Genomic DNA, 1,153,433 nt, shown 5'->3' with positions numbered 1-1,153,433 from the left:
ATGAGCCATCATTACTAGTAGAATCTTTAGTGCACATTAATCATACTATCCCTGGTCAACAAAGTGGAACTACAGGGATAATGCCTGAGGGTTAGGAGCCCACCTAGAATCACAGAATCCTAGAAGGTTAGAACTGGAAGGAACCAGAGAGATTCATTCGCTCAGACCCCTTATTTCATTTCATTTTTTAATTTAAATTCAATTAACCAACATATAGTATCATTAATTTCAGATGTAATGTTCAGTAATTTATCAGTTGCATATAACACCCAGTGCTCATCACATCACGTGCCCTCCTTAATGCCCATCACCCAGTTATCCCATCCCCTCACCGACCTCCCCCCTGCACCCCTTAGTTTGTTCCCTATAGTTAAGAATCTCTCATGGTTTTTCTCCCTTTCTGATGACTTCTCATTCAGTTTTCCCTCCCTTCGCTATGCTCCACTGCCCTGTTTCTTATATTCCACATATGAGTGAAACCATATGATAATTGTCTTTCTCTGATTGACTTATTTGGCTCAGCATAGTACCCTCTAGTTCCATTCACATCGATGTAAATGGTAAATATTCATCCTTTCTGATGGCTGAGTAATAGTCCATTGTGTATATAAACCACATCTTCTTTATCCATTCATCCGTCAATGGACATCTGGGCTCTTTCCACAGTTTGGCTATTGTGGACATTGCTGCTATGAACATTAGGGTGCAGGAGCCCCTTTGGGTCACTAGATCGTATCTTAGGGGTAAATGCCTAGTACTGCAATTACTGGGTTGTAGGGTAGCTCTATTTCTAACTTCTTGAGGAACCTCCATACCGTTTTCCAGAGTGGCTGCACCAGTTTGCATTCCCACCAACAGTGTAAGAGGGTTCCCCTTTCTCCACATCCTTGCCACCATTTCTTGTTACCTGTCTTGTTATTTTTAGCCATTCTGACTGGTGTGAGGTGGTATCTCATTGTGGTTTTGATTTGCATTTCCCATATGCCAAGTGATTTGGAGCATTTTTTCATGTGTCTGTTGGCCATTTGCATGTCTTCTTTGGGTAAATGTCTGTTCATGTCTTTTGCCTATTTCTTGAGTGGATTATTTGTTTTTTAGGTGTTGAGTTTGATGGGTTCATCATAGATCTTGGATACTAGCCCTTTATCTCATATGTCATTGCAAATCTCTTCTCCCATTCCGTAGGTTGCCTTTTAGTTTTGTTGATTGTTTCCTTTGCCATGCAGAAGCTTTTTATCTTGTTGAAGTCCCAGCAGTTCATTTTTGCCCTTGCTTCCCTTGCCTTTGGAGATGTGTCTGCAAGTTATTGTGGCCAAGGTGAAAGAGGTTGCTGCCTGTGTTCTCCTCTAGGATTTGAATGGATTCCTGTCTCACATTGAGGTCTTTCATCCATTTTGAGTTTATCTTTGTGTATGGTGTCAGAGAGTGGTCAAGTTTCATTCTTCTGCATGTGGCTGTTTTCCCAACACCATTTGTTGAAGAGACTGTCCCTTTTCCATTGGATATTCTTTCCTGCTTTGTGGAAGAGTAGTTGACCATAGAGTTGAGGGTCCATTTCTGGGTTCTCTGTTCTGTTCCATTGATCTCCATGTCTGTGTTTGTGTCAGTAGCATACTGCCTTGATGACTACAGCTTTGTAACATAGTCAAGCCCCTTATTTTAGGTGAGGACACTAATGCCCAGAGAAGCAAAATGAATTTACAGAGGCTCCAAATAGGTTCTAGTTCTGACAAGGAACTAAAATCTCCAACATCCCAAATCAGTCCTTTGTGGGAAAGTGGAGAAGTTGAAGAATAATTTGGCACCAATATCTTTTATGTGGGATGACCAGCTAAGGAGAAAATCAGAGTTAAGACATGGGTGTGGACAGTAATGAACTAGAACTAGCAACATTCTAAAAATAATAAATAAAGCGATGGTATAAGAAAAAACTTAGAAACAGTCTAATCTAGTGAATCACGACTTTTGAGAGAAAGGATAATATTCTATGCATCTTTGAATTTCAAGTGCCAGGCAAAGTGCCCAACTCGTAGAAAGTTCTCAAAACTGTTCTTAAAAAACTTCTTCATAGTTTCGCGGTGCTCATCAATGAGTGGGATGAGTTGAACCATTTTTATTCTTCATCGTCAGTAGAGATGCAGTGGGAAGGCGCCAGCCATATTGGGCAGTGCAGGTTTCAATGTGTGGGTACACCTGGAATATTGGAAACACCAGGACTGATTTTAAATCCCAACTGAGTCCTCCTATCAACATGAACTGTGCCATAGAAGGGCTGCTGTTCAACATATAACTTCCAGTTGGGAAAATTTGAGTTCTCCTATGATTTTTAGTTAAGAGAGAATTTTCTAGATGCATAGGCAAGCCTGAAACATTTGGAATCCTTCTTGCCCGTGTCATGTGTATTAAGTATAGCTCCCACTCGAATCTGAACTTGTTATTTCTCATGGCAGTTCATGCTCAAGAGCTCAGGATGCACCAAAGTGTCCCTCTGGTGTTGGTCCCAGTGGCAGCATCACTGCAGTCTCCTGATGACTTTGTACGTGTCTGGTATGTCCCAGCTCCCCTTGGGGGTCCTGCAGCAGCTCACTTTCAGGAACTAGAGAGCTGAATTTTTCTTTCTAGCAATAGCTTTCACATGTTTTCAATAAGAGAAAACAGATGCATATGCAGTTATCTTTGCAGTCCATAAATTCACAGAGAATGCAGTCTTTCTCTCTCTCTCTCTCTCTCTCTTTTTTTTTTTTTTTTCTGTCCCCACCAAATGCTGCTGAGGTTTGCCAGGCATCCAAGAGTTTGCTCTTGACGCATAGCCTCTGAGCCCCAAGCTGTCCACAGCAAGAGATCCAAGCCTATCCCCAAAACAGTACACCTGCTTAAACCATCTGTGGAGTCCAGACAGATTCAATTTTCCTTGCACTTCATTTATACTAACAGAAATCACATGGGTGAAGCTGAATTCTTCCGTCAGGGCATCGATGGAGACTTGGGATCAACCCCAAGTAAACTGCACAGGTAGTGTGCTAAAAAACATTTATATACAGAAATCCATTGAAATCTACTGACGTGCACATTTCAGAAATGAGGAAACCAAAGCATTTGATCACGTAAGGCGACCTGCCTCTTATAAGATCACTGGAATACTGACAGACTCAACGAAGATGTTTTACAACATCCATATATAATTGCTACTCAAGTCAGTTTTCATCCGTTAAATATGTCCATTTGGAGAAGGGCATGTTAGCTATATCCTGAGTAGATCATTTGTTTTGCGTAGCGTTACAAAGTGATCATGACTGTAGTTGAAAATGCCGTGATGATGATATGCCAGTGTGTAATTGTTGTCCAGGAGTGCACCAGCCCCCTAACCATTCATTTATAAAGCCAGATACTTATGTTCTTATTTGGACAAATTAGCTGGTAGAGTTCTTCTCTACCCTTCGTACTCAACATTTGGGGTATGTTTCCATGGCTCTCTTTATTCTGAGGGTAAGAATAAAGCCTTTGCTAAGTCCTGAATCTTGAGCAGACTCTGTCTTTCATTGCCTTTTTGTCTTTCTCTTCTTTTCTTAATGCCTCCTATTCACATTTTCCTGCCCTATCACTGGTTTTCTACTTAGAGAAGGATTGAAACTGCTTGAGATCTCAAATAGTGTAAGTAAACTAACCACTCATGACTAAAGTTCGCAATGTCAAAAATGCGGCTCTGTTAAATCAAAAAATTATGTAATTGTGGGAAACAAGGCTAATGAACGAGGTATATTGACATGGTGGTCACAAATGTATCAAGTCTAAGCAGTTAGTCCAGATTCTGCTACAAACTTGGCCTGATTTCTTTGATATTCTGAAGACATTTCCATGATCCCGAAAATGAATACCTGTTTCTAAAAACTGACATTATTTTATTTAATATCATTTCCTAAATGATAATCTGTGTAGAATCTGCTTAAATAAAAATGTGAGGACTTAGTAGGGCTCATAGAAACTATTACTAATAAATGAAAAGCTATTAGTAACAGAACTGGTAAGACTTAATCAATGTTAATTATATGGCTACTTATGAATATAAGGCAATTCTGAAAGGCATATATTACATAGTTGTCCAGTTTAGTTTAGAAGAGACTTTTTAATTTGTATATAGCTATATAACTATATATATCTTAATTACTATATAGTTAACAGACAGTGTACTGTTCGCCTCGGGTATACAATACTGTGTTTCAACAACTCCATACGTTACTCAGCGCTCTCATGATAAGTGTCCTCTTCGTCTCCATCACCTGTTTCGCCCATCCCTACACCCACCTCCCCTCTGGCAACCACTACTTTCTTCTCTGTAGTTAAGAGCCTGGTTTTTTTTTTAATTTGTCTCTTCTTTTCTTTGTTGGTTTGTTTTGTTTTTTAAATCCCGCATACGAGTGAGATCGTATGGTATTTGTCATTCTCTGGCTTATTTCATTTACCATTATATCCTCTGGTTCCGTCCATGTCATTGCAAATGGCAAGACTTCATGCTTTTTTATGGCTGAGTAATATTTATATATATATATACATAATATATAAATATATATATACACACACAACAGACCTTTTTTTTATCCATTCATCTGTTAATAGACACTTGGGTTGCCTCCATATCTTGACTGTTTCGTAAATACTGCTACAGTGAACATAGCGGTGCATATAGCTTTTGAATTAGTGTTTTTGTAGTCTTCGGGTGAATACCCAGTAGTGGAATTACTGGATGCTGTCATTATTCTATTTTTAACTTCTTGAGGAACCTCCATACTGTTCTCCAGAGTGGCTGTACCAGTTTGTATTCCCACCAGCAGTGCCTGAGGGTTCCCTTTTCTCCACATTCTCTCCAACCCCTGTTGTTTCTTGTGTTATTGATTTCAGCCATTCTGACAGGTGTGAGGCGATAGCTCATTGTAGTTTTGATTGGCATTTCTCTGATGATGAGTGATGTTGAGCATCTTTTCATGTGTCTGTTGGCCAACTGGATGTCTTCTTTACATAAATGGCTGTTCGCATGTTCATGTCTTCTGCCTGTTTTTAATTGGATTATTTGTTTTTTGGGATGTCGAGTTGTATAAGTACTTTATAGATCTTGGATACTAACCCTTTATTGGCTATGTCATCTGCAAATATCTTCTCCCATTCCATAAGTTGACTTTTAGTTTCATTGATTGTGTCCTTCCCTCGCCAGAAGCTTTTTATTTTTATGTAGTCCCAATAGTTTATTTTTGCTTTTGTTTCTCTTGCCTCAGGAGACATATCTAGAAAAATGTTGCTGTGACCAATGTCAGAGAAATTACTGCCTGTGCTCTCTTATAGATTTTTTTATGGCTTCAGGTTTCACATGTAGGTCCTTAATACCTTGTGAATTTATTTTTCTGTCTGGTGTAGGAAAGTGGTCTAGTTTCATTCATTCATTCTTTCTTTTTTTTAAAGATATATTTATTTATTTGAGAGAGAGAGCGAACAAAAGAAAACACCGAGGAGGGGGGAAGAGCAGAGGCAGAGGGCGAAGCAGACTCCCCACCAGGGAGCCCGATGCAGGGCTCGATCCCAGGACCTTGAAATCGTGACCCGAACCAAAGGCAGACGCTTAACAGACTGAGCCACCCGGGCGTCCCCAATTTCATTCTTTTGCATGTTGCTGTCCAGTTTTCCCAGCATTAGTTGTTGAAGGTATTTTTTCCCATTGCGTATTCTGTCTCCTTTGTTGTAGTTTAGTTGACCATATAATCATGGGTTTATTTCTGGGCTTTCTACTCTGTTCCATTGATCTATGTGTCTGTTTTTGTGCCAGTACCTTACTGTTTGGATTACTCCTGGTTTGTAGTATATGAAGAGAAGATATTTAAATTACATTTACATTACTAATAAGTTCTAGGAGTTGCTAAGGAGAATATGAGAATGGGCAACAATAGAATCTCTTCTCATTTAAATTATAATTTCTTTATGTGATTATATGTAATACACAATTGCTGAAACTCTGATGAGAACATTTGGAAAGAGATGGGGAACCTGGAACACAAAGAAATGGTGAAATGACATCATGACCTAGAGTAAGTACAGGGGGAAGTTAAAATGTTTTTGAAAAGCAACAGTGAATGGGGCTTAACAAATACTGAAAAAAAAATGTAATGTGGTCATCATAAGGCAATGAGATGATGGTTTAGGAATTGATACATACAAATGTAAATTCTGGAATACTTTCCAAAGATGGATAAGAAATTAAGAGGTGATAAAGGTGGCATCTTCACCAGTGAAACAGGTCACCTTGACCAATCAATGGTATGCACACCGCTGGCTGTTTTGAAAACAGTTTCCTAGCGCACAGTAGACGTAATATCCAGATAGTATATCCTCACAACACCATAATGTCCAGATGGAGGGAAAGATTTAAATATAAAAATAAAAGAAATGCTAATAACAGCAATATGAATCGTTTAATGATGAGCGGTTAACATAACTTTTTAAAAAATCGCACAGTGATTGAAACAAATGTTTTTTATTTTTTATTTTTTTAATTGTATTTTTTTAATTTTTTATTTTTATTTATTTTTTTTTGATGTAAAGTTCGATGATTCATTAGTTGCGTATAACACCCAGTGCACCATGCAATACGTGCTGTCCTTACTACCCATCACCAGCCTATCCCATTCAAATGTTTTTTTAAAATAAGTTATTAAAAACAAACCAGTGATACCAGGGTTTGGAAAACTATATAACAAATGTGCCAATTCTAATCTGGGAATGGATCTTATTTGCCCATTCTAAGAGTGGTGTTTACATGTTTAAATGGTTGTTTTAAAAAAGGGGGGGGGGAGAAAAGACTTAAGAAGGGACAAAAGGAAGAAAAATTGAGAAAACAATGAGAGAGAACAAAGAAGAATGTGGAACAGAAAATGTATGGGGCCACAAATCCTAAAATGGTCACTGTCTGGCCCTTTATGGAATAGGCTATATCCCTTGGTTTTCTCTGTACACCAAATAAAAATAAAAATGTCAAAAGCACCATTAACGATAAGAGTGAAATGAAAATTTAGGGAGAGAGGAAATTTGAAATATGTATGTTAAAAACTTAGTGTCTTTAATACAAGAATAAACAAACAAAACAAAACTTGTTTACCTACAGTATTACCTACCGGGAGTCCCTGAGAATGTTTACATTTTTAATATAAATTAATAATCATTTTTTGAGTGTAATTTTATTTTTACCATATTTTGTCTTATAAGAAAAAAAATGTTCTATGGATAATAAAGACCACAGTTTGATGACTTACACATCCATTTGGTGGAACCTAGAAAAGGTCTCAGCATTGTGGGAGGTGCAGAGCCACACTCCGTGGTCTGCGGAAATGCGTAACTACTTAGTGGTTTGGTGTCTTGGAGGCAGCAAGGGGGAGGCACACTCAGGACTTCACAAGGGTCCCCAGATGGCCTGAGGAGTAAGAGGAACCCTTCTTTGCTCTTGTCCTCCTCGGACGGGGCTCAGCATGGAGGGGATGACAGAAGGACCGTTCAGGGGTAACCGTACAGATGAGAGACGCCGGGGTGGGGGGCGTGCTGGAGACCATTCTAAGGGTAGGTGTCGTCCCAGTTACTGAGACTGATGACCAGGGAATTTGTGGTGTTATTCAAAATAGCCATTCATTCATTCATACGTTCCTCTCTGCTGTGCGCTTGCCAAATGACAAGACAGGTTCTACCCACAGGCAAGTAAAAACAGCTGCAGCTCAGGTCCCCACACCAGAGTCCTGTGTGCATGTCCATCAAAGCACACCATGTCTTGTCCTGTAGCTGCCCCCTTGCTCCTCAGTCCAAGGCGGTGGGACCAGTCTGTCTCTTGCACCAAGCCCTGTGTGCATCATCAGACTGTGCTCTGGGTGGCAGGGGGCTGAGAAAATAGAGGAGTTTAGTTTAAAAAACATTAATAATCAGTTATCTTTCTTCTTGACTGCATTTCACTTTTCTTACCTCGTGGTTTGGATGGGTTTTGCTTTCTGTACCTGCAAAAATCCTAAATTACGTCCCATCTTGCTTTATATGTGGACGCACTGCATTGTGCTGTTGAATGTCTTTGGTCATAATTAACCCATATGAGCTATGAGAATGCATGTACAGCCATCAACATGCACACTACGTCAAGAGTCACCCAGAAATAGACAGATTGCATCCTTCTTTAAGGGGTAGATTGTTTAATTTCATTTATTAACTGATCCTATGTATTTAACTTAATTTGTAAAATTAGCTTCTGAAGTGTAGAGACATGGTCTGAACGAGAACACTTTTGAGACTGAGATATTATTCAATGCTTATTAAATTGGACTTCCATCATGCAATCTACTGCCGGTGATGCAAGTCTAAATTTCCATTTGGTGATGGACCGTTAATTTGACATTGATTTTTAAAGCAGAGGCTTTAGTTTAGAAAATAAAGATACCAGCACTCTGGCTGGTATATTGACAAGCCAGGCCACCGAGGGGACTGTGTGACCTAGGTCACAGCAGCTAGTGGAGGTCCGTAGGGCAATTAGGTCAAGCCCTGTTTTAATTAACCTGGAATCACTTGAGCATCGCTCCTGATTTTGAGTAATTGCTGTCCTCCTAAATTGACTCATGGGCTCTGCTGCTTCCCCAAGGTTCAGCATAATTATGTCATTGTTATTTCTCAATTATATTTCAAAAATGCAAATTTCCTCTTTTAAAATTAAATGTCACTAAGATCTCAGGTTTGCGTGTACACACACACACACACACACACACACACACAAATTGATGGTTAGTGTGGAAAATGTAGTGTCCTGGTTGATGAATAAAGTCCTAGAGACATAGCAGAGCAAGTCATGTTACCTATCATGGTTCAGAAAGATGATTTTAGGGGCATTTGGGTGACTCAGTCAATTAAGCATCTGCCTTCAGCTCAGGTCATGATCTCAGGGTCCTGGGGTTGATCAAGCCCCAAATCGGGCTCCCTGCTCATGGGGAGCCTGCTTCTCCCTCTCTTCCCCACTGGTGTTCTCTCTCACTCTCTCTCTCTCAAATAAATAAACAAAAATCTTTTAAAAAATGATGATTTTAGTGGAAATACTTTGTAAAATAACAGAGCCATGTAAATACGTGTCATTAGTGTAGCGCCCTGTGTTTTGCAGAAAGATATATTCTGAGATCTTTGCAAATTTCCAAAGATGTGAATACCACTAGAATGTGACTTTAACCCCGAAAGGCAGTGACGATTCTGTTAGTTTCTTTTGTCAGAATCTGGGAGTAAAGATCGAGTGAACGTAAAATGCTCCTAAGGAAAACAGCATTTACAAAGATGAGGGCCAAAAAGACAGGCACGCCAAGCTGGGGAAGGAGTCCTAGAGTTCCGTCCGCATCACCGTGAAGCTGCGGACCAGACTCACCCAGGACTGGAGCTGAGGCTTCCGCTCACCGCGCACTCCTTACTGGTTGTGGAAGATGCAGGCCCCTGACGAAGAGTCCCGCGTGAGCATTCGAGTCCAACGATGCCGTGAGCCCGCGGTGTGGACGGCGCAGGCCGGACGGGAGGCCCGCTCCCTGCACACGCACACGGCTGATTACCCACAGCCTCTGCAGGGGTGGGTAAGAGCTGTTGACCTCCGGAGTTCATAAGGAGTGGGCTTCGTGGACACAGCACGTCTCGAGGGAATTAAGACAGCATTTCTCCCAGTTCAGCACACAGCTCCGTTTCAGACCTCCTCCTGTGGGAGACCGTGCATAAACACAGCGTCTCCCGTTTGGAAAACAGTAATTTGCCACCAATCAGTTTTCTTTCAGTGTGGCAGAGAAATGTTGCTGTTGATAAACTCCAAAATCTTCTCACATATGGGAGGCGTCCCTCACTGGCTGATGTCTTAATGTCCTTGTTAGTTAGCTTTGAGATCATTTGATTCTGACGTGGGTAATGAAAGCATTTAGTCATGTGTCGAGGAGATCCGTGCTGGGGAGCCGAAGAGTGTTGTCCTAAAGCATCTACTGAGCACCATGCAAGCGAGCCTTCAGGAGATGTCTGTCTGCCTCGATTTTTCACGGAGAGGATGGGAGACTCATCTCCTAAAGCACTGGGGAAATGTTTGCAGGTGGCAGAAGGAAGCAGAGCTGCTCATTTCCTAATATATTTAGGCAAAGCGTATCTTTCCAATATTAGACTATACTTTTAATTTAAATACGGAACATTGCGTGACAGAGCGTTTCAGTCAGTGGCTCAGAGGCTCAGTCACGTAGTGAAAGTAATAAAACATATTCTGTCTGAAGCGAATCCCATTTCTGAAAATTCAAAATTGGGTTTTAGTCACTTTAGTTACCTCGAGAACTTTTGTAGATGTTCGTAAAGTAGTATTTTGCTGCCCTATGATTCATATGCAGCTTATAGACAGTATTTTTGCTGTGTTTATATCCTCTCTTGGCTTCAGTACATTTAAAATATTAAAGGGAAATGTTAACTTTTTTTTTAATGTATTTTTATTATATTATGTGAGTCACCATACAGTACATCCCCAGTTTCCGATGTAAAGTTCGATGATTCATTAGTTGCATATAACACCCAGTGCACCATGCAATATGTGCCCTCCTTACCACCCATCACCAGCCTATCCCATTCCCCCACCCCCCTCCCCTCTGAAGCCCTCAGTTTGTTTCTCAGAGTCCATAGTCTCTCATGCTTCATTCCCCCTTCTTTTTTTTTTTTAATTAATAATGATTTTTTATTATATTATGTTAGTCACCATACAGTACATCCCCGGTTTTCGATGTAAGGCTCGATGATTCATTAGTTGCGTATAACACCCAGTGCACCATGCAATATGTGCCCTCCTTACTACCCATCACCGGTCTATCCCATTCCCCCACCCCCCTCCCCTCTGTAGCCCTCAGTTTGTTTCTCATAGTCCATAGTCTCTCATGTTTCATTCCCCCTTCTGATTACCCCCCCTTTCTTTATCCCTTTCTTCCCCTACTGATCATTCTAGTTCTTATGTTCCATAGATGAGAGAAATCATATGATAGTTGTCTTTCTCTGCTTGACTTATTTCACTAAGCATTATCTCCTCCAGTGCCGTCCATGTTGTAGCAAATGTTGAGAACTCATTCTTTCTGATTGCTGAGTAATATTCCATCGTATATATGGACCACAACTTCTTAATCCAGTCATCTGTTGCAGGGCATCTCGGCTCCTTCCACGATTTAGCTATTGTGGACATTGCTGCTATGAACATTGGGGTGCATATGGCCCTTCTCTTCACTACGTCTGTATCTTTGGGGTTGATTACCCCCCCTTTCTTTATCCCTTTCTTCCCTTACCAATCTTCTTAGTTCTTATGTTCCATAGATGAGAGAAACCATATGATAGTTGTCTTTCTCTGCTTGACTTATTTCACTTAGCACTATCTCCTCCAGTCCCATCCATGTTGCTGCAAATGTTGGGTAATCGTTCTTTCTGATAGCTGAGTAATATTCCATTGTATATATGGACCACATCGTCTTAATCCAGTCATCTGTTGAAGGGCATCTCGGCTCCTTCCACGATTTAGCTATTGTGGACAATGCTGCTATGAACATTGGGGTGCATATACCCCTCCTCTTCACTACGTCTGTATCTTTGGGGTAAACACCCAGTAGTGCAATGGCTGGGTCATAAGGTAGCTCAATTTTTAACTTTTTAAGGGACCTCCACACTGTTTTCCAGAGTGGCTGTACCAACTTGCATTCCCACCAACAATGTAGGAGGGATCCCCTTTCTCCACATCCTCTCCAACAATTGTTGTCTCTTGCCTTGTCTATTTTTGCCATTCTAACTGGCGTAAGGTGGTATCTCAGTGTGGTTTTGATTTGAATTTCCCTGATGGCTAATGATGTTGAACATTTTTTCATGTGTCTGTTAGCCATTTGTATGTCTTCATTGGAAAAGTGTCTGTTCTTATCTTCTGCCCATTTTTTGATTTATTTGTTTCTTGTGTATTGAGTTTGAGAAGTTCTTTGTAGATCTTGGATACCAGTCTTTTATCTGTAGTGTCATTTGCAAATATCTTCTCCCATTCCGTGGGCTGCCTCTTAGTTTTTTTGACTGTTTCCTTGGCTGTGCAGAAGCTTTTTATCTTGATGAAGTCCCACAAGTTCATTTATGTTAGTCACCATACAGTACATCCCCGGTTTCCGATGTAAAGCTCAATGATTCATTAGTTGCGTATAACACCCAGTGTACCATGCAATACGTGTCCTCCTTACTACCCATCACCAGCCTATCCCATTCCCTCACCCCCTCCCCTCTGAAGCCCTCAGTTTGTTTCTCAGAGTCCATAGTCTCTCATGCTTCATTCCCCCCTTTTTACCCCCCCTTTCTTTATCTCTTTCTTCCCCTACCGATCTTCCTAGTTCTTATGTTCCATAGATGAGAGAAATCATGTTAACATTTTAAATGCACATAAATTATGTTTTAATAGTCTGTAACCGCTTCTCACTACCCACCTCAAAGACTGAAATCTCTGTATTTTTTATGACCTTCATTTCCACACTCAAATAACTGATAAAAATTAGGATATTTTAAATGATCTGAATTTTTGTCTCCGTTTTCCACCTCATTGTTCATAGACAGCTGGATGTGAAAAACACACAGATTTCAACAACAATTGAAATCAGAGCCCTCTGCAGTCAGATGTTTCTTGGCGATGGATGGGTTTTGACAATGCGTTCACACGTGTGCGGTCACCGCGCGTCCACTTAGAATTGGAACCGTGGCGATCGCGGGCCTCGTTCGTCTGACAGGAGGTCGTGTGACAGCTGCAGTGATTCATCATGACTTTCTGTTCCGAGGGGGACAGAATTCTCCCAAGGCAGCAATGTGAGTTTAGGCAAGGGCTGCTAGCTTGTTGTGGACATGTCGGTATTACGCAACACTGTTTACTTGACACACGCGTGTAGAGGATTTGTACTGGACGAAGCCCAGAAAAGCGTGAGGCAACAACTGGAAGAGCCCCTCAAGATAGATTGAACACGTAACACGCCTAGTCTTTGAAATCATGAAATAGGTCATCTCATCATGAAGCGTGAATGATCATGTTTGGAGTAAAAATACACTTGGCTTCTCCCTTCAGAGAGTCCAGTATCTAGTTCACGGTGTAAAGCAAGCGGACTTTGGCACATGCTCAAAGTACTATATATGTTCTGTGTTTGATTGTGAGTAACAAACTTGGAAATGTTTCTGGTAACTTTAATGACTCATGGAGCTGTTGCCTGAAAGGCACCAATGAAAGTCTGGGAGACGCGGAGCTTTCGCAGGACAAAGATTTCTGGTGTGCGTGGTTGTTGCTCCTGGAAAGTCCCAAGACAGCAGGGCAGTGCGGAACGGGCGTGAGCCATGGGGGAGCACAGGGAACGCACACACTCAGGGAAAGGCATCCGTCGGCGTGGAGGCACTGACATGCACACTTAGGGTTAAGACTCCCTTGTGAAGTTAGTTAAGGAAACATGTTTTTGTAGCCAGCATGACATATCTTAGAAGAACAAACATTTGTATGTTAAGGACTGTGCATGGCTTTCATTTTGAAGAAGTAGCTTACTTGGCTTCAGCAAAAGACCCATGAGTGAGTTGTTCAGGGCTCTTTCCCTAGAAGAGCAGCAGCCGCTGGTATTTCTTCCTAAGACTTCAAGACCAGCATCTCGTGTTGATGGAAGGGAAACAGAGACGTGTGTCTGTCAGAACTAATGGTGTATTGCTGTAGTCCTCCTCCGAGATGTCATTCATCTTAGGGAAAGCAAGCTGTGGAGGGTGTGACATACCTCGAAGAGAGTGCCCTTTCCAGACACGAAGCAAAAGAAGCACCATGCACATGTACAATGCTAAATAACAGTTGAGCTCTACGATGCAGAGGTCAGAGGGAGCGTGAGGAAAGATTTCTGTAAGATTTCTGTGGAAGGAGAGATTGCTTCCCAACTCAGACAGCAAAGAAAGGCCTTCTGGAGGAATTGAGGCTGAGCTTGGCTCTGCAGGGTGCCTTCTGAGTTCCTGCCACGCCACCTGTACTGTTTACCAAACCCCTACCGGTGTGTATCAACTGCTCCCCTGCTCTGGGAACCAAGGCCTTCATTTTCCTGGGATGAATTTTCTGAAAAGGAAAACATACCTGTATACTATGCATCAGCCACATGTTTAAAACTGTGCACTGGGGAGCCCCTTCCAGCCCTGCAGGCCAGAGTACTCCAGCCTCTCTTAATTAAATCCACACTAATCTTGATTTGGTGCAAGAAATACGATATTGTGCGTGAGGCTCTAAACACCAGCTGTCAATGAATGGGTCATTCATTTCCCTTAGCAAGTATGTTTTGAGTGTCTGTGATGGACACAGTTTTGCACTAGACAGGATTCCTGTTGTGAAAAAGCAAGAAATCCTGGAGCACAGGCAGGGAGTGGTCAAAGAAATACAAAACTCCTAAGTGAAATGCAAGAGATGTGTCTGGGATAGAGGGACGCAAACCTTTTCAAAGTGTTCTGGGTGCAGGTATGAGTTCGTTTCCAGATTGTCTGAGTCAGGGTTCTCTGGAGAAACAGAAGCAAGGGGAGAATATTTGGAGATGCGTCAGGTATGAGTTCGTTTCCAGATTGTCTGAGTCAGGGTTCTCCGGAGAAACAGAAGCAAGGGGAGAATATTTGGAGATGCATCATGAGGAATTGGCTCACGTGACCCGGCGGGGAGCAGTGCTGAGAAGCCCCCACATCTGCCATGTGCAAGCTAGAAACCCAGGGGCCGGTGGTGTAAAGTGCAGTGTGAGCATGGAAGAGGGTGGAATGCAATGTGCCAGGACCGGACCGACACGTTCGTCAGCAGATACACCCGGACCGTGCCGATGTGACACGGGAACACTCGGGAGGGTGGCTGAGTGCCGACTGGCCACGCTGCACTGTCTTGGCAACTTCTCTGTCAATCCAAGGCTGTTCCACAGTGAAATGTTTCTGGGGTGGTTGGTTTGCTGGAAACTGGAGGGAATCGTGGGTGGCAAGAAGGGACTGAGATGATGGGTGGAAGGTGGGACATATAGTGTCGGTGGCAGGACGGTCACCACCGTTGGGGTTGATGGGATTAAGGACAGTGGTAGTTCGGGGGTGATGGAGGAGAAACGTGGTTTTCAGTGCAAGAAAACATGAGCACGGAAGGAGTTTGTATGTGGACATGGCTGACTGGTGTCCCACGGTAGCTGCGGGGAGGGGTTCGAGCTGGGACCCGCCACGGGAGCGCTTCCAGCACCGGGCTGAGGTGCAGAGGCGGAGCTGGAACGGACTAGCACAGGGATGTCTAGGCGAGCTGCGGTCTCAGGGACACAGCGGAGCAGCGTGCAGGGGAGAGGCAGGGGGCTCTGTGGGGCACACGCTTACAGCCACAGCAGAGCCAGGAAGCAGAGCCAGGAAGCCGAAGGCTGTAGAGATGTCACAGTGAATGAGTCCAGTGTAGACACCGAGTGGAGTGGAGACAGCATGATTTCCACCTTCAAGGAGAATAAAGGAGGCTTAAGGAAAGGAGAAATGGAGAAGGCTGTATACTGCTCCAAACGATTTGTGAGGAAGGCTTGACAAGATGGGACATCCGTGTACAGTGGGGTTTCTCGCCCTCCGCACTGCCGGCCTTGGGGCCTGATGGGCCTCCAAGTGGGGGCGTCCTGGGCACTGCAGGCGGAGGGGGGGGCAGCCTCCCGGCCTCCACCCACCATGCGGCAGGTGCTCCCCCAGCCCCCAGCCGCCGCAACCAAAACCATCTCCGGATGTCGCTGCATATCCTCGTGGGGGTGCACAGCCGCTGATTCCGAGCTAAACTTCAGTTTGTGGGGGAGAGAGGAGCAGGCAGGAAAAGGGAAGACAAGGAAGAAAGGGGGAGACATTTGTGTCCGTTTCTGCTTTGCACAAGCCTCAACTCCAGCCACCAGCATCAGTACCGTTAGAAACTCCCCCCATGGGATCTGTTGGATGAATTTTGTAGCAGGAAATATGTGCATTGTGTATGTCCTTTCAACCAAGCCTAAGTTCACGTGTACTAATTCCCTTTCAACGTGGGAAGAATTATTCTGTGCTTGCAGGCCCAAGTCCCAGGCCGAGGCGGGCCACACACAGAGCCACAGATGCCCAGAACATCGATTGTGTATGCACATGAGGTGGCACTGTCTTCAGAACGGAGCAGCTGCTTACGGCAGATGTGAGGGAACGGAGTCGGGCTGGCAGCACGGTTCTTAGAGCCAACAGAGCCAGGAAGCATTTTCCAGACCAGCCATTGCCCTCCCACGTCTTTCCTTGCTTGCTTGTGTGCCTAGTAGCTCAGTTCTTGCAGGGCCCTTCCTCGCTCCCACGTCTTCCTGGAAATGTGTGACATCCCATGGTCTGGATGCAGCCGAGGATGCAGGGCAAAGGCATTTTAAAACAAGCTGCTTGTCTAAAAGCTTCGCAGGCTCTTCCAGAGCACCAGGGACTCCTTATTAGTAAATACGGTTGCTTCGGGGTTCTTAACATGTGCCCTCGTCATGCCCACCAGGTGTGGTGTGATGAGGACAGTACACTTCCATGGGGTTCTTCCCCCCCCAACCCATACGCCCAGACGAATGCTCCTAAAATCAGCCAGACCCAGATTGAGAAGCATTCTACAAAATACCTGACCAGTACGCCTCAGAATCGTCAAGGTCACGAGAAACAAGGAAACACAAAACGCCATACAGTGTGGGGGCTAATGAGATGTGAAGATGATTGCAGTGTGGGCCGCTCCGTGGAATCCGGGACAGGAAGAAGGCAATACCCCAGAGAACGGAAGAAACCCAAGCACAGTGTGCAGTGTTGCTAAAAATACTGCAGCAATGTTCATCTCTAAGTCATGACAAACGTCCTGTGGCTGTGTAAGATGTGAGCATCTCAGGGGCGCACAGGAACTCCCTCTGATCTTTCCAACTTTCCATACGTACAGAATTACAAACAACAAGCTTATTTAAAGAAAACTGCATCTTTAAAAGAAGTTGGCAATAAGTTTTAAATTCCAATGGCATTAACTGGGCAGCCGCTACATAGCTAGTCCTGAGTCTGATTTGCAGGCTCAGGTAAGGCCAAGAAGACGTGGGAAGTGCTTAGAAGTGAAGGCAAACAGCTGTGAGCAGCTGAGTAACGGAATCCAGCCATTGTGGAAATGCAATTCCATGCTGCGCGCACGGCATCTTATGCAGAAGTATGTGTTGTCACAGGTGAACAAACCTGAGCGCACGGAGGCTCAGCTGCTTCTCCAACATCACACAACTGCATGTAGCAGACTTCAGGTGGCTTCTGTGTCTCTCCATGTAAGAAGCCCCCATTTTCCACTCAATGCAGGTTTGGTGTAAGAACTTAGGACACAGGAGAAGAGATTGAAGAGGATCAAGAGAACATCTGCATATTCAGAAATTAGGAATAGATGTGTGGACAGGCATAAAATGGGGAGAAGATAGAGCAGCTGGGGAGAGTGGAAAAGCATATGCAGTGGGGTCCAAGGAGCAGCTGGGGAGAGTGGAGAAGCACATGCTGTGGGGTACAAGGAGCAGCTGGGGAGAGTGGAGAAGCATATGCTGTGGGGTCCAAGGAGCAGCCGGTCAGAGTGCAGAAGCATATGCAGTGAGGTCCAAGGAGCAGCTGGGGAGAGTGGAGAAGCACATGAGGTGGGGTCCAAGGAGCAGCTGGGGAGAGTGGAGAAGCATATGAGGTGGGGTCCAAGGAGCAGCTAGGGAGAGTGGAGAAACATATGAGGTGGGGTCCAAGGAGCAGCTGGGGAGAGTGATGAAGCATATGCTGTGGGGTCCAAGGAGCAGCTGGGGAGAGTGGAGAAGCACATGAGGTGGGGTCCAAGAAGCAGCTGGGGAGAGTGAAGAAGCATATGCTGTGAGGTCCAGGGAGCAGCTGGGGAGAGTGGAGAAGCACATGAGGTGGGGTCCAAGGAGCAGCTGGGCAGAGTGGAGAAGCATATGCTGTGGGGTCCAAGGAGCAGCTGGGCAGAGTGGAGAAGCATAAGCACATGCTGTGGGGTCCAAGGAGCAGCTGGGGAAAGTGGAGAAGCACATGAGGTGGGGTCCAAGGAGCAGCTGGGCAGAGTGGAGAAGCATATGCTGTGGGGTCCAAGGAGGAGCTGGGGAGAGTGGAGAAGCATATGAGGTAGGGTCCAAGGAGCAGCTGGGGAGAGTGGAGAAGCATATGCTGTGGGGTCCAAGGAGCAGCTGGGCAGAGTGGAGAAGCATATGCTGTGGGGTCCAAGGAGGAGCTGGGCAGAGTGGAGAAGCATATGCTGTGGGGTCCAAGGAGCAGCTAGAGAGAGTGGAGAAGCACATGAGTTGGGGTACAAGGAGCAGCTGGGGAGAGTGGAGAAGCCTGTGTTGTGGTGCATAAGGAGCAGCTGGGAGAGTCCCGGAGAAGCAGTGGCACTGCGGAGAAGGAGAGGCCTGAACTGGAGGTACAGGCTGTGTGGATATAGGGTTCATCGCACACAAGCTGTGGAAATGTAGGAAAATTAACATCTCTAACTTCACATTCCTCTTAGGTAAAAGACGGGGCTAAAAGCGTCAATTTCACACCATTCAGGGATTCCTTAAAATGACATGTACACCTTGTGGTCTCGTGACTGGCATATAGTTTGCATTTCCCCTGCAAGGAATCCCCGATGTAGCAGGAATCCTTGCATCCCTGAATCATTTCCCGTAGGAATTGTGCAGACAGAGAATGTGCCTCTAGAGGCTGTAGTCGCATCACTGGGGAAGGAATCTGACAGTGGGTCATGCCCAGCACACACCGTGTCACCCCAGTCCTCCACAGGGCTTTATTTTGGATGTCCGTCAACTCCAGAGGGAGCCGTGTGATGTACGTGTGTCCTCATGGAGCACGGCGTAGGCTGTAGTCCTCGCACGATGTCCCAGTGTGAAGTAACTGCTTCTCCTCTGTTGTGAGAGGTGGCAGCTGTTTTGGAATAGATTTTCCGTGCAAGACCTCTTCCCGCGCCTCCCTGATGTCTCAGTCATGATGTCACAAGGAGTCTGACAGCTCAGGGCACCATTTCCAAACAAGAAAAGAAAACAAGGCAAGGCTTTTATAAATTAGTTCAATAGTGTGTTGAATTCAAGAAAGAGAGCTCCATTTCATGGCAGAAACGGATCCATTCTAAACCTATTGGTAAGTTGAGAATCTGCTTTGGGAAACCTTGCATTGGAAACATCCAGTGACCATGGCGGTTAAATATCTGAAAAGCTATCCTCAGGTCACACCTCATCATCCTTGGGTGTTAGGGTCTGGAAGCAATGACGAATCTAGCAGGTTCCAACACTGCACTCAACTGTTCTGCGTGGGCAGTAAAGTTGGATCCTATTACATGCGTTTCTCTCAAAAGATGGGTAAACCATATTGAAAACAAGTCTAGTTAAAACCTGTCTGTTAACCTCCTTCTCTGCTTCATACAGCTTATTGTATTAGTAACAAACAGGGGAAGCTGGAAAAGGAAGGAATGGTAGGAAGGAAAATAGGAGGAAGAGGTGTTGAAAAGAATGAGAGTGTATAACATTAGGTCTGAAGAAAAAAAATTGTTAATAATAATAATAATGCTTGGGTGGAAAACTCGGATATACATCTTAGTTCCACCACTTTCTGGTCGGCTAGATTTTATTAGTGTTTATTATAAAAGCTTTTCAATCATAAAATATTTTTTAAGAATTTATATATGAGAGAGAGATATCAAGTGGGGAGGGGCAGAGGGAGAGGGAGAGAAAAACCCAAGCAGACTCCATTCAGCACAGAGCCCGGTGCGTGGCTCGATCTCACGACCCTGAGATCATGACCTGAGCTGGAGGCAGATGCTTAACCAACTGCACCACCCAGGTGCCCCATAAAATATTTTTTTAAACACACAGAGAGGTGTAGAGAATGTTATAATGAACACTTTCGCACCTTGCGTAACCTTTAATATTGTGCCTTATTTGGTTCAGATATTTTTTTACCTGTTAGAATCATCGACCGCATATATTGCTCCCCATCCCCTTTCTCTCCTGCCCACCCAGTTGTAATTATTAATCCTTACTCGGTTTTGATTATCCTCATACAAACTCGTATACTTTTATTATACACTCACGTGCATCTGTAAGCAATATATGATTCAGTTATGTAAATGACATACTGTCTCTATTCTTTCATACTCGTGTTTTTCCACATGAAATTGTTTGAATCTCAGTCATATGACATAGATGATGGTATAATATATTTTAAGTGCCGGGCAGATTTCACTAAGCTATCCTGCACTTGAAATATATATGTATATGACATATTTACGCCTTCTATCAGAGAACGTCTAAGTTGCGTCCGGTATTTTGCTATTACATTCAGTGCTGTAATTTGTTTACACATTTCTTGGGGCTGCAAACCAGAGATACTGAATCGCAACCCAGGTGTCAGGATTTTCAAGAGTTTTCACAGGAGAGCCTCTGAGCATCCCAGGCTCTTCATCAGACATCTCCCAGACCAACTTAATCAGATTTGGGCAGCAAGTAACAGGCATTTCTCTTTGTAATGAACTCCTTGCGAGATTCTAACGGGCCCCTGGGATTGAGATACAAGCCCCTCCTCGAGAGAAACTCTTGCATTTCACAGATGAGGAATGGTGCACGAGAACGTTGGTTGTACTGTATGTATGTGCAGAGATGAGAACTTCTGCCCCAGAACACACACCTGGAGGTGCAGGGGGGGGGGGGGTAGTGCATCTCTAATTTTGTTCAGTATTGCCAGTTGCCCGCCAGAAGAATTAGATCAATTATAGAAGCTCCCATCAACACATGGTAATGCCGCTCTCTTGGGATACAGGTGCGTGCCTTTGTGGTATTTTGTAACCTCACAGTGAGGTCAAGCTCTTTCTGGTCATTGTCCATTTGGGTTTGCTTTTCAGTAGATTGTGTGCCATATAACTTGCCCATTTTAAAATGGCTTGAGGAGGGGCGCCTGAGTGGCTCAGTCCATTAAGCATCTGTCTTTAGGTCAGGTCAGGATTGAGCCCCGAATCGGGCTCCCTGCTCAGCGGAGAGCCTGCTTCTCCCCGTCCTTCTCTCTCTGCCTCTGACTAATAAATAAATAAAATCTTAAAAAAAAAAATTTCAGGAATGTTTTAAGAACAAGGCATGGTTCAGTCATTGTAACTGCAATTACTTTCCCTTTCCACGTTCCATTTTCTTAAAGGTGTCTTTTGTTAAGTAGAAGATGGGTGGTTGTTTTTTTTAATTTTGAAAAGCCTAATTTATTAACTTTTCCTTTATACTGAATGCCTTCTTTGTCATGAGAAGTCTTTGGCTACCTCACGATCATATGTTCTGCTTTTCTTTTATTCTAGAAGTTGTTTATGGTTTCAGATTTATGGTTTAGTTTCGGATGCTTTCACGTGTGCGGTTTAGCAGTATCTAAAAATCAAAAAATATCTAACATTTAGATATCCACTTGTTCCATCACCGTTTTTGTAAATTTGTTCTTTTAATTGGCAGAAAGTCAGTTGGGTTCAGACCCTACCTTCGGTCCCACTTTCTGCGGGTGGCAGTTCCCACATCACATGAATTTTCAAAGCCTTTGCCGGCCGTGGGAGTATGCCAGCTGTGCGCGTCACTAGAAGTGGTTTATATAGTGGTCAAGTGCTCTGCTTCCCTGCGTCTGTTCCACTGTCGCACAGTTTAGGAGAAAGACTGGGACTTCAGTTGGCTCACACACACACACACACGTGGGGACTGCGTTTCTCCAGCTCGCCCCCTCCGCAATTAGCCCCACGTAGAGTCCCCAGGAAAAATACAGCATGCCCAGTTCCATATATAATGAATATTTTTGTTAGTATGGGCACGTCCTAAATAGCACATGACACATGCTTCTACTAAAAACATGTTCACTGTTGGGGCGCCTGGGTGGCTCAGTCAGTGAAGCGTCTGCCTTCGGCTCAGGTTGTGTTGGCAGGGTGCTCGGATCGAGACCCGCACTGGGCTCCCTGCTCCGCTGGGAGCCTGCTTCTTCCTCTCCCACTCCCCCTGCTTGTGTTCCCTCTCTTGCTGGCTGTCTCTCTCGTCAAACAAATAAATAAAATCTTTAACAAAAAAAAGAACATCAGAGGGGCACCTGGGTAGCGCAGTCGTTAAGCGTCCGCCTTCGGCTCTGGGTGTGATCTCAGAGTCCTGGGCTCCTCCGCTAGGAGCCTGCTTCTTCCTCTCCCACTCACCCTGCTTGTGTTCCCTCTCTCGCTGGCAGTCTTGTATTTTTGTTATATCTTCCGAATGTACCCCACACTCTTTGTCTCCTCGGTGGCTCTTTACCTGATTCCTGTGGCCAGAAAGACAGGTTTCTTTCAGGTTTCCAGCTGCGCACATACACACACACACACACACCCGCACACACACAGCCAACACCGTTGTACAGTTCTGTGTGACCAGGCCCACATTTGGGATGAAGCAGGGAGAGAGGAAAGGTCATGATTCACCCACAGTCCACAGGCAGCAAGGGCCCCTTTTTCTCCTCTGTCTGGGCAAAAAATCAGGGTGGTCTCCTTGGGGGGCTTTCGCTGCAGCCCGATAACTTCATCCACAGCAATGCGATCATTCAGACTGCTACAGTCTGGAGAGAGACAGAACCACCAAGCACAGAGGAACATGAATTCCCTGCATGCTCCCTGGCACGCAAGGCCCTTTCCCTGGTTTAGGGGCAAAAACTGGGGAGTTTCCCTGCAGATGTGTTGTCCCCACTCCCTGCCTAGTTCTGACCCCCACTCAGCCCTCTGGTCAAAGCTGAGAAACCAAGAAGGAGAGAACTGGGAAACTCAGTTCTGTTATGGGACTTGTTCAAGTCTGCATTTCAGTCTCCCATGTGCCTATTGTTCACTTTTTAGGGATCCCACGTGATTGTTTTGTGTTTTGTCCCCAGATTTTCACTATGCTCAATGGAAGAAGGATGTTTTAATTGTCTTGTTCCATCTTGTCCCCATTATTATGCTCAATGGAAGAAGGAGGTTTTAATTGTCCCTATTCTCTCTAGTCCCCAGTATTTTAATTGGAAGTATGTCCTCTTTCCCCCACGAAATTACTTTGGTATAGTTCCTTCTCACCGTAGATAGATACAGGTGTGTGTCTCTTTCCCGTCACTGTCGTGACCCACGGATCTATGCGTGTGTCTTCCTAGGACCACGCAGTCCTGATTTTAACTCTGACCTACTCTAGCTCCAGCACAACTATCAAAAGCAAGTAACGGGAGGCCTGCAAAACTGCTCGTGTCTTTCAAGGTGGTTTTGGCTATTCTGGGTCCTTTGGAAGCCCTTTAAATTTCAAGCATTGTTTGTCAACAAAGCTTGCTGGAAATAGAGTTAGAATTGCATTCCATCTATAGATAATACGCCTGGAATTGAGATCTTAAGAAATGGAGTCTTCGAAGCCATGAGCATGATCCGTGTGTTCATTAATCTAAATCTACTTTAATTTCTCTCAGCAATGTTGTGCTGTTTCCAGGTAGAGGTCTTGCTCAGAGTTTAAGTTTATCCCTGATCTTCTAAGTTTTATGATGTTATTGTAGATGGCATTTTGGTCCGTAAAATTCCACCTCTTTGTTACTACCATGTAAACAGAGAATGAATGCATTCGTATTAACCTTATAATTCTATCCCCATGCGATATTCACCAATTAGGTGAATTAGGATTAATAGTTGTGTGTATATTGTAGTATTTTCTACACATAAAATCATGATTCTGCAGTGCTTGACTCTTGCCTCTATCTTCTTGGTATCGTCACTTTAAATAATGCAATTTACAGTTGACCCTTGAATAAAACTGGGGTTTGGGTGCTGACCCCCTGCACAGTCAGAAATCTGCCGGTAACATCTGATTCCCAAAAAAGTTAACTAGTAATGGCCTGGTGTCGACCGGAAACCTTAGCGGTAACAAGCAGTCGATTATCCCATATTCTGTATGTTCTGTGTCTTACATAGTCTGTTCTTAAAGTAAGCTAGGGAGAAGAACACGTGATTAAGAAAATTCACGAGGAAGAGAAAATACATGACAGTACTGCACTGTGTTTACTGAAAAAGAAAATTCACTTGTAAGTGGACCCTCCCAGTTCAAACCCCATGTGGTTCCAGGATCAAGTAATAAGTGTATTGCTGTGCTAACTGTGACCTTCAGTACAACAGAGAATAAAATGAGAATAAATATTCTTTTTTTTTTTTCAATGTGTTTTAGTGGGAGGTGTTTTCATCTTTCACCGTCAGACGCCCACAGTCATAACTGGGACTTAAATTTTATCCCAAGCCCTTTCTACTTCCACATTTACCATATTTTTCTCTTCTATTAGTAAAAGGAGTTACATTGATTGGTTTTTTACATGTTATTGCAGCTTTGCTTTTATGGAATGAAGATCCTTTGACCATAACGTATTATCTTATTGTCCCTGATGGTCACTGAATTTTATTTTGTTAAGCATTGTTGTGTTTATGTTTTATTTCTTATACTATTCTTACTTGTTTTTGGCGTCGGGGTTGTTCTGGCTTTATTTAGTCATACATATTGTGCCTTCTGGTTTTTTCAGAAGGAGTTTGTATAGTTTTCCTATTATTTCTTCCTTTAATGTTGCCTAGAATTCACCAATTGAGCTGTTTGGCCTCAAATTTTCTTTGGAGGACGGTTTTAATTATAAATTCAAAGTCAGGCCTATTCTGATTCTTTCCCCCCCTTCCCCCCTGCGTATGTGTGCTCTGGTAATTTATGGTTTTTTTTTAGTGTCAACTTTATCCAAGTGTTTAGTTTTATTGGCATGAATTTTTTCATAGCATCCCCCTAACATCACATAATATGTGCAGTGATGCCCCTTATTTCCTTAGCAATACCAGCACTCTGTCTGTACACCTGTTCGTCCTCTGCTGCACCCACACCACCTTGGATCAGGCTTACCCCGGCTCTGGACCTCTTTCAATGCACCCTATTGTGATCTGGTGGACATTCGCTATTATTTCTTTCCTTTCTATTTCAGTGCTTTCAATACTGTCTTTGATATTTCTTTTTGTTTTGTTTTACTTAATTTGGGATTAATTTGCAAATCTATTTCTAGCTGACGTGGAAGCTCAGTGTGTCAGATTAGAAACTTTCTTCTTTTCTAAGGAGAGCCTTGAGAGCCGTAAACTTTCCAGCACCTGTTGTTTTCCGTATCATTCAGTTTTTCATGTTTTCTGACTGCTGTTGTCATTTCTTTCTTGTCCTATAAACGTATTGTTCAATTTCCAAATATATTTATTGGATATTTTTATGTATATGTTTATATATTTATTGGGATTTCCTAGATATTTTTTTCCTTCTAATTGTCTGATTGCTGAATATGTGTGTATATTTTCAATCCTTTTAATTTGAGATGTTTTATGACCCTGCAGATGTCCTCTGTAGATAATTATTCCACGTGTCCCTCTAACAGAACATATACTCTGCTGCTGTTGGGCAGAGGGTCCCATAAACTTGATCAATTAGGTCACGTCCTTGTGAGTGTTCAGGGCCTCCGTGTCCTTCTTGACTTTGTTTTGTCTACATTCCCTGACCGTTGGAGAGAGAACAGATTTGTCAGTTATATATTTTTCCCTTTGTTACCTTCTGACCTGTTTTTGCAAGTGAGAAATCTGCTGGCACTGTGATTGCCACTCATTCTAACCAAATTGTGCTTTTTGTTTGGGACAGGCTGTCATTTTATCTTTATCCTGGGAAGTGTGCTGTTTCCCTGGGACTGGCGAGGGTTTGCTGGTGTTACTGATCCTGCTTACTATTGGATTGCACTTTTGATTGGACTACTCTCTTGCCTTTCTTAATTTCCATAAAGTTCCGTAAAGCTATTTTTTTCTTAAAATGTTTATTTCCTCTGGAACTTTAACTTACGTGGTAGCTTCTCAATCTATTCCCCCAAATTATTTAACTTCTTTCATATTTCTTTCCTCTTTCTATGTCTGTGCTGACTCTGAATAAATTTATACACACTGCCTTCCTGGTTAAAATCTCTCTTTTTAGATTTCAAAGTCTGCTGTTTATCCTATCCCTTCAAGATTTGTTTTTTCATTTTGGAGAATATTTCTTCAATCTTCACGTTTCAATTGTCTCTTTTTTAAAAGCCATTTTTGTTCTATATGTGGCTTTTTAAATTTCTTTTTGTTATTCAACTTTCACTTACCCTTTGGGGGGGATCCAAAATAGTTATTTTTTTTTTCAAGATTTTATCTATTACACAGAGAGAGAGAGAGCACACAGCAGGGGGAGCTGCAGGCAGAGGGAGAAGTAGACTCCCCTCTGAGCAGAGAGCCCAATGTGGGGCTTGATCCCAGGACCCCGGGATCATGACCTGAGCTGAAGGCAGACGCTTTACCGACTGAGCCACCCAGACGTCGCCAGAATAGTTATTTGAAAATATTTGTCACATCTCTGTTTTGTTTGTTTCATGTGAACCGGACTTATCCTATAATCATCGGTTTCATGACCATTTCTCCCATTTCTCTGTACGGGTATGAATCTACATTGCAGGTACATACAGAGAAGGAGATGTGCTAGTCCACCTCGTGTTTTCCAGTCCCCGGGCTCCCTAGTACCTGCACCAGATCCCCAGCCGGTGTCCTTGGGACAAAGGGCCATCATGCTTGGCAGTTGTGCCCTAGTGACACTGGCATGTGGCTGATGGTCATGTTACTAAGCCTGTGACATGGTTAATTTGCCTTCTTTTGAGTTACTTTGTAATGTGTCTTCCTTATCTGGGGCCGAGCCACAGCTTTACCTAGAGCCACCAGGCTGTAGACAAGATAGCTTCCTCTCCTGAATCCCTGGTTTCATGGCGGTAAACCTGGCTCCAGCTCCCCAGCCCAGGTTGGGGACATGCCATCCTTGCTATTTCAGTGCATACAGACTCCCAGTGAACCTCGATCCCCATTGGCAGAGCCCCTGGCGTTATCCAATGGTATTGAAGTCTTCTGTTAATGTCTGTCTACATCACTCCCTGGTTTTTTTGTTTTGTTTTTTTTCTTATAATAATATTTTTTATTATATTTTGTTAGTCACCATACAGTACATCCCTGATTTCCCACGTAAAGTTCGATGATTCATTAGTTGCGTATAACACCCAGTGCACCATGCAATACGTGCCCTCCTTACTACCCATCACCAGCCCATCCCATTCCCCCACTCCCCTCCCCTCTGAAGCCCTCAGTTTGTTTCTCAGAGTCCATAGTCTCTCATACTTCATTCCCCCTTCTGATTACCCCCCCCCTTTCTTTATCCCTTTCTTCCCCTTCTCTTCACTATGTCTGTATCTTTGGGGTAAATACCCAGTAGTGCAATGGCTGGATCATAGGGTAGCTCAATTTTTAACATCGCTGCCTGTTTGAAACAGAGGGGGCCCTACATACTGAGCTATCTTAATTGGATATCAACATTGTGTTTTGTTTTCGTTTTTGTTGTGGTTAGCTCCCGTGAAAAGGCTTTCATGTGTCACTAGAAAGGAGCTGTCACAAAGAGGCCCCAGCCCTTAGAGATTGTCGTCTTGCTCTTGAGTGAAGGAGTCCTTAGCAGCAGAGCGCTGGTGCCCCTCCCTGTAGAAGAGGGTGTAATGCTTTCATTCCATTCTCTTCTCACTCCACGTGGCTCCCCTCCCCCCAGGACGCACAAAGTGGGCTCTTCTACAGCAGCAGGAAGCACACGCTGAACATTCCCGTCCTGCCGCCTTGTCAGTGCGCTGGCTGAGCCCTAAGCCCCTCCAGCTGTACGGATTATAGTGTCACTCCGCCTGCGTCTGCTGTCCTTGAGGTCCGACTGCAAGGGTACGGGTGCTTGTTTGGGAGTTTAGTGAGAGCAGAGGGCGGCCACCCAGACTTTGGCTACTACTGGAAAGTGTTCTTCAACCTGGCCTTTCTCTAGCTGTGGAAATGGACTGAACCGCATCTCAGGAAGCCCGAACACGAGGGTGATTGCTCTTCCAATGAGAATAGTAAGAGAAAGAACAAGTATTACAGAGAAAACTGGCTTGGTGGAATCCATTGAGAATTTTCTTGAGTTCCTACTGGATGCCGTATTACAGATGGGGGTGAGAAGGGGATTCCCTGTCCAGAATTGCGATGTTATGGTTAATTGCTTATGGTCAGGAGTCAGGAGGCTCATTACGTGAAATTGGACAACACAGGATACATCTCTAGGCCTCAGTGGGCGTTTCTGTGTAAATGATCACATAGAGATCCTTTGAGCTTTTCCAAGGGCCGAAGCTACGAGCTGTATTTGTGGCATCGCATGTGGTCCTCACTGCTGTCCAGGAGGGCAGGTACATTGCTGATCCCTGTCCTAACCGCACCGCACAGCACACAGATCACGGCCGTCCTGAGCCTCACCCAGCGCGGTCTCATCACGCTGCAGTGTGCTCCCTCCTGTGCAGGAAACAGGCGGTGTCTGCCGTGCTAGTTCGCGCAGAGCAGGAAGCAGCAGTTATAAAAGCCCTGGCCCAGCGCACACACGCAGAAATTAGCTCACCAGCCGTGTCAAGGTGACAGCTAATGGTGTGAAACCCATTAAGAGATGTCCATCAGATTTTCCTGGGGTGCCTTCTTCTTGACATCTCCTGCTAACCCGACACCATCTCCGTCCTTGGCACAGCTCCGCGTATCTTGTTGTCTTCCTCTGCCGGTGGACAGTTTTGTAACGCTGGCTGTGTGCTGACGGAAGGGTTCAGTTTAAAACCTTGAACTCGTCAGAGGCAGTGTTTTCTTTTCAAACAGAATGTTGTGATTTACATCAAGGGTCATGGTGTAGCATAGGCAGGCCCGAGACAGTATTCCGGCGCACGTAAATGCAATCCAGGACCCTGCCTGAGGAAGGGGGAGGCGTTTATGTCCCCTGTGTCATTGAGAACATGACGCTTGGGACAGAAAGTGGGGAGACAGGGCTGAAGGGGCGTCATCATGCTACATGCCTACAGCAAGTGACAGAATGCAGTGAAAGTGCATGCTGATTAGCGGGAAAAGCAGCTCTCCCTCTGGCCACAGCGTAATCTCTACCAGCAGTGCCCCCAAATCCAGGAAGTGAGTATCACCACCTCAGGGTGTCTGCCACCTCCTCATAGCTCCAGGACAATTACTGGACTGAAAGCATTTATTTAACACCTTTTACAGATTAAATACCTGTTATCTGGAAGACAGACTTTATATCATGACTATAAGTTTAGGACTAATAGAACTTTAATCCTATTATCATTTGTCATCAGTAGAAGGTTCCACTGAAATACATCCACCACTATTAACAAGCACGTGTCTGCACTCACGTCAGGGACCACAGGAAGGGAAATAGAAGGAGGAAGCCTTCCATGTCTGCTGACAGTACTGCTTCTTGTGCCTGACTAGAGGAAATCTGTGTCTTTCCGGCTATCCACTGAGTTACCCATTGTCGTATGCAGTTTCCTCTTTTACGAGCAAACCTGTGGGGGGAGCAACCTGTGGGAGGAAGGCCTGTAGCCTGCACTTCTTTGTAGTGCTAACAACCTTTACAACAATCATAGATGAGACCAAATGACATTTCCCCCCAAAAAGCGTGTGGGGTTCAGCGTGAACCACAAAATGAGAAAACCTGATAAACCTCCAGTGTCCGTCTTTTCAAAATTCCGTTATTTTTCTACTTTAATAAGAAACGGTCAGGGAATTGTATTCCCCCTCCATCTGAGCACAGTCTTGTGTCCCCAGGTTATTGGGAGAACAAAACGGAAACCATGAAGCAGGTCCGTGTGGACGTCGCCAGGTGGCATGAAGGCGTTCAAGCAGAATCCGGTTTCCTTTGTTTGGACCCTTGAAAATGGTCTCCTACTTTTTTTTTCATCTTCTCTTTTTCTCTTTGTCCCATTTTGCTCACTTGCCCTCCTCTGAACGTCAACAAACCACAAGACTCCCACAAACAGCACTGTCTTAGGAGCTCCCCTGATAGTTGCCAGCGTGGGATTCCATCCCGGGTCCCTCCTGACGAGCACGAAAACTGGAACCATCTCTGCTTGTCCCAGCTGCAGGTTTGGTGGCAAAGGAGATGGTTACCGGGGCCAGACCACAAGGACATGTCCCTCTGTCTTCCCTTGGCACTGTAGCTTCCAGTTCTGCTTTGCTTGGGGGGTTTCCTTACCTTCAGCTGTTGCCATCACCTGAATCAGGCCTTTTACCTTGAGTAGCTTGAAGTGGCATCATCGTGACGGTTGTAAGCAGCGGCCTCAACCACACTGATGCGGGCTTGTCATCGGAGGGTCTGAGTGCAGGAGGCACATGTGTTCCCTCACCTTCTGACCTTTCTCACTCCTCTCTGAGGTCCCCCACTCACCACCTTCACCTTAGCAGCTCTCCCAGCCTTCAAAACCCATCTACTCTACGGACGGAATGTGTGTGTCCCCCCAGATTTCATATGTTGAAGCCCTGGCCCCCAGTGTGGTGGATCTTAGACGTGAGGCCTCTGGGAGGGAATCAGAGTTAGATGGAGTCGTGAGGTTGGGGGCTCATGATAGCATCAGTGCACTTACAAGACTGACTCCAGACAGCAAGCACACACACAGAGGCCATGTGAACACACAGCAAAATGGCGGCCACCTGCAACCCAAGGAAGAGACCTCAGAATCAAACCCACCTTGCTGGCACCTTCATTGCAGACTTCCCAGCCTCAGAACTGAAAAAATAAATGTTGCCATAACAAAAATACATGTTGTTATGGCAGCTGTATCTAACATACAGATTGCACTATGGTTTCGATAATCCCAACAGGAAGTGGTAACCTCTTCTCTGAATTTACTGTCTTACGACTGTTGTCATAACCTGCTTTCAGATGCAATCACACATGCACATGGGTGTTTACCCTTACAGATAATAAGCTATTTAAGGGCAGGGACCATATCTCCTATTTGCATCTATCACTGTGTTTTGTCTACAGTAGGTGATCTATAAAGTGTATTTCTCATTGCTGAAATACACAGTTAACAGTGAATGGATTTTTTTGGTGAACATTTCCTCCCTTACTATAATATTTCATTTCTGACTATATTCACTTGAAATCCAAGGGAAACACAAACTGAGGGATGTAACATCTCAGAGCAACTGTGAGGAAGGAAAGACCAAGGGATCCATTTTTTAAAAAGTTTGTGATTAGAGTAACAAAATCATTCCAATATGTTTATCCATGCAAAACGCTGGCCTCCCTCTCTTTGACTTATGTTTTATGCATGCTTACCTCTGTGCCCTTGCCCCCACCATTCCAGACTTGCATCTTCTCTCACTTTCCATTGAATGCGATCCTTTTAAGCCCAACGGAAGCCTGTTTCTGGGAAGAAAATTTCTGAACTCATGTTGCATGCAATAGAGATCTCATTTTTTTCCTCTTCTCAATTGAAGTAGACAGTAGCAAATGAGGCTAAATAAGCCCTGTGTTGTTTTTGCGCTTCTCATGGATAATAAATTCTGTATCTCCCACCGGTTCGTTGTTAATTAAGAGCAGTGATTGAGCTTTCTTCTTTCCTTAGAATCCCCATTTAACTGGGTGTACTGAGCCTTGTGCATGGTTTAGGGTCAATATTTTGCTATAGATTTTTCATTTCCTAACTTAATTTTAGGATAATTTGGTTCCTGGTTTTAATCATATATCCTTTCCAAAATTTTCATTAAAGTATTTTGAGGCATTCATGTTGCAGATCGGATATCAGAAGTAACAGAAGGGGCGCCTGGGTGGCACAGTCATTAAGCGTCTGCCTTCGGCTCAGGGCGTGATCCCGGCGTCCTGGGATCGAGTCCCGCATCAGGCTTCTCCGCTGGGAGCCTGCTTCTTCCTCTCCCACTCCCCCTGCTTGTGTTCCCTCTCTTGCTGGCTGTCTCTGTCAAATATATAAATAAAATCTTTAAAAAAAAAAAGAAAAAAAGTAACAGAAGATCCATCCCCCATTGTCTTAAGTATTAAATCTTTGATGTCACATGGACGTCTTTGTAGGCTCTCAGATGGAAAAATGAGGGCCCTGGATCTGGTTGTGTGCCATGCTGTTGGTTTTTCTGACTGTCATGCCCGTCATACTGGCATCTATCCTGACCTCTTGCCTGCACACCACTCGAAATCCATGTCCAGGCATTTCCAGCGTACAGACAGGCATTGGTGTGGACGGTATCCTCTGTGTGTCAGTCTCAAGTTCAGGGGGAAAAGAGCTCTTGTTTTCCTCTACCTAGAGCGCCTCAGTCAGTCAGTCACAGAGCCAAAGAGAGCAGGATTTGCCTGATTGGTGGTTGCTATGGAAATCAGGACCCACCCCCAAGCTGGGTGTGACGTCTGGCGGGTAGCGCGAGGGTACGCTGTGCACTATGGGGTATGAGGAGGCAAGCATCGTCCTGACCACAGCGCTAAAGTTACTTAGGGCATAATTCATAATATTTAATTTGGCATTTTTAAGAAGTCAGTTACCAAATTTAAAAAAGGAACAGTTCATCCATTTGAAACTCTTTGATGAACTCAGCATGCACCTTTACTCTCCCTAGAAATCTTAGGAAGATTTTGATAGTCGACCTCGTTTGGGCTTATTATTTGTATTAGAATTTTAAGTATTATTTAAGATAAAGTAAAAGGTTTTGTGTATATGTACAAAATAAAAATTCATTTTGTAGAATCCTATTTAACTCAACCATTAAATTATTAGATATACCTCTTTCTAATAAAAATATCTTATAATGGCTATGCAAGTGTTTACAGTGCCTCTTTAACACCTTCAGATAATAGTGTAACACCTTCAAATAATGTAAGAAGCCCGGGGCGCCTGGGTGGCGCAGTCGTTGGGCGTCTGCCTTCGGCTCGGGGCGTGATCCTGGCGTTCCAGGATCGAGCCCCACATCAGGCTCCTCCGCTGGGAGCCTGCTTCTTCCTCTCCCATTCCCCCTGCTTGTGTTCCCTCTCTCACTGGCTGTCTATCTCTGTTGAAAAATAAAAATAAAAAATCTCTTTAAAAAATAAATAAATAATGTAAGAAGCCCACAACGGTGCACTTATGCACCCTGTCTGGTGCTATTTTTTTTTTAAAGATTTTATGTATTTGACAGAGACAAAGAGCATGAGCAGAGGGAGGGGCAGAGGGAGAGGGAGAAGCAGACTCCCCACTGAGCAGGGAGTCCGATGTGGGGCTCACTCCTAGGACCCCGGGATCATGAGTTGAGCCCAAGGCAGACACTTCACCAACTGAGCCACCCAGGTGCCCCAGTGCTATTTTTATAACACATTGTACTTCAACATCTATGCTAAACCCATAATTTACTATTAAATTTTGCTTTAAACTGTGAATTATTTTTAGATTAGTTATTTATTTATAAGGGGATGGGGAGGGGCAGAGGGAAAGGGACTTCCCACTGAGCAGGTTGCCTGACTTGGGGCTCAGTTCCAGGACTCTGGGATCCTGACCTGGGCTGAAGGCAGACGCTTAACTGACTGAGCCACCTAGTCTCTCCTAAACTGTCAATTATTTTCAAAAGACATTTTAAAACAAGAAAATAAAAGTCTTATGTTTGCCCACATACACTATCCTTTCACACTCTCCACTTTGTATGAATTCAGTTTTCCCTCTGGTATCATTTCTGTTTTGTTTGCAGAGCTCCATTTCAAATTTCTTGCAGACCATGTCTCTTGGTGGTGATGGACACCATGTTCTAGAGTCAACTCGACTAGCTTTGAAGAAGGAAACTGGCTAAGAACTTAAGTCGCTAATTCATCCCAGTAACCAATGGGTTTTCAAAGTGCAGATGTCCCCAAAGACATCAGTGCCTCCTTAAATTAATGCTACACATTGTTGGTATTGGTGTGGCTGTAAGCACTCTGTGGGCCTCAGTGTTTTCACAGCTATGAACACCACAGCTATGGACCTATCTCCAGAACCCACTAGTCACAGTTTTAACTAATTTATCTAGTTCCTTTTAAATACCTATCAGCTAGTAGAATGATTGCTTAACATTTTTCCTTTATTTAAATCGGCAAACAACTAATTCGCTAGAATCAGCTGATTTTTTCTAGCATTCGATGTACACAGTCTTAAAAATAGCATTAAATGGAATAAGTGTCATAGGTTTGAATTACCAATATTTGCAGTGAAGAGTTTCACATTTTAATGGCAATTTTCACTTCTTGGAGTCACGTTGAACAGGGTCAATCAGAGGCGAACGTCAAAGTCTTCATTTTGTCTCCATTAAGTAACAAAGAATTGGTTGGGGGACCGTTGACCCATTTGTGCCTGAGAGAAAAAAGTGTGTATAGGTTGCTTGGTTCTTTTTTTTCTTTCTTTTTTTTTTAGCTTTCATTTCGTAGCGAGCCCTGACATTGCAGGTGAATAATGTGTGAAATGTATTTAAAGTCTCACCAATGAATTCCATACTAAACGGAAAGTCTTTGTCTTGGTTTTATTTCTCTTGCATTGTCATGTTAAAATCTCCCCTATTATCAAAGGTGAAAGATAAAATTATAAATGATAATTTGCAAATTATGAAGCATTAAATCTTAAAAGACATGGGATGAAAAATAAAGCTGTAATAAACAGTAGAGGCTGGCTGATTATGAAGCAATGACAAATCCTTGGAACACTGAAATCCTGTGTCTCTCCCAGGGGAAAAAGTGAGTTACAACGTAAAATACCACTCCGCGTGCCTAACGGCCTGCAAATGTGTTCCTCTGAATACAGAGTGGAGCATGGTTTTGTTCCAAACTGACTCTGCAGTGGGCTTGAGGGCAGGGGTAAGGAAGGTGCTGGTGAGTGATTAGTCGGAAGCGACGTGCGCTGCAGCCTGCAGGGTAGCCTGCAAGTAGCAGGGGCTTCCAAATGCCTGAGCCCAGGCGGCCTCGTTGCTGATCCAGGGTGGGCCGTAGCTGTGTCCTCTCTCAGAGCTTCTGGCCACCACCAGCCTCTCTGCTGCAAGGTGTCACAGGCTTTAGAATTCCTGCAAGACCGTGCGACACCCAGTGAATTCCACCAGCAATGCATGAAAATAATAACAATGAAAGCAGAAGACCATAAGCCGAATTCACCTGGTGGGCTTCACCTTTGTAAGCAGTTGATATGACCTGAGTGATGACCTAGTGAGGCCATTTCCAAAAAGATCAGAAGGGCAGAAAAGCACGTAGAGTTTGCTGGAGCCGTGCATTTTTCATCGAGTAATGGTAACTGAGTGTGTGCAGTTTGTGGCAGGGAGCGAGCAATGCTGTGGGTAAATACAGATACATGGCTCCCCATTCTGTGAGGGAGCCAGACAGACGGGGACACGGGTGTGTGCGGTCCTTGACGCGCATTCTTGGCAGCATTTTCTCAACGTCTTCGAAGACGATCCATGAGCGCATCATCTCCAGGAGGTAGGTCAGCTTAACGATAGCACAGTGACTCTCATTAGGGAATTGTAAAAGAATGTATGTCTTGGAGGCTGGAATTACTTACTTGCAAACGGTTTTCATGACCCTAAAGTGGAAGTCATGCCTGTAAGTTTTCAGGAAAGGTTGTAACTCACAGCATCTAGGCTTAGTGACAAAGGGACGTCTACAGCACATAATTATGTAAAAAACTAACAACAAAAAAGAGCACAGACGTTGTATTTTCAGAACTGTACCCTTAATCTTACTGACTTCTGAAAGCAATGTCATTATTTCGAACAAAAAATGAGCATTTGCGGGATATAAATTTCACGTTGTCATGATACTAACATCACTTTTCTCAAGTTCGTATTTACTCATTTCTCTGTTTCTAAAATTGTTCATCTGTGCCACTCTATGTTATTCTACGTTTGATCTATTCATGTTATAGTACATGAAAATAAGCTCTCTTCAGAGACACTGTTCAGAATGATTTCTCCCGCGTGGTGTAAAGCCAGTGCTAGAATGTTAACGTGGAGGTTGGTGGAGGCCAGCACTTGTCCAACTCTGACGTGCCCGGAAAGTCCCGGGTATCGTGTTACAGTGCAGATGCTGAATCGGCAGGACTGGGTGCCTGGGAATTTGCATTTCTCCCTGTCTCCAGGTGCTGTGGACATGCTGGTCCACAGGCCCCACTTGGGACAAGTGATCTAACCCACCGTGTCAGATCCATTTTGCTTTCACCGTCTCAGAACTGGTCCTGGTGACTTTCCCTGGAACAGTCAGTGACGTGTCCTGTAGTTTGCAGCACAGACGAGATCACTGTCATGAGATGCACAAGTCGCATTTTCTTATACAGGTGTGTCGTGAAGGGATTTCTTAATTCGGTAGATCCTGGGCAACCTGGAATGACTGGCCGTGTGTGGTCCTAATCTTTATCTCTGCCATTACAAAATAATCTACAATTAACGGTATTCCTGGAAATGGATTGGAACGTTTTGTCACTTGTGTTGTGTAATCACTGTTATAGGCTGATCAGGGAAGATAATGGGCACAAATTAGTCTCAACCGATTAAATTCAGACACAATGATCAGAGTGAATGACCGGCATCACAGACTTACTGTGCTAACAGTCATAATAATAGCAATCATAATATTACCCACAGCTTACTGAACGCTTGCTGTGTGGAGTCGTTGTGTAATTACATCAGATCCTAGGTCTCTGCGACCTTGAAACTTAGGTATTATTTGATCCCTGGGTTGCTGCAGGGAAGCTAACTTCTGACAGCTTAATTCATTTATTCGTTAGTCGTTTATAGCAGGTTAAAAGTGGAACTGAAGACTCAGGCGCACACGGATTCTTTTTTCCTCTGTACATGGCTGCAGCTGAGGTCCGAAACCTGTGCTGGGCCAATCCAAAGGCTGGCTCTTCCTGGACGTAAATGTGCCACTGCATCTTCTGTCTTTTGAACTCCTTTCTTTCAGGAAAGTCTTAATTTCCAGGAGGTTACTTGCTCTTTTCAGCTGAATATTTAGGGCCCTCTTGGGCCCTCAAGCCTCTTCGGTTCTAAAGCTCCCACGTATGTTTCTGGGGCCCCAAGAGGGTCAGAAGAATGCCGTGATCCCTCTTTGTTACTCTCCCACATATCTATTTCTTCCTTTTGGAGGAAGGGATTGCCTTTTGCAGGAGTTTCGGGTGAGGGAAGGATGCGTAAACCTATCTTTAAGTTTCATCTGCTCCTTGACGCGAGGCAGCCAAGAGCACCGAGCAGCAGGCTGGTGTCATCAGCTCCTTTCTCTTGGGACTGTGCTTTCCCTTTGCTTGGGGAGGTGCTGCTCTCATGGTGCTCTCACTCCAGGGGATGAGAGCCATATCCTTATGGTTTTGAGTTCTCCCAGGATCTGACTCTTGGTATTTAAATTTGGAATTTAAACTTTCTCAAGCACCACTTTCTTGGAGGAAATGCTTTGCTCTCAAGACCAGTATTTCTTTTTTTTTTTTCAGTTTATTAAAGTTTTTATTTTTTTTATAATAATGTTTTTTTATTATATTATGTTAGTCACCATACAGTACATCCCTGGTTTTTTGACGTAAAGTTTGGTGATTCATTAGTTGCGTATAACACCCAGTGCACCATGCAATACGTGCCCTCCTTACTACCCATCACCATCCTATCCCATTTCCCCACCCCCCCTCCCCTCTGAAGCCCTCAGGTTGTTTCTCAGAGTCCATAGTCTCTCATGCTTCATGCCCCCTTCTGATTACCCCCCCTTTCTTTATCCGTTTCTTCTCCTACCGATCTTCCTACTTCTTATGCTCCATAGATGAGAGAAATCATATGATAATTGTCTTTCTCTGCTTGACTTATTTCACTTAGCATTATCTCCTCCAGTGCCATCCGTGTTGCAGCAAATGTTGAGAAATCGTTCTTTTTGATGGCTGAGTATTATTCCATTGTATATATGGAACAGATTTGTGTGGAACCAGAAAAGGCCCTGAATCACCAAGGAATTGTTGAAAAGGAAAAACAAAGCTGGGGGCATCACAATGCTGGATTTCGAGCTGTACTACAAAGCTGTGATAACAAAGACATCATGGTACTGGCACAAAAACAGACACATAGACCAATGGAACAGAATAGAGAACCCAGAAATGGACCCTCGGCTCTTCGGTCAACTAATCTTTGATAAAGCAGGAAAAAACATCCGGTGGAAAAAACACAGTCTCTTCAATAAATGGTGCTGGGAATATTGGACAGCTACATGCAAAAGAATGAAACTTGACCACTCTCTCAACCATACACAAAAATAAACTCTAAATGGATGAAAGACCTCAATGTGAGACAGGAATCCATCAAAATCCTAGAGGAGAGCATAGGCAGCAACCTCTACGACATCGGCCACAGCAACCTTTTTCATGACACATCTCTAAAGGCAAGAGAAACAAAAGATAAAATGAACTTGTGGGACTTCATCAAGATAAAAAGCTTCTGCACAGCCAAGGAAACAGTCAAAAAAAACTAAGAGGCAGCCCACGGAATGGGAGAAGATATTCGTAAATGACACTACAGATAAAAGACTGGTATCCAAGATCTACAAAGAACTTCTCAAACTCAATACGTGAGAAACAAATAAACAAATCATAAAATGGGCAGAAGATATGAACAGACACTTTTCCAATGAGGACATACAAATGGCTAACAGACACATGAAAAAATGTTCAAAATCATTAGCCATCAGGGAAATTCAAATCAAAACCACACTAAGATACCACCGTACTCCAGTTAGAATGGCAAAAATAGACAAGACAAGGAACAACAATTGTTGGAGAGGATGTGGAGAAAGGGGATCCCTCCTACATTGTTGGTGGGAATGCAAGTTGGTAGAGCCACTCTGGAAAACAGTGTGGAGGTCCCTTAAAAAGTTAAAAATTGAGCTACCCTATGATCCAGCCATTGCACTACTGGGTATTTACCCCAAAGATACAGACGTAGTGAAGAGAAGGGCCATATGCACCCCAATGTTCCTAGCAGCATTGTCCACAATAGCTAAATCGTGGAAGGAGCCGAGATGCCCTTCAACAGATGACTGGATTATCAAGACCAGTATTTCTGCTGTGAACGGAGAGCTCAGGTTTGCTACTCAAAGCCACAAATGTGACTGTGACCTTCCTGTCTTCTTGTTGCTCATCCGGATGTGGGGCAATAAGCTTCAGCCCAACGGTTGATTTCAGGGATCTGCAAAAGATAAAACATGACCAAGAAGAAAAAATACACCAGATGTTACTTCCAAAAAATTTTGAAAAGGTACATTCGTATGGTTGGAAATAAGAGTACAGGTGTGAGCAAGATGCTTCTGGACAGTGATCATCCAGAAAATAAGCATCCGACACACATAATTTTCTTGTCCACATGCCGCTTGCTGTCAAGGCTGAATCAGGAAACTGCCCTTATTGGAAATACTTTGATTTCTGTAACTTTATGTGAAGTCAAAGAGAGAAGGGATTTATCTGAGACTAAATTGTCACCAAAGTTTTATAGAAGTCCTGAATGAGTCTCTTGAAACACTTGGAAGTGTGAATCTAACAAATCAAAATTCTGTTTTGTTGGTTTGAGTTTTGGTTTCCATTCTCTTTCATTCTGATTTTCTTATCTGCATAGAATCACCCGAGTCTAGGATGACTCTCCTTTTTTTTCCCCTGGCTTTTTGAATTGCTGCTGAAGGAAAGTTTCAGTTTTAAAAAACTGAAGTGTTTTCCAGACGTTTTTATAATCCCAAGCTAGGTAAACTGATATAATTTATACTGATAGTGTAAACATTGACCCTCTTTTTTTCCACAAAGGCATTTTTCTTTCTTTTCTGCCGAAGTTACAACTGATAGAAAACAGATATTTGGCTAAAGTGGAAAAGAAAATGATACGCATACCTGAATTCACGCTGACGTGTTTGCAGAAAGTGTAACAGGAAGCCGAGGGGACAGGAGGAACAGTCTCTTCCCTGAGTTGTCCTGGGGGAAAGTGGTATCGTGTGACTCGTCACACTCCTTGGACGTCCTGTGAGCTATTGCACACAGATGTCTGATGGAGCAAACAGACCTCGAGAACGTCCGCCCTTCATGAAATCTCCACACAAGCCTTTGCAACTCGCTCGAGATTTATGGCGCCTGAATCCAAAGACAGCCACACAACCCTTATTCCTCCAGTTCCTTGTGTAAGACAACACCAGGTCAACCATGTTGTTTGCAGGCACCAAAGGCTGCCGGGCTTTGAGAGTTTCAAGTGCTTGCCTTTTTTTGCATTTGGGGGAAGGACGGAAAATCACTTACCGATCCCCACTGTCCAGTGTCCTGTAGGGATGTTTCCAGCCAATGCATGTGAGGAAACAGGACCCAGCTAAAGCAGCGGGCTGACGAGAGACCACCTCCACTTGGGGTTCTCAGTTCTTCTGTGTGAGGAGCCACATTTTCAGGGTTGCGTAATGATGTATAGCTCCTCATGGATAATTGCCTTAGGAATAAAACAACCTCAGCTCTTCTGTTTTACCAAAGGGTATACAATTAAGTGAAGAATTCAATATGCGGTTCTTCATGTCCCCATCTTCGCATTATTCATGCAAGAGATGAAAAAGTTTATCATAATCTAGGAAGATCCAAGATGCAAATCACATTGTGGATCGTATCTCAGGTTTTCAGCAGCATAATACAGAATGGGCAGGTGGTGTCACCACTGGTCTTCGTGGGAAACGAAAGTACTGTTAAATCCAGATTCAGGGCACCTGGGTGGCTCAGTCAGTGAAGTGTCTGCCTTCAGCTCAGGTCATGATCTCAGGGTCTTGGAATCAAGTCCCACATTGGGCTCCCTGCTCAGGGGTGAGCTTGCTTCTCCCTCTCCCTCTCCTCCTTGCTCATGCTCTCTCTCTCACTCACTCTCTCTTAAATAAATAAAATCTAAAAAAAATTTTAAAATCCAGATCCAGTGGGAATTTATAGCATCTTTGAAGGTTCTTCTGATGTTCATCTTAAGTGGCTTAGGTTTCTGGGATGATGAATTTAATTGAAGAGTGTAGAGCATGTGGTAAGACCTCCATAAACAAATGAGTTTCATAACTAAAAAAAAAGAAGAGAAAATTTTTCATGACCTGCTACTTTTAAAATCTGGCCCTAGTTCACAGAATGGAGCATGGGTTTGGGGCAGTGATCGGCGAGTCAGACCAGGTGCAAAGGTAAGGTGTCTTGAGACTGCTTTGTATTACCCTTTACGTAGTTTTGATGCGTGGGCACCTGTCAGTCTCCAGGCCTGGATGGAGCAGGTCATGATGGAGACGACCTTCCCACAGGAGCAACCGCTGAGTCACCTCCATGCAAACGCTGCACAGTTGCCCGAGTGTTTTCTAGAACAGGCTCTAGTGCTAACTTGATGTCTTGTGCATTCAAGAGACCACCAGTAACTTGCTGGTGGGAGGAAGAACCATTTCCTCCTTCGTAGTCCCCGAAAGTGAACTTCGGGAACGTGGGAAATAGTTCTCCGTCCGCTGTCCCTGGAGGCCACTGTTTGTGAGAGCTGCGAGCCAGGAGAGCTCTTCCAGATGTGAGTTTCCATCTTGAGGAGGCTCAAGTGCTAGGATTTCAAACGCGGAAGAAGAAGATGGCCGTAGTGCTTTAGCTCAAATCCCCTTGGCCTAACGCTTTCTGCCCATTTCCCATCTAAGACTCCCAGCTTCATGTAGACAGGCCCTCTGCTTCTTTCCAGGAGAGAAGGAAAACCATTCCAGACAAAATTTCAGATACCAGGGTGATTTATCCCTAAGTATTTGACATCTATTCTTTTCAATGAATGGGTAGAACTACTTATAATATTTTTAAAAGTATAATTAACGTACAATGTTATATTAGTTTCAGGTGTATCATATAGTGATTCAACAATTCCGTCCATGACTCAGTGCTCATCACGGTATGTGTGCTCTTATCCCCACCACCTATCCCCCACCCCCCCGCCTCCCCTCTGGTCACTATCAGTTTGTTCTCCAGAGTTAAGAGTATGGTTTCTTTGGTTTGTCTCTTTTTCTCTTTGTTCTTTTGTTTCCTTTATTAAATTCCACGTATGAGTGAAATCATATAGTATTTGTGTTTCTATGGCTGACTTATTTCACGGAGCATGATACCATCTAGATCCAGCCCTCTCATTGCCAATGGTGAGATTTCATTCTTTCTTATGCCTGAGTAATATTCCACTGCATATAAATACCACATACCTTGTGTATCTATTCATCTGTGTATGGACACTTACTTATACTACCCTTAAAACTCATTCAGAAATACAAATAATGAACTTAATGACCATTTATAATAGTCAACCAATTTTCTACCTTGACTCCTTCTGCAGACAAGGGAACTAAAAGATGCATTTTCCCCATAGATAATTGGCCCTAAAGGTTTGTGGCCCAAATTCCTCAAATATATATGTCAGGTCGATAGTGTTTCTGAAAAATCACTGATGGCCTTGAAATCTGTGAACATTTCGAGCAAATTGTATATGTATAATTAAATTTGGATTCTGTCACAGGAAGCTGTTTGGATTAATTCTTTTTTTCATATTTCATTTAATAATGTTACTTCTGAGAACATTTTATATAAAATTTGGAAAACCATGGAATGAAGCTTACACCACATTATATTACAGTTCACCATATATATAAATAAACACATTGTAAAATGTGTATTATTACATTCAAATCTAAAAAATCATGATAGTTTCCAGCTTTCACATTTGGCATGAGGCTTTGCAGAAATTTTGCAATCGGTGTTAAGAAGTTCAGGCATCCCAGACATTACACAGGCTCAAAGAGTGCACTCCCAAACAGCATACGAAATCTAAATATTATTAGGCGTGTTTCTGGTTAAACACGTTAAGTTCCCCTGCACTTCGTGTTACAAGGTATTCTGCTTAACGAGAATATAAACAGGTGTTCTTATTAAAGTTTACTGTAAGTTCTCATTCTTTCGTTTCTGCTTTCCTGGAACCTGGCTCATATGCATCAGATAGCCTGATAAGACAGAGCCAACCCGTCAGAAAGCAAGACCCACCGCGAACCTCAATTCATCCCAGACTTGAGTCGGAATGCACTGACCTGCAAGTTATCAGTTACGCAGACGTGTATAATTATTTACATTTTTAAACAATTTTATTACTGAGGCCAGTTGACATACGATTTGATTTATTTTTAATTCTGATTTTCATCCCTATTTTTTGCCACTTTTTATTTCAATGTATTTTCAAGCATACAGAAAATGTCTTAGTATAAAATTGACTAAAAACTGTTAACCCAATTCCGGATAGGCTGTTTGCCACATTTTCTTTGCTATATCTCCCCCCCCTTCCTTCCTTCCTTCTTTCTCTCTCTAGCTCTCATCTATCTGTCCATCCGTCTCTGCAGCTCTATCTATGTATCGACTGATCAGTCTACCTCTCCTCTTTCCTGTGCTTTTTTATGCACACACACACACAACACACACTCATACACAACACAAATACACGTACCCCTATAGACAAAATACGTGTGTAGTTGTCTGCACTGTTTGAAGCTGACTTGCCAACATTACCTCCACATCGTGCTGAATATTGTGGTACGGATTTCCTCACGATAAAGACTGTACAAGCCTGGCACGGTTGTCACAATCAGGCAATCGAACATTGCCACAACACGGTCCCCTAATTCACAGCCAAGCACTAACTTTGGCCACTGCCTCTGCAATTTCCTTTTCCCCCGTGTCTTTCCTTTCCCAGGACCCAATCCACAGTCGGGAATGGCATTACGTCGTCACACATCTTTGATTTCCTTCAATGTACAGCAGTTTCCCGTCGTGTTTCATGACGGTGATGTTTCTGAAGATTGTAGGCCCGTTCTTTTATGGAATGCATGAGTTTGTCTCGTGATTCCTCATGATTACATCCATCCAGTTTATTCATTGTGGGCAAGAACACCACATAAGGAATGGTGTGTTCTCTGCAGCACCTCGGATCAGGGAGCATGTGACGTTGCTTTATCTGGTTACTGGTTTATGTTAAACTGCATCACTTGGTTAAGGTGACATCTTGATTTTTTTCTCTGTAAAGTTGCTAATTTTCCCTTTGCAGTTCATAGGAAGCGTGTGGCATAGATAAGAAACCAGTGAGGTGTTTTGAGACTGTGTATATATCATCTTGTCCATCAAACTCCCCTTGGCATCCATCAAAAAGAATGAAATCTTGCCATTTGCAATGACGTGGATGGAGCTGGAGGGTATTATGCTAAGCGAAATCCGAGAAAGACAGTTAAATGATTTCACTCATGGGTGGAATTTAAGAAACAACACCGAGGATCATAGGGCAATGGAGGGAAAAATAGGGCAAGATGAAATCAGAGAGGGAGACAAACCTTGAGAAACTCAACTCTAGGAAACAAACTGAGAGTTGCTGGAGGGGAGGGGAGGTGGGGAGATGGGGTAACTGGGTGACGGGCATGAAGAAGGGCAGGTGATGTAATGAGCACTGGGTATTGTATACAACTGATGAATCACTGAACTCTACCTCTGAAACTAATAATACACAATATGTTAGTTTATTGAATTTAAATTTTTAAAAAACCCTCACGTTGGCATCGAATTGCTAGGATGCCAGCATGATAGTTGCGAAATGGCGATTTCCGAACTCCGTCTCTTCGCCGTCTGTTAGCTGGCACCCTCCTCTGTGGTTTCATCTGCCATCAGTATGGACTCGGGGGCAACGCAAAGGCGTTTTTTGACGTGAGCCCTTACAGTGTAGCATCTGCGCCCTTTTGACCTGTGCCCAGCGATTCTTATGCACTTTCTGATGGAACGTTACCATTCATCATTGTTAAATGTCAGAATGAAGATAAAAATAAATCACGGTCCCCAACTATGAGTTTATTAAGAAAATGCATTGACTTACATGATGATAATACCTTTATCTTCAATGAATACTTCCAAGCATTTGTAGCATCCAGAAGTGATCCACAGAAATTATACCTGCAAAACAAAGTCAGCATTCATGCTGTGTGAGAGTTGAATTGAGTGAGGCATAGTCTGGTATACATAGTAACAGAATGATTATTTTCACAAAAATCTATGAGTGTTTTAATGTCATCATGTAACCTTCGGATGCTAGTTCAGTGAGCACCTAGTTCACTGTACCGAACAAGCACTTCTTCAACACTGATGCCTCACCTAATTTGGAAAAGTTCCAGTAGTTAAGAGTACCTGTTCTCTTTTGTTTTAGTTCCAGAATAGTGAACATACAGTAGACTGTTATGTAAACATAGATGTAATATAGTGATTCAGAAACTCTGTACAGTGGGGCACCTGGGTGGCTCAGTCAGTTAAGCATCCGACTCTTGATTTCAGCTCAGGTCATGATCTCAGACTCGTGAGATCGAGCCCCACGGCTGGATCTGCATGGCGCATGGAGCCTGCTTAAGATTCTCTCTTTCCCTCGCCCTCTGCCCTTGTCTCCCTCACACACATGCACCCACGCTTTCTCCAAAATAATACTAATTCTGTACATTACTCAGTACTCATCATGATACGTGTATTCGTAATCCCCATCACCTATCTCACCCATCCCCCTGCCTGCCTTCCATCTGATAACCACCAGTTTGTTCTCTATAGTTGAGTCTGATATTTTATTCATTGCTTTTTTTTCATTGCTCATTTGTTTTCTTTTTTAAGCACTACATGTAAGTGTGAAATCATATGGTATTTGCTTTCTCTGATTGACTTATCGCACTTAGCATTATACTTTCTGGCTCCATCCATGTTGTTACAAATGGCAAGACTTCACTCTTTTATGTGAGTGAACAGTATTCCAGTGTGTGTATATACCACATCTGCTCTACCCATTCATCTGTCAGTGGACACTCGGGCTGCCTTCATATCTTGGCTATTATAAATACTGCTGCAGTAAACATAGGGGTGCATATAGCTTTTCGAGTTAGTGTTTTCATATTCTGTGGGTAAATACCCAGTAATAAAATTACTGAATCATACAGTAATTATAGTTTTAATGTTTTGAGGCACCTCCATACTGTTTTCCACAGTGGCTGCACCAGTTTGCATTCCCACCAACACTGCAAGAGGGTTCCTTTTTCTCCACATTTTTAACACTTGTTTCTTGTGTTGTTGATTTTAGCCGTTCTGACAGGTGTGAGGTGATATCCCATTGTGGTTTTGATTTGCATTTCTCTGATGGATAAATGATATTGAGCATCTTTTCAAGTGTCTGTTGGCCATCTGTAGGTCTTCTTTGAGAAATGTCTGTTCATGTATTCTGCCCATTTTGTAATTGCATCATTTGGTTTTGGGGTGTTGAGTTGTATAAGTTCTTTATATATGTTGGATACTAACCCCTTATTGAAGAAGTCATTTGCAAATATCTTCTCCCATTCAGTAAGTTGTCTTTTAGTTGTGTGGATGGTTTCCTTTACTGGGCAGCAGCTTTTTATTTTGATGTAGTCCCAATAGATTATTTTTGCTTTTGTTTTCCTTGCCTCAGGAGACATATCTAGAATAATGTTGCTAGAGCTGATGTCAGAAATTTTTTTTTTAAAGATTTTTATTTTTATTTATTTGACACAGAGAGAGAGCACAAGCAGAAAGAGTGACAGGCAGAGGGAGGGGGAGAAGCAGGCTCCCCACAGAGCAGAGGGAGCCCAGTGTGGGATTCGATCCCAGGACCCCAAGATCATGACCCGAGCCGAAGGCAGTCACTTAACCAGCCGAACCACCCAGGCACCCTGATGTCAGAAATTTCTACTTGTGCTATCTTCTAGGATTTTTATGGTTTCAGGTCTCACATTTAGGTCTTAGTCCACTTTGAGTTTATTTTTATGTATGGTATAAAAGAGAGGTCCTGTTACTTTCTTTTGTATGTTGTGGTCCACTTTTCCCAACACCATTTGTTAAAGAAACTGTCTTTTTCCCATTGCATATTCTTGCCTCCTTTGTCAAACATTAATTGAATATATAATCGTGGGTTTATTTCTGGGCTTTATATTCTGTTCTGCTGATCTGTGTGCCTGTTTTTGTGCCAGTACATTACTGTTTTGATTACTACAACTTTGTAATATATTTTGAAATACGGGATTGTGATACCTTCAGTTTTATTCTTCTTTTTCAATATTGCTTTGACTATTCAAGGTCTTTTGTGGTTCCATACAAATTTTAGGATTGTTTTAATTCTGTGAAAAATGCTGTTGGTATTTCGATAGGGATTGCATTAAATGTGTAGATTGCTTTTGGTAGTATAGACATTTTAACAGTATTTCTTCTTCCAGTCCATGAGCATGGAATGTCTTTCCATGTGTTTGTGTCATCTTCAATTTCTTTCATCCGTGTTTTATACAGAGTACAGGTCTTTCACCTCTTTGGTTAAGTTGATTCCTAGGTATATTATTATTTTTGGTGCAACTATAAATGGGAGTGTTTTCTTAATTTCTCCTTCTGTTACTTCATTATTAGTGTATAGAAATGCAACAGATTTCCGTATATTGATTTTTGTATGCTGCAACCCTACTGAATTCCCTCATGAATTCTAGTAGTTTTTTGGTGGAGTCTTTCTGGTTTTTTATATATAGTATCTTGTCATCTGCAAATAGTGAAAGTTTTACTTCTTCCCTCCAATTTGGATACATTTTATTTCATTTTATTGTCCAATTGCTATAGCTAGGACTTCTAGTACTACGTTGAATAAAAGTGGTGAGAGTGGACATCCTTGTCTTGTTCTGACCTTAGGAAAAAGTTCTCAGTTTTTCATCATTGAGTATAATGTTAGGTGTGGGTTTTTCATAGATGACCTTTTTTATGTTGATATATATTTCCTCTACACCTGTTTTGTTGAAGGTTTTTATCATGAATGGATGTTGTACTTGGTCAATGCTTTTTCTGCATCTATTGAAATAATTGTTGTGGTTTTTATCCTTTCTCTTGTCCGTGTGATTTATAATTGGTTTGATTTGTGAATATTGAACTACCCTTATAACCCAGAACTAAATCCCAATTTATTTGTGGTGAATGATTTTTTTTTTTTTTTTTTGGTGTATTGTTGGATTGGGTTTGCTGATTTTTTTTGAGGGTTTTTGCATCTATGTTCATGAGAGATATTGATTTGTAGTTCTTTTTTGTAGTGGTGTCTTTGTGTGTGTGTGTGTGTGTTGTTGTTGTTGTTGTTGTTGTTGTTTTGGGAGGGTGGTTTTGGTATCAGGACAATGCTGGCCTCATAGCATGAATTTGGAAGCTTTCTTCTCTCTTCTATTTTTTAGAATTGTTTGAGAAGAATAGATAATAAATCTTCTTTAAATGTTTGGTAGAGTTCACCTGTGAAGCTATCTCATCCTGGACTTTTGTTGAGAGTTTTTTGATTACTGATTCAATTCATTGCTGTTAACTGGTCTATTCAGATTTTTTGTTTCTTGGTTTCAGTTTTGGGAAGTTATGTGTTTCCAGAAATTTATCCATTTCTTCATGATTGACTAATTTGTTGGCATATAATTGTTCACAATATTCTTTTATAATCCTTTGTATTTCTGTGGTGTTGGTTGTTATTTCTTCTCTCTCATTCTGATGTTGTTTATTTGATTTCTTACTTTCTCCCTCACTCTCTTCTCTCTCTCTTTTGGTGTATCCTACTAAAGATTTGTCAATTTCATTGATCATTTCAGAGAACCAGCTTCCAGTTTCATTGATCTGTTCTGTTGTGTTTTTAGTTCCTATTTTATTTATTCCTTCTCTAATCTTTAATATTTCCTTCTGTCTACTGGTTTGGGATTTTGTTTGTTCTTTTTCTATCTCCTGTAGGTGTAAGATTAGGTTATTTATTTGATATTTTTCTTTCTTCTTGAGGTAGGCCTATATTGTTATAAATTTCCCTCTTAGAACACCTTTTGCTGCATCCCAAAGGTTTTAGATCATCGTGTTTCATTTTCATTTGTCTCTTTGATTTCATGGTTGACCCATTCATTGTTTAGTAGCATTTTATTTAACCTCCATGTACTGGTGTTCTTTCCAGATTTTTTCTTGTGGTTCATTTCTGGTTCCATAGTATTACGGTCAGAAAAGATGCATGGTATGACTTCAGTCTTTTTTAATTTATTGGTGCTTGTCTTGTGACCTAATATGTGATTTATTCTGGAGAATGCCCATGTGCACTTGATAAGAATCTTGTATTCTGCTGCTTTAGGATGGAATGTTCTGAATATGCCCGTTAGATCCATCCGGTCCAGTGTGTCATTCAAAGCCACTGTTTCCTTGTTGATTTTCTGTTTGGATGACCTATCCATTGATGTAAGTGAGGTGTTAAAGTCCCCCACTACTATTGTGTTACTGTCAATTACTTCCTTTCTGTTTGTTATTAACTGCTTTACGTATTTGTGTGCTCCCATATGGGTGCATAGATACTTAACAATTGTTATATCTTCTTGTTGGATTGTTCCCATTATGATTATATACTGTCCTTCTTTGTCTCTTGTTATAGTCTTTGTTATAAATCCATTTTGTCCATTATAAGTATTGCTACCCAGCTTTCATTTCACTTCCATTTGTATGATAGATGCTTTTCCATCCCTTCACTTGCAATCTGGAGGTGTCTTTAGGTCTGAAATGAGTCTCTTGCAGATAGCATATAGATGGGTCTTGCTTTTTTATCCATTCTGTCACCCTGTGTCTTTTGATTGGGGCATTTAATACATTTACATTCAAAGTAATTTTTGATAGGTATGTATTTATTGCATTTATTACTTATTTTATGGTTGTTTTTGCAGTTCTTCTCTGATCCTTTCTTCTCTGGCCGTTTTCTCTCATGGTTTGCTGGCTTCTTTAGTGATAAACTTAGGTTCATTTCCCTCTCTTGTTCTCTCTCTCTCTCTCTCTCTCTCTCTTTTTTTTTTTTTTTTTTGCATATCTGTTAGTGGTTTTTGATTTGTGGTTACCATTAGGTTTGTATATAACCTCTAATGCATACAGCAGTCTGTAGTAAGTTGATGGTCACTTAAGTTTCAAAGCATTCTAAAAGCACCGAATTTTTACTCCTCTCCCGCCACATTTGAGGTGTATGGAATCATACGTACACATTTTTATTTTGTGAATCCTTCAGCTGATTTTTATATATACTTAATTTTATTGCTTTTGTGCTTCCTACTTTCCTTACTCCTGCTTATGGTCTTTTCCACTCAAAAAGTCCCCTTTAATATTTCTCGTAAGGCTGGTTTAGTGGTGATGAATTCCTTTAACTTTTGTTTGGGAAACTCTTTATCTCTCCTTCTATTCTGAGTAATAGCCTTGCCAGATACAGTATTCTTGGCTGCAGGGTTTACTTTCAGAATTTTGATTATAACATGCCAATTCCTTCTGGGCTGCAAAGTTTTGCTGAAAAAAAAACAGCTGATAGCCTTATGGGGTTTCTCTTGTATGTAACAGTTTTCCTTTTCTTGCTCCTTTTAGAATTCTCTCCTTATGACTGCCTCTTGCCATTTTAATTACTGTGTATCTTGGTGTGGACCTCCTTTGGTTGATTTGATTTTGTTGGGGGCTCTCTATGCCTCCTGGATTTGGATTTCTTTTTCTTCCCCAGATTCAGGAAGTTTTCAGCTGTTATTTCTTCAAGTACATTTTCTGCCCCCCTTCTCTCTTCTTCTTCTGGGATCCCTGTAACAAATGTTACTACGCTTGATGATGTCACTGAGTTCCTTTACTGTGTTTTCATTTATTATTATTATTTTCTCTCAACTACTCAGTTTGACTGCTTTCTATCACTCTGTCCTCCAGGTCGCTGATGCATACTTCTACTTCCTCTCTTCCTCTATTCCATCCAGTGATTTGTTTTTTTTTATTTCAGTTATTGGGTTCTTCATTTCTGATTGGTTCTTTTTTAGGTTTTCTATCTCTTTGTTGAGGGTCCCGCTGAGGTCCTCCACTCTTTTCTAAAGCCCAGTATCTTTTTGAGCATTGCTTTAAATTCTGTATCAGACATATTACTAATTGTCGTTCCTTTATCTCTCTTGCTATGGTTTTGTCCTGTTCTTTCACTTGGAACAGATTCTTCTGTGTTCTCATTTTGTGTGACTCTCTGGGTCTGTTCTGTTTCTGTGTTAGGAAAGTCAGGTAGGTCTCTTGCTCTTGGGAAAGTCGTGTCCCTTATGAAGAAGAGGTTCTACAAGCGCCCTGCAGTGCAGTGTCCCCTGTTCACGAGAACCTGGCACTTCAGGGTGACTCCTATATGTGTTGCATGCACCCTGCTATTTGTTTGAGACTCGTTTGCCTTCCGTCCCTTTGCCTGCCGCCTGTTGCAGGGTTTGGTCCCAGTGTTAGGGGGACAGCCCGGGGCTGCCTTGGGCTTGAGTTGAGTCAGACCAGGCATTTGCCAGAGCTGTATCAGCACCAAACTGCAGGGCACGCTCCCTGTTTGTCCCCTAAGGAGCTTTCATTTGTGGGCAGAGACCACATCAGACCAGATTTCTGCCTTCTGCTCACTGCTGCGGCTGCAGTCAGACTAGTGTGTGTGAAGTCACTTTGGAGTGTTACTGGCCCGTTTCAGGGCTGCCTGCACAGTGCCTTCCTTGTGACATCACTTTGGATGGACTCCTCCCAGGGGCATATTTGTGGGTCAGTGCCACAGGAGAACATGGGGTCGGGACTAGCTATGAACAAGCCAGGTGGAGAGTGTTCATACTGTAGTGGTCCCAGCAGTTGCCTGTGTATCTACGCTGGGGAGTGGGGGAGGCAGTGGTGCCCACCAGCACTTTTTTCTTGGAGACATCTCCCAAAGATCCCTGCCCTTCCAGCTCTGAGATGAGTAAATAAACCTCCTTTCTGTATACCCCAGGCATTTTGTGCCCCCTTCTGCCCCTGTAAACCCCAGGCATTGTCTGCCCCGTGCTGTATCTCAGGGGGAGAGGGGGCTGTGTGTTATACTGTCTCTTCAGGGACAGGAACTCTCAGTGTCCTCTTGCCCTCTGGCTCTCCCAGAGCTGAGCCCACTGATTTTTTTTTAAGATTTTATTTCTTTATTTGAGAGAGAGAGAGAGAGAGAGAGAGAGAACATGAGCAGGGGAGGAGCAGAAGGACAGGAACAAGCAGACTCCCCGCTGAGCAGGGAGCCTGACATGGGGCTTGATCCCAGGACCCTGGGATCATGACCTGAGCCATAGGCAGATGCTTAACCAACTGAGCCACCCACGTGCTCTGAGCCCGCTGATTTTTAAAGTTTCGTGCATTACATCCCACTGATTATAAGAACTGGCAAAATTAAGCCTCTCTGGTTTTCAATGCCAAATGTTATAGGGACTTCTTTTCCCAGTTAGATGCCTGGGGTGCCCAGTGTGGGGTCTGCTTCTCTCCCTCCCCCATGCTTGCAATGTCCCTCCCTCTCAAGGAGAGTCCTGCAGGTCTGTTTCAGACCACATCTCCACCCTTCCTACCCTCTTCGATGCAGCTTCTTCTCTACACTTAACTGTGGAGAGTCTCTTCTGCCAGTCTTCAGGTCATTTTCTGGGTTATTTACACTGATGTGGGTGTTTTCTAGGTGTATCTGTGGGACAGGTTGAGCCGAGGATCTTCCTACTCCACCATCTTCCTTGGACCCTCTCAAGAGTACCTGTTGTCCTTTAACAGTACTTATTTCACCGATTTCACTAGTTGGCATTTCCTGTGCATTATGAGCAGAGAGCCTTCCTGAAATTCTCTATGGTGTTCTTTGTTTTGATTTGAAGAGCTGTACCAGTTAGTCCCCTTCCTCTTCATACAGCAGCCCTTCAAGTCTTCGAAGGGAGTGCTCTTGCTCTCTTGGATCTGTCATTCTTGGCTAAACATCCCCCCTTCCCACCTCTGTTTTCAAAGATGCCATTTCCCTATTGATTTGCTCTACTCAGCACATTCTGTGAAGTCTGTATTACAAAAGGTACCAATTCCAATTAGTTATTATGACTCCCTGGACCACTACGGTTGAAAAAAAATAAGAGATCGTGTTCAGGCTCTTTGAAGGAGTGATGCCCTTGACTGAAGTCTGCCAGCATCACATGGAAGAGCATAGCATGTATTTCCCAGTCTATATCATGAGTAGAGGCTCTGCTTTGGCATGATTTTTAGATGTGGTCTAACCTGGGTAGCATACTTGACATTCTACATGTAACAAAATTACTCTTCTAATATGCCAGTCTCTAAAAGGAGTTAAATTTTATTCCATTGTTAGCCTAGAACAAATTTGTAGTCGATGAAAACGTCAGGGATTGTATTTCCCGCATAACATGGTTTTTGGATCATGGCTTATTATATAACGTGTCTGTTGCTGGAAGGCTTGGAAACTCTCCCGACTGGGCAAATTGAGAATAAATATAATGAGGTGAGGTTAAGGAAATGAATGTCAGCTTTCTATGTAGCTTAACAGAATTATCAGGCAGCACTGCAGAACAGGTGAGCATTGAATTTGCTTTTGTTCGTATGGTAATTATTTTGAGTATGTTCAAACATAGGAAAATATGTCAAGATTTTCAAGGGGAAAGCTTTGTTTACATGTTTAATCTCTAGCTTATGCTTCCCTAGCAGAAAACATGAAACAATTTTATGCTACCATTTTTCATAAAATTTTGCTGTCCTAAAACAGCTATTTATTTTTCCTTCCATTTGCTTCTGCAGCCCATTCTGTGAATGAAGGCAGTTTTTAGGGAGAAATAGCAAACTGTAAAACTGTAAACATTTGACCTAATGGAAAAGATCTTTCAGGGCCACATTCTTTGATTAAATAAATACTTGCTGCAGGTGTGACAGCTGCTTGGAAGCCTTTGAAAATGTTTCAGAGAGCAGAAGGAGCCGGAACCATAGCAGCTCTATAGTCTAAGATGATAACTTTTGAACAAGAGAAAAGCTGCTTCAAAGTAGCAAATCAAGGTAGACGTTGCTGAGGGGAAAAAGCCAGGACAGCACTGGTTTCCACAGATCAAAACAGGTTCTCATTTCAACATCTTGCAACTCATTCCTATTCCGTAAATCATTTTACTCAAGAGAACGTCGTCATCCTCGTCCTGAGAACATCGTCTTCCTCAAGATAGGAAATGAATACTTTTGACAGCTGGCCACAGGTTTTTAATTAAAAATATTCATGATGATTTTAGAGAAGTCGTAAAAACTCCAATGTTCTTTATAGAAAAGTGTCTAAAGATAGTTTGCCCAGACTGCATCCATTCTGCAGTAATGTGAATTCTACCCAAAAAGAGTGAGCACCTGCCTAGTCTCCAGGGCCCTCCGTCAACGTGGAGGAGGACCAGGCAGGTAGAACTCTTCCTCACCACTTCCTGCAGTTCTGACAGAGGTGAACAGACGGTGGCAGGTGGCAACACCAGGAAGAGCAGTGGTTCTTGTTGACGTAGAAGGTGTCCATCCATGTAACAGACGGAGAAACAATAGCATGCAGGGATGGCATTCCTTTGAGGGCACGTGTGGTGCATTGAGACCCCGAGGGATGACAAGGCAGGCTAAGCATCTGAGTGACCTTCCCATTCTGCTTTACACCCGAGGACGTGGTTGCCGCCTCCCTTTTCCATCAGGGGACTCTAGGAAGAACCAGAGGCTCAACCGCCCTCTTACCAAGAGTCATAGGGTCTAAGTGCGTTGCTTTGGACCTGCACTGGTTGTACTCAGTCTGGTGAAGAAGCTTGGTGTTCATTCAGACATTGCAGTACAACGGCCAGACTGAAAGCAGGGATGACGGTAAATTTTCCCGCTGTGTACCTGTCATGGGTTGTGGTGTAAATGTAAATATCTAGGTATCTGTATTTTTGGAAGGAGCTAGAAGGTGAGGAACTCCAGCAGCCCAGTGCAGCTGAAGAAGTACAGCTCAGTAAAGGCTAACCGAACATGAAAACAAGCACTTTGCAATTAGATATTGTTACGGGGCATTCGTGCCTTATCCAAATTCCCGTTTCCTGGAGGTTATACTAAAGACACTTTCAGTGAAGGTTTTTATATTAAGCAGACCTGGCATTTATCATCAGAGACCGGGTGCTCTGCAGTGAATTAAGGACAGCCATTCCTTAGGAAGGGTTTGCATACGTGGATATATATGTGTGTGTATCTCAGATATGTTCTTCACATCGCTTGTAGTTGACTCACGGACCTACCCTTGATGTTAGATATTCTCTTCCTTCTAACTCGGGAAAACCCATACGTAATTGATGAGGCTGGCCTCACCTTCAAAGTCAGCTAATGAAGTCTTCCTAACAGGGAAAAAAAAATCATAGTTTTACCCATTTTTTATTTCCTATCTTCACAGACAATCAACTAAGGATGTTGTTATTGTTTTGGGTTTTTTGTTTTTTATTTTGTTTATTTTTAAGAGGTGGGGGAGGGGCAAAGGGACAGGGAGGAGAGAGACTCTTAAGCAGGCTCCATGCCCAGCACAGAGCCTGAAGCCGGGCTTGATCTCACGACCCTGAGATCATGACCTGAGCTGAAATCAACAGTCAGATGCTTAACTGACTGAGCCACCCAGGCGCCCCAGGATGTTTTTAATATTTAGATGAAGGAGTAATTGCTCCTTACCCTGTATTCTCATTATACACTGAATCTCCCTCTATTAAAACACATACCATATTTTTCTGTAATCATTTCTCCCTTCCTTATTAAATTAAGAGCTCTTTGGTGACTGGGGACATAAAAAAAATATTTCTGTTGGATTAAGTCCCTTTAAATGTCAAATCCTCCACACACACAATTTTAGCCTCATGAAAATACTGTGTGATAAGTTTTATCATTTCCATTTGGTTAATGAGACACAGACTCAAAAAGACCAAATCAGTTGCTCAAGGTCATACCACAAATGCATAATTAATTTCAGACTCGAAACCAAGTCTGCCAAAAATCACCAATGGAGACATTTCCACCACCACCTGGGGTCATGTATATTCATCCTACTTTTCTCAGGAACTCATCTGTGTTTGACCTATAATTAAGGTAATTTCAACCAATACTTATAGTAAATACCTAATTCATTTTTTCAACATATCAAAGGATAGGACACAGCACTTCCTGTTTATTACTCATCATTGATCTAGTCAAGAAGTTTTTATGAAGTTTCACTTCCCAAGATGGTATAGTGATGCACTGGTTAGCCACTGCTGTGTAATAAGTTGTCCCCAGATGTAATGGCAGACAGCAGCATTTGTTGCCTTACGTTTCTGGGGGTCAGGAATCCTGGCCTGGCCTCTAGGAGGTTGTCTTATCCTTACGCTTTCTCATGAGGCCACAGTCACCCTGCACATCAGGCCGAGACTGATCTTCTTTCTCATGGTTGTTGGAAGAAGGGCGGGGTTCAGCTTCTCATGGGCCATTTGACTGAAGATCTCCAATCTTTGTTGGTGGTTGGCAGGAAGCTGCCCTTAGTTCCTGGTCATATGGAAGTCTCCCTAGGGCAGCTCGTAAATTATGTCATTGAAACAAACAAGTGAGAAGAACCAGACAGAGAGGGTCCACAAAAATAGAAGTCAGTCTTTTGTAACCATCTGCAAAGTGTTGCATTAACACCTGGCGGGTCTATTCCTTAGTAGCAAGGAGTTCCTTCTCGCCCACACTTAGCAGGAGGGGGTCACACAGGCATGAAGGTGAGGAAGCAGGGATCACTGGTGCTCATCTCAGAAGGCTGCTTGCAACAGCAAATCTGAGAAGGGAGGGCTTGGAACAATCTATGTAGATCAGGACAATTACTATTCACCATTTATACCATATACGAAAGAGTTGAGTGAAGTTTTTCAGCTTGAAATTCCATCTTACATCCAACTGGCAACATTCAAAGTTGCCTCTCAGGCAGAATTATATAAATATCTTTAAGTAATACTCAGCCATATTCCTTGCAACATCTTTATTTTTTAGACATTTATTATAAATCTGGGCAGTATGCAAATTAAGTAGGCACTTTGTCTGATTGCCTGGCACTGTTGAGAGGTCAGCGGTGTGGAAGGGCTGGCATTACATCCTGACCTCCAGCTCAGAGAACTTTAAATAAATGTGAGAAAGATGTATGTGTGTGTGTATGTGTGTGTGTGTAGAATATAATATGAAAAAATAAACCACCTACTTTTATATTTTAACACTGCACAGTTCAGACTTTATGTTCAACTATGTGAAAACTCACTTTTCATGAGTGACAAAGAACGTTAGGCTAGAAAGTTTTAAAATATGTCCCCCTGAGGTTTTCAATAAGATCAGCCTGGAAACCACACACTAATGATGACAGAATCAAGGCTTATAAGATCCATTTTAAAATAGCCTGACTTTTAGTCATGTTACAAAGACAAGAGCCTCATTATCTTTTACCGTTTATGCTTCTGAACTATGAACGTATGTATTACTTTTCTATACATTATTAAATTTCATTTTAAATGGAAAACGTTAATATTTTAACTCAACAGTTTAAATGGTATTAATACTAATGTTGTGATTCTACTTTTTAAAGGACAGACTTTTCAAGTTCAATTTGAATCTCCTCAACTTTTATTTCTGCACTGGTGGGAAAGACTAGTTTGGGAGCATGGATTATCCTGAAAGCCAGATAATGAAAAGCTAACTTATGTGTAACTTCGGGTGTGTTTGGGGATTTCTTTGAAGATGCATCCCTACTACGCGAGGAGTTCACGACAGCTCAGACAGAGTGTGAACGAAGCAGGGAAGGCTGGGCTCTAACAAGGCACCTGTTTTCTCCTCCTTGTCTGTCCCTCTGAACAAACCGCTTCCTACTTTTGCATTCTTTGTTTTTTTTTCTCTGCAATGATACAGGTTTGTCATCCGAGCACTTTGGGGTCCTCCTGTGTATTTTGCACTTCCGGATATTCACCCTAAGAAAGCCAGTGTGTATGCAGTAGGCTGAATGAATGAGGGAAACCTGGGTACTTTGTTTTCTCTTAAATGCATAAAGAGAAGGCGCAAACCAGTTATTTAAAGCTCGGGAATCCCAAGAAGCACTTATTGCAGCCTTCGTCACAGCTCCCTGGGATGCAGCGTAAATACCCCAGCATCTGACACCCCTCACTGCAGCTATCCTGGCTGTGTCTGTGCGTCCAGGCAGACACCTGGGGGAGGAGGCGCAGCAGGCTCGTGCCCCAGCACATAACACAGTGCCTGGCACTGACCAGATGCTCAAACACTGTAACCTTCCCCACTACTGCCAGCCTGAACACATGCTCACATCATCGACAATAACATAGTACCACACGCGATGCCTAGATTTGCAGAGCTACTGAGCTTGCGAAGAAGTTATTTTCTTTTTCTTTCTTTTCAACTTTCTATTTAAATTCTAGTAGTTAACATACAGTGCAATATCAGTTTCAGGAGCAGAATTCAGTGATTCATCACTTACATACGACACCCAGTGCTCATCACAACAAGTGCCCTCCTTAAAGCCCATCCCCCATCTAGCCCATCCCCCAACCACCTCCCTCCATCACGCCTCAGTGTGTTCTCTAAAAGTCTTTTATGGTTTGTCCAAAAAAGATATTTTCTGGCATTAACATTAATATAGGGAGAGCATTAGCAACTTGACAAAGCTATCTCGTCTTGACAAGCATGTTAACTAGGTTCTCCCAGGTTTAAACACAGCAAGTCCCTCCATTTACCTCAAACAGTGAGAGAGAATGCACGTGAGAGTAAAGAGCCTGCAGAATGTCCATTAGGAGGCCAGCAGGCTGAAGAGCAATTCAGCTGGGATGGCGCATGGAGATCCCCTGGAAGAAACAGACCCCCGAATATAGCCAGAACTGCGGAGAAGAGAGAGTTAAATACCATTCTTACCAGCCATGTCTTTGTTGTTCTACTGGCTCTCCAGAGTTACGAGTTTTCACTGCTTTTGTTTCTGGTCTCTCGGTTCCATTTGCCCTTGTTTCTGACACAACGGCTTTCTGCTTTGCCAACACTTCCGAACTGTGGGCTGGGAGTGTGCATGTCAGAAACTGAGCACACCTGCGCGGCGGGGGTCATCACTCAAGAAGCATTCCTCGCCAGCCTACAGGGTTGTGTGCGAACACCCAGACTTTGGGCCAGATAATGACTTTGTTTGAACGCTCGCACTTTTAGACACGGTTCTTTAAGGCAAGTTGTAGTCATACGGCAAAGCCATGCCTATGTCATCTGTTATGGACCTATTGCCATAATAATGCTAAGCAAAATAATAGAGAAGGAAGAAGTAAATCATGCAACACCTATCCTATGGCAACAACAAACACTTGAACGTATATGGTTCTATAAATAAGAAAATGTGTGACATTATCAGGTCTACTCAGCATTTAAAGACAGATGGTTGATGTGGTTTCCGTAATGACAGAGTCGGGAACTGTTCTGTTGAATAAGCAAAATACATTAAATATTTTAAACATCCTCATGATCCTAAACAGTAAGGCTAATTAATAATCTTGACTAATTTTCATGCAATCAAGTAAATCTAGTGAGCAACTGTGTCGTAATATATACTTTGACATACAGGTGAACTCATGACCTCTGAAGTCGTTCTTGATTAAGAATTTTTGAAAACCTTGTATGCGTACACTGGAGGACTAGATTAGCCCAAAAGAGGCTTTGGTGATTTAATGTAGAAATGCTCTTGTTACTCTTTCAAATACCGTTTGAGAAAGACCAGATAGTATAATGTGGCTTTCATCTCCGTGTGTATCTGCTTCCTTTCTAAGCATTTAATCTCTGGGAGCACTTCAAGCATCACGGGACGTAGGGTCTGTGTGAGTAGATCGAGTGCAGCAGAGAGAGGGGTAATGGACCCATCCCCTCGGGCTTATTACAGCAGGACCCTAAACCATCATTTGATCACTTTAGAAAGGATCATAGTCCGGGAACCCGTCAGCTGACGTCAGTTTGCAGGGGACAGAGTTGTGACCCACCGACAGATGTTTGCTCACTCGAGCTGTATCCACTTTGAATGATCGCGGGGCTGTCATTCAGCACCACACGTTCTATTCACACGCTTTGTTTTAGTCGGGTTTCTTCTCAATCCAGCAACTGCGTGTAGACCCAGCCTAAGTCGTACCCCATTCCATGGGATACGCCAGACTTTTAATGCTAGTGGTTTTTTCCCCTCAAAACAGAGGTTGCTCACGTACTGATGTGGGTTGTCCCCACTTGGGTTTCTATTGTCGTTCAGGAAGAAGATGCTGAGCTTCCCGGTCTAAGTCACCCTCCTCTTGAGTGTGGGGATACCTGAGACCTGCTGGCTCTTGCTTTGAGAAGCACTGTCAGCCAAAAAGTGACCCCGTTTGCAGCTACATACTTACAGATGGGGCAAAGCCTTTTTGCTCCTAGTATGCCAAGCTCGACGTCTCATCAGTTCATTAAAGATCGTAGGTTGCAATCCGAATTAGAATACGGATTTTAAATTCTGTAATATGTGTATTACCCACCAAACAGTGCTACCAGAACATGCCAAATCTTTCTGTTCTGGTCAAATTAAGTATTGACATTAGCTGCCCCTGGACAGAAGAGAAAACTTATTTCCCACTGTGTGGGGGGGGTGTGTGTGTGTGTCCGTCTGTCCGTTACAGGTGCTGATGTTGAGAAAGAGATGGAATGTGAGCAATTTATGTGGGATGTGATCTTGAGAAACATCAGGGAGAGAGAGGGAAAGGAAAGTGAGGGAAGAAGCTAAGAAAGGGGTTTTTTTTTCCACCAGGTTCCCAGGGTGGGCAGCTGAAGTGTAGTTCTCCTGAAGGTGTCTGGGAGGCAATGCTGAACACAAGCTTCAGAGCTCTCCCTCCCAAGAGAAGAGGGGGCTGATGCTGTTGGCCATCAGTACCCATCAGCCATTGGGTTGGGCCCATGTGGGAGGCATTAATTCCCTGGCCCTTCCGGCATGCCGTGGGCTCGGCCAGAGCAGGCTCTGGTGGCCAGAGAAGGCCCTCAGCCAGGGACACACAGGTGCTCGGCGCTGGGACACTGGAAAACACACCAGAGCAGGGCGGGGTGAAAAACATAAGGGCCAAGGGAGTATGAGCAGGGTATCTATTTATCTCTCTATTTATGACTGTTTTTTGTTCATGTGTCTGTATCTATATCATGTGTATCAACAGGTCTCTACTATATCGCTGTGTCTCTGTCCATAGCCTGATGCATGTTTGCAGCTGTGCCTATGGCTGTACACTTATCTCTCTAGGTGCACGTGTGGATGCATACATTTATCTACATACTGATTGTGGCTTTGCAAAGCAAACATCGCAATTGTATCTAAAAGGTCTGGGTTTTACAAAACACTTTCCTTAAAAAAAAACCTAGAAAAATGTTATTTAAATAAGGAAAATAAGGGGCGCCTGGTGACTCGGTTGAGCATCCGACTCTTGATTTTGGCTCAAGTCATGATCTCGGGTTCGTGAGATCGAGCCCCACAGTGGGCGTGATCTGCTTACGATTCTCTCTCTCCCTCTCCTCCCCCCACCCCCGCTCGCACACACATTTCTCTCTGTCTGGAAAAAAAAAAAAAAGGATAATTAGACTTCCGGTTTCTTGGATGAGGAGAAAAATCAACTCTCCTTAGATTCATAAGAGAAGAGAAGGCACTGGGCAATGCTGCCCCCCACAACTGGAGATACAGAGAACCAAGTCCAGGCAGTCCTATCTAACCAGAGCAGAAACGGGAGAGGAGGCTGCCAGGTGAACCCATGTCACAGTATAAAAACCTGAGCTGTAACCAATGGAAACTCGGTGCGAACAACTCCGTGTGAACAAGTCTGAGAGTTAGGGGCGCCTGAGTGGCGCAGTCGTTAAGCGTCTGCCTTCGGCTCGGTGTGATCCTGGTGTTCTGGGATCGAGCCCCACATCAGGCTCCTCCGCTGGGAACCTGCTTCTTCCTCTCCCACTCCCCCTGCTTGTGTTCCATATCTGGCTGGCTGTCTCTCTGTCAAATAAATAAATAAAATCTTTAGAAAAAAAAAAGTCTGAGATCTAAAAACCCCAGGGGACTGGTGGATCCTAAACTCTTATGACTTTGGCCTCCAAGAGCATAACTAGGTTCTCACAGTAGATAGTGGAGGAAAATTCCTTCCTAATCTCAGTAGAAGGAGAAAGGCATTTGATAAATTCAGCAGCTACTCCTAAAAAAGTCTAAGAACTAGAACAAGATGATGTAATTCTGAAATGGACTAGTTACTAGCAATTATCATGATAAAGAACAGACAAACTACTTCTTTTAAGATTTTATTCATTTGGGAGAGAGAGAGCACAAGCAAGCATGAGTGCGGAGCAGAAGCAGAGGGAGAAGCAGGCTCCCCGCTGAGCAGGGAGCCCAATGCGGGACTCGAACCCAAGACCCAGAGATGATGACCTGAGCGGAAGGCAGATGTTCAACCGACTGAGTCACCCAGGTGCCCCCCAATTAACTATTTCTAATACAGGCATACACACCATCCCCACTCATATTTAACATTGATTTGGAAGTTCTCATTAAAGCACAAAGACCAAAGAAATTAAATAATGATCATACATATTTTTTTTAAAGTTACAGAAATGCTTAGTATGCAGATGCTAATGCTATCTATCTAGAGAAGCTAAAAGTAATTAGAAATTCACAAGATAAATTAGTAAGGTAAACAATACAAGTCATATATAACCATTTTCTCCCTATTCTAGTCATATCCAGTAGGAAATTAGGAAAAATATATTTATTTCTTAATAGCGGAAATTACAGAATGATAAAGAAAAATACATTGTAATATATATTATATACTAATATATATTTTTAGTCATTCTCTCTATATATTTTATAATATATAGTGTATGTATAGTACAGTCCAGCATTTCTGTAGAACTATAGTTCTATAAATTCTGTATTATACTTATAAACATATAGATATAAAATATAAGCTCAAGAGCTGTACGTTCCTGTTGAAGGAAAAAAAGCCATGTCCTTAATAAATACTCCTCATTGAGCAGATGGAAAAAAATGATGCTTCAAACTCAGTATATGAACTTGATACAATTCCAAGTAGCATATTGTTTTAACAGAACAGAAAGAGAGCAGCCCCGGAGGCAGGCAGCACGGATGTGCTCTCTCTTGGCTCCGGTCCGTGTTTGATACACTGTAGCTCTGCTGACCTCCCTGCCCAGTACCATGAAATCTTCCTATTTCCTTTCTTCCCAGACACCAAGGGGAAAGGGAGGAGGGTCACGACAGACAAGCAAGAGAGCATGTGGCCCTGAGAACACTCAGGTTGTCTGCTTTCCCCCAAACGAGTTCACTGGGACTCAGCGTGTTTCGATTTAAAACACTTGTGGGAAATTAATCGAAGCACGGAATATCGAGAAAACCGTGGCACTGAACCACGTAATTCAAAGAGGGCAACCCCGTAAACCTCTAAAAGGCAGTATTAAGATGCTGTCACTCTTCTCGCGGCTTTGATTCACTCCTGCTTTGCGTTGTGCGGCCACAGCGTTAGGGCTTGGCGGGCACATTTTTCTTTTCCTTTCCCAGTTGGTCGAATCAAGCAGAAAGTGGCATCCGTAACGGAGGGCGGAATTGGCTGTGGTCGTCCGCAGAGTTCTTTTTTTTTTTTTTTCTTCGTGGGAAGTTTTTTTTTTTTCCAATAATATTTTTTTATTATATTATGTTAGTTCTTTTGAACTTCGCAGACTGTGACTTCCTCTTCCCTGTCTTTCCTCAGTCCTGAGGAAGATTGGCACTTTTGGAGTTTTGAGTTTGTTGTTTAGGTAATGCTGTTTTAAAAACTGTCTTCGATGTCCTGTTCACAGTTAGGTCTACATGAGTATTTTTTTAAGGAGAGAGAGACTGTTCTGTCAATCACTGGCACTGGGCACAAGACAGTGTATTTCAGGAAAACCTGACTATAAAGGTTTCCCTCTGAAGCTGCGCACTCTGTCCTCCCCATTCTAAACTGTGACGTTGTCCTCAATTCTTAACACTGTGATACATCTCCACAAGGGGAACACTAACCCCTTTGTATTGGAAATAACTGCAAATCAAATCCTTGGTTTATTCTATTTTTTCCATGCGCAAAAGGGTTTTCTTAAAATATTATTCTGGGTTTTGTGTATCAGCAAAGCCAGATATTTCCAATCCATTATTGTACATATATAACAATACACAAACATTGAAAGTTCTGATCAGTTACCTTGATACTCTAATTTCAAATAATATGAAATAAATGGATAAAAAATTTTAAAAACCACTGTGTTTACATATTTCATTTATTTTTTAAATTTTAATTCTAGTATGGTTAACATACAATGTTAGTTTCAGGTGTGTAATGTAGTGATTCAGGAATTCTGTACATGACTCAGTGCTCATCGTGGTACGTGTGGTTTTCATCCCCTTTTCCTATTTCACCCATCCCCCCCCACCTGCCCTCTGGAAACCATTCGTTCTTAAATTGCACATATGACTGAAATCATCTTCTGTGATTGACTTATTTTACTTAGTATTATACCCTCTAGATCCATTCATGTTTTTGCAAATGACAAGGTTTCATTCTTTTTTATGGCTGAGTAATATTACATTTATATCTATACCACATCTTTATCCATTCATCAATCGACATTAGGGTGCATGTAGCCTTTTGAATTAGTGTTTCTCTATTCCATTGTATATATAAAATATTCCATTATATGTATATATCATATATCACATCATATATGTATATGATGATGCCGTGTGTGTGTGTGTGTATTATACGTGTGTATATATGACAACGTAATTATATATGTATATAGGATATCACATCTTTTCCTTCTCCCTTCAAATGACTGCTGAATATATTTGCTTGATCAGTAATGGTCCTGGCAAAAATTAACACTGAGACAACTGTGAAAGACTAATTTTAAATGAAATGAAAGACTAATTTTAAAAATCCATGACACCTTGAGGGGTGCCTGGCTGGTTTAGTTAGAAGAGCGTGTTACTCTTGATCTCAGGGTTGTGCATTTGAGCCCCACATTGTGTGTAGAGATTACTTAAGTAATTAAACTTTAAAAAAATCAACGGAAATTAGAGTTTACACAAACAAAAAAGAAAGATTCAATATTGCCAGCAAATACAAAACGAATGTAATATGATGGGCAGTAAGAAGGCTTTTATGTGTTTATATTTGACATCTGACCATATTTTCAGTCACCATATCTTCTCTGCAATTTAAAAAAATAGTGTGCTGATTTCTGTAACAAAGCTGAGAAAAAAGTCAAGGCCTGGAGGTGACAGGACCAAACCCAGGGCCTCACACATGCAAGGCAAATGCTCTCCCCCTCAGCTATACCCCCTCCTGTACCACATCTTCCTTATTCATTCATTTGTCAGCGGACACTTGGGCTGCTTCCGTATCCTAGCTGTTATAAATACTACGGCAGGAAATGTAGGGGTGCAGACAGCTTTTCAAATTAGTGTCTTATATTCTTTGGGTAAATACCTAGTAGTGCAATTGCTGGGTCGCAAGGTAGTTCTATTTTTAACATTTTGAGGACCCCCCATACTGTTTCCCACAGTGGCTGCACCAGCTTGCATTCCCACCAACAGTGCAAGAGGGTTCCCCTTTCTCCACATCCTCACCAGCACTTGTTGTTTCTTGTGTTTTTTATTTTAGCCATTCTGACAGGCGTGCGGGGATATCTCGTTGGGTTTTGGTTTGCAGTTCCCTGATAATGAGTGATGTTGAACATCTTTTCATGTGTCTGTTGGCCTATCTATAGGTCTTTAGAGAAATGTCTGTGCATGTCTTCTGCCCCGTTTTTAATTGGGTAATTTGTTTTTTCAGTGTTCTGTTGTATAAGCTCTTTATATATTTTAGATACTAACTTTTATTGGATATGTCATTTGCAAATATCTTGTCCCATTCAGTGGGTTGTCTGTAGTTTTGTTGAAGGTTTCCTTTATTGTACAGAAATTTTTTATTTTGTTGGAGTCCCAGTAGTTTATTTTTGCTTTTGTTTCCCTTGCCTCAGGAGACATATCTAGAAAAATGTTGTTAAGGCCGATGTCAGAGAAATTACTGCTTTCTTGCTGTCTTCTAGGATTTTTTTCATTTCAGGACTGACATTTAGGTCTTTAATCCATTTTGCGTTTATCTTTGCGTGTGGCATAAAAAAGTGGTCCAGTTTCATTCTTTTGCGTGTGGCTGTTCTGTTTACCCAACACCATTTGTCAAGGAGACTGTCTTTTCCCATTGAATATCCTTGCCTCCTTTGTTGTAGATTAATCGACCATGTAATCGCAGGTTTGTTTCTGGGCTCTGTATTCTGTGTGTCTGTTTTTGTGCACATACCATACTGTTTTGATGACTCCTGCTTTGTAGAGTCTCTTGAAATCTGGGATGGTGCTACCTTCAGTTTTGTTCTTCTCTCTCAGGATTGCTTTGTCCTTTTGGCATAATTTATGGTTCCATACGGATTTGAGGCTTGTTTGTTCTAGTGCTGTGGAAAATGCTGTTGGTATTTTAATAGGGATTGCATTCAGTGCGTAGATTGCTTTGGGTAGTGTGGACATTTTAACAGTATTTGTTCATGTAATCCATGAGCATGGAATGTCTTTCCATGTGTTTGTGTCATCTTCAATTTCATCGGTGTTTTATAGTTTTCAGAGTACAGGTCTTTCACCTCCTGGTTAACTTGATTCCTAGGTATTTTATTTAAAAACTGCTTTTTAAAAAAAAAATAACCACACAAGAACTCCTTCTGCCTGAGCATGACGTCGCCCTCGGAAGCCCAGCTGGGCGTCTTGTGCTTTCTGTAGCTGCAGAGAACTTCTCGATGCTCGATCCCGTGAAGGAGATTGGATTTGTGATGACAGAAACATCATGGTTCTCTGCCAGACCTTTAAACACTGCCTGAAGCACTTGCTGAAAAAAAAGTTTTCAGTACAGTGTTTTAAAAGTGCACAGCTGAAAAAACAACAACAAACGTGTTTCAAGTGACATATACTGAAATGTGAAGCACTGCTTTCGTTAGCATTCACCCGTCTTGTGGGTCACAGTGACTGCTGGTCAGTAAGGGAAGCCGATAGATTCTACTCTCATTCTTCCTTGTGCTTGTCTTTCCAACAGCTAATGAATATTTGTTAGAAATGTTAGAGATCCCATTGCACTTCAATATAATATTTGTTTTCCCTAAAATTTAATCTACAAGATTCATATATATGTATGATATTATTATATTCCTATATATATTATATTCCTATATTCCTATTTTTATTATTATATAGGAATCTTTTACATCTTCTATATATCTTATATGTTATTATTATAGTTAAAATAATAAATTCCCCAGTAATGCAAAATTTAAAAACACATTTGTTTTATATGAAGACCTAGATGTGTAAATAATTTCAGATAAGTGATCTAATTTTTTTGCACAAAGAATCACATTTATAATTGTTTCTTTAAAACAAATTACCGCCCTTACAATATATGTTTAAACTTTGCACACAGAAGACATGGCAAGAGATCTTCATTTGATTAATTATTGTTTCATGTTGCTATCTAGGATAGAAACCACACGACGTGTGTAACAGACATGTTCTTAGAGTCTGAGAATGCTTGGCTGATACCAGCCAGTTTCGGCCGACATCTCGCAAAGATTCATGTCAACTTGCTAAACAACATCAGGATACCTCAGAAGGCTTTCTTGACTCAGAGCGCATATGCATTAATAAGTTGTATGTTCTGCGTATGAAAAAAAATCTGTTCGCAGACATAGCAGACCTAAAATGTGTGCCTGCCAAAATCAGGATTGGAAAGATAAGAAAGGTGTCTCACTTTCCCAGTATGTGGCCAGCGTTTGCCTTTGACAGGTCGTGTTTCTATTTGATCAGTGGCTTGGGGTTGGCCAAGGATTTGAAAATGAAATTCACCAAAGCCATCAACGGCAGTCATCGGAACATCAAGGGGCTTCTATCAGCAGAGCCCTCAGATAGTGATCCGGATCTTTTGCTGTTGCATATACCCATTCGATAAAGGTTAAATAGGGTTGGTCGGACTGCAAAGGATTACTTAAAATAGAGGCAGGCTTTCTTCCAAGGCTGGACTCCTAGTGCATCTCAGATGACACCCTTAAGGCGTGTGTCCTGGCTGCACTCGTGTGCACACACCTGCCCTCCCTGTGCAAACTGATGCCCCCGGCTAACTGTGAAACTGCCAACATTGTTCTAATGCAGAAACTCCCGAGAACTGAGCGGTAAAAGGAGCAGGGTTTCTATATGACGGACTGGCAGTGATGCTGTTGTGAGTAATGCAACTAACTTTCGCAGGAGAATAGGACCAATGTTCAGCATTCTCCTTACATAAAAGGTAGCAAAGAGAAGTGGGGTTTTTTAATGCTGTGAATTCACTTGGCACATAATTCCAATCTTTGTGTTTTGTTGGACAGCCTGTAACTGTAGCTATGGTTGCTTCAAAAGTAAAACAAGTATATTTAAACAATAAAGCACTTGCAGGGAAAAGCTGTCTAGGATTTATTTCTACTCAAGACAAGTTGTTCTGCCTATAACAAGTATGTCCAAAGTACTTAGGAAACTGTCCTTGTTTTTACCCTGATGAATGAAAAACATTGAAGTCCTTCAGTCAAACAAGGTATCAATATCATTTATTGTGTTTGCTTTTCTTGTTAAACAATGAATTGTAACATAAGTTACTACAGTATCCAGATAGTATTGGAATAAACATTCCACTGATGGAGAAAGGGCATATTTTTCCAGAAACCTGTGTTTTACTCCTCTCCATTTTTATCTAATATTCATCAAAACACCCTTCTGGAAACTTTAGTTTTAAAAAAAGACTGTGTGTGTGTGTATAGATAGGTATTTACAGATATATCTGCTGTTTTTAACAATAAGACTAGGAAGGTGGACATCAGTCCTTCCTTGTCAAAACAGTCCTTTAGCAACTTTAGTTTTTTAAAAGAAGACCATGTAGATATATTTGTATACAGATAGATCCGTATAGGGGTATAGATACAGAGAGGGGTAGAGATATCTAGAGATACATATACATACATAGATACAGAGGTAAATACTATGTATTTCTACAACTTAATGAACAATGAAAGGATGGGAAGACAGAAATGAAACCTTGTCACTCAAATGTTGCTCGATACATGTGGTACCATGTCCACGCTGAAGAGGCAGTGGGACCAGCAGAACAGAGGGCAGTGGTCTCTCTCATTCTTAATTCTTCATCAGTCTCCTTAAGAGTCCCTAAGAAATATTTCTCCTTAGTAGGCTCTCCATAATAGTTCAGGATTGAAGAAGAAGGAGAAGAAGAAAAAGGAAAAAAAAAGAAAGAAAGAAAGAAAAGGAAAAGATGACCGAGGGAACAGCCTTCTGCGCACAATACAGTTTTTTGCAGCTGTATAGTATGTTTGAATATCGGATTGAGGACACACCTCAATGCCCACCAGCACCAAGCTCAGCACTAACCAGTTCCCAGTCCCTGGGGTAGATGCTGGTGGTGGCCGCATCTTGGAGGTTGGAATCCCAGTACAGGTTATGTACGAATTCTGGCAGAACCTCTCTTATCTCCTCGTGAATCCTTGATTCCTTTCACGTTTCTTCATTCACTAAATAAACATTTCTTAAATGCTTATTTCCTTGCCTAAGTGGCTGGAAGACTGTATAACCAGAGTAAGGCCCGCCCTACGTAAGTCTCACGTCCGTATACTGCAGTTGGTATGAACTGTGGAAATGAAAATGCTACTAAAATGTATTTCCTTTCTTGGTAGCCCAAGAAGTGTCCTTCCTTCCACAAAGTGAATTATAAAGTGTGGAAGAAGTTGGGTTTTGTTTTGTGTGTTAAATTCCCTTCTGGAGGTAATTCCACAGGCAGCCCCGGTCTGGCTGTCCTCTAGGGGTTGTTGGTACATCTGATGGTCTTCAGTGTAGGGTGGGATTCATCAAACAACCCATTTGGGTGCAGGAAGAAAGTACTAGAACCCATATTGGTATTTATGTCTACCTGAGTAATTAAGAGAGTGATTAAGGTGTATTGATTCCTGACAGTTGGCTTGGTGTTGGCTGCTCACATGACAGATGGGATGTGTCACGGGCTTGGAATGCGGGATATCCTGAGGGTAGGTTGGGAGTTTGTACGTCTTGGAAGAGCCCAGAGCACGCTGTTCCTTAACTGCCAGCTGTTAGCGTGATGTGACACATGCACACTTGAGGAGATTTGCTGAATATTTCATGTAGGGTGAACTAATCTAGTCCACACAAATCGACATGAAGGTTCAAACTGTCCTGTAAAAAAAAGTGTGGATTGAAAATACTTACACATAAATCAAGTGCAGGAGAGCCAGATGTGGGCTCAGCTGTTTCTTCTCCAGTTTAGGCCTAGTGGAAACTTCTCATTACGAGGCCATATGACGAGGTCCACACGGTGACCATCTAATGAGATCAGACAAGCCAGATCTGAAGTCATCAAGAGCATTATTTAAAATGTGAATTTACATACAATATTGTGAGCTACGAACCTTCCCCGAGTATAAATTATGCATCGAAATAATCACTGTCTTACTAAACCATTAATGAGCAAGACAGCAGAATATAAGAGAAAGTATTGCTTTTAAAGAGAATATAAGTGAGTATGCATCATATATACATAAAAATACATGGAAAAATATTTTGAGCTTATAATTATTTTTTTTAAGATTTTATTTATTCATTTGACCGAGATAGAGACAGCCAGCAAGAGAGGGAACACAAGCAGGGGGAGAGGGAGAGGAAGAAGCAGGCTCCCAGCGGAGGAGCCTGATGTGGGGCTCGATCCCAGAACGCCGAGATCACGCCCTGAGCCGAAGGCAGATGCTTAACCACTGAGCCACCCAGGCGCCCCTTTGAGCTTATAATTTATGTTAACCTCGGCGTTTTTGTACTTCTGTGATGGTTTTACAAAGAAACTGTATATGAATACAATCATGGATGCTTGTAATTTACAGAGTCTTAGGTGCCCCTGATGCCCTATTTCGGACACGAGGGGTGCCCCATCGCACACGGGGAAGCTAGTCTAAACATAGAGTTGTGTTCCCTTTTGACAAAAATAGGCCTTAGCTCTTTAAGTGTAGTCACCCACATCTATCCTGCCTCTTTTGAAACTGGGAAGGGGCTGAAGAAATAGCTCTTTGTAGATAGCATTTAGTTAAACATTCTAAGCAAAAAAACCCCCCAAAAAACAACGTAAGAACTGCCTTTGTCTGAGAGCTGCCCTCCACTCGTGCTACAGAAATCCCGCCCAAAACCTCAGTCCCATTACATCACTCACTCCGCCACCCCTAGAGCCCCGATATGACCGGCACCCCCATTCCTATCCCTGGCACTTAGAGTGTGTTGGTCTTTTTTTTTTTTTTTACCTGAGTATAGTTGGCACACAGTGTTACCTTACTTTCAGGTGAGCAGCTTACCGATTGGACAAGTTTATACATTGTGCTGTGTTCACCACAGTAGAGCTACCATGTGCCCCATTACATCAGTATTGCAGAATCATTTCTTGTACTCCTTACGCTCTGCGTTTTATCCTTGTGACTTATTTCGTAACTGGAGGCCAGTCACTCCCTCTCCTTCCATGGATATTGCCCAACCGCCCTCCCCTCCCTGCCGTAACCATCAGTTCCCTGTCGTTATACTTCTGATTCTGCTTTTTGTGTTTTATTCTTTTTTTAAGACACCACCTATGAGTGAAATATTATGGCATTTGTCTTTCTCAGTCTGATTTGTATCACTGAGCATAATGCCCTCCGGGTCCATCCGTGTTGTCTCAAATGGCACAATCTCATCCTTTTTTATAGCTGAGTAGTATTCCATAGTGTGTGTACACACCACGTTGTCCTTCTCCGTTCATCTCCCGGTGGGCATTGAGGTCGCTCCCATGTCTTGGCTGTTGTAGATAATGCTGTAGTGAACGTGGGGTGCAGATAGCTTTTCAACTTAGAGGTTTTGCTTTCCCTGCATAAATACCCGATTGTGTAATTACTGGAACATATGGCATTTCTGTCTTTAGTGTTTTTGGAACCTCCACACTGTTGTCCACAGTGGCTGCACCAGTTTGCATCCCCACCAACAGTGCACGAGGGTTCCCCTTTCTCCGCATCCTCGCCAACACCTGTTGTTTCTTATCTTCTTGATTTCAGCCATCCTGACAACTGTGACAACTTGTTGTAGTTTTGTATTTCTGTGATGATGAGTGATGTTGAGCATCTTTTTGTGTGTGTGTTGGCCATCTATACGTCGTCTTTGCAGAAATGTCTGTTCATGTCTTCTGCCCATTTTTAATAGGATGATTTGTTTTTTTGTGTTGAGTCATATAACTTCTCTCTATATTTTGGATACTAACCCTTTATCAGGTCATTTGCAAATATCTTGTCCCATTCGGGAAGTTGTCTTTTAGCTTTGCGGATGGTTTACCTTGCTGTGCAGAAACTTTTCATTTTGATGGAGTCCCAGTAGTTTATTTTTACTTTTGTTTCCCTTGCCTCAGGAGACATATCTAGAAAAATGGAGCTCAAGCTGATATCACAGACATTACTGCCTGTACTCTCTTCTAGGATTGTTATGGTTTCAGATCTTACATGTAGGTCTTTAATCCATTTTGAGTGTATTTTTGTGTAAGAACGTGGTCCACTTCATTGTTTTGCATATAGCTCTTCTGTTTACCCAACACCCATTTGTTGAAGAGACTGTCTTTTTCCCATTGTATATTCTTGCCTCCTTTGCTGAAGATTGATTGACTATATACTCATGGGTTTATTTCTGGGCATTCTGTTCTGTTCCACTGATCTATGTATCTGTTTCTGTGCCCATAATGTACTGTTATAATTACTACAGCTTGGCAGTATATCTTGATATCTTGAATCGGGGATTGTGATACCTCCAATTTTGTTCTTTCTCAGGATTGCTTTGGCTATTTGGGGTCTTTTGTGGTTTTGTAAAAATTGTAGGATTGTTTTTTCTAGGTCTGTGAAAAATGCTGTTGGTAGGGATTGCATTGAATGTGTAGATTGCTTTGGGTAGTGTGGACATTTTAACAATATTTATTCTTCCAATCCATGAGCATGGAATGTCTTTCCATGTGTTTGTGTCGTCTTCAGTTTCTTTCATCAGTGTTTTAAAGTTTTTAGAGTATAGGTCTTCACCTCTTTGGTTAGGTTTATTCCTAGCATTTTATTGTTTTGGGTACGATTATGAATGAGACTGGTTTCTTAATTTCTCATTCTGCTGCTTCCGTATTGGTGTATAGAAATGCGACAGATTTCTGTGCATTGATTTTGTATCCTACGACTTTCCTGAACTTGTGTTTCAGTTCTACCAGTTTTTTGTGGTCTTTTGGGTGTTCAGGTTATGTGCAAAGAGTGAAGGTTTGACTTCTTCCTTGCCAATTTGGATGCCCCTGATTTGTGTTGTCTGATTGTTGTAGCTGATGGCCGTTTACGTTGGAACCTATGCTTTACTCCACTCCTCCCGTATTTTAGATAATATGGTGTCATACTTTACATCCTGTTAGTTTGTGAATCCCTTCACTGATGTTTATCAGCATACTTAATTGTACTACTTTTGTGCTTCCTACTTTTCTTACTCCTACTTAATGTTCTTTCCTTTCCACTCAGAGAGTGCCCTTTAACATTTTTCATGAAGTTGGTTTAATGCTCATGAATTCCTTTAACTTTTGTTTGTCTGGGAAACTCTTTATCTCTCCTTCTGTTCTGAATGATAGCCTTGCTGGATAGAGTATTCTTGGCTGCAGGTGTTGGTTTTTTTTTTTTTTTTCTTTCAGCCTTTTGAATATGTCATGCAGCCCTTTCTAGACTGCACATTTTCTGCTACAAAATCTGATAGCTTTATCAGGTTTACTTTCTTTGTGTTTTCTTTTCTATTGATGCTTAAAAAATTCTAACCTTAACACTATTCTTTGCCATTTAATTACTGTGTGTCTTGGAGTGGACGTCGTTGGGTTGATTTTGTCGGGAGCTCTCTGTGCCTCCTTGATCTGGATTTCTGTGTCCTTCCCCAGATTGAGGAAGCTTTCAGCTATTATTTCTTCCAAAACATTTTCTGCCCCCTTTTCTCACTCTGCTTCTTCTGTGACCCCTGTAATGCAAATGTTATCATGCTTGATGTTGCCCCTGAGTTCCCTAAGTCTGTTCTTATCTTTCATAACTGTGCTTATTTCTGCTGCACACTGTGATTACTTTCCATTACTCTGCCCTCCAGGTTGCTGAAGCTTTTTTCTGCTTCCTCTGGTTGCCTATTCATCCCATCGCATGTATTTCTAATTTCAGTTACTGAGTCCTTCATCTCCGATTGGGTTCCTTTGTTTTCTGTCTCTTCGTTGAATTTCTTCCTGAGGTCCCCTCCACTCTTTTCTCACATCCGGTGAGTATTCGTTTGACCATAACTTTAAATTCTCTCTCAGGCATATTACATACCTCTCTTTAGCTCTCTTGCTGTGATTTTGTCCTGTTCTTTCATGTGGGACATATTCCTCTGTCTCCTCATTTTGTCTGCCTCCTGTGTCTGTTTCTGTGTTAGGAAAGTCAGCTACGTCTCCTGCTCTTGGGAAAGGAGTGGCCTTATGAAGAAGTCCCATAGTGCCCTGCAGTGCAGTGTCCCCTGTTCTCCGGAGCCTGACACTTCACGGCTGTCTCCTGTGTGTGTTGCATGTGCCATCCTGTTGTGGCTGAGCCACTGTGGCCTTCGGTCCCGTCGTCTGCAATGGCTGTCTACCGGTTGTAGGCAGTTTGGTCCCTGTGTTGTTGGTGGGCCAGTCTGGGCCCAACTTGAGCCAAACCAGGCATTTGCCAGCGATGCAGGAGCACCGCACGCAAGGCACATTCCCTATTTTAGCTTCTCTGGGGGCAGGTGGGCAAGGCCTGCCCTCAGGCCCATGTCCCTCCAGTCCCCTCCTTGGGCCACGTTCAGATGCTGTGTGTGGTTATCTTCCCCTTTCCCTGGGGCAGGAGTCACTTTGGACTGGTGCTGACCCCTGTAGGGGCTGTTTGCACACTGCCAGGCTTGGTTCCTATATTTCCGTATAAAAAAATTGTAAAGGGGAAAAACAAGTTGGCAAATGGCACAATTGGACATAAACAGTGAAGACTGGCCAGTGAGCAGATCCAGCATTGCTAGAGCTTTCCAGTAAGACAGGAAATCAAAGGAAAGCAACCTGAGCTGGTATTTCTTAGACAACATACTGACATTGTGGAAAGTTATACTAGATAGTGTTGACGTGGAGCTGGGGAAATGACACGTCAGAGAAAATTGTGGTATGACTGCATCAACTTCTGAAATAAATTGCACGTATTCTGGAATCTGTTTTCATTGTCCATTCCAGAAATACCTGCATGTCTACCTACAGATATATGTACAAGGAGAGATAGATCCATATTTAAGTATAAGTTTGTTTTTTAAATTTTTAAATTTAAATTGAATTAGCCAACATTTAGTACATCATTAGTTTTTGGTGTACTGCTCAATGATTCATTAGTTGCTTATAACACTCAGTGCTCATCACAGTAAGGTTAAATAAATGTATAACTTATACATATATTTATGTTAAATATAAAGTCAAATAGTGCCATATACAGACACACGCATTGCGGGGGGGGGGGTGTCTGCACATGAACACAGGTACATGTACAAGGACATATATATAAACAAGAACACAGTGACAAACTGGAGGAAAATCAACCCTCAGACTCCATCCGTAGGAACATGGTCATACGATTTATGGTTTTCCAATGGTGACATTCTAATTACAAAGAACAGCTGGATTTATGTGCATGGATGTGGAAAGATCAATTAAACATTCATGGACGCAAAGGCAGGTTGGAGAATAATGCATGTAGTTTGATTGGATTTTCATACAAAAAGAAGAGGCTTCACTGAGTAGAAGCATCGCGGGAAAGGTGCGGGGTACACGGAAAATGTCAGTCATGAGCAGCTCCCGATAGCTGAGGTAGGGAGTAAGAAATGCGAAGCTTTCATATTGAGTTTGCGTTTGTGTCCTATGCGAGTGGTTTCATCTGAGAACATATTCACGTACTAGGGAAGCAGATCGGCGGCCTCCCCCACGTCCGCATCCGACTCCCTGGAATCTGTGACTGCTACCTTCCGTGGCAAGGGAGAATTAAGATTGCAGATAGGGTTGAGGTTGCCCGTCAGCTGACTTGAGAATAGGACATTATCCTGCATCATCTGGATGGCGCCGTATAGATACTGGACCCGTGAGCAGAACAGAAAGGCAGCCGAGAAGACAGGAGTGAGGTACTGTGGGACACGGCGCACCATGGCCGGCTTGGGTGCAGGAAGGAGGAGCCTCGCACCCAGCACGCAGGCAGCTCCAAGGAGGGGAGACGAGCGGGAGAGAAAACGCATTCCCGAGGATCGGCCTCCCTTCATCAGGTTTTCTGGGCCCATAGAGTCAAGGACACAGGCTGTCTTTGCATAGAGTTTATGGCATGCCAAGTAGCAAAGGTTTTGCTGCAGTTAGAGAGAGAGAGCACAGAGTGGGGGTGGCGAGAGAGAGAAGTCACTCAGAATACGCTCCTCCAGTCCCGTGTGCTGTACAGAAAGTTCTAAGACCACGGAATCGTGAACACCGCAGTTGAAGCAAGTTAACAGGGAGTCCGTACACATTTCAAATGGAATGATCAAGTGTAGCCCTTAAGGTGACACACAGGGTTTGGCTTTCTCCAAAAAAGGGGTCGCTTGGGGAATGACCCCTGAATGAGTCACCCCACTGAATTCTCAGAGGTACCCTGGTGGCCCCCAGAGCGCACTGCGGGGCCATTCGCACGCGCACCGTTGTCTGTCTTCCCAGGCATGGCTCGGGTTGAACCCTGGTGTGTTCGTCCCAGCCCCACCCCCAGTTAGCAGCTCCTCCCTGAACTGGGCCGCCAGCCCACACAGGCCTCCCTGGGTTGACAAGTCTGTTTATGGGTGCAGAGAAACTCTCTTCCTTTATGCCAGAATTGACTGGAAGGCCCCCTCCCAGCTGCAAAGCCCAGCCTTTGTCTCTGTGACTAAAGATCTCTTGCCTTTGGGACCTGGACAGACCCCAAGAAATCTGCCTCCTGCCAAGTCCTCAGTGTTTTGGCGAAGCGGGGGGAAATGGATAACGGCTCCGCAACAAAGAGCAACCTTCACAAATGATTCCTTCGGGCGGTAAAACATTCACGCAGAAGACGCGTCTTTCAAGACTGGCCAGGGACTTCGCCGAGAGCCCGTGCGTCTCCCTCACATACACACTTCAGGTTCTGGGCTGTGCTTCGGTGCAGTGCGAGGCCCGCGGGTCTGCGCTGCTCTCATGTTACCCGGCTTGGCTTCCTGGAGCCGCCGGGCCGTTGCAGGACCCAGACTCCACTCTCCATGACGCCCCCCCCCGCCCCCCCCAGTGCTTTCCTTTGCTTTTCACAGGTGCTGAGTTGTCATCAGCTGGAGAGATGTTTTGGCTTCAGGCCTTTCTTGGGGAAGCTGGCATTCGCCCAGGTGACAGTACAGCACGTGTGAATGCTCAGCCGTGAAGGGACAGAGTTGCTTTTGTGCTCACAGCGGTGGGCGCTCACGCCTGTGCTCGGGGGGCCGCGGCAGGGCCCGTCCGCGCCTTCACTGGTGTGCGAACAGAATCTGGCCTGGGCTTTGGCTTGGTAGCACTTCTGGGAACCTGTGTGAGGGCGCCAGGGGACAGTGTGATACACGAGGCCGGCAGGGCGTCTCAGCTCACCGCCTGTCCCCCCCAGCCCGGAACCGGAGTGGCAGCTCGCCACTGTGGATGCAGGCAGTGCTGTAAGTGAACCGACGATAAAGAAAGCCTGAAATTGCTTCACATCTCTGGTCTTGCAAATACGAGGGCATCGTTCATCAGCCACTCCCTCCAGCGTGACCACCTTGGGGAATAGCGTTCCAGTAAATACTTCCATTATTAAACCTCAAGTCATGGCATGCAGGACATTTGGAAGAGAATGGTCATTATCTTCATGTGGACAAACAATAACATGGGGTCTTCAATCTCCTCATCAGTCAATAAACCTTTTATAAATTAAGGAAGGTAATTGCTTCATGATATTTACATTTATCATTTGACATAGTTCATTCAGTAGCCACTAACTTCTATGCAGATGTAGTAAAAAAAAAAAAAAAAACAACTCGGGAAACATTTGCCCACGTAAAATGTTCCCAAAAATGCATCTCCACCTTCCAGTCTGATGTGACCGGGCCGATACCGAGCGCCCGGCAACATGGCCCGGAGCCAGACGTGCAGACGTGCAAGTCTTGTCGTGCAAACAAGAACATTGCGTGAGATCCAGCCTGAAAAGGAGGCTTCTTTTTAGTTCGCTTCTTAAGCCCTCCCGCCTAGACTTCCAAATTTACCATCTGACTGGCCTTTTGACAGGAAGTAATGACACGTGGGGACCATGCACGTCTTGGCCAACGCAGCATGGTGAATCATTGCAAACAAAACCCATGAGCACGTAAGCACAGTACTTTTCTTCAAGTCTGGACTAAGTCCTTAAAAGTATGCCTCCTGAGGTTTCCCAAGTGTGCTCAGAAACTAAAAAGTAAGAATAATGTCCTGTGTAAAATAGCTAACCATTTAAGACCTCTGTCCTATCGGAATAAGGGAGGGTGGAGAGAAAAAAGGGAAAGATTTTGTAGACGACTTTAAGTGTTCCCATACTGTGATCAGTGCACATGCCAGTCGGCAAACCCTCGTCATGTTTCGAGAACAGCTAGGTTGCAGGCAAATTGCAGAGTTCGGATAACCTGTCAGGCAGTGGTACTCTCTCCCGCTGCATGTTAACATCAGTTCAGAAGCTCTCAGGACATCCCACCACCAAGACCTGATGGAATCAGTCAGGTGTAACTGCAGAAGACAGAAGTATAAACAGACAAAACTTGTGTATCCAGTCATGTTGACATTTAACTCAAGCTCCGTCTCTACATAATAAGTGGACTTACTATCGTATACACCCGGAATCATACACCTGTCACACGTAGATACGTAGTGTTTCTCACACACACACACACACACACACACACACACATAACGTCATGTGCTTACTTACAGGCGACATGGTAGTACCTTCTTTTTGAAATTTGAATTCCAGTACAGTTAACGTGCGGTGTTCTATCAGTCCCAGGTGTGCAATATAGTGACGAACAGTTCTGTGCACGACTCTGTGCCCGTCACGACAAGTGTGCTCTTCATCTCTCCCCTGTTTCCCCCACCACCTCCCCCCTAGGAGCCACCAGTTTGTTCTCTAGAGTTTGTTTTTTAGTTTGTCTATTTCTTTGTTCATTTGTTATGTTTTCAAACTCCACCTATGAGTGAAATCGTATGATATTCGTCTTTCTGTGACTTAGTTTACTTAGCATTATCTCCTGTAGATCCGACCGTGTCATTGCAAATGGCATGATTTCGTTTGTTGTGGTGGGGAGTGATATTCCATCGTATATGGATACCCCATCTTCTTTATCCGTGTATCTTATCCGTGGACCCTTGGCTTGTGTCCATAACTTGGCTATGGTAAATAATGCTGCATTAAACATAGAGGTGAATATACCTTTTCAAATTAGTGTTTCTGTATTCTTTGTGTGGATACCCATTACCCATTAGTGGAATTACTGGATCAGATGGTAATTCTATTTTTAATTGTTTTTGAGGAACCTCCATACTGTTTTCCAGAATGGCTGCACCTTTTGCATTCCCACCCACAGCTTTTTCTCCACATCCTCACCAACACCTGTTGTTTCCCGTGTTGTTGATTTTAGCCATTCTGACAGGTGTGAGGTGATGTCTCGTCATGGTTTTGGTGTGCACGTCCCTGATGATGAGTGATGTTGCACGTGTTTTCATGTGTCTGTTGGCCACCTGGATGTCTTCTTTGAGGAAATGTCTGTTCTTGTCTTCTTTTCCTTATTAATTGGGTTATTTGGGGGGTTTTGATGTTCAGTTATATGTTATTTATATATTTTGGATACTAACCCTTTATCAGATATGTCTTTTGCAAGTGTCTTCTCCCATTCTGTAGGTTGCCTTTTAGTTTTGTGGATGGTTTTCTTCGCTGTGCAGAAGCTTTTTATTTTGATGTGGTCCCAATAGTTAATTTAGCTTTTGTTTCCCTTGCCTCAGGAGACATATCTAGAAAAATGTTGCTGTAGCCAGTGTCAGAGAGATTATTGCCTGTGCTCTGTTCTAGGATTTTTATGGTTTCAGATCTTGCATTTAGACCCTTAATCCATTTTGAGTTTATTTTGTGTATGGCGTAAGATAGTGGTCCACTTTTATTCTTCTGCATGGAGCTGTCCAGTTTTCCCAGCACCATTTGTTGAAGAGACTTTTGCCCGTTGCACATTCTTGCCTCCTTTGTTGGAGGTGATGACTGTATAAGTTGTTTATTTCTGGGCTCTCTGTTCTCTTCTCCTCATCTGTATGTCTGTTTCTGTGCCAATATCACATTGTTTGGGCCACTACAGCTTTGTAGTGTATCTTGAAATCTGGGATTGAGATAGCTCCAGTTTTGTTCTTCTTTTTCAAGATTGCTTTGGCTATTTGGGATCTTTTGTAGTTTCGTAAAAATCATAGGATTGTTCTAACTCTGAAAAATGCTGTTGATATTCTGATAGGGATTGCATTAAATCTGCAGATTGCTTTGGGTAGTATGGATATTTTAACAGTATTTTCTTCCAATCCATGGAATATCTTTCCATTTGTTTGTACTGTCCGCAATTTCTTTTATCAAAGTTTTATAGTTTTCAGAGTACAGACTGTTTACTTCCTTGCTTAATTTATTCCTAAGTGTTTTATATTTTTGGTGCAATTGTAAATGGGACTGTTTTCTTAATTTCTCTTTCTGCTATTTCGTTATTAATGTACAGAAATGAAACATATTTCTGTGTATTGATTTTGTATCCTGAGACCTTAGTGAATTCTTTTAATAGTTCTAATAGCTTTTTGGAAGATTCTTTAGAGTTTTCTCTATATAGTATCATGTCACCTACAAATGGTGAAAGTTTTACTTCTTCCTAGGGTGCCTGGGTGCTTCAGTTGGTTAAGCATCCCACTCTTGATTTTGGCTCAGGTCGTGATCTCAGGGTCATGAGATCAAGCCCTGCATCAGGCTCTGTGCTCAATGGGGAGTCTGCTTGAGATTCTCTCTCCCTCTGCTCCTCCCCCCAGGTTCTCTCTCTCTCTGTCTTTCTCTCTCTCTCTCTCTCTCTCTCAATGAATCTTAAAAAAAAAAAAAAAGTTTTACTTCTTCCTTACCAGTCTAGATACCTTTTATTTCATTTTCTTGTCTGATTGCTGTGGCTAGGACTTCCAGTACTCTGTTGAATAAGAGTAGTGAGAATGGACATACACATATTGATCCTGGTCTTAGGGGGAAAGCTCTCTGTTTTTCACCATTGAGTATAATGTTAGCTGTGAGTTCTTTATAAATGGCCTCTATTATGTTGAGGTACCTTCCCTCTAAACCTGCTTTGTTGAGGGTTTTTATGGTGAACGGATGTCGTACTTTGTCAAATGCTTTTTACGCATCTATTGAAATGATCATATGGTTTTTATACTTTCTTTTGTTGAGGTGATGTATCTATCACACTGATTAATTTGTGAATATTGAACCACCCTTGCATCCCAGGAATAAATTCCACTTGGCCATGGTGAATAAATTTTTTCAGTGTATTGTCGGATTTTGTTGCTAATATTTTGTTGAGGAATTTTGCATCCTATGTTTCTGAGAGATACTGGCCTGTGGTTCCTTTTTTTTTTTTTTTTTAAGTGTCTTTATCTGGTTTTGGTATCAGGGTAATGCTGACCTCATATAATGAATTTGGAAGCTCTCCTCTGTCTTTTGGAATAGTTTGCAAAGAATAGTTATTAACTCTTCTTTTTTATTATGTTTTCCCCATCACCCATTTACCCATCCCCCCACCTACCTCCCCCCCAGCAACCCTCAGTTTGTTCTCTATATTTAAGAGTCTCTAGTTATTACCTCTTCTTGAAATGTTTGGTAGAATTCCCCTGTGAAACCACCTGGTCGTGGATTTTTGTTTACTGGGAGGTTTTTTGTTTGTTTAATTCCAGTAGAGTTAACACACAGGGTTGTATTAGATTCATATTGAGAGTTTTTTGATTTCTGATTCAGTTGCATTTCTGGTAATCAGCCTGTTCAAATTTTTTGTTTCTTTCTGAGTCGGTTTGGGAGGTAGATGTTTCTAGCAATTTATCCATTTCTTAGTAGGTTGTCCAATTTGTTGGCATATAATATTTTGTGATATTCTCTTGTAATCCTTTGTATTTCTATGGTGTTGGTGGTTATTTCTGATTTCTGATTTTGTCTCTCTCTCTGTTTTTTTTTTTTTTTAAAGATTTTATTTATTTATTCGACAGAGATAGAGACAGCCAGCGAGAGAGGGAACACAAGCAGGGGGAGTGGGAGAGGAAGAAGCAGGCTCACAGCAGAGGAGCCTGATGTGGGGCTCGATCCCATAATGCCGGGATCACGCCCTGAGCCGAAGGCAGACGCTTAACCGCTGTGCCACCCAGGCGCCCCTCTCTGTTCTTTTTTTAAATGTATCTGGCTAAAGCTTTATCAGTTTTGTTGATCTGTTCAGAGAACCAGTTCCTGGCTTCATTGATCTGTTCTGTTGGTTTTTTAGTTTCTATTTTGTTGATTTCTGCTGTAATCTTTATTATTTTCTTCCTTCTACTGGTTTCGGGTTTTCTTTGTTCTTTGTCTAGATCCTTCAGTTGTAAGGGTAGGTTGTTTCTTTATGATTTTTCTTGCTTCGTGAAGTACACTTACTTTGCTACAAGCTTCCCTCTTGGATCAGCTTTTTTTAGACTGTTTTGTTTGTCTCCATGTATTTTTTTTAATTTCCTCTTTGACTTCTTGATTGATCCATTCATCATTTGGTAACATGTTATTTACCCTCCGTGTGTTTGTGGTCTTTCCACATTTTTTTCTTGTGGATGATTTCTAGTTTCATAGCATTGTGGTCAGAAACAGTGCGTGACATGACTTCACCTATTTTTAATTTGTTGAGACTTGTTTTGTGGCCTAATAATGTAATCTATTCTGGAGAATGTCCCATGTGCACTTGAAAAGAATGTGTATTCCCCTGTTTTAGGATGGGATATTCTGAATATACCTCTTAGATCCATGCATCCAGTGTGTCACTCAATGCCACTGCTTCCTTGTTGGTTTTCTGTTTAGATGATCTGTGCATTGAACTGAGTGGGTGTTAAACTCCCCTACTACTGTCGTATTACTATCGATTACTTCCTTTATGTTTGTTAATGGCTGCTTTATGTGTTTGGGTGCTCCATGTTGGGTGCATAAATGTTTGCAATTATTTTATCTTCTTGTTGGTTAGGCCCCTTTATGATTATATAGTGTCCTTCTTTGTCTCTTGTTACAGTCTTTGTTTTAAAGTCTATTTTGTCCAATATAAGAATTGCTACCCAGGTTTTGTTATCATTTCTATTTGCATAATAAATACTTTCCCATCCCTTCATGTTCAGTTTTCATGTGTCCTTAGGTCTGAAATGCGTCTCCTATAGGCAGCACATAGATGGGGTTCGTTTGTTTTTGTTTCTGTTTAATCCATTCCCCCATCTGATATCGTTTGTTTGATATCCATTTACAGTCAAAGTATTTATTGATAAGTGTGTATTTATTGCCATTTTGTTACTTGCATTATGGTTTTTGTAGTTCTGCTGTGGTCCTTTCTTGCTGTCTTCTGTCACAGTTAGTTGGCTTTCTTTAGCGACATACTTGGATTCCTTTCTTTTTATTGTTTGCGTGTCTGTTACTGGTTTTTGATTTGTGCTTGCCCTTCGGTGTATGGACAACATCTTACATCCTGTGCATGTACCGGTCTACGTTATGTAGGTAGTTGCTGATGTTTGTACCCATACTTTAGTCCTACCCCCCCATGTTTTAAGTATGTGCTGTCACACTTTAAATTTTTATTTTTATTATTTATTCTTTATTTTTTTTTTTAGAGAAAGCGTATGGACGGGGGAAGGTGGGGCCGAAGGAGAGGGAGAGAGAGAATCCTAAGCAGGCTCCACATCATAGATCCCAATGCGGGGCTCAATCTCACGACCCAGAGATCCTGACCTGAGCCAAAATCAAGAATCGGACGCTCCGACTGAGCCACCCAGGTGCCCCTATGGCGTCACACTTTACATCTTTTGTTTTATGAGTCCCTTGACCGATTTTTATAGATGCACTTAATTTTACTGCTTTCGTGCTCCTCCTTTTCTTACTCCTGCTGATGGCCGTTTCCATTCAAAGATACCCCTTTAAGATTTCTCGTAGGGCTGGTTTAGTGGTGGGAATGGTGCCCGCCAGCTCCTTTGTTCTTGGAGAAGTCTCCCAACAATCTCTGTCCTTCTCCCTATGCTCTGAGAGTAAACAGATCTCTCTGCCGAATATCGCAGGTGTTTTTCAAGCTGCTGCTTCTCTGTTGGACCTGAGCAGTGTTGTTTGTAGTGTTGCCTTTTCATGGGCAGAGACTGAGTTTGCTGGCGCCCCCAGGCTCTCCCAGAGCCGAGCCTGCTGATTTTTAAGGTTCCAGGTGTTAAGCCCCACTGATCGTAAGAACGTGAGAAGACAAGCTCCTCTGGTTTTCAAAGCCAAATGTTACAGGGATTCGTTTTCCATACGTGGGTCCCTAAAGCGGGGGTGCCTGCTATGGCTTCCGCTCCTCCCCCTTCTCCGTGCCTCAGTGTCCCTCCCCTCCGTAGACAGTCCTGTGAGTCAGTCTGGTTCCCAAATGCATTTCCACCCTCCCTGCCCTTTTTGATGTGGCCTCTTCTCTACCTGTACTTGTGGAGAATCTTTGGGTCATTTTTGGGTGATTTACACTGATGTGGTTGAGTCTGTGGGACAGGACGAGCCTAGGGTCGTCCTACCGGCCATGTTCTACATCGTACCTCTTGTAAGGTGAGCTATGGAGGATGGGCTGGCCGGGAGAAGAGTTTCGTGGTTAACCTCAAGGATCCTGGCCTGATACTCAGTTACAGACTTTGCACAAGCCACCTGATCGTGGGCTGACTTGTGTCTCCCTCCCTCAGCTTTAAGAGGCTGCCATCCCCCTTCGGACGGTTGCAGAAGTGAATGAACTCATGCAAAAAGCACACTTAGCCAAGTGCCTCACTGTGCGTCGGCCCTCAGTAAACGTTAGCTCTAGGGGTTAATTCTGTTAGCTGTTGCCCCGGTAAACTGCAGAGAGGGCCTTGTCTTCGATCCAGCGCAATGCCCGGAGGGTCCACTCAACAAAGGCGTGAGGGATGGTTTCCATTATTCGTCATGATCCCCATTGCATTTGATGGGCTGTTGTTTGCGATGAGGAAGGGGATATCTGGGACAAAAAGGTCAGTCCACATCAGTTCTGGGTTGCACACGATCTGGTGCTGGAAGTCCAGCTGGAAGTCCTAATTGGCTGTTCTGACTTCATCTAAATCAGCACAAGCTCCCTCTCTGAAAGCCGTGCCAGCAGTCCGGAAAAGACTGCAATTTCCACTAACAACGCGCTGGAATAGCCAAACTCTGTTTGACTGCCCGTATGTTTTCTCAGCGTGCCCCACACTGCATTCCCAGTTGCACCCCAGAGAGGACTGCGTGGGCAGTGCGTGCGTGTACGTGTGTCCGTGTGTGTATCTTCCCGTGTGCATTAGCGTGCACGCCCCACGTCCGCGCCTGTGGCTTCGGGAAGCACAGAGATCGCGCAGGAAACTTCCTGTGCTGCTGTCAGAATGGTCTGCTTCAGGACGACGTTTCACGTCTTCAGCTCTGTGAGCAGGAGCGCCGATGCCCTTGACCATTCACGCGTGTCCCCGCATCGTCTGGAGGAGGGGTTCTCCACCAGGCACGTGCTAGCCTCTGCCGGGGACACTCGAAATCAGGCCCGTTGTCCACACGGCACCCAGATCTGCAGGTTCCCGAATCCCTGGTCGTCTTCAGCGCTCCCGGGGGTTCAGTCGGCAGCCAGTCTTGAGAGCCGCCGACCCAGGGGCATGCTGACCACGGAGGCCATCACTCAGAACTCACTCTTGAGGGGTCGCGTTAGCCTGAAACTGGAATCTCTTTCCTACGTGGGGCAGCGTGGACTGTTCTAAAGAACAGTGAGGTTCACTTTCCTTTTCTCCCCCCCTCAAATCCACTTCTAGATCATAGATATGGTCTATGCACCCGGATGACTCTTAGTCTGAGAAATGACTTTTCACATCTATAGATTTTAATTGTACTTACATTTAGTTTCATCGAACAAGACGGATCTTTTGGGACAGACTTCTCAGACAGGTAGCCCCTTCACAGTACAGTTCATGGACTGAAATTCAAGACAGTGCTGAAGGCATATTGAGTCGATCATTTCTATAGCATTATACCTAAAATCAACATACGACAAAGGGCATTTGGTCTTAGGGAAATGAGCAAAAATATACAGTACCTTCCTTAAAATTACTTTAAGTAATTGTGTCTGTGAGCGGTTCTGCCTCACACACAGTGGCCCGTACACACGTCATAGACTCACACGGAATTCCACACACACGTCTGTGCAGGGACAGCCCGTGAGACGGGAATAAGCCCTGTGGCCGGAACCGACGCCGATTTCCTGGCTGTGCTATCAGACTGGGGTTTAGGACGATATCACCATGGGGGAAAACTGGAGGAAGGTCCAGGGTGAGAATCTCTATTACTTCTTACAGTTGCACGTGAATCTACAATGTACTCAAAACAAGTTGAACGCACACACACACACTCAAAAGATGACGTCTGCCAAAAAAGATGGACCCGCGTGAGGGTGTGGATTTTCAGTGAAGTCTGACACAAGCCGTTGGGACCCGCTGAGAGCTGGGCCGTAGACCTTGCGCTTGCTGGGCCCCAGCTCTGCGGCCCGCGCCCCGCACCCGCCGTCCCCGCCGCGGTGTGCCCGTTCCGAAGCGTGCGGCGGCATCCGAGTCAGACCTTGGACCGGTGATTACGTGCAGGACGGCAGCCGCGCTCTCCAGCGACGGTGCCCCGGGCTGCACGCTCTGTCGTGCGTCCTCATGGCCCCCGCCTCAGCTTCTGCTCTCCGCGTGGCGGGGTTCCAACAGGGGCTTCTCGTTACCTTGCTCACCCGCCATTCGCTCTGAATTCTGAGTGTTTTCAGTGTTGGTCTGTCTTGTGAACCCCCGACTGCATTGTGTGTAGATCAGAGCTCTTCGTTGCGAAGACCTTGCGTGCACCGTGCGCGTGCCGTGCTCTGCAGGCAGCCGTCACTCCCGCAGAGCCCACGCCGGAAGGTGTCGCCGCAAATACAGCCGTGCCCTTCCTCTCACTCGCACTACATTGTCACAGACATTGCAACCCCCAGTTACCTGACATTTTAGACACACGCGTGCGTGCGCACACACACACACACACACACACACACGCCTTGGAATTTTCAAAGCACTGCTGCATCACCAAACCCAGCTTCCAAGTAACCATGAAGGGGTGAAATCCTCGCTTTGAGGGGGAAGCCGAGGCAGGGACGGGGCAGGCGTGCTCCACGTGCCACCACACAAGACAGGACCCAGTTCTTCCGGTTGTACAGGTTCCTCCATCACCCACAGCTGCCTGTCCTCACGCGCCGTGTTCCGTTAGCGGCAGGAGTGTGTTAAAGTCCACGTCATAACCAGGACACAGCTGAGTGAAAACGTCTCCCCAAAGGACACAATACGACAAACATTCGTGGGGTTTGGAGCCTCTGCCGTGGCTTCCAACCCACCCTGACCACGTGTAGACCCCACCATGTTGCTCAGGGAGGAGAAGTGTGGCAGGAGCGGAGTCTGATGTGCTTTGAAGGGGTGGATGGGAGGAGGGAAGAAGAGCAGGGAAGAGTACGTGGCAGTGCGGTGGCCACGCAGCTGATGGGAACAAGAAGCCGCAGATCAGCGAGTGGACAAGGGCTCCGGGAAGCGAGAGCACCAAGGGCAGCGGTCGTCTGGGGTGAGGTTGCTTCCGTGGTGACAGCGGCCCCACCATGTCGAGGGCTGGTGTCGTCCGATATTCTAGGCTGTGCTAGGGAGGCCCGAGAGTAAAACCCCGACACTTCTGTCCGCGGTCCAGACCACTGGAGCTCTCTGGCCCACGTTTGCTTCCTTTGCGTCGGGAAGTCGGAGGGACCGTGTCCCTGCACGTAGGGACGTGGATGTCCCCCCACTGCTGCGGCCGGGAAGTCACGCTTCAGTACGATCCGTACCAGTGTTTGTCCCAGGAAGTGAGCTGGAATTACTCATGTTTGTTTTCTGTTGAAGACAGACTCACGTAGTAACACAACGTGAGCCGTTTTGCAGTGTGCAGCTCAGTGGCACTTGGCACACGGGCCACGTGTGCTTGCAGACCTGGCCCTTAACGCCAGAGGGAGACGCACCCGCGGAGCAGACTCACGCATCCCCGGCCCCAGCTCACGGCAGCCACTGCGTTTGCTGCGTCTGCGGACTTGCCGGGTCCAGAAGTCTGATAAAAATGCAGCCCCGCCGTACGTGGCCTTTGGGTTCTGGACTCACCCGTGTTCTTGCTAATTGTGTTTAAAGGACCCGGCTCCGTTGTAATGGGAAGATGACCGCATGCTGATTTGAACAGGTTTATATTCCTGTCCTTGGCTCACCTGCTCATACAGGTCTTGCCAGTTCAACTTCAGAACGTACCCTCCGTCTGTTGGCCTCTCTGCACGTCTGCTGTGACCCCTGCATTTTAATCTGCAGTCCTGTCTTCACCTGCACAGAGGCCTGGTCTTGCGCTGCTGCGTTTGTCTTTCCAGTCTCTCCTGCACGCGGCAGCCACGGTCATGTTCAGGAATGTGCACGAGCCCCTGACCGTGCTATCCTGGCCTGTCTGACTGCAGTTCAGCCTCTGTGCCCCCCGCCTCCCAGTGTTCCCACTTACCACTTACTATCCGTTGCTTGTTACGTGGTATGGGTCACATCTCCGCCTAGTAGAACGAGAACCCCTGCAAACAGGGAGCTTTCCTTCTGTGGGCAATGTCACCCCCTCCAGAACGGGGCCAGGCACACAGCAGAGCCTGAGGACATGTTGCATGAATAAACGTATAGATGAAGATCGACTTTATGGAATAGAAAAAAGATCCAGGTTCCCCACGGTCACACTGTGTTACTCCTCACGCTTCCTGGGGCGGCGTTCTGCTCATTCATCAGCACATTCGCTCCGGGCCCACTGATGTCCCCGCGGGAACGCAGGAAGCTCTCCAAACTCTCTGACCCGGGGGTGGGGGGGGGGCACCCGGGTGGCCCAGTTGGTGGAGTGTCCAACTCCTGATTTCAGCTCCGGTCATATCTCAGGGTCGTGGGATCAAGCCCTGTATCGGCTCCGCGCTCCGCAGGGAGCCTGCTTGAGATTCTCTCCGTCTACCTCTCCACCCCCCAAATACATAAATCTTAAAAAAAAAAACCTCTTCTTGGATACTGGAAGCCCGCCACATAGTGCGTAGTGTTGGGAGAGACAGGTGCAGCTCAGAAGCACTGCCTACCTCTAGCATTTTATGGCTACATCGGGCGGGGGGGGGGGGGGGCACACTTTAAAAGTGCAGATTAATGATAAAAAGTGCCACCAAGGGGTGCCTGGGTGGGCGGCTCAGTCAGCAGAGTGTCCAGGTCTAGGTTTTAGCTCGGGTCAGGCATGATCTCAGGGTCGTGACATCGAGCCCACGTCAGGCTCCCCACTCAGCAGGGCGTGTGCTTGAGATTCTCTCCGTCTACCCGTCCCCCAGTCATGTTGAGCACGCTCGTTTGCTCGCTGTGTCAAATCATCTTTAAAAAAAAAACACCAAAGCCGTCAGCAGCACCGGTCCTAAGTAAATACGGTGGGAGAACTCTCACGTGTTTATTGTCAAACCGCAAAGCACTTTCATTAGGATGAAGTACTGTCTCCTGACACTCACCACACCTCACATTCCATTCATACTGACTGCTTCAGTCTCTCTGGAACACAGAGAAAAATGGAAAAATAAAAGTGCGTTTTGTTGGGTTTTTTTTTCGGTAAATAGAGGAGTCCAGTCCACTGGTCAGGTTTAAGGATACTTTATTACTGAATCAGTATGTACAAACTCTAACATGAAAATAATGAGTCACAGAACATCAGACTATTTACAATACTTTGTTTTTACAAAATTTTTTTACAAGATTACTCCTAAGTAACATGACAGACACAAAAATCACTTTTTTTATTACATACATAAATAAATATTGACTTGAAATGACCAGTAGAAGAGACGTGCTCTCTGTAGGCCACTGGGATGAGAACGTGGCTGTTGTTATCTGCACGCTACAGTATAATTAAGGAGAGAAAGAATAATTACTTTACCTACAGACCTCTGTTAATCACTCTGTAAATTGTGTAAGTGGCTAAAATAGTAGAGGTAAGAAACAGAGTCTGGCCATGCACAACCATAGATAAGAGTCACCGTCTTTATGCATTTATTATTTTAAATGAATTATAAGTACATGCAACAGATATTCAGTCTTTGTGTGCTGGTTACAATGTGAAGGTTTAACAAGATTGACAGCTATTTGCAATCCTAGGGATGAGTGATGAGTAAATCCATGGCCCGAGGCGTAAGAAAGGGCCTTAAATAAATAAGTCCTTATCACACACCACGCTGACGGACAATACCAAGGACAAAATATCTGCACTCGGATGATGGAGACACACCTCAGAATTCAGTCTCCCCGTCAGGTTTCTCAGTGAACAGAAAAGACACAATTCAGGGCTTTGCAGTCAAAGTTCCCAGCTGTCGCTCGGCTGCTGGGACTGACACCTGCCGTTTCCTGGGTCCCTCAGACAAGGCAAATTCTCTCGTGTTTAGTAAAGGTCACTCCCTCTCTGGTGCACGGATTCTCAACCGGGGTTGGGGGGGCTTTATCCCCCAAGTGCGAGCTGGCAATGTGTGGAGAACTGTGGGTTGTCACACTTGGGGGAGTGCTCCTGACATGCGGTGGGTGAGGCCAGGGCCGCTGCTGGGCCCCCTATGGTGCACGCAGCACCCAGAAAAAGATGGTGACCCAGCCCTCCCGCCAGCCGCACTGACGGGGACAAAACCCGCTCTGCAGGGTTACTTACAGGTTTGTCTAGGCTCTTGGCACACAGATATACCTATACACTTGAACTTTGACAGCAGGTGGTTTCCTGAAAAGATGATTAGCAATTTCATTGTCTCTAATATGTCCTATGAGCACAATGCAGGACTTGGAAGGGCGCACGCAGAGCTCCAGTGGGAAGAGCGCGGAGCGGGTCACCAGCAGCGAGCGCGCGGGCTGCAGACAGATGGGTGGACAGACGGAACACTGAGGTAACCCCGCGATGTCCGCACTTGGTATTGTTGATGGGCTCGGCTGCTAAGACTAAATATTATCACTGATGGTGTTTTCTCCTATGAGACAGATGCATTTAATTTTAATAAGACATATTAGAGACTTAGCCACTAAAACAATGTTTAAAGAAGAAACCCACAGATTGTATGCCTTTATCAGGACACTCAAATTTTTAAAATGTAAAAAAAATTGTAATTATATGTCAGCCAATTTGCATATTATTGAAGGTCATTGAAATTCATAAAAGAAACTCCTGTTTCCTTAATCATCTAAGGAATAGCCTTTTTCTTCCAATAATGTGAATAAAATTTAAGTTTTGTTATTGCAAAATTAGATGCTCACAGGAGCTGCTTTCGATTCTGTAAGGAAGCTGTGAGCTTTAGGACCTTCACCCAAACTAGAAATATATTTGCTCATTGTCTGTTACCCAGACAAAAGACACATAATTACACTTTTATAATCAAACTTACATAATAATTTAATAATATTTCATACCTATGTATACACTCCTGCATTTTGAACTATACAACAGTACAGAAATTTGCTGGCACAGATACTGGATTTGTTCGTGACAAATTCAGGGTAAAGATAAACCTGTAGCCGATATTAGACGTCTTCACTTGTGAAAATTTGGGAATTTGAAACTCAGATGCGGCTCGTGGCACTGGCGTCAGTCCCAGTTGCAGGTCGAGCTTGGGGCGGTTTGAAACGAGGGGTGCTTCCTGTTCTCTCCGTGAGAAGCCAGGGGATTCAGAGCACATGGGGCCGAGTCTGTCCCGACCGCGTCAGGAGCCGCGGACAAGCATCTGGAAGCCCGTGCGCCTTCAGGCTCGCCTTTCCCACGGGGGTCACTTGCACAAAGCTGCGAAACATCGCCTGCATCGTCACGGTAAGTCCTCGCTACACAGGAGACAGTTCTCACTGTTTCCACGTACAGACCGCGTTTCCTAAAGAGACGCATCCATGTGATAATAAAGATGCTCTGTCTCCCGCTTGTAGCTCGTTTGTCTTCCGACGCTCACGCGGTGAAGGAGCTCCGAGCCGTCTGTGCATCCACAGTCCTCCAGAAACCCACAGCACGGCAGGTACCCAGGGCCACCACCACAACCCCAGACGACGGTCCCGCACATTTCCCAGGTTGACTGAGCTGCACCCTGAGAGGAGCAAGCCCTTCCTGTATGATGATGAAATGTTGACGAACTGCCCTTTCCTCACAGAAGAAACAGCGACGGGGAAAATACGTGACCCTTCCCTTTACAAGAACCGATCTTTCGGCGCCCCCGGTGAGCTGTGAAGAGAATGTGCGCGGTGAGTCGCACTCCAGGTGTGTGTGTGTGTGTGTGTGCACGCACATAGGTACACAGACATAGATGCATATCCCAAACCACACCTGTGGCTATTCCCTCACGAAAAACCTGGATGAAAGTGAACGTCTCTGGGTTTAAGGCTGCCCCAGCGCTCGGCAGCCCCAGCACGGGTGGTGGGCTCTGAGCCGCGTCCACGCTAGCAAGGGGTCGCGTTTGCAGCCAAGCAGCCCCACAGAAAGAATAAAGGCAAGTAAAGAGCTGTCCTCTATCAAAGCCTCTTGTCCTACATTCCCGAGAATGTTCTAGCATTCAGATAGCTTACTTTAAGAAAAGGCAAATCTCAGTAAAGATTGGAAAATATTCAACAGTTGGGATTCTCAATTTAAGCAAGAGGTTTTGTAAATTTTGAAATACACGAAGGGGTAAAACAAAGCATACCTGCAGCTCTTTTCTGCATGGAGGGAAAAAGGGAAACATAAATAAGAAAACTTATCAGGAAGGTCTCTCATTTTATAGGACGAAGCATTCAAACTTACTTATCCCCAGAAAAGCATTTCAATTAATTTCTGCAGGGCAGACTGGCTAGCAGCGGGTTTGCTGAACGCTCCCTGCTTGGGGAGCCTTTCCTAAAGCACAGCTCGCACAGGGGATGCTCGTTCGCTTTGTGCGAACGGGGCTCGGGGGCTGCAGGTGCAGACGTCTGTGGTTGAGACGCCGTTGCCGTTTCTGAGGTGAAGAAAATATCCCATGGGATACAAATCTTAGGAAAGATTTGGATACATAGGGCCTACAAGCCGCATCACCTTATTTGATTTTGCAAATCAGAGCAGTCATTTAATTTAAAAACGTTTTATTGATGAACGTTATGCGTTGTGTGTGTCTGCATGTGTACTCATTACACGGCTTGGCTGTGAGACGTCGCCACTCCGAAGTCAGGGAGCGCTCATGCGTGCGCTCCCTCAGTAGCGCTTCGCCCGTGGATATTCCGATTTGCAGGTCAATGGGCCTCGTCTTCATTTCCTCCTTTCTAGGAAGGGGGGTCCACCCCACCGGCTGTGTGTCCCTCGTCTCCAGCTGTGTCGAGATGGGCCGAGGGACCCAGGGCACAAGGTTACACAGGAGAGGGCGGTCACGCGGGGCACCTGCTGCCTCTGTAACAGCGTGTCTACACCGCGAAGCTCAACTTGCTTGCTCCTTCTTCAATTCTCAGTGTTCGAGCCGTTTAGTATCTTTCTGGAGAAGGCTTGTAATGATGAGGATGCCGAGGTTTCAAATGGGGTCCTGGGGGGGACAGGACACGCGCATCAGTCATGTTGCTCTAGGGAAGCCGGGGACTGGCGGTGAGAGCATCAGACCCACCGCGTGCTCCCGTCCGCGTCGGGCTCCCCTCCCTCGGTCCACACAGTCACAGGAGGACCGGGACGAGCTCCTTCCTGCTTCCAGCTCCAAGCCAAGTGCTTCCTCTCTCCTCGGAACAGAAACACGTCACCAGAACGTGTCTGAAACCCAGTTTCAAAGGAGCATCAGGAAAGCCTTGACCCAACCCTGACCAAGGTAGGGGCGCCACGCTCTCCCATGCTGAGCACTGTTTAAATTCCACGCATGAAAAGTGATGGGGGCAAATGTGCTTCTATAATCATTAAACCCAGGATTACTTCTCCATTTTCTTATCAACACACAAACCTGTAGATACTGCTTTGTACGTGTAAGCTGGAAAAGCATGAAGCACATAATTTAAAAATCAGCAAGAGCCTCATTGTTTGGGTGACAATTTTTCAAAAAAATACTTTTGACTTAGCAGTAAATCCAGTAGATAGATTTCGGGCATATGATGAAGCAGATTTATGTAATGTATCACAGCAAAATATGTGTAATAAGAATAATCCTTACCAAATATTTCCTATATTGCCATATTTGAAAATCTTAATTTTTTAAAAATAATTTCAGACTGATATGACATTATAGATTTCTTTCCCGTCTATGCATTTATGGTGTAAAAGAGATGGAGAAAGCATGATATGTGCAGAAAACCCACGGAAGGACGAGAAGGCAAGCAAGGCCGGCAGGGAGCGAGCAGGTAAGCAGCAACCCCACACTCATGCTGACGGTGCTGGAACAATCCAGTCCCTAGATACTCGCGGGGAGGAAGAACTGCAGACCCAGAGAACTCCTCGTGGCACGGGGATCTGTGGTGAGTGAGTTATCTCCGTGTTTCATGCAGACTGCTGACTGTGTGTGTGTCCCATACTCACTGTGCGCGGAAGGCAGCGTGAGGTCGGGCGTCCAGAAGGTTTTGATGGTGGCCGGCCCTTCGCCGCCCGCGGTCAGCACCTGCACTTCCAGTCGGTACAGCGTGGACGGCCTCAGATTGGGCACTGTGAGGACGTAATGGTCCTGGGGGAGCCACACGAAACAAGATGCTCGTCAGTGACCTCTCATAAGGAACAGACACGGGGCACGCGTCCTCTCAGCGGCTCCTCCCCATCAGAGAACAGGCGTGAGTGCACACGCAGAGCGGCGTATGTGAGCACAAGCAGAGGGACAGCGACAGGGGTGAGCACGCAAGAGTAATACGTGCGAGCACGAAGAGAGGGACAGCGGTAGGAGTGAGCACAGACAGCGGCGTGTGCGAGCGCAGGGAGAGGAGGTGTGAGCGCGTGGGGAGCAATAGGTACGAGCAGGTGGAGATGACAGGTGTGAGCCCACGGAGAGGGGCAGGGTGATTGCCGGGAGTAGGTGTGAGCACAAGGAGAGGGACAAAAGCAGGGGTGGGCACAGAGAGCAGCAGGCGTCGTACACGGAGGGTAATAGGTGTAGGCAGGCGTGAGCACGTGGAAAGCAGCAGGCGTTGTGCACGGAGAGGGACAGGTGTGCATGTGCGGCAGGCGTGAGCACGCGTGGGGCAGCGGGAGGGAGCAGGGGCTGCTCCTACCCGGCGGGAGCCCTCTGCCGCATGCTCCCTCCGTCTGCGCTCCGCCTGGGCTGCCCCAGACACTTGGCAGAGGAAGACTGTGCCGAGGTGCCAGTTCTCAGGCTCACCCTCGGGATTTCGTTTTTTTATTCCTTAACATAAGACTTTCCCATGGTTTAAAGTTTTCATCTGCATATCTTGTGATGTGAATTCTCGATAATCCAAATTTCAGTGAACGAGCCAACTGTTTTCCTTAAAACACAATATCTGTCAATGCCCATAACTGAAAATGTTTATTTTTATGCCAACACATTCTTCTCAAAGTTCAATAAAACCTAATACATTCATAGAATAACTACTTTCTAATTCCAAGGAATTTTTCCTTCCGGACTTAAGGTTTTTTTCTTTCTTTCTTTCTTTCTGGAGCCAGAGCTGGATATCCTAAGGGCATTTTTAGAGAGGGTAAAAGCCCACACATGGGTTTTTTTTCAAGCCAAGGAATTAAGTGGCCTGGAAGGAGGGCCAGCTCATTATGGGCTCCAGCCAGATCTGAACGGGGAAAAGGGAGAGAAACAACAAGTTTCTTTTAGCTATTTTTTCCCCAATTTAACACTTCAAACAGGGCACGTCCACTCGGACCAGAGGGACATGGGGTTAACAACTCGTGAAATTACTTGCATACGGGACAGGGGCTGCTGGAGAATCAGGGTGTTTCAGCATGACCATTTACCCTGCTCACAGCAGCGCTTGTCATGTGTCCTTAATCCTTACAAACTCCTACATCCAGAAGGAGAAGACGCAGCAGGAAGGCTCAGTAGTCAGCAGCCCGGCAGAAGCCCCGACCCCTCCCCGGACAGCAGCGCACACGGAGGAGCCGACCTGCGCTTACCGAAGGCAGAATCTGGGAGCGAGAGATGATGCTGTTGGGTAAGCTGTTCTGTCTGCTCTCGGTCGTGACCTCAGCCCAGGTCACTTGAAAGCCAGTCATGGGCTGGTAGAGGTTGGCCTTGGCCATCTTCCAGGAGAAGTGGGCCGTGATGTTCACATCTTGGACAACGAATGAGGCAGACAGGTTCTCGGGCTTGGCCAGCACTTTGGCCGGCACGTGACCTGGAGCAAGGCGGACAGAAGCACCCACGTGAGGCTGCTGAACAAGGAGTGGAAATGGACTTGTTTGCAGGCATCGTGGCCGCTTTGGGTGGCCGTTCCATGGGGCGGGGGCACAAGCAGGCTGAGCTCGGTCTCCTCGCGCGGCCTCCCGCTACACCTGTTTGCCCTATAGGGACAGTCAGCCAGAATCCCTCTCATCTCTGCAACTTGGTGCTGGGTGCTTCGGGGATTCTTTTCAGGACCCTGCTTTGGGGGCCGAAGCACGAGAGGGAATAATGCAACGTGGCAAGACCCGGCTGCTGCTCGGAGAGCAGACGTGACCGCCGTGACCAGGGAGGACAGTGACGTGATGAGACGTTGTGCTCCGTCGCTAGGAGGAGCTCAGGGGGCTGCACTGACGAGGTCCCGGGTAGTCGGCCGCTGCCTGAGAGGGGCCTCCACCGGGAGGGGGAGGGTACAGACACGGGGTTGGCGCGCTGTTGTGCGGAGTGCATGAGGGGAGCTCGCATGGCAAAGGGCTGGGATAAAGATGAAATAATGTGCACAGAGTCCAGCGAAGCACGCGCGGGAGACAAGCCGTTGGCATCGTTTGCCCAGGGAGAGTGCTGCGAGCAGAGGACGTCGGCCCGGGGCGGTTAGAATGATAAGGCGTGACGACCGTGCACGCGCTGACCCGCGAACGGGGCCATCACACTACAGTTTAGAAAGAGGAGCACTTGAAGCTTCTCTAGCCTCACGAAGTGCGGGTGGGAAATGTTTCCCAAGTGTTGCCAACACGCCAGACGCACACTTGCAAGTTTGGGTGAAAACGTACCCGTTTCGCCCGGGCAGCTAACGTGCCTGTGGCTTTTCCCCTTCAGGGCCGAGCACGGAGGGGTCGTGAAGAAAACGGTCTCTGCCTTCAAGCGGCCCGCGGGCCGAGTCGGCTGGACGGTCACCTTGTATTTGCAGGAAAATGATAGATCTTGAAGAATTATATAATTTTCCTAGAGCAAAAGAGAGAATATGCTAGCAGTAAATCTCAGTAGGGATAAAAAATTGGCAGGAGATGAAATCCTAGTCCAACAAGGAGATTTTCCTATATTCAGAGCCTATGCAATATGGCTTTTATAAAAAGCACACAGGAGACACGGTCCGTGTTGTGATGAGGACAGCCGTGACCCCCCCACCCCCGCGGCATGGGAGGCGGTCCCTGGGCTGCCCCGGGACCTCGGCGCTCCGGCTTCAGAGCAGCCGCACGGCTGAACTCCAGGCGGCGCTTCGGGCCGCGCCCGTGGTCCCCGACTGTAAACAGAAACCTCAGTTTGTGAAATACAAGAAAAACGGGAACTCAGGCTTGCTGAGACCCCGGCGTCTTAGTTCCTATGTAAGTCCGCCTTTTGGAAAGTGAAGACGGCGCTCGACACTATATTCTTTCCCCCTTTTGCAGCGCCGCTCCTGCTTGGTGCCCGTGTGCTCCCAGACGCGCACGCAGCCGGCGGAACGACCAAGGGGCTGGGAGCGGCACTGCGCACCGACGTGCCAACGTGACTTTGGGGCCGTAGGAAGTGTGCAGCTACGCGTCCTTTCCTTCGCCTGCTCTGCTTCTGCAGTCTGCCCGGTGTGTATCACAGCCTGGTGCCCTCGTGTAAAAGGTGCAGGCGGGATCTCTGTCCGGGGGTCTGGGTGCAGGAGGGGGTTCCTGCCACACAGCAGCCTGCATGACGCGGGACGCAGAGGATCAGGAGTACAGAAGCTGAGGCTCCGCCCATTCTGCCAGTCACCGGGGTCAGGAGCGGGAGGGAGCCGTGCGCATGCGTATAGGGATGCACACGAGCTCGGACGGGAGATGCGCACGGGAGGGATGCGCTTGAGGTCGGAGGGGAGATGCGCACGGCGGGGCGGGGGGGGGGGGGGTAGACCGAGCACAAGGTCGGAGGGGATGCACACAAGGTCGGAGGGGAGATGTGCATGGGCGATGCACACCCAAGAGCCACCGGCCCTTTTCCCAGATGTGACAGGGCCAGGGCACTGTGCACACCAGACAGTGAGCAGGGAGCCACGCAGGCCTGCTGCGTCCCCTGGGGTGACTGCAGTGCTTCTCTGCAGCACTGAATGTACGCTTTACATGGGAACACACTGCAATCCCACGTGAGCCACTAAGGACACGGCTTGGCTGCTCTTTCAAGAATGCTTTCATGTGGCATGGAACGCAGACATCTGTAGCAAGAGGTAAATTAGCTGGTGGTCCACTGTGGCTTCGAAATAAATGGGTCTAAAAGTCACTTACAAATGCAGGTAGGCAAGGTCTAAGCCCTTCGCAGAGTGGTTTCGACCCTTATTTCTACCGAGCACATATTACAGGCTCCGCTTGTCCTTACCTTCAGAGTTTCTGGACGTGAGAAGCCAACGGTTGGCTGGGCCCCTGAAAATAGCCAGATTTCCTATGATTCCAAGGCATGTGTAAGTAAAACTACTCAAGGCCTCGCCCCTGACCACAAAAAATTTAATAAACCCTGCTTCTGTTCCTTTCTTTCTCTGATTTTCAAGTAGGATTCCCTTTTTGAAAATGTTTTTTTCTTTGCTTTTTTTTTACTAAAGGCCCCAAACTTTGGAAGCAGCTTATGGAAAAATGAACAGCGTTGGCAAGCATGCATTGGGACAAGTCAAATCCAGTGAAAAACGACTTCTGCAGACCCACTGACTTGTTTTATCTATCTTAAAGCTACGTGATCAGAGAGGATTCTAAAAATACCATACTTGTTGCTTTAAAAAATATCCAAACGAAAAATGTCCTCCTTACAGATCGCCTGTCAACCTAGCAGACACCTGCGGCCGTGCCTTGGGACGTTTTAAACTCTGCTGCTGTATCTCAGACACGTCGCTGGCATCAACACCGTGGGCAAGGCACCGCCGTCTTCACCAGTCTCCGCTGGCTTGTTGATACTACTCTGAAATTCATGCATGAACCCCAAATATCTGGACGGACGCATGGAGTAGGGCTGAAACAGTTACTCTCCCCAAGGACTTAATGTTCTCTTAAAATCAGAGAAGTGTCTGTGCACCGTGTGTGGCTGAGGTGACAGCCTTCGTGCCCCGGACGAGCAGCTGCTGGTCAGGGACCCGGCAGAGTCTCAGGGTTGTGAAGAAGTTGACAGAGACAGTGTTACCTTTACACCGTGGAGCCAAGATTCAGAGAGTGACTCAGAGCTGTCGTCCGATTAAGACGAGACACACAGCACCTCAGAAGCCTCTCCCCTCCGACCTGGCATTCCCTACGAAGTGCATCTTTGATCTCTGCATTTTGTGACCTGCCACGTGTGGCCAAGGGACCACACGGTCAGGGCAGGCTGTGAGCGGAGAACGGAATGCGTGAGCAGAAGGGCCATTCTGATCTCCCGTGTACCTCGTTATTACTCAGCGGCTGCCGGCTGAGAACGAGCTGTCGGTGGGTCAGACCCTTTGCCCATCTTTCCGTGCACTTGATACACAGACCCAGCGGAGCCCGGTGCCACTGAGACCCGAGCAGTGTGACCGTCTCTCACCTGGGTGATGCCAGAAGAGGCCTCTGCTCCGGTGCTCCTGTTGTGGGCACAGGCCTCCGGGAGCCACTGCACGTGGTATCGGCTGACGCCGGGATCTGCAAGGTCAGAGCACAGAGAGAGCACGGTCTGCGGCCACGTTCCACATCGGCCACTGCTCTTAAACCGGGAGCCAACGGGAAGGAACACACAGGTTCTGCAGGGGACCCGAAAACGCACACCCAGGACAAAGGAGGCAGGTCGGTCTGCAGAACTCTGTTGTCAGGAGGAGATTCCCAGAGAAAACCGGATAAAATGCGAGAAAGCACAGGAACGTCGCAGCAGAATGCCCACAAGGAGGTGTGGAGGGGAACCTCGCTCGGGCTGCTGTGCCGAGAGCACCCCCACAAGAGAGGGCGGCCCATGTCCCAGGAGTCTCCGCTCCCGCAACGGGGAGTCCTCACCACAAGGGTGAACTCTACAGTTTCCAGACAAAGCTGACAGGGAGGCCGATGGGCCCCGTGCCGAATCCACAGCCTTTCCTCCAGCGGCCGCGCCCAGCGTCCCGGTGCACTGGCTCGTGCAAGTGAGCGTTCCCGCAGCATGAGGCCGGGGAGCAGCACCTCCCCTCGGCCGCACACGTCCGCGTGTGTGGTCCGTAGTGAACCCTGACTTGCTCGGGGGCTCAGGGGAGAACCTGACCCCGCAAAGCTGTCCTTCCCAGGCGGAGCGGCGTATTCTCTGCACAGCGCTGGACTCTGGGCCGTCACTCAGATAAAGCACAAAACCACGACGCGCACCTCGCCGAGTGTGGGAAGGGAGGGGTGGCCAGTGTCGCGTTTAGTCACCAACCTGCGTATCCAAGGCTGTGCAAAGGCACTGCTGTGCCACTGACTCACCTCTCATCCCCCGGGTTCCCACCAAGCGTTTGATGCCGCTTTACTCAGAGGAAAACGCTCTGACGCCATTGGGTGGTTCTGGTGGGAACTCGCTTTGAGCACTTCGGAATGAGAAAAGAAGAACTGAATCCAAGGGGATGGCGGCTATCACGCAGGCCCCCTCGCTGTTTACTTAAAAGGGGAACCCCTTACTGGAGGCTTTAGGATTTACACAGCAGACGGCGGGGCTCTTGAGGAAAGGACTGTACGTTACACACAAGTGTGAAGTCAGTGAATGAGCTCACATGCTTTCACGCAGGTGCTGCTCTTCCGGGCCTATGACCAAGTAACCACACAGAACAGCTGCTCTCCTGGCGCTTAAACACTGACGGGGCTGCAGAAACAACCAGGCACAGAAACAGGATCTGCACGAGGCTGGAAGGTCATCTGGCTACAGATTAATGCAGGAAGTAAGGAGGCAGGTGTATTGCCAGAGGTCACAGCTGTGCACTGAGTGGCTGGCTTATCGCCTGGAGATCGAACTTTCAAGTGAAGATGGGGATGAGGCCTGATGGTTGGCGTGGCCAGTGTAGACGGCTGTGGGCAAGCCTGGCGGTTAGCGTAGGCAGTGTAGATGGCTGTGGGCAGGCCTGGTGGTTGGGATGGCCAGTGTAGACGGCTGTGGGCTGGCATGGTGGCTGGCGTGGCCAGTGTAGATGGCTGTGGACAGGCCTGGTGGTTGGCGTGGCCAGTGTAGATGGCTGTGGACAGGCCTGGTGGTTGGCGTGGCCAGTGTAGACGGCTGTGGGTAGGCCTAGTGGTTGGGATGACCAGTGTAGACGGCTGTGGGCAGGCCTGGTGGTTGGCGTGGCCAGTGTAGATGGCTGTGGGCAGGCCTGGTGGTTGGCGTGGGCAGTGTAGACGGCTGTGGGCAGGCCTGGTGGTTGGAGTGGGCAGTGCACATGGCTGCGGGCAGGCCTAGTGGTTGGCGTGGGCAGTGTAGACGACTGTGGGCATGGAGCGGGGAAACAGCCTCACACCAGCCTCCCAGGGCACAGGGGCTCTGCGCAGGGAAGACAAAGCCCCATCACATCTGGCTTTGAAAAGCAGAGGGGTATAACTTCACAAGTTCTTGCCATCAGGGGGGCTGAACACCTGCAACTCTAAAAAAATCAGCGGGTGTGACCCTGGAGAGCTGGAGAGTGAGAGGCACGGAGTCCCCACCCTTAAAGGAACAGCAGCCCCGCGGAGAAACGGCACAGAAGCAGCAGGATGCAAAACACAGAAGCAGCAGGATGCAATCTTTCTGCCACACGGCAGAAAGATTTGTTTCCTAATTTCGAAATGTGTGCCAGAGAAGCAGGGATCTTTGGGACATTTCTCCAAGAACAAACGAATGGCAGGCACCATTTCCCTCACCCAACTCCCCCACCCCCACCCCCGCCTCAATACACAGACACCTGCTGGACCCGTGCAGCAGAAATACTCTCCGCCTGCTTGCCAGCAGCGCTCCTCTGCAGGCACGCCCCCGAAGCCAGACCCAGGCTGCAAGCCCACGCCCACAGGAGGCCCTCAGGAAGGTCGCTAACACCATACGCTCTGCCCCCACGTGCTCCTGAGCTACCCAACCCCTCCAGCTCCGTTTTGGCCAGAGCCCATCAAAAGCGCTGCCACAACCTTGGCACTGTGCCAGCATCACCCCCAAAGTGACGCCTGTCCTGGGGAGAGGGAAAGACGGCCAGCATGCCGGCTGACTGCAGCCCCAGCCCCACCAACATAGGCTTCTCAGAGGACAACACGCAGAGCGTGCCCGATAGTCGGCAGCCACTGCAGCTCTGGCAAAGGTCGGCTCTCACCCACCGCAAGTCCAGCGTGGCCCCACACTGGCCCATCAGCACCACAGGGACCCGTCCCTGCCCGCGACAGGCAAAGAGAGCCATTGCAGACGGCTGGAGTGAACACAAACACAGCTCAGCCCCAAGGCTAGGGCACAGGCCACACACACAGGAGACACCTCTGAAGAGCCGGGCACGGGGGACACTGCAGCAGGACAGGACTCTTCTTCAAGCTACTACTTTCAAGAGCAGGAGACGTAGAGAACAGGGCAAGAGAAGAAAAAAGAACTACAAAACCAACTGTGAAACAAGTAACAAAATGGAAATAAGTACATACCTATCAAAAATTACTTTGAATGTAAACGGACTAAATGTCGCAATCAAAGACACAGGGTGACGGAACAGATAAAAAAGCAAGACCCATCTGTATGCTGTCTGCAAGAGACTCACTTCAGACCTAAAGACACCTGCAGACTGAATGTGAAGGGATGGAAAAGCATTTACCATACAAGTGGAAGTGATAAGAAAGCTTGGGTAGCAATATTTAAATCAGAAGAGACTTTAAAACAAAGACAGTAACAAGAGACAAAGAAGGACACTACATAATCATAATGGGAACAATCCAACAAAGATAAACCAGTTAATAAACAAAAAGGAAATAAACGAAAATAATACAATAATAGTCGGGGCTTTAACACCCCACTACATCAGTGGACAGATCACGTAAGCAGAAAATCAACAAGGAAACAGTGGCTTTGAATGACACATTGGACCAGATGGATCTAACAGGTATATTCAGAACATTCCACCCTTAAAGCAGAATACGCATTCTTTTCAAGTGCACTTGGGACATTCTCCAGAGTAGGTCACATATTAGGCCACAAAACAAGTCTCAAAAATTCAAAAAGACTGAAGTCCTACTATGCATCTTTTCCAACCACAACACTATGAAACTGGAAATCAACCACAAGAAAACATCTAGAAAGAACACAAATACATGGAGGTTACATAACATGCTACTAAATAATGATTGGGTCACCCATGAAATCAAAGAGGAAATCAAAAATACATGGAGACAAATGAAGATGAAAACACATGGTTCAAAATCTTTGGAATGCATTAAAAGCTGTCCTAAGAGGGAAGCTTATAGCAATATAGGCCTAACTCGAGAAGCAAGGACAATCTCAAACTGACCTTACACCTGAAGAAGCTAGAACAAGGACAAACAAAACCCAAACTGGTACAAGGAAGGAAATAATAAAGATTAGAGCAGAAATAAATGAGACAGAAACTAAAAAAACAATACAACAGATCAATGAAACCAGGAGCTGGTTCTTCAGAAATATCAACAAAACTGATACACCTTTAGCCAGATTCATTAAAAAGAGAGAGAGAGAGAGAGGACTCAAAATCAGATATGAAAGAGGAGTAATAACCAACACCACAGATACAAAGACTATAGAATATTATGAAAAATCATATGCCAACAAACTGGACAACCTACAAGAAATGGAAATTCTCCTAGAAACATATACCTCCCAAAAGTAAGTCAGGAAGAAATAGGAAACATGAACAGACTGATGATCAGTAATAATAATAACCAAAAAACCTCCCAACAAACACAAATCCAGGACCAGGTGGCTTCACAGGCAAATTCTACCAAACATTTAAAGAAGATTTAATACCTATTCTTCTCAAACTATTCCAAAAAATAGAAGGAAAGCTTCCAAATTCGTTGTATAATGCCAGCATTACCCTGATACCAAAACCAGATAAAAACACTCCAAAAAAAGGAACTACAGGCCAATATCCCTGATGGACGCAGATGCAAAAATCGTCAGCAAAATACCAGCAAATCAAATCTGACGATACATTAACAAAATCATTCTCCACCGTCCAGTAGGGTTTATTCCTGGGATACAAGGGTATTTCAATATTTGCAAGTCAATCAATGTGATACATCGCATCAACAAGAGAAAGGACAAAAGCCATATGATTCCAAGAGATGCAAAAAAAAAAAAAAAAAAAAAAAAAAAAAGCATTTGACAAAGTACAACATCCATTCATGATAAAAACCCTCTACAAAGTAGGTTTAGAGGAAACACACCTGAACATAATAAAGGCCATCTATGAAAAACTCACAGCTAACATTATCCTCAGTGGTGAAAAACTGAGAGCTTTTCTCCTAAGGTCAGAATTAAGACAAGGATGTCCACTCTCTCCCTTTTTACTCAACATAATAGTGGAAGTCAAAGCCACAGCAATCAGATGAGAAAAAGAAATAAAATACATCCACATTGGTAAGGAAGAAGGAAAACTGTCACTATTTGCAGATGACATGATACTATGTACAGATAAGCCTAAAATTCTCCCCCAAAACTAACAGAACTGATCAATTCAGTAAAATTGCAGGATATGAAACCAATATCCAGAAATCTGTTGCATTTCTAAACACTAATACCACCATAGCAGAGAAATTACGAAGACAATGCCATTTATAATTGCACCAAAAATAATAAAATATCTAGGAATAAACTTAATCACGGAAGTAAAAGACATGTACCCTGAAAACCATAACACACTGATGAAAGAAACTGAAGGGGTGCCTGGATGGCTCGGTTGGTAGAGCACGTGACTCCTGAATTTTAGGGTCAAGCCCCATGTTGGGTGTGGAGCCTACTCAAAAGAAAGAAAGAAAAAACAAGTATAGATGACACAAATAGATGGAAGGATATTCCACAGTCATGGATTGGAGGAACAAATATTATTAATTAAGATGCCCATACTACCCAAAGCAGTCTACACATTTAATGCAATCCCTATCAAAATAACAGGAGCATTTTTCACAGAGCTAGAACAAACAATCTTAAAATTTATATGGAACCACAAAAGACTCTGAATAGCCAAAGCAATCTTGAAAAAAAAGAAAAAAACTGGAGGTATCACAATCTCAGACATCAAGATACACTACAGAGCTGTAGTCATCAAAACAGTATGGTATTGCCATAAAACCAGACTCGTAGATCAGTGGAACAGAATGGAGAGCACCCAGAAATAAACCCATGATTATGGTCATTAATCTTTCACAAAGGAGGTAAGAATATGCAATGGGAAGATGTCTCTTCAATAGATCGTTTTGGGAGAACTGAACAGGTATACACAAAAGAATGAAACAGGACCACTTTCCTACACCATATACAAATATAAGTTCAAAATGGATTGAAGACCTAAATGTGAGACCTGAAACCATAAAAATACTGCAAGGAGCACAGGCAGTAACTTCTCTGACACCAGCCTTAGCAACATTTTCCTAGGCATGTCTCCTGAGGCAAGGGAAACAAAAGCAAAAAGAATCAGGACTTCATCAAAATTAAAACCTTCTGCACAGTGAAGGAAATAATCAACAGAACTAAAAGCCTACTGAATGGGAGAAGATATTTACAAATGACATATCCAATAGAGGGTAAGTATCCAAAATATATAAAAAACTGATACAACTCAACACCCAATACCCAAATAACCCAATTAAAAAAATGGGCAGAACATATGAACAGACATTTCTCCAAAGACATACAGATGGACATACATGAAAAGATGCTGAACGTCAGGGAAATGAAATCAAAACTATGAGATACCACCTCACACCTGTCAGAATGGCTAAAAAACAGAGGAAACAACCACTGTTGGCAAGGGCTGGAGAAAAAGAAACTCTCATGCACTGTTGGTGGGAATGCAAATTGGTGCAACCACTCTAGAAAACAGTATGGAAGTTCCTCAAATAATTAAGAACAGATCCAGTAATTCCACGACTGGGTAATTACCCAAAGAATACAAAAACACCAATTCAGAAAGCTACATGCACCCCTGTGTTTATAGCAGCATTATTATGGAAGGAGCCCAAGTACCCAACAATCGATGAATGGATAAAGAAGAGGTGGTGTATATATATATACAATGGAATATTACTTAGCCATCAAAAAGAACGAAATCTTGCCATTTGTAACACCATTGATGGAGCTAGAGAGTAAAATGGTAAGTGAGATCAGTGAAAGAAAGACAAATACCATATGATTTCACTCATATGTGGGATTTAAGAAACAAAAGAAACACGCAAAGGGAAAAAGAGAGAGGCAAGCCATGAAACAGACCCCTAACTGTGGAGACCTGGTGGTTAGCAGAGGAGGGGGCGGGGAGTCGGTACAGTAGGTGAAGGGGATGGAGAGGGCACTTATCGCGTGAGCACTGAGCAGTACATGGGATTGTTGGATCACTGTTTCGGCATCAGAGACCACTGTGACACTGTATGTCAACCGCACTGGAATGACAATAAAATACAAAAACACTAACTCAAAAAGATAAGAGTTGTTCAAGAATTGAGTTGTTCAAAGAATTCTTTGTTCAAACAATTCAAAGAATTGTTCAATCACTCAAATGTACACCTGGAAGTATAGAACACTGTAGTTAATTATACTGGAATTGTTTCAAATTGCAAAGGGAAAAATGCCCATGCCTGTATGTTAGCTGAGTTGTGTCCATTAACTCGTTTATACAAATACCTTGTCTTTAGCTTCATCTTGGCAGTTGTGAAAATCCTGCAAGTCTGTATTTAGGATATGACTTCAGGACCCACTCTGTAACTAGAATATTAAAAACAGCATCAGCATATCAACTATTTCCTAAGGGGATACATATGAAAATTCTATGCCAAATGCCTTGTGTTGCTCTGCTTCTTGAAATTAAGTTCTTCCTTCCACAAATAAATTATAAAGTACTTGAGAAGTATTTTTAAATATTGAAATTTACTTTCAGTGTGTTTCAACTGTGCTTCAAAAAGTAGATGTTTTTAATTTGTTTCTGAAATATATCTAACTCACAGTGTCTGGCATAAATTAGAGGCTGCAAAATATTTTTTTTAGGATTTATTTATTTTAGAGAGAAAGAGAGACAAGAGAGAGAGCATGAGCAAAAGGAGCAGAGGGAGTGGGAGAGAGAATCCCAAGCAGACTCCCCACTAAGCATGGAACCCAACATGGGGCTTAATCCCACGATACTGAGATCATCACCTGAGCCCAAACCAAGAATCGGACACCCAACTGACTGTGCCACCCAGGCGCCCCAAGGCTGCAAAATTTTTAATTAAATGTTAATCTCTAAATTCCAAAAGTCTAATGATCAAGAGTGCTGGGGTGATTGAAATCAGAGCTCTGAGAAAGAGACACCATGTTAGAGCGCCACGGAATAGCCCCCATAGCAAAGCACGGGAAGTCGCGACACTGGTGGCCGGGCACAAACACTTGGAAACACATCAGAAAATGCCAATTCCCCAGAGCAGGAAGTTCTGTTCTTTACAGCATCTCCTGCATCAGAAATACACCTGGTATGCAGTAGGTGCTCAATCAATGTTAGTGGAATGACCTCCTTTCACGAACTAATGTCTTGTTCTCTTTATGTTTGTAAAAATGCTTTGGTCAGACAGACTTTCTGACTTTGTACGATTCTGTAAAAGAAAAATCTTGAACATCTAGGCAGAAGGCATTTGTACTCAAAGTAGAAGTGTGAATGTTTTCTCCTAACTTTGCATATTTTTGGAGTGCAAACACTAAATCTAAACCAAAAAGCCTAAAAGTTAGGCTGTGGATTCTGTGGTCACCCAGGAAAACTGAACTGTTGTCTGTAGAATAATAAAATTACTAATTAATAAAAGTAGCTGTGGATTCTGTGGTCACCCAGGAAAACTGAACTGATGTCTGTAGAATAATAAAATTACTAATTACTAACATTAATAAAAATGTTCTATACTTCCAGGTGTGCATTAATAAAAATGAACTGTTCCTTTTAGAAGTACAAATTCACTGTTGAGGATTTGTATTTCCTTGCAAAACATCACTATAATAACCCAGCTACCCTAGGCACTACGTTGGGCTGACATACGATGTTTGAGTCATTTCCCTACAAAATTATATGCTGTGTCATCATAAATAATACAAAAAAACCATGCACCTCTCTGGGAAATTTCAAGGGATGTGAACAGATTTCTGCTCTCGAGTTCCTAGCGCCAGGTCCAAAACCAACATGCTGGCCACCCTCACGTTTAGGAAATGTGACAGATATCTAGAAACCAATTTCTACTTACAGTTCTGTCTCGATTAGTGAACAAGATTCTCGTCTACTCTGATCTGTCACAAGCGTTTTTTTTTGTTTTGTTTTGTTTTTTGTTTTTTAAGTTTTCAACTCAGTGTATCCACTGGTGGAAATTAGTTACGGTCCAAGAATATTCATTCAGGTACCTATGTCAGAATTTTTTTTTCCTGTTTTAATGCTGTTTTTATTTTTTATTTTTATCTTTTTATTATTATATTCAGTTCGCCTCTATGTAGTACGTCATCAGTTTTGATGCAGTGCTGAAAAAGCATTCGAGACGCGTCCATCAAGGTGCATACAGTGCACACACTGTGTGATTTTACAGTCGGAGAGTCTGGAAAAGCCAGCCCAAGCCTCCTTTACCCAGGACACAGAAAGAGCTCGTAGTCCCATTCTACACAGAGTTCGCAGAACACGGGGACTGCGTGTTGACTTAGGAGGCGTCTCCTTTCCTACATTCGTGATAGTTACGAACGGCACCTGCTTCATCCGTGTCTCGGGGAACTCTGCTTGGGGGTTCTGTAGGTCACACGGTGCCTGCCTAACGGGCTTCTGGAAGGAGAACAAATGTGGGATGCGTTTGGAACACATGCTCTCCACCTCGGTGAGCGCTGGACTCCCCGACGTTTCCACAGTCTCCTTCTACTGAGGGCGCTGGCACAGGGACGCTCTGCTGAGTTTTATATGTGAACTTGGCTTTCAAATTTAAAATCAAAAGGGAAATGGGATGGATACAATTTAAGGAAAAGGGCTTCTTGGAAAACAGACAAAACTTTAGTGAAAGCATGACTTGTTCTTGGTACCTAAGCGGCCCACGTGATCTGGTGGAAACTGACCTCCGTGTGCAGACTCCCACGGCAACATAACTACCGTGCTGAGGTTCCGGTTCCATCCGCATTTCAACCACATAACTACATCCTGAGCTCCAGGGTTATGCACAGAAAGGAATGTGTATATACACTGCCTGTACACACACACACACACACACACACACGCGCGCGTGCACACAGTCTTCGAGGCAAACGTGACCCCTTGCTTGTCATGCACTCCGGTCGTTACTGTACGGGAATACTGTCCATTTCCTGCTGCTGACAGAAGGCAGGGATGGCTAATCCCATTGCATCTGCCAAACTGAATGCTTAGAATTAATCGCATTTGGATTGCAAATTAAATCATGAGCCTGTCTGTGAATGTATCATACTTGGTTGTCTGCAAAGGAGGAAAACAGAGTCGGTCCTAGAGCCGCAAGAAGCCTCTAGCTCTGAGGTGTTCACCCTCCTTCCTGAAGTTCTGTTTCCCCTCTGCCCTTGGGTCACCCTTCAGGCCTCCAGCAACAGGAAACCCCCTAAGAACGCTGACATTTGTGGGGTGATTACTTTGTGCTGGGCACTGTCCCCAAGCATTTGGTATGTGTACTCTCAAAATTTACTGCCCACAACAAACCTACAACATAGTCTATCTTTTTCCTTTAGTTCATCATGTTAATAGAATAAATGAAAAAAAGTCCCTATCTTCTCATTACTTTCAAGAAGAATGTTTGACACAAATCTATATGCGTCCATGATAAAAACACTGCAGGTAAGAGCAGTAGGGGATGAGACGCCTGAGTGGCTCAGTCCATTTAGCGTGTGCCTTCGGCTCAGATGATGATCTCAGGGTCCTGGGATTAAGCCCCGTGTCAGACTCGACACTCAGGCAGGAGTCTGCGTCTCCCTCCCCTTCTGCCCCTCCCCCCACTCATTCTTGCTCGCTCTCTCTGAAATAAAATTTTAAAAAGATCTTTAAAAAAAAGAAAGAAAAAAGAGCAGTAGAGGATTTTGTTCATCTGGTAAAGTGTGTCTACAGAAACCTTACAGTTAGACCTCATGCTTAGGGTTAAGGCACTCAATAACCTTATTGTGCAAATCGTATCACGTAGGTATGTACATCGAATCATCACATTATGCACCTTAAATATGCACAGTGTTCTAGGTCAGTTCTATCTCCGTAAAGCTGGGAAAAATAGAAGCAGCAGATATTTGCATACAGATATAAAATCGCTTAGGTACCCGTGCACACGCTCGTATTCCTACACACATGCACACAGATCCCGTCACGTCACGCACTGCCCGTGAGCTAGGTGCCTTCCTACAGATGAGAAACCGATGTGCCAAGTGATGAGTGACTTGCCTGACATCACACAGTGAGTGGTTCACCTGGGCTTTTAAACAAAATACATCTCATTTTAAAGACTGTATTCTTAAGCTCTACGGTACTGTGGTTCAAATAGTAGTTTACAAGCGTGCAATGTTTTACATATAATAATTCCTTAGAGATGTTTAGAGAAGTGACTTTTCTCAGCCATCAATACCATTAATTTGTTTCCACCTAATTAGTCAGAATTACTAGTAAATCATCAACCAGGTAACCGAGAAGAAGGAAAGAAAGCAGTGCTTCTGTTTCATCCCTACTTGGAGTAAACAGAAATGAAGGCATCAAAATAAACGTCGCGCCTGCAGTGATCACTCTTGCTCCAGCCTGTACTGAATGTCGCAGCCACCATTAAACCAAAGGTGAAGAGGAAAATGTCAAAGGTCTGGTGGGAAGGAAAACACAACACTCTCATTATGTACAGGCGACACGGTGGCTCTTACAGAAAAATGGGAAAGGACCGTCAGATGAAATGTTGTAATGAGCAAGGGGAGAACGATACAGTCAGATTCACCATCAAGACATAAAAGGAAGAGGTATTCATATATGATGTATTTACATATGTGACAGCCAAAGTCGGAAAACAAAACTGAGGAAAAGTATGCGTGTATATAAGGGGATCGAAATAAACACAAACGCCTTAGAATCATCATCTTAAAAGTATTATAGGCTCTGCATTATATATTATAAATCACCGTTGAGAGAAGATTGTAAAAACCTGAATAAAGTGATCTGTCAAGTGTGGAGATTATAAAGATGTGAATTCTCCAGTCGTTACCATATCGATTGAATTTTCAACAAAGATCTCACAAGGTTTTTGTGGACACTGGCGCATTAATACAAATACTGACATAAAAACACACAGGGCCAAGAATAGTGAAGACAATTTGAAAATGAAGTAAAAAACTGAAGAACTATGATTAAAAATATGTACAAATCTACAGTTCAGACAACACGGTAATGTCAGAAAGTTGGAAAAATATGCTAAGTGACTCTACAGAAGGTTAAAAAGTTAACTTGCCCATATTTTGATGTACGGCCAGGACAGCAGCCCAGAGGTTTGGGGTAAGAGTCATCTTTAAATAAATGATGGTCTCTCAGCTGCAGATCAGGAGAGAGAAGAGTAAAGGAACAGGGAGCCCTACACGTCAATTCAGTTCCAGGTGGAAGTCAGCCTCAGAGAGAAAGGAGATGAGGGCAGGATCTTTGTGGCCCTGTATAAGCAAACAGTCTCAACCAGGACGGCAAGAGCTCTCACCAAAAGGAAACAAAGTGATGAATGGACCCCCTCTAAAACTCAGAACTACTGAGAAAGGAAGGTAAGAGGAGGTCACACAGGGAGAAAACACCAAAACAAAGGAATCAGCAGGTGACATAGATTCAACGTGTAAAGGTCTCTTGCAGGAAGGACAGCCTGGCCGAACAGCTTAAAAAATGCAAGTTCAGACAATACGGAGCCATCAACACGCAGGTGCCAGAATAGCTCAACTTAAAAAGATGGGCATTCCACATGGCAGAGGGAGGGGGGCGCACCGGGGACAATGGTGCCCTGCTAGTGGGAAAGGAAGCTGGTGCATCTGCTGTGGGACACCATCAGTGTCTTCCAAAGCTCCACATGCCCTAATCACCCAGGAGCCCTCCTTGTCCAGGAGAATATGTGCATCAAAGACCTGTGTTCACAGCAGCACTATGCTGCCGAGCCCATCAGCTGGACAAACTAAATCCCCAGCACGGGCTGAAAAGAGCCTTTGGTGGAGCTCTACGGGGGGCTACAAGGGCAGCACCAGCCATGGGTGAATTACTACTCCTTGCAGCAGAATGCGTTCATTTCCCACTTCCCATATCACGTTCACTGCAAGAAACCCAACACACACTGTATGGTTCCAAGTTGTATAAATTTCAAGTATCAGCAAAACAAACCTTCAGGTTTAGAAGTCCGCGGCGGCAGTGGTTGCTCTTGTATGCTTAAGATGTATTCTCAGTGCTCACGTTTGTACTTCACTATATGTTTGTATTTTCAATATTAATGTTTTACTACTGATAGAGTTCTAACCTAAAATTGGTTAATATAATAGATCAAACAAATTTTGTAATTTAATATTTATCCTAAAACTTATTAAACTTAGGATTAGGGATATATATTAATGAATAATTTTTAATTTAATAAATAACACTGAATAAATGGAATTTAGTTTTAATTAACATATGATAGTAATAAAACATTAATATTAATTGTAATATTATTTTAGCTGCAGAATGGATGTCAGCAGCTTGGAAGAAAATTCTGGAACAAGAACTCCAACACCAATATTCCTTTTTTCTAAAGGTAGGTTCCACACCAGCCGGGATCCCAGCGTGGGGCATGAATTCACAGTCCTGAGATCAAGACCTGAGCTGAGATCAAGAGTCAAACAACTATTCAAACAAATACTCAAACAATTCTAAGGGTAAATCTTCCCTGCGGTATTAATTATAAAATGGAAACCCTGAAGGCACACAAGAGTTTTGCTGCAGTGGAATGATGGTGTGTTAGGATATCGTGGTGTGTCCGTACGCAGCAGCGAGTTAAACATGGCACGAGAAATATATGACAATGCAGACTGCTCCTATATTATATGAAAATGGATGTTTTACATGAAAATGTTATATATATATATAAAAATGTGTGTGTATGTGTATATATACACATATATATTTGTGTGTGTGTATAAAACAAATGAGGGAAGAACAGAAGTGTAGGAAACTTTCAAAAGGACATCCACCAAAATACTGTTTCTAGGAGAGAATACTGAAGTAAGTGACTTCTTTCTCTATTTTCCAAATTATTTGGGTCGTTCATCTTTTTTTAAAATGAAAAACTAACTTAGAATAAAAATTTACAGTGCAGAATAATGAGTATTTTGAGTGTTTTGAAGACAAGACTGGCCTTCTGGGAAAGCAGTGAAGATAGGCTAACATGCCTGAGATGATAAAATGCAACTGGGTGACCGATGCAATTTCCAAACGGGATACAGATTCCTGGGAAACGGGGCAGCCCACTCAGACTTCACAATAGCAAGGCATTAAAAAAAAAAAAAAATCAAAGTATTTTGTCCAGGTTCTAGTCTCCTTAATATCAACACCATGGTGGGGTGCCTGGGTGACTCAGCCAGTTAAGTGTCTGACTCTTGGTTTCAGCTCAGGTCCTGATAGAGTCGTGACATTGAGCCCCACACTGGGCTCCACCCTCAGCATGGAGTCTGCTTGAGATTCTCTCTCCCCCTCTTCCTGTGCCCCTCCTTCCACTCATGTTCTCGCTCTAAAATAAATAAATCTTAAAGAAAAAAAAAAACAAACTATCAACACCGTGGCTCGCCCTTGACTTTTTCACTAGCCTCGTGATGTCACTGGGCTACTTAATGCAGATAACAAATCATCAGACAGTGTTGGCCCACCTTCGGTCTTTTTCCAGTAGACCTTCACCTGCAGCTGGTTGTCTTGATAGAAGGGGGCCCCGATTTCCAGGAGGCGCGTGGGCCGTCGTCGTTGGAAAGGGGGCTGCATGTGCATTGCGCTCTTTCTTGTCTTCCCAAGTGGGTCTTCTGCAACAAAGCACAACACTGTGATTTCCTGGTCAAAAGTAAGCAGTAGTCAGTACACATTCGTCAGGTGGGAAAGGCTGCTCTCATTTAAAGAAGAGGTCTGGATAGTATTTCTCATTATATATGTGTTTTTGTAGTAGCGAAGAAAGTAAATGAAATACTATGAAAATACCACGTGGCCTGGGAACAATACAGACAGCTTTTCATAGACGTACCAGCATTATATACAGCAAGGCCCGGAGCAAGGCCCTAAATGTTCAATCTACTTTGTATGGGAAATACTAAGAGCCAGCAAATGCAATGCGATGATACGTTAGATTGGGAATGGAGTTGAAGGATGCATTCATTCGTTCATTCATTCCTTCCTGTCAGTACTTAGTGATCACTTCCTAAGTGTCAGGCAGTGAGCCAGAGGCCGCAGACACAAATCTCGTGCACATGGGTCTCCTGCAATAGCAGCAGACACATATGCAGGTGATCCTGCACACAGAGGAGGGCACTCCCAACGGCTGGCACATGGGGCATAGTCGTGGAGGGAGCACAGTAAGGAGGGAAGGGGTTGTGTATGTCTCACAAGCCGCTGGTGCCTATTCTGTGGAAAAGGAGCCAAGACTCTGTGGAAACAAGTTACAAGAACAGGATAGGGCAGTTGCAGTAGGAGATGGGATGCTTTAGGAAAGATGAGACTAGGTCTGTAGGCATGTTCACTGCTGTTTCTTAACATGATTTTCCCCCGTGGTCAATGTAACACTGCGTTCACCACGTACTTACTGCAAAGCAAGGACAATGTAAACGTGACTCAGAATGATCCCAAACCTCAGATGTCCCATATCCAATGGCACTCAGAGACTAAGTCTCTAATCAAAACACTAGGAAACATTCCTCCGAATCAGGTAATTCACACTTTGATTTCCACCACCCTAGGCTAGGCCGTTTCTTCTCCATCACTGTTTTGTGGCACGATCGGGCTCTGGTTTTAGTGTTCTTTTTATTTTGCCATTTTAATACAGCTGCCTCTTTCCCATTTGTTGCATTCTTAATTCCTACAGTATACTGAGCTCCTCCTTGAGTTCACTAGGTTCCAGACTCTGTTAGCTCAGAGTGCACCAGCCAGCGCTCCTTGTCTGTGCTGGGTACGACACTCTGTCCTTCCAAAGTCCCCCCAGCTGCTGTCCTCAAAGACAATTTCCCACGATGTACAGAAACAAATCCTCCTCAGCACACCTACATTTTCCCAGCTTTCATCACTTTTCCTCCCTTTAATTTCTTCCTCCAGCTGAACCTTGAATTCCGGGCAGGACAGACCCTATTTGAACGTCCCTGGATTTCCACTGTGTTGTTCAGAGACACACACCTAGTGGCATGAAATGAAATGCAGAAGTCTGAATTCATGGCTCTAGAGTGGTTAGCGAGTATTCACTCGTCTGGGTTGTGTGGGCTGTTTGACTGATGTTAGCAGAGTCCTCCTTTGTCACAGGCTTCAACCATGCTTGTTTCCCCAGGGTACATTTCCCTCTGCTGCAGCAAGGCCAGCCCACCTAACTTCTTCTCCAGGTGTATTCCTGGTGGTCTCTGGTGTGCTTGATGGACTTCCACACCATTCTATTTCTATTCATACAGCCATCCTATGAAATAGAACAGGGTCAATGAGCTTTTCAATCAAGGGCTGGACAGCAAAGAGTTTTGGCTTCATGGCCCGCACAGTCTCTCTCGAGTACTCAGCTCTCATGATGGCACAAAAGCAGCCACAGATGGTCTGTAAACAAGGGAGTGTGGCCGTGGGTCAATACAATTTTATTTACAGAAACAGGCGGTGGGCCGGATGTGGCCTGTGGGCATCGTTTGCAGACCCCTGAGAAAGTGACGTTAGCCTGCACATATTAAACACAAAAACCATGGGGTTCAAAAATACGAAGAGTGTCCAGTTTCATGCAATTCAAGCAGTAGTGAGGGTGGGCTGTAATCCCAGGGCCATCTCACGCCCAACTCATGCTCCTCCAACACCACACACCGCCTCCTTTTAGGGAGCAAGGTGATTATCGACGTGGTTTAGTAGTAAGGATCTCAGAACTCTGCGCTGGCCTCCAATCTCTCCTTCAGCCAATGCCTAGTTTTGGAAGTGGCATGGTTAGAAATTCCACAAGACCTTCCTGCTTTTGGATTCCCAGTAGCCTTGTGAAGAACAGAACGAGCTGCATGGATTGTCTACCAATGAGAACCTTTCCCAACAGGGCTGTTCGCCTGCTTGGGAAGACAGGAGCCCGAGGGAACGATGCAGATGGGGGAGAAGACTCCTGACCTGTGGTGAAGCAGGATTAGGAGGGGAAACCTGAGGACCACAGGAGGAAACCTGCATCGACCGCCTACTGCTCCTCACAGCGGCACGTACACTGAACCATCTACACAACGATTCAAAGAAAAGGGACACTTATGTGACTAGGTTCTAATGTACAATGTTGTACTTTAAACAGTTCAAACAAATGTTTGGATTCCCGAAACATTTATGAGGTTCCAGTCTTCTGCACCCAAATCTAATATGTGTCTGGGGGTTTATCACACACCTAGCCGATCTCAGACACCTGCGGGGTGTCCTACAATCCACCTGAATTCTGACACAATCTACCTAAGACGGTATCGGATCCCCTACGGACACCGTGCACGTTGGGGGGGCATCCCCCTCTGACGCCATCTCCCTGCAGATGGCATTGGATCCCCTACAGACACCGTCCACATGGGGGGGCATCTCCCTCTGACACCGTCTTCCTGCAGATAGCACTGGATCTTCGAGGGTAAGGACTCCGTCATGTAGGACTGCCCCCCACTTCAGACACCACTCACAAATCCAGGCTGTCTCCTCTGTTACTACCCACTGCGGAATGGTGGTTCCAACCACCAAGGGAGGTCCAACCACCAACTCCTAGTGTTCGTTCCAACCACCAAGTCCTCAGATTCAATCAATCTGCTAGGGTGGCTCACAGAAACATTGACTCACTAAACTACCTATCAGTTTATTATAAAAGGCTGTAAATCAGAATGAGCCCAATGAAGAGATGCCCAGAGTCAGGTCCGGGAGAAGGGACATAAAGCCTCCGCGCCCTCCCCAGGGTCACCGCTCTCCGCGCAGCTCCGTGTGTTCACGGCCCTTTCCAGCCTCCTGTCTGTTCGTGTGTTTATGGGGTCTCTCTGCCAGGAATGAACAGCAAATACGTGCTTATCATAAATCACAGCGTCGCAGGCTACTTTACGAGAGGCGAGGGGTCACCCCCCAGCGAGAGCCAGTGTGCCCAACAGCACGGAGAGCTCGGTGCACACAGAAGCTGGGCCAGAACAGAGAACCAACAGGCTTCTCCTGATCACCATGGACGTCCGGAATCCTGCTGGTCACACCGGAACTATTTGTTCACTAGCTAACTAAGGGTTTAAGATTTTCACAAACCTACTTATACCTCCAGTCACTTTAATCATCTGTGACTTTGAGAATTCACCAGTGGATAAGCAAACGTTTAGATAACTGTGTTTAATCTCTATGTGAATTTTATCTTCCTACTTTGTTATGTCCTACACAGACTTTTATTTTTGGTTATACATACGTAAGGACACAGTTTTCTGTATGTCAAGATGGAAGTGCCCTTGCTTTACTGAAATGCATCCACACGTAACGTTACCAAGCCCCACACCGCACGGAAAGGACAGAGAGGCGTGGGCCTCCATACTAGGAGCGTGGCCCTGACTCTAGGGGGGAGTCCTGTGCTGTCAGTTAATAATCAGATGCAATAAAATCATTTCTACATGTTGTAAAAAGATACGACGTCTGATCGATACTTGGTAATGGTCGCAAAGGTAAGAGAACTGAATGAGTACGCTATTTATTCAGATGTCCAAATTCTCATTTATTTTACAGATCAAGAGATTCAGCATATTTTCTTCTGCTCCATTTTTAGTTTGAAGAGCTAGAAGAATACCCCACTTGCCTGACGCAACTATAAGACCTTTGCAACCTGTCAACCCTGGAAATGGTCTTCCTGCCTCCGAGAAAGCAAGCTGCATTTCCATTCAAGAGTGTGACATCCTTCTTCCTTCAAGGGGCCCTTTTATAGCACGGCATGAACATTCAGCTTTTGCTTACGTAGAGATTTTTGTCATTGAATTACCCTGTAGCCTGCAGACCTGGGAAAATGTAATTCAAAAAGTAATTTACATGCTGGCATTTACTACCCTCTTTCCTATAAAATGTAATTTCCCTTGCTTATACTATAAAGTTGTAATTATTCTTTATTTCTCGTTGGTCCGTGATGAAATATAGTGTTCTTGTAAAAGTCATATACTAGGGGCTCCTGGGGGGCTCAGTCCGTTGAGCATCTGCCTTCAGCTCAGGTCATGATCCCAGGGTCCTGGGACGGAGCCCCATGCTGGGCTCCCTGCTAAGCGGGGAGTCTGCTGCTCCCCCTCCCTCTGCAGCTCCCTCTGCTTGTGCTCTCAGTCCCATTCCCTGTCTGTCAAAAAATTAATAAAATCTTTTTAAAAAGGAAAAAAAGTCATATACTAGCGTTCATGAGATTGTATATCAACACCGGTGTCTGAAATCCTGACAAATACTCAGCCACGTCCTACACAATCCTTCGTAAAGCTGGTGTCTTCCACAGGACACCCCAAGACTAGACAATATGCATTATGACAGGTACTTTGCCCTATTCATATTTTACTTTTCCTCTCTCACCCTCCTGAATCCACACGAGAGGCATCAGCTAATCCTGAGAAGAAAGTGGCCTTTGAAGGGTTAATTGTCATAACTCTTTCTGGATCAGGTAAAACACTATTACTCTATTGTGCAATATGGCTTAAGGTGTAAGAGAAACAGGTTCACAATCACCCTGGAGAGGGTGGGAGACGATGTTAGTCAACGAGGGTCTCACCAATCCAATGGGCTTGTGGGGGGGATGCTGTAGGAAGAGGGAGAAAGCCCGAGATGTCCATCTGCAGAGCCCCAGAGCACCTGTGCAGCTCCGTCCGGGCGCAACCATGACGAGGCGCTCCATGAGGAGCCCTCTACAAGGACACGCTGAGCTCAGGTGCTTTTCCTCCTTGTTCTCGGTTGCGAGAATGCACACAAATTATGGGAGTCTGCAATCCCACACCAGTTTCTAATGGGGAAGGAATGCTGGTTACCGGAAAAATCAGGATACTAAAAGGCAAACTTACTTTTTATATAACAGATGAAATCCCCACCAGCAGGAAAACAAGGTCTGAAGGATTTGGGTCTGAGAAGGAAGCTGGGGAGGGACAAGGGGGGAAAGCAGTGAAGGATGAACTTGGGGGAGAAGATGAAGAGGTGACAGAACTCAGAAGAGGGAGAGATCTGTTACATGGTGAGTACCTTCTAAAGCATGTGCTGGCTACCATCTACAACATGGATAGTTAAGAAAGACTGGAGACAAATACTAATTAGAGTATTTTCATTGTAAGAAAGAGGTAGGAAGGGCTTGAACATGGCAAAGAATTTGACAGATTCCACACAGAATCTGACATTAGAGATGGAAGGGCTTTTTAAAGAACTGAATTTATGGAGAAAAAGGAAAGAGAATCCTGAAGAAGGCCTCTCAGGCTCTGGTGTGAACAGAAGGGTGAAGGGTGGAGCCGTCTGCTGCAGGAGAGCCTGGGAGGGGAGCAGATGTGTGCCATCTGAGCACCTGTAAGCCTGAGTACCTGTTAACCACAGGAGAGCCTGGGAGAGGAGCGGGTGTGTGCCGTCTGAGCACCTGTTGGTCTGCATACCTGTTAACTGCAGGACAGCCTGGGAGAGGAACAGGTGTGTGCCCTCTGAGCACCTGTTTGTTCGCCCCCCAAGTGCAGGTGCTACGCTGCCAGCTGAGTGCAGGGCTCTACCCTCAGCCCGTGGTCGGGCCGGTAGATGTGGGGAGTCAGCAGCACACGGATGGTGCCGAGTCCACGCAACTCATGGACCTCTCCCAGGGACAGCCCTGCCTCCCACTCCCCCTTCCTTCCTTTTCCCCCAGCACTGACTTCTCTGCACACTCGGTGTTCTTTCCAGTCTCTGCACTCACACGCACTCCACACTTGCGTGGGCTGATGCCCGTGCCTCGTGGGCCCATGGGGCCCTCCCTGCTCTTCAGGGCTCTCCTTTCCCACCGCCACCTTAGCACCTTCTGCTTCCTCAGTTCTATACGGCTGTGTGTGCGATGGACTAATGCTTGTGTGATCATGTGGACGTGGTTATCTTCCCAACTCAACATTAGGCAGAGATCAAAATGCATCTAGTGCTGCAATAATGTGTGTGCACATGTATGTGCATGTGTATGCTTGTATGCATGTATGTGCATGTATGTGTGCACGCATGTGTATGTGCATGTGCGTGCATGTGCATGTGTGCACACGTGTGTGGGTGTATGTGTGCACGTGTGTATGCATGTTTATGTGTATATGTGTATGCATGTGTACATGTGCGTGTGTGTGCGTGTATATGTGTGTGCATGTGTACAGGTGTGTGCATATGTGTACGTGCGTTCATGCACATGTGTGTGCGTACAGGCGTGTGTGCATGTACACATGTGCATGTGTGTGCATGTGTATGTGTGTGCATGTGTATAGGTGTCTGCATGTGTCTGCACCCGCACAGGTGTGTGTGCGTGTACACGTGTGTGTGCGTACAGGTGTGTGTGTACACGTGTGCATATGCATGTGTGTGCATGTGTATGTGTGTGCATGTGTATAGGTGTCTGCATGTGTCTGCACCCGCACACACATACATGGCACATATATACTAGACTGTGTATCCTTGGTCTATGCAGTATATACATAGGCTCCTGTGTTTATCATATAATGGAGTCTAACACAGTAAGCATCCCCATCATTAGACACAGTAATGTCATAATTCGTAGCCATACATTTCAGGTTGAGGAATGGATAGATGACAGGATTAAAAAATCAGTGTAAGTTGCTAAACATATAGAAAAGTTTCTATGAGAAGTTTTAGGTAAAACTTGTGTTATACCCAGACTCATACAGAGAAATCGTAGACTGTTTCAAATACATTTAATCTCCAAAGAGACGGTTTCTCAAACAGGTAGGAAGCTCTGTTTCTAGAACTTTTTGAAAGCGTCACTTCAAACAGAGCTGCTCATTCGACCCAACGTTTCGCAGGTGGTAGAAGATAATTACAAGCAATGACCGCGTCTAACTCTGCAGAGCGAGGCTCGCCTTTCCAAAATTCAGACAAGCTTTTAGCCCGTTCTTCTGCCCTCTGCACCAGATCCACGATGCAAGGCAGACACCTGGGGCTCTACTCCTCAGGAATCAACATCACACGCTCCTTTCAGGTGCCCCACTCCCCGAAACCTTGCCAGGCGCTTCTCCACTGCGGCTCTAACCTGTCCCCTCTTGTGAACAGAGCCGGAAACAAGAAAGTAACTTATTTTCCGGCTCAGATACGAGTGCCATATAAGACTCTGCTTTTGCTTTGCACAGTTTGTGGCAAATGTACTAGTTTAGGAAAACTGGGAACCAGGAAAATCAATAAGGGAATAACTTAGTTACTGGAATATGAAGTAGCCTTTCAAGAAAGGACGGCGACCGCTGGGAAATACCCATGAAAATGGGTGTGTCACCTGTCACGTTTTTAGGAGACCTAAGTTTTCTTGTTCAATTTCCATTATGACACCAAAATATTGCATATTCGGTGGACAAAAATCAAAAGAGAAACTTCGAAGGTGAAACTGTCTGACACGTGGTCATTCTAGAGGTCACCTAGCTTGGCATTGTAAGTTTACCGATAGCAAGATTACCAGGTCACGACTGTAGGTGAAAACCTCACACTCTCTCGGGCGAGTCCTGGCTTTCTTGCTCGCCCGACAACAAGCACGCGGCACTTACTGTGGCTGGCGGCGTGCGTGGGCGTGAAGTGCAGGGAGGCCTTGGCCCCCTTCAGGCGCGTCTGCCCCCAGTATGCGATGGCCTGCAGCTCCACGGTGTAGCTGGAGTCTGGCTGGAGTCTGTCCAGGAGCACGGAATTCTGGGACTGCAGAGGAAGACAAGATGCGCCAAGCCCGTTACAAGCCTGCCCTGCCTGTCCTCTTTGTCCCAAAGCCATGATACTGTTTGCCAACTGATGGTGTGTGTTCACACGTGTGTGTGCGCATGTGTGTGTAGGCACTACAACCACTTCACAGGTCACATTTTGCTTCCAACCCCTATGATCCCACAACTTGAGCTCCTTTAAATCTTCCTAGGAGATAACCATGCATTGCCAGTTATCACTTACTGTGAAGTCCTTGAAAATAAAGGATAGAGCTGTCAGAAAGTTTCTTAAAACTAAAACCAAGATAGGCATCAGCTAAATATCGAGGATATAGACTTTTGGACGCATATTTTAGAATTCTAAATGGCACAGAAATTGGAATGTTCACTGCCCCAAAAAAAGCCTTGCTACCCTTTTAAAAAATGTTTTCAAACATGTATTTTTTAATGGAATTCAGCTTTATAAATTAGGGGGAAGTTGTTTATGTAAGTTTTCTAACAACAATAAAGGAAACCGAGGAACGCCTTTTCGTGCACTAGGAATCTCATACAATGCCAAATGTTCACTCTCATAGAACTCTCATTTCAGAAAACGGTTCAGTGGAGACTTTATTTCTTGGCATCTGGAAAATAAACCATTCCAAGCTCTTTAATCAACGGGACCAATATCTTGTCAAACATGCATTTTCTAAGCTGATTAGCTTACAGATGAAAATCCCCTGTGACAGGAAAGACACGGACATTTGCTCGGCGATTTACAAGGATCTCAAACAAAACCAAACAAGATCTAAATGTAAAAGGCATTTTGAGGGCGCCTGGGTGGGTCAGTCAGTTAAGAGATTGCCTTCGGCTCAGGTCATGATCCTGGAGTCCCAGGATCGAGTCCGTACCAGGCTCCCTGCTCAGCGGGGAGTCTGCTTCTCCCTCTGACCCTCCCCCAGCTCGTGCTCTCTCTCGCATTCATTCTTTCTCAAATAAGTAAATAAAATCTTAAAAAAAAAAAAAAAAAGGACATTGAGTTCTATCATTTTCTATGACCAGACAGTCAAGACAAAATGATTTCTGTTCCTCTCCTGGAGTTGCACCTGCCATTTGGATAGGAGTAGCTCAGCGAGCTAAATTCAGCTATTTTCACCTAAAATGTAAAGGCAAAACTTCTGGAATGACCGTTCATCCTCTGTACTTCCTCAGCCCAAATGAGAGGGATGGGAAGCTCTCCAACCGTTCCTTCTCTGACCTCAGCACCTGTCACCTCAAGTTCAAGTGTGCCATGCAAGAAGACAACACTTTCCCTCCTCAAGTTCAAGTGTGCCATGCAAGAAGACGACACTTTCCCTTCTCGCGCCCACTTACCCCATCCGTGGTCTTCCTCCGCTTCTTTTTTGTGGGGACGAGGGATTTGCTGCTGACTGTCCAGCTCCAGAACACCTTGTAGTGGTGTACAGGGATGTCTGGTTCCTCGGGACGATCCCACACCACAGCCACGGTCACGGTGTTGTCACTGTTGACGGTGGAATTTGCAAGCCGGAGGTTGGCCGGAGCGGGTGGTGCCGATGGATCTGAAATCCGGGAGAAAGACAAACCACACACTCGAGTGCCACGGTGACCACAGAACCCATATCCTTGTGTGGCTAATGACTACATGGTCAACACGTGAGCACTGCCCTTTACATGGAGAAAAGCTGAAAACAAACACCATCCCCTCTGCAAGCCTCAAATGAAAACACGGATACAAAACAGTAAGATACATTTGTTTGGGCCATATTTGTAAGGTAGAAGGCTCCTTGTAGGCATTTACATACCACTATAACCCAGCTAAACTTTCACTGTGTCGAAATGGACAATATTTTATAAAACATGGTAAAATTTGGGGCAGCTGGGTGGCTCGGTTGGTTCAGCATCTGACGCTTGGTTTTGGTCCAGGTCCCCATCCCTCGGTCACGAGATCCAGCCTGCACTGGGCTCTGCGCTCAGTGCAAAATCTGCTCAAGGTTCTTTCTCCCTTCCTCTCCCTCCACGCCTCCCCCCTGCTCGTGCGCACTTGCTCTCTCAAATAAATAAAATCTTAAAAAAAAAAAAGGTAAAATTCTGTTAGGCTGGCTGACATTAAATAGATCAGCAAAGCAGACCTGCCTGTGAAAAGTCTGGAAAGAAAAAGAAATGCAGGGCACACGAGTAACTGCCTCCATCTCAGAGGTCCTGTAGCTTTTGATCTCGGCTTCGGCAAGAGCAACAAAGGGAGATCAGCCAAAGTAAAGCGTTTTTTCTTCACCTACATCACAAATTGGATGACATACGGACAACATCCATTTTTGTAATTTCACCATTTCTGGCTTGTCACATAAACCAAAACTTCTCAGCTGTCAAGAGGCAGGCGAGGCTCTGGAATTATCGCCCTACAAATCTCCATTTTAAATATGCATACGAACATGACTGACTATGCACAAGCGAGACGGGCTTGCCTTCGTTTCCTGCCGCAAAGTGAGCGCGCCGCTCTCCACACATGATTTACAGACGGTTTCGTTTGGAGACGCCCTCCCTGAAAAATGCTGTCAATAACTCCAATTATGATAGCATGTGCATCAGAAGTGCAAACACGTTATATCTAACTTGATAGAAAGGAAGACGGAGGGAAAAACACCCATGTTTTTACTGTCAGGACCCTTCGTGGTTTGGGAATGATGAAAACAGGAATTATTTTTAAAAATGGCTTTTCTCCGAGATACGGAAGGAAGGATTGGAGGTTTGGATGATGGCTTAATTTTTAAAAACGAGAACCTTTCGTAGTTGCTTTCTCAGGTAAGTGCCTAATGCAAAGCACGTTTCGTGACACTGCTCCTTGGGTGGTTCTGAAACCGTGAAGGTCAGGAGCCTTCTGGGAGCGCCCCAGACATACAGTGGGATACACTGATGCACTGAGTCCCAGAGGGGTCCCTCTATGTATATGCTCTACGTATGTACATAAGTATGTATTTGTAGGTTTTACGTAAGGTGTTTTCAATGTCAAATGCACACGTAATTCTGGAGTGGACGATCTACCTGCAGGCTACAGCTTGAAAAGCACGGCACCCGGTGGCCAGAAAGCAGGAGGTGTGCTCATGACTCCGTTGTGCGTATGCTGGAAGACGCTGGTTTCCCTTAGCCTGGGCGAGGGAAGCCCCGGTTCCCTGCGGTGCTGGCTCAGCAGAGCCCCGAGGAGCCCCACGCCCATCGTCCACACGGAGCGACACGGCTCACCACCGCCTTCTTGTCAACTCACAGTCTCCACTTGCCGCCACTCTGCTGAATTTCCCTTCGGTCCCACAGGACGCGCATTCTCTTCCCGGCCCCCCTGTCTGGTTCGCCCCCACGCCACGATCTCTAAACAGGACGGCATCCGGCCCCTGATGTTGGGGACCTCTTCTCTCTCATGTCCTCGCACTTTCTAGGGATCGTGTCCGGTCACAGCTTTATCCAAAGTCTTTGTGCTGCTGACTCTCGGCTGTATGTCTTCAAGAGAGACTTTGCCCCAAACGGACAAATATTCGATGGTTTTCCTGTCAGCTCCACGTGGTGGTCTCAGAGCCAACTCAAAAATAATGTCTCCAACACTCAAATCATCACCGTTGTCACCCCACGATAAGAGCCACCATTCCAGTAAATGGAAACTCCTTCCTTCCGCTTAACCAGACCGAAAACCTTGAGGTCATACACTTCTGGGCTCTCATGTCCCTTCAGCAACACCTGTCAGCACTGACTTCAAAGTACATCACCGCTGACTGCTTTTCAGCACGACCAGCAGCCTGCAGCAGACAGCACCCTCTTTCCCCCGTTACTGCAGAGACCTCCTGTCAGCACTCCCTCGTGCTGAGACGGCCTCTCCTCAACACAGCTCTCGGTGATTCTTCACTGCACACACCACGTCCCGTGGCTCCCGCCCTGCGAGCTTCCCGGCTCAGTCAGAGGCACAGTGTTGCAGCCTCGCAAACGGCCTGCAGGTGCTGGCCTCGCATTCCCTCCCGAGTCCTCGCCCGGCCCCCCCAGACCCCTCTGCTCTCGCCACATCGTTCCCATACGATTGCTCGGAGAGGACAACCACGAGGCCGAGGGGCTTCCCCTGGTTTGCCTGTATGCCTTCCCCCAGATCTCCCCATGGCGGGCTCCTCACCCACTGCGGGCCTACCAGATGCCACCCTGTTCCAAACAGCTACCTGCTCCCCCTCCTGCCACCGAGAACGTTTTCACCGTGACCTTCTCCTGCTTTCCTGCTCTCCGCAGCCCTTATTACGACTGACTTATTATGCACTTTATTTGCCATCTGCCTCCACTCACGATAATGAAAGCTCCAGGAGGGGAGACTCTTTTCTACCTGTGTTGCTCTCTTCTGTAGCCCCAGCCTTGAGAAGAGGGGCTAGCACATAGTAGGCACTCAGGAAACAGTCGGTAAACGAGTAGATGGAAAATACATTTCCTAAATGTTGGCTTTAATTTGTAAGGTGATATTTCAGTGCCAGTTTTAAACCCCGTCAACCGGAAGGGGTGAATCGTAAGACCGTGAAGTGAACTGCAAAATCAAAGGGGAGGCTCTTTCTGGCTTGAAATAAGAGACTCCAAGCAAGAGGAAGCAATCCCCCTTCCTCTGCAGTAAGACTCCATCTGCAACCTGGAAAAAGGAGCTACAGACTTTTCTGCCAGGGAAACTGGTTTGCAAGCTAATCATCACTTCAAGGCAAGGCAAACAGTTTCAATGTGGAAAGACGATCGCAGCTGTATACGTCTCCAGGGCTGCACCTGAAAGTCTGTCTGTGTGCTGAAAATAAGTAGTTGTGTGAGTCCTCCACTCGTCGTAGGTGTACAGGAAGAGCTCAAAATCATCTCCTCTTCTTCTCAAGAAATCCAGGTGTAATCTTGGGCATTTCACCACCGTCCTCATCGACTCCATTCAGTACGTACGTACTTACTGCCCTGGGAAACTTGATCTCACCTTGGATGTGATCATAATAATCCAGAATAACGTCCTCTCGTTGATGACACGTTATGAAACACGCAACCACACAATTCCTGAGAACAACTTATGAGGAAATCATGCTTTCAAATATGCAAATCAGCAGTATTTCCTTGACATTATTGGAAATGTCAAGCCCTTTTTGACAATTTCCACTCTCGAGATGGTGGACTTCCATTAGCAAGATGAGACACCCCCAAACTAATCACCGTTCAATTATGAGCCAAAGGCAACTGCAGAGATTGTCTGGTTACTGCCCTGATTTTCCTGTGCAAACCAAATATTCATTTGTCCCTTTACTTGCTATAGACGTCAGGTGAGTGGCAGCCTGTCTCATCTGTCTAATCTGAAGGATTTCACTTTCAGTCCGAAAAGTCCCATAGCCAAGTCATTCCCGGCCTCGTGTGATGGCTCTCTACATTACGAGGGAAACTATATTCCCTTCGCTGAATCACACAGAATCTTTTCTTTCGGTTTGCATGATGTCTTAATTACATTCAGATTTTGAAATGTCTACTTGGAAGTCTGCATGTGAAAAAATATATGTATGTATATAAGATTCTACATGTTAATAAAACCCTAAGGGATTCTACAATGTATTCACTTGGCACTTTTTTTAGAAACTGGTGCAGGGCTTCAGATTAGAAAGTGACTTGTCCAAGGTCATCCAAGTCACAGGTAGCAGCAGAGTCAGGAGACTGAAGAGGAGGGCAGAGAGAGGAAGCTGAGCTGTAAAATACACGCCTACACGTGCCACACCTGTCCCTGTGTTACATGTCACCGCCATGACCATGGGCTGGTGTGCCCACAGAAGGAAAACACGGATCGACAGCCCTTCCACAGGGAAAGTGCCATCGTGATAGTCAAGTGCAGGGACTGACGAACTTTTTTGGTCAGGGGGCAGAGTAAACTTAACTTCAGAATCTGAAGACCATACGATCTCTGTGGCAACGACCTAATTTTGCTACCGTAGCTCAAACGCAGCCGTGGAAATGATGTCGACAAGTGAGGCGTGTGCCAATAAAACTTTATCTGCAAAAGCAGGCAGCAAGCCAAATTTGGACCACGGGCCATAGACTGCCAATCCCTGAGCTAGTCTTTCAAAAGCAGTGATACCATTAGCTCTTGAAACTTGACATGAGCACCATCTCTAATGTTACAAATGTATGGTTGTACTTCGTTGAGTAAATGTTGGACTTCTGTTCCTATTTTACAGGTGAGGAAATGGAGCTTGGGAGATTTATGTCCTAGAGCATTGAGCGGGAGGGTCAGAGTTGTCACAAGACCAATGCTCTCCCAGGCCTCCCTCTGAAGCTTAAATGAGAGCACGTTTCCCCCACCTCGATTCCCTTTCTGCTGCTCTCTGCTCCCTCTGTGGGCTCTCCCCACTTATCTGCAGAAACACATCTCGGAAAGCAGAAAGGACGCACACTTCCAAAGATAACTGGCCTCGGAAGGCGTGCTAGGTTTTTCTACTTATCTACAATTTCCACTGTGAGCTGTATCAATCATTTAGCATGAACATCCAATGACGCGTTGAACAAAAATAGTTCCGTTTATTAATGATCATACGTGGTGCTTCCAGCCATGGAAGATGGAACATTTGGGTTTCATCTTGGGTGGTTAAGGTTGCGTTCTTTCTCGAACTTTTGGTGAGTAATGCCAGAAGTGAACGGTAGCATGCAAACGGCAAAACAGAGATGATAAATAAATAACCATACGCATATCCACAAATATCTTCAGACACGTGCACACAGAGAAACAACATATGTTCTAAGCAAATGAATGTTAATTGTATTACTTGCTTTCTTCATACGGGATCCAGAGATCAAACCTCCCACTGAAACGCATTACAGGAATCTCTCTCCTAAGCTAAGTCACCCTGATCGAGTGCAGTTACATTCTTCAAGCAATGGTAGAACTACTCATACCTTCTGCAACCAAATTAGAAGGTTGGTCGTAATATTTAGCTTTTCTTTTCCTGTCCAGACTCAGCAGCTGGGCCATTTTCCTTCCCTCATTACAAAAAGAGAAATCACCCTGCCGTATCGAGACACACAACAACTGCTAAGCCTTTGAAAACCTGCAGAAGCTCCCCTACGGGCGGGTTACCAACTGTCTGTACGTTCAAGACCCACGCACCCGGGCGTCTCGCCCAGTGGAAAGGGCGCTCACGGAGCAGCTGTGGAACGGCCTCGAGAGTCATGGGTCCCCGAGGAGCAGCAGGGAGCTTTATGACCCCCAGTGATGTCTGTTCTCGGTTTACCGACACTCTGTAACGTATGCATGCAATAACAGCCAGGGTGATACTTCTGCGCTCGGAAAACACTTCTGTCTGCTGCTTGTCCTTGATAATGTGTCCGGTACACGTGGGAACACAGAGAAGAGAGATGTAGGAGAAACCCTGAATCTGGAGGGCAGTGAGTATCATCAGTAAAAGATGATGTTTCAGCTGAATGACAACAAAAGATGGATTTTACCGTTTTTTCTGGTAAGTTGCCTTTAATGTTTGCTATTTCAGAATGTTAGACAGAGGTTGAATAATCGCAAATACCCGAATGTTTGCCGTTTTTGGCAACATGCCAAAAAAAAATCAGATTTTGCTTTGTACCATCTATGAAATTGGAAGTCTTCCTTCCGTCACTACCCATGTTGACACATGAAAGTCATGCCGAAAGGCAGACGCACTCTTTCTCAAATTTGGCAAACTTGTGAAGAACATTTTGGCAAAGGTACGAGGACTTAGCAACATATATTTCCAATATTGCATATGCAACTCATACACATTTTTTGCTGATAAATACACATGATCAAGGAAAGGTGAAACACTGATTTGCTGAAAAAGAAGCAAATATGGCATGGAAGACAAAAAGTACGTTTCGGGTAGGTATGACTGTCCCTCTGGGTGGTTCACGCCCATGTCTGGGGCCTCTGCTCGTTCAAAATCCTACAGCTGCCACAGGAAGCTTGCCGGCTGCTGGGATAGGGTGGTATCAGGGGAGAGGACACGAGTGAGGCTAGGACGGCATGCGTGTTTGCAGTTACCACCGCCCTCGCCCTCGGACACAGGAAGCAGACCGGGAATCTAGCGATGCGGGCATTCCTCTCACGGGACTGTTCATACAGGACTTTAAACAGACTGAAAAGGTCCTAGATCCGTCTGTAACAGGAATGCTGTGGTGTGCCGTAAAACCACTGCAGACCCCCAGGGTCCCAAACCTTCGTCCTTGCACTGCCCTGTTCCAGGACACACACAGCTCAACTTCTAAATGCCAGCCCTTCACCTGTGCCTTCCGCCCGCTCCCCCAGGGCCAGAGCGGGCTCTGCCCACCTGCAGGACAGAGGTCCCGGGGGACAGCCCATCTCCGCTCCCCGAGGCCCCATGGCAAGGAGTTCTGGTCACCCATGGTGGCAGCTGGTATCACCACACACCTTTTCATCCTCTTCCTTCTGCTCTCTGTCTTCCTTCACCTCCCACCTACCCGGTTTCCTGGATTCCCTCCGAAATAAGCCACCTCCACTCAAAGCTTTCACTCGCATGGGCCTCTGGAGAAGCCCCGCAGCTCCTGGTAATGTGCGTGGGTCAGGCTCACGTGCACAGACGGGCCTAGCGACCCTTGAGTTCCTACACACCATGTCTCCCATGCTTTGGTCCAGTGCAATAGCATGGAAGCGTTTGGGGAGACCCTACAACCTGGCAGCTTGGTAGCTAGAAAGGCGCTCCATCCTCTCGGTGACCTACCAAGGTAATTCTCCGTGGAGAAGCATTACCATTTCTAGCTTCCAAATAAAGAGACAGAAGCCAGAAAGAGACATTAGGATACTGACTTATTTGTAATGTTGATGTTTAACACTGAAGCCAATTTGCCTTCTTAAGTACCAGGGGAAAGGTAGTAAAAAATTGAAATAAGTAAATACAGAAATCATCCCAAGCTCTATTTTGGGCTTTCTGCTGCCAGCAGGAATGACTGATTGTCTCCATTTTATAACCATGCATGTCTTCTGGAAGCTGACAACAAAAATGGTATTCACCGGGAGGAGGAAAACATGAAACTGAGTTACCAATCTATGCACAACTCAGAATTTTCTGTAAAAATCAGCATTCTAAGGGGTTAGGATGAAGTTATGGGAAAATACACAAGTTAAAAGGAAATTAACTTAGCTAATAGCCAATCCATTCTGGCAAACCACAGACTAATTCTGTATTTAAACAGAACGCTTAAGAAGAGAATGACAAGAATTTTGGCTTTTCCATGAAAATCAGGATTATGGCCAATGAATACCAGGCAGAAAGCATAAACGAAATGAAACCCATTTTATCAAGGGTTTTTTCTTTCTCTATTTAATTTTCCTTTTATTTTCAGAAGTGTTTATTGTAGATGGAAAAAAATCCCTTCCCCTTGACCCAGACTTAAATGACCAAGGCTGGCCCTCCACCCAACTCAAATACACTTACCCTTTGCACAGACTATTATTTTAGAAGCAATCATTCTTTCTCAAAGCCATTTTAAACCACTAGAGGAGTTACAACGGTACAATTTCAGTTCTGGGGCACAGCAGAATAAATGGGCTTTTATTAAATGAAAATACACCATTTTTGGAAACATGGCAGCCTCTGGTACAATGTTCTACTTCCTGGTTTTACAAATACACCCCGTATCCATACTTCTGTACATCCCATTGTGAGGAACATTCTAGACTCTAACCGTTGCACCCTTGCAAACCACAAGTGCTCGTGCAGAATTTGTAAGAGCTTCTATGATGGGTCCAGCATAGATGCATCGCGGAATGATGGGAGTATCATAACTCCGCCAGAGGGTTGAAGATTTCCTGAAGGGCTTGTCTAAAGGATATGTAACCATTAGCAAGATGGCACCACACCTTTCCCCACTTAATCTCATCAAGTGGAAAAAGAGGACTTACTGGGGAAAAACTGTTTAAATGACTTTATTGGCACTTAACTTCTATTGCATAAAATTCACATTACAAGGAACAGTGCAATGACTTGTAGAATTTTCTGAGTTGGGCAACCCGCAACACCCACTTTTAGAATGGTTCCATCAGCCCACCTCCCTCCTTTCTCTTAGGCTTCATCTCCAGCTCCCCTGCCCTGATCTGCTGCTCAACCCTCAGACTCCTCTGCTGTTCCAAAAACACAGCAAGCTCACTCCTGCCTCAGGACCTTTGCACGAACTGCTTCCAGGAACTGGAATGTTCTTCTTTCAAATTGGTGCGAGGCTGACTGTTTCACCTCCTTTAGACAAACATCTCTTTCTCAGCAAAACCTCTGTCCACCCTCCCTAAAACCAGAAACAAAATACCCCCCAACATCTCCTGTGTTCTCTTTATTTTTATCATTAGTTGTCACTGCCTACCCTACTATACAACAGTATTTTACTTACTAATCTTGTTGACTGTTTCCTCATGCCTGCAATTGGCATAAGTGTGTGTGTTCCACAAAAGCAGACATTTTTGTCCTTTCATTCATTTATTATCCCCTGTGCCTAGACCAGTGCCTGACACACACAGGTGCTTAACAAATATTTAATACAAAAGGGAATGGAACACGAGTGATGAGAAGGTGAAGACTCAAAACTAAGTTCGTTTCTACTTTCAAGTTTCCCCAGGAAGGCAGGAAGGCTCTTGGCGGATTCTTCCAGCGGAAGATGGTCATGCACAAGTCTGTGAATAGCAGAAACCACTGGGCTCTACGCTTCAGAGGAATGAATTTAATGGTACGATAATTATATTTCAGTAAAGTTGTTAAACACCGTTTCCCCATTAAGGCCCATTTCTCCATTTGATGAGATCGGAGTAAGGCAGAAAGCAAGGAAGGATGTGGTGCCATCTTGTCAATGGTCAAGGATCCTTTAGGCAAATCCTCAAGGACATGTCCTCCGCCATTTAGCGGATCCATTCCATTTCCTTAATTCCGTGATGCACCTTCACTGGAAAAGGAGTAGAATCGAATTCTGTGCAGACCTTTTTGGTTTGCAAGACGGCAAGGACTGCAGTCTGGAACGCTCGGTGTTGGGTGTGTTTGGAAAATCAGGAAAGAGAGCTACAGTGTAATGGTGAATGATATACTTCCCCACCACAGTGCATTCTCATTCAGCAAAAGGCCATTTAAATTTGAGGGGTGCAGCCCTAGTTGTAGACGCTTCAGGTGCTCAGATATGCTGGGGCATCCCGGGATGGCAAGGCCTTGCGACTTACTCAGAATGGATGCCTCGGAGGCAGGTGGCCGCCACATGCCCGGCCCTGGGAACTGTCAGTGGAGCTCTGCCCAGATCCCAGCCAACCCCTAAAGGTATTCCACATCTGTCTCCCACGGCTGGCAATGGCTTCTGTCTGCTGTCTCTATCTGCAGCCGTGACCTGAGAACGCCAGACCAGGAACTGAACAGATGGTAACGCCTTTGACCACATCGTGCCTGCGTCGCATCTGAACCATGAAACCGAGGTGAAGAGTTCTCAAGCCTCTTACAGATCCTCACCTCTGAACCCACTGTTAATCATTTATCCCCCTGCCTCTCTAAATCATCAGACCACTTGGAGACACAGTCTCAAGACAAGGTTTGAGGGCTATGATTGCACTTTTAAACTTGCTTTGTGTGTTTGCCCCACTGGAGGGAAAAAATGCACCTTTCCTTTCCTAACAGGTCTTTTTAGAAAAGAGTTAAAAGAGTACAACATAAGGTGTAATAGAATCCCAATACCAAATGATTTCGGTGCAAGCGTTCCTCGTCTGAGAGCAATGATGTCATTGACAAGGGGGTAGCAATACGATGTAGTGAGACATGGGCACACTGGCGGCAACACACACTTCCCCAATCACGCAACAGAAATAGCAAGCGATAGCGGCCAGTTCAGACCTTCCCATAATGAAAGCCACAGGACTGAGGGGACACATCTTACACCCTTCGTTAACATCACAAAGCGTTTAAGATCAGTCTAAATTAGCTTCCACGGAGGACGTTGGGGAGTAAGTGAATGAGCTCACTGGCCCCCAGCTGTGACCCGGGACCCTGCAGCACGTGTAGACCGAACAGAGAAGACGCACGGCCCACGAAGCACAACGGGAGAAAATGCATATGATGTGTTATTTGTATCTAATCCAGGGACGGCCTTCCACTAGCACACACGAAACTCACCAGAGATGTCAGGTCCTTCCACCCGCCAGACATGTCACAGCATTAGTATTCGCTGGACTCCAGGGGCCTTCCAACAGCAATGAGATAAGAACTGAACAAAATTACAGCCATGGCACAGGGGACCGGGGGTTTAAACTCTGGATGTCGTGAAGCAAAAGAGATTAATTCACACTCAATACAACCATCGTTTCGGGAAGAGCTTCACAGCCTCAAGCACCTCAAACCAAACCCTTCTCTCCAGAAATTAGCTGAATGGGGACTAAGGCAGATTATCTGGAGGCAAGACTGAACACAGTTGATCATGGAAAACCACCACTTCCAAGGTGAGAAAACCCCACTCTGTTATCCTGCACGATGTTTTGAAGGTAAAAGGCCCGTGACGTTCTTAACCGTACATTCACACACGTGTGCCTTCAAACACATCTGGTCCCGTTCACGCAGAACAGCAAAGCCACCTGCTGACCAACCATACGTACGGACATGGTGACACCATGGCTCTGCACCCCAGGAGTGCCCAGCAGGAAGGTGAGCACAGGGTCAGGAACGCGAGACTGACCTTTGGAGGAGCGGAAGTGTTTGCTGGGGGCCGTGAAGCCTCGGGTCCCATGCACGTTGACAGCTGCCACTCGGAACTGGTACCACCTGCTGGGTCGTATGTCCGTCAGCTGGACCCGCTCATCTGTGGTCTGCGGAGAAGTGTCACAGAGCACCCTTTTATCCAGATGTGTCAGTAGGGTGTGTCTTAAAAGCACACCACCTCGTCAGCCAGCGCAACACCACCCTGACCTCCCTGTGCCCTTGTGCCTAAGTGTGGTCATCACCCTCAGTTATGAGAAGAGCTGTCGGGGGCCAAGGAATTTCTAGGGCATTTCAGCTGTTTAATTCCATTCCTAGGGATTTCACCCCAAAGAGTTAAAGATCTGTCCAGCCAACGCCATGAACATGCCTGGGCTACTTACGACTGGTGACGTAATGCAGCATTAAACCCACGAGGGGCTTCACCACTCCATTACACATGTGAGCGAATATGTACGTGAGCTAATCATTACATTATAGGCAAGAAGATGAAATCATCTTTTGATTATAGAAAGAAACCGTCTCTTGAACATGCTTGCCAAACAGTCTTGGAAGTCAGGAGGAGGACCCACACGCTTTAACAATTGCTGGACGTGCACTGTAACCCAAGCCTTTCTTCCCTACTTGAGCAAATCGGGTAAGACCTGCAAAGACCCGCAGGTGTGTGGACACAGGAAAATGCCCACAGGAAAAAAACCAGACACTGGGGAAGGTGCCTACTTTGGCTGCCTCTCCGTCTGGAGTCGCGAAGTTGACTCAGCCGGTGCTCAGTGGATGAACGTGGTCAAGGGACATTGAACCGAAACCCTCGCAAACCCCACTCCGTAATAACCTCTTGGAAGGGGCTGTCACCTTTGCTTTAATATCTAACAGGGCAGGCTATGAACTCTTCAATGGGGCTTTCTACCTCACTGTGCGGAATGTGAGGCGACTCCTTCATGGACCTCGACATTTACTCTTTGTGGCCTTGAGTTTAAAAACCTACAGTCAGCAGGATCCCCACAACATTTAGCAAAGAAAGGAAGGTGGAAGACAGACAGAGGAAGACATGAAGCAGCGAAAATAATCAAAATAATTAAAGACCTTTCCTCTCTCCAAAACAGAAGGGATAAAGGACTGATCTTACTGTTACTTTCATAAATGTTTAAATAATTTGGAAAATTTACAAGTGAGATCGTACCATTCAGGAAGCGTACCATGTAAATCAAACAGACTTTTAGGCTGGATGCGAGACATCTTTAGGATTAATTAAAAAAAACTTTTTTTTAAAGAAAATATGTATGAAATAGAATTACTAAATTTATTTGGCCAGGGGTTTTTGTTTTTTGGGGGTTTTTTTTGCCAGTAATTTGTTGCCTGTACATCCAATTGCCCATTGCTTTTGGGGTCTCTAAATTACTTCCGTGTTTATACTCTTTGAGATACTCCTATTATAAAAGAATCAAACTCCTCCTCCAAACACCTGGGTACTGAAATTTATTTTGTATTTACTGAAAGGAATAATGGGAATCTCTTGAGCAAAATGACCCGCTGCACGCCAGGTCAGGATTTGTGCCCGCGGACACACGTGGAGAAGCCACTGCCGTTGCTGAGGGCACGAGGGGCTTCACATTGAGAATCTGTTCTTTCTCTGAAACCGTGTAGGCTTCTTGCAGCTGGGAGTGCAGTTAGGAGCGCTTAAAAAGAAAGAAAATATTTGCTTTTCTCATCAGAGAGACGGAAAGGGAAGCCGCAGCGCTAAGATAAACCCCAGGACTGCTGCCATCCAGCTGGGGTATCAGCGTGTAAGCGGACCGGGACGGAGGAAGCACTCGGCAACGAGTGGGGAGCGGCGGGCTCCTTCCCACCAAGTGCTTGTGTGATAGGAATCTTACTCCATCACCTCAAGTCCTTGTGTAGAATGAAGGCTGCGATGCGGGACAAAAAGAGAAGTCACTTAGAGGACCCAGTGTCATATGAACTCATCCTAATGCCGTTGCAGTTCTCTTACTCGGGGCGGTTTTAAGTTTATCTCAAGGAAGTACACTTCTTGGAGGAAATAAATGCGAATGCTCAGAAAATCATCTCCCTCCCACATGTGTTTTGAGCAAAGGAAGCCAAGAGTCAAGTTCCTGGTTGTACCGGGTGCTATGTACGGAGCTCGGCCTGTCTTGTGTAGACACGCGGGCTGTGACGGCCCCGTCTGACCAAGTCACTTCGGTGCTCAGGCTACCTAGGCTGAGGCACAGCGAGTTCATCTTCTACCGGCGGGTGTGTGGTCGACAAGACCTCAAGGGGGAGGGGGAGAGTCCGAGGACCACCGACCTGGGCCACCGTCCGCCAGTGCGTGGCATCGTCTTCGCTAGGATGAATTCCGTAATTCCACCTTCTCTGTACCACGTAGATCACAGGCTCAATGGAAATGTTGAATTTCGAGGACCACTTAACGTCCAGCTGTCCAGACTGCAGTTCTGTAAACCGTAACTCTTTTCTGGGCTTCAGGGGGACCCCTGGAACAGGAGCATAGCAATTAAGACAATCGGCGTGTGACGCCAGTGCAGGTGAAGCTGAGGAAGAAAACTTCTAGAAAAGACCAGCTTCACATCATGACCACTGACCCTCGCTTCCCTCCAGAAGAGTGGCTCCTCCCCAGCACGGTTCATGTTGGAAACCGGACGTGGAGGTCAGCCCGCCGCATTTCAAGAGCACCACCTCCTTTACTTTTACCTTTCCCACTTTTTAAAGAGGCTCTAAATTCAAAGTATTTTTCCCCCAGTCATCTCGAGAGCAATTCTTTTATGTGCATTCTTCGGAATAAACAGTGTTACCGCGTTACATCACTGGAGGTCAACAAGGAATTCACTTGAGGCCACAGTCACGAGGGCTTTGAGGACCCCGTTCCCATTGAACACGCTCTGTTTCTACTGATACACTCTAAGGTCATTATAACATGGTTCCCCAGTTTGCTCGCCCCTCCCGCTCAGAAAGATTGCCTTTTAAGGGAAAAATTACAGACTAAATGCTCTCATGTGGTCAGACCTTACAAGAATGATTTCCAAAGCATAGATCTTCTGAATTCCCCAACTGATTGCGGGGCTCTCTCCTATAGACTTATGGTTTAAAATTGGAAAATGATGAATTTATACTGTTTGGTTTTGGCACGAGTGACCGCCTTGCTTCAAAAGTCCCTCACAGGTGTCTCATTTTAAAGTAGTTAATCATTCTGATTTCTTTTTCCCCCTACGGCGCATGCAAGTGGTCTGGCGACTGACAGACTTAAGACCCGGAGTTCAGAACCATAGGCATTAGGGAAACGCAAGTTTAAAACAAAGCTCTGTACTCAGACGGTATGTAAACTGGATTAGGGAGAGTGCATGGCACCATGATGTTCGATGCCATCAGAACCTTGAACACCAGCTGCCATTAACACCAGTTTCTCTGGACAATGAGCATCTGCCTAACACACTGACAACTCATTTGAACGTGGTATTTCATAACGCTTTCTTTTTCTATTTCTTCCATTTAAGCAGAAAGGAAATTGAAAAATGTGCAAATACAAAATGTAGACACTATGTGATGTATGTTAGTGATCTCACCGAGTATCAACTCTGATTTTTTTTCATTTGGATCTTAATTCATGCTAAGTCTTGTTTGCGGGAAATTTTCAAGTCCTTACACATTTGGGTGGAGGGAGTTGCATAATTTTAAAATATCAGCAAATAAATCTGCTCAAAGGTCAATGAGTTCTACAAAATACTTTCTAGAAAACACATTCCCCATGCCCACTGCAGTCTGTTTTGATTTGCTGATGGGTTGTCCTTTACTGTAACATTGGTGCCTCAACTGGTCCTCACTGGGAGCTTGTGCTGTGGGTGAAGGGTTAATTATCTACATTTGGAACATCAAGTAATTGAGTCTGAGGAAGATTAAGTTGCCAGGAGCAATGACGTGATCTCAGGTTCCTGAGTTTTCTGCTTCCTTCTCCATTTTGTCTTAGAAAGAGCCACTTAGCAAAGTAGAGAAAAGAGGCAGTTTTCATAGCTCTGCATATCCCTGAAAGATTCTGATTCGAAGGTCCTTGATGTCCTTGGTTAGTGTGGAACAGGTCTCCCATTCTGCCACGGCATGAGGGTTTTTCTAAGTTCGAGTCATAAACTTTGCTTTGCAGTACACAACCTTATATTAGGAGTCCCATTTGCTTTCGTGCCTGGAGTATTTCTGCTAAGCAAGGGACTCTGAAATCTGTCCCCATCTGTGCTGTGGGCCCCACTGCTGAACAAACTTCTCCACCCAAGTCCCAACCCAAATGTCCTTCCTCAGGATGTCCCCTCCCCTGGTGATAGCTTCATGACCACTCTAGCTAACAGACCTTTCGACTAGTTCTTGGACCCACCAATATCTCTTCGTTGGACTGCAGAGTGTAATTTCAGGAAGCCTCCCACCCCATGCCCCCATAAGCCCATCTTTTTCTCTAATTCCCTCTTCACGATATTTTGTGATAATTGTTTTCCTAAAGTAGAGGACAGATGGTCTCCTCCACCTTCTCCAACTATTCAACTGCGTCCCATTTTCTGTGGAATGAACACGTGTCATGTCCTCCGCATCATGCCAGACCATCTTCATGACCTACTACCAGCGATCTTTCTACTTATCTCATGGTACATTTCACATATTTGTCACACAACCTGCTTTTAAACCCCTCTTTTGTAGAAACACGCTGCCAGGTACTTCCTACTACCACTAGGTATTTTCAATCTGAAATGTCTTTCCTCCTACTTTCTGACTATGGACACATGAATACTTCCAGGCTCAGACTGAATGCCACCGCTCAGAGCTACTTACCCTAAACCTCCCAACTGGAAATAAAGCTTGCATTCTTCTGCCCCTCTTTGAAGCTTAGCCCATAACTGTCCACATGTGCACTGAACTGCCTTTTACTACAGAAGCTCCTTGGATGGTGTCTGTCTTCCCCAGGAAGCTACAGCCGCCAGCCCTCAAGGAACAGGTCCCTTCACTCCACCTTACAGTGGCCCAGGAGAGCACATTCTGCAAGAGCAAATGTTCAGGACATGTGTGCTGAAGAACAGCCTAACCCTGTCCCATCCCACACTCAAGAACATATCTGCAGAACTAAGAGGATATGGAAACAGTGACACAATGTGCACCAATGGCCAGCCCCTCTCTGCTGGAGGGCACTCACCTTAGGGAAAGGAGAAAACTTAACACAGGTATTCGCTTACTCTTCCATTTTTAAAAAGCAAATACTAAATAATAATACAATAAAACTCTATTGGTAAGTTTACAAGATGGAATGAATAGTTTTATTGCATTGACAGAGCGTTCCCAGTTTTTTTAAAAAAAAAGACCAATTCCTGACAATTCCTGACATGACAGAAATCCCAAAATGTGTTGATGAGTTTTAATCCAGAAGTAGCTCTCTAAAGACTTAGGTCAAGAAAAGAAGCTACCAGATTTTATCCGAGGGAGGAAAAACCAACCTCGACCAAATGATGGCTTTGTATCATGCTTGCATCCAGGTGGGTCCTAGACACACTTTCTACCGAGGGCTGACGTGAAGAGAGGCTGGCCCCTGAGGACAGTTTGTGATTCATGTGGTTTCTTTGTGCACAGTAAAGAGAAGGGCTGGTTAGTTCTTCAAACTCATAAAGCACATTGTCTAGGCTTTCCAATGCAAGTTTCTCCTTGGCTCTCCTATGCATAAACCTCTAGTGTAAATGCAACTCCAGTAAATACCCCGGCCGCTGAAGTAACCTGAACTCAGCAGCAGCAAAGCAAGCATCCGAATCCCCTTGCTACAAGGTTTTCATCTTGAATATCCTTCAACTACCAAGGGCCTGAATCGAACATAATGAGCATCAGCGTGATGTCAGTTCGCATTTCTTCATTTAACAATCTCTCCAATTATTACGTACAACAATCCTATGATTTGCATGTTGAGAAATGGTCCATCTGCTTTGCATCAGGGTCAGCTGGCTCTCTTGATTGGAAGGCACTCCAGCACTCAGCTGTAATTGTGTACAGATGGGGCTCGGCCCCCCAGCCCCCGGGACCCCCAGCCCCCAGCGCCAGGCCTTCTGCACAGTGCAAGTAGCTCACCCAGCACCCGAGCCGTGCAGCCAGATGTGCAGAATGCGTGTCTCCTCGGCGTGTTCCTTACTGTGGAAATGACTAGACTTTTTCTCCTTCATTTTTGAACAAACTAGTCATCCGAAATCCACACTATTCTGTCAAAAATGTGATCCTATAACATCCCACAATATGTGACAATACAGGTGCTTTGTCTTTAAAGCATCACAAGTATTGGGGTGAAACTCAATGATTTAAAAAAATTTGGAAAATGTAATGATAGAAAACTCAATGATCAGAATCAGCAGTTGCAAATCATGAGACTTGATGATTCCTGTAAAAATGTTTCTGCCAGGAGTGTAAATGTTATGCAAATGTAGCAAGACATAGTGTTCCAATGATTCAATAATTCACCATCAGTCAACATCTCTCCTAGAGGTCATCAGTATTCACAGAATTTGTGTTCATAACCCTAATTAAGGTATTGGGTCACTGTATTCGAAATGCTAAAAGACTGACTTGTGACTACTGGGATTAGTCCATCTCTAAAGACCTGAAGTTTCAATATTTCATATATGAAGCAATTCACAGAAATATTAAGTTACCGCCACCATCAGATCATCCAATTTGTTTGGAAACAAACTGATATGTGATTCATTTCAGTTTATGCACAGTAAAGAGAAAAGACAGATGACCGAGAGCCACAGATTAACCTCCGTCTTTACGTGTGGAAAGCAACTTCAGCTTTTCTCCTGCCCTTCCCTGACCAAGTGCCATAGTGGGGAGTCAGAAGAAGCAGAAGCTTGGGCAGTAAAATAATACATCATCTTGGGGAGGGAGGGGAGTTGAACTCAGCTGTAAATCGGCCTTAAAATAGGCCAGGGAGAGCATCAAAGGGAAAGCAAGTGTCCGGACAGGCAGTCGTTTCATGTTGTGCACCAGTGGAGAATCAGCCTCTTAAACTTTCCGCAATGACGCTAAGGCTCGCATCGCCAGGAACAGGCAGCTGGGGTGGCACTGACCCACGTTAACATGTGCACGTCCTCCAGGAAGCTGGTAACAATCTTATTTGAAGGGCGAAGTGAACACTCGCTGCTGCTTTCCTTTGTTTTAAACTCTATTACTGAGTACGGTTCACTTAGAGGCACCAGGTAAGGACAATTCTTACGGCATAAACCAAATTGAATGCTCAAATAGAATGAATGCATTCTGCTGAACGTCTTTTCAAAATATGCATACTTTTTAAAAGCTCAAGTTTGGGGCACCCAGGTAGCACCGTCGGTTAGGGGTCCAACTTGATTTCAGCTCAGGTCACCATCTCAGGGTTGTGGATCCAGCCCCGCGTGGGGCTCCGCACTCAGCATAGAGACTGCTGAGAACTCTCTCTCCCTCTCCCCCTACCCCTCCCCGCCACTCTCTCCTCTCTCCTTTCTCTCTCTCTCAAATAAATAAATAAATCTTTAAAAAAAAAAAAAAAGCTCAAGTCTGTAGCATCTAAGGTTTTAGAAGCTACAACACCAAGTATGTCCGCCATCTCCCCTACCAAACACACAGGGGGCCAAACACAATGCTTGTATTTCTGTATTTTAAAATTTTTTAACCAACCCAAGAAGCAATAAAAGAAAAAATAGGAGAAAGGTTGGTAAATATCAATCTATTGCAGAAGTTGAGATAATTATTTCTGCACAAATGAGTGTTACGTGCATGACTGCCTTGATAAGGACGTACTGGACCGGGTAGGAGCTGGGATCAGATTGACGTCGTACCCTAACCACTGACATGTCAGTGATTTTATCAGATTGAAATATTTGACATTGATACACCTTATGATTGACCTATACCACATTAATACCATGATTTAGGGTCCATCCAGTATGATAGCTCGATAGACTCAAAATGAAACTAAGAGGAGAGCTGGCCCAGCTGGGGCCAGGGTCACACGTACTCCCACTACCAACAATCAAATCACCTGAGCAACGGCTTGCAGCCTCAGCCTCAGCCCTTGTGGACTGGGAGCAGGACCAGCCCACCCCAACCAGTGACGGGGCACCCCTTCCTAAGGAAAGAGATGGCACAGAGAGAGGAGGGCAAGCCAATCTCCCACGGTTGGCTCAGGGCAGCAAGGGGGCAACGTGTAGGCGAGGACGGTGATGGCTGGTAGGCCACAGACTGCTGAGAGTGATTTGTGTGCAGACTGGCTGGCTGGGTAAACGTGCTTGTCCCTGCAAAGCCAAGGGCTCGGTCCAAAAGGACCCTTTCCCTGAGAGACACGAGCTGTCAGCACCAGCATCCTCTTCTGAGACTGAGCACGAAGTGTGAGTCCCAGGCAGGAACGTGATGAGACACTTGGGGTGGCTCATCGGCTAGACTGTGGCAGAGAGCATCACAGCAGCTGTGTGGGTCCATCCCCCCACCCCCGCTGGCTCACACACGCCTACTCAGTGCCTCGGTCAGACGCCCCCCCACCCCGGTTATGGAAACCAGCTTTCCTTCAGGGACTGCTCAACAGAGCAAGGGGGAGATATCTACACGTACCTATATATACTTTCAAAATAACAGTCATATTGTCCTAGGCTCACCGGCAAAAGTCATCGCCAGGTCAAGAGTCTGTTTATTCTATTTCTAGGTAGTTCTTCATGAATGACCTGTCTCCACAAAAAACCCAAGTTGAGAGCTACTTTATAGAAGAGGGACGTCAGGACTTAAAAAAAAAAAAAAATCCATATTTAGTTAAGCGTAGGTTTAAATTCCAAGTCTCTTTTAATAATTAATCATTTATGCTGGCCCTTTGGAGAATATTTCCCTTATTCTTGGTGAACCAGACATATTTGAAATTCATACTGACTCTTCAATGCTTTTAAATAAAAAGCATCTTTTAATTTATATTGCCTCTTTAAAACACCCCACTTTAAAGCACTAAGGGTTTTACAAATGGCTTTTCAACAATCATTCTAAAAGCAGCCTATTGTTATGGTAAATGCTAATACTTAAATAGTAAATCTATAATAACAGAAAAGGCTTCCTAATAATAGACTTTAGAAGAATTAAATGGCGTGGGGTTTTGCAAAAGTGATTTTATGTAGCTTATAATGAGACGCATGACCATGATAAAACTGTAAATCCATTAAAGAAACATCACCTGGTAAGAAAGGGAAAGCAGCAATTATTTTGAATTTGAGACGTAATATTTATGCCAGGTTTCCCCAGGTCTTATGCACAAACAAGGAAAACTGGATGGATTACACAGATTTGAGACGAGAGTAATTCCAAGGGAGCACCAGAGGCAAAGGGCAGGGACGTGAGTTCTGGGAGATGGGAGCTGTTATGATAGTAAGACCAGACCAGACTTCAGACAACAGTCAGCCAGCGCATGATTCAACACTGGCATTGCTGGCAGTACTGTTTTATGCAGTTTAAAAATAACTGACCTATATCTGGAAATCATATATATTTGGTGTGAGTGAAAGAGAGAAGACAGATTACTCTTTCTACTTGTAGTGAATAGTGCCTAGTGATGAATTCTATTTGACTCTTCATATGAGATGCCAAAAAGTAGCAAAATTTTGTCTCCCTGGATACTCTGAGGGTATCCAAAACTGGACATGATACAACAGAATCGGTTTGGCATAAAAGAACGGGGTCACAACGACTGGAAGGGGCGAGTTACGCTTAGGATCAAGGAGTGAAGGGCTCTAGCAACTGCCTATGAATGTAAACTCTTACATCTGCTAAACTGTTTGGTAAACTGAATCCCCATCTTTGGAAGAGAGCTATTCCTCCATCTGGGTTCTCAAGACATTCATCAAAATACTGAAAGTCCGGACAATGACACTTCTGTTCTTGGATTATGCCAATAGGAAAACCACGATACCCGTGCATTTGTTATGCGTTTTTCAAGCGGGTCCCCTCCCCAGTCTCGTTTCCAGGGATTTAAATCGATTTGTTCCGATGTCCCCAGTGCAGCTTAATTGATTCACTCTTTGTGGACGAAAGTACAAGGACGTTCCTGAAGTGATGTTTCCTTCCTACACGTTACATTTAGTAAAAATGATTTGCTCTGCCCCAGAATGAGTTCATTGTGGCTGATCTGTATGGTCCCATAATAGTTTCAGACATGTCTGTGTGGCACAAAGTGCATTTTCTTACTGTTTTTCTTCCCTTGCAATGGTGCCTTCTTTGACTGACACCCTTCCCCATGCACACCCACACCCCCATCTTTGACTGACACCCTTCCCCATGCACACACACACACCCATCTTTGACTGACACCCTTCCCCATGCACACCCACACCCCCATCTTTGACTGACACCCTTCCCCATGCACACACACACCCCCATCTTTGATTGACACCCTTTCCCATGCACACACACACCCCCATCTTTGACTGACACCCTTTCCCATGCACACGCACACCCCTATCTTTGACTGACACCCTTCCCCATGCACACACACACCCATCTTTGACTGACACCCTTCCCCATGCACACCCACACCCCCATCTTTGACTGACACCCTTCCCCATGCACACACACACCCCCATCTTTGACTGACACCCTTTCCCATGCACACACACCCCCCCATCTTTGACTGACACCCTTTCCCATGCACACGCACACCCCTATCTTTGACTGACACCCTTCCCCATGCACACACACCCCCCCATCTTTGACTGACACCCTTTCCCATGCACACACACACCCCCATCTGTGACTGACACCCTTCCCCATGCACACATACCCCCCCATCTTTGATTGACACTCTTCCCCACACGCACATCACGACTCCCCATGAGTTAGTGAAGTTCCCTTCACATGGGCTCTGCTCCTTACCTTTGTACAGTGTCTTGGGCACCTGGCAGGTGTGTCCACATCCATTTGAACAACATTTCTTCACCCCAGAGCACTCGTTGTCAGCTTCACAACTTTCCACACAGGCGGCGGCAAATCCACTGGCTCTCTCAGGGGCCGGGCAGTCCCCCTGCTTCACCGACAGGATGTACTTGAGGAACTCGCAGCTAGTCAGGCATTCGTAGTTCTTCTTGGGGAACAGAGGCTGAAGAGAGAATAGGAAAAATTCTCTTCTTTTAAGGAATTTGTTTTTTTAAAGCAATCTCGACACTCAATGTGGGGCTTGAACTTACGACCCCAAGATCAAGAGTCACGTGCTCTACCGACTGAGCCAGCCTGGTGCCCCAAAAAGAAAACTCATCTTATTAAAGACACAGGACACCTGATTTCTAAGATTTCAGAAAGGAAGGTAAAAATTCTTACTCAGTGAAAATTTCCCAGGAATGTCTTACAAAATAAATGCATTTGTTTTCTTTTCCCCCTAAAGAAGTAATATTTTATGCTAATTTTTAAAAGGAATCTGACCCATGAGTTGTAACTCTATACTGCATGCAACAGAAACACATCAATCATACGTAGGTGCATTCACAAAGTATTACGTTCTCTGTTAAATGTAGTTGTCAAATAATGGATAATATTCATGACGCATCTCTGTACACTTTGAGGGCCCCTTTTGGCCTACTGCACACATATGGAGATTTTCATTCTCTACTGAGTCGTTTTATTTAGCGTGGAAAATGGTAATCACGATGACTTAGCGGTGGCCCTACGGAAACGGAGCAATTCTCACAGCAGTAACACTGGCTGGTATCTTAGCAGAAAGGAGTTTCAGCCTCAGTTCGTTGAACCTATTTGAATGATATCCAGCTTCTAGAGCTAATGTGCACATGGGACCTCTTATCAATATGGAATTATCAATGCATGACCAGTGAAAGAATGTGAATCAGGGCTCCTTGTGACACAGTCAGGTTCTGAACAGCATGTGGCTGATGACATTTCAGCAGAACCCAGAAGCAATGACACACGAGTGAGAGCAGGTACTCCTGGATTTACTGAGAGACTCGCGTTATGGAAAAAGTGTGAGGAATGGAAAGAACCGGTTACCAAATGCATCTTTGTCCTTCGGAAAAATGGTTCCGGACGGCATTTGGTCATTCCTCCAACGTGAGAAGCAATCAGAGGATAAGGGCTTCTTTCTGCCGCTCAAGTGGGGAGCTGCTCAGGGTCCCTAAAAGCAGCCCCACTGCCAGGGACAGACAGGGGAATGACCACCCACGATGGTCGTCCTTGTGCTGATGGACGATAGCTGACACGGCAATCGCTAGAATCCTAACTTTCAGCCTACCCTTCCGTTTGCCTTGGTGGCTGTTGCCAAAATTGCTACCCTAATCCCAAGCCAGTCCCTCTAGGCCCATGTTCACCTGCACCACACCTGTCCAGCCAGGTAAAAATTCCAGCCCCTCTGTAGGGTGCCATGTCATCACTAAAGCACGTTTTGTGAGCCAGGCTTTTAGGCAGTGGGTATGGCACTCCCACACCCTCCTCCTCACCAGCAGGATGTGGGAAACGCCACAGGCCTGAGGGCAGAGCCCTAAAGACGGGGATGCCGAGTGACACCTGGAGAGAACAGTGCGCACCCCACCAGGAGGCCTGCCTTGAACGGCTCCCGCCATGCGCACAGAGTCAGAACTCTTGCGAAGCTGGGCTCTGTTGGCTGTGACAACTAAGTCTGTCCTATGTGGTGCAAACAGCAGCGTCTGGTGCTCCGCTGAAGGCCTGCGCTTTCTCGACACTGGAAGGAGGAGATCATCAAGGAGGATACCTTGTTTACTGCCGGATGTCAAATCCGAGTCAGGGACATAAGAAACCAATATGATAGCACGGGCGAGCACAAACCAGGGCTCAAATGGGAGCATCCTGTGGCTAAATGCCAGCATGCTGTGTGCTTCTCCCCATGACACATGACTGGGAACACCTGGGATATACCTGCATAACACCTGGTAACACCTGCTGCCAGACAGCAGACTGTGGCTCTCGGGATGTACCTGGATATACCTGTGTAACACCTGGTAACACCTGCTGCCGGACAGCTATGGTCTCGGGATACACCTGGATATACCTGCATAACACCTGGCAACACCTGCTGCTGGACGGCTATGACTCTCGGGATATATCTGGATATACCAGCGCAACACCTGGTAACACCTGCTGCCAGACGGCTGACTGTGGCTCTCGGGATATATCTGGGTATACCTGCGTAACACCTGGTAACACCTGCTGCCAGACGGCTGACTGTGGCTCTCGGGATACATCTGGGTATACCTGCGTAACACCTGGCAACACCTGCTGCCGGACGGCTATGGTCTCGGGATACACCTGGATATACCTGCATAACACCTGGCAACACCTGCTGCCGGACGGCTATGACTCTCAGGATATATCTGGGTATACCTGCGTAACACCTGGTAACACCTGCTGCCAGACGGCTGACTGTGGCTCTCGGGATACATCTGGGTATACCTGCGTAACACCTGGCAACACCTGCTGCCAGACGGCTATGGTCTCGGGATACACCTGGATATACCTGCATAACACCTGGCAACACCTGCTGCCGGACGGCTATGACTCTCGGGATATATCTGGATATACCTGCGTAACACCTGGTAACACCTGCTGCCAGACGGCTGACTGTGACTCTCGGGATATATCTGGATATACCTGCATAACACCTGGCAACACCTGCTGCCGGACGGCTATGACTCTCGGGATATATCTGGATATACCTGCGTAACACCTGGTAACACGTGCTGCCAGACAGCTGACTGTGGCTCTCCACCATCTGGTGACACCTAAGGCCTGCCAACCTGCTGCCTGTGACTCTTCACTGATGGGAGTCTGACCCTCTAGTCAGGTAATCCCCAGAGAACTGGGCAGGAGGACATTAGTGAATAGTGCGGACTATTAGCCAGAGAGTATCTCACACAATGGGCGAGGTATGTTAACAAGGGGTTATAAAGGAAAGGAGAAAACCTCACCACCATCCAAGTGGGGAGGACAGAAGGGAAGGTCTCTACCTCATTTCCAAAAAGAGGGTTAACGATAGGCTGTTATTTTGCATGTTGATGGTGACGAGAAATGTCATTGAAAACTCCAAACCTGATGGCTAATGATTTTGAACATTTTTTCATGTGTCTGTTAGCCATTTGTATATCATTGGAAAAGTGTCTGTTCATATCTTCTGCCCATTTTTTGATTTGATTATTTGTTTCCTGTGTATTGAGTTTGAGAAGTTCTTTGCAGATCTTGGATACTAATCTTTTATCTGTAGTGTCATTTGCAAATATCTTCTCCCGTTCCGTGGGCTGCCTCTTAGTTTTTTTGACTGTTTCCTTGGCTGTGCAGAAGCTTTTTATCTTGATGAAGTCCCACAAGTTCATGGGGGATGTCAAAAAGGTTGCAGCCTATGTTCTCCTCTAGGATTTTGATGGATTCCTGTCTCACATCGAGGTCTTTCATCCATTTGGAGTTTATTTTTGTGTATGGTGTGAGAGAGTGGTCAAGTTTCATTCTTCTGCATGTAGCTGTCCAATTTTCCCAGCACCATTTATGGAAGAGACTGTCTTTTTTCCACTGGATGTTTTTTCCTGCTTTGTCAAAGATTAGTTGCCCAAAGAGCCGAGGGTCCATTTCTGGGTTCTCTATTCTGTTCCATTGGTCCATGTGTCTGTTTTTGTGCCAGTACCATGCTGTCTTTGTGATCCCAGCTTTGTAGTATAGCTTGAAATCCAGCAACGTGATGCCCCAGCTTTGTTTTTCCTTTTCAACAATTCCTTGGCGATTCAGGGCCTTTTCTGGTTCCACACAAATTTAAGGGCTGTTTGTTCCAGTTCTTTGAAAAACGTCATTGGTATTTTGATTGGGATGGCACTGAAAGTGTAGATTGCTCTGGGTAGCATAGACATTTTAACTATGTTTATTCTTCCAATCCATGAGCATGGAATATTTTTCCATCTTTTTGTGTCTTCTTCAATGTCTTTCAAGAGTGATTTGTAGTTTCTAGAATATAGATTCTTTACGTCTCTGGTTAAGTTAAATGGCTAACAGACACAAGAAAAATGTTCAAAATCATTAGCCATCAGGGAAATTCAAATCAAAACCACACTGAGATACCACCTTACGCCAGTTAGAATGGCAAAAATTGACAAGGCAAGAGACAACAATTGCTGGAGAGGATGTGGAGAAGGGGGATCCCTCTTACATTGTAGGTGGGATTTCAAGTTGGTACAGCCACTTTGGAAAACAGTGTGGAAGTCCCTTAAAAAGTTAAGAATTGAGCTACCCTATGATCCAGCCATTGCACTACTGGGCATTTACCCCAAAGATACAGATGTAGTGAAGAGAAGGGCCATATGCACCCCAATGTTCATAGCAGCATTGTCCACAATAGCTAAATCAAAAAGAACAATTTCACAACATTTGCAGCAACATGGACGGGACTGGAGGAGATAATGCTGAGAGAAATAAGTCAAGCAGACAAAGACAATTATCATATGGTTTCACTCATTCATGGAACATAAGAAGTAGGAAGATCAGTAGGAGAAGAAAGGGAAGAAGGGGGGGTAAACAGAAGGGGGAACCATGAGAGACTATGGACTCTGGGAAACAAACAAACTGACGGCTTTAGAGGGGAGGGGGGTGGGGACTGGGATAGCCCAGTGATGGGTATTAAGGGGGGCACATATTGCATGGTGCACTGGGTGTTAATACGCAAGTAATGAATCATGGAACTTTACATCAAAAACTTGGGATGTACTATATGGTGACTAACATAACATAATAAAAATTATTATGAAAAAAAAAGAAAAAGAAAACCCCAAACCTGGTAACTTGAGCATGAAGACCTATCCCAGGAACCCTGGATAACTCCCATCGCCAGCACAAATTGTTCTATTGTGCTTCACATGCTTGGTTCCCCAAACAATGTTGCATTAAACGTCTGCCTATGGGGGCACCTGGGTGGCTCAGTCAGTTAAGTGTCCAACTCTTGGTTTAGGCTCAGGTCACGATCTCAGAGTCCTGGGATTGAGCCCCGCGTTGGACTCTGTGCTCAGCTGGGAGTCTGCTTGAAGATTCTCTCTCTCCCTCTCCCACTCCCCCTGCTCATGTGCTCTCTCTCAAATAAATAAATCTTAAAAAATAAAAACTAAAAATCTGTACATGAGTTATGATGGTAAATGCTACATTATGTGTATTTTATCACAATGAAACGAAAATCTATGTTGGAGCGAGAAACATGTGTATCCCGTGCTGTGTCAGACGCCGGTGCTCTGTAACAGACACGGGGTCTTTCAGAGAGTGTCCATCTAATGTTCTCCGAGACGTCAATTCCACGCGACCATTACATACGAGGGAAGAGCTCACACTCTAACAAAAGGCGGAAAATTGGAAACACTAGCTAGAAAAAGTATAACCGCAAAGTTTAAATGACAATCGTGGACATCAAATAAATTATTCGCTCTCAAAAGAGTGCCTCAATCTAAGAAATTTCCACGTAAAACTTACAAGGAAGGCCAAGGTTTCAGGACTGAAGTACCCCGCATTTGTAGCTAATTTTCTGAAAACTTTGTAACATTGAAAGCATCAATTCTTAAGGATTTTCTCTCTTACTCAATTTCACAGTTCATTTTTCTGTGAGCTGCTAGCTGTGTTTTACTTTGTTGGCTTTTGAATCTCTAAATTTGGGTCCAACCCTGACTTTGGAATCAAAGTCGCATGTGAAGGGAGCTGTAACAAGTATGATGGAGTGTTTGCCAGTCTTTCTCTTTCAAGAAAACGTATACATTACAGCTTGCTGCAAGTACTTAGTTACCAAAATCACTTGGCCCACATCGGCTGAAATCTCCAAGTAGAAACAATTTTATTAAATCTGGCAAGTGTTTACTGTTTGGTCACTAGGAAATCACCATGACTTATTTTGCGCCATGGTGTAATCAAATCAGCTGCATTCAAGCTGCCCATATGAACACAGGGTAGGACTCGAGATTCAGATAACTAAGTACGGACTGTCTGCTCATGTTATTCTAATGATCTGTGTGCCAACCGCCACACCCTTGAACTATGAGGGACAGGAAGGCAGAGACGGTATCTCCTCATCTTAATAATTTACTGATGGAGGGGCGCCTGGGTGGCTCAGTCGTTAAGCGTCTGCCTTTGGCTCAGGGTGTGATCGCAGGGTCCTGGGATCGAGCCGGACCTCAGGCTCCCTGCTCTGTTGGGAAGCCTGCTGCTCCCTCTCCCACTCCCCCTGCGTGTGTTCCCTCTCTCGCTGGTGTCTGTCAAATATAAAAAAAATTTTAAAAATAATAATTTACTGATGGAGCTAAGGGGGCAGAATTAAAAACAAATAAAAACAGTGGTCGACCCAGAACATTTGTTCCCAATGAACATAAGAACGATCATAATTAGCACAATAATTCAGATCTCCCAGTTGATGTGAGAGGTGTTCTGTACATTTACTCAATATGTCTCCTTTTTGGTATGGATTCGAAAATGCGATTGTGTGTGTGTGTGTGTGTGTGTGTGTGTGTGTGTGTGTGTGATTGTTTTGAGATCCATGGAAACAAATGTGGGAACAAGAAAAGCTCATCTCCGCACCGGAGCTTTCTAGACTGGTCCACGGGCCTGATAGTACAAATAACGCTATGAATATTACATGAGACGGTGCACACAAAGGACCAAGCACTGTTATGCAGAGTTGGCCCACAATGGGTGCTCAATAGGAGTGGAGTAATTGGTGTCTCTTTTCTTTTCCCATACCACAAGTTTACTGTTTAACATTTCTAAATTCTTCTGTTATTCTGACAAAAATGTTTCAAAATCCAAAGACAGCAAGTTGGCCCTGCTTCCTCTACGGTGACCATCCCCAAGTTTCCAATGCGCTACTGCCAATTGCAGTGTGGAAATGTGCACGCGGGAATGTTGCCCTGCTGGCATTTATAAGAAAGCAAACATGTAAGGTTTGACTATCATCTTACAAGTACATGGATTTGGTACAACAGCCTTACACAAGACTTCTACGTAACTGTTCCATCGTTTATGTTTATTGAAGGCAAATTGTGATGTTCTCTATGAGTTATCTTGGATCATTATCTTGGATGAGGTTGAAAAACTCTTAATGGTCTGAATATAAATTGGAGAAAATATGGTATCTGTATGCAGGTCTCTCACTATGCCTTTAAACATAGCTTATTGAATGGAATCAGGACCAAGATGAGTGTAAGTCAGTGAAAATGATGTGCGAATATTAATACTCTAGATCTAAAGAAAATGTGTAAATTGGTCTACTAATAACGGCCAGTTATAAGGCCTGTGAACAAAGGTCATTCAGTGTCCGTAAAGACACTTCCGAGCAATAAGCACCTACTGTTTCTTGTGATATTACTAGTTAATTACTGGCAGACATGTCAAGAAGGATGTGGAAAATGTAGGAAAGGTGTGAGTTATCCAAATCATTAGGAGTACGATGCCCAACGACTTCATGGTAAATGAAAACATTTGTGGTAACACAGAGTTATGCGGTAAATGTTTGATTCCTTCTTTATGAAATCATACTAAGGTATTAAGGCAAATTATTCAATGTACAATTAATGTTAACTACAACTCCTCTATGAAACTATTCATATGAATCACTGCACAAATTGCACAAATGGCAACCTTCTGCCAGGTCACTGGTTCCAATTTAAAATGTGGAAAAGTCACCGTTACCATGCTCATTCATTTTTGTTCATTGTTTTTTCTGCTCTTACCCTAGCCAAAACTAAGAACAGAAGGCTCTTCAAAGATCATGTATTTTTCTAGAGTAGTTAGTACCTCATGGAATTCATTGTGCTCGCAAAGAAGATTTGGATAAAGCAAAGTACTAGAGCAAATGAAAATACTCTTGGGTGCATGGGATTAGTGAAAAATCCTTCATATTTTATGGAATATTATATATGAATTATTCTCATGAATCTCAGTCCTATCTCCTACATCCCATCTCTTAGGTTAAAAGCTAAAATGTGTTTCTTGGTGTCATATCTGGGCAATATGTTTATCTCAACTTGTCTGGCAAATGATTAAAATAGAGTGAAATCCTCACAATAAATAGGTTAACAGTTCTTGGCTGCTTTTGTGAAAAGATACTATTATATTTGTTTTGTCTGTTAGGTGTAAAATGCAAGGTAGCATACAGTAATGTGTGTAGTAATCCTGGAATGATGAACACAAAAACATTAAATTTGTAAATCATCTTCATATGTTAGGAATCATACATGTATGAGGCCTCAGATATAGAGAACATTGCACCTGGTATTTAATTCAACAGAACCATATCATGCGTCCAATAGAGCAGGCTTTGCAAAAAGCCAGGGTCTTGACTGGGTTTTTTTCCTGCTCCAGCCAAAGAGCAAATGCGACCTTGAATACAGAATCCTTCCACGTGCTCTGCTTGCCGGTCTCACTTAGTCCCCCCCAATTCCCATAACCATTATTGTTGCCATTTTACAAATGAAGAAACAGAAGCTCGGGAGGTTATAATTTATCCCAAATCACAAAACAAGTAGGCATGTGGGCCGCTGTCACAGCCAATGGCTTTCTAAAGACCACACCGCATCTCAGGGTGAACTAAGAAGACAGCTAAGCCAGTCACTCTCAACGTGCAGTCCTATTAGCAGCACCGGGAGCTTCTATTGAAATATCCAGGCAGGAATAGAAGGAACATGTTGCAGATAGTTTCTTATATACATTCATACATGCAAATCATATATATCATTGTGTATATATATATATATATATATACATACACACACACACACATATTACGTATATGTAAATTATATAGATATAAACCAAAAGGGTTGGAATCTTATCCAGGAATATTGATAAAAAGAAGCAACACTCAAGTATAGCTTGTGCTGTTGAATGTCAAGGATAAAAATATAATTTTTCAGGCATCCAGGCAGGAATAGTAGGTACTCCATCATCAGTACTACTAGTAGTACTATTAGTACTGATGAGGGAGAAAATAGGGTTTCCTCCAAATCGATTTCTCTCTACAAAATTTAATGTGTGAAGCCAATATAACAATAACTATATATATATATAAAAAACCATATAAAAATATATAATCATATATTTTATATATAACCATATAAATCATATATATAACGTATTATTTGTATATATAAATATGATTTCATAAATCAAATATTTGTATATATTTTTTATATATAGAAATCATATATATTTACATATATATATAAAATCAGCTGTTATTCAAATGTATATGTGACAGAAATACTCTCAAAGACAGGAAAAAATTCATAGAATATAGCACCCATAAGCCTTTCTTGCTAAATAATGCAATATCAAATCCAGCCATTCTACAGATAAGCAGCAAGCAGGAATAAATGGATTAGTACAATACTCAGTACCCCAAGAAAATAATGCATATACTTACATGTTACGTGAGGAAAAGTTTGTGCAATCCAATTTGGACTTCACGTATAATGGTAGGCAAAGTTTGTTGTGAACAATTTCAAAGAAAATGGTATCTAGGTACTCCTTAAAAACAAACTAGGATACAATCAAATTTTTTTTAAAGATTTTATTTTTAAGTAATCTCTACACCCCACGTGAGGCTTGAACTCACAACCCCAAGATCAAGAGTCACATGCTCCAGAGACTGAGTCAGCCAGGCACCCCGAAATACGATCGAATTTGGAAGCCAGGTATAGAGAAATTAGCATAAAAGACTCAATCATTTTATCATCCACATAAATATAAAACTAAAATTGAAGAAAGTAGAAATTATGGTCAAGGCAGAATATTTAATAAAATTTAAAATTAGGAAATAACATCAGAAAAATTGGTGGGTAGGAGCAGTATGAGGAACATATAAGTAACTCACAATGAACTTGGGGACGTCAGCAAATAATAAACCAAATATAAAATCTTTAAAATAATGCTTTTGATCTCATAATAGTTTTCATCATCTTTTTCTCCCTGAAATTTGGGGGTTTCTTTTTCCCTGTTAAACTCAAATAATGTTAAACGTCAAGCATTATTAAAAACCAGCACGCAAAGAGATGCTGGGTAAGATGTCTGCTTAACAGTGATGTATTGGGGTTCCCAAGACCACCCCAGGTTTGGTAATTCACAGGGGAACTCACAGGACTCAGCATAGAGTCATACTGTGGGCTTTGATTCGCTACAGCACAATCAGGAATGGGGAAAACGTGCACGGGGTGAAGTCTGAGCGGAAAACGTGCATGGGGTGAAGTGAACCAGAGACTAGCTTCCAGGAGTCCTCTTATGGGGCCATCACATAGGATGTGCTTGGTGCCTCCGGCCAGGACTAATGACAACACATGGGAAATGCTGTCACCAGACAAGTTCAGGAGAGACTCCGTGTCCAGGGTATTTACTGAGGCTGGACACACAGGCACCTGCTGCCTAGCATGTCCCAAAAATCCAGACTCCCAGTTTAAGAACAGAGAGCACCTGTTATCAGTTAGGGGATGATGGGAACCCTCCCCAAATCTAAGTTCCCATATGCCGGCCAAGGGCCAACCTTTTAATTAGGAATTCACAGCGAGAGCAGTCGTAGGTTTCCCATGGTAACTCCTTTGCACAGGTAACCACAGCTATTCTGCATGGTAGAATTTGGAGTAATGGTTTGGTTTTACTCTCCTATGTAGTTGTTCTATTAAGTTTTTAATGTGCATATGTAATTTCTATAAAATAATAAAAACATTATAGCATTAAAAAACAACAACAAAACTTCCAGTTTATTCTTCAAAGAAGGAACGTAAATACTAAGTATGCATGAAATGGGAAAAAGCATTCTCAATTCAAATGTTTCTAATTTATTCTTGGAAATGCAATTATAATTAGCCGGGAAACTCAATTATACACACTAATTTATTAGATGGGATTACAATTAATTTGGTTCCTGGGCAAATAATACACCTTGGTCATGAATAATATAAAATAGGAGAAAATCACAAACATGCATATTAGTGAAGTCACTTCCAATGAGGACATGTCCCTTTTGTCAAATTACAGTCATCTTTACTTACGTTGATCTCAACCTCCTCTTCCTTGACCTGCATTTCTACTTGTTTTGAGGGTAAATGTGCCACCTTGTATGGGAATGTCAATGGTCAGATTTTCCACTGGGAGCAACACCCCAGAATCTTGCTGGAAGATCTCTGGAAGATCATTGGGCATATATATGACTCCAGAAATTCAAAAACTCCTAGAGAGTCAGGGACAGTGAGGGCCCTCCAGTTAAACTCATTTCCTTCTCTCCCCTTCTGCCTGTATTTTGTTAGCTAACTTTACCAGGCATGCCTAGGAAATTATTAGCCCACAGAAGGATTTAGATACTAATTCATAAGCCAAACTACCATTCTACGTGCTAAGCATTGAATGATGAGCAAAAGAAAGTATGAAAATTATGCTCTGCTATGCTTACAGTTTATATGTTTACTAGCAAGCAGGTAAGTCATTAAATCGTTTAATTTGTATTAAAACAAGGCAGTCACAGAAAGTAATGGAAGTACACATGAGGTCAACGAAGGATTAGACTAATGGAATGAACAGTCACAGGGGTAAAAGATACAGCCCAGGGGATATAGTCAGTGGTATTATAATAATGTTGTACGCTGACAGATGGGAGCTAACTACACTTGTGGGGAGCATAGCCTAAGGTACACAGAAGCTGAATCACTATGGTAGACTCCTGAAACTAATGTAACACCGTGTCAACTATACTTCAATAAAAAAGTAATAGTAAATAACCCTTTAAAAAGGTTAGACAAACAGAAAGCTCTTCAGAAAGATAAGCCATCAAAATTTAGAATGAGTTACGTGATGTGAAGGACAGAGGAATATTCTAGAAGGAAGGAATAGCAAATACATCAGTTGGTAGGAGCTATATGATTTGGAGGCAAAATTAATTCTGTAAGTCTCAGTGTCTTCATATATAAAAGGGGGATAATTATGATTATTGTGTAATGTTACCCTAAGTATTAAGTATGTAGAAAAATTAGTACAGGTTTTGGCACATAAAAAAGTTGAAATTAGTGTTAGCCACTAATATGAGTATCAGAATTTTTAAACATAGTTCTAGAAATTCTACAAAAAACAATGGGAAATAATATAGGTTAATTATGGATTGCTTAAAATCCCCATATAAATAATCTGTCTTAAAGAGGAACAAATTCTAGGGATGCCTGACTGGTTTAGCTGGTAGAACATGTGACTCCTGATGTCAGGGTCGTGAGTTTAAGCCCCACATTGGGCATGGAGCCTCCTTAAATTTAAAAAAAAAGAGAAAAAAAAAGAGGAACAAATTCTGAAGTTGTAAAATGTAGTTGTTTACTCTTTGATTTATATTTTTAAGTTGCTAAAAGGCGTCCATCTCAAAGAATTTTGCAAACACTGGCAAACTCTGCAAAACCATCACACCCATCCGAGGAAGAGGTACAATCATACTTTAGAAAAGATACACACTTTACCTTCTTACAAACTGAGAAGTTCTACACCCCCAGTTTCAATGCTGGTGGGGGGGGGGTCCCCACACCAGCTGGATGTCCTATAATTCAACTCCATTCTGACACGTTCTACCTGCAGACAGCAGATCCCACAGGGAAGGGCTCAGTCCCACAAGACCGTATCCTCTCCCTTCAGACACCAGCCACAAGTCCAAAAGGAAAAAGAGAAAAAAAGAAACCTAAAGAAACAAAACCAGAAATGATAGAGATGATGGAGTTAGCAGAAAAGGACATTTTAAAAGTCATTATAAATACACTCTGTCTGCCAAGGAATGTGGGAGAAAGACATAGGAAGACCTGCATGGAACTTCCAGAAATAAAAATGAAGAAAGGAAAACTATGCCTGATGGCATCTTAAAAATGTTAGACACTATACAAAGAAAAAGATCACTCGAAGGGAACTTGAAGACACAGTGATGAAAATCAGCAAAATAAAGCAGCGAGGGGGGAAAATGAAGAAAAAACATGATCAGAGACTCAGTGACCCAGGTCATTATACGAAGTCTATCATGTACAATTACAGTCCCAGAAGGGCAGGAAACAGAGAATGGGATAGAAAAAAAAAAAAAAAAACATTAGTTCATATGCAGGCGCACTTAGGTGGCTCAGTCAGTTAAGTATCCAACTCTTGATTTTGGCTCAGGGTCATGAGATCAAGCCCCATGTTGGGCTCTGCACTGGGTGTGGAGGCTGCTTGAGATGGTCTCTCTCCCTTTCTCTCTACCCCTGATCCCCACCGCTCGCACAGGGTCTCTAGGAAGGAAGGAAGGAAGGAAGGAAGGAAGGAAGGAAGGAAGGGAGGGAGGGAGGGAGGGAGGGAGGGAGGGAGGGAGGAAGGAAGGAAGGAAGGGAGGAAGGAAGGGAGGAAGGAAGGAAAGACAGGGAGGGAGGGGGGAAGGAAGGAAGGGAGGGAGGGAGAATGAATATTGGCTGATACGTAAATAATTTGATTAAAACTATTAAGCCCAATTAGAATTACAATTAGAAGCATCTCATGACCCCCAAGCAGAGGAAATATAAAGGCCACCCAGTCAAGATTTACCATAATCATATTGCTTAAAACCAGATATAGAAAGAAAATCTTCAAAGCAGACAGTGAAATAAAAAGACACTTTATACACAAAATGAGAATGTCAGAGATTTTTCTGAAAACATACAAGACAGAAGAAAATGAAGACAGATTTTTAAACTACTAATTAAAAAAAAAATGTTAACCTAGAATTCTATACCTAGTGAAATACCTTCCATGTGAGGATGGAGACAAACCAACAATTAAAATTCCGCAATTTGAGTGATTACCAGCAATTGCATCTTTTCTCTCTACAGAATATCACGGAAGAAAGCACAAAAGACGATACAGAATGAGCAGGCAAGTCTAAGTGAGCGCTTGAAAGGGAACCCCGACATTGTGGAGGGAGATCACATTCTCGCAGCTCCTGGTGCCTCGGCCTCTGTGCCGCCTGCTGGAAACGCAGGCTCTGGGTGCGCACAGCACGCACCCACAGAATCAGATCGTGCAGTTCTAAGAGATGCCCAGGTGATCTGTGTGCACAGTGGAGTCCGGGCCATCCTGGAGACGTGAGTGGGTCTCCACGTCTGCCCTGAGGCATGATTCATCCCTGGTTTCATACTCCAGAACGCTGGGCTTCTGACCCAGTGCATCTCCAACTTCACACTCCTCACAAGACTCATGTCCTCCAGCACGTGAATTAGTCCAGTTTTCTCAAAGGAAAGGTACGTGAAAATCACATCCTCAGACTGCGAGCCCCTGGCCACAGCCCCTTCTCCCCCCTTCTCCCACACACACGGTCTTCGAGAAGGAACTTGAACGTACACAAACAGTTGTTTGTATCTGGTCTGCATTTTCTCCCGTACTTTCTATTCAACGACCCAGAATTGTAGATTGAGGACTGCACCTCCAGGGAAACCCTTCAACCAGTTTCCAGTCACCTCCTCACGACAAAATTCCTCTCAAGTCTATACTCACTGACCTATCACAGAATTCAAAAGTGTGAACCTTGCCCTCCTCTTCAGAGTAAAAATGGCTAATATTTACTCAATGTTTCCCATGTTCAGTCACTTGTTAAGTGCTGTACATGCATCTTTCATATTTTACTTAAATTTGATGCTCTTACAATTTCCAGCGTATTCCCTTAACTCCTACCTGCTCTGTCCCTCTTTTCTGACAAGATAGGTCTTTAAATCATTCAGAATGATCTCCAATCTTGGCTCCTTATCAATTTTCAAACTCATCAAGTGTCCTCTAATCGACTCTCATAGAATTCTATATTCCCCCAGCATCATATAAAAATTCAGTGAAAATGCAGTCTATTTCAAAAAACTGAGGGGAAAAAGCCTGCATTCCATGGAGAACATGTCCCATCAAGCCAATAAACTAGTGAACAACCCTAAAAAGTCACTCAATATGCTTCATTTTCTCATTTTCCAGGGCTATAAAATTTGACAGAATGAGGATAACTTCCTTTATAAAATGACAGGTAAAAGAAATCTCACAACAATTGTAAAACTTCATAAGCATTCCTTGGAATGTTTCCATTCCATGACTCCCACTATCCCCTAAATTGAAACAGAAACCAGGACAGTCGACACTTTCCACCACCACCCAAAGATCACAATCCAGAAATATAAGGAACACGTACGCATTACGCAAAAGTGAAAGGTAAAGGTTCATCATTTATAAAAATAAAAGTTTACTATTTATAATAATAAAAACTAGCATTTTTGGAAAATGTGCTCTCACGATCACTCCTGGCCACTCATGGGATTTCAGCGCGGAAAGTGAAGCTTTCAGAAGAAACCTATAAATTCCACCCTGACGCCCTCCAATGCACCTGTGCTGATTCTCGTGCTCCCCTCCGCACATGCACACACCTGGGCATATGACACCATTTTCTTGTTCAGCACTCATCAGCTTCTTTCCGTACATTTAACTGTTTTACAGATGTCCCAGACACGAGAAGCTGCTGCTTCCGTTCCTTAAGGGATGCATTTACTGCACAGCCAAGATTGTAGGATACAGAACTGGGTTTTGGAGCACTGGAAGGGTAACAAGTTTTGAGTACAAGAAAGCCCCTGTAGGAGCGTGATAAATCCTAACAGCTTTAGTTTCTGGCGTGTGTTTTCAGTAGTACTGGAACATTCCACGGCCCAGGGCACCCAAAGTAGTAAGGAGCCCTGTTGTTGCTTCAGTTCCTTGAAGTGCCCTTAATTAACTAGGATTTTGCATAATCAAAACACCCTTCTTGTTCAAGGGTGTTCAAGGACAGACGGTTGGCCAACAACTTTACGCTAGAAACAGGCTCTGATTTATTTCCTGCTGGGGGGATGTGTACTGGGACACCGAACAGAGTTAGGAGGGGGTGCCTGGGGCAGCACACATCGGAAAAGAGATGCACCATCACCTGGGTTCCCGATCTTCCTCAGCTACCTACTAAACATGGAATCTTGGGCAGATAAAACCATTTCCACCTGTGTGTCAGGCCTCTCGCCCATTAAGTTTACTGAGCAAAATTCAGGCTTAACTTCTTCTAAGAATTGTTGTGAAAATGCAATATAATAAGCTTGGAAAACATTTTGAAAAGCAAAAGCACAAGAAATGAATCAGTAATCCTATTTGCAGTCGAGTGAAAACCTCCTTCCTCTTCCTGTGTTCACAATGACAAGAACTAGATCTATCAGAATCCAGGCTGGTCCAAGAACAGCTTTCCTGTAAGTCCTGGATGCCTGTCTCATTGATCCCTGACACAGATGAGGTCTCACCTCTCCATGACCCTAGCGGACACTTCACATTGCCAATATGGAAGTCCCAGTGAGTTCCTACTAGGGTGGGGAAGTCGTGAAATCAGAAACGTCATTATTCAAGATGAGAGGTGTGTCCTCCAGCAAGGTGATGGATGACTCAAACTACCATGTATCATGTTTCATCAAAACTAAGACAACAGCAATTATAATAGACATAACGATTTTATACCATTAAGAAAGAAAAATACTTTCCTTGATAATTTGGATGCCTGCAATTGGAAGAAGGGAACATTTAAACGTGAAGGAATGTGCATTTCATGATCAGGAAGAAAAATGATTTACTATGGTTTTTACATGTTTTTAAAAAATAATAAGATGGAGATAATCTTTAATAAACTAAAACACTAAAGCATGACCTGTCTTTGTATCTGTCATGACCCAACAAGCTCCAAAAACTGACACGGGAAAAATTCTCCCATATGATCCATTGAAGGAATCCTGCAACATTCCTGCTCTAACACATTTAACTTTTCCATTTAAGGAATAACATCGTTAACTCTGACAGCAGCTTAAAAGCACCGTATAAAGAACTGTATAAATAATCAAATGAGACGTTTAAGAGATCAATGTGTGAGGCAGCCACAAACCAATTCTAGGTAGGTGATTATGAACATGCCTCCAAAAATCTCTTCCACGGAGGAAAATAGATTTTATAACTAAAATACCAAGAATGATAAAGCTTTGTTTAGAAACAGGTGCTGGTCATACAGATCAGGAAGTAACAACACTCTGAAGGGTCAGGCAGGTTTTGCGACAGGATTATGACTGTTCTTTTTCTTAGGACAGGAGTTTGAAAGCTTCTTCTGTAAAGGGCCACGCGGTAAGCAGTCTCAGCTTCACGGCCCTTAGGATCCATCACAAGTACTCAGCTCTGCTGCCATAGCCTCCGACGGTACGCAAGCAAACTGGGGTGGCCGTGTTCCTACACAGCTTTACTTATAAAAACAGGAGGCAAACATGTCTTAGAAGACAAATAAAGCTCAGATTGTCTTGCAAATCAACACACTAGGTCCAACCTATCTAAGAGTTTAGCTGTTCCACTCAGAGAAAAATAAACTCTACAGTTCTTCTGGCTCTATGCGTTTACGAAGGGAAAGCTTCGTCGGTTCGCGGAAACAGGGATCTTGGAGGCACTCCCAGGATAAGTGAGAGGAAGGACAGGATTGTGTTAGGGCTGCCTCAATGAACAATCAGCCTCCAAAATGCTGACACAGGGATCAGTCTTTCAGGATTCAGTCTATGTCAACGTAACAGGCAGACATTACCACAACATAGAAAGAAACAAGACACCGAGGTGAATGCTGAAAGGAACTAACGTGGATCAGGGAGGCTCAAGCGGTGGGACCCCTGGGCTGAGGTCTGCCCACAAAGCGTTCACGTGAACTGGCCTCTATTTGTCCCACCTCTCCAGTTTCAATTCATCTCTCCTACCAGAGCAGGAATCACAATTGGTAGACGAGTCCCATTTTAATCAACTGGATTTGGTTCACAAGACCTCACAGTTGTTTCGGAGAGAAGAGCTATTATAAAAGTGTGCTATCACACTTGGAATTTCCAGGGGGAGAGATTTCAGGTGACCTTCAATGACGTCTTCCTTCTCAGGGATCAGATGTCACAACATCAGCCCAGCATCCCTGATATTAAGGGACCCTGTGTTTATGAAGCAGACAACAGGGTATGTCTTCTTCCTCCAGATCCCATGACAGCGTAATTTCATTCACATGGATGTATGGTTTGCGTACAGCATAGAATGCAAAATGTGAGTAGGAGGGCTTTGTTGTCTTTCTGATGACCCTGCTCTGTTCGACACCTCAAGAGGCCTGAACCACCTCTTTTTATTTGCTTTTTGTAGTAGACACACCATACAGTGAGCCCCACTGAGTCACAACGTCCCCTGATGTCATCACCTCTCTTGGCGTGTGTGTGTGTGTGTGTGTGTGTGTGTGTGTGTGTGTGTGTTGGGCGGGGGCTGTGACTTGCTTCTAACCAGAATATGGCAAAGCGGAAGAGGTGTCATGCCTGATAATATGTTGTGTTACAGAGACTTGGTCTCAGCAGGCTGCAGATCAAGACTCTCTCGCTGGCCTTGGAAAAGTAAACGGCCATGTCGTGACCGTCCTGGGGGGCCACGTGGTGAGGAACTGCAGGCAACTTCCAACACCCATCGAGAGAACGGGACCTCAGTCCTATAACCTTCAGGAAATGAATTCTGCCAACAACTGCAATGAGCTTGGAGGCAGACTGTCCGCAGAAGCAGCTGAGCCCCCAGACGAGAAACCCGGCCAGCCCGCACCCTGATTACAGCATCGTGGGACCCTGAAGCAAAGCGTGCATTTAAATCATGTCCAAACTCCTGACCCACAGAAACTGGGAGATAATAAATGTGTGTTGTTTTAAGCCACTAGGCTTGGGGGTCATTTGTTATGCAGTAAGAGATAACTAATATAAAGATACATTAAATTTAATGCCAGGTCAGCACACGCTTTCAGGAAAAGTTCGGATGGAATCCCTGAAGCAGCCAAAATGTTCTGAGGAAACTGCATGGATAATATGTCAGCTCCCTTGAGGGTGGACAGAAACCATAACTGACGCTCCTCTGTACCACCCCCACCCCAAAGGGCTGGGTACAAAGACGTAGGAAGGTTCTTCTTCTATGGGCAGTTAACACTCAATCATAGCTTAGCTGTGAGTGTCCTTGCAGAGCAATCGGGCTAAGTAACTTTGACTTTCTGCCAGTCCTGTGCATTATCTGAGGCATTTTAATGTTCACGATTACAAAACGCTTCCAAACACTTCAGTGACAGTAATCCTCAGGTCCGGAGCGCTTCCGGCAACACAGACACCATTACGTGAGAGTTTGCGAATCACCCATATTCCAGCAGCACGCCACAAAATGCTGAATAGAACTTTCAAAGCAAAATAAAAGTGAGATTAGGAAAATCACCTATCGATCCTGTTCGTGTTGAGAAACACTTCTCCATCCTCTCTTCTGAAACCATACTGAACACTTTCCTACAAGAACCCAGTAACACTCTGACCCCTCCTCACTGTCCAAGAAGTCCGGCCACACAGCAGCGCTCGGACGCAGGGAAAGGTGTGAGGCTCAGGGCTTTGTTTTAGGCTGGCTCTTTCTACCTAGACTGGGGGAGACGCTTAATGAGTTCTGACTTCCCAGAGCTCCATGCCTTCCAAACATAACTCTTACGGACTTACTACATGCCTCTGCTTATCTCCGTGCCTACGGGAAGTCAATGATATTCAGACCGTGGAGATACTTTGGGCATCATAAAACTGGTGGAGCTATTATTATCCCAATTCCATATTCAGATCCTCGGAATAAAATCTGCATGCCTTCCATGGTGAAACACAGGCCGCAGGATCCCAGGAGCATCCCGTGCAGGGGAAGTCTGGATCAGTCGGTCTGTCTGCAGGAGCTTGGGAGGGTTCCCTGTCAGCCTCCAGTTCCCTTCAGAGAAGCCCGGTACCATCACTTCAGTCCCATGCCACAAGGCCTCCCTCCTGGTCGGCTCCCCACAACCCTCTACGGAACTGCTTTGATTGATACAGCAGACTTTTCAACCGCTGTTCCCAGCTGGCCCTCCACATCGTCCTGGCTGCCTCCGAGCAGATCCCAGGCTGGGTCGGAGCCTGGACCCCCGACTTGCTCTGGAGGAGACAGTCCAGCAAAGCTGCTCGTCTCCTCTGCAGCACGACTGAGGGTTTTAGACAGTGGGTGTCCAGGACAGTAACACCCTTTATTCTCTACCTGAAAGCACCGGCCAAGTAACAGCCTCCCACACAGTTAAAAATGGGCAAGTCTCCTGTCCAGGATAGGGGGAGCTCAAAGGGTGAACGATGAGATGAAAACGTCAAGAACCCCACTACTAATAAAATGGCTGGCTTCTTCCCACAGCATGAGAACATCAATACATGGTGACAATTACTCGTACAATAGCCTGATGGAAAGTAGGAGGACAGCAGTAGTTTCTACCTTGAAAAAGGTTCTCGTCTCTAAGCATATGTAATAATATTTATTCCAATAATGGAAGCAGTGGGTAGCCAGGCTTTAAGAAAGCTCAAAATGTGTTCCCTTTTTACATGAATTCACAATACACACACACACCCCTTCCTGCAGTAAACTGAACTCCCCAACCTGCAGAATGCAGGGGCCCTTTACGCCAACGATGCGAGCAGAGCACTGTCAGACTGACGCCGCGTCCTGGGTACCTCCGGGTGCACAGTGGGGCGGCCTTACCTCACAGAAACTCTGGCACTGCTGCTTCCGCGGGTCCCAGGACTCCTTGCAGGGTTCCAGACACTGGGGGGATTAACAGTAAAAGGAAAGAAAGAAATGGGTAAGAAACAGGGCCAAAGGAAAATCACCTGCGCTCCCTACTTGTCCACACCTACTTCTGCTAATTCGTGAAGGGCACCGAGCTACTCAGTGCATCACTGGAATGGTGTATCACGGGCATCTGAGCGAGGCAGCACGACCGAACAGAAACAAAAAATGTCTATTGCAACACGACCGAGAAAGAAAAGCTGCACAGTCCGGAGGGGACATGTAGGAGAAGTGGTGATATTCACCATCGGGCACAACTGTTTAGACAGAAATATTTGTATTCGGTAAGAAATCTTTTCTAGGGGCACCTGGCTGGCTGGATTGGTGGAGCACACAACTCTGAATCTCGGGGTTGTGAGTTCAAGCCCCCTGTTGGGTGTAGAGATTACTTAAAAATAAAATCTCTAAAAAAAAAAAAAAATGTTTTCGAAAGTTGTTGTCACAGATGAATTTTGTTTTTTCATAAACTTTAATATGAAGTTGCTTTTACAACTGGCAACATAGGACTATTGTCTATACAGTCTCCTGCAGGTGACTGGGTGAAGGGGCATTGTATTAAATATCTATATATAACATATAGTTGTTAACTAATGTGTTTAGCTCAATGGATCTAACAGCATTAACATGCATCCAGTTTAATTACTCTATTAAAATATTTTGAATGCACCTTAACATATTTACCAAATAAATATTAGAATATATTGAATCAACCTAAATATATTGAATAAACTGACATGAGAGTTTCAGAATAGAGAATAAAATCTGAGTATATGTTTAAAATGTATTATCACATATATTAACAAATCAAAGATAATAACTAGGCTCCGTTATTCAAACAACAATAATAATAATGTTAATAGTAATAACGTATAGTATATATTATATATATTAAATGCATATATGTGTATATATGTAATAATATAAGATACTGTTGAATAAAGGATACATGTATAATAGTTTATTACTATGTAGTACTATATATAGTATTAGTATAATATATAAAATAGAATAATATATAAAATTAGTATAATATATACAATATATGAATATATGAACACATAAATATATATAATACATAAATATAAATATATATAATATATAATGCATAATATATATAAAATAATATATAAAATATACATAGTACATACATTATATGTTACCACTACACCATGGAACTATATACATATATATATATGCACATATATGTATACCACAGCACTATATATACTACCTAAAATACAGTTCCTTATATCATATATAATATTATATATACTATATACAACATGTAGTAATAAATAAGAGATCACAGCCAGTCCTCATGGTTGAAATTAAAATGTTACATTAATAAGAATAGAGATTTGATTCTCAATGTTATGTTTTATTTTATTTTTTTTTTTAAGATTTTATTTATTTATGTGACAGAGAGACAGCCAGCGAGAGAGGGAACAGAGCAGGGGAGTGGGAGAGGAAGAAGCAGGCTCCCAGCGGAGGAGCCCGATGTGGGACTCGATCCCAGAACGTCGGGATCACGCCCTGAGCTGAAGGCAGACGCTTAACGGCTGCGCTACCCAGGCGCCCCTCCATGTTATGTTTTAATGCAAGTTTTAATTAGCAAAAACGAAGAGTCCCATAGAGTTAAATGTCAGTTCTCTAAAGCCAGCTTACCCCTGGCTCCCCTCAGGTCATTATTATTTTATCTATATGTGTATGTACGTATATATATATATATATATATATATATACGTACATACACCGATACTGCTTTTCACTCCACTTGGTAGCCACCTCCCCCTCTGCTGTAAAACATGGTTTAAACTCTAAGAGTCTACTGTCCATGTGCCAACTGGCCATCTGTCACAGCAGTGCTGCTCACAGAGGGATCGATGACTGGTAATATGAACACCACCTTGCAATTTACCAGAAGTGCAAACTCATGCCCTGCCCCTAGACCTAGAGTCTGAACCTCTGGGATCGCAGCCCAGGAATCTCTGTGAGCAAATTCTCTAAGAAACTCTGATGCTTACTGAACTTTGAAAAGACCTGCCTTCTTGTGGTAAACATTTCCCAATATATACGTGTATCAGATCAACACATCAGTTATACAAGGTTGTGCATCGTATCTCAACAAAGCTGGGGCAGCAGGAGGAGCTGCTGTACAATTTGACGGGGAAAAAAAGGTGGCCCCTAGGTGCCTCAGTCTGTTGAGTGACTGCTGATTTCGGGTCAGGTCATAATCGCACGGTTGCGAGATCAAGTCCCATGTCAGGCTCCACACTGAATATGAAGCCTTCTTAAGATTCTCTCTCTCCCTCTCCAAAAAAAAAAAAAAAAAAAAAAGATCCATATTGTCACTTTGTTTTATTTTTCATAAAGAATCAATCTGTTTCAGGGCACCTCGGTGGCGCAGTCATTAAGCGTCTGCCTTCGGCTCAGGGCGTGATCCCGGCGTTGTGGGATCGAGCCCCACATCAGGCTCCTCCGCTAGGAGTCTGCTTCTTCCTCTCCCACTCCCCCTGCTTGTGTTCCCTCTCTCACTGGCTGTCTCTGTCAAATAAATAAATAAAATCTTAAAAAAAAAAAAAATCAATCTGTTTCTTGTAAGAATATTTTAGATTGTATATTCTTTAATGTTGCATATGAACAATTCATTGTTTAGTTATTTTAATTTTAAAAACTTGAGCTCTTCCACAAAATTTTTCCAAGACCTACACAAGCTTGTCCCAAGTTTCCTGGTGTCCACCTCTCCCAAGCATGTTAAAGCAAATGCACAGTTTTTGGCCAATATCACAATCGTAAAAGAATACCATTTTTCTAACAGCAATGGAGTCACTTAAAAACTTGTCTCCTGGGGCGCCTGGGTGGCTCAGTTGGTTAAGCATCTGCCTTTGGCTCAGGTTATGATTTCGGGGTCCTGGGAATGAGCCCTGCATGGGGCCCTGCTCAGCGGGGAGTCTGTTTCTCCCTCTCCCTCTGACCCCTCACCCCTGCTCGTGCGTGTACACAGGCACGCATGCACGTGTGTTCTCACTCTCAAATAAATAAATAAAATCTTTAAAAAAAAAAACCTCGTCTCCCTTATGTGTTTTATGAGTTCTTTCAAGAGTTAGTTTTGTTTCCTAAAGGTATGTCTGATTCCTTATCCTCAGACCTCTCTGTATTTGTTTTAAGACATTGGCTCCTAGCCAAAAAAGTTTAATGGTCACTTAATAAGTATAGCTAGACCTAATTCCTTCTTAAGACCACTTGAAGCGAATAAACAGCACTCTTCAGAATACCTTGAGATTTTGTTCGGTAGGAGACGTGTCCTATGATGAGGAAGGGCCCCTCCGTAAGATCTGGGGATTTTTCAGGAACACAGTTCAGCTATTTACAAATTAAGTCTTTATCATTTTATTCAGGAAACATCCAACAAACATTCCTTCCCTATGAAACTGCTCCCTGCAATGTGGCTAACAATGTCTCCACATAATTACGTCAATCTTCCTTTGGACCATTGCTGCGAATGTAAATTGGGAACACGGGCTAACTACGCGCGTGCTCAGTTGTATTGTCAGAACCATAGACACTGGTGCATTAAAGAGTTTCAATCCTTGGAGAGCTCCACAATTCCACCTAATTCTGTTCTTGACAGACTGTGGAACAAATACCTTATATAAACCAAATACCATTTACAAAAGGAGGCACGCTTGTGAAATGCTAATGGAAGCAATACGTAACCTACTTGTCTTCTTGTTAATCCAGCATTGCTATCTGCCAAGTCCGGCATCAGTATACGCAATTCATTTAAAGTTCGATTTAAATTGCATGCTTGCCTCATTTCCAATAGCCAGTACTCATCGGTGTCTAAAGATACATCACAAAATGTTATTAATGACCACCAACATTTTCTTTTAATAATCCTCTGTGAAAACTATCTGAAAAGAAAAGCCTGGATATGGAAATCTCAGTAAATCTTTGCAGGATCCATTTGTCAAAGCTCGATTTCTTTATAGTGCTCTTAGCCAGGTAAAATGATTGTAATAAAAGCCAAAGGGGGGGAAAAAACCCAACCATTTCTCTCATACTTAAAACAAAAAAAAGTCCTGTTTCTCCAGATTAAAAAAAGGGGGGGGGTTGTCAAAAGAGGGCAGGTTCAAATCTCATTTCCATAAGAAAAATAATACTACAAGCAGACAATTGCTTTGAAATCTATTGCATATCACAACTGTAAGTGCCCTGATCAAAGTACCAAAAAACAAAAACAAAAAACCACAAAAAAACAGTAACTGAATTTACTATTTTAGCAAGTGTTTTAAGCTTTCACACTTTAGAATGACCAACAATTTGAAATTCTCTCTTCCCATGTTACTGCCTCAAGCCAAACAAAGCAAAACTTAAAATTTCAGGGAAAATCTGTAAAAATTGGCTGACAGAGCTAACACAGATCATCATTAGGAATGTAGACACCAGTTATTTTTCACTTACTCTAGAAAGATACATTTGCAATATCACTTCCTTAGCTTACACATCTGTATTCCATTTCTACTTAAAAATACACAGTACTATGAAACATGTACATAAACTATTCTACTAAAATGTGGGGCACACGAGCACTGGAACTTTGCCACATTTACTACAATATTCTTAATGTGAGTAGCAGCTCAATGAACTTCTGTTAAATAAATGTATCGATAAGTTTAAATGTTTTTATAAGCAGTTCCTGGAGTTGGCACACTCGTATTCAAGCGTGGAAGTATTTCTCCAGGGACCAAGCAGATACTGAGTAAGAGCGAAGGAGGGCAAGTTAGGAATAATGGGAGTGGCAGGAAGCACAGGGAGCTGGAGAGCTCAGCCAATGACCAGAAGACAACTGGTCTTCACTGCCTTCCGGTTCTTGTCCAGAACCGCCCAGCACTCCAAACTTTACAGATAAGCCAGCGACACTGACTTTAGGCGAATCTTTCCGACTTCTAAATATACTGTGCAATGCTCTGTACGTAATTTCACTGCAATTTATTTATAACAGAAGATATTAGATACATTACTTAAATTGCTCTAAGTAAGTGCTTTTGAAGTGGGAGTGAGTTTGCCCTCTCGGGGAACATGGGGTGATGTCTGGAGATGGTTTTGTTTGCAGCAATGAGGAGAAACATACTGGATTCTAGCAGGCACAGGCCAGGGACGTGGCTTAAACATCATACAGTGCATACAGGCTAGCCCTCCAACGTGATAAAAAATTATCTGGCTCCAAATGTTCATAGTGCTGAGGCTGAGAAATTGCTTTAAAAAAAAAAAAAAAGGCAACAGAAATGCAGTGGATTAGTCATAATAACAGAGTCGATCCTGAGAAACAACTTGCCCGGGAGAGAGGAGTAAAGGCTAAGTGAAAACTGTCACCTCTAATTATGCCACAATTCTACATGTTTTGGTCACATTCATCCTTGTAAGACATGGTTTTGATAATGTGAGTTCTCTGATAAAATTAGACAATAATTATCAAATTAAGCCCAAAGTATATGGTTTACATTCAAAACATCTGGTCAACCAGCAAATCCTGCCTAAACAGCTTCTTCCACCTCTCATGAATGACTTTCTGTGAAGCTGGTCTCTTTTCTGCTCCCCAAACTCAAGATCCCTTGACTTCCACTGGGTTACTGAATTGCTTCCTTAAAGAGAGCCTGTTTTCACCACTGCTATCCACACAGCATGTGCTGATTCCTCTGCAATTCCATGCAGCTTTTCCCCAAGAATGTTCACATTTTATTTTTGAGTTATTCGCAGAGGCTATGAGTTGTACTGAAGATACACTATCTCCAATTGACTATAAACTCATCTTTGGGAGTGCCTATATCTGCCAACCGTCCATAATCCTTCGAAAGCATATAGGAGCGAGCGTGCAAAAGACAGGACAGACTCTCAGGAACATCCCATGCACTGTGGCAATGCAGCTGGTGCAGAATGGAGGCACAGAAAGCCTGGGTTTGAGCCCTACCTCTGCTACATGTCTAACCTACAACTGTTAAAAAAAAATTGCATAATTATTCAGCCTCCATTTGCTAATTCAAATATGAGAATACAATCATTCATACTAACTTGTAAAAAAAATTTACTGAACACCAAAGAGTGCCAGAACTTTTATGGATTTATAAAACACTTTGAAAATTATTTGTTCAATGGAGCCCCATAATAACAGATCCATGGAGGTACGTAACATTAGGTACTATTATTCTTATATTTTAGAGAGAGGAAACTCAGTGTAGAGAGGTTGACTAAACAAAGCAAGTGACTATGGTCGAGACTTCAGGAATGGGAAGTTGGACCCATGCTCTGGCACACTCAAAGGAATGTTCTTTCCATTACAGAACGCTGCCCTGTTTATGCCACGAGCTGCAAAGGCTTAATGAGGTGATGTAAGTGAAAGGGATTTGGAAACTGAAAAGTACTTTGCAAATCTGTAAGATTCATGAATTACTATGATCTCGGAAAGCATTCAGCTCCAAAATGCCCTAGGCAGGTGTTACAAATTTCAAGGTACTTATGAAATCATAACCAGTAAGACTGAGTATTTCATATCACAGACAAAGGGATCCAACTCTTAGGAGCCAAAGTACTGACAAAGAGGGAAATTACTGATATCGCTTTGGTGAACTACCATCTGGACAGATGAGGACAAAATTCCATACCTTACATTTAACCAAATGCTTCCATAAAAGGAAATTATATTACCTTCTATTGCATTACCAGCAAAGGAAATTCTATTACCTAAATAGCAATTACAATAAATTCTGAAGCATAAAAATGTTCCTATAAAATTCAGATTTTCACACATGTCCAATAATCAAGGAAACAAAACCCATAATTACATTATATTAAATAAATAGAACCCATTAAAACAAAGCAACCAGCATTCCATACATTCCAACCTGTTCAAATTAACATCTGCTAAATCAACAAATAAGGATTTACCTTTCCTACATGTGATGTATTCATCTAGTCTCCAAGATGGGGGAAAATTGGCAGTCATTGTGCCCTAAAGCAGTATATAATCTCCATGGGAGAAAGCATATAAGTCTAAAGTGAAGAAGCATAAAATAGCCAAGAGAAAATAAGGGGCCTTAAGACAATGAAGAAGTGATATGTATTTCTATATGGGATATCTGGAGAGGACTGCATAGAATCAAGGATTCATGAATTAACGTAGAAGGAGGAGTGGGACTTGACCACCTTGAGCAGATCTGGGGCTTGAGGATATATGTGGGGGGGTAATATATGATGCAGGATAGCGAAAAGAGAAGACACAGTAAACTACAAGGCTAGAAACACAACCCTTGGAATTCAATGAGGAGCCACCGAGAGTCCTAGAACAGTGAGGTGCTTGCCTCACTTTGTGTTTAAGATGACTTGAGTGTTGCTGCAATATAATGATTTATAAAAAATATATATATTTGGTCATTCTGATGACCAAAATACATTTCTCAAATATATTTAATCTTCATCCACCGTTCCTTGAAAATGCTTCAGAGCCATAAAGGTGCAATGGGTGTCTTATTATCAAGAAAGGTGACGTTAGGACCCACCTCCACCCTCACCAAAGGGCAGGGGCTGATTGACAGGAGGACCAATCATGTGATCAGAGGGTCAGAACTTTTAGTCCCACCCCCTAACTGCTGGGGAGGGGAGAGGGGCTGGAGACTGAGCTGGCTAATTCTTAGTCAATCATGGCTAGGTAATGAAGTCTTCATAAAAACACAACAGGACCAGAACACCTGGCTGGCTCAGTTGGAAGTACCTGCGATTTTTGATCTGGGGGTCGTTGAGTCCAAGTCCCATGTTGGGTGTACAGATTACTTTATTAATATATATTACTATATATACTATACACACACACATACATATATACTTTATAATATACATATATACCACATACATACACAGATTATATATAAAGTATATATACACATTATATAGACTATAAACATAGTGTATATACTACATATATGCTTTATATAGATTATATATACTATGTATATATGCACACTCATATAGGTTCTATATATCTATATATATTACTTTATATATATCTCATATATATACTTTATATATAGTATATATATTATATATGTAAAGTAGACATACGCTTTATAGAGATTTCTCTCTCTCTCTCTCTCTCTCTCTACACACACACACACACACACACACACTTTAAAGAAAAACCCACAAGGGGACTGTTCTTTTTATCCTTTCCTGACATTTTTCACGCTTGGGCAACCAGAACACTTCCATGTGCCACAGAGCTGGGCCCCAAGTTCCACGAGGACAGAAGCTCCTTTGTTGGGGACCCCGTCCTGTGTATCTCTTCACCTGCCTGTTGACTCATACCCTGTATCCTATCTTTTAATAAACTGGTTAATGAAAGTGTTTCCCTGCGTTCTGTGAGCTACTCTAGGAAATTAATCGAACCCTAGGAGGGAGTCGTGGGAACTTCCTTCCTGGTCTGGATTTGACATTGGCCTGTGAAGCTGGGAGCGAGGCGGACAGTCTTAAAGGTTCCGTGGGATCTGATGCTCTCTCTCTATAGATTAAGGGTCAGAATTGAGCTGAATTCTCAGACACGCTGCTGGTGTCTGGGAATGGCTTGGTGGTGAGGGAGGGGGATCCCCCCACATTGGAATTGGCTCCAGGAGCCCTAAAAGAGTTGGAATAAGAGTTGGATTACAGAGGTGAGGTATTACAGCAAATGAAATCAGAGCAGAAGTTTCTACAATGTCTTCCAAAGCTCCCGTCTGCCATTTAAAGTGTAGGTATGCCATCTGGATGGCAGAGGACACCGGATAACAGGAAAGGGAACATGAGCCTAGGAAAGGCAATGTGGGGCTGCAAGTTCATGGACACAGTTACTGGTTTGCTGTGAAAGGCAGGAATCAGGAGAAATAAGAACAGGAAAACACACCAAAATTTCCAACCTCCATCTGAAAGGAACCCGTGGTGTCCCTAAGACGGAGCACGGGGAAGAAACAAACATAGGGAAAGCTGCACAACTGAGACTCTAACATGATGAGCTCAAGGCATCTAGTGGACATACGTGAAGGGACGCCCAAAGAGCCACTGGAATTGTGGACATGGGGTTCTGGAGAAAGGCTGAAGAAACGATGAGCATTTATGAACTCCTCTGCTCTTTCATTCATTCGTTCCTTTTATAAATATTTGCAGAATTCAATTACCACAGCGTCGTGCTAGGTAATGGGTCTGCTAAATCTATGAACTACACAAAAACCTCCAAGTTCTATACCATCTAGAAAAGTTAAAAACAATAAATCATGTTTGTTTATAAGTAAAACCCAGGCTACGTGTGAAGAAGGAAACAAAGTATGAGGATTAGAGCGCCAAGCACTTGGGGAGTTGGGATATTCAAGAGCTAGAATGGCAACACTGAGGAGATCTCACGGCTCAGCAAAAATGCTTCTGTTTCCCCTTTTTCTATTTGTGCACAGGACACTGGAACTCGGGGAGACACAAATGTTGGAACATGTTGGTGAAGAGAAGGAAGGGATCAGGTGGAGGGGGTCTGACTGAAAATGGAAGAGAAATAGGAAATAATCAATTGATCGAGGTCCCAGAGAATATTGCAGAGGCTACAACATGGAAACATAGAATTTTAGGGAGGCAAGGAATCTCTGATGGCATCTATCCCAACCGTACACCCTCCAGACTCAGGAATTAAAACATCTTCATAGAGGCAATGGCTGGTGAGCAGGATTTTGGTCCACAGCCCCATCTATAATTGGACACGGGCCATTCAATTTCCGTGTTCAGCCTAAAGCATGTAAGAATGTAGATGTGAAGATGCAAGACAAGGGTCAGGAGAAGCATGGCTATTCCGGTGAGAGTTTTCCCATACGGTGAGAAGGTGATCAGATGCGTGTCCCCTCCCAAGTGTAGTTCTGGTGGCTGAGCTCGAGAGGTCTTCAGTCGATGGACAAGACAGGCGAGGGCATGGACGTGAATGATTCCTGCCAGCTCTGAGGATAAGACACAGACCATGGATCCTTGGAGTTGGATCAACCTGGAGGACAATTCCACCTGCTAAATGGTTTTTCCCCACTCAAGCTGTATTTTAACCTCTCTGAACCGTCGGTTTCCGACACATAAAAGAATGGAATAATATTTGCCAAAGAGGATCATTTTGAAATAAATTTTATAAAGACAACCTTTTAAAATACCTACACAAAAGCAGACACTCAGTGAATCTGGTTCCCTTCCATTTCTAGAGGACCAATAAAAAGAATTTATTTTAGTTCTTTCATATTTCCCTGATACCTACCTTTTTTCTTTTAACCGAAGAAGAAAACAAAATTTCTTTTATTTCCAGTCTCTCAAGCATGTTCCAATAATTGTTTTAAAAGTACCATTTTTCTTTTTGCCAAAATTCCAACAGCTATGTTTGGTTGGGGTGGCATTATTCTTGTATGTGTCTAGGGGGTGGGATCAGAAGGAAAAATCGGAGACTACTACAGCACTGTACATTTTGTAGGACGTATGGTATACTTTCACAAAAAAAAACAATCTGTTGAATAATAGGAAAGCAAATAATGGCTTATATTTAATTTTTGTCTTCATTGTTGCCTGGATATAGGAATAAGCTTTGAGTTTCACACACACACACACAACACAAAAAAAAAAATCCTTCTTCTCATTTCATATAGATATATATTCATAGCATACAATAATGCTATCAACAGAAGTTTCCAAAGACCATTTCTGTTTTCTAAATTAATGGCAGCAATTTCTTTGGGAAAGTATAGATCTGGTTTTTAGATGGAAGGGGATTTTTTTCCCAATATATTTCCTAAACTATGTACACCCTACTGCCTTTAGAAGTATTCATGGACTCCCTCCAGCTCTAAATTGGTATAGAAATTGTTACAATCCTGTGTGTCGAAAAGCGCGCTGTGTCTTGCCAAAATAATGAAATCTTTTGGCAGACGTCCTATGGAAGTACAGTTGAACAATCCTCAGAGCCTAAACCACACAGGATTAGCATGGCAACCCAGCACAACAACGTTACGCCTTAGACATCTCATATCACAAATCAACTTTCTCTGAAACGATCAAAGGATAATTCCTTTCCCACCATGATGTTTATCTACAAATCTGGGCCTCCTTTTATCACAACGATTTCTCACAATAAAGGGAACTCTGACTTCAGGAGCTCTTTTCATTTCAGTGAAGGTGTTCAGAAACAGAGAAAACAACTGAAGTGGGAAAACGTGATTAATCCAGGTAGTTATTAGCAGAAAACCACTTTCTCACTGTAGTTCTTCCTCACCTAAACTATGTCCTTGTGCACATCACGAAGTCTCCTGACACAGGTCACTGAAGACCACACATGTTTTCTTAGCATCCAGATTGGCTGCCCGATCTTCTCCTATGGAATGTTAGCATACCCCTGCAGTTTCAAATAATATTCTCACCGTTATTTCTCAAATAAAAAGGAATTAATCGCACAGGGAAAGTCACAACTTTACAGTGGAGAAACCAGAGAAAGAATACTACATGATAAAGTCACATCTCCAGGAATGGGGAGAAGCACCGAATCCCTAAGGCAGGAATCCTGCCCAAAAGGCCGAAGCTAAACTGAACCACAAGGAAATGGCCAACAAATCCTGAGTGAGGCTCCTTCTACAAAGCAACAAGCCTCTAGTCTTACAAAATACCAACGTTGTGAACAACCAAGAATGAGGAATGCTTCCAGCCTCAAGGGGACGAAAGATACGCAGCCATCAAATACACAGCACGATGGTGGGCGGGATCCCGAATCAGACGAAACAGGGTTAGGAAGAACACGGACATTACTGGCACAATGGGGAACCATTAAATGTAGACTACGGAATAAAAGCGGTACATCAGTGTTAATGTCCCTGAATTTGGTAATTCCACAGTAGTCATGTAAGAGATGCACGCTAAAGCATTTGGGGGTAAAAGAGACATGATGCCTGCAACTTATCCCTAAACGGTTGGAAACTAAAAAACAATTACAAGGGCATGCATACATCCAATTTTCTTCTATGTACACAAAGAGAGAATGTGGTTAGGCAAATACGGCACACACAAAAATGTTAACAATCGGTAAATCTAGGTTGGGGTTAGCAACTAGAAAACAGGGACCAAATCTGGCACACCATGTTTTGGTAAAGAAAATTTGTTGGAACACAGCCATGCCCATTCATGTATCTACTATCTGTGGCCACTTCTGTGCTATGATAGTTGAGTTACTAGTTGGGACAGACCTTAGGTCCAAGAAACCAAAAAATATTTACTCGTCTTTCATAGAAAGTTTGCTTTACCCTGATTTAGATAAATGGTATATGGAAGTCCTTTGTACTCATAATTTTTCTGCATTTTTAATAACCAAGTTAAACTTTAAAAATTCATAAAATAGGGGTGCCTGGGTGGCTCAGTGGTTGGTTTCAGCTCAGGTCATGACCTCGTGGGTCATGGGATCGAGCCCAGTTGTGGGGAATCTGCTTTAAGATTCTCTCCCTCTGCCTGTCCCCCTGCTCCTTGTCTCTCTAAAATAAATAAATATTAAAAAAAAAAAAGGAAAAAAATTTTAAAAATACATAAAGTCATCTTTAAAGTATTTGAAATCTTAAAATCACAAATGTTCTTCATGGGGCATCATTAAAAAGCTATTATGGACATAGACCTATGGGCAAAAGAGGATGGAAAATCATAAAGTGGCTTTCAATGGGCTTATTTAAATAAGGAAGAGTGGAGATTTACAGCAAATGCTTCAGGTCTGAAATCTGTAGTGACTGGATGGCATGACTTGTCACAGGATCTTCTGGGCTTTGTAAAGTTACACCCAATAGGTACGATCAACAGGTGGCTTCACCACAGCCTCAGGAACCCCACAGTAAGGGGGACAGGGATGCCGGACTCACCCCGGAGGTCTTACATTCATTCAGGTGGTTGTGTGATGAACCCTGTCATCCTCACTTCATCTTGGTTTTTAATTACAAAACACAAGAAACAAGTTCATGCCCCGAAATCGTCCCTCCCTCCTTTGTACTAAATAAGCCCTTCTTACAACACCAAAGCAGAAGATTCCTTGCAATGACAACAGGAAATGAGTATAGCCTACTTCTTTTGCAGTTGTGGGACACTCCATGACAGTCCTGAATAATTATGAGCTTTCAGTAGTACCTGCGTTTCCTGCCTAGATTCATACATTAATTCCACAATCAGTCGAAGTCATGTTTATGACAAGTCCAACGAGGGAAAACTGATGTTGGTGTTTGGCCAAGGCAGGGAAGTAGGGAGGGGTGGGTGCCCTTTCCTCAAGCGAGGAAGCTGACATCCGAACATGAACATTTTCCTGAAGATATTTAAGAACTGCCCCTCGGTAGGAAGTGTATTTATTGAAGAAGCAGATGGCCCAATCAAAGATGTACCTGCCGAGTCAGCCCTTCCGGTGGGAAAAAGAAAACATTTATATGTAATTAGAGCACTCAAAAATTCAACAATAGCTAGAAAAGACTATCTCTATGTGTCATTCCCAACCCAGAAAGTGTAAACACACACACACACACACACACACACACACACACACACACACACGCACATTTTAAAAATTATACCTTGATCATAGGCATCTGTGTCCTTTGGCAGACCATCCAATCAACCACTCCTCTTTCTCCAATACTGACCCTCAGTAATCAAAATAACTCAAGAAACCTATCCCAGCCGTTAGTCAGATCTTGGAGGCTGAATTAAGGAGAACCATCTTGTACCCCAGGATCTCAAGCTTTCACTAGATGGGATTTTGCATAGCCTGGAATCACCAGTCACAGCAGTTTAAACAGCCAGACCCCATCTCCTGAGTGAAAGCCAGAATTCAATCTGCACAGCATGCTTTTGACACCGCTGAGCCCCCAGGTTAAAGAACTCCTCCTTGACATGCTTCAAGTTGAATGGAGATTAGGATTTCCATCACTTCATGCTACATTTAAAAGCTTATGCAAGTCTAGCATTGATCCTTATCTTCGTATGTATTTTTTCTACACATTTTCTGAACAACACACAATTCCTAAGAAATCATGTAATTGGTAGTGCTGGAGAACCGTGTCAATCGTATTCCCAAGCTGGGTGGCCTGGTGTCCTTCTTCCCTGGGCTATAAAATGTTGTACATGTCATGGGAGGAATTGGATTTTTCTATTTGCTCCTATGTTAAATTTCACAGAGCTGCTTTTCAATAGCTTCTATGTGCTGTGCGTTAATAAGATTGTTTCTACCAGCAGTGTATAAAAATGGCATAGGTAGATACACACTTGTCAGCGTATGATTTCCGAGAAATTAAATCTGTTTGTCTGAGAGGTGAGTGATTGTAGTAGGTTCTAAAAGATGACCTAAAAATGAAGCAAGTCCTTAGCTGGACAAATCAGCAAGAGTGTCAGCACTAATCCTTTCCAGACAGAAGCAGTCTGTAACCTTGACAGCTTAATATCTTATCTGTGTGGTTTGGTTGTCTGACATGTCAAGCTCAAGGAAGGCATGGGGCGCTCTTGAAAGGACTGGGGAACTGAAACTCATGAGGACGTTCATGCTTCCTGTCTCCCTTGCCAGACCAAATCACACCAGCTTTGTCAACAGAAAAGCGCCTCTGAGACATTAGCGCATCCCTGAACAAACCCATTCAACTTGGCTTTGTGTGGTAGGTCTGCTCAAAATTAACGAGTCACAATATTCATAACTTTCCAGAAGCTGACATATAGGAGTTATGGGTGGGAAGCCCTGTTTACATAGAACCCATCTGACATTTAACCCAGACTCAGAACTCACACGATCTCATTGGAATCTTTAATTTTGTCCTTCCCTCACCCCCGAAAGACAGAAACTGAGTTTCCTGTGTCCAATGGAATGCCATTACAATAAGATGACAATTAAAGCTACTTGTGAACGCAATCACAACCAGCAGCAAGTACAAACTCAGTTAAGTACGGGTCACTGCGAAGGTTTATGTCATGCTCCTAGTCTTTCAGGAAATTTTGCACCAGGTCTCGATGGCCTTCGTTACACCATGTGCAATGTTCATACGGGTTTCTCATGCTACTTCCCCTCATAACCCCCTCGACCTGAAACACATAGTTAAGAATCCAACCGCGGACGTCTCATTTTGTTGTTTTGCGCTTAATTCCGCTAATTCAACAATGTTTAATTAACTCTGTGCTTACTCTCTCAACTCCTTTACCCACTCATTCATCTGCTGAACCAGAAAGTCTAGAAAACAAGGCAGCGCGAACCGTGCCGAGCAGTGCTATCCAACATAATGCAATGGTGGAAATGCCCTCTATGCACACGGTCCACTACGGCAGCCATCAGCCATGTAAGGCTATTGAGTGCTTGAAATGCAGCCAGGGTGACTAAAAACAAAATACTTCATTTTAATTCATATAAGTGTAGAGAGCCATATGTGGCTCGTGGCCACCATACTGGGGATGACAAACTGAGTGTTAGAAAAGTACAAAGGTGTGCATTCAGCGTCCCTTACTCTCTCTTTCTACTAGCAGAGGAAATAAAAACTGCGTTTCCCAGATGACCTTGCCACTGAGATCCTGAATCAATTAGGCTATGCTAATTAATGCACTCACGCTGCACTTAGAGGCAGAAATGAAGCAGAAGGTATTTTCTTATCTCTCCCCTGTTCACTATTTGTACTGTCATCCTCGTCTTTTCTCATGTCTAGAGAGACTTCATCAGGCAGGATTCTTAACTCTGGGGTAGATATTACAGAGAAGCCTCCACGCGAGCACGACGGTCAACTCTATCCAGCTCTGGTGTCCTTTCTGGACGTTGGGCATACAGCCCATCGTTCCTTCAACACTTCCCATCATTTCTGAAGCATCACCTTCCCTATGTCAATTCCTTCCAGTATCTGTATCTAGAGTGGTTTGTTTCCTTCATTTTCACTGCCCAATACAAGAGACGAAGATGCTATGTGCATTCAGATTTAACACCTACACCATCACAAATGCAAAGAGGGTAGATACAGCTTCTCTGATTGTCTATGTCAGCAACGTTCATCTATAACCCTGAGGATCCCTTCACTTTGGAGTAAACAAAAGTAAGGAAAGTAATATTCTCCCTCTGCTTTGTTCCTCCCCTCCCTCCGTCTCCTGCAGATACATTTGCGGAGATATGTCTATGTGTCCGGCACTCCGAGAGACACAGGGAGGACACATCCACATCGATATCTGTCAGCTTCCACGTTAAGTACAACACAGGACCAAATTAATGACGCCATTACAACCCAGCTGGTCAGCGCTATGGAAGAAGAGTGGAGAGCTGCGCGCTTGGAGCTGGGCAAAGCTCTCTGGGCGAAGCCATGTGTAGGCAGAAGACAGAGTACTGAGCAAGAAAAGAATGAGGAGCAAAAGAAGGTGGGATAGGAGAAGATTATGCTCCTGTCAGCTTTGATCTTCGGAAGCATGAAAACAGAGCTGTAAACTTCCGCTACGTAGACCCACCCGCAAGGTTTCTGCTGTGCTGAGATGACAGACATACGTGATTTATGACACACAGGTACTCAGAGCAAACTTTAGCTCGTGGGCAAATGGAAACTGGGATCTTTGCGATCCTTCGAGGAATTGCTGAATGTGTTTCCAGAAGCACAGCAGGCATGATGTCAAAATGCAGAACAGAAGAAAGAAAACGACTCTGTTACTGAAGAAATTTATGTTCCCTTTATCAGAGACAAGCGATCTAGCTTCCGTTTCTCCAAATACCCGGCACCATTTGTAGAAGCAATCCTTTAGTTACCTCATAAAGACAGCAGAGAGGGGTCTGCTTTATGAAATGGTAAAATTCCCTGAGTAAGATTTCATGCCCTTGAAAACGACATGTATATGGACATAACTCTATGATAACAGCCATGTGTGGCACTCACAACATAGCTGATGTAGTTACTGACTGCTTTCTTCCATTCGGGGGGCGGGGAAGAGCTTAAAAACAGTCTCACGCACGCATAAAATGATTCCAGAAATCTAGGTGACAGGTACAAACCCCCTAAATCTGAAATCGGCCCCTTCATGTAATTCAGGACCGCCCCACTGAACAGTCTAAGCAGCCAACAATGCACAGAACCAAAAAGTAAAGGGTATTGCTCTCACACATTTTATTACTGGCTTCCCAGTTCAGTTTGTTCAGTCCACATGTCCACTCATGAGAGTGACCTCAGACACCTTGAATGTGCACAATCATGGAGCAGCCAAACTCAGCCAGGACCCCGCTCACTGACCGTAATGCAGTCACATCGCTGACCGCCAAGCATACCTGCTTTGCTCCTAACGGCACTTGGCGCACTTTGACGCACTGTGCGATGCTGTTCTTCTACTTCCTAACATACGACAAAGGCTCTGTGTGTTTACTCCAAACACTAGACCTCGTACCCAGTGTAGTAACTTCAATAGGAAACGTGACTGACTCATGCAAAGGCTGTATCACCAAGAGTAGACAAAGGCGAAGCATTCGAACGGCGTCTTCGGCAGGAAACAGAGCCCTACGAAATATTGTTAGGGATTCTAGACTTGTCCAACAAGACCAGTCAGTCCTTCCTAGGAAGTGATAAGCTCCTCTCTCTCTTGTTTGTTTATTTTGGGCAGGAAGGTGCCATTGCTGTTTGTTGAAGGAGCAACGGCAGGGGCACCCAGAGGACTCCGTCTCGGTCACTTTCTGCAGCCCGTCCCCACCCAGAAGGCCTGCAACTGGTGACGACAAAATGCTCTTGTGCCCCGGGTCGACTACTCCTCAGGAGTTTTATAGACCACCTAACAATCAAAGAAGGGGGTAAAGGCCGCCTTTGTGCCCACGGTTACTTTGTCTTTCCTCGCCCGCTCCCCAGTCCCTCCCAGCACAGCCACCACCACAGCCTCGCATGGCTAAGCAGAGGCATGGGCTTTTCACTCCGAATTTCACGGCGTGATAAAATGCAGGGGCTGTTTCCCTGGGGACCTAAAAGCCCTCCTTTGTGAGCCCAGTGGAGGGTCAGGTTAAGTCCTGCATTTTGGCAGCCGTCATCTGTTTGTCTTCATGCTGGGGTCCTCTAACGGGTGGGAGGGAGAGGAAGGGAAGCCCAAAGAGGAGGCAGTTTTAGAAAGCGTTCTTCTTGGAGGCACGTCCCCCCTCTGCCACTACAAATCAGGCGAATGTGAATCCACTGCCCACCGCACGGAGAGCCCTACCAAATCAATTCGATGAAGCCGTGAGGGACAGAGCTTTCTCTTTCTTGCAGGCTGAGTTCACTTCTTGCTTTAAAGAGAAAGGAAAAAAAAAAAAAAAAAAGCAAAGCATAGCATTTTGCTCAGACGTTTTAATCAACAAAAAGAACCTGCAAAAAATGATAATGGAAATACTGAAGATATATTTCTTGGGTTTCTTCCCCCCACTTGCCATAAAATCAGAGAACTTTGCAATTAATGCTTCCAGATATGGGAAACCTGTTGCACTATTAGCAGACACTGCTATTCAAGCTTGATAAAGGGCTCATTCTATCTAAGACGGTCTCCACGAGGAAAAGCTTTACAGCCCATGATTAATGTCGATCATTTCTATAACCTACCATGACAATTTCTGCTCCAGAAGGAAACCAACGGATAGGGGTGGCCCCTAAAAACTTAAATCATTGAATATGGCCCACATCAGTAGCTGGAAAACAGAGAGGGCTTTCTAATGTAATTATAATTGACACAACAATGCTTTTTCTCATTGTAACAGGATTATACTTCCTTCTGTGATGTTGTTCTAAGATTAGAGATTTACTTCAGAAGTTCAGCCCACATGCAGAAGAATAAGCATTTTATTTTTATTTATTTTTTTTTTTTAAAGATTTTATTTATTTATTTGACAGAGATAGAGACAGCCAGCGAGAGAGGGAACACAAGCAGGGGAAGTGGGAGAGGAAGAAGCAGGCTCATAGCGGAGGAGCCTGATGTGGGGCTCAATCCCATAAAGCCGGGATCACGCCCTGAGCCGAAGGCAGACGCTCAACCGCTGTGCCACCCAGGCGCCCCTAGAATAAGCATTTTAAAATTACGAAAATAAGTAGGATAATCACACAGATGGAATGCCCAAGGAGTAAAGAATTTTTCAGGGGATGAAACAATGAGAAATAAAGAATTTTATGAATTTGAAGAGTCACTGCAAACATAATCGGATACAGACACACGTGTGCATACATGCACACACGCACATACACCCCAAATAACAGCAGCGCATTGCCAACTCAATGGGTCATCTTTGGTAAGTGAGGGAATAATCAGATGTTTAGAACGAATAAAAAGAGGCTCTGAGGGGCGCCTGGGTAGCGCAGTCGTTAGGCGTCTGCCTTCAGCTCAGGGCGTGATCCCGGCGTTCCGGGATCGAGTCCCACATCAGGCTCCTCCGCTATGAGCCTGCTTCTTCCTCTCCCACTCCCCCTGCTTGTGTTCCCTCTCTCGCTGGCTGTCTCTCTGTCACATAAATAAATAAAAAATCTTTAAAAAAAAAAAAAAGAGGCTCTGAGCAAAGTGGTCAATGAAACAAAATAGCAATCCTTACATTTATCATCTCATGAAACTTATTTCTTGTGATCCTTTTGTCTTCCCTTCAGCGAGATGGATGCAATCATTCCATCAATCTTTTAAAACAAATTCTAGACATTCCAATGCAAGAGTTGGCACTTGCATCTGTGGATCCCTAACATGGTACTGTGATCCACAAAAGGTCTTTATACTGGGGGGGGGGGGGGGTTGCAACTTGTAACCATGGACCTTTATCTAATGAGTCAATTTGGCAAAACGATTTATCAACGCAAGATACCGGTGGCTACAATTTTAAGCTTAAATCCGACGTTGTACAAATGAATTATCCCCTCCTATTCTAAGTTATATTATCACTCTGTTCTGCTTCTGTTTAAGGTTTAGGTTGACGAGAATAGTACTAGATGGCGTACCTTTTGGCCTTAATATTATAGTAGATGGGTTTCCCACATGTAATTTTGAAATGAAATGCTTTTGCCACAAAAGGATCTCAATTTCAAGTGCCTGATCCTGCACGTGCAAGTCAAGGTTCCTCTCTAAGTGCAACGGGACAGAGTAATAACGGGGAGCTGAGTGCAACCTCACATCAATGGAGGGGATTCACGTGTCCAGCTGTCCAGCAGCAGGAGGAAAGTCCATGCCTGCCTGAATCCGAAGGGTGAGCCAAACAAACTTTCTGCAGATGTTGGCAAGGCATGAGTTGACTAAGATTTCGACTGTTGGCCTTCCTAAAGGAAGACTTCCTGTGTGGACCCTCAGATTCCATATGCAAAACACTTAGGACTTTTCAGTTAGCTTTACGTTAATCAATGACCTTCCCTAACCAAAAGAGTGGTAGATCTGTGGGCTTGTACTTTGTGTTTTTACTATTGTTTCCTTTTTTTATATTTCTCCACTCACCTTTTCAATGTGTTACCCTTAAGTTCTTTTGTTCCTTCTATTTATTTTGCAGTCTGTCTTGTCTTTCACTTGCAAGTGAAGAAACATCAGCTCAAGCTCTGTCTGAATCCAGAAAGTTAGGTCTACCTGTTATGTGTAAGTTTTGTGTAAGTTTTTTCTTCTCAGACAAGACTAGTGGGGGTAGGGGTGGGGGGTTATATAGAGATATACAGATGGTCTCTGATTCTAGAAAATAGGTAGTTTTAAAACTCTCCATAGGGGTGCCTGGGTGGGTCAGTCGGTAAAACATCTGCCTTCGGCTCAGGTCGTGGTCTCAGGGTCCTGGGATCGAATCCCACATCCGGCTCCTTGCTCAGAAGGGAGCCTGCTTCTCCCTTTCCATCTGCCCCCCCCCCCTTCATGCTCTCTCTCCCTCTCTCCTCTCAAATGGATGAATAAAAATCTTTTTAAAAAAAGAATGAAGACAGGCCGCCTCTTCTATTTAAAAAAAAAAAAAAAAACTTTCCGTAATTTACTTTTTTGAAAGAGGCAAGAATATCTCTAGCTCTATCTAGGGCATTTAGCCTTAGGAGAATCTTTTCCTGGGGAAGAAGAGCAAAATGACCATGTCCATCACAGATTCTATTTCTTTTTTAAGTTAAAATAAAGAGCAAAGGGAACGCTGGTGAGCTCAGGAGTCACAGTAATAAACACGGGACAATCAAGGAAGACATCTCCTGGCCTGTGAATGTGAATTTCGTAGGCCTAGTGATTTTGCAAGCTGCTGTTAGGGTTGTCAAATACTTTGCTACACTGAAAGGATGTCCTATTCCTCAGCACACACACGAACGTAGGCACTGACACCCATTTTCCATCTATACTTGGCTACAGTAGAAAGCTTTATATCTTTTGTAGGTTGCAATTATTAGTAAAGTCTACCCCTGCCTGCCAAAAAAAAGGGAAGCTCGAAAATAGAATCCTGCTTTTAAGAGAATATTTCACACAGCACTTGCAGGCTCTAATGAGATCGAGGTTGAGGGCTTGATCCCCACGCGGCACAATTTGCTGTAGGCAGGGAAAACCATTCCACCTCGGAAGGAGGTCTGAGCAGACCACTGGTAAGAAATGCACCATTCATCTCGTGGGAACAGGCAGGGTTTCTCAGCCTCAGCACTAGTGACATGTGGGGTTGGGGGAATCTTTGCTCAGTGAGGCTGTCCCGTGCGTGGTATGACGTTAGCGACATCCTCAGCCTCTCCCCGCTAAATGCCAGTAGCAACTCCATCCTCATCTGAGAAAGGGGATGTCTCCAAACATTGCCAAACGTCACCAGGGGCGGGAGGAGGGCACACACACCCCCAGTCAAGAACCAGCGAGACAGGGTAAGACCCTAAATAAGATAAATAAGGGGAAAAGGACTCAGGACAGTTCTGCTAATGGTGCCCTGGAACCCGTCTCTCCACCATGTGGATTTCTCAGTAACAGAAGCCAGACTGAAATTCTGCCGTGAGACTAAAACGAGAGGTTAGAACACAAGTAATTCATTCTAACAGTTCAAAGGATGAAAGAAAAGAAAAAGTAAAACAAGTAACAATTCTAACACTTGAAAATAACTCCAGGATTTCCAAAGTACTTCTACAAATCAACATTGCTGTGAATGATATTTCTGTGGGACTTCTGGAATATTCATGCAAAAACAAGTCAAATCTGTTAGCTTTTTAGTGAACAGGATGTTTCCAGCTAGAAGCTATTGTAGAGGTACTTTCTCTCTTAGCGATAAGCAGTCAGCAAACAGAATTACCGCGTTCAACCTCCTTGAGAAAAGAGCTAAGACTTCCACGGCAATGAATGACAGAGGAAAGAATGAATTATCACATTATCGAAATCCTCTCATTATACTCTCTTGAGCCAAATGAGCACCTTCAATGCATACATTTTGATTTTACCGCATTTCAAACACTGTGACCTGTTCTATTCAGCTCCACCATCTAATTGGAGGCAACAAATACCAAACTTCCCACAAAGCATCTGAAACCCAGGGAAGTTCATCAGGTTGCAACAATGTTACAAATTGATAGACGGGCCAATTAAAATGGTTCTCAGACTACTCTTCATAGTGAAAAATACTATCTATGCCTCTGAGGTGGACCAAAGAGTATCTGAAAGTAGAATAGTTATATAAAAATCATTTTATAACAAAGAAAACAAACTTAATCAGATCACCTGCTAAAAAGAAGCATCCAATAAACAAAGTAAGTAATTTGCCTATAATTCTGGAGTCTAAAATAAGCAAAATAATTCAAAATAGGCAAAAAATTTTTTCAAAATAGGCAAATTTTTAACAACTTTGCGCTACTTAAGCCAAGCTGAAGAATGAAAATGAACACATAACTATATTCTTTATATTTGGACCAAATATTGTCACTTCATAAAACGAAGGAACCATACAAATGTGTCACTCTACTTATATTAAGTAACATTATTTTTAAAATACTCCATTAAACCTCTGCAAAGTCCAGATACGTTAGTAAACGGTTTCAACATATATAAGCTCATTTCCTTTTTAATTTCTTGTATGTCCGTTCTTTCCCTGAAAGTCATGGTAGAGATATGTGGACATACGACATCTGGAGGGACACCACAGAGAAGAGGGCATTCTAGATGTTCAGTAAATAAAAATGGAACCCCTGGGTATTTTATCGTTAGCATAAAGAAGCCACGAAGAGGTGGCCCTCTCCTGAGTCGGCATCTGCTACATCACAGACCCTCTGTTACAATGGCTCCCACAGAGAAAGGCTTAAGGACGTGAGGACCCACTAGACAAATGCTACCCTGCCCTAGTCTACTTCTCCTCCAGGAATGACACCTGAATTCCTGCAGCACCTACAGTAACTCCAAGACATTTCATGAAGTACAAAACCAAAACTATCCCCACATCTCTAACGGTAAGAGGCAGATACAGATGGAATCGTCGGGACCGGGTGTGAGACAGACTAAACAAAATGCAAGTATTAAGGGGCGCCTGGGTGGCTCAGCTGGTTAAGCATCTTCCTTCGGCTCAGGTCATGAGCCCAGGGTCCTGGGATTGAGTCCCACATCAGGCTCCTCGCTCAGCAAGGGTCTACTTCTCTCTCTCTCAAGTAAATAAATAAAATCTTTTAAAAATGCAAGTATTTAGAAGCCAGAAGAAAGAGGCAGAACAGTCTAAAGAATCCCATTTTCTGCTGAGGACCCTGTGGCCCAGGGAGTTGACATATGTGATGAACTCAAGGCAACACATCTCGATCATGACAAAAGCAGGACTGAAGACACATCTCAGCATCTCATCGCCAGCGCTCTGTCAAGACCCACGCATGCACCCACCAGTCATGGTATCTTCCTGACGCACCGAGAAAGCACCTGCCACAAATTCCCGTCTCCTCCTTCACCTTAGTTTTTGCCACAGTCCTACTGCCTTCTATGATACTCATGAGGCCAAGACTTTTTTGTGTTTGCTCACGGCGATATCGTCAGGGAATCTCTGCATGAGAAGAGGGCCGTCGATGAATGAACAGAGCAATAACATTCCATCACCCTCAGTCTTCACAAGTCCTACAATTTAAAATTTCTCAGTAATAGGAATGGTCCTCTCAAGTTGTGCCAGCACAAAATGGCGCTCCGACCAGCACCACCACTTGTGGGGTACCTCTCCTCAGTGCAGCAGGTTGTGAGGGGCCCCTCCATAGGGGTTGACATAGATTTCCCAGATAGCTGATCAAGCGGAAAGTTCAGGGCTCCTCACTCCCTATGAGCCCCTCCACGGCCCCGGAGGATGTCCTCGCAATGCATTCCTGCATGAAATTGGTAAACCTCACATTTTCATTCATTTTTCTTAATTACGTAAGTTTCCATCCTACACACCTCAGTCACATATTGGCAACAGGCTTTACAAAGGCTCGGGCAGTGTTCATTTTAGCTTCTGCCTGGGGAAGCTGCAATGGCCTTGTGCAGACCCGCCCTTTTCCCAGAGGCTCCAGGTGCGTGGGGTCTCTCCTGGGAGTTCCACGGGTGGCTGCAAGAGGCCACGGCATCCCGGCACTCTGCTACGCTGTGGCCTCACAACGTGCTCAGATTGTGTCCGCTGATGGACTTCCCGCGTGCCCTTTATGAGCACACCCCTAGAGTCTTCTTGGATAATCAGGAAAAGGCAAGTGAGAATCAGACAGTGTCAAATCATAGTGTATTTGCATTTGATGGAAAAGCATGGTCCGAAGTTAGAGCTACAAGATGGGACAAGCAGAACCAGTGTAGGAATGACAAAAAAGAGCAAAAAACTGAAGGGCGAAGATACACTCCCATACAACGGGCCGATGATGAGTATCACCCTCAGGAGGCTGTCCTTGATAACCATGCTTAAGCACGCGGCGGAATCAAAGTAATAGGAGAGGTGTAGACGGGGGAGAAACCCAATTTGTAGTCACAGAGGGAGTACTGCATGAAAACCATTTCAAAAGGAGTCAAGGCTTAACAGAACAAGTTTATCAATGAAAGACATTTCAAAGCCTTAAAGAAAAATTACTAATGCCCATTGCTAATTAATCATTCTTCAGATTCTCATGCAAATGTTCTTTGGGTGGCTTTGATCCGCACTGACACCTGAAAGAAAGCACACAGTGTCTGCAGACTGGAAAGATACTGGGAAGGAATGGGGTTGCGGGAGGACACAGAGCCCTGCGCCCGAGACCCTGGGAACTCTGGTGCCTCACTCGCAGGGCAGTCGAGCAGCAGAAAGCAAGGCCCCGTCCGAGCCTGCCCCGGGAACTCGGAGATGGCTCCTCAGTGGCCCCGCACCTCTCAGGCCACAAAACACGTACCCTCATCAAAAGCAGATGGCCTTCCCATGCCCTCTTTCTTAAAACCAATGCAAATACCACCACATGCATGAAAAGGAGAACAGAATATGTTAAGGCCCCAAAGAACTGGGTAGAAGAACTGGGTTAAATAAAAGTAACCAGAGAGTGGCAAAGTAACGGAGCTATCACGTCACTGATTAGGAAGAGAAAAGATTACTTGAAGAAAATTAAAGAGAAGCCCTATTTCAGAGCAATATTCTCATGTAAGGGGCAGCCAAGCGTCATCAAATTTGTCGTTTTAACCTGATTTAGAACAGGAGTGCCTCTGCTTTGCAGAATTCTCGAGCGGGTGCACTAAAAACCATTTAAAATGATATTAAATCAAGAAACAATTTCCCAAATTGAGATTTCTCCACTGGCTTCCACAAAGTCACACAATAAAACACAAGTGGGAAATCGTGCATACAAAACGAGGCAGACCGCTGGCTTTCATGTCTACATGAAGCAAACCCCCGTCAAACTAGTAGGCCAGCTGGAGTTCCAAGTATATTCCTACAGTTTCCATCACCATTAGTGATCGCGGGGACCGGACGTCCTGTCGCAGGGTGGAGTTGCCCCACCTGACGTGCCGTTTGGACAGTAGCTCAAGAGAATGGGAAGTCATTAGCACTAGCCTTGTGGACATTCAGTCATTGGCTAACATGTTTAGGAATGACGTAAAATGACACACATATTTATAAAAAACAGACATATACCCTAAATTGGAATTTAATGAGAACAAATAAGACAAACCAATGAAGTGTTTGATACCAAATTATACTCTCTGAGCTTTCTACTACCCAGCAGAACTTGATCAGTCCACACAATTCAAGTATACATTAGTTAAAAGCAAGGAAGTAGTCTGGGGAAACAACACTTCCTAACACAAATACTAAAAAGAATTTTCTTCTCGAGTGCAGAAAAACCCCGTTCTAATAACGGAACGGACTCCAGAGTGTCTTCAAAGAAGCGATGTTGAGGGGCTCATAGGGCTCTTTCTGAAGGTGTGTTTCACTCGAGGGTAACATCTCACCAAAGCAAACTCAACACCCTCAATTCTGAAGGGTCCCCCAAACTGTGAGCATGGAATCAGTCCTTTGCCCAACTGGATTCAGCCAGTCTTCATCCCATTTAGAACACTGGGTATACTTCACGCTAATTCGTTTCTTTCATGCTCGTTTTTCTCATGTGTTCCTCTGTGCACTTGTACCTGTTTTAAGTTTGGTGATTTTGAGGTGGAAGACAGAAGAAACCGAGCTCAACTGATGGCTAGACACGAATGGGTGTCCAGGAACCCACGCTCATGCTGCTTGCATGCTCTCTAGGATGGAAAGGAAGCGCCCATGTAAATTCTTACTGTCTGCCCCATGGAGTGAAGTGGCAGATCTTGTTGGCACCACCTTCAAAATCCTTCCCAACATACCTCCACTGTCTCCCTCACTCCCTCCAGACCACTGCTACAGGTGCAAATACACAAGACCTTCACAGTTGCCTTTTGCAAAAGAAACTCTTTTCCCCACTCCATCTCCCCCTTATCTGCCTTGATTTTTTTCCCTTGCTCTCCTCACCAACCAGCACACTTAAATTTGCCTCTTGTGGGGTGCCTGAGTGGCTCAGTGGGTCAAGCACCGGCCTTCCACTCAGGTCATGATCCTGCTACGGAGCCTGCTTCTCTCTTTCCCTCGGCTGCTCCCCTGCTTGTGCTTTCTCTCGCTCTTTGTCAAATAGATAAATAAAATCTCAACAACAAACAATGTTGCTTGTGTTTTTTTTGTGCATTGCCCACATTAGAAGTTAACTCCACGAGGACCTGGAATGGGTCTACTTTTTCATTTCGGTATCCCCGGAGTCCATAACAGGCTTTGGCACCCAGTAGGCATTCAATAAATGTTCAATGCACTTGTAAAGAATGAGCTGGAGAACTGGCCAGAAAATCTACACGTGGCTGTAGATAGGAGACCAACGTCTTTGTTTTCCAGCTGAATTTTACTGAGTAATAAGCATGGTGCCAGGTGCTAAGGATTCAGAGGTGACCAAAATAGACATGGCTATAGCCGTCAGGGCATTTTCCAGCTAACTCTTTTGGCACTGATGATGAATGGGATGAAATTCATGGCTTTACACTTCTGCTTCAGCCTCAGACCATCTCTCTGACCTAACTTTCATCTCCCAGCCTTGCAGCCTCAGCCAGAGCTCTGCTACCCACACCATGACCCTAGTCCTTGGAGCTGGACCCTGTGTCTCGTCTTCCCTTGGTCTGCATCGCTGACTGGAGTCTACCTCTATGGTACTTCAGTACTCACAAACCCTATTTATATCAAAGGGCATTCAATGAAATTAAACACAACCCCCTTCCCTCCTCAAAATAAATCTGTGCTCTACTCCTAGGAAATATAATACCACAAAAAATAGATAAACTGTGGTCTTGTTGAAGGTCTATTTTTATTCCATTTATACAAAGAGATATTTATCTCAGCAACAAAAAGATTTCTGATCTTTTGCTAAGAACTCACCATGATGGGGACTAAAAAAAAAAAAAAAAAAAAAAAAAAGTCCTTTTTTCCGCAAACAAACATGATTTTCCATTCCCTGATGCTTGCTTTTATCTCCATTGAATTCACCAAGTGTAGGAACTGGAGCAGATTTTTATGAATGAAACCCTGCACACATGTGCAGGAGCAAACTGAGCCCAGGGCCTGCTCTGTGATCTCTACCCCATCACTACAGCTCTCACTTCACAGGTGGTGACATGACTTCCCCAACTATTTACCCCTCTGGAATAGTCCATAAGCTTCTTCAAATCAGGGGCTGTGTGTGTCATTCAGAGTGTGTCAAGCCAAGGTCACTGGGGGCCAAACCAGCCTGACACCCGTTCTTATATTGCCCGCAATCAAACCATACCTGTTCATTTAAAAATGGCCAAAAACAATCAAAAGAAGAATATGATTTTTGTCATGTGACAGTCAAGCATCCGTATCCAAAAACAAGACTTTACTGGCACACACACTTACACACACACACTATCAGCAAGCAGAGCCGAGCAGCAGCGACACGGTCACTACATCCCACAAAGCCCCAGATCCCTGTTAGCTGGCCCTTTGGAGAAAGAAGCTGCCAAGCCCTGGCCTCGTTCATCACCTCCTCCTCACAATACCGCGGGAACCTGGACACAGAGGGCAGCAGGTGCTCATCAACTGTTCATGACAATGAACTGGAACTGTCAGCAGAATTCGGACCTTTGGAAAAGAGTCTCGGACCTCAAAATTGTTTTCTTTGATCTCATAAAGCACTTTCAATGCCATCAGCAAAACAGGGGTCCAGCAGTTACAAAGCAAGTTCATCTCTCGACAGAAGTTTGCCGGCTATGGTACTTTATCTGTGGGGATGTCTTTCAGTCCAACACCAGGAACATCACTGGAATAAGGGGAACTGTGACGTAGAGTCCCTGAGTCCCAGAATCCTGGATCGATACCGGCTCCATTATCAGAGGCACCAGCACACGCCTTGCCAGGAGGAGCACTTGATACATATCGGTCGAGGAGAAGGGAAGAGAGGTAAGGCATCAGAAAATTGAAAGATGCCTCCCAGGTTTCTGCCTGCCACATCCAGCCCAGGCCGTTTGCACTTTTCCAGCAGCTGCACGGGACACCTCGCTGCATCCCTGCACATGCCTCAGACTTGGGGAACAACATTCCTCATCCACAGCAAGGCTAACCCTGCCACCTCTGTAGCTGGGATCCAGCAGCACTGGGGAAGAACCCCGGCTGAGGAGACAAAATGCCTTGTTGTCAAAACGCCCTGTGTAGCCTTCCTCTGCCTCCTTCTTCCCATCAATATAAAGGGGACAAAAATACGCCTCCCAGTCCTGTGCAGGGATATCGAAGGCACCCCCCTTTCTTTACCACCTCTTAGAATAGTTGGCCATGCCCTGTTCACCCAACTGCTTAGAACCTTTACCGCCCTAAACCTTCGGAACAGGCTCCAAATCTATCCATTTCTCTCTGTAGTTGGGCCACTTCCTCATCCAGGCTGCTAAGCTCTTCTACCTGGGTTCCCACAAGCACCTCTGACCTCCACGCATGGCTTCCTGACTCACTCTTCAAATCGATGCTTCCCGCAGAAGCCAGAACCTTCCTGCCTGGGACGGACCCTGCCTGCCCACGAAGTTCAGACTCAACAGTTCCCACAGCCCTGCATGAGGTGACCCTACTCACCTCACCTCTGCAGGGTGGCTCTAGACATTCGCCAACCTTGGCAACTGTATGCTCTAGCCACACTGAGCTAGGACCTGAGAATCTGTAGTCGGTGTCAGACGCCTTGAAATTACTTGGCAGTCATGACCACTGTGCTCTTCCCCTCACGGTCTGGAGAACTCTGGATCAACATGTTCCTAAGACAAAGTAGTGCGGGAGTAGGGAAGTAAGGCAGGGGGCTGAAAGAGAGCCCAGGACACATTCACGTAAAGGGTTATGAAACACATAAGCAGCTCGGTGGCAATGGGGATCTCTGGGAGACGGCTCTCCCACCCAAGTGACGGGGAAGCCGAGCTATGTATCCACAGCCTCCGGACCCTCAGAGTTTGGGGGCTGCCTCCAGGGCACAACTCCCAGCACCTGCAGCCGGGTCCTCACTTGGCAGAAGGCAGGTTCCTCACTCTGCCCAGGTTCTCATGCAGAGAGTGACAGGTGCACCAGGAAAAGCCACGGGTGTGGCAGGGATCAGCCAGCACCACACACAGGGGATACAGGAGACTCCCATCTGTATCTGGCCCCACCAGGTTCAATCCCTCCTGGGCCATTGTGCTTTCTTACAACGTGCTGTCCACCCTGCTAGAAGACTGACAAACCCCTCCACCTCCCACTGCTTCAACGAGCTAACTCATCCTTGGACATGAACGCCAACATTGTCCCAGGGTTTGGGGTCCTTCTGGTATTTGCCCTGTCAATTCACTCATGGCAATTTTCAAGTTCTAATTTCCTCCTTCTTGTCTATTTTCCACCCATAAGACTGCCACTGCTTCAAGGTTGTCTGGTTTATCCCCAGAGCCTAAGACATTTAGTAATTGTTCAATGAGTATCTGGTAGATGGATGGTGGGACTTACTCTAGGAATAACTGTATGAACTGACGTAATACTTGGTCTCAGGAACATTCTCATTTGAGAAGGGACCCCAGGAAACTCTAAGGGAATGACTGTGCACATGACCCAACCTCCCTGAAGAAGTCCATTTGGGAAATATCTTCACCAGCCCTAAAAGGACACCAGGAGATGGCTACCTCCTCCATGTTTGTTTTGTGGGTAAAAAGGCATGCACCAAAATGCTGTGGAAAACAGTGATCCATGTATACCTTAACCCACAACTATATTCCAATCTTGCTGAGTAGACAAATTGTGCTTTGACTCCATTTGTATACATGCCCCAGCCGAGGTGGAGAATGGCTCTTCAGTTGCAGGCCCTCACTATATATTTATCAAAACCACAGAATTTTAATAGCCCAGAGGAGACAAGAGATATGCTGTAGTGGAAATTAAAAGCATTTTTATTTTTTAAAGATTTATTTATTTATTTGAGAGAGAGAAAGAGAGAGAACGAGCAGGAGGGACAGAGGGAGAATCTCAAGCAGACTCCTCACTGAGCATGGAGCCCGACATGGGGCTCAATCTAACAATTCTGAGATCATGACCGGAGCCAAAACCAAGAGTCGGATGCTTCACCCGACTGTACCCCTTAGGCACCCCACACGTTAAAAGCATCTTTAACGAGGGGCACCTGGATAGCTCAGTCGTTAAGCATCTACCTTTGGCTCAGGTCATGATCCCAGGGTCCTGGAATCGAGCCCCATATTGGGCTCCTTGCTTGGCGGGAAGCCCGCTTCTCCCTCTCCTGCTTCCCCTGCTTGTGTGTTCTCTCTCTCGCTGTCTCTGTCAAATAAATAAATAAAATCATTTAAAAAAAAGCATCTTTAATGAATCTGTGACAGGTTGCAGCACTGGACAGACCACCCAGGTTAGAAACCATAAAGAATGCGCTATCTTATTTCCTGGGGCTGCCATGACAAAGCCAGAGACCGGACAGCTGAAACCACAGAAATGGTCTCACTTGGTCTCAGTTCCGGAGCCTGGAAGTACAAGATGAGGGGCTGGGCAGGGTTGGTTCCCCCGGAGGTCCAAGGGGGAAGGATCTCTTCCAGGCCTCCCTCCTTGGTGGGTGGATACTGTCTTCTCCCTGTGCCCTCATGCGGTCATCCCTCTGTGCGTGTCAATGCCTTCATCTCCTCGCTGTGTAAGGACAGCATTCATGCAAAGGTTGAGGTTTCATAAACCAACTCAATGGCAATGGGGATCCCCGGGACACTGCAGCAGTCCTGTGGGGTCAGGGACCATCCTAATGACCATTCTACCTTCATTACCCCTCGAGTGACCCTGAGTCCGCACAGTCACATTCTGAGCTGCTGACGGTGAGGGCTTCCAGTTATAAACCAGAGGCAGGGCACAATTCGGCCTAAGCAGTAGAATTTGGGGATTTCTATTACTTATTTGATTTTAATAAAGGACTGGCTCCGAGCGAAATGACTTAAACAGCATGAAGTTGAACAAAAATCAAAATGGCTGTACTGATGCTACCACAAAGCTTGACTTTAAAGTAAACTTTCAGGGGCATCTGGCTGTCTCCGTCAGCAGAGCATGATATTCTTGATCTCGGGGCTGTTTTTAAGTTTGAGCAATGCATTGGATGTAGAGATTACTTAAAAATAAAATCTTTAAGTAACCTTCTTCTCTCTTCCACAAACCTCTCTCCTCCCTCTCAGTCTTTTGTCTCAGGAACCAGTAGCGCCCTGAAAACATGATGGAGGACGCTGGCAGCCCACACGCAGCTCCTGTCGAAACCGGCTAGCTCCTGTGTTTCCTTATAAAGCACCCCAGCCCCTTCCTCCAGGAAGGCCTTCAGTTTCCTGAAGGCCAGAGCCTGCTGTGACCTCCTTTGCTGGGCAGAGCAATAAAGCGATTGTTCCTCGTTACCCGAAACTCTGTCTTCAAGTTCTGTTTTTGCTCCGAAGCAGAGAAGTCAGTTTTCGACAACATGACGGTAAGTTGAAAAGCTGGCACTAAGCAGGACGGCTGCTGCTATAGGGAAGATAATAAAAAGCCACTGTCCCCGTGCCCCGCCCCCAGGGGCCAGTGTTCCCAATCGCACGGGATTGCTCAGTCTTGGACACAAATGGCCATCATCACCATCAGCAGCATTGCTTCGGAGATCAGGACCAACAAGAGCACCCAGGCTTCCACCTGCCCTCTGCAGCTGAGAGGCAAGGGCCATCACATTCTGTGGAGCCACACGGCAGAAAAGGGAAAGATCCTCTTGGAAAAGCGACACAACAGTTGAAAGCAGACATAGGAAATGGAGCAGATGGAAGGCAACGTAAAGGGCATGCTGAGCAAAGAAAAATCAGTGAAGGCAAGACAAGAAAGAAGCATTAAACCAACCCTGCTTCTCGGTGATTCACAGGAACCTTGTGTGCCCGTGGCTTCTGATTATGTTCAAGGCAGATGCTTCTGTGTTTGTGTGGTGGGCAGAGGCCCCCAAAGCCCAAGACCCCACTCCCAGCTCTGCAATTAAAGCCGGGATCACAGGATATTTTTCGGTAAATGGCCAGTCGGTATTTTCGGCAGGACTGGCTTCCCGAGTGTGCAGTCTCAGCAGTCAACACAGGGCCCCATGTTTGGAAGGCGCCACCCGTGGTTTCATGCTTTGCCGACACCATCTTGGAGTTCTCAATTTTTAAACGGACCTGCATTCTCATTTTCCACCAGGCCCTACTATAATCCTTAAGTGAGGGGTTCTCCTTTTTATGTTAAAAAATAAATCCAGTATCCTAATTCCTGATGCAAAGCATGGTGGGAAATTGTTTAAAATACTTGCATTGTTCAAACATATTTGTATCCACATTACTGATGGATTATTTACCTTGGACTTCCCCCCCATACAACTGGTAATTTGTAGGTATGTGTAGAAGACATTTAAGTCCATCAATATTTGCATGAGTTTATGGCCATAAACTACCACAATGACCCAGAATTCCAATTTCACATGGGAAATACGGGGACACGAGACCACCATATACAGAATGATCTCATTCGGGAAACAAGTCACAGAGAGCTATGGTTTGGGGAAGGAGAACACCCACATCGTTACCAGGTATTTCTGTACCCACAATGGGATTTGTGGGGCAACTGGGAATGTGGGGCAAACATTCTGCTGTGATTTTTTAAAGCAGTTATTAGTGATCTCCCAGACAACAATACAGAAATTGTAGCCACTGAGAAATAAACTTGCGTGCATGCATTGACCTTTTCGATTGGGCTTCATTCATAAACAGTCACCCTACCCCAATTATCTTCATTTACAACCTCAAAACCAATGAAGGTGTAAGCAGAGTGTAGAGCCTGCTGCCTCCAGAAATATCTCTGGTGTCTCTGGAGAAGCTCTCCTGAACGGTAAAACCTCATCAGGTCAGAGCACCACAAGGAAAGCAGGTGCTGGGCTCAGTCTCTGAACCTCTCATAGGCTTGTTTACATCCTGTCCTCCAGCACCAACTGTCTTTGCACAGAACTCAACTTCCATCACTCTGGGGACACATTTTCACAAGACTACGGAGGCAAATATTTTGAGGTATCTTGTCTCACATTGCACTTTCTTGTCAACACCATACCAGTGACAACATGAACTAAGAAGGACATGTTCCCAGGGCTCCTTGGAGAGATGCCCGCTTGCAGATATGGGCACAGCAAGAGGACGATGAGCCCGCATCACCATGCCTGTGCCAGAAATTTCGTAAGGGCTCAAAAATGAACACGCACAAGTCAAAAGGATATAAGAGTGTGGCTGAAGATGCTGTCACTGGCCATGGCAGCGACACACTGAGGGTCAGAAAAATAACGTAGTGATGGAGGACAGTCCAGTGCGGCAAACCAAAACTCTCTACTGGACCGAGGTCTGGACAGGCTCCTCTGAGCTCTTTTTTGACTCCGTCCCATCCTGGGGCCTGTCCTCAAGAGCCCTGTCTTAGCAAGAATCCTGCCAAGTCAGTTTAGCAGAATCCCCACCCTGGCCATCTGGTCACCTTCAATAACTGATCCAATTCCCCAGCCAACCCCAGGCGATGTCTGGTCTTCTGGCCTGCCTTCAGCAAGAATCCTGTCAAGTGGGTGTAGCCAGGATCCCCCTTCAGGGCTGATGTTTGCTCTCGGTCATTTTCCTTCCATTGACCCCCGTCCTGCTCCTTGGCTGTAAACCCCCACTCACCCTTGCTGGATTCAGGGTTGAGCCTCAATCTATGCTGAGGTGTCTTTCTCCCTTTTACAACAGTTACCGACTGAAACTGGTTTTTCCCACGCTACGGTCAGGCTCTAGTGTTCTATGCAAAATCAGTAAGGCTCTGCGAGTCCACACCGATGCCACAAACATGCACATATGATAAAGCTTCTCCTTAAACCAGAGTGCAGATTAACAAACACACAAGGAGGAACGTGCCGGCTCCCAGAGATGGCCCTACACACAGCTGTGCCCCACACAGGAGCTATTCCCAGTCCCTTAATTTCCTCAAGCACCACTGGGAAGCTCTCCTCATAACACAGCTTCCTATTCCTAGGAAAAGAGTGGAAAGAGATGCCACCAAATGTCAATATTGGAATAGTGCAACTAGGGACGACAGTTTTTTCTATTTCCATTCTGTACATAATTTTTTAAAGATTTTATTTTTAAGTAATCTGTACACCCAGCATGGGGCTAGACCTCACAACCCCGAGATCAAGACTTGCACGTTCCACGGACTGAGCCAGCCAGGCGCTCCCCCTATGTATTTTTGAAGGGGTCTGGATTGCGTTTATCATGGAAGCAGCGTTTTTATACTACACACGCATTAGGACAACTACTGAAGGTTAAAACATCAAATTATTCCTTCTTAAACCTACCCAAAAAGGATGTGGATATTTTAGGTACTGAAATGCTGGGGACCAAATCATGTAAATGTTTAAGAAACATTATCCTCTTATGTGAGTTACTGGTATTAGGAAATGAAGTGCTCACTTAATTTGACTCTCAAAATACTAAAGCAGGTAATTGTGGCGATATTTACTGTGCTCATTCTGGCAAAGTTGATGACTTCTGATGGTACTCCTTAAAACTGAAAACACACTCCTTTCATCCAACTCATACACGCTCCACAAAAAGTGACAAAGACAGAAACATAAAGGGAGACAGAGAAACAAAGGGAGGGACGGAGGAAGGCAGGAAAGAAGAGAGGAATGAAAGAAGGGAGGGAGGGAGGGAAGGAGGGAGGAAGGAAAAGAGAAGGAGGGAGGGCATGTGGGAGAGCGGGCAGGCGGGCAGGCAGGAACAAAGGAAAAAGATCCCCAAATTCAAACTCGTTGTACTCTGAGACATATTTAGCAGTACTGGTTCATATTTAACAAATTTTATTTATTTTTTAATATTTTAAGTCATCTCCACACCCAATGTGGAGACTCGAACTCACAACCTCACGATTGAGAGTTTTAAAGGTTAAAATGTAGATATGGGGATGCAAAGGAAATCAGGGAAGGTTGAGAACGTTCATTTTTCAGTGACTCTCAAACCAGTATTAGGTGATGCTTGCCTGTATCATATATGTTTTCATAACAAACTAAATAATGCTGCTACTGTAACCCAAGGGGAAATTCTCTCTCTCTCTCTCTCTCTCTCTCTCACACGCATACACACACACACACAATGGAGTCAACAAATTTTCAAGTTTTAACTTTTAATGTCTTGTTGCATCATCACAGTTGGTCATAGTGGAATTTAGGAAGGCTGAATTTCTATATTCCCAATGCATAAGATAGTGTCTATGACAGCGTTAAGACCCTTAAGAGAAAACACTCAATGTTCTCCAATGTCCAAGAAGCAAAAGAGGAAAAACTGGTTTTGTGCCGAATTAAATGGTGGTATGTATCCAGAGCAAGGAGATTTACATCACTTGTGGTAAGTCTGTATTTCCTCCCCATCTCCAGACTTGTTGATAGCTGGAAAATTCTACTCTCACCCCCACTCCATTCACCTTATGTGCCCTGGGATGAGGTCCAGAGATGCCCGACAGCTGACAGCATCACCTCATTCCAGCAAACCACCCTCACACTCCCCACCCCAAACAAACACACCGAGTGCCAACAGCAGGAGCCATCTGGGACAAAACACACCCTACTCTAGGGCAACTGGACTCGTGAAAAGGACAGAAAGCCCAGCCATCACCAATGGCCTTGGGCTGAATAGTGCAGAACTTGGAGTACTTCAGAAATTATAAACTGTGTCCACAGCCCTTCACCCAGCCCTACCCCATCCCGTGCTCAGTGTTGCTGAAACTTATCCTTAAAATGCTAGCATGCAGCAAACAAAATTCAAGTCTACAGTGAGGAGAAAACTGAGTTCACACTTACAAGAGATTCAAGGCTTCCCACTCTTGCACTAATGAAATTCCTCCCTAACGTCATGCAGGTGTTAGAACGTCATCCTGCACCTTAGAGAAGAACCCAGGAGAGCTTCTCATCCAGTCACTTCAAAAAATGAGAGTTCTGGAGAATGGAACAGACTGCAGGACGGGGCTTACACAGCAAGCAGGAGACGAAGAGCTGATGGGAACACGGTCAGTGCCCTCATTCACTTCACTGCACTATGAGGTCAGGCTGATATAGAACATAATCAGGGATGTGCTGGGTTTCTCTGGCGGAGGGGAGAGAACAAGTTAAGGGATTTAGCTGCCAAAGACCGGAAAGGACCAGCCACTTATTGAAGGCATTGCCCCAAATCTGGTCTGGGTTGGAAGGGCAAGACTGAGCTATGAAGGAGCAGGAAAGGGTGGAAGGTCAGAGCATGGACTGGAGAGCCAGGGGTCCTGGGCTCAGACTGTCTCTCCCAGAGTCTCGTATACAGAATGAAGAGGAGACTCACTACTTCATTGGATTGTAATGCGGTCCAAGTGAGTTACTCCCTGCAAAGGGCTGACAGTTGCCAGGAGCACATTAGGTCTATTAAGTTACAGCAACAATGACAATGAAAACCTCTCTGTCCATAGGAGCAGAACTGGTCTTATCAACAGAAGTGCAGGTGTCAGCTTCTAGAACAATACCAACCCAGGAAAAGTGAACCAACTTTGTGGAAACCTTCCACTGTCCTGTCTAAAACCAAATTGTCTGATTCCATAACTGTCATCCAAGAGCTTTGGATGAGGCAGGAGCATCACAGCATTAAAAAGATGAAGCTGGGGTGGGGGGCGCCTGGGTGGCTCAGTTGGTGAAGCATCTGTCTCTTGATCTTGGCTCAGGTCTTGATCTCGGGGTCCTGAACTCAGGCCCTGAATTAGGCTCCATGCTGGGCATGGAGACTACTTAAAAAAAAAAAAAAAAAGATCTAGCTGGGGTGAGGGGTGGGGAGGAGACATGGGGAAGTGTGGTCCAAGAGTAATACTTCCAGTTACAAGACAAGTAAGTGTTGGGGATTCAACATGACGACTATAGTTAATAATGCTATATTGCATACCTGAAGGCTGCTAACATAACACATGTTAAATGTTCTCACCACACACACACAAATGGAAAGTATGTGCTAACTCAACTTATTGTGGTAAACATTTGACAATATATATTCTATGTACCAAATCATCGTACTGTACACTTAAACTTACACAATGCTACATGTCACTTACATCTCCGTGAAGCTGGGGGGGAAATTCTAGTCTTTGGACCCATAAGAAGTCACATGTCCCTGTCTTGTTCATTCTTCTCATTGCTTATCTGTGCCTTTTCTCTGTCTCCTGACAGCCTTTTACCCTGGAGGTCAGCGGAGGAAAAGCCGCCTCTCAGTAATTGGAGATGCGTGAATCCGTGTGTGGGAAGTTAAGAAGGGGCGCCCGTCCCTCAAAGGTATAACAGCAAGTTCTTTCATTGTGGCTACACAGACCACTAGCCAAAAAAAAAAAAAGCAAAATGAGGGTGAAAATCCAGAGCCTCTTACGGAGACAGTAAAAAGATCAGTGGTTGCCAGGAGTCTACGGGGAGGGAGGGATAAGCAGGTGCAGGACAGGGGGTTTTAGGGCAGAGAACTGTGCTATATGATACTAAAACAGTAGAAACGTGATGTTATACATTTGTTCAAATCCATGGAATGTACAGCCCCAAAAGTCCAGCCTAAGGTAAACGATGGACTTCAGCAAGCAATAATGTATTACTATTGGCTCATCATTTGTCACAAATGGAGCACACTAAAGCAAGATGTTAATGACAGGGACACTGCCCAGGAAGGAAACACATGGGATACCTCATTGTATTTTCTACTCCATTTTTCTGTCAATCAAAAACTACTGGAAAAAAAAAACAACACCAAAAAGTCTATTAATTTAAAAATTCCAAAATCTCTGAATAGTCCCCTACATGCGGCACTGAATTAAAGATGATACCTCCAGAAAGAGACCTAGCGTAAGTACAAAAACTATGTTGAAATTGACGTCCACTCAAAGTAGGAAGGTAGATGGAGTTGATGTGGTAAATGATACACAGACCACACCCCAGAATTCTATATAGAACTGCCTTCAAGCACACGCAAGAAACCATCATTTTAATGATTTTACCAGCAAAACTGGTGAAAATGCCAGTTGGCATACATTACCATTACTAAGTGTCTCTCATAAAAATGCATGGGACATAAAGGAACCCTTTCAAATAGACAATCAATGAAAGAACTGATTACAAAACAAACAAACAAAACATTTCTCTTTTCTGGATCTAGAAATGTGCCCCAGAAATAGGTATTACAACCATGTTTCCGTGACTCTGCTAAAAGTAGGATATTCAGGGCACCTGGGTGCCGCAGTCGTTAGGCGTCTGCCTTCAGCTCAGGGCGTGATCCCGGTGTTCTAGGATCGAGCCCCACATCGGGCTCCTCCGCTGGGAGCCTGCTTCTTCCTCTCCCACTCCCCCTGCTTGTGTTCCCTCTCTCGCTGGCTGTCTCTATCTCTGTCGAATAAATAAATAAAATCTTAAAAAAAAAAAAAAGTAGGATATTCATCCTGTATGAAAACTGGGGAGGGAAAGTGCTTGTGGAATGAAACCATGTCAGGAATGGCCTGCCACCACCAGCATTTGGGGTCATGGCTTCCTTCTTCCTGTGAGTTTACAAAGCATCCCTCAGCATGGCACTATGATGTACTAGGAAATGTACATAAGTCATGATTTCCCCGTGTGGCTGACACTTTGCGAAGCTGCAAAGTAATGTTTGATGTTTACAGTCTTCCTCTGGGGGACAAAAAAGGCAGGAGAGGAAGGGAGTGCCTATGGGAGTGGGTGCGAAGAGAAACCCTAACTGGGTTCTGCACTGCCCCGGCCCCTAATTCTTGCAGTTGGCTGCACCACCGTCCGCCATTTTGGCTTCTTACCTTTGCCAACGTTCCAGTCAATGCCAATCCTCATCAACATAGCAATGCCTGATAAATTACCCTGGAAGGAAGCAATTACACTCTCAACAAATACTGGCACTACCCAAGAGTTAGGTGGCCATAAACATCCTGCAACCATGGACCACTCAAATTTCTATCTCTAGTCCTGACTATGTTTCTGAACTAAAGACCCAAGTTACCCAAACTGGAGACCCCAGCTACCCAACTGTCTAAGAGCTCCCCTCATTACCTCACGGGCTGAAATTTATCATGTCCCAGGGGAAATTTTGGCGTGGCTCTCCTCCCCACCAAGAAAATCCCAGCTCCTCCACTCCTCTCCTTCACCTGAGTAACCGACCCATGTTTCTCCCAAGCTTCCCAAGAAACCCAGGCATTAGAATAAGGAGGCTTCCCTCCGCTCATACCCCAGGTCCAAGCCTGGCCAATTCCGCCTGGTTTTAAACCAAAATCCATCTACTTCACCCTGCCATTACCATAGTCTCACGTTTCTGCCTGAATTTGCACACGTCTCTTCTGAATGGGTCCCCAATTCCCATTCGCAGCCCTATTTATCCTCCCCAAATGTAACTTGTGCCATATCACCCCCCACACACACTTATAGACTCCTCAGTGGCTTCTCCTGGTACATTTCATACAGAGTATAGAATCCTTGCTCCTCTGATAACCCTGCAGAGGTCAGGCCCCTGCCTACTTTTCCAGGTCTCAGGCACCAAGGAACAGCTTCTTAAAATTCTCTAAAGATATCAAATTCTTTCCTGCCCCAGTGCCTTTGCACACATGGTTCCCTTCGCCTAGAAAGTTCTTAAGCCTACTCTTCCAAATTTCAGAGAAATTTCATCCTCAGAAAATAATCATTCTCTTATCTTTCCTATTACAGTACCCTATCTTTCTTCAAAATATTTGATGCACTGTCTGTTCATTTTTGAAATGCCTGCCTTGTTTTCTTCCTTCTGTGTCTATAATACCAATTCTGCTCCATGAACACAAAGTCTATGCCTCTATGCTGAGCACCTTGCATAGAAAGGATATGGCACAGGGGCACCTGGGTGGCTCAGTCAGTTAAGCATCTGCCTTCGGCTCAGGTCATGGTGTCAGGGTCCTAGGTTCAAGCCCCACATTGGGCTCCCTGCTCAGCAGGGAGTCTGCTTCTTCCTCTCCCTCTGTCACTCCCCCTACTTGTGCGCACGTGCGCTCTCTTTCTCTCTGTCTCTCTCTAATTAAATAAAATCTTAAAAAGGGTATGGAACATAAGAGGTGGAAAATGAATATTTTAAATAAATGAATGAATAAATGAATTATTTGAAAGTAAACATGAGAAATAGGATATTTGAATTCACTCATTTACTAAGTATTTACCATCTCCCCATTTCATCACAGGAAGGGGAAAATAATTCTCATAATATTTGTCATTATTACATGATACTGAGGTACCTGTTACATCATGAGAAAACCTCACTTCCAGAAGAGAGAGGTGAACCACGAGGTTCTTGCGACCATTGCCACTTTTCATCTCATGGGGTATTTATAAAAGGTCAGATGATTTACTTGTAGGAAAGATGTTTTCATCTCCATGAAAGAAAACTGCTTTATTTAAATATTCAACATTCAAATATATTTTTCCAGAAAAGTGGGTCAAGGCATGTGAAAAATCAGATAAGAGGATATTTGTAGAAAGGTGCAAATTACATTTCCTTTCTGGTTGTTGCTGAGGGACATGGTGCTAAATTAATCTTCTGAATAGTAATTTCCTGCTGATTTCAAAAGAGAGAGAGAGAGAGAAGGAACATCACTCTGAAGCCTCAGTGCTGAGGAGAAATGTAAACTCGACCAAATGTCCAGACCCATCACGAGTCAAGTGCATCTTATGCCTTAGGAAATACTTCTCCGCGCTTATTAAAAACCAACCTTTTGTGAAATAAAGCAACTTTAATTTATTTTTTGTATTGTGATGCTATATATTTTGTGTATAAACACGATGTATGTACAGAATACCATTCACATAAAAAATTCAATGTCAGAAATCAATTTTTTTAAAGTACATTCAAACACCACTTCCCCAGAGAAATCACAAACACTGCCACACACACACACAGATACACACACGCACACACAGCTCTGTTTACTTCACATGGCTCCCTTGACATTAAAAAGAATGAAAACTTAAGCCCACCCCGTCATGCCAATGAGAGTTTACAAACCTACTTTTATACTAGGAAAATGTCAGTTCTCAATGGTCACTGCCCGGAGGGCCTTCCGTGGAAGACTTCCTGCTGCTCATGCCCCTATCTGTGCATATAAATCCCTAATCTGTCAGCCCCGGTCCCCTGAACAGTCTATTTAGGCTTGGCTTGAAGCAATGGGAAGTCGAGCCACGCCAGAGCGCTCCCTTGTCAAGTGACCGGAGGTCAGTGTTCTAATCTCCGTCGGGGCCAGGGGTGCCTCTGCTCCCGGCGTGAGTCATTCATGGCTAACAAGCTCCGCTACGTTTGAGAGAGCCAGGAGCGCTGGGCAGAGGGGCTTATCTCCTGCCCCCTGGATGAAGAACTGAGACTGAGACAACCCCCGCCCCTGCAACTTCCCTGGCTAAGGGAGGGAGCTGCAAATCTGTGAATGCATCCACTGGGGTCTTCGCCCTGAACACCGGCGCTATCCTGCTTGTAATAGGAAAGCTAATCAATCCAACCATAGATGATCTCACAGAGCAGGAGAGAAGAGTAAAAGGGCATTTGCTGAATCGCTCTGGGGCAAATAAGACCTAGTGAAGTAAGAGAACCAACGAAGAAAGGAGAACGTGATCTGGGTAGCACGTCCTAGCGTTACTATGAGTATCAATGCACGAGTCAACTGTGGGCAGACGCACTATGGTATAAAACAGACCGCCGCAACTATTTTTTACATGATCATCATGGTTGTTTCAAATATCTTTTAACTTAAAAATAGGAAGGTGTGGTACCCCGATTTTCAGATAAAATCCATGTTTTAAATTTGTTACGGCACCACCATCAATTCACCTTTTCGGCGTTAATTTGGTAAACACTCCTCAATGCTCTGTGCTTGGAGGACTCCCACTCATCTAATGTATTTTTTAAAACTGGCATGTAACACCAAATTTGGCTCTTTGCTCTATTCTTCAGTGTCATCAGGAGTGATGTTTTATTGTTCTTTTTCACGGAATGACAAGAGCTTTCATACAGCGTGATGATGTTTCCAAACCGATCAGAACAATGAAACGTGGCCGTTTCCCCCAGTATTACAAACTTCATGCAAAAGGGGAGTCTCTGTCAGACAGAGCTGGAGAGTTTTTCCAAATGCTGTCAAAAACAGTACCCTGGTTCTTTCAAGAGCTCAGGACAGCCTGCTGACACGTCAGCCCCCGGGACCCAGGGGGACGATGGCAACAACGTCGCTCTGAAGGACACATACAACTCCTGCCACACTGTCCTCGTGCCGCTACTGTGAGTTTTAAGAAATGGGTAGTGAGTTCCATTTTGCCTTAAAATGTAAAGCAAAGTGAACCTGTATTTTTAAATGATTGCCATTAGGTACGTTTCCCCAAATGGCTACAGAATCGATGCTTTATTCACATCCCACGCTGAGTGCACTGGGCGTTCAAGAAGATGGAAGGACCAAATGGGCAGATGTGTGGAGAAGCTACCAGCAGGGGTAAAGACAGAGTGGAGGGGGTTGTAACGAGCTTGACACCTTCCAGGGAGGCCAGCCTCGACAAGGAGCAACCTCCCACCCACCCTGAGTTCTTCCTTCCAGATCAGTCTTGCTGCCTCTCTCTGCCCAAGGTGTCAACCCCCTTCGTGGGCTTACTTTGTCCTCGTGTTCCAAACGCCAGCAGGAAAGGAAACTTCACAAGCTTCCAAGAACGGCCCCATAAACCAAACGTAAGGACCTTTTGGCTCATCTCTCTACTTTCTAACGAGAAACGCATGGTTTGGATTTATTTTCTTTTTAACATGGGAAGAAACTCTAAGGCCCCTTCGCTTCACTGTGACGGAAAAGCAAGACACAGAATCAATGCACAAATCCGTTGCAAGGGTTCAGAAAGCACATCCTCAAAGTCTCAACTTTGTTATGTTCCAAAAACAAAATTATTCTTGTTGATTTTTTTGGTTCAGAAATAGGAAAAAATGCCACTTGGTCTTTTTTGTTATGTTAGCATTTCTGTGATCCAGCAAAATCTGACTTATAAAATCAACAAGTTTCACAAGTAAAAGCAAAATCATGCCTTAAACTAACAAATGTTACTGGCAAGTGGTGGCAGGGCCTCATGTACTTCTGAAGGTCTTCAAGACAGAGAGAGGTCAAGTGAGGAGCGTGACACTCTTTAAGCCTGCGGAGTTCGTAATAAAATGCACATGCCCCGTTCACGTGAAAGTCATAATTCACACATGGAAATCCCTGACCTACCCCTGACAGGTGTAGGGAGGGTCAGCAGCAAGAGAGAAATGCCAAAGAGATTTTCTCAGGCAAACTGCAATATCTGTACACTTCACCTCTCTGCCAGGCCACCTCCGCCCTGTCAGCTCCACGTCACATGGCAACAAATCCTCATTCCCTCAGCCCCTGCTTGATCGTGGAGTCATTCTTCCCAAAGCTGATCTGAAATGCATATGTGAGCCACAGAAGGAAGGGCAGAAATGGAGGCTAGCATGCTGGGACTGCCATATCACCTAGTCAAAAAAGGAACTTCTGAAAACCCCAAAGCTGTGAATTTGGCACCCCTTGACTCGCACCAATTTCCTTTCCAAAGCTGAGAGAGAAAGAGAAGCTCCCAAGTATTTTGTAGCATAATGTATTCCACATTGTCATAGGCATCATTTTTAGGCCAAAACATGTGGTGATACATAAATACATAAGTTGATCATATGTTGCCTGCAACTCTCAAAGCAGAGACGCAGGCTCTCCCAGAAAGGCACGGTCACCAGTTCGGCAGAAATCATTCCCTCTGGGGTGCTGTGCAGAGACAGTCCCCCCATACCCCTAACAGTCTCGAGAAATCAATGACCACAGCAGTCTCCGTCTGAAGGTAGAGCTGAAAACAGCCAAGTCTCTTAGCCTGTGGCAGAATGGAACCATCAAAGACGCTTAAATACAGCAAGCCCGTCCCTTGGTCTCTATAATCAAACATTCCTAGCTCCACAATCCTGTTTTCAAACGAAAGGAGTCTGTCCTTGGGTATCCTAATGGATATTCCTTGCTATTGTAACCAAAATGCCATTTTGACCAATCGGTTTTTTATTTAACGCCAATGGCAAAGTAGGTAAAGTTGAGTATTGAGTTCTGTATATGTGTTTTAATATTATACACTTTGATTTCCTCTCCAAAACCGTTCTTCGGTTGAGACAGCCTAACTACAACTGTTTAAAGACACACACAGGTTTTCTTTTGAAAGTGCAAGCTAGCAGAAGGCACATGCGTTCTGTTGTCTTTATTTGCATGCGTTAGTTTAGAGAACTGGCCTTTCCAAATATGAAAAATAAGATGGGCAGATACTCTTTGTAAAATGTTACACCGTTTGTCCACAAATCCTGTTCAAACAGGGCAGGGGACGGGGGAGGAGGTCTTCTCTTCTTTAATGAGATCTTCCAGGAAAAAGGTATTTAGGGAAACATGATCTGTCAACTCAGGAAGACCCGTAACTATCCCAGACTTGCTCAACGAGGGACAAAGAATCCCCTTTTCTTCCTATCTTGCTTTCCCATCCAGAGCGGCACGGAAAGCTGAGATGTAATCACCATTTTGGGTTCTGCGAGTTGGCCTATTTCTACTGTTGGCCACTGACTGCTTCAGTCCTTAAAAATTTTGCCAGGGAAAGCAGTGAGGACACAGAGGACGGGCCCGCGCTCCCAAGCCCGAGACTCCTACCGCGCGGGCATCATGAAGTCGGCTTGCTTTTGGAAGCCAGTAGTTCCCTGCCATGGTGAGGAGGCCGAGTACATCAGCTACCTCTCATTCTTCCAAGTCTGTCACACGCAGAGCTCATCCACTTGTGCAGAAATTCAGTGAGGTAACTGATGGTAAAAGCTCTGTGCATCACGGAGCGCTACACCCACAGTGAGCACGAGTCCTAACACCGCCAGGAGCGTGACTTCTGCGAGAACGGGGGTGTCTGAAACTGCAGATAGTTGGTCGACGGAGAAGGAGCCTAGAATGTGCAGCAGCTCGTTCAAAGACCCAGCCTGATGCGGAAGTGACTTCCCCGCCGGAGACCCTCGCTGGCCCGAGCCTCATCCCTCAGCTTGGGCGCTGCGGTCCCACAGCAGTGTGTGCAGCGAAGCCCGGGCACGGTCTGGGTGTGTGCCACCCAGTGCCGCCGCCCCAGCTACGCGTGCACACTGGGTCCCCAAAACAGCGCGAGCGTGGGGTTTCCAGCCTCAGCACCCCCGGTATTTGGGTCAAACGCTGCTCCGGGAGGCCCGCTGTGTAGCACAGGGTGGGCACAGGCTGGGCACAGCGTGCCCGGTCTCCAGCCACCAGCTGCCGGCAGCGTCTCCACCGCTCAGATGAAACAACCAAACACCAAACAGCTCCCCCCATGTGGCTGACCAAACGCATCCCCAGAAGTGGCTGAATGTCACCTGGGAGCAGCCAAATTATTTCTGGTGGAAAACCACTGGACGGGTGTGACTGAGGAACTGACTTTCTAATTGTACCCCATTTACATTAATTAAATCTAAAAAGCAAATGTGGTGAGTGAATAGATTGGGCAGCATTTACAACTTCTGAGATGAGTCTAAAAATCTAGACTGACTACTGACAAGTATGTTGTGAAGTCTGGACTATTTCTGCAGGGGCTAAGGATGGGTTGAACTATTAAGCTTTCGATTTATTTACATATAATTATATATTTGCTGTCTTCAAGTCAGAGCAGTGAGGGCAACCCTCACCTGGCAGTGTGTAAAAAGGTACAAAATTCATAATGAAAGGAAACATCAACAACAACTACTACAAAACAAACATCACCACAGGGCTTTTCTATCCATACCTGCCACCCAGGGAGGGAATAATGAGACAGACAGACACGTACCCGCAGCAGGTCCAGAAGCAAAGGAAACAGTAACAGCCGTAACCACCCCAAGCTGTTCGTGCTGGCTGCAGGCTCTCCCCACTAAGCACGCACACCACGCAGGAGCAGCTCCGATTGTTCTCGGGCAGCAGGAGCAGGTCGGGACTGTTCCAGGGCAGCAGCGGGGACCTGACCTCGCAAGCTCTCCTGCTGACCTGCCGTGGTCACCCCTCATTTCTATCGCTGGACTCAGCCAACCGCAGGCCCTCGAAGGTGTCATGCCAAGGTTTATCAGATGCTCTGAAAAGTTTAGGAACCATCCCTCCTCTGAGGAGTGAAAACAACTCTCTCAAAATGAGATAATGTGGGAATCCTGTAAATGACTTGAGAGTTCCAAAATGAGCCCAACGTCAAAGGGAATATTGCATAAAACAAAGGGTCTTCCAGGAATCACAGAGGCAAATGAACCCCAAGTGCCTAGAGACATGGATGTCTGACTTTCCAGATCGACGTTTCAAGAAATGGACAGATATTGCTGGAAAGAAACAGTATTCAGAATGGTGAAATACACTAAAATTTTATATTTCCCCTGCAACTTCTTGGACGATGTATCTACTAACAGATTCTGATGCCAGGAACAGGCATTTAAACCATAAAAAAAGAACGTGGACTCCGGAGACAGAGTCCTGCCATTTTGCCCACAACCACCCAATTTCAGGAACCTTGGGCAAGCCCCACCGCATCCGGACCCAGCCTTCTAAACTGTAAAATGAGAAAAATCATAGCCGCTTCCTTGGGTTAGTGCAAAAACTGAAAGGACATCTTTCAGAGTATACCAAGCCCTCTATGTTTCCCAGGGCACACTCTCTAACTTTCAACCCCCCTTTACCGAGTGGCCTATCTTGGTGCTCCAAGATACGGAAAAGAAATGAGATGGCCCCGCCCACCCTTCAAGGAGCTCCCGGGAGCCCAAGAGGTGGTAACCACAATCAGTCTTCTCAAGGAGATGCCCATCTGTCTAAGGAGACAGCCACATAAACACCAAAGTAGATCAAAGAGCACATCGGAAACACACCACTCACCGTGGGAGCAACTGGGACTCCATGGGTCATATAACCCAGACAGAAAATGCCCCTCTGAGTGAGCAGTGACCAAAAGAACAAACAAAACAAAACAATGCAGCAACAACAACAAAAAAAACCCGCAACTCTTTAATTGTGAAACAAAAATTGTCATGCATCTGTTAGGTTCAAGAGCTTTTCCAATGGACACAGAGTTCAAAAAACACTGATTCATGGAGTACTTATTCAACTCAAGAGTCCGAGAGATGACATGATGACACTGTCCCGCCAGCCTTTACTTCAACAATTGAGAGTGAAAATAGTAACTAACTGAATAAAAACTTGGCTTTAAAAGATGTGCACAGTGCTGGGACGCCTGGGTGGCTCAGTCAGTTAAGCATCTGCGTTCAGCTCAGGTCATGATCCCAGGGTGCTGGGATCAAGTTGAACGTCGGGCTCCCTGCTCGGTAGGAAGTCTGTTTCTCTCTCTCCCTCTGCACGTCCCCCCTGCGTGTGCACTCTCTCTCAAATAAATATATAAAATCTTCAAAAAATAATAAAGGGGCACCTGGGTGGCTCAGTCGGTTGAGCGTCTGCCTTCGGCTCAGGTCATTATCCCAGGGTCCTGGGATCGAGCCCCACATCAGGCTCCCTGCTCAGCAGAGAGCAGAGCCTGCTTCTCTCTCTCCCTCTGCTGCTCTCCCTGTTTGTGCTCGCTGGCTCTATCTCTGTCAAATAAATAAATAAAATCTTTAAAAAAAAAAAAAAAAGCTCTATGCACAATATGGAGCTCAAACTCATAACCCTGAGATCAAGAGTCATATGCTCTACCAACTGAGCCAGCCAGCACCCCCTAAAACAGTAACTTTTTAATCTTCTGTATATTTGATCATGGTAAAATGAAAAGATGAACAGCATGGTTATTCACAAGGCACGCATTACACTTACACACGCACACTTCACACCTACGGTCACCTTTGCATCGAGACAGGGGGAGCAGCAGGGCAACACCTGATTCCACCTCTCCGTGCACCCCACTCACAGAAAACAAGCAGCCTTAGAAACTGGCCTGGTGTCATGTGTCTCTACTTAGGCAGAACTGTAGAAGCAGTGCTAAGGAAAGAACACGAGGGGCGCCTGGGTGGCTCAGTCGTTAAGCGTCTGCCTTCGGCTCAGGGCGTGATCCTGGCGTTCTAGGATCGAGCCCCACATCGGGCTCCTCTGCTGGGAGCCTGCTTCTTCCTCTCCCACTCCCCCTGCTTGTGTTCCCTCTCTCGATGGCTGTCTCTCTCTCTCTGTCAAATAAATAAATACAATCTTTAAAAAAAAAAAAAAAAAAGGAAAGAACACGAGCCAAGAGCTGACACCTCCCTCCCTGTGGATAGCTGTGGATATTATGCTTAAACGCACTCCCTTCTCCTGCCCTGTGCTCACATCCTATGGTGTAAAGGGGTCCGTTTGCCTTGTAGTCGTGTCAAAGAAGCTTTTCTGGTTGATGAGCAGACAGCTAACAATGAGACTCTTTCCCTCAACATAAAAGGAACTCGTCTCTTAGACACAGTATCTCCTTTTTAAAATAATGGCAATAAAAGTTCCTGGAACTCAGCTTGTCTGAATGAATTTTAGTTTGTGGTGAAATATAACTAATGGCTTGGGGCACAGAATAATTTCTATGAGGAGCAAAAAATAAAAAATAAAAAGCATAGTAATGCATAGTAAAATGGAACGTTTGCTCCACGATGTGTAGTGACCGTTGCCACTAATTAGCAAACTTATTCTAGATGTGATGCTACCCCCATGGGCTGCAGTATTCCCAATTTAGTGGGTTAGACACTTGCTACAAAACATAGTCCCTGGACCAGCAAGATCAGCATCACCCAGGAACTGGGAAACAAAACCTTGAGCCGCACCCAGACCTGCTAAATATTAATCTACATTTGGACGAGATCCCAGGAGATGCACTTTAAAGTTTGAAAAAACGTGGTCTAAATTAGTGGCCCCCAAAGCTGGGGTCTTGACACAAATGCACGTTGTAATACGTCACATGACATGGTACCAGTAATTTGTAATCTCTCATGGCAGAAACAGTCATTAAATGCCAAATAAATAAATGTGGGCAGATCCTAGGCTATTCATCTAAAATGCAAATCTCACTTGTTTGCATCTTTATAAGATTCCTTGACTGGAAAAGGAAGTGGGGTAAGGAGGGAAGGTACAGCCCTAGTGAGAGAGTTGCCTGGCAGCACCCTTGGGATAATACCAAGACAATAAGCAGAATAACATGTAAAATAACTTAAAATTCTAACCAATTGAAAAATAATTTCCAGCAGAGCATTATGCATATAGTGTGTATTAAATAAACATGGCCTGAAATTTCACATTAAAACATTTACACTCTTTCATCCAGTTGAACTGCACTAAAAGCTCCCTTCTCAGGGTAGTTTCACGGCCATGGATGTGTAAGAGGGAAGTGCTTTCCATGATAGCTAAATACCCAAGGGCTCGGGTATGAGGCTAAAATCACTTTTCCTACTGTTCATTTTCAGTTTAGATTTTGAAGACATAAATGAGTTAAAGTATTTCCTATTACCGCCATTCTGCGCAGATCTGGAAAATGCTTAATGATTAAAGTTAATATTTCGTCCTAGCTTCAGCAATCAGACAACAAAAAGAAATAAAAGGCATCCAAATTGGCAAAGAAGAAGTCAAACTCTCCCTCTTTGCAGATGACATGATATTTTATGTAGAAAACCCAAAACACCCCACCCCCAAATTACTAGAACTCACACAGCAATTCGGCAACGTGGCAGGATAAAAAAAATCAATGCACAGAAATCAGTTGCTTTTCTATATACTAACAATGTAATGTAGAAAGAAGAGGTTACTGCCTATGTTCTCCTCTAGGATTTTGTCAAATGTTCAACATCACTAGCCATTGGGGAAATACAAATCAAAACCACAATGAGATACCACCTTACACCAATTAGAATGGCAAAAATTAACAAAACAGGAAGCAACAAATGTTGGCGAGGATGTGGAGAAAGGGGATCCCTCTTACACTGTTGGTGGGGATGCAAGCTGGTACAGCCACTCTGGAAAACAGTATGGAGGTTCCTCAAACTGTTAAAAATGGAGCTACCCTATGACCCAGCAATTACACTACTAGGTATTTACCCCAAAGATACAGATGTAGTGAAAAGAAGGGGCACATGCACCCCCAATGTTCATAGCAGCAATGTCCACAATAGCCAAACTGTGGAAGGAGCCAAGATGCCCTTTGACAGATGAATGGATAAAGATATGGTCCATATACACAATGGAATATTACTCAGCCATCAGAAAGGATGAATACCCACCACTTGCATCGACATGGATGGAACAGGAGGGGATTATGCTAAGTGAAGTAAGTCAAGCAGAGAAAGACAATTATCATATGGTATCACTCATATATGGCACATAAGCAATAGCACGGAGGACTACAGGGGAAGGGAGGGAAATCTGAAGGGGGGGAATCAGAGAGGGAGACGAACCACGAGAGACTATGGACTCTGGGACACAAACTGAGGGTTACAGCAGGGAAGGGGGTGGAGGGATGGGTTAGCCCGGTGATGGATATTAAGGAGGGCATGTGTTGTGATGAGCACTGGGTGTTATGTGTAACTAATGAATCACTGAACACTACACCAAAAGCTCATGATGTACTCTACAATGGCTAACTGAACATAAAAAAAAACAAAACAAAAGAACTAATATTTCATCATTCTAAGTGATTTTCCTAGCGAGGCAGACTGCATGCTCATCTCAAACGTCCTCTCTAGAAGAGGATGGTCTGTGACCATAACTACAGATGCTTCTCTGTCCCATTGATGTCACTCTGGGCACTGTGACTTGCTTGGCTCATGGGCTGTGAAGTGAGAAGTAGCAAGTGCCACTTGGAGCAGAAGTTTTAAGAGCCATCCCAAGGGTCTTCCTTTTTTTTTTTTTTTTTTTTAAACCCCTGCCTCAAAACTAGCATACATGTCAAGTTAACCCCTGCCTCAAAACTAGTATAAACGGCAAGCGCTAGCCAGCAGGCCAAGCTAAAGAACCTAAGAGGGTAGAGGAAAACGTTCCCCTGCCTAGACAAGTCTACTCACCTAGCAATTCCATGTGGGGTAATGAAAACCAGTATCCACACCAACTAGTATAGTTATAAAGAGGAATGTTTATTCATTAAGCACTCCAGAAAATATAGCAAAAATCTATTGTTTGAGAGATTAGCCAGCCTCTCAAAATCCTGACCTCCCTCTTTATTCTCTTCTCTTAATAGCCAAACTACCAAAAGGAGGGGTCGCCATAACCTCAATCAAATTTCCCTCTTTCCACATTTTCTTCAACTACCATGAAGTCAGGCTCCTGTCCTCCAGGCTCCCCCACATCCCCTCCTTCCAAGTTACCACGGACACTGGGGTCCATTTCACCGTCCTCACATCGCATTAGCCACAGGATTTTCAAAAGGCTACTCTCTACATTGTATCTTACACAACAGCCAAAGAAAGTTAATACTTGCCCTTCCCTTCTCAGAAAGATGCTTTGAAAAGCAAATGGTATTAATTTATGTGAAGATGTCTGCGAATGATAAATCTAAAGCAAATGAAAGATATTAACTTCATAACTGAGATCAAGCCAAAGTTGCTATCAACGCATTTCAGAAGGAATCCAGAAGTAATAAAAATGTCAAATTACCACTCATGCAGGTTAAGGACGTGAGGGACTCATACTGATCAGAGGGTCCTTCTGAGGGCACAGAACTTCAGAATTCTGATTCCGACTAGCAAATTTTTATCCAACCACATCCCATCACTTCATCCTGCTGAAGTCTCTACAAGCATCAGGTCAGGCACACGGACGGCACATAATTAACACCTAACAAATGTCAAGTGAGCTAAGGATAAGCAAAGTACAACAAAGGGGGATGCCGGTAATGAGGTTCCACGTGCAAACACACAGAAACAAAAACCGACAGGACAGACAAGGCATGTGAACGTGAACACAGCATCTTGTCAGCACAAAGGAGAGACTGAAGAATTGGTCCTGGGACTGAAGAAATACAAAGGTCGGGGAAGGCTGTACAAAGAAGACATTAAATCTGGCCAGTAGAGGAAAAGACTTTCACAGCAGACTCATACGAAACAGACACACCCAGCTTCCAGCTCCACATGTAAGAACCATGAAAGTCACCACTCTATCTTAACCACAAATAAAAAGCTGAACAGAGTGAAAAACAAGTCTTTTTGGATCCATCACACAAGGAGAACACAGAAGGAGGCACTGGTCCTGAGATTAGAGAGAAGGACAGGTGAATACACAGAGTCACGAGTCCCGAGATTGGAGAGAAGGACAGGTTTACACAGAGTCACTGCTCCTGAGGTCGGAGAGAAGGACAGGTGAATATACAGAGTCGAGGCTTACCAAGGGGAGAACCACTGCAGGAACCGGTGCCCATGGAGAAAAACCTGAACTGTGACTGGCAGATTGCTGGAGGCTCAGTTGATGAGTCTGGGAGTGAAAAACTTCAGGGGGACCCAGGGATACGGGAGCCCCACAATATTGTGAAGTGTACCTCTAAGAGCTCAACCAGATTACCACAGCAAATACCAGAGAAAAACTCCCAAGCGTCTGGCAGGCGGAAAGGAAAAGGAGCCACTTTGAAATAGGTGAGAGCAGTCTGTTCCTTCTGGGAACCCAGGTAAGCAGACCCTCCCCTGCTGGAGGGTTATCAGGGCCTCACTGACCTGGGGAAGCACCCAGCGCCAGTTGGCTTTAGCCATTCTGTCCCACCTCACAGGGGGGAACTCTTCTGAAGTTCACAGCCCAGAGACCAGGCTCACTAAAAGGCTGAGACCTCATCGTAAGCTATAGAACACTTAAGCCTCCTCACACACCTCACCACCACATTACTAAAAGCCAATTTACAGCAGATCCTTTTACCTGGCAGATCACATCCAGCTATCAAGAAAAAAGTACAAGGCATACTGAAAGGCAAAAAACCACAATCTGAATAGGAAAAGCAAGCGTCAGAACCAGACATAGCAGGGATGCGGGAATGATGAGACCGACTACGATTCATATTCTAAAGAGTCTAAAGGAAAAGGTAGACGACATGCAAGAACAGAAAGATGGACAATGTCGGGAGAGAGATGAAAATCCCAAGAAAGAACCAAAAAGAAATGCTGCTACAGATACAACAAAAAAACCAAACAACATACAAACAAACAAAACCCTGGTAACAGAGAAGAACACTTTTGTGTTGGACTTGCTAGTCGATAAGGACACAGTTAAGGAAAGGATCATACCAGACACCAAACTACAGATCCAGGGAGCTCAGTGAACAGCAGCAGGACAAAAAAACTATACCCTGGCATACCCCTTTCAAAGTACAGACAATGAAAGATTAAAAAAAAAAAATCCTGAAAATACCAAGAGGGGAATATACTATTTTACCTACAGAGCGATGAAGATAAGAATTACATCCACTTCTCAGAAACCGTGCCAGCAAGAAGAGTGGACAGAAATATTTAAACTATGGAGGGTAAAAAAAAAAAAAAAAAACACCAACCAGAATTCTGCACCTGTGAAATTATCTTTCAAAAGTGACGGAGAAATAAAGGCTTTCTCAGACGAACAAAAATTAAGGGAATTTATTGCTAATAGACCTGCCTCGCAAGAAAGGTTAAAAAGTTCTTTAGAGAGAAGAAAAATAATACAGGTCAGGAACTCAGATCTACATAAAGAAGGGAAGAACATCAGCGGCGCCTGGGTGGCTCAGTTGGTTAAGAGTCTGCCTTCGGCTCGAGTCATGATCTCAGGGTCCTGCTCAGGGAGGCGTCTGCTTCTCCCTCTCCCTCTCCTCTCCCTCTGCCCCTGCCCCTGCCCTCCGCTCCTGCTCATTCTCTCTCTCTAATAAATAAATAAAATCTTAAAGAAGGGAAGAACATCAAAGAAGGAATGAAGATAAAATAAAAATTTCTATTTTCTTGTTCTTAATTGATAAATTTGCCCAAACTAGTGTATTTCTGGAACAGTGCATGGTGGGGCTACAGTAGAGGGGATGGCAAAATAGTCTGAGAGATGAATGTGAGAAGATTACAGAAGGATGAACGTAAAGGTGAAGGAGAAGAAGGCTTTTAGCTCGGGTGATGGAGTGGAAATTCATGTTTTTAAGTAATATTGAGAATCCAGGGAGAGAGAGAGGTTTGCAGAGGGCAAATAAGCAACTCAGTCCAGATCATAGACCTTGTGAGTCCCACGGTCAGGCCTGGAACCCAAAGCCAGACTCTGCACCACGCCGCTCACTGCCTCTCACAACAACAGCAGAGAAAATGTGATCAAATGAAGACACCGTAACTGCAAGAGTTTCTACAGGACCATCAACCAGAAATGACCAGTGTGGAGCTGTATCCACAACTCAGGATAGAAATACTGCAGTGGTTTCTGTCTGTACAGATGAAGGAATAGCAAGGAGAACAAAGCAGGGAAAGAAGGGACACATCGCTGGCCAAAACCGGACTTCTCACTCTGCCTTCCAAATATCAGAGAGCAAATGTCACGCTCCCATTGCGCGCGCACGCGCACACACACACACACACACACACACACACACGGAGAAATGACTCTCCCAGCCTTGATGATTTTTTCCTGCCAGGATACATCCGGATGGGGCAAAAAATGGTTTAGAAGCAACCCAGAAAAGCTTCCCTGTGTATGCAATTTCACATGCCATCAGAGCTCACGCCTCCTTACATATTCTCCATTACCACTGGGAAAACAAAAGTTCTAAGGGGTTTCACTGCCTTTTTGTCTCAAAATGACAAAGAAACGAAAGAGGGAAACATACACAGAGTGCACAGGACAAAAGTGGGGATGGGGTCTGGAGGGAGTAGAGCAGCATTCCGGAGCTTTAAAATATAGCAAGTAAGCGCTTTTGCCTCGAACGTGTCCTGGGTCTTGGAACCATGATGTGTGTTTAAAGAGACGGAGCAACAGGGCTTTCTGGCGATCAGAACACTTTTCGATGCTATTTCATGCAACACTTTTCGAGTTGGCCACGATTTACAGTTGATTAGCCTGCATAGTTGAGTTGCTTTCTCAAAAGATCCTAGGAAGGGATTATTTCTGTGCCCAAAGAGCCCCAGAGAATAGGGAGGGCCGCTCGCGGCCGTAATGTGAATTCCCCGGACTCGGTACACTGTGCTCATTGAAGCAGATAAAGCAAAGTTAAAGAAGCATTTAGTTCTTCAGAATGCCAGCCTTAATAAGTATCTTTTTGTGGAAGGATTTAGGAGGAGGGGAGGGTTATCCTTAGTGCAGGCATTATTTCCTCATACAAAAAGGGAAAATGTGCATACAGTTGGATGTAAAAAGCCAAAGCTCACATGCCCTCCTCCCCTCCCCAAGGAAAAGTTGCTGAACACACACTCCCAAACGCCAAGGCATGAATCTTCACAGCTTAATAGTCCCGGAGCCATTGTGCAGTTTCTCTTGGGAAACGCAGCTCATTGATCTGCAACCGCCCAAGTTCAACCTTTCAGCTGTGAGAACCGGGAGCTGTACGGGCATCAAAGCCCTACCTTCATCAGCAAGCAGAGCCCAAGACGGGCTGTGTCCCCAGGCGGCGCTGGGCAGCTCCCCTTGTACTCTCAACAATGCTGCCATCAAGGCACATGAGAAAAGTCTGCAAAAGGCTGAATCGGGCCACATCTGCGGGCGGCGGAACTCTTAAAGTGATCTTTGCCTGCACAGTGCAAGGCTCGTCCTGGCCCCAGAAGCTTTCAGAGGGTCCTCCTGTAAACAGCGTTCCTTATGCTCAACTTGACGCAGAATTAGTCATTTGTAATCACTTGAAATGCATACTGTTTCATAAGGCAATGCCATGTGATCCCATTTTTCTAAGCACCAGCAAATGGCTCCTGTTCATCTCTGCCTTATTCCCAGCCTGTCCTCCAGAGAGAAGAGATGCACGGACGGACGTGCACTGAGCTCTTGCTATGAGGAAAGTCATGTCGTGATTCCCACGGTCACTTGACTGGAGTTTCCCCTGTAGTTCGAGAAGCTGAAAACCCAGTTTATCTACAAGTATTTCTCTATGCTTAACATTTTCAGTATGGACTCCCAGAGCCTAAGGCAGATTGAGAACGTTCTTCACAGAAATCAACATAAACAATTACTACTAATAATAATGGAAATGAGAGCGAGAGCGAGAGAGAGAGAGAGAGAGAGAGAGACAGAAAGAAAGACGTCTTTACAAAGTGCACACTTTAAGTCATTTTTTTCCTCCACACAAATGGAAAATGAACTCACCCACATTGGGAGCTATGCTCTGAAAGGAGCCAGTTGAGAGAAGTCCTTTCTTTATTGTGTAGTTTTAAAGACTATTCTTTGACCTCTGCTATTTATGACTTAAGATCTGTGAAGACAGGGCCAAAGCCCTTTGGTTCCAAAGGGTGCACACAAACAAAAGCCTTCCACCTTTGCTCCACTTACCTCATTTCCCATCAGAACACGTTAATATCGCACTCCCCCTGGGTTCATCATTTAAATTGCTTTTTCTTGTTTCTTTTGCCAGTTACAGCCATTACCTAATTGACAAGTGGCAACCACTGCTCCTTTCCAAGTATGATGCCATAATCATCACTGCCCAGTGGAAAGACTGCTGCTATGAATACAGATGTCTTGTCACCTCATCTCGGCTAACCATGAAATTGTGGATGAAATGGTCCAGGAAACCAAAGGACTCATCAGGCACGTTGTAGCCGCAATATGGCAACTTTCTGGTTAGTTGCTGTTTCATCGGTTTATGGATTTATCGACAGCCCTTGTCACTCTTAAAGGCGTTCAAAAACAACTGACCAAGATCCGTGGGATACAGAGAAACCACAAATCTTCAGGGTGTAAGAAGAACAAGATAAAGGGAGATAAAAACAGAGACAATAAACAAATGGATGGAGTCAGGATAAAGCTAGTCTCCAAAATACATGTGATTAATTTCAGTACCCTTGTTAAAAATTAGGTATTTTATTTATCTTTTAGCTTTCTAACAGCCAACTCAAGGGGAAAACACTATGAGTTAAGGTACACAGTATCCACAGGAGGAGAAAAAAAAAAAACCTACCAATTTCTAGGGGAAAACAAAATTAGTACTGATAATGCCAACACAATGAATGCCTTCTCAAGCTTCCTTCTAAGGATGGCATGCAGTAACAGACCAGTGTCCCAATGGCTGGGTCTATGAGACAGTGGCTGAGAATAACTCTGCATTGCATCAACATGTATCGAATAAAACCCATTTGCTAAAGGACAGTCTTGAGATGGGAAAGGTAGGTGGTTTAGTTCTGTAATCAAGGCACAGAGTGCAGAGCATCTGGAAAGGATATATCCACCAGGCATGTCTAAAGATTGTTTCTCCCTGCCGACTTCTGGTGGCACGGGGCTACAGCGCGTTAGATAGCCTGCTCCTTGGCGAGTATCCGGAGTAGAGCGGCTTTGTTGACATGTCACTGTCATTTCATAGCCAGCAGAACTTTTGTCAGCCCAATATCCACTGCAGAAACTAAAGAGCCTAACAAGATGTTCGAGTAGGAAATGCAAAAGGTAACGCAACGGCTGCAGAGACATGCATCAAAAGTAAAGCTCTTCCTTACAAAAACATTATTTTCTCTTTCAACAGAGAAGAAAATAGAAGGTAGACCTCAGTAGTGTATCTCATACAGTATGGCCACAGTAATTTAAGTTTAGGCTGAAAAGGAATTTAAAACAAATGTCCTTAGTCCACACACACACACACACACACACACACACACACTTAAATCACCCAAAGAACATCATGCTTTGAGCAATGAATCTTACAAGGGAGTTCTCTGACCTAAACTAGCTGCAAAATGAATATACCAACATAGTTGCAGGTCATTATTTATAGGGTGATGGAAGTTCTTCCGAATCAAATAGGTTTTCAAAGAGAAGAACTTTTGAGAAAGGAAAATTAGTTTGCAGAAATTAGCCTACATTTTTTCAGACACGACAGACAGCAAGAGTGTGTGTCCTTGATCACTCAGCTGGTAAAAGCAGTTGAAATTAAAACCTAGATTTCAGGCGCCTGGCTGGCTCTGTTGGTAGAACATGCAACTCTTGATCTCGGGTCGTGAGTTCGAGCCCCACGCTGGGTGTAGAGATCACTAAAAAATAAACAATCTTAAAAAAATAAAACCTAGATTTATCTTCTTGTAATGACTGTTCTCTTAAAAACATAAAGACATCATCAAGGCAGACGATGCAACAGCACAAATCAGATTTCTAAGAAAATCCTGTGTATGTACAGGCACGGCAACTAGACTTGAGTCTCATGTCAAGGATTACCTACGCAAATGCTCACGGGCTAAATCCCAGTGGGAGTTTTTGCTCCCCTTCTCGAGAACATTTTGACAAGGACCACTTCTTGGGGGAAGTAGTCCAACAAAGGACAATCACGTGTGAGGCCCACAGATTTGCCCACCCAGCCACTGAAAGCCAACCCCGGCTCCCTTCTAAAACCTACCAGTCCCCCAGGCTAGTGCTTTCTGCCAGCTACCCGATCAAACCCCAACATCCTCAAGCGATCGGCGCTCATCCACGCTCTGAGTGCCTTCTGACGAATACATTACAACTCCAACACATCTGTCAGACCGTAATCACCATGTAATGCATCCTGACGGAGAAGTTTTTCATATGTTCAAAGACATTCCCTTTCTAAATCCAGCTTTCAGGAACCCTTCTTCAATTGTGAACCAAATAAGAGATTTTGTTGGCATCTTCTTTCATCGGACGGGAGGAGAAATTTATAGAGAACAGGCAAGGGCGTGAATAAAGACTTACACGGAGGTGGCTTTTTCCCTCCCACAGGTCTTTGCTTTGAAGTTTATAGCACGTGGAAGCGTCCTTCACACCCGTAAAAAATTGATAGGGAAAATCGGAAACACATTGGGCTATTAACATGTCACATGTTGGATTTAAATCTAAATAAGACCCTGTTCTTTCCCTTATATGGTGATTGTGCTCTGAGTCTAGCAGGAGGCTTTGCCTGTTCTTTCAGGCTAGTTTCTAAGTTAAAAAAGCCTGGAATGTTCCAGCAACTGCAGGCTAATGATCACCCAAAAGCACACTAATATGTTTGATAAAAGTTCCCAGCATGAGGGCAGAAAACACTTACCATAAGAATGACATGTGAGGAGAAGCAAATCGGAGACACCAGCTCAGGCCCCTTCAATGCTGGAGGCGGCAATTACAACTGGGAGCACATTCCGGGAGGCTGGGGCCGACGGAAGGGGGCACAAATCTCTTAACTGTTTCAACCATTAACTCCTCGACCCACCTGCATTACCGCTACAAGGGACGCTGCTGGAAGCCTTCAGCCTTTCTCACACAGCTCGGTTCTGCTTCCTCACCAGTTAAGAAAGGAAGTGTTGACTCTGGATACCTCCTGACCCCGTTTATCAGTTTTTTTGGTTTTGTCTGCTTCATATTCTCCCCTTTCTCTCTCTCTCCCTTTTTTTCCATCTCTGCCTTTACATCAGAGATGATCTCCCTTCGCATGTTCCTGCAGAGTAACACTGGACAGAGTCCTTGAGAAGCATGTCGCACAAGTACTGACCAACTGATCGCCATCTGCATTTAGACTATGAAGTTCAAGGACTTAGGTCTGCCTTAAATGGGCCTTCGTCTCTTGGTAAGCTCATCTCTGGGTACCTAAAATCATGCCATTTTGTGGCCATGCCATGATTTCTTCTCGTATGCATTCCATGCAAATTTTAATTCCACCACTGGTTTAAGGAAATGGTAGCATAGTCCTTTCTTCTCAGATGATGATATCCTATTTATTTTCTCCTGAGAAATAATGTCATGATTTTTACTTATGGAAACAGCACTGGTACCACAATAAAGGGAACTAATCATATCACTTGGGAAGTTTTCTGGAAGAAGCTGTCCCTTCCAGGGGTACAAACCTACACTCATTTGACAACCACTGTCCGTTGTGGCTTTGCATAGGAAATAGGGGGTAATTCACAAGAGACGGCAGTATGTGAGGTAAGAGATACTCAATATGAATCCACTTCCTCTTTCAGGGTGATTGTATAAGGTCAGGGAAAGCTACAGAATAGCAGTAAGTGCTACTACAGGCTTTAAACGTTTTAAACTATAGAAAACATCGGAAATTTTTCATCCACTGTTTGTTAGAGTTGCAAAGAAGAAAATTATGTTCTTGGATATTTGGACACAGTGTATTTCCATGTGGGCCTGAGTTTTTCATTTTCCTCCTTAAGATACGTTCTTCTCAGGCTCTATGGATTCACCACACACACACACACACACACACACACACACACGATAGAAAGCATCTAACACAAAACAAAAACCTTCAACAGCCACATTCTGCTGTGTTTCAGAGGTTTGACCCTTTTCCAATAAATTTCACAGATGCCAAATGAAGCCGTCCAGATGTTCTGAGGTTCGTACAAGCAAAACCAATATTCCTCACCTCTAAATTTGGCTCTGAATAAACCTGGAACATGACGAAGAATTTGGAGTTGTAGCCCTTATAAGAACTGAACTCCCACTGAGATCAAAGCAGCATGCCAAGGCACCGAGACTGGGCCCTAAATAACTGCTTTTCAACACATATCCTCAGAACCAAACGGGGAAACAAGTCAAAGGAGAGAGTTCTAACACCCATACGGAGAACAAGGACGGGCACCATGCTTCCCACAGACAGGTGGCTTATCACCAAGAGTGAGGTGCCTAGGTACGAGGTAAGAGCAAAATGTGAAAGGATAAATCTTTTATAAAGTGAATGACTCTCGTGCCAACATAAAATGCACATGTGTCCGTGATTAGATTTCACCCATGAAATATTGCAAGGAATAGGTTACATTTGGTTCAAAGGAGAAATCCAGGAAATATAAATATATTCACATACAACAAGACATGCTGGACCGGATTTAGAGATCGATGCAAAACGGTCTATTCCCGGGGCGAGCATCAGTTGCATTCCGATGGCCACGATTCATTTGCATTTCCATGGACAAGAATCATCTGCATTATTATCAGCTTTCTACTGTTTGCAGACTAAGAAAATAGCTCAAAGACAATGAACAATGGAGATAACCTGGAAGGGTCTGACAGAGGACATCCATTCTACAGTCGGTTTTGTTTTGCTCATTTTCAAGTCCTTCACAATTTTTGCTGGCTCTAATAATCCCATTTTAACACTGAATTTTCAAAAACTGATTTCTCTGATGTTTTCTTACTATTGTTTATCATGCATTCATTCAAAATTACACACCAACCAACAATGTTCCATAAATTATGTTAGAAACTGTCCGTTTTTGTTTGAGTTTGAATACATCAAGATATGTCTTTGTATCGAGAGAAGAAAGCATTGTATTGTTTTGTTTAAGTTTGGTTTTGCATCCGTGAATGCGATGGCATAGAACAGATTGGCAAACTATCACAAATGGCCAAATCCAGCCTGGCACCTGTTTTTGGACAGCTGGTGAGCTAAGAATTGTTTTTACATGTTTAAATCGTTAGGAAAAAATAAAATTTCATGACATGTGAAAATGACATGAAATTCAAATTTCAGTGTCCATAAATAAAGTTTTATTGGAACACAGCCACACTCATTTGTTTATGTATTGTCGGTCACTGATTTCATGCTACAATGGCAAAGTTGATGGTTGCCACAGAAACCTTATGAGCTAGAAAAGATGAAAATATTTACTATCTGGCCTTTATTGCTGACCCCTGGCATAAAGTACGAGTCACTAATTACAATGTGTGTGTGGAGAATGAGCTTCTCTACACCAACAAGCCACTCTGCTCCATTCCAACACCATCTACCTGGAGATGGCCTCGGATCCCACAGTGAAGGGCTCAGTCCTAGAAGGCTGTGTTCCTCCTGCCAGCTCAGCTTGTCATCTATGCTTCTGACCACTGGCAGTAACTCAGACATTCCCACAACCCCCTCCTTGAGTTAGTTCAAGGAATTTCCTAGAGTGGCTCACAGAACTCAGAGAAACATGTTACTTACTAAGTCACCAGTTTATTTAAGGGGTGGTAAGTCAGGAACAGCCAGATGGAGGAGATGCACGGGGCCAGGAACGGGGAAAGAGCGTGAGGCTTCCACGTCCTCTCCAGGGGCACCACTCTCCCAGCACCCAACACGTTCATCAACCTGAAAGCCCTCCTAAACCCTCCTTCTGCGTTTTTACAAAGGCTTCATTACCTAGGCACAATAGAACTCAGGGGCCATCAAAGACTGAACTCCCGCCCTTCTCCCCTCCCTGGAGGTCTGGGGGTGGAACCAGCAGTTCCAATACTGGAAGCCCATGGTTGGCTCCACTGGGAACCAGCCTCCATTCTCTGGTGCTTTCCAAATGTCACCTCATTGATATAACAAAAGACACCTTTACTGTTCTCTCCATTTAGGTGATTTCAAGGGTTTTAGGAGCTCTGTGCCAGAAATGGGGACAAAGACCAAATAACGTATATTACAAATCACAATATCATAGTACTGTGTTTAATAGAATGTCACATTGAGGGGCACCTGGGTGGCTCAGTTGGTTAAGCAAGCATCTGCCTTCAGCTCAGTTCATGATCCCAGGGTCCTGGGATGGAGCCCCACATTGGGGCTCCTTGCTCAGCAGAGATCCTGCTTCTCCCTCTCCTTCTCCCTCTGCCATTCCCCCTGCTTGTGCTTTTTGGCTCGTATTCTTGGGGCACCTGAGTGGCTCAGTCGATTAAGCGTCTGCCTTTGGCTCAGGTCATGATCTCAGGGTCCTTGAGATCGAGCCCCCCACCCCCAGTCTGAGCCCCGCGTCTGAGCCCCGCCCCCCCCGCCCCTGCTCAGTGGGGAGTCTGCTTCTCCCTTTCCCTCTGCACCACCCCCACTCATGCTCATGTTCTCACTCTCTCAAATAAAGAAAATCTCTAAAATAAAATGAAATAAAAAAAGAAAAAAGATATTCTGGACGTGATAGAATGGTTCATAAAAACAGTCTTGACTTCTGTACTGAGACAAAATACCAGATATATTTTGCCCACCAATTCAGATCTCCTGGCACATGCTCCAAAATCATCCCTCAACTGGTCTTCAGAGAAATTACACCCAATGGAAAATAGGTTCAGAGAATAAGGCTTTCCCCTGAGGTGGAGGGTTGCCTTTGGCAGGATATGTCTCTGCATTCGGAACGGATTCCCATCTGCACTAACTCCTACCACAGTCCAAACATCCAGCCGTCAGGGGCTCACTCTACAGTCCTGTCCTTTGTAGACAAATCTTTCCATCCAGGTGAGTCCTGAGTTATGGGCTCAGGTGAAGGTGAAAAGCTCCGAGAAGCGAGCAGAATCTAAAACTAACCGATGAATGCATGAGTTCAGAGGAAACTCCAAGTGGTAGAAACCGGGGAGAGCTGGAATGGGGAAAGAATTACAGGATCAGCAGAGAGCAAAGGAAGGATGGATCCTAAAAAGGGACAAAGACGCTCGGTGGTAAGATAAGGAGGAGGTGGGCGATGGGCCTGTCGACACAATCCTGGGGACTCGTAAGGGCTCCTGTGCCAACTTGTTAAAAGGAATGAAGTTTTTTAAAAAGGGGATTTGCTCAGCAAGCCAAACAGGTAAAAAGTAGTACCAAAGACCAAACATGCTGTTAAATTACTTGATCAAGAGGGCCTGGGACACAGGACATGGTCAATGAGAATTTGTTGAAAAGGAAATAAACTCTATTAGAACAAGGAAATGAAATGTATTTCAAGAAAATGTTAAGAACATAAATGAAAGGCCTGACCGGTAACCCCATTGCAATATATGGGAAAAAATTAGGAAATTTACATTATATTTGATACAGAAAAATGGGTTATTTAAGAGACAGATTAATTAAAAGAAGTTCTTAAAATAATGTACATTGTCAAAATTGAACTTTTTACTTGGATATTTCATTAGGTTTTTGTAGCACCACAGTAATCATTCATCCCAGAAAGTATTTAGGATTGCTTAGATGAAAACATTAAGATAAAAACTGATTACAAAGACTATTTAGATAGAACAGAAAAATGCCTTTCTCTTTTATGCCAAAGACATATGCTTACAGTCTTAATTAGAAACAGATAATCTTATTTTTTTTTTTTTTTTAGATTTTATTTAAATTCAAGTTAGTTAACATATAGTGTACTATTAGTTTCGGGGGTAGAATTTAGTGATTCATTAGTCTTATCCAACACCCAGTGCTCATTGCATCACATGCCCTCCCTCCTTAATGCCCGGCACCCAGTTACCCCATCCCCCCACCTCCCCTCCTCTCCAGCAACTCTCCGTTTGTTTCCAAGAGTGAAGAGTCTCTTGTGGTTTGTCTCCCAGATGATCTATTCACTTACTACTAAAAGTGAAGTTCTAAAAGCAAGTTAGCCCAACAGGTATCATGTTTTGGTAGATTTGGTATATTTAGAAAGTTTGCCCGGAATCGTCCTAGACGGACACTGAGCTCAGATGCGAATTTTGCAAACCATTTATTTTGGAGTACCCAATAGCAAACCATGCTCCCCTGAGTTATGTGTTCCTCTCAGAGTGAGCAATCACCCTACTGGGGGAATGTCCATTTCTCCAGGCATTTGCTGCGATCCCTGAGTGAAGCTGAAGCAGCAGAGGGGGTCATCTTTAGACAGCATCTTGTTACCTTCACACTGGACAATGGAAATGTGAAAGCAAGGAGAAGACATGATTCTGTCCCTAAAGCTGGGCCAAAATGTTTCCAGGAAGTTCTCCATTTCACAGTAGTGGGCAAGAGCGCTTCTGGAAAAACCCAGAACACCAGGAGAATCAACTGCTACACTGAGCAGAAGATCTTTCATAATATTTTTATGGTTCTACGATACTTCAAACGTGTAGGGTATATAATGTGAAAACCACTGGCTGCTGATTCCATCAGAACTCAGTTCAAATTCCATCTCTGGTACTTGTGAGTACGCAGTAGCCAAGTGACACTGCACAAAGCATCGAACCTTCCTAAGCATCTGTGAAACAGAGATGGTCAGCCAATTACAAAGTCAAGATTAGGTTCCCTGACACACAAGTCCATCTTCGTAGAACAACAACATCAACAAAAGTAAAAAAAACAAACAAAAACAGTGACTTTAAGTAACACAGAAGTTATCTTTTACATGCAAATAATTTGATATGGTATCAAAGACCCGGATGTCTTCTATCTTTCTTACTGGTTATTCTCAGACTTGCCTCCATCGTCAAGGCTAACCATGGACCAAGACAGCTGCTGCAGCCCCTGCCACTGGTCTGCATTCTAAATGGCAGAGGACAGAAAAGGAGAAGAGCCAACGAGTACCTTTTCTAGCTAAATCACAGTTCCCTTAGAGAGGCATTCAAAAGTCCTTCACAATTATTCCAATTGCATTTAATGGCCTAGAAATAAGTTAGATGGCCATATTTAGCAGCAAAGAAGCTTTGGGAAATATAGATGCTTAATTCTATATGGTAATGTGCTCAGGTGAGGAACTAGGTTTTGGTTAGAAGAGAAGCTGGATGAAGAGGCGAAGAGCAATCCACCCACCTACATTAGAGAGTATATGGGGAGAATTAGAATTCCTATAGGTACCAAGCCCCTGACAGCACTCCACACATATCACATGCCCAGTAAATTACACATTTATTTTCCGTCATATTAGAAAGTAAAACTGCTGAGAATAGAACTGTGTTGCTAATTTCTTTTATAACTAATGAAATGCATGGACCAGGGTTCTCAACCTCGGCACTTAGACCAGATAACCCTCACTGTGCAGGACTGTCCTGGGCATTGCAGGTCATTTACCAGCATCCCTGCCCTCCACCCACCTGATGTCTGTGGCCTTCCACCACTACCTGTGACAACCAAAAATGTCTCCAGCCGTTGCTAAATGTCTCCTTGGGAGCAAAGTCACCCCAAGTTGAGAACCACTGTCTAAACCTACACTGGACACTAAGTCACTACTCTGTCACTTACGACTTGAATGGTGCTAAAGACCCTTGAGTATGTAGTGCTGATGTCATCGTGGAGAACTGAGTATGGGACAAAGGTGTAGATTTTCCAAATGAATAATACATAATCTTGCTAAATTACATAGATACAAAATGATTATATATTGCTTTTTTCGTAAAGGTAATGCAGTAAAGATGTACTTTGGGGGAGGAAAATGTAATATACAGGTTTTATTCATTCATTCCTTCATCACAAATATTTGTTGAGCAACAAGTATGTGCCAAACAGCATTCTAAGCTACGACAGTAGAGGACACCACAGTCAACAAAGAAAACAGAGTCGTGCCCACAAAGGGCTTACCTCCTGGTGAAAGAGACAGAGTCTGAGAGATAAAGCAGGAACTCTATATGTCAGGTCAGGGTGTAAATGAAGCGGTAGCGGCAGGGAGGTGGTGATTTGGGAAAGCAAGGCTGAGAAGGTGCATGTGTACTGAGGTGTGAATGAGGGGAGGCGGTGAACTGGGGGTCTCTCTGAGGAAGGGGAGTTCTGGGTGGAGAGAAGAGTAGCCTCCAAGGGGTAAAAGTAGAAGGAGATCAAGTAGGAGAGAAAGGTGGAGACACAGGGCCAGTGTTTGGGTCCGAGCAAGACGGAAACACAGCAAAAGGTGGAAGGTAGACAGCAGCATGATTCAGCTCACAGGTTTAGAGGGTCTTTCCAGGAGCCCTGTGGAGACGACATTGTTTGGGGCAAAAGCAGCAGCTGGAAGACACAAGAGGATGCCCATGGATGGTCCAGGCTAGAGATGATGGCATACTGGACAAGGCGGGGGGGGGGGGGGGGGCGGCAGTTAGATGGGAGGAACAGATCATGCTTGTAGATGGTAGCCAGAAACAATGAGCATGTGTGGTTTCTACAAAACATTACATAATTCTTATCTTTTAAAATATATTCTGAAAGTTATATCATCATTACTTCTGGGTTTTGTTACTCGTCCGCCCCAATATTTGTCCAAAACAGGTTTTCAAGTTGTTGATCTCTGGGCAGAACGATGGAGAAGGCAGTGTTCCAAACTTTGGCACCCCTCCACCCCTTCGCTGAGTGATTCCAGGACTGTTACCAAATATGTATGCGCCTGAATGCCCCATCTGTAAAACAGAGTTACTGTCACTCACGCTTCACCTCATTCACCTAAAGATGAAGAGCAAAAGACTAGAAAGGTTCCACAAATCTCAAAAGAAATGCAAACTGTAATTAGCTGCAAACGTATCCAGTGGTGATAATATTCAAAGGAGATAAACTCTGATTAGCATGTAAGATTCATTCCCAATGATTCAGACTAAAGACAACCCTTAAACTTATGTCAGCTTTGTACTGACATATTGAATTCCCAAGTTCCTGTTGGGGTTAGCTGTGACTTATTAATGCATTCTTTGCTTTTAGGCAAAAGGAGTTGATATCTTTTCTTGTGAAATGCAGTCTCTCATGTCAGCCTTGATCATTCACTGAGAAGATATGATTTACCAATCCCCTTGGGGGTGGGGGTGGGGTCTTTATTTACGATACTTAAAAACATAGTTCAAATGAAACTTTTCCATTCAAATTTCTTTTGAATGGATAAAAAAGAATTAATTTCTTAATGGAATAAGGAGAAAAGGGGTTGCTTAAATGAGAGGTAATACTGGTAATTCATGTAATACTGAACTAATATAAAACTGGACAGAAACACTACTTAGGAAATTTCGCCAACCTCATGGCATTCTCTCCCCCCCTCCCATATGTATATATACACATACATTTTCCTGTAATGCTGAGATGAATAAGTTACCCAACATTCCAGCTCAAGAACAATTAATAGTAGAAAATGTCTTTTCAGAACAAATGTTTATTACATAAGAAGAGTAAAAGTACTTAAATCAGACATTTCGTTTCTGCCCAAGATTTTGCAAGTCAGAGCTAGCAAAGTTTACTTTCATCACATTATTTCACATTCACCTAAGAATTGTGTTCAATTTTTAATAACATTCATGTGTATTAAATGACATAATGTGTGCATGGATGCTAGGATGGATCATTATAATAAAACTTTTGGTTTAGGAATATTATTCTACAATTACTGACTGTGAGATAATGTGTTTGAAAGACCCTTCAAAATAATAATGTTCTTCATAAATAGGCGACTTCAGTATTATGTGTTGCTCAGATAAAATTTTAGTTATAAAATAAATGACTGTTTCAGTTGTAAAGTCTAATAGTAATGCTGATTAAATCGATCTCATCAAACACTATTAGGTTCCCAAAGTCGCCAATATTTTCAGCCAGTAGTAAACTTTATTTATTTATATACCACATATAATGAATATATATTTTTTTCCTCAAAATTGTAATGTTTGGGGATTAAGGTAAAATGGACGTTATTCAATGTACAAACGAAAATGACGACTTCAGGGTGTGTGCACAGCGAGGAATACTCAAAAATAGAAGAGACTTTTTAAAGAGTCCAATTCTTTCACAGCAATTCTGAAAGTTCTCCCACCAGTTCCAACTTGCGCGTGGCTGGTGGACACAGTTTCCACAAACATTCCCCAGTTCTCCCACATCAGCTGAGTTAACTCACTTCTGACACTGTGTGCCTGGTGACCGTGTCAGATCCCACAGGTTAAGGGCTCGGTCCCACAAGGCTGCTCCCCACCCCTCTGCCATGGCCCTGCCCTCCCTTCAATGCCACTCACAAGTCCCGGATGTCACCTGTGCTTCTGCCTGACCTGCTGACCCCCTACCTGGCTTCCATTCCCTTGCTAGGGCGGCTGAGCAGAACACGTGAGCAACTTACTTACCACATCACTTTAGGCGGGTTTGTTATTAAAGGACATGAGCTTTGGCAGACGGAAGAGATGCACAGGGCCAGGCAGGGGGAAATGGCGGGGAGCTTCCAGGGACACCACCTGTCCCCAGATCTGCATCTGCACGTGCTTCCCATGTGGGAGCTCTCTGAACCCCCTCCTTTTTTGTTTCACTTTAAATAGAGGCTTCATTATCTAGGCATGATGGATTAAATCATCGGCCATTGGGGATTGAATCAACCTCCAGCCCTCTCCCCTCCCTGGAAATCAGGGAGTGGGCCTGAAACTTCCAACCCTCTATTCAGCGTTGGTTCGCCTAGCAACCAGCCCCCATCCTTAGCTGTGCTCCAAAAGTCACCTCAGTCACATAAAGCCCATTGTGGTGGAAAGGGGCTTGTTAGGAATAACAAGACACTCATTCACCTCTGAGGCTCCCAAGGGATTTTAGAAACTGAGGACAAGAGACCAAATATAACAAAAGATGTTCCCATTGCTCTTATCGCTCAGAAAGTCCCAAGACTTTGGGGAGCTGTGAGCCAGGAACCGTGGAAGAAGATTAAATATAGCAAGAGTATATTCCGGTCATCTGAATGACCAACTGTACATGTCTCATAAATCACAATATCGCAAGTTCCGACAAAACTACACACAAAATCGCTTAAGTGTAAGTAAAATGCAGTAAATCTTCTGGTCTAACCAGAAGATGTTTCTCCTTAAAATGTTTGTGGATTTAAAAAATTACATACGTCAATTTATGATATATGTATCTTGATTGCAGTGGTGGCTACAGGAATTGACTCTACCTGTGATAAACTGTCATAGAATGATACACGTACATTGTACCAACGTCAATTTTCTGCTTTTGACATTGTCCTACAAATATGTGAGGTGTAATTACTGGTAGAAACTGGATGAAGAATATGTGTAATTTCTCTGCAGTCTCTGCAACTCCCTGTGACTCTAGAATTATTCCAAAATTAAAGGTTTTTAAAAATCTTGATGCAGTGGTAGGGAACATACCTTAGAACATTGCTTGTGATTCTGACACCAAACCAGGGAACCATTGTTCTGCAAAAAGAAAAAGAAATATTGGCTCATTAAATAATTTTCTAACTGATAACTACATACTGTGAATATCATTTTTCAATATCATCCTTGACAAAAGACCAATTTCACCATCCTGATGTTCTCTCTTCCCGAAATAGAAAATGTGTTTCTAATGTAAGTCCAATTTCGTCCTTGACTTCACGATAGAAACAAAGACATATAAAATGATAAAGATTTCAAGCTGTCTAAAAGGAAAAGTGTTGGAGCCGCCTCTCCTGGTATGCTGAGCTATGAAATGCAGACCAGCGGGGAAATTGAACGTGAGATATTTCTCCAGGAGTAAGCAGTTTTGGTAAATATACAAGTCTAAGGCTTTTCATCTCAATCAATTCACAGTAGTCAGGTCACATTGAAAAGCCTCCTCTTTCCCTGTCACCGGATGTGTGACTGTGGACAAGAGACTTGCTACCCCTGTACCTCAGTTTATCCATCTGTAAAACATAACGATATTTCATGCATGAGATTGCTGGCATACGGAAAAAATACACACACACCACTTAGCATGGCTTGATAATTCACTCAGTACGAAAGAAATATCGGAACTATGGCTTATCGTGTCTAACATCCACATTTCTGCTGGGAAGCCTCTCATTCCCCATATCTAACTTCTTGGTCATGATTTCTCCTTCGGCTGGGACACGTTATATCAGAGTGTGTGAGGCTGGGGTGGTTGGTAGAGACCGTAAAAGCCATCAACCCATAATTTAGATGGTGTGGCCTCCAGTTCCTTGAAGTTCACGGTTGGATATGACATGAAGTCGTCTGTTTTCCCTGTCTGAATCTCTAAACATTGAATTTTGAGAACATCACCTTCTATCCAGAGAAGAGTAGTGTTACATTTGTCCTCCGTTCAAAGAAAATTAAACCAATATATCTTTTAAAAAATGTTTTTATAACAAGTTCACGGAGAAATAACTCATACACGTGACGTGCCCTTCATTTAAAGCATACACCCAATGGTTTGTACGAAGGCGCATACTCTCAAGGCTATGCAACCATCACCGCTCTCTAACTGTTGAACGTTGTCACCAACCCCAGAAACTTGGATCCATTAGCAGTCACCCTCCCAACTCCCTCCCTCTAGCCCCTGGCAACCACTGATCTACTTTCCTTCTCTGTAGAGTGGACCGATTCTGGAAATTTCCTGTAAATGGAATTATAGAACTCATGCCCTTTTGTGTCTAGATTCTTCCACGTGGCATCATGGTTCACAGCTGGCTAAATGGTATGGTGTTTTGCTCTGCCTATATTGCCGTGAAAATCAATACTTCCGTCCTTTTTGTCTGATTTCATTGTATGGATATATCACATTTTTCTCTTCTGCTCCCAAGAATCTATCTCAATATATCTCACTTCTAATAATATATCTTCATAATATACCTGAATCAATCTCAACTGCATAGGATCAGAAAGTTTCCTCTGCTGTACTCAGACCATCAGGCCAAAAGGCCCCAGCCCCTTATTAAAGCTTTAGTTATGAAATCTACCCTATGGCCCTAACCCTCCTTTGCAACCTTGCATACCCAAAATTGCAACACAGACCTACAATTTCAGCTAATCTGGTATCAACCTACCCGACCCCCTACTGACCTCTACAAATCCTCAGTGCGCCCTCACCTCTCGCTACATCTCAAGGTTCATTGGCCAGACCAGCAGGACCAAAGCTGGGGAAGTATATGAACAGCCTGGGAGGAGGTGAAGTATGATTTTTGGCAGGGTTTACATCAGAGAAATAATTAGACTGGGTAGAGGCCAAAGCTGGACAGACAGTGGCCATGGTTTAATTACTGGGAATGAAGGGTTAGTAGACATGGTGCAGGAAAGCAAGCATTATGTGCAGATCGAGACTCTGATCAAAGGAGCCTCTGGCTTGGTGACAAACTAAAAGTTCACAGGGAGATCAGGCAGGCTCAGGTGTGGTCACCCAGACACAGGGTGATGATGGCAAAAAGCAGAGGCCAGACATTGAGAGGTGCATTATGGAAAAGCTGAGAGTAGTGTCCAAGGCAGCTTTGGAGAGCTTCCTATATGAGGCCCACCTCACCATCTCACCAGGGAGGGGCCCTTCCTCCTGGCCCTGTGCAGGGAGGGCTCCTGCTGGGACTTCCCAAGACCAAACCCATGAGAGTACATCCAGGCCCCAACCCCAGTGCTCTGTGGTCATTGTCCAGTGATGGAGAGCACTGAGATACCTTCCAAAGGGACTCAGGGCTGAAATGAATGAACTTCGATCTTGGAGACTGGGTCAAGGCCAGTTTCTGAACCAACACCACCTCTTTACAAGGGTCATGGTCTGAGGACCGTCACCTTCCTTGCACTAGGTCAGAAGCTCCCGCTCCTTATGCAGGGAAACTTGACATGGCCCGGCTTCCACCTCATTCCCTCCCAAGTCTTTCTTGTCCTGTACAGACAGCCGGGACCTCTGGAGGACGTAAGGGAGCCCTAACGGCCTCTGCATTTGCCACACTGCTCTTGAGACATGTACCCTACTCTCTCGTGCCTTGGGATAGATTTCTTGAAGTCAGCTCCTCGACAGGAGCTCCTTTTTCCTCTTTGCTGGAAAGCTTCACGTGAGCCAGTGGACCAGCTCCTGGTTCTTATAGATATGGTTTCCATCGTAGGTCACGTGAGGCAGACAGGGATGCAGAGTAGACATGGCAATTGCTGCCAGCCCCGAGTGAGTGGCCGACAAAGTATTACTAATGGGGGGTACGCCTTTGCCAGGATTATTATTAAGCGCTATTATTATTATTATACTATTGACCACATCTTCAGAGCAGGCCCTTGCTTTGGTGTTTGCCATATTTAGCCCACATGCACATCCCACTTGATGACATCAACTTCATCCACCCATTTTGCAGTTGAGAAACAGGGACTCACAGAAGCCAAGTAAAACATCCACAGTAATGAAGCTAATGGTTAAGCATAGTGGGGACAGCACAATGAGTAAGGGTTCCTTGAAACAAGGGGTGAGCTTTACGATGGGTTTTGCAGGAATCTCCAGAGTCAGAATCTTGGAAGGAGGGTAAGGATTGCCTAGGATGGTCCTGAGTATCATAGGTTCAGGGAGCAGCAGATCACACTGATGGGCTGGAGCAGAGAAAAGGAGAGGAGGATGGGTCCAAAGACAGGAAGTAGATGACAGTGGATTTGGACTTATTGCTAGAAATAAAATTTGTCATATAGTAAATGTCAGAGGATTAAGAAAAAGAGAGGATAGGAGAAGTCGCGTATCCGGCACACCTTGATTAGCTCCTTTTTGTTTCCCTTGACTGTAGGTAAAATGGCCAACCTGAACAACAAACACCAAGAGAGGAGCAGAAAGCACCTTCAGCTGCCCAGCAGAGGCACCCTCTAGGGCCCCCTCCCCCCCCACCGAAACCAAATGCTCCTACACCTGTCAAGCCAATAGCTATAGAGCCTCTCTGCTAAGCTGTTTACATTGGGGGGGGGGGGATTAACGTCAATGCATTTCCTCAACCAAAGCATTTTCGTTTCAAGCATAATTTCCCACTAATCATAAAAGGAGAAGCTGTCATTATACAGAAATATCTGGGGCAATAGCAAGCAAGCATGAAAGATTAGTATGGTGGTAATCGTTTTTTGTTGTTCTTACTGAAGACAGTACATCCTAGAATGCCTGGAAGGATTAAAAACATAATCCACGTAAAGTATTTAGCAAAATGTTTGCAACAGAGTTAGATGTCAGGGGGAAGAAGTCCATTATGATTGACGTTACTTTGTTTGCCATTATGACTGTTTTCAGGAGTGGGGGAGTAAATCCTGTACTTAAAATCTCCCAATTCCTATGTATAACCCAGTCCAATCTTATTAGTAAGGCTCAGAAGAGGGAGCCCATCATGTTTTTCTCCTTGGATGGTAACAATCTTGCCATGTTGGCCAATGAGTGGGCAGAGGTATTATTTTAGGTTTAATTTCCTTCAGCCATGTGTATTTCCTTTAGCGTGAACTGTGTGCATTTTACCATTTTTTTTTTAAAGATTTTATTTATTTGACAGGGACAGCCAGCAGAGAGGGAACACGAGCAGGGGGAGTGGGAGTGGAAGAAGCAGGCTCATAGTGGAGGAGCCCGATGTGGGACTCGATCCCAGAACGCCAGGATCACGCCCTGAGCCGAAGGCAGACGCTTAAGGACTGCGCTACCCAGGCACCCCGCATTTTAGCATTTCTATTCTGGATTGTTTAACCTTATCAATTGCAGCAGCTATGAGTGCCAATTATATTTAATAATCATTTGTCTATCATAGGTGTTGTAAACATTTTCCAGTCATCATTTGCCTTTTGAATTTTTTCAAGTTTTCTCCATGCAGAAATTTTCTATGCATGCGCACACGCACACACACACGCACCCACACACAGAGATATGTCTGTCTGCATTTCGGTTTTGGGTTTTAGGTTTCCTGTTTCTCTTAAAACAACCCCCCCCCCATCAAGGTTTTGCAGCTGTTCTTTGCTTTTGGCTTTATCAATCAGCATTTGCCATACTATTTATCTCTACAAAGAACTTCTAAGAACCCTGCCTAATGGCACCAAGGATGTTGGTAAACCCCCGATTAACTCCAGCTACTGTGTTTCAGCCAGGTGCACAGACACTGAACCGTGGAACTACAATGCTCACCTGTAATGCTCTCTGAGCAGAAGAGCAATGGAAAAATACAAGAATCCACTACATTTCAACATCCCACCCCGGGGGGAAGTTCTTAGTCAGATTACACTAGCCTTCACCAGTTAAGCCACCTGACAACAAAAATAAAATACAGTATTTGCAATCAAGTCTTGTTTTGGCTTAAAGCCAGCAAAGATAAAGAGTCAAAGTACATCAGACAAGAAAGGCGCTTGCCTGTTGAATCATTATCGTAACCTCCAGGTAGGATCAGACAGTGGGACTTTTGTAATTATATAAAGATTACATCCTGTATTTTATTGGTTTAACTAGATCAAACATGAATGCTAGTCAATCCAACTTTCAAAGAGTTTATATAAGTTCAATCAACTGCACCCAGACTTTATTTCAATGACATTTTCAAAGTCTCTCCATTTCTAGCTTTTTGATTTTTTTTCCTTAAAGAAAAATAAATCTTCAAAAGCTTCAAGTAAACACTTCATTCACTCAAAGACAACCCACAAGGAAAGGATAAAGATAAAAAACTAGCTATCAGATACAACCATTTGAAAAAGGAAGGGAGAATTAGAACAGATCCCACATTTTCTTTAACATAACCAGGTGTAGGTGTGGAACAAGGACTAATATGCAATTTTGCAAACACAACACTATTGTCCAACTGTAGGATAGAACGCTTGAAACTGAAACCATCCCAGAAAATCCACGATTGACCAAATGTTTACCATTCAACCCTATGAAACTACAAATAATCAGCTGTGACTTTCAGTTGACAATTTTGTTCTCACATTAAATGTAAGTTTTGGGGGGACATGTGGGTGGCTCAATTGGTTAAGCATCTGCCTTCGGCAGCTCAGGTCATGATCTCAGGGTTCTGGGATCCAGCCATGCACTGGGCTCCCTGCTCAGCGGGGAGTCTGCTTCTCCCTCTCCCACTGCTGCTTCCCCTGCTTATGCTCTCTTCCGCTCTCTGTCAAATAAAATCTTTTTAAAAATAAAAAATAAGGGGTGCCTGGGTGGCTCAGGTGGTTAAGCACCTGCCTTGGGCTCAGGTCATGACCCCAGGTTCCTAGGATCGAGCCCCATATCGGGCTCCCTGCTCAGCAGGCAGTCTGCTTCTCCCTCTCCCTCTCTCCCCAGCTTGTACTCTCTCTCTCAAATAAATAAATATCTTTTAAAAAAATAAAAATAAAGATAAAAAATAAAAATAAATGTAAGGTTTTTTTTAAATGAAGGCATGGAGGGGTACCTGGCTGGCTCGATCGAAGAGCATACAACTCTTGATCTAAGGGTGGTGAGTTCAAGCCCCATGTTGGGTGTAGAGATTAAATACACAGAACTTAAATAAAAAATAAAAAAAGTAAAATGAAGGTATGGATTAAAATTTAGGAATTCATTTTCATCCAGAATATTTTTCTATTTATTTGGAACCATGGAATAATATACTTGATTTCATTTATTATTAGAAGGATGTGCTTTTCTACTGCCAATATACTTGGAACTTTCCCACGTATTCCACAGCCACTAAAAGATAATGGAAGAGAAGGACATTGAGAGGAGGCATTTCTGTGGCTCGAAAGGTTTTTGTAAATGAATCTTTGCTAGTGATCTTCTTGACTATAGATTTCATTCAAAATATTTCTCAGGAAGCTTCTATGCATATCACTAAGTGAGAGAAGCTAATCTGAAAAGGCCCTATGCTGTAGGATTCCAAATATATAACCTTCCCAAAAAGGCAAAACGAAGGAAATGGTAAAAAGATCATTGGCAGGTGGGGCGGAGGGGGGTGAGGATAAAAGATGGAACAGAGAGGATTTTTAAGGCAGTGAAAATACTCTAATAATGGTAGATCCATGTCTTTATCCATCTGTCACAACCCACAGAATGTCTGCCACCGGAAGGGAGCCCTGACGTCAACTATGGACGCAGGGGGATAACCGCATGTCACTACAGATTCATGGACGTAGCAAACGGACCACGAGTGAGGGAGTTCATTACAGGGGAGGCTACGCATGTATGGGGACAGGCACTCTCTACAACAGTGTACCTTCTACTCAGTTTTGCTGGGAACCTGAAACAACTCTAAAAAATAAAATCTACTTCAACAGATGACTGGATTAAGAAGACGTGGTCCATATATACAATGGAATATTACTCAGCCATCAGAAAGAACGATTTCTCAACATTTGCTGCAACATGGATGGGACTGGAGGAGATAATGCTAAGCGAAATAAGTCAAGCACAGAAAGACAATTATCATATGATTTCACTCATTTATGGAATATAAGAAGTAGGAAGATCAGTAGGAGAAGAAAGGGATAAAGAAAGGCGGGGATAAACAGAAGGGGGGATGAACGATGAGAGACTATGGACTCTGGGAAACAAACTGAGGGCTTCAGAGGGGAGGGAGGTGGGGGGAATAGGATAGGCTGGTGATGGGTAGTAAGGAGGGCACGTATTGCATGGAGCACTGGGTGTTATATGCAACTAATGAATCATCGAACCTTACATCGGAAACCAGGGATGTACTGTATGGCGACTAACATAATATAATAAAAAATTATTAAAAAAAAGGAGTAAATGTGTAAAAAATAAAAATAAATAAATAAAATCTACTTCAAAGGAGGGGGAGAAAGCAAGCTTTGTGTTTATGTTTGTTGTCCGTTAAGTAGGATTTCTTTCAAATGTTATAGATCACCCTCCGTAAATAAATGGCCTTTCATCCCCAACTATCTGTCAGAAAATTCTCTCTGGATTCTCCCAATGTCACATCAAACTGAATTCTCTAGAACCGTCGGCCATCCACGTGTACCTCTCGGCAGATGTCCAGCCCTTCCCTGTGCCCAGCGCTGGAATGCACACATGGCCACACTGTCTTGTTTCACCTCTGCATTAGGTCATAAGGTCCCAAAACGAACGGAATAAGTAGACTGAGCTGTGCAAATTGTTCCCCTTCTCTGACAGGAGCTTTTAGGAAGTAGGTTCATTATTTTGTTTCCTATAGAGTTCAAGAGATTCAGCACTGCAGTAACAAAAATGGAACAAAAAACTTGCATTCAGAATCAAAAACGAATTATTTTAGAAATAATCATGCTAATTATCTTCTTACAGATGCACATAATTAAAGTTATCTAAAGAAAATTTATAGCACAGCAAGTGCCAGACTATGCCATATGGGAAAAATTACATTTTATTAACATGTTACTATGAATTTTGACAAGGAATATTCTTATGAGTTCTATATGTGGGAGAGCATTAGATCAAGACAGAATTTTTACTCCTTAGTGTCCCTATGAGAAGGATGGGACCCACCACCGGATCAGGCTTCTCTTAGGACATCTCAAGCAATGGTCTACCCACTTGAATCCCCTCCATGAGGGCATGCTAATTACGGATTCATTCTTGCCAGGGCTAGGATTTCAGATATGTATTCCCTAAACCATATTTGGTATTACAATGTGTATTTTCAGGAGACAACTCTAGAAAGGTGGGTCGTCTCCACAGAATCACATAAAACCCTGGAAGATTTCAAGACGGAATAAATTATTTGGGCTGAAATAAATCCAGCCTTAAGTAGGTTTAGAGGGAGCATTAAAGGTAGGAACTAGACTTAAGTAAATGACTCATTTTACAAAGTAAGGGAAGCATGAGAAGAAGAGTACGTACTATAAATCGAACAGCTGAAGCATTGATAGGAAACCAGAACAATAAAGAAATGTCTCTATAAATGTCACTGTCCTTCACTGCTTCTCATTCATTACCCTGAAGGTTTACTTCACCTGTCAACTGTGTGAGTTCTTCCAATCTCAGAAACCTCTCCCCAATCACCATATCGACTTGTCTAGAAAGTAAACACATGCTTGTGGAAGTGCCGAGTCCAGCAGGGCAGAGATGTCGGGTTCACTGGGTAGGAATGACCACCTGCTTCCCCAGTGTGGGTATCGTAGTCGGCCACACCTACGTCCGTTTCCAAGCCTTTCTTTGAAGCTTTCCTGACTTTAATGATTTGTTTCTGAGTGATGGTGAGAAAGACAAGACTGGGAAGAGGAGAAAAGAAGGAGCAGTAGGGGAAGAAGTAGACAGAATAGGGAAGAAAGACAGAAAGAGTTCAAAAAGTCTGGGGCAAATGGCATATTGGGTCTTTGGGCATAAACATGAGATTCAAAGACTCCTTTAAGTATAAAATAAGAGCAGATTTTAATGCAAAAGCAGATTTTTGTTTTTGACATCAAGAGGCACAGGTAAATCTGCACTGTTGCAGACCATTGCAGCCCAAGCTTACAAAAAGCCACAGGCATGAAGACCGCCATCAGCTCCGTCAGGGTGTTCGGGTGTCTGAACACAGAGGTGGCAGTGCCTGAACCTCGGATGCTATGGTGGGTTATGTAGCTTCGGCTCGGTCTCCATGGCAACCACCAGCACTGTCCAATCTGGGATAGGGGGTCCCCACTAACACTGGAGTATCCCAGCTACACCTGCTGTAATCCACAGTAATTAGAGACAAAGCACAGAAAGAAAAGACTGGCAGAAATGAGAGGAGCAAGGAGTTCTAGAAACAAGATGAATGCCCAGGATCCACTTTTTGGGACATGTCCTTTCCACAACATTAGGCAAAACCGTGAGACACTGTGCTTCACTGAGGCACACAATGTGACCAGCAGGTTTCCCGAACTATGGTGAGCGTGACAGCATGGGTCGTCTAGTCCTAGTGTTCTACATTTCACGTGCGTGAACTTGGTCACAGCTGTGCATGCTGCCACCAATTAAACTAAGTTGTGTACATTGCTGCTTCTACACATGTTGGGTTTAACCGCCATTTACAATGTGATTAATATAGCAGCAACTGGGTGGCTTAGTCGGTTGAGCACCTGCCTTCAGCTCCAGTCATGATCCCAGAGTCCTGGCATCAAGTCCTGCATGGGTCTCCTTGCTCAGCAGGGGGTCTGCTTCTCCCTCTCCTTCTGCCCCTGCCCCTGCTCCTTCTCTCTCTCTTTTTCAAATGAATAACATCTATAAAAAAATATTTTAAAACATAAAATGTGATGAATATAACTAGACAATGATTTGGCATTGAAAGGAAAAATTGTGGTGTATGCAGAAATGCAAATGAAAAAATAAAGAAGTGTGGCAGATACTGCCACACTTTCATATTTTCTTGCAACTAATAACCAATACCTTACAGGATTCAAGCAAGCAGTATGACACAGTAGATGAAGCTGTGTCACATGAGGACTGATAGACGAAAAGAAGTCACAAAATGCAAGTGAACACAAAAGAAATCACCAAACCTCCTGGACCAGATAAAAGGTATTACAAAACAACAAGATATTAATGGGACCAAATGATGTTTCTTTTACGAAAGACCTGAGCCTGTGTCATCATTTTATTATAATTTTATTCATTTCTTAGGTTTGCATAAAAATGGATGTTTCATCCATGGTTTCTCTGGTTCGTTAAAATCTCTTCCATAAATTCACATTGGCTTTCTACAAACCCCCTTTCTTCTCCATATTGACACATCTTGATAGTTACTCTTTGGGGGGTTGCCCCTCCCTTCCCTAGCCTGCATCCAGGAAATGATTAGTGACTTCTTAAACTGATCCGTATCTTATAGAAAGTGAGTCTGTGATTATAAGGAGTGATTATCATCAGTGGCTAGATGGAGGTCTGCCCAGACCACAAAAAGATAAACTCGATGTAAGTGTCGATGACCTCTGACATCACACGTGCATACAGAACTTCTACAGACATGAACTGGGATGGAAGGACCTTCCTGCACTATTTGTCTTTCTCAGTGAAATCAGAACCGTGGTAATTTTCCAAAAGAAGTGAGTTGATGGAGGAGAGGTTGGACGAGAGCAATGGACATTTAGATTAGTCGGTGAAGGAATGTGGGCGCTGAAGTAAGTGGAACTATACTGGCAGGATTGGTAGATGGTACAGACGTTTACCTGAGCTTGAGAGCTATGGCAATTCATAGGAACACCATTCCACATGACTGTGTGATTTTTTAAAAAAATACTTCATGTATTTATTTGAGAGAGAGATCACGAGCAGGGGGAGGGCAACGGGGACAAGCAGACTCCCCATCTAGTGCAGAGCCCAATCCCAGGACCCAGGGATCATGACCTGAGCCGAAGTCAGACACCTAACTGACTGAGTCACCCAGGCGCCCCAGGTTGCGCGATCTTCTCTAGCAGCCCGCACCACTGAAATGACACATCCAAGTGGGCGGCTTTAGGGTCTGATGGATTCAGAGTTAGAAATCTACAGCCAGAGATTAGCCAAAGGGCAATATATATATAAAATAAAGCTATTGGCCACAAAAAAAAAAAAATTAAAATGATACATCATGGGCTCTAGACTGGACTCCGCCCGAAATTAAAAGAGGAAGGGCCAGTGTAACTGTGCTTTCAACACTGGGGGTTCAAACATTCACCTGTGGAATCTGTCAGACATCGAGGTTCTCTGGGATGGGCTCAGGGCATCGAGGCATGACCCCGGACTCTACAGACGGACAGAGGCCCCAAGTGTTTCTTAGAATAGGACAGCTGTGGCAAACACTAAGACAACAGATTGTCTGAACGTTGAGAGGTTATGGAGTGAAAGTCTAGTGGTGAAAGATACAGAGCAGTTGCAGAAAGCAAATAAAAGCACGAAAATGGTAAGTATTTATGGTCAGAGTGGAAAAGTGCAGTTTAAAAAGTATAAGGGAGAAGAGTTCCGGTGGATGATTGATCCCTGGTGTGCCAACAGTTGGGACAGTTTCGACCCCAAAGGGAGAATGTTGTTACACAAGGGTCGTTGTCTGTAGCAAATGCCGTCACATACCACCCAGACGTCCCCACATTCCCATGGCCGAAAGGAACATCCCTACTGACAGTGTTGGGTGTGGACAGTTCAGAGCTAAACTCCATCTTTCCCCACCTGGAAAGTGTACTTGGTGGAAAAGCGGTCACCTAACCCATGCCACACTCCAGGGAGAAGCCCACATCGAGTGAGTGGTCTGGGCAATGCTGGGGTACACAAGACCAACCTCCTTGTCCCAGTCAGGATAACTTCCAGGACATCCCCAGCTCCAGATCATGCTGTGGTATCCCCTCGAGGCTGTGGCTGCAAACGCAGACGAGCCCAATTCCTGCCCGAGCTGCATTCTTCACTCGCCCTCGGGGGCTGATCCTGGAACCATCACCCAGTAAGTTCTGAACACACATCTCAAAAGCTTAGGATATGCTTCATGAATAACACAACCTGTGAAAACCAATCGCATTCCCATACGCGTCCAGATGGTAAGAATGCGTTTTCTCCAAGTAACAATAAAGCTAAGTGGATAGGAAGCATATCTCTTGAAAAAGGTGAGGGTGTTGAAGGAATTAACCAAGCGGTGGCAGGTAGAAGTGTGCCCTTCCGGTGCAGAAGATGAAGGGGGAACCACGGGAAAGAGCAGGTGAGCTGGTGGATATCCTCGCCCAAGGACAGATCTCAGTAAGTCCCCACAAGCCCGTCCTCACTGGGCCAAGCTAGCTTAGGATGCATGACAACTTCACTTCAGGTTGCGACGTTTCTGAAACTAAGAGAATTGTAGTCTCTTCAAAGTGTTCACCAACGAAAAACCCAGTGTTGTTTCAATATGTTTCAACTTGTTACTGGCAGCTCTTTTTCATTTGTGCCTTTAAAAGCAAGTTTGTTGTCAGGCTGTGTACCCAACAACTGAAAGAACAAGAGAAATCCTTTTCTTAAAAAACATGCCAGCACCATTCCAAAGTCCCTGTGAAGAATGAAAGTCATAGTCAAAGCAGAAAAAAATGCAAGAGCAATGTGGAAAAACAATTTAAACATACATCTTTACACAATTCTTAATTACATCCTTTGCTAGAGTTCTCTGGAAAGGCTAGGATGGGATGCAAATTTACAACGCGCTAAAGTACGCTTCGATGACTAGCAATGTTTAGGAGGCTTCTTTGGTCTTTTCTTTCCCTATTCTTGTTGTTGCTGCTGCTGTGTTTTATTGTACGATGTTTTAAACATGAACAAAACAGAAAAAGTCATCAAGAGAAATTCTAGCAAAATCTGAAAGCGTGCAGCCAGCCACTAAAACAATGATGTCATCAGCTCTCTTAGTTACATCAGGATTCAACCCTGTCCTGCCTGGTAGCGTGCAAATGCTGCCCTTACTCATAGCCACTGAAAACCACTTTATTATTATATCAACATGTTGTGAGAACACTGAGAATTCTGACTTCGCCATAGGCAATCAGCTAAGCCGTGAAGGATTCCAGAGCTCTCTGAGACCTTCTGCATCATGCCTACCATCACCTCTGTGCAAAGCATTTTCATCGGTGCGCGTTTCGGTCAATTCCTCTCTGTGAAAGTATAAGGTCTATCCAAACGCGGCCAAGCCATTCTCTAAACACAACCAGGACGAGAAAAGGGACTCAAAATGTGTTTCTACATATCCACCCAAAATGTTTGTAAACTGTAGAATTCTGACTCAGACGATACCATATAATTACAAACCAGGGAGGACTTTTGAAGGTCATTTAATCCATCTTCTTGATGAAAAGAAGACAAATCTAACTCGTTCATGACATGTAATTGTCTTATAATACAAGGAATTTTCCAAGGGAAAGAGTTTCGGCATCTCGGTATCACGCTACCCTGTTCTCATGGACTTTTCCATCCTTGAATCCCTACTGAAACCTCTCAAAAGCAGTCAGAGCAAAGGGGTGAGGAGTTATTAAAGTTCAGACTTTCTGCCTGCTAATATCCTCTTCTCGAATTAACAAAATCCTCTAATCACTCTCTCCAAAACCTTTACAATGCCTAAAAAAAAAGGTCAAAACTGGATGAGGACACAACACAGGGTGCATCCTGTGTGAGTATGAAGAAGGAAGATCACATGGACATTGTTCACTGCCATACTACTCAGGGCGGCAGGACCAAGAGGATGATGCAGACAGCCCACATCTCGGAAGTGAACGTAATATGGGGAACTTTTTGAAAAATGCTCCCCAATGTCTGAGGAGAAAGGGAGAGTGCAGCCAGAGTTGGGAGGGAGGATCTAAGCATCCCGTGAGAGCACTAAAGCTCAAAACCACCCGCCTGGGACTCTCTGGACACCCGGGCTTACTCGTTGTGGATCTGAATCACATGTGAAAGCCATCAGCAATACTGGTAACACAAGACTCTGAGGAACATTCTAGATCATTATGAGAATTGCAAGAGTTAATAGAGACTCAAGCCCCATGTTCTCGCTGTGTAGATGAAAACACTGGAGCCCAGGAAGGCTAAAAATGTGCAACTCATTGCTGACTCCAACAAAATGAATATTCTGATAGAAAGCATGCCTAGGGGGCACCTGGGCGGCTCAGTTGTTAAGCGTCTGCCTTCAGCTCAGGGCGTGATCCCGGTGTTCTGGGATCGAGCCCCACGTCAGGCTCCTCTGCTGGGAGCCTGCTTCTTCCTCTCCCACTCCCCCTGCTGTGTTCCCTCTCTCGCTGGCTGTCTCTGTCAAATAAATAAATAAAATCTTTAAAAAAAAAAAAAAAAGCATGCCTAACTTGGAGTCACGAACCTACTGTACATTCCAGGTCACTTATCATAAAATGTAAGCTTTTGAAAAAAAAAATCAATTTCTTCTTTTCTAAAATGACAAGAAGAGTGTTTTTGTAAGATGGACACAGAGATATTTATGAAGACCATCTGTGATCATCTCAAGTCAAAGCGGTAGTCTAGCTGGCAAGACGCAAAATCCATCAATATGAATGATTTGCACCTAAGAGGTGACTTAATAATTTAGAAGGTCTCAGAGAGGTCTGGAGTCCTGGGTGGTTCATATAATTAACTATGGAGAGTCAGAATTCCAAGAGCCCTTAAAAAGTTTTGATATAATAAGAGAAAAAATGGTTTTCCATTGCTTCTGAGTAAGATCAACCATGAATTTCTACATTACTTGGTTGTTTCAAGTCTTTCCACAGGCACAACATCCACATAAAGCATAACCAGTACAGTTCTTTAACTCAGTGCTGCACTAAATTAAATTTATAACCCATAACCCCTTTTGGGGGAACATGAAAATCCAATAACATCGAAGACTGTTTCTTTTGGGTTCCCTCACCCAATTCCAGTGTGGGATGGGCTGTGGCATCCCCACGCCACCAAGCAGCTCTCAGGCATCAGCAGGGTGTGGGACAATGTAACTCAATGCCGACACTGTCCACCCAGAGCTGGCATCAGATTCCACGGGCAAAGGGCTCAGTCCTCCAGGACCGCCACCCCTTCAGATGCCAATCGCCAAGCTATTACCGGGGCTTCTGAGCACCATGCTAAACACCCAAGGTTCCAACAACCCCCTCCTTGGGTTTGACTGATTTTCTACAGCAGCTCACAGAACTCAGAGAAACATTTTACTACATGATTGTTTTTTAATAAAAGGTTATAACTCAGAGACAACCAGATAGAAGAGATACTTTGGGCAAAGTATGGGAAAAGGGATGGAGCTCTCATGCCTTCTCCAGGCTCCTCACCTCCATGTGTTCACCAGCCTAGGAGCTCTCTAGACGCTCCTCTTCTGAGTGTTTCTGGAGGCTTCATGACATAGGCATGATTGATTAAATCATTGGCTATTGGTCTGATTCAACCTGCAGCACCTCTCCCATTCCCGGATGTAGGGGGAGGGTTGAAAGTTCCAACCCTCTATTCACAGGCTGGTGCCACTAGCAACCTGCCCCTGCCCTTAGGTTACTTAGGGGCTTTCCAAAAGTCACTTCATTAACGTAACATAAGAGACCTCCATCACTCCTGTCACAGGACATTTCAAGGGGTTTGAGCCAGGAACCAGTGAATGAAGACCAAATACATGAGAAATATAGTTCGGTCACCTGAACTACCAATATATATATATATATATTTGTTATAAATCACAATGTCACAGTATTCTTAATATTATGTATAATTTAAAAGGAAATACAGTGACTAAGTTTCCTAGGGCCGCTACAACAAAGCACACCAACTAGATGGTCTGGACAACAGAAATTGACTGTCATGATTCTAGAGCCCAGAGGTCTGGGATCAAGGTGTCCATATGGCCATGCTCTCACTGTGGGCTCCAGGGCGGGGATCCATTCCATGCCTTTCTCTTAACTTCCCATGTTTCCTTGGCTTATGGCAGCCGGTCTAACCTTCCTGTGGCCTTCTACTCGTGTCCTCACATCCACGAGCATCTGTGTCCAAATTTCCCCTTCTCATAAGGACCCGGTCTTATCGCATCGAGGGCTCACCCTGCTCAGATAGGACCTCGTCTTCACTAATTCCATCTCCAGCAACTTTATTTCCTAATAAGGTCATTTTCCAAGGTACTGAAGGTTAGGACATCAACTTATAGATTTGGGAAACGGAGGACACAATTCAACCCATAACAATGACGAAAATAAATTAAAGCCATGGGGCAAATGCTATGTTGTTTGAACCAGAACCCCAACCCTCACCCCAGTTGAGAATCCCTGCCTTAATATTTTCATGCATGTTTCCCACTGGCTTCAAAAATCACTGTCAGTGTTTCTTCCTTAACTCTGGACTCGTTGCACCTCCAGGCATATGGCAGAGCACGGTGTCTCACTCTGACCCATCTGTCTCTCCATCTTGCTCACGACAACTTGTCCCTTGTCTGTCTTTACATAAAGTACTTAATTCTTAGAGCATATGTTTGCATCATAAGGTGCCATTTGTTAACCATAATGTAGACCGCTTCAGATCAAACAGTCCACATTTGGTGAAAATGGGCCACTTAAGTAAGTGTGGGACAGCCACGCATTCACCATAAGATGGTTCTCACCCAAGGCAATAAATCTATCCTTAAAATATTCTTTCTACCCTATGTCCACACCCTCAACTTGATGTTCTTTACTTTCATTTCATAACTGGACCTTCACTACTCGCAAACTATCCTCTTTAAGGGTCCCCTTAAGGATTCTTCATCCTAGACCTCTGTCCCTGAACACCGACGGTCAGAGGCGGCATTCATGGGCTCCTACCCCCATCAAGCTGGAACCATAACCTAGGTTTCAAAAGAGAAAGCAGCCAACAGCTATTCCAATCCTCTCCTTTGACAAATGAATAGAGTAAAACTGAGTACATCCTCAGTAACATTTCTGCCATGGGAGCCACCACCGACTCCTCTTTCATAAGCTAGATCTTCATAAATTTTACATAACCCTGAACGAAGGAAGGCTGGTTAGAAGAAGAATGCAGGGGCCAAGAGGCAGAGAACAGAGGACTGAGTGCAAGAACTGGGCACATCTTATCAAGCAGAGAGGCACCAGAGAGAAACCTAGAGCACAGAGAAGTTGAGAGCAGTGGTTCTCAAAGCGGGACCCTGAAACCAGAATGAATCATTGGCTGGAAGCTTGTTACACATGCAAACGCTGGGGTCTCACTCCAGACCTGCAGAATCAGAAATTCTGGGGGCGGGTACAGTAAACTGTGTTTTGATAGGTCTGCTGGGTGATTCTGACCTTTGCTATAGTTGCGGAACCTCACTGGATAACAATGCATCTTATTTTGCTATCCATGACTCCATGAAATATCACTCCAAATGGTTCCTTCTTCTCTTTCTCACCAAGTTTACCAGGTAAACGGAGTCCTCCACCCAGCCTGCAGGTGTCTCCTAGCGTTCCAGTTATAGGAACACGCAACATTCTGCATCCAGCAATAAACTGATCTCTGGATGTGCGTGTGCTCACATGCACGTGTACAATTTTCAACCAGGTCAAGTCTGCGTCTGCACAGATGGCCCAAGGTGAGGACATCTGGCACAGACAAGGCCAAGTGGCCTCTCCTCTGGCTTGGCCTCACCTCCGTCTACGGGCATCTTCATAAGAAACAACTCTAGGAAGATGTAATTTATCGCTCAGGATAACAATGAGGACAAAAAGAAGAGTTTAAAGGCACTCTCAAATCTCCCTCCTATTTTTCACAATAGATGCTGGACAGCTGTGAGTCTTGACAGGTGTGATCTGTTGTTGGGAATAAGCAGTTCCCACAAGGCACATTACTGCCTGGCTTCCAGCATGTTGACCGGCAGAAGATTAATTTTAAGTTATCGAGCTAATTACTCACAAGCATTAACAGTAGCCAGGGAGAAGTTGTTTCCAGACAGCAGGAGCTGAATTCTATTGCTATTACGGCGAGAACCATTTGAAAATTTCTACTTGCACAAACATACAATTCCTCATAAAGGAGAATGTTTTTTCCATTTGCATTCCTACAGAATATCTTAGTAACATGTTTTATAATACATTAAGTCCTAGAAGTACTAATTCTAATACTAAAGCAAAATCTACCAGCTTGATATGCACTGATAGGCCAGAAGATTCAGGATTTAGTTTAGTTGACTTTAATTTGTAGTGAGGAAAATCCAAGCAGAGAAGAAAAAAATACTAGAACTACATGTTTTTCCCATTCTAATTGACTTGAAGTCAGATTTTTGTCACATTGTTTGCTTGTGATATATGCTTTTTCATGGTGGTAAGTTATGTGTTATTCATTAGAGAGTGCAGAATAATTAATCAAACTAAAATCAAGCACCTTGTAGTCAATTATACCCTGACTTATATGATAGTCTAACTCATTCATCACGATTCTGGGTTATTTTAATATGAACTTCAAAAGGTAGCAAGCTTTAATGAGAGGCCACTTGAGAAAACATGATGAATTAAATGTGATACAAGACGAAGAGAAATAACCCCAAGAAAAGACTGCACTTTGCAAAAAAATCAATTCCAAGAAAAATGTGTTATCTGCAGAATTATATGCACCCAGCATCTGGGAAGTCAGGTATGTGTTCATAATAGAATAGATGACCGAGAATTCAATGCCCTTTCTCCTTCCGTAATACTTTTCCAGGATTTCAGATTTCAATTAAAAATTCTACTGAATCTATTCTTATGCATCATAAGGGAAGAGAAAATCTCTAAGTGACAAATGCATATAAGACATCTAAATTTTAGGGGCACCTGGGTGGCTCAGTCGTTAAGCGTCTGTCTTAGGCTCAGGGCGTGACCCCAGGTCCCTGGAATCGAGCCCCGCATCGGGCTCTGTGCTCCACTGGAAGCCTGCTTCTTCCTCTCCCACTTCCCCTGCTTGTGTTCCCTCTCTCAGTGGCTGTCTCTCTCTCTCTCTGTCAAATAAATAAATAAAATCTTTAAAAAAAAAAAAAAGACATCTAAATTTTATTCTCTATCCAAAGAACTAAGCACTGCCAAAGAAATTTCAAAGGGTTTTTGAAATTAAAAAATTAAATTAAAAAAATGTTTATTTTTTAAAAGAGATTTTAGTTTTTGGAGTTTTAGGTTTGTACCAAAATTACAAGAAAGGTGCAGAGATTTCCCATACATCCTCTGCCCGCACAACGACACAGCCCCCCCGTTATCAACACCCCCCACCAGAGGGCACATTTGTTAGAACTGATGAGCCTATGCTGGCTGACACATGCTATTCACCCAGAGTCCATAGCTTACACTAGGGCTCACTCTTGGTGTTGTGTGTTCTATGGGTTTGAACAGATGTATGAAGACATGGATTCACCATGACAGTATCACCTAAATAGTTTCATTGCCCTGAAAATCCTCTGTGCTCACCCAAATTCATTCCTCCTTCTCCCACCCCAAACCGACAAACGCTGCCCTGTTTACTGTCTCCCGATTTTTGCTTTTTTGAGAATGTCATAGAGTTGAAATCATTGTATTGAGCCTTTTCAGTTTGGCTTCTGTCACTTAGTAATATGCACTTCAGTTTCTTCCATGTCTTTTTGTGGCTTGATAACTCGTTACCTTTTAGCCCTGAGTAATATCCCATTGTCTGGAAGGACCTCAGTTTATCCAATCACCTACTGAAGGCATCGTTGTTGCTTCCAAATTTTGGTAATTATGAATAAAGGTGTATAAACATCCATACCAAGTTTTTTTACAAACATCAATCTTCATTTGGGTAAAAAGCAAAGAGCACAATTGATGGATTGTATGAGAAGAGTATGTTTAGTGTTGTGTTAAAAAATTAAATTTGACAGAGTAAATTTAAGATCTGATTGGCTTTATTAAGCAATTCATGAACCCAGGCAGCATCCCACCTGGTAAGAAGAGAGATGCTCTGAGGTATTGCACAAAATGGAAGGTTTTCATAGGACAAGGGTAGAGGAGAAGTTCTAATGCAAGGAGAGATAAGGATTCCTACACTTTCTTTTCATGGGGAAGGGAATAGGAGGGGTTTTAGCACGTAGATTATGTCACTAGAGCTGATGAGGAAATTTCAGGTCCACTGTTAAAAGCTCACATTCCTGGGATAGGTTGAAACTGTAATTAAGTCTTGGTTTGCTGTCCGGGAGGGCAAATGACTCCCATTTGGGGCTTGCTATTTCTTTCTTTTTTTTTTTAAAGATTTTATTTATTTATTTGACAGAGATAGAGACAGCCAGCGAGAGAGGGAACACAAGCAGGGGGAGTGGGAGAGGAAGAAGCAGGCTCCCAGCAGAGAAGCCTGATGTGGGGCTCGATCCCATAACGCCGGGATCACGCCCTGAGCCGAAGGCAGACGCTTAACCACTGTGCCACCCAGGCGCCCCGGGGCTTGCTGTTTCTTACCATTTGTTTCTTTTTTTTCCTAACATAAATGGCCAAGCTGTCTTCCAAAGTGGCTGCACCATTCTGCATTCCTTCCAGCAGTGAATGAGAATTCCTGTTGCTCCACGTTCTCACCAGCATTTGCTGCTGTCCGAATTCCAGATCTGGGCCATTCTGACAGGCGTGTATCTCCTCGTTTTAATGTGCATTTTCCCCAAGGCCCTATGAGAAGGAGCATCTCTTCACAAGCTTGTTCAGCACTGTATACTTTCTCTGATGAGGTGTCTGTTGAGCTCTGTGGTCTCAGGTTGTTTAAATTACTCTTTTCGGCTCTCAGACCAGACTGTGAAGCACCAAGGATCAACGGTACACACTACTCATTTTCCAATTCCCAGGTCTTCAGCACCAGGCACTCATTTGGTGCCCAACGCATCCTAACAACAACAGCCAACGCTTCTGGGAAGCTGCCTCCGTGAGCGGTCCTGCTCTCGCTCAGTTCCATCACAGTGGATCCTAGTGAAGCAGTTCTACCCATTCACTGCTGCTACGTTAGAGGTGAGCAAATTGAGCAAACAGCAGTGAAATGGTCTCAAAGGAGATTCAGAGACAGAACTTCTGCAAAAGGAAAAGCAGTTTACTTGCAAAGAAGTTCCAAGAGACTGTGGGACCATCTCACAAAATTAAAAGTTTTTAAATTAGCAGGTATTTGAAGGAAAAGATGCAGCATGACCACCTTAGTCTGCTCATGACTGAGAAAAAAACAAAAAAAAAAAACCCAAAAATCCAAACCCGTATTTTCTTAAAGGATCACATCCACAAATGCTAGGACATATCCTCAGAATCAGTATTATTACTTTCTTTTTTAATTTAAATTTTAGGAAAGGGCGCCTCAGCGGCTCAGTCGGGGAAGCCTCTGCCTCCCACTCTGGTCATGATCCCAGGGTCCTGGATTGAGTCCCGCATCGGGCTCCCTGCTCAGCGGGGAGCCTGCTTCTCCCTCTCCCTCTGGTGTTCCCCCTGCTTGTGTGCTCTCTCCCTCTCCCTCTCCCTCTGTGAAATGAATCAATAAAATCTTTAAAAATATTAATTAATTGTAAGTAGTTAACATACAGTGTAATATTGGTTTCTGTAGTGAAATTCAGTGCAGAATCAGCATTATTAAAGAGAGAGACGCAGTTGTCTCCTTTCAGAAGAATGTCTGCCATGGAATGGAAGGAAAGCATTTTTTTCCTAATCGCATTTCACAGAAATAAGTGCCTTTTCTTTTCTAAATTCTCAAATGGAGACATAAATGAGCACCTTTCTGACTCCCACACTGTAAGTGAAACAGAACACGGTTACTGCCATCAACTTGTTCCTTTCCGCATTGGAGTTTATTCCTTCACACAGGATACATGAATATGTAACAAAGACTCATGTATACATATGTATATGTGTTTAGATACAGATACACATATCTAAATATAGATGCGGAACTAGACACACACACAGACCCACAGAAATGGAAAGTAGAAAGAGACAGAACTACACTAGTGCTTTTCAACAGGGATGATTTTGCCCCATGGCAGTACTGACTTCAGTGTTTGGAGATATACCCATATAACTAGATACAGATTTGTCTGTCATGACTGGGATGGGAGGGATACTACCGGCATCCAGTGGGTAAAGACCAGAGAGGGTACTAAAAATCCTAAAAGGCGGGGTGCCCGGGTGGCACAGTCGCTAAGCTCTGCCTTCGGCTCAGGGCGTGATCCCAGCGTTCTGGGATCGAGCCCCACATCGGGCTCCTCCGCTAGGAGCCTGCTTCTTCCTCTCCCATTCCCCCTGCTTGTGTTCCCTCTCTCGCTGACTGTCTATGTCAAATTAAATAATAAAATCTTTAAAAAAAAAAATCCTAAAAGGCACAGAACAGCCCCACAACAGAGAATCATCTGGCCCAAAATGTCAACAGTGTCAAGACTGAGAAACCCTGAACTAGGCACGTATGAATAATACACAGACATATATATGCAAATAAAAACTTTTTAAAAAAGACTTTGTTTTTAAGTAAGCTCTACACCCAACGTGGAGTTAGACCTTACACCCCTGATATCAGGAGTCGTACGCTCTACCGACTGAGCCAGCCAGGAGCCCCATATGTACATAAAATTTTAGCCCTAACTTCATATGGTTGTTCAAAAAAGGAGTCTCTTGCTTTTTTTCCCCCTGAAATTGTCTGGTAAATAATGGGACTGGACTATATAAATCTTGCCCTCCTAAAAATATGTTAAAAATATTATACAAGTCCTCGGCTCTTGAACAATAGATCAAAATACAGATGGATGTCTGTTGAAAGGTAGTCTCACCTCTAAATATGTTTTCCAATGGTCAGTGTAAGACTTAACAAGCGAATACATTCTGTCCGGAATTTTTTTAATTTCTCTGCAGCTGTGAGGACATGATCTCATAATTCCGGATACAAAAATGTACACACAACAACAACACAGGAAAGATGTTCCCTACTTTCTTTTAGATTCTGGCCCAATGGGAAAATAACTTCCCAGATGTAGGCCATTTCGGGAATGATCAGCAAATGGGTTTGGCTGTGCTGCTTTCAAAATGGTACAGCCAAGTGTCAAAATAAAAAGAGGCGGGGGGGGGGGGGGTGACGGCGGATGGCTGGGGAGGAAGGGAGAATGCATTTCTAGTCAGATGTGCTGGAGAGATCGACCAAACCTCTGTGGAGGGCCCACCATGGCCCAGGAAATAAGAAAGGAACTGTAGGGTACAAACGTTAGATTGTAAAGGCACAGTTCTTGTTCCAAGGGGCTGCAACAGCCCGAAACACGGAAGAGAAAATGGGAAACGAAATGCCCATATTCAAACAATGACCACTTTTAATGGTGGACAAGACCTGAGGTTATTTCTCTGCACTTCCTTGCCACTGAAGACATTTAAAGGAATCACAGGTACCAAAACACTGCACAGCAACCCACCTCCAAGTTTTTTCTCCTTCTTTCAGAAAGTACTCAGGAGCGCCTGGGTGAGGCAGTCGGTTGGGCATCCACCTCTTCGTTTGGGCTCGGGTAGTGGGATCGAGCCCTGTATCAGGATCGCGCTGAGCACACAGTCTACTTGAGATTCTCTCTCTCTCCCTCTACCCCTCCCCCACCACGATTGCCCAAGCACTCTCAAATCTTTTTTTTTTTTAAAGTATAACTTCTGTATAAACTTGGCATTCTTACAATTAACAGACTCCATTTCAACTCTAGAAAGCGAGTCCCAAGTTTGTGCTATGATGCAATCTATTAACTTCCCTTTTTCTTGAATCACCCATGTAGCAGGACTTTGGGGGCAAGACTGATGTTCAACCCAGGGGCCTGGACATCACTGGATCTCCAAAGCTGGGGTGGTCTTCTGCTCACTTCATAAAAGGTTGTTCCTCTACGGTGTGCACACTTGGAATGGCCAAGCCGTGAGGGATGCTGGCTGAAAGTAAGTAGCCTGCCAGAAAGGAAAGGTGGTGGAAATCGGAGTTATCCCAAAGAAACTGTCTGCATGGAAGTTTGTTAGGAAACATTTCTACGTTTCCAAATGTGGGGGAATATTATGATTATTATACCCTCATGATTGGAAAGGGGCTTGGTGTTTGCATCCTACAGGCGTCCGCTCATCGGCTGGAAAGCAAGCTAATGGCCCTGAAATGCCAAGCTCCTTGGCATATTTGGTTTCTGACAACAGCACTTGGTAACCTGTCCCGGGCACAGGACGACATATTAATATAAGGTGTGTACCCTCTTTTAAATCTGTCCTAGCATTTTACATTTGCACGTCCCTTTGTCAATTTTATTTGCAGTCCGCAAAGTATAACACTATACGTTTCAAAGGAGCACCCTTCCTCGCAGTGGTGTGGGCATTTAAAGACAGGAGCTGAGACATTTATTTAAGTCTAAAAAGGGCTGTCTCTCTCAATTACGCGTTACTAGAAAATTAAACAAGAGTCGATACACGTACATGGCATGAACCAATCACACAAACCCAGTAGGAACACAGTGAACAGGTAAAACCACCTTGAACCCGAAAGCTTTATTCTTGTTTGCATTTAGACTTTCTCAACTGTTTCAGCCTGTGTTTCAGAGGAGCTGTCAGTAAGTAACCTCCCAACTAAGAATGTAACCCATCTGGTTTGTTTTTAGATAAGCACTTACCTTGCATTACAGGGAGTGAGGAACACCAAAAATAATTTCATGTGTTTCAAACATATGAATATTAATGCATTATAATATTATAGTGGATTGAAAAAAAGGTGTAAAAATAAGGAGAAAAACATCTCTGAATTTCTTAAGTAAATGAATTCCCAATATTTCTCTGGTCCCACGCGCTGCTATGATTAATGACATTTTTGGAAAGTGATGAATTGCTTTGCAAAATTAATGTTTCTTGTTTCATTAAAGGGACTCATATTTTTATTTCTGGACTCATATAATCATCACTTCTTTGGACATAACAGACATTAACTATGAAATTTTAAAAACCATCAGTGATGATTAGATGCTAAATTGAGGGAAACAAGCATTTTTGTTGGCTGGAGGTAACTTGAGATCCTGCGCATACCAAGTAGGAAAACTCACTTCCCCAAGATAAAGATTCGGATCACCATACGTTATACAATTTAAGTGGTAACAACTTATCCATCTTGCCTTACGAAGAAAAAAGGCAATATGAAAAACAAAATTATCTATTTTTGAGGTCACTGTAACAACGTTTTCTCAAGTTGGTGGGATATTAATAACTTGAACAGTAAAAAGATTAAGTGACAAATGTTACAATTTAGAACAAAAGGGCAAATACAACGTGCATTAAAAGTTTCATCCTCTTGATGGGTTATTGTTTCTCAGATTTCCCTCAGGACAGATTGGAGCCCTTGGGGTATGAAAGAACCCCAATTTGGCACCATGTTCTTTTCATGTGTAGCCTCCTCGCTGCCCAATTTTTGTGCTCACAGAGAGACTAGAAAGAATCATAAAGTATAAACACACTCCCAGAACCAAAACAAAAACAAAGAGAGCCAACACAGAAGGCACAGTGAGTTCTTGAAAGCAGTTATCCCGCACAGACGAGCTACAATCACCGCTTGCAAATACTCCGAATCTGTCCCACCGCCATACACAAGGCCGCCAAGAAGCAAGAGCAAGGCTGAAGTGCCCAGACCACGGTTACTCCCAGACAGTGAACTCAGACTCTGTGACATCAAGGAGCCCAGCTATTTCCAAAACATTTCTGCAAGGATCACACTAACACGCTGCTATTTTGCTGGACAAGTCAAGTGGTGATGGACAAAATCCACTGATAGGAGAAAAACAACTCTAAGAAATTATGCTTGCACATTAAACCGTCATGTATGGAGATTTTAAATGATACATGATTATAATAGTTTCTTTCTTCACTTCAAAACTCTTTGCAACTATTTGCTTCAACTTTTTTTTTTAAAGATTTTATTTATTTATTTGACAGAGATGACAGCCAGCAAGAGAGGGAACACAAGCAGGGGGAGTGGGAGAGGAAGAAGCGGGCTCATAGCGCAGGAGCCTGATGTGGGGCTTGATCCCATAACACCAGGATCACGCCCTGAGCTGAAGGCAGACGCTTAACGACTGTGCCACCCAGGTGCCCCTATTTGCTTCAACTTTTGAGGGCGGGAAGTACATCTCACTTATGTGGGATCCCTAGAACCTAAGATACTTGGAAGATGATTGTCTTTGACAGATTCTTATTGGATGGAAGAAAAATGTGGATGGTTAAATGCACAAGGGATGGGTGTTGATGGACTGGTATTTTTTAAGGCTTTTTTTATCATGCCATTACTCTTTCAATTATCCACAATCGTGCTACTCTGTGATGCAATGGTGCCTCCGGGAGCCAATGAAAATGTAGGAATATTTCCCCCCAAAACTCCATGATTCTCAATTATGTTACAGTTGCTATTTCCACTCTGTCTTCTTTCACTGTTAACATTCTGAGAAGCAGGATCATTTAATATAAGTATTTGGGAATAGGACAATGAGTGCTTGAGTTTTTGCTATAAAGCCTTGGTTACCTCACTTCCAGACCTTCAGTTTTCTTATCTGTAGAAGAAAAATAACACTCGTGACCTCACAGAGTTGCTGAGGAGGTCAAACAGATATTTTATGTGAAACCACTTTGTCAACACCAAGACCCTGTAAAATGCAATGCTAACTACATTCTAACTTTGGCTCAGTAATTCGGGAGAGCTTCTTCTTTGGGCCCACCCCCACGAGTTCAGACCGGGGTCCTGTTGCAGGCATGATGGCAAGGAGATGGGAAGGGCAGCCTCCTTCCACCTTCTTAAGCTCACTTGGGGCTCTTTGTTACGGGTGCTGGCAAGAGCTCCATAAAGATCAGATGAAGAGCATTAGACCTGCCAGCAGTGTAGCCTGCGGTTCAACCAGAGAACCTGATCTTGGTTCAGCAAGAACCAGGAAGAAGAGCTGAACACACACCTCCAAGTGTCATAATGGCCTGGGCATGTTGTGAAACTGATCTGTAGAACAAGGGACGTGAGCTTTGTTACAGCTCCAGGGACAAGTCCCCAAACGCTGGCTGCTAGCTGACGGGCTGACGCTCTACCACGTCCCTGAGGAGCACTCAGAGTCCCCCGACAGCCAGACCGAACTGCTGCAAGACTCCGCATTTACTCATGTTGTTCCTCTGGGCCGGAGTAACCCAACGTTCGCGGTTCGGCTCACGTGTCCATCTCCTCTAGAGCAGGGATCTACAGTTTTCTTCAAAACCACTGCAACCCATCCCTATTAGCTGAAATAAAAGGAACGGATTAACCCCTGTTGTTGTTTTTTTAAGGGAGAAACAGAATGAGCGTCTGCAGCCTGTGATGTACATTAAAACGAGCCATAAGCACTGCTCGCTCCCATTTTCCTTTACTTATTGGCTATCAGGGATAACGACTTTTATCCAACCTTCTTCACCACCAGGGAAGATGCCTCCACTCATCATTTGGAACCAGTGTGTGAAATCCAAGGGTATAACACCAATTCCAGGTCCTGGGGGATGTGGCTCCCTGGTTGCTGGCTGAGGAAAACCAAACAAATAATTGGTCCTCCTTTTCATCTTCCTAGAGCTGCAGGGGGTACTGTGCTTAATGCTGTCCCCTCACCCCATCACCAGCCATACGACTATTAAGAGCTTGCTTTAACAGTGCATACATTTCACATGGACAGTAAAGGAGCATGATGGGCTTATATGTTGGCCTCAAAGTTTTGAAAACTTTTTACTGAAATCATCAGGAGATATAACCTAAATCCAAGCACAGAAAATGTTCTCATTCTAAGTGCTTCTTCATTTAGAAGCCTTTTTTAATTTGTATAAAAGCTCAGGATTTTTTTTAAAGGGATAGTGGGGAAAAGAGATGAAAGCTGGTTCTCTTTCCCTGCTTTCTACCATCTGTATGTCCTTGAACAAGTCGTTTTTAAAAGCATCAAGTTGTCCAATCTGAAAAACAACTGTGTTGACTTAGATGAGGAATCTCTTAAGGTAGGTAGGTGTCTGAGATTGGGTTTCCTAGAAGCAGAGGCTGGAAAGGGGCTTCCTGCATCTGTGATATCTTGGGGGAAGCCCTCAGTGGAAACAGGAAGAAGGAACCAGGAGAAGGAGTAAGCAGGGAAGGGATCTCAGCTGGAGACATGCAGAAGCGTGGTCCCATGCAATGCTCTGGCACAAATTGCACTAAAAAGTTATTTCCACAAGGGGCTGGCCTCCTGTGGCCTCCAGCAGGGAGCCAACGGCAAGATTTGCCTTCATCAAGAGAGGAGGATACACTGCTTGGCTGGCAAGATGGTGCCCACCAGCAAAAAGTTAGTCTCTAAGGGGGAGCAGCTGTAAGCCATTAGCAGCTGACACAGGAGCTGGGGGTTAAGGAGGTGAGGGACAGAAGGTCACCAACAGCATCTACCGAGAAGGAATAGGTGTCTATGACCTACTGTCAATATTTCAGAGAATCCAAACGAAATTACACATTTTCCTAAGATGATGGTACCAGGGTAACTAAAAGGTCAGGAAGACAGCTTTATCGGTCTGCTCAGTAATGCGGACGACCTCCTGCTGATCTGAAGCTTGAAAGAGTTAGGGGTATCTTTGATTAATGTAAAGAGGAAAAACTAGGTCATACTTAATAAATGCCATATGTTGATAGACTACACACTTCCACACCGCGGGCTCTAGAGTACGTGAAACAGAAATGTGCGAGGCAGCCTTAGATGGAACTCGAAAGGTCTGTGAGCTCAGACAAGTCTTCCAAAGGGTAAGTTAAGCACTAATTTGCACAAGGGCACTGCGATGGGGGCATCTGCAATTTTCCTGGTCCTGTTTTCCATATATAAAATGTATTTTGATAATATCAATATGCTGCTCTGTTGTCCCAAGCACAAACGCCCCACCCAAAATTGTGAGAGGAGAATTCTATAAAGCATTGCCAAGTTATGCAAAGGAACCTCTCCATGCCTGAATTAATACAAGCAGAGCCCACTAACCCTTTCATAAACTTCTCTAACCCTATAGATTTGTTCTGTTGTTTAAAGCTCTTTATTTTTAAGTAATCTCTACACCCAATGTGCGGCTGAAACTCACAACCCTGGGATCAAGGGTCACGGGCTCCACCCACTGAGCCAGTCAGGTGCCCCCTAACCCTACCGTTTTTTGTTTTTTGTTTTTAAGATTTTATTTATTTAACAGAGATAGAGACAGCCAGCGAGAGAGGGAACACAGCAGGGGGAGTGGGAGAGGAAGAAGCAGGCTCACAGTGGAGGAGCCTGATGTGGGGCTCGATCCCATAACGCCGGGATCACGCCCTGAGCCAAAGGCAGACGCTTAACCGCTGTGCCACCCAGGCGCCCCTGTTTTTTTTTTTAAGACTTTTTTTTTTTTTTTATGTGACAGAGGGACAGCCAGCGAGAGAGGGAACACAGCAGGGGAGTGGGAGAGGAAGAAGCAGGCTCCCAGCGGAGGAGCCCGATGTGGGACTCGATCCCGGAACGCTGGGATCACGCCCTGAGCCGAAGGCAGACGCTTAACGACTGCGCTACCCAGGCGCCCCTAACTCTACCGTTTTATACCCATTCACAGAAATATACGAGGACAGGTTATACAGGGTAATCTGTGGAATCCATTTCAAAGAAATAATAACCTAATTTATGATTAAGTTTTTCATGTGGAAACACACCAACGTGAACTTATAACTCTTTAAATTAGGCCTTCAACCACACATACATGCATATAGGGTATCATATGTAAATACACACGGATATATATGAACATATACAATATAAACATATATAGGAGTATATATTTCTTAATGATATTGTGCACAAAGAAATAAGCAAGTCAGTAAGTGTTTTTTAATGCGGTCTTAAAATGTTCTGTAATAGTCACAATAAGATAGACTTTTAAATCACATTCAAGGAGAAACACTACATTGCAAACAAAAAATTTGCCATGAATAGCCTAATGTTTACTTTTGGTTAAATTCAGAAACTCTTAGAACCACAGCCAGAGATCCGGGGAACTCTGACCAGGAAATACAAAGGCCAAAGCTGAGGATGGCCTTTCTTCCAGGGACGCCCGGCCATTCTGGTATGTAACTTAACCTCACTGCAGGGCAAAGCGACACACCAGGGATGGGTAAATTCACCACAAAAGTGCTCTTCCAAAAGTCTGTGAGCCTAGGGCTGATCTGTGGCTGCAACGGGGTTTGATGCGATAATTGTTTATTTACTTCTTCTTGGAGAAGAGGCTAGTCCTCTAAGTAGAATGAACTAATCACCAGCTTAGTTCTCCCTTTTGCCAAAACAAACAGCTTCCAATTACTGCTAAGAAAAGCCTCTGATCTCTCTAATCAGCTACCTAAGCGGGCCTATCCATGGTACTTCATAGGGTGAATAATGTCCCATTAAACAAGAATCTCTTACCACTAATAAAATTCTAGACCCACAGGGCCCAGGCTGCTAGCAACCTGCTACTTATCTTCCAACAAGAAGATCCACTTCTTCCCCGAGCAGCGCCGAATTCTGGCAAAGAAGCAGACATGTCCCCCCCTCCTCTGCTGTACATTGGCTACGATTTGTTCTCAAGTGCTATTCTCTTGAGCCTCCTTGGACAAACCAGAGGCACAGAAAGAACAGGTCCCAGGTCTCCTAATACTTAGTGCAATGACTCTATCTTTAAGGCTCAGAGACTGAGCTGCACGGTTGCCACGATGAGCACAGCCAGGGAGACAAGAGTGGTCTCTGCTAGGCATATCCCAACTAGCGTAAGAGAGGGAGTCACCCTTAAGTTACATGAGATTTGCTGAGAAAGAGAGAGTTTATTTCAGACACAGTCTTTCCTCCTTTCCCTCTTCTTTAATATCCTAGTGAAGGTGAAAAAACAAGGGGAGAGGTTATTCCCAAGTGAACATTGGTCAGCATTGTTAAGCTGGAACGCTGCAGAAAACCCTATGAGGAACCCCCATGACAAATGGGCTTCAGCCCTCCCAAGGGTTCTGCACCATTGAGGTACAAAAATCCACATGAGAGCTGCTTCATGGACATATGACCAATGCATGTGGTCCATGTGCAGGGGGACCAATGCCTGGGGCTTAATGCTCTGTGGTCACCATATTGAAATCTCAATGACTGTATCCGAGTTGGGTGTTTCATATGGGAAGTCTGAAGGAATACTAGAGCTTGTTCTGGAGGCTTGGAGCCTTGGATCAGGTGTGATCCTCCCTCCCACTGCTCCTTCACCTCCTTGGGGAAGGTTCTTGGCTCCCCACTCCCTTGTCTCTGGCACCCCGGTCTTCACCCAGCCTCTCCCTCCCTACTCCTTGCCCCAAAACGACTGTCACACTCTGGCCCATGCAGGTACCTGGACAAGGGTCCAAGGAGGGTCTGATGCATGCATGAGCCGCAGTGTTCCAGAATACAGTGGTGACTGTCCTCATCTCATGCTGGAAGCACCACCCTGTGTTTGATGCGTGGGCAGCCAGAGTCCAAGACTTCCGGGGAGCAAGCCCATCCCTGGAGCAGGTATCTACTTGCATCCAGTGAGGAAGTTGCAATGGACTGGGCAGTTGCCCATTTGCTGTCCTCTGAAAAGTAGGAGGGGGAGATCCCTGGCTCCACTTCCTGAGGACAACATCTAGAACAAAGTGCAAGGCATTGGTCTAGAAGCTTACAGAAGAGGGTATACCAAGCAAGTGTCATGTGTGAGCAAGCAGGTATGCATCTGGCAGACTGCACATGGAGCTGGGAATGGATATCCTGTGAGGTGCTAACTTGCACTGCTTCTTTTCATGAATGGGGCCAGCACCGAGCAGGGATGTGACGCAGTTCACCCACCCGTCTCCTTTTCGGTATGAAATTCTCAACTCTTCTGTGTCAGTGGCTGTGCCAGATAAGTCAGGAATCCCCCGTCACCATTCCCATCCCCATGCATCAGTACTGAGCTGCTTAGGCGTTCAGGCCTGGTTGATGGCTGCACGGCTGACAGGTGAAGCCCATCCACACAAAAGCAAAGGCACCAGGTGAGCACCATCTACTTGAAGCCGTACAGCCTCGCTGCTGCAGGGCGGGGCGGCGGGAAAGCGTGTGCAACTGGGGCAGAGACCATTAGATTCCAGGGCACTGCCCCCCGCAGCTCCGAGTCTCTGTCTACACTGTGTAAGCACAGGTTCAGGTCTCCATAGCTGAGCCCGGGCAGCTGTATCTAAGAGTCCACACACTTGGCTGGCCTCAAGGATGGAGACAGCCTTCTTCTGTCCTTAAAAAGGTGCCTAGAACTGTGTGAGAGACGTTGAAAATGGCCACCTGCTCCAGAAACACCCTTCTGCTGGGGCTTCTTTGCACAAGCGGGTGGGGTGACCCTGAGAGAAGGGGCTCATCCCCAAGCTCCATCTAGCCCCGCCTTTTCTGTCTGTTAATAAATACCACGTGCCCTGTAAGGAGTTGGCAGCAGCCTGACTCCTCCATCATCTCCCAATTATTTAACAAGGGGGAGGGACAGGGAAGCTTGAGGGTTTACGAGAAAAGTGTGTTGCTGTCTTTTCAAATCCTAAGAAAGCATAATCCCTGCAATTTAGGTAAATCACATAGGCATTACCAGGTTAGGGTTAACCCGCCACGAATGGCTTGGCAATTGATGGTAAAAACAGCAGTTATGAAGTCCTAACAGTAATTTGCAGCTTATTCCACCCCCAGCTAATTAAAATGTAATCAGGATTGTCTGGCAACATGTATTCTGTCAGCAGTTTTTCTTCCGAAGAGAAATCATGCCAGGAGACCACAAGAAAAGCCTTTCACGGGAATTGGCTTGATCTAAACTGCTTCTTTAGCCGCTTAAACTGTAAAACAAATAAATTACAGCAACTGACAATTCAATTAAGAAAGAAAAAGAAAGAAAGAAAGAAAGAAAGAAAGAGAGAAAGAAAGAGAGAGAGAAAGAAAGAGAGAAAGAGAAAGAAAGAAAGAAAGAAAGAAAGAAAGAAAGAAAGAAAGAAAGAAAGAAAGAAAGAAAAAGAAAAAGAAAAAGAAACTCTTTCTCTCCAGGAATGGGTCGCCCTGTTTTGTTCTCTGTTATTGATTAAACAATAGTGTAGCATCTCCTCAGGAGACGGACTGGCAGGGCAGGGCGGATTTGAAACCAGGTGGCTGGGGAGGAGCCCTCTCCAGGTTGTCAGCGTAATTTCAGCGTAGGACGCGAGCACTAGGGTTCCCCTTTCCCTAAAGGAATCAGGAGGGACGCAGGGTGTGCCGGTTTCTCTGAAACCCACTGCAGGTCGCTTCCTTGAGAACGCGCACTCCCGAACAGGCAAACTTGGCAAGCTGGCGCAATCTCTGAGGAGCCCAACCGTGAGTGCTGGTGCCATTGGGCGCCAGCTTTCCTTAGCTCTCAGGGTAGGATGACCACACGAAGCCTACCGAGATTCGTCCCAAACTCCTCCGTCATTACAATCGCCTGCTCTCACAGCTGAATACCCAGAGCCCCTTGGAAAGCCCCCTTTAGCCTGCCCAGGCGGGAGGGGCGCCCCATTTATATCCTAATATCAAAAACCTGCCAAAGAGTCCCGGGTCTCCTTCTGGCCTCCGCAGTTTGCCCTGCGGCAAAAAGGAACTTAACAGTCTTGGAACAGGTGAGCCGCTAAGGATAGGGGCGAGAAGGCCAAGTGGAGAACGAGGGCACTCGAGAGAAATAAGGCGTCTGCGTGAATGATTTCAGACTGCGCGCACTCGGGTCGTCTGGGGAAGGCAACCGGTCGCGCCTCCGCAGAGCCCGCAAGCGGCGCGAAGGCGCCCCCAGCATCCCGGGTTCCCACACAAGACCTGCGGGGACCCTCGGCGCTATCGCTCCCCCCAAGGGTCCCGGCAATCCACAGGCGCCAAGCGTGCGTCCCCGTGAACCTCCAACATTCACACACACGCTCTTCCACACTCAAGCTGGAAGGACCTACGAGGGTTAGGGTAAGACAACTAACCCCGGGACTCTTCTCGGAGCATCCAAACGCTGCCCTCTAAGTCCCGTAACCCCTGCGTTTCTTCCTTCGCTCTCCACACTACCCACTGACTAGACCTAGAAGCTCCAGGGCTCCGAATTGGGGCTACCAACACCCCTCTCCCCAACACACATTCTGGAACTCACGACTTGGAGCCCCTGTCTGGAACTCCAAGGGTGGACTGCGAGCTACTGGCCCGCCGAATGTGAAAGCACCGCTCAGTAGAGACAAAAGTGTCGACCCGCAGGCACCTGCGGGGCTGGGAGGGTCGCGCGGGTCCCCGGGCGCATCTGGGCGCGCCTCCCGGCCTCGCTCACAGTACTGGCTGCACCGAGGGCCCCGGAGCGCCCGGGACTTTGCCGGACTCGCCACCAGCCCGGAGTCCCGCGCGCGGAAGTCCCGGGAAACTAACAAATGCACACACCCACCCTCGGAATCTGCAAAGCTGCTCTCTCTACCCACAAAAAGCGCCTTGCGTTTTCCGCTGGGAAGAGGAGAGTTGGGGAAAGATGCTGCACGTTTGTTTTCCCTTTCGGAAGCAACGAGGCGGCTGGAAAGGAGGGTTCAACCACCTCGATTGTAAAATTCACGCCGAAAGAAAGCGGGATCTGCCGGCCGAGCCCGGCGAGAAGTTTGGGCGCCGAGGCTGGGAGGCAGGCGCCGCGTGCGCCCCAAGCCACGGTCCGCAGCGCCAGGGCGACCCCAGGGCGGGCGGCCGTTCCCCTACCTGGAAGTGCTGGAAGAAGGCGGAGATGCGCGTGATCTGCAAGCTGAGGCACCTGGAGGAGCAGCGGGCGCGCTGGACGCTCACGGCCGACAGGGACTCGTCCAGCCGCCGAGCAGCCGCTGCGCCGGGGCCACCAGCTAGGCAGCCCGCGGAGACCGCCAGCCAGAGGCAGAGGGTCAGGGCCGCGCCGGGCGCCCCAGGCACCATGGCTGCGGGTCAGGGGCGCGGGGGCCGGGCGCTGGCCGAGGCTCCCAGCTCCGCGCCGGGGCCGCACTGCCGGGAACCTGGCGGCCGCCGCAACTCTGCTGGAAAGTTCAATCATTCAACTCCAGCCCCGCGCCCTCCCCGCCAACCTCCTCCCCGCTCTGCCTCGAGGGGTGGGGTGAGGGTGACAGGCGGCCTCGCCATTGGCTGGAAGGAAAGTGAGTGACAGGGGGGCCGGGCGGAGGGCCGTGGGCAGGTCTAAGGGGCAGCGAGCCCCAGCGCTCAAAGGCAGGGCGGCGCCGACCCGGTCTTCCCGGTGCGCCCGAATCTGGGTGGTCGGTCTCCCACGTAGGCTCCCCCACAGTCCGCATTCTCCCCCTCCACACACACCATCCAGGTAAACGCCAGGTGTGAGCGAGCCCGGGCCTGGGATGGAGGTGCCCTCTTGGAGAGGAGGGCCTCGGGACCCCCAAAGGCGTCCAACCTGCCTAAGGAAGGACATCGTGCCTCGAAGTTGTAGGCTTCGTCCCCAGTTTCTACCCCGGGTCCAAGCTTCGCTCATACTTTCACATATTTGAATTTCCTTTTATTCCCAAGTAGGAGAAAGAGCTAAGCAACAACTGAAATGGGTATGAGCCCAGTCAGAAGCCAGGCAAGGCCATTTGACTGACATTTTCCTCGCTCCTCTCTCTTCCGCATTCCTTCCTTCGTTCTTCCTCCCTTCTTTCCTTATTATTACCTGGAAACCAATCTGAGTACATAGCAAGGGCCATTTGTTAAATAGATATACACTACTTGTGTCCTCGGGTGTCTGTTTTTCTGGTAACACTACTCTCTCCCAAGGTGAGTGCCTCAACACAGAAATCTTTCCCAAACTCCTCCTTGTATGTGCCCCCTAAAGCCTCTTGGTTCAGCCCCACCGTCTCTTGCATTCTCTTTCCAGGCTCTTTTGCCACACATGCTCTAGGTCCACGAAAAGGGCCATGCCACGGAAAGAGCTGTGGCAGCATTTATAATATGCCACCTGTAACAACGTTCATGCTTCCCTGAGTTCCACTGGGTTGTGACACAGCAAGGAGGCAGGAAGCCCTAGAGGGACCTGGGATGTGATCATGAAGGCTCTGCTTGAGGCATGGGGATATGTCTGTAACACAGTTGAGTCAAAAAGACCCATGCACGCGCATACTTGGGTGCGGACCACCTGACTTATGTGCCTGTGCCCGGGCCTCCCCACATTGTCATACAGAATGGCACTTCCGGGTTCCAAAACCTAGTACCTCCATGAGCACATGAGTAAGCACAGCCACTGTCTAGATGCACTCAGCCTGCCCAAAGACCCATCACAAAGTGGGATGCCTCTTCCCACAGAGCTCAGACTCTCCAATTGCCAACCTCTCCCCGACCCCAATCTTCCCCACATTTTCCACTCTGTGATTCTGAGCTCTTCCTGTTAAATTATAAGGACAACATCTACAGTTATCCTGTTATACCTATGACTCTTTTTCAAGTACACCATCTTCTGTATTTCTTCACATAGTTAAGTCAGCAAGGCCAACCGAATTCATTGCTTAGTGTGTTTCTCAATGCATTTTTAAAAACCAGAGTGGTCTCATTCAAAAGTTTCTGTAGGAAGAACTGGCTTCCTGGGTGTGCGGCCTGCACAGTTGTACAGAGCCCCATCCTAGAAAGACCACACTTGATTTAATGTGCTTCTGTCACCGTCCTGATTTTAATTCTGAACAAGGTTTGAGTTAACATGGCCAGCTCGATGTGTAGAAAGCAAGACAATAGTGCACTTGAGGGGATAACATAAAAAATTGAGGCATGAGCTCAGTAGTTTAAAAGATGCTCAGAAGTGAATAGAAATCTTTTTAAAGTCTGTTAAACACTTAATAATGATGAGAGCAAAGAAGCTAACCATGGTGACCACAAGCTGGTGGGTGTAGAGGGCCTCATAGCAGTGAATGGAGGAGTGACATCTGAGTAGAGGAATTATCTTCTAAAGGTTATCACTTTCACTGGGAATTGCGAGAAACATTTCCACAAGCTATAGCAGATGCTTCCATTGCATTTAACTTTTAAAGTTAAGCAAATACCTGGTCTTGATGAAGGCAAGGATATTATGCATGCCTACATTTTCTCACGGTATCTTTGATTTATAACTTTGCATGTCGTATCATGAAATTTATATTCTAGAAAGTGAAATCATAGGGACAAGCATGCTGAGCTTTTAAAAACAGCTTTTTAAATGTTCAAAGGGATCACTGTATTTTTTTTAAAAAGCAGTGTGTGGCTACTTTTATGGGTTCCATAGCATATTCATTTCCATGAATAAATGCATTTTATAATAAACCACAAAAGAGAACATCTAGTCCGTTGAACAGAAAGCTTGAGATTAAACATACAGGGCTACCTTATGCACATGTTAAAATTATACTTGTGCTTATATTGCTGTCTTGTTTTAGAATTATCACAGACATCTTCCGTGACTATGCTGGCCTTTTTTATGTTATTCATTTTAATTTCAGTTTAAAGTAACTTGTAAAAGGAAAACATTTTGGTAAAGTCAGAATAACAGTTGAAATCTAAGTTTTTTATTCTGCTTACATGTTCCCAATTTACTCTGCAGTTCACCGTATAAGTTGGCTCATGGAAGCTAACTTTTGACAGGACTGGTTAAGTTCATGAAGATCCACCACATGGGAGGAGAACCATAGTGTACAGAAGGAATGATGGAGAAATGGATGGGTGAAAATTGTCCAGGTACATTGGTAAGAAAGAGCTTAGCAAGTCTTTGCTCAAAGTCCACTTGAACCCCACGGTCTGAATTTGTATGGAGAAGAAATGAACGTTATATTGGCTTCACTTTGACTTTAAATAGACAAAACACCCATCTAGCAAGGACAGTGGGAAAGGGTCGTAACTGACTCTTATTCTATGTGAACAAAGACCAAACTGTGTGGCCCACCTTGGTTAGGTTCTAGAAGAAACACACAAAACAAGGCCCTCATCCAAGAAGTTAGCTATATTCTTCCTTACAATTTATTTAGAATATGAGTTTCTTCTTTCTTTACTCTCCTCCCTCCCTTTCTCCCTTCCCTCCGCCTCCCTTCTTTCCTTCCTCACCCCCCCCCCTTTTTTTAGCAGAGTAAAAACCCTCTGGGAAGCTTGCTAAAGGTATACTCCTGGATTCCACGTTCAAAGATTCTGGCTCAGCATACATGGGTAGGGCACTGGATCTCAACTTTTAAACACCTGGTATTCCTACAGCCAGTGAACCAGGAACAGGTTTAACAGATAATTGGTTAGAAAACAACCCACTAAAAATGGATTTCGGTAGCCTTTTTGGCTTTTTTGTTGTTTAAAGTAATTTTTTTAGGTATACCTGTTGATATGGATTGGACATACCAATCTATTTCTTTCTTTTTTTTTTTTTAAAGATTTTATTTATTTATTTGACAGAGATAGAGACAGCCAGCGAGAGAGGGAACACAAGCAGGGGGAGTGGGAGAGGAAGAAGCAGGCTCATAGCGGAGGAGCCTGACATGGGGCTCGATCCCACAACGCCGGGATCACGCCCTGAGCCGAAGGCAGACGCTTAACCGCCGTGCCACCCAGGCGCCCCATACCAATCTATTTCTTAATGATCACATTGCTATACTTTTTCCAGTACACTCCACTCTAACAACATCGTGTTACACTCATTTTTTCAGACTAGCAGCTTGTCTTTTCAAAAGCTTCCCAGCTGCATTTGATAAGAATAAACTATGAAGGAAACAAGCATAATCTTTCTCTGATACACCCCTCTTGGAAAAGCAAATTGAGAACTCACTCTAAAACTGGGGAAGACCTAATACTTTGATTTGATGGCATTTATGAGGTCCCCGGTCATTGGTGATAGGGGACAATGAAGTGAGGGGAGGGAACTCACATGAGTTTAATTGTCTTTGTTTGATGATGTAATAACATGCACCTAGTCTCAGAAACTGCAGTTGAGTTTTGGAAAACAAAACGTGAGAAAACCAAGAAATGTCCTCCTGCTAGAGCCTTGACCCATTCTCACAGCTACATTTGCAGGCTAAGTTCCCAGAATTTTGGTAAGAAGACTCTTCTAGATTCTTCTTTAACTGTGCCCTCCTTCTCCTCCAGACTTTATCCCTTCTGCTTAGCTTGGAATTGCATGATCCAGGGAATACTGAGAGCTCTTCAGAGGAAAAAGTAGTGAAATGGGGAGTGGGATGCAGTTAACAACTGAATGGATACATAACAGACTTCCATCTTTTGTAATACGATTTCAGGCAAGAATGGGTGAACCTGTCTGGTATTGCTACTCCTCTGGTCCCTGACAGCCAATTTCATCCTTCTACAAATGAAAATGGTAAGTTTTTGCAATAGGGCCATTGAATATATTGTGCTTTGTAGGAAAGGACACTCATATTCATTTGCAAGCATCTGCTTTTTTTAAATTGTGCACTGTAGATATCCTGTTTGGCGATAAGTTAAGCACACAACACATTTTCCTCTTCAGTGAGATTATAAAAATTTAAACCTATAAGGTTTAAAGGTATCAATTTTATTAATTATCCTGTTATATTTACTAAGATTTTACTAAGAAGCATCAGAAAACTGCTATTTCTTTTGTGCACTAAAGAATAATGAAATTTTAAAATTTTTTGGGCAAAATATACAAAGGATGGTCCAATAACATGATTTCAAGCTACTCCTTCTTTTCATGAGCTTCTGTCCCTGCCCTGTTGCCTCTCCTCCCCCAAAGTCACCATCAATCTATCAGTCAGTATTGAATTCGGCACCTATTCTGCGGGCAAGCAAAGACCCTATTCTAGATTAAGTCATCACTAAAGTTTTACTCTGTCACTGCAATAATTACTAAAATTAAAAGAACTACTAAAAAATAAAACGTATCAATATGCATTTTCATGTTTCAAGAATCAACTGTATGGTAACTGATATTCAACTGTGAATTTTTCCCTCCCAGCACCTACCGCCAGAAAGTTTTAGCTTTAGCACGTTTAATGGTCTCTGCTGATCTTAGTGTCTTACTGAGCATAGCGGCTGATGGACCGTGCCAGGAACACTGGGTTTTGGAAACCCAATACAAATGGCCATAAAATAAGTACTACTTAATAGTCAAAGGCAGGAAACTATTTAAAATATAAAAAGTGGGGGCGCCTGGGTGGCACAGCGGTTAAGCGTCTGCCTTCGCTCAGGGCGTGATCCCGGCGTTATGGGATCGAGCCCCACATCAGGCTCTTCCGCTATGAGCCTGCTTCTTCCTCTCCCACTCCCCCTGCTTCTGTTCCCTCTCTCTCTGGCTGTCTCTATCTCTGCCGAATAAATAAAATCTTAAAATAATAATAATAATAATAATAATAATAAAATAAAATATAAAAAGTAACTTGTGTGTTTCCGGTTTTTGACAGGACCACAATATCACTGGTTTGCCCCCAACATATATTTTGAGAATCATAAGCACATTAAAAGAAACTGAAATTGAACAATTTATATTAAATCTTAAATAATAGAACTTTAAGAACCTCATTTCCCTCTTCTGACTGGCATAGTTTTTATGTGAATAAATAATGAATTTTTCAGTGAAGTTCATATTTAAAATTTTGTAAAATCACATTTTAAAGCTTTCTTAAAGGAAAATTCTAATGAACAATCATACTTTTATTCTGTTCATTCCTAAACATGAAAAGTAATCTACAGGTGCTCTTCAGAAATATTGAAATTCTATTCTTTTTAAAGACTTAAGTGGGTTTTTCTTCTTTGATGTTCAGAGCCCATCGAAATTTACGTTGAGCCACTGTAAATACCATAGATGTGGAGAGCTCTGAAAATTTGCAAAGGCAGCTTTTAACAGGAAACAGCGCCACAGGCTGGCCATATTTATAAAATGTGGCCACAGAGTCCTTCATCTGTGATAACCTAATTTTAGGACTAAATTGTCAGCTCTAAAGCATGAATCTGACTAGAATGATCATGCAGCGTTCTCAGTGAATACTAACTAGATTAATGCCAGTGTGGATTTAAACACAGGAAGGCTCTCCTGTGTAAATGCAGTCACACTAAACTAAATTACAGGAATGGGCACAGTAGTCTTCAAATGAATTTTTTCTTAGCTTTCAAACACTTTTTTTAAAAAGATTTTTTTATTTATTTACTTTAGAGAGAGAAACAGCATGAGCAGGGGGAGGGTCAGAGACAGAAGGGAGAAGCAGGCTCCCCACTGAGCAGGGAGCCTGATGACATGGGATTCGATCCCAGGACCCCAGGATCCTGACCTGAGGTGAAGGCAGATGCTTAACCGTTTAACCTACTAAGCCACCTGGGTACCCCTTTAATCACTTTCAACCTACTCACTACAACATTGAACGACAAAGGCCAACTGTGTGTGAGTTTTATTTGAAGAAGCTTCTGTTGGGAACACCTGCACAGCTTACCCATCGCTTGCTTAACGATTCACCGAAATATGAGAATATATGAATAACGTTCACCACCAGGGGAAACTAAGGCACAGAAAGGTGACAGGTTTTATCTACAGTGTTAGCAGGGGTGGAAAAAAAAGAAGAGGCTTTCAACGCTCATGGGCCACTTTATACAAGATAAACCAAGAGTCAAGAGATTAAGACAAACGCATTGAAGAACTCGAAGGAAGCACCACGATACCCTGACACGGTGTGAATAGACCAATATATGCAACTAAGACATGAACGTATATTCCTCTTGTGAATTCCACAGGGGCTTCGGGGGAAAGAACGCACCCCGCAGGACCGAAACAGAACAAAAACAAAATTTGGGTTTTCTAGCAGGGCTCTCTACAGCGGCTAAATGGCTCCAGCTGGAGGATATTCTGCCCTCTCATTGAATTTGGGGCATTTCAATGAGTCAGAAATCAAAGGTCACTCCTTTCCCTCTTCTTCTCCAGGCGCTTCTGCACTTCGTAACGCCCACCCCTTCTTCACACACTCACACTCCCTTTCACACAAAATTTGTTGACTTTGAGTTCCAGAGAAGGAATGCCAAGGCCAGGGGCCCACTTTGCCCTGTTTCCTCAGGGATCTGTGTTTCCCTGGGACACAGATGGACAACAGCTAGACATCAAAGATGGTAAATGGAATTGTCCTGTTGCTTCAGTGGGAGGTTCCGAGTGGGAATATTTTTCCCATGGTCCTTTGGATATTGCACCATGTACAGAATGTACTCAGTAACGTAACAACTTCTCTGCTCAAAAAGGAGTGAAGGAACCCATATGTATTCAACCCCTTTCTTTTTCTTCTGCAAATAATTAGAAGCTACCATTCTGGATGAGGACAGTTGGCTAGCATTCATCTGTGAGAAGTTTATTTTCAACACCTTGATATCCATAATGTGAGGACTGTGCTAGGAAAAATGGGCAGTTGAGAGCAATCATACAGGCTGACATGTACCTGCATCACTGAGACGTAATAAGCCGTGAATCACAACGAGAGGGGTAACTGGAGAGCTGCTTAGCTCTTTCACATTAGTAGAGTGTCACTATGCGAGTGATTGTTTCCTGGCATCATGCTCCATGGAAGAAATGAAAGAAGTAAGTCCTTTCCTGTTTTCAAAGAACTATGTGCACATTTTTATCGTTCATTTAATACCGAAGACTTTTTGCCCTTGATAGAGGTTTTATCCACCCCCCGCCCAAAAAACTCAAGTGAAATTATAATTATGTCTGATAAAATTTTTCATTAGGACTTTATCATAATCGCGTACTCAGACAGGAAGGGATTATAAGAAATGATACTGTCTGAAGACTAGAAAGGGTGAAGAGTTTCAGTTTGGAATCAACCCAGTGTTGAAATCTGACTTGCAGCAACAAGGGATGTGTCTCCTTTTTTCTTTTTTTCTTTTTCTTTTTATGATTTATTTGTTTATTTGAGAGAGAGAGAGAATGAGCAGGAAGGACAGAGGGAGAGGGAATATCAAAAAGACTCCACGGTGAGCACAGTTCCCGACACAGAGCCTGACCAGGACTCGATCTCACCACCCTGAGATCATGACCTGAGCTGAAAGAGTCAGATGCTTCAGGGAGCCCTGAGGAATGTCTCCTATGCAAATTCCTTCACTTCTTTACATCTCTATATCTTCCCCTTGTAAAATAGAGATCTTAGTAGAAACCAACTCCCCAGATTATTTTGAGATAATATTTCAAAAGGACTAGGTACAGTCCTTCCTTCAATAAGTAACGCGTGCTCAAACTAGGCAAGGTAAACAGAGCATTTGCACGATTAACCAGTGAATTTACAAGTTTTGTGTTGGTTTTTAACTACTCTTCTATGTAGCATAACTTCATACCAGGCTTCTCCACCTCGGCGCTAGTGACATTTTGGGCTGGTGGTTTGCAGTGGGGAGCTATCCTGTGCCAGAGGGAGCTTAGCTGGCTTCTACCCCCGGAAGTCAGCAGCATCCCACCCACCCCAACAATCTGTTATGATATATCTCCAGATGGAACCATGTGTCCCCTGAGGGGGAGGGTAAAACTGCTCCCAGGGGAGAACCACTGCATTTGGGCAATCGTCCTGTAGTTTAGAAGAGTCTGTTCCATTAAAGGAAAGGGAAAAATGATTTTTAAATGACTTCTGAAGTAGACATTAGTTTCTGAACATGAAAACCAAGTCCACTTTCCAAAATGATTTATCAAAACAGCTTATGAGACAGAAAAGGTATTGGTGATATACAAATGATGACAGAGGAAAATGCCCAGGGCAACACCATCTGCTTCTCCAGAGTATTCAAGATAAGCATTTCGACAGAGAATATTATCCAAAAAGAACTCACACAGCAGGTGTGAGCAGCAGAGTCATTTTTTACACCTGGTCAAACACTCTACCTGATTTTAAACACCTTCTTTAAGACTCAGTGTTTGCTACATAAAATTACATTGTGGGGAGTTAAATTATACGTGTTTTTTTTATTTAACTCTTTTTTAGTCAGCTTTCAGGTAAAATATAATATCTTCAACATAGAATTAACTGACATAAAATTCACAAATTTTAAAGGGACAATCGATGAGTCTTAACAAATTATGTAGTTGTATAACTACCAATACAGTTGTGATCTAGAATATTTCTTTTTTTGGGGCGCCTGGGTGGCTTTGTCGTTGGGTGTCTGCCTTCAGCTCAGGTCGTGATCCCAGGGTCCTGGGATCAAGCCCGACATCAGGCTCCATGCTTGGTGGGGAGCCTGCTTCTCCCTCTCCCTCGGCCCCTCCCCCTGCTTGTGGTCTCTCTCTCTCTGTCAAATAAACAAAAATAAAATCTTTAAAAAATATATATTTTTAAAAATATTTCATTTCTTTTTTTAACTATTAGCAATTTTTTTATTATGATGTTAGTCACCATACAATACTTCATTAGTTTTTGATGTAGTGTTCCATGATTCACTGTTTGCGTATAACACCCAGTGCTCCATGCAGTACGCGCCCTCCTTAATACCCATCACCGGGCTAACCCATCCCCCCACCCCCTCCCTTCTAAAACCCTCAGTTTCTTTCCCCGAGTCCAGTCTCTCATGGATAGTCTCCCGCTCTGATTTCCCCATATAGAATATTTCTGTCACCACAGGCAGTTTTCTCATGCCAGCATCAACCTTCTGCCTCACCCCAGCCTCCAGCAACAAGTGATCTGATTTTTGTCCTTCCATTTTTGTCTTTTCCAGAAAGTTCTATAAATGGGATCATATGGGATGAAGCTTTGGGTCTGGCTTTTTTGCATTTAGCATAATGCTTCTGAGTTCAATGTATTTTGTGCAGGAATAATTTGTTCCTTTACGCGAGGATTCTGAGAGTATGCTATAGAAGTTCACTAACAGCATAAGAGTTATCTGAAATTATGGAAACCTGAAACAAATGGAAATTCTTCACACTGCGCTCGGCTCTCTGCTTGCCAGCATGCAATCTGGCTGCCTGAATGCAGCAAGCCGGGTTACAGGTGCCTGCCAGGGACAGCCCAGGTCCAGGAGGCAGCACAAACATTTGCCCCCCAGACTCAAGACAGCTGGTACAAGGCCTGAAGTTCAGTCCCAAGAGAAGCAACTCAAGGTCAAGTCTACAAAAGGCAATACTGGTTTGCTCCCCCCTCACCCCCAGGAAAATCTGGATCAGGCCCAGGAGAGTGAGGAAGGAAAGCGCTCAAACCATTATCTAACAGGAGAGAACAAATCAGGAGTCAGATCAAAGATGAACCCAGGACTAGAGAACGATTTCTTAAATAAAACACAGACTGCATTAACTAAACACAGAACCAAAACATTGATCTATTCCCTTACATTAAAATTAAGACCTGTTGTCCATCGGAAACACCTTAAAGAAAGATATACTACTGAGTAGATATATGCAATAAATATATTTTAAAAAGAAAAGGAAATAGTTGGCAGAGATGGCAGGGTCATGGTAGACAAAGCAGAAGCACTGGTTGGTTATAAAAAACCTAGCTCTTGTTGCCAGTAATGGGATTTGCTGGTGTCCATTACACTATTAACAAGAACGAATTAAATAGCTAAACATGTAAAATGGGCCATATTTGGCACAATGGTGAAAATGTGATGAACCAAGAATTATTATTTATCCAACTCTATGTTCCAGAAATTTAATTAAAAAATATAATGAAGTAAAAAATAACATGCCAGACACAACGTGTTCATTTGAGCAACAATTCAGGTTCCAAGGCTTCTACAACAATATGAAATGAATTAATTTGTTGAAAGAATGAGTCAAAAAGCAATTCTTTTTTCTTGGTGCAAAGTCAGAAAAGAATAGGGTTTAGTCATTGAATGTTATTCTTGGGAGTAATAAGGAACAGAAGGGAGTGCTCCAAAGCTGACACTGAGACAGAACCGTTGAATTCTGAGTGAAAGAAGAGGTCACCGTCAGAAAGACCAGAAGGTAAAAAGTCGAAGAGCGGGGATGCCGGATCACTGGGAAAACAGGAGAACTACATGGTTTGAAGAACCAACATGTGGAATCCACTGTCAGTCGCATGGTCTTCAATGGGCCCGTGGCTGCCTACTGTTAGGGGGCATTTTGTTTGTTGGCTCTTCATGCTCCCGGTAGATAAAGATTTGAGGATCGTCATACAGATAATATTCAAACCCGTGGGATGAATGAGAGCGGGGCATGGGGAGCAAGCATGAATATAAATGAGACAGGTTATAAAATGATGGAGGGATTAAAAGAGCATCACAAGCCTAAAAATTAGTTACTACAGTAATGTGGCCAAATCCATGGATTTGGGGCAAGTTTTGAGTAATGTAATATTAGGGAAACCTATGTTCCAAACCTGTATTTACACCAGATGTCTCCTAACCTAGTATCAACCTTAAGCTTCATCTGCCATTTGAGGTCTTTGTGCTACTGTTACATGGTTGAATTGTTTTCTCTATGTTTGTTAGACTTACCTACCTTGTCAATTCCTTGGGTGAGTTGTAGAAAAGACTCATTTTAGGGAAGACCACTGGGCAAGTTAAGGGAAAAAATGATCTTTTTCATGCTACTGGAAGACTATTTATGAATATGATAAATGAACCGTGATGCTTAATTTGATGTACCAACATGACCAGGCTAAGGGACACCCAGAAAGCTGGCAAGATGTTATTTCTGGGTGTATCTGTCACAATGTTTCCAGAAGACAGTAGCATTTGAAAGAATAGACTGAGTCAAGATGGCTCTCACTAAGATGGGTGGACATCATCCAATATGCAAGCCTGATTGGAACAAAAAGGCAGAGGAAGGGCATTTTCTCTCTGTCTCTGATTGAGCTGAGACTTCTGCCTTCTGCTCTCAGACATGAGCACTCCTGGTTCTTGGGTTTTCAGATGAGACCAGGACTTACACCACCTGCCCTCCAATTCTTACATCTTTGTACTTGGACCTAACTACACCGCTGGCTTTCCTGGTTCTCCAGCTTCATGACAGCAGATGGTGGCACTTTCCAGTGTTCATTACTACATGAATCAACTCCTCTTCTCTCTGTTTATCAATCTGTTTTTTTTTAAAGATTTTATTTATTTATTTGAGAGAGAGAAAGAGCATGAGTGGGGGAGGAGCAGAGGCAGAGGGACAAGAAGATTCCCTGCTGAGCAGGGAGCCCAACATGTGGGATTTGATCCCAGGACCCTGGGATCATGACCCGAGCCGAAGGCAGACACTTCACCGACTCAGCCACCCAGGCGCCCCAATCTATTTGCTTTCTATTGGTTCTGTTTCTCTGAAGAATCCTAACTAACACATGAACTTCTTCTTTCTCTAACTTCATAACTAAAAAAAGAAACACAACACTTGCCCACTCTCATTTAGTGGAAAAGGAAGTAAATAAACGAATAAGCCAGTCAAAAATCAGAATGTTTAAATCTAAACCACAACTAACTATCCCAGAAGTTATTTTTAAATCATTCAGCCATAGGATTTTATGTCTCAGTTTTTATTTATAGGGAAATTATAATAATGGTGTTACATTTAGACTTGCAGTCTAGCACATTAATACCACGCAGTACTCTATAAATCAGTGATGATGACAATGTTGCCTCTCTCAGTCACTGAAACATTCACCATAAAGAAATGGACTTAGAAGTTAGGGCATTGGTACCAACATATCAAAACAAAGAAGTAGGGGCACTTGGGTGGCTCAGTCGTTAAGCGTCTGCCTTCAGCTCAGGTCATGATCTCAGGGTCCTGGAATCGAGTGCCGCGTTGGGCTCCCTGCTCATGGGGGAGCCTGCTTCTTCTTCTTCTGCCCCTCCCCTACACAAGTTCTCTCTCTCTGATAAATAAAATCTTAAAAAAAAAAAAACGAAGTAAATATTTTCGCTCTATTCCACAACTATCCTTCTGAGAGCAGAAACATTATTTTAAAGCACATTTTTCCTTATCTAAGTGAAAGAAAATATTTTCCAAAATGTCAGCATGCACACAGGAAGCGGTGGAGTCATGGGATCTGTTACATTCTCATCTAAGTGGGAGAACTGTATCATTTTATTTGTAGATACTTTCCATGCAGGTAAGACAGATCAGCCAAGGGTCGTTTTGGTTTCCTGTGTTACATCATTTGAACCAATGCTGCTCAATGCTGGTGACAAGTATTTATGTAAAAATGCAGATGCCTAGGCCTTGGCAGCACACATCTTCATTTAATTGGTCTGGGGTGGCTTAGGAATCAGTATTTTTAAAAAAGATTTTATGTATTTATTTGCCAGAGAGAGAGAGAGCACAAGCAGGAGAAGAGGCAGGCAGAGCAGGCAGAGGGAAAAGCAGACGCCCCGCTGAGCAGGGAGCCCGAAGTGGGACTCGATCCCAGGACCCTGAGATTAGGACCTGAGCCAAAGGAAGGCACATGCCTGACGGACTGAGCCACCCAGGCATCCCAGGAATCACTACTTTTTAAAGCATCTAGGTGATTCACATGCTACCACAGTTGAGAATCAAGAAGACTATTTGTCCATAAATTCAAACTGTTTTTGAGAAAAATAATAGGAATTTGATGAAAATGGTGAGAAATGCACAGTTTCGGAACATCAGCACTACTGACATTTTAGACAGGTCATTCTTTGTTGTGGAAGCTGTCTTGTGCACCGTAGATGTCCAGCAGCATGCCAGTGGGAGAACCAAAAATGTCTCCAGACATCACCAAGTGTTCCCCTAGGGACAAAAATGCTCCCCTTGAAAACCACTGATATAACCAGTTCTCCTGTTACAAGATCCAAGTGGTGCTTTAGTTCTAAGAAACACCAAACGACTAAACATGCTCTTCAGTTAAAGCAGCAATACATCTATAATCATGAAAAAACAGCGAGAGACAGTATTTTTATTTTTATTTATTTATTTTTTAAATGATTTTTTATTATATTATGTTAGTCACCATACAGTACATCCCCGGTTTCCGATGTAAGGCTCGATGATTCATTAGTTGCGTATAACACCCAGTGCACCATGCAATACGTGCCCTCCTTACTACCCATCACCGGTCTATCCCATTCCCCCACCCCCCTCCCCTCTGAGGCCCTCAGTTTGTTTCTCATAGTCCATAGGAGAGACAGTATTTTTAAATGATGTTCTAGATGATGTTTTTAATTGAAAATTAACCAATATGAGAGTTTTCCATTTCTTCTAGTTTGCACTTCTGGATCTCCACCCTACCCCCCCTTCACTCCACTCCCTTTTCAAAAAGCCTCAGTGATAAAGAAGACGTGGTCCACATACACAGTGGAATATTACTCAGCCATCAGAAAGAACGATTACCCCACATTTGCAGCCACATGGACGGGACTGGAGGAGATTATGCTAAGTGAAATAAGTCAAGCAGAGAAAGACAATTATCATATGGTTTCACTCATTTATGGAACATAAGAAGTAGCAGGAAGATCGGTAGGAGAAGGAAGGGAAGAATGAAGGGGGGGTAAACAGAAGGGGAATGAACCACGAGAGACTATGGACTCTGGGAAACAAACTGAGGGCTTCAGAGGGGAGGGCGGTGGGGGACTGGGATAGGCCAGTGTTGGGTATTAAGGAGGGCACGTATTGCATGGTGCACTGGGTGTTATACGCAAATAATGAATCATGGAACACTGCATCAAAAACTGGGGATGTACTGTATGGTGACAATAATAATAATAATAATAGCCTCAGTGAGACTTCATGTCAAGATAAAAACCTCCCCCCTCCCTCTCTCAGGAAGGTTGTAAATAGCTCCCATGCTACAACCTCACTCCCAGCTAAGGCTTCCTCAGCCCCCTTCCAACAAACTCTAATTTACTGGTATCTTCACCTGTATCAGTTACCAGAAGTAGCCCACCCAGGAGGGAGGAGTGAAGATAGCATCACTCTACATCCACTTGCCTTCTCTTCTGCCAGGTAGAAGGGAAGTGAAGTTCAATAGGTTTCTTTGTTTCTCATTTGCTTCTCTCGCCTGGCCCATGATTTTGTGCTTTACCTCCCTAGCAACAAGTTAAATAATACCCATCCATTCAGTGACTATCTGAGCCTCTTCCTATGTTTCAAGCAATATTCTAGATACTGTGACACAATAATGGACACAATGAAGTCTCCACTGTCTTGCAGGTTACTTATTAATAGGCAGAAATGTCCACATTGTTCTAGATAATGATATTTGGCCCTACAGTTTGCATTTTCCTATAGCATGAGCTTTTTTAAACACATATTCCACTGATGAACTTTTCTAGCTCCAAAGAGTGTTAAGAATGAGCTTTTTAAATGTTGAACTTGCCTACCCAGGTACCTGAATGCAAGTGGACGCCATTACTGGTCTGCTGGGATCAGTTCATTACCAGCCATGATTTTGTGCTTCCTCTTGAAAAGTTGACAAGCATTACTGATGTCAGGCTGAATAAGTTCAAAAGCAATGAATGTTTTTGGCAGCAATCCAGGAGGCACTCCACAGCCCTGATGGTGAGCTGCAGGTCCGGTGTCATCGATCTCTAGGTGGCACTGGGGCCCATCAGCACTGGGGCACTGGTGCAGCTCCATTGCACTCGGTCTCACAGAAGAGGGGCCTTGGTGAGAGTTGCCTGCATTGGTGAGCCCTGTGACTCAATCACAGCTCAGTGTTGGTAGGTGTCTAAATGGCAACCCTCCAAGGATGAGTCCAAGAAAACAGCATTCATCCTGGTGAGTCTCGGCCAAAGCTATGAGAACGGCCTTGAGTTCTGCCCACTTTGGGATCTGTGTGCCTGGGACTCAGACTGGACATACGCAGCAGCCCAGGGGACACTGCTGGGTTTCATCTTGGCCAACCATGTGTGAACCAGGCCCTGGGATTAGGAGGACCTCTAGGAACCTAGGGCCTTACTGAGCCAGGAGCTTTGCTTCAGGTGGAAGAGTGGGAGATAAAATTTCCCACAAAGGAGGAGCTGCACTGTGGAAAGCAGAGATGCCCCGGAGCCACGTCAGCTGCCTTCCTGAACCCCCCCATTTCATTCAGACAGCTAAGACTTGGTGGGTCCTCCCCACCCTGTTAGTCATTGAGTCAGAGCTGACCCACCTTGGAATGGGAGTATCAGGCAATCAAGTCACAAGGCCTCTACAGAGCAGTGTTCTGCTTTGACAAGAGCCCAGCAGCGTGCGATAGCTGCTTCTGGGTGCAAGTTACCTTCTTTTCCCAGAGGCTCCAACTGGCAAATCATCAGACAGAGATCATAATTCAAATGGGGTGTTAGGGTCATGGGCCTCCAAAATACCAGCAGTTCTCTGCGTACGGCTCTTCAGAGTGGGGAGACTTGCCCCTGGCACTCAGGGGTCTGGGAAGTACAAGCAACAAATGCATCAACTCCTGTTTTGTGTTCAGATAGAGAAGCAATGAAAGCAGTGCACTGCACTGGACCCAAAAGGCCCCACTGACAGGTCGCTCAATATGCCACTAGACTCCTCACCCAGAAAACGTTAGTTGGATCTGGGTGCTTCCTCAGCACAAGGAGCAGGGAGGATGGTCGCCTGGGAGCCAGCATTCACCACAGCTCTACCAGGGTGACTCTCTCCCCTGTGCGGAGCTCCCCAGCCCAGCTGGACAGATGACCACGGTCTTCAGTTCTGCTTGGGAACAGGAAGACCTTGGCCCCAATCCTACTGATCTTCCTGTTCCAAATGTAAGGCTGAGGGATGGACGGAATTATGGAGACAGAGTAGATTTGCTGCAGGAGGTAAAGCACATTTATTTCTGTTTTCAAGTGCCTGGTAGATGCTCACTTACTTGATTCAACACATGGTGTATTTTTCTTTTTTTCTTTCCTCATCAGTCGAATTATATACTCTCGGAAGTCAAGAAACAATAGCACCAAAAACCATACGTTACCTTGGAATTAACTTAACCAGAGACGTAAAGGACCTATATTCTAGAAACTACAAATCACTCTTGAAAGACTTTGAAGAAGACATAAAAAGATGGAAAAATATTCCATGCTCACGGATCCGAAGAATTAACACAGTTAAAATGTCCATGCTACCCAGAGCAATCTACACTTTCAATGTTATCCCGATCAAAATACCAATGACATTTTTCAAAGAACTGGAACAAATAGTCCTTAAATTTGTATGGAACCAGAAAAGGCCCCGAATCGCCAAGGAACTGATGAAAAGGAAAAACAAAGCTGGGGGCATCACAATGCCGGATTTTGAGATGTACTACAAAGCTGTGATCACCAAGACATCATGGTACTGGCACAAAAACAGACACATAGACCAATGGAACAGAATAGAGAACGCAGAAATGGACCCTCGGCTCTTTGGGCAACTAATCTTTGATAAAGCAGGAAAAAACATCCGGTGGAAAAAAGACAGTCTCTTCAATTAATGGTGCTGGGAAAATTGGACAGCTACATGCAAAAGAATGAAACTTGACCACTCTCTCACACCAGACACAAAGATAAACTCCAAATGGATGAAAGACCTCGATGTGAGACAGGAATCCATCAAAATCCTAGAGGAGAACATAGGCAGCAACCTCTACGACATCAGCCAAAGCAACCTTTTTCATGAAACATCTCCAAAGGCAAGAGAAACAAAAGATAAAATGAACTTGTGGGACTTCATCAAGATAAAAAGCTTCTGCACAGCCAAGGAAACAGTCAAAAAAACTAAGAGGCAGCCCACGGAATGGGAGAAGATATTTGCAAATGATACTACAGATAAAAGACTGGTATCCAAGATCTACAAAGAACTTCTCAAACTCAATACGTGAGAAACAAATAAACAAATCATAAAATGGGCAGAAGATATGAACAGACACTTTTCCAATGATGACATACAAATGGCTAACAGATACTTAAAAAAGTGTTCAAAATCATTACCCATCAGGGAAATTCAAATCAAAACCACACTAAGATACCACCTTACACCAGTTAGAATGGCAAAAATAGACAAGGCAAGAAACAACAATTGCTGGAGAGGATGTGGAGAAAGGGGATCCCTCCTACATTGTTGGTGGGAATGCAAGTTGGTACAGCCACTCTGGAAAACAGTGTGGAGGTCCCTTAAAAAGTTAAAAATTGAGCTACCCTATGACCCAGCCATTGCACTACTGGATATGTACCCCAAAGATACAGATGTAGTGAAGAGAAGGGCCATATGCACCCCAATGTTCATAGCAGCATTGTCCACAATAGCTAAATCGTGGAAGGAGCCGAGATGCCCTTCAACAGATGACTGGATTAAGAAGATGTGGTCCATATATACAGTGGAATATTACTCAGCTATCAAAAGGAACAAGTTCTCAACATTTGCTGCAACATGGACAGCACTGGAGGAGATAATGCTAAGTGAAATAAGTCAAGCAGAGAAAGACAATTATCATACGGTTCCCCTCATCTATGGAACATAAGAACTAGGAAGATTGGTAGGGGAAGAAAGGGATAAAGAAAGGGGGGGTAATCAGAAGGGGGAATGAAGCATGAGAGACTATGGACTCTGAGAAACAAACTGAGGGCTTCAGAGGGGAGGGGTGTGGGGGAATGGGATAGGCTGGTGATGGGTAGTAAGGAGGGCACGTATTGCATGGAGCACTGGGTGTTATACGCAACTAATAAATCATCGAACTTTACATCAAAAACCAGGGATGTACTGTATGGTGACTAACATAATAATAATAAAAAAAGAAACTTCTGTTAAAAATCAGCCCGAATTTCCTTAGAAACTGAAGTTCAAAGCCTGAACCATAGTCCAGTGAGATGTGCAGAGTGTGAGGGAGTTGGCAGTTTCCCCTGCTGTCAAGGAGAACCAATGTACGTAGTACCAACAATTCAGAAAACTCACCACAAGTGACTAATGGCCGTGACCACGTTCAGGGGAAGATCACTGTCTCCTGCCTGCTGTCTGCTTTATTCTGTAGGCCAGCTTAATTTTCCTATCATCTGGCACCTTCCACAAAGACTGGAGAAAATATAAGAAAGGAGCCCACATCTGTCACGAGATGCTAAAATCCTGTTTAGGATGAAGAATGGAATGAGTAACTCTGTAAAATAAAGTAAAAGCTAGAAAAACAAGTTAAGAGGTTCATCTAACCTGACATTCAAATACTCCTCAGCTCTACTTTGTGGTCAAGTAGGACCACTGCTGCTACCTGGTTACAACTTGGATGGATTTTCTGTCTCTTGGCTGAATGTGTTGCCGTTATTTATTTCCAATCTTACAAGAGTTCCAGAAGATATTTTAAAAGCAATTCTAGAACCATCATCCCAGACTTTACAATTACATTGACTGACTGTATTGATTTTTATTTTTTGTGCTAAATGGCTAGCCTAGCAAATGTGAAATTTAAGTGAAAAATAAATTGTTGGTTCAAAATAAAGTAATGAAACTGAGGACATAAAGATGTTGAGAGATCATTATTAGCTGGGTTTGTAGGACTTGTATGCCCATAATCATGACCCACTAGGAAAGCATAAAATAAAATGCATGGTGCTTTTTATGAGATTATTATAATGCATATGGTTATAGCAGCAAAATGCAAGACCTGTCTTTGTATCTATTTATGAAATGCTAGGAGATGGCTTAAAACATTTTGAGTTTGGTGAATGACACCTATTTCACTGTATTAAAAATCTCTGTCTTCGGAAACCTGGTGTCTCAATTGGTTGAGCAACCAACTCTTGGTTTCAGTTCAGGTCATTATTTGGGTCACGAGATTGAGCCCCACATCAGGCTCCCCACTCAGCGTAGAGTCAGCTTGTGTCTCTCCGTCCCCTTCTGCCCCTCCCCTGGCACTCTCTCTCTAAAATAAATAAATAAAATTTTTTAAAAATAAAAATCTCTGTCCTACAGAGCTATTCACTTTTTCTGCTGTCCCCATAAATTGGTACGACTTTTTTTTTTCAGAGTGTGCAAGTGATGGCTGGGGTGGGGGATGGGAAGGAGCAGAGGAAGAGAAAGGGAGAAAATCCCAAGCAGGCTCCATGCCCAGCAATGGGCTCGAGCTCATAACCCTGAGATTATGACTCAAACTGAAATTGAGTTGGACATCCAACAAACTAAGCCACCCAGGTGCCCCAAATTGGTATGACATTTTAAAAAAGATTAATTTGTTTATTTGAGAGAGAGAGAGAGAGCAGGGGGAAAGGGCAGAGGGAGAGAGGATCCTAAGAAGACTTTATGCTGATCAAGGAGCCAGATCCCACGACCCTGAGATCACAACCTGAGCTGAAAGCAAGAGTCAGATGCTTAACGGATAGCACCACCCAGCTGCCCCCGGTATGACATTTGAAGAAAAATTTGGAAGACGTGGTTTTCCTGCTCTGTATGTGTATTCCCTAAGAATGATGAAGTCGTTGATTATCTTTTCTAAATATATACTAATATTTACCTTATTTGCATGATGTTCAAATAGAGTTAAATTAAAAAGCCACTGAAACTTTATGAAAATATATAGCAGTAAAGTATTAATTGGAGATTTCAGAAATCTTAGCATTTTTCCATGGGGTTCAGCACCCTCTCATTTGACTTCATTTTTGTAAAGAAAGAAGTCCTAAGTTGTTATGTTGCCTGGGACTTTAGAATTATCCTTTAATATTAATTAGACCACAAAAGAAATATTCTTCTCTGACTCTTACAGATGAAGAAATGAAAGCTTGGAGAAATTGATCAATTTGCCCAATGCACACAGTGGTAAGTATGGAACTGTTATCCAAACCCAGGTCCAGCTACTCCAAAGTCCATACATTAGACTATCCTTCCAGACACCAAAAATGAAGAAAAGGATTCAGTGGAAGGATGAAATAAATGGAAAGACAGGATAACTTCACCCATGGCATTCTTTGTAATGGTGTGAAGTTAAAGGCTAGCATTAAAATCTTACACAGAAGTAGAAGATTTGTAAGTTAAGAAGTAAACACAGAAAAAACGATATGAACCCAGTGAACTACTCAAAAGGAACACATTAGTCAGAAGATTAAGTGACTACAGGTCAAAAGTCAAGAGGAGAGGTTGCTGACCAGCTTAAAATGTCTAGAAACATGGGTCCCCAGATAGGCAGATGGCCAGTGTATATGGCCACAATCTCATCTACAGAGCAGAGGTCAGGAGATTTTACAGGTGGCCCAGGAGTCTAAAACAGGGGTCAGCAAATTATACCCCAAGGGCCAAATATGCTGCCTGTTCCCTGTTTCTGCAAATAAAGTTTTATTGGAACACAGCCACTACCATACATCTGCATATTATCTACGGCTGTCTTCCCACTACAGGACACACTTGAGTAGTTGTAACAGAAACCTTATGATCCACCAGGCTTCACATATTTACTACCTGGCTTTTGCCAACCCCTGGTATGAAACACAGACCAACTGTTGGGCAAATAACATTCTTCTCCCTCTTCTTTTTTTTTTTTTTTTTTTTTTTTTTTGTTCTCATTCTGCATGTTCGTTTTACATTTTTTTAAAGGTTTTAATTTTAATTCCAGTATAGTTAACATACAGTGTTATATTACTTTCAGGTGTACAATATAGTGATTCAACAATTCCGCACATTACTCAGTGCTCATCACAAGTGCACTCTTTAATCCCCATCACCTATTTCACCCATCCCCACCCCCCACCTCCCCTCTAGGAACCATCAGTTCGTTCTCTATCATTAAGAGTCGGCTTCTTGGTTTACATGTCTCTCTCTCTTTCCTTTGTTCATCTGTTTTGTTTAAACTCCACATATGAGTGAATCATATGGTCTCTTTGTCTGATTGACTTATTTTGCTTAGCATCATACTCTCTAGCTCCAACCACATCATTGTAAATGGCAAGATTTCATTCTTTTTTATAGCTGAATAATATTCCATTGTATATCCATAATACATCTTCTTTATCCATTCATCCATTGATGGACACTTGGGCTGCTCCCATATATTGGCTATTGTAACTAATGCTATAATAAACATCGGGGTGCATGTATCCCTTTGTGTTTTTTGTTTGTTTTTTAAGATTTTATTTATTTGAGAGAGAGAGCATGTATGGGGGGGGGAAGGGCAGAGGAAGAGGGAGAAGTAGATTCCCCACTGAGCATGGAGCCTGATGCAGGGCTCGATCCCAGGATCCTGAGATCATGACCTGAGCCAAAGTCAGCCACTTAACTGAACCACCCAGGTGCCCCACATATATCCCTTTGAATTACAGTTTTTATTCTTTGGATAAATACCTACTAGTGCAATATCTGGATGATAGGGTAGTTCTACTTTTAACTTTTTGAGGAACCCCTGTACTGTTTTCCACAGTGGCTGCACCAGTTTGCATTCCCACCAATAGTGCACAGGGTTCCCTTTTCTCTACATGCTCAACGACACTTGTTGTTTCTTGTGTTGTTGATTTTAGCCATTCTGACAGGTATGAGGTGGTATCTCATTATAGTTTTGATTTGCATTTCCCTGATAATGAATGAGGTCGAGCATCTTTTCATGTGTCTGTTGGCCATCTGGACGTCTTCTTTGGAGAAATGTCTATTCACATCTTCTGTCCATTTTTAGTTGGATTATTTGTGGGGGTTTCTGGTGTTGAGTTGTAGAAGTTCTTTATATATTTTGGATACTAACCCTTTGTCAGATATGTCATTTGCAAATATCTTCTCCTATTCAATATGTTGCCCTTTACATGCTATATATATAGAAAACTCTATAAAGATTCTACCAAAAAAACTACCAGAACTGATAAATGAATTCATTAAAGTTATAGGACACAAAATCAATGTACGGAAATCTGTGGTATTCCTATACATTAATAACAAAGTGGCACAAAGTGAAATTGAGAAAACAATCCCATTTCCAACTGCAACAAAAACGATAAAATAGGAATAAACTAAATCAAAGAGGTGAAAGACCTATGGTCTGAAAACTATAAAACACTGATGAAAGAAATTCAAGATGATGCAAAGAAAAAAAAAAAAAAGGAAAGACATTGCATGCTCATGGATTGGGAGAACAAATATTGTTAAAATGTCCAAACTACCCAAATCAATCTACAAATTTAATGCAATCCCTATCAAAATACCAAAAGCATTTTTCACAGAACTAGAACAAACAATCCTAAAATTTGTATGGAACCACAAAAGACCCCAAATAGCCAAAGAAATTTAGAAAAAGAAAAACAAAGCTGGAGGTATCACAATTCTAGACTTCAAGTTATACTACAAAGCTGCGGTAATCAAAACAGTCTGGTATTGGCACAAAAACAGACACATAGACCAAGGGAACAGAACAGAAAACCCAGAAATAAACCCACAACTATATGGTCAATTAATCTTCAACAAAGGAGAAGTGAATACACAATGGGAAAAAAGACAGTCTCTTCAATAAATGGTGTTGGGGAAACTGGACAGCTACATGCAAAAGAATGAAAATGGGCCACTTTCTTATAACACACACAAAAATAAACTCAAAACGGATTAAAGACCTAAATGGGAAACTTGAAACCATAAAAATCCTAGAAGAGAGCACAGGGAGTAATTTCTGACATCAGCCATAGTGACACTTTTCTAAATATGTCTCCTGAGGCAAAATAAACTACTGGGAATATTTCAAAATAAAAAGCTTCTGCACAGTGAAGGAAACAATCAACAAAACTCAAAGGGCAAACAGCATTCTTAATGTCCCCAAACCACTTGATCTGCCTCTTATCTGCGTACCATTGCCCTAGTTTTTCCAACCATATCGTTTTGCATCGATCTCTGACACTGTTTTCTGTTTACTACTTCAGTAGCCGTCTAGAGGATCCTTCTCCTTCACACTTGACCTTCACACTGTTGGCCAATGTCAGCAGAGTGAGCCCTTAAAGTGCAAAGTAGATGATGACGCTGCCCTCCCCTCCACCCCCACTCTTCCGTGACCTCCCATCACCGTGGATTAAATCCAGTGTCTCTTCCATGGCCCACAGCTCTTCCTGATCTGCCCCCTCCCTCTATGATCTTGCCTTCTCCTTGTTCCCTGCATTCCAGCCCCAATGTTCATCGTGTGGAATTCAAGCTTGTTCCTCCCCCAGTGGATTAGCAAATGCTCTTGCCCACGCCAAAGACATTTTTATATCTTTCTTCCCTTCGTCCTCCATTTCTCTGCTTAAATGTCACCATATCATTCTTTGCCCCAGGGAAAATAATTCCACAGATTGCAAAAGAGACACTCTTAGTCTTCATGAGTATTGCATTTTGAATGTCACGCAACAAGAAACAGCAAATTTCCTCAAAATTCTCAATACATAAAACATGGTATATGAGTAGATTTTCATTTCCCTATCATCAGCATAACCAAAAGAAAGTTACAAACTGGAAAGCATAAGCTGAGAAAAATGTTCTTATCAGGTCTTCTGATATCTCCATCACTAGTACTACACATACTCTCAGCCCCCATCACTCACTAGACCCTACTTCATTTTCTTCCTAACACTTACCTCTGCCTGAGGTTGTATTATTTATTTGTACATTTGTTTTATTTACTTGGTTGTTCTGGATCTCTTCAATGAGAATGTAAGCTCCGTGAAAGCAGGGTTTCTGTGTATCAAATTTGCCACTGTTGACACAGAACAATTCAGGAAGCATTCAATACTTATTAAGAATTCAGTAAGTATTAACAGAATATTAGACGAATCTTCATGTTTACACATGAAATACGATGGTATAATTCATATACCCTGCTGTTATGCTGATGGGACTGACATCCTTTGGACCAAACTGAGGTTAAGATTCTACTTGACAACTACCCATACTTCTCTCCATGGCATGTTACCTGGTGCCCCTCCCCTTTCTGACCTTATCTGATACTGCTTTCCCCTTTCAGACTTAAAAAAAAAAAAAAAATGAATCTGCGAACCCGGCCTGCTTACCCTTAGGATCTTTGTTCTTGCAGCTTCTTCTACCTAAAACAGGCTGGTAGGAACATTTTACATAACCAGTATATCTCCGCCTAGTCTTAGCTCAGGGAAAACCTTCTCAGCTAAGCCCACCTTGCCCCCATGCCTGAAGCTGGGACCTTCCCCCACCCTGATACTCTTGATCCCTTTCCTCTGCTGTACTTTTTTTCTCCCATGGGACTCACCACCCTTTTGAAGATTAAAACATTGCAGCATAAAATTATCATCATGGAGAGTATAATAATACTGTTAAATACAATTATTATGTCTCCCTAAAACATGACCCCCTTAAGGACAGAAATCTTTGTGCGTTTGCTCCATTGCTTATACCTGCCCATCTTGGTCTGTTTTGGCTGCTGTGACGGAATGGTGTCTGGTGAGGACCACTTTCTGGTTCATTGATGGCTGTCTTCTCTCTGGGTCCTCACACAGAAGGGGTGAGGGAACTCTTTGGGGTCTCTTTTATATGGCACTAATCCCATTCCTGAGGGCTCCACACTCATGACCTGATCCCCTCCCAAAGACCCCAACTCTAAATACCCACACGTTGGAAGTCAGGTTTCAATGTATGGATTCTGGGGGGACACAAACATTCAGTCTATGGCATCATCTTCCCTCACAACTCCCAGGGCTGATCCCTGCAAGCTGGTCCCAGGTTCTCCTACGTGCAGGCTTTCAGCTGGGTTTGGCCAATGGGAGGGACTCACAGGTCGCAGTGTAGTGCCTTTTATAGGGTTCTAGCGCATCTGGGATGTCGGCTGTGGCTCCAACTTCCAAGACCCTGCATTTCGAGATCACTGCCTCCTCCTTCATGCCTTCCACTAGGAGTGATAGTGGCTGGTAGAGGTCATTCTCTGCTTTGCTTGACCACCCCGTATTAGCTGTGTAGTACTTCTATCACCTTCTACCCCCTTCCTGAATTAAATTCCCACTGGTTTAAATACCCAGAGTAGCCTCTGTTTTCCTAGTAGATCTGGAAATACACAATTCTATTTCCTCTGCTTTTTCCCAGATGCCTTGGAAGTCAGGTCAGAGAAAGTGAAGCAATGCAGTGGACAGTGATGTGCCCATGACGAACCACATAATAAAACCGAATAACTTAGCAGCTCAACAGGTTTAGCTGATACGCTCTGGTTTTATGGGTTTTCTTCATTAGCATATGAGAAACGCACTATAAATCACCCCCTGTAGACAAGAGCTATAATCGGACGTGCAGTAGACTCATAGTCACACATGGCAAAGTGATTTATCATGAGATTTTAATTACATAAGGAGACACATTAAATTTATCTCTGTGTCCTCATCATCCAGCTCAATGCCTGGAATGTAACAGTTACCTGATAAATGCTCATTTAATGATGAAATGAATGGACTGAAAATATTAAAAATTATACACACTGCACTTTCCACATTACAATATGAGGCAGCACAAGCATTCTGGCAACCCATGAGTCCACGAATGAAGAAAAGCCCCCCTGGTGGGTAATCCAGAACAGCTGAAGCTGCACAGCCACGTGGGAATCCGAGAGGAGGGAGCCTCTGGTGGGATCTCGGGGCACCTGGCCAACCAGACCTCCAGAAACGGCATGTCTCATCATTGCCTTCTCCTCAGTCTCGGGCATCTCACAATAGACAACAGCAAGGGATGGATGGTCACAAGGGAGAGAGAAGTACTCAGAACTCAGGTCTCGATGGGGAAGGTCATTCCCCTGAGGTGCTGGTGTTTGATGGACAAATACGGAACTAGATACAGGATGACAGAGCAGGAGAGGCATGGGGGCAGAAGACAAAGGAGCTATCCTATCGTCCAGGCTGTTACCACCGCCAGGCTTGAATGAACTGCCAAGAGAGATAACCAAGATTCCATGAGTTCTGGCCCAGCTTTCATGAGCAAAGATCTCCATGAAAACCTAACACCCCCTTGGCCAGTGCTGGCTTCAGAAGCTCTTTGTAGAATTACTACTGCAAATACGTCTGGTAGATGAAAGAGGACCCACACTGTGCAGTATGGGCTGTGGAAGCATAGATACCCTTCTCTGACACTCATCAGTTATCTGTACGGAAAGCCTCCACTCCGGTGTCCCTGAACTATGCAAGTCTCCCCATGGGCCACACAGCCGAAGTGTGACTACACCCTGACCCACGGCTTGGTGGAACATCCTATGATTCCTTCTGAAGTCAGGGGAGATAAGCCTGGTGGGGAGCTGCTGCCAGGCATTTCCCAGCTTCACATTAAGGTCATCTCTCCTCCATCTCCCTACACACAATCACCCCCAGCTCGTGGCATCTGTCACCTGACCCTTCCGGTTCTGTGTTGTCCTATATGACAAGAGTCATGGACAGCTGCCACCACGATGGCCTTCCTTTGGCTGCCTGTCCCTGTCTGAACCCATCTGGGCTCCTGTCTCCTTGCTGGCCAATCCATGGAAGAGCGGCAAACCATACTGGCAGAAGCCACCATGCTTCGTGAGCGTGTGACCATATATAGTGGTTTACTCTGCACGTTAGCATGTGCCTCTGTGAATGGACTCCAGCACCCCGTACCGGGGTACTGACGCCCTGCAGCTCAAGCTAGCGTGATTTGTCACTATTGTCTAGCACTTCCTCGCAGCGATGTGCCCACAAGTACTCTTTGCCGTCTCCCGCTGGTTAGACACTTCCCCGCCATGTCTACAGGTCGGGGTTCTCCCGTGTGCAGCCCCAGGACTGTTGCACAGCATCCATGAGGAAGTTATCGGGTAAAACAGTTGGTGTTATTACATCCTCACATTGCTCCAAGTTTATGAGGTTACTCTAATTGTCCTCAAACATATAAAATTCACAAATGTTCCTTAAAGAAAAAAGGAAGTTCCTGAAGTTTTTTGCAGGCCATTAATACGCTGTATTTCATCAGAGAGTGCATTTTTTTAGGATTTTATTTTAAGTAATCTCTAAACTCAACGTGGGGCTCAAACCCACAACCCCGAGATCAAGAGTCGCACACTCCCCTGAGTGAGCCAGCCAGGCTCCCACATAGAGTGCGTATCTTACTCAGCTACAGCATAGGACCTCTCCTCTACTCAAGACACTTGGAAAGTCCTCTGAACAGACCGGGGGCAGGAGCAGCGTTATGGAAAAGTATTTGATTCTAACTGCAGAGTATTTTACTGTGGCCACAAGCCTTTTTCTTATGATAGTTTTAAAATAAATAAAAGTGCTAGCTTTTTCAGTGAACTGTCACTCTCATCTGTTTTTAATCATGGTTCTTGTTCGTTTTGAATTCTGTAAGAACTCCAATTCATTCTTAATTATAACATTACTATACTTTGGCAAAGTATAACCCAGATGTGATACATTTAGAATAAAAAGCCCATTTCTTCATCACTGCCTAAAAATGCTTCTATCATGAAACTTATCTGATCCTCAATGTCTCGGGCTGTGCAGTGATTGATTGCAGGCAAGCTATTTATGCTCTGCCAAAAGAAAGAATAGGCACACAGGTGTCGGAGCTGCTGGGCTCTCATGACAGAGCAAGGGGGACCCACCCAGGTCTTCATCAGGATTGTGCCCAAGGACATTTTCTCGAATCATGCTATGTCAAGGAGTTTTAGCACAAACTCTTTTAATTTCCTGGTGCCTCTTTTCAGAATTACAAGTTCCAATAGAAAGAGATGAAGAGAGAAGAAAGAGAGGGAAGGATGGAGAAACAAAGGAAGGAAAGAAGGAGGGAAGGGGGGTAAGAGGGAGGGAAGGAAAGGAAAGGAAAGGAGAGGAGAGGGGAGAGGAGAGGAGAGGAGAGGAGAGGAGAGGAGAGGAAAGGAAAGGAAAGGAAAGGAAAGGAAAGGAAAGGAAAGGAAAGGAAAGAGGGAAGAAGGGAAGGGGGTAACAGGGAGGGAGGGAAGGAAAGGAAGGAAGGAAGGGAGGAAGGGAAGGAAGGGAAGGGAGGCAGGGAGGAAGAGGGGAAGGGAGGGAGGAAGGGGGAGGGAAGAAAGGAGGGGAAGAAGGAAGGAAGGGAGGGAGGAAAAAAAGTGCCCCTTTTTCCAGTCTGTAACTGCATAATATTCAGAAAAGAATATAAACTATGATTTACTGTAGACACCAATGAGACTAGAAGTAAAACGCGATTTGTCAGTATTGTGACTCAAGGATTTCCTTAAAGTCCCAGACTCAGCAGTGCATGTGGGAAAAATTTATGGATTATTTGAACAGACGGTGCCACAGTATCAATGTGAGATTTAAAGGCCGGGCCTTCGAAGTTATTTCAATCCCGAATATGAGTTCTGCAGAAACTCCAGGATACAGAGCTTCCCTTTGCCCTTGAGAACAGCCTGCTTGTGCTTGCCTGAGGGGACAGAGAAGCAGAGACTCCCCAGGTTCCCGGGGGCCTTCAACAGCTACCAGTCCCAAATCCACGGAGATGGAGAGCAGAACCAGAGAACCCCTGGTTGCCAGGGGCTGGCAGGGAGGAAGGAGGAATGACTGCTCCTGGGGTTTCCTTTTGGGGTGCCAACATAACCATGGCATCAGAGGGTGAGGGTCGTATGCCTCTGTGAGTTCACTAAAACTCAGAAAACTGTATACTTCACCATGGTGAATTTCATGGCGTGTAAGTTCTTTCTCAATTGGTTTAGATTTTTTTCTTCATGTAATCTCTTCACCCAACATGGGGCTTGAACTCACGACCCCGAGATCAAGATTCGCATGCTCTTTGGACTAGGCCAGCCAGGTGCCTCAAGTTATCTCTCAATTAAAACAAATAAAAGGTAGCAGTAGCTAAGTTTCTTTTGTATGCACACAAACACCACGCTATTCTGCATGGGACATATTTACACTAAGATGTTCGCTGTGTAACTGAAATTCACATTTAATTAGGTTCCCCACACTTTTGTTTCAGTAGACTTAATTTTTTAGAAGTGTTTTAGGGTAGCAGCAAAATTGAGTGGAAAGTACACAGAGTCCCCATACAGGTATAACCCCTCCCCCAACACATGCCCCGCCTTTCTATCACCATCCCCCACCAGAGTGATACATATGTTACTGTGTGTGTGTCCAAGGGGTTTGGGCAAAATTATAATGAAGTGTCTACCATTACAGCATCATACAGAGTGGCTTCACTGCCCTAAAAAGCCTACATGCTCTGCTCATTCATCCCTCTCCTCCCTAGAACCTGACCCTGGCAACCATTGTCTGGATGGACCACAGTTTATCCATTCACCCATTGATGGACAGCGTGGTTGCTTCCAGGCTTGGCCAATTACGAATCAAGCTGCTGAAACATTTGCATACAGGTTTTTGTGTGAACACAACTTATCAGTTCATTTAGGTAAATATCAAGGAGCACAACTGCTGGATCATACGGTAAGACTGTGTTTAGTTTTGCTAAATCTGGCTATGTATTCTCGGTGAACTTGCACTTCTTCAGAGGACCCACAGAACAAGGATGTCCTTCAATGAGAGAAGGCACTAAAGGATAGCTTATCTTTATCCGCTCATTCACCCACTCATTCACTGGTATTCATCGAACGAAACTGCGTGCTGGACCCTGCGAAGGCAAACAGACACACAAAATAGAAGAAGCACATGCTGAAACAAGGGCCTTAGAAAGGGTTCCAACATGCGAGCTAGAGAGCAGAGAAAAGATGGAGAGATTTTCCCCACGGAGGCTGCAAGGGAGGCTCCAGAGTGCACCAGGGAAGGAAGGCCTCCCTCTTGAAGCACGTGGATAATCCCTGCAGGGGTACTGATGAGAGATCCACGTTAAATATTTAACACAGGTTGGTGCGACTCAGAAAGGCAAGCCTTCCTCCTGGCTGGGAAAACAGGTGCCTTCAAAGAGTGAGTGCTCCTTTCTCTCCTGGGTATGTCTCCCCTTCATCACTGGGCAATTCCCCCTTCTACCCTAAGAGGAAGAGTTACGTCATGTGTGTATAAATAGTGCTTACCATCTAGTAGAATTTCAAGGGTTGGTCTGGAGACTTTTCCCCCCAACTATTGAAGTTTCCTAAGTTGAGTTATCATTCCAAACTTTAGTTACTATTGTCCTATGTGAGATCTTTGTATCCTGTGTCCAATGAGCCAGTTAGACATTTCTTTATAGGCATTTTACAATTTACAGGTGCACTTGATAAAATAGCTGGACATTTTCAAGATGTTTTTCATTGGATAATTTATTCCATATGTACCCAACAGCCAAGCATTTGGCAAGTGACCAACAGATATGATTTAGAAAGCCTGACGAGTTCATGCAGGAAATAAGTAGCTGACAGGGAAAGAAAAATGGCAACTTCATGCTTTAATGGCGACGTAAACTATCTAGAAGGGACATTTATCAGTTCAACAAGAATCGATTTTCTTCACTCTCAACCCACATAACAAATCTCTTTCTAAAAGGTCGGAGCATTTGCTCTGGTAATTTATTTGTTTATGTATAACTAGCCTGTCTCGAGACTCTCTAGCAGACATCTTTCTCTGGCACATGTTTTATCTTGAGCCTCTGTGGGAGATAATCACCAAGTGACCTGTTGAATTGGGCACGCTTGGAGGCAAGGGAAGGAGAGTTCACCAACTGTGCACTTGTGGACATTGATGCAAGTGTGTGAGGAATGAGACAGGCAGCTGGGTGAGCTTCACGCCTCAGACAGACATCAACTGTCTGCTCTGATTTTTATTCCAGTCCACATTTTGAAATGATATAACTCAAAAGACAAAGCACTTGTTAATTAGTGACAATCTAAAAACAAAGGGTTTTTGGTTGAGTCGTAGAAAATGGTGAGTTTGAATAAATTTCAAGGCAATGTTTTAACTAGGTAAACTTAATTCTAGTATTTGCATCAAAACAGGGAATGGAGAATTCTTGTGTATTCAACATGTATTCCTTTAATTGATCACCATTTGTTTACTAAATGTATACTGAGCACCTCCTGTATGCCTGGGAGTAGGCGAGGTTCCAGGAATAACATCATGAATATGAACAGAATGTTTCCTTTGAGGGTAACCAGGAAGTAAACAGCCATCGTATGTGGTGTGAGACGGATGGAACCACAAGAGAGAGAACAAGAAGTGTGTTTCAGAACCAAAAGACGATGCGTTCTATAAAAGGTGAAGTACAGATCTTTGACCTAGGTCTTAAATGAGTGAGTATGTGTGTGCCATACAGAGACGAAAGAAAGTGTAGTACAGACAGAAGATAGACCAGTCATGATGATTAAGTATCAACCACGTTGATCTTTTTTTTTTTTTTTAAGATTTTATTTGAGAGGGAGAGGGAGAGAGGGACAGCGAGTGACAGTGCAAGAGCAGGGGGATGGAGAAGCAGACCCCCCACGCAGCAGGGAGCCAGACGACACGTGGCTCGATCCCAGGACCCCGAGATCATGACCTGAGCCGAAGGCAGACGCTTAACTGACTGAGCCACCCAGGCGCCCCTCCACCATGTCCATCTTTACCAATCACTCGCTCTTCATTTCCAGGCAACATACTTAGCTCTCTATCCATCTGTTTTCATATCCGTAAGGTGGAGATACTAATAATATTTGATTTGTAGGCTATTAGAAGGATCAGCCAAGACAACAGATTTCAATGCTCAGCCTATGGCCATTCACTGCTGATCCTATGGAACATTCGAATGAGTTAGGTACCCACGCCTTCCTCTGCTATAACTGGTGGACAAATGGTGCCCTGCTCTCCCCAGAACGACGCAAGGAACTCCGTAAGCAACACGGAGCAGGAAATGAAAGTTCTGTGCTTGTTATTTATGTGAAGCAATCCAAAGCTGTGAGCAGTGGCTCTCCAGGATGTACATGTATCTCATTTTGATGTTTCTCTTCTAGAATTTCTTACCATTTACCTTGTCTTTTACTGTAAAGGTTTCCTGGGCGGCGGAACTATGATCAAACCCCATCCCTAATAGGTTGTTGATTTATGCTTTGATTCAGATTTCTTTTGAAGTATTCCCAAATTCCCAAGTAATTCATGTTTTCTGGTTTTCTGACCAGTGATTTACAATTTTATGGGATTATAATGAATAAACATGAATACAACTGCTAGGTTTTTACGATTCTTACTCCTGGACCCACTCATGGCCTCACTCGTGGGGTCAAGTGAAACTGTGGGATCTTAGAGCAGTAGAAAGAAAGTAAGAGGAGGTCCCTAATCATCTGCTTCGGGGAACCAGGATGCACCCACTGACCAGATGGAGGGCCCCCTCTGGCGCACTAGCAGACGCCTCCATAATTAAGAGTTCCTTTGTGTGCCTTATTCAACCTCCTATTCCCTGAGTCTGACAGACGGTAGATATTCAGTAATTTTCCTTAAGTAGATGAATAAATATTTCTTCTTACTTTCCTATAATGAGCATGCCTAATTTTATAACATGTTAACAAAAATAAAAACCCCAAATAAAAGGATCTTTTAAAACCTGTCATCACTTTTGGACACTTAATTTATCCTACCAGTACTCTGTTTATACATTCAAGGTACTCCAACTGCTCCCCTGTTATTGGTGAAGAAGTTTGTTGCAATTTTACTTGATCAAATAGCACAGCACAAAAGATAAAGTGCTCTTAAGCAGGCATCGTAAATAAATAAAGTTAAAACAATTTAAAAAGCACAAACATGGAAAAATATGAAAGTATGATTCTATTTCTTCAAGTAGCATAAACACTGAGGAAGTAGCCTCATGGTCTAACAACATCATCGAACTTGAAAAAGCAGTAACTGGAAATGCAATTTTAACTACGGCATTGCTTAAAGTAATTCCTCTTTCTGAGCAATTGTTTTTTGGCTCGATCACAAGCTACCAAAGCTAACAAGAGTGAAAAATGTAACAGCACTTCAATTGAGTGTAAGGAGAAAGACATGAGCTTTTCGCATACATCATCATTCACATTTTTTACTTTTATTGGTGGAGTGATAGGAGAAAGTGAGAATTTCCAAATGCCCTCAATATGTCTTTGCCTCCTGCTATTCATGTATCTGTGAGAAAATCTGCGGTATTTCAAAGCAGACTGAAGACTCCCATGAAGAAAGCTATTTACTTTATCAGGATCACTAACTGTACATTACCATGCATTATTAGCTGTGACTGGGGACTCTGACAACGGAAACACTAATTGCTGAATGAAACGATTCTTCAAACAATCACATGACTGTTGAATTAAGTGGGGTTGACATTGGTTTCCAGTTCTCATTTCTCTTTAAAAATTTCATTAGGTCCTCTGTTGTAAAGTTCTTTAAAGTGCTTCACAGAGAAACTCAAAACACTTTTTACTTTATCTTCAAATGGAAATTCATGATTTGATTTTTTTTCATTTTTTGAGATATAATTGACACACCCTAAAATCCCCCATTTGAAAAGCACAGAGTTCAGTGATTTTACTATGTTCACACAATTGTGCAACCATCATTACTATCTAATTCCAGAATACCATCATTACTCCAAAGAGAAATCCCATCCCACCTAGTAGCACTCTTCACCCCCTCCTCCCAGCACCTGGCAACCACAAATCTACCTTCTGTCTCTACAGACTTGCCAATTCTCGTATCTAATGTAAGTAGAGTCATATAATATGCAACCCTTGTGTCTGGCTCCTTTTACTTAGCATAATGTTTTCAAAGTTCATTGACACTGAAGCACGAAACACGATTTCATTCCTTTTTATGGGTGAATAATATTTCCTCATATAAATAGGCCACATTCTGTTCCTCTGTTCACCAGCTGATAGCCATTTGGGCTGTTCCCACTTTTTGACTAGGAGGAATATGTTGCTTCAAATATTCATATTCAAGTTTCTTTGTGAACAAATGTTTTGAGTTCTCTTGGGTATGTATCGAAGAGGGGAATTGCTGAGTCATATGGTAAGTCTGTGTCTAACTTTTTGAGGAACCGCCAAAATGTTTTCCAAAGCAGCTGCTCCCTCTTACATTCTTACTGGCTGTGTCTGAGGGTTCTAATTTTTTCACATCATTACCAACACTTGTCACTCTGTTACACTTTGAAATGTATCACTGAGGATAAATGACAACTATTCCATGAAGAGAGGAGTTACTATAACAAAAAAAAAAAATCTAATGTTTAAATTTCACATTATAAGGGGGGAAAAATCCCTAAAGATGGTAGCAATTCAGGAAGTGCAAATCTCCTTAATCAGAAGAAATATGTAAAATTTAGATTTGCTAGCAATAATTGATTATTAAAGAACCACATTTCAATTCATCCTTTTAAAAGAATGATCAGAAGAAAAGGAAACAAGCTTCAGAAGGAAATCCTAAAGACATCATCTATGAAATGGAGGGATAGTAAAACCTGTATAATAACATACCTGTTTTGGGCCGCCTGGGTGGCTCGGTCGTTAAGCGTCTGCCTCCGGCTCAGGGCATGATCCCAGAGTCCTGGGATCGAGCCCCACATCGGGCTCCTCCACTGGGAGGCTGCTTCTTCCTCTCCCACTCCCCCTGCTTGTGTTCCTCTCTTGCTGGCTGTCTCTCTGTCAAATAAATAAATAAAATCTTAAAAAAAAATTAAAAACAAAACAAAACATACCTGTTTCAAAAACATAAACAGGATATTCATGTCCAGAAACATCAGTGTTCCAAACATCAGTGTTCAAAAACCCCTAGCCTTTTGTTGACTCACTCATGTGTATGTGGCTGCATGGTATTTTGGGTTGGCTTACCAAGGCATAAGCCATCTCCACAACACCACAGGCAGAAGAAGGAGTAAGAGGCCGTGAACAGGTGGGAAAGAACACGGTCCTCTCAGGGAATGGAAGTGACTCCTACGGATGAAGCATAAGATTCCATGATGGGGATGGATCTGGAGGTATGTCTGAGCCAGACATAAGGGACACGACGGTCACGCAGAAAAATAGTAACACAGGTGACCTGAGACTGCTCTCCTAGAGATCTCCTGCTTGCAGAGTTGGCCCTTGGTTGGTATCTGGGAACTTGGGGGTTCAGGAATATTGTCACCATTCTCTGATACGAGGGGCTCACTGTGCTAAATTGTTTGTATGAACAATGTGGTTTATGGTGAACACCTGCTCTCCTTCTGAGAGTCTGGAATTTTGGTACATGCTAGGCAGGGGGTGCCTCTGTGATCAGCTCCCTAGTTAAAATCCTGGATCCTGATTCTTTAATGAGCTTCCCTGGTAGACAATATCTCAGACATGTCGCCACAAATAATGTGCACTGTCTCCCTGTCTCTGTCTCTGTCTCTCTCTCACACATACACACACCGCAAACAAGGAACAATCAAAACCCCCAATCCCTTTTACTTCTGAAGGACCGAGTAAGTCGCATGTCCAGAAGTGATGGGCAATCACTACTCAATTCTGAATTAATCAGAGGCTTAAAATACAGCTTAAGTAAATGGGAAAAAACATCTCATCAAGTCGATGATGAGAAAGAACTTTTTATTTTTATTTTATTTTTTTTAAAGATTTTATTTATTTATTCGACAGAGATAGAGACAGCCAGCGAGAGAGGGAACACAAGCAGGGGGAGTGGGAGAGGAAGAAGCAGGCTCATAGCGGAGGAGCCTGATGTGGGGCTCGATCCCACAACGCCGGGATCACGCCCTGAGCCGAAGGCAGATGCTTAACCGCTGTGCCACCCAGGCGCCCCGAGAAAGAACTTTTTAAACCACAGTATGGTCCAAAACCCTTGAATAATCAAAATACTAATTCCATATAGCATAGAGGGTTTTTTTAAAATCCGAACTTCATTTCACATATAAAGAAGCTTTCCAAAACCACCAATGATAAAGAAAATTGCAACCCCAGCAGCCAGCATATTACAATTAAGAAATGTTTTTAACCTAGTCTACTGACCTTAGCATAAGCTTCTTACCTTGATGCTGGAAACCCAGCACTGAGTGTGTTATTAGGTAATGATGTCTTGTGGGAACAAAAATCACAATCTTATTATTTCACTGACATTAACAAATAATGTTCTCTTGTTTACTCCATTACTCTTCCAAACCCGGTAATAATTTTCAGGCAACAGTCCTGGATCACTTGTTCCTTTGGAGTTGATTTAATTAAATAGGGAAATTAATGTTATGCTGTCTTCTGGCCTAAGGGACAAGATGACCTTCTGCAAATCTGTAAATGTCAACTTCTAGCAAGAACAAAGGTGTCCCTGGATAACTCTGAATTATTTCCGGCATTAGCTTTCAGATTGGCAGTGACAGTCCCTCTCATTTTAGGAAGAAGAAAAAACAACTCTAAAAACAAATCCCCTCCTCACCCTACCCCCATTTTTCCATATGGCTATCAGACAGAATTTTGAAAAATGAGTTTTAAACATTTTCCCATTTCTGTAGATAGGTAATGGTCCCACAAATGCTTTCTATATTCAGAGAGAATATATTTTAAGTTATATTTTTAAAAATATACCTGATAAAGTAGGCCCTAAATCATCTGAAGACCTACGTCTTTTTTTTTTTTTTTAAGATTCTACTTATTTATCTGAGAGAGAGAGATGGCGAGGGCGAGCACGAGCAGGCGGCAGGGAGAGAGAGAAGCAGGCTTCTCGCTGAGCAGGGAGCCCGACGTGGAGCTCAATACCAGGACCCCAGGACCGTGACCTGAGCCAAAGGCAGACACTTCACCGACTGAGCCACACAGATGCCCCGAGACTTTACAATTCTTGATAAAAACTGAAGGTCTAGGCCAATTCACCATGTTTTTATGCACTTGAACCTTCAAAAACCACTCACAAACCTAGAACGTATAATTTCAGGAGGCAATGATACAATGTGAAATACCCACTTTGACTTAATATATGAAAACAAAACTGATAATAAAAATCTAAAACGCAAATGAACCCGAGGCGGCCTTTTCGGAAGTCCAACTGGACGAGCAGAGAAGTAAAAGTCCAGAAACCCGGTACGAGGGCTGTGGTATCTGTGAATTTTCCACTACTGGACATGGCATTATGAGTGGGTGTTCACATCTTGGTTGAGAACAAGAAATGTAAATTGCAATCCAAATAAGCCCTCCTGATGTGTTTCCAATGTTTCACAAGAGTGCAGGAGGAAAGGACTACAGAGCCCTTGGATGACAAATGGGATTGTCCTGTGAGGTCTTTGAGAGAGCTGCTCAGTGGCAGACATGAGGGCTCTCCCATCTGCATCTGGGTTAGGTTAGATTGGCTTGAGAAGAACATGGGAGAATGAGACTGAGGATGCTGTTAGCTGTTTACAATCTTTGCAAGAAATATGGCTCTGAATTCATGTGTCATATCCAGAACAAGAAACGCCAGAGAGAGAGAGAGAGCAGATCAGTGGTTGCCGAGCTTGGCTGGGAGACAGAGGGACTACTGATGGTTTCAGGGTCCCTTTTTCGAGTGTTGAAAATGTTCTGGAACGTGACAGTGGTGAGTGTCCCCATACATTGTGCATGTACGAAATGCCACCAAAGCGTGCACTTTAAAATGTGAAATGCCATTTTCAGATAGTTCAAATGGTGAATTTTATGTTGTGTGTTTTCCCACATAACAAAAATATGGTTACGAAAGGAATATGGCTATGAAAGGAGAGACAGACAGGTGTAAGGTGATGTGAAGACGTTTTTCTTCCTGGGAAGGAGTAATTGTACGATTTTTTTAGGTTTTGATGAGTTGAAGCAAGGGAGCCCATAGAGAAGGCAGCTGAAGCTGGAGGACAAGGGGCGAGAAATTGCTCAGGAGGGTGCTGAGTATGCGGCTCTCAACTTGGGCAAAGGGAGGATGCTGCCAAGTGAGAAAGAAGACGGAAAAGGAGAGGATAACTAGGCTGGCTCACTAGGCACTCACTTTGACTTAGTTCTGACTTGATTGTTCTTTTCCCTCCAGGATACAGAGGAACCATATTACCAGAGGATCCAGGGAAGCAAGAATGGGAAAGAAGGCTTAAATGAGCAGCAAAAATGTAGCATAACCACCTAGGGTAACGTCAGAGGAGGCTGCAGGGGGAAATGAAGGCATCTCTAAGTGGTACGCAGCCCCAGATAGTACTGGAATTCATGGGGGACCAATGGCACAGACCTGGGGCTGGTTGGTAGGTCAGTTGGGTTTTTCCAAGAGGAAAAAAGGCATTGTTATCTGATGCTGGATATGAAAGATCAGATAGTTGTGTTGATCTAGGGTTAGGCTTGGCAAAATGGACAGGACAGGAAGACAATGCAGGATCTTGAAGTTTTGACAAGAGAACTACTAAGGAAATGCTTGACAGCTCTTATATGTCCTTTGGTCTGATTTCAGAAACTTGAAATGGTTATTTTTGATCATTTCCAGTTTTATCAAGGCTTTTTGGGAAGAGGATTTGCTGAGTTCCTCATCCAGACGTTCTAGAAGTTTTCTCCTCAGCCCAAGAAGTGTTGGCCAATGATGCCATTGCACCCAGATATTAGGAAATGTCATTCAAAACAGGTTTTGGTGGACTTATCACTTTAATGCCAAGTGAAACAAAATAAGATTTTCCTTTGATTTCAGATAAACCTTAACCTAATAATGTGAAGTATAAATCTGTGACAGGGGACCAAGGCATTCAACAACAGCCAAATTTACTTGACTTAAGAACTCAGGAATATGGTGGGCCATGGAGGAAAGCCCTGTGTTCCTCAGACCACAGCAAGAGCGCAGGGCTGGGCTAGTGAGCAGGTGGGTGCTACGCGGGATCTATGGATTGGCAGTGATGGGTCAGGAACATCCTGAACACACTGGTGCAATTTTGTGTGTACTGGATAGTTCCTGTGGCAAAGGGCCATAGCTTTCATCAGATTTTACAAGGACACCATGATTCTCACAACAGTATTTACTGTTGCTGCACAGGGACTGGATGACGGACTGAGAAATGGGTACAGAGGAGGAGATGAGATTGGACAGGAAGTCACCCAGCTAGCCTTTACATGGTTTAATCTATGGCAAATTTCCCTCAGTTTACCAAAAGGATGTTTTCCAAACATTTATGACATAAGCCATTGGAATGCTGAGTGCTGATGCCTCAAAGGGATATTTTTATTTATTTATTTATTTTTAGACTTCAAAAATGTATTCATTTTAGAGAGCCAGAGAGCACGAGTGGGAGGGGCAGAGGGAGAGGGAGACAGAATCTCAAGCAGACTCCCCGCTGAGCGTGGTGCCTGACGTGGGGCTTGACCTCACAACCCTGAGATCATGACCTGAGCTGAGACCATGAGTGGGACGCGAAGCCAACTGAGCCACCCAGGCGCCCCGCCTCGAAGGTTCCAGTTGCCACAGCTTTCCCAGCTTTGAGGAAGAGGCAAGATCAACACGAGTGAAACACTTGGACCCAAAGTAATTCGTAGATTGATAATGTCATACCTACAGCTCACCACAGGTTCAACGTGGTATTCCTTTATGCATGTTGGCTTCTGGAAAGACCTGGAGGTGAGGGAGAAACAAAGAAATTTATATTTTTTTGGCTCAGAGTACGTACGTAATTTTGTGGCTGGATTTATCCTTGGTGTTTTCGACAAAACTTCTCAGTCTTGGCACCACAGTTTAGTTGGTATGTCATTTTTATGAACTCATGCCTACATGTGTGAACATCTTCCTAATAAAATATACGATGATTCCCTCTATGGTAGTTGTAAAGTAGAGCTACTACTTTCTTCTCCCTTCAAGAGTGGTCTCTCTTGCCTTTCCCAGCAGGTGCTCTTTTTAAAGAAGATATTTCTCACTACATCTCGTGTCCTGAGCTCTGTATGCAGCTAGAATCACACTGATCTTGGAACCCCATTAATGACCCTCCCTATTAATCTGTCTGGCCTATGCCAGTGGATTATGTCTGATGATATTTCCGTTCAGAACTGAGTGGTTGTCTAGTAAACCAGCAGAGGCTGAACTCATCGGCATTTAGGACATCAAAAGAATGCTCAGAAGGAGTACTTGTCACCTCTTTAGGGCTTAAGAGACATCAAGTACCATGTCCCTGGTTTTAATAGACTTCAGTAAACAGGGATAGGACTTTCATCTCTGAATATCCTTAGTGCCTGCCACAGCCCTCGGTAAAAATGAATGGAAAAGAAAATCAACAATTACATCTATTTGATCTACCTGAATACTTTGGTAAAAACAATCATGATCATAAAGATGAAGCTGATAAGCGTTTCTAGAATGCTTGACAGACACTTACAAAGAGAAGTGATGCATCAGTACCCCTTAATTCTTGCCTTATGTGTCTTCTCTGGCTCAAATGCCCAAGAGCTTGAAAGTGTCTATTTTGTACCATCACCAGAATACCTCTACAATTTCGCCTTTATATGAAAACAAAAAGAAAATCTTTGTTTCGTTTATTTTTTTTTTGGCTCAGAGTACATATGCAATTTTGTGGCTGGATGTAATTTTACCTTTTGCCCATAGAAACCTACAGACAGTTGTAATGCAGGGATAATTTATTAGCATAACCCAACCATTGACATTTTGTCTAGGTGAAGGATGAGTTTGGCCTTCTCTTGGTCACTTCTCTCATAGCTGAGGGACATACACATTAGGCTCAACTAGACAGGGTCAAGGGGACATTTGTGTGGGACAGGCGTCGTGTGCAACACACAGGAGACTGAGATCTCCTTCCATGATCTTCAGTGTCAATAAGAGAGAACAAGATGGCTATGAACAGCCGCACCATCGGCTGCCTGCGGAAATCTCTGAAAGCAACGTTCTACTATTTTTATGGATTACATCAGGAGCTACGGTTTGGGGGGCAAAATGAGAAAGAACTCTTTTCTGTGTGTATGCTCCAGAGCTCCTGTAACTTCTCTCTCAGAAATGCAAAATTACCCAGTCCCACTCAGCGTTCCCACAGTACCTGGGACTACTCAGTGTAAAAGGTCAATTAGAGAAAGGAAGGGGCGCCTGGGTGGCACAGCGGTTAAGTGTCTGCCTTCGGCTCAGGGCGTGATCCCAGCGTTATGGGATCGAGCCCCACATCAGGCTCCTCTGCTATGAGCCTGCTTCTTCCTCTCCCACTCCCCTTGCTTGTGTTCCCTCTCTCGCTGGCTGTCTCTATCTCTGTTGAATAAATAAATAAAATCTTAAAAAAAAAATTAGAGAAAGGAAAAGCAGCTAGAGTAAAAACCAAACAATGAAAGGTAACTTGAGATATCTTCGGGAATCCACCTATAATATTTGTAGGTAGATCAATAAAAGTCTTGGGAAACTTTCACATTAAAATGTATATATTCTGATATTACAGTAAAATCAATCAGGTATAGAACAAATAGACTAGTTTTGAGTCTGCTGCTAACAAGCTCTGCCACTTTGGGCAAGATAATGAAGTCCCTGGAGTTTTTGCTACATGGAGGGGCCGTGACTAACTAATTTAATCTTAAAAGTCCCATGAATTTATGATGTCATGGACTATATCCTTCTGGGCTTTATTAGAAAACTCTATATGATTTTGCAGGTTCCCTTTACTCGATTGGAGGATTTCTCCTTCCTCTACCACATATAATTTTCTTAAACTGTTCTAATGACTTCTCTCTACTTCTACATTGTATCTGAATGAATGACACTTAATTCACCCAAATTTTTTAAGACAGTTTTGCTCAGCTCTCAGGAGACTAAACTAGTATGTATCATATATAAAATATTTATAGCATCAGTAGAGAGTTCCGAATAACAAATGGCTTCTATTTAAATGATGAGAGACTGTTTAACATTTTCAAACTTGGCTTTTTAGTCGATGCATTCTCAATCTCACTTGATTTATGATCTAAATTTAAACAGCTCTAATCAAATATGTAATTTAATAATCTTATTGATGGAATTCTTATCTATATTTTTTGGTTTTGCATTTTGTTTTATAACAATAATTGGGAAGGATTCACAACAAAAACAAAAACAAAACTAAGTTGAAGTTGGAAGCCTCTGGGTTCTATTTGTTGTTTTTTTTTTTAAAGATTTTATTTATTTATTTGACAGAGATAGAGACAGCCAGTGAGAGAGGGAACACAAGCAGGGGGAGTAGGAGAGGAAGAAGCAGGCTCATAGCGGAGGAGCCTGATGTGGGGCTCGATCCCAGAACACCGGGATCATGCCCTGAGCCGAAGGCAGACGCTTAACCGCTGTGCCACCCAGGCGCCCCTCTATTTGTTTTTTTACTTTATTTTTTTGCAAAAAGACACAGTTAGTCTAAAATGCCTTATTAAATTGTCTATAATGATATTCAAAAGCTGAAGGAGTTTAATTCCACAATAACTGTTTCATTTTTAAATTTGACACATCTTCAGTTTATGCAACTTGCCTGAGATTGCACAGCTGTTTTTATTTATAGTCTAATGGGGGAATTTCACTTGTCAAAGATGCTATGACAAGTAAACGTCCCTGTACACATTGCATTCAGTGACGTGGCCCACTTGCAAGCCAACAAAATGTCAAGAAATACCATTAAAATCCTTTTAGCTGCAAAGACACTGAATTATCATTCTTTTCAAGTTCTTACTCTTTGAGGGGTTATTACAAGAAAAGTTTACATGCAAAAAAGTCCATTAATTTATGTAACATGCTTACTGTATTTAATTAAGTAAAGAAAGTCAGTCTCATCTTCAGATCTTAATGTGAACAATATTCATCAGTAATCGTAACCAGGTGGATATGCTGTGATGATGCAGAGATTGTGATAACCCAGCAGGCAGTTAGCAGGTGTATTTTCGGGGTTTTACTAAGGAAAGATGGGTTTGCACAGCATAGAAACACCCAGTCCTCTGCTTGTCTCTATCTCATGTGGGATACTCACCCAGTTTCTATTAAATGCCGCCCAACATAAAAACTAGACAAATTCTAGGGGTTTGTGTTGCTACTTGCTAAATGCCCAGCTCTCTTTCAAAGTATGCACTAGATCCATTTTCTTTTTTTTTAAGATTTTAATTTATTTATTTATTTGAGAGAGAGACAGAGAGAGAGAGAGCATGGGCAGGGGAGAGGGGCAGAGGAAGAGGGAGAGGGAGAAGCAGGCTCCCCACTGAGCAGGGAGCCCAACGTGGGGCTTGATCCCAGGACCCTGGGATCATGACCTGATCCGAAGGCAGACACTCAATCAACTAAGCTACTCAGGGGCCCCTAGATCTACTTTCCTACATACAAATATATGATCTGTAGTTGTTTCCAAGTAATGATAACTGAAAGGTACCTTTGCCATTTCTTCTTCAAAGAACTCAAGTGATTTCCTGCTGGTCCTTCCCACTTAAGTTGGCCATGGGAGTCCCAGAGGTGACCTGTCTTCCTTCTTATTGCCTTAAAGTTGGCTTGCTGATGGTAATGGGATGCACCCAATCCATGGTTATTTCAAGATCAAGTGGGTCCATGTACCACAGAATGATGGTCTTTTCAAATAAGGCTATTTTAAGAGATAATAAAATATCCACGTACTATTATTTATTTCTCCTCTGTGCTTGTTTTAAAATTCAATTCTGCTTATAAATATATATGAATATATATTCTGGTTTGGAAAGATTTATTGGAAAATACAAGGAGTGTTTACTCATTATACGTCTTTCTCATTCATACCTGTTGGAAGTATGTTTCAGTGTTTTCAGGTATAAAGTAAGACCAGTCTTTGGTAAAGGATAGTAAGACCCCATGCACTATCCCATCAGTGTTGGGGAGATTTCTTAAAAGTCAAGTGCCTTTGACATCATGAACAATGGATCTGTTATTCACATTACGAAACAAAAATTTGTTTTTTGTTTTAAATAAGTAAAAAATGACTGTGAGTGGAAAATTCTATTCGACTACTCATTTTCATAAGATTTACAAAACACTTTTCTGTGCAACATATTCAGGTATTTTGAATTCAGCAATGCAGGCAGATACTTTAGTATAAAAAATAATGTGTTCGTGGGGCACCGATATGGCGCAATGGGTTCAGCTCAGGTCATGATCTCAGGGTTGTGAGATTGAGCCCCCATCAGGCTCCCAGCTCAGCACGGAGTCTGCTTAAGACTGTATCTCTCTCACTCCCTCTGCCCATCCCCCCATGCTCTCTCTCTCTTTTAAAATAAGTAAATAAATCTTTAAAAAAAATAATAATGTGTTCGCACCTGGAGATTATCTGAATGATTTCCTATCTTCCTCTTTAACTTTACTCACATTGTTACTTTTTCATTTGTTTCTGAGAGTTGTGTTAGCATAACAAAGCCTGCCTTTTTACAGATCTAGTCTTCTTTTCTTATGAAATTACTCAAAATTATTTTTTTAATTCTACAAAATCTAGACAACCGACATTCTTACTTTAAATGTAAGCTCGCTTATGAATTTCTCCCCAACAGCCTCGCAGCTTTTCAGGAGTCAGGGAACTGAAGCCAACAAAGGCCATGCACATGACAATGGTGCACCTGTCAGACTTGGCGGGGCGGGGGGGGGGGGGGGGGTGGGGAGGGGCGCTGATTAATAGGCACCACCTGAAAGCCCTTTCTGTCTGTTCATTCCAGGGGAAAGCAGAAAGCTCACCCCACCTGATCCCAGATGCAGTGGAGTCTTTGAGTCAGATATCATATCAATCTTTCCATTAGAAATTTCTCGCTCCAATATCAGCAGTTCCTCTACTGTCACCAATATCGACACACTCTCCTCTCCCTTTAATGTCCTGGACAATCTCAAATTAAAAATGGTGTTTTATTCTGTAGTTTCAAAATAGAAAATTCCAAACTCTGTTAGCAGATGGTCTTGCCAGTAGTTATTTGAAAATACAGTTAGGTCTGTCTATTTTTGAAACTTGTTTCATCCTATGAATGCAGAAATCATCTTGATGAGATGAGTATTAATTTTAGTAATTACCAAAAACTACCTAATGCAGGCTCTTTGCCTCAAAACATACCATGATACTTTTGAAAAGATATTTTGAGTATTGAAAAGGAAAGTTCCGGCATCATCGTTAAGGTAAAAAGGTAGCGAATGGATTGGTATAAGCCTGAATAAGTATGGTATAGGGTAAAATAAGTATTATTATGATGATGAAGCTTCTCATAAGGACTCAGTAGCATGATTTAAACGTTATCATTCAAAGAAGTGATACAGATAAATATAAGGAAAACATGGAAGCCAAAGCCCGAAATGAAGCTTGCAAGCGCCTGATTTTACAAAAGCGAAGCCACAAAGAAGAGAGGGCTCACTTTGCAAATCTTGGAAACGGCTGGCACAGTAACTCAACACGGACATACATCCCGTGAGGGGCCAACCAGACCTTATTCTCTGGATTGTCCTCGGCCTCAGCAGGACGAATCCAGTTTCCAAATCGTGGACATTCTGACACCACGGTATTTCTTGCCCATGTTTCTTAGAGAGTAAACGAAGTGTGGACTTCCTCCAATAGTTGGCAACAACACACAATTCTAAGTATCTGGTGCTCGGTTTGAAATCAAAAGCCTTTTTTTGTACTTTATTGACAGCTTTGGGAAATAGCTTTTGTACAGCTGAACTTCACCTAAACCACACAATTCCAAGTGGCGGATGAGAGAAGAAGCAAAGCTGTGGGTGCTAGCATGGGCGCTGCCCTATGCCTTTGGTTTGGTCTGGTTAACTGGCGGTCAGCAGGCAAGGACAGGGGAAAACTACAGGAATCTTTAAAAGTTGTGGTTTTCAGGATGAAAACATATCACGCAACCTAATTATCTCCTTACTTTGTGGATATTACTGTATATAACCGAAACTTCAGAGCTGTCAAAGCAAATCTCAAAGATGGGGAAGGTGGACAGGGAAAAATGCCAAACAAAACAAAAACAGCCCATTTTTCAAGGACAGGGATTTTCGGTTCCATTAAAGTTCCTTACTATGTAAATAAGTAGGTGCAATGACCCACAGAGCCAGTGTAGAAAATATGTCAACATAACCCAACAAAGTCTAAAGGGCTCACTCATTTCCCTACTCAATTCATCCCAGTCACTCTGTTTGGACTTGTATTAATTGGAATTTATGATAAGTATATTGGGTGTCATGTGGTAAAACTAACAACCTCTTTAGAGCATACCACATTTCATGGGCAACATGTAACAAATCACTTTTTAAAAAACTCAATGCGAACCAGTTCACTGAGGTCACAGACACTTGCTATCAACCATCCTTGGTTTAAAACCCTGACATTTGTTTTTTTTTTTGTTTTTTTTTTTGTTATTTATTTATTTATTTATTTATTTATTTATTTTTTAATAATGATTTTTTATTATATTATGTTAGTCACCATACAGTACATCCCTGGTTTCCGATGTAAGGCTCAATGATTCATTAGCTGTGTATAACACCCAGTGCACCATGCAATACGTGCCCTCCTTACTACCCATCACCGGTCTATCCCATTCCCCCACCCCCCTCCCCTCTGTAGCCCTCAGTTTGTTTCTCATAGAAAACCCTGACATTTGTAAAGACTAGTATACTTTGGGTCTCTCCAGAATGACACCTGAGAGATAAAATCAGAATCATCAACAGGATGGGTCCAGGCTATGTGGCATTTCCTTGCTTAAAACAGGGACTTCATTAACTCTCCTGGGTATAGAGAACGAAGATATTTTTCAGAACTGTTTAAATAAATGTCATTCTGTTTATCAAAACAGAGAAATCTGGCAGGCATTTCAAACCATATGGGGCTTTTGAAAATATATGAGAAACATCTGATTATGTGTTTAGCTGAATATTATTAAAACTGCATGTAAGCCCTTGGGAGAGCATTTGGCCTAAGTTCCCTAAAATCACCCTCTCGAGCATCCTATTTGATATATTATTATGTCACAAAATTATTCCAATATAAACAAAACAGAGCCTCAATGAAACCAAAACAGCCCTCCATTATTCAGCTAATTCCATCAATAACTGTAATTACAGATATCCATAATCATTTATTTTGACTCTAAGGATAATATATAAAACCCAAAGCTATAATGTGTGAAAGCCATAGATTCAGTATAAAAATGAGAGTGTCTCATTGCAGCTCATGAAAGACAAATAAGTCCCCCATTTGGAAGAGCAGGTATCTGGAAGGGCTGACAAAGTGGAAGAGAGGAGAAGAATTCAGAGGAGCTTGTGTTCCTTTGAATCATCTCAGTATCATCGGGAATCTTCTGTTACAGCCTCACTCCACCACTGAAACATCAAAGTCTGCTTTCAAGGAATGTAATGTCAACACCGGGGACCAACCAAGGCTTATTTCCTCTCTACTTACAAGTTTAATTAGATATTAACAAATGAATAGTCTTTTTTTTTTTTAAGATTTTATTTATTTATTTGTCAGAGACAGAGAGAGAGAGACAGCATAAGCAGAGGGGAGAGGCAGACAGAGGGAGAAGCAGGCTCCCCACTGAGCAAGGAGCCTGATGTGGGACTTGATCCCAGGACCCTGAGACCAGGACCCGAGCCGAAGGCAGAGGCTTAACCGACTGAGCCACCCAGGCGTCCCTCAAATGAATAGTCTCAGATCTAAACATCAAGTAGGGCTGCTAAGTAGAGCCCCATGCAAACCATTTCAAAGTAGTATTATGATATATATATGATTTTTATGAGTGGGGCATTATCGACGCTGCCATTAGTGAATGAAAAAGAAAACATCTATGTTAAAAAACCTTCCGTTAACATGGACTTGAAACCCAAAGTCTTGCAGAGTGCCCTGCTAAGAAACTGTGTTGAACAGATTTAGGAAGGGGATGAAAAATCTCAGGGAGATACGAACGCGAGTTGTGCCAGCAGAAATGTGCCTGTGATCGCGGTGGCTGAGGCCCAGCAGCTCTTTGTACCTTGTGCCAATTTCGGCACACTCCTCCATCTCTTGATTTTGCCTCCATGAGTGTTTACCACCCAGACACGATTCAACAAATATTCACGGAGCACCTACCCCAGGCTGGACTCTGGGTTAATTTCCTGTCTCCAGGACATGGGTTCTTTCCTTGTTTTGCCTAAGCATGGGTAATATTTAATCAGTCTGGGTTATAGTCTAATTCCTAACCAAAAAGGACTCCACAACTGTCTGTGTAAACCCGTTTCTTCCATGGTTGGCATCGACTGATGCAACAGACACATTTGTGAAAGTGGGGTTTTCGGTGCTTTAGTTCAAGTCAACTCCCTGTCTTTGAGGGAATGTGCCCAGAGCTCTACCACCCTGGAAAATATAGCTATTATACACTTATTTATTCTTACTTTTTATTTTGGGGAAAATTAGGGGGTATTTTTTAAAAATATTATTATTGAAGTATAGTGTACATTATGCTATAAACGTAAATCACAAATGGGGTTGCCAGATAAAACACAAGACACTCCATTAAACTTGAATTATATGTCTATGAAATATACTTTTACCAAAAAATTATCTGGTGTTTATCTGAAATTCAACTCCAAGCAGGCATCCTGTATTTTTATTTGCTGAATCTGGCGAGGTTAGCCCTAAGTACAAATTGTTCATGTCCTTAAAAGAGCAAGCATTAGAAGACAATGAATGAATATTTCTTTCCATTCGTGAATCATATAAATAACAAAATACAAATAGGATACAAGTCAATAGTGCCATTGGTTGTTAGCTCAAGGAAGACTTGGGTGGAAAAATCCCCTTGATCAAAGCAAATCTTTAATCAGCTGCAAAATGAAAGCCTCGCTTGCATATGCCAGACACATGTGGATGTGTATGGCTAGAATAAAGCATGGGGACTATGTTAGAGTCAGAAAGATCCTCCAAAGCCATAATGGTAGCATCTGAAATCCCCTACGTAGAATTAATCCAGGTTGGCACAGACTAAGCCAGCAAGCAAGCAGCACCACGTAAAAATATAGGGCAGTGACCAGCAAATATTTTTTGGGAAGAGGCTGATAGTAAATGTCTTCAGCCTTGTGGTCATAGTCTCCGTCACACCAACAGCATGCCGCCATTGTAGCTCCGAAGCTGCCATACACAGCACAGAAGGGAATGGGTGTGACTGTGTGCCAATAAAACAGTAACGGGAGGCTAGCTGGATTTGACCCTTCAGCTCTAGTTTGACAACCCCTAAGGCAAAAGAAGAATTTGTTGGTCGCTCCTTATACAGCTGATAAGACTTTTAATTAGAGAAACTAAAACCAATTGTAAGAATTACTACGTGCCGTCAATCTAATAGAATAGGCAGGAAACGGAAAAGCCTCGGTTTGTGATATTCTAAAAACTCAAATTCTCCATTGTAAGTGCAGCGAAGAGGACCTTGTTAGTAATGAAATCAACCAGCTGGTTAAATCAGATCTAAATTTTGAGGGTTGGAAAGATGGACAGGTCCACTTATCCATGATGGAGTAACCACATACATGTCTCTCTCATGTGCAAAGCTCACAATGAGGGCTTTGAAATCAAGTATTCATCCATAATGATGAAGAGAGTGGGGAAGAGACAGTAGCAGAAGAAATTGCAACACATTCTGGAAACTGGAAGTGAATGTACAATTTTAATTGATTAGAAAGCGAAACATTACAGTCTGAGCTGTGATCATTCTCTGTCCCCACTTAGGGCAGAGGCAACACTAGAAATGGTCTTTCCAGAATGTCTGGTAACAAAGGAAAGGGAGAATTTTTAAATGTTGAATGGGAAAAGTTATTTTTCCCATGTATTGTAATGCCAATAATTCTTTTCAGAGAGTCTCAAACACACAGTCCCATGGTGTCATGTGTTGGAAAGAAGAACATCTTCAAGCACCTGAATCAATACACATTAGTAAACCTGATTTTATTAAATGCAATTGACAGGTGTCTGGGTCTACCAAATTTTCACATTACTTTGAATTAATACCTATAGAACAAAAAAAAATTCTATGGGATTTCTTTGGGATTTGATGTGTTATCCAATGACAATGGAAACCTACTTTACCAAAACAAGGTATACTGGGTTTACTTAAATTACAGTCAATCTTACCATATTTCATCTTTTAAAATGTTAATGCTAATGTCATCTTAAAATTTCTACTTTTCACTAATAAGACATAAAATATACAGGTTGCTGGAATGATTAATTTTTAGTTTTGTATCTTTTCTCTCTCATTAAATAAATAGGAAAATAAGACCATGATGTCTAATGGAATTAATGGAGTTATGTATGAATTTTTATAGATTGTTGTTAATTAATTATTCCCAAGAGCCTAACACCAGCACATATATTTACCGAAAGAATATTATGTCATTTATCATATCCCTTGCTTAATAAGAACTAGCAATTTTATACAACAGATCACATTGCATTACTGCAAATTAAATAATGAGTAACAGGATACAGATTTATTCTTGTTTATATAACCTATAATAAAAATGGATAAATTCATTATATTAGCTCTTTACTGCTTTTGGTAATCAGTCTTACAAATGTCTATGGTAATTTATTCCTTAGTGGGTCTTATGATGTTCTTTGAAACACATATTAACTCATTTATTTGAACCGAGCTATTTCGTTTGACTGTTTTGACAGAAAGGAAGTCGGATATGGTTGATTACTTTGAAAAGAGGGCTGATTTGCTAATTACGTTACATGGTGGAAATTTCCATTTACTCAGAAAGCCTTATACATGATCCAAGGCTTTGACAAGAACATATGTAAGGCACATTTTCATTTTTTTAAAAATGTAGCATTTGGAAAGATTTATTATAATTCAACAATACAGATTGTTCTCAAGTCTGTACTGACTGAGGTTAGAAGAGCATCTTTAAGGAAAAAAAACAGGTAAAATTAATGACTATTTTATAAGTCCTGTTATAACTACTTTTGGTTTAATGATGAGAATTTGAGAAAATGAATGATTATAGTCATGGGTAATAAATCCTTTTGAACATCCGTGCTTCCAGCTGTTTGTTTTCAGAAAATTGAAGGATGACATAATTGAATAGTCAGCAGGGGTTCTTGGTAGGGGGCATACTCCCCAGGGGAGATCTGGCAATCTCTAGTGTCAGTTCTGGATGTCACAACTGTGGGTGTACTACTGACATCTAGTGGAAGAGGCCAGAGATGCTGCTAAAAAGGCCCCAATGCATAGAGCAGCTCTGTCTCCCCTGCAAGGAATGATCCCGGCCCAAAGATTCACAGTATGAAAGTAGAGAAACATGGATACACAAATAAATTTAAATCAGGAAAAAATAAACTCCACGTATTAAGAGATTCATTTAAATAAATTTTATTTGACAATTATTGATACTTGCATTTTAGTTGTTTAATTACGTTTTAATTAAATAATGTCCATTTATGTTGCTTTGATTAATTATGTAACAATAATAAATGAAATCATAACACAAGCTGGGGGAAATTTTTAAAACTCTCCGAGTTAAAACAGTTTTGCTTCAGACAATTGTCTTAGTCGTTTCAGGCCGCTATAACAAAATACCTGAGGCTGGGTAGCTTTGAAGCAACGGAAATGTATTTCTCACAGTTCTGGGGCCTCAAGTCCCAGCTCAGGCTGCCAGCACGGTCAACTGAGGGACCTCTTCCGGCTTCCTAGCTGTGTCCTCACACGGTGGAGGGGCAAGGTGGCTCCCTGGGCCACTTTTACTACATATATTTTAAAAGGCTTTATTTATTTATTTGAGAGAGAGAGAGAGCACAGAGGGAGAGGGAGCACAGACTCCCCATTGAGCAGAGAGCCTAATGCAGGACTGGATCCCAGGACCCTGAGATCATGACCTGAGCCGAAGGCCGATGCTTCACCGACTGAGCCCCCCCAGGCGCACTCTGGGCCTCTTTTATAAGGGCACTAATCCCATTGATGAGGGCTTCATCTTCATGACCTAATCACTTCCCCAAACCCCACCTCTGAATACCATCACGTTGGGCGTTAACATCTCAACATATGAATTCTGGGGGACACAGACTACAGCAGAAAGTAAAACAAGTTATCAATAAGAGATTTTCAAGCATCAAATATTACTTGAAGGTAAAATTCTCTGAGGAAAGTGAATAAAAACTAAAATTCAAGGAGGAAAACAAATGATGTAAAATTTCCCTATCAGGGACGCCTGGGTTAGTTGGTTAAGCATCTGCCTTCATCTCAGGTCATGATCTCAGGGTCCTGGGATCGAGTCCCACATCAGGCTCCCTGCTCAGTGGGGAGTCTGCTTCTCCCTCTCCCTCTCCCTGCCACTCCCCCTGCTTGTGCTCTCTCTCTCTCAAATAAATAAATAAAATCTTTTTAAAAAATTACCCCATTAAAGAAGAGCTTTTTCAGGGTTTTTAATTCTTTTTTATTGGTGTCAAAATTCTGTGGCAATTAGATTACATCAGACACGTTTGAAAGAGTGATGCGTTACGGTTTTGTGCTCAGATGCTAATTTCTACAACGTGCTGGAAATTTCACCCCTTCTATCTAATTAAAATGATGATGTAAAATTTTATGCATAACTTAAGTGTGCTACAAGTTGTACAAGTCGGCAAGATTCTCTCGGGAATATTAAAGCAAAAATGTCTGAAGTCCACCAGTGTACAGGGCTGATCCAATTCCAGACACATGGGCAGAGACAAATCCCTTCCCGTTCCAGGATCTCATGCCTTTTCTGCTCTCGCAGCCCCCAAAGCGTTGTGAACAGCAACTTCTCAAGTCCAAATATATTAGTCATTCATAGCACTGAAAGCTTTTAAGTAAGAATCCCCAAGTTACTGGAGTAACTAAATAATATTTGGATGCAATGAGATCAAGGTGAAAAAAATCCTGCATTGACAGACTTAAAGAGTAATGCTTCTGTATGAAGAGAAATTATCATGCAGATGCTTCTTGGATTTTTAATTTAAATATTCATTAGGTGAATTTAAAATATATTTATAATCCTCTTCCTTTGAAGAACAGAGGAAGGCATTTATCTGAGACTAAGAGCCTTCCCTACTTTGTGAAACCCAAGGTCTGGAAATTTGAAGATTTCTTTCCATTTTTCTCTAGGGCAGTTGAATAACATTTAAGAAAGGCAACACAAGAGGGCACTCTCTCCATCCTTTAATTCCCAGATATCCCCAAGCAGAAGGAAAACTGGTGTTTCTAGAGTGACCAAGGTGGGGTGGGGGACTTGAAAATCAGTATGGACAACAGGTACAGATGCTTAAATCAGGAAATTCTGTCTCTACTTTAGATAGGTAACTCATTTTCCCCATATTGTTCACTTTAAAAGTAGTGCACAATTCTTAATTTTTTTCTTATTTATTAAGGCAGCACCATACAGGCAGTCTGCCTATGTGTATATTGACAGAGAGTCAAAAGGAAAAAGGGAAGAAAAAAATTAAATGTAAAATTGCCAAACCAGCATATAATGTCAGCATCTTATGGCTTATTTTTCCCTGTAAATAACAAACTATATTGTTTCACCTGAGCCCAATATATTGTTTCACCTGAGCTGACGGAGACGACTAACATGAAGATGTCTATTTGCAGTCATTTATACATTCTGTGAAAACTACACATGCATTTAAGAAAGGACCACATATTCCAAAACTGATTGTGCGAACAAAAAATTGTATACACCTTGGGGATGTCAGAGTTTACCTGAAAATGTCTGTATCTGAGAAGCCAGCCAGACCTCAGCTCTGCTCTTTCCAAGTTGTGTGAATTTTGTAGACATTTAAAAAAAAATCTCTCAGTGCATTTAGTCCATTCCTCTCTAAAAACAGCTATAAGTGCATCTACCTACTTCTCAAGAATGAAAGAGCCAGTGAAAGTGTCTCATTGGCGCACATATCACAGAGGGGCTCATTAAAACAGTAAAAACAACGAAAGAATAAAATAAAACAATAACAACCACCAATGATCACTCTAGCTGTTAGTGCTGGTTAATTAGGATCTTCTTTAAAATGGGTATGTAGTGTACGAATCCTTCCACAATTAAGGATTTTCTAGCTTTGGAGCCTCTTCTTTCTATACTTTGTTGCCCATCAAATGGAGTATCAGCAAATCACACCTTTTTGGGAGGATAATTTTATATCCATGAGCTCTTCCTTCAAAACTAGATTTTACCTATTATCGTTAACTATTTAATAGAAGAGAATACTTCAGCACACAGATGTCTGTGCTTTACTATCTCATTTAGTCGACATAAAGAACTTGCAAATTTGACTCTATTACACTCATTTCATAGGGCAGAAACTGAGGGGTTGAGGAAGAAGTTTTGTGACTCGGGTCACAGACCAAGTGAAGGGTGAATCTCTGGGATTTCAGCAAACATCTGCCTTTTCGCAATTCCCACAGGCACTCGCTAATCCTGCATGCTGACTTTGGGTACATCTTCTCCTTCTTCAAGGAAACATAAAGTCCAGGTGAGCAGAGACGTTTTGGAAAAGGCTGCTGAGGGTGGAAGGCTCCTTCTGTACAAGTCATGCTTGCTCTGAAACTCAGAGCCCCATCGGCCCCAGCCAGGCAGTCAGCTGGCCTCAGAGGAAGGGTACCGGAGCTCACTGCCACCCACTCTCCTCTTTCTGGCTCTCCATCCTACTCCGGCTCCAAACCCGCATCCTCTCACCGTGCTCCGAGAATGCTGTCATTTGCTTGGACAGAGCTGGTCATGCCTTCTTTCTATTCTGAGTTCCCTATTTATATGCAGTTCTGGCACAGAGCCTCCAGACATTGATTTCTTCTAGTCCTGATGATGATGATGATGGTGGTGGTGGTGGTGGTGATGATGATAATGATGATGATAATGATGATGAATGATGATGACGACGAATGACAGGTTGGTGTTTCCTCTGTAGAGTTTCTCCCCAGTTGCTGGCACTCGTCTGGGAATTGCGCATGTCCCAGACTGCCTGGTGATGGCGCTGTGGATACTTAAACCCCCCGAACTCGCTTTCAGGAGCCAGAACCAGCTTCCGGAGCTCTTTGAACAAATGATACCTTCTATTAAGTGCAGAGCTCCCAGAAGCAAAGACCCAGCTGCTCTTATCTGAATGCCATCAAAGATCAAGGGTCATATTTTATCCCATTCACTGGACTTCCAAGGAGTCTCTGGTCAGCAAACTCCACCAAAGCTGGCTGTTTCCCCTAAGGGATCTGGAATCCCAGCACGTCACCACTGGCAGCTTCAGATAAAAAGCTCAAGTCACTACTCTCCACTGCCACTTTGTTCTGGCGTGACATTTTGTGGTTTTGTGCACCTGAAGTGGATGTGCGGGTCAGTGTGGAGGTTTTGGAATGGACACATATGTGTCTCTCACATGCATCTGAACACGCACAGCCACCAAGCATGTTGGAATGACCAAATCCCAAGAACACTGGCCTGCAGCCATCGGTGGCCTGGACAGTCCCATCTGAGCCCTTTCACAAGTCTGCTTGGGTGCAGAAGGCCTTTGGATGAGGTAGGTCTGCCAACACAGGGCATGGACAGGCGCCCCAAGCAGGTCCCAATGGGAAGCAGGCTGTGGGGTCTCCCCTAGACTTCCTCTGCCTTGCTTCTGCCATTTTCAGGCCTCGTGGCTTTGTTTCCTTTTGCTTTTCTCACATTCTCTTTATCGCAGGAAGTCCGCTTAAAGGATTTTTCGAAACCAATACAGTGTCAACTTCTATCCAATGAGACAGTGAAGAGACTTGGGGCTGACTGTCATCTCCTGCCACCAATGCGTGTTACCTCTTTAACATTACACAAGTAACCCGGCACTGGGCCCCCTCTTTCAGGATGTATAGTCGAAACACTTGTTAAACAGTAGGCTCTGTGACAGGGCTCTCTGTTTCCTTTCCAAACTCGCCCTGTGCCATTAAACTGCCATTTGAACTCAAAAGATCCAGTTCAGTTTCCCAGAAATACCCATTTGCTGCCTCCTTCTGGTGTAGCATCGCAGAACTGATTTGCTGCTGGTAGCTCTCCTTCTGGAAAGACGCTGTACCAGCATATCGGTTCTGTATTTCCAATAAGCATTCACACTCCAAGTCTCAGGTGCAAATAATGGTCTCTGAAAACAAATTCTTTCTTGAGCTTGCTGTCACCTAGCTGGTAAACTAGCCCAATGGGCTTGAATACGTAGCACTCAGTGAGGAGGAAATCGCCCCAGTAGACTTCTCTGCCAAAAGTTCTCACCGTCACAACACAAACTTTGAGCGGCCTTCACCGTACCTACAAATTCCCCGGATTCCTTCTCATTTTGACCCTTTGATTCCCCAGATAATGAGAAAATAGAGAAAACACACCCTTCAAATTCCTAAACAGTATTAAGAATGGAAGTCATTTTTTTATTTTTATTACTTTTTATTATAACAGGAATTGTCAAACACGGCCCAAAATAGACAGACTAGGGTGACAAACTGCTAGGTATTCACTGCTCGGTTCTACCGTCAACATCTTCCTAGGCCCCCCTGTGTATTTTTCCTTTGGCCAAACATTTTAAAACGACTCTCAGAAATCAAGTGACCCACTGTCCCTATTTGCTCTGGATTGTCCCAATATTAGCGCCGAAAGCTCCATATCTCAGAAATCCACTCAGTCCCAGGCAAAATGGAACAGTTGGTCAAGACATCATTGTTCTGGAACTTCTTCACTATATATCCCTAATAAATACGGAGTTTACAAAACTTAACCGCAATACGAATATCACACCAAACAAAATTAATGGCTATTCCATGGTATCATTTAATACCAGTCATGTTCATTTTTCCTTGACTTTCTGCAAAAAGATAACATTTTTGCTGCTGATGTGTTTGAATTAGGATTCCTCTGACCGATCCTGCTTCCTTTCCATCCATGAGAGCTCCCCCAGCCTTTTTCTTTCCTGTGTCAGTTATTTCTTTAAGAATTGAGTTATTTCTCTTACAAACTGTTCCACATTCCTGGTGTTGAAGGTTGATGTGTTTGCAGTAATTCTTATTTTTATTTTATTTTTATTTTTTTAAATTTTATTTATTTATTTGAGAGAGAGAGCGTGCATGGGCGTGTGTGCTCAAGAGAGAGCACAAGCAGGGTGAGGGGCAGAGGGAGAAGCAGACTTCCCACTGAGCAGGGAGTCCAGTGCCGGACTCGATCCTGGGACTCCGGGAGCATGACCTGAGCTGAAGGCAGAAGCTTCACCAACTGACCCACCCAGGCGCCCATTGCAGTAATTTTTAACATGCTCCTTTATTGCACGTATTTGTATAAAAAATGCTGATTAGCTCTGGAAACTTGATTAGATTCAGGGTTAATATTTCCTTGGGGGTGCTAGGTACTCCTGGCTGCATCCCAGCAGGACGCACACAGAATATGGATAAGCTTGACCTGCTGTTCTGGAGGGGCACTCATAAAACCATGAACGTGCCCTGCCGATCTCTCACCTGAAGGTTTCAGCGGCCACCGACGTTCATTGTCTTGATCTATGATATCATTAGGGGTGGCAAAGCAAGACATTCTAATTCTACTAGTCTTTCTTCATTTATTCATGTGATTCTCTGCAAAGAATAACTTTCCATCACTGACTACCTGATTATTATTTAGTACAATCCAGACGGAAAGACAGTATAAATGTGTGACACTTTTCTCTCCTTTACTCATTTTCAGAATAAATAGCTGGTTCCCTAAAGATGACCAATTAAGCTTTTTGAGCGGAAGGAGGGGGAGTAGAATTTGAACTCTCTGGTGCCTGTTCTCTGATGCATTTTCATAATTTACTTAGTTGCCATGCACATGCAAATGTAGTTGATACTCTACCATAATTTCCTTAGCAGGTGTGCACATGCAAATTTGCGTAGTACCTTCCTTCTGTTCTTTTCACAGGGGAACCTTTACCCATTTCAGGGGCGATCATGGTGATGACCATGGCAAGCACAAGGCAAAATTATTAAATCAGAAAAAGGTATACTTTTTTCTTTACATTATTATTATTATTTTTTAAGATTTTATTATTTATCTGAGAGAGAGAGAGCACAAGCAGGGTTGGGGGGGTACAGAGGGAAAAGGAGAAACAGACTATCTGCTGAGCAAGGAGCCCTGCGCCCTACGGACTGAGCCGCCCAGGCGCTCCTTGTCTTTGCATTATTACTTCTGTTCTTCCTGACCCTTGAACATTAACGTCTTGGGATGGCTCATTTTATGTCCGTTGTATCTAGCCTTGCAATCACCCAGCCGCACTAAGCTCCCAAGTTTCCTTCCCTCTGCATCCCATCTCTCTTTTTCCGTAAATTTTCCTTCTCACCATTACCTGAAATCTGGCCCACAATCTCTAATAATCTAATGTGCACCATGATTAGTCCTCCTAACCCCTGAACTCCAATGTGTTCCTTCTTTTCCGAACCCTTTCTTCAACTCCCAGAATTTAGATCTTGAGAGAAGTCAATCCTGGGGCACCTGGGTGGCTCAGTCGGTGAAGCATCTACCTTTGGCTCAGGTCATGATCTCAGGGTCCTGGGATCAAGCCCATGGGCTCCCTGCTCAGTGGGGAGTCTGTTTCCCCTTCTCCCTCGGCCCCTTCCGCCACTCATGCTCCTGCGAGCTCTCTCTCTCTCTCAAATAAATAAATAATCTTTTTTTAAAAAAAAAAGCCAATCCTTTGATCCAAGGGAACATAGGTTTAATTGCACTTTCCCAAAGTTCTTGGTTTATTCAACCTTAAAAAAGAAGGCAATCCTGCCTTTTGGGACAACACGGATGGACCTTGAGGGCATTATGACAAGTGAGAGAAGCCAGAGAAAGAAAGACAAATAGTGCATGATCTCACTTACATGTAGATTCTAAACACACACACACACACACACACACACACACACACACACACACACACAAAGGGTTGAACTCATAGGAACAGAGAGTAGAAAAGTGGTTGTCGGGAACTGAGGGATGGAAGGAGGGAGAGGTTGGTAAGAGTACAAACTTTCCGGTATGAAATGAGTACGGTCTGAGAAGCTAACATAGAACATGGTGACTGCAGTTGTATAACTGAAGTCTGGTAAGAGAGAAAAACAACTGTTCTCAAAAAGAAGGGAAGAAGGGAGGGAGGGTGGGGGGGAGGAAGGAGGGAATAAATGTGAGGTGGTTGGTGTGTTACTTAGCTAGGGAGGGGGTAATGCTTTCACAATTTATGTACACATGCATGAAATCATGACACTGTATACTTTAAATATCCTACAATTTAATTTGTCAATTATACCTCAGTAAAGCTGAAAAAAATGTTTTGAGTTTTTCTCCTTTAGAACTGTATTCACATTTTTCGAGACTCCTAGAATACTTCCCCCACTTTGTTGGAATAATCCAATCCTTCCTTCCTGTCAGGTCTGATCCCATTTGTCCTCCTTTGTCATGAGAGTCACCTGCCTTGGGAACTTATGTGATTATTACAGTAGGATGCCTCATGAATATGTCACTATTGTGGTCCCATTATATTTTCTGTAATATTGTTTTTTTTTTTTCTGTAACATTGTTTAACCCTTTTAAGGGCTTAAACTAAGATCTCCATACTAAACGGTACACTCTTTGAGGCATGGGCGGTGTGTTATATTTTAAATAATACCAAATGAGCTATAGGCACAGCATGAATACTGGCATTGATAGTAAAATGCCTGTAAATGTTTTAGATGAGAATGGGGGCATAGGAGACAATTCTAGAACATTCCATTCACCCCTAGGCTGACAAACATTTACACTGCCTCTAGTTCAGCATGATATTTCTTCTGAACTGTTCTAACATTTTTTAAACTTCCTGTTTTCATCTCTACTACTGGAAAGTGATGAATTTCTGTGTAAACAATCTGGCCGGTGTATTTTAGGACACACATAATTCCCACTATGACCTATATTAGCCGAATTGCCAGAGTTTTTATTAGCCCACCAGCATAGTCCAGGTGGGGAAATGGTGATTCATAGGTTCCATACACTGTTAATATGAGACACAAACTGATACACCCTTCTTTTTCTTAAAAAAATTATTTATTATTATTATTATTATTTGACACAGAGAGAGAGAGAGAGGACAAGCAGGGGGAGGAGCAGGCAGAGGGAGAAGAAGAAGCAGACTTCCAGTTGAGCAGGGAACCCAACAGATGCTTAACCAACTGAGCCATCCAGGCACCCCCACTTATTTATTTTGGAAAGGGAAAGAGAGAGCACAAGCAGGGGGAGCAGCAAAGGGAGAGGGAGAAGCACACTCCCCACTGAGCAGGGAGCATGACGCGGGGCTCGATCCCAGGCCCCTGAGATCATGACCTGAGCCGAAGGCAGATGCTTACCCAACTGAGCCACCAGGCGCCCCCTGATACACCCTTCTAGCGGGCAATGTGGAAATAAATACAAAACACCTTAAATTGGTGGTACTCTTAGTCCCACTGACTCCATCCCTATGAAGTCATTCTAAGAAAACAATTAGAGATATATACCCACAAAGATAGATGCACATTGATTCACATCATGGATATTTCAGAGAAAGTGTAAAAATGAACTGGAAGTCCAAAAATAACAAACCATATTAGATGTGTACGATGGTATAACTACTCAACCATCAAAAATATTTTCTAAAGGAATAGCTATAAAACAAAATTCACTATGAAGTAAAAGGAAATGGTTTAAAAGCAGTAAGTGAAATGTGCACATAAAAAAACTAGCTAGAACACCCCAAAACAGTATTAGTGGGTCTCTCTGGATGTGAGCATTACAAATGACTTTTAGTCTTCACCTCATGACTTACTGAGATTTTCAAGTTGTCTCTAATGAAAATATTATTTTTAAACCCAAATGACTACGCTATATGGCAGTTTTATGATTACCATCCATAGCTATGACCAGCAATTACACTTCCCTGTACGTTGTGCAGAAATGTACAGAAATGCATGCATACTGCTACCAAACAGATGCAGAAGGATATTCTGAACATGTGGGGTGATGCTCGCACACTGTTGTGAATGTACGAAATGCCACCGATTGTACGCTTTAAAACGGTGAGTTTAATGCTACGTGAATTTCACTTCAACAAAAAAAGAAATCAACGAAGAAAGAATATTGAGAGAAGTCATTTGTAATAGAGAAAAGCAGTGAAATAATGCAAATGCCTGACAGGAGCAGAAGGGATAAATACATGGCGGTATAATTAACCCAAGAGGCTACGGTACAGTAATGGAATCAAGGAGGTGCTGTCATAGGCAGTGACATGGAAGAAATCTCACAAACTCAGCACCGAGGGGAAGAAGACAGACACAGAGGGAACACATTGTATGATGCTATCTTTGTATGCAGGGTGAGAAACAAACAAAAGTCACTTGTAGTGTCAAGTCAATTTTGAGGTTACCTGTGTGGAGGGAGGGGGCTAGTGACAAGGGGTGAGCATGGGGAAGGGTCTGGGTAGACAGGGATGTCCCGCTGGCTCACCTGAGTGGTCGCTGTGTGTGCAAGTTCATAGTCATGAAAATTCACCAAGCTGTAAACTTGCAATACACGTGTTATTGAGAACATTCTATGGCTTTCATTCTTATCTGGTGCCCTGTAAATCTTCCAGTCCCTAAATCACCTCCCCTGTTGCTAAATATCTCCTTTAATTAATGAGATAATTCTATTGCTTATAAACTTGGACTCTATTTCTATAATTCCCAATTTTAGACATTGCATCCACTCATTCAACAACTGAATTCTAGTCTATTATGAACTCAGTCTTAGGTGAGGGGGAGACAGAGCCAGAAAGAAAACATATACTGAATACTTTATTATTTTTTTTAAAGATTTTGTTTATTTATTTATCAGAGAGAGAGAACGAACAGGGGGAGGGGAAGAGGGAGAGCCAGTCTTCCTGCTGAGCAGGGAGCCTGACATGGGGCTCGATCCCAGGACCCTCAGATCATGACCTGAACCCAAGGCAGACGCTTCACTGACTGAGCCACCCAGGTGCACATACTTTAACATCCTTTTAGGCTTGGACCTTTTTCAAACACAAGAACACAAAATTTGCATATAATTTAAAGAACTCAAAATTCCCCTGTAGACTCTTCTCCAGCCCAGAGTAAGAGCCCTGCTTTAGACACTGCTTCTCAAGAGTTAGGTGAGATCTGTCTCACAGTGTTATTAGGTACTATCTCTGCTCTTGCTTTTCTAAAAATTAAATTTGCACCTTGTAAATTGGTATTTTTAGTCAATTTATTTGTCTATGGGGTTGTATGATTTCCCCCCTCAATTTATATCACACTTTCAAACTTTCTGAAATTCAAGATTTCTTCTGAAAAGGTGTCCTATGAAATATTCCAGATCTCTTTAAACATATTAAACAGCAATAAAAATCACACTTTACTGTACTTGATGAACACAGTGATCTTAACTGCTCAAGATAAAACTGATATCATTGCAGGGGCGCCTGGGAGGCTTAGTCGTTAAGCGTCTGCCTTCAGCTCAGGGCAGGATCCCGGAGTTCTGGGATCGAGCCCCACATCAGGCTCCACTGCTGGGAGCCTGCTTCTTCCCCTCCTACTCCCCCTGCTTGTGTTCCCTCTCTTGCTAGCTGTCTCTCTCTCTGTCAAATAAATAAATAAAATCTTTAAAAAAAACAAACAAAACTGATATAATTGCAATTTAACTTCTCCAAAATATTTTGGCAGATATGTTTTTCATTACAATAAGGTAACTAATAATGATAATGTTTTTCTGTAGACTATACAGGACATTAGAATTTAAAAATCAATTTCTAAATTCTTCATAATATAAGGCCAAATATTTCACTACATGTAAAATATTCCCTCGTGTTTGCATCGTTGTAACTCGTGAAGACTATCAGAACACAACTGATCATAAATGTGACAAAAAAACAAGACTATATACTCATGTGTAGTGCTAATTAAACCATTCACATTTATCCCAACTTCCGCAAGCATTTAAAGGAAAAAGAAATATAATGAACGATGTCTTGTGTGAATAAACAAAAAGATGACATGCTCTTCTTTAATGTGATACAAATTTCAAAAAAAACCATAATTCCAGAAAATGCATTTATAAATTATATATACACATACGTATATACACACATGGACGTGTGTGCACGCATGTGTGTGCGTGTGTGTCTGCTTTTCAAGAAATCTGATGTGTTTCCTCAGGACACAACCTCCACCCTCTTCCCCGTGAGAAATACCTCTATGATCCAATCATGAGTCAATTGTTTTCCAGATTTTACCAAGTTCAGTGTTTTACTTTTCATTTTCTTACAGTTCTCTTGTGTCTTACGAGCATGGCCTTTGTGTTACTAACAGATTTGTAACTTTTTATTTGCTGTCTTTGTTCTGCTGCATGTATTCCACAAATTGGGTCCTATCGTGCATCTCCTAGCCTTCTTAGCAAAAACCGTATCTAATCCTACACTCTTTAGGACAACTAGATCTCCTTACTTTCCAGAGTTAGATAAATTATATGTTGTATGTTGTAGCAACAATATATCGATCGATCTTCTAGGTGAAAAGATGCCCTGGTGTCAAAATTATCTAGGACTTCTGTAATTCTCTAATCAAAATTTGAACTATTTTTGCCCTGTTTTATGTAAGATCATTCTCGACCCACTAAAAATCTTCCACTCATTCCTGGAACACATTGTATTGGGCTAAGACTTTGGTATAACTGTAAGCACTATTTTCTCAACAAACTCTGAGTGAGAATGTCAACCACTGGCGGTTGGTTACTTCAATCCCCTGGTCTTTTCACCATAAGTAACTTGGGTTTCTGGGGATGGTATAGATATACAGGTAAATAAAGGGCAAACATATTTTAGAGTAAAAAAGAAACTCCTATCAACTTAGACCCCTCCCTCTACCTCACATCATCAATTATAGGTTCTGTGGTTTCGTCAATTCTATTTCCAAAATGGTTTTTGGTCCAATTTCTTCGTCCCTCAAATGATTCCCATACGCTACTACAGACACTGGTCATGTCTTGTCTGAATGATATCCATAGCCGCTAGCTGGCTCCCTAAACTGAGGTTCTGCCTACATATGATATAATGGAATCTTACAGAATAAAAATGATGAAGCCCTAAGAATAATAAAATTCTGATTATATCCTGCAATTTTATTCAATATGGAGCTACACGCCTTTGCAAATCTTAGGCTCGAGGTATGACAGACATACCATGGTTCCCTGGGCAAGCCACTCACACTCAGGTTTCCATGCAGTCACTCTGCCTGGAAAGCTGCCTCCTTCCTCCCTTCTCTAATTGATGAACTGCTATTCACTCTTCAACTCATTCCTAATTTGGCATCATGTACTGTCTCGACTTCCCAATGCTGAATTAATGCCTTCCTCCTTTCTATTTCTGTTGTTTGCCATTTATAAGCCATAATCTTTTATAGTATGGATATGATATTAACTATATGAAGCTGGTTACTCACCCACCCCCTGACACACACATTGGGAGTTCCTTGAGAATAGCATTCATTTACTTGTTTTTGTATCAGATACGTAACAAGAATATGTTATTCACTCAACCAACACTCCCGTAATGAAATTATGGTGCCCTGATGCAAGGTACTAAGGATATGGTGTCGAACAAGAGACATGTCCCGCTTTTAAAGGACTTCCGGTCCAGTGATTTCGTGGTAAGTGTGTTCTGAAATATTTAACAAACATTTACGTATATCTTGTTTGCCCAGTGGCTTCTAGACTAGTTTGAACGGTTACAGATAGCCTGTCTCAACTCAGCCTTCATCTGAATCACAAACATGGTGAAAATTGCTTGGGCACATTTCATACCAAGGATTAACACACGGAGGAGTGTTTACTTATTGGTATGATGAGTAAAAAGGAGACGTGATAAGGGAACCCAATTCCCATTCTTCATTTTATCTACCTCTGGTCAGAGGTGAGAAAATGCTCAGCATCGACCCATCTTTGCTTGGGTGGGTGTGGAGGACAACGGGCACACGAAAACGGCTCATCATGGACTGCGATGGGGCTGCAGATGGGTGCTGGTCTTGTGAAGTGCTACGCATTTGGTTCTACCATGTACAATTCAATTAAGTCTCTAATAGCACTCGACGAGCGCTTCACTGGCGTGTGCAGCGGAGACGAGGTGCTGGTCTCTAGCGGTCCCTTGGAAGCTGGCATGCTCCACCTGGCTTCTATATCCTAATTCCCATGATGCCTTAGCACGATAGCATTCCACCGGAAGAGCATAAAGGAGCTATCCACGCATGCAGGCTCCTATGCTGTCACTAAGCTCTGAATTCTGACCTTGTCAAAGAAGGGACGTTTGGAAAGCTCTTTCCTTCATGGAAGGGTCATATTTGCATTGCTCTGCAAACCCTATTTGACAATACTCTAATGGTTCATTTTCAGTCTTCCTTTCTGAATGAACCAGTATGCCTTCCGTTTCAGGTGATGTTATTCTTCCCAAACCAGGTCAATTCCAGCTGCCAGTGCTAATAACAGACATCCTTGCCTCACTTATTACTCGGCCCTCCACACAATGTTTCATTATGGGAGAACAGTACCAGGCAACATCAACTGCCCATGGGAACTAATTCTCTCCTCTCCCCCAGAATGCCTCCCTTTATGGTACAGCTGCCTTCATAAAAATTTCACGGCACGCAGCATTCCTAGAAACCAATCCATATTCTGAAAGCATAAGGAATACAGACTAGATCATATTTTGAAGGCCTGTAAAATATACACATATTGTCCATCAAAACTCACTTCTGTAATTCAAAGTTTCCCATTTGGGGATTATGTATGTCCTTATACTCACATCTTTTTTCCACAGACAGTAACCCTTCACACATTATGGGAAGGCCAAGAAATATTTAGTATGCTTTTTGTCCTTAAAACGAAAGGCTATTGTTTGGCAAAGGATGAATAAACTCTGGTCTCCAGACGCCTGAATTCAATGCACATTCAACTGCTTTGTTAAGTACTAAACCCGCAAATTAAGTTCCCCATTTGAGGTGACCCCCCTGAGGCATGACTAGGAGGAAGGACAGAGGTTGCGGGAGAAGAATGAATCTTACATTTAAAATCATTATTGAGATTTGATGCAATAACTACTCACATTCAATTACAATAATATAAAGTTTTAAATTAGCCAAGGGTACAAGAGTGTGAAGCAGTCTTGGAATATTAGAAAGACCTTTTCCTATGCAAACTAACAGATGAGGAAATGTTGACAGCTTGCCTACTTTACACAAAAGAACGGTTGTGATAAAAGTATGTTGATAAAAAGATGAAAACGACAGTGATAACACTGAGAGAAAGAACCCACACTGAGAGCATTTCTGACCACAAGGAGAAATCAACCCTATGTTAGTTTCTTTTTATAGATTAATCTCTTTGCTCCCTGGGGCAAGTCAGCACAGCCAAATCATACCACTGTCAATCTGCAATGAAAATACGTAGTCAGATACGAGAGCAAAACAGGAAATCCAAAATGGCATCATTAATATGCAACACAAACTGTCTAAAGAATGAAATCTTGAAGCAGAGAGATTTGCTTTAATGAGGCTACTCTCCTTTGTCATGAGATTATTGCCTTTAGTTTTGATTCTAACATCAGGATTCTGTCTCAGGTAAAAAGAGTTAAATTGTTGTACCTTTAAATACTGGAAACGGATTATGGACTTGTAAGAAGTGAGGGTTTTAAAAAAATCTCTGCTTCTCTGCGAGATGTCAGTTTGTTAAGAGAGGAGTAGTGAAGATAGCGGGGTGATGCCTGCCCCTCTCGCTGTGCGAAATGAGGATAATGAGGACTTTCGGTTGTATTCTTGCTGTAGAATGAAGAATACTGCTTATTTATAGCTTGGTACCAATGACTAGGTGGGTGTGTTATTGTCCACAATTATTTGTAGTTATAGAATTTGGCAAAGAAATAGTTTTTCCACTAATGTATTTTTATATACCAAAGAATCTGATAGATCTCTAAACCAAAGATAACGCCTTCTACCATGCATACCTGTAATGTGTATACACACACACACACACACACGCCTCATTCACTCGCATACATACATGATAGAGCAGTGTTTCTTCACTGAGGAAATAACAACCCTTTAAGATGAGAAAAGATGTCATTTTCTCTCCTGGAAATGTGAGTGTTTTATGACATAGTAATTCAGTTATCTGTCAAAATGTCTACGGTGACAGGGGAGCAATAAGACCCTAATTTTAGCATCTTGAACCAAGGGTTTTAAAGTGAACCTTTACTTCTAAGAAATTAGTAACACCCATAAATCACATTAAAAATAGCTGTTGCTCTGCATAGAGACAGGAAGTAGATTAGAAGGTTATTAGGGGCTGGGGAATGGGAAGTTATTGCTTAATGGTACACAGCTTCTATGTGGGGCGAGGCCAAAGTTTTAGAAACAGTGGTAACGGTTGAACACCAGGGTAAACATAATTAATGCTATTAATTGTGCACTTCAAAATGGTTAAAATGCTATACACGGCTGACCTTGAACGATGCAGGGTTAGGGGCACCAACCCTCTGCAAAGTCAAAAATCTGAGTACAACTTCTGACTCCCCAAAAACTTAACTACCAATAGCCTACTGTTGACCAGAAGCCTCACCAATAACATAAAGTTGATTAACACATACGTTGTATGAGAAATGTATTATATACTGTATTCTTACGATAAAGTAAGCTAAAGAAAATGTTAAGAAAATTGTAAGGAAGAGAAAATACAGTCACAAGACCATACCATATTTATTGAAAAAAATCTGCGTGTAACTGAACTTGCGTAGTTCAAACCCATGCTGTTCAAGAATCAACTGCATTGTATTTGATATCTATTTTACCACAATCGTAATAATTACACAGAATGTAGGGGCTCCTGGGTGGCTCAGTCAATTAAGCATCAGACTCAATTTTGGCTCAGGGCATGATCTCAGGGTTGTGAGATCAAGCCCTGCGTTGGGCTCCGCGCTGTGCACGGAACAGGACCTACTTGGGATTGTCTCTCTCCCTGTCCCTCCGCCCCTCCCTGCCCCCTCTTTCTCCCTCTAAAAAAAAGAAGAAAGAACATTGCTATAACCCATCATAATGAAAGAGAACTCTTATCCACATGGGAATAATGATTCTTGAACGGTCGATGCATTCGCTTTAGATGTCTCCTTTCATTTGACTCATTTGTACATAAATATTTGACTACCAAAACTGGACAATGAAAAATCCATAGTCTAGAGCATGTGTCCTCTAGATTAGACTGTAAAGTAAATCTCCTCTCTTCTGGTGGCCCCACGTCTCAGGTCTCTACCGAGAGTCATGGATGTACCATTAAGGCAAACCATTCTACAGAGTAGGCATGTCATTTTCTGTGGACTCTGATTTAAAATGGATGTGCTCTCTCTGGAATTGGGGGTAACGCCTCATGCACTAGAATACGGCATTCTTCGCCTTTAGCTGGATGACCTAGGGCAAGTATTTCCTTAGCAACTGCATATGAAGAAAATGGAACTAAGCACTCCAACAACCAGGAATGTTCTGAGAGTTGGAGTCTACGTGTTTAAATCACTTGGCATGTGACATCTAAAGATTCACTACTTTTCATAGAAAATTTTGAGGCTTTAGAAAGGATGGTGGCTCAATAAGGCTAAGAAGGCCCTGTGAGTTGATTCTAAAATCAGTCTTAAGTGTTGCCCATGACGGAGAACAGAGAGGCTTCAGAAAGAAGCCGTGACGGCTGAGGTTTCTCTCTGATGTGCTCAGTTGAAGAGACTAGTCCAGAGCTGATGTTTGCATGTAGAGAGACAGAACACACAGAACAGATCTTCATTTCTCCCCTACTGTGTTTTATATATTAAGGAATAATTTTCATGCAGTAGAATGCAAATCTTAACTTTCTAGAGTTTCATGCCTTAGAAAGTTTCTTCCTACCCCTCCCAGTTACTGCCCGACCCTGCCCTCCACCTCCAGGAGCTGACCCATTCTGACAGCTATCTGCCTACTCCTGCACTCCATATAAGTGGAATCATACAGTTTGTGACTTTTGTGTCTGGGTTCTTGAGCTCCACATGATGCCCTAGAGATTCACCTATGTCGTTAAACTCCTCTGTAGTTTGTTCTCATGGCTGAGTGGTATTACACTATACGAATATTCCAAAAGGTGTTTATAAATTCTCTTATTGATGGACATTTGGGTCTTTTCCAGTTTGAGGCTATTATTAAGGAAGCTATTACGAACACCTTTCATAAATCTTTTTGTAGATAGGAGCACTCGTTTGTTTTGGCTATATACCCACAAGTGGAATTTCCGGGTCCCATGGAATTAATTTTATTAGAAACCGGCAGTTGTTCAAAGTGATTGTATCATTGTACATTCCCAGCAGCAATGAATGAGGGTAGACTTAAGCTACCACATACTGCAGTAAACCTACTTTTAATATTACAATAACAAAGTATGGAAACATCATGGAACTGGCTCAAGAACTCCTTCTTTCCGGGGCGCCTAGGTGGCACAGCAGTTAAGCGTCTGCCTTCAGCTCAGGGCATGATCCCGGCATTATGGGATCGAGCCCCACATCAGGCTCCTCCGCTAGGAGCCTGCTTCTTCCTCTCCCACTCCCCCTGCTTGTGTTCCCTCTCTCGGTGGCTGTCTCTATCTCTGTCAAATAAATAAATAAAATCTTTAAAAAAAAAAGAATTCCTTCTTTCCTTCCTTAAGAATATCCTTAGTTCTTGTAAAGAATCACACACAGTTTAAGGTGTCAAGGTTAAGTGGAGAAAGAGAACGGAACAAGATCCCTGATGTCATAGGGCTTCCATTCCAGAGGAAGAAAAAGGTCAATGAAGAAGGAGAAAACTACCAATACAATTTCAGATATTACTAAGTGTTATAAAAATAAGGCAGGCTTTCAGGACAAAAATGACGGCCAAGGGTGCAGAATGCAGACTATTTAGAGTGTAATACAGGTTGCTCTCTCTAGGACATACTGAACTGTTCTGTCCTCATCCCTCTGATGGGATGGATGGGATGGGATAGGAATTTGGTTAGACAGATTTCTCACTAGCAGCTGGGAGAAATAGTGTCGAAGATTTCCAGCACACTGAACCCGAAGACACCTGCAATTTTCTTACTCTTTCGGATGGGAAGCCAAGACTGTGGATGGGCTTGGTTGGGACTATACTGCCATCCCTGAGCTATTGGCTGTGGCCAGTGAGACAGGCTCCATTAATGCCATGTCTGGGCCACATGCCTCCTGCAGTGAAATGGTTCAGATCCTGTATATTACAATGCTTTTCATGCGGTATTGGGAAGAAATTCCAAAAAGAAGGTGGTATCCTGTTTTTAGAGGAAAGTGAACTGGGTAGATAAAGTTAATACACCAAAAGTAAAATTGGTAATTTGCAGGGGAAATAAAATTAAGAAGTGGTTAAAAAATAAAGATATATAGTCAAGTGTTTGCAACAAAAACAAATGAATACTAAGGGAGATAATTTAGAATGAGTCAGATGGGGCTGCGTGGTAGTTCCCAGTCGACAATGAGCACACCCAGCCACAGAAGCAATTACTGGTGGCCCTGATATAACAGAGCCCAGAGAGCTCCATGCATCACTCTTTAACCCCCCAAGCCACTCTCCCCCACACACGCTCCATCCAGCTCCAAGACACACACTATAATATGAAGGAGGAATTTTGTCTCTCTACTCCCTAGATCTACAACAATACCAAGCATGCAGCTGGTGCCTGATAATATTTGTTGCATACAAAATAAACAAGGAAATAGGGTTTTACAAATTTTGTTAAAGGAAAATTTTAAAGCAAGGTATTAAGAATGTAAAGGTCTTGCAGCCATGTACCACTAATTAAGATTGTAGATTAAGGAAGTTTTCTTCACTCTTGTTCTGTCTACTTAAACTTCAGAAGGAAGTGTCCATTTCTAAACTAAACTTATTCTTCATTCTTTCTCACCTTTATGGTCAAGGAGAGTCTGTGATTCTTCTGTCTGGCATAATAGGTTGCAAAATATTTTGCAAATTGATGGGATTTCACTTAGTTTAAAAATTCCTAGTCTCGACAAACATTCAATCGTAACAAGAAATAAAACCTCAAGATGGGGCTAATGTAGGTAGAAGATTTGTAAATATAACTTTGGACACTTCTTTTCAACTTGTAAAGGGCATACACTTCTGCTGCTGTGTGTGAATTTTTGCGTATTTGTTTAGCATAGAGTTTGGAGCAATCTGCCAAAGAGATGGTTCTAATTCTCTATGCATTTGCTGAATATTCCAAGAAGCAATGTTTTATAGCTTCTTTGGAAAATGAACATAGAATTAGTACAATTAATCCCACTGACAATGATTATAGCTAACTCTGTGCAAGCCATTACTGGTAACTTTACAGGTAATAATTCAATTAATTTGATCCATTATGCATAATGGTTTTACCCTGTGAGCCTGGAATAGAAAACGATCTTTTGATTTAAGATACAGCTCCATTATTCATGAAACAGTACTGGAAAGGGGTGATCAATTCACTTAATTGATTTGACATTCTGTTTTGAGTAGAAGTGTTGAATGTTCTTTGATGGGAGGATATGAGAATTAAGTGACTATTTTCAGGACAGATTTTGCCTCTAGTTTTTCTGATGCTTGTTCCAGTTTTTGTCATCATAATAGATTCAGGATCGTTTATTTTTGATAAGAAAATGTCACACAGGAATGATGACATATAAGCAGTCGGCTTAGATGATTTTCTTTGCTGTTTTTGTTTGCCTTGGAATCCAGTTCTCCTGGGCATTCTTTCCCTCATCTCCCTTGTGATAAAGAATGCTTTATTGAAAAGCAATGCACCAGGTGCTTAATGAGAGGAAAGACACATGACGGTTTGGGTTAGGCATCTTGAGACAGATACAATTTTTAATACCTAAAGATGGAAAGAGCAGGGAAGATTTGGAGAATGGCAGCAAGGCACCCCCAGCTGGGTGCAGAGGGTGTGCATGCAAATTGTAAAAGAGTGTCCCAACCTCCCCTGTGTGTGTATGCCTTTCTAGGTGGGGCTCTGGTTTCTCTCTTCCTACATCACAATGATCTTCTTTTTTTGACATACCCCTGAGAGCAAGGATGGTGTTCTATTGATCTTGTATCCTCAGCTCGTAGCCCAGCACACAATGGGCCCACCATAGATATTTTTAGACTGAATGAATGAAAGTGAAAATCACCCAGGGGGAGAATAATAAGGCTCCTCTGAGGATTTGGGACTTAAGTCTGAATGCAGAGCCCTGCCTGCAAACCCTTCTGCTCTTCCACCTGTTTCTTTCTCCCACCTACTACAAGGAACTTCATTCCCCTCAAGCCTATAATACACAGGACCTCCTCACTCACCCTGAGGTAACTTAATACTGTTTATGAAAACAACAGAAGCTATAGTTGGAATCACTTTATCTTCTTGCCTCAAAATCTACCTACAACTGGATACTTTGCTTTCATTCTCTTCTTATACATATGCTTACTACCATGAACCCTAGTCCTTAACAGCTGCCTCTTCAGCATCCTAGCTCTGATCATTAGCCCCTCTCTATCTCTCCTGGATTACCCACATCCCCTGTTCACTGGTGTCTTGTTATCAGCATTTAAATATGATGGCGTCTCCCTTGGCAGGAGTCTGTCCAAAGCAGTGCCATAAGCCTGGCATTGTGCAAGTAGCCCTGACGGGTGCCAGGATCACTCTGAAGTGACTCCTGCTCCAAGGACAGGGGAAGATAACCACACATGCCAGTCTGACTGAGGCCCCAGCAGTGGGCTGTGGCAGGCAGCTGTTCTAACTGCAGACCCTGCCCACCAACAAAAGCTTCTCTAGACACAACATAGAGAAAGCGCCATGTAGTTTGGTGTTACTGCATCTCTGGCAAATGCCTCGTCTGACTCAACTCAAGCCCAAGGCAGCCCCAGACTGGCCCACTAACAACTCAGGGACCAAACCTTGCCCACCACAAGCAAAGAGAGCCAGTGCAGATGACTGGACCAAAGGCAAACACAGCTCAACCACAAGAGTAGGGAGCATGCAACACACGTAAGAGATACACCTGAAGCACCAGGTTCTGGTGAACAGGGGACACGGCACTGCAGGGCACTACAGGACCTCTTCTACCTAAGGACACTGCTGTCAAGAGCAGGAGATGTAGCTGACTTTCCTGACACATTGAAACAGAGAGTTAGACAAAATGGGAACACAGACGCATATGTCCCAAATGAAAGGACCTAACAAAATCACAGCCAGAGATCTAAACAAAATGGAGATGAGTAATATGCCTAGTAGAGAATTTAAAATAATGGTCATAAAGATACTCACAGAACTTAAGAAAAGAGTGGAGGATCTTAGTGAGACCCTCAACAATGAGATAGAAAACACAAAAAAGAACCAATCAGAAATGAAGAACTCAATAACTGAAATTAAAAATGCGCTAGAGGGAGTAAACGGTAGACTAGAAGCAGAAGAACGACAGCAACCTGGAGGACCGAGTAATGGAAAGCAACCAAGCTGAAAGGAGAAAGAAAAAAGAATAATAAAAAATGAAAATAGATTAAGCAAACTCAACAACACTATCAAGCATAATAACAGTCACATTATAGGGATCCCAGAAGGAGAGAGAAAAAGAAGAAGAAAATGTATTTGAAGAAATAATAGCACAAAACTTCCTGAATCTGAAGAAGGAAACAGAAATCAAGATCCAAGACACACACAGAGTCGCCAGCAAAATCAGCCCAAGGAGGTCTCCACCAAGATACAGAGTAATTAAAACAGTAAAAAGTAGTGACAAAGAATTTTTAAAGCAGCAAGAGAAAAGAAAACACTTACATACAAGGGAAACCCCATAAGGCTATCAGCTAATGATTTAGCAGAAACTTTACAGGCCAGAGTGACATGATATATTCAAAGTGCTGAAAGAAAAAACTTTGCAACCAAGAGTACTCTACCCAGCAAGGCTATCATTCAGAATAGAAGGAGAGATAAAGAGTTCTGCAGACAAAGAAAGTTAGAGGAATTCATCACACTAAACCAGCCTTATAAAAAATATTAAAAGGATTCTTTGAGTGGAAAGCAAAGACCATAAGCAGGAGTAAAAAAAAGTTGGAAGCACAAAAAGACTAAAGTTAGGTATATCTGTAAAAATCAGTTTGGAGATTCACAAAATGAAAGGATGTAGTGTATGATGCCATGTACCTAAAACATGGGTTGGGGGGAGAGAAGTAAAAATTTTGTGTTTTTAGAATGGGTTCAAACTTCAGCAACCATCAGTTGGAAAGAAAGCCCAAGGCAGCACACTTATATTGTACAAAATAGGCCTTAAAACAAAGACTGTAACAAGAGACAAAGAGGGATACTACATGATCAAAACGGGGACAATCCAGCAAGAAGATTTAACAACTGTAAGTATGTATGCACCCAACATTGGAGCACCCAAAAACATAAAACCAGCTATTAGCTAACAAACATGAAGGAAGTGCTAGATAGTAATACAATAATATTAGGGGACTCTAACACCCCACTTACATCAATGGATAGATCACCCAATCAGAAAATCAATAAGAAAACAGTGGTTTTGAATAACACATTGGACGAGATGGATCTAACAGATATGTTCAGAACATTCCATCCTAAAACAGCACAATACACAATTTTTACAAGTGCACGCAGAACATTCTTCAGAATAGATCACATGCGAAGCTACAAAAGAAGTCTAAATAAATTTAAAAAGATCGATGTCATACCATGCATCTTTTCTGACCACAACACTATGAAACTAGAAATCAACCACAAAAAAACATCTGGAAAGAACATAAATACATGGAGGTTACATGCTACTAAACATACTACTAAATAATGGATCAACCAAGAAATCAAACAGCAAATCAAAAAATACATGGAGACAAATGAAAATGAAAACACAATGGTCCCAAATCTTTGGGATGCAGCAAAAGCTATTCTAAGAGGGACGTTTACAGCAGTACAGGCCTATCTCAAGAAGCAAGAAAAGTTGCAAATAAACAGCCTAACTTTACACCTAAAGGAGCTAGAAAAAGAACAAACAAAACTCAAAAACAGTAGAAGGAAGAAAATAATAAAGATTAGAGCAGAAATAAATGAAATAGAAACTAAAAAAAAAAAAAAAAAAACAACCAACTACAGAATACATGAATGAAACTAGGAGCTGATTTTGTGAAAAGATCCACAAAATTGACAAACCTTTACCCAGACTCGACATGGGGGGAGGGCCTCAAATCAGTAAAATCAGAAATGAAAGAGGAAAAATAATAACCAAAACCACAGAAATACAAAGGATTATAATAGAATATTACAGGGGCGCCTGGGTGGCACAGCGGTTAAACGTCTGCCTTCGGCTCAGGGCATGATTCCAGCGTTATGGGATCGAGCCCCACATCAGGCTCCTCCACTATGAGCCTGCTTCTTCCTCTCCCACTCCCCCTGCTTGTGTTCCCTCTCTCACTGGCTGTCTCTCTGTCACATAAATAAATAAAATCTTAAAAAAAATAATAATAGAATATTATGAAAAATTATATGCCAACAAATTGAAAAACCTAGAAGAAATGGATAAATTCCTAGAAACATATAACTTCCCAAGACTGAATCAGGAATAAATAGGAAATTTGAACAGACTGATTACCAGCAAGGAAATTCCAATGGTAATCAGAAAACTCCCAACAAATAAAAGTCCAGGGCCAGACGGCTTCACAGGTGACTTCTACCAAACATTTAAAAAAGAGTTAACACCTACTTTTCTCAAACTATTCCAAAATATTCCAAACTATTCCAAAGCTTCCAAATTCATTCTATGAAGCCATCATTATCCTGACACCAAAACCAGATAAAGACACTACAAAAACGGGAATTATAGGCCAATATCTCTGATGAACATAGATGCAAAAATCCTCAACAAAATATTAGCAACCTGAATTCAACAATATCGTAATGAAACCATTCTCCATGATCAAGTAGGATTCATTCCTGGGATGCAAGCGTGGTTCAATATTCACAAATCAATCAACACAATACATCACATAAACAAGAGAAAGGATAAAAACCATATGATCATTTCAATAAATGCAGAAAAATCATCTGACAAAGTACAACATCCATTCATGATAAAAACCCTCAACAAAGTAGGTTTAGATGGAACATATTTCAACATAATAAAGGCCAATTATGAAAAACCCACAGCTAACATCATACTCAATACTGGAAACTAAAAGCTTTCCCCTAAGATCAGGAACAAGACAACGATGTCACTCTTGCCACTTTTATTCAATACAGTACTGGAAGTCCTAGCCACAGCAATTAGACAACAAAAAGAAACAAAAGGCAACCAAACTGGTAAGAAAGAAGTAAAACTTTCATTATTTGCAGATGGCATGATACTATATATAGAAAGCTCTAAAGACTCCATAACAAAACTACTAGAACGATAAAGGAATTCAGTAAAGTCGCAGGATACAAAATCAATAAACGTAAGTCTCTTGCATTTCCATACACTAATAATGAAGCAGCAGAAAGTGAAATTAAGAAAACAATCCCATTTACAATTGTGCCAAAAATAATAAAATACCTAAGAATAGAGTTAACCAAGGAGGTGAAAGACCTGTACTCTGAAAATTAAAACGATGAAAGAAATTGAAGATGACACAAATGGAAATATATTTCATGTTCATGGATTGGAAAAACAAACAGTTAAAATATCCATACTACTCAAATCAATCTACAAATTTAATGCAATCTCTATCAAAATACCAAAGGCATTTTTCACAAAACTAGAACAAACAATCCTAAAATTTGTATGGAACCACAAAAGACCCCAAATAGCCAAAATAATCCTGAAAAAGGAAAACAAACCTGGAGATACCACAATTCTAGACTTCAAGTTATATTACAAAGTTGTAGTAATCAAAACAGTATGGTACTGGCACAAAATAGACATATAGATCAATGGAGCAGAATAGAGAGCCCAGAAATAAACCAATGATTATATGTTCAATTAATCTATGATGAAGGAGGCAAGCATATGCAATGGGAAAAAGTCTCTTCAATAAATGGTGCTGGGAAAACAGGACAGGTGCATGCAAAAGAATGAAACTGAACCGCTTTCTTACACCACACACAAAAATAAACTCAAAATGGATTAAAAATCTATATGTGAGATCTGAAGCCATAAAAATCCTAGAAGACAACACAGGTAGTCATTTCTTTGACATTGGCTATAGCAAGTTTTCTAGATATATCTCCTGAGGCAAGGGGAAAAAAAAGCAAGAATAAACTACATCAAAATAAAAAGCTTCTGCACAGCAAAGGAAACAACAAAACTGAAAAGCAACCTACTTAATGGGAAAAGATATTTGCAAACGACATATCTGATAAGGGGTTAGCATCCAAAATATATAAAGAACTTACAGAACTCAACACCAAAAAACAAAACAAAAACAAACAAAATCCCCAAATAATCCAATGTAAAAATGGGCAGAAAACACTAACAGACATTTCTCCAAAGAAGACATACAGATAGCCAAGAGACACATGAAAAGATATTCAACATCACTAATTAGCAGAGAAATGCATGTCAAAACCACAATGCAATATCACCTCACACCTGTCAGAATGTTTAAAATCAAAAACACAGGAAACAAGTGTTGGCAGGAATGTGGAGAAAAAGGAACTCTCTTGCACTGTTGGTGGGAATGGAAAATTGGTACAGCCACTGTGGAAAACAGTATGGAATTTCCAGTAGTTCCACTACTGGGTATTTACCCAAAAGGTAAAACACTAATTCAAAAAGCTATACGCACCCTTATGTTTGTAGCAGTATTATGTATGACAGCTAAAATATGGAAGCAGCCCAAGAGTCCTTTGATAGATCAATGGATAAAGAAGATGTGGTATATATGTATGATGGAATATTACTCAGCCATAAAAAAGAATGAAATCTTGCCATTTGCAACAACACAGATGGATTGAGAGGATATAATGTTAAGTGAAATAAGTTAGTCAGAGAAAGACAAACACCATATGATTTCACTCCTATGTGGAATTTAAAAAACAAAACAAATGAACAAATTAAAAAGGAAACAAAAAACCAGACTCTTAACTACAGAGAACACGCTGATGGTTACCAGAGGGGAGGTGTGGGGGAGAATGTATAGAATTGTTGAATCACTGTATTGTACACCTGTAACTAACAGAACACTGTACATTAATTATATTGGAATTTTAAAAATTAATTAATTAAAAAATACATGATGGTGTCTGTCCTGTATTAAAAATTTCTGTGGAACCTCCTTTTGTTCCATTAAAAACCACCTTTGCTACCCTACATTAAGTAGCTGTCTATAGCCACTATTTTCAAGCTTGACTTCCCTTGTTTTGTCAATCCCCCATAGGCAGTTTTCCACTCCCACCACTAAACCGAAACTCGTTGCTATCGCCAGTGGGTAAGGTGTCATGACAATTACACTTGATTTCTTAGCAGTGTTTTGTATGACCCCTTCAACCCGGCCTCCAGGAAGCCCCCCTCTCCGTTCTTCCTTATGTGCATTTTCTCTGCCCATCCCCCCTAAATGCACCTTTCACAGTGTGATATACTGCACTTGAAACTGGTGTGGACCCAGGTAATCTCTGCATTTGAAGTAAGATCCCAGGGGATTCTCTTCCACCAAGCTTTCAGAAGCACTGTCACAAGTACTTATATTCCTCAGAGACCAGTCTTCAGTTCATGATTTATAGTGCAGGTTGGCAAACTATAGCTCAACAGTCAAATCTGGCCCATCACTTGTTTTTGTAAATAAAGTTTTCTTGGAATACTAACACCACCCATTTGTGGACATATTGCCTACGGCTGCGTTGAAGCCATGATGGCAGAGTTGAGTAGGTACAACAGAGACCGTATGACCCACAAAGCTTGAAATATTTACTATCTGGCCCCTGGTTTCTCATCTCCCCATCTCCCCTCCCTGACATCAGCAGCCTTCTTCATGTGGATTTCTCTGCCATGCTTCAGACTCATAGAGCCAACAAACTTATTGGAAAGCTGCGTGTGAATACGCATGGGCCCTTCAATCCCATCATATCCAGTTGCATTTAGCATCTTTTTCCTCCTCCAAGATGATGGAGTTCAGGAAAAATCATCACCATCCTCCCAGTCGCCAAGCTCATAAGCACCCTTTCTCTCAGGCCTCCCTCTATGTAAGCTTCAACACTAGGCTAGGTTGGTTGCACCAACCCTGGTTCCAACTTAGTTTTCTTGTGGAGCCAGCTCACCAGTGACGTTAGGGCAAATGATGGACTCCGGATGATTTGCCAAGGTCTTGCACTAAACCAGGGGTCTCCCTGTCATCCACGGTCTGGGCGGGAGCACCTGTGGCTGAAGGGTCTTTCTTGGGGACAGTACTAGGAGGTCACAAGGCAATTCCACACTGTAGCCCGTTCAAAATACTATACATAAGAGGTCTCATCATGTGCATGTGTAGGACATCATTCAACACCAATTACAAAAACGAATTTTATGGACATTCAGACAAAGAAGAGTGAAGGGCAGTAGGACCGAGAACCTGAACCCTGGTCCGCTATCACTGAAGGATGGCCCTGCCTGTTGGGAAAATAAGGGGAAACAGTCCTTCTGACAAGTCAGCACTTGGAAAGACTTAAAAGTATATCTCCAACCATTGGCAGAGACAAAGCACACACAAAACTGAGAGATGAAAATTCAGAGAGATACGTATCACCTATTCAAACGCAATAAAACGGGTGCCAGGATTGATTCATTATCTTTGCATCTAAAGAATTCAGGAGTCGTACTTCCCAAAAGCAGATGCTGAGTGTTTTTATCACTGTACCCCTGTTGGGTATGCAATTTCGTTACTGGACCAAAAGTCATGTTATCTATGGAAATACAATAATCTCTGTGAAAATTTCTTAAAACAGGAAAAAGAAAGTCTGCCATAGGTGCATAATATAAATGTCATTTTTGTTTCTGCAAAATCTTTTTGCTGACTCCCTGAAGACTGGGAAATGGTTGAAAGGCATGGTCTTCTTACTTTTGGCCTCTTAACCCAATCTCGCTTCAGGTGGAAATCACAGCCCATCTTCTGAAATGACCATCTGCAGAGCTACAGACTTGGCGTGCAACCTCACTGAGCTTAAGCAGTGAAAAAGTGCATTTAAACCAGTTAGAATAGCTAGAGACTTTCTTTAAGTGTTGTAACCATTTATATGAAATCTTTTACTTATGGAGATAATATCTGACTCACATAACTAATATGCTCTGTGTAAAATAACGTATGCTGCTTGCAATTTGGGTGATAAAAATGGTTTCCAATTCTAGTACACAGCCAGATTGCTACATATATGGAAATCTACAATCCAATTTTCCCCGTGCAGGTCAATTTCTACCCTGACTGAACTGGTGCATTGTCATCCATTTTCTTGGTTCTTAAAGTCAGAGGATGGCCTTTACATTCATACCATTGCCACCTGCAGTGCCGTCCACAACAATATTGAAGGAAAAAGAGATACAGCCCATCAAAAGAGTGGTGTTTTCTGTAAAACAGAAATACTGGTAGTCTCTCCAAGAGTAGCAGACAGTACTAGATTTGAGAAGTTTACTATATTCCACTGACCCCAAGAGGAGCTACATTTTTAGGCCAATTCTTTAATGAAAGGGTAATAAAAAGAATGTGCAAATGTCTAGAAATATGGCCCAAGAAAATTATTATTTTGTTGTTGGTCAATGAAGTGGTTTGTTAGGACATAACCGGCTTGGGGCCTTTGCTAGAGAGCCTGTAAAGCATTTTCTCTATGAACAAGAGCTAATGCCATCCATTATTAACAGGCACCCCTAAAACTCCAGGTGTAAGGCGACCAGATTTGGGTTCTTTGCATCATTTGCATGCAGTCTTTCAATATAGCGAAATGCTCTGTACAGACATACAGACACACAAGGTGTGTTTACCTGTGTGCTTAAAAGACAGTCCACATTTCTCTCCATTGCAAGACCAAAAACCCCTTTTCAAGGTCTACTTGTGTACACACTGGCCATCTCACTGTTCTGTGTGGGGCCTTCCAGAGTCTGCTGTTCTGGCTCTGCTTTGGGGCTTTACAAAGAGTTAATTCATACAAGGCACATTACTGGCAGAATAATGGCCTCCAAAGAGGTCCACATCCTAATCCCTCGAATTCTGAGAATATGTTACTTTACATATCAAAAGGGATCTTATAGATGTGATCAATAAAGGATGTTGAGATGGGGAGTTTATTTTGGATTATTTGGGTGGGTCCAAACTAATGACCTGAGCTCGTAAAAGCAGAGAACCTTTCCCAGCCGGGATCAGAGAGATGCAGAAGAAAAAGGAAGTGGGATAGATGAGGCATGAGAAGGACTTGATCTGCCACTACAGGCTTTGAAGATGGGAGGGACCAGGGACCATGCAATGAGAGTGAACTTTAGAAGTGAGAATCACCCCCACTTGAGAGCCAACAAGGGAATGGGGACCTCAGAGCCCAGTGTGGAAGCGAGGGCTGCCAACAACTTGCTCTTATGAGTCTGAAAGCAAACTCCTTAATTAAGAACTTGGCCCAGCCAACACCTTGATTTTGTGAGCCTCATGTCAATGTCCCACCTACAACTGTGAGATAATAAATGTGAGATAATAAACATGTGTTGTTTTAAACTGCTGAGTCTGGGATAATTTTATATAGCAGCGACAGGCCACGAACAGAATTCTCAACATTGCTTACAACATTCCTCGCATTCTCTTAATTCCAAGACACCATCAGTTGTAAATCAGCAAAAATCTAACACGGGAGATTTTCAGGGAAAAGAAATGCCACTACATCCCACTGAAGGTAAGATGCATCCTGGTTTCTGAAACAGACAAAACTGTAGATGGGGAAAAAAATAAATTAAAAATACTTCCTTATCTTTGAATTAAGGAAATACAATATTCACTGGTGGTTATATTTAGGGAATATCTAACTTTATATAAAAACATCAGCTCTCCTAATCCCCTTAAAGGCATGTTTCACCATCCGTTCACATGCCGCTCCCCAGAAATTTTCCCCTCTCTGAAATGCAGACATAATTAAGAAGGCAGTTAATATTGGCTTCCTTCCCTGTGTGTACACGGTTGTTAAACGCTCAGAGCCCAATAAGGTTTATTACTGCTCAGCTCGTTCCATAAGAAACTCCTTAAACACAGGAAGAACAGTTGTGACTTAAAACCGAGTTAACACATTCTAAAGAATTTCAAGTCTCTTGAAAGGAATGACCCTTTTGTGATCCGAAGGGTGTTCTCCAAGTTACGGCTTGTAATCATTTAAGACTGGCACAATACCTTTTTGTTGGTGTGCAAATGCACTGGTGATGTTTCCGGCATGAAATGTAACATGCAACTCATTTACTCATTTTAGCAAGAGTTGCCAGGAATGATTTCTTCTTCAAAATCAAACCTTCCACAACTGGAGTTTGAAATCTCAACTATTACTAGAAGCTGGTGAAGATTTATTTTGGTGTTATTTTCTAAGGAATATATAAACTCAACTGAATTCTATACTCCCTATTCACATTTGCCAAACATAGATCAAAATTAGCAAAAAGTAAACAACTACTACAATACTTACAGCAAAAAAAAAGCCTTCTGAAAATGAGTAAACGATTGTTTTTGTTTTCTGGGATGATTAGGCAATGATCGTTGAACTTTTTTTTTAAGATTTTAATTTTCAGTAATCTCTACACTGAACACAGGGCTCAAACTTACGATCCCAAGGTCAGGAGTCATCTGCTCTACCAACTGAGCCAGCCAGGCACTCTAATGGTAGTTGAATTATTAAATTTCATACTCCAAAGTCACATCTGATGACACAAAATCAGTGGAAACTTTTGAGCTACTCGCTGCATGGATTCTGTCTCACAAGGCAAGTGTGTGTGGAAGGGGGTGTAACTGTTTGGTGTGTATGCCTTGGAAGTGTGCATGGTGGAAAATGCGAAGGAAGTGGAGGAGGGGCTTTACCTTCTACTTGCAAACAAAGGTTTGAGTTAGGCATAAGATTCTGCAACATGGTTTTAAGAAAGGATTTCCCAGGAGTGCCTGGGTGGCTCAGTCGTTAAGCGTATGCCTTCGGCTCAGGGCGTGATCCTGGCGCTCTGGGATCGAGCCCCACATCATGCTCCTCCACTGGGAGCCTGCTTCTCCCTCTCCCACTCCCCCTGCCTGTGTTCCCTCTCTCTCTGGCTGTCTCTATCTCTGTCAAATAAATAAAATCTTGAAAAAAAGAAGAAAGAAAGAAAGAAAGAGAGAGAGAGAGAGAGAGAGGGAGGGAGGGAGAAAGAAAGAGAGAGAGAGAGAGAGAGAGAGAGAGGGAGGGAGGGAGGGAGGGAGGGAGGAGAAAGAAGAAGAAGAAAGAGAAGAAGAAAGAAAGAAAGAAAGAAAGAAAGAAAGAAAGAAAGAAAGAAAAGAAAGAAGAAAAGAAGAAAGAAAGAAAGAAAGAAAGAAAGAAAAGAAAGAAAGAAAGAAAGAAGAAAGAAAGAAAGAAAGAAAGAAATGAGATAAAAAGAGGGATATTGTTTTTTGTTGGTTTCAGGAGGCAGCCCAATGTGAAGTCACCTCATTTCTGTGAATCTGGGTTCTTTAATAGGGCGTGGAGCAGCATCGATGGTAGAATTCCAGAAAATGTCTGTCCTCACCAATAATGGGTCTGGTCACTCTCAGGCCTTCCTAGAAGAACATCACATGGTTTATTTTCCAAAGACTCCAAAGTGTCTTTAAATTTGTCTGTTCTTCTCGCTCTTCATTGTCCTTCCTCTGAAGGACCAGCTTCTTTATGTGTTTGTACCCCTTCCCCATATCTGTCAGATGAAGGCACCCAAAGAAATAAGTCTCCAAAAGTGTGAGTTTGGTGTCGCGTGGTGATACTCTGCCACTCAGGTTTCAGCCCAGAAGCCGGATGCCATCCCTCCTGCGGTGCTCCCCTCAGCTGCAGCTGGAAGTCACTGGCTGAAGGTCACCTCTAGGGTGGGGGAGGAGCTAAGTTCCTGGGCACTTCAGAGCCTCTGAGGAAGAGTCACAAGCACTGGGTATTAGCAGCAGCATTGGCAACGGGGAAACTGAAGGGACCTGTCCTCTACAGACTGCATCTGACGACCCTTCTTTTTGACACTTCAGGACACTCTCCCTACCCATGACTCCAGAGGCTTGGAGAGAGTCCCAGTGGCACAGCCCAGGCTCCAACTCAAGACTCACTCCCGATTGGCCCCAAAAGGAACCCCATTCCTTTGGAGTTCCACTGTGTCTTCACGGGGTTCAAAGCTTGGCTCTACTGATTCTTAAATGGGTGAGTTTAACTCTTTGGAATGCAAATTATTTTTCATCTGCAAGATTAAATTAGATGCTTGAGTGCTATCTTCAGCGTATTGGAAATACTCAGTGAGTATTAAAGCCCTCTATCTTATTAAAGATCTTGAGGGTGCTAAAGATTGCACATCTTCATTGTGAGTTCCCTTTAGGACCTTTATTATCACCGAAAGTAAGTTGGTTTTAGTCAGATCTCTCTTGCCATGAGTTAATGCTCTTCCTCGTGCTTCGAATATTAATTCTAACCCTAATTTTTCTTCTAATTCTCTTCCTTCAACCTTCTTCAATTTCTCCTTCTCGGTCCCCTTCTCTTCTTCTTCCTCCTCCCCCTTTCTGCATTTATACACACCGTCTCCATCAACTGTAAGACAAGTAAGACAAAGTGTATGTCCCAGGCTTCTTGTGCTAAAAAATCCCTTGAGTGAAGTGAGATGTGCCTCCCTCATCACTGCATTCATCACACATAGCTGGCCACTGGGCAGTGTTAAGTCTGGAGCTGGAGAAAAACAGATGGATTCAACTCCTTGTTTTGCCAAGTGTCAGCTTGTTTGACCCTCTTGAACATTTCTGAACGCAACCCTCCCAGCCTGGAACACTTTCATGACAATGCCAACTTTGCAGAGCAGTTGTGAAATAAAGGGGATTTCAGATGAACAATTGGCAGGCCTACCCTATGACGTTAATAAATGATGAATCACGGAAGAAATTACAATTCTTCCACTGATATACATGGACTACCTATTATATTCCAGGAAATTTGGTAAGAACTGGCCACACCAAGATGGCTGTCTTCCCTGGATGAGCCTCTATGGTTTTTGTTAAGGAAATGTTGTTAGTGTGGCCACAAAATTCTCTGGCAGATACCCCTTCTACCAAAGAATGGATGAGATAACCTGACAGCCTTTGGCTCTTACCCTGGAGACACCAAGACTGTATTTTTATTTTCTCTTTCCTTTTTGGAAAACTGAAATAGATTTGGGCCATCATGTCATTCTCATTATTACTCTATTGTGCATAAAACCAGCCTTTTTACATACTCGCTTTTTTCTTACGCTTTTAGAATCCATACAGATATCTACGATGCACAGATTTTATACCTCTGTCATTTTTTTCTTACTTACATTTTCAGAACAACTTCTACACAAAATTTCTAATATTTTCTTATGTCATATTTTTCAGCAGTCAGAACTGATAATCCTCACATTCCTTCTGTTGCTCCTGGTAATCCTGTCTTGCCCTCCAGTAGAAAGCTGTTATGAGATGCCTTGTGTTTCTATTTTAAAATATGTATCTTGTTTACTGAATTAAATTTGTCATAGAAACTGTATCAGCACCAACATTTCAAATCTGTGCTCCTTCTACAGAATTAAGATAATTTCTTCTTGCTTCATTCATCTGCTGATGACTCAAACTCATCTACTGAAAAATAATGTTTTAATGAGTTCCTTCTCAGTCTCATTTAAAGTATATTAACAATAATGATATGCAGAAGTCAATATTCTTTATTACTCTAGCAAACTGGATTTCTCAACCCACTTGACAGTTTAAAATTGCCACTGGGAAGAACTTGACTTTCAAGGAGAATTAAATGGGGTTTACTGTGGTGACTGATTATCAGCATAAGAACCATGCATTTTTCTACTACAGTAGAGGAAATAATTTAATTAGTCTGTTATTGTAAATGTTCTGATTTTAATACATTAACTTGTGGCCCATGGCTGATAGAAAAGAAATTAACACTGACTCTTTTTGACTGTGGAATGAATTGGACTTTCCAGGGCAAGAAAATTAATTATAAATGCTCTCTATTTAAGATTGCCAGATTTTTTTAATGATAAATGATGTAATTATTAGATGTCAAGTATACAAATACTCATGCATTGACATTTCAGCTTATTAATTCCAACATTCACCATTGTGTATAACATATTCATCACATTTAATTGCTCAGTAAAGGGGAAAAAAATCATTGTTCTCATGGTTCTCCCTGTGATTTTGAGGCAGTAAATTTATGAAGACACTGAATGCTAATGCACTAAATTTCTGATGACAGTCCCGTGTTTCGTTCGGAGCCAAGATCAAAATAAACAAAAAGAGTGAGCGCATAGTAGACTGAAGTTACAGCAGTGGTGACTAAGTTTTACAGAATTATGAGTTAGGCAAAATCTGTCTTCAGCATCCTCTCCTTTGTGTTTCCCCTTCTCTCTGCCACCCATTTTTGGGTGTGAGTGGTGAGTATCCAGGGCCGTGATGCTCACCCTGGCATCCCAGGAGCTTCTTCCTTCCCAAGAGATGCCCACCCTCATCAACCAGTGCTCCCATTCTTGGCAGGATGAAGACAACTGTCTAACTTCAAAAGATTTCAGGGGGCCCCTCACCCGTGACAAGAGATACAAGAGTCAGGAGAGATGAAGCACATCTGTTTCCCTTTAATTCAGCAACCCTTTCAAATTTGCATTTCACTCATCCCATCTGTGACCAGTTTTACATGTCAACTTAGCTGGGCTATGACTCCCAGTTATGCAACAAAATGCTAATCAGAGGGTTGTACTAAAGGTATGTTGTAGATGTGATTAAAGGCCATAATCAGTTGATGTTAAGCGATTCCGTTGATGTTAAGCGAGGGACACTGTCCTGGGTTATCTGAGTGGACCCAGTGCAACCACAAGTGTTCTCATATGAGGGAAGCAGGAGGACCAAAGTCAAAGAGAGAAGGTGATGGGGAAGCAGAGGTTGAAGTGATGTACTGTGATGATGGAAGAAGGACCAGGAGATCAGGAATGCAGCTCTAGAAGCTGCAAAAGGCTCTACCTTAGAACCAGAGGGAGCGAGCCCTACTGACATCTTGGTTGCAGTTCAATGAGACCCATTTTGGACTTCTGACCTCCAGAACTGTAGAGTCACGCATTTGTGTTCTTTCAAGCCACTAAGTTTGGAAATTTGTTGCAGCAGCTATAAGAGACTACTACACTATCAAATGCATTTGAGAAGTTTAGTGTCAAATCTATTGTTTATTCAATGTGCACTCTTTCAATGCATACATGGCTTCATATCTCCCCTGCAATAACTCTGTTGCATCTCTGGAGCCACCGTTCCGGGATGATAACTGCTGTCATCAACCACAAAAGGCAAGGGTGGGCCTGAAAACACCTCCCTTCAGTCCTGGCTGTACTGTTCCCTCCACAGCCCTGGCATGGTCTCATAGCCCTCCAGGCAGCCACTTCTGTGCATGCAAGGTCAAACCACTGGTTTCCTCATTAGACACCTATATCCTTTTTTTCTCCCTTAGTTTCCATCTGTGGTGGGCAGAAGTATCAGATGGACCCAGAGATCGCCACCCCTGGTGTGGACACACTATATAATCCCCTCCCTTTGAGCACGGACGTGATCCATGAATATGAAGGATGTCACTCCAATAATTAGGTCTCTAATCAGTTGACTTTGAGTTAATGTAGAGTTATTATCTGTGCTGGCCTACCTACTGAGTTGAGCTCTTAAAAGTGACAATATGCGGGGTGCCTGGCTGACTCAGTGGAGCACGTGACTCTTGATCTCGGGGTTACAAGTCTGAGCCCCATGTTGGGGGTAGAGATGACTTAAAAATAAAATCTTTAAAAAAATTCATTTAAAAAGAAAGTGACAAGATGCAGTGGCAGATACTGTCCTACTCAAAGAAGGAAGTGAAAGCCACGCTGTGAACTGTCAATGGGGGCCATGTGGCAAGGAACTGTGGGTGGCTTCTAGGACCCGAAAGGGGCCCTGGCAGATGAAAAATAGAGACCTCAAGCACACAGCCGCAAGGAAATTTATTCTGCCAACAACCTTCCAGGCTTAGAAGAGGACCATGGGCATGAGAAAGAAGTGCAGCCTGGCCAACACCATGATTTCTACCTGGTAAGACTTGAGCAGAGGACCCAGCTAACCCATGCCTGGGTTCCTGACTCACAGAAACTGTGAGACAGTAATTTGCGTTGTAAGCCACTAAGCTTGCAGTCACTGGTTAAACAGCAAGAGAAACAAATACACCACCTTGCAAAAAGCATTCTTCAGTTCGTTATCACTAAGCATGCAAAATTAATTTAAACTATGTTTGTAATCTTAAGTATGCCAAAGAACAGGAGAAAACTTTTCTAAATGAAAGTTGTGGTCTGAGCAGAATGAGTGATTGGAAGAGTTATCTTTCACCAGAATAAACTCCCTTCCAATCTCTCTACGTACATAGATTCCTCTGTCCTCACCTCAAATGCTGGCAGCAAACCCAGGTAGGAAAGAGATACACCAAAGATTGTAACCACTGCTGCCCATTCCAGCTTCCCCATCCTGACATTTCTCATAGCTTTGATGGTTTTTGTCACTCAGTGGTCCTTGTATACAATAATGGGTTCACGAATCTTTTGTCCTTTGGGAAAGGTAGGTTCCATCTTCACACACAGATTTGAAAATCTCCAAAGGCATGGTGCCAGGTCAAGTAGGCAGGACTTGGAATGGGAAGAACTGAGTTACATCCTGGTATTTGATGTCCGCATCTTGTATAGAAAGTAATTTACTGTCTCTGCTCCAAATACAATGGTAGTCATAATACATGAGGATATTTGTGAAGCTCGTATGATTCAGTTTATCTAAAATACCTTGCACGTGGCTTTTCAACTACTACGTGTTCAGTAAATATTTATTCACTTGCTCTGGAAACACGGCACCAAATATGATACTCCTGATAGGATATAATTTATCTACCTCTCCCCCCTATTTTTCCAGCATTCAGGTTATTATCAGCTAGAAGGGCATGAGCAAGTCATACCTCTGTGAGCTGCCCAGGGTATAACAAATCAGACAGCCCATATTCCGCACAGGGTACTGAACCCAACCGAGTGCTGCCTCCACAATTTGCCTCAAGAGTACAGCACAGATTTCCTACGTAGCAAAGGCAGTTTTCTTCACCTCATTAGCAAACCCACCAAGGATGACTTTTTGGGAGTGAGAGCCAAAGAATGAGTGGAATTCAAAGGCAATAAGGAAGATTGCTCACTCGAAACTGCAAATGCAGAGAGTGGAATTTCCACTTCAGCTGGAAAGTTCCCTCACTCCACATGCTTGAGAAGACGCATGTCTATGAAATGCTAATGAAGTCAAGCCCATTCACATGTAAATTTCTAGATTTTTTTTCTCCCTCAAAATTAAGTTCTTACAAGTGATTTAAAGAGTAATTGGCTTCTAGATACGTTTTCCAGCAAATTACAGCAGTCAAAAGCTTGTTTGAAGGGTAATGCCGCCTGTTCAAGTTGCCTTTGGGAGAACTCTAATAGAGAACAGTGTTTCTTTCCTTTCACTGCTTCTATAACTAATGCAGTGCTTCCCTCCAGAACAGAGCCGTAAAGGGGATTATATGTCACAAGGAATGGTGAAGACATAAGGGCATTTTTGCCTTATCCCCCTGAATCATAATCATATTGCATATTTTCACGATGTTCTTTTTTTTTTTCTTCTTACTCCAAGTCATACACCAGATGGTAAATCCTAGGAATCATTTAATAGGTTTGGCAAAAATTCTAAGAGCACAATGATTTTGAAAGTTGGATCTGAAGCAAAACATGGAGCAAAGGAGGTATAGATCCAACACGTGGGGCAGATAAAACAGTGTTGAATGAAGCAGAGGGAAAGTTTTATAGTTCTATAGTATTGTGTCTTGAACGTGCAGTTGAACAGTCTTCAAAGTGGATATGATTCACAGGAAACTAACGTCCACTGTGAGTGAGCATAAGAGAGGACCTGATTGTTTAAGATAAATTACATCTATGCCCAGACACACTATATCCCAGCTTATTCAGAAGACTTGAAGACATGAGCATAAAAACCCCATCAGCAAACTTTGAGGATGACAGAGTAGGTGAAATCCCAGACAGACTTCTGGCAAACACCCCAGCTTTCAAAAAGGGAACAAAGGGCATATTCAAGAAACTAGGTTTTTTAGCACCACACTAATTCCTGATTAGATTTTAAATAAATAACTCAAGCGTGCTATCATGTTCTGGATCACTGTGTTACTACAAAGAAAGATCCTAGTGGAACTATCCATCTAGCCAACCACCCGTCACTCATTCTATTCATTCACTGAGCAAGGACTTGTCGAGCTCCCGGAAAGCCAGGGACCATGATGGGCACATGGGGAATCAATGGGGCTCCTGTGAAGTCCGCTGCTCCAAAGAAGCACTCTCGTGCAGTTGTCGTAATGAGTGCTGTACAGTGATTGGAATACATGTTGTCATAGAACACACAAGGCGTTTCTGAGATTCCAGATAAGGGACAAATCATCCTGAGAACACCACAGAAGGCGTCCATGAATGTGAGGAGATCTTTCCCTTTTGGGAGTCAAAAATATTTTTTTGTTGCTGGCCAAGCCAGGGCTCAATAATCCCTAGAGTTCATGTGTCTCTGGCAAAAGCTGAATGAGAGTAGTAGCCGAGGACTGGTGCCTATACGGAAAACACAGAGGATAGGAACAGAGACTGAGTGTAAAGAAATTGATTTTCTTGAGGAAGCCACCAGAATAATTGAAAAGAAGCAATTATGACAACTTTTATTAAATAACTATGATGTCCTATGTGCTGCAGTAAGCACTTTATAATCACTTTTAACCCTTACAAGAATCTTTTAAAATATAATTTATCCCTGTTGTTCAAAGGGAAGCCTATAAATTACCCATAGTTTGCTAATAAATGGATAAATCAGCAATCGAATCCTGGGCTAAGTTTAACACCTGATATTCTATATCACAAATCAAAGGAACAAACAGATATTTTACTGAAAGGAGAAAAGATCCAACTTTGTTGATCAAAATGATATACCTCCACTGTGTTCCGAAGTAATGGAGAGTGATTTACACACCCAAACATTTTGTCATGTGTATACAAAACAAAAAACGAATACATATATTGGGAGGATGAGTTCAACCACCCCAGGAACCAAGAACGCGGTGTGCAAGAGCAACGGATATGATTTCATGCTACACCCATGGGAATGTATCGTCTGGCCGGAAGACAGACAATGATACTCTGTGCCTGACAAGCCACATCTAGAGTGAGGTCTAGTTCTGGGAGCCGTTTTTAAGGACTCTGACGAAATAAGCCCTAACATGGGTGACAACCAGCTGAGCACCACTGCATGAACTGTTCCAAGGAAGCGTGTAGGTAAATGCTGATTCACATCCGAAGAACAGAAAACCTGGAAGCCTGAGCGGCTCTGTCAGTTACGCATCTGACTCTTGAGCTCAGCTCGGGTCTTGCTCTCAGGATCATGAGTTCAAGCCCTACGTTGGGCTCCACACTGGACGTGGAGCTTACTAAAACAAAAACAGAAATAAAGCGAAGAACGGAAAACCCGATGGTAGAGCAGTGAATGCTAAGTGATGCCTTCCAAACAACATTCTCTGAACTAACTATCTCAAAGTGAAGTTTGATTGGGCTACACATTAACAAAGCAAAATGTAACCCTCCCATTTTGTTGTGTAAACACCATTGAAGTGACTTCCTGTGTAGTGAAGGTAAGTTTTGATTGAAATATTAGAGGGAATACTATTTCATTGTTTGTTTGGGTTTTTAGCTCACACTTCTGTGGCTTATTTTTTTTTTAAAAGATTTTATTTATTTATTTGAGAGAGAGCGCGCAGAAACAGGAGGAGCAGCAGAGGCAAAGGGAGAAGCAGACTCCACGTGGAGTAGGGAGCCTGATGTGGCACTCGATCCCAGAACCCTGAGGTCATGACCTGAGCCGAAGAGCAGATGCTTAACCAACTGAACCACCCAGGAGCCCCTCTGTGGGTTATAGAATAACCCAGCCTATTTCAATTGTTATTGTCATTTGGGAATTATTATTTTACATACTTGGTAAAAAGAAATGATCACGGTCTAAAGATAACTCTCTAAAGCCACATTGCATTGCCCCTGAAAAGGTTTTGGATGCTTACAGCAGTGGAGTAAAAGCTCAACACAGTAGAAGTGAGCTCCTCAGAGGGCAAGGGTAGCCAAAAGAAACAGATAAATATGCAGGACACGGCTTCACACTTTTTGCCCCTCTTGAATTAGTAATATAGACACATCAAATGGAATGCATTAAAAGTTTTGTTCAGAATATGCTGAAACAATAACTGTTTTATGAATACCCATTTATGTCAATTATTATTCATTATTAATAGCCCACCATCAAATTAAAAAGAAGATATATGTGTGTGTCCTGTTCTACTCCATGTCTCTCTCCCATCTTATTATAATACTCAGTTGTTTCAAAACTAATTAATGATGTAACACAACTTGGAAATAGAAATTGCAACCTAAATACCAGATACTAAAGTTGATGTGGGGTGACAGTCTGCTCTGTTCTCAAGCTGTTGATAAAATTTTGATTACTGGTAAATATTTGATACTTTTCCTTAGATCTACTGTCAAGTTCCAACTAGTTTTATGTGATTACCTAATTCTTACTATTCTAATTTTGAAAGAGACTCCACTCCGCAGAGCCTTCAATTTCAAACCCTCTTATTTCAACCAATGAGTCTGATGGGAAAAGCTGTAAAGAGTTGCAGACATTCGTGTCAGTGAAGTCAATGGCATCATATCGAAGAACTCTGATTCTTAGGAAAAAGAGTGAATTATTTCATCAAGTCAATGTTTCTTCTTGAAACAGAGGAGACAAAAGTTCCATATATTTGTCTATCACACTGTTTATGAAGAGCTCTCCTCTTCCCACTTAACTGTCATCAAAGGTGAACTGTGGAGATAACACCAAAGCTGATTACGGAGTTTAAACCATTTTTTATGTGGTTTTCAATGGCAGTCTAAGTTTTCCCCACGGACAAGACAAAAGGGTCCGATACATTAGTCTCTGGACATGGGGCCGGTGTCTCGAGTGCGTCATGCCTTCCTCAGCAGCTAGCACAGTGGCTGGTGTGAAACAGGCACGTGATAACATGCCCGTGGACTGAGTTTGTAGCTCAACCTCTGTTCGCAGGATGTGTTACTGATTGGACTTCAGCTGCACAATGCTACACAAAGAAAACACCTATTTCATGCATTTAGCTTAACGAGCTGTCGGAGGAACGAAAGCCAATCAAACTGATTATTTTTATCAAGTTACCAAACTGACTTCTCATTTTGGGGAAGCAGCCTGTCTGCTCAATGCAACCATTCCCCCCAAGGAAGGATACAGACATGAGCCCCTGGTCTGAAGACAAGGACTTATCCTACAGCTAGCACAGTTTTCGTGTTGGGGCCAGAAGAGAACAATCTGTCCTCCTCTACACATTTTGATATAGTAATACAAATGAAAATGGCATATTCATCCCCAGTCCTTAAAATCATCGCTGGAAATTGAGAAGAATCTAGCAACATAAATTTCAAGCCTACATTCACCAGATTTAGGGCACAAAACCTCACAGAATTATGGAGAAAGTCCACCCAATCAATGGAATTCAGAGCTAAGAATTCAGCCACTAAGTGGCATAATTGCTGTAATTAGTCAAATGCTGTAATTACAGTAAACACATGATAAGCCGCTACTGAAGCATCTAATTGCAGAGCATAATGGTGTTATTATGATTTCTGATGATATAATATGATTTGGATATATAATAAATGCCCATAACAATATTAAGACATTTTTCATTCGTGAATTTTCTTAGTACTTGATTTGGCTTTCTTAAACTTTCTAAGTTTAAATCTCAGTCCTTTAGGAAATCAAAGTATTTTTTTCGGTAAAAGGAAAAGTGAACATTATCCAACACAAGACCTTGGTGAGAAGGTGGATAGGAGAGAAAGGATTTGAAGTGGAATGTAAAGTTGGTCATTAGGATAACCCAAAATGGAAATTAATGGCTGCAATGCAAGAAAATGCCTGCACAAATGTGATTATTTCACAGACATTCCTGTTTTCAGCAGTTTAAATTTTTACCTTAAGTTCAGTGCTAAACTATCCATGAAAATGAAAATGTAATGCTGTCAGCACTGACTCTGTTCATCATTCCTTGGAGAAGACAATGTTTTGAAGGCATTTCAAACAGGTTATGTATGTGTCCAAATTCTGTACCATGTAACAGTAGACTGGTAACTATGACTTGTCTTAAATTCTTGTTAGATGTAGGTTTTACATAATTGAAAATATTTTTACCTCATTGAATTTGGGAATTGGATGAATTCTTTGAGGGTTAAGAGATGCATAGTTCAGAGGTTGTTGAACTCATTTCATGGAAGGTACTGTGCATATCAGTGTAAGTGTATTTTTCTTGGAAAGGGGTTTTCATCAGGGTCTTCAGTGGATTTGTGAAGCAGAAAGGTGTACCTGGGAAATCATGCCATCCATCTCCACGTGGGCTGGAATCTTCTCTACAAATGTCCATCAGTTCCTTACTCCACTCAGCATCACACTTTGTAGTAATAAGGAGGCTCTAATCTTTCAAAGCCATTGTCCCATCATCTAGAAAACAGTCCAATCGTTAAAAACTTACTCCCATGTGTTGACCATAATTCTTCCTCACCGTAAACTCTGCCTTGCTGTCTTCATTCTTCTAGATGAAAGCCCTCTGAATATCTGAACATAATTCCAACCACACATATCATTCCTTCTCTAGAGTCTCTGTGACTTGTGATCCCTCCTAGTTCCCTCTCTGGTGGATGGCCAATCCATCAAGACTCTGTGGGACACAATGATCCAGACCAGAGGTGGGCAAACATTTTCTGAAAATGGACAGACGACAGTACGTATTTTTTGCTTTGCAAGCCATACGGTCTCTATCACAACGACTCAACTCTGCTGTTGCTGCACAGAAGCAGACATACACAACACGTCAGTGAATGAGGAAGTGTGTGCCCGAATTAAACCTCCTCTTAGAAAACAGGGGACAGGCTGGATTTGATGTGTGTGGTTTGCTGATCGCAGCTAGATGAATCTGATGCAGCAAAGAGCCGTAGGAAACTGTGACAACTCTTCTCCACCGCCGACTAAATGTCTGCTAATCCAGTTTAACTATTCAAATAAAACAATGAAGCATACTACTGATTTGTATTAAGGATACAGTTTAGAAAGCTCCCTAGACAAGCACCATCTAAAAGAACTCTCTGTACGAATGGAAAATTCTCTGTGCGGTACAGTGTGGTAGCCCCTAGCCACATGTGGCTATTAAGCACTTCAAATATGCCTGATGCATCTTAAGGATTGAATTTGTAATTTAATTTAACTCTAATTAATTTATATTTAAATTTAAATAGGGTCTGAGTGGCTACCACATTGGACAGCATAGCCCTAGGTTTTCTTGCACGGACTGGTCTTCAACAGTACTCATTTATGGCACTGTCCATAACATTTTATTAAATTTACACATGAAATAGTTTATTATCATTGAGGTAAATATACAGCTTTAAGCATCATACAAGTTCAATAAATATTAATGATGATCAGTAAATTGAATCATTACAGATAATGAAATAGCATGACAAAATAGGACCCATAATTAGAATCAGTTTTGCTTTTATTGACAAAGATTTTCCATGGAACTGGGAACCATGATCACATAATGGTATAGGCTTTCATAATTTTAAATTATTTTAATGGATTTCACACTTTTGATATTTATCTGAAGCTAATTCGAGCTTTTCCTATTTGACATTCCCCTGCTATGAATATGGATGGATTTTACTGTAGAGTGAATTTCCAAGTGTCTTTGTTTGTCTTGTTCCCTGAAGATTCACATTTTAGCATGCATTGTTCATTGTTTCATTTCATTCAAACTCTGGAGAAAGGGGAAGAGATCATTTTATCCTAATGCTCACTGAGCTCACCAAGCAGAATACTAAACAACAAAAGAATTAAGAACATCATCCTGCTGTAAAGTCAACAAGTTCATGAATTGAGAATCCAATTATTATTCAAAACACATTGCCTTTATTGCAATCCCTTCACTTATTTATTCAACAAACACTGTTCTTAACATTGCAGATACAAGAGAGAACCAAAACAAATGTGGATTGTGCCACCAGGGAGCTGACATCCCATGCAGATGACAGCCGTTAAACAGAGAACCTCAAAAACAAAGCATCTTTTACAAGTTATGCTCTGCAAAATTCCACAACACGCTGAGGGCCTCTGACCAAGGGGCCCAGCATTGCCCAGGATGAAGTGACATTTAGGGTGAACAAGAACAAAGCCTCCCAGGCAGACAACCAGCAGACACAGAGTAGGGTGAGGGAGTAAGCACATTAGGTCAACAGGGAGGGGGAGAGTGAGGTAAGGTGAGGCAGGGGAGTGCCCAGGATTGGACCTGAACATTACTGCTAGAGTTCTGATCCCTTTATATAGCAAGAGCAACATGGGGGGGTGGTCAGTGGTAAGAATCTTAAGGACAGAATGTGGGCATGGGGTGCAGCAGAACTCACACTGCATTTGAGCACTCTGGTTTCTATGGGGACACAGGCTGGAAGGCCAAATGCAAATGGTGAATCCAGCTTCTGCCTGTCCTCCAGGCAAGAAAGGATGGCATCTCGCACTTAAGAGCTCAGAGTGGAGGTGGAAAGAGGTGAGTGTACTTGAGACTTTCGGAGAAGATACAATTGCCAGTTAGTGCTGGGGGCCATGGCCAGTAAGCAAGGATGCCCCCAGGTCTCTGGCGGAAGGAACTGTGTCATGGAGCCTCCACTCTCTATGAGAAGAGCCTCCATGATGTCAAGAGGACCCACAGGAGTGCTCCAGAGAATGGGCAGCACAGAATGAAGCTGGTGCTGGAGAGCCAAGTGTTTCTTGTTATGGAGCAATCTTTCCAGAACAATTCAGACTGCCAAATTGAGGAAGAGCTTCCTTTTGTTGAGGAGTGTGTATGTGTGTGCATGTGTTTCTGTATATGTGTGTTGACCATAAACTAGGACGCACAGTAAATCCCCAAAGCTCACATTCTCCAGCTTTCGGGAGTCTGTTCAGTGTGCTGACTGACTGTACACATCTTTGCCTGGGCCTCTCTCTGAGCAGCCAGCCTGTCTTTGGCTTCCCCAGTTAGAGAAGAGCTGCATGAATATTTGCTTCCAACTGTGCCTCTGGGCGGGCAGCCAGTGCTCACCAAATGCTGCCAGCCCAACACAAGCGAGGCACCCACGGACTTCTGAATCTCTATTGCCTTGGAATAAAAAAGGGCAAACAACTGCATTCTGCGGGTTCCAAGTTGTTTGCTTATTCGTACAGGATATTCCCAATCACTCCCTCATTCTGGGCCAAGTCAGTGTGATTTCACTATTGTATTAGTTTCCCAGGGCTGCCATCATACAATACCACGAGCTAGGCAGCTGAAAGCAACAGAAGTATATTGTCAACAGTTCCGGGGGCTGGAGGTCCAAGATGCAGGTGTCAGTGGGGCCCTGCTCCATCTGAAGGCTCTAAGGAAAAGTCCTGCCTTGCTTCTTCCTAGTTTCTACAGGTAGCTTAATCCTTGGCATTCCTCGACTCGCAGCTGCTGGTCTGATCTCTGTCTCCCTTGTCACCAGGCATCCTCCCTGTGTGTCTCTGTGTCCAAAATTCCCTCTTCAGTTAAGGATACCAGTCATTAGGTTAGGGCACACCCTAACGACCTCATCTTAACAGGATCATATTTGCAAAAGCCCTGTTTCTAAATAAGGTCATATGCACGGATACTGGAGGTTAGGACTTCAGCCTATCTCTTTTAAGAGACACAATTCAACCCATAATGCTGTGCCTTAAGTTTTCCTAACTGAAGTGTATGTGACTATTTCTTCTCTACTATCTTCCCTTATTAGTCCTGGTAAGAAAGAAAAGGGAAAAGGGAAAAGGGAAAAGGGAAAAGGAGGAAGGAAGGAAGGAAGGAAGGAAGGAAGGAAGGAAGGAAGGAAGGAAGGAAGGAAGGAAAGAAAGAAACAAAGAAACAAAGAAACAAAGAAACAAAGAAACAAAGGAAAAGAAAAACAGGGACACACAGTCACCTTAATTCTGGCTGTCTCTAATACTTGGCACATGATTTTATTGGCATTTATCTGATTGTAACAATTATTTGATTATGTGTCTGTTCCAACCCCTGACTTGAAATTGAGATCTTTAAAGACATAGGTTAATAAATAAGACCTGTGTTCCATTTATTAAATAAGACATAGAAGACATAGGTGTTATTCTAACTTAGTGCTTAATGCCTGTCACATAGAGGGACCTCAATAAATGTCAAGTGAAAGAAAGAAAGAAGAGGATAGAAGAAGGGAGAGGAGGTAGAGGGATTTTCTGGTTTCACAATCAGTCTTTGCTCTTAACCAGATTAACTTGCCTCCCCCTTAACCTTTCCTAATTGCCTCCATTAATTTCCCTCTGTAGCCTGGCAAGGATTGAAACTCATTATCAGACATTACTGATAAGCCATGAAGGGAGTGATAAAGAAGAATGCTTTAGATATTAATCTGTCTCAAATCTGCAGATAAGACAGATTAACTCTGGGGGACTCTTCAAGACCCGTGATTCTGTGGATTGCTAATAAAGACGCTGTGGTGGGGCTCTCTATGCTGTTTCCGAGGTCAGGAGCTCTGCTTCATTTAGAACTGTGAAGGTAGGTGTCACCCCAAGAGTACTGTAATTTAGTATCCGTTACCCAAATATCTTATCTCAAACACGTCTTCACCTGCATAAAGGTCTGTTTGAACACCTTCCAAAGCCAGTTCACTTGCTGTATTAGTTACCTACTGATGCATCACAACAGGACCACACATTAGCAGCTTGACAATATAACACACAGTTATACTCTCACAGCTTCTGTGGGTCACAAGTGCAAGCACACTCTTACTGGTTCCTCCTTTCAGGGTTTCTCATGAGGCTACAGTCAAGGAGCACACAGGGTGGGGGAGTCATCTGAGGCTCGAATGGGGAAGGATCTGCTTCTAAGCTCACATGGTTGTTAGCAGAATTCAGCTCCCAGGAGGGAGGTCCAAGTCCTAAGTTATGCAATCCCAGAAGTGATTTCCCATCAACCTTGCCATGCTGTGTTAGTTAAATGCAGATCACAGGTCTCACCCACACTCACAGACAGGGAATTCCATAAGAACAGGACACCAGGAACAGGGATCACCAGGGCTCTCCTGCACCTCTATTTACTACACTTGCCAACCAAGGCTAGATTTCTCACAAAAACTTGAATGGAATAGGCTTTTATGGATATAATGTTGCAAGGATGTACATGGCAGATGTCCTGTAAACACAAGACATCATCATTGATCGATGATTACCTTAACTCAGATTAAAGTTACACCATCTCCATTTGTTTGTTCAACAAATATCTATTAAGCATGTAGTAGTTAAATATTTTTTCCTGCCATTAAAGAAAGCAAATTTGTACAACTTAAACTAAAAGTAGAGACTTGCATTTCCAGAAAGCATTCTTGGTACAAAACATTTATATATTCTAGATAAACACATTTACCAGCGACTTTGGAATAATTGCTTCAGTGACGATAAAGTGAGGGCAAGAGCTGGAGGCCAGAAATGATAGGAACACAGGATCTGAGAGACATGAGCAAAGCTGCAGCCAGAGTTCCCTGGCCAAAATTTTAATCAAGTGTCCTGTGCTTCTAATTCTCTACCTGCATTGCAGAAGTACATGCAGAAAATCCTTGCATACCATTTTTTGATAATTCTTGTGTGTTGTGTGCATGTCTATGAAATAACAATCTTTGCTGCTGGTGCATAAAAATGGGAATTCTATATATTGATCTTATTTTTGGCAACCTGCGAAAATACCTCAATCATTCTGGTATTTTCTTAGATTCTTTAGTGCTTTCAATGAAACAATCATATCATTTGCAAATAATGGCAGTTTTACTGTTTGTGCTGGCTAGGACTGCTAATATAGTGTGGTATAGAAATGACTTCAGGCTTCTTTTGTTGTTTTCCTTCAAGATGTGAAAGGAGGATTCCTTGAGTGTAGCTTTTGCTACAGTATTTTTGAAGCTATGAATCAGCTTAAGAATATTCTATTATATTCCTAGGTTTTCAGAGATTTTATTTTAAGATCACAGATTAACATTGATTATTTCCTGCATTTATTGACAAAAGTATATGGCTTTCCTCCATAAATCTGTTAATGACGTAGCTTAGATGAATAGATACTCTTACCTTGAATATAAGAATGATCCCATAAGCATTAATGGTTACAAATCTGCCCACACGAAAACAGCAGGCACAACAATTATACAGATGGCTTCCTCTGTTCAAAGAACAGATATTTTAATCTGCTAATTGTGTAATGGTGTAATACATTTTAGTATAAAAATAAGGAAAATATCCTAACTAAGATAACCTATGTACTTAAAGCAAACAAAACAATGAAAGGAAGAAAAAAAAAAAAAAGGACTGCATGACTCCATTTACTGAAATATCCAGAATAGGCAAATTCAATGAGACAGAAAGCAAACTGGTGGTTGCCAGGGGCTAGGGGAACGCAGAGTGATGGCTAAGGGGCACAAAGTTTCTTTTAGGGGTGATAAAAATGCTCTGAAGTTGATGATGGTAATACTTGAGCAACTCTATGAATATACTAAAACCCATCAAATTGTATACCTTAAATAAATTACACAATAAGTGGATTGTAAGTCAATAAAGCTATCTTTAAATAGGTGTTAGCCAATCCCACTCATGAACATAGATATAAAAATCCTAAATAAAGTATGTTTAAATCTTACAGGCAATATACAAGGAAAGGTACTACATGAAGATTAACGTTGCTTCAATGTTGGAATATCTGCTAATCTATTATATAACAGATTTATGGAGGAATGCTCTATATCCTATATATTCTTTATGTAGAAAGTTATAGACAGAGAGTAAATAACATTTAAAGAGCTGAGTTTAGGGATTAAAATGTGACCTTTACTAGAAAAGTCAATAGCAGAGATGTCAATTCTCCTTAAAATGGGTCTACAGATTCAACGTCATTCCAATCCAACGTTTGGCAGATTCTCTGTGGCCCGTGACAAGGATTAATAATCACATGGACTTTTTTTTTTCTCTTCCCTTCCTCTTCTTTTCTCTTTCTCTTCCCTTTCTTTTCCTTGCAGGGGCAACATGGCCAGGGACCAAAGTATTAATGGGGCCAATAAATATATATAAATGTATGTATATGTACAAACATAGACATCAATTAACAAAAGCCTAAATAGGTAACATACATGAGCAGGTATTTAAAACACAGATGACCAATGAACATAAGAAAAAGTGTCAAGTTTCAGTAGGAGTCAGAAGAAAAAAAAATGCAGTTTTAATTCACAATGAAATTCTTCAAGTTAAAGATGGAGGATTCTGAACTCACTTCCTCCCACGAACATACCAGATCTATAGCTATATATGGAACAATTTCCTCTACATTCACAATGAGATTTCATTTCATATCCCATCGATTACAAGAAGTTAAAAAAAGAAACTTAACTTCATCTATGGGCAAGGATGGGGAGTTACAGACAGTCTCATATATTGCTGCTGGGAGTAAAAATGATTTGGAAAATTGGTATTATCTAGTAAATCTGAATTTCTGCATAGTCTAGAGAAGAAACTTCTGTGTTTGTACTCCAAGAGACATAGCTGCAAAATGTTTGTCTCAGCAACATTGTTAATAGCAAAGTTCTCAAGATTCTTAGTAGCTCTTTGATCTAGCTAAGAGGATCTAATTATTCTTCACCAGGTTAAATCTTTCAGTGATTTTAACCAAGGTTCACAGAAATATAGCCTTGATTTGATCTTTATCCCCAGGGTACCTTTTATTTTGAGAATCTAAGTTCGGGGAAACTGGAGATGAGAAAGTTTTATTTTCCAAGCCAATTCTGGCCCCTGTATCATCTTTCTGAATTCTGTTTGGAAATTGTCCAGATCTTTTTCTAGCTCATCTTTTTCACCACACTTGGTTAAAATGAACCAACTGATACTCTCAATAACCTTTTCACTTTGCAGGAAAGGAGGAGTTTCCATGATTTGGACCTATACCATTGTGGGGTTTTGTTTTGTTTTTTAGTGAGCAGACACATAAAGTATTTCAATAAGGATATATATTTTTTAAAAGATTTTATTTTAAAGTAATCTCTATACTCAACCTAGGGCTCGAACCTGCAACCCTGAGATTAAGAACTGTATGTTCTGGGGCGCCTGGGTGGCTCAGTTGGTTAAGCATCTGCCTTTGGCTTGGGTTGTGATCTCAGGGTCCCAGGATCAAGTCCCGCATTGAGCCACACATACAGCCCCACACAGAGCCCCACACAGAGTCCCGCACAGAGCCCCGCATCCAGCTCTCTGCTCAGCGGGGAGTCTGCTTCTCCCTCACACTCTCCCTCTGTGCTCTCTCTCCCAAATAAATAAATAAAATCTTTTTTAAAAAATTGTATGTTTCAAGGACTGAGCCTGCCAGGCCCCCCAAGGATAAGTTTTTTTTTTTTTCTTTTTAATTACATGCTAATGTGAAGGGAAATATCTACTTTATCCATAGGGCTGATTACAAACGGTTTTTGGAAGAGCCAAGATTAGAATACTAACTTGATTCCAGGCATGTGAAATCAGAGAGACCAACACTCTATGCAAAGGGGCAGCAAGTACAAAGGTCCTGAAGTGGGAACATGTCGGATGTGTCTGAGCAGAAGAAAGGCCAGTGGGTTGGAGTATAGAGGTCAGACAGAAAAGCTGCAAAAAAAAAAAAAAAAAAAAAAAAAAAGTGTTGCTCTTAACTCAGTAAACTCTCGAAAAGATAGAAAACTACGCTTCTTTTGCAATGCCCAGTGCAAGTAGGTACTTGTTAAATGGTTTCTGTTTGTTACGTTGGTCAGAATACGGCTAATGAGGGGGTGACTGCTACTAGACGATCCTGGGTTACTCCGGCTCTGGATCAGAATTCTGAGGTTAGCAACATTTGCCTTGATGTCTACTATTTTCCACTTTCTGCTCCGTATTTCCCAATGTATCCATTGCACAAGCTCCTCATTCTTTCCATGCTGTGCTTCTGACTCGGGCCAGCCCTACCTACACAAGAGCAGCACCCAAAGATGAAGCCACTCCTTTGTAAACAGAGCTCAGGGCTGAATCACTGCTTTCCACGGCGACCAGAAACACACACGATGTGTGGGTTAACAGGACAACCTCCCTGAACATGTGTTCTTTAAGAGGGAACTCCAGGATAGAGAATATCTCAGCTACGTACAGATGGTCCCCGACTTAGGACGGTTCAAGTTAGTATTTTCCAACTTTCCAATGGTGTGAAAGCGATCCACATTCAGCAGACATGGTACTTGGAGATTTGAATTTGGATCTTTTCCTGGGCCAGCAATATGCAGTCTGATCTTGTCTCACGATGCTGGGCAGTGGCAGGGGCTGCAGCTGCCAGGAGCCACGTGATCACAAGGGTCTACAACTGATACAATGACAAGCATTCTGTCACTATGTTTGTCACAATCAGTATAGTATTCAATGAATTCCATGAGGTAGTCAACATTTTATTGTAAAACAGGCTTTCTGTGAGACAATTTTGCCCAACTGTAGGTTAATGTCAATGTTCTGGACACTTTTTTTTTTTTTTTTGTCAAAGCGAGAGAACAGGCAGCAAGCAGGGGGGGCGGGCAGACAGAGAGAGAGGGAGAGAGAGAGGGAGTCCCAAGCAGGCTCAACATCCAGCGTGGAGCCATATGCAGGGCTGATCTAATGACCCTGAGATCATGACCTGAGCCGAAATCACCAGTCGGATGCCCAACCAACTGAGCCACCCAGGCGCCCCTGAACAAGTTTAAGGTAGGCTGGGCTAAGCTACGGTGTTTGGGAGCTTAGGTATATTGCACGCATTTTCTTCTTAGGATATTTTCAGCTTATGATGGGTTTATCAGAAGGAACCCCATCGTAAGTCAAGGAAGATCTGTAACAGGGCTAGCCCTGACAGCATCAATGGGGACAGGTTTTTCTAACCCCTGCTATGATTCAGACATTGTAACGGAGCATCTATCTGTTAGGTTGTTCACTGTGCTAATTAAAAAAATGAAGAGAATGATAGGGAAGAAAGGAGTTATTTCTCAGTAACAGTCATTAAATTCTTTTGGACACTGCATTAAATACTGATCAACCTTTGTGTTTTCTCTGCAATTTTTCTTTGCTTCCTACACTAGATGTCACTGTGTAGCTCATTATTAAACAGCCTAAGGAAACTCTTCCTAGAGAAATGGAAACTATAAAAAATCATGAAGGATGCCTAATATGGCAGTGCCCAAAATGCGTGCAACCATTCTGCTCAACTGGGTGACATTCGGCAAGGAGACAGCTCATTTCCTATACATGACTTACCATTAGTCTAACTCAGTGTAACGCTAAGAAGACTTATCAACAACTTGACTTTTTTTCTCCTGTCTTTTCCCCATTTGCATACCTGTCAACCTGATAAAAACTGAGAATTTGGGAAATGCAAATAGCCTACTCATGAAATTTAATGATGTGCACATATGCTCTATTTTAAAACGTTGCAAAAATATGCCATCCCCTGGATGCTTGAAAAAAGTCTCCCCACCCCCAACAAGGTAATGGAACTTCAAGTGAGGACCCAACCCCACATCCTTTGCCTTTTTTTCACCTCCTTTTCTGCTGCATCATAGACCTTAAAGTCAGAAATGTGTTTAAATATGCTTTCGGTACACAGGGTGACCAAATGTCCCAGTTTGCCTGGGACTGAGGGGTTTTTAAACCAGGGGAAGTTGGTTAATCTACTGACTATGGACTTCATGAAGATTCATTTGTTTGCATTATGACAAAACCCCTGCCCCATCTGAGAACTCTTCTAGACACACACACACACACACACACACACACACACACACACACACACACCTGAGTTCTTATACTTAAGAATGAAGCACAAGAAAAGCAATGTAATTCAGCTGTGAAGGCTTTTAAAATTTCCCCAGAATGATGGATTTGAGTTGCTGGCTGGCACTCAGAAAGGCAAAAATATTTTCCAGGATGCTTTCCAGAAGCAGAAGTATTTGGCCATGTCCAAAGATTGAACAAGAGTGACGATAGCAATGGAAAGATTTGAACAATCTCTAAAGAGTACACTGTAAGAAATTTCCAGGCAGTCTGCTAAGGTAAATATGATGCCATCCTGGCAAAAAAGGATGTGCCTATGCTAGGTGAGAGGGTTAACTTTTTCTAAAAAATGTAAAGAACTAATGAGATATGTGGATTGAAGGTAATAACTATAGTGTACAATGCAATTAGTGACTTTGGTTCAAAGGCAAGGTTTTGATGTGGGCGTAAAATAATATATAAAGTCAGATTAGATCATCTTTCTCCAAAGAAGTACAAGTGAGCAAATTGTTCCATTATTGTTTTAGGAGATGATGATGATGGTGCCTCTAATCCCCTTCTTTGATCTTCGCAACAATACTATTTAGAATCTCTCCATCTCTCCATTTCACCGACAAGGACTTCTGGGTGCATCCCTGCTCAACTTTGCACAGGCAAGGTGATGGAAGCAGGTTTGGGAATGAGCTCTCTCTGAGGCAGGAAATGGGGCATTTCACCACCATTTCCTACTGTGTCTGGGGTACCAGCCAGGGCATTCTCAGTAAGGAACTAGGTCCCGCTCAGGAACCCTTATTCTTGGGAGCCATTTACGTGAGGATTGCCTATCAGCATGTGGAGGAACAGCCCAGTGCAGGGAACACACTTTCATCTTCCATCTGAAGAGTTTGTTTAAAAAAAAAAAAAAAGATGCACTGGAATGAACAGAATCCGCATGAGAAAGTACAATGCTTTCTATAGAGTCTGTAAAGCAGATAACATAAGATAATTGAAAATAATTATGAAAATCTCAGCAGAAAGAAAGATACGGAGGATGGTTTAAGAAACTGATGACTTGGGACACCTGGGTGGCTCAGTCAGTTAAGCTTGTGCCTTCGGCTCAGGTCATGATCTCAGGGTCCTGGGATGGAGCCCCGCATTGGCCTCCCTGCTCGGCGGGGAGCCTGCTTCTCCCTCTCCCTCTGCCTGCCACTCCCTCTGCTTGTGCTGTCTGTCAAATGAATAAATAAAATCTTTAAAAAAAAAGAAAAGAAACTAAAGACTTGCAAAGATATAGAGGGGAATGTTGAAGTCCCTGGGGCCAGGAGCACCGGTGAACAGCTACTCCTTGCATATCTTCAGTGGCAATGGATAGGCATGGTTCCCAGAACCTGGCAGTACGTATATCCCAAGGTTGATTTCCTGCCTCATGCCAGTCTCCTCCTAGAAGCCAACATGAATCCGGTTGGCAGATGTCCACACAGGGAGTCCACTGGTTACAGACAGAATGGTTACGGGTAGTTCCTCTTAGCTTACAGACAGAATGGAGAAGGAGAGAGGTGTGTCCAAGGGGGTATAAGAAACAGACCTGCTACAAGGTTTCACTGCTTCATGTAGGTTCTGGTGGGGTTCTCCGATTTGCCTACACTCCACGCAGCTCGAAATGACTTCTGTCATGGCTCTGCTGCTTGGAAGATCTAGTTGCTCATTCTGCTTACAAATGTTCCTAGTTCTACCCCAAATATAGAAGTTTCATCAGCACAGTATCAACCAGCAATTAATGTCTCCCCCAAACACCCCTGATAATTAAAGCAGATTGGGGAACTTTAGAAAGTCTTATACTTCTGAAAAATATGTTTTCAAAGATTCTATTTTGCCTTGTGAACCCACCTACACAAAGTTTCCTGAAAATGCTTTGTTGACACCACGGCAGAAGGGTGTTTATGTAACCCATTGTCTCTAGGCTGGAAAAGATGCCTAGGAGGTTAGTGTTTTCTGAAAGATGCTCCCAAGCTACTCAGAAGCAATCTCCTGCAGAATTATTTCCAGTCTCCCGTTCTCCAAGTTTCACAGTTACTGCAGATGAGTTAAAAGTCATCTGCCCACTAAGCTGTAGCACCACACTGTAACCCTCCCATCTCCACTCCCTGGCTTGGAGAGGAGCTCTGGTGTCCCAAGAGCTGCTCTGTGGGCCGAGATGTCAGACGACATTGGGCAGGTGTGTTGAGAACAGTGAGATCCCTTACCAGGAGGCACACCTGCATAACCCAAATCTGTTACCTTATCTGTCTGATCGCTCCTGTCTGTCCCTTAGAAAGACACTGCTTTATTCAATAGCCAGGGCTTTGATTGAGAAATGCTGGCAAAGAACTAACTTGATTTGTATTCTTATCACAGTTTTGAATGGTGCTATATATCTCGTATGTGCTTTCTGGTTTCTCAAATTGAAAAATTAAAAAGCAATTGAGAGGACTGCATTAAAAACAGGCAGATACATTTCTGCCACAGTCCTATCTCCTCTGTGCCATAGGTGATAAAGTGGAGAGCCTATAACACATGTACTGTCCTCCATCTCTAAAATCGGCAGCAAAGATGAGGACGCATAAGTCAGACCGTGAGCTCAGGGAGCGCACATGACCAAGGGCATCAGCTGTGGCATGAATGTGCACGCGCAATGACCAACTGCATTTCCACCACACGTCCCAACGTGCAGTGTGGCAAGGGTGCCGGGGTAAGCAGAATAACGCCTCCTCCCAAAGACGCCCACAGCCTAGTCCCTGAAACCGGTCACAATGTTACCTTCAATGGCAACAGGGACTTGGTGACTGTGATCAAGTTAAGGATCCTGAGCCGGGAGGATGATCTGGATTGTGTGGCTGGGCGTGATGCAATCACAAAGGTCATTATGACAGGGGGGCAGGAGTGGTAGGATGAGAGGAGATGGGAGGATGAAGCAGAGGTCACAGAGAAAGATGAAAACTGAAGATGCCACCCTGTTGACTTTGGAGATGAGAGAAGAAGGCCAAGTGCAAAGGGCTGCTGGTTGCCTGTAGCGGCTGGAAAACTCAGGGAAACAGATCTCTTCCTTAGAGCCTCTGAAAGGAACACAGGCTCGATTTTAGCCCCAGAAGACCCTTTTCAGACTTCTGATTTCCAGAAATAGTAAGATCATAAATTTGTGTTATTTTAAGTCAAACAATGTGGTAACAGGAAACTAATACATCTGGTTTTCTCGATCACATTCTTTCTATAATACCATGGGTCCCCTCCCCTCCTTTCTTCTTCTCCTTGGATCTTTTCCCCTTACATAAAGCTCTATGGTCTGACCCACCAAGCAGAGCTCTTGAAATATTAAATGTACAAATAAGAAATTTACCAGTTTTACTCAGCACTATAGTCTGCCTCACAGGGTGACTTGCTTGTTGCGAAATCCTAACTGGGTTAAAATCCATTCAATACTGGGAACCACACATGACCTTGATGCTTCTTTTACTTCTATAAGAGAACTTTCAGCCGCATTGTCATCCCTGGCTAGGAAGAAGAACAGCTTGAGAGAGCTATGGAAAAGGCTGCACTAAAAAATGAAAAGGAAAAAAAAAAAAAGAAACCAAAGTGGGGGAAAAGAGTAATTTAATACTATAGCTCCTGTTACAAAACTACCACCTGCAATGCCCTATTGCTGTGTCAGGGGAAAAATCAAATCTTTGTCCTTAGATAGCTTATCGTCTAGGTCAGCACTTTCAGAAATTGAGTTGAGCATCAGAATCATAGGCAGTGCTTGTTAAAAGAGCTTGCCAGGCCCCAGTCCTGGAGTTTTGAACTTAGTAGGAGAATTTGTGTTTGCAGGAGATGTTGCTGCTTATGTAATGGGAGAGATGAGATGCAAGGTGACAATGAAAGAGGTAGTGAGTGGAACCACTATCTGAGAGGTACAGCGAGGCAGGGACAGTAGTGGAAACCTCCACTGATGAGGGAAGAGAAGCAGCTCAGGGCCTCTGCAGCCCTGCAGCTGGCGCTCCCACACCTTGAGAAAGGACACAATTCCAGGTCTCAGGAAGGACAAGCGCAGAAGCAGAGCAAGGCTGTGGGCAGTTGTGGCCAGGAGATGGCCAGGAGATGGCCAGCAGAGCCCATCCACTGGTTGCAGGCTGTGTGAAGGAAACAAGTGAACCTGGGAATTTGGATAGGTCCAGGCTAGTTGACTAGAGGACCAGCTGAGTTCTCTGCAATTCAGTGCACCCATTCCTTACAGCACACTCTGTACCGGCTGGCAAGAGGACAATGAACAAGAACCGGTCACGTTATGACTTTGGAAACCAAGCTGCAGACAAGAGGACTATGTTGGAGGACTATATGCAGGGGGGAAACAGGATGAAAACATTTTAAGCAGCGATCAGAACTGGGGTCAGAGCCGAGCTGAGGTAACATGCACAGGGATGAGAGACTGACATAAAGCAGAGGCAAAGAGAAGAAATCCAAAGATTTACGTCAGGTGGTTCAGTGTAGGTCAGAAAGAGAGGGTCAGAGGAGGTGGAAGGGATGGAAGGACCCGAGTTGAAGGTTCAAGTCAGTGAGTCAGCGCCCCAACTCAGTGGATACAGCCAGACAGAGCTGTAGGTAGGGCTGTAGCAGGCACTTGATCTTTTCCAACTGACCCTCGCTCCACACACTGCATTTCCAAAAGGCCTGGCTTGCCTGCGAACAGGATGCATCGTGACAACGCACTGAAATTAAGTAGCACCTTGATCATAATGTTTTACTGGCAGCAATGAAAAAATACGGTATTTCTTTCTGAAGCCAGTATTTTGTAAGCTTCAGAGGTGGAAATGAATAAACAGCTCTCAGCAGTTTTCCTTTCTTTGAGCAGGAGAGGCAGAAGTCATTTTGAAGGAACACTGTACTTTCAGTTTGGGAACATGCGTATTTCAATGGGTCATTTGGATACAGAAAAAGAAAGCCTAAATCCTATTCTCAAAGGGAATCAGAATACAGAGGAGGTAGGTACTTCTGCGTAGTAACAAAGGCAACTTCTGCCAGTGTGAGCAGAGATGTGGCACCAGGGAGATTATTGTGGGATGGAAGCGGGGAAGGAAGGGTTTTCCGCTCTCTCTGGGGAAGACTGGAAATGGACCCTGAATTCCCAATGGTGGCAGGAAACGGCCCTGGAAATGGCAGCAGGCCAGGAAGTGCAGAGGGAGAAAGAGCAGGTAGGTGGATCCGGGCGCCTGGATGCATGAGACACGGTAACTGCACTGCTTTACTGCACGGTAACTCCCGCCCGCCAGCCTCAGCCCTCAGCACAAGTCCATTCAGGCCGTGGATGGTGCTACAGAGCGGTGAACGTGGAGGCAGGTACTGGTGAGGCGCAGAGGCGGCCGAACGTGTCCGTGCAGATGTACACATAGGTGCAGACGTACAGGAGAGGCACAGGAGAAGGCACAGATGTAATTATGGACAGGCATGTGCATGCAGATATACACACCTAACATGTCGGCATCACTTTAGATAGAGGCAAAGGATAGAGGTACACATAGCTGAAGTTACAGTAACAGACACAGACACAGATTTTTTTTTAAAGATTTCATTTATTTATTTGTCAGAGAGAGAGAGAGCACAAGCAGGGGGAGCCGCAGGCAGAGAGAGAAGCAGGCTCCCCACTGAGCAAGGTGCCCCATGCAGGACTTGATCCCAGAACCCTGGGATCATGACCTGAGCCAAAGGCAGACGCCTGACCAACTGAACCACCCATGCACCCCAGAGACACAGATTTTTAAAAAGACAGTGTTAGGGGCACCTGGGTGGCTTGGTCAGTTAAGCATCTGACTCTTGATTTGGGCTCAGGTCATTATCTCAGGATCATGAGATGGAGCCACGCATTGGGCTCCACACTCAGCGTGGGGTCTGATTGAGATTCTCTCTCTCCCTCTCCTTTATCCTCACTTGTGCTTCCTCCCTCTCCCTCTCTCTCTCAAAATAAATAAATAAAATCTTCAAAAAATAAAAATACAACAAGATCGTTTCAGAAATAGATGTAGACGCAGGTATACAGACATAGATGCAGACATACATGAAAACACGGAGCTCCTGAGCTGGTTCTCCTGGGTTCTCACCACTTACCAATGAGAAACATATGGAAGTTGAACATCTGGACGTTTTCTGAGTTCAATGCTATCAATGAACACACACACCTCTGGGGACTTTGTAAGCATCCTCACCTTCTTCCCCTGACCCACATAAAGTAAGTGCTGAAGAAAGACGAGATGAGCATGCCGGTTTGCTTAGAACCTATACGCGTCATTGACAAACATGGTCTTGTTGTCATAGATACGAAATAAATATTTACTTTAAAGTGCAACATATACTCCAAATTAGAGTTCGTGGTCCTGGTTCTACCAGCTCTAATTAGTCATGATTTTCATTAGGTGTGAAATGGGTCTCCTGTATGAACTTTGCAAGAATACTTAAAAGTCATTCAAAAGCATATTAAAAATCAGGTAGCTATAGCAACCAGCTATCATAATACGATACCTTTGTTTATATAGCACCTGGGCAAAGAGTTTTATAATTACCTTGGCTTATTAAATGATTTCACAATGATCTGGCATGTTCATTCTGTATTCATTTCAAAAGTAAATTTTGAATTTTCTGAGTATATTTATTATAGATGATTAGGGGGATCATCACTTTATAAAATATAATCTATGGCTACATATTTATTTTACACCTTCTATTGTAGGAATAAATAAAGTTGGAAAATATTCAAGCTAGTGTCAATTTTTAAATTCTAGAAAATATAGATAATTCAAATTTCTAGTATATACTGTAAAATTCCTTCTCAATGCTTATTTTGCTTAAATAATGGCCATGTGGATGCTTACATATCATATATATTACTTTATTGTCCCATGTTCCTCCAATTAATTGCAATAAAATTAAATGGGACACAGTTTATATTTGTAAAAGTGGATTCTCTATTAAAAATAGAAATTGAAGATGGAAGTTAAAATCTAAACTAAAAAGAGAAATGAGAATCACCCACCAAAATTTTATTTTCTTTAATGCTCTGCATACAAGCTTGTCTTCTCTTGAGAATACGGGTGCAGCCGCAGAGGGAAGGAAATGGAACTGGTGCTGGATCTGAGCCCGGGGGCCAGACATTTAGCTGCGCAATGTCACCGGAGAGAGGAGACAGTAGTGACGACACAGAAAACCAGAGCAGGGAAGGCTGAAGGCTCAAGGTGAAACGAAAACCTTGTACAAGAGATGAAATCGATGCAAAACGTAGACAAGAGCTGGAATGTGGTCAATTTATCAGATGCAAAATGGGATGAGAACATGGATTTGGAATGGTGTATAAATTCTAGGTGAAGGTGACCAAGGGCTTCATCAGCCAACAAAGGAAAAGAAACAGAACAGACACTTGTTTTGTGAAGAAATACTCATGCATTACCCGACTGTCAGAGGACTCTTCCAGAAGATCATGGTTTTGGAAGATCAGAGAGGTCTTAAAGTTTAGACTGGAATTGGAGAAAAGAAGTGCTAATAGGCAGTAAGTCTTTTTATTTTTTTATACTGAAACCTTCTTAGAAACATAAAAAGATCTCTTAACTTCTTAAAGAGATGGGAGTAAATCTTTTTTGCGGATTTTTCTTTAAGGAAGTAATCGAAAAATACAGAAAATCTTAGGCTCAGAGATTCCTTTCAGAATATTATTTATAATAGTGAAAAATCAGGAACAACCTAAACACACAAAATAAGGTAAGGCTAATATGGTTCATCCACTTGACAGGAAAGTATACAGAAAATAAATTGGAGTTTTAATAATAATGATGATGGTAAGAATAATTAGCTAAGAAAACAGCCGTGGATGAGGGAAGCTACTTAAAAATCTCTCAAACATTAAATAAAATGTCTACTAAGGTGATTCTTTAGACTCTCTGGGTCTATCCTTTTGTTTGCAGGACCCAAGAATCTTTAAGACAAAAGACCAGGGACACGTGGGTGGCTCAGTCAGTTAAGCATCTGCCTTCAGCTCAGGTCATGATCTCAGGGTCCTGGAATCCAGTCCAGCATTGAGCTCCTTGCTCAGCGGGGAGGCACCTCTCCCTCTGCCTGCTGCTCCCTCTGCTTGTGCTCTCTATCTCTGACAATAAATTAAAAAAAAAAAAAAAAAGACAAGAGACCAGACTTCAGATTTTTCCTACAATTTTCTAAGCTTTCTAAGGCTTTTAAAATCAATGACACCAGGATTTTTAACCTGGCTACATGAGCAACCCCTGCAGTACTTTTTGTAACTATGGGCTTACTCTGAGTTTCAGGCATTACCCTTAAATTCAATGGCAAATCTTCAGGTGAAAACCGGGGAAAAGGTTGCATATATTAATGCTTCTCAGAAACAGGGCTCTGGAAGTGGTTTTATTTGCTCTTTCTCCCTCAAGCCTCCATTCTAAAGACCTTATTGTGAATGGCGTCTACCTTGGTTTACCACCTACTAACTCTCAGTAGCTTTGTCAGAACCCATTTGGTCTCTAAGCCCATAGATCATACATACTGGGAGTCACAGATATAGATTTCACTGACTTCATTCATTTGTTTTTTAAAATAAACACCTATCACGCATCTAAATTTGCAAGGTGTCATGTGAACCAGACAGATACGAAGGACTTCTTCCAGGACGCCTACCACATAATCAGGGACACGGGCATGAAATACACAAACTGCTACACAGTTATAATTGAGAAAAGCGCCACTTGAGAAACAGAGAGTTAGAGAGGATTTCAGAGCCAGACCTGTCTAGATGGGGTTCCCACAGAAACCGATCCTGAGACAAGGGTTCAACCACAAGTGGTATACTTGGAGGTACTCATACTCTACTTGGGTAGAGGGGAAGTGAGATGGGGAAAGGATGGCAGCCAGTGAAGGGGTCGCTATTAAGCCAGCTATCATGGAAAGCAACAGAGCTTAATCCCATCAGCAAACTGTAGAGAATGGTGCAAAAATGCCAGTTCTGGAATTATCTCACCTGAGTAGCAAGGAAGCTGGGGAATCATATGCCAACGTGCATACACCATCTGTGGAAGATGCTTCCCAGGAGGTAATTCTTCAGTGCGTTAAGGCCTAGGAGGTAATTCCCCCGTGTTTTGAGGCCCAGGAGGTAATTCCCCCGTGTTTTGAGGCCCAGGAGGTAATTCCCCAGTGTTTTGAGGCCCAGGAGGTAATTCCCTAGTGCTCTGAGGCCCACACACAAGCACATCAACCTTCCAGGGTCCTGGAAGTGACTGCCACAGTGAATGGTGAAGGTGTCAGGAACAGGAGTGCTGCATGGGTAGCATCTGCTACTGGGCATAGTAATCTTATCGTACAACACTGTATTCACAAAAGATGGCTTTGGTTGAATGCAAAATCTTAGTCAAAATACATTTCAGCACCTAAAACCAGGATTACTTCTTTAAAAGAATGGAGAGTTATCTGTGCAGGCAGACTACACTGCAGAGCGATAGGCATGGAATATGTATGCTTCAGGACCTCCAAACCCAGTGGGGATGGGGGTGGTGGGTCTAGCCAGGGCACTGCTGCGGACGGTAGTACTGAGTGAAGGAAGACCCTCTGGGCTTCCGTCATAAGAGGATGAAGAAGTCCTGCATGTTGCCTAATCTGGGTACATACTGCATAGCATCTGACCAGCTAACAGCACTTCATTAATCCTGGCATCAAATAACATAACACGTGACCACGGGGCACAGTATGGGAATGCACACTCCTCATTTATTACTCTTGGATTCCCCAGGCAAGCACAGCACCGTCCACACACATCCCCGAGCCCAGTGCATGCAACCACACCAGGGAGAAGCTTCCAAGATGTGTCTGACGTTCAGGACCAAAGGTCTTGCTTGACTCCAGCTACGGGCTCTATGTTGTCTCTGCAAGGATCTGGGACTATGGTGGATTTCCAAGCATATTTTAAAATCTTCTCATTCAGACACTCCAAAATTGCATTGATGAGAATAGTAAAATGAAACTTAAAACAATATCAACTTTTAAAAAGATTACTATCACAACAGAGGTAATGGTTACATGGGAAATGTGTGCCCTAGGTCACAAACTTGCCTTCCTTACACGTGGAGAGCAGGTCGGTGATTTTCAACAAGTACTTTACTGTGCCTAAGTGTCACTTTCTTCATCTGTGAAGTTGCACTTAATAAGATTATAAAAGATTTAATAAGTTAATTGCTTAGCAAGAGTACTTGACAAAGGGAAAATAGCAATGAATGTTAGCTGTTGTTGTCATTGTTAATTACTGAGAGATGACGGTGTCATTTTATGGTCCAGACTTGCAGCCATTTATTAGTAAAAGGTGAAGTTATTACTACTTATGACAGGACTGTAGGCATAAACCGGCACCATTCCAGGAAAGGTGGGATGGATGGTCTCCGTATGTACAATCAATATATTGTAGGTATCAGCTGTTGCCATCAACATCTCAGCTGAGCTGAGATGAGCTATGATTGATGAGTTCCATCAATGGTATCTGTGGGGGTGAGGTGGTGAGAAAATGCCTCTGGCGAGGGGACAATTGAGAATTTCCTTCCAGAAGCACACTAAACCTCTACTCCAGTATTGGAGACTTGACTCCAGATTCAGAGGTTACACAAAACAGTCTGTCTGAAATTAACTTTTCAATATATTTTCTACATAAGTGCCTTCCCTTCACATAGAAACACACCAGCAGGTTATTGCTTGGCATACTGCCAACACCGCAACGTTTCTTTATGGTGTGAGTTTGTACAACAGCACAGACACGGTAACTGAGAAGGTGGCCTACCACAGAGAAAGGCCCGTAGCTGCTGGTGAAGTCATGCTTTGAGTGACGAACCACTTTTACTTCCCAGGATTCCCTTTAAATTACTCTAAGACAAAGAAAGACCCAGAGCTTTTAAAAAGAGGTCCAACTCCTGACGTTTATTTATACCCCTGATATTGAAGAAGCATTTCAAAATCTTTGAATGGGTTCTTGACCATCTACTCTAAAAATGTGCCTCTGATACCACCATTCATTCGGTGTGTGACATCTGTCCCCTCTGTGAGTTCTGACCCAATCTCAAGCTGACCCTCTGGTTACGTATATTAGCAAATAATTGCAGAACGTGATAAATCCTCTAGTGGTTGCATAAGTCAGGTACCATGAGGGCAAAGATGATGGTCTCTACTCTGTTTTGAAATGCCATCCACTTCTCAGATACTCCCTTGGACTGTGTCTTTGGACATAGGTCAATTTCTTGTCGGCCTGTCTTACAAGTGGAATTGTGGGAGCATGGAGTAGACGCATTTGCCACTTTCCTAGGTGTTTGCAAACTGCTCATACATAGTGGTCTTGCCAACCAAACAGTGTCAGATTCGGAAATTTTGCCAATCTGATGGATGTGAAATATATCTTACTTTAATTTCAATTTGCATTTTCCCAGATTACTGATCTCGAGCAGCTTTTCAAGTTGTTACTGCTATTCTTTATAATTGTTCTCCCTACTTTACATCCTTTGGGGAACTTTCCATTCAAAGCCTTTAAACATTTTTCCTTTCTTTTTTTTTTCCCATTGACTTGTTGGCTTTTATATCCTAAACAATAATCTTGAGGTCTGATATAGATACATGACAGATAGATGAAAAACAGATACATATATAGCTATATTGATAACAGATATCTTCATCTATTCTGCTGTATATTTTAACTTTTAAATTTATGCTGACTTATGTCATGAAAAAAATTTAGATTTTAATAAAAGCAAAATTATCAATCTTTTGTTTACAAATTTATTTCTTGGGTATGGCTTTGAAATTTTACTTCCTACCCTGAAAATTATAATTACCAATTCCATACAAATATTTTCAAAAATTTATTTTTCATCTTTAGGCTTAACCTGTCTCTATTTATGCTATGAGATAGAGATCCTAAATTGTTTTTTTTTTAATTTGTCTTATATGTAAAGTGAATTGTCTGAACACTGTTTACTAAATTTGAATATATGAAAAAGGCATATATTTGTGGGTCAGTTTATGGACTCTTTATTCCATAATTTCATTGCATCACTTTGCAAAAGTCTAAATTTTGAATTATGAAAGAACCCCTCAGTATGTTCTAATTTTTCAGAAGTTTCAGGATCATTATGGTTGTTCTGGGAAGACTGCTATTATTCATAAATTAATACAGGTTTGCTAAATCCCAACCAAACCAAACCAAACTTACTGGGATTTCTGTTGAATGCCCTTTGTATTTATTTCTCCCTTTCCGGAGAATTATTATTATTATTATTAAGTCGATCCATCAAACATATTGTGTCATGATGTCATTTTATTTAACGGTTCTTTCTATATTGTTTAACATTATTATTATTATTATTATTATTATTATTATTATTATTATTTTGTAATTTTTCTCTATAGAACTCCAGGGATTTTTTGTACGTTGAAAGGAATGAATACAAGTGCATCAGCACAGAACCATCCAGTGGCCTGTAATCAGCCACAAGCACGTTCTGTTGTGGGTTTTGCTCAAGATCCTTTCTAGAGCGCTAAATTTAAAAAGTGCTGAGTATACCAAGAGACACGTACAATGACACATTACACAACATATCCCAGAGTTGAAAACAAGTACGTAAGTGCTGAATTCAACCAGAGTTGAAGAGAGGTACAAAATGGGTGACCTCAGTGCGGAAAACCCACCCCGAACACGTAAGTCATATAGAAGGCTGTGAAGCAAAATATATGGTAAGCCTGCATGTAGATCATCTAACGTGTCATTTCAATTCTTTTTAACTGATACCCTTTTGGTGTATATGCATATTTTAAAAAAACCATAATTGGTATTTTAAAGTTCACATAGCAGATCCTAATCGGTAAAAACATTCTCTGTACCCTTGAAAGGATTAATGGTGTTCAGATGGGCCAGGTCCTCAGGACCTACAGAATCTTCTAGAAAAACCCTGTTTGGACGGCATCTCTCAGGAGTACCCCCTGCAAAAGGGAAAAAGATTAATTTCCCACTGGTAACCAGTAATCTGTGCATGATTAGAGCTAGAATTGTTCCTGGCCTCCATCATTAATACTCACCAAATGAAAACAAACACAATTTAGGAGTGAAAAAAACTTGCATTGCCTTCATGGAGTACTTACTTCACTGCAGTCAGACTTGACATTAACATCTTAATAGCTCTGATAGAATCACTTAGGAGCCTCGCTTCATGTAAATAGAAAAAATGTTAATGAGGACAAAATGTGGGTGATTAATAAATGTGATTGAAATGAAATGACCTTCCCTTATTCACTGGGTAATTAAAGTAATCAAGGGAGACCCAGCTGTGATGAGAAATGTCACAGAATAGACCAAAATACAATTAGCTATCATCATTGTGAGAAATACAGCATTTGATATGTTTTGTAGAGAAAACAGTGCTTTTAAAAATTGCTTTTAAAGTAAAGCAGGGTTTTTTCCCCTGACTGTCTGGAGAATGTTCGTACTTCAGGGCAACCACAGGAGTATAAAAACACAGGACTGAAAAATACAATCCCCGTGGAATAAGAAAGGAGCATGCGAAGATTTATCTTACACGCCCCTAGATATCCTTTGAATTCTAATTAGACATTCCCTATAGTGTACAATATCAATCAGAAAACAGTGGCTCAAAGGCAGCAGATCACTTCAAGCTCCTCTGATGTTACTCTTGGGGAAAGAAGGGATGAGGCATAATGCACTGTCCTTAAAATGCCTCTGTCTTCTCTTTTGGCAGCAAAACAAGCAACACTGTCCAAAACGCTGGAAAGGAAATCAACCACACTCAAGGGTCAGCGATACAGCCTTCCTATATTGGCGTGACCGGGGACATTGGGGCATTGCCGCCTAATTCCAGCTGATTAATAAACATAATGCAACGCGCTGTCATCACCAAATTTCATTAGAAAGTACCGACTTCTAAGCTCTCTCCTTTAAGAGGCGTCGCCTGAGGGCAAACACTGACCTTTCACCTCCAGAGTCCCCAGACCTTCCGCATCAACAGATGCTCGATGAATTCACTTCACAAACACAAGGAAATATATCACCAAGTACAGATCTGCCCCCAAAATTGTTTGGACTTGGCCAGTTGATCACTTTTGTCAAATACACGTTAAATCTGACAACATTGGCATCCCACATCAGTATTTCCCTCCTGGTGCTACATGCTTCTTATTTTGAAATAACTGTAAATGTATGAATGTTGGAGCCACTGATCCACACAGCATGTGTGTCAGAATCTTCCATTGCCGCGAAGTCCTGTTTATCGTGTTTAAACGTCAAAAGGCGAGTCGGGCCGATGGAAACACTGTGGAGCATTATCAGAGCTCCAGGAGGGTTCTTTTCCTGACACTCTCGACCACCTTCTGAAAACAAATGACCATTTTCTCCATTTCCGTTCATTTCATGGTGGCTTATCTTTCTTTTCATTCTTCTTCATTTTTGGTACTTTTCCATTTTATCTGCCGGCCTACATTTTGTTTCTCCGTTCTATGCAGACGTTAGTTTTTCCCCATCTTCAGCAAATTTGTGGATGCTTTTTCTGGCATTTTTAGCCTTCTCTTTATAGCCCCCTTCATTCTTCTGAGTGCTCTTCTCCTTTCTATATTTGATGCGTTGACTTGAACGTATCAGTCACTTAAACACTCGTGTGCCACCCACAGAGTGAGCAGGAGTGGCCAGCAGTGAAGTGGGATTCCACGAGCAGTCACCTGAATCACGAGTGTGTGACCAACACAGACGGAGGCCGTGCTTATTCCAATGAAGACAGATGGAGCAGCCGCATAAAAAGACAGGTAGTGAGGGCAAACTGGGCGCAGGCTGGGCAGGAAATAAAGAGAAAAAATATCACCCTGCCAATCCCTGCAATGGTCCAATTCTATGCATTCAGTATTCAAGCAATGCAGTGTAAGATATTCAAGTTGAATTGGAGCCTCTAACTTTAAGTCTTAAGAATCCTCCTTCCATGGTGTCAATTTCTATATCGTCCCATGCTAAACATGATGTCAGTATTTTCCAAGTAAATTCTTATGCAGATCAAAAGCTTCATCCCTGCAGAAGCCACCACCGGGAAGACTGAACCAGACTTGCGTTCAAAACCTCAGGATAGGGGCGCCTGGGTAGCGCAGTCGTTAAGCGTCTGCCTTCGGCTCAGGGCGTGATCCCGGCATTCCGGGATCGAGTCCCACATCGGGCTCCTCCGCTGGGAGCCTGCTTCTTCCTCTCCCACTCCCCCTGCTTGTGTTCCCTCTCTTTCTGGCTGTCTCTCTGTCACATAAATAAAATAAAAAAACAAAAAAAAAACAAAAAAAACCTCAGGATAAAATTACGATGGTTAATTTCATGTATCAACTTGACTGGACACCCCACAAATTCGGTCAAGCATCATTGTGGGTGTTTCTGTGAAGCTGGTTTTGGATGAGATGAACATTGGGTACACTGACTGATGCAGACTGCTCTGTATCATGTGGTGGGCTTCATCCAATCAGCTGAAGGCTTGACTAGAACAAAAAGCCTGACCCTCCCCTGAATAAAAGAGAACTCCTCCCGCCTGAGAGCCTTTGAACTGCGACATCAACTTTTTCCTTCCTTTGGACTCACACTGACACATCAGCTCTTCCTGGCTCTCAGGCTTCGGGCTCAGACTAGAACGAAACCATCAGCTCTCCTGGGTCTCCAACTTGCCGATGCACCCTGCAGATCTTGAGACTTTCCGCTCCCCATGATCACATGAGCCAATTCCTTATCATAAATCTCTTTCTGAACATATGCACATCCTATTGGTTCTGTTTTTCTGCAGAATACTGATGAATACAGAAATCTTAACTCTGTAAGAAACCTTAGAGTCATTTATCACAGCATCCTATTCTTACGTGTAAGGACGATAAGGTCCAGAAAGACTGCGAGTCTCATGGAATTTAAACAACAAATTAATGTCACTGCTAACTTTGGTTCTTTTCTCATGACTTGTGGGGGTTCCAGGGCATGCACAGCTTTGTTTATGATCTGGAGTGTACTGGAATCCAGTTCTTTAGCCTTCAGATGTCAGAGAAGCTACATGTAGAAGAAGAGGCAATGATTCTTGCAATATGAGGAAGTCCGCTCCACCCCAGCAAAGATGACCTGGAAAGCTTCTGTGAGTATATTCTTTATTAACTTCATTTCGTGGAAATGTCTACAGTACACCTCCAGCCACTGAGATAAACACCTACTTCTGGTTTCCTTTGTCAATTTAATGATGCCAGCACTGTAGCTCTGCAACGTACTTGAGAATATCTGGATCAAACCACTGGAAGCACTTTGGGGTGTGATAAGCAGAATAACACCCCCCCCAAAACATGATCTCTTCCTAATCCCCAGAGTTTGTGAATATGTTACTTATATAGCAAAATGAACATTGAAGATGTGAGTAAGCTAAGAATCTTGAGATGGGAGCTGATTGTGGATAATCCAGGTAGGCCCAATATCATCCGTTGTTTGTTTTTTCTTTCCAATATCATCACTTGTAAGGGTCCTTATAAGAAGGAGGCAGTGGGGCCAGGTGTGTGAATGCAAGCAGAAGTGAGACAGACAGAGAGAGAGAAATCTGAAGATATCATGCTACTGGCTTTGCAGGTGTCATGGAGGAAGGGGCCACAAAACCAAAGAATGCAGGTGGGTTCCAAACCTGGAAAAGGCAAGCAAGCAAGCAAAGAAACAGAAATCAGAGTCTCCCCTAGAGCTTCTGGAAGGAACGCAGCCCCTCAACACCCTGATTTTAGTGCAATATAACCCACTCTGGGCTCTGACCTCTAGAGCTCTAAGACAACATGTTTCTAACATCTTAAGCCATGAAGTTCATATTAGTTTGTTCCAGAAGGAATAGGCAGCTCATAGACTGAGGCTTGTAAAAGTAGATGCCCAGGCCCAATCACCAATGATTCTAATTCACATCTTCTTCCCCCAATCAAATTTTATATTCCACAAATTTTGTCAATTACTGGAAGTACAACGAAAGCTGAGTCCCAGTGACAACGAGCTTCCAAGGAGCTTGTAGTCTGAAGGGGAAAACAGTTCTGTCAACACGAAACACATCTCTTTCCTGATCAAGAAGCTTAACCACCACCCACAAATAGTATATTGATAGACTCATGGTGATCCATCAACCTTTGCCAAAACCACGAAATTTCATTCATGTGGCTTTACTTAAGTCAGCTTTCCTAAAGGGATATCTTGGGAGCAAATCCTTATGTTTTCCTTGCAGCCCTCCACATTTATTCCACACATTTGCTTCCTGAGAACCCTGCTGTTATGTTTCTTCATATACGGCCCGAATTTAAAAACTGGGGGGGGGCGGTTAGTGATGAGTGCATTTTTGATGGGCTTGCCATCTTCTGGGACCCTATCTTGTTGCTCTGAAAGCTCCCTAGGATACAGGCATGGTGATTGAAGACTCCAGAAGGCAGTGATGGTTATCGGCAGTGCCGCTCAGTCTCTAGGCACATTAGCATTCTTAGATCCATAGAGCGGTCCATGGTGTGACATGTTAGAACGCCTTTCTATCTGCTTGTCTTCCCCCAAAGAGCAAGACAGTCAGGATTTTCTTATGTTTCTTTGAAAGCACTTTTCCTCCTCTGTATTATTCCAGAACATCTGCAGAAAGTTACACAATCCAGTGACTGTTGTGTTGATTAGATTCTGTTCTCTCATCCCCTCAGCTGCCCCATCCTGTGTCACATGACTTTGTTGTCTCTCCCGTCACTGGCGAACATCCTCTCCTGCTGCACCAATGTTCGGCTTGGAAATTAGATTAGTCTCCTATTACTGCTGCAACACATGACCACAAATTATCTGTTTAAAATCACACACATTTATTATCTTACAGTCTGGAAGTCAGAAGTCGAAAGATGGTTCTTTCAGCATGAAAATCAAGATGTTGCAAGGGTTGTGTTGCTTCTAGAGGCTGTGAGAGGTAGTTAGCTCCTTGCCTTCTAGATCCTAGTAGCCCCCCATCATTCCTTGGTACAAATTCCCTTTCCAGCCCTGGAACTGCTGTGACTTCTTTTGGTTTTTTTTAAAGATTTTATTTATTTATGTGACAGAGAGACAGCCAGTGAGAGAGAGAACACAAGCAGGGGGAGTGGGAGAGGAAGAAGCAGGCTCCCAGCGGAGAAGCCTGATGTGGGACTCGATCCCAGAACGCCAGGATCACGCCTTGAGCCAAAGGCAGACGCTTAACGACTGCGCTACCCAGGCGCCCCGTGGAACTGCTGTGACTTCTGTTTCCGCCAGCACATCTCCTTCACTTAGCCCAATCCTCCTGCCCACGTATATATGAGGATAACCTTCCAACGCATGACCCTGCACCTAGTCACATCTACAAAGCCCCTTTGCCATGTAAGGGAACACATTCACAGGTTCTGGGGTAGAACATGTGTATCTTTGGGAGACTATTATTCAACCCACACAGCGAAGTTACTTGCTTTGCCAGATGGTAGTTATACTTGTGGTGAGTGTAGCATCATGTATAAACTTGTCAAATTACTACGCTGTACACCCGAAATTAATGTAACACAGTATGCCAACTACAGTCAAATACAAAAAAATTTCATATTCCCTGCTTTGGTCAGAAGAATATAGGTAGAAGTGATGGTTTGCTAGTTCCACGTTCAGGACTAAAAAGGTTAACACATGTGTCCACCCACCCCTCTTAGGTTCTGTCACTACCAGGAGAGGAATGTATCCCAGCTGCCTGCTTTCCAAGGAAGAGCAGAGGTACGTGAGGGAGACTGGAATTCAACTTACAACTTCAGCCACGACAAACCCAGTTAAGTTAAGACCATTTAACCCTGAGTCAACTTGATTGAGGCTGGGTTGAGAGAAAATGGGCTGCTAATTTATGAAAATGGGTATCAGAATATTTTGTTATATACTAACATCATGGTAATGACTAGCTGATAGAACTGCATTCAGTCCAAAGTTTGAAGTAGAAAGTCTTGGGTTGGGGGCACCTGGGTGGCTCCGTCAGTAGAGGTCTGATACTTGATTTTAGCTCAGGTCATGATCTCAAGCTCTGTGTTGGCCTCTGTGCTGGGTGTGGAACCTGCTTAAGATTCTCTCTCTCCCTCTCCCTCTGCCCCCACCTGCTCATGCTCTCTCTCTCTCTAAAAAGATAAATAAACAAATGAAAAATAAAGTCTGGGGTTGTATGAGTCCTCCGGAACACGGAAACACTTGCCCTGAAATGGTAAAGCATTACAATTATATTTGCACCTCTGCTTTGACATCGCTTTTATTATACACAATACTTATCACATATCCTACTGTTTCTTGCACATAGGAGGATCTGATTATATGTGAAGAATTTCCAAAGTGTTTGAAAAAAAAATGTATCCTAACTTGAACTTCCTCCAGGGACTTCCTTGCTTCTTCAAGCATGACTCCATAGAAAATCTGAATTAGACCCCATTACACAGACTTTATTCATTAAGTTACAGAAAGGAAATGGTCTCATACAATACAGGCCTGATTAAAATGACAACAGCATGTACGTCTGATTTTCTGCTTGAACTGGGCTTATAATAACAACTGATCAAAATTTCCAACACACTCCTTGCCTCAAACACTGTCCTGTACCATATATACCTCAGTGAAGTTAAGCGATTATAGTGGTATGGATTTGACATTACTGGATACTTAGGAAATGAGGAATACACTTGTTTTTAAACTGTCTGCACTTGGGGGATGTACCTAGAGAAGGAAGTTGGAGACTTAACAGGAGGATGCACTCCTTCTTCACATTCAGGGACAATCTCAGTTTCTAATGTCCCAGGCCATATTTCAAATCATTTGACAGCCAGTGTGATCTGATTTAGGGGTCAGAATATAAGAACATGGTGCTTTTTTCCAAAGAAGACATACAGGTGGCCAACAGACACATAAAAAGTTGCTCAGCATCACTCATCATCAAGGAAACACAGATCAAAACCACAAGATACCACCTCACACCTGTTAGAATGGCTATGATCAAAGCAACAAGAAACAACAGGTGTTGGCAAGGATGTGGAGAAAGGGGAACCCAAGTGGTGCAGCCACTCTGGGGAACAGCATGGAGGTTCCTCAAAAAATTAAAAGTAGAAATTCCATATGATCCAGCAATTCCTATGTCTAGGTATTTACCCAAAGAATATGAAGCACTAATTTGAAAAGATATAAGCACTCCCATGTTCACTGTACTGTTACTTACAATAGTCAAGATACAGAAACAACCTAAGTGTCTATCAGTAGGCAGACAGACACAATGGAATACTACACAGCCACCAAAAAGAATAAAATCTTTGACAATATGGATGGACTTTGAGGGTATTATGCTAAGTGAAGTCAGTCAGACAGAGAGACAAAGACAAATACTGCATGATTTCATGTATATGTGGAATCTAAAAAACAAAACAAATGAACAAAAAAAGACAAACAAAACTCACAGATACAGAGAACAAAATCAAGGTTGCCAGAGGAGGGAGGAGGGAAATGAGTAAAGGAGGTTAAGAGGTACAAACCTACAGTTATAAAATAAGTAAGTCATGGGGATGTAATGTGCAGCATGGTGACTAGAGTCAATAATACTATATGATAAATTTGAAAGTTGTCATAAAATCTTAAAAGTTCTCATCACAAGAAAAAAACTGTTGTCACTTTGTGTGGTGACAGATGGTACTAGACTTGCAGTAATCATTTCACAATGTCTACAACTGTGGACTCATTATGTACACCTGAAACTAATATAACGCTGTACATCAATTATACTTCAATAAAAAAAAAGAATATGGGGCTTTGATGGCTCTTTGCAGGTTTTTAACCATTTATTCTCCACCCCAAGAGGCAAACAAGTGAGCTGCTCGTTTTTTATTCTCAGTAAAATATTTTAAGGTGTTTTCCATGCAGAGACAATTAAACTAGAAAGGGACTAACTCTAAAATATGCACATTTCTCTGAATGTTGGATATAATTTTTACTTGAAAAGAACACTCAAAACATAAATGGCAAGTATTCAATATAAAGATCTCAGCTTTTTCAGAATTGTAATTTTAATTGCTAAGACGAATGTTGAGGCTGATTTAGCACCAGAATCATAATTGACCATAAATTTTCTCTTGTTTTTACAACCATTCCTGTGATACAGAATATAATTTTGAAGCTGAAGCAAAGTTTCCTCCATAAGAGTTTGTTATGGGTTGAACTGTAACCCCTGAAGAGATGTCGAAGTCCTACCCCTCAGAACCTGTGAATACAACCTTACTTGGAAACAGGGTCTTTCATATGATTGAGTTAAGATGATGTCATTAGGGTGGGCCTTGATCCACAATGATTGGTATCCTTGTAAAAGAAGAAATTTGGACACAGAGACAGACTTGCAAAGAAGGCAGACAATGTAGGAAGAATGCCATCAACAAGCCAAGGCATAGCTGAGGCTGTGAGAAACTGGAAGAGGAGCATGAAACAGACTGTCCCCAGCACCCCCCAGAAGATACCAACTCTGCTGACACCTTGATCTTGGACATCTGGACTCCAGAACCATGGCAACAAATTTCTGTTGTTTGAGCCACACAGTCTGTGGTACTTTGTTACGACAACCATAGGAAACTAATATAGATGTCAATTCAGCTTAAGTTTCTTTGATAGATTACAGATTAGAAGCTATCAATCATTATAATCAGATGAATTATCCACAAAATATTCACTACTCTGTTCCTGTGTGTGTGTGTGTGTGTGTGTGTGTGTGTGTGTGTGGTGTTACTAAACAAACACCCGTTTCCTGTGCTGAGGTTCTTCAACCATTAAAACCTATGGAAGTAGAGTCTCTTTGTTTTTCTAACTTAAAATCCCTCCTGGAATGTGAAATGGGCCCCAAATATTTCAGGCATCAAAATCTAGAAAAAGTGTCAAGGTTAAAAAATAAGATAGCACTTAATACAAGTTATTTATATTTCTTCTGGCTCTTTAAAATATTTAATTGGTCAAACAGTCAAGACAGAATCTAACCCAAACAGTTTCTTTCAATATTACCAGAATATTAGTTTAGATAGCGCTAATGCACTCAGATTTTCAGTGCTGCTGTAACTAATTTGAAGTCACTGGGCTAACTCTTGTAGGGAGCCAATACTTTTACTTCTGCTTTCTGCATTTCCTTTACAACTTTAGGAAGCCTCTCCCTCTTTTTCAGTTGTGTTCTCCTTTCCTCCCTTGCCAAAATCTGCTCTCAGGATTGCCTCTGTAATCCTTCACATTGTAGTATGAATCAACTAAAGTCAATGTATTCACTCACCCAGGACCAGCCTGTGCCTATTTTTACAATAAGGTTTTCTTGTAACACAGCCAAAAGTAGACTTACATATGGCTGCTCTGATCTACCTTGGCAATGCTGAGTGTATGTGGCCTGTGAGCCTGAGAAGATTTACTCCCTGGTCCGTTACAGAAAAAGTTTGTCAATTCCTGTTCTAAGGCTTCTCTCTCAAAAAAGCAAAACAAACAACATAATGCCTGTGTAATATTTATATTACATTTGTAATCTTCAGGATGTAAGAGAGTACATAGCTTGGTTGTACAGAATGTAAACAGTCACAGGTTCTCATCAAATGAACTACAAATCCCCTTCGGCTTTGAGTCCAACACAAGCAAGGGGAAATAGGTGAAATGGACTCAGAGGCCACGTTTCAGAAACTACATATGTATATGGAGTGCTGTATGTTTACGTATAAGGATTTGTATGTATATCGTAGATATTGTTCATTTCTGTTCTCATCATCTGACCTGTTGGTTTTGGGACATGCAAAATATTGGTGTATTTCCAAGTCTTAAAGTTGAAGAAATATGTTTTAGTAAATATGAACTAAAATTCCATTTTCAAAGTTAGTACTTGACTGATTTGGTTGTATACCATGTGTCAGTTTCCTGAGTCATACCCCCAAATTACTATTGTTTGCTAAGGAACAATCTGGACGCTGGCACCACTGAATCCAAACCTACAAATTGAAGTGTTATAAACAGAGATGGATTCATTCCATGGTCTCCAATTAGTTTTCTGCATCCCAACTCCAACAGCTGTTCCTGCCTTTAGATGATGAAAATACAATGCCTATTACATAACCAAAACAAAATGCTATTATTGCCTTTTGCAATTATATTATTCTTCTTGATAAATCACCATCTGATTATCCTGCTGCATTATGCGTTTGCCACTCCTGCTATTTACCTTTCTGTTGCTTATTAGTACCATGACTATAAAGGGAAGGAAGTCAACCAGAAGTGTCTCTATTATATTATTTCTGGAGAAGTTTTGCAGTCTCTGAGCAATCAAGATAGAATTTCCAACCATTTTCTCACAGATATGGGGCACGGAGCATTCCCAGTTGGAAAGTGTAAAATCCCTTAACAGTGAATGGAAAACATCTTGGATTAGATCATGAGGACTCCTGGGTTTGCTTACTCTCAGCTTGACTTTTTAAAACACATGTACCGAACAAATACAAATAATCTAGAGTAATACACACAATTTCTCAGTTTGGACTGCAGTCAATTGCAATCTGTTTATTCATTTAACAAATATTTATTTCATGCCTACTATGTGTCCAGCACTGTTCTATGTTCTCGGAATATACAATGACCCTTGAACAACATGGATGGTTAGGGGTGCCAACACCCCCTCACAGTCAAAAATCCACACAGAACTTCTGATTCCCCTAAAACTTAACTAACAATAGCCTAGTTTTCACCAAAAGCCTTACCAATAACATAAACCAGTCAATTAACACGCATTTTATATATGTATTATATACTGTATTATTAGAACAAAATAAGCTAGAGGAAAGAAAATGTGATGAAGAAAACTATAAGGAAGGAAGAATACATTTACAATACTGTCCTGGCTTTACTGGAACAATCCACATATAAGTGGACCCACGCAGTTCAGATCTGTGTTGTTAAAGAATCAAATGTAGGAACATGAGATGAGTTGGCTAAAGTGCCTTTTATAGCTCTCTCAGAACTGTTGGCCTGTTCACTGTGTTATCAGTATGTCTCCTTCTCATCAGCCGTTTCCTTTCCTTTCCCTTGTTTTATATCTTACCGGTGTTTCTCCATTCCCTAAGTCTTCTCCTTTTTGTAACAAAATTTTCACATCATCTCTCCTTTGTCTAAGTGTTTGTTTAAATGCTTCAAGTAATTCAAAGTCGTATTGTTGTCCTAACTGCCGATTTTCAACGATGCCAACTTTCCCAGTCCCTCACCCGAGAGATATTTATTGAAAAGTGCAGAATTTTATTACGGTGTAACAACCATCCCCATACATCAAGTGGCTTAAAATAACCACACGCATTTTTCGGGGTCGGGTTAGGTGGTGATGACACATCTCCCTTCCCAGTAGTACTGGACGGGGGAAGCTCAACTAGAGCTTAGACGATACGCTCACTGGCAGATAAGCTGCCGCTGTCTGTTGACTGGGAACATAGCTGGGATCCTCAGCTCATCTCCACACGGCCTTTCCAAGAACATATTGAGCTTTCTCAGAACACGGCAGCAACGTTCCAAAGACAAGTATTTCAGGTGACAGGAAATAGAGGCTGCCAGTCTCTTTAGGCTTGGGTATGGGAAGTGGCACAGGGCCACTTCTGCTATATTTTATTGGTCAAAGATGAACACCTCACTTCTCGATGAAAGAGGTATCAAAGGATTTGAGGGCTTCAGGATGCCAGGTATTATGGAAGGCACTAGAAATGCACAAATAAAATACAGCAGAGCTCCCACAAAAAGCTCAGAGTTTAGCAAAAGAAGTGAACCAGTGAAGAGTCGGCTATAACACTCTGGTTAATCTATGGAAAAATGCCGAGGGTACACAGAACAGAAAATTTGGGAATATCTTATAAGTAGGAGTTTAGGCAGTTAAAACAAAACAAATACACAACAACAACAACAACAAGAGGCAGAGAACACAGCTTCCCTGCTGAGACTGTGGCCAAATGAGTGAGCTTTGCCACAGAATCCTCATTCAGCCATGAGATACTGCCAACTTCCACTATCTGTCCTTCCTGTCATTAAACAAACCAAACACCCAAGCAAATATGTATTGGGCCAGAGTCAGCAATGACACCTTGGTTTCACTAACTACAGGCTGTCTTTCATCTCTCTCTCTCCTGCACCTGTGGTCTCCTCACTTCTGTGTGACAAGTCCTAGAAGCCTCCCAGCTTCTCAACCAAAGACACACATGCTCCCCAGCCTATCTCTATGGGGGCTGATTATAAGAGCCTACTTCTCATGAGTCCCCCTTGCCAGACTGGGAGTTTCCTTAGCTGTGGCTCCACTGACTAGATCTCAAGTAGCTGTGGCTGATTGCAATAGACACTGAAACATTCTCTTAGGTTCTTATGCACACACTCACACATGCACTCTCGTGTGCACACTTGCTCAACTACACTCTTATGCATACATACCCAAAACACAAATAAAATTCACACTCTGAGCAACAGGCTTCAAACCCTATTGGTATATTTAAAATGGTGTGTTTTATAAGGTTTATGCAAAGACCGGACCACAATACATGTCACTTTAAAGTTAGTTTGACTATAATATGTAAAAATCAAGAAGATTAAGAATCATCCCCAAGTCTACAAATGATATATTTTTATATTGTAATTAGCCTCTAAATAGGGGGAGATTTTATTTTATTTTATTTTAAAGATTCCATTTATTTATTAGAGAACGAGGGCAAGAAAGAGAGAGAGCATGAGCGGGGGGGGGAGGAGCAGAAGGAGAGGGAGAAGCAGACTCCCCGCTGAACAGGGAACCCAACTCAGGGTTCGATCCTGGGACTCAGAGATCATGATCTGAGCCTAAGGCAGACGCTCAACAGATGCAGCCACCCAGCGCCTAAAAAAGGGGAAATTTAGGTGAGGGTTGGAGTTAAGATGGCGGAGGAGTAGGGGACCCCTTTTTAAGCCGGTCCCCTGAGTCGAGTGGGATAGGTACCAGACCAGCCTGAACATCCATGGAATCAGCCTGAGATGAAGGAAGATACATCTGGATCTCTACAAATGAACATCTCCAGCGCTGAGTATTGAGGGCACACGGAGACTCTACCCAAACAGGGTTGCCTGAGTATTGGCGCGGCAGCCCCCCCGCCAGAAGGCAGGCTGAAAAATCAAGAAGCCCACATCCCTAAGATCCCTATAAAACAAGGGCACATGGCCTGGGTCTGGTCAATAATTTGGGCTCTGGACAACCCCGCAACCTCTCCTCATCAGAATGACGAGAAGGAGAAATCCCCCACAGCAAAGAAAAGACAATGAGTCTGCAGCCTCTGCCACAGAACTAATGGATATGGATGTAACCAAATTATCAGAAATGGAATTCAGAGTAACAATGGTCAAGATGATGTGTAGACTTGAAAAAAGTATTAATGAAAATGCTAATGAGAATATAGAATCTCTAAGGCAGGAAATGAGAGCGAATCTGGCAGAAATTAAAAATTCTTTTTTTTAAGATTATTTATTTATTTATTTGACAGAATGAGACAGCCAGTGAGAGAAGGAACACAAGCAGGGGAGTGGGAGAGGAAGAAGCAGGCTCCCAGTGGAGGAGCCCGATGTGGGACTCGATCCCAGAATGCCGGGATCACGCCCTGAGCTGGAGGCAAATGCTCAACGACTGCGCCACCCAGGTGCCCCAGAAATTAAAAATTCTATGAGCCAAATGCAGTCAAAACTAGAGGCTCTGACGGCCAGGGTGAATGAGGCAGAAGAATGTATCAGCAAATTGGAGGATGGGTTAGTAGAAGAGAAAGCTAAAATAGAATCTGGACTCAAAAAAATCCATGCTCAAGAATGTAGGTTATGGGAGATTACTGACTCAATGAAACGTTCCAATGTCAGAATCATCGGCATCCCCGAGGGGGTGGAGAAAAACAGAGGTCTAGAAGAGATATTTGAACAAATTGTAGCTGAAAACTTCCCTAATCTAGCAAGGGAAACAAACATTCGTGTCCAAGAGGCAGAGAGGACCCCTCCCAGCTCAAACATGACAAACCTACACCACGTCACGTCATAGCGCAATTTGCAAATATTAGATCCAAGGATACAGTATTGAAAGCGGCCATGGCAAAGAAATTTCTCACGTACCAAGGCAAAGGTATCAGAATTACGTCAGACCTGTCCACACAGACCTGGAATGAGAGAAAGGGTTGAAGGGGCATTTTTAAAGCTCTTTCAGAGAAAAACATGCAGCCAAGGATCCTTTATCCAGCAAAGCTGTCATTCAGAATTGATGGAGAAATAAAGACCTTCCAGAATCGCCAGTCATTGACCAATTTTGTAACCACGAAACCAGCCCTACAGGAGATATTAAGGGGGTTCTATAAAGGTAAAAAGGCCCCAAGAGTGATACAGAACAGAAAGTCGCAATCTATAGAAACAAAGACTTTACTGGCAACACAGCATCATTAAAATCATATCTGTCAATAACCAGTCTCAATGTAAATGGCCTAAATGCTCCCATAATGCCACAGGGTCACAGATTAGATTAAAAAAATAGGACCCATCCATTTGCTGTCTACAAGAGACTCATTCTGAACCTAAAGATACATTCAGACTGAAAGTAAAGGGATGGAATACCACCTTTCATGCCAATGGACCTCAAAAGAAAGCTGGGGTAGCAATTCTCATATCAGACAGATTGGATTTTAAACTAAAGACTATAGTTAGAGACACAGAAGGACACTATATTATTCTTAAAGGATGTATCCAACAAGTGGATATGACAATTATAAATATATATGCCCCCGACAGGGAAGCAGCAAGATACACGAGCCAACTCTTAACCAGAATAATGAGACATATAGATAAAAATACGTTAATAGTAGGGGACCCCAACACTCCACTATCAGAAATAGACAGAGCACCCATGCAGAAAACCGACAAAGAAACAAGGGCTTTGAATGCCATACTCCACGAGTTGGACCTCATAGATATATATAGAACACTACACCCAGAACCAAAGAATACTCATTCTATTCTAATGCTCATGGAACATTCTCAAGAATAGACCATGTTCTGGGTCACAAAACAGGTCTCAACCAATACCAAAAGACTGAAATTATTCCCTGCATATTCTCAGACCACAATGCTTTGAAATTGGAACTCAACCACAAGGAAAAATTTGGAAGAAACCCAAACACTTGGAAAGTAAGAACCATCCTGCTCAGGAATGATTCGATAAACCAAGAAATCAAAAATCAATTTAAACAATTTATGGAGACCAACGAGAATGAAAACATAACGGTCCAAAACCTATGGGATACTGCAAAGGCAGTCCTGAGGGGGAAATACATAGCCATCCAACCCTCACTCAAAAGAAGAGAAAAATCTAAAACTCAGTTTTTATATTCTCACCTCAAGAAGCTGGAACAGCAACAGAGGGACAGGCCTAATCCACGCACGAGGAAGCAGTTGACCAAGATGAGAGCAGAAATCAATGAATTAGAAACCAGAAGTACAGTGGAGCAGATCAACAGAACTAGAAGCTGGTTCTTTGAGAGAATTAATAAAATTGACAGACCTCTGGCAAGACTTTTCCAAAAGAATAGAGAAAGGACCCAAATTAATAAAATTATGACTGAAAAGGGAGAGGTCACGACCAACACCAATGAAATTGGAAGGATTATTAGAAACTTTTATCAACAGCTTTGTGCCAATAAATTAAGCAATCTGGAAGAGATGGAGGACTTCCTGGAAACCTATAAACTACCAAGACTGAAACAGGAAGAAATTGATTTTTTAAACAGGCCAATTAATTATGAAGAGATTGAAACAGTGATTAAAAAAAAAACTTCAAAATAACAAAACTCCAGGCCAGAACGGTTTTCCTGGGGAATTCTACCAAACATTCAAAGAAGAAATAATACCTATTCCTCTAAAGCTATTTCAAAAAATAGAAACAGAAGGAAAGTTACCAAACTCATTCTATGAGGCCAATATTACCTTGATCCCCAAACCAGGCAAAGACCCCATCAAAAAGGAGAATTACAGACCGATTTCCCTAATGAATATGGATGCCAAAATCCTCAACAAGATCCTGGCTAATAGAATCCAACAGTACATTAAAGGGATTATCCATCATGACCAAGTGGGATTCATCCCTGGGATGCAAGGGTGGTTCAACATTCGCAAATCTATCAGTGTCTTAGATTTTATCCAGAAGGAAAAAGCCAAAAATCATATGATTCTCTCAACAGATGCAGAAAAAGCATTTGACAAAATATAGCATCCTTTCCTGATTAAAACCCTTCAGAGTGTAGGGATAGAGGGTACATTCCTCAAACTCATAAAAACCATCTATGAAAAGCCTACGGCAAATATTATTCTCAATGGGGAAAAGCTGGAAGCCTTTCCCTTAAGATCAGGAACATGACAAGGATGCCCACTCTCGCCACTATTATTCAACATAGTACCAGAAGTCCTTGCAACAGCAATCAGACAACAAAAAGGGATAAAAGGTGTCCAAATCGGCAAAGAAGAAGTCAAAATGTCTCTCTTCGCAGATGACATGATACTCGATATGGAAAACCCAAAGGAATCCACTCCCAAACTATTAGAAGTTATAGAGCAATTCAGTAATGTGGCGGGATACAAAATCAATGCTCAGAAATCAGTTGCATTTCTATACACGAATAATGAGACTGAAGAAAGAGAAATTAGGGAATCCATCCCATTTACAATAGCACCAAAACCATACATTACCTTGGAATTAACTTAACCAGAGACGTAAAAGGCCTATATTCTAGAAACTATAAATCACTCTTGAAAGACATTGAAGAAGACACAAAAAGATGGAAAAATATTCCATGCTCATGGATTGGAAGAATTAACATAGTTAAAATGTCCACGCTACCCAGAGCAATCTACACTTTCAATGCTATCCCGATCAAAATACCGAGGACATTTTTCAAAGAACTGGAACAAATAGTTCTTAAATTTGTATGGAACCAGAAAAGGCCCCGAATCACCAAGGAACTGATGAAAAGGAGAAACAAAGCTGGGGGCATCACAATGCCGGATTTCGAGCTGTACTACAAAGCTGTGATCACAAAGACAGCATGGTACTGGCACAAAAACAGACACATAGACCAATGGAACAGAATAGAGAACCCAGAAATGGACCCTCGGCTTTTTGGGCAACTACTCTTTGATAAAGCAGGAAAAAACATCCGGTGGAAAAAAGACAGTCTCTTCAATAAATGGTGCTGGGAAAATTGGACAGCTACATGCAAAAGAATGAAACTTGACCACTATCTCACACCAGACACAAAGATAAACTCCAAATGGATGAAAGACCTCGATGTGAGACAGGAATCCATCAAAATCCTAGAGGAGAACATAGGCAGCAACCTCTACGACATCGGCCAAAGCAACCTTTTACATGAAACATCTCCAAAGGCAAGAGAAACAAAAGATAAAATGAACTTGTGGGACTTCATCAAGATAAAAAGCTACTGCACAGCCAAGGAAACAGTCAAAAAAACAAAGAGGCAGCCCACAGAATGGGAGAAGATATTTGCAAATGATACTACAGATAGAAGACTGGTATCCAAGATCTACAAAGAACTTCTCAAACTCAATACGTGAGAAACAAATAAACAAATCAAAAAATGGGCAGAAGATATGAACAGACACTTTTCCAATGAAGACATACAAATGGCTAACAGACACATGAAAAAATGTTCAAAATCATTAGCCATCAGGGAAATTCAAATCAAAACCACACTGAGATACCACCTTACACCAGTTAGAATGGCAAAAATTGACAAGGCAAGAAACAACAATTGCTGGAGAGGATGTGGAGAAGGGGGATCCCTCCTACATTGTTGGTGGGAATGCAAGTTGGTACGGCCACTCTGGAAAACAGTGTGGAGGTCCCTTAAAAAGTTAAAAATAGAGCTACCCTATGACCCAGCCATTGCACTACTGGATATTTACCCCAAAGATACAGACGTAGTGAAGAGAAGGGCCATATGCACCCCAATGTTCCTAGCAGCATTGTCCACAATAGCTAAATCATGGAAGGAACCGAGATGCCCTTCAATGGATGACTGGATTAAGAAGTTGTGGTCCATATATACAATGGAATATTACTCAGCTATCAAAAAGAACGAGTTCTCAACATTTGCTGCAACATGGACGGGACTGGAGGAGATAATGCTAAGTGAAATAAGTCAAGCAGAGAAAGACAATTATCATTTGATTTCTCTCATCTATGGAACATAAGAACTAGGAAGATCAGTAGGGGAAGAAAGGGATAAAGAAAGGGGGTAATCAGAAGGGGGAATGAAGCATGAGAGACTATGGACTCTGAGAAACAAACTGAGGGCTTCATAGGGGAGGGCATGGGGGAATGGGATAGGCTGGTGATGGGTAATAAGGAGGGCACGTATTGCATGGTGCACTGGGTGTTATACGCAACTAATGAATCATCGAACTTTACATCAAAAACCAGGGATGTACTGTATGGTGACTAACATAATATAATAAAAAAACATTTAAAAAAGGGGGGAAATTTAAAAATATTTACTTATTTTAAGGTTTCTTGAATGGATGTGGAAATTCACTACTTGTTTCAGTTCAACTTCTACCTGATTGACTTGTCTCATCTGGCTTTTCTTAACTGGGTCAACCAATTTGTTCCTCTCTGATTGAATGCAGCACTTAGATAATTGTTTTAAAGTCTGGGATATGTTGTGTAATGTGTGATTTTATGTGCCTATTGGTAGACTCAGCCCTACTAAAACTCAGTGCCTCGGGGCACCTGGTGGCTCAGCTGGTTGCCATATCCGACTCTTGATTTCGGCTCAGGTCATGATCTCAGGTCCTAGGATTGAGCCCACTTGGGGCCCCCTGATCAGTGCTAGTCTGCTTGTCTCCCTCTCCTTCCGCCCCTCCCCCTGCTCATGCTTTCTTTGTCAAATAAATAAATAAGTAAAAAAATAAAATAAAATAAAATTCAGTGCCTTATCCAAAAAGAGACTGGAACAAAATTAGCAGCTACGTATGCTTGTGGTTGATAAGATGCCACTTAACAGTTCTTTAAAATGTATACTTTCATTCACTCACTTCACAGTTACTAAATTACTATATACCAGACACTACATTAAAATATGTGAGGGTAGACATACACACACACGTATTCACAAACCCATTTATACTGATGTATGTTTCTGTTCTCTAAGAGTTTATCAGGTAGACAGAGATAGAAAACATACAGTTTGATAAGAAACAAAAATGTGTCTACACCTCAACTGACCAAGGAAGGCATTCTGGCCAATGTGGAATCTGAGCTGCTCTTTAAATGGCTTCCAATATAGTTATTAAGAAGACATTAGATATAAGTGATGAAACACTAAATTTTATTCCTGAAACCAGTATTATACTATATGTTAACTAACTAGAATTTAAATAAAACTTTAAAACAAGAACAATAACAACAACAGAAGAAGACATTAGAAGTGATAAAAAAGTATCCAGATATAACACACAAACTTGGATTTGTATTATTATTTGATACCCAAATTTCATTTCAGTTACCTACAAAATCAGAATTATGAAATTATTTAAAGGTGGCCTGCTTAATATTTTTATTTTATTATGTTAAGAAACATTACTGGCACAAAAAACTGCACTCACATTCGCTTACACTTTCATCATATTTCAGTGTCATGATGCGTGTGAAGCCTACCAAGTACTGATTTAACTGTGAAAGAATAGAAGTAAAAGTATCAAGTTGGAATTTACCTTTAGAAGTTATTTAGTGCCCAACAGTACATCTAAGATCTACCAAAATGCAAAACAATCAGCTCTTCATTTATGAATTGGTCACTCTGAATCTGTACTAGAGCTCTGTCCACACACACAAAGTACTTCAAGCCAATGGGATGATATCCAATTATTCTGAATTCCTTCTCCTTGATCCAATTGTAGAGTGGTGATATTCATTGTATTTACCCACAACTTCAAAACAAATTGAGATTAAGGTACTCTTGATCAATGCAACAACACAGAGAATCAATCATGTGATGTCACAGGTACCCACAGAATACACAATTTAGACTTTTTATGCAAATAGGATGCAAAGTTTGTATAGTCAAAAATAATAGCAAACATGATCGTAACATTAAGGGCTAAAATACAGTCAGAGATTCATGCAAACTACAGGAATACATATTCCATATTTAAAGTTCATCTTTAGTTCCAGGGAACTGAAAATTATAATCTTTTATAGTATAACTATAGGATATGACACCCTGCTAAGACCTCTGAGAATAAAGGCTATTCCTTGCAAAATCTAAAATCATGGGGCACCTGGGTGGCTCAGTGGGTTAAGTATCTGTCAACTGACTCAGGTCATGATCTCAGGGTCCTGGAATCGAGTCCTGCATTGGGCTCCCTGCTCGGGGCAGGGGGAGTCTGCTTCTCTGTCTCCCTCTGCCCCTGCCCATGCTCTCTCTCTCTCAAATAAATAAAATCTTTAAAAAATAAAATAAAATAAAACAAAATCATACAGGTGCCTAATAAACGCTGCTTTCAGTAGATAGTTAAAAAAAGGACAACTCTTCAACCTACAGAATGTCACACTCCGTCACTTAGGTTCAGGTCTGCCATCAACGTGACACTACGATAAAGCCTTGTACCTCTGCAGGAGTCAGGGTTATTAGGGTTGACAGAAGAGATTTGTAAACTTTTTTAAAACTTTGTGGTACTTTATCACAATAGGGTAATTACATGCTTTGATTCTATACCGCTGCATTTCTGTATTGTCAAAGCAAAATGGATCACTCCATTGTCGAGATGGATAACCAATTTTTTAAAATACAGTTTATCAGAAGCATTTTGAACTCCATTTATCCTCCTCATTTGCTGCTCAAAACTGCAGAGTGGCAAAAATCGTAACTTGAAACTGAATGTCCTATTTTGTGCCTCCAAATAAGAGAAACCAAGGGAAGCAGTTCAAGGTTGTGTTTTGAAAGAAGAAAGAGCGAGCATTCTAGGTTGAAAAGGTCCAGTAAGACCATTTCCATCTATTCCCCACCTGGGAATCCTACCCAAAACAACACAATCTAACTAACCAACAACTTGAAATATTCAGCAACACAACTACTAGAAACCACAAATGACAGAGCAAACTTGACAAGTATTGTGAAGTGTGGGTAGAGGCAGAGTTTGACACTGGACCTCTAAGAGGGTATGGGTTCCCTCCGGTTAATTGCCAGCAACCTGGAAAGTCCAGCCCAAAGGTCTCTGAGGAGAGGCCTGAGATCAAGCCTGGGCGAGGCGGGGCAGCGCGGGAAGGAAATGTTCCTTCAAGCGGTGGTTCTCTGCCCAGGGGACACCTATGGCAATGACTGGAGACACTCTTGAGCTGTCACAACTGGGGAGGTGCTATCAGCACTCAGTTAGTGAGCTGAGGCCAGGGGTGCTGGTAAACATCCTGCAATGCCCAGGACACCTCCGCTCCAACAAAGAGCGATTGGCCCCAAATATCAATAGTGCCGAGGTGAAGAAATCCCAGTCTAGAGACTTAACTCAGCAGAGAGAGTGAGGGGAAGAGAGGAGATGCCATCTTTACAGGCAATTTCTTTCGTTTTTTTAAGTTTTTATTTAAATTCTAGTTAGTTAACGTATAGGGTAATATTGGTTTCGGGAGTAATATTGAGTGATTCATCACTTCCATACAGTACCCAGTGCTTATCACAAGTGCCCTCCTTAATGCCCATCCCCTATCTAGCCCATCCCCCATTGACAGGCAATCTCTACGGTGTGCAGTGCAGGCTTCTCCCCAGGAAGCCTGTCCAACATGACCTTCCTAGGAAAGGGAGGGAGATAACAAGTAACCCATGACAACACAAACAATTCCACTTCTGAGGGCTTTGCTGGGAACCCAGGAAGCTTGATTTTTGAAAGGGAAACACATTGACAGGGCACAGAAGTGACCACTTTGGAAAGAGTGTGTTGGAGACCACACATGCGCAGGGGAGGCTGTGCACACTTCTGCAGTGCCCCCTGCCTTCCTCCCTGCCCTCGGTGCCTCCTCATGGTTTCCATGCACACAGCGCGTCCCACTCAACAAGACCCAACAGTAGGAAAGGGCTGTACATGGCTCTTCTGTGTATGTGCGGTGAGGGGGATATGACAGAAAAAAGAAGTATGTATATGACCAGAAAATTTATCCAAAAAAAAAAGAGAAAAGCACAACCAAAAAGTTCTCCAGAGTCTCAGATAAATTGCAGAGAATAGAAACAAGATTATTCTTTAAATTATGAGACAACACAAGGAGATTTTTAAAACCAAGGAGATTTTAGTAAAGCGTAGGAAAGAAATGGAAGAAATATACAATGTAAGGGAAAACAACAATTAGAGTGAATATAATGGAGAGTAAATTCAGAAGCACGAACCCTAAAGTTGAGTCAAGAAATATACCAAAATGGAAGACAACAATGATATAAAAACAATTATGAAGATGGCTGGATGAACACAACACAAAGAGTCCAGTGTAGCATAACTGATATTCCTGGAGAAGAGAAGGAGAGGAGAGGAGAGGAGAGGAGAGGAGAGGAGAGGAGAGGAGAGGAGAGGAGAGGAGAGGAGAGGAGAGGAGAAAACGCACTGAAAACCAATTCAGGGCAATAAGAAAAGACATTTTATTCTGGAATAAACAATTGAACCTGTTGATAAAGAGGACACGGTCTCCCAAGAAATTTGCTCTGGAATTATCAGCATGAAGACATGGTGAAATTCATCAACTTCAAACACAAAGACTCATGGGGAAATGCAGGCAGAAAAAACAGCGGAGCTATGTGAAAGGGGAAAGACTCAGTCTGATCTCAGACTTCTGGATGGCAACACAGAGTGTGGGAAAATCACAGGGGAATGGCTACAAAAATTAGAGAGTAAGAAAGTGTCCTCCCCAAATTGTGTGCCCAGCCAAGCTGTCCTTCAACTATAAAAGCAATCTATAGACATTCTGCAGCATAAAAAAAAAAGCTGAAAGAATATAATACCCATGCACTGGTCTTCACAACATTCCTGGATGACAAAATTCCAGGCAATAAAAGATAAATAAAAAAAAATAAATACCTCAGGAATGGAGAAACAATGGTTAAACACACACACACACACACACACACACACACACACTGAGGTTAAGAATCAAATAATTTCAGATCCAGGAATGAAATTCTGGTTACATACAAAAAATGTTAAAATAATACAACAAAAAGTCAAGGGTTATTAGGAAAGGTACAAAGAGGAAGGTGTATTGTAATACATAACGCTTTTAACAAGAAGAGAAGAGAAAACGGCTATAACTGAAGCATGTAGTTAAAAAACAGCATTAAAAATTTTTTTGTTATGTTTTATGTTCCCTCACCGTAATTTGTGAATTGGGTATAACTCTTCTTGGAAATGACAACTTTCGAAAAAAAATATTCATCTAACATTTAATGATTTCTTCACTTTAATTTCCATTAACTGCTTTTAGTTAAATTTAAGTAAAACAATATAATCCTTGTTTTTTATTTCTTAATTTTTTAAAAGATTTTATTTATTTATTTATTTATTTATTTATTTATTTATTTATTTATTTGAGAGAGAGAGAGAGAGCGCAGAGGGAGAAGCAGACTTCCCGCTGAGCAGGGAGCCCAACATGGGATTTGATCCCAAGACCCTGGGATCATGACCTGAGCTGAAGGCAGACGCTTAACTGACCGAGCCACCCAGGCGTCCCAATATAATCACTGTTATTAAAAATAACATGTGTAAAGTTTTAAATGTACTTTTCACTAGCTATCTATCATTTAGTGACAATTTATGGATCTTTCAATCTGAATGTTTTTGAAGACAGATGTCTATAATCAAATGTTGACCAGAATGATTTCTGGGTGGTAGGCTTTGGAGTGAGTTTTTTAGAAATGTGTATCTTTCTGCATTGCTTTATTATTTTCATAATAAAAACGTATCTTTCTAGAGTAAAAAAAAAGTCATTATTATCTTAACAGAAAGGGCAGACAGAGACCAAATGGCCCGTAAAGCCTATTTAGTATCTGTCTTTTAGAGAAACAATTTGCCACCCCCAGCTCTAACACTCTGCTTGCTAAAGGAGACACCAGCCCATCGTACACCAACCAGGCAGACTGAAAGTGTGAACCTGCCTATTCTCACTCAGCATGCCTGTTTTCTCTTGACTTGTCTAAGGGGTCAGTAGCAACATGTTCCTGAGGATTCGGCGTTTTCATAATTAGAGAGCTTGTGTGCGCCAGAGCTAACACACATCATCAGCCGCCTCAAACGAGACCAAGCAAATATTCACGGATGGCTATGGTCCTGTCACAAAGAAGCCACACTTCTCTTAAACCACCAGACAGGAAGGTTAAAAGGGCAAAAAAGAACCATCACGATTTGCGACTAAAAAGAATCTGAGATAGGCTCACTAAGATAGAACATGCTGACGATTCTGAGTAATTATAGAAAAAAAGTTCAAATGTCTACTTCCCCAGGATGTTTGATTATAGCGAGGTATCCATCCCACTTCTTTTCAGAAACACAAGTCCAGACAAGGTGTGTCTGGGTGGAGATGATACTATTCTCTGGACATTTTTTTTCATCTCTTTGTGAAGTAACCGTGAGTTACTCGCAAGTATGGGTAAGAAAGAAAATTAGATAGCAGGCTGCATAAACACTTGAGACTTTAAAAGAAAAGGACACACACTCATTTTAGGAAGGCGGAAAATGTAAAATTATGGAGAGGTTCTAAAAATAACCCAGTAACAATTTGGGTCCAAACAAGACAGCAGAAATGAGGAAGTTTTCTAAAGATTGCCCTTCTAAGTCAAAGCTAATGTTCCTCAAGGAGTTGTTTTTTCCACCCATACCTCACCCCACAACTTTTGTCATCATGTGAGGACAACTCTGGACACTTAAGGTTTTCTTGTGCAGTTAAGTGGAAAAGCCTTGAGGCCTCCTCTGATGTTCACTGGAAGCTAAAGTGACTTCCAAATATCCTCATTCCTGCAGTCCTCATGGAGAATTGCTTCCATTCTTCCATGGAAGAAGCAACCACGCCCATGATGACAAGCCGTCCCTCCCCCTCCCTGCTTTTGCCTAAAGTGTTAAATGCAGTTTATTGGAAAGGGTCCTTAAAAGCAATTTATGTTCCAGTTCCTTATTCTCTAAGGTGGGAAATCTCTCTCATTACTGATGATTAGCTTCCTATTGATTCTGTCATGTGCTCACTGGAGCCTTACAAAACTGGTCTTTAAAATAAAATAAGATTTGGAACGACATTTAGCAACGGCATAGAAATCCAAAATGCAGCAGGAGGTGGGGACAAAACACTCAATAACGCTATGGGCAGCACCACTGAGTGGAAAATCTGCAATCTAGCGATAAACAGGCTTTAAATATCATTAGTCATATTTGTATATAAAAACCTTCCATAATACATCAAAGTCAATGACTCGTAAGTGCAAGTGCCTATCATAGTGCTCCGTTCAGGAACTGTTCTTCAGGGCGTAAGTGTTTTTGTCCTAAGACTGAAAACGGATGCATGGAAAATAATTCAATATAGCATCTAAATTTAAACAGAACAGATTTTCATTTTAAGTTTTAATGCTGGCCATTCTTCCTTTCTTCATTGCAAGGACAATCATATGAGCATGCAGACACTGACCGAATAGATAAGAAGAGAAGCAATAATCCATCAAACAACGAGTTGAAAATTGGAGCTATTTTTCTTCCTTATTTAGAAAACAATTCTCCCTTTCCTTCCAGGAAACAGCCCTGCTAAAATTGTTTTTTACAGGCAACAGTATTTATTTTATATGAAATGTATCTTCAAGCAAAGTTTACTTGTCTTGTTATGGTATTCTTTGTTTTTTTGTGAGAGGCTAATCGGGGAATATTTTCACCAAGAAACTGACACTAATTGGTGAAGAAGGTAGCAGATAAAATATGCATTATCAGGAAACAACTGTCTTGAGAAAACTGAAGAGCATTACACATGGATTAGGATTCCTTTTTATGATGTTACCACTCTAGTTAAGCTTGTATTATTTTCATAGTGTAAACTTGGGCATATGAGAAATGAAGGACACATTACTTCCCTTCAGTTTTCACTACTGAGTCATAAAACTATGAGATCCTTTAAAGTAAAAACACTGTCACTGGTTGAAGGGACGGAATGGGTGGATGAACCATCCCTAGAGGCTAGATATTACTCTATAGGTACCTAATTACCCCTACACGAACCTAATTACTCTTGAAATTTATCCAATAAACCATCTCCTAAATAAAAAACCAAGTCAATTGGCAAGTCAACAAAGTTGCTACAGAAATGTCAAAAGCCAAAAAAGCATGGTAGTTGAGGATACTGGTCAATGAGTCGGATGTATCTGGCTTTCAATTCCAGCTCTTCTTATTACCAGGGGCTAACTTCTCTGGGGTTCGGCTCCTTGTGATTTGAAAATAATCACATTAATAAGAGAAGAGACAAGAACCAAATGATCCTTTCAATTGATGCAGAAAAAGCATTTGACAAAATACAGCATCCTTTCCTGATTAAAACCCTTCAGAGTGTAGAGATAGAGGGTACATTCCTCAATTTCATAAAAACCATCTATGAAAAGCCTACAGCAAATATCATTCTCAATGGGGAGAAGCTGAAAGCCTTTCCCTTAAGATCAGGAACATGACAAGGATGCCCACTCTCACCACTATTATTCAACATAGTACTAGAAGTCCTTGCAACAGCAATCAGACAACAAAAAAGAATAAAAGGTATTCAAATTGGCAAAGAAGCTGTCAAACTCTCTCTCTTCACAGATAACATGGTACTTTATATGGAAAACCCAAAAGACTCCAACCCCCAAATTACTAAAACTCATAGAACAATTCAGTAATGTGGCAGGATACAAAATCAATGCGCAGAAATAAGTTGCATTTCTATACACGAACAGTGAGACTGAAGAAAGAGAAATTAGGGAATCGATTCCATTTACAATAGCACCAAAAATCATAAGATATCTCGGAATAAACTTAACCAGAGAGGTAAAGGATCTATACTCTAGAAACTACAGAACACTGATGAAAGACATTGAAGAAAACACAAAAAGATGGAAAAACATTCCATGCTCATTGATCAGAAGAATTAAAATTACCAATGACATTTTTCAAAGCAGTGGAAAAAACAGCCCTTAAATTTGTGTGGAACCAGAAGAGGCCCCGAATTGCCAAGGAGTTGTTGAAAAGGAAAAACAAAGCTGGGGGCATCATGTTGCTGGATTTCAAGCTATACTACAAAGCTGTGATCACAAAGACAGCATGGTACTGGCACAAAAACAGACACATAGACCAATGGAACAGAATAGAGAACCCAGAAATGGACCCTCGGCTCTATGGGCAAATAATCTTTGATAAAGCAGGAAAAAACATTCAGTGGAAAAAAGACAGTCTTTTCAATAAATGGTGCTGGGAAAATTGGACAGCTATATGCAAAAGAATGAAACTTGACCACTCTCACACCAGACACAAAGATAAACTCCAAATGGATGGAAGACCTCGATGGGAGACTGGAATCCAACAAAGTCATAGAGGAGAACATAGGCTGCAACCTCTTTGACATCGGCCACAGAAACTTTTTTCATGACACATCTCCAAAGGCAAGAGAAATGAAAGAAAAAATGAACTTGTGGGACTTCATCAAGATAAAAAGCTTCTGCACAGCCAAGGAAACAGTCATCAAAACAGGAGGCAACCCACAAAATGGGAGGAGATATTAGCAAATGAAACTACAGATAAAAGGCTGGTATCCAAGATCTACAAAGAACTTCTCAAACTCAATACACAAGAAACAAATAATCAAATCAAAAAATGGGCAGAAGATATGAACAGACACTTTTCCAATGAAGACATACAAATGGTTAACAGACACATGAAAAAATGTTCAGAATCATTAGCCATCAGGGAAATTCAAATCAAAACCACACTGAGATACCACCTTACACTAGTTAGAATGGCAAAATTTGACAAGGCAAGAAACAACAAATGTTGGAGAGGATGTGGAGAAAGGGGAACCCTCTTACACTGTTGGTGGGAATGCAAGTTGGTACAGCCACTTTGGAAAACAGTGTGGAGGTTCCTTTAAAAGTTAAAAATAGAGCTACCCTATGATCCAGCAATTGCACTACTGGGTATTTACCCCAAAGATACAGACGTAGTGAAGAGAAGGGCCATATGCACCCCAATGTTCATAGCAGCATTGTCCACAATAGCTAAATTGTGGAAGGAGCTGAGATGCCCTTCAACAGATAAATGGATAAAGAAGATGTGGTCCATATATACAATGGAATATTACTCAGCCATCAGAAACAACGATTACCCAACATTTGCAGCAACATGGACGGGACTGGAGGAGATAATGCTAAGTGAAATAAGTCAAGCAGAGAAAGACAATTATCATATGGTTTCACTCATTCATGGAACATAAGAAGTAGGAAGATCAGTAGGAGAAGAAAGGGAAGAAGGAAGGGGGGGTAAACAGAAGGGGGAATGAACCACGAGAGACTATGGACTTTGGGAAACAAACTGAGGGTTTCAGATGGGAGGGGGTGGGGGATTGGGATAGGCCAGTGTTGGGTATTAAGGAGGGCACATATTGCATGGAACACTGGGTGTTATACCCAAACAATGAATCATGGAACACTACATCAAAACCTAATGATGTACTTAACATAACATAATAAAAAATTTAAAAAAAAAAGAAAATAATAATGGTCTATTAGAAAGCGTTGTGCAAAAAGCAAAAACAACAACAATAAACAACTTACCAAGGTCTGGAACATACTAAGCATCCCCACTCAGGTAGGAATGACTATTATTAAGGTTGCTGGGCTGAATCTTGTGAGATCATAATCCAATTAAGTGGATCACAGTCCCTGTCCACCAAAAGCGTATCAGTTAGAGACATAAACGTAGGGGGAAAAAATGAAAACATAAGGGCTTTATAGTTGTGTGGCCAATGGGTATTACAATCAATAGTGGGTTACAATGAAATAAGACAATGAATAGAGAATTGGGTGTTCAGCAAAATCTCCTGTGGAGGATGACCTTGAATTTGGATTTAACGCTCTTGCTCATCTCTATTACATACGGGCTTCAAGGGCTGACAAAACAGGAGAACAAAGCTGTTAAGTCAGGGGAGAACTGGGTTTGTCAGGCAGCAAACAGGAAGGCTGAAAATGCTGCAGTTACCTCCCCACCCAAAGTGTGTTTCATGGGCCAGCAGCACTGGCGTGATATCACCCAGGAGCTTGTTACAGACATGGAATCTTGGGCCTATCTTAGTAGGCTCTCTCATACCTACTAAACGGATCCGGATTTTAGCAAGATCCTTGGGTAATCCATGTATACACTAAGGTTTGAGAAATGCTGACAACTTCTAGAACACAGATTCCACTTATAGTCAGTCAGTCTCTGTGGGAGCCAGGCTCCAAAGATAGTCCCAAATATCTTGTCTTCCTGGATGTGCCTCTGCTCCACACATCAACAGGTGCAGCGTATTTCCTTTGCCTTCATTTTTGTCTGGTCTTAGAACTAGCTGTGGCCAAAAGAATGCCCCCCAATGTTGCTATTTTCTAAAACTCATGGAATGCACAATAACGAGAGTGAACCCTAACGTAAACTATGGACTTTGGGTGATAATGACTTGTCAGGGTAGGCTCACCTACTATAACAAATGTACCACTCTGGTGGGAATTGTCAATAGTTGGGGAGGTTGTAAGTGGGGAGATAGGGAGGCTTTGTGGGAACTCCATACTTTCCACTCAGTTTTGCTGTGAACCTAAAACTGTTCTAAAAAATAAAGTTAAGTAATTAGTAATAATAAAATGATGTTCTGGGAGTTCCAAGCCCAGGCCATGAGCTTCTGGCTCCTTGGAATCCAGCCACCATGCTATTAGAAGTCCAAGCTACATGAAAACACCTTCTGGAAGAGATTGAAGGCACTCTGGCAGACTGCCCCAGCTGAGCTCCTGGTCAGTAGCAACTGGCCGCCATGTGAGGGAGCCATCTTGGATAGCACAGCATAGTCAAGACCCAAGGTGACTGCAGCCCCAACCAATATCGCATGAAACAGGAGAACCACTTCTCAGAGCCCAGTCAATGTACAGAATCATGAGAATAACAAACGCTGTTGTGTTAAGCCACTAGGTTTGGGGATGGTTTCCTATGCTACAAAGTTATGAAAACAGTCTTATTTGAGGGTGCATAGCAGTACATCTCTGTTTGAAGATAAGCTTCCACTAATATTATTTAGTTTGTTGATTATTAAAAAGTATAAATTCACTGTGGCTAAGGTTCTTGTCCAAAACAAGTCCTGATGTCATGATCCAAAGAAGTAAAGGGGATAACAGAGAAAAGGGGAACAAATGAAATCTTGGAGGAATTCCCTGTCAGGAATGAGGCTCTTTTTTTAAAAGGAACATGATATACCTACCTAAAAGATGAGCAAAATAATTTGAGATATAAGTTTAAGAACGCTTTGAGAAGGGGTTTTCAATCTCCTACTGAACCAACTCGATATAATAATTGTGCTCTCAGGCTTTCAATGATGTTCTTTCACTAATTTTTTTTTAAAGATTTTATTTATTTATTCGACAGAGATAGAGACAGCCAGCGAGAGAGGGAACACAAGCAGGGGGAGTGGGACAGGAAGAAGCAGGCTCATAGCGGAGGAGCCTGATGTGGGGTTCGATCCCATAACGCTGGGATCATGCCCTGAGCCGAGGGCAGACGCTTAACCGCTGTGCCACCCAGGCGCCCCCTTTTACTAATTTTTTAAAAGATTTTATTTATTTGAGAGAAAGTGAGAGTGAGAGCCCATGAGCGTGGGGAGGGGCAGAGGGAGAGGGAGAAGCAGACTCCCCACTGAACAGGGATTGGGGCTCAATCCTAGGGCCCCAGGATCATGACCTGAGCCAATGGCAGATGCTTAACCTACTGAGTCACCCAGGCGCCCAATGCCAATGATGTTCTTCTACTAATTTAAAGCATCTATTTACCTGAGAAATAAAAAGAGAAGATAAATTTTGTTTACATTTCTGGAAAACAATCTATATGTGAAATTTGAGTTTCTCATGAGAAAAAAGGCATAATGTGGAATTCATTTCTCAACCATGGAGATATTGCCTAATGTTTATAGAAATGACAACAGTGATCATATTGAATTACCTCTATGTGATGTAATAATTTACAAGTATAAAGCTTCTTAGAGAGGACATACATTAAATGTATGGCACATTGATTAACAAACAAAACTCATAATATATTCTGTAATATTTTTATCCTACTATTTTATCATCTGTGCTTTAGTCGTGCCAAAATAAATCAGAACACTTTCATCATGGCAGAGGATGGCTCCAAGCCCAAAGAATGGAAGGGCACACCAGGGCTCCCAGAATGTGGGCAGGCCCTAAGCCTCATTCCATCATATGTGAAAAGAGGGTAAGGACAGTTCACACCCATAAGACTGGGATTAGGACTAAATAAAGTAACCTACATCAAGTACCCCACTTAGTGTCTAACATGTCATGAGGGGTCCATGAAAGTAGAGAAATTTGGGGATGAACAGGAAATGCCACATCCTGCCCTCAAAACACTGCAGCCTTCTTACAGGCATCAGAAATGAAGATGATTTTTCTGCTGCCTTCAAAGCACGTCTTCCTGCTTTCTGGAAATGTCACTCAAGAATGATAAGTGCATTATGTATTCGTTCTGCTTTCACCATACACCGTGGAAGGCAGGGATGGACTGTGAGGTCAAAACCGGGAATTAAGTCACGTTCTCTCTTCTCAAACAGCACACACTTTTCTAAGATATTTCACTAAGTCCAGCTGGGGAAAATGTTATTCGTACATTCATTTCCCAAGTCTTACTGGGGGTATATTTGGGGAATAGTGAGGATTCCAGTGGCTGGAGCAGAAAGAGAGGGAGAGAAGCAGGGAAATAATAATGAAGGATGAAGTAAGATTGCATATGTTCTTGTAAAGAACAGTAAGGATTTTGATTTTTACTTTGAGTGAGGATTTTGAGCAAAGGAACTATATGATCTTTGAGGAGGAAGGTCGCTGGTAGCTGTGTTACACACAGACACAGGACTCGGGGTAGAAGCAAGGGGGCCAGTTAAGAGGTTTTTCCAATAATCCAGGTGAGGGAACAGGCGGGGGCCATGGGGATGGTGAGAAGTGGTTGGATTCTGGGCATAACATATTTTAAAGGTAGAGCCAACAGAATGCCATCACTATTAGATGTAGAGCAACAGAGAGTTCTGTAACAGACATACAGGACTCAAGAATGACACCAAAACATGTGGTCTGAGCGAACGGGGACGGAACTGTCGCTGACTGAGACGCTGCTTGTCAACACCCGCAACGCAGTGGATTCTCCTTCTTCACCATGGTTGTGTTCTGTAACGCCGCAGCAAACACTGAGTCAGCAAATACTAGCCATTGCTCCTGAGGGAAAAACATTCATCAACTTTGAACTCAAGGCCAACAGCGCTAGAACTCATGCCTAAAGGAAGTTACTCTAACACATGTATTGTCTCCCTAAGGCACATCATAGTCTTTCTGTGCCTAGGAGCATGGGACAGTGCTGCAGCACTATGCTTGAGAGTCATTTTAAATGGCAAAATAACCAATAAAAAGCACAAAGATACACCAAAGAGACAACAAAAAGGGCACTTCTCTATAGTATGAGAGCCAAAATGAGAAGGCACAGTTCACCTGGGAACATCAGGCAATTCAAATTGATCACCACTCTGTACACGTCCACAAATGACCATGAAGGCCATGCAAGTACTGATTTGGGTATTAAAACCAAATTTTAGCAAGTAGATGAATTTGCAAATACATTATCCATGGATAATGAGGGCCAACCGGATACTGAGTGCTCTGATGACGATTTTTAAGGACACAGGAGGAAGGAAGGAATAATAGAGATCAGGGAGAAGAATCAAAGAGGTCACACAGAGGCTGGTTTTCCTCGATTTGCCCTCTGCACCCACAGACTAAGACTGGCTTACCAGCCCCTAAGAATGCCTAAACTGGAAGTCACGTTCTCACCTGTCAATAAGGCAGACCAAGCATGTGGGGAAAAGAAACAGCACCCACCAAGGATAGAGGCAAGTCATGTGCACAGCAGTGGGGCCAGCAAGACAGTATGGAACCATGGAGATGCTGGGGAAAGGAGGCAGCTGGCCAGGACTGAGACACATTCAGCGGCCACAAATCATGGCCACCATGCTTGCAGCCCCAGTGTCACCACATTTTCCAGATTTTCAGGGGAAGCTGAAAATTATGCTTTTCATGAAAAAGGGGCTGGGGGGAAGTCAACTAATTCAATTTACAAAATAATGCCTGACAAAAAAACCCCCCAAAACAAAAAAAAACCCTACAGTCTCCATTGGGCTTAGATGCCTCACCAGTGGTTATAACGGACCTTATTTCCACTAGTATTTTTACTTTGATCTCTTTCTACATTCATGTTTAATGGAGGAAAAAAGTTCCACAGTTGGGTTTCAAAGTAACTAAACAAAAATGTATAAAAATTTACATCCTCAGAATACAGTGATATATTTGCACTTTGCCTTATATTTGTAGGGCATTACCACAGCTTTAAGTCTGCTTTTTTCTTTCTTGTCTTCCTTTTTTTTTTTTTTTTTTTTTTTTTTGGCATAAGCATGATCATGGACTTTAATCTACACAGGCTGATTGAAAAATAGCTAGATGCATTTAAAAAATAAATCCACCAGGGTTTACACAAACAAGTACTATTTTACTTCACCAGTGTTCCCTGGAGGGCCTTCACTGTTACTCAATGAAGCTCTTAATCCTCATTCTTGGAACTGGTTTACCAGTGACGCCATGAGGCCAGCCATTTCTCCTTCACAGTCTAACTAACTAACTTGAGCGATGACACACCTTGGGAAGTGGGCTGCAAAGGGTGGGAGAAATTACGGAATAAGCAAAGGTCTATCTGAAGCATCAAATTTACCCAAAGTTTTGGCAAAGAAAGTTTGAATTTGTATACTAGGAAAGTCACTCTGTCATACATGAAAAGTGGTAGCTTTCATATTTGGGGAGTTAGCACTGACTTTAGGTAAATGGGGACAAAGTGTATCCCTAAGGTAAAAACAAATTATTTCAGTGACCTTCTGGTTAGAACATGTGACTCTGAGGGAGTGACAGTAGAACCTACCTTGTTTTCACATAAAACTGCTTTTCACCTTATGACTCGGTATTTCTTTTTAAGAGATCTGTTGGTGCTCTTCCACTGTTCAACAAGTTACCATAGACTTAGCAACTTAAAATAACGCTGGTTTACTGGTTTCCCAAGGTGTCAGGCAGCGGTGTCTACTGAGAAGCTAGGATTCCTCTTCTAAGCTTGCTGGCCCCCTCCACACTTCCTCTCACACATCCAGTATCTCTGATGTCAAGAAAACCTCAGTCCCTTTCAAGGGCTCACTTGATGAGGTCACACCCACATGAATAATCACCCTTCTGATTTAACAGCACCTGACCAGTAACCTAATCAAAGGACTGATCTTCCATCCTACCCACATGTCCCACCTACCCTCAAGGTGAGAAAATCATACAAGGTGTACGTATGCACCAAGGAGCAGGAATCTTGGGGCCACCTTAGAATTCTGTCCACTAGAAGAGGCAGGTGTCATTACACATCTGTAAATAACATAAAGAATTATCTGTTGCTATAAATTATTTTAGACTCTTGCTATAATTATGATGATGACCGCTGAGTAAAAAGAAAAAAACTCCTTATGGAGAAATCTAAATAAAACAAGTATCAAAACTACCGGGTGTTACGATGTGTGCCCTTGCCCACACACTACTTGGAGGCATACAAATTTATGTTTTTATTGTCTACCAGGATTAAAATAGGAAGCTTACATTGTAAATTTTAAATAAAATATAACAGGATAATAAGGTAAACTTAGAACACTCTATAATCTAGAAAGATTGTGAGAGTCATGGATTTATACCTAGGGAACCCATTAGTAAGTATTGTGTCCAAAACAAAAGTAGGTAACACTAGTTATCAACCCAAGTAGTCAACAGCTGTCAACCCAAATGGTTGGTTGTACTTCAGTGCTTATTAAAATGTAGGTTTGGTTAGGGAGATGGAAGTAAGTGTACCTGCTGCATTAAGAAAGCTCTGAGCATGGGGGCGCCTGGGTGGCTCAGTTGGTGAATCATCCAACTCTTGATTTTGGCTCAGGTCATTATCTCAGAGTTGTGGGATCAAACCCTGCAGGGGGGCTCTGCACTCAGCACGGCGTCTGCTCAAGATTCTCCCTCTCCCTCTGCCCCTCACCCCACTCTCTCTCTAAAATGAATACATAAATAAATAAAATCTCAAGAAGAAGAAGAAGAAGAAGAAGAAGAAGAAGAAGAAGAAGAAGAAGAAAGTAAGCCCTGAGCTACATGAAAGCATCACTGAGCCAATGAGATTTTAAACTGATCATGCACAATATTTCTTCCATTGCTGGTGAGAGTGTAAAGAGCACAAGCCCTTTGGAAAACTGTTCAACAAAAAATGCCTATCAAAGCCGAACATACACATTCCTGTGATCCATCAATTCCACGCCTGGGATCATGTGCAATAGAATTATGATCTACAGGGGCGCCTGGGTGGCTCAGTCCTTAAGCGTCTGCCTTCGGCTCAGGGCGTGATCCCGGCGTTATGGGATCGAGCCCCACATCAGGCTCCTCTGCTGGGAGCCTGCTTCTTCCTCTCCCACTCCCCCTGCTTGTGTTCCCTCTCTCGCTGGCTGTCTCTCAGTCAAATAAATAAATAAAATCTTTAAAGAAAAAAAAAAAAGAATTATGACCTACTAACACCAGAAGGCAGAACAAAGGGCACCAATCTTTGTAACAGCCCCAAATCAGAAACAAATCCTCAGCAGATGGGCAACCCAATGATTGCCCATCAACAGTAGAAAGGAGAGAAAGTAAATTGTTATATTTACACAATGTCATGCAATACAGCAATGAAAATATACAAATTCCATCTACACAGAACAGCATGACTGAATTCCACAAATATAACTTCGAGCGAAAGAAGCCAGAGATAAAAGGGCTCATACTGTAACATCCCATTTATATAAAATTCAAAAGAGGGCAAACTAAAGCATTTAAAGTGAGTAGAGTGCTTACCTTTGGGGAGAAGGGATTAGTCATTGGAAAATCTCAAGGTGGGAGTGCTTCTGAAGTGCTGAAAATTTTCTATTTTCTACTTTTTATTTGAGTAGTGGTTACAGACATGTGTTAATTCCAGGAAAATTCACTGAGCTGTATAATCACGATGCATGCGCTTTTCTGTATGTGTGTTTTCATTCAATAAAAAGTTTACTTAAAAATCACTCATGCAGGGATAGGTAATGTCAAAAGAGTGAAGTGATCCCATGCACTTCGTTAAATTTTTAAAAATATACTGGAAAGCTTCTCAAAGGAGAGAGAAACTGGAGGGGAGTTAAACCTCAAACACTAGCACCTGTAAGAATAAGTAAGCATTGCTAGATTGCAGCTTCCTGGCCTCAGAGTACTGCCCTCATGGCTAAGAGTGCAGAAAACAGTGCGAGCAGCTCCACATCCTTATTGGCTAAAAGGGTAGGAGGTTAGCTGGAAATCAAGTGGGAAATCTTGGGAGCATGAGAACCTTAGGATTTAAATCCAAATTCAGAACATATAACCTGTCTAAATCACTGGCAAACAGCTCCACTACAAAGGCACAGGGAGATCCTGGTAAAAGATCACAGCAACAAGGAGCAAAAATATGCCAAGTTAATGATTTTCTTAAATGAGTGTACAAACGTGCTCAGCTTGGGCAACAGAAAGCCTGAGGGGTTAAAGTCCAGACCCCCAAACCTGAAAAGCAGCTGAAAATTAATAGTGTCCCTAGAAGCAGGGAAAGCACAGAGAGTAAGCCTTGTATCTTCCCAAAGACTTGGCTGATTGTCAGTTCTCACAGGGATGAGCCAGAGGGCCCAGGCAAAAAAAGAAAAAAGAAAAAAAAAAGTGTAAGTGGAAAGAAACAGAAAAGGGCAGAGGTCTAAGTGAATGCACATGATGGAAAGACAATGTGCAAGACGAGAAGAAAACGTCAATCAAGTACACCATATGCTGAGCCATAAAACAAGTCTCACGGGATTTAGAAATAATGAAGTATTGCAGAATAGGTTCTTTGTCCACAGTGAAATTAACTCAGAAATCAACATAAACACAGCTAACAGGTGGAAATTAAACAACTCATTGGAAAACAGAGCATATCAAAAATGTATAGGAAGTATATACAGCAGTACTTTAAGGGACTTTATGACCTTACATGCTGACATATAAAAACAAAAAAAGGTCACTAATCAATGACCTAATCAAAGGGTTGGCAAATGTTTTCTTAAAAAGGCCAGATAATAATTATTTTAGGCTTTGTGGGCCACATGGTCACCATTGTAACTACTCAACTCTGCTATTGTAGCTCAAAAGCAACTGTAGACAATACTAAAGAGGAATGACCATGACTGGATTTCAATAAAACTTTATTTACAGAAACAAGCATTGGGCCATACTTGGCCTCTGGGCTATAGTTCGCCGATCTCTGATCTCAAAGCTTTCACTACAGGAAACTAAAAGGCAAAAATAAACTCAAATTAACAGAATAAAAGAACACAGAAAATGGCAAGCATCAGTAAAATACAAAACAGAAAATAGGGGCGCCTGGGTGGCTTGGGGCGCCTGGGTGGCTTAGTCGTTAAGCATCTGCATTCGGCCCAGGTCATGATCCCAGGGTCCTGGGATCGACCCCTGCGTCCGGGCTCCCTGCTCAGCGGGAAGCCTGATTCTCCCTCTCCCACTCCACCTGCTTGTGTTCCCTCTCTCGCTGTGTCTCTCTCTGTCAAATAAATTTTTAAAAATCTTAAAAAAAAAAAAAACAAAATAACACTAAAAGCCTACTCTTTGAAAAAAAGTTGATAAATTTCTAACTAGAAAAATCATGAAAGAGAGAGAGGAGAGAGATATAAAAATTGCCAATATCAAGAAGTAAAGGAGGGAAATCACCAGAGAGCCTATAGACGTTAAAAAGATAATTAAAAAAAAATTTATTAACAACTTATAGCCATAAATTCAACCATGTCAATAAGACGGACAAATTCTTTGCAAGACATAAATTATCAAGAGTATTTAAGAAGACATAGAAAACCAACGTATATCTATTTTAAAAATTGAATTCATAAGGCACCTGGTTAAGCATCTGAGTCTTGGTTTTAGCTCAGGTCATGATCTCAGGGTTGTAAGATCAAGCCCCATGCCAGGCTCTGCGCTCAGGGTGAAGTCTGCTTAAGTTTCTCTCCCTCTGCCCACACCCCTGCTAGCTCGCTCTCCCACAAATAAACAAATAAATCTTTAAAAAACTGCATGGATAGTAAAAAACCTGACCAAAGATTTCACACTCAAATGGCTTCACTAGTGAATTCTATGAGTTTTGAAATAATACCAATTGTAAAAGATTAACATCCAAAAGTTGTAATATCAACCTACTAAAAAAGAACACTATATAATCATCTTAAAAGAGGCAGAAAAAGCATTTGACAGAATTCAATACTGCTTAATGATAAAAAAAAAAAAGTCTCAGAAAACTAGGAATAATAAGGAGCTTCCTAAACTTTATAATGGATATCACTTAATGGAAAGATTTTCTTTCTCCCCCAAGTTGGGGACAATTACTACTTCAACTAAACATTGTGCTTTAAATTCCTAGCCAATATACTTAGGCAAGTAAATAAAAATAAAAAGCACACAGATTTTTAAAGAAAGAATTAAAGGTTTCTCTAATCATAGATGACATAATAATATACATGGAAAATCCCAAGTAGTCAATTTAAAAGCTGACAGAAATAAGACATGAATTTAACAACGCTGTAGGACACAATGTCCATACACAAATTGTATTTGAATACGATAATATCTCTATATTAGAGACAAAATGTTAAAAGTGGAAATGAGATGATGGGAGCTGCACAGGAGCATTTTGTGTTTAGATGGGAGAAATAACAGGAAGTTTTCTTATGGGTCTTATTCAGTAGGGAGAGAGAAAGATCAACATAAGTGAGCAGGAGAGGAGACAATTGCTGGGGCAGTGCACTGGAGTCAGTGAGAGAGCATGGCACCTAGGGAATGAAGGAAGGAACTGCATGAAATGTGATTATCTTACAGATCATTTCACCTGGACAAGAGGAAAGACATGGAGCGGAGTCAGGGGTAGTGCAGATAGATGCGGGCGTGTGTGTAGATGTAGCTGGGGAACGTGGGCTTATTTTCCGACTGCTTTCATTTTGTCAGCGAAGTCAGAAGCGAAACCATCATCTAGGCTCGAAGACAGGAGAAAGGACTGTCAGAGTTCTGAAAGGAAGAGACAGAAGGTGGGAAACAGCTAAGTAGGTGTAAAGAATCATAATACGAGGGGTTTCTGGGTGGCTTAGTCAGTGAAGCATCCGCCTTCGGCTCAGGTCATGATCTCAGGGTCCTGGGATCGAGTCCTGTGTTGGGTTTCCTGCTAAGTGAGGAGTCTGCTTCTCCTTCTCCCTTTGTGTGCTCACTTGCGCTCTCTCTCAAATAAATAAATAAATCTTAAAAAAAAAAAAAAAAGAACCACAGTATGATATCTTGACAGTGTTAGGGTAATTCCTGGAGGTCATGGATTCTGGAGACTAGACATTGGTTTTCCTCCATCCATGTTCAGCTGCATGTGGATGAATCGGGCAGAGGTGGAGCAGGTGTTTTACGTTTTAACGTTCTCAGCATTGTCATTTGGCCAGGCAAGTAGAAAGAAGTAGAGAATATACACAGAGGTAATGACGGATAGGGATTTTAAGGTGACTATGGAGGGCAGAGAAATCATCAGAGTTGAAGGACAGTAAAAGGTGGTAGAACTAATGGGCTGGAATTCCCAGTGAAGTCAAAGAAATATTGGGTATGTTACTAGGAGGTACATGCTTGCAGGATGGAAGGTGGTGATAAGAAAGAGGGATGAATGAAATCATAATTTTTGAGGGTGTATGATTATTGGTAATAAGAAATGAAGTGAGTGGATAAGACAGAGCAGAAGACACAGTCATTAAAGATAAGTTTAAGGAAGAGAAATTTACAGGGCACCTGAATGGCTCAGTTGGTTGGGCATCTGACACTTGATTTTGGCTTGGGTCTTGGTCTCAAGGTCATGAGTTCGAGCCCCATGCTGGGGCTCCACTCTGGGCATGGTGCCCACTTTAGAAAAAAAGAGAGAGAGAGAGAAATTCTGAAAAAGTGATATATATATGTATATGTGATATGTATATCACATATATCATATATTATAAAACATGATATATGTGATATATATCATATATAATGTTATATGTAAGAGATGAATTATATATAATTATATAAATTATTAAATGACCAAGAGTTAAAACAAATTATGTTATTCTGTTACACTATTATATTATTATCTATATTTATATATACATATATATCATATGTGTATATATTATATACATATTATTAAATGACCAAGAATTAAAACAAGTTACATTAAAAAAATAATAAAACGCCAAGAGCTAAAGTCACCCCAAAATGAACACAAATGACCCAGAAGTTGTGGAATGACAGCAAAGATAATGGGAAATTGGTGACATAATGTCATGACATGATCTTCAAATATGAAGCATTTAAGACAAGTGAAGAGGGAAAGATCTGGTAACTGAAATAGTAACAAAATTTGAAATCTGAATGAAGACCAATAATCCTAAGATTATGGGAACCAATCAAATGGAGATTTATATGCAAGAAATCAATAACCTCCTCAAGGTCCCTTCCAATTTTAACCACTTGCAGTAGCAATAAGATAGTTTGACATGCATTTTTCAAAATTCACTCTGAGTCATTTCAGGTTTAATTTTTTAAGAAACTATTCTGTTGGTAAAAAAAAAAAATCCATCAATCTCTACTGAAAAAGATAAAGAGTATGTCTATAAGTAAAAGGCACTAGCCAGTTGGTCCTTTCAGTGGATAGTGTAAGGGACTTCATTTCTCAGCAAATACACTCCCCCAAAACTTCTCCAACATGACCTAAAAATATCACACAGCATCCTCCAGGCATTTTATAAAATTTGTACTTCTTTCTTCAGAAATTACCCCAACAGGTGGGAAAATACTAAGTCAACGTTACCATTTGCATATCATATTTATGTAATCTTTCTTTCTGGAAATCGTGTGACACTAAATATGATATTTCTTTCTGGAAACACTGTGACACCAAGACCAAGAAAAGAAACTGCCTGATAGCCAGTGTTAACCTTTCGTCATTTCAGCCAATATTTCACAAGCGATAAACTCAATATAATAGTATTGTAACCAATAACCAAGAGACAGGCAAGAAATTTCCTAGTGAAAAGTAACGTGAAATATCATTTTCCAGGAAAAATACTATGATATGGAGGATAAAATGTGCATGAATTTTTTAAATTAAAAGAAGACGTGGGGAATCTTGACATTTTGAACATGTTTGGTTGTCTCAGCTCATTTTCATCAGTGGTCACGGCAGCCCACCTCCCCATCCCAAGCTTGCAGGTTCACTTTCTTTTGCTGTGGAGTTCATTGTTGGAAAGATGGAGAAGCAATGCTTTGTGTTAACTCCTTTCATCATGGACCTGAAAATTCCTTCAACCTCCTCTTCTTTTCCTTCCTCTTTTCCTCCCTAGTCTACCCTGCTCTGTTTCTGGAGAAAAGTGACTTCACAGGTGAGGCTTAAGCTAAGAGATTCCAAGAAAAAACCAGGTAAAGGAAGGGGCAAAGTTGGGGGCAGAGCTATGGGTTCAGATGACAGGAAAAGGACAAGGATCCTGGACAGAGGGGCTCCAGAAAATTCCAACTGACCATTTGCTGACCAGTGGTCAGTATAAGTGTAATTGGTTGAGAGCTACAATTATACATTCCTGAAGGTTATTTGACATGGGTCACATCTCTATATAAGCAAGTACGCATTTCAGAACCACTCACTGACTTTAAACAGCAAAAATTTTAAGAACTATACAGCCACTAATAACAATTACATGTTGATATTGCTTTTACAGCTCTAAAAGTATTATCACAGATGGAGGCAATGTACAATTATCCACAGACTATTTACAAATTTGTAGGTTTTCTAGACCTTTGGCATTTCCCCATCTCTCTGCAATTACCTTGTTTTGGGACATTTCACTGCATCTCACTGCTTTTGGGGGGGGGGCACTGTGGAGAAAGAGCAGATCCCAGTAAGTCAAGTTCACCGTGTACTCGTAACCCCCAAAACAGCGACACATGGAGGAGGCTTAACTAACTAGTCCAGTCAAAGTTCTGGATTTGTGAACTGCTTTCCCACTCATGCATCCCTTCTATCCTTTAAACACAAGGGGAGAAATTTTTCTAACATGTTTCTCTGTTAGACCAGAATCATACCAAATACAACTTGAAACAGTCGAGTGCTCCTACGGGTCCCTGCATCTGCAGTTCCAAGAAAGTCACACTGCTGAATGTTTCTACTGCTTCTACTTCCAAATACCACCTTCATTTTCTCCCTCTTTTCTCCATTTTCACTTGAAATTATCTTTTTGCTAGCCAAACTCCTCCTACAGAGAGGTCTTAGAATTCTTATGCCCATGTTAGCTGCCATATCCACCACAGAGAGAAACAGTAAGATGTGAAACTAGGTCCACTTGGGACCAGAAGTGGAAGGTCAATGAGAAGAGTGAATTTTTATTTTGTCCACTATACGTACCAGGAATAGTTTGTCCATAACCCCTATTAGGGAAAGCGTGTTTTTCCCCCTTTCACTTTCTTTTTGTGTGAATGAGTATCAAGGAACAGTTAGTGGAGCCTAACGTGAGGCAGAATTTAAGAATAAGATTACTTAAATATTTCAGTTCAGATGGCTCCTTCAAATGTGCATGTCCCTCTCATTGCTTTGATCTCCATATTTCACCACTTATGATTTGAATAACTGTTCAGATTGTTTATAAAGACACATCATGCACCATGGAGTAGCAGGGGATGTAGCAATAAACAAGAAACTATGCAAGCATCCCATCTGTGCAGGAAGCAGCTGCCGCCATGGCGGGATGGAGGAGGGAAGGATGGTGGGATGGAGGAGGGAAGGGTGGCAGGACAGAGTAGTAAGGACGGCAACGGCTCTGCCACGGCAGCCTGCAGTCAGCTGAAGACATATATGAAATTACCTGTAACATAGGAGTTTGCAAGCAAGAATGAGAGCAACTTTCTGCTTTCTCTGTATATGGAGCCATGCTTCAGGGAAAAGTGTTAGAAGGGGATATTCTGAGGAAGCAACTCAAAAGCCCCACTGCCCCACCCTGGTCTCTCTTTCCCTTTCCACATAATTCTCCAAAGAGCTAACATAAGATGATGAAATTCCCCACTATATGAAAGATAACACAAAGTCATCCACCCAGAACCACACAAATCTATGGCAACAAAATAAGAAGAAAAGATTAAAAAAAAAAAACCCACAACCCTTTCCCCAAAAAGGCAGAGGAAAATGGACACTTCAATCAAATTAACATACTAAATGGAGTCGATTAAGTTAATTCAATTAAATATGGATTCTCTGAAAGGAATCTACCTATATCACTAAAGAAAACCAACTAACCATGAGAGGAGAGCAAGAGAAGAAAGGGACAAAGAGGAACTACAAAAACAACCATAAAACGAGTAACAAAACTGCAATAAGTATATACCTATCAAACATTACTTTGAATGTAAATGGACTAAACACTCCAATCAAAAGACATAGGATGACAAAATGGATTAAAAAACAAGACCCATCTATATGCTGCCTACAAGAGATTCATTTCAGACCTAAACACACCTGCAGATTGAAAGTGAGGGGATGGAGAAACATTTATCATGCAAATGAATGTGAAAAGAAAGCCAGCATAGCAATACTGATACCAGACAAAAATATTTTATAACAAAGACTGTAATGGGGCTCCTGGGTGGCTCAGTTGGTTAAGCATCTGCCTTCAGCTCAGGTCATGATCCCAGGATCCTGGGATTGAGTCCCACATTGGGCTCCTTGCTTAGCAGGGAGCCTACTTCTCCTTCTCCCTCTGCCTTTCCCTCTGCTTTATTTCTCTGTCAAATAAATAATGAAAATATTAAAAAAAAACAAAAAACAAAGACTGTAACAAGAGACAGAGTAGGACACCACATGATCATAAAGGTTATAATCCAATGGGAGGATATAACAATTGTAAATATTTTGCACCCAACATGGGAGAACCCAGATACATAGAGCAGTTAATAAGAACGAAAAGGAAGTAATTGATAGTAATATAATAACAGTAGGGGACTTTGATACCCTATTTACATCATTGTATAGATCATCCAAACAAAAAATCAACAAGGAAACAGTGGCTTTGAATGATACATTGGACCAGATGGATCTAACAGGTATATTCAGAGCATTCCATCCTGAAACAGCAGAATACACATTCTTTTCAAGTGCACATGGAATATTCTGCAGAACAGGTCACATATTAGGCTACAAACAAACCTCAACAACTTCAAAAAGATCGAAGTCATGCTACATATCATATCTGACCACAATGCTATGAAACTAGAAATCAACCACAAGAAAAAATCTGGAAAGAGCACAAATATATGGAGGTTAAATAACATGCTACTAGACAATAAATGGGTCAACACAGAAAATCAAAGAAGAAATAAAAATACACATCAACAGATGAAAATGGAAACACAAGGTCCAAAATCTTTAGGATGCAGTAAAAGCTGTTCTAAGAAAAAACATTACAGCAATACAGACCCACCTCAAGAAGCAAGAAAAATCTCAAGCAAACTAAACAAGCTAGAAAAGAAGAACAAACAAAACCCAAAACCAAGAGAAGGAAGGAAATAATAAAAATTCGAGCACAAATGAACAAAATAGAAACTAAAAACCCAATAGAACACATCAATAAAACCAGGAACTAGCTCCTTGAAAAGATCAACAAAATTGATAATCCCTTTGCCAGATTCATCAAATTAAAAAAAAAAAAAAAGAGGACTCAAGAAAGCAAAATCAGAAACGAAAGAGGAGAAATAACAACACCATCGAAATACAAAGGATTATAAAACAATGTTATGAGAAACTATATGCCAAGAATTAAGCAGCCTAGAAGAAATGGATAAATTCCTAGAAACATATAACCTACCAAATCTGAATCAGGAAGAAATATGAAATTTGAACAGGCTGATTACCAGCAATGAAACTGAATCAGTCATCAAAAAACTCTCAACAAACAAAAGACCAAGACCAGATGGATTCACAGGTGAATTCTACCAAACGTTTAAGGAAGAGTTAATACCTAGTCTTCCCAAACAATTCCAGAAAGTAAGCAGATGAGAGTGGGGAGGGTGGGGGGAGCCCTTTTCTCAATGTACTCTATGTGAGAAATCTCCTCACACTGATGAGGGAGCAGAAGGCAAGCCGAGGACAAAGCACAAGCTGACACCCCACAAACCCTACAACCCCCCCACACCCACCCCACACTCCCAGGTGGGATCTGTGAGCCATCCCTCAGGCACTCTGGGCTGCCCTAAAGCTAAGGGAAGGAAAAACAAACTGTTAACTTACGGAGATTATAGTCCTGCAAGACAAGTCTCCCTCATTTTACAAATGTCTTAGTGATTTACAAGAAAAAAAGCATTATTATTAATAATTTAACTTCCAGAAGGAAACTCCCAACTGTCTTAATGTTAATGCTTCCCTTGAGGGAAAAACTACCTTGACTTGACAATGGCAAGGCCTCCAGAATCTTGTAGGTCCACTTCAGCATTGGAAAGTTCTTTTGAAAACCACAGTTTCCCATCACCCAGGCCTTTTCAAAGATGTACCACTCTCAACAACCCTTTTGTTAAATAAAAATCCTATAGTCTGAAACGTAAAAAAAACAAAAAAACAAAAAAACCTCCCTTTTTTCCTTAACCCCAACTCCCAAGTATAGAATCAGTCACACCTCACAATACCCAGGCAGCGCTCTTTCTGCCCATGGGTCCTGTCCTTATGCTTTAATAAAACCACCATTTTGCAGCAAAGATGTCTCGAGAATTCTTTCTCAGCTGTCGACTCTGGACTGCACCAAATCTCACCAAAAACATTTCCAAAAACATCAACACTACCTAAGATACTGCATAATTCACACCAAGAAAGAAGAGATCCTAAATATGAAAAACCATCGTGCACCACCCAGACCTGATTCAACAACAGAAGCTTCATATGGTGGCGGGGGAGGGGGGAACACCTTCAGGGCCTGAATGCTTTTTTTTCCACCACCAAAGAAGACATACTGGGGAGAAGTCTTGGAATGCAATGAAAAGTAGTTGGCGGGGGCAGGTATCAGAGAAATAATAATGCAAAGAAATACAATATGATTACAGGGAACAGCATTACCGTGTGACTCAGTCAACAAACCTCCTTGGTTTGAGGTTACTTCTCATTCAAGTCCCGCTACACTGGCTCTTACTGTTCATCCCTGCCTGAGGGCCTTGCGAAACTCTCCCTTCCTCCTGGCATCCTGCAGGTATCTAGGACAGGCTCCTTCAAACCTTTGCTTAAATGTCAAGGAGGCCAATGAAGATTGACTCTGATGTTTGTCTGACGAACCGGGAAAAAGGAATTTTAATTAATTGCCAAGTTGTTCATAAAAAATCAGCATGCATTTGGAGAAGTAGTAAAGTGGCTATACATTTATGAAGGAGAACAAGAAAGAAAGGGAAAAACTGTTGGGCAGCAGAGCCTTTCAGGGTAGAAATCGCAGAAGGGTGATGCTGGGGACACGGCTGGCTCTGTGTGCTCTCAGGCTCCAGGGGAGCACAGCCGAGTACCCACCCTTCTTATGCAGAATCACACATCACAGGCTCAAATGCTCCCAGGCAGTGCGACTAAAAAACCACCAGGGGATAAATTCAATGATCACTGCAGTGGATACTTTACTTAGTGTCAGCAAGATGATATGCACCGCAAATGCAAGACCAGTATTAACAGATTTTCCAGTTTTTCAAGAAAAGCTGAAACTCTGAATTTTTAAATGTAAAAAATTCTTATTTGAAAGGTTGGGAAGCCATTCAAAATTTTTAAATGCTATAACCCAAACAAAACATTAGGTCTTAAAGTTGCATTCTTACATTCAAGTGAAGAAACAATTAAAGATTTAGCTATTCCATGCATATCATGACAGGCTGGAATTGAAGACTTAACGAACTCTATTCCAAAATATATTATACAGTTGAAACAGAATTCTTACTGTCTGAAAACGTGTGCTCTTGTCAGCAGGGATTATTTTTGTTTTTAAATGCTTTTCCGAACTAGGTGGACGGTTCTGTCGCTAGGAGAGATTTATTTAATTTGTAAGGGTCAGTCATGATAGTTTTATTTGGTTTGTTTTTAAGGTTTTATCCTAATTCTAAACACCTTCTAAACATGGGTAATCCATCTATTTTGGTGAGGATGTAAAACAAGAAAACGGTCCTATGATTACCCCAGGACTCAATCCACCCATGTGTCATTGCTAAAGAAAAGAAAATCAAGCAAATTCTCCAAAAACCTATAATGTTAAGACTACAGACACGATACTAGGGAGAGAAGGAACAGAGAAGCAGTGGTACAGAATCAAACCAAAAACCTTACAATTAAAATGACAAGATTGATGATATAGTTGAGAAGTACAAATGTGAGTACCACATTCTTAAAATAGAGGACGGCTAATATAAAATTCCAAACGAGGATGCTGAAGTGCATGAGTGTCATGTGGTGGGGGACAGAATTAAAAATGGTAAAGGTATTTTCTTGTTTCTGTAGAGGGAAGGCAGAATGATTACTTAACTTTTGATATTAGTGAAAGTAGACAGGGTAGAAAGTGGTTGTAACAACGAAGGGGGAGGTTGGAATCACAGAAAAGTATTGTCTCTCGGTCCAATGTAGGTAAGTCACAGCATTGTTGAAATTTAAATACACGGGAATTTGAGCATGATAGTAGTATTACTATTAATACCTGATTAATATTAATAATTAACTTACTAATTAATAGTAATTACAATAAATGGTAGCATTATCCAGAAATTAATAATAACTAATATTAAAATTATTAATAATACTATCCAAGAATAAACAAAAAGCCTTTTGGTCTTGCCCAGCATTTCATCCAGGGGAAAGGAAAGAATAAACCTAGTAAAATGAAGCAACAAAGCTAAAGATAAGTTGTGAATTTATCCTACGGAACTCCACTTACTCCATATGATGATTAAACTCTTTAAATTGGGACACAATATAACAAGATAAAAATCTTCCTAATTTTGAAAAGCCTGCATTAATATTGGTAAAAATTTCTAATCAAGTTGGCACAAGTGTAAAACAAAGAAAAAAGTAATCCTACTTGTTAATGCAAATAAAATCACAAGCAAAATATTAGCAGAAATCAGATGCAATTTTATTAACTAAAGCATCATCCTCAAGGAAAGAAGTAGCTTCAGGAAAGCTACTGAATCATTAACCATTTCAACAGAAGGCCATTTTTTCATGGGAATTGAAAGAGCAATGGATGAAAGTCACCTCCCATTCCTCATGAAAACTCCCTCTTTAAGGCAGGATATATGTACCCATCCCCAATATGTCAAACAAACAAATAAACCACACACACACACACACACACACACACACACACACACACAAGCCAATATCCTGTTTAATGAAGAAACATGCAGAAAATATATGTAATGCTAACAAAAGAAAGGGGATTAATTTCCTTACTATAGAAGGATTTGAAATCAATTTTAAAAACTCAACAACTCAATTAAAAGCAACGAGCAAAAGACATGAACAGGCAGATCACACATAAAACAGTAATGGCTTAAAATCATGAAATGATAGCATAATTCTGTTTAAAGAAATGTCCCTTAAAAATAGAATATCATTTTCAAAGTCCAGATCGGCAAGTATTAATATGTACAGTTGCACACACAGTTGGCTGGCTTGTGAATAACAGGTTTTCTCATACGCTACTGGTGAAAGTGAAAATTAGTATACCTCTGGAGAAAAATCTGGAAAAATGTCAACCCTGCTCTTGATTTCATCTCACAGGTAAACTCCTAATTGAGCACTCACACTTGAGTTCGTTGCAGCATTACTGGTATAATCAAGAAACTGGAAACATTAGAAGAGATTCAGCAGCTATGGCTGAGAAGGGTGAACACAGGAGGCAGAAAAGTTACTCTTCGCTTCAAGCTGTTGTAGACCTTCTGGTTTAGAGCCAACCCTTGTGGGCAGCCCTCTGTCCAGGTCAAGTTGTACTGTTCTCAGCTCCCTTACCAACTTTTCTTCCCTTAGAAGGCACCCTTACACCTCAACTTCCAGTCCCAGCCCTAATCTCCAAAGGTGTTCCAGTGCTCTCGGGCATCAGAGATGGGAAGAGCCATCTGGTTTAGTGCGAATGCAACACTGAAACTGGGTATTTACTGGGAATGCAACACTGAAACTGGGTATTCAGTAGGAATGCAACACTGAAATGGGGAGCAATCCGTATTTCTTGGATCTCCTCTACTTTTCACTGCAGCACGGGCACACATCGCCCATGCACGTGATCACCTCTCCAAAAGCTGTTGGCAAACAATGGAAGCTTCTTCCTAGACCCATGGCATGATCTTTGGGGACAGTGCTGAGATGTTGTGCAGCAGCTTCCCGGCAGGGCTGACATCTCCGCCACCCCCTGCCCCAGGATTCTCAGAGGTGATCCATCTCCACTGGTGCTGGGGGCTCATGTGTGTCCGTCCCATGCCTCAGCTAGCTCTGAAGTAGAAAGGGGCTACTCTTGAGTGTGAATCTTTCTAAAGGTCTCGGGAGATTCCCCCCCAAGACCCTCCACACCACTCTCTTGCATATTGTTCTTGCCATCCTGGAATCATGCCCTCTGCCCATTGTTTAGTGCACCAACTCATTTTCTATTGCTTTTCCAGGCATGGGAACAAACCTCTTTTCTCTTGCATATGCCACAGGCATTTCCATCTTGTATCTGACAAGGATTCATTAAAAGTAGCAGTTTACATTCTCTTGACATGTTGGTATGTCTTTGCATGTGTCCTGTATGTGCATGTACTTGTGTGTAGTGTGTGTAAGTGTGTATGTATGTACGTGGTCGGCAGACAGTGAAGCAAATCTCACCATGCTGTCTCAGGTTATTACTAAGGCAACATGCATTACAACGAGAATATTCACAAATGGGGGTTGTTCACACAAGAGTGCATAGGATACGCCCCATTTGCAGGAGAAACATACACATACATATAGACATATTTCTGCTTGTACATACATTTATAATTTCAAAAAACACTTGTAAGTCTGCTGACAATTTCTGGGGAGGGTGTCTCTAGGTTACTTTTGAATGTCTTATTTTGCTTTTTAATGTTTTTTACACAAGCACTTTTTAAAAATATAGTTAATGAAAATGCAACTGAAAAACCACAAGAGAAAAATTTTTTAATGGCGGGAGGGAAAGAAGCTAGAAGATATCATTAGTCTTTTTTTTTTTTCCTGGTATTGATTGTCCCAGCTGTGCTGGTCCCTTATGCTTCAATCATCTGAAGTCAGAAAGCATGAATGCTTCCAAAAGGGTTATTTATGTTGCCAGCACTCTCCTCAAGGGTGAGTGAGAAGGCATTTTCTAGGTAAGCAAACTGCTGGGTAATAAGTGTGCTGAGCAACACACTTACAGAAATGTTCCAGGGAATGGATTTACTTGGAAATAGAATTAACCCTTGCTATAGGAGATTGTTGAGGCAAAGCACATGTCTATAAAAACAAGCTACTGCGGTCCTAAAACTATTCTTTGGGGCAAATTTTCATTGGTTTAACAAGTTGTTCGAAAGACCTCAGGGTCTTTTCAATTTGCCTCCCCCAGAACTATTCAGAGCCGCCCGAAGGGTTCCTGAACAACGCCCACCTATGAGAAACATCATCTGCCATTCGGTGCACTCCCCCCCCCCCACCACCACAGTCACCACCTTCAATTGACGCTGACAGCAAACTCAGACACACACATATCTCCCCCTGACTCAGGGAATGCCCTCTCAAGCTAACTCAAGCCTTTTTCTGTTTTCCCACGCCCCCTGTGAAGCGGCCACTTAATACTTTATAAGGGGGAGTCTCCAGTTAAATGTGACACCCACAGATCCTAAAACGTGCTCTCACTGAGAAAAGCATGCACTGTTTACTAGTTCAGCTTAGCTGCACATTACCAATACTCTTGGTCAAAACAGAGTCCTAAATAGAAAACTCAGGCAAGTCTTTATTTAAGTAGATCATAAACTCTCAGGCAATATGTGTGTGTTTCTTCTCTGTTCGTTGTTCAAGGAAAGGAAAGAGACCAAGTACCATTCCCACCACTGGACACGGAAATGCTTGAAGAGTCTCTGCTCACAGCCAATCCATCTGGCTCTCATCACAGTTCCAGTCAGTCTGTCCAACTGGGACCAGGCACATCTGGGTTCCTTGTAGGCAGCGTTTTAAATAGCATCCCTCTCAAATGCTACAACATAAGCATCACCAGGTAGAAAGTTGCCCCAAGACTGGAGCCCCATTCAACAGCTCATGGCAGGGTTGCTAGGTAATCGATGCCACTGTTCTTGGGTTCTCAGTGGCTTCGGCATGAACTATAGTGACAATTCAGAATCCTGAAATTCTCCCTTACAATCTAACTTAATGATCATGAGACATAACTACTTCATCTTTTCTTCCAAGGTGCCCTCAACACAGCTAAAGCATTTAGCATTCAGCACATCTTTCCTAGTCCAAATTATTCCCCATTATGTAACCCGTGTCTGTTTCTCTTTCTAAACGTGTGAAAATGTCTTCTTCAGGTTATCAAAGTAACTTGCCCTTGCAGGGTGAGCTCTCCCAGCTAAACAACTGAAAATGTCCGAGCAGTTATAACTCTGAGTCTATGGGATAATTATTCTCACTGGAAATGGAACAAAGAAGAGAGTTTGTCAGGATTTTTCTACTGTGTTTTATTCTGCTCACATTTAGATTAAACCAGTAGAATGTATATAGCCAGACTCTCAAATGATTTTGAATCTTTTTGACATAAATTTAAGATAGAGTATGTCTCTACTGAAAAAACAGTATTGAAAATAAGTAGGCAGGAATGTTCATGTGCGAATTTGATCTCTAGAAAGATCTTTGGTTATGGACATCAGTGCTTAATGTATAAGATTTTTATAAGTTTAAACTCCCCAAATCCTCTCACCAAAAAAGAACATTTAAATAAATCCCAAACACAGTGTCTAAAATTTGACAGCAGTCTATTTCCAGTTACAAATAAATACATCTTTAAATTTAAAGATACTTCTTTCATTGGCTAACTTTTCCCTATGTTAACTAAAATTATTTTTCAAATTAGATAAATTTTAGATGCATTGTTGTCCCTTCCTCAACTGGAAATAATTCATTTAATCTCCAAGGATATGGCCCTAACAAAATGGCCAAGAGCTAAAATATAGAAAGATCAATGACAAGCTTGTATAAGGAAAAACTAACATGCAGATCCATGTTACAAGGCAATGATTTGGCAATCATTATAAAGCAAGTTAATGGTTACATAAGCAAGCATATAATATTGCTGAGGATAGAATATTTCTTGCAGGCAAAAAAAAAAAAAAAAGAGCAAACCTTAAGGAGCGACTGGCAATTTGGTCAACACCTTGGAGGCCTAGAAGGAGCTGATCTAGTGTATAATATGAATGGGCAGCAAGAATGTGGAGTGATCCAACTTCTACAATATCCAGGTATTTGTCATTCCATTGGGTCAAACCCTAGCTCCACAAATACCTAAGAACAAGGAACCCTCTATGCTTGTAGAGAGCATTAAACTTTCCCAGCAGTGATTGTGAAGGTGGGGGCGTGGAGTGACTGGAACCACCCTGAAAGGGGGAGTATTTTATCACTGACATTATATGGAATTGCTAGCACATGGTGATAATAAACAGAAGATTGACATTTGGCCTGTTCTATCATTGCATTTAGTTCTCTGGAACTCCTGCTGTGGCACCGCAGGCTGCTCATAATCTTCCCTTCCATAGACATGGCTGTAGCTCTTGCAACTAGGAAGAACCATTCCCATTGCCAGCCAGCCCAGACACCACCATCCAGGCATTTTACATCTTAGAAATGTGGTGGATGTCACTGCTGGTATTTTAAAGTTAGGACACTGAGTCTCAAAGCTGCTAAATGACTTACTGAAGGATGCTAATGAGTTCACACTGGGATAGGAGGGCAAGCATTTTAAACCATTCAGCCACTGTTACACCAGATATTCTATATTCTGAAAAAGTAACTGATAACCTATGATTGCTAATGTTTTAGCAGGAGAGTATTTTTGTTAACATGCAATGGTATTTAGAACTCCAGTGTTCCTTTCAGATAAAAACCAAAGCCCTTTTTTTGCTCCATGGTCCTGAGGACTCCACAGAAGCCCTAAAAAGAGGATGTTGTTTGTATACCGGGGAATGGGTATACAGAGACCATACAGGGCATCCTGAGAGACCACACACCAGGATCCTGGGCGGTCAATAACTCCAAGCAGGGCTTAAGAGACATGGAAACAAAAGGGAGGCTAAGTGTAATGGGCAACACACCCAGCGCTGGCATTATTTATAATTTTGACTCATTTCAGTCCTATACTGGGAGATAATTCTGTTTCCAAAGACAGTTGGTCTTTACTCTCTCAGTTGAGTACTCCCTTCAGGGCAACTCCAAAGTTTCTTTATGAAATATGCTTACATTCACTGCCTTTGAATTTCTCTGGCCAGAGTTGACCTTTCTATGCAACTAGGAAGGGAAAAATAATTACCATGCCCAATTTTAATTCTCATGCGCTTGATCCTACAATTACTGTCCCTTGAAAATATGAGTTTAACCTCAGGACATTGACAGGCCCCATGTTATTAATGCACGGGTTTTTCCCTACCACTGTGAAGGAGTTCTGAGAGAAGACAGAGACCTTGGACTTTCTCCAAACCTTGGCCTTTCTAAATCTCTCCACCTTTTGTCCCTACATGTGGAAAGAACTGCTCTTCCTGCCCAGCTTTCAGTTTCTGTGGTTCTCTGTTTCAGCCATCCCAGTCTAAGCTAAGCCAGGAGGTGCTTTGGTTTGCACAGTTGAGCCAGCTGTTCCAGCTGTTCAAGCTGTAAATGAATTTTCCAGGACAGAAAGGCAGCCAACTCACTTGGTCAACAAAGAAAGATTCATTTACCAGCCCAGGAGATCCCTGCAAGTCATTCCGTCCACTGAGGAGGGGGCACAGATAGATAGTGAAAATAAAACTGGCAACCTTTCCTGTTCCTCTGGAATTACAATGCTTCTGAGAGATAACAAATCTCTTCCCAGCTATTTTTCTCATATTATATGAATCTAGGGACACTCTTCTGGGGAAACCTCCCCCAGGACACACTGTTGGAATGTTAACTTTGCCAGGGCCTTCTAGCTTTGTCAAAATAGGTGCCTTGGAGATATTCCCCCTGTGCAGTCTGAACTTAGTTTTTGTTGTCACCAGATTTTTAAATGAACTGAATGTTGGACAACCAAGATCGCAACTTGTTTTGTTTTCTTACATTTTGGAATGCACAGATCATGGCAGTTTATCATAATTTGCTTGCATAAGGCAACTCACTCACAGTGGTGTGTGTTAGCTGTAAATGCATGCAAGCAAGGGTTTATCTCTAATGCATGTGCATGTGAAGTGCTCACTTTTGTCCTCATTCCTCCTCCTATCCTCCGGAAGTAGCCATCCCAATATACATTTGTTGTACATGTTCGTGTAAAATGTCTGTCCTTGGTTTCAGCCATAGATCCATGTCTACATGATAAATTTTATTGTTATGAGTTGTTGCAAAACGGGCACAACTGTGTAATAGATTACATTCTATTTCTCACTTTTTTTTTTCACTCAACACTGTGCTTTGGGATCTATCCATGATGCAGTATTCACACACGCTGATGGCTTCTGACTGCTGGATAATGCTCTGAAGTACATACTTTCTGCATCCTACACATCTCATCCTCAGTGATGTCTCCAGTTCCTGGCCAGTACATACAAGATCATAATGAACCCTCCTGGACATGTCTCCCAGTCGTCTGAGAATTTATTTGGGTTATATACTCAGAGTACAAATTTGGATCATAGACTCTTTCAATACTTAATTGGATTAAACACTATGTATTTTTACATTGTTCCCAACTGAGGCTTCCTATGGTATCCTAGTTGTCTATGTTTTGGGCTTAGATTAAAGCCATGCTATTTTGATTACTATGGCTTTTGTGTATGTCTTAATATCTGTTAAAGCAGGTCTTTCCTATCCAGTATTGTCATATTTTTGTCATTTTCATGGAAATATGTTCTTCAATACAAATTTTAGATTAGGTTCATCAAGTTTCTGAATAAACCCAACTAAAATATTGGATTTAAAGATTAATTAGGAGAATTAGCATCTCTATAATATTAAAATTGTATCATTTCAGGAAAGGAATGTCTCTTCAGATATACAGATTGTCTTCTGTCTTTACGGGAATTTTACCTTTTTCTCCATAGACATTGTGAATACAGATACTTGATAGTTTTTGTTGCTATTGTGAATGGTATCTCACATTGGATTATATACTCAAATTGCTGGTATAGAGACCTGCTTCCACATTTTGAGTTCATCTTGCTTCCAGCAAGATTGTTGAACTCTGATTCTAACAGTTTGTCTATTGATTCTGTTGTTTTGTATGTAAACAATTGTTTCATCTGCAGATGATGTAGTGTAAGAAGTCCTGTTCCATACCCTAAGTAAAAGAAATGAGAAGTGTATATTGGACCATTTCAGCATATGCCCTGTGAGTTTGCAAAAATAACACATATTGTTTGCTGGCTAGAGTTCTATCTAAATATAATATCTAAGCTTATTAATTATATCATTCAGATTTTTTTATAATGGTGTTTTGGCAGCTTGATCAAACCACTTCTTAGAGGAATATTTTGCGGTCTCCAATTACAATCTATTTCTACTAAATCTATTTTCCCTGAATGTTTTTCAGTGATAGAGTATTCTTATAGTAAAGCTCCTTATACAATGTAGTATCCCTCTTTGTCCTTTCTGATATTCATGTCCTGGAATCTATTTTGTTAGATTTTAAGTTTGTTACCCCAGTATTCATTGGTTCATAATTGATATTCTCTTATTTTCATGTTTTCTCTCTTCTGATTTAAGCATACTCTTCTAGGCAACAAATGGTCAAATCTTATTTTGTAATCTAGTCCTGTAGCCTCCATCTTTTAACTGCTGAGTGTAGCATATCTAAAGTTTTTATATTGATTTATTCCTACAATCTTGTGCCACATCTCCATTTGCTATATTTAATCTTAGTTTTTATTCTCCTTTTCTGCTTTCTTTTGGATAGATGAATTTTCTTCTCTTCCCTGGCTCATGTAAATGTAACACATTCTATTTTACTTCTGTCCGTGGTCACTCTTTATTAAGATCTATATTCACTATTGAGTTTTTAAACTTATTAGTATCTAGATCTTTCCCTTATTATGTCTTTAAACAAGTTCTCATATCCCTTTGATCTCCTCACTGTGTTGCCCACTGTTTGGTACTGTCCAAAATTTTAGTTCTGAGTTAAGATATCCTTTGGCTTTTTGCTTTTATTTTTTCAGCTTGGCCTTATTAGACAACAATCAAATACCTAACATATATTACCACCCTTCTATATTTGTTACAGCCTTTTCCTGGGGTTGAGCAATTCCCTTCTGACTGTTTTCAAAGTGGATTTTTGTCCAGCAAATCTTTTGAAAACCAGCATGCCTGAAAATAATTTCAACACACTCTCACATTTAATTGAAAATGTGGTTAGACATAGAGTTTTCATGTTCAAAGTAAGGATAAAGTATTACTTTGACTATGTTGGTCTGCTCAGGCTACCCTAACACAATACTGTAGATTAGCTGCCTTAAACAACCGAAATGTATTCTTCCTACAGTTCTGGAGGCTAGAAGTCCCACATCAAGGTGCCAGCCAATCTGGTTGCTGGTGAGAGCTCTCTTGCTGGCTTCTTGCTGCATCCTCACATGGCCTTTCCTCAGTGGGTACACTCAGAGACAGAGCAGGCTCCCTGTGTCTCTGCCTGTAAGGGCACTAATCCCATCATGAGGCCTCCACTCTCATGACCTGATTACCTTCCCAAAGCCCCACCTCCACATATCATCACACTGAAGGAAGGTCAGGGCTTCACCTTATGAAATTTGGGGGACAAAAATATTCAGTCTACAACACTTCTTAAAGTTAGTGCTGATGTCGAGAATTATGTCGTTGGCTTGATTCTTGTTCTTTGGAAGTCTACTCCTTTCCTCTTGGAATTTCTGGAATTCCCTTTGTTTCATCATTGAAAATTTTTACTCAAATATGCCTAAGTATATGTTTTCCTCATTTATCATGTTGAAAACTCTCTGAGCCATTTCCATAAATTATCTATAATCTTTTTCCTCCTCTTCTTCTTTTCCTCCTCCTCCCCCCCTCCTCCCCCCTTCTTTTTCTTCATTAATAATGGAGCTTCTCTTCATTATTTTTTTTTCCAAACAATGCTTCCTTTCCATTTTTTCTTACACTTTCTAGGTCTTTCTTCCATTTGTTGCTAGTTACATTTTTACTTGCCATGTCTTTGGCACTTGTGTTGTAATTCTCTTCTTTTTAGCCTTTCCCAACATTTTATGGAGGGGTCTTGAACCTTACCTTGCAGCTCACCCATTGTTCTTCACCTGTATTCATTCTTCTAGTCAGTCCAACACCTGCATCCTTTACTTTTTAATGCTCATGGTTTTCATACTATATATTTCTACTTGGTTCACTTCTGTAACTTATTATTATATGCTTTATATTGGTACACTCTTCTGCTATCTTACTGAGTATATTTATTATGTTTACATTCTTGGGCCATCTCCCTCTGCAACTGCTTTCTTCTTAAAGGTTGTATTCTTTGGGTCTTGGTTATTTTAGTCTGTGAGTATACATTATTCTAGGACAGGGTTCTCACCTGGAGGCAATGTTGCCCCCCAGGAGACATTTGGCAATGTCTGGAGCTATTTTTAGTTGTCACAACTGGGTTAAGGGAGATGCTATTGGCATCTATTGAGTAGAAGAAGCCAGGAATGCTGTTCAATGTCCAACAATGAACAGGACAGCTCCGCAACCCCCACAACAAAGAATTATATGGCCCCAAATGTCACTACAGCTAAGGCTGAGACGTCCTCAGTTAGAAGTCTCAGCTACTCTGTGACCTAGAGAGGGCCCAAGTCTCGAGGGTAAAAGCCCCTGGCAGTACAGAACAACTGTGGGCCCCTTCTTTTCCCTCAACAATACCAGGCAAACCTCAAGTCCAGGTTTTCTCTAAGGCTCTTAGCTAAACTTCATTTCTTGAGGTTGAGGCTCACCATTGCTGGGTGTTTATAAGGGGAGTGGGCAGAGGAGGAGATGCACAAGGAGGGCGGGTCAGACACAAGGAGATCCCTTTCATCAATTCCTCACCCAGTGAGGATGCTATGCTGCCCTGATATGATCACCCACCCTAAAAATATTGTCAGTGGCCTGGCTATTGCAGTAATTTTCTTGCAGCAAAGAGGGCAAGTAAGGACATACATACCCAAAGCAATATGGGGAAAAGTAAGAGGAGATACTAATTTTTTCCACTAATTCTCTCACTAGCCTTCTGGAAGCCTGGTTCTACCTTAGTGAAGCAACCTCCCACCTGTCACCCCAAAAGAGATGCTAACCCATTTCCAAGATCCTTCAGGGAGCTTTGGTACTTTTTATAGGGTAAAATCTCCTCTCTTCCAGCCTTTCCTTCTGCTTCCATAGCTGTCTATGGTTGCTGTTGAAGTTTCATGGGAAACCCTATCAACTTTAAAAGTATTAATTGTAGGTGCGTTGTAAGAATTAAGATACTGAAGTGAATATTTCTATAAATTCTACTCTTCTTTGATGGGTGATATAATAGATTGCTCTAAATATGTTTGAATGCTGTGGGATACATTTTTGAGTTGTTATTTCCCCCCATTTTGAACACAAAATGACTTTTCTCTTGACTCTGACAGTTACCATACACATGGATATTTAAATGATAAGAAAACCAAATGTTTTTCTCCTTTCCAGTTTCTATTGAATACTGTTTAACATCACAGGTCCTTCTTTTATCTCAGGGAACAGAATCCCATTCCTAGCCACTAATAGCATTAATCAAAGCAGTCTTTTATGGCATGTAAATAAATGAATTTTCCTTTACGCACATGGGACAATATAGATGATCTGTAGAGACTGGATATTTATCACAGTGATATATTCCTGTTATCACACTGCCATTATTTAGCCATTGATTCAGGGAAGGTAAACTGCTTAGGATATCAAGATATGGAGATGGCCATACAAAGAAAGAAAAAAGCTTATGGAAATTCAGAGATGACTTTCATGGCCCACTCCCCGTTTTATTGTTAGAGATTACTTATATGCCGTATAATCAGACTTAAGATTCAGACTTAACATTAATAACACTTTTTCACGAAAAAGCACTTTTTCCCGTGTATGTATGATACACATTGCAAATAATCCATCTCAGAAAAAAATTAAAAATAAGCTTAAATTCTCTTTTAGTGAGATTTGTATACATTCAAATGTGTAAGGGAAAAGTGATTTTATTTTTTATCTATCTATCTGTCTATCTATCTATCTATCTATCTATCCTTCTACCTATCATTTATTTTTGTGGTTTGGTACTTAATCATTTTCCATAAACTGTCCATTGAGACCAAGTGGTAAAGTACAGCAAATTATTTATAAAACTCTAGAAATAATAACTGTGGATGCAAATATTTTTACCAATTCTAGTATATCATAAGCACTGATGAGCAGGAAAAAAAACCAGATTTGATGAAAGTTGCACATAGATATCCTCAGAGTAAACTCAAGAGTCACCTGAACACCTGTGAACATTTTATTCAAACACATTTAATGTAGTTCTACAAAGTGTATTTTCAGAGAAAAATAAGAATTCGAAATTTTTGAATACTCCAGATTACACAAATACTAATCAAGATAAAACAATTGTCTTCTAATTCAAGTTTTCCATTTTGGTCTTTTGTTTTAGACCAAGGGACCAGCCAACTAGTACCCTCAAGCCCAATCGGGTTTATTATCACTTTTGTAAATAAAGTTTTATAGGTACACAAACTCATCCACTTGATGATGAATTGTCTGTGACTCTTCTCATACTACAGTGTCAGAGTTGATGCCATCTGACCCACAAAAACATTTACTACCTGGCCCTTTCTGGAAAGAGTTTGTTGACCTCTGTCATAAGCCATGAATAAATGAATACATATTGAAGTTGCTGCCATGTTCTCTCCACTGTTACTTTATCTCTTGGTGGTTGGAATGTTCCTCCCACCTCGGTAAGGCAGTCTTGGCATCTTCCCTATGTCTCCTACATGATGAACCTTGTTGTTAAGTACTCTCTTCTCTTGCTGTGGGCTGACATGAACAGTCTTCCCTGCCACGGAACTGCTTGCAACAACTTCCCAGTGATTTTGTACTTTCATTCTATGTGCACAAACATTCCCTTTGTGCTAAGCGTGGACAAGCAGTGATTCATACTTTTGTCGGCAAAATGAGAACCTTGATTAGAATCAATAATATCAAATAGCTGCCATCAATTAAAAATGCTTCGACAAACCCTTTGTAGCAGAGTTGTATAAATGGATATGACCTTGATTTATTAGGGAATGGGTGGATGCATAGTGAAAGGTATTGATTTTTCCATTTTTTCCCAGATAGTGGTAGCATGCAATTGATTTACAGTATCATTAGTGTTGTTATGGTTCTAAGCATTTTTTAATTGCCGTTGTTATTTCTCCTGTAATTCACGAGTCATTTAGGGGTGTATTTTTAAATTCCCAAACACTTGGGATTTTATTAACTATCTGTTTATTGTTGATTTCCAAGTTATTGCCTTGTGGTCATTCTCAATATATGGGGTATAAGTTGTGTATGTATAACACACCTGGCTTCTTAATGTCATTGCTAAAATCTTCCATCTACTTTCTAATATTCTGTTATTTTGATGTACCGATTTCTGATACAAACATGTTAAACTATTAAACTGCTAATAAATGTGTCCATCTCTTCTGGTAATTCTGCCAGTTTCCTTTTTGGAGTTCAAGGTACATACTGTTTCATATTGCTCTATCTTTTTAGTAGACTTGCCCTTTGTGTTTATCATATACTATCTTTTTTTTTTTTAAGATTTTATTTATTTATTTGACAGAGATAGAGACAGCCAGTGAGAGAGGGAACACAAGCAGGGGGAGTGGGGGAGGAAGAAACAGGCTCATAGCAGAGGAGCCTGATGTGGGGCTCGATCCCATAACACCGGGATCACGCCCTGAGCCAAAGGCAGATGCTTAACCGCTGTGCCACCCAGGCGCCCCCTATCATATGCTATCTTAACTTACTAAAAGTTGTGCATTAAATTCTATTGCGGGATACTGGCATTACTAGCTTTCTTTTTATTAGTATTCTTCTTAATTTTGTTTAGGTGTGCCACTTGTATATAGCTGGATTTTTAGATCGATCCATTTACATCACAATAATTACTGATATAGTGGGGCTTACTTCCACCATTTTATCTTGTGTTTTATATATTGTCATTGTTTCTCTTTCTTTGCTTTTTTGTCCCCTTCTATTTATTTTTTAATTTAACATTTTTTCCTTTTATTTCTTCTCAATTTTGGTTGTTTATCACGTTTTATACCTTTCGTGGTTGTTTTCATTGTTATATACTAAACATTAATTTAAAATAAAAATCTGAGGTTAATTCTTATAAAATCTGAAGTTATTCAGTCATTGTATACTTCATCAAAATACTGCATTCCTGCCTTGTTATTGTTGCCAGAGACTGTTTTCAACATTTAGTGCAAAATGCTATTTTTACATTTAGCATTTAATTAAATTAGTTGCTATTTTTTCCACCACTTTTGTACCCCTTGCTTCTGGATCCCCATCTCTTCTCTCTCACGTTCACATTTATCTTCTTAATGAAGAACATCCTTGAATATTTCTTTAAGTGCTGGTTCCATAGTCTATGTATATAAACTACTAATGTGAAAAAAAAAATGCCTGTATTTGATGCTTTTTCTTGAGTATTAAGGTGGCAATTGTTTCCCTACTAACCTCGACTACCATAGATGAGAAGTGCACTGTTAGTCGAACTGCCATTCCCTTCAGGCGATTTGATGTTTCTCTGTGGTAGCTTAGGAATTTCTCTTCATTCTCAGTGGTTTGCAACTATTATATGCCATGGAATGGACTTGTATTTATCTTTTCAGTTCACAGAGTACACTTCTGATCTGAAGATTGCAATTCTGAATCATTCTGGCTATGACTTCATTCAGCTCCACTCATGCTCCAGCCATTTATCTCATATGAAACTCCTCTGAAATAATATTAAAGGATCTCCATCTGGGCTCCAACTCTCACAGCTACTCTTCTATATTTTTATATTTCTTTGTAAAAATCTTGTTTCTTACTATTCTGTTTGGTCTAATGTTGTAACAACATCTAATCACCAATTTATCTTTGAATATGTGTAGTCAGAGTTTATCCCCAAAACAGTTTGGTTTTTAGTTATAGATAATTGCTAAATTTTTCTATGATCTCTTTTTATGCTTATTTCTGCCCACCTCAATAATTTCCCTGCCCTTTTAAAAAGGATGTTTTTAATTCATTTAGGCATCTTAAATATATTACTTTTAAACTCTCAGACTGCTCTACGGCCCTCTTTTCATTTCAAGTTAATTACATTTTTTTAAAAGATTTTATTTATTTGACAGAGAGAGAGAGACAGCCAGCGAGAGAGGGAACACAAGCAGGGGGAGTGGGAGAGGAAGAAGCAGGCTCCCAGCAGAGGAGCCTGATGTGGGGCTCGATCCCAGAACACCAGGATCACACCCTGAGCCGAAGACAGATGCTTAACGGCTGAGCCACCCAGGCACCCCTCAAGTTAATTACATTTTTTTTTAAGATTTTTTTATTTTTTTTATTTTTTATTTATTTGACAGAGATAGAGACAGCCAGCGAGAGAGGGAACACAAGCAGGGGGAGTGGGAGAGGAAGAAGCAGGCTCATAGCGGAGGAGCCTGATGTGGGGCTCGATCCCATCACGCCGGGATCAGGCCCTGAGCCGAAGGCAGATGCTTAACAGCTGAGCCACCCAGGCGCCCCTCAAGTTAATTACATTTTTAAATGTTGATTGTATTGACTATAATAGATTCTTATCAACCGGTTTCTTCACAAGTGTTGGAAGTTTGGATTGTCGCTCATTTGGAGGGTTGATGTTTGTTTCTCTTTTCTTTCCTCTTTCCTGGTCTCTCCTCTCTCTAGGCTTACTCCTTGTGTCTAATAATTTCATGGCTGGTTGAACTCCCAGTCCTCCTGTGATGGTTACTTTTCTGTGTCAACTTGGCTGGGCCATGGTGCCCAAATATTTGGCCAAACATTTTTCTGGATGTTCTATGAGGGTGTTTGGGGGTGAGATTAGTATTTACATTGATAAACTAAGAATAAAACAGACTCCATAATGTGGGTGGGCCTCATCCAATCAGCTGAACACCTAATAGAACAGTAAGACTGACCTCCCTTGAGCAAGGAGGAATTCTGCTGACAGATGATCTTCAGACTTAAAAGCGTATCAGCCGTTCCCTAGATCTCCAGCTTGCTGGTCTACCTGCAGATTTTGGATTTGCCAGCCTCTATAATCATGAAAGCAAATTCCTTATGATAAAGCTCTACCTATAGGTACACATCCTATTAGTTAAGTTTCTCTGGAGTATAATGACTAATACACACCCCCTAAGCCCGTCAAGATGAGATGTAATAATGGCATTTCAACAGGGAAATTCAGCTAGAGCAGGTCTTGTCCCTGAATGACTGGATTACTTGGCCCAGTTTCTGGTCTTGAGGCTATGTACGTGTCCTTAAGCCTCTCTAAACCTGGCTAAAAGCCCCAACCACAGGCAGTGGTCAGTAGCTCTTTTCCCCCAGCTTCTTCAGTGGGGTAGGAAACACTCTCAGTTAAGCTCCTAATGTGTCACAGTGAACCTGGATCCATGACTACTGTGACAAGAAATTCACAAGATACATCTGCTGACAAGTAGCAATACGGATACATCTGTCTTCTTCCTGGGATAACCAAAGAATGGAAAGGAGTGATGGCTTCTGTGAAAATATATTTTGGAAAATATCCCTTGAGGAAAAAGAATTTTATCCAGAAGACTCAAAAGAAGAACATCCTGATAATTTTTTGTTATAGAAGAATTTCTACAATTGACTGGAAACGGGCATCATTAAGTCATGGTTTCTACAAAATCCACTTGTCGCATAGGTTGAGACTAAACGATGATGTGATGAGCTACAGAGAGACGGCGTTCTCTACAGAACGCCACTCCACCTACCTCAACCTTGTTCTTCTTTTAGATCTCAGATTAAACATTTCTTCTTCTTTGCCTTGCTCACACTTCACTCCTCCCCACCACACTACCACTGCTATCATCATGGCTTACTTTTTCTCCCACTTGCTCCTATAACACTCTGGACTTACTCTAGTGACACATTCCACAGGGTACTGTGTTATAATTTATTTATCATCAGTGTCACTGACAATGAAATGGCAATCTTTTAAGGGCTGGAACCTCCGCTATTTAATGGATATTTGAGTTGGTTGTGCCTGGACCCATCCTTAGCACATCACTCATCCCCCAGTAAATATTTTCTGAATGGTCGACTGGCTTCTCTTCATTCTGAATAGCCTTGCTATTCCTGGACATTTGTGGCCTACATACAAAATTATTCCTATGAGACTTTATGGATGTACATTACGCTTTACAATAAGCATTGGATTGACTGAGACATTCTCTTTTTTGGGTATATGTGGAGTCTGTATATCCAGCAACGGCTGTTGCCTTTGTCTGCAGATCCCACAGTGTTCTCCTAAGCGGGAGCAACTCCGCTCAGCCTTCCACGCTCTGGTCTATAGCCAGTGGAGGTCTAATGTTTATGATTCTTTCCCTATACTTTCCACTTCATCTCACTGGAAATTTGAACAAATGATTATAGAAAAGTAAGTTTAAAATACAAATGCTATGTGAAAACTTTTTTCATACTGCCTCAGATCAGAAAGTCAGCAGGACTCAGACAAGGAGTGAGCAGTCTGATGTGATCGCGGAAAGGTCTGCACTGATGACTGCATTCCACCTCCTCATCAGCAAGAAGGGCCCCTGACACCTTAGTAGGAAACAGAACCTTAAGGGGCAGAATCATTGCAAACATATTATAAGGCCATTATAGAGTAACTGGAAGGAGTTCTGGAGGAAGGCTGCCCCACCCCTTCAGGTCTTCACAAATCAGCCCCTGAAAACCTCCTCAAAGTCCAAAGGATCACTTGGAAAGGCATTCGGAAGGAGTGAGGTAATGTGCGACACTCCTTTCAGAACCCGCACTGGAAAAGATGAGTGGAATAAGAAATGAAGAAATGGAGAATCGACTGCAGGCAAAGATTTCTTCTCCCTCACATTCAACCATGTGATGTTATTTAATGTTTTCAAATGGGTGAGGAGAAGGGGAATAAAGGCATCATCATACAGACATCTGAATGTCTCAAGGAAAATATCAGATTCTGAATATAAATTTTAATGGTTATTTTTCTCCACTAAATTTGCGATGGTTTTTCAAATAATTCACCAGAGTATAGATTTGTGTCAATGTTCATATAAGCATTCTAAGCTTTAAGTGATAGACATAAAGGAAATTCTTTCAAATATTTTATTATACATTTTTAATCTAAAGACGCAAAGACTAGTTGAAACAATAATAGTATCAGCAGGAAAGGAAGATTCAGGGGCTGGCCGTAGGACAAGAAAATACTAAATGCTTTAATGCAACACTGATTAGCATTTTCTTTCATTATAATTCTCATTGGCTACCTCTAGGTAGAAACTGCAGGATCTTTGTTCTACCAAGTACAACTTGAGTTGTCCATCGTGATTTAGCAAATCTAAGGCAAGTAAGATGTAGGACCCTGGGAGATGGGTATATAGACTTTCTCTTCTTCCCCCATTGTGCCTTTCACAACTCCAACCCTTCCAATAACCCCCTGCTGTCAGTGCGTTTGCTAAATTACAGAGCTATGGATGAGTTCCAGATATCAAAGAGACAACATCAAAAAGTCTTTTAAGTTAAATGCATTTGGAACCTCTGCTCAAATGAGGGAGTTCTTCTGACAGGAAGAGGCCGCTCTTCGAACACAGGAGCATCTGGGCTCATATTCTGTGCTCATTACGAAACCTAAATGGTGACGAGGAAAAAGCTGGTTCGGACAGAATCACTGCCCAAGCACAGGAGGCCCCTAGCCTTGGGATCTGTGGCTGCCCCAATGAGGACGAGGTGGAAAGGCTGCAACATGGCAGACGACAGCATGGCTGGGAACCTCCTCCGTGAGCACAGAAAGTAAATCATTCGCACAAGCACATCCAGGAGCACAAGCGTCAGAGGAACCCCACACTGGAACAGCAGCCCCAAAGCAGCAGGTTTCAAAAGCCTGGGTTCTGTGCGCCGTTTGTAAATACGACTGAGTTCTGTGGCTTTTCCCTGAAGCCTACCTATCATGTGACTTTCTGATCTCAATATCTGTGCTCATCTGAGTATCCTACGGTCCAGGGAATTCAGGCCTCAACCTATTTATTCTTCCTTTTGTGGTATCTAGATGCTCTCAACAAAAATAATAGCAAAAACCGATGAGATACAATTGCTGAACAGCACCTACTCTCATGAACAGATGAAATCCTTTAGAATCCACTTAATGTTTGTCTGCAAATATTAGCTATGCCACCCTGGTTTAAGATGCTTGAGAAAGCTGAGCTGTGCTAACACAATTAATTTGCTCATTATATACATCTTCATCAGCAGGGGAAAGGTAAATTCCAGGCCAGCCGGGGATGGCATTAAAAATTCCAAATGAGTGGGTTTTACAGCTGTGAATGCTGAACATTTTAAAGTGTTTTTCTCTTTTCCCGTAGTTCCAGTGTTATTGAATTCATCGTCAATGGCTATTCCGTGTGCCCATGTCAACAATACTAACCTTTTATAATCCCTTAACAATCCTTTTACAGCTTTGGCTGAGAATTTACCAGCCCGGCCGTGAGCTTCTGGATGTGGTTACAGGCTGGTAGGTCACAGAACCCCGTGATCTAAGAATGCTCTTGCTCCATTACATCATGTTGTAATGTTGGGGGTGTCTCCACCCCTGCTTCTCCTCCCACCCCCTTCAATCTGCCTCCTGAGTGCTTGTTGTTGTCTCGACTATAGAATTTGCACTTTGAGTCTCTGCACAGCGTGCCGTGCTGCTCCCTGTGTCTGGAAGACACAGTTTCTATGTGTTGAGAATGTACCTGACCCCTCAACCCCACCTCTAATGCTGCCCTCTCCGTGCACGCTTCTGTGGTAGGACAAATCCCATGACTCTGTACACTTCCTCCAATGACGTTTATCAGCTTCATCTTGGCTATGTATTTATTATTCATATTCAAACCTTATTTCTCCAGCTCTATTTAAGAGCAGGGGATTAGCCTTCTTTGGGATTCTAAACTCATTTCTTCCCTGGGCCGTAACAGGCTCTGCGTTCTGATTACTGATTTGCCTTGCTAGTGCAAGAGCGCCTCTAGGGAGCATGATCTATTTACCCATACCGGGAGGATTTAAGGTCTTCTCCACACGGATATTGCTCCTCGTCCTGCAGCACCACAAAGCAGAAATTCCACTGAGAGAAATAAATTACCTTCCATTGAGCATCGGTGTCTCCAAATGCCAACTGTCATGGCAAAGAGAAGGCAGTGTTATCTGCACATTTTGTCTATGAGATGGTTTCCGTGGGATGGAAGGAGATGCGGAAGACCAACCCAAGGGCTGGCTACTTACTGGGGAGGAGAAACCAAAACAGAATAGGTCAGAAATGGAGACGGGAGGGTCTAAAACTAAGTGAAGTAACTGATGTCACAGGGCTGGCTCTGCAGGTGACAACAACATTCTTAGAAGGGGACTGCCTGCAGGTTCCTCAGTGCCTCTCCCCGATTGGCCACTGTGCACACATCCTCCAGACGGCGTGCTAATGGAGGGCACGAATTATGACACAACCTGTCTACGGGTTATGGTGCCCACACTGCGCTCATCTCTGGAAAACATCTGATAGTCTTTCACCTTTTCCTGGAAGGTGAGGCTTCTGGTGATACATTTGATTTCAACTATGCTACATTTGTTCTTCTTTCCACCCAAACTGGATTTCCAGACCCAAGGTAACTAGACTGAGAATCCTTCCAATACTAACTCTCCACATGGCCATGAGGATAAATAGAAAATGAAATAACTGCATGTTGTAGGCATGGGAAAAAAAACACAACCCAAACTCGACCTTGGGCTTAATTTCTCAAAGAGCCCGGCGGACTTGCTTACAGAGGGAATGCATCAAAGGCAGATGCATCCCTCTGTGCCAGAGAAAAGGCAAGAGCAGGCACGACTGGGTAACTGTGTGTGCACATGGCCAGCAAAATGCACCCTTATCTGATGGATTTGCACAAAGAAGGAGCAGATTATCCAAGCTACTGTGTGTTTCCCTGCTGAACAGATACAAAGAGCATATTCTGAAACTTTCCACTGTGTGTTTCTTCATTCACGGGAAGTGTAGATTTAATAGCTGTCACAAGAGGTGGAAGCTTCTCAAAGCTCAGTGACTCGTTTCACTTTTGGATGATTAAGACAAAAGAAGTAATTCTATAAAGCGTTCTTCGCTGCACATGGTCAGAAGCTAACCCATCTGCAACAGTGCATAACACACTCACCTTAAAGTAATTAAATGTTACAGAGAAGCAAAACATCAGTGCAGATTAAAAATCTTTTGCTGTGTCTGAAGAGGGCCTCTAACTCTGACGATGTGGAAGGAGCCCAGGCAAGCAGGACGGGTGGTGTCCCCAGTGGTCAGCAGGTGACAGCTGCTTGGCAATGGTCCTCCTTGCAAAGCAGGGGAATCGCAGCATCTGACACTGAGGATTGGTTCCACCAGTAAACCACTCTCTGGCCACAGTGTCACAAGTATGTATCTTCTTCTTCTCATTTATGAAATGGAAACGATACAACCAGGGACAGGGACGTTGTAAAGACAAAAGATTAAAACACATAATGATGGAAAAGATCTTTGGAAAACTAACACCGAAAACAATACACCATACTTTGTGGCACGTTGCTATTGATCCAAAATTTACCTCTGCACATAATAGCTGCTCAGCTACTATTTGCTGTGTCTGCTGCTGACTGTTGACCTCCCAATTGCTAAACGCAATGAATTCTCTACAGTCGTCATCCATCTCCACCTCTCTAGCTTTTGTGTGCCTTTTGTTAGTTCTTCTCTGCAAAACCTCTCTTTGCTCAACTTGTACTCTATTGGTTCCTTTCCATTCAAATCTAAAGTGTGGCTGCAAGCAGTGTCTCGGTGGCTTGTAGCTTGCTGGCTTTGGACTGTCACAGGTCTCTAGGAGTCTTGTCCCAGGGCCATCTCCTCTGCTCCTGTATCCCAGTCACTCCTCTGTTTGTCCCTGCCTCCTGGCTTCATCACCAGCCCCACCATCTCCTGTCAACTCCAAACCACATTTCAACAATTTCCGGGGTGCTTCATCATTGTGTCCTTCAACCAGATGGTCATGTGTTCAGTCCCTGCCCTACAGGTGTCTGCTGCGAGAGTCCACAGTCCCCTATGTTGTCATTACTACGAAGGACCACCGTTGTTCTCGTTCTCTTCATCCCCTGACCTCATCAAACTGATCACAAGCCACCTAAGTTTGCCTTGGACAAACTTCTTGAATCACTCACTTTAGTCACATACAAGAAAGATGCATAGTTTCACCGAATTATTGCCAAAAACACTGTTGATTTCCATGACCTCCAGACTTTTCTCCTTCCAATCTCGTCTCTGCACAGCTGAAGTTGAATTCTTCTACAGCTGAAATCTGGTCCTGTCACTATTTAATGCTCTCCCCTCCCCCAGTGGCTCTGCTTTGTCTCCAGGAGCCAAGCACATATTCTTTAGATGACGGCCATGAAGACGTGCCTCACTGAGCTCCCGCTGTAGGGAGCACAGTGGGGTGAGAGCCCCGAATGCACAATCCCTCAGTGCATTCGCACTGAGCCTCCCAGGCACTGCTCCCCACGGATGATTCAGCACGATGGAAATACGGACACAGACCCACTGCTGGGAGATATGGCACTGCTTTTTGGCTGCAGGACTCCCTAATGGCTTGGCTGAAACTCCCTGAGAGCTCATCACAGTCTAGGAGGCTTCCGCCCAAACTTCTTTCTCCTTCATTTGGGGTCAGATTTTATTGAGGCCAGAATCCTCTCTGTCCCAATTTCCTTTCACATGGGCGTTTCCTCTAATAAGATCCTGGAGAGTCTAACGCTGCCGTGATGTCTGCTTCTCGATACACTCACAGTAACACACATTACAAACACTCTTTTTTTTCAAACACTTATTTTTTGTTTTGCAAATTCCCACTAGCACCATAGATCTTGTGTTCTTGTTTTGTTTTGTTTTTTTGTTGTCTCTGTCTTCACCATTGTCTTGTCTTCTGGATCAGTTCTTACTTGTAAATTCAGCATCACTTATTTTTAGCTAAATTAGGTGCCTGTCCTTGGTAATTATCTATCATAACATGTACCATTCTCTATTCCCTGTTATGACTGTGAGTCCTGCCATCCATTCCCACTATTAGAATGTGAGCTTTTCAAGGACATGAATAGTCCCATGCAGAGCTGACACTTAGAGTCTCATACAATATATAGCAGCAGTGGCCGCACATTCTCACATTTAGCTTTTTGGTTGGCTATTGCTATGGAACAATTTCCCTCAAATTTAGTGTCTTAATACAGCAACCACTGCATTAGGTATGTGATTCTGTAGGTCAGGAGGCATTCAAGCAGAGCTCCGAGGGGACGGCCTGTTTCTGTGCTATGATACCCGGGGTTTCAGCTGGGGTGGCTCAAACAGCTGCAGATGCATGGGCCACATGGGAGAGGTCTTGGTTCTTCTCTGTTTTTTGGAGCTGTAATGGCTCCTTTCCTTGCAGATCTAATGCCTGGACTGGGATGGTTGAAATAGCTGGAGGCTAGCCAGCATGACTTTTTCTCTCTCCACATAGCCTCTCCATGGGGCTAACTTGGGCTTCCTCACAGCCCAGTAGCCTGGGAATAGTCGAATTTCCTATAAGAGGGCCTTTCAGAGGAAAAGAAACAAGAGCTCCAGTAGAAGCTGCAAAGAATCTTCTGACTGAGGCTTAGCAGTCCTAGAACGTCACTTCTGCTATATTCTATGGATCGAAGCAAGCAGAAGCCAGCCCACATTGAAAGGGATGAAGGAATGGACTCTTCTTAATGAGGAAATATCATGCATGTACAGGGAGAAAAAGAGTTGATGGTGGTCATCTTGAAATCAAGCTACCTCAAGATTCCATCCTAACTGACACTTACTCAGAAAGACCTCCTTCCTTAGATATCCAATCAGAAGTATGCTGTCCCCACTAGCTAGTCTTTGTCACGGTGTTTACTCCCTTCAACACCTTTATCAGTCTGTGATTCCTTGTCTATGTGTCTATTATTTACGTACTGTGCGTTTGCTAGAAGACAAGCCCCACAGGGACAAGTTCACCCCTGCATTCCCAGCTCCCAATGCAGAACACAAAGCATAACACATATTAGTAATGAAGTGTGCAAGCTAGAGGGAGACTCTGTTGTGTAATGGATACATATGGAGCAATTTTGCCTCCCAAATTAGATAGTTTCTACAGGACAAAGACTATGCCTTTCTGAACCCTTCTCAGTGCCAAGGACAACACAGAGTTGACACAGCCCAATAAGTCCTTGTTGAATAGTAGTAATAATCTTGGTCCTTATCCAAAAGGTCATCGGAGGCCCATTCTTCAAGTATTTTTAGTGGAAACCATGTTATATTGCCATAGGGAATGACCACGGGTGCCATGCTAATACTCACACTCCTCATACTTGTTGATGCTACTTCATGATGAAAAGTACCTTGCCAGTAAGTTTCCCACCATAGTAGTTTATCTCAAAGTCTCAGCTAGAAGGTGGGATAGTGAAAAGATGACAGGCAAAGAGCAAGGTGACTGTCCTTGTGCAAATAACTCATCGTCTCTGAGCCATTTATCTAAAATGTAGCTATTGTACCCACAGTTATTTTAACTGAGATAATACACATAAAGAACTTACTGCCAAGTTTGTAGGAGGTTAAGTGTTCAGCTCATGGTATTTTCCGAGTCTCTAATGCCTGTGGTTATAAAGGTTCAATATCGCTAATACTAAAAGTCGACACCCTATGTATTTGACATGCTTTAAATCTAAGTGAATTGACGGGTTTTATCTTTTATTTTCAAAAAAAGAGGAAATGACAGGACATGAGAAAGGGCCACACAGTGTTTCAATTCCATCTGAAATAACAGAAGTGAAAATATGCTTCCATCTAGACGTTTTATATTGGCTTGAAAGTGACTCACAAATGATCCTGAGAAATGGCATGGCCACGCTTGATCAAAGTACAGTAAGGCCATCAGAAAAAACCAAGGGTGATCTTTGTTTTCTAAACCACACTGACTATTTAAGGTTAAAAAGAAAGAACTGGTGTTTGTAACCATGCTAGTGAATCATAAACACTTCTTGTAACTCTGGACATCAGGAAGACAAATAAAAAATAGATACCAAGACTTAATGCCAATGAATAATGCTACTTTCACTGACCTTTCAGAAGAATATTTTTAAAGGTATTTCAAATGCATGAACAAAAATGTATATATTGCACAAATACCAATGTACTGTAGTCCAATGTACTGAAGAAAGTGTCTGGTTTTCAAATCACACGTGTCACTATCTTATTCTATGTTTCTTCCTCCTCCTAGGAAGCTTTTAACTCATCCACAAAATAATAAAAAGTTGTACCAAGTAGGAGCCAGATGAGGAAAGAATTATAAAATAAAAGTAATTCTTTTTTGCACATAAGATTTTCTTGCCAACTTGTGGATAGCTAGAAGAGAGCTGAAATATGTTTCAAGGTCATGTTTAGATTACATTTATTTATGCTTTCTCTCACCTCTTAGCAGTGAGAGCAAATTATGTTGTTGCAAATAAAATGTGTAGTGCCAAAAGGTAGAGGCCATTTATTTTTTTAAGTTTTCTTAAAAATTGAAAAGAGAGAGAGAGCACAAGCGGGGGTTAGGGTGAGAGGGAAAGGGAGAAGCAGAATCCCCACTGGGCGGGGAGCCCGACGCAGGGCTGGATCCCAGGACCCAGGATCATGACCTGAGCTGAAGGCAGATGCTTAACCAATTAAGCCACCCAGGTGCCCTGGTAGAGGCCATTTAAAAGAAATTACATATATGAAGGAAAGGAAAGAGGGGACACTCTGATTATTTGGAGGGGGCAGTGCATACAAGGTACAGACCTTCATGTAAAATCATGCTATTATTTTAAAATCTTCCTTTGGACAATCACAGCATATTTTTTTTTACTATATTGAAACGGTACAAAGATCTACTCCTTGGTTTAGGTAATAATACTATAGGCGAGGGATCAGCAAACTTTTTCTGTTAAGGGATAAGTAGTAAATACTCTGCTGTTGTAGCATAAAAACAGCCATACGCAATACATAAATGAATGGATGTGGCTGTGTTCTAATAAAACTTTATTTACAAAAACAGATGGGAGGCCAAATGTGGCCCATTAGTGGTTGTTTGCTAACACCTGCCATAGAATAGCATAAACCTACACTTCCTAAAATAGATAGCTCTACAAGTGAGAAAAATAAACTAAAATGCATGTGCATCACCTGAAGGAGCTAAGAAAAAGTCAAAATAAAATGTAAGTTTTGCATGCATTTTTTAGTAGCTGCCAAAGACAGACACCCCCTCCTGCTACTCCTTCATAGTCACCCCCCATTCCTTACCCCTGGCAACCACTGATCTCATCCCTTGTGGCTTGTCTTTTTGAGAATGTCAAATAAATGGAATCATATTATCTGTCATTCTTTGAAACTGGCTTCTCACTCGTGAAAGATTAGGTATTTAAAATTCATCCAAGTTGTCGCATGTATCAGCAGTAGGTTCACTGTACTGCTGAGTAGTAAACAATTGTATTCAACCAACCTGTGTGTGTGTGTATGAAAGAAGAAAGGAATTGTGTGTGAAAGAAGAAAGGAATTTGCTTCAGTGAGGCCAAAACTGGTAAGACAGTGGACTAGCATCTCGAAGACTGTCTTCCTCCAAGCAACTTTTTAAAATCCATTCATGGGTTAAATGTATTTGGGTTGTTTCCAGCTTTTGGCCATCACAAAGCTACTACAAACATCTGGGTACAGGTTTTTGTGGAAATGTAAGTTTTCATCTCCCTAGGGTAGATACCAAGCAATGGTATTACCGTGTTGTATATTAAATGCATATTTAATTTTATACAAAACTGCCAATCCCATTTCCCATTATACAGGTTTTCTAATCATCACATTTATTCTTCTTCTATATTAGGAAGTAGCATCCACTCAATGAAGCTCCCAAATGTACTGGCTGAGTGACCCTGAGCAAGTCCTTAAGGATTTCACCCTTTCCTTGTTTCAAAGCTGGGGATAACAATGGTTCTTGTTCCTTATGTTTCATGTGAGTGAACAAGACGATGCTACCTCAGCACTTGGGTCAGTGCCCACGAGAGTGGCTCTCCATCACGGCCATTCTACCCCCACAGGAACTTGGCAACGTGTGGAGACATTTTTGGTTGTCACAACTGAGGGAAGTACCATTGGCATCTGGTGGGTAGAGGCCGCGGATGATTGTAAACATCCTACAATGCACAGGACAGCCCCCTCCACAATGAATTATCCATCCCCAAATATCACGGATGCCAAGGTGGAGAAACCCTGGCCTCCACAGAGAAAGCACTCCACAGATATCTATTATCATCATCAGCATCATTATTAAAATGGATATTTATTCAAACTCAGCATATACTCAAGTTACTCAAGAGGGTTAGGTACACGGCTCAGAAAGAGTAATGACTTTAAAGGAAAAGGAGTAGTTCTCTATAAAGCTGAAGTCAAGAAAGTGAATAATAAATAAAATAAATCACCACTGATTTTTTCCCTGAAGTTTCCAAAGAAAAAGTTAATGTCCAAAGATTTTCTGAAGCTCCCCTTACATAAACTTAGAATCTTAATATGGTTATCACTGATGTTGAAAATGACAGCAAATATTTTCACATTCTTCACCACAAAAAAGTCATCTTTGATATATTAAAATACACTGAAAAAGAAACATTTCAATGTCAGTCATCCATTCAAGTCAGCTCAGCTGAGATACTTCAGTTAGGCACCTGAAAGAATTACTATAGATGTAACCTAAGATAAGACGGGATAACAAAAACAAAGTCCTAGAATACTCCCATGATTGAGTGTGAATTCAACAAATATTTGTGCCCCTCAGATCCTTCTCCCCAACCTTTATTCTTCTGGTAGAAGCAGACAAGTGATGTGCAACACTCTGTAATGCCACGTAGCTTCCCCAGCACACTGCCACATATCGCCAGCTGCGCAATGCCAGCTCCCTCGGACCACTAGTCTCTTCATCTCAAACAGGTGCAATGAACCATCAAGGTTCTGTCAAGTCACATATGCTCTGGGGAAGTTCTACGGCCAGTCCCTTTTAGGACAGACCTTAGAAAGAGGCTGGGGAGAAACTTCCACTACTCCTCCTCCTGCTCTGATCCCAGATCTAAAGTAGCAACCCATCTCAGGTGAGCCAACCTGGGGGTCCTGGGTAAATCAGGTGAGTGGAGGGGCTGGCAGATGGGTGAGGTTGCAGGAAAGACACACATGGAGTTTGCCTGTGTGTGTATTATTTAATGGTTTAAACACAGAATTTATTCAAAGTACATCAATCAGTCCTTAATGACCTTTAAAGGACCTCCACCTTACAGGACCCCCCACCACAATCTCCCCACAAAATGCTTCATTTAGAAAAACAAAAAAACACTTACATTCTATTAAGAAGCCCGAAAAGGAGGACAAATGTCCTGTACACAGTTGTATTTTAAACAAGAGATGCTGCTGGGCGAATACAGCACAAAGTGCATTCAGCAGTCCTTGAAATAATGCAAACATGATCCAATTTGCATTTTTTCGTTTGCTTGGTTTTGTTTTTCCCTTTTTTGGGGGTAACAGTTTTACTAAGACATGATTCACTTTTCTACACAATTCACCCATGTAAGATGTACAATTCAACGGTTTAGTGCGTTCAGAGACTTCTGCAGCCATCACCACTATCAATTTTAAAGCATTTCATCACTCCAGAAAGAAACCCACACCCCTCCTATTCCCCCGCCCCCAATCAAGTCTAGTTATGCTGATAACCCACCAAAGTAAATTTTGCAAATCCTTTAAAAGCTGCTCAATGTCCATTTTTCCTTTTGAAAGTTATTGACTATCTTTTTTTTCTGGATTCTGACTGGCAACATTTACTACAAGGTTAGGACAAGCTGAGGGAAGTACCTGTCTCTGGCCCAAAGTCTAAGGCAGCACTGAAGCACTCAGTTATCATGAAAATTACTATTGTAATCCAATATTTTAAAAATTAAAATGGGGGCACCTGGGTGGCTCAGTCGTTAAGTGTCTGCCTTCTGCTCAGGGTGATCCCAGGGTCCTGAGATCAAGCCCTGCATCGGGCTCCCTGCTCCGCTGGGAGTCTGCTTTTCCCTCTCTCACTCCCCCTGCTTGTGTTCCCTCTCTCGCTGTCTCTCTCTCTGTCAAATAAATAAATAAAATCTTAAAAAAAAAAATTAAAATGAACGCAAAAGCCCACCACTGTAAATAAAGGCTGAATTCCCTGATCCTTTTTGTGATAAAATGTTATTTACAAACACAGGCAGGCAGACCACAGGCATAGCTTACCAACTCAATTTTTGAACATACTGCATTACAATGTTACATACATTACATATCTTTGTGTGTGTGTTTGAGAGAGAGTGTGCACCCATGTTTGCCCATGTGAGTCGGGGGAGGGACAAAAGGAGGGAGAAGCGAGAATCTTAAGCAGGCTCCACACTCAGGGCAGAGCCCGATGTGGGGTTCAATCTCATGACCCTGACATCATGACCTGAGCCAAAATCAAGAGTCCGATGCTTAACCAACTGAGCCACCCAGGGGCCCCTAATGTTACACATCCTAATGCCTGAGTGTTTTTGGTGGCCCCTTAAATTTTGCATCTTAAACAAGTGCCCCACTCTCCTCACCCTGGTCCTAGCCCACATACTGTTTCCATTTTTCTCCCTTCATTTTGCCCTTTGTCAATGGATTAGTGTAAAACAACATGATTTTGAAAGGCTAGGGAGATTGGTAGAAGAAAAGCGAGAAAATCAGATGCTCCAGGCACTGGGCCGTCAGCCCCTGAATAACGGAGGCACTGAGTCTGAGCATTTGCAAGGACTCAAGTCTGGGACCTGACAGGTAAACACACAGATTTTCTATTAGCGTGCTGCTCAACAGGGGTGTATAAGAAAACTCATGCTGCCTGAGGTATTTATGAATGACTTCAGGGATAAGGGAAGTACACAGGTAGTAAAAGTTGCTGATGCAAATTTATTAAGTTAATAAAAATTATAGAGGGACATAAAAAGCAGAGTAATCTAATAGGGCTGTGTGAATGAGCCACCTGATAAAATTTACCCCAGAGGGGAATCATTGAAGGAGGAAAACCCAGGGCTACTCAGGAAAAACAGCCAGTAACCAAAAGCTTTAAGAAGCCACTGGCTTGGCAAGATCCAAAGTGAGTTCAAGGTATTTGACTATATTGACGGAAAGATATATAAAAATTCAGACACTATGGCTGCCCATGTGGCACCTTAATGAACCCCCTCCTTATCTAACTCCCCTATGACAATCTCTCCCTACAATGGTTGCTGTTTGGGAAACTGGTACATTTGGTTAAGGAGCCCAAGATGGGGAACAAATGTCCAGAACATAGTAATATTTTATTTTATTTTTTTAAGGATTTTATTTATATGACAGAGAGCACAAGTGGTGGGGAGGGGCTGAGGGAGAGGGACAAGCAGACTCCCCGCTAAACAGGGAGGTGACGATACGGGGCTCGATCCCAGAACCCTGGGATCATGACTGGAGCCAAAGGCAGATGCTTAACTGACTGAGTCACCCAGGCGCCCCTGTCCAGAACAGTCATATTTTAATTAAGAGGTGCAGTTAGGTCAACGCAGCTCAAAAATTAGGAGCTTCAAGAAACACATGCAGAGGAAACATGTTAAAATTTGGGCCTTTACTCTCAGAAAGTTTAGGAAGAATCAACATTATTTTATCAAATGTGGAAGGCATACGAAGAGTAAAGAAAAATGGTAAAGCAGGATCTCACATGTTCATTAGTCATGAAATACAAGAGAGCGGATGATGAACAAGCGAATTATACTGGCAAATAGAGGAAAAGGAAATGCTTCCTACAAACAGCACGATCGATAGGAGTTATTGACATCCGGCAGTGAGCTCGTGCTTGGGATTATGATAAAAGGAGCCATAAATAGGTTAGAAAAGAACAGAGCCAGGGCCTCTAGGTTCCACCGCAAGCAGAGACATGGGAAAAGCATCCTGAGGATATCAATGTCTCAGCTCACAAAGCTCCACTGGAAACAAAGAGGAGTCTGAAGACACTATGTGTCAGTGTGTGTTGGTTTTTCCCTCTTTGTGCCGGTTGCACTACCAGCTTTGACCCTATTTGTGCTCTAACGGTCCAACCGGTACGGGCTGTGCGGCGTGAGTTCCAGCGTCTAGCTGTGTAAGAACCCTGGCTCAGGACCGGGGACGCACCTCTGAGGCTTCACGGTAACGACTCACAGCACATCTGAGATTCCCCCAAATGACGGGGATGCGCTTGAGATCCCGTCAACCTCAGTCAGGCAGCTGAGGCTTCTCCCTCGTACTCCGGGGTTTCAGAAGGATGCCAGCTAGCCATAGGACAGCCCGACACTGGCAACACTTACGTTATACTCAGCATTTCTCCATAGAGGTGGTATCATTACGTCCATGTGACAGACCGGAGCCCTGTGATACGGTGACAGCATCACATATCAGGATTTTGTTATTACCGTGGGAAGACACACGTCATGGAAAAGATACCATTTTGGCCATTTTTAAGTGTGCAATTCAGTGGCATTATCACACCCACACGATTGTGCCACCACCATATGTTTCCAGAATTTTCCCATCACCCAAATCTTCTATCTCTCTGTAAAAATTTTTTGGGTAAAGTACGCGTAACATTAAACTTGCCATTTTAAGTGTATGCTTAAATGGCATGAAGTACGTTCATACTGCTGTGCAGCCTCGCCACCATATACCTAGGGTTCCATCTTCCCACACTGGAACGCTACTGGCATTCAGTGACAACCCCACTCCCTACCCGCGGGCCCCGGTGACACCATCCTACTTCAACAACAAAAAAATAAAAGGCTGGAACCTGCGACTTACATGCCCATTATTATGTAATTTGAATAAACAGATACTAAACCTGCAAGAATTTCCAGTGGAACCATCTAAAGAGCTATTTAAAAAAAATACATGGTATCTTGGAGGGTAAAAATCCAATTCCTAAAAAAATCTAATTCCTGTAAAAAATTCAATTCCTGTAAAAATTCAACTCCCGGTGCCAGACTGATTAATACTGATTCCTTACGCCATTGCTGAAAATGCAGTAATGTCACAATGGAGGCATCAGCATTCTTTGGAAATTAGTTTCAGAAACACCTTGTTAAACTTTACTTCTTCTGGTGAAGTAGTGAGTTTTATACTACTATTTTTAGGAATATAATTGCATGAAAAAAATCCTTATTTTGAAAATGAAAGCCCTGCCACACCTACACACAGAGACGAGAAGGGAGAAAGACTAAACTCTCCTTCATTCCTCCAATCTTCGAGCCCACACCTGCACTAAAATAACCTCCATCATACCCCACCCCGGAGCTGCGCTGTAAGGCTCTCTTTGCTCTTCCCCATTAAATCTAAAAAAGTCTCAGGGATAACTCCGTGCTTTTGCCTCAACAATAAGAAGGGAGTCATTTATCATCTGGCAAGTCAGGTGTGCAATCTTCCACGCGTTGATTCCTGCTCAAAGCTGGGGTCAGGACAAAATGTCAGCCGCGCATCCCTATCTAGTAACCGCATCAGGTGGTGAGGTGCACTTGGAAAAGTGATGATAACACAGGTCATGCAGAGCAGGTCTGATTCTTAGTGATGACTGACATGTCAAGCTGGGGAACTCAGTGTTGCTCTTGCAAACTTCATCTCTGAAGTTCAGTTTGGCGTTGGGATCTCCATGATGGCAGGGGCCTCAGGGAGACTGACACACTCATCCCAATTTGTTTCATAGCAGGGCTTAACTAACACCCAGAATATTGAGTCTGCAGGTCTCATGAGACCCAGCTGCCTGGATCCCGGCTTGTAATTCGATGCCTTCCAAGACAAAAAGAAATGACAGCTCCTTTTGCAAGAACAGTCAAATCCACTGCGTTCAAACCCAACTCTGATTCAAACATGGGAGGAAAAATGTATCTTCCCTTTCTTTTCTTTCTTTTTTTCTTTTTTTTCAGTTTTAGGGAAAAGATGGTGGACAGTTTCTAGAGAGATTTTTTAGAACTCTCTATTTCCTGAGGAAGTGGAGGATGAATTTATCATGCACAGGAGAGCAGCCAACAGATACACTCACTCCATGCTTCTCAGATTTTAGGGTGCCAGAAGTTACCTGATATGTGCTGGTTATGAAGGCAGATGCGTGGACTCCACCCCAGAAAGTTCTGAGTCTTTAGCTCTGAGCCCCAGGGATATGTATTTGTAGCCCCACATCAGGAAATCTGATGGTGGCAGTGTGCTGGCTTACTGCTGCTATCACAACGTGAATTTCTTCTCTCGGTTCTGGAGGCCAGAAGTCTGACAAAAGCCTCACCGGGCTAAAATCAAGGTGTTCACAAGGCTGTGTTCCTCCTCGAGGCTCTAGGGGAGAATCTATTTCTGTGCTTCTTCAAGCTTCTAGAGGCTTCTGCCATTCCTCAGCTGATGGTCCTCGTCCTGCATCTCCACTGCACACAGTGTTATGTCTTCTGACTTTGCTTCTGTCCTCACATGTATTTATCTTTGGCCTCCGCTGGGAAAGGCCTTCTCATGCTGTACCACTCTGACACGCCTTTTCTGTAGTCAAATCTTCCTCTGCCCTCCTCTGAGAAGGATCCCTGTGATCATCTCAGACCCAGCTCGATCATGCAGGATCCCCTCCCACCTCAAGGTCCCTAGCTAATAATGACATCTGCAAAGTCCCTTTGACCCTGCAGTCAGCATACTCCCCGTTTCAGCGATTAGGCTGTACATACATTTTGGGGGAGAGAATGGGCATTATTCTGCCTAGCACAGGTGGTGCACAGGCCAGACCCGGAAAAAATCTGCAATAAGCAGTGTTTACTTCATTTTTCTCATGACTCACCACACCCACAAGGCACTGGTACTCAACTGGGCAAGGGAGGGGTGAGTTTTCTGCCCTGGGGACATGTGGCAATGTCTGCAAGGAGTCCTGAATGAGGATGGAGATGGAATTGAGAGAGAAGGAGAACCACGAAAAGAAATGTACCTTGTCTTCTAACCCACTAAAAAGCTACGTAGTTTCTACATGGTCTCTCCTCCCTCCTGCAGTGCTGACGGAAAGACACTGAACGTGGGGTCAGATGAAACTGGGTGTGTGTCCCAGCTCTGCTGGGTGTGATACAGAGACTGCTTCAGTAGCTCTCCCAGCCTTTGGTGTCTGTAAAGGGAGAAGAGTCAGACCTCCCTCAGAGAGGTGAGATGAGCCCTGGGGTGTGATGGCTAACACACCTGGTTAGTTCCCGAACCATTAACCTAGGAGTAGCGCTCTCAGTCTTGCTCAGATAGATGTTCCCAGAAGGCAGGGACTTTGAATTCTTGAACGTTGCATTAGAAACTGCCCAAACCTGTGTCTATCTAGGTGCTTACACCTAATCGACTGTGGTCAGATCAAAAGGAAAACAAGCAAGGAAACAACTGTGTCTAGGACACAGGCCACAGTATTGGTCAAACAGAAGACTTAAATAAACAACAACAATTTAGGAAGGGATTATGAAAAGTCATCAAAAACCAGAAATATGCGTGTTACCTATCCAATCCCCAAAGCAGTGCATACACAGTGACTGTTGTGAGCATAAACGACGGATGGCCAACCAAACACCTATAAAGAAAAGATGAACGGAAGGGGGAAGGGGTCTGTATGCTCTCTGGATGAAGAGGTGACCTCCGCAGGAGTGACACAGCATTGCAGATGGGCTGCAGGAGGTAAGGATGGCCTCGCACAGCCGATGTGGCTCAGGTGCTAGTAGCGTGCCAAGTTAGCACACCTAACCTCATCCACACAGGCCTCAGCTACTGAGTTAGCACACCTAACCTTACCCGGGCGGGCCTCAGCTACTGAGTTAGCACACCTAACCTTACCCGGGCGGGCCTCAGCTACTGAGTTAGCACACCTAACCTTACCCGGGCGGGCCTCAGCTACTGAGTTAGCACACCTAACCTTACCCACGCAGGCCTCAGCTACTGAGTTAGCACACCTAACCTTACCAGGGCGGGCCTCAGCTACTGAGTTAGCACACCTAACCTTACCCACGCAGGCCTCAGCTACTGAGTTAGCACACCTAACCTTACCCGGGCAGGCCTCAGCTACTGAGTTAGCACACCTAACCTTACCCACGCAGGCCTCAGCTACTGAGTTAGCACACCTAACCTTACCAGGGCAGGCCTCAGCTACTGAGTTAGCACACCTAACCTTACCCAGGCGGGCCTCAGCTACTGAGTTAGCACACCTAACCTTACCCACGCAGGCCTCAGCTACTGAGTTAGCACACCTAACCTTACCCACGCAGGCCTCAGCTACTGAGTTAGCACACCTAACCTTACCAGGGCGGGCCTCAGCTACTGAGTTAGCACACCTAACCTTACCCACGCAGGCCTCAGCTACTGAGTTAGCACACCTAACCTTACCCGGGTGGGCCTCAGCTACTGAGTTAGCACACCTAACCTTACCCACGCAGGCCTCAGCTACTGAGTTAGCACACCTAACCTTACCCGGGCAGGCCTCAGCTACTGAGTTAGCACACCTAACCTTACCCACGCAGGCCTCAGCTACTGAGTTAGCACACCTAACCTTACCGGGCGGGCCTCAGCTACTGAGTTAGCACACCTAACCTTACCAGGGCGGGCCTCAGCTACCGAGTTAGCACACCTAACCTTACCCGGGCAGGCCTCAGCTACTGAGTTAGCACACCTAACCTTACCCACGCAGGCCTCAGCTACTGAGTTAGCACACCTAACCTTACCCACGCAGGCCTCAGCTACTGAGTTAGCACACCTAACCTTACCCGCGTGGGCCTCAGCTACTGAGTTAGCACACCTAACCTTACCCGCGTGGGCCTCAGCTACTGAGTTAGCACACCTAACCTTACCAAGGCGGGCCTCAGCTACTGAGTCTTGTTGAAACCAAATAGATTCTGGCTGAGACTCCCTGTGCATCCTGCCAGGACCTGTTTGGGAAATGAGCACAGAGCTCAAGCAGGTGAGCACCCCTAACTGAAATCCAACAAGCTTGTGGGAGAGTCTGCTGTGGAAGGCAGCTACGCAGCTCATGCCTGGCCCCGGGGCACAGCAGCACACACCAGCACCAGCACCCAGGATCCCTGAATGTGGGCGTCAGGAATGTGCCCACATCCATGAAGCCGGGAAGGGTCCCCATGGAAACGCTTCATCATCACTGACATTTCAGCTCCCGCTGCCAGTGCCGGTAACTGGAGGCACTGCCTGTGACCTACTGCTAACAGTTTATCGAGGTAATGAGGGAACATCTTACCTTTTCCTGGTCAGAAACAACACTGGGTAGAGTCTTCCTTTCCTTGTTTCCTGTACTTAGGACAGGGCTTTAAAAAAATCCATATTGCACCCTTTTTCATTTGGGATTATCCCACAAAGTAGAATAAAATTTACTAAAAGCCAAAGATCTATCAAATTTTATTTTAAAGATTTTATTTATTTGAGAGAGAGAGACAGAGAGAGAGAGAGAGCACACACAAGCAGAGGGAGAAGCAGTCTCCCTGCTGAGCAGGGAGCCCGATACGGGGCTCGATTCCAGGACCCTGGGATCATGACCTGAGCCGAAGGCAGACACTTAACCGACTGAACTACCCACGCACCCCAAGATCTATCAAATTTTAAAGATGAGAAGGCATGCGGTATTTATGCCAGACCAATGTGTAGGGTACAGCTCTGTTACTCTAAGAATTACCCTGTGGAGTCCGAGGATTGTGAAAAGGTGTGCAAGACTGCCTCTCCAAGATCACTGCAAACCGAGCGCCACTGCATGCTTCTGAACGCCAGGCGATGTGTTCAAATTCTTAACTCCATCGTGGTTGACAAATGGGTCAGTTTATCTAAAATGCAGCCCCTTTACATCCATTTATACCAAAGGCACAAAAAATTAAGAGAAGGATTTGTTATTCTGGCTTTAATATTAGCAAACTGAAAAGCCTGGCTCGTCCCTGAATGTGTATCATGGCTTCACGGGTAAGACTAAAGAAAATATGAAGGAAAGAAATGCTCAGCTTTGATCTCTATAAATATAATCATCTATATTGATTTACTACCTTCGACTTATTGAAGGTCTCATTATCTTATTAATCATCCCTATTCTTTTTAAAGAATGCATTTACATATATTGTTATGAGCTGAACTCCCAAATTCACATGTTGAAATCCTAAGCCCCAGGGTCTCGGAATTGGAAGTGATGGTTTCTGGAGATGGGACCTTTAAATAAGTTAATTAAGGTAACACGCGGTCACTAGGGTGGGCACTTATCCCCCATCACTGGGGTCCTTATAAGAAGAGGAGATTAGGACACAGACAGGCACAGAGGGATGACCATGTGAGGACACAGCAAGTGTGAGTCTACACGGCTAGGAGAAAGGCCTGAGGAGGATCCGGCCCTGCCCACGCCTGGATCTTGGGCTCCCAGCCTCCAGACTGTGAGACAGGAATGTCTTCTGTTTGAGCTCACCAGGCTGTGGCAATGTGTTAGGGCAGCCTGAGCAGACTCATACACATATTTTCTATATCAACTGCTGCAAGTTCTCCTTTCTTTGTTTTACAGCCTCTCTTGAGGACCTGCTGTATGTCAGGCCCAGGACAATGAGCTTCTTATCTCTAATTCGGTTAATTCTCTGAGCAAAGATGCACAATATGCATTAGTAGCCCTAGTTTATGCATAAGGACACTGAGGCTCGGTGTTAAAACTTTGCCCCAGATCACACTAGACGGTGCAACTGGACCTCCAGTCCAGATAGATCCAGAAGCAGGTCTTGTGTGGATTCACTGCCTCTTCCTCCAGGATCCAGATGCTTTAATGAGGATCATGTCTCTGCATATCAGGAGGAACATTTGTGCACAGGTGATGCCTGGAGAGAGCTGAGAGCTGTACCACACCCATCTGGGAAGGGCCCACCATCAACGCCATGGTCACCAAGCGTGGATCACCCTGAGCAGGGAAGCGAGGCTGTGACTCTCCCTCCCTACATACTCAACCACAGCAGAACGCAGGTGCAATACACTGGGCGGGAGATGACACGAGCCCACCTCCCGCCCCTCTCTTCCCTGTTCTACCACATCTCCAGGTATGGCCCCTTCTGCTCGCTTCAGATCTAGATCAGTCAGCTACTGCTACAAAACAAATGACACCAACATAGCAGCTGAAAACACCCACTTCTTAGCTCACAGGTCTGTGGGGCAGAAGTCCAGGATGGCATGGCTAGGGTCTCTGCCATGGGTCTCCCAAAGCTGTTTCCCGAAGACACTCCCAGGGTATCTGCGAGGCTGGGCTGTTGTTACCCGGAATGTTCAGAAAGGATTCATTTCCAGGCTCCTTCAGGTTGCTTCATCAATTCTGTTCCAGTGGTTGTAGGACTGAGGTCCCCAGCTCCTTGCTGGCTGTCAGCCAGAGATCACTTTCTGCTCCCAGAGGCCACCCAAATGCTTTCTCACACGGCTCCTCCCCTCCCCAAACCACCAGAGGCACCTGGAGTCCCTCTTATACTTCAACTATCTCTAACTTTTCCTTCTGCTACCAGCTGGGCAAACACCTCTGCATTTAAAGGGCTTGTGTGATCAGATGAAACCTACCTCACCCCAATACTCTGTTTTACCAACAGAAGGCAACATAATCAAGGAAGTGATGTATGATCATATAATAGGCTCCTACCCACACTCAGTGGGGAAGGGATTGCACAAGGGAAGGGCAGCCTTAGAATTCTGCCAACCACAGCACGTCACATATATACCCCTGTCCTCGCCATGTCTGTCATTCCTTCCACACCAGCATTCTAACCAACCTCTCTCTTCTAACCAACATCCCATTTTCCACCCTGGAGAAACAGCGATCTGTTATCAAACATGAGTGTGGCCTTGCCACTCCTGTAGTTAGTGCTCATTTTATTCACTCCACATTTATTGAGCACCTCTGTAAACCTCCCCCCAATATATATATATAAATATACATATAAATTTTTTATAAATTTTTATAATTTTATAATTTATAATTATATATAATTATTATATGTATATATTATATATTATATATGTTATATATAATATATATTATACATATATGTATATATAATTATTATAATATATAAATATATATTATATAATTATATATTATATAATTATAAAAATTTATAAATTAAAATTATAAAATTTATAAATTTTATAAATTTTTATAAATTTATATATATATATATTTTAAAGATTTTATTTATTTGACAGAGAGAGAGACAGGCAGCGAGAGAGGGAACACAAGCAGGGGGAGTGGGAGAGGAAGAAGCAGGCTCCCAGCAGAGCAGGGAGCCCGATGTGGGGCTCAATCCCACGTCCCTGGGGTCACGCCGAGCTGAAGGCAGATGCTCAACGACTGAGCCACACTGACACCCCCTCCCCAATATTCTAAGCACCATAATGAGAGAAGCCAGTCAGAGAAACTTCATGAAGGACACACCCTCAAGAAGGAAAGATGATCCCCAATAAGCAGACAAGTGTGTGGGTAAGGGCACAGGGCAAGACAGAAGCTATGGAAAAAATGAACATACGAAGCAGCTGGTTGGACCGGGAATGGTCTGGGAATGCTATTCTAGACGGGCAGCCTGGAAAGGTCTGGCTAAGCACAGACAGACCCGCATGGAGCCACCCACAGGAAGGTATTGAGGATGGAGTGTTCCACAGAGGGACCAGCAGTTGAAGCCCCTGAAAAGGGGAAGGACTGGCTGTTGGAGGAGCTAGGGACAAACACAGACAGGGTAGAGCTCGCACTGATAAGGAACTCCTTAAAGAAATGAAGTCAGCAAGACGCAATGATTTATGGAAGGCTGGTCTATTCACTGAGTGTCAACTGTGCAGGTGTACAAGGCAGTCACTTCCATCACATGAGCTATAAGCCTCAGTAGAGCAACACAGACAGCCTAAGGTGATCTCATGGGGAAAGGTCTCAGGGAACAAATACCCCCTCTCCCTCTCTCTTGGCTCCTGCCAGGGCTCACTGCAGGACACTTTAGGTGGGACCCAGTGCAAAGCCCAAGGGCATGCATCCAGTTGATGTGGTCCACAACCATCAACCTTCAGGGGTGGAGTGGGGGATGGAGAACAATGCAGAGTGCATTTGGGGACATAAAAGGACCATCACAGCCCCAACCCTGAAATCTGGAAACCTGCCCAAGGGGACAGTTGGCGCTCCCTACTTTCAGGTCTCCTAAACACTGAAGATTCAGCAATTAGAAGGTATTGCTGATTTCCCAGGTTCTCCACTTCAGGAATCTCCCAGTTACTTATGAATCCCAGCTGAGAGTTCTGCTTCCCTCTGGGCTGGGCTGCTGTCTCTGCCGCTGCTGTTGCCCAGAAGCGGAGGGCACTGCCCTGTTCCATGCTGGGCAGGCAGCTCCCTTCTCACATCCTCCCAGCTGCAGCCTCCACACCCATTCTGGGACAAGAGGGCTCATCAGCAAAATGCGTCATCTTTTCTACAGAGATTTTCTATAATGGGCCACGTTTACTTGTGGCACAGTTATCACTCCCGTGTCACTCTGTCATTTCCAGCTGAACATCATCTCTATCCCTCCCTAGTAGAAAGGCTCTTGGAAGTCTGCAAACCCTCCAAGCCCTTAATGAGACTCCCTTTTCTCCAGTAGGAGCGATACTCTGTCCATCTCACACCTTCTTTTATCCCCAGTCCTTTGAACAGTGCCCGACTCGTATTAAACATTTACAGAAGGATACGGTCTGACAGGAAATTAGCACAGAAGACTCTACCTGTTCACGGGGATGAAATAAAACGCCCTGAACCAAGTCAGGAGGAGAACTCTGATCCCGTGAGATTAACAGATCTGGCTGAAAGCATAGATGTCCTGGGTCTTTTCGGCCAAGATAAATAGACCTTATCTTCACTCTGAGATCTTCTGCTTAGAAGTCACCAAGATCCATACTAGTTCCAAACATGCCGTGGCAGCCAACTCCCAGACAGGAGGGAGGTATTGTTGAAAGTGCACTTTTTGGGGCGCCTGGGTGGCTCAGTAGGTGAAGCATCTGCCTTCAGCTCAGGTCATGATCCCAGGGTCCTGGGATGGACCCCACATCAGACTCCTTGCTCAGCGGGGAGTCTGCTTCTCCCTCTCCTTCTGCCCCTCCCCCTATTTGTGCACGCGCTCTCTCTCTCTCAAATAAATAAAACCTTTAAAAAAAAAAAAAGAGCATTTTTCTGTGTGCCTGCATGCAATTCGATGACAGTTGCATACGGTAGTGGAAACATGGGAATTGTAGTCATATTTACTTAGTACAAATTTAGGCAGTGAAATGGCCTTAGTTGGTGCCTCCTTACTGACGGGGTGCACAGTAGTGAACTGACTGCTAAGCACTCCATCGCCTGCCATCGACTTGTTCACACAGAGCGGTGTTGGAAACTTTGGAGTTACGGGTGTTTCGGCCAGATAGCTTTTTGTTGTGGGAGTTGTGGGGGGCACTGGAGGATGTAGAAGCCTTCTATATATTTGGGCTGAGCGGCTTTTGCACCCAGTGGTTTCTAACTGGAACTGGGTTTGAATGCCTGGCCGACTGGTGTGTGTTGCACTCCCCCTAGATGGTGAAAACCACAGGAGCAAGTTGTGTGCAGACTTCACCTCAAATACATGCTCGGTTCTGTGCTTTTTAGCTGAACTCCCGTTTTCAACAGCTCCACCAAGATACCTGCCCTTTCAGAGCATGTCTTCTGTGCATGCCTAGGTGTTCTTCTGGGGCCCATGAGAGATCCAGAGGCACTCTTCCAGCAGGACATCAGTCACAAGGATAGAAAGAGGAGGGTTTAAGGTGCAAAGCAGGCCTGGCAAGCAGGCTGTTTGCAGACCCAGCTCAGTGACTAAGGGGACTGACCAAGAAGCGCACTTCAGCGGCCGCTGAGCTCTGTTCTGTTTTATCCTTACAGTATGGTAGTATGGTATTGAAGTCAGTGTACAACCTCCTGAATGGCTCACCTGCAGGGTTTCTTCTCAACCAATAATTATATCTTATGTCCCAAAGGGCAACCCTTTTAGTTCAGCCCCTGGCTTTAGGAAAATAAACACCTTCTCCAGCAGCCTGGAAGGCACCATTAGTCTCTTTTGTATAGCCAATGCTCCTAATGACATTTAATAATTATTAATGTCTCAAACGGCATCTTATTTTGTTGTTGTTCAGTAAGCTTGATTACTCCTGATTACCTTAAATTACAGCATCACCCAGGTTCACGGGACACTCATGGAAACCATGGGTTCCACCTCCTACCCAGCTCCCCCCCAAAAGCTTTATGAAATGCAATGCCTGCTTTTTTCCAGAAACACAGCCTATGTTTCTAGGCATCGTTTCCTGTTTTTCTCATGTACGGCTGGAAAAAAATGTAGGCTTCTCCAGGCTTTGAGTTTGGTCTGTCATTCAGCAACTGTGACCTTCCATTGGTGCCTCAATGACACTGTCATTGTCCCTAGGCTGCCTCTTGTTGTTGATCTTCTTGGATACTCATTGGATGCTTTTCCCCCTTTGTTTGGGGAAACTAAAGTGAGGATGTGTTTCCATGTGGGGAGGGACTCTCAGTGTTGCTCCGGAGAAGCAGGACATACTCTACTCCTGACCTCCCCTCCTACCCTGACAGACCGTGCCCTTTTGCTGGCTGAATAAATAAATGGATGTATGAAAAAAATAATGGTGGCAGAAGCTGGCTTCCTGTCCCGTAGACATCCCAGCATGTCTTTTCTCTCCTGGCTTTCTTGCGACATAACTGACACAGAGCCCTGTGTAAGTTTCAGGTGCATGATGTGTTGATCTGATATATTTATAAATTGCAAAATGATGACCACCACAGTGTCAGGTAGCCCTTGCACACCATCACATAATTACCCTTCCTTTTTGTTGTGAGAACTTTCAAGCTCTTACTCTCTGAGCAACATGCAAGTATATGGTACAGTATTATCAGTTTATAACCACCATACTCTACATTAGAGCCCCAAACTTGTTAATCATATATACTGGACGTTTGTACCCTTTAAACAATATCTTCCAATCTCCCCTACCCCCAAGGCCCTGGTAACCTACTCTCTGTTTTCTGAGTCTTTTTTAGATTCCACATTTAAGGGAGATCATACAGTATTTGGCTTATACCATTTAGCATAATCCCCTCATGTAATATATGTGGTGATATATATATGACATAAGTCATAATGCATAAAATGAGATATATTATATATAATAATAAGTATGTCATAATATGTATGTCATAATGCCTAATCTGAAATATTATATATATAATAATATATATGTCATAACAATATATGTCATAATACCGAATGTGAGATATATATACAGGTCATAATAATATGTCATAATGCCTAATGTGAGATATTATATACGTAATAATATATTTATATCATAGTATGTCATAATGCCTAATGTGAGATATATAAAATATGTCATAATAACATAATATCATAATGCCTGGTGAGATATATTATATAATAATATATATCATAATAATATACCTGACATAATGCCTAATCTGAGATACTATATAATAAATGTCATAATAATATGTCATAATGCCTAATTTGAGATATTATATATAATATGTCATAATAATATGTCATAATGTCTAATGTGAGATATTATATACATATAATATATATGTCTTAAAAATACGTCATAATGCCTAATGTGAGATATATTATATATAACATATCATAAAATATATGTCATGTTTAATGTGAGATATATTATACATATGTGATAATAATATACATGTCATAATGCCTAATGTGAGACATATATAATAATATGTGATAATAATATATATGTCATATCTAATGTGAGATATTACATATATTAAAATATGTCATAATGATATGTTATAATGCCTACTGTGAGATATGTTATATATGTCATAATAATATATGTCATAATGCCTAATGTGAGATATTACATATCTAATATGTAATGTCATGATGACTAACGTGAGATATATTACAGATAATCTACAAGTCATAATGTTTAAAGTGAGATATACTATACATATGTGATAATGATATATATGTCATAATGTCTAATGTGAGATATATATAAAATATGTCATAATATATAATATTATGTCACAATGCCTAGTGAGATATATTATATATTTAATAATATATGTCATAATATGACATAATGCCTAATCTGAAATATTATATATATTATATATATATAATAAATGTTATATTATATATATAATAAATGTTAAATAATATATGTCATAATGCCTAATCTGAGATATTATATATATAATGTAAATGTCATTATATATGTTATAATGCCTGTGATATCTCACAGGCATTATATATATATATTTATATATATATAATATATATAATATGTCATAATGCCTACTGTGTGATATTATATATGATATAATATATATGTCATAATAATATATGTCATAATGTCTAGTGAGATATATTACATGCATAATATATGTCATAATAATATATATTTCATGCCTAAATTGAGATATATCATAATAATATATATATCATAATAATATATATCATAATGCCTAGTGAGATATATTATATATATATAAAATATGTCAATAATATATCTGTCATAATGTCTGTGAGATATTATATATAATATTTATGTCATAATATATTATAATGCCTACTGTGAGAAATATTATATATATGTCATAATATATATGTCATAATGCCTAATCTCAGATATTATATAATATATATGTCATAACAATATGTCATAATGTCTAGTGAGATGTAGTTTATATATAATATGTCATAATATATGTCATAATGCTTAATGTGATATTAAATATATAATAATATATGTCATAACAATGTCATAATGCCTAATGTGAGATATATTATATATATATATTTATGTCATAATATATATGCTATAATGCCTATGTGAGATATTATATATGTAATAATATATATGTCATAATATGAATGTCATAATGCCTAATGTGAGATATATATAATAATATGTCATAATGATATGTCATGCCTAATGTGAGATATTACATATATAATAATATATATACAATAATGCCATGTTAGAATGCCCACTGTGAGATATATAATATATAAAATATGTCATAATAATATACATGTCATAATGCCTAATGTGAGATATTACATATATATAATATATATCATGTCATAACGCATACTGTGAGATGTATTACACATATAATAATAAACATGTCATAAAAATATGTATGTCATAATGTCTAATCTGAAATATTATATATAATAATATTTGTCATAAAAATATGTCATAATGCCTAATGTGAGATATATATGTAATAATAAATATCATAGTATGTCATAATGCCTAATGTGAGACATATTATATATATAATAACATGTCATAATGCCTAGCGAGATATATTATATATAATAATATTCATAATAATATATGTGACATAATGCCTAATCTGAAATATTATATATATAACAAATATCATAATATATGTCATAATGCCTAATCTGAGATATTACATATATAATAATATGTGTCATAATATGTTATAATGCCTACTGTGAGATATGTTACATATATGTTATAAAAATATGTCTTATAATGCCTAATGTGAGATATTACACATATAATATATATATCATGCCATAATGACTAAGATGATATATATTACATATAATATACATGTCATAAGACATTTGTCATAATTCTTAATGTGAGATATACCATACATATGTGATAATAATATATATGTCATAATGCCTAGTGAGAAATATTATATATTTAATAATATATGTCATAATATATGACATAATGCCTAGTCTGATATATATAATAAATGTTATAATAATATATGTCATAATGCCTAATCTGAGATATTATACATATACTATAAATGTAATAATATATGTTATAATGCCTGTGATATATATCATATATAACATATGTTATAATTCCTACTGTGTGATATTATATATATAATAATATATATGTCATAATAATATATATGTCATGTTTAGTGAAAGATATATATAATATATATGTCATAATGATATATTTCATAATGTTTAAACTGACATATTATATATCATAATAATATATATGTCATAATGCCTAGTGAGACATATATATATGTCAATAATATATGTCATAATGCCTACTGTGAGATATTATATATAATACATGTCATAATATATATTATAATGCCTACTGTGAGACTATATATGTCATAATTATATGTCATAATGCTTAATGTGAGGTATTGCCTACATAATATATATATATCAGAGTATGTCATACTGTCTCATGTGAGATATATTATATATATAATATATATGTCATAATAATATATTTGTCATAATGCCTAGTGTGATATATTATATATATAATAATATATGTCATAATAATATATGTCACAAATGCGTAATCTGAGATATTATATGTATATATAATAATATATATGTCATAACAATGTCATAAGGCCTACTGTGAGATATATTATATATAATATATATGTCATAATAATATATATGCCATAATGCCTAGTGAGATATATTAGATATATAATACATGTCATAAGGCCTACTGTGAGATATATTATATATAATATATGTTACAATGCTGTGAGATATATTATATATATATATGTCATAATAATATGTATGTCATAATACCTAATCTGAGATATTATATATATAATAACATATATGTCATAATGCCTAGTGAGATATATCATATATATAATAATATATGTCATGCCTAATGTGAGATATAATATATATGTCATAATAATATATATATGCTCTAATGCCTTCTGAGAAATATTATATATATAATAATATATATGTCATAATAATATATATGCCATAAGTGCCTAGTGAGATATATTACATATATAACATATGTCAATAATATATATGCCATAATGCCTAGTGAGATATATTATATATATAATACATATGTCATAATAATGTTACAATGCCTACTGTGAGATATATTATATATAATATATATGTCATAAGAATTATATGTCATAATGCCTAATGTGAGGTATTACACTTATTATATATATATATATATATATATCATAAGGTCTCATGAACTATATATATTTATGTCATAATAATATATATATATCATAATGCCTAGTGAGATATATATAATAATACATGTCATAATGCCAAGTCCGAGGTATTATGTATGTCATAAAAATATATGTCATAATGCCTAATTTGAGATATTATATACCATAATAATATATATCATAATGCCTAATGTGAGATATTATATATATAATATATATGTCATAACAATGTCATAATGCCTAGTGAGACATATTATATATATGTCATAATGCCTGTGAGATATATTACATATAATATATATGTCATAATAATATATATGTCATAATGCCTAATGTGAGATATTATATATCTAATAATATGTCATAACAATATATGTCATAATGCCTAATGTGAGATGTATTATATATAATATGTCATAACAATATATATGTCATTATGCCTAATCTGAGATATTATATATAATAATATATGTAATATATGTCATAATGCCCAATGTGAGATATTATATATATAATATATATCATAATAATATATGTCATAATGCCTAGTGAGATAATTATATATATATATATATGTCATAATATATATGTCATAAAGCCTAATGTGGGATATATTATATATATAATAATACATATGCCATAACATATATGTCATAATGCCTAATGTGAGATATATTATATACATATTATTATGCTACACATTACATATATATCACATCATCTTTATCCATCCATCTCTGTGGACACGTAGGTTGTTTCCGTATCTTGGTTATTGTGCATAACGCTTCAGTGAACATGGGAATGCAGGTATCTCTTCGGGATACTGAGTTTAATCTCTTTGGATGAACATCTAGAAGTATAGCTGCTGCATCCAATGGCAGTTACTTTTCAATTTTTTGGGAAATCTTTAGACTGCTTTCCCTACTGGTGGCAGCAGTCTGCATAGCCAATAACAGTGTACAAAGGTTCTCTTTTCTCCACACCCTCGCCAACACTGGTTATGTCCCCTCCAGCTCATTCTTGGAGCAACCACTGCACTATTTTCTATAGCCTTGGGCTTTTATTTCCTAGTTGCATTTATTTTCCTCCCATTTTTTGTTCTATCTAATTTTCGATGGACAAATTAGTTGCAAACCAAGACAGCAGGAATTGTGGTGTTTCTGTAAACCAATCTCCTCTGCTTGAGGACTGAGCCGGCAGTATCTTTGCCCTCAAGTTGAGACAATCACCGTTGCTACATTTCACATCCCAAAGCATGCTACATTTCCAGACTGGTTACTTGAGGGCTACAGTCTTGTGTACCTTTACAGCGTCAAAAATCTTCCTCAGAGCCTGGCCCACGGTGGAATCTCCAATGTTTGTGGGATAAAATGAGAATAATTTTATATTCTCTCCTAAAATAGAGACTATCCATTCCCTCAATAAATACTGAATGAGAATCAACTGTTTCTGGTACTGGAATATTGGCACAAGCCACACAGACTAGCTCCTAGGAATTTAATTTCTTATAGGAGAAACAGACCAAAAGAAGGGGGGGGTGATTTCATATATATGCTATGATGAAAAAAAAACAAGGTGGTGTGATACAGAAGGGACAAATAGACAAATGGTCTTGGTCTGATTCAGTGACTCATGAACTGAGAGAACTGAATGATTTTTTAAAAAGCCAGTCATGGGGGCACCTGGGTAGCTCGGTCGGTTAAGCATCTGCCTTCAGCTCAGGTCATGATCTCAGGGTCCTGGGATTGAGCCCCACATCGGGGTCGCTACTGAGTGGGGAGTTTGCTTCTCCCTCTCTCTCTGTCGGTCACTCCCCCTGCTTGTGCGCACTCTTTCTCTCTTTCTGTCTCAAATAAATAAATGAAATCTTTAAAAAAATAAAAAAAAATTTAAAAAGCCAATCATGTTAATACCCAACCACACCCCATCTTCTCCATTTCAGCATATGGCTTACTTAAACAGTAACCAACAACTGAGAAAGGAAAGAATTGTCCCAGATCTGGACATTCTAAGATAGATAAGCATACTTAATAAATGTCAATAAATAAGCGAACAAGATGTGATTTCACACATATCAGACTGTCAGAGACATGAAAAGTGTGATAAAACCAGGAATATGAGAAAGTGGGAACGCACACATGCGACCAGAGGGAAAGAGAATTGGTACAACCCCTTTGGGGGCAACTTTGCAAAATCTAATAAAGTTCAGGATTGGTATAATCAACAACCCAGCAATTCTACTTCTAGATCTACGACCTGGAGAAACTCTCCCGTGTGCCCACAAATAGGGAGGTGCATAGATGTTTACCAAAGCATTGCTTGTTACAGCAAACAACAAAGCAAACAGAAAATCTAAGATCCAGCAAGAGGGAAATGGATGGATTATGACATATTCATACAGTGAAATCTCTCATGGCAATTAAAATGAAGAATCCAGAGCTACTTGTGTGAAGATGTTTCAACCTGAAACACCATCTTAAATGGGGGGTAAAACAAGTTGAAAAGTTATTGGTAATTGCATGAATTTTTTAAATATACTTTTTTTAAAAAAAGGTTTATTTGTTTATTTGAGAGAGAGAGAGCAGGAAGGAGGGACAGAGGGAGCAGGAGACAGAATTCCAAGCAGCCTCCGTGCTGCGTGCAGAGCTGGACACAGGGCTCAATCTCACAACCCTGAGATTACCACCCGAGCCGAAACCAAGAGTTAGATACTTAACCGACTGCACCATCCAGGCGCCCTGGTAATTGTATGAATTTTTAAGAATTCAGAACAATCCTCATGTAGTAAAACTCTAAGAAAGATAATTTAAATAGCACTGACTGGCTCTGGGAGAGAAGGGAGGAATGGTAGCTATAGAAACATACCTACAATATTGTGTCTGTTTCAAAAATGCTGAAGCAGAGTCCACAGTCTCTCATGGTTCATTACCCCTTCTGTTTACCCCCCCTTCATTCTGAGAAACAAACTGAGGGCTTCAGAGGGGAGGGAGTGGGGGATTGGGTTAGGCTGGTGATGGGTATTAAGGAGGGCACGTATTGCATGGAGCACTGGGTGTTATACGCAACTAATGAATCATGGAACATTACATCAAAAACAAGGGATGTATAATAAAAAATTATTATAAAAAAATTAAAAATAAATTAAAATGCTGAAGTAAATATGCCAAAACGCCAAAATTGTGAAAATCTTTTTGCTGGGTATTGTTAAGATACCTTTTCATAAATTAGGTTTTGGAGCACTCTAAGTTCTTTCAGTGTAATTTATTAATTCAGCTCAGCAGTGGAAGGACTGGAGGAACCATTTCTTACTTGTTGAAAACTCTGGTTGCTTAAAAAAATAAAAGTGACACCATCTGGATTACTAAAGGAACAATATAACTTCAAAATCGCAATGTGCACGTTATTGAGAATTTTTTGTTTTTCCCGAAGAATGATGACCTCAAGCTCTCCCGAAGTAATCTTATGTTTGTCTTAAAAAAATCATGGATTCTCTAGTAACCTGAGAATGCATCTCCTGTGTTATCTGAACTCTTATTCACAACAGTAGTTCTGTATTAGTCATTAGAAGGGACATAGAATTTCTTGAGAGAAATGTGTGTCACAGTCCCTGGAAAAAAAAAAAACACTAGAAAAAATGCAAAAAATATCTGTATTAGTTAGGAATCTGTTTACTGGTGTTTAAAGAACATCATGTATGGGGCACCTGGGTGGCATAGCGGTTAAGCGTCTGCCTTTAGCTCAGGGCGTGATCCCGGCGTTATGTGATTGAGCCCCACATCAGGCTCTTCCGCTATGAGCCTGCTTCTTCCTCTCCCCTGCTTGTGTTCCCTCTCTCACTGGCTGTCTCTATCTCTGTTGAATAAATAAATAAAATCTTTAAAAAAAAAAAAAAAAAGAACATCATGTAATGACATTGGTGAACATGAGTGAGCTCTTATCATCACAGATGGTAAGAAAATCTCTCTTTTTTCCCCCAAACAACCCTGAAATTGTAATACTGAATAATACTGAGTTTCAAAATTGTTAAAATAAAATTGGAATGTGCACCAACAATGGGAAATAAGAAACATCTACAGTTGCCATTTACTTTTTCCAAACATATCACTAGCAAGAGTGGCTTTTCTAATAACAAGAAATTTCTATTTAAATCCAATGGGAGGGGCTCCTGGGTGGTTCAGTCATTAAGCATCTGCCTTCAGCTCAGGTCATGATCCCAGGGTCCTGGGATTGAGCCCCACATCGGGCTCCCTGCTTGGCAAGCCTGCTTGTCCCTCTCCCTCGGCCTGTCGCTTCCCCTGCTGTGCTCTCTCTCTGTCAAATAAATAAACAAAATCCTTAAAAAAAAAAAAATCCAATGGGATTATACAAAAATATTCCCTGCTAGTTCTATAATCCTTTAAAAATGATTTGATATATTTATTTGAGAGAGTGTCAGCAAGCACATGCGAACATGAGTGGGGAGAAGGGGCGGAGGGAGAGGAAGAAGCAGACTCCCCGCTGAGCAAGGAGCCTGATGTGGTACTCGATCTCAGGATCCTGGGTTCATGACCTGAGCTGAAGGCAGACACTTAACCGACTGAGCCACCCAAGCACCTCTAGTTCTACAATTCTTTATCTGAAATTTTGCAGAGTGCCTATACTGTCTCATTTTGAGGATGGTCTGCAATCATTATACTGACTAACTCAAGATGAATGATGGAAAAAGTCAGTCATAAAGCATCGTGTATTTGTAGCTTCTGCCTTCTCTTGCTCTTTACAATATCCCTTCAGCCCATCAATACAGCATGCTATAATACTTGCTTGGTGCACCCTCACACTCCTTTAAATATGTGTTCACAAATGAAGATAAAGAAGGATAACAGACTGGCTCTTCCTGGAAGAGAAGAGCAAATGCCTCGAGACTGCCCAAACCATCCTGATGAGAGGTGGCCATTAGCCTCACCATCCAGAGAAGCAAAGGATTAGGGAAAAAACACCTGAGGAACTTAGGTGAGCATCTGAAAATATAGTACGTGAAAGTGCCACTACTAGTTTTCTTTCGTCTAAGCAGCTGCTCCCCAGGGGGAATTCCCACTGTTCTATTGCGTAATAAATGCGGAGAGACTCATTACTGCTTAATCCTATAACAAGCACACTACCCCTTCGGAGTTAACCCACTGAACCCTTTCAGGGTCAAAACTGGCACTTGGAAGTGTGCCCCCCAAAGATCCTTAACTTCATGACAGGCTGATGCACCGAGGTGTGGGTGCACAAGAAATATCTTGATTAAAGAATGACCTTGTTTAGCATCTTAAGAAATCTTCACATTTTTAACTCACAGGTCCATGCTCTGATATTTAAAACCAGGCAGACGTCCTATGTACCTCATTACAATTCTAAACTGTGGCATGCAAAATCAGAAGTTTTGTTGAAAAGCACTTCCTTTTTGGTTTCCTGGTTTGTAATAGGGTATTTCTTCTCCCTACACCACTGGAGCACGGAATACCACAGTTTCCCATCACACCTCTTCAACTGATAGAGACAGTGCTAGTGATCACCTTTCGGTCACTTATTCACTTGGCGGTATTTGTTTGAGTACCTCTTATGTGGCCCTGCCAGCAGTACACACTGGGAATCATGCAGGCAACAGAATCCCAGATGCTGCAATCATAAGCTAGATGCTTTGGAGGGAGGTGCAAATGGCCTGGGGAAAGGGAGACAGAGTGCCGAGCGGTAGAGAGGTACAGAGGTTGAGCAGCAAATGCAGAGACCTGAGGAAGAACAAAGCAGTGAATCCTGCAGACCCAGCAGCAGTGGGGTGTGCGCTTCCGATAAATGCCCAGAGGTGAGAGCATGCTTGAGGCGGGTGAGGACCAGCAAGGCACCAGGGGCTGAGACGGGATGGGAGAAGCAGGGGAAGTCATCAGAGGGGAAGTCAGCCGAAAGCAGGTGCCAACCACACAAAGCCTTTCATGTCATTATAAGAATAAGACGGGAAGCTGTTAGAGCATTGTAAAGAAAGAGTGGCCATGAACTAGCCTGTTCTGAAAGCCTCACTCTGTACGGGGGATGGGGGGGTGGGGAAGAGGAACTTTACAGGGAAGAAACCTGACAGACAGCACTTAAGCTGTGATCAGGGTTGACATCACAGTGACATCGAGTGATCAGGGTTGACATCAAAGTGATAAGATGTACAGACATCACATATTCTTGTTATGATGAGGATGGCCCTTCACCTCTGTGATGTTCTTGCCCAAATCCCAAAACCCCGGTCTAACTGTGAGAAAACAACAAACCCAAACTGAGGATCCTCCTACAAAATACCCAACGAGTCCTCCTCAAAACGGTGATGAAAGGGAAAAACAAGAAATTGTCACAGATCAGAGGAAACTAGGAGACATATTACCTAAATGCAACGTGGGCTCTTGCATGTGATCCTGGGACAGAGAAGGGTTATTACGGAAAAACTTAGGAAATCCAAATATGGTCCCTAGCAGAGTTAATAGGATTGTGCCAGTGTTAATTTCTTCGTTTTGACAAATGTGCTGTCATTGTGTAAGATGTGAACATTAGAGAAGTTGGGCAAAGGATATATGGGAAGTCTCTGTAGAGTCTTTGCAATTTTTCTAAGTCTAAAATCATTCTAAAATAAAAAGGGTTTTGTGGGGAAAAGAAAGATACTCTGTCCACTTCCTGGAGACACAGGATAACAAGATAAAGAGTTGGATGTAAGAAATGAAAGCAACTTAGATCAGGGTGGGAGAAGTGGGGGTGATGAGAAGTAGGATGGTTTGGGGCACGTTGTGAAGGAACCCATGGAATTTGCCGGTTGGTGGGATGTCCGCAGTAAGGGAGACGAGTCAGGGAGGGTTCCGAGTCTGGGGGTCTGGGACACAGGCAGCATGGAGGTGTCGGTGAGTGAGATGGGCCAGATGGGGTGAGGAGCACATTCGGAGGAGAAATCAAGACTTCCTTCTGGACATGGGAAGTTCAAGATGACTATTAGCTGTGCAGCTGACAGGCAAAGCTGATATACTGGAGAGAATAAGGCTAGAGCTCAGGACAGCGGCCAGGGTTTGAGGCCCAAATGGAGCATCCACAACGGGCATATAATCCCCACAAAAGTGGGAGACAGACAGGTCCGAGAGCGCAAATGGGTGGGTACGTGGGAGGGAGGGAAGGAGGAAAGGAGCGACGTGCAGGGAGGGAGGCGGGTCAGCGGGCAGTCTTTCCATTACCAGCTAAAACTCCTGTAACATAAGTAAGCCTTGCACAAGTGAAGGAGGAGGCTGAAGAGCCAGGACTAGTGAGGTCAGAGACGGTCATGGAATGTACCTGAATGTGTCTGTGTGTGTGAGCGTGTGCATGTGTGTGCGTGAGCCAGTGTGGAAACATGGGTATACACAGTTTGCGTACACACAGATATGTATGGATTCCATGCTGTATATCTTCTTTCCTTAAAATAGGGTCCCTTCCCAAGATCCTTGGGGATTTCTGCGGTTTTGCGTCATGAGCTGCATCCGTTCAATGCATCTACAGAGGAAACCGCAGGTAGGTGAGGGCAATTTTTCTCTGCCAAGGGTTTAATCTGGATATTGTTACCACTGAAATTACGGCAAGAGGTTAGTTACTCAGGAAAAACTCTACTGACTTAAAAAAACAAAAAACAAAAAACTCAGTAAGACAAATCTACTACCAAAGGCCAAGTTCACAGGGATTTGGTATAGTCAGTGAGAGCTTTTTCCCCCGTTTCATTCTAGCCTTAGTGTAACGTTCTTGGGTCCTGTAGGGAGAGTTCTGTATAAAATTTTCGGAGACTGGAAAACCCTGGGTCACAGCCCCGTGTGTTTCCCTTACGGAGAGATCATAGCTCAAACTGAATCTGAGAGTACACGAGCCATAGTACTCTCTTTAGCGGATCTTTCCAGGCCGTTTGTTCAATCATACGGAAACAAATGGGGATACATTAACCCACCCAGACTTTTGTGTGCTTCGTCAGCTTCCTTATCTTTTATGCAGTCCTTCTCAAAGCTATGTCGTGGACTTTCAAGCCTCGGATTTGAATGGAAGTGTAGTACTGGTGAGACCCCATTCTACATGACTCACGAAGACTCACCAGAACGCCTTCCTGTCAGGTACCATTCCACTCGTACCACAGCAGGTACCAGGCCACAGGGAGGTGCAGATTCAAAGGGAAGTTGCAGAAAGGGACTCAGGTATTGCTGTTCTCAAAGAATACCACCAAATAAGAAACAAATCTGGACTTGGTAAGGAGACACTTTTGGAAAGGATTATCACAAGGGAGGAGACAGACTGTTGCACTATGGGGAGAGTGACCATAGCCAGAAGGAAAACACTCAGACTGTAAGGACTGCAAGTGTTTCAGAGGTTAGGCAAAAGGGGTTTTCCTTTACAAACAGGAGTGAAGAGGCTAGAAAAACCAGGTGTGGGAAGTGGGATAAGAGGGTGGCCTGACAGGATAGTAGATTCGAGAACAGTTTATGCTGAGGCCAGACTGTCCTCATGAGGGTCTGGGCTCTGGCTCAGGGTGGGCCACAGTGCAGGCCGTGGGGGCAGAGAGAAGCTGAACCAAAGCTTGGTTAATAAGTATCTTAGTCTGTGCTGGCAGCTGAACTAAATGCCACATTAATCATACAGGTCGCAAATCATTGTCTTGTACACCTTAAACTTGCACAATGTTATATGTCAATTAGTTCTGAATAACCCTGGGGGAAAAGAGCACAGACTGGGTAGCTTATAAACAATGGAAATGTATTTCTCACAGTTCGGGGGGCTGCGAGTCCCAGATGAGGCTGCCTGCGCGGTCGGGTGAGAGACCTCTTCCTGGTTCCTAGAAGGTGCCTTCTCTCTGGGTCCTCACACAGCAGGGTGGGCGGGGGAGCTCTCTGGGGTCTCTTTGATAAGAGCACTAATCCCATGCATGCGGACTCTACTCTCATCACCTAATCACCTCCCAAAGGCCCTATCTCCTAATATCATTATCTTGGGGGTTTAAGATTCAACATGTGAATTTGGGTAGGACACAAACTTTCAGATCACAGCAACGAGCATTTTATTCCCATGCATCGGTGAGGACAAGCAACTCAGCTAATCATCTGTGACGCAAAGAATGGAAATTTGGAGAGTGTGTGTCTTGCCTCCCCCTCAGTAAACAGAGCATGGAAGGGGTATCTGTGAGTGCGAGTGCGATCGAAGTCATATGGGGATTGGGTCTTTGCAGACAGCTGTTTTCCAGAACACCAAGGGCAGGGGCAGTTCTTTTTTTTTTTTTTTAATATTTTATTTATTTATGTCACAGAGAGACAGCCAGAGAGAGAGGGAACACAGCAGGGGGAGTGCGAGAGGAAGAAGCAGGCTCCCAGCGGAGTAGCCCGATGTGGGACTCGATCCCGGAACGCCAGGATCACGCCCTGAGCCGAAGGCAGACGCTTAACGACTGCACTACCCAGGCGAGGGGCAGTTCTTAATCACAGGCCTTGGGTAAAGTTTACATTATCAGTACCAATGAAAGGAAATTCAAACGTCTGTAATCAAAAGACGAGACGGAGCCTTTAGAGGTTACACACTGAGGATCTAAGCAACCAAGAAAGCCTGCTCCAAACTCATCCCCAGAAAAACATGCCATTTTGCAACTTCTTGAAGTCAAATAATTGCTGTTTTTTTCATGTCCCAAGAATAAGAGATCCTGTGGCTGGAAACTGCACTAACTGTTGAAGTAACTATGAGAATATCAATGGTGCCTTGCCATTTAGAGCTTCCTGGACAGTAGAACGTGCAGAAATACCAGATACTTGAGCCATATAAGCTTCATAACCTTTCTTTTGAGCTGGGATTTCAGGGGAATGACCAGAGAGATGAAAACCCATCACTGTAGACTCATCTTATTTTACTCTTGCTTTCGGAAAAATATTTTATAGTTCCCCTCTAAAAGGTCAGTGCTTCTGGGAAGGAAGGACCTCAAGTTAGGAGCGGGTCAGAAATTTGCAGGATTCATGGGGCGCCTGGGTGGTGCAGTCGTTAAGCGCCTGCCTTCAGCTCAGGGCGTGATCCCGGTGTTCTGGGATTGAGCCCCACATCAGGCTCCTCCGCTAGGAGCCTGCTTCTTCCTCTCCCACTCCCCCTGTTTGTGTTCCCTCTCTCTCTGGCTGTCTGTCTCTGTCAAATAAATAAATTAATTTAAAAAAAATAAAAGAAATTTGCAGGATTCAGACAGAGAGAGACTTGTGGAGAGAAAGAATGGGAAGGCAGCAAGGAGAAGGTGCTTCCCTGCAGATTTTCCCCCAGAGCTGGCCGCAACATGGTGGAGAGGCCCATTTGATTGTGGATTTTGTTCACTCTTACAATGAGTGTACAGAGGAATTTGGATTTTGATTGGGTTTACGTGAAGGACCTTTCCGTTTCCATAGATCACCTGCCTTCCCTCCACCCTTCTCCTTCTCCTTTGGGGAAGCTGCTGTTTTTCACAATTCAACAAGCTGCTGAACACTGGGACCCTCTTCTCTGGATGTTAATGCCGTTCTCCATCTCAATGGAACCCAAGCAGGATACTGTCTTTCTTTAAATGTGTCCTTTCCATATTAAAGCAGTTTATTTTACAAAACGCTGCTTTTATAAGAAGACCAAGACATATAGTTTCAATGCAAGAAAAACCCCAGAAACAAAATAATGACATTGACCTCAGAAACAAAAAAATGACATTGACATTTATAATCATCAAGATTTTAGTGATTCGTTGTAGAGATAATGGGATTTGGGTTGCTTGTATTTATTAAAAAGTAACAGCATGTATGTAGAAAATCCATAATTTAGAATTTATGTTGCTCATTGTGAATGTAGAAATGAAATCACCACCACCAAAATCCTGAAATAGGGTTGTGATTTCCAATACTACTTTGCTATTTATACAGTGTTGAATTATACGTGATTTTATTTAGTGACACAATAAATCTATCACAGCGGAAGTAAACAATCCTATTATCTTTGTTATTAAAAGCTCTCATGTATCTGAGAGCTGACCCTATTAAATAAGAGTTAGAAAAATCAAGAAGAAGCTTAGTCTCTCGTTTCTAAAGGAAGTCGAACCATACCAGAGGTTACTTACTGACAATGAAATCTCTAACCACCTCGCAAAAGACATGACCTAAAGTATTTTAACTTGGATTAATAGTGCTTAATTAAGGCCAGGTTGATTTTATAGCCTGTGCCACTGTGTCCAAGAATAGAATTCAATGAAGGCTGTAATAAGTAAAACGGTTTAAGCTTCATCCGGACCCATTTAAGTTATGAAGCTATTAGATAAAGTATATAAAATATCTGATAGAACACATAGAATCCACATGTATTTTTAAACATAACTGAAGTTGCAAATCCATGCTCCCACTGCTACTCTGACACTGGGGGTGTGGGTGGGGTGGGACGAGACGAGCAATGAATACTTTTTTTTTTTTTAAGATTTTATTTATTTATTTGACAGAGAGAGAGGCAGCGAGAGAGGAACACAAGCAGGGGGAGTGGGAGAGGAAGAAGCAGGCTCCCAGCGGAGGAGCCCGATATGGGGCTCGATCCCAGAACGCCAGGATCATGACCTGAGCCGAAGGCAGACGCTTAACGACTGAGCCACCCAGGTGCCCCTGAATACTAATTTTTAGTAAAGAAATGGAAAAACTCATAAAGAAAAGGATGATGAACAGGTGTTCACAGCAATCAAAATAAAACAAAGTTTCATAAATTATATCCAGTCAATTAAATGCCATTCAAGCCAGTTTTATGCCCACTTGCAACAAAGAGACCCACTGCAGATGACGGGAGAGACGGTCTGAAGATGCCACTGCGTAAGAACTACTTACAACGGATTCTTGCAGCTGCAGTCGACAAGTGGGCTCCCTGGAGCTGGAGCTACGGAGCATTATTTGTATTATTGATGCTGAGTGTGTCAGAACTCCTAGAGGTTGGGAGAGGTGCAAGTCTTATCGTAGAGAAAACACTATCAGACTATTATTTATATAAAGGTTTATTCAGGATTTTTTTTAAAAAAGAAAACATTAGATTTTAATGCAGATTATACACGCAGGGGATGCAGGCCCCTAAGATGAAGAATATTTTACCTAGTTAACTCTTCATTAACCCAAGCAGATTCTCTACAATTCAGTCTGACACAATTGTTGACTATCGCAATGTACTATGCTAAAAGCTGCAGATAAAAGAAGAAAATAGCATTCCTGCTGTCTGAGGACTCACAGTCTAATGCAAGGGAAAATACATAAGCAGCCAATTAAAATGAAATAGGATAAATGCTACACAGAGAAGAGTAAGGGCACAGTTTTGCCGGTTTGGTTTGGTTTTGCCAGAGGCTGAGGAAGGTCTCAGAAAGACAGACAAAAGTGACATTTAAGCTGGGCATGTAGATTTCTGGGTTAAAAAAAAAAAAGTGGGGATGGATATTCCAGGGACAAGGGTATGGAAGTCAAGGAGGAGCCATGGGGCTATGAGGAATCCAACGCTGGCACGGCACAGAACGCATGGAGAAGATCATGGAGGGACTGGAAAGGCAAGGCTGAGACAAGGAAGTCAAGACCACCTCAAGTTTCTACGCAGTGGAGTGGTCTGACTAGATCTGTGGTCGGGGATCCATAGCGCTGTGTGCAGGATGGATTAGATGGGGAGATGATGAAGATCCAGGCAAGAACTGTGCGTACAGTGCAAACCAGGAAGATCTGAGAGATTTTACAGATCAAAGTGAAGGTATCTGATGACCACGTGGAAGTGTGAATTCAGGAAAGGAGTCCAACAAATCTGCAGCTCCTGCCTGAGGCAACTGGAGGCCGCCCTCACCCTCCGAGCGAGTCGGGGAGTACCGGACGAGAGGCGCGGAGGCCGCCCTCACTGCCCGAGCGAGTCGGGGAGTACTGGAGGTCAGGCGCGGAGGCCGCCCTCACTTCACGAGCGAGTCGGGGAGTACCGGACGAGAGGCGCGGAGGCCGCCCTCACTTCCCGAGCGAGCCGGGGAGTACCGGACGAGAGGCGTGTGACAGAGGGTCTGAAGGGAACAGGGTGTATTAGCTTTGGGACACACTGATTTTGAGTGGGACACTAAACATCCAGGTGGACATCTCTGTCCAGAAGGCAGTTAGTAAAAGACTCAGAAGACTGGCGGAGATGGAAAAATACACGTGAACACAGTCATCACGTGGATTTGGCAAAGAGCCAGCAGTCCTTTCACCACATATCCCCTGGAAGCACCCACTGCTTGTTGTTCCTACCCACTCGGTCACAGCTGACTTCACCACTTGCTACTGCTGACATTCCACTCAATACTGAATACTAAATATAGGTCAAGGTAACACTACAGTACCGTTTAACTAAAACATTAAACCTTGTTTCATGTATATTAATTCACCTGATGTCAAACCATAAATTCACGTAGAGGCTACCCGTTTAGGTAAACATTCTTTTGTTTCTTTTCTTTAAAAAATGCAGGTTTTGCTTTGATTCCAAATTTCAGAAAATATGTAAACGACTGCTTTGAGGATTCACGACTCTCGGGTTGCAACGTGGCAACGGGGCTTAAGGGGCAGGAGAAGTTAGAGTCCCACACTGGAGCAGCTGCAGAGCTCTATCTATGGATCGGCAGCAAACCAGCAGAAAAGCGGGCTCCCTGGTGAACATTATGACCATAATGAAGCATAAAATTGAGCCTCCAATTTCTCTTCATAACATGAAAGGCACCTCTAAGTTCGAGTCTCACTTTTTCTATTACTTCGTGTGTCTCAAATTCACATAATGAAGAAAATATGCTTATTAGATTTTACCCAAACTACACACTTAAAGTATGCTTATTGAAAAAAGGATAATCACAGCAAGAAAAGAAGCCAACACTCTCCTCTTTCCCCGCCTCATTTTACTCCACTTCTTCACACACGTACACACCCCTCCCTGGTAACAGTTTCATATACATTACGGCATGCTTTCTTCAATGCAGATATTGTGTACAAACATAATTCTATTCCTTTCAATGAAAGACACTTGTAAAATGTATAGCAAAATGCATTTTAATTTTATTGAGACTGGAAATCTCATAAAGTACTTCTGATTTGTAAATTCTAACAAATTTTTAGTTCAAGAAATAGGGAGAGCATAATTCCAGAGCAGCAGGGAAAATGACGTCAACATTTGAATTGATACCACTGATATTTGTGTTCAGCACGAAAATGCCATTGACATCCATTTCCAGATTTCAAATTCGGTCTTGCATCACACAAGTACCCAGAGTATTTCTAACCACCCTATATAGCCAAATTCCCTAGATCCTTCCAGAAGTATACAGATAACCAAGTAAGTCCATTAATCAATGTTCAACTAACAGGTGAATTAAATTCTATTTGGTGGTTGATTGATTAAAAAATTTCTGAACTGGATAATTTGATGTTTATTTAATTTAAACATTTATATGCTAATTTAATGTTAATATAAACATTTAAATGTTGATACCTGCCAGCTTCCAAATATCGCTGAAATATTCTGAAGTCAAAATAACTGCCTGATTTTCATGCCCAAGGCAAAGTCTACACAGAATACTAATTGTTTCTTATTGTTTAAAGCATCTGTATTTTTTTAAATCCTGTTCTTGCACTTTCTCCCCTTCATTCCCTGCATTCATACTGTTAACTATAATTGGCTTTAATGTGTAAGTTTAGTATTATGAATATCCTTATAATTTTTTTTTTTTTTTGCTAAATTCCCCCAATATAATAAACTGGGGGAAAAAAACCTTCTGAATTCCCCGGGGTTTTTTTTTTCTTTTTTGTGGAAAAGTTAAAAAGTCTAGAACAGGAGCAATCTAATAATTGGTCATCCTAACATATCATTGAAAATGTGATGCTGGGACATCACAAGATTTTTGCCAAAAAAAAAAAAAAGGAAATACAAAACTTGCTCTTTATGACTCACGGCTTTCTTTTAAATGGAAAGAATGAAATGCTATAGAGATTCATCTTTTCAAGATCCCATTCATTTAAGCATTTATATCTGGCCAAAAATAACTCGGAAGCAGTGACCTTTCAGTCCCTTGGAGCTCTGAACGATGTCTCAGAAATTCTTATGAATGTCTGTGTTGCTGGGGCCTTGCAAGCAGAGCTGACCCCTGGCAGGACAGAGCCTTTTCGCAGAAGAATAGAGGAGCTGTGCGTGGAAGTGCATGTCTTCTGTCACTACTGTGTTGATTAGCTATGGCTGCATAACAAATGTCCCCCATCCCAGTGTCTTAAAGCAACGATATGTCTCATGACTCTGGGGGTTGACTGGGCACTTCTGCTGGTCTTGCCCAAACTCACTAGTACAGCTGCTGAAAGTTCTAAAATGGCTTTACTCAAATGTCCCAATCCCTAGTGGAGATGCTAGGATGGTGCGGAAGGCTGGCTTCCCTCGCCATGTGGTTTCTCAGCCCCCGATTCCACAGAAAGGGTGATCTCAGAGTCCTAGGAGTACAAGAGTAAGAGCTGCAAAGCCTCTAGAGATTTTACCTGGAAGGTTCACAGTGTCCTATTCTAGTCATCAAAAGCAAACCAACTCAGACTCCAAGGGGTACAGAAACAGACTCTACCTCTTTTTATTTTTTAAGATTTTATTTATTTATTAGAGAGAGAGAGAGAGCACAAGCGGGGTGGAGGGGACAGGGCAGAGGGAGAAAGACAAATAGACTGTGTGCTGAGCAGCAAGCCTGATGCGGAGCTCGATCCTAGGACCCTGAGATCATGACCTGAGCTGAAGGCAGACGCTGCACCAACTGAGCCCCCCAGCGCCCCTAGACTCTACTTCTTAATGAAGGAATTGCCAAAAATCCAAGTCCATTTTTAATCCACTTCAGGAAATTAAAAATCCCTTACACCTCTGCCCAGCCCAGTCCCATCCGAGCCTGGACAAAAGCTGATGGACTAAGGGCCTTCATCACTTCCCAGAACTTACATGATGACTTTAAAATGGGATTCTCTATGGTGTACTTTTCCACATGAAAAGCTAGAAGGACATATAATACCACGTAACGCAATACAACACACCACGATTGTAACAAATGAAGGACAAGTTTAAAAGTCGTATTTAGTTGGAATAGGAACCAGAGCCACGGTCAGACAGGAGCCTTAAATTTTTATAATTACCATTTGCAAAGGTCAGTGATTCCTTGCATGATATATGCCAGTTTTAAAAACAACTGTTCACAAGGGCAAGAGATAAGATCTTAAGTAATTACCTCTGTATCATTAATTCCCAATTAATAAGCAATACACTATAGACTGCTGGCCTATATATTTCTACACTTACGAGAAGAGTTAAGAATGGCTCATTACAGGGGCGCCTGGGTGGCACAGTCATTAAGCGTCTGCCTTCGGCTCAGGGTGTGATCCTGGTGTTATGGGATCGAGCCCCACATCAGGCTCCTCCGCTATGAGCCTGCTTCTTCCTCTCCCACTCCCCCTGCTTGTGTTCCCTCTCTCACTGGCTGTCTCTCTCTCTTTCAAATAAATAAATAAAATCTTAAAAAAAAAAAAGAATGGCTCATTACAGTCTCCTCATGAATAAATAAGAGTCAAATTACCTACCTCATAGGATTTGCTTAATAATTAGATATTTTAATATGCACAAATTTTATCAAACAGTATCTGGAACATAATAAGTAATCTATAGTATTTAATGAAATAAAAACTATTAATGTCACCAAAAGACTTTATCTTTTCAGTAGTGGTGAATATTATATTTAATTTCAGAAATCAGGAAAACAATTCATCCTGCATTTCTATAACAAATAATAAAAAATAAATAAAGCCTTTTTAAAAAGGTGGGAAGGGATGCCTGGGTGGCTTAATTGGTTAAGCGTCTGCCTTCAGCTCTGGTCATGATGCCAGGGTCCTACACATCAGGCTCCCTGCTCAGTGGGGAGCCTGCTTCTCGCTCTGCCTGCCACTCTCCCTGCTTATACTTTCTCCCTCTCTCCTTTCTAACAAATAAAAAAAAAAAAATCTCTCTCTCTCTCTCTCTCTCTCACACACACACACACACACACACACACACACAATTTGAGCCATCTCAACCAAAACTTTCAGAGTAAGGAGATAGAGCTTGCCTTTAGAGTTACTTAATTTAGTAAACACATACACAATGCCTGTCTTATGCCAGGGAGTTCTAGAGAGTTTATAAACAGTAATTCATTTGGTCTTCATAACAAACTGATAAAGTGGGTGCTTTCATGATATACATTTTAAAGATGAAGGTATGCAAGAGTTCCCATGATTAAACGGAAGAGCTGTGAGTCCAATGCAGACGGTTCTGCCATTAGAATCTATACTTCTGTCCTCTAGTCTCCCTTTCCACATGCGGGCTGAAAAATCCCTCATTCGAATCACCGCACAGCTATGAAGTTAGCGAGATATGCCCTCTGTTAAAGTCTTATGAGAACTAATGTCCGAGAGAATGCTCTCTGGCTATATCGACACTGGCCTAAATACCAAGGACTGAGGGATGGAAAACAATTATGAACAACTGTGAGGCTTTGTTCTGGAGGTTCAATTGCTCTATTGTAAAATATTATGTATCAGAAAGCCCAGGGGGTTGGGGTAGAGTTGGAGGACACTGGGGATCAGGATTATAACTTCAAATTCATCTGTCTTTAGATTCTAAATTTGCCAAGAGGGACAATGGATTATGTACTCATATAACTGTCCAATTTTTGCTTCTGAACCCAAACTAGCTGGTGACAAGAGGCGGTTCTCTGAGGACTGATTTCTTCCCATGCGAACTAAGAACAAAGAGAGAACAGAGGAGTACAGTTCTCCATTTATTCTGAAAATAGGCCATGCTTCGTAAATGCTTATTAATGTTTCTCTGCAAAACACAGTGATCGAAACTCGGCTTCAGTTTAATTTAAAATGGAGCAGAATCCCAGAAGCTATGGTTTGCTAGGTCTACTCTCCTGGGCCCTTACATTTATTCTTCAATACCCTGCAATTAAAAAAAAAAAAGTCTACAGCAAATGGCATTCATTCTCCCATGCAGCTGAAACGTGTTGGGGGACTTGGCAACAAGTAGCTGACCTCCGTGAGAAACAAACACTTCAAAAGAATCATTGTTTTGTGTTAAGAATTCAGCCCACAATGATCAATTCAAGCAACATTCAGAAAAGTAAAGCAGGTCCCTTTTTCTCTCATACGGTCATGGAATCCAGAAGTCAGGTTAATTTGGGGATCTGGCTCAGCTGCAGTGACCACTGTCCGCCTCTCCACAGAATGATAAAAGGCACACTCCTGCTAAAATGAGTTTAGGCTTTCAGGTCATTTTAATCCCCATGGTCTATTCCAAAGAGCAGAACATTCCTTAAAAGCTTTATATTGTGATTAGATGATTAGGGTTTTAGGGTTTAAGTGGTATTTTCCTTTCAGCAGAAGTCTGCAAAAATTGAATGACTTTTCAACAAATATTTGCCTAAAAGGAAAAGCTTTCATTTTCTTAGCGTGATCCCAACCTTGACCATATCATCATTGGTCTTGGCTGCTTTCAGACAGCTTGGCTTACCCGGGCAGGCAAATAAATTGAAAATGCCCTTATCTGAAACATTCAAATTTCCTTTCCAAGGCAGCAAGTTTGAGCACTACCTAATTTCCCCAACCTCGTTTAGGGATAATAGGCCACACTGGAGATGAGATTATTAAGAGTACCTCCTATTACACAGGGGCATCGTTTCATGACATTGACTATCCCTGGGGAAACCACCAAGGCTCTTTGCTCACAATCCCACGTCAGGCCAGCCCTGGAGGTTATGGAGTGCAGCCCACTGTTTTTTTCGACAACAGGGGTCAGTTTTAGTTTCTGTCTAGGACAATATGGAAACTAAAGAACAGGAGATGCCCTCAAGACAAAGCATGTAAAAATGCTGTGTAAAATAGAACCAACATTCTTTTCAATGTTTAGTTTTACTTGGGAAACAAAAACAGTAAGGAAATTCCCAGGGACCCAAAATGACAAGGACACTGAAAGCAAAGTTCCGGGTAAAAGCCTGAGAATGCCTGTCGTTGACCGTGTGCAAAGCCAGAAGAAAGCCTTGCATCCTCACAGATGGAAGCTGGCCTGGAGACTGCGTCAGAGAGGAGCGACCCTCAAGGAGATGCAAAGGAAGGACTCAGCAACATTCACCCTCTAGCCTGGTTGTGGAAAAAGGATTTTCGTGAGTGTTAATAAATGAAGGTCACCTTTGCAAGAAGTTAAAATTCACATAACTACATCCTGTACATTCTGGGAACACTCAAGCTATGATTTTTTTAGAGTGGTCCTGTGATGCCAGGAAGAAGCAAATGAAATCGTATTTTCCAAGTCTTTGCTCAGAAGCCACCTTCTCAGCAACACCTTCCCTGGCCACGGTATTCAAATTTGCACCCACCCACATTCTTCTTCTCCTCAGCACTCACTGCCTTCTAGTATTATACTCTGTAAATTACCGTTTTATTGGGTTGTCTGCTCTGTTCCAGACATCAAAGACGTTTCCCTTAGTGGTCTCCGATATGACTGGCAATCACACGATTGGATAATCTCAGGAAGCATTCGAGCCACATCACTGCATGCGTATCTGGATGACCCAAGTTATGTACCAGCCCTTCCCTAAACCTGTCAAGGCTCTTTATTGAGTCTTGGGGTTGGGCATGTGGACTTGAATTTGGCTGTGGCAAAGTGAAATTCAAAAATCGCATGCTTGTGCGGTCAAACGATTTGGCAGTAGGGGAGCAGGAGGCTTGCGGGGTGAAACAGTGGAGCATAGATGGGATGCAGGAACCGCAGATAGAAAACCTCGCATGCCCAGCCCGGGCAAAGTGATAGAGGGGCCTGACATATCTGAAAGAAGGTGATACCACAGTGGATATTAGCAGCATAAAAGGTTTTAAATATCTTTCCAAGAGAGAGAGTCAGACACTGATAGATAAAACCCGAGCAGTGCCTGGGGAGGTGAGCTTTCCCCTCACCCCCCAACTGAAAAGAAAATGTCACTATTCATCAATGGAGTTTATTATCTTTCTTCCAAGAGTACCCCAGAGAGCAGCTAAGAAGATAGAATGGCAAACCCCAACAGTACTCATAGCACAGAACCCCATCTAGGAGTCCACAGTGAACGGTGCTCTGAGTTTTCCGGTAATTGTAGGAAACAATTAAGGACTGAAAACCCAAAGAGCTTGATGGTTGAATCTGTAATGGTCTGACATTGACCAGGCATCCTTCCTCATCCACATTCTTCCTCTCTTCTTCACGTGGCAGCGCGGTTTCTCTGTGATGGTGCCATTAAGATTCCAGTTGCAGTGTTCCACGGGTATCTTAGAACTAAATTCCTTTCTGAGGATCATCTTAAGAGATCTGTATTTTACACACACAGAAGATGTTGCCTGCCGCATTTCATCCCTGTGAAGGTCTCCAAGGGAACGGAGTAAGGACTGGAGGCTTCCCTCTTTGTTGTTTTTGGTTTTGCTTTTTATTTCCAACACTCCATATCTTTTCTTTTTTCTTTTTTTTTTTTTTAAGATTTTATGTATTTATTTGACAGAGAGGGAGAGAGAGAGAGAGAGAGAGCACAGGCAGGAGGAGTGGGAGAGGGAGAAGCAGGCTCTCTGCTGATCAGGGAGCCCAATGTGGGGCTCGATCCTGGGACCCTGGGATCATGACCTGAGCTGAAGGCAGATGCTTCACCACCTGAGCCACCCAGGCGCCCCTGACTCCTTTTCTTTCAACTGACCACATACACAACTCGTTGCCTTTCCCCCACCACTTGTCATCTGTTTCGTGTATCTTATTTTCTTTGGGATGCAGTACCAGTAAAAAAAAAAAAAAAACCTCCAATTTTAATTTTTAAGTAACTTTCAGTGAAGCCTGTTATAAGGTAAACACAAATCTATAACAACTGGGTAAACACTGGAGTCTGTCACTTTCCATTTTACTCCTTGATGGATTAATATAATAAATCTCTTTGGAGATACATTTATCAAATTTAATACCACAAAATATGAGATACATTATTTAGCAAAGTGCTTCAGTACCTGTAATCAAGAGCCATTGTTCTGTGCTCCAAGACACAGAATCTATTTTCCTGTATTGCTTCACATAAAATAGCTCTTTTCAATTCATACTTGATATGTACAACATTTAATGTACATTCTGCCCGAAGAGAGGCAGGCTGTGATTCATTCTCACCAAGCTCCGTGCATACAAATGACCAGGAGCAGCTTCTTGACAGTCAGGGTTACAGACACAATCTTTCTGGGGTTACACAGGGAGGGGACCAAGAGCGGTGGCTCATTTATGAAATAAAGAAAGCTGTCAGAGAAAATTACCTCATGTGTAATGCAGAACTGGCCAAGACATACAGAAATATCTCAAGTTAGTTTTTGGGTTTTGTTTTGTTTTTTTTTATTCCAAGGTGGAGGGAGATCTGTATTCTGTTCAAGGGGGTTCTACTGTGGCGGGCTCAATAGGGGACCTTCCCCCAAAATGTCCACATCCTAATTCTAGATCCTGTAAATATGTTACGTTATATAGCATAACAAACTTTGCAGATGTGTTTTAAGGACCTCGAGATGTGGCGATGATCAGAGAACATCAAGGTGGGCCCAGTGTCATCACAAGGATCCTCACAGGACAAAGGCAGAAGGCAGGTGTGACTACAGCAAAGGAGGTGATGGCATTTGAGACAGTCAACCAGCTCGGTGGCTTGAGGAAAGGCACCACAAGCCAAGGACTACAAGTGGCCCCTGGAAGCCGGAAAAGGCAAAGAAACAGTGTCTCCACTAGAGAATGATCCAGGAAGGAACACCGCGCTAATAACATCTTGATTTTAGCCTCGCATAGTCAGCGTTCTCCAGAGAAACAGAAGCAAGGGGAGATTTATTAAGAGGAACTGGCTCACATGATTCTGGGGCTGATAAGGCCCACACTCTGCCATCTGGAGGCTGGAGACCCAGGAGAGCTGGTGGTGTCACTCAGTGTGAGTGCAAGGATCTGAGAACCCAGGGAGAAGGTATAAATCCCAGTCCAAGGGCAGGAGAAGATGAGACATGTCTCAGCTCAAGCACTGAGGCAGGAAAACAAGGCATTAATTCCTCCATCGTCTACTTTCTGTTTTATTCAGGGCCCCAGTGGGTTGGATGAGACCCACCATACTAGGGAGGATGGTCTGCTTTGCTAATTTGAATGCTAATCTCACCAGGAAACACCCTGACAGACACACCCAGAAATCATGTGTAATCTTGGCACCCTGTGGCCCAATCAAATGAACACATCAAACCAACTGTCACACCCAGTGAAACTAATTCTGGACTTGTGACCTCCGGAACTGGAAGATAATAAATTTCCACTGCATTAAGCCCCGGAGTTTGCAGTAGTTACAGCCGCAATCAAGTGACATGTAGGAGTCAGGACAGTCTGGCAGTCTGGCTGTTAAGAGATGGAGGGGAGAATGAGCCTGGCTGGATGTGGACCCATTCTGCCACTTAGAGGAGCACTTGGCCTTAGGCAAGTTTCCCAAACTATTATCCTGAAAAAGGATATGACAGGGTACTACCTGTGCAGCTTGGAGCTCCTCAGAAGCAGAACCTAAGACAAGGTTTCAAATGTAGGACTTTCTTTGGGAGACCAGAGGACATGTGGGGGGAAGGGGGCGGGGGGCGGGAGGGATACAGGAATGCAGCAGCAAGGGTAGCAAGTACATGCTGATTCATTAAGCCACCCATCACAGTGGGCACCTGACACTTAATCCCACAGGGAAACTGGTAAATGGTGTCCCCTCAGAATGACCTTATCTCCCTCACAGCCCGACCTGCCCCTTCCCAACTCCAACCAGCTCCCAGGAAGGACATATTTAATGCAAATCCCTGAAAATCATTGGTTCATGGCTGCTTCTGGGAGGTGTTAATTTTCATTACTTCCTACCTAGGGTTTGGCTAGAATGGCCTTCAGCATTTTCAGTTCCAGAGGAAGGAAGGAAGGGGGGAGGGGAGGGGAGGGGAGGGGAGGGGAGGGGAGGGGAGGGGAGGGGAGGGGAGGGGAGGGGAGGGGAGGGAGGAAAGAGATGCAGATGGTGGCAGATGGATGCCAGATGAAGGTCGGAGGGACAGGGGAGAGGGCTGAGTACCTGCGGTAGACTTTTGTAGCGTGGGAGGGAGGGGTGTGAATCCCATGTTTCCATCTTTCCCTCACTCAGTGTCTAGCACTCAGAAGGTGCTCAATCAAGGTCACTTATTATAACCACTAGCTCCCTTTCTTCTGTGTTCCCACAGCATCCCAACTGAGGCACTTGGTAACCACTGCCAGCAACCTGCATGCCACCCTGATTCAACTGTAAGCAGTCGCGGACAGGAACTGGGACATCTTGATTCACTTATGAATGCTATGAAGGTACATGGTGGGAATTTCATGAATGTCTGTAGAATGGCTGTTAAATGAATAATAAGCGAAAACCCATAAGCACTTAGCAATAGGAAGAGCATTTTAAATGAAGGGGCGCCATAGAGATACTCCATGAGTGAGCAATTCCATCCCCAGCTCTGTACCCCAAAAGAACGAAACACAATGACTACAACATATCTTCGTACGCGGACGTTCACTATAGCATTATTCACAATAGCCAAATGGGGGAAACAACCCAAAGGTTTATCGACAGCTGAGTGGATAAACAAAATGTGGTGAATCCATACAATGGTGTATTATTTGCCCACAAAAGGGAATAAAGTACAGATATGTGCTATAGCCGGGACGGACCTCAAAAACATTAAGGGAAGTGAAAGCAGCTATTCACAAAGAAATGTGTCATATTGTAGGATTCCATTTACACAAAATACCCAGGATAGAGAAATCTATGAAATCTATGTGGACAAAAAGCAGATTAACAGTTACGAGGGGCTGGGATAGAGGTAGGGCAGTATGTAGTGAGTGCTTAAATGGGTATAGAGTTTTGTTTTTGTGAGATAAAATGTTGGGGAACCACACGGAGGTGATGCTTGCACAGCCTTGTGAATGTACTAAATGCCACAGAACAGTTCACTTCAAAATGATTAAAATGGCAAATTTAAATTTTATGTGTATTTTACCTCCTTTAGAAAAAAAAAAAAAGATAGGAAAATAACTCTCTCGATGTCAGGAAATCAGATTACCCTTGGAGCAAAGGACCAGCTGTTTCCATATTTCTGGAAGCAGAACACAGGGAAAATCGCAGAGTTTAAAAGTAAGTAAATTGGGTCCGAATCCTAACTCTATTCTCTATTGGCCATGTGAGCCTAGCCAAGTGTTTTCGGTGGTGGAGCACACTTTTCTGCAGGGTGGAGATGCCTGCATCCTAGGACTGTTTAGAGGCATAACAGGAGGAACAGATGAAGGTTGCAGCACCTAGTAGGCCCTTTAATGACTGTGGACGTATGGCCGTCCTGACCTTGGTGGTTCTATCCTACTCAGCAGTGTTCCCAGCTCTTCCTCAAGTGCAGAAGAAGCCTCATCACAGGCTCACACTGTGATGACTTCTGGATGTATCCAAAAGCTGCTGCACTTTTTGTGGCCAGGCTTCTCTAGGTAAAGGACTCACACAATGAGATACTGTCCTTCACTGATGAAGACCAAAAGAGCCCAGGTCTTCACTGAAGGACCACCAATGCGACAGGAATACCATTCAGGTGATATTTTCAGATTGTGCAAAGAACCACCTACGAGAATGGCCTCTACTTAACTCTTAAGATTGATTTGGAACCAGAAAAGACCCCAAATAGCCAAAGGAATGTTGAAAAAGAAAACCAAAGCTGGTGGCATCACAATTCTGAACTTCAAGCTGCATTACAAAGTTGTCATCATCAAGACAGTATGGTACTGGCACAAAAACAGACACATATCAATGGAACAGAATAGATAATCCAGAAATGGACCCTCAACTCTATGGTCAACTAATCTTTGACAAAGCAGGAAAGAATATCCAATGGAAAAAAGATAGTTTGTTCAACAAATGGTGTTGGGAAAACTGGACAGCCACATGTAGAAGAATGAAACTGGACCATTTCTTTACACCATGTACAAAAACAGACTCAAAATGGATTAAAGACCTAAATGTGAGACAGGAATCCATCAAAATTCTAGAGGGAAACACAGGCAGCAACCTCTTCAACCTTGCCTGCAGCAACTTCTTACTAGACATGTCTCCAAAGGCAAGGGAAACAAAGGCAAAAATGAACTACTGGGACTTCATCAAAATAAAAAGCTTTTGCACAGAAAAGGCAACACTTGACAAAACTAAAAGACAATCAATCGACAGAATGAGAGAAGACATTTACAAATGACATATCAAAGGGCTAATATCCAAAATCTATAAAGAATTTACCAAACTCAACTCAATTTACCAAAGAACAAATAATCCAATCAAGAAATGGGCAGAAGACATGAACAGACATTTCTCCAAAGAAGACATCCAAATGTCCAACAGACGCAGGAAAAAATGCTCAACATCACTCAGAATCAGAGAAATACAAATCAAAAACCACAGTGAGATACCACTTCACACCAGTCAGAATGGCTAAAATTAACAAGTCAGGAAACGACAGATGTTGGTGAGGTGTCGAAAAAGGGGAACACTCCTACACTGTTGGTGGGAATGCAAGCTGGTGCAGCCACTCTGGAAAATAGTATGGCCGTTTCTCAAAAAGTTAAAAATAGAGCTACCCTATGACCCAGCAATTGCACTACTGGGTATTTATTTCAAAGATACAAAGGTAGTGAAAAGAAGGGGCACTTGCACCCTAAAGTTTATAGCAGCAGTGTCCACAATAGCCAAACTACAGAAAGAGCCCAGATGTCCATCAACAGATGAATGGATAAAGAATATGTGGTACATATGTACAATGGAATATTATGCAGCCATCAAAAATGAAATCTTGCCATTTGCAATGACGTGGATGGAAGCAGAGGGTATTATGCTAAGCAAAATAAGTCAATCAGAGAAAGACAATTATCACATGATCTCACGGATATGAGGAGTTTAAGAAACAAGGTAGAGGATTATAGGGAAGACAGGAAAAATTAAGATGAAACCAGAGAGGGAGACGAACCATAAAAGACTCTTAATCATAGGAAACAAGCTGAGGGTTGTTGGAGGGGAGTGAGTGTGGGGATGCAGTAACTGGGTGATGGACATCAAGGAGGGCACATGATATAATGAGCACTGGGTGTTATATAAGACTGATGAATCACAGACCTGTACCTCTGAAACCAATAATACATATGTTAACTAATTGAATTTATATTTAAAAATGCTAAAAAATAAAATAAAAAACAAAAGGTAAAAAAAAATATGTTAATGTCAAAAAAAATAAATAAAACAAAAGACTGATTTCCCAATTCCTGTCTTTTAAAAGAGACCAAAGCAAGGCCCTAAACAAGAAGCTGAAACAGCAGATCTCGCACGTTTTGTCGTCTTCCATAATCTCCACCCCTCAAACATACTGGGCTAAGTTTATGGTCTTAACAAAGGTCTAGCTACAGTCAAACTTAGTGCATCCCCTTTAATCCAACGGACAAAACCCATGGATTAAGACCCCCCAAACTTCACTGTTGCTCTGCCAACCTTCCCAGTCTCGCAGGAACGCCTGTAACATGGAGAATCTTTGCAGACCAGCGAGCAGTAAAAGCCTCCCCAACAAGGGCATGCATTTACAGATTCCTGCCTTTGCTTGCCGCTTTTTTTTTTTTTTAAGATTTTATTTATTTATTCGACAGAGATAGAGACAGCCAACGAGAGAGGGAACACAAGCAGGGGGAGTGGCAGAGGAAGAAGCAAGCTCATAGCAGAAGAGCCTGATGTGGGGCTCGATCCCATCATGCCGGGATCACGCCCTGAGCCGAAGGCAGACGCTTAACTGCTGTGCCACCCAGGCGCCCCTGCTTGCCACTTTAAATGCATCACAGTTGCTGAAAGACACCTGCTTTGGTTTTAAAAACTTTTGTAGTAGGGTCACAGAGGTCAGCCCTCGGCTCTAGCACACAGCTCCTGTCAAGTTCAGATTATAAAGGATTTCCTTGGCACCGTCAATTTCCCAGCCTTCACGGGAATCAGCAATATTCCTATTAAATGTAAGAAGTATTTAAGACATGTCAACAGGGAGTCCAGATCCATTTAGAGTCGTGGTTCCCAACCTGGGGCCATGTAGCACCCTCAGAGGACCTTGGGCAACATCTGGTTGTGCAAAAACATTTCTGGTTACTGAGACTGGGGACTGGAGTTGCCATGGGCATCCAGTGGGCAGAGAACAGGGATGTGCACCCTACCATGCACAGAACAGCCTCCCCCACCAATAATATGGGTCCCAAATGTCAATTATGTCAAGGGAACCTACTGGAACCACCTAATAATTCAAACATTTATCTCGCTGCCCCCCAAATGAAAAACCACAATGCAAATTCTTTTTTAAGCATCTGTTCATTCTTCATTTACTGATTCATTCATGAATTTGCGTCTATGCTGAATTTAACTGGGATTTCCTCTCAGGTTGCTCTAGAGCCTCTCTGTGTTGCTTCCTCGTTTTCTCCAGGAGTTTGTGAGGAAGAGAGAAAAGCCTGTGTCTTATCCCTAGGATAACTGACAGCACAGTCAGGCAGAATTCCTGCAGTGTAGTCTGGATTTTTTTTTTTTTGATATATCAGATTTATGCCATAAAATATGTCAGCAGGGGTTTTGTTTTATTTGGGTCATTCTTCAACTTCCGGAGGACATGTATCAGCACGACATGACCTGAACGAAAGAAAATTGAAAGTGAAATGCTTTCTTAGGTACTGAAGTTGGTCCCCTACACAGGCGCTGCATCCTCAGGGGGGAGGGGTCCCACCATAATGGGGGCAGAGTCCCTTCCAGATTCACGACGCAGAAACAGAATGGCGCTGCTCAAGCGTGGCGTGCATCAGAATTACCTGGAGGGCCTGTCAGAACGCAGATCCCTGGGCCATCCCGAGATGCACAGGTAAGGAGCTCACGCTGAAGCGGAAGACTCTATGGGGTGGAGTCACACATACTCACTCAGATATCAGGTGAAGAGATGCGTGGATCCAGAGAAACTGTCCACAGACAGTTGCTTCTTCCTGACACGCCGCTTGGGTTTTGCTGCATGTCGTGTGGAATGCACTATAAATGCAGGGGCAGCGTTGAGACAAAACCCACAAAACATGAAGGGAGAAGAAGGGAGCTCTGTGGAGCACGTGTGCTGGTGTGGACGTGGTGTTAGAGTGTGACGGTTCCTATTTCACCCTCTCCAGAAGGAATCCCCTCCGGCACAGAGATGGCTTCATTACTAGGCCTGTCATCCACGTCTTCATAAAACTGGGCATGGGGTGGGGCACCTATATGGCTCAGGTGGTTAAGCGACCAACTCTCAGGTCCTGATCTCAGGGTGGTGAGACTGAGCCCCACGATCCTCCACACTTAGCAGGGGGTCTGCTTAGACTTTCTCTCCCTCTGCCCCTCCTCCCCCCTGCTCTCTCTCTCTCAATAAATCTTAAAAACAAAAACAAAAAACCTGGGCACTGGGTGCTGCCTATGAATCTGTGAAGCATTATGCTAAAGAGATTGACGTTAGTCTGCATTTATACAGAAATTATCTGTCAACAACCACGCAAACAGAATCAATGCACGTGCTTATCGCATTTGAAGCAGGAGGCTGTAAAGCCAAGCAGGGGCGGCGGGGCGGGGGCGGGGGGAGTGCTGCAGGTGTCTGCAGAGTCGCATTGTGGGGGTGCTGCTGTCTCCATTATGGGGACACAGGAAGGTCCATGCTGCACATCCAGACCAGGCTCATGGAAGAGACAATGCCGCACTCACACAAGCCCAACCATGATGAGACCCCATGAGCAGCACTGGCACGACCTGCTGCTCCTTTCCTGGCGGCGATATGCCTTCGCTCCCGCTGACCACAGGCCGAGGGGGATGGCGGGGCCAGGAACATATGTGTGAAAACAGGAAAGATGTGTTGCTAGTACCTATCCTTCAACGAAAGAACAAAGCAAGAAGCATCATTTTCTGTATATAACATTTCAGAAATCCTCCAATGAGGACAGCTCTGAATACGGAACACCGAATACGTAGAAAGTACCTAATAGCCTAATGTCATATTGGGGAGAGAAAAAATCAGGGATCAGAAGAGGTTTATTTTTCTTTTTTATCTTTCATATATACATAAAAGGCATTAGTATCTGAATGATTTTCCCCTAAATGTTTCAGGTACTGATAATGAAAACATACAAAAAGGAAAGTGGTTGCAGTTGCTGTGTTACGCCTGTCTTTGGGGTTGGTACGTAGCCTCTCTACGGCTCTGTGTGGTGCCATCGGATGTAAAGATCAGATTCACCACAAATAATCTGTAAGGCAGTACTAGGTGACGCGTAGTAGTCTGCCCGGGATGCCATGACAAAGTGCCACAGGCTGGGTGCCACAAACAACAGACGTTGATTTTCTCAAAGTTCTGGAGGCTGCGAACCCACGTTCAAGGTCCCCACAGGGCTGGTTTCTCCAGAGGCATCTATGCTTGGCTTGCAGACACTCACCTTCTCATTGTGTCCTGAAGTGGTCTTTTCTCTGGGCATGTGCGGCCCTGGTGTCTCTTCCTCTTCTTAGAAAGATACCAGTCCTACTGGATTAGTGCTTCACCCTCATGACTTCATTTAACCCTAATGTCCTTTAAAAGCCTTCGACCCAGGGGCGCCTGGGTGGCACAGCGGTTAAGCGTCTGCCTTCGGCTCAGGGCATGATCCCGGTGTTATGGGATCGAGCCCCATATCAGGCTCCTCCGCTGTGAGCCTGCTTCTTCCTCTCCCACTCCCCTTGCTTGTGTTCCCTCTCTCGCTGGCTGTCTCTATCTCTGTCAAATAAATAAATAAAATCTTAAAAAAAAAAAAAAAAGCCTTCGACCCAAATTCAGTCATGGTGAGGGTTAAGGCTCCACATGTGTACCGACAGTGGGTAGTGGGGAGACATGATTCATCTAACACAAGACGAGGGATCCGAAGAAGTGTGAAACTCTAATGTGTCCTCAAGGATGTGATGATCAACACAGGTTCCTGACCTACAACTCAGCCAAGCACAAAATACAAGCTATGGGTTTAGAAAGCTTACAACTCAAAGCTCAAAAAAGAAGGGACGTATTTTAAGCTTTAGTACAATTTTGGTGAATAGAGTCTCACTCCTGAAAAAAACAACATAAGAGGTGCTTACTCTTCTACAGGCCTTTTAACTGTAAAGACGCGTTTTCAATCAGTGACTAATACAAAGATGGAAATAGCCACAGCAGACAAACTTAGAGCAAACAGCACATGGACCGGGTTCATCTGTGGTAGCTCAGCAAAACATCTGATTTCTCTCTGAACTCCAAACTTGCAGGATTGATTATTTCCACTCCCTTAAGTTGTCAAGGGGTAGGCCCAACTAGTAGAATGTCTGCATAACTGGGAGTTTTCCTAAGGAACAGAACTTCTCAGTTCTACATTTACTCATCCATCCTCACAAGGATATTACGAAGATCAATTAATCAAATGTTCATGGCAATTGGAGGGGCTAAATATGCACCAGGGACAGATCTGGAACAGGACTCCATTGCCCTCAGTTGGTCAACCCAGTTACACAAATTCAGATTTAGTCAAACCTGGGAGGGGTTGGGAATGTTAACATTATTGGTATCCCTCCTTCAATGGGTTTGTTACTGAAGTATCTGCCAGTTCTCCACTGTCCATCCTAAAGGAGAGACATAAGGGCTGATGGTTTCTCCAAGGTAGTTAAAAAAAACAGACTTTCTCACATACTGAATAATTACTTTAGCTTTTAACTTCCAAGGGAGCTGACAAAGGTCCTTCTCCCTGGTTTGCCAGAGGAATGGTTTTCAAATGTGGATGTGTAACTTCAGATGCATCCTTTCTGATAACCTGGCAGGCTGAAGGTCACAAGGGAATCAAGCCCACAGAAGCAATGCGTGAAAACACAAACCACCAATTTACCCAGCGAGGTAGACTCTCAGAGGGGATACTGGGTGGGGTAGGAACTAGGAAGATGCCTCAGGAGGTAGTAGGACATAACGCTCTCCGTTCTTCCACTCATCCTGTTCCACCACCCAAACACCTTCCTGTCAAGTGAGAAGTAATGTGCCAGTCCTATCACATTTCTGTTCTTCTTAAATGGCTATTTCTATGCCTTGACTTTGGCTAGGTCAAGAGAAAAAATCAGCATGGATTAGAGAAATAAAAATTCACTCAGGATGATGGGAAATATTACCTAGGATTGGACAGTAAATGAAATGAAAGCAAAATGAATGGTACTAAATGAAAATGTTTATGAAATATCCCAACAAGGAAATTCCTCTAAATCTAATATAAATGACATTTCTCTAAAGCATTTACCTCTTGTGAACTCTACAGCAAGAGTCAAGCAAGATTAAAGATTTACTCAGGAGCATGCAACCATCAATTGGGACTAATGGGAGGGAACCCAACCCAGACTCCTTCTAACTCTGGCCCCCAAGTCCCTTTCCAAGGAGCATGTGATATTCATATCTCCCTCCCTGTTCTGCCCTCTCTCATCATTTCTCTATTATCTATTATCTATCAATCATTATCTATTATTTACCCATTAATTATCTACCTACTTTTATCTATCATCTATCTACCTGAGCCAATACTGTCTATCAGTACCTGAAACAGGCAAAGATTTAAAAATCACACTTCTTAGAATTGACCTAAGTATCATAAACCAAATATGTACACGTAGGACCTTAAACAGACAGCAGTTAGTGATTCCTGTCTTATTCTTATATTCTGTAAATTGAGGAAAATTATTTTTCATTTACAGTATTTCTTCAAAAAAATCATCACCCAAAATTATTTTTTATAGGGGTGCCTGGGTGGCTCAGTCAGTGAAGCGTCTGCCTTCGGCTCAAGTCATGATCCCGGGGTCCTGGGATTGAACCCCACATCAGACTCCCTGCTCAACGGGGAGCCTGCCTCTCCCTCTCTCTCTCTGCTGCTCCCCCTGCTTGTGTTTGCTTGTATTCTCTCTCTCTCTCTGTCAAATAAATAAATAAAATCTTTCTAAAAATGTATTTTTATAACCACTTGTCAGCATATTATGAAAAACATAAATCACCTTGATTCATTAGAATACCCCAATTCCAGGTGCCTGGGTGGCTCAGTCGTTTAAATGTAAGACTCTCGATCTCAGTTCAGGTCTTGATCTCAGGGTCCTGAGTTTGAGCCACACACTGAGCTCCACACTGGGCATGGAGTCTACTTAAAAAACAACAACAACAACAACAACAACAACAAAACCCACAAAGAATACCCCAATTCCTGTGGCAGTTTAAAAAAATTCTATTCACACGTGTTCCAGAAACTACTTAAGATGGCTTGCTGAGGTAACTGTACTTAAAGGCAAGACCTATCTACTTCACAAGTCTTAAAAAAGAGTTCCAAAAGACATTGTCATGTTCCTAGGTATGAAAAATGCCTTGTGTCTAATTAAGGAGCCCTAACACCATGCAGCATTTTCTCAAGGCATATAAATCAACCCACACACAATGTCTGTCTCATGACTAACCCCACGTTCCCATCTCCTGCTTCTGTCTCCTTTTTAGCACTGACAGACATGGTGCCCAACCTTCAGGCACTTATGCTGTAATTGAGGAGATAAAATGCATACACATAAAATAATTAGAGCACAATTAAGTGATAAATGTCATATGACTGAGTACAAAGCTTTGCAGAGAAAAGAGAGGACACTGAATGCTTAAATAAACTGAAGAAAGGAGTGGGTCCCTGAAAAAGGTGAGAAAATGAGCCAAACATCATGACTCATGAGTAAATGTGGCATGCAAAAACAGCAACGAAGTACCTGAAGATGAGACAGAATGTGCAGCGGCAGGCAATTAGGTTGATAAGATGGTCAAGGTGGGGGGGACAATTCAAACCGGACCTTAATAATTGACCTATATTTTTAGAGGCATACATTGCATTTTTATCCTTGCCTTCCAAAAAAAAAATGTAGTAAAGTATATTCTCCATGGAGTGAAACTTGTTCAGTGTTGGAAATGGAAGATAAATTTCTCCTCCTTTTGGGGTGCCTGGGTAGCACAGTTAGGCAGCCGACTCCTGGTTTTGGCTTGGGTCATGATCTCAGGGTCTGAGATGAAGCCCCATGTCAGGCTCTGCACTCAGTGGGGAGTCTGCTTGAGGATTCTTTCTCTCTATGCCCCTCTCCCCACTCACTCATGCTCTTTCTCTTAAATAAATACATCTTTAAAAAAAAATTTCTCCTCCTTTCTCTACATCATGGACACTTCAAGGTGGAGCTCCTACTTGCAGATCTCTCGACGAACGCTAGATACATTATGAACACATATTCAGAGAGATGTGCTATGTTTCTTTGGGACTTATCATGAACTGGTAGTTAGTATGATTGAACATCACATCCCATTGGTTTACAAATTTTCTTTCCTCATTTCCCTTTTTTCCTCACCCTCATGCCCCAGATTTACCCATCTCCCCCAACCCTCACCCTGAATCAGTCCTTTAATATTTAACACAGTTTCTTCCTACCTCCACTTCTCCTTAATTGGATAGAAAGTTGTCCTAGAGGTGGGAGTAAATAGATATTGTCTAAAGTTGATAAGCCAAGCTATATAGGTTTATTATATTAAACTATAAAGACAGTTATCAGAAAGAATACATAGCCTTAAATTTCTATGTATTCAGAAAGAACATGCACAAAGCATATACAGATAATATGGCAAACATTGGCAAATAAAAATATATTAGTAATCATAACATAATATAAAGTGACAGAATTAAGACCAAGTGAATCTGTTTATCAATAAATATAAATGAGATAAACTCATACTAAAAGGAAAGGATTTCCAACTTGGATCAAAATTTAAAACTCAGTATATGCTATATGCAAGCATGCAACTAAAGCAAAATTATATCCATAAAAAGACATATAAGGAAATACAAAGAAAAAGAATATAATAGGTCTGGATATGAATATCTCACAAACCTAAAATAATGCAAAATAAATAAATAAACCAAAGGCAAGGCACATTAAATAATAAAGTGCTCTATCTCACATGAATCATTTTGTGCTTAAGAAAGCATCAACATGCCAAAAACCGTAGGAAGTACAAGAAAAATAGCAAATGAAATTCAATAGTGATGTGAGTATTCTCTGTATGTCCTGGAGAAACCAAACACAGGGTGTATTATTGTTAGTTCCATCTGTATAGCAGCAGCGGTACCTTAAAATGCCCTTGGCATTACAGTAGAGAGAACATTTTCTTTTACTTTCAAACAATAAGCCCTTATCACCTTCTTTTGTACTTACTCACTTGGCTACGGCTATATTCTATTCCAGCTGCAGTTTCCTGAAGGTTTAAAGAAAATCAAGAAGTCTACCTTTGTTGAATGTGTATGTGTGCACATGCCCACACATGAATGTGTATTGTGATGTTTCTCGGTTATATTTTTAAATATGGAAACCAGCACTAAAGGATCTTACAAAGGGTCTTTACAGGGCGCCTGGGTGGCTCAGTTGGTGTCTGCCTTTGGCTCAGATCATGATTCTACAATCCTGGGATGGAGCCCCGTATCAGGCTCCCCGAAGAGAGACTGCGCAGGGAACCCATTTCTCCCTCTCCCTCTGCAGCTCCCCCCGCTTGCGCTCTCTCAGTCTGTCAAATAAATAAATAAGATCTTTAAAAAAATAAAAGGTCTTTATGACTTGAAAGAAATTTTAACATGGTATCTGTTTCCCTGTCAATATTAGTAAAGCATGGAAGGTAATGTCCCATTCTAGTGCATTAAAAACATAACGGCATTGTGTTGGAGGAAAGAGCATGGACACTACTGCCCCAGGAAGCTACAGAAAAGCCACATTAGAGAAGTTCCATGCCACTGTGAACCCCTACTCTAGAAGCTGGGCACACTCAGGACAAGAGTTCAGTTTTGGTATGTGACACTGTACTGGACACCTCAGCTTCCTTTATTGCAGACTAAAACCATAAATTCCTTTTACCTTTCTTCACAGTTTTTAAAATTAAACTTTTAAATCACTTCTTACTAAAGGCTTTAGAAGTGCTTCAAAATTACACATATATATGGATTATATATGTATACACACACACACACACACACACACACACACACACACACATCTAATCAAAACCTAAAGCCGAATACAAACTTAGTAGGTATCTGACTAGGCTATTTCAAAATTTGCAGAGATTTTCCTCATAATCTCTGTGTTTTATATACTCCAGTAGTAAATTCTGAAACCAATGCTTTCCTAATAAGAATATTTGCATACTGCTTTATCATTTACTTGATGTCTTTGTACAAACTAGCATTTGTTTTCTTAAAACAATCTAATTGGAAATGTATTAAGAAATTGAATTAAAGGGGAAATTAAGTTAAAATATAATTAAAAGGAAATTATTAGATCCAGATATAGAAAAATAGAGGGGCAAGGAGGTAATCAGGGCCATTAGTGTATGCGTATGGCGGGGGGGGGGGGGGTCTCCGAAAATAATGCTCCAGACCCATGGCTTACCTTCTTTATAACAGACAAATATCCCAAATTGGAAGAAAAGGAGACTAGCATTTTCCAAACGCCAGTCTCCAAAGATCACATTATGACCTCAAATACCTTTTATGTTTTTTATATGGGTTCCCTTTTATTTGACTGATTTCCAGGAAAACCAGATTTTTCTCTCACATGTCCCTGAGACTAATTATATCTAATTATGTTACTATTGTCTATCTCAGGCTCACAAAATGCTATCTGAATTTTAAACTCAATCCAAATATTTCCTCCTCAATGTAACAGTTCCCACAGTAGTTTAAAATGTGTAAGACCCCCTTCCTCTTTTAAACCCTTTCAGGGCTTCTATCTATTCATGGGAAATTGGCCTATGTTATAGTTGTTTGGGAAGTCATGGTCCCCATTAATCTACATCACAAGATTGGGGACAGTTTGTTACACCTCTGTATAATATGGATCACTCAGTGTACACTGACCACATTGAATCAAACAAAATGGAAAGAAATGGAGCTTTTTATCTTAAAATAGCCCTTTTAAATGGAAGAAAATATAATGAAAAAGCCCCAAATTATATAGTACTTGAACTTGAGTAGTTCTCCTAAGTGCTATTTTTATGAATTCTAAATGCCCTGCTCTACACTCATGAAAGACAAGATTGCAAATAATTGGCCATGCCTCACAGAGAGACGTCAGTAGGCGACTCAGACCTGCTAGTTTTTTTGTTGTTTTTTTCCTCAGAACACAGAAATAGGTTTATAATTTGCATAATAGAGGCCAGCTCCTTTCTAAATTATGTGTAGACAACCCTGGTATGTGTATTTTAAATCAGTTAAAGTCTTTATTGAATCTCAGGATGTATCCATAACTCTCTGTTAACTCAAATGGAGTTTCGGGTGTGCTTTCCACCCTGCACAATTGCAGGTTACTATAGAGAATGGAATTCAGAAGTCAGAAAAACCTCTTTCTCAAGTGTGACTTCAAAGTAACAGAACTTACATGGAACAGTATACATAAATGTCAACTCAACCATTATGAGTGGCATTGCTATTTTCCAAATGCCAAAATGGTGAAATACTCTTTGCAAAATTATGAATAAAACAATGTACAGTCTACCCCAAATTACATAAGAGTTATAATCTGGAGAAATCCAATGTATATTAAAATGGTGGGAAAAAATTGTTTCACATGTAAATTTGTGTAATTCTAGCTTCAGACAATTATACACAATTTTCTTTTTTATGTATTTGAATGTGAAATGACATCTGGATTATCAGGCTGCATTGTTCAGTGTATCTGCTGGACACTACCCCACCTCTATCAGATGTAGTACAACCCTCCAATCATCAAGACAATAAAAGACTACTCTATGAGTATCCAGAAGTTCCCTTGGGGGTAAACCACCAAGCTTAATTACAATTCATTGCCATATAATGTGTTATATTTGAGTTTAGTGTAATAACCATTTTTGGCTTGACCACCTCTTCAGTGACCTGAGTCATGTATAAAGGTTAAATAGTGGGAACAATGTGGTTATTTATTTCCAAAGCATTAAACATGTTGGGGTCTGCCGAATCACCAGGGGATGTTGAAAAAGAAAACCAAAGCTGGTGGCATCACAATTCCAGACTTTAACCTGTATGATAAAGCTGTCATCTTCAAGACAATTTGGTACTGGCACAAAAACAGACACATAGATCAATGGAACAGAAAAGAGAACCAAGAAATGGGTTCAACTTACTATGGTCAACTAATCTTCAACAAAGCAGGAAAGAATATCCAATGGAAAAAGACGGTCTCTTCAACAAATGGTGTTGGGAAAATTGGACAGCCACATGCAGAAGAATGAAACCGGACCACTTTCTTTTACCATACACAAAAATAAACTCAAAATGGATAAAAGACCTAAATGTGAGACAGGAATCCATTAAAATCCTAGAGGAGAACACAGGTAGCAACCTCTTTCACCTTAGCCACAGCAACTTCTTGCTAGACACATCTCCAAAGGCAAGGGAAACAAAAGCAAAAATGAACTATTGGAACTTCATCAAGATAAAAGTCTTTTGCACAGCAGAGTAAACAGTCAACAAAACTAAAAGGCAACCTATGGAATGGGAGAATATATCTGCAAACACCTTATCAGATAAGGGGCTAGTGTCCAAAATCTACAAAGAACTTATTATCAAACTCAACACCCAAAAAACAAAAAATGCAGTCAAGAAATGGGCAGAAGACATGAACAAACATTTCTCCAAAGAAGACATCCAAATGGCCAACAGACACATGAAAAAATTCTCCACATCACTTGGCATCAGGGAAATGCAAATCAAAAGCACAATGGGATACCACCTCATACAGGTCAGAATGGCTAAAATTAACAACTCGGGAAATAACAGGTGCTGGTGAGGGTGCAGAGAACAGGGAACCCTCTTACACTGTTGGTGGGAATGCAAACTGGTACAGCCACTCTGGAAAACAGTATGGAGGTTCCTCAAAAAGTTAAAAATAGAGCTACCCTATGACCCAGCAATTGTACTACTAGGTATTTATCCAAAGGATACAAACATAGTGATTCAAAGGGGCACATGCACCCCAATGTTTATAGCAGCAATGTCCACAATAGCCAAACTATGGAAAGAGCCCAGATGTCCACTGACAGATGAATGGATAAAGAAGATGTGGTATATATACATATACATACACATAATGGAATATTACTCAGCCATCAAAAAGAATGAAATCTCGCCATTTGCAAGAATGTGGAACTAGAAGGTATTATGCTAAGTGAAATAAGTCAATCAGAGAAAGACAAATACCATATGATTTCAACTAATATGTAGAATTTAAGAAATAAAACAGATGAACATAAGGGAAGGGAAGGAAAAATAAGAGGAAAACAGAGAGGGAGGCAAAACAGAGACGGAGGCAAACGGACTCTTAACTATAGGAAACAAGCTGAGGGTTGTTGGAGAGGAGGAGAGGAGGGGGATGGGGTAACTGGGTGATGGGCATTAAGAAGGGAACTTGAAGTCATGAGCACTGGGTGTTGTATGCAACTGGTGAATCACTGAATTCTACGTCTGAAACTAATAAAACAGTATGTGTTAATTAAATTAAATTTTAATAAAAAATTTTTTTAAACATGCTGGGGTGTAATAAACATGCTCGGTGTGTCACAATCGATTAGAAAACTGTCCAATATGAATGAGTTTCCTACATCGAGAAATGCCACTAGCATCTGATAAACAGCAGAGACTGGACTCCTGAGTCACACAGCTGCCTTTCAGCTACATTCCCCTTCGGACACCAAATGCATTTCCAACCGCCTGGAAAGAAAAGTTCAAAAGCAGCTGCCCATTCTTTGGGACTAAAAATATATTCAATTCTCTTCATGGAGTAGGATTTTTTAAAAAGATTTTATTTATTTATTTGGTAGAGAGAGCATAAGCAGGAGGAGCAGCAGAGGGTGAAGGAGAAGCAGGCTCCCCGCTGAGCAAAGAGCCCAATAAGAGCTCAATCCCAGGACCCTGGGACCATGACCTGAGCCAAGTGCAGACACTTAACCCAGGCGTCCCATGCAGTAGGATGTCTTTTGACTCCAGAACAACCTGGGTAGCTCAAAGACAAAGAATGGCCACACTTCACAAGTTTCAACATGAACTGTTTTCTTTATGGGTGAGACACATACACTTAAGAATGGACATACTTAAGCAAAACATCCCCATCATTAACAGTCTACTTGCTATTGTGACAGAAAACTAGTATTTGGGCGGGGGGCAGGGGGGGAGAGGCCAAATTGTATGTTGCAAAGTTATATAGTAAAGAGTCATGAGTTTATAGCTTTTTGCACACTTCTAACATTGCATCAGAGCACAGTAACTCTGTACAGTTGAACAAGAAGGAAGGCACATTTAAAAAATAAATCTGGGTACCCCTGGGTGGCTCGTCAGCTCAGGTCATGATCCTGGGCTCATGGGATCAAGCCCCACATTGGGCTCCCTGCTCAGCAGGGAGCCTGCTTCTCCCTCTGCCTGCCACTCCCCCTGCTTGTGCTCTCTCTCTGACAAATAAATAAATAAAATCTTTAAGAAATAAATAACTAAAAATAAATTTAAAAATAAAATAAAAATATACCTGGTTGAGATTTAAAATTCAACTGAAACATTTTGTTACTTTGAGAAGATGGAGATAAAATTATGGATTGTTATATAACATATGTTTCAGCAGCATTGGGTCACCTTTAACAATACGCCTAATTAATGTGCTTATATTAACTATATAACAGAAAACTAGCAAAATTTGTTATGTCAGAGTATTGAAATTGGGTCATATTTCACACGGCCCAGAATCAGCTTGTTAATAGAGTTGTAGGCTATCTCTGCAAAATGCAGAATATATTTTTATGTACATATTTGCCCTTTTTTTTCACAAATATAGATATTTACCTACCAGTATTGGATGTCCTTAGAATAAACATTTTTGACTATAAAGAATAAAATCATTATCTCACAATAACTTAACAGGAAAAGTGAACTGGAAGTTTTACTAACTTATAGTCAATTTAGATGATCTGTATCAAATATCCTTATTCTCAGTAATAAAAATTTGTGTTTAGTTTAGCTGTACTGAAGGAGCAGATGTTTTTGTTTGCCTGGAAAATTATCCAATTATCCCTTTTCATCACTTGACATTACCTCTGAAGACTGACTAAACAGTCTACATTTTTCTCAGTTAAGACAAAACACTGAACAACATTATTAAACAAGTTCACAGAATTGACATTTACAGAAGACATATATACAAACTGTAACTGAATAATACACATTTTTTTCAAGGACATTTGGAACATTTGCCAGGAATGACCATATACTGGTCCATAAAACTACTGTTAAGCAACTGGAATTATACAGATCATATTCTCAGACCAGAACATAACAAAAACAGAAATCAGTCACAAAACAGAATAATATTTTCAAATCCAGCAGCACTCTTTTAAATAACCTAAAGGCCAATGACAAGTGAAGCTATAAAATATTTTGAAGTGAACATTAATGAAAATAAAACGTATCAGATTTTGTGGGATACAACTACAGCAGTCCTTACAGAGAACAAAACTGCCATGTCATTAAATGAATGTTCCTTGTCAATTTTCTCCACTGCATGCCAGTTTATCCTCACTCTCTGCCTTTTAGGAAAATAGTATTGTCTCCTGAATTGAATTAACATAAAAGCACATAATTTTTTTCTCTCTTATGCATAATATTCTGCCCTTCATTACAGACTTCTAATATGCAGCTTGAAGCTATAGAATTGTCTAGCTGTGTTTTGCTATTGCTTGTATATTTCTAGATCTTTGCTGTCATTTTATTGCCTTTCAATCTAACAAAAGCTGGATTTTGTTTTACTTTCTTTCTTCTTCTACTTGATTGATTGCTTAAAGAACAAAATCTGACATATAATCTGATTAAAATGCCAAACACTCGCACATCCCATCTTCTTCAGATGTGCTTAGAAAATCTCTCTTATATTAACCAAGTCGTTCATTGTGCATCATTATGTCTAACCCAACTCCACAGCATAGAATATAAGGCTGTCAGGAAGACCAAACTGAAGGTTATTGTTCACTTTCCATCCCACCAGAGCCTCAGATAATGATGGCATTTATGCAATCCTTCAAATGAACAGTTATAAATAGGATAACAAAAGCCTTGGCTGGCCCACACCATTCTTTCCATTTGGGTGACAGAGCTGGCTCAATGTTGGAGGTAGCTGACATCATCAGCTTCTACCAACCCGGCATAAAACAAAACTCAGTAGTTCCCTTTTCAGGGAATGCCATTCTATCCTGGACAGACTCTTTGAAGGTAGATCAAGCCTCCAATGTATGCAATGACAATAAATCCCAGACTCTTGCTGCCTGACAAGACCATGGAGACAAGCTAGTTCAGTGAGCTTCACCCCATGCTGTGAAAGCCCACTGGGGTTCTGGGAGTTTCTCTGGCAGCCCTCTAGCAGACTGGAGCATGAGACGATGGCCACCACTTCATGTTCAATCGTCCAGCTTCATGCAAAGCTACCTCTGGTTTCCACACAGAGCTTTCGAGTGAGATTGCCTGAAAACAAGTGTGATCCACTCTGCTAGACGCCAAGTCCAGTTTCTATTGATTAGCCCCAACATCATTCTGTTAATTAAAGACCCTTCCAGACAGAGGTTGGAAGATGGAGGTGGAGTAGGAGGACCCTCGGCTTGCCTCATCCCAGGAACACAGCTAGGTAACTATCAAATCATCCTAAATACCCCAGAAACTGACCCAAAGACTGGCAGAACAAATTCCACGACTAAAAGTAGAGAAGAGGCCCCATCAAAGAAGGTAGGAAGTGTGGAGACGTGGTGTGGGAGAAAAACGGATAGTGGCCACTGTGGTGGGAAGGGAGGTGCAGTCTCGGAGCAGAGCAAGAGACAAATACACAGCACATGGAGAAAACGATTCCCCATAGTCACTGGCTTGGAAATCAAGAGGGGATGAATTTTGTGACTTCCTGCAACTAGCAAGACTTAAGGCCTGGAGTTTGAAAGGGTCAGTGTGCATGGCTCTAAAAGAGCACAGAGGGCACTGGGGCTGCTCTTGGAGAGAAGGCAAACAGCCCAATAATACACAGCATGGAAACAGCGATCTGAAGAGCTTCTGGGGCACAGAGTGAGAAGGTTATTCACTCATCTTGCATGCAGTCCAGAGAGACAGCATTCATGGAGGGACCCCTCCAGGAACAAAGGAACTGGCCAACAGCATTTACCTCTCCCTCGCCCCTCAGCATAAGCAGAGGGCCAACTGCAGGAACCAGCCCAGGGGGGACACTGGCTACCTAACTTGCTTACACCAAGCCCCACCAACCCATACTCTGGTGAAACCACCAGCCCCAGTCTCTCTTGCCTCAGTTCCGGCGTGATTAGAGCACACCTATTTAAAACACACCATGTTCAGCCCAGGAACCAAACACTGTTCACAACAGGCAAAGACAACCTCTGAAGACAACTGGCCTGAAGGATAAAGCAACCAGGAGAAAACAGCAGAGCACACACAGCACACATTGGAGACACTCCGGGAAGCACCAGGCCCTGGGGAACAGGGGGCACTCCACAGCAGGGCACTACAGGACCTCTTCTTCATAAGGCCATTACGCTCAAGAACAGGAGATAAAGCTGACTTTCCTAACACATAGAAGCAGGCAGAGACAAAAGGAGGAGACAGAGAAATTTATCCTAAATAAAAGAACAAGACAAGGCCATGGCCAGAGATATAAGCAAAACAGATATAAGTAACATGTCTGATAGAGAATTTAAAGTAATGATGACACGGATACTCCCTAGACTTGAGAAAGAGTGGAAGACACGAGTGAGACCCTTAACACAGAGACAAGGAATAACATAGCAGAGATGAAGGATATAATAAACAAAATGAGAAACACACCTAATGGAATGAACAGCAGGATGAAGAAGCAGAGGAATGAATTAGTGACCTACCAGATAGAGGAAAGGAAAGGAATCAAGCTGAACAAAAGAGAGAAAAAAGAATTATCCAAAATGAGAATAGACTTATGGAAATCAGTGACTCCATCAAACTTAATAACATTCATATTACAGAAGTCCCAGAAGAAGAAAGAGAACATGAATTTGAAGAAATAATAGCTGAAAACATCCCTAATCTGGAGAAGGAAACACACATCCAGATCCAGGAGGTACAGAAAACTCCCATCAAAGTCAACAAAAGCAGATCCACTACAAAACATATTTTAATTAAGTTGAAAAATACAGTGATAAAGAAAAATTTTTTAAAGCAGCAAGACAAAAGAAGACAGTAACTTACAAGTGAAATGCCATAAGGCTAGCAGATTTTTCAACAGAAACTTTGCTACCTAGAAGAGAGTGATATGATATATTTGAAGTGTTGAAATGAAAAAAATTGCAACTAATAATACTCTACCCAGCAAGGCTGTCATTCAGAACAGGAGAAAGAGTTTCCCAGACCAAAAAAAAGAGAGAAAAAAAAAAGTTTTCCAGACAAACAAACACTAAACCAGTTCATGACCACTAAACCAGTTCTGCAAAATATATTAAAGGAGACTCTTTGAGTGGAAAGGAGAGAACAAAAATGACAGTGTGAAGGAAGGAAACACAAAAGCAGTAAAAAAAAAAGAAAGAAAGGGAAAAAAAAGTATTTCTGTAAAAAAATCAGTCAAGGAATCATAAAATAAAAGGATATAAAATATAATAACATATACCTAAAACATGGGGAGAAGAAGAATAAAGAATGGTTTTAAAATTAAACAACTCAATATAGATTGCTATATGTAGAAGATCTTATATGCAAACCCAATGGCAACCATGTATCAAAAACCACTAATAAATATGTAAAGAATAAAGAGAAAGAACAAATATATCACTAAAGAAAATCAGCAAAACATGAAAGACAAGACAGGATCAGTGCAGATCTTCATAAACAACCATAGAACAAATAATAAAATGACAATAAATACATATATATCAATAATTAGTTATGGACTAAACACTCCAATCAAAACACATAGCATGAGGGGCACCTGAGTGACTCAGTTAAGCGTCTGACTCTTGATTTTGAGGGTTGTGGGACTGAGCCCTGTGTCAGGCTCCATGTGGAGCCTGCTTAAGATTCTTTCTCTCTCTCCCTCCCTTAAAAAAGAATGACACAGCATGACAGAATAGATAAAAAAAAAAAGACCCATCTATATGCGGCCTATGAAAGATTCGTTTTAGACCTAAAGACCCATGCAGATCAAAAGTGAGGGGATGGAGAAATATTTATCATGCAAATGGACATCAAAAGAAAGCCAGAGTAGGAATGCTTATATTGGACAAAACAGACTTTAAAATAAAGACTGTAACAAGAGACAAAGCAGGACAGTGTATAATAACAAAAGGGAAAATCCAACAAGAAGGTATAACAATTGTAAATATTTATGCACCCAAAATGCGATCCCCAGATACGTAAAACAATAACAAACATAAAGGAACTCAGGGATAATAATTCAGTAAGAGAGGACTTTCTCACCCACTTACATCAATGCACAGATTATCTAAACAGAAAATCAACAAAGAAACAATGACTTTGAATGACACACTGGAATAAATGGATTTAACAGATAAATTCAGGATATTACACCCCCAAATCTCAAATAAATAACCTAATCTTACACCTAAAGGAGCTAGAAAAAGAACAACCACCAAAAGCTAAAACTGGTAAAAGGAAGGAAATCATGAAGATTAGAGAAGAAATAAATGACACAGAAACTGAAAAAACAATAGAATGTGTTGATCAGTGAAACCAGGAGCTGATTCCATGAAAAAACTGATAAAACTCTAGCAGACTTATCAAGAAAAAAGAGAAAGGACTCAAATAAAATCACAAATGAGAGAGCAGAAATAACAACCAACACCACAGAAATATAACGATAAGAGAATATTATGAAAAAGTATATGCAAACAAATTAGACAACCTGGAAGAAATGGATAAATTCCTAGAAGCAAATAAACTACCAAACGGAAACAGGAAGAAAGAGAAAATTTGAACAGACCAATAACCAGCAAAGAAATGAATCGGTAATCGAAAAACTCCCAGCAAAAAAAAGTTCAGGGCCAGACGGCTTCACAGGCGAATTGTATCAAACATTTAAAGAAGAGTTAATATGTATTCTCAAACTATTCCAAAAAATACAAAAGGAGGAAAATTTCCAAATTCTTTCTATGAGTCCAGCATGACCCTGATACCAAAACCAGACAAAGACTCCACTAAAAAAGAGAACTACAGGCTAATACCCCTGATGAACACAGATGCAAAAATCCTCAACAAAATAGCAAACTGAACTCAACAATACATTTAAAAAAATCATTCACCACTATCAAGTGGGATTTATTCCTGGGTTGCACAGGTGGTTCAATATGTGCAAGTCAATCAACAAGATACATCACATCTATAAGAGAAAGGATAAGAACCACATGATCACTTCAATAGATCCAGAAAAAGCATCTGAGAATGTATAATATCTATTCATGTTAAAAACTCTCAGCAAAGTAGATTTAGAGGGAACAGACCTCAACATAATAAAGGCCAACTATGAAAAACCCACAGCTAACATCATACACAATGCTGAAAAACTGAGAGCTTTCCCCTAAGATCAGGAACAAGACAAGGATGTCCACTCTCACCACTTTTATTCAACATAGTACCAGAAGTCTTAGCTACAGCAATCAGACAACGAAAAGAAATAAAAAACATCCAAATCAGTAAGGAAGAAGTAAAACTTCCAGTATTTGCAGATGACATGACATTATATATGGAAAACCCTAGAGTCCACCAAAAAATTGCTAGAACTAATAAAGGAATTCAGTACAGTTGTAGGATACAAAATTAATATACAGAAATCTGCTGTATTTCTACACATCAACAACGAAGCAGCAGAAAGAAAAATTTAGAAAACAAGTCTTTTACAGTTTCACCAAAAAGAATAAAATACCTAGGAATAAACCTAACCAAAGACAGAACTGTACTCTGAAAACTATAAAACATTGATGAAAGAAATTGAACACGACACAAAGAAATAGAAAGAGGTTCCATGCTCATGAACTAGAAGAACAAATATTGTTAAAATGTCTATACTGCCAAAGTAATTTATATATTTACTGCAATCCCTATCAAAATAGCAACAGCATTTTTCATACAACTAGAACAAATAATTCTAAAATTTGTATGGAACCACAAAAAGACCCCAAACAGGCAAAGCAATCCTGAAAAAGAGAAGCAAAGCTGGAGACATCACAATTCCAGACTTCAAGCTGTATTACAAAGCTGTACTGATCAAGACAGGATGGTACTGGCACAAAAACAGACACATAGATCTATGGAACAGAACAGAGAACCCAGAAATGAACCCACAGTTATTTGGCAAAAATAATCTTTGACAAAATAGGAAAGAATATCCAATAGGAAAAAACAGTCTCTCAACAAACAGTGTTGGGAGAAGTGGACAGTAATATGCGAAAGAATGAAACTGGACCATTTTGTTATATCATACAAAAAAATAAATTAAAAATGGATCAAAGATCTAAAAGTGAAACTTTAAATCATAAAAATCCTAATTACTTGGTGTCACAGTCTCCGGGACCCTTGTGCTACCTGCTGTCATCCCTTGCCCATTCTACTGCCTTCCAGGGCCAGAGACACAGCCCCTGGCCCCCATCTCCTAAAGCACTACTAACAGACTTTGCAAAATACTTGGGTAAAAGAGGGGAATGTGGACATAGAGTAAAAAAAATTACTAAAAACTGAGTATCAGGTACCATACTAAAAGTCCATCAGTGGTTCCATTCAAATTGGCCACAGAGGAAAACTATGAACTCACCTCCTCCACAGAACACCCCAAATTATACCTATTAACAGAACAATTCCCCCTGAAGAAGAACTGAACAGCTACTAAATCAAAGACACAGAGAATGGCAAAAGAACAGCAAAAGAACTGGTGGTCCGGACCTGCCATCACAAGGAGCTTGCGACCTCAATGAGACCAGGGTCCTCAAGCCCACACCAGCTGCCCCGTGATGCTGGGACACAGAAAACAAGTTGTGGTTTGCGGGAGGTGGGGGGCGAGGGGTTGTTTGTTGTTTGTTCGGTTTTAATTCTTTTTAATTTTTTTTTTTTACTTTAAAAGTTTGTCTTGTTTTGTTTCTTTTTGGTTTTGTTCTTTTCTTGTTCTTTCCTTTTTTCCTTTTTCCTCCTTTGTCTTTTTTCCCCTTTCTTCTCATATTTTACTACTTTTTCTTTTTGTTTTATTACGATTTTTTTCTCTTTATTCTTTCTGTAAAAGGCCATGGTTTATAAGAGAAACCAGCATATACGGCCACAGCAATAGCCAGCAAGATAAAGTCCCCACGCACGCACAGTCCACACTGGGGACACCATACACAAGGCCATCCCTTCAAGTTTAGGAGAAGCAGCCATTCTGCCTAATCCATACAAAGAAAGTCAAGCAAAATAGGGAGACAGAGGGATATGTTCCAAAAGATAAAACAAGAAAAAAGCTCAGAGAAAGAACTAAATGAAACAGAGTAAGCAATAAGACTGATGAAGAATTTAAAGGAATGGGGCGCCTGGGTGGCTCAGTCAGTTGAGCATCCAAGTCTTCATCTCAGCTCAGGTCATGATCTCAGGGTCATGGGATCGAGCCCCACATCAGGCTCCACCCTCAGCATGGAGTCTGCTTGGAACTCTCCTTCCCTCTCCCTCTGCCCTTACCACTCCCCCCACCCCGACTGATGCGTGTACTCTTTCTCTGTCAAAATAAATAAATCTTAAAAAAAAAAAATTAAAGGAATGATTGTAAAGGTGCCCACCAGACTAGAGAAAAGAGTGGAAGTACTCAGTGAGATCTTCAATAAAGAGACAGAAACTATTAAAAATAACCAATCAGAGCTGAAGAATACAATAACTGCAAAAAAAAAAAAACCACAGAGGTGAGAATCAACAGTAGATCAGAGGATGCAAAAGAACATATCAGGGATCTGGAATACCAGGAATACAACACCCAACAAGGTTACCATTCAGATTTGAAGGCATGATAAAGAGCTTCCCAGACAAATCAAAGTTAAAGGAGTTTACCACCACTAAACTAGCCCTACAAGAAATGTAAAAGGGACTTCTTAAGTGGAAAAGAAACGGCTATACTTAGACACAAGAAAACGAGGAATAAAAAGATGTAAAATATGACAACATATATGTAAAATGTGGAGAAGGGAGTAAAAAGGGAAAAGAAGGGGAAAAAGATAAGGTTTTCACAAAACTAGAACAAATAATACTAAAATTTATATGGAACCCGAGAAGACCCCAAATAACCAAAGCAATCCTGAGAAAGATGAACAAAGCTGTAGGCACCACAATTCTAGATTTCAAGATATACTACAAAAGTGTAGTCATCAAAACAGTATGGTACTGGCCCAAAAATAGACACCTAGACCAATGGAGCAGAATACAGAGCCCAGAAATAAACCCACAATTATATGGTCAATTAATCTTTGACAAAGGAGGCAAGAATATACATTGAGGAAAATACAGTCTTTTCAATAAATGGTTCTGGGAAAACTGGACAGCTACATCTAAAATAATGAAATGTACTATTTTTTTAAAAACCATTCACTAAAATAAACTCGAAATGGATTAAACACCTAAATAGGAGACCTGAAACCATAAAAATGCAAGAGGAGAACATAAACAGTACTTTCTCTGACACCAACCAAAGCAACATTTTCCTACAAATGTCTCTTAGGACACATGACACATGAACAGACACATGAAAAGATGCTCAATGACACTCATTGACAAGGAAATGCAAATCAAATCCACAATGAGATATCACCTCACATCTGTTAGAATTGCTAAAATCAAGAAGACAGGAAACAAGTGTTGGCAAGGATGTGGAGAGAAAAGGAACCCTTGTGCACTGCTGGTGGGAATGTAAATTGGTGCGGCCACTGTGGAAAATAGTATGGAGGTTACTCAAAAAATGAAAAATAGAAATTCCATATGATGCAATAATTCCACTATTGGGCTTTTACCCAGGGAAAATGAAAACACATTGAAACAGCATTATTTACAACAGCCAAGACATGGAGGTAAACTAAGTGTCCATCAATAGACAAACGGATAAAATGTGGTGTATATATATATAGATATACAATTGAATATTACACCGTCACAAAATGGGATGAGATCCTGCCACTTGTGACAACATGGATGGACCTAGAGGGTATTATGCTAAATGAAATAAGTCAGACTGAGGAAGACAAATACCATATGACTCCATTCATAAATAGAATCCAAAAAAAAAAAAAAAAGGAGTAAACAAAAAAACAGAATGAGAACTATAAAAACAGAGAACAAACTAATGGTTGCCAGAGGGAAGGGTGGCTGAGGATTGAGCAAAATGGGTGAACTGGAGAAGGAGATAACAGGCCTCCAGCTATGCAATGAGACGTCAAGAGAATAAAAAGCAGAGCTTAAGGAATACAGTTGATGATACTGTAACAGCAATATAATGAGACAGATGGTAGTTATATTTGTGGTGAACATAGAATAATGTATAAACTTATCAAATCACTAAGTTGTACACCTGAAATTAATGTAACATTGTGTGTCAAATATATAGAAGGAAGGAAGGAAGGAAGGAAGGAAGGAAGGAAGGAAGGAAGGAAGGAAGAAAGAAAGAAAGAAAGAAAGAAAGAAAGAAAGAAAGAAAGAAAGAAAGAAAGAAAGAAAGAAAGAAAGAAAGACAGACGGGAGGGGGGAGGGAGGGAAAGATAAAAGTCCATCAGCTCTTCTTGCACAGAGAACTCCTTATTAAAATCTCCCTGTGTTCCTGGAGCCTGCCCTTACTCTTATAAAGGATCTTTCATTTATCCAACAAACATGTGATGAACGCTTATTGATTTACCAGGTATAAATCTAGGTGCTAGAAATTCAGCAGTAAAGGAAGCAAACTCCCCCCTTCTGAAATGACATTCTCTATACTCCCCCCACCTTTTCTGAGCCCTGGACTTCCGAAGCCCCTGGATCAAAAAGTAGCAATAGAAAATTCATGCAGCTCTAGTATGCCAAGCATCTTTATTTCCCATTGTTTTAACCTCCCCCTTTCAATCTAGGCAAGGGACCTTACTTTTTATAACCAAAAGAACAATTACAGTGTTTTCCTAGACAAAAGAGCAGCTTTCTTTTTGATATGGATTCTGCCTCCTCCCTAGAATGCTGAAATGGTTCTAGTAAAAAAAAAATTTTTAAGATTTATTTATTTGAGAGAGAGAGGGTGCACATGAGAGTGGGGAGAAGGACAGAGGGAGAGAATCCTCAAGCAGACTCCCCACTGAGCACAGAGCCCCACACAGAGCTAGATCTCACGACCCTGAGATCATGACCGGAGCCAAAACCAAGAGTCAGATATCCAACCAACTGAATCACCCAGGCACCCCTCTAGTCAAAATTTTTAATCAATGTTTCCTTCTCTCTATATTTGACATTTCAAAATTCCACTTAATTCAAATAATTTCTCAATATAATATCATCAATATATAATAAGTCAGTATAAAATCTGCCTCTTTACGTTATGAAAACTTAATATTCCACAAAATATCTTTTTTTTTAAAGATTTATTTATTTTAAAGAGAGAGCGTGTGTGCACGTGGGGGACGGGGCAGAGGAAGAGAGAATCTTAAGCAGACTCCACGCTAAGCATAGAGCCCACCCATCCCAGGGCTCAATCTCACAACGCTGAGATCACGACCTGAGCCAAAACCAAGAGTCCAGTGCTCAACGGACTGAGTCACCCAGGTGCCCCCCGCAAAATATCTTTTTTTTTTTTTAAGATTTTATTTATTTATTTGACAGAGAGAGAGACAGCCAGCGAGAGAGGGAACACAAGCAGGGGGAGTGGGAGAGGAAGAAGCAGGCTCATAGTGGAAGAGCCTGATGTGGGGCTCGAACCCATAACGCCGGGATCACGCCCTGAGCCGAAGGCAGACGCTTAACCGCTGTGCCACCCAGGCGCCCCCCCCCCCACAAAATATCTTAATAGAAGCACTAGTTCTAGGAGAAGCCAGCCAGAAATTTGTATGTATTTGAATCTAGATTATATAACTTCAGAAATCTAACTTATATTATTGAAGCAAGAATATGTTTAAATGGTGCTCTCATGCTCATTAGTCAAGAAGAAACATTATAACAAGCCAGCAAAGGGAATAGAAATGATAGGTTTTCCTATAACACTTGAATACTTGCTATCCCTCTGAGACTATGTGACATTTTTTAGAGAAATAAAATGATGTGCCCTTGATTCCTTTACTTATATTCCCCTCTCACCTTTCTTTAGAGAGAAACTTCTTGAAAGTTCATCATTGTTAAGTTCATTTCTTCACCTCCGATTTCTTCTTGATCTGTTGCTCACTGGCTTTAACCTCAACCACACCACTGCGATTACTTCTGTCAAAACCATGGCTTGCTTTTGGTCCTTGTTTTACCTGACCTTTCCACAATACTTGACACCACTGACCATTACCATCTTTTGGAAACTGTTTTTCTCCCTTGGTTGTCAACGCAATATGTTTTAGTTTGAGTCTCTCTCATGGGCTCCAATGCGGCTGCTACCCACTGAAATATTGGTGTTTCTCAGGGTTCTGTCCTAGGCTCTCAATTCTCACTCTCATTATTTCTGAGGGACCTCATTCACATCCGTCCTTTCCATCCCATGGGATGTCTATAATCACCTATTATATGCCACTAGTTCATCTCTTTACTAAGCCTACAGAACCATATTTTTAACTGCATATTGGACTTTTTCCATCCAAATGGGTGGGTTTTTTTTAATATGTCAACCCTACCATAGTCCAAACTCAATGCATTATGCTTTCTTCCTCTCTGCTCTCATACCCCCTAAGATGCATTCTATACTCATGGTACCACTATACCTTAACCGTCCACGGCAAAAAATTCCAGAGTCATCATACCATCTTCCTTCTCCATCACCTTTCCAGTCATTAGCTCCCGTCAATCCTATTATCTTAACACTGCACATCCACCTTTTCCTTGCCATATAAATGGCTACTACTTTTGTTAAGGTCTTCAAAATTTATCATCTGGAGAATATTTCAATTGTTTCCTAATTGGTCTCCCTAAGAAGAGACTCATCATTCTAATCTATTTTTCATTATGTTATGATATCCATCTCGCTAAAGCACAATCAAGTCCCTCTATTTAAAAGATTACTAGTTATCTCCATTTTGTAATCATAAAGTCCAAATTGATTAGCATTACATACAACCTCATACATGATCTGCTCCTATCCTTCCAATCTCATCTCTTATCCTTTCCCAGGTTTCAGCCATATTAAAAAGCTTATGATTCCCTTAAAGACAGGTCATTATTCCCTCTACACATTTACACACAATTTTCCCTTGAAGATATCCCTTTATGATATCTCTGCCTATGTAGCAGCCCTATTTGTCCTTTGAGGTATAACTCAACGGTCTCTTCTCCTTGAAACATTCCATGAGCCCCCGGAAAAAGTGGATTCTTGCTCCTGTGGGCTTTGAGAAATACACTGGAAATAGACTGCATAAGATGTTACTTAATCGATGTAATAAGGAGAGAGAGAGAGCATGAAATGAGTGAAACAGTTCTATGGGTTGAGCCTGGAAGCCAAGAATGATGGTGAGGTATTACTAGAGAAAAAGGAGATTAAGGTTTTATAAGAAGGATGAAAATCTATGAGGTTATTGTTTTAAGCAAATTCTTTTTTGAAGAACAACATATATATAGGAAAGTATAAAAGTATGCAGCTTACACATACTAGAATGGCTAAAACTCAACAGACAGACAACACCAACTGTTAGCAAGGATGTGCAACAACACTAGTATGCTCTTAGGAGTATAAATTATTGCGTCATTTTGGAAAACCATTGGGCACCATCAAATAAACTGAACACACGCATACCCTATAACATATCCTATTCCATTCCTAGGAATACACCCAGGAGATATGCTGATGTAAGTTCAACAAAAAACCATGTATAATATGTTCATAACAGCTTTATTCATTATGATAAAAAGTAGAAACAACCCAAATGTCCAACAAAACTGTGAATGGAGAATAAATTGCATTAGATTTACACCATGGAATACTATTCAATGATAAGAATGAACAATATACCTCAATGCAAAAGCTTGGATGAATCTCAAACATAATACTGAATGTAAGAAGTCAGATACAAAAAAGAACATACCACATGATACACAAAGTGCAAAAAGAAACACCATCTATATTTTTTGAAGGCAGAATGGAAGTTAGTGACAGGAAAGGAGTAAAAGAGGTGATACTTGGATGTCAGTAAGGTGCGTTTCTTCATTTAGATGCTGGTTCCATGACTGTCTTATTTGTGAAAATTTACCAAACTGCCACATTAGGTATGTGCATTTTCTGTATATTAAACTGCAGTAGAAAGGTTTTGTTGGGTTTCGTTGTTTTTTTTTTTTTTTTTTTTAGTATACAGCCTAATTAATTTTTGCTAAGTAACGCTCCCATGTAACAAACACCCTGCCAATAAGCGGAACATTGCCAACACCTCAGAAGACCCTCAGGTTCCCACCCTTATTCACCCCCAACAGCAAGGTCTATTTTGACTGAGATCATAGAGGCAGCCATGTCTTCTGTCCTGTTCACTGCTGTTTCTTCCATACCTAGAAAACATGTGGGCATGCTATAATATTTTATAGATACATGTTGAACTAATTAATTATAGACAAAAACTGGAGAGTCAACCAAGATATGTGAAACTTGGGTTGGCCAAGTCCATCAAACGATAAACTGGGCAAAAAGAAGTGAAGGACGGAAAGGCAGTTTCCTGGAGAATGTCTACACTCAAGAGTCAGAAAAAGCAATACTGAAGGGGAGACCAAAAATCAATCAAACCATAGTTTCATTTCATAAGCTCAATGGAGTAGTTTTTTATTGTCTTATTGTATGACTAAACAATTATTGATCAATAAAAATTATCTTATTCATGAACTCTTTCTGATGACTTATAAGCATCACTGTATTCACAATACAAAGCTTTGAAAGGTATGACTTAGCACATGCATCTGCATTTTTTTTAATCAATTAGAAGATAGGAAGACTCTCGTCTTCCTTGGATCGTTAAGATTTCAGCAGTTGGTAATTGTGCAAAGATCATCAAATCCGTTAAAAAATTTTAACATTTGAAATGGTCATCAGCCAAAAAACTGATCTCTCTTTAACTTTCTGATTCATTAAGTCTGATATTGGGTGTTTACTGTGCAGAAAGGAAGAAGCACCAGGACCCATGGTAGGAGGTGTCCTATCCATCCATTCGGACCTGCGCCAGTATGACCACTTCTACCTCAGCCACACGACAGGAACTGCTGATGCCCAGGCAGTAAGCCATCTGGAAGTTAGTACAAAATAGAAACACAGACATGGGCACAGACTTTGCCTGCACTGCATCCTGGCTGCACACGAAGATCCCTGAGCTGACTGTGGTGTGTGCATGCCCACGGGCAACTCTTTCTTCTCTAACTCCGTTTACTGGTATTTGAGTTTCACACACAGCTTTGTCACATCGCTCCCTCTGCACTTCTATAATGTCCAGAGCTTCAAAGAAGCTATACAATTCAACTACGTATTCATTTGTGTGACTGATGCTACACTAGATAATCTGTATCAGTCTGTCACCCCAATTACATCAATTTCCTTAGCTTGAGGGTAAGGCCCTGACACACTATTTGGATCACAAACAGGTCGTATGGGATCAAGAAAGTGTGTAAATACTCAAACGGTTCTTAGTTAATTGAGGTTATTTTTACACTTAGAAATATTGCAAAATATCCCCATGTGTTGGATTTCCATGATGATAACTAAACTTAGCATAGTTTAGCAAAAGATCATAATTACTCATCCATATAGTTGGGTAATTATACACCATCCACAGACAGTGCTGAGACGACAAAGTAATTAAAAAGAATGGCAGCTTCTCCTCACTAATCAGCAGAGACATCACAAGGAGGACTTGCATTTTTGGCAAAGCCCAATGCACATCTCTATGCCAAGACGTCCCTATTTCCTTGATCCTCTCAAGACAGAAAGACAAAGCCAGGCCCACTCCTAGTAGGCCACGTGGCCAGAATCCAGGTCTGCTCCTAAACTGAGTGTTGTCAGGTATTACCTGGGTGGACATTTCTCATCTTCAGCTGACTATCTTTTTAAAAACTTTTTTTTAGTGTAATTTTATGGAAATTGGAAAAATACCAAAAAGTAGAAAAACAGAGACCATAGTGTTAGTGTTTGGATGTAGTTAATCTTTGCTGTGAATATATCTATATATATGAATGAAAATTTCTAAGTATGATGATGATATGGTATATTCAAAATTGCATAAATTTTACAAATCAACAGGCATAACTTTGTAAATAATGTTTATTGTTAACCTTTCGAATTAAAAAACTTAAAAAAATAAGAATGAAAAGAAAAAGATGGTTTCAATCAGTATAGAGCTTTCTCTGAGTGAGTGTACCTTTGTGTGCCAACTGTTTCTGAATGTATCATATTCAGATTTCTTGATGCTATCTCATAGTAAGCCCATTATTACCTAGCCAAGGGCTGACTGTGGGCAGAGATGTAAATCAAGCACCCATCATTCCATCTGGGTAAATCCTCCATCCTTGGTCTAAGCAACTCTGGTGACATAAACTCATGTTATAACAAGGATGACCACCTCTGACCTTCTCAGAGGAAGCTGTGGGCACAAAGCGTAATCCAACTCTTCTCGAAGTAGATGGAGGGCAGCTGGTCAACCAGATCTGGGAACCAAATCAGGTTCTGCGGTTTGAATCAATGCCCATAAATTGGACTAAGACATCAAGCATTTGTTTAGGACAAATTCCCAGGTGCCATATATTCTGAATCCTTATATATCTAAGAATGCCTTTTCCCCAAAATTCACACTTGGGAAAGTCAACTTAGTTTGGTGTAACACTCATAAATTATAAACACTTTTTTTCTTGAAAATCTGTAGGTGCTTCTCTATTATCTTCTGACAACATACTTTTTCAGAGATTATATGAGCTTATTTCAGTTACAAGCAACAAAAACCCAATTCACTTAGTATAATTAAAAAAGAAATACTGACTCATATACTGAAAGACCAAACAGCAGCTGCCCTCAGGGTCATACCACATCACTGAGACTGTCACACTATCCCCACTTCTATCCTCTTTAATTCTACCTTTATTCCCAAATTTTCTACATAGAAATAAAGATGGCTGTCAACAACTCCAGACACAAATTATTGTCACACACAAATATCTTTGTCCTGACAGCCTGAAAGAAGGTCCAGGGCTGGCATGGGTCACGTGCTCAGCTCTGTTCAGAGGATGGTTATCATAACTGATGAGGTTGAATCCCAAGGTCAATTTTGCACTGAGTGACAAAGTTTCATTTGATTGACAACCCCAGGTAGGAGAGCTCCCAAAATAAATGAAGGGCTATGTCACCTAAAAAAGAAAGGAAAGGGACACCGGAGTGGCTTAGTTGGTTAAGTATCTGACTCTTGATCTTAGCTTAGGTCTTGATCTCACGGTGGTGAGTTTAAGCCCCACACAGTTGGGAAAAAAAAAAAAAAAAAGGATACTGGGTTGCATATATTGATGGAAATTCACTGAATTCTTCATGCTTTACAGATAATTTTCTTTCTTCTTAAGGACATAAACTGTCAACCCATTTTCTTAGTACTTTTTTTTAAGCTACAGAAATTTTTCAATTATTTTTTTTTCTTTTTTCCCCTCAAAGCAATCCCAACTGCCTCTGAAGCCCATTTTTAATTCTGCTTTTGCATCTTTTACTTCCTTGCATTCCTTTCCTATCTCGGCCATCTTGTTTCCTCATGTTACCCTTTGGTTGTTCATCTTACCCTATTTTCCTCTTAGGGCTTCATTCTCTGGCTCATTGCCTTGCATCATATTTTGGATTCCAAGTAGTTTCCTAGAATTCTTTCATATTTCTGGATTTGCTTAATATTAGAAGCTCGCTCTCCTTCTGAGTTTTCAGGATGATACTGCTTTTTATTCTACAGCTGCTCCCCTAGGCTCTGTTTGTTTTGCTTTGTTTTGTTCTTATTTACTTATATAAAAGAGATTTACCCATTTGTGGCTTCTGTCCCCAAATGGATTACACTCATCTTCACTCTATATTCATTTGGACTATTTTTCGAATTCCATTCTTTTATTTATATTGAGATCAACTGGCTGCTAAACATAGCTCCTAGTTTGAATCTTAATGGATAGCAAACATTAATTTATCACTTGCCTGCACTCCTGAAATGAGATCCTGAAATGGGTTCCACCACTGCAGTATCCCCAGTCTGTACCAAAGGAATCCATGAACAACTACAACCCTCCGCTGCTTTCCTGTTCCATTTATGGTGGTTATTCATCCCAGGATACTGCCTGCAACCACCAGCTCCCATCCAATCCTCTTCCTGCAAATGTTTCTTAAGTCCAATTTCCAAACAAAACAGTGAGAGTTTACAGCAGCTAATTTTAAAAGATATAAGTCAGTCTTTGCTTTGGAGGCTTTGCTCTTCTGACCTGTGAGACAGGAAGTAGCAAAAGAAAGAAAGATCTTTACACCTACTTTCACGTGAACCAACAGATTTGTGGCATTCTAGCTAGTTCCATCAGGTGAAATTAGTGGAAACTGCTCATAACTTATGGTGCTAGGTTAGCTATTGGTTTTCAGAGGAAACAGGGTGAGAAGCAGAGAGGAGTCATTGTAGGAACTGTAGCTGGAAGTCACTTCAAGTGAAAGGGCTTCCCATTGATTTAAGCCGAAATCCATTCCTACAGAATATGCCAAAATGGAGACATATTACCTATAAACTGATATTCTAATTCTGGAGTTACTCTCAGAAGGCCACTCATTAAGGTCTTTTCATTTTTTTTCAAAGTTACTGCATACAGAAGGACAGATGACTTTCTCCCTAAGTTTGAATGTTCCAAAGAAACGTGATTTCAAGAGTACTCACAAAACCTCTTGCAAAGTTCATGATCCACATCCACTAGAAAATCCTTCTTTGCATCACACCCAAAACTCTCCTCATGCTATGTTTTAAATCTGTCTTTCTCTTTTGAGCTCCATTTACAGAGCAGCTTGGCCAGTACTAACATAATATCACCACTTAACCTGGTTTGTTACGTGGCTCAACCAAGAGCCAAAGAGTCCAATGCTCAGTGATGGCATCATTTAGATAAAGAAAACTGTTCTCACGTAAACTGTGCACCATAAAGCTTCATCTTAACTGATATAAGATCAATGTGATTATTTAGTATATTATGTAAAGTCAGCCTTTCCTTACACAGTGTTTTCATCATTAGGGAGTGTGAAAATTATGACCAAATTTGATGATTCCTATATGGGACTTTCTTAGTTCAGTGTGCTGAGGAGATGTACCCTGAGATGGAAATGTGCATGCAAGGAGTCGAGTCAGGAGCAATCTCAGAAACGATCTACCAAGGTGAGAGTAACAAAAACCTGAGCTGTGATGTAGCTAGTCAAGGTCTCCACCGATCCAATGGGAACTGGAGCTAGAATGGCCCTTTAGAGTTGTTCTAAACTGAAATAAGGGGACAGGCATTTCTACTGCCAAACTGCCAAACTGTCAAACTGTTCTCAGGGAGCACAGAAGACTTGAGCCAGTGTTTGTCTCACCAAGTACATTTCCCAGAGAGGGATGGAGCTGTCAACATTCCCAACAGGTGTGGAAATGAGTGCCTTCGTCCTGAAGGGAATCTGAGAGGCATGTGACAGCATTCTCCACAAGGACAGAAAGTTGCCATAGACTGATGTATCAGTCAGGTTGACTAAGTTATGCTGAATAACAAGTAACCCTAAAATTCTACTGAGTACATACAAGACTTTGTTATTTACTCATGTGCCCTGACCAACACAGAGGGCTCTACTCATTAAGGTCACTTGAGGACCCAGGTTGATGGAGACTCCGTAATAGCAGGTATCTTTATGATCATTTAGGAAGGAGAGGAGAGGAGAGGAGAGGAGAGGAGAGGAGAGGAGAGGAGAGGAGAGGAGAGGAGAGGAGAGGAGAGGAACATTATGAATCATGCACTGGCTTGAATACCCCAGAAGTGAGTCATGTTTTTTCCAATCAATTTTATTGGCCAAACTGTGTCACATCACCATGCCCAAAATCCTACCTAGTGCCCAGAAATAGAGGAAAACCAGAATAACTATGACCTAATGACCACCACAAAGGAATGACCTAGCCTGGGGTCCAGAGATATAAATTGCCCATTTGAAATACTGAGATACTTTTGTTCATCAGTATACATTTATTCTTTAATTATAACTAAAGAAGAGCCAGAAGGAAAAGTACATTTGAGAAACTGTAACCTCTCAATAATAAAACTGCGAAGCTGAATATTTCCATTAAGCATTCCAACAAAGGAATCATAAGAAACCCCAAAGAAAGCAAGAATTGATGACATTTAAAGAGACCGGAAACAGTATATTCTCTAATGTTTTATCAATTTTTCTAAATCCCTAAAGTTATTAGCATAAAAATCCTCAAAACAAAGTGTCTCTCTGTTTTGGACAGAGGGCACAGCAAAGAAATGAAAGAGTGTGTGCTTCTTTATTCCATTATAGAGTAAAGAAGAACCCTCAGACTTAATGAATGATAGTATATATTTTTAAAGAGGGGAAAAATTTTATCTTCTGCAAGGAAGAAAGAAAGCCTCCGGTTTTGGAGCTAATGCTGTATGGCTGTCCCAGCAGCTAGAAGCATATATGACAGGTTGCCTTGAGAGTGTGTATGTGTGCTGTGCGTGTGTGAGATGTATTTATGTGTGTGTGTATGCCCAGAGAACAGGCACTTCCCAGCACACCGTTCAGATGATGATAGTGTAATACAGCCAGTCTACTCAGGAGCTAAGAACCTTAGCGTTATAATTACTTCCATATATTTGCTTGAAAAACTTGAGAGATGTCTTCAAAAAATGGTGCTGGGAAAACTGGACATCCACATGTAAATAAATGAAATTAGATCCCCACCACACACCACTCACAAAAACTCATCCTCAAAATGGATTAAGGACTTAAATGTAAGGTCAGAAATTATAAAACTCCTAGAATAAAACTTCATGGCCCTGATTTAGGCAATAATTTCTTTTCTTTTCTTTTCTTTTTTTTTTTTAGTTGAACTATAGTTGACACACATTACATTAGTTTCAGGTACACAATGCAGTGACTATATGTAGGCAATGATTTCTTGAATATGACATGAAAACCACAAGCAACAGAAGCAAAAATAGACAAGAAGAACTATATAAAAGTAAAAAGCTTCTGCATAGCAAAGGAAAAAACCAAAAAAGTAAAAAGGTGACTTAGTGAATTGAGAGAAAATATTTCCAAACCAAGTATTTGATAAGGGATTAATATCTACAATATAAAAGAAATTCCTACAACTCAAGAATTAAAAACCTAATTTTATTTTTTTTATTTTTAAAAAATAACCTGATTTTAAAGTGGGTCAAGAACTGGGATAGGCATTTCTCCAAAGAAGACATATAAATTATCAACAGGTAATATGAAAAGGTACTCAATATGACAGCATCAGGAAAATGAAAAATGAAAACCACAGTTAGATACCACCTCACACCTGCTAGGATATCTATTATCAAAAAAAACAAAAGATAACGAGTGTTGGCAAAGACGCGGAGAAATGGGAACCCTGTACACTGTTGATGGAAATGTGAAATGCTACAGCCACAGTGGAAAACAGTACGGAAGTTAAATTTTTTATGAAGAACTGCCATATAATCTAGCAATCCCACTCTGAGTCTCTATCCAAAAAACCCACTTCTGGGTACATATCCAATAGAACTGAAATCCAGATATCAAAGAGATATCTACACTCTCGTGTTTACTGCAACATGATATAGAAGACAAGATATAGAAACCACCTAAATGCCCACCAATAGATGCACGAGTGAACAAAACGTGATAGAGGGGCGCTTGGGTGGTTCAGTCGGTTAAGCGTCTGCCTTTGGCTCAGGTCATGATCTCAGGGTCCTGGGATCGGGCCCCACGTCAGGCTCCTTGCTCAGCGGGGAGCCTGTTTCTCCCTCTCCCTCAGTGTCTGATGCTCCCCCTGCTTGTACTCTCTCTGTCAAATAAATAAGTAAATAAATAAAAACTTTTTTTAAAAAAGAAAATGTGATACAGACATACAACAGAATATTATTCAGCCTTTTAAAAAGAAGGAAATCCTGCCATTTGTGACAACATAGATAAGCCTGGAGGACCTTATGCTAAATGAAATAAGCCATTCACAAAAGTACAAATATTGAATGATTCTGCTTATAAGAGGTACCTAGGGTAATCAAACACGTAGAAGCAGTGAGTAGAATAATCGGGGCTAGCAGGGCCTGGGGGAGAGGGAAAATGGGCAGTTGTTTTTCAATGGGCATAGAGTTTCAGTTCTATAAAATGAGTAAGTTCTAGAGTACTGCCTTACCACATTGTGCCTATAGTTAACAATAGTGGACTGTGCACTTAAAATGTGTGGAGGGTAGATCTCATGTTAAGTGTTCTTATAATGATTTAAAAAAAAAAAAAAAAAGAGGGGCGCCTGGGTGGCACAGTTGTTAAGCGTCTGCCTTCGGCTCATGGCCTGATCCCGGCATTCCGGGATCGAGCCCCACATCAGGCTCCTCTGCTGGAAGCCTGCTTCTTCCTCTCCCACTCTCCCTGCTTGTGTTCCCTCTCTCGCTGGCTGTCTCTATCTCTGTCGAATAAATAAATAAAATCTTTAAAAAAAATTAAAAAAAAAAGAAAAGAAAAACCTTGAGAGTTGTCAGTAAAAAAACAAAAAAAATCAAAATACGTTTTTGGAAAACCAAAACAGAAATCCACTAAGCAAAGCGTTTCGGGTTTGCAATAGACTTGAACATGTAATAGCCCTTGACCGTATCATCCTGGACTTACTGAGGATAGACTGATAGCAGTCTGAGTCCTGACCAGGCTTTACCCCCTCCATTGCTTTCCCTCCTGATAGACCTGGCTCCCCAGTGACCACAGCAGAGGACATCAGCTTCTGTCTCCGCTCAGTCCCCTTATGACCGTGCTTTCTAATGTCACTACTGAGGGCCTCAATTTTCCACTAACTTCCTCCTTTTACCCATTTGTGATGCACTCCTATCCTTCAACACACTTTACTTCCCTCATGTCGACTATTAACACCCACTTCCTCGAGGTGTACCGGGTATTGCGCACAAGAAACGCTCTCTGTAGGTCACTTATAGCAGCATATAATTTCCTGATAGTCCCATTCCAAAATAAAATACATATGCAAATAAGTCTACATATACACATTTCAGCAATTGCTTTTTTCCCCAAAGTGTATCCTTTGATTCCTCAGTTTCTTCGCACTTGAGGGAGTCAGTAAATGTGGGACGGTGAAGAATACAGCTCTCTTTGGTGCTAAACTTCATCACAAATTTACTTTTTTCTTCCTCTTTTATAGGAAAGGCTAACTAGAGTCACTAATCATCACGTTAACATTATGCATCAAAGGCACAGTTTAAGGTAATGAGCAATAAAAACATAAATGAATATTTTATTTCTAAGTGAGTTTCCCCCTTGAGTTTTCTGAATTGTGAATTTCCAGACTCAAATGCCAGGCTGCATCTCCCGCTCTTCAGCGATGAGAAATGGCAGACAGGAAAAGGATCTGTACACATTCTAAATGACAACCACACTTCACAAGGCTATGCTGAAGGTTTGAAAGTTAGTGTTAAAGGTTTTAGGGTAATTTTATGTTTAGCATATAAACCCTAGTTTTATAATCTGAGAGCAAGTAACTAGCCATTTTGGACATTTTTTATAGATTCCATCTTAAATATAGTTTCACCAAAAACTGCTGTGTTTAAATTGCCTTAACATCGTCTGTGAATTGTATTCACTTGACAAAGGCATGTGAGGAGTTTAAAGTATAATGATTTTCTAAAAATACTAATGATTTGCACATTCTTTTCCATCTCAGAGCAATTGGATTTATTACATATTTTTATCCACTTGTCAGGCATGGAGAAAGTGGCTCGCAAGAACTCTCCAAGTCCTATTGTGCTTTTAAAATAAAATGATCAAGCCAAAATCTAAATTTATAAATGGAAGCACAATGCGTATGTTCTCAATGAGACAATTGAATCCATTCTTCCTTTAAATCGGAGGATCAATTTATGTTCTCTAACTGTACTCATCAGCTTGCATTTCAGCCGTTCAGCAAATGGGGTTGTGGCAAACATCTTGGCCCAATTTCTTTGGAGAACAGAATACATTCCATGAGTCTGAATGTATAGATTACCTGTCTGTCACTATTATAACACGTCCTCACATGGACATTTGATCAATAGCACAAAATCTTGCTCACCTGTCTTGTCACAAATCTTCTTAAATTGCTTCTAAATGTAACCACGCATGATAATGAAGAGAAAAGAGAAAAAAATATATATTCCCCAGTAGTCTGTGGGTTGTATTCATGTGAAAATACAGAAACACCCTTGTCTTTAAATGTTGGGTATAGAGGTAAAAGTTACATAAATTCTTTATGCAATATGGCTCTCAAAAATGTATAACTGAAACAGCACAGCTAACTGAATTTAAAAAGAGAATCTAAATAGTTTAGTCATTTATAAAAGATTACCCTTCTACAAGAGTATTTTCTGTAAATTTGCATGTTTCTTTAGATTCTGAAAGAGAGGGATATTAACAACTCTTTCCAAGTGTGATATTCGAAATATTTAACTACCAGCCTTGTGTGAGTACCAACCAATGAAAAGGGTCACCAACAACTCACACTGGCCATAGACCATAGTGAGCCACGCCAAGAGACATCAGCTGACAATCAGTCCTGCCTACTTCACAGGGTGGCAGGGTTAGGAGATTGATTACAAAGCAGTGGCCTTGGCAGAGCTTGGCACACAGGATACATCTAGAAAATTTCAGTACGATCCAAATCAAGTCTCCTGCCATAAACACTTCTATCATAATTCTGGAGAGCTTCCTCTAAATATGAAATACCTTTTAAATAGTGTCTACTTGATACAAAATGATCTGGAAAATGGGTATGAAAACCTCAGTATTTTGACTGTTTCTTTATAATCCAAAGGTAGGAATAGAAAGAAAGTTCCATACTAGCACAAACCATAGTCAGAATGCAGGAAGAAGCATTAACACTGATAGGCACAAAGGCTTCAACAGCCTTCAGTAGGTCACTCACAATAATCAGTGAGAAGTAGGTAGAAAATGCTTTATCTTCCACAACTATAGGGCCCATCTTTAAACACTAGGGCGTTAGAAGAATACAACTGGACAAAATTCACAGGTGTACTTTGCTCATGTTCAACGTGGCTTATACTACAAAGAAATTCTTGAGAGAATGGAAATATCCCATTTATTAACTGATTCCGTGACTGTCTCCCCAAACCAGGTCCTCTTGATATGCTAATATTTTATGTGATTTTCCAGAATTCAGAATAAATGTTTTCAGGGGACACCTGGGTGGCTCAGTTGGTTGAGCATCCAACTCTTGGTTTTGACACAGGTCATGATCTCAGGGTGGAGAGATCGAGTCCCACCTGGGCCCTGTGCTTATTGGGGAGTCTGCTTGAGATTTTCGCCCTGCCTCCCCTTCTGCCCCTCCCCCTGCACTCATGCTCTATCTCTCTCCCTCAAATAAATAAAGATTTTATTTACTTATTTTTTATGTTTTTATTTAAAAAGATTTTACTTATTTGATAGAGAGAAAAAGAGGGAGCATAAGCAGTAGGGGCAGAGGGAGAGAGAATAATCTCAGACTCCGCACTGGGTGTGAATCCCAATGTGGGCTCAACCTCACAACAATGAGATCACGACCCCAGCCAAAACTAAGAATCGGCCGTCTAGCTGACTGCGCTACCCAGGTGCCCCTAAATAAATAAAATCTTAAAAAAAAAAAAAAGAATGAATGTTTTCAAAAGCACACAGATCTATTATGTAACATACATATCCACTCTCTCCTTTTCCAAAATGCCGGACCTGTAGCTGTCCCGGTTGCTATGGAAACAACAAAGATCTTGGATTAAGTTCATAGTCCAGAGCTTTGGGAAGCACACAGCCAGCAGCTGCAGGAATCAGAAACTTGCCGCCATACGGATTCCGCAGCTGCCAGACCAAAATTTTAAAGAAGGCACAAGGAAGAAGGGCAGAGCGGAGAGAGAACTCTTTGTTTTCTATTGAAAATAGGGGGAAAGACAAATAGTGACTGATCTAAATGCAATTATAGTACTTAATGAATGCACCCTAGCCTACAGTGTTTTAAACCATCTCAAATGGCTGGGAAATTAATTCTAGCATGACTTTAGTCAAAGAATATTTGTGATGAATTTGCACTATCTGAATAATTGCAGCTATCAGCTGAAATAACAGCAGGGAGGTGGGTAACTAGGTCAGATATTCCAGGCCTTGTCTCAGCAAGGATGAAATTTGGTTTGAGTCTTGAAATGGGCATTTGGGGAGAAAAATCCAGTACTTCTGATTCTAGCAGTAGAAATGCCTTGGAATTACAGAATATTAGAGCTGACGAAAGATTTCAGAGGCCCAAAGAACCACACCTTCTTGTTGCACAGATGACACAATTAAAACTCAGGGAGTTTAGGTAATTTGTCCCATAACTGCTATTGTGTAGTCACCTTAAAGCCATGCAAGCTGCCATCACATGTTGGGAAAAGAACCTGCTTTTCACGTGCTCAAAGGCTAACTATTAACGACAGATGGGTATTCTAGCAGGAACCCCCTGTCCCACTTAGAGCAAGAGCTCTACTCCTCGGGACTTGGCCAAAGTCGAGCACAGAAAGGAACTGAAGTAATAAAGTTTGTTACTGTTATTAGTCAGCACAACCCTACTGAAAAGACAACTGATGACTGGTCAATGCAAATTAGAAATAATGGACAATTATAGTTATTTATATTCTCCTACCTTATCCTCCACTTCGTCTCATTAGCATGAACTAAAAAGTTGCTTTTGATGTGATTTTTTTTTTTTTGGAAGATTTATTGATTTGTTTGAGAGAGAGTGTGCAAGTGAGGGGAGGGGACAGAGGAAGAGGGAGACAGAATCTCAACCAGACTCCAGCTGAGCCAGACACAGAGCTCAATCCTGGGACTCTGGAATCATGACCTAAGCTGACATCAAGAGTCGGCTGCTTAACCAACCGAACCACTCAGGATCCCTCAAAATAATTCTTAATTTAATGGCCACACTGCACCATTTTTGTTTAAGTATATCAAGAATTTTCAGCACTCAGCCAGTAGTACAACGTATGTTTTCTTATTACAATTCCACTCATATTTTCTCATTTTAATACTACTTTTCATTTATTGAGCAAGTATTCTGTGCAATGCATTGTGTGAGTAGCTTTTTTTACATTAGTTCCTACTCTTAAAGCTGTCCCAAAAGGAAGGAATTATTCGTCCCATTTTTTCCATGCACGATTTTATTCTCAGAGGGATTAAGCAATGGGGCCAAGATCACAGTATGAAGGCAGAACTACAGATTCGAACACAGAGAGCCCTCTAGCTGCAAAGCCAGATTTCCACCACACAAATACAGCTTCCATACTCCAGGTCGGTACCTCCACAATCGGAGAAAATTAATTATTCACTTCTTCGGAAAAGATTACCCCAAAGCCATCTAACATGTCATCATAATGGAAAGATAATTAAAGATCATGCTACAAATTCCACAAATGCCAATGAATAATTAAGACTTCCAGAGACAGCTAGAAATTGGAAGCTGACCTATTGTACGGCTTGAAAACAGTTCCAGGTTACCTAGTTGAAAAGAAAAATGGGCAGTTGATGGTCACAGGATGTCTGGAGTCATTTCAAATCAGCCTCACAGAGGAATAAGAAATGAAACCCTCTGCAAATAGGCAAATATTGATTAAGGATATTCTAGGGCATGACCCAGAACTATGAAATTAACAGAATACAAAGGCAAGAGAAACAATGGCATTTTCCCTCAAACAGTTTTGATCAATGATTTTCAAAAGCGATAGCTAGAGCTATGACGGGGGATTTGAATATCAACTCAACATGATCTGTCATTTCAAACACCAGACGCTCTCTTTCCTTCATCTTCTGCTCAACCCTGAATTTCCATTCCTAGGATGATTGCACAGTCAGCTTCAAACCTATCCCTTTGGCTCCTGCCTCACTCCTTCACCAGGAAACATACTGGAAAATACTATCTATGATTAACAATATTACCATCAACATGTGCACACCGAGGGATTAATGAATGCACAGACCGTCCTACAGCTATGAAGTCATAAGGCATGATATGAACCACAATGTGTCTGCATTTTATACTTCCCCAAGAGTCTCCCTGGTAAATTACCACAGCCCAAAGCAAATAGCTGTAATTTAGCTCTTTTATACACATCCTTCTACCTGAGTGGGGTTAGGCAGGGAGCTAATCAGGCCAGGGAACATGCCACAGATTGAGGCAAGGGTCAGCAGACTGTGGCCCATGGGCCAAATTCAGCCCACCACTTCTTGTAAATAAAGCTTTACTGGAACACAACCACACCCATGAGTTCACATCTATATAGATGTGGCTGCCTTCATGTTTCAATTAAGTAATTGGGACAGAAACCATATGGCCCACAAAGTGGAAAATATGTACTATTTGGCCTTTTACAGAAAAATAATGTGCCAATTCCTGGTTAGGACATGGAAAGAGAAGCCCTTGGCCCAAACATGCTAAAATCAGGTGTAAATAGTCAATAGAAAATCATAATCCTAAACTCATAAATGCAGGTAAGAAAAACATGAGAGTACGATGTCAGCAAAATGGCAGAATAGGAGTTTTCTGCCACCTTCCCTAGAAGGAACACTGACTCTGACAATCTTTCAGATGAGAGTACCTTTAGAAGTCCGGGAGTCCAGCGGAGAAGTTCCGGCGCACCACTGGAAGAAAAAAAAAGATCCAAGATCAGACAATGAAGAGGGTTAAGAGGGACAGTTTGACTTTACCCACGTCATCCTTTAAGGTGGCATACCTCAGTCCCAAAGGAGCGCTTCTTGGCCTGTGATTTCTCCCAGGGGGGAAAGTGAGAGCATGTGAGAGAGCACCCAGCTTCCTCAGCCGTGCGGGACACTGCCGAAGAGGCCCATCTCGTTCTTGCCCCACCGAGAGTACTGTGATGAGCTGCATGAGTGGGAGGCACGGAGCAGATGACAGAAGAGCAGCCAGGGCTCCTGTGATCACACTATCCCCCTGCCAGGTGAGCAGGGGCTGGGGTTCTCAAGGGGCATAGAAGGGATGCAGAGCCTACTAACCACTTTACAGATGCTATCAGAAAGCCTGCAAATGAGCCAGCTGCTGGGGCACTTCATGAGTCCATCTCCCCAGCTGGCCCATGGGTACCCCTAATGCTCTGTACACCTCACCCACACACCCACATCACAGTAGCTCCCTGTGTGCACCCCTGACAGCGGCCAGAGTTAGACTTTGCAGAAGGCTAATAAGCACACACAGAAAGCTGGCCCAACTCTGTGGCACTGAAAGACAGCACACAAACTTGAGCTTTCAGGACCACCCAGAGAGCTAGAACAGGCTGTAGGCACCCAGCCTGGGTCAAGAGAAGGGTCAAGGAACAGGAAGTGGAGTAGGCATATTCACAGAAAAGGCCTGAGGAAGCCTCAGCATCTCTAGCAGGACTGATAGAAGCTATTTCTCTTCCAAAGCCAGTCAGTAAAGACTGGTGGAGGTGAATCCTTCTTCAAATGTAAAGACAGCTGTGCAACACTTTGGGGAACATGAAAAATCAAGGAAACATGACACCATCAAAGAACACAATAATTTTCTAGTAACGGACCCCCAAAGAAATGGAGGTCTGAGGTTTGCCCAATAAAGAATTCAAAATAGTTGTTTTAGGAAGGTCAGTGAGCTACAAGAAAGCACAGAAAATTCAATGAAATCAGGAAAACAACATACAAACAAAATGAGAATTTCAACAGAGGGATAGAAATCATAAAAAGAAAATTGGACAGCTACATGCAAAAGAATGAAACTTGACCACTATCTCACACCATACACAAAAATAAACTCCAAATGGATGAAAGACCTCGATGTGAGACAGGAATCCATCAAAATTCTAGAGGAGAACATAGGCAACAACCTCTACGACATCGGCCAAAGCAACCTTTTTCATGATACATCCCCAAAGGCAAGAGAAACAAAAGATAAAATGAATTTATGGGACTTCATCAAGATTAAAAGTTTCTGCACAGCCAAGGAAACAGTCAGAAAAACTAAGAGGCAGCCCACGGAATGGGAGAAGATATTTGCAAATGACACTACAGATAAAGTACTGGTATCCAAGATCTACAAAGAACTTCTCAAACTCAATACACGAGAAACAAATAAACAAATCAAAAAATGGGCAGAAGATATGAACAGACACTTTTCCAATGAAGACATACAAATGGCTAACAGACACATGAAAAAATGTTCAAAATCATTAGCCATCAAGGAAATTCAAATCAAAACCACACTGAGATACCACCTTACGCCAGTTAGAATGGCAAAAATAGACAAGGCAAGAAACAACAATTGTTGGAGAGGATGTGGAGAAAGGGGATCCCTCCTACATTGTTGGTGGGAATGCAAGTTGGTACAGCCACTCTGGAAAACAGTGTGGAGGTCCCTTAAAAAGTTAAAAATTGAGCTACCCTATGATCCAGCCATTGCGCTACTGGGTGTTTACCCCAAAGATACAGACGTAGTGAAGAGAAGGGCCATATGCACCCCAATGTTCATAGCAGCAATGTCCACAATAGCTAAATCGTGGAAGGAGCCGAGATGCCCTGCAACAGATGACTGGATTAAGAAGTTGTGGTCCATATATACAATGGAATATTACTCAGCAATCAGAAAGAACGAGTTCTCAACATTTGCTACAACATGGACAGCACTGGAAGAGATAATGCTAAGTGAAATAAGTCAAGCAGAGAAAGACAACTATCATATGATTTCTCTCATCTATGGAACTTAAGAACTAGGAAGATCGGTAGGGGAAGAAAGGGATAAAGAAAGGGGGGGTAATCAGAAGGGGGAATGAAACATGAGAGACTATGGACTATGAGAAACAAACTGAGGGCTACAGAGGGGAGGGGGGTGGGGGAATGGGATAGGCCGGTGATGGGTAGTAAGGAGGGCACATACTGCATGGTGCACTGGGTGTTATACACAACTAATGAATCATCGAGCCTTACATCGAAAACCGGGGATGTACTGTATGGTGACTAACATAATATAATAAAAAATCATTAAAAAAAAAAAAAAGAAATCATAAAAAGAAACAAAGAGAAATCCTGCAGCTGAAGAATACGATGAATGAGAGGAGAAATGCCACAGAGAGGTATTTCATGGGAAGGCATTTAAACATCAAGATGGACAGCCTGTGTTTTGAAGGCACTGCCTTTGAAGGCAAAGTAGTTTCCACATCCACTAATTGGGCTTCCACAGACATAGCTACTCTCTGGAAACAGAGACCATATGATGTGAAACAGAACAATAAGAAGTGAAACGCCACCTGAGTTCTCGAATAATGCCTCTGTTGCCCTTGTTCTTTCATGCGCAAAGTGAAAACATTTGTATTCACATTCAACTTATATGCATGTATTTGTGATATACGTGTGTGTATGTGTGTATTTGTATCCATATGTTGATATTTAGGTGTTTAAACTAATATTGTACGTATATATACAATCTAATAAAGATGACATTCACTCAAGTATGAATGATTTTAGCTTATTTGTAAAGGATATGGTTTAACTATGTAATTCCTAAATACATGTTGATTCATTTGATGACAAGCACATTGGACAAATAACTGTGTGCCAGGCATGATTATACGGTCGATAAATGCATTGGTGGGGGAAAAACAGACAAAAAGCACATGCTCTTTCTTCTTTTTTTTTTTTTGCTAGTTTACATTCTAGTGTTGGGGGAGAAACTGACCATAAACAAAATAATATTTTCTACTGCTGTGTAACAAATTACATAACCTTTAGTGACTTAAAACAACATACACTTATAATGTCCATTTCCGTGGTCAGGAGTCTGAGCATGGCTTAACTACATCCTCTGATTCAGAGCATCTCAAGGGCTGTGATGTCATCTGATGGCTTGATTGGGAAGAACCTGCACAAGGTTGTGGGTAGAATCCGTTCCCTTAGGGCTGTGGATCTGGACCTCAGTACCTGGCTGCTGTTCATGCAAGGCCATCTGAGTCCCTCGTCACACAGGCCTCTCCACCATGGCAGCTTTCTCTAAGCAAGCAAGGGAGGGCCTTCTAACAAGACAGAGTCCAAGTCTTTTGTAACCCAACCAGAGACATGACATGCCATCACCTTTGCTGTATTCTAATTTTTGGGGACGTAACCATCACAGCCCACACTCAAAAGGTCAGGATGACACAAGGCTATGACTACCAGGAGACGGGGATCATCAGGAGCCATAATTAAAGTCTGCCTACTACACGGGGCCAGAACATGGAGAACGTGGTGGGCCACTAGAAGGAATCTAGATTTTACTAGGATGTAGAAATCAATGTTACAGTAATTTATGAGATGCAGCTCAGGATCTACTGAGGTGTGATGTCTACTGACAGTGTTTACTTTGCAGCCACCCACACATCATCCCCCGGGAGACCCCTCAAGCTCCTTATCTCATGGAAGTTGATTTTTCAGCTTCCTGTGCTGCTCCCACAGCCATTGTGACTTGCCCTGATGCTACAGGCTTGCTCCCAGTCACTCATAATCTCTCCCTGCATCACCCCTTTATATAAATTTCCTCCCGTTTTTCTCTCCACCTATATCTCTTTCCTGCTGAGAGTCAGCTCTTACATTAATCATAGTCTTCTCTTCCTCTTTTGGCCAACAGTATCACTACCAGACTATTGACACCATTAAATTATTTACTATCTTGGTAAGTGAGCCTTTTCATCCAATTCAGAAAAGGGAGATGGAATTACAACAGGTAAATTAAATTGCAAGGTTATTCTTTGACATTTGATGCATGTGCTAAAGGTTGCAGAAGCAGAAAGTCAGTGACCATGACTCCTGTTTTGCCTGTGTGGAACACGTGGCCAAACTGCTGTTTGCTAATGGGCCCTTCCAGTTCCTGACAGAGCCCATACACTATCTTGCCACCTTGCTTCTCTTTTCCCATTCCTTTTATACATATGTTCATGATCTCCTCAGAAAGCTGGATCCGTCAGGCGAACACTCACAGTTACAACCAGTTTTCTCCATGAATCTATAGTTTTCCTATCCAAGCTCTCTTTCAAATGCCCTCCCAGCAATCTCTTGCCCCTCACGTTCATTTCTGCACAACTTCTTCTTTGCTGGCATATGAATAAACTAATAATTGGAAACTTTGAGAAGAATCCTCCATTTCTGTACATAGACTATATAACAGTGATCAAGGACAACATCATAACGATACAAATAAAAAAGTACGGCTAGGTTGTAAAGGAACACCTTCAAATATTTAAACAGATAAGAGGTGAGATCTTAGTTTCCTAAAGTACTTTCAAGCCATGTGACCACATTGGCCTTAAGGCCACATTTTTTGAGGGAGGAAAAAAAATCATTATGATCTTCTTTCCTTAATAGGAATTTTGTTGATGTTTTTCAGGGAAATATGTTCTCGGAAATGGCTAAAAACATCTTTCCAAGATTTATTTCTCTCCTCATGATCAAAGAAGTGTAGCAATGCCTATATTTGCCAGAAACAGTACAATATTTTCCCTCAGGTTTTGAAACTCCTTGAAAACCTCTGTAACCTGCTGCTTTGTTTTTATAGTAATCAAAGCTAAACTGGGGTTTAGAGAAAAACGAAGCATGTAACACAACTGAAGAAATTCCATCTCAATGCTGCACACATTTTCCAAATATTCAACTTTTTCCCCCTAGTATAAACATAGCCTTTATCACGAAATTGAACAGTTTTCTAAATTTGTCTCTTAGGAGCAAGCCTACTCTGCACATCATGGAACATTTTATCCTCCCAAGATAGACTAAAAGCTCTAAATTACTCATTACACGGCTTAACAAAAGAAGCTCATCGTTAGTTAATTGGAGATAACATGGCCTTGTTCCCTGATGCAGATATACTAAAAATTGCTGGTTATTTCTGTAGTTAATTTCTTCTGGAAAAAGTTCTCAGTCATAAAATTTATCTTCTCATGATAAAGAAATGAGATAGCATGAAATAAATATTCGATTTGGAGCTAAGAGGATGTAGAATACTAACGAGGAGAGAACTAAATTTCTGAAACACTTGCAAAATGTCAACTGTCCCAAATGATATGCAACCCAGTCCCCTCAAAGAAAACCATTTCAGTTAGTTGGACTTCACAGAGCCTTGCTAGGGTGAGGCAGTGCTTTGGGTGCCAAAGGTAAGGGGGGGCCTGAGGCAAGTGCCTTGCTTGCTTCGCCCTAGTCTGGGCCCCAGTTACACAAAGGAGCTATCTCCCTGAAATGGCCTCTTATTTAATTTTGAATGAGTCATATAACTGCTCACTTGTTTTTGGATTTCTTTCCTGTAATCCTATTTATTTTGGCTCCCTGGGTCTTTCATTCAATCCATTACAGGTTAAAACACAGATAGTGGGTTCCTACAAATAATGGATTACCAAAGGGGCATCTTGAGGAAATAAAGACCACTAAGATGTGGGCACAGCTGTAAAGGGCTTGTAATCCAATACAGAAGACGTGTGTTTCTGCTTTCTACAAAAATCCTTGCTTAGACCCTCCACTGCCCTTCAAACTGGGATTCTAATTCCTCATGCCCTACATTGCCAAGTGTCACCCCATCACCCACTATTCACTTTCTGGTTCATGACAAGCACTCTTCTTCGCATGCAACTAGAATGAAAGCCCTGATGAGCTGTCTGAGGCCTTCCAATTCATTGCAAACCCAAGACTTTAAGCATCATTGAATGTCACTGACCTGAGGCTTTTTCTATTGTTGAACATCCTTTCCTTCTTGAGCATTTCTCCTTACTGTCACTGTGGCTGGGCTTCAATATGTCTGATCCCTGCTCCATCTACTTCAATAGCATCCCCTTCTTTTTGTTCCAGTACCATCTTCTTCCTAAATGTTGGTATCGTTTATGATCAGAACTCTCTTTTCTTGCTACTGTACATAATTTCCCTGGTCAATCCCAGCCACTTGCAAAAGTTTACTTCCTATGCATGCACATTTGACTTCAAAATCTGCATCTAGGCCAAGCCCTTTTCACTGGAAACCATGTCTTTTTGTCTTGTTAGGCACATGTGTTAAATAACAACTAAGTTCCTAGGCATTATAAATGCACAGATAAAGCAGATAGCCTCTAACCTCAGACTGCAACCTGGTGGAGGATATAGATCATTCCAGAAAAAGTTATAACACAATATGTGTTATAATTAAACATGTATCTGGTGCTCTAGGGCATTGCTGCTCAAACTTCAATGTGCAACTGAAACACCTGGGCATCCTGTTCAAATGAAGATTTGATTCAGAAGGTCTGCATTGGGGCTGAAAATTCTGCATTTCTGTGAACCTCCCAGGTGATGCTGCTGCCGGCATTCCATGGAGCACACTCTGAGTAGTAAAGTTTGGGGAGATTTATCTGACCCTAACTCTGTCTGTGAAGTCGAGGCAATGATGACTGACCTAAGTCTTGAGGACAGCCTGAATTTGACAGGGGAGTAAATGGGAACAGATCATCTGGGAAAAGGGAAAAGCATGGTAAAAAGGGCAGGCATGTGTCAGCATGGAGGTGTGGGACACCTGTGCCTACAGCCCATGGCAGCAGCGGTGGGAGAGTCCAGTGGGTGGAATGGGGCGTGGGGGAGGAGGACCTAGATACTTAGAAACCACATGATGAGGGACCTATAGCATGTCTTAGAGCAGAGACACGCAGAATAAGACAGAGACAGCGGAAGCACTATAAATCAACAAACACGAGGTTCGGTCTATGCTGAGTGCTTGTCTCCAGTGTCTGGGCCTCTCCCAACAGAGAGCAGCTGGCTATGCCTGTTTCCCCCTCGGATGCCCCTCTGGGCATGGCTGCTGTGCCTGGCGTTCCCATCTGTTGCTGGAGGAAACCATTTTCTTAAACCTCCGACTTGCTCAAGACAATTCCTTCAGTGATTAAAAATTGTTTTCATACTTTCCCACATAGTGGGGATTGAAAACAAACCACCAAAACATCATACAAATTCACACACAAAAAGTAACCTCTGCTAATGAATGAATGAATGGTGTAGGACGGTATTTCGGGTGGGAACTCAGTAGAGAAGAATCAGTACTATTTATAGCAGTGCTCTCCAAAAGAAATACAATGTGAGCAACACATGTGATTTTAAATTTCCTAGTAACTACATTTCAAAGAGAAACAAGTTTGGGGTGCCTGGGTAGCAGAGTCAGTTAAGTGTCCGACTCTTGGTCTTGGCTCAGGTCATGATCTCAGGGTTGTGAGATCAAGCCTGGCTTCCAGCTCTGCACTCAGTGCAGAGTCTGCTTGAGATTCTCTCTTCCTCTCCCTCTGCCCTTCCCCACTGTGTGTGTGCATACACACCCACACTCACGCTCTCTCTCTCTCAAATAAATAAATCTTAAAAAAAGAAACAAGTTAAACTAATCTTATTATACTTTATTTAACCCAATATATCCAAAATATTATCAATTCAACATGTAATTAATATAAAAAACTACTGATGAGATATTTTACATTTCCTTTGTAGTAGGTCTTTGAAATCTATGTATGGATTTTACACTTATGTCACAGCTCAATTCAGACTCACTCTTTTTCTTTCTTTTTTTTTTTTTAAGATTTTATTTATTTATTTGAGAGGGAGAGAGAGTGAGCAAGAGTGTAAGAGCATGGGGAGGAAAAAGCAGACTCCCTGCTGAGCAGGGAGCCCAACCCAGGACTCAATCCCAGGATGCTGGGATCATGGCCTGAGCCGAAGGCAGACGCTTAACTGACTGAGCCACCCAGCTGCCCCCAGACTCACTCTTTCTCAAGTGCCCAGTAGCCCCATGTACCTGCTAGCTACCAAACTGGACAGCACAATTTTCAAAAAGTATGCAGTTAACTCCTTAATCTATACCTATTCCTAACTCACTGTGAGCTTAGGTCACTTCCCCTTCCTGTACTCACATGTCTCATCTGAAACTGAAAACGGTGGATTATCAGTGTCCCCACATGATAATGCAGATTCTGAAGACATCCTGTTGTAGCCAAAGGGAAGAGCAGTGTGTGTGTGTGAACAAACACTGAAGTTACTGTAGCTATCACCCTGGAAATCCCAATCTTAAAGTAGGTTCCTACCCTCTGAAAGGATAAGAAACATGACACTGAGACTGCTAAGGTCACTCAAACTCTTGACACTTTCCAGCCATTTGTAGGCTTTGGGGGGTTGTTTCTTTGGTTTGGGGGCATAAGGGAAGTATTTTGGGGGGGATAGGGGTTTTTGAAGATTCTACAAATAGAAGCAGAAATCAAGTAGTAACTTGTGCATTATTCTCTTGATTAGAACAGGCATGTTTACTGCACTCAGACAGCAGAGAAACGAGTCTATACCCCAATACCTGCCTCTGCACTATCGCAAGATAAGTGAGCAACAATCTTGTCTTGACGCACAGAGGAAGACATGTGATGACACAATGAAAACTGCTTTCAACCAAGGTCAGTGCCACCACGTTAGAGAATGATGGGAAAGACTCCACGTTCTTCTTTTTCAAAAGGTGAGTAAAATACACTGATACTCAGCTTCTTTAAGAAACTCTGTTTTGTCTGTCTTATTTGTTTTTAAATGTTCCATTTTAAGGGTGTCTTGTAAATTCCAAACACATCAAGGAGCACATTGGAGGCAAGGGTTCCATATTATTCGGTTGTGTAAGCCCCGTGTGTAGCACAGTACCTTGCACTCGGTGTATGCTTATCCAGCGCATGAGGCAGCATTTCAGTCCTCACCAGGGGTTCTCCAATAGATTGCCTACGTGTGGCAAAGAATAATACTGAAACAGGACTCCAGGGGCTGTGCACAGCACTCCCTAGAAGAGAGGTTGTGCATTTGAGGTTTTGTCTGCTATTAACAGGGAAGGATGAAGAGCTGGAAGGGAGAAGGCAGCCAGACAAAGCTCCAGACAAGGCTCATAGAAGCTCCTGCCACCTCCCACCACCTGGAAGGCAATGAGATGAAAGATAGCTCTTCATCTCTCCCCTCAAGCCCCAGGCCAATCACTGTAACACTTTTTCTTTACCTTAAAGAATGTCTTTCTGGTCAATGTACTTTAAAATCTTTTCATACATATATACACATATAAGTTTACATAATGCCCAAATGTGATTATTTCATATATACTAATTCATTGTCTTAGTAGTAGTTCTTGTGTACATCTGCAGTTTTACGTGTCTTCTTCTATCCTCCACCCCCACCATTCCTCCCTACTACCCACGGTGCTGCCACAGCCCTCCCTGGTAACCCAGGTGAAGAATCTAGAATATATCTTTCCATATTTTTCTTCATAGTTAATCACACACACACACACACAGAATTCTGTCATTGCTTTATAAAAATGGGAAATTACATCCCTTTCTGCTTCTTGCTTTTCTCTCTTAACAATAATACACTGTAGAAATTCCCATACACCAACTAATACATTCCAATTCACTCTTCCAAATGGCTGCATGATGTGATATGTCATATATGATCCAATATATTCTAATTTACTCAATGACTCCTCCACTGAAGGGCAGTTACTTTGTTTCCAGTTTCTTGTCAGCTTGAACACTGCTCAGTACCTACCCTGGAGCATTGGTCTTTACCTACTGAGCTGCATTTCTACAGGATGGAGCTCCAAGATGGGACGGCTGGGTCAAAGAGTATATATGTTTAACATTCTGATAGTTGTAGACATTAATATACAAAAGGCCTATAAACACTCATATTATCACCAATAATATATGAAAGTACCCATTTTCTACATCTCCTGGCAATATGTGGTATTGTTTCATATTATTTTTAATTTCTGCACGTGAAGTAAGTATCAGGTGAGCAATATGTACCCATAGGTGTCACTCTTTTAGGGGAAACCAGAAAGTCCTGCTATGACTGAGTGCAGTGGGAAGGATGCTAGTTTTGGATTCATACTCTCCATCCTGAACTGAAAAACTGATTAAGTCTTTTAACCTCACTGAGCCTCTTTCTACATTTGTTAAAAGGACACAAATACACATACACATATATACACATTTTAGTATCAAAGGCTGACAAAACAATGTGACCTTATCAGGCCAAAATCACAGTGAAGCTGAGAATTAAGAAGGGATAGCAGAACACTAATGTCATTCTTCCCTGAGGGCATGCCAGGTCAACCTGGCAATTTAAGTTTTAGATTTTATTCCTATGATGTGCAAGAGGTAGAAGAAAAAAAAACAAAACAGGGCTCATTAAGGGTGGGAATCTAATAAAGGACCCTTCTACTTCAAATTTGGGATCTCCAAAGTGCTACACCTTCCATGCAAATTTGAGGCAAAATAGACTCATACCAAATCTGAACCATAAAAGGAACACAAAGACATTTTCCTATATCCCAAAACAAGCAGCAAAGAAAAAATGAAAAGTTGTTATTAAAAACTGCCATCCACGTGGATTTGCAACCCCAATCCGTATCATCTCAGAAGTCCAAACTAATGTTAAGCTATCAATTTAGCTCAAAACAGAACCTCTAAAACTACTTGTGGTGAAGAGCTGGGCTGTTTGCTTCATTTCCAATCCATGAACTTTCATATTTTTATAAAACACAATAAAAATGAATTATAGAAAAGTGATATGGAAATAAAAAGACAAGCACAGCATACTGATGCTGTCGCAATGTCAAGTGACTATGAAAATTTCCAATGTCACTCTCCATTTCCATACTTACCGCACAAAAGGTTGCAAGCATTTTGGGCAGCAACACCTGGTCCCAAGTACTGGGTGGAACACGTGCAGTTCCTCTCTGTGAACATACCTCCCTCTGAAGCCTTAGGGAATTTCCAAAATAATTTCCAAGGAGAAAGAATATTTCACAAGCAGAAGAAAATCAGCAAACATACAAGGAAACTAGATACTATGAGGCAAAATTAAAGAGAAAAACCAGATTCGCAAAAGCTTCAGCTATTGAAATGATGAGACACTGAATCTGAAGCAACTTGATTATATTTAAAGGAATAAAATATAACATACTACTATAAACAGTGACCCAGTAGGCTTAAAAAGAACAAAACAGAAATGGAAAATAAAATAACAGAAAGTAAAGATTCAATAAATGGGTTTAACAGCAGAGTGAAACATGGTTGGAGAAACGACTGGGTAACAGAAAGTTGGGGCAAATATTATCCAGAATGCAGCACAGCAAAACAAACCAATGTAGAAGATGAAAGAGAAGTTGAGAAACGTAAAGACTGGATAAGATATAAAATATTTTCTCGGAATCCCAGAAGGAAAGAAAGAGAATAGGGCAGAGAAAATATTATGAAAAGAAGATTTTTTTCCCCAGAATGGGTAAAAGACATCAATCTATAAATTCAAGAGTCCCAGGAATCCGAAGGAAATTTCATAAATAAAAATGCACACCTAGATAATTCAAAGTTTGAGAACACCAAAGAAAACCTTAAAAAGAGAGGAGAAAACCCAGATTGCCCTCCAAGGACTGACAGGCTGACAGCTGATTTTCAACAACAAAAACAGAAGCCAGGTAAAAGGAGGTGAACACTGCTGTCGGCCATATGAACAGGCGTGGAAGCAGACCTTCCTCCAGTGGAGCCAGAAGACTGCACTCCAACACCATGACTGCAGCCTATGAGACACTCAGCCAGAGGACCCAGCTAACATGCACCCAGATTCCTAGCCCAGGGAAATGGTGAGATAGTGTATAATAACTGATAATAATGAGATTACATGTAATAATAAATATTCCTTGTTTTTGAACTGCTGAGTTTGGGGCTAATTTGTTATGCAGCAACAGACAATGAATACAGTTAACCTTCATCTGTTCCACCTGCCATTAAGTAGAGCCAGCAATTTAAAAATAAAGATACAACACAGACTGGGGGAGGGGGAGAGCATGGAAAACCCACAATCTAGCCAACTCTCAGCGGGGAAGAGAATCTGCCATGGTGTACTAGTTTTCTAGGGCTGCCATAACCAAGTACCATAGACTGGAAGCATAAATAGCAGAAATTTATGGTCGCAGTTCTGGAGACCTAGGGTTGGTTCCTTCTGAAGGAGGTGAGGGAAGGCTCTGTTCTAGGCTACTCTCTTTGGCTTGTAGATGTCTGTCTTCTATGTCTCCTCACTCCACCTTCCCTCTATGTGCACAAATTTCTCCTTTTTATAAGGACACCAGTCATACTGAATTAGGGCCCAGTGAGTGACCTCTTGAGTTGATTACCTCTGTAAAGACCCAATCTCCAGAAAAGGTTACATTCTGAGAGACGTGAGGGTTAGGACTTCAATAGATTAATTTGGGGGGTGGGGGACCCAGTTAAACCAATAACACATAGTGAAGAGTATTTAGATATGTACTATTATTCCATCATACACTCAATGTTTGAAATCACGAGTTCATTCTAGCTCCAAATAATTCCCGCATACTGTTTTACTTGGTTCGAAGTGAGGCTGTAACTATAACATTCATTTGTCTTGCCTGTCATGCACGCGACTGTGAGGTCTGATATGGTCTGGAGGGGTTCTTTATTACAGTTTTGCTCTTTTGTTATCAGTTTTAAGAACACATAATGAAAACCAAAATGCTGCAAATACGTCAACTTGGCATTAGATACAGCTGGTTTAATGTGGCACTTTGCTAAATTCAATCACAGCATTGTTTATGGATGAACTTTTTCATTCATCCTCATAAATCACATCTAAGCTAATTAAAATCCCAAATGGAAGTGGTATCTCAGCTGTCCCACAGCCGACTTCTCCACTGACTCTACCCATAATGAAATATGAAGATAATAAAAGTATTCTAGGGGTCACAGTCTAGGATGCACTTCCAAAACTCATAAACAATCCTCACTTGCATGCCCCCTGAAGCTGAGACAGTGGTAGAAATGAACCAGATAAAACCAGGGGCTGTGTAAGATGTCCTGAGTGCAGCCCGCATGGTGAATTGAGACTTTAGCTTCTTGGGTACAGGGGAATCACTAATGGCAGAAATGCAGAAGTCAAGCTCATGTTCCAGAAACAGCTCCATTTCTTTATACATGGGAATTAGAATTGCTCTAACACTGTTCAGGTGTCTGTATATTTGCCTCAAATACAGCCCTGATTTCCCTTACTAAGAACAAAGTCCTTTAGTCCAAAGAGTTTGGGACAAGGCGGCCCTGGAGGACATCTGGTATATCAGGCACAAGCTGTGCAAAATTGTGGATGTCTTTGCTGCTGAAGGCAAGGATTATAGGAAGGCTGTCCAATTTCTACTGGACTGGACTTTCTGGAATGAAACACAACAATGCAATTATCACAGCAGAAAACTACATGGAAAAGATGAGAAAAAAGAGATGGAAACCAATTTGTGAAACAGCATAGCACACTAAGTTCATTGAACAATAATAAATATTGCGACATTGTCTGAAGGCTTTTAAAGCTCAATATTGGGGGAGAAAGAAAACAATAAAAGAAGAATAGCATTATTTCAGGCAAGGCAACATACTGAAGCAATGAATGTTCAAAGCAGGATACATGTCACAATAATGAAAGCTATATTTAAATCAAAGGTTCTTAGCTAATGCCTGCCAAACCCCAGCGGATGGCCAGTAAAAGAAACTACGAGGGAAAGAGTCCAGAAACAAAGACAAGGGGTGCCATAGCTGGCAAAGAACATTGCTCCTCAAAGGAATTGCCTGAGGTTTTCTGTTCAACTGTGGGCTATGCTCTCTTGGTTCTCATTTGAAGGCACAGAGCCATTCAAAGAGAGCTGGTTTTACAAAACATGCAGGATGGGCTCCTAAAGAAGAAATTACCAGCATGCTTGCAAACTCTGCTCCACCACAGGAAATGTTTAGATTCACCAGGGAATAAAGAGAAGAAAAGAAAAGGGCAGGGCAGGGCAGGGCAGAGAAGGGAAGGGAAAAAGGAAAGAAAAAGGAAAGGAAAAGAACAAACGAGCAAACAGGCGTCTTTCCTACAGTTATTGACAACACTCAAAATGGAAGCAAGTCAATGAGAAAAACACACCCAGCTAAACTTTTCTAAGCAAGATGGACATAGTTATAAAAGAAGTGTTTGAAAATAATATTACTCCAAAAAAATTTGTGCTTAAAGCTTATTTGTATCATTGCCCACAAATCTCAAAAGTCCTTCCCTCAGTAGGGATAGATCAGCTTATTTAAATATTCACACATGACTGAAATATAAACAAGAGAAACTTAACTGAAATTAACTTAAATAACTTACATATTTAGCAGATGATAACTATACATATGTTAAATACATATAACTTACACTGGGAAGCAGTGGTTATTAAACTTTAGTGTGATCCTACTGCACGTGAAAGGAATAATAAATGGACATAACTGTCTGGAATAGGCATGTTGGTAGACTTTCCAAGCCTTCTGTGTGGACAGCCAAGCCAGCCTCTCACCATGGCATCCACTGAACAAATATTTATGGAAAGCCTGCTTTATGCCAAGCTATGTCCAAACCACTCGGGCCACTGTGGGAGATGAAATAGTCAAAATTCTCTGCCCTCCTGGCATCTACATTCTATCAGAGGAAGATAGATAATATACAAAATAAAAAATGGATCGTATTTTACTGTTGGTATATTAGTGTCCTATGGCTGCTGTAACAAATTACAACATATAGTGACTTAAAACAACACAAACGTATTACTGTCTACTTCTAGAAGTAAAAAATCTGAAATCCTTCCTTGGAGTTGCATACATAAAGTCTAACGGGATACTTAGCAATTCAGTGGAAGTAATAAACTGAATTGAATCTGTAACTTCTGCAGATATCCATTGTCTCCAGAGCTGTGTTCTTTGATCCACCAGCTCTAAAGATCTTAATTCTTTGAAATCATGTGGCACCATAATCTGACTTGAGTTTCTCTAGAAATTGCTGGTATTTGTGATTGCATTTTTGTGTTTCTTTGTTGCCTTGACTAGAATTATGAGACTTCCTTAAGCTCTGTAATGGTAATGAAAAATATCAGCCATATCTAGTGTTGGAAAGAGATCTTAATACCCTTCGGTGTAGTGGTCAAACCATGATGTTGCAAAGCCACTCCCTTCCATGTCAATACGTTTCTCCTTCAGTGAGCAGTTCATAAGCTCATTCAAGGGCAGACTTTTCATTTGCTAGTGATGATATCAAGGTTATTTTTTTTTGAAATCTGTAGCCTGCTGAGCTACAAGGACATATCATGTTCAGGACCAGCTGGACAGAATCCACAGGTATCTTGCAAACGCACGTGAACCAATCTAAACTCCATTAACAGAACATTCTTTAAAGGCTGCTAGTGGCTGTCCCAAGTCCGTGTACCTGCTTCCTTGAATGAAAGAGTTAGATGGGGGCTACCCAACGCAGACATTTGCCTGTAAGAAAATGCGGAGCAATTCCTTTAACTCAGAGTTTTACAAAAATACGAAAATAATTAGTTGAGACTATCTAACTCAAAATACAACAGGCAAAATATAATTTCCTAGAGGGTACCCTTGAATATTATGGACAACTAAACATGACAGGTAATACAATTGTGTTATTAGTTTCCAATGCTGCTTCCTAAGAAACTGATTAACAGAGCAAATAAAAATTCACCTTGGAATGCCAGAGAGAAAAATTTCTCTATGAAGTACTCACTTTCCTTCCACCGTCCAAGTTTCCAAGTTCTGCCAATTTACTTCTTCACATACCCCACTGTTCTGATCCCATGATACTCTGCCCTAAATACTATTTTCTTTGATGAAAGTCCTTACTTTCTGCAGGAACTTGGGTTAATGCTTATGTACTTTTTCCAGGCTCTGAGCACTCTGCCCTGTGTCCGAGCGCAATGTACAGTATCACAAAAATACAATAAGTTTTCTGGCTCTTTTGCCTGGAGAGGTCCTTGCTCATAAGGAGCTGAAAATGGATACTTCCTTGCAGACACAAAGCCTCAACAGGCATAATATGGAAGCTATGCCATGTCCTGGGTGCCATTAAATAATCCCATCACTATAACAGCTCATCTTCACTTTCAGTTGGTAATAGTGGGCTCTCAACTTAGGGGAGGAGAAAGGGTTACTAAACTGAAGTATACCTCTGGTAACAGGGATGAGGGTTTAGTGGAATCAGAGATGTAGCCTTGGGTCTTAAGGAGGTGACAAGCTAGAACTAAAATCTAATAGAGCTGTCTGTCCACTAAAGATTGACTAGAAAAACTTCCTATTATAGAGAAATGTGCAATTTTCCTGGAACTCTGAGCTGGGGAAAATTACTCCTACAAGATATCACAGTCGAAATGTGGATGACCTGCATAGTGTAGGAATCCAAGAACAAGAAACCTCATCAGTCATAGCCTAAACAAATGCAAAATCATTCTATACAACTCACCCGGAACCTGACATGGAACACCAAGGGGAAAGACTACACCTGCTGCAGATGAGCTCGTTATAAACTTCAAGGTACACGATGAAAGTGTCCACTATGAAAATGATAACTGACATCCTAAACACTGAAATAATTACTTACTAGATTCTGCAAGTTCCTTTTATGTTTAACACAGATTTTTTTTTTTTAAAAAGGAATAGAAACCATAGTAAAAGAATAGGACACTATGTGAAGGTGTCTTGTTTACTATGTGAACAAGATTATTTGAAAGTCACTCAAGTGGATTTCTAGAGACAAGATATTACAGTCAGTGACAATCTACTCATGGAGAGGTTGCCAGACCACCTTTCTGAAATAGGAAAAAATGATCCTGTATTGGGACCTGGTGACGTTCCTCACTGCACTGTACTGCATACCTAAGATACTAATTTACTCTCCCCGTGCCAACCTCTAGCACCAAGGCTGCATTCTTTATAGGCTTCACTTATACTCTGTGATATGAAAAACTGCATTCAAGGTTATGGAAGCATCTAGAACATCAGAGAAAAGGGATCAGAGAAAAAAAATCAGAGAAGGGATGAAGAATTATAACCGCTATTAGGGTTCCTGAAGCTTTCAAGAACTCAGGTATGTTCGTTTGTGCAGACAGCAAGCCTCTTTGTTCTGAAATAATATAAATGCAAAAACTTGTTAAGCAAACAACATTGAACACCTTTCTTATTTATGTCAATAGAATTTATATTTTTTTTACAACATAGAAATTAAACATTGTTCTTAGAGTGCAATTTTCAGTTGTGTATGCCCTGTGTATGAGAAAGGATATCTGTGTTAAATGAGATTGTTTGGATGACTCACCAAAACCAGATCAAAGCTAAGTCACTGCAGGTACAGTAAAAGAATTAAAAATATTTGAACACTGGGGCATATTCCCTGAGATCTAGAACTTATTTAGTAATAAGTATTTCAATAAGCCACTAATAATTGAGCAAGAGTAGGTTTTAGCTGGATATACTAAACCTTCTACAATTAAAACATAGTATTCCAAAAGCTACGATTCTCCCATATTCACCTAAACTGTAACCTGACTTTCTGAAAACTTAACCTAGACACTGGGAGTACAGAAATGGTCTCTCTCACCTATGATCCTTTCATCCTACTTTCATTATAATTTCAAGCCAGCATAAGAAGTTACAGAAACGATGGCGTGTGGTTCAGGAGATATTACTGCTGCTATATTTACAAGTATGAATGTAAATTTCTGCTAGAAGGAGCCTCCTGATGGGATTAGTCATCCAAATTCCCATCAGACATGCTTTCTGATAAAAGTGGGACAAGAATAGCAGGGAAGGTCCCCTGAGGACTCAGTTGCCACTTCTAATGAAGTGTTTTTCCATGCAAAGAAATGCTTCAGACAAAACTAGCAGAGTTAGCTGGGCCTATTTTCCTGTTTGAATGTGGTGGGGAAACAAGTGACTATATTCTAGCCACAGAAATTAGCCAATCTGTAAAATCAGGTAAAACACAGAAAGTTAACATGGGGTGTGGATAAATGCTAGATCAAAACAAGATTAAACTGTTTCAGATACATTTGCCACGCTGAAACTATCAAATCTGTAGAAAATTCAAGTCTACTCACCTGCCCCTTCATATCTAGTGTGTACACATTTTTTTAAAGTAGGCTCCATGCCCACCGTGGAGCCCAATGCCAGGCCTGAACCCACAACCCCAAGATCAAGACCTGAGCTGAGATAAAGTCAGACGCTCAACCGACTGAGCCACCCAAAGAACTCTAGCGTGCACACATTTTAAGAAAAGGACTCATCCAAATAATAAAACATAAGGAAATTTCTTCTCACCCTTCTACCTACCCCTCTTTATGAAAGGGCACAAAAGTATCCAGACTAGAGAAACATTCCTGTCTCTGCCTCTTTCCACCCCATGCTTGGCCAGAAAGAAACACAGAACATCAACAGAAGGTTGAACTAACAGAGGTTCTCAAATCATCCTCTAAGTATCCCCAAAAGCAGCAGAACCAAAAGAACAACCCAAGAGAATGAGAGGAAGAGGTTACAGCAATTCCATCAGTCTGAAATTTCTGGCAAAGGATTGTATTTTTCATAAATTGTGATTTATCTCAATAAATTGATGCAAATTTTGCCTTTTAAGTCATTATACAGCCATGTGAGTTTTAACACAATAAAGATGGTTTAAGTTACTTGTCATGCAGACTATACATATAGGTCTATGGGGAGATGAGCTGTTTATCCTATGGCTTTTCAAGATCCCTGGCACACTTCTTCATACCCCTGAGAATAATCTACATGTCAGAATGAGATACGAGGTTAACGGATTTTAAAGTCTGCTGGCTCACTGTGACAACTGATAGCACTGAAACTCACTTTTGCCAACTTACTCAAGTATAGAGCTAAAAAAATCAAACATTTTGCTAGAAATACTGAAGGAAAAGGAAGTACATAAGCAAACTAAGTCAGAGGCTTCTTCTACGATCATTACATTCTTCACAAATCCTGCACTGACATCACACCTTTTCTATATCCCATATTACTCTATCTTCCTTTCACCTCTCAACCATGATCGATAAACTCCCAGAAGGCAGATACTGTGCCTAATCATTTCTCTGAATGCCCTTCTACCTTTAGCAAAACAGGTCATCAGGAATTCGCGGCTAGTACAATTAAGCAATTGGTTATGACAAGGACAGCTTCTGTTTATGCCAGTGTTCAGGAGCTGAAACAGCAATGCAAGACAACCTTCGAATCCACCAGGAGAGTAAGAATCCATAAGCTTACAAAATTCCATGCAATCTCTTCCAAAAGTATCTGGGAAGAAGATGAATTTAGGGAGAAAGACAGAAAAATTGTAAAGTCAACCCTCTGCAGTGGGGTTTGACTATTTTGTTTAAAATAATGAGGAAAAAACCAATCAGAACATGCAACATTCTGTACCAGTTTTTCAGTTCAGGGTCTTCCTGTTAAAGTCAACAATCAGTAAATTCTGACCATTCACTATTGTGATTTAACCCCCAGAATCCCTCAAGCCTAAGTAAAGCTGACTTTGTTTAGGAATATCATCTGCTTACTTGATGGGATTGTTAGGGGGGCAAATTCTTTCCACAGTACTCCCTGGAAACAAGATACACTCATCTGAACAATGCTTACTGGCATTTTTAGTGGTCATAGACTTATGACAGCTGAAATACATTCACTATTCAAAAAAATCTACATTATTTGCCTAATCTCAAGACAAAAAAGTTGGATCTACTCTCAGCAGCAATATTTCTTGGGATTACAGCAGAGAACATGGCAGGCATCAAATGCTCTCAGTGAGCTTATATTTGACATTTTTACCGTAAATGAGTTAAGACCATACATATACTGGAAGCCCAACCTGAATTTGGCTGACCAACATATTTTGTTTTTCCTGAATATCATTTAAAAGAAAATCAAAACCAAACCTGAGCTGATATCTAAAACTCACGAAGATTAAAATATCAATCCAGATAGCAGGAATCGTGAATGTCAGAAGTTTTTGGATCACTGAGCTTGTATTCATACCTGTCAATGACTGGTTGGAGCTGAGTAGCAGCTGCTGCCCCTTACACAGAACCCAGGCTCTACAGTTAGCCACAATCCTCAATGCTCCCTATAGTCCTCTGGCACTGAGATGGATCTCAGTTCCCAATCATCACTGCATCAGAACTGTTGCTTTGAGAACAGAAAAATATTTATCTGACCTAATGTCTCTATTAAATGTGGGGAATAAATAAACAACAAAAGATCCATATACTTCCATACTTCCATTCTTACATATCTCCTATGTAAACAGCCTACTTTAGTCACATCTGTTAACTGTCTGACCCCAATACGCCAAAGACTCTTCAACCACTGTGTTGAGAAGATCATCTACCTAGTTCAGAGGAAACTTCACTTGCATGTTATTAGGAAGAATGTTTGTAAAACACAAAATTTTATGCGTTCTTTGAGCTCAATCTCCACATAGACATAGTAGGGTCAAGAACTGGAGTAGGGGATAGATTGCAGCAGTTCAAGGCAGTTCTGCCATCTGTGTCTGACAGTGCTAAACAGCTTCACAGATGGAAAAAACAAGTGGTGAATTACCTGGAGCATTCCCCATCTCTAAACAGCCATGAAATCTCTGTAGTGTCCAACTGTGGATACCTGCACAGTCTCCACTCCCCTGATCATCAAACTGAAGAGAAGCAAGATTCCAACTGGGAGTCACAAAGAAAATGCATCTGCCCTCTGTCTTCTCAAGCACGAGGGCAATTTCAGCTTCTGCTTAGAATATATAAAGCTGGACAGAGTATTATCCCTATTCTAATAATACATCCTTTTAAAAAGCCAGCTCATCCACAGAATCATTAATTTCCTTGAACTCATCAGAGATCTAGGGTCACAGGGCAATCAACAAGCTTGAAATGTAAGACAGACAGAAACCTCCAAAGAGAAATAGCATATAAGCATTGGCTCAACTATAGGAAAGCACAAGAAAGGGATAGTTCTCCCATAAGAAGAGGTAAGAAGAATCCTGCTAAAAATTGAAATGAACTACTAAAAGCCAAATGTGGGCTAGCAGAAGAGTAGGGAAGCCCTGAAACCACGGACACAAGGGGGCTTGCACCCCCCACAGGCTCTCTTCGTGACACCCACTGTGTTCTCAATTAGGAAATCAGGGAACAGGGTGAGAGATGGGAGAAAATCGAGGTTATATGAGCTTGGTAGAGAGCAGTAGCCCCATTGGCAGAAGAGCCTTACAAGAGAAAAAGCAATCAATATAACCAGACTAAGAGATAACCATGTATTAGAACTATCAGACAAGGAATAACTATGAATATGTGAAACGTGCTATGTTAACACATGGAAAACATACATCAAGAAATGTAGAATTTTGGCAGAGACAATGGAAACTCTCAGAAAGAGTCACAAAGAAATGCTAAAATTCTTTTTAAGCATGATAACAAAGATGAATAATGCCTTCAACTGGCTCATCAGTGGACTCAGACAGCCAAAGCAAGAATTAGTGAACTTGAATACAGGTCAATAGAAATTACCCAAACTGAAAACTAAGAGAAAGAGGACTGAATGAAAACAAACCAGAGGAGAGCATCCCAGTTGTGGGACAATATCAAATAATCTAACAGGGATGACTAGATTTCCAGAATAAGAGAGACAAAACATAGCAAAATAGATATTTGAAGAGATATTAGCTAACAGTGATCAAAAAATAATGAAAGATATCAAGCCACAGGTCCAGTAAATTTTCCAAGAAGGTTAACCACACACACATCCTTAAACACAATATAATCAAACTGTGAAATGTCAAAGATAAAGAGAAAATCTTTTTAAAGGCAGCCAGATCTGGGGGTGGGGAAGATATAATATGTAATTACACAGAGAAATGAAGATAAGAGTTACAGCATATTTCTCATCAGACACTATGAAAACCAGAAGATGGTGGAGTGACATCTTTATTTGTTTTATTTAAATTCAATAGCCAACGTATAGTACATCATTAGTTTTTGATATAATGTTCAATGATTCATTAGTTGCATATAAAACCCAGTGCTCATCACAAGACGTGCCCTCCTTATTGCCCGTTACCCAGTTACCCCATCCCCCCACCCACCTCCCTTTCTGCAACCCTCAGTTTGTTTCCTGGAGTCAAGAGTCTCATATGGTTTATCTCCTTCTCTTGTCATCTTTAAAGTACTGAGTAAAAAAAGAAAAACTGCAGCAAGATACATGATAGCATGTATTACCATTAGCATGATATGAGTATCTCCCTGGAGAGAAAATCAGTCCTAAAATAATATCTAAAAAAAACCTGCAGCAACTCAATCCCCATTATATAAAACAAAATTAAAGTTACTACAATGTACCTGTATGTTTATAGACCAGAGAAAATATCTTTTAAAATGACAGAGAAATAAAAACTCTTTCAGACAAACAAAAACCAAGAACATTTATTACCAGCAGACTGGAGATACAACAAACATCAAAGTTCTTCAGATAAAAGGAGCATGATAACAAATAGAAACTTGGTTCTAAACAAAGAAATAAAGATTTCTAGAAATGGACACATTAAAAATAAATATAGAAGATATTTTTCTTGTTTTTAATTGCTTTAAAAGACCATAGATTTTCTAAAGCAAAAATAGAAGCACTATATCGTGTGTTTATAGCATCTGTAAAACAAAATGTATTCCAAAAATAGCATAAAGATGGGAGGGAGAAAGCGGGTATACTGTTGTAAGGTCTTTATACCAGTTGAAGTATTATATTTGTAGGCAGATTGTAACTAATTAAAGAAGTATATTGTTAACCATAGATAAGCAAAAAGAAGTTTTAAGGTATTAATAAAACAATGGCAGAGATAAAATTGAATCATAGAAAATAATTTCTCAAGATCAATAAGATAATTGATATACCATAAATTAAGGAGAAATGGAGCCTTCTTAAATGCAAAAAAAATGTTTTAAACATAAAGAAGCATAGAAACCAAAGATCAAGTCTAGGCTCTAAGTATTTCCAGTAATATTCACCAATAAAATGCAAAGACTAACCATCTGTCTTTTAAAAATTAGGTTAAACAATTAGAACAAACACTAATTACAGACATGATTGAAGATTTGGAAGCATAAGCTGTGACATAGAGTAACTCCTGTTTAGAGAACAAGCTATCTAATCAAGGACTTCACATTATCCATCCAGCAGCTTAAGCTATTGATTCAAATTCAGCTTCACATTGAATTACTCATTCCTGGCCTGCATTTTTAACACTTTGTTCTCTTTGACCTTTAATTGCTGATTCAAAAGGGAAAGCTTCACTAGAAAAACTTAATAAAAGCAATTTCATTTCATTTCATTTTAGTCTCTCGAACCTGGGTCAAATAGATCAGTACAAAACTAAAAGGTCGATTTGGCTTATTAGCATGATAGGAACATCTTCCAGAAGAGAAAAATCAGTCCTAAAATAATCCCTAAAAAAACCTGAAGTAACTCAATCCCCATTATATAAAAAAAATCAAATTTATGACAATGTACCTGTATGTTTATAGACCAAGATTTAGTTATAACTTCACTTCTTATAAAAAGAATGTACTGTTACCATCTTTCTCCACTTCTTGATTCTCCCCAGGAATGGTTATTAGTTATTCTATGTAACATATCCGTGCCTGGGATCAGAAGACTTCTTGATCTCTAAAGATATTTATACATCTACATATGTAATTCTGATTCTGAATTAAATATTATAAAATTATTTCCATTACAATAACAATAAATTGAAGCAGCAACGTAGTGTGTCACAATAAACAGTGTAAGAACAAAAGATTCATTAAATTTCCAAAATTGTCTTTCAATGCGTCTACTTAAGACATAGTTATAAAAAGGCCAACTTCAAATATTCATTTGGTACTTTTTTTTTTTTTCAAGTAAGACCTTTCTGAAACTCAGCATGTCACAAAAATTGCATTCCATTTCGAGGCTTCTGAGTTTTCTGTTGACCCATCAGCAAATACTTATGTTATGACTGTGTCTACACAAACACTTTAGGTTGAGAAGACTTCACAGAGATGACAAGATGTGGAATGTACCCCACATCACACTCCCTCCCTAGTTCGATCATTATTTAGGTTGAATGATGTGTGAAACTGCCAACTGGACTTGCTTTCATCTACAAAAATGGTAGTTTCATAAGGTTCAACTGAATAGCCTTATGACCTGGATAAGTAACATAACATCTTTCTTGTTTCTTCTTCTCTAAAACTAAATTGTTGACTTATTGGATCATCTCTGAGATATTGTCATAAAAATATACGTACATAGGGGGCACCAGGGTGGCACAGTCAGTTGAGCACCCAACTCTTGGTTTCAGCTTGGGTCATGGTCTTGGGATCATGGGATCAAGCCCTGCATCTGGCTATCAGCATGGAGTCTGCTTGGGACTCTCTCTCCCTCTCCCTCTGGCCCCCACCAACGCACGCACACACACTCTCTCTAATAAAAAAATAAATCATATATACATATATATATATGTATTATTATATATATACATAATCATACATACATACATATATATACATATATATATGTGTATATATATATATGTGTATATATATATGTATTTAGGTACCAGAAGGCATGTATGTGTGTATATATATATATATATCATGAAAAAATCACAGAAGGTGAAGACATCAACCCAAGAAGTTGACAGTCTAATCTGGGGAGGTAAAATACCTATAAATGAAAATCCTAAATACCACATATCAGGCCAGAGAATAAAATGCCCTAAACTGATTTTTTAAAATATTTTTCATAGAATTTCTGATCAGATAAAGGAGACAAGAAAAAATCCTGAAATTTACCTTATCCTAATGAGGCAATTTCTGTTAAGATAAATGAGGTCACATCACAATCATCACTATTTCAGTCATCATCTTTGGGAAGTACTGAGGATTATTTTTCAAAGCTGGGTTGTCTGGTTACCACATGCCAGTGTAAACAGTTGAGATTATTGGTAGCACTTACATAACTTACATAATCCCCTGTTTTCTTGATACACCCAAGACCACAAAATAACACTATTCCCAGACCTGCCTAAACAACCCATTGTCTTGATAAATCCAAAAGCACAGAATATACTTTCCCAGGACTTATCTTTGTAGGGAGATTACCTCCAAAAACTAATAATACTTTATCTTACCAGAATCACTTTCTTACTCCACCCCAATTCTGTTTGTCATTTTCCTTTTCTTGTCACCAACCCAAGTGTCTGTTACATCTACAGTTTCTGCTAATTGGGAATTCTTGCAGCAAGCTCCTGAGGTCACAAAAAGAGGCCAACCATTTCTATCTCCCACCTTTTTATCTACTGAAAACAGACTCAATAGAATTTCCTCACCAAGGTAAAAAGGTGAATAAATCATCTGCTAATGGGCTCACCTTTGAAAGGAAGGGAGGGAGAAAGGAACATGATTTCAGTGATGCTTAACAGAAGAATGAACACAAGTAGTACTTTGCTCAAGAAGTCCACAGAGGAGAGCTATTTAAATATACACATCTTCTTCCTTTTCCTCCCTTTATTGTTTCCTAGCATGTCAAAATTTAGGGAAACTTAACACTAATAAAATTCTACAAGAATACATTTGCCTAAGATATCTGTCCCTACTAATAAATAACCTCACCCAATTAACTCCAGTGCCTTCCACAAATATGACACTTTCGTATGTAAGCCATGACATGAAAAACTCTGGAACACTCTGAAGTATTCTGAGGATGGCAACTTATATCACCCATGGGATGATTTACCTTTAAAATAGTTCAGTATAAGACAGAGCGATGTATGAGCACAAGTCTCTTGAGCTTGGCACACGCATTGCACAAGCTTTAATCCACACACTAGAGATGGTTCCTTAGCATAATCAGGAATTCAAACTTCAGAGGCAGCTTTCAGATATTTCAAAACTGTCAAAATGGACACCATGAGGCACATCAACTGAAGACATGAGTATTCTTCATGTCTTCATATGTATTTAGATACCAGGAGGCATAAAAATTAGCAAGCTGGCCAGGAGAATTGCTTCAGGGCAGGACTCGAGATGTGAATCCCCTCACTGTTCCATCACTTGACATTAAGGAGAAACCTATAGTAATCTGCCTCTGCGATCCAATAGTCTGGTTCTGCCTTCAAAGTACCAGTGTGTAAAAATGATAAACCATTATAATAAAGAAAGCATAGAAGACCAGTCATTTAGGAAAGTACAGAGAGAAACACTAACAGATTGCATTACATTATTGGGTGAAATCAGATGGTAGAAGAAAAAGAAGGGGAAGGAAGAAAAACTTGCCATTTTTTCATTAAAGTAGAAAAAAACAAGTAAGTGATGTTTAAAGAAACAAAGGATTAAATGTATTCTGTAAAGGTAAGCATTAAAACAAAAATATACACGTTCTAAGACAGAGAAGTATGTACCAAAAGCAAAGTCTACATAGGGAAAGACTTTTTTTAAAAGGCTATTAAAATGGAAAACATAAAATAATTTGAGAGCAATACTCGTTAATAAATGTAAACGCAGTCAATGCTTGATAAACACATACTCTAAACCATACTCTCTAAAATCTATTGCTACGTAAACACCAACTCCAAACTTATGGCTTAATATCATCATTTACCATTTTTTAAATCTGTTACTATTATGATTTACTGTTGTATAGGTAAACCATGCTCTGTTGGGGTCCTTCGTGTGGCTGTAGGCAAGCTGTGACTGGAGCTCAGTGGAGCAGGGTTTCTCCCCGTCACGTCTTGCTTCTCAGCTGGAAGTCTGAACACCTAAGGGCTGGTCAGCCATGTAATTCTCTCCAAGAGCCTTGCTACAAGGTTAGCTTGGGATTCCTCAAAACATGGTGGCCCCAAAACAATCTTCTTATAGCACAGCTGACTTCTCAAGAGTGAGTATTTTAAGTAGGTGAAAGTGGCAGACTTCATTTGACCCGGCTTTAGAAGTCATACAGCATAACTTCCACCACAGTCTACTGGACAAAGGCAAGCACCAAGGCCAGCCCAGAATCACCAAGGCCAGCCCAGAATCCAGAGGAAGAGATCACAGGAGGTAAATACCAGGCAGCATGGTTCATTGACAGTTAGGGCCACCTACTAACAACCATGCACAGGACTCAACGTGTTTCAAAGAGGTAAAACAGAAAAGAATGACCAAGATGTCAGATAAATGCCCACAAAAAGAAAGCATAACTCACCATCTGAATAAAGAGGATAGAATTTGGCAAAATGATATAAACAAAACAAAGAAGGATACTTCATAATACTAAAGGTTGAGTTCTTAGGAAATATATAATAACTGTAAATATTAATATGTCAAATAAATACCTTTCATAAAACAGAAATTACACATAACAAAAACATGCCAGGAGTCAGAAATAATTCATTTCCTCTGGTCCATGAAAGAGCAACTCTATCTTTAAAGACCTCATTAACGTGATTAAAAAGACATCAAACTGGCAACCAGAAACAGGAAACACCATCTTTTTAATATTTTTTCAGATTTTATTTATTTATTTGAGAGAGAGTACAAGTGGGGTGGGGAGGAGCAGAGGGAGCGGGAGAAGCAGGATCCCCGCTGAGCAGGGAGCCCAACGCAGGGCTTGATCCCAGAACCCTGAGATCATGACCTGAGCCAAAGGCAGACACTTAACCGACTGAACTACACCATCTTTTCAACTCCCTGTGTGGCAGTCACAAAAAAAACCACCACATATTCACCCATTAATAAGACCTCAACTTATTTTTAAAAATAGAAGTAGTACAGAAAACATTCCTTTTTTTTTTTTTTTAAGATTTTATTTATTTATTTGACAGAGAGAGAGACAGCCAGCGAGAGAGGGAACACAAGCAGGGGGAGTGGGAGAGGAAGAAGCAGGCTCCCAGTGGAGCAGGGAGCCCGACGCGGGGCTCGATCCCAGGACCCTGGGATCACGCCCTGGGCCAAAGGCAGATGCTTAACGACTGAGCCACCCAAGCGCCCCCAGAAAGCATTCTTTAATCAGAATGTGAATAAAAGCAGGATAACAAAATCAAAAATACAAAAGCTCTGCGGCTAAAAATTTAAAACAACTTTGACTCTTTCAGTCACAAAGGAAATTCAAACTGGAAATGCAGAGTTTCTAGAAAACAAAGATAATAAAACCACTATTTATAAGACCCTATGCCCCAAAGATACAGACGTAGTGAAGAGAAGGGCCATATGCACCCCAGTGTTCATAGCAGCATTGTCCACAATAGCTAAATCGTGGAAGGAGCCAAGATGCCCTTCAACAGATGAATGGATTAAGAAGTTGTGGTCCATATATACAATGGAATATTACTTAGCTATCAGAAAGAACGAATTCTCAACATTTGCTGCAACATGGACGGCACTGGAGGAGATAATGCTAAGTGAAATAAGTCAAGCAGAGAAAGACAACTATCATATGATTTCTCTCATCTATGGAACATAAGAACTAGGAAGATCGGTAGGAGAAGAAAGGGATAAAGAAAGGGGGGGTAATCAGAAGGGGGAGTGAAGCATGAGAGACTATGGAGTCTGGGAAACAAACTGAGGGCTTCAGAGGGGAGGGGGGTGGGAATGGGATAGGCTGGTGATGGGTAGTAAGGAGGGCACGTATTGCATGGTGCACTGGGTGTTATATGCAACTAATGAATCACTGAACTTTACATCAAAAACCAGGGATGTACTGTATGGTGACTAACATAATAAAATAAAAAAATATTATTATAATTAAAAAAATAATAAAGTTTTATGAAAAAAACAAAAAGTCCCTATGGAACACACTCAAAGGTGATATCAGAAGAAAATCTGTATCTTAAATATTTATTGTTCTTAAATATTTGTTCTTAATAAAGAATGAAAACAAATAATTTAAACATCATGTTTAAACACTTAGAGAATAATGAAAGAAACCAAAGGAAATCAGGAAGAACCAATAAAGATTAAGAGGGAAATCAAATCAGGTACAAACACAAAACAATTAATACATAAATATAAAAGTTTAAAAAAATTAAAAAGACAAATTACCCACCTCAATTTAAGAGGAGAGTGTATAAAACTAAAAAAAAAAAAAAAAAAATGAGGATGCTCATGGGTTCAGAGGAAATGAAAAGAATCGTAATATACTTCTTAACCCTATGTAAATAAATTTTAAGACCCTGATAAAATGAGTAATTTCTAGGAAAATATAAAATGTCAAAATTGATAAAAGATACAAAACCAGATCTTTTGAATGGAAGTAATGTAGAAAACAGCAAGAGCTAGTCACTAAACAAATAACAGGCAGAGGGTTTGATGACAAATTCTGCCGATTCTTGAAGACAGACCCAACATTCTCTGAACTGTTCTTGGGCACAGAAATAGAAGGAAAACTTCACAATTCTTTTTATGAAGTAAATATAATACTGACTCCAAAGTCTGAGAAAGATAACAAATTATCTTATTTATAAATAGTAATAGAAAAATTCCAGTCAAGTATTAGCACCCCAATCCAACAGCAGGTTAATTCAATAATACAACATAATCAAACATATTTTCTTCCAGAAATAAAAGGATGATTAAATATGAAGCATACATTTCCTCATATTATGGTTCTAAGTAGAAAAAAGTAAATGATCATCTCTATAGACACTGAAAGGACATATTCCAAAATTCGAACATCATTCTTTATCAAAACAACCCAATACAATAGGGCCACCTGGATGGCTCAGTCAGCTAAGCATCTGACTCTTGATTTCAGCTCAGGGCATGATCTCAGGGTCACAGGATTGTGCCCGAGTCAGGCTCTGCACTCACCACACAGTCTACTTGAGATTCTCTCTTTCCTTCTCCCTGTGCCCCTTGTCCTGCTTGCGAGCATACTCTCTCTCTCTTTCTCTCTCAAAATAAATAAACAAAATATTTTTTTATAAAATAGAAATAGAAAATATTTCTATATATAAATATAAAAAATATTCTTTATAAAATAGAAATAGAAAGATATTCCTTAACTTGGTAATATGTAATAAACTTATTCTGAATATTACTGGTGATGAAAAAGAAACATGTGCCCCTGCCAACACTACTATATAATATCTTACTGGCAATATTACCCAATTCAATGATAAGGGGGGAAAATGCTAGGCATAAAGTTAAATAATGAAAGTAAAATAATCCTTATTTACAGATGTGATTGTATACCAGGAAAAGGTATGAGAATTAACAAACTACACAAACTAAAAGAGAACTTAGAAATCAAAAGCTTTTGGGGCGCCTGGGTGGCTCAGGTGGGTAAGCATCTGGCTCGGGTCATGATCTTAGGGTCATGAGATCGAGCCCCACATCAGTCTCCGTGCTCAGCACATAGTCAGCTTGAGGTTCTCGCTCTCCCTCTGCCCCTCCCCCGGTCTCTCTCTTTCTCCCTCTCTGAAAATTAAAAAAAATAAACTTTTAAAAAAATCAATAGCTTTTAAATTCATAAAAAAGCAACTTAGAAAAAATAGCAGCTTAAACAATCGCACGACTGCAGTAAAAGGTAAAGTATCTAGGAACACACAGAAGTGTGAACATTTATTAGAAGGAAATGTGAAAAGTCCACTGACAGACACAAAAAGGGCTTGAGCAAATGGAAGTAACACACTGTGCTCTCATCTAGGAAGAGTCAACATTGTAAAGATGTCAGTCCACCCTAAGCTGTTTACAAATTTAACATCTCAATAAAAATGCCAGCTTTGGGAGGGAGAGGGGCACAGACTGGTGGAGAGCAATTAGGCAAGCTGATTCCCATGGTTGTGTGCAAAGATAAACGGAAGAGGCAAGAAAACCTTAAACCAGAAAAAAAAAGGGGGGGGACTCCAACCCTCTCAGACATGAAAACATGTTGTGAAACTACAGAAATGAACACATGAAGAGACTGATTAATGGAACTAAAAAGACTCCAGATATAGAGCCAATACATAAGGGGATTTAGCACATGATAAAGGTGTCACTTGGAATTAACAGAGAAGAACAGACCCTTCCATAAACAATGCCAAGATACGCGTTAGCCATTACGTACTGAACCTACAGCTCACACCACGCAGTAGGATGAATTCCAAATGGAGCAGAGACTGACCTCTAAAAAAATTAAACCATAAAAGTTCTAGAGAAAAAACATGACTAAATATTTTCATAAACTGAGAGAAGGGGAGGCCTTTTTACTCAGATATAAACAAGAAGACATAAAACAAAACATTATTGACTTTACCTATATAAAAATAGAAATCCTCCTTAAGGCAACCCCCCTCCTTTTTTTTTTTTTTCTTTCTCTTTAAACATTTTGTGGGGTTCTTTTGTTTGTTTGCTCTCCGCTTGCTTAGAAAGCTAACGTCTCAAGTGCAAATAGACAGATTTCTGGTGAGCTCAACTTTCTAACCACTCTGTGAAAGAATCACATAATGAGGCATCTGCCATATCTTGCTCCTGTCCGTTTACATGGAGTCGTTAAGGCTTTCATGAGGTTATCCACTTAATAATCACTTGTTTTAGTCCCTTACTTCCTGGAGTCTGGACCACGCTGGAGTTGCTTGCTCACCCCCTCCTAGAGTGCAGGCACACTTCTAGGGTCCCTTGAGGCTCTCTCTTAAATGCCTCATTGGCTTTCAAATTGGGTGGTTGACCCATGCCTACACACTGGATTTCCTCAGACCCCTGCATAACCAGATGCCCCATTTATACAACTGTAACACCTACCCCATTGGGCCCTGGTTGGAGATAATCATCGTTCTCCTAGAACGATGCCTAGAGCCCCTGGCATTGGAGCTGTTAACTCCACAACTTGCAACTAATCCTTTCCAACCTGGAAGATACCACCCACTTAGTTCCCGATGCAGAGACCTTGCTGACTAACACTTCAAAAGTGGATTCAGGTAAGATCAGTACACCAAAGGCACGTTGCGGTACAGCTGTTTGTAACTAATCTAGACTCCAAATAAAATTCTTATTTCCCCAAAGGATTGTTTTTAATTGTGTGAGTAGCACCCCCAGGTTAAAAATAGACATCTACTGGCCACATAATCCTACCAAGAGCTGCTCCTGTTTCCTTTAGGAAGAGAAATGGAGGATCGATTCACTTGGCCATTTTATTCCTTAATTCCTTTCACAATTGGCATTGCCTCAGAGCTCCAAGGCATACCCAATATATTTTAACCAATTGTGAGTTCCTTCTACCTTCTTCCATGTAAGAGTCCATTCTCTAATTTTTTAGCTCCTGAATAGTATGAACCCAAATTATTTTCCCTTCCCATAAATTTCCTTCTAATGAGAGTATCACCAATATAATGGACTACGTAACGGCCTAAGGGGGACCTTCATGTGTCCTATATCTTGTCCCCCTGACTTATGTGCAATTATTATCTCTTGGCATACCTGAGCCAGGTAGGCAAAGATATATTATGCCCCTCGTGACATGGAAGCAGTCTGACTCTAAGACATCGTAGTGATTGGACTGTGTGGCTGCCACGTACATACCAGTGAAATTATTTATTTGGTGATGGGGACAATGTCCGAGTTTTCCATTTCTATTGCTTTACTTAGTAACAGAGACTCCATTATAAATCTCCCTAAGCCTGTAGTTTTTTCAATCACGAATTACACGGCTGTCGAGTCTTATGAATGACTCCTGTGTCTTTGAAACCTTTGATGATTTGCAGGTTTGCAAATCTCTATTGCTAGCTATAGCTGTGAACTATGTACTTAGCACTGGGTCGTTTGACAGACTGTCCCTTGGCCTTATTCTTGATTATAAGTGTACTTATTTTCATCCAAATGCAAAGGGTTTTCTCCAGAAAAAAAATATCCATTTAGAGATTGCATTTAAGTACATAGTAGAGTATTATAAAAGTATTATTAAAGAGATTGGTATTATTAATGGCTTAAACAAGGTAAAAGTTATTTTATCTTTATTTGTTCTCCTGCACAAATTCCAGGCCGGCACAGTGGACTCGTTGCCTAAATCACCAGGGACTGAAGTTCCTTCTGTTGGTGAAAAACTGAGGCTGCAGCTTTTCTAGGTCAGGATCTCGGATTTCATGGGCAGGAACCATACACACTCCAGGCAGCCAAGGAAAGAAGAGAAGCTATGAACTTGGGTAGCTGCTAAGCCTCCAGAAGAGATGCAAATGTTCTTTCAGCTATAGAGTCTGTCCCGAATGATTTTACAAAACGAACCAAACTACAGACAGACACAACCTCAATGGTTCTCGAGAGAACCACCTGAGTGAACCATACTGAGTGAGGGAGAAAGGCCAATCTCAAAAGGTTCAATACTCTATGACTCCATTTATATAACATTCTAGAAATGACAAAATTGTAGAGATGGAAAGTAGATTAGGATTGCTAGGGTTTAGGGGATGGTAGGTGTGGCTATAAAACGGTAACATGAGGGAGCCTGGTGGTGATGGAAGAGTTCTGTCTTAATTGTGGTGGGAAGAGGAATCTACACATGTGATAAAAGACACAGACACACAAATGAGTGTATGAAACACAGGAAATGTGAAGAAGGTCTGTGGATTGTACCAATGTCAATGTCCTGGTTTTGACATTGTACGAGAATTATTAGAGTAGATGTTGCCATGGGGGAAACTAGGGGAAGCATACATGGGACTTCTCAGTACAATTTTAATTCTTTTAACAATTTCTTGTGACTCTATTATTTTTTAAATAAAGGAATTTCAAAATCTAAGCAAATACAGTAACAGAGGAAAGCATACTGCATCTTATGAACGTAACTGCCACTCTGAACCCCTCATCACCACTACATCAATGCAGGAGGCAGATGCCTTTCTTTCAAGGCCATGATGCAGTTTTTCACAACATGTCCCCTCACGGCCCACTGGCCAAAGAGCTTCACCACATGACCTCAACAAGCTGCAAAGGCAAGTGAAAATGCAGTCTTCATCCTGGTGGGCAGCTAAAACTCAGGGGGTTTATTACTGAGAGAGAAAAATATTCCTTTTCTGTAGTAGCAGGCATTACAACACCATTTCAAATTCCCTGAAAAACCAGCTATTTACAATTTTAACTCAGCTTTTACTGCAAAGGTAGCTACATTATCAAAATCCTTGACATCTAACTTTTCAGACCTTTAAAAAAAAAAAGATTGACTTACTTATTTTAGAGAGAGAGACAGCATTGGGGGTAGGCAGCACAGGAAAAGAGACAGAGAATCTTAAACAGTCTCCACACTGTGCCAGATATGGGGATCGATCTCACAACGCTGAGATCACGACCTGAGCCAAAACCAAGAGTCAATGCTTAACCGACTGCACCACCCAGGTGCCCCTAACTTTTTAGCCCTTTTAAACATATCTGGACTTCCCAGATCTCTTGATTTCATCTGCTGAAATTCTGAATCCTCTCACTAGCTCATTATGGTATGTGTGATTTATTCCCAAGCCACACACTACTCTGCTCAGGGCACCCAACACTGCAAAGTGACCTAAGCCAACTTGGGCAGGCAAAAGAGGTTTACTTTTATTTGCCCTACCTTCTCACTAATGCTCACAGGCAGGCCTCTCCTCCCCCCTGCATTCCAGGAGGTCGGTATTCCAGCCTGAGCTGGAAGGACATGGAGCCTCTTACTGCATTTTCTCCTACCCTGGAGCAACACAGTATATGGTTCTTCACGTGTGTTTGAGATTGGACAGTGGAGAGAGACTAAAATGGAAAATGATACACAAGGGAGAATATTTGTAAAAGGAAAACTATAGTCCCCTTACAAGAGTAAGATGGGATTATGAGTTTGGATTGACTCCAGTCAGGGGTTAAATCCTCAAGTAGTCTAGAACTTTGAAAGACAGATGGTCAACCTGGAAATATTCGTGAGACCCCTGATGATGTATATAAAGATTCAGCCAGACTCAAGATTTTTAACAGAGTCACAATTTTGTCTAGAACGGAAGATAGGTGATATCAGTAACAGTATAATTTGTACAAATTGTTTGGTCATATAATTTTTGTCAATGGGTTTATATAAATATATACTAGAGGGCTGTGCAATGTGTGTAATACATTTTATGTGACAGAAATGATTCCGTGGTCAATTAAGCAAGTTTATTGGAGATTTTAATATATAAACCTATGGAAATCCTCAGTGGAAAGCAAGGGACAAAATGCAGAAAGAAGCATTTTCCTAAACATGTTTCAGCATACAATCCATCTGGACAGTTACACTCTGTTCTGTTTCTATGAGGTGAAGCCCACTTTGGGAAGACCTGATATACTTGTAAATACACATACTTCATGTTATTCTTTGTTTTGAACCAGCAGATGGACTCTTGAATCTTAGTGAAACTAAATATAAGGTATGTGAGACCTTGCTGTATGAGAAACAAGGGAAGGACAGAAGAAACGAAAGTTGGTCTGAAACATATGGAGGTCTGTGGTGTTAAAGACAATGAAGAGGTTGAGGGGCGCCTTGTGGTGCAGTCGGATGAGCCTCTGACTCTTGGGTTTCAGCTCAGGTCATGATCTCAGGGTCGTGGGATCGAGTCCTGCATTGACTCTGCACTCGGTGGGGAGTGTGCTTGGGATTCTTTCTCTCTCTGCCCCTCCCCCTGCCTGCTGGCATGCACTCTTTCTCTAAAATAAATAAATAAATCTTAAAAAAAAAAAAAGACAATGAAGAAGTTTGAAAACATTCGACTACAGGCAGTCATGCACAGAAGTGTCTCTTATGTTTTCCCTTCTTCCCATCACGTCTTTGCACCAATACCAAGGTAGTTAAGACAAATGTGAATGCAGATCCTGTCTGCACTACCATATCCTCCAGGCCACCAAGACCCCAGCTCAAAGCAGCATGGGGGTCGGGCAAAAGGGAAGAGTTTTTGACTAAGAAATTTAAGTTCAAGATACATGGCACTAAGTCTTAATAACCAAATGGGACTCTTCCAAAAATAGAAATTAAATAAGATATCATAAAAGATAGCTTCAAAAGATTTCAACATCAAATGAGCGAGAGGATTCCACAGGAACCCATGGTAGTTTTAATTGGAGAAAATGAAAGCCATTTCATGGTTATTCCTCAGTGAATTGAGAATCCTTCATCCTACCTGAGTCCCTTCCTAAACTTCTGCATACTCAGTTATCAATGCATGGATGCTGTCATTGTTCCTGCACAGAGAAAACTCAGAGCAAACGTGGAGAAACTGCAACAGTGAAAATAATCTTCCTAAGGACCAGAACTGCCAAACGGAGCACTGCCCTGTGAAAGGCGAGAACACTGGGATGTCAGGACACTGAGCCAAGTTGGATGGCCAACAGTGACTGGAGGAGAATTCTTCCATTGGGTGGGAGACCGGGGTGAAAACCTCTGAAGTCCTCTCCAACTCAGACTATGAATTCCTCATTCCTCCTCTCTACATAAAATACTTCAAAGCACTTTGCTTGCTCTTAGCTAACCTTGCCAACAAAAGCAAGCAGTGATGTAAATGATCCAAAAACTCTCCATGATTTGACTTCTAATGTCATGCCATTTTCTTGGTGCAGAATACTAGCACTCGTCTTTCCGTCTCCGTTCAAGTACAGTCTCAGTTACACGCAGTCTAGATACTGAAGGAGAGGACAGAGGTTTGAACTTCATTTGGAGTCATTCTGTGATTTAAACTAGATACAGCGGCAAAGTCACCAACCGTAACTCCCATTCAAGCATCAGGAACTAGGCAACACTGTGGGCCAACAGGAAGAAACAGTTTTGCCCATTTGCTTTCTCTTGCTATCCTCTTCGCTTCCTTTCAGCCTGCCTACCTGGTAATGGAAAAGGTTCTCTCTTCCTTTGTATCCTTTCTTTTAATGCAGTCGAGTAAGGGTCTGTTGGTTTGGCCTGTGCTTTTATACACTTAATTCAGAATCACAAACGAGCCTGCTTCTGTCTTACAGCAATGTGAGCCAAAACAATGTACGTGTAAATGACTGTCTTTGCAGATCACCAGGATTCCCCCAAGCTCCAGGCTCTCCTTCCTGTGTTTTTTTTTTTTTCCCCTTATAAAGATCAGTTTCCTGCAGAAATGATATATCAATAGCTTTTGTTTGCTCCAAACCCTATAAGCATCATTCTGAGGTTTCCAGACCTTAAGGCTACTTACATAATTTTTTTAAATTGGTTACGTTTACCCTTGTCTACATTTACACAACCTAGTCATCTTCAGTGCACATTTGAAACTACTTCTCACCCTGTCAATTTACTTCCTATCCTCTTCATATGATAATTCACCTTTATCCCTCTCTGTATCTACTTCCTTTTCACCAAAAGCTTGTATGGCAAGCTATGTTTACATCAGGGGTCCCTGAACCTGTCACTATTGGCATTTGGAGCCACATAATTCATTATTGTCAGGGCCCATCCTGTGCATTCAAGGAGGCTGAGTGGCATCCATGGCCTCCAGCTACTAGATGCAAGTAGCCAGCCTATCCTCTAGTTATAGCCACCACCATCCCCTAGTTGTGGCCACCACCGTCCTAGTTGTAGCCACCACCGTCCCCTAGTTGTAGCCACCACCGTCCCCTAGTTGTGGTTACCACCATCCCCTAGTTGTGGTTACCACCATCCCCTAGTTGTAGCCACCACCGTCCCCTAGTTGTATTTCCTGATAATTGTCAAACAGCCCTAGGGAAGAGGGAACAAAATCACACACATACTCACACACCCAGCTGAAACCACCAGCCACATAAACAATGGGAAAAGGGCTCTTCAGATCCTTCCAGTGTAATATTTAGGGAAAGCACTCACCCAGCCTGATAAGCAGAGCTTTTGCTTAGACACCAACATGAGAAGGATGCCCCATGGCTGTGACTGAGGGTATGAACAATGCTTGGAGAACGTTCACCCTCTTTCTGAAACACCACGGTCACCCAGGCATCTGTCTGAGCAGAAAGGATTTGACATTTGGAGGGGACCACACAGAAGGAGCACCCAGGAGGGGTGGAGTGTGCACGCCACGCCAGCTGGGAGAGGAGATCCAGGAGGACTGAGCTAAGGCAGAAGGGATCTGCTGGGTACAGGATATCTGGGCACGAAACAGAACTGCCTTTCTGGGAGTCAGAAAGGCGTGGTTAGATAATCCAGGTTCAAGTCGGCTGGATCCACAGTCACCATGTCCAAGAATCACAGAGCATGGAACTAACACACAGAGAGCTTTGGACTACACCCAGATTCCAAGGCAATGCTTGCTTTCCTTGGAGCCTTTCTGATGTTGTTGTGGAATGCAGCCCAGGCCCAAAGATGAGTCAAAGATAACTTTCAGTGAAAGGTGCTTTGTGGGTGCTGAGCAGATGAGAGGGGCCTCCTAACCTCCACGCCCTTGCCTATCCCTGAATGGTTGCCTCAAAACACGTCCTCACTCCCTTTCCTCTGGGAAGTCTCTTATTTGTCCACATGTCTAGAATTTCCAGCACCTCACACTACTTCCTCACCTACTGGGATGAATTACCCTTTAACCAAGAGACCCTAGGAAACAAAAAAGCGAAAGAAACAGAACACTATGGAGTCAGGGAGACAAGGATATTCTCCCACTTGAAGTACTTACTTCTACATCCAAAAACCTAGGATTAACTTGTTTAGTGACTGCTTTCACATGGAAGGCCAGGAAAACCTATTTATTTTCTCTCCACTTTCCTCATCAGGATAAAAGTGTACAGTGCTCTGCAGTAGAAAAGAATGAGCTAGTGATCCATGTATCAACATGGATGGATATCACAGAAGCCATGTTGAGGGCAAAAGCCAGACAGAGGAGTCCGCACCGCCTGCTTCCTCTTGCACGAAGTTTTAAGGATAGGCAATACTAATGTCTGGTGATAGAAGTCAGTAGACATGCAGATTGGTGCAGACGCAGATTGGCAGGGGCAGGATCCACCGTGGATAGTGCACGTGCGCTGGATCTTGATCTTGTGTTGGTTACACAGGTGCAGACAAATGGAAAACACATCACGTTGTACACAAGATTTCTACACTGCGTCTCCCTTCCTACTTATAAGTTATCACTTAGTTTAAAAAATTCAAGTTGCTTTCAAATAATGTAAGATACGGTCAACAAAAATGACATAGGAGGCATGCTGCTTCCAAAGAATCTCTTCTTTTCTGACCCTAGAAAAAAAGCACAAGATATTTGTTCTCCATGTACCGGAGAGTGTTACCAACCTTCTGAAGAGAACACCCACGTACATTTCCCATTCTAGGAGGGTGACATTGTAAATTAGGTGAAATATTCTTGTAGCCTTGTCTGTGGATAAGAGGCTGGTAAAAGTGAACAGAGACACAAAAAACTACCAGCAACATGAGTACAAACCCTCTGTGGATGGCTGCCACTTAGAAACAACATCCTGTATAACACACATCCTAGGGGGTACCATGGATCTTTGTCGCTGGGGACCACTGGATACACATCTCAAAAGGTCACCAGTGCATCGCCTGCATTGTGGCGTGCAGGACTTCAGAGCCTGGCCTCAGCAGCTTGAACAAAGACTTGCTGGGACACGATTCATGAAGACAGCTGTGTTTTACTCTCCGTGTCAGACACAGCCAAGGAGACTTAGCAGCAGCCCACGGGGATCTATCATCTCAAAATCCACCAACTGCAACAGGAGACAGAAGGTGCCTGCAGCTCATTAACACTACAGAACAGTGTTCAGGTTTTTTTAAGGTGAACAGATTTGAGAAACCTGAGGGCCACTGGGTTACTCCCCTAATTTGACTGCAAATCTGAAATTATGTATAGAAGAGAGAGGGAAGTCTGCTGTTAGTGCCAATCTCTTGAGGCCAGCGTCTAAGCGTCCCTGTGAAAGGTCACACCTGACTTTCCATTACATAACTGATTAAGTATTGCACAAATGTGGGGGCCTTGGCTGCCTCACAGATGGTGGCACCTTTTTTAGATAGAAGGTTCGTCTCTACATGGGGAAACAACTTGGGCTCTGATCTGTCAGGGTGGTGGTTCACTGATTTGCCAGGGTGGAGTTTCTCAAAAGTCAGCAAGCATCAGCATCATCTGATAGGCTTTTTCAGACCCAGATCCCCAGGCTCTATCGATCTTTGGAACTTCTGATTCAGGAGCTTTGGGATAGGGCATCTCTAGAAGCTCCCAGGTGATGCCGATGCTGCCCATCCCAGGAGCGCACTTGGAGTGGCCTGGGTTAGGGCTGGTCCTTCGGATCCGGTTATCGCTCTCTGAGAATTCACTTCAAGCAGCTAAGACACCAGGCACCGGCATTCAAAGGATCTGCACAGGTAAAGCTTATGGATCCACCACCAAATGAGCTTATTTACATGGTTTCCCTGTGTCTGTATAACTTCTAGCACTTGGCATGTTGCCACAGGAAGACGTGAGTAACCTGCATCTGAGTAACTGGATTGGAACACCACACGGGAGTCTGCAATCTGTCTAAAACACAGATGGCCCAGACAACTAGATTCACCTTTATGTCTATCCTGTAGGTACTCATGTTCTAGGATCTATTGATATTTTTATTTATTTATTTATTTATTTATTTATTTTTTTAGCTGAAGATCTAGATCTAGGAATACCAATGTCTTTGCTGTCTTGTTCCAAATATTTTCAGGGGTAATAATGTAAACCTCTTTTCAGCCCCCAAGCTGGAATGAAACATGAATTCTATGGAATAGGATGCTGTCAGAAGTAGCAAACAGGGGCGCCTGGGTGGCACAGCGGTTAAGCGTCTGCCTTCAGCTCAGGGCGTGATCCCAGCGTTATGGGATCGAGCCCCACATCAGGCTCCTCCGCTAGGAGCCTGCTTCTTCCTCTCCCACTCCCCCTGCTTGTGTTCCCTCTATCGCTGGCTGTCTCTCTCTCTGTCAAATAAATAAATAAAATCTTAAAAAAAAAAAAAAAAAAAAGAAGTAGCAAACAGACTTCTCTGGTGAGTCCCATGGGCTATACAGTCCCCTCCCTGAGCGGGTGGACAATGACACAGATGAGCAGCCAGAAAAGCAATAAAAGTATGACACAGAGATGTTGATGCAAGGAAGCTGTTTACCACAAATACTCTCTCTGGGTTGTCTTCAGGACACACGCCTGGTGCTACATTCTAAAGACAGCGAGTAATGATCGGAGGAAATTTTAAATGTCAAGCAAATTCAAAAGAAGTCAAGAAAATGGTTTCAACACCATCTAATGGCATGTACTTTAAAGCATTAGGGTGCAAATAAGAATTTCCTGGAAGTTCAGCTGGCAAAACATCCCTACACCAACATTCTAAACCACTGCCTCTCTGAAAGCTGCTTATTTTATTTGCCCCTGACTGTGCATCCCCAGGGTTCCTCTCTGTTTCTTTCCAGCTGGCTACAAACATGACCTCTGGAGTCAGAAAGTCCCAGGTTCAATTCTCATCTGTGCCGTGTGACCTTGAACAAATTATCATCCTGAGCCCCTGCTTCTATCTCTACTAAAGGGAGATAAGAACACCTATGTCCTAGTAAACAAAGCATTCAAGTGCATAGCATGTAAGAAGCCTCAAATACAATATTTAGGATCTTATTATGGTAAGAACATTTCACGTGAGATCCACCCTCTTCAATATTTATTCACAACACTATTGTTAATCATACCATACACCACGCTGTTCGTCAGATCTCTAGAACTTACTCGTCTTGCCTAACTGAAACATTATGCCCACTGATAGGATCCAGCAATCCCACCACTGGGTTTTCATCCAGATGAATTGAAACTGGATCTCAGAGAGACATTAGCATTTCTGTTTGCACTGCAGTGCTGTCCACAATAGCCAAGATGTGAAAATGACCTAAATGCCCATCAACAGGTGAATAAAGACAATGAAATACTATTCAGCCTTAAAAAAAAAAAAAGCAAATCCTGCCATATGCAATAACATGGATGAATTGTAAGGACATAATGCAGAGTAAGGGAAGCCAGTCCTAGGACGACAAAGATTACATGAGTATTTGCATGCTCTCATTGCTGACGTGGTCTGCCTAATGTGCTCTAAATTTCAAAGTATAGAATGAAGCAAATATGCCTCTCTATAAAAATCAACCCTTCACCAAACCCTCTTGAGATTTATTAACCCTAACTGCTTCTATGTGATTTTCCTTGCTTTTCTCCTAACTCCCATTTCTTCCTGATTTGACTTTTGCCTCAAAAGTTCCCAGGCATGGACTCCCATTTCTCTCACTGACCCTGGCTTATTCTTCCAACACCAACTACGGTGCAAGTTACAACCCCATCAGAGCCACCATGCAACACAATCTGCTTCTTCCAGCCTTCTCGTCCTTGACTAGTATGAGCAGTGTGCCCTGTCTGTGGTAAGTTGTGGAGCCTCTTGGAAGTCTGAGTGGAATTACTCCAGGTCTAAGAAAGAAAGTCCACATTCAGAGGTGTTCTAGCCCATTCACTTTTCATCAATGATAGAAGCAACAGCCAAGATCTGAAAGAGCTGTGGGTACCATCGCCCACCCACCCACCATGCCTGCCCTGACCTACAAAGTCATGCCCTGGGTACGTGGCAATTAGGAGAAAACACTGGGAGAACCACTCTTCCCAGCTCACTGCATCACTTCCATCTCCTAAGCCGGCCATTGGTGCTGACCCTTTCTGACTTATTACCCTTACCGGTCCCCTTGAAAAGAAAGATCCTAACTCCAAGCTTTCCTTAATCTGTTGTAAACTTTTAAAGCTCTAAATCTACCCTGTATGATTCTCGATCAATAAATGTTGAATAAGGACATAAATCTCTGGGAAAGTTCATGCAGCTGTAATAACAACAGTATAATGATTAAAGATTCATAAATAAAATCCATTTGCTACCCTCAGAAAGAGTTCTTGATATCCACTAAAGCTTTCATTCGAATCAACCTAGTAGACTGTTAAATTATATCGGAAGATCAAAAATACACATATATTCTTCATATTAACACATCTCTTTATCTCATTTACTGACAGGGCACACAATCAAGGTCTGGAGACTACTGTTTTCAACTGCCCAGACCAATTTCTGCCTCTAGGTTGCCTATGCCTTCTCAATTCTACATGCTAAGATTGTAATAAAACGTTACTGAATATAATATTCTGCCAGCAAGAACAAAGCTGAACGTGCTGGGGTCGTCTACTTCCTCGGTCCCTAATTCCCTTGCACGGCCACCTCTTATCAACTTGGTGTGGCAGTTTGCTGCAATTTATCTGTGGCTGAGGCAGAGTTGCTGCCTCACGGTTATATTTGTCTAAATCATGTGTCACCTAGCATTTCCTTTATTTTTCCATTAGGTAATCATCCACCTTGCTCAAGCAAGGAAACAAGCAGGAAAACAATGGTGATAATTTTCCATAAACACTCCCAAGGCTGCGTCCCAGGAACGCAAATCTCTTAGCATGCTAATCTTCAGAAAATCAGATCACTCCACTGAGTTTAAAGAAAGATGAAACTCAACATTTACCATTTTAAAATACGGGAATTAAATATTTGGTCATGACTCCTGAATGACCTACATACTTGAAAAACATAAAAATGGCTTCAGAAGAAGGCTCACAGAAACGAATGCTCTCCAGGGCCAGCTGTGGTAAGCATGCTCAGTGCTTTTTAAAGCACGATTTAGTCCTCACAAGGATGCTAGACAGTAGGCAGAGCTGGGACTCAAAGCCAGGTCTTCTGCTTTTAAGACTGGCAAATCTCCCTGCAACCAAAACCATCTGTATCACAACAGAACTCACATGTTGAGTTTCCGCCCTGCAAGTTTCCTTTGCATGGTCAGCACCATGCACAATTTAGGCAAGTACATTCTGATAGGCAAACAGCGGGCAGCCCACAAATGCTTGCCCCTTGCTGGTCTCAAGAGCTCTATTGTATTTAAGACCCTTTGAAGGTGAACAACAGGGTGCCACAGTGAGAAGGGACACAGTCCATTCAAGGGAAGGAACGGTGAGGCTACTGAGAGCCACAGGTGATAGGCAGGTAGGTAAAGGAGCCTGCACAGGACTCGTCTATAGAACATACTCGCAAATACCCAACAGAAAGTAGGACCTGGCCTTTCCTGTTTATGTCTATCTTATGCTCTTCTGAAATTCCATACCTCCAGAATTTAACTCAAAATTGCCTTACTTTCTGCATGCAGACTTTCTGGGTAAATTTTGGTAATGTTCACTTTGCTTTCCCCCAGCATATCTCCTGCTACGACCCACAAGCACGCTTGTCCAGGATTTCTGACCTACCCACAGTTTCCCTAAGGCACCATGCTCCTTGGTACATTCACATGAGTTATTTCACATGCCCAGACATCATGTCTTCCCTTCTCTCTCCAGCTAATTCCTGCTAGTTCGTCAGGACCCCACTGAGCACCACCTCCCTCTGTGGTCCTCCCTCCCCACCCCACCACCCCAGGTTGCACGAGCTCCCTGACCCTTTGTATCCTTCAGCATCTTGAGCATTCTTCCTGCCTCAGTTTTTACTGCCTATTAATTTCTCTGGCTCATTCACCAGATCACAGACACTTTCGGGGCAAGGATTGACTCTTTCTTCTCCATATCTTTGAGGCTTAAAGCAATGCCTTCCCACATTAGGCACTCAATAAGTATTTATTGAAGAAACAAGAGAGTTTTGCCCAGATGCATCAAAACCAAATAAAGTGCTTTAAAAATTTCTGTCTCTCCCAGGTGCTGCCTCTGACATAATTATAGATTGTTGTATCACACTGAGTAACAGTTCCACCAAAACACATTGACTGTATCTTTTTGATCTTCCATTATCTGTCAGTCCTTGAATGTATCTCATCTTTTCTATCTCTTTCCATTGAACTCTCTCCAAATTGTGTCTTTGAGCTACTAAAGGATCTAAAATATTAATGATATCTCTTTTAATCTCACTGATTTCTTTCTACAACACATGGTAGCCGTGAAGCAGATCACAAAATCATCCCAGAGTGTAAGTATTCTAGAGTTATTTTCTCTGACAGAATTGAAAATAATAGTAACCCAGGTTGATTAAACTCCTCAAAATTCAGGAGCATGAACAGCTTTATTTACCTCTTTTTGGTTGACAGGAGTTTGTGTTACTAATTAGGTATCATTTATATAGAATAAAAATCCATTACAGGTGGCACGTTTACAATTTCTAATGTGATGTTCATAAATATACAAATACAAGCAATTTATTTTAACCCAGCATAGCAAACAGAGGTTTGATCAGAAATCACACACCAGCAGCTGAGTTAAGAAAGAAAAACAAATCTTCATCCTCACTTAAAACAACACCACAGTACAGCTCCCTCAAAACTACCTTTCTTAGAAGAGCAACACATACTCTGCTTTTCTTGCCTTAATAAATGCTACATCTTGGATGACCTTTTTTGCTGCTATTTGTTATTTCCAGAAAGTTCATAACCATCAACTTTTTTTCCTGAGTAGGAAAAACTGCAAATATATAATAGCCTCAAGTAGATCTGTATTTGGATGAGAAACTACAATGATGAGAAAGCAACGGTTTGAATAAGAAGGGCTTATGTTTCTCACATAACAAGTCAGGAAGTGGGTGGCCAAGAGCTGGTGAATCTGCTCACTGACGCCTTCGGGGACAAGTGCTCTTTCAAGATCTGCATCACCACCCTCAACATCTTGTTCTTGGCTCATCACGGATGTGGCCTCATAGTCACTATCGTCGGCGTGCATCCAGGCATCCAGGCATCCAGGAAGGGAAGGACATTCTGTGGAGTCTCTCTCTCTCTCTTTCTTTTTTATCAAGAGAGCAAAGACTTTCCAAGACCCCACCTGGCAGATACCCACTAGCATGGGGAGAACAACCATATCTCCACCCAACTTTTGGTTAACTCATGGCCAGCTGATTAGTAATCTTGGGCATGATGACTCATCACATTCAAAGGCTCTGCCCACGCTCAAAGGTAGGGAAATTACGCAGGGTATGCAGACCAGGGATTGGGAATCTCTGGGACCGTCTTAGAATTCTGGCCAACAATTGTCCGCTTTTGTCTTCTAACAACCACAATATCCAAATAGAAAACACAGAAGTCTGGCTCCAAGCCCTTTAGTGCTCTAGGCAGAAATTCAAAGTCACAAGCGATGCATTACAGATCCCTTTCGGTAATGTCATCTGAGTCCACATGAATCAGCAGAAATGGGAAGCTGTTGGGGATGTGGAAAGCTCTGGTAGACTCTATCACAGGACTTTCCAAAGGCACTCCATTGGACAACCAAAAATGAAATTTAAAAACCCTACCTAAACAAGAAGTTTTTCCTCTCTCTTTTTATGGACACATGTTTAAGGAAAAGCTGTTGAGGCAAGAACCAGGTCACTCGGCTAGACAAGTGAGACATACCACATGCCCTCATGGAGATTATATTGTAGAGAGAAATCTGCCTACCACCAAGAAAAGTAAACCAATAAATAAAATAGTAACACATTATAATGTGCACTATAAAAGAAACGATATAAGAAACTATTTGCTATGGAAGAAAACAGGCTATTCTTCTCCTTGAACATGGTACTGTACACAGGTTAGCAGGCACCTGTCTTAGCCTTATTTTGCCTTCTGAGGTGTCTCCTAAGGGGCTTCAGGAAACTGCTCTATTTTATGTGAAACCTGGATTAAGATCATCTGGGCAGTCCCCGACTTTCAGCAAGGATCCCTAACCAGGACAATGTTCCTTTAGCAGCTGGTAATATGTTTCCTTCTATCTGCAAGTGCTTGGACATACTCACTGCCCAGACACACGTGACTGTTCAGTCGCTATAGATGTGTACCTGTTTATGTGTTATTATGTCCCCTGACAGGGAATTTCCATGCAATTGTTTTTGATAACTTCCTTGCAGAAGTTCTGCTAACCCACTGACTCTTCCAAGTCTTTTGAGTTTCTGCTCTTCACTCCTAAGTTTTCCTTTCTGGGTATGGAAACTACATTGTTACTTGAAAGGAAGAACTCAGATTTCCCTTCTCCTCTAGCAAGACCAGTTGCATATAGAGAATGCATATTTTACACCCATCTCAGTCAGAAGGTAAGAGTAACACAGGCATACACCGCAGATGTCTTCATGGTTAACATTTTCCCAGCGGAAGGCCTATTAACCTTTAGCTCCCAAACTTGAGAGAATGTGCACATTTATGAAGACTCTATTTTTGTTGTGTTTTAGGCTCCCTGTGAGCATTTTTATGCAGATCTTTGATTTTTCAAGAACAGAATAGTGACATTCAGGGAAGGAGGCTGTATACGTGTGCAGTCTCAGACCCACTTCCTCATTGGCGAAACTTTTTACAGCCAATTATGGTTCTCCTTAGAAAACACACCCTCAACTCACCCGGATCAACTCCCTCTCTGGCATTCCCAAGCATCCCCAGGTCCTGGTGTACCATGCGTGTAGGGAGTGTTGGGGGGGACGGGGAAACACACTGCCTTAGTTCAGTCTATCCAGGCACCTCCCTCACACCAAACCTTTGCTCCTTTGCTAATAAGCTTTAGAAGCTACTAAGAAACCCATAGCAAGTAGGGCAATTCTCTGCAACAGTGCAAATGCTAATGCAGGGAAGAAAGTCAGACAGGGCAGCCTTTAAGGAGCCTTTCAGATTGATGGTAGTATTGCAAATGATCCTAATGAAAACAAAGGGTAACACCCCCCACCTTCCTCCTTCCCCACCCGACCCCCCAACCCCACTGTGGTTGCAGAGAGAACTCTTCAATGAGCTCCAATTTTAAAGAAAGGTGAAGAAAAGCTAGAAGGAGGAGACTGTGCACTGAACTAAGACTAAGGCCACAAGGAGCTAAGGCTACAAAGAATGTCCTAGTCAATCTAAACAGACTTAGCTAAGTATGGGCAAAGAAGAACCATAACCAGGAGGAACAGATGTCTTATGTGGTACAGACAACATGACACTAACTGGTAAGAATGAGAAAGTGTTTGGTATGAAGGAGAATGTCTTTAAGCTGGTGTAAGTTATTCTACTGCCGTGTAACAGATGAGCACAAACTTAGTCCCTTAAAACAATACACATTAGCACACCGCTTCTGTGGGTCTGGGGTCCAGGCACAGCATAACTGCATCCAGTGCTCAGACTTGCACAAAGATGTCATCAAGGACTCAGTGGACTGTGCTGCCTGGAGCCAGGAGCCCTCTCCCAAGCTCATGTCCTTGTTGACAGAATTCGGTTCCTTGCAGTTCTAGGACTGAGGTTCCAGCTTTCTAACTGCCTGTCAGCCCCTGGAGTCTGCCCTCAGTCACGACCCATGTGATCCTCTCACAAAACAGTAGTTTATTTCTTCAAAGGCTGCAGAAGAAGCTGTCTCCAGTCTGTTCCAGTGGAGCCTTACATGGCATAATCACAGGGGAACATCCCATCATCTTTGCCACAAGGAGACCTAACTGCAGGAATGGAATTAATCATATCCCCAGGTTCCGCCCACACTCAAGAGCAGGGGATTATACTGTACTAGAAAGGAAGATAGAACACCTAGAAAGGAAGATAGAACATAGATAAGATGGCACCAAAGTGAAGGATAGTCTAGTTTAAACTCAGTTCAACATGCTAGACTCAGGTGATTACTCTAGGTCCATTAGAGCTTACTGAAAGACTATACCAAAGGAACTACAAAGAACCACTCTTTCTAATCCTGCAATAAAGACTAATTTCTAAGTCTAGAGTTGACAACCCTAAAAAAGGAAAATCAAGAGAGTTAATTACTAATTCTCTCCCCAAATCTAAAACACAATAGACAGATTTTGTAAGGTCCTAGAAAATGTTGTGTTGATTGCCAGCAGTTCGTACTGACTCAACAAATCCATTCCTTTCAGTCTAATCCATTCCTTTGACAGAGCTAGCTGGAGAAAATGCTGAAAATACGGTCCCCATTGACTAGAAGCTAGTTCACAGAGGTGCTTCTTGAAAGAAAATGAAGTGTCATCTGAAATAATATGCGCTTTTTTTTCTTTTTTACTACTATACCCAAAAGTGGGTCAACCAAAGTGAGAAGGCAGAATGACATTTTTCAGTGAGACAAAGGACTCAGCACTGGCCTGCTCAATATTAAAACTATTATTTTGAAGTGTTTATGGATTGCCTACTTTGGGAGCACTGGTCCATGATATAAATCACAGACTAGAGATTTAACATCACCCCTACAGGCTTAACCAATGGGCAACAGTTGACTCAACTGAGTTGACTCAATCAATATTGCATGCTGTCTTGCATATAGTTGATCTTTAACCCAATGAGATCAAAGAAAATTCCTCCACAGAGGTTCAAAACCTTACCTAGAGAAGTGCAATATGAGGAATTCCTGGCTTACCATCTTCTTTGTGACAAACAATAACAGTTCTAGTCAACTCAATGCAAAGTATTAATAAGCACCAACAGGGAGAGCACACAGTCTACAGAGAATTACAACAGCTTCTTTACCCCTCGAAGAATGTTCTGTGTGTCACCTGTGTCCCAAAATGTTAATAGGAGGTAAATGGTGGAGAAAAGTGTCTTAAATATATGTGGAAAAGACAGTCAAAAACAGTTAAGCAAGTTTCTTTACTACGAGCCTTCAAGATGTCAGTGTATTTTGAATATCTTAGAGTGGATGATAGTTTTGCAGAGAATCTCATACAACTAGATTCTGGAAAATCTCAGGGAAAAACTAAATCACCACAGCCTCAGGCTGTCCTAATTAATGTGCAATTTCTATACTTAAAAAACTCAAAGTCAAAATGTCATCTGCCCTAGACACCAGACTTCTAGACTACTGAGTTCAGAACTGGGGCCTGGCAACATCAGAGTTACCCTGACCAACAACAGCACACCCACAAGGGAAATGTCGGATAAGGCAGAGGATGCTTCCTGTGTCTCGCTGTATCTGGTTTGAAGTTGCCTTGCTCACAAGACTGTCTTATGAGCCACAAAAGCGCATGGAATCCCTCCTGCCTTATGGTGAGAGCTAATGACTCATTTTTAATCAATCGAATATGGCAAAATTAATGGAATACCAACCCTGAGAACAGGTTATAAAAGTCTGTGACTAATCCACAGAGACTGAAAGTAGATTATGTGGCTTCCTAGAGCTAGAAGGTTGGAGGTTGAGGGATGAGAAACGTTTTGGAGGGTGAGGAAAACGTTCTAAAACTGACTGTGGTGATATAGTTGCACAAATCTGCAAATATACTAAAACATATTGAATTTTAGAAATTGAGTGGGTGAACTTTACGGTATATAAATTGTATCTCAATAAGGCTATTACAAAAAAACAAACAACTTCTATCTTGCTTGCACTCTCTCTGGATCTTTTCACTTGCTCACTGGTGACAGAAGCTGTCATGCTATGAGCTGCCCCGAGGAGAAGCCCAAATGGCAAGGAACTGGTGGGCATCACAGACAGCAACCAGCAAGGCACCAAGGGCCTCAATCCTATAAGCCTGCGAGTAAATGGATCCTCTCCACAACCATATGAGTGAGCTTATAGCCAACCCTTCTCCAGTCAAGTCTGGAAGTGACTGAAGCCCTGGCCAACATCATGGTTGTAGCCTGCAGGAGAGAAGCAAAGAAGCCAGCTGAGTCACCTCCAGATCCCCAGTGCACAGAAGCTTGAGACAAAGCCATTCAATTTAGGGCATTTTGTTACACAGCACTATATAACTGATATACTTCAAGAGTCCTCTACTCCATTTTCTTTTCTGTTCTTTGCCAGATTCCTTTTCAACTTCCAGAAAAGAGCCTTACAAAACCTTTCTGATATAATGATTCATGTTGGGTTGTTCAGAGGATTCCTGTCCCCAGCGCTTATCTCTCACCATTCTAACCTACAATGTCCTGTTCCCCTTCAGCATATCTACGACGTTGATCTCTCCTTTAAGCCCTTGTATTTTCTGTAAACTACAAAACCCACCTTCTGGCCACACCCTATTTCTGCCCCAAAGTGATTTTTCCTGACTGGAAATTTCTTGGACACAAGCAGACTCACTGAGCATCAATATCTCATGCTATCATCTATGTGTAGTTGACCTACTAGTAAGATTTTTTTTGAAATCACTTTTCAGGAAGAAAAGACACTCGTTTACTCTAATACTCAAATTTCTGTATAAATTTTCACAGATTTACATTTACTTTATTCATCCTTTGCTATGTCCCAATTTTTATTTGCCCTTCTCAGTATTCTTTTTCTTATAGAGCTGAGGAATTCCCATGTTTGTCCTTTCAGACATTGATTACATCGCATTGTATTTTTTCACATATTTAAATTTGCCTTATCCAACTGACAGTAATTTAGATTTCCAATTGTCTCCTACATTGTAACACTGATTTACTTTTAGTTATCCACCATTGATGTATTTTTAGTTCCCCAAATAACATTTAGGTTCAGCTGCTATAACTACTTCATCATCAATCTTTTATATCCTCAAGTGTGCTGTGCCCAGTACCTTTAAACTAATTTGTACTAGATTAACTATCTTCCTTGGCCCAAGAAAGTTATTCCAGTTTTTAAAGTCCTGAACTTACTACAGACGTTTTGTAGCAAAGGAAAATTGGTTCTAGGTTTGGGGACTCTAACTCACATGAACTTCATTTCACCCAAGGTTCTTCTTTATCGTCCTTGGATGAAATGAGATTTATGTGAAAATGTTCTTACAGATAAATAAAGGCTGATAGACTAGAAAATGAATAGTGATGGAATACAGTAAGAAATTAATAATGGGGAAACATCAAGAAGTCTCTTCCGGGCTACATATTTGAAGGGTGGCCAAGGTTGCTGCTAACTGGTTTTGGACTTCTCCACCCATTGTTCGAGAGAAATGGTTTGCATCCTACTCCCATATACCCACATGCTCAAGTGATCTACAATCTGATTTATGCCTTGTAAGCTCACATACATTGTAACAGAGCTTGTCTGATATGATTCTAACGTAGAATACACTTTTAGAAACCAGCTGATCGAATTTAAGAAAACATAATTTGGAAGATAACTATATTAATATATTTTTCGTAGCCAATGTTTTTAAGGGCTCTTTGACTTCCGATATCATCTCTACAATGCCTTCCATTTAAATCCAGATTCATTCAGATTTCTTAAATAACAAATGATAATATAGATATTATATATGTATAATAGAAACCATTTTTTTACTAGCTAGTGTTTGCCTGTGAAATAGAAAATAAGAAAACCGGGTGGCTCAGTAGGTTAAGTGTCTGCCTTTGGCTCAGGTCATGATCTCAGGTCCTGGGATCAAGTCCCACACAGGGATCTCTGCTCAGTGGGGAGTCTGCTTCTCCCTCTCCCCCTGCTTGTGCTCTCTCTCTTACTCTCTCTCTCAATTAAAGAAATAAAATCTTAAAAAAAAAAAAGAAAGAAAGAAAAGAAAGGAAAGGAAAGGAAAGGAAAGGAAAGGAAAGGAAAGGAAAGGAAACCAATTTGGTTCTTTTTATATAGATGCATGCACACACTGACTTTTCTCTCAGATTTCCTCAAGGTTGAGAACACAACATCTCCTGACTCATCAGGTTGTATGTCTTATTCTCAGTGACCCTAAGCAAGGGTGTCATGGTGAAGAACCCTTCAACAAAGACAAAATTCTTCTGTGCTCTGAGAAACTGCATTATACTGCTTCCTATTGTAGGAAATCACTGGGAGACTCTGTGCCTGTCATTTCCTTTGATGCACGCTGAAAAACTAAAGAAAAGAATTCCAGGTTTCCATATATTCAACCTCTCCCCACAAAGGTAACTTGACCAAGTTCTTTGTTTTTAAAGATTTGCTTACTTGAGAGAGAGAGAGAGAGAGAGAGAGAGAGCGCGCGCACACACACACACACACACACGCAAGTGGGGGCAGGGGCAGAGGGAGGGGGAAAGAAATCCTCAAGCAGACTCCCCACTGAGCAGGGAGCCCAAAGCTGGCCTCAATCCCAGGACCCTGAGATCATGATCTGAGCCAAAACCAAGAGTCAGACGCTTAAACAACTGAGCCACCCAGGCGCCCCAACCAAATTCATTGTTAATAATAACAGCAGCATTCTGGAAATTCTTTATAACTCCTGCTGAAATTCACGAGTCGAGCCTTGTCACCTCTGCAGCCTTCCTGCCTTTCTGCTTACCCAAACCTCAGCACCTACAAATCTCATGTTACACTCACAGCTGCCACAAACGCCATTCCCCAAGAAGGCCCCAAAGTATAAATAAAAAGGGAATGTATAATTTGTTAAACCTCAAGTTCTACTGATTTATGTTTTCAGGTTTTAGCATGCAGACATCACTTACTCCCAGTTAAATGGTACTCAGGAAAACTAGGTCTCCTTGGAACCCAGATTCTGAGAAGGAGAGTAGAAGGAATGTGGCTATTCCTCCCGAGTAAAGTCCCAGTAGGTCAATAAAAAACCTGTGCCCTGGTTAAACTCTGTAAGTTTTTATTTTTAAGAGTTCAAGGTCCTGTTCTACTTGTAAAGACATTGCATAACACTCAGGAACTAACCAGAGATGATAAACTCATTTTTTATACAAATTCCTCCTTTTCTATTCTCATCCTTAAATCTTCATTCTACTCTACCATTCCCCTATTATTTTTTTCCGTTTTAAAAACAATTACAGGGGCGCCTGGGTGGCGCGGTCGTTAAGCATCTGCCTTCGGCTCAGGGCGTGATCCCGGCGTTCTGGGATGGAGCCCCACATCAGGCTCCTCCACTGGGAGCCTGCTTCTTCCTCTCTCACTCCCCCTGCTTGTGTTCCCTCTCTTGCTGGCTGTCTCTATCTCTGTCAAATAAATAAATAAAATCTTTAAAAATAATAAATAAAAAATAAAAATAAAAACAATTACACTCAACTAATATTAGACATTTTCTTCTGAGAAGTTTGATGTTGCTTAAATTGAGCAATGGCACACCATAAGGAAGGGCCGATTAAAACTCCTGCTCTACCACTTACTAGCTGTGTGATCTTGGGCACCACAACACCTCTCGTTCTTCAGTTCCCTCTGTGATGTGGGCAACGTGCTGTCACCTATCTCGTGGAGATGGAAGGAGTGAAAACATGCAAACTACTTACAATGGTGCCTGACACAGGAAGGGCCACATAGGGCTGGGGTTTAGTATTTTTAGATACCTACTCTAGTAAGATCACTTCTTTACCTTAGTGTTCAAAGCCCCATCTTCTAGCTCTCTCTTACCCAGTGCTATGAGACCATACCTCCCTGGACTCCCTCCTACCTTCCTCAAAAGTCCTTCTCGACCACGGTAACTAGTTCTCCTCTACTCATCTTTAAAAGCAAGTGAAGCCATTTAAAGGCCCTGTGATGTCGTGCAGAGCAAACTAGACCGAGGTCTGAGCAGGCTGGGGTTTTGGTCAGGGTCCCAGCGAGAGAGAGACACATTTGAAGGGGTAACTTTAGAGAGTTTAATGAACGAGGTGAGTATAAGCAGAGGTGTGAGCAGGCTTAAGGGAACCAGCAGGGAAGGGGAAAGCTCTCAGAGACTCACAGGAGCATTTGCTTCATCTCACCCAAATGCCTCAAGGTCTCGCCTTGCCTCCAGAGGCATTAGCAGCCTCCTACTCCTTGGTTATTGTTGGAAAAGGGTCTTCGGTTGTGCTCATGTATAAAGTGCTGGGATTTTGGTACGTTGAGGATTTAGGCTGCTATGGTCTCCAGCCCCCAGCTGATCAGCATAGCCCTGCTTGCTTTCTCCAGAGCAGCTCTTAGGAATGACACAGCATGACTTCAAAATTGGAGCCTGTACTGGTATCTTTCACAACACTGTTCTACTGAGTCACAGCCCCATTCCCAGCTGCCTGTTGGTACCATCTCTTCTATTTAAAACGTCTCTTTTGGGGCACCTGTGTGGCTCAGTTGGTTAAACATCCAACTCTTGGTTTTGATTCAGGTCATGCTCTCAAGGTTGTGAGATCAAGCCCCGAATGGGGCTCCATGCTTACCAGGGAGAGTCTACTTGAGAGTCTTTCTTCCTCTCCCCTGCCTCTGCCCCTCCTCCCACGTGCACATGCAATTTCTCTCTATCTCTCTAAAATAAGTAAATAAAATCCTAAACAATAAAATAAAACTCCTCTTTCCTCAAATGTCTGGTCCTCCAGCTGCATTCCTGAGAAGCTATCATTTAAATTGGAGACCCCCGGGAAAGTTGTGGAGACCTCTCCTCTCCCATTGGGAGCCCTGCAAGTTCTCCCTCACTGCCTCCCACCCTCATCACCTCCAATGCCTTCTTGCCAGCCCTCGCCATCCTCTTGGAAGACACAGTGGTCTGAGCACTGGAATCCTTTTCTTATGTTGTTCTCATTTCATCTGCTCGAAAACCATCTCTGGCTCTTGTGGATTACAGAACAGAGTCCAGAGTTTTCAAGGTTCACCCACATCTGAACCTGAACTAGCACATCTCACTTCCCAACATCATGCTCCACACTACCATTTACTCCAATTTTAGCCATGTGGGTATACCATTCATTTCCGAAACATACCATGCACCTGCTATCTCGTTCCTTTCATAGCCAATCTTCCCTGGAGTCCAGAATCTCTCCCCAGCCCATCTGGCATTTTGACCTGACATCTTCCTTATTATCTCTGGGATAGCAGATCAAACATTCCATTCTCTTAGTAACCTGGCGGAAGCCATCAATCGTCTACATCATGGCTACTCTCACTGTTGACAAAACTTACCCCTCCACCCCAGGGCTGAGAGTGGGAGGGTTCACTGTGACCCCATGAGAAGTGAAATTCCCTCACGGCAGGGAGCACAGCGGCACCTTGTCCTCATGGTGCTTAGCACAAAGTGGACCATTCATACGTATTTGCCAAACAATGATGCCCTGGTTACTCTCACCTTGGACTTCATATAATACTTTAATATAAAAAAAAATACTTTGTAAACCCTCTCCTGTAGGGCTTGACATTAAAGATCCCTAAGGCAGGGATTTTCTTTTTTTTCAGAACTGTTCACTCTGTCTCCAAGCTTGTACAACTCAACAATACTATTATGAGCTGTCAATAAAGTGTTCATTGTACAAAAAGGTGGGTGAATAGATATTTTAAGTCATCACAGTAGACAAACAGGTGTAAGAAGAGCCAGGACTTGGCGATTATGTTCATTGATCAGCACATTCTTCCTCAAAAGTCTGGTCTAAAACCTGCCCACAAGCGTTTGTTCTCAGGCCATGATGAGGCATACACAGAAACTGGCCACATAGACCCCTGGTGGCTCAGTAGGTTAAGTGTCCGACTCTTGATTTTGGCTCAGGTCATGACCTCAGGGTCACAAGATCAAGCCCCATGTCAGGCTTCGCACTGGGGCATGGACCCTGCTTAAGATTCTCTCTCTCTCGGGGCGCCTGGGTGGCACAGCGGTTAAGCGTCTGCCTTCGGCTCAGGGCGTGATCCCGGCGTTATGGAATCAAGCCCCACATCAGGCTCCTCTGCTATGAGCCTGCTTCTTCCTGTCCCACTCCCCCTGCTTGTGTTCCCTCTCTCACTGCCTGTCTCTATATCTGTCAAATAAATAAATAAAATCTTTAAAAAAAAAAAAATTCTCTCTCTCTCCCTCTCCCTCTGCCCCTCCTCAAACCTTCCCTCTCTAAAAAAAATTAAATTAAAAATTAAAGTGGCTATAAATATCTAGATTATTTTAGAGAAATTGACATTGTTACAACATCCAATTGTGTGTAAAACTCATTGAGTACAAATGTTATCGGTCTTCCAGAGAATGTTAGCCCGTGGGACATGCCACTAGGTCCCATCAACAAAGACATTTCAGAAAGGAAAAGTGCGTCAACCGAGTGATGGAGGAGAGGCCCCATTGAGAAACTTGTGTTCTCCTTTGCTTGCTCTCTGAAGTCAGAGGGACAGATTTCAAACAGCCTTCATGTGTTCATTCCTGTTAGGTGCTAGGCAGGGTGCTAGAGTTCACTGAGGAAAGAGAACACAGGAAGAAGTAGAGGAGTTGACAATGACCAACAATAATGTAATAATGATGGTAGGCATTGTGAAGCTTTACTATGCACCAGTCACAGGGCTGAGAGCTTCCTGTACCGTGAGGTAATTCTCATTGAATGTACACAGCTTCCCTGAGATGTGGGGCTGAAAGCCCAACACAGTGAACCAGCTAGCTGTTCTTCTAAGCCTGACGAGGGGAATTGTTTTTTAAAGTGGGGGGTGGCAGGCGCCTGGGTGGCTCAGTTGGTTAGGTTAAGCATCTGCCTTCAGCTCAGGTCATGATGCCGGGAAATTGGGATAGAGCCTCACGTTGGGCTCCCTGCTCCGCGGGGAGTCTGCTTCTCCCTCTCCTTTGCCTGCCGCTCTGCCTGCATGTGCTCCCTTGCTCTCTCACTCTGTCAAATAAATAAATAAAATCTAAAAAAAAAAATAATGAAGTGGGGGGGTGGGCCAAGTGAATTTCCAACTCTGACTCCTATCCTCTAATCTAAAACCCAATGAAAAGACATAACATAAATCAGTTTGGATTCAATTCAGACAAGCTGCAGAAACACTGTCTGCACTTCAAGAGCATATCTGTGTAAGGAAATGGAAATAAATTCATAAAGGTAACTATTAACATCAATATATAGATTGGCTTAGGTACCAAGCATTCAAAGCATTGAAATCTACGAACTTGTAGAAATAATTTCTATAAAGGGTATTATTTTCTCATCAAAAACTAAAAACATTCACCTGTTAATTACATTACTGGATAAAGCTCTAGAATGGAGATTGCTAGATGGATGGATAGCTGAATAGATGACAGACAGACAGACAGATAATGGATACATAAACCACAATCTTGCCAAATGGCTCTATGATGAAGACTTGTTATTTATTACTTTAAAGAAAGAGCCAGCCCAGAATCCAGCAAAATCAATAGGGCATTTAAGTAACAGTGCTGAAGACAGAAATGTCATTTAAAAGGGAAGGAGAAAGACATCTGAAATAAAAATAAAATATCCTTCACAGATACTTGAAATGAATGTACTTTCATCTTCAAAAATTAAACTGACAGCAATCATGCTAAGATCTACATCCTCAGCAAGGCTTAGAAACCCACGACGCATGTGGGGCCCATTAACCAAAAGAGCCTTAGCTTTGGGAATAAAAGTATCTGCAAACAAACAGATTTAAGACACAAAGTTGTCCAATTTCCTCTGTCATGAGACTTCCTAAGAGCAAAGTTAAGGAGAAATTATGTTCATTATCTAAAATGTCTATCTGGCACCAAATCAGCATTGTGTCCCCATTGCCCCAGCAAACTCCAAGTTTTTATTTACTCTATGTATTTATTTATATCCCAGTTCTCTTCCCAAAGGATTTGAAAGACAGGGAAAGAAGCTGTCAAAGAGAAAGCCACGTTGTTTTTTCGTTGTTATGGTTTTCTATGATAAGCCATTGCTGTGGTCCCTAAGATAGTGGAGAACCACCCGAAAAAGCAAAAGGGAAATGCAAGCATTACAGGAGACTACGCTGGCACAGAGGAAATCACCCTTTCTGCAAAGACATGGCAGGGTCAAATGTATACCTCCCCCAGCTTGGGGAGGAGTGGGAACTGGGTGGGGGGATACGCCCAGGTGTCAGGCTTGAAGAAGCAACCAAAGCTTGAGTCATAAATGGAAGACAATAAGAAAATCATCATAGGAAGCATCTCTTGCTCTGTGCACTGTGGTTCTAAGGCTCATGAGAAAACAGGAGGTGTAGCCTTGAGCGTCGGCAAGGTGACAAAGCTAGCACTGTCCTCTCACGGAAAGCAGAAAGCCTAGATGGCTGCCCCACCCATTAAACAGAGACGGAGAAAAAATATCCACTGATTCAGGGACAAACAGACTGGTCATCTCCCCAGCCCATGTCAAGCAGGAGAAAACAGTTGTCACCACCCACAGGAGAGCCAGGTCCCGCTGTGCTGAGTAGGTAGACTCCAGCTTTATTCATTTCTTGACTTGGAACCTAAAACCAAGAAATCACCATGAAAACTCAAGGGGGGCCAGCAGAAGCAAATATAATATTGCTCTGAAGGACACTTTCACAGCCCAGAGAGGGCACACAAAATAGCCTCATTATTTTTTAGAGGTCTTTTGAAGATGAGCTAAAGTAAAGGCACCACAGGAAAGATATTTGGCAAACAAGAATTAGCAGCCTGAGGACAGACGATACCTCACACCATCTAAGACAGACAGTAAGAAACACTTACCTACAGAATTAAAGAGGAAGAAGAGAAACAATACTGCCATAACAAGACGCTTTTTTTTAAAAAAAAAAAAGAAGCAGTTAGAGAAACCCTATGTAGAATTTTACAACTGCAGACGTGTCCACATACATAAATGCACATACGTTCATCTGAATAAAAAAATTCAGCTGAGAAATTGGAGGGGGCTTCAGTTTCCAGGAATACAGGTTAGGTTCAACTCTGCACTGAAGACACCAAAAACCAGGATGGTTTATATGATCTAAAATCACCAGAAAACACGGGAAGACCTCATGAGCCAGTGGGAGCCTCCCACACTGATTTTTAGATGAACATATGCAACTAGAGAAGAAAGCAGGTATCAGAACCAAACCCATTCGTGCCCTCATGTCATGAAGACCAGGGACTCACTGCCGGCCTTTTGTCCCCAGGCCATGAAAAGCAGTGTCCATGACGGAAATCTGGTGGGGCTTATTGGAGACCCTGCCCTAAAATCTGGTATTCCTAAGGGCTACAGCCTTCAGATGGGAACAGGGAGCAGAGCATAGGAACACGACCACCCTCTCCCAAGCCAGAGGACTTGGATCTAAAAAGAAAAGAAAAGAAGGAAAGGTACACATGTGGACATTGTGGCCATTAAACCACCCTGCATAACTCAAGAAGAAAGAGAAGGATAGCTTCTATCATCTTTCTGTTCAACACTGTTCTGCAAATCTTAGAAAGCCGACACGGCATTTTATATATACATACATACACACATATATACATATATATTCAAATCAAAAAAATTCTAGTTGAATCTACAGACCAATTCTTGGAACTGACAAGGGAGTCTGGCAAGACTTTTGGACACAAGATCGAACTACAAACATGGCAAGAGTCCCTATATGCCACCAAAAATCAACTAGATAAAATATTAATCATCCCATTCACAATAGCAGCACAGTGTGAGTCACCCAGTCGTAGATAAAGGAAGTAGAAGGTCTATCAGAGAAAGTGATGAGGACATAAAAGAAGATCTAGTCATGTCACCCTAGGCAGTCAGGCCCTGAAAGATGGAACCTTACGTATGTGCGTGCATACAGCAGCTCTATTCATAATCGCCCAAGCCTGGAAGAGAAGAAATGCCCATGTGGTGAATGAATAGACAAAAGACAGACCATCTTTACAATGGAACACTACTCGGCAACACGTGAAATGAACGGTTAATACGCACAGAATCGTGGATGACCCCCCAAGGCCTTATGAGGAAAGAAGGCAGTCCTACCAGGCTACGTTCTGCTGTGACCTCATTTATAGCCATCCCCCAAGAGAAAAGTACAGTGTTGGAACACAGATCCGTGGCTGCAGGTGCTCGGGGTAGGAGCTTGTGAGTTCAAAGACACAGCATGAAGGAGTTCTGGGGACGATGGAACTGTGGTGTATCCTGCTTGGGTGATGGCCACATGAATTGATACGTGTGTTCGATTTGACAGAACTGTGCACACTGAGTCAATTTTACTGTGTTAATGCAGAAAATCAAATGTAAAAGTATAAGAACAGTGTTTAAGAAGACCTTAAAAACTGTCTATGACGGGATGGGAAGATAATTCAATATGGTAAAGATGTCCTTTTCCCCAGGTTCATCTATAAAGTTAGTGGATTTAACAAAAACCCAGCAGAGTTTTATGAAATTTAACAAATGGATACTAAAATTCTGATGGAAGAATAAAGACCTAGGTACAGCCTTCGGCGGATGATCTGAAAGATGAAAGACACGTCCTATTACATACCGAGATGTCTTATAAATCTCTAGTAATTAGAACAATTAGGAGGTGGTGCAGGGATAGATAGAGAGATTCTAAAGGAGTGACACAGTTATACCAGGAGCTTAATAAGTGGCTATTCATCTGTATAGATAGACAGGGTAGGTACGGGGATAAAGATACACACAGAGAGATACATCCATACGCACATCTATTTAGGTCTCTATCTTTACCCTAGGCACAAAAATAAACTCCAGTGACATTGAAGTCCTAAATATGAAAAGCAAAACTTAAAAAAGAGAATGTAAAGAATTCCTATAAGTCAATAAAAAATAAACCAAAAAAATAAATAAATAAATAAGCAAAGGATATGAAAAGTAAGCCCCAAACCGCCATGAGTGGAACAAAAATGAAAGCAATACAATTCTATTTCACGACCATCAAAATGTGCAAAAATGTAAAAGTCTGGCATAGAGAATGTTGGAGAAAAAAAATAGGGAAACAGATCTTTTAATGAACTTTTTTAGAGCAGTTTTAGATTAGCAGCAAACTTTCAGAAAGCATAGAGAATTCCCATATACCAAATCACCATCACCATTAACAACCCGAGTCAGCGCGGTACTTTTGTTACAACTGGTGAACCAATATTAACATGTTATTGTTAAGTAAATGTTATAGTTTACACTACAGTTCACTCTTTGTGTTATACGTTCTCTGAGTCTTGACAAATGTATAATGTCACATACCCACCATTACAATATCACACAGAGTAGTTTTGCTGACCCAGCATCCGCCGCATTGCACTGATCCGTCCCTTCCTCCTCCCCAACCCCCGGCAACTACTGACGTTTCAGTGTCTCTACAGCTTTGCCTTTTCCAGAACGTCATGTGGTTGGATCGTACAGTCTTTTCAGATTGACTTTCACTTAGCAATATGCATTCATGCTTCCTCCATGTCTTTTATGGCCTCATAGCTCATTTCTTTATATCGCTGAGTAATATTCCATCGTGTAGATGGGCCAGTTTATGTTCTGTTCACCTGCTGAAGAGTAACTGGGTTGCTTTGAATATCTGGCAACTGTGAATAAATGGACTTTTCATACAGCACTGGCAGGAAGACAAAACGCTACAACTACCTTGGGGATCAGCTGGCATGATCCAGTGCAGTCGAAGATGTGCACACACAGAACTCAGAATTTCCATTCCCGAGTAGACACCACACTGAAACTCTTGCAAGGAAACATACAGAAAAATGTTCATGAAACACGCTGTGGAATAGGGAAACCTGCAAACAAACTAAAAGTGTGCCAAGAAGCAAACTGGAATGGGACACAATTCTCCATGAGTCCTCTCGAATTTCCGCACATCCTGTCCACAGAAGCACTAACAGCTTCTGTCCTGGTCTGTGTGTTCAAGGGTGTCGCACAGTGGACAGCCTCAGAAGACAAAGATCGCGTCTCCCTCTGGAGCAGTCTCGGCAGACTGGCTTACTGCTCATTACAGAAGACTCACGTCTTCTACGTGTGGGGTTCCTCAGCTGTGACACAGACCCACCGCGTGGGCAGCATCTGCAAGGACCCCTGCGTTACCCCTGAGGAACTCGAGGGGTGAGGACAACCAGTGCAGACGGGAGGCTCATGGTGCACCAAAACTTAGATGGCAGCAAAAAGCTAAAATAAAAGGAGGGAGGCTACTGCTACTCTTTATTTGCTGCCCTGGTGTGAATATTCATACGTTTTATTGCAGAAACCTGAATGTAGCTGTGGTGAGCTTCCCTAGGCTGTGCTGGTGGTATGGGCTACACAGTGGCTGATACGCATACTTCACCTTGCAATATCTGGAAAATTCTGAATTCCAAAAGCCCCTAGCTTTCAGGGTGGTGTAAGGAACTGTACTCTGAAAATATTCTCCTGAAATTTTGTATTTATTTCATCATTTAAGATATAAAAATGAAGGGGTAAGCTCTAGCACTTTTTAACACGGAAAACCAAACGTGCATTGCAAAATACACAGGCTTCTGTACAAAACAGAGTAAACAGAATACGGAGAGGGGCCTCAGAAGGGCCACATCAGCTCACTGTCTCTATCTAGTCTCAGAGTGGCAAGATAATCTGTCCCTTTTATACATTGTGGGGAGGACCATTCTGGAAATACTGACCCCTGGTTTTTGTAATTACGAGAGCATGTGCTGGGAAACAAAGATATTATTTCCAAACGTGGCAAGATAGGGTCACACGAGATTTTCCCTGTAACTGTGAAAGAGCTCGTGCTGATTGCTGGTCCCATTGTTGCCTTTAAGACGCCTGCTTATTAAACTCATATCTGATCTTGAAGCTCCAGCTCCCCACATTGCTAACAGACTTGAGTACTCGTGTCCTGGAACAGGACGCCATTTATGCCCAACTTCAGATGCTCTTCGCCGCACCAGTCCCCTCGGCCAGCCACTGCTGCAATCCCCAGCTCTTCAAGAGGCACTGATCTGCTGCACGCAACTTCTCCCGCCTCCCCTCAGCCCCATGCTGTGTCCCTCACCTGCCTTCTCTCTAAGGGCCTCTCCGCAGCGGCCGTGGTATGGGACAGTTTGGGAATCAGCTCACTCCCACGCAACGCAACCCAGAGATGCAGGGAGTGGCTGCCCCACAGCTCATTTCTTTATATCGCTGAGTAATATTCCATCAAGGGCAAATGCTTGATTGTTACGGTGGAAAACAACACATGCTGCCCCTTCTCATCCTGGCTGGTTGGTCCTGAGAAACCACAACGTTCCCATGACTTCACAGACAGACTCACAGCAACTTGTCCCCAGTGGCAGTGCTCAATGTGTGATAAATCATTCTTGAACTGGTATCACCTACCTTCCTGCCTGACCCACTCTGTCCCTGTCTCCTGCCCACGGGGGGTCACTCTCCTCCATAAACCATCCTCTGTAACCCTTCGTCTCAGGCTCATTCTTTGGGAAATGTAAGCCAAAGCAGATTTCATACCACTCTCACATTTCCAGGCCCAGATATTCTGGAAGAGGCTTCTTTCATAACTACAGAAGTCGGTTAATCTCAGGAAATCAGGAAATCAAGGCGCTCTGTTGCTATGCATTTTTGTGCACCATTTTCTACCTAAGGCAGTGAAACTCTTCCTCCTGAAGACCTAGTTTCTTCCAAAGCACTTACCTGAAGTGCCCTCCTTGTGACTGACAAACCTATCTCAGCTTTGGTCAAACGACCCAAACTGATTAGTTAAAACATACCTGTGATTTCTGGACATTTTATTTTTTAAAGATTTGATTTATTTGAGAGAGTGCATGCACACGAGTGGGGGAGGTGTAGAGGCAGAGGGAGAAGCAGGTTCCCCGCTGAGCATGGATCCTCGAAGCGGGGCTCGATCCCAGGACCCCGGGATCATGACCTGAGCTAAAGGCAGATGCTTAACTGACTGAGCCACCCAGGAGCCCCCTTCCATTTAACTTATGCCTTTTGCACACTGTTATTAATGTTAACTACACTTGCTAAGAGAGTAGACCTTAAAGGTTCTCACCACCAAAGAGAAATGGTAGTTACACGACATGATGGAGAAGTTTGCTAACACTTATAGTGGTAACCATATGGCAACATATAAGTGTATCAAATCCATTAAAGTTTGCATACCTTATACTTACACCATGTTAGATGTCAATTATATCTCAATAAAGCTGGAAAAATATAATTTATGCCTGTCAGTAACAGATGTTTTGTTAGAGTGGGTTCCTGCTTTGCTTCTCTCCTCCCAGTGATGAGCTTTTGGCGGATTTATCTGACAGTGGTGACAGACGCCAACTAACTGCGGGCCTCAGCTTCCCTTCTGTGACCCAGAGGCAGAAATGAAGTCATTGACCTGCCATAGAAACAAAGCTCCTGGTCTGGACTCCCTCTGTATTCTCCTTAATGCCTTGCACGGTACAAAACCAAATCCAAATAGCAGTAAGTAAACGACTCTAGCTGTCCCTCTCTGACCTTCCATGTCAACACTAATTTTAACTTTTCTTCCTGCCTTCAGCCACGTTCTGTGAAGCAATAAATAGAACTAAGTGTCTTTTTAGGACATTTTTATTGCGGCATATTTTTCCTGCCTCCTGCCACCTTATTATGTTATCTTGCCAAATGCCAGAGAAACATGAAACAGACGCTCCAAACAGGAGACATCACAGAGGGAATTTCCCTTCCAGCAACTATGACAAGGAAGCTCTCAGAATTCCACTTTGCGTGCCAGTCGTAGGATTCTGAGCCCTGAATATACAGTACAGGAAGAGGCTCGCGTGAAAAATGTAGGGTAAGTTGATTTCTGTGGAATAACACAGAATGAAAGAAACACAGCTTGGCAGTTACATTAAAAAAAGGAAATCAGAGGTCAAATGCCTCCAATTACAAATGCTGTCAGATAGTCTCCAAATTTCTTCATGGAAATGGAAACAAATATGCAAAGTGTTGCTGGAATAAGTATCTATTTCTGCAATTTTTTTTCCTTGGGTGGCATGTCTACAATGCATTTCAAATGAGCTTTCTATCTGATGTATTTAGTGCCGTAGGTTTCCATGCTGATATACACAGAAAGTCTTAACCCTACACTATGTGAGTAAGAAGAATGAGAATGAAAATAAGGACTGGAACACAGCAATTTATAAAGTCCTACTTGGTTCATTAAATATATTTAAGACAAAGGTACTGGAGTATTTGTAATCTGAGGGAACTCGGTGCCTCTTTTTAGAAATATAAGCAAGAACAATGAACAACACAGCTCACAGGCCTCCAGTTCAAGAATGCACACTTAGCACATACTTTATATCATCTCTCTCTTAGACTTCATAAGTGATGGTAAATGAGTGATTAAAATAACAAATCCATGACAACGAAAAGTTTATGGTGCGAAGTTATTAACAGATGTGCGATTTCAACAAGATTCTAGCTCAGGGTTTCTCAACCACAGCATAGCTGGCATCTGGGGCTGGGGAGTTCTATGCTGTGGGGCCGCCCTGTGCGTCATTGGACGCGCAGCAGCATCCCTGACCTCTACCCACGAGATGCCAGGAGCACCCTGCCCTCACTCCCAATTGTAACAATCCAAACATCTCTGCAGACATTGTCACGTATCCCCTGGGGGCACACCACCGGCTCTGGATAAGAACCACCGCTCTAAAGACAGAGAGCAAACTGAGTCACACAGCTGAGGGAGAAGACACAGCCTAGAAGATCTGTAGATGGCATGGTGACGCAGGAGACAGGTGAGCCAGAGCAGAGCACTGAGGAGAGTTCAACAGGGATGCTACGCTGCACTGAAGAGGCAAGTACAGAAGGAGGGAAACGCAGGAACACGGGGACTGAGTGAAGGCATGCAGGCAGAAAAGCAGAAGCGCACACACGTGCTCTCTTCCGTGCACACACGCATTCTCTCATACGTGTATACACAAGCACACATGCATACACACACTTGTGCACGCACTCACCTTTTGTCTCTCTCACGCACACACCACATACATATACATACAGACTCTACAAGCAGAAAAGTATGCAGCCAAACACCCATTCCTGAGGTAAAAGAGAGTTCTCCTTTAACAAAACTGAATAAACAAGGAATGCTATCAGCTAGGAAAAATATCAAAATTCTAGCACTGGAACACCTGCCAACCCAAACTGAAGGCTGCCAGCCAGTAAGTATCTTCAAGGCATGGAGCCTTCAGCCTCCTTTCTGTTGCATAATGGGTTGAGCAAGAATCAAGAGGCATTTCAGGAAAGCCTGGATTGTGAAAGAGAAAGGTTCAGATAAAGAGAAACACTGAACACAACAGAAATGGAGATAAATGGGGGTGGTGTATTAAAGAGAAAAAATCAAATTGACATGCTCAGACACACTTAGGAAGACATTTCATTCAAAACAAAAATCAAAATCCTTCTAATAAGAAACAAATTTTAAAAATCAGAAAACAAGAGAATGCTGGAAATTTAAAAACATGAGAGCCAAAATGATAAGGTTAATCCAGAAGATGAAACTAACACAAATTCTTAACAAATAACAGAGAAAACAGAGGAGGATATTTTCAAAGAAGTAATTTTTTTTAAAGTTTCCTAGAATTGACGGAAAGCAAGTGCCCCCAAAACAGAGGGGCCCCCACAGCACTGAAGAGGCTGGATAAAATGGTCATCACCCTGGCACAACCGTGAGAAATTCTACAAGTGATGATCTAATCTGCCATGTAAAAAACAAGCACTGACGCCTTCAAAGTTCTGATTACAAACCCAACATTTTATGCAACCTAGAAATGAAGTGTAAAAACAGAATAAAGACATTTCAGACTTGCAGGAACACAGAGAGTTTTCTCAAGCGACCCTCCTTAACCAGGGATTAGCGGTCACAAAATAAGTCAGTGAACCGAGAAGAACAAAAATTAAGATCCAAGAAACAACGGCACCGACTCACAGGAGCAAAGAAAGGAAGTCCCAAGTGGACAGTTGTGAGTTTGTTTGGAACAAGCAATCAGTTGGTTGAGGCAGAAGGATGGAGGGAGAACAGCAAGGGGGGTTCTATAACAGTACAAGGAAGAGCCTAGGGACATGAGGAGGCCTGAAAACAGCAGAGTGACAGATGACGGTAAAAGCAGAGAAAACAGCACTGGAGGAAAGCCTAACCCACTGCCCCTGTGTAGCGGGCTGACCCTACCCAATGTCAAGCTGGGGTTGAGAGGATGCTCTCACTTGGTCGAGAGATTACAGTTTTGTTACTCGATTGTAAAAGCTGAATTGATGTCTGCTCAATGAAGAGCTACAGACTCATTAGACATTTGGAAAAAGAGATGCAGCATGGCACAGATGAAAGGCAGGAACCAGAGAGAAATGAAGCTGGAGTCTATGAGCATCCTTCTGAAACCCATTCATCCAACCGGCTATGTGGCAAACTGCAACGACTGTTCTTTCCCCTGTACACTGGCTCCCAGGTCCACTCCCACATGTCTGTGCCCTGCTCTTCACTAGAAGGCCTTACTATTCAGATAAGAGCATCTTCCAAGAACTTGCTACAAGTGAGGTTTCTAGCCCCATCCCACAACTGCTGAATGAGAAGCTGCATCTTATCCACATTGGGTTGAGGTCTGCGAGTTAGGAAGCCTTAATAAATGTGCACTTTTTAAGCTTCTGATTTGTGGTAATTTGTTGCACAGCACTAGATAATCTAGATAACTAATACAACAACCCAAGATTAGGGAACAATCTGTATTGGAAAGATGCACAAGAAAAAGGGCAGTAGGTGAAGTCTATGATCAACCCTCACAGAAAGAAGCCAGCAAACTGTCTAAATTTGCTACATCCAGAAGGAGGATTCTAAAACTACTGTTTCAGATATGGACTAATCAGATAGTAAAAGCAAAAATAATTTAAAAGTGAGCCTATGAATAGAGAGGGGCAGGGTTAAGGACTATACTGTTTAATTACAAACATTTCATTACTCTGATGCTTTGACCATATAAAAATTCTACTTTTTAGTTCTGCATTTATAGATCAATTGACTCTTAATGTTAGCAGATATCTTAAAGGTCTCCTGGTCCCATGTCCCACTCAAAACAGGAAGCTATAGAATCTCAACCCTTTCTTGCATACGATTTTTGTCTGGGTACACATTCCATCCCATAACACACCCATTCTAATGAGAGACAGCTCATTATTAGAAAGGATCTTTGGGGTACCTGGGTGGCTCAGTTGGTTAAGTGTCTGCCTTTGGCTCAGGTCATGATCTCAGGGTCCTGGGATCGAGTCCTGCTTTGGGCTCCCTGCTTAGTGGGAAGTCTGCTTCTCCCCGCCTCCCTCCCCACCCCCAGCCTTACCCCCTTGTGCTTTCCCTCCCCCTCTCTCAAATAAATAAATAAAAATCTTCTAAAAAAAAAAAAGAAGAAGAAGAAGAAGAAAGTATCCATACGTTGAATCCAAAAACTACATCCATTTAACTTTTAAGCAGAACTCCCAGTTGTAACCCTTGGAGCCATAAGGAATACTTCTCCTCTTATTGCCAAACATCAACCCTTCAAATTATGGACAACATCTGTCACTCATCCTGCTAAATACTCTTTAGAGTAAGAGCCCCGATACATTTGGCATTTCTCCAGATGACATGATGCTCGGGTTCCTTTTAGCAACATGTTACCCCTCAGCATTTCTTAGTTTGGTAGTGTCTGACTTTAAAGTGGACCCCACAGCACCCCGTGAATGGCTTGACGTGGGCAGAAAAAGTGGGACAAGGATCTGCTCGATTTGCCTAAATGACACTCTGTGTTAGTCAGGTTCAAGCACAGTGGAATTCCTCAGGTCCTTTCCTCATGACCTTCTTTATTAACCCAATACTCCCTGAACATGGTCTGTTTTTAAACTAATAGTAAACCTGGCACTTTCCCCTGTTACATTTCATCATTTTCTGCCAATTATTTAAGGATTTTTTTGGAGTTTGGCAAATACTTACACAGGACTTCTTTGGTGGCAGACACTGAGCATGTCACCAATATTAAATCACTGGATCTTCAAAACAACCCCATGAGGCAGGTGCAAATATCATCCACATTTTACAGATGCAGAGCTGCTGAATAATATGCCAAGATCCCTTAGCAAGCAGGGCTAGGATTTAATTCTCGGCAGGCCGGCCCTAGAGCATCTTCTCTTGACGACTGCACCCAGCTGCCGCAGGAAGGAGTCTGAATCCCAATTCTGACGCCCCGTGACTGTGCCACGTCTGTGTGTCCCACCTCTGTGTTACCTGCAAAGCTGACAAACAGGCCTTCCATGCTTGCCTCCAAAATGGAAAGAAATCTTGAGGAGAGGGAGATCAGGGGAGACTCTTTTATAAGAACAAATCTGAAGAAAAGCTATGAACACCCAAACAGCACCCCGCCAGGGAGAATTTTCCCTTCTGCAAGACTTTGGGGAACCCTGCAGTCCTGGGGAGCATACATGCTCTGAGTTGTTGGCTGTAGATATGGTCTAGACACTTTGTTGGGATGCCGCACCCACCCAAGGGACATTTGGCACAGTTTGAAGATAACTTTGGTAGTCACAACTGGGGTGGGGTGCCAGGAGAGTGCTACGGGCATCTAGAATGGTGGGCACTACTCAACGTCCTACAATGCACAGGACAGTACCCCCTCCCAACCAAGAATGATGCAGCCCAAAATATCAATACAGATCTTCCTCAACTTACAGTGGGGGGACAGCCCAATAAAGACATCATAAATCAAAAATATCCCAAGTCAAAATGCATTTAATACACTTAAACTCCCAAACATCATAGCTTAGCCCAGCCTACCTTAAACTGCTGAGAACACTTACATTTGCCTACAGTTGGGAAAAAAACATCTCACATGAAGCCTAGCGTACAATAAAGTGCTGAATACGTTGTGTAATTTATTGAGTTGTACTAAAAGTGAACATCAGCATGGCTACATGGGTACAGAATGGTGTTAAGTGATCTGTTGTTACACTCATGATTGCATGGCTGACTGGGACCTGTGGCTCACTGCCACTGCCCAGCATCACGAGGGACCATCTGTAGTGCCAAGGTTGAGAAAGACAATCTACTCATATTAAAGCCAAATATATCAGAAATTTCGACACAGTGGACCAACTAAGGAAAAGGTCCAGGTGAATTAGCAAAATACATCTTTTCAGCGAAATTTTTGCACACTGGCAAGGAGGAAAGGTCAATAAATTAGACTCTGAGGTCTCGTCTATGACACTTCTCTATGCTCAGTTTAAAATTTGCAATATTAAAGCATGTTTAGGTTGCTTCCCATTTTAAAATGCGATCAACTGCAACTTTATTTCCCCAATACGTAGGGTAAGCAGGATATTTTTAACACAAGTAGTGTTCCAAAATGCTCTGTGTTAATGACTAGTTAAGAGCATTATACAATTATCATTTCAAAGCGTCAGCCTAATTCCCCAGGTTTGCTTGTTTGCATTTTTATTACAATGTTTTCATGTAAACTTCTGATTTAGTCTCCTTAGATAAACTTCAAATGTTATTTCTACTGTGTGTTTTCCTAGTACTCCTAAACTTTCATAAATGGTACAAATATGATTTGTTTGCAAACCAAGCACCCAGTAGAATGTCACCAAGTAATTACTCCTTTCTAATGTTGTTTGATGTTTATTTTTTTATAATGTTCATAAGAAAAACTTGTTTCTTACATATCTAATTTCTACCATATTTTGTTGGCTAAAATAATATAATGATAAGGAGGTAGGGAAAGAAGCCATATGTTTTATTTTCCTACAACAACCTGGAATATAAGCCTGCAGGGGTCAGAAATCCCCAAATCCTCTGTGCTGCTGAAACCACACTTAGAAGCTAGTGGCCAGTGAACTGTGTTTTTCCTGATTTTCAGTGGCCAGAGGTTACCGCCTTAAGAATCCCTTAGGCACATGGTGACTGAAAAAGAAACCTTTATACTTGATTTTTACCCCCCAAAGTTTCCTAAGAAAGTGTTCTGGGGGCATTATAGAATCATGATACTATCCATGTCCTCTAAAGACCAGAGGGTAACACCAGTGCAGATAATTGCGGTTGCATTTATTAATTCATTACCACCAGAAAGAACACACGTCGTGGGGACCCATGTTCATCTCTCAGTAAGAAGGTGTTAGAAAAGGTACTATAGGATACTGCACTGTGGTAGGAGATTTGAGGGAGGGTTCAGTAAACCAGGGCTTTGCCTTGATTTGGATGCTGTCAGAAAGCAGAGGTCACTGGGCATCACTGGGAATCTTGATGAATGTCATCTAGAGGACAGGAAGTGAGACGGAAGCTCTAAGTAGTAAGAAAGACGTGGTCCCTCAGATTAACCAGGGAAGTGGAATCTTTGATTCTTTCTGGGATTCAGGGGATGTATTTGTGACTGTGTTCAGACATGACTGCAGAGTGGTCATGGTTTTGTTTTGTTCTTTTTTTTTCCCTTGGCCATTGCGTTTGTAGAGTGGCCTTGTCTGAGGCTGGTATTCTATAAAACCATTTCTTTTCAACAAAAGAACACCAAGACTCAGCTGTGAACGCCAGGCTTGCTCCCAGCTGCTGCTACGGGCTGCTTTTCTCTTTCTTGATAATACTATTGCTCCACTCACACCTAAGGGGAGACTTGGTCTCCTGCTATCTAAATCCATGAAGAGTTTGCTTCCACGGGCTATCAACAACCCATCCTCCCTACTGCTTCCAAAGAAAAAAAGTCACTTCAAGACCTATGTCATTCAAAGATTTACATTAAGGCTTTAATTTGATTCTTCCCTTCTGACCGTGTATTTCTCACCTTGCTCCATTTCCTGAGGTGAGTAGGGACTCCCACAAAGAGAGGCATTGTAGGCAAGATATTTCACAGTGGCACTCACCCATTCGACTGGATGCCAGTTAGGTCTTGGGGGTTCCCTGCAAGCCTGGCTCTAACTCTTCAGTGGTTGGATTTTAGGGAGTATGAGGTAGGCAGAGAAGAGACCAGGGTTGGGTCTGAAGTAGGGAGGGCACTTGGCAGCTGGGAGCAGCGGTTATTACTAACTCATCCAGAGATGTTTCAATTATTGAACCACCTGGGAAGTTTGTTCTGGTACCCACCACTGAACATTAGCATCGCCCTTTCTTGGAGATAAACAACATTCACCTTTGAGGCTTTCTGGCATCAAGAATGACAGGAAAGATTTTATTTGTTTCTATTTTGTTAAAGAATGAGCCCATTCAAGTAGGCATTCCTTTACAATATGTTTGTCTTTGTATATTATCCTTCCCAATATAGTTGGTTTAAATGTTTTAAAGAACGAAGACAAAGATGAAATATTTACAGATGTGTTTTAAAGATCTTAAAGTTCTCTTTTGCCTATAAAGATACATCTGATTTTTTTAAAGATATAATGCCTCCAGTCATGACTAAATGCATAGCACATTCAGACATATTTACTAACTTGGAGATTAATAAGTTGGCTAATAGTTAATTAATTGAGTCAAACAACTTTTTTAAAAATGCAGTCATTTCAACAACAAAAAAAGAGCAGTCCGGTAGCAGCGAAGTCCAGTGTAGATGGGGATGTTACTGGTTAAGATCTTCTGCCACATTAGGAATTCCAACTACCTAGACACTGACCAACCTACCACTAATCTTATTCCTTTTGGTTGAAAATGCAGTTGGTTTTTTTTAAACTAATATTAGCTATCAGTTGTTTTAATTGTTCAATTTTTTAAAATTTAAAATCATTATTCATAGCAGCATTGTCCACAATAGCTGAATTGTGGAAGGAGCCGAGATGCCCTTTAACAGATGACTGGATTAAGAAGACGTGGTCCATATATACAATGGAATATTACTCAGCCATTGGAAAGAACGATTGCACAACATTTGCAGCAACATGGACGGGACTGGAGGAGATTATGCTAAGTGAAATAAGTCAAGCAGAGAAAGACAATTATCATATGATTTTACTCATTTATGGAACATAAGAAATAGGAAGATTGGTAGGGGAAGGAAGGAAAGAATGAAGGGGGGGTAAACAGAAGGGGGAATGAACAATGAGAGACTATGGACTCTGGGAAACAAACTGAGGGCTTCAGAGGGGAGGGGGCAGGGGGGAATGGGATAGACTGGTGATGAGTATTAAGGAGGGCATGTATTGCATGGTGCATTGGGTGTTACACGCAAGTAATGAATCATGGAACATTACATCAAAAACTAGGGATGTACTGTATGGTGAATACCATAACATAATAAAAAATTATTATAAAAAATAAAATAAAATAATTATTGCCCAGACACAATATTTCTTAAATATTAACTAAGGTTAAGCAATTATTTATTAAGTTAAGAAAGTTCCCTTTTTAAGGTCATTTTTACCAATGAGTTCATGCCAACAGAATTAAAGTTCATTCTGATTACACATCAGACAGTAGGGTAAAGGATTTCTCAGTCACTTATGCTGCCCTAGCCTTTTGAAACATTAAGAATTTTTGCTAAAGAATTCTTAACTTTTATTCTAAAAGACTTTAGAACTTACAAAAGAATCACAAGATGTATACAAAGTATTTCCATGTACCCTGAGAAAAAGTCACCAACTGAAAACACTTTGCCCCATTTGCTTATTATCTGTTTTCTGAATCATCTGTTTTAAAGTAACTTGCTGACACAATACCTCTTACCCTACACACTTCAAACTATGTTTTCTGAAAAGAGCATGATTATCAAATTGAAAAAATTTAATACTGATGTATTATTATTTTTGCTTTATTTAGATTTCAGCAATAATATTCTGTATGGAAATTTTTCCCCCTGGCCCACTGTGTTAACTTGTGTTTACTTTTCATGTCTGTTTTCTTTGACGTGAATGACACTGGCATTTTCCAAAAGTACAGGACCATTGTTTTTTAGGATGCTCTCAATTTGGGTTGGCCTGATGCTTCCTCATGATTAAATTCAGGTTATGCACTTTCTGGCAGAAATGTCAAAGAAGTAAAGTTGTGTCCTTCTCAGGGCATGACATCAGGAGCAACGTGGCATTTTGTCCCACTGTTGGTGGTGATTAAAAAAAAATAAGAATTTTCTTTTAATGAGGTTTATTAATATTGCTTTTTGCCCATATTGTGAAAACAGACACTTACTGACTTTATAAAAGTAGAGTGACTTGCATGGCATGACTCATGCCTTACAATCTACATCTCCATTGCATTTCTTTTCTACTTCCCTAGAACAAGTTGGTTCTGCCATTTACTTTCATTCCCTTGAACAGAATGGGAACGAATAAACAGATTGACACAGACTGTTGTCAGTGTGGTGATGACTACAACCGAGAACAGGTCTACAAAAATATCCAGCTCGTTCAACTTTCCATAAGAAAGCCTGCCTGGGTCCAACATGCCAAAAGCAATCAGGCTTAAAGGATATTTTTAGAAATTGATTATTTTAGCTTATTTCTTAAAGGAGACTAGCTGCCACAATGGAATACACATTAAACAATGCAATAACGACCTCAAATTTAGAGCCAGCTGCACTAAAAATGGAAAACAAAATCCTGCCCATAGATAGTCATTTTGCAAAGACCAATGAGAAAATCGTGGGACTGTGGAGTCATTTGGTCCTGCTCTCCAACCACTATGTGGCAGAGCTAAACATAAAACCCTTCCCCAAGATTTTTCTATACCCATTGCCTAAGTATCTCCCAGAAAGGAATTTTCAGAGCTTCGACTGGAAACTGCTTCCAGAGTCTGGGGATACTTCTAGAGATGAGAATATAATTTGGGGAACCTGAAACCTCTCCCTTCATATTTGTTCTTGTCTCAATCTGTGAAAAAGTAAGAACAACTGGTCATTCCTAAAAAACATGGAGGTGGGAACCCATGGTGGGGGAGTAGGCAAGGGGCCAGAGAGGGGAGTCCAATCCACTGACTTTTTATTTGGAGAAATTTTCTTTAATCCCTATAAAATTCTCACTAGAAACCTCTGGATCCTCTATTATAACCTTAATGAAAACAGGATATGTCTTTCCCACTGCTGTCTTCCTAAATCCCAACAGTGTTGGAAACATTGTACTTTTTTATCAATAAATGTTGAATGAATGCACCAATAAATAAAAGTCTTATTTTGTATTCTAACAGTATTATTTGTGGTCACTCACATTATAATTTTATCATACTATATTAACATACTCATTTTTCCCTTTTGTCAATACATTATTCATCCTATCATCACTCATTTTTCATCTATAGATGATATTAAACACACTATCTGTACAGTATGGGATTTAATATGTGAATGGAAAACAGAAATAATCAAGTGATTGGCTCTGAATTGTAGATCAGTGTTCAGATATTCTAGTCAGCGTCTGCTACACAAGAAGCAAACACAGAATTTCAGCAGCATGCGATAATCAGCATTTACTAGCTCACAAGTCTGTGGGTTGATGGGAATTTGGCTGATCTAGATTGGATTCCGGAAGGTGTTTCTGCTGATTTCGGCTGTGCATGTTTGTAAGTCTGGTAGCCAGCGAGCTTGAGCTTGTCTTTCAAGCCTCATTACATCATGTCTACTAATATTCCATTGGTCAAAACAAGTCATAGGCCAAATCTAACATCAATAGCATGGGCAAGTATGTCGCCCACAACAAAAGCAAAGGTAGGGAATGAATATATCTAGAAAATAATCTAACTCCTGACACCCTACCAACCCTCCTAGTTTTTTTTTTCCCCACTTGTGAACTACAGAATTAAACTTTGATTTTTCCAAAATATTATATTCTCTCTAACCTCCAGCCTCTTACACATGCTGTCCCTCTGCCTAGAATAACCTCCCACAATTTCCTCTTATGCCATAAGCCCGTCTCTATCATTTGCCAGGCTAACACCTACTCATTCTTCCAAACTATTTTATTCTAGAAGCATCTCTAGATCCCAGAATCCAAGAATGCTGCGAGCCCCAGATCTTTCCATATATCCCCATATCCCCTATGTTTCCCCCATGGCACCTACCATATGTTAGAAAATCGCCTATTTCTCTCTTTTCCCACATGACCATCTCTGTGAGGGCAGATTCCATCCCTTTTATTCATCTTTGTGCCCCCAGTCCCTAGATTAGTCCCTGACATAAGTAAACACTCTGCAGATGTTTATTGGATGAATACTTTGGATATAGTTACTCATCCTTTGTGAAACATCAACACTGACCATACTACACGAACATATACTACCTACTGACATTTTCTCTTTATCCACTTTTTTCTTATTATGGTTAAAAAGTGAAAATCATTTTTATGGAGAACTATAAGCTCAAACACATGAGTTCTGATTCAATCTGAGCAACGTGCCCCATTCATCTGCAGATGACCTGATGTTCACTGGAATTTTCGTAACACAAAAAATGAACTATTTGGACCAAAACTATCCTAGACATTGTAGTTTGAACCCTCTGTGGGCGAGAATATATTTTTATACTTAAATAATATTCCTGGGGCACCTGGATGGCTCAGTCAATTAAGCATCTGACTCTTGATTTGGGCTCAGGGGTCATGGGATTGAGCCCCATGTCAGGCTTTACACTCAGTGGGAGTCTGCTTGAAACTGTCTCTCTCCATCTCCCTCTGCCCCTCCCCTCCTCTCTCTCTCAAATAAATAAATCTTTGGTAAAAAAATACTCTTATTACATGGGGAGATTGACCACTCCAAATTGGACTCTATTCAAGCAAGTAACTTTCCTCCTTCTAAAGCTCATCCCTAACAAAACCCCTAGAACAAAATGTCTCCCGATGACTGAACGTTTAAATAATTGCTTGTAGCAAATCAATTGTTGCCTGCTAATATAAATACAGTATACATTTTCATGGTCCTTTGTAAAAATATGAGCTTCGCATGCAGATTTACAGCCTTCTAGACTACATGTGAAGGGTTTGTCTATTTAGCATCATTGCTGAAAATAATCACTTCATCGCAAATCCATTCATCAAAACTAAACCAATTTTGTCTCTCCACTAGAATGTATCCATTTCCCCAATACATTTTGGTAAGTTCAATGAACATTAAATTCACAATGGCAGTGATTCTCAGAGAGAACATTTAGCAGTAAATTCTCGAAAGTGTTTACTTAGACTTACAATATGATGATCCAGAACACTTTGAAAAGGACTGTTAAGAGGATTTCAACAATCCACTGTGCCTTCCAATCAATAACTAATTCATCGCTACCAAATGGCTTCTTCAGCACAGAGCCACAAAAGAATCAATGGGATGGAATGTCTACTGCAGTGTCTCCATATATTCACTTAGCTTTGTAGAAAACAGTGAGAGGCTGGGAGACATCATCAATGAGTTCTAACAAGCACAACTAAAGATTACTTACCGTGATGCCTATGACTATTTCTTGTACCTTTAGTTCTAATTTGATGATATCTGGAGACATTCTGGTTGGCAAATCACGGAAGGGCAATGCCACTGGTATCCAGTGCGTAGTGGTCAGGGACCCTGCTTAACATCCTACAGTGAATGCCCAGGACCGCACCCCCACGGCACGCAACAAACATTATCCAGTCCATATGTCAACAGCGCTAAGACTGAGAAGCCTTACCTTATAGAAAGTTAGTAGATGAAGAGTCTAGAACTGTAGAACTATGCTACCTAGTATGGCAGCCACTAACCATATATGACTATTGAGCCCCTGAAATATGGCAATTCCAAATTGAGATGTGCTATTAGTGAAAAACACGCTCCAGATTTCAAAGACAGCATGAAAGAAAGAAAGTAGAATATCCTAATACCTTTATAGTGATTAGATTCCGAAATGAAAATATTTTGGTTACATCGGACTAAATAAAACACAGTATTAAAATTAATTTCACCTCTTTTGTTTTACTTTGAAAAATGTCTATCAGAAAATGTACAATTACGTGTGTGGCTCTTGTTACACGTCTTTTTGGACACCACTAGGCTAGGAATTCCTTCTGCTTCCCTGATGACACACTGTCTCTACCTATGAAATGCACATTTCAGTAAGTGGAGTCTCAAATTAATTTAAATACAAAAAGCAGCCAGTTGCTATGTTACATAAGGCGAATATAAGTGCCAAGGTATTTAATCAAATCAGAGATACATGTGCAGTGAGATGCAGCTTCCTTATTTACACTGATTTACAAAACTGGTCAGAGATGGAAAAAATAGAGTCATCGGGCTGTATTTTTTTCTTTATGTCCAAATAGTTAGGAATAATTCAGTAGCAAAATGTCCTACAGATCAGACTCCAGGGAAGATAGCAGAGTAGGAAGATCCTACCTCAGCTCATCCCATGGATACAGCCAGGTAACACCCACATCAGTGTAAATAACCAAGAAAATGCCCCAAAGACCGACAGAACAAACTCCACAACTAAATGTAGAAGAGGCCACGCTGAAGAGGGTTAGAAGGTAGAGATGTGGTAGGGAGCTAAACTCCACTGGTCTGGCCACCTGACGGAGACAGCCATGGGCATGGAGAGGGATGAGAAACAGACTATCACACCAGGGGGCCTGCAAGGGGAAGAGGAATTCCCATAGTATTTGGCTTTGAAAATTGGAGGGGCCAAATTTTGAGAGTTCTTAGAACCAGTGGGACTTAAAGCCTGAAATTTTAAAAACCAGCAGGCTCAGCTCTGGGAGAGCCAGGAGGGTTACAGGAAGCTGAGTCCCTGTCCTTACAGAGACAGCCCCCTCCTGCAGCAGACCAGCATGGACCTTGCTGGCATCACACCTTACCCCTCATTCTCCTGTCCCCTCCAATACACCCTTGGCCAGAGCCCATCCAAAGCAGCACCACAAGGCTGCACTGTTAAGCAGCCCAACAGTGGCCAGCACCACTCCAAACTGCCTCCTGCCCCAGCAAGAGGGGAATATAACTACACACACTAGTACCACTGCAACCCCAGCAGTAGCCTAGGGATGGAGCCCCATGTCCTATCAGGCTCCCTGCTCCCTGCTCAGCGGGGAGCCTGCTTCTCCCTCTCCCTCTGCCCCTCCCCCTGCTTGTGCTCTCTCTCAAAAATAAATAAATAAAATATTTTTTAAAATGTGTTAAGAGGGCAGATCTCATGTTAGGTTTTCTCACACCATCAAAAAAAATTATGGAAATATAGTGTATGTGTCAGGTGAAAACTCCAATCAGAAGGGAAGACATGGACTATTTAATAAATAGCTTTGAGACAAAGGGGCTGCCTTCTGGAATAATATATTTGGATCTGTGCCTCACAGCTTGTGCCAGGATATCTTCCAAACAGATCAAATATTTAAATATATATAAAATGTAGAATGTGGTAATAAAACTGAAAAAACCATAGGAAAATTCTTCTTTAACACCAGGGGGAAAGGTCCTTTCCAACCATAACCAAATGCCAAAAGTCGTAACAATCCTAATGAATTCAACCACATAAAAGTCAGCACTCTTAGAGCAAACCTATAATAAACTCAAACACAAATGACAAACTGGGAGGAAATTGTAGTATTTCACACAGTTAATTTCTCCAATAAATAAGCAGCTCATAGATATAATGTCAGCAACCCAACAGGAAAAGCAAAAACAAAAAACACAGGGAAATGATATGAACTGAGAATTCATAGAAAGGGAAAGACAAATGGTCTTTAATCCCATGAAAATATCCTCAACCTCAAACACAATAATTGAAAAAAATGTATCTTTGTGTAGTTTTAATTTGCATTTCTATCAGAAGTGAAAAAAGAACACCATACAGTGTATAATTCACTTCAAAAGGAGAGAAGGAACACGCACACATATATATAACAACACATATAAAAACGTGTTTGTACATATTTTTTAAAGCTCCAGAAAGGAACACAAGAAATAATAACACGGATTGCTTGTTCGGAGTGACAGAGAGATTTTTTTCACGGTACACCCTTTCATACTTCTTAAATTTTTAATCATGTACTTGAACTACCTACTAAAGAATTAGACTTAAAACAGTAAAAAGAAATCTACTGCAAATAAAGGCAGCAGAGTGGGAGACAGCCTGGGTTCCAGCCACACTCCGCTACTAATTAACTGTGTGAACTTGGGCCAGTACCTGGGAATCATGGACGCTTCTGGCTGCAAAGAATCTCAGATCTCATCCCTCCTCTTGTTCTACAGAATACGAAACAGAAACACAAAAGAAATGGCTTAGCAACATCACTGCGGTCAGTTGATGGACAGAGCCACAGAAGCTGTCGATATGTCCATTTCGTCTTGTTCGTGATGGGAGTCTTGCCATCAAGAGATGAAAAGAGAGGCCACGGATGCCAGCAGACAGTATGTGTAAATCACACAACGGATGGAGGATGTGAATTCAGACTGTATGCAGAACTCTCAAAATCCAACAAGAAAACACCACCTAAAAAGGTGCTCAACATCTTCAGCCTTCAGGGAAAGGAAAATTAAAAAACCATAGCAAGATACCACTACGCATCTTTAGAATGGCTAAAACTTAAAAAAAAAAAAAAAATGACACCACCGGACAGTGGAGAAAATATGGCACAATTTGAATCCTTACGCATTGCTGGTATACAAAATGCAAAAGGGTACAACACTTTAGAAAACAGTTTGGCAGGGGCGCCTGGGTGACTCAGTCAATTAAGCATCCAACTCTTGGTTTCAGCTCAGGTCATGATTTCAAGGTCGTGAGATGGAGTACTGTGTGGGGCTCTTCTCTCAGCACACAGTCTGCTTAAGATTCTCTCTCTCTTCTCCCTCTGCCCCTTCCCTCCCCACCACCACTTTCTCTCTTTCTCTCTCTAAAATAAGTAAATAAATAAACTATTTTTAGGAAGTTTGGCAGTTTCTTATAAAGTTAAACATACACTTACCGTATAACTCAAAAACCTGTACGCAAACACGTATAGCAGTTTTATTCATAATCACCAAAAACCTACAGAAACAAACCAAGTACCTTTCAACTATTGTACATCCACATAATGGAATATTATGTAGCCCTAAAGGGAATAAACGACTGATACATGCAACAACCTGGATGGATCTCAAAGCTATGATGTTGAGTGAAAGCACCCCATCTCCAAACGCTACACAAGGCATAATCCCGTTCGTGTGTCTTTCGGCAAAATTGGAGGAATGAAGAAGAGATCAGTGGTTGCTAGGAGTTCTGGCAGGGGGAGACACAGACTAAAAGAGGAAGCATGAGGAAATCTGGGGTACACTAGGACTGCTCTTTTTTGTGATGGTGGTGGTAGCTGCCCAACTCTATGCATCCACAGAATCCAGAGAATCGTATACTTACAAAGAGCAGATTTTACTCTGCACAAATTAAAAGTGAATTTTTTTAAACAGAGTCCTGATCTCTTTGGCTCTTTCCATCTCTAAAAATATAAAGATTCTTTCATTTTCAGAGGATAACAATTCAATCCCAAAGACCAGTAGGGATTTATATTATATGTGACAAAAAAAAAATTCTTATCCTTTTTCTTTTGAAAAAAAAGAAAAAGAAAAGAAAACTGGAATGACTATGAAATTCACAGAGCAATGACAATGTGGAGAAAAGCCTGAAAAGGATGTCAAAATAATGGTTCAGAATCTCATCTCATCTGGAAGTTCTACACAAATAGAAAAGTAGAGCCAGTCCCAAATTTCATTGTTTCAAGTTTGTTATCATATTCCTCAATTCCTCTTTATGTAAAGGTGGAATCATTGGCTGGACAGAGTCTGGATCTCCCTCTACATATCCTTTTGCCTCCTGTTCCATCAACTTCACATAAAACACCAGCGTTTCACACCTTTTCAGAGTTACGTACCCCTTTGAGAATCTGATTAAGCTCTGACCCTATTTGCAAGAATTTCAAAAAACCAAATCCATAAACACCCCTACACACAGAATTCTGGTTACAATGTCAGGGGCTCAAGGATTCCCTGCATCCTGTGGACACCAGGATCCCAGGCATGTGGAACAGGGGCTCCTGTGGGGATTCCTGGCTTCAAATCCTGGCTCACTGCCTAATTTAGGAAGGCAAGTTCCCAAGAGGCTAATAAGGCTGTGACCATGGGGTGGACGTACAAGGAGTGGTCTTCAGCTCCTCTGATGGTTCGACAGCTCCTCTCCATCCCTGAGAGCGCCCTGGAAACCTCAGCCCATTGTACAAATGTAAGGTATCATTTTCATGTCATTACACTGTGTCCCTGCTACTCCCGGCGATAAGCCAAACCTTTTTATTGCTGAGATATAAAAAAATGCCAGGGGAAAAATAGAAAGGTATTTATTTATATTATTGTAAGCTTTTAAAAATGATTTCCCCTGAATAGGCTATTTTCTTCTTTTCTGTCTGGCTATTACCATGTTTATCTTCTGGTTGGAAAATATATGTTTGCCATTTGTCTGAAGAACAGGGCAACCCTCGCCAACTCATCACACAGCCCTACTCTTACCAACCCTCACAACTCCTCAGGAAAACAATTGCCTGATTAAACAAGCACATCCAAGATCTAGTATCCTCAGGATGTGCAGGGAACTCTCAGCCCAGACTGCACCTCTTACCAAATGTAATAAGCATCACCTGACACAAAGGGCAAAGAGCGAGAGGAAATAGCAGTTTTCAAAGGAGAATCACCTCCTTCGTGACCAGCAGCTTTTGTTAATGCTATTTTCCAAGCAATTATGTGAACTAATTTCTGGAAGATGATTTGACTCTTTCAGCCTGATGATTCAGTAAAATGAAAACCAGAGAGAGAGACACAGAGAGAAAGAGGGAATCATCAGGTGATTGTTCTCCTGACCAGAACTCAACCTACGTAATCTATGGGCTCCACTGAAGCAGTTATTGTGGATAAAGTCCCCACTGATCATTTATTTTAAAATATTCATGGTCAAATTAGCAAAACTGCAGTCCAGAGCTTCTGCAAGTCCTGTGACCCAGATTTCAGTATGAGAAGCAGAGCTGAGTTAAATCCTATCTGCTACAGAAAAAACATCCACAGCCTTGACACACTGTGACTGGAGAGATTAAGTCACCCATCATCTCAAACTCAGTTTGCTCATCTGTAAAACGGGAAAAAATAGAAATTGCCTTATATGGTTTTCATAATATATAATGATATATATTATATATTTTATATATTTATTATATAAATTAAATAATACATAAAATATGTTTATGTTATATATTATATACACATATACATGTACACACATGCATATTTTTATATATGCACACACATATATGTATATATATAAGCATATATAGAAAGATACCAATATAAACTTCTTAAACTCCTCTTAATTCATTCCCTAGCCATAGTATGATCGCCTGGGCTTATAAGACTTGATCTTATCACTGTCCCTGGTTGCAGTGTTTGTGGATTTTAGGAGTTTTGTCAGTTAGCTTTTAAGACCCTCACAATGGCCAAAACCCTTCCAGGTATTTTGTCCAACCTTAATTATGTCCAACTCTTACTCCTATGAAAGGCGGGGACAGCACTTCTCATTGCACAGCTGAGTCTCTACTGCACTAGGGTCAGAAGTCTGGGGACTGGACCAAGGTCCACACAACTCCAGAGCTGCTGAGCTGCCACTCACACTTCAAGCAAAGCCCATATTCTTTCTGTCTGTTACACTTCTCCATAATCATGAACACTAGACAAGAAGATCCCTGTGGATCCATCCAAGGACAAGGTTTAAACCACCCAGACCTCAAAGATAGGTAGCATGGCCCTCAGACTCTCTTGTTCCAATATACTTTGCTTCACCCAGGCACTGGAGAGGAACTAAACTGACAGCAGCCAGGGTCAGGCAGGTGAGGTCAAGTCCTCACCCAAGACTGCACCACACTCAAACCAACACTGGTATGAACATCACAAAGCCTATCCAGTGACCTTGGCCAGGTGAGAAACCCTACCACAGACACCCAGAACAGAGTCCTGGGTGTTAGTTATTAGTGCCAGAGCCAAAATTCCATGCTGCCAGTTCTCTGTACTGACCATCCACTTCCTCGAGTCCCTCCAATCTAACGTCACCAAATTCTGCCTCAAAGGAATTGTTTTGACATTCATTTTGTTCAGAACCACTCACAGTCCTTAACTGATTCTCTCTCTCTTGTCTCAGCTTTTCTGATCCTGTTATATGCTTGTCTAGCTTTCTCTTTCCCAGGTCTCTAAGTTCTAGGACAGTGATCTCTACAATTACTCCCAGCCCTTCTGATCTCCTTACTTTTCCCCCCACATGTACTTCTTGGAAGAATTGTCCTTCATAACCACCCAAATTTCCTCTTTGGTCTACCAAATTTCTTTGTTTTTTTCTTTAAAGATTTTATTTATTTATTTGACAGAGAGAGACAGCCAGAGAGAGAGGGAACACAAGCAGGGGGAATAGGAGAGAAAGAAGCAGGCTCCCAGCAGAAGAGCCCAATGCGGGGCTCGATCCCATAATGCTGGGATCACGCCCTGAGCCGAAGGCAGACGCTTAAGGACTGAGCCACCCAGGCGCCCCATGGTCTACCAAATTTCTGCTTCAATACTTTCACAATCCTGAAAGCTCATGCCCACATATCCCAACTATCTCATGACGTCAAACTCAACATTTCAAAGCCAAACCTTCCACAGTCCTCCCAAAACATTTGCTTTCTCAATACCCCCATTTGTTAACAAGAACAAATTTCTTTCAGCTTCAGAATTTTTAATTTTCCCTGTCTTTTGCCCCTCATAATCAGCTATATGTTTAATCAATTTTTTTTTGACATTTTCTTCTTCATTCTCTCTCTTCCTTCTGGAACTCTAAATATAATGATACTACCATTTTAATGTGTCTTCCCTGTCCTTCCTTCCATATATTTAAATTCTGAGCTGCCCTGAGTGATTTTTGAAAGCTCTGCCTTCCAGCTCACTCATTCTCTTTTCAGCTGTATCTAATCTATCTACTCAACTTTTGATGTTTTTACTTTTGGCTGTTTTATTTCATGTCATTCATATATAAATACATATATATATATATCTATATGTATATATATATATATTTCACATATATATATTTCATGTCATATATATATATATATATATATATATATATATATATATAATCTCATTACCCTTAATATCTGCAAAGCCAATTATGTTCATTGTCCCTCCTTACTGATTCCTTTTTCTATTTATTAAGTTCACTAAACTTACAGTCTGATTATTCCAAAACTAAAGCCTCCCTGGGTCTGACCCTGCCACTAGAGATTCTTGCTGACTCTCACTCATGGCAGCTTATTAGGAGTGACAGAGTTGTGTCTTTAAACTAAAGCTGTCTCCAGACACTGCCAAGTAACCACTGAAAGGTAAGATGGCTTCTGGTTGAAAAACTACTATGTGAGACAAATGTGTACACACTTTGAAAATCCCCTGGAAATGCTTCTACTCCGTCAAGCCCTCCGAAAAGCCCCACATTTGCTTCTCCGTTACTATGTAACTAACTTGTAATATCATATTCTAATCTAAGGTCAAATTGTGCAAATTAGCACAGTGAAGATTATCATCCTATTATTCCACATTTAAGAAATCCACTTCAGAACCATTTTACTTTTCATCTCACCTGGTTTAGCATAGGGTATAGGTAGGAGCTCCAAAATATTTCTGTTATGTGACCAAAGGGAAAATTTCAATTCAGTGCTTTTAAAAATTTTGGTCAAAATGATCAGTGCATGTCCATTAACTGAGATGACTCAGCAAGGGGGTGTAGGAGTATGAAAAAAATCAAATTCGTTCTTTGCTTTGATCAATCTATTAAGTATCTATATCATACAGTCAGACTTAAACACCCAATTTTTAATAATTTCATTGCTAATTCTAAAAGTGTAAATTAGTAATACTATATTCGAGCTACCTAAAAAAGTTCATGTGTTATTTGGCTGGCTTTTAAACTTGAATCAAATTTTAAATAGCCTTCAAAAGTGTTAGGAACACTTTTTTCTTGCAAAGAAGACAAACTGGCTAATGAAAATCAGTGGCTTTAGTCACTCAGCAGTAATTAATCAAGAGGTATTTTGAATAAAAATCATTAAATGGCTTATCACACAAGACATGATTAAGACATAATGATTGTCAGTAAGCATAAATGTGAATAAATGGTCTAAAAATGTCCGTGACATTCAGTTAAATTCTAGGAACAACCCTTAGATACATTTCCCATCTGTATCTATATTTATACTGGCAATATAAATTTGACTTTGGAAAATCCAAAAATTACGCTGATATTTAAATAGAGAATTATGCTTATTTATGTGTTTTAAGTTAAATCAGACTTTTCAAAGCATATCTGATCACACTTCTCTTTCAACTTTTGTTATAGAGAAAATGAGTCCTTAACACTAGACTTGAAGTATTTGTGTTAGTCACAAACATTTCCAATGGTTTTCATTTTTTCAGAAAGTTATGTCCTCAGTGCTGAGTTCCCAAATGTTAGCAGGTGTTTGAGGCATTTGATTTGGAGGAGCTTACATTTAGTACATGTCCATCGTGGCTTATTCCTTATCCATATAATGCCCAACCTCCTAATGATCATTTCCACGTATCCGTGTTTGGTGTCTCAGACAAAACAAATCTGTTTGACTGCTTTTTTCTCTCTTTGACCTGATGTTCCAGCATCATGCTCACACAGCAAAGGAAAAGGATGACATTGTGGGAGAGGAAAGACAAACGAGGATTGTCTACGATGAAACATGTCATGATTATATTAGAACAAAAGGTCAGGAGACATCCAAAATTACACACAATTCTACCACCAACTAAAGAATTTAAGCTGGAATTTACTTTTTTGCATCCTGCGGCCATTTCATTCGCAGATCTCTCTTTTCCTGGGTCACTACCACGCTCTGATAAATTACCTGCAAAGGGTGGCGGCCTCTCTAGATTTGAGCCTCTGTCTCTCTGTGACTGTATTTGAACTGAGTTCTTGAATACCATCAGATAGCCCAGAGCTGACTGGGTCTATCCAGGCTGCGCTTCCCAAAGTTGAGATTCATGAGGATCTCTAGACCTGTGCACGATTCCCATGGATTACCACCTCAGGGGAGAGTGAGTGTATGAGAAGCAACACTGAGGTGTTCTGTGAGCCCATCCCTGTTAGCCTTGTTTCACTTATAATATCTGCAGTAAAGGAAGACACAGGAATCCCTTAGCTTGGTGGAGGTGCCTGCATTTTTGCCCATTTCCATTTCCTATGCCTCATCTGCCTGCTTCAGTCAGACTTGATGTGGGCTCATGATCATTCCTCCCCCTCCAAATTTTTGGGGAATTTCACAGATCCTACTGCAGGAGCTCAAGAAAAGGCAAGTCAATTGTATTGCTTGTCTATCTTGAAAACTGTGTCTCATATCTAGAACTTGGATTCTGCCGTGTTCATTGGTTAAACCAAATCATAAATCCCAATGTCCTAGCTCATCCCTTTGGTCTCAGACATTATCTTAAATACCAGACTCTATTCTAGTTCTATTATTTGCCTTCCATTTTCTCCACGGGCTGCTGTCCAGTCTGAACCAGGCAAGAATTGAGGACCATGATCTGTCCCTAATCCCATCCCACCCCAACTGTGTTTCCTGCCAGCCAAGACTTTTCTCTCTCCCTATGTCTAGGAGACCTGGGTTTATATCCTAGCTCTACCACTTGCTAGGGTATGTGGCGGTCGACTTAACTTCTTGAATGCAGACTCCTCGTATATGGAATATTAATAACCATTCTGACAACATGGTTTTATTTCTAAAATCATATATGAAATAACATATTTGAAATGCCTAGTTCAAGACCTAGTACATAACTGGAGTTGAATAAATGGAATTTTTATATTCCTGGCTAAATATACCTACATTAATAGGAGAGCACTTTCTAAAGGACCAATATATACTCTTAATCAAGGTTTCTCAAACTTTAATGCGTGAAAGGACTTTCAACCACCATCCCCAGGTCCTTTTGATGTGTGTGGCCATTGTGTGGGATCAGGAGGTCTGAGAGGGGCAATTTCCTGCCTCAACAAGGAATGAGAGGGCCTAAAAAGGCAGTGATGATCACAGATATGGGCAATGGCTTTTACATGTTCACCCTTTCTGTAGTTCCTCAAATCAACACCCTCCTCCCCACCCCTACTCTTCCACTGTGCTATGCTTATGCTCTAAACACTGAACACCTGAAACTGGTACTTCCCATTTCCTGCTGCATTACCCACATTTCTGGGACCCCACTCCTTGCCCCACCCCAGAGCAGAATCCTGCCTCATGGGCAACTCCTGGTCCCTCCAGGCCCCCTCGCCTCACAGAAGCAGGTTCCCAGCACATAAGCCTCATGCACATTTGGGCCACATTAACTGAATCCTTGGTGATGTGACCATAGATAGCTCCGTGAGTGCAAATTAGAGAAAACAGCTCAGGCGTATGTTTCCAGTATTTTATACAACTTCCAGGACAAATAAGTGGAGCCCTTGCCTGTTTGCTCTATGCCACAAAAATCAATCTGTCTTATTTATGTGGGTTCCATTTATAGCTTCCTCTTTTCTCTCATTGGGTTTGAATGCCTATTTAAACCTATTATTGAGCTCTTTACCCATTCCTATGATGTCCTGTCCCTCTGTCAGATGCCAGCTCTGGGCACTCATCGGCCAACATCATCCTGTCCAGAGTCAACCAATCTACATTCTCATCACAGCTCCAGTCCTTTTTGTTTTTGTGACCTTGAACAAATTCTTCACCCGCTCAAAAAGTGTGTGTTCTCATGTATAAATAGAAATACTGTATCATCGACTTGTCATAAGGATTAAATAGAAATGTAAAGTAGTCACGGGGGCTTGGAATATAGTAAGTGCTTAATGAAAGCTCTTTCCTCCTTCCTCTCCACTGGGTAAAAATCATACCATACACTGCTTTTATTCCCCACCTTTTAGAAGTTCCATGTCCTCTCAGATTATAAAGGAAAGACATCTTTCCAATTAAAGAGAGGGCCAGAGTGCCTTGAAAAATGTAAGTCAATTTGTCTGAGCTCGTCTGTTCATGGGCACATTGGCAGGAAGAATACCGGCCTCAGAGGGACTGTTGGAAAAATCCAGCATGATTAACCTCTTGCAAAGAGCCTAACCAAGCATCAGGTCAGGTAGGTGCTCAATACATGTTAACTCCATCCCTGATACCCTGAAACCAGAGCTCTAACTCTGTCTACCATTCCCGCCATGATGCCCATGCTTCAGAATTACTCCCCTTCCCAAACAAGAAAATTAAGTTTTCCTTCGAGTGCAGCAGCTGAAGGAGGTATTAGAAGAAAAGCAATCTGGTGAAACAGATGTATAGCATGTTACCAGTCAAGTTCTTTTAACCTCCCATGGGTATAAGCTCTGTGAGAGAGGAATTTGTTTGCCCAAAGAAAGCCACCACTGCAGACACCACCAGGCATGAGAGCGAGGATTATCTTAGCAGTTCCCTCCAAGGGTTCTCCTTCCCCAGCTCCTTATTCCCCTTACAACGCCTGCTCCAGGTACATAATTCTGCTCTGCTCTGGGCAAGTCCTCTTGACCAAACTTTGTTCTAGTTTCCCTGGTTCTGATAAACAAAAGCTGCTCTCAATTTCTGCTTTCCTGGGCAGCTGCTCAATAAACAAAACAAAACAAATTAAAAAAAAAAAAAGCTAGTAAGGTCAATTCCTTGCCTGAGGGTCAACAGAAAGCAGGGTGGGGTGCTACTTCTCAGTAAGGCTGAAGTTTGAAAACACAATACCCAGCTCTCCCATTAGTACTCTTCTGACTCACCAAATACTTTTTATAGTTTACGAGCAAACACTCAGTTGACCCACAAAGTATGTGGTTCAGGCAAACATGAGTGCCTGCTCAACTGTGTAAGGAAAAGAACAGACAGGTGAACAGCTGATAAATATTCGTAGTTTGTTTACATGCAGAAAAAGTAAGGCTATAGAGCAGGTAGAGGGAAAACAGAGTAAAGTGGACCTTCCTGCAGTTTGGCTCAAATTGACTTTACCTTGAAAGAGAATGCTAGAGTTCCTTTAAAGATTTCACATATAAATGGATAGATAGATGACAGACGGATAGACAGACAGATTGGGGATATACACAGAGACAGCAACAGAGAGATATACAGAGACAGAGAGAGAGATCTGCAGACTTCAGTCCAAACCACTTTGTTCTTCCTGATGTTGTTTACCTTACCTGAAATGCCCTCCCTCTTCACTCCCACATGCTCAACAGAGCCTAGCTATCATTCACATCCTGGGGGGAGAAGTAGTGGAGATGAACACTGTGCCAACTTGGAAATCAGATGACGTTTCAGCACCTCTTCTCAATCTCATAATTTCACTAATTAAATCCTGCCTCTCTGTGCTCTATGTTAAGTAAGATGCCATCATTGCAAGCTCTCCATGAGCTGGCCCACACCACCACAGCCTTCCTTCCATGCCACCCCCCCACCTCAAGACTATTCTTCCACCAGGGCAGCGATCACTTTGCTATCACATCTGCCACCCTTACCTGCACAGTGGTAGAGCCCACAAAGGTATCACTGGATAGCCTCGAGGGTGGTAAAAGGAACGCAGTTCGGAAGTCATGGCAAGCTAAGTTTGCACAATGGCTTCTTTGTTCACAAGCTGAGTGCCCTTGGACACATTATTTAATCTCTCGGAGTCTCAGCTCCTTTAGATGTAAAATGTGGACAAAAATAATAACCCCACTTTTGCGGGGATGCTATGAGACTTGAATGACATCATTTATTTGAACACGGGGCTTAAAAGCATCCAAAACTGTGAAGGCTCTGAAATTTTACCTACCAGCAAGCAAACAGGTATACCTGCCACAGGTTCAAGGAGGCTGGCATAAGATAGGAAACTGCTGGGTCAGAGGCGAAGGACTCCATTACTCACCAGCAACAGCAGCAGCCAGAGTGACATTGATTGAGCCCATTCCCCATGCCCCAACTTCCACCAGATGATGCAAAGGCCTGAGGATACCGGTATACACAGTGAGCTGCATTACAGGAGGGGAAACCATAGCTTAGGGAACCTGAATCTTTTATAATGGGCAGAATCCTGCCTGATCTTTGCCCTGGAGGGAGACATGATGTTTCTAACAGTAGAGGGTAAGCTAACCTGCTTTCTGACCCAGAACAAGATGCTATTTCTGTCTTCCAAGCTGTTCTCTACATAAACATCCTTGCAAAGACAGCCTGGAATACAAGAGCATCCTGTGCCTGACTCGCAGGACATGCAGAAATACAACTGACCCCTCCAGAGTTGTTTCCCAATGAGACATACCTTGATAAATCTCCACTCACGTCCCTTTTGTTGCTCTTGCTATTTCTCCTGCCTGGGATTTTCCTCTTCTCCCCTCCAAAGATCCAAAGGTTTTGCTTCATTCAAAGCACAAGTTAAATAACCCCTTCCATGAAGAGCTTTTTCCAAACACCCCAGCATTATAAACTCCTACTCAGATCCCTTCCTCCATTTGTGGTCTGTTTCATAAAAACAAACCATTCTTTAATTTTCTAATTGCTTCAATAAAATTCAATACTCATCCCACATATTTTTTTCTTAACTCCAAGTTAAGGAATATACTGTAGGGGGTTGTGGTGGATGCTGGTGGGGCCCCACCTGTAGCCCCCCGAGCCTTCTGGGTACCAATCAGCCTGACCCCTCACTTCCTGAGGGGCTTCCCTCTAGTGCACCTGCAGGCCTGAAGTACTAGAGAATTAAGTTCCACCCCTCAACAACCCATCACCAAAGAGAGATGCAAGGTGGTGTATAAATACCCCAACTCCCTTGCTCTTCGGGGGTGGGGTGCATGTCTTACACTGCTTCCTGGAATTCCTATGGGGCATTAAGCTCCAGTTACCCTCAGTGCAACCTGGCTTAATGACATACCATTTTGTGGATGCCCTCCCCTGTCTTGCTTCTTCATGCCCTTCTGGTGTTTTCCAAGAGGACCAACTCCCCATTAATCTACATGCACTAAATCTTCATCTCAGGGTCCTTTTCCAAGGGAACACAAACCAAAAGGGCATTGATAAATGACTGTTCTTGAAATCACACCTTGAAATTATTAAATACTCACTGACATAAAGTTTTCAGTCAAAAACCACTGTCACATTTATTATGAAACATCGACTCCAATAATATCATAAATATTTTTAAAATCATCCTTATGTTTCTAAAGAATAAAATAATCATATTGCAATTATGCTATCAGTAGAACGAAGTTTGGAACCAAATGAATCTATATGTGAAAGTAGCAAAAATATCAGTAGTCAAGGAGATGCATTTGGCCCCAGAGTATGTCTGAAATGCTTCCAAGTGTCTGGCAATGACTTAGAGATGCCCTTCCAGCAGCCCTCTGTGGAATGTGACGTGACTGAAGACACTTCAAAAATACTCTTCAGGACAGTCAAGTGCTACAGGGAAGGTTGACAAGGTCAATTGGCTCTTCTCCAGGGACTTCTCTTGCTTCCTGTTTATCTTCACACACACCCTGGGCTGCTTTTGATGACATCAAATTCAGACTGAGAAAATGTCCCCCATCCCCTACCATTATGGCATGAAGTGCTAACTTATTTTTCTGATGGTCAAAATGTATGGGTTGCTGGCTTCTTACAATTAACAGGGTCAGGTTAAGTGGTATGTCAATGTCCCCCCAGTAGGGTATGAGAGGAGTTACAGTCCTTTGGGCATTTATGATAGAGCCACTCTACTGAGAGCATAAGAGCAGCCCCAGAATGAAAAACAGCATTAAATATTTGAGAGGCAGGAGGATGACACAACAAAAGTATCTACCATTACTCTGAGCACGGAGCTCTTTCCATCCCCAACACACCTAGGCTGGCACCGGTTCAAAAGGCTGCTTCCACCACCTAATGCAAAACGGAATTAATTTCAGAATAGGGCACGGAACATAACTCATGAATCCTTCCCTCACAGCTCCCCTGGGACCTGACAGGAGCTCATGCCACTGGACCACATAATCTGTTGCAGAACAGCTGTGGAAGGGGACCTTGACAAAGAACCCAGTTATTTTACCCTGTTGACTTATGCAGCAGACTAAAGACACTCTGATTGTAATTCGTTCCAAAGGAAAATCTAAAGTAACAGGAAAGGGAAAGTCTTCCTTGCCAAGACCCTAGAGATCAAGTAACTAGTGTCAGGTAATTCAGAAAGACATAGAAAGCAGCAGGAAAATAAACCAGCACCTACTACTCCAGTACTGTTACAGTATAAGGAAGTTACATTTAAGAATAGGTCAATTAAAGCATGACTCCATGAATCAGAGTCCAAAATCCTTCCCACTGTGGGTACTGCTCCAGACAGAGATCCACCCTGAGCACCACAAAAAGACCAGAGATAGTGAGGAGTGGAACCACGTAGGACACGTGAGAGCTACAAAGAAAGAGACCACGCTGGATATTAGGCTTGTTGGAGAAAATTATCAGTGCATTTAACAGAATGTGGGTGTACTCTGCAAATAGTTACTATTTTAAGGAATTTGAAAGGTAAAGGGTAATTAAGTCTCAGTGTGAGTCTCACATCTGAACTCAACTAAGGAGGAAAAAAGTCTCCCACAACCTCAGAGCAGGAGTATCTCAGAGTGGGTTACATGCCCCAACTGCAGAGAAAATGTTCCCTGGTGCCAGCCCCACCCCCACTGGTGCAAGCATCTCAGTCCGAGTTTGGAAGCCCTCATTTCCAGCCTTGAGTCTCCTGGGACCGCCTTGCCCTGGCCCTTCCATCTCACAAATGCGAGTGTGCGGAGGGGGTGATGGATGGAAGGAGCTGTTGCCCAGGCAAAACCACCCTTCCATGGATCCAGCTTCCTGGATGCTTTTCGCTGGACTCCCCTCTGCCCACGGGGACATGTACAGCTTCCGTCACAGGTTTAGGGCAGCCGAAATCATGCCTTTGGCCAAACCATCCCTGCACGTCCCCCTGCACTCTGAAACTGTCACCAATGAGCTGCCCTCGGACTTGGTGGTGCAAGAGAGTTCCTAGCCAGACCCATCATTGTTCTACCCCTGTGCATCTCTGTGGTCTCTATGCTGCCTGTTCCCTAAAGCCATTCACTCTTCCCTCTGCAAGAGACAGTGAGACTACCCTTCCAGCCTCTCGTGCAGTCGCATGCCGCTAAGACAAAAGAACAGTCATACAAAAGAAGGGTCAGTGTGGATAGAGAAAAGTGGGTAGTGGTTCGATGACTGCTAGCATCTACCTGATTCCCCAGCGCACTTTCAACTTCCACACCTCTTCTGAAGTACGTCCAGCTACAGAGTCTCATGTTCCGACCGACAGCTCTGGAAGATAAGAAAAGGAAGAAAGCTGGTACCCCATTTAGAGACAGGAAAGCAGGGGCAGTGAAATCACCAACGGACCCAGATTTACGAAACTGTAGAGGCAAGGCTGCAGGCAGAAGTCAACCCTGACAACAGATTTTTTTTTACGTTCACTATGTTGTATTCAGTTTCTGCTAAAAACTGCTCGTTATTGGTCACCTTTATTAAATTAGTTCTTAAATTGTAATAATGTGGGACACTGCATTTTATTTTATTCTACCTGTAATTACATAGAATGGTACAAATGAAAAGAAGGCCTACACTCCCCAAAATATGTACCTAAGAGCTTTTGGGGAACATAATTTTAATCATTTTAGGCAGAGCTTATGTTTACACGTAATCCTTTATAAAAGAGCATACGTGTGATTCAGGTCCCGGCCCACAGTGTCATTTTATCTGCCAAAGCCCCTCGTGTCGTCACTGAGGAACATCACGATCACACGTTGATTGAATTTCCCCTCCCACTCAGTCTCCTGTCACATATTCTCAAACCAGTGAGCCCCTCTTGAGGCTCTGCGCTGGCAAGGACATGAAGCCAACAGAGCCCTCCCTTAGTGCTCCTGGCGGGGATGTAAAATGGTGCGGCTGCTGTGGGAACCAGTCTGGCAGCCCCTCAAACAGTCAAACGTGGTGTTACCGTGCAACCCAACAATGCCACTCCTAAGTATGTCCCCAGGAGAAGTGAAAACATGTTCACACAAGAGCCTGAACACAAACGCTCGTGGCTGCATTATGCACTGTAGCCAGAAACTGGAATCAACCCACGCGGCTATCAAGTAATGAATGGAGGAACAAAATGTGGTCTCTGCATACAACAGAATGCTACTGGTTCCCAAAAAGGAAGGACACACTGACATGCTACAACACGGACGTACCTTGAAAACAGAATGCTAAGTGAAGGCAGCCAGACAAAGGATCACACGTTATAGGATTCTGTGGATATGAAATCTCCAGAACGGGCAAAGCCACAGAGAGAGAAAATAGTGGTTTCCAGGGGCCTGGAAGAGTGGGGACATGGGGGGTGATGGCTAAAGGGTATGGGGTTCCTCTTAGGGATGATAAAATTGTTCTAAAATTCGATGATGGTGATGGCTGTTCACCCCTATAAATAATGAACGTCACATGCTTAAAGTAATACAAGGCACATGATTAGCATTATAAAGTTATTAAAATAATAATGTTATCACAATATAATAATACTTCAATAATTATTACTCTTACAATTATTATTGTAGTTACTATTATGAATAATAATCCCACAGCCTCCACACACGGTTTCCTTCGGTGTAGATCAACAAAGTAGGGCCCACAGACCAAATATGACGAAGGGTGAACAGGATTTATTCTCCTGATTCATGTGCACAGTTAGATTTTTTAAAAAACTATGCTGTTTAGGGAGTAAGATTCGCCTCACAACATTATTTGTGGGTCTTCGGTAATGATAACTTCGACTACTTTGAAAATGAAATCGATGTGACACAGAGCTGCCCACACCCCAAATGCCAATGCACCTAATCACCGAGAAGCCCCATGTCAGCACCTCCTTCCAAAATGGGTTTTAATCCGTCACATACCTTCTACCATGGTAGAACATTCTTAATCTACTAAAATAATATGGTATTTGACGCCTGTATTTTTAAAGTGGATTGGGATTTTTTTTAATACCAAAAAGGAAAGAAAAGGCAGTGTGGGAGGCAAGAGAGGGCAGGACATAGGAAGGGAGAGACAGAGAAAGACAGAGAGATCAAACCTATGGAGAAAGAATTCGCACGGGGCCCATTTCTTTCACACATCCATTAATTCCCCTCATGCATGGGGCTCCCACCACCTTCAAAGTGAGCTTTCCTGTGCTGGGTGGAAGAGATCAGCTTTAAGACAACTGCATGTAAACTTTCCAAAAGAAAAGAAAAACAGGCAGAGAAGAACATAAGCCTTTTTGCCTTTCCCAAGGAATCAAACAATGACTCAAAAACAGCACATCAAAATCAAAGATGACAGCAGCTTCAAAGCTTCGCCAGAAGATCAAAGGCAGAGCAAGGGGAAAGAAGACACAATCTGAGACGGTGCGGAGAAGGGTCCTCGCAGCCAGTATGAAGCCATAATAACCATTCTCTCCAAGAAGCTAACTTCGCCTTTTAAAATCAGCTCTAGGGCTCTCATGAGGAGCTCTGTGGAAAGCTCTTTAACAGAAATAAAAATGAGACATTTTAGCAAAAATACTGAAATCCAGTTCTACTGGCAGAAAGCTTCCAGGACATCACCTGGCCCTATCTCCCTAAAAGGACCATCTTGCCGGACCTCACGTATTTTAAACTGAACTTTAGTAGAGTGACCCAGAGTCCAGTAATTGTTTCAGTTAGATCACACAGGAATTGTTTTCAACTCGATATATTTACCCTCGTGGCATTTCAAACTCTGACTTTCCTACAACCTCCCCCAGGTGCTGGAAAGAAGCACGAATGCTAGTGAAATGTTTGTTAAGTTCTTAGAATCAGGTGACTATCTCTGTATAATGGTCAGAAACCACCTCTCCCTCACTCTGTGGCCATTATAAAATACTTCTCTCTTTAACACCTGCTTTCCAGAATCGTGTGCCGTAGAACACGGGAGTGTGTCAGTGGAGTGGACTCCACATAATTAGTTGGCCGTAACCGAGCTGTAATGCCTAGTGATGGATAAAGGTCATTGGGTCTCTTGCACAGGAACATCTCAAGAGCAATGCTGTGTTGTTCCCAATAATTGTGCAAAGCATTGCCTGTAGGACTATCTCCTTTTTCACTTTGGAAACATCACTTCCAAATGATGATTGGAGCACTGTTTGAGGGAATATTTCCTCTAACGCAGTCTCCTTCCCAGAATATGCTCCAGGTTCCTCATTTCTGAGGGAGCAGATCAATAGCAGCTGAGAATTTACTATAGTCCCTGGCACATATTAGGTGTCCAGGAAAAAGCTGTTTGACAACGATTTTTAGAAAACTTGCTGACACTGTTCTCTCAGAGAGAAAACGCAAGACACACATACTTCTAATCTCACCATGTCCTCACCACCATCTTTCCTGTATCTAAATAGATGTTTCCCATTGCCTTAGGGACAATCACGTGTTCCTGAAAATAGCTCCTGAAACTGCCACTCGAATGGCAGTTTCTACCTATACAGAAACCTTCGTTACTAAAATCCTGACCCAGGGTATGTAAGCCCAGAACAACAGACACACACACACACACAAACACACACATTCTCAATGCAAAAAATACGTAAATCCAAAGCAACCTTATGAAGTGTTTGCACTGGTTGTGATGTATTGAATCTTGCTGAATCATACCAAGCCTTCTACCTGTACCTGAATACCAGCTACGTGTGTCTTTTGCCTTATTCAAAAAGGTTATACGGACCATCTGCAAATCTGTAAATGAGCAAATAAGGGTATATATATACTTCACCAAGCATTTCCTACTTTATTTATTTTGTATTCTTAAACTCAGGCTATTTCTATAAAGTGCATCCAACTTCGCCCAACCTAAGAATTAACTTCTCAGCTATGTTTTCCCTAAATGTTTTATTCTCATATTTGTTCCTCTGAAACAGGTTAAAGAGTTTAAAAAAAATAAAAATAAAACAACTGGGTGATTTTTAATGCAACCAGCTTCACAAAAACAGATGGTGTATGACCTGGCTAATTAGATAACACAAAGAGAATCTCATTCCCTAAATAAAACTGTCTTTTGAGTAAACCTTCCACATATCACTTAAACCAGCCATAAAAATGAGTCTGCCGGGAAGGGTTTTTCCCACTAATGTCATCAATCATGTCATTTCCCTTCTTTCTGTCATCCCCCTTCTGCCCTCATGTCCTTTCTCCCTGTGTTTATCTACCTTCAGAAATATAAGACAGAAGACGCAGAGAAGAGAGGCAATTATTCTTACCTAAGCACAGGAACATCTGAACACTGAAAACTTTTCCAAATGTGTATTTTTCACTGCCAAGCAAGTCCATGGGATATATTTGTGCTAAATATTGTAGTCTTCCGTAGCTAAGAGAACGGACTCTGAGTACCCATACCGACATATCAAATTAGAGAATCTTGGGGTGCCTGCGTAGCTCAGTCGGTTAATTATCTGTGTGCCTTCCTCTCAGGTCATGAGCCCAGAGTCCTGGGACTGAGTCCTGCATCAGGCCCCCGGCTCAGTGGGGAACCTGCTTCTCCCTCTCCCTCTGCCTGCTGCTCCCCCTGCTTGTGTGCACTCTGTCAAATAAATTTTTTAAAAACCATTAAAAAAAAAAACCAACAACAAATTAGAGACTCTTTCTATACTTTGATCCATGCTCCCCTCAACCCCAATCACCCACAAAGCACACCTAGAAGAGAAGTACCAATTGGGCCCATTAGGACATCGTCTCTGAAATAATAGCAGGTGGATCCCCTAGACCAACTCTTTAGTTCACTTCATCTCTGCATGAAAATCATACCAAAAAGGCTGCCCGAGATCCTCAGTCTCCCCACCGATGTGGGCACGGCCAGGGCAGCGTCTTTTCCCAGATTTTCCTGTGGACAATTAATGGATTACGGCACCAAATGCCACCCCCCAAAATACACCCACACACGTACACAAGCATAGTTCATTTTCTGAAACAGGGTCTAAGCCGACAATGAGAGGAAGAATCATTTCCAGTAGCCGATCTGCAGACGACAGTGCTTAGTTCTTTCCTTCCCTGCCTCTCTGGGCTGCCCAGAAATAACAAGTGGGTCTACTTCAGGGCCACAGGTCCCTTAAACCCTCCACCTTTAATCACACAAAGAGAAACACCGAAAAATCCAGCTCCAGTACAGATTTAATTAAATTCCTAGCACAGGGCTCTGGGTTGGGTGTTTTGTTTGTTTGTTTGTTTGTTTTTTCTGTTGTTTTTCTCCATTTCAATCTGGAGAAAAGGATTGCTCCATTGCTCAACACTGATGAGTCCTGACTCCAACTTCTGTTCTCTCTTCAGGTTGACAGTGCATGGAAGGCATAAACCTTGAGCCCTTCATCCATTCCTCTCTGGCCTCCAGGACAGGGCTGAGCGCAGACTTTGTGCTCCATGCTGGTTTCGTTCTGTGAGTGTGGTGTTTGCTGATCAGCTGAAGGCCCCCACGTGCCTCACCTGTGCCCTTTCTTTCACACTCACTGGCACCAACACTGAGATCACTGCCTGCTCTAGCAATTCCTACCTCTTCTGTGTTCAGGGTTTAACTCTACTAGATTGTAACAACAGACTGCGATGCCTGCCTGTGGATCAGGTTTGATCTCATTTTGTTTAGGCTCTGTGACGGACTGTGTTCATTAAATTCATGCACGGTCACATAGTTAATAATGTCCCCGTCAGATCTGGGGAAGAAGCTGCCACAGCAGTGGCATAATTACTGAATATCCCAAATCTGTGAAAAAAGTAGACAGAACAACCAGACAGCAAAACCATGAACGCGTGCACCAAATTCACATCCAACTCCAATGGCACCATATATCCTTGCACCCCATACTACAAGGCTTGAGAATCAGTGTCTCTGTGGGAAGAAGCAAGGAAAACATCAGGGATTCTAGCAGACTCACAAACAGAAGAACCCCAAACAGCCAGTAGATTTTCACTAGCAAGCACAGTGCGCCAATTTGAGAAAAGCAGCTGGAATTGAGAAGAGTTTTGTAGCTCGAGAGCAAAGGAGTGCAAGATATCCCTACAAGTCCAAAGGGTTTGGGGCACTGTGGCTCACACATACTCTTGAAACTGTCCCCTGAAGGATTCCCTTCAGGCCAGGGCCCCCACACCGGGCATGGAATCCAAATTCAGCAGGACAGGGCAAGAAAGAGAGCGGCCAATGAACTCATAATTTTCTTTAATTGACATGAAAATGACAGAACAGGGAGATCTATGAAGTTACAAAGCTATTCTGAACAAAGCTACTTCTAAAAGTTGAGGGAAACTAATTTCATGTGAAAATGAATAATAAAAAACGATCACAGTTAAATTTAATTTAAATTTATTATAAGAAAAGAGAGAATATGGAGAAGAATAACATTCCCACAGACAAGAAAAGCATGAAAGAAAATACCTCCCTATAAATCACTTTAAAACTACAATTTGCTATTTCAAACAGAGCTAGAAGACACTAATAAAAATGACACATAACATGAAAGTACAACATAAATCAGAAACAAAAACTTTCAGAAACAGATGACAGAACTCAAGACAACTACAAATAAGAAAAAAATTTTTCAGAAGAAAAAACACAAGAAAATAAATAGATAATGACTTGTGAGAAATGAAAGATAAAAACGAAATTTTCAACTCACAAAATTTGAAGAGATAAAAGGATCTGACAGAGTGTGACAAATATTTAAATAGCAAAGAAGATCCAACATGTTGACAATAGGAATCCCTGAAGAAGAAAACCAAAACAAGGCAACAAATACTAAAAACCATAATTCGAGGAAATTTTTCACAATAAAGATTTGAAATGACATTCTGAAACAGCAAGTAACATCATTGAAAATACTGACTCTGAACAACCAACTGAAGATATTGTCCTATAAAACTGCTGTATTTTAAAGAAAAAGAATCCTATAGGTTTATAGGAAAAAAAATAAACTGACATACAATGGAAATAAAATTAGATCATTATCAGACTTGATGGCAAGGCTTTATTCCAATAAAAAATGAAATGATATAGGGGCGCCTGGGTGGCACAGCGGTTAAGCGTCTGCCTTCGGCTCAGGGCATGATCCCGGCGTTATGGGATCGAGCCCCACATCAGGCTCTTATGCTATGAGCCTGCTTCTTCCTCTCCCACTCCCCCTGCTTGTGTTCCCTCTCTCGCTGGCTGTCTCTATCTCTGTCGAATAAATAAATAAAATAAAATCTTTAAAAAAAAAAATGAAATAACATAATTAAGATACTCAAGGAAGGTAAACATGACCCAAGATCTTTACATTCACCAAACCTGACATCAAGGGAGAGAGAGGAGAGAGTTGCTAACCTGGGACACGAAATATACAAGACGACTTCAAAGATCTTACAATAGCCAATATCGAGAAAGCCATTGATGACTGTGAAGAATGTCAAGATGAGGCAGGAGTCAACACGGAGAGGCTCTCACTGGCCACAGATGAGACAACATGAACCACAATAAGGATGAAAATTGCAAAGGATGGAAACCTATCAGTTTGAAAGCAGGAGTTCACAATTAAATTTTTAAAAAAGAATTGATCACTTTCTAGTATTTTAAGAAAACAATGCATGACCTTGAAAACTGACACAGTTGAAGAATCAAGCATTTATCCTGCCCTTCCAATATGAATTATACCATTGGGCAACCAGAGGATAGATGAGAGCAGGCATTCTTTATAATGTTACTATAAATAATAAATGAAAACAAAATGACAGAATTAGAACATCACCATTCTGCAATCTCCAATGAATTAACAGAGTCGGCAAGTTAATAGCTGTTTCCATCACAAAACAAACAAACAAACAAACAAAAACCCACCAAAGTTAGATATTATTGTGGCTCTGGACAGAATTCAATAGCACATATAGTCTTGCCAAACAGACTGAAGGTGGGTCTGACGAAGTGTCTATATCCAGCCACAGGAAACACAGAGAATGGACCATGAGTAAGCTATTGGCAACGTCCAGACTTTGGGAAACGCAACAGGTCCAACAATCCAGGTTCCCTGGCAGATAAAGTATAAGGAACAATGGGAAAAAGGAATGGAGGAGAAAATTATAGATACAAGCAATTTAAAAGACATCAATCAAATTATAAAAGTACACAAAACCTCATGTCTAGGGATGCATATCTGGGGGACAGAACTATACAGAAATAGAAGGAATTACTGTAAAAGTTAGCAAGGTGTGTATTTGGAGGTGGGGGATAGAATGGGTATGACTGGGAAGGGTCACATAATGGAGCTGCTAGTGTCCCTTGATGTTCTGTGACATGTGTTGTATTTAGACGGGTGCTTGCCATATAATCTTATATGCACTTTTTGTGTGGTTTCTGTACATATGTCTCACTTTACAATGGAAAGATTAGTTAAAAAGAAAAATAATAATAATAATAATGGTAACACCCCAAATTATCAAGGAAAAATAGCAATCATACAGAAGTCAGAATCCAAAGGAATACCTGAAGATCTGGAGTAAAGCAAATGGCAAAGAACTTGGAGGTTCTGCCTCCAGAAGCTAGGGGCTTGTGAGCAAGGCTGTCCAGCTTAGTCAGAAATCCCAAATCCTGAGGTAGACATTCTGGGCTAAGAGGGAGCACTCGGTATCAGCATGAGACGTTGTTAGGGAAGGCACCATGATTCAGCTCCCTGAGGACAGAGCCAATGCTACAAATCACCAGCTGAGGGAAGACAAGATGGGGAAAAGAACACAGCAGAAAGTCTGAAATATATGGCTCCACCTCATCCGCTGTCACACCAGTATTTATGGGATAGGGATAGGCTGTAAATAAAAAAGCAATTTTAAAAAGAAAAGAATTCTTCAGAAAATAAGGTATTTTTAAAGAGAACCATGATTGTTTTTCCCTGAAGTACATGTTTGTGAAAACCTTCCTGTAGGGACCCAAGATCAACATCATTTATTACAGACCTGCCCTAAAATATCTAGTATCTTCTTCCCTCTCCTCTTATTGATACAAATGGCATGCCTCAGGTATCACCTCAGGTCCTCTTGGCCTCATCTGTCCCTGAGGCTGTCAGCCATTTACTGGCCTAGCCACCACTGCAGTGACCGGTGGGGGGAGGGGTCGGGGGACAGTCTCAGGATCACTTCCTTTGAGCACGGTTTGCCTTGCCTCATGCTGCACTGGGCATCCTTAATTCCACTTTGCCTTATAAGACAAACATATTCACAGTTTCAAAACCTCTTTGGGGAGACCACTGTTCTGTCCCCATATTCCACTTTCCCTTATCTCTGTGCCCCTAGGATTTCTCTCCTAACAAAGTATTTATCCTAAGTGATTTGCTCAGTCTCCACTTCCTAGAGAATCTGACCTAAGATGCTTGGTACCAACAGTGAGCCCAGGAAGCAGACCGCCAGGACAGTGTGACAGAAATAGGGGCCTGCCCACTGGTCAAACATAAGATAGTGTCTTGGATGGGCGTCACAGCTACTCACACTTCACCTATGGTTCATGGAGAGGAGGCATAGGTGAAGGTGAGGTTCGGAGAGGTGACAACAATGGTGACAAGGATTAAGTGCAGGGCAATTCTCTGGATGGTATTAGAAGCTTTGCAAAAAATATGTTCAGGGTAGCCATCTACCAATTTAGGACACACCTGCAGCAACCACAGGTCAGACTCTACTGAAAATAAGTCCCAGATTTTCATTTTTCAAGTGGCAGACATGCAAAAGACACTGAACATATCGCCTGACTTCTAAGTCAAGAATCAGACCTTTAATGAGAAAAGACTGGGGCTCTGACACAGAGGAGAGGGATATTGACCTGGACCTGACTGAACATCTTAAACCCCCAAATTCCTCCAGCACTCTGGGATTCCAGAAGCTGCCTCGCTCCTTGCTGTCAGAACCTTTTCTGGAGACCTCACAATGGCCATACCTGAAGGACGTGTTTTCCTAGATGTTCTTCTTCGTGATGTTGGTAGGTCACCAAAGTCTCTACAGAGCCTTCAAAGGCTCCCTCCACCAGCCTCCCCATTCAGCCATCTGGAGTCTGGGCAGTCAAGGACGGGCCTCTCCTGGAAAGCACTTCTATGCCCACCTCCTCTTCTCCCCCTCCCGGGGCCCCAGCAAATATTTTCTAGTTTCTTGAAAGAAACATCTCTCCTCAACTCACAAACTTTCCCGAGTATTCTGTCTAGAAAGAGTCCTCTATTTTTGCGAGGACATTTGGATCCTGGAAACCAAAGCCAAGAAGAAACTTTCCAGCTAATTTTCCGCTTTGCACACTGAGGCAATGAACTCACAAGAACCTCGCAACTTAAACAGGAAATAGGATAGGTAAGGGAACAATCAGGAGGGGACATGTAATTTCAAAGATTATGGAAACATCTTTGTAAAAATAAGTGTAAAAAGTGACACAGGGGAGAAAAAAGTGATAGAGGCACACAGGAGTCCAGGAAAAGAGTATAACTCCCTGTCAGAGCTAAATTCTAAATGAAGACATCTAATCTGAAATATTGACTGGATCTCAAATCGGTATTTGTCATCTATTTAAAATAGGATATCATAAAAGCAAAACTGAAAGAGATAGAAAAACTGACTCATACAACTCATCACGACCTTGATTCCTTACTGGTAATTTCTGAAAGGCTTGTTCCAATAACACAGGCCCAAATTCCTCTAATTATTACCAGGCTCCATGGAATGACATGGGCTCAAACATCTTCCAGATGAATTTTTTTGACCATCCTGTTTCAAAAGTAAGTCAGAAGTCACTGCTGGGAGATATTCATAATACTCAAGCAAGGCACATATCTCTGAATGGAAACAAAAACGTGTATATTGGAAAATGATTTTCAGAGGCCCCATTTAAACGCACATTTTTAGCCTGAACATCTAAATCCTCGTCACACAACCATTTTGCATTTACATTCTCATCCGGGAACAACACTATCCTAGGGAGGTATACACAATAGCCTAAAACTGACATGCCGGCGTGAACATCTATCTAACATCAGGCCTACGATGGGAGTGTCCCCAAATCCAAGCTGCAAATATAAATCACAGTTTTGATGCATTAATTTGTTCACAGCCAACAAGCAACCATCCATTAGCTATCAATTTAAAGAGATTTTAGGGCAATCCTGATGCCCTCAACCATCCACTGTGGCCACTAAGAGTTGCAGTAAATTAGTTTATCTTCAGTCCAAAGTCTCATCTCATCCATGAAATAATACATGTTGATCCCTTAGACAATAAAATAAAATAAAATAGAAGTTGGAGGCTTCCCAAAAGCCTTCGTGAATGTGGACTGGAAAGCTCGCCATCTGGAGGATTATTTTTCCATGCTCTCTACCACTTTCATCATCCTGCCTAATAAACAAGCATGGCTGATCAGAGCCAAACGACAGAGCGGGTCCCGCAGGGGGGACCCAAAGCGCTCATCTCCTGAGGATGTGACTGAGATGAGCGAGAAGGCATGCATCCCTTGAGAGGCAAACAACGATGAACTTCACAGCCCTCAGAAAATGGAAAACTGACACACTTCTGACGTAACTATCAGCATACATTCAACTCTTTCTTAAAGAGAGGAAATTAAATTGTGTTTATCGGTCACACTTGACAATTATCTGGAACTACTCCAGAAGCAGCAAATCTCAGCCAAAGCCTCCTGCATTCACCAAATAATAGGAACTTCGGCCAAAAACAAACAAACAAACAAACAAACAGCCACTGTATTTGGGGTGACTGAAACACAGCCATTCTGCCTGCCAAAGTATCTTATCTATTTCATTATAGACGCAGGATTATCTGATATCTTCCTGCAGCGTTTATCTGGAATAAACTAAAGAATGGGTTTAAGTATATTATCTTTAATGCATATGAAGGGAAAATAAATCTGTACACTTTTTTTTTTTAAGGATTTTATTTATTTAGGGCACCTGGGTGGCTCAGATGGTTAAGTTTGTCTTTGGCTTATGTCATGATCTCAGCGTCCTGGGATTGAGTTCCACGTCAGGCTCCCAGGTCACCAGGGAGTCTGCTTCTCCCTCTGCCCCTCCCCCCACTCATGCTCATGCACTCTCTCTCTAATAAATAAGAGGTTTTATTTATTTAGTTGAGAAAGAGAGAGCATGAGAGCAAGCAGGGAGAGGGACAGAGGGAGAGAGACAGAGAGAATCCAAGGAGACTCCACGCTGAGCGCAGAGCCTGATGCAGGATCAACCTTATGACCATGAGATCACGATCTGAGCCAAAATCAAGATTTAGACACTCAACTGACTGAGTCACCCAGTTGCCCCAAAACCTGTTTACCTTAGATATATGATCCAGGTGGATATCCCATTGACATAGATAAAAAGAGATGAGAGAAAGAGAGAGAGAGAGATAAATGTTTCCGAATTTCATTTTAAAATTTCCAAACTTGACTTTTTTTCTTGTTTAATTGAAAATAGTTTATCCGTATATCACATATTTGTCTGAGCACAGGGTGAACTGAGGTTATAGGCACCAATAAATATTAAAGGAACCGAAATTTTCATTCTGCACAAACACAGGCCAGAAATCAATTTTAATAATTTACAATGCAAGGAACAAAGAGCCTTTCCATTTCTATCAGTAGAAATGTTCGTCTATGAGCCCTCTCCCACCTGAGACCCAAAGCTTTCCTGCGTTCTCACATACCTCTACAGACATGTGAGAGGCAGCGTCAGTTGTAAAGTCAAGAAATGCATCTCCACCATTAATGTAGCGGGGTTTGGCCAAGGAAAACCACCAAGCTGGTGAAATACAGAGACAGAGCCTCCATAAGCAACATCATTTGAAAGCAGGGGATACTGTCCAACACAACATTGAGCGGCCACATTAAACAAGTGGATTTTATAAAGATTTCTTGCCATTACTCAAAGGTTTGCAATTCTGAACGCTGCATCTCTGTTTCTTTCGATCTATCCTTCTGACAGCCTTGCTTTCTTTCAGCTTGTGTTGCCCAACCGTGCTGAATTTTTTGCCCTGCCTATCCATCCCCTTTGCATATGCCAAGGGATTTTGGTCTTCTGATGCTTTCTCTTTGCCAACATCCCGTTTGGATTATTGATAGAGAGGCTGGATCTCTGGAAAGCTCTCATCTTTGAAAGAGTTGTCAGGCTGCAGTTTTGCAAACGGCAGAGCACAAACACTTCAATATTTATGCTCCTTCTATCGACACTGAGTAAATTAGACTCTGGAATACCTGCATTATCCAAACCATCTGCTTCACTGCATTTTTTTAAATGAGTAGGTGGGGGAAATTTATGAGCATTTTCTCTTATCTCTTGTTGCTAGGGAAACTACTTTTTTTTGGTAGGGATAATCCTAGAATCTCGAAAGAGCCAGGATGCAACCTTCCTTCCCCTCTTTCTTCAAATGAAATCTGTGTCTCCCCCGGAGAGAGAGCTTTTCCACTGGCTACTCAGTCTCCAAGGATATTATAATATTCCAAGCTAGTCCAAAATATGCAGGGCTGAATTTTCGCTTTGCATTTTCACAGTGAGCCCGTGCCAAATGGAGGGGTCCACAAAGTTTGTCTCAAAAAAAACAAAATGACTGTTTCATAAGGGGTTATTTTGTCATTCAGGCCCATAAAACTGAAGGGGAGCAAAAAGATCCATTCTGCCCCATCCGACTGGAAGTCGTTTTACTGAAAGAACCCCTTGTGTGATGAAGACAAAATAAAAAATAATTATGTTCGGTTCCATGGGGCTTTCTGCCTGGAAACATAAAAGAGAATGTGCAAGCAGAGTGGGAAACTGCCCACAGTTTTCATACCCTCAGGGGTCTTGGAAAACATCACTCCTCAGTGTACACAGCCCACATCCTACCATAGGAGAGAACGAACTAAAAAGAACTTCTGGAACGTGGCATTTGCGGATCACGGGTTTGCTCTTGGAGGTGCAGCCTGAGTCGCCAGTAGCACATTTTGTACTAGGAAGGCAACTGTGCCCAGAACAGAAAATGACTGTGCGCAAACAAGTAATTTGCATTCTGCTTTTGGAGACAATCGGACTCCACCCCCAAATCCACATCATATTTGCATAATTCATTTATGAAATACTGTTTTTCATTCTCTTGAGCCCACAGCTGCTGCTAGGGGAACGGGTGTGGTCCACACCCAGCTTCGAATTCACTCCTGCATAAACCCCAAGGAGAGGGTTTTCGCAGGCAGTTAAGCAAGGAGGCCCAGATACTTAACTGGGGAGACCTAGAAGGACTTTTCGCCTCCCGCTCAGTGTGACGTCCAAGAAAGCACTTCAAAGAAATGGCCAAGAACTCCAATCGGAGATGGCAAAAAAAGTCACCATTGATTTGGGAGTTAGAAACAATTGAGAAAAAAACTTTACCTTGACCCCCTCTCTTCATAGTAAAGCCGGAAAATGAGTGCAAAAGGGACCTGAAAGTTTAGCTTCAATTTTTAATGTTAACTAAGCTGTACATTAACATGATCTCCCCCACAATAAATGCCATCTAACGACCAGTGAGGTCTGAGACCTTTGCACGGGGTGTATGAACTTGCTTGCCTTCATTTATTACCAAAAGCAGTTCGATGAGTGCGTAAAAATGATTACCGTAAATCAGAAGACACAGTTCTGTACATCAGAGCAACTCAATGGGCCAGCTGCAGCCACACGAGCTGGAAGCTTGCTCGAAATGGATATGCACAGGTCCCAACACCACAGACCTAGAGGATCAGAATCAGTGGGAGGGGGTGCCCAGGCATCTGGCTGGTTTCTGTTGTGTTTTGTTTTGATTTAAATTCGAGTGAGTTAACATACGGTGTAACACTGGTTCCCAGTGATTCATCACCCACACATAACACCCAGTGCTCGTTCCATCAAATGCCCTCTTTAATCCCCATCTCCCAGTTACCCCAGGCCCCTCCACTCTCCTCCCCTCTAGCAACCCTCAGTTTGTTCTCCATATTTAAGAGTCTCTTATGGTTTATCTCCCTCTTTGTTTTTATCTTATTTTTCTTTCGCTTCCCCTATTTTCATGTTTTGTTTCTTAAATTCCACATGTGAGTGAAATCATATAATATTTGCCTTTCTCTGACTTATTTCACTTAGCATGATATACTCTCGTTCCAACTATGTCTTTGCAAATGGCAATATTTCATTCTTTCTGATGGCTAAGGAATATTCCATTGTCTATATACACCACATCTTCTTTATCCATTCATCTGTCAATGGAAATCCGGGCTCTTTCCATAGTTTGGCTACTACTGATAGTGCCCAGGCATCTGTCTTCTCCCCAGATAAGGCTGATACCCATGTCTGAGAACCGCTGGTCTGAGCTGTTTGGGCCCTACACTACAAAACCCACCATGTCCGCATTCATGTTACTAAGTAGCTACCTTTCCTTTCTAGTACCATGTATGATGCATTCAGATCACAGAAATAGATAATATAGGGGCACCTGGGTGGCGCAGTAGTTGGACATCTGCCTTCGGCTCAGGTCGTGATCCCGGCATTATGGGATCGAGCCCCACATCAGGCTCCTCCACTATAAGCCTGCTTCTTCCTCTCCCACTCCCCCTGCTTGTGTTCCCTCTCTCGCTGGCTGTCTCTATGTCTGTCAAATAAAATCTGAAAGAAAGAAAGAAAGAAAGAAAGAAAGAAAGAAAGAAAGAAAGAAAGAAAGAAAGAAAGAAAGAAAGAGGGAGGGAGGGAGGGAGGGAGGGAGGGAGGGGAGGGGAGGGGAGGGGAGGGGAGGGAGGAAGGAAGGGATAATATTATCCAAGATCCTACATAAATGAATTAATTTCACAGGCCATAATTTACTAAATCCTTGAAGCAGACCAAAAAGCAGGAAATATTAAGGGGAAAGGGAGAAGAAATTCTTTAGGAAATTATGCTGCCATTAAATACTGGCATTTGAGAGAATATGTAAAAAATGGAGAAATGCATTATAATATTAAATGCAGAATACAGAATTATATATTTCCTTATCTCAGCCTCTTCCACTACCTGAAGGTGAAAACAGTTGGGGAAAACCTAGAAACACAACCGCAGTGCTTTCTTGGCTAGTTCCCCAGCTACAGATGTGCTTTCAGCTTAAAACCACCCCAGTTGCTTCTACCCTTCAAATCTTGCAATCCCAGAGAGGCAGACATCAAATGGATATTCAGAAAGATAGGGAAAGTGATTCTGCAAAATGTTTACTTAACTTTGAAAAATGTCCTTTTGGCTTCCTCAAAGGAGACTGTCAGAGGATCAGAACGGGCCTAAAGTTTGGGATCTACTTACTTTGGGTCAACTCTTGATTACATTTCACCTATTACCTATACCTTCCCTCTTGGCAAAATGAGAATGATACCTGCCTAACAAAGCCACTGTGAGTACAAAGAAAGCAGTGTGTGCCCCAAGCGGTGGATATGCTTTGGGGGGGAGGGAACTAAGCAGTAGTAATGAGTATTATCTGACTTAGGAGAGGAGTCTATCCCTCCTTTCTAAGGAACCAGAAAGGAGAAACACCCTGCTAGCTAGTAAGCCTATAAAGTGGCTCAGCTCTTAGGAAAACAATTTGGTGCCATCGTTCACCCAGCTATTCCATATTGGACTATTATCCAAGAGTAACTTTGCACATATGAGCTAGGTTCATGACTGAGAATATATCCCCAGCAGCACTGTTTATAAAAGCAGAAGTCTAAAAACTCTGATGCCCTAAGACAGTAGAACGGATAAATCATCACGGCATAGCTTCCCAGTGTAGTATCTTATGGGAGTAAAACTGAATGAACTACATCTTAGGAAAACCTTAGAAGTAAAGGTTGAATGAAAAAAGCAAGTCCTCATATGACATTCTTTATATGAAATATTAAAAAAAAAAAAGCAAAAGTAAACTACATATTATTTAGATATACATGTGTATGTGATAAAAACAGCAAGAACTCAGTATCTGGGTGGCTTAGTCAGTTATTGGTCTGCCTTTGGCTCAGGTCACGACCCCGGGGTCCTGGGATCGAGCCCCATGTCAAGCCTGTTTGGGGCTCCCTGCTCAGCGGGGAGTCTGCTTCTCCCTCTCCCTCTGCCCCTACCCACCTACCCCACTCACGCTCTTTCTCCCCCGCACTCTGCCAAACAGCTAAATAAAATCTTTAAAAAAAAAAAGGAAGAAAGCCAAAGCAAGGGAATGAAAAATGCAAACGTCAGACTTTTGGGTACTTTGAGGGCGAGGAGGCAGAAAAGATAAAGAAGTAGAGGTTGTGTAAGTGACAAACAATGTCTTAAGTCTTGGGTTCAATGGTTGCTTAATATATTATTTAGTGAACAGAATAAAATAAAGCTAAGGCCACTCATGGACCAACGACCATGGGCATGCCTAACTCTGCACTTGAAGACTGTGTAACTGCTGCGAATGATGGACAGAACATTTCCTGTCAACAACATTTCCTAGACTTAGAAAGAAATGGAATCAGCAGAAGGGACTCAACTTAACAGAGGAATTACGAGGGAAAAAAACACGGTCAAAGAAGGACTAGAAGTCCAAGCGACTACAGCAAAACAAAGGGTCTTGAGTAATATCTTACCCTGAAGGAAAACACATCAAGACAAAGGATGGTAGGTGTGAGCCTGAGAAGGAAAGAAACAACAAGTACAAAGTTGGAGAAACACCAGGCTGAAGGCCGGAACGCTTCCACGACAGAGGAATGCTACACTTCCAATTGTCTACAGATCTCTGTTTGAACGAATTCTCTGAAAATCTCTTGCTCCAATTAACAGCCACACTTCACATGTACGTGTTTTTTATTTTATCTCCATATCCTCATCTTCCTTTGAAAGAGAAAAAAAAGAGAATCTTGACATCCTAAAAGCAGCTTTGTCACTGCCCGAAACAATAAAGGGTTGTACCAAAATAGTAATAATTTGTGCATTTATTGAGCAATGACTACATGTCCCACACCCTGCGAAGTGCTTTTATTTGTGAATTCATTGAAGTCTTGCCACACGTGGGCTGAGACTCTCAGCATGTCTTTATGCTGGAGATGTGAAGGCATAGGTTCAATCTTCTTGAAGATGGCCTGCCTGGCTGAATTATCTGCTGCTCCCGCCCGTTTTCTTATCTGCCCCAAAGCAACTGGGACAGAAGGTGAGCTGGTAGGTCCCGACTCCACCCAACTCCCGGCAATATTCAGGGTGATGCCAGCAGCACCCCAGGGCTGCCCTGGGTGCCTGGCTTCTTCTCTCCCTGAATCAGAGGTAGCCAGGAACCCAAACCTGAAGCTGAAAGGGAAGGAATCGGTAAATACAATTCCCCCCATCACCTGTCTGCACTGGCAAATCATCTCTGTCTCACACCCCTTGCATTACAAATGTGCATTCCGTAGCTTTAGCTAATCTTGGGTTCTCCATAGAAAAGAAATGTCCAAACAGTACATGTTCAAGGTTGTAAGACTCCAATTAACTCTGGCACTGATTGCTTTGTCATTGAGTAAAGGGAGTCACTTTCTTTAATCGATGGGGTGAGAATCAAAAATTAAATGCAGTTTGCTGAGGCCCTGAGAAGCCATGGAGGGCTATAATTCTCCTACAAAGTGAGAATGTCAGAGTGTTAGGATCATGGCGCAGATCGATTTTACAGGGTAAAATCTGGATGCCTATGCCATATGCCAGACCGTAACGTCATGATCTCTGGGCAGGGAGGGCTAGGGACCAGGCTTCCCCAAATGACTAGGCTATCATCGCCCAGAAACTTGAGGAAAATGAAATAAACACAGAGGTAATAACTGGAAAAGACCTGGCAAATTTTCAGATGGTTTTCATTTACGGTGAAGTTAGGAGGACAAAATCAATTACCTCTATATCTGATACTAAAAGTTTTAAATTTTGGACATAGTATCACATACAAATCGTACTAAATAAAAAGAGATTTCATCAGTTATGATGCTTTTATTTATCTTTAAGTTTTGTTTCTCAGCCTACAGCAAAGACTTCCACAAGGGCTTTCTGCCCTTTGTTATTTGTACAAAGGCTCCAATGAGCATCAGGAGGGGACATCAGTCAGATGGAGGCCCCTCCCATGCCACTTCTGCCACCTATTAGGAGAATGTTTTTATCTGTGGAACAGGCTTGTTTCGAACTTTATCTTTCCTTTGGATGACCGTGTTATCTCTATTAATTTTCCAAAGAGAACAGAGCGCCCCTCTAAAAACTGTTTAGGTTCCTAGAAAAGAAAAATAACCATTTTCCCCAAAATTTACATTACAAATTACATTTCATACCCAATGGGAAAGTCTGTTTATTTTTTACTCAAACTACATCAACTCCTTCCCAGAAATAAAATTCTAGATCCCTGCTCAGCTTAAAAAAAATCTTTCCAAAACAAACCAGGGTGACACTTGTCGTAAATATATCCTCATTCTGTATCTACTCCATCCCCCTGTATTTAATAAAAATGTATCTTGATATGTATTTACACACTGGATATGGTATTTCTACATATCTGGTTGAAAGCAGAGAGATCACAAATAAGTTAGCCAGTTATCTGGATGTAACTGGGTAACATGCATACGAAACTATATCTAACATTATACATATACATAAAATACACTGAGTATGTTTTTATCTTCTGTATTTTTAATATATCATTGTATTTATGTAGACAGATTTACGTGTGTACATCAATACACATTTCACATGTTGAAAGTGATTCCAACCAATGAAACTAAGCACGTAAACTCAGAAAATTACTTCCGGAGCAGGGACAAAGTTAACCGAACCTTAATTTGATCTGTTACTTCAAGATGATCATGGAACGTTCTACTCAGTACAAAACAAGTTAACACAAAGTACTTAAGAAAGCTTAATTTTGCAGAGTTTCACAGTTACTTACTGAACTTGCTTATTCAAATCCATCTAAATCCCACTTGGAGGGGGTTCTAGATCTTCGAAAAGGTACATCTCAGGCCAGGTCTGTCGGGGCTGGGATAATGAGAGCTCCCAGAGGACCCAGGGACTGTCTCCACCATCGGACAACAGTACAGACTGGAGAAACAGATCTCACACCAGGCTGTGTCCGTTTCATTGGTCATTTAATGCGGCCTGGATTCATTCAGTCACGCTAATTCACTTGACAAGTTATGTTTACAGTAGGCTTGTAGAATTATCTTCAATTTGAAGTCAGTGGGGTAGGAAGTAGCTTTTCCAGTGCCTTCCGGACATTTCCACACCATCCTATTTTTCCTATGTGGTTGAACTAGTTGCTGGCCTACCTGGGGACACTTAGATACTCTCAGATGTTTACTGATGTCAGTATTGATCATTCAAGACAACTAGTAAGACCTCACTCATGAGTCTCCTGTCACCAGTGGCCCTTTGTCTAAAATTGCAACATAGCCCAACCTGTATGTGCATGCACTGTACCCCTCGTCCACGTTACTTTTTTTCTTACCTCTCTTTATTATCTAACATGCCTTTATTTTACTTATTGTTATTTGTAAGAAGGCACAAATCACATAATAATATCTTGTGGATTTTTCTGATTCCCCTGCTAGACTATAAGCTCCATAAGGACAAGAATTTGAACAGTTTCTGGGTCAACTCCAAGAGCTGGGAGCAGTGCTTGAAGAAGAGGGGGTGATCAAAAAATATTTTGATCACATGAATAAACCACAATGCAAACAGATCGATCGAGATAAAAAGGCAGGAGTGTTAGAGGAAAAGGAAAGAAAAACACATCTTCGATGTTCTAATGGTTCGGCACCCAGGTCGATTTGTTTTCACTTTCACGGTGAAACTGAGCCTCAGTTTTCCTTTCAAACTTGTGGGCCATTCCTTTATCATCTCCACAGAGTTTTCCAGAAGAAGTATGCTTGGATGTGATCAGATAACACGTCCAATGGCCCCAATTACCCTGAATTCTTGCCAGAAGGAGAAACATTAGGGTTTTGTTTGTATCCTTCTGTGTATTTGAATTGGCACTGGTAGACGTAAATGTTGAAACTGATTTTATTTTAAATGTAGTCCCATTTCCCAACCTCCTGCCAATCTTTTTATCATCAGTTGCCGGCCAGGCTTCACAAGCCATACTTACCATGGTGTCTGTTTTTGTTCTACTTATCTTACGGATTGGCAGAATGCGTGGTTCCACTTAGTTTACAAGTCGTGTATGTTTTTCTTCCACTTATTTTACCCCATGATCTAAGACAGAGGTTAGCAAAGTCATTCTGGAAAAGGTTAGATAGTAAATATTTTAGGCTCTGCAGGTTACACTGTCACTGCAGGAACTATTCACCCCACGGCTGCTCTTCCAAAGCAGCCATGCACAATATACAAAAACAAGTGGGTGTGGCTGGGAGCCAATTAAACTTTATTTTTGGACAATGAAATCTCACTTTTATATAATTTTCACATGTAATTTTTACATAATATTTTCTTTCGATTTTTTCAACCATTTCAAAATGCCAAATCCATTGTTAGGCGGTGGGCCATACTGCAGCAGGCAACAGGAGGGGCTGCAGTTTGCTAATGCCTGGCCTTACAAACTAAAGGATTTCTTCAAGTGGTTCTTAAGCTGGAAAAGGTGATGTCCAGATCCTTCTTTCAATCCCTACCCCCTAAATGCACATTACCACGGAAAGTTCTCTGCAAGCCCAAAGACCGAAGCTGCTAAGTGAACTCATGGCACAGGAAACCAGACTCTCACCAGGGCTCTTCAATCTCACTTGTTTACTGCTTTCCGCTCTTTGGTGCTGTAGAGCCAACACCCATGCACAATCCCTACTGGGAAAAGGCAGCAGGAGGCCAGAGAGATATTCAATAGAACACTGCCCCTCACCTCCTCAGAGGTGTTCAGTGCTCCTTCCCCTCCACTCCCACAGCCTTTGTTCATCTCTGTGCCCAGGGTCCTCATCCCACGTATAGCAGAGCTCCCCCCCAGCCCTGGCACTCTGCTTAGCAACTAAAATGCCCAGTGCGTGCTCACGGAACGCTGTGCCCTCACTTTAGGCAGATCTGACAGAGTACTGCCCAGCGCAGAGAGAAGGAAGCTTTCTGAGAACAAATACAAATGGATAGGACTGTGTGGCACGGTCTCTGGGCCTTGTGCCCTACAGATTGGGGAAAATAAACCTTTTGTACATCACTCCAACTTGAAGAATGGATTCACTGACTGGACAAAACGGGAAGCTATCGGCAAAGGTAAAATCCGCACTGGCCTTAAAAAATGATTCCACTTCCTCTTGTCTCTCCTCTGCGTCTCTACGGGTTTCCATTACCACCACTTTCTAAGGGGTCCCAAGCCTAGCCATCAGTGATGGTGAGTATTCATGTTTCAGTCAAGATGGTCAAGTCTACGGGTAGTTGCTACAAGTCATACTATTACCTGTGGACAGACCCTGAGATCATCTCAAGGGAGCGGACACCTACACCCAACCTTGTCCAAGCAGCATTTGTTCCAACAGGAACATCTCAGGCCAATCAAACGAAGGTGTGCTTAGAACAGAACTGCTCCTGCCGTGTCCCTCTCTTCACTTTTCATCCTGCTAGAGGCACTTTTTCCTTCCACTTTGCCCAAAGTGGTTCACTGCGCTGACCACAAACTAAAAAGGACTTGGGGTTTCTCCAAACCTTTTTGAACTGGAAAATCATGCTGTGCTTATGCTGCCCCTTAAATAGGTTAAAAGAAAAACCACTGAGTAGGGCGCCTCAGATCCCAACACTGGTCAAGGGCTGGTGCTATCTGCAGAGTAATGGAGCTACTGGTGGAACACTGTGGGTTGGCTCATGAACTGCATATATAGTTAGAGCAGAGTTCCTGTGGTCTTCCATTCTGGAAAGTACTGCCTGTCATGGCCTGCCCTGCTTCCCAAGGGGAGTAGACAGAATTCTAAGAGGGCCCCCAAGGCTCCCATGATTAGGTTAGGTTAGGTTAGGTTAGGTTGTATGCCAAAGGTGAAGGGAAATTGCAAGTCTTTAATCAGTTGACTTTGAGTTAATAAAAAGAGATAAAATGAACAAGCCATGAAAAGATATGGAGGAATCATAAATGCACATTACTAGGTGAAAGAAGCCAATCTAAAAAGGCTACATACTGTATGATTCCAACTCTATGACACTCTAGAAAAGACAAAATAAAGGAGAAATATAAAGATCGGTGATTGCCAGGGGTTAGGGGAGAGGGAAAGATGGACAGACACAGCACAGAGGATTTTTAGGGTAGTGAAACTATTCTGCATGATACTTAAGGGTGGATACATGTCATTATACATTTGTCAAGATCAACAGAATGTACAACACAAGAGTGAACTCTAAGTAAACTATGGATTTGGGGTGATAATGACATGTCGGTGCAGGTTCATTGATTGTAACAAAAGTACCATTCTGCTGTGAGATATTAGCAAAAGTGACATGGGAGAAGCTACGCATGTGTAGAGATAGTGGGCATAAGGGAAATCTTTGTAACTTCCCCCTCATTTTTGCAATGTACTTAAAATTTCTCTAAAAGATAAACTCTACTTTAGGGGCGCCTGGGTGGCTCAGTCATTAAGCGTCTGCCTTCAGCTCAAGGCGTGATCCCAGGGGCCTGGGATCGAGCCCTGCATCGGGCTCCCTGCTCTGCTGGGAGCCTGCTTCTTTCTCTCCCACTCCCCCTGCTTGTGTTCCCTCTCTCGCTGGCTGTCTCTGTCAAATAAATAAACAAAACTTTAAAAAAAATAAATAAAAATAAATAAATAAACTCTACTTTAAAAAAAAAAAAGAGGCCACTGATGGGCCTCACCTAATCTGGTGAGCCCTGTAAAGAAGTCCAGAGCTTTCCCTGAAAGCAGACACTTGTAGCTACAGTGATGCTCTTTTGCTAACCTTGAAGAAACAAGACGTCATGAGTATCTCATTAATTCTACAAAGAAATGAATCCTACCAACAGCTTGAGTGTGGAAAAAGATCCTTCCCCAGTCCAGTCTCCAGATGAGAACACAACCCAGCTAACACCCTGACTGGAAAGTGAGACCCTGTCAGACCCTGAGCAGAGAGCCCAGGGAGGCCTTTCCTAGACTTCTAACTCACAGAATATATGAGAAAATAAATGGGTATTGCTTTAAGCACTAAGTTTGTACTAATACGTTATGCAACATAGACAACTAACACACCAATTGCAGCAAATACCCAATAATAATAAGCACAATGGTGATGATGATAATAATATACATTGTACTGCACACAAATACATCTTTGTTTTTTTCACTGGCTCACAATTCCAATCTCACTCGGTTGCTGAATCAAAATAACATAGTGAGCAAAACCACAAGCACTGAAATTTTAGTGACCATTTGAATCGTGCTTTGCCCTCTTTCTTGCTGTGAATCCTTTGGCAATCTTACCCCTGCAAACTCTATACAACAGAGATAAGAATACCTTTCTAATAACACTGGTTCTTAAATTTAGTGGCTCAAGGTATGCAGTCGTGAAGCTCTCTAAATGCTGATTCCCAGGTCCTCCCCTAGTTCTGATGTAATAGTAAGGGGTGGGACATGGACACTGGGGCATTTACAAGTTCCTCGGTGGATTCTCATGGGTAGCAAAACAGAAAACTGGCGACCCTGTAGAGTTGTAGTGATGAGTAAAAGAGACAGTGATGACTTCCAATGCCGAATACTCATGGAAAGTCACTTTTTTGCCCTTGTTTTATGGGGTAGAGAAGCTTAAGACCAGAGAAGTGAATGACCTGAGCTCACACACTCACTTACAAGCTCTAGTACTCAATGTAGCTCACCCTATCACACCTGATCCAAAAGGCCACCAGATCCTCCCTCCAGGTCTCTGTTCCTTTTTTTTTTTTTTTTTTTTTTTTGTCCAATCTCAGGTCCTTGGGAAGTAACCAATAGAACGTGGGTCAGTAAACTGGAGCCTGTGGCCCAAATCCTGCCATTACCTACTTTGGTTGAAAAAAGAAAAAATGGAATCAAGTTGTATTGGAAGTGGCCCTTTCATTTATGGCTTTTCTGCTACAATAGCAGAGTTGAGCAGTGATCACACAGCCAAAAATAATTCAGTATCTGGCCCTTTACAGGAATGCTTTGCTGACCCCTGCAATAAACAATAACCGAGATGATGCTTTACCACTACGGATGGCCTAACTGGTGTCCACTGAGTCGATGCTGATTTTCCCAGAAAATTAAAAACAAGATATACCTGAATAGTTAAAATGCTTAACTTCACAAAAGAGATGGAGGCCGTGGGAAGTGTTGGACTAGCTGAGGCCATCAGGCCTCCCAGGAGCCAGGGCATAAATGGAATCCAGATTTTCTACCTTCCATACAGCGCTGCTTGCAACCCACTGCAATTTAACTTACGTAAAACCGCTACTGAGAGGACAGATTTGAATGGGGCTGGAGAGGTAATTCCATTTTTGTTTTCCATTTGTTTTAATATTGCAAAGCCAAAAATAATTTCAATGGGTTGGATAAAACCTGTGGAGGTTTTAGGAACAAGACTGTCACTCTAGAGTTAGCTCCTAATTCTCTGGAATAACGTAAAAAACTGCCTTCTGTTGTTTTGAAAAGGTCAAACAGAACTAAAGTACATATGGGAAAAGCACTGTGTTTAAACGCTTTAAGTGACTGCACTTCATTCTATTAAACTCCAAATAGGTAGGAATTCAGCCCCCAGTGAGCTCTGTTTTAAACTGAAAGATTTCTCTTTGTGTTATTTACCCCACTGTTCCAAGTGGCATAAGCCTTCCCTGTGCATGGATAAGCGCCCAGCCAACCAAAGAGTCTGACATAATAAGGAAGAAATCACCTCGGGAGCTGTTTGTCTTTCATTGAAGTCTCTTGGCCGCTGGTTATCACACTGCAGATATTTCCTGGAGCCAAAAATTATTGCATTTCAAAAAGATTTTTTAAATCACTATTCTTCTCAGTTGTGGCATTCCTAGGTTCTCTAGATGCATTTAATTTTTAAAAGTAAATTTCAATAAACCATTTATTTATTAAAAAAAGAAATGCACTTTCTGACTTTCTGCTACTTATCTGTGGCACAAGAGAAATGAACCGGCTGATCTCTTTGGCCCCTTCTCTTTCAGACCAGGTGCGATGAGGTACTCTTACTGATTATATTCACCTAGATACACAAAAGCAAGACTGGCACTGCCCCAGGTAAGGAATCAAGGTGGTACAACCAAGTACATATGCTACACATGCTATTTTACCATGTTCTATGAGCTCAATTGTTTGCTGAGGCTGGTACTTTATACAAACAAGATGTACAGCTGGTCCTCATTCCTAAGGAGTGAAGAGTCGATCTGGAAAAGGTAACACTGAAATGCACCAAAGTAAGGAACAATTACCTTTCAGATACAGAACATACATGGTGGAAAATAAATTCTCAGCAACTTAGATTTATTTGTTCTGCTAGCAAGAAGTGCTCCATAAAAAATTTGATCGGGTCCAAAAGAAAGAAAAACTGCAACTTCAAAGCTTTCCAGAGTTGTTTGTGGTGCTAAGGTACACAGAGCATGATGACGTTTTATTTAGGATGCTGGCCAATGGGTGTTTTTGGTTATCCATATGTGTGCCCAACCTGACTAAGAGGAAGAGACTGGGGGATTACTCTGCTCCATATGCTGAAGCAACAAACATTCAGGGCTTGGCGGGTGAGGTAAAGTATGTCCATACTGTATTCCTTTTCTACTGCAGTGTAACAAGTTACTACAAAAAAAGTGACTCAAAACAATATAAGCTCGTTATCTTACAGTTTCCATGGATCAAGAGTACAGACACAGCTGACCTGAGTTCTGGGCTCAGGGTTTTACCAGGCCACATCCAAGGTGTGAGCTGGGCTGTGGTCTCATCTGAGGCTCAGGCTGTTGGCAGGATTCAGTTCCTTGTGGTGGCAGGACTGAGGTTCCATTCTCATGCTGGCTGTCAGCTGGTGGCCACTCAAAGATCCTAGAAACTGCCCGCAATTTCTTGCTACATGGCCCTCCACAAGCCCCACCTCACACTTTCAATCATTCTGACTTCAGCGAAGGTTCAATTCCATTTAAGCTATCACCTGATTAGGTCAGGCCCACCACGACAGTCTCCATTTTAACTCAATGTCAACAGATTAGTAGCCAAATTGTAGAAGTGATACCCCATCATACCCATGGTTCTGCTCACACTCCAACAGAGGCTATCACAAGGTGGCTGCACAGCAGGGTAGCAGAATATTGGGGGCCATCTTGGAATTCTGCCTAGCATGCATATGGGGGCCCTGGGTGAGGGGAACATAAGGGCAAGGAAGAATTACATGCATAGGCCCATTTCTGTTCAGGAGAGTAAAACAGCTCCCCATAGTTAATAGGAAATTGTGAGTAATGAGGACAGAATCTGTATAAAAGGGGTGGGATCAACTTTTGTACAAACTTGAAGCCAGGCAGGAATTGGATGTAATGCCATGAGCTTCAGGAATTCATCCACCAGCCTGGTGCTATTCAAAATAGGGCCCATCAGCTGGACCAACAACACCACCTAAGACTTGCAGGAGACAAATTCTCAGGCCCACCCCAGACCTACTGAACTACAATTTCTGGGGGTAGTGCTCAACAATCTGTTTTAACAAGTTCTCTGGGTAACTCGGGTGTTCGCTCAAGCTCACGAAACACCGTGTTAGCTAACGTTGTATGTCTGGGGTTTTTCCTACAATGATGAAGAGTCTACAAAGCACTCCCAGTGATTTGACTAAAAGAGTTCTGTAACATCTAAAAGAGATCAATACTTTCCAAATACACAAAGATCAGAAAGTCAAGGTTACAGATGAATGGACCCCTAAACAAATATGTTCAGACCCAGGGGAGAGGGCCTATGCTTTATCCTTCTGAGCAGCTGAATGCTCTCACACATATCAACAGGACGTCTGCTACTAACAAGGAACTCTCAAGGAAGCTGTATATTAATTATTTTCTTAGCATCAGCACAGCCAATGGAGAAAAGACACTCTTGGTCATTCTGATGATTTAAGAACAGAAGGTCAGCTACTCATCTAATGAACTGTATGTAAGTGTATCCTGATTCTGATCCCTAAGTACCATTCACCTGGAAAATCCCTGACGCTGGGACTGCATGGACACACAACAGTCATGTGAAAGTCTCACAGGGCAGGAGCCCAAGTTAGAAGCACTTGACTGGTAGTTAGAAGTCAGGGCACTGGCATCTCACAAACCTGGCCTGGAATCCCAGCTCTGCCACCGGTCACCCTCTGTAAGTCTCTCAGCTCTTCCCCTCTACACAAAGGGGACAATACCAGCACCCTCCTTAGTGAGGATTAAATAATTCAGGCACCACTCAGCAATAAGACAACCCAATTAAATATGTCCGAAGGATCTGAATGAGTATTTCTCCAGTGAAGATACACACATGGTCAACAAACACATGGAAGGACGCTCAACATCATTAGTCACGAGGGAACTACCAACCAGAACCACAATGAGCTAGCACTTCATATCTACTGAAATGCCTATAATTAAACAACACATGAGAACTAGTGTTGATGAAGATGTGGAGAAACTGGAACCCTCATACAGAGTTGACGGGAACAGTTTCACAGTTCCACAAAAGGTTAGGCAGAATACCATACATATTCTGTTATAGACCAAGGTACATACTCAAGGGAATGGAAAAGAAATGTCCGCACAAAACTTCGTGTATGGATATTCACAGAAGCGTTACTTGTAATAGCCAAAACATGGAAACAACCCAAATGTCCATTAGCTAGCTGATAAGTAGATAAACAAAATGAGGTCTATTCATGCAACAGAATATAATTCAGCTATAAAAAAGAATAAAGTAGTGGTACTCACTATAACATGGATGAACCCTGAAAACAGAACACTAAGTGAAGGAAACCAGTCACAATAGGGCACGTGGGTGTTGCAGTCGTTAAGCGTCTGCCTTCGGCTCAGGGCGTGATCCCAGCGTCCTGGGATTGAGCCCCACATCAGGCTCCCTGCTCTGCTGGGAGCCTGCTTCTTCCTCTCCCACTCCCCTGCCTGTGTTCCCTCTCTCACTGGCTGTCTCTCTCTCTCTATCAAACAAATAAATAAAATCTTTAAAAAAAAAAAAAAAAAGATTGTCTATTTCTTCTTGTTTCAGTCTTGGTAGTTTTAAAATTTCCAGGAATGCACCCATTTCTTCCAGATTGCCTAATTTGTTGGCATATAGCTGCTGGTAATAAGTTCTAATAATTGTCTCAATTTCCTTGACTGTAATAAGAGATAAAGTCACTCTAGGGGCGCCTGGGCGGCTCAGTCATTAAGCGTCTGCCTTCGGCTCAGGGCGTGATCCCAGCGTTGTGGGATCGAGCCCCACATCAGGCTCCTCCGCTAGGAGCCTGTTTCTTCCTCTCCCACTCCCCCTGCTTGTGTTCCCTCTCTCACTGGCTGTCTCTGTCAAATAAATAAATAAAATCTTTAAAAAAAAAAAAAAAAGGAAACCAGTCACAAAAGACCACGTAATTATATGTTTCCATTGTAATAAATGTCCACAATAGGCAAATCCATAGAGAAAGACAGTCCATTAGTGACTGCCAGGAGCTGAGAGAAAAGGAGAATGAAAGCGACTTACAATGTAAATATTCTGGAATTAGATTGTGGTAACTGTTGCAATACCTTTTCACTGTACTAAGACCCACTGAATTATACCTTTTAAAGAAGCAACTCTTACAGTATGTAAATTGTATCTCAATTTTTTAAATAAAAAAAAATCCGCAGAGATAGACCTTATCAGCGCCACTAGCACATAGACAATGAATAAAAGCTATCTTAGCAAGCTAACAAGACTGGTAAGAATGTAAAATGATGCAGTCACTGTGAAAAACAGTATGGGGGCGCCTCAAAAAATTAAACCTAGAAATACCACTGATCTAGCAATTTCACTTGGGGGCACATCCCGAAAGGAACTGAAATCAGGGTCTCAAGTAGACATACATAAAGTGCAACAGTGGAAGCCATCCAAATGTCCATCAACAGATGAACGGACAAATACGGTCCATCCACACAGCGGAATACAGTGCAGCCTGAAAAAGGAAGGAAATCCTGACACCTGCTACGACATGGCTGAAGCTTGAGGAGCCAGTCACAGAAGGACGAGTCCTGTATGATTCCACTTACTGCAATACCTAGAGTAGCCAAATTCACAGAGACAGAAGGTTAGAATTATGGGTGCCAGGGATAGGGGATGGGAATGGGGAGTTTCCACTTGGGAGGATAAAGACGTTCTGGAGATGATGGTGATGACAGTTGCACACAATGTGAATGTATTTAATGCCACAGAACTGCACACTTCAAAATGGTTAAAATGGCTAATTTTATGTTATATGTAATCACCATTTTTTAAAATTAAAAATAGAGGTAAACACAGTATTGTGGATGAAGGCTATAAAATAATGTCTTTTCCAAATTCCCAATAATGAAGTAATAGCAAAATACCATTATGTTTGTCTTTTAAAAAAAATAGTCAGAAATGACACATCCCATCACTGCAGTGGGCCCAGGACCACAACGCACTCACATGAACATCAGTGAGTGTCTCCAGGATTGGGGAGGCAAAGCTGAGGGGTCCTTTTCGGGACTCACTGATGATCTCTGCTTGCTGGGGAGCAAATCATATGCCATCTTAGCTCTGAAATGTTTGCATACCAGCTTTTCCAAGGCAGCCATCTGGGCTGTGTGCCCTGAAGAGATGTCTCAGGTATCTTTGGAGCTGAATGAATCAAACTAAACCCAGAAGCAATCATCTCACAGGGGGTGCTTTTCAGAGAACAAGTGGCCACCTGTATGCCAGATACCACATTTTGAAAGGCTAGAAAGAGCTGTCCAATTTAGGGTTAATGAAGTCTTTGAAAAGATAACTATACATTGTCAAGACGCTAGGTCTTTTCATAATAAGTACAAGCCTAGAATGAGTAGTGATTTTTTTTCATTGACATGTTTATCTGGTTGTCCTGCGAATAGTTTTTACTCTTCATCAAAGAATTTCAAAAACTGCTATGCATGCAGAACAAAATAATGATAATAATCATTTAAAGTATTCAGAAAAATCCTAATATGCCCAAGAGAAAATATAATTATATGAGTTCTGCTCTACTATTGTTAGTTTGATTTCACCAGACGCATAATACCTCTTTGGTTTGATTTAATACCTCATCTCATATCCCAAGAGAAATCTGTGTAGGGGAAAAAACCTCATGATGCATACCTGCTGTTTATTATTACAATTTCTCATAAAAGTTGAGTGTTTGCACTATTAGCTTCACAAATGGAGTGAAAAGACCAATAAATGTTGAATATGTCTCTAGAAGATAATACAGACATGGTGAAAAATCACTTTTTAAATCTTCACACCCAAAGTATGTGTTTCAAATTTTTTTCATTAAGTAAAATTTCTGCATCAAATGGATTCAGTCCAATAAAATATGACTTAACTTCTAGTTAAATATTTAAAATTCAATCCATGCATTTTTATCTGCCCTTTCCCAAAGCTTATTAAAATGAGAATAAAGGGGAAAAAATAAAACATTTTTAAAAACAAGAATAAAGAAATTTGAAAATAAGGTATGATTTCATGCATATATGGAATTTAAGAAACAAAACAAATGAACAAAGGGGAAAAAGTAAGACAAACCAAGCACCAGACTCTTGACTCTAGAGAACACACTGATGGTGACCAGAGGGGAGGTGATGGGGGGGTGGGGGAAATAGGTGATGGGAATGAAGGAGGGCACTTGTTATGAGGAGCATCAGGTGATGTATGGAAATGTTGAATCACTATATTGCACCCCTGAAACTAATATAATACTATACGTTAACGATACCAGAATTTATTTTTTTTTTTTAAAGATTTTATTTATTTATTCAACAGAGACAGAGACAGCCAGTGAGATAGGGAACACAAGCAGGGGGAGTGGGAGACGAAGAAGCAGGCTCATAGTGGAGGAGCCTGATGTGGGGCTCGATCCCAGAACGCCAGGATCACGCCCTGAGCCGAAGGCAGACGTTCAACCGCTGTGCCACCCAGGCGCCCCTCGATACCAGAATTTAAATTAAAAACATTAAAGAAAGAAATAAACAACCAGTCACAAGGATTTAAAGAAGAGAAGAGACAACAGAGAAAACAGATGCCAACAAAGGTTTTGAAGCTGGAATGCAGACATGAGCACTTAACAGGGCTGACTAAGGTGAAGCCAGAGCTGTGGAAGGGCAGGGGCCAGGAATGATCAAGCCAGTTCCTACATCATAATCCCAGAAAGGTCCAGAGATGAGAGGTGCCAGGTATCAGGAGGGAGGTGTGGGGCTGAAACCAGGGGTGAGGTCAGTTGTACGTCAGTCTAGAAAGATGGGTCTGGGTGCAAGAGTGGTTCAGTTGGTTAAGCATCTGACCCTTGATCTCAGCTTGGGTCTTGATCTCAGGGTCGTGAGTTCAAGCCCTGCATTAGGCTCACCGCCCAGTATGAGGGGGGAAAAAAAGGCAAGATCATCTCAAAGTCAACATGTTCAAAACCAAAACCCACTCTCTCAATATCAGCTGCCTTCCAGCCTGTAACTACCACACCTCTATCCTTTTGACCACCAGGCTCCAAAATCTTCAGTTATCTATGGTATATTCCTCTCCATTTGCCAAGTCCACAGAGCCATAGTCTTGTTGATTTTTTTCCATGAAAGGTTTCCAGGCCTGTGGTAGCCAGTCTCTAAGATTGCCCCCAGTAGTCTTCCGGGTAGTCACACCCGAGTGCCTCCCCTTTCTACATTAAATCGCAACTGACTTGACTGATCAACTCAATACTGCAGAAGTGCTCCAAAGCCAGCTCAGATTTCACTTGGATCTCATTAACTGCATTTTCTGGAGGTAGCCAGCCACATGTCATGACAACACACTCAAGCATCCACATGGAGATCCTATCTAAAAAGGAACCAATTTCCCAACACCAAGTTGTAAGCAAGTCATCTTGGAAATGGATTTCTCAGCCCCAGTTGAGCCTTTGGATGAGTGCAACCCCAGCTAACATTGGTCATTACCCTCTCCTGTTTCTATCCTGACTCTGAATATCCTACTAGACCAGCATCAGCCATGAGTTGGCTCAAGTTTTGTTCTGTTTTTTTATTTTAACTTGTCATTTTGACATAATTATATCATCACAAAAAGTTACAAAATAGGGGCGCCTGGATGGCGCAGTCGTTAAGTGTATGCCTTCGGCTCAGGGTGAGATCCTAATGTTCTGAGATCAAGTCCCCCATCAGGCTCCTCTGCTGGGAGCCCGCTTCCTCCTCTCCCACTCCCCCTGCTTGTGTTCCCTCTCTCACTGGCTGTCTCTCTCTCTGTCAAATAAATAAATAAAATCTTAAAAAAAAAAAAAAAGTTACAAAATAGTTGATAGAGTCCTGCGTACATTTTAGCCCCAATGGTGACATCTTACATAATTACAGTATAATATCAAAACAGGACATGAATAAAGCGAAAGGGAAAATTATCTCTTTTTACCTAAGCCTGACTTCGTAGCTATGCAAATGTTGGCAAGTTACCTGTTAGCTCTGAAACTCAGTTTCTCATCTCTAAAATGGGGATAATAGCTCCTGTTTCAGAGCTTAGTGGAAGAACTGAGATCGTATTCCTAAAACATCTACAACAGTACTTGGTTTGGCGCAGAGAATTCAATGAGTGGCAGCTGTTATAATTATTTTGTAGGTTTCACAATAAAAACAAATAGTTCTCAACTCATATATACTGATTGTCCCTTTCTCTATGAGATCAGCAGAAATAACACTGGATTTTTCTTTAAAAAGTTCCACAAGCCTTGACATCATAGAGACCTCAAGGATAAAGAAAACATACTTCAGGCACACAGGAAGAAAAGATAAATAACCTACCAAATAGAAAGAAAAAAACAAGTTACGTATTTCTCTGTAGCAACAACGAAAGCCAGACAATAATGGAGCAATGACAAGGATGTTTTGAAGGAAAGAATGTGAGACCCACACAAAATCTAGCCACGATACCACTCAAGCAAAGAGGCAATAGAGATATTCTCCAGCATAAAAGAGCTCAGACAACACAGAACCCTTGAGCCCTTTTGATAAAACTGCTTAAAGATGAAATGCAGACAAATAAGAGACAAAATTAAAGCCTGAAGAATGGAGGATCTCCGGCCAAACAACGGACAGTGAGCAGAGGATCCATTTAAGTAGAACTAATACCAAGCAATTGTGAGAAGCATGGTCACAGAGCATAATGTAACTGTTATATAAACTATCACAGCATGAAAATAATATAATAATGAGGACAATCAGATGGGGAAATAGGAAGAAATGTGAAATCACCAATGTCTTCAAATTTCATAGCAAGGAGTCAATCAAAATTATCTAGAACTGAAAACTGTAATTCAAAGACACAGAATGTCTCCAACTGCTTAATATTATTCATAATCTACTTCCTTAACCTCAGATCAATCTTTTAGGATCTAATATCTCTCTCAGGGAAAGAAAAAAAATACATCTATTTGAAGTTTAGTGCTTTCCCTGGTTCCAAATCAGTTTCATTTCTTCTTGTTAATCAAGGGAAATTAATTTTAATACTTTCACAAAATTGCATGAATAGTACACACGAAACTGCAAACACATTTTGGTGTAACTACCTGTCCATCTTCAGTCCTTCTTTCTGGAGGTGTGCAAAATGATAGCTACCCAAGGGGGATGATGTTTACCTCTAGCTGGTGGGGATTCTGGGTAGATTTTTATTTTAGTCTTCTGTCCGTTTCTGTATTAATCTAACAAGGATGTTGTATTCTTTTAATACAAGGAATAAACTCATGACTCGGTCTCTCTTGCAGACTTTTCTATTTTTGTTCTAGGTACTGCTCAAATGACATAAACTAGAAAGAAAGGTTGGCTTTGATAGGATTTATTCATGCTGGCTATCAGCTAGTAAAATCTAGCCAGCTTGCCTCTTGCTGCATATAAACATGGCCATAGATGCTGCATCAGCATCATACTGGAGTACGGAAGGAAAAGTCCTCAGCGCCTGGTTTGAGTGTGGGTTTTGTTTTCACTAATTGAAAGCCTCCTTCAGCGTCTCTATGAGCACATTTGCTTCTACAGATATTTGTACTGTACCCCAGAAAAGTTTAATTCTGAGATCCTAAATGAATCCAGTTTCCTGCCTTTTGTGCTTCTACGCAAAAATCCTATTCTCTCCGAAACTTATAGCAAATAAATAGTCTTTTTCTGGTAAATTCTTGGTTAACTTTCATACGAACAACAACAACAAAAATCTCTACTTTTGGCAAGTTCTGCAAGATGCCCAGCGCTTGTCAATAAAATTCAATTTCAATTTATATCTGTTATCAACAAACCTGAAATGTTCCTTCGATGTGGCAGAAAGGGTGTATTTCGCACAAGCTGCTGAGTCACGGGTTCTATTTCTGTCAGGGTAAGCTATCCTGAAACAAGCTAGGAATGCTGACTTCCACAGGAACCAGAAAGGATGGCTCTGCGTGGCTGACAAATTCAGACCAACGTGCAGCACTTGGATTATAAGCCAGTGTGGTTCTGAAGAGACACCGAGCTAAAATAAAACCTAAAACTAGAGTTAATAATCGAAGTCTAGGGGCGCCTGGGTGGCACAGCGGTTGGGTGTCTGCCTTCGGCTCAGGGCGTGATCCCGGCGTTCCGGGATCAAGCCCCACATCAGGCTCTTCCGCTATGAGCCCGCTTCTTCCTCTCCCACTCCCCCTGCTTGTGTTCCCTCTCGCTGGCTGTCTATCTCTGTCAAATAAATAAATAAAATCTTTTAAAAAAATAAATAAATAATCGAAGTCTATGTGTTTCAGGCAATTCAGAATCCAGCCATGAGTGAAAACCCTCAGAAACTTGCTAAGAAGAGAGAGAAACCCAAATGCCTCTCCACTTTTAGTAGCTTAGCAGGAGTCTCAGCAGAAGGGCAGGGCGACGGGACGGAAGCCGTGCTTTCCGACAGGGCACTGTTATCGGGGGGCTCCCACTACTAGAGTCACCCCCGCCCCGATGCCTCGAAATCTGGAGAGTTGCAGTGTTGTGGAGTCCTACCCAGGTATACCTGGTCAGCACCGCCCAGCTAAGCAGCTGTCTGTAAAACAAGGAGCTTCAGGGACGGTGCCTCAGCGCGATGCCCAGTTGTGACCGTGGTTCCTCGTACGGCGTGACAGATATTCACGGCCACACATGGTGCTGCGTGTGTGTGCATGCATGCACGTGTGGATGCGTACTTGTGTGCTGTATCTAGGTCCCCTTTCTGATAACACTTGCTAAAATATGATTTATGTTTGAGCAAAAATTCAGGTTATTTCTGAATGCTTCATGAATCCCTCAAGAAGAATCTGATTAAGAAAGTTAAAAAAAAGGGGGGCCTGGGTGGCGCAGGCGTTAAGCGTCTGCCTTCGGCTCAGGGCGTGATCCCGGCGTTCTGGGATCGAGCCCCACGTCAGGCTCTTCTGCTGGGAGCCTGCTTCTTCCTCTCCCCCTCCCCCTGCTTGTGTTCCTTCTCTCGCTGGCTGTCTCTCTTTGTCAAATAAATAAATAAAATCTTTAAAAAAAAAAAAGAAAGTTTAAAAAAAAAAAAAACTACTTCATTATAAGGCACTTCATGCCCAGTGCCCCCTCCAAAATTCCACAATGACCGTGTTAACTCACACTTAATGTATTTTGTAGGGGGTTGGGAGAGAGGCTTTTGTTTAATCTAGACTCAAAACACATCTCTGATGGGCCAGTATGTGACGATAATAGCTTTGCCCGTACATGCGTGTGTCTTGGGCACATCAGCCCTCAGGTACACCTGAGAAGCAAGCAGAATTTATCTTTCATCCTCTTTCTCATGTCCTCCTCTAGTTCCAGGGACCCATCTCTCATAGCCCTCAAGAATCCATGTCCTCAGGCTTTCTTATTCCCCAGTGGAAACCTTACCTCAGGGAAGAATTTGAAAACTGCATTCATACGAAGCTCTGAATGCCAGTTAGCTAACTATTTCCAGGAACGGGTTGCACACACATCCATCTTCTCTATTAAAGCAGTGAGATTTTTTTAAGTGCCCAGGAGAGGCTTTTGCACTGAGCAAGCTGCTCAGAATAAGGTTGTGAAATTAGAACGGAATTCCCTCCCCTGGGGAGTATTCACATTCTAGCAGAGATTAAAGCCCCAAGCCTAGGGAATGAAACCCTAATGGAGGAACATCAACTGGCAGGCAGAGGAAGCAGTTCTGAGGCCTTTTCAAAAGTGGATTTTCTGTAGTTCTCCAAAAATGCTACCCAGGTGGCCACCTTCCTCCTGGGGCTGTCCTGACAGATCCATTAGGCCAAGTTGCAAGCAATCCAGTTTATCCTTTGATCCACAGCCGTGCTTCCCAAAATTCATGTGTTCTGCAGGTGTCAAAGGGTATTACCCCTGGATAAAGGGATCTGTGGTCAGATAATTCTGGCAGACACAAACAAAATTAAGTGGGTGTCTCTACTAACAACTTTCTGAGTGTTAAAAAGGCTCAGGTGCATTTCAGAGCTTCAAGACAAGAATGTGTTCCTTGACGCTTCTCAAAATTAATCTCTCAGCTCTAAGCTTTGCAACACAGATCTTAGGCAATAGTTCTACCACTCAGATACCCAGTGGACACAGGAGTGGTCTTGGGGACCCTGGCAGGCATGGAGCTCATGGCACTCATCTCCCTTCAAGAGAAGCTGCTGCTAGGAGCACAGGCGAGTGGTATCATCCAGATACCGCACCTGGATTCAGCTAAATAGCACACAACAAAGTGCTACAGGCTGAGTGGCTTATAATCAACTGACATTTATGTTCACAGTTGCAGAGACTGAAGAGTCTAAGCTGAAAGCATCAGCAGACGATTGAGGGGGGCCACTTCCCGGTCCTCCCTGTATCCTTACATGGTGGAAGTGATGACAAAGCCATCTGGGACCTCTTTGGTAAGGACACTAATATCATTCCTGATGGCTCCACCTTCATGACATAATCACCTCCCAGAGGCCCCACCTCCTAATCCCAACACACTGGGGACTCATTTCAACCCAGCAATTTTGAGGGACTCTCAACAGCCTGGTTAAAATATTCTTAGATCAGGGCGTCTGGGTGGCTCAATCTGTTGAACATCTGCCTTCGGCTCAGGTCACGATCTCAGGGTCCTGGGATGGAACCCCGTGTCGGGCTCCCTACTCAGCGGAGAGTCTGCTTCTCCCTCTCCCTCTGCACCCCCCCCCCCACTGGTCATTCTCACACACTCTGCTCTCTCTCACTCTAATAAATAAATAATCTAAAAAAAATTATTTTTCTTAGATCGACAGTAGGCACAAGCTCTTCTTACACAATCCTTCTTTTCTTCTCTTATCATAAGAGTCACACCTGCATCTCCATCTGAAGGCTCTCCCTACCTTCTGCGGCACCCTATCCCCTCCTCCGTCACTAGCACTACAGCTCCCAAGAGACATGTCCACCCAGAATCTGTGAATGTGACTTTATCTGGAAAAAGGGGGTCTTTGCAGGATCTTGAGGTTATTATTAAGGATCTTGAGATGTTATTAAGGATTTTGAGATGAGATCCCCGTAGATTTGGGATGACTGGTCTCCTTATAAGAAGGGCCGAGCACGGAGAGACACAGAGAAGGCATGAGAAGACAGAGGCAGGGACTGTGGTGACGCTGCCACAGCTGGATTGGCCTGCAGCTGGAAGAAGCAAGGAAGCGTGTTTCCCTTCGAGCCTGTGAAGCAGGCACAACCTGCTGAGACCTGGTCCCAGGCCTCTGCTCTTCAGAACCGAGAGAGAAGAATTTACGCTGTCTAAGCCACGAGTTTGCAGTCATTCATTACCGTAACCCCAGGGAATGAACACAGACATGTCCTCCAACAACATCCTGCATGTCCAAGCCTATTTTGGTACCCGTTTCTTGAAGGACCTGCACTGAGATAGGAACGTCTTAAAATTCAAAGTCGGGGTGCCTGGGTGGCTCCGTCCGTTGAGCCTCTGACTCTTGGTTTTGGCTCACGATGTGATCTCAGCATCATGAGAGCAAACCCCACATCAGGCTCTGAGCTCCACACTGAGTCTCCTTAACACTCTCTCTCCCTCTGCCCCTCCCCACGAATCTCTCAAATAAATAAATAAATCTTTTTTTTTTTAAGTCAGTCTTGGGCCTTGGTCCCCTACACTTGCATTAAGATTCTGATTTATCAGGGCACCTGGGTGGCTCAGTCAGTTAAGTGTCCAACACTTGGTTTGAGCTCATGTCATGATCTCAAGGTCGTGGGATGGAGCTCCATGCTCAGTGCAGAGTCGGCTTGAGATTCTCTCTCTCCCTCTCCCACTACCCCTCCCCCTGGCTTGTGTCTCTCTCTCTCTGAAATAAACAAATAAAATCTTAAAAAAAAAAAAAAAAGATTCTGATTTACCTGGTCAGCTCTCCACAATAGTATTTCTCAGGTCTGGTTGCATATACTATTGCCTGGGGAAATTTTTTAACTTCCCAATGTCCAAACCACACATCAGACCAACTGAATGAGAATATCTCGAGGTATCAGTATTCTTGGAGGCTCTCCAGATACAGCCAGGTTAGACAAGTGCTTCTCTACAGAAGTTATTCTCAAATCTGAGCATGCAAGGGAACCATCTGGAGGGCTTGTCAGAACACAGACTGCTGAGAAGTGCGAGTGAGTAGGTCTGGGGACCGAGAACTTGCATTTCTGACAAGTCCCCCAGCTGCTACTTACATGGTGTTCCCAAGAGAACGCACCCTGAGAATCACTGAGCTAGAGGAAGACCCTGACCACACATTCCCCTAAAGAATTCCTGGGATCCCTTCTAGCCTTCCAGAATACCAAAATGTTATAGCTGGAAGAGGTTCCAAGTATCTCTCATCGTACAGATGGGAAAACTGCAACACAGAGAGGTAAAGGGGCAACCTCCCCTCTGCACTACCACCCCCTCTCCCCCAGTATAGACTAAATGTGCATATGCCCTCAAATTCCCATGCTGAAGCTTAATCCACAATGTGAGGGTATTAGGAGGTTGGGCCTTTGGGAGGACGCCGCAAGGAGACAACTGTCTGTGAAGCAGGAAGTAGGACCTCTCCAAACACAGAATCTCCTGGCACCTTGATCTTGGACTTCCAGTCTCCAGAACGGTGGGAAATAAGTGTCTGTTGCTTATAAGCCACACAGTCTAGAATATTCTATTACAGCAGCCTGAATGGAGTAAAACACCTTCCACCCCCTCGAAATTGATCCAGACCATAGATCTGGGTTTTGAGCCACACAGCTGGCTGATTAACTGCCATGGACTCTGCCCACAGAGCTTGTTTGACTTTCTGGTTTCTTCTCAACACGGCCCCACAAAATATAGCTGGGATCAACTGCCAAGACAAAACCCTCACAACGTGCAACGATGCAAAGCGACGAGTCCAGCCTCCCAGCGGAGGTGATGCTGAGGGCGTACAGCACATCGCAGCAGGCGTGGAGGTGAGTGAATGGGTTATCACTGCGGAGGACTGTCCTGTTTCACTTAAAATAGAACTTGTCACCCTCCAGCTCAGTTTTCTGCCGCCCTCATACATCAACTGAGAAAATTAAGCAAAGATTTCCTACCTTTTTTTAACGTATAGATTCTTTTAAAGGGCAAAAAATTGTCCAAAGTCTAATCTAAAGATAGTGCGAATAGATGAGGGCAAGATGTAAATGAATTCCTGTTCCCCTGAAGTCCTGGGGGTGGGAATCCTTTAATCCTGAGCAATTCCTACTCAGAAACACAAGCTGTAATGACTTTGTCTATGTCTATTGGTCCTAAAGGTGCTGCATCTTTTCCAGTAAAAACACTAGTCTTGGATCTCAGGGGTGCTGCAGCTTGCTCTGCCCAATACCAAAACACGTCTCTAACATGGGCTTGACTTTTTGGGGAGGAACGGGGGAAAGCCTGTAGAGCACAGTCGAATGCACAAAATACGGAAAGACAATCTGCCTAGCTCTAAACTGGACTGTCCAGGCATTTTAGTATTATCTCTACTGTTCCACTGAAACTAAAGACACACGAGAAAGACACATGTAGGGAAAACAAGGCCTAGGAAACACCATGTCCAACACCCCTCATGAGCAGCTCATGATTATCACCCTGTAGAGTCGTGTCTGGGAGCTTGGGAGGTTAAGGAGGCAAGCTGTTTTGTTTCACAAGGAATAACGTGAAGGACTGAGGAAAGCAAAGAGCTCTTTTATCATGTAATATAAATCCTTATGACTAATTTACTAGCGTTGTAATCTCCAAGGAGCAAATCTGTATACTTGGTGAAATCTGTTACCATCAAAACTGCCACAAATCAACCACTGATAGATGTCTTCGTAACGAGAGAGAAGCAGCGATGGGAGGCAATTCCCACACTTCCTGCAAAGATGGCACAAATGAGTGAAGAGTCAGTCGGTGCCCTGCCCTTTGCATCCGTACTGTGTTCTCCTGGGCAGAGCCAGCAGGGACAATATCCTGAGAAGTTCTTTTGAATGCCTCTAGGAACTTTCTCAGGCAAAGTGCGTAGAATATCTCCAGGCACCTGTGAGAAGTCAGCAAGCACTCACACACGCCCATTTTTTCAGGTACAAGAGGAAAGGAATGCATGTCCTGGGCAGAAAGGCAGCAACTCAGAACAAGTTTACCTGAGGAGGCAGGGAGGCGGATGGGGAAGGGCAATAATCACGACAGTCCCCATTTATTAAGCCACACAGCACGCAAAGCACACCCAGTGAACTGTCTCACGGATCCCTCTAGCGACCCTACAACTTACAGCCTACCACGATTTCCATGTTTCAGTCGAGAAAATTAATGCACAAAAAAATTAAACAGTCTGCCCCAGGCCACATGGACTGCTGGTAAATTACAAAATCCAAATGAATACTCAGTTTGATCTGATTCCATAATCCACAGCCTTGACTACAAGAGTCCAAAGCCAGCTGCTCCTTCCCTACCCCACTCTCACCCTTATTCCCAAAAGGATTTAAGGCAACTCTTTAATGAAACTCTTTAAAGAAACATTTTTTTTAATTCAAAAAAAAAAAAAAAAAAAAAACATGAAAACTGAGGAAAATGGAGTAGAGGAAAAAAAATAATCAAATGTGTATTTGTACCCATGGCCAGGAAGCTACACCCTTGAATTTGGGATCTCTTCATAATTTTATCCTCAAGGTTAAACATGTGTTTAAATAACGTCTAGACTTCAAGTAACTGGAAGATGGAAGTACTTCGTGTGTTATGAAATGAACCTCATGCAATTCATTTCCACTGGGAAGATGAAAAAGATAGTTCCACTTAATGGCCATTAATATTTGAAATAAAGGCAGACACCTTTAAAAAAGTTTTAAAAAAAGCAATTACCTTTGGGAATCAAAGCAGAAATACCGTATTTCTTCATCTTTCTTGCTTGCTTCACATACTGTAGATGGCCTCTAGCCAAGGACGGAGGTAAAGACTTCCATTTTCATACACGACACAGTCCTGGAAATGCATACCAAAGGTCAATATGCCAAAAGTGAACAAGTGAACAACAGTCCTACACAGCATATACAAGACAGCCTCTATTCTTCAGAGGTGAACTTATAATGTACATACAAGACAGCCTCTATTCTTCAGAGGTGAACTTATAATGTACTGTTAAACTTTATCCTTATAACACAATCTTCAGCAACATATTTTCAGTATGTTGTATGTGTTCACTAAATTGATTTTCTTTCATAACTGACCATATATTCCACCAGCCTAAGGCTGATGAGCATCTGATTGGGGTTAAACATTAGCTCATTCTGACATGCCTAATTACTCTCATTTTCGTTGCAATGTTGATGTTTATGTATCATGTTCACGAACCCTATGCCTCTTGCCATAGTACTACAACTTCCTTTTTTCTTTTCCATTTCCATTTACAGAGAAAAACAGAAGAATGCAATAAAACAGGAAAGCAAACACACCGAAACACACTTCTATGCCAAGAGAGCCGATGTGCTGAAAAGGAACCAACAGCAGCAACGGGTACCTCTCTGTTTTAACTAGAGACATCCCTTCCTCGGCTGATGTAAACAAAATGCAGTATCTAAAAGACAGTTCCAGAATGTCAAAGTATAATTAGCAAAAATACATGATGTTTAGGAATATCAAATCTATGAAAGTTGAGGACTACTTATAATATGATAATTACAACATCGACACAACAAGCATTACTTTCCTGATGCTGTAAGAAAGGAAATGATATAAAGAAAAGAAAACCAAGATTTAGACCTGTGAATGGAGAAAGCATTCCCTGGAAACATTTGCATTCAACAAACGAGTCGATCTGTACTACTGACATTTGGGGCAGATATTCTTTGCTGTGGGGGCTGCTGTCTGCACATTGTAGCCTTCAGCAACATCCCCGGTGTCTACCCACTAGAGGCCAGTGGCAACCCCCCCCCCACCCCAGTTGTGACATCCAAAAATCCCCAGACATAGTTGAATGTCTCTGTGGGTAGGGGGGTAAGGGAGGAGGCAAAGTCATCTGACCCAACCCTCCCCCCACTCAGTGAGATTCACAGACTTAGACGATCAGGGTCTTTCAAGATCAGAAAGAGCCTGCATCCACATGGTTTGTTTGGAAGGATTCAAGCACACAGAACCATAGCCCACTTTGCTTCTTTGCCTGTGCTGTGCACAAATAAGCCAGTATTCAGGGACACTGTAAGCCTACTCAAGCCATCCCTCCAGCCTGATATTTGCTGGAATTAGAACTACACCAATCCCAGACGCCCATGTTGATCATATGTGTCAAACTGTCAGTCTCTAGCAGTGATTTGTGAAATTGGAATTGTGTCATAAGTTAAAAGGACAATCCCCAAGTTTTGCTTAAATAGTCACTTAACAAATTAAGCGTTCTTTTAAAGTTCTTAAGATGCATTTACGAAAATTAGAAATCACCTAAATGGCAAGTAACAGAACAGTAATTAATTAAAACATGGTACATCCTTAAAGTGGAATCGTACATCACCATTAATTACCATATTTTTGAAGAATATATGATTACACAGGAAAATGCTGAGGAAACAGTGATGAACGAACTAAGTAGAATTTATAATTATATAAAATATATGTATATATCACGTTCAAAAATTACAAGCATAATGTTATCAGTCATTATCTCAAGGTGATAAGATTTTTGTTTTCATTTTCCTCCTTTTGTCTTTATTTTTTTAATGTCCTTCATTGAACAGTTAACTGTTTTGTAATTTAAAAGATCCAAACATTCTTAATTTATCCAAAATAAAAAATCGAAAGTTAATTTTACATGTGCCCCTTTTCTATAAAAGCCATCATGAGTGTTAAACTTATCAAATTATGGTTCTGCTCACAAAAAGTGGCTGCCAAATATGGCCACCATCATGCCTCTATTTGTACATCAGAACTAATTCCTTCTTCCCATACCAATGGAAAATCACAAGGCAACACTCTTCACCACGAGTATGGTGTCCCTTCCCAACTGTCTTCTCTTTGGCCATGTGGTGGCAAACCCTGGTATTGCTTTGTACATCTCCAATATTAATGTCTAAAATCAAAAGCCCAAAGGACAAAAATCACCACTCTAAAGTGAACTCATGAGTCAGAAAGGGTCTAAGACATGAGGAGCATTTTTAAAAGACACTGAGATGTATACTTGCAAGAGGGATGCCCTGAGGACTAGAGGAGAAGTGGAAGCTTGGTGAGGATGCTGGGGCCCAACTGGATGCATGCAACCACATCTCTCCTTACCTTCTGACCTCCAGGTAGGAGGAGGACTGCAGCTCATTGAAGGTCAACTCTAAATAAGGGCAGGGGTGTGTCGGAGGTGCATTTAAGGGGGTTCCAGCAGATGGCAGTAAAAGCTAAATCAGGCATGCAAATGAGCTCAGGTCCACCAGGCCAAGGGCGTGAAAGGAAGGTGAACAATCTCTTTGTCATTCTCCAAGAGTCATATTCTCACCTGTAAAGGCATCCATACACCTAAACCAGAATGATGGAAAACGTCTTGGAATGATGTGAATGGCAGCCTGGAATGAATTTCACGGCCACGGGCAACACCAGGAGATTCACTATGACTCCTTGTAAAAGGGGTGAGTTTGTAATAGGTCAGTAGTAACTACTGGTACTTTCACTATCACTTGGGAGGCAAGAAAAAGGTTATAAAGGACAGTTTATGACACTTTGTGCTACTTGTCTCCAATGCAGACACAAAAATGAATGAGTGTGGGTCACCATATGAAGAATCTCAGAACACAAATTTCCTGAGATTGGAGGCAACAAACCCAAAAACGTTGTTTGCAGAAGGCCTGAACACCTCCTTCACATGGTGTAATGCAAAACCTAGCTAGCGGTCAGGTTTCCATCGTGGGCAATACGTTGGATGATCTAGTCAAATGCTCAACTTCTCTTGAGTTTGTTACTCATCAAGAGAACGAAGGTCTCAGTCAAGATAAATTTTAAGGTTCTCTCCAGTTCTCAGATTCCAGGAACCCAAAAATTCCTTCCTGCATAGACTGCATCTCTGTCTGCAGGGGACCAATGAAGTCAGATGAGATCCAAATTCAATTCAACTCACTAAACACTGTGCCAGTATTGAGTGCCTCTCTCTTGGAATAGAGAGATGGAGCTGCGATTCTCTCAAGTGGCTTCCAGCACCAGACTTCTGACACTTTCCATTCATCAGCGTGCCCCAGTGTAAGAGGGTGACTCATTGACTGCTCCTTGGGTATCTGGCCTTTTGTTCAGCCAGCCATGTTGTCTGACCTGGTTTGCCTTTTCTGGAAACAGTCTTGTTTGATGAGATGCAGAAGCTCTGCAAAGACTCTGGTAAAGGACATAGCAACAAATGATCGGTCTTCCTACCTTGTTTTTCCACATCAGCATCAAAGTCAGTAAGAAACAGGCATGGCACTCAACGACTCTTGACTTGGGTACCATGGTCTCTAGGAAATACATTCCCAGGGCCAGCCAGGCCTTGGTTACATTTCTTCCCCCATAAGCAAGGAATGGGGGAGGGTATTTTTGGCTTCGGAATCCTGTTTGGCTGGTTGAGAACTCCACTTTGATCATTTTTATTCATTCTGCAATATTATTTCCTAAAAGTGATGCTCTTTGCATCTCATTTTGGGGCTCCACTCACACTGATCAAAGATAATGACATTCTTAGTGAGCAAAAGATACCATTTCCCAGCTCAGTATTTTTCTAGGACAATTTGTTAAAGCAGATTTTAGGGGAGGCTAGGAAGTGGGGGGAAGCACTCCAATTCATGTTGCTGTGGCAACTTCTACAAATGCTAACGGTACACTTGCTCTGCTTCTGAGTGCGGTTTTACTTCTTAAAATATCATCGATTTTGGTGGTGCAGAGATGTAATTAACCAGGTCTGTAGAGGGGGAGGATTTTTTTTTTTTTTTTTTTTTTTGGCTCTCTCTTGTAGTTGCTGGAAGGTCAGACTGAGACAAAGCCTTTTCACAGGTACAATAACTGGAGTTTCAACAGCCATTCCAGGTGTACCTAAATGGAACAACGTGTGGCATGTATGAAGGCATCCTACCCCAGAGATCAGCACCGTTAGTCCTTTGCTAGGACTACTGAAGACAATTATTTGGGGGCTAGTAGAGGTCAAAATCACGATGTAGTTCTCAGCACACAAGCCAAAAAAGTTACCTGGCAAACCTGGTCTGTAACACTTTGCATGGTTCATTTCCTTCGTGGAACACTTTTAAATTGGCTGCACGAGTCATGAAGCTTTGCAGTGCCAGCCTCGGACAACTGTCAGATGTAAAGAGGTACAGAGCAATCGTTCTCTGCAGGGCAGTGGGACATGAACTCCAGGTGGTAGAAGACAGGTGCTGCCAGCAAAGGACATGGGAATTGGAATCCCAGCCCTCAGGAGCGTCATCATAAATGGAAGAAAAGTGTAAATAAAGGACATAACAGGCACCATGAAAATACACCCAGCTCCTCCCCACCCACTGTATCCATCACATCACTGCCAAGGAGATCTTCAAAATTGGGGTTCCCAGTCCTCAAAAATCAGCAACAGACTTCCATTGCCTGTAGAATAAAACTGCATACTGCATGGAATTCCTAGCCTTCTTCCACGTGGCCCAACCATGTCACCACCATTTTTCTTGTGCAATCCTCCCCCAACATACACACACAACCCTTGGTCTCCAAGGCCATCTGACCATTATTGCTCCTTCAGCTCTTGCAGTTTGCACCTCTGCCTGCCACCGTGTTATTTCTACATTGGCCTTCCATGTTGCCTTTAGACCTCTCCAAATTGGCAAATCCTTCTCAGCCTTCACAGAAAGCCTCAGACCTCACTTCTTCCAAGAAGCCAACCTTCACCCCCGCTTCCTTTTGCACTCTGCTTTTTACCTCTGTTTTAGTATTTGTCATCTATTTGCGTGCTTTCCCTTTTGCCTTCCAGATATTAGGAATTCCCTGAGGGTAGAGACTGAGCCTTTTCTAATCCACATTCTCCCAAAACTTAACTGAGTGTTCTGCACAAAGGAAGCCTCTAAAAGTACCCATGGGGCGCACACACCTACACACACAACTCACAGACGTGGGCATGTGTTTGTGTATAGGATGAGTGCCTAACCCTAAGACCCAATTAAGCTTTGGCCATTGTGGGAGAGACTGGACCAGGTTTGGGGTCAGGTGGAACTTATCTAAGAAGATTAGATGTAGGAGGGATCTTGAGCAGTGTTTTACAAGAAAGAATCTGTTCTGTTAAAAAAAAAAAAAAAATGTTAAACCACATTCCAAACACAGGGGAGCTAGCATGTGGAAAGGCTGGAGGGCAAGAATGGAGGAGTCATGTGAAAGCTGGTTTGCCTGGAATGCCAATTATTATCCGATGTTAAACGCATTTGAGGAGAATTAAAGAAGACTTTTAAAACATCCTATTCTATTCACCTTCCTTTTCCCCAGGAAGTTTGCATAACAGAGGGAAACAGGGCTTTTGGAGTTGAGCGATCTATTTATAAAGCCCACTTCAATTGTTCACAGGTGTGAACAAGAAATTGCTTAATTTCTGCAGGCCTCAGTTTTCTTATGTGCAAAATGGGAACAATATCTTATAGTGTGGATTAAATGATGCAGAGAATTGCCTCGAATGCTACACACAGGCAGACAACAAACACTTATCCGCATGTTCCTCTACTGTGCCATAACTTAACACACAGAGGAATTTAACTCCAGAGGCCCCTGGGTGGCTCAGCTGGTTACGCATCCAACTCTTGATTGTGGCTCACGTTGTGGTCTTGGGGTTGTAAGATCGAGCACCAGCTTGGGCTCCACACTGAACCTGCTTAAGATTCTCTCTCTCTCTCTCCCTCTCCCTCTGCTCTTCCCCAGCCTTCCTGCTCTCTTCTCTAAAAAAAAAAAAAAAAAAAATTTAACTCCAACCCAAAGCAAATCTCAACAATATCCATACTTATTAAAGAAAACTCCTTTGCTATCTCAAATGCCTCTTTTCTTTTATGAATTCTGTTTCCTAAAGTGGTGGCTATGAGGGGCGCTTGGGTGGCTCAGTCGGTTGAGCCTCTGATTCTTGATTTTGGCTGAGGTCATGATCTCGGAATCCTGGGATCAAGCCCCAAATCGGGCCCCGAGCTCGGCGCAAAGTCCACTTGAGAGTTTCTCCCTCTTCCCCTCCCCCACACTCACTCTCTCTCTCTAAAATAAGTAAATAAATCTTTTGGGGTTGCGTGGGTGGCTCAGTCAGTTAAGCATCTGCCTTCAGCTCAGGTCATGATCCCGGAGTCCTGGGATTGAGCCCTGTGTCAGGCTCCCTGCCCAGCTGTAAGTCTGCCTCCTTTCTCCCTTCCCCTCTGCTCAGCTTGTGCTGTCTTGCTCTCTCTCAAATAAATAAAATCTTTAATAAATAAATAATTAAATCTTTTTTTTTTTTTTAAGTGGTGGCTATGAGCTTCAAGGACTGTGAACCCAGACTGTAATTTATAGGTGCTAACCCAGACTGACCTTGGAGCCAAAAAAGACATTGAAATTAATGGTCACACTGGGCACAGTGACTCAAATCCAAAGCACAGAGTCTGGAAGGGAAGACACTGCAACTGCGCAGTGCAGAAGGCTGGCAAGTACTGTCCTTAGCAAGTGAACAAGGCCACATCAGTAATGATAGTGCAATGAGGACATCATGGACCTCTGATATGATGGGACAGGAGGGGCGTGTCTCTATGGTATAAAGGTAGGAGGGGTAAATTAATGCAAAACAGCAGGCTTCGAGTGGTTAGTATGTGAACAAAGGAATCTGATCATTTGGACAGTGGTGGAGTCAGCAATGACCTTCTGACTGAAGACAGTGCAGAGAAATAGTACAAACAAGACTGTATGGAGGGACTTACAGAAAACATGTGCAGAGGAAGGAGACTTGTCCCGCGTACTGTACAATGTGGAGCAGTATCCAAGGCCTCTACCCACTAGATGCCACTACCACACCCCCCCACCCCCACCAACATATGACAACCAAAAATGTCTCCAGACATTGCCATACCTCCCCTGGGGCTAGGAGGAGGGGGAACATCTGTCTCTGTCCCTCACACCTTTTACCTGGTTAAGAACCCCTCACATAAAAAAACTGGCCTGCCCTATCATAAAGGTCAGTGTCATGAAAAACAGACACCTAAAAATAAAGGATGGGAGGTGGCGGGACTACTGTAGCTAACACACAATAACCAAAGGCATTCTGGACACATGACGAACAATCACTTCCTCAATGTAAACCCAGATTTCACTCATGGATGTTCTACTATGTTCACGGCTCATCAGAGCAGTTTCCCGTTTCAGGGACATACCAATCCCCTCAGGGTACCCCGAAGATGCAGCTTCTGAATCTGCAGGTCTGGGTGGGGCCTGAGTGTCTACACTGCTAATGAGACGCCAGGAGCTGCCCCCTCAGACTGCACCTGGCCCACACCTAGAGTAGGGCTCACTGGAGGAAGCCAAGTCTACCAATAGAGGAACAGAAAATCGGAATTCTCTTTTGATAAAGTGCTGTTTATAAACTGGATTTTTTTTTTAACATACATATGTTAAACGGTTCCTGATCCATTTGCAGTGGATGTATTATTTTTAAAAACATTTGAGGGCACCTGGGTGGCTCAGTCGGTGAAGCGTCTGCCTTCGGCTCAGGTCATGATCTCAGGGACCTGGGATCAAGCCCCGCATTGGGCTCCCTGCTCAGCAGGGAGTCTGCTTCTCCCTCTCCCTCTGCTGCTCCCCCTGCTTATGCTCTCTGGCTCTCTCTCTGTCAAATGCATAAAATCTTTTTTAAAAAATAAATCAATAAAGGGGCGCCTGGGTAGCGCAGTCGTTAAGCATCTGCCTTCGGCTCAGAGCGTGATCCCGGCGTTCCGGGATCGAGTCCCACATCGGGCTCCTCCGCTGGGAGCCTGCTTCTTCCTCTCCCACTCCCCTGCTGTGTTCCCTCTCTCGCTGGCTGTCTGTCACATAAATAAATAAAATCTTTTAAAAAAATAAATCAATCAATAAAAAGATAAAAATAAATAAAAAAATATTTGAGACTAGAAGTGCCTAATTGCTCGTCCACCGTGAGTGATACTTTTCTTCTGTCTTTTCGAGGGGATGAGAATAGCATATTTATTACCTAGAGGAAGTAAGCACCTATCTTTAAATTCAGGATAATCAACTGCACCAGTATTTAAAGTTAAAATATTTGGGAAATGTGATAAAAGTTTCAAAATAGTTTCCACAAAACAGTACATTTTTCAAAGCTTTTCCTTTAAAATATGTCTTATTTATTGGGGGCGCCTGGGTGGCACAGCGGTTAAGCGTCTGCCTTCGGCTCAGGGCGTGATCCCAGCGTTCTGGGATCGAGCCCCACATCAGGCTCCTCCTCTATGAGCCTGCTTCTTCCTCTCCCACTCCCCCTGCTTGTGTTCCCTCTCTCACTGGCTGTCTCTATCTCTGTCAAATAAATAAATAAAATCTTTTAAAAATATATATATGTCTTATTTATTAAAGAAAATCTGGAGGAAACACAAACCAAAATGAAGCCACAGCTCCATCATTTAAACCTAATTACTACTGACCTTTTTAAATATTTTATTCCAGACCTTTTCCATATGCACAGGTTTGCTGTGTTTCTTGTCAAATAAAGTGTGGTCTCCTTCCTCCCTGACTCACTAGCAGGAGTGCTGCTCTAGAGTATCGGAAACTTCACAAACATATTAATAACTCGATAATATTGCACAAGCACATTTAATATGTCACCCTCTGAAGCGAGAGAGCACTGAGAAGGAGTTCTCTTCAAAAACTGCCCACAGACAACTTCATCAGCCTCACTCCTCTTGGGTGTGTTGATCCCAGCTTAATGAAATGCTGAAATGACTAGAATGTGTTTCTTCCACTCACCCTGAATGATCTGGAACTGGAGCACCCCGGGTGGTTCTAGCTTAAACGTGCTGACAGGCCTGAAATGTTCACAATGCCTGTGCATTATGGAGAGGAGTGAGGTGCACCCTCTCCACAAGGGAATGGGCCAATCAACGTGCCCTCGTTTGTACTCTGGCTCTGTTTGGTTGGCCGGTTCGCTTGCTGCCCCTTCTGACTCTCAAAGCAGTGAGGGATCTCTGTACCCAGACAACTGAAGCATGTACACTGCCCAAAATTTAAGTGAGTGGTTTCCTCACCATGTACCCACCATTCTGTACAGCATATTTGGAGTTTTTTCTCAATTTCCTCCTCACTCCCTGCCACCAGATAGTTTGCTGTGTGAATCCCCCCAGATGCTCACCTGAACAGCAAGGCTTTGAAACGAGGTTCTGAAAGACAATGTAGTTTCGTTAACAACCAACATAACGTTTTCTAACACAGCAGTGAAACAGAAAACTGAACCAGTCTCTGACATGCAGACCATGCAGCTGAGTCCAGGCCAGCGCAGGTGGGAAAAAAAGGAAGAAAGGCACTTTCTGCACTCAACAGATTTTCAGACCAAAACCCATACCCCGAAGCAAACCATGTGGAGATACGTGAAGAAGTGCCTGGTTACAGGACAGAGACCCAGGGATGCTATCTGTTTCTTTACTTACTTTGAGGAATACCGTACAAATTATCAGGGCAGACTTCAAAAAGGTAGATTCCGAATTTGGGTGTTTAAAAAAAATAGGATTTGGATAGCTCAAGGAGAAAATGGGGGAACATTCAGGAAACAAATACTGGGACACTTCCTGACCTTTAATTTCTGTTCCTTCACTGAATTATCTAGAACTGGACCACAGGGAGTGGTTCCACCTACCTGGTGTAAAATGTACCTGTGAGTCAAATACAAATGAACGGATACCCATCACCCTACTGCTTTTCTCTGCTGAATGAATCCGTTTTCTTCATTTTTAAAACTGATGGAAATGAATTATCCTCTTTCCACCTAAAGAGGCCAATCCCAGGTCTCCTGGACAAGGTGTCCAAAGTGCCAATAATCAAGCATGTTTCTCAATGGCCCAGGGGAGGAGGGACCACCTGCCACAGGATCACCTGGGGAGCTTGTTATGCGTGTGGATTCCTGGATGCCACCCCAGGCCTTGTGAATGTAAATCTTGGGCAGGGGCCAGAGAATATGCGTGTTTAACAAGCTCCCTTGGGGATTCCTGTGCTGAAGGGAAGGACTATAGGTTTCAGTGTCTGGAGATGAGATCAACAACTATGGGACCAGGTGTCATAAAATGCACCTCAAAGTTCCAGAGCAAGTAGAAATTGCCCGCGGGTTTTTAGAGAAAGCCTTAGGTTACTGGAGTATTTACAAGATCTCTACTAGGGTCTGAAAGCAGTGTATCTTCTGTTTGACAGATGCAACAAACCCTTTTAGATATGCTGACTATGTCATAAGAAAGACTGAGGGAAGGAGAATGGGGCATCGGGAGGACAGAAAGTCACTCAAGCCAGCCATCTGCAGAGAATACAATAGGGAGTTTTTCCACTGTCATCTTCACAGCTCGGCCCCGTGGGGAAAGTCCTCTGCAGAATGCTCCATTCTCCTTGGGCTTGTGACAAGGGACATGCTGGTGAGATGGCCTGCTCATTAGCAGGCTGTTTCCTGGGAGGCAAACACTAACGGAGTAGTTCTGAGCATTGTCTTACAGCAATCCCAAGACGTGGTCCATGAAGGTGCTCAGAAACCCAGCCTGGTGGCTTCTTTGTGGGAGGGAGAAGATGGTGGCGATGCTAAAATGTCACCTCAAAAATATGGGACTTCTTTGCTTTCCTCTGAAAAGGAGCTTCTCACCGGAATTATATTAGAAACATACGTTGGGAGATAACTTCCAGTTGTGGGGTCTACTTCTGCAGACCATTCTGTGAAGGTGTGGAAGAATTCAAAAGTAACCTCTGTTCAGGGGCGCCTGGGTGGCACAGCGGTTGGGCGTCTGCCTTCGGCTCAGGGCGTGATCCCGGCGTTCCGGGATCGAGTCCCACATCGGGCTCCTCCGCTGGGAGCCTGCTTCTTCCTCCCCCACTCCCCCTGCTTGTGTTCCCTCTCTCGCTGGCTGACTCTATCTCTGTCGAATAAATAAATAAAATCTTAAAAAAAAAAAAAAAAGTAACCTCTGTTCATTTTTTCACAGATCAAACTGTTAAAGGGTGGTGACTTCATATGGCCTTCTCCTCTGCAGCTGCCTGTCCTTCTCCACCTGTTCGTAAGGACACTCTCACTGGGTTTGTAAGGCCCACCCTTATCCTGCATAATTTCATCTGGATCTTTACCTTAATACCGGAAGTACATTTGCAAAGAGCCTGGTTCCAAATAAAGTCATGTTCTGAGGTTCGAGGTGGACATGAATGGGGGGGGGGTCACTATTCAACCGCTACAGAAGGGATGTGTGTTTGTGAGATAATTCACTACATAAAAGGAAAGCTTCTTGAGTTTAGGTATGACCAACTTCTTTAAACGTTTGGAAAGATTTACCAGCATATTTACCTGGACCTGGAGTTTTCTTTGAGGGAAAGTTTTTAGTTATGGATTTCATTTCTTTAAAACATAGTAAAATTCCAATTTCCTATTTCTGTGTTTTCTCAGAAATTCATCCTTTCCATCTAAATATTGACGTACATTGGCAAAAGATGATTTTCTTTTTAATGCCCAGCACAGGTGTTGTTCTATCCTCTTTTCCATTCCTAACTTGGTTTCTGATGTCTCCTTTTCTTTTCGTGATCAATCTTTCCAGGGATCTGTAAATCTCAGGAGTGCTTTCAAAGAGCAAGCTTTGTTTTTGAACTTTGGCTTTCTGGATTTTTCTGTTCTACACTTGTTTTCCACTTTATTACTTTCTGTTCTTTATTTTCTTCCCCTTTGAGTTAATTTGTTGTGTGAACTTCCGGAGATGATGTTTAGATCCTTGACTTCGGCACTTGACCTCTTCTCACACGTGCATGTCACAGCAAACACAGTGTTCTATCCATGGTCCTTACCCAATCACATATATTTTGATATGCCCCATTTTCACTGCCATTCAAATTATTTTCCAATTTCCATTATAACTTTTTCTTTCACTTATGGACTGTTTAGAAGTATTCTGCTTAATTCCTAATGTGTGGGAATTTTCTAGTGCCTGTTTGTTATGGATTTCTAACATACCTGAACTGTAGTCAAATAAGATACTATGCAATATTTTCATCTCTTAAATTTGTTGGTACCTTATGAGTCAGTATATGGTTGATTTTGGTAAATTTTCTATGTGCACTTTGAAAATAACTGTACATTTTGCAGTTTGAGCTATAGTGTTCAATATATGTCAGTTGAGACAAGTGTGCTAAACATGTTTAAATGTTCTCTGTTTCTGATTTTTTGCCTACTTACCCTTTCAGGTATGAAGAGAGGTATATTAAAATTTCACACACAAAAAAAGGGCAAACATCTCTAGTAGAGAATTGTGGTGACACTCTTCCTTGCCAACACTGGGTGTAAACACAGTTCTGTCCCCAGTAGGAAAGGGCATAGACCTGCTTAATTGGTTTCTGGAACTCTCCATATCCCAGAGCAAGTCAGGGGAAGGGGGGGGGGCGGGGAACTACAGAGTGCTGACTCGGCAGATGGTGGCTTGATTTGCCTCTGTGTTCACAGTAAAGGAATGAATCTCAGTGTGTCTGATAGCCGCCAGCCCTGTCCCTCTGAAGGACGTGGAACAACCCAGCGACAGGGAGCCACAGCACCACATTCCCCAAGCTGACAATAAGCAGGCTGGAAGCCCAGGCCACACGATTCTCTCCCTGCCAGCTTCCAGTGCCTTCCAGCTCCTGGATCCTGCATGTCCCTGCCCCATAACACCTCTGACTCATACCTGAGCCTTCCCTAGTCACCAGGTAACTTACCTTCCCTCTTAGATTCTGGAGAGAACCCCCGAATGAGCATTTTCTTTCCAGATGCTTCTTTCAGCAGAAGTGGAAGGTTTGGAACTTTGTTGTGGCATTTTATATTTTTTTAATTATATACATATATATATATAAACTAATGATAAATATACATTTACTTTAGATCATTCTTTATACAATTATATAATAAAAATTATGTATTTATATAAATCACATTATGTATATATCACAAATGTTATGTAAATATCATATATATTATGCATGTAATATCTATATTATAAATACATATTTGTAATTCTTACTGTAATATTATAATTATTGGAAATATAAAAATTATGTTAGTATAAATTATAAATAAATTTACATACAAATTCTCATATTTATTCATTTTTGGCCTATGAATTATTCCTATCAATTTATGTGTTATATAAATTTACATGTGCATATTAATTTAAATATATTGATTTTTATATTGTTATGATCCTTTATAAAAAGAGCAATCTAATCTATGCTGGATTACTGTCATGCCTTTTCTGTTAGTTTTAAAAGAAATTAAAACATTTTCATGGGCCACAGGCACTAGGCTTCCCACACTGAGAAGTCTGCAATGCCTCCCAAGATTGTTAGGGAAGTATGATACTGTGTTCCAGGAGGTAAAATAAGTGGTTATTCTGCCCTTGAGGAGAGGAGACATCATAAACTCAGCAGGACAGCGTGCGAGGCCCTGTGGGAACTCGGTAAATGTTTAATGATGATCCTTGATGTTATTTATTTCCATGCGCTTTTATGTGGCTCACTTTGAGATGTATTATAGCCCCAAATCCAGTGAAATTAATTGAATTTCTATAAGAGTTCAGGTACACACATCACCGACAGACAAGTGGGGGAAAGCCCTGGGGAATTTTGTCCTTCTCTGCAATAGGAAAGTACATTTGATACAGCTTGGTTTTGCCTCATTAGAAATCACCCTGCTCCATAACAGCCTGCTGATGCTATGGGCACGGGACTCTGTTTATCTGCACAGTTTAGACAAATCTGGAAGATTTTATTCTTGTATTTCTGTAGTGATGTAAGGAATCCAATAAAAAATGTGAAATGGTGTGAAAAAAGTCCCCGAAGGGTAATTACACTCATTGGAAATGATTTATCACTGGCTGAAAACTGACTGATCTTCATCAGATGGGAACACAGTGTTTGCCAGGGCATTTAAATTCTTACCGAGAAAGGTAAAGAAATGCAGGGGCAAGGGTTGTCTCTGAAGTGAACATGAGATCCTTCTACCACAAATATTTCTCTTTCATGTAGGTTTGGGAGAATTATTTCACAAGTTCAAAGAGAGAGAGAGCAAGGGAGAAAAGACCATGTTTTAGTTTCATGACTGAATTGTTTTTTTCCCAAAGAGAAAATACTCAAATATTTTAGGAAAGCTAGCTCTTTTGAAAGAAGAAAGAAGGCTGGGCTGAAGTGGCAGATTCCTAATATCCCTAATTATAGATGGGAGGGAGACTAGTTTTTCATGTACCTGAATAAAACTGGCAACAGCAATAAAACCACAGTGAGCCTACACTATTCCTGTTATTACCTACTCTTCATTTCAAATGAGAAAATGACAGAATTTTCCATTTAAGGTCAAGGTTTTGCAGCATCCTTCCTCATAAACACCTTACACTGCCCATTAGTGGAGGGTTTTGGAACTGTGGTTACAACCTGACCTATAATTTCTTTGTTCATCTTTAACTACAATGTTGTCAGCCCCCGTGCTGGCTTATCCTGGGACAGAAAGAGTTAGTCTTGGTTTCCATGATGGTTTATATGTCACTCATGAATTGTCCTAGAGCTCTTGTCCAGGTGACTTGGGCCACCCACCATCTATGGCTTGGCCATCGTCAGCACACGGCTTCTGGAGTTGCTATGCTATCTAGATCCAACCAAGCAGGCAAGGTCACAGGAGGTCTTCATGGGTCAGTCCCATGTATACATGACTTCTACTTATACATTCCAATGACTGGAACTCAGTCATGTGATCACAGCCAACTGCAAGGGAGGCTGGGAAATGGAGTTCCCAGAAAGAAGACACTGATCAGCTAGCAGGTTGTTATTGCACCTAGGGTTGACTGGCAAAATGCCTTCTAAGCAAGAGGAAATAAGGAAAAACAATACACTGTGTAAGTAAATCTTTCATCATGCATTTGGGAAAAAAAAATATTTAGCTCTCCTTTGTCCATGACACTGGTGAATTGGGGTTCTTTGTGGTGACCATTTAGGCAATCATGAGGTCTACTCAAGACTCATTTCTCAAATGATTCAGAGGAGAGAGCATCAGAAATGTACAGAAAGCATAATATTATAGCAGAGGCATCAAATCAACATAGAGCTCACTTAGAAATTTTCAAAATGAAAATTCAAACGTTGCAAACAAATAATGCAACTGCATATTTCTATGAAGAAGGAAAAAATCTTGTATCTGACTTCACACCAAACTCACAAGTTAACACAAAATGCACTGTATATGAAAGAGCTAAAACTATTAAATTTCTAGAGCAGAGGAGAAAAATCTTTGGGAAACTGAATAAGGTCAGGATTTCTAAAGATATTGAAAGGCATAATTATTTCCTAAAATTTTATAAAATTGATGGTGTCAAGATTAAAATTTTTTACTCTTTGAAAAACACAGGTAAGGGGCGCCTGAGTGGCTCAGCTGGTTAAATGTCTGACTCTAGGTTTCGGCTCAGGTCATGATCTCAGGGTTGTGATATCAAGCCCCACGTTGGGTTCGGCATTGGGCATGGGGCCTGCTTAAGATTCTCTCTCTCTCTCTCCTTCTCCCTCTGCTGCTCCACTCATGCTTGCTCTCTCTCTCAAAAAATAAAAGAAAACAAAACAAAAGAAAATAAAACAAAAAATGAAAGACACAGGAAAATGAAAATGAAATCTTAGACTAGGAAATTTTTTGCATAACATATCTGACTTACATCCAGAATATATAGGTAACTCTTATACTCAGTAATGGGAAGACAATCCCATTTTTTAGTGGGCAAAATATTGGAATAGATATCTCAAAAGAGAAGATATAAACAACCAATATGAATATGAAAAGACGCTCAAAGTCATCACTCATCAGGGCAATCCAAATCAAAACTTCTTACATACTTACTGGGATTGCTAAAGTTAAAGAGACTGACAATAACAGGTACTGAGAAAATGCAAAGCAAGTGGAACTCTCACACGTTGCTGGTAGAAATGCAAAATGGCTCTTATAAAGTGAAATACACACTTAGCAACTGTACTGCCAGTTATTTAAAGGAAGTGAAAATGTATGTCCACACAAAGACCTGAATGGGAATTATTATAGTGGCTTTATTTATAATCGCTAAAAACCGGAAACAAACCAAATATTATTCAACAGGTAGATAAGCAAATGGTGACACGCATCTATAAAACTGAATGCTTTTCAGATATAAAAATGAAAGAACTAGTGACATATACAAAAATATGGATGAACCTCAAGAGCATTATGCAAAGTAAAAGAAGCCAGATGCAAAAGCCTCATACTATGTCCTTCCAATTACATGACATTTTAGAAAAGGCCAAACTAGGCACAGAAGGACTCCACACTTGGTTTAATGCTCTGCTGTTGCTATCTTTAAATCCTGAAAAAAAGGGCTCCACATTTTCACTGTGCACTGGACCGTGCAAGTTATGTAGCTGGTCCTGCTTGGCTTGGTCAATGCAGTATTTTTTTAAATACGAGCAAATATATAGTTCTCACACTTAGGTATTCCCAACGGGGCTGAGTGTTCCCAATTTTCTTACACCCAGAGCTACTTCAAACATTAACATTAATTACTGCCTGACCCCCGAAGATGCTTGAATTTTCCAAACTTGCAAAAGCATGTTGGCCACCTGCTCTCAGAAATCCCTAAAAGCAGAAACAAAAAATAAAGAAGGACATACACATAAGGAAGAATGTGTTAGCCAAATTTACACTCACTCCCCTTCACTCTCTGTTTCAGTGGGTTGAACTACAGCCACATGTGCCAAGGCTTCTGTGAGATGTGAAAAGCTCAGCTTGTCATCCCCCAGGATAAGTCCAAGTATTCCAAGGACCAACTGAAATTTTTGCTTTCTGTCTGGATGTTATGTTGGCACTCATCCACAGAAGGCCCTGGTGTGGTATGCTGAGAGAGAAAATGTAGTGTTCTATGCAAGAGAATCTTAATATTGTTGGTTTCTGAAAACCTGCCTTGTGGATAATGGCTTCTTCATACCCCACGGAGTTTCTGGCTCCTTTTTCTGGAAGTTGTATATATAAGATGACCACCAGTCCTAACATCTACAGAATCCCTGCAGTCGGCATAGGCTCGTGAAATAAAAAGAAACCATGTTGTTAATTCCAAAGAACAATCAACACCTGGAAAAAAACAAATCATTCTCAATGCTGTGAAAAATGCCTTGGCTATATTTGACAACGAAATGGAAGGGTTCGTATTCAAATTGGCAGAGCTAACTTCCTGCTGAAAGCCACAGGGTGATCCCCAGAGCGACATACATTCCTGTCAGTGAGAAGAGCCACTGACAATGGTATAAATGAGTTTCCATTAGTGCCAATGATGGAAGCCATCAGGAAGGAAAACTGCACTGCCAATTGCTTAAACACAATTCCAAAGGCAATTTTCAGTGCTTGACGAGAGGAGTGCTTTTTCATCAGGTGAGCTTTTTTGAATTGATGCCAAGATTGATGCAGCAATTTCGGTGGTAAATTCTGATAGCATTTCCAAATTATCTGATGTTGTTAGCAATACATTCTACGCAGCCTTGCCCCTCCACATCACAAAGCACTTCACAAGCACAAATTCATTACTCCGCCCCCACACAACTGTGAGGTAGGTGGGTGGAAAGTTGTTATTTTCCTTGTTTCACAGATTTCTAAAGAATGTGAGGGTGCAACGGGTTGACATGTGTTTTATTTTTAAAATCACAGAGTTGCTATAGTGCCATCTCCAGTGATGGGGGGGAGAGGAGCTATAGCTGAACATATTTCCATTCAACGCTCATCTCCTCATTCTTTGGATTCATGACAATTCAAGTCACATAGATAGCAATTTTATAGTCCCCAGAAGAAGGGTGAGCAGGCCTGTCAGCCTCTGAAGACTGGTACCGGCAGACCTGGAAGCTGCGGCAAGGGGAAAAATTATAAATATTCTTTATGCCTTTGAGGAAAAACGTGTGTGAGGAATAAGAGAGAAATAAAGATTTCCCTATGTTCCAGTTGGTGTAAAACAGACCTATGAATAATCTAAGAAGGTTAGACAGCACTGCATTACACAGCGGAAGGCAGATGGTAAGGTTGAAGTCTATTATTAGAATGAGTGTGTATTCATGTATGTGCATGCATGTGTGCATGTGTACGTGTGTGTGTGCACGTGCACATGCGTTGGCAGCCATTTAAACTTACTCTGTTATGGACAATCTAACTGACCCTTATTCCACAAAACACTTTCTTCCAAAAACATTAATTGAATATGATAAATGATTTTTCCTCAAAAGCACTCTTTTCACTAAATAAGTCTTATCTTGTGTTCCAGTTACTTTGGTAGCATAACAAACCATCCCAAATTTGTTCACAATTTGCAGTTTGAACGGGGGTTGGTGGAGACAACTCATTTCTGCTCCTCCTGGTCTTCACTGGGGCACCTCAAGGGCTGGGGGCTGCAGTCCTCTGAAATCTTACTCATTTGTTTGCGGGTGCATGCTGACTACTGACAAAGATCTCAGCCAGCACTCTCGGTTGCACCACTTACCCATGGACTCTTCATGTGGCATGGGCTTCCTCACAATGTGGTGGCTGAGTTCTAAGAGTGACTGCTCAGAAACAGAGGTGGAAGGCATGCTCAGTTGTACGGCCTAGCCTAGAAAGTCACATGGCATCATTTCCACCACAGTCTATTTTTTGAGGTGGTCATAAAGCCCTACTTGGGTTCAGGGGAGAGGAAATAGATGCCACCTCCTGATGAGGAACAACAAGGTTACAGAAGAGCACACGGGCAACAGAAAACTTGCTAGAATCCATGGTTTCCACCTTGCCAACTCACAGGGTAGTTATCTATAACACATTCTATTGCATCTCCAAGATACAAGTACTTGGAGACAATTGTGGAGCCACCAAAAGAGATAAACATCACCCAAAGCTCCCTCGGCACCCACAAATCATAACACTAAAGCAGCCACATGAGGGGGAAAAAATGTTATTTTCTCTATAGCCATCCTCAACATCAGTATAAGGAAGTTCAATCTCAAATTCACCAGAAAACTAAGCATGAAAATAGATATTATCTCACAATATATGTCCAATGTCTTTGTCCAAAGAAATTAAAATGAGATATTGCAGTTTGTTTACAAACCAATACTTCCTTTCTTGCATGCTGGCATTAAAGCAGCAGAGAATGATTTTTGATTTGTTATGTGCTAAATATTTTAATTACATTTTGAAGCAAGCAACATCCCAGAAAAGACAAATAGTCAAAGACAAAGGTAATTAATTCTTGAAGGTAACCATACTAATATATGCATTTTTCATAGTGGAAATTAATTATTCTCAAGACAACTATCTTTTCCCTTGTAAATTAGGACATTTCTCCCCTAATTAGTTGAAATTGCCTGTAGGAGATTATCACCACTGAGCTATGGAATTTCCTTCAGCAGGTAATTCCAGTTATCAGAATGAGGAGTTTAAAATAGAAAGCAGAGTCTTGGCTGGGTTTGTTTATGCTCAGCGGGGTGTAGAATAAAAAATCTGTCTACGATTAGGTAGGGATATGTACCCTGCACTCATGTGTTCAGTGGAAGTGTTCACTAGAATAACGTGGACAAAATAGCAATAGAAATGTGTTTTTCTCATCATATTATCACACTCTACCATGCCAAAACATTGAAGGGTTTCTCTTCCTGTGTGCTGAGATTGCAAGAAAGAGTTAGCCTTGTGTTTACTCCTAAAATGCGCCGTTTAGCATGTTGCTTAGATAACATTCAGTCTAAAGCTATCTACCCCAGGTCTTCTTTCTGCTCCTAAAGGCAAAGCATCACTTATACTCCTTGAAAACCCCACTTAGAGGGGCGCCTGGATGGCTCAGTCATTAAGTGTCTGCCTTCAGCTCTGGGCGTGATCCCAGGGAGCTGGGATCAAGCCCCACATAGGGCTCCCCGCTCAGCAGGAAGCCTGCTTCTTCCTCTCCCACTCTCCCGCTGCTTGTGTTCCCTCTCTCGCTGGCTATCTCTCTCTCTGTCAAATAAATAAATAAAATCTTTTTAAAAAAAAGAAAAGAAAACCCCACTTAGAGCAAAAGGATGAATAATAGCTTCGGTCCATTTGTAGAAACCAAATAACCTTTTGCTTGAATTTTCTCAGCACTAATCATCACCTGTGGTGGAGTCTGAAGCCCACTGAGTGGTTAGTCAATTCAGAGTTGGTTGAGTCAACAGAAGGAGAAGGAAAAAAAGAAGGGAAGGAGGGAAGCCAAGCCAATTCACTGGCATCATACAACATCTAAGGGCAGGAATCACATAGCCCTATGAAAGCAGATGGTAAGCTTAAAGTATGTCAGGATGAGTTGTACATTCATATATATGCATGCTTGTGTATTCATATATGTGCGTGCAATGCTAAAATCGGGCTAGACCCAGCCCAATTCTCAATGCATTATGTGATAATAATAAATGTCCAGAGAATTAACAAATAGCAAATAAATGGTTATAACTGTTGTCTGATTTTTTTTTTTTTTTTTTTAGCAATTGTTCTGGAATTCAACTCTTCACTCATTCATATACTAGGTGATCACGGACTGTCTCCAACTTACGATGGTTTGACACAACAATTTTTCTACTTCACAATAGTGCAAAAGAGATCCACATTCTGTAGAAACCATACTTGGAACTTTGAATTTGGATCTTTCCCCAGGCTAGCAATATGCGATACGATCCTCTCTCATGATGCTGGGTGGTGGCAGCGAGTTATAGCTCCAGTCAATCATGAGATCATGAGGGTAAACAACCAATACATTGACATACATTCTGTCTCTATATGGCCATTTTGTTTTTTACTTTCTGGACAGTATTCAAAAATTACATGAAATAGTCAACATTTTATTACAAAATAGGCTTTGTGTTAGATAACTTTGTCCAACTGTAGCCAAATATAAATCTTCTGAGCATGTTTAAGATAGGCTAGCCTAAGCTATGATGTTTAGTAGGTAAGGCATATTAGATGCATTTTCAACTTAGAATATTTTCAACTTAAAATGGGTTTATCAGGACATAACCCCATTGTAAATTGAGGAAGATCTGTATATGATGATGAAGAAACTGGGCAGCATCATCCCTGCCTCATGGAACATACATTTCAGTAGAATTGTGTACATTCCACTCAAAGTTATTTATAGAAACAGAGATCAAGTGTATGAATATTTATTTCGAACCAATTGGCTGTAACTTGTGTTCAAGTTGCTTGGCAGAATTTTCTCTCAAGTTGGTTTCAATGTAAAGACCCAGAGACTGCTGGAGTCAGTTCCAGTTTTAAAAATCTTTTATAGAATATCTATTTTTTTTTTTAACAAGATGTAATCTCTTGCAAAGCAAAGAGCAGAATGCTCTAACACCTGCAGGCTGTCTTCCTACATCAATCCTGCCGCAGGATAATGGAAGAAGATGAAGCTTTCAGATCCAAGGCTTTCCTTGCTGGAGCTTTATGATGTTAAATGAATGTGGATAAGACCAGAAGAAAAACAGTATGTGCTGTATGATTCTGTTTATGTGGTTCAAGAACAGGTAACACTAACCAATGGTAATAGAAATCAGAACAATAACCCTGATTTCAAGGACATGACTGAGAAAAAGGCATGAAGGAATGTTCCAGGGTGCTGGAAATATTCCATAACGTCATCTCAGGGGTGTTTACACAGGTGTAGACATAGGAAAAGCCATCAGGCTGGTATACTTACAATCTGTAAGTTATATTCTAGTGGAAAAAATAAAGAATAAGGAATGAAGACAGACTCTATGCATTGATATTTCCAGGATATACTACTGTTCAGTGAAAAAGCAAAGTGCAAAGTAATACCTATAGTATGTTATCCTTCATGTCTGAGAGAAGGGGATTAAGAATATACTCACGTATTTGTTCTTGGATGCAAAAGAAACATAGGTTAGATGAGCAGAAATTAATGTGACTGGCTACCTGCAGGGGGTGGGTGGGCATGGAAAAAGGATGGGTGAATGGAAATAGGGCAGAACAGATGGGGGGAGCAACACCTCTCTGTATATATCTTTTTGTATAGTTTTGACTTTTAGAACTAGGATAATGTTTCACTTACTCAAAAAATTAATAAATAACTAAAATCAACCATGACAGTGGTGGGGATGGTGGGATGGGAACCCAAACTGGAATTCAAGCAGTACCAAATAAGCTTAACTCTATCACAAACACACACTGAAAAAAGGAAAGAACCGACCTAAGTAAATTTGGAAAACAGTAGTGTGACTAAATGCCATAAGGTTGAAAAAAACAAAAAGAAAGGCGCACAATACTGTATTCTACTCAAGACATTTTCTGTCCAAGAGGTATGTGTTAGTAATTTCAAATATTTGAGCAAATTAGTAAACACAAGGATAATGACAAGCAAGTTTTCCACTGTTGGAGAAAGGAGTTATAAATCAGGAAGAAGAAGAAAACTAACACTGTGATATTGGACTTGAATCAGACAAGTCAGTATAAACTCATGGTCCTTAGCATATAAACAGACAGATAACTATTGACATGGATGAGTGTATATCTGTGTATGTGTACTCATGAATGTACTAGAAAATATTTCTGTTCTCTCAGAGGGCTAAGAAGCAATAACACCCTGGTAGCAATGAGTACACCTAGCAGGCAGATCTTGGTTTCTAAATCCACTCTCCAATACAAGAAACCAGGGCTCCCTGGAGAGACAGCTTATTGTGGAACTGAAGTAGTGAAAAGATAAGATGTTCTAGGAATATCACATGGTACCAAAAATTAAGGAAGTGCTCAAACAGCGATGGAAGCAAGGACTTCTAGGGAAGATGGGGAACAGAAGGACCCTAAGCTCACCTCATTCCATGGATACAACTAGATAACACCCACATAAGTGTAAATAACCCAGAAAACAACCTGAAGACTGGCAGAGCAGATTCTGCACAGCTAAACGTAGAGAAGAGGCCACACTGAACAAGGCAGGAAGGGGTTGAGACATGTTCAGGAGCTACACAAATCCAAAGGACTATCCGAGGAAGGGATGGATGCCTCAGGGCAGAGAGAGGAGAGAAACATACTCTCACACCAGGGATCCTGCATGGGGAAAACAAATCCCCATAACATATGGCTTTGAAAACAAGAGGGGCATAATTTCATGAGTTATTTCAATCAGCTGAACTTAACACCTGGAACTTTAAAAATCAGCATTCTCAGCTCTTAGGAGAGCTAGGAGGGTGAGACAAAACTGAATTCACACCCTTAAGGAGACAGCACAACAAACAGCCCCTCAGAGATACAGCACAGAAGCAGCAGTTTGAAAATAGTTTGGGTATATGAGAGGGAGGTTTGTTTACTAATCTCAGAGGTGTGCTGGAGGGGCAAGGATATTTGGGAGACTTCTCCAGGAACAAAAGAACTGGAAGGTTCCAGTTCCCTCCCTCGCTCCTGAGCCTAGACACACAGACACCTGTGAGAACCATCAGAACACCAACACTCAGTGTGTAACTTGCTAACACTTCGTGCCCCATCCCCATGTTCTCCTGCACACCTGCCCTGTCCAATACACCCTTGGCCAGAGCCCAAACTGGTGCCATATGCCTGGTAGTGTCCAAGCAGCCCCTACAGGGACCAGAACCACTCCAAAATAACTCCTGTCATAGCAATAGGGGAAGATAATGACACACATCAGTCTAACTGCTACCCAAGAAGTTGCTGGGGGCAGACATCTGGTCTAACTGCAGGCCCCACCCAACAACAAAAGCTAATCAGAGAACAACATAGGGAAAGCGCCCTGCAGTTCAGTGCAACTACATGGCAAACACCTGGTCTGACTCAATTCAAGCCCAAGGTGGCCCCAGACTGGCCCACTAACAATACAGGGACCAAATCCTATGTACAACAGGCAAAGTGAGCCATTGTAGATGACTGGACTGAAGGAAAATGCTACTCAGCCACAACAGTAGGATGCAAGCAACACATACAGAAGACACCTCTGAAATGACAGGTTCTGGTAAATGGGATATTGCACTGTAGGGCACTACTGAACCTCCTCTTCAAAAGGCCACTACTATCAAGAACAGAACATACAGCTGACATTCCTAACACAGAAAAACAGACACAGAGAGTCAGATAAAATGAGGAGACAGAGGAATATGTCCCAAATGAAAGAAGAGGACAAAATCACAACGAGAGCTAAACAAAATGGAGATAAGTAACATGCCTAATATAGAATTTAAAGTAATGGTCCTGGGGCACCTGGGTGGTGCAGTAGTTAAGCGTCTGCCTTCGGCTCAGGGCACGATCCCAGCGTCCTGGGATCGAGCCCCGCATCAGGCTCCCTGCTGGGAGCCTGCTTCTTCCTCTCCCACTCCCCCTGCTTGTGTTCCCTCTCTCGCTGGCTGTCTCTCTCCATCAAATAAATAAATAAAATCTTTTAAATAAATAAATAAAGTAAGTAAGTAAGTAAGTAAGTAATGGTCCTAAAGATACTCACTGGACTTGACAAAGAAGAACACTCCAAATACATAAAGAAGGACACCAGTGAGACCTTCAATAAAGAGACAGAAAACATAAAAAAGAACTAATGAGAGATGAAGAACTCAAATGAAATTTAAAATACGCTAGATGGAATACAGAATAAATTGGAGGAAGCAGAGAAGAATAGATCAGGAACCAGGAGGACAGAGTAATGGAAAGCAATCAAGCAGAACAGGAGAAGGAAAAAAATAATAATAAAAAATGGAAATAGACTTAGGGAGCTCAATGATACCATCAAGTATAATGACATTCACATTACAAGGACCCCAGAAGGAGAAGAGAGTAAAAAGAAGGCAGAAAATTTATTTGAAGGACTAATAGCTGAAAACATCCTGAATCTGGGGAAGAAAACAGAAATTCAGATACAGGAAGCACAGAGAAGCCCCAACAAAATCAACCCAAGGAGTTACACAGCAAGACACATAGTAATTAATGGAAAAAAAGTAGTGATAAAGACAGAATTTTTAAAACAGCAAGAGGGGCACCTGTGTGGCTCAGTTGGTTAAGTGTCCAACTCTTGGTTTTGGCTCAGGTTATGATCTCAGGGTTATGGGACTGAGCCCCGCATTGGGCACTGCACTCAGCATGGAGTCTGCTTGAGGTTCTTTCCCCCTCCCTCTCCCTCTACTCCTCCCCCCATTTGTGCTCATGCTCCCTCTCTCTCCATAAAATAAAAAAATAAATTCTTAAAACACACACACACACACACACACACACACACACACACACACCAAGAGAAAAAAAACATCACATACAAAGAAAACCCCATAAGGCTATCAGGTGATTTTCAGCAGAAACTTTGCAGGCCAGAAGACAGTGGAACGATATACTCAAAATGCTGAAAGGAAAAAACCTGCAGCCAAGAACACTCTATCCAGCAAGGCTATCATTCAAAATAGGAGAGATAAAGAGTTCCCCTGACTAACAACAGTTAAGGAATTCATGACCACTAAATCAGCCCTGCAAGAAATATTAAAGGGGATGGATTCTTCAAGTGTAAAGGAAAGACCATAAGCAGAAGTAAGAAAAATAGGGAGCACAACAGCAGTAAAATTAATTGTATCTACGAAAATTAGTCAAGAGATTCACAAAACAAAAAGATGTAAAGTATTGGGGCGCCTGGGTGGCACAGCGGTTAAGCGTCTGCCTTCGGCTCAGGGCGTGATCCCAGTGTTGTGGGATCGAGCCCCACATCAGGCTCCTCCGCTATGAGCCTGCTTCTTCCTCTCCCACTCCCCCTGCTTGTGTTCCCTCTCTCGCTGGCTGTCTCTTCTCTGTTGAATAAATAAATAAAAAATCTTAAAAAAAAAAAAGATGTAAAGTATGACACCATATACCTAAAACATTGGAGGGGAGAAGAGAAAAGAATGGGTTCAAACATAAGCAACCATCAACTTAATATATACTACAACATGCAGACGTTATATATAAACCTAATGGTAACCACAAATCAAAAACCAGAAATAGACATGCAAAAATTAAGAGCAAGGGATCCCAAGTATATCACTAAAGAAAACCAGCAAACTGTGAGAGAAGAGAGCAACAGAAGAACAGAACAGGGAAGAACTACAAAAACAATCATAAAACAAGTAACAAAATGACAATAAGTGAAGGGACACCTGGGTGGCTCAGTCGGTTAAGCATCTGCCTTAGGCTCAGGTCAAGATCCCAGGGTCCAGAGATCAAGCTCCGCATCGGGTTCCCTGCTCAGTGGGGAGTCTGCTTCTCTCCTTCCCCCTCCCCCATTCAAAACTCTCTCTCTCAAATAAAATCTTTTTTTAAAATGGCAATAACGACATACCTATAAAAAATTACTTCGAATGTAAATGGACTAGATGCCCTAGTCAAAAGACATAGTGTGACAAAATGGATAAAAAAGCAAGACCCATCTATATGCTGCTACAAAAGACTCATTTCAGACCTAAAGACACAGGCAGATTGAACATGAAGGATGGGAAAGCATTTATCATGCAAATGGATGTAAAAAGAAAGCTGGGGTAGCAATGCTTATATCAGACAAAATGGACTTTATTTTTTTTAAGATTTTATTTATTTATTTGACACAGAGAGAGAGAGAGAGCCAGCGAGAGAGGCAACACAAGCAGGGGGAGTGGGAGAGGAAGAAGAAGGCTCCCAGCGGAGCAGGGAGCCCGATGTGGGGCTTGATCCCAGAGCCCTGGGATCATGCCCTGAGCCAAAGGCAGATGCCTAATGACTGAGCCACCCAGGCGCCCCAACAAAACAGACTTTAAAACAAAGACTCAGGGGACAAAAAAGAACACTATCTAATCCAACAAGGAGATATAACAATTGTAAATATTTATGCAACCATCATGGGAGCACTCAAATACATAAAGCAGCTAGTAACAAACATAAAGGCAGTAATCAATAGTAATACAATAATAGTAGGAGGCTTTAACCCCACTTACATTAATGGATAGATCATGCATACAGAAAATCAAAAAGGAAACAGTGGTTTTGAATAACACATTGGATCAGATGGATCTAGCAGATAAATTCAGAACATTCCATCCAAAAACAGCAGAACACACATTCTTTTCAAGTGCACCTGAAACATTCTCCAGAACAAATCACATATTAGATCACCAAACAAACCACAGTGAATTTTAAAAAGACTGAAGTCATACCATGCATCTTTTCTGACTATAACACTATGAAACTAGAAATCAAGCACAAGAAAAAATCTGGAAAGAGCACAAATACGTGGAGGTTACATAAGATACTACTGAACAATGAATGGTTGTTTGGTTGACCAACCAAGAAATCAAAATAGAAATTTAAAAATGCATGGAAACAGGGGCGCCTGGGTGGCTCAGTAGTTAAGCATCTGCCTTCGGCTCAGGTCATGATCCTGGCGTTCTGGAATCGAGCCCCACATCGGACTCCTTGCTCAGCGGGAAGCCTGCTTCTCCCTCTCCCACTCCCCCTGCTTGTGTTCCCTCTCTCGCTGCCTCTCTCTATGTCAAATAAAGAAATAAAATCTTTGATAAATAAATAAATAAATAATAAAAAAATGCATGGAGACAAATGACGATGAAAACACAAAGGTTCAAAATCTTTGGCATGCAGCAAAAGCTGTGTTAAGAGGGAAGTTTATAGCAATACGGGTCTACCTCAAGAAGCAAGAAAAATTGTAAGTAAACAACCTAACCTTACAACTAAAGGGAGCTAGAAAAAGAACAAACGAAACCCAAATCCAGTAGAAAGGAGGAAATAATAAAGATTACAGCAGAAATACACAACAAAGAAACTAAAAAAAAAAAGGTTTTTTAATTTAAAAAAATAACCAACATAACAATGAAGCCAGGAGGTGGGTCTTTGAAAAAAATCAACAAAATCGATAAACCTCTAGCCAGACTCATCAGAAAAGAAAAAAGAAAGATAGGGCACTCAAATAAACAATATCAGAAACAAAAGAGGAGAAATAACAATGGATATCACAGAAATACAGAGGATTATAGGAGAATATTATAAAAAATTATATGCCAACAAATTGGACAACCTAGAAGAAATGGATAAATTCCTAGAAACATATGACCTCCCAAAACTGAATCAGGAAGAAAGAGAAAATTTGAACAGACCCATTACCAGCACTGGAATCAAATCACTAATCAAAACACTCAATGATATACAAAACTCCAGGACCAGATGGCTTCACAGGTGAATTCCACCAAACATGTAAAGAATAGTTAATACCTATTCTTCTCAAACTATTCCAAAAATACAAGAGGAAGGAAAGCTTCCAAATTCATTTTATGAGGCCAGCATTGTCCTGATACTGAAACCTAATAAAGATACCACAGAATAAGAGAACCAGAGGCCAACATCCCTGAAGAAAATAGATGCAAAAATCTTCAACAAAATATTAGGAAACTGAATCCAACAATACATTTAAAAAAAATAATAATTCACCACGATCAAGTGAGATTTATTCCTTGGGATGCAAGGGTAGTTCTGTACCTACAAATCAATCAACACATCACATCACATCAACAAGAGAAAGGACAGGGTGCCTGGCTGACTCAGTCAGTGCAGTATGCAACTCTTGGTCTTGGGGTCATGAGTGCAAGCCCCTTGTTCGGCATGGAACCTACTTAAATCAAAAACAAAAACAAACAAAAACAAACAAAAACAAGAGAAAGGATAAAAACTATATGATTATTTCAATAGATACAGAAAAAGCATTTGACAAAGTACAACATATATTCAAGATCAAAAAAAACCCTCAGCAAAGTAGGTTTAAAGGGAATATATACCTCAACATAATAAAGGCTATATACAAAAAAAACCACAGCTAACATCACATTCAGTGGTGAAAAACTGTTTTTCTCCTAAGGTCAGGAACAAGACAAGGATGTCCACTCTCACCACTTTTATTTAACGTAGTATTAGAAGTCCTAGCTACAGCAATCAGACAACAAAAAGAAATAAAAGGCATCCAAATTGGTAAGGAAGAAGTAAAACTCTCACTATTTCCATAAGACATAATACTATATATAAAAAACTCGAAAGACTCCACCAAAACAAACTACTAGAACTAGTTTTAATAACTAAAATATTATTAATAAAATTAATAATAAATGAATTCAGTAAGTTTGCAGGATACAAAATCAAAATACAGAAATCCATTGCATTTCTGTACACCAATAATGAAGTAGCACAAACAGAAATTAAGACAACAATCCCATTTACAACTGCACCAAAAATAATAAAATATCTAGGAATAAACTTGACAAGGAAGTGAGAGACCTGTACTCTAAAAACTATAAAACACTGATGAAAGAAATTGAAGACAACATAAAAGAATGAAAAGATATTCTATGCTCATGGATTGAGAAAACAAATATTGTTAAAATATCAATACTACCTGAAACAATCTACAGATTCAATGCAATCCCTATCAAAATACCAACAGCATTTTTCACAGAACTAGAACAATTAATTCTAAAATTTGTATGGAACTATCAAAGACCCCAAATAGCCAAACCAATCTTGAAAAAGAAGAACAAAACTGGAGTTACCACAATCCCAGATTTCAAAATATTCTACAAGGCTGTAGTCATTAAACTAGTAAGGTACTGGCACAAAAATAGATGCATAAATCAATGCAACAGAATAGAAATTCCAGAAATAAACCCACGATTATATGGTCAATTAATCTTCAATAAAAGAGGCAAGACTATGCAGTAGGAAAAAGACAGTCTCTTCAACAAATGATTTGGGGAAAACTACATGTAAAAGCTACATGCAAAAGAATGAAACTGGATCATTCTCTCACATCATACACAAATATAAACTCAAAATATTTTTAAAGACCTAAATATGAGACCTGAAACCATAAAATCCTGGAAGAGAGCACAGGAAGTAATTTCTCTGACACAGACTGTAGCAACAATTTTCTGGGTATGTCTCCCGAGGCAAGGGGGAAAAAAGCAAAAATAAACTATTGGGACTACACCAAAATAAACAGCTCTGCACAGCAAAAGAAACAAACAACAAAAATGAAAGACAACCTAGTCAAACGGGAGAAGATATTTGCAAATGACATAGCCAATAAAGGGTGAGTATCCAAAACATATAAAGAACTGACACAACTCAACACCAAAAAAACACAAATAATCCAATTAAAAATGGGCAGGAAACATGGACATTTTCCTAAGAAGACATACAGATGGCCAGTGGACACATGGAAAGATGCTCCATATCACTCATCATTAGAGAAATGCTAATCAAAACCACAATGAGATACCACCTCACACCTGTCAGAATGGCTGAAATCAAAAATAAAAGAAACAGCAAGTGTTGGTGAGGATGTGGAGAAAGGGGAACACCCATGCACTGTTGGTGGGAATACAAACTGGTACAGTCACTCTGGAAAACAGTAATGGAGTTTCCTCAAAAAATTAAAAATAGAATTATCATTTGATCCAGTAATTGCACTACTGGGTACTTATCCAAAGAAAACAGAAACACGACTTTGAAAAGGCACATGCACCCCTGTGTTTACTGCAGCATCATTTACAAAAGCCAAGTTGTGGAAGCAGCCCAAGTCTTCATCAATAGATGAACAGATAATGAAGATGTGGTATCTACACACAATTGAATATTACTCAGCCATAAAAATGAATGAAATCTTGCTACTTGCAATAACATAAATGGATCTAGGGAATATAATGCTAAGTGAAATAAGTCAGAGAAAGACAAATACCATATGTTTTCACTCATATGCGGAATTTTAGAAACAGAAAAAAAAAGAAAAAAAGAGAGAAACCAAAAAAGCAGACACTTAACTACAGAGAACAAATTGATGGTTACCAGAGGGGAGGTAGGTAGGAACATTTAGAGTATATTTATTAAGATGAGCACTGAGTAATGTATAGAATTCTTGAATCACTACAGTATACACCTGAAACTAATATAACACTGTATGTTAACTATACTGGAATTTTTTTTAAGTGATGGAAGCATGTCAAACAGACAAAGAAGCCCAGTTAAAAGATCTCCCAATGACCAAATATGGGACAATTTCTGCAACAACAGCAACAGCCAAAAATACTGACAGTAATAAAATCCACAGAATAAAATTATTAGCCGCGAATTCATTACTAATAAACCAAAGGGGGAAAAGGCATAGCTCTTCCTTATCAGAGTTCCAATTTAATAAATGAAGAAGGAATGAGGGAAACAGAAAATCACTATTTGCTTACACCATAGTAATAGCTGTTCCAGAAGGAATAATCAATTAATGCTAAATTAGTGGATCTTTAAAAATGTAATAAGAAATGAGATATCTCGGGGCACCTGGGTGGCTCAGTTCTTTAAGCATCTGCCTTAAGCTCATGTCATGATCTCAGGGTCCTGGGATTCAGCCCCACGTCGGGCTCCCTACTCAGCAGGGAGTCTGCTTCTCCCTCTACCTCTCCCCCAGCTCCTGCTCACTCTTTCTCTCTCAAATAAATATTTCATTTTTTTAAAGATTTTATTTATTTGACAGAGAGCACAAGCAGCAGGACCAGCAGGCATTATATGAAAATGAGAAGGTAAAAAATACTTTTTCTCTAATGTACATGGTTAACAGTTTTTGGAGAGGCAGGTGGAATATCGGAAAGGCACTCCCAAGTCAAATCCTGGATCTGATACTTACCTAGCCATGTGACTTCAAGGTAGTCACTTACATCGACTAACCCTGATTTAGTCCTCTAGCCGTTTCATATTCACCATGATCTCCAATTTACAGATGATTCAGTTGAGGCAGTGTATATAAAGTGTTCACCACCCAATATATGGTATTATTATTATTACTACAAGGGATGAAGGAATGCTGTTACGCAAGCAAAATCAAAATCACCCATTTCAATTACTTTTATTAAGAACTTTCCACACCCTATGAGAATCAAGGGAAGAAGCCAGGGATGCAGTGAATGGAGAAGGAAAGGAAGAAGACAGAGAGAGACAGAGGAAGGCAGAAGGTCTAAAGAGAGAGAAGGAGGAGCTAAAAGGATTGCCTCTTCACTGTACTAAAAAGCTAATTTTCATTATCATGAACAGCGAGCCACTGAACAAAAAAATAATGTAGGATCTACATTCGTTTTTTCCCCCTTTTCATATTGGGATTTTCAAAAAATATATCTTCACACTAATAAACAGAGTAATGGTTAATGTAAAAATTGGATTCTGCAAGATATTTAATTACTGGTGTTGCCTCATTACTTATCAATCACAGTAACTGATTATGATAAGGACAAACCAATTTCCCTCTAGAAGCCACCCAAAGTGTAATCTCTTACCTGATACTATCCATAGAAACCAGGGTCACCCTGCCCAGGGTAGCATTTACTATTTGTAAGCAAATTTAGATCAACAGACGACAGACAGATAGATGGCTAGGTAGATGATGGATGGATGGATGGATGGATGGATGGATGGATGGATGGATGGATCACCATTGCATGTATGCATGCATATTATCATTGGAAGAGTCAGACAAAATTCTTGGGTAGAGTCATACCTAACTAATATAAGTCTGACCCATCACCCTAATCAAAATTACTATATTAGAAACATTACTGCATTCATTCATCTAGTTACAAACATACCTTCATTTAAACACTCAGTGTTCCCCAGGTCTAAAAACAAGGAGCAAAACCAATCCCTGTTCCATCAAGATTACATTCTAACGGAGAAGACCAAGAAATAAATAAAAAATATATATTATAGCTAGTTGAGATGAGCACTATGAAAGAAAAGGAAGCACAGGAAGGGGACAGAGCCTGTAGAGAGAAGCTAGCTGAGCTACAGTGGTCAGGAAAGTCCTCTGGGGCGAATGAAGAGCTGTGTGAATATCTGGGGGAAAGAGTTCCAAGAGAAGGGCACTGCAAGTGCAAAGGCCTGAGGAGTGCACTAAGCGTGGCAAGCCTGACGAGCAAAGAGAAAGGCATGCTGCTTGCTCATGTGGAGAGAAGAGGACAGTATTGAGACAGTCAGTGGCCCCATCACTCGGGGTCTAGCAGGCGAAGGGATGCCATACACATCACCAGGGGATGTACACATGCATCTCATCATTGAAAGACCCCGATAAAATTTCTGGGTAGGCTTACTCGGGAACTTGAACAAACCCATGGGGAGCCAGCCTCCTCTGTTTTATCTCTGGCGTCCACAGGTTCCTGAAGCCCAAGGCAGCCGGAAACAGGAGTGCATGGGGCTCTAAACTTTGGCAGAGGGAGAAGCTCTCGGTTGAGTGAGTCTCTCCGGGTACAGCATTTTTTTCCTTGCTCTGTATTTCTGGCTTTTTACGTTTGACTTTCTTATGTTACTTTCAGACAACACATCTCTGTTTGTGTAAACGGTTCAGGGCCAGATAGAATGGAAAAATGTAGCTTCCTCTGTTTATTTATAGGCCCAGCTCTTCTAAGGCATTGATGCTCACAGATCTCCATCCTTACCTGCAAGTGGCAAAGGGAAATGAGGTTGGAGCCAAGCCTACCTCCCAAAGCGTCCAAAACTTATTTAAAGCTATTTTGGAGCCAAGGACATTTTCCTGAATTCGTTCCAAGCCAGAATGAAGATGCTGGCGCATGATATTTTCACAAAATATGCAGGTTCAGAAATTGACAGACTTTACACTGACGTCGAATATGAAGAACCATTTGTGAATCTTCATTGCAGAAAGCTGCTATCTACAAGCCAAAAATAATAGTGTAAAGAATAATAATAAAACAAAGCTGGCATGAAACTTCTCTTGAAGAGGGCCAATTTTTAGTTCGATAGCAGTGACTCTTGGAACTCAAAAGGAAAATAAATTCCTACCCACACAATCTGCATTGTTCCTCTCCTCCTCATGCTAATTTTACCTCACACCTCAAATACATAGTCATGTTTCTTCCTATTACAAGTGCAAGGTGTTCATTCTAAAAATAAGTTGTCTGCATTTGATTCCATCAACAGTTTCTTCCTAATGATTGCTATTTTTTAAGACCGTTGCTTTACCTGAAGCTATAGTAAAGAATTAGGAATATTCTCTTCCAAAATTCTCTTGAGACAGGTGCGTGTGTGTGTACACACAGTCTTCACGACATGAACATTTGCTGCCCACTAGCTCTGTTCAAATATATAATCAAATATTTCTATGAAGAAAAACTAATAATCAAACTTGTTTGCCGCATGTGGATCAAGAGCTAGAAATTCTTTTTTACCCCAATCAAGGGCCATGCACAACTAAGAACCGCATCAGATCCAACGCCACTCAATCAGCTAGTCTTTTTAAAAACTGGGCTGTACGTATAAACTCACCTGATAATTCAGTGAACAACACAATATGAAACATTCAGGCATACAAGTATTTTTAGAATGTTTTGGTTCCACTGGGTGAGGAGTTACCTGGAAGAAGAAGCAGAGTAAGAGGTAGAAAATACAGGAGGGAAAAGAAGGGAGGAGAAAGAGAGCAGACAGCAGGGGTTAAGCCCAAGCTCGCATCAGAAGCCCCTGCAGGGTGTGTTACCACACAGATTACTGGGCCCACTGCCACAGTTCTCATTCTGGAGGTCGGGGTTGAAACCTGAGACTGCATTTCTAACAAGCTCCCAGAGGCTGCTGATGCTGACCCGCTGACCCAACTAAGAGTTGTAATGAGAAAGACTAGAGGGATGAAAACAGGAGGGAGGGAAAGACGGAGGGGGAGTTCAGGAGGGCAATGCAGGGTGAGGCAGGGGACAGCGTGGGAATCTGTCACCACCCTGGTCCACTGAGAGGGCCAGGGAAGAGTACAACAATCAACTCAGGCAGACCTTGTGATTTGGTGATCCCACCCCTTCGGCATCCTAGGCTCAGTAATTGACTCAGTCCCCGCCAATGAGAAAGCCATCTGGCCAGTGAGAAAGCCATGGGACAACTGAGGCTTCTAGGAAAGCTGCCCATTGGGCCCTCTGTCCCCTCCTGCTTCTTCCTGCCCAGACAGAGACCTAAACCAGGAGATGTCGCAGCCATTCTGTAGCCATGTAACCATGAAGACAAAGGCATCCTCCCATGCCAGGTGGACCAAAAGATGGCCCTGATGGCATCATGGAGCCACAGCCCAACCATGCCCATCATGATGTCCTACCCCCAGTCATCATAATGAGCAAGGCAAGAACCATCTCTCCCTATTCAAACATCTGACTGTTGGGTTTTCCATAGCCTTCAGCTAGATGATCCCAGCTGATACGAAACTAGCCCGCTGCTTATTAGGTGCGTGCCACTGTATGCCTACTGCACATGGATTATCTCAAACCATAATGATTTAGTTTGCACAAAACTTGTGAGTGCTCTGTGATGGTGCATTTAGAAATATGTTAAGTTCCTACTCGATTCCAGACATAGAGGCACAGGACCCCAGTGCACAGGACCCACAGGCAATTAATGTAGCAAAAAGGTCCTATCAGAGAAGTAAGCACAGCTTGTGCTGGAGGACCCAAAACAGCCTCTAAACAAAACCAGGTGGATAGAAGGACCAGGAAGGCATTCTGGAGGCAGAGACCTCTGAGCTCAATACTAAAGGGTGAATAAGAATTGAGCATATCCTGAACGCTTTTAGTGATTTCTCTTTGAATGTTGATGGCAACCACAACTCAAGGGAAGAGAGGGAAGGAAAATATTCTCTGGACTATGGCAACAACAGAACAAGACGTGGCCAACTAAATGCACACATAAGTGGATGATGGGTGGATGGTGGTAAGGAAAAACATGTCTTGTCTGTGTTGGCAAGTCAATCACAATGAGCAAATCCCTGCCTCCCAAACTCATTACCATGTTGGGCTAGTCAGGCAGACCTCATAGGAAAAGTGACCCTGAGGCCATCCTTCTGCCAGTAAGAAGCTGCTAATTTGACCTTCCTGCCATGACCTGTGAGAGCAGGAAGGGATTCCCACCAGGCAGAAAACCCCTGCAAACAAGCCAGAGGGTTGAAATTTTCATTTCAAGAGTCCTTGGGTTGAGACTGTCCTAAAAGAGTGGTGATAACCAACAAGGAAGCATGGAGGAGAGAGACTCTTTTCTCTGCTACTTTTAGGCTGCTACTAATTTGTTAACTGTATCTTTCAAAGTAATTGCTTTTTTTAAATACAAGTGAAATGGATTCATGCCAATGAAAGAAGAACAGTTGAGGAAAAGGTTGAAGATTCTGAATGTCTTTTCTGAAAAAATTAGGACTGAATTTGTGCATCAGCTGGGAAAAAATAAGTAATACCAAAATACATTTTTCCAATATAAAGTTGAGAACACGGTGCAAAGCTCTATCCTGTGATACTTTTGAAAGCAAAGATCTTATGCCCACAACAGAGACTTAGCTATAGACTTTAGTAACTGTCTGACCATCATGTTTTGGTTTTGAACCTTAAAAATGAGAGAAACGATTTAGAGACTTATGTTGCATTTGATCCCCAAAACTATGTTACTAGATCACATCATATCGTGGGGGAGAATATACCTACCTTCCCCTACATGGCACACAGTAAAACCAGAAAAGGACTTTGAAAACTGTTACAAAATTTTTCTTGAGACACTGAGATTCCTTATCTGGCACTGTATTCAAGTTATGTGAGAAAACGTTGTTCCTGCCCTGAGCACCTGATCTCCAATATTCATTACTGGCTGTCTCATCCAAAAGAGCATCAGTCGCCTGAGGAGCCGGGGCAGGTGGGTAGATGTGTTATTGATTTGCCTATCTGAGGACCCAAAGACATGTTCTAAGACAACAAGATACTGGAAAGTAAGGAAGTGGGCTTTCATATTTCACATTTAATTGTAAAGTTCTAAATAATTTAACATAATCATTTTCTACCACTGACATCATTTACAATATGCTAGGAACCAAGATAAATGCTTCACATATATTATGATTTTCAATCCTTAGAAAACCTGGTAACGTCAGCATTGTTGCCCGTCTTTAAAGATGAACAAACTCAAAAGACACAGATTAATTCCCTGCCCAAGATCACACAGTAAATAATGGAAAAATGAGAATGCAAACCCAGCCGTATCTGATTCTAAAGGTCTGGCTTTTAACTGACATTCTATATTGTTTTTCATCATCTTCACCTTGGGTTGGCAAACTCCTGCCCATGGGCCAAAGACAGTGCAGAAAATATAACAGGGGTGTTGGGAGGGGGAGAGGGATTGCTATGAGTCTTCCTAGCACAGAGCCTTACCAGCCACAGCTAGTTAACTAAAGCCTCAATTACCCGCCCCTCAGACCCTGTAAAGGAGCAAAGAGATCTATTATATGCAGAAAATCTTCATCCTAATGAAATCATTAGCTTCAAGAGGAAAAGAAGTTGTAATTTAAACTTCGAAAGCCAGGAGTATCTGATGGCTTATGGCATTACAAGATTCTATTCTGCTTCTGAGAGAAAAAAAAAATTCTGTTACCCTGTTTTAAGTGTCAGATGAAAATTGTGTCGCCCAACACAGACTGTCTTACATTCTAGAAATTAATGTGCTTTTTTTTTGGGGGGGGGGGGTTTGTTTCAACCCACGTCATAATGTAAGCTTTGCCAAGTGAGCTCTCTTTCTCTCTTCAATAATATTCAAAGCTCGAGTAAGCAACAGGACAGACACAGCTCTGTCCCTAAAAGAACCAGCCAGGCATGTTTTATTACCAAGAGAGAAAGGAAAAACAAAAGAATATTTCGTGCAACAAAATTAAGTTGTGAAAGATCCCAATGTAACACATCAGGAGACTCTTATTTGTGGGTGGAATTACAAACAAAACAAAACAATGAGATCAATTCGTGCTTTGGCTTCCATAGCCATCCAGTTGTTCTCTTGTAACAGGTATTGATCTGGGCTCACAGCTACAGCAATCACACGTCCATTACAGCCAGCGTTTATGGCTGAAAGTTCTGCTTCATCTTTCCCAAACCCGCTCCCCAAAAAGTGCAGTATGAAATAACCCTGGTATCAGGAGGGCACAAATGGCTTTCCTGATACAAGGTAAAATGGCTCCTTTTTACTCATGGATGGTGCCGTGCACCTCCAACACCCTTGGCAGAGAGGCTCCCCAGCTCCTCACCTCTTCCCACCCCGACCCCTTTCTGGTGTCATTACAGCTTCACAGCTCCACGTCCTGTCTCCCAAGGCCCAAAAGCGGCCTAAATGGGCCTGGCCATGGAACAGCATGCCCGAAGTTAAACAGGGATCATAGCTCATGGAAACATCTTCAGTACATTTTATTTTTTTATCTTTTTTTTTTTAAAGATTTTATTTATTTATTCGACAGAGACAGCCAGCGAGAGAGGGAACACAAGCAGGGGGAGTGGGAGAGGAAGAAGCAGGCTCATAGTGGAGGAGCCTGATGTGGGGCTCGATCCCAGAACGCCGGGATCACGCCCTGAGCCAAAGGCAGACGCTTAACGACTGAGCCACCCAGGCGCCCCAGTACATTTTATTTTCTTTAAAGATTTTATTTATTTATTTGAGAGGGAGAGAGAGCATGAGCTAGGAGAGAGGGAGAGGGAGAAGCAGACACCCCGCTGAGCAGGGAGCCCCATGTGCAGCTCGATCCCAGGACCCCAACATCAAGACCTGGACTGAAGGCAGACGCTTAACCAACTGAGCCACCCAGGCGCCCCTTGGTACATTTTAAAGGAATCTTCCACATGGCACCTGCAGTCTTCTAACATAGCATATAGTTTACTTATTTGTTATTGCCATGCACTGTCTCTCCCTCTGCTAGCACACAGAGCCACGATCCTTGAGGATCTCTAGCTTTTACTCACTGATGAATCTGTCCCAAGTGATAGCACCAGGCTTGGGAATTCCTGGCGATAGGTGCTCCATAAATATGTGTTGAGTCGATATGTGTTAAAAAAATTCCCATTTTTACTGTACGTATTTTTAGTAGTGCTGCTTATAATCAGAATATATATTTGTGCCCCTCTGGGAAATGATGACAGCTAAGATTGCAGAAAGGAAATAGGAGAAATAAAGGGCCTGCTGCTAATATCAAGAAAATATGTCATCCTCCATCCTTGTAACAGAATAATAGACGACCAAATGAAAACGATCAAGGTCAGATCTCAAGGACAAAGGCTGGGATTTTTCGGGTCTTGTGCTATCTTCATGCAGACAGTATCTGGGGTCAGTGGAATCTTTTCTTAGCTCCACAGACACAGCTACACCTGGCATGACCATTCATTTCTGTCGAAGTTTACAGAGTTGACCCCTCCGGGTTTTGAGACCATAACTTTCTTTACTTAATAGGATGCTGCTCATAGCAAGAACAAGCTAGCAAAATGGGTTAAATGGTAGGGGACTGTCGTCTTCGTGTTTCTGAATCTAATGATGACATCCTCATCTTCACATCCTTAATAATTCCTCATTGCCCCTGGGATAAGAGCTGATTTGTGTGGAAAACTTTCTCAGTTCTCTAGTACATTCCGCAGCCATCCATCTCCATATCTGAGCTTTCAAACCCTACCCCCTTCCAACTTCCTTCTCCTATGAATCTTTAAATATGGGGCTCTGTCCCCATCTTTGTGAGAAACTGAAAGAAAAGCACCATCAGTATGTTGATTTTCATGACCCCTAAGGTCACTCTTTGTCCAATAACGATTGATTTTTTTTTTTTTTAATGAGCAAGAGCTACGTACCGGGTACTGGATTTAAACAGAAAAAGGAAAAAATAAATAAAAAGGAAAGAGGGAGAGAAAAGCTTTCATTTGAATTATTTCACTTTATTTTTATTTTTTTTAAGCTAGCTCCATGCTGGGCCTAGAGCCCAACATGGGGCTTGAACTCACCACCCTGAGATCAAGACCTGAGCTCACACCAAGAGTCCGTCGCTTAACAGACTGAGTCACCCAAGCGCTCCAAATTATTTCACTTTAATACTCAAAAAATTCCATGAACATGAATATGAAGCAACTAGCACTCAATAAGTATAAGTGCACTTCACCCAAGAGCAGACAAGGTTGGCAAATAAACACAGGAAAAAATGTTTCTTCAGCATCTGTAGCCATTAGGAAAGTACAAATGAAAATTACAATGAAATACACTATTAAATGGGTAAATTTTTTAAAAGATTTTATTTATTTGAGAGAGCGCACACGAGCAGGGGTGGGGCAGAGGGAGCAAGAGAGGAGCAGACTCCCTACTGAGCAAGAAGCCTGATATGGGACTGGATCCCAGGACCCAGAGATCATGACCTGAGCCAAAGGCAGATGCTTAATCAGCTGAGTCAGCCAGGCACCCCTAAACGGGTAAATTTTTTTGAACTGACAATATCCACTGCTAAATGCAAGAGTGTGAACCAACTGGGACTCTCCTACATTGCTGGTAGGAACGTAAACAGCACAGCGACTTTGGAAACAAGTTCGGCAGTTTTTTATAAAGTTGAACATGCACTTAACACAGGAGGCAGCAATCACACTCCTAGATACGTATACAAGTGAAATGAAAACACTGGTCCACACAAAGACATGGTTGCAAATGTGTATAGGGGCATTATTCATAATCACCAAACCTGGAAACAATCCAGTGTTCTTCAACCGATGGGTGGATAAACAAGCTATTGTAAGTCCATCCGTGCAAGGATAACACTATCCAGCAATAAGAACGAAAGGGCTACGGATGCATGCCAAGAACTGGATGAGCCTTGAAGGCATTATGCTAAGGGAAAGAAGTCAGACAGCATAGCCTCCAAATGTATTAGTTCATATGAGATTTTGGAAAAGGCAAAACTATGGACAGAAATCAGATCAGTGGTTGCCAGAAACCGGACAGTTAGGAGCACTGAGTATAAGGGCATGAGAGCACATGGGGTAGGGGCTGGGGGCGGTAAGAGAACTAGTCTAGCAGGATTGTGATGGTGACCACGCAGCTACACGCTGCTGTCAAAACTCACCAAACTGTACCCTTAAAATGGGTGCATTTTATTGTAGGTAAAGTATACATGAGTAAAGCTTAGCATAAAAAATAATTCATCAATCAGTAGAAAGAAACACAAGTACCCTGTCATAAAATCATCAAGCTGGAGCTTGTACTTACAACAGGTGTTTATTTACCTGTTTACAAATGACCTACCAGTATCCATATCACTAAGTGATGTCCCACAGATAGGAAAATATCTGCCATTAATGAACTTGGACATAAAATCATATTTCCCATAGTTTTCTTGATAATTTTGATATTTTTCCTTTATTTTCTTTCTTTCTTTATTTTTTGCTCAACTTCTTGTCAGACCTGATGGGGACAAAGCTGTGATGTCACAATATGACCAAGAACAAATACAAGTTAACCGTTTCTTGGGGTTCACTTGTGCACGAAGGATTACTCTTGATTTCAGTAGCTTGAGTCTTTTCACACATCTTTTTATAAGCTATTCAAAAATGCTTTGGGGTTAGTTTTACATAAACTCAATGATGTAATCTCCAGACCGACTTACCCACCTGCGGGTAAGGTGTAATACATGCCAGTATGTTGGGTATTTCCCCCGCAGATTACCTCTCATCTTTCTTCTGACTTGGGAGATCTACCATGCAGCTTGAATGCGAGCGCCAGTATTGATCTGTATAGATGTTAATAATGCAGACTTTCTGATATCAACATTTATTTTTGATTCTTAAAAAATGTTCTGATATTTTCTTCCCACATGCAACAAATTGTTATAAACACCCTCTTTAGAGATTTACATTCATCCTCTTCAGAGAGCCCAACTCTGGTTGGCTTCTTCTCCTGAATGTACTTGAAGATGTTCTACAAATTCAATTTCTTTGCCAAGTCTTATACATCTTATTGGACTCATTCAATGTGACATTCATTAGGCATGCATCTGACTACCCTTTCCCCATTTATCGTTCCATTTATTGAAAGCCGCCTCCCCCCCCTCCGCCCCAGCTATTATCAGTCTAGGACATTTCTTAAGAACATTTACAGAAAATTCTGCAGTATGTTTTTCAGGGATTTCCAGAAACAAGCATGAATGGTCTGCAAGCCTCTTATGGGTAATTAATGTCCTTAGTCCCACCTTTCAGACTAGGAGTTTTTTCAGTTTCCTTTACTGTCGCTTAATGGAGTGTCAGGGTTATGGCCCTCGTTTTTGTTTGATGAGCTGCATTGTGTTGTACTCATTAAAGCCTAGGGACTCCCCTCCAGTCAGCTCCTGACAGACCCTATTTGCCACTTCCCATTGCTGTGTTTATTTTTTTTTTTTTTTAAGATTTTATTTATTTATGTGACAGAGAAACAGCCAGCGAGAGCGGGAACACAGCAGGGGAGTGAGAGAGGAAGAAGCAGGCTCCCAGCAGAGGAGCCCGACGCGGGACTCGATCCCGGAACGCCGGGATCACGCCCTGAGCCGAAGGCAGACGCCTTAACGACTGCGCCACCCCGGCGCCCCCCATTGCTGTGTTTAATCTTTAAGTTTTCTGTTTAATTTCTAAGATGTTTTATTGTAAGTTTGAACCTGTAAGTATAAAGCAGGGTTTTTCACCCATCATTACCAATATTTGGGGCCGGATACTTTTGTATTGTCAAGAGCCATGTTGTGCATTGTAGGCTGCTGACCAGCGTCCCGGCCTCTGCTCACTGGCTGCCAGTACAGCCCCTCCAACCAGCTGTGCCAACCAAAAATGTCTCCAGACACTGCAGAATGTCTCCTGGGAGCTGTGATCACGCCCGGTAGAGAACCACTACTGTGAAATGACTCCCTCCATTTAAAAGATGACCGTTGGGAAGCATGGGTGGCTCAGTCGTTGAAGCGTCTGCCTTTCGCTCAGGTCATGATCCCAGGGTCCTGGGATCGAGCCCCACATCAGGCTCCCCGCTTAGCAGGGAGGGACTCTGTTTCTCCTCCTCCCTCTGCTCCCCTGCTACTGCTCTCTTGCTTGCTCTCTCTCTCGATCTCAAATATCTTTTTTAAAAAATTTAAAAATAAAAATAAATAAATAAAAGAAGACCTTTTACAACAGCTTGGGCTGTTGTCACCAATGAGAATAATGGCGCCATTAAATTTGCCAGCAAGTTGCAAGTAACACTCATCAGCCAAAAAACTTAGTGAAAAGGAAGTACTCATCTTCCTAGGGAAGACTAAGAAATGCTTCCTTCCCAACAAGGGGAGGTGGTAGGAGATCATTCCAAGTATTTACTGTACTTCTCCAGAGAAGTATCTCCTAAAGAAGTGCCATCCCTCACAGAGATGAGCTCGCCTTCACCTCCACCTGCAGGGACACGCAGGCGTCACCAAAACCCTTCATGTTTCCCCCCTTTTGAACAGTGGGGGTAATAATGCCAGTGCCCACCTCACAGAAGCGATAAGAGGATTACATGAGTTAACATAGGTAGAGCATCTGGAACAGTGCTACTTCGCAGTAACTGCTTTTACATGGAGTAACTCTTAACATCATTACAGCCAGAAACTACCAACACTCATTCACTTTTTCATGGTCTCATTTCATACCAGCTAGTATTTACAGATATTCTGCTAAATCCCTCCAGGCATTCTGCTAAAGCAGTGTCACTGCTCCCAAGAAAGTTATAGGCTGTAAGGAAACAATGATGATGAAAGTGCAAACAAGTTTACAAGGCACCACAGTAGGGCACCTAAGTGTGTCTAGAGGAATCAGGGAGGGCTTCCTGGAGGAAGTGATAGTTGAGCTGAGACCTGCATGACAATGGAATTTTTCAGGGGGCAAGAATAATGGAAGCTATTTCATCCAGAGATAAAAACAAAGACTGAAAGTCCAAGGGCACAAGGCAACGTGACTTTTTTAGGAAATTAAATTTCAAAATCACTGTCAGTGAAAAATGTAATGAGGGGATTTGTGGAAAATGAGACCGAAGAGCAAGCTAGGGCCCAGTCATGACAAGCCTGGCATGGAAAGGATAGCCTTTCCCAGCATGCACGGGGAGCACAAATGTCGCGGGATGTTAACAGCTGACGTGTGGGAGGCACAGGGTCAACCAAGACCATGGGAAATACTAGGTCAAATCTAAATGAGTTCTTGACTTCAGGATTTCCCGAAACATTTAAAATGCCAAAGGTGGTTATGGGTTTTCAAAAAGAAAAATTGTAAGCAGCAATTTCCAAACAGAACAGAGCTCTGAAAGGGATCCAGACTGGGAAATATTGCTGAGCAAACGAGAAGACATTAGAGACTGTTTAGATAAAGGAATTTCATTGTCAGATCTCCACATGAAACATGTCACTCTAACCCAACCATGGATGGATTAAATGGAATGGGAGTAAGCCAGGAAGCAGGACAGAAACAGGGAAAGAGACCCCTGCAAAATTCCAAAAAGGATAATAAGAGACCCAGTTGGGGCCGCGGGCAGTGGACATGGAGAGAGTGGAATGCCTTGGAGCGGTATTAAGAGGCAGGAATGATGTGTGGTGGGTAACGACTGAGTCATGAGATAGAGGGGGAAGTACAGAAATATCACCAAATTTCCACCTGAAGCAGCAGGTGACATGGTAGAACCGTTAGCTAAGAAAGAAATCACAGGAAGAAGAAACTGGTTTGAGGAGGAAGTCATGTTCTAGCGCACAGAGTCTGAGGCAGCTATGAACTCTGTAGTCTGTACCTCGGGCTACAGATAGAAAGTGAGGAGCCATTGAGAGAGAAGTGCACCGAATCCACTGGCATGCACAGCACTGGCTGGAGGGAGCGTTGCCGAGAAAAAGGTGGAGCCATGCAGAACAACACCATTTCCAGGACGGATAGGAGGAGGAGCCGGCAAAACGTGTCAGTGATGAGGTGAGGTGAGAAAGCAGAGCGTGCTGCCATGTGCTCAGGAAGTTACAAAGGAGGGAATGGCTTCAGACAGAGAGAGGTGAAGCTAGGGAAGAACATTAGAGATCCCACACGGGATGCTTTGACAACACCCTTCCCAGGGAACAAGTGTGGGAGCTCTCGTTCAGTGGCTCTCAAACTTGAGCATGCATCAGGATCCTCTGGAGGCTTCTGCAAACTCACACTGGGGGGCCCGCCCCCAGAATTTCCGATTCACTAGACCCAGATGACGCTGATGCTGCTGGAGAACACAGCTCTAGGAAAAGGAATCCTGAACCTCCTTTAGAAATGAGGGTTGGGGAAACACAAATGTTTCATCTTTTGCTCTCTCAGGCCCTCTGATTCCAGAAGATGGGAGTACTTCATTTCATTGCATTCTTATTCCAGTTTCACGAGCCCAAATCGACCCCATTTCACCAAACATAGCGGGGTTGACACAACGTAAGATACGTTGTTAATTTAGGTAATGCTAAGAAGGAGAAAAGGATACCAGTAATTATGAGATGTAACTGACTATAAGAAGCACTCTGATTTTAGAAATATGAAATCCTGCAAAAATGTACATATCAGAATTGGTAAAACGTGGCCAACCTTCTCTTCTGGGGCCATCTTGGAAAAGTCTGGGCAGAAGCCTGTGCCCCAACAGGAAATACGATTCTATGTCTCCCCCTCTTTTCATCTGGTGATAAACACAACATATCAACATATACCTACCGAATCCAAGGGCTCTGCTCCTCTTAAGTAATTGGGTCCTTCACCTGTGCCCCCCAAAAGCATCTAATCCCACATTCCCCCGGTTCTTCAGAACTTCTTAAAACTCACATACCAATGTGCAAGGATGTTTCATAAGGAGTCCTGCATTTCCCACATTTACCAAGGACTCTCAGTAGCTACACCCAGAATGTCCTAGCCCAGATAGCCTACTACAGAGAAGATCCATTCAAGAAAGGTCACTGCCATAATCGGCAAAAGTTCAAAGAAAAAGAACACCCCCACGCTTTTTTTTCTTCTCCTCACCGAGAGAAATCCCCCTAGCTGTATATATGATTAACTCATTACGTCTTATAAATAATGGCTACCATTTATTAGAACCTAACTGCACGATAGATGTTTCTACCTGTATGTACTTTCCCCAAAAGAACCACTCAAGGTAGGTATTTTTAATGTTAATATAAGTCTCAGATGGTGATAGACCCAAGATTCAACAAACAATAAACCATTAATTTCTAGAGCGTAAAATTTCTGTACATAAGCTATTTGAATACTCCCCTAGCCTGACCCTGGCCAGTGTCCACAGACAAAATACCTCAGCAAAGCCAAATGCACAGTGACCCTTTCACCTTTTGTGGTACTTAAAATAAAAAAAATAAAAAAATAAAAAGTCTCTCACTCCAGTGTACAAGAAACTCCATGGAAAGTCAGAGTAAAATAGTTATCTCTATTCTCTCAGGGATCTCACAACACTACTCTTACTCTTGTGACAATTCTGCTTCCCCCTTTGTACCTCTTAGCTCTCAGATGTGCAAGTTGAAGGTAATATGTCAACTTCTAAAGTACATCCCAAAGCCAGGTATTTCTGGTGGTGTTATGCTATAATAAATAACCATACTTTTATCTCCAACACGCCCTTGTAAGATAGAACACTTTACATATGTTCTACAAAACATAAAAATGGCTACATGGAGGTAAGTCAATCAGAAACAGAGCTGGCTGTGAGTCTATCTGTGGAGACCCTTTCAGGGTCTAACCCTGAAGCCACACTTCCTCCCCGGAGATCCATACCTAGAAGCAGCCATAGCTAGAATGTTCTTACCCAGAGAGCTCCTTACAGAGACGGCCAATCCATGACACACCATTAACACAGCAGACAAAAGGTCAACCAAAGCAAATGCCTTATACAAACAGTCGCCAACATGAAGTCTTTTTCCGTAGGAGGGTGCTTTGAAATGACAGGCAGGAAACCTGATTCCTACCTGAATGTCCCAGGAGAGGGTCCAGTAGTAGCAAGTCTTCCAAGAGGGTCAAAATTGCCTGTTATTTTTAAAACCTGAAACTTAAAATAATTCCAGACCCCTCAGCCGCATGTTGCAAAAACTGACAGATAAGTTATACACATGGAATTGATTCCAACAATCCGCCAAAGAAGGGGGGGGGGTCTCTCAAATTTGGCAATGTCAATTTCCATATGGAAAGAATTACTGGAACTGGGCAGAGATGGAGGGAGAAGGGAGGAGGAGGTGGGGAAGGCTGGTGATGATTCCAGTGAGCTGAACCGTTTTGCGCTATCGAGCATGCAGCACCGAATGTTGTCAGAGCAGGAGTCCCTTCACAGGCTTGAAGGAAGACTTGGGGAAAAGCTTATTTCATCCTTTAAAGGTAGTTTCACACGTTTGGGGTTTTTGTGGTTTTTCCTGCTCTGGCTCTGGTTCTGTATGTAAGGGCTTTTTTTTAACCTCTCCCAAATCTGAGAGTAATTAGTCTTTTGTATTAGAGCTCCGGTATTTGGCAAAGGCATCATTATTAATAGTATGAGTCTGAGCTACCTGCAGGATTTCAGCTCTCCCACATGTGGGAAAATTCTGACCCAACATCTGTTTTCCAGTAAGATCCTGTTTTGACAAAATTTGATAAGTACATTTGTGTTGCCCCCAGGTGTTGGAAGGTCAAGCGACAGATCCAAGGTCATGCAGAAAACGAGGCTCCCTTTTAATTACCTGGATTCCTCCTGGATGGTTTCAAAAGTAAATGGGTTCCAGGAAACCAGAGAAGAATGAAGTCATTGCAAGAATACCCAAGTTTCACGGGTTTGGTTGGTTGGAAGATATTTCTAAATAAAGCATCATTTCTACAGTCTGCTTCTGAGTTTAGATACAGCTTTTCAGGTTCTCTCTGAAATTCTAAAAAATCGTGCAGCTCACTGAAAGCATTAACAGCCTTCCCCAGTTTACTGCAATTGCCGAATCTATTTACAAAAAGCCGATGCTATCGAAATCCCTGATATTCAACTGTGGTCTAAGGACAAGCAGCAGCAACAGCTCCTGGGAGCTTGTTAGAAATGCAAAATCTCTCTCCCCTACCTCTGAAAATCATAAACTTCATTTTAACAAGTTCCCCAAGTGATCTGTATGCGCCGATTAAACCAGTGGACAACAAACTATGGGTGTGCAAACCAAATCTGGTACCACCTATTTTTGTAAATAAAGTTTTATGGAGACACAGCCAGGGCCAACAATTTGTCTATGCTTATTCCCACACTAAAATGGCAGAATGGAGACGCTGCCGATATGTACTCCCTGGCCCTTTACAGAAAATGCTGACTGACCCTTGATCCAAACCTTTATTGCTGGAGGAAAAGGTGAAGATGCTAGAATCCTAAACTTGTTGAAATCACAGTAGGAAGGCACCATAACGATAAGGAAGACAGCATTTTTTTTTTTTTTTTTTTGATAAGAGATCTGTTTGGCCCACGAGGTAATGAAAATCATGAGGGAAATTTCTAGACCTTTTCCAAGTTAACTTCCCCAATGTTCAGCACCATTTTTTGCCCCGTGAATGGCCAAAGAAATGCAGTGTCTGTCCTTATGAAATCTACAGGCAGAGAAGACATGGTTACTGTGAACCTAACGTGGCACCACCTGTTAATTCAAGAATGCATTAGAAGGACACGATTTTTTAATATAGCGTTCTGCTTATTTAAGATCTATGTGATAGGGTTAAAGAGAAACCCCTAGAGAAACAGCAGGTGGGAAGCTTTTAACGGCAGCCACCACTGCTGCTATAGGAAGGTCTGATGGACTGACTCCATCTCTCCACATCTTCCTTCTTGCCCTTCCCTTTGCCTTTGCCAACACTTGATTTTAAAATCTACCACCTACGTTGCCTGATTGCAAGACCTCTGATGAGACGCCACCTATGGTTCTGGCAGAAATGAGAAAACTTTCAAAAGGAGCCCCCAGCTCCAGGGCCTGCCCCATGTCACTCTCAGAGGAGAAACCTGGCCAACACAAAACACACAGGGTCCTGCTCAGAAGAGCAGCAGCTGAGGGCCACCTGGGTGGCTCCGTAGGTTAAGCTTCTGTCTGCCTTCGGCTCGGGTCATGATCCCAGCATCCTGGGACTGAGCCCCATGTCAGGCTCCCCACTGAGCGGGGACTCTGCTTTTCCCTCTCCCTCTGCCTCTCCATCTCTTGCTCTCTCTCTCTCTCTCAAGTAAATAAAATCTTTAAAAAAGAAGAAGAAGAAGAGCAGCAGCTGCTGAGAGAATAAAGGGGGCAAGTCTTAAGGAGGAGATCCCGGAGACACTGGGGCTGAGAGACTTGCATACCCACAGGCATGGTGCCTTCCAGGCACCTCGCCACCCAACATCACAGCCTACACTTAGCCTCTGGAACCTGCTGCTAACCTACAGGGCTCGGTGTCTTTGCTTATATGCTAATGGTCTGCAGGGAGGTTAGCCTTTAGCAAACTGTAGATGATCCAACGTAAAGTACGGTTTGGGTTATTTTGAAGTAATCACTGCCTTAGAAAAATCACGAGTGCTAAAAAAAACTTAACTTAAAGATCTAAAACTTTTAGAGTAGCAGAGTCACACAACTTGGATGAGCAGCAAAAGCACTTGGTGGCAATCTATAAGTAATCACACCTCCCTCCCAGGACACGCTCTCTCCTCTGACCCCCACCGAATGGGCAAGAAAAACGTTAACTCTGTGTCCATCCAACCCAGAGCAAAGCAGAGTCCTATCTAATAATCTATGCCAGTGGTTCCCAAGGCGTGGTTCCCAGCACCCCGGAGCATGCGGGAAATGCAGAGTCTCAGACCCCACCCCAGACCAGCTGAATCAGAAACCCCAGGGGTGGGGCCCTGCAGTCTACATTTTGCAAGGCCTCCAGGTAATTCTCATGCACGCTCAAGGCTGAGAATCACTGATGAGACAATCCCTTCAGGTAAGCGAAGGCACATTAGATAGCATGTTCCTACCTCTGATTTTCTCTCCTCTTAGTGTGTGTGTATAGGAAAAGTCTGGAGGCTTTGGGGATCTTACATCAGCAAATGAAGGGCCAGATCCATGGGTGTCTGTCCTCTGCCCTCCACTGTTCCAAGTGGTATCTCTCATTCACCTGGTCTTGCTTTCTCAGCAGACATTTGAAGCTCAAATATGACTTAGAGCACCAGTTGGCAAATTTTGTCAGCAAAAGGTCAGAGAGTAAACAGTTTCAGCTTTGACAGCCATATAGTCTTGGTCACAACAACTCAATTCTGTGTTGCACTGCAAAAGGAACGACAGACAATATGTGAATGAATGAGCGTGGCTGCGTTCCAACAAAACTCTATTTATAAAAACAGGTAATGGACCAATGTGGCTCACACGCTGTAGTGTGCTGAACCCTGAGTTAGAGTAACATGAGCTGCTGTAAGAAATAAGCCTACATATCTTGATAGCGTCTTGGAAGTTTACTCTTGTTCCTGTAACAATCCAACACAATCCAGTATTTCTAGTTGTCAGAAGAGTTTCCTCCAAGGATGATCTGGACACCCCACCCCAGATCCGGTCCCCTTCTTGCTCCACTCTCCCTCACCTCTTCCCAAAGGGACACTTACAGCCCATCCACAGGGATTAGTCACTACACCCCACCTCGAGGCAAAACAGTCTGAAGATGGAAACCCACCTCCAGCAACATCTCCACACTACGGAAGGGGAAGCATGGATTTTGGTGAATATGTAGTCATTCCTTTCACAAGGTGAAACAGGGTGGTGGGCGGAGGAAGATAAGATGTTATGGAAGAGCTTTTATAAGATGAATTTGATGTGCACGTTTGTAGAGACAGAAGAAAGCAAATCAATTTACAGGAACCAACGAATAAGTATAGAACCGGAGAGGAAAAAGCACCACTTGGGGGCCTTCAGTTCTTATTGATAGGTAGGCAAGGGGGTTGAGGAAAAAGAAGTATAGGACATGTGCTCAGAGAATAAGATGTAGGAGCCTGCAATTTCCATTCCATTAACATCAAGCCTGAGTACCAGTGGTACTAAGATGAAGTGGAAAAGGCCAAGCAATAGGAGGTCAAGATTTCAGAGGCTGAGACTAGAGGGGTATTGCCTTTCCGAGCAAGCCTGTGACAAAATCCCGTTTAACTAATGAAGTAGGTTGTCTGGTTTTAGTCATGGCTACAGCGTCTTACCACTCGCCAAGATTAGCATCAAGGGGACTGGACAGGTCCACCATGCGTAACACATACAATACCACAGGCCAATTCATACATTTTCTTAGACTGCCATTCCTTTTCATTGGAATAGCTGCACAGTTAAACTCTCAGTCTTTCAGAAGGTACCAAAATGTATCAAGGTTATACGATCCAACAGTTGTGATCCTTGGTATTTTCTCAAATGAGCTGAAGAATCATGTCCATACTAAACCATGCACACAATGCTTATAGCAGCTTTATTCATAACTGCCAAAACTTGGGAGACACCAAGGTGTCCTTCAGTAGGTGAATGGGTAAATAAACTGTGGTACATCCAGACAATGGAATGTTACTCCATGCCCAAAACAAATTAGCTATCAAGTCATGAAAAGCCATGGAGGATCCTTACATGCATATCACAAAGTGAAAGAAGCCAGTATGAAAAGGCCATATCCAACTCTAGGACACTCTGAAAAAGGAAAAACTATGGAGACAGTAAAAAGATCAGTGGTTGCCAAGGGTTGGAGGGGAAAGAGAGGGATGAACAGGCAAAGCACAGAGGACTTTTAGGGCAACGTAGCAGAGTATTAGTGAAAATATTCTGTATGACCGTAATATGCATACGTCTCATTACACATTTGTGCAAACCCACAGAATGTACAACATCAAGAGTGAACCGTAATGTAAACACTATGGACTTCAGTGTAGACTGTCAGTGTAGACTCATCGATTCTAATCAATGTTCTACCCTGGAGATACTGGTAATGCGGGGGGTTAAGCATGAGTGTGGGAAGGGCATATATGAGAAATGTCTGTAATACTGCTGTGAACCTAAAACTGCTCTAAATATAAAAAGTCTATTAAATGTGTGTGTGTGTATCAGTCTTTTCCATCATTTATCAACATGCACGTAATTTTTTTTATCTCTCATGTAAAGTGGTCACTGTAAGACACTGTGGCCTGAGGGAAGGTAGGTAAAGTCCCAAACTGAGGTGAGGGGAGGCTGGGGAGCACTAAGATGGACCCCATTTGCCTCCATCTCTGCCTGAAGTAAAACCTGCACCAGATACTGGCGTCAACATACTAATCAGCTTTACAGGAAGCTGGATTCGGCGGCTATAGAGAAGTGAGATGGCCTGTAAACAGACACTCCTTTTCAGACCTTCCCATCTGGAATCTTGGTACAGTTCTATATACCAAAGGCCTTTGCCAAATGAGACTCTGGATGCATGACAAGTTGTATTTTGAAAAAAATCTTACTTGAATTGCACAAGTTCGAATAAACCAGTAATAAGCCAAATAGTCTGTCTCTTGGAGAGGTGGAGAGACAGAAGGGTCAGGAAGGGAAATCATAAAATAAACAAATCACCGCTATGAAAATTTATATGGCTCACCCCACCTCTGAAATGAGAGTTCAAAATAGAAATGCTTACTCCTTAACACTGGTTATTATAACAAGATGTGTCTATTTCGTGAGTTTGCTGGATACCGTTATCCAGCCATGCCGTGTATTTTTCCATGATAGATTTGAAACATCCAGGGTTTCATTTGTTGCCTCCTCCTACACACCAGATACGTGAGAGAAAATCTCATTTAGATGATGTTTTGTCTAGAGCGGCTTCATAATAAAGCAGATGCAGAGGGTGCAGTTTCAAACACTCACATCCAAACGCACAGAGCTCATTACCTGTAACTGGGGAAACAAGACAGAGATGGATCCCATTCGTGTTCACGCAGGACACAAGCAGAAAGTTCCACTGGCTTAGCCAGAGCATGCTGAGCAATGCTCCTCCCTGCCAGCACTGCCCCGGGTACCACCAGGAGCTGGGTGGGTGGCCAGGCAGGGGCTGCGGAAGCAGCCTAACCACCCTGCACAGTGCCATCCTCAGACATGCCAACCTGGGGCAGTTGGGGATGACAAGCACAATGACCACGCAGCTGCAGGGTCCACACAGTGCAGAAAGTCCCAGCCGGAGCAGAGAAACTAACACGTGATCCTTCACAGGAGACAGTACCTGCCATTCCCAGGGGGCCAAAAAAACCAACCAACCAACCAACACAAACAAAAACTCATTTTCCCTTCACTTTTTGTTTCTCAGCTTTTCATTAAAAGTGCTCTCTGTTTCAGAGACATAATTACTGACAAAATTCGACACACTTTAGAACAGTGTTCAAAAGAGAGAAGACAGCCCAAACAGATTTCGGCTTTTGTAAATTCTGAGTTTTCTCAAAAATAACTCACACAATTTGGACAGGGTAGATTTTTTTTGTAGTCTTTGACTATAAAGCACAATCCCATTTTGCTGACAGTGGACATATATGAATATTTTCAAATTTATAAAGGTTATATGTACATAAGAAAGTAGAGGGGCACCCAGCTGCCTCAGTTGCTAGTGTGTGTGACTCTTGATCTTGGGGTTGCAAGTTCAAGCCCCACGATGGGTGTGCAGATTACTTAAAAAGAAAAGAAAGAAGGGGGGGGAGGGAGAGAAGGAGGGAGGGGAGTGCATTCTTTTTCTCTCCATTTAATTTAATTAATTATTTATTTTTTAATCTGTCTAGGCAGATATCCTTTCTCCTCCTGATTTTTTATTTTTTATTATTATTAACATATACTGTATTATTTGTTTCAGGGGTACAGGTCTGTGATTTACCAGTCTTACACAATATGCAGAGCTCACCACAACACATACCCTGCCCAATGTCCATCACCCAGCCACCCCATCCGTCCCACCCCACCTCCATTCCAGCATCATTCAGTTTGTTTCCTGAGATTAAGAGTCTCTTATGGTTTGTCTCCCTCTCTGGTTTCTTCTTGTTTCCTTTTTTCCCTCTCTTCCCCTATGATACTCTACCTTGTTTCTCAAATTCCACATATCAGTGAGATCATATGATAACTGTCTTTCTCTGACTGACTTATTTCACTTAGCATAATACCCTCTAGTTTCATCCATGCCCATTGCAAATGGTAAGTTGTTTTTTTTTTTTTTTTACAGCTGCATTCTTGAATACTATCAAAATTTGATTTCAGGAGTGCCTGGCTGGCTCTGTTGGTAGAGCATGTAACTCCTGATCTCAGGGTTGTGAGTTCAAGACCCACATCGGGCGTACAGCTTACTTTTAAAAAAAAATCTGATTTCTTTTTCAACAATTAAGGAATCTTCCTGCCTGGTCAATTTTTTCAAGGTGCTTCCTAATTGTGCTTCTCCTTCCCTGTCTATAAAATTTGAAGCCAACAAAAACTAACCCTGGAAGAAAATTCTAGGTGAAATTTAAAGCAAAATAACATGAAAAAACTTCATAGTCATTAGCTAATACAGAGATAGACAAAAAAAATAACAGTTGGAAAAAACACAAATCAGGAAAAATGCTTAGTTCTCTTACAAAGGAATCACATTCTGGATAATATTTATCAACAATGCCACCATATTATTCTTCATCTTAAAACTATGTACACAACACCTCCACTGCCATTGTATTAGTTTCCCAGGACTGCTGTAACAAAGTAGCACAAACTAAATGTCTTACACACACACACAGAAATTTACTCTTTCCCATTTCTGGAGGTCAGGAGTCCAAGATCAAGGTGTTGACAAGGTTAGTTCTGCCACCAAGTCTCAGCCTCATGCATAAGGGTCTCCCACAAACGGCTGCTTTGGTTCTGCCACTCCACCCCTTTTTACTCCAAATCCCTCTTTGCATTTCCACTGCACTGAGCCTTTGTCCAAGCTACTCCTGGACTTGAAATTCTTTTTTTTTTTTTTTAAGATTTTATTTATTTATTCGACAAAGATAGAGACAGCCAGCGAGAGAGGGAACACAAGCAGGGGGAGTGGGAGAGGAAGAAGCAGGCTCATAGCAGAGGAGCCTGATGTGGGGCTCGATCCCACAACGCCAGGATCACGTCCTGAGCCGAAGGCAGATGCTTAACCGCTGTGCCACCCAGGCGCCCCTGGACTTGAAATTCTTGACTCTTTTTCACATCCTAAAATCCTTCAAGGGGTCAGTTCAATGCTCGGTCCTCTGAGGAGACCTTTGGCACCCACCTCCCCGAGATTCTCTCCTTTTCAGCTCTCTGCTCTTTTTACCTCCAAGCAGCACTAGATGACTTGTGTTATGGCTACCATCCGTCTTCCTGACCACAACGGAAGTGCCCTCAGGCCACAGCTCTGTAACCCCATAAAATGGAGTTCACACGGAGCACTCCAGAAAATACCTACTAGCTAACTGAACGAAGCAACAGATGAATGTTGCTGTGAAGAGTCTAATGTGGTTACTAAGCTCACTCAAATAATGACACTTTCTAAGAAAAACATTCATGATTTTTTTCCCTCAGTTCTTGGTCTATGCACTGAGGGAGGATTCAGCAGGACAAATCAGCAGATTAACGAAAATAGCCAATTGATATCCAAACGGAAAGGACCACACCCCTTACAACAACTATGGATCTGAAACTACGCATTTTTAGGATAGCTGTATTCTGGAGTGTGTGTTATCAACAGGTGTTTCCATGACAATACAAGCTCACGTGACAACAACCAGAGCATAGTTGGAGGAAAAATGTCAAAACATGACAGGATACACCTAGAATTCCTTTGATACTAAAGAGGTTTTAGCAAGTTCTTGGAATCTATAAATATCGCCAATCTTTGAAACGTTGGATGGGAAGACAGTCATCCCACACTTTTCCTGCTGCTCTCTGCCTGCAGTGCCCTACCTAGTCTTGCCTGTCTTGCAAAATCTGCAACGTTTCAAACTGCAGCTTCTTTCCAATGCCATCCAGCCTGGAGGATCACCTGCCCTGCCCGAAACAATTTTCTGATGCTTAAAAGCTACTCCGTTAATTCACTGCTTCTAATTCTCAGATGTCTTGTTCATGTATTTCTGTAGCAAATGCCTCAACTTGATCTCAAGCTCCTTGAAGACAGAGACTACAACATGGGTCTTCATATCGCCGCAGAATTTGTCATGCATCTGTATCTCTCCTTACTCTGAAATGTTTCCAACTTCAGCTAAAAGTAAAAAGTAGGAGCCTGAAGTTTTCAACACCGTTGAAATCTCTCCCTGCCCCCACAGGCTTAAAGGACTGCTGAGCAAATTACACTGTAAATCTGAGACAGGAGAGCCATTTCTCCACTGCCTAGCAGAAGTAGCTAGTCCCGGTCAACAGCACTGAAGACAAAAAACACTATGAAATGCGCAGGCTGAAATTTGCCACTAAAGCAAAGCAAAGCTTTCCAATGACAAAGTTACTTTAAAATCCTGTTTTTATTTCTGACATGTAATTATTACTATATAAGCTGGGCTGAGTGAATTTACACTTTTTTTGAAATACAGTCAAGAAAAATTACAACTGTAATATTAACTGTAAATATTTGGAAGGATTAGGGGTGTCAAGCATTCTACTCTAGCACAATGCACTGAAAAATTGGTTGTACTAGTTACTGCACTCAAATGTGAAGACATTTATTATTCTTTTGTATATACATATATGTATATATGTATTACAAAGTACATGTGTGTGTTGTGTGTGTATATATACATGTATACACATACACAAACACATACTTTGGTTGTTTTCCTTATTTCAGATCAATTTTATTGCTTGGATTATTGGAGTTTGGGCAGTGGCTTCACTTCCCACCTTGATAAAATCCCACCTTTATAAAAGTTGTAAGTCTGGGGCACCTGGGTGGCTCATTCGTTAAGCGTCTGCCTTCGGCTCAGGGCGTGATCCCAGAGTCCTGGGATCGAGCCCCACATCAGACTCCTTCACTGGGAGCCTGCTTCTTCCTCTCCTACTCCCCCTGCTTGTGTTCCCTCTCTCGCTGGCTGTCTCTCTCTCTCTGTCAAATAAATAAATAAAATCTTTAAAAAAAAAAAAAGTTGTAAGTCTTTGAGAAATTCCAGCTAGGCTTTCCATAGTTGGACCCCTTACTCCCACAGTTTTAAAAGTGTTTTTGGTGGGTTTGTTTTTAATATTTGGAGTTGTCTCTGTCCTCACGTTCCTTCTATTGGATCCAGTTCCCCCTCCTCCACCACCTTACAGAGTGAGTAGCCAAGCCAGTCAGGGTTTATCCATCCTTGTTGCACGGTTCATGGCCTTCCAGAAAAGATGTCCACATATTTAGAGTTTAGCCATAAGATAAATGAAAAATGCTAGTGACGATTGGTGACAATTTCAGATTTACACCGAGAAGCCCACAGTGTCTTGCTGGTATAACAAGGTAAAGTTAAAAAGAACAAGGAATACCACGAGGCAATACAAAAGACAGTCATGAATACATTAAGGGTGCAAGAAATGAAGAAGTCCTCCGAAGGAGAAGGACCATGTCTGATGAAGGAGGAGGTTATGTTTAGGCAGGCAACCTTGAAATTAAGAGAGTCAACTATGTATAATGTATACCTTACCACATATAATGTAACCTTTCCTAGCATCAGTGGGAACTCAAATTATCCCTGATTTTTATCATAACCATCATTCCTGACTTCAATGCTTTCCATTAGAGAGGTATGGTGAACCCAAGTTACAAAATCAAGAATGCTTCCCTCAAGATTCATCTGGCTTTACATGGCTTCCCCAGGTCTCTCTAGACTGGAGACATGCACTGGTTTATATGGTACACAAATATCTTGATGTGGCTTTTTCCCCCAGATGCACAGTCAACCTTCCCTTTTAGCTAAATCTCACCTGAAGGCTTCTGTGGCATGAGGAGATAGCATTTCCCATGCCCTGGATGCTTCAGCAGCCCAGCTCCTTTCCAAGAGCCTCCCACCAAGGAAAATGCAGGAGCAATGCAGAAGAGCCAGCTTCTGGTGCAGGAGCTCCATCTCCAAGCTCAGCCTTCTGTTCCACCAGGGTCAAGTTCCCTGGTTCTCCGACTCATTTGGGCTCCATGTTACATCTCCCCCAGATCACTTCCTGTGCCATTTGCTGACAAGCCATTTTGGACCAGTCTCAGCACATCCTAGGCAGGAGTCTGGCATCTGCCCCCCTCCCCCCAGAGCATCGCCTGTCACCACCACAGCTGAGGGGCACTTACTGTCCTGCCAGCCCAGCCCAACAAGCCCTGCCACTGGGGCCAATTCCAAGACAGATGGGAAGAGACACTGTGCAGCTGCCCATGGAGAAATCATCTCGGCTTTCAGCCTGGAGTGATCGGCAGCCGGCATGCTCATCCTTTCAGACTTCAGCTTCTGTATGCTCTGATGAGCTCTTACAGCAGATAAGCCCTGTGGTTTGGAGAAAAACAGTATGACAGCAACACACACACACACACACACACACACACACACACACACACACACACACTTCTCTTTCCAGCTAACTTCCAGAAAAGTACAGAAGCCCTCTGGGTCCCAGAAATGATGAATGTGTATTTATGTCCCATTTCAATAGGCTGACCTTCCATGTGATTCTGACTTCTAATAGCTTTAGGATAATAGGGAGAAATTTCAAACTCTACCCTTAGCAGGAAGGTAGCCAGCTCCACTCTGGGGCACAGAGGTGTGTCTCTGAAGTCCGGTCCATCTTCAAAGAGATCCTGAGAAGAAATCACTCTTGATCCCCTGTAACCTGACACTACACATGGCTGTGTTCACAGTTCCCTTTGTTCCTAGAAACCCCAGGATTCCTGAATAAACAGTTGAAGAGTTTCTGTCACAGTAGATCATTTATCATTTGTAGCAATTTAGAATACCTAAAGTCAGCTTTAGAAAATAATTTTGCTTCATTTTTGAATTTGAATATTAAAGTGGCAAACCTTTGAGGAATCTCCTCAAATCACTAACTTCAAAATCGTCTTGTATCTTTCAAAAAAAAATCACTCCATTAACTATACAAACAAACATGCAGGGTTTACACAGATGTCGACAGCACCACTATTCACAATAGCCAAAAGGTGGAAACAACCCAATGTCTAGTAAAGGATGACTGGATACTCATACAAATTATAAATACACCCAATACAAATTGCAGTGTGTATACATACAGAATATTATCCAGCCACAGAAATGAGCGAAATACTGATACGTGCTGCAGTGTGGATGAACATCGATGCTCAGGGAGAGAAGCCAGACACACAAGGATAAATATTGTGTGGTTCCATTTACGTGAAAGACCCAGAAGACGCAAATCCAGAGACAGAAAGTAGACTGGTAGTTGCCAGAGCTGAAGCGAGGGGGAAACGTAGAGCCACAGTATTCAATTTTGGAGCGATGAAAATGTTTTGGAACTAGATGAAGAAGATGGTGGTACAACCTTGTGATTATACCAAATGCCACTGTTCACTTTAAAATGATTAGTTTTGGGGCGCCTGGGTAGCGCAGTCATTAAGCGGCTGCCTTCGGCTCAGGGCGTGTTCCCGGCGTTCCGGGATCGAGTCCCACATCGGGCTCCTCCGCTGGGAGCCTGCTTCTTCCTCTCCCACTCCCCTGCTGTGTTCCCTCTCTCGCTGGCTGTCTCTCTGTCACATAAATAAATAAAAAATCTTAAAAAAATAAATAAATAAATAAAATGATTAGTTTTGGGGCTCCTGGGTGGCTCAGTCAGTTAAGCATCTCCCTTTTGCTCAGGTCGTGATCCCAGGCTCCTGGGATCGAGCCCCACGTCGGGCTCCCTGCTCAGCTGGGAGCCTGCTTCTCCCTCTCCTCCCTGCTTGTGCTCTCTCTCGCTATCTCTGTCACTATCTCTGTCTCTCTCTCTCTCTCTCTCAAATAAACAAAATTTTTTAAAATAGATAAATAAAATGATTAGTTTTATTTTATGTGAATTTCACCTCATTTTTTTTAATTCATGATTTAAAAGGTATAAAACAGATTTTGCTACATTATTTTTGTTCTAAGAGAATTTATGTTTTCTTTTTTGGGAGAAACTGTTCAACACACCTAAAAAATCTTATGCTGTGCCACCTTTTTAAATGTCTTTCAGAGGATTCTAAGAATAAGTGGTTCTAAGGGGGGAAAGATCCCTACCCTATGGATCTAACACCCAAAAGGCAAAAATGGTTACAGTTTACCTAAAATCAAATACAGGAAACAGATTAAGACGCACAGGTCGGGGTGCCTGCCTCAGTCGGTTAAGTGTCTGTGCCTTCGGCTCAGGTCATGATCTCAGGGTCCTGGGACTGAGTCCCACATTGGGCTCCCTGCTCAGCTTCTCCCTCTCCCTCTGCTGCTCCCCCTGCTTGTACTCTCTCTATGTCAAACAAATAAAAAAAAAAAAAAATGCACAGGTGGGCCATTATAGGTGGATTAAAGCAAAGGGATTGAAGTTTTACCAGGTAAAGAAAATATGAAAGTATAGTTCCAGGCCACTGAAAATAGAGTCTGTGAAGACCACCAGCATCAGCATTACCTGAGAACTTCCTAGAAATGCAGGCTCTCAGCCCCACCCAGAACTACAGGATCAAAATCTGCCTTTTAGCATAATCCCCATGCATTTCCATTATCCAGAAGCAGTCCACAGCCCCTGTCCATGATGTTGTGTTATTTTTTTTATTATGTTTTCATTTTAACTCCAGTTAGTTAATATACAATGTGACATTCGTTTCAGGTGTACAATATAGTGATTCAACACTTCCATACAACACCCAGTGCTCAGCATGACAAGTGCCCTCCTTCACTCCCATCACCTGTTTCACCCATCCCCCCACCTGGTCACCATCAGTGTGTTCTCTGTAATTAAGAGTCTGTTTCTTAGTTGTCTCTGTTCGTTTGTTTCTTAAATTCCACATATAATTGAAATAATATGGTATTTTTCTTTCTCTGACTGACTTATTTCGCTTAGCATTATACCCTTGAGATCCACCCATGTTGTTACAAATGGCAAGATTTCATTGTTTTTGATAGCCAAATTAGCTATCAAGCTGCTATCAAGCAGCCCGAGTGCCCATTGACTGATGAATGAATAGATAAGATGTGGTATAGATATACAATGGAATATTATTCAGAAGTTGTGTTATTTTTGCATTCAACAAAAAGGCCTCTATGTCCTCCAAAAGGTGTCTTCACAGAGCTGGCAGCACCCAGCTCCTCCCTTCCCTCCAAGCCACCTAAAATAGTTCTATGCTGCACCACCACCCCCAGCCAGCCCCTACAAGAGGCAAGATTCTGTCAAGGAGAGCTACACAACCTAGGGACCCGCACAGAATTTTCTAACCTAATCTTTACCAACCAACCAAGATTTTCTTCTCCCTAGAAGCACTTCTTTCTTTTTCAGCTGTCTTCCACCACTGATAAACAGACCAGTCAGTTCTACTTCAGACATCTCTTCCTCACAATTCTCACAGGCAGAGTTAAAAGGATCTCCTGATGGATTGGGGTAGACTGGAGGGAAAGACAGACAGAAGGCTTCAGGGCCCTCACTATGAGAAGGACGGCATTTCCATGCTGACATGGAAAAAGCAGTAGGAAAGGCAAGTCTGGTAGAGAACACCCAGGACAGGAAGCAATGCTAGAATTAGTTATGTGTGCTGCCCTACAAGAGTTTCCACTCATGGAAACCGCACCTGTGCCCTCTCTCACAGCAGGCTCTATGTATTCTGACAAATGGATCCCAGCACTACTATGCATGCATGTGCAAACCCATACATGTGGGAGTGTGCAACTGGATTATTGCATTAGAAGACCCTTGGGGCTGCTTTTGGTAGCAGGGACTCTGAATGCTTTGTGCTGAGTGTCAGGTGCATATAGTGAGACAAATGCTTAGCCGCTCTGCAATCACATGATCTGACACGCAAGAAGATTACCCATAATCTTGTGTTCCTCACATCAGGAAGTAAATCAACTGGCATCTGGAAAAACAAAGTGCTACATCTTGAGAAAAAACAAAGCAAAACTCAGCTCCTGCTTCAGTAGAATAGATGCAATAATCATGTGTATGTGTATATGCGTATATATTATGAAATTATAATATATATACACCTATATTATGAAATATTACATATAATTATGTAACATGTAGTCATACATTTATACACAAATTATACATCATCTATAAAATATATATCTTTGTGTTTGTTAAAATTTTATAATTTTAATAACTATATTGCATATAACAGTTACAGAATTCTATTCATTTTACTATAAGATATGTTAATCATCTACATTTATACATATTCTATAATACACATTATATAATATAGAACAGAATTATATACCTTATATAGTATAAATTTGTCTATATTTTATGTAACATTCATTACATTTGATAATAATATATAATACATATTATAGAATATATATACAATCTGTATGATCATTAATGTATTTTATTAATATGTACAATAGCCTTAAAAACTACCAAACCATAACATGTATATAGGTCCCAAATTAATTCATGACCCATCACAGCCAGTCTGCCCTCTTAAGCTCCAGCTAATGTGGAGCTGTCCTCAGTGGACATTATGACCTCATTCTTAAACCGGCTCACATTCCTCACCTGCCCTCATCGTCCCCTTTAGCTCATGAAACATGCACCCACCATCCATTTTTACATCCTTTAAATGTATTTTCTGTGCTATTAGTCATCCATTAACTTGAACGTTTAAAAAGATGCAAGTAAGGAAGATCGGTAGGAGAAGAAAGGGAAGAAGGGGGGGTAAAAAGAAGGGGGAATGAACCATGAGAGACTATGGACTCTGGGAAACAAACTGAGGGCTTTAAAGGGGAGAGGGGTGGGGCATCAGGATAGGCTGGTGATGGGTATTAAAGAGGGCACGTATTGCATGGTGCACTGGGTGTTATACACAAGTTATGAATCACGGAACTTTACATGAAAAACTTGGGATGTACTGTATGGTGACTAACACAATAAAAAATTATTTAAAAAAAGTAAAAGATGCAAGGAAAACTGGACAGAAAATTCATCTTAGCACCATGAATGGCTCTCAAAGACAGAACCCATATAGAAGAGAGATGATCAACTAGCAGATGAGGACTGGGGCACAGACCACTAGATGAGCTGGCTCAGGGAGGTCCCAGAAAGCGACCATGAGGAACCAGCCAGAGGTCTGGAGTAAGGGAACGATTTTGGATGACCAGACACATACAAGACCAAGTGTGAGTGAATGGTCACTAAAATAGGAATGGTTTCTATACAGGCACCATTTTGTCAAGTATCTCCTATCTCCATAAGCTGAACATGTATTCGTCAGGGTAGGATAACTGTTGTCACAAACAGTCCTTCTGGTTCAGCACAATAAATATTTCTCTGTTGCCCGCACAACATTCCAATGCACAAGTTTCTGCTCTGACAGCGGTGCTGTGCACCTCTCCTTGTTCTTTCTTGTGAATCTTCCAAATTCTGGGGCTATAAAGAACTCGCCTTCCAGATACACCAAGGGAAAAAGGGGACATGGAGCATTGCACATGAGGCTATTTGGAGCTAGGACTGCAGGTGACATGTGTCACTTCAGCCATATTCCCCTGGGCAGAACTCTGGCACAGGGCCACCCCACATGCCAGGGAAACAAGGCAATGTGGCCTAGCTGAGCACTCAGGAGGAAAACTAGCTAGGGACCACAAAGACGGGTAGATCATGTAGAAAATAGTCCTGGAGTAAAGACCTTTTAAGACATGGTTTGACCAGTTGAGGAATATCTTTAGAACTACCACCATCCTCTTAACCTTGGGCTTAAATTATAAACAACAAAAATAATAATTAGGTTGGGGGGATAAACTAAAACCAGCGAAATGCATGCTAGGAAATATATGATGAACTGGAATTAACTACTCTATACACGTAGTGTTAGCTGTCCATCCCATCAATGACAAAAAGAGAGAAGAAAACCACAGCTCCAAGTGCCTAGGCAAGTATGCCTGATTTGATTTCGAGTCAGACCCGCTCTGTCTTTTACTATCCTGCTTCTCCCAGCATTGTCCTTATTGCCAGGGGTTGGCCAACTACAGCCCACAGTAACATCCTGTTAACTACCTGTTTTGGTATGGTCCAAAAGCTAAAAATGGTTTTTACCAAAAATAAATAAATTTTAAAAATGCTTTTACATTTTTCAAATGGCTGAACAAAATCAAAAGAACCATAAAACATCAAGGCCCATTAAAATTAAATGAAACTGGAACTTCACTGTCCATACATGAAGCGTTACAGGAACACAGCCACATTCATCTGTTTAGATGTTGTCTGTAGCTGCTTTCATACTACAACAGCAGAGTTGAAACCTTACAACAGACTGTATGGCTCACAAAGCTGAAAATATTTACTATCTGGCCCTTTACAGTAAAAGTTTACCCACCCCTGGTCGAAGCCAAGCTGGCTACTTTCTGCTGTCAAAAACTGTTGTCAAATACACAATGTTTTCACTTCGCGCGATGCAGTATGTTCAGTGATCAAGCTTTTCAGTGTTTCTGCCGAAACCAAGTAACAGGTTGGCAATTCTTCATCTACTCCCCTTGCTTTTGCTGCGTCAATCCATACTACACAGGAAGCTTAGAATACGGAGCAGCTACAGCGCGCAGAGACGGCAGGAAGCCCCCTCTGCTTTTCTATGCATGAACTGGGAAGATTTTGCTATAACTAAAAAGTTTTAAACAGAAGAAAAAATGCTCAGGCCTCTGAATAATCTGGAAGATTTCCCACCCTTTCTTCCAAGCTCTGTCCTCCATGACTATTTTCTACGTCTCATTTATAAACACCACTGCTCCCAGCTATAGCAGCTGGGATTCAAAACGACTTCCTCTGCCGGTGATTTATCATCACACTATTTTATACACACCCTACATCAGCTTCCTAGGGCTGCCATAACAAAGTCAAAGCCAGCATTACTCAAGTCTGTCTGAATTCAAAGCCCAAAATAATTCCCACTAGCCCATCTTTCCAGCACTTTCTCTACCCTAGGATAATGGCCATGAAGCCATTTATTCCCCCTCGTCCCTCCCCCACCACTATACAGAGATCAACTGGTTCTATCCTACATTTTCTCATCTATGGGTCCTTTTCCTCCACCCAAACAAACTGACTACTTTCCTCTTCGGTGTTCATCACATCCAGACTCTTATTCCTAAACTCAACTTTGTTTCTCCTTTACTCTTATTTACAGTTGACATAACTAGACTGAGCAATACTGCAACTAATAAAAACTATTAATACATATTTACATCTGCTAAAGTTTCATAATTTATCATATTTTTTTCTTACTGGTTTCAACCCACAGCCTGCCCAGCAAACTCCTCCAGCTGGCCAGACTCCTGGACTTGCTTCTGCAGCAGCACCATTATTGCCCCTTGTAGGCCTCTACAACTTCGCCAGGCTGCTTGGCAACTCAACTTCCCATATCAAATTAGTTATATAACCATGCTTCAGGCAACTTCTGTTGTTATTGGTAAGTGACTATAATTGGATGAAGCCACATATTTTTCATGAATGTTAGGTCATTTTTGCTCCTCCAGCCACAATTTACAAGGGGCCTACCGGAAACTAATCTCTCAGTTTTGCAAGTTTCCACAATACCATACGTCAATGGGCCATTACTTCATATAAACAGTAAATAAAATCCTCAAAGCGGCAAGGTATTCCCCCCAAATTTATTATTATTATTATTAAATAAATACACTACCGCACCTCACCCCCTGCGAAGTCATGAGCCAACTCCTATTAACTAAAATTACAAATTCTATTATAAAGTGATTACTCCTTTCCGGAAGGAAGAGAAAAAAAGGCAACATTAGCTGCTAAAATTCAGAAACTGGAAGTAATGCAAACAGCTACCAAATGGTCGTCAGGTAAAAACAAAGACCAAACATTCGTAATTTAGCCAAGATCCTAATCCACATTAACTCATAACAATGAATTAATGGCACAGATGGTTGTCATGGTGACCTCATTTTGGCTTTAAGAATCTAGATATCAGATGACGCGTATGAGACATGACGTCGAAATAATGAACAGGGGGCATGCTTTAGATTCCTGGCATCTCTGACCTTCTTAAATTTAAACTACCTTTTAAATCCATCTGAAAATATTCAAGATAGCACTCACGCCTCCTGATTTATGCTAACAATTTGATTGTCTTTCCCTTCTCTTAGCAAAGCTAACCACATTTGAATATCCTGAACGATTTAACCACCTCAACAGATTTCTGATCAAAGCAAGTGTGAAATAATTTTCCCAGCTTTGTACAGCAAAATTCTTTATGCAAGTAAGTCAACAATACGGAGAGGAGATAATGCAATTCAAAGGGCGTGAAGACAGGGCTTATAGAAGAGGCATTTGCTAATATTATGTGAAATTGTTTCTTTTGTTTTCTTAAATCTCAGCTGGGAGGCAGCAGCAACTGAAACAATGTTCTCCCAGTGTAGCACCGTATTTAAGATGCTTCAGAGAATGAAATTATTTTCTAATCATGAAATCCACTAGACTGTGGAACAGCCTAAGAACAGCATGCCAGCAGTTTTGGGTCATTTTGAAGTTAACACACTGGGGAGTCTGGGGTGCCCTGCATTAACTCACCTGAGGCCACTGCTGGAACTAAAGCAAGTGAGCAGTCCTGGGATGTGAGAGAGAACACAGGAGTCCTGCTTCCTGGCCTCCCGGTTTAGCAGTTAATGCAGATAGAACAGCTGAGGAGCTTGCCAAATCAGGCAGGTGACACATGCTGGGGAAGAGTAGGGAAAGTATACCTGCAAAATGTTCTAAGCCTGGACTCTCAAAAGAAAGGTGCTGATCATGAATAATTATAACCCTGACTTTACCCTGCAGTATATTGCAAGACTTTTACCCCGATGGTGAAGAGGTGAAGCACTGGTAATCAAATGAACAGGCCATCTAGATACCCGACTGCATATCTTTCACTCAAGTGTGAGTTACCTATGTTTTTCCTCTTCTCAACTCTGTGTTACCAGGTTGGGATCATAGCATGGGAGGAAAGAAAGAAGCCTTCAGGGTCTGCAAAGGGTGCAGAGTTCGACTTCGAGCCACAGATCCCAACTTTAGCCCAACAGGAATTGACAGGGCCTGAAGGGCTCTTCAGACACAGAGGGCAGCCCCACCTGATTCAATGTTCATTTCTAACAACCTCCCCTCCCCTTCCCATCTATCCAGAACCAGCATTTAATTAAATCAGCCACGGGGAAGATCTGCGATCCTGATTACAAGCTCACCTTTAGATGCTACCTTTTGATTCATGCTCTCTGGTGTTTTGTTGCTACACATTTTCTTTAATACCTGTCTGATTACTACACATTTGAGATTCAGATAGGAGGGAAGCTGCCTAGGTTAGAATCTCAGCTTCCTGGTTACTGTGTGGCGTGGACGAAGTCTCTTAACTTCTCGGAGGTTCAGTGAATGGAGAGAACCTTAGTAAGGACATCAAGGCGGGCTCAGAATGACATGGAGAGAAGCTCAATAAGGACATCATGGGGGCTAAGAATGAAGTGTGAAGGTGCAAGCAGAGCAAGCCTGGTGTACGAAGCATCCAAGAAATGTGGAGGCTTTTATTCTCATCTTTACCAGCCTGTAATATGACTCATACACACAACCAACCCCAATAAATTGACCTCAGTGGATTGTAATTCCTTAAGGCACTCAAATCAGCCTCTGCTGCGTTTCCATAACTCCATCCCAGCCAGATACGTAGTTCAGAGCCTACTTGGTTCAGATGATACTAAGCAGAAGTAGAGAGAATATTACGCTTTTATGTTTAAAAGAAAGACTTAGTAAGAAATTGAAAAAAAAGTATGGGAATAAATAGAAGAAAAGCTTAAGAAGTAAATGTTACGTCTGTAGGAAAAACATTGTTATGTATTGAGGTAAATACTATACCACATTTTCACCTGATGGCATGAGGGTTGCCTAGAAGAAACTGGGATTTATAACAATTTGATTATTTTTTAAAGGACGTAGGAAGAGAAAGAACGACAGAGGTAGAAGGAGGAAGGGAGAGAGAGAGGAAAGGAGAGAGAGAGAGCACGAGGCGAGAAAGAAAGGGAAAGAAGAAAGGAAAGGAAATGAGGGGAAACAAAGGAAAAAGAAAAAATATCTTAAAGCATTAGTTGGTGTTTATTTACAGGCCACACAGACTGTGGTGGTGTGGAGCAGTTATGTTTTGTTCAATGCACCAATATGCTGTTGTTCCCACAGCCTCAATACCAATCTGAGATCCAAGGGCCTGGAGACACATGGGCCCAGGAGCACCTCCACGCTGGGGGCCGCTGCCCTTCCCAGGAGCCCTGGACAGGTTTCTCCCGCTGCCCTTCCCAGGAGCCCTGGACATCTTCTGTTAGCTGAGCCCTACTCCCTGGTCTCCAGGCAACAGACACCTCCCATCTAGAGCAGGGACATGAATGCTCCCAGGACTGCTACTCCTATTCTATGGAGTTAGGTTTAAATAACCTCTCTCTTCCAGAATCAGTATGCTCCTCCTGACCCATTAACTGTGAAGCTGCAATCTAGTATTTGGAGACTCAAAATCCTTTCTGATTACATACAAACATTACAGTGAAAAGCAACAGTGGGAAAAGAAACAAAAACCAAAGTACAAGAGAGGTTACCACAGGTTATGTGTTGTGACTAAACATAAACACAAAAACACAGATGCATGCACGTACATGTATATGCACATACATGTATACACACCACGTATGTGCATCTACATGCGTGCTGCACAGCTACGTACATGCATGCAGTCACACAAGTATACACACATGCATGCACGCACACACACATACACACACAGGCACACTGTTAAATTAAACAAGGAAGCCATTAGACGGAGTTGGCTCAGATGGCCTAGCAGTCTGAGTAAGCAAAACAAAATCTCAGCCTGCAAATACCTCAAAGTTACAATATCAAAACCTAAGAACAACCAATCACAAACAGCCAAGTAGGCTTGAAGCAGTAGCCAATCAATAATTTCCTTGCTTTGCTTCAGCTTTTTCTTTATAAAAGTCTCTCACTGAGCACCTGTCAGTGGAGCTCTCCTAACTATTTCCAGCTTGGCTACACCTCATTTTACTCAAATAAACCCTTAAAATTTTTAACATCTCTCAGTTTAATTTTTAAACACACACGTGCAAATTTGGATACACGTACACACAGATATATACACCCACACATATTAATGTGGTAAACTCTTCCTCAACAACTAAGAAACTGAATGAACTGTACATGTCAAAGGCTTCTTGCAAGGCAGAGGTCACTGTTTAAAAGACTTTAAACTCGGTTCTCCAGTATCCTCCTGTCACTGATGACTGCCCTGCAATGAGCCACTGGAGGGTGGGGGAGGGGAGGGACAGGGACACGTCACATGTTCTCTCATCACAGTGACAGCCTGGCCTTCTCATGCTCCTAGGAAGCACAAGGAAGCTTTCCATAACCAAAGAGTGAGTCACAGAAAATTGGTGGCCACTGAATCTTCTGTATCTTCCACTAGCATGCTGACCATAAGTTAGCATATAAATCCAAACCTCCTGCATTCCAAGGTTTGCTACTGGACCAAAGGGACCAGTCCTGCTCTCCCTGAGCCAAAACTAGAACAATTAAACAAAATTAGATCAGTTCAGAGAACAAAGACCTCCTCTCCTCCTCTCTGCTCTTTACACCAGGAACCAGCTCCCCCTGCAAGTAGGCAGGGTAGGCAGGTACCCAGGTGGGGCCCAGGTGTGGGGAGGAGTGGGAAGGATGAGAAGAGTACAGTCTATTACCTTATTCCCCATCTGCAGACTGGAGTCAGCGCCACGGGAGGTAAGCAAAGAATTCATCATTAAAGGGCTGCAGGATGCCTGAGGGGATCAAAACCCTCGGGAGCACACCGCCTTGCTCCTCTCCCTTCAAGTCTTTACTCTTATGTAAATGTATTCCCAAAGCAAAGGCCGCTGTGCTTTCCGTTAAAGGACACCAGTGAAGCTGCCTGCAGTCTTCAGCTGCCCGGGTGCTTCTGCAAACATCTTTAGCATCCCTATTAAAACCTGTATCTGCAGGGGTCCAAACAGAAGGACACTGGGAGTGAGGCCGGGTCCCCTGGGACACAGCTGAGCAGGGCTTCAGAAGGGCTTCTCTTGCTGATTTCTGTCAGACCATTTTTTTTTTTAAGACTTTATTTATTTGAAAGAGAGTGAGCGAGAGACAGAACATGAGCAGAGGAACGGGGATAAGCAGACTCTCCACAGAGCAGGGAGCCCGACGTGGGGCTCTATCCCAGGACCCTGGGGTCATGACCTGAGCCAAAGGCAGTCACTTAACCTAATGAGCCACCCAGGCGCCCCTCTATCAGACAATTCTAAGTAATCGGACAAACCAGCTTGTAAACTAAACCTAATTTTCAGAGTAAAAGTTGAAAGTGAGGAAGATTTTCTTTTTGTTTCTTGGTATGGTTTTAAGCCAATGAGACAATGAGAGAGCTATGTCCATGTACTTCTGGTGTCCAACATCCATCATTCTGTTAAGTGTCCAGTTGATTTTAACACCATTTTTGTTCGACATCTTCAAAAATTAACAAGATGGGGGCGCCTGGGTGGCTCAGTCGTTAAGCGTCTGCCTTCGGCTCAGGGCGTGATCCCGGCGTTCTGGGATCGAGCCCCACATCAGGCTCCTCTGCTATGAGCCTGCTTCTTCCTCTCCCACTCCCCCTGCTTGTGTTCCCTCTCTCACTGGCTGTCTCTATCTCTGTCAAATAAATAAATAAAATCTTTAAAAAATAAATAAATAACAAGATGAACCTTAGAGATGTTCATTATTAAATCGTAAGTCAACATATGGAAGCATTGCATTTTCAAAATCGTGTGTGTGTGTGTGTGTGTGTGTGTGTGTGTAAAATCCTTTGGGGCAACACACTGTTTCTATACTTTCTCATTTCAGGGATAATAGGGAAGATAACATTTCACTTCCTCTTGTCTGCCCAAGGAACAATTCACTATATTACTAGCTGTACAAGGTAAAAATTTACAGTAACATTGGTGTAGTAAATGACCCCATTTTGTTTTAATCATATTAAGTGAATCTGCCAGCTAAGACATTGTGATTGGATTAGCTTAAATATCATTTGAGGTTCATCAGGCTCCATTTCTACTTGCAACACACCATGTGCTATTTGACCTGTCCCTTACAACCACAGTCGGGTTTAATAATGCAATTACTTAATTCAGTGCAATCAATATATCACAATCAGGACAAAATTAGAACAGAATGGAGAAGGCAGCAATGATGTATCTCACTGAACCGCCACAATTACCTTCTATCTCCCACCTCACAAAGGTGCGCACAGTTGCAGGTTAGTAACATGCCCAGGGCCCCATGGAGCCAGACCAGATGCTTGGCCACTCAACCTGCCTCATATATATACATATATAGAGCAAATCTTTCACTGTAGCAGATGAAAACATAAAATTTCTCACCTAACACCTGTATCTCTGCATTTTGGTTCCCGGGAAGGGCTTTAGTAGTATATCATTGCCAAGTATAAAGGAAACAAATCTCACCTTCAAAAGTACACAGCAGAATGAATGAGACAGAATACTCAATTCCTGCAGTCTCCATGACTGCTCCCCAAAACAGCAGCCCGTTGCACCCCTCCAGAGTCTCAGATAAAGTCAGTGGGGAAAACGTTTTGCTCCTTGATACTTCCTAGAGCTAACTTTCCCAATTTTTTAAATTTGACTACATTTTTTATATCAACTCCATCTTACAATATTAGTTTGCCTTTTTTCCTTGAGTTCTCACACCACCGTGATGTTTTCAAATTAGTAAGTACTGAAAAGTACTTAAGTACTCAAGAAGTACTGAGAAGTACTTATTCAGGTCCCAGATGGGAAATATTATAGGAGCACTTTCATAGCACAAACATCATCATAGCCCAGCAAAAGGGCGGGTGGCTTTGCAGGAACTTAGGTATTAGCTTCCTGTTGCTCTCTAACAAACTGCATGAAAACTTATTGTAAAGCAATAATGACCATTATGTATCACACTTTCTATAGACCAGGGATTTGGGAACAGCCTACCTGGGCAGTTCTGGCACAGGGTTTCCCGTGAGGTTGCCATCAAGATGTCCGCTGGGCCTGTGGTCATCTAAAGGCTTGATGGGGGTGAGGAAGATCCAATTTCAAGGCAGGGTGTGGACAGAGCTAGCATTTGGTGATAGCTGTTGTCAGGAGGCCTCGGTTCTTCACCACAAAGAGGTCTTCATGAGACTGCAACTGTGTTCATGGCACAGGACAACTGTCTTCTCTGGAGCGAGTGATCCAAGAGAGAGCAAGGCACAGGGGCAATGCCTCCTATGACCTATCCTCCAAAGTAACAAGACCCCATCACTTCCATAATAGTCTATCAATGAGTCATAATACTGTACTGGTCAGTCCTCAGCAAAGTGGAGAAAACTGCGCAAGATGTGACTATCAAGAGGGAAGAATTACTGAGCGCCATCTCCGCGGCTGACCATCCCATGCCTTCCCAGTAAACAGTGAGAGAATTGCGAGAAATGCGTGGTCGTGCTGGAACCTTGACGGAAAAAGTAAGGTCAAGACTGAGTCTTGGGGGACGCCTGGGTGGTGCAGTCGTTAAGCGTCTGCCTTCGGCTCAGGGCATGATCCCGGCGTTCTGGGATCGAGCCCCACATCGGGCTTCTCGGCTGGGAGCCTGCTTCTTCCTCTCCCACTCCCCCTGCTTGTGTTCCCTCTCTCGCTGGCTGTCTCTGTCAAATAAATAAATAAATAAATAAAATCTTTAAAAAAAAAAAAAAAAAAAAAGACTGAGTCTTGGGCTTAGAAACTGGCTCTCCGTGTACCAGAACAACCACCAGCACAAATATGGACATCCGAAGGTGCATGGCAGAGTCCACGTGAGAGAACGATGATAGAACAGATCAAAGGCCATCCAATCCTTCAATCAATGGCTGAGACAGCTAGAGATCCCAAGCCAGAGACGCGCTTTAAGTCAAACAGCAGTATTGCCATTCCAAATGGGGCACTCGGCTTGGGGCAAGATTGCAGGCAGCAGCTGGGGAGAGTCCACCCTTGAGAAAGGAACGGGCTTCAGGGTAGGTCTCCGGGCTGTCCAGAGCATGAGAAGGCCTAACAGGAACCCAGACTCCCAGCGGAGGCTAACGTTGCGCTCAGGGGCTCCGCAGGTGCAATGAGCCCTCCCCGGAACGTGGGCTACAAAGCAAGTTACACCTGCACAAATTCCACAGCCCATTCCTGCGCGGACGCAAGCTTTCAGTCACGGAAAGCTCTAGATGCAGGTTTTAAAACAAGAAAGCAAGCCAGCGCCCGCCAGCCTGTTCCCGGAGTGCATCCAGCCACCCGCACACGGAAGTGAAACCAGCAGCCTGCCCTCAGGCGACGCCCCTCCACAGCCACCACGCCACGGGCAGCGGCTCGGGGCGGCAGTGGCGCCCGGAAAAGCCAGTTCTGTGAGTGTCTCCAAAGCTAGGTATTTACAGCCTCCTCTCTCGGATGCAGGTCTGGAAAGTTGGGGCGCACCACGTGAGACTGCAGCGCTCCGCCCCTCAGGGGGGAGCGCCAGGTTGGAGGGCTGCGGCTACCCAGAGTCCCCTCCTTCCGGGCCCATCTCCCCGCAGTGCTTCCCCCGCGTCCAGGGGCGTCGGCGGACGCGGCTCCCCCTGGCGACGGGGTTGCCGTGAGGGCGGGGAACGGCAGTGAAGCCCGAGAGCAGCGCCGCCTTCTGAAGCGCAAGCCGCTCCGAAGCAATGACGGAGCCTGCAGGCGCTGAGGCTGCTGGGAGATGAGGCGAGGCAGGCCCGCCCCACCGCTGAGGCTGCTGGGAGATGAAGCGCGCCCGCCCCACCGCTGAGGCTGCCGGGAGCTGAGGGGGATGCGCCCAGGTACCACCACCTGCTGGTTCCTGGACGCACCTGGAGCGGGAGGCTTGCTACCTGGGCTGATGGAGACTTACTGTTTCTCCCGTCACCGCCATCGGCCTGGTTGGCGTTCACCGAAGGGCGGCCGGTTCTGGAATTCCCGGGGACTCGCACTGGTTTGGGCCACATGGTCGCTGTCATTCAAGGCATGGTATCTGTGTTCGAGACAGAGGTAGAGGGAAGAGATTAGCGTGCACATCCTCTATCCCCTTCATCAAGAAAGCAAAAACTCTCCTTGGAAGCGCCTAGGACATGTGCATGCATGGCTAATTGCCCAAAGAGAGGGAAGACCAGCCTCAACTACAAGAGAGGTGAACAATGGACAAGGGAGAAAGAAGACAAGGGCGACATCAGGATTCACCATATACGAGGGTCTTCCACAAACCCCTCCTTCGTCTCTTTTTTATGACATGTGGTTTTCTCATGATTACACATCAGTATAACTGTCCCAAAGCATATTTTCCAGAACAATAGTTCTTCAAGTTCCACCATGAAAAAAAAATGAAGATTTTAAGGGGGGAAAAAAGGAGATTAGTATTTCCCCCATTTGACATGCACAAAGCAAAACGTAAAAAAAAGGTCTCTAAGAAAACTTTGGACTCCATGTGGCACATACTGAACATTCAAGATTCCATTTCCTCCTTCATTCTTAGGAAGAGAAGGGTGATTTAGTTTACCACCATAATGTGCTCTGTTAAAATATCCATCTTTCCTGAAGCTGCAGGTAGCCTTGGGTTATCATTCCAGCTAACAAAACCTAAGGGGGGGCTCCTAGAGACTTTGGGGAAAGTGTTAGCTTTCCTGATGAAGGCATCTTTCCTCTTGCCATCCCCCCTTCCCTCCACCCTTCCTAACCCCTTTCCTTTCACCCCTCTATCCCTCCTTCACTCCATTCCTCCTTTCTTCTTTGAGCCTAAAACATTTGGGGAAGCCATCTTGCATGTAGGAGGCAATAAGCATGAGGATTAAAAGTACAAGCTGAAGACAAGAGAGGAAGAAGACAGTCTGGGATGCTGGGGAGAGTGTGAAGTCACTGCAGCAGCCTTAGACTGTGGATCTTTTGTAATGTGAGAAGAAATTAATTCCTGCTTGGTTAAAACTGTGAGTCGACTTTGTCACATGCAGCCAAATCCCACCATAACTGATATGATTAGCCCAGTATTGCCCAAACTCATTTGGACACAGAAACTCTTTTTCCCTGCAGAATAATTAACCACATCCCACAGAATTGTTGTTCTATTGAGCATATTTTAGGAAAGACTGACCTGGTAGCATTTGAACAGATTTAAGTGGGAGAAGGAGGGCAGCTCCCCTACCGTGATGTTGTGAGAGCCCATGTGCTGCTCCTTGGGTGGGTGGAGGGGGTGCCAGAAGGGAATAAGTTTTAATGGAATGTTACCATAATTGAAAATAACTCAAAGAATGAGAATCAGAAATCCTAGAAGCATTACATCAAAAGTGTATTAGTCACCTTTATCTTCAGAACACAAATATGTTCAATATTATGCCCTGCTGTGGAATTTATAATCTAGTTTTCATTACTAATTTGCATTACTTGGACAAGAGTTATAATTTAAAACATCTTCCACAAATGAAATATACTTCCCAGCTGGTTGCTACTCCTGCCTTCTTCCACCTACGGTAATTCAAAATAAGCACCAGCTCATTATAATTATTATTTTATAAATTCCAATAGCATGTAAGTCGAGGAGGCAATGTGTATTTGCTGAGAAGTACATTAGGGCTTGCACGCTGTCCTTGAGCTGTGCCGTCCATGAGGGTAGCCACTGGCCACATGCAGCTACTGAGTACTTGAAACATGGCTAGCCTGAATTGAGAGGTGCAGTAAGTATAAAATCCACTCAAGATATGGAAGATTTGGAATGAAAAAGAGAATGTGAAATACCCATTAGTAACTTGTTTATTTATCATGTGCCGAAATGATTTTATTTTTGATGTACTGGATCAGTTGCATATATTATTAAAGTTATTTCTCTGTTTTTTTTATCACATTGCATTTTTTAATGACACTGCTGGAAAATTTAAAATTACCACTAGGGCTGGCATTGAGGCTGGCATTCTATTTCTATTAGATATTGTGACCCTTTGAGGGAGGCTCTGGGCTTCAGTTTCCCCACCAATAGGGGGGGTGATTGCTCCCAGTTTTAGATCTATGAATTGTAATAAAATTTGTGCATTTCCTCTTTCCCTTTTTTGTTTCTTAAGAAAAACTATGGACTCTGAGAAACAAACTGAGAGCTTCGGAGGGGTGGGGGGTGGGGGAATGGGATAGGCTGGTGATGGGTAGTAAGGAGGGCACGTATTGCATGGTGCACTGGGTGGTATACGCAACTAATGAATCATGGAACTTTACATCAAAAACCAGGGATGAACTGTATGGTGACTAACATAATATAATAAAAAAATATTTTAAAATAAATAAATAAATAAAAGTAAATATTCCATAAAAAGAAAAAGAAAAAAAAGAAAAACAGTCACTTGAATATTTTCCTGGGGAGAACACTGAGCTTGGAGTCAGAAAGTCTGGTTTGAGTCCTGTTTCTGCCACTCCCTGGCCAGGTGACTTTGGGTAAGTTGGTAATTTTTTAGTATCAGTTTCACATGGGAAGAACCCATATTTGAAGTGTTTTAAAGAAAATCCTACCTGAATGTGAAGCTGGCTCTCAGTAGACACATGGTTGTCTCGAAAGTGAGGGTGTTTATTTACAGACACAGAAAACAGTATATGGGAACACTTATTTTAAATGATGGAGGAGCATTTTCCCAGCAGCTCGCAGCCCACAGCCTAAAGTACAGAGGTCCATAAAATGCCTCCCACAATGTCCACATCAGTTATTTTCAATCATTCAGCTGAAGGCTGAAGCGATTAGCACTTAGGTTCCCAGCAGGAAAGGAATCTCAGTAAGACAACAAATATGTACCAGGTGCTATTCAGGAACTGAGAATACAGCTGGAAAACAAAAATTCAGACATGACTCCTTCCTTTCGTGGTGCTTATTTTTCTGCAACTCCAGAACTTCCAGCATCGTACAGATTTGTGCCATAGTGATGAGGAACAAAAGCAGTGAGCACAATAGGTATGCAGGTGTCAAAGTTTCTATAAACACAACAGAAAGTTCCTCTCTGTGAAAGAACTTTTGAGACATTACATGCAAAATGTCTAAGAATTCTGCAATGAGTTTAAGTCCTGTGATGTAAGTAAGTGGCAAGTCAGGGATGGATAAATATAGGATGACTAAGAAGACAAAAGAGGTCAGCCGAGAACAGATACTCGGAGCAATGCTAAAAGCCAAATGAGAGGAAAGTCTAGGGGACCCAAAGCAGAGAGCATACGTAAGGCCTGGGGCAATTTCCGGAACTTAGGCTTTCACGTGGGTGTTTTCAGACCTTGGGCAGCACTGTGCCCAGCATCCAAATTTGCAGGTTCAGCTCAGGAACCAACAGGTCACATCCAAAGCCGCTCACTAGCTGTAACTGGAGAGTCTTCCTTAAATTCTTTATACATTTATACTTTATGTGTTATTAAGCCCCTGGCCGTGTATGTACTGTCACCATTCATGTCACTCAAGGAATCACCCTCAGGTCTATAAAGAATCAAGTTACAATCACTGACTCCTATGTTCTACAGAATACTGGCTCCTGGGACAGCTGTCATCAGACACATGCAGTGTCCTGACCACTTGGAAGGAGAATGGTCCCCAGGCCAGCCCTTTCCCAATCTCATTTCTTCATTCATTTTAGTACATATGTATTCCATGCCTGTGTTATGGGTTGGACTGTGTCTCCCCAGAATTCATATGTTGAAATCCTGACCCCCAGGACCTCAGAATGTGACTCTATTTGGAAATAGGTCCATTTCAGATGTAATTAGTTAAGGGAGGATGAGGCTGTACGAGGGGTGGGGGAGGCTAATCCAATATGACTGGTATATTTATAAAAGGGATATTTGGAGACAGACTCACACACAGGGAGAACACCATGGGAAGACTGGAGCTTTGCCACAAGCCAAGGAACTACCAGATGCTAGGAAAGAGGCCTAGAACAGACTCTTCCCTAGAGCCCTCAGAGGGAGCCTGGCCCTGCCAACACCTTGATCTCACACTTCCGGCCTCCAGGACAGTGCGATGATCAAGTTCTGTTGTTTAACGCACCCAGTGTGGGGTGCTCTGTGCAGCAGCCCTAGCCGACTAACACAGCCTGCTGAGTGCCAGGTCTGCTCTGACTGCTGAACCCACCCCACCGGTCCTTGCCTCGCAGAGCTTAGGTACTGGACAGCTGACATGGGAGTGAAGAAGATGATTTCAGATGATGTCCTTGGTCACACACACTGCATTGTAGATTCCTCTTCATTTTACCACTCACAAAACTGTGAGCATGTAAAGACTTAAATCAAACATGAATAGGTGTGGTGCTAGTATGCATTCCACTCCAGGAATGAATGGCCAGTGGGCATTCAGAATCTCCCATTACAGAATCTTATACTTACAATTCAATCCTACTTCCACTTTTCTTCCTCGATGCACATGGTCACTATCCAGTATGATGCCTTTTAATCAGCAATATTTCTCCTGTATTCCTTCTGTGTAATACAAAGTTATATCTTTGCAGTACAAGTCCATAAAACCTCTCCTAACATATAGCCTACTGAGGCAGGTTGGGAAAAATAATTCTTTTCATTGTCTATCATTGGGCATTTTTTAAGACTTTAACAAGAGTAGAGAATTATATGAATGAAAAGTAAAAGTAGAAAGTTGGGATGATTTATGGGCCACTATGCTGACAGTCCCAAAAGGAATGTACTAAGGTGTATGTTATACAGACTAATAAATGGATAAAAGATATTATCATGAAAGTACAGAATAGATTGCCTGGGTGAAGATGCTTGGGGAGTCTTGTATGGCCTAATCTGAAAACAGAACTTTAAAATGTGTAATATAGTCAATGTCAAACTGAAAAAAAGTTTTTTGATAATACAGTTTAACCATTCATATTTTTCCATCATCTCAAATACTTCTTTATCAGAAAAATAAGTTTTCTGTGTATGTTGATAGATACCACAGCGAGGATAGATAGATAGATAGATAGATAGATAGATAGATAGATAGATGTGGAGGGATACACATAGTTGTATCCTAGGAAATAAAGTGCCGAAACCTTCTGGATTATCTCATCAGTTAGGGTTTGTATTTTGCTTTTTCTTAGTTTTTCAGACTGTCTTCCCCAAGTCCTACTGTGCCTCTTTCCTCTGGTAGGGCATTTGCCACTTTGTCAGGACAAGTCCTCATTGTTCTTCATGGTACAGAGCTATCCTAGCACTGCAGGTGTTAGGCATCCTTGGACCCACTGTACCTTACAACCCTCAGCATTAGGATGACACAAACCCCTCCCTGCACACTTCTGAGCTCTCATCTTGATCAGTGGTTGCTCCCAAGCTAGCCAGAAGCTTTTCCCAGTCTGCCCAGTGCTGTCCTGCTCAGTGTCACAGAACAATCTGGATTGGGTGGCACTGCATAGAAATGCATTGTTTTGGGGGTGCCTAGGTGGCCCAGTCTGTTGAGTGTACAACTCTTGGTTTCAGCTCAGGTCATGATCTCGGGGTTGTGGAATCGAGCTCCATGTCTGGCTCTGCGCTCAGCCCAGAGTGTGCTTGAGATTCTCTCTCTCTCTCTCCCTCTGCCTTTCCCCCAGTTTGTACTCTTAATTAATTAATTAATTAATTAATCCTTTTTAAAAAATGCGTTGTTCTCCCATCAGCATTGCACCCAAATGCCTGGAATAGTTGCTAGCAACTGGGCCACATTTCCACATGGCCACTGTCTGGGGGACTGCTAGATCCCCTCCACTGCACCTGGCTTGCTCCCCACTTTAAGGTACCTTTGTGGCCACCAGCACATCTAGTTTGACACCTAATTCCCAGATTCTGCCTTTAGAGCCGCAGTTGACCACTGATGCCTGGGTCCCCAGAGATGTGATGGACTCCTCCGGGATGAGGCCTGGGCAACAGGACTTTTTAAAGCTCTCGGGTGATTAGAAAGTACAGCCAGGGCTGAGAACGCTGCTCAAAGTGTGCTCTGTGGATCTGGACAGTCCGAGGGTCCATGGACAGACAGCATCAGCATTCCCCAGGGGCCTATAGGAAATGCAGAGCCTCAGGTCCTGGCTCGAGGAGACTGTAATGAGATCCCCTAGTGATCTGTAAGCATGTTATAACACCACTGATGTAAGCTGGCTTTAATGTCCCGTGACTTCAAGCAGCACCTGCATGTGGACGACTCCCAGGCAAACCTTCCCTGATACTGTATACTATGTTTATACTACAATTACATAAAAGCGCCATGACTTTCCATACAGGCTTCCTGCCGCCTCTGACTGGGGAGCTGTGCTGATAACCTGGAGTCTGCAGGCCTTCTCCATTTCCCACTTTCACTGAAAATGTATCTTGTAGGTTGCTGTTGTTTTCCTTGTAGCTGCCAGAGTTTTCTAGGAGACAATTCAGAACTAAGCTGCCACCATGCTCCTACAGAAACAAAAATCACTTTTTTGGACTTTAAAAAAAATAATTGATGATTTATTACCTCTGTTTCCTGTGTTTGTCTCTTTCTGGAACTCCTATTGTTTATATTCTGGACATCCTAGAGTGGTCTTTCTAATTTTCTTTTTTTTTTTTTTTTTTAAGGTTTTATTTGCTTATTTGTCAGAGAGAGAGAGAGAGAGACAGTGAGAGAGCAGGGGGGGAGGCAGGCAGAGAGGGAAGTAGGCTCCCGCTGAGCAAGGAGCCCGATATGCGACTCAATCTCAGGACCCTGGGACCACAACCTGAGCCAAAGGCAGATGCTTAACCCACTGAGCTCCCTAGGCACCCGTAATTTTCTTATCCTTTCCTGTTCTCCATTTCCTTGTCTTTTTTCTCTACTTTCTGGAGATTTCCTTAATTTCATTTTCGGTAGTAAGCTCTTTCTCTGCTTACCCACATCTGGCACATACATTTTCATGTCTCCAAGGCTGTCTTCCAACTGCCAACACCTAACAACTGTCGGCCTGGGGACTTTCTATGGCGACAGTATTCCACTGGGCTCTTATGAGCATCAAGCTATAAATACCGAGAAATTATTCTGCCTTGGGAACAGCCTCCAACTAATAACTGATTGACTCTTTCCACTCAACATACTTCCTTGGAGATACATCCATGTTGCTGTACCAACAGTCTGTTCCTTTTTATTGCCTAGTACTATTCCATCGTATGGATGGATCACAGTTGGCTTCACCATTAATGGTTAATGGTTAATGGCTTAACCATTAACACCAGACGTTGTTTCCACTTTGGAGCTATTACAAGTAAAGCTGCCATGAATATTCATATATGGATCTATGTGTGAACATAAATTTCATCTGTCTGAGACAAAAACCCGCATGGGCTCTTACTGGGACATGTGGTATTGGCATGTTTCGTGGTGCCTGGTGTTTGAGCTGGAGGGCTTTGGACGTCACCCAAGAGCAATGGAAACTGTTCACAAACTGTGGGGCAGATAGGATGCAATCAGACTATTACTAGATGAAAAGTAACAACCTCATGCAATATGGAAACTAAATTGGACATGAAGAGTTCAAGCAACACTGTAATCATGAGTAAAAGGATAAAGGGCGTAAAGAGAAGAGAGTCAATGGGAACAGACAGGAGACATGGATCCAGGGGGCAAAGTTCTTCGGAATCTTACAGGGTTAATTCCATAGCTGGAAAAGGATACCCTTGTAAAATATGACCCTTTGGACTTCTTCAATCCCCAGGAGGATATTTGAGGAGAAATATAAACAAAGCAAAGCAGAGAAGAAACTTGTGCTTAAATTTATTTTTAATTAATGTGTCCATTTAACATTAAAAACTATTCTTATAAACAAAACGATGGCTTAAATAATAGCTGAGAGAAAAATCTCCACCTCATTTTTTTCCTGTCTGCAGCCTCTGTGTACTGCTTTTAATAAAATAAAACATGATGTGCTTCTGTGGGTAAATCATGATTTTCCCCTAATATATTCTAATTCAAACTATTTTCAGAGAGCCCAATCTGAAAATTGCTCCCATATCTATAAAAAGCACATGTATTTTGAGAAATAAAAGATGAGAAACAAGAAGAAAAAGATACTTAAAAAAAAAAATTCTGCAGCCTGTCTGGTTAGAGCTTGAGCCAAGAATCTGATGTCCTGAGAAAATAATTCTTTCCGACAGTTTTAGAAAAGGAAGAACCCAGATAAAAATAAGCCTCTAGCAAATGGAGCCTGGACAAGAATCCATCCCCAAAAAAATCCAATTAAAAATATATATTATCTCACTTGCCTTTCTTATTTTGGGGTACCTTAAAGACAAATTATTATTAAATCCTTTCAAAGAATTGTCCAACTTTATCATAACCCCCTAGCTCTTTGCAGTTTCTTATTGCAGTGGTAAAGTTGGGGGTGGGTAGTGGCTTATTGTGTCTTGTTCTATTTTGTTTCTTCACGACAAATCCTGAGAGGTGGGAAGCAGCCCCACCATTCCATTTTTCAAATTTGGGTGATCAGGAAAGCCAGTTTCAATAAAGAAAAAAACAAAACAAGCAAAACTAACAAGGAAACAGAAAACCTGTGAACATACATTAGCACTCAGTTTTGCAAAGCCAGGGGAATAACACCATGGATGAAATTTGGTGACATCAGACAATTACGAGTAGCCCCAATCTAAGACACTGTGGACCCCCAAATCTGGGTATTGCTTTCCCTGTCTGAATCTTTTTCTCCAACTGCCTCTCTCTGCAGTCTGTTCCTCTGTTCTACTACACAAGGAATGCAGGGTTCTGTTCCAAGGATGACTTTAATGAGATGTTAGGCCAAGCTTCACGGGTAGAGCCACCTCAAAACTCAGAAGCCCCTTCTCATGAGGCTGTATGCTGTGCATTTCCTAATACTCCCGAGCAGGCAGTGTGGGGTTTTCTACCATGTTTAAAGACCTCAACATACTCCTTTCAAGGCTCCCAATGGTGGAGAGACTTTATGAAATCAGATACACATCAGAGTCCTCTAACTTGCTTGTAAACCCTAAGTTTCCCAGAACTTCTCCATGTGAACACATTCACCACTGAACCATAAAACACACACAAACGTATTCCGTTTCTAATCACCTGTTTCCTTGAATTACCATTATAGGTGTTAAGGTCCTAACATATGCATAACCTCCAGCCAAGCAAAGGAGAAAAAGGATAATTCCAATCTGAAGGATGATTGCATACATGAAAGCTTTTAAATCTTTATCCATTAAGGAAGAAGTATCTTTAAAACTACTCTTTTGTTCAAAAGCAGAGCACATTCATGGTTTTCAAATTTACTGTATTTGAATTCATCTTTTTGAATCTTCAATCGCCTTTCTCTTTATGTTTAAGCAGATCATGTCCAATACTGGTATTTTACTAACCACATTCTCATACGTTGGTTAAAACGTGTGAGTATATGCACCATGGTAGCCAGCCTGCAACATGGCCCCCAATGATGCTCACCAACTGGCATTCCTTCCCTTGCAGAGTCCACTCCCACACTGAACCAGAGCTGGCCCTGCACCAAGACAATACAGCACAAATGACAGTGTGTGATGTCCAAGCCTAAGCCATGAGAGGCATCAAAAACCATAAAAGTCTTTTGCATCACCCACTCGGTGCAATGCCATCCACCATGCTGTGAGGATACTCAGGCACCATGTGAAGAGGCCAGGTAGAAAGGGAGTAACTTGTCACGCAAGGGAGGGAGCAGCCTTGAAAGTAGACGCCCTCCCTAGTGAAGCCTTCAGATGACTGCAACCCCAGTCAACACCACACTGCATGCTCTTGAGAGAACCACAACCACAACCACTCAGCTGAGCCACTCCCACATTCCCAGTCCATAGAAACCCAAGACAGAAGGAACTATTACCATCGTTTTAAGCCCACTACATTTGGGGGGGGGGGGGTAATTTGTACAAAGCCATCGTAATTTGAACACACACATATATACATAAAGGGCACAGATTACCCAGAAAAAGGACTCAACTCCAATAGGAAAAAAATTTTTCAAGGTGTCAATTCTTCCAGCAGATTATTCGCTGGATCAGATAAAATACTTTTTTAACTGATAGTCTTTAAAATATCAAAAAACAGACACGGATATTTTGTACATCAAATAAATTTTTTCTTCTTAGAGTCCCTGCACCTCTTCCTACAAAGTTCCTTTTTCTGATTATACTCTGATAAAGGGAGTAGAGATGGTCTCTATGGCTCTCCAGAGTTTTCCACGAATGTCTACATCGGTTGCCAGCAACCCATGTGAGTTATGAAATTACACCATATATAATCTAATTGACAAAAAATATTAATCAAACTGAGACTATGTTGAGTATGACAATTTTTTTCTACAAAAGCAAGCTTTATAACTTAATTGAGTTTGAGGGAAAATATTGAGATAAAATTTTAAATGGTCTATCAAATATTTGCATTGGAGGAGGGTTAAACTCCTGTTTTCTCTTTACTCTGTGCATGTAACAGACTGAATTTTAAAAGGCACATTATGAATAAGACTATATGGGATATGCCAAGCCCTCTGATTTTTAAGAAACAAATTATTTCTCTCTTTATAGAGTCCTACCAACCAGACTTGCTGTACCTTGCTACATGTTTCTAGTCTTGCTACCTCTATGCCAAGATGAAATTCTTATCACATTAGCCAACGTCTTCTAGCCAAATGTATCAAATTATATTCATGGAATCAAATGTATGAGAGCTCACAGATAAGTGGAATAACTCAGCTCATGAAATTATATGGGCAAATCCAATATTCAGATGGCCTCTAAAGGCCAACACAGCCTGTCATGCACAATAAAATTTAAAACAAAAATTAAGAAGGTTCTCCCACTGTAGCAGGGAGTTTCCCAAGCATGGAAAACTGCCTTCTGTATTCTGGGTAATTACCCAAAATATAAAATGTCTATTTAATAGTCCTTTCTTCAGCCAGATATTTCTCTACCCACAGCCATCACCTTCTCATTCCCAAGTCTACAATCCAATTTTTTAAGGAAATATCACGGGTGAAGGCGGGTAGGGAGGGGGAGAGGAAGAAAATTTAGTCAGTAGCTATCCTACTTCCTGGTGTTTCTGGATTTTATCCTTTACATCATGGGAAAAGAAATGGCACATATTGGCTTTCTGTTTGCCCTTTTTTTTCATGTTTACTGAGCACTTTTTTTAAAGATTTATTTATTTGAGAGAGAAAGAAAGAGAGCAGGAGAAGCAGGAGCAGACGGAGAGGGAGAGAGAATCCCAAGCAGACTGTGCTGAGCCCAGCACGGGGCCCAATCTCATGACCCTGAGAACACTACCTGAGTTGAAACCAAGAGTTGGACGCTTAACCAAAAGTGTCACCCCAGCACCCCTACTGAACATTTTCTCCGACGATTGCCGATCTAAGCATTCAACTATTCAGTTAGTATTACTCATTAACTCCCCAGTAACCATGTGGGTCACCCCGCCTTTCACAATGAGAAAACAGAGTCTGAGAGAGAGTACAGAAAGTGTGCCCTGGCTCACAGGTAGTCTGAGGCAGGACAGGTTTACAAAGCCGTGAAGTCTGAGACCAGAGCCTATATACCTTTAAACACTACTCTATATCCATGGTCATTAATGAATAAAACCAGCCACCGAAGTCATCTCTTCTCAGTGGCTTTATAAGAAGCTATTTTATCATCTGCTCTGTGGGGTGGAACAGAGAAGAAATTCGCAAGAAACCTGGGAATCCCCTGCACAGGTGTTGTAAACCTTACACAGAGTCCCTCAGACATTCCAGAAACCTATCAAAGATGGCAGTGACACCGCTACATGGGGTTAATATACAAAGAAGCACAACGAAAGGGGTTCTTCTTGACCTACAAGACTGTAATTGAAAACCCAACTACTTGTCTCATTCAACTACTGCAAGAGATTCCCAAAGCAGAGTGCCTTTTAAGGAAATGTGTGTAGTCACAGATTTGGACTGATGGACTGGTGTCAAGTCAAGCATCAGCAAGACAGGCTTAGTGGTTTTAGTCCTATGTGTTCCAGCATTAAATATTACACTGTGCATGATCTTGACCAGTTTCCAGATGAAAGACACACTGTGGCCAATTCAAAATTAGAATCAATTCCTAAAATATACCTCAACTCATGGAAATTGGTAGCAAGTATATAACTAGGGAAAACTCAGAAATTCGTACATTGGAAAAGTGAGTTTGCTTTGCTAATGGCAAGCTGTCTGCTGGAAACTCGTATGGTTGTGGAAGAGCAAACAATAAGTTCATTTCCTTTTGTCCTAGGGACTCAGCAATTCATTACTAGAAAGATTTACAAAAACTCACAGAGAAAGGAATTCTAATGAATGTAAGGAGTTGATGTGGTTGCGGAGGAATTATCAAATCATCAGCCTGCTCTATGGATGAGGCAATTTGAGTGAGATCAATACACCTGAGCATAAAATAGACAAATCCTGAACTGCTTGCCAAGGTAAAGTGCCCTTAGGTGAATAACAATAATGATGATGATAACATTATTAAAAATATCATCTGGGGTTTATGTCCATTCCTTGAAAAAAATTACTTCCTGAGAAATCGTCACTGGGTAATATTTAACTCTAATAGAGCATTACAGTAGACTTTTGACCTGTCTGGGTTTTTTTCCCAAGATGTCCAGTCCAGTATGCAAAAATTTAATTTGGAATCTTAAAGACAAAAGGTATCATTGAGTCTTTAAAGAGGGTTAATGCAGTTATCTCCATTTTAAAATGATGGATCTGAAAGTCAGACAAGTTGCCTGCTTTACCCAAGGCTCTACCTTCATTGTGTTCGTGTGTTTGTCGATTCACACGGTGTTACCCAGCCCGTACATGTTGCATCACTGTTAGTCAATGGCAAAGCTAACATTAGATTCAGATCTTCTGACTTCAAGTCAAAGATGTAGAGAAAAAACAAAAGCGTACCTACGTCCACTAGAGCGGGTAACCAATGGAGACAGTCTTCATCCCTGATAGCGATGTCTACAGCCAAAGCACCGTCACCATGGCTGCCATCACGGAGGCCTAATTTATTCCAACAGCCATGGGGAAGTCCAGTAATTTCAAAAACACTTAGGAGTGAGTGCTAGAAAGGTAAAAGCTATGCCTCATTTTCTTCAAACTGATAGCAGGTGGCATAGGAATCAGTTACTGAGACCAGGATATGTGCTCAGTGAAGATTGCTTGAATGAGCCAAGAAAGTTGTGTTAGAAGGTTTCTGTTGCAGTTGTATTCATTCTGTATGCCCTCTCCTCATCCTTTTTGAGAATGACCTTAGGAAACAGAGTGCAGAAATGAGACTAATATTGGCAAAAGCAGAGGTAAAAATGGCCAATATGCAGAGATGGACAACTGTCCAACACAGGCGCACAAGTACTCTTGTAGAAATGCAGCCGTATTGGTGGAATTAGGGACATCAAGAGATGAGAAGCCGAAGGCTGACGGAGAAGGAGGCACACACTACTGCCATAATCACAGACATTGCTGACCTCCGCACATTAGGGCCCTCACAGACTAAAATTTAAAGTTAGACCGACACAGGCACGCAGACCACAGATTCTAAAGAAAACAACTCGTTCCAGCTGGGACTCAGACCATCACTACTCATTACTGGCATCCATATTAAAAACAAATAGGAAGAAATGAGACTTAAAAATAGCGCTCACGATAATTCAGCAGCACACTGAATACACGCAATGTTGATGCTCTTCATGAACAGAAGTCATACCTTCGTTTATCACCAGCTGGTTTCCTTAGCATCCCTTCTCTGCATGTCTGTGTGGGTCTAACTCTTTCAATTGCTAAGCTCCTAATGTGTAGAGATCAGCAATACCTATGAATGGAAACACGTGTTGGGAGTAAAGAAATATAACAAGTGGATGGGAGAATTAAATTAGACATCTTGGGTATTAAAAAAAAAAAAAAGTCATTGAAATTCAAAGACCAAAACTGCTCTCAGCGGAACACAGCCAAGAAAAGAAATTGCAGTTGGACGTTTGCATCAAGGGATGTACCAGAACAAGGAAGCAAAGAGTTAAAAACTAGTTTAAGCAAAGAGTATCAAGAGGGTCCAACACATATCAAACTGGAATTCTAACAGAAGGAAAAGGAAATGAAAAAGTGAAGAAAGTCTTTCACAGCCCAGATCATTCCTGAATCATCCTGGAAACCTTGCATAGCCTCACAAATTTCTTAAAGGGAATCCATGGGAATTTTTAAATGTGGGCTTCCATGTTTCTCTGCTCTTTTCTTAAAGGAATAACCTCTATAGACTTCACAAAGGTTTCTTCACCTATGGTCTCACTTAATCCTCTCAACAGCCTTGTGACATGACTATCATTCAACTCATTTCTCATATGAGAAAACTAAAACTCACAGGGAAATATAGAAACTTTCCCACAATCCCACAGCTAGAAAAGAAAAGAGCCAGGGTGAGTACAATGGCGTTAAAATGTGTCCACAAATTTTTTTTTATATTTCTCTCTTCAAAAGGTGGAGCCCAATTTCCCTTCCCTTGAGTGTATGATTTGCTTCCAACAAATAGAGTAAGTGTGAAATGAACATATGTGATTTTCAAGACAAAGTCATAGGAGGCAATATGGCGTCCATCTTGCTCTCTCTTGGATCACTCACTCTGAGGGAAGGCAACTGCCATGTTGTGAAGATACTCCAGCAGCCTATTAAACAAGTTCACTTGATGAGGAAGAGGCTCTCTGCGAAAATGCAGAAAAAAAAATATTCACCATCTACCAAAAGCCATGTGAGTGAGCCCCCTTCCAGCCTCAATGAAGGCTCTGGATAACGTCACCCAGGGTTGAAATCTTCACTGCAGCCTCAAGAGACACCTTGAGTCAGAACCACCCAGCTAAGTTGCTCCCAAATTCCTACTCCCAGAAACTATGAGATAATAAAAACTTCTTTTAAGCTACTAGGGAGTGTTCTGTAGCCATGGATATAACTGGATACACCAGGAAATACACCCACAGGTCTTGACCCCAAAGCCTGTGCCCTTTTACTTCACACTACTATTTTTTCTAGGACTTCCTGTGCAAAATCAAAATATTTTGGCCCACTCAATTTACATTTCCCTGTCCCTTCAATCTTTGCCAATTATGTCCCCTTTTACTGTGCCTATTTATAGTAGTTCCTATATTCTTAAAACACCAGTCTCCCCTTATGGACAATAAGGGCCACAAAAACAGGAGAGGGACCAGTTTTGGTCACCAGTGCATCCCCAGGACCAAATTTAGTGTCTAGTGACTAGTAAGCACTCAATAAACATTTTTGGATGAATAAATATCCAAAGCACATACGATACAACCAATCTGCCAGTGGAACTTTATTCTCATTTTGTCTTGAACCAAAGGTAAATATATTCTATATCCAAGAAGGAAGAGGGCATTCTGCTGGAGTTACCATTTTTATTGATCCGAGCTCCCCGTCAGAAGTGTGTTTTATTCTGATAAAGGAAATACTTTGAAGAACAGGATATAGTACTGTTTTTCAACGACATCCAAAAATCCCCAGGGCATGTAAAAATAAGAATATTTTCCTAATCAAAAGCGTCTTGTTCAATCCTCCATGAGTTCTTTCACTTCCTTTCCAGACCGACTGGAGGTTTCGGGCAACAGGCCCTCAGACAGGAGTGGCCGGGCCTGCCGCTGACCTCATCCCACCCCCAGCTGCAGAGGGGGGCGGGAAGCACTGGTTACAGACAACATTTTTATGGGCAAGTAAGTTATGTGTTCGCACATGAACAGTAAATCAACATGTAGTACTAAGCTGCAATGGCTTTTGATTTTGTGGGAAATGTCTAACCACCCAGATTTTATTTCGCAGCCAGGAAAAAATAATAATAATAATAATGTGTGAGGGGAACAAAATGCAGGAAACATCTATCGGACATGACTGAAATAAGAAATCCAAGGAACAAATAATGGTGCTAACAGCAATGCAGCTTGGATCAAAGACCAGACATTTTTATAGTAACCACTAAGACAGGATGCAACATCACATGCACATTTTTAATCCAGTCCTCGCCCCTTTCTTCAGCGTTTTATCATCTCAACCACCGCTGCTCACTAGATCTTTCTGCAATGAGGGAAATGTTCTCTGCTATCTAACACAGGACCCACTAGGCATGTGTGGTTGCCGAGCACTAGAAACATGGCTAGCCAGCAGGACTGAGAACTGAGTTTTTAATTTCATTTTAATTACTAATTTAGTATTTATTATTACAGTAACTTTGATTCGTTTAAATTTAAATAGCCACATGTGTCTAGAAGCTATGGTATCGAGCAGCACGGTACCAGAACTATTTCCCACAGAGTCTTGAAATATGGGTGCTCTCAGGCTACCAGAGGAACTTAGGTTAAGACAGGCGGAACAGCGTTACACTTCGCCAAAAACAGCAAGAAACTCAAAACTCAAAAAACTCAAGCTATTTTTAAAAACTGCCAGGGAACCCTACTGTTCCACTATTTTCTGGAGTTTCTTATGATCGGCTCCCAACGTGAGATGTGAGAGAAGAAAGAGCAAAGAAGAAAGCCCACCCAAGTTCTGCAACCGAAGCTCCCGTCCCAACAGAGAAAGAGGGTTCGTTCCATTCTATACTAGAGACCACCAGCACACACCTTCGGGGTGAAATGGGGCAGCAAAGTGAAGCAAAATGCTGCCTAGAATAGAGATCATTTTTAATTCACAAAGGCCGTCTAGCTGGAAGGCAACAAAGCCCTCAGAGGGTGAGATTGCCTGAATGAGATGCCCGGTGGGCATACTGGCCCTCTCTCATCGTTTCCTTCTGTTTGGGGAGCAAGTCCAAACTCCGTAACCTGTTGAGGAAGCAGCAGCCAGCCCCTGTCCCAGCCTTCCTCCCATTACGTACAGACCTAATTTCTCACTGTCCCCCAAGTACAGATCTGACTGTTGCCTACTGGCAATTCCGTGTCGGTGGTGACGTGCTCTTCTCACGCTTTGTGCATGGCTCCCAGCCTGCACACCCATCGAACCGTCCAGCGCCAAGCTATTGAGCAACTTGAACTTCAACCCCTGCTGGCAGGACTGTGAACTGACACAACCTCTCAGGAAAACTGTTACTAGGGATCTACTAAACTGAGCATTCCCACTCCTGAGTAAATACATACCCAACGTGTACATATTTTCACCAAAAGACATGGACTTTGATACTCGTAGAAACATTACGCAAAAGCACCCTGAAACTGGAAATCCCACAAATCTCAAAAACAATGCAGTGGGTAAACTCGGTATATTTATATGGTGGAGTACTACACAGCAATGAAAACTGATGATATGCACCCCCACATAGCAGCAGTCATGGGTAGGACATCAGGATGGGCTAAAGCAGCTAGACACAAAAGAGCTTCGTTCTTTTTTTTTTTTTTAAGATTTTATTTATTTATCTGACAGAGAACAGAGAGAGAGACAGCCAGCAAGAGAGGGAACGCAAGCAGGGGGAGTGGGAGAGGAAGAAGCAGGCTCCCAGCAGAGGAGCCCGATGTGGGGCTCGATCCCAGAACGCCGGGATCACGCCCTGAGCCGAAGGCAGACGCTTAACGACTGAGCCACCCAAAAGAGCTTCATTCTATCACCATGTCAGATAGATGCTTCCTGCATTTAGCATCATTCAATGTATAGAAAGTACAGAAATGAGCCAATTAGATCAAGCTGTTCAGAAAGGTAGAGGCGGTCATGACTGAGGGGATGGGGGAGGGAAGAGGGAACTCAAGAGTGCTGAGAGTGTTCTTTCCTTGATCTGAGTGTTAATCTGATGGGTGTGCTCGGTTGTAAAAAGTCAATAAGCTGTCCACTGAAGACACATACATACACTTTTCTGGATGTATTCTTCAATAATTTTTTTAAAAAGCTCTATCCATCCTCAAAGTACAACTCAAAACTCACCACTTCCATGAACCATGAAAATATCCTACAGCAATCTTTCATTTTCTCATCATCAAAAAAAAAAAAAGACCCTCATATTATTTCAGGCACATACATTTCAGTGTATCAATCAGAATGTAAACACTGTACTTTTTTTAAACCTCCCCTCGGTGTTTGGCACAGTACTGGTCACAAAATATGTATTTCATGAACTCTTGTAAACCAAGCACATCTTTTCTGCTATTATTTAAAATTGCCTAAGTGGCAAAGACAGGTATTATCTCATACTTTCTGTGAATTTTCAAACAGCTGAGTTCAGTTAAGCACACATTTCCTTGCACATATAAAAATGGAAAACATTGCAACAAAAAAGACTCTGGAATTTTCCATCCACGCAGCTGTTGCTACACAGCGTCTGTGGTGTAACCTTCTCTTAATGGAACTCACTCCCACAATCCCACACAAGAGAAATGATTTCAATCCACTGCAGTGCCATCACCGTACTGGGCAAAGGCATCAGAAGTAATCAAGGAAGGAAGAAAAGACTCCCCAAAAAGGTGATGAAAAGCATGAAAACTATTACAACGTACTAGATCCAGAATTTGAAAATTCATGGTAAATCCTATTTTTTTTCGAGTTTCCAAATGACAGTTGACTAATTAGTATGCTGATTCTGTCACTCATAAACTACGAGAACAGAGGACAAGAAAAGTATGAATCCAGAGACGAGTCGTAAATTACAGCAGTCGTGTCTGGGCGCCCTGCAAGTGCATAGTGGGAAGGATTCTCGAGGACAAACACTGCCAATTCAGATTAATCAAGGCGGAACTCTTCCCTTCACGGCTTGTTCCTCACTTCTCCTTTCCTTCCAACCAAATGCTTGCCACATACAAAGAGGCTGGCCTTTTGAAATGTTCTTTTCGCTTGGTTTCATCAGCCCTGCAGAAGGAGGGGAAAAGTAATCTCCGATTTGCAGAAATGAGAGAAAGACAGGAGATTACGGATTTCCTTAGAACTTTCACCTCTGCTCTAAATAAACAGTTGCAAATAATCTCCCCATTCCTGTAGTTTCATGGGGAAGTTCGGTGCCCTTTGGAGAAGGGTAGTGTGACATATTTACAGACACCCAGAGGGAAAGCAGAACAGAACATCCAGCAAGTACCTTCTTTAAAAAGACTCTTATCAGGCTTCCACAGAGTCCCAAGTGCTAGATAACAAACACAGAATCCACAAAATCCAAGAACAGTCCAGCTAAAGCTGTTTGGGGCACTGTGTGTTAGGTGACCTATGACTTTTCACTTGGTAGCAGCTACAAAATTCTTTCTTCTTGGATTAGAGAACTTTCCAGAAATAGTCAAATTCATCATCTCAGTTCTAAGGAGTGAACTAAAAGCAAAAACTTAGTGACACAGATGCCCCCTCCCTCTTCCAGATCCCCTCTCTGTACCTCTGTCTCTCTCTGTCTCTGTCTACAGTCGTCCTCTCCCTCTCCACATCAGACCCTTACTAGTTCAGGCAACCCCATAAATATGACTCTTTGGACCCCGGGGGAGAGAGACTGACTCTGCCCAATGCTTCACGCCACACGGGACCCTCTCCCTTCTCCAGCAGTGTTCGTCTATTGTTCAACAAGCTCTCCGGGTCTTGGACCAGATCCTTCTCTTTAAACAAATGCCCAATCCCACTCAACTCTAAATCTCCTTTCAGCCCAGCAGCTTCTCTACTAGGTATCCACCAAGAAAACTGAAAGCAGACGTCCACACAAAAACTCGTACACAGATGTTCAAAGCAGCACGTTCATAACAGCCAGAACGCGGACACAAACCAAATGCCCATCAACTGATCAATAGATAAATAAAACGTGGCCTGTCCATGCAATGGCACATTATTCACCCATAAAAAGGAATGAAGTACCGATTCATGTGGCTGCACGGATGAAACACTATGCTAAAGGAAAGGTGGCAAACACAAAAGTCATATATTGTATGATTCCATTTCTACGAATTATTCTGAGTAGGCAAATCTAGAGACAGAAAGTATCTTCATGGTTGCCATCATTGGCTTATTTTATCTGCCTCTCCCAACCAGACGCTAGTGTTTTGAGGGCGAAGACTGTTCATTTCCTTGAACCGTCAGCCAGAGAAAGCACTCAATAAGCACATGTCAAATGAACATCTGGACGAGAGACTTTGTTCAACATATTTCGAGCAAAGAGTAGCAAAGGTACATGACTGAGCTGTGAATCCTTAGAGCATCGCAAACGTGAATTCTCTCTTGGACTGAATCACCAGGCATTCCCTTGAAGCTCCCATTCATCAGGCTTAGAACTGCCCTGAGAGTTACATTTATGGACGTGCTTGCCCCACAAAGCTGGGGACTTGATGGTCAGTGCATTCTGCTGCATTTACAATGGAAGCAGGTCCTGGGACTCTGCACATCTTCCGTGCCGCATTTGTTGAGAAGACATCAAAGCAATTTGGATGCGAAAGCAGCGAAGTGACTGCTTAGGCGGCAGGTGGCTCAGGGGAAGGTGGCACTGCAGGCATATCTCGGGCTCCCTTCTGTCACCCCTGCATTGCTGCAGGGAGCAGGAAGAGTTACAGTCGATCCAGCCTGCACTGACCATGCATCCTTGCACACCTGGGAAGCCCACACCAGGCGGCCAAAATACCCCCCTTCCCAAAAAGGTGCCACAGCACCTTCAATTAATCCACAAGGCATCAGCTGCCCTTCGGTTAAGACATCTTTTTTTCCCTAAATACTCATTTCCAAACGCTTGCTTTGCTGCTACTGATTCCACATGGAGCCATTAGTCGTGCACATTAATTGCGTCTCTCTACCCTTATCTCCAACTGCTCCTCCCACCCCACCCGTTCACCCACCAGCCACATCTGCCCATCCATTTGCTAGTCAAACCAACACAGTCCTATCTAGGGCTGTGCCCTTGGCAGTTCTCTCTGCCCAGAACTTTCTCCCTCCCTTGAACCACAGAGCCAACACCCTCCCTTCATTCAGATCCTTGTTCAAATGTTGCCTTCTTGGGAAGACTTTCTTTGGCCATCTCTGTTTCCAGAGAGCTAAGTAGAAGTGTCAAATCCTGAACTATAGCATAAATGTCTGGATCGGGTGTTTCTGTAATTTTGTAATTCCCTGAGTGTTACAGAGTGGGCATCAATTGCAGCTCATTAAGTTACAAATACTAGAAATTCCTTCTCCACCCAACTTGCACACTCAAGGAAATTCACCAGAGTGGCTGGGCCTAAGGTTAGTGAAAAGAAAGAGTTGAATCTGGGCTCAAAAAGTCCATGTGACCAGGACTGGGTTTTTGTCTCCACTTCTCAGTGCTGCCCAGGCAGCCTGAGTTTCGCTTCCACACCAAGTCTCCATATCTGTCATGGGCCCCATGAGTGTCAGCCATTCAAGGTGCTTCCTCATTCGAGTCCAGTGAGCAAAGACTCTATTCTGGCAGCACCCAAGGACAAGTGGAGCTTTTCTCTCCCAGAAGCCCTTGCAGCCCATTGGCTCTGCCATATGTGAATCCAGGGAGGCATCTTTGGAACCAGCAGGGAAGAAAGGAGCTTCAACTGGGATACAGCCCACCCACACATCTGATACACAAATGGTGGGGGGCTAAATTCCTCAAGAGGAAATCAGGGTTCTATAGAGCAGACAAGTGCCCAATCACTGCTGGAAAGACCAACCACAAATGTCCAATATATTGTGTATACGTAATGACTTATGATGTTAAAAACCTAAAGTCAATTTAAATATACAGTAAATGTTTACTTCTCTAAAACCATTTCTTACCTCAAGTTGTAGCTTCCTCAATTTTTAAGGGCAATGGAAAATTTTTTATATCTTGATTGTGGTGATTGTTACGTGACTGTTTAAACTGGTAAAATTCATAAAACTGTAGCCAAGTCTACAGACTTTATGTAAAGGGCGAGATAGGCAATATTTTTGACTTTGCAGATCAAAGTCTGCCATTGTAGCAAGCAAGCAGCTACAGGCAATATGTAAATGAAGAGGAGAGGCTGTGTGCCAATAACACTTTATTTACAAAAACAAGCAGTGGGCCAAATTGGACCCAGGGCTGTATGTAGTTTGAAGACTTCTGAACTCCACATTTGCAAAAGAGTGAATTTTACCATATATACATTATACCTCAATAAACAAAAGGAAAAAAAGAAAGAAAAGGTAAAGCAGAAAAAAATACACTCCAGAAAAAAATGTTGGTTTTTTCCAACGTATTTGAAGTGAAGACTTTATCAAGAGACTGGCTGGAGTTATTTTATTGTTTGTAAGAGGGACTGCTGACAGTAATTGCGCAACAGATGAGCCAGAAAGTTTACAGAAAGTTAAACAGGGAATTTTAAACTTGACTCTTGAAGATTATTCTATCAACTCACTTGGAAAATCCACCTAGAAGTCAAGTACCTTCCGTCTGTCCTTGACAAAGACACCTGCAGCTGGGTGAGCCCCCTGTCAACATGCTAAACTGACTTGTTTTGGTGTGGTTTGGTTTGGTTCAGTGGGAATACTTTAAGACTTAGCCTCTTGCACTTGTGGTTTTGTACTGTTTGCTTCTTTTATGCCAAAGCAATCTTTATCGGACACAGATTGTAGATAAGAGCCAGTCATTTCTCCCCCTCTCTACACAATGGCACAAACAAAGCATTTCTGAGGCTGTAAGCCCACCAGCATAGAAAGAGAAATCAAACTACTGGGAACCAGAAAGTGAACACTCTCGGGAAAAAAATACACTTTAAGCAGGGGAGTTCAAAATCAGCACTCATCAGCTGGCATTCAAACACCCAAACTTGATGTAGGCAAAGTGATGTGAGGGTGTTACTGTACGTGCAGAAATGCAGGTTGTATAAAAGACAGGCAATCAGCCTCTAGCATCTGGATTTTTTCAAGATGTAGAAAAAAGAAGTCAAAGTGTTCGTCTCCTCTTGCAGTAGAAGAGATAGGCTTTTAAATCAAAGGTAGCTCACACGAGGATCAGCCAGAATTTTTCATGAAGATGGCCCTTACCACACATGAATGTCAGTCCTTCAGGGGACGTGTATTAAGGGGCCGATGCTGTGAGGCATGGCTCCAGAAGGACAGATGAGACATGAGCGGCCCTTAACATTGAGCACCCAACTAAGAAGACAGTTGCACACGAATATTTAAGAAAATGTGTTGGGTTACCATAGAGTCTCTAACTACTTAAACAACGCCAGGCAAATTTAATTTATAAGAGCTGAGGTTAAATGTGAAAGCAATATCGTTTCTCTTTGAAGCAACACAACTAAGAAAATACGATCACTGTCTTCCTCGCACCACCTACGGAGGTGGCAACCGTCTCCCACTCGGCATCATGGCCGCCCTCAGACCTCGGGTGAAGCCCCAGATCGTTAGAGGATCATCAAGTTCATCGGACACCAGTCAGACTGATGTGTTAAAATTAAGCACAACTGGCGGAAACCCAGAGGCGGTGACATTAGGGTGTGCGGAAGAGTCAAGGGCCAGATCTTGATGCCCAACACTGGTTACGGGAGCGACAAGAAAGCAAAGCACACGCTGCCCGCTGGCTTCTGGACGTTCCTAGTCCACAGCAAGGAGCTTGCAGTGCTGCTGAGTGCAACACATCCCACTGTGCAGAGATTGCTCACCATGCCTCCTCCAAGAACCACCAAGCCACTGTGGAAAGAGCAGCCCCGCTGGCCATATGAGTGCCCAGTCCCAATGACGCGCTGCACAGCAAAGAAAATGAATGGACAGACAGCTTGTGTACATGTGGTAATCAAACCATAGAACTACAAAAAAAGAAAATCTGATCAAAAGAGTCATACAAAAGAGAAAAAAAAAAACAGACAAATTCATTTTCTTCTTCTCCTAAGTCCTGTACAGATATGGCTATAGAATTTTCTCTCTTTTAAAAACAAATGCCGGGGCGCCTGGGTGGCTCAGTTGATGAAGCGTCTGCCTTCGGCTCAGGTCATGATCCCGGGGTCCTGAGATCGAGCCCCAGGTCGATTCGGGCTCCCTGCTCAACAGAGAGTCTGCTTCTCCCTCTCCTTCTGCCCCTCCCCCTGCTCATGCTCTCTCTCTCTCTCAAATAAATAAAATCCTTTTGAAAAATGCCAATACAAGACAATGCTTATTTTTACTCATTTTTGGTGTGATTGTTTTGTTTTTGTTAAATAATGTCGGATTAATATTACAAAAAGGAATTAGGAGCAACATAAAGTTAGAAGGGACCATCAGAGTTAATGTTAGTAACAATCCTGGTCTCAGTAGCCATCAGAACATTTTACAGACAGAATTGTGATATGGTTAGAACAACCAAGCCAGGAAGATAAGTTAAAAACATAAACTCATTTTTTCCATTGAGTCATTTCCTACAATCAGACATAAATATCCCCAACACTCTTTGCCCTGGACATAAAATGGATAAGTGGAGAACAGCTCCTCCAATTGATTACATTCACTGCAAGTTAATGTGGGGACGTGAGACCTTATATAAGGAGTTCTTAAACTGTACAGACACCTCAGAAGGATCACCAAGGAACCCTGCAGATCAAGGATCAATGCATGTCCCCAGGCAGCACCCCCCAGAGGGTCTGATTCGGGAGACAAACACAGGGCAGGAGTTTACGCAGTCATTCCAGGGACTGTGTCCGATTCCTCCTGTAGCCAGGAGGGAAGCTCGAACTGTGGGAGCGGTCATCTGCTCTGTAACCAATCCTCCAGGCGACACTTAACCCACAGGTTCCCAAACCTTGCCACCATGGACTCTTCTGGGCTCCCGCCAAGAATAATTGGTGACGGACCAAGGGGACCGTGCTGGATGCTGTCTAGTCCGTTTGCAATCATTCAACGAGCCAGTCAAACTGTCTAAGAGAAGAGGATGCATTTGTAGTTAAATGTCATCAATTCCATCCTTGCTTTTCCATTAACTGTGTCACTAAGATGTTTATTTCCTTAACATGACAGCTAATCCTATGTCTCTGAAGCTACCAGTTTTCCCACATCAGCACAATAACTCTATCAGTGTTCCTTCTTCTTTGCAAAACAGAATCGCACACCATCAACGTGAGGCATTTGTAAAACCCCTATCGCTGTCTTGACAAGTAAAGGAACCTCAGACCCAAATGCCTGGAAGGAATTTAGTTATGTGATTATGATTGCAAAACTATATGATTTGTTGAGTCTTTGTATGCAAAAAATCTATTTTTCAGATAGCCATTAATTGGATGTGGGTCATTGGATTTTGCAGCCATTACACTATGTCTTTATTGCTTATCTCTAAGTAAAAGACACTGGTGTGCCTCAATGACCCGCCTGAATGAATAGGAGGTTTGGCAATTGTCTAATCCAGGGGTTGGCAAATTATGGCCTGCCACCTGTTTTTGTAAAAAAAAAAAAAAAAAACCCGCAAGTAATGAATCGTGGAACTTTACATCAAAAACTAGGGATGTACTGTATGGTAACTAATATAATATAATAAAAAAATATTATTATTTTAAAAAATCGTCTTATTGGCACACACACATGCCCATTCATCCATTCATTTAGATAGTGTCTATGGCCCACTTTCCAGCAACAACAGCAAAGTAGTTGCCACAGAGACCATATGGCCTTCAAACCTAAAATATTTACAATCTGGCCCTTTTCCAGAAAAGTTTGCCAACTCTTGATCTTGTCATTTGAGACCACCAAAGTTAGAACTCAGCCACGAAAGGGCCAGATAGATGAAAATGCAAGGTGTTGACAATGGCACCATACAAACATAGACTAATGTGGAGGGAATTGCAATGCATGGAAGCAATAGAAGAAATCACAGAGAAAAGATCTGTAGATTTTACTGTATTTAACTTAAATGTTTTTTAATTTAAAATGAAAAGGAAGGAGCGCCTGAGTGGCTCAGTGGGTTAAGTGTCTCCCTTCGGCTCAGGTCATGATCCCTCCTGTGCTTGCTCTCGCTATCTTTCTCTCTCTCAAATAAATAAATAAAATATTTTTAAAAATTTTTTTAAATAAAATGAAAAGGAAAAACATTGCAAAAAAGACTACAAAGAGGTTAATGTGCTCAGTATCTCAAGAAGTCTCACAAATTTGTAGAAAAACTCAATAGAAGAAACATAAAAGGAATGGATACATATTGCCACTTACAGAACAGGAAGTATACAAAACTGATAAAGACGTAAAAATGTTCAACCCAAGTAGTCATCAGAGAAAACTCAAAGTACAATGAAGTATCATTTCGAATTGGCAAAAACGGAGTGAAGCGCGGAGTAGTATCAAATCTTACTAAAGATATGGAGATGAGGTACCCTTGTGCTCCAACTACGCAAGGACATTCTGAAGGTCAGCTGGCAACATCTATTGAAATTTTAAATACAATGACTTTTGACCCCACAATTAAAATTCTTGATGTTCACCCTAGCGAAATGCCTGTCCATGTTCCCAAGACAGACACGTTCCCATGTCGGACAAAGTCTGGAGGAAGAGGCACACCACAGTATCTGAGCAGTGATCATAGAGCTTGAAGCAGAAGTGAATGTACCAACATTGAGAGCGGTCCAAGGTTATCACCATCCCAAAAGAAGTGGTTTGCAAACCAACATATCCATGAAAATACCATGGAGTTTTGGGTTTTTTTTAATCCTATCTTCAGGGGCACCTGGGTGGCTCAGTTGGTTAAGCGGCCAATTCTTGGTTTCAGCTGAGGTCATGATCTCAAGGTCGTGAGACCAAGCCCCGCGTCAGACTCTGAGCTCAGATTCTCTCTCCCTCTCCCTCCTGCTCTCTCTCAAATAGATAAATAAAATCTTTCCAAAAAATCACGTCTTGAACTTGTTATGGGTTGAATCATGTCCTACAAACAAGGTATGTTGAAGTCCTAACCCCCAGGACCTGAGAACGTGGCTTTATTTGGAAACAGGGTCTTTACTGAGGAAGTGACGCTCCACTGAGGTCACTGGGGTGGGTCTCACTCCAGTATGACTGGTGTCCATACAGAGAGGGGAATTTTGGACACAGACGGACACACACAGAGGGGAGATGATGGAACACACACAAGCAGAGGGTGGCCGTGTGACTGAGGTGAGGCATGAATAAGCTAAGAAAAGCCAAAGATTGACAGAAAACAGCAGAAGCTGGCAGAGACAAGGAACAACCCTCCCCTAGAGCCTTCATGGGGAGCACGGCCCTGCTAATACCTCGGTTTCAGACCTCCAGCCTCCAACACTGCGAGACGATGAATTTCTGTGGTTTTAAGCCACCCAGATTTTCGGACTTTGTGACGGCAGCCCTAGGAAATGAATCCAGAATCCATCACTTCTCCCCGCAAAACACCCAGTCATTTCTGGAGGGTTTGTACAGATACTTATCTGTAAATTCACAGAACATGATTGAGAAGTTTATATTCCAATCAGTAATGGGTACCTATGGGCAGAATGAGCAGGTGACCTATGAGGTGAGCCTGGCCTTTCTACACGTATTATTGAAAACCCAGCAGGCAATATGAGTATTTGTTTAAGTCAAAATTCTTTTTTAAAGGTGAAATGGTGATGGGCATGCCCAGTGCCTCTCCCTTCTCCTAGAACAAGTGACCCTCTTCTAGGACCCAGGCCTCTGCATTCCAACTATTTGGTTCATACAAAGGCATCCACCATCGATCGGTCCTGCAGGTGCACTTTGGGACCAAGCTGGGTCCCTTGGGTCTGACGGAATCCCTCCCCGTCAGCACAGCTGAAGACCTAAGCCTGGGACAGGCTGGCCGCTGTATGCATTGCTTCTCAGGAGAAGCAGTTCTGGGGGCAGAGAAGAAAGCCAGTTTCGAAAGGGAAGCAGAGACGATGGACGGACATCTCTGTAAGAACCAGTGGCCCTGGAATTCCTGTTTCCAGCCACTCCACAAACCAGCTACACGTCTGTTCTCACTTACTTGAGCCAATGCTGTCACCAACGCCACTTGGAATTGGGTTTCTGCAACTTACATTCAAAACAGTCCCACCCAGAAAGGAACCAACAAAACGTAGGAGAATAAATGCACACGATTCTAAACACCTGGTGAGAAAATGGTCACACTTTTCATTATCAAAGGAATACAGATTCTTTTAAAATGGGATGTCTTTTTTTTTTTTTTTTTTTTCAATTCAGTGGCATCTATGCTGTGTGTCCCTTGAACTGAAAGTCTCAACCTCAGGGTGGTGGAATGATAAGCATATTTTATTCTCCTTTATTTATACTTTTCTGTATTTGCGAAATCCTCACCAACAAGATATCACTTTTGTATTAAACGTTAATTTTCCTTTTTTTTTTTTTTTAAGAAAAGTCTTACAAGAAATCAAGTGTGAGACATCCAGGACCTCGACATTGAGGTATTTGCAAAGAACTTCAAGCATTTGCAGGAAGAAAATGAGCAAAGACTCCAGGGTGACCATGGAGACCATGGTTTAGAGCACATTATTTTTGGCTTCTTAGCACGCCTCAAATATAGCATATTTCCTACTAACCTGGGATTAGTACGTGTACCATTACCATGATTATGTCATATATTTAAACACCTTAATATATCAGATCCTGCTAACTGGTGTGGTACCTTATAGTTTTGCTCACCAATATTCAAGGACCCCCCCTGAGGAAGGATTAAACATCCCCACTCAACAGGGGCGCCTGTGTGGCTCAGTCAGTTAAGCATCCAACTCTTGGTTTCGATTCACGTCATGATCTCAGGGGCGTGAGATCGAGCCCTACATTGGGCTCTGCACTCAGCATAGAATCTGCACGGGCCTTCTCTCTCCCTCTGCCTGTCCCCCCCAGCACTCATGCGCTCTCTCTCTCTCTCTCTCTCAAATCAATACATAAATCTTTAAAAAACTCCCCACTCAGGTGTTGCCAGGTGACTCGCTGTCCCCTATGAAGGTGAGAAATATGATGCTTCAGGGGAATGTTTTATGACGTGGTTGTCATCTTCCCTCATCTCCCATTCCACCAACCTCAGTCCCCAAGACACTACCAGGAGCAGACGCCGCAGGCCCACTTACAGTGAAATGTAGCAAGAGCAAGAAATACGCTGAGTTGTAAAGTCTCAGCCTCGTTTCTTACTGTGTCGTCTCAAAGCCCATCCTCACTAGTACAATGGGAACCCAAGAAAAGATACCATCAAGAATCTTTGCAAAGAAAAGGAACATGGCACGTACCGGGTTGCAAAACACATTTTAACTGCTGTTCTATCCTCCTGCTATTTTTACACACTGTAATTATTCTTCTTCATATTTTACTAACTTAGCAAAAGGTTCTAGTGCTTTCTGAGGCTGATTAACAAGCAAGCTAAGGGAAAAGCTTGGCTGGATGAGAAGCTCTACCATTTCTAGAACAGCTCACACTATGCACAAATTACACTGCTATCATCATAATCAAGCACAAACAAGGCCACGTTGCTGTAACACATGATCCAGCCCGTGATTCCCTCCACCCTGCACGCCACCCGCTCTCCGTCGCACAAGTAGAGGAGAATGTAATGGGAATCACACAAGCAGCTCATAGTAATTTTTCCCAGATCTGTTTTTACTCCACTTCTAAGCCCGAGTTTAGACCCAAGATTTTTGTCTCACGGAAGCTAACTTAAATCGTTTTGTTAAATTCAGGCTCCCCGTATGACGTGTGCATATAGGGGCGGAGGGGAGGACTGCCTTCGTGCTACATCAGGGATATGCAACAATAAAGACACAACCCCTCAAGTAACAGCAAAGGAAGAGCATTTTTCAGTGTAAGTTGATGGCAACCACTTCAGTGATCTTGTGCATGAAAGGAATGCAGAGAAGGGTGAAGTCACTTTTAAGAAAGTAGATTGAGATCACCGTCATCCAGAGCCAAACAGCCGCTGGTGAACTCAAGTCCCTCCCAGTGGAGCAGAGCACAGCACACACGGGCTGGCGTGCCGTCCACACGGAACCACCGTCCGTCCACATGCACAGCCACACACGCGGTAACGCAGAGACCATGTGGGGGGACACACAGACAAAGCCACGCACACGATCCACACCGGACCAGCTCGCACACACAGGAACACGCACCACCGACGACAGGGCCGCGCACGGACCACACCACGAAGAGCTGGGGCTTTGTCTCATATGTTGATGTGAAACCTCCTGGAATGGGTCAGTGAATTTCTGCTATGCTAAAACGTTCCGCCTTAAGTCAGTGTTGACTTCAAGAGGTGAACCACAATATTTTATCAAAATAAAACTTCCCTGTGGTCTAGGGCAACTTCACCCAGCGTTAGTAATGCCATTCAACGCCAACATTGCCTGACAGGTCCTTCTTCGGCAAATAAAATGGCACCCTCAGGACCTACTCACCTCCCAAGGGCCCCACCTGCAAACAGCATCATCCTGGCAGTGAGATTTCAGCCTACGAAATGGGGGGCAGACACCGACAAGAAGACCAGAGCATCCCTGGAAGAGCTCAATGCAGTTGTTTCTATGAAATCCTGGCACGGTTTTATTCATGGCAGCGGTACCAAACAGAAGATCCCACCCTCCATTTCTAAAAGCAACAAATGCTTTAGAAATGATCAGACTGATAATTTGTCAATTATCAGACTGATAATTTGTGCCTCAATGTATATCATTTGGAAAGCAGTTTTAATGATAGATGGTTTAGTTAGAGGATAAAATGGAATATACTTTTTACAGCGTTACTTATGAATTGACTTATATGACCAAGCGCTTTGTATGTTTTCTATTACTCTAGATTTTGTATCCTAGAACACCCCAAAGGGCAATTCTGATGGTGAAATAAAATACTATATGTACAGTTCCCACTGCACGGTAGCATACACCAAATTCTACTTACTTTTCTTTCAGTAGGACATCTAGACTTTGGACAAGTTAATGAAAACCAAGACATGGAAGTCCTGTGAACAAGCCATTCATGGCAATCCCCGAAGGCGGTAAACTTTCACATTTGAAAAGCGCACCCCATCACCAGCCCTAATCTAATGCCACAGGAGTTCCCAGCTACTTAAGCAATTACTTCAGTTACAGAGCAATTACGCTTACCTGCCAGCGCCAACAGGGAAAAATAACAATGAAAATTGAAATTCAACTTAAACAGTGACACTCGGGCACAATTCACGGACCGCAGAACGGAAAGAACATAAATTGCTTCCAGTTCCCTCAACACTGAAGAGAAGAGCGTGAAACAGGTAATAAATCAAACTTTAATTTAGAAATTTCTTGGGATTATACTTTCATTGGTGATCTTTTTACTCCAGAAGCACTTCGAAGCCTCCCCATCAGTAAAAGAAACATACAAGCTCCTCATCTATTTACAGGGTCTGACTCCCCTGCCCACCTCTCAAAAACATACGTGCACCTGTCACTAGTATTTTCTATTTTTATTTTTTGTATGTGACCCTGAATAGTGTGCATGTTTCAGGGCACTTCCCAATCACGTGGAAATCAATTCTTCTAAATTATATCATGCCATTCTCTCAGGAGATAAAAACGTTTTAATTGGGTGAGAAAAGGGATTTACTACTTCAACTGCTCTCTGAAAAAATTCCTTTCACTTTCTCAGCATCAAAGCCCCCGTTACTGCTGCTTCATTTCTTCAACGTCTGTTAGATGGTGTTGCTATTTTTCAAAGGGATTGTGCATGAAGCGTGCCCTTACATTTCTATAGTGCTCAGGACAAAACGTGTATCCCAGGTTCTCTTTGCCTCTGAAGACTTTGAGGCAGGTAAAGATCCCCACACCAGTGGCCCTATTCATGCTTTTTCTTCTCCTTTAAAAAAAAAAAAAAAAAATCAGTATCGTGTCAATCCCTTCCTATTTAGTAGTTGAACCATCTTGAGAAAGGTAAATTGTCCACTTACAAATATTTTCTTGCTCTGTCCAAATCAATGAGGCTGAGTGACATGGAGATAGTCAATTTCAAAATTATAAATAAAAACCCTACGCCTCTCAAGCAGAGATCAGCAAACCACGCCTGTTGGCCAAATAAGGGGCTGCCTGTTTTTATAAAATTGTGTTTAAGATTTTATTTTTAAGGAATTTCTACACCGCATGTGGGGCTCAAACTCACAACCCCAAGACCAAGAGTCAGAAGCTCTACCAACTGAGCCAGCCAGGGGCCCTTACAAATAAAGTTTTATTGGCACTGGACCACACCCACTTGTTTACATATTGTGTATGGCTCCAGGGACCAAGCTGACAACTTTCCACAAAGAGTCAATCCCCTACAAACCCTAAAATAATTACAATCTGGCCCTTTACAGAAAATAGTTGCCAATCGCTGCTCTAAAGAGGTACTAACAGAAATACGATGCAAGCCACATATGTCATTCCAAGTTATTTAGTAGCCATATTAAAAATTAAAAAAGAAACAAGTGAAGTTAATTTTACTACATTTTAGCCCAATATATGTAATACTGTCATTTCATCACATGATCAATACTAAAGTTATTAAGAAATTGTCCTTTTTTTTTCCTTCCAAGTCTCAGAAGTCTGCCTCACACAACAATTCAGACTAGCCACAGTTCAAGAGCTTGGTAGCCACACAAGACTAGGGGCCACCACGTTGTTGCCTGTCACTCTAAAGGGCTTGCTAAGTAAAAGGAGAAACGGATGGAAAAGGGGAATTTTTCAGTGAAGGCTCCAGCTTCACGCAACTGAAATGTGACATAATGGACTTCCTGCTCATGCAAGCATATTCCAAGTAATATTTGGGACATAAAACATCATTTGTTGTGTACCTGAAATTCACATGTTAACTGGGTGTCCTGATTTTCTCCGGCCACCCACGCCTCGGGCCCTGTCTTCCTGCTCATTTCAAGTAGAAGGGAGTGAATGGAGGGGACGTTGTCCTGGGGTCTCCACTGGGCTCGGGGGGCCTCGAGTCAGCCTTTCATTGATTTTGAAAATTGCTGGTGTGCACACACTCACTGGCCTTGGAGATCAATTAATGCTAAATTCATCTGGCCCGAGGGCTGCCAGGTGTCACGCAGAAGGCCTGCAATGCCCCCAGCAACTAAGGAGTCTACAAACTGGAAATGTAGACAGCATCTTCCTCTTCAGAAAGCCCTTTTTGCTTTAAAAAAAAAAATGTGTGTTACGAGGGACACCTTACACAGAAAAAGAAACACTCTGCACGATGAAGACTCACAATAAGACCAGACTACAAATAACCTTTCTTATTCCTACGGGAAAAAAATAATAATAAAGACGGTCTTCTTTTTGCTGCCAGGAAAGTAGGCCAGCACTTCGGGAAGCCTCGAAGTACAGAGCGAGGCAATACGCACAGTGAGATGACCGGAGTAATTGCAGAACAGGAGAGCTGGCTGGGAATCCACATAAGAATCCAAGTTGTAGAAACCGAGCCCTGTGCGTTCTGTTCCCTACACTCAAAAACTTGGTGACACGATTCACTATGGTCCATCGTGGAGCCTTCTGACCGTGTGCTCTTCTGAAGGCAAGCCTAACAGAGCTCAGAGCACAGGGTGAAAATCAGCTTGTGCCTCGCAGAGTGTCGTCAGGCGAGAGACGGCGCGGCGGGGCAGTCGGGGGGACTGGGCACATGGGTGACTCGTTCGGCAATCGTAGCGTGAGCAAAGCTGTCTACACAATCTGAACAAGTAAGAACAGACCCCGCCCAAAAATGAGGGAGAAGATGATCCAGTGACAGCGGCAATTAGGCACTTTTCCTTTTACTCGTCTTGAAAAATCATCTGGGAGAAACTTTCTCACAGCAAGAACAGAGAACCTTTATGTCACTCTCTTCCAAGTTAATTTCCTTGCAGAGCTCAAGATTCGAAGCACTCTGCCCTCAACCCGTGATTCAGTGATCGCTCAGAAGCTATTTCTGTGCAGAATGAGGGTGATCTCTTAGGTGGCACGAGCATGTTCTTAACACTGCGTGCACACCAATGTGGTCCAGTGAGTATTAACATCCAACTAAAGGCTTGAAACCATTCCACCCCAACCGAAGACACCAGAATCTTCCAAGTTCTCCATGTTTTTCTTATTTCAACTATCTTTTCGTACAGCTTCAGTTACAAGCAGAGCCATGAGGAGCACTTGAAAAGTCTCCAGAATTCCATGGACACTCATCAGCTTCTCCCAGGCTCTCCGTTTGGATCGGTACCATGTGTTCGTCTTATTTTCCTGACAGCTTGCCCACTTTATCTGGAGACTCTTTTCTCCTAAAAACCAGAAAACTCACTCCAAAAGGGAAAGCAGAAAATGCACTGGAAAAAAGGAGACTCCCAAGCATCTCCACTGTCAAACCAGTTTTAAGTTATGCTATACTCATTCTAGAATTCCACAGTACGTTGAAATAAAATCACCGTGAATGTACTTAATGCCATTGACGTGTACACTTAAAAATGGTTAAGATGGTAAATGTTGTGTTATATATATTTTACCACAATAAAAAAAATAGAAGTACAAAAAATGAAGTAAAACGCAATAGCCCTCCACAAAGAAAAGGTCACGCACAACACAGAGTTGACGGTGAGTCTTGCTCCTGTGTTCCTGGCACCTGCCGAAAGCTGAGCCTCCTTCTCCTCTGTGACTTGAAGTTCTAAAAATTGTTCCCCCTACTAAGCACAGTTTTTGGGTCATACTAGCCATTCAATCCTATCTCTGAACAGGATTATAATCTAAATACGCTGATAAAATACAGGATTATCTAGACTATTCACCTCATGGTCCAGTTATTTTGGCCTAAAGTGCAAACAGAGTTCCATTTAAATACTACAGTAGGGCGCCTGAGTGGCTCAGTCAGTCGAACGGTTAAGCGTCTGCCTTCAGCTCAGGTCATGATCTCACGGTCCTGGGATCGAGCCCCACATTGGGCTCCCTGCTCAGCGGGGAGCCTGTTTCTCCCTCTCCCTCTGCCCTTCCCCCTGCTTGTGCTCTCTCTCTCTCTCTCAAATAGATAAAATCTTTAAAAATTAAATAAATAAATAAATAAATAAATAAATAAATAAATAAATAAATAAAAATATTACAGTAATAACCAGTTACCTCCTCAAATTCCATGGGAACACTCATACTTCTCTTTTGTTGGTAGTCGTCAACAATTTCTGCACTGGGAAATTGGTGCTGTTATTTTCATAAGCAATCAAATTCTTTCATGAGGATTTTAAAATTTTTTTCCTACTGACAGCTAACTCATGAGTAGGTGCGTTTTGCTTTTCTTCCCGGAGATTAAGCATTCCTTATGAAATTTCACACATTTCCTATCTGCTGCATCAGTTGGCTTTGGGGACGGTTTTCATGGTTTTGTGATTTATTAGTTGTGAGGTCTCTTGATGATGTCTATACAGGGCCCTTTGTGGACCTGGAGGAAAATGGAGTTTAGAAGGAAGAGGGGCACTGCTGAGCTGAGACTTAAAAGGGGTGAGGGCTGGGAGAGCAAGACCCTTTCACAGGGAGGAACATGGGGACAGAGCACAGCAGGCACACAGAGCGATGCTGGGGAAAGTGTTTCAGGCTAAGGGGTTTAGCTTATGCCCTGAAAGGGAAAAGGGGGTGCCACTGGAAGATTGTTAGCAAGGGGGCATGTATCACGTTACACAGCAGCCTAAAATATATAGGTCCAAGTCCTAACTCCTGGTACCTCGGAATGTGACCAAAGAAGGGGTTTTGCAGATGTCAATAAAGTTAGGATCTTGAGACGAGATCATGCAGATTTGGGGTGGGCCCTAAATCCAATGACTGGCATCCTTATAACAGAAAGGAGAGGAAGATGTGAGACACAGAGACCGAAGAGGCCATTCAAAGACCAGGGCCAAGACTGGAGTGGTACGTCGGCAAGCCAAGGACTGCTAGTAGCCACCAAAAGTTGAGAGAGGGGCATGGCACACATTCTCCCCTGAAGTTGCAGAGGAACCCGTCCTGTAGACACCTTGATCTCAGGCGTGTGGCCCCCAGAACAGTAGAGAATAAATTCCTGCTGTTACAACCCCCTTGCACCCCCTTCCACCGAATTTATGTTCGGTTGCTAGAGCAGCACAAGGAAACCAATACACATTCATATAATCAGGTTTTCATTCCAGAAACATCATTCTGGCTTCTGTAGAGGAAGACGGCTTGACCTAAAGGATTCAAGTGTTCCAGGAGATCAGTTACAAAGACTGGAAAATAACGCAGGTGAGAACTGCAAAGACCCAGTACTGAGGGAGGGCGATGAAGGCAAGGTTATCAAGGCAAAGGCCTTTCAGAGACATTGTCAGAGGGAGGTGTGGGCAGCAGGGGCAGCAAGGAGCCAAGGGCGAGAGCTACTGAGGAGGGGGGAGGGCACAGGCACAGGTGTTACCTGAAAAGAAGGGCAGCTGGGCCCCAGAGATGGCGGGGGAGGTAGGCATGGATGCAGATGAGATCCATCACTGCCAAGTTAAGAAACGAGACCCCCATTAGTCAAGGTCATCTGCTGAAAGTGTGTGTGGAGAAGGACCGGGCGAGAGAGCCATGCCAGCCCGACGAGCTTGGGTCTGGAGGAGGGGGAGAGCTGAAGATGGCCTCGCAGAATCGCTTGCTCTCATGGGGGCCCAGCTGGGGTTGAAGATCGTGATCCGTAGTAACGTGAATTCACTCGGTTGTGCAATTTTTCTTAGGCAGCCATCAACAGTTTGGATGTGGACCAAGGACGGCAGATGGCTGGGCTGATTCAAGATCGGGCTTCCGCAAAGAGCAGTGCATAACATTTCAGTTTGTTTCCAATATGAGCTCTGTTGGACCGATCAACTCCAGTAAATTCTCCACTATAAACATCGGGTACAAAAATGCTCCCTAATGAATAAATACATTGTGGTACAGTCATATGTTGAATGCTAAGATAGCCTGGAGGATGAATGAGCGAACATCATGCACGTAACGTCAAGTGACAGATGCGAGACCCCCCCCCCAAGATACACGCGATATAGTTGACAGATGCAAGACACCCCCCCCAAGAACACGCAATTCAGTTCCATTAATACAAAATCCATTCAGTTTAAGGGTGCATACATGGAGTAAAACTATAGAGAAAAGCAAGGAGATGATTATCCCCCAAAACAAAATAGTGATAAATTCTGGTAGGGAATGATGGTTGGTGATCATGGGGGTTTCCAGAGCAGCTGGCAACATTCCCCTTCTCAACTCAGGGGATTACTAGTTGTTCTTTTTCTATTACTCATTAAAATATATATATTTTGAATGCTCTCTTATGTCCAGAGGTCATACGTCATAATAAAAGATAAAAGGAAAAGACGTAAATGCTCTGTGAAACTAGTAATTCAATTATCACTTGAATTCGCTATAAAACAGAGATTAGAATTCCAATAAGCCAGGAAATATTTTTCAGGAGCAAGTATTAGCAACCTAAATCAAACTAGGCTAAGGAAAAAAAAAAAGGAACACACTGGTTCACGTAATTGAATAGTCCATGTGTGACCTTCAGGCATGGCTAGATCCAGGTGCTCAAATGCTACCTAGTGGGGTCTCCCTCTATTCCTTGGCACCATGTTTCAGTGCCTCTGTGCTATCTTTAGTCTCAAGAATTGATAAACAAGATGGATTTTATCATAACTAGGTTTACATGTTAACAGCTTAGCAAGAAAGCAAGCAAATGACCAAAGGAAAAAAGAAAACTCTTTGTCAGCAATTGTAGCAAAAGCCCATATCTGACTCTTTCTGGATCATCATGAGCAAAAGACTCTTCCCTAAGCAGTCACTATAGGCAAGGGATGTGACATGCTGTTTGGCCAGACCTGGTCCCCAAGTTTATCCGCAGAGCTCTGTATGTCACAGAGTGACAGCCAAGTGCTCCCTAAAGAAACTTCCCTTGTTTTAACCAAAAGACGGGGAATGGCCATGGAAGCAGGCAAAACCTGCCAATGTGCACTATGAATATTTCCTCCTTCCTTTAGTGATGTCGCCAAGCAGTAATTTCCTTTCACTTCCCACTCCTATACATCACACAAGTCACCTCCAAATAAAGAGCAAAGACAAACAAAATACACAAAAAAGACCCAAGAATTCAGAAAGCAGCAAAAAGACTTGAAAGAATGAGTGAGTGATTCCATTTTCCCCAACCTCTGGCCTCTCATTAATTACCTACTGGAAGTCTGGGCCAGAGCTTATGTACATAATTATATAATTTCTATCGACTTACTGATAATGGATTCCTGCTAGCATGGTTCAGTAGAAGAGAATGTGACACTGTGCTTGGCAAGGCAATGAAGGGTGCCAAATTGACCCAACTCCCTCAGCCTTTGCCCAGTGACCTGCAAATTGTGTCCTGGAGCCTCTGGGGGCAAACGGAACTCAGCGAGCTCTTTAAAGTGAAAAAAGGGGGAAGATCATGAATGCCCTGGGACGGTCCAGGACAAAATGGACTTCCTCCAGAAGGACAGGACAAACTTTGCCCATAACTGCCCAAGCCAGCCAGCGCTCCGGGACCACTCGAAGGTAATCACAACCACACATATCTTCTCACGACGTCTGTCGTTCACAGAATCCTCTCTGCTTCTGCGGACACTGCCAAGGCTGGGCTTCAAGGCAGAGCCACAGAAATTTGAGAGCAGCCTGCGATCACCAACTCTTCCTAGCCACCCCCCACTGGAATCAAATGTTAATAAAGGCTGCTGAATCCATAGCTCCAACAGACTTTAGCCCCCAGACATCTCTCTTTCTATCTCTCTTTCTTTTTTCCTTAACGTCTCCTTTCTGAGAACAGCTTGAGGAAATCCACAGAGTCACATCCACATCCTTTCCCCCGTTAAAGCAACTAAAAAGAGAGAACTCGCCTTTTAATAATTACCAGTTATCATTTCACAACAAAAGGCTTTGTGGTTTCTGTCACCTACGATCAATGAAGATTAAATTAACATCTTGAAAAGCCACACGATTACTCCACAAACATACCTCAGGCTCCCTCCTCCGTGCCAAGCACTATGGTAAACTCAAGGGACACAAACATTAATAAGACACAACTCTTGCCAAAAAGAGATGACTCGGGAAAAACTCTAGTAGCATTTTCAGATGACCCACAGGCTGTGGTGAAGACAGAATATAGAAGTCATCTCTTTTTTAAAAATCTCTCCTCTCCCAGAACAGAGAATTAAAATTGCAGCTGTCATGCGGGCAAATGGCCCAGGCCGGGCAGTTCCAAGCTGCCCTCCCCACCACGAGCTCCCTCCCTTCCGCAACCTCCTCTCTCTGCAGACTGCAGAGCCCAGGTGCCAGACACTGCAGGGCACCCCCCCCCCCCGCGCCCCCAGCCCCCAGGACGCACACCCCAGGCTGCAGGAGGCATGTGAGCCCCTCCCCCCACCCTCTGCCCCTCCTCCACCAAGCCTCTCAAGTGGTCTCCCCAACACTGGTAGGGGCTGAATTGTGTCCCCTCAAAACTCTATGTTGAAATCCTAACTCCCACTACCTTAGAACTTGACTGTACTTGGAATCAGGTTCTTCAGGAGGTGATTAAATTTTAAACGGGCTGATTAGGATGGGTGCCAATCGAAAATGACTGGTGTCCCTGTGAACAGGAGATTGGGACCTAGATACACACACAGGGAAGATGGTGTGAGCACACAGGGAGAAGTCAGCCACCAACACGCCAACGAGAGAGGCCTCTGGAGACACCTCAGCTCCTGACAGCTCCGTCTCACACTTGCAGTCTTCAGAACAGCCAGGACATAAACCCTGTTGTTTCAGCCACCCACACTGTTACTTTGCCATGAAAGCCCTCGCAGACCAATACAAACCCCATCTACCACTCCCAAAACGCAAAGACCCTACAGAAACTCCCAGGTTTGCAAGGTGCCTCTTTTTTCCTCCCCCGTTTCGCAAGATCAGGCCCGTAAAATGCAGGACACTTCGCACTCTTTAGAGGGAAATGGTACAGCTCACTACACCTGGACATGCGCAGGACCACCCCCCTCCAGCAGCTCTGCACGTGGCACCCAACGCCTGTCTCCTTCCTCCCCTGACAAGTCCCCAGACCCTTTCAAGACGCTGCACAACCTGGCTTGGAGAAGCCAATGGAGCTCTTGCTGAATCTGGCTTCACGTGATGGGAACAGATTGTGAACGATACATTTGCCAATTTTTCCCCTGTGCCAGACCATTTTTAAGTGATGTGTGCACAGAATGGCATTTAAAGGCCTTAAATATCTCTCCAGGGAGAGAAAAAAGCAGAAAATAGCCCCTGGAGCTCACATAATATCAGCCAGAACAGCTGAAGCAGAGTTTGGGTGGGTTTTCGGTTTGTTTTTTGTAGGGGGGTTCTTCTTTTCTGGTTGGTGGTTTTTGTTGTTTTGGCTTTGGGGCTGAAGGAAGGGAGCAGAAAAGAGAGGGCACCTAGTTAGGAAAGTCACTTCTAGATTGGAGGAGAGGGGGTTTGGGGACTACTGGATTCCAACTCCTTCCAGTGCAGGGTGTGCAAGCCACCCCGGGCAATGCCATGACCCTGCAGGCAGCTCAGCTGCTGGGGACACCCAGCCTCCACCTCAAACCCAACCCCTTCCCTGGAGAAGGGCTTGGTTTTTTGTTTTGTTTTTTTTTAATGTTTTTTTTAAGCAGCACTTCCTGTTATGTTTGAGGAAGGCTTGGGCCGTTTTATTATTAAGCAATTCTCTTTTTAAGTTACCAAAAAAAAAAAGAGAGAGAGAGAGAGAGAGACCATATTTCCACCAGGCTAGAGTCGGCCTTACTCAAGCATCCATGTTTTAAATCTCATATTTTCTTAAGCCCTAATTGAGCCTTCCAAGAGCTCGCTATGTTTAATTTGCATTCTGAAACAGAAAATCTAATGTGTTTTAACATTGTCTGCTTCAGCTGAAAAGGAAACTGTAAATTTATACAGTCTGGTTTAAAAAAAAAATTGGCAATTGCATCTTAATGAGTCTCTGGAATGGGGTTGGGCAGAGCCCCAAGCCCCATCCCTAGCCTCCCATCCCCTTCTTCCTCCACTTCCCATCCCCCTTCTCCTCTTTCCACCAGTCCCTCCTCTGCGTTCTACCCATCCCCCTCCTCCTCTACTTCCTCTTCCCATCCCCCTCCTCCTCAGCCTCCCATCCTCCTTCTCCTCCACCTCCAATCCGCCTCCTCTATGCATACCTGTTCTCCTCCACCTTCCATCCCCACCGCCTCCTCCTCCCATCCCCCTCCTCTTCCGCCTCCCCCTCCCACCCCCAGGTCCCATCCCCCTTCTCCACTTTCCATCCGCCTCCCCTTCGCCACCCTCCAAACCCCCCTCCACTTTCCACCCCCCTTCTTTGCTCCCTCCCTTCCCCTCTCCCCTCCCCTAGCCCTCTCCGCCTTCCCCAAGCAACCACAGGCTTCCTCCTTCTCCTTCCCTCTCCCCTCTCCGCCCCCGTGACCCCCTCCGCCGGCCCCCCTAGGTGGGGGCCGGGTCTGGAAAGGTCACGTGGCCCCCTCGGCCTCCCGGTGGGGTGAGGGGGCCGGCTGCCCAACCTGTTCTTTGTTAAGAGGTCAACGCCAGCGCCCAGCTCAGCCGAAAGAGTTACCGACGACCTTCCAAGAGCAGCGCACTCGCAGCACCCCCGCCCCCACCCCGCCCCCCTCGCCTGCTTGCCGGGCTCTCGCTAAGTGCGGTGCTCCCCAAATGGCTCAGGCTCACCGGTTCCTCCGGGGGTGGGGGGATCCTAAGGCCCTTCGGGGGGTGTGGGCGGGGGGTCGGGTCCCGTGCAGGCTGAGAAACCGGAAAGGTGAAGCTGAGGGGCTTGTGCCTCCGGGGAGCGGGCCCGAGGGCCTGGGGATGGGTGGAGGTCGGGGAGGTGGGGGACGGAGGTTAAGAGGGAGCTCCTGGAGGGAGGGGGCCTTAGCGGGGGGGAGGGGCTCTGGGCGGTGGAGGCGGAGGTTCCACGGAAGGGAGTGTCAGGCCCCAACGCGTCGGGCTCTGGCTCTACTGGTAGACTCAGCAGGGAGTCTCTGACGGTGTGCTGCGTATCGGGAGGGGGTTGTCCTGACCCGCCTGGCCTGTAATTAAACCGCGCGGTGAGAGCGCGCGGGAAGCCGGCCGGGACCACGGTGTGCGGGGGAGTCCTGCCGGCCCCATCAACCTAACTTCGGAGCCTCTGTTGTTGGATAACGTGACCAGAGCATTCGCACAGCGATGGGGTGCGTGCTTGAGCCACCTAATGGGATCTCTCTCCCTGCCCTGTAGCTTTACCACTGACGACGTAAAGAATGTGTACTCTTCCTGCAAGAAAGCAAAACATAGCCAATTTTCTGTCCAAGAAAATAGAAATTCCCAGGGAAGACCCAGTGTTAACATTAGCTTCCATGACTTGCCTGTCGTGTTTTTCTGTGCAGAAAGATTTCCCATCCAAAAATGGGAGTTGAGGGTAGAAAGGAGGTGAATAATGAAATAGGGCTCTCAGGGTAGCAATAGCTTAACATTCTGATTTTGTTACCTAGCCTTACAAATATTTTTCTAGGTCACTAAATATTATTCAAAGGCATACTTTTAATGATGGCTCAAAATGGGACCGTATGGAATTTATAGGCCAGAATGTCTTAACCATTTCCCTACTGTAAAACATTCCTCTTGTTTAACACCGAAGAAATACATCCTCAGTTATCCCCCCTTGTGTAGTTATGTAAGTAACCTTTCTCACTGTAACCCTCGGTGCAAAACATGAACACCGTTTCCTCCCCCCGTGGATAAGTGTGTTGACTTTGCTTGCTTTTGGGTAGCTTGGAATTTGAAGCTTTCTGGTGTTAAGGAAAGAAAACATTGGCCAAGTGACCAAGCCAAGAGCTGCTTCTTGTCCTTTGAGACCTCAGATCTGGGAAGAGAGTAGACTGCAGGGGGAAGAGAGATGCACAGGGTACCTGGAGAGCATGGCAAATATCCAGATATCCCAGTCTTGGAAGGAGCCTGGATGGGAAATTCCCAAAGCACTGCCTGCCACATTACCTGGGATATCCTGCAAAGCCTAAATGTTTCTGGTGAGGAGTGGAAATTTTCCCTTCTGTTACTTTCTCTGCTAAATATATCAGGTTTTTAAAAATTTATATACACATGCACATTTTAGTGGAATGGTGGCTATCACTGATCACATAAGAATGGAAGGACTTTAAAGGCACAAATCTCAATGTGGTGGGACAATGATGGCATCTCATGGAAAGACAACAGTCACCTCCTGTTAATGACAAACTTCACAGTCCTATGAGGCCTAGGAAGCATCCCATAGTTAGTTTGAATGATTCCCTCTTTTTGTGCTCATCCCATGAACTATGTGAGTAAATGGTTTTCCTGAGTTACTTCACCCCACATTTTTGTATTGCATACAAGAAAAAATGAAAGAACAATATATAGCCTTTCCTTTAACGAAGCATCACTGCCCCACACTTATCTGTGGGGAATGAGAATGAATTCCAGAGCCATCCTCCTCCTCTTCAAAACACCCATATAGTGGGTTTTTGTTCTTTTAATCAACAACTTCAGTGTTAAAACGTAATCAATTGTATCTGTCTACTCAAGAGAAAAGAAAACATGTCCACATTATTCATAGAAGCCAAAAAGTGGAAACAACCCAAATGCCCCATCAACAGATACACAGATGAGATATGGTCCATCCATACAATGGGATAGTATTCGGCCATAAAAAAATAATGAATTCCTGATGTGTGCTACATGGTTGAACCTCAGAAATGTTATGCTGGGACAGAAAAGGCTACATATCATATGACTCTATTGATACAGAATGTCCAGAAAGATTAATCTAGAGAGACAGGAAGTAACTGAGTGGTTGTCTTTGGGCGCAAAAGTGAAGGGATGGGGAGTGAGAGCTAGTGGGTACCAGGTTTCCTTTAGGGGTGATGGAAATGTCCTAAAATTATATCATAGTCATGATTATACAGCCCTTTCTATATTAAAAAAAACAGCAACACTGAACTGTACACTTACAGTGGGTGATTTGTATGGCATGTAAGTTATATCTCAATAAAGGTTTCTTAAAATGCAATAGTGTGACACAATTTTTTCAGGCACTGTCTCAAAGTGAAAAGGGGACCCTGGCACAGACCTATGAAAGATAAAATACCTTCAAACTAGGCCACCCTGAAGCTAGGAAATGCTAGAGTGAATTTGTTCCAGACACTAGCTTTTTCTTGGAGATTTTTCTCTGCGATCCTGCCCCTGCCCCGGACCTAAGTCCTTGCAGTGCTTTGCTTCGCAGCTTTCCCCACGTACCCTGCAAAATAATCCATAAATCGATCTCACTGGCGATTTATGCAGTTAACCCCCAATTCCTCAAGTGACAATTCAGGCTTTGCCCTAACTAAGTTCACCAAACTTAGCTGGGCTGTTTGCATCTTCTTCTCTCCTGATAAACCACCATCCACAGGCAAAAGCATACTTGCCACTGAAACCTGGAACCCACACACTTAGACATATGTGGCCAGAACCAGCTGCCCATGAAATCATCCTTACCTTTGCCACATGTGACATACTAATTTTGTTTATCCATTTTCATCTCATTTTTTTTTCAATGCTGGTCATCACCTACCCCACCAAATTCACAACCGAGTAGTTATTTGAGGAACCATTGAGGAACCATCCCTCCTTCCCCTGGGTCCACTGGGGATATTGGGCAATGACGGGACAGTTTGGGTTGTCACAGCTGGGGGAGGGGTGCTGCTGGCATCTAGGGGGTGGAGTGCACGGGGAGCCCCCACAGCACAAAGCAATCTGGCCCCAAACACTGATAGCATCAGGATGGAGAAATTTTTTATCTCAACTCTAGAACTGTTTCCAGTGTCCTCATGTACTCACCGCATCTTGTAGCTAAGTCTAAAATAAAGTGGAAGGGGGGCGCCTGGGTGGCTCAGTCGGTGAAGCATCAGCCCTTGCCTCAGGTCCTGATCCCAGGATCCTAGGATCAAGTTCCCATCGCATCAGGCTCCAGGCTCCGCAGGGAGCCTGCTTCTCTCTCCCCCTCTGCTCCTCCCCCCACTTGTTCTCATTCTCTCTCCCTCTCAAATAAATTTAAAACACTTTAAAGATAATATAAGGTGGAAAGAGAGAAAATTGTCTATAAACAATAAAGGTAACCCTCTCCTGCCTCCTCTTCCCTCTTCTTCCCTAATATCTTTACCTTCTATATCAGGAAGCCAAAGCAGACAGTTCGGTCCCGTCAACATTAGCTCAGAGAGAGCGGCTCCGACCGTGTTATCAGTATTTAGCTGACGGCTGATTTGTGCTCAGTGGATTCGCACACGTATCCGTGAACATAACTCACGTAGGGAGCACTGATCATATCTCTGTGACACCCCACACAGTCCCCCTCATTTGAACCCTCTTTCTCAGCCTATGGCTGGGCCACAGAGGAGTGTGGGTCTTTCTGATTTACACCTGCGGTTTTTCTGGCTTTGTGTTCAAATGTTCTGAAATGAAGGCCAAGTCTTTGTCCACACCACTGCCTCAGTTGGGGCCCTCTCGCCCTGGCCTGGGAAAGGCAGGGCCTGGCTCCCCGCAGGTGCCTTGGCTCCGGTGAGTGTCCACGTGTTCATCCTGTCTCCACCACTTGGCGCTTTCCACCCGCATCCGCCTGGGGCTCCCCCATGCCGCTCCCCCTCCTGCCCTGCCTTCTGCTCCTTTGGAAAGTTCCTCTTCTTCCCTGGCTTTGCTCTCCCATTCTTTCTCATTCAGAATTCAGAAACTGTCGAGATGCAGCTCGCGGGCCTTGGTTTCCATCTCTGACCCCACACACCCCACACCTAAATCACATGTACCCTGACAATCCACTTGGCCCCACATTGGAATCACTCCAGCGGCATTAAAAAGTCCGACCATGGGACGCCTGCGTGACTCAGTCAGTTAAGCTCTCAGTCTGGACTTCGGCTCAGGTTGTGATCTCTAGGTCGTGAAATCGAGCCCCAAGTTGGGCTCTGGGCTGAGGCGCTGAACATGGAGCCTGCTTAAGATTCTCTCTCTGTGTCTCTCTCCCTTTGTCCCTTCCCCTCCCCTGCCCACTCACACATATGCTCTCTCTCTCAAATTAATTAGTTCATTAATTTAAAACTACCACCCGAGTCCCACACCCAGAAATTGGGATTTCTTTAGTCTAGGATATGGCCCCGAGCAACACAATTTTTGAAATCACCCCCACTTGAGAACCACTAATTTAAAAAGTATTCAGAAGTATGTTTCTGCTTTGCTGTTTTTAACAACATTAAAATTTATACTTCTTCGAACTATTTTCCAATGTTACTTCGTGCCAACTGTGTTTTGTTGACGGGGGAGAGAGTGCCAGGCCTATTCTCCCAAGGACTCAAAGAGCAAAGCCACAGCCGACAGACCCACCGGAACCAGGCTCACAACTCAGGTGGGGGCAAAGCATGACAGTGAGTTCAAGGAGCTTAGCAAGACTCGGGAGCAGGCCAGTTCCTTCTCATCACCGCCCTGGCTCCGGAGTTTCCGCTTCAGGACTTGCACGGCGCTGGCTCCTGCTGCTGACCGGACTGCTGACCGGACCACTGTGGGCACCTCCTGAATTTCCTTCTGCCTTCTGGCCAGGCAAATGCAGGTTCCTGACCTTGGGGATCACATGATCCCTTCCCTCCCTGAAGCTACTCCTTCCAACGCCCTCAAATACCCAAGGAGCGAAGAGCGGCCCCCAGGTCGGGAGAGGTGGCTGGGTCAGGGATGCTGTCTGCTGTGCACAGCAGGTTGCCATCAAGCAGGATTCCGTCCAACTGCTCATCCCCTCACAGAGCTGTACCAGGGAAAACAAAGGATGATTGGCAGTTTTTAAAAATAAACAGAGCATGGATGGATTTTTTTTTTTAATTTGCGACCTCCATAGAACTATGTTAGGAATTTAAGAGAAGGAATTAGCGCTTTGAGTTCTTTCCTCTGAATTGTTTGTTGGGAAATGAGTCATCCTCTTTACCTTTCTCTGACCTGCGGGCAGCGTACTACCGTGTAAAGTTGTGTCCATATATGACTTACACTCAGACCTACCACATAATTTGTGGGGCAGAGTGCAGAAAGGCACTTTGTGCAACAGCAGACGGTCTTTGACAGCCTCCTTGCCCTGTCATGACTTGTAACATTGCACTTCCCTGACACTGTGATACTCACGGGGCCAGTGTGGACCCGCACGGGGGCACAGGGGCCCACGGAGCAGCAAAGAGAGCACATGCCTGATGACCCCAACCCCTTCGTGCCCCCAGGGGCAAAAGGTAGCAGCAGTGCTTCGGTGACCCCCCCAGGTCCCAGGTTCATGCTCCATTGTCCCCTTGGACTCACTTTCAAAACACAAAGTCAAGGATAAAATGACGAAGGATTTCCTATCAGTTCCTTTTGTTGTTCCTGCCACACATTTTTTTTTTTTTGACTGATTTGTAAAATAGCCAAAGAGAACTAAGGAGATGTGACTTCTGTTCTGGCCAAGAAAATGTGCATTCTACGAAACCAGGTTGTCCCTTACTCAAAATACAGTGAAATCACTTGCTGGTGAGTTTAAAAAGGACCAAAGCAGTACGGATTGTAAATGGCAAAGCATGACGGTAACGGATTGTCTGCAGATTTCTCACTTCTTCACCCATTTGTCCAGGGTTTCTTGTCATAGGAACCATGAACTTCCTGCACCAGAATCTGCCCGGACTCGGGGCCAGAGCTCCAGGGGTGACATCTTGGGAGCCTGCCTCTGTAAGAAACACCTCAAGTGGCCGGAACACACCCATACTTTGAGAACCACTGCCCAGGGTAACATCACCCTGACCGACTGTCCCTGGGCCATAGAGAACAACACCCACTCCTCCCAGACACGCTATGAACTCCCTCTTGTTCTAGCTGCTGGGCTCATTCTTACACATCATTTGGCTGGAACAGCACAAAGCCACAGACACACCTTGTCTGAAGGTGTCCGCACCCGCCCCGGAGGTGTGCAGTCATGCAGCAGCACTCGGAGGGCGTGGGGACCCGTCTCTTGACCCCGCACTCACCTCTCGGGCCGTGCTGGGTGGAAGGTGCACATGGAGGAGTTAATCACACTCCTTCCCAGCTTCTCTGGCTCTCTCCGCTCTCTCTCGAAGCCAGGTATTGAAAAATACAATCGCCCTTTTTGTTCTCTGTGTTTCCACTCTGCTGGTACAATCCCTGCTTGCAAAGTAGAAGCAAAACCTCCCAATGCAAATCCCTTATGCTCAGGAAACACATTCCCGGCTTTTCTTAGGAGGTGACTTTTTTTTCAACTTTAAAAAACCCTCCACATATAAAATGTTTTTGTTATATCCTTGAGACAGCCACCTGCTAATTTGGTAAAATTTCTTCTCAAACGTAATTCTTTCACTGTCATGACAAATGACTTTCTTGGGGGATAATTAATTTTCATTAAACCCTATACACATTTTCTTCCATTTCTGAGTGTTTAAAACCCCATCTTTCCGTCACTTCTGTTTTCCAAGCCATGCACTTATAGTGACTCATTAGCTCCAGGAGAATCAAGAAAAAGAGCTGGTCCTTGTTTTATCGCATATTTTTTTGAAGGATCTCATCTGGCAAAATTTTGCCTGCCTTCCTGGAAATTTTAACTTTGGCACAGGTGACGTGTTGGTTTCATTCTTTAAACTACAGATGCATTTTAAAATATAAGAGCTACAAGGAGTCCTAAGTGCAAAAGAAAATTTCTTAGGGCAAAATAGAAAGAAAATAAAGAGATTGTACCGATGACTGCTTAGAAGCTTTCATAAATTCTGCAAGATGGTGATAACGGTCGATAACCTGGCAAGTGTTTCAGAGAAATGCACAGGAAGCAAAAACCCACTCCACACATAACGGCCTGGCGTTTCATTGTGCAATATCCCACAAGCCTTCAGGGTCCTCAGAAACATTTTGTAAGCTCATATTTCATAGAGATGCCCCAGCTTCCTGAAGGCCACACTCCAGCTAGACTTCCTTGCGGGTCTGAGGGGACAAAGCTTTCTTTGAAACAGCAGCCAAAAAAAGTGGGGGAGGGGTGAGCGAAACTTGGCTCTTCCCCGGAGTCTCAGGGTATCTGGTCTTGCCTTTTTCTTATCCTCCCGGCTTCTTGTTCTCCATCATTATTTTGAGTCAGCAAAGAGGAAATGTCAAGGGACTCACTCCTAAGGAACACTCGTGATAGGGTGAATAAGCAAAAGGCAACATTCTGCCTGTTCTTTTTATTAAGAAAGCTTTGTTTGATTTGAGGATGCACTGTTCAAAGGGAAGGACTCCTTGGAGATTCTCTGGATAAGAAAGAGACACATGGTAAACCAGCTCAAGGTCGGGCCAATCGGGTTTTGCTTGGCTTGGTTTTGTAGCGAAGCCCGGAGGCTCTCCAGGAAACCCTTGAGCATGCGTTAGCTGGATGTCTCTGTGCACAGAGTCACTTTCCGTAAGGATCTGAAGGTGCAGGGGAGCGTCAGCCAAGGACAGCTGCCAAAAATAGCTGACTTCCAGGGCTGAGGAGAAATTGCAAGACCAGCGTAAAAGGACCTGTGTCACACCAATTAACCCATCGATGCCACACAGTGGGCTCCCCTTGGTTACAAAACGCATCCATGCCTGTTGGGAAAGATACAAATAGAAACGTCCACGCTACAGTAGTCTAGTATTGTGTCTGCCTTTCCAGCCCAGCTGCCTCTTGTAGGGTGAGCCAACGCCAACAGTGTAAACAGTTATCGGGGTCTGAGGCGTTGGGCTTATCCTCTACACAGTCCACAGCTCCACGAGCTCCGTGAACCCAGGTGAAGGGACCTAGTTCACTAAGTGACAGCAAAATCAAGCTGAGGGATTAATTATCCTTATCTTGACTTCCTCCAAAGCCCCACGCCGTATGCTCAAGAATGAGGAAAGCCGAGCAGACAGACCGGAGTGTCTGCGGTATAACTCTGTGCCTAATAAAATAGGCGCCTTCGAACGTATGATATTGTTCATCGAGATTCTCAAATTTTATGCAGTTGAGTATGCACTTATGTGGCAAAGCGTGATGCTGGGGGTGGAGGGAGGGGAGACGGCGGGGGCAGGGGGATACAGCTGAGAGGACAGAGCAGTCAATGGGACAGAGGTTGAATGCCTTCCCCTCAACGTTACACATACTGGTATCCAATAGGCATGAAGACGTCGGGAGCTTACAGTCCTTTTGCATTTGGGACTGGTCGGGGTTTAAGGGTCCCCCGGAGCCTGGGGACACAAGCTCCTTTGCAATGTCATCCCATTACCCGCACACTCATCCCACTGCCGCAAGCAAGATCGCGAGACACCAGCTCCGGGGGGAGTCCTGGTTCAGTGCACCAGACAGATTGGGAAAGATCAGCGGGGGAAGCCACCCGTGCCCACGGTGAGAAGTGGGGAGTTAGGGTGGCCACGTAATAAACTGAAGGCCGCTGTGGCCTTCGTGGAGCGCTTCCTAGCCGGGACCTCCCTCAGCCCCATTCCTTACCATACCCCTCCCTCCTTCCCCATCCCCCACCATACCCCTCCCTCCTTGGCAAGGCCAGGCAGACAGTAGGCCCTCAATAAGTTTTACTGAGCGACAGAGGGAACGAACACTGGCTCATACTCGTTGAGTACCTAAAACGTGCCACATTCTGTGGGAAGATCCAGATGCAATGTAGATGCAAATATCCCTAATTTCCTCAATAATCCTGTACCACATTCATATTCTGCCCACTTGACAGTGACTTCCAAAGGTCCCCCGGCTAGTTAGTGGTAAAGATGTGTCTGGAACCCAAGCCTATCCCACACCAAGCCGTAATATTAATCCCAAGGGAGCCAGCCAAGGAAGAAGAGGTGGGGGAAGGTGGGAAGCCACCATTTATTAGAAACCCACTGCCCACGGGACGCCTGGGTGGCTCAGTCAGTTAAGTGTCTGCCTTCAACTGGGTTCATGAGGGATTGAGTCCCGCGTCGGGCTCCTTGCTGTGCAGGGAGCCTGCTTCTCCCTCTGCCTGCGGCTCCCCCTGCTTGTGCTCTCTCTCTCTCCCTCTCTGACAAGCAAATAAATAAAATCTTAAAAGAAAAGAAATTCACTGCCTGCCGCATACGTTATGGACACAGCCTCTAATCCACCAGCTAGATACCTAATTATCCCCAGTTTACAGACAAGAAGAATGAGGCTCTGAGACTTGCCTGTGGCCACAGATGAATGTGTGTTAGAACCTGGCTTCAAACCCACATCAGATGGACTTTAAAAGTGCAGAATCTTTGCCACCACACCAGCGGCTCTCAAACTTGACTGTGGGCTTGTCAGGACAGTTTCCTGGGCCACATTCCCAGCCGTGCTGATGCATCAGGCCTGAGTGGGACCCAAATTTCCGTTCCTGACAAGCTCACAGGCGAGGCTGATGCTGCCGGTCTGAGGTCACACCCGCGCACCCGCAGAACAGTGGAATCCTGTTCTGTGCAGATTCCTGGGACTCACTCCCAGGGCTTCTGAGGCCGTGGATTTTGGTAAGTTCAGAGGTTGTCTATTTAATTCCTTCCTTGGGAAATTCTAGTGTAGCCAGTCATTGCACTGGCCATGAGTGCAACTTCTGGGAAGTGCAAGTGATTTGGGAGCAAGAACGTCCAGGAAAGGGGAGAGGACACGAATGAAGCATGATGCTTCTGTGAGCTCAGAGAAGGGTTTAGGGTTTAATGCCACAGGGAATGCGAGCCACTGAAAGGTGGTGTCGTAAGTTCCATAGTAACCAAACAATCATTTATTCAGTAGCAATATAAGTCTGCTCCTGGGCTAAACACTGGACAACTTAATCAATAGCTCTTTCTTTTTGGAAGCACCCCCTCCCCCAACAACACACACACTGCAGCACTGGTAATAATTATGGCAGGACAGGAGTTGCAGAGGGAGACTGCTCTGGACAAACAGAGATGTGTGGTGACACCAGTCTCAGGGGCCTTGCACGGGGTCATCCCTCAGGCTCACTGACTCTTCTGAGTCTTTGTTCAAGCATCAGTGAGGCCAACCCTGACTGTGATATTTAAAACGCCTGCCCTGGGTGCCTGGGTGGCTCAGCCAGTTAAGCGTTGAAGCTTGATTTCAGCTCAGGTTATGATCTCAGGGTCCTGGGATCGAGCCCCAAGTCGGACTCCCTGCTCAGCAGGGAGTCTGCTTAAGGATTCTCTCTCCCTCTCCCTCTGCCCCTCCCCTCATGCACACACACTCTCTCTCTCTCTCTTAAATAAAGAAATCTCTAAAAAAAAATAATAAATAAAAATAAAATAAAATGCCTGCCTGTCCCTACATTCATATTCTCCAGAACCTTCTTAACCCTGGTCTACTTTTTCTTTTCCTTTATACTGTTTGTCTCCTCCTAACATACTATGGGCTTGTTGGGGAGGAAGAAGAACACAACAGGCAAAAGCAGAGATCTGAAGAGCTGAAGTTTAGGGGCGCCTGGGTGGCACAGGGGTTAAAGCGTCTGCCTTCGGCTCGGGGCGTGATCCCGGCGTTGCGGGATCGAGCCCCACGTCAGGCTCATCCGCTATGAGCCTGTTTCTTCCTCTCCCACTCCCCCTGCTTGTGTTCCCTCTCTCGCTGGCTGTCTCTGTCTCTGTCAAATAAATAAATAAAATCTTTAAAAAAAAAAAATGAAGAGCTGAAGTTTAGACGCTACTTCCCTAATTCTTTTGAGGAAGCCATGTAGCTGCTCCCAGCACTTTTTTTTTATCTTCAAAATGAGAGCTCTAAGATCACGTCACACTCTCAAATCTATGACATAATTTGAGGGGTACTAAATATCCCACGTACAACAAGGTCAAAGCCCAACCACAGAGGGTAGGGGTCAACAAGAACATACGTAGGACCAATTGGCAAGCAATGGCCCCCATAGTAAGATTTGTAGGAGGAATGCTAACCCACTACAATGTGCACTCGGGGCAGCTACAATTCAGCCAGCTGTAATGAGTCACGAGCAACAAGGTGTGTTTCAGAAACCCGGCACAGGGGCGCCTGGGTGGTGCAGTCGTTGAGCGTCTGACTTCGGCTCAGGGCGTGATCCCGGCGTTATGGGATCGAGCCCCACATCAGGCTCCTCCGCCATGAGCCTGCTTCTTCCTCTCCCACTCCCCCTGCTTGTGTTCCCTCTCTCGCTGGCTGTCTCTCTCTGTCAAATAAATCAATAAAATCTTTAAAAAAAAACAAAAGAAAAGAAAAAAAGAAATGTGGGCTGGGCTCAGGGGAGTGGATCTTCTTGGCTGGGCTCACAGATCTGTAGTTGGCTACCAGGTGAGCTGGAGACTGGCTGCTTCTAAAATGGTTTATCTCTGTGCCATGGAGACTGTCGTCCTCCAGAAGGCTGAGAGAGAAAAGGGGCCTGAGACCTCTTGACATCTAGGGCTGGAAGTGACACCTCCTTGTCCCGAGTATCACGTCCTATTGGACAAAGCAAGCTACAAGGCCCCACCAGAGTCAAAGGGAGGGAGGATAGATCCGAGCTATTGGTGGAAGTTGTTGCAAACTCCTGTTGCAAAGGCAAATGCGTAGGACAGAAGGATGATGACCATTCTTACAATCTGCAATCACATCTATTTCTATTTTCCTGATCACGTTCTGCTGTATTGTAGCTATTAAAATTTAACCCTATTGAAAAGAATGGGGCCAAAGAGAGGAAAACCGGAGATCTCCATAGGATTCTGATTTGACACAAGCCTGGATACCTGGATATCCGTTATTTAATGAGTTTTGAAAAGTCTGGTTAACTACCTGTCCTCAAAATATAACCTTAAACATCACATTCTTCAGTTACTCCCGAAGCTACCTGTTTTGTTGCTTGGTAGAATAATTATCCATTTCCTGTGGCAGTGGAACATCACATGATCTTTGTAGAGATAATGCTGTTATGACAATGGAAAAAAATTTGATTTGATACAAGGTTTATATAACTAAAGCTCATTGACGTCGAACAAAACAGCTTCATGATTTCTGCACTCCATTCCAAATGCAAAGGGTAGTGAGGAAGGAGAGGCAAGGCAAACTTATTAAATGGGGGGAAAATTAGAGAGAATCATTAATTTCTTATTCGTAAGAAGCACTAACCAGGAATAATGAAAAAGATAATCAGTAGTGTCATCCCTGGTAAAAACCATGCTTCAGCCATAACTAAAAATGTCCCATGGCTCTTACAGCCTGTGACCCCTACTGACCCCAGCTCCCACCCACCACCCCATTCCCAGAATTTCATAGGGTCATGGATCCACTAAACACACAGGTGGAATGATTTCCTAAATCACAGGGGCTGGAAGAGCTGCACCAAACTACATCCTTACCAGACTGTTTATATTTGGAGCACGTTTTCAAGAGAGAAAATTATCCATTCCTGTATCCCCAATATCTTTGGTGTTAAAATAAGAAAAAAATACCTTTGGTGATGGGAATGACAATTATACATTACTGAAGATATATTGAAAATATAGCCCATTGAGTGGACTAAGAACGTCTCAAGGAAAGACAAATTCAATGAAGAAATAACATTATGGACCCCTAAACCTGTAGGTACTTCCACCTCTTCCCTTTAATTAATGTAATAAACAATTTATTGAGCACTTAATATGAACAAGCCATAGGGCTAGTAGTGGGGAAGAGATTTATAAAACATCAGCTTCTTCTCTCGAGATTAATTATAATTTACCAGGAAAGAGAAGCACTTCCTAAATAATAGTAATGCCAGGTTGAAATAAATACAGTCGATCCTCACAATTCACGGATTCTGTATTTGCAAATTTGCCTACTCGCTGAAATTTATCTGTTGCCCTGAAATCAATATGTCTGGTGCTTTTGAAGTCATTCAAGGACACATACACAGCAGTGATCATTTTTGCGTCTCTTGACATGTACCTTCCCGGCTGAGCTGAAACAAGGTGACGCTCTGTCTTCTCGTTTCAGCTCTGAGACTGCAAACAAGCTTCCTTTCCCCAACCTGTCTACTGCCATGTTTTTGCTTTCTTTTGTGCTTTCGGTAGGTGATTTCACTGTTTAAAATGGTCCTCTAGTGCGGAAGTGCTGTGTGGCGCTCCTGAGCACAGGAAGGCTGGACTGTGCCTTACGGAGAAAATATGTTTTAGGTAAGCTTCCTTCAGGCATGAGTTCTAATGCTGTTGGCCATCAGTTCAATGTGAATGAATCGATAATGTATATGAAATAAGATGTCTTGGGGCACCTGGGTGTCTCAGTCGGTGAAGCGTCTGCCTTTGGCTCAGGTCATGATCTCAGGTCCTGGGATCACGTCCTGTGTCTGGCTCCCTGCTCAGTGGGGAGCCTGCTTCTCCCTCTCCTGCTCCCCCTGCTTGTGCTATCTCTCTTGCACACTCTCTCTCAAATAAATAAATAAAATCTTTTTTAAAATGATGTCTTTAAACAGGAACATGTATAAAATAAGTTTCTGTACCAATAGCTTGATGAAAGTCTTATGACCAGAGGCTTGTAGGAACCTGACCCCATCTATCCCCTAGGAGCAAAGGTTCAATATTTGCTAATTCAGTGTTCAGGAAGGATCCATAGAACAGCAATACTGCAAATAATGAAAATCAACTGTATTTCTTGAATGAATGAATGAATGAATGAATGAATGAATGAATGAGTCACAAGAGGAATAGCTGAAACGTTCTGAATGTTCAGAGACAACTTCCGGTTGAAGGAAAGGGGAGGAATTCACTGGGAGAGGACGTGTGGGAGCTGAGTCGGTTGGGTGTGTGTACACGCCACAGGGTGGAACAGCATGAGCAAAATCATCGATGTGGAAAACCTTGGTGCTCGTCCTGCTTAAGAGCACAAGTCCCAAGGTCCTAGAATTGCAGTTCTGTGACTTATGGGATGCATGACGTGACCTCAGGGAAGTTACTCAGTTTCCAGCAAAGTGGGTTAAGAATAGCACCTATCTCCTAGGCTGCTGTGGGCATTAAAATCTGTTACGTCTTCATCGAGAGCCTCTGCCAAGAGGCTCATGGTTGTGAAATATTTACGACAAGTCAGCTGTTGCTGTTGCTACTCTTTATATTCCTGGGACGGTGGCTATTTCCATTTGGCTCAATCGTAAGGTATATGAGGCCAAACTGTAGGAAGCAACAGTGGAAATACACGTTCACATCGGGTCCCAACAACCTTGGACTCTAGATGAAAGAAACTGAGTTTTCATACCATAGTAGTAGGGAGCAAGACTGTGTTTTTCTTTCTTTTCTTTTTTTTTTTTTTTAAGATTTTATTTATTTGACAGAAAGAGACAGCCAGTGAGAGAGGGAACACAAGCAGGGGGAGTGGGAGAGGAAGAAGCAGACTCCAGCGGAGCAGAGAGCCCAATGTGGGGCTCCATCCCAGGACCCTGGGATCACGCCCTGGGCCAAAGGCAGACGCTTAACAACTGAGCCACCCAGGTGCCCCAAGACTGTGTTTTTTGACAGGGAACAGACATAAGAGGTTGTGCTCCAGCCTGAAGCTGGCAGTGGGAGAGGGATAGATGGGAGGGGGGATGGATGGATAGGGACAGGGTTGGAGCCTGGGAGACCAAAGAGGAGATGGACCAGAGGGGAGGTGTGGGTTCCAGGAGGAAATGGAGAAGAGGGAGTTCATGAGATCTGCAAGGAGTCAAGTCATAAGAGTCCAACGTTAGGTTTCAGGGTGCTGGTAGTGTTTTTGCTTCTTCATCTGGTGCTGGTTCCGTGGGAGCATTTCAGTTGTGTAAATCAGGGAGCCATTAACTTATACGTGCACTTTTCTGTATGCATGTTGACTGATGAATTTGTTAACGAGTGATTTAAAGGTTTTAGACAGGCAGGACGGTTGAAGGTTGGATCCATTTAGATCATTTAGGTAAACAAGATGGAAAAGAAGCAGAGTTGGGTGGGGAAGCTGCTGAGTTCAGTTTTCGGTCTGTGGAGTCAGAGGACCTTCATGAACAGGGGTGATTGTGATGGAAAACTGATAGCCCCGTGCTGCCACTACACGCCATCTAAAGCCTTCAGTCTCAGAATCAAGAGTGTGGAAGCAGGGCTATGATCCTCGTGGTTCTTAAGTGAAACACCAAAAAAAGGGAAGGAGGGAGGGAGGGACAAATGAAGGGAGGGAGAGAAGACTGGCCTTAGGTAGTGAAATTAAGGGTATTTATTAACAAATGGGCTGACTTCGTTGTCTTCTCACAATCGCAGGTGCTTGGATGCAGGCTTCTGTGCTCTATAGAGATTGGATTGCCAGTTTTTCCCACAGGACACGAATGTACCACAGCCTGACTAAAATTCTAATAGAACACTCAAAAGTTTTGCAAGTATCTTAGGTTTGCTCAAAACACCAATTGTCCAGTGGGAAATAAATACATGCCCACAAAGATTTAAATGTCCTCATTCTTCCTCCGTTAATCCAATTAATTCCCCTTTGAGAAATAGCCTGGGGTAGAGATGGGGGGGGGGGGTAAAACCAAAAAGGTGAAATCCTTTTTCTCATATAAAAACAAGCCTCTTTCTTACTTTCAAGTGCAAAAGCGAGGAATCCAAGATGGCAGCTGTAACTGGTGTCTTCGTGTTAGTTAACCCGTGTGTGCTCATTAAATAGCAGGGGGTACACAGGGCATTTATTTCAATAAAAACAATTAAGTATATACATTTTGTCTGCTCAGCGTTAATGATTCCCTGTTGACAGGGCTGCACGCAGGGTACTTCTTGGTGTTTCAAAGCAAGATTATTGAACAGAAATCACTGTCAAGTCTTATAATTTGGGTAACTGCCAAACAGACCATGGATAAAAGCAGAAAAAGAAAAAGAAAAACAAGAGACTGATTACCTGAAGCACTTTTTTTTTTTCCTATTGGAAAAATTACCCCTGAGGCCCCAACACTTATCTTTTCTGGCCGTGCAGCTTCCAAAATGGAACGCCCGCCATCAGACCCGCGCGGGACCACACGACCTTCTCTCTAAGCCTGGGAAACCACTTCTAAACCACCTCTCGGGTATGACATCCAAGAGGAAGGATTAACTAGGGGAAGTGCATAACGTAAAAGAAAAACCATCAAGGGCCCTATATCTGCCACTGGTCTCTCTAGAGCTGAAGGAGACTATGCTTCCGCCTAACTTCTCACCGCATTGGTTGGGCATCTGCATTTCATTTTGATACTCCCACTCAATAAAAGAAAGCATTTGCCCCAAAGTTGAAAAATATTTAATTTTTCATCTTCACAATAAAGGTAGATCTGAATAAAAGCTAAACAAATAAGAAAAAAATGAAAATTAAGTATTGCAAATGATAGATACCAGGAGTCATCATTTGACTAATGGGAAGTCAAAAGCCTTCTATAATTTCTGTTCACCCTCTTATGAACAGGGCATCCCCATGACCGCACACAGGGGTCCAGTTTGTGTCTGAGGTGATAGGAGTAGTTGATGGCAGAGCCCCGAATGGGCATCAGTTGCCAACATGATTCACTGAATGTAATGGCCTTTGTCATTCGCGGCTGCTTGGCCATTGACCCCACCATGTGGATCTGGTTAGGGCAGGGTTCACACTTGATATTTGGAGGCAGATAATTATCTATGGCTGGGGGCTGCCCTGTGCACTGGCCTCTACCCTTTAGATGCTGACATGTACCCTCACCCATGTTGTGACACCCAAAAAAGTATGGAGACATTGCCAAGTGTTCCCAGAGGGGGTGTGGGGATAAAATTCCTCGCCAGTGGGATTGGAGATGGGTTTGGAGATAGCAGTGTGGCCCTGCCTGTCCAGATCTCATCTTCAAGCCCAGTCAGCCACCTAAGGACCTGCTCCCACTGATCTAGAAAACATTTGTAAGGGCTGCACCTCACAATAATATATCCAGCTGCCATTCTTCTCCAGAACCTGGCTCTTGGATTCCTGTCTCCAGTCCTGCGTATGAATGAGACCTACCTCTGACCTCCTTATAAGAATTATTGGACCTCCCACTCAGCTCTTAATTCCAGGTCTCCAGTTCTTGCACTGGGGTCTCCAATAGGCATCAACCCAGGAAACTCAGACCCTCACCAACCACCCCCATACCTCCACCACCCTTGTCTTACGTCCACTCAGAGTCAAGGCAAGAGCATTTAATACCCACCGTCTAGACTTGCTTCCACTTACCTTAAGGATAACACAAGAAAGGAATCTGCAAGTTGGTGGATGAAGATAGATCATGTCTCATCACTTGCCTTGAACAACTCTATTTCGATTAAGGAATCAATGATGAAGGGTTCAGCCTTATCATGAGAAGTCGGCAACCAGTAAGTGTTTATTTGATGCAAAGCAAGTCCCATGAGGACCCGACAGTCTGGGAAGTTTCTAGTGTTCTTTCAGTCAGGAACCCACTGGAACAAGAGACTGTTATCTGACAGTTCATCATTGTGTCTTCTACAGTTGTGAAGAGCTACATTCTGCCCCAATCACGTGAGCTTGGAAAAGGACCAGACCTTCAGATGAGAGCCACAGCCCCAGAGTCCAGGTGAGGCCGCCACGTCCAGTTCAGCCCAGCATGACCTGAGCAGAGAACACAGCCACACTGGGCCCAGACTTCTGACCTGCGAACTCTGAACTAATCAGTGGACATGGTTTCAAGCCAATAAGTTTGCCATGATTTGGGATAGAGCAATAGAAACTGATAGAGGGTTCAAAACAACATCGTCATTCAATAAAAAGACCACAGAGTTAATGCTCGTATTAATGGGGCAAAAGTTGGTGTCCCGTATGACCAAGTGTCTTAGGAATGCATTCAGTCTCACACTTAGAGCTGTCCTGACTTACCCTCCGTCTCCTGCTGCTCAGTGAAGTAGTCCCCAGCCTGCTCTCCGCCTGAAGCTTCTGTCGTGTTCATCATGGAGACAGCCACACTGGAAGGACAGAGATTTAAACCAGAAGAACAACAGGAAGGACAAAGATGGACAGGAAGGGAGGGATGGGGCCAAAGTAAGAGCCCATGATGAGCGCCAGGCTTGAGAGCAAACTGGGGAGGGGTCGAGGGCAAGAAAGAGACTCTGAGGACATTTGCCATTTGTATGGGATAATAAGAGAGAGAGAAAGAAGAGAAAGGTTTTAACAAGTTCAGTTACCCTGGACTATGAATGAAAACCCAGTTTAGGAAATTGCACAATTTTTATTATTTTTATTATTTCTTAGACACCAGACTGATGTTTTTAAATGGGACTTCTTGGGGAAATGGCACTTCATGCGGGTGCAAAAGGCCCAGCTTCCTTCCTACAGGTCACAGTAGTATTCTCAGACTGACCTAAGGGTAGATGAAACCAGGCCTCCCTTCCCCATTCCTGTCTTCTCCCAGCTTTTCCTAGCTCTGCCTCGAGGCGTCAGGTCTGGGAAAATTCCCTGAGGATCCATTAACGCAAGTCTACACACACACACACACACACACACACACACACACACACAAAATAAAAGCCCGCCTCCCTCTTGAAGCTTGCTGCTTGGTGGCTCACAGCACAGCAGAGGCTGCAGAAATGGGGGTTAGGGTGCTACTGCACAGGCTAGAGATCTTGCTACTACCCCTCAGTACGCAGGACAGCCCCCCTGACAAAGGCTATCCAGCCCTAAATGTCAATAGTGCCGAGGTGGAGAATCTCTGATTTACAACCTTTGGTGGGCAAGGATTGAAGATCAAAGACAGCGTGGAGAGTGATGGAAACCAAGCTCTTTCTATGTTTGGAATATTTGATGTTTTCCTGCAGAAAAAAAAAAAAATGCAGCAAAGAGCACCATTATTTCTCAGGTTAAAAAAAAAAATTAGTGCAATGAAAAGCACATGATGATAGAGTTGTTTAGCTGCCCATAGAGTAACCGTAAGTGAAAAGGGTACGGAAAACTGCCGGCCAGTTTCAGAACCCCTCCTAAAGCTGTCCCACGACGTGAGGATTCTGGAGGACTCTCCTCTCGGCTGCTTTTCCGGGCTTCCTGGGGCTCCGTGCATTTCACTGACCCGGTTTATGTTTGCAGGATGGATACAAGGCTGAGCTGTTTTGAGAGATAGGGTACATGGGCTTACGTCCCAGGATTGGGCACCCAGAGTCTTTCTAGAAGATTCTACAGGAAGAAGAGATGTCATCGGTGAGGATGACCGGACAGCAGAGATGGGCTAGCCATTGTTGTTCCAACGAACACACACTCTTTCCCCAAGTGGCTTCGTAGATGCATGGGATGCCTGGCTCAGGGAAGGGCAAGCAGAGAGCTGGGATTCATTCTCAGGAATGCCCTTGCCTCCAGCTTCCCACCCATGATCTTGAACTGAGAGGACTGCTGGTGTGCTCCTGACGCACGGAGGCCCGAGGAACTTGTCTGTCTGAGCTGAGATCACATCCTGCCAGGTCAGAAGAGGGGGGGTGTGCACATCCGCCTCTGATAGACTCCGGGAGACCCACACAGAGACGCAAGCCTAGAGCGGCTCACGGGCAGATAATGGCCAAGGTCTCTCTCCAGTGGGACATGATGGGAAACGGAAACCAGGGCCACAGTGGAGAGACACAGTTCCGTCTTACCATACAATGACACGTCTTTACGTTTTCTGGCTTTCCTCCTTACCTGCTTTCTCGATGAGTGCATAAATCTTCAGTTTCTGTGCAACAGCATTGATGATATAAAGCGGTGTGTAAAAAATCATCAATTTCATCTTATCTTTTCCCTTTGTTGTGGCAGAAGCAACCAGCCTTTGAACAGCTTCCCCAGACACTCCTGCATCCCGAGTTTCCTTGCTCCAGCGAGGGGGCCGCAGCTGCTCCTTCAGCGGGCCTTTGCCTTGGTCCAGAGCGCTCTGCACGAGATGGCAGTGGTAAAGTCCAGAATCATTCTCTTCCTTTCCTTTTTTTTTTAAAGGAAGCTCTATGCCCACGGTGGAGCCCGAACTCACAACCCCAAGATCAAGAGTCGAACGTTGTACCAACTGAGCCAGCCGGGTGCCCCATTCTCTACCTTTTTTGATGTTAGTTGAATGCCCATAGCTTTATAATAATCCTACGATAGAAACAACTTTATCCTCACGGATTTTTCATGAACTTTTAGTGATGATTTTAGCTCTCATGGCCCCATCTCTCTTTTTTAAATTCAGTGAAATGTAACATTTATTGAGTTTCTAATCAGGGCCGAGTTCCGTGCTGGGCTGTTGGGGCTGGGGGGTGGTATAAACCTGACTCAAGCACCCATCTGCTCTCGAGCCTTTGTTGTGTTTTCTCTGCTGCATGCCAGTGAAACCAAGGGATTGTTTCATTGAACAAATTAACTGAGTACCTACTATGAGGAGAAACATAGTGAAACCCATCCAGAGGAGAAAAACAGATAAGAAATACAGGTATTGGGAAAATTAGAAACACGAGATGAAATCAGGGGTAACAGCAGCACATGGAATTTATCTGCGTTTGGGGGAAGGGGAGCCATGTTTAGCTCTAAGCTTCCCAGCAGCCAATTGAAGAGAGAAACATGATGACCCACGTATCCCCAGTATAAAAACAAGCAGAGGAAAGAAAGAGCGTTCTCTCATTCTCACAACACGGACTCCTCCATGGTGTGGCACTAATGACGTATCTGGAAGACACACTGGGAAACCAAGTACCTAGGAGCCCACACCAGAGGGTCTGAGGGCAGCACGTGGGTAAACAGACATGGCACACCATGGGAGAATCTAGAGAAAGGGCATCTCAAAAGACCTTGCGGAACAAGACACCAACTACGTCGGTAAGATTTCCAGAGGCAGAAAGTGCAACATTCCAAGCAGAAAGAAAGTCCTAAGCAAAGACTCAGAGTTCAAAGGAAACAAAAGCTGCCTGGGGGTTCCAGTCTGCAGTTGCTTGAAGGCCATTGGCTGCAAAGGGGCAGAAGGGGTGATGGAAATGTTCTGCACTTTAACTGGGTTGTTAGGCACATAGATGCGAACATTTGAAACCATCCCCCAGTGGCACAAATGAGAGCTATGTGTTTTATTGCATATTAATTCTACCTCCATAAATTGAGATTTTTTGGAATGAATTTAAAATTTCCAGGAGACAAAGGAAAAGAGATTTTAGTTCTGCCCTAAAGGAGCCCATACAGGCAGATAAATACAAAAGAATCCAACAATAGGGAGAAATATAAGGTGCGGAATGTAAAGGGCAGAGCTGGGGTTTGGGGAAGGCTCACGGGTGGCGAAATTGGAACTGGATTTTGAAGAATAAATATACTGGAAATAAAACTGCCAAAAGGAAAGAGAGGAACCGTAATTTGCTAATGACTCATGGCACAATCAAGTTCAGACGCATGCATTGCAACGCATTTTAAGGCGTAATGCAAATGTGCAGGAGTGTATGCCTCCCGAAGAGACTGGTAGGCAGTGTGGAAGCACACGGGCTAGAGCGGGACTGTTTTCAGGGTCAGCTCCAGCTATGCCCTTTCCCGGTTCCGTGGCACTGGGTGAGCTCCGTCATCTTCCTGCAGTTACATACGCTGATATCGCTACTGTCTGGTCGTGGTGACGGTGAGGTCAGTCAATGAACGTGAACGTCTCAGTTCACAGTAAGTGTGAGTATAAACTCATGATGTGATTACATAGCAACGGCCTATGCTTAGTATTAAAATGATTGTTAAATGGACTGCCTGGGGGGGCTCAGTCCGTTAGGCATCTGCCTTCGGCTCAGGGTCCTGGGATCGAACCCTGAATGGGGCTCCCTGCTCAGCGGGGAGTGTGCTTCTCCCTCTGCCTCTCCTCCCTGGCTTCTGCTCTCTCTCTTGCTCACTCTCTTTCAAAAGAAACAGAAATAAATTAAGCAGTCGTTAAAATAACACACCAAATAATACCCATCCAGTTGTATGCTTATTTTCAAATATCTCAGGTCTGAATGTTTCAAGGTTGGTGTTTCTCAATCTTAATTGAGGACTCCCTGCCGTGTCTTATGTTGTATTGAAAACATGTTAAACATTTATCACGGCGATGCCTATCTAAAACAGACAACATTCTAACCATATGTGTGTGGGGGGGTGTGCTGTGTAAGATTTTTCCCTCCTCAGTTCAAAGAACACACGTGGTGATCATGTGTCCCTGCTGATTGCGTGGGAGGCAGAGAATCACATTGAACATTCTAGCCCCTGGCCCCTTGTGGAGTGTTTGAGGCCAAAGAACTCACAGACAGGAGAATCTGTGGGCTTAAAAGATTTCTTCCGGAAACCATCAAGCCCCTGACTGATCTCAGTAACCAACCGTGTGGGCAAGATTGATCTTTCCCCAACCCGATCTCTTGTATCAAGCAAATTGCCTTTCCCCCATCCCAGGAATGCTTAGCAACTCCAGCTTACAAAGAGGCTTCGAGGTGGGAGCATTCTTCCCGCATAGAAAAGCGCTTCTAATGAGCTGTGCCCAGTGCGACATACCAGAGTGATCACTGGGGGACAGAGGTGAATGGTGAGAGACCGAGTCTAGCGGTGAGAGCTTTTTTAAACGATGGTATATTTAGAATAGTCTCCCTCCCCAGCTGCCAGAATCCTTGCAAGACTATCAGGTCTCCACTTTTATTGTGGGCAGACATTGGTTTACTCACGTAAAAATTATAAAAAGCCAGTGGGGTTTTCTTATCTTTCTCTTGGTTGTGTCAGGGAAGCCAGTGTCCTCTCATTTCCACGTTTGTCTCTTATTGATTGGCAAGATCTGCCTTTTGAGTGGAAGTTGAATATGCCCAAGAGCTAAGGAGGGACAGATTGACTTCAGTGAAGGGGGGACAAAGTACGACGGGAGACCGGACGTGATCATCTTGTGGGAAGGCAACACAGATGAACGGCCCCAGAACTACTTCTGCGTCTAGGAAGGAAGCTCTTCAGAGAGGGAAGGCAACTGTCAGAAGTGAGCTGTTTGCCACGCCCCTCGTCGCTCGGGAGGCCATCTGTAGGGGCAAGTTTTGTAGAAGTCATAACGTTCCCTGGAGACACGCGTGAAGTGCGGCTATGCAGCTGTAACTAACCTTGGTTTTTCCACGTTCGGTATCTTACACCACAGACAGTCTTCCAGGATTCCTTCTCCCTGTCAGATCTACCGTGCACTGACTCCCCAGCGCCCAGCGTCGGTCCAGGGGCCTGAGTCCTCATCCTTGCTCATGTGACAGTTAAGACAATACCAAGAGGTCAGAATAGTGGGGTTTCAAATTCCACTTGGCCATTGAGCGTTGGGTCATATCTCGAGTCCTTAGGAAAGGCTATATGTTAGTTATCTATTGCTGTATAATAAATCCTCCCAACATTTAGTGACTTAACCATAATCATTCATTACATGTCCAAGTTTCTTCTGGTCCAGAAGCCAGACAGGACCCAGAAGGGATGGCTTGTCCTTGGTTCACAATATCTGGGCTTCTGCTGGAAAACTTAAAAGAAATGTCTGAAGAGCACAGGCTGGAGGGTCTACTTCCAAGACGGCTCACTCAACAGGGCAGGCATGTGGGTGCCGGCTGTTGGCGGGAGGGCTCGGATCCTCTCCACGGGGACCTCTCTACAGGACTGCTTGGGCATCCTCACAACGTCGTCCAAGTTCCACCAGAGTGAGTGATCCAAGACTCCAAAGAGAAAGCCAAAATGATTACTATGACCTAGCCTCAGAAAGCACACACCACCACTTTCTCAGAATTCTCCTGGTCGCAAACATTGGCCATATCCAACCTGGAGGAGGTGAGGCAGAGGTGGGAGCACCAGGAGGTGAGGACCACCAGGGGCTGCTTGGAGACTTGCCCCCACAGGCAGCATAAGACAGCGCGCCGTGGGGTCTAGAGGCCTGGGTGGTGGATGCGGTCCACTGGTGCGGACCGGGGCAGTGTCACATAGGCTCTCAAGAGCCACACCATCTGGGTTCACATCCCAGCTGACCCTTTGGCCTAAAACAACTTGCTGAATGCCTCTGTGGCTGAGTCTCCTCATATTTAAAATGTGGTAGATTCGATTCTTGGCAAGTATGAATTCCCAACAGTGCCTCCCCCTGCCACCAGCCTTCACAGGGGGCATATGCTTCCCCACTCCATCAGCGTGGGGCTTGGCTCTATGACTTGCTTTGAACTCAGGGTGGGCGGAGTGCACTTTCCCACCTCTCAATTTCAGGCTCAGCAACGTGCCTCACTTTGCCAATGCGAGATGTGACACAAGAAGAGGCTTGAAATGGGTTTGCACGGTTTGGCTGCCCTCTTGCATATCTCCCATACTCCAGTCACACCCCTGGTTCCAAGAAAAAGAGACATGCCTGAAGCAGCCTGAACCCCACCTGTGGCTTAGAGCTAACTCCGGCTGTGCCCACACTGGATCCCTTGAGTCTCGCTGAACTGTGGACAGTGGACACACTAGCAGAGATTAAAGGATTGGTGTGTTAAGCCACAGAAGTTTTGTGGGGATGTTTGTTACACAGTATTGCTGAGACGATGGCTAACTGATGCAAGTGGCAATGATAGCATCTGTCACATGGGCTCATGAGGATTGCATGAGATGATCCAGGTGAAGTGCTTATAACGCTATCTGCCGCTAGGGCTTACTCAGAGAGCCTTCAGCCCACCTCTCAGCATGCAGGCTCCCTCTGCACCCCCTCCGCCCGCCCTCTTTCCCTGGAGCATGCATTTCACCTTGTTCCAGGCTTTCTTGTCCTGAATTGAACTCCGCTTCAACCTCTCACACCTTTCCACACCTTTCCAAGTGGTAAGCAGTACATCGGACTAATTAAGTCGTGTTAGTACAATGGTGGGAAAATATTCTATCCACCTCACCTCCTCCCACCTTCCTGGGAATCAGTGATTTGTTATTTCTGTTTGTTTTAAACATTTATTGGAGTCAAGGGCTTCTTTTGTCTCCCCACGAGAAATGAGTCACAGTGAGCAATTTGGGCACAGGATGCGGGATGGGCAGGCTGTTTCAGGCCGGGAGGCGGAGGAGGGCTACGGAAAAGCGAGGGCAGTTGCTTTGAAGCTGCTGGAGCTCTGAGGCAGCCTGGCCCCTCAGAACACACAGGTCCCATTCACGTCCTTGCCGAGCCCTCCACCTATGCTCAGGGCCAATCGCCCCCACCTGTGCATGCAGGTGCTCACTGCTGAAAACATTAGCGGATGCTGCAAATATTATCAGAGCAGCAGGAGGTCAGGGGGACGGGGAGCACTGCACTGGCCTCATCTACCGGAGTCTCGACCCTCACCATCAGAGCTCACAGCAGGCGTGGGACGCTTCAGGCGGCCGTGCACGCGGTCTAGCCAGAGCACCATTTCTCAGCCTCGGCACTACACACATCTGGGTCTGGCTCCTTCTCTGTGGCGGGGACTGTCTGTGCAGTGTAGGACTTGTGTGGCATCCCTGGCTTCCGTCCACCAGCTGCCAGGAGCACCTTTCCACCCCGAGTACTGACAACCAAAAGTGTTTACAGGTATTGCCAAATGTCCCCTGGGTGCAAAATCTCCTCCAGTTGAGAACCACTGAGCTCGCATCTCGGGATATGGGATTGCAGGGATGAGTAAGGGAGAAAGACCTGTAGGTAAGGAGCAGTGGCATCGTGTGCTTACTCTCCCAGACCCAAGTGGGGAGGGAGGAGGAGACGGTCAGAATCATGAGCTCTGTGTATCCCCAAAACCAGAATGGGCATCGGTGCCCCTGCACCCCGCCCTTCATGCTCTCCTCTGACAGCTGTGTGCCCTGGGAAAGCCCTGCACCCTTCTGCCTCCCCTGGTCAACTGGTTTATCCCCGGGTAGTCAGAGCCTCTCTCACCCCAGAAGACCCTAGACCAATCCCGTTTGGGCCGTAAGGCCAGTTCTCCATAGAAGAGTGTGTTTTTCTGCCCTGGCTGCCCCTGCAGTAATCCAGGGATCCTTACAGGACACCGAAGCTGAGGCCAGATCCCACCTCCAGTGTGGGGTTTCATTTGTCTGGGGCGGGGCCGCGGGTAGCTAGGATTGGTCGGAAAGCTCTCATCTCACCCAGGAAGCTCTCTCCCTTCTCTGGAATTTTTGTTCCGCTTCCCCCTCTGTTTCCACGTCTCTCCGGTGCTTCTAAAAATGTGTGTAATTTGCCCATTTCGTTCTGGTTGTTGCAATGGAAGCAAAAGCCCATCCCTGACCGGTAGCAAAGTCACTACAAGATCTTTAACCCCCTCCCCTGATGCTAATATACAGCCAGGGTTGAGAAACCTCGTGTGAGAAAAGGCACAAGCCAGTGGTTCTCAGAGCATGGCCCACGCCCGCAGCCTCGCCTCTGGACTTGTTAGAAATGCCATTTCCTGGGCCCCATCCCAGCTCCGCTGCATCAGGAGCTCTGAGGATGCAGCGCCATGGTCTCTGCTTATTCTAGACTCCGAGGGGATTCTGATGCACATTCCTGGTGTTCGAATCACTGCTAGAGGAAGCTATTCCCTAGCTCTGTGCAATTATCACAGGCTCTGCCCACCTCGGCCCTGACCGTGTCCAACCTGCCACCCCCACGGCACTGGGCCAGGCTCGCTGAGATGGAGCGAGGCACCCTGGGAGGGCCCTGAACTCCCAGAAGGGGCACGTCTCTGCTGTCTCAGCCCGCTCCCCACTCACAGTCCAGGTTAGATGCCCACCCAGCTTCTGCTTGCTTTTCTCTTTCATGCTCAAGCTCCGGGAGCGCTGCGGTCTGCTCTGACATCCAGCCTCACCTTGACACCTTGAGAACATCTACTCAGCTCCCTAGAGCCTTGATGGTCCCCAGAATCAAGGTCCAGCACCACCAACGCCCAGGGATGCCTGCATCTAAGCTTTCCCACCACCACCTCCAATGCCTTGAGTGCTACTGAACTCGAGACTTTTGGCAAACCCATATTGTGAGGTTGGCCTCACCCCTGCAGGGGCAGCCCCAGAGTCTGTCTAGATCTCATTCCCTCGCCCCAGTGCTGGCCTCCAGCCCTCCCCCAGGCAGCCTCAGGACTCCGTAGGAATGACAGGGGACTCCAGCCAACATGCCTCCCCCACCATTCTTCCTACTTTCCTACTTACTCCAGAATGAACTCACTCCCTTTTCAGAGACAGCTTTCCTGCTGCACAGAAAATAAAACACATCAGAGGTTGAAGGGGTTTAAGCCAGGGATGAGGAGGGAAGAGAAAAGGATACAGCAAGACTAAAAGCAGATACGATTCAGTAGAGAAGAGATCAGGCCAGAAGAAAATGGAGACAGAGACAGAAGAAAGCAAAACGAGTCACTGCTGTGGAAAAGAAAGGAAAAGACGGGAGGCGAGAATTATATGAGTTGCATTGGAACGTAGAAGGACAAGAAAGCATAAATAAATGTATAGAAATCCAGAGGGAATTTTGATTCCGTCAAAATTTCTCAACGAGTCCTAAAAGGAAGAGCGGAAAAAAACCCAGATAATGGAGACAGAATTTAACCTATAAACTCGTGTGGAAACTAGTATGTTCCCATGGGTCTCGAGCATGGGAATTTGCCTTTGTGAGTTATTCCTAGAATATTTGCCTGGCTTCTTAACCCTAGGAACAAAAGACCCAAGGTCTTAAAGGGGGATCGTGGGTGAATCTTAATGAGGCCAATTGTATCAGCCTGGATTCTTAGTTGTAAACAGTCGGACTTAAGTCTGGCTAGTCGAAACAGAACACGGATGTATTAAGGAATATTAAGTAGTTCACAGAATCTCCAAGACGGTGCATCAGACTTGGCGCTGACAAGGTCAGCGACGGTGCCAGAACATCACAAAACAGCTCCAGCCAAGCTCGGCCTGCTGACCGACCTGGAAATAACACCACGGCTGGACCTCCAGCGAGAGCAGGGTTTGCCCAGATACAGGAAAGAGACCCATCTCCCCGGCAAGGGCTGGTGTTGACGTGTCTCTGAATAGGAGATTCTCCCATCCCTTTCACAGCAGTTCTCAACCCAAGGCGACTTTACCCACAGGGGCCATGGGGCCATGTCTGCAGACATTTTTACTGGTCATCACTGTTTGGGGGCGGGGTGGGGCGGGGAACATGCCCCTTGCATCTGGTGGTTGGAGGCCAGGGACTCTGAGCACCCAGCAACGCCCAGGACAGCCTCCCGCCGCAGAGAACCACCCTGCCCAACATGTCCATCAGGCGGGGGTGGAGAAACTCGGCCCCGCAGAATAAGACCTGCTGTTTTTCACCGAGCCCCTGGTCACCCCAAAATAAGGGTCACATTCTCTAAACCCATTTATAGCGAAGTGTGGCCACGGGCTAAGTTCCAGCCGTTGGGTTAGGGGCAGGCATGGTGCGTGCGGCTTCGAGGAGAGGGGCACTGCTCCGTCCTTGTCAGCACAGCCTGCTATACGGAAGCACCACAGGCAAAGCGGCTTCCACGACGCACGTGTCGGGCTCACCGTGCTGGAGGCTGGGAAGTCCAGGGTCGGGGGGCGGGGAGAGCCCTGCTGGTGAGGGCCGCTGCCTGGTTTGCAGAAGCCGTCTTTCAGCTGTTGGATCCTGCTCCTTTCCTCCCTGCTGCCCTTTACACACAAAGGAACGCGTTAGCCTGCCTGCCACACAGGCCCCAGCGGTGAAGAGTTGGGGCTTCTGGAAGCAGCATTCAGCAGATAACTCTTGGGAGTTATGCCCCAGAGCCCTCATCCCTCGGGCAGGGTGCCTCTGAGGCAGGGTCCGTGGTCTCTGAGGCCCCCGTGCGTGGGCTCCAGCCGCCTGCACTGCTCAGAGATTGCAGATTCTCCTCCATAGGCTGCTGCCTCCCGGGATTCACGCGTCAACTGCGTGCACCCCGACCGTGTCTCAACCTCTGCTTCGGGGGGGATCCCGAATCTGGACGGGCTTCTAAAGTAAAGCCCAGCTCTAGGCATGAAGACAGCGTGCATCAATTAATTAAGTAACAGCCAGGCACCAAGGCAGAGCACGGACTTCCGAGCTGGAGCCTGGTGATGGGAACACACAGTTGTCACCCAGGGTCTACAAACAGGGAACCGCGTTAACAAGTACACACAGACTCTAGACGGTCAAATCCAGGCACACAATTCAATATAATTAAGGTTTCGTGTGTGTGTGTGTGTGTGTGTGTTCATAAACGTAACACGTGAAAACAAAATCAATTGCTCTACAAAGCAGAAACCTGACCCTTCAGAAAATAATGTCTTTGTAGCCAAAAGAGGGACAAGAGAAGGCAGTGTGTGGGAGAACACAGCCCAGGCTCGATTACTTGACTAACCAGATCAGAGTTCTCAGGCAGAAAAGATGAAATATTGATCCTCGGGGGGGAGGCAAGGAGAGAAGAATCCTTATTTCTCCGTCCCTGTTCCCCGCGTCTGCATCCTCACCCCCTCCGGGGGGAGTCCGGCAAGTTCCCCTCCACGTCCAAGTCGATGTCCCACCTTTCACAGGATAAAAGATTTTTGGAAGAAACGTCATTGCCCGTCACTGTCACTGAAATAATTATGAAGCCCCCCCCCCACAGAAAATAGAACTTGACGTAAGTGCCAGTGAAAATGGAATGTCAGAACTATTATCTCTTAGCATTAAAACTTCATGCACAAGGTGGAAATGACTCTTTTACTATCTCTCATTGGCAAAGTTTGTTTTTAAGCGCTATTTGCTTCTATTGGAACAGATGGGGAAGTCGGTGTTACACATAATAGATCAATGATAAATGCACCAACTAGACTCAGAAAGACACTTCAAAAATCTGCTTTTTGTCTTCCCTTTCTTCTGAGCATTCAGGTGGATAATTTCCAGTTTTAACAAAGAAACGTAACAAATTCTTGGTGTGGCTGCTTAAAATTTGACACAAGCCATGATGGTTCATTTCAACCATTTTAATCATTGCAACCTTTTTTGTTCAGTGACGATCACACCCGGATTCATACCCATACTAAAAATCTAGAGGGATTGCTCTTTTGAGTTGAGGCTGGTGTTTTCAGCGTCATCCTAGGCTTCCTGCAACAGTGTGAGCACCAGGCATGACTCTCCCAGGGATTTTGTTGGGTATTTGCAGAAATCCATCAAGCTTGCTTTTCTGCTACTCATCAGTGCCGAGGAGGACAAAGCAGCTAGATTTTTTTTTAAAGATTTTATTTATTTATTTGACAGAGATAGAGCCAGCAAGAGAGGGAACACAAGCAGGGGGAGTGGGAGAGGAAGAAGCAGGCTCATAATGGAGGAGCCTGACGTGGGGCTCGATCCCATAACGCCGGGATCACGCCCTGAGCTGAAGGCAGACGCTTAACCACTGTGCCACCCAGGCGCCCCAAAGCAGCTAGATTTTACCATCAGGAGAATTTCCAATCCTACTTCCCAGAGGAAGCCAAATTGAGAAGGGATCCCTTTACAAGGCCGGAAGTGTGGGGGCTGGGTAGGACCGTGAAATTAGGTTCTGGCTTCTGCCTTCCAGACAGACCTACTTTAGTTCCTAATGCAGCTTGCATCCCTCTTGAAAATGACAACAGACCCAGAACCTTGGCCTCTCATCGGGCATTCCAGCTACTGGTAATGACATGTTCAGATAACTCAGTATACAGGGAGGAGTAACTTCTAATGTACAACGGAGCCCAGCCTCGACCAGAAGAAAGAATCTCCTGTCTGAGCCCGACCCAAATTGCTGGCCCATGAACCATGAGCTAAATGAATGGTGGTTGCTCGAAGCCATTACATTTTGGAGCCGTTTGTCAAAACAGCAAAGGCCGACGGCTACAAATACTTTAAAAGATTCTTTTTATTTTTTTACTCTAATAAGCATACGAGAATGTTGATCTGAAAATTATATACCAACTATTCAAAAACAGCAACATTTTCATTGTGGAAAACAATTCAATCCTTAAAAGTAATTTTTTAAAAATTAACTGATCCTCAGAGTACCAAGCAAGGTATCACCATCTAAAATGTGGTGACAGGCCTCACGGGATTCAATTACGGCTTAGACGTAACAATAAGCAACCAGGTATTTATGGAAATCATCTTCTTGTTTAGAAGCAGCAGGATTACTTTTATGTTATCTTTTTAAAATTGAAGTTTAGGGGCGCCTGGGTGGCTCAGTCGTTAAGCGTCTGCCTTCTGCTCCAGGCGTGATCCCAGAGTCCTGGGATCGAGCCCCACATCAGGCTCCTCTGCTGGGAGCCTGCTTCTTCCTCTCCCACTCCCCCTGCTTGTGTTCCCTCTCTCTCTGGCTGTCTCTATCTCTGTCGAATAAATAAATAAAATCTTAAAAAAATAAAATAAAATAAAATTGAAGTTTAGTTTACAAACAGTGAAATGCCTAGGTCTACACAGACGGTTTGGTCGGTTTCGATGACGCACACATCACGTAACCTAGCAGAGCACAGAAGATGTCCACCATCCGGACAATTCTGTCCTGATTCTTCCTAGTTACTCCTTCTCTGCCCAGAAAGCAACTGTGGATCTGCCGTCTGTCCCTACAAATTAGATTTGTCTTTCCTGGAACTTCCTATGATTCTGTAGTGTCTATTCTTCTGTGACTGGCGTGATGTGTGGGAAATTCATCTTTGCACATTGCTGTGTGTCACGATAGTGCCTTCCTTTTTATTAGTGAGTAGTATTCCAACCTATGGCTACACCATGGCACCCTTAGCCATTGTCCCGGGCAGAGACACCTGGGTTGCTTCCAGGTTTGGGCGACTGGACCTAAGACAGCTTCTTGAACAAGGTTTTCATAACTCTATCGTTTACTTTCTCTTAGGTGATTACCTAGAGGTGAGATTGCTAAGCACCAGATAGGTACCTGCTAAACTTTTTTTTTTTTTAAGATTTATTTATTTATTTGAGAGAGAGCATGTGTGCTTATAAGAGAGAGGAGGGGCAGAGGGAGAGAGAGAGAAGCAGACTCCCTGCTGAGTGCAGGCCCCTACACTGGACTCGATCTCACGACCCAGAGATCATGACCTGAGCCAAAATCAACAGTTGGTCACCCAACGAACTGAGCCACCCAGGCGCCCCAGTCAATACATGCCAAACCTCTTAACAAACTGCCCAATGGTTTCCCAAAGCAGAGGCACTACTTTTTTTTTTTTAAGATTTAATGTATATATTTGAGACAGAGAGAGAGAGCACAGAGGGACAGTGAGAGGGAGAAGCAGACTCCCCGCTGAGCAGAGAGCCTGACGGGGGGCTCGATTCCAGGACCCTGAGATCATGAGCTGGGTGAAGACAGACACTCAACTGACTGAGCCACCCAGGCGCCCTGGCACTACTTTTTTTAAGTAAACCCTACGCCCAGTGTGGGGCTCAAACTCACTATCCCGAGACCAAGAGTCTCATGCTCTAGCAAGGGAGCCAGCAGGTGCCCAGCAGTGGCACTGTTTTAATTGCCCACCAACCAGCACTTCCTGAGAATGGTGGTTACCCTGGCCCTCCCTAAACGTTTTCATAACGTCAGCTGTTCTAGTGCATGGATGGTGGTATTTCACTGTGGCCTACATCACTTGTTCTTAAAGGTTTTCTTTGCATGCAAGGGTTGAACAGCACATGTCTTACTAAACAATAATGATCTGGGGTAACAAACTCTCAGTATGCAAGTGGCCAGATCTGCATTTTGGAAAAGAATAAATCAGAAGCAGTAGGAATCTAATTCCTTTTTTAAAAAATGATTTATTTATTTTAGAGAGAGAGAGAGCACAGCAGGAGGGGCAGAGAGAGAATAAAGTAGGCTCTACTGAGCACACAGCCTGACGTGGGGCTCGATCCCAGGACCCTGAGACCATGACCTGAGCTGAAACCAAGAGTCCACCGCTCAGCTGACAGCCACCCAGGTGCCCCTGAATCTAGTTCTTAACCCAAGGACCCATCTAACAAAGTCACATTTTTCCATAGTTATGTCTCAAATTAATGGATCTTATCGAGCCAGTATAACATTGCTTCTAATTATGTCATCATAAGATGAAGAATGGCTGGGACACGTGACAATAATGAACAAACAGAAATGGGGATGTGTGTGGGGTGAGGACACAGGTGGAGACCAGAAAGTAGGCCATGAACATCCACGATAAAAGGTGTCCCATCTCTTCATCATCCTTGACAGTCTTGACTTAGTCCCAGGGTGACGGTTGCCCCTTGCAAGGCCATTCCTTCAAAGATCTGCTGAGCCCCAACCTTGTGCTGAGAATTGAGTGTAAGGTCACACATGACAGAACATTGTCACTGCCTCCGTGGAGGTAGCATTTGAGGAGCAAACCCAGACAAATAGAAGGGAGTTCCAGGACGCCACAGGGAGGGCACACGGACACCCCATCTGGGATGGAGGGCTTCACAGAGAATGTCCAGGAAGGTGAACGGCTTCCACAGCTGAAAACACGTGCAGGTTCTAGGCGGAGAGAAGAGCTCATGAACTGCATGACAGAGCATGGGGAGTGGAGAACGTCCACAGTGCAAGAGGTTTGCAGGACTCGGGTCTTGAGGATCTTGTCAGCCACATCCAAAATGTGGACGTTACTCCGAGGGCCACAGGAAGCCCTTTTCTGGATTTACGAAGGAATGTGCAATGATGCAGCTGCAGGGGAAACCGTGTGGTGTTTTCCTCAGTCAGTTCAGCATACGATGACCCTACAACCCAGCAGCCCCAGTCCTGGGTATCTACCCCAAAGAGCTGGACACAGGTCCTCAAGCCAAGGGGTGCTCACGAATGCTCACGGCAGCCAGTATGTAGAGCAGCCCCGGATGCTCCCATCCCATCCCTACCCAAGTGTCCATCGGCGGATCAATGGATAGATAGCTGTGGAATTAAAGTGGAATGTTATTCTGGTATTAAAGGGAATGAGCACGGATGGACCGCAAGGTGGCTGCACCTCAAAAGTACTCTGCTAAGTAAGAGAAGCCAGGCACAAAAGTCTGCATGAACTATCTTGATTTGGCAAATCTGCAGAGACAGAGCACAGATCAGTGTCTGCCGGGGGCGGGGAGAGAGTGGGGGCAATGGGGACAGACTGCTTCATGGGGGTAGGGTTTCCTTTTTTAAAGATTTTATTTGTTTGTTTGTTTGTTTATTTATTTATCTGAGAGAGAGAACATGAGCTGGGGGGACCGGGAGCAGAGGGAGAAGGAGAAGCAGACTCCCCGCTGAGCAGGGAGTCCCCACGGGGGGCTAGATCCCAGGATCCTGAGACCAGGACCTGAGCTGAAGGCAGACACTTAACAAACCATGCGACCCAGGCACCCCAAGGGAGTGGAAGCGCTCTGGAAATGTATATGCCATGGTGGCACAACCCCGTGAGTGTCCTAAAGGGTCACTAGCACTCAGTTTACGCTGCTTGTGCTCTACCACAGCTGTTTCCAAAGGGAACGTGATGGCCCGGGATTTGTTTTAGGAAGACCAGGACGACTGCGAATTGGAAGGGCAAGACTGGAGTTGGGGAGACCAGGAAAGACTATGTAATTCGAGAGACAAGTGATGGGGGAGTAGGAAAGGGTGGCAGCAAGAAGATAATGGATAGGAAATTGGGGCTTGGTGACCTAGCCTCCGGGGACCAGGAATGCTGAGAAGTCCAGAAGGAAGCGCAGATTCCTGGTTTGAGCTGCAAGGTCATCGGGACAACATTTCTGAAATACTTTGCTCTAGTCACATTTACCTTCTCCGTCTTTCACCCTGCCTGTGCAGGGCTTACTGCTGAGCAATATGGATTATGCGTTGTCAATATTTCCATTTTATACGTAGCTCTGTTTATGCCAAAGCGCTCCAGCTTTTTGCCCGTGGAGACGGGCCCAAGTCCCTGCGGAGAAACCGGCCTCAACCCATCCAGAAAGCTAGGCTATCCTTTGGGTATCCTGTCCATTTCTAGGACCGTGCTGGGCCCAGAAGAGCTTTCCAGCTCTGCAGACGTTTAGGATTGCGATTTCTGTCTCAAACTGTAGACACAGAGAACTCTGCAATTTATCTGGTAAACTCATCACCTAAAAATAAAGGGTAGCTTGGGGAAACAGTCGTTATAATGATAAAAGCAACCAAGGCTTACTATTTTAGGTACCACAGGCCAGGCCCATGATAAGTGCTGTCCATCGGTGAGTGTCTATGACCCTCAGAGAACCCAGTGGAAAAGGGAGAATATTACCTTTTACCAGCTCAGGAAACAGAGAGGCACCGACATAACACAGCCTAAGACGGGATGGGGATTTGAACTTACTTCTGACTCCAAAGCTCATCCCCTCCTCGCTCGCCTTAGTAGAAGACAGGTTAAATGCGATGCGGTCGGAGGAGCTGGGTTCTGCTCACCGAGGCCCTAATCCTAAATATTCCAAGGCCTAGAGCCCAGTTATGGGTTATCTAGGGCTTTTGCTTCTTGCTTCTATTTTTCCTCCCTCAGTCCCCTCCCTCAGGTGTCAAGAGCAGGGAGAAGAAACCCTATTCAAGCGTGAGCTTCCACAGTGTCCACAGTCCTAGCAAAGCTGCTTTAAATCAACGGGAGCCTGGCAGGCATTCTAAACCAGAGGTCAGCAATGGTTTCCTGTAAGGGCCAGAGAATAAATACTTTAGGTTTTGCTGTCCATATGGTCTCTGCCACCACTATTCAACTCTGCCATTGTAACCGAACGCGGCCATGGACAATACGTTCGTGAATGGGCATGGGTGTGCACCAATAAAACTTTATTTACAAAATCAGGCAGTGGGCCAGGTTTGGCTCATGGGCCGTATTTGCATGATCCATGTTCTAAACTAAGGATTCGGGATCACATTCTTATTTTATTTATGTATAATCAGCCTGGTCCTCATTGCCAAAAGTTATCCGGGAGGGTCGCGGGGGCTACCGAGGACAAGACTGTGGGACAGCGGAAAGCGCAATCTCAGCTTGACGTCGGTGCGGGATCACGATCGTTACTATCCTTTTGCCGTTGTGGTCTCAGATACCGCTGCGGTAATGGCCTCGTGAGAGGCTGCGCGGTTACGTTCCCCTCAGCAATGCCTAGCCCTCCCTCCTAGCTAAGGAGAAGAAAGAAAAACCATCCAACTAATTAATTCTTTGGTCCCCAGCAATTATGCAGGCCAGGACTAGTGAATTATTTAAAACTAAAAATGAATTATTCAATGAGAGTTCCCAAGACGCATCTCCGGCCATACAGTCAGAGGAAAAAGCAGGCCACGCTTCTACTACAGAATTCAGAGGCAATCGGGCAGGAGTACGAGCTTTCGGTTGCTGGTTGGGTCTGGGAGTGGATGAGCCGAAGAGCCTGTTACAGGCATGGGGAGTGGGGCACCGTCCCCCACCAAAGTGCAGTGCGTGCTTCAGTAAGGGAGGGTTGTGGACATAAATGCATAAATGATCTTAACGTAGATGTCCCTGTCAGCCGAGCAGGACTGTGATTAACGCATCCTAGGTTGGGCTTTCTTGTTTCTGCCATAGCAGATACTTAGGGAAAATACAATTTTTAGACAAAGGTACTTTAGGCACTTGGTTCTCTTTCTAGGGCCTGCTCAGCCCCTGCCTGCTAAGAACTGAAAGGGACGGTACGTGAGTGAACTTCTTTACCAGGCATATGAATGAACTCATCGAACAGAGTTCGCAGATGATCTTCCTAGGAGCCAATATTTTTCCACCAAAGATTTTCTAGCTTTGTATTTTGAAAGAATTATAGACTCCCAGGCAGTTGCAAAAATAGTGCAGAAAACTCTCTTATTCCCGCCTCGTGTTTCCTGCCAAGAGTGGCATCTCATAGAACCGTAGTCCATGATCAAAACCGGGAAATTGACATAGGCGTCATACAACAAAGTCGTCTACAACCCCTACTTGGATCTCACATTTTTTCTTGCACTTGGGAAATGCTGTACGTCCCACGTGTGTGGGTTCCTATAGCCCACCGCTATCAAGACACAGATATCACCTCAAGGGAAGTTCCCTTTTATAGTGACATCGACCGCCTTGTCCCCCAACCCCTGCAACCAGGGGTCTGGTCCCCATGTCTACGCAGTCAGCATAATTGCCTGGAGATTCATGCAAGTTGCAGTGTGTGCCAATAAATAGCGTGTTCACTCACTGAAGGACATCCGGGCTGACGCCGGGTTTTGGCTACTACAAATTCAGCCGCTGTGGACAGGGGGTCTGTGTGAACTTAAGTTTTCATTTCTCTACAATAAATGCCCAGGAGTGTTTGCTGTTTTCCAGATTTCCAGAGAGTACCCAACAAACTTCTTTTTTTTTTTTTTAAAGATTTTATTTATTTATTCGACAGAGAGAGAGACAGCCAGCGAGAGAGGGAACACAAGCAGGGGGAGTGGGAGAGGAAGAAGCAGGCTCCTAGCGGAGGAGCCTGATGTGGGGCTCGATCCCAGAACGCCAGGATCACGCCCTGAGCCGAAGGCAGACGCTTAACCGCTGCGCCACCCAGGCGCCCCTACCCAACAAACTTCTTATAATGACTGTATTTTTGTCCCACGTTCCAGTTCCAAAGAAAACCGCTCAGCACACCAACTGTTCAAGTTCCTGATGAGACCCGCCGTGAGCCCCAAAAGTCACAGAACACCCCAGCTTTGGTGACTGAGCGTGATTCAATCTCTTTAGTTTATACCAGAAGCCTACATCAGGAATAAGCTTTTCCTATGCAGCAGGGATGGGGGGCGGAAGCTAACTTTGTCTGGAAACAGGTGGTCGGTTCCAAATCTGGCTTTAAGAACAACAAAAGGAAAATAGAGGACTTCCAACAGGTATCTGTCACGGGCCAAAGAAGTCTAGCAAACAATGTCATCTTTCATTGAACAGGGCTCATGTGGACGGGAACGCCTACACAGACGTGGCTAACGATGGCGTGGGTGGTTTTGCAGTGCCTGCCCGAGCTGAGCATTGCTCCAGAAAATCAACATTTGTATAGAGAGCACTGTTTCCTTTCCAACTGTTTCATCTTGGACGGAGATCTGAGACCCGTGGTTGGGACGTGACATCTGTTAAGACTGGCCAAAGAGCAGGCATCCCGCCCCCAAAGCCCCTCTCCCAGGCCTGTAATCGTTCGGCCTGGGTGGTTTTGAAACCGACTCTTTTATGATGAGTAAGTAAAAAAAAAAAACAAAAAACCAAAAGGCAGGTACTACCCTTCAAAGTTAATTCTACACTCTGCGTTTTGATTGCGCTGTTGGCTTTCATGGCCCACGGAAGACATTTAGCAATGATTTTCATGCTTCGGGGGGAAACCATGCTGAGTAAGAAAGCAAGGTCTCAATTACTTGGTTCTCACCAGGAGCTACTGTGTCCCACACTCGTCCAGGCGCGAAGGAGGCGAGCCTGGCCCTGTATCGTTGCCGCCGGCGCGCAGGCCCCGGAGGGAAGGCTGGCGAAGGCCGCTCACGCCACCCTATCTCCGCACCGCACGGGCGGAAGCCGCCGGAGAGCCCTGTGTTAAGCACCGAGCAGCTGCTCTCTCATTCTTTTCTGCAAATGCACAGACGAGCATGTTCCCTGCTGCCACCTGACCCCGATAAAGCGCTATAACGGAGTAGGTGTCCGACCAACATTGGCAGAATGCGTTCTTAAAACCGCATTTGTCTGCAGACATTTGACTGCTACACAATATACTGTCACTGTTCTGTGACTCTACCAGTTATCCTGTCAACAGGGCAACATGGTTATGAACTCAGGAATCGGACTACCTGGGCTCAAAGACATCTACTGTGGGCTGGAATATTCCTTAGGCCATGCAGAAGTGTCACCAGTCAATGGTGAGGGATCCCCAAAGGGAAGGTAAATGTGAAGGATTCGAGGAGGGAACGGGTTTGACAGTACCCGCTAACGTTTTAACTTTCTTCCGGGAAGATCCCGTTGCCCAGGATTCTCCTACAGCTCTACTCATGTGCAAATTCGAACACGGGATATTCATTACAGTGTTGTTTAAACAACAAAAGCCAGGGAATAACAGAAACATCCCGCCAGTGAGACTGGGTGAGACGTGGACCATACAACGCAGCCGTGGCAATGAAACCGCTTTATACGCCCCCATGCACAACCACCAACCACACTCCTTCTGATGGACGGAAAACAGTTCCGTGACATTGCTAAATCAACATAGCAGTTCAGGAAGGCTGTTGATAAAGAGGTTATAATCATCGGCAGAAGCGTTCCGCGGATGAACATAACAAGACGTGTCCCTTTCCAAATGCCACCCCTGTGGTGAAATGTGGCCAGTTTCGAGCCCTTCCCTTGCTTGAAATGCTTCCGATCCATTTTCAAATGAGTTCCATCATTGACTCACTCGAGACAAACATTTGCCAAACGAGACTTTGTTTCATTTCTACCGCCTTTACGTTTATGCAACGGTTCCTCCCAGAAGAATAGCCACCAAACCCTCTACTTTTCCGAAATGGTATCCGCGATTCCGTTACCACCTGTTCCCAGGGTGTTCCAATGTCGTCCATCTCCTGGGGCACCTCTGCTTCGACAGGGACTGTCTCCAGGGCTGGTGTGTAAGTGTGCAAGGCTGCGTGAGCTGGAGAAGCCTGAAAAGAGAGAGTGACACAGAGAGAGACAGAGACAGAGAGACTATACATAGGAGACCTTAATTTGAGCCTTTCAAAATGGTGATACGAAAAATCTATCAGACTGTCCGAATTTGGCTTTTTTCAAGTGCTCACATCTCTACAGAAAAGATCCCCCCCCCCCGGGTGAATAGATGGCAAATCCTGTCAGTTGTGAGATCCAAGAGGTGAGACTGCTTTCTCTGAAAACATAGCTGGGGGAAAAGTGATGCAATTAAGTGGAGAAGCAGGTTCCTTGAAAACCAAGTTTCCTTGAGTGGATGAAAGAGTAGGAGAGACAAGAGGTCCCCTCGTGTGTCCCCGTTTCCTGTGTATTTTCCAATCCACACTGAGTCCTTGTGCACACCAAAATTTTATTTTTAATAAATGTTACCCGAGTATGCATTAGTGTCTTCCCCTCTATCTGTAAAATCATCGGCGGTGGCCTCTACAGCTGGGGAATGCCGGGAGGAAGGATCCGAGAAGAATTCATGGCAAGAGGAGCTGGGGGCAGGAGGAGCTTGCTGCCTCCGTGGCGAGGGGCAGGCGCCTGGCGTCGTCTCCGTGCAGGAACAGAGACAGAGAGGACTGAGGTGGCCCACAGACGATGCCGTGAACCCACTGACTGGGGAATTGGCTGGCAAGGACGGCCTATTTTGAAACTTGCTTCTTTATGTGGTACAAGGGAAAACAGATGATAAAGACCCAAATTCTGGTGAAATTTCATTTCATACGAGGAAGGTTGCCTGGCCAGGAATCGCCATGAACTCAAAAATACGTATTAAATCAAACGAAAGCAGTCAAAACTTACTATCAAAACGCCCTGCTCCATCCCTCCAAACCTCCATCCCCCTCACCCACAAAGCAGCAACTCTCTACTCATATCTAGTTCTTCTACGAGTTACCTGTGTATTTCTAAAAAAAAATAAGCGTGTACTATTCTTTCTTCATTTATTCATTTTCATCATTTTGTCGACTTCGATTATGGTAGCTGAGGATTTGGCTGGCTAACTGCCCCGGTTAACGTCCTCCCCCTCCCTTCAATCTAGATATTATGATTTTTTTAAAAAGATTTTATTTTATTTATTTCACAGAGAGAGACAGCCAGCGAGAGAGGGAACACAAGCAGGGGGAGTGGGAGAGGAAGAAGCAGGCTCCCAGAGGAGGAGCCCGATGTGGGGCTCGATCCCATAACGCCGGGATCACGCCCGGAGCCGAAGGCAGACGCTTAACAACTGAGCCACCCAGGCGCCCCTAGATATTATGATTTTTGTTTAGATCGTTTTTACACTACGGCTTCCTGAGTTCTCTGCAAGCGATGGCCACGTTTCCTTTCTTGAACAACTCTAAACATGTTCTAGAATTACTGTCTGTCTTGTGCCACTGCTTGGTTTTGTAGGGATGTATGCCAGTTGTTTCCAAACGTGTTCCAGTGTCTGTTGGTGCTTTTGCCAAACGCTCGGACACACGGAGGCACCTGACTGTCCTGGTCCCCCACCCAGAGAGCGCCCCTGCCCATCCATCCTGCTCCTCCTGGCTGGACTGCACTGGCTTGATGTTGAAACCAGGCGCAAATGACCCTCCTGCCCCCCGACTCTCTCCAGGCTGGGTCTTGTCTCTCGCTGGTTTGCTGCCTTGTGTTTCTCCGGGAGCTTCCCCGGAGAGCCATGCCGGGTGTATGTTTTTCATCCATGCGCGGAAAATACTTTGCTCGTTCTGTCCTCTTTCTTGTACCTGAGTGAGAGCCGCCTGCGCCTGCGTCGGCCACTCCCTCAGAATGTCCTTCTCTCTGCACTTGCTCTCCGCTTCTGCCCCCTGAGGAACCGCCTGCCTTTCGTCTCTGGCTCTTGGGCTGTGACCTGTTTTCCCCTGCAGAAACTTTCAGCTCAGTACTGCCCACTGGAACGCAGACACAAGCCCCAAAGTTGATTTACCAATAGCCAGCATTAAAAGGTAAAAAGTGGAATGAATTTTAAGAATGTGTTTTATTTAATCCAGTATTTAAAATATGTGATCATTTCACCCTGTAATCGATATAAGAATGATTAATGAGATGTTTTAGCTCCACTGAGTCTCTGAAGTCGGGTGTGCGTTTTATACTCCCAGCAGGCCTCGTGATTCCATTCCCTGGGCTCTGCTCTAGGTCTTTCCAGAAGCCTTCTGGAACCATGCCTCCCCATGCCATCGATGCTAGAGTGGTCCTCTAGCACTGGAGGTCCTTCCGTCCGTCCCCCGGCTGCTTCAGGCCGTGGTTGTTCTGGATCTCTACATGCCTAGTCACTTTGGAACGTTCGAGGACATGCTGCTCAAGTACTGGGGTGGAGAAGGTAGTGTTTTGGATACAGAGCTGGCCAACCTTTCTGGTGGGTGGCCATCACACGGCCGGTCAGGTCACTGCCTTGGGATTTCTTCGGCTGCACGGCCTGTGATCTGTAATGTGTTCTCGGAATCCTCGAGGACTATGTGGAAGGTTTTCAACGTTTCCTGGGAACGAACCAGCAGTTCTTGGAAGGAGTGACTTCAGCCTTACTGGGTAACAGGCAATAAGGAAACTAGGTGTACAGCCAGCAGAGGGCAAGACCCTGCCCACGGGGCTCTCGGGCTGGAAGAGGGACGGAGGGACAGAGGGCAAGGAGGGACGAATACAGGACACATCTCCTCTCTTTCCCATGTGGTTGGGACGTGCCCCTGCTCCTGCCCGCCCTCCCTCCCTCCTTCTATCTTCCTCTTCCCCACCCCCTCTTCTTCCTCCTTTCCCCCCCCGCTCTCCCCAAGTCCCCATGGCAAACAAGACGCAGAGGCCCCCACCATACATAAGTAGAATATAATCGATTTACGTTCCCGTAAGTGGCAAGATTCCTCACCTGTGTCTGTCATCCTAAAACAACGGACAGAGAGCCTCCTAATTTGCTTGTCAGGCATCTACGTAGCGTTCGCTATCAGCCTGCCGCTGTTCTGAACCCTTCTGCAAATACGTCCTCATTTAATCCTAACAACTCTTGAAGAAGGTACTATTTCTAACTCCATTTTACAGACCAGAGCACCGAGGCCCAGGGAGGGTCCGTGTGTACCACGGTCTGTCCCCACGCAATGGCTCCAGTCTCGGTGCTCTCAGCCATGGGTGATGGCTCCCTGTCTCCGTGGGGTTCCGGCACAATCCGGTGGAGAACAGGAAATGTTTGGGTGTCTTGCCACGAAATGGTCTACTCTGCAGAGTGGGTTTAAATCTGGAGCCAAGCCTGAGCTCAGAGCAAGTTCCCAGTTCTCAGTGCTCCTCGGGCTTCCGTCCTGACCGGCAACTCAAGCTGAGACCTCTCGCTGTCACCTGTGTACAGTTCCCTCACTCACCCGTACTCTGCCAGGACCCCAGCTGCTGGGAAAGCCAGCTGAAGATCAGTGGACCCAGCCAACCGTCTAGTAATACCGCTGCATCTGAAACTCCCACTTAACTACATTGCAGCTAAATGTGTGTCCATACTGATTTTCAACTGTGAACACGTGTTCTGGTTTTTCCTCTCTGCCTTATTCAACTTTCCTGCTTCCAGAGTTTACAGCATGTGGGTGAATTTCAAATCCCTCGTATGTGTCTTCCTAAGAACCAGCAAGCTCGTAATTAATAAGATCTAATGAGTTTGGATGGCACTAATTCGCATTCCATGATGGTTTTGACAGAAGCGGGGCAGGAGTGAACCTCAGTCCATGAAGAAGAACCTGGCTAATCATTTTCATGGTGCAAACATTGCAAGGACTAGATAAATATATTTTCCAGATCATGGAACTGTGACAACAATTTACATACATATAGATAGCACATGCCACGTGATGCGTGCTGTTTCATACATGTAATGATATCAGATCTTTGATTTTTAGGGCTGTCAGTTTTACCACATCATTTGGTAATACAAGTGCCCTCTTGATTTATTTATTTATTGGTTTGCTCATTTGTTTTTCATTTTTTATTTATGTATTTATTTTCCACTTCATTGTGACATTTGGGTTTGCCCTGTCTCCTGAGCCTCTTGCAGCCCACCCACACCTGAGAATGGGTACATACATCCTCATCTCCTAAAATCCTATGCATCTTGCTTATTAGTTCTGAGATGCGGGATTCTTTACCTAAGAGCCAATCCTAGGTGCAAAAACTGGTGAAGGAGAGGAAAGGTCTTCTGAATCAAGGAGCCAACATGTGCTGCGAATTTCCTAAAGATGGCATTGATAGAATCAAGAAATATTCCAAACTTGGAAACAGAGACATTGGAGATAAAGCCTGCTGGTTCTGGAGACAGTGAAGGGCCAGGGGTATATACTCTAGCTTGAGAAAGGGAACTGGACTTTGTGGTTCTGTACGTGAATTCTGAGGGGCCTGTGTGCTGGTGATGCTGAAATTACCTCTGAATTCATTGTCAGGAAGTGAATGAATACAGGAAGGTGGCTTTCGAGTTTTAATATGATTTTTCAATAACCGTCTAGGAGTAATTAATTGAGGACAAGTGTTTTTAAAAGTCTATTAAAATATAGCCCTGGTAAATTAATTGGCACAGGTTCTTCTGAATTCTCCTTTTAACAACACTAATAAATTATTTTCCATGCATTTAATAAATAGTAGATAACTGGAAATTGTGTTTTCCCTATTGTAGTGCTGCTATTTGTAGCTGGCATCCAGAAAACGTGATATGGGGTATTCCAGACATACTCCTGGATTCTAGCATGCTAATTATCTTCTAACTTCACTGGGCTCTTTTCCCCCAAGCTCCCCAAAAGTGCCACATGAATTATTAATTATTCTCATTTGTTCATTAAAGCAATCCCTCAAAGGACATCTTTAAGATGACAATTTATTAACCTAAACCAGGTTATTCTATGTTCTTAACTATAATAAAAGTGTAATTGTTTTAAAATGTTTTAAATTCAGAACTTTTCTGTGAATTCATAGCAACCTCCCAAATAATGGCTCGTTGCCATTTTACCCTTCTTCCTGACCCATGCTTTTTAAAAGAGCACAGATAGGGGCGCCTGGGTGGCACAGCGGTTAAGCGTCTGCCTTCGGCTCAGGGCGTGATCCCGCCGTTGTGGGATCGAGCCCCACGTCAGGCTCCTCCGCTATGAGCCTGCTTCTTCCTCTCCCACTCCCCCTGCTTGTGTTCCCTCTCTCGCTGGCTGTCTCTATCTCTGTCAAATAAATAAATAAAATCTTTAAAAAAAAAAATAAAAGAGCACAGACAAGCAGGAGCCATCCCCTAGGTAACCACAAATTGCATGGAATGAACACCTCCCAGCAAGAGACAAAAACTTGTTATCTTTGGTGCTTACTACATCCCACCTGGATGGCAAACCCACTCTGGCACCCCATAAATAGGTGAGGCCCAGACAAAGGTAAGCAGCACACTCATGGCTGGATGGGCCCTGTTCCCTACCCAGGGGATATGACCCTTGGGGTTGGACCCATCTCACTCAGCTCCTATCCCTGGAGCAGCCCAGCACCCAGGACAGAAGCTTCTCCGTCAAGGTTGGCTGCGTGGACGTATGAATAAATCCGCGGTCGGCACCTGCACGCCATATCCGGGCGCCTTTTTCGCACACAAGCTGCTTCTCCCAGCCTTCCGCCTGTTCCCCGACAGTATCGGAACGAAGGAGTCTCCCGGCGGTGCTAACGCAGCCTCCGCAGGACTGAGTTAGGGTTGCCATGAGCAGCAGCGGGAGGCTCAGAGCGGCCACGTGGGGCTCGCATTTTCCTTGCGATGACACTTCACATCCCCTGCTACTGGGTTTGTGACTATCGGACCCAACTTTCGGGCAAAAAAAAAAAAAAAAACAAAACTAAGACATACTGAGGTTTAAGGGACTAACCAAGGCCACCTAAGTGTCAAGGGACATGCGAGCATTTGTGCCCAGGTTCCGACTGCCCTGTGCTTCGGCGGCGAGATCAGGCCAGTGAGTTTGTGTCTTTACGTGCATGAGCTGCGGGAGGGAGAGCAAGGCCCCGTGAGAGTCGAGAGTGTTGCAAGGACATCTGGAGAATCACATTCAGCACAGTCCATAAGCCTGGGGGAGGGATGCCGAATGAGTTTCTGAGGACCGCTGTATTAGCACCACAAAGCACGTGGCACAAAACAACAGAAATCTCTGTTCCGGTTCTGGACGACGGAAGTCCGAAATCAAGGTGTCACGGCGGCAGTGCCGCGCTCCCGGTGAGGAGGTCCGTTCTGTGCCCTTCTCAGCTTCTGGTGTAACCAGCCATCCTGGGAGTTCCTTGGCTCGTAGACACATCGCCCCGATCTCTGTCATCAGACAGTCTTCATTACTCCGAGTGTCTTCGCGTCGTCTCCCCTCGGTGCGTGTCTCTCTGTTTGTTATCTCTGTTTCTTGTAGGGACAGCAGTAATACTGGTTGAGGGCTCACTTGCATCCAGTAGGACCTCATCTTAACTTGAATACATCTTCGAAGACCCTGTTTCCGAAGACGGGAACATTCACAAGCCTTAGAGACTGGAACACGCATCTTTGGGGGGGGGGACACATTCAATGCATAAAACATGAACAGTGATGCCACCTGTTTTCTGCTATGCTCATTGGACACTTCAAACAAAGTGAAGCCAGAGGTCACAGGAAGCATCTTGCTACCCGAAGTTGCAAGGACGCTGTTACTCGTACAGGCAGCAAACAAGGTCTTACAGATCCTCACAATTTAAAGGCCACCAGTTGGACCTAGGGTCCCAAATCTACGCAGGGCTACTGCTAAATGTCTCACAATGCAAAGGATGCCCCCCCCAAGACTGACCCAGCCCAGAATGCCAGTACGGTTGAGACCGAGAAACCCTGCCTCAACCCTAAAAGAGATCCAGTGAGACTTTCAAGCCTTTCTCTGTGGGGGATACATTTTGGGGACAAGCTTGAGAAGCCCTGCCTCATGCCACGTTTGTAATTTTATAAACAAGCCCAGTGTGAGGAATCCTCTGTTTCCTGCCCAGATGGCCCCTGTTACGTTGATTTTTTTTTTTATTGCATTAGCAAACAACACAGCACAGATGAGTCTTGAAGATGGAGGGATAAGTTGTCAGAAGGTTCTGGAATTCGCCAATCTCCCTGGCTGGACACAGAAGATGTAGCAGAGAACATATGGTTTTGAGGCAGCAGACTCCAGAACGAGGAGATGTCAGCCCCAGAGAAAAGCAAGTGTTCCAGGAAGGAACAGAGGACAGCTAGGAAGTAAATCTCTGTGCCTCACAACTTTGCCATCAAGACCTCCTTAATAGGTGAGCTGCCGTGAGAAGGGTGACCAGTTGACTCTGGAAAGCTCGGCCTCTCGAGTGACATCTGCCGAAAGGCAGGACCAGGCAAGTCAGAGGAAATGTTTGGTTCATTAAATAATTTGCAGTTCTGAATTTTTTGTTTGTTCTGACTGCACGAGCTGCTTCTGTCGGTGGGTGTTACGTTTCTGCAGGCTGCTCCCTTAACCTCTCCCCAGGCTTCCCCTGCATTTAATATTTGCTTAGTTATTTTATGGATTCGATCCAGGTGGTTGGACGTATGATGCTAAATGTCGGCCGAGCGTTCTTACACACCCATACTGCCTTCTGACACTGCATTTTGTAAGTGATTTGCTTGAATTACAAAACATATTTTCCCACGAGACGGATGTCCTACAATGGTAGGCTGTCCCGGGCCAGACAACGGGAGCCCCTCATTGCCACACTGTCCCTGAAGGCATGGCGATAGTTTGGAACTTGATCCCCCTGTCTCAATGCCTTTGGTGGGGGAGCCAATGAGCAATTTCAGATCTACTTGTACCACAATTCTGTATCGGGGAGACAGAGGGCCCGGGAGCAAGGAATCCCTCGGCAAACAGCAGTAGCTTCACTGTCCCGGCGGCCCCCGGGGTTCCAGATGAGGCATGAACAGCAGGAATGCAGGGGCGGGGTTCAGAGTTCTGGAAATTCCAAACTGGGACAGGCGCTTTGCATGATGAGTTAGCTTGGGAGACAGGACCCCTGGGAGAAAGACGACCTTGAGTGGAGGGAGAGGATGAATAAAGACCCCCGCCCTCAAAGATGTCTACACCATAATCTGCAGAACCTGTGAGGCTGTGACCCTTCCCTGGTAAAAGGGAGGTGTAAGTTACAGATCTTGAGGTGGGGGAGATCCTGGATTATGGCGGGAGGCTGAATGGCATTACTAGGGTCTTTCCAAGAAGGAGGCAGGAAGGTCAGAGGAGGAGAAGGAGGCCTGGGGATGGAGGCCGTGGTCAGAGTCAGAGGTCTGACGATGTCATCCTGCTGTCTGGGAGCCTGGAGGGAGCGGCCACGAGCCCAGCAATGCGGGTGCCTCTAGAAGCTCGAAGAGGCAAGAAAATAGATTCTCTTCAAGAGCCTCAAGAAAGGAGCAGCCCTGCTGACCAATGGTAGATGTCTGAGCTGCAGAGCCGTGAGGGAATCACACGGGGCTGTTACAAGCCCCTCGGCCTCGGGTAATTATTGCCCGCAGGACCGCAAGGACCAGGGATCCGCAGCGGACGGTGGGGAAGGCAGGGAATGTCGGGGAGAGGTCAGGGTTCCTCTTCCCTCCCCGTGCACCCTCCCCTCTCCTGGTGGCTTCTGCCACAGCCCTCTGGACCCATCACTGTTCTCACTGCACACTCTTCAAAAAAAAAAAAAGGTTTTCAGGGGCTCCTGGGTGGCACAGCGGTTAAGCGTCTGCCTTCGGCTCAGGGCGTGATCCCGGCGTTCTGGGATCGAGCCCCACATCAGGCTCCTCCGCTATGAGCCTGCTTCTTCCTCTCCCACTCCCCCTGCTTGTGTTCCCTCTCTCGCTGGCTGTCTCTGTCGAATGAATAAATAAAATCTTAAAAAAAAAAAAGGTTTTTATTATGGTAAAATTTACACAGCATAAAATTTGCCATTCGGACTGTTGTCAGCACAGATCAGTGCCATTAGGGACACCCGCTCTGTTGTGCAAACCTCAGCAGTACCCATCTCTGGAATGTGTGGATCGGCCCAAACTGAAACCGCTGGCGGTGGAGCAGTAACTCCCCATCTCCTCCTCCCCCCACTGCTGCGAACCTCGCGTCGATCCCGTGTCCACGAATCTGCCCGCCCGGAGACTGGTCTAAGCGGAGTCGCACAACGGCTGTGCTCCTGTGAATGGCTTACCCCCGCCCCCCCGCGTAGTGCGTGCAAGGTCCGAGCGCCTGGCAGCACGCATCAGAACTTCAGTCCTTGTTGAGGCAAACGCTTTCCCGTCATCTGGGTGGACCGCGCTTGTGTGTTGATTCCCCATCTGTGGCGGGTCGCTTGAGCGGCTTGTGGTCCCTTTGGCTGTGGCGAATGATGTTGCAATGAACAGTGGCGAGCAACTATCTGCCTGGGTTCCTGCTTTCAGGTGTTTGGGGTATAGACCTGCAAGTTGAATCACGGGCTCAAAGGAAGTCTGTTTTATTTCTCAAGGAACCACCACGCCGTTTTCCACAGTGGCCGCACCGTTTTACGCTCCCATCGGCGACGTGCTGGAGCCCTCCACCCCCCCCCCCCCCCCCCCCCCCCGTGTCCAGACTTGTTATTTCCTGTTTGTGTGCTTGTCTTTGATTATACCCGTCCTGGTGAGTGTGCACAGCACTCACGCTTGACAGACAAACACAGCTGTGGGGCGCCTGGGTGGCTCACTGGGTTAAGCGCCCGACTCTTGGTTTCAGCTCAGGTCGTGACCTCAGGGTCGTGAGATGGAGCCTCACGTCGGGCTCTGTGCGCAGCATGGGGTCTGCTTGAGATTCTGTCTCTCTCTCTCCCTCTGCCCCTCCCCCCCAAAAGGTAACACCCTTGAGGGACACCTGGGTGGCTCAGTCAGTTAAGCATCTGCCTTTGGCTCAGATCAAGATCCCTGGGATCGATCCCCACATCAGGCTCCTTGCTCAGCGGGGAGTCTGCTTCTCCCTCTGCCTGCTGCTCCCCCTGCTTGTATGCTCTCTCTCTCTCTCTGACAAATAAAATCTTTAAAAAAAAAAAAAAGTTAACACCTTGAGAGTCCGTCAGAGGTGGCCCTTCATAGGTAATAAACACGTGGAACAGGAGTCACCAAGCAACACGTTGACCTCACCTTCCTTCCGTCTTGCCAGAACACGGAGGCCTGGCCTGTGCCCCTTATCCGCGCCTTGTGTACCAACGTAAGGAAAGGCATCTGCGGATCTCCTTGTCTTCATGACGACCTCAGCAGAGCAAGAGAACTCCAAGGGAGAGGGGCTATTTTCCGCTCAGCTAGCATCACTGTTGGATGAGCCCTAGTGTCTGAGTTCCACCGTGGGCCATACATGGACTTGTGGTATTGTCCCCCCAAACCCGATCAATTTGCGACTGGAGAGTTGTAGCAGAGAGGTGCGGAATCAATAGGCCATTACACAGCCCCTTAAGAAAGCTCCTCTCCCGGCAACACGTGTTCTGAAGGAACGTCCAAGAGGAAAAATGGGTGTAGGTGTGTGTCACATGCTGTGTATGTGACACGACCGTCGATGACGTGGGCCACTGAGGACAAGTGCCTAGTGGTCTTTTTCCTTTGTTGCCGTAATAGGCAATTAACTGAGAAGCAATTTTATGTCTTTAAGACAAACAACTAGAGAAAAATCAATAGGACTTGGATGTTTTCACAGTTATCTTTATTTTAATTGCAGTAGAAAAAAAAGCACGTAACATAAAAAGTACCGTCTTACCCATTTTTAAGTGTCTAGTTCAGTAAAGTGAAGGATATTTCCACTGGTGTGAACAGATCTCCAGAAGGTTTTCATCTTGCAAAACTGACTTTATACCAAGAAACAACTCCCTTTTTCTCCCTCCTCCCAGCCCCTGCTAAGGACCATTTTACTTTCTGCTTCTATGCCTTTGAGTACTTTTCATACTTTCTATAAGTGGAGTCATAGGGTATTTGCCTTTTTGTGACGAATTATGTCACTTAGCATTATGTCCTTAAGGTTCATCCACACTGTAGCACATGACAGAATTCCCTCTCTCTTAAGGCTAAATAATATTCCACTGTGTGTACAAACCCCATTTTGTTCATCCATTGGTAGGCATCTGGCTTTCTTCCACGTTTTCGCTATCATAAATAATTCTGCTATGAACCTGGGTGTGCAAATATCACTTCAAGACCCTGCTTTCAATTTTTCTGAAGAAGGATTGCTGGATCATCACAGGATTATCTCTTTGGACTACCGACTGACAACACTGATGGTATAGAGACCACCTGCCAAATTGCATTTGTGCATCAGGGACGGCACATCACAGGGAAATTTTCTAGCTCCCTTTAGGCCTCATTTACACCTTTTTCTGAGAGCTATATTTTTAACTTATTATGGAAGAATACATACAGAAAAGTACAGAAACCGTAAGTGTATAGTTGATGAATTTTCTTAAACCGAAGGCACTTGTGTAACCCACGTTTGTGATAAGGAAGAGGACGTTGCCAGACCCAATGAGCCCCTCTCGCAACCTCTCCAAGGGAAACCCTGTCCTGAGCTGCTGACCCAAATCAGCATTGCTGGTACGCAAAACATCCTGGGGAGGAAGAACTAAAAAAGAGAAGAGAAAGAGAAAGACAGAAAGAGAGAGGGGAAGAGAAAGAGAGAAAGAGGGAAGAGGGAAAGAAAAAAGAAGGAAGGAAGGAAGGAGGGAAGGAAGGAAGAGAGACGAAGGAAGGAAGGAAGGAAGGAAGGAAGGAAGGAAAAGGAAGGGAGGAAGGAAAAGGAGGGGAGGAAGGAAGGGGGAAGGAGGGAAGGAAGGAGGAAAGGGAGAGAGGGAGGGAAGGAAGGAGGGAAGGAGGAAGGGAGGGAAGGAAGGAAGGAAGGAAGGACGGACTTAGGAAGGAAAGAAGGAATAGGAAGGAAGGAAGGAAGCCAGCCAGCCCGAGTGTGAAGGCCAGCCCTTCCCTTCAGCTGTGTCATGTTAGGCGCCACAGTTAACAGCTAGGACTCAGCTTTTGGTGGCCACAGTGGACATCCCCCTAATGCCCAACCAGCGCTCAGCTCAGTGCTGCTGTGAAGGCCATAATAGGATTCCCGGATTTTATCACAGCTCAGAGGAAGCAATGTGACTCTGGGGGTGAGTGTAATAGAATTGTAGAGTCCGTCCTCTGCTGTTGAGGATGGAAATTCTAAAACAGCACTTGTCATTCAGTCGTGTCCACTCTGTGGAGCCAATCTGGGATTTTGCAGGGCAGAAAGGAAGGAGGAGAGCCGGGCTCTCAAGGGCGGACTTCCTGCCCGGCAGGGAAAGCGGAGAGCAGGTGATTGAATGCCGTGTGGAATGAGCGTCTCCTCCGCCGTAGCCATTCTTTGTTACGCCAGGTGGTTCTTTAATTTTCACATTTATATTTAGCACAACTTCTGAAAGTCTCGTTAAGGGAGGCGTGGAATCATTCCCCGACCAGGGCTGAGTTTGAAACGGAGTGATGCTCTTGCAAGTTTGGTAAAAAGGAAGGCAGTGGGCCCACCTGAAGAGCGTCCACGCACGCTCGGGGCCGCCGAGACGCCCCGGTGGCAGCAGCAATGCTCCGGGGCTCTCATTTGCTCTCTTTTATACAGCGGAGAGCACTAACAAAGCCTCAAAAGGGAATATACGTTCCCTGATGCATGGCATTTTGTGGGAGGTAACATTTCAGTCCATGATCATATGACTTACCAGTCACCCTGATATCAACAGAAATTAACAGAAATAAAAATAATATTGCCTCCAGTAACCATGTAAGGTTTGTAGGAGAAAGGGAAATCTCATTTTCCTCTTTTGAAGATAATCCAAGTTAGGCTCCAAGTGGCTGACTTGTCTGCAATCACCCAGTTGGTGAGAAGCAGTGCATGATCTGAAACAAATGGGTCTTGTGTCGCTAAACTAAAAAGACCAATCATACCGAGAGTTGGTGAGGATGTGGAGACACTGAACGCTCACTCCCTGCTGGTGGAATGTAAAATGGTACAACCACTTTGTGCTTTCTTTTGTTTTTTTTCACAAAGCTTGTTTCTTAAAAAATTAAACAGATACCTACCATGGGATTCAGCTATTCTAGTTCTCGGTATCTATCCAAGAGAAGTGAAAACATAAGCCTGTACAAAAACTTGTAAACAATAAATGCTCAGAGCATCTTTATTTGTAATAGCCCCAAACTGTGAACAACCCATCAACATCAGACTCAAACGTCCATCAATAAATGAATGGATAGGGGCGCCTGGGTGGCGCAGTCGTTAAGTGTCTGCCTTCGGCTCAGGGTGTGATCCCGGCGTTCTGGGATCGAGCCCCACATCAGGCTCCTCTGCTAGGAGCCTGCTTCTTCCTCTCACTCTCCCCCTGCTGTGTTCCCTCTCTCACTGGCTGTCTCTCTGTCAAATAAATAAATAAAAATAAAATCTTTAAAAATAAATAAACAAACAAACAAACAAACAAACAAATAAATAAATAAATAGATAAATGGATAAATAAAGCACAGTACATCCATAGAGTGGAACACTACAAGGCAATAAAAAGGAATTATTTTTTTTAAGTTTTATTTACTTAAGTAATCTCCACCCCCAATGTGGGGCTGGAGCTCATGACCCTGAGATCAGTACACTGGCAATGTGGATGGATCTCAGAATTATTGTGCTGACAGATGGAGAGAAGCCAGACAAAAAAGAATACAGATTGCATACTTCCATTTATAGAAACTCTAAAAAATGTGACAGAAAACAGATCAGTGGTTACCTGGGAATCAAAGAATGGGGAGAGGATGGAGGGAGGGCTTACAAGGGACAGGAGGAAACTCTTGGGGGTTATGGTTATTGTGGTAAGCAGAATAATGCCCCCTCCCACCAAAGATGTTCCTGTCCTAATTCTCAGAACCTGTGACTATGTCACTGTACGTGGCCAACAGGAATTATGGATGTCCATGGAATTCTGGCTGCTGTTTATCTGACTTTAAGATAGGGAAATTGTCCTGGATTATCTGGGTGGGTCCAGTATCATGATGACGGTCCTCATAGGTGGAAGAGGGAAGTGGAAGAGTCCAGAGTCGGACAAGGAGATGTCACTATGGAGGAACAGTCAGAGAGGCCGTGTCGCTGGCTTTGAAGATGGGGCATGGGGCCACAAGCCGAGGAACGTGGGCAGCCTCTAGCAGCAGGGAAAGGCAAGGAAATGGATTCGCCCTGAAGCCCAAGAAAGGAGCTCAGCCTTGCTGGCACCTCGATTCTTAGCCCCGTGCAACTGATGTAGCACTTCTGACCTCCACAAGGTAAGATAGTAAACGTGTGTTGTTTTAAGCCACTAGGTGGGTCGTGCTTTGTAATCGCAGTCAGAGAAAATGCCTATGGCCAGGTTCGTTACTTTGAGCATGGTGGTGACTTCACAGGGTGTGAAAACACCAAATGGCGACCATTGACATGCGCCGTAAATACGTCAGTGATACGTCAATAAAGCTGTTGAAGGGAAAACTTCTTACAAAATAGATCTTGACTGTGGTTCCTGTTTCCATCCTGACACATCTGCTGAGTGCACAGGAAAATCACCCACACGGATGGAGTTTCTTATGAACATTGTGCATAGCTCTTTTCGGTCAAGAGCTCTGTTAACTCTAGGATCCGACGGGTATGATAAGCTTGTCCAACCTATCTGGCCGTGGATTACTTCTGAGAATTTCTCATTGTTCCATCTTGTTAACGTAAGTACCCATCTGCAATTCTTCTCTGTCCTTCCGTATTATGATAACTAAGTTATCGGGGCGCCTGGGTGGCACAGCGGTTAAGCGTCTGCCTTCGGCTCAGGGCGTGATCCCGGCGTTGTGGGATCGAGCCCCACATCGGGCTCCTCCGGGATGAGCCTGCTTCTTCCTCTCCCACTCCCCCTGCTTGTGTTCCCTCTCTCGCTGGCTGTCTCTAACACTGTCTAATAAATAAATTAAAAAAAATCTTTAAAAAAAATAACTAAGTTATCAAATTGCATCTGAAACTGAGCTGGAAATTGTCATAAAGGCTCTAACTGAAACCAGGGGTTATTAACAATGCTAAAAATCTAAGGGCACTTGCAGGAGAAATAGGAGTTCTCTCCCGTCAGAGAATAATTTCTGTGTGTTCGCCTGCTCCGATGGGTGTGCTTCACTGCAGTAAAGTGGAGGTGTGGTTGTAATAAATTGTGAGCTTTGCCTGTAACCTTTGAATTAAGAGTCAAGATGGTAGGCAGATTCCCACATGCACTCAGGTGGGATTCGGTCCTGGTGTGTCAGCCAGCGTCCCCGAAGGAAACAGATGACACGCACAGAAGGGTTGGCGAAGAGAGTTAAAGGAAGGGGCCATGGTGGGTGGGGTCAAGGGAATCCAGAGGGAAGCTGGAGGGGAAGAGAGCGGGGGTGGGAAATTGCACTGTTGCCTCTCCATTAACATTCCTCGCAGCCCATGTCTTATGCTCCTGTAGGTGGGATGCACTTCCTGCCCTTTTGACCCTGGGCTTCATTAAATGACTTGCTTTGTCCAACGGAATGCGAGCAGGTGGGGTGTACCCCATATCTAAACAGAAACTTTAAAGGCACCAGTGTAGTTGACACACGCTTGGGCATCTGCCCTCGGCCTTGAGGAGAGCAGGCTCCAGAGAGGATCTGGCTCCAGGTATGGTGAGACGTGTGGAGCTGAGCCAAGACTGGCTCTGCAGAGCTCAGCAATGCCAAAGCTGAGGCACGCAGCCCGCGTGCATTGTGAGCAAGGAAGGATTGCTGAAGCAGCAGCAGAGAAACCTCACCAAAGCTTCTTCCCTTGATTGTGTGTGTGAGCTGTGACTACAACGAGATGGAACTCCTGTGATTAAGTAATTAATCAGTTGACTTGAGTCAATCAAAAGGGAGGCATCCTGGGTGGGCCTGCCTCGTCAGGTGAACTTTATGAAAGGTGGGCCTGGCCTAATCTGGTGACCTTTATAAACGCGAGGAGACTCTCCTGCTGGACTCAAAGACAAAGCAAAGAGCTGCTCATGAACTGCCTAGGAAAAAGACCGTCCTCTAATTGTTGAGGGCCTCAGTCACCTTGATTACAGGCTGGTAAGACCCTGACCCAAGGATCCAATTATGCCATGCCCAGACTCCTGACCCAGGAAATCATGAGATAATAAATATGTGTTGTTTGAAGCCTCTAAATTCGGGGTAATTTGTGTCACAGCAGTGGAAAAACAATTCGCCAGAGAATATGCATCCTCAGTATTGCACCACGTTACACATTTTTTTAAAGGTGCTGCGATGAACAGAACGAATGAGTCGCATTCCCTTTGTAGTGTACTCGGGCAACTTCAGCGAAGTGGAGCCGGGTAGGAGATAAATCCGACAGATTCGCCGCAGAAGGCCTTTGACAATCACTTCCCCGCATAATCGCGGTTGTTTTATCCTAACACGAGCAACACCCATCCTAAGCCATTCACTTGCCTGAATCCAAACCCCAGGTTTCCAGCAGGTCCCCTGCCCTCCCCAGGAAGGGTCCCTGGCCAAGACCCATCCCCAACCCTCTCCGCAGGCCTCCATGACAGCACTCAGTCTAGTATGGGATGGCTGTGTCCTTCCTTGGGCTTCCCACCCTTCCAGGAAGGAATCACGTCTCCAGTCTTCAGGTGATCCCAAGCACGTCACCAGATGTGCCCTTGCAACTCCCCCAAATGCTGGGTAAATGCCTGAGCTAGCCATCCTATTCCAATAGTGAGTTTTCCCAGCATAGCCGTTCTCAAAGTGTGTTCCTCGGACCAGAGTCGGCGTCTGCTTGAACTTGTTTGACGTCATTCTTGAGTCCGACCTACTGAAGGAGAAACTCAAGGAATGGGGCCCAGCCATCTGGGTTTGACACGTCCTCCCGGAGGTTCTGTTTGCTTTCAAGTTTGAGAATCTCTGCCCCAGCCCGATGTGTTTATATTTTCAGGGAATCAGCCCCTTTATCATTCCCAGGTCCCTCTCCCCCCATTTTGCTGTCACTGTTTTATTTTGGATTTTGTGCTCAAGTCCTCCCCGTCAGATCACTGATGCCGTGTCTGCTCACGTTCTCCTAGTCATTTGAGAGACGTACTTCAGTGGAATCATCCTCAATTTGTGGAGCAGTCGTGGGGGATTCAACGTAGTGCAGAGCACAGAGATTACCTGCCTCTCAAATTGGCCCCAGGAGAAGAGGCAAGACTGACCCCACTTTCCAGAGGCAGAATCTGGAGCACAGCCGTTTAAAGTAACTGACACATCACATCCCCACAGCCGGTGGGGCCGGACTCGAAATTCAAAGTCAGGGTGTCTCGCTTTAAAATCACTGCTTGTCATCCCAGACTGACTAGTCTCAGGACCTCGGACTCTGACTTTTAAAAAGCACCGTTTATTGCCTCCAAAGAGTTGGCCCCCCAAAACATTGCCATGGCGCTAAGGAGGCGTGCCCGTGGCGGAGGGCCTCAGAGCATCGTTTGCGACCAGCCCCTTCCCATGACATCGTGGCCTCATTTAACACGCAACGCGTTTTGTCCTACAAGCTTATGGGCCAACCTTATGCTTTTTGTGCCCGGGGGGAAGCAGCAGCTCTTGGAGGGACGGAGCAGACCACGTCACAGGCGGACGGAGGTCTTCCTCGGGGGTGTGGATGTGGCAGCTGCGAAAGCCACTCTGCCTTTCTCCTGGGCTCCAGGCTCCCCGCCCCATGCAGCTGCTCCTGGAAGCACCTTGCGCTGCTGCCTTCGCGCCGTTTTGCCCCCTCCGTCCTCCCAGGGCCCCTTCCCGGGGGCTTCCACTGACCCTTCCCTCCCACTTCGGGCCTCCATAGTATCTGTGGTACCCACCTTCCAGCTCTGACGTTGGGTGTGGCACCATGATTATATTTCGGGGTTCTGCAGCAAAGCCCCACACAACCACTGACCATAAGCCCTCCTGCCCCCTGGTCCCTGTGGCCCCATGCTGGTAAGAGTCCTCACCTAGGGCCTGAGCATGGTCAACAGTGAGGGGGATTGGAGTTAGTCACCGGCCGCCATCTTTCGTCTTCCTCTGAGGTTCTCACCTCAGCAACTGGCTGATTCCTCTGGGGCCTTCTAACATTCTATGTTCGGGGCTTGCCTAAGAAAAGAGAGAAGGAAAGCTATAAATAGTTATCATATCGGTTTGGGTTTGTTACTGTGCAAAAATAGGCATAAGATGGGACGCCTGGGTGGCTCGGCTGGTTAGGCATCTGCCTTTGGCGCAGGTCCTGATCCCAGGGTCTTGGGATCGAGCCCTGAGTCGGGCCCCTTGCTCAGTGGGGAGTCTGCTTCTCCCTCTCCCTCTGTCCCTCTCCCCTGCTTATGCTCGCTATCTCAAATAAATAAATAAAATCTTTAAAAATATATGCATAACATAAAATGTGCCATTTTAATCATTTTAGAGTTTTCCACTTCCATGGTATGAAGTGTATCCTTCGCCCCTATCCCCTTCCAGAACTTTCTCATCATTCCCAAGAGAAATTGTCATTAAGCAATAAGTCCCCATCCCTAACTCCCCCAGGCCCTGGTAACTACTGGCCTACTCTCTGTTTCCATGAGTTCATTTATTCTAGGTACCTCAAAGAAAGAATCACGTGATACTTGCTGTTTTATGTCTGTATCATATTATTTTTTGAACCAGGAAGACAATGACAGGTGTGCAGACAGAGGGTGGATAGTGTAAATGGAATTGGTCAATGGCCAGGGACATTAAGTTCTTTTTAAAAAATATTTATTTATTTGAGAGAGAGCATGAGGGGGAGAGGAACAGAAGGGGAGGGAGAGGGACAAACAGGCTTTGCACTGAGCGTGGAGCCTGACGGGACTTGATCCCAGGACCCCAAGATCATGACCTGAGCTGAAACCCAGAGGCACACACCCAACTGAGGGAGCCACCCAGGCGCCCCTATAGAAATACAATAAAAGATAAGTCCTGCAGAGGTGTGACTAGCAGGGGGTGGGCATGATGGGGGCCATCCTACGGTCTGTCCAACGGGGCGCAAGCCATGAGGGCAGAAACAGCCATGGGAAGCCAGCAAAGGGGGCATTTTCCTCCTCCTCCGTTGGCCTCACTTGGCCTGAATTCAGTCACCAAACCTGAGACGTATAGTCAGATCTTTCACCCCAACACCATGGGGCAGTAAGTGTTTTCCAAGAGCTTTTGATTAAGACTGTAATGAAACCGGGGCGCCTGGCTGGCTCAGTCTGGAGAGCATGTGACTCCTAATCTTGGGGTCATGAGTTCGAGCCCCATGTTGGGTGTAGAGATTACTTCAACAAATAAATACATAATTTTTTTAAAAAGACTCTAATGTAACAAGATTGAGGGAAAGATTGGTTTTAAGTATTACTTAGTCATCATCCTCCACCTGCAAATTTCAGCCCCAAAATAACTCGGGAAAAAAAAATTCTCGGTTATTTACATTTGCTCTCTATTTTTAACTGCCTTTCTGTTTAAAACATTTAATATCTTCTGAAGCACTATTAAAGCCCATTGAACCTGCAGCAAGATATCGTATTTATTTTTGTAGCTATTTTGATCCTCTCAGAGAACTTTTTGTTTTCATCGGAGCTTTTAGGGAAGGTGAAGCAGGTCAACTTGTCTGGCTGACTTGACAACTGGGTGTGCTGGGTTCTTAATAAAATGGTGCTAAATTCAGATCTACTAATCATGTGTCTTTTTATGTGGCTCAATTTTTCCATTACTTGAAGTTCCCAAATGCTAATAAACCCTAATGCACTATTTTTGGTGGGAATGAATGCATTATGCTTTTCAGAGTTGATGTTTTTACATAACTAGAAAACGTTCTGTAAGAGAGGAAAACCCACACTTGGAGGGCGGACATCAATTGGGGTTTTTTTTTTTTGTTTTTTTGTTTTTTTTCCTATTGATCTGGAGCTGTTTAAGCAGAGAAGCGGGGAGAAAGGTAAATGCAGCCTAGGGAAAAATACACCTACGGGTTCTGCCACTTCCGCCTTCTGTCTTCTGGGCCACGGGTCCTTTTGCATCCTCTCATTTCACACGCCTTAAGCATATATTTTCAAAGGGGTCTAATTGAAAAAGATGTGTCTGGAGGATGGCCACGTGGCTCCGTAAGAATCTCTAAGAGAATACCTCTGCTGTTCTTCCAGCCGTGGTTAGAATAAACATGTTGCCGTAGCATCACTGGAAATCATCAGCCCTCCTTAAAGCCCCAAAGAGTACAGATAAAATGAAGGTGGGGCGAGAGAAATAAAAAATGTTAGCAGACTTCTGCGGGAGAATTGACTAAGACGGGGAATGAAGGCCTTCTCTAGGAAAGTTCCGTGGCTTGATGTGGCCTATGGTTCCACAGGTGCAGACACAGGTGAAATACACCTAGTGTTACCGCGCTTACTGTCTGTAAGTCACGCCTCGGAGTTTGAAGACAAAGCCCAACCCAACGGAAAGCAGGAGTCGTAGTCGCCTGCAACAGAATGTGGAACTGGTAACTAAAAGTCCACAAAAATCGCAGCCCCCCTGTCTGAATTGTTCATTCATCGTCCCTCCCCTCCCTTCCCCTCCCCCCTGCTCCCCACACCCCCGCCAGGTGCCCTTTTCATCATGTCCCCTACAATAGATATCTGGGGGGCATGTTACTTTATTCTTTTTCAAGCAGCCTCTGGCACAAGGATGTAGCATTTTAAGAGTTGACTATCCGATTACTCCTATTTCCTTCTCGAATGTTTTCTAATTCTATCCTTCACTGTAGAGGAAAAAATACAAAATGTATCTCTTTTCCTTGGTCTGGCCCAGCAGGATCCTTGTCAACAGCTGACCTGTATTTCTGCGAACAGTACAAGCAGGAGGTGTGTGTAGCTTTCAGCGTGTCTCTCCTCTATTAGCGAGGTTGATTTTATTTACGGCTTCTATTAAGGGAAAAAATAATAGTCCTTTGCCCCAAGAAGCTGGAGCAGTGAGTGCTGGGGTTTTGCTCTGCGTGGCTCACAGGACAGATGTGGCAGATGTCTGCTGGGATCTGAACACGCACATGCCAGCACGTACGTTTGCGCTGGGTCTCATCGCGCATGTATTTCTCTTTGTTATCTTGCTCTCTCGGAAATTAAAGGGAAGCCAAACATCGTGTGGAAGAGCCTTGTGTCTTTCTTCTGCAGTTTAGTGTGGAAATCACTTTTGGTTACTTTTTCAAATACTAGATAAGTTTTATTTTGAAAAAAGAAAGCTTTCTATTTTAGTAACTCTAATGACACTTCTTCCTTACCTCCTTTTTTTTTTTTTTTTTTTTTTGGTTAGGATGAAATTCACAGTAAGTTTTTTTTCTTAAGTATACAATTCAATGGCATTTAGTATATGCACAGAGTTGTACAAACTTCACCTCTACGTAGAGGCCCAAGATGTTCATCATCCCCAAAGGAACCTCGTACCCATTAAACAGTCACTCCTCATTCCATTCCTCCTTTGCTCCAGCCCCAGGCAACCATTAATCTGCTTTCTGTCTCTAATGATTTACCTATTCTGGACATTTCATAGAAATGAAATCAAGCGATCTGTGACCTTCTGTCTCTGGCTTCTTTCACTCAGCATGTTTCCGAGGTTTATCCACATTGCAGCGTGGGTCGGTAATTCACTAAATTTATTTTAAATGAAAATAATTTTAGATGAAAAACAATAATTTGAAACACATTGAGCGTTTACTTATTGAGCACCAACTGTGTACCTAAGGCACTGCACTGTGGTCAGCATGCTGTGAAAGTTGACGTTCTCCTGGTTAGGACAAAAGTAAGTGAGTGTCTCCCCACCCACGTCACAGGCTGTGACACAAAACTAGTACAGGGCTGTCCCCAAGGTAGCCAGATTCTTGTGACTCAAAGACGGTCATCTTCGGGGTATTTATCCCCCCCTCCCCTCCCACTTCTCTTCAGAGCAATGTCCATTTTCCCTGAAACCACAGACAACATTTTTGAATTGTCACTTTAAGTCATGATATGTCAATAACCGAAGGGAGAGCCCTGTGAATATCACGAAGGAGGGCCAGCACTCGGGAGTCCTCCACGCTGGCCAGGGACAGAGGACACAGAGGCCAAATGGAAACAGCAGCTCTGAGCGAAGGTAGACAAGCTGGCCCTGGCCAGGGAGGGCGGCCCGTAAGGCTCATGGCTGGGAGAGGTCCTGTGCGGTCCTCTGACCTGACATAGGCCTTGCAGGAACAGTCAGACAAGGCAGAGAGTGGGGCTCGGAGAGCTCAGGGTGGTGGATCTCGTGGCCAAACGGAAGATTTGAGCCAAGATGCAAGACGTGGCTGCAACAACACAAGACAAGGCAGAAGCCGTTTTGTTCAGAGTCAAATACTTATTTGGCAATGAGCAAAATTGGTCCGTGTGAAAGGGAAACAAAAGAAAAGGAACGCCCTCACTTTCCTTCCTCCAACCTCCTGCAGCCACCGTCGATTTCCAGCCTGCTCCGGCTCAGGTGGCAATGACCCTAGACAACAACTGCAAGGTCGCCTGCATCCAAGGAAGCATGATCGGGCTTCCGCCCGGACGCCCAAGGAATTTCCCATCATGCCTCTCTTCCCATCCTGCCGAACAGTCCCCTTTGGCACTCTCATCTGGTCTTGTGCGTGGAGACTTTGCTCTTTGGTGTTCCTTCTTTCTTCTACACATCCTCTCTTCCCTTGCCTCCGTGCCAAGCTCTTCCCCACTCTTGCAGACCCATCTGTCCAACTCGCAGGTGGATTAGCTCTTTCCTTTTATATTCCCATCAAGTATGTCTTACTGTTGGAACAGTTGTTCAATCAAGGAAAACACAGTTACCCTGCCCAACGACAGGCACTGCAGATGATGCTGGAGCCTCGTGGACCTTCCAACTCAGCCGGAGAAAACAAGATGAAAAGTGGAAACCTCAGCTGGTATCGAAGGCAGAGTATGGCCAGTTACCACCACTTGGGAGAGCCCCTCAGAGTTCCAGATAGTTAGAGGAGGTGGAAATAGCTGAGGGCAACTTGAAAAGCAGACGGGGAATGAAGTAGGTGAAGAAAGCAGGGAGGTCATGACCGAGTGATAGGAGAACAAAGACACGCGGCAATTAAAGCCTGAGGAGAGCATGGGCACAGGCAATGAAGAGACAAATGGAAGAGTCCAGTTGTGGGTAATGAGGTCCGGGGGTGGGGGGTGGGTCCTGAAATGAAAGGGCAGCTGGTAGACTGGCCACCACGGCAGAAGGACAGAATGCGCAGCTGGATTAGATCTGCTGGGGGTCCGTGGGAAGCAGTTACAGATGGTTATAAGCATGGAACCTGAGTAACTGGGAGATTGTGGTCTGACGGAAACTGGACATTCAGAAATGGGGACAGTGTTTCCTTGTGGGGTAAAGGACATCATTTGGGCCAGATCGTTCCTTGGAGTGGATGGCTACAGCTCCAAGTCCCTCGAGGCTGAGTCACCCTCCTTTGGTGCTGGGGAAGATGACAGCAATGTGACATACGCAAGCATTGTGGCCGTTTGCTAGGCATGAAGCATGACACCTGTCACATTTGTTTATGGAATGCTTAGCTCTTGGTGCCCCCAGAGACTCAAGTGTGTACATCACAACACACCCCAGATGTTACAAGTTTCTATGAATAGGCTAAATAATGCATTAGCCTCGACCAGACTGCTCCCAAGAATAGAAACGGTGTCCTCCCTGTAGCTCTCGTTCCGGCAGCTCGGCAAAGCGAAAACCCCATTAGCGGACCTGCTGGGCTTCTCAGGAGGGTCCCCAGCATCTCAGGATGTCCTCCTCCTCCAGCCACAACACGGGGGTCAAAGATGTGAGTGCACAAATCCGCGCCTTCCAACACAACAGCCAGGAAGGGTCTCTTCACTGTTTCCATTCTTGGGGAAGGGTGGGGCGTGGGTCCTTACTGGTAGACAGTGAACATAAACCAAACCATCCCGGAACCTCCCAGAACACCAGCCAGCAGATTCAACCAGGCTGGAGTAAAAACAACAGAGGGAAAGGTTTCATGCTGTACCACATATTTGTGCCACTTTGATTTTTTTTTTTTTTTCCAGGACAGCACTGAAATAGGGAATGTTTAATTTGCCAGTCTCTGTGTTCCGGTGCACATAATTTTCTCAATTACCTGAAATGCTGAATGTCATCAAGTCACAGAAGACGGGCTTTAAAAACAAGGTTTTTAAAAAATTTTATTTTAGTACTTCTGCGTTTCACTGAATGAAATTACAAGGAGGGCAATTTCAAAAAGTAAGGAATACAGCATGTGAGCTTTTAGGACACCCACTAGGCAAACTCCAAATTTAGAAAAACAGATGAATTTTTATGGGATAATTATCCTTCTCACACATGCACACTCACTCATTCCTACCATTTGTCCTTCTGGCAGAGGTAAGTTTGTCTTCTAGAGTATAAGCTTCTGGAAGGTAGGGCTGTGTCTTACTGTTTTGCTTTTTCTCCTATAGATTCATAAAATGAACTCAATAAATGTTGGTTTGAACAGAATTCAATTTACATGACTATGAGTTTTTGTTTCCAGTGTGCTTATTTTTGCCAGACGAGCCACTGGATTGCTATTTTAGGAATGGCCATTGCTTAAAAGGTGACAATTGTATGACGTGAAGTGAATTTCCTAAAAGTATCCAGATCCAGCAAGGAAATGCAATTTGACAGGAAAAGTTGGGTCTTCTTTTTCATACAAGTTTCGGTTTTCAATGATTTTAGTATAAACATACCTTGAGAAAAATTTCACCTGCTTTTTATATTTATTTATCCAACTGGTGTTTCCAACGTATTTTGCAGGGCAGATAAAACATACAGCTTCATGCTTGTAACTCCATTCCTGTAGCTTTGTAGATGCAATCTGTGGAGTTTGTACACAGGAACGTTCACCTTGGCGGCTGGAAAGACCTCACTGGGGCTCCCGGAGCGCGCTGGGCGGAGCCGAGGTCCAGGGCCTGCCTGGCCACAGGTGTCGCGGATCACGAATGACTCTTGGGTGCCCCCAGACCAGTGGTTCAAGGGCGTGAAGCAGCCGTTCCGGCCTAAACTGGCCTCTGGCATTTATCAGGGTGCTGCCTTGGAATTCCTTTGTCCCCCTTTTGTCCCTTCTGTCCAAATCCTCTCTGTTTCCTCTTCCCTGAACGGGAGAGAGAGATGGCATGAAACAGAGAGCCCTGTCCCTCAGCCATTTCAGCTTGTTTAATATTTGTTTCCATCTATTGTTTTTCAGCTCCCGCTTTTGAACCAGTAGTCTCTGGTCCCCCCAGGTTTCGTGTTTTTCTGGGGCTGGATGGCGAATGTGGGTTGGTTAGGCCCCGGTTCCCCATCCTTGCCAGCTGAACCCCCTGGCAGGACCCTGGCTCCCCATCCCTGTCACTGAGCCCCCTAGGGTCCCTCTCCCGGCAGCAGCACTGTTCCCTGCCTGACAGTATTTCTGCGGGCCCTGCCATCCCTCCACTAGAAACCCGTTGTCCCCCAGCACAGGCACCCCCTCCATCCAGTGGGGGGATGGTATAGACTACACCAGCGGGCTCAGCGCCCATGGCCAGGCCTACAGCCCTGCAGTCAGGCCCTCGGAGCGGTCCCGTCCCGTGGTGCCCAGACGCCTGCACGAGCTGGCCTGCGGGAACTCCTGAGGCCAGTCCAGGGGGAGCACAGGGGCGGGCTCCGGGCACTGTGCCCTCCCGGGGTCCTCTGTGCCGTGGTGGCCGCCCCTGGGGACTGCACACACCTCCTGGCTTGGGAATGAAATTCTAGCCTGTCCGGGATTGCTCTTCACTCCCTCTGCATAACTAACTACACACGTTTGATGCAAAGTAGTTGTTACCAGCGAAACAGAAAGGCCTCAGTGGCAGATCACCTGAGTGAGGGAGAGGAGGACAAAAGGGGGGGGGCAACTTGGAAGCCATCTCAGCCCCGCAGGCAGGCTGCCTCAGCCCATCCAGCCAGGGCGGCTCAGTGGGACCCTGTCCGCGGCCCCTACCCCACTCGGAGCTCATGTGTGCACCCTCCCTCCGCCGAAGGGAGAGAAGCTGTTGACTCGTCCTCCTGAACGGCGCGCAGAGCAGACGCCGGGCTGCACGTCTCCTCCCTGTAAATCATTACATTGGCTCGGAGGAAGATGAGGCCCAGATCAGGTGATGTTGGCCCCACGGAGCCAGGTGACTGCCAGCCGGCCTCCTGCTCCCGGAACCGCACTGCTCCACCGCACAGATCGGAGCCAAGGCCAGGCCGAGGCCGGCGAGGGCAGACACCTGGGGCCCTGCGGCCTCCGCTTCTATTCCCCACTCCTTCCCCTGAGTCAGCGAGCCTTGGTGCTTCACGGCCGAGGAGGGCGACTCGGCTAACTTGTAACTGCTGTCATGACAGCTCCGAATACCAGTCACGGTTGAATAAACTTCCCTTAATCAGGAGCCCTTATCCCGTGGGAAAGGACTGGTCTGCTAGGAGGGCAGGCCTCACGAGCCTTGCCAGGGTCTGTCCTGCTCGCGGGCTCTGGTCAAGGAGCCGGACACCAAAGCGAGAGTAACCGAGCAAGACACAGGCCTGTGTGTGGACTGCTGCGGGGACCCAGGGGCCGCGGCGCCCAGGGGGCTGGACGGCCTGCCCATGCTCTGAGCAGCCGTGGGGAAGAGGCTGCGTCCCCGCACAGGCTCTCGGGGGGCCTGCCCTCTACCCGGCCGGACTCCCCGCTTTCCCATCTCCTGCCCTCCAGGGAAGAGCGCAGGACGCACAGCGCTTCTCCAGCCCCTGGGTGGCTGGGGAATTGGGGGAGCACCCCCAGGACAGCCACTGTGCTCGGACCTTGCCAGACGCGGAGGACGTGACCTGCTCAAGGCTGCATGTCGGTGCTTATCTGTCTCGGGCGCTGCTCACTGCCCAGAGCCCGCAGGGAAGCCGTGTTATAAAACCTGTGTGGGGTCTGCTCTGAGGGAGGCAGAGGGGGTCACGAGGAAACTGGGAAGTCATCTGAGGTCCTCCGCACTGCACACGAGGTGGCCTTGGAGGAGCGAGGAAGACGCCCAGGCCACGGGGCTATCCTTCAATGTCCCTGTGGGAACTGGGTCCCAGGCTCCACGACACGTTGTCCACTCAGAGAAGATCGGGGCCATCGCCAGGTTCCCGAGAGGTTGTCTGTTCTGTGGAGTCCACGGTGCGGCAAGCGTGATGGACACTCAGCGTCGTCCAGAAGAGCGACTCACAGGAGCCAAATCTTATCACGACTTTTGCTAAGCAGACAGCCTGTGGACAATTTGGGCTTTCTGGCAGCCAATTAGCACATAATTTCTTGCTTTAATTTCTAAACAAGAGCGAAACCACGCACGAGAGGCGAGATCAAATCTAAGAGATAACTACACTTGGAAATGTGCTCCAGGTCTGCGTGTGGCGACTTCAAGACCTCTGGCCTTGGTTTTGGTATCATTGTCAGCTTGTGGGTGTTTTCATTGGAAAGACAGTCGTCTCATCCATGGGTCATTCTTGCCAAGACGCGGTTGGGCCAAAATGTACCAGGAACTCAGGCCTCCAAGGATGCTCGGTTGCCTACAGCCTGTCACACTCACACACACACACACACACACACACACACCCATCTGCGTAGGGCTGCTTAAAGAAGGAAAATGGAAACCCCTTGATGCCTGTGAGCAGCCAGTGCCGCTGGGAGCTGCGGACTGGGGACTGGGAGCACAGAGGGGTCTAACCCTGTGGCTGAGAAGGGCCACAAAGACTCCTGAGTGCGGGCGGGCCCAGCTCCAGGGACCGCGATGATGCAGGTGTCGCTGGTGGCTTGGGGAGGCCCCGGGCCGGTGCGTGGGAGACACACGAGCAATGCTTGTGCTCCCTCCTACCTGCTCTGTCTTCTCTCTTCCAGTCACAGGGTGGTGGGAGCTGAGAACACACGGTGGGCCTCGTCACTGTGTCTCTGTCTCCCTGAAATAAATAAATAAATAAAAATTTTAATTAAAAAATAACGGGGTGGGGGTGCTTGGGTGGCTCAGTCGGATGGGCGGCTGCCTTCGGCTCAGGTCATGATCTCAGGGTCCTAAGGATTATTCCCAACTTGTCTGAAATTTTCTAATGTATCTGCAAAGATTTGTACACGACATTGCCTAATAAATCATTAATTTCTTTTCTGGGCATCCTCAATATTCCATTTCTCATGTCTAGTGTTGTTGATTTCCTTCTTCTGTCGTTTTTTCCCCTGCCTCCTGCCTTTTCATCATCTTTTACAGAGTTTTGTCTCTTTTACTAATTAAATCAAAGACTAATTTTCTGGGGCTAATTGGTAATCATTGTTTTCTTTTTATGAAAAGAAATACATAAACGAATATGTGTATAGTAAAAAAGGGAGGGAGAAGCAGTCCTCAGACAGAAAGCCCCTGGGGGGGGGCGCCTGGGTGGCACAGCGGTTGAGCGTCTGCCTTCGGCTCAGGGCGTGATCCCGGCGTTATGGGATCGAGCCCCACATCAGGCTCCTCTGCTATGAGCCTGCTTCTTCCTCTCCCACTCCCCCTGCTTGTGTTCCCTCTCTCGCTGGCTGTCTCTATCTCTGTCGAATAAATACATAAAATCTTTTTTAAAAAAATAAATAAATATGTGCATTTTTTGGCCGACGGGCTCCCGATCCGCGCAATTCTGCCCGCCACCACTAGGGACACTGGTCAATGAACGCAGACGTTGTGCGGGGAGGGGACGCTACTGGCATGGACAGGCGAGAGGCGGGGCGTGCTGCTCAGCACCCGACAAGGCACGGGCGGCCCCCCCCACGAGGAATGATCTCCCAATTAGAGCAATGCTGAGACGGGACACCCTATGTGTCTACTATGCCAGGGGAGGTCCGTGGACCGGCGGCGTCAAGGCCCCTGGAGCTGGGGAGACATGCAGTTTCGGGCCCCACCCCAGCCCTAGAACCAGACGCTGCAGCTCGACTCGGTGTCCCCAGTGGAGGCGGGCGGGGGGGGGGGGGGGGCGCGTGCACACAGCGGTGTGAGTCTCGGGGCCCATGTGAGGGGTGCTCTGCTGTCTCATGTAATCACTTGTCATGGAGTCCTGGGGTGGGGGGCAAGCCTTGCTCCAAAAGGTAACAAGGCCATGTCCTGAAAAGGAGGCTTTGCTGTTCTCTTCAGATCCTTTCTACCTGAGGCCTCTTTACCTCCCTACCTTGCAGTAGCTCTTTCCCCCACGTTTTTTGTGTGTCAGGTGTGGGGGTCGGTTTCTAAGAGCTTTCTTGACATATAATTCACGTATCATTGAATTCCTCCTTGCAAAGGTTACCGTTCAGTGGGTTTTTGTACCTTTGCAGGGCTGTGCGTCCATTACCTGGCTGCAGGACATTTTTCTCACTTCCAGAGGACACGGGGTACCCGTGGACAGTCACTCCACCTTCCCTCCTCTCCCGGCCCCAGCAACCACTAATCTGCTTTCTGTCTCCAAGGATTTGCCGGTTCGGGACATTCCATATGTCACAGGCTGGATTGTGTCCCCCCAAGATTCACACATGGAAGCCCTAATTCTTAGCACCTCAGAACGTAACCGAATTTGTCCATAAGGTCTTTAAAGCAGTGATTAACGTAAAACGAGGTCAGTAGGATGGGCCCTGCTCCCGTGGGGCTGGTGGTGTTGTAGGAAGAGGGGATTAAGACACAGGCAGGCACAGAGGACGACCACGTGAGGTTGCAGGGAGGAGGGGGTGTCTCCACGCCAAGGAGAGACGCCTCGGGAGGAGCCAGGCTTGCTGACACCCTGAACGTGAGCTCCAGCCTTCAGAACTGAGAGAAAACCCACTTCTGGGGCTCAAGTCGCCCGCTCTGTGGTGCTTTGTTCCCAGAGTCCTAGCACACTAATACGCAGTATAAATACAACCCTACAGCGTGTGGCTTCTCGGGGGGGCCTTCCCTCACTTTCTGTACGGTTCCACCCCTCCCCATCCCATCCCCCACTGTCCTCCTTTTTCCCCTCTCTTGGGGTCTCATCAACCTTCTTCTTTGGAAAAGCTCTTGTTCCCGACCACTATTGCCACCCAACCCCAAGGGTCACTCACGTCCTGGGGAAAGCTGTAGGGAAACCCTTGACTATTGTTGAGGCAGAACCAAGATGCTGAGTTGATTTTTGAGATGTAAAGTTATACCTGTCTGAACCTAGCGTCTCAGAAATATAAGTTACAGCATTGGTGAACTCATTTACCTACCGGTTGCATGGTTTAGCTTTGAAGATTATTTATTTCTAGTTCTTCTTATAAAGGACTTGATATTTTCACCCACAATATTTTGGATTATATTCAAGGCATATCATAAGCATTTTCATGCAATTTACTGTTGCAAATAAAGAAATCACATTCTTTGGTTTGTAGCTACAATCGGATTTGCGACCCTACGTGTAGATGTCTGATAAATTGAAGGCAATTCTTGGATCTGGATGTAGCAGGCAGGATTCACCCTGAGAAACAACACCTAACCGAGGATACACGCAGAGATTTATCACAAGGAATTGGCTTGTGCCGTTCTGGGGGCTGGCTAGGTATGCCTGAAATTTGTAGGGCATGCAATTAGGAGGGCCAGGCTGGTGTTCTTTTAGGGAAAAGGACAGAGAGTTGGACACACACACACAGAAGGAAGAAGTCCATGTGAAGATAGAGGCAGAGATTGGAATGAGGCAGCTATAAGTTTAGGAACACCAAGGACCGTTGGCCATCAATAGCAGAAGTAAAGAAGGATTCTTGGGGCGCCTGGGTGGCTCAGTTGGTTGAGCGTCTGACTCTTGATCTCAGCTCAGGTCTTGATCTCACGCTTGTGAATTTGAGCCCCACATTGGGCTTCACGTTGGGTGTGGAGCCTACTTAAAAAAAAAAAAAAGAAGAAGTAAAGAAGGATACTGCTCAGAGCCGTCACTGGGAACACGGTCCTCCCAACATCTTGATTTCAGACTTCTGGCCTCCAGAACTGTGAGAAAGTAAATTAGTGTTGTTTGAAGCCACCCGTTTGCTGGTGCCGTGTTAAAGCAGGCCCTAGGAAACGGACACAGTGTTTGAGTAAAGAACTGTGGATGGTAGCCTAGCCAAGCTGACACATCGAGAGACCAAGACAGGTACCTTCCCTTCGAATCCCTCTATCCTCACCCTCTTCTTCTCCACTGAGCTCATATCCAAGTTAGTGGAAAAGACAATGTGAACAAATGACCAAAGAACTCGAGCATCTGGGCCCATTGAAGACAGTGATGGAGATGGAGAGGGCGGAGCCCGAAGCCCAACAGAACCTTGAGAGTCCCGAGGGGCAGGAGGAAGCAGGGCAAGGAACCGGCCCCCAGAAAAAACAGTGGGTGAAGGACTCAGGAACAAGCAGGAGACATTTCGGGAACAGCAGGGGCCCAGGAAGGTGAGGTCCCAGCAGGCAAAGTGGGAAGAGAGACTTTCCCACTCTCCCAGGGACCGGTTTTCCTGGTCCCTGCCCAAGACCCACTCTCCACTCTTCACGACTATTCTCAAGTGACATCATTTTCAGTTTCTTAAAAATGCAATTGTGTGTACGTGTCGATACAGAAATGTTTTCCACTTAAACATAATTCTCGCAAGTCAACTGAAGGCTTTCTAATTTGTTTAAGTAAATTTTTAAATTTTCGAGTCGTTTTAGAGTTACAGAAACTTAGGGCTGAGAGTTCTGTTTACCCCTCACCCAGTTTCCCCTACTGACAGCACCTTACATCCCCGTGGGACACTTGTCACAACTAATCAGTCAACTGTGGTCAATCAGTCAAATTGACCAGACTCCAGGCTCTGTCTGGATCTCCCCACTGTTTCCGCGAATGTCTTTATCTGTCCTAGATCCCAGCCAGGATCCCACCCAAGTGCAATGCGGATTGCACTTATCATCATGACCCCTTAGTCTCGTCTGGGCTGTGAGAGGCTCTCATCCTTCCTTGTTTTTCACAACCGTGACAGTTTCGAGGAATGTGGGTCAGGTGCTTTGTTTTGTTTTGTTTTAAAGATTTTATTTATTTATTTGACAGAGAGAGTGAGAGAGCACAAGCAGGGGGAGCCCAGAGGGAGAAGCAGACTTCCCGATGAGCAGGGAGCCCGATGCGGGACTTGATCCCAGGACCCTAGGACCATGACCCGAGCTGAAGGCAGACGCTTCACCGACTGAGCCACCCAGCCCCAGGTGTTAGGACATTCTTAAGTTTTTATTTATATTTCACTACATTATATAACGTTTCAACAAACATTAGGATATCTTAAAACTAGAACCATATATGTCGTGTGGTAGCTGTAATGCCTGTCTTTGTCCTCTTTGTATAAAACTACGGAAGGCTAGGGGAGGTGCAGCCGTCATCTCATATTCTTAGCTCATGTATGAAACCTTGCCATTTTCGACTTTTACCATTCTGGGTAGAACTTTAATGTCTAAAAATTCGAAGCACCTTGGGAATATCTACTCATTTGAAAAAGCTATTTTAGTCAAGGGGGTCTTTGCAAAGGCAAACTACCCTTTGGGGAGCATACTTTTTGTTTCCCCATTCCAGAAAGCATTGCTTCCTTCTGTGCTCTTAGCCACTGCTGAGACAATTGCTGGGAAAGCCTCTGTCTGGTCAAGTCAGCCCCCCACCTGAGCGATTGATGGCCATGCGCTGGTGTGGGCTTCCATGAGTGGGGGAGCGGGGGGGGGGGTATCTGAAATACTTACTTATAGAAACGTGACTCATTCTCATTATTATCTCAAAAGTACATTAAAATGATCTCTCTCTTCCCCACTCCCTTAGGGACATTTTGAGAATTTTACGTGACAGATTTCTGATCTTATCAAGTGGCTGTGGTGTAGTCAAAATAACAACAAACAGAAAGTCGTCCTTAAGCGTGTGCGGCAGAGAAGCCCTGTGATGTTATTTCCTTGAGTTTTACAGTTTTCCTCCAACCTTCTGGGTTTTCTGTCTCTCTCTTTTTTTAACATTTTATTTGAGAGAGAGAAAGAGAGTGACAGAGAGCACAAGAGCGGGGTGAGGGACAGACAGACGGAGAAGCAGGCTCCCCACTGAGCTGGGAGCTCAACGTGTGGGGCTCGATCCCAGTCCCCTGGGATCATGACTTGAGCTGAAGGCAGACGCTTAACCGACTGAGCCACCCAGGCACCACTTCCTTCCTTCCTTCCTCTCTTTCTCTTTCTTTTCTTTCTTTCCTTCCTTCCTCCCTCCCTCCCTCCCTCTTCTTTCTTTCTCTCTCTTTCTTTCTTTCTTTCTTTCTTTCTTTCTTTCTTTCTTTCTTTCTTTCTTTCTTTCTTCTCTCTCTCTCTCTCTCTTTCTTTCTTTCTTTCTTTCTTTCTTTCTTTCTTTCTACCTTCTTTCCCTCTCTCTCTCCCTTCCTTCCTTTTGTTTTTGTGGTCAATTTTATTGAGGCATAATTTACTTACAGTAAAGTGTACCTTTCAGAGTACATTCCTATGAGTCTTGGCCAACATTTACAGGGATGAAACCAGCACCTAAATCAAGATACAGAACACCTTTGTTACCACCCTCCCCCCAAAAATTGCCCCTTGGCCCTCTGTAGTCAATGTCCTTTCTGACGCCCACCCCCAGGAAACAATGATCTCAGTAGCTTTGCCTGTTCCAGAAAGCCATATACTGTCAATGGAATCATGGAGAATGTTGGCCTTTGAGACTGCCTTCTTTTTCACGTGGCGATTTATGTTGGCGACGCGTGGACATTGTCGCCGGGGCGTAAAGCGGGTACCCTGTAAGGGCTCATGACTGCTCCACTGTATGGAGACACACAGTTCATTTATTCATTCTTCTGTCAAAGGGCGTCCGGGTTGTTTCCAGGTTCTGGCAACTATGAAGAAAGCTATCTGCGTACAGATTTTTTGTGTGACCTAAGTTTTCCTTTCTCTTGGGTTTATAATGAGGACGGGATCCCGGGGCATATTCGCACATGACAGATGTCTGATCTTATCAGGTGGCTGTTCATTTTGTAAAAACAACATCAAAAAGACTTTATGACAAAGGCAGTGGGGGGAAAAACGCGAACGTTCCACCTCCATCTGGTTTCACCTGTGCCTTTCTTGAAACTGCTGGATTTCCTTTCAGTGTGGTGTCGTGCTTCACTATGTGGGAGATGAGTTTTGTGTGGCAACTATTTATAAAACCAGCCCCTCTCCCCTCCTTGTTCTCTCCAGCCAGTTTTCAACACTCCAGGCAGAGGTGGAAACAAAGGGAGGAAAAAAAAAAAAGCACACCACTTCTTATAACAAAATCTGCTACCAAAAGAGAAGGGGAGGAGGAGCGGCCTTTTGAGAATGATGATATGCGGTTATTTCGTAGCTGTGATGGCTGTGTATTATTCGGGCCGAATTGGAACTCTCGCCTGTCCTGTTGAGTAAACCTGGGCCGTGTGTTCTGTTCATTGCGTCGGGTGTTGCTGGGTGGGCGGGCTGTGAAATTATTCACCGACTGATAGGCAACAAGGTTAGCGTCAGAAAGACCGTGGGTTTTGGAATCCGCTGCGGGATGGGAGTTGGCTTTGCGTCCCTTCTGCAACAAGTGCAGTGTGGCAGGCAGAACGTGGCCCACGCACAGAGGTGCCCGCCCCAACGTCCTGGAACCGGCGAAGGTGCCATCTTCCGGGTCGTCAGGGACTTTGCACAGGTCACTGAATGAAGAAACTGCCATGGAGAGACTGTGATGGCTGACAGAGCTTGGCCCAATCTAATCACCGGGACCTTTGGCATTGGAAGCAGGAGGCAAGACAACAGCAGGTGGGAATTCGCGATGTGTCCCGTGCCACGGAATGTGGGCTCTGGACGCGGGGAAAGGCGAGGACACAGAATTTCCCCAGGGCCTCTGGGAGAACCCCAGCCCTGCCAGCACCTTGACATTAGTTAGCCCTGTGGTACCGAGGCGGGACTTCCGAGCTCCGGAATGGTCCGCTGATACATTGGTTTGAAGCCATCCGGTGTATGGTAATTTGTTGCAGCAGTGACAGGAAACCGATACAGTCACAAACCTGAGACTCGACTTGTTACCTCTGTAAAATGGGTATGTTCGTAACTGTATCTCCCCAACCGGACTCTGTGAGATACAAAAAAATGTCGAGTTCCTATAGTCTCGGTTCTTCCTTTGCGCACCAGCGTGTGCGCCTGTCAGGATACGTTTACTTTTGCTGAGTCTTTCTGATGACCTTTACTCCGCCTGAGTGCGTGTCTGTGCCTCACCCACAGGCATTTGTGCTCTTCCAGAATCCATCAACATCCACTAACAGGATGAGGTTGGTTCCTAAAGGCAATCTGTGCTTTTCTTCTACCATCGTTGTCCTCCTCCTTTTTCTTAAATATGAAAAAAAAAGTGTGTGTGTTTTTTTTTTTGGTTTGTTTGTTTTGTTTTTAAATAGGCTCCACGCTGAGATGGAGCCCAACACAGGGCTTGAACCCACGACCCTGAGATCAAGACCTAAGCAGAAAGCAAGAGTCAGATGTTTAATGAACTGAGCCACCCAGATGCTCCCCAAAACGGTGCTTCTTCATTTAACTGAATCTGAAAATTTTTTTGGAAAAAAAAAAAACACACCATAATGAAGATAAAAAATTTCTAGGAAAAAGTTAACAAGTTATGTGAAGAATGTTGAATCATTCAGTCTCTCAGAAACAAGGGTCGGCAAACCTTCTGGAACCTGCCAGACAGTCCACGTTATTTATGTTTTGTGGGGCGTAGGGTATGTATCAGCCACTTAATTCTGCCGTTATGACCCTGGACGCAGTAAAGGATTGGGTGTCTTCGTGTTGCAGTGGACCTTTACTGATGGGCACTGAAATTCAAATTTCAGATAATTTTCACATGTCACCGGCTATCATTTTTCTGTTGATCCACCGCCCCCCCCCCCATCGATTCAAAATCTATCCTTACCTTGTGGGCTGTATGGACACAGGTATAGGAGCTGTCATCCGCCAATTCCCGCTCTAGAACAGATGCTCCATCAGGGCAGGGGTTTAATCTTTCTGGGTAGTCCTCCTTCCCAGTGCCTGGTGCCGCATGCCTGGCAGGGTCAGATCCCGTCTCTATTTTACGTTTTGATGTTTTGTTCATCATGGAGGGTGTTGTGGTTTTTGTTTTTTTTTTGCATTAATTGTGAGTTTTAAAATGGGGCATTATAATATTGTTTATCTTGAGTATGGTTTTGGTGTCCCCTTAAACTCGCCTCACCTTAATGTCAAGGTCCAGGTCCCATGGGAGGGGTCCGTGGTGGTGGCATGAATGAGTCCCTCGGTGGAAGGGTCTTAGAGGAGTGAGGATGCCGGCTTACACTTCGTCCCCGGGCAGGAAGACCCCAGGGAGAGATTTCAGGGGGTCTGTGTACGTACGCGGGTGGGAACTGCCGTTTTAGGATCACTGATCACTAACTGAAATTCAGCGTTTCAGACAACTATGAATATCTATATTCCTCTTGGGTGAATGACAGCAGCATTCACAGTATCTTTAATTTGTTACCAATTTGTCACCAAGAGCAGTCTGAATTATTTTTAGAGCGGGTTACAGTTGAAGCAGATTTGGTTTATACTCATCACTATTTTGAAACGACAGAAGTTATCAGAGCCACTTCTAGAGCTTGCTGATGGAAGTACTGGAGAGGAAGCACGGGTTTTACTATATTAGAATTATTAAAAATATTTGATAACTGTATTTTAACAATCGGTTTTCTTTGTAATCGTGTGTATTATGTTATGTATTTTATGCGTCTAGAAACAATATTCACTGAATTTCTAATGAAGGTCTGAGGCACAGAAATGGTTACAAACCCCCCTCCCTTGATCCTTTAACCTCTCTGGTTTGGTCTTCTCCTCTGAATATTGGAGATAAAAATCCCAGCCCTCCAGTATTACGGGGAGAATCAGATCCAATATCCTGCATGAACAGCCCATACCAAATGCAAGGTGTTCTCTCTATTCAAATGATGTGAACTGAACGTGACATTCCAAACAGAAAAAAAAAAACAAAACAACAACAACTCACATGCCTTAGCCGGCTGGAGCTGGCCTAACAAAGGACCACGGCCTGGGTGGTTTAAATAGAAATTTATTTTCTCACAGTCCTGGATGCTGAAAGTTCCTCTCTCCTCCTGTTTACGTCTTCAAGTAGCATCTCATGGGGTCCTTCAATAGTTTCTTTCCAGTTTCTAAGGGAAATTGGAAGCAAAGCCCCAAAGCAAAGAAAGGCTTGAGGTTGATAAGTGAAGTGGGAAAGCACACCTAGCCCCTCGTCTCATAAGGAAAGATCGCGGCGGACGCTTACTCAAAGCTAAGACATGCTCCGTGAACATCAAGGAAGGATCGTTGTGACATCCAGCACGTCGGTTCTGGACTCTTGGGGCTTTCTGAGTGGCCCACTCATGGAAACAAATATTGGCCTATGGGTTAGGAATCTTTGAAAGTCAGATGAGCCCAGGGGAAATTAGATACTGGAGTCAATGAAAACTGGACATTAAGTCTTATGAGAAGTCTGATACTTCGGGGCGCCTGGGTGGCGCAATCATTAAGCATGCCTTCGGCTCAGGGCGTGATCCCGGCATTCTGGGATCGAGCCCCACTTCAGGCTCCTCGGCTGGCAGCCTGCTTCTTCCTCTCCCACTCCCCCTGCTTGTGTTCCCTCTCTCGCTGGCTGTCTCTCTCAAATAAATAAATAAATAAATAAAATCTTAAAAAAAAAAAAAAGAAGTCTGATACCTCTTCCTACCTTTTTTTTTTTTTTTAAAGAAGGGACTCATTTTTTTAAAAGACCATTTTTAGATCTAGAAAACAATTTAGCATATAGTACAGAATTCCCATACTATCTGCCTCTCCCATACAGTTTCCAGGGCTAACATCTTTCCTAAGTGTGGTGCGTTTGTTACAATTAATGAATCAATATCGATCAAATCCATATTTTACATTAGAGTTGACTGTGTTGTGCAGTTCTAAGTGTTTGGACAAATGTAAAAGGTCCTATATCTGCTGTTCTAGTCTCATTTGGAACAGTTTTATTGCCCTGAAAATGCCCTGTGCCCCATCTGTCCATCCCTCCTCTCCCATCCCCAGAACTGCCCCCCCCATCTTTTTAGTTTTGCCTTTTCTAGAGTGTCACAGAGTTGGAAGCACATGGCATACAGCCTTTTCAGATGAGCTACTTTCCCTTAGTGATACGCATTTCAAGTTCCTCCCTGCCTTTTCATGGCTTGATAGCTCATTTCTTTTTATGGCTGAATAATATTCTGTCATATGAATGGGCCACAGTTTCTCCATTCGCCTACTGAAGGGCTTCTTGACTGCTTTCTGTGTTTGGCCATTATGAGTAAAGCTGGTATAAACAGTCCCATGTGGGTTTTGTGTAGACATGTTTTCAACTTAGTTGGGTAAATACCTAGGAGCACAATTGCTGGATTATATGGTAAGCCGACGTCTAGCATTTGGAAAATGCTAGACGGTCTTCCAAAGTCGCCATACCATTTTGTACTCCGCGGGCCATGTCGGAGAGTTCCTGTTGCTCCACGTCCCGTTAGCACTGGTGTTATCATTTAATAGATGTGAGGTGGTATTTCATTTTATTTATTCTTTAAAGTTGATTTATTTACGTCATCTCCACACCCAGTGTGGGGCTCAAACTCACAACCCTGAGATCCAGAGTCACACGCTCCTCCCACTGAGCCAGCCAGGTGCCCCCAGATTTTTGTTTTAATGTACAATTAAAGCATGTTTTCATATGCTTTTTTGCCATTTGTATATCTCTTTGGTGAGATAGTTCCAGATCTTTTGCCCATTTTTAAATTAGGTTGTTTTCTTACTGAGTTTTAAAAGTTCTTCGTATATTTTGGATACAATCCTTTATCAGACATGGATTTTGCAAATGTTTTCTCCCGTCTGTGGCTTGTCTTTTCATTTTCTTAATGGTGTCTTTTTTTTTTTTTTTTAAAGATTTTATTTATTTATTCGACAGAGACAGCCAGCGAGAGAGGGAACACAAGCAGGGGGAGTGGGAGAGAAAGAAGCAGGCTCCTAGGAAGGAGCCTGATGTGGGGCTCGATCCCAGAACGCTGGGATCACCCCCTGAGCCCAAGGCAGACGCCTAACGACTCCGCCACCCAGGCGCCCCCTCTTAATGGTGTCTTTTGCAGAGCAGATGTTTTTAATTTTGAGAAGTTCAACTTTAATTTTTTTTTTCTTTAATGGATCATGCTTTGGGTGTTGTATCTAAAAACTCACTGCTACACCCGAGGTCGTTTAGATTTTCTATGTTACCTTCTAGAAGTTTTATAGTTTTGCCTTTTACATTTAAACCTATGATTCATTTTTGAGTCAGTTTTTTGTGAAAAGCGTAAGGTGTATAGCTAGAGTCTTATTTTTTGCATATGGAGGTCCAATTGTTCTAGAACCATTTGTTAAAAAGGATATTCTTTCTCCATTAAAATGCCTTTGCTCCTTTCCTCAAATTAGTGGAGTATATTTGCGTGGGCTCCTCCTGCCTTTTAATTAAGATTTTGGCTACTGTTTAGGGGGAAATACTGATAGCATTTGTTGCAAGCCGACTCTTGTCAGCTCCCTCCAGCCAGCAACCAAAAATAATTGTTTGGCACGTAGATCTTGCACAGTGGATACCGGCGGAAATCACTGCTGCTCACACACTCCATATTAACCTTTACTTTTTTCACAGTGCTCCTTTCCTTCTGCTTTATTTCCTGTTTTCCTTGTTTTCTCCCACCTTACAGGACACACATTGGAGTAAATCTGCAAAACACATGAGATAAAATAGTCTAATTTACCACCTACCTACCACCCATCTAGCATTTCAGAAAGAGGAATTTCAGCGGTGTCATGATAAACGTAGGCGGTCTATTTTCCTGTACAGGGTCTTACCAAGTCCCTTAGGGGTCCTAGGATAAGCTGTGTTCCTTACTTGCAAGAAGACCTTTGGGATTGTAGGGACATTACCAAAGAGACGTGATGGATTCTGAGCTCACTCCTAATGTTAGTTACCGAAGACCAGCTGTGAAAATTGGTCACAGCGGTCATAGTTTGGAGTGAGGATTTCCAGCACTTTCCTATACTTCAAATGATTGGCACCTGCCAAGTAATCAAAACATACAAAGAGGCCTTTTCACCAAGTTCAGCTCGGAATTTCCAAGCAGCTAACGACAGGCAGGGCTGGCAAGCCGGAGGGCCAGTTTGACTGCGCGGCTACTCGAGAGTGTGCGGTAGCCGAGGGCCGCGTCCCCGTAAAGCCGAGAGCTGTAATGATGTCAACTTGTTATTTACTTTCCAAATCTGAATGACTGAGCAAGGCGAAAGGAGAATCAATCAACCACAATGTGACCCTACAGGCGGAAAAAACGCAGCGCTCCCACCAGCAGGCGGTGGGGGAAGGGAAGCACGTGTAACCCGGCCCGGGTTGCATCATGAGCTTGCTCGGGCTTTCAATTGCACCCTTGGTTTTTCGATTGCATGTAATACCTCAGCATCAGTCCGCACAAGCCCAGGGAGCCGGGGAGCAACGAAGGGCAGGCTCAAGGGAAGGCCCCACCACGTCCTTTTGGGGGGCCTTGAATGGCAACTGATACATAATAAGACACAATCTATTCTGCTGATTGACAATTATGGAGACTGTGTAAGTGTGTATTTTTTATTGATGTGCTCTAATAATGGTGTAGCAACAGTCGTTTTACATCATTGACGTTTTACAGCAATATTTGGCAGAGTAATTTTTAGGTCCGCCTTTTTGATGGAGACCAGCTCCTTAAAAACTCACCTCGGCCCCCCCCCCCCCAACAACCTGAACAACAAATGGTCCAGTGTCCCAGAAAGGAGCAAGTGAGGTTACAGTTTAAAATGCTGAGTGTACTGGGCTCGGAGCGCAAAGCTCATTATACACCAAAGGGAGGGGCAAAGTTATCTTAAAATATTCAACAAAGCAGACACTTAAGTGTTGGGTGGTGGGCGCGGTATCTGTTTAATTGAATTAAGACCTAGAGTGGTGGGCAGGGGTCTCCAAACTGGAGGGGAGGGAGAGGCTCTGGGGACTTTGGTGCTCTAGGGCTGGGCCGAATAAGCCATTGCAACATAAAACCCTTTGCAAAGCCTGTGGGTGTGGTGGGGGTCGGGAGTGAGGAGGCCCGGGGGCCCAGGTACCCCTAGCTCCACAGGCTCCCCCCTCCTCAACCGAGCTCCTGGCCTCCACTTCTGTGTGTCTGAGTTTCTTTCTCCCCAAGCATTTCTGGCTCTTTCCGGGAGGTGTTTTGCAAAGGTCGAGGCTCCGCCTGAGTCTCCACTTTTTTGGGAGGGGGAAGAGGCCTTTGGGGTGTCCTCTAAGCCGCCCATTTTGAGAGATGCACCCTCGGGCAGCTTGCAGGGGGTTGTTAGGGCAGCTGAGCAGCTTCTTTTTTGAGGTGGGGGAGGGTAACACTCCAGCAGTGGCTCGGGTTCCCCTCCCCCCTAGAAACCGCGGGGGTGGTGGCCCGGGTTCCTGTCCCCTCTTGGCAGTTGGGGGGGGGGAAGGCAGGGTTTGGGATTAGGACTGCGTCGGGGTAAGCCCGTGTACCCTTCATCGCCCAGGAGGCCACGGGGAAAGGGAGAGGCCCGAATTCCCCTCACCCACGCTAGGCGTGGGGGCGAGGGGAGAGCGCGGGGTGAAGGGCTGTGTGGGGTCGCAGGTCCCCCCACCGTGGGATAGGCGCTGGATTGGGACGCGGGGCCTCCCCAGAGGCCGTGGGGGGTGCGGACTCACCCCCCCTTCGCCGTGGGGGAGGGGCGGGCCTGGAGTCCCCTCCCCCGGCTGTGGGGGAGGGGCAGGTTTGGGACGCGGCCCCCCCAGGGCGCAGGGGCGGGGCCGAATGGACTCGGGTTCCCCTCCCCCGGCCGTGGGGGAGGGGACGGGTTGGGGCGCGCTCTTCCCCCCCCCCGCCCCGGCTGTGGGGGAGGGGCCGGCCCTGGCGGCAGCAGCCCCCCTGGAACTTCTCCCGGCCGGGGTCGGCGCGCTGGCGGCCGCTCTCCCCCGCCCAAACCCCGGAGGTCACTGCCCGTGCCGGTCCCTCCCGCCGTCCCGCCCTCTCCCGCCGCCGCCGCCGCCGCTCCCGCCCCAGCCCCCCCCACTCTCCGCTCTCGGGAGCGAGGAGCCGCCAGCGCCCCCGCCCCGCCGCCGCCGCAGCGCCCTCGGCCGCCATTCGGCACCCGAAACTTTCCAGCGCCCGCGCCTCTCGGGGACTCGCGGCGGCGGGGCGGGGGCGGCCCGGGGGCGGCGCGCGGCTGCTCCAGGGCGCCGGGCCCTCCTCGGCCGCTGCACGGCCGGGGCTCGGCGACGGCCGGCGGCAGGGAGGCTCGGAGCGCGGCGGCGCCGCCACAAGTTGCGCTGCTGGCGGCGAGGTGAGTGCGCGGGGCTCGGCCGGCCGGGCGCGGGGCAGGGGGCGCAAACTTCTCCGGCGGGGGTGGGGGTGGGGGGCTGGCTGGCGGCTCGGGGCGCCCGCACGCTCCGCCCGCCGCCGGGGCTCTGGAGGGGCAGGTCCCCAACTGTCCCCGGGGCTTGGGCTGGGGTGCGGCGCGCTCCCTGCAGGCTGAACAATACCCCGATGTGGCCGCTCCCCAAAGTGCCGGCGCGTCGGGGGCGGGCGGAGGCGGGGGGGGGCTTCGTCTTGGGGAGGGGGAGGCGGGCGGTAAGTTTGGGGAAGCGCTCTGTCTGTCCCCCGGTGTCCCTTTGTCTGCTGATTCTGGGGCTGGCTGGGCGAACCTGCGCCGCCGCGGGATCCCCCCCGTGGGGGAGGGGCGCCCCATTCATCCCCGGGCGCCGGCCAGCCCGCCCGGGACCGGGTGGAAGCGCGGCCGCGCGCAGCGGAGTGAGTGGCGGGCGAGGCGGCGCGGGCCCGGCGGCTGCTCAGTTTCCGAAACGCAGAAACTGTCAAGGAAGTCCGGAGCTCCCCGGCCCGAGCGAGGGGACCTGGCAGAGGACGACATCTGTGTGTGTGTGTGTGTGGGGGCGCCCCTGGTGAGGCGGGGGTCTGCAGAGCGCGGCCTGGAGAGGGTGCAGACCTGTTGCTCCTGGGCTCCTGGGGCTCGGGGGAGGGGTGCCCCCAGATCCGTGTCTTGGGCTGTGCTCTCCAGGGGGACCATCCCTACAGCGAGGGGGCGATGCTCGGAACGGCGTGGGGCTGCGCCTTCGGGCGTCGGTGACCGCCTGGTATATGACAATTTGGGGTCGCTAGAGGCCCGCCCGCGCTGGGGTAGGGCTTGGACTTCACGTGCATTGCCCGAGCGCGCGGTCAGGCCTCGGCCCCGACTCGCTGCACCGCCTGGCATTATCCGAGCCTACTGCATTGGAAATTCCACAAAGTTAGAGTCGGAGGTGGTTTTTTAAATTCCCCCTAGTCGGTGATGTTGTGGAGCAGAACCCCTAAAGAAACAAAAACCCACCTTCTCTTGCATCTGCAGCCGTTTCTGGTTTGTATTGTCACATGTGGCTTGACCCGACTTCTGGATGTTTTTCTCTCCTGATGCGCCGCCTGAGTCCCTGGTTTAACCTGGAAGGGGAGGGGCGGGACTCTAGATGGGAGGAGGAGGGGAGAGGAAGGGGGCGAAGGGAGAGCCCTGCGAAGGTCCCAAGCGGTGACTTCCGGGTAGCAAATGGCTTTTGACGGTTTTATAAAAAGTTTACAACTAGTCATTCCTAGAAAAGAGGTGGTGGGGGTGGGGGCAAGAATGTTGAATATGGCACGATGAAGACGTGAAGATGACACTTCTATTTTAAAGGATCTTCATGTCTCCAGTGTGCTGCAGATTCTCCTGGAAAACCAGCCAGCTGGATACCTAATCCAGGGATAAAAGTTGAAGTTCATCTCTTGACCCACTTACTAAAGTGGCCCTTAAGGGGATTCCAGTCCTTAAGTGAACACACACCTGTGGGACAAAAATTGAGATTTTTTTTTTGTAGTTTAGCTGGTGGTGTGCACTGCGGGGCAAGTGTTACACGATCCTCTGGGGTTGGCTTTTCTTTTTGCTTGTAGACAGAGCTTAATCAGTCCAGCAGTTATCAACACCCCCATTTCCTCACCCTTCCTGTTTGAATGTTTTAATGGGCTGAGTAGGGATGGTGTGGATGTGACCTCATGGTTGGTCTTCATCTTACCTTCACCTGTGGGAGCTCTAGGCTTCTGGGCGATGGCATCAGGAGTGTCCCTGAATGGACTGTTAGGAGGGGTTCGGTGGTTCTAGAGCCCGCAAAGAGGTGGACAGAGCCCTTGAATCCAACTCAGTCTTGCCACATGTGCTTGGCTAGAAACCTAGCCTTTGTCCCCGTTTGGCCTAAAGTAGTGAAAGGGCCCGCCCTGCTGACCTTGAAGGCCTGCAGCTTTTCTAAGCATCATTTCTACACGTGTAAAAATAAAACAGGGGGATTGAAATCGTGGTCTCACTGTGTATTGTGAGGACAGAAAGAATGTGTAAGTTTTCTGAACACTGTAAAGCTGCCTGTAAGTTTTAGTTGTGCTCTTGTGCAAATCAAATAATTGTCTTTATGTTATTGGAATGCCGTGCACTGAGGATTTTACAGGCACTTAATGCCCTGTGCCTAGCAATTATTATTTCCATTCCGCTGCCGAGAACACTGACTTGCTAATACATAGCGGAGGGAAGATTGTCTGATTCCTCAAGCCCAGCTCTCAAGCTTGATGTTCCTGTTTTCATGTCTCCCTAGCATGAGTTTTCACGTTTGGACATCTAAAGCTCTTCAAGTTACATACACACGTTCACGAATGAGAGTCTGCATAGAAACCTGTGTGTAGGGGCACCTGGGTGGCACAGCGGTTAAGCGTCTGCCTTCGGCTCAGGGCGTGATCCCGGCGTTATGGGATCGAGCCCCGCATCAGGCTCCTCCACTATGAGCCTGCTTCCTCCTCTCCCACTCCCCCTGCTTGTGTTCCCTCTCTCACTGGCTGTCTCTATCTCTGTCAAATAAATAAATAAAATCTTAAAAAAAAAAAAAACCTGTGTGTAGACACAGACGTAGTTCTGAGGAATCAAGAGTTTGATTCTAGAATCTAAACTTTGACCACAGTGGAGGAATTGCTTTTATAGCTTCATTGTCCAGTATGGTAACCACTGGCCACATGTGAACATTGAGATTCAAATTAATTAAAACTCCGGAAAATTAACAGTTCTGTTCTTTCAGTCCCTGTAGCCATGATTCACGTGCTCAGTAGATGTCAGTGGCTGGTGGCTGCCATATTAGCACAGTACACGCAGAAAGTTCTGTTCGAGCGTGCTACCCTGTAGTTACTACAATAAATATTAATAAAACCGTGTACTTTTTGTGGGGGGAGGGGAGAAGCTATAAAAGTTTGAAATAATTCACAGGTAAACTTAAAAAAAAAAAAAAAAAGACCCATTTCCGCCAGTGATTGACCCAGGAAAGTGATTTCAGCAAATGGATTCTTTTTTCTTTTCTTTTCTTTTCTTTCTCCTTGCCCAACGTGGGACTTGAACTCATGGCCCTGAGATCAAGAGTCTGGTGCTCTACTGGCTGAGCCAGCCCCCAGTGAATGGATTCTTAACCTGAAGTTGAGAGCTGAGGTTTTTTTTTTTTTTTTTTTTTTAAGATTTTATTTATTTATTTATTCAACAGAGATAGAGACAGCCAGCGAGAGAGAGAACACAAGCAGGGGGAGTGGGAGAGGAAGAAGCAGGCTCCTAGCGGAGGAGCCTGATGTGGGGCTCAATCCCATAACGCTGGGATCATGCCCTGAGCCGAAGGCAGACGCTTAACCGCTGTGCCACCCAGGAGCCCCAAGAGAGCTGAGGTTTTGGATCGGGGTGCATGGGATCAGTTTTGAATTAGAAAACCGGGACTCCCAAGTCAGCGTCTCTCCCTGCGTGTTTAACCGTGGGGGAGGCAGGTAGCATCTCTGCCTTGGTGTTCCCATCTGAAAAACGCCAGAGCCTTTAGCCCGTCCCCAAGATGCCGGCCTACGCGGATTGCGGTGAGCGTCCCCTGGGCTGTTCGGGAGCCCAGGTTGTGGACCTCGGTAAGGCCCTGTGTGGGTGATTGCGGGTGTGGCCTTGTGTGATGTGTTCAGCCTTGGCTTGCTATGGCTACCACAGGCTTTCAGCACCCCCCCCCCCCCCGCCCCCTGGAAGTTTGAGTCTTGAGTTTTGAGGTTCCGTCTCTTGAGGTCAGACTCTTTGGTATTAAAAAGGCTGATAGGGAGTCTTTCCAACAAAGTGAGATTTCACAATCGTCGAAGTATTTTTTTAAAAAATGGGTGAGTGCTATAGCTGTTTCCTGTGTGCCAGGTCCCTGAGTCAGGATGTTATTTTCATTACTTTGTTGATGTGTCCTTTTCACAGTTCTTTGTATTTTTTATAGTAATGGGTTAGACGTTTTATTTGTAAATGAGGATGGGGGAAACCCAATTTCGTGTCTGTCAGAGAGGTGACCTCCCAGACCACCCTTCTGCCCTTTGTCCTCACTCATTGTTGCTTCCTCAAGGCTCTGGTGTGACCCGTCCGTGTGTGGCTGAAAGTCCTTACTAAATACCGAGGTGGTCCCCGATTGTCTCCCAGAGGTGGGAAAGGGGTTTCTGCTGCGGGAGGCCAGGCCCAGAGAGCCAGCTCATGGAGGTCCTCTGCGCCTGGATTTGAGAGTCTCTAGTCACCTGTTGGGTCGGCGACCACCTCAGCCAGCTCGGCTCATACCTGGCACTGCCCCTTGCCTGCTCTCTGCTGGCGCGTGCGGATTCCGCCAGGCCCAGTGCCCGGCCTAGATGACAGTCCCAGAGGCTCTGTGTCTGACATGATGCTGTCTCAGCTCTGCTTTCCTGATACCTTGCGTTTGCGCCCTTTTTCCCCCCATAAAAAAGAAAAAAATAATGTGCTACGTCCACTAAATTGTTAATTTTTCACCCTTAAAGACATTGAAAAAATAGTTTCAATCAGGAAGGAAGACTAAAGTCATTTTGTAAACACTTTTTTTTTTTCTTAAACTTGGAACGGTAAATCCTCTCCCCCCCCCCCCAACTATTTTTAGTATGAAGGAAGTAACTGGCCTCCTGAGCAGAGACTGGATGTGAGTTTTCCCGTTGGGTCTTGCCCTCCTCGGCCCTTCTCCCCTCCATCCTTTCCACGGGGCCTGACCAAAAGGACTACCCTGGCCAGATTGGCAAAATGAGACCCAGCAAAGCCAAAATAAGAGCTGGATGTGGGAAGGGCCTAGCAAAGTCAACATGTTTCTATGGGCCACAGAGAGCCTGGTCTGAGAAAATGCATAGAAGACCTCAAGGGAAAAACGCTGTCATTAAGGAATTCGCTGCCCGGGTGGCTTCTTGACCAGCGTGCGGGGAACTTGACTAAAGATGGTTGTGTGCGGGGTGTGGGCAGGGTCGCTCCGGTGTCTCTGCTCTGAAATACTTGTTGACAGTCCGTACGTGACCGAAGACTGCAGACGTGAACTGGAAGCCAGTGGAAAATGGAATTGGGGCAGATTTAAAGTGAAGACACTGGAAAAGAGATTTTTCAGTCTTGCAGAGGAAACTGGGTGCTGTGGCAGGTGGGAACAGAGCTGGAGATGGGGATGACATTCCCTTCCAAAGACAGGGACGTCTTTGGAGAGGAGGACAGGGGAGATGGTGGTTTATGACAGTTGTGCTTTGAGCAGTGAACTCTAGAATCTGGCAGTCAATTAAGGGTTCTCAGTGGGGGCATTTTTGCCCACTACCTTCAAGGAAACATCTAGAAACATTTTCGGTTGACACGGAGTGGGGGAGGAATATAGGGGGAGGGGGATGGTGGTGTTCCTTGCATCTAGGGGGTCTGTGGATGCTGCCAGGTGTCCTACATTGCACGGGATAGTCCGTACCACAAAGAATGCTCTGGACCCAAATGCCAGAGGTGCCAGGGTGGGGATGCCAGCCCTGAATTAAACAGTCAGTATATGACTACATGTGGCAGAGAATCTGGGGAGGGGGGACGTGGGTGCCAAGCAAAAGCTACGTATTAAGTTCTGTATTCTCACGGTACACGTGTGCTTTTTGGGAATCCGTTAGGAAGTAAATCACATCGTATCGCAGTTTGAGAGAGGAAGTTTCTGATGCTCACAGGAGGAGGGATAGAGGGGAGGTAGAAGTGAGTGGACTTGCAAGAAGGAATGGACACAAGGCCAACAGGTGTTGGGGGGGGGCTGTTCGTTGCCTAAAGGTCCCCCTCAACCCAAGTGGTTTAGAGCCCCCAGACGCAAATGCACCCTGATGGCGTGTTTCTCAGCTTTTTCCTCTTGGTTCTATTGTTGTGTTGCACATTGGCTAGGTCTTAGTTTCCATCAGCTTCTGTGTGCTTTTGATATGTATTACGGAAAAGACGGTACCTGTCTCCTGTTGGCGCAGACTGTCTTTTACCCAGCGCAGTGTGGGTGAGCCTGGAGGCGAGGTTACCCCGGCACCTGCAGGCCGTCCCGGCGCTTGGGAGGGTGCGGGCAAGTGAGTGAAGTTTTGGCTGCCCGCAGTACGCCATGCTGCGTCAGTGTCCATCCGTTCCTCCGACTGCTCGAATTTAGCAAACGAGGGGAGCCGGACATGGACCTGCATTTTCCAAATCTCAGCTGGAAAGGGGCGCCTTTAGTGCCTAGAGGCTGGTTCTGCCGCGTGCCCGGGCATCCCGAGCCCACCCGCGGCCCCATGTCCTGCTCACCCCAGAGGGGTGCATGCACACTCGGCCTGCGCGGGGGTCCTTCTTGGGCTCCTGGTGGCCCTGGGGCAGATGACGTGGCCACGGGGGAACGTTGGTTTGTAGCCAGCTCCCATGCCCTTACTGCATCTTTGGGCAGATCAGTTTCTTTCTCTGTCATTCATTTACTTACTGAGAGAGAAAATAGAGTTTATTTCTCAGGTTTGGAAGGAGGTAGGATTATTGTGCTCAGAGCCCCACATGCTGATATCTTCCTCCACTCTGAGGTTGGGAATTGGGTGTGCAAATGCATCTTTATTAGTTATGATGGTGTCCAGCACTTGCTTCCTTTCTTTCCTTGTCTCTCTCCTCCCCCGCCCCTAAGTTAAATTTCAGGGCTGGTTTATACACATGTATATATATAATCTGTTATTATTTGAGAATATTGACTATTTTCTCTTTACGTGTACAGTTTTATGAATGTTAGCACACACGTAGGTTTGGGTAACCAGCACCAAAATGGGGCTGCAGAACATTAGTCCATCACCCCAGAGGTGTCTGTGGTGCCTCCATGGTCACCCAGCTTCCCCCCCCCGCCCTTCCCCCCCCCCCCCCCCAGCACTAACCAAGGTGCTGGCCTGTCAGCTCCGCCCTCCAGGTCCTGGTAATTGCATTCAGCTCAGGATCTAGGGGAACCCCTCCACTCTCCCAGTACCCTCCTTTGTGTTTCTCTCTGATGACTGCGAACTTCACACTTTTGCACACTTGAGCCCGTGTGTTTGCCTCCGAACACAGGGTTTGCACTGTGGGTATTATCAAAAGCAAGAAGAAAACCTGACTGCCGCTTAATCATATTGGTAAGAAAGAATATCAGGTGTCTTGTTGGGGCTGCCAAAGATTAGCTCTTTTCTATGCCAATTAATTGTTGCTGTCAAATGAGTCGAAATGGGGTGTTTTCTGATGCACTTTCAGAGGAATGTTTCCCGAATCTTTCTGCTGTACTCCCGAGAGACATTTAATATGTGAAATGTATCAGTAGGTTGTAAAGTCCTGTCTTTGGTTTCAAAAACAGGACCCACACATGGAGGTGTTGCAGTTTTGCCAGTGGGGTGATACAACAAGCTAGAGACAATGTTGCATTTGCGTTACATCGTTGGAGGAAACACATGAATTCCTAAGTGTGTGTTTCCATCTAATTGCTGGCCTGCATTTCACTTTGGGCCATAATTTCACTTTGTGTGATCTACTAAGGAATGGCATCTTTTTAGAAGAATTGACTTGGTGTTTTGGCTTTGGCTGCTTTCGTCCTGCTCTGGGTGGTCCGCCTGCTTGTGTGAGGTCGTTGAAAACCTGTGTGCGTCCTCACGAGTCAGAGGGTAGGTGAGCTGATCTTGAGGCTTTTCCTGTCTCTCTTGTGGCAGGATTTTCATTTGGAAAAGGGATGCTGCTCAGTTGTTGGGTTGGCTTTTTTTTTTTTTTAAAGAATGGTTAAGGATTGGGGCGCCTGGGTGGCGCAGTCGTTAAGTGTCTGCCTTTGGCTCAGGGCGTGATCCCGGCGTTCTGGGATCGAGCCCCACATCAGGCTTCTCCGCTGGGAGCCTGCTTCTTCCTCTCCCACTCCCCCTGCTTGTGTTCCCTCTCTCGCTGGCTGTCTCTGACAAATAAATAAATAAATAAAATCTTTAAAAAAAAAAAAAAGAATGGTTAAGGATGATGTTAGTGAAAAGTTTAGGGAAACTGATGGTTATTTATGCCCCATGCTTTGACTGTTGGTTTACTCACCATTAGAATAACTTATCCTTGATATGTTGCATACTTTACTTAAAACACACACACACAGACCCACACAAACACACACACCAGCAATTCAGCAGACACTTTGGGCCCTTGGGTGCCTCGGAGTCATTATTATGAGTGTTGTAGTTTTCCAATCTCACAAGACTCTGGAAAAGAAGCACAAACAGTGCTTATGGTACAGTTCACAGTGTTTATTCTTGCAAAGGGTGTCCTTTGAATTCCTGTGATTTTTTTTTTTTTCTTCCCCTACCTTGGTGCATGTTGCCTGAAGGCTTAAAAGAAAATGAGAGTTTTCTTCACTTGCATCCTTGGAACCTGGAAACTATGACCCTAAATAGAGCTCAGAGTACTTTCCTTTCTGGAACACCTGCCACCAGCCCTGAGAGAGAATGCAGAGGTCGGAGGAGGTAGGACTCCCACCCTCCAAGCCTGATTACCTTCCCACTTTATAAGAAACTGGAAACTTTTGTAAAGTCTACTGAGAGCTAGGTACCCAGCGTCACCCATGTTGGAGTGAGCTTGGGAGGACACAGTTCCTTTCTCAGAGAGCGTGATTCCTTCCTGTGATCAGCTTGCTTGCCCATCGTCATTAGGCCTGAGAGTCCGTGCAAACACCTAGTATTGTTCAGTGCTGCAAATGTTTCTGCTTGTTTGAAGATCCCAATAGGAGATCCCTCCTTTTCACAAAGGAGGACAAAAAGAAGCTTACTGTATGTAATGCTGTTTTATTTCTTAGATCAGAAATAACAAATGTTTTAATACTGTAAGACCATATAAATCATCGTTAAAAATTGGGAGAAAAATTCAGCACAACTGAGCAGTGATTTTTGTTCTGAGTGCAGGGGATACTTAGTCTTAACCGGGTCAGCTCCTCTCTTGCAATTATCCTTGTAATTCTGACATGCGTTTGAAGATGAGAAATGAGAAAGTGGAGTGGCAGTCTGTCACCAGAGTCACGTCATGCAGAAATCTGTTGCATCAACATGCAAACCTAATTCCCAGCATCTATAAAGTTCTGGGTGCTTGCCAAAAAAACCCAACAACAACACCAAAAAAAATCCAAAAAGCAAAAAACACACAAAACCCAAAAAAAGTTCTGGGTGGTTGAGGAGTGTTGTGGGTTGTATTTGATACAAGCAGCTGACCTGAGGATTGATGTCTCTACCATTTGGTTCATCTGGGGAATGGATTAAACTTGGGTCCCTGCCTTCGGTTCTCTTTCCAGCACAATCCTTATCAGGCACTTGAGTCCCACCCAACTTTAATGCCAACTCGGTGTTGGTACAGACTCAAGTATTCACAATTATCGACTTGAAAACAGGGATTGTCCGTTCCTGACAGTTGCCGATCAGTCTGGGAGACGCGGTTTGGTTTAACTTTTAATTTGGTTATGAAAAAAGATCGCATTAGGTTTGTGTTTCTAAGATGCATGGGTGATTCTGTGCTAATTTCAGTCATTTCCGGGGATAGTGAAATGCTTTAAAAAGCCTCACCAGGAGAAACAACGTCGAGGTGTACCCAGCTCAGAAGTTGATGAAGACAAGAATTAATGATCTCACGTGTCTAGTGCATGACGGAAATTATTGTAGAGCAGATGAGAACAAGGCGAGAGGCCTGTGGAAATTAGAGTTGCCTTATACATTTCATGGGACACTCAGATAAATTTCATGGGCTTCTCAGTGCATTTCCTTTCAGCCAATAGTCTCCACATTTTGTTGGGGTAGGGGGAGCCAAACTGCCTAGTGTCAGGTTTTAATCCCCAAAGTGGTCTCCCAAGTCGATTTCATGTCCACTGTCAGGTGCACGGCGAGGTTTATTAGAGCGAGGGAAGAAATTTAGAGTGTCCACTTACTCTGTGTGATACTTGGGTCTTACTTTTGTGGTTTGTGAAAAATGCCTATGTTAGTCGAATGTTGTACATAGTTAATAAATTCTCTGGGTTGGGGGCATGTGCTAGAAACTTTTTCACTGCTTAGGATATGCAGTGCAAAGACATTCAGACATCACTGAGTGGGTCCCCAGAGGTGGTGGGCGGGGGGGGGGGCAATTTTGAAGTATGTGAATGCAAATCGGACACAGGTGAACCCCCCTTTCCTCTGGCTTCAGCCGCCAGAGTGTGCCTGTACGTGTGCGTGCTTTCATCTGCTGGGTTTTGTGTGTTTCATAAAAGCTGAAAAGAACACCCGTGTTGTCGAACCAGGTGACGGCACCTCTATTGCAGGTGCATGGTGAAATCTTGGACCAGTGCTGTGTTTTTCATGCGTTTCGTGACTCTGTGACTCCGCAGTGTTTTCATAATCACTTAATTCTGTTTATAAATCTGCTGCTTTCATTGATGGTTGTTGCCCTCAGGGCTCCTGAGAACCAGGCTTGTAGGAGAGATTCAGACGTTAGAAGACAACCAACAGGAGAGGGTGCGTGAACGGCATTGTCATGAAAGTCTTTGGCTTTCTTTGGCTGTTTTTTTGTTGGGTCTTTCTCCAAAGACCTATTTGGTAGGTCATGGTTGTTACGAAATACGTTTAAAAAAATATTTCACAGTAGAGGTGTTTACTGTTTTGTTTTGGTTTTTAAGAGAAAAGTACTCAGGGGATGTCCCTGGGTGGCTCAGTTGGTTAAGCGTCCCACTCTTGATCTCAGCTCAGGCCTTGATCTCAGGGTGGTGAGTTAAAGCCTGGCCTTGGGCTCCACGCTGGACGGGGAGCCTACTTAAAACTAAATAAATAAAAAGAAAACTCAGTCGATGCTGTATTACTGGTGTTACAGAGAGCAAATAAATATAAAACTGAAATTCATGATTCAGACCACATCGTGGGCTGTGGAGGTGAGAATCAGCGCTCACCGGCACAAATGTCAGGTCTTTTGTCTGAGCTCATTTGCTGAGAATGGCTAAAGGTTTGGTTTTCATGAGACTTCAGTGTCAGCTGCGAGTCTTTCCAGGATTTCCACAGCAGTCTGTTTGTTTGTTTAACTTGAAATGAGTGATAGGTTAGCTTCGGCTTTTCTGTCATTTTTGGTGTTCACATCAATTTTTCCCTTTGTGAATATTGAATTTGCAATGTAACTTTGTATGTAAAACAAAGCCCAGAGATTTGCAAGTGAATTCAAAGGCCTGTAGGTGAACAAATGTTCACTTCTGCAAACCCCCAGGACAGCTCGTGCCAAACGTCATTAACGGGCGTCAGGATCTACACACACGTTCATTTGTCTGTCGGTAGACTGAAATATCTCCTACTGGAAAAAAAAATCGCTTCTCTTTATGGCCATAGAAGGCGCCTCCTGTGAAGAGGAGAAACAGGAAGAATTTTCTTTGTACTGTCGTGTCAGAACCTTTGTCTCTCCTTTCCAGAGATCAGTACGGGAAAGTTCTAGTAGTGGGTAAGGAAGAATTAGCGTCTTTGGGAATGTACTTGACGTGCCCCTGCACCTGCCCCTTTAAGAAGAAAGAGAAGTTACACCAAGTCCTTTGCTTTTAGCCAGATGCCTCGAGCTCTGTCCAGGTCTTGACTTCATATTGCAACTAGGTCAGCCAGACACCCGTGAATCACTTCAGCTCTGAACCGGAATCCTCTTCTGTGTTTGCTTTTGGGGGAAATGCTAATCGGTATTGTTTTGGTTATTTGCCTGCCAGATTACCCGGTATAATAGTTCAGCGATGTATCTCGGAAAATGGCCCTAAAAGGAGACTCTTCTTAGAAGCCTGCGCGAAAGTTGATTCTGTTTCCTGAATGCATCCCTCAGGTAGTGGTGACGTGCACGTCTGTGTATAATTTCTGAGAACGTGACGCGTCCATAGGTGGACGAGGCAGGAGTGCAGGCAAACAGGGCAAATGCTTAAAGCCGTCAGAACATTAAATTTTTGAGTCCGCTAACCTTTGAAAGAGAGTATGAAAACAAATTAGTTGATAGCTTTGTTGTTGAAGTACCGTTTACATAATTTATATCAGAGAAGGCAGTTCCTTTAGCTTAGGAAGATTGGGTTATTAAAATTAGCTATCTTCATTTTTCCAGAGAAATAAAAAAAATCAGTTGTAGTTCAAAGAATTGTACGTGAAGCTTTGTAATTGGAAATTTAATGTTACCAAAATTATATAACATTGGTTAATTATATTCGTAGACTCAAACTAAATATAGAATAAGATTAGCTCATGGAAATATTTCATTTTTATCTCAGGCAGTACAGGGCACATTCATGTAATAGTTTCTAGTTTCATTTTGTAATTTTTTTTTTTTTTTTCATTATCCTGGGCACGTTTTCCGGAAAGTTACTTGAAATGAGGCTGTATGTTTTTCTTTCCCAGTTCATGTTTAGATATAAAATGGCACACAGAATAAGCTGTCGTTTGTGAATTTTGGTTTTCTTAGTGGCCTCTGTGTTCTGTGCCTGGCACAATACAGCGAGAAGCTAGGGGTCCCATTTTTTGGGCAAGACATTTGCCATGAGGGAAGTTTGGGCGCGATGGGCCATCTCAGAGTAGGTGTTCAGCCTGTCTGTTTCCTGTCCTGTTTGCTTTTCCACTGACTGTTCTGTATTTGGACAACAAGTGTATTTTTCGGTGTGGGTTTCTGATGGCCCCGGTGGTTGGCGGAGTGGAGTTTCTCCGTCTACACCGCTGGGTTGGGCAGCTGGTAGTGTTCCGCCTAATTTAGTTCACAGGATTGAGACGGACACATTGTGGATTCAGGTGGGATTGTCATTCCCTTGCTGCAAGCCGTGTGTTACTGTGTTTCCTTTGGGTTTGCTGTAGGTATTTGCTTTGCCTTTGGATTGCTGCGGACACCCGCTTGTGGTGGTGGTGAATTTAATAGAGAACTCTAAATCTGACTTATATCAAGTTGATTTTCTGAAACCACTTTATTGCGGTATAAATTACATACCATAAAAATCACCCATTTTAAGCGTACGACTGAATGATTTTTAGTAAATTTACAGAGTTGTGCAGCCATCGTCCTAATCGATTTTCATTCCTCAATACGGTCATTCGTGTCCATTTGCCATCAGTCCTGGCTCCTACCTCCCAGCCACGGGCAGCCATTAATCTCTTTTCTGTCTCTGTAGATTTCCTTTTTCTCCGAGCAAGTACTTCTGTGCTTGGTTGAGCTTACTGGGTGGTGGATGGGGGGGCCCGATTTGGTGGACTTCCTTGCCCTTCCCCGGGAGAGGGAGCAGTAGGGAGAGGGAGAAGAAGGCAAGAAGAACAGGCATCATGCCTCGGTTCCCTCTTCTGCTCTGGGTAGTGATGGAATTTCTGCGGGCTCTCCTTGTGGAACCATGTGGGAAGTAGTTTGCTCAGAATCGGGAGGAACGGGGGACGCCTGGGTGGCTCAGTCAGGTCAGCATCTGACTTGGGGTCAGGTCATGATCTCAGGATCCTGGGATTGGGCCCTGTGTGGTGCTCCCCGCTGAACATGGGGCTCCCCTCTGAGCGTGGGGCTCCCCGCCCAGCTTGTCTCTCTGTCCCTCCCCCTTCCCGCTCTCTCTCTCTCTTTCAAATTAAAAAAAAAAAAAAAAAAGAATCGGGAGGAGCTTCTCGTATGAGATCATGTTAAGAGTTGGGGGATCCTGCATGAAGGGCCGCTGGGTCAGGTGAGGAGTGTGGGGAAGGGGTTCCCTCCGCCTACGGGCCTCGTGGTCTCTGCTGGTTTCTCTAGGATTTTCCGTCGCCCCTCTGACATGCACAGGGCACTAATGGGCCACGCTGTGCCAGCACCCTTCTTTTTCAGTTTCCTTGGGCCCATCTGCCTCAGAGTCCTCTGAGAAGTTCGGGGCCCCTGCCTGCCACTCCATCCTGCACACCTGCGTCCTCTGTCTTGCACCTCCCTGCAACAGCTTCCCCTTTCCTCCGGCTCTGGCTTCTGCCCTGCGGGGCCTCTTCCTCCTACCTACCCCCAACCCTCCGTCCTTGGCGTCTTCCAAGATGCAAGATCTCCTCCTAACATCCCCTTTCTTGAGTCTTGTTTCTTCCACCTGTTGCAAGCTCAGGCTTTTCCCCCCGAGGTAATATACGAGGATAGAGGATATGCTCGTTTCCATGAATTTAAGCAATGGGGAGTTGTATCTTCTTCCTCCTCTTCTCCCGGAATAATCCATATGAACGTTCTACAGCGTGTGGCAGGATCGGTCTGCCTCTAACATGTTCGGCTGTCCGTGTACAAACATGCAGTCTTGTGTTTTTATCCAAGTGGCGTCCTGTCCTGCTTCGTTCCATCCGCTCGCTCTCTTCACAGCTGTATTAAATATCACTGAAGTGCAGTAAACGAGGCATATTTACATTGTGTCTGTAGTCGGGTTGCTCATCTTGACTGTGGTGCTGGTTTCACAAGTGTGTGTAGGTGATGTATCCATGTATCTGCTTACATGTATCGAAGCCGATACTTCTGTCGCTTTCACATTTCCTCGCGTCTTTCTGGGATCTCTGCCTCGCTGCACCCCTGCCCCCAGGTGGTGCGTTGATCGGCTCTCTATTACTGGATTGGGTAGTTTGAGTGTTCTAGAATTTTATATCATTGAAATCACTGGGTATGCCCTTGTGGCTTTGCCTGACTTTTTCCACTCAGCATAATGATTTGGGGGTTCATCCGTGTCGTGGCCCGTATCACGAGTTCATTCCTTTTCGTCGCCAGGTGGGATTCTTTGGGATATGCACACGGCACAGTTTTCTTTATCCATGCGCCAGTGGTTGGACATTCGGGTGGCTAACGTTCTTTTGACCCTTAAGAATAATGCTGCTGTAAATATTTTTGTCGCCAGACAAGGGGTTCTCACACTTCACCATGTGCCGGAACCCCCTGGAGAGCTTGTGAAAACACGGATGGCCAGGCCCCATCCCCAGACTTTGTGATTCAGTAGATTGAGGGTGGGGCCCAAGACTGTGCATTTCTAGCAAGTTCCCAGCTGCTGGTGTTAGACCACGTACCCGTTGAGAGCCACGGCCTCAAAGGTAGTCTGCATAGACTTTGGTTCCCTCATTGTTATTTGTTCCAAATATCTCTCTAGACGGTTCCTCGTCTTGTAACGTCTTGTAATGTCGCCTGTGGTTTTTACCACCAGGCTTCCCATTTTTGTGTGGTGGTTGTTTTCCTCCTGGCTTCTGGGTTTTACTTCCTTATGCCCAAGGCACTAATAGGAAGGAAAACTCAGGATTGCTGGGTCGGGCTGCTCATGTCACCCCAATGCCAGCCATGATAGCCTCGTCTGCAGGGGTCTGCCCTTATTGGACTATTTGGGGACCTGACTGATGCCTTTTTACCTTCTGAGGAGGGGGCCTAGCATTGTGGTCAGCACCCAGCCTCGTGGGGCTGGCTTGGACCCAGGTGCTGTGCCCAGGGCCCCCTGGTGCTGCTGTGTCCCCTGGGACCGTGGGGCGAAGCTTCGCTCCTCACCTACCTTTCCTCACCCAGGGAAACCAAATCCGTCCCTCCTGTGTCCCACCCCTTCTCACCTAAAACCACCAGCCCCAAACCAATAACCCTATTTTATTTTCAGTGTGTATTTTATTTTCAATTTCCTATTCAGGAGTCTAATCTGAATTCATTAATTTGGAGCAGCTAGAGGTTATCAGTAGATGTTTACTACCATAGCCGATGCATGTGTTATATTATTATTATTATTATTATTATTATTATTTTTGGTGGTGGTGGTGGGGAGATACTTCTTTTATTTTGGAGAGCAGCTTTAAATCATTGCAACCCCCTTTTTTTTGTAACACCACCTTCCTGCACTTGGTCACCAAGCCCAGGTCTTCCGTCTTTGCTCCCGAATCCGTCCATTCCGTGTTGCCTTGGGTCACAGGTTCACATCTTTGGCTGCTGCCCTCAGCTCACTGTCTGAGAATCTTTACTCAGGACATGCTTGGAGTGGACTGTTGTGCAGGATTCCAGACTGGTTAAGTAGGCTCAGCTCGTTAGGATGGTTACATTTTTACAAATTTGCAGTGACTCGTAATCATGAGCTGATGTCTTAGTTTCTTCTTCTGTGTTTGGTTTTGTTTAATATGATAGCTTTACGGAGATGTACTTCACATCCCGTGGGGCTCCCCCCCCCCCCCCCCCGGTGAAGGGCATACCGCAGGGCTTTCCTGGTGTATACGAGGCCGTGTAGCCACCACTGCTGCCTGATTTTGTAATGTTTTCATCACCCCAAAAAGAAACCGCATACCCGGTAAGCTGTCACTCCCCATCTCCCCGCACCCTCAGCCCCCAGCCTCTGGCCACCACTCATCTGCTTGTCTGGGTCTCTGGACTTAGCTATTCTGGACGTTTCCTATGAACGGAATCAGACGATATGTGGACTTGCGTGTCTGGCTGCTTTCACTCAGTGTTTCTGAGGTTCCTCCACGCATACCACCTGTTGCACAGTTTCTCGGTACACATTTTGTGGAAGCTCTGGGTCGCCCGGGAAGCCTTGGAGTGCGGGGTGGGGGATCGAGCTGGGAGAACGTCGGGGGATGCGTGAACCAGAGACTCCCCCGTCTCTGGTTACCTTTAAAGTGGAGAAGGGTTCATGGTTTCTTTCCGTGTCGGCTCCCAGTCTGGCGTAAACGGTAGTCTTCTTCCTTCTCTTTGTCTGCCGTTCTTCCCTCTTTTCCCGTAAAGTTCAGGGTCGCAAACAGTTGTGGTCAGCGCGGTACCTGCTGACCCCTCCGTTGGGCCACGTTTTTGGGTGGGGTTTTCGAAAGTCGTTTCTTGGGATAAAGCATAGGAAGCTTGAATTTTCCGAGGGTGTGGTGTGAAGTTCCTTCCAGCTCTGAGGTCATGGGATTCCATCCAGCTAGACTTTGGCTTCTTTCTAGGGCCTCCCCGAAGCCACAACCTTGACTGACACCGGAACGGAATCGTGGGGTTGTTTACTTTCCTGCGTTTACAAGCCCTCTGTCTGTGTAGGACCATAATTCCCGTCCTGGGGTCCAGTGGGAGAGTATGGAGGCTGATTATTCTCAAGCCATCTGTGGGCCATGGCTTTCTGGGTTGCGTGTTCCTCCAGCCAAGTGTTTACTGGGAAGGTCACACGTGTTCTCCTGGTTGCTCTCCTTTTAACCGACTGTCTTAGTTTCTTACTGCTGCGGTGACAGATGACCCCAGGCTTACTGGCTTGAGTGACAGAAACTTATCATCTTAACGGTTCTAGAGGTGTGAGGAGTCTGACATGAGTGTCACTGTGTGAAAATCAAGATGTCGACGAGGCTCCATTCCTTTCCAGATGCCCTTGAGAGAGTCTGCTTCCTTGCCTTTCTAGATTCTAGAGGCCACCTGCGTTCCTTGGCTTGTGGCCCCTTCCTCCATCTTCCAAACCACTGAGCAGAATGGTATCTCTCTGCTCTCCTGTAGTTATACCCCCCTCTGAGCACGGCGTGGAAAGATTCCCCACGTTGGGCGACATTGGGCCCACCTGGATAATCCAGGATCGTCTCCCTGTCGCAAAACCCTTAATTTCACCCCATCTGCAAGTCTCTTTTTCCATGTCAAACATTTCACGGGTCCCAGGGTTAGGGTATGGCCATCTCTGGGGGGTCGTTCTTCTCCCCACTACATGGATGCTCTTGGTTTCTGTGTCCTAAGTTTTTCCTCTGAAGCCTACAAGGTTCATGTATTTATTTAATATTTGCTGTTTGTCTCTTGAGTAAGTTAGAAGTCAGGGTGCCATGAAACTATCTGTCTTGTCTGCCTCTCACTGATGATACAGCCCACTTGATGAGTCTTGGTTTCCCTCTGAGCCCAAGCAGGAGTTGCTTTCCATCTTTGGAAGGAACCGGGATTGCGGGTGCAGCTTGGGGACACGCTTGAATGTTGGCCCGTGGACCCCTAGGGCAGATTGTCATGTTGCTTCTGTCTGATAGGAGAAGAGGCCAAGCTAAATCGTGTGGACACATTTGACACGTCTGCCTGTGACGCCCACTAATATCCCACTGACCAAAACAAGCCGCATGGCCAGATCCAACATCCGTGGAGTGGGAGGGCTGTGCTGGTCTGGAGGTCCTCTAAAGTTGTATGGCCAAGGGCGCAAATGTATATTTGTTGTACAGGGAGGGAGGGAGGAAGTGGGATTTGTTTTGGGGTGGAAGATGACCCCAGTGGGAGAAACTGGATACACTCGGTTGTGCGCAGGAGAATCAGCTCCGTACAGTCCGTACTCATTAAATATTCAGCTTCTTTGGTTGCACCTAAGAGCCCCCTGGCCGGGGGAGTGGGGGAAGCACCACGGTGTTTCTGGGACCATTAGGCAATGTCTGGAGGCATTCTTGGCTGTGGTCACTGACTAGGGGAGAGGGTGCTCCTGGCATCTTGGTGGGTGGAGGCCAGTCATGCTGCTAAACCGTCTGACAATGCACCAGACCGCCGGCCTCTACTCGGCATTGCATCCTGGGCCCGAATGTTCAACGTTCACAGCACGAACAGGTGCTTTTCAGGGGATTCTCGTGCACTTTGGAGTGTGAGGACCTTGTCTTGCAGGACTGTACCAACAAGGAAGCGGAATTGGCGATCCTTTCCCTATAAAGACCCCCTGAGGAGCGCAAGCATGTTGTTTAAACTCTCACAGAGGGCTGCATAGAAGCAAGTTAAAACTCATGGGTCTCGACTGGGTCTCTGTGATATCTGCGACTTTTGATTTTTGGTTTGTACTGCATTAATCCTTTAAGTTGTATTAATTCTGTACTATTGCTCAGCTAATAAACGGACCATTTATTTGGTGTTGAAAAATCTGTTTTGTATTAGGAGGTTTCCATTGTGAGCTTAGTATTTTTTTTTCTCCAGGTGGCCCTTTGTCAACTATTTCTATTATGTATTTTCTTTTTCCTCACCAGCAAGACTGCCAAGTTCTTGATAGCAAAGATCATGCCTTAAATTTCTTTTTTGTTCCGCACAGTAGTGAGCATATGAGAATTATTGGTCAGTTGCCAGTGGTGTCCATTGCAATGCAAGTTGCACTCTGTGGTTAAGGGTCATTTATCAAGTTTCCACAGACTAGCCTTTTATACCTTGCTATAAATCCTGTCTCCGGTCTTCAGGGGCCGATGCTTAGCATGTTGGTGCTTGCTGGCTGTGTGGCAGAAAGAAAACTTTGACCTCATTAAAGGAAGGCGGCGTGTTAGTGAGAGGCTGACCGCCTCATTCTTCTTCCTACACTCACGTTGTTTTATTTTGGTGATTGAAATGTTTGCGGTACGAAGAAGAAATCAGGAATTGCTTGCTGGCAGGACAACCGAAGTATAATGTGGTGAGGTAAAGCTTCTCTGCTCCTCGCCTCTGTTGTGTATGGCAAGCGGAAGTAAACGTTTGCTTTGGGAAAGCCAGGTGGGGAAGCATTTGCTGCAGGGGATGCTGTGTCACCTAGAATCTGCTACGATCTGATCCGATCCACGGGGTATCGCCTCTCGGGGGCTACCGGCAAGTTACAGAAATAATCGAAATGGTTCTCTTTGTGTGTATCAATGCTTCAGTAATTGTGAAAGTAGGGCTTTTGTTCCGCTAGATGCCCTGTGTGGGAAAAGACCTTTCCTGACTCATGGGGTGCACAGAGAAGTTCAGAACCCACTAAGGCTGTTCCATCCTTTATTTTATTTATTTTATTATTTTATTTTATTTATTTTTTAAAGATTTATTTACTTACTTGAGAGAGAGAGCGTGAGCAGGAGGGGTGGAGAGAAGGAGAGAGAATCTCAAGCAGGCTCCCTGCTGAGTGCACCGCTTGACGCGGGGCTCGACCTCACCACTCCAGAATCACAACCTGAGCCGAAACCAAGAAACTGCTGAGCTACCCAGGTACCCTTATTTTTAAAAACTGAAATATAATTGACACTGATATTGTGCTAGTTTCAGGTGTGCAGTGTCATGACTTATGTACATACTGTGAAATGATCACCATAATAAATTGAGTTAACATGCATCACTACACAGTTACAAATTTCTTTTTTCTCCTGTTGAGCACTTTTAAGATTTACTGTGTTGGCAGTATTTAAATACATAATGTGATATTACTGCCTGTCGTTGCCATGCTTACGTTAGATCCCCAGCACTTACGTAGCGTATAGCTGGGATTTTGCACCTTCTGACGCCCTTCACCCATGGTGCTCCCCGCCCCCCACCCTCCCTATTCTCTGTGTGTGTGATGCTTCCATTTTTTTCCCAACTGACATTGCCTTGCCTCTCATCTGCTTGTCAGGACCGCACGTTGGTGTGTCTGACAAGCAGATGACCTAGAAATTCACGTGTAGTAAGAGAGGAGACGAAAACAGAAGTATGTGAACTAGCTTAGAAGGGCTTGGCTTCATTAAAAACTGAGAAAGACCCTTAACTGCTGTGTTCAGAGGGACATCTGCCAATTTCACATGTTGTCATGCTTCTGATCTTGGTGATTTCTGCCTGTGCTTTTGTCTCAATTAAAATTTCCATTAAAATGAGCCGACCTCTTGAAAGTCAAAATTTAGCCCTTAGAAAAGCAGGGTCTGTTTTGGAGAAGGGCACCCCCACTGCGGCAGATCAGACCCTCTTAGAAGCCCCGGAACCTCACTTGAGCCGAAAGCGTGTCGCTGGAGGCCGGCTGGGAGGAAACGGAACTTCTCTTTCCATTCTTCATGCCTGGATCAAGGTGTTTTGAGTGTTAATTCCTGTTAGCCAGCGGAAGAGGCTTTACGTGATGGTACACGGAGAGTGGAGCGTGGCGGAGATCGGGCGTCAGGTGTGTGCGTGCGTGTCTGTGTGTGTGTGTATGAAGGGAGAAAGGAACAGAACGACAAGGCCGTTGGCAGTGCAGGGAATATGTTAGAAAACACGCTTTCGAGGACAAACAATGAAATTTTGGCAGTACTCTGGGTTCCTGACCTGTGATTCAGACCGTGTGATTGAGAGAGGTTCCAGTGGTCATTTACCTTCATCCTGCTGCTTATCGGGGCCACAGGGCAGTGTCTCAATTTCACCTTCCACAGTGCTCTGGGGGAAGGCTTTCTGCTCGGCGGAGTTGGTATTTTCCCCCTTGCTTCACTGTGTTTGAAGGAACCAGGAACTGATACGGTCAGATAAGCAATCTCCAGGTCCCTTTGATGATTCTGTCCTCCAGCACTGGTGAGATGCTCATGATTTTCGTGCCCGCTGTCACTTCTCACACCGTACCTGTCCTCACAGCCCACCGGTGAGCCTCGTACAATGGGAAACGAAGACGTCTGCAGAGAGGCTGATTGTCCTGTTGAGACTGGGGTGATGGGAGCCGGTGTGAATCAGTTCTTGACTGTGCGTGACTTCCTGCACTGAATCCAAGGAGAACCATGTAGTTGTGGGTTCTGGGTTTTCTCGTCCACTATACAGAGTAATGTTTCCCTGGAAAGAGCCGTTGCGTGGGAACAGAATTACTGCATTTTCGTCCTAATGCGGTCACGAAGCACCCATGTGACACTGTGCCCGAGAGGATAAAGAAATTGTTGCATTGTTCCTGCCAGCTAAGGGCTCGCGCCAAATGCTCTCTGAGGTCACTCTGGTACCTCAGCATGACTGATTTCAAGACTGTTCACAGCCCCTAGTTTGAATTAGTGGAATTACAGGCCATTGGTCTGCCATTCATGGTGGTAAAAATTGCATATGGCGAAACCCAGTGGTTGGAACGCGGTCTTAGGATCTTCTGGCTGCCTGATAAGGAGAGGTCCCTAGCAATGACGTGCACTGCAGTAGTAGTGACTGGCCTGCCTGGAACAGGAACCAGGAAACGCCTATCTTCCAGCAGGTTCCGTGTTGCTTGGGTTGTCTTACACTGAGGTCTGAGGGCACTTCTTGACCCGGCCAAGCGGATGTGACAGAATTCAAGGCTCATTTGGACTCTCCAAGAAAATCAACTTCAGACGCCTAGTCTTCGTAGAGTGAGGAAGACGGTTACCTTTATCCCATTATCTGCTCTTTGGACGACATAGACGCTTGTCCCATGCTGGCAGACATCACATACAGAGGGACTTTTTTCTCTTTCGTCAACTGCATGGTTCTTGTTGGGTTTAATGCAGGAAATCATGGAGGAACTCAGCAACTGGTTTACACCAGCTCCTCAGAAGTCCTTGGAGAGTCAGCTCAGAGGCTCTTCAACTTTAAGAGAAAGAAAAGGGACAAAACAAAAAATAGTTAATTTTTTTGTATTAAAATATTTAGCTTGAGGGTCTTTATTGAAAATCAGTAATCTTTTGCAAATTTCCATGGGGTTTGGAACTTTTTAGGAAGATTTTTGCTTGCTTGATGTGCTTGGTCCTTTCGGAATTTCGGTTGGGACGGTTCTCCGGGAAAGGAGCGGTATTCAGCGGTGGGCTCCTGCTGCGACGGATGGACTCGAGAGACATCAGCCGGCAGAGGGACGGGATTCCTCTGTGCCCCGTGCACTGTCCTTTCGTTCTCTTGGGCTCCGGCTTTTTCCTCCCGTAGCTGCCTCCCTGTGCGTGCGAACCGCATCTCACCTACACAGAAGGGCTACGCACAGCTTGCTCCGCGAGCTCTCGTGTGTGAAGAGGCCAGAACGAGGAAGGCATGGGGACCAGGGGAAAAGGTGAGCGAGGGAGAGGTGACGCCCGTATGTCACAGAGGCAGGTCTGCGCGATGTGAAAATACGGTCAGATGGGGTGAGGTTGGTTTTAGGGTGAGTGGAGAGGACTCTGATGGCTGTATCTTTACGCAGTTTAGGGATCTGGGAGATCTCCTCATTCACGGCGGTTACGTTCTGTAAAGTCACTGAAACTCTACAAAAGCTTTGCTCCGGGGGGAAATATGGGGATAGGTTCCTATGAGCCTCCGCTTCACCAAACATTACAAGCCCTTGTTTTATGTGTGTTTCTGTTTAAAGACACCTTATTGAGTGTATATTGTTGATTCGTTCGTGCTGGACTCACAGCCCGCAGCACTATAACTCATGCCTCAAGGAAGCTCGTCCAACACACGGATTTTCTCCATAAGGGACACCCCAGCCTTCTTGGCCTTAGGAACATCACACAGCACTTGAGCACCGTGCTCGGGGCCATTCTAAATGGATATTGCCAGCAGAAAGCACAGAAATGTGGAAAACTTCGGCGCTCAGTAGACCACGTGAAGGACCCTTGTTTACTGTCTGGGAGATGAGAGGAAAAGATAGACCCTCGCTTAGTTTGGCCTCAGCTGGAAATACGTGTCCCTGGTGAGAACGCCTCCCCGCCTCCTGAGTGTCCTTGCGTGACCATAAAGCACTGTGGGTATTGATTTCGGGGTTACGGATAAATCTTAGCAGGCAGATTCAAACATATTATATATATATATATATATGTCCCTGTGCCTTAGAGACACGCATACACGTTTATACTTTGAGAGATTTTAACAACCTGAAAGCAATCAGCATTCTCACAGTTGTGTCTGTCTGGCTTTCTGGCGATGGAGTTGGAGTACAGGTGGTGTAATGGAGTTTCGAGAAGGCATGTGAACGGTGTGGGGGCGGGGGCGCAGGATTGAGAAGAAAGCCTCAAGAGCTCAAAACCTATCTAATAAAGTCTGGGCCAGCCAAGTAGCTCCAGAGCAGAGGCTGCCCGTTAGTTAGAGAGACGGCCTTGCTCAGTCGTGGAGCTGCTTTGGGAGAGCAGAGCCCGGGTGCGTTGGCAGGTGCTTTCTTGAAAGGAGAGAGCAGGTTTGCATTTCCATAGTTTCAACAATTGCATTTCTACGGTTACTCCCACAGTTATTCCAAAACCAAATGATCGTTTTATGTATAAAAAATTATTTTGCACTCATACTAGGTTGAACTGGACAATGTTGGTGTTTCTGATGAAAAGTTGTCAAGTATTGGCAGGCCTAATAGGTTAACCCAGCAGAATCTTTGTGAGGTTGTAATGATGCTGTTTGAGATAAGGATAACACTGATGTCTTCTTGGCTGGTTGGGAACCTCCACTGTACCTCGTCTGAACCATGATATGATCCCCAGGCAAACCCAGTCAGGGGGCCTCAGGGCCTCCTGATGGTTCTTGGTTGGCTGGTTTCATCAGGATGGCTCCTTCCCCCATGTTATGATGGAAAGGGAACTAACGGATTACCAAAAAAATGAGTTTATAAGTAGGTGCTTTGGTGTATATATATTTAAGGTGATCTTAGTCTGGGAAAATGAGCCTTTTTTTCTGGGCAGCCCCATCCTTTTCCTTTAGGTTTGGTGGGTGTTGAATGCTGAAGCCCCGTATTGAAATGTCGTTACGGAGCCAGTGTTGAGGACACACGACGAACTTAACGATCACCCCTTCTGACGTGATGGGAATATTAAATATCATTTCGTTGAACATGTAACTACCAGGGTATAAAGTAAAAAGCTTCTGAAGCTGGACTTAAAACCAGGTAAATACGGTTCATGTCATCAGAAATACCAACTGATAAAGGAAGAGCGGTTTCCAATGGTGATAAAGTCTATTTTAAAAAATTGGAAGGGAAGTGCTTTGTTGTTATCTGTAGTGCATCTAGGTAACTTCTGGTGCACTTGGATCGTGTTCTCCTTCAGGTGACAGAAATTGCGAGGCTCATTCTTGGAAAGGCATTTGGCCCTACCTGTGTTTACGTACAGCCCGTGTCCTTGAGGCAGGAACCAGCAGGAACACACATACCTGTGGTTGGACGGGGTCGGGCTTGCTGACCTCCCGCATACCGCAGCGAGGGGACCATGGGACATCTCGGGAAGACGCTGTTAGGAAGAGCTTAAAGGGTTGGGTCTTGTGTGCAGTGATTTGGGGCGGGATTGAAGGAATCGGATCTTTGTCTGCTCTTGGCCGTCTCTGAAACGGTTTCTGTTCCAGCCGGAGAATGCCACAACCTCGCTGTTTTTCTCTTTCAGTTATGACCCATGTGATTGACGAATGGGTGGGTGATTGATTGAATGCAGGTGTGCTTAACCACGAGACACATCCAAATAAAAGAACTGTCCTGAGAGGACTTCTTCATGATCACTCATTTCTAAAATCATGCATGGTAGCAACTGGCTGGGGTCCTGCCATCATCTGTAAGTCTTGATGCTGAAGGACGACCAGATGATTTCCTCCAGAACGCTGTTGATTAGACAGGTGGAGCAGGATTCAGGATTATAGGAGCCTCGTGGATGGAGGTGAGGCGTAACGTTGGCCCTGCTTCGCGGTGCGGGTATTGCAGCATGAGATGTATTCTTTTTTGATGCTCTCGTGAGTGCTGTTTTCTTAATTTCATTTCCAGATTGTTCATTTCTAGTATTTGCAGAATATTACGTTTTCACGCCGTACAAGACCCTTTTTCTTGCTAGTTACAGCACGAGGTTTTTCTGGTTCGCTGCCCTTGTTTGTTGCAATTAGTTTTTATCAACTAGGAAGACCTTTACTGGTTTCATTTATGTCCCTTGGGTTGGTTATGTTTAGTTCTCCAAAGCCCCAGGAGGGTGCCTCTGTAACAGAGACGATGGTAGGTTTCCAAAAGTTAATTTTTTGTTTTAAGTGATTTATTTTGGTTAATTATAAACTCACAAGAAGTTGCAAAAATCGTGAGAGGTTCTGTGTGCCATCACCCGGCTTCCCCCCCAACGGTGGCATCTTACGTAACCTTAGGACAGTATCAAAACCAGGAAATCAACATGGCGCAACACATTTAGCCCGTCCTCGGTCCTTACTGGGGCTTCACCAGGTTTTGCATGGACGCACTGGAGAGTTACCTTTTAAAGAGAAGTGTAAGTAATAGCAGAAGGGGATGGAGTCATGAGTTGGGGTTATAAAGAAGTACCCAGTGAGGATCACCTTGACTTTGGTGGCGGCCGATGTGGATGGGACAGGTGACAGCACCCTGGGAAGGCAGGACAGGCTCCTGGTGCTGAAAGACCAGATGTGTGTGTTGCCCATGCTGGGCGTGGGGCCTGCTCCTTTTTGGTTTTGGTGCTAAAATAAGACCGACCATTTCCCCTTTATGCTCCGGGCAGCATGATGTACAATATTAACGTTTAATGCCGTGCAAGACCTGTTTCCGTGCTAGTTACAGGAAGAGGTTATCATGGGGAAGGAGAAAACCCAACGTGTCACAACCTGGAATCCTTGGCCCCGGATTCACTTCTTAGTTCACATAGTCCTTATTTTGTAAACGGATGTAACGGCCTCTTTTCCCCACTTTGGTGACGGTAGTGTGATGTTGGGTGTCATCCAGTCCATTGGGACCCTGCTTTGGAATGCTCTTGTTTTCCTCTGCTTGGGCGGTTTGCTACTCGTCTTGCTAGGAGAGGGGAGTTGTAAACTGGTATTACAGTGGACCCCAGTGTCCCATCACATGGACTGTGGCAGGATGGTTTTGCTTTCCTGCCTCCCTTGCTGTGAAGGGAGCGTGATTGGAAATGGTCACTGATAGCGGTGAAGCACCCCTGAGTTGAGTAATTCTCCATGGGGGGACCAGGTTAACTTCATCTCCAAGAGCCCCATAATGGCACGTCCCCCCATGCAGGGGTTTGGACATGAGCTGGTCAAGAATTCAGTACAGTTGGGGCAGCTGGGTGGCTCAGTCAGTTAAGTGTCTGCCTTCGGCTCAGGTCCTGATCCCAGGATGCTGGGATCGAGCCCCACGTCGGGCTCCCTGCTCAGCAGGGAGCCTGCTTCTCCCTCTGCCTCTGCCCCTCCTCCCCACTTGTGTTCTCGCTCACTCTGTTCTCTCTCTCTCAAATAAAGAAATACCTTAAAAAAAAGAATTTGGTACGGTAGCTTTCGGGGTGTGGATGGAGAAGCTTTTGCGAGTGAGGTGTGCGGTGAACTTGCAGAAGCCTTTGTGACTGGTGGAGACCTGAGCCAGGCTGTTTGCTGGCTCGCACCAGGGAGATACCATTAGATGGGGAAGCTCGTTGTGAATGTCATCAATGCTAAGGAACGTGTTAGGCATTTGCAGAGGCTTGGGAGCAAACCAGAAACGGTTCCATAGACACATCTATTGGGGTGCCTGGGTGGCACAGCCGGTGAAGCGTCTGACTCTTGGTTTCGGCTCAGGTCGTGATCTCAGGGTTGTGAGATCCAGCCCCGTGTCAGGCTCTGCGCTCCGTGCACAGTCTGCTTAGAACTCCCTCTCCCTCTCTCTCTGCCCCTGCCCCCTGCACGCGTGCGGTCTCTTTCTCTCTCAAATAAGTAAATCTTAAAAAATAAGACATCTGTTGAAACAAGGTAGATTAGTGGTTGCCTAGGACTGGGGGCCTGGGGGGCGGTGCCTGGTTCAGAGACTCCTAAAGGGGGTGCAGGGCTTCTTCTGGGGACGACTTGCTTTCGGTGGTTGCACAAGGCGGTCAGTCTCCTCAAAGCCGCAGAACCGTGCGCTTCCAGTGGGCGAATTGTACGGAGTGTGATTCCTGTCTCAACAAAACCATTTAAAAGAGGTTTTTGTACTTTGCTTTTGTACTTTCATGAGTGCTTTTAAAATACCTGCTGTGATCTCCTGTGCTCGAAGCTCCTTCTTGTGCATCGAGGTGGTGCCCATGCGGTGTAACTTTCCACGTGGAGAGAACAGGGTTTTCAGTGACCGGTTCCCGAAAACGTGTCCCTGCCCCTCCTGTCTGCACCGCCACAATTAGGAGCCAGCCGTCCACAGTGAGTGGTGGAAATGTGGCTGATAGCGGAGGAAGTGGGGCCCCGTCTCCTCTTTGTTGATATGTCCTGCCTTCCCTCTCTCCTCCTCCGCCCTGGCCCCTCCCACAAACCAACGAGCTGGAGAGGAACCGAGAAGGCAAGAAGCTGGTGTGGCACAGCTGAATATGCCCCCAGCTTTTGAGAAGAGCGGAGCGTGGACGGGAGGGAAGATGGAGCTCACGTACAGCCGCTCCCCTTTCTCGACAGCCAGCGTAGGGGTGGACTCGGCAGGGGATGGGCTCTTTAAAGCCTTGATGTGACTGGTTGGAGTTGGGGAAAAATGTGAAAAATCTGGTACCTCGAATCACCCTTATGATCTTTGATGAAACTGATACAGTGGTTTATGGAGAATGCAGAGGAAATTCACAGCGTATGTGCTTGCCCATTGATAACTGATCTCTGTTGCTGTCCAGTGAATCTTGCCCAGAAGTGATCAGAAGCCCCTAATTGGGAGCATGATGAAGTGTTTCTCCATTCATACCTTTAGCTAAATAAAAAGCACGCTTCTGCTGAAAAAAAAAAAGGTCCCTAAAAAAGCTTCTGATATCCAGGTGGTCACTTACTATTTCCTGCCGGTCCACGATCTTGCCGTGAGCTCTGTAGCATGGGCTTGTTGCTTCTGCTAAGAAGGGAATGACTGCCGTTGCACATCAGGTGAAATTAAAGCTCTCAGGGGTTTAGTCTCCTGAAGAAAGGTGGTCTCGACAGCCGTCTTCCGCTGTTTCCTTACCACACGTGGGAACACGTTTTTGCTGTGAGCTGTGAATACACGGTTGCAAAGGGGAGGAGAAGCGGCAGAGCTGGGGATGGAGATGATGCATAAGGAGCGTGGGGAGGAAGAGCTGCTCCCCTTTGCTGTGGTTCACTTTAATTTGTGGGGGGAGGTTTCTTGGTGACTTCCTGTGCCGAAACCCACGTGGCCTGTCCTGCCTCTGACTTCTGCTGTCTGAACTGTGGCTTGGTCCACGTGTCCGGCTTCATTCTCAGCACCAGGGTCCCATCCCCGGGTTGACACTTGAGCCTGAACTTTGGGGTGGGAGTAGGAATGTCCCTGAGCCCCGAGGGGAGTTGAGGCACACAGGGTGGGCACCTGGCCCGTCCGTGTTTGGGTATCTGCCTTCCACGGGGCAGTGGCCTCGGCACTTTGTGTGCTTCCTGCATGAGGAATGCAGATCGTTGGAAAGACGCTTCTGCGTTATAAGTGGGGAAGCTGAGGCCGGGGCGGTGCGGTCCCTGGTCTGCAGCTCTGCACGGTGGAGCTCGGAGCCGGATGGTGGCAGGCCTGGGCATCGTGACTTCAAAGCCTGTCTTTGTTCTCTCCAGGGCACCCCTGTGTTTCCACACAACCGGAGGGTTTCCCCCTAGTTCATGTACTTACCCGGTCTGAGGATCTTCACGACCCCCAGAGTCTGGGGCTAGAGGCTGGGGCTGGGTGCATGGGAACCCTGAAAATGACAGTGTCTGGTTCTGAAGGCATCTCCGAGCCAAAGCCTGAGACAGGCGTGCTCTAAGGCACGGGCTACATTTGGCCTGCCACCTGTTTTTGGACAGCCTGTGAGCTAAGAATGGTTTTATATTTTTAAATGGCCAAAAAAAGAATAATATTTTGTGACACGTGACTAGAATGTGAAATTCAGATGTTAGTCCCCAAAGTTTTATTGGAACACAGCCACGCGCGCTCATTGATAATGGCCTCTGTGGCTGCCGTGTCTACAAACGGGGTTGCAGCGGAGAGCCCCTGGGCCGGGGAAGCCCGAAGCGTGTGCTGTCCGGCTCTTTGCAGGACCGGTGTGCAGTGCCTGCTTGCTTCGGGGCATGGCCCACCTCCCTGCTGTGCCTTGCAGTTCCCCGTCTCTCCTGATCCCTTCCTCGTTTGCACCCTGATTCCATCTGCCCTTGCTTGCTGGAACCTGGTACCCCACAGTTAGAGACTCAGTTGCCGGATATGAAACTTGGTCCCAGTGACAATGCCCCAGTCCTGGGGGAGCGTATACGTGACACCTTATTATTTATGCTTTGGGATTGGAAAGGGGTGGGGCTGGCTTTGTCAGAACAGGGCAGGGCTGATGTATATATGAGATGAGGGGGGTGGGGCTGGCTTTGTCAGAACAGGGCAGGGCTGATGTATATATGAGATGAGGGGGGTGGGGCTGGCTTTGTCAGAACAGGGCAGGGCTGATGTATATATGAGATGAGGGGGGTGGGGCTGGCTTTGTCAGAACAGGGCAGGGCTGATGCATATATGAGATGAGGGGGGTGGGGTGCCCCTGTGTGTGGCAGAAGACGGGGAGTTGGATCATTAGACGTGACCTCCGTCTGTTGCCTGGTTTTTCTGCATTTTCCCTCAGTCCCCCAGAAGCTGGGAGTGTTGATGGGCCAGGTCCACCGCCAAGCTCCTCTGTGGGAATGGTAGGCTTCGGAGAGCCGCCTCCCCTGGAGGTGTATTTTCTCCGCCCCCTCCCCCACGGCAAGACCAGGGTCACAGCTGCGTGACGTGACTGGGTCCAAGTGCACTTGTAAGACAGGGCCTGCAGCTAGGAAGGGGTACAGTCCGAGTTTGACGTGGACAGTCTTCTGGCCGCCAGGTGCTTAACCATCTTCCAGCACCTTCTGTGCAGTGCTGGCTTCACGTACAAGGAAGATAACGCATTGCTTGCCTTTTTATCCACTGTTCTTGATGGTTGCTTCTCCTGAGGCTTTGGCATAGGTGAGAACTAGTGAGGGACACGTCACTAGGTGTGTCTCGCCCAAAGTACCTGCTCTCCCGCACTCGGGAAAAACTCCACGTTGCCGCGGAAACATCACCCCTACATCAGAGATGCACGACGCCGCACTGCACAGTTGCCACGGTATGGTGGCCTGCTTGTCTGCTTTTCGTGGCCGGTTTGCATCTCAGATAATGTCGGCAGGCTTGACAAGGCCATTCTAGACTAGCTGGGAACTTGACCATATTTTTATAGCATTGTTTCTGGGAGAAAAACATTTTTGAGTGAGAAACAAATGAAGATTTGGACTCTGTCCCATTTGTAGTTTGCAGGCTGCTTTAATTTCATGCTTTCTTCTTTAAACTTGTGATGTGCGGAGCAGCGAGGCAGAGTATTGTGTGAGCTCTGGTACCTTCCACGAGTGGCTTTTTTCCTTTGCATGATCTTGAGTTTTGCTTCGCGTCTGTACGTGTCTTTCAAGGATGTTAGAGGCGTCTGCCTCTCCTGGCTGGGGAGTGGCGTGCAGGGGGGCTGGGGAGAGAAGGGATTAACTGTTAGTTACAATTGAGAAGCAGCCCTGACAGCCCAGATAGGTTTTCATACTAACCTACTTTAAGTGCTGCCAGACCACCGTAGGATGGAAAATCTCTGGTTTCTCCTGTCCTCCTCTGGTGAGGTCTAAAAATAAGTCACTGAGGAGATGGGCATGTGGCCCTTTGATCTCCTTGGCCTGGGAGATTTCTTGGTAGGAGCCGAGAGGCTGGAAGGGACTTGGTGTTCTTCAGTGAGCATTCGAGTAGTTGGACTTGATGTATGGGGCCAGTTACCGGAATTGTCCTTCGCCGGCAAGCTACTCGATCGTCACTGGTTTCCGTTTCTTAAGCTTCTCTAAACCCTCTGTCCCCACACCTTTCATTCATGCACGTATGAAGTGGAATATGTGTACGGAAGACCCACGCGAGATGTATCACGCTTTGATGCCGGGGACCGCCGGGCTGGACTGGGGAGCCATGTATGGACGGCCTCCTGTTGCAGAATGAGTAGAACACGTCTTGGACCGGCATGTCGGTGGACAGCCCAGCAGCAAGGTGTGATGTCGTTTCTGGTCAGGTGTCACCGGGGCCTGGGCGTTGTGCAGAGAGGTGTTGCCGAGCATGGGCTCAGCAACGAGGACGGGGCCTGGGGGGAGTCTGAGATTGGTTTTCAGGGTCGGAGGTGGGTCTGCTGCGGGTGGGACATGGAAGACGTGGGGGCAGCGGGCGCACATGTCTCCTGGGGGAGGTTGAGCCCCGAAGGTGAGGGCGGACGCAGGATGGCCTTGGGCAGGGAAGCCAGTGTGGGCGAGAGTGTTTAGAGAAGGAGAGACGCGCTGGTTGAGTGGAGGTGCACAGGAAGGGAGGTGTTCAAGACATAAGAGCACGGGTGGGGCAGGGACTGTATTTCTTGCAGGAGGAAGATCGTGCAGGGTTTAGCCTTGGAAACGGAGAGTAGGGACATTTCTTCAGGGACAGACAAGAAGCAGTGAACATGTGGAATATTTAGAAGCAGAGAAGAAAATGATTCCTCCAAAAAGTACCCAGAGATAAGCTAACATGAAGGCCTAGGTTCTCTGAGAGAGCAGGGGGTCCTGACTGGAAGGACGCTGATGCAAGACACCAGCTGGGCTCTCCAGCTGTCCTGGGGAACAGAGGGTGTGCGCCGGGGGACGTGGTAGCCAATGGCCTCTTCTCTTCCTCCTGCTTCATGTCCCCCCCCCCCCCCCCATCACTACCGCGGCTTAGAATCTGAGTAGCCCTCAATTATAATGTACTTTAGATGAGGCTGTCTGTGTAAGAGGTTATGTGAACTGTGTTTCTTAAAGTGGACGGGGGCATGCACTAAGGACTGCATGAGGATGGGCTAACCCTCAGCAGCTGTCCAGTAGAACTTTCTTGCATGATGGAGATGTTGCGTCTCTCCGCTAGTGGATGGCCTCCACGCCTAGTGGATAACTAACTCCACATGACTGGCCTGTACCTAGTGGGTAGCCTCTGTACCTGGTAGATAGTCCCACACTAGGGGATGGCTTCCATACCTAGTGGATGGCCTCCACGCCTAGTGGATACCTCCACATGACTGGCCCGTACCTAGTGGATAGCCTCTGTAGCTAGTGGATAGCTCCACACGACTGGATAGTCTCCATACCTAGTGGAGGGCCTCTGTACCTAATGGATAGCCCCCCGCTAGTGGATAGCCCCCTGTTAGTGGATAGCCCCCTGCTAGTGGATAGCCCCATACTAGTGGGTGGCCTCCGTACCTGGTCCATGGCCTCTGTACCTGGTGCATGGCCTCCGTACCTGGTGGATGGCCTCCGTACCTGGTGGATAGCTCCATACTAGTGGGTGGCCTCCGTACCTGGTGGATGGCCTACACCCAGTGCATAGGCTCACATGGGCGCCACGTGTGGCTATGGATTGTTTGGGCTTCTGACGGCAAGGTAAGAAGAGGGCTTGTACAACGTCTGAGGAGGATAGTCCGTCAGCAAAGCCTCCGGATGCCATGACTGTGGTGAGGCTGAACGTAACCACGACCAGCTGAGGGCAGAGAACTGGTGTGGGGAGAAAAGCTCTAGGTGCTCGTGGCCCCCACGAACCAAAGCTGGGCTCCCTGTGTTTCACCCGCTTCTGTTTCTTACTCCTTGTTAGTTCTGCTGTCAAGTACAGGAGGTTTGGGAGTGTGGTTCTCTCCTTGTGTTAAGCCAGGGAGGCTGATAGATGCACCTTCAGTGTCCTTTGGAAGTTCTGTTCGAAGGCTTTCTCTCCCGCACAGCAGTGTGCAGATGAGGCTGACCTCCTTGGGTTTAGGGCGGGATGGGAGAGCTGCACGCAGAGACCCCTCCTCCACCGGCTTCCCGCTCCCCAGCTGGGTCTTCGACTGGCGACTCTCATCAGGCCCTCCATCATCTCCGTTGACATTTAGCCTTGAGAAAGGAAAAGATCATCTCAGAGTTTCCATCTGTGAGCAAGGTTTTCTGAACATGTCGAAAACGTGGGTTTAATTTTGTGAGCTCAGCACGAATTCATGTGGTTTGGGATTGATTAAAAACCGTAGGTTCCGTGAGGAAAGACCACCTCTCACCTCTGAGTGCTGCGGACGCTTTACTGGCCTTTAGGACTGAAAACACAAAGCATGACAGAAAAAATCAACAGAGCTCTTTGCCAGATCTGTTAGCTTATTGCCCTGTTTCTGTTTTTCTCCTGATCATCACCCATCTTCAAAGAAAAGTCGTGTGCACGCTTCCTTGGTACCCTCACCCCATGTACGCCTTGACCCCTTGCAGTCTGGTCTGCCCCCACTGGGAAGCAGCTCTCCTTCACAGTTGCCTGTGAACTTGGGATCGTGGAATCCCCAGCTCTAACAGGCCCTCTGCCCCTATCTGGCACTGCCCTGCCTCTCCCACCCCCCTCTCCCTTCATCTGGCTGCTGAGGGACCCTCCCCCCCCAAAGCACCAGGGGCTGAGCAGCCTTCAGGGGGGCACACACTTCAGACTCCGCACGAGGTGATGCCACGTTCGGACTCCTTGTGCCCAACCCTCTGAACAGCCTGTCTTTCTTATTTGCACCGTTCTCGTAGACCAGGGTCCTGAACCTTCTTTTTTATGCTTGGAGCTGCTCTAGCTGTCCATCGAAGCCTGAGTCTTGGCAGAGGAATGTTTTCCAATGCATTTCAAGGGATAGAGAGGCTTGCAAAGGAGGCGATTAAAAGTACTGTCCTCACGATATTAAAAACAAAATTTGTTCGTGGAACATTGGGATATGTGTTTTCTCCCCTTTTCCTTTTTTTATTGTGTTAACTTGTAAAGCAGCTGAAAGTTACCCTGTTCACCATTTTCAAGCGTCCAGTCCGCAGCATCAAGTGAACTGGTGCGACCATCCCCACGGTCCACTCCACGGCTTTGCGTCTTCGCCGGCAGAACTTGCCCTGGGGAGAGCTCTCCTCCTCCCCCTGGTCTCCCCGGCCCCTGGCACCGCTGTTGTGCTCTCTGTCTCTCTGGGTGTGACTTCTCGAGACGCCTCCTGGCAGTGAAAGCGTACAGCCTCCGTCCTTCTGTGGCTGGCTTCTTTCACGAGCAGCGTGTCCTCCAGGTTCACCCACGTCCTAGCAGGTGTCCACACGTCCGTCCTGTTTGAAGCTGAGTAATATTCCACGTGTGTTCAGACCACATTTTGTTTTATCCATTCATCTGTGGATAGACGTCTGCGGCCGTGAGTCACGCTGCCGTGAGCGTGGGTGTTCCGACATCTCTTCAAGATCTGCTTGCCGGTCTTGACTATGCTCTCTTCGGGTATTTTAAATAACACCGTGGGGGCACCTGGGTGGCACAGCGGTTAAGCGTCTGCCTTCGGCTCAGGGCGTGATCCCGGCGTTATGGGATCGAGCCCCACATCAGGCTCCTCTGCTGTGAGCCTGCTTCTTCCTCTCCCACTCCCCCTGCTTGTGTTCCCTCTCTTGCTGGCTGTCTCTATCTCTGTCGAATAAATACATAAAATCTTAAATAAATAAATAAATAAATAAATAACACCGTGGAGCAGTGGCTTTTACTGTAGTCATTTCAAGTCGTGTTGAGTGTCAGCGGTGTTTGAACGTCTCGGGTCCCCCGAGTCCGCAAAGGTGTGTTCCCTGCCTTCCTAATGGAGTGCGGTCAAGGTTAGTGAGAGTAAAGTCATTGCCCCTGCGCCTGCCTTCCTAGTTCACTGATGCCCCGGGACTTTGGCCTGTGCATACGATCCAGCCAAGTCGGGAGGCTGACTTTCGCAGAATCCACGTGGAACCTTCTGCGTCTGTCACATGGGCCTTCCACTAAACTCCCAGCCACCGAAAACGCTTGTCTCGCCGGTGAATTCTGCCTGCCACCCACTCGTTTATTCCTTCATTCAACGAATGTTTGGGCAGTGCTGTCTGATGGGTGCTGCCCCTGGTACCGGGATACAACAGTGAACAACACAGGCTAGGTTTGTGTTGCTGTGGTGCGCGTATCCCAGCCAGAGACGGACAGAGACGTCCGCGTGTGCACACCAAGGTTACCGGGGATTGCAACACTGATATGAGGGTCCTGGGGAAATGCAGTGGCCATGACAGTCTGTGGTGGGGGCATCTTAGTCACAGGAGGGGACATTTAAGATGGGACCCGAGGGGTCAGGAGGAGGGGATGCCTGGCCAAGGAACAGTGTGTGCAAAGCTCCAGAGTGGATGAGGAAGGGGAGAGAAGGAGGGGCCAGAGCCCCTTTGGCAGGACTCGGGCTGTGTTAAGAAGTCAGTGCTCGCCCTGAGAATATCAGGGGGCGTTGATGGAGAGGAATGACCAGTCTCTACATTGAGACAGGCTCTGGCTGCTCTGTGCACAGTGACTGGGAGGGAGTCAACAAGAGGAGCGGGTTGACTGTAAGACCCTCCTGGAATATTCTAGAGGATACTTAGTCAGACCAGGGACATGGAGAGGAGGGTGTTAATTACAGACAAAACTTATAGGGCATTTATTGGGTTTTGTGATTTCCGTCTTGGGAGGTACTTGCCTTCTCTCCTCTTGCCTTCTACTGGAACCCATAACGCTGTGTATCATTGTAACACATTAATATTCCCGCCTTAACGTATAGTCCTTTCTGGACTCTCTCTGCTGGATGGAGGTCACAAACTGAACTCGCTTGCTTTGGATATTGAAAACATTTTCCCTCATTGTTGAGTGGAATGTGTGTTTATTTTTGTATCCTGCCTTATTACGTGTGTGGGCAGATTTCACAGTAAGTGGGAATGTCACTGTACGTTGTAACAGCAGATACTGTAGGGACCCTCTCAACCGCGTGTTCCCGTTACTGAACCTTCCCTAGAGAACCCAGATAGTATGTAATTGTTTAATCAGGCGACGGTGTTGCTGAGATTTACATTACGGGGTTTTGCTTTTAAAAAAGAAATTATCTGGATTTTAATGGAAAAATTGTACAGTCTCCTGAGTGGTGTTTTGCCTCTGGTTCTGTCCTGTTTGAGAGCTGATTGTGAACTGGAGAAAAATGACCTGTTTTGTCTGTAATAAAAATGTATGTTTGGTATTTAAAGTATATGTGACACATAAAACAACACCAGCTTGGCCAGCATATAAATTGTTATGTAAATCAAATGTTTTGTTAAGATTTATTTCTTTATTTTAGAGAGAGAGCGTGAGCTCACGAGTGTGCAGGGTGGGAGGGGCAGAGGGAGAGAAACTCAGGAGCATGGAGCCCAACCTGGGGCTGGATCCCACCACCCTGAGATCGTGACTTGAGCCAAAGTCAAGAGTCAGACGTTCTGCGGACCGAGCCGCCCGGGCGCCCCCGCATCAAATCTCTTGATGTGGGTGTTGCCCTCTGTGTTTTTGCTTATTTGTTTTTGCATGGAGAAAATAGTTTTTCTCAGACACGTTTTGGGTTTAAACCAGCCTAGTACCCAATGAAGTACACTGTGTCTTAGGTTTATTTTTCCTCGTTTTGGCTGAAGATTGAAAGCTTAAGCATTTAGTGATGTGCGCACACACGGGAACATTCCTGCCTTATTTTCCCTTCTGGTCCTGTTTCCTGTGTAAGAACAAGACTAATGAGTGCAGCCTTTAGCCACAGTTCAGAATGATGGTGTGTGTGTGAGAGAGAGAGAGAGAGCGAGCGAGAGAGCGAGAGAACACACAGTGTCTTTGTCAGACGTAGTGACTCCCCCGCCAGAAGTCTGGCTCCATGAGCTTGAGTGAACTTCTCTCTACTCATTTTGGGGCAGGAGGTGGAGGGGAGTTCAAAATAAGCAAACAAAAATAGCAGAATAGATTACATGTCTCTTGGAGATGAAGTCTGCATTTTTCCTTCTGGTTGTGAATCCCGCCTAAGCCTGAGGCCGACTTCAGAAGGAATCAGAGTCTGAAGTTGGGGGAGATATCGATGACCCCTCGGGTCAGGTCTTTTCCTTTCATCGATGTGGAAACTGAAGGAGGGATGGGCTGGGGTCACTGGAGGCAGAGCATGGCCGTGATGGCGCTCCGAGGTTCGAAGCCCGGGGCTGTCTCCTTGACACAGGGTGGGCAGCCGTCTTCTGTGGAGGGCCGGATGGTGGACATTTTAGCCTTTTTTTTTTGTTTTTAAAGATTTTGTTTATTTATTCGACAGAGATAGAGACAGCCAGCGAGAGAGGGAACACAAGCAGGCGGAGTGGGAGAGGAAGAAGCAGGCTCATAGCAGAGGAGCCTGATGTGGGGCTCGATCCCAGAACGCCGGGATCACGCCCTGAGCCGAAGGCAGACGCCCAACGGCTGCGCCCCCCAGGCGCCCCACATTGTAGCCCTTCTCTGATGGCGGGGCAGCGTTGCAGGGCCTCCGCTGAACCGTGCCAAAGCAGCCCTACACAGTCTATCCACAAAAGAGTGTGTGGCAGGGTCCCAGGAAGATTCCACTTACGGCCACTGGAATTTGAAGTTCCTATAATTTTCACGTCTCCCGAAAGATTATTCCTCTTGATTTCTTCCCCCACCAGCCATTTAAAAAACTGTAAAAAAGCCTCCTTAGCCTGTGGGCTGTGTGGAACAGCAGTGGGCTGGATTTGGCCCGAGGGCCGAAGTCTCCTGCCCTCTGGTCTGCAGCGTGTTGGCTGTGTAGACTTGTGTTCTTAATAGTTCACGTGTCTCCTGGTTCTGAGAGCACCGTCTCCGTTTCCTAGACATACATCAGATTCCCTCACCTTGTCCAGAGACGATGGATTTGTTTTTACTCATGTTCTGGGAGCAAACTGTTCCATTTCTGTGGAGTTCTGTGTTCTGTTAATCCATTGGTCATTGGATTCATTTATGCAGTGACGACCGGTTCGTAGCTCCATCTCTGCGGGCCCCCGGCTTGGTGGCGGTTAATATCCGGGCCAACGAGAGTTGCTTCCTGTCCTCCTGTAGTCGATAGACTGGTGGGGGGGCAGAGGTACTGAAGGTGTTTGCAAACCCATAAGGGCACCGAAACGGTGGTGTCGTGGCCATGGGGCAGCGGCCCTGCTCTGGAGTTGAGAAGGGCCCTCCCAGGGGATGGAACCAGAGCAAGCCGAGACCTGGAGACTGGGGCGGGCTTATCATGGGCCAGGTGTGGGTGAGCCATCCGGGGCACTGAACCCTAATTGAGAAAGGGGTGGGGTCCACGCCCTGTCTCCATGGTTCAGGTGGAGTCGGAAGTTTGCCAGAGGTCAGGGTTTTGAAGAATGACGGGTTCCACGCTGCCTCTGAAGAACTGGTCCATTTTCTCAGATACCATAGTTTATTTTTCATGTGAGAGAGGGATTATTTACAAAAAGGGACCAGAGACACGGTAGCTCCTATTTAGTCACTGACCCTAACTGTGCATTAAAAGCATTTTTGGGGGATATTTTGGTTCATTTTGTCAGGGTCAGCAAACTTGTGTGTAAAGGGCCAGATGGTCCATATTTTGGTCTCTTTGGACCATATGCTGTGTGGACACCGTATGGGCAGAGCAGCCATTGATGGTATGTAAATCCATTCACATGGTCGTGCAGCCAGTCACCCAACCCTTCTGCTCTTGCAGATGAAGCTGTGCGTGCATTAAACCACATCTTCCTCATCCCTCCACCCCGCAGCCCCTGGCAGCCACCATTCTGCTTTCTGTGACTTTGATGACTGCAGGGACTTGAAGGGAGTGGAACCATACAGTATTTGTCCTTTGTGGCTGGCTTCTGTCGCTCACCCTCATGTCGGCAGGCTTCATCCCTGTCGTGGCAGGTGCCAGATGTCCTTCCTCTAAGGCTGAGTCCTGCTCTGCTGTATGTAGAGACCACTGAGGAAGCATTTTGAAAGTACATTTTCTCTGATTATTTAGAGCCTTCTTTAGTTCAGCGTAGTTTGCCAGGAATTTTCTTAGCTGAAGGAAGTCTTGGGAACACACAGGATTTCCCTTTTTGAAGAGCGAGGAGTTCTGAGGCCCTGGAACTCATGTGAATAGGAAATACAAGTGGCAGGGTATCAGCATCTTGGAGGAAGGAGGGTGTCTGTCAGGTGCAAGAAGAGGGAAGCTTGAGAACGCTGTCCAAGCCCGCCTCTCAAGAATTCACCAGTCACTGGCCTAGCCCTCACTGGTAGCCCTTGGGAGGTGACCCCACTCTGAGTGGGTCCCTCAGCAGACTCTTGGGATGAGGATAAACATGTGGAAAATGACGGAGGGGGGTTCTCAGGATCAGCACCTGCTCCGGCTAGGGGAGGCCAGATGGGGCAGGAGAAGGGCTGCAGTGAAGGAACGGAGCCCAAGGGGTGGCCCAGCTGAGCTGTCCTGACTCAAGTTAAGGGGGTCCTTCTCAACCCCTTCCCCCACTGGGGCCAGACTTCAGGGGAGCACAACTCTTAGCACTTGGGGGTTGGGGAGAATACACTGAAGGAGGGGTCTTGGCAGTACATGACCGCATCCATTCCCCCGATAAAATAGGTTGCTGACCATTCCTGGGAACCTGGCACGGAAAAAGAGTCAAAAAGTTTTCTGATTGTTTCATCTGTTTATTTATCTTGGAAAACTATTTAAAAATCCATGTATGACTTGTTAAAATTAAATCACAAAGGAAGTGCCTGAAGCAAGATTTGATCATGCTCCTTGTCTGGGCAAAGGACTCCTGTGGCCCATTTTTGAAAGTCTAGTGTTCCTGGAAGTAGCCGCACCCGATGTTTTCCCTAGAGACACTGGCTGCTTTGGTCCTTCAAGGCTGTGCTCCCTGGAGTAGTAGTAGACGGTGTGGCCCCCCAGAGTCGAAGCTATGTGTTATCAGGCCCATTGGCTGCCTCTGCTCTCTGTGGTGGCCACAGCCTTCTAACATCCGAAAGCAGAGGCAGTCCTTCGACGGGTGATGGCCACACTCTGCATTTGCCCGCAGTGCTGGAGCGTAGGCTTGTGGAAGGAAGGTCCCGAATGCTGCCTGTGATGCTTGTGATGCTTGCAGAATGCCCGCAGGTGAAAAGCGCGGAGTCGGGCAACTGCGTGGGATGCTCGCAGACGTCCGCAGGTGGAGGGCGTGGAGTCCAGGATGCTGCATGTGATGCTCGCAGGTGGAGCACACAGAGGTGGGACGCTCGCAGACACCCGAAGGTGGAGCCCGTGGACTCCGGGACGCTGCGTGTGACGCTAGCGGGACGTCGCCTGGTGGAGCGTGAGGAGTCAGGATGCTTCATGGGATGCTTGAGGGACATCTGCACGTGTAGCGCGTTGAGTCGTGTCACTGTGTGTGACGCGTGCAGGTGGAGTGCGAGGAGTTGGGCGCTGTGTGTGACACCAGGAGCTGGAGTGCGCAGAGTCAGGACGCTGCGTGTGGCGCTGGCAGGTGGAGCGCGTGGAGTAAGGCGCTGCATGTGACGCAGGTGGAGCGCATGGAGTAAGGCGCTGCACGTGACCCTCGAGGGGTATATGCGTGGAGTCGGGCGCTGCGTGTGACGCGGGTGGGGCGCGCGGAGTGGGGTCGCTGCGGGTGGGGCGCGCCGAGTGGGGTCGCTGCGTGTGACGCGGGTGGGGCGCGCCGAGTGGGGTCACTGAGTGTGACGCGGTTGGGGCACGCGGAGTTCGGTCGCTGCGTGTGACGCGGGTGGGGCGCGCGGAGTGGGGTCGCTGTGTGTGACGCGATTGGGGCGCGCCGAGTGGGGTCGCTGCGTGTGACGGGATTGGGGCGCGCCGAGTGGGGTCGCTGCGTGTGACGCGGGTGGGGCGCGCCGAGTGGGGTCGCTGCGTGTGACGCGGTTGGGGCGCGCGGAGTTCGGTCGCTGCGTGTGACGCGGGTGGGGCGCGCCGAGTGGGGTCGCTGCGTGTGACGCGATTGGGGTGCGCCGAGTGGGGTCGCTGCGTGTGACGCGGGTGGGGCGCGCGGAGTGGGGTCGCTGCGTGTGACGCGGGTGGGGCGCGCGGAGTGGGGTCGCTGCGTGTGACGCGGGTGGGGCGCGCCGAGTGGGGTCGCTGCGTGTGACGCGGGTGGGGCGCGCGGGGTGGGGTCGCTGCGTGTGACGGGATTGGGGCGCGCCGAGTGGGGTCGCTGCGTGTGACGCGGGTGGGGCGTGCCGAGTGGGGTCGCTGCGTCAGGGGCGCGCCGAGTGGGGTCGCTGCGTGTGACGCGAGTGGGGTGCGCCGAGTGGGGTCGCTGCGTGTGACGCGGTTGGGGTGCGCGGAGTTCGGTCGCTGCGTGTGACGCGGGTGGGGCGCGCCGAGTGGGGTCGCTGCGTGTGATGCGGCTGGGGCGCGCGGAGTGGGGTCGCTGCGTGTGACGGGATTGGGGTGCGCCGAGTGGGGTCGCTGCGTGTGACGTGGGTGGGGCGCGCCGAGTGGGGTCGCTGCGTGTGACGGGATTGGGGCGCGCCGAGTGGGGTCGCTGTGTGTGACGCGGGTGGGGCGCGCCGAGTGGGGTCGCTGTGTGTGACGCGAGTGGGGCGCGCGGACTGGGGTCGCTGCGTGTGACGGGATTGGGGCGCGCCGAGTGGGGTCGCTGCGTGTGATGCGGGTGGGGCGCGCGGAGTGGGGTCGCTGCGTGTGACGGGATTGGGGCGCGCCGAGTGGGGTCGTTGCGTGTGACGGGATTGGGGTGCGCCGAGTGGGGTCGCTGCGTGTGACGCGGGTGGGGCGCGCCGAGTGGGGTCGCTGCGTGTGACGGGATTGGGACGCGCCGAGTGGGGTCGCTGTGTGTGACGCGGGTGGGGCGCGCCGAGTGGGGTCGCTGCGTGTGACGCGAGTGGGGCGCGCGGAGTGGGGTCGCAGCGTGTGACGGGATTGGGGCGCGCCGAGTGGGGTCGCTGCGTATGACGCGGGTGGGGCGCGCGGAGTGGGGTCGCTGCGTGTGACGGGATTGGGGCGCGCCGAGTGGGGTCGCTGCGTGTGACGCGGGTGGGGCGCGCGGAGTGGGGTCGCTGCGTGTGACGCGGGTGGGGCGCGCCGAGTGGGGTCGCTGCGTGTGACGCGATTGGGGCGCGCCGAGTTGTGTCGCTGGGTGTGACGGGATGGGGGCGCGCGGAGTGGGGTCGCTGCGTGTGACGCGGGTAGGGCGCGCGGAGTGGGGTAGCTGCGCGTGACGCGGCTGGGGCGCGCGGAGTCGGGTCGCAGCGTGTGACGCTCGCGGATGGGCACGTGGAGTCGGGTTGCTGCTGTGTGACGCGGGTGGGGTGCGCGGAGTCGGGTAGCTGCGTGTAACGCTCTAGGGTTTTATGCGTGGAGTCGGGTCGCTGCATGTGACGCTTGAAGGGTGTAGTGCGTGGAGTCGGGGCGTTGCGTGTGACGCTCACGGGTGGAGCGCGGAGTCGGGCGCCGCGTGTGATGCTAGCAGGGGGAGCACGCGGAGTCGGGAGCTGCGTGTGACGTTCACAGGACGCCCACAGGTGGCGCGCCCGGAGTTGGGACCCTGTGTAGGAGGCTCGCAGGATGCCTGCAGGTCAGGGGCACAGTGCTGCCCTGCAGTGCTAGCTAGGTCTCTCTGTAACTTGGCCAGAGCCCCCCTCGTTCGCGGGGCTGCCACATGTCACCTGCTCAGGGGGCACCTTGTGCACTCTGATGCAATTTGGGAATAGCAGAAAGGGGGTTATGAGGCTCAGGGTGTAAAAACCGGTAGAGAATCTTCATTCCAGGTGCGTTCCCTCATCAAAACATGGAAGAACGGGTACAAGTCTCAAAACATACCACATTGAGGAATAAACGCAACCCACAACAGAACAGAAAAGGTCACGGATGTGGGGAGAGCACTTATGAATTCCTTATTTTGCAATGAGCAAGGCGATTTAAAAAACCACACACCAGAAGTATCCTGTTTATAGTGGACATCTCTCAAAGTGAATGTATGTTTATAAAGCCAGACATTATTTTAACAGAGTGTAGCCTCTTCTCTCATTTTTTTCCTTCTCTTTTGTAAAAGTAAGTAGCTTCTGGGTCAGCTTGGCATCGTAGGGGATACCAAAGCCCAGACAACTTGCTTTTATGATAATTTTTCTTCTCTGTTCAAGTTTGCCTGCTTCTCATATATTGGCAAGAATTAGGAGTTTCCTTACATTTTTGCCAGCACAATTTAAAAGCAATTAAAGCAAATTCAGTTATTACATTTGAAATTATTGTCTGGGTAAATTACAGTTTAAAATTTAATTTATACTAAATCCTACACTTTAATGAACAGACCACATCACACATTTTTATGTTCTTAAATTATCCACGCTTTAACGCTGTAAAAACAGAGCTGTTTTTAAAAGAGTACTGCTTGGTTCTTTTTAAATTTTTTTTGACTCTTCAAAAATATTTACATTTCTCTTCAAATAAGGTGAGAAAATCCCTTTGGCTTGTCTGCTTTAAGGAATTATAGTTGTCTTTCCATTTCAAATTGTCATTTATCTGCATAAACTTTAACCTTTGAAATGTTAAGAGGTGACAAGAAGAAGACCTTTTTGAATTTTTTTTCCTCCAAAGTACATATAGTTTTGAATGGCACATTTTACCTTTTGCTTTAATTCCCACTGTTTCATTACATTTTTAGGTGTGTTTCATTACAACTAGCTCTCCCTTCAGAGTAGAGTATGCCATGTAAGGATCTAAACATACACTGGCCGTGAAAGCATTTTCTCTGGGCTGTTTGTAAGGTGATACCGGGTCATCAGCAGATAATCCTGGAGCAGGGATGGGTGTCTTTATGCAGGAACTTGACCCGGTGTGAGGGTGGAGGGGACGAGGTGCAGGAGAACCATAGGGGTGATCAAGATCCTGATGAGGCAGCCTGGCATCCCTTTTGCCTGGTCTCCCCCTATCTTCAGACACCAGCTCTTTGGATCCCCACGTTGGAGCTGGCACCCTGCCCTGACTGCGGTTGTGATGTGTCCAGTTCTCAGAATCTTCATCTCCCTGCAGGACGTGGGGAGGTCACCCGCTGTCCACAGACATCTGCTCTGGGGCATCCCGTAGGCCCTGCGCACCTAAAGGATTATCTCTGTTCCCTCCCCTGCTGGAGTGGCAGGCCTGTAGCTTCTGTTCCTGATTTGGGAATAACAGCATGGATTGCACAAGGGTGTGTCAGGAGGTTCAGGGTAGAAGCCCCTGGGTCTCAGTGGGGTTTCTGATCTTGATCTTTCTGTTCTGCCTCTGTTTGCTTCTCCAACAACATGCCCACCTGTCGCCCACTGGTGGTTTAGCAACCGGACCTGACTGCCCCATACTCTCCCTACCTCCCCACACTCTCTCTTCTGTGTCTCTGCGTCAGAGAGCACACGACTCCCTGGGTCTCACTTCTCAACCAGGCTGCCTGCTGGAGTTTCTTAGGAGCTTTACAGATGACCTGGTTCCTCATTCCTACTTCCGTAGCAGTAGGTTAATTGGCCTGGGGTGCCCCCCCCCCCCCCAATTTCAAAAGTGATCATGTTTATTGAACACTTGCGGCGTAGGAGGGTTTCCGTTAGGTACTGCGTGTTCACTCGCTCAGGGAATCCTGGTGAGTTCCAGTCCTGGAGTGCCGTCTTCCAGGTGGAGAACAGACCTACAGAGAAAAGAGGCATGAGGTCCAAACATCTGTTTTTCTCATTTAATAGGGCACACAGAGGGTCTGAGGGGAGGGGGAAGTGGCAGGATAAATCATGAGCCTCCTTACCTTCTGCTTTTCCTGTTCAGGAATGGGGGAGAACAGTTTTACTCAGCGTGCCCATGCCCCTTCCTGGGCCTGGCACAGAACGTGGGAGAGTGTGTTGTAGCCTGCTTGGGGTGCCACGACAGAGTGCCACAGGCTGGATGGCCCAAACAGACCTTTATTTCTGGCAGCCCTGGAGGCTGGAAGTCTGAGACCCAGCTGTCAGTGGGGGGGTGGGGGTGGTGGTGGTGGGGGGGGGGAGTGGTGGTGGTGGTGGTGGTGGTTTCTGCTGAGGCCTCTCTTCTTGGCTTTGTGTCTTCCCTCCGTCTGTGTCCTAGTCTCCTCTTAATAAAGACATCAGTCATGCTGGATTAGGACCTACCCCGATGACCTCCTTTTTAACTTAATTACCTATAAGAGACTCTGTTTCCAACTAATAATCACATTCTGAGGTCCTGGAGGTGAGGGCTTCCATGTATACTGTACATTGGAGGGGGAAACAGGCAGCCCCTCCCAGCATGAACCCTTGTTAGAGTTGTGTTGAATATGTGAGTGCAGGTTTCCATTCTGCAGGCTTTGGGGTGGCTTTCTCTCTTTTCTGATTTCATACTCCGTACATTCTCTTTCCTCTCCTCTCCAGTGTTTCAAAAACCTTTTTGTCTAGGGGCGCCTGGGTGGCACAGCGGTTAAGCGTCTGCCTTCGGCTCAGGGCGTGATCCCGGCGTTCTGGGATCGAGCCCCACATCAGGCTCCTCCGCTATGAGCCTGCTTCTTCCTCTCCCACTCCCCCTGCTTGTGTTCCCTCTCTCGCTGGCTCTATCTCTGTCAAATAAATAAATAAAATCTTTAAACAACAACAACAACAAAAAAACCTTTTTGTCTAGTCCTTTAGTGTGTGTAAGTAAAATTCTGTAAACATAAGTGCTACAGTTCAGAAGTGTTTTTATGTGAGGGAGATGCATTAGGACAGCTTTTGGGGACTTTTACTTTCCTTCTGAGTGAAAATCTTCAATGAAAAGATACACTTCCCCATTTTCAGATGTGGAGAAAATGCTGTTTTCCAGTTCTAACCACAAAGACAATCCTCAGAGTGCTCTGGAATCCTCTGTGGACACTCTAGCTGGTTATTTGGGGGAGGGGAGAAACTTAAGATCAGGGCAACTTTTAAGGCGAAAATGGACAATCTCGCACACAGAAGACCCACAGTAAAGACAAGTGGCAGTTTGGTATTTACACAGTACTTTGGAACCATGAACGGCAGGGATGCTGAATTGCCAGGCCAGAATGATCAGGGTAGCAGAAACTCACATGGGGACACGAGTCTGCTTCTGGGTGTCCTACTCGGCCTGCTTTGAAAGGAAAAGCAGCCCGCAGACTATCTCTGGCTACGGTTGAGTTCACTTCAAATCCGTGTGTCTTGAGTGCTGATGTGCCGGGTGCCGGGTGCCGGGGACGTGGAGGCAATGTGTGGATGGAGCCCGTGGTCTGCTCTGGGTGATGGCAGTGAATCACGGAGGCGAGCAGCAGAAACTGTGCGGGATCCTCTTGGCCCGCGTCGGCGTTCTAGCAGACTGTCTTTTCTGCTTAGCTGTCTCACTGCGCCGAAGACTAGCCTGGGAGATGCTGAGGCAGAACTGGTGGGTGACAAGTTTTGTACTCTTTCCCTGCGCTGACGGTGGCTTTTTCACAGCAAAACCAAAGTCCTGAAGTCATTGTCATTATAAGATGGTCATACACGCTTCATTTGGTAATGTTCTTCTCATTTAAAATCATTTACCTTTTTTTTTTAATCAACATAGTTATTAGCCACGTGTTATTATCATAGAGTTCTCTTCACATGGTCTCTCTGTACAAAACAGTATTTGTTTCAATGCAGATCACATATGATTTACATACGAGATACACTCATTCTTGGCTCCTCTGGACTTTTAAAGAAACAGCTTTTTTGAGATGGAAGTCACATGCCATACAGTTCATTCATTTAAAGTGTATGACCCAATGGTTTTTAATGTCCTAGTTTTTTGTTTTGTTTTGTTTTGTTTTCTTCTCTCTTTTGTTGCTGAAATCAGTGTGGCATGGGGATAAGTGTAGTCAGTGTCCCGTTTGACGCCTGCTGCCATCAGGAGGGGGTCCTCGGTACCTCCCTTCATATGAGTTCTTGGAGCTTTGTGTGGGGTGCTCACAAGGGGGCCTGGTGCTTCATTAGCGTTCAGTCATTGTCACCTATTTTTCTTACTCCCTTTTGAAGAGGCGGGACCCATGAGTTTCTTTTCACAGCTCGGTGTTGACGCAGACCTGCCTCCAGAAAGCGTCCCACTTGAATTCTTACCCCTTCTCCCTGCTGCAGAAGCTCCAGGACCCTCGTTGTCTCAGGAGATTCGGGGCCACCACGTGCAAAAGGCCTTTGCTCTCTGTGCTGTGCACGTGTGAGCCGTGCTATTTTTGTTACCATTTGGGAGACGGAGGAACCTGCGAGTCCTCTGTGAGGAACACAGTCGCCCCGCAGAGATGTAGCTCTGATCTGTTCCGGGAACGAAGGAAACGGGGTGAAGGGTGTGTACGACTCACACTCTTGGGAATGTGCTCAGAAATGTGCAAGTTGGCCTCCAGGTGTTTCACCGGAAAGAAGTCTGCATTCCCCGGTGCGCACACGGCCTAGGGCTGCCCTGCACACCTGATGGCAGCAAGGTCTGCGGGTATTTAAGTCAGCAGACCCCTCCCACGGCAGTCACACGGACCCGGAAAGACACGAGGAGCAGTTCGGAGGAATAGTTCTGGTTTTGTGAAAGTAACCAGCACTCTTGAAGTAGGCCCCAGTGCTGGGACTCGGCTCGGACCTCTTGTCAAAGTTAATAATAAAGGACAGTGTTTGTATGTGACTCGCTTGAATACCGTCTTTCGTGTTTAGTGTCAAACACTTAGCATTACAGAACAGTGTGCTTTATATTCTGTTTGGCTCTACGGTGCCGTCGCTAGGAGTGTCTGTGCGCAGTGTTACCGTGAATGTGTACGGAGAGGAGGACCACAGTGATGTCGTTGAGTTCCCTTGAACACCGGCAGGGGAGACTGGGGAAATGAGAGCAGGAAGCGTGAATGTGTAAGGTCGCGCAGTGTGTCTCCCGGGCACTTGGGAGTGATTCGCTCCTTGCATTAGAATGGCTGGACGTTGGGGCGCCTGGGTGGCACAGCGGTTAAGCGTCTGCCTTCGGCTCAGGGCGTGATCCTGGCGTTACGGGATCGAGCCCCACATCAGGCTCTTCCGCTATGAGCCTGCTTCTTTCTCTCCCACTCCCCCTGCTTGTGTTCCCTCTCTCGCTGGCTGTCTCTATCTCTGTCGAATAAATAAATAAAATCTTAAAAAAAAAAAAAAAAAAGAATGGCTGGATGTTGATCGGGCAGGATTGGCCAGTGTGGGCTCTGCAGGGTCAGGTATCCTACCGCTGAGATACACGGTTACGTCTGGTTTTTAATAACTGATAATTGGAACACACAGGTCTGTCCTGTGAGGACTGAAGTTTATGCTTTTAAAGTACCTCGTAAGCGTGTATTACATGGCGATTATGTGGCTGGTACGTGAAGCTGTCAGACCATAAGCCTACTGGGCAGCTCGTGTGTGGCCAGGCGTCAGAACTGAGCAGCTTTATCATGTGGTATCAATGTCATATTGGCGATGCCCTGGAAAGTTTAAATAAGTTCCATTTGTTTATACGCGGGTGGTAATTACAAAATAATTTCTGCAGAATGCGAGTATCAGTGTCGACCCAGCAGCCTCCTTAGCTCAGCTATAAAATCCGAGCACAGCTAATCCCACTAAGGTGAGCGCCCCTCTTCCAGATGGGACCCCTCCCCACCGCGGGGGTGCGTTTAACCTCCCCAGAAAGGGATCGGAGCCAACACAGCACAATGACGTGGAGGTCGAAGACTCCTAATTGAATTTTGATGATAGAGACGGCATGTTCCAGCCACTGGGTCGAAGCGGTGACTGTAATTTCTCTTCCGGTGGTGGGACAAGAGCCATTTATCTCCCTTGAACAGAAACTGAAGTGCAGAGTCTCTTCACCAAAGACTTTGTGTTATTTTAAATGTTTCTAGGATGGTTTTGAGACTGGAAGTTACTCTTCTTTCTGTTTTGGTCTTGAAGCAATTACTGTAAGGTCAGTGTACTAATTCCTTCCAGAGTTACCAAGGACCGTTCGTGTAAATCATTGGGAACTTGATTCCAAGTAGCTAATACTTGCGAGTTCTTATTTTGAGCAGAGCACAGATGTGGGAGTGGGTGGGGGGAGCCTAAGGGATCTTGGTCCTTACGCCGGAGACACCTGCGGTCTTGACTAATCTACGTATGTTAGCGACACAAATGCCCTGGCATCCTTGTTCGGGCATCCTGAAGAATGTGGTGTTACAGGCGGTTTTGCCTCTCCCGACTGCCCACTCCCTAGCACTGTGCTGTGTAGTAGGTGGTTCTTATGTCCTTGAGTGCGTGGAAGGGTGACACGGACCCGACCAGGATCCGTAGGTGCTTTGCGAAACGCTTTGGCTCTGTTGAGGGTCATTAATCCCTGACGTTGTGTCCACTGACGCTGCTCGTGACGATTACCCAAATTCCTAACAGTTTTGAATCTTTTCAGGAGTGGTTGTCTTGGTCTATTTGGGCTGCTGTGACAATAAACTGGGGGGCTTTGGAACAACAGAAAGTAACGTCTCACGTTGCTGGAGTCCAGAAGCCCAGTGTCGTGTCGGCAGGTAGGGTCTGCTGAGCCTGCTTTCTGGTTCATAGACCACCGTCTTCTTGTTGTGCTCTCATGTGGTGGCAGGGGTGAGGACGCTCTCTGGGGTGTCTTCTGTGAAGGCACTGATCCCGTATTAGGGTGCCACTCTCATTGACTAGTCCCCTCCCAGAGGCCCCACTCCCAACTGCCATTACACTGAGCGTTAGGTTTCAACATACGAATCTTGAGGGGACAGGAGCATCCAGTCCAAACAGATGAGTTTGAAGAGGACCTGTCAGGCATGCTGCTTCCTGAGACAGTCTACTAGACGCGATAAATGAAACTGGTTCTCACATTCCCAGGTCCCACGGGAGTTTGTGCAAACCTGATTTGCTGGTGGTTAGTGGTGGTCAAGGGGAGAATACCTCTTCAGTTTTGCTTCTGATGCGACCTTGAGAAAGACACGCCATCTCTTTAAGAAAACCTAGGTTGAGTATCTGGTGTATCAGGAGTAACTAGTTCTGGGAGTCCTGGGGCGATCACTCACCACGTAAGGGAAGCTTGGGTACGTGGGAGCATATGAAGGTCGCTTTGCTTGAGCTGGAGGCAAAGATTTCTGGAAAGGTGGTGGTCAGTGAGGAGGTCACGTGTGCCCTTGGAGCCGCGGTGTGAGGGCGACGAGCTTTCCCAGATGATTCATTGGCGTGAACGCGGCACGACGGAGCACAGACTAGGCTGTTATGGGAGGTGCTCCGAAGTGTTGCAGGGTCAGCAGGGAGCTGGGATGTTCACCAGGTGAGTTGAGGTCTTGAAGGGCTGCCCTTGGAGGATAGAACGTATTCTGTGAAGAGAGGGGGAACCACTGAGGTTTTTTCTTGGATGGGGAGGAACATATGAAAAATCATATCTAAGAAAGAGTGCTCTGATGGTAACATGTGGAGCAGCGTTGGCGTACTGTCCTCACATAGAGCCGTGAGCCTGTTTCTGTACAACCCCCCACTCCCCCACCCCAAGCTAAGAGTGGTTTTTACCTTTGTAAAGAGTTGTAAAAGATAAATGGCAACACAGGCCACAGACTGGTGCGATTGGCAAAATCTACAGTATTTATTATGTGGCCCTCTACTGGAGCAGTTTGCCAACCCTCGATGGATTGGGAAGGAGAAGACAACCTAAAGTTGTCTACAGTAAGAGGAAGGTGAGCTTGTTTGCACAATGAGGACTCTTGGAATTACAGATGTGGAGAGACAAGAGAGGACGATGATGGGGCGGGTGAAGTGGAGCTCACGACAGACAGGAGGGAGGATGGAATCGAGACAAAATGTTGGTGAGATGAACTTCGGGAAGGTAAAAAGGCTAATTCTTTCCTCAACACGATGGGAAGGAAAATGGGTGTAGAAAATTAGCCAGTAGGTGGAAAAGAGGAAAGTAGAGACTCTTTAGAAGAGATGAGCCCTGGGTTTGGGGGTCAACCCTTGAGCAGAGTAGAACATTCTGGAATGGGTGCTGTCAAGAACAAAATCCCAAAACACTTTGCGTTTGGATTCTATGGGTGGAATGTGTATTATGTTACGTTGTGATTTATCTGTTAAACTGTGGGCTCCTCCCCCATCCTGTGGGGCGTTCAGCTACTAAGAATGCCTTGCTGGTTTGTACTCCGTGGCACTCAAAGCAAGGGCCTCGCACAGAGATGAGTGGGGTTTAGTAACACTTGCTGAATGAATGAAGGAATGACTACTAGATAGCATAATAGGCCAGTTAAATGTACGGAAGGTTCGTTTCAGTTGTACCCATTGGCCCAGTTTGTTAGTCATGGGGGACTCAGTTAAACAGCCACCAGACCAACATTGTCCAGTGGAACTTTCTGCAGGGATGGAAACCTTATGTGCTATCCAATATGGTGGGCGTCCTGGTGTGGCCAGTAAACACTTGAAATGGGTAGGCCTTGTGGGATGGGGGAACGGAATTTTAAGTTTTATTTGCTTTTTTTTATTGTGGTAAACTGTATATTACCTAAAATTTACCATTTTAACCCTTTTAAAATGTAGAGTTCTGTGGCATAGTAAGTACGCCAGCACCATCCATCCCCAGAACTTTCTCCTCTTTCCGCACTGAAACTGGTCCCCATTCTCCCCTCCCCCAGTCCCCGGTCATCTCTGCCTCCGTCTCTCACTCTGACGACTCGGGGTCCCTCATACGAGTGGAGTCATGCCACCGTGATGAGTCTGTCTCACTTGGAATCACGCCTGTCTCACTTGGCGTAATGTCCTGGAGGGTCATTCTCTGTTGGAGCCTGTGTCCGAATTTCTTCCCTTTATAAGGATAAGTGATAGGCTGTCTCTGTCTATCCATTCATCCGTCGACAGACACTTGGATTCTTCGCACCTTTCGGCCACCGTGAGTAATGCTGCGTGAACGTGGGTGTGTACTTGTAATTGGTGGAAGTTTGCACAGGCACGTGGGGGTTTGTGAGGCCACTCGTAGAGAGGTGGGTGGCGTGGTGGGACTTCGAGCACTAGAAGCCTTAGAAGGAAGGTGATTCTCTGTGACCATGAGCAGGCCCCAGAGATGCCCTTTTGAGGTGGTCAGAGTGCATCTGAGTTCAGGCTCACAGGCGTTGAGGGCCATGGAGGGGACAGGACGCTGAGTCAAGGAGTTTGTTAAGTGTTAACCACTGGGGATATTTGTGCTGTGTTTTATGTCTGAAGGTTCAGTGAATGGTTGAAACATAATGATTTATGGAGACTGGAGATGAGATTTCATCTATCCGGTTTCTTGTTGTTGTTGGTTTTCCCTCCCTCAGAGGTTGGGCCAGCATTCATGCTGCTCTTCTGGTTGTAATCATTTCAGCCTGGTTTATGTGACTTCTCGTGTGGCAAAGGGTTGATGGGAGGTTCCAGTTCTGTCTCGTGTATCAGTTTCCGGGATGGTATTTGTTTTTGTGTTTTTCATTGTTTGGAGGGTGTCACATGTCCGGAGCCCAGAGGGTGTTTATTTTCCACCGGTGAACCTGAGGTCTGCGTGATTGTCCTGTGGTAGGTGAAGATGGGTGGTGGGCGGGGGGGTTGCATGGCTCTGTGCACCTGTTGGGGAGAAGCAGGGCCAGGACACCTGCCCTTGGCCCAAGGGAAGGGCCTGCACCGTGGAACAGGTGGAGCCCTTAGTTGTGTGTGCCTGCAAAAACTACAGGGGACCCCGGTGCTCGGACAACAGGAAGGTCAAGGCATGGCTGACAGGTGAGGGTAAAGGGGACCAGAGAGTTGGAGAATCCAGCGACCGTCTTGACGTCTCTCCCAGGGTGTATCTTTCTGTGGCTGCGATGACAAAAGAGTTCAGTTGTGTTTGGGGATGAAAAGGAACGCCTGGCCGTGTGTGAGCGTGTCTCATGCACGGAGACTTCCTTGTGACCTTCGCAGCAATACTGGGTTTCCACGGAAGTCGTAGGTACAGTGAGGATTGTGTTGGTCTGACCGTGACCGGGATCAGGGAGGAGGGAGACTCCCTCACTGCGTAGCTGTGGCCTTTGCCAGCTTACCCTCTTCCTGCCTTGGTGTCTGAATCAGGAGAGGGGGTTTGACCGCATTTACTTACTGAAGCTGGTGTATGAATTCATCAGGGTAGCACAGGTGGAGGTCTTGGTGCTTGGGCGTTTGGTCCAGGTTGGTTTCTTTATAAAGGTGATGGTCCCCACTCCCCTTTACTCCTGTAACTCACTTCTGCTTAGCCTTTAAATCTCGGCTGGGGTATCACCTTCCCCTGTAGGCCTCAGTCTCCCACCCGCATGGCTTTTCTCTGTCCGTTGTGTCGTATGCCGAGAGCACGTTGTTGCAGCGCTTCTGTGTGGACGGTAGTCTGGGTAGCTTCCCACCCAACTGTTCCTCTGTGTCGCGGCCGGGGGTGTGTCTCGGTCGTCCTGTCGTGCTGGCAATAGCCCGCGTTCAGGCAGATGGGGGAAGAGCAGGCTGTTGAATCTCCCCCTCCCACCCCTTGTTTCATCACGTCGCGGGAAGGGCATTGCCCAGCACTTGTAGATGGTCCTTGTAGACGGCTGCCCGAGAGAGAGCCGGACCGACCCCGTGGACTCAGGAAGGTGCCGGGGCAGGTCCAGCTCCGGCGAGGGTCTCGGAAGCCATCCATCGCTGTGAGCCGAGCAGACTATCCACTGGGTTCGTACATGGGTAGCAGCTGGTCCTGGTAGGTCACGAGGAATTCGGCACAAGAAGTGGGGTATTGACGGAGAGGTCTGTGGGGTTGTGCACACTGTGCAGAGATCACGGTAGTTCACCGCATCCTCACTGTGTCAGAGCAAACACTGGGCACTTTCTAGGTGCCGTGCGGGACGTGGGGTCTACAGGGCCTGTACCGGGGGGCAGGGCGGGGGGACGAACGTGCCCAAGAACTAGGCAAGGAGTGCAAGTTACAGGAAATGGTGCTCTGGGCGGGAACAGAGTCCTGGGAGCAAGCCACGCTGTAGCCGGGTCCTCACAACCAGACAGCGTGGTCAGAGCCAGGCTCCCCGATGCCCGCAGGCCTCGTTGGAACTTGTTCTTTGAGCCGGAGAGACCCGGTCCTCTGGCGGGTGAAGGCGAGCCGGAGAGCAAGGGCGAGTCAGAAAGGCCCAGCTCTGCCGGTGGCCTCTTCTTGGAGGTGGAAATCCTGCCGTGGTTTCCTCTTCAGAAAGCTAACCTCCTTCCATGCTGGTCAAATGCAACCCTTTGGGCTCATTCGAAGAAGGTTGGAGCCACGAAGGGAGGTGACACCAAAGGCCATTTATCTTCTTTCAAGTACGTGCTAATTTAGAAGCAGCAAAATGTTTTATTTTAAATTGAGAAAAGACCCAGTTAATCAAAAACAAGTCCCGATTCAGTGGACCTGGCAGTGTTGTTTTCTCCCATAATTTTTATGAAGGATGAAGTTGGGGTGAAGATGGTCATGCATTCACGAACGCTTGGGGGGGGTGTTTGGAAAATCCATGATGTAGTGTCAAGCCGCAGGGAAGGTTGCTGTGAGTCTAATGTCCTATGTTGTTGGTTTAGCCCTCTCTTATTTAAAGGACATTAGAATGCTTTTCCTATCAATTGAATTAAGTATGAGTGGGGCATTAGTCTTCTCCCAGTTACTAACTTTGCTTTTTCTTTCTAGTCCGAGATAAAGGCAGAATGTGCTTTTTCCTATAGGCACATGCAGCAAAGGGCATGTCACTCACCAGCGTAAAGAAGGAGCTTGGGAATCAGGCAGCATAAGAACAGAGCAAAACCAAACAAAAAAGCAAAACTGTGTTTGGTGGAATTTAGCTATAATTTAGTGTACTAATTCAATATTGTGGAAACAAATGATCAGAGGCCAGTATGGTGCACCCCATTCATTCATGAATTCTGTATTCGTGAAAATGTGGAGCACCTGATGTGGGAAAGTCAGGGTGTTGGGCTGAAGCCGCTAGGGCTAGATTTGGCAATTCAGTTCTTTTTCTTTGGTGAGAGAACCAGATTTCTGCCTCTTTACTCATTGAAGATTAGATCGCATGTAGCCCACAGATGGAGATGGGCCTAAGGGTGAGTGTTGTCCAAGGGCATTGCCTTAGAAGGAAGGGAAGAAAAAATCCAGGAGGTGAAGCATTTCTCTTGGGTGAGCATTTATTCTCTGGGTTTCACCCTCCTTTTAGGTTTGTATGTGTTTATTTTTATTGTGGTACATGCTGTTTAGTTAAAATTATAAAAATTTTAACCGAGTAAAATTGTAGAAAAAATTTACAAGAGTACCAAAGGGGATGAGTAGGACGTAGGAGCCTCTTTCTCTGTCGTAAGCCTGCTTGCAGAGTAACCACCATTGATGTTTGTTGTGCATTTTCCCCAGATGTTTTACGTGCAGTTAGAAGCATGTATGGGCATCTGACACACACACACACACACACACACACACACACACACACACACACGTGTCTTGGACATGTTGATTTAGCAGTAGGTGTACGTCCTTATGGAGAACAGGTGAGTGTCCATTAGAGTTCTTGGTTTTAAACAGCAGAAAAAGTTTCTGGCTACCCTCGGCTGACGGGGTGCGTTGGAATTGATGGCGTGTGGGGGCAGCAGGAATCAAGAAAGCTCTGTAGGACTGAGAGGCGGGAAGCAGGCAGCACAGCAGCGTTCACTGTGGCAGGAAGAGCTTGGCCTGGATACCGTCACGCCAGTGTAGCTGAGACCCTAAAGGGAACTGCAAATACGTCTCTGCTCTTGTGTCAGGATCTGAAGATTCACAGTCTGTGCATGTGTGTGTGTGTGCACGTGATAGGTGCACATATCCGGTGGGTTGAACCAAACTTGCGTGTGCACCTGTAGGCTAGAGCAGGGCCAAGCAGAGCAGGGATCTGGTCCCCGGTGTGGCAGTCTTCCAGTACGACTTGCCCTCACCACGTGTGTGTTTGGTTACTGGACGTCTATTAGCAGGTTTTGAGGGGACAGCTAGTTATAACTTGTAAGGTTAGCAGATATCAACCGGGCGCCTGGGTGGCTCAGTCGGTTGGGTGTCTGACTCCTGGTTCTGGATTGGGTCATGATCTCATGGGTTGTGGGATCGAGCCCTGTGTCGGGCTCTGTGCTCAGTGAGAAGTCTGCTTGGGGATTATCTCCCTCCCTCTCTCTCTCTCTCTCTCTCTCTGTCCTTCCCCTTGCTTGTGTGCTTGCAATCTCTCTTTCTCTGAAGTAAATTAATTAAAGTAAGCGGATACTGCAGATATCACACTCTGGGAAAATAACATTTGTGAATGAAAGCGTTGCCTGGTACGCGTCCATATTTTTTCCCTTTTTTTCTTAAGCCGTGTATTCTTAGGTCACCTGTTTCTATGGCCCTGAGATCATTTTCTGTGGAGGAAATGGGTAATCCAGGGTTTCCTGTAGCCTGGTGACCTCTTGTTGCTGTCGTTACGATGCTTTACCACCTGTTACGGGGAATGGCATTTGGACTTTTGGCTTGTTAAATTTTGGACAACCTCTGGTATTTTATTTGGCAAATGATAAAAATTGACAAATGATGTAATAGCTGATAAAATTTCTGTGGAAGGATTTTCCAAAGCTTCTGGCTTTGATCATGTCTCACCTTGTCTGTCCTCCACCCTCCCGCTGTTCAGATCCTGATGTGCCGTCTGGCGCCGGCCATCGCGTCCTGACGTTGGGTGCTTTGTCCTGAACGAGAGCATTAATGGAGGGCATTCTTAGGCCCGCACAGCTCGCGATGACACAGCGGTACAGGGGGTGCTCGGGAACCTCGTAGCTGAACCCTGTGAAGCCAGAACGGAGTGCATGGCGATAGCCTGCTTCCCCATTGTCCTCTGTCGTGGGGTAGACCGTGGAGGGAGAAGTGGACTTAACTGGACTGCCGTCAATATGTGTTGCTTTTGCAAATTTTTATAGTCATGGGAGCTTGTAAACACTTTGCTTTGTCCCTAAAACCTTGGGAGAGGCCCAAGCAAGAGGGGCTGAGGTCTCCTAGCACTGCGGTCCATTCCCCTCTGTTCTCAGAAATGCTTGTGACATGGAGAAGGAAAGACGCTCACCCCTAAAGAAATGGGGGTACTGTTAGGAAGTGGGGTAGACAAGGGGCAGTTAAAACCTCGTAAGTGTCCACTGCTCCAGACTGTATGAGACACGCTGGAATCGGGATGGGATTCCACACGACTCTGTATGTGGTGTTTCGAAGGGTCTGTGTTGCAAGGACATCATAAGTGGGGTCTCCCCGAAAACTCTGGTGTCCTGAGAAGCTGTCACTTCCCCTGTACGGTGACAGCTTGGCTGTGTAGTCGCAAGAGGAATGCAGTGCCAGCCCTCGGCCCGTCTCCCCGGGCCGTGGTCACCCGTCAGTGTTTCTCTGTTTTGCGGTTCTCACCATGCCTGCATCTCACTTCCTCTGCACGCGGCCCGATGCGATGGCCACGATAGGCTTTGTCATCTGAGGGACAAGGAAAGTGCAGTCGGAGAGTCAAGACGCTGGAGTTCCTGCTGACACGGGGACCCAAGTCTGTACCTGCGAGTTCTGGTCGAATGTGCTCGCTGGTCACCTTCAGGGCATCCCTGGACTTGATTTGCTGTTGCTCCCGGGTGCTTGTGTGAGTGTGTGTGGCTGTTGTGGGGCTAGGGGGTGGGGCAGAAAATCAGCAGGCGGGCTGAAGGGGGGGCAGGAATCTAGGCGCGTCGTTGTCCATCCAGTCTTGGCCCCCCGAGTGTCTCCCTTCTCAGGGCAACAGGAATGTTGGGTGACCCTGACCACCTGTGTTTTCCTGGTTCTGAGCCAGAGCTCTGGCTCCTTTCTCTTCTCCCTCCACCTGCTTTCCTCCTACCTGCCTGCCCGGATTCTGGGTCTGGGTCAGCGATTCAGGCCCGTGTGCTGATTGAAAGCAAACTCTGGGAGGCCAGGACAGAGGAGGACCAGAGATGTGAATGCGTGCTTACCACCTCTGGCTGCCGTGCCTGGTGCTGCCCTGGGGCCCTAGTGGCTCTCGTTGAGTGTCCATGCTTGCAAAGGGCAAGTAGGGTTTTTTTTTCGTGTTCCTTTTCTTTTTCTTTTTTAAAACTTAAATTCAGTTAGGCAACACATAATACATCATTAGTCGCAGATGTAGTGCTCAGTGATCCATCAGTTGTGTTTAACACCCAGTGCTCACCCATCAACATCGCCTCCTTAATGCCCGTCGCCCAGTTACTCCGTCCCCCCACCTCCCTCCCCTCCAGTGACCCTCAGTTTGCTTCCCACCGTCCATAGTCTCTCATGGTTCGTCTCCCTCTGATTTTTCTCCCTTCAGATTTCCCTCCCTCCCCCTATAATCCTCCGTGCTGTTGCTTATATTCCACATCTGAGTGAAACCATATGATAATTGTCTTCCTCTGGTTGACTTACTTCACTCAGAATAATCCCCTCCAGTTCCATCCATGTCAGTGCAAATGGTGGGTATTATCCTTCCTGATGGCCGAGTAATACTCCATTGTATATATGAACTACATCTTCTTTATCCGTCTGTCAACGGGGATCTCGGCTCCTTCCACAGTTTGGCTATTGTGGACATTGCTGCTGTGAATATTGGGGTGCATGTGCCCCTTCTTTTCACTACATCTATATCTTTTAAATACCCAATAGTGCAATTGCTGGGTAGTAAGGTAGCTCTATTTTCAACGTTTTGAGGAACCTCCATATTGTTTTCCAGAGTGGCTGCACCAGCTTGCATTCCCACCAACAGTGTAGGAGGGATCCCCTTTCTCCACATCCTCTCCAACATTTGTTGTTTCCTGTCTTGTTGATTTTAGCCATGCTGACAGGTGTGAGGTGAGATCTCATTGTGGTTTTGATTTGTATTTCCCTGATGACAAGTGATGTGGAGCATTTTTTCGTGTGTCTGTTGGCCATTTGGATGTTGTCTTTGGAGAAATGTCTGTTCATGTCTTCTGCCCATTTCTTTTTCTTTCTTTCTTTTTTTTTTTTTTTAAGATTTTATTTATTTATTCGACAGAGATAGAGACAGCCAGCGAGAGAGGGAACACAAGCAGGGGGAGTGGGAGAGGAAGAAGCAGGCTCACAGCGGAGGAGCCTGATGTGGGGCTCGATCCCATAACGCCAGGATCACGCCCTGAGCCGAAGGCAGACGCTTAACGGTTGTGCCACCCAGGCGCCCCCTTCTGCCCATTTCTTGAGTGGATTATTTGTATTTTGGATGTTGAGTTTGGTAAGGTCTTTCTAGATCTTGGATACTAGCCCTTTATCTGATACGCTGTTTGAAAATAACTTCTCCCGTTCGGTGGGTTGCCTTTTAGTTTTGTTGACTGTTTCCTTTGCCGTGCAGAAGCTTTTTATCTTGATGAAGTCTAAAGGGCAAGTATTTTGAATGACCTGTTTGAGCTGAAGTGAAGTCTTCAGGTAGCAGGTGTGGTATGTAGCAGCGGGGAGAGAGAGGAGTCCCACACAGATGTAAAATTCCAGTACACAAGTTGATAGCCACATGATCTCCTTCTCCGTGACAGCCGAGGAACAGCATTCGATCTCATCACATCCATGCTAAAAGGTCCTTGAAGTGCCAGCTCATTTAACCAAGCACTGGAGGACATCCAGCTCCTTGAAGAGGAAGTGTGAGAAAGGAAATCTAGTCTAGGAGGATGTACGTGTCCCGCAGGGTGAAGACACCGGGAGGAAAGCCACGAGAGCGCCCGCCGCTGAGCGAGCTCTCCGGCCCCACACGGACGCCTCGTCGACGCTGTACCATTCACGATGCAGTTTAAAATGGCCTTTTCAGGAAGCCCGAGGCTCGCGGGGCGCTTCAGCCCGTGTGCGCGGACGGGGTAGGGCAAGCTGGGTAGTGTTCAGTACAAAAGTCCCGTCGTACGTCGGGCTGTGGGTCTTGCACAACGTTGAGGTGTTCGCTGGGCTTTCCCTTGAAGACATGCTTTACCAGTCAGGAGGGGGAGGCTACAGGTGCTCACTCCTCCACGGGGCCTCCAGGAAATCGGAGCGGTGAAGGCTTATCTGAGGAGCAGGTCACTGACCTTGACCGAGAAGAGCTGGAGACACAAAGTTCTGTGCAGACTTCACTAGGGTTCAGAAAGGTAATCTGTTGTTTTTAAAAACAGCAGTAAAAATCCAAACCACTGCGCGCCCCCGCCCCAAGCCCTGCGTGTAGATCCTGGCAAGGAGTGAGAAAAATGTTCATATGACTCACGCGGGTACCACCACCCAGCCTAACAGATGCATGTAAAGGCCGTTGTGAATTACCCTAACATATTCCAAGCTTCTGCTGATCGTTAGGTCCCTGCTCAGCTGACAGCACAGTAAATACGACTGTCGCAGACCCCATGCTGCCCCCGTGGGATTTGTGAAGCTTTCTGGGGAGGTGGCTTAGCTGGACAGCTTGTGAATGTGTGTCGGCCGTGGAAATTCTGCCCAGTTTTTATTTTGATTATTTCGAGGTTGACTGCACAGTGCCTGGCCTTCCTGAGTCTGCAACGGGGAGGGCGGTCACCCCGTCCAGCCCTGGGCTGGGAAGGTCCAGATGGACCTGTGATAGTGTGCAGTGAGCTATCAATGTCAAGCTGAACACATGCAAACTCAGTGGGGTGTTTTTTTCCTGAACCAAGAGCATTTTGAACCATTTCTATATGGAGACTGACTTAACTAGGTATTTTGTTGAAGGCAGGTCATAGCCAAGTGGAGCTGGTGTCAGCAGAATGACGTGGGTGTAGCCAAAGTTTATGCATTTTTTACTCCCGACTGGATATTTTAAAAAATTGTGAGCCCATGGAAAAATGAACAAATACTTTCATGTGTTGTTAGCATTCTACCAAATTGGCTTCGTCTTTGTTGCATGGTGATTTTTTTCCTTTTCCTTCTGTATTTTCTGTCTCCGCCCACCTTCCCCCCCCCCCCCCCCCCCCCCCGCAAACCTATGGAGAGTGAGGACTATTTTTGAAAGTAAAAACATTTACGTGGTCCACAAGTCCAAACTCTATTAATAGGTATTCTCCAAAGTTCCGTTTCCACTCACCTCCTAATCCATTTTCTTTCTCTCTCTTTTTTTTTTTTTTTTAAGATTATGTATTTATTTGAGAGTAGGAGAGAGAGCGTGTATGCGCCATCTGGGAGAGGGGCAGAGGGAGAGGGAGGGAAGCCAACTCCCCGCTGATCACTTCCCTGATCGGCCGAGCTCAACAGGTAGTGGGGCTGGATCTCACGACCCTGAGATCCTGACTTGGCCCTGAGTTCATGACTTGAGCGGAAACCAAGGGTCAGATGCCCAGCTGACTGAGCCACCCAGGCACCCCCCTCCTAATCCATTTGCATTACTTTCTACTGGTCTTCTGTGCTCCTCTCTGCGTTGTGCACTGTTTTTAAACCACCGCCCCCCCCGCCGAAGATCTATTGATAATTCTTATAGTTGCACAGAGAAAATCTTAAGTAGGTTTCGTGACCGATGGTTATCAAAGCATCCCGGAGTCTGTGCTATTTTAGTATTAAATATTTTACTACTCATTAAGCTTAGTGTGTAGGATTTCTGGTGCTCTTTTGGAAAACAACAAGGGTTTCTACAAAGACGTGATGAAAAGACCTCCAGCAGACCACATGTGATCACTCGATGTACACATTGATGTGTGTGCAATACAAGGGTTATCATAAGGGAGCAACACTAATCTTGATTTATATCTATGCAAACTAACAAAAAATAAGGCACAAAGCTTACGGGTAAGCAGTGTCATTTATATAAAAAATACCATACCTTTTTCATGTTTGAAGATATCACTTGTCCCCTGGCCTAAGTTTCTTAGCAGAAACAACACAAAGAGCGGGTTGTGAGCTCAGAAGGACCTTTTCCTCCCGGATGTCCAAGTGTAGATTTCTCTCACATCCTCTGTGGCCTTGTGGCTGCCCGCGCCGCATCCTGTCTTCTCTCCAGGCCCAGAGCTGGGCCGGCGGGCTCGGCCACCAGGGGTGAAGGCCGTCTCTGCTCCCCATAGCAGGGGTCTCACCTCCAGCAGCCCCCGGCCACACCCTACCTGCCGCCCATGTTTGTACACCCTTCATGCTAAGAATGGTTCGGACAGTTTTAAGTGGTTGGGTGAAAAACATCAAAAGAGATTTTTTTGCGACATGAACACGACAAAATCGTGTTCATAAAATGTCGAATGTTGTCAATGAAAATTTGGGGGAGATTTTTTTCTTATGTAACCTCTACATCGCGTAACAGGTGTGATGCCTTTGGCCTTTTGGCGAACCAGGCCTACCTTATTTCCTGTCTAGCTTTTTCCAGAAATAGTCCACCGACCCCAGCTCCATAGGATTAGACCTTCCAAACAGGTGTCAGAGATGGTGCATTCCAAGCTGGTATAAAAGCTGCTCAAATTCTTATGTTTTCTGAGTAAAAATAAGGGGAATTGTTTGCTTCCTTCTGTACCATGTGGGCCCCCTGGATGTGAGCTCTGTCGTACCTTGGGCTCACTGTCCAGAATTCTTGTGAGTCCTTCAGCTGCCCATAGTTTCTGAGCGTGTGTGGGGGTCCGGCAGGACTCGGACACCTCACCGTCCGGACTTAGTGACATGCAACAGCAAGTTCGCTTTGGAATTTTGGAAAGAGTCCTGCGATGGCTCCCCTCTGCTCAGGTCCTAGAAGCAACATGAAGAACGCTTTCATTTTCTTGGAGTTGCCACGTGGGGAAGAGCGCCCTGGAGGGTGGCAGAAGCGGACCAGATAGCTCCGAGAAGTCAGGGCAGAGGGGACAGCCGTGGCGCGCTCCCTCTCTGTGCCCAGCCTGGACCAGCGCTCAGGAATCCCTCTGAGCCCCCTTCTCTTCTGATCGTAGTCACTTTCAAGCGGGGCCGAGGGGCCGGGGTCCCAGAAACAGCCCTCTCAGGTTCGGCCCCAGGGTTCTGTGCCCCCGTGGGAGGGAGAGCGAGTCAGACGAAAGCGTAGAAATCCTTTTCGGAGTCATGGAGAAAAGGAGAAAAGGAGAGCTTTGATGTAGGCTCTGTGTCTAGCAATCCATTGGATGCTTTGTCCACAAGCCGAATGAAAATAAACAGTAATTTAGAGGCGGTATTTATGTAAGCTGGAAAAATGTCGGTCAACGGGGAAGATGGAATCTGAGTTAATGCAAGACCACCTCCCGAGCTTTCTCCCTGATTGCGGGCTTCGGTGTAAAGGTAATGAAAGGGAGCAATTTCGGGTTTTGTTAGACTCTTCAAAATCATCTTGGTAAACTATGGACTTTTTTTTTTTTTTTTGCATAGAAAAATGCAGATTTTTTTCATAAGAGCTTATAGTTTAGTCGTTTTAATGGAATATGGGTCACAAAAGTGTAATGCAGAATTTATTGCATTTTTAAGACCTCTCAAAGAAGATAATTCTGGTTGTAATTCACAGTAATCTGGGAAAGCAGATTGTTCTCGTGTCAAGGACTGTGTACGCCTTACGTAGTGTCAGGCCACACTCTGGGGACTTTGCGTAACTTAGAGCAGCGATTCTCACCCGGGGGCAGTTGTGTTCCCCCGGGAGCATCTGGCAGTGTCCGGAGAGGGGGGGGAATGTTCCTGGCATGTTGTGGGGAGACAACAGGGATGTTGCTGGACGTCCTACAGTACACATGACAGCCCCCACCCCAAAGAATGACCTGGCCCCAAATGTAAATAGTGCCAAAGTTTGAACACTGTGGACTGAAGAGTGTCTTGGAGCCTCATTGCCTAAGTTTTTAAATATAAGACATGTATGTAGACACACATAAGCATACATCTGTGCGTGTGCACATGGAACACGGCGCACTCTGCACACATGACGTATGCCATGGGACGCCGTGTCCCCTGTTAGCCACCTTTGCCCAGGGTATTGTAATTTTGGGGCACTGTTGCGTATACCATGTTGATGACGTTGGTGACAGTGATTTTAAGACCACAGGGCTCCTTCTGTTCTGCTCAAAGGTCCAAAGTAGAGTTGATTTCATATTTTCAAAATGTAGTTTATAATATTCTGATTTTTAGTATGGCATATTTCTTTTCTTTTTTCTTTCTTTTCCTTTCCTTCCTCCTTCCTTCCTTCCTTCCTTCCTTCCTTCCTTCCTTCCTTCCTTCCTCTTTCTTTCTTTCTTTCTTTCTTTCTTTCTTTCTTTCTTTCTTTCTTTCTTTCTTTCTTTCTCTCTCTCTCTCTCTCTTTCTTTCTTTCTTTCTTTCTTATTGGCACATGAGCGGGGGAGGGGCAGAGGGAGAAGCAGACTCCCCTCTGACCAGGGAGCCTGATGTGGGGCTCGATCCCAGGACTGTGGGATCATGACCTGAGCCAAAGGCAGACACATCAGTGACTGAGCCACCCAGGTGCCCCGGTAAGGCGTGTTTCAATAAAACTTTCTTCTGCACATATAAATTAGGTTATGTTCTAAGGTTTCCCTTTCCAACTTCCTGCTAGCCAGTGATCGGTAAAAAAGTAGGGACTCCTATGCAAACATAGAGCCCCCTATAAATATGGGGGAAGAATTGTATTGGCACATGGTGGTTTGGGGGCACACTTGCATTCCAGGATGTTTGTGGAGAGGCTGTCTCTCCATGTTTAGCTTTGGATAGAGGTCAGGAGAAAGAGAATGATGGCTTCGTGGTGCAGATGCTTCATGAGCACACGATGCCAGGCGCTCAGCAGGTGCTGGAGGCGTAGAGCATAGTTTCCCTTGCTGAGAACCTCAGATCTGGTCAGAGGGGCTGGCGTGTACCAGTGGCCCCCACCGCTGGGGGCAGAGCTGCGAGGAAGGTGTGGTGCTTACTGGGTACCCACTAAAGACGTGCTGCACATGTGGGTGCCAGGCCCTTAGATGAGGGAGGAGGTGAGGCATGTGGTGTCCAGGAAGAGGTCCCCACGTGGGCAGGGCCACATCGTGCATAGCTTGGCCCTGCTTGCCCACAAGTCCTCAAGGGGGCCTCCATCTGGGCCTGTAAATCTTGTGGTCGCATTTCTTCTGGCTTTGAGATCATCCATTTCTAGTCTGGTGTTTTAGAGAAGAGGGGTTGGAGGTGTTTGAGGACTGAGCTGATGCTGTAGGCTTTGGGAAGATGGGGAAGATGACGTTTATGGGTAGCGGAAGAGGGAGTGTTCTGGAATTCAGATGCCAGGCTTCATGCTGCACAGCTCTGTGGTCTTGGGAAAATCATCTGGCCTCAATCCATTTATCCATGATTTGGGGCTAGTAGTGCACGTGGGGATTAAGTGAATAAGATGTCAGTGTTTGTGTGCCTTCCGAGGTCAAGCTCGCATGAACTGGAGCTGGCCAGACTTGTACCCACCTGTGGTTCTTGGTGTCAGGCCAGCCTAACTATTAAGTGTGCAAGGCAGAGCCCACACGTGCCCACCCCCTCGACCACAATCGTCTCCCAAGGAATGGCTACGCCTGCTGGTCAGAGTCCTAAAAATAGCACTCCTGTCTCCAAGCGCCATTTCTGCTGCTGTCACCACACACTGGATCATGTGTCATAGACTCTGGGTGTTCTTCCCGTTTCTGAAGACGGTCCTTCATAGTTGTGCCAGGCAGAGCAGGGGTCCTCGAAAGGTGTCCCCGTCCTAGCCCTGGAGCCTGGGAGTATGTCTGCAGGATCTTGAGGTGGGAAGATCATCCGGTGAGGCCGTGGTCCTCACAGAGGGGCTTCTGCGTGGAGGAGGGCAGCAGGAGGGTCGGCCGCACAGAGGAAGCGTGTCCACCGAAGCTGAGGTCAGAAGGATGGGGGCCCAGGGGCCGCAGGATGCCGGCAGCCTCCAGAAGCTGGACGTGGTGAAGATATGGAGTCTGCCCTGCAGCCTCCAGAAGGAACACGTCCCTCTGACCCGCGTCAGCCATCTTACCTCCAGAACCTGGAGGGCAAATCTGTGTTGCTTAAAGCAACTAAGTTTATGCAGATTTGTTAACAACCATGGGAAACTAGTACCGTGGGTGAACCAGTGGTGTTATAGTCCAGAGTTGAATACGTTGGGACCCGGGGGTCCAGCTAAGCAGGGGCAGCAGATCGGGGTCCAGGACTTCTGCTGGCTCCTCGACGGCCTCCTCTTCCTCTTTCAGTGAGAAGCACGGTCTGGCAGTGAGATGGGTCAGCTGTGTAGTGTCCTTCTCACTGACCTACCAGTGTGCAGTATGCCGCCAAGATGGACCACATTGGACCGGGTTCTTTTGAAGAACCTGGGAAAACAAAAACAGCTCTACAAAATTCTGATATTATGGCGCGGTTTGAAATAGAAGAGTATATTCGCAGAAACAAGCTGAAATGAAAGTGGGTGAGTTACAGACCTCTTTCCAGCACGTTGAACTTCACACTTGTCTGGAAGAAGGCTCTACAATGGGTTCATTAGCTATTGGGCAGTTTTTAAAATATATTTTACTGTCATTCTTGAAGCTTTTGTCATGTCTCACAACGGAACATCGAATTTCTTAATCTACTTATATTGAGTTTAAAATCCACTTAAACTAGGGATTCAGGTGTTTGTGTTCTTGACTCCTAATAAGCAGATATTCTAGCGAGTTTCATCTTCTGGATTCCGTTGTGACTGTAACAAGTGTTTTATGTATTTGGGGTTTCATTGCAAAGCAGCTGAAAATCATGTTATGTATAAATGTTGACTTGATTCAATAAAATTTATTGTTCAGGCGTAATTTGAATTAGAAAGCCCTTCTATATGCCTCTTACTAAGTTAAATTATGCAATTATGCTTTTGACATTAGAGGAAATGCACTATTTAAAATCCTTCATATCAGAGCAAATGAAGTTTCCGTTTTTTTTAAACATTGGAAATTGTCTGTAGTTTTTTGGTCCTGTAGTAACAGTATGTTTTATCCAGTATTTAGACACACATATGTAGATAATCTTTGCTTTAAGAATCTCAGAGTTTTTTTATGTTTTACTGAGGCATAATTACATAACCACAAAATTCACCTGTTGTGTACAATTCAGCGATTTTTAGTAAATTCATAGAGTTGTGCAGATATTATCACAATACAGTTTTAGAACATTTAGCAGCCCGAAAAGACACCCTGTGCCCACAGTCCTCCCCTCCCTGCCATGCCCTAGCAACCACTAATCTTCGTGTCTCTGGATTTGCCTACTCTGGACATTTCAAATAAATGAATCCTACAATATGTATTTGTTGTGTCTTATCTCTTTTGTTCGGTGTCCTGCTCTCAGAGTTCATCCGTGCTGTGGCATGAGTCCATATTTCACTCATGTTTTATTCTTGGATGATGCTCTCCTGTCATGAATAGACCGTATCTTGCTTATCCATTCATCATTTGTTGGACATGTGGGCTCTTTCCACTCTTTGGTTTGGCCGTTATGAAGAAGCCGCTATGAATGTTTGTTTATAGGTTTTTGGATAAACCTATGTTTTCATTTTTCTTGGGTGTATTCCTTAGAGTGGAATTGCTTGGCCGTATGAATTCTGTGTTTAACTTTTTGGGGAACCGCCAGACTGTTTTCTAAAATGGCTGTTACGATCCCAGCCCCGATGTATGAACATTCCAGTTTCTCCATATATATATATCCTCACCAACGCTTGTTGTCATTTCCCAAAGAAATATTGGAGCCTCTGTTACAACGCTGACAGTGTCACCTCCTGGGTAATTAGGAAATTAGGGATTTTCATTACCTGCTTCAGAGACGACAGGCTCCTTAAAGAAAGGAACTGGGCTGGTCCTCTGCATCTGGGCGTGGTAGTGAGCCTCTCCTAAAGGTTGGTCTCAGTGGATGAGACAGTGAAGGAATTAATGAATGATTCCCAACAGAGAAAGGAATCGTGGGGTACCACTTGCGCAAGGGCCCGTGGAGCCAGGGCTTGGGCCCGAAAGATGAGTGCAGACCGTTGAGTGCTGGTTCTTTGCCACTTGTCCTGGAGATAAGTTCTCAGACTGAGTGAAGCTCTTTTCCAGGTCGTTAACTTTCATTCTTTACTTCCGAAGACCTTACTGGAAGACTCGCTTGCATTTTTCAGGGACAGGCTGAAGTTTGAAGCATTCGGAGTGAAGGCTGGTTTTTCACACAGAAGCCCTACTGGAGGGAGTACAGTAATACTGAGGTTGGTTCTCAGCCTCCCATGGGAGGTGCTGTAGAGACCATGCTGGTCGTAATGTAAATGCTCTGAGACCTGGAACTCTCTCTCTGTCTCTCTCTCTTAAAGATTTTATTAATTTATTTGAGAGAGAGAGTGTGCACAAGCAGGTGGAAGGGTAGAGGCAGACGGAGAAGCAGACTCCCTGCTGAGCCTGGAGCCCAAGATCGTGACCTGAGCTAAAGTCAGGCACTTACCCGACTGAGCACCCAGGTGCCCCTAGAATTATCTCTTGCAGTGATTACAAGGTATATAGTCAACTCTCTGTAATACGGAGTGCTAAATGCCATAAAATGGTATGAATATATAGTACAGTGGGAGCTCCAGGGCAAGAGAAAGGGTGTGTGAGTTTCCTATTGCTGCTGTAACAAGTGACCATGAACTTAGTGGCTTCAAACAACACAAATGTATTCTCTTACAGTTCTGGAGGTCACAAGTCCAAAATGGGTCTCACCGGACTAAAACTGAGGTATCTGCAGGGCCACATTGTTTTCTGGAGCTTCTAGGGGGGAATCTTTGTTTTTTGTTTTTAATTGCCTTTTCCAGCTTCTGGAGGCTGCCTCCTGTCCTTGGCTCATGACTCCTTCCTTTGTCTTCAAAGTTGTCGGCAGTTGAGGTTTTCTCACATTACATCACTCTGATGGATTGTTTTGCAACCCTTTTCCCCCATTTAAAGGAGTCCCCTGAGTACATTGGGCACACTTGTATGATACCGGATAAAGTCTTTTTTTAAGGTCAGATTAGTAACCTGAATTCCATCAGCAACCTTTACTCCCCCATGTAATGTAATCTAATATGTTCGCAGGTTCTAGAGATTAGGATGTGCGTGACTTGGGTGGGAGGGGCGTTATTCTGTTTACCGTAGCTGGCATCTGCTTGCAGTGTTGCGATAACTTATTCTTGATGGTAGTTTTAGCCCTGGCCCCTCCTTTTCTAGCTGTGTAGAAACGAGCACTTTACAGGCAATATAACGGCCTTGGGTTTGTTTTCTGAAGCAGTGTTATCCATTACATATTGTTGAGTAATGAGATACATCAGACCTCTGCATTAGGAAGATTCATGTGGTTTTGTGGATTTGCAGGGGGAGAGGTCAGGAGGAGGGAAGTTGTGTGTGGTCATTCAGAAGCCAGGCCACCAAGTAGGGGAGCGCCAGTGAATGTTAGAGACTCCACAGGGTTGAAATCATTGAACTTGGCGTCTGATTGAGGGGATGTTGGGAGGGCTATGGCAGAGAGAAAGGAATGAATCTTTGGTGGGAGCAGCAGAGTTTTGGGTCTGGGAATGAAGGGTAACAAAGAGTGGGTCAAAAGACATAGTAATGTGAGGCTGGGAAGAAGGTGAAGATTGCATTTGAAATAGTGACCTTCAGGTGCTGGACAGGGACCCAAGTAGAGATAGGAAGTAGGCAGAAGAAATATTGCCTTGAAATAGTGCTTTAGAATTACCTGCAAAAAAATCTTACCAAAAAAAAAAGGCGGGGAGGGGTGGTGCCTGGGTGGCTCGGTAGGTTAAGCGTCTGCCTTTGGCTCAGGTCATTATCTCCAGGTCCTTCCCTGGGCTCCCCACTCTGCAGGGAGTCTGCTTCTCCCTCTCCCTCTGCCCCTCCCCACCATTTGTGCGTGCTTGCTCGCTCTCAAAAAGAAAGAAAATCTTAAAAAAAAAAAAAAAAAAGAATTACCTGCAAAGGGGGCCGCCATCTTGGATTATGTTACAAGGGAGCAAAGCTGGAGGAAAGAGATTCAAGAACAGAGTGCTGGGCCAAGTGCTTACGTTTAATGGATGAGATGACGATGAAGCAGAGAAACACTCTGAGAAGGAGTAGTTACGAAAGAGAAAGAGATTGACTCATTCAACACCTGTTTCTTGGGCAACTACAACTTGCCAGGTAATGAAGAACTAGAAACAGATGCAGTTCCTTCCCTCGTAGAGTTTATGGTGCAGCTCGGTTGCTCTGGACCCACCGACCTGGATGTGTGGCCATTACATTAGCCAGCGGGGGAGGGGCAGTAATGCCAGATGTTCCTGAGGAGTGGGAAGGATGAAGTGCAGTCGTTCCGTTGTTGATGTTGTTATTTCAAGATAGCAGATGGAGGAAGCTTCCTTTGATGATTCATGTGGTTCTAACAAGGGCCCGTCCCACCCGCTTTGCCATGTTAGGGCCTCCAGGTTTCATAACTCGCTGTTTCTGTAGACAGACTGGGACTTTGGCATTCCTAGTTTGCCGTTCTGGAGCCTAGGCCGTCTTCGTTGCTGACTTGTCTCTAAGATCTAGGGTTGTCCCATAATGTACCATCCACATTGGGACACTTTTCAGAGTGAAAGGCAGCACCGTTCATAATTACCTTGAAACAACGGGGGTCAACCAGCATCGTCTCCAGCACAAAAATGAGTGAGTACGTTGCTGTCTTGAAATAAGTCCTGTTTAACTCATTATGTTTTTCCTGAAGTTCTCAACTTAAATTTGTGAAGGAGTTTTAGTGCCAGATGTTTTGTAATTATTTCCTGGTTCACGCGGAAGTGTGTTCGCGCACACTGACGGACTGCGGTCAGTCTCGTGCGTGCTCCTGTGCTGCGGGTGTGTATGGACCCCACGGTGATTGATGGAGGCACAAGTAATCTGAAAGCCATTATTGAACTCACTGCCATTATGTAGTGTCGCCATGAGGTATTTCTTTCTTAAACCTTAGGTAATAAGAGTGCAGCTTTCTCTTTTTATGTAGGTGGCCCACAGTTTTTTTTTTTTTGACACTTAAGAAATGGTTCTCCTTATTTATTGAGGCATTGCTTAAAATAGCAAGGAGTTGAATGCAATGGTGACAAAAGTTTATTTAGCCCTTACAGGGGGTTACTAGGCAACTGTTAAAAATGATATTATACAAATGGTATATTTACTGGCATTGAAGTGTGTTGACAATATACTGTAGCGTGTTGCTGTGACCCCAGGAGACCTGCAGCCCAGTTGGGACTCTGAGTGCTTCTGAAGTGTATCCTTGGAGTCCCGCTGGCTGTGGGGAGATGTGCACGCCGCCACCGTGCTGTTTATGCCCTCAGACGTGATTAACTTACCTGGGCCTCGGGGTTGGGCAGTTACCTCACGTTAAGAATTGTTGTAAGCAGCAGCCCAATGAAACGCGTGCTTGGCCCCATTTACTGAGAACGTAGTTGTACGGAGCCCACAGTTTCCCCTCTGGGGCCCATGGGAGAAATTGTGCACGTGTATCCACTCTAGAAGCTGTGTTTTTAGTTCTCTTCTTCACTTTTTGGATACTGACATCTCGTCCCATTTGTTTCTTTGACTAGATGGCTAGAAGGCTCCGTATCCGAGGTTCGTTCCCTTGCGGCTGATGTAATGCTCGTGGGCTTTGCACGCAGCCCTCCTCTCCCAGCAGCTCAGCCTTGGTGCCTTCACCTTCTCTTTGCCCTGATTTCTCCAGCGAATTGTTTTATTGTTGCTCGTGTGTGTGTGTGTGATCCACTTCAAGTCCTTTTTCCTTTTTCCTGCTGGAGCATGACGCGTATTTTAGTGAATGAGTGCAGTGTGGTTTCTTGGAGGTTGTTGGCTCACAATGGCTTTGGAATTCTCGTGTGTTACCAGCGTCTTATTTTACTCTGGCTGCTTCCTGCTGAAGTACATGGGGACAGAGGATATTTCTACATTTAGTATGATGGAGACTTGGGCAGAAGCAGCTGGCGAGCAGACCCTAGGTGAAGCGTTCTAGGCCTCCCAAGTCTGAAAATTAAAGTTCTCTCAAATCCCTTTTTGAAAAAAAGATTCATAACAGCAACGCTCTGGAGTCATTTAATTTTCCTGGAGGGAAAAGAACTCACACCATTTAAAGAAACAAATTCTTTGGCTTGAAGGTACATCGAATGGAGCAGAAATTCTTTTTCCATCTCCGTGAGCGTGGTGGAGCAGTGTCTAGAATGCTCCGTGGGACGCGGGACCCTGGAGCCCTGAATACGGCTCCATAACTTATGTCAAAAAGCAAGAAGTGAAAATGAGGTTCCAGAAATAAAAGTTCTTAAATGTCTCCTGCTAAACAAGGGTAAAGAATTAGCACAGAGGGGCGCCTGGGTGGTGCAGTCGTTAAGCGTCTGCCTTCGGCTCAGGGCGTGATCCTGGCGTTATGGGATCGAGCCCCACATCGGGCTCCTCCACTGGGAGCCTACTTCTTCCTCTCCCACTCCCCCTGCTTGTGTTCCCTCCTCTCTGGCTGTCTCTATCTCTGTCAAATAAATAAATAAAATCTTTAAAAGAAAAAAAAAAAAAAGAATTAGCACAGAGGGGCGCTTGGGTGGCTTGGTCAGTTAAGCGCCTGAATCCTGATTTCCGCTCCGGTCATGATCTCAGGGTCGTGAGATCGAGTCCCGCCTTGGGCTCCGCACTCAGCGGGGACTCTGCTGGAGATTCTTTCTCTCTCTCATCACTTCCTGCCTGTGCGCGCGTGCTCGCGCTCTCTCTCTCTCTCTCTCTCTCTCTCACACACACACACACAAATCAATCAATCCTTAATCAGTGCAGAAAGAATAGCTGTTTCTCGATTTATGGGAAGGAAAGATTGGGAACGACTTCCTGGGATCAATTGCGAGCCTCAGCTGCTGTTAATCACAGCTGATACCGACGGCCTCCGACAGCCGCGGGCTGTGCTGTGTACTTTGCGTGTAACTGCTCAGAGGTCATCGTCCAGGGCCACACAGCTCCTTAGTGACAAGGCTGTGAGCTGATTGCCTCACGTATGGACTACAGTGACAAAAGCAGTTTTGGCTGGTCCTTGCCCGGTGTCCACTGTGTGCCATGGAGGGTTCTCTGCTCTAACCTTGTGTGAATGGCGGTGTGTACTCCTGACGTCATTATGAGGGTCCAGTTCGTGATGCCACTACACAGAGGAGGAGTAACGACGATGCAGTTCCTGGACACGTGCGTTCTTTCACATGGTGCCAGGCGGGGGAGCATGAGCCTTCGCAAAAGTTGGGGGTGGGGTGTTCTTTTTGAGGTTGTTGTGATGGGGGCTGACCTGTACGTTGTAGGGTGTATAACAGCATCCCTGGTGTCTACCTACCACGTGCCAGGAGCACCCCCCAGTTGTGGCAACCTGCAATGTCTCTTGGGGGAGGGCACAATCACCCCCAGTTGAGAACCGCTGGTCTAACACTTGGGGGCAGGAGTCACCCTCAGTGTAAACGACAGCAGCGTTCCCAGTGGCCCCCTTCTCCCAGCTGTTGGATTTGATACTTAAAAAAACTCTCGGGGTGCCCGGCTGGCTCAGTTGGAGCAGCGTGTGACTCTGGATCTCAGGGTTGTGAGTTCAAGCCCCATGTTGGGTGTAGAGATTACTTAAATAAATAACAACTTGAAAAAATTGCATTTTTGGAAAAGCCTTGGGTTTAAAAGTCATTTTGAAGGCCTCTGTTTCCAAACGAGTAGGGATTAGAAAGTTGGATATTTGGGGGTTTGCTGTTACAAGAGTTCCCCAGCTTCCTTCAATACAGGGGAACTATGGTGTATTTGTGTAAGAGCATTGGGTGGTTTTAGTCTTAGTTTTTCATTTGGATTTTTATTTCGGACATCTTCCTGATGTCCTGAACGTGGAGGTGACCCTGACCCTACGCTTGTGAATAGGAGATGTGTGCCCGTGTGTGACTGTGTGTGTGCGCTTGTGTCTTAATACTTAGTTCTTAGCTGATCACTGACATTGGTGTCCCAAATTTTGAGCTGTTTATGTAAGCAAATAATTGAATTCCATTGTTTTACAAAAGGGATTTGCTTGCAGCATTGTTAACTGAAACTGAAGACGGTATCATTGACCTTTCCAGGTGAGAGGGGGAGAGCTTGTGTTTGGCAAAGGATAGAAACTGAAATGTGAACACCAGGACCATATGGCGTTCAGAAACTTTTATCATAATTTCAGTGAATAGATAATGTGCTTGACAGTTACATTGAAAATTATGCTTAACGCTCACTGCAAAATGTGGAGACGGTGCTTTGGGAGATGAGGAGGAGATTACCTGGGATTCTTTTCTACCTCACGATGCACGATGCACTATGTCATCTATAAAGAACTGATTAGAGTCACGTGAGGATTATCTGCATACGGTTTGGTATTGTATCTGCGGGGAGACATTCAAATCACTGTTGATTGACAGTTTGCTGAAAAGAAAGGTGTTATCCTAATACCTTAATGTGTCTTCTTTAAATGTGGTTATTTTTCTCACTAAAGATTAGTTTCGTGCCATTAAATAAAATTTATCATTCTAATTTAAATAAAAATAAATGCTTAGAAACAAATATTGCGGCTGATAGCGTCTTAAAATTTGCTGTGGGTTTGTTTTTTTTCCGTCGGCGTTGGCTCTGCAGGGGTTATATAACTAATTATAAGCCCAATTGGATCATGTCATTACCTTATCTCATGTCAAATGTTCACATGACAGACCATATCTTGGTCTTTCTGTATGGAATCTGTTCGGTATATCAGAGCGTGAGGAACCCATTTTTCATTTGTTGTGAGCGGCATATGGTTGACTCTACTGGTGTGGGGTCGTGGGTGAAGGATACGTGTGTCTAACCACATGCATTCGATACATCAATATGAGTTTAGAAGCATTGATTTTGCTGGTTATACAAGCCCGAAAATCTTGTTATTAGCATCATAGTAGATGAAAAGAGAAATACGAGAAACAAACTGACGGCCTCAGAGGGGAGGGGGGTGGGGGAATGGGATAGACTGGTGATGGGTAGTAAGGAGGGCACGTATTGCATGGTGCACCGGGTGTTATACGCAACTAATGAGTCATTGAACTTTATATCGGAAACTGGGGATGTACTGTATGGTGACTAACATAATATAATTAAAAAATTATTAAAAAAAATAAAATAATGATCCAGCAGCAAAAAAAAAAAAAAAAAAATGAAATGAGGTTTATATAAGCATCTCGTTTGGTGTCTGTTTTTCTCCTTTTTGAGTAGTTCATACTTTTATGCTGAATTTGTAAAACCTACAAATATAATAAAATGTCACGTTTTGCAGGAATGAATGGATATTAAATGACTTACTTGAAGAATAGGTGAAGAAAATGTGTTTCCCCATTGATCCTTACATAAAAAGTGAAGATTTCCCCTGAACATTTATTTCCCTATTCCCACAGTTCTGTTTCTTTTTTTTTTTTCCCTCAGAGTCGAAAAAGAAAACAATAATGACTTTCTTTTGGTTTTGAGCCTGCTCTTAGTTCGTTTTCGGTGCACACCTATTGCCTGCGTGCTGTATGGTGGGCACTGAGCTTTAAAGAAAGTAGTTCCCAGTGATCGAGATGGAACAGTAGGCTCATTGGCTTTGGCTTGGGTGCACAGAACTTGCGTAGTTTTGTTTTTGCAGTTTTGTTTTTTGTGGTTCTGTTTTCTGTCATGGTCATTGTTCATAGAATGTCTGGATAACAATTTGTTATGTTCGTGGTATTTGTTGAATGAGTACATGAATGAACGAATGCCCAGAGACTGTCCTGGTAGGCCTTTTTCGTTCGCATCCCCTGGAGCACCCACTGTTCTGTAGCATAGGGTCTTCAAGTTCTTACGGGGAAGGAAGCCATAGAATGAAGGCCTAGAACCTCATATTGAAAGTAGTGGTGAGGATTTAGAAATTGCATTGTTTCTTCTCCTGAACATTTTTTCTTCTGAACATCTTAACATCTTCTGATGTTTAAAATCACGTTGGAGTTGGTGTTACAGGCAGTGTTTCTCCTTTGTTTGTCCCCCCCCCCTCCATTTGTCATAGTCTTTAGATTTTCATTAATATGGTAACCACTGGCCACATGTGACTATATATACTTAAATTAATTAAAATTAAATAAAATTTAAAAGCCAGTTCCTCAATGGCACTAGCCAAACATTTCAGGGGCAGCTAGTGGATACCTTATTGGTCAGTGAAGACATGGTGCATAAAGTTTTACTACATAGATGAGAGATGGTTATTCAGATTCTTGCCTAATAGATATTCCAAAGAAGAGATGGTGGAAAAAATCTTAAATCTGAAGAAGAGAAATTTCATACCAGGTGACTGGAACGGAGAATAAAAAGCACATAAAAAAAAATACTACACAAAAAAGCTCATCACGTCGTTTTGAAATATTAGAGATGAAGGCAGTATCTAATTACTCTCCTGGATTTAAAAGTCATATGAAGGATCTAGAATCAGAATGATATCAGATTTCTTAACGGCAGCATTGGAAGTTGAAAAAGAGACTGAGTATAGACTTCTGTGCAAATAATTTTCACTCAGAATTTAAAGTCATTCCTCTACTAGTTGTTAACTAAGGGTAGAATATGAGGGTATTCGTACATACTCAGGATATCAGTAATATTTAGCTTTTACATATCACTTCTCAGAAATCTACTAGGGAATGTGTTCCACCAAAATGAGAGAGTAAACCAAGAAAGGGGGAGATTTGGGATCCTAGAAACAGAATGTATTCTCAAGATGTTGTGGTTTCATGGCAGTGTGAGCTCTATAGCAGGCCTAATGCTGACAAATACAGACTGGAACAGAGAGAAATTTCAGAAGGTCTAATGTGTGTATATTTGAGAGATGTAGGAGTGATTGGGGGGGGAACCCATAGAGCTGACAGATTATCTGAGAATTTTGATGATGTAAAAAATCGAATCAAAAGACTGTGGACAATGCTGGAAGAATTACCAAATGATACAAAGGAAAAAAAAAAAAACTAGGGAAATAAAAACAAGTGCAATTAGTAATCCCAGGAAAACAAAAAGGTCACGTGTGAAAGGACTCATAATCATACTATATTGCTTGCTCAGCAGTGCCCTTTCCATTGTCACAATATCTGTCAAATATAGATTTCACCAAAAACTGTTACAGTGTTGGGAAGATGTGGCAGGGTTAGCATAAGATTGAGGATGGAATTTAAAAAGCCCAAATCCTCATCTATATGTGAGGAAATCAAGTAAGTAATATCTAAAGCTGATAGGGAATATTATTAAGGTTATTTAGAAATGTGGAAGTCATACTGAGGATCACTGCCAATGATACAAACAGTTCTGAGATCTGAAAATGGTTGCTTTGGGAAGTAGAGTCGGGGATAGATGGTGCTATAAAAAGCTTGTTAAGTCAAAAGAGCAGTCTTTGGCCTCACCTGTGTTTTACTTTTTAAAACAATGTACACGCACTGTTTCGAAAAGAATAAAAGTGGTTTGGAACACGAAAGTATATAGGATGTGTCTCCTGTAAAATTGCAGAAATTTTAGTAGGGTCGCCCTTGGCAGTATTGGTATTTGGGCCAGATAATTTTCTGCCTGAGAAGGGCTGTGCTGTGTGCTGCGTCCCTGGCTTTACTAACTAGATGCCAGCAGCATTCTTCCTCCCGTCCCGACAACTCAAAATGTCTCCAGACATTGCCCAGTGTCCCCTGAGAGACAGCCCCATTTGAGAACCACTGATTTAAAGGATTTAAAATGTTATTGAATGAATCATCGCCGTACATAAAAATGCTCTTCAGTATTGGTAACGCAGGAAATGACAGCTTCATTACACAGAACTCGAACCTCATAGCAAATGAAGTGTTCAGAATTCTCTAGTTCCTCATGCCAGTACCCGGCTTAGCCCCTGGCTCTTGGCCCGGTTGATTCAGGGCTCACTAAAAAAAGAAAGGACTCAGGAGGAAATTGCAGCTTCTCTGTTATGCTCAGTGGCTTCTGAAAACATATTTTGGATTTTTTGTGTTGTTTTCATGATGGTACAACTTGAATTTCTCTGGGGTGCAAATGTTAATCATTACGGCCACTTTGGAAAAATATTGCAGCCTTTGGATATATTTCTGTGGTTTGTTGGCTGCAGGACAGATAGATGCATACATTCTTCCTCCCTCCCTCCCCGAGCATCCTTGTGCAAGTTCTTGGTTTAGTTCTTTTTTTTTTTTAAAGATTTTATTTATTTATTTGACAGAGATAGAGACAGCCAGCGAGAGAGGGAACACAATCAGGGGGAGTGGGAGAGGAAGAAGCAGGCTCATAGTGGAGGAGCCTGACGTGGGGCTCGATCCCGTAACGCCGGGATCATGCCCTGAGCCGAAGGCAGACGCTTAACCGTTGTGCCACCCAGGCGCCCCCTTGGTTTAGTTCTTCGCAAGTGTTTTCCCTTAGAATTTACAAAGTAAGTCAACAGGAAAATGGTTCCTCAGATTTTTTGATGTGGATGAAACCTCATAAATAATTTAATACCCTCATTTCACAGCTGAGGACTCTGGTCCAGAGGGAGTTTCTTATAATTAATTAGTAACAAAGTGAGGCCTGTAAATCTGCCCTTCTCTTTTTCCCCTAACTTTTCTTTTTTCTTTTTTAATACGGTAGCTGTGGCATGAAGGCAGAAGGGGGTAGGGCAGCGGAGCAGGCATCTGGCAAGTCGTGTCAGCATTTTCACAGTTTGGGGCTCTGAGTGTCGTCTGCCAGGGGCAGGAGCCCTTATAAGCCAAGAGAACAAGAGAAAGATCAACGGCTGGCTCAGCTAGGGGGCCCCTGGCTCCCACTTGGGAGGAACTCTGTGGGTTCGCTGATATCTTGGAAGTCGCCCCTTGTGGGAGAGTGCTGCCTGCGGGACCAGCTGGCCCGGGTGGCCTCCTCTTCCCTCTGCTCGACGGGGCACCCATGCTGTCCACTGCCTGGCGTCCTGGCACTGTGCTGCCCGCAGCCCCTTTCCTGAGCACCCTGCGAGCGTCTCCCGATGTTTTAGGAACCTCAGTGCCCGCTTGCCTACCTTTGATGCCTCCAGCACCGCTCAAGCTGCAGCTGCCTTCTCTTCCTCGTCGCCTGACTTCATGGGCCCACAGGAAGGCTGCAGCTTCCATGAAGCCTGTCTAGAGTTCTTTCACGTAGCGAGCGTGGACAGAGGAGACAGTGCGGTGTCTTGTCATCCTGTCATCTGTTCTCCTGGTCATCCATTTCAGTGGCCATTATTTGCTCGTCGTTCCATGATGTTTGAGAGATGTCTGTCCCTAGATGCCAGGGATACCACCCCGCCCTGGATTTCCTCCTACCTCTCTGCACACTCCCGTCTCATTGACAGCTTCTCCTCTCCGTGTTCCATCCTCGGCTTGCAGTCTTTAGACCAGTGGCTCTCTGCAGGGTGCTTGTGCCCTCGGGGGGGACACCTGGTAACATCTGGGATCAGTGTTGGTTATCACCGCGAAGGGGGCGCGTGTGTGAATTGCTACCGGGGTCTAGTGGGTGGAGCGGGGGCGGGGGGATGGCGCTTAGGGCCCCAGGCGGCCCCCACCGCAGAATTATCTGATCCACACTGTCAGCAGCGCCCGGGGTGAGAAACCCTGCTTTGAACGTTCCCATTCTGGCCCGTAGCTTTTGAGCATCATGGTAACGGGATGACTTCCAGACTTAATTCTGCAACTGTGACCTCTCCTGATTGCTTGGACTGGTGTCCTTAACTACCTAGGTAATGGTAATAGTCCACTTACAGCTAGGATGGGCATTTCACAGTTCACATGTAAAAAAGGCTTGCTTTTCCTCTCTTCAGTCCGCCTGCGTCCCAGGAAGTGGCACCACGTTCCAGGCTGACGCTCAAGCCCTGACCCTGGAAGTCATGCTGCATTCCCCCCCCCCCCCCCCCCATCACACATGCCTTCGCCCCCTCCCGTGAGTTCTCTAGGTCAGAATGTCCTAGAACCCTGTACACTCTCTGTATTTCATGCTTGTCTTTCCTGCTGGCACCACGTGAGCCACCGGTGGTTCTCTACTGAGCAAGAGTGTCTCTGGATTTTGTTCCAAGCTTGACAGGAGCCCCTGAAGGGTTTTTTTAATGGCAGGGTGATCAGATTTTCTTTTCTCATTAACTCTGGTGCTGGGTGAAGAATAAGGTGTAGTGGGGCCTGGCTAGGATCAGACTCCTTTCTGTGGGCTGTGAAGTCCTCTGTGACCCGGGACCTGTTATTACTTCTGGTGCCCAGCCTACCGGCCTTCCTCCCTCCCTCTTGCCAAGGTTACTCTCACCACAGGACACTTGCACTTTCTGTGTCTGCATTGTGGCCTCTCTTGTCCCTGTTCAGACGCTCCCTCCTCAAAAGAGTGCTGCCCCAGGCCCCAACATAAGTCAGCTCCTTGCTGGTGGTCACTTTCTCTTTTACTACCGACTGGAGTTTTGTAGTTCTGTCGTCTGAAGTGATCGCGCTCTGTGTTTGCTTTCTCGTTTATGGTCCTTGCTCTTCCATCACCAGGTTTCCCCCTTTTTCCCTGCCCGGATGGGTACATTCCACGAGACCAGGCACTATACGTCCCTAATGCCGAAACAGCACTGAGCACCACTTGCGTTTTCTGCAAGACTGAACGAGCCATTGTCAGTAGAAACTTGCTGAGTTGGGTTGAATCTAGAAATACCTATGTTTTCACTTAGCATGCTTTGGGAGGGCAGAGGAAAATGTGTCTGGTAAGAACTCAGTGGATTTTTCAGTTATGGAAATTTCCTGGTGATAGGATCATAATTGCTTGTGAGATCCTGAAACTTTTGACCAGATTCGTGTGGTATAACTGGGGAATGAACCCTACGAGGCACCCACGGTGGTTGTGTACCGTCTCACATATGATTCTTTGCTCCTGTCGTATCCCTAATTCAGATATGTGCTGGCCGGTGGAACGGTCGACGGTGTACTCCAGGATGTTTTCGCGGACACTTTTGCCTCACTTCCGTTACTTTTCATTAACAGGTAACTGAAGACGGAAAACAGGCCTGGAAAGAAACCCTCAAAGGAGGAAGGGATTTGCCTGCATTTGGCTCTGAGTAAGTGAAATTGTAAAATGGATTTTTTATTATGTAATAAATATCCTGTCAACCTCTTCATATTTTCTGTGCTTAAAAATTAAATGTTAGTGTATTGGCTCTAAGTACTGGAAATGGTGATTTCTCAAGATTTCTTGTAACAGGTAATTTTGCTAGCAAGAAAGTGCTGTGTGTCTGCCTCACACAGCTTCTGAAGTGAGAGATTTTAGGAAAGAGAAATGGAGATGACTATTAAACTCCGTGTGCTTTGGAGAGAAGTATCATTTCTGCTGATGTTTCCCATTTGCATCTGAGGCCCTTTTTTGTCCTTGGAAATCTGCTTTACAACCAACGAGGGCTTTTGACTCTTGGTCTGCTACACGCTCCGTTCCTCTTGTTCTTCTCGGTATGTGCGTGGAGAATGACAGGCTACCGTGGAACCACCTGCCGACCAGCCAGGACTTTCCAGAACCAGCTTGTTTGGGCACCCTCCTGAGGCAGCACGGCCTGTGACGGAGGCCGCTGCAGAGTGTTCTCCTTTGCTCTCAGCCCTGCCTGGGCTGCCGTGGGAGCAGACACAGTCCAGAGTCACGTCGAACAGGCCTCCGGGGTCCTGGAGCTCTCCTCTTGGCTGCTGTACTGCACCCAGTTTACAGAGAGGCCCGGTGCCCTCTCAGATCAACGGCATCCTTTTCAGAGCACTGGGTGTGAAAGATCTTCCGTCTCTGGGATGACCGTTTGCTCGGTCTGTTATTTCCGGAGCATCGTGGAGTATACAGAGATGTGTGTGATGTGTCTTGTTTTGGGGGCTGAGGCATTACAGATGCATGACGTGGGGGGCGCGGCAGAAAGCCATGGTGTGAATGGGCATCCCATGCATGGTGTAGACGTTCCCTGCTGACAGAATTCTGAGCAGTGCTCTTTTTTTAGATTTTATTTATTTTATTTTTTTTTTTGAAGATTTTATTTATTATTTGAAAAAGAGAGCGCATGCACGCGTGAGCAGGAGAAGCAGAGGGAGAGGGAGAGGCAGACTTCCTGCTGAGCCCCTGGGAGCCTGATGTCGGGCTCGATGAGGGGTTTGACCCTGGGATTCTGGGAACCGAAGGTAGGCGCTTAACCAGCTGAGCCACCCAGGCGCCCCTGAATTTTGAGCAAGGCTCTTAACACCGTGTGGCAGAGCAGCCAAAGAAAGCTGGACATTGCTCATGGAAGGGAGACTCCAGGTGGGTCTGGTCGTGGAGTATCGATTCATACCGAAGAAGTACGTTCTAGGCGGGGGCTGACTCTATGGGCAGAGGTGAGGAGCCAGGAAGAACAAAGCTTTTTTTTTTTTAAGATTTTAATTTATTTATTTGACGGAGAGCTAGCGAACATGAGAAGGGGGAGTGGGAGGCAGAGGGACAGGGAGAAGCAGACTCCCCAAGGAGCAGGGAGCCTGATGGGATCATGAGCTGAGTCAAAGGCAGACGCTTAACTGACTGAGCCACCCAGGCGCCCCCCCCTTTCCTTTTTTTCGGGGAAAGTTGATAAAGCAGCCTGGTGGCATTCATTGAGCAGGGTGGTGGGGGAGCAGAAGGGGCCTACGGAAGGGCAAGGACTGTGGACGGGACCGGGCCTCCATGGTGTTCAAAGGAGGCTTTGGGTGTTCAGCATTAGGGCTGCCGTCTTCATCGACCTGGGTGTACCTGAGGACTGCAAGCCCATCAGGAACGGAGGGACAGCCCGTAGGTCGAAAGGGCACCAGACGTGACTTTTATAACCAACCCCTGCAGGGCAGAAAGAATGGGAAAGTGTGACAGAATAGCCGTAAGACACGTGTGTGCCAGATGTTGCCTTCACTGGGATAGTTCACAGAGGGGACAGTTCGCTCACGGGAAGTGTGCTGTCGAGTGGTCGTCCCTGTTCACAGAGTTGTGCTCCCGCCCGTGCAGTAGCAGTCCTTCCACCAGACCCCTACATGGACCGTTGTCAGAGTAGAGCGCCCCCTACTCCTGCGTCCCCCGTCCCTGACAAGCACAGACTACTTCCCGGGTCTGCGGGTCTGCCCGATCCCAGGCGTTGCATGGAAACGGCATCGTGGAGTACGTGTTCTTTGTGACATCTGTTACTCAGCATAATTGTCATGTTGTCACAGTCCCCGGTGTGGTAGGACGCGTCTGTGGACCATTCCTTTTTCTTGCCAGATACTACTCCGTCGTGTGAATAGGCCACATTTTGTGTGTTCATCAGTCAGACAGTAATTTTGAAGGCTTCTCTTCCGAAGTGATGTTAGACTCCCAAGAAGTTGCAGAAATATACCGTGAGTTCCAGAGTACCACCCCCGCCCCCCCCCCCACAGTCTTCCTGGAATGAGAGCGTCTCCCATCACGATCCCCCGATCCCGCAGTCCCGCATTATCATGAGAGGGAAATGGAGCCTGGCCCTGTGGACTCAGATGCAGACCTTGTCTGGGTCTCTCCAGCGTTCACGTGCACTCGTGTGTGTGTGCTTGCATGGAGCTGGACGGGCGTATCACCCGTATGCGTTCACACAGCCACCGCCATAATCTGACGCAGAACTGTCACATCACCAGCAGGGCTCCTCATGACACTCCTTTAGGTTCCCCTCTCCAAGTCCTGGCAGCCGCCAGGTTCTCCATCTCTAGAATTCTGTCATTTCGGCAATGTCAGGAAGATGGAATTGTACGGCATCTGGCCTTTGCAGACTGTCTTTATTCTCTCCGCTGAGGCCTTGAGCCCCATGCAAGCGGTGGGTGTCAGTGGCTCGTGCCTGTTTAATGCGGAGTGGTTAAGCGCTGGATGGCTGTACCAGAGCTTGCTTATCCACTCACTGCTTCGGGCGTTCGGGGTCTTTCCAGCCGGGGGCTGTTACAGGTAGAGCTGCTGTGCACATCCGGGCACAGGTGTTGCTGTGGACCTGATGCTGTCTTAAGTCCCCAGTTTATGCCTTGGGTAGTCCTGTGCCATCGATGCCGTGGTGGGGGTCTGTTGACCAGACAGAGACACGATGGCACAGCGAGGCCGTGGGGCTCCCGGGGTCCCGTGGGGGAGCAGGCACTTGGAGCGGACTCTAGCTGGCTGAAGCCCCCCGTGCCACTGCGTTCAGAAGGTACGGCCGTGGTGCTGGGCCTCTCTGCCTTCCAGATCCTGTTGACATACGGACAGTGAGACCCCGCTGGCCACACGGAAGGAGTTGCCACCGGGGACCATTGCCTTCGTGGACGAACGCAGAGCTGCCGCGCAAGGAGCAGAGCCCAGTCACCGTCGAGCTGCGTCCCTGTGGGGGACCGCTGTGTATGGGGAAGAGCCAGCTCGAGGAGGCAGCCTCCAGATCCGTCCGCAGCACGGCACCGGGAACCCTGGGGCTCTTGTTAGCTGGTAGGGCGACTGGGGTCAGAGCCGCGGGCTCCATGGGGCACATGTGCAGCCGACTGCTGCTGCGCTCTCCGAGGCCAGCCCTGCAGCCCTCCAGCTGTGCTGTCTCCAGGAGCCGCCTTCGCAGGGCCTGCTGGTTTCCACTGGGAGGGGGCGTTAGCTCATCAAAACAGTGAAGGGTGCGGTGCCCTTTGCGTTTGTGTGGCTCTTGTTGTTCCTGTGAGGACAGAGGAAGCAGAGGCAGGAGGGCCGACCTCGAGTGGGCCAGCTCTGGTCACACCTCTTGTTTTCATCACCCACGCCCTGTGGGACCTCCAGAACTTGGTTAGTGCCCCTGAGCCTCAATCTTCTCCTCTGTGCAGTGGGAAGGGAATCCCTGCTTTGCGGTCCGTTGGTACAAGACACGAAATTGCGGAGTGTCTTCTACGGTCCACGTGCGTTCCCGCTTCTCCCTTCTACTTCTTTCCTCCCCCTCCCCATCCACAGCCTGGAAGGGATTCAGAACCCTGAAATACTCAGTGTTTGCATTTGGGCTGTATTCTGTTTGCTCAATGTGCGGGGTGTGTGTGTGTGTGTGTGTGTTGCGTTGTGTGGCTTATTCTAAACACTTGCCGTCTGCATTCTCGTTTCTCTCTCGTTGCTATCCTTTTCGGGGTCTCAGTCACACGAAGGGTGACTAACTCTCACCAGTACCTTCCTGTTCATTCCGTCCAAGAAGGGCACGAATGATCCAGGTACTTGTCATCAAAGGGAGCCGTGGCTCACACAAGTATTGTGTTGGAGCCTGAAGCCTTGGTTGGGTGTTAGAGTGGATCCAAACTGGACATTGCTATAGTGACAAGACAGGGACGCGGCTGGATGGCAGCTGGGCTGTGCGACCTGTTACAGGCCAACCCGGTTGTGGGGGTTTCATACTAAGTTGGGAAAGGTGGCGCCCCAGAGGGGTCTTGGAGTAGGCTCAGGGTACAGCGGGGAGGAGTGGGGTGTTGCTGATCTGTCTTATCAAAAGCAGTAAAGCTTCGCAGGTTACCTTGGAATCATAGTTTCTTGATTTAAGGGCGTCAGTTCCCTGTGGATAATCCGCAAGAACGATTGCTTCTTGTGGTCTCCAGCTGATGTACAGTCCTTGATGAGTGCTGTTGGATAACACAATCCAGCTTTTTGTTCCGTCAATTTGCCGTTCCAATTTATTCAGTGTTCTTTTCTTTCAAACACCGTTTGTCTTCACCCACTCTCGTGGATGCCCAGAACACACACGTGGAGCCCCAGACAGTGCCTCCAGGTTCTCAGGAAAACTGCTTCCTCGCGAGAAGCTGGGTATTCCTTTTTTCCTGAGCCCAAGCAGACGGGGAAGAGTGCGCCCTCTTCCCAACTAACGGCTTGAAAGTCTAGTGAGTTTCCTGTTGCAATTTGACTCACATGAGCATTAATTAAGTTCTTGATGAATTAAACTCAAGAATAAACTCTTGAAATTGGTTTTAGGTTCTGGTTGTAACATGGCTAGGAAGGGGCCTCAAAATGATGAAACAATTGCTTCGTTTCTGACATTTTTCACTACTTCTGTCTCTTATAATGAATCAAAGTATGTTGTTTTTCCTAATATGTGCTTTGTAAACATGGGTGGTTCCCAGGTGTCTCTCAGTTCAGGACGTGGTTGTCAGCTGGGGTATTTTTTTTCCCCGCGGGGGACACTTGGCAAAGTCTGGAGACCTATATTTCAGGACTTGGTCTGTGTGTTGGGGAGTACTGGCATCTAGAGGGTGGAGGTCAGGGATGCTGCTAAACACTGTCCAGGGCACGGGACAGCCTCCCTCACGCCCTCCCGCACCCGAAAGTTACCTGGCCTGCATGTCAGTAGTGTTGAGGTTGGCTGGTTTGAGCCATGCCCACGACTTTGCATATGTAAGCTACGGCCCTCTGTCTTCTTTCATAGTAGTGACTCTTGGCCCTGGCCTGGGTATGAAGCACCACAGCGGGGAGTTCCACACATTGGGCCTCCTACAGCGACGCCAACATTCAGTGTAACCGTACACTTGGAAAAGAATAAGGCTCTAGCCCTGTATTTCTATTCCTAAATTACGTTTTTCTTTGCATTAAAAAATAAACAGTTTTGACAACATGATCAGTATAATCCATAGGCATCTAATCAGCTCAACCTCATTTCATTTATAATCTATTAAGAAAAATAATTTACATAATTTGGTTTCTTTATGGTCAGTAGCAATTCTGAATTTATTCCTTAGAATAATTATACAGTTCTTCAAATTTCCTATCTTTATAAGACATCTGTATGCAAAATTAGCAAAATTTTTAAAAAAGATTTATTTATTTTAGAGAGGGAGCATGTGAGCAGAGGGAGAGGGATTGAGAGAGAGACAGTCTGAGGCAGGCTCCACGTGCAGCAGAGTCCGACCAGCTCGATCTCATGACCCTGAGGTCATGACCTGAGCCGAAACCCAGAGCAGGACAAAAATAGCAAATTTTTAACGGAACCCCACACATGAAAATAGTCCCCTGCAAAAAGACTACAGTGGAAAGATCATGCCTTTACGTAATACCTATTCAAGTTAGGTTTCCAAAGGAGTCTTTTTCATTTCTTAACATGCACATAATTTACTACGTTGACCATTTTTGAGTTTTACCTCAGTGTCATTGTGTTCACATTTTTGTGCAAGTTTTTGTCATCTTCTCAGGTGGACAGTCTGCCCCATTGTGCACTGACTCCCGGTTTCCGTCCTCCAGCCCCCGGCTCCCACCGTCCACTCTCTGTCTCCACAGGTTTGCCTATTCTGTGAACCTCTTCAGGTGGAATCATTCAGTATTTGTCTTTTCGTGTTTGGTTTATTTCACTCAGTATAGTAGCTCCCGTGTTCATCCATATGGTAGCCTGTGTCAGAATCCCCTTCCTTTTTGAGGCTGAGTAATGCTCCGTTCTGTGTAGAGACCACGTTTGGTGTTTCTGTTCATCCATTGTGGGATGGTTGACTGGTCTGCAAAGAAGGATTTTAGAGTTGGATCCCTCGTGTCTGGTCCGTCACTGCTGCTCAGACAGAGATAGCAAATGAGTCTGGATTCTCGTGGTGAATTTGTGTTGTACCCACACAGAAGCCGCCCGACCTTTCCTCGCGCACATCCTGGAGTGCTGTTAACACAGTATTCTGCTGTCTTAGGAACTGTAGCTGACCCTTGAATAACCTGGGTTGGAACTGCGCAAGTCCACGTAGATGCAGATTGTTTTTGGTAAATATAGTACAGTTCAGTATTTTTCTGTTATAAAAATTACAGTATTTTCTCTTGCATGTGACTGATTTTCTCTCTCATGTGACTCATTGTCTCTCTCTCTTTTTAAAAGATTTATTTATTTATTTATTTATTTATTTATTTATTTTAGAGAGCGAGAGTGCGTGTACAAGCCAGTGTGAGCAGGTCGAGGGGCAGAGGGAATCTCAAGCAGGCTCCCTGCTGAGCGTGGCAGGGCTCGATCTGACAACCGTGGGATCACAACCTGAGCTGAAATCGAGTCACACGCTTCGCCGACTGAGCCACCCGGACGCCCTTCCATATGATTTTCTTACTGACATTTTCTTTGCTCCAGCCTACTTTATCGTGAGAATGCAGTAGATAGTACATGTCACATACCAAGTGTGTGTGAACTGAGTGTCTATGTTCTCATTAAGGCTCCTGGTCAACAGTAGGCTGTTCATTTTGGGGCAGTTGGAGGTTTGACACGGATTTTCAGCTGTGTGGGGGGTGGGTGTCCCCATGCCCTAAATTGTTCAAGAGTCAACTGCACTCTTCTGAGAGGAGCTTTATACGTTTGTTCCACCTGCTTCTTTATTGCCTTTAGCTTCCAAAGCACAGAGCAGTGGAAGTAAGTACTTAAAGCAGGCGCAGAAGCTTCCAGAAAGGCACCCCTACCGCCCGCTTCCCACTGTGCACTCTTGAAATGAGATTTCTTTCCTGCCTCCTTCCCCTCTTCGTCTCTGGCCACCGCTCTCTGTCACAGAACCGTCCTGCACCTGTTCTTGAATGGGCATTCTTCTTCCCACCTCCTGGGACCTTACTTTTCTTTCTTTCTTTTTTTTTTAAAGATTTTATTTATTTATTTAACAGAGATAGAGACAGCCAGCGAGAGAGGGAACACAAGCAGGGGGAGTGGGAGAGGAAGAAGCAGGCTCATAGCGGAGGAGCCCGATGTGGGGCTCGAACCCAGAACACCGGGATCACGCCCTGAGCCGAAGGCAGACGCTCAACCGCTGTGCCACCCAGGTGCCCTGGGACCTTACTTTTCTGCAAAAGAATGAACTTTGGCTCTGTGTGTATGCTTTCTTTGAGACATTTTTTGCAATCTGCACGTTGAGATCTTTCCATGAAAGGATGTTCAGTTATTCTGCAGTGTGGTGTCTGTCATTGTGCACTGCTCAGCACTGGGGTCTGCCTTTGTCCTGGCCTGTTACCTAGCCCAGTACTTTGTTCTAAAGCAACGGCTCTTTCCGTACCAGAGCATCCTGTCAGCTGTAATGAGTTTCTAACTTTATTTGCACAGAGCAATCAGAATGCATTTCTTTGACTTTTTGGTGCAAAGTAGGACAGCAGAACGGATGGGGATTTATCTGTTCATTTGTTCAGATAATGAGTGCTTTCTGAGTGCTGGGTGCTAGGGAGGGAGTGAGACCTTGTTTGCAAGGGCTGCGACAGCAAAGATTTGATATTTGGTTGTGGATGGAAAAGGTGGAGGGCAAGCACACAGAGCTCATTGAAATAGTTAAAAGCCTGTTACAGAATCCAGAGCGTGTGTAGCAATTTACCTTCCTTCACAAAGTGCTCTCGTGGCATTTTAAGTTCCTCAAAATGCACGTCTGCTTTTTTATTTCAAACTAATGAAATAAGACACTCTCAACCACTTGTCGTTTTGTAAATGTAAAGCTTCCTTGGTAAGGCAGGTCCTCCCAGCAGGAGGATTTTTCTGGCTTAGACAGTGGGCTGCATTTAATCTCTATTTTATAGTGCTGATTAATTTTAAGTATGACTTAAATTTTAATTTATGGTTTCTTTTTAAAATTAATCACATTATTGGGTGCTTTCATGATTTCATTAAAAAACCTTCCTATTGGAGGCTCCGTATTTGACAGTAGCAGACGGCAGGGTGCTTGACCTTAAATATCTTCTACACCTGCCTTAAAGACGTTTTTCTTTGTGACCACGCACGGTTTGGTTTATAAAATATGGATTCCCCTGAGCTCCCGAATTTTAGTTGCAAATAGCACATTTGCCAGTGAGTTCTTTTCCCGGGGTTTACCTCCATAGAATATGGTCATTTTGTACTCAGTAGCTATTTGTCTTTGTCAAAGCATGGAGGTAGAATATTAATCTTGTATGAAATTCAGATAAGCAGGGAGCAGATGGATTTATGACTCTCGAAACCTCTAAACTCTGCAGCGGTGGGGAGTTGTTAACCTGTGAATAAAGAAATTCTGGACCGTGGCTTGCAAGGGCTGGCGTGACCCGATGGGCACAGCATCCGTCGCCGTGTGTGGGAGAGTGTCTGGTGCCGCGTCTTCTCGGGCGTGGGCTTACTGCTGTCCTGTGCGCTCTGGGCTGCCTCTGGGCCAGGAGCGAGTGCTGACTCGTGTACTTCACGGTCTCCCGGCTGCAGGCGGAGCTGCTCCGCGTCCCCGGGAGGCTGCGGGGTCCCAGCGGCAAAACCAAGTTCCCGGGTCTGTTTCGTCTCCGGAGGCAGAGGCCAGGCCCCGTGTCGGCAGGTACAGGTGCGGCAGCGGCCCAGGTCCGGCATCGAGGGGGCCCTCCCGGGCGTCAGCGTATACGCAGCCTGTCCCCTGCAGTGTGACTTCATCACGAGGAGGAGAGCAGGTGCCGGGCGTAGTGGGGTGCATCGGGCCACGTGGGGATTTTGGAAGTGGCCGTGAAATGACTGTCTGTGGGGATCGTTCTTTGGGACTGGAGCTGATGGCCGCAGTGCGCCACAGAATGTGCCGGATGCTTAGACACAAGAAGGTCTGCCTGGTGATGTCCCTCCCAGCGCCTTGGCTGGGACACACTTTATGTAGGATTCTGGAGGAAGGGGGCTCGGTGAACGGGTAGCACCTCATTGCCCATGTGTCCGAGAGTCACCGGCAAGAAAGAAGTGTCCTGTCTGGAAATTGCAGCAGCAGTTTTGAAAAGGTTACCCCCGTGTTGAGAACAGTCAAGCAGGTGAGTACCCCCAGACTGGCACAGGGGTGCTTGGCCTCGTCCGAGCGGCAGTGCCCCGTGCTTGGCTGTATTTCCTGTCCTGAAGAAGGAGTGGCACGCCATGAGTGCGTGCACCTGTGCGAGGGCGCTCGGTGGGCCGTAGCAGCTTTCGCCAAAGGCATGTTTCCGAACAGCTCTGTGGGCACCTGATTCATCTCCCATCCCATTCATTCGTTTAACGTGTCTGATTCGATGGTGTTTGGAGTATTCGCAGAGTTGTATGGCCGTCACCACCATCTTAATTTTAGTGTATTTTCAACATGCCAGAAAGAAATGCCGTCCTCCTTCACAGCGACTCCCCACTCCTCCCTCCCCAGCCCCTGGCAACTGCTAGTCTGCCTTCTGTCCCTGTGGATTTACCCGTCTGGGACATTTCGCGAAATGGAAGCAGGTAATACGTGGCCTTTTGGGACTTGCTGCTTTTACTTTGCGTCCCGTTTTCGAGGCACATCCGCGGTGGAGCGTGTGTCAGTGCTGCGTCCTTTGTGCAGCCAGGTAATGGCCCTTGTTGTATGCAGTGGCCCCGTGTTGTCTCTCCGTTCCTCACTTGACAGACACGTGGGTTGTTTCCGCTGTCTGACCACGTGAGTGATGCTTCCGTGAGCATTCCGGTACCAGTTTTTATGGGAATGCCCACGAAAGAAGATGTCGAGGACCCCGTGAACTGTTGCCTACCGCACTAATATAGGAAGGTTTTCAAGACACAGATGTACGTTTGAAAAGTTACCTGGGAGGTGCACTCGGTTAAGCGCCGACTCTTTGCTTCCGCTCAGGTCATGATCTCAGGGTCGTGAGATCGAGTCCTGCATTGGGCTCCGTGCTCAGCCCAGAGTCCGCTTAGGATTCTCTCCCTCTCCCTCTACGCCTCTTCCCTGCTCTCTCTTTCTCTCCCTAAATTAAATAAGTCTTTAATAAAATAAGTTATTTTTTATTATTTTAGGTTCTATGTGAGATAAGTGTACTTTTAAATGTGTTTGAATCTTTTTGCCCCCCACACCCCTCCGGTTGGTGTCTGCTCAGGTATTCACGCATGAGTGTGCTGTGTACAGGAGGTGGTCTGGCCGGATAGCAGGAGTACGTGAAGAGATGAGGCAGGTCATTCAGGCAGCTGCACAGATCTCGCTTGCACCAGTAACTGCAGTAGCTGTCAAGCATTTTCCTTTTGCCCAAATTTGCAATTTTATGGCAATCTCGATGTTTTCCGGGTTCATAGCTTTTTCATTTATTACGTGTAAATGTAGAGTAACGGTCTTCTCGTTCAAATACGGTGTACGCCCGAAACTGATACGGTATCCTGTGATAATTGTACTTCAGTAAAAAAAAAACACACACACACACACACAAAAACCTCAAGGATTAAGAAAAATTACGAGTTTAAGGTCAAGTGGTCAGTTTGTAGAAATTCCAGGGTGTTTTTTTTTTTTTTTTAAGTCTTTGACTAGCACGACATTATAAAAAGAAAGGAATTTTGCTTACTTTCCCAAGCGTAGAACCTCAGATGTGCCTGGTGTCCGTTTGAATGTGCCCACCAGGTAGTTATTCTTCCGCTGAGGTCTAAGACGCACGCACGGGGCTTAGAGCAGTAAAGAACTTGGATAACCTAGAGTCCTCTTCAGCAGAACTTTCTGTGTAGAGAGGGAGCTGTTCATATCTGTGTTACAGTGGGGTAGCCACGAGCCCCATGGGGCTCTTGATCCCTTGAAATCAGCCTCCTGTGCCTGAGGCACTGAATTACAGGTTTTATTGAATTTTAATTTATTCAAGATTCCATAGCTGGATACCTGGGAACCAGTGTGGGACCTAACCCCTTTAGAGCAGGGCTTCTCCAAGCGGGTGGTTTTGCGTTCGCCCCCCCTCCCCTTCCCTGGACATCTGGCCATGTCTGGAGGCGTTTTGGAGTGTCCCAACTCAGAAGACGGTGCCCCTGGCATCCGGTGAGTGGAGCAGACCGGGGACGCTGCCCGGGACAATTAGCGAGGAATGATTTGGATCTAAGCGTTAACAGGGCCATGGTGCAGAAACCCTGCTTTATTTTTTTTTTTTTAAACATATACTGTATTATTTGTTTCGGGGGTACAGGTCTGTGATTCATCAGTCTTACACAATACACAGTGCTCAGCACAACACATACCCTGCCCAGTGTCCATCACCCAGCCTCCCCATCCCTCCCACCCCCTCCACTCCAGCAACCCTCAGTTTGTTTCCTGAGATTGAGTCTCCTGTGCTTTGTCTCCCTCTCTGGTTTCTTCTTGTTTCATTTTTTCCTCTCTTCCCCTAGGATCGTCTGCCTTGTTTCTCAAATTCCACATATCAGCGAGATCATATGGTAATTGTCTTTCTCTGATTGACTTATTTCACTTAGCATAATACCCTCTAGTTCCATCCCCGTTGTTGCAAATGGTAAGATTTCATTTTTTCTGCTGGCTGAGTAATACTCCATTGTGTGTACGAACCACATCTTCTTTATCCATTCATCCGTCGATGGACATCTGGGCTCCTTCCACAGTTTGGCTGTTGTGGACATGGCTGCTATGAACATTGGGGTGCAGGTGCCCCTTCAGATCACTACATTTGTATCTTTGGGGTAAATGCCCAGCGGTGCAATTGCTGGGTCGTAGGGTAGCTCCATTTTCAACTTTTTGAGGAACCTCCACACTGTTTTCCAGAGTGGCTGCACCAGCTTGCATTCCCACCAACAGTGAAACCATGCTTTAGATTCACAAGGCTGGCATGGTCCTTGGTGATGCTGGAGACAGCTGCAGACCCGTCTCATACATGCGGAGATGGGGCTTGCTCGTGGGGTCAGGCCTCGGGCAGGTGCACAGCCCAGTGGTGCCAGGGCCAGGACAGTAAGCCGGGCATCCGCCTCCGTGTGGCTTGGACATCGAGTGTAGAAATAAATAGAAAGTCGATGTTCGTTAGGAGGCAGAACAGTAACACAGCAGCAGTGTTTCAGTGTACTGGCTTTATGTCGTTAAATGAGAGGGGAAGCAGAGTTCTCTGCCTGTGCACTTTGTTCTCTCAAATCCAATTTAGAGAAACCTGACCCTTTGCTCTGCACACCCCTGTTCCCCAGCATCATGAGAGGGGGCTGCGATGCCCAAATACGCCCTCATCACGCTCAGGTTCGCTTACTCACCTCTCCAAGATACCTAGAAAGCATTTGGAAAGGTCCTCTTTTGCAAACCAGTCTCGGCAGTATTTGGCAAAAGCAAAAGCGATTCATTGGATCATCACAAGGGAGCTGTAACTTCCCGCTCAGTGCCGTGATGACATTCCTGAGCGCTCACCAGGAAACCTGCCCCCAGCACACACACCAGTTGGAGGTGGTCCCCCACTTCCCGGCTCCCCAGGGCTCCCCCCAAAGTGCCGTGGCTAGAGGTTGGCCCCAATGAGGAGAAACCCAAATTGTTGGCGTCGTAATTAGTAACACACACATGTTTAAGCGTTGGGATTGAAAATTCGTCGCCGCCGAGCTGCGGCAGGCAGAAGGGAAGCCCCAGAGATGGAGGGCTGAAACGGGGCTCTGTTGGCGGGGCGACGTGGGCCGGGATGCTGCCGGTCACACAAGTGCTGTCCTGTGCCCGAGGACAAATGGGTCGCCTGTGATGGGATGCAGGGGCGGCTTTGGCAGGGAGACCGCGCCCGGCGTAACGGGACTTGAATTGGCCGTTTCTTTGCGGGATCCTGCAAATGGTTGCTGCATCTGTCATCCTGAGGAAGCTCGGATGGCTTGCCAAGCAGATAATATTGATGGTTTAAAAAAGAAATAAAGTGAACCCATGATGCTTCTATTCCCTGAAAATGATTTTTATCCTATTTGCAAAAACCAGAGATGGAAGTAGGACAGTCAGCAACTTCAGAAGACCGTTATCCAAGGAGTTAAGTGGAAAGCATTCTGAGAAATAAGCTCTCTGGCAAACCCGAAGCCCCAGGGGGATTTGGATCTTATTTAATGTAAAATTCCTTGAAGCAAAGACTCACAGGCATTATGTTATGGTTCCAGGCAGTTTATTGTGTTTTTTTTTCCCCCCTAAATATTTGTGAATGTGTGAATTACTCTGTGTGCTAACCATGGGAAATAAAACCACAGGCAGGGGGAGGGAGTGTCAAATAAATTCCTTTTCAGCAGAGAATTGAAGCATCTAGTTACAACAGGATCCATCCCGACAACAGCGTGATGCAAGAGGCTGTAACAGATCTGAAATGGGCCACCGATGTGTCCCCTCCTCACTCAGTGCTCTGACCCGCTGGGAAGCGTCCTCACCAGCGCTGTCCTTCAGTGTGGTTACGATGAGAACTTTTCGCCCCTGACTGTGGGGATAGCAAATGCACTGCTTCGAGCATGTTGATTATACCTCTTTGACGGACTGGCCTTCCCATTTCTTGCATGAATGCTTCCTGATAGAATTGGCATTTGGAACGAGGATAATTAGATTGGCTCTCAGCTGCACGTGTGAGCTGAGACGGGCTTCGGAAGCATGGCCTCCTGCAAGGCTCCGGGAGGAAGTGACGGGGAAGCGAATCGCTGGCGACGGTTGTCACATTACACAGCCCACGATGTCCTCAGTGTGTGGGGATCTGGTGGGTTCGATGTCGGGATCCCCGCGTGGGGAAGATTCTCTGTTCCCAGCGAGTCCCGCGGGAGACAGAAGCACAGATAGACGTGCAAGAGAAGTGGGTGGTTTGGGGATGGAGGCCGGGCTACGACTCCGCGGTCTCCCCACACGGCTGTGCATGCATTGCAGCGTGCTACCCCTGCTCTGTTCTGCCCCCCCCCCCCCCCCCCCCCCGGAGAGCAGGGCAGGAGCGCGGAGCCATTGTTGTCACGTGGGATCGGGAGCGTCTGTGAGAAAGTCAGGCGGGGAACACGTAAAGACAGACAGAGCTGGGGGATCTTCACCTGGGTGCATGAAGATAGAGTGAGCCAGGCTGGCAGCTGGCTCTGATGTACGTTAAAATCCGATCTGTCCTCAAACCACTGTCATTATTCGTGGTGTTATGGTTCTCCCTGCTGCTGGAAAAATGATTGCACCATCCATCTTGAGTGCCTAGAAATTGCAACACAGTTAAGTTAAAATTTTAAAGACCTCTTTCCTGTGAGGCCTGACATTGTAATTATTCAAAAAGTTTTTTTTTTAACCTTCTGGAAGGCCATCTGAGTGAGTCTGATTCAACTTGCATATCCACAGTTCTTTTCTCGTGGTCTCTTTGATGATTGGTTCTACCATTTCTTGTCCACAAGGTTAAATCAAAAGGAGGTGGAAGTTTATGTTTTGCCCCAGAACATTCTAGGGATTGGAGTCTCCAATGAGGAGCTTCCTAGGACTCTGATTTTCACAGAAGGGGGATTTTTGCCCCCCCCCCACACACACTTGGCAGGGCCCAAAGATATTTTTGATTGTGCAGTTTGGGGAGGTGCTGCTGGTATCTGGCGGGTGCAGGCCAGGGAAGCTGCTCAGCACCTTGCTGTTCCCAGGCTCTCCCCCGCCCCCCGCCGCCTGTCAGTGGTGGCCGGCGGAGAAGCCGTGCTCTGCGGTGATTTTCACTTGCTCAGCGCTGTGGGATGGATTCTCCGCCACAAGATTGTCTCGTTGGAGAGGCCAAGTCCCCGTCCCATCCAGATGTGCAGGTCTCCGAATTCTGAAAGGAAATTGGAAATGTGAGGGTCACATCCAAGGAGTTCTTCTGCACGTGGAGCAAATCAGAGGGGCCGGAGAGCTGGCCAAGGCGGATCTCCCAGCGCAGCTGAGTTCTGTCTCTCACTCCCCTGTTCGTTCCGATTGTGCCGAGGTTTCTCCTGAAGCCCATGGCCTCAAGGCTGCCCCTCTGATTTCATTTCTTTCCAGTGCAATTTAGGTGAAGCTGGAGCAGAATGTTCCCTGAGGAGGGATTAGGAGAATCAGGCCCGGCCTTTGCTAAATAAATGTATCAGGAAACTTCAACATCTTTACAGGAATGCGGCTAACCATTTCCCACACCATCGTCGGGGTTGGAGGCCATGCAGCAAATGGCTGTAGCTTCCCTTGGACAGATGAAGTGTTGCAGAGCTCCCGCCCGCACAGACACATCCTTCCTGATGGCTTCAGAGCTACGAGTCTGTGTTCATAGTAGCTTTAGGTGGGATCCCCCCATGTGACGGTCGTGTCGTGGGCCTTGGCCTACATTACATTACATTGATTAGCCCGTAAGCCCATTGCTGCTTTGCGGGCAGCCTGCCCCCTGGGAGCCACAGTCCTAAAGTGGTCACCTTAGCAAAGGGTGATCTTTTCAGCATGCAGATTCCCTCCTTTCTGTTTAAGTGCCGTTGGTAGACTGCATGTAAGAAAGGGCCCCTTATTTTCCTACAGACGTGGGTGTATGTCTGTCACCCTGGCGATGGTCTTCATCTGAGCAAGTATAGAGGAAGGTATGCTTGGCGAACGTCAGATTTATTTCAAGAAACTCGGATGGTTGCTGGCCACAGGGCAGCGTGCAATGGCAGCTTCAGTAAATGGGGTTACTGTGCTTTTGTTGTTTCTCTTTCTAAGAGGGTAGCGGATAAAATTGGGTGTTAAAGTTGATTGCGTTGGTTAAAGATTGGGACAGGTGTTGCATATGTCATTTACACGGTTGCCTGCTAGTCCCCGATGCGTACACTCTTACCTTGTTAATGTGGACATCGTCAGACGTACTCGAAGCGTATAGAATATTTCCTATATTCCCATGTACCTCTCACTCGTGTTTCAGCCACCGTCAACATCTGTCCCTCACCATTGTGTTAGTTTTAGTAGGGCAACTTAAATCTCAGACACCCCATCATTTCACACATTAATATATGAAGATATACCTCTGATATAGGATTTTATTTACATATATATATATATATATACACACACACACCATGTAATATAATATATTATTATATATAAATATATGTATATTTACACACACACCATGATACCGTTATTATCCTGTATGACCTTCCTCTGGCCACCTTAACAAATAACCCAGACTGAATGGCTTAAAACAGTGGAGTTTGTTCCCTCGCAGCTCAGGAGGTCAGAAGTCCAAAATCCCGTGTTGGAAAGGTTGGTTCCTTCTGGAGGCTCTGAGGAGGAACCCCTTCCGTGCCTCTCTCCCCACTGTTGTGGCTTCACGTGAGCTTGGCTGACGGCCACGTCATCGAGGCTCTGATTCTGGCCTCCCGCGGCCTTCCTCCGTGTATCTGTCTCCAAATTTCTTCTTCCTTTTCAAAGACGGTAGTCATTGGATTTAGGGCCCACCCTAATCCAGGATGACCTCAATGTATTTTGATTCCATCTGCAAAAGACCCAGTTTCCATCCGTGGTCACATTTGCACGTCGTGGGGGTTAAATCCTCTACCTAAGTTTTCAGGGGACGCAATTCAACCCACTGCAGTGATAATGTGGTTACGCCCCTCACCCACCCACACCGAGCTGTCCCTCGTTGACGTCAGCTCCCAGAAATCTCTCCTGCGGCCTGGTGGGTTCATCATACGCATGGTTCCCTTTGAGAGGTGCTTTTACCCACCATCCCATGCCTGGGAGGGAGGTGAGTGTATTTTCTCAGGGTCATACCTCTCGTGAGTAACGGGGCCGGGTTGGCTCCACATCCAAGGAAACTGGTCATGGTTTGCAACGCAGGGTCATGAGAAATGTTTGCTTGAATTTTTAGAGCATAAACTACATCCTGGATGATTTTGTGTTTTGGTAAGGCTGTATAGCGACTCCTTTGTTTAAAAAAGTTGTTGCTGCTTAAAAAATACAGTAGTCTTCCCCCCCCCCCCCCCCCCGCCCCATCCGCGATTTTGTTTTCCACGGTTTCAGTTCCCTGTGGTCGACTGTGGTCTGGAAGCAGATGGTCTGACAGTAGGTCAGAAGGTCAGTCGTACCCTAATGCTGTGTCGTCCACCTCCGCTCATGTCACCCACCATGGGCGTTTTGTCCCCTTACATCATCATGACAGAGATGGTGATTTTGAGAGTGAGACCATATTCCCTTAAGTTTTATTGCAGTCTGTTCTTCTAATTGTTCTTTTTAAATTATTGTTGTGAGGGGCGCCTGGGTGGCACAGCGGTTAAGCGTCTGCCTTTGGCTCAGGGCGTGATCCCGGCGTTATGGGATCGAGCCCCACATCAGGCTCCTCCGCTATGAGCCTGCTTCTTCCTCTCCCACTCCCCCTGCTTGTGTTCCCTCTCTTGCTGGCTGTCTCTATCTCTGTAGAATAAATAAATAAAATCTTTAAAAAAAAATTGTTGTGAATCTCTTACTGTGCCTGATATATGTATAGCACAAACCATGTTGTATATACAGGGCTTAGTGCTCTCTGCAGTTTCAGGCAGCCACTGGGGCTCTTCGACTGTATTCCTTGTGTATAAGGGGCAACTACTATACTGCTTTTAAATTAGGGTTTTACATTTATTTTAAGACTTCACCGAAGTATGTCTTTAGTGCATTTCTTTGTTTAAATATGCTAACCTCAGCCATTGTTCTCATGTATACACGGCCCACCAAGAACATAGGACGGGGGCGGGGCGGGCTCTCCATGCCTTGATACTTTTCTTCCATCGTGATTGCAAACTGATGCTTGCAGATAAATGAATCTGCTGGGTTCTCTCTCCTAGGTCTTAATGATGATGGATCTAGAATGTGTGTGTTCGTAACTTCACGTCATGTGGGTTTTTGTCTTTATTTTTATTTATTTTAAAGATTTTATTTATTGGACAGAGAGGGACACAGAGAGGAAACACCAGCAGGGGGAGTGGGAGAGGGAGAAGCAGGCTTCCTGCTGAGCAGGGAGCCCGATGCGGGGCTCAATCCCAGGATGTCGGGATCATGACCTGAGCTGAAGGCAGATGCTTAACGACTGAGCCACCCAGGCGCCCCTTGTTTTTATTTTTCATTATACCTTTTTATTTACTTTTTTTAACTAATACACTTTGTTTTTTTAAAAGCAGTTTTAGGTTTACTAAAGCATTTTTTTTTTAAATGGTTGTGTGTATTGGCAATGCACTTAGCCATCAGCGTCGTTATATTTACAGTATCATTTTGGAATAGAACTTTTGTTACAGTCAGGATAAAAATTACCCAGAGTTAAGCCGTGATGAGGCCCATCGTTTGGCTCTTTGGTAAGTAGACCAAAGCCTTGCACTCGGGATGAGTTGTTGGGGTTGTCTTTCTCCCTGGTGAGCTGCCTGGATTCTTGCTCACACGCACGTCCCTTGACATTTTCAGTATTCCCTGTGCTCTTATTTAATTCCCCATCCATGATTGAATGCGAGCGTTCTTTTTAAAAATTGCATTTAAAAATATTTCTTCTCGGGAGTTTTTTTCCTTCAGAAAAGGATGCAAATGAGCTAGCCCTTTGAATTACACCCTGTGAGCCGTATGTTCATTTTTGTCTCCGTAACATTGAGGAATCTTTGGGTAACCTTAGCATGGGCTAAGAGTGTCTCTCCCAAGATATTTACCAATTACTAAAGGGACAAGGGCAGTGACGAATGGGCACGACTGGAGCCACGTTATGGGGGTTAACCTTGCCAGGAACACAGCACGGGACACCATGCTGGGCTGAGAAGGACACGTTATCACTTCTGTGGTCTTCCTGCCCAGAATGCATCTAATCAGGAGAAGAATTGGACGATCCCGAACTGAGGTGCATTCCACAGAATAACTGTTGCCCTTGTTCCAAGTGTCTGGATCTGACTGACAAGAGGAGGGACAACAGAGCGTGTTAGGGACAACAGAGCGTGTTAGGGACGAAAGGGCATTTGCCTCATTGTTTTCTATGCATGTTGATTCTCTGTTTGGACCATTGCCGTGTTCGTGTTAGATACGGACACGAGGGGAAGCCGGGACAGGGTATATACAGGGACGCTGTATTATTTCCGGAACTTTTTGTAAATCTAAACTTATTTCGAAATAAAGAGTGTTTTGTTTTAAAGAAACCTTTTAGATGTGTTTATAGGACTGATGTTTTGGTTGGCATTGCCATAACTTTGTGTGGTTCTGTGTCATGCTAAAGAATGTGCATCAAGACGTTATCTTCATGTGACAGCATCAACTGAGACCTTAGTTAGTTTAAACAAAGTGCTGTGTTGGCGGGACTAGTTTTGGACGACTTGTTTCTTAAGAAAATTCGTTGTATCGTGTTTCTCTCTGTAGAAGAAAGGCCGTTCATGTTCTAAACACAACATCTTTTAAACACATTTGAATTTTAAAAGATTTTTTCTTTTTTCTTTGCATTTTTGTTTGGAGGTATTTGGGGATACTCTGAATCTAGGTTTTATCTATTTATTTATTTTTAAGATTTTATTTATTTATTTGACAGTAAGAGAGGGAACACAAACAGGGCGAGTGGGAGAGGAAGAAGCAGGTTCCCCACTGAGCAGGGAACCCAGTGCGGGGCTCGATCCCAGGACCTGGGATCGTGACCTGAACTGAAGGCAGATGCTTAACGACTGAGCCACCATGTACCCCTGAATCTAGGTTTTAAATCACTGCTGTGTACCATTCTGTTTGATCTGTAATCTTGTTTTCAACCTCACTGGAAGGGGCTTTTCTTTTCCATTCTTAGAAATCTAAAAGAAACCAACGAGAGGATGGAGCTGTTTGAATGTTGGTTGGCATATCTTGCAGGGCCATAGGGGCTGTGCCTCCCTCCGAAACTCAGCGGCTCCCCCTGAGCCATGATGGTGTGTGTGTGTGTGTGTGTGTGTGTGTGTGTGTGTGTGTGTTGGGGGTTGTGAGGAGGGGAGTGGTGGAAGTGCTGGGTTGGGGCCGGCAGTGACCCAGCACAGAAGACCCGGGACAGATGGCAGAGGCTGGAGTGGGTCCAGCCTGGGGTCTGCTGTCCCGGCTGGGACTCTGCTCCTGGGGACTCCTGCTCGCTCCATGTGCCCTGGAGCAGAAGCTCCATCCAAGTTTTAAGCCTCATTTTTGTGCTCTGTCAAAGAATAATATCTTTCCCCTAATATCGGCATTAAATGTAGTTCTCCATCGAAAGCTCTCAGCACACTGCCTGCCCCTCGTGTTGCAAACAGTGGGCCGATCTGATGATGCTGCCTTCTGCCATCATTTTATAATGCAAAAGAAATCTTTGAACTGCTCGGTCTGCTGTCTTTCTTTCTTTCTTCAGATGCAGTGCTCCGTGTCCCAATTTACTGCTTTCCCTCGTCCCAGCTGATTTAAGCTGTCTCTTAGTGTTGACATATTTAAATATTTTAAAAATAAATCTTTGTTATTCTGAAAAGGATTCATTCAAGAGTGATTTACTCACTGCCTGCTTCGTGCCGGTTACGGCAGTTAAGTGGTGGGGGCGCAGTACACAGAGCAGCCGATCATTAAACATCTCCTACAGTGTAGAGTGCCCGGATGCGGAGCAAAGCTGCATTTCTGCCGTGCAGGAAGACCACTGATGGAGCATCGTCCTGCACGGTGGTGATGGATCTGTGGGGCTGCAGCTGCCTGCCGGAGGTCAGAGAGGGGACAGCGGAGTGAGGCCATGAGTGATGAGGATGTTTCTGGAATCCAGAGGAAGGCATCTTTCGTGAAGAGGGCACTGTGATCTCCTAGGACACGTCTGGGAAATGGGTCCTTTGGTGCAGGTGGGACACGGGAAAATGCTCCGGGGTCAGGGGCTGGCGTGGAGCAGGGGCAGGTTGTGTCTGGTAGGAGCTCAGTCGGTTAAGCATCCCACTCTTCATTTCGGCTCAGGTCACAATCTCAGGGCCGTGAGATGGTGCCCCACGGCAGGCTCCATGCTGAGCACGGAGTTTGTCTGGAATTCTCCCTCTCCCTCTGCTCGCCTCCTCCCCCACTCGCATGTGTGCACACGCGCTCTCCAAAAAAAACAAACAAAAATAGGATTCAAGAGGCCATTGGCGTGCAGTTATTCAAGGAAGTGTATTTCTTAGGATACGACTTTCCAGAAGCTGCTCTTCACTGCGCCCCTCAGCTTAGGGGCGTGCATGTGTGCAGCACAATGAGTCGGACGGTGTTTGTGAAACAGCACTCTCCCAGTGGGGACTTGTTTGAGATTCCAAGGAAACACCTTCCAGCAGTTTTTTACATCAGCGCATGAGATGGCAACGACCAGCTCTAGGTATCTTTATTTTAAAAGGAACATAGTGGTGTGTGGACACGTTTTTAGGGATTTTAGTTTTCAGGATTCCTAGGAGGATAAAAAGGCAGTGATGTGATAGTGGTGTCCTGCTAGTACTTAGGGAAATTTCTCAATGAGAGCACTCCCTATTGAAGCCACTCTGCCTCTTCTGACGTCCTCTTCCTGGGAGTTAGAGGAATTTATCCATAGCCGTGCCTGTGCTGGGTGTGTGATAGGGGCAGGTCATTTTGGAGGCTGATGTCTTAAGAATCCACGAGGAATGGATTTCTGCCTCGAAGGATCCTTGCCCTGGTCTTCTGTGAGTGAGGAGCTTCCAACAGAATGGATTGTTTGGGAGCCAGAGACTTTCAGGAACACAGGATGCTCGTATACCGAATTGTTGTTTTCAGCATTTTCATCGGCCCACATCCTGACTTAGGACAGAAAAGATCTTTCCTCGGGATCACGGCGTTCTGCTTCCTGGGGTGATTTTATTTTCCTCTGTCCGATCATTAGCCTCTGCCGGCCTCCTTCCAGGCGTTCCCCCATCGCTCCAAATCCCGATTGGCATTGAGTCCCTCTGAGTGCTAACCCTGAAGTAGAAATCCGAGAGCTTTCAAAACTGGCACTGTTTTCTGACCACAGTATCAGCTACCAGAATGGCAGGGTTCTGGCTTGAGAGGTTTCCAGAGCAAAGTTACCATGCACTCAAATCCGTCCGGTGATTGCAAGGTGTATACACATCAGAACCGAACAGAACCAAAGGCCAGGTGAATTCCCTCCCATTGCTCTCTCTTTCCTTTTGAGTTGTTCTCCCTTCTCACCTTTGTGTTTGCAGAGCTGTGCTCTTCTATGAATGAGGCTGTAGAAATTATGCTTTGGAGCAAGAGTCAGAAGCACTTTGGGAGCCCCCTGAGTGGAGAGGGGGCTTTGTGCATGGGCAGTTGGCAAGGTCTCCTGACTGTGAGCGGGGCTGTCCCGTCCGCCCTGTGACCTGTGCACTGATTCTCATCCCCGCGTGACTCGGTCCCGCATGTGGCTCCCTCAAGGCTGTGCGGGGGCTGGGCAATGATCCAGTAACTCCAGTGGTGACGGTTTGTCCGCCAATAATACGGTGAAGTCAGTGTATTACGTGCTGTTGGCGTTTGGGGACAGCGTGGTGCCTAACAACCGTGCTGATAAGACGGAACTCATTATTTCGTGTTTGAAATGTAAATACCTTTTTGCCCAAATGTTCATCTTGTTTCAGTTTTTCAATTTGGAGGGTTCATATAATAAATAATTCCCTTAATAGAGTCCCTGATTGCATCGCTCCTCCTGACGACGAGTTAGGTGTCCTTCTGTTCACGGTCTTGCTGGCTTTTAGGAAAACGGAGTTGGAGATGAAAGCGAATTCTTAATCATGACTTGAATCCCTAGGGCACTTTAAGAATGGAAAGCCCTCGGTGCAAACGAGCACAGCTTATAAATTGAGGCCATTTCCCCTCGTCTGTGCAGCGGCCCCCCCAGTGGGTTGCTCACCAGCACGCGTGTCCAGCGGCACCAAATTTTCACAGCCGACATTGGGCAGCGGTGGCCCAGACGTGCCAGGGGCCGGCACATGGTTGAGGACGTGCTGTGCCACGTTCGAAAGACTACACCCAGAAATCATGCAGTCCGTGTTGGAGATGTGGTCCCTGAAGTTTTAGGTAATTTTGTTTTGATTTTTAAATTGTTTGCATAGAGCCATCGTCTTAGACGTAAGGAGAGCTAAAAATCAAATATGCAGAAACCCTGCACGTGTGGGGCTTTGCGACGTTTTACCACGCACCTGGGCTAAATGGAATAAATCATTTTGTAGACAAGATCACCAGGAGACGCTGTAGCCTGTGGAAGGGAACAAAGTGGTGCATTAGTCAACGTGGGAGACGGTTGCAGGCGATCGTGTGGCTTCATCTCTGAACAATAGATGTGAAGTCTTGAAAAACATACTTTAAAACACTGAACTGGAGATGATCTCTGCGGCTTCTTCTCTCAAGTTGTTCACGACTAGTAGGGAAGACGAGAAATTTTTATAATTAATTCTTATACGAGCTGACCGTCTAAATCTGAGCATCCGTGCAAAACAAGGGGTCATGGGGCACTTGGGGGGGGGGCTCAGTCAGTTGAGTGTCTGGCTCTTGATTTTGGCTCAGGTCATGATCTCAGGGTTGTGAGATCGATCTCTGTGTCGGGCTCCACGCTGAGTGTGGAGTCTGCTTGAGGTTCTCTCTCTCTCTTTCCTTCTGCCCCTCCCCCCCCCCCAAATAAATAAGTCTTTAGAAACAAACAAGGGGTCAGGGAAATCAGCCATTCGCCTAGACTGAATTCCCAATCAGGCTCGATTTAGCCCGCTAAGGCACATCTGGCAGTTTCTGGAGAGATTGTTGGGTGTTACAGGTGCACCGGGGGGATGCTTCTGGCATCTAGTGGATAGAGCTCAGGGTGGTGCTCAGCACTGCAGAGTGGACAGGCCGGCCCCATCACAGGTAATTATTGCCCCAGTCTACGCTGGGGACACCAATCCCCCTCTCCTGTGACAACCGAAATGTTTGTAGACATTGCCAACGTCCTCTGACTGCACAGTCGGCCTGGTTGGGAACCACCACCCTGAGCTCAGAGGCTCTGAGATCACCTGTTGAGTGCCCTTCCCTTTGTTCGTGGCCTCTGGAGTTCAGGGACGTGTAGGTGGCTTCTAGAAACTGGCAGGGCCGGGGGCAGAAGTGGAACCCTGAGGTCCTCCGACCTCGCTTATCCAGAGCGCCACCACCGACACAGCCCCGGAGTGCGGTCACGGTCTCTGGAGACGTGCACGTTTGCTTTGAGCCGTTGTCTGGGTGGTGTGGATTTTATGTTATTTTATTTTATTTCATTTTTTATTTTTATTTTTTTAAAGATTTTATTTATTTATTCGACAGAGATAGAGACAGCCAGCGAGAGAGGGAACACAAGCAGGGGGAGTGGGAGAGGAAGAAGCAGGCTCATAGTGGAAGAGCCTGATGAGGGGCGCGATCCCGGAACGCTGGGATCACGCCCTGAGCCGAAGGCAGACGCTTAACCGCTCTGCCACCCAGGCGCCCCGGATTTTACGTTATTTTAGATGTCGCTTTCAAGTCGCTCATGGAGGCTGGTGGATATGTGAATTACATGTGCACGAGACGTGTGGAAGAATGAGAAGTCATCGAAAAACTTTTCAGCACAGACCCTGCCTGCATTAATTCCAGGTACAGACGGTTCTCTCCGAGGTGTGTGTCGTAATCCGTGCTGTGCCCCAAGTGGTCCTGTGGTCCTTAGGGCAACACGGAGTGCAGACGTCCACACAGGTGGGGAGAGCTGATGAAATGATCGCGTGTCTTCGTGCAGTCCCCCCTCCCCAACCCCTTTGGGGAAGATTTAGGAGTAAGATGCAGGACCGTGAAGCCCCATAGCCCGTGGTTTCCTGTAACCGTAATCGGGGCCAAATTACCTAGTTATAAATAATTAGGTGAAGGCTATAAATTTTTGACATTGATTCTCAAATATTCATAAGGAAACAGTCATACGAGACTAATTGTTATGGAGGAGAGCTGAGACCTAAGTGGATAGGAGATTCAGGGAAAAACAAGGTAGAAAGGCAGCCTCAGTGTCCGTAGGAAAGGAAGACACATCCTTTCAAAGACTCGGACTTGAGGCATTACTTTAGAATGTGAGTTTATTTTTTATTTTTTTATTTTTTTTTAAAGATTTTATTTTTATTTATTCGACAGAGATAGAGACAGCCAGCAAGAGTGGGCACACAAGCAGGGGGAGTGGGAGAGGAAGAAGCAGGCTCACAGCGGAGGAGCCTGATGTGGGGCTCGATCCCAGAATGCCGGGATCATGCCCTGAGCTGAAGGCAGACGCTTAACGACTGAGCCACCCAGGCGCCTCTAGAATGTGAGTTTAATTATCTTTTCAGAGGACCTACGGCCTCTACCACTGACGTTCTTAATGACCCTATGGAATTCTTTGCCTTTCATTTTCTTTATGAAATTCTGTGAGCATTTTTCCTCCCAAAGATATTAATTGGGAACAACGGCGAATGCCCACTCTCTCACGGTCCTCTAGCCCACACACATACTCAGCTACCCACTGGTCACAATATATGCTAAATGCCAAAAGCCACAGACAGTGACAGACTGTGGTTTTTAAAAGAAAGAAATGCATGATATGCCCAACATTTATAGGAAAATGTTTCGATTGAGCAGTCCTCGAGTCAGATGTGTCTTTCAGGAGTTGTGTGGCGGGATAGCCCTTGGCATAGCCTGGTTCCCAGATGTGTAGGCTCACCCGTTTTTCTGAAGAGCTAGCCGGGGAGGGAGTTACAAGGCAGCCCTAGTCCTGTCTCTAAACAGTGTTCTCCGTCTGCGTGTATGTTGTTAATTATCGCCACTAATTAGGGCTTTATAAATCAGATAGTCCATGTCACTGTTTGGCATGGACTGAACTGTGTCTCCCCCCACACCCCAAAGATACATCGGACTCCCAACCGCCAGCACCTCAGAATGTCACCTCGTTTGGAGATAGGGTCTTACAGAAGGAATCAAGTTAGTGAGGTCATTGGGGTGGGCCCTGTAACAAGAGGACATTTGGACACAGGTGCATGTGAGCATGGAAGTAGACATCCACGAGCCCAGACGGGAGGCCTGCAACAGATTGTCGCGAGCTTGATCTCCAACTTCCGGACTCCAGAATGTGGAGGGACACATTTCTGTTAAGCGTGCCAGCTTGTGTCCCTTTGTTACAGTCGCCCCGTGAAACTAAGACACTGGTTTAGCCTTTCAGTGTCTTTTAGTCCATGAAGGGAGCCCAGGCTTGGTGTGGGAGCTCCTCACTGTGGCAGTGGAGATGAAAGGACTATCACTTACTTGATTCGTTCTGCAGAGACCCCATGTCCACATCAGGTGACATTGTGAGGTCCTGGGGGTTCGGTTTTCAATGTATCTTTTTGGGGGAACATAATTCAACCCATAACACCGTGCATTAGAGGGTTCTGTTTTCTTGTGCACAGTGCTACCACGTTCGGTAGACCTGCCTGGCTACGACGGGTGGCGGGGGATGTTTCTGAGCGTGGTCGGGTCACTGCGGTGAACAGGCAGGAGAGGGTCACAGACACGCAAGAGCAGAATTCCTGTGTCAGCGGTTGTGAGCCCTGCATCTTCGAGCTTCTACGGAGAGTTCACTTGATTTTCAGAAGCGTTCTCTCACAAGTCTCCACTCTTGTCTTTCTCTCTCCCCATTTCCTTGGGTGGCTCTGACTCCTGGTGTAATCGATTCAGTGACTTGTAATTCAGAATTTACTTTTGGTTGTTAGTGTCCCCAAAACTTAAAAAAAAAAAAAAAAAGAAAAAAAAACCAAGGCTGCCCATGAATATGTTACAGTTTTTTTTTTTTTAAGATTTTATTTATTTATTTGATAGAGGGAGACAGCCAGTGAGAGAGCAAACACAAGCAGGAGGAGAGGGAGAGGAAGAAGCAGGCTCCCAGCGGAGCAGGGACCCTGGGATCATGCCCTGGGCCGAAGGCAGACGCTTAACGACTGAGCCACCCAGGCGCCCCATGTTACAGATTTTGCTCATCGATAAGAATATGTGATTGAGGGGCGCCTGGGTGGCTCAGTCGGTTGAGCGTCCGACTCTTGCTTTGGGCTCAGGTCATGATCTCAGGGTCTTGAGATCGAGCCTCGGGGTGGAATCTACTTGAGATTCCCTCCCTCCTCCCCTCAAAAAAACCCAGATAAATAAAAATTTTTAAGACAAGAGTCTGTGATTGACTAACAATATCTTGATTATAAAATAAAACACGTCGTATGTTGGCACACGAGGAAGTGAGGTTCTCTGGTTCTCTTCATCTTCATCACGTGAGATGCAGCAACAGCAGCACGCTGGTAGTGGCCAGGCTTTCCGAGCAGATCCAGCGTGAAGCGGAACGTGGCAGAGCCCGTGTGGACTGGATGGAGCTGGGAGGGAAAAGAACGCTGTCCATCACGAGCTGGGTGCTGGGCGTGCTCGCCCAGACGGTACACGTGGGAAGACATACGGTCGCTGTGGACACATAACCTGGGCTTGTATTGGGCCAGGGCTGCGTGTGAGTCACCGGGAGGAGTGTACTTTACTGCCGGGCGGTGTTCCTGTAGAAAACGCGAGTGAGCCTTGGCATGGACCTTGGTCCTCTTTCCTTTCCCACCGGGGCTACCTGGTGGGCGAGGGAGGCATCAACCCTCTTGGGTTCCCAGGAAAGCAGTCGTTGTTACTAAAATACCAAGCGTGTGCCCTCCTCTAGTTGCAAAGAGCTGACTTTGTGCTAACGCGGCTGACGAGCGAGCACACGCGGAGCAGCTCTCCTGCGGCACTTGGAGCACAGCGCGAGTGACCGAGTGACCGGTGCCGCTGTGGAACTGGAGTCCTTTGTGGGGGAATGTGTAGAATGAGAGGGGCTCGTCTCTCTGGGACCGGTGATGGTGTACGTACCCCACAGAAGCGGGGTGGGGGAGAGGGAGATGCCCCAGTTCCATCTCTGATCCTCTGCTGTCAGTGGACGCATGAAACCCGCCTCCGTGATGGGAAATGCAGGTCTAGCACTGCTGTATCTTTCCGTTGCATCAGTAAAGCTCACTCGGATTTCACGTGCTTTTGCCTATCTGTGCCGGAGATCTCGCAGGGCTTACAGCTTGAACGGTATACCACCGAGAATGGTCTCATTCCTTTGTAGCAGAAAGATACTGTCCTCTTCACCTAGGCAATGTTGATGAGCATTTCCGACCCCAGTTGGAAATATTTGTTGACGAATACTTACTTCTAAAACCCAGGAGGCCCATCAGTCTGCTGTGTTGGGCTCAGATCATGGAAAGCCATGCTTTTTCCTATAGTGTTAGGAAGATGTTACATCTGATTTTAATCCTGTGCAGCCAACACTTGCTGAGTATCTCCTGTGTATCCTGCGTGGAAGGTTATACCAATAAATGCAACTTAGTATTTTATGGGATTGGACTGGATAGGATAGGTCCAAACACGGCCAGACCCCTGACTGTTGTGGGAGCAGAGCGAAGGTGTGCCTATGCCCTAGAGGGTGACAGAGGCTTCCGGACAGCACTGACGTTTCCGCTGGACCTTTCCAGAATGAACTTTATGCAGAGGAGAAAGCAAAGGTGCTTCTTGGTGGCGGGAACAAACCATTCAGGACATGTGGACTTAATTACGTGTGCGTGAGGGATCACTGGGAGTTTTGGTCACTAGAGGATGATGTCATGAATCAGTGTTTTGGGGCGTTACTTCTGGCCGTGTTAGTGTCCGAGTTTCTGGGGGGAGCACATTAGTCATAGACTGTAGCAGAAATGCAGGGGGGTGTTCAGGGCCTGGAGGGCTATACCCGTGCACCCAACATTTGCATTCAGCCAATCTCTGTGCTCACAGTTGGACCAGTGTGGACATCTGGGTCAAATAGGGCCAGGATTCATGGCTGGTGTGCTGTCTGTGGAGCAGCTCAGGAAGGGGTGGTGGACAAGGGTTGGCAGGAATGGCCTCCCCGGGCAGGGTACACCCGAGAGGTTTGTTTTTCCGTCATTCCGTGAATTGCAAAGGTGAGATGATAGCTGTCCAGCTTTGGGCAACCTCTGTAAGGATGGAACTTGTTTCTGGAAGCGAGTGGTAAAGGCAGACCTAGCTACTGCTCCCAGAAGTGTAGTTTGGGGATGATCATCTTCCAGGCACGTAAGGCACAGTGGCGTCTTCCATCCCGGCCCCCTGCTGCACGTTTCTGGGGCTCTCTTCCCCGTTCACTGTGCTTTGGGCCCCTCTCCCACCCCTGTGACCACAGCCGGGGAGGAAGTGACAGGTCTCCGGCGGGCAGAAAGAAATCGCAGGGAACACGGCACTGGAGTTGCAGCCTGGCCTACAAGCGTGTGCTTGTGTTAGATAGAAATACGGAATACGTGTACGGGAGGTCAAAGGCATAACGACCATGCGATTTCCTTCTTCACCTTTTATGATTTCACACATGCTGCCTTTTTGAGGAGGAATATAATAAGCACAGTAGCATTTGGTGCTGTGTATGGTTCCCATGTATAGAACTTTCTAGAATGCCTCATACCGGTGCGGAAGCTAAGTTAGGTGACTTCAAGGCTGTGAAGCAGAATATTCATAACCATGAAGTACAAATTTCTGGATACATTTCAAGTTCCTCTTCTTTTCTTGTACGCCAGGGGCGTTTAAATGTCCCCTTGTCTTGCCACTAATTCTCTGAGCAAACGGAGTGATTTTCAGCAACGCATTGTCTGTCTCACAACCCTTCCTCTAGGTCTGAGAATTGCTGGCTCGGAAAGCTTTGCGGAAATCGAATCAAGAGCAGTGGCTGGTCCTGGATGCGGGGCTCATCACTTTGAATGTATGGCTTTGAAGTTGTACGTCAATATATTTTTAAATGGTAGCTGATGAACTAGGTAGTCCAGAGGTGATTTCTTTCACACTATAGGGGATGCCACGTATTGGGTAGAGTTGACTACAGTTTCTCTTTTTCTCTTACACAAACTCGCTGAATTTCAATTCTTACAAGGTATCTGGTATTTAATGATAACTGACCATATTTTTTCCTTTTCTTTCACGTTTTTTCTTTTATAAATGTGAGGATTTTAAGTGATTTAAGTCTCTTATATTTTCTTTCTTTCTTTTTTTTTTTTAATTTCATTTTTAAGTAATGTCTGTACCCAGCGTGAGGCTCGAACTCACAACCCTGAGGTCCAGAGCCTCACACTTCACCTACGGGAGCCGGCTAGGCGCCCCTCGTCTCTTACAGCTTCTAGTAATCGGTCCCAGTTGGTTGCGTGTGGACATGTAGGTCCAGAGGTTCCAAAAGCAGGCTTCGTTCTTGACTAGATAGCGGCACATTTGTCATGGTGCACGTGGACATGTGTGCCAGTCGCTGGCCACAAGTAGGCTTGCCACGTGCGTCGTTGAACGATACACTGGAGAGATCTTGGAGTCAGTGAAGATTCCTTTGCTCTTCAGACATCCTAAATAGTGAAAATCAAAGCAGGTGAATAGGTGTGCATAGAGATTCTCGTTGCCTACTATTCTTCTAGAAGAATCTTTCTCCTTTAAGGGAAGCCATTTCAGAATTTCTAATTAATTCTTCAAGCGGACTCATTACTGGGCCTGGAGAAAGAGCTCATTATAGTAATGGCTTCTCATCCGTTCTGTGGTTTGATGTCACAGGCCCTGGGGGCCAGGCTAAGCTGTAGTTCCAATGTCTCTCCTATTGATCTGAGACCCACAGCACCACCTTTGTTTTTCGAATAATTATGTGGTGATTTTGTGAATACGGTAAAGGTCGCACGGCTTTACAAAAGCTAACAACGTATTTGTGGACACATATTTGGATACCAGTGACAGAAAACACGGCTATATGTGTGTAGTTGTGGACATTTTGTAATCCCTAAAATATCAAATCTGCAGTTTGAGATCTGGTTTGTCCTCTCTTTCCAGTCCCAGGTGTGTCCCCGGACACGAAGGGAAAGGTGGAGGCACGTGTCAGTGCTGTCGAGCTAGGGTGACAGCCAAGGTCAAACATGGGACCAAAGCCAGTTAGAGGTGCCTTAGCCTCCCCGCGGATTTGCCGAGAGCGTGTGATTCAAGCTCACTGTTAGTGGTTACGTCCGTTTCCCAGGACTACCAAGTGTACCCCACACTGCGTGACTTAACAGAGATTTATTTTCTCTCTGCTCTGGAAACCCGAAGTCTGACATCAGGGTGTCCCCAGGACCACCCACCCTCTGAATGAAGGCTCTGGGGGAGAGGATCCTTCCTTTCCTCTCTCTCCTGGCTTCCCGTGGCTGCCAGGAACCCTGGGCATTCCTGGACTAGTAGACAGTCCCTCCCTCCTCTGCCTTCTCTGTGTGTCTCTGTTTTCCCCGCAGCGCGTGGATCAGGGGCACACCCCACTCCCGAATGACCTCATCTTGATGAATTCCATCTGCGATGGCCGCATTTCCAAGTAAGATCTCATTCTGCAGTGCAGGGGGTCGGGGCTGCAACCTCTCTTTTGGAGAAGACGCAGTTCAAGCCCCAGTAGTGGTCATTCCCCACGCCTTCTCATCCCACCGTGCTCTTACTATCCTGGACCCTCCGGCTATTCCCTGGTGGCCACCCAGCCGTGAGTGACGCATGCCCGTGGCCCTCAGACGTTTTTACAGGGCAAGCAAAGAAGTCCAGTTAAAAATTCTTTGTCGTTAATAAAATTAGCATGTAAACACAACAGGCTCCCAAGTGCAGCGTTCCGTGGAAGGTCAAGGCCGCTGCAGTCTTGGTACACAGGAGCGTATTCAAGCGATGAGGTCAAAAGCCAGGCAGAGGCTGGCGTTGACTCAGTGCACTTTTTATTTCATGTTTCTCTGCCAAGGGTCTGCAGATTCCAAGAGTCTGTCCCTCAGGAGGGGATTTGGGGATAATCACAGTTCACAGAGGTGCGTGTAGGGTGGCGTTTCTGGTGTGTTCTGGCTTTGTGCACTGACTCCGATTTTCAGCTTGGGAACCCGCTCTCTGTCACGCTGCATGACGAGGCTTCTTCACACGGCTGAGCAGGAGGAATGAGCCCGAGTCCGGGTGACAAGGTCATCTCTGGGCCCACTCGCCTTGTCCCTTGGAAGCTCCGTGATCCAGCCACACAGCAAGGACTCTTCAAGGCCCCTGGCCTCTAGGGGGCAGAGCCTGGTGGCTCTGAGCGCAGCCCCCCATCCTGTGTTAGCCACAGGGGGGCAGGAAGAGGAACAGCTGTGCCCATGGGGTCTTGGTGCCTGGAATCCGAAGGCGTGTCTGTGGAGTCTTGTCCAGTTTTCTCTGAAAGAAATTACACCATGGGTGAGTCTTTGGTGCGCAGTTAGACATCTTTCAAGACTCTCTGGTTCTTTTGAGGAAAACGTGTTAAGCATCTGCTCCAAGGAGCTCTGTAGTTGCAAGTCTGAGAGCATGGCGGGTGAAACCTGGACCTTGAATCTCCTCTCTCTCTCTCCAGCGTTGGTGGCTTCAGATAGTAAACAGGAGGTAACGCGGGTGTTCTGTCCCCGAATTCACTCCTTGGAGACAGACCCGGGGCCCTGGAGGATGAGCTGCTAGCAGCAGTCTGGACAACAGGGAATATGACTTCGCATCGTAATTACACTCCCCAAACAAGATCCAGCTTCATAATTAGAGTCCCAATTAGAGTGTGTAGCAGCCATCAGTTCCGTCCATTCCGGCCGTTAATGTCAGACTCACGAAAAAGGCAGCCAGACAAACTAGAATTTTACCTTGGGGGTCAAAAATCTAAGTTCAGTTACATGAGGGAACATAAGTAGCTTAAAGCCACAAAGGGGCTCTTTCGGGTAAATCTGTTGTCCTGTGGGGATGCAAAATACAACGCATTTTTTACGTCAGGAATTTGCTAAAATAAATCAGACAAGTTTAGGATTTACCTCATAGGAAACCAAGAACTTGAAACAGGAATTTGTCTTCTCATCTAATGAAAAATACTGCTTGTACCGTTTGGACATGGAAGTGCTTAGCCGAGGGGAGCAAAGTATTGGCTGGGGATTTAGGAGAAAAAAATAGTCTGGTTTCGAAAGCTGCATGGATCTGGGAGGTAAATGACTTACCCAATAGACGCGGATTTTACTCCTAAAAGAGAACTCTTTGGGGGGGTGCCTGAGTGGCTCAGTGGGTTAAGCACCTCACTCTTGATTTTGGCTCAGGTCATGGTCTCAGAGTCGTGAGATGCGTCCCCATGTTGGAATCCCATGTTGGACACCCAGTGGGAGCCTGTGTGAGATGCTCTTCCTCCCTCTCCTTCTGTAGCGTGCCACCGCCCCTGCTCCTTCCTCCACGCTCTCTCTCTGTCTCAAAACAAAACAAAGCAAAACTATTGGATGGTGGCAAGGTAGATCCATTTAGTTTGGATCTTTCTTTGGATGCTTGCTAGAAGGTAAACAAATGGAATTAAATAGTAATTATTGACTTGGAGGTGGTGGGCGGGGAGGGGATCGATGGGGTTAGTTTCCAGGCCAGGTTCCTTCATTTCTCCTAGCATACTCCAGTTTCAGACCCCCGTATTAGTTATCCATTGCTGTGTAACAAATTATCCCAACACTCAGCAGCTGAAAGTTACAAACATTTAGTATTTCCTACTGGTTCTGAGAATCGGGAATCCAAGTACAGATGCGCTGGATGGTCTGGTCCAGGGCGTCTCATGAATCGTAGTCCCGTTGTTGGCCCCGGCTTCGATCTTTGAAGATTGTCCCAGCTGAGGATCCGTTCCAAGCTCATTCATGTATGTGCAACTTGGCAGGAATCTTCAGTTCCTAACTTTGTGGGCCTTTCTGTAGGGCTACTCCATGACCTGGTTTCCCCCCAGAGTGATGATCCATATGAGAAAAATGGACGGAGGGAGAGGAGAAGAGGCGGGAGTGGGAGAGAAGGAGATAGAGAAAGAAAGTACTGGAAACCACAGTGGTTTCATACCTAATTGCAGAAACAACATACCATCAATTCTGCCATGTTTGTTGGTCACACGGACCAGTCTAGGTAAATGGTGGGTGAGGCTAGGCCAGGGTTTGAATGCCAGGAGGTGGGCTCATTGGGTGCCATCTAAGAGGCTGCCTACCAGAGCACTGTCTTTTACACCCATAAATTTGATCTTGGTTAGAGAATTACTCCTTTGACTACATTACAGATTATCAGAAAATGCTGGAGGGGTGCCTGGGTGGCTCAGTTGGTAAGTGTTAAGAAGGTCATGATCTCAGGCTCGTGGGATTGAGTCCCACATTGGGCTCCGGCTCAGTGGGGAGTCTGCTTCAGATTCTCTTTCTCCCTCTGCCTCTCCCCACCCCCAAATAAATAAATAAATAAATAAATCCTTTTTTTTAAAAAAGTGCTGGAGAAATTCTTTATTTAGCCACACCCATGGCGTAACCTATGGAACCATTAAAACCTACCTAGAAAGACTCTTTTTAAAAAAAAAAATGCTGGAGAAATTCTTTATTTAGCCACGCCCGTGGCGTAACCTATGGAACCATTAGAACCTACCTAGAAAGACTCTTTTTTAAAAAAAAAAATGCTGGAGAAATTCTTTATTTAGCCACGCCCATGGTGTAACCTATGGAACCGTTAGAACCTACCTAGGAAGATTCTCACTTTACTGCATAGCAGTCAGTTAAGGAGCAATGATTAGGTGCTTCTTTTCTGCTCCTAATTGTATTCTTGGACAGAAAAATTGTTTTCCCTCCGATCAACTGGAAACATTTGTTGAGTCCGTAATGGATGAACCTTGTTGGTGCCCGTCTTCGCTGTGTGTCCCTGGTAATCTTGCAGTTACTGTCAGGAGTGCTGCCCCGCCACACACTCCTTCTGCCCCCAAGACATTTAGGAAATGCTGACCTTTCCCTTTCAAGATAATGAAATTGAATTACCTTCTTGCCTGTCTTCTATGCACAGTTAGCAAAAGAAAAGTTCATGAGATGTTTTTTCCCCCAACTGTTCCCAGCGTTTATGGAATTTTATCTCCTTCGAAAATTCTTAAAAATTTTTTGCTTCTAATTCGAGTCTGGTTGACGTATTCTGTTCGTTTCAGGTGTACAACATAGTGATTCAACAGTTGCACGTATTATGAAATGCGCACTGTGATAGTGTAGTTACCGTGTGTCACCAGACTGACTGCAGTCATAGTGCCCATATTTCCTATGCTGTACTTCTCATCCCTGTGACTGACTTATTCTATAATTTGGAAGTTTGTACCTCTTAGTCCCCTTTACCTGTTTGGTCCATCCCCCAACCCCCACCGTCTGGCTTTGTTTTCTGTATTTGTGAGTCTGCTTTTTAATTAATTAATTAATTAATTAATTTATTTATTTGATAGAGACTGAGACAGCCAGCGAGAGAGGGAACACAAGCAGGGGGAGTGGGAGAGGAAGAAGCAGGCTCATAGCGGAGGAGCCTGATGTGGGGCTCGATCCCATAACGCCGGGATCACGCCCTGAGCCGAAGGCAGATGCTTAACCGCTGTGCCACCCAGGCGCCCCTTAATTTTTTTTAAATTGCCGTTGTTTGTTTGTTCATTCGTTTTGTTTTTTAGATTCCACGTGGAAGGGAAATCACGTGGTATTTGTCTTTCTGTGACGGGCCGATTTCACTTTACCTAGTACACTCTTGGTCCAGCCCCGTTGTCACGGATGGCAAGATTTCCCTCTTCTCTTTGGTTGAGTAGTATCCCTTCGTGTGTGTATTACCATGTCTCCTTGATCTGTTGCTGGACACTCGGGTTGCTTGCGTATCCTGGCTGTTGTAAGTAGTGCTGCGATAAATATCGGGGTGCCGGTATCTTTTCAAATTAGTGTTCTTGGATTCTTCGGGTAAATACCCAGAGTAGAATTACTGGACCCTATGGTTCTTCTGTGTTTAGTTTTTTGAGGAACCTCCATCTTGTTTTCAGCAGTGGTCACACCAATTTATATTCCGCCCCCCCCAACAGTGCACAAGGGTTCCTTTTTCTCCACATCCTCACCAATACTTACTGTTTCTCGTCTTTTCGATTCCAGCCATTCCAGCTGGTGTGAGGTGATACCTCGTTGCAGTTTTCATTTGTATTTCCTTGATTGGTCATGTTCAGCATCTTTCCATGCGTGTCTGTTGGCCGTCTGGATGTCTTCTTTAGAGAAATATCTGTTCATCTCTGCTGCGCATTTTTAATTGGATTATTTGTGTTTTGGTGTTGAGTTGTGTGAGTTTTTTTTACGTATATTGGATTAACCCGTTTTTGGGTCTGTCACTTGCAAATATTTTCTCCCTTTGGGTAAGTTTTGTTTTGCCTTTTCGTTTTGTTGATGGTTTTCTTTGTTCTATTATAAAAGCTTTTTAGTTTGATGTAGTCTCATTGTTTATTTTTGCTTTTATCTCCCTTGCCTGGGGAGGCATATTCAGAAAAATATTGCTAAGGCCAGTGTCCAAGAGATTTCTGCCTATATTTTCTTTTAGGAGTTTTATGGTTTCAGTTCTCACATTTAGGTCTTTAATCCACTTAGAATTTATTTTTGCGTGTGGTGTAAGAAAGTGGTCCAGTTTCATTCTTTGGCATGTAGCTGTCCAGGCTTCCCAACACCATTTCTTGAAGAGACTGTCTTTTTTCCCAGTACATATTCTTGCCTCCTTTGTTATAGATGATTTGACCATAGAATCATGGGCTCATTTCTGGAATTTCCATTCTGTTCCATTGATCTGTCTGTCTGTTTTTGTGCCAGAACAATACCGTACAGCATTTTCTCTCTTACTCATGATTTCAAAGATGGTAGCATCTCTATCGCTCTTTGCTCATGCAGCGCTAAAATCATTCATTCATTCATTCCTTTGGCAGATACTGATCGAGAACTTCTTTGCACCAGGAGTTGGGTGATGCCCTTGAGATGCGGCTGTAAAGGGCGGAATAGAGTAATAAAGGCAAACGTTTTTGAACAGTAATTAAAGCCAATCAGATATAGGGAAATGAACGTGGTGAGTAGGAGTTCCCTTTTACGAATTCAGGACACTCAGGATGACTTAATGAACATTTCATAGGATCCTGATTTTCGAGTTGAGAAGGAATCTTTTAAGATTCTTGTCTAGCTCTTGTGTTCTCTGGACAAGGCATTGCAGTCCAGAGAGGGGAGTGCCTTTCCTGCGCGGAGAGCCAGGGACCCAATGCTCTGACCCCCAGGGTGTCCTAAGCAGGAGCCAGGTCACATGGTGTCTGTCAGCATCTGGAAGGTCAGAAGCTTCCAGGTGATGTATTCGCCTGCACTTACAAGTTCTCGTGCCAGATTGGAAGGCCTTATCTTGCCCTAAGTGTGGCCGGTTGCTTTGGCCTGAAGCTTGGTAGTGCCAGACTTTACCGTTAGTGGTCCTGACCCTGAGGCCAAGCTCTTGAAGGGCTTTAAGTTTGTCCTTGAAGGATTTTCATCCCTGCTATTCAAGTCTGGCTAAGAGGAATAATCCAAAGGGTTAAAGGGGGGGTGGAGGGGTGGGGAGAAAGCTGAAAATAAAAACAGAATAATAAAGAGAATGGCATTTTGAATGGTGGAAATGGGAGACCTGTATAAAAGCTGGAACTTGGTAAGAACAGGTAGGTGTTTGCCCCGGGGTTGCCAAGGCTAACGCTCTTTGATGTGCTGAGGCAGACTCATCACTCCGAACGAGTTAGTGGTGGCAGCCCTCAGTAACAGCTGTTGACCCAGATCGGGTTGGTTGGTTCATGGACTGGGCGGGTTCTCTGGCCGGGGAAGTTGGGCACGCCATGGCTCACGGGTGCTGCTGCTTCTGCGATGGTTTCTCTTGGGCACAGGCGAGCCGTCTTACCTGCGGGAGCAAGACCCAGAGCTGCTCGGTATCAGACAGCACTGGGTAAATCTCTGGGCTGTGACAGTTTCTCAGGCTTTCCTGATTCTCACGGCTCTAATCATTTTGAGGAACGCTGGTCATGCATTTTGTAGAGATGCTCTTCAATTTCAGTTTGGCTGATTTTTTCTTTTTTCTTTTTACAATTTGATTTATTTGCGAGAGAGAGAGAGCGCGTGCGCACGCACAAGCAGGGAGAGCCGCAGGCAGAGGGAGAAGCCTGATGTGGGACTCAATCCCAGGACCCTGGGATCATGACCTGAGCTGAAGGCAGGTGCTCAACCGACTGAGCCACCCAGGCATCCCTTGGGTGATGTTTTTCGCTCGATCAGATTGGGGTTATGAGTTTTGGGGACAAAGACCACAAAGGTCAAATGCCCTGTGCTCACATCCTATCAAGGGTATGTGCTGTCCGGATGCCATATGTCTAATGTGCTACAAATACATAGAGGAGAAGGTCTCTTAACCGGGCCTCCCCATCGGTCTGTCTCGAGTTGATCTCATTGTAGCACAGCATCCGGAGTAGTTTTGGGAGAAAAAAAAGTTTCGCATGCCCAGTTCATAGGTTGATTCAATACTGAATTACTTTTCACAAATGCACTTAACAGGTCCAGCTGGCACGAGCAGGTTTGGGGACAGTGGACACGGGTTTTCATGCAGCGCGCGGGTGCCGGTTCCGGCAGGGAGGCCCCTGGGCCCTGGGAGAAGGAAGGAACCCCCAGCGTGGTGAGCTCCGGGCCTGTGGGCAGCTGTCAGCACGTCTGCACAGCGCACAGTCCTGGCTAATTCAGCGAGAAAATCAAATTGGAGGCCTCGTTAAGAGACCTCCTCCTCCGTGTATTTTTAGAAGCAGCAAATATCAATCATAAATATTTAATGTTGTGTTTATAGACTTTAGCATCATAAAACTTCTGGAAGGTGACTCAGAGGGGGTCGATGCATGTACACCTAGGGAAGAGAAGAATTTCCCCAACACATCACACTACAGGAGGAAAAGCATCATTGATGTTCTTAGAAAAGAAATAGATACATAGCTATCTTATCTATCTTGTTAAGACTCACCAGATGTGGAACCTAGTAATTATTCTTTGCCTGCCAGGGCTTTCATAACTCTTTTCTGATTTAAAAAATAATGTGCTGTGAGCAATTTGAAAAAATAAAATAGCGTGGAAAGAAACTAGACCCCTAAACTCACCCCTGGAAGTTCCATCAGTGTTGTGGTATGTTTTCTCCCCAATGTTTACAAGTGTGCGTGTGAGGCATACTGTCTGTTCAGCTTGTCATGCTTATCTTCCACTTAACCTTACAGCATAAGCATTTGGTCATCCACCAACATGTAATGAAAACATTTTTGTGCATCTCTCCTGTCAAGTTCACGAACTGTGATTTATTTAACACACGTAGCTGGAGATTTAGATTGCTTCCAGTTTTTGCTTTAGGATAGCTTGCTCGAAATAGAATTGTAGGGCTCTTGAGACCGATGACCAAATTGCTTTCCTGAAAGGTGGTTCCGACTGTATGGCGTTGGGAACGGGGACGGGGGCCCGGGGGGCAGCCCTCTCCAGCAGCTCCCATGATGGTGGTCAGCTGAGCTGGGAAAGCATGGCATCTTTTTATATATATATTTGCATTTCTGTGATTTACTAATGAGGTGGAATATTTTGTTTATCAGCCATGTTCTTTCTTTTTCTTTCTTTCTGTGAATTGGACAAAAGCCCTTTTAAAAGGTGTACCTCAGGTTCGTTCTTTGAACAAGACACTTTCTGGATTTTCCTTGAATGGCAGTTGTTTTAAGGATTTGCAGTGTCAGCGTTTCAGCTAAATGGGTCATTTCTTTTTTTATATAAGTTTTTTTTTTTTAAAGATTTTATTAATTAGGGAGAACACAAGCAGGGGGAGAGGCTGAGGGAGAGGGAGAAGCAGGCTCCCCACTGAGCCAGGAGCCCAATGTGGGGCTCGATCCCAGGACCCTGAGATCATGACCTGAGCTGAAGGCAGTTGCTTAACTGACTGAGCCACCTAGGCGCCCCTAAATGGGCCATTTCTGATGTTTGGTGGTACCTTATTCTCCTGACTTGAGCCAAACCGTGAATTTACATACTAGGGCTGCATTTTTAAACAGGATCTATGTCTAGAGAGCAGGAAGGAAGTTAGCAAATTAATTTACTAAAGTCATACCTACACGTGTGTTTCTAATGTCATTGGTGCGAGCCCTTTCCTTCAAGGAGTCCATGCATACCAGAGGTATGACCACCGGTTATCATGTGAGTTGATGTGTTCAAATGTCACACAGGCATGTGGCTTCCACTCATCTCCTGTTTCCTAGTAGGCTTATCAAAAGTCAGTATTTTTATAGAATGACAGCTGTAGGAAAAGCACAGATTCTTATGTTAGCCAATAAAAGATTTTTAAAATATAATTATAAATTGGCAAACTTGCCAGTTTGTTTCTACTCATCATTAGCCAAAGTTCAGTGTTTCCAAAGGATGTGTGTATGCGCGTGAATGTGTGTATATGTGTGACATATGTCTTCTTATGCAAATGAATTAATCGAGTGTCTACTTTGTGACAGGCTCTGTGCTGGGCGTGAAGCACTGAGCCATTTTATCATATGCTCGGGACAGGGAAGTTTCTAAAGCGCTCTGAAGGCCTTACTCAGAGAAACGCTGTGATAATATTGGGGTGGGATACCTGTCCATTCACAGCATGACAGCTGGAGCGTCTTAGTGGTGTCTGTGTGTATTTGCTCCAAAGTACGTTGAATAGGTAAGAGGCTAGCCAGGGCTTGAATGAGTCATTTCCTGCCAAGTTTCAGTAGATGAGATAATCCATGGGAAAATGGCCATATTTTTCCAATATTGGGCATCTCCTTAGGACTCAAGATTCCGTTTCCTGTCTGTGTTTTCCTATCCCAGAGTAGAAGTTTTCTGTGCTCTGCGGCGTGCAGTCGGCACAGAAGTCGAGAACAGGGCTTTCTCTCACGCGCCTCTCCGAAATGGCTCAAGGTCGAGGACTTTGAGTTTGAACCCAGTTTCACAGGGCGCGTGGGTGTGCACACAGCGCCTGCATCAGCCACGGTGCAATTCCGCTCCTTCGTGCCGCTCCGTCGTAGGGGCTGTGTCTTAGCGGTTCCACGTAGAGCTTAAGGCGGCGGGAGTATTCCTGTTACTAGAACAGAGACCGCGGAGTGCGCAGTTTGTCATCATTGAGGAGACGCGTGCCGTGGCCCAGGCGCTGGAAGCTGGAGACCTGCACGCAGTCATTGTGCGATGCTTTTGATGGGCGGGGCTGTGTTCAGCCAAAGTGATCCCTGCGAGTTAGGGCAGAACGTCACAGCTGGAAGACTTCATGTAACAATAGTAACAAGTAACCAACGGTAGTCCTGACGAAGATGTTTTGTTCAGAGTCACCCCGTCTTCATTAGTGGCCCTCTGGGATCTGAGCTATGCTGCTTTGGCTGTCGTGCAAAGCCCGTTACTGGCATTGTGGCCTTTGTGTCCCCGTGGCCACGTGCGAGGAAGCGGGACACAGGTATCGTGATGTCACCCCCATTTTAGAGATGATGGAGCTTTGACCAACCTGGGTCCTTACCTGGAAACGAGACCTGTGCCACCTGCTGGGCCAGGTAGCTCCAGAATCAAAGTGTGTAACGTGCACAGAGGTGAGCCTTGGGCTGTTTGCTCACCCCGTGCATGACCTGCCGGTGACCTTGGCATTCTGAGGCTTATGGGCTTTCATCTACACCTTGCTCAGGGGTCTGACGGAACTTCTAGTAATTCACTATATTATAAGTAACTTCAAACAGAAAATTGTATTTTTTCCAAGAGAAAGCTAGTCTTCAATTAGAATAGTTTGTGATTATTAAGGTGTTTTGAATTGGTCGAGGAATAAAGAAAATGTTCTGGCATAGAATTAAAAATTGGCAGTGGTCACAGCTGAAACAAGAATCATGTGGCCTCAGTAGACTGCTTTCTGCTTGGTGACTGCCGTCAGCATGTCGAAGCCTACAGGCACCATAGAAGGATTCCCAATGTAATTTCCTAGGAGCCACAATACAAAGTAAAAAGAACCCAGTGAAATTAATATTGCAACATATCTTCATATACATCAGGTTAATACTGCAAAACAATTTAGTATGTAATAATGCAATAATATATTCTATTTGACTCTCATTCCATTTCAACAAGTGATCCATATGAAAAATTATCCATGAGATATTTTATGTCTGTCTTTTTCCTGCCATCTTGTCTGTGAAATTCAGTGTGTAATTTGGATTTACAGTCCATGCTGTAAATGTGGACTCCTAGGTCAGTCCAGTCGGAGACTCTGAGCTCCAGTATCTGTCTAAAATTATGAAAATTAGCTCATGATATGAAAAGTAATTTTCAAGAAGAAACTTAACACTATTTTTAGGAGGAGATAGTTTTAAACTTTGTTAATTTATTAGTATGTGGAATTGATCGAGAAAAAAAATGTGATCATATAATTTAAAAATCTGCATGTGGGGGCGCCTGGGTGGCACAGCGGTTAAGCGTCTGCCTTCGGCTCGGGGCGTGATCCCTGCGTTATGGGATCGAACCCCACATCAGGCTCCTCCGCTATGAGCCTGCTTCTTCCTCTCCCACTCCCCCTGCTTGTGTTCCCTCTCTCGCTGGCTGTCTCTATCTCTGTCGAATAAATAAATAAAATCTTAAAAAAAAAAATCTGCATGTGGACCAGTCACAGAGGACTCATCTGACCTAGAAAGTCCCCATATCCCGCCATCCTGCAGACCGCAATGAAAGGATTTTACTTAGTAGCCATGCTGACCTGCTGTGTCCAATAAGGTGGCCATTAGCCGTGTGGAGCTACGGAGTACTCGAAGTGTGGCTAGGGTCATTGAGGAACAGACTTTAAAATTGTATTGCCTTTTAATTGATTTAAGTTTAAATCTCAGTACCTAAATGTTTACATATGTTGGGAATCATGTGGATAATGTGATCTGTGTTCACCTCTCCATTTCCTGAACTATAATAGCTGTCATGTATTTCCAGTGAAAATTTAATCTCCTAGTCGAGATGTGGCATAAGTAGAAAATAGACGCTGAGGATTTTGGAGATTGAGTTGGAAAAGGAAATGTAGAAGAGCTCAGTAATATTTGATATGGAATACATGTTGAAATGATGCGATTTTGCGTATCTAGTAGGTTAAATTTATGAACAATAACTTTATGAACAATAACTTTACAGGTCTCTCAACATTTTTAAAATTTAAGCTGTGTAGAAGCTGACGTTCTCTTTCTGTTGGACAGTGCAGGTCTCCATCAGAGTTCTCCTATAACAAAGGAAGGAGTGCTCAGAATTACAGGCTCTCGGGTAATGATCACATCCCAGACCCTGCTTTCACTCTCCCCTTTGAACAGCATTCTGTACACTCAGGGGAGTCAACTTGATGATTTGTTTGGCTCAGGGCTGGGCCATTTTCAAGCATGGCCACCTCACCTTACTTCCGCCAAGCTCCCTGCGCTCCGTCCACACTGTTTTTCTTTTGCCCACAGCCTCCCCATGAGATAAAAATGGTGATTCCCCTTGTACACTCAAGATAAAGGGTGTCAGACAGGTTGAGTCATTGACCAGGACAAAGGAAACGTACAAATTCCGAGTTGGATTGAGCCCAGGGATGCTTCCTCCGATGAAGGTGCTGTTCCTCAAGCCTTGTGGGCTGGTGCCACACGCCAGGGCTCTAAAGACCTAAAGTTCGGTGCCAGATCCGGAACCAGTAAGTTACCAAGGGGATCGGCAGGTGCTGCCTGTGTACTGCGGCCCTCAGTGTGACGTCAGGAGCGCCGTCGCGAAGCGTCCTGTTGGACTTCTCATACTCATCGGCCAGAACTGGGTCGCATGGAGAACGGATCCTTGGGGAGGCTGTGGCCATGAGCCCGCATGGAGTCCCGCTGTGCTGCAAGGATGAAGAGGGGAGATGGGTGAGGAGAGACGAGCCGACTGGGCTCTAGTCCCTGCTCTCTCTCTAGTGAGGTGGCTTTACTGAAACCCCACACGTGAGACGCGGGATTCTCGACGACAGACAACGGAGCCAGGCGTGGTGCAGCGGGAGCTTCTAGAGAGAGATCTCTGTTCCCTCTGCTGAAGCCCAGCTGGGAGCATTTTCTGTCTCTTGCCCACTGCTTACTCTTGAGTTTCTGCCAGGTGACCAGAGGCCTCTTTCTTCGTCCACAGAATGGACTAGGATCTCCCCTGTGCTGTGAGGGCTAAATGGAGTACCCCAGATGAAAGGGAGGGTTTCTCTCGTCTCTGCTGTCCTAGGTCAGACATAGTCTCATGTAGGGTTTGAGTTACCGTTCACATGTGTGTGTGTTGTACATAGCGTGAGCTGCTTGCACCGGGAAGGACTTTGTGACCTTCCCCTGAACCCCCCCCCACAGCACGGTGCATAGTGTTTGCGCCCCTTACGCTCTTGATGGACACTCCTATTCTTTAGTAATTTGCATTCTCTTCATCTCTGAGTGTAAAACATTCAGCCAACCAGCATGCATTGATTGAGCACCTACTGTGTGTATGTCAGGAACTGTTTTAGATGCAGGGAATATAGCAGGGAACAAAGCAGACAAAAATCTTCCATTCTGGTGGGCTGAAAAATATGTGCTGTGTGTGACACATGCGATACGGTGCTAAAAATGAGAGCCTATGAAATCACCTTTGCTGTCATTTATATTGCATTTTTTTAAAAGATTTTATTTATTTATTTGACAGAGAGGCAGCGAGAGAGGGAACACGAGCAGGGGGAGTGGGAGAGGGAGAAGCCGGCTTCCTGCTGAGCAGGGAGCCCGATGTGGGGCTCAATCCCAGGACCCTGAGATCATGACCTGAGCCGAAGGCAGAGGCTTAACCAACTGAGCCACCCAGGCGCCCCTTATATTGCATTTTATAGATTTCAGGGATCGGCAATATTTATCAAAGAGCAGATACTAAACAGTCATAAGGACCTCCACCACTCCCACCAAAGAAGAATGCAGTACGGGTGTTGAAGTATTGATTATTTTTTAATGTTATTATGGTGTATTTGAATTATCTTTTTGTGATTTTCAGCCGTGTCATTAGAAACTCAAGTTCTTTTAAATTCTTGTTTGTTTTCGAGAAATAGGTAAAACACCATTTTCTGTTATCCAGTAGTGCTTGGTTGGAAAACAAAACCCCGCACACTTTTTAATGTACCTTTGCCAATTAGAAAAATTGTAAAGTGAAATTGATTTCTCTTGGGGTTTGTGTAGAAATTAGCAAACATAATGCTTTTCCCTGAGCATGATCTCGTTTAAACTACCGAGAGGTTTGTAATCATGGCAGGTTGAATGAGGTGAGCTGATTAATAAGAAGCCCCTGATTTTGTTTTAATAGCATATTCTGACCCAATAAGGAGAATTCAGGCTATGTTTTCGTACAGTGGTGATGCCGTTAAAACATATGCAAACGCGGGGCACCTGGGTGGCACAGCGGTTAAGCGTCTGCCTTCGGCTCAGGGCGTGATCCCGGCGTTATGGGATCGAGCCCCACATCAGGCTCCTCCGCTGGGAGCCTGCTTCTTCCTCTCCCACTCCCCCTGCTTGTGTTCCCTCTCTCGCTGGCTGTCTCTATCTCTGTCGAATAAATAAATAAAATCTTAAAAAAAAAAAAAAACATATGCAAACGGAGCACTTTTTATTATTACCAAGGCTTTGGTGGTATTTTGCTTCCTGGGGAGCTTTGTAAATCATCCTCCCGGTTCCCCAGTATATTGGTTCTAAGCACGCCTCCTGACCTGCCATGCTGAATTTCCATTCCGTGAGAATCGTCTCGTTGAATGGAGGTGTATGCCCCATAGACATTACGAAGAGATTAGTGCCGTTAGACCGAGCCGTTGGAGGCTCCGGTGTGTGATGGATTGCTCCCCTACATTTATGGCGACTTTGACACCCCTGATGTCCACGTGGCAGCAGAGCGAGTGGTGACAGTTGCTTAAATGTGGGCTTCATCTGTGTGACGCTGTTTTGAGTAATTGAGCCATTAAAATCCAGTAGGAGTGGTGTCACGGGGGAGATGGGAGCAACAGCGCCTGTGTTTTTAATTTAATTTTAATTCAACCAATCGTTTTGGGCTAAATTGGCTAGTTTTTTGGTGTCTGGCGGGCACTGCCCCTTGAGGCGGGCATGATGGTGAACTAGTGTTCATGACGACTCGTCTTCTGCACTTTAAATAGATGTCCTGGGAATCCTGAGTCTTTTGTGTGGATCTGATCATTTCGGTCTTCTTTTTCTCGCCTGCCCTCCGTCTCGGCACTGAGCCTGCTCCGATGGTGGACGCCGTTCTCTCGTAGCAGAACGCTGCGGGCGCCGTACAGAGTGCCTTCTGCGGGCTCCGGGCTGGCTCGGTCGGAGGAGCGTGCGACTCTTGATCTCGGGGTTGTGAGTTCGAGCCCCACGTTGTGGGTAGAGATTCCTAAAATAACTAAATAAAAATTTCAGAATGACTTCTGATAGAACTTGAGGTTCATTGAGATCTCTGTGAGTCAGACCATCCTTGAGGATTTCTTCTAGTGTGTGTGTGTGTGTTTTATCTTGATGAAGAAGATGCTCTAAATATAAATATTCTGTGGTAATTACCGTACATTGATAGCAGTGTTATCTGACCTGCTAATTAATGAAACTGAGTGGCATATGGTAAGTGTTTTATTCTATTAAATTTAGGCAGAGCTTGTCTCAGTACTTTTTTTTTTTTTTAAAAGATTTTATTCATTCATTCGACAGAGACAGAGACAGCCAGCGAGAGAGGGAACACAAGCAGGGGGAGTGGGAGAGGAAGAAGCAGGCTCACAGCGGAAGAGCCTGATGTGGGGCTCGATTCCAGATCGCCGGGATCACGCCCTGAGCCGAAGGCAGACGCCCAACCGCTGTGCCACCCAGGCGCCCCTGTCTCAATACTTTTGTCTCAAATATATTGAACGTTATTTTTTTAAAGATTTTATTTATTTATTAGAGAGCGCGCCCATGCGCGCTAGAGAGAGCACAAGCCACGGGAAGAGGGAGAAGGAGAAGCAGACTCCCAGTTGAGCAGGGAACCTGATTTGGGACTCGATCCCATGGCCCCGAGATGAAGGCAGACGCTTAACCAACCGAGCCACCCAGGTGCTCCATTGAATTTTTTTTTTTTTTAAGGACAGTAGCTTTAGAAGATAGAAACATAAAAACTCTGTGGATTGCCAACCTCCCTACAGTGATGCCCAGAATCATGTGAAGAGTCTTTGAATGCTGGAAAAACACAAGCAAGCTTGAGTTCCTACCAAAAGAGTGAAGGTGCCTTGCAGACAACATAGGACAAGAAAAAAGGTTAAACTTGCGTAGAACATGAACACTGACTGCAGGAAAACCACAGAAATCCCCATGAGGGGGCAGAAAGGGTTTTTGAGCTTGGGCATTATTGACCTGTGGGGCTGGATCGTTCGTGGCGCCGGGGCTGTCTTCGGCATTGTGGGGTGTTGAACCTCAGCCCTGGTGTCTCCACCCACCGGGTACCAGTAACTGTCCCCGCAACAGTTACAACAACCACAACTGTCTCCAGAGATAGGACAGTGTCACCCCCAGTGGAGAACCACTGGAATAGATCGAGAAACAGGTATAAGGGTCTTAGGTCTTGCATCTGGGGGAGGCATGAGAAATGTAAAGAACCCATCCCAGCACATTGGAATTGGTTCTGTCACGTGCAACATACAGAATACCCCGGGAGCCCGAGGAGGCAATGAGCAAACCATTCCTCTTGGGGTCAAGAAGGTTATACGCCACCGTTGCGTGGAGGAAATGAGTTTTAAGCCACTCTGTGAAGGTGGAGGTGAAGAGAGGTTGAGGGACTAGATCAAAGATCAGCATTTTGTCTTCTTTTTAAAATTTATCCTATTTCACAGGTATGTATTTCCCTTTGCAGACAGCTGCATTAAGGAAAAATTTTTCACGAAGTGAGTTTTTATAAGCTAACATATTTAACAAAGTGGAAAGCTTACTTTTTTCGATTTGAATGTACTTACTTCAAAGTACCATCCTTTTCTAATACTAAGAAACCAGTTTTAGTGAAAATAATCTTAATTTATCTATGTTATATATTAGGCACTTAGATACTTCATTTTGTAAAGGATTATCAGAGGATATGGTGGGGGGCAGTGTCTGGAATAGTATAGCGATTTTACTGTGTAATTTCACCTTGTGAAACTTTGGCCATGTAATCTTGGGCCTTCTCTGGACTCCAAAAAGTATGCAGTCACTGTCAGCTACTTAGAATTTCATGGTGTAGGGGCTCCTGGGTGGCTCAGTCGTTAAGTGTCTGCCTTCTGCTCAGGGCGTGATCCCGGGGTCCTGGGATCGAGCCCCACGTCAGGCTCCCTGCTCCGCTGGGAGCCTGCTTCTTCCTCTCCTACTCCCCCTGCTTGTGTTCCCTCTCTCACTGGCTGTCTCTCTTTGTGTCAAATAAATAAAATCTTAAAAAAAAAATGTCATGATGTAAGCTGAAATGACTTCTGATTTGCGCACATTATAAATGCATATTTATCACTCAGAGATAACGTAGGGAGTTTTGTGTGCAAAGATAGAAGTCGGCCCTTATCCCCCTCCCCCAAAATCTGGCCTGAGCATTGTCACGTTAATTGAAAAAGTCAGTAAAAGCTGGGAATCCTAAAAAAGGAGGCATACACATCTTATGTGTTCTGTTGTCGTACCCTAAAGCATGTGAATACCCAGTCATGTGCCCATACTCGGAGGGCAGGCTTCCCCTTTGCTCGGAGGAGGAGTCCCCGCCAGAGCTTTCCCCCAAGAGACTCCAGCCATAGCGCATAGCACATTCTGCGGGGTTTCTAGCTTCTAGGTCTCCCGCATGAAAACTGCACAGAAATCTCTTGTCTGCATCTCCCCAGATTGCCACCGTATCCCAGCCTGCTCGGTTGTCTTGCTCGTACCGAATCCCATGACATTTTTGAAGAGGACTCATACTTGCCCTGTCTGTAGGGCATTCAGCTTCATTTCCGTGAAAAGCTAGTAATGGGCTCTGTGTGCACTCAGACTTCGTCCGTTTGGGTCAGGTCTCCGTAGCCTGTAGTTAACGGGAGCGCGGACAGCCGAGCGCCGCTGAGCAACCCTGGATGGGTTTGGAGACACAAGAGATCTGAAGAAAATCCCGGGGCTGGGAGTAGCGGAATCCTTTCCGAGAACTGGTTACTGTTTATCTTCTAACTGTCAGACCTTACAGTGAAGAGTGAAGTCCGGTTGTTACGCATGTGTTGGACTCACTTGGCTGTGAGGTTTATGTGATATTAACTCTTGAGTGTTGGTAACACGGGGATGCTTAGACGGCTGTGATCTCACACAGCTGCTGCTGCTACCCTTACTTTATGATTATCAGTGGTGCTTATTACAAAGCCCTGCAAGACCCCAAAATGGTGCATGAGTCATCAAGAAGGAAAATGCAATATTCAGTGAGTTTTGGGGTTAACTATGTCTTACTGTATTCTGAGGTTTTTTGTCTTACGTACTTAGCTCTTTGTTAGGTTTCATTCTTGTATGAAGCACAAAGTGAAGCTTTGTGGATAATACAGGTGTTGAGTTCAACAGCCTTTGAGCTCAGGGCTGTGGGTGCAGAGGGCCCTGCTGCGCTGGCGCTGGACAGGCCCTAAACAGAGAAACAGACCAGATGCTTTGGTAACAACACATCCTGAGGGAAAGGAGCAGGAGTGTGGGACCAGGAGACTTGGGTGGAAGGGGTTCCACGTTAGAGGTAAGAAGGTCTTTTAAGGAGGAGACCGTTGAGTTGAAGTCTGGAGGATGCAGCTGGGGAAAGCCAGAAGAGAGTTCGGGAACAGCCCGTGCAAGGCCCGGGCAGTGGGCCCGAGCTTCAGGAACTTGCGAGGTGAAAAGCAGACCGGGCAGGCATGATGTGATGGGAGCAAACTTCTGTGATGGGATCAGAGCTGTGTGCACGGAACAACCGTCAGTCCCTTGCGGGACGTGATACTAGTGGTGAGGAGTTTGGACTTGAAACCCTCCGGTGCCTCCCACGGCACCAGCACGTGGCTGGCTGCTGGGTGTGGGGGACGGTAGTGGCTCCTGGTGGGTCCCAGGCAGAAGGCAGTCTCAGTTTCCACTAGCCAAGCTCCATGGGTCCAAGAAGGAAAGCCCAGATTTGGGACGTTTCAGCTGAGATCCCCAGCAGATGTCCTGGCTGGAGGAGGCTGGCTCCGGGGCCGGTCCCTGGGACAGCAGGCGGGGGGAGGGGGGGGGGCGTTGGTGTTGGTGTTGGTGTGGGAGGGGGGCTGCAGGGCTCCGTCGTGGACAGGCCATGTTTGGGCTACCAGTTGGAGTTGCAGGTGGACATCTCATGTGGGATGAGTGTGTTGCTGGGAGGGCCAGGACCAGAAATGCATTTGGGGTCTCAAGCCAGGGACAGGATGAGTTCTGTGCAGGGAGGTGAATGGCGGTGCAGGCCTGCCCTGAGGCACTCACTTCAAAGTCAGTGGGAGGGGCCCAGAGGTCAGAAAGATGCCTTTCAAAAATTGAGGTGCCACAGTCCTTTGATAACCGCTTGTATTTTCATAAAGACTGACACAAGCTTGTAGAAGATCAGAGTTGAGTGAACCCACCATCTGGGAACTTTTTGAGAGAAATTTGTTAATGTCATCATCTTATTAACTCCTTTCTTGTTGTAAAGTAAGGGGAACAGCTTCCACTAAGAATTAGGTAAAGATTTCCTTTTTTTTATGAAGCTTTCACCCAAGGTAGGGAGAAATGATTCAGCTGAGATTAATTAAATCTGAATACCTGTTGTTGTTCTTAGGCTTCTAGAGTTTTTGCCAATAACCAAATGTGTTAAATTTTTTTCAAATGGCTTTTATGATCTTGATTGAACAGGAGCTTCCGTCCCATTTCCCAGCCACAGAGATTAATATGAATTTAATTAACCAAAATGTGTCATTCTGCTACATGTAGCTAAATTCTCCAAGGACAAAAACTAGCCTAACAATTCCTGGGTTTGACTAACGTTCAGCTATTTCAGAAAGTACCAAGGTTCTGAGATTGTTTCTAGAGAATGGCTCTGTTCCACCAGGAAGTATCTCCAAGTGTCTCCTGTGAATTTGAAGATAACGGAGTCCATTTTGTGTTTCACGGTTAAGGGCTTGAAAGCGGCTCAGGAAAAGAAAGCGGCCATTATTCCTCACGCTCGCCTCAAAGTACGATGGCTGACGTCTGATCTGACACCCATCACCATCTTGATCTTAAGTTTCTTTTTTCTTTTTCTTTTTTTTTTTTTTTTAAGATTTTATTTATTTATTTGACAGAGACAGCCAGTGAGAGAGGGAACACAAGCAGGGGGAGTGGGAGAGGAAGAAGCAGGCTCATAGCGGAGGAGCCTGATGCGGGACTCGATCCCACAACGCCGGGATCACGCCCTGAGCCGAAGGCAGACGCTTAACGACTGCGCCACCCAGGCGCCCCTGATCTAAGTTCCTTTTTAACCAGCATGCAAGGTCTTTGGAAGAAATGCATTTGCATTGAAGGTTCATTTTCTTTGAGATTTTCTTTTAGTTTGGTATAAATATACATAATGTAAAACGTCCCATTTTGGGGCATCTAGTGTCTGGGTGGCTCAGCCAGTTGAGCGTCTGACTCTTGACTTCAGCTCAGGTTATGATCTTGGGGTGCTGGGATCGAGCCTGGCGTTGGGTACCGTGCTGAGTGTGGAGTCCGCTGGTGTTTCTCGCTTCCTGTCTCTTCCCACCTCTCCCGCCTGTGCTCGTTTGCACGCTCTCTCTCAAGTCTTTAAAAAAATAAAATAAACATGGTCAAAATGGTAAATTTTAAGTACGTGGTTTAGTGGCATTAAGTAGAGATTCACTGTCCACCCCCAGAACTTTTTCGTCTTCCCAAATTAAAACTCTGTACCTGTTAAAGCATGCCCACCCCCCAGCTCCCGGCAACCCCCATTCCACTTTCTGTCCCTGTTTTTTTTTTTTTTTTTTAAAGATTTTATTTATTTGACAGAGATAGAGACAGCCAGCGAGAGAGGGAACACAAGTAGGGGGAGTGGGAGAGGAAGAAGCAGGCTCACAGCGGAGGAGCCCGATGTGGGGCTCGATCCCATAACGCCGGGATCACGCCCTGAGCCGAAGGCAGACGCTTAACCGCTGTGCCACCCAGGCGCCCCTCTGTCCCTGTTTTTAACTACTCTAGCTCCTTCCCACGAGTGGGGTCATACACTCTTTGCCCTTTGGTGTCCGGCTGATTTCCCTTAACGTCGTAATGTCCTCAGCGTTCACCCCTAGTGTAGCGTGTGTCAGAATTTTATTCTTTTCAAAGGCTGACTAGTACTTCATCGTGTGTGTGTGTGTGTGTGTTTATAATTTATACAAGCTTTGTGGATTCGTTCGTCCATCGGTGGACATGTGGGTTGTTTTCATATTCTGGCTGTTGTGAATAATGTTGCTGCTGCATGAACACCAGGGTCCAAATACTCTTCAGCTGCCTCCTTTCAGTTCTTTTGGTTTTGTACCTGAAAGTGGAATTGCTGGATCATACGGTCATTCTATATTTAATGTTTTTGGGAACCATCCTACTGTTTTCCTGAGGGTTCATTTTGAAGTGATCTTGGTGAGATGTTCTAGAAATGGCATCTAACCATGACTCATGTTATCTAACAGGAGAGCTAGCGAACGCCCACAGGCCAAAATTAGCCCAGTGCCTACTTTCGTACCCTCAGCAAGCTGAGGATGGTTTTCACATTTTTAAATATCAAAAGGAGAATCATGTCATGATACGTGAACATTCTGTGAGATTCAGATTTTATTGTACATCTCCGAAATTTCATTGGAACGCAGCTCCGCCCATCGTTTTTTTGTTGTGCATGACTGTCTCCCTCCAAAGGTAGAGGGAGTGGTGGTCACAGAGATCGTATGGGCGGTGGAGCTGAAGCTCTTTACTCCTGGGCCCTTCGAAAACAAGTTTGCCAACCTCTGGTCTGACAGGTTAGAGTTGTCAGAAGTTACACAAGCATGTTTACCACTGCTGACCACTGCGCCTACGGAACGCAGGCTTTTCCGAGGGTCTTTGTCGGTACATCACGCTGTCCACCTCACGCTCTTCTAAACTCGTTTCTGTCCCTTTTTCACATGGAAGCCTCCTGTGCTCGTTGCCGAAGCCCACAGAGGTATAGAGTTTAAAACCTCGGGCAAGTTAGGTTTTTTTTTTTTTTTTTTTAAGATTATATTTTTAAGTAATCACTACACCCGACGTAGGGCTCAGCCTCACGACCCTGAGATCACGAGTGTTGCATGCTCTACCTGCTGAGTCCACCAGATGCCCTCACCCCAGCCGAGTTTCCAGACTTGCCCATTTCAGATACATTTCCTTCTCCATTCCCAGTTCCAAAATTCGCCTCTCTGTCCTATCTTTTAAGGAATAGCTCTCTTCCCGGCGAATTTGAGAGAAATCTCTAATGGAGGAACCAGATTGGAGGATGATATCTCAAAATTCACTTTTTTCCCCTCCACTTTTTTTTTTTTTTTAAGATTTTATTTATTTATTTGACAGAGAGAGATAACTAGCGAGAGAGGGAACACAAGCAGGGGGAGTGGGAGAGGAAGAAGCAGGCTCCTAGTGGAGGAGCCCAATGTGGGACTTGATCCCAAAACGGTGGGATCACGTCCTGAGCCGAAGGCAGACGCTTTTAACGACTGCGCCACCCAGGCACCCCCCCTCCACTTTTTTGGACAAGGTCTGTACCCTACTAAAAGGCAGTCTTCTATTTTTAATCTGTGATATTTCAATAAAACCATGTAAATGTCATATTTGGAACTACATGTAGGGTGTTTCCAACATTTTTTTTTTTTTTTTGCAAAGAGCTTTTCTCTGCAGTGAGGGCTGTGTATGCATTGTGAAAAGTTGTATTCACACAACCGGAAATCTGAAATAGCATCTGTTTCCACCGTTTAACGTCTCCTTTCCTTCATTTTAACGAAATCTTCAGAATACCATTTTCGGGTGACACTTTGTTCAGAGTTTAATTTGTGGTTAGACACGTCACCGCCGGAGGTTCTTAATGGACCCAGCCAGGTACTACAGGTACCCATATACTTAGGCATTGACTGTATTTGCCCCCGCGCCCCCCCCCGCCCCGCCCCACTGGCGGCCATCAGTTTGTTCTCTGTTTCTCTGTCCGTGAAATCATACAGTATTTGTCTTTCCCTCACTTCGCTTAGCATAACGCCACGTAGGTCCATCCACATTGGATTTTCTGTATGTCATGCACACAATCTTAGACCTGACAGACATTTGAACAGGCGCAAAGGAAATCAGGCTAAGCTTCCACGAGAAAAAATGCACTGAAATTCTACTTTCGCTCTGTTTCCTTTTTTGAAGGAAATGGAGCGTTGGCATTTTCTCTTTTTGAGATTGTGTTTGAAATTCTGTTTGCATGAAGGAGAGTCTTGCCGCTAGACTGGTAACATGTATCGATAGAAGCGATGAGGTAAGCAGGTGGAATCGTCGGGTGAGCGGAGCGAGAAGGTGTGATTCACTGCGCCGTTCAGGAATGTTAGTATCCACAGTTAGTCCGATCCGATTTGTTTTCTCATCTGACTCTGCTTCCTTCCTTCCTCACACACACTTGCTCATTTAAAAACTCAGTTGTTCGAGCACCAAGTAATATGCTTCCGTTTAAGGAAACCACCGATAAATGGGATTATGTTCCAGTTGAAAGAAAGCTCCATTCCCTCACATGTTTACTTACGTGACTATTTCAGTCCCTTTAAAGAAATGCCTTGAAACGTATTCTTTAGAATAGCGAGTGGCATGAAATGGTTTTAGGTTCATCTTGGCTTTTTATTTTTTATTTAAAACCTTTATAATAGTGGTGAATTACAAATAAGGTTCATCTTGTTTATTTTTTTAGGTTCAGAGTGTCCCCCCCCCCCCCTTTAAAAACGTGAGGGAATGAGTCATAGAACAGAAAGAACGTAGCAGCATTCTAGTGGCCAGGATTGTGGTTATAATCATAACTTCGCTTGTTACAAGCCTCCGAGTCTGGCTTTACACCTATCTGAATATGTCCATCTGTGCAGTGTCACTGTAGAGTGCCGTGCTCACCGTGTGGCACAGAGAAGTTACAGTATTCATCAGGAGACCTCGCACAGCCTCTGGGGGGGATCCTGGGGTTTAGCCCCGGCCGGCCTCACTCCAGGGCCCCGATGCTTCTGCGAGAGTCTGCCAAATTGCCTCGCAGAGGAGACATGACCCTTTCCCAGCGTGGACTGTGATTTCTGGGAAACAAGACCACACTGGAATCCAAGGAGGAGGAAGCCAACTAAGACTGGGTGTAAGTACAGCGTGATGGACCAGGGCAGGCAGAATCGAGGCCAGAGTTTAACCTTCAGGGGAAATGCAGACCGCTGGAGAACAACTGGGCTTTCTATCTTTTATTTTTAAGAGTCCCTTAAAAGTGCACCCTGGAGACAGACACTGGAGTGGGGGGAGGGCGATGGGGTTTAGGGCCAGCTGGTGTGGGATCACCTCCAGCTTCACACCTTCCTGGCAGTGCACTTGCAAAGTCTCTGAGCTGCTGGGGGGTCGTGCTGGCACGGGGGATAGCGGCACACTCAGCTGGGAGCTCCCGCAGCCTCGAGCTTCGCACAAATGCTGGGTGTTTCTGCACTACATACGGACGTTTTGGCCTGTGTGTTCCCAGTTGGGCGAGATAAGATGCCTCTGCTTCACGTGACATCAGCATCCCAGCCCAGACTCGGAAGCCAGCGGGACCGTCACAAGCCCTTGGAGACCTGGGGTTCTGATGTCCTATCCGCTGAGCTTAAGAGTTTTTAAATCGTGCGTTCTTTTTTCTGTCACAAGATTCAGTTGCCCTTGTATTTTTTGTTATTTATTTATTTTTTTAAGGTTTTATTTGTAAGTAATCCCTACACCCCGCGTGGGGCTCAATCCCAGGACCCCGAGATCAAGAGTTGCATGCTGTACTGACTGAACGAGTCAGGCTCCCCTCAGTCATCTTTTTAAATTGTAGGGTACCACGAGTTGTCGTCTTCTTTTTTCTCTTCGTCTTCTCCTCCTCCTCCTGTTGTTGTAGTTTTTTTTTTTTTTTAAAGATTTTATTTATTTGACAGAGAGAGACAGCCAGCAAGAGAGGGAACACAAGCAGGGGGAGTGGGAGAGGAAGAAGCAGGCTCCTAGTGGAGGAGCCTGATGCGGGGCTCGATCCCAGAACGCCACGCACGCCCTGAACTGAAGGCAGACGCTTAACCACTGCGCCACCCAGGCGCCCCCTGTTGTTGTAGTTTTTAAGTCATCTGTACGCCCAGTGTGGGCCACACATGCATGACCCCAGGATCAAGAGTTGCATGCTCTGCCAACCTAGCCCGCCAGCCAGGTGCCCCAGAAAACCAGAGTCTTCCTGGCAGGTGTCATGCTGGGCCCTCCTCTGGGCACGAGGTCTGCTCTCTGTCAGCGTCCCGTGTCCTTCACTTGTGGATGTCAGTGGTGCCTGCCGGCCTGCCTCCCACGAGTTACTGCAGAGTGCGTTTGAACGAGATGGCAGAGTTCTTGGTCGTGCTTCAAGCAAACCGCCTCAAGTATTTGTTTCCCCAGAGGATGGAATACGACGAACTGTCATTTGCAGCCGTCACGCACAGGAATGAGCTGGTGTCCCTGCACTTCAGCCCCATTACATCGAGGAGGAAGAAGATGGAACTATTTGGTCCTCATGTCCAAGAGAGCCAAACCGTGTGTCCTTTCAAGTCCCGGTCTTCCGGGCCTGCCTGGGCGGCATCCACCCCTGCACTGGGTCGAGGGTGCAATGTCAGATTGTAAGAAAGGAAAGGTCTGAAAGTAGATGGAGGACTTGCAGTTCCTAGAGGTAGCGACGTTCATATAAATGGGAAAGTACTTGTTGTCGGTAGCTACAAACACGCGAAATTGGGCCTGATGTGAACGCACACTTCTGAGGGACATCGTACGTGTTTCACTTGATTTTACAGTCCTTTCTCATAATTATTGCTGCTCGTGACCTCGCCAGTATCCAGTACCAGTGATGGAATAGGGAAGCGTTACATGTTAAAGACCGATTGAGCAGCGGAGGAACGGTTGTCACGGGAATGAGGGCATGTAGCGATGGCGTGGCACTTACATCTGAAGGCTGGAATTCTGTGGATCAAAAGGAAACTTGTTTTCCAGTTTCACTTCCTCAACCGACCGTGCACTCTGCTGCTTTCTTGGTGACAGGAATAAATACCTCTCGTCCGTGAAGGAATGATCTCCATAAATAAGATATTCGGTGTTGGGGCGCCTGGGTGGCACAGCGGTTAAGCGTCTGCCTTCGGCTCAGGGCGTGATCCCGTCGTTCTGGGATCGAGCCCCACATCAAGCTCCTCCGCTATGAGCCTGCTTCTTCCTCTCCCACTCCCCCTGCTTGTGTTCCCTCTCTCGCTGGCTGTCTCTATCTCTGTCGAATAAATAAATAAAATCTTAAAAAAAAAAAAGAAAGAAATAGCAAAAAACTATTAAAAAAAAAAAAAGATATTCGGTGTTGGTCGAAGACTCCAGTCAGTCTGGATTTTGCAGAACGAGAGAGAGTGAGCAAAACGCAGAGCCCAGGATGGCTCACTCTCGTTCCAGCTACCGGGGTCTAGACACCTGACAGAGTGTCAGAGTTTCCCTAGCTGGGAAAGCCTGATGTGAGTCGGTCGGAAAAAATAACGTGTCACAGAAAATCCAAAAATGAGTTGAACCCGGTTGTTTGTCGGTAGAGTGTAAATGGTTAAATCCATTTCAGATCAACTCAGAGTATTAAAGATGAACCGAATTAATCACACATAATGGATACGCTGCATGTACGAAATCAATTATTCATAGTGTTTGGAAGACTTCCCTTCAATAAATTATGTTATCAGCTGCAAATTCCTATTTATTTCCATCGTGCCAAATAAATTCTTACCTCCCTTCCATCCAAATTACTGTGAAGTATGAATTGGTGTGATATGAAATGATAAGAGCACTCAGATCAAAGCCAGAACCCCAACAAATTTGTTGGGATTCAAATCTACCACTTGGGAGCTGTGCACGTAGTCTAGGCCATTCCCTTAAACTCTCTAGAACCCAGCCTTTTTACCTACACAACGGGAATAATGAAGAGGGCTGCTGTGTTGTATAATGGACGTGAGGGGCTTTACAGAGGATACACGGACTCTGCACGTGGGGGCGGGGCAGGACGTGATGTTGTATAGGTGAGGGGACAGCCAGCCTTGCTGCTCAGGAATTTCCATAATGGCAACAGCTGATCCGTGCCTCCCGTTACTGAATTAAGAGATTATACTTTGTAGAATATATTTGCGTTAAACATCAGAACACACGGAAGCAGCTTAGTGTAGAGACTCCTTCCACACCAAGAGCCCGCAGCTCAGAGTGACTTGGAAGACTGGTGACGTTTTACCTGCGTACAGGGATCGCCCAGCCTCGGCTCAGTTGGCATTGGCAACCAGATAATCCTTTCTCGTAGGGGAGATGTCTTCTGTGCTGTTGGTGTTGAAAGGTATCCGTGGCCTCTACCCATTAGATGCTAATAGCACCGTTGCTTCCCCCCCCCCCCCCCCTGCCAAATCTGGTGACAAGCAGAAGTCTGTGCAGACATTGCCCTTGGGGCAGATGACCCTCAGGGGTCAGAACTGCCTGCAGTTGAGAACCACTTAAAATCTCTCCCGTGAACATGTGTTACTTATATAATTTTAATGGCATTTATTATTTAAAAAATTTTTTTAAAGATTTTATTCACTTGACAGAGGGAGAGCGTGAGCACAAGCAGGGGGAGCAGCAGGCAGAGGCAGAGGGAGAGGGAGACGCAGGCTCCCTGCTGAGCAGCAAGCCCAATGCGGGACTCGATCCCAGGACCGTGAGATCATGACCTGAGTCGAAGGCAGACGCTTCACTGACTGAGCCACCCAGGCCCCCTTTAATGGCACTTTAAAAAGATGGAATTGAAAGCTTCTATCCATACAGAAGCCTGCACACAGATGTTGATAGCACCTTTATTCCTCGTTGCCAAAACCTGGAAGCAACCAAGATGAGGTGTCTTTCAGTCGGTGAACAGTTAAATTAACCGCGGTCCGTCCAAATGACGGACGGTTATTCAGCGCTAAAGAGAAATGAGCTTGAATCAGGCCATGAGAACATAGGGGAGAACCTTGAACGCACATCACTGAGTGAAAAGAAGCTAATCTGAAAAGGCTGCGTACTCTAGGACTCCAACACCGGAATATTCTGGAACAGGAAAAATTAAGGAAACAGCATAAAAAGATCAGTGGTTGCCCAGGGTTGGGGGCAGAAGCGATGAGGAGGCAGAACACGGGATTTTGTAGGGGGACCGTAGGGATGGGTGCCTGTCACCGTATGTTTGCTTCAGTCCGTGGAGCGCGCAGCACCCAGAGTGAACCCTGGAGTAAACTGGGGGCTTCAGGTGGTAGTGACAGTGCAGGTTTGTCGACGTCCGCTCTGGTGGGGGATGTCGGGAATGGGGAGGCCGTGCGGGAGTGTGCGCAGGGGGCCGATGGGAGAGCTCTGCACCGTCTGCTTGCTTCTGCTGTGAACCTAACACTACTCTAAAAACGGAACTCTGTTTCAATATGATAATTTTCACAGGCAAAATAAATGAAGGATGTCGTTTCCAAACTGATTCGATTGTTCTGTTCAATTTCACACTTCTGGACCCATGAAAGAACTGGGAAGTTGTAGTGAAACTTTCTGCACTTGGATCCTGAAGGCCCCATGTTAATGTGCTGTGACATTTGCACGACTGTCCAGAGGACTCCTGGGGGCAGCTGCGTGAAGGCCCCAGGGACCAGAAGCCCGTCCTGCTGTTTCCCCTTCACTGTGGTTATTCTCTGTAACAAAGCGCACACCTGCTTTACTTCTGGAACAGAGCACTTTTTTCTTTGCACGTTGATTGTGTAAAGTCACCCTGATGCAATTTCAGGTTGTCTGTTTAAATGTAGTAATGAGTTACGTGTGCACAACTTGATAAATCCAGCACGGTAACGCCCCAGAGGCCACCCCAGCCCACAGCCTGTTTTCGTAGATCAAGTTTACTGAAATAGCCCCACACCTACCTGTTGGCGTATTGTCAGTTCCTGCATTTGAGCTTCAGGCCGAGCTGAGTAGTTCTAACTCTGGCTGCAGAGTCCAGACGCTTACTCTTTGGCCCTTTAAAGAAAAAGTGTGCTCACCCCTGCTCGTGGCCCTGGCATTTGCCCTCTGTTGCCATGTCCAGATAGGTCTCCCAACTCTTAAGCTCGATTTCTGAAAAGGGGAGGGGAGTAAACAGAGGAGCCCATCGTAGGTAATAGCGAACAGTGAGAACATCGCATCTTTGGTGCTTTGGGAGTTCCTGTGAGTTTCTCTACATGTAAGATTCACATCGCATGTACCCGTGTGTATTTATTAAAATGGCTGGCTTGCACGCTCTCCCGTCAAAGATACAAAGCATCATTTTCTGTGATTTTAGAAGGAAGCGTTGGGAGCGTTTGTGATAGAGGCACTTGGTAGCCCAGGCGAGTTTTGTATGAGATCGTACCGGCTGCTGGTGCGGCCATTGTTTCAAGACGGTTTCTCAGGACGCAGACTCTCAGATGGATTTGCGTGGGAGGGTCTCCGGGGTTAGAGACCAACATGTGTTGGAGAGTGGGGAGCAGGACTGGTTGGGCGTGGAGCTGCCGTGCCTTCTGGAAGGCCACTTCTGCCCCATTCTTCCAAGTCTGCCGCCCCAATCAAAGCATTTCTTTCGCTTGAACTGGTCTTCAAGAGCAGAGGTTGTGACTTCTCAGCATTCCGTTCCTTAATCCATTACCTCAAGGTGTGTGTCCTCCGTAAATGCTGGACGCGACCTCTGTGTGCTGACGCTCGGACTTCCTGAGGATCCTGATGGGTCCGGGCTCTCTGCGGCTCGCCTCCAACAGTCCAGGGGCACTGTGTCGCGTTACCATCACGTAGGAATCCCTTACTGAAGGCAGAGTGCTGTCCGTGTCCAGGAATCACTCCATGTTAAATTTTCTTCTTTATGTTTTCTTCACCTCTAATGTGTCTTCCCCAGACTCATGAAGCACTTAAGAAGTGGAAGAAATCACAAAGGAGAATGTTAAATTGAGCAGAATACGTACAGGCAAAGACAACACGTGTCAATAATACACGGCCAATGTGTGTAACATATATACATACGTGCATACCTACATTCATAGACAGAATATATACTTATCCAGAGTGGCTTTGTCATCAACAGCGTAGTTCGATCTTGCTTTTTTGTCCAGTGCCGCAATCAGCCTTTTAATCAGAATGGTTATACCATTTACCACTGGCTATTTGTTTTGTATTTGTACCGTCTTGTGTTTCTGTTTTCCTTTCTTCCTGCATATGTTTGCATAAATTAAGAATTTTTTTCTGATCCTACTTTACCATTAATTTATTAACTGTACCTCTTTGTTTTAATGTTTAGTGTTTTTTTTTTTTTTTAAGATTTTGTTTATTTATTTGTGAGAGAGTGCACTGACAAGCAGGGGGTGGGGAGGGGCCCAGGGAGAGGGAGAAGCAGAGTCCCCGCTAAGCTGGGAGCCCCACTCAGGGCTCCATCCCAAGACCCTGGGATCCTGACCTGAGCTGAAATCAACAGTCCGATGCTCAACTGACTGAGCCACCTAGCCGCCTCAATTTTTAGTGTTCTTCTAAAGCTTGCGATAAGGGTCTTTAACTTGTCACAGTCGGCATCGGTGTCTGTTAACCACATCCTGTGTAAGGACCTAACAACAGTGTACGTCTGTTCTCTTTCCGTTCCTACTTCCTGGTACTACTGTTGTCATACATTGTACTTTTATATGTTTAAGAAACCACAAAACAGCTACTAATTTTGCATTAAACACTCAATTATATGTAAAAGAAATTTTAAAATGAGAAGAAAATGTTTTTCTCTTTACCGCCATGTTTACCCTTTCTGCCGCTCATCATGGCTTTGCAGGAATGCAGAGGTCCGTCTGAGCTCCTCATTTTTCCCCTTAAAGAACTTCCATTAATTTTCCTTGTAGGACAGGCGTGTTGGCATTGGAGTCTCCACATTTGTTTGTCTTAAAGAGTCTTTATTTAGTGTTTGTTTTTGAAAGCTCTTCTGTCTGGGAGTAGAATTTTAAGTTGACACATTCTTTGAGCTCTCTAAAGATTTCATTCCATTGTCTTCTGGCTTACATCGTTTTTGACAAGAAGTTTGTGGGTTTTGTTAACTTTCCCTCTGGGTGTAATTTGTGTTTTTCTCTGGCTGCTTTTAAGAGTTTCTTTTTACTGCTGGTTTTCAGGAAATTGATTGTGTCTTATTAGGGTTTTCTCTGGTGTTTATCCTGCTTGGGGTTTGTTCAGCTTCATGGATCTGTTTTACCTTTTTTAACCTAGAATTTCCCAAACTTACTCGATCTTACAAGCTTTGCTTTTTCAGTAATACATGTTATCGTATCTAAGGACTGGCGTTTTATGAACAAATACTAAAATGAACCCCACCCCAAGTTTGGGCAATGTGAAAGTCAGTGTTTATTAGTCTTGCACGGTTTCTAACTCCATACTGTCTACTTGGACCATGGAGAATGGGGCGATAGAGAAAGCTCTTGGACATATCCCTGGTCGTGTGCAGAGTGTTCAAACGGGATGACTTGTGAAAGAGGTGTCACCGTAACTCTCTGCGTGTGACTGCCAGCTATATGGGCACACTTCACCAGTAGCCATTTTTCCAAACTTTTTCACGGTGGCACAGTAACAATCCATTGTCTAGTTCGTGTGCCCTAAAGGAGTTCGTGTGCCTACGGCCAACAATACATAAAGTGTTAATTCCAAAAACATTTGGACTAAATGTTTTCCATAGACATTGAACAACAGTGACAACAATATTGTCATCTGACCATGCAGACTTTTTAAAAAGATTTTTTAAATTCATTGGAGAGAGGAAGAACAAGAACGAGTGGGGGGAGGGACAGAGAGAGAGAGAGAGAAAGAGAGAGAGAGGCAGACTCCCTGCTGAGCAGGGAGCCCGATGCAGGGCTCGGTCCTAGGACCCCGGGATCATGACCTGAGCTGAAGGCAGACGCTTAAACAGCTGAGCCACCCAGGTGCCCTGACCATGCAGACTGTTTTTAAAATAAAAATGTTTTAAGATGTTCCTTGTTTTTAATTTATATGTTTATGACATATAAGCTTGTTTTTAAAGAACATCAAAGTTTAGGCCCTTGGAATTTGTGTACAAAATTAGTATCTTTTATCATTAACAATACAAAAACATTTTTCCTGGGTCGAAAGCGTAACTTTAAAAGGGAAGGGGTTCCATCGATGTTGTCTCTTTTGCCTTATATATAAATAGGGCACATGTTTACTACAGGGGCAAGAATTAGTTCACCTAAATTAAGTGTATTCCAAAAGTGAGTTTTTTTTTTTTTTAAAGATGAGATAAGATATGAGGAAATAATTCATGCATTGTGACTTTTCACTTTGCAGTACCCATTTGCCTAGTTCAGTGAGTAAAAGGAGAAATGAGGATGATGGCCTGATTAATTCCCAGTGGATAAAGGTTTATCTGGAACTGCCCTATTTCTCGATACTATTATAATATTAAAAGTGATGTTTATTTTTGTAAGTCATTACCATCTTGGCACACTTGTGTTCGTTTTAGTCAGGCACTGTCATCTTTAGATTTCTAGCTTCCAACATCTGAAAAGTGTGTTTTTATATTTCTCTTGGAGAGCACACAGCCTTCCAACAGCAAAACCTCAATTAATTGGAATGTCTAGTGACCGATGTGTTGAGTCAATCAGAAAATCGTCTTTTGAATTTCAACATATTGTTGGAAAGCCGTTCAGAGCGGACTTTGAGAGAGTCGGGCAAACCACGGCAGAGTGACCGTGAGGCGTCCTCACCCCTGGGACACCTGTGTGCGTGAAGGAGCCTGCCGGAAGTGAAGCCCCACGAAGACGGTGTTCCCAGAATTCCTGCTGCCTACGGCTCAGAGCCGTGAGCCAATCCTGACAGCAGAATGACGATTTATTGTGTGAGATCACCTGGTGTGACGCAGTGATTGGTGTGGCCTGGGGTCCAGCGGTGAAGACGCAGCATGAGGGTCTGGTTGGCAGGCTCCTTTCATTGTTTAATAAAGGATGACGTGAGTTTAAAGCACTGGGATTCTAGTCTACCAGGAAATAGAATTAGTATTTATATAGTTAAGCATTTAATTTATGATCAGTGAAAACGTATGTTTGTCCGTTTGACTTAATGATTCATGTGGGCTATTGGTTTTAAAAAATTGGGGCAATGACGAAGGAAGCATTATGGCAGTCTACGGAAGCACCCCCTAGACTCTAACTTCTGAATGTAAGACCGGCGTGAAAGTGTTCTTTCACCTTCTGATATTTCATAGTACAAATCAGAAGTCATGAAGAACTTAATCTAAAATCTGTTCTATGAAAATAAAGTTTCTTAACCTTAGCATTTTGGACATTTTGGGGGCGGATCCGTCTTTCTTGTGGGGGGGCTGTCCTGGGAGGTGTAGGATGTTTAGTGGCCTCCCTGGTCTCTCCCCACTAGTTGCCATTGGACCCCCTCCTCCAGGTGTAACGGCCAAAAATGTCTCCAGACCGTGCCTAATAGATCCTGGGGTGGAAGGCGCCGTCGGCGCTGGCTGAAAGCAGTGTGTTACAATGCAGATGCCCTGTGATAATTGCACGCTTTTATTAGGTATCACATGCATGGATCAGTATGAAATTTTAGTATTACGTTTAAGAAGGTACGTGGACAACCGTTGTCAAGCTCAACTGCCCCTGATGAATCGAAGCGGAAATGTGAGCAGCCCTGAACTCAGAACTTTGGTGCTAAGCCTGGGGAGGTGGGAAAGGGCGGCAAGGGCAAAACAAAACCAGTCCAGGTTCTCTGGTTGCCTGATAACACTTTGAGGAGCTCCTGAGTGGGAGAGCAGTTTGCTTCGCTCCACGTAGAGAGAGAGAATTCTTCTTCTTCTTGGTGCTCGCTGTGCAGAGCTCTAGCTGTCTGTCCTTTGCCTGCTGGAGCTCTTAGGCAGGCAGGTTCCCTGGCTCCCTCCTGTACGTCTGTTCCCTGCGCAGATCTCTCTGCCTGTCCCGTCTGCATCTGTCAGTCCTGGAGACGATGAGGCTTCCACGAAGGAGGATCAAAGCAAACTGATGTAGGGCAGTTCCCCTGCAAGGGGGTACGCCCCAAGGGATGGAAAACGGGGGCTCAACGCAGACTTGTGCACGAGTGTTCATAGCAGCCCCAGTCACGATGGGCAGAAAGTGAACGCAAGCCAGAACGCCCCGCATCTGATGGATGGACCAAGTGTAGTTCATCCATACGGTGGAACAGTATTCAGCCGCGAAAAGGAATGAGTGCCGAGACGCGCCTTATCGTGGCGGAACCTTGAAAGCATTTTGCTTCGTGAAAGCGGCCAGTCACAAAAGCTATCGGATGCTTCCACTGTCGTGTCGTGTTCAGAATAGGCAAATCCAGAGAGAACGTAGACTGGCAGTTGCCAGGGCCGCCGGCAGAGGGAATGAGCAGTCACTGCTTAATTGGGTACAAGGTTTCCTTTTGGAATGACGGAAATGTTTTGGGACTTGACAGAGGGGATGTTTGCACAACATGGCGAGTGTTGTCAGGGCCCTGTACCTCCCCCGTGGAGGGACTGCCGGGACAGGTCTACACTGTGCCTTACCTAGAGCTGAGGAGCAACCAGGAAGTTGTGACAAAGTCCTTTTTATATTCATTATTACCTTTGAGAATAAAGAACATATTGCATTTGTGAATGCATTGGCATTTCACACCAATACCTCGCAGTACGTGAACGTTCTTGCCAGTACTGCTCACTGGTGGTGGTTCTGGGTACTGATCGTGGGAAAATCAGTTACAATTAAATATTGGAAGATCAGATTTATTGTTTCTATCAATAAACTAATTTTGACATGTTTCATAAGCGGAAGAGTGTTGGTAACCAGTCCTATTTTCCCGTTTTTGTGTGTTTATAACACACAGATGATGTTAATTACACTTCCTGAGTTTAACAACATATATAAAAGATAATCTTCAATTCCAAGAGTTACCATCTGTTTTGGACCACAGAATAAGAATTTGATTCTAAAGGTTTTTCTGAACAGCTTGTAATAGGAGCTGTTTATATATTAATTACTTATTGAATTATTATGGATTTTAGTGTTTTAATTTCCAAGCAATTTGGGGCTTATTGTGGTGACATCTGCTCATATTTTGATACTTCATGGTATTTAGCGATTTCATCATAAGGCTGTTTTTTCCCCCCCGTGGTAATTTACAACTCAATCCCGAAAATAGTAATTTGCTTTCTGCTTCAGGTACTGTGAGGAGTATTGTCCTATTTTATCTCTACTACAGAATTTTTTTCATTACAAAATGTATTTTTATTTTATGAGCAAAATCAATATTCCTTTATGCCTGCTTCCCTGTGGTGAATAGTTTCTGTTCAAAGAGGTGTAGGGAAATTTTGTTTAAATATCATTATTTTTCTTCAATGGTAGATTTTTAAAAATTGCCCTGGTTATTACTTATATCTTACATATCCTTATGGTGTTTTTAAAAAAATGTACTGTAATGAAACTTAAGCGCCTATGAACCTACCTGTAAAATCTTTTCAACTGCCTTTCTTTGAGCAGTGTAGCTATAAACATGACTCATTGGGGATAATTTCCTTGAATTTCCTTAAAACATTTCATGAGGGTCTGCATTCACTTAATAAGAAACAGCTTTATTCATAAGCTTCACTCGTGAATTTGAATTATATTAACCCTGGCACCTTCTTATCGCTTATGATTAAACAAGAATTGAGAGAAGATGGCAGGCAGTTCATTTCCTTAGATTTTGAGCTTATAGACAATATTAGATAATTTAAATGTAGGACGCTGGATTCATTCATAACCAAGGAAGTTTTATGAGGAAGAAGGTAATTACTGTTAAGTCAATGCTAGTTGATTGCTTAGTGTTTATACTGGCCGAAAAGTAGAAACACGTTTTCGATGCGAAGGTTAACTTAGGAGCTTACAGATCTGGCTTCTTCAGAAGTGCACATGGGGGAACTCTCGTGAAATTGAGATGCATGACAACACCAATGGGTAAGTGGAACCATAGTGAGTCTAGTGCCTTTCCTTTGCTTTATTTTGGGGAAGCCGAAAGGGAAAAAAAAGATGCTGACGCTGTTTCTGTGTGTTTATGAGCACAGAATATAGCAAGGTGTGTATATACACGTGGACATGCATGCAATATCGTCATAAACATTAGCCCAAGTAATGTCTATAAAATTTCCTTAAAGCGTGGTTTCTTCCCTTAGAGGTATGTGTAATTTAGTTTCTGGGTTGCAGAGGACATGGTCCCGAAAACAAAAGCATTTTGGATAGGCTCTGATGATCAGTAAACGATAGCAGTAGCAATATCTGAACTAAAATTAATTTTATTTACTTTGAGACTCTTCCCTTTCGGGATTTCGACACATACGACGGTACGGGCTGGCCTCCCTCCTTTCTCGCCTTTCACTTTGCAAGCCAACCTGCAGTGTCTGCGTTCAAGTGTAAGACAGAGATTGTGACGTCATAAAATGAGTGACATTTGAGTTGAGATGATAAAGGGAAACAATGCCACCGATTTGAAAAGGAAAAAAAAACCACGAAATGGGAGAGGCTAGAGGTGAATACTTCCCAAAGAATTTTAAGTTTTTTCTTCGTATCTCCTCGTTTCTCACCAGCCGGCTCCTGGCAGACACTTTGCAGTTTCTATGATCGGATGCTGGGGCGCTCACTGGTTCAAAGGTCTACACATGAAGTCACCATAAAGGTAAGCGGCCCAACCTGCTGTTGCATCTTGGTCCTTGAGCTGAAATCCCGTGGAGAAGTGGAAGTGCGTTTTGCCCAAACCGAACATCTTCTGTTTTAAAAGAGCTTTTTTCAAGTTGCGGGCCTTTGCCGTTGCCGAAATTGCAGGTGGTAGGTAGGACACCGTGAAGTCATTATGGGCTCTGTATAGGTAATTCTAAATGATGAATTCACCTTTTATTGCCTTCCAAGAATTGTGGATACTGAACCAGCTATTACAAACTTTTCTGGGTCTTACCAGGAGAGGATGACACCTTCTAACACCAAATCTTGTCAATATTGTGTATTAAAATTAAGCCGAAACATTAATTATGATTAGACGCATGAGTATAGATTTTATCTCTTGTAACTTAATTCTGTAGTTTATTAGTTTATTTTTAAAATTTTTAATATTTAATTTTTTTTTTTTTTTTACAAGTCTCTACACCCAGCGTGGGGTTCGAACTTAGAACCCTGTGATCAAGGGTTGTGTGCCCTACTGACTGAGGCAGCCACGGTCCCTGTGCTTTATTAGTTTCGTAATGCAGTTTGTGTGTATCTGCAAACCGATTGGCTAATTAACCCTGAAACTTAATTAAAACAACAGGTAGATCATTACACCTGTTACAGAGCTAGGAGATGATAAAGTTTCCAGAAGAGCAAATCCAACAGGTGCCAAGACATGGGATTTTAGGGTCTGATTTCATTATTTACTTTTTGTATTTGTATTTTTTTTCTTTATCAATTTGGTTGCCTTTTCCTTTTTTTTTTATTTTTTATTTTCGTTCTATGTTCAGTTAATGAACATAGAAGTATTATTGGTTTCAGAGGTAGATGTCAGTGACTCATCAGTCTTATATTACACCCAGTGCTCATTACATCACGTGCCCTCCTTAATGTCCATCACCCAGTTACCCCATCCCCTGACCCACCCACCCCCTCCCCCCGGCAACCCTCAGTTTGTTTCCTATTTTTGTCTTCATTTTTTTTTTTTTAGGGGGAAAAAAAAAACCCTATAGAGCCTTCATAATTTTAAAAAACATAACGATGGAAATTTGGGGAAGAATTTTGCTTATTGCTTTAAAAAGTTCAATCAGGACTAAAGTGATAGGCCTACATTTAACTACAGTAAGAATCTTGAGGTATTTTTGTTTAAAACCAAGTACGTAAAGGGGCAGCTGGGTGGCTCAGTCAGTTAAGCGTCTGACTCTTGCTTTTGGCCCAGGTCATGATCTCAGGGTTGTGCGATCGAGCCCTGCATGGGGCTCTGTGCTGGGTGTGGAGCCTAGCTTAAGGTTCTCTCTCTGTCTCCCCCCCCCCCAAAAAAACACCCAAGTATGTAAAAATAGCAAAGTAATGTATAAGAATCTTGGTATTTTACGGAAGTATTTGAAAAATGTAGTTTGCTAATAAAAACAAAAATTTGCAAAATGTGAATGTAGCTGAGTTTGTGACTGGCTTTAACATAGTATTTTCAAGAGTCATCCGTGTTGTAGCCTGAATCTTCTCTGTGGCTGAGTAATACTCCATTGTATGGTTTACCACATTCTGTTGCAGATCGCTCATCAGTTGGTGGACATTTGCGTTGTGTTTACCTTTCGGTTATTATGAACCATCATTATTCATATTACTGCTGTTCTGAACGTTGTGTACAGGTTTCTGTGCAGACGTCTTCTCCATTTGTGTTGGGTCTATGTCAGGGAGTAGCAGTGATGGGCTGCATGGTGACTGTGTTTCACGTTTACTGAGCTGCCAGGCTTTTTCATCAGTCCGTACTTTTTGAAATGGAGTTGAACCATCTTCCGAATGTCAGAGGGACGACGGGAGAGGGCTGTCGGTCCTCGGTGTTTCGGCTGGGAGTTCACTCAGTACGGAGGGAACAGAAGCTTCCATTGAGTGGAGCACACGTTGAATTCCTACTGTGTGGGAGGCGCTGGTGTGGAGCTTTAGAGATGACTTTGGAGCTTGGGCTTTGAGCCACGGCAGAGCGTGGCGGTGGTGTTTCCTGCTCTCGGGGTTCAGGGGCTGCTTTGTTCCTGAGGACGTGCGCACGTTGGGGCATGCCCTGCAGGTCAGCGGGCGGGCGGCTTCACGCTGCGGACAGACAAGGCAGACGGTTGTCCAGTGTAGAAACGGGACACGCTTCGGTAGGGCTGGCAGAACCAGAGCAAGGGCAGCATTTTCTGTCACAGGCCGGAGAGTAAGTCACTGAGGCTTCGTGGGCCAGCCGGCCTCTGTTACAGCCGCTCGGCTCTGCCGCTCTCGTGTAGAAACAGCCGTCCATCGTACGTAAATGAGTGGACACGGGTGAGTGCCAATAAAACTTTATTGACGGACACTGGAATTTGAATGGCAGATCGGTTTCATGAGTCATGAAATAGGATTCTTTTGATTTTCTTTTTCAACCATTTAAAAATATAAAGACTAGTCCTAGCTCGCAGGCCTGACGAGGGGAAGTAGCAAGAGGGGTTTGGCCCCAGGCCACCGTCTGCTGACTCTCACTAGAGGAACGCACCTGTTTGTCTCTGCCTCCCCGAACTTGGCTTTGTGAATTGGAGGGCATCTTGGGGTATAGCTCTGCGAGGCCCATGATGTGATTACGACAGAATCCAAACCGTGGTTACTTGGCAAAGGCCCTGCGGATGTTCAGGGAGCTACGAGTTGTAGGAATTTGAGGGCTGTCCTGCCCTGTCATGAGCAGCGGTCCTGGACTTGTGTACCCGCTTTCACTAAGGGTTCTCAGTCAGGGGCAAGCCCTCACCCCTTCCCAGGGGACATTCGGCCACGTCTGGACGCAGTTTGTAGGGGGACGGATGCTGCTGGCGTCTGGGGGGCAGAGGCCAGGATGCTGCTCCGCGTCCTACGGTGCACAGGACGCCCCGCCGCCGGGATGTAGCTGGTGCCGCGTGTCAGGAGCACCAAGATTGGCAGAGCCCACTCACTACCGCTGTCGGTATTTTGTTCTGTATGGTAAGTCTCACCAGCCTTGTGGTGAAATGACATGTAAGCTGCTGAGCATTTGATGATAAAACTGAGTTCCTGCATTTGCTGACATAAATAAGAGGGCCCTGGACTCTCATCTGATACTGAGGTTCTTAATATTTAAGTATTTTCTTTTTTTAAGATTTCATTTGAGAGAGAGTTAGCGAGCGAGAGAGAGCACGAGTGGGGCAGAGGGAGAGGGAGAAGCAGAGTCCCCGCGGATCAGGGAACCAAGGACCTGGGATCATGACCTGAGCCGAAGGCAGGTGCTTAACGCTTAACCGACTGAGCCACCCAGGCGTCCCTTCAAGTGTTGTTTTAAAAGGTGTTTTTCTTATTCATTTAAATTGAAGCATCAACCAGTGCTGTCTGTGAAGACAACACAGTGTCTCAGACACTGCATCGCCAGCCCGCGCGTCTTCCTCAAGTTCGTGGGAGGGCCTCATGTACGTTGTGGACAAGCTGTTTCCAATTTTTCCGTCTTAAAGATAATTGAATCTGTACATTGATTTACCGATGCACTGGAAGTATTAGCTCAAACCAACGTCATGGGAAAAGCAGTACTGTTCTGCGGAGGCCGTAACTGGCCGTGTCTCCAAGGCGGTCTGCTTTGCAGTCTGGGGCGCATGAGCTTGCACTGCAGTGTGTAGAGGGGAGGGGACGAGGAAAGGACAGTCCTGCTCTTTGTGCGTACATCGTCTGGCTCTTGTGACGCAGCCTGTCTGAGCAGCGGTTTGCTGTTACTAGCTTGAGCACTTTTAGGAAGGCTTCCTTCTGGGTCTTCCCCGTGGACGGGCCCAGACGTGTCAGTGAACAGGGTGGCCAGTTTGCACAGTTGGAGAGAGGACTCTGTGGCCACTTGGGAGGCACGCAGGCGGTTTTGGAGGTAACCCCAGGGACCGGACGCCTTTCCTGTCACGTCAGCATCGGCCATTGATGTGCACAAGGGCTTTGGATGAAGGCCCCCAGCCAGCCATGAATTAACCCAGAAGGGCGGCCAAGCGCAGAAAGGACCCTTTCTGAATGCCTCACCCTGGGGATGTTTTTTCTTCCGTGAAGAGCGGCTTTATTTTCCTAACACGAGCCCCTCCTCTGCTCTCCAGCCCTGTAGCCTCATTTCCTCCTTAGAAGCGCTGAGTCGTTCTCATGCAGATTATTTCTGGAGACACTGCCAGGTTTTAATTACATTTTAATGAATGTGAAAACAGTTCATGTTCATAGGAGAAGATTTGGAAAATAGGAAAAGCACACACGGAGAGAGAACTCTAGCGAAATTCCACCCCCAGAAGTAGATGGGAGACTTTTCGGAGGGTTATCTTCTGTGTGTGTGTATGTGTGTGTGTCTGTGTGTGTGTGTGTGTGTGTGTGTGTCTGTGTGTGTATGCAAAACAAAATTTGGCATCGTGCACGTTCCATCTTGAAACCTACTTATTTTCCTACATAACACTGTATCATGGACGTTTCCCTGGTCATGAAATACTCTTTCAAGGACTCCATCTTATTCTACTGGTTTATTCCCATATTTTAAATGGTAGTACTGTTGCTAAGACTCTAGTAATAAAATAATAGTTGTTTGATTATATTTATAATTTTGGGCCATCTGACTGCAAGTAAATAAATAAGTTTAGTGGAAATCTTATCTTTGGGGGGTGTCTTTTCTTACTGTAAAATAATAGACATCTACTCAGTGGTAAATGACGGAAAGTCCAAGAAAGTAAGCAACCAGCGTGAAACCCCGTTCATGTTTTCATGTGTTTTCCTCCCAGTATTTTCCACGTGTATATCTTCCCGTAATCGGGGTCAAACTGTAAATGCCATAATTTATTGAATCATGCTGTCATTGAACAGCAAAGTGTTTGCATAGCTACATGTTGTCTTAATGACACTTACGTAGGAGAAAGAGATAATGCAAAGTGATAAAGCGAGCCTCTTTCACCTCCAACGTAAGCTGGTCCCCAAGCAGATTTTAGAGAAGGACGGTATGGAAGTGTTATTACACGCATTAAAAATTTCATCTTCAGCTGACCACTGATTGTGTAAAAAAATAAACCTCGTTCCGTTGAAAGAGAGAAACACATCGCAAGGGAAACAAACAGGGAGGGTAGGACCCAGGACACTCGAGTCAGAACGTCCACGGAGAAACGCAGGAAGTGCCTTTTGTGGGATGAGGTCATTTCGAGCAGATTTTCCAGCTGCTCTGGCTCTCGGTCCTCAGGCGGCATGGAGACAAGTCGCAGAGAGCTGAGCCTTTTCCAGAAGATTACTTTAAGCCGTGGATTCTTCCAGCGTCAACGCCAGCGGGCGAGGAGGGACGAGAAATCAGACAAACTTTCTTCCATCCCCAGAGGAAAGGGCTGCTTTAAAAGAGTTCAGGAGACGATTTCACAATGGGGCAGATTGTTAGAAGAGAAGCTTTTCCCGCTAATGATGCTGGACGAGCACTGTTCTCCTCCTTTAATCCTGTGTGCTCTGCTCACTGTTTCGGGACAAGGCCCCCTCCTGTTGGCAAGACTCGGGCCCTTTCTGCCTTTCCCTTCCACGCCAACTCCCAAGTAGGTCTCTTGGGGTTACGACGTTTAAGGTAATTAAATGGCCATTCAGACTCTGTTGTTTTGGGGCGATCCCCTCCCTTCCTGGAGAATGCTAGCCTAGAAAACCCCGTAAGTACGTGCTAAATCGAATGAAACCCTTCAGCGACATTTCTCTGTGACTGAACTTTGCACTGATTTGGGAAGGGAACCGTGATTAATAGGACTTTCTGCCACCTCGAGATGCAGTTGCAAAAAGCAATACTATAAATAACTCATCTTCCGCTTCTCCGCGGCTTCAACCCCAAGTGCCCGAGCGTCCTGGAACGCTTCTGTTCGGTGGGGCGCTGTGCACACGTGCTCAGCCCTTGGCCCGCTGCCCCCACGTCTTCAGGCAGCTCCAGGAGGGGATGTTGTGGCTTTCCTTCGCTGTGGGGGGGGTGCTTCTCCCCTTCTCTCCCACTGAAGACCTCAGATCAACCTGATGGCAGGTGTCTCAGATCACAACTGGGTCAGGCCAGAAAGGACACGCGTGTGCACTCATTAAGAACCCGTTTGGGTTTTTGTTTTTTGTTGTTGTTTCCCATCTGTTTGAGGCCAAGGACGGTGTCCTGGTGCCACCACAGCTGTCTTTTATCCTGGAACTGGAGAGGTTGGGAAGCAGCACTGGAGTTCTCAGAACTGGAGTTGGGCACGGATGCCGTTCTGGAAACCCGCTAGATGTGGTGTCTCCGGATGGTGCTGGCTTTGACGGGTTTACACGTGCTGCTGGCGTGTTTGCAGACCACCGAGGAACCGTTCCCAGGGGACCAGCCCCGAGCCCGTTTGCTGAGGGTGTTGTGTCCCTCCGATGCCTCCAGAAGGCTTGCTTCACTCTCTTTGGGGACGTGCACCGTCGGCCGAATACGAGGAGTAGTTAGCAAGTCGTGGATCTCTGCTGTGCCTGAGGCCCTGCTCTGAGAATTTCTGTACAAACGCTGAATTCTCACAGCCTCTCCCGGGCGTAGGGCTGTCGTGATCCAACGTTAGGAGATGAGAAGCTGAGTCACGTAACCTGCCCGCCAACCTGGAGCTAGAAAGGGGTGGGGGTATGATGAAAAGTCAGACTGACTGGCTCTTAGTTCCCAGGCGCCCTGAATCCCACACATTTGTACCCTGACGGTTGTAGCCAGCGCAGGCATGTGCCTGCGAAAATCCTTCTTCCAGAATGAAGACAGGACACAGGCCAGCTTGCCTCACATGATAGACGTTAACGGCGTTTCACAGCAAACCGTAGCACAGACGGAGTTCTTCCTGCCCTGGGTCCAGGGCAGCGTCTGGTACATCGTACAAGGTCAAATTGTTCTTTACACAGCAGCCCCCCCCACACTCACACACATACACACACAGTCATACACTCATACAACACACACACACACACACACACCACACACGGCTCCTGTACTGCTTTTCTGTCTCCCTGTTCCCATCATCCTCCCCAGATGCTGTCTTCATCAGCAGGAATTTACGCTCCCCCTCTTCCAAAGTTTCCCTCCTTGGAACCCGGCCCCCCACTCCCCGTAATACTTTGTGTGGCTTATGGGGGGGCTTAAGTGTTGGCGCCTTTCATTATTTGCATAGAGATCTTACTAAACAGCTTAAAGGAAGAGGTGTGCGTGAGTGCGTGCGTGTGTCAGTGTGCGTATGAATGTGTTTAATTCCTAGTATTGCCAAAACACCATGCCTTGAATCTAGGAGATACTCGGTAATTTCTCCATTACCTCCTCATACCTCATTCTCCCCACACGCTTGCTTTCCTAAGAGGACTTTGTTGGAAATAGTGCACGGTGCTGAGAGCTCGGTAAAGCACGCAGCCAGAGTTAGGGCCGTGATGGGATTGGCAGCCCTGCGGCGCCTCTGAACAGACCCACGTCAGCCTCCCCATGTCCGGTGTGCCTGGCCTGTGTTCTCATTTCAAATATCTGAGTCTTTACTGGAGGGAAGGCAGGGTGAGGTGAAGTTAGGGAACTCACTCTTTACTGTGGGGTTGTTATTTCGGCTATTGAGTGGCGAGAAAGGCCTTCAAAACAGGGACTGGTGCACACGGGCCACGATGAATCGGCCTATTGAGTGTGAAGCCCAGAACCTCATCGGGCGGGGACGGTGGCCGAGTGCGTCTGCCAAGCATCTGCAGGAAAGGACTCTCTGGAAAGGGGACATGAGAGGTCATGAGGACCCAAGAGAAATGTCCTGTGGCCCCAGTATGCTGCCCCTTAAAATCAAACCGTTGGTCATTTCACGTTGTCCCATTTTCTTGACATGAAGCGTATAAATTAAAAATCAGACTGAGGAGTTCCCTGGAGGAATCCCAAATCATAGAGATGAAAAGTAGACTGAACAGAGGGTGCCAGGGACCAGGGGATGGGGGAAGTGGGGGGTTAGTGTTTAATGGAGTTCCAGTTTGAGAAGATGAGAAGGTTCTGGAAATGAACGGTGGGGATCGTTGTACAACAGTATGAATGTCTTTAACGAGTTGTACACTGAAGGGCTTATGAGTGTAAGTTATATGTTCTGTTTACCACATTCAAAACAAAAGAGCGAGAGACGGAGTGGAAATGTTCATGGAAATGTGACTTTTGTTTGTGTGATGTAGAGAACCCTGGCTGTCCTGTCCCCGAGTAGAACGTGGACAGACACAGAGCAGCCCACGCTCGGGGATTCACAGCCTTGCCTGACTTTCTCTTTTCCATCAGTAAGAGCTGTTTCATCTTTAAGCAGAGGCAGGAGTGGGGGGCTTGAGAAGTAACACGACCGTCGGAACTCCTCCTGTCGACGTGATATTTCATGACCGGTTATGGTAAAGACGAGCACGGGGGCACCTTCCTTCGGCCTTGGCTCGCGGACAGACTCAGAAGTGGCAGATGACCGGAGAGGCGGAATGTCCTTGCAGACGCTCCAACCAGACACGCTGAGTGGGGACTCCCTCCCCTCCCCGCTGACCGCTGCTGCCCTCGGAGACCTTTCAGTGCCATGAATACCAGTGTGCTTCTCTACACTCAGTTGCACAGCACAACCCTGGGTGGAAATCCATCGTTTTCTCCTCCCATCCTGTGAAATTTAGGTCTGGTCGTGGAGGAAACAGGATAGGGAACTTCACTTCCCACGCTTATGAGGGGACGTTGGTAACTTTTGCCAAGCAAAGATCAGCCATTTTACTCACTGGTGTCAAAAAAGTAAAGTGGACCCATCAGACCCACCACCACCACCGCTTTCAAGCAGGTTGCTTAGAGGTGTTGCAACTGTAAACACCCTGTGAACTGTTGTGGGTTTCTCCTGACTGCAGTGCAATCAAACCCAGTGAGATGAGGGGTGCCTGGGTGGCTCAGTCGGTTGAGCGGTTGGGCGTCTGCATTTGGCTCAGCTCATGATCCCAGGGTCCTGGGATTCAGCTCCATGTTGGGCTCGCTGCTCAGCGGGGAGTCTGCTTCTCCCTCTGCCCCTCTCCCCTGCTCGTGCTCTCTGTCTCATATAAATAAATAAAATCGTGCAAGAAAAAAAAAAAACCCCAAGGAGTTGAAATGGATTAAGTATTGCTGTTAGGGGCGCCTGGGTGGCACAGTGGTTAAGTGTCTGCCTTCGGCTCAGGGCGTGATCCCGGCGTTCTGGGATCGAGCCCCACATCAGGCTCCTCTGCTATGAGCCTGCTTCTTCCTCTCCCACTCCCCCTGCTTGTGTTCCCTCTCTCTCTGGCTGTCTCTGTCTCTGTTGAATAAATAAATAAAATCTTTTAAAAAAAAATGTATTGTTGTTAGTTCAAAGAATGTTCTCGTGTTTGTGTTGAAACAGTCTAAAAATATACACGTATATTGTAAATGCATTTCCTTCACTGGTTACTGTAAATCCCCTTTTTTTTTTTGAGTTAGGTTTTATATTTATTTAGTTATTTTAAAGATTTTACATATTTATTTGAGAGAGAGCGAGATCGAGAGAGAGACCACCAGCAGCGGGGAGATGGAGAAGCAGGCTCCCCGCCAAGCAGGGAGCCTGACGCAGGGCTCGATCCCAGGACCCTGAGATCATGATTTCAGCCGAAGGCAGACGCTTCACCAACTGAGTCACCCAGGCGCCCCTTTATTATTTTTCTAAAAGATTTATGTATTTATTTTAGAGAGAGCACTCGCGCACATGTGTGCCTGAGGAGGGGCCGAGGGCAGAGGGAAGGAAATTCAGGGAGACTTCTTGCTGAGCACGAGCTGGACATGGGGCTCAATCTCATGGCCCAGATCATGACTGGAGCCAAAATCGAGTTAGAGGCTCCACTGACTGAGGCTGCCTGGCCCCCCTGGAATTAGGTCTTAAAAAAAATAATCCTTTAAAAGCTAGTTAAGAAGTTGTTCAGTTGTGGGGGAGGTGTGATCCAATTACTCTGTTTTCAAAAATTAAACGATGTCATTGACGTAGAACAGCCAGGGGGACATAGGACGAGAGTTGTGGACCAGATGACATTTCACCTGGTTCTCTTGCAGGCCAAGGCTGGTTTCTGTTTTCTTTTCTCCGCTGCGTTCAAATCAAAAAGCCTTTAAGGGGCGCCTGGGTGGCACAGCGGTTAAGCGTCTGCCTTCGGCTCAGGGCGTGATCCCGGCGTTGTGGGATCGAGCCCCACATCAGGCTCCTCTGCTATGAGCCTGCTTCTTCCTCTCCCACTCCCCCTGCCTGTGTTCCCTCTCTCGCTGGCTGTCTCTATCTCTGTCAAATAAATAAATAAAATCTTTAAAAAAAAAAAATCAAAAAGCCTTTAAAAAGTGAACAGTGTACTGGGAGAAGCGTATCCTAACTTATAAATTTAGAGAGAACCTCAGTCTATGATCAGGAAACAGGAGAGCCAGAGCTGAAGCAGAAGTTTCCTAGCTGCAGGAAATGATGGTGCGTAAAGGAAAAGAGGAACAAAGCATTCCCCCATTCTTGGTGTGTTGAGGAGGCTCCAGAATCCTGCGTGAACGCCGTGCAGACACCTGGGCTCATTGCAGACACTCGTGGCTGGCGAAGGAGAACCTGGCTCTTGGGGTGCTGGGACCTTTTCTCCTTAGAAAACAAAACGGATCTGGATGCTGAAGAAAGAAATCGGAATTTTCTAATGAAACTGCTGATAATTTTGCAGAAAGATTTGACACGGGCTATCTGGAAAAGCCTGGCTCTTATGGTGCATTTTAAATGATCACTTTTAGTAGCCTGGCTGTGTCATAAGCAGCATCTGTGAGCTGGCCCCACATGGCCCTGCGTTTTTGTAAATGCAGTTCCTCTCAGACACAAGATGCTGATTTTTCTTCTCCAGAGAAAACCAGCAGTTTTGCCATTTGGGACATTTGGCAACGTCTGGCAACGTTTTTGATCATCACAACTCTGGGGGAGGGGGTTGTGCTGGCCTGCAGCGGGCAGAGGCCAGGGAGGCTGGTCAGCGTCCCACGGCGTCCGGGTCAGCCTCAGAACGAGGATCATCTGCCCCCCAATGTCAAAAAGTACCGATGCTAAGAGCCCGTTAGACTTTACTTATTTCTAAGCACCCAACCTGACGGAAAAAGAGAATGGAGCCGGGGTGGTGTGTGTCATTTCAGGCTGCTGTGACAACGTAGCCCAGACGGGGCAGCTAGACATTCTGTCCTTGCAGCTCGGGAGGAGGGAAGGCTGAAATCAAGGCGCTGGCAGATTCCGTATCTCGTGAGGATCCACTTCCTGTTTCCCAGATGGGCCTCTGCTCATTGTGTCCTCGCTTGGCGGAAAGACCAAGAGCTCTTGGAGGGTCTCCCTTACAAGGGCGCTAATCCCACTCACGAGGGCCCCACCCTCATGACCTGATCACCTGCGCGAGGCCCAGCCGTTCACCATAGAGTGAATTCCTCCTGTAACTGACTCGTCGTTACTGCCCGTGTAACGTCTCCAGAAGTCTCTTCAGCGTTAGCGTTCTGTGATATGTGTTTTTGTTATTGTTTACGCCCTCTCAGATAATGTTTTTTTTTCACCTGGTTATGCTCAGATTTCATAATTTTTTATTTAGTCTCTGATATTTTCCTGACACTGTCTTATGAATGAATTCCCCAGGATGCAAACCAATCTCAGGACAGATCTATATTTTGATTGTCAGCTTTTCTTTTCAGTATATACACAAGTACAGACTATCAGCAAAGTAGCTGAAGAAGATAAGCGTTCTTGAGTGGCAAAATCCTGGTAACTCAGGTGAGAATTGCAGTGACCCAAGAGACAGCATGTTCGTTCTTCACTGAGGCCTAATGATGGCCACACATTTCTGCAGCACCTGGAAACAATACATTTCTCTGGGTCCCGAGTCCGGGCCCCCCTTTGCTGGATTCCCTGCTCAGGGCCTCACAGGCTGCAGATAAGGTGCTTGCTGGGCTGCATTGGCATTTGGAGCTTGGGCGGAGGGGAGGAGGTTGTCTTCCTAGCTCATTTGTTGGCAGAATTTCAGTTCCTTGTGGTTGTAGGACTGTTGTACAGAGCTTCCTGCGGGCTGTCCCCAGTTCCGTGGGCGGTTCACACGATGACAGCCTTCATCTTCGAGGCCAGTAGGGCAATGTCTCCCTTCAGGCCACTAAGACAGGATCTTATATGATACAATAATGAGGAGAATGACATCTGGTCACCCTTGCCATAGGACATAACCTAAGGAGTAGAGTGACATCCCGTCCTTTGGTGTATTCCGTGGGGCAGAAGTGAGTCACAGGTCTTGCCCACATGTGAGAGGGGATCTTACCAGGGTGGGGCTCACTGGGTATGTCCCCTACAGCGGCCTTTTGTGTGATTCCTTGAAGGTCTGCTTCGCCCTTTTATCTTTATTCTAAATAAACAAAAAGTTAATTCTCATGTAATGATGAAAGTTCTGCCACCAGTAAAAATGCCTGAAAATGTATGGTGTAGGGTCTGAAGACAGTTCCCCAACAGCTAAAAATGTTTGGTGTTGGTGACCTCGCTGAACGGGGTCATGGCCTTTCTTGGCTTCGGCTGTTTTCGGAGTGAATGCTCTTGTTGGTGTGTGCATTCTAGTTTGTTGGTGTATAAGACGAGTTGTGCTTGCTTGATTGACCTCCCTCCCCTCCCCTCCCCTCCCCCTCCCCCTCGCTCTCCTCTCCTCTCCTGGGGCTCGCTTGCTCTTATGGTCACTAGGATCACTGTGAAGGAAATCAGATTCTCTCTTTGGTTGCTCTGTGTTCGTGCTCCATCTTCCTGAGACTTGGCTTCTTTATAGAAATGATGTCGAGGAGACATGTACACTTCACTCCTCACTCGTGTGTGTTTCCCTTCTCAGTGCTGCCTACGGCCTGTACATAGAGTGACCGTCGGTTTTATCGCTTAAACTTTATGAGTGAAAGGTACTGTGGCTAATTGCTTTTCTAGAACAACAGGCAAAATCTGGTCCATGTGGTCACCTGCCTTAGGGGTGTTGACGTGACTTCTGGTCTACTCACTAATCTCCTCTGCCTGGAAAAGCGCTTAGTGTCCTATCCACCCAAGCTCGTCAGACAGCACTTCAGGATTCCGTGCATGCTCATTACCAAATCCATTGTGATCACGATGCACATGTGATTTTTATTGAATAAAAAGTTGGGTTTTGTTTTCGTTTTCCGTTGCCCCTGAATTTGTCATTAGTGTGGTTTATCCCTGACCCTATCCCAGCCTTATAAAATACACCAGTGCCTTATTCTTTTTTCATGTTTTTGAAACTTTTCTCCTGAATGTATATATTTTATAAATATTTTATATATATATATATATATAACGAAATTATAGTTATCTTCATGGTGATACCATCATACTGTCATGGGTATGGCTTTTTTAGTCCTCTCAAGAAAGAATACAGGGACAAAAAAACGGGCAGTGTTTCAAAACGCTCTTCCCACTTCTTCTTGTCGTCTCACAGAGGGTGGCTCCCGCATCGTACGGACCTCATCGCCGCGAGGTGAGGCTAAGATGAGCATAACCAGTGACGAGGTGAACTTCCTGGTGTATCGCTATCTCCAGGAGTCAGGTAAGAGGCTTGGGTTTCTGTCAGCTGGAAACCCATCTGCAGTATGCCACATGCGCAACCACCCACCAGTGATCGGAAAACCAGGCTAGAAAAGAAGAGCAGGTGACGTTCTTAGTGAGAGCGTTGAAGGAGATGGGTGGGGTGGGATGGGGCTTGTGTTCTGTCTTCCCTTGCTCTTTCTGCCCGGATGAGATCAGATTGCAGTTAAGGTCAAGAGCAGTTGGGACGGACATGGAAAGGGCGTTAATGGATGGGCTGGTGTGTCTTCATGCTGTCTGTATCTATGAATCTCTCAGATTTAAGACCACTCATCTTTGGAGCTCCTAAACCACACCCCACCGGGGGCCCTTGGCAGTTTCCCAAAACGTACGCATGGTTCCGGTTTCTTCCAACACTTGTGACTGTGACCAAGACGTGACTTGACGATAAGCACTGGACAGGCCCGATGTGTGCTCCCTATCGACAGGGTAGACCTTGGGAATAGCAGCTGGCATCCTCAGGGGGCAGGGAACGGGGTTGACAAGAGCCCGAGGCCCCGGGTCTGGCCTGGTTTTGTCACAGAACAAAGGGAAGTCCTTGGACGCCTCCGAGCCCGGATCCACGCATTAGACAGTGTCGCAGCTGCCCCCCACTGACACAGCCTCCACACGGTTTACTGGGTAGCTTGTGGGTGCTTTTTACATTCTCAAGACTCCTAATTCTTTTTTTAATTAATGTTATTAGATTTTTAATTAATTTCTAAAGCGAATATTGTCTTTAAACTTTTAAAACTTCAAAATATTTCATTAGAGATGCTCAAAATGACATGTATGAAGAACATTGTTGTCAGCACCTATCCGCCCAAATTAAGAACTACAGCATTTCCAGAGCCCGAGGGATGCCCGTGTTCGACTCTCCGGTGCTGTCCCCTTTCTCTTCTCAGTGCTGACTGCCCGCCTCCCCCAGGTTTGGTGTGTGTTGTCCCCATGCACTTACTGTGCACACGGTCTCTTCCTAAGCAGCGTAGGCCCTGAGGTATTAGTTCGTGACGGCCGCTGTAAGGAAGGACCACAGACTGGGGCCACGGCTCGAACAGAAATACGTTGTCTCAACGTTCTGCAGGACCGGAGTCCAAATTCAAGGTGTGGGCGGTGTGGGTTCCTTCTGAGGCCGTGAGGGAGTCTGTTCCGTGCCTGTCTCCCCACTTGTGGGGGGTTGCCCCCCATCGTTGCTGCTCCACGGCTTGTGGAGGCATCACGCCTGTGTCAGCCTTCATCGTCACCCGGCTTTCTCCCCGTGTGCTGCTCCCTCTGTCCGAATTTGTCACGTTTCTCCTTCTTATAGATCCTTCTCTCCAGGATCCTTTCCTTTTGGAGACATTCCTCCTGGATTAGGGCCTCACCAGACTGCAGTATAACCTAATCTTAACGCATTACATCTGCAGTGACCCCGTTTCCAAATGAAGCCACTCTCGGAGCTGAACCGGGGGCCTAGGACTTGAACCTAGGAATTTGGGGCAGAACACAGTGCAACCCATAATTCTCAGTCTTGTGCGTTATTTAAACTTTATACACTTGGTATCCTATCATTTATGTTCTGCAACTTGATTTTTCAAAAAGGAAACCCGTCCGTGGGCCTCCACCTTCCAGAGACACATGGACGAGTTTGAGGGAAAACCAGCTCGTGAGCCCCTGGGTCTGGGCTCTCCCAGAGTTAGCCTGGAAGGCTGAGCTGGGTGGGGGTTACGTCCAGACCACATGGCTCAGGCTCTGACCCCCGAACAAGTTATTTACCCCACTGGAGCCTCCCCTCCCCTGCAAAAAAAAAAAGTTATCGTGGGCAAAAGTAATGAAGAACAGTGGACACATAGTGTGTTACATACAAACACGTCTTCGCAGCCAGTCCTGGCTGTCCGTCCCTGGGGACCCAGCTAGCGTTTTCATGGAACGCGCACATTCTTTTTCCATATATATTACATCATTTGCATTGGCTGTTGCCCAACGTAGAATAAAAGAAATTGATAAAATGTGTATGACCTCAGCCCTGTGGGCCTGGGGAGTCAGTAGTACGGCTCTCATACCTTACTCCCCTGGGAAGTCGGGGGACCCGCTCACCTGGAGTGCAGGTGCTCCCCCGTGATGCAGCTGCGTGCTCCCCCGTGGACTTTCAGCAGGGAATTCGAGATTCCTTTCTGTGTGCACCCTTGTGCACAAAGATAGGAGGCACAAGTACGGTCAGAATGTGTGAAGAAATCACAAGCCGAAACTCAGGATAAGTAAATGATGTGAAAACCTTATGCAGAGCCTGGGTCGCCTGGAGTGAGGGTTTTCTCGGTTGGCTGGTCCCTGGGGCCCGAGGCCCGGTGGGGGCAGGAGCACCACTGGCCTCTTGGAATAAACACAGAAACCATCCCTCCCCCAGAAAGGCCATACTTTGTTTTCTCATGTTTGCTTGGATTGGGCTCCTGTTTGTTGATAAAGCTCTGTCACCAGGCAACTGAGGAGGGGAGTCGGGGGACAGGAGGATAGGCTTTCACCCCTGTGGATTTTGTGTCTGCGAGCCCCTGTCCTGCTTGTCCGAGTCCTTCCATACACGTGTTGCGTACGTCTTCCAGAAAGCCACGCCTGCGCCTTCCTCTAAGGACCGCGTGAGTCCTGGAGTGGCCTGGAGTCCCCCACGAGGACTTGTTCAAAAGCAGGAGGAGAGGAAATACCAAGAGGTCCTTTTGGGGTCGTTTTCTGTGTTTTTCTCAAATCCTCCAGTTTCGGCTCAGCACATATTTCTTGAGCGCCCACCCAGTGCAGAGAGCATCTTCTCAGCCTGTCGGTGTCTCCTTTCTAGCGGTGGGGGGGGCGGGGGCTCACAAATGAGCCCTGTGTTCCCACAGGTGACTCCTTCCTCCACTCCTCCCAGTCCGGCTTTCTCTGCCAGAGGTACCAGGAGTTCTGTGTTGCCAAGGCTTGGGCAGCAGGCCCCATCCTTATGCCTTGTGTGGAGGAAGGTGGGTGCGCAGGAGGGAGGGGCCGGGGATGGCCTCGCGGGACGCAGACAGCTGGTTCTCTGGTTCCTGCGCGCTTCGCCTCGCCGGTCGGGGGATAGCCCCGGAAGGTTCCAGCCCCGCTGCATGCGCGCAGCGAGGAGCTAGTTCCCTAGAACCCCGGGCGTTCCTGGTCCTGGTCACCCGAACTCAAGGGGAGAGCCGGCCTTCTGTACACCGAGCCACGGACGCCGTCCCTGGCCGTCCGTCTCCAGTACCGTCCGTCTGCATCCCACCGCCACGTCCTCTGTATCGGTGTGGGTGCCGTGAATCCCCCAAGGAACCTGTCTCTCCCCGAGAGCGGGAAGGCGGCGTGTTGAAGGTGACAGCTTCCTGGCTGGGAGAATCCAGGTCACACGTCTTCAAACTTGGGCAGAACCTCAAGGATGGGCTTGCTCGTGACTCTGCCCGCGAACGGCACCATCGAGGTCATCTTGGGTTGTGCTCTGGCCTTCCCCGGAGGGAGGAGGTAGATTCCACTGCAGAGGCGCGTCCCTCAACCTGCCAGGACGCGGCGATGTCGCCGTGACCGTCATTCACTGTGTGGAGCCGCGGGCTTGCCCGTAAAAGCGACTGGTGCATACCGTAGACTTGCGAGCTCTCTCCGTAACGGCCTCACGGCATTCTGAAGAAGAAAGTGCTGGTCGGCGAGCAAGGCTTGTGGACGAAGCAGGAGGCAGCTGGGACTGCCCGCTCTGGCGCCACAGTGGCCGCATCGGCTTGCGCCGGAGCTGGGGCAGCCCGGCTTTGCGGCTCAGACCTTGCTCTGCCGTATGGGGATTCACCACGTGGTCTCTATTGCCGAGTGTGCCACTCGTAGAGCAGGGCATTGCAGCGGGGTGCCCCCCCCAGCCCCCGGCTCGCCTCACCCCCCAAGACTGAGGGAACGAGGCAGCAGGGCGTAGGAATGGGGTTCAGCCTGCATAGGCTGGTGTGAGCAGCTCCTGCAAATACCGCATGAATCGCGGTTGTTTGCCGCTGCTGTTTTCTCCGTGTAGCGCGGGAGGCGGATGCCTGTTGCAAGTGCGTACGGAGAGTGGGAAATATCAGTGAGTCCCTGAAAGCCTGAGTGTTTCCTCTAGGGCTCCACCCCCAAATCCAAGTTACAAAGGAGATAATTCCTCCCAGACCCAATTGGGGAGGGATGCAGTGGACACGAAGTGTTGCTGGAGGCTGTCCTGTCGCACAAGCAGGAGGGTGGCCACCTGGCGTTGCCCAGGTCCTGGTGAAAGACCCGAAATGCACGGTATTGGCGGATTTGTCAGCAAAGTGTGTGTGTTACGTTGCGTCCGCAAGGCCAGCTACATGCCTTCTGGACGGAAAGATGGTCCGCAGACCTGGGTCCGTGTCACCATTGAGTCTTGAGAGGAGAGCCGAGCTGGGGGTTTAGAGCCAGATTTTCCCCAACAGTTAAATGGTGGCCACACTCTGTTTCCATGGTCTCATTCGGCAATCTCCGAGAAGGCCGATCTCACCCGTCCTGTGTTGCATCTGTGTTTTTAAATGAAGGTATAATTTTCACGCAGTAAAATTCAGCCTCTGTAGAATACGGGGTTAGAGTTTTTGCAAAACGTGTCTAGTCCACTAAAGCACCAGTCCCATCGAGATGGGAGAGAAGTCCATCACCCCTAAAACTCCGCCGGGCCCCTTTGTCATCAGAGCGTCTGCCCAGCGCAGCCCCTGGCCGCGACACTGTGAGGCCCATCCGTGGCGTTACGCCTGTGTGAGGCGTTGTCTCCATGGACTCAGGCTGCGTGCAGCCCTCGGAGTCTGGCTGCTGTGGCTCAGTGTTGTGCGCCTGGGATGCAGCCACGCCGTCGGACGCGTCACTGGTCGGTTCTTCGGTGCTAAGTCCTATTCCGTTGTAAGAATGCGCCGCAGTTGGCTTGTCCATTCTCCTGTGGAAGAACACTTGAGTTGTTTCCGGGTTTTGACCATCACGACTAAAGCTGCTAGAAACCTCTGTGTACAGTGTTCTTGTGAGAACATCGGTGTTCGTTGCTTTTGGGTGAGCAGCTAGGCGTGGGATTGCTGGCTCGTGTGCTGAGTGTGGGTTGAAGGTTATCAGAAGCCACTGCATCCTTCTCGGGGTCGCTGGGCAGCGAGGCACTCGAGGAGCATCAGTGGTTTTGTAGATGTGATCGGATGAGCGGTGCTGATTTGTGCTTAGTTGGGAGGTAGGTAAGAGGACGTCAGCCCCGGCAGACAGATCTGCAGGATACCGAGGACGCTTCATGCTTCCTCTTTGGGGTTAAAATTAGCCTTCTGGAACCTGTACGGAGTCATGGTTTCCGCCAGTGACTTTCACCGCGACCTGCTGAGTGAGAGAGCGTCCACAAATGGACCCTGTCTCCTGCTTCGGCAGTACAGCTCTGGACGTAAAAACAGACCGCTCCACCGCCTGGCCAGCCCTCCAGGGGAGGCGACTGGGCGTCGGGACTGGACGTGCGTCCCTCTGTGCGGGCTTCGGGGCAGAAAGCACGAGTCCTCCAGATCGGGCCCCACGTAGGGCAGCTGCTGAAATTCTGCACACTGCCTCGCTCACACCCCCACCTCGAGTTTGGGGACTGACCTCGGCAGCCCACGTAGAAGTGGAGGCTTCGTAAAACGGCTCGACGATCACTGCTGGTTCCGCTGGTGAAGAAGGAAGCGCAAGTGAGAAATTGTTTTGTCAGGTGGCGGGTATGTCACCCAGCTGTGTGGTCCCGAGGGCTGTCGTTTGACACATTTCAGGTAATAAAAGGAGCCTGTTGTTACGGGAGATGGTAAAAATTGATTTATCCTATCTTACAAATCACCGGGATGATGAACTTCTTTCTTCATGGGGAAGGGTTTCAGGTATGATTGCAAACTCCTTCTACACAGAACTTCTTTTCTGATTTGTCATGATTTGTCGTCGAGAGGCCGATTTATTATACATGTTTATTGCTTCCATTAACGTCACAATGCATGCATTATTCACAGAGGGGCATTGGCAGTTCCCTAAAACGAAAATCTGCGTCTTCGCCGGGTTCTGTTTTCCTCGAGAGCTGTGTCTGCACACGTGTTGACCGGCTACGCAGGAGTAGGCATGTTTCCTTGGATTTACATAATGTACACATAGTTCTGTATTATGTGTCATCCTTGGATAGTTCTAGATTATGTATCATCCAAAGACGGTAGTGAAATACTGTGTGCTCACACTTTGGGGGTTCCCAGCAGAACCGGGGTGCCATGTCTCATTCATTACGTGGAGCTTCTAGGCCGAGACAAATGGTAAAGCTTTGCTTGCCAGGTGCCAAGCAGCCTTCCATGCCCTGTGATGCCCCGTATAAGGTCAGCGTGGCTAGGATCTAAGGGGAGAGCAAGGGAGGCTTAGGGTGGCATTTTGTCTCCACAGCAAGCCCCAGCACAAAGCTAAAGGTCGTTCTGTTCTAAACACAGAGAGAACTCTTACTTTCTGGAAAGATTACGGAGTGGTTTCAGAACCATGCATGTGCACACAGCCGCTTCGTGGGGCCAGGCGGGGAAAGAATGTTTGGAGAAGAGCGAGCCACGCTGTGCTGCGTGAAGTAGCCGAGGTCCCTGTAGGGCTGAGGACAGGGCTGGGGGGGTGGGTCTCCTTCTGGGGGGGAGGGGCGCGGGGGGGAGCAAAGCAGCCCAGCTGTGTGCTCAGAAACAGTACGAGGGTACAGAGGTCCCTTCAGAAACAACACCAGGAGGTGACCTGGGGCCTTTAAAATGGTACTTTTTAAAGCCAGCCTGCCTGGGTTCAAGAAGGGTTTTCTGGGAATTGTAGTTCATCGGTGGAAGAAAACCTTTCTCTGAGGCCCTGTCTGCTGAGCTCGGGGCCATCAATTATGTCAGAACTGACTGTGCCCCTTCTCCTGGCCTCTTGCTGCATTTTCTTGGAATCTCTGCTTGGTTAGAGAGAGCGCGCGTGTCGTAAGGAGTGCCCTTTCCGGCTCCGCTCAGCGTCGCGGGTTCGTGAGCTGCCGTGGCAGCAGGGCTGTTGGCGGACGTCGTGGACAGAGGTGCTCCTTCCTGCAGAGGTGAGCTGCTGCCTTAGGGATGCATAGAATGTTCCGTCCGAAAATCGCAGTGGAGACAACCCCAGTGTCCCCGGGTGGACGAATGGATAAACGAAGTGTGTCGCGTCCCCACGATGAAACGCCATTCAGCCTTACAAGAGGAGGGACGTAACCCCAAAGAGACAGACGTAGTGAAGAGAAGGGCCATATGCACCCCAATGTTCATAGCAGCAGTGTCCACAATAGCTAAATCGTGGAAGGAACCGAGATGCCCTTCAACAGATGACTGGATTAAGAAGTTGTGGTCCATATATACAATGGAATATTACTCAGCTATCAGAAAGAACGATTTCTCAGCATTTGCTGCAACATGGACGGCACTGGAGGAGATAATGCTAAGTGAAATAAGTCAAGCAGAGAAAGACAATTATATGATTTCTCTCATCTATGGAACATAAAAACTAGGAAGATCGGTAGGGGAAGAAAGGGATAAAGAAAGGGGGGGTAATCAGAAGGGGGAATGAAGCATGAGAGACTATGGACTATGAGAAACAAACTGAGGGCTTCAGAGGGGAGGGGGTGGGGGAAATGGGATAGACCGGTGATGGGTAATAAGGAGGGCACGTATTGCATGGTGCACTGGGTGTTATACGCAACTAATGAATCATCGAACCTTACATCGGAAACCGGGGATGTACTGTATGGTGACTAACATAATATAATAAAAAATCATTAAAAAAAAAAAAAAAAAAGAGGGACGTTCTGACGCAGGCTGCGGCACGGATGCACTTGGAGGGCCTGATGCTGAGAGTCAGAAGCCAGATGCCAGGACGGACGCCGGACAAGTCGGCTGACACGAGGCACCCGGAGTCGTCAGAATGCACAGAGACAGGAAGCAGAACACAGGTTACTGGGGGCTCAGAGGGCGCGATGGGGACTTAGTGTTGAGTGGGGACACAGTTTCTGTTTGGGAAGCTGACAGAGTTCTGGAGATGCGCGGCGGTGGTGTTTGCCCAGCAGTGTGAACGTACTTAACGTCAGTGACCCGTGCACTCAGAAATGGCTAGAACGGTCCACTCTGTTACGTGTGTTTTACCACCATAAGTCACAGTGTTACAGGGAGGAGGTTTCGTGTAGAGATGACTCCAGAGTTTGGGGTCTCCAAAGGAAGGGAAGAAAGCACCTGAATTCCACATCGACATTATTACATTCAAGGGCTTTTTAATAGAACTGTACAGTCTTCCAGACAAGCCCTTGGCACACATGGTGTCATCTGTAAGCTGAATTGTTATCTGATAAAATCCAGTTATTAAAAAAAAAAAAAACAACTGGAAACAGCAGCTTCATTTGTAATGGCAGGATATTGGAAACTCCCCAAATGAGCCTCCGTGGGCGATCGGCTCCACGCACTGTGGTTGCAGACGCTGGGGTTCCTCTCAGCACTAAAAAGGAATGATCCCCAGCAGCTCCCTGACCGCCATCCATTAAATGCCAATAACACGCCCCCTCCCCTGTGTTGTCATGGCCAAGGATGTCTGTGGACTTTGCCAGAGGTCCCCTTGAGGGTGAACTCGCCCCCGGTTGACAACCACTGATGCATAGCCTTTAGCTCCGGGATGTTTTCCTTCCGGCGGGTTTTTATTGGTCAGTGGGGTTTTAATGGGATTCGGTTTCTTCACACTTTATCTTCTTGGGCTATATTTTGATTCCTTTTGCTGCAGATCTCAAATAGACTTTAACAGTGAGCAAAATGCAGTCCCCGTTTTTATTACATTTTTCCAGGGCACTTTTTCCCCTCGAGGAAGGCGGAAGTCTGCCAAAGCATCTCCAGCAGATAATTAAATAATTGGGAGTAGCAGACTTTCCATCTGATTTAAAAATAATAATAATAATTTTGGGGGGGCTCCCGGTGAGGAGGTTAGATAACCAGGAAAAGGGCGCTACTCTTAATATTTTGAATAATTTCTGTCTGCAAAAATGATGAAGCAGCTTTGCCCGCTCTAATCCCAGCATCTGACAAATCACGCGGTAGGCTCCGCTATGTTTCCTAGGACCGTGGAATGCCTTCTTATGCAAGACACATTTCCACAGATTCGGGAAATCATTTAAAAATGGTTCAGCTATCTTAATTTAAACAAAAGTTCAGGGCTTATTGTTCATCCGAGTCTCTAAAAATATATTTTGACTACAGAGGCACTTTTACATTGCTAATGTGTGTCCCTGTTTAAAGAGAGGATCTTTATGGAACAGTAAAGCCAAGCATTTCTTGGAGATCGTGGTCGCCTTTGCTTTAGAAATAATAAAGGAAAGTATTTGTTCCATCACATCATAGATAAGGAAGCCCCGAATGACATCTCCGCGTTGCTGCTGAGTGAAAGGACCTTTGAAGTCCTGTGGGACAGTAACAAGACCCACCTTCCTGTTTCCCACAGATGTGAGCAGCACGTGTGTGATGAGGCGTCAGGGCTCCCCAATACCACACTCAGACCCTACGATTCGCTCAAGGGAGTCACAGGATCAGAAACAGTTATATTCACGGTTAATTACCGCAGAAAGATCTAGATTATAATGGACAGCACATTGACTTTAATTTTTTTTAAAGAATTTATTGATTTATTTGAAAGAGAGCAGAACACGAGAGAGAGAACACAAGTAGGGGTGAGGAGCAGAGGGAGAGGGAGAAGTAGACTCCCTGCTAAGTAGGGAGCCCGATGTGGGGCTTGATCCCAGGACCCTGAGATCATGACCTGAGCCAAAAGGAGATGCTTCACTGACAGAGGCACCCATGCGCGTCCACGTTGACTTTATAGTTCACAGTCGTGTATTGTATGTTTGGATGTTGCTGAGAGAGAAAATCGTCAGTGTTCTCGCCACATCAGATAAATGTAACTGGGAGGCGATGGAGGTCTTCACTAACGTGGTCGTGGTAATCCTTTCACGATGTATGCGGCTATCAGACCATCACGTACCCCTGGAACGGACGTGATGTCGTAGGTCAGTCCTATCTGCGTGAAGGTGAGGGGAGAAACAGGTGAGCATCGGCACAGGGAAGTTGCGTGAGGCTCGGTCTGGGAGAAGCTAAGCGCTCACGTACGGGTGTGCTGTCCCCGTGGACTCACACGATGGCACCTGATTCCCCCAGCAGCAAGTACAGGGGCGCATGGGAGGTGTTCTAACCACCCCAGCTTTGTCGGGCATCGTCCTGTAGACATGCAGCATCCGCTGAGCGGGGACAGAAGGAGAACTTGGGGAGCTCTGGGGCTGCCCCCACCACAGTCCCAAAGTTTGAGTCTGGGTTGTGGTTGGTATCTGTCATCTGTGCATGTGTGTGCATGTTGTACTTTTTTTTTTTTTTTTTAAGATTTTATTTATTTGACAGAGATGGAGACAGCCAGCGAGAGAGGGAACACAAGCAGGGGGAGTGGGAGAGGAAGAAGCAGGCTCCCAGCAGAGGAGCCTGATGCGGGGCTCGATCCTGTAACGCCGGGATCACGCCCTGAGCCGAAGGCAGACGCTTAACCGCTGTGCCACCCAGGCGCCCCTGCATGTTGTACTTTCAACTGAAAAACGTAGGGGCAGTTAAGGAGCTGGAGAAGGTGATACCCATGCCTTCCATCTGGAAGAGAATAAACCGTTTCCCTGGCTGGCTTTGTGGCATCCATAATCCACGCTCCTCCACCAGAGAAGTGTACCCTCGTTCCCTTTGCACAGTCTGTAGGGGTGCAGTCCTCCGCTGACACTCCTGTGCATGTGAATTGTTTCGTTACAAACCCTCTGGCTCCAGAATCTTCCTCTTTTAAACGGTTTTTCTTGATCCTGTTAATGTGGTGAAATCATTGATTCCCTTTCTGACGTTAAGCCCTGCATTCCTCGAATGGACCCCACTTGGCCCAGACGGTTTGTCCTTTTTTACGCATTGCTGAATTTGGTCTGTTAATACCGTGTCTTGTGTATTTGTGTTTATCTTACTGGGAGAAACTGGGGTGTCCTGTTCCTTTTCGAATGTCCTTGTCAGGTGTGGGTATTGGGCTCTGCTGGCCTCATAAAACAAGTTGAGGGATCCAGAAGTGCTTTCCTCGGGACCTATTGGCCCCATCCCCTAGTCCGGTTCTCTCCCCTAGCGCAGGGCGGAGAGCTTTCTGTCAAGGTTAGATACTTGAGTGTGTGTTGAAGCACAGAAGCAGCCATGACACAGAACTTAGTTTGCAGGACTCCGTGCAAGACTCTTGACAGAATGCGGGCGTTCTGCCCTTCCCTGCCGTCCACTGTGTGTGCTTAGTGAGTGTTATTTCCTTCTCCCTTTGCAAACTTCTGTGGCCCTCCTGTGTCACAACAGCCCCAGCTCTTTGTGTTCCATCTGCAACATGTGTGCCCCATTTTATTAATATTTATTAATAGTTTCCTTGAGTTGAAACCGTTCCTGAGATACATCGGTCTTTCAACTGCACTTGCGTCATGCACGTTAAAATAAGTAACTTAGATTGTAAGGTGTTTGCCCCTGTGCTACCTAAACTTACTTGGGGTACCGTCAGAGGTTTGGGCGCCATCAGGGAGGCCTCGATGTCCCGGAATAGAGCAGCCATCATGACCTTGACCTCCACGGGAGTCTCCTGAGGGCGTGTCCTTCGTGTGGTGGCACTGCCCTGGGTGCTAGGGTGCGAAGGAACAGAGGAGAAGAGGGAGTCTTGCATCTTCTCCTCGCCTAGGGAGGAGCACAGATATTGAGGGTGGCCTCTTAGGCTGCTGAACGTAACGTTGGAAGCGCGTGCAAAGGAAGCCCGGCATCCCTGGACAGGGCTCAGAGAGCAGGAGGCATGTGAGCTGGATCGTGAGCTAGAATTTTGCACGCGAGGCAAGGGAAAGACCATTTCAAGCAAAGTCACGAAGCCGGGTTGAGGAAGGCCCTGAGGCTTGGCAAACGGTTCAGGGAGAAAGGAGCCAGCTTGCTGAGAGGGACGAAGGACACGGGATGGGAGGAATGACAAGAAAATACCGGGACACTGGAATGACCACAGGTTAATGGTGGGCGGGAACGCTTGAGCCCTGTGCCTTTGGAAGCCGTTGATCCCTTTGGAAAGTAAATCTGGAGGTAGCGTGAGTAAAGGATGAGGGAACACGGGCAGACTGCCGATATGGTGGCTATCGAGAGCAACTAACAACGAGTGGGCATGCCGATATTGTGTTAGGGAAAGAGGCACAGATACAGAATTGTAGGATCGTAAGAACTCACGTACTGACTAATTTGCGGGGCGCCCGGGTGGCTCAGTCGGTGAAGCCTCTGCCTTCGGCTCAGGTCATGATACCGGGGTCCTGGGATCGAGCCCGGTGTCGTCCGGCTCCTTGCTCAGCAGGGAATCTGCTTCTCCCTCTGCTTGCCTCTGTCTCTCTCCCCCTCTGACAAATAAATACATAGAAATATTTTAAAAATTAAAAAACTCATTTGCACAGAAAGAGGGGTGAGAAGACACTCTCCCGCGTGCAAACACAGATGTGTCAAGTGTAGAATCACGTGAGTTATTTCCTCTCTCTTTCAAATTGCTTTCTCTGTTTTTCCTAAACTCGTAAGTTAATTTTTAAATTTTTAAAAAATTGTTAAGAATGCTCTCAATGATGAGCCCCCGGCTTGGCCTCCACATTCCGAGTGGCTGATTTCTGAGCGGTGAATCCGCCAGGGTTCCCGCCGAGGGGGGGCTGTGGTGCCAGCAGGTGGCGTATGTGTGCCCCGAGTGGCTCCTGGCTTCGCACCGCGGGCTCCACGAACCCGGCAGGGACAGCGGCCTCCCTCGCCTGGCCGCCTCTCCCCATCCAGTTGTTGGCCCGGGAGGAAGTCGCAGGCTTCGTTTATAACCTGATGAATGCTTTCCCCTCCTGGATGTTTCTTCCCACGGCGAGAGGATATTATGAACTTGGCAGGGCGCGCGGTCTGCCACAGTCAGAGGCCCGCGCTGCGCTCAGCCGCCACCCTTGGGGTCCAGGCCAGATGTTATAAGTGAAACCCTGTTTTAACGAGGTCCTTCTGGTATTTCTTTTGGGCGCCATCCAAGACCGCTGCATTTCACGCCAAATTCCGTGTGATGGCGAGCCCTCTACAACAGGTCTGCAGCCCATAAAAACGTTCTCACTGCCGGGCGCCTGGGTGGCTCAGTCGGTGAAGCATCTGCCTTGGGCTCAGGTCATGATCCCAGGGTCCTGGGATCGAGCCCCGAGTCAGGCTCCCTGCTGAGTGGCGCTTCTCCCTCTGCCTGGTGTTCCCTGTGCTTGTGCTCGCTCTCTCTCTGACAAATAAATAAAATCTTAAAACAATACACAACACTCTCGCTGCACTCAGCTTTCTGTGGCCAAGTGTCAGAGAATTAGGACAAAAAGTGACGGCTGGGTCTTGAGAACCTTTTTTTTTTTTTTTAAGAATCGTAAAGCGGATACACATGTGAGGTGACTGAGACTGCAGAATCAGAAAGAATTCTCAACATAGTGTTATGCTTTTTACCGTGGGTAGAAGTTGAGTCTCCATATGGTAAGAACGGCTTCTTGGGCAGAAAATGTGATCCTCTGGTGACACGAATCCGTCACTTCCAAAGAGGAGACGTGAACCCAGAGCAGAGTAGGTTCCGGAGATGAGGGTATGCGATCTCTTGCTCTCTCACTTTTCGTGTGGACAGCTTCTAGCTCGGGCTCTGTGTGCGTGTGTGTGTGTGTGCGCGTGTGTGTGTTTCTCTGATTGATCTGACCCAGCTCCCGCGCCGTGGCCTTGGCCTCCCTCCCATCTTCACTTGGATCAGCACCCGCCCCGCCCCCCTCGGTCTCCCCTGCCCCCCGCGGAGAGACGGCTGCCGCTCTGGTGCAGGGACCCCGATGAGCCAGGGAACACGGGGTGTTAACGGCGGTGTCGATACCGGAGAAAGGACAGGAAGTGCTGCATAATGGATGAGCGCTCCGTGGAGCCTGGGGGAGCGGAGCTGGGTGTCCGCCAGCACCCTTGGGCGTCCGGGAAGCACAGGGCGCTGCCAGCGGCTCGGGCTCCGCACCTGAGTCCTCGACGAGGCTTGCTGCCGCCCGCGCGCAAGTCGTCTCACAAACCTCCCAGTCACAGACTGAAGTGTGTGTTTCCACTTCCTGTCCAATAAGGGACATCCCCACCCAGCTGCTGCCCCTCCGTCGTACTCATAAAGCCAGTCCCGGTTCCGCCCTCCGTCTCCCCGGCTTCCTGCTCCCTGCGTGTGCCCGGCGTGGCGTGGCCCGGTCTCTCGGGAATTGTAAGTGATCCGTTCTTCTTTCGGTGGCACGAACGCCTCCCTCTGTGTGGCCACGGAGTCACCTCTGTAAATGAAAATCCTCTGGGTTTGATGGCGCACTGAGCTCATTTTTAACCTCTTCGTAGGGTTTTAGAATTAAAAGGGGCCTTGGACGTTGTTTAATGTCACCTGTTTGTTGGTCAGAAAAGGAAGCCAGGGAAGCAAATGAGGACAGACCGCGAGGCCTTGGAGCGCTCGGCGAAGGGTGCTGTCTCGGTCAGCGAAGAGACGCCGTGCCTCGTTCCTCCATCGCCACATCTGATGTTGTTTGTTCGCGGTCTTACTCCTGACGCCGCTCTCTTTAGGGGAGGTGTCGAAAGATACAGTTCATCGGAGCTTGCTTTGTGTAGTACGGAAGCATTCCGCCTCGTTTGTGCAATGCAGAGCTTGTTTGCAGCTTACTGGGCTGAAACGTGTAATATAAATGGTGTTGCTGATAAGGTGATCTTCTTCCTCTTTTTTAAAGGGGAGCCATCTTGAAGCATTTAGAAGTTTCTAAACAAATGTCAGGAGTGTCCTGTGTGTGGGTTAAGAGCATGGACTCCAGGGTCAGGTGGCCACTTCCAAGCTGTGTGCCCTTGGGGGAATCACTTAACTGCTCTGTGCCTCAGTGTCCCCATCAGTAACATGGAGTCCGTAAGAGTAACTCACGGGTTGTTGCCAGCCCTGAGGTGGCCCCGAGGGCCAATTACATAATAAGCCCTGAATACCATTACTTGATTCTTCTCACATATCGTAATCGTTTTGGAGTTCACGTGTCCTTCTGGCCAAGAGTTCTCTTTGGTGCTTTTGTCAGCTGTTACTTGTATGGTAGTCAGATTTGTTTAGAAACTGCTTTCCTTCTCTTATACTGTCGGAACTAAATCCTTCATTCTTGTCCATCTCCTTCAAGTCTCTTATTGTGAAGAGAGCAAGGACTCCGTTTTGTTCCGTTGCTTACCGCCCCTCCGCTCCCATCAGCCTGAGCAGTTTCTCCTAGCCTTCCTTGAGTTTCCTTCAGTACACCCACCTGCAGCCACAGCGGCTGCCCCGAGCTGGGCGCTCTGTGCCTCAGGAAGGGAATCCAGATGGGCTTCCTCCCTTCAAGAAGCTTCTGTCTTCTCGGAAGCTGGGAGGTTCAGAAGAACGGAGAGTGCTGGGTGCTGTGGGAGCTCAGGAGGGACGGCAGTCATTCCGCCCTGGGAGGACAAGATGGGCCTCCTCGGAGCAAGGCCGTCTGGCCACAGCCCTGACGACAGAGCAGGTATCCGCACTGGTGGACAGGGGCATTCGGGAGCCGGCTTTCTTGCCCTCTGGCTTTTGGAACTCGGCCCAGCCCTCTCCTTGTCATGGGGCGCTTTCCTCTGTACACACTCAGGAGGCTGAGTGTCCCTGGTCTCTCCCTGTTATGCCCAAAGCACCCCCCCCAACACACACCCCCTGCCCGTAGCACTGCCACCCCTCCCACACACCCCTGTGACCACCAAAACTGTCAACAGACAGTGCCATTTGCCTGCGTCTGCCCTGGGGGTACAGACTCGCCCTCCCTTGATAACCGTGAACCCTGTTCTAGACCAAGAGACCGCAGTTAGCAGAGACGTTCTCTAGGGAGGCAGGAAGCAGGTATGCTCCTCGAGCAGAGGTGCCTGGGGAGCCCCTGAGACATGCCCCGGCTCACGGCCGGGTACGCGGGGCTTCCAGGCCCGTGGTCAGGTGACAGGTCTTGTCCTGGCCTGTAAGGCTCTTGACGGCTCTTGAGAAGGGAGCCACCTGGCTCCGCGTGCTGAGTCAGCAAAGCTCCCAGGACGGTTTTGGGTGATGTCCCGTAGCCTCTGTCAGTCTTGTATGCCGCCGCCGGACACTACATGTCCGCTGCCATTGTCGTCCCCACGTTGTCCGGTGGAGTAGAAGAGCGTCTTGGGCCTCGGGCTGCCGTAGCAAAGTCCACAGACCGAGTGGCTTAGACACAGCCTCCGTTTGTTCCTCACGGTTCCGGTAAAACTGTGTCTGCACGTGCAAGCCGTGGGCCAGACTTGGGCCTGGGGGCTCCCTGTGCCTTCTCCTGATCTAGACAATTAGAATGACACGTGCCCGTCGGCGCTGGGTGACTGTCTGTATTCCCAGCGTGCAAGTTCCTTAAATACTTAATACAGATTCTGCTTTTATAGACACCTCACATTGGTGTCCTTGGTGTTTGGTTCAGCTGAAGACACAAACCCACCCTCACAGCTGCCACGAGTATCACACGTCTGCTTTTCTCTGCCAGATACGCTGTATTTTTAAGGGCCAGGCTCTGCTGATGAATCCGGCCAGTACGAACTGGGCAGAGTGGTTCAGCTGTACGACTGACCGTCGTGGTTTGCGAAGCCCTGTGTGGAAGACGTATGGTTTAGCAGTGTGATAACTGCAAGAAACAGAAAACACGTACTTGGTTTATTGTACATCTATTTTTATCGCCTAGTTGGTTGAGACAAATTCAGGTACACGCTCTTTTTCTCTCTCGAAAGGACTTTACTCTTGAAGATCTTGCCATGCTTTCTAGAAAATGTACTGCTTATCTTAAACCTTGCCCAGTAGATCATGATTACACCCTTTTTTCTCCTTGGATATATTTGCACCTTACCTGGTTATTTCCTGTTACTGTGTGTTCTCTGAATTCTGGGACAAGCGCATAGGGGGGTAACTTGCTTTTGACTGGCTGCGGTCCATCCGTTGTGTTTCTAAATCAAGCAGAAGTGTGAGTAGACTGTGGATCATGTCCTTCGGGGTTCAGTTCCTCTGGGTTACTGGTTATCAACGGGGGCAGGGTCAGTTAGGCAGTATCTTCAGACACATGGGGTTGTCATGACTGAGACGAGGTGCCATGGGCATCCAGGTCAAGGCCAGAGGTACTGCTCAGCGTTCTAAACACACAGAACAGCGCTCCCCACAGCAGAGAAGGAGCTGGCCCCAATGTCAGTCATGCCACAGCTAAGAAGTCGAGCTGTCGAGAGCTCTCACAGGATACCTCGTACTAGGTGGCTTCAGTAATGATTCCAGGCTGGCCGAGTGTCAGACACCAGAGACGCCGACGTGTTGCCCTCACACAGGCCTCACGTGTGGGTACCACCAAGCCCTTTATTCTCCTCCTCTTCAACAACTTCCACGCCTGCCGTTGGACCAGTCCTGAGTATTTCCATCTCCGTCATTGACATAATGTGCTTTGTTCCGCTGATGTCCCCCTCGGACAGAAGAAGAGAAGCACTGAAGGCTGACAAGGCGTAAGGCCCAGGGCTCCTACCCCTCTGGCAGACTGCGGATGTAGAGACGCCTTAGCCTTGGAGTCCACTTGGGAGGGGTAGGGTGCTGCTGCTGGCGGGGGCTGGGCCAGCCCCACAGGAGAAGCATCCCCCAGGGCTCCTACTCCTCTGGCAGACTGCGGATGAAGAGACTCCTTAGCCTTGGAGTCCAGTTGGGAGGGGTAGGGTGCTGCTGCTGGCGGGGGCTGGGCCAGCCCCACAGGAGAAGCATCCCCCAGGGCTCCTACCCCTCTGGCAGACTGCGGATGAAGAGACTCCTTAGCCTTGGAGTCCACTTGGGAGGGGTAAGGTGCTGCTGCTGGCGGGGACTGGGCCAGCCCCACAGGAGAAGCATCCCCCAGGGCTCCTACTCCTCTGGCAGACTGCGGATGAAGAGACTCCTTAGCCTTGGAGTCCACTTGGGAGGGGTAGGGTGCTGCTGCTGGCGGGGGCTGGGCCAGCCCCACAGGAGAAGCATCCCCCAGGGCTCCTACCCCTCTGGCAGACTGCGGATGAAGAGACTCCTTAGCCTTGGAGTCCACTTGGGAGGGGTAAGGTGCTGCTGCTGGCGGGGACTGGGCCAGCCCCACAGGAGAAGCATCCCCCAGGGGTCCTACCCCTCTGGCAGACTGCGGATGAAGAGACTCCTTAGCCTTGGAGTCCACTTGGGAGGGGTAAGGTGCTGCTGCTGGCGGGGACTGGGCCAGCCCCACAGGAGAAGCATCCCCCAGGGCTCCTACCCCTCTGGCAGACTGCGGATGAAGAGACTCCTTAGCCTTGGAGTCCACTTGGGAGGGGTAGGGTGCTGCTGCTGGCGGGGGCTGGGCCAGCCCCACAGGAGAAGCATCCCCCAGGGGTCCTACCCCTCTGGCAGACTGCGGATGAAGAGACTCCTTAGCCTTGGAGTCCACTTGGGAGGGGTAAGGTGCTGCTGAAGGCGGGGGCTGGGCCAGCCCCACAGGAGAAGCATCCCGCCTGGAGAGCCCAGTCTCCCAAGATGGCGCCTTACACAACACACGGGTGAGTACCCAGGGCCTGAGAGAAAGTGCTCAAACAGGCCTTGCTTACGTGGTCTGCGGACATCTCCTTGTTTCACGGTGAACGAACGTCAGGGCTGCAAGGTATCCAAGTGACGGTTTCATCCAGTGTCCTCACTGCGCAAACGAGGAAAGGCGGAGAAGGAAGGTTTCCCCTAGTTCGTGGTGTTCTCTAGATTCAGAAATTATGCAGGCCTGCTGATCTCACATCTGGTTCTCGCATCAGCTCCTTGAGGTGCGTTTTATCCCCACATCGTAGAAAAGGAAACAGAGGCCCAGGCAAATGAGGTGACCTGGCCTGGGCACTCGGTGGGGGATGGGGGACAGACCCAGTGCTCCCGACCGTTCCTGACATTCTCTGCACCTGGCCCTCCTGCTTGCCTGGATGAAATCAGGTTGGCCAGAAGTCCAGAAGAAAGTCTTCAAAACAAATGGAGGAAAAAAGCATCGATTTGGAGGCCACTCATAGATTGCCCCAGAGAAATGTCGCTCGTGTAAATTCATAAGCAGATAGGAGGGCTGGTTTCAGCAGTGACCTGGAACGTTACCCCGTGTGTTCATGAAGATATCTGGTTTCCAGTCGTGATTTTCTGTCCTCCCTCCCCATAGACGACACAAGTGTTCATCACAGATGTTCCGGCTCATGGCACTCCTGTTTATCAGCTCAGTCATCATTGTGCTTCAGTGGGGGAAGTTCATTCTAGCGATTCTCTCCCACCCACTTTGTGGCCTTCGACTCCCACACCCTCGGTTCATCTTTACTGTTCCATCCCCTTCTTGCAGCGAGCCTGAACTGAATGTTGTCATCGCCGTGCTCTGTAAGTGGAATCTACCTCACAAGGCATTATCACGCACAGAGGTAAAAAACTTGGGCAACCAGACCTTCTACGTGACATTTAGCCCCGGATGCAGAAGGGAGTCAAGGACGAAGTGGAGCGTTGGGTTAGACGTGGGCTTGCAGCTTGTCCTTTGCAGGGTGCCCGTGCTGCATCCGTGAGTGTGGCCGCTGGGAGCCGGTGTAGTCCGGCTGGGAGTGGAGTTGGCACCCACTCAGGGAGTGGAAGAATTCTGGTTTCTGTGCCTGTGGGTGTTCAGGGTCGGATGAAACCGTGAATCCTGCAGCCCCGTAGCTAGAGTTGAAATTCTGCTTCTCCTCTCACATCCACGAACCTTGGACCAGTGACCTAACTTCTGCAATATTTACCATCCTTGTGTGCAAGCCCGTAACGGCACCACCGGCACAGCCCCCTAGAAGGTCATGGACGCGGCGTGCCCAGGATTGCTTAATGGTGTAATGTGGTCACCGTCTGCTGTTCCGTGTGCCTTGAGTAGCAGTTCTGTGGCTGGTATTTGAAAGGATGAAGCAGGAAGGGATGGAGGAAGGAAGTGTTCAGCTGGACTGCATTTTGGGTCTCCCCCAAATTCTTCTGTTGGGACCCTAACCCCCATGTGATAGTGTAAAGAGGCGGGGCCTCTGGAAGCTGATTGGGTCGTGAGCACGGAACCGTCATGAATGGGATTCGCGTCCTCGTGAAGGAGACCCCCACAGGGCTGGCTCGCCACTTCTGCCGTGTGAGCACACGGAAAAGACAGACTTCCCGGCCTCCGCGAGTGTGAGAAATCAGTGTAAGTCCCTGGTCTGCAGGGGTCTGGTACATGCCAACGGTTCGCACTGACACACAGAGCAGAGGCTTGACCTCTCCTGCCCACTCATGCCATTAGTCACCGGAGTGACACCTGCTCCGCGGGAGCCCATGTTGGCTGTCAGCGTGGGCTCCACTGGCGGCATCGGTACATGTGTCTCGGTAGAGTCACCCAGTGGGCCAAGAGTGGCGTCGCACGGCCCGGCTTTGGGTGTCAGCCCCAGCCCTGCGGCTCAGTGCCCGCGGTCTGCTGGGGACCCTGGCAGGAGCTCGAGAGCTGCCCGGTAGAAGGGGACGCCGCACTGGGGTGGCAAAGGCGCAGGCTGCCCGGGAGGCTTGCCTGAGGCCATGGCAAGGGCTTGGGGCAGTGCCCAGAGCAGGCAGTGGCTAAGGGCTGCCTGTTTGCTTTAGGAGTCCTGCAGCGGTGTGGCCCCGCCGTGCACTTGTTAAAGACACCAGGAAAATCAGACGTGGCCGTGGAAGTGCAGCGTTCTGCCCTGTGCAGCGGTGCAGACGTGGACAGAGGCAGTGGCGGGAGCCCCGTGGGTGGGGTCCGCAGCCGGGAAGAGTTCTGAGTTCTTATGAGGAGATTGCCGTGGCCCAGAGTACGTGCGGAAGATTCCAGGCAAGGGGGGGGGGGGGGGCGGAGTCAGGCCAGGACCTGCGTGGTCCTGCTGAATCCTCTGACCTGGGTTTTCCTCGTCTGACCGCGCCGGGAACCTGACCGACGAAAGCCGGGCGGTGAGACTCCTAGCGCAGCAGTGGTCCAGGGAATGGTCACTGGTTAACATGGGCTGGTGGTTCCGGCTTGGCCCGCGGGGTAGGGGGACAGTAGGAGACAGAGGGCAGGGTCAAGGCAGGAGGAAGACGGGTGTCCAGGGCCTTGGCCCTTGGCCCTCGGAGGGCGGGCCTTTGCATCTCACGTTGGCACGTGCGGCTCCGCACGGGCCCCCGCACGGGCCCCCGCAGCCTCTGTGCCGCCCATCGTGACCTCACAGCGGCTGGCACGGGACTCGAGGAAATCAATAAAGGACACGTTTTATGTAGTCTTAGAACCAGGCACTGGGGGAGAATGGGTGGGCTGAGGAGGAACAGAAAGTCGAGGGAGAAAAGGAGAGAATGCAAATGTGGAGCGCTCCTTTCACGGAGGAACATTCCCATCTGCTGAACACTGCATTTATTGCAACAGCTGGTTGGGGAAGGCAAGAGCCGCCGTAGGGGAGTCTGCGGGAGGCAGGGGCCCACGCGATGCCCCTGTTGGTCTGGCTTCTGAAGGTGGGGTGCTAGCAGCGTGACTGTGGGAGGCTGTGTGCCAGCAGCAGGGACACCCCGGGGAGCATGTACGATGAGCCAGTGCTGATGGGGAGGTGCTCGTGGAGGAGACCCCCTGGGAGCAGGATCCAAGGGAACCCCCCCCTCCGCAAGCGAGGGGTCTGGCAGAGCGGAGGGGAAACTACACCAGGGGGGTAACCCCAAGACCGGCCTCAAGGGTCCAGCCTTGTGGGACAAGCAGAGTCTCACTGCACAGTGGGCAGAACATCCTGGCAAGGCAGCGGGAGTTCTGGGGGTGAACCCTCCAGCTGCCTTCTCTTTTGCCTGATGAATGGCCAGTATAAACAGTAAGAGAGTTCAGAGCCCCACGGTGGGAGTGCCTTTGGCTCCACTCCACCTCCCACTCCCCTCGTAGGGGTCCCTGCTACTCACAAGGCCTGCACCCCACAAGGCTTCCCAGCTCCCGGGCACCCCTGGCCGCCCCAGACCGAGCAAGGGGATGGTACCCCCAGCACACTGGGCTGCCCCCTTGCAGGGAAGGCCGGCAGCAGCTAGGAGCTTTGGCCGTGGGATGCCCCTTACTCTCCTTGAGGAAGTGTGGCCGCTGCAGGTTCCCCATCGCCCTCAGACCGCACAGGGGTCCCCAGCACCTCCTGCCCTGCCGCCTCCCTTTCTTGCAGTGGGCATTGTTTTGTACACCCAGTAACCACCCCGGGTAACCACCGCGATGAGTGCTGAGGGAAGGAGGGGGAGGAGCCAGCATCCCATAGCCAAGGGAAAGTGACCAATTACTAGATAAAACGACTCAAGCCACCCCAGTGGGTCTAGAGTGGTCTCTTTTTCTTTGGATGTTTGGTTGTGTGGCCTTGGCCCCCGCCTGCCATGAGCGCTTAGAGCCCAGCTAAAGAAAGGTGCCCTGTGTGCAGTGCAGCTGGGCTGGGGACGCTCAGAGACCCAAGCAGGGAGCTCTGGAAGGAGTGATGGCAGCATGGGGGAAAGCCCGGCGTTCCATTTCTGCAACAGAAACATTTCCCCAGGGGGGCTAGGGGGCTCGGGCAGTTAAGTGTCTGCCTTCGCCTCAGGTCATGATCCCAGGGTCCTGGGATCGAGCCCCGCATCGGGCTCCCTGCTCAGTGGGGAGTCTGCTTCTCCTTCTGACGCCCCCCCTACTTGTGTGCTCTCTTTCTCTGTCAAGTAAATAAATAAAATATAAAAAAAGAAAAGAAACGTTTATCCAGGGCAGACTGTGCTCCGTTTTGCTGTTAATAACACCGAAACGTCTCTCCCTCTAAAGCGGTTTCTCCGTCCCCCGCACACAGGTCTTGGGCTGCTGTGTCTCTTCTGTCTCCCTGCCCGTTTCCTCTGCTTCACCGCACCCCTGAAGCTGGGGGTCCTACAGCCACGACTGCACACCCCTCCACCCCCCGGCTAATTAGGAGCATTGGCAGTCAGTGGAGCCACCTTTGGGTTTCCGTGGCTGCGCCTCCCAGCACTCTTCATTTCAAGCCTCATGAAACCCTTTGCTCCCCCCGTCTCTCGCTGCAGGTTTTTCCCACTCGGCGTTCACGTTTGGTATCGAGAGCCACATCAGCCAGTCCAACATCAACGGGACGCTGGTGCCGCCGGCTGCCCTCATCTCCATCCTGCAGAAGGGACTGCAGTATGTGGAGGCCGAGATCAGCATCAACGAGGTACGTGCGCTCCCGGGACGCGGGCGGTGGCCTGACTCCCCCAGCAGAGCCTGGGGACAGGGGAGCAGCTCGGAAACCAGGCAGGGCCACACCGGAGGCCCATCTGCTAGAGTCCTTCCATGCTTCCTCGCCTTGAACGACCTCCTCCTTACAAGCCTGTCTTGTTCTGCTTTCTCTTTAGCTTTTAAAAAGTACGAAAGGAGTACATCCTGTCCTCGGTCACCTGTGCCCGCCCCCCACCCATTTCTGAAAACCCACCTCTTTGAAAACACCCGACTTTCTGCCTGTCCTGTGCACATTCTTCCCTGACCGTGGTCCTCTCCTCCTCCCTCCTCTCAGCTGGGGTGCCCAGAGGCGGTGTTCCAGAACCCCTTGGGGCCCCGTCTTGTCTCCTTTTCCCACAAAACGGTTAAATGGGATAGGAGCGTGTGACCCCAGAGGGCCCCCCCCCCCCCGCCAGCTCTCAGATCGTGTGATGCTTCATCTTGATGTGTCCGTCCCCCGGGTTCCAGCTCTTCAGTCTGTTGAAAAGCCCTCGTGGCTTCCCTTCCTCACTTCCACATTCCGGCATGTCTGGAGATGAAAAAAAAGGGCATCTCATTTGTGACTGGGGTTTGCGGTCACTAAACGGTGGGACAGGTGCTTTCAAAGTTTAAACTAGGAGGTGTTTTCATTACTCTGGGCAGTGCCTACCTACTTTTTGCCAAGCAGTCATCCATTTGAGGCGTGACTGTGAAGAGGGTGATAGGGAAGGGTGCTGACCGCTTGGTCAGCCTTGGCCACGCCATGGCCAGAACCGAAGCCTCAAGGTGGCCGACACGGTGACAGGCGGCTTGTTACACATTTTCTAGGGTTTCCTATTGTTTCCTTGCTTTCAAATATAATATTGTATGGTGGTCAGAAGTCAGCTGGGGTCCTGTGTCATTTCGATAGTGTCCTGCTGAAACTCCTATTGTTCACTTCTTCCTGATTTCCGAGGTAATTCAAGCTCAGAATGTGCAAAAGTGTGTTTGCACGTACAGCAGCCACAACTCATAAGCACTGTTTGTAGGACTCTAATATTTGGAGCGATTTCTAAGAAAAGAACTTCTTCCTGTGTTTTTGAGTGCGTACGGAAAATTTTTCGTTGCATTTAGAAGCCAGAGAATCAAAACAAGTTGAAAAAACGAGCGTGGGAACTACACAGGCTGTTGCCCGTGTATCAGGGCTCTATTTCGTCTACACCCTGAGCCCCAGTGGCAGGGGATGAATACTTTATTAAGTCAGACAGACAGGTGTACAAGGACTCGAACCCTGAAGGATGTCCAGAGAGCTGCCTCTCCCTCACAAGAGTGTGCTTGTGCACAGATCTCCTGTCCTTGTCGTCGTATCTCCGCAGGGCTTCTCGCACTCGGCACTCAACACGTGGGGGCCAGACGGTTCTTTGCAGCGGGCCGGCCTGGATGCTCTAGGACGTTGAGCCGCATCCCGGGTCACCCGGCCCCCCTCCCCCCCACTGTGCACCTGCCCCCGGCCCGCCCCGGACCTCTGGGCACCGCTCTGAGTCCTGCCCCCGCTGTGCCATGGGAGCTGATGGCTGCCCCCCCCCCCCGGCTCTCTCCCCAGGATGGCACGGTGTTCGACGGCCGCCCCATAGAGTCCCTGTCCCTGATCGACGCTGTGATGCCGGACGTGGTGCAGACGCGGCAGCAGGCCTTCCGGGAGAAGCTCGCTCAGCAGCAGCAGGCCAGCGCAGCGGCGGCGGCGGCAGCAGCAGCGGCCACGGCAGCCACGGCAGCCCCAGCGGCCGTGGCCCAGCAGCACCCACCAAAGAACGGCGAGGCCACAGTGAATGGGGAGGAGAACGGAGCACACGCAATAAGTACGTGCAGGGCCCTGGGTGTTGGCGAGCTTCTGGTGGTTTCTGTCCTGGGTTTGTGGGAGTCGCCGGGACTCTTCAGGCTCTGCTTGCTGTCCATGTCTCTGAGCCCTAGTGTGGCGTCGTATTTGCTGGAAGAGCTTCACGCTCTGTTCCCATTGAAGTCCTTAGACACGGCAGTGTTTACGCACACATCCTCGATCTTAGGAAGTCGTGCTGCCCAGAGAACTAGTGTTGTGTAACAGCGAGGAGAGCCGTGTGATTACTCTTATATCAGAGGGTTTCGTTTGTGGAGGCCCCTGGTCCTCCGCCCGCCTTCGGTGTTGAGCGTGTTGGGCCAGCATCTGCTGTAATGGTCAAGCGCATGGCGACAGAGAGGGCACCGGGCCGCAGACAGCAGGTGTGGCCTTACGTGGTGGTCTCCAAATGCCGGGTGCTCCATCTCTGTGGGGTAATTGCCGTAAAGGGCGTGCCGATCAGAGAGCCTGAATTTCTACCCAGAGAACCGGGCTCCGCTCTGATACGTGGCTTAGAAACTCAGAGAGGGCTTCAGGAGCGCATTACACGTGTGTTACGTACCTGTGTGTGGATGCACGCACGTGTTCCGGGTGTGCACGTGTGGCCTGCGCACATGTAGCTCTCTGGCCGGCCGTCTCACGTGAGGCTGCAGCTCGCAGCCAAGCCTTGTGGCAGGTTCTCGTCCACGAGCACAGGGTAACGAATTCGCTTCAGCTAAAGAATGAGATGCGGCATCACACGGAGAACCCACCTAGGCTGTAACGCAGGTTACAATAAGTAGGTCGGTGTACAGGTCGTGAATCTAGCACAGAAATGGAAGGACTTCCCTCCTCTACCCTCCGTCATCACCGTTAATCAGGTCCGGAACAGCAGGGCCGGGAAGGAAGAAGACAGTACGTGGCTCGAGCCACACATCACTTCCTGGCTATCCGCTCACAAGCCATACAGTCCTCACGTTTTCAGAAATGAAACTGGAAGAAACTAAGGGTCTTTGTTTTCTTAGTCTTCCGTCACAGAAATGAATTTATAATCAGTGAACTTCAAGAAGTCTGTGTTTGACAGGACAGAAATTTTGCAAGCTTTTAAAAATTGTACTGATTTCTTTTGAATCTGAAGAAAATCTGATGGGATGATGGGGGTGGGGATCTTAATGGGTGAGGCACCTGGGTGGCTCGGTCATTGAAGCATCTGACTCTTGATCTCAGCTCAGGTTTTGATCTCAGGGTCATAAGTTCAAGCTCCATCTTGGGCTCCACGCTGGGCAAGGAGCCTACTTAGAAAAGAAAATCTAATGGGACATAGCTGCATAGAGACGGGTACACAGCTTAAAGCCCACTGGCCGCTCACACACAGATGGCCTTCATTTCATGGGTACCTGTGGCTTACTGGTCACTCTCCAGGGAGCGCGGCTCAGGGCTCGCTGCTGCCTTGTCTCTGGCACATCATCCTGTGGCACTGACTTCTGCTTTGTCTCCTGAAGCCTGGTGCCCCCTACATTTTGCAGTCATCTTGCCGCAGGGCAGGCTGGGGCCAGACTGTGGTGTTGGAAGTGATCGTTCGTCCTGGCCTTCGGGAATCTTCTGCGTCCTGCCACTTGGGAGAATGGTTTTCACGAGGGTGGCATTTAGTATCGGTTAGAATCTTCTGCGTCCTGCCACTTTGCAGGATGGTTTTCACGAGGGTGGCATTTAGTATCAGTTGTCTCCACCGCCACCAGGCCTACCTGGGAATTCAGAACCCGGGTCCATGATTCATCCGGGGTGGGCTTACTCGGTTAGAAAGCCTGGCAGTTCTGCGTGGCATAAGAAGTCTGACGCAGAGGTGGCTCCACCAAGAAAAAAAACCAGCCCTTCAGTCCCAAGAACCAAGGCTGTTGCAGGCAGGGAGTGCAAGGTGGTGGGCGCTCTGGAAGAGCGGTGGCCTCTCCCGGCAGGAGCGCCCAGGTAAGGAGGTGATACTTCAGAAAGGCTCTCGTGGATAAGACGTCTCATCCCGTCTGCGGAAGAGCATCCTTCGGGCTCGACCCGGCTCTCGTCATCCCTCCCCAGTCTCCGCTGGTGGTGGTTAGACCTTAGCATGGCCCTAGTTACGCAGAATAAAGAGCTTTTTATTTCTCTTATCAAATTTGCAGGCTGTTGAAATAAAGAAATGTAATACATGTACTAAATTATACAAAAGTCATGATATAGTCATCAGATCGTATTACCTGGTACATAAAAAGAACGTGTCTCTGTCAGAGCAAGACTATCGCACTCATCTGTGAAACATAAGAAATAGCACAGAGGATCAGAGGGGAGAGGAGGGAAAACTGTATGGGAAGTCATCAGGGTGGGAGAAAAACCATGAGAGACTCTTAACTGTAGGAAACAAACAAGGTTGCAGAAAGGGAGGTGGGTGGGGGGTGCGGAGACTGGGTGACGAGTAGATGCCCTTCAGAGGGCACGGGATGTGAGGAGCACTGGGCGTTACAGGCCACTGACAGTTTATTGAACTCTGCACCTGAAACTGGTGATGTACTATCAGCTGGCCAACTGAATTTAAGTTAAAAAAAGAAAAAGAAAAAGAAGGTGTCTCTAACACTCACGTGCCCTGAGAATGCATTTCTTTCATATACCGGTCAGCCACATGTCTTCCTGTTTCCTGTGACAGATAATCATTCGAAACCAATGGAAATAGACGGGGACGTTGAGATTCCGCCCAACAAAGCCACAGTCCTTCGGGGACACGAGTCCGAGGTGTTCATTTGTGCCTGGAACCCTGTCAGTGATCTCCTAGCTTCAGGGTAAGGATGCCAGGCCGGGGGTGCCCCAGGGTCCGGGGGATTGCAGGTGTTCTCTCCTTTCTGGAATTGTGCCTCATGGGTACGTGCTCCCCTCCCATTTGTGTTCAGACCCAGACCTTGGGCTCTCCGTGCTGCCCTCCTTCCCAGGTGGTGAAGAAGGCCTTGCTCTGCCCTGTGTTCCCAGTGGGCTGGGGAGCAATGCAAAGAGATTTACAGTTGCTACGGGGCTCCCCGCTGGCCCAGCCAGTGGGGCACGCGGCTCTTGATCTCAAGGTCGTGAGTTCCAGCCCACGTTGGGTGTGGAGCCTACTTGAAAAGCAAATTAAAATAGCAAAGAGCAACAAACACGGTGAGGCGGAGGACAGAGCCGGTGGGCGGGATTAAGACGACGCAAGGCCGTGCGCCAGGGCTCCCGGACCTAGCCTGAAAGTCTGACGGCTGCGTGTGCACTTGAAGCGGAAGCTGAATGCATGTGCCTTTTCATTCGACAGATCCGGAGACTCGACGGCAAGAATATGGAACCTTAATGAGAACAGCAATGGGGGCTCCACACAGCTCGTGTTGAGGCACTGTATACGAGAAGGAGGACATGACGTCCCGAGTAATAAAGACGTGACCTCACTGGACTGGAACGTAAGCACCTGCCGCCACGCAGACGCGTTAGCAGCTGTAGCCCTGGGGGCTGCTGTCCCGTGGCTGAGAGCGTCCGGCAAGGCTGTGTTGGGCAGGCAGCTAGCTGGGTGGGCAGTGGCCCTCCCTTTCCATCCCTGAGCAAGATGAGCCTGCTGGTCCCAGGGGGGAGCCCGCTGTGCTGGCGACAGGGGGTGTGCGGCCCAGGAAAGGGGACTGTCCAGCTCGCTGGTTCGGCGGTGGGGGTTACAGGCATTTACAGGTGGGAAGCCCACGGGCCTTTAGAACTTCTTTGCACTTTTCCTGCATCACAAACTCCTCTCTGTGTGCAAACGCACTTTTAAAAGCTTCCTTTGGTCTCTTAAAGTCTCACTGTAACTTTTCGGATGGTGTGTTTAATGACGTCATCGGGTGACTGGTTGCGTGTATTTTCCCTGTTCCCGCATCTCCCGTGTGTCTGTTCAGAGCAGTGTGGGCTGAAGTAGTCCCGTGGGATCCACTAGTCTCTTCACTGGGAGACCGGGACGGATGCGAGACTCTTCCAGCCCCAGGGTCAGGTGAGAGGGCGTCTTGGCTTCTACTGAGCTGTTGGGGGTGTGTGTTTGTTTCTGGCCCACAGAGCGATGGGACACTGTTGGCCACGGGTTCCTACGATGGTTTTGCGAGAATATGGACCGAAGACGGTAAGCCGGGCCTCCTCGTGAGCGGCGGGAGAAGACGTGCTTTGCGATGTAATTGGCAAGTGAGCTGACTGTGGCTGTGAAGTCAACCTGCTTGTTGTTTCTTTACCGAACAGGCAACCTGGCCAGCACCTTAGGGCAACATAAAGGCCCCATCTTTGCCTTGAAATGGAACAAAAAGGGGAATTACATCTTGAGTGCTGGTGTAGACAAAGTGAGTATTCGCTTAAAATAGGTCTCAAAAAACCCCCACATCTCTCTGAGCTGTAGATGTTGATTTATTTTTAATCTCTGGGTAACGTCTTGGGTTTTTTTGTTTTGTGTTTAATTCTGAGGCTCTCTGCTTCTCCTTAACAAGGCAAAAGAGCTGCTTTAGGTTTTGTTTTGTGGTTTGATCTTACTGTTCATTTATAACACGTGCTCTCTCAACATATTATACTGTTCCACAGACCTTTGTGCAGAGCCACCCCCCCTTTTTTTTGAGGTACGTCATTCAGTGATGGAAAGAGGAAATCCCCCAGTTGCATGTATCCAATGCTTGAAAAGCAAAGTGGTGTGGGATGCACGGGACAGAAACCTTTCCCCCACTGAGCAGTTTTGGAAACACAAACCGTTTTCTCTCGCCAGGCTCGTTTCCCTAATTCGATGAATTGTGACTTCCCGTCATGGGCTGCAGGCTTCTCTGAGAGCCGGAGGAAAGCGGGCCCGCCCATGAGGGGCACACCCCTGGCGGCCCACGGGGCACACTCAGAGCAGACGCTGTGCCTGGACAGGGCTGCCAGGTGGATGTGACGGGGTCAGGTCCGAGTGGCCGTGAGCAGACGGGGGCCTCTAGAAGCCATGGGTGGGCAAGGAGTCAGCGGCTGTAGGCATCATCTGGCTCGGAGTGTGGGCCCCCCTCTCTGGGTCTGTTTCCTCAGTTGCCAAGAGTCAGGAATCGGGACCCCCAAAGAACATGGAAGGAAGGGTTATGTCATTCCTGAGACTCGGCAGGAATTGGAAGTCCTTGCTTTGGAAGAGAAGTATTATCAAGAAATGAAGCCGAAGGAAAACAAGCAGTTTGTGTTTCTACAACTGCTGACTGGGTCTGCGGCCTATACTGTCGTGTGGTGTGCAGAGGGCTTTGTGTTTTCAGACGGACGTCAGGATCATTTGAAAACCTTGTTACGTTACTGCTTCGTGCCCTTCACGTTTTACAGTGAGTGTACAGTAGCAGCCACAACCTGTCAACTTTGTCGCAGGCCCGGGGCTAAAATATGTACCGTGTGGCCGGTGACAGACAATGTGTGCTGACCCCGTACCAGAGGGCAGCCCTCTAGGTCAGTGAAGAGTGCCGTCGCACGCTCTCTCTGTTTTCAGCCAGCACACCTTTCTTTCCAACCTGGCAGCCTCATATCGAGTTGAGAGAAGCTGAGTTCTGTGGTTGACACTAAGCGTTCTCCTGGAACTACTGTCCGATCTTCTCTGAGACGGTCGAGTTCAGATATTACACATGGGCGCGCGCACGCACGCACACACACGCCTTTGTCGGGTCCGTGGCTGGCCGTCCATACTGCTGACTGGATCATTAAAATGATTTGTGCACGTGGTCGCTGACCCTTCCCAGGCACTTTACAGTGTGTGCTGCCCGTTCAGTGCCCCCGAGACAGGCGGTGGGCGCACAGACACCTGCACTCACTTGCCCAGGGACACCCGGGTCCAGGGTGCAGGCCCTGGATTGCCAGTCACTTCTGCCCTTTGACCCCCACACACTTCTAAAAAATTCTTTGCAGCCTCACCTGCCTCCTGCCCGGGGCTCTTTACAAAATTCCATCCCTGATTTTCTACTTTCCCCTCGACTGTGACTCTTCCAGGTGAGGGGCTGGGCGGCCGGTGAAAAGGCACTCTTGGAATTCACTTAGTCTTTGGGTCCTACCCTCTCTGCCGTTGTTCACCAACCATGGCAGGAATAATAATAATGTTCTCGCAAGTGCTGCCCGGGGAGGAGGGGGCGTGGACAGGGATGTTGGTGTTGACCTTCACTGCACGCTTAACCTGGAAGGGGTGGCAGGAGGAGAGGTCCCATCCCTAAAAAGCTTTTGTGTGATTAATGCTTTGTTTCGCCCCTCGTTTATTTAATGGAAACAGCAGCTAGGTGACGTGTGTGAAGTATTGAAAGAGTCTGTGTATTGTCCGCGTTGCCACATTCGTGAGTGGCTGCGTTAAGAAAAGAGTCCCACTCCAGCAAACAGCAAACAAGCAAAGTTAGTTGGTCTAGGGGCGCCCGGCTGGCTCGGTCGGTGGACTGTGGGACGCTTCATCTCAGGCTTGTGTGACTTCCAGCCCCACGTTGAGTGTAGAGATGACCTAAAAATAAAATCTTTAAAAAAAAAGTTAATTGGTCTAGAGCTGACCCCAAACTTAGAGAACTGCGTTTCAGAGATACTTGGTGTCCTGAAGATTACATCTGCAATTTCCTGCAGTTAATACAAAATACAAGCAGTTCTTCTTCCAGCAGAATCCTAAGTGCTGTGGACGGGGAGGTGGAAAGGTTTCAGTTAAGGTAGACGTGCCAGTTGATTAAGACTTGATTGCTGTGGGACACATGGGGGGCTCCGTCGGGGAAGCATCTGCCTTCGGCTCAGGTCACGATCCTGGGGTCCTGAGATAGAGCCCTGCGTCGGGCTCCCTGCTCAGCGAGGAGTCTACTTCTCCCTCTCTCTCATGCTCTCTCTCAAATAAAAAAAATTTTTTTTTTTAAAGACCCATGGTGTTCATTGAGCTGGTCTCATTGCTTCCCTGTCTTCCCGCTCTCAGCAAGTTCCTAAGGATTCAGGACTTACTGTGCTTTGCGAGGTGGAGACCCCTTTTTCTCCGCATGTGTACCGGTGACTCCGTGCCCGAGCCCCGTGCCTCACGCTGCTGTCCTGGATCCAGCGTCCATGCCTCGGCGCTGATGGGCAGGGCAGGTGTCAGAAATGCCAGTTTCTCTAGTCCTGCATTTGGAAAGTGCTAGAAAGGTGTCTCAAGCTGCTTCATTGCAGGTTTTTCTACAGGTCTCCGTGTGGGGGAGGAGGGAGAATCCCCACCAATCGGGGCCGTTTTCCCAGTATTGGGAGCGGCTGCTGCGTTCAGTGGAGAAGGTACCAGCACATGTGGCTGTCGGGTTCATAAAATGTACCCTGGATGCTGAACCTGGATTCCAAAAGTCTAGATGAAAGACAGAATCCCCAATATCTCAGGAGTGGTTGTGTATCGATTCCGTGTTGAAACAGTATCTTGGCCGCATTGGAGTGAACTAAAATATATTGTTAAAATTAATTTTACTGATTTCTTTTTCCTTTTTTTAAGATTTATTTGAGAGAGCGTGTGCACGTGTGTGAGGGGAGGGGGAGAGAGAATCCTCCAGCAGACTCCTTACTGAGGACTGAGCCTGATGTGGGGCTTGATCCCAGGACCCCGAGATCATGAGCCAAAACCAAGAGTCGGACACTCAACCAACTGAGCCACCCAGGCTCCCCTTTTTCCTTTTTTTAAATGTAGTTAGGAGAAAATTAAAAATGACCTTTGTGGCTCACATTGTATCTCTTTTGGACAGTGCTGGCTTAGAAGGAAGGGAGGGGTCATGGTCTTTTCCTGTATGTTAGATTTTTCTAGAGAAATCTTTCTGTGAAGAATACTCACTTTTTCTTTTTGTTTGCGGAGCGCAGACAACCATAATTTGGGATGCCCACACAGGAGAAGCCAAACAACAGTTTCCGTTTCATTCCGGTGAGTTTTTGAGGGTTTTTTTGGTGTTTTTTTTTATTGTAATTCAAAAATAGTAATTCGTAGTCCTAGGAAGTGTCTCTTACAGTAGTAATCGTGAAAGCTTGCAGGAAGGAGCCCACAGAACGGAGCTGGTGGGAAGGAAATGCATTTCATGGGGAGCGTTGCTCTTACTTTGCAAGATACAGATGCCCTCAGCGCGTGCCTGCTCGGAAGTTTAAAAACACAGCAGTGGCCCAACCACAGAACCAGTGTGGGCGTCTTCCCCCTGCTGTCCCAAGGGGGATGCTGCATCGGGGTTCCCTGCGACCGTGCCTGGGTTCGGAAGTTCCCTGGGAGGAGTCCCCGGACTCCGCGGACAGCTGTCCTCAGGGCTGAGACGTGTCACCGCAGCAGGATACAAAGCAGAAGCCGCAGACCAGAGGCGTACAGGGGGACATCCAGAGCCTCCCAGGGTCCTCTGCGAGTGGAATCAGTCAGCCCACGTCTGATGCCCCAGAAACAAGTTAGGACAATACACGTGAAGGGTCGGCTACCAGGAAAACTCACCAGGACTCAATGCCTAAGGTTTGTGATTGGCGGCTGGTCCTGTAGGCACCCCTGCTTGGTGTGTGCCCAGTTCCAGACTCCCAGAGGGAAAGCAGGGGTTCGGTATACACCCCACTGTTTGCGCAGTTCAGGCACAGGACACCATTCTCGTCCGTTAGGCCGTGGTGGGAAACCTGTGGACGTCCAAATTCCCAGTCTCGGGCCAAGACCAGCCTTGCCAGTGGGTGCTCCTGCAGGGAGAGCGTCAGGCCTGCGGGGGTCCGTGTGCCCCGCAGAGATGTGCAGCCACTGCTCTGGACCTTACCCTGTCCCTTTGTGTGCCGGGATCCCCGCGGGCTCCCTGGGGCGGCCAGGGGTCCAGAGTTCCCACTATTCACATTCCCACCGGTTACTTCACGCTCTGTGTAGCCTTATCTTGTTAGATGTAGCCTCTTAAGGACAGACGACCACCTCCCAGAAGGAACAGACGGTTAGAAAGACTGGCTCAGACTTGACAGAAGGGAGTGGATGCTCCTTCCCTCAACAGGAAATGTTCCATTTTGATGGAATCTAAATGCACAGAGGAAGTGTTTACTGTTCTCTCCGGGCATCCTGATGGGTAGTTGGGGTGCCTGGTGATGGTCTGCATCTAAACGCTGGCCCCATGGGCCCCCCTGGACGGCACAGCCCATCTCCGTGCCCAGGGAGGGGCTCCGAGCAGGGGACGTGGGTCGTCCAGGGAGCCGACGGAGCCAAAGAGTCCGTGAGGCAGGACTAGGTTCCGACGAACGGACACCAGTCTGTCCCTGACTGCACACGGTACTAAAGCAGTGCTTTCTCCTGAGCAAGGGGGACCCTGGAGTCACAGCTGACACCCTGCTGCTCTGCTGACATAGCACGTCTCTCCCGTGTGTCCTCATAGCTTGGGGTCCACACTGGACACGCCCCTTGGGGTGCCGGTGAACTCTGCTGTTAGTGTTGCTTTAACAGCACTGATGATGTGGAAGTGGCTGAACATATTCCAGAATGTACGTTCTCACCAGGAAGTAGGCACGGCTCCCAGCGCAGGCGGCTTGCTATTCCAGCCTGTGTGGGGTGGGGCGGGGGAGGGTGTGTGTGTCACATTACAGGACACAGACGTTTGTGTATGCACAGGACATGCATATACACGTGCTAGGACGTGTACACGCTCCCCGCCCCACTTACTAATGATACGTACCATCAGTAAAGGCGACTACACGTCCACGTGGTGGACAGCCATCACCGCTATCTAGTTCCAGAACATTTCCACCACCCCGAAAGGAAATCCCTTCTCCATTACGAAGTCTGCTTACAAGCCCACCCTCTGGCAAGCCAGCCTGCGTGGGTCTGTGTGTGTTGCCGGATTACAGTCCTGCTCCAGACGGCACAGCAGAGCACGTAGCGAGTGACAGTATCCTTCCCAGTGGCCTTGCATTGTTGGCATAAATGCCAAAGCGTCCCGACCTTTGTTGTCGGGGACGATACCATAGTGGGTTCGGAGCCCGAGAAGAGCAGGTGTGCTCACCCATGTGATTGGAGGAATATCTGAAACTCAGCTCTGGATTCTACTTTTCAGAGAAAAAGTATGCCCTAGATAAACATTGGTGAGCTTCCCCTAACACTTTTAAGAATTGATTTATGGGGGCACCTGGGTGGCTCCGTCGGTGAAGCGTCTGACTCCTGATTTTGGCTCAGGTCCTGATCTCAGGCTCCACGCTCAGTGCAGAGTCTGCTGGTGCATTCTCTCTCTCCCTCTGCCTCTGCCCTCCCCCCCAGAAATAGTAAATAAATCTTTTCATTTATGAAGTTTTCAGCAGAAAAACCACAGGCCAGGATTTATTGTGTATTCAGAGAACTTCTTGCCCGTAATTCTTACCGTAATGGGGATTGGGTAGACCCACTGCTGGTCCAGTAAGTTCCAGGTGTCATTTGCTCTTTTTTTTTCCTTAGTGTCAAGGAGAGTGCTAGAGATTGTTCAAGATGGTAACATGAAAGAAAAGCAAGCATGCTCCTTTTCAGAGCAAAACACAGATAGTTGGCGCTTATAAGGAGGACCCTTCGTTAGCCTTCAGAGACTCCGCATTTGATGGGTTGATCTGAGAAATTGCTTTGCCGTATTGGGTTTTCCCCATGAACACCCGGTAGGGCCACCGTCTGTCACCGTCCGCAGGAAGCATGAGCTCGGAGCCTGAGTGGGGACGACCACTCGGCAATGAGAAGGAACACGTAACAGCCCGGTGGATCTGTGGGGCGTTCTCCTTAGTGACATAAGCCAATCTCCAAAGGTCACCTGCTGTTTGATTCCATTTATGTAGAAGTTTCTTGAGATGATGCAGTTTTGGTCTTGGAGAACACACGAGTGGAGCCAGAGTGTAGGGGTGGTGCAGGGAGGGCTTGGTGTGCGTGTCACGTGACACGAGGGGACTCCTGGTGACGATGGCGTGGTTCTGGATCTGACTGGGTACGTGGTCGCACAGAGCTGCCCCTGTGGTAGCACGCCATCGCCCCCCACCTCACGCCGTACCAGCATCAGCCTTCTGCTCTTGCTCCTGTCCCGTGGAGCTGCAAAGTGCAACCATTGGGGGAGCCTGGATGAACAGTAATACTTCACAATTGAACAACAAAGAAAGCCGGGCTGCGCCTGGTGCTCATTGCTGAACCTCACTGAGCCCACGTGTGGGCAGGGAGGGCGTGGGGACCCCAGAACCGCTACACCTTGTTTCCCGTCACTTAGCCACACTGAAAGGTGAGGTCGCCCTGGGGGCTCTGGGGGTCCTGGTGGCAGGGGCCCACTCACAGGGGGTCAGCCACCCAAGTACAGAGCGTCCCCTCTTCGGATGGCAAGGGTTAGCAGGTATTAATTTTTACGGCCAGGTACTAGATTCTGTCGCTGGACCTGCCCCCCACATCGTCCTATTTCCAAGTGCATGGGTTGCACGCCCTGAATGCAGAGGGTGGCCCAGGAATTCAGGATTTCGCCAGTGCGGTGCTCTCAGCACGAGCAGCCGCGGTCTTGGCTCTCTGGCTCACGGGCTCATCCCCCCGACCAAGCGGGATCTGCTTCTTCCTTACGCTGTGCACACGCGGGATCCTTGCCGGGAACCGGGGGGTTACCGTGAAACACGGTGCTGGGCAGGTAACAGAAAGAGATGCTGTTGGCCTCGCTCTCCCCCAAATACTCCCTCCCGCAAGATGCACTTGGTGAGGGAGCGGGATCCACCCTGCATGACCTACCTGTGAAAGGTGACCGCATTGAAACTGCAGAAGGGGAGGGGCAAGCTGCTGTTAGCGTATTCCGAGTCATCGGGACGCTTCTCCCGAGTCAGTGCTGACTTGACTTTAAAAGAAATACGAGACATGGTTATGCACCGACCAGTTGATGAAACCTGCGTGATCAGAGATGTGCAGGAACCTAACTGTCTTCCTGCTGGGAACAAGAGGTGTGAGAGCAAGGGTGCTGCGTGTCTCACGGGCGGTTGGGGGAAGAGGGAGCGCTGGGAGGCAGAGAAGTCCATCACCCTCCCCCAAACCCTCCACGGAGCTCCTGGAGCCACCGGGGCCTGGGAAAGGCCCAGGAGTCAGAAGGGGTGTTCATCACAAGTCCTGAGCCCTAAGCCCACTTGGTCCCCAAAGGGGTCAGTCCCCTCCAGTTGGCGGGCTCCAATAATGTGTTGCAGGAGATTTTTTAAAACATAGGGTATGAAATCTTTTTCATGTCCTTGTCCCTGTTCTTCCCACCTAAAAGAAATCAAATCAGCCCGCCACAGGGATATTTCTGGAAGCAACCAGGTGTAAGGGCAAGCAGTGCACGTTCTCATGAACCTTTCTCACCGTGTCGGGGAGCCAGCGACTCCGCGGCCACAGGGCACGTCAGCCGCCATGGGGGCTCTCTCTAGAGCGTCTGCTCAGCCTTCCAGATGTGGACAGAAGGGTCTCTGCGGTCGATGAGGAGAGGCTGTGTTCACACTGGGAACGTTCTTTTATTACGTGGCTGGATGAGGCTTCTTGACTCTGCTTTTAATTGTTTTAAATCAGCTGAGCTCTGTGCACGGGTAGTAAATGCAGGTGTCTCCCCGCTGCCCCGCCCCACAGCGCCCGCGCTCGATGTGGACTGGCAGAACAACACGACCTTCGCCTCGTGCAGCACCGACATGTGTATCCACGTCTGCAGACTCGGCTGTGACCGCCCCGTCAAAACCTTCCAGGGACACACCGTAAGTGTGACTTCTGAGGACTGGCCTCTGGGTCCCGGGTGCTCGCAGCATCTCTGGGCCCTGGATTAACCCACTTGTGGGCCCACATGTGACCCCGAGAGGAGTCAGGTGCTCGATTCTGCAGGGAAGACTTGGAAGTGGCTGTCGTGAAAGTGTACAGAGACACAAGGGAAAGGCTGCTCGTAATGAGCGAATAGATGGGGAGCGCTGGCAGAGAAAGCACGGCCCAGTGGACGTCTGAGAACCGAGGGTGCAGTGTCTGAAATGAAAATCCTCACGGGGAGTTCAGCAGCAGGTGGGAGATGGCAGGAAGGTTAGGGACGCGAGATCATAGAAAAGAGTTGATTTGAAGAGGTGATAAAGCTTGGACAGACTTTCTCAGAGAGGCTTAGTGACCTGTGAACAGTACGAAGCCCTCCAGCATTATACGTGTAATGGAGAAAGAGAGGAAAGAGAGTAGAACACAAAAATTATATGAAGCAATAATGGCCATATTTTCCTAAATTTGGTGGAAAATATCAACATTTAATCCAACACACTCAGATGCCAGCTGACTTCTTATCCAGTTCCGTAGTGTGGGGCACACGAGGCTCTCTGTCTGTTTTCCAGTCAGATCCCTGGAGCCCCCAAGCCCCCTTCTACCCTACCCCAGTCCTCCTGGGAGACTTGCCCGCCCGACTCGTCAGCACTAGCTCGTCTGCCCTACCGGTCCCTGCTTCTAAAAGCACAGCCATCAACTCTCCTGTTAGCATCTCATCGTGTCTCTAAACTGACCCCCCTCTGTGTTTCTCCCGTCTCTTACTCTCTACCCTAACCCTACACTCTCCCCAAACTTTGAACAGAAGTCTTTGCGACTTGCAGCGGCCCCACTTGGGGCTTGATCACCATCACACATGTGCAAATGGGTCTTCTCACAGCTCATCATCCCGCATGAGACACAAGCTGAACGGAGCTGAGCCTCTTTTCTTCCTGAGACCCTGTGGACCATTCCTGGATGCCTCCTGGGAATTGGGAGCGGGGAGAGAAAACTCCACCCGGGGAAGGAGTTGGCTCGACCCTCGAGGCTTTACAGATGGGTCTAGCTGGGGACACCCAGTGGGCCCAGCTCCGCGCTCCTGGGCCCTGAGAGATCTGCCCGTAGGGTCTCTTCTCTCTGGTTGCAGCCAGAGCCACCGTGGCTGCCTGCAATGGCTGAGCCTGTCCACGGGGCCATGCCTGTCCCTGGGCCCGTTTCCCTGGGGTCCGGCATGCACTTTCTCATGCCCGTCTCTAGCCCAACCCCTCCGTCCTCCCTAAGCTCACCCAGTGAGCTGGTCCTGGGACTTCCAGGCTTTCTTCCTCCCTTTTCCCCGGGCCATCCGCTGTCCAGACTACACGGAATGCACACGTGGCCTTGTCACTTCTCCATGTCACACCCTTCAAAACTCGGTGTCCTTAACAAATAGCATGACCGTAAACTTTATCATCCCAACCAGAGCACTTAGGAGTGGGACATTATTGTGAGTCTGTAATCAGGTGACTGTCAGGCCGGGACAACAGGCATGAGTGGGACTCTCCTGGGCACATGGGCTCTAGTGATGCTGCTGGAAAGCCAGCGAGACCCGTGGGCTTGCTCCTGGCATTTCTCCTCAGTGCACAGCCGCCCCCGGCAGGCTGAGGTGCAGCGGGCTCCTGTATAAACGTGTCCCTCGGGGGGCATTTGCCTTCATCCTGCAGGAGTCCGCCTCGGGGGCATCCGGTCCCCGAAACTGGAGGGCTTTCTGCAGCCTCATTCCTTTCTGCCCCCCACAGCACACTGCAGCTGCCTGCTGGAACTTTCTACCTGCCCTAGGTTGCAGCATGTGGCTTACTTGCTGTTGGCCCTGGATTTCCAGCCCTTGCCTCCCTCAGCGGTGTTGTTGATGGGTGCATTCCTAACAGTTACCACTAGTGCCTTCTGATCCCGTCCCGAACCTGGATTAAACTGTCCTGTGCACCAAGATCTTAAGTCTTTGCCCTCCACCCACCCCCACCCATACCGCCCCCCAAGCATGGAAAGAGGGCTCTTGTATGGATTTAGGCCAGAAGCAGCTGTGGTATTAAAAGTATGTAGGGAACGATTTTCAGAGTCCGTTTTTAAATAACCACGGTCTTACTGGTTTTCTGCGCTGTCCTGGATTATATGTACATTGGTGTAACTCCCTAGTCGTGATGTTTTCTTTCATAAAGAAACGTAGATGAGGGGGCAGTGACGTCTGGTATATGGCTGTGCTCGTACATAAATGTGGAAGGCAGAGTAAGAGAAAGGAAAGGGAAAAGAGGAAAGTGCATGGTTTCTCAGCGGTGTCCTTTGAGATGCAGCCGACGTGCAAACGGGCTCTTTGTGGCGCCGACGGGGCACTGCTGCCCCCTGCTGGAAGGTTGGAGTATCTGCTCACAGCCCTTTCTCCTGAAACCCTTTGCTCTCTTTCAGAATGAGGTCAACGCCATCAAATGGGACCCTTCTGGAATGCTGCTAGCATCCTGCTCCGATGACATGACATTAAAGGTAACGCTGAGAGGAGGGCGGGCTGTCTCATCCTAGACAACTGCACGTACTCAGTGAGGACCTGGCGCTCACAGCTCCTCTGCGGACGATTTTGTTCCCAGCCCTCTGTCTGCCTCTGTCCCCACTACCAACTAGGTGTCGCTGTCCTACGGTTAACTCCTATGGATCCGTGGAGGGCCCTGCGGAGACTCCTTCCCTTCCCCGCGGCCTTTCTCACAGGTGCACTCTCGCACGTTGCCCCCCTCTCTGGCGTGTGACGTGCTGATTGGCCGGCCGCACTCCACGCCCCGCGGCGAGCTTCGCAAGAGCTCACGGAATGAGGGATGTAGGAAGGGCATCTGCTCACGTTGTTCCTGTTCCGTTCTCTAGATCTGGAGTATGAAGCAGGACACGTGTGTCCATGACCTGCAGGCTCACAGCAAAGAGATCTACACCATAAAGTGGAGTCCCACCGGGCCAGCCACCAGCAACCCAAATTCCAACATCATGCTCGCAAGGTAAAGGGCAGACGGCCCACCCTGGGCGCGGTTCCTAAAAGCAGCCTTGCTCGTTGGGGCCGAGCTAGCCGCAGGGCCAGTAAGACTTACTCGTAGCCAAAGAGAACAGGAAGTTTCGCTAAGCCGTTGGCGAATTTGTGCGTGCCCTCCCAAACTAAATGACGTGGTGCGCTCGCTTCGAAAGCGCCACAAGACTGTGAAGTGACAGCTAACTTGAGGTAAGGCTCGTCTGGAGCGTGAGTTCGTAGGAGGCACTGGTCACACGTCCAGGGTTTGAGCACTTTGCTTTGGTGAAGGAAGGAGACCGAGTTCAGTGTGGACACTGGGCTCGGTTACTTGAGCCGGCTGGCAGCAGCAGGTGGGGAGCATTATGAGTGATGACAAGGGGCTCCCCAGCCATAGTCCGACCTGACCCAACCACCGACAGAGTGAGCCCCCTGGGACACAGCACTGGGAGCAGTGGAGTGGCCAGTCCGGCCGGAATTGGTTGTCCCAGTGCTCGCCGGAGCCCATTCAGGATGCAGCGTTCCACTCTAGGTACTGTGTTTTCCAAAGAACATTTAGAAAACAAGCTGAAGAGATTCCGAGACTGAATGCCGGGGTCACTGGGGGTCTGGAGACTAGTCGGAAGCAGCGTGGGTGTGTTTGCTTCGCCTGGAAGAGAGGAGCCTTGGCGGGGATGTTTCGTGACCAGGAGCGGCCATGGGCTTGTTGGAGAGAAGGCCATGGGGAGAGAGGGGTAGTGGGCACAGGCGACGGGTGGCAGCCTGCTGTAAATCAGGAAGAGAGTCCACCTTTGCAGCAAGCGGCGGGCCGGGCAGCCTCGCCGAGCAGTGAGGACTGGTGTTTGTTGCGAGCGGCGGGCTGGGGCCCTGTCTTACACAGAACTGGAGGGGCTTCCTACAGCTGCTGAGAGCCTAACCCCAGAACATCATGAAGGCCATACTTCTCTTATCTCAAGTAATTGTCCTAAAATCCACTCAATGACTGTGTAAAGAACACACTGCCGTCCGTTCTGATGGCCTAGAAGGTGCTTCTGTGACACGGTACCCATTACGAGCACAAGTGATCCTTTCAGTCACCGGTAGGAAGGGAGCATGCGTGTGGGGAGAGAATGCCAGGTAACAGCTCTGGGATACGTGCTGTGCTTTCACGTTGGAAAATAACCCAGATTTGCAGCTCTCCACGGTGTGACCACATATTTGGACGTGACTGTATTTTAATTCTTCTTGGATTGAGTTTTATTCATTCAGTTTGCTGTTTTTCCAAACCGTTGGTATCATTTCAGTTGCTAACAATGCAAGTTATCTTTTTTAATGGCGGGAGCATTTTAGAAAATGTGGTAAATATTCTATGAAAGTATTTATCATGCCTATCTGTAGGAAATGCAGAGAGAAACTACGTGGGTATCAGCTTATGTCCCTGGTAACAGCCCCGGAAGGAAGGGAAGGGCAAAGGGAAGGAAAGGAAGATCTGTTTGAGGGCTGTGGCCTCGTTTTCAGTATGTCCGAGTCCCATTTTGGAGAGGGCGTGCCTGTTTATTCCCTCTCAAAGCATAAAAGCTTGGAAACAAAAGCTGGTGCTACTGATTAAACATCTTAGGGAAACGGAAAGGAAGCAAGGTGTTTCTGTGGTGATGTTCTGTCTCCCGTCTTCTCAGTGCTTCGTTTGATTCTACGGTTCGACTGTGGGACGTGGAGCGAGGCGTTTGCACCCACACGCTCACCAAACATCAGGAGCCCGTCTACAGTGTGGCTTTTAGCCCTGACGGGAAGTATTTGGCCAGTGGCTCCTTTGACAAGTGTGTGCATATCTGGAATACTCAGGTAATCCCCCCGATTCCTGGGACCGAATCCTTTCCAAAAGTAACGTCCAAATCGTGTTTCCAGGGACCCAGGCTAGGAGCGGCAAGTGGGGAATGTGTGCTTAGGAATGAGTTGCCCCAGACGAAGCCCTGAAGCCCACCCTTCCTCCCCGGGCAGACCCCAGGCTCCATGCCGCCTGCCCTGTGCTCCGTATGGGCCGGGGGTCTTCTCCCCCCAGGGCTACCCCCATCTTCAACTTGTGGGCATCGAACCTTCTACCTGCCTCCTCCTTTTCTTGGGCACAGGCGTCTCCAGAGACGCGGCCCTGTGGTTACTGCAGTTGGGGGGTGGACAGGTAGCCTTCCATTTGCACTCTCCAGGAGCAGCAGGCAACGGGGCTGAGGCCCGCCCTGGCCACGTCTGTGCCCCAGCAATACCCGCGGCATAACAGAAATCTGCCCATTGAGTAGAATGGGCAGGAGCTAGCAGAATACAGAGTATTACCTTGGGGACTCAGCTGTTGGTCCTCCTAATGAAGGAGATGGTCGTATGGTAGGAGTCCTTGAAAATAGCCAGTGATCCATTTTGTTGGATCTCGGGATGGATCACGTGGCTTCCCTGCACCCCTTTTCACGTGACCTACCTTCTTGATTCCCTTGGGCTTGGCTGACGTTCGGATGGATTCACATTCTGGAGTCCATGTGCCCCTTGTGGCTGGGGGAGATGGGGCATGGGCCAGGGTAACTGGCACAGCCGTGCGGGGGTCCACTGAGACCTCAGGCTTCCCAGGGACTGCCTTACCTAAACCACATCCTCTTGCGGAAGGAGAGGCGATGGTGGGCCCTGTGTGGAGCCAGCCTCTCTAGATGGGCCTCCTGGAAAACACATCCCAGGGACAGCAGGCCAGAGTCTCTTCATGAAACACTTGCTGGAAATCATGCTGGCTCGGTTTGTAAAATGACATCGTTCCTTAGGGGCTCCCTACTGTCAAAAACTCGTCAAATTGTATCACTCCCTTTGTATAAATCACAACACTCTGAGATGTTTTTTTTTTAAAGATTTTTTTTTTAATTGTTTAGATTTTTTTTGAGAGAGGGAGAGCGAGCGAGCACAAGTGGTGGGGAGAGGGAGAGGGAGAGGCGGACTCCCCACTGAGCAGGGAGCCCGATGCGGGACTCGACCCCAGGACCCTGAGATCATGACCTGAGCGGGGGGTGGACGCTGAATCGACGGGGCCACCCAGGCACCTTGTTTTTAAGTAAACTCTGCACCCAACGTGGGGCTGGAATTTATGACCCCAGGATCAAGGGTCATATTCTCTACTGGCTGAGGCAGACAGGTACCCCCGAGACACATTTTTTTTCAAGATTTTATTAGAGATCATGAGCAGGGGGCAGAGGGAGAGGCAGGCTCTTCGCTGAGCAGGGAGCTGGATGCAGGGCTCGATCCCAGGACCCTGAGATCATGACCTGAGCCGAAGGCGGACGCTTCACCCACTGAGCCACCCAGGTACCCTCTTGGAGACATTTTAATTAAAGGTCACTTTAATTCTCAGTGAGAGGTAAATATAAAAAAATATGTCACAGCGTCGACCTTTTCCCTGCTGTGTTCCCATCTCGTAGAACAGCTGCCCCGTCTGCACGGCACCATCAGTCACTGGCTGGGAGGGGCCCGAGGAGGAGCCACCTCCCCAGCCGTGTCCAGGCCCGGGTGGTGGACCACCAAGGGCTACGTGTAGGCTCCCGGTGGAGGCAGGTCTGAAGGCACGTTATCTGCAGCCACCAGATAACCACATTGCTTTTCTGTGCGTCTGACAACTTAGCAGCTGTCCCTGACGACACAGTGGGATAACATCTCGGGGTGACATCCCAAGGAGCGGCTCCTTGTAGCACATCCCTGCATTGCGTGCCCTGTGCGTCCTGAGTGATGACTGCTGTGCTTTGCTTTGCAGAGCGGGAGTCTGGTGCACAGCTACCGAGGCACTGGCGGCATCTTCGAGGTGTGCTGGAACGCCCGAGGGGACAAAGTGGGCGCCAGCGCGTCCGACGGCTCTGTAAGCAGCACCTGTGGCTGGACGGGGAGTGGAGGGGCCAGGGCGGGAAGGTGAAAAGACGGGCAACCTGACACCTGACTGCACTTCCTGGAGCGGGGCGGGGGGGGGGGGGTAGTGATGGGCCCTGGTCTCCGAGAGCCTTGCACACAGTAGGTATTCAGTGAATGTGTTTTGGGTGAAGGAAACTTCTGGGCTGGATCCCGTTGGGTTGGCACCATTTGAGAATGGCTGCCTGTTCCTCCCTTCCAGGTTGTCATTCTGGCCAACATTTTCTCAGGGAAATTGGTGATTCTGCCCCCACGAGGACATTGGACAATGTCTGGAGGTGTTTCTGGTTGTCCCTACTTCGGGGGGGGCGCCTGGCGTCTGGTGGGTGGAGGGCAAGAATGCTGCCAAGCCTGCTACAAGGCCCGGGACGGCCCCACAGCAGGGAAGCATCCGGCCGTAAATACCACTGGTGCTGACGCCGAGAAACTTGCTCCTGTCTTAGCTCCACGTTTGTGCCCCTGACCTGGGCCCTGCGGTGGTGAGGGCACAGCCTTTCCTTCCATAGGTCTCCTGGCTCCCAGTGGTCCTACTCTGGTCCCATGAGATGTCTAGCCTTTTAGTTCATTCCTGCAGTTGAGCTCCAAGGCCGGGGGGTAGCAGAGAAGGGCTTGCAAAGTGTCCACGTGGGCCCCCCGTGTTCCCAGCATCCGTGTGCTCAGGCTTGAGTTGTCACCTACCCCGTCATGACATGTCCACTCCCATTTCTTCCCAGCACTGCCCTCGACCTGGCTTTTCCGTGCCGCGCCGTTTGCTTGGGGTTGGTTGGCCAGATGCTCAGACACTGGCCTCTTACTGGAGTTTCTCTGAACCTTCGTGACTGTGTGCCAATAAAACTTTATTTACAAAACACGGGTGATGAGCCAGATTTGGTCCAAGGGCTGTAAAGGCATCTTGGTGGTGTCTGTGAAGATAACAGGCACTTTCTCTTTCTTTCCAGGTGTGTGTTTTAGATCTTCGGAAGTAAACACAAAATATTATAGAAAAGAATTCTAACGGACCAGCAGTGAATGTGTGGGGTTGCAGACACAGTTCGCTCCGCTCTGAAACTCTATGAACTTGACTTGCATTAGAGTGTACTTGGAAATCAGCTCATCCCTGGCCACAGGAGTCTCTATTTTTTCGTAACCTTCATCAAGAAGTTTAAAACAGAAACATACACAGTCCTATCAAAGGGGGAAAGAACGGTTTCCACCCAGAACATTCAGCCTGGGAAGCACAAAGCCACCAGTGAAACGGTGCACGGTTTGGTTTCCATCCAGGACAGGCTCTGATGGCTGAGAGGAGAAAAGAAAAAGGAGGAAAAAAAAAGCTGTGCCAAAAAAAGGAAAAACAAGAAAAATGCTGTGATAAACCAAAAGGGGGGGAGGGGACTCTCCTCCACGTGGCGGGTTTGTTTTTTCCCTAACAATTTGGACACTACAGTTCTCACAAAGGATGTTCAAAGACCAGTTTGTACCGATGAAATGCGCAACTTTGTAATCCCAACACTTTCTATTTTCTAGAATCTTCTTTGTCCGGTGGTTTTTCTATTGGCTGGAATCCTGTCGTCTGGGGGCCTTCAGTCTGAGATGGAAACTGTTTTTGGTGTGTTGCTTCTTTCCCGTTGTCTGCCCCCACCCCCGCACCTGTCTCCTTCGTTCCGTGTGGTCTTGTCTACCCTCCGTAGATGCAGCCTCATGGACACCATGACGAAATCCTGGACGGACAGCTTCCCCGTCCCCTCCCCCATCGCCCCTCGCTCACTCTCTCTCTGTCCCTTTCTCATAGTCGCTTCGGATCTTAGGTCTCAAGGGCACTTTCGGCGCGTAATAAGTGCTTTATGTAAGCAGGCAGGGCAGGGGGACTTTTTACAGGAGAAAAAAAAATACTTATGAGAGAGCCCGGAGTATTTTTGGAAAAAAAAAATATTTTTATGTTAAAACAATTTTAAAATCCTAAAATGGCCATCAGACATAGAGAGTTTTGTGTGATTCATATTTTAAACAAATTTTAGGAAGACACAGGCAGGGTCTGAGGTCGCTTTTTCCTTTCCCTTCAGCTTCATGAAAGGTGGTTAGAAGTCTGGGTGGGGAAAGGTCAGTCCTGTGCATTGGCCACGGGATTGCTCTGCAGCCAGAGCGTGAGGTCCCAGCACGTTTTGGTTCGAAGAAGAGCATTGCGTCTTGCAGGGCGTGTGTGCCCTCGTAGCCGGCGGGAGAGAGAGGAAGAACAATGCCCTCTGACCCCAAGAAGCATTCCCCAAACCAAATGGTATTGAAGAAGCCATCACGACTGACGGCTGGGCTCGATGTCCCCTCGACATCTCGTTGACGGCACTATACATACCGGGGGTCGTGTCATCGAGAGCAGGGTGACCCGTCCTTGCAACACTGACATAAAAGGCTCCAGGATCTCCCCTGGTCTCCCGATGACAGAAAAGAATGGGAAAGGAAGATGTTCAGTCCCGGAAGTGAATTACATAGGTAGAAACGTCACTAATAATTTCTGCTGTCTTCATAATTTCTTTCTCTTGCAAGAGACTAGGAGAAAGATTTTTTTTTTAAATAATGAATCTTTTTACTGTTTTTAAAAAATTAAACATGGCTTTGTGTTCCTAGAGGAGTTTCCTTTCATTGGATCAGGTGACCTTTGTACTCTTGTTGTCATAACCCAACACGACCTAGTTTTTAAATGAGCAGTGGGGAAGGACCGAAAGCTGAGGCCTCCTGCCTCCTCTGTTTCCCAGCGGGTACAGGAAGGGATGAGGAAGCTGGCCAGGCCTGGGGGCGGGGGTCCGGTCCTGGGCAGGTGTCAGCTGGGTCGTGTGTTCCAGCCATGAGACAGGACGTTAGAGGGTGGCATCCATCCATGCAGCCGAAACCCAACGGGCAGGAGAAGGGCTTCCGCAGAACCTGGAAGGGCCGGGACTGGCTACAAAGACCAGAGTGTGCATCCTTCTCATATCATTAATTGGCTTGGATTTCAGAGTCGTTCACAGCTGGTCTACACGGGACCCAAAAAGTGCTCTTGCGGACGACTTGGGTATTTTACTCAGGCTCTGTTGCCTAAGTGCTTCGGCCAGGGGTCAGAGTTCTGTGGAGTCGCCTCTCCCATCTTTAAAGATAGCAGATGATGATTCATTGCCCGGCCCCAAGACATCATTAGGTTTGCGATGCAGTGTGTTGGGGGTCCAGACCAACACCATCTTGACTCCCCACCCCAAGTAAGGATGTCCCCTCTACAGAGCATACGTTGTCGAGGGGTGGCCCGTGTTCGGGACATGGCTTGTGTTTGACAAATCAAACAAACACTGTTGGGTGGCCATGGCGAGACATCCTGTGAGGGGTTCAGCAGACACTCTTCACAGGAGGTCGGGAGCCCGGGCTTTAGCCTCCTGCCAACTCAGAGCCGCTTGGGAATGGTCAGGTAGGAGCCAAGGGCTGCGAGGCCATGCGCAGCACAGGCTTGACCCCTGTGTGCAGACGGGAGGCTGGTGAGGACAAAGGTCGACGTCCACTGCCTAGCTTCCCCGAGCAGCCCTTGCAGAGGAAGCGTCCCACGGGCCTGAGAGGGACCGACCATGAGCGTGCGGGCAGCACCCCTTCCATCCGTCCCCGTCCCCAGCACAACCACCGCGACCATCGAGCCTGCCACGTTTGCCCTGCTGCCAGAAAGCTGGAAGATTGATCTCTGTCCTTGAGGGACGGCCCGTGGGCGAAGTTACTGTTTGTCCTTGTTTACAGCTCTGAGAAATTGTGGGTAAATGCTTAAGTCTGACTGACCACACGGAACCTAGATTCTGAAATCTGAGTAACACGATGATCCTTCCTAGAACCTTCGGTTGGGTTTCAAGTGACCAAGACCGTGTCCCGCACGCCCAGCTGGCAGAGGGATCCTGCCCCACGGCGGGGGGACCGAAAGGGCCAGACGTGACAGGGTGTCCACCCTCCGACCCCACACGACACCTAGGACTTGACGTTTGTTTCGTCTTTCTAAAACTAGATCACGGCGCCAAGTGAAGTGCACTTTGTCAGATGTGAGGGTCTGCTTTGTTGTTACTTTTAACCTTCTGTTCCACTTTTTTTTTTAAATCGTGTTTCTTGTCAAATGCAGAAATGTTCCTTCCGCCACTCACTGAAGTTTTGAATTCTGGCTTCTGCAGTTTTTATTGTCTGTGTCAGACGTACAGCCAGATGTGGTCCTCTGTCTGCATTTTCTAGATTCTGTTCCATCCACATCAACCCCCGTTTTGTTCTCTCCACCCCCACTCACCCTCACGCTCTCTGAGAAAAAGAATCACCTTCTGTGTCGTAGCTCATTTGTTTCAAGAGAAAATCAACAGATCATACTCAGTGTCTTGAATAAATTGCTCTATTTTGATATTAGAGAACTCAGTGAGTGTGCGTTCTTGCTCTCGCAGGGGGAACTCTTGGGCCCCCGTGGACACGGATGGGTGAAGACCAAACTCTGCCTGTTCTCAAGGAAACTACTTGAGTGCCCCTTTCCGGGGCTGCTCTGCTGAAACGGGGCCACAGTGACCGTCACAGGTTTTGTAACGGGAGCGTGTTTCCACCTGTTCCTCCTCTACCTTAGTCCAGGCTGGCGGGGGTAAAAAGAGCAGAGGGGTCTTAGCAGCAGGCGGGTTTGCTGGGAGACTGAGCTCAAGGACTAGCGTTGAGCCATTTGAGGACCCCAAAGTCACAGGACGTGGGTGACTCCGCGGTACACATTAACGTTCCGCACGCTGACCGACATCTGCTCTGTGCCACATGGCAACTGCCGTTTCGTGTCCCCTTAATCAATCGGTGGGTGCTCCGTAATTACTGGGTGTTGCTACCGCGCGATGAGGAAGGAGGCAGACGAGGAGGAGGGCAGAGCACTCCTGCACGGTAGGTACTTGCCCTACGAGTCACCAACAAGGTCACGGTGTCCTTCCCGCCAATTCCGACGTGATCCTGCACCAGAACGAAGCCGACAGCTGGGGTCCCAGGGCTGTCTGGGAGGGACACAGCCTGCTTTTTCTTTTTGATAACTCCAAGTTGACCGAGCACGTCCCCACAGTTGGGGCATTCGGGGGAAACACAGCCACGGAAGGTCCTGGGAAGAACCTAGTTGCAAGCATGGCCGTGTGGTGGCGGGGGGTGGGAGGCAGCACATGTCAGGGTTCCCGGGGGCAGAGGCGTATGTGACGTGTGGCTTTGATGGGATCACACAGCTTTAAATGGGGTTCTTTATACCAGAGAGGAAGCCGGACTTTGTTTTATTTTGGACATCTTCAGCTTTGGTCCCTTCACAGGACTTGGACCGTCCCATCTTGATGCGGTTCCTAAAGGGTATTTACGAATGTTCTTCCTGTTCGCGGGAAGCTCTCTGGGCACCTGCGCGCGCTGGCCGTTCGTGACCGTGGACGGAGACCCAGACGTCGCTTTGTGAGCTGCGTGAGAATGGGCAGGACCCCGTGGGAAGCAGTGCTGTGTCTGCCCTTACCAAACGCTCAGAACGTGGCCGAATCGTTCTTTTTCCAGCCTGGCTCCCTTTCCTCTGAGATGCGTCACCCACGACACACTTCCACCTCGAGCAGGACACAGACGGTGCGGGGACCGGTGTGGGAGACGGCGGGACACTACTCTGCGCGGTGTTACCTTCCACTAAAACGTACATGCTCCGGAGAGCGGGGGCTCTGACGAGGAGCCTGTCGTTTCGCCAAGCGAGAGCAACTGGGAGAAACCGCAGGAAAGCCGCTGGGTGGGACACGTTCTACCCAGAGTGCGCGCTGTACGTGAGCTTGACGGCATTCCGCTAATAGGCGACGTGAGCAGAGTCCTCGAGACTATCCTGAGCTGTGACAGATCGGCGGGCTCCTAACCTGGCCGATACACCAAAATCACACGGAAGTCACCCGGTAGGACCGCCTCGCTTTCCCACCCAAACTACACCCCCAGCGACGAACGCCTCCGTGGTGTCCAGCCGGCCCAGACTCGTGGGTCGCCGGCACCGCGCCTTCTCGAAAACGTCCCTCCCTTGTCATTACTGCCTTCTCTCCACTGGATCGTGGCCCTTCGCGCCCCCGAGCTTTCTAGCACCCACCAGCTACAAAACCGTCGCGAGCCCCCCTGCAGCAACCTGCCTGACCGGGAAATCGCTTCAGACCAGGCTGCCCGTCACTGTCTCGTGTATTCCTCTGCTCAGCTGTCTCCTCACCAGAGCGACTTGATACGCTATGTCTCTGACAGTCATTCGCGTGTCCCCAGGGCGTCCGCGGACTCGCTCGGTGCCTGTCCAGTAGGCGCGAGGAGGGATGCACGCACCTTCTGCCCCCCACCCCATAAAAACCACCGTGCTGGCCGGTGACCGGGACCCCCCGTCGAGGAGGAGTTGTACCTGGATCGTCAGATCAGACAAACTTCTTACTTGCAAGCTTCTGAACCTGACTCTGGCCAGCGTAAGCCGAAAAGAATGAATGAGGATCTTGGGCCTGGAGACCACATAGGCAGGAACAGCCAAACTGAGGCTACGGGATTGGTCGCATGCAGGGAACGCGCACAGACACACAACTGGGTGCTGCCCACCCCCCAACACTGGATGCCGGACTGTGGCCCCCGGAAAGCACTCCAGCTGCTTGCAAAGCGGGCGTGCCTACTGCCAACCCCTCTCGGACATGCTCCGTCAGCCCATTCCCTTGGGCACTAGCTTCTAACCTAGACTGGGGGACGGGTCTGTTGAGTTCCATGTCTTGCTCCAGGTGTTGGGGAGGCCGGGAAAGCGAGGAGCTGGCCTCCCTGCTTCTGGGGTGGGGTGGGCTGGCCTCAGGCCACTGGGGGAACCATCACGCAGAAGGGGGCTTCCGATGCTGGGGGAGACCGAGTGTCAACACAGAGTGGGAGGGCAGATCCACCCAGAAAAGCTAGGGCTCGTTCGCACGTCCTTGACACTCTGGATCACGGTGCGTGTCATCTAGCACGGGGCCACCCTTAGGAACGCACGGCCCTGGGCACCATGGTCACAGTCCAAGTGTGCCCGAATCCCATCAGCAACCAAGCGACTTTCCAGAAGTACAGCTCTAGGAGCTTCCTGGACCGCTTGTCTCGAGTAAGCGGAGTCGATTGACATGAAGGGAGGATCGCGTAACCCAGCTGTTTGCAGTGTCCTGAGAAAACAGCATCTTGCTTTCTAGAGGCCTACCTAGGTGGCTTGCAACTCCAGTGCCCACTGCAGTATATTTGCCGATGAATAAAAAATGCATTTAAAACTTTTAAATATACATAGATTGCAACTGATAGAAAGATTCCAAGCTAGGCAATGATCTAAAGCACATTCTAAGGTCTCCTTAGACTATGTCCCTGCCCGGCACGGCACGGGCACCGACGGCTACGTTAGAGATGGAGACCTGGACCCTTCTCTGCCCCCAGTGGCGCAGGAAGGGCACGCTGTGCGGCCGCCCCCGTCCATCCTGCGGCGTCTCTACTCTGCTGTGTCTGCACCATCAAGACCTCACTCAAGAGCGTTTGCTAGAGGTGTTGTTCGGACAGCATGCACGTCGGGCCGGCAGCTCAGTCACAACTACGTTGTTTTATTAACCCTTCTAGAGACCTGGGTATGCATTTACATTACAGCGGCCAGCCTCAGGAAGACCCCGGGCAGCAGAGGATGGAGACGTTCCTGTGGGTCTGGAAGGAAGGAATTCTCCTCCTGTCCCCAGTCACGCTCCCAGGTCCTCTCTCATCAGACACATTCCTCAGGAAGAAACCCTAACAGGCTGATGATGGAAGATCTGGGGGCAGAACACAGTTCTCAAGAACGAGGACTGCAGAGCCTGAGGACATGGCGTCTGGACCCCTGTCCCATGCCTCTCATAGGTCTCCCCGGGGTGTGGGAACAGAGTCAACCTCGTTTTCGTTGCGGGACTCACTTGCGACATGGATTTCAACTGTGCTGGCATCAGAACCTGGGGAGGAAAAGAGAAAAGACCGTGACGGTGTTGGTGTCCCTGAGGGTCTCTCTCCAGCCACCAGTGCCCGACTCCACGGCCGTCTTGAGCCCCTGCACCCCTTCTTCCAGGCCTCTGCACCGGCGGCTATGTGTGCGTCGGGCCGAACCACAGGGATGCTGTCGACCGAATGGAAACCAGCTGTGGACATGGGGAGGCTTCAGAGCCCTGTGCTGTCGGACTGGGGAGCGTGAGGTCACGGGGCCCTGTGTGACCGCTGGGGCAGCAGCCACAGGGGGCGCTCCCTTCGGCAGGAGGACCCCATAGTCGCCCGGTCATCTGTACTCAAGTCCAGGAGGGCTCCAGATGGCGGGAGACCACCCGCCCCTGTCAAATGAAAACACCTTTGGACTGTCTTTTCACGGTCAATGCCCTGTGGTTTTGGGGGCGGGGGGGGGGAGTGGGTGCCGATCAGCGGAATTACTCCTGCCAACAGCGTCGTCCCGAAGGTCTGTTCATGCCAGTAACACATGTTCCCTCAGAACCTGTGCAGGTCCTTTGGATCGGACGTCAGAGCCGTTCTTTCATGCCGCAAGCGTCCGGGCATGCCTGCTGTGCTCCAGGTTCTGGGTTGCGTGTGGGGAACACACGTGGAAGACACGAAGACGGGTGGCCCTTGCAACTCTGCATGGGGCAAGTGACTGCCCTTCATGAGTATCTCCAAATCCCAGACTCCGTCCATCCATGGGCCTTGCTGGTTATTGGATCTCCACTCACTCACACTCTCTGTTCACTCAATGCTCGAGCACACAGGCCTCTCACACGCCCAGCTCAGTTCTGCCACAGGGCCTTTGCACATCACTTCTGCCTGTAAAGCTCTTTTCCAGATTTTTCTCACAGCTCGCTTCTACACTTCATTCAGATCTCAATTCAAATGACACTGGGTGTTCAGCGGTAGGATTCTCACCTTCCAGATCTCAGCTCAAGTGTTCCCTCATCCTCAGGGAGAAATCCAGGACACTCTAAAGCCACGCTCCTCCCCTTATGGGTTTTTCTTCACAGCACCTCTTGCTACCTAGAATATTGTATAATCATTTGTCCTTGTCATTCTCTGTCTCTGCCACTCCAATGAACAGTCCCACTGGACAAGAAATATGTCTACTGTAGTCACCATAGTATCGGCAGCGCCTCAAGGAACAGCAGGCACAGAGAAGGTGCTCAAGAAAGAAGTGCTGAATGGATACGTTTAGCGGAGCAAGTGCCTTGACGTCAGCTGCCTGCAGCTAGCACCCGGCGCATTAATGGAGATGGAGGCGTACAAAGAGGGGCAGGAACAAGCAGAATTTAAAAAGGGATGCAGGCAGGGCTGTGGGGAGCGTGTCAGGAGCACAAGCACGGCCGCGTTCTGTGGAGAAGTGGAGACAGTAGCGTAGATGTCGGGAATGTCTAGGAAAGCCTGAGTTAGAGGAAAAGACGATGATATGACCAAGAAAAACCAAGTGTGGCACCGCAGGGACCCCCACCCACACCCCACCACACACACACCTGTTGGGGGAGCAGCAGAGCTTCCTCCCGGGGCTGGATGATGAGGAGTCGGGGAGAGCAGAGGTCTGAGTACGTCAGACTCGGTTTAATGAGCCCCACAAAGACGGGAATGTAGACGGGCGGAAGCAGTGATCAGGGTCCCAGCACCTACAGCCACATCCCGAGGAGAATGTGGGTCGCCACCAAGGATGGTGGGAGAAGACTTTCTGTTGGGGCGGTGAGCCTGCTCTTACAGGAGACCAGGCACCGGCGGGAAGACTTCTAGAAGACACTTCTAAGACGGCATTGCTGCTGGAGGGCAGCTGACACTTCAAAAAGATTTGATTTTCGCAGGGTCGCCCGTTGTTTATGAGGACATCCTGAACTCGTGGGAACTTGTGTGTGGCTTCTGTGGTCTTTGCAAAGTCCCGGAGAGATGGCGGGGGGGGGGATATCACATGGTGGCTTGTGATCAAGGTCTGGGCTGAGGACGCTCCCCCGTGACCTCACACTTCAGGGCAAGCTCTGGATCCCGTGGCTTTTTAAAAGTTCCTGGTCCTTTCATCCTCCCCCTGGGGCTCCATGCAGGAAATGCATTTGTGCCACAACAGCGTTCTCAGATGCCAGTGCTGCCGCGGCCAGGCCACCTGAGCCCAGCCCGGCCTGCACGGACGTCCCAGGATGTCCGCAGCCGCGGGCTTGTTGGCAGGCCTGCACGTCCATGGGTTTTCTCTTCTGGTCTTAAAGGTCTCCACAAAGAGAAAATGTGCTGGCTGAGCAAGTCTCAGAGATGATAATCCAATGAGGTGACGGGGGATGTGGACTAATTCTCTATTGGTGCCAATTGTGAGTTCCTGACGAGTGTCCCTGCAGGCTCTGCACATGCCAGCAAGCTCACGGTGCCCAAGGGCCAACCCCCTTCCTTTTTTTTTTTTTTTTTTTTTTAAAGATTTTATTTATTTATTTGACAGAGACAGCCAGCGAGAGAGGGAACACAAGCAGGAGGAGTGGGAGAGGAAGAAGCAGGCTCATAACAGAGGAGCCTGATGTGGGGCTTGATCCCACAACACCGGGATCACGCCCTGAGCCGAAGGCAGGCACTTAACCGCTGCGCCACCCAGGTGCCCCCCAACCCCCTTCCTAGTCACTCTCTCTGGTGAGCCCTGGCAGCCCAGGAGGGTTCTTAAAACTTCCTGGCCCCACACAGATCTAAGATTTAGGAAAGCACACTGGATGTCTCTTGCACCCTCATGGATTCCTTGAAAGCCTCAAAGCTCTAGATCAGAAAGCCCCAATTCGTGGGCACCCATGAGCCACAGAGAACGTAAGACCCCTGGGCCTGGATCGCCTTCAAGGTGTGGACTTTGATTCAGGGAGTGCAGCAGAGTCAGAGCCGGGAGTATGTTCTCTTCCACACTTCCCTAGCAGCTACCATCCACAGGGCCACCTGGTGTTACATTCAGGAGGGCAAGCGACAACAGGGAATGAAAGCTAAGATAAGAAATTGCGTGAGTGAGAGGCAATTGTGGAGGAGAGAAATGTGGAGGACACAAGGAAATATAGGAGAGAACAGAACTGTGGGAAAGAATGGGGATTCTGGAGAGAATGGGGAACTGTGGGAGAGAAATAAAATTTGGGGAGATGGACTTGTGAGGGAGCATGAAAAACTAAGGGAGAGAATCGTGGCAAAAACAGAGTACTGTGGGAAAGAACAGAGACCTATGGGGAAGAAGAGAGAATGGTGGGAGACAGGCAATTGTGAGAAGGGAGTGTGGGGAAGAGCAGGGTAGTTAAGGAGAAACAGAATTTTAGGAAAAAACAAGGCATGGAGGAAAACAGCATTGTAGAAGAAAACAGATTTGTGAGAGACAATGAAACACCCAGAATTGTGGGAGAAAGTGGAAAATTGTGGGAAAGAGAACTGAGAGAACTAGGCTATGGAGAGTATGGGAAATTATGGGACAGGCACCGTAGGACAAAAAGGGTTATGGGAGAGAAAGAATTACGGGAGAGAAGGAATTCCACAAGAGACAGAAGACTGTGGGTGAGACAAGGGATTACGGAAAAGGAAGGAGAACTGTGGGACAGAAATGGAGTTAATGGGAACAAAGGGATTACAGAGGAGAAAGGGGAATTGTGGGAAAAGGGGGATGATGAGAAAAATAGCGCACTGTGGGAAAGACAAAAGATCATGGCAGTGAAAGGGGAATTGTGGGAATGATAGAAGATAATGAGAAGGAAAAGGAGTATTAGGGAGAACAAAGGAAATTGGGGAAAATGTATTATGGGAGAAACAGGACTAGTGAGAAAGAACAACTGTGGGGGAGAATGAAGAATTGTGGGATAGAGGCAGTATTTTTTTTTTTTTTGCTGGTCTCCTAATGAGGAATGATGGGAGAAGAAATGGTTCATGGGAGACGTGAGGAATGGTGGGAGAAGAAATGGTTTCTGGGAGATGTGGGGAATGGTGGGAGAAGGAATGGATTGTGGGAGAAATAAAGAATGGTGGGAAAAGAAATGGATTGTGGGAGATGTGAGGCATGCGGGAGAGGCAAGGGATTATGGGAGAAATGAACGGTGGGAGTAGAAATGGTTTATGGGCGATGTGGGGCACGGTGGGAAAAGAAATGGTTAACAGGTGATGCGGGGCATGGTGGAAGAAATAGTTTATGGGAAACGTGAGGAACGGCAGAGAAAATGGATTGTGGGAGAGGCAGGGGATTTTAGGAAAAGGAATGGATTGTGGGAAACAGGAATGGTGGGAGAAGCAATGGCTTGTGGGAGATGGGGCATGGTGGGAGAAGCAGGGGATTGTGGGAGGGGTGTGGAATGGTGGCAGAAGCAATGGTTTCTGGGAGATATGAAGACTAGTGGGCAAAGAAATGGTTTATGGGAGATGTGCAGCATGCCAGAAGAACTGGATCGTGGGAGAGGCAGGGGACTGTGAGAAAAGGAATGGACTGTTGGAGATACGGGGCATGGTGGGAGAAGAAATGGATTGCAGGAGATATAGGGCATGATGGGGAAAAAAATGATTTGTGGGAGATATGGGACATAGCCACAGAAGGAATGGATTGTGGGAAAGGGGATTGATTGTGGGAGACGTGAGGAATGGTGGGAGAAGAAATGGTTTATGGGAAATGGGCATGGCGGCTGAAGGAATGAATTGTGGGAGAGGCAATGGATTGTGGGAGACATGAGGAATGGTGGGAGAAGAAACGGCTTATGGGAAATGTGCAGCATGGCGGCAGAAGAAATGGATTGTGGGAGGTGTGGGGCATTGTGGGAGACGCAGGGGATCGTGGGAGGGCTGAGGTATGATGGGAGAAGCAATGGTTTATGGGAGATATGGGACATGGCCTCAGAAGGAATGGATTGTGGGAAAGGCGAGGAATGATGGCAGAAGCAGTGGTTTATGGGAGACGTTGGGGATGGTGGAAGAAGTGGGGATTGTGGGAGATGTGGGACATGGCGGACGAAGAAATGGTTTATGGGCGATGTGGGAGCTCAGGGGTTTCACACTCCACCACAACACTCGGGCCAGAGCCCCCGCCCTGACCTCCGCTCTGGCCACGCCCCCCCGCCCACGTCACACCCTCAAGGTCTGCCCCAGCCACGCCCCTCCCACCAGGGCCGCAGCCCCAGCCTCACACCAGAAAGACACCCCTTGCCTCTCTCCCACATCATCCAGGCACCTGATGCAGGTTGACCTCGGAGGTGTGGGGGAAGGGATCTCCTGAAAAACACACCACCTTCTCCCACCCTCCGCACGGTTAATGCCAATGATTGATTAATGTCAGACTTATGAATTTATCCCTTCTGAGAAAAGTGTCAGTGTCCTGGTTAAAGGAGGGCCAGAAATTTGACACTAAACTTCTTAAAGCACATGGAAAGAGAAAATCATATTTTAAGTTTTTCTGGAGTTCATAAGATAAAAGCCAACCAGGTTTATGTTTGTGAGAAGTACCCTTCTATTGCCTTTTAGTTCTGAGGGAGATTCGAATTCCTTATAAAGATGGTATTTTACATGCCATTGTCGTAAGAAATTGCATACAGATGCCCTCAGTGAAAACTTGCCACAGTCACAAAGCATCATCATCGAATCAATTCTCCCACACGGACGCACTGGGTCCTCGTCTAAGCAACTCCAGGTCTCTCTTTACTTAAAAACCTTAACTGGCCTTTCAGCGGCCACATATAAAATGCAAGCTCTTTAGCAGAACCTGCAAAAACCCTTCATCATCTGTTCCCAACCTGCCGCTCTGGCTTCCGACAGCCGGTCACACCATCCCATGCGGTGGCCATCCCCCAACGGTACACACAGACGTCCTCCGCTGTCTCCACATAGGGTCTTTGTTATCTGCTAGTCCTTCTCCTCTCCCACTCTGGTCTGCTGTGCAAGACCCAGCCTGAACATCACCTCCTCTAGAAACTCTCACCCTGGGATCCCCAAAACAACACAGTCCCTGCGTTTTCCACGTTCCTTTAACACTTCACATTTCTTTCGAATAAAAACAGCACTGTCTTTACTCACTTGTGAGCTTCACACATCATACACACTCAGCTCCCGGACTAAAACGGTGCTGACGATAAAGCAGGTGCTCAAAACACATTTGCTGAAGATCAAATGCAGTTAACTTATGTTAAGTGCCTAGGAAGTGCCTGACCCCACGTCAGATGCTTCCTCATGGAGGTTCGAGGTGAGCCTCCCGGCCTTGGAGGGAATCCTAAAGTCACAGATGCTTCCGAACATGATGAATGAGCCAATTCACCACAACAGTACAGAAAAGCCTGTGTTAACGGCTTTGAATTGTGTCTCTGGGTCTTTTCTCCCGCACGTAACAGTATTTTCTGCATTATGGATAGCTCCCTGTTACTGAAAAAACCAACATCAAAGCAGCTGGAAAGAAGGAGGAAGACGACAGGCCAAGACCAAGCCCGATCTCAATCCCAAGATGACCGCTCAGAAGAGGGAGCGGACACTTGCAGCAGCACATCGCGCGGGGTCAACGAAGCCGGGTCTGCTGCGGGGGATCGCTCGGCCCTGGGCTGTTTCCCTCCTTGCACCACCTCTTTAGCCCCCAGTGAACAGCCTTGATATTTCAGATGCAGCTCAGACACTGTCACTCTCCTGTTTTGCTTCTGAATTCCACTCCTCAGACGACCATTTGGCCCGTTTCCCCTCAAACGATGAACACGTCAGATTATGTATTAACCACACAACGTGCAGATCTCTGAACCTAAGAAGAATGACCATCATGCGCACCCTGTCAGAGGTAGACAAATACTGAGTGAGATTTGCTAGAAGGGCTTGCTGTCAGCTCACTTGGCCGAGGTAACTGAACAGGGACGAGCCAGCTGAGGTTATCGGGACAGCTCATGCATGGCAAGTCCATTCCTCATACTTAGCTCCTATGTCACTCAGCTTCTCATAGCCTTAATAAACGTTGCTATTATCCAAAGACAGAGAGCTTAACCCATTACGCAATCTGAGCAAAAAAAAAAAAAAAAAAAAAAAAAAAAGCTGAAGATCCCAACTCTTCGTTTTCCTAACTTTAACTGAGATATCATTGACATAGCTCCCCAACTCTCACATTACTAAGAATTCTTTAAATCATAACTACTCTTATTTTTCTCTCTAGGCCTTCAGTTAGGCATGAGCTGCCACTGATTTTCCATCAAAAATCTGTAATTTCACATTATTACAACTGACCACTGGGCACTTATCAGGTGCAAGGGATCAAGCATTAGGACAAATGCAAGAGGAAGAATGGGACGCACAGAAATACTGGCAGTGGACACGCAGTGGTTAAAGGTGCTTTCAACCAATGTCAGCGTAACACAGGGGGGAGGGAGAGCCTTCACAGCTGGACTCTACCAAACACTTACAGAAGAGTTAATAGCTATTCTTTCCAAGGACAACATAGAAGAAAGGAAAGTTTCCAAATTCATTCTGTGAGGCCAGCATTACCCTGATAGTAAAAACCAGATAAAGACACTACGAAAAAAAGCGAACCGCAGGGCAGCATCTCTGATGAACACAGACTCGAAAATCCTCAAAAAATACTAGCAAACAGAATCCAACGATATATGAGAAAAATCGTTCCCCACAACCAAGTGGGATTTATCCCCCGGATGCAACAGTGGTTCAATATTTGCAAATCAATCAATGGGATACATCACATCAACCGAGAAAGGATTAAAAAAACAAAACAAGGATAAAAACCATGTGATCATTTCAATAGATGCAGAAAAAGCATCTGACAAAGTACAACATCCGTTCATGATAAAAGCCCCCAACAGGGGCGCCCCAGGGGGCTCAGTCGGTTAAATGTCTGCCTTCAACTCAGGTCATGATCCCGGAGTCCTGGGATGGAGTCCTGCATTGGGCTCCCTGCTCAGCAGGGAGCCTGCTTCTCTCTCCCCCTCTGCTGCTCCCCTGCTTGTGCTCTCTATCAAATAAATAAAATCTTAAAAAAAAAAAAAAGCCCTCAACAAAGTAGGTTAAGAGGGAACAAACCTCAACATAATAAAGGCCATTTATGAAAAACCCACAGCTACCATCACGCTCAATGGTGAAAAATTGAGAGCTTTCCCCCAAAGATCAGCAGCAAGGTAAGGATGTCCACTCTCACCACTTTTAGTCAACACACTACTGGAAGTCCCAGCCACAGCAATCACAGAAGAAAAACAAGTAAAAGGTAAGGAAGGTGAGGTAAGGTAAGGAAGAAGTAAAACTTTCACTATTTGCAGAAGACAGGATACTATATATAGAAAACCTGCCAGACTCCACCAAAAACTACTAGAACTGATAAATGAATTCAGTAGGTTGTAGGCTACGAAATCAATATGCAGAAATCCACTGCATGTCTGTACACGAATAATGACGCAGCAGAAAGAGAAATTAAGAAAACAATCCCACTAACAACTGCACCAAAAATAATTAAATATCTAAGAATAAACTTAACCAAAGAGGTGAAAGACCTGTACTCTGAAAACTATAAAACACTGATGACAGTAACTGAAGACGACACAAACACATGGAAAGACAGTCTATGGTTATGGATTGGAAAAACAAGTATCGTTAACATGTCCAACTACCCAAAACAATCTACAGCTCTAAAGCTATCACTATCAAAATACCCACAGCTTTGGGTCCCTGGGTGGCTCAGTCGGTTAAGCAGCTGCCTTCTGCTCAGGTCGTGATCCCAGGGTCCGGGAATCGAGTCCCGCATCAGGCTCCCTGCTCGGCGGGCAGTCTGCTTCTCCCTCTCTTTCTACTGCTCCCCCTGCTTGTGCTCTCACTCTGTCAAATAAATAAATAAAATCTTTTAAAAAAAAATACCCACAGCTTTTTTCACAGAACTAGAACAAATAATCCTAAAATTTGTATGAAACCACACAAGACCTCGAAGAGCCAAAGCAATTTTGAAAAAGAAGAAAACTGGAGCTACCGCAATGCCAGATGTCAAAATATATTAGTAGTATCAAAACAGTATGGTACTGGCACAAAAACAGACACATAGATCAACAGAACAGAATAGAGAGCCCAGAAATAAACCCATGACTGTAGGGTCAATCAATCTCTGAGAAAGGAGGAAAAATATACAATGAGCAAGAGACAGTCTCTTCAACAAATGGTGTTGGGGAAACTGGACAGCCACATGCCGAAGAATGAAACTGGACCACTTTCTTCTACCAAACGCAAAAATGAACTCAAAACGGATTAAAGATCTAAATGTGAGAGTGAGACCTGAAACCGTAAAAATCCTACAAGAGAGAACAGGCAGCAATGTCTCTGACATTGGCCATACCAACATTTTTCTAGACAGGTCTCCTGAGGCAAGGGAAACAAAAGCAAAAATAAACTATTGGGACTACATTGAAATAAAGTTTCTGCACAGTGATGGAAATAATCAACAGAGCTAAAAGACATCCTGTTGAAGGAGAGAAGATATTTGCACAGGACATACCCAATAAGGGGTGAGTCTCCAAAACACATAAGAGCTTATACAACAACGGCAAAACCACAAATAATCCAGCTAAAAAAATGGACAGGAGACAAAAAGACATTTCTCCAAAGAAGACATCCAGATGGCAAACAGGCCTATGAAAAAAATGCTCCATGTCACTTGGCATCGGGAAAATACAAATCGAAACCACAATGAGATCTCACCTCACACAGGTCAGAATGGCTGACCCCAACAAGACAAGAAACAGGTGTTGGCAAGGATGTGGAGAAAATGGAACCCTCGTGCACTGTTGGTGGGAATGCAAACTGGTGCAGCCACTCTGAAAATAGTATGGAGGGTCCTGGGAAATTCAGAAATAGAATCGCCATATGATCCAGTAATTCCACTACTGAGTATTTACCCAAAGATTATGAAAACACTAATTCACAAAGACATATGCGTGCCTATGTTTCCTGCTGCAGTATTTGTAACAGTCAAGTGATGGAAGCAGCCCAAGTGTCCACTGACAGATGAAGGGATAACGAAGTTGTGGTGTGTATACACCCACATACACACAATCAAATATTACTCAGCCATAAAAGAGAATGAAATCTTGCCATTTGCAACAATATAGATGTACAAGGTACGATCCTAAGTGAAATACACTTAAAGACAAATACTCCATGATTTCACTCATGTAGTGGAATTTAAGACATAAAACAAGCAAACAAACAAGAAACAAACCAAAAAGGCGCGTGGGTGGCTCAGCCGTTAAGCGTCTGCCTTCGGCTCGGGTCACGATCCCAGGGTCCTGGGATCGAACCCCAGATCGGGCTCCCTGCTCAGCGGGGTGCCTGCTTCCCCCTCTCCTGCTCCCCCTGATTGTGCTCTATCAAGTAAATGAATAAAATCTTTAAAAAAAAGAAAAGAAAAGAAAAAAGAAACAAACCACAAAACAGTCCTAATTCTAGAGAACAAACTGGGGGTGACCAGAGGGGACGTGGGCAGAGGGATGGGAGCAACAGGTGATGGGATCACCAGCGCACTGGCTGTGCCGAGCACTGGGGGACGTATACAAGTGTTCAATCACTACGTTGTACACCTGAAACTAACAGAACACTGTACGTTAACCGTAGTGGAGTTTCAAAACATAAGAAAAGAAGCAAAGAGAAAAGACTCAGGTGTTCGTTTGCACCTGCATGGTGAAAGGTTAAAAGTAAACTCAACGTTCTGTTTCAATATAGGCACGGAAGCGTCCGGACTGAGAACTCTTGAAGAAGGTCTGGCGCTAGTTCACTGGGGACGGTCCTTGGCGCTCACTGTTCAGTGCACTGGACTCGTTGCGTTGAGCATGCCCATGTATACGTTTAGAAAAGAGCTACACTTCCCGTTCTGGTGTGTGTACTGGGTTTTCCCTGTACCCACTCAGGTACCAAGGCTCAAGCTCCACCCGTAAGAGAACAGCTCTTGCGAGGCTTTCCCCTGACGTGATGCACCGCAGTGGCATCGTCTGTGCACGTAACTTACTGAGACTCAGCTGTAGTCAGTGACGGGGCGGGTGGGTGGAGGACGGGAGGGCAGGACGGCTGAGAACGACATCCTCCAGGCGATCCTGCCGGCCGGCGCTCCACCCGTTAGCCTGTGCCCACTGTCGGGCAGGGAAGACAGACGTTCTGTGAGCTGGCGAAGCCTCTAGAAAGACTCTGTGAATGGCCCCCGAGACACACTGACCAGGGAAGAGTTAGAATCCTGAAACTGTCCCTGGAGGGCCACGGCAGTGACAGACAGCCACAGTCTCATGTGGAGATCTTTATAAACGTGAGGTGTCCTAGGCTGCAAAACACTTAAATTCTTTAATTAAATTTTTTTTTAAAGATTTTATTTATTTATTTGACAGAGAGAGAGACAGAGAGGGTACACAAGCAGGGGGAGTGGGAGAGGAAGAAGCAGGCTCCCAGTGGAGGAGCCCGATGTGGGGCTCGATCCCAGAACGCCGGGATCACGCCCTGAGCCGAAGGCAGACGCTTAACGACTGAGCCACCCAGGCACCCCTAAAATGCTTTAATTTCTGAATAAAATTCCCCTTCATTCTTTTTAGCCAAGTCCCGCACAGGATGCCTATACAAAATACGAGACTGTATCTTAGGAACAACGCTGAAGGATTCCCAGGTGAGCAGACAGAAACCGAAGGCTGTACCCGCCCCTTCCGTCGCATCTCCACCACATACTTTCGCCAATGTCGGTGGTTAGCTTGGCAAAGTTACTCTGTGCTTCCACATCCCTCAAAAAGCCTGACCCAACAGACGTAACTAACAATACGTTACCAGGGCTCTAAATCAGTAGCTCCTACTTGTACACATATCCTTTCCACAATCAAAGATACCAACTACATTCCTCGTTTTTCTCAAAAAGCGTTTCCCACATGCTTTCTTTTTCCTCTAAATTTTTTCTCAAACTGGCATTTCCATTGCTTATCCTATTCCTAGCTTTTCTTATTATTATTAGAGAGAGAGCAAGCGAGCACGAGCAGGGAGAGGCACAAGGAGAGGGAAACAAAGAATCCCAGGCAGGCTCCCTGCTCAGCGCGGAGCCAGATGCGGGACTTGACCCACGACCCATGACCCTGAGATCACGACCTGAGCAGAAATCGAGAGTCGTGTGCTCAAACGACTGAGTCACCCAGGTGCCCCTATTGCTGGGTTTTTTATTTTGTCCAACAGACTGTGAGATCCTTGGGGGCCAGGTTTGCAGCCTCTGGTCCCCTCACCCCACACAGCTCGCAGCACGAGGCCTGGTGGAGCTGTGGGAGGTCATCGGTCATTATTACCAGAACCAAGTACGACTCTATCCATGTAATGGAGTATTATTCAGCCATAAAAAGCCGAAATTCTGACGCAGGCCAGACGTGGATGAACCCTGAAAACATCATGCTAAGTGAGAGAACGCAGCCGCAAAAGCACAAACATTTGTCCGTTTAGATGAAATGTCCAGAAGAGGCAAATCCAGAGACAGAAAGTAAATCAGCAGCTGAGGGGAGGGAGGAATGGGAAGGGCTGAGAACAGGAATAGGGCTTGCTTTTGGAGTGATGACAATGTTCTGGAATTAGACACCTGCACAACTCTGTGAATATACTAAAACCCACCGGCGTTGAAAGTACGCTTTAAGAGGATGAATTTTATGGTATGCGAATTATATCTCCGTTTTTCACAAAAGCACAGGAGGGGAGTCAAAAGCAAGGTGGGAGTAGGGCCAGTCTTCTCTGCAGTGAGAAGTCTGGGGCACTTCTCTAGGGAACGCCGCCATCGGCGCCTCTGTCACGGTCCAAACGCCAAGATTTTTAAGACGTTTCCTTATTGCACTATTTCCCCAAATACAAACTGACTAACCAAATGGAGTTCAAATTTCAAAGACAGACTCTCCATCACGCGTGAGAGCGTGGCTGTGAATTACTCCATCCCGTCAGCCTTGCTGAGGGCTCGCACTGAGGACGAGGGAAGGGAAGGAAGCTTCGAGAGAGAGCAGCCGGAAGGGACCCATGCCCTGTTTCTATCGGCTCTGTTCACTTTCTCAAAAAGCCCCGTGTCAATACTCCCGACCTTCAGGCCCAGACCCATGCCCCAGCTTGCTGAGACATACTGACTGGTGGTGTTCCTTGGTGGTGACTGGGGCAGGGGGCACGTTGGGATGGTTTTTATTGTCATTTCTCATGTTTTACTTGACTTCCAAAGACAGGCTCGACCACTCTGAAACACCAGGATGGGAATCCAGCAGAACTAAACAGATCGAGATCAAATTTTTTGGCTCATTCCCAGGTGGTACCAGGCTAACAGCAGCTCCCCTCGGTGGTTCCGTCATCCTTGATGAAGGATTTGCACCGGAGAGAAAGTCGATTAACACATGGTCTCCGCCTTTTCGCTTTAGCCAGAAACACTGTTTTCCTTTGAGGCTTCCAATTACAACCAGACAATACTCATCTCACAGAATCAATCTATCAGTTCATCACTACATATTTTGGCCCCGAGAATAAACCAAGCCAATCATCTGAAAACAAACCCTCCTTCAATGTAACTGAATTGAAAGAATGGAAAGAAACTCTCAAGTCATTTCCACACAGCCTTGCCGTATCTTCCCTTCTCTCAAATTTCAATATTATTTCCATACATACAGTCCGTCTGGATTGTGTGGTGTCTATCTTTGGCTTCACACATGCGTGTGTGTGTGTGTGTCTGTGTGTGTACTTGGCTCAGAAAACACGTTGGGGAAAGCAAATTTTTGGATCCGAGCTTTTGGACAGCCTAACGATTCTGCGCTGCTTGTTCCAAACTGGGGTCGCTGTGTGTCCAGGGGATATCTGTTGATGTCTGGAAACAGTGCTGGTTGTCCCCATCGGGATGGGCGCTACTGGCCATGAGCGGGCAGAGGCCAGGGAGGCTGCCCTGCATCCTACAGTGCCCAGGCCGGCCCTTGGGACAAAGAATCCCCCGCCCTACGTGCCAGCAGTGCTGAGAATGACACCTGCTCGGGAGACAGCCACAGAAGATGGGCAAGACGTTGTCACACGAGGCTGGTGCGTTTCTGCCAGCCCCAGCGTCAGCTGAGGACGGGTAAAGAAACCTCTATGTCCTGGAACACGCTCAGAAAAACCACCAGTGGGTTACCACAACATTACAGCCACCAAAGACCTTCTCCTAAGGATCAGTCTGCTTGCAGATTACAAACGGTCAGGTCAGCTAAAGCTCGGTGAATGTCAGAGTAGCGATTTTCAAACCCCTCCTCGTCAAAAGGTACATTTTGGCTGAAAACAAAGCCTTACAAGGAACCTCAACAGGGAGAAGACTGGTCCATTAGCAAAGTCGTTTCATAAGTTACAATTTGGACTGTACAACAAAATACTGTCATCCATTGGAACGACAGGGCTGCTTTCGTCAACACAAAACTCTGAAACCAAACACTAAGGTCTCCAAGTGAGTCTCCGTCACTTGAAGCTTTTCCTGTGTTTTGATTTGATCGCATCTCATCCAGGAAATTCAGTTTCACAGGGTGAAGGAGCTAACCATGGATGGTTTTAAGGTAGCTCACCTTCCCACCTTAGGGTAGCCCTTGAACCAAGAGGGCAGGTGAATGTCACCCAGCTCCACGCACACATGAGCTAACGTGATGGAACAAGTTAGTAGGTTGCCGGGCCTGGGTGGGTTAGTATCTGGTCACCAACGCATTTCAGGACACACAACTTTTCCTGCAAATTTTCGTGTACGTCTTGGAATTGAATTGATTCCTACATGTCCAAAGGGCCTCACTCGGGTTCCCGAGAACCAGGTTTGATGACCGCGGAGCAGTCTGAAGAGCACAACACGAGAGTCGCCAAACGAGAGGGACAGGTCCGAAAGGCAGCCCTGGGGCACTGGCTTTTCACCTGCAACAGCCGCACCCAGAACCAGGGTCAGTCACAGCACCACGGCCCTGCAGCAAGTGAGGGGTGTGGGGCGACAACGATCTCCTGTTCATACAGCCATCCGGCCAACGCGGGACCATTGCAAGTACAGGGGGCTACTGTGCTGAGGAACTGAGCGGCAGGCGCTGTTAAAATATTAAAGAGAGAGCTGGGTGACAAATGCCAGAGGAGCATCAATGTCCGCTGCGGTCACTCTCCATTCATACCTGAAGCATGTCACGGGACTAAGTATGTCACACCCTGAAGTATGTCGCCTGTCCCACACCACATCACCTCCTTGTTTTAGACAGGACTTCCAGGCTGGCCCTGGGTTTCCGCGACGCACCTGCCTCGGCAGACAGGGCTTACCTTCAGACAACATGCTCAGCGCCTCGTCGGACGTGTGTCCGCCGGCTCGCCCCACCTTCCCGCAAGTCGGGTGCTCACGGGGCACACAGGAGCCCTCTGGGGACAGGCCGGTCCGCTCCGTAGCAGAGGTCGCCACGGACTCCCACTGAATCTCCTTCCTCGGGGACTGAAACTCCAGGCTGCATCCCGTCCAGCCGTACAAGGCCAAGGACAAGAGGAATCCTTGGGCTGGATTCAGTATCCCCTGGGAAGCAGGAGAAAACAACACGGGTCAGTCAGCTGCGGTAGCAGGAGTGAAGGCACCAGCCCCACTCGCACGCCCGCTGGGCTGCCTCGTGTGCAAGTAAGCCGCTTGGCCGGGTTGGGGCAAGACAAAGACTGGCGTTAGGTGCTGCACCTTCCACGATGGCTGAAAACAGAGGAGGTGGGGGAGGGGAGGGGCAGGGAGGAGGGGGAAGGTACACAACACAGGGCAGCCCAACCAATCCTATTGTTGCCTGTGCCAGGGTGGCTTGGCTCTGCGACAGGTGCTTCCCATCCTGGGCTCGCGAGTCAGAATTTGATTTAACAAAGGTACCCGAGGCTACAAATGAGTCTGGAGAACATTCCTCCACTTGCATGTGGTAAACCGAAGGAACCAAGCGAAACTCCAAAGCCAAGGGGTGGAGGCAGTGAATGCTGGTCTTAGTCTAACGTCCTCATGAGTCAGATTCTCCCCGATTTGGGAGCAACATAAATACCAGTGCTGTACAGGACATCCCGTACCGCTCTAGTAACAGTTTAGTTTCTCATTATGAACTCAACACAGCGGAGACACTGGCAGGACGTCCTCACGCCGTTCCCACCTTACTCCCATGGTGTGTATTTCTAGCCAACGTTTTCTCACACACTATTATGTAGTTGTAACTAGCATAATTTTTATGTCTTGCGCTTTTCACTTAGTCCTAGAGATCTCGTAACTGTCCCATTTAACACCTGCATACCGTTCCATCGAGATCAAAAAATGTCATTTACTTAGCCATTCCCTCGTATTTGTTTAATTTGGGTTGCCTATAATGCTTGCTAATGACGGGTCATGTTACAAGGCACACCTTCATCCCTATGGCTTTCTCACAGGCTGAAATATTTCTTCAAGCTAAATTCCCTGATATTTTGAGTCTGCCTCAAAGGTCTGGTACACTGTGCCAAACTGATTCACCAGACTTGTGCCCATTTATAATGATCCCACCAAGGACTGGGACTAGCGAGCGAGAGGATCCAACGCAGATGGAGGTCCACAGGAACCTGTTAAACTCATCCATCAGACTTCTGTGCGGTTCTTGTCCTTTTTGACTTTTACTTTTCAAGAAAAAACTTTAAAATCAAGAGTGACCTACCATAATGAACCACGTGGTCTTGGCCGCATTTCTGACAGGTTTCAAAGAACTTCCACTGATGTCTGGTTGCATTTCAAGATAGAATAAAAGGCTTTCATTGATGATGTTAGGCAGCCAACTGTCAGAGAGAAAATAACCCAGGGTGACTCAATTCATTTTTAAATGCTGGGAGTCAGGGAACGTGTCTTCCAAGACTGACAAGTCCTAGAGGGGGGACCACTTGAGCAGCTGGGAGGAACCAGTGTAACCAGAATTTAAGAGATGTAACTCCTTTTCTCAAGTCTAAAGCAGAGATGAACAAATCTTCCCAAGGGTAACACTCCACACCACATCAGCTGTCAGGGACCTAGTAGTCTATGAAATAACCCAAAACGCGTGTTTCATTTGAAGAGTAACGTAACATTTTGACAGAGACCCCCACCCCAAAATCTTGCTATCTTACGTGTAAACTTTTTGATGTTATTGTTGGTAGGCCATTGAAATTTAAAATGACAAGCTAAGTGTATTTTTAGAGGGAGACAGTTTATTTCCATCTCTCCTAGGAGAACGTCCAAACAAACCTCCTCCTATCGGATAAATTATTAACACCACAAAGGCACACCCTGATTTGCAAACTATTGACTCAACCTAGCAAAAGGTTTTCTGACTCCCATCTGTTTTGCATTGGTTCCAGAACATTTTTCAAAGCATCCTCCTGAAACTTGGGGCAGAATGGGGGGGGGGGGCAAACTGAGGAGAGAGAAATTGCTCTCTACACTCCCTGACTGCAAAAAATGTACCCTTGCCCCCGTTTCTTGTAGGATACAGGAATCCTGGGGTCCCGATGGATAGAAATGGGCAAGTTTTAGAAGCGCGGTCAAGTGCTTCATTTCAGGGTTAGCCCTAGCAGTGAGAGTAAACCCTGGATGCACTTTTGGGATGTTAGCAAAACCAAACTCAGGATGTTTTGTTCCAAGGGCTTTATATAAAATCTGAGCAGATGTGAGTATCTTTGCAGGAGTTCATACGTTGTGGACTTAACTTCCTGTCTCGTGTGCATTTCCTCTAAGCGCCCCAGCACAGTGTCAAAGATTTCCTTTCCAAAGACTCTTCCCTTTGCAACTTTTGGGTCACACTTGGAAAAGTGCGCTGACTGCATATCCCTTCCCAGTGGCAACTTAAAAAAAATATAGAAGAAAGGTTACCAAATAATGAAAACCAGCATTATTTTGAAAAATCGGGTCTTGATCATGGCTCCCATCCGTCTCTCGTTCTCTGTGTAAATGCCTTGTCTTCCTTTTAGTAAAGAGGCCACTGCAAACAACAGAGGGAACTGCATGTAATGTACATTATTTGCATTTCCCGAGTGACGGGTAAGGGCGTCAACAAGGATGTCAGCCCATAAGCAAAGGCAGCAGAGCACGAGGCAGAGCGTGGTACTGCCCTTCCTCCCTCCCGGCTTCCAAGCCACGGTTCCCAGACTCCACGGGATGTACAGTCTTGCAAACTTTCACTTTCTTTTTTTTCTTTTGGATTTTATTTATTTAAGAGAGAGAGCTCGAGAAAGACAGAGGGTGCACAAGCAGGGGAAGGCAAATGGGCAGAGGCAGAGGGAGAAGCAGACTCCCCGCTGAGCAGGGAGGCCAATGTGGGGCTCGATCCCAGGACCCTGAGATCATGACTTGAGCCGAAGGCAGACGTTTAACTGACTGAGACATCCAGGCGTCCCTAAAACTTAGTTTCAAATCACTGTGGACTTTTATAAGAGTTGAAGAGACAGCACACAGAGTTTCTGCGGACCTATACCTAGATTCTCAACGTCGACAACTTACACACCAAGCTCACATTTGTCACAAGGAAGAGATTAGCAATGGTGCTTTACTATTAATTAAGCTCCAGATTTTATTTGGATCTTATGAGTTTAAGAACTGTATTTTTATCAAGAACTGTATTTTTTTAAAGGTTTATATTTTCTATTTTGAAAGCAGTACAGAGTTGGGGAGCCTGGGTGGTTCAGTTGGTGAAGCGTCTGCCTTCGGCTCAGGTCATGATCTCAGGGTCCTGGGATCGACACCCACATGGGGCTCCCTGCTCAGCGGGGAATCTGCTTCTCCCTCTCTCTCCCTCTGCTGCTCCCCCTCCTCTCAAATAAATAAAAATTTTAAAACAAAATAATGCACACTTGCTGTTTCGAACATCGAAAGATTAAAAATTTCTCCTTATAGGCAAGTTGGAAAATATAACAAAGGTTAGAGGAAAATTAATGAGCCATTGTCCACCCTGAGACCAGCACCGTGACCATCTTAATACATTTCTTTCCCATCATTTTCCTAGATGTGATTTTCATGTTTGATGTAACTGACTCAGCACTTTTATGCAATTCTGTTTAAAAAGTTGCTGTATTTAATATACTGTTTTTAAATGCAGACATGAAAAAAAAAAGGATCCAAAGAGCCACCATGATTTCCTATTCCTAATGGCAGAATCCTTTTAGTGTTTTAAAGTTCTACAATCAACAGCTGATCCTCAATCAACCCTTGGTTAAGATGCACTTTTTTTTTTAAGATTTTATTTGAGAGACAGAGAGCGTGCGTGCGAGAAAACACATGTGCACTGGGGGGAGGGGCAGAGGGAGAAGCAGACTCCCTGCCGAGCAGGGACCCTAATGATGCAGGGCTCAATCCCTGGACCCCAAGATGACACACGCTCAATCCCAGGATGCCTAACGGCCTGAGCCCCCCAGGTGCCCCCGACTTCTTCATTCTCATTCTGCACTTGAGAGATCCGGGAGGCTTAAGGTTGTTGGTTTGCTCCTGGTCACGCTTCCTTGGGGATGCGGTGGGGACTGGAATGCCAAGTCCCCAGCCTCAGCGGAGGCCTATCCAGTGCTTTCTGCTGGCTCACAACACCCTTCTTATCCAGTTCTTACCATTGCATTTGACTTATTTCCTGTGTTCTACTTCCTGTTTCCTGCCCAACTGAGAAAAGACATAGGCCGAGCACATGGTGGGAGTCGCCAGGCTCACCACTCCTCAGGCCACACTCCATCCCTTCCCCCTACTCCTATCTGAGCACCACAATTTTCTCAGGGCGCTCCTGGGGCCCACGAGGCACACCAAGGGCAGACCCACAATGAGCCCAGATGGAAATACCAAGTTCCCTGGTCCTGGCCTGGAGCTATTAAACGCCGGCCAAGAACAGATGTACCCACCACTAAAGAGGCTTGCTCACTTCATGTATTAAACCTGCTCACTTTCTCCAAGTGCACTGTCCTTATGTCTCTGAGGAATGACAAATGGGGTCAATGTCCTGGATGACTCCAGAAGGACGACACATGCCATCATCTGAGCTCAAGGCATGGAGCCATACCCCACAGTCCTGCACCCAGAGAGCCTCCCTGTTACTCACCTGCAGTCACTGTCTTTCGGAACAGGATGGGGTTGGCCACAAAGACCAGTAGCAGTGGCAAGTATGTGGTGACATAGTGGGGAATGGCATGCTCCAGATCCCGCTCACACCTGGGGGAGGAAAACCAAGTCATTCTCCAAAACAAGGCTCTGCCGAAAATATGCACACTTATCTGGAAGCCGAGATAAGAAGAGGAGAGTGAAAAGGGAAACGCATAAATCCACTTCTGAGTCTGCCCAAAGGAAACGTGACTCATAGCTCATGTCTGCGAATAAGCAATACATCACCCAAGAAGGGAGATCAATCATGTTTCTGTTTGTCTGTCTTGTAAATGGAAGGACCTCTAAGGCATTCCACTGGGGGAGCTTTTAAAGGCCCCTGCTGGGAAAAGGAAAGATAGAGGCAGACACAGTGGAATGGGGGAGTCCCCTACACGGGGTCTCTTCAAGGAGAAAAAGACCAATGCAAGTAGAGACAGAGGCGCTCAGCGAAGTAGTGAGGTTTTCAGTACGTACTCGGCACTATGCCTGGCCAGTCCCGTGAAGGAGATCCAGCTCCTCCCCTTGAGCACCCCAAAATACCTAAGCTTCATGTTTCAAAAGAAATGTGTTCCCATGGTTATGCATAACAATCATTTCAGTGTTGCTTTTCAGGGAGAAGGACCAGAATTAATTAATTAAATTCTCTCTTTTTTTTTTAAGATTTTATTTATTTTGAGCACCTGGGTGGCTCAGTCGGTTCAGCGCCTGCCTTTGGCTCAGGTCATGATCCCAGGGTCCTGGGATGGAGCCCCGCATCGGGCTCCCTGCTCGGCGGGGAGTCTGCTTCTCCTTCTACCTCTCCTCCCTGCTTATGAATGCTCTCTCACACTCTAATAAATAAATGAAAAAAAAAAGATTTTATGTATTCATTCATGACAGGGGTGGGCAGAGGCAGAAGTAGGCTCCTCGTTGCGCAGGGCGCCCAACCCAGGACTTGATCCCAGGACCCTGAGATCACGACCTGAGCTAAAGGCAGACACTTAACCCACTGAGCCACCCAGCTGTCCCAAGGACCGGCGTTTCTGTTGAAGGATCATGGGAATCGTAGTGACTATGTAACACAGTGGAGTGCCACGCAGACATGGGTTTACCAAGGTAAGAACTATCAGCTAAGAAATCAGTTAAGACAAAGAGGAAGAGACAATTGAAGGCAAAGGGGACAGAGGACAGCTCAGGATCAACCCAAGTAGGAGGTGGAAAAGCAGACAAGGGACCAGCCCCTCTGGCCACAGAAGGTGGAATGATAAAAATGCAAGCACTCTTGTTTTAATATGCATGGAGTGGTCAAACCAGAAGCAGAAAATGATAGAACATGCAAAAAAAGTCAGGAAAGAAAAACACAGAGCCACCTTTTCTCGCCATCAGAAGGCACGCAGTACTGCCTTACAATGCTACCTTCCTTGAAGAGAAGCTTTCATTTGCAATGTGAAGGCTCAAATGTGGTCTGAAAGGCTGGAGGGAGAAACAGGTGGAGGAAGAGACAAAAAGTGAGCAACGAATGACAGGGTGAGGATGGGGGCCTGACGCAGGCCCAACAGCAGCCTCCTAAGGACCACAGGGGCACCTCAGAGCTCCCCGAGAGCCCTGCAGCAACGGCCCCTCATGCTCAGATGCAACCTGCCCAGGAGGCTCCAGGAGCCCACAGGTGAAGGTCAGTGATGGTAACTCCCTTTCCAATTAAGTGCATTCCAGTATAACACCACCGTCACTGTATTCGTCCTTTTCAAGTTCCTCAGGATGGACCTACCCAGAATTTTGGGGGTGTTCCCATCAACGAGGCAACACCAATTTGGAGATGTCTAAGTGAGTAGCCGCAAGAAGTCAAAAAGGAAGCGGGGAGAAAAGGTCTAACCATGAGTCAGCAAACTTTCTGTCAGGGAACATTTCCAGTAAGTATTTTATGCTCCGTGGACCAAACAGCCTGTCGAAACTGACACTGCAGTGTGAAAGCAGCCATAAACCACGCATAAACAAATGGGCAAGACTGTGTTCCAATAAAACTTTATTTACAAAACCAAGCAGAGGGCCGGATTTGTCTGCAGGGCTGTGCTGTGTTGATCCTTGTCTATACTGCCCTAAAATCACAAAGAGACAATGTCCAAACTGTTTTTCAGTTTTCCATTAGAAGTTAGAATATACACACTTGGAGGGACCATAAGGCCTTAGAAATGGTTGCACTGATGAGATTTTTTCTAAAAGATTTTATTTACTTATCTGACAGAGAGAGAGAGTGAGCACAAGCAGGGGGAGCAGCAGAGGGAGAGGGAGAAGCAGGCTCCCCACTGAGCAGGAAGCCCAACATGGGCTCGATCCCAAGGCTCTAGGATCGTGACCTGAGCCCAAGGCATACGTCTTACCAACTGAACCAAACCAACTGAGCCACCCAGGCGCCCCTGCATTGACTAGATTTTAAGGCTGAAGAAGAACCTGAGACAATTTCCGCTATCTATCTACCTGCATCTGTGTTCAGGATGGCTGAAAGAGGGAAGAGAAGTGACAGAGTGAGGCAAGCAGAGGCTCAGAACCAGCTCCTCCAAGAGCCACTTGGAGTTCATCCTTAGGAGGGCAAACTCCCGTGGTCATGCAGATGAAGCTGGCTGGAAGAATAAAAAGCAAACAACGGGTTTGCCTGAGAAAGCTCCAGCAGTATGGAGAGGGACACAGCCAGAGCTGTGTGCACGTTGTCACACGGAGGACACACCCCTGAAGCCCTGCGCACAGGCACCCCCCCACACAGATGCGAAGGGCAGAGGCAGAGAAATGAGCTCAAGAGCACAAGGTATGGTAGTGAGTGCCCCCTCCCCCCGGGATTCAGCTGGGCGGCTCTGGGAACAAGGGCCTGACCTGCAAGGGGCCCACTCTGGCTCGGGGCCCACGCATTGTCTGCAAGAGCACTCCATGGGCAAGGGAGTTGGGAATCCCGGCTTACCTGGACACGGAAGGGTAGTAGAGCACGACCACTCCCTCCACGCAGAGCAGGGCGGCCAGGCCCCAGGCCATGATGCGGTACAGCAGGATGGTGCTAGGGGAGAAGCGGGACAGGGGGCCCTGTCTGAGAGGAGGGACGGAGACGTCCAGCAACAGAAAATACCAGACCCACTCCCGGGCCCCAGAACACTCAGGACAATGTACACTGAGCAAACCCTTGGCAAAGACTTGCCTTATTATGCCTCTGAGTGTTAATTTGTTAATTGAGATGAAATTCATGACATAAAAGTAACCATTTTCAACTGAGCAACTCAGGAACATTCAGTAAATTCATTATATTGTGCAATCATCTCCTCTACCCAGTTCGAAAACAGTCATCACCCCTGAAGGAAAGCCCAGACGCATTAAGCAGGCGCCCCCGGTTCCTCCTGCTCCTGGCCCCCAGCAACCACCAGCTTCCTTTGTGTCTCTATGGTTTTTCTTATTCTGCACAATTCAGGCATATGGAGTCACACAGTATGTGGCCCTCTGCATCTGGCTTCTTTCACAACATGAGGCTTTCAAGGTTGAGAGGAACAAGGCACGGGTACCTCATCCGTCCTCCTCAGCACCCGGCTGACCCACTAAGCGAGGAGCTCCTATCCCTAAACCTTCCCAAAGGTACCCTGTACCTAAAAGTCAAGGATCTCTGTGCTCAGTCAGAACCAAGGTCTCTGAAGAAATGTGTGATCACTGGATGTTCCAGGACAGTGGGGAGCTTCCCTTCCTTGCCTTCCTCCCCCACGCCCCACCACTGGCTGCATGCTTCACATTCCGGGAACATCTCGACCCTTCATCTTCCTATGCCCACACACCCCGCCCTTTCTCCCTACAGACTGAAGGCAGCCAGCCCTGCAGCTGGGGTCCCGAAGACGGACGCACAGCTCTCTGTGCCAAGGCAGCGTTCAGTTTGCCTCCTCTGTGTCCCAGGACGGGGGCTCAGTGCTCCGTCAGATGCCCTAGCCACAACCCAAGACTCTACCAGACTCCTGGCAAACAGTGCAACCCCCAACCCATCGGGATTTTAACTCTGAAGATCAGCTGTGTAGACAAGGGAACGGTCAGGGATCCGAGTGAAGGGATGCCCTTCTAGAAAGAGACAGAAGAAGAGAGACAGCACAGGGGAATGAGCTTCAGGAAGAAGCAGCATTTCCTAGCAGCCCTCTGGAAGGCCACAAGGAAAGGACTCCAGCATGTTTTTACTCCCATGTTAGAACCGGTTCTGGAGTGGCCCTGCCCTTTCTCTCCCGGTCTGGGAGCTGGTAGGGCGGGTTTTGCCCAGAAGTCAGAGGCTCCACATGAAACAAAGGAAAAAACGAGCAGCTTTCTGCAAGGGCCTGGGTGGCTGAACAGTGCAGAAGGTTTGCATTGCAGACCCCCACCTTGGGCCGCAGGGAGCTAGGAGTATGGAGAGGTGGGAGACAGCAGGCCAGGGGGCAAGGCCAGGCGAGTGCAGGGCTGGAGGTGGCCAGGCTAGTCAACGGCGCTCTGGCTCCAGACGGCCAAGCAGGGTGGGAGTCAGGCCTGTGCTCAGGCGGCAGCCACTTTAATAACTGATACCATCCACAACCCACACCAGGTGGTGAGTCTGAACTCCAGTGCATCCACAGTGAGGAGCAGCGAGTGGCCGAAGACCCTTGTCCCTTTATCTGACCACTAGACAGTTTCCAGGTCCAGGCCTGCAACGACCCCCTTCTCTCACACTCATGTTCACGGAGCAAGTAGTGACTCCAATGTAGGGCTTTTCCCACACTCCTAACCACCTTCTGTTACTGGTTAAAACCTGTACATCTTGCATCAGGAACCAAAGCAGCAGTTAAATTTTAACTCTAAATCTGTCTTAATGACATTTCTTAGGATTAGGATTTGTAAAAAGATTCTCCTGTGCCAAAAAAAAAATAGCTTAGGACTGGAAGGATCTAGAAGCGAACGTGGGGTTTAATCCAGCCATCCCTGCCTTGGAATTCATTCCGACCCATCATGGGAAGCTCGTCTCTTCACTGTCACCTGCAGAATGAAGTGCCCTCAGCCCTGGGAGCAAGCCTGCAAGCAAGGCGCTCCAAGCCCCCTGTGCTGGCCCCAGGCGCCCTCCCACCAGGAAGCACGGCTTCTGCCAGGAACTAGGTAGGGGCTGGGTCTCTGTGGAGCCAGAGCATCGTCTTATTTCTCTGTTGTGCTCCCTACTCCTTTCTGTTTAAGGTTTATTTATTTGAGAGAGAGCCAGCAAGCACACAAGCGAGCAGTGTGGGGGAGGAGCGGAGGAAAAGGGAGAGAGACACCCAATCAGACTCCTCACTGAGCCCAACACAGGGCTCGATCCCATGACCCTGACTGACAGCAGGACCTGAGCTGAAACCAAGAGTTGGAGGCTTCACCAACTGAGCCACCCATGCTCCCCAGCCCTACTCCTTTCTGATGGGAGAGCCCACTTCACTCTCAAAGGTCTTCCTAATGCTGGCCCCCTGCCCTTGCTCTTGTCCTTAGGAGGGCATCTGGACATTTCACATCTTGGGACCTTTGCCTCCGGCTTGATTGGCAGGTGCTCGGAAGCCATGCTCTGCCAGCATCCTCTAATCTCTGCATGCCCTCTGCATCCTGCCTATCCTTACTCTGTGCTCCAAAATGCATTCCAAACATGCTTCTGGGCATGAGGAGGGCTTCCGGATTGCCTGCCCCGGCTTCCAAGGGCTCTGTCTTCTCCATCCAGAAAGCTCTCAGGCTGCCCCATCTGACCACAGTCGTCCACGGGTAGGGGTGAAGCAATGCACACTCTTGTGACAGCAAGAGGCATACTCTTCTTGCAGCTTCCTTTTGGTGCTCCAAGGCTCCTCTTATCTCCACAACTGGCTGTCTGTGAGACCTCTAGTGTGTCCAAAATTGAGTGAGAAAGGAATCAGGAACACACACTTGCACTGGGCTTCCAGGTCCAAGACCTCTCACTGCAGCTAGTTTTGACTACCCAAAGCCATTTTCCCTTTTTCCTTAGTAACATAATGTGATGTCATGCCAAACAGCAGTATGCTTGGCTAACAAACTATACTTCCAACCTCCCTTTAAGTGGCCATGCAACTAAATTCTGGCGAATAATACAAAAGTGGAATTGTTGCATAAAATCTCCAGGGAGGGTGCTTAAAGGGAGGTGGCTCAGGAGAAAATAGACCCTTATGCATTGCCCCCTTCCTACCACCTGCTGCCTGGATGCAGATGTGATGGCTAGAATCAAGGAAATTCAAATCAAAACCACACTGAGATACCACCTTACGCCAGTTAGAATGGCAAAAATAGACAAGGCAAGAAACAACAATTGTTGGAGAGGATGTGGAGAAAGGGGATCCCTCCTACATTGTTGGTGGGAATGCAAGTTGGTACAGCCACTCTGGAAAACAGTGTGGAGGTCCCTTAAAAAGTTAAAAATTGAGCTACCCTATGATCCAGCCATTCCACTACTGGGTATTTACCCCAAAGATACAGACGTAGTGAAGAGAAGGGCCATATGCACCCCAATGTTCATAGCAGCAATGTCCACAATAGCTAAATCGTGGAAGGAGCCGAGATGCCCTTCAACAGATGACTGGATTAAGAAGTTGTGGTCCATATATACAAGGGAATATTACTCAGCTATCAGAAAGAACGAGTTCTCAACATTTGCTACAACATGGACGGCACTGGAGGAGATAATGCTAAGTGAAATAAGTCAAGCAGAGAAAGACAACTATCATATGATTTCTCTCATCTATGGAACATAAGAACTAGGATGATCGGTAGGGGAAGAAAGGGATAAAGAAAGGGGGGGTAATCAGAAGGGGGAATGAAACATGAGAGACTATGGACTCTGAGAAACAAAGTGAGGACCTCAGAGGGGAGGGGGGTGGGGGAATGGGATAGACCGGTGATGGGTAGTAAGGAGGGCACGTATTGCATGGTGCACTGGGTGTTATACACAACTAATGAATCATCGAGCCTTACATCGGAAACCGGGGATGTACTGTATGGTGACTAACATAATATAATAAAAAATCATTAAAAAAAAAAAAAAAAAGATGTGATGGCTAGAGCTCCAGCAGCTATATTGGGTCATGACACCCTGAAGTTGGAAGTCACACAATGGAAAATGGAGCAAGAAGATAGAAGGAGCTTGGGTCCCTGATGTCTAAGGGCACTGGATTCTCTACCTCTGGCCTCTTTTAGCATGGAAGAAAAATTATCTTAATAAGTCACTAATATTTAATGAATTTTATGGAGCCAAAGCTAATCCTCACTGATATACCTGGTTGGCTGCCTCTGACCCTCACCACCTTCCCTAGAGAATTTTCAAAACCAAGAATATATAGTTCTATACGGATGTATAAAAATTTAGGAGCTAAAGTAAAAAGGTGGAAGGAACAAGCACAAAAAAACACACTAAACTTCAGGCCAGAGAGACCAAAGTTAATGATGAGGACACATGAGGAATACCAATGATTTCATTCTTTCATTTTTAAAGGTTTTATTTACTTGACAGAGAGAGCAAGAGAGCACAAGCAGGGGGAGCTGCAGAGCAAGGGGGAGAAGCAGGCTCACCGCTGTGCAGGGAGCCCAACGCGGGACTCGACCCCGGGACTCTGATATCGTGACCTGTACTGAAGGCAGACACTTAATTGACTGACCCACCCAGGAGTCGCCTACCAACGATGTCAGAGCAAGGAACTACTAAGGTTGCCCCCCGTATTCTACGGCCTGAATGTGATCTTTGTTTACCGATACTGGCGTTAAAAGTAAATTTATTCGGGCGGCTGGCTGGTTCAGCAGGTGGAGCACACAATTAGTGATCTCAGAGTTGTAAGTTCAAGCCCCACATTGGGTATAGAGATTACTTAAAACTAAAATCTTCAGGGGTCCCACATCAAGCAGGGAGCCTGCTTCTCCGTCTGCCTCTGTCATTCTCCTGGCTTGTTCTCCATTTCTCTCTCTCAAATAAATAAAATCTTTTAAAAACATAAAAAATTTTTAAAAAATAATTTAAAAAGTGAATTTATTCAACAAATGGTGCTGGGACAACTGGACATTCACGTGAAAAAGAATAAACATCAACCTTTTCCTCACCTACACACAGAAATTAATTTAAAATGGATCACTGGGGCACCTGCGTGGCTCCGTCAGTTAAGCATCCAACTCCTGGTTTGGGACCCTCGATCTAAGGGTCATGAGATGAAGCCCCAAGCTGGGCTCCATGCTCAGTACGGAGTCTGCTTGAGATTTTCTCTCTCCCTCTGCCTGTCCCCCTACCCCAACAAAATAATTTAAAAAAAAATTTTTTTTTTTTTTAAGATTTATTTATTTGACAGAGAGAGTGAGCACAAGCAGGGGGAGTTGGAAAGGGAGAAGCAGGGCGCCTGGGTGCCTCAGTGGTTAAGCATCTGCCTTCGGCCCAGGGTGTGATCCCAGAGTCCTGGGATCGAGTCCTGCATCAGGCTCCTCTGCTGGGAGCCTGCTTCTTCCTCTCCCACTCCCCCTGCTTGTGTTCCCTCTCTCGCTGGCTGCCTCTCTGTCAAATAAATAAATAAAATCTTTAAAAAAAAAAAAAAAAAGAAAGGAAAGGGAGAAGCGGACTCCCTGCTGAGCTACGAGCCCAATGTGGGGCTCAATCCCAGGACCCCGGGATCATGACCTGAGCTGAAGGCAGACACTTAACTGACTGAGCCACCCAGGTGCCCCATAAATAAATAAAATCTTACAGATAAATAAAACGGACCAGCACCTGGCGGGCTTAGTTGGTAGAGCATGTGACTCTTGATCTCAGGGTTGTAAGTTCAAGTCCCACACTGGGTGTGGAGATGAGTTAAAGAGAAAATCTTTAAAATGGATCACAGACCTAAATTAAAGTATTCAAACTTTTTTTTTTTTTTTTGGTTCCTAAGTTTTATTCAAGAACTCATACAAAATACTCCAGATAAATGAGTTTCAAGCCTCATCTTCCTCATCCTGGTTAATCTGGAAATAACGTAATTCACAAACTTCTTTGCTGTTAGCAACTACACGCAACCACTCACGTGGATGATGATTCTTCAAGTATTTTTTGGTGAGATACCGCAAATACCTTTTGGAAAAAGGCACCTTAGGGGCGCCTGGGTGGCTCAGTTGGTTAAGCATCCGACTCTTGGGGCGCCTGGGTGGCTCAGTCGTTAAGCATCTGCCTTTGGCTCAGGGCGTGATCCCCGCGTTCTGGGATCGAGCCCCATGTCAGGCTCCTCTGCTGGGAGCTGCTTCTTCCTCTCCCACTCCCCCTGCTTGTGTTCCTCTCTCACTGGCTATTGCTGTGTCATATAAATAAAACCTTAAAAAAAAAAAAAAAAAAAGCATCCGACTCTTGGTTTCGGATCAGGTCATGATCTCATGGGTCCTGTGATCACACTCCACGTGGAGCCCCAAGGCCAACTCTGAGCTCCGTGGATTCTCTCCCTCTGCTAGCCGCCCCGCACTGTGATCAACCCCACGTGGAGCCCCAAGGCCAACTCTGAGCTCTGTGGAGAGATTCTCTCCCTCTGCTAGCCCCCCCACTGTGATCACACTCCACGTGGAGCCCCAAGGCCAACTCTGAGCCCCGTGGAGAGATTCTCTCCCTCTGCTAGTCCCCCCCCCCCACTTGAAAGTACATTCTCTCAAATAAAGAAGTAAATCTTTAAAATAAAATCTTTAAAAAAATCTATGTAAGGGGCGCCTGGGTGGCTCAGTAAGTTAAGTGTCTGCTTTCGGCTCAGGTCATGGTCCCACAGTCCTGGGATGCAGCCCTCTGTGGGTCTCCCTGATCAGCGGGGGGTCTGCTTCTCTTCTTGCTCTCCTTTTGCTGCTGTCAAATGATCTCTCTCTCTCTGCATCAAATGAATAAATAAAACCTTAAATATATATATATATAGAGAGAGAGAGAGAGTTCAAATTTAGCACATCCGGGGGCACCTGTGTGGCTCAGTTGGTTAAGCATTTAACTCGTGATTTCAGCTCAAGTCATAATCTCAGGGTCGTGAGATTGAGCCTCATATGTCAGTTCTGTGCTGAGTATGGAGTCCACTTGAGCTTCTCTCTCTCCCTCCCTCTCCCCCCCTCCACCGCCCCACTCCCCTGCTCACGTGCTCTGTCTCTTAAAATTAAAGAAAACAAAATGCAGTGCATCCATACAGCGGAACAGTATCAGAAGCGCCCAGGGAGGAGCTGCTGATGCTGCCACTACACGGGGAACGCTGGAAAATGTCCTGCTAAGTGTAAGAAGCCAGACATAAAAGGTCACGTGCTGAACGACTCCACTTACAGACAATGCCCGGAGTAGGCAAACCTGGAGACAGAAAACAGACCGGTAGTTGCCAGGGGCCTGGGTGGCGGGGGGCAGGAATTAATCACTGGTAAAGAGGTTTGGGAGGAGGTGGTGATTTTGTCCTTAAACTAGTTGGTGTGAGGGCTCCGTGATTTTGTAACTATACTAAAAAACAATGAATCTTATATACTTAAATGGGTGAACTGTACAAAACCGTTTAAAAAAAAAAAAAAAGTAAGCACACAAGGGCTCCATTGGAAAGTGGGTGACACATGCTTCCTGGACCAGGAGTCAGGGGACCCGGGCACTCACCCCACCCTGCCATGCGGCTTCCCTTGGTCACTTAGGTCCTCTGTGTTTCTGTTCCCCTAACACAGACGCACATGCCAGCTACAATCCCAGCGCACAGTTCCTGAGAGCCTACTACGTGCTAGGCACGGATCTCAACCATTTACGCACAGCATCACATGGACTCTCCCGGGACCTGACGAGGGGTACTATTTTACAGCCGGGACGGCAGAAGTCTAGAAGGGTTAAGCAGCTTGCTGACAGTCACACAGCTGGTGACAAACACACGGGCTGTACCCACCGGGTCATTTCTCCCCGGGCAGACCCCCACAGCTCGTGCTTGGTTCCATATTTGGCATAACATGTCAATGCACACTTCTAAGACTCTTTTCCTCAAACCTTTAGGTCGTCAAAAATTGTCTATATTCATGTGAATTCTTTTTTAGTATGTGTCCAAAATGCAAATATGTAATTTACGGATGACTTATCATGGTCTAAACATCATTCTGAATCTGCCTTCAGCCTTTTTTAAAAATGAGCTGCCAGAGAGGTTTCTCGAAGAGGGGCCAGCCAACATTCTGTGTGTGCCATACTGAAAAATACCTTGGAGCCCTCGGGGATACCCCTGACCTGTCCTCACACGACAGGACCTGGGCAGAGAGCTCTTCTTGCTCCCTGTGAATACCTGTGTCCCGCCGATCTCCGGATCACCAGATAGGCGTCCACCGCATAGCAAAACAGCCACCAGAAGCAGGCGCTGTACAACAGCTGGGTCCACATCTGTAATCAGGAAGAGCCTGGCATCAGAGCTCCTGGAAACAGGCACCAGACTGCCCCAGCCATGAAACGAGCTGGCAGGTGCCTCCTCCTTCCTCTGACGTCAGGAAGCAGGACATGAAAGCCGTCCGGAGACGCGTGGACGGTCTGGGAACGCAAAGGTGGGATGCGGCCCAGGGCGCGGCGTCCCTTTGTGCTCCGTCTGCTGGGCGGGGCTGACCAGCCAGCCCTGCCTTCCGCACACTCACAGGCATGGAAGAGGAAGGCCTCAGATGGGAGGCCTACACGGGTGTGAGGGCTCACAGCGCCTGCCAAGGAGCCGCTCTTTGTTGAGAATGAAGGAGGATGGACAGGAAAGGGCTTCCCAGAAAGGGGCAGCACGAGACTGGTGTGCCTCCTGGGGTGGGCTGAGGCCGCTGGTCCACTGCCTGCCGCTGGAAAGCAATGCGGGCAGAAGGGAGAGAAGCGCAGACTTCGGCGACAGTGCGGTGCACGGGGCAGGATAGATACGTCTATTTCAATGCCCGTTTCATGAAGCAGAATACATCCAATCAATCAGTAACTTTCTCCTTTTTGTTTTTGGCCAGCTGGCTTCACCTGCAGCGCAATCTACGGTAAGGGTGGTCTATGTGTGCTTAGAAGTGGGGCAGAGACAAGCCACACTACGGCAATGGTTCTGAAACCTCGGGGGGAGTCGGGAGCCCCCAGACGGTCTGTTACATTGCAGATGGCCCCCACCCCAAGGTTCTTGATCAGTAGGCTCTGAGAATTTGCATTCTAACAAAGGCCAGTGGGTTGAGACCACGCTTTGAGGACTGTTGAGGACCTCAGCCTGAGAGGAGGGCGGGGGAGAAGAGGTGAACAGAAAGAAGGTGTACTTACCGCACTCCCCACGCAGTACGCAGCAGGCCAAATGTCTGTCCCATTCACACTGGAGGGGTTTTCAACGAACTCTGGGAATCCTAGCCACACCACAGACCGGAATACGATACCTAAGAGGGAATCAGGTGGTACAGTCATCCCTTGGGCGACGCATTCCAAGACCCCCAGTGGATGTTGAAACTGCGGATTGTACTGAATCCAATATATGTTTTTTCCATTACATGCGTTCCTATGACAAAGCTTAGTTTATAAATTAGGCACAGTAAGAGATGAACAACTAACAATAAAATAGAACAGTTATAACAAGAGAGGGTCATGGAAGGTACGTGAATGTGGCTTTTCTCCAAACATCTTACGGTACTCGCCTCACTTTTCTCATGATGATGTGAGAGGATGAGGTGCTTGGGTGAGGAGAGGACGTGCGGCGAAGGACGCGGGCACCGTGATGTAATGTGAGGCAACTACTAACCCTCGGCCAGCACCCGGGAAGGAGGAGCCCCTGTTTCCAGACCACAGTGCACCAGGGGGAGCTAAACCCGCAGAAAGCAAAACCGAGGCTAAGCGTGAACTACCACGCTTTGTGATGGACCTAACTCACATTTAAAGCGGACTTGGGGCTAAGAATGGTAAGTAGATGGACGGATGGATAAATAGCCAGGAAGGGACGGAGAAAGAAATGACGGAGGAAAGAAACACACACACGGGTGTGTGCAGAGAAAGAGAAACAAATGAGATCCAAGGGGAAATTATTTCGGTCACAAAGCAAGCCCAGGCACTTTGATCTCAACTTAAATCATCACTAGGCACAGTCCTATCCCTAATGCGTTGGTTGTTTACTCAATATGAAGAAGCGGTTATGTGAATAACAACCTGTATTTCTTGGCTGTGTTTTTAATGTCCATATTAACTATTCCTCACACACACACACAGATTGAAAATGCACGATTCTGAAATGTAAAAAGACTTTCATTCTCTGAAAAAACGCATTTAAGATTTTCATAAATTGGCTCTAGGCAATTTGCTGTTGACATTTATTATTTATAAGTTTTCTTTGCTACTACACTCAAATATCTAATTCTCCTCAAAACAGTCTACACCCTTAAGGTACAGATGAAGCCCGCTTGTTAGGTAATGTGATATGCTTTGTCTAAACATATGCTTTGTAAAACGGTACTAAAGGGTAACTGTCAACAGTACAAAGTTATACACTACGTACTCATGTCCACTGATAGCGTGTAACACACTCTTAAATATACAACGCATAATACACTACTAGACACCGTAATACACCACCGAACTCACACTGCATACTCTACCTCCAGATACATACTGCATAATACATCACCCAATACCGGGGCCGCTGGGTGGCTCAGTCGGTTGAGTGTCTGCCTTCAGCTCAGGTCATGATCCCGGGGTCCTGGGATCGAGCCCCACATTGGGCTCCCTGCTCAGGGGAAGCCTGCTACTCCCTCTCCCTCTGCCCCTCCCCCTTGCTTATGTGCTCTCTCTCTCTCTCTCTCTCAAATAAATAAAATCTTTTTTTTTTTTTAAGATTTTATTTATTTATTTGACAGAGATAGAGACAGCCAGCGAGAGAGGGAACACAAGCACGGGGAGTGGGAGAGGAAGAAGCAGGCTCCTAGCGGAGGAGCCTGATGTGGGGCTCGATCCCACAACGCCAGGATCACGCCGGGATCACGCCCTGAGCCGAAGGCAGCCGCTTAACCGCTATGCCACCCAGGCGCCCCTCAAATAAATAAAATCTTATAAAAAATATACTCTATATAGTGTGTGATATACTACAAACATACATTATGTAATACGATACCAAATTTATATTATGCAACATACCACTAAAGAGGAATTATGGACACTAAAAAACTTTAGATCTTCTCTTTATCAAGCACTGCTCATAAAAATAAGGCTTCCCTTCTGTAGAATGCTTTATCACTTTCAGCATCTAGCACTCCTCTGAGCTCAATAAATGTCCTCCTTATTTTTGTATTGATATGAGCTGACAAAAGTCAATTCACAAGATGTGCATGCTAAGTCATTACGCTGTAGATCTTAAATTTTTACTGGGCTGTACATCAATTACATCTCAATAAAACTGAAAAAAACCTCTGCCCTACGAGGTAGGCATCTTAGCTATTATTTTTCAGTGAAGTGTCAGTCACCAGGCCTTCCCTTAATTCTGCCTCTGCTCATTTAACATCATGCATCTCCCTTCCAAAAGAGAATATACAAATATTATTCCACTGATCCTCAAAAGATATGTGGGTGCATCTTTATTTCCAGATATCCAAGTTACAGAAAGTACATTGCTATTAAGATGCTTTTCCAGGTGTGCCTGGGTGGCTCAGTCGGAAGAGTGTGCGACTCTTATCTTGGGGTTGTGGGTTCGAGCCCCACATGGGGTATAGAGATTGTGTAAATAAACTTAAAAAACAAACAAACCATGCTTTCCCAAAATGTTTTAGCAGAATCAGGAAGAAAACCAGTTTCTTTTCTTTTTTTTTTTTTTTTTTTTAACGTTTTTATTTATTTATTTGACAGAGAGAGAGAGACAGCCAGTGAGAGGGGGAACACAAGCAGGGGGAGTAGGAGAGGAAGAAGCAGGCTCCCACCGAGCAGGGAGCCCGATGCGGGGCTCAATCCCAGGACTCGGGAATCACGCCCTGAGCCGAAGGCAGACGCTTAACGACTGAGCCACCCAGGTGCCCCAGAAAACCAGTTTCTGATTTAATTAACCAGCACCAAGATGATTTTATGCCTAATAGAAAGGAAGTACTGCTTCCTGTCTGACTCCTGAGGTCTGAGAAAGTGACTAGAGGTTCCACAGCATTTACTGGAAGTCAAGGTCTTTGAGGGTCTCCAGGCCCAAGAGCACATGGGCGAACGGGGCCCTGAGATACAGTCACCTGTACCGCGATCTGCTCAAGGTGGGGTGTGAGCTGCTGCCATCCCCTCAGGGCCCAGCTCCAACACCATCAGCAGCCCTTGCTTCGAAAGCAAAATTACTGAGAAATACAATTCCAAAATGATTAGCACCTGTCAGCCACCTGCCAAGTGCGGGCTGTACCTGGATCCCGATTCAGACAAACCAACTGTAAAACAGCATTTATGAGACAACTGAACATACAGCAGTGACATTAAAGAACGGATTTTCAGGGCGCCTGGGTGGCTCAGTTGGTTGAGGGGCTGCTTTCGGCTCAGGTCATGATTTCAGGGTCCTGCGGTCAAGCCCCCTCGGTAGGGAGTCTGCTTCTCCCTCTTCCTCTCCCCCAGCTTATGCTGTCAAATAAATAAAATCTTAAAATTGATTTTCATTATTTTAAGATGATAATACTACCAGTGTGAGATAGATACACACACACACACACACACACTCACACCTTATCTTCTAGAGCTATATACTGAGATCTGTATGGATGAAAGTATATACATTCTGGGATTCGCTTCAAATTAATCCAGTGGAGAGTTTGATAAGAGGATGGAGTATAGATAAAGTGAGGTCATGGGTCCAGGGGTTCATTATACAGGCTGTGTGATTTGTGTATGTTAGAAATTCTCCAAAATAAAACCTTAAAAAAATGGTCAGCAATACCTAGCTTAGAGGTCTCTAAAATGTGCCGGGCGGGGGGCAAAGTTTCTGCAGACATCCCCCTCTGCCCTTATCTCAGCAGGAGATAATGCACAAATGCAAGGCCTGGCTGTGCTTCCATAATACTGTACTGAAGGATACCGACATTTAAATTTCATGGAATATTTAATATGCCAGGAAATATTTTTCTTTTAAACAAACAAACAAAAAAAACTTTTGGGCTACAGAAAGAGGCAGCAGGCAGGATTTGGCCACCTGTGGTATAAAACCCAAGCCTGACAAAACATATACATTTACATATATTACGGATATATAAAATTTTCTTCCTGATTCTGCCAAACCATTTTGGAAATGACTGTGTCTACACAAAATACTGTTAGTCTCTCACTGGCAGAATAATTATGGATCCATTAGAATATCTGAGTTTTGCTTAACTGCCCTGTCTAAAGTTTCCTCAGTAAGTTTGCAATAACAAACACTATAAACTGTTGTTTTTTTGTTTTTTTTCCTTCAACAAATGTCCCACGGGCGTGATTTTTACTGCCTATCCTGTTTTGCGAAGTCCCCTGGACGTCCTGTCCGGTCCCTAGGGAGCCGTCTCCGGCTTCGTCCCCTACGCTACGAATATGCAAACACCCGACCCAAACCCGCAGGCCATGCTCCCTCACTTTGGGACCGAGCAACGCGCGGGCGGAGAGCGCTCACCTGGGCACCGAGCGGGTCCTAACCCGCGGGCTGGGCGCGCTCACCCGGGCACGGAGCAGGTCCCAACCCGCAGGCCGAGCGCGCTCACCCGGGCACGGAGCAGGTCCCAACCTTCCGGCCGAGCGCGCTCACCCGGGCACGGAGCAGGTCCCAACCCGCGGGCCCCGCGCGCTCACTCGGGCACCGAGCAGGTCCCAACCCGCGGGCCCCGCGCCTTACCCAAGCAGCCGAGCAGGTCGCAGGCGGCGGCGGCGCGCAGGATGCGGACGGAGGCCGGGGCGCGCGCCGACGCCGGCGGGGCTGTGGAGGGGGCCCCGGAGCCCGCGGGCCGGCGCCGGGGCAGCAGCTGCAGGAGGCCGAGCACCAGACTGCAGGCGCCGCTGCCCAGGCACAGCGCGTGGAAAGCCCGCGGCTGGAAGCTCAGCACCAGCTGTGTGGCGGCGTCCCGCGTGGGGCAGCAGAAGGTCCCGAGGCGTGGGGAGGCCATGGGCCGTGCTCGGGGACGCGGCTCAGGTCTGCCCAGACCCCCGGCGGCCCGCCTGAGTCAGGTGCTGGGCCGGCCGGGAGCAGGGGGATCATGTGCCAGGGGCCGCTCCCCCCACCCCGCGCGTGCGGAGAAGGCACCGCTCTCGGGGGGGGGGGGGGGCTGTGCGCCCTCTGCAAACGCCACGAGGTCTCACGAGGGTGAGGCTGGGTTCGGAGGAGGAGGAGGGGTGCGGGAAGGAGAAAGAGCCCGTGGCCGGGCAGGTCAACTTTCTCCACTTTCTCCAAACTGCCACCTCGCCTTAACTGATCTAACCAGAAAAACATGCCTCATTTGCCAGCTCTTCCCTATTTGGGACCCGACATCCCTAATGCTGGTGCGTTACAGGCACCAGAACACGCCCATCAACTCCGAGGAGACAGGTGTTGAAACAGCGCTTTTTCATGCCCCCTCGCCCCCGCGAAACCAATCTCGCAGAGGTAGGGTTTTCGCTGAAAATCAAATCTCAAAGACGGGGGCACTTGGCCTAACGAGACACGTTCACACAGACATTTTGCACCTTTCTGTTCAGTGTTCCGTTTCTACTCAGCTTCAATGTAGGCTTTGGCATGCTAAATTAGCTTTCAAGAGTAATTATGGTTTTTAAAAGTTATTCAAGTTCATTCTGATTTCTTAACTGTTTTTGTGTTTCATTATGCATTGAAAATCAAGCTTTCTTCTACATGCATAAAAGTTTCAAAGCTATATCATCACTGGGAGCCTGGCTGGCTCAGTTCGTGGAGCATGGGACTCTGGACCTCAGGTTGTGAGTTCCAGCCCCAGGCTGGGTGTAGAGATTACTTTAAAAAAATAAATTAAAAAATTTACATAATCACTAATGAAAACAGTAAGCATACTGGTGAAGTTTAGAAACAAACTCTTCAAGGCTGAAAATAACCCCCCGCCCCAGGTTACGGCTTTACTAACCAAAGCTTCATTTAAAATAAACCCCCAAAACCCTATCAGATTTATCATCTAATAAATTAAAAGGCCCACTGGCAAAGCCCAAGCAGCTACCCTTTAATCTCTGCCCCCAATAAATGGGCCCCTCTCCAGGTTTTTTCCAAACAACCAAAGGGAAGGCATCCCCACTGTTCCTCCCTCCCCCCACTTATGAAAAACACTTAAATGCAAACACATGCCCTCCCACCCAGATGCTCATCTACATTTGCACCCCCAGCTTTGCGATTTTAAGCAAGGCAAAGTTTGGGCTCAGCTCTAGGCCTTCTTCCTGGAGGACCACAGGTCTGGGCTTCCCTGTTGGAATTCACGGTAGGCAGACAGGAGGCGGCACTGCCAGATGGGAAGCAGACACTTGAACAAAGGGCTGCGGACGCCAGCACTTCTAAAGGATCTGACCTGGCACGTCCATTAGCAGGGGCAGCTGCTCTGATAGAATTCTGGAACAGACCGACATTGTCAAAACCTTCACTGCTCTTGGGTATTACATGCTTGCTTATAAAAATAGCAGAGAACATCATAGGAGTACTCCCCACACGTCCATTTGTCAGTCCCTTAGAAAGCATGAATCCTGCTATCTATTTTGGACCATTGATCTCCTCCCTTTGCTCTTGGAAAGCAGAGACAGCTTCTGGAGGACAGTGTGCGAAATGCACTTTAAAGATAAAAATGACAACGGGGCATCTATGCGTTTGCCCTAATGCCCAGGGTTTGCATGGCCAATCCATACACAAGTGCTATGCGTTTCAATCTCTGCTTTGCACCCAAACTGCACAGAGCCCACCTCTCCGCTTCCCACGTGCAAACCTGAGGTCTCTGGATGATTCAGGGGCCAAGTAGTCAAGGCTGAGGCTCCCAGGGGGGTCAGTAATAACAGGAGGGAAATTATTACAAGTGAAGAGTGCTAGGCCACATCAGCTCAGATGATTATGCTACAGATGGGCCTCAGAGCAAACCTGAGGAAGGACAGATAGGAGACTAAACTTTTTAACTGTCAGAAAGAACTTGAAATTAGTCTAAGAAATAAAACTGAGTGGATGGAACTGGAGGGTATTATGCCGAGCGAAATAAGTCAATCAGAGAGAGACAATTATATCATCTCACTGATATGTGAAATTCAAGAAACAAAAGAGATGAACATAGGGGAAGGGAGGGAAAAATAAGACAAGATGAAATCAGAGAGGAAGACAAATCATAAGTGGCTCTTCATCACAGGAAACAAGCTGAGGGTTGCTGGAGGGGTGGTGGGTGGGGGGATGAGGTAGCTGGGTGATGGGCATTACGGAGGGCATGTGATGTGATGAGCCCTGGGTTTTATATGCAACTGATGAATCACTGAATTCTATCTCTGAAATTTATAATGCACTGATTTTAATACGTTGATTTTAAATAAAACTTAAAGAAATAAAACTGAGATAACAAACTTCTCGTGCAAGAGTGCAACTACAATATGAAAAAACAGGTAAAGCACACACACGGGAGGTGGAAACATCTGCAAGTATACAGGTGTGAGAAATGCAATGATACTGCCAAGCCAGTCAGCTGAGCCCAAACAGGGAGATACCTGTGTCGTAATCCTCAGGGCCTTTAAGTATATGATGTTCATTTGTTCCCCCACTGTTCCTCCTTTCCTCCCTCCCACCCAGTTTACCACCTGGATTGCACCTTGCATTTTCAGCCTGGGCTGCCCGGGAACTGCTCTGTGGTCTCGGCTTTCCTTTGCCCCACAATTCACAACTTGCCTGCCGTTACACTCGATCCCATACACTAACCGCTGAAGAGGCTCAGGGGGTCTCTCTTACGGACAGCTTTCTTTTCCCAGTGAGTCCCCTGACACCCAGAGGTCTGAACGGGAAGGACCGAGTTAACAGGAGAACCTCAGGTATGCCACAGAATGCAGCGGAGGACGCGATGGGAGGCAGACGGATGGTCTGCTGAGATGTACCAACAGCAGCAGAAGTGAGGAGAGCGTGATTCACAAAAACCGACTGTTTCCGTATCGTGTCAGTGGGCAGGCTCCGTGCTCTGCATTGTACACCGCCGCCTTTAATACACAGGGGCGGCCTTTCACGTGGCTTTTACCGATACTTAAAGTGATGTGGACAGTATGTGAATTAGTAGGCATGGCTGTGTTCCAATAAAACTTTATTTACAAAACTGGTGGAGACCTAGACACTTTGGCCCCTGTAGGTCTACCCACAGAGGCTCTGGCTTATCCAGCAGCTGCCCCGAAAGGCTAGGTGCCTAAGCCCAAAATGCAGGAAGGTTAACACCTAGTGGGCAAACAGGCCAACAAACGATAGGAAGCAAGAAGTTGCTGGTAGAGAAACTGGCCTTCCTCCTTCCCTGTGGAAGTTTCTGAGGAGAGGCTGCATACGGCCCTGGGCAACCAGCTGTGTTTCTTAGGAATTTATGGTCTATTCATAAATGTACCACCTTTAATTTGCTCTTCCTTCTTCCCTGCTTTACTGCCCCTTTTGTCTGGGGATCCCATGATGTTCCCCTGCAAAGCTTCAGTGCACAGTTTGGCTTAAGCTCTGCTTCCTAAGGAACCCAGGCTAAGAATCTGCAAAGGATTTCAGCGGCTGCAGCCACAGCCCTGCTTGGGGTCCATCTGATGACCAGTAGCACGTTGGCCTTTCAATGTATTTCAACAGAAATTTACTGAGTACCATGTGCAAATTGATTGAACAGATAAAGAGACAGGCTGTGTCCAATAATTACGGAGTGTTACCAGGCCTTAATAAAGAATGAAACATAAAGGACAAAGGCATTGTCAATGCCAAATAAACTAATTAATCATAGATGTAATTGGTGGAGGGTAGAAAGAGATAGGGATTGAGTATGGTTTAAAATGAAATTGTACTTAAAAAAAAAAAAAAAAGGCGTTTTAAATGATATCAGACCTGAGAATAAAACTTATCAAGCTTAATGTGCATCCCATTGCAGATCTCATTGAGAAGCAGACTCTACAGTCCTGATTCTGCTTGTGAGGACGACTGGGTGAGGCCCTGCATGCCAGGAAACCGCATTTCGAGCAAGCTTCCACAGATGTGCACAGTGCTGGTCAATGGCTCCTACTTTGAGCAGCAAGGTCCTAGAGCTTGTATCTCAACCTAAAAAAGGGAACAAGCAGGCCACTTTTAAATGTGGGGAAGGCTTAGTTCAAAAGAGCAGCAAAAACGATCCATACCCAAGGAAGCCCAAGAGCATTCTGAATGCAAATGGCGAGTCAGGAGTGGAAGCGCTGGGTTAGCAGTGATGAACCTTCCTTCTGGTTCTGAAAGCCCCCCTGGGTGAGAAATGTTTGGGACTCATCTGGAACAGAAGTCAGGATGCTGGGGGGAGAGGGAAGCCAATGGGAGGGGAAGACGACGGGTAAGAATGGAGAGAGACAGACAAAAGTGATTCTGTGTAGAGGAAGGGAGAATGGCCTGACAAGGCTCTCGGGTAGAAACTTAAAGACTTTCACTCTGGTCTTGATAAGAGAGGCCAGGGCTATGAAAAACTCCTACCTAAGCTCGAAGCTCGTTTTGCATAGGTGAGCGGTTCCGTGTCCTCCCTGGACCTATCTAATTGCAAACAACCCCACCTCTTTATAGACCAGTTAAAATGCTATCTTCTCAAAGCCAACTAAGCAGCTGTTAAGCTCAAATAGAAGGAAAAACAGGATTTGCTTCACAGATATTGGATTTTTCTTTTTTTTTTTTAATATGTTATTTATTTATTTGTCAGAGCACAGGCAGGGGGAGCAAGAGAGGGAGAAGCAGGCTCCCCGCTGAGCAGGGAGCCCAACGAGGGACTCAATCCCAGGATCCCGGGATCATGACCTGAGCTGAAGGCAGACGCTTAACCAACTGAGCCACCCAGGCGCCCCGAGATTTGATTTTCCAATTCACAGCTAAATTTGCTGGAGCATAGCCATTCCACAAAGAAAAAACAACTGTTAACAGTGCGATGCAGTAAACAACCTCAAGTAAGAGTAGAGACACTTGCAATTGACACTGGTGTTTGAATAAAAACCAAGGAAAAAGAAAACAAAAATATATTCGAAGCTGATTGTGATATGAGTAGCCAATGTTATTATTCTAAAATAAATATTTAGTAACTAAAAGAATGGAGGCACAGGGCCGCCTGGGTGGCTCAGTCGGTTTAGCGTCTGCCTTCAGCTCAGGTCATGATCCCAGGGGCCCTGAGATTGAGCCCCACGTTGGGCTCCCTGCTCAGTGGGGAGCCTGCTTCTCCCTCTGTCTTCTCCCCTCTGCTCATGCTCTGTCTCTTTCTCTCTCTCAAATAAACAAAGTCTTTAAAAAAAACAATAAAAAACATAAAAGAATGGAGGCACAAATAAATGGGCAGCCATGAACTATTAAGGGCAGTTCAGTGGTAAGTTAAGTCAAGGGCAGTGTTTTGCCTCTAAATCTGCATTTTGTGCTTTTCCGGGATGTGCACGCAAGCAGAAGTGATTCTACAATCCTTCATGCTAAGAAATAATTATCCTTACGTTTACATGTCTAAAGACATTTCTCTCTCATTCTTTACGATGAGGAATGCCGGCTTTTCAGTTCAATTCACCTTATTCTGTATGCTGACATTCTGACCTTTCAGCTCAAAAAGAGAAAAAGGCTTTTTTTTTTTTTAATGAATATTTCTAATGCCCAAAAAGGAATGTAATGATTTTGAGGCCCAATGCTCAACTGCGTATTTGAATTCAACTGACAAACACTCAAGGACAATTAAAGGCAAATTCTTTTACATAAATCTTCTGTCTTTGGAGTGGCTTTCAAAGTACACACACACGTTAAATGTACACACAAAATTATCTCTTAATCTCTTAATAGAATTATAGAAGCATTATACACCCTTGATTGGCAGCCAAATTGGACTTCAAAAAAGTTGTATATGTGCTTTTAAAATCATGAATAATAGAAATGATTTATCCAATCAAAAGTTGGTAAGTCCATTCCAAGTTGAAATTATGTCTTGACCGTATAGATGTTCTTGAATATCTTATCTCCCACTAAAGTAAAAAAAACATGGATACTGGGGCACCTGGATGGCTCAGTAGGTTAAACGTCTTGCCTTTGGCTCAGGTCATGATCCCAGGGGGGACCCTGGCAGTTTTTAACTCACAGACTTGTCTACACTGAGCCTCCAGCAATTTGTCAATTATAGTTCGGATTTCCCTACCCTGGCACTGATTCCTGTAGAAGTTTCTGCTATTGATTTCAGCTCCAGGAAATTGTGGTTCTCTGCGTCTACCTGCCTTTTCAATTTTGGGAGCGGGGGGGGGGGGGGGAGCAGCAGTTTGTCCTGTGACCTCACTTCTCTGACAGATCTAAGCAGAGCTGCCTTTTCAGCTCATTCAGCTTTTTGCTTATTAGGATGAAGCAGTGACCACTAAGCTCCTTACATGCCAGACTAGAAATCAGCAACACACATTTATTTTCTCGCAGTTTAGCTGGGTCTCCCATTTTGGGGTCTCTCAATGGCTACAATTAAGATGTTGACAAGGCTGGTCTCACCTGAAGGCTCAAGTGGGGAAACATTTGCTTCCCAGCATTTGCTTACATGTTTAATGACAAGTTTTCATTCTTCATGGGCTGCTGGTCAGTTCCTTGGCACAGGAGTCTCTCCACAAGGCAGCTTCCGAGAACGCAGCTTCATTCATCAAAGTCGGCAAGAACAATCCACCACCAGCAAGTGAAAGTCACAATCTTTTGTAACATAATCACAGAGCTGATATTCATCACCTTTGCCGCATCCTATTGGTTAGAAGTGGTTCATAGGTCCTGATCACACCCAATGGAAGGAATACACAGAGTGTGAACGCCAGCAGGTGGGGTGCACTGGGGAGGTCATCTTTATGTCTGTCAGCCACGGTGACCTCTTAGGGTTGTCTGATGGCACAAGAATGCTGGAGTACCCACTCTTGTCAACCAGGATAGGCTGCCCCTGGGGTGGGCACCTCAAATCCTAGGAACTTCTGGTTGCCCAGGCTCTCCAAGAGCATTAGTGGAGTGACATTCTGTCTCAAGGGCTCCCTTCTTCAGAGAGGTGTAAGGCTGCCTGCTGGAGCTCAAGGAATATGCTGAGGGGATGCAAGGATGACTAAGCTCTCCACCCAGAATTATACTTGCTTGGTTTGACCCTCTAGACGGACGAAAACGCTCAGGATTGGCTATAAAGCTTTAAGAGACTAAAAAGGGCTGCCGTGCCGTGCATCTTGACATTGACTCCCTTTCTCTGCCCGTGGGGAATTGAGTAGCTCCGCAAAACACCACTATGAATGGGTTTTGAACCCAGGCTTAGCTCAAAGAGCCTGCTTTGTGGTTGTTGTTGGGTTGGGTATTGACCTCACTTGACAAAACGTGAGTCTTGGGTTGAAGGAAACTTTTCCTTGCCTCTGACAAAAACACAGAAATTCACATATTGAGAAATCGTGTCTAAGAGTTTTTCTTCAGTTCTGCAACATGCAGACTATGAGTCTGTGAGCTCAATGCTCTCACCTGAGAAGAGATGAGACCAGACCATGCCACTGGAGGGAGAGAGGGGTGGGGTTTGTGTTCTGAGAAGAGGAAGAAGAGTCATCTAGCTTTATTATTACCTGACTGCCTTCCATGAGCTGGAAGCATTAAGTACTCAGCTTAACTCTCATCTCCACCCTTATGGCTCATTTTTATTTTTAAAAGATTTTATTTATTTATTTGACAGAGAGAGACAGCCAGTGAGAGAGGGAACACAAGCAGGAGGAGTGGGAGAGGAAGAAGCAGGCTCCCAGCGGAGAGGCCTGATGTGGGGCTCGATCCCAGAATGCCGGGACCATACCCTGAGCGGAAGGCAGAGGCTTAATGACTGAGCCACCCAGGCGCCCCTATGGCTCATTTTTTTATCTTGTTTTTTATGCATAAGGCAGCAGAGGAGGCGAGGAAACGTGTCCAAGGTCATGGAGTTGGTGGAGGTGAGAATCAAACCCAGGTAGATTACACCATAAGCACTTCCTCCACAGGGAAATGAGATTTATTTCCTGAATGAACGTCTGCCACCAACAGCTACAAACTAGTCTGACCACGGAAATGCATCTTCTAACCCCACTGCTCTGAAGCAACAAGGAGTCCACTTTTGAGAAGTTGGAGGCAGGTCACAGATGGCCAAATTTGAAGTCACATGACCATAACCACACTTTCAAGGAAGTATATGGGGGGGAGGACAGAAGAAGGGGCTTAGGATGCACACGTGTATATACACGTCACGTTATTTCAAACTTTGTTCGAGTTGTGTGTTTCTTTTGTAGCACACTGTGCTAATATAGTGAAATGAGAGGACTATTAGGTCTGGGAGGACTACATGCTCTTCAGCTTTCATCCACACGAGACTGTCAAATTGCATATATTTAACAAAAAGGACTAAATACACTCAGACTCTGGCTAATTTTGAAATGACTGCTTCACGGGTACTCAAGAGGCCACGAGTAGGGAATAGGAAACCCACATTAACCTCAAGGGTTTGGCTTGTGGTTAGAAGCACAGCGTGCTGGGAGATAATACATCCTTACACCAACCTGGTTGTGCACGCCACAGAAACATCTGTCTGTCAGAAACATCTACTGAGCACACATCTCAGTATCAGAAGGGCTGAGAGACATTAACATAGAAAATGTAGTTCAGTCAGTCCTCTGAGCGGAGTCTGATGATTTAAATGCAATGGCTATCCCCCTCACACACCCTCACCCAAATCTTTTGGGTCTCACTGAATTGCCCTTGGTTGAACATCCAAAGTAAACCATGTGTATAACCCAAGTTTCTCAAACTTACGACATTTCTTTAGTCTATCACAGGAGTCAGAAATTTATTCTTAGGGGCCAAACAGTACATATTTTTGCCTTTGCAAGCTACGATTACTCCATTGCCCTCAATGTGCTTTAAGCTGACTTAATCAGTGGTGTGATTCAAACATCTTAATTTGGTCTTAAGGACAGTCTGTCCAGGTGTGAACTTGGTGGCTACCATCGAATCAAAGGGATTCCCCACAGAACAGCTTTGCGTTGTAAAACCCAAGTTCTTGGGTTGTTTTTTATTTTTTTAAGATTCTATTTACTTATTTTTGACAGAGAGAGAGAAAGAGCACAAGCGGTGTGGGGGGGGAGAGAGATGCAGACTCCCCGCTGAGCAAGGAGCCCGATGGGGGACTAGATCCCAGCACCCTGGGATCACGACCTGAGCCGAAGGCAGATGCTTCACTGACTGAACCACCCAGGTGCCCAAAACCCAAGTTCTTATAAGAAAATTCTCCCCGTAACTTGACAGTGAGAAACCTGGCAGCCATATCCACATGTAATAAGGTGACAGTCACAGGTGACAAGCCATGCAGATATCCAGTATTCCGATGTGGTTTGCTGAGAAGGCCACATCATTTATGTATGTGCTTTTCCCCCAAATCCATAACCCAGTCTAGTCATGAGAAAACATCAGACAAGCCTAAATTGGGGGACATTCTACAAAATACCCAGCCAGTCCTCCTCAAAACTCTCACAAAAACGAAGGAGAGAGACCAAATGACAACTAAATGCAAAGTAGAGTCCTGGGGACAGAAAGAGGACACCTGTGTGCCACCTGGGGAAATCCGAATAGGAGGTCAGTGACTAGGAACGGACTGGGTCAAGGGCATGCAGGCACTCCCTGTATTACCTTTGAAACCTTTCTGTAAATCTAAAATTGTTCCAATAGAACTTATTTTTAAAGAAGTTAATCACACAATATTTCCTGTAGCCCCTCTACATGTGTAATTACGCAAAAGGAATCATCACGACCAATTAAGTTTTTAGAAACTTCCTATGTCTGCCTGGAAGACATCTGTCCATTGTAGTAAAAATTCTACCACCCTTCAGCCAGCCAGCCTGTTACTTCCTGTTATTTCTACCGCTAGTCAAAGACGTCCACGTTCCTTGAAGTTCAGGTGAAAAGATTCAATTGAAGCAAGTATTTTGGCCAGTGTCCAGAGAAGGAATTTCCCGCATCCGAATCCACAGTCCCTCCAACACTAAAGCAGCAGTGGCTTCCGCAGGCAGGGCCTCTGCTTCCCACAGGACACCTGAATTATTTCAGCTCTAAGGAAGTATAGATGGCCCCTTTCTCCGTGCATGTGAGCTTGTGGTCGTGTTGGCCAGCCAGAGGGAGGGAACGGACATTTACTGAGTTCCGTAGTATGCCGACTCCCCTGGCTGTGTTATTTTAGTCCATGGCCCTCCAAGTGTGCTCCTGGAGGGGCAGCCTACACCTTGTCAAGGAGCTTGTTACAAATCTAAATTCCCTGCGCCTTCTCTGAGAGCCTCGTAGAAGTAACCCTGGGTTTTTCTTCTCTTTTTCTTTTTTTAAAGATTTTATTTATTTATCTGAGAGAGCAAGCAAGCAAAAGAGTCTACAAGCAGGGGGAGCAGCAGAGGAAGAGGGAGAAGCAGACTCCCCGCTGAGCAGGGAGCCTGATGTGGGTCTTGATCCCAGGACCCTGGGATCATGACCTGAGCTGAAGGCAGCTGCTTAAGAGAATGAGCCACCCAGGCATCCCTACTCTGGGTTTTTCTCTCTCAAAACGTGCAGAATGAAGTAAAAAGGCGTTCCCCAATCACACAAATGGTATCATAGCAAAGGCGCAGAAGGTTCATGCTGTATTTGGGAAGAGCGGTATGTTCAAGGATGTCTTGGAATCTCACATACAGAATTATTTTTTGCTGCTTGGATATTGCTTGTGTTGGCTTTCGCTAGAACCACCTAGATGATATCTGGGACTCAGGTATCACATTTCTACCCTGTGATTCAGCTGACAAATTACAAGCAGATCAGGTCACAGAAGGTATCTGAGATTTGAAGAGAATCTTCCCCAGATACAATTTTGTAAATGAAGGTAAGGTTGCCTGGCTGGTCTCCAAACTCCCATCCTCTCAGTATAGGCCAGGCCCTGCACTGACTGAGCTCTGATCCCTGACTGCCAGCTCTGTCTCTGACCTCAGCTGAGGGTCACACAGAGGATGGTGGACACGGCCCACACAGGTGGCTGCTTTTTCACCCCTCTTTTCCTCCTCTCATCAACTCCCCCTAATTCGGAGTTCTGAAACAGGAGTTAAACTGTTGGGTCTCTGCCCTCCCAGAAACCCCTGGCTTCTACATAAAGCACAATGCCCCACCTCATCCAGGGACCCCAGGGAGAGAGAAGAAATCCTACACTTGGCTGCCTACACATTTGCATGACTAAGGGAGCCACTTAGATCTCAAGAACAACATGATTTATAGCCCCCACTACCCATTCCCTAAGTAAAACTGTTTTGTCTCTTGCAAGGAAGTCACCAGCATTCAAAATCCTTGCTTGGATCTGGCCAAATGGGATCTGTTAGCTTGAGTAGTCATCCTGGGTCAGGCCTGAGTTTGCAGTTTTAAGCTGATCAATTTTGGGGTAACTGGATATGCAGTGACATTCTCAGGTGTACTTGGGGAGCCCACACACCGTACTGCTGAGCCCTGTCCCTCTGCCGCCTCGTGTTCATGTCTACACAAGGCGCTGGTCAGCAGTCAATAGCACTTCCAGAAATGCCCCCTGAGAACGAGATG

General features: G+C 44.5%; 4 protein-coding genes and 2 long non-coding RNA genes across 11 annotated transcripts; 2 read left to right on the top strand and 4 right to left on the bottom strand.

Moving 5' to 3' along the window:
- Positions 1 to 89,938: 89,938 nt before the first annotated feature.
- Positions 89,939 to 272,788, bottom strand: LOC130541803 (anosmin-1). 2 transcript variants are annotated; one of them, XM_057315640.1, is made up of 14 exons: positions 272,479 to 272,787; positions 237,872 to 237,919; positions 167,026 to 167,088; positions 146,335 to 146,557; positions 137,743 to 137,927; positions 135,419 to 135,548; positions 124,079 to 124,284; positions 122,582 to 122,726; positions 114,548 to 114,694; positions 100,094 to 100,188; positions 97,384 to 97,555; positions 96,349 to 96,569; positions 94,801 to 94,942; positions 89,939 to 93,829 (listed from the first exon to the last, which is right to left on the bottom strand). In XM_057315640.1, exons 1-14 carry the CDS (start codon positions 272,683 to 272,685, stop codon positions 93,771 to 93,773), a joined length of 2,043 nt encoding a protein of 680 aa, XP_057171623.1. In that variant the 5' UTR covers positions 272,686 to 272,787; the 3' UTR covers positions 89,939 to 93,770. The 2 variants fall into 2 exon arrangements, with proteins under 2 accessions (XP_057171623.1, XP_057171634.1); XM_057315651.1 differs by lacking the exon at positions 96,349 to 96,569 and having other exon boundaries at positions 272,479 to 272,788.
- On the top strand, positions 90,859 to 119,228 carry LOC130544340 (uncharacterized). The gene is made up of 11 exons (XM_057315658.1): positions 90,859 to 91,219; positions 91,983 to 92,549; positions 93,580 to 94,102; positions 94,549 to 94,625; positions 94,770 to 95,045; positions 96,247 to 96,386; positions 97,999 to 98,169; positions 98,936 to 99,011; positions 99,150 to 101,417; positions 113,363 to 113,439; positions 118,636 to 119,228. The coding sequence occupies exons 1-2, from the start codon at positions 90,861 to 90,863 to the stop codon at positions 92,533 to 92,535; spliced, it is 912 nt and encodes a 303-aa protein (XP_057171641.1). The 5' UTR covers positions 90,859 to 90,860; the 3' UTR covers positions 92,536 to 92,549; positions 93,580 to 94,102; positions 94,549 to 94,625; positions 94,770 to 95,045; positions 96,247 to 96,386; positions 97,999 to 98,169; positions 98,936 to 99,011; positions 99,150 to 101,417; positions 113,363 to 113,439; positions 118,636 to 119,228.
- Positions 272,789 to 306,820: 34,032 nt separating the features above from the next.
- LOC113240754 (uncharacterized) lies at positions 306,821 to 807,547 on the bottom strand. The gene is made up of 9 exons (XR_003311279.4): positions 807,466 to 807,547; positions 766,046 to 766,165; positions 764,134 to 764,822; positions 691,914 to 692,033; positions 649,751 to 649,832; positions 554,880 to 554,922; positions 367,983 to 368,117; positions 312,847 to 312,906; positions 306,821 to 308,006 (listed from the first exon to the last, which is right to left on the bottom strand). It is a non-coding gene; the product is annotated as an uncharacterized LOC113240754 (long non-coding RNA).
- An 80,185-nt stretch (positions 807,548 to 887,732) lies between these two features.
- LOC113240750 (F-box-like/WD repeat-containing protein TBL1X) lies at positions 887,733 to 1,101,218 on the top strand. 5 transcript variants are annotated; one of them, XM_048217516.2, is made up of 17 exons: positions 887,733 to 887,838; positions 970,542 to 970,615; positions 1,038,596 to 1,038,684; positions 1,052,121 to 1,052,228; positions 1,075,301 to 1,075,446; positions 1,077,052 to 1,077,307; positions 1,079,972 to 1,080,104; positions 1,080,596 to 1,080,737; positions 1,081,354 to 1,081,417; positions 1,081,531 to 1,081,628; positions 1,085,104 to 1,085,164; positions 1,089,803 to 1,089,924; positions 1,092,377 to 1,092,451; positions 1,092,821 to 1,092,948; positions 1,094,609 to 1,094,774; positions 1,096,705 to 1,096,806; positions 1,097,792 to 1,101,218. In XM_048217516.2, the coding sequence occupies exons 4-17, from the start codon at positions 1,052,171 to 1,052,173 to the stop codon at positions 1,097,816 to 1,097,818; spliced, it is 1,578 nt and encodes a 525-aa protein (XP_048073473.1). In that variant the 5' UTR covers positions 887,733 to 887,838; positions 970,542 to 970,615; positions 1,038,596 to 1,038,684; positions 1,052,121 to 1,052,170; the 3' UTR covers positions 1,097,819 to 1,101,218. The 5 variants fall into 5 exon arrangements, with proteins under 5 accessions (XP_048073473.1, XP_057171590.1, XP_057171588.1 ...); XM_026478165.4 differs by lacking the exon at positions 887,733 to 887,838 and adding an exon at positions 889,461 to 889,589; XM_057315607.1 differs by lacking the exon at positions 1,038,596 to 1,038,684.
- Positions 1,062,639 to 1,074,976, bottom strand: LOC125281215 (uncharacterized). Its single transcript, XR_007188347.2, has 3 exons — positions 1,070,872 to 1,074,976; positions 1,064,489 to 1,064,648; positions 1,062,639 to 1,063,956 (listed from the first exon to the last, which is right to left on the bottom strand). It is a non-coding gene; the product is annotated as an uncharacterized LOC125281215 (long non-coding RNA).
- A 3,168-nt stretch (positions 1,101,219 to 1,104,386) lies between the features above and the next one.
- On the bottom strand, positions 1,104,387 to 1,141,929 carry LOC125283108 (G-protein coupled receptor 143-like). The gene is made up of 9 exons (XM_048222183.2): positions 1,141,569 to 1,141,929; positions 1,137,041 to 1,137,150; positions 1,136,067 to 1,136,161; positions 1,127,771 to 1,127,863; positions 1,124,801 to 1,124,910; positions 1,122,598 to 1,122,706; positions 1,121,414 to 1,121,531; positions 1,120,038 to 1,120,281; positions 1,104,387 to 1,104,778 (listed from the first exon to the last, which is right to left on the bottom strand). Exons 1-9 carry the CDS (start codon positions 1,141,834 to 1,141,836, stop codon positions 1,104,684 to 1,104,686), a joined length of 1,242 nt encoding a protein of 413 aa, XP_048078140.1. The 5' UTR covers positions 1,141,837 to 1,141,929; the 3' UTR covers positions 1,104,387 to 1,104,683.
- Positions 1,141,930 to 1,153,433: the final 11,504 nt, after the last annotated feature.

Source organism: Ursus arctos, chromosome Y, assembly GCF_023065955.2.
Source record: "Ursus arctos isolate Adak ecotype North America chromosome Y, UrsArc2.0, whole genome shotgun sequence".
NCBI classification, from domain to species: domain Eukaryota; kingdom Metazoa; phylum Chordata; class Mammalia; order Carnivora; family Ursidae; genus Ursus; species Ursus arctos.
The sequence above is the reverse complement of the archived record's forward strand: the minus strand, read 5'-3'. Positions and strand labels throughout refer to the sequence as shown.

What these genes read in the sequence shown, in the direction of transcription:
- LOC130544340 (XM_057315658.1), top strand. Translation starts at nt 90,861, where the DNA reads ATGCGGTGGGTGAGGCCAGGGCCGCTGCTGGGCCCCCTATGGTGCACG. An exon ending in TGGACAGACGGAACACTGAG is followed by an intron (nt 91,220 to 91,982) that starts GTAACCCCGCGA and finishes CTCCGTGAGAAG; the next exon opens with CCAGGGGATTCAGAGCACAT.
- LOC130541803 (XM_057315640.1), bottom strand. Translation starts at nt 272,685, where the DNA reads ATGGTGCCTGGGGCGCCCGGCGCGGCCCTGACCCTCTGCCTCTGGCTG. An exon ending in ACTGGCGGACGGTGGCCCAG is followed by an intron (nt 135,549 to 137,742) that starts GTCGGTGGTCCT and finishes ACTTCTCCGCAG; the next exon opens with ACCACAGATGAGCGGGTCCA. An exon ending in CACGCACGCCGCCAGCCACA is followed by an intron (nt 114,695 to 122,581) that starts GTAAGTGCCGCG and finishes GCTTTGTTGCAG; the next exon opens with AAGACCCACTTGGGAAGACA.
- LOC113240750 (XM_057315607.1), top strand. Translation starts at nt 1,052,171, where the DNA reads ATGAGCATAACCAGTGACGAGGTGAACTTCCTGGTGTATCGCTATCTC. An exon ending in TGAGTGCTGGTGTAGACAAA is followed by an intron (nt 1,081,629 to 1,085,103) that starts GTGAGTATTCGC and finishes TGCGGAGCGCAG; the next exon opens with ACAACCATAATTTGGGATGC. An exon ending in CCGATGACATGACATTAAAG is followed by an intron (nt 1,092,452 to 1,092,820) that starts GTAACGCTGAGA and finishes TCCGTTCTCTAG; the next exon opens with ATCTGGAGTATGAAGCAGGA.
- LOC125283108 (XM_048222183.2), bottom strand. Translation starts at nt 1,141,836, where the DNA reads ATGGCCTCCCCACGCCTCGGGACCTTCTGCTGCCCCACGCGGGACGCC. An exon ending in TACTACCCTTCCGTGTCCAG is followed by an intron (nt 1,124,911 to 1,127,770) that starts GTAAGCCGGGAT and finishes TTCCTCCCCCAG; the next exon opens with GTGTGAGCGGGATCTGGAGC. An exon ending in CCGAAAGACAGTGACTGCAG is followed by an intron (nt 1,122,707 to 1,124,800) that starts GTGAGTAACAGG and finishes TGTTGTTTGCAG; the next exon opens with TGGCCTCTTTACTAAAAGGA.